Source organism: Malaclemys terrapin, chromosome 4 (assembly GCF_027887155.1).
Source record: "Malaclemys terrapin pileata isolate rMalTer1 chromosome 4, rMalTer1.hap1, whole genome shotgun sequence".
Classification (NCBI taxonomy): Eukaryota; Metazoa; Chordata; order Testudines; family Emydidae; genus Malaclemys; species Malaclemys terrapin.
In genome coordinates, this window is record NC_071508.1 from 108326056 (window position 1) to 109322698 (window position 996643).

General features: G+C 41.0%; 5 protein-coding genes and 2 long non-coding RNA genes across 17 annotated transcripts in view; 4 read left to right on the forward strand and 3 right to left on the reverse strand.

Annotated features, from left to right (window-relative positions):
* Positions 1–17203, forward strand: part of PAX9 (paired box 9) — a 25505-nt gene extending 8302 nt beyond the window's left edge. Inside the window, exon 4 of the mRNA XM_054024783.1 lies at positions 13189–17203. Within this exon, the coding sequence (XP_053880758.1) occupies positions 13189–13443 (255 nt within the window). The 3' untranslated portion in view covers positions 13444–17203. The remainder of the gene's footprint in view (positions 1–13188) is intronic.
* Positions 17204–18962: 1759 nt separating this feature from the next.
* On the reverse strand, positions 18963–388699 carry SLC25A21 (solute carrier family 25 member 21). 4 transcript variants are annotated; one of them, XM_054025833.1, is made up of 11 exons: positions 388612–388699; positions 278936–278991; positions 162049–162097; positions 101954–102037; positions 50832–50898; positions 39894–39953; positions 36666–36773; positions 32787–32951; positions 23599–23780; positions 22704–22756; positions 18963–19741 (listed from the first exon to the last, which is right to left on the reverse strand). In XM_054025833.1, the coding sequence occupies exons 3-11, from the start codon at positions 162075–162077 to the stop codon at positions 19680–19682; spliced, it is 810 nt and encodes a 269-aa protein (XP_053881808.1). In that variant the 5' UTR covers positions 162078–162097; positions 278936–278991; positions 388612–388699; the 3' UTR covers positions 18963–19679. The 4 variants fall into 4 exon arrangements, with proteins under 4 accessions (XP_053881808.1, XP_053881809.1, XP_053881806.1 ...); XM_054025834.1 differs by lacking the exon at positions 101954–102037; XM_054025831.1 differs by lacking the exon at positions 278936–278991 and having other exon boundaries at positions 388612–388694.
* On the forward strand, positions 388619–679505 carry MIPOL1 (mirror-image polydactyly 1). Of its 5 annotated transcripts, XM_054025828.1 has the most exons (16): positions 388619–388708; positions 419990–420187; positions 431373–431423; positions 435017–435145; positions 436496–436575; positions 459100–459328; positions 462275–462407; positions 464978–465083; positions 484474–484603; positions 491680–491713; positions 491974–492144; positions 539563–539670; positions 594514–594608; positions 640149–640379; positions 663573–663788; positions 672919–672986. In XM_054025828.1, exons 5-15 carry the CDS (start codon positions 436557–436559, stop codon positions 663688–663690), a joined length of 1374 nt encoding a protein of 457 aa, XP_053881803.1. In that variant the 5' UTR covers positions 388619–388708; positions 419990–420187; positions 431373–431423; positions 435017–435145; positions 436496–436556; the 3' UTR covers positions 663691–663788; positions 672919–672986. The 5 variants fall into 5 exon arrangements, with proteins under 5 accessions (XP_053881803.1, XP_053881800.1, XP_053881804.1 ...); XM_054025826.1 differs by lacking the exon at positions 419990–420187 and having other exon boundaries at positions 388626–388708; XM_054025825.1 differs by lacking the exons at positions 419990–420187; positions 431373–431423 and having other exon boundaries at positions 388620–388708.
* Positions 595525–599331, forward strand: LOC128835926 (uncharacterized). Its single transcript, XR_008444712.1, has 2 exons — positions 595525–595610; positions 598905–599331. It is a non-coding gene; the product is annotated as an uncharacterized LOC128835926 (long non-coding RNA).
* LOC128835925 (uncharacterized) lies at positions 631333–653214 on the reverse strand. The gene is made up of 5 exons (XR_008444711.1): positions 652848–653214; positions 651993–652057; positions 646877–646991; positions 644945–645014; positions 631333–631547 (listed from the first exon to the last, which is right to left on the reverse strand). It is a non-coding gene; the product is annotated as an uncharacterized LOC128835925 (long non-coding RNA).
* A 30053-nt stretch (positions 679506–709558) lies between the features above and the next one.
* On the reverse strand, positions 709559–715065 carry FOXA1 (forkhead box A1). Its single transcript, XM_054028273.1, has 2 exons — positions 714661–715065; positions 709559–712112 (listed from the first exon to the last, which is right to left on the reverse strand). The coding sequence occupies exons 1-2, from the start codon at positions 714733–714735 to the stop codon at positions 710850–710852; spliced, it is 1338 nt and encodes a 445-aa protein (XP_053884248.1). The 5' UTR covers positions 714736–715065; the 3' UTR covers positions 709559–710849.
* Positions 715066–733042: 17977 nt separating this feature from the next.
* Positions 733043–885401, forward strand: TTC6 (tetratricopeptide repeat domain 6). 4 transcript variants are annotated; one of them, XM_054028288.1, is made up of 33 exons: positions 733043–733107; positions 734202–735385; positions 753089–753169; positions 769047–769268; positions 771065–771207; positions 776642–776851; positions 790614–790773; positions 793755–793859; positions 800906–801010; positions 802604–802666; positions 809492–809919; positions 812414–812906; positions 815508–815637; positions 821031–821206; positions 822637–822773; positions 832052–832221; positions 833507–833627; positions 839634–839784; positions 840425–840507; positions 840686–840769; positions 842381–842457; positions 843923–844083; positions 849338–849472; positions 852185–852334; positions 857106–857246; positions 857938–858051; positions 860200–860319; positions 866416–866489; positions 875588–875798; positions 880630–880782; positions 881001–881171; positions 882380–882605; positions 884501–885401. In XM_054028288.1, the coding sequence occupies exons 2-33, from the start codon at positions 734222–734224 to the stop codon at positions 884635–884637; spliced, it is 6096 nt and encodes a 2031-aa protein (XP_053884263.1). In that variant the 5' UTR covers positions 733043–733107; positions 734202–734221; the 3' UTR covers positions 884638–885401. The 4 variants fall into 4 exon arrangements, with proteins under 4 accessions (XP_053884263.1, XP_053884262.1, XP_053884264.1 ...); XM_054028287.1 differs by lacking the exon at positions 733043–733107 and adding an exon at positions 733460–733549; XM_054028289.1 differs by lacking the exons at positions 733043–733107; positions 840686–840769 and adding an exon at positions 733460–733549.
* Positions 885402–996643: the final 111242 nt, after the last annotated feature.

A 996643-nucleotide genomic window follows, 5' to 3' on the forward strand; every position in this document is an offset into this window, starting at 1 on the left:
CTTGTCAGTTTGTTCATTTGGGTTGAAATTCATCCTAGCACGGTGCGTCTGTGGTAAACATTCTGAGGCAGTTAAATCAGTCAGCAAGACCGTGAGGTGTCTCCACACCTGTTGCAAAGGGGGAACTGCCTGAGTAGACTGGCATAAGCAGGAGGAGAGACCCTTGGGTCTGCACTTATGTGGATCTAGGGTCAAAGTATCTAGAATCAATGGAGTAAGACGTTTCAGCCAGTATTCATACTGCACAGAGCCTACAGTGAAATACGTGCGCTGCCTGTGGGCTACTCGATGAATGCCATTCCAAGGGGTTCCCTGAACAAATCTTGTTTATTGAAACTCTATCCAGAGGGGGATGAATGTGGAATTTCACCCATAGAACAGAAGTGATTGGTCTAAAATAATAGATTCAACCCTGTGCTCCAGTTTTATGCCAACAGAACTAAAGTCAATAGCGCTTCACTGGCCTAAGATTAGAGTAAAACAGTGGGGAATCAGGCTCTGTGCCTCTAATGAGAGTTCTAATTGCAGAACAAGGGTGCGGAGAATGTGCCACACTGCACTTTGAACAAGGGTTTAGTGGGAGATGAGAATACAGCTATTACTGATCATCATTATTTATAATTTGTTACGCAACAACAATGTGTAAGACACAGGCTGTGGTTCCTCCTTTCACCACTTGCACTGTGGGGAATGCTGCACACAGATGCCTCAGGCTGATTCGGCGACCCTTTCTCATTTGGAGTGCTTCTTCACTCACAAGTATCCCAAAGGAAAGTCACTCCACGTGAGAAAGGGTGGCAGAATTGAGCCGTAAATAAGGTTTTTTTATACAGTTCTGCTATATTTACTTGTTCCATCCTTGTATAAGCAACACAGTCATTTTAATGGGCCAGATCATGCAGGCAACACTCTCCTTGACTCCTGTATCAGTCTTTTGCACAGGCAGTGTCCCTTTGCAACATGTAGATGGTGCAGAGACTCCTTTGCATACTGCCCTTCACTCCACACTTGCCGCACATCAATGGGAATTTTGCCTGAGTAAGGACTAAAGAATCAGGCCAAAAATCTCCAGATTTTTTGTCTTTCCAATATGCTGTCACATGCACTTGACACAAAATCTACCTTTCACATGTACAACATTTTAAGCTCCCCACATTAATAATTTTCTTGTGTCTTTGGAGCCCAAAACTTTGTCCTATATTTGAACTTCAACAGCTTGAAAACTTTGGCTGGCACATTCTGATTTTGCATCAAAAGTTCCGTAGGAAATCACAGAAATGTCTTGTAATGCTCCTATTGATTTTTAATTAACAGATACCCCCAGTCTTAAATTGTATGCAAGCACTTGAATTATATTTTCCCAATGCATCGTTTTACACACTTTTGTAGCCAAAGCAGCTTTGCAGACAGCGCAGTCTGAGTAAAGAGGAACCTGAAGCGGAAATTAGATTTTTCTGGGAACATGACAGTTTTGGTTCACAAATGCTTCACATCTCCAAACTCAGCAACACAATCACATATATGCCTGAAAACATACTTTATTAAATGTTGGGGATACTTGTGAGAGTAATTAGTCTATGGACATTGATATGAAAAAGTGAATATACCATGCATTTAAAGAAAAGTGATTTCAGAGTTAAGCCGCTTGTATACACAGTTTTAGGGAAACTAATTGAAATCCTTGTGGAGCTAAAATAAATAGAATTCCATTTGTACATTGCATTTGAAATGAAGATGTTTTATAAGCATGAACAGTTTGTAAACTGCAATGTTCAAAGGACTAAGTCTTGAATAGACTAATTTTACGGAAGCACAAATTGAGTAGTACGGAAGTTTGTATTTGCATTTCTATAATTAATGCAAGGATTTGGATTATGTGTACATATAAGTAGTGGAATGTTAGGCAAATATTATCACAATACTTTTCTCAGAATTTATTGTCGTGGATATTGCAGGAAGAAGACATGCACATTTGACTAGAATGACTGCTGCTTTCTTAACAGGCCAACATTAAGAACTAGTGTCTAAGTACAGGTATCCTGCAAGTTAATTCTGTTCTAAGATCTGATTCAAAACCCACTGCAGTTAGCGAAAAGACTCCCACTAACTTAAATGGGCTTTGGATCAGCCCTGAATGAGGCCCCACTCTAGCAAATCAGAGACACTATTAATGGCTAGAGCTTACGCATACTAATATGTAAGAAGCCCTGCTCTCATCCTGAGAGCTTCACTCACCCACAACCAAACCTTTTATCAGCTATTGAGTGTTCACTTCCACAGCCAAACCTTTATCAGCTGTTGAACATTCACTTTTGGTATTTTCAGGCTTAACTGGTTCCTTCCTCCCAATTGCACTGACATTGGGAGGTCATGAACTCCAACCTCTTATATCACACTGGAGAGACTTTCATATCCAGGCCTCCATTTTAGGGCCATAGAGGGCAAATAACTGCACCAACAGTTTAGGCCATGTAAATATCTAAGATCCTACTCTTTGGTTACAGTGGACAATGTATTGTGGGTGCAGTGGGTACAGCACCACTAATTATTTTCATCCACAATTATTTGCACCCACAAAAAATGGTGACCCTAGTAAGAATGAGCTGACTATTTAGCCCTAAATGTTTTGGCCTATTATCTGACCCTCTTACAAGGATTACTTGCCACAAACTGCCACTACCAAATTAGTTAGCTGGCATCCTCCACTCCTAATCAGACCTTGAACAGTTGTATTCATAAGTGAAGGTCCAGGGATAAACAAGTCTCTGCTAATATCCTGGAAATGCACTTTCTCCAGGCATCAAGTGTCCTGGGCACTTAGAACATGTTGCCGTTGGCTTCCTTGCCAAGTAAAATTCCTAATTGCCCAGTTAGCTGAAGGGATTATGCTGCCTACTACACCTGAAAAGGGAGGAATTTAGACCAGAACAGTCTGGCCTGGGGAATGACCAGTCCTGCTGTACTCTGATTAATTGCTCTACACTGGTTCACACCATCAAGACATTGTCACCAAGGTGGATGATGATGAGGTCTAGGCATCCATGTCATTGCATTTTGTGGATGAGCGGCATGAGCTGATCCCACTACATACACCTGATTCCTTCCCAGGTGATCTGGATCGCACCCCATTCGAATCCTATTTGTGAGACCTGCCTCTTACTGGCCACCTGCTTCCACGCCCAAAACACAGTGCCCTGCCCAACAATCCACATGGCTTCAGGGCACTCCACCGGGATGAAACTAATAAAGAAAGTCAGAGAGGTGAGTGAATGGTTGGCACCCAGGTTGGCTCCTGAGTGCCAGCTACTTATTGCCTGGACATCACTGTCTGGGAACTCAGTCACGGTAGTCAAGATCATGGCACCTATTCTGAAGGAATGAGGAGCTTGAGTGTTGAGGGATCCTCATCAGGACCAGATCCTTAGAAACATGGGAATTTGTTAGAAACCCATCCCGTAAGCCTTCCTGTGTTTGGAGTGCAGGAGAATGGAGACAGGAATCTATACCTTGTGCTTTACAGCTGCAATTGGGTAGCCAATGGGGATTGCCTGTATTCCCAGTCACAGGCAATGGGCTCTGATGTCAACCTCATCAGTTTGCCAGCACCTGATAATTTCCCCTGCAAGCTTGGAACCTTGCTGGACAATGAGAATGCTGTCTTTGGGTGATGGGTCTCCACTGGGAGGGCAAATTACTAGCACTATTAGTAGCTCTCCCACCACTTCTATGAGCCAGCAAGTCTTGAGGGAGCCCCTACTCCCTTATTTTCTCCATCCTGCTGACCCCAGTGTGGTCTGACTATATTGTTAAATATGCTATGTTAGGTAGATATTTTCTATAGAACTTGTGAGAACAATACACTTTTATCTATCAATGTAGACAAGAAAAACATTAATTCCTTGCCATATATTATATAGATTTCATTGAGGTGCCAGTTGCAGTTCCATAGTTGAGGCTGGAGTTTTAAACTTAAAGCATATAGAATTCCTTTAGAAAATTTTATATAACTTTGCATCAAAGGGGGTCTGTAGGTTTACTAGATCCATCTTAAGTATTGGTAGAGCATTCACCATAGTTTCAAAGGAGAATGACCTCCACTTATATGATATCCTGTTCTGTAAATTGGATTTTGAACTGAAAATGCACATTGGAGCGAATGTACAATGCTCATATGTCACCTGCCTTTTAAGAATGCCACTGTCATGTCTTATGTTAGCATATGATTCAGGACAGAGAATTAGAATTCATAATGATCTTGACAAACTGGAGAAATGGTCTGAAATAAATAGGATGAAATTCAATAAGGACAAATGCAAGGAAAGGAATAATCAATTGCACAAATACAAATGACTGCCTAGGAAGGAGTACTGGAGAAAAGGATCTGAGGGTTATAGTGTATCACAAACTAAAGATGAGTCAACAATGTAATATTATTGCAAAAAAACAAATATCATTCTGGGATGTATTAACAGGAGTGTTGGAAGAAAGACATGAAAAGTAATTCTTTCATTCTACTCAGCACTGATAAGGCTTAAATTGTAGTATTGTGTCCAGTTCTGGGCACCACACTTCAGGAAACGTGGACAAATTGGAGAAAGTCCAGAGGAGAGCAACAGGTCCAAATGATTAAAGGTCTAAAAACATGACCTACAATGAAAAGTTGAACAAAAATGGGGTTTGATTAGTCCAGAAAAGAGATGACGGAGGGGCAACATGATAACAGTCTTCCAATATGGAAAAGGTTGTTATAAAGAGGAGGGTAATAAATTGTTCTCCTTAACCACAGAGGACAGGACAAGAAGTAATGGGCTTAGATTGCAGCAAGGGAGATTTAGGTTAGACATTAGGAAAAACTTCCTAACTGTAAGGGTAGTTAAGCAGTGAAACAAATTAGCTAGGGAGGTTGTGGAATCTCTGTCTCTGGAAGTTTTTCTGAACAGATTAGACACACTCTGCTCAGGTCTAAATAATACTTTGTCCTACCTCAGTGCACAGGACTGGACTTGATGAGCGATTGAGGTCCCTTCCAGTCATACATTTCTATGATTGATCTTAGCTGTGGTGGACTATAAGTGTGAACTCCACTCCACAATGAAATCCACATTTCTCTTCTAGAAAAAAACAAAAAACAAAACACCCTGACAGTATTAAATCCCCTTTCTCTCGCCTCCAAAAAAATAAGTTTTGTTTTGTTTATATGACCATTATTGGGTCCCATATGTGTTACCCAGTTCTCCTTTATTTCTCTTTTACTTCATTGTTGTTGTCATGGCCTCCTTGGGTCTGTTTTTAATGTGTTTGGCTTTTAAAGAAGGTGTTTTCACTTTTATTTCTGTTATATTTTGTTTTGGTGATTTTGTGCAGAGCCCCTGGAACCTTTGGGAGGGGGCTGTTGTTGGTGTGCAAATCAAATTTATTATTACTGTTTCCGAGAGCAGCTTTTTGCTCCCCTAAAGAGACTCAGACTTGGAATTTGATAACCAAACATAATTAAGATATGTCTTGATTAATATTACAACTGTAGTTACAAAATTCAATTAGTCTGATCCAACTTTATGTGTTATTTGGTGCAGCTGGAGCTATCTATGAAAAAAAGGAAACAACTTTAAGTTAATAAAAAAGTGCATTAAATATAGAGGGTAGAACCTGCTCATTATTAAGAGAGTGGACCACATTTTATAATGAAGTAGTGTGAATGTCTCTTGGAGTTTCATTACAAAACACTGCATATTGAATTCTAGTTACCGTGAACCTAAACTGACAGTAAAGTTTTGTGAAAAAATGACCTCACTTCAGAGATATCCACTGTGTGTGGACAGCTAGTTAAATAAATATTTGGACCCTGACCCTGCCAACATTTAAGCATGTGCATAATTTTATTCATGTGAATAATTCTGTTCAATTCAAATGTAGGATTGTTAACCCTGCTCCATGTCATTTATATATAAAGAGTAAGCCAACTAAATCCCAGCTCCTGAAGAGTTCTCTTCAGTTTTCACAGCCAGATAATTTGGAAATCAGTGCACTTACATTTCCCCGGAGCAATAAACCAAGTCTAAAGCTACCACACTTACACTGTTAGAATTTTTAAATAATATAATTTCAAATGTATTGCAGTCTAATATATTTACTATACTGAAATTGAGGTAATATATTTGAAGACAATGTTCTACCTCCTACTAGATAATCCACATTCTCTTCAGGTTGAAATTTTCTTTTGAACATTGAAGTTGTTTAATGAAAATTTCTTTCTCCAGTTTTTAAAATAAATCTTATCCGGCTCCCAGTGAAATTAATGACCTTTGACTTCAGTTGGAAACAGGAGCGTGTCTAGTAAAGGTAACTATTTCTAGTATGCTGGATACACTACATTATAAAATACACATAGATTTTTGAATCAAGCATAATAATGAAAACTCAGCAAATATGGGGTTGCAGAATCCACTCTAACTAGACTACTCATGTATATCTGGCTATACATATGTATTCATGTTTATCTGGCTGTACATATCCACTCATGCATATCTGGACACAACTTGTGGTCAAAATTATTTTTCAGAAACATTCTTTTATGAAGAGCTTTATCGTAAGAAGGCCAAGTACTGCAGTCCTTACTTAGAGCTCAGCTCTGTAAACTCTTACTCCTGCAAATAATTCTGACTCACATGAGTATCCCCATTAACATCAATGGAACGTTTGTGAACGTTTGTAGGATCATGTAGTTTCTCCCACTGATGCCAAAGGCCTTAGTAATGACTGCAGAATTTAGCCCTAATTCTATTAACTACAGTCACAACCAAAATATTATTTTATGTTATTTATTTTAAAAGGTTAGAAGAAATGTATGTGTATTAATTGCATCTTTAGGCAATCCACTTTCCTAAAAGAGATTTCCATTACATACCTGCTGATGATGTTTTACATGGAAAATTTGTTTACCCGACCCTTGGGATCCCTTATGTTTGCTTGATTTATAAATCATATTTACCATCCAATTAAAGGGAGTGATTTAGCATGTTTGCTTCCTTTATATTTACAGTTTGCTTCTAGTCATATTCCTGTAACTTCTCTGACTAGTTATATGTACATCATGAAGTACATTAAACATATTTGGGGCATTTAAGATGAGTTACTCTTACTCTCGGAAGACGAGATATGCAGCCGTGCTCTCTGCTGTAGTTTTCCTTTGCTGTGGAAAAATTTACTCATTCAGCAGCTACTTTGCAAATGTGTTTTCAGCACATTGGATGCACATTTCCAGTTTGCAGAAATTGCTCCAGCTTTTCATTTTGAAAAATGAGCAGTGAGAAAATGTCTTATTTGTGGAGTTACGGTAGCGTGCCTATAATTAAGGCTGCTGGCAACACTCCATTCTAAAGGCTAACTGCTGCTCTTAGTAACACTAGTGTGAAACCTTTGATAGTTTGTTTAGTTTGCTTTTGGGAGATGGCTCTGCACTGGAGGATAATGTTAATATGTGAAGTTTGCAGCTCCAAAGAGAGGCGTTACTTCCACATTGATATTACAGTTGAGAGATAGCAGCACTGTTTACCAGGGGTCCATTCCTATTGACCTGATACAGGCAAAACTCCAACTGATTCCAGCGAGGAAATTTGGTTTGAAGCAAGACTACTGGATCGAGCTCATTAGTGTTGAGGTAGTTGAGGAAGGCACCGTTTGCCCATGAAAAATGTTGTTTCTCAAGGAAGTTACAATTTGTTTTTCATAGATGTTTAAAACACCTTTTCAGAATGAAAGCTCCAAAAACACCTTAGCCTAATGGAATATCACAGCAAGCACCAGAACAATGGGTTGATGAGACAGAATAATGGAGGCAACTCTATCAAAATAATAACCACTTACATTGTCCATCCAGAATATTATGATTTACAGTAACAGACATGAATGTACTGCCATAACTTTGCATGGTATTTTGCATAAATTTTAAATAGACACAGTTCCTGCTCTAAAAAGCTTATGATCATAGAATTCAATGAGGAAGGTTTTGCAGGATCAGGGAATAAAGCAGGCACCCATAAAACATAGGTGTAACAGACAAACAAGGGGGTAAGACGAGAACGGATAAGGATTAAATCAAGTAAAAGTGATAGGAATCATTCACTGGTGGAACTCTGGATTTACTCTGGGGTAACTCAGAGCAAAATTTGGCTCAAGGCCAAGACTGGAAAAAATGAAACCCATCAAATGAAACCCATCAAATGGAGATGGTGGAGACTGTGAGGTAAAGAGGAGAGATTGTCCGAGGTGTTTGTTCTTTGTCTCCTCAGAAAACACAAGCTAGAGGCCAACCCCGCCTCACTGAAGTTAATGGAGTTTTGTCATTGACTTCAGTAGGAATAGGGTTGATTCTTAAGGGTATGTCTACACTGCAATTAGACACCTGCAGCTGGCCCAGGCCAGCCAAATTAGGCTTGCAGAGCTTGGGTTAAGTGAGGGGCTGTTTAATTGCAGGGTAGACATTTGACTCAGGCTGGAGCCCGAGCTCTGGGACTGCCCCATGTTGTTAATTAAACAGCCCCTTAGTCTGAACCCCATGAGCCCAAGTCAGTTGACATGGGCCAGCTGCGAGTTTTTAGTTGCAATGTAGACATACCCTAAGTGGCCAGATGGCCAATGTAAGCTACTTGTTCCAAAGATTATTGAGAGTCAAGTGTCAGTCATTGGCCCCAACGTAATCTCAAATATATATATAATCAAATAAAATGATTGGGCCAAATCCTCAGCTGGCAAAAATAAGTGCAGCTCCATTGACTTCAGTGGAGAAATTCTGAATTGCAACAGCTGAAGTGCTATGTGGCCAACTATTTTTAAATTATGGACCTGATTCTCCTTTCAGTTACACTGGTGTAAATCAGGTGTAACTCAGTGGAGCTGGACCTGTGTAAATTTGGTGGAAGCCAGAACAGAATCAGGCCTGAATCTTACAAGCACAGTTGAGAGAACTTGTTTTGCTAAATTTACAAACCACTAGAAAATCGCGGGTTCTATGTTTTGAACATAACTCAGAACTGCTGAGGTTCTAGTTTCATTTCACTCTTGCAAAACATGAGTTCTGGGCAGATGCAACATTGGAAAGCAAATGTTTTCCCCGGGTCTTCCTAGAAACAGAGCAGTAATTACCTTCCAACGAGCTTCTTTATTATTTGTATAGCACAGGTTTCCATTCAGTTAGAAATACATTTATTTGTTTTTAAAATTAAATTTCCCTTGAAAAACAACGGTTTAAATTAAGAGAAAAATATTTTTGAAACTTAAAAAAGTTTCATAAAACTCAGTCCTTAAACAAAGTTCTAAAGGTTTTGCAAACCCATAAACACCACAGGGTTCTCCCACTCCTAATTATATATATTTGGATTTTGGTGTTCATTTCCTCCTATTGAAATACACAGGTTGAATTATTCGTCCAATGCATACAGGGTCATGGAATATAATCCCTTCCATTTATTTGTAAGTGAATGTAGGGCTTGTAAGAAGTGCCGGATTGACAGATGGAGATTCAAGCTCTCTGTTAATCCATCCAATGCAGAATACAGGCAGCATCAATGAAAGCTTCCTCTCACTGCCCCACCCAGGGCCGGCTCCAGGCACCAGCTTAACAAGCAGGTGCTTGGGGCGGCCAAGGGACAGGGGCGGCACCTGCGGCAATTCGGGGGCGGCAGGTCCCTCACTCCCTCTAGGAGCGAAGGACCTGCCGCTGAACTGCCGCTGATCGCGGTTTTTTTTTTTTTTTTTTTTTGCTTGGAGCGGCAGAAATGCTGGAGCCGGCCCTGGCCCCACCTATGTGACTCAAACCTAATTTGGAGGGTAGACCTGTTTCCATGACAGTTTGGTCCTTGGTTTCTTTGCTGAAACTTCGGATTAGAGTGCCAATTAGTGCCTACTGTGATGATGGTTTTATAAGATAAAGACTGGTTAGTTAGGAACTAAAATGAGGCCAATTCATTTAATCAAAGAGTCATCAGATGATAACAGTTTTTCAGTCATTATCAACCCCTAGGAAAGATTGGAACTGGTGACCAACAGGTGAAAGGCTCCATATTGGACTACAAGTCACTACTGCAATTACATTTTAAATCCCAAAGCAATGTATTTGGGTAATATTAAAATATATCAAATAATCAATGGTGGGGTTTAAGAAAAGGGGTGGGGGCATGCAGGCTTAATTTGACATATACAAAATCAGGGTATATTTTTATTATTTATCTTTTATAAAAATGAATGAATCTGTAGTTAAATTTTGTTAATGAACCACCCAGGTAAAATATGCAGTGTAATTCAATAAAAGGCTGGAACCCTTCCAATAATTAAAATCCGTGGCTGTCTGTTTTATTCACTGGCATGGTATCATGCTAGGGAAGGCCAATGTAAAGGATATGTAAGAAAATGAAATGTGTGCATTTGGGCCTAAGCATTTATCAAAAAGACATGCAGTCACCTATCCTTGAATAATGCCTGACAAACTTATTTTAATGACATGTGGCATATTTTATTTGGTTCCAATTCTACTTACAATGCCAGATTTGCCTCACACAATACACAGTATTCAGTTCTGGAGTGCCAGTCCAGACAAAATTCTCACTGACTTCAATTACAATTTTGCCTAGGCAAAGCCTGTAGGACTAGACCCAACAGACAGTGGTTCTTGAAGACCAAAAGTTACACTGCTACCAAGCATAATTATTTTAATGGTGTGTGAGTGGTGTGAAAAGAATCATTGTAAATCAAACAGCGCATTAATATGGAAATGACAAAGTATCAGAGCACATCTTTGAATGACACCTTTGAATTCTAATCACCTCTCCCCCCGCCCCCAAGTAAGATAATGCTTCATACTGTAGAATCTTCAACATATTTTAAGAGGCACAAAGAGAAGCAGCCAGTGTTTGAGACATTCTCTGAGAACATTCTATAGAATGATATTCTGTACAGCAGATGATAAACATTCTATTGTCTTCCTTCCTTCCCAAAATTGGAGCCCAATTGTTCCCCCAGACCGGCACACTATTGGGAATCTGACTTGGCTTGTGCAGAAGGTGGGGGAGGAGAGTGAAGTGGGGGATTGGTGGGAGACACCCGTCACCCTCCAAAATCTGTGGGGAATCCTTGAAAAGGTAATATAGACTTTGGTGGTATAACTTCTGCACAGAGCCACTCATACTTTTAAAGGGGAGCGTTCCAGAGGAAGCCCCCTGGACTTCCATAGCAGTGCAGCTTCAGCTATACTGACTGGGGACTTGTGAGGGACTCACTGGGTTCCTGAGCCAGTACAGAGGCATAGGATATCCATGGTTTGTGGTTTCATGGGAGTTGAGGGATGGATGCCCTGGTTTTTCCATGTGGTGGGCAAGCCCCACATGCTCATCAGAAGCAAGTTTCAGAGGAAACTCCATGAGGGACAATTCTCAGAGCTCTTCTACCCCCTGGATCCCTGTCAGGCACAATTTCCTTCCCCCATTTTATAGTCACATTATGTATCTTTGTGTTTCAGAGCTTTATAATACGTATCTAAGGGCTCCCCTGCCTGTGTCACTCTGGCATGGTGAAGTGCTTTCTGTTACCTTTAGGAAAAGCCCAAGAACCTGGTAAAGAAGAGATTTTTATAACACCAGAGCAGGCATGGGAGCCCTCAGATACCAAAACATTAACTGGGGTTGAATTTCAGATCAAAATTTAGATTTGGAAAAAAATGGCAAATTCAGTTTCAGTTAAACATTTATAAATTTGAAAAAAAACCAATGTTATTTCCACAGCTGTATAATTTGTGTTAATATGCCTTTTAAATACACAAGGCTGGATTCCTCTCTCTCATGCTGGTTTTACTGCTGTAAAACTTTAATTTGACTTCAGTGGATTCACTCCTGAATTTGATTAATGTAAAAGGCAGGAAAATCAGTCCTAATGGAGTTACACTGGTGCAAAATATATATATGTGAGATCATAACCAGACCTTTACAATTTAGAAAGACCTAAAATGTGGATATAAATCTGAAATTTGGCCAGATGAAATCCAGAGAAGAGAAAAATAGGCAAAGTAGAAATTAACATTATGTGAAGTTTTATCCAAAACAAAAGTCTGCCCCCTTTCTTACATCTGTTACACAACTTGGCCCTAATTCTGCAAAGGAGCTTAACTTTAAGCCTGTGCTTAAATCTAATTGCAGTGAATTGAAAAACAACACATGCTTACGCGCTTTGCTGAATTAGGACTCTATATGCAGTGCCCTTATATTCGAATAGAAAACTTCCTTCCTGAAAAAAATAACACTGACACATAAAATAGTACTACATGAATCAAAACCTGAGCAAGATAAATGACTTTGCTTTGCATGTACTCTGATAAGGAGGGATCTGCAGTGTGTGAATTAAAACATTGACCATTTTTTCATTTAAAAAGCGTGGCATTCCCTTGTGAATTCCTCCTGTGACAGACTGAATGTCTCTCCCTTTTTATTTTAAATATAAATTCTTACCATCAGCCATAAGTGCTGGAACTAAGGGAGCCGTCACACCCCCGGGCTTGAGTGATTTCCATCATACACATGGTTTACAGTTTGGTTCAATGGCTTTCAGCACTCCCACTATAAAAGTTGTTCCAGCACCCCTGCCCTCAGCCTATATAAACACCTAGGAAAAATGGTAAGGCTATTGCAAGTGCCCTGTAATTGTTCTGCTCACAAAAGTCCCATTGAAGTTCATGGGAGTTATGAGTAAAGATCATTTGCAAGAGAAGATCCCAAAGATGAAGAAGCAGGCTTAAAAAGACACCATGAATAATAATACTATGCACATAGATATCACTTTTCAGCCATATATCTAAACATACTTTACAAAGGCGGGTAAGTATAATTATCCCCATGTTCCAGATGGGAAAACTGAGGCACAAAGGGTGAAATCTGAATTCAATGGGAATTTTGCTATTGACTTGAATAGGACCAGGAGTTCACCCAAAGCAAGCTGAAGTGAATTGTCTAAAGTCACACAGCAAGTCAGTGGTAGAATCAGGTAGGTATAGAACCAAAATCTCTTTATTCTCTCACTCCAGTATCCTGCCCACTGGCTATATAGACATGTGTACAAATTCATGATTATTAGGAGTTCATTCTTTCTGAAGCAGAAAAAAATGTATCTTTATATTTTAGAAACTTTTTTTCCCTCTTTCCCTTTCAGGCACCAAATGGTCTTCCAACTGTCAGTGGTTTTGTCTCAGCACCAACTATGGCGCCTTACCCTACACCAGCCCAGGTGTCACCTTACATGACATACAGTGCTGCCCCTTCTGGTTATGTGACAGGCCATGGTTGGCAGCATGCTGGAGGCACTCCGCTTTCCCCTCACAACTGTGATATTCCTGCGTCGCTGGCATTCAAGGGCATGCAGACAGCCCGAGAAGGTAGTCACTCCGTCACAGCCTCTGTTCTCTGATATGAAATTCATTCTAGAACAACTCAACCTTTTTCCTCCCCTCCCTGGCTCAGAGACTGATCTTTTGTGTTGGTGACATTTACAGATTTCTCCCCCTGACCTTTCTCCCACAAAATTTTTGGATTGAACTAGCCAAAACAACTTAAGAAACTGATCCATGGGTTGTTGCCCTTGCACTGTTTTAAGTAAAGAAGATCTTACATCCCTCAAAGGGCTCATGGGACTTTCATTGGTAAAACCACCCATATTTATTCTATGTCAACAAAAACTCTTTAAATGTGCAATTGTCATTGAGATTGTGTAAAAATCAATAAAGAAAAATCAATAGGGAAAGATATGTTATGCCTCTAATCAACAAAAGTGACCAAAGAGAAGCTATTTGCTGATGATCTGTCTCTAGAGAACAAATCCTTTATCGACGAGGTTAAGTGATCCACTGTTATTGTTAAGATATTGCTCTTTTTTGTTTGTTTATCAAGGCAATATGTGGCTCTCACATTCTTCCTGTATTTCATCCTGTTACAAAAACAGTAAGGTGTTTGTATTTTCTATCTATTTGTAAATATAAGCTTTGAACAGCATTCGTGTTTCCATTCCACAGTACATTTCTGCTTCTTTTTTGATGTTAAAAAGTGACTTTCTAGGTCGTTTCTGTTTCTTGCTTGGTGGTGGCAAGAGCCTTAGGTACCTGAGGTTGAGACAGTTCTTTTGATATGTTTTGTGCATACAGTGGAGGCTTCAACATCTTAAGAAAGACATTTTGTTTCTTCTGCAGAGGACTCAAAGGCAATTGACCAAATAACTCTCCCAAGTCATACCCATCTCCCAGAGTCATGACACAACCACACATGTGCCAAGTGTACAAAAGAGAAGCAGGTGGAAAATAGCTGAACAAAACCAAGAACTGTAGAGGAAAGTGATTTAGAAGCTTAAGTTTAATGTGAAATTTAAGTTAACAAAACCACTGTGAAACAAAACTGTACTGTCATTGTTGGCTTCCCCGTGTTCAGCAATTTCAGCCCCAAGATTATGTTGTAACTTTTTTAACAGAAAAAGCTGTCTTAAAATTTCTGCTTTAATGAATGTAAAAATGGCTCCCGGTAAAGTTTACATTGTTGTACATAAACACGTCTCACTCGTAGGTATGCTGGTGGTGGTCCGACAAATACAAATTTATTTAATGTTAAACTCCCTTTTGGCATTTCTGTATCTACTGGCAAGCATTCTGTCCCAATAATTTTGCTTTAAAATTTTCTACCTGACATTAACCCCCCAAAAGCTAATATTTTGGTCTTTTCAAACTTACCTGTTTTCCATGGGCAATAATAAAGTTCTGAATATTACTCCAATAAGTCTTCCACATGCTTCCAGACATGTGTGGAACACATGCATGAAAGAGAAAGATTTGAAAATTGGTGTGACATTTCATATCCTTAATAGAATATTAATATATTGTGTACTTTTAGAATTCTTGTGCAATAACTTAAAAGAACATCACTAGATATAGACTTTAAAAGACTGCATTAATTACATCATCTTGATTTCTTCTTATCTATATTAAACATTGTTTCAATGGCACAATAAAATCCAGTACCTACTATGGGAATTTCAAGCTTTATTTATAACTCAGATGGCCATAGGCAGATTTCCATGGCACTGTAAAGGAAATAATGAGTAAATAGTTACATATGCCTTATGATCAGCAATCCTACACAGAGGTACATACTCTGAGTAGTTCATTAACATCAATGGGATTGTTCACAGTGTTTAGGTCTTTGCAGGATCGGGGCCTAACAAGCAGCTTGAAACTTTGTGGAAAGCTTTCAGAAAAACATATTTCCACAGTAACCATTTGTAATTTCATAAACAGAACAAGGACTACAGATTAGGAAGAATCAGCAGGGCAGATGGACTCTAAGGGCTGTATTTAGCTTTGATCTTTGCATAAAAAGCCAGTTGAATCATTAGGACTTCTACACACAGAACACAGATATAACCTGGCCCTAAAGAAACAAAGATCCTGGAATTCAGCAAAACGTCCACTGAGTTAGGCCCCAATTCAGCAAAGGACTTCAGCAGTTTATCTTTAACAATGTGCTTAAATCCATCTCTATTCAGAAAAGCATTTGAATATGCACTTAATTTTAAGCACATGCTTAAGGTCCACTGAAGGCAATGTGATTTAAACATATTCGTAAGTGCTTTGTTGAATTGAGAGGGCTTGATTCTGCTCTCATTCGTACCATTTTTACATTGGTAAAACTCTAGTGACTTAAATGGAATTATTCCATATTTATGCCATTGCAGCTGAGGTCAGAATCTGGCTCAGAGATCCTTAATTCCATGTTAAAGATAATGGCATCTTAATTACAGGCAAACTCCCTATTAAAAAACTAAAAGGGAGAAGAAAAAAATAGGAGAAAATGATTAATAAAAGATTTTCTTGGCAACATGTCATATTTTCCAAGTTTTTTAACTTTTAAACTAATTCTTAGACAAGATACTATAAACATTGAATTAAGAAGCCCATCTGTAATCAGCAACATACTAACAAAAACAACGCCCAAGAAAGGAAGACAAAAAGAGGATAAGCCTTCCTGAACTACAGATTTTCCATCCCAAAGCATTAACAGATCTGTGATAAAAATGCCCTTGTTTCAAAAGGCTGATACTCTTCCTTTTCTGATCCATAGAGTCCAAGATGGTGTCCCAGTTGAAATAAGAATCTGCTTTCTCATGAGGCATGAGTGTGTCTTTAAATTATACTTAAAGGGTCAGATCCTCAGATCCTGGTCTAAGCTCTGTTGACTTCAGTTGAGGATATGGCCCAAAGTAATTATTCCTTGTGTGGAAATGCAACTTCATGACAAACTTTCCCCCCTGTATCTGCATTCTTTTGTTTAGGGCCAGATCTCGATACATTTACTCACAATGAATAATACCTTACTCTGTGAGTGGGAAGTCAGTAGGACTATATGTGGAGTAAGGTGCTACTCAAGGTGAGTAAAGATATCTGATGTTGATCCATATTGAGCTATTTATAATTGCTTCTTGGGGTGCGAGGGAGGTTAACATGTCTTTTAATGTAAAATTACCATGCAGAATTTTTCTTTGTCCAAGGACTTTTCTTACAGAATATACATATTGGTTAAACTGAAAGATGGTACATATTAGCTTAATGACATAACACCTTTAAATCACTTTTAAAAACTAAATCCCCATTTTTATTTTATTGATAAATGGGTCAAAGTCTGTTCTCAATTGCACAGATGCAAATCTGGAGTAATCCAGGTGGAGTTAATATGGATTTACACCAGCATAAATGAGAGCAGAATTTAGTCCTCTAATAGTCAACAATATTTCCCCACGCTATGCACATGAAGGGCCCAATCCTGCATTCTCAGAGTACCCAAATCTTTCAAAAATCAATGAGACTTAATACTTGTTTATACTATGTTTCCAGAGTGGTGGTGTAAAATGTCCTTAGTGCAAATGAGAAGCCTAGTGGAGCACCAGGAATAGTGAATAGTGTGGGCTTGAAGAGGTTAAAAAGACACATTTGAGAAAAAAAAAAGATTCCATGTTTTCTGCGAATGGTCCTCGTTTTATCAAAAGATCAAGCTGAACTATAAGTAAAACTAATAAATCATGTTGAAAAGGATGTACAACAGAAGGCTGTGTATGTATATACTAAATGTTAAAAGCCTTTTATTTTTATATTTTGAATGCTCTAAATTAATAAAAGAATAATTATAATGTATTTTGTTTTTCTTTTTTCAAAATGTTCCAAGCACTCACTCTTACATGCGTATGGGTTGATGATAAAATGATCAAATGAGGAATACTTGCCTAGGAATTGTAATAAAAGTACAAAAAGGAACATATCTTATTTTGTTGGCTTTAGCTACTGAAGTAACACAGCTTTGAGATATCAGTGTGGTCAAATCCAGACAAAAGAGACATTTTCTGTGTGCATGTCAGTACAAGAATGTTTGAAAATGCTGAGAATGCATTTCTATTCTAACTTTTTTCCTTTTATAAGTGCATTTTTTTAAAACATTGCAGACACCAGACTTCACACCTGAGTTGTCATTAAAAAAAATGATCTGGAAAGATATTCTTCTAGGATTGCTGAAGAGAAAGTTTTGTAATTATCTAGGAGGAAGAACATCTAATGTTAGCCAGTACAAATAATGTGTGTGGTGATAACATAAATATTTCCAGCCATTTAAAAATATATAGGCAATAGTCAGCAAAACAGGACTAGATAAAGGTAATTGTTTATTGTGAAAGAAATACAGCTCTTCGAGTATTTAAGAAGACAGCACTTGAACATCAATAGAAAGGTGGTACAGTACATGAAGTTAGACTTTGTCTTCAATAAACATGACAGAAATTTAGTATATCCTATTTCAAACGGCAATTTAAAACAGAAAAAAGTAGGAAAATGTATTTGAAATATGAGCTAAGTTATACTGAATATCTGGGAAAGCAAACATGTTTAACTTCATAACAATGTTCGGTATTTATTTTTCAGAAAGGCTTATGGTTATCTAATTAAGACTACATATGGGATATCAGTATAGAACACTGTTTCTTAACCCCAAGGGGGTCACGATAGGCAGTCAGGGTGGTCATGAGGTGTTGAAAAATGTATTACAATCTAAAGAAAAGAAAATCTTGCTACCCACTCCTCACCCACCTTTACCCTTCAAGGTCAAGTATTCTCTGTCAACTTCTCGACACACACACACACACACACACACACACACACACACACACTGAAATGAATTATATAGGCTTACTGATATATTTTTTATTCTCACATTTACAGCAAATAAAAGGGTGTTCATACATTTTTCTCTTGTATCTTTTTATTTGTTTTTTTAAATCTGGAAATAAAAACACTTAGGGTGAAATGTTGGCCCCATTGAAATCAATGGGAATTTTGCATGACTTCAGTGGGGCTAGGATCTCACCTCTGAACATTTTTGTGTAGTTTTCAAATGATTACTGTTGGGCAGGAGTCAATGGGACTACTCATGTGAATAACTACTCACAAAGTGGGTTCACAATCTGGCCTTATACGTCCAAAATGAATTAAATTGCCTGTTTGTTTATTGTCTGCTTCACTGACTTCTATGGTTGTTGTACACTTTTATGTGAGGACAGAATTTAGGTAAATTGAATTATGCTCATCATCTTTCTATGACATGTTTGAAATAAGGATAATATTCAATGTATAACTGAGACTATGCAAAAAGAACAGGAGTACTTGTGGCACCTTAGAGACTAACAAATTTATTAGAGCATAAGCTTTCGTGGACTACAGCCCACTTCTTCGGATGCATATAGAATGGAACATATATTGAGGAGATATATATACACACATACAGAGAGCATGAACAGGTGGGAGCTCTCTGTATGTGTGTATATATATCTCCTCAATATATGTTCCATTCTATATGCATTCGAAGAAGTGGGCTGTAGTCCACAAAAGCTTATGCTCTAATAAATTTGTTAGTCTCTAAGGTGCCACAAGTACTCCTGTTCTTTTTGCGGATACAGACTAACACGGCTGCTACTCTGAAACCTGAGACTATGCAGAATGTTTGGCAGTAGGTATTATTTGAGGTATGGGGGCAATCCAGCCATCCTTTTCCAAGCATCACTCCCATACTGTGTTAGAACGGTATGATCAGACCCAGGATTTACTTCAGATTTGCAAAGCATGGGCCAGGTCCTCAACCTGAAAGTCAATGGCGCCATGACAATTTATACCAGCGTAGGATTTGGCCTCCTCATGATTAATGAACTTTTCCTGCTGAGTTCACCTATCAAGAAACTTAACCTGACATTTTAACAACCACTAGTTAAAAAATTGATGCATTTACTAAATGACATAATTTACTGTCCATTACATTTAGTTTGTTCTTGAGAAATTAACTTGTTCCCATGTTACCATTTTTTCTTGATCACTAGGGGCCTGATTCAGCAAAGCAAAGGAGCACATCAGTGCTTAAAGCTAAGCCTGTGCCAAAATGCGCTGCTGGATCAGGGCCATAGGGCTCAATCCTGCAAACTGATGAGTGCCTTCAACTCTCATTCCTATCAAAGAGAACTGTAGCAAGAGTGCCTCTTATATTTTGCTTTACTCATGTCCTTTATATCATAACATGTTACATATCAGGTACATAATTTCAAATAGTACATTGTTTTAGAAGCAGTACTTCTGATCACCAGTTCTCCTGAAGCCATGCATAAGCATATTCATAAACCAAAAGCATCACTGCACCACCTAGAAAAGAGGACATTATCTTAAGTATCAAATTAGATCCCTTGGATATTTTGCAGGACATGTATTGTGTCATTTCTCCTGCACTGAAATTGTAAATTGAAATATAATGAAACTGTATTAGCAAAAACTCTCTGGATTCTACCCAATCACCAGTTAGAACATAAGAACGGCCGTACCGGGTCAGACCAAAGGTCCATCTAGCCCAGAATCCTGTCTACCGACAGTGGCCAATGCCAGAGGGAGTGGACCTAACAGGCAATGATCAAGTGATCTCTCTTCTGCCATCCATCTCCACCCTCTGACAAACAGTGTCTAGGGACACCATTCCTTACCCATCCTGGCTAATAGCCATTAATGGACTTAACCACCATGAATTTATCCAGTTCTCTTTTAAACACTGTTATAGTCCTAGCCTTCACACCCTCCTCAGGTAAGGAGTTCCAAAAGTTGACTGTGCGCTGCGTGAAGAAGAACTTCCTTGTATTTGTTTTAAACCTGCTGCCTAACTAAAAACAGTTCTTAAACTATATAAAATTTACCTAACACTGGAACACAAAGTCAATGTGAAAAGCTTGTAAATTAAATCAAGAGCACCCTTGCTTTTAAATGCAATTTTCTTACATATTTTTCATACTTTTTTCTAAAAATTTTCAGCAGATGTTTATTTTATTTTTTTAGCTATGGTACAGACAAAACTCTTGATCTGCAAAATATATAGAGAGAGAGGGAGAAAGATTTGGACATGAAAAGAATTGAATGAAATGACACAAATTCTTCACTAGAATTATGAAAATCCTTGCAAGTAAGATTTGAAAAGGCTGATCAAATGTTTTGTTTGAAAATTGGGTTGGATGGTTTTACAGGACCTGTAATTTGAAAATCATTATACCGGAATTGAATCTAGTCTTCCCACAGTTATATCTCGTGAATCCACAGGCAAAATGTGGGGTTAATGGATTGATACTGGTAGAATCAAAAGTGTGACTAAACCTCAGCACTAATGCAATGAGGGAACTCTGATCTGACAGAAACAAGTATGCCATTCGAAGACTGGGCTATAATTATTATACAAGTTAAATAAATAGACCCGACACAGTTTCTAACAAGGTTGATCTTCAGAAGGCATATATAGGCCTCTGCATAGCATATAAAGAGGCCTATACATTGGGGAAATTATGAAAGATAATTGAAAGGTTCTACCCAATACAAGTAAATGTAGCCCAACCTCGATTGTAATAACCGAGTAGGGCCCAAAGCTTTTCTTTTTTCCCTAATTTTGCCTGTTGGATCAGATAGCTTAATTAGAATGCAGCATCTCTGAAAAACCAAATAAAAACATCTTCTAATGAACTGAGCTGACCTTTCTGTTCCCATGGGATAGGATCAGACAATCAGGGACATAGAAATGCCATGTGACTTATTCCAGCAAACCATGCTCAGACTTGAAATACACTACAAATAGCAGCCTAATAAAGTTCACAGATAGTCAGATTGGGAGGGGAGGGGGGTAGAGATAGAATTGCAAAAGGCTTTCACAGACAGTTTGGCAAAGCCTTACTCATTCGCAGATACAGTTTGAACTCACACAGGGCTGATTTCAAGTACTTAGGTAGTGTGAGATTTTTTGTACAGCTCTCTTACTCAAACTATTTATGCTGTAGACAGATGGACTTACCTTTTCAGCCACAATTAAAATTGTTTTCTTATTTCATTCAGACAGCAAAATCTATATATTAGTCAATGGGACTACTCATGGGCTTAAAGTTAAGCACATGCTTAATTGCTTTGCTGGATCTGGGGCAGAGTGGCCAGCACCTTCTGGAATCAAGGCCTTCATTACAAACTTAGCTGTGCTGGCTGGGACAAGGAAAGCGGGGATCTTCCTCTTTCCTGCCCATTGTGGGTGTATTAGGAAGGAGAAGGCTATGTGCTCCCTGGATTGTGTCTGGATTCCCTGTGTCCCACCCTTCTCTGAAACTGCACAAAGGCCAGGCATTGTCTAGCTTTTGGCTGGAGAAAATCATTTACAGGAACACGCAAGCATTTACAGGAAAATTTCATACTTTTTTATAATGAAAAACACGAAACATAGGCAGAAGAGATCCTGTTAACAGACACAGTTACCTATTGGATTTTAAATCTGTGTAACCTTGCCTATTAAACCACCTACTCCAACTGGAAACACATATTTACATGAGAATAAGATTCTGGTCTATTTGCGGTACCTGCACTCTCAGCCATGCAGTGCCCGCTTGGAATGGCAAAACTCAAAAGGCCCCAGGTCTGTTCAAACTTACACTCCGTTTCCCATTGTTCCTTACAGGCATTGGAAGCAGAAAATAACTAGAGTACGGTGCACTTTGGCTCTGCCTCTACATGCCTCTGCTTCACCCCCCATACTAGGCTGGTGTAGAGCCCTTATGCCCATACTGGCCTCGCTAGGGAGGCTCCCTGCACAAAGGGTGTTCTCAGGGAGCCACTTATGCCAACTTTAAGGCACCTTTACACTACCAAAGAACATGAAGTAGCCTTACTGTAACAGAATCAGGCCCAAGGAGTGGGGGACTAACACTAACAGTTCCTATAAGCATATCCTTCAAAGGTCTTCAAAAGTGTGCCTGAAAAATATGCGGATACATCCATTCGCACATACAACCAAACCCCCTCTTGCCTCATGATTTGTTCACAGATCAGGCATCTGCATGCACCAGTAGGTAGTTGCGTGCACAGGATTCCAATTTAGACATGCAAATGTGCTTTTTTGAGGGCAAATTTAGCCCAACAAATCCAAATGTTTTTTTTTTATCAAACTAAATAAATAAATAATGTAAATATTAAGGGACAGATTTATGTACAGTATTTCATTTGTTTAATTGTTATCTGTTGGGTCTTAAATTTAAATGGAAACTGGAAATAGAAACCAAGAATAAAGAAGAGACAAAAATAATGGAGGCAAAATTACCTGGGCCAAGCCTCATGATCTTGGGAACCAACCCTTTGTACAAAGCCAAAAACCTGTAGCAGAAAGAAAAAAAGTTTCAAACAATATTATTTTTCTACAAACAGAATGGAATTTTATCTTATGTTTGCTAAGATGCTGACATAGCACTTTTAAGCAATTATTTGGAATGACACATGTCCAATAGCAGACAGTATCTGGATTTTAACATTTTACAGAGGCAGATCAGATGAAGAGAAAAAGTTAATCAATGTTCAGTACAAAAGCTTTGCCATGATCCCATCCAATCAGAAACATGACTTTAATCAGTGAGATGGTTTTTACTTTCAAGACAAGTCTGTTAACAACAGCTGCATTACATGGATAAAATGACTGCTATAATTGAATATCAAAGCCACAACTCATTGCTCACTTGAGAAATATTTAAAAAGTTGGAGAAAGTTATTGCCAAAAGGTTCTGTCCTCCATTCACTCATTTCAGCAATCATTCTCAATGTATAACTGTATGCAGAAATTGCAAGTAGAGTTTTTAACTGTGAAGTGTTCTGTTGTTCTACTGATATTTTGCATCTGCAAAGTGAAGAGTCAGTTTTATTGTTACCAAGCAAAAATGCTGTGCTTGAAATTTATTAGGTATTTATTTGTGGGACATAAATTTCAACAACATAACAATATTTTTGCAAATATTAAAAAAGAAAAATCCTACAGCTGAAATAGGAAGAGGTTTCTTTTTACATTTAAAATACATCTCTAAAACGTTACATTGCACTCTCTCGACACATAAATGCAAGGTGGTTTCATGTCCCTCATGAAATCTGACATATTACAACACAGTTTTGTGGACCCATATGAACTAAAACAGCGGCCTGGACATTTTATTAAAATAAGAATGTTTTACCCTTCTTCTTTATAGACTGTTGCCATAGTTTTAAAACAGGTTCTGTACTTGATCTCTCCAGGCTCTGGCTGTGGCCCTTGAATCCTACTTTTTGCAACATCAAAAGGGATATTAATAATTGAGGCTATTGTCCCTGAGACTAGCCCAATTCCAAATTTTCTCAAGAACTCCAAAGTTGGCTCCTAAAAAGAAAGAAAAAGAAAGAATGAATGAAAGAAAAAGGAAACGGAAGCACCTAAATAGGTTAAACACTACAAAGTAATATGCATTTAATCAGAAAACTTGCACAACACGACACACTCATGTTATTCTAGCGGAACACATTAGGATTTCCTAGGCTGGAACTTGTTTTCTTGACAATCCTATTGGCTATGTTTTTACACATGGTCTAAATTGCTGAAGTACACATTTCCTCACACAGGATTTATAAACACAGTTCATAAAGAAAGACTGGTATGGCATATGGGGATGATTTGTATAATTGGGCTTCACAATGTACTTAGTATTACTGTATCAAAACAGGAGAAATCCAAGCACACTATTAGCTAATTGGCCAGAATATTTTACAAATGACAGCAACTTCCACCATGAAGCCTACTAAAATGCTCATTTGTGTGTTGGACCCCCAAATGTTAAATTAAATAAAGGCTAATCTCAGTCTGCTGCCATTCCCCTCCAGGTTTTTTACATTTATTTTCACGTGTAGCTGATCCACTGTACTGAGAAGTGCTAGCTTCCTGTTATTAACAATCCAACTTGGTGCAACTGCAAAACAGCCTTCAACGTTCTGTGCATTATAAACAGTAGTAACTCACTAAACTAATTGGCTGAAGAATTTACAACTCATTGTTTTTAAACCCTACTATTCTTTCATGATAAAAGATAGAAACAGATTATAAAGCAGACCTTAAAACATTTTGTTCTTTCTCTGTTTGAAACTAGATGATCCAATTGTACTTTACTGGATTCCCTTAGAAAATCTTTCTACCTTGGCATTCTCTATGACATCAAAGTACTCAGTTTATTTGAGAGTCAAATTTTCTTTAACAAAGTCTAATCCCATTTCTGTGAACAGTGTTAGTCACAGTGAACTCTGTCATAATGAATTTTCCTAGGCTGTCTGTATAACTTTTTATGCCCCTGTTCTTCCATTCTACGCCAACAGAGCAAAAATCCTTTTATATCATACCATGCACTGCATTCATGCATCCTTCAAGTCTTGCAAGAAGGCATTCAACATACAGCAAATCAATAGTAAAACAATATAGGATCATGCCATGTGATACATTCAGCTTAATATTAAAAATGTAATAATAATAATAAAATAATAATAACAGCAAAGGTTTCTTTTAAAGGTGTTATTTGAGCCATACATATTCCTAATGAAAAGAATTCTAAAAAGGAGGTACATAGTGGCCTTACATTTGTTACTGAATGTAGGAACAGTCCATAGGTTTTCCTTCGCAGATTTGCAGCTAGGAAAATTAGTTACAACTTCATAATATTCATTGGACTTCCATGCAGGTGTGTTGTAAGTTTAAAGAGAGGCTTTTAAATCAACAGGGTGCTCATATTTAGTTACAGAAAAAAGTAACTCTATAATTTCACAATAGAGGGCATTTACTTGGATAATCCCTTTTAAACTAAGAGTAAAACAGCTTTTGTTATAATTAAACATTACACAAAGTTCTCACCAGAATGCTTAGCAGCAAATTATTGTCTAGACTATCTGTACAAATCCAAGCTGTGTGCGTGCAATTACAATTAAGGCTGGGGAACCCTGCAACATTTCAGGTTTTACAAAACTTTAAAACCAACTGTAGCTAGGAGGTGACAAGTGGCACATTGGTATTCAGGGCTGTAAAACAGTCTGAATCCCCTTTTGGGGAAGTAAGCTCTTTGGGGCAGGTAGTGTCATTCACTATATGTCTGCACTGAACCTAGCACAGTGAATTGCTATTCTAGGTGTTACTGTAATACAAATGTTAAGCAATAATTATTAAATACTAAATGTTGAACCTGGGGCCAACTGCATTTGTACTATGTCCTGGCAGGTCAGCTCTTTTCGAAATGTTGAGCGTTCTCATATGTACTGGGGTGCTTTGAATTTCAGGGTTATATGCTTTGGGATTAATAGTATCACAGATGCCATGATGCACCAGAGTGTTAAAACAATGCAAATCTAATTGAAATATGACACTTTTATTTCAAAATAAGAGAACTCCTATGTACATTTATGACAATATACATGATGAATAAATAATAAGACTAGATTAGTATTACAGCCTGGTGTTTTCAAAGGATCCTAAAGGAATAATACACCAAACCCAGTGATTTTCAATGGGATTTGGGCATCTAAGTCTCTTAGACTTCTTTGAAAATTCTAGTCAGAATATTCAAGAGTTAAGTAGGACACAAAAGGGTTAAGTGATTTGAAATAAGTCATAAGAAATAAATACATACACTAAATAAATTTGCCCCAGGTCACTGAGTGGGTCAGTGGAGAATCCAGGAATAGAATATAGAGGCCAGACCCCCCCATTCTCTGCTCTATACATAGGACTACACTGCCTCTCTCTATATATTTGTGACTTGGTGCTATGACTCTACTACAGACCAGGATGAGGCCATCAAATTAATTTTCACTTGTGACCTGATCAGGATTTGAATCAAAGTTTCTAGAGCTGCAATATCAGTACACTGACCCTGCACCATTTAATTGCTGTTGCCTGACTTTGAAGGGAACAGCTGTGGCAGCATGTCAAATTGAACCCACCATTTAAGGGAATTATTGGTATAAAAGAAGGATGTTTTCTGATTTTTTTAAATACAAATGGAGGAGACCAAATTCTGCATTGGCTTACACACAAACATTTCCATTGAGTTCCAAGGGATTGCAGAGGTGTGATCAGTGCAGAATGTGCTCAAACAACTCTTCAAAGTTTTAAACATGTACTATATGTTACAAAATTCAACCAAGAAATGAACCAATTAGGTTGGGAAACATTTGATCAACTCTGAAATAAAGGTTTTTCTTTAGTCTCTCAGGTCCCTACCGTGCCCACCCTATAACAGCCTAAATAATAGGGAGGTAGCGTAATCTAGTGGAAAGAGCATTGCACCTGGGCAAGTCTCTGCATCTTGGTTCCCTTCACACCCTTTGTCTGTCTTGTCTATTTACACTGTAATCTCTTTGGGGTACAAGCTATATCTTACTATGTGTTTAGTCAGAGCCTCTAGGAACTAGTGGAATATAATAAGTAAAAGCATCATGGAAGAGACCTGGTAGCACAAGGTCTCCTACAATGCTCACTACTGCACTTCTATTTGCAATGAATGCCATGGCTACATGTGTGCCACTTCAGAACCCTTCTTTGAAAGTCTCATTGCTAAAGTTGCTCATTTAAATACTCTACAATGACCACAAAAATGACTAATTGTATAAACAGATGCACAACAGCCTTGGGGGATGAATGTACTGCAGACATAAAGCTGTTGTCACAATCCTGAGAGTAACATTTCTACTTGCTCCTGTGGCGGACAGCTGCAGCTTGCTGGCAATCCACTCAGAGCGAGTTGTTTTTCAGACTTGGGAGTTTCCCACAGTGCAAACTCCCAGTGAAATACAAAACTCCTTTCTTTTTAATCCAGATTCGGTATGAATTCAATTTATTATTTGTAGAGCCCTGTGAGCCCTAGTCTTGAACCAAGGACCCATTGTGTTAGGTGCTGTACAAACACAGACCAAAAAAATTGTCCCTGCCCCAAAGTGCTTACAATCTAAGTATAAGATGAGACAAGAAATGGATACAGACAGACAGATGAGGTAGTACAAGGAAGCAATACTGGTCAGCATGGGTAGGCAGTGGTATCAATGCACCAGCAGCAGGACCATCATCAAGTTTTCGTAGGAAGTAATGAAAAGGAAAAATAGAAGAAGGGAGCGTAGAAAATATAAAAAGCAGGTGTGGGCAACCTCTTGCTCTCACAGCCATCAAAACCCTCTTGGTGCCCTGCTCCCTGGGCCCATCAAAACCAATCTCCGTGAGTCTCCTCCACTAGAAAAAATGTCCTGGTTTTTCCACCTCATCACCCTACATCCTATGTCCCTGTCTGTGCCCTCTGTCTCCAATGTCCCCCTTGTGCAGCTGGTCAGAAAACAGAGACAACATTTTTTAAAAGGGTCTGGTTTGCATCAAATTTTTATTTTGTAAAAATTTCTCTCTCCTGTACCCCCAGCTATGCTTTGTCCCCTCCTTCCCCCATCTGGATGTGGGCCTGATTCTTCTGCTTTGCCATGCTCCTTGCCTAAGTAACTCTGTGCTGAGACTTCGGAACTGGAGTAACTGAGGCAGAAGCACTCACTAGCCAGACTCTCTTCCCTTTCAATATAGCATCTCCTGGTGGGGGAGGACATGTTTGCAGACTTAAAGCAACCCAGGCTGCAGCTGTCACAGCTCACAGGACATACAGGCTGGGACGGTCCTGGACAAATGGGATGGTGGGTAACTATCTTGCTAATTCACATCTTGTGTTGAAATTTCAGGTTGAACTGTAACTTTGAGAAATACCATTCCTTGGCTTCCCAGTCTTCTCCAATGTGCCTCACAATCATCCTCTGCCTCCATTTTTTTACAGCACCTTGCACCAACAAGAATTTCCCCCCACATAGGGCTTCTCTGTTTCTTAAAATGTCCCGGGTAGTGTACAACTAAAAGAAAATTCTTCTGCTCTCATATTCTTGGATGACTTTTATTGTTTTTCAAATTTAGCACTCAGGTTTTGCTGCCTCTTCTTTCTTCTTTGCTGGCTGAAACTGAAGCTGAACCTGAGCAAGACAAAGCTGATACTTGTGGCATTTTGCAGAGCTTGTGGCTCTGTTGATTGATGACACACACCCACAAATGATCAATTTAGTCAATTGACTGGGAATATTCTTGGATTCCTTGCTGGCACTGAGCTTTCACATAGCAGCACCCACAAGTATTGCTTACTATCTTCTTCACTTGGCTAAGAGACTCCATCCCATCCTGGAGGACAAAGACGTGGCCTCAGTCATTCATCCCTTTGTCACCTCCAGCTGGACTACAGCAAAGCAATATATCTGGTCATCAAACCTTCAGCAGTTAGGAAACTCCAACTAATATAGAATGCTGCAGAGTGTCTCCTCAGCAACACAGGCTACTGTGAGTGCATCAGACCTGTCCTCTGCCCTCTAAACTGTCTTTCCATAGAATTTTGAATCAAGTTCAAGGTATCAGGCTAGGTCTACACTACCCGCCTGAATCGGCGGGTAGAAATCGATCTCTCGGGGATCAAATTATCGTGTCTCATCGGGACGCGACAATCGATCCACGAATCGACGCTCTTACTCCACCAGCGGAGGTGGGAGTAAGCGCTGTCGACGGGGAGCCGCGGAGGTCGATTTTGCTGCCGTCCTCACAGCGGGGTAAGTCGGCTCTGATACGTCAAATTCAGCTACACTATTCGCGTAGCTGAATTTGCATATCTTAAATCGACCTCCCACTGTAGTGAAGACCTGCCCTCAGTCCTTATCTTCAAAGTGCTCCATGGTCTGGGGAATTTAAAAGATCTGGGATGAAGATTGTGGTCAACAACTATGCTTCTCGGCCACAATGGAACTCTCAACAATAACGGTAAAGTTTGTCTGTGTAGAAGTAAGAACTTTCTCTGGGGGTGGTCCGAGACTGTGGAATGAACTCCCTCAAAACTAAGGATCATCACAAACTTCATCACTTTCTGCTTCAAGTGCAAGGCACATTTGTTTGACCTTGCCTTCTCTAATTTAAACACATTGCGACAGGTATATTTATATTACAAAGAACCCCCCACACACTATCAAAACAGGACACTCTCCTGAACACACTTCTCCCTCTGGAAAGCCAATGAGAGAAAAAATGCCATGTGACAGATGTGTAATCACATTGCTTAATGCACTATTGGAAGGTGCTCAGATACCACAGTGACGAGCACAGTATAAGAACCTATATACAATACAATAGAACAGAATAGATATGGGAGCCTTTTCTGTGACATAGCAACTGACTCATCAGCTCCACATCTGGGTGCAACAGCCCCTTTAACAGGTGACACAGCATACATCTGCAGCAGCTGGATAGATCAATTTGTGCCCAGAATTGAATTTTTTTGGTGGCCACTTTTTAGGATTTATTATTATTAGGAATGCAGTGTTAAGGTGGGTGACTGCCACTTAGAGGTAGTCGTGAGCAAATATTTTACTTGTTATTCTGAAATTAACATTTACCAACAAATCTAACTATGATAAAAATAGCAAAGGGAAATCTATTGGACGTCTATGAAATGCGTAGCATAAACAAAGGTGAAAGAAATTACAGACCAATTCAATTGCTAGTGCAGATGTATAGAAGCTACTACTCTGTGGTTTATACATTAGTGGTACATAGAACAAGTCTGGTTTATTCTGTTTTTAGTAAACAGAGCAGGAGGTTGATTGTAAATGGTGTGTTTAGCAAAATAGACTGAACATATGAAAAATTATTCACTTTGAAGACTTACAACCCACACATGTCATTTATATCATCCAGGCACTCAACACAAAAGGTTTATTGTTTTTGGCAAAATAAGCTGCAAACATCCTTAATTGGGATGCAAATTTAATGCATAGTTTAACACTGTTGACAGCTAAAAGGCTCATATGGACATTTCGATACATTTTTCCACTTACGTTACAGATGGTAAGCAGCAGATATATAGTAAAGAGCCAGAGCTATTTAAAAAGTGTACCATTTTTATTTCACAGTTTTTATATGATTGTCAGCATTACAAGACTTACTTTGAGTTTTTCTTCTCGGGAAGCATATGAAATGAAAAAATTGGTTTTTGTGATGAAATACTTGAGAATAATTGAAAAGCTGAAACAGTCTAATCTTTTCTGCTCCTACTGAGAAACAGCTTATTCTATCAAGCCCAAGTCAGATATTTGATAATTGTTGGCATCTATATTGCTTTCCCACTGATGAAAAAGGATTAGATTACAGATTACAAAGAATTATTGATTTTTTCTGTTCTCCAAATGCTGAGTGGAATTCTGTGTTCACGAATATGTGAGACATAATGCTTGCATTTTAGATGTACAGTTGGCAGTTGAGGACTGATCCAACTCCCATTAAAATCAGTGGAAAGATTCTCACTGATTTCAATGAGAATTGGATCAGACCTATTGTTGTCAGGCCCTGTGCAAACTTCTCTACACAATTGCAGTTAATGCAACCTAATCCTGTAACTGGCTACACCCTTGAAGAAATCTGTCTTCTGGTTGTGGTGTACTGTACACTGAGAACAAGTAGGTGGATTCTGGCCACCAAACTCACTCCCCTTAGATTTAAAATCATACATAAAATGTATGTCTCCAGATCTGAATAATCTATTGCATCATACAAAATCTATATAAACTCTGAACTCTCCTCTCCCTCATAATGCAATAACAGCTTCTTATGACATTTTTTTTTACTCTAAAAGATTAGCAAATGGTTGTTATGCCAAACCCTATCACTATCCCTTGATTAGCAGGCAGGAACTCTTCGTTATTTCCTAGAAGATATGCCTGACCCTCCATGTCCTTAAGAGTATCTGACTTTTCATATTTTGAAATTTACAATACTCTAAAAATATGTAAACTGGTGATAGGTATCATGAAAAATATACATGAAAACATTCACTAGTTACACAGAATTTTTTAATCTTCTTGGCAAGGAAAATACTTCTAAATTAATGTCAAGGTATGCATGTGCTTAGAGCTTTCGGAATACATTCTGAATGTGTATTGTTAGATTATGTTTAAACATACTAAAAGAAACCTGTGGAAACTTGCATGTTAGTTGCTCTTGAACAATTCAATTTACAGTAAGAATTTGCAAATAAGTAAATTGATCTTTTCCTCATTCGGCTACAAAAATACCAGGCTACTTAAAAGTGCAGAAAAACGGGTGCTGCTTTATATGGGAATCGAAACAGGTACCTTTTGATGTAAATTACAGTTTCTTATATGAATATCACCAGATATTACACCTGTGGTTGTTTAAATTGTCATCATAGTTTTAGTTTTGCATTAGTGAAAACACAGTTCATGAAGTACAACACTGAAGCTATTAATAAAGTATTAGTTGTTGCTCATACAATTCTTTAGGAAGTTGCTGGTACAATCATTCTTTACATTAGTGAATTTTCTCTTTGTTATATAATACAGAAGTCTGTAAGCCTATTTTAATAAAATTGTTTTATGTGCCGTTCCAGCTACAAAGGCTTTCTGTTTAATTTACTCATCATGGTGAAATTCACCCTCAATGTAGATAACACAAGGTCTATATACCACTTAAAGTCCCATTTAAATACTATTGCGAGACTGGCCTTCTATACACAGGTGAATTTATCTTGTTATCCTTGAGCACCGGCTGATCTGTGTCTGGAATAAGTAGGTCCAGTGTACAGCTAGCAGACACAATCTTTTGCAGCTTCTGCACCACAGAAAGCTGAGCCCCCTGAACTCTGTAAACACTGCTATATCCAAAATACTTAATTTGCTTAATGGACTTTCATTTCAAAATATCATCCTGGCAGATTAACAGCTTCATCCAAAGGATCCCAATTAAATCCAATACAGCATGTTACTGCTTACTTAGGTGACAATCTAGTTTAGTTTTCTCTTAATACTTCGTTTCACTCTGCTTTTCATACTGAAGGTAGATGTTCTACAGAATTTAATTTTTACCCTTCTGAGCCATTTTGGATGTTACTTCATGTAGCACTAATACTTATGGACTACAGATAAGCACTTAGGACAAGCTTTTCAAACTAAGATGTCTAATGTAAATATAAATGTAATTTAATCCCATTTCCTAGCATCTTTACACTGCCAGAATGGTACAAAATGGCCTTTGCGTAAATGAGAATTCAGGACATGCATATTTTACACAGAATTGCTTGTAGCTCACTTTGCTTAAAAAATGAGAATTGCAAATTCTTGTTTTGCTACAGAAAATCAAACTTTGTAGAACTTCCAAAAATAGACAACTAGAGCAAAATGTCTCTCTGAAAAGACCACAGCATTGCAAGGAATGGTAGAATGTCAATTACATTGCCCTGTTTATGACTATCTTTTTGTCTTTTATACAGTTCAAAGCACTTACCTCATTGACTGGAATAATGTTTTTGACGTTGAAGTAGAATCCAAAGTAAACCATATTAAAAACTCCATGGCGGCCCAATGTTGCAGTGAGGCCTTTGTTGAGTCCACGGAATCCTAAGCCCTCAGTTGTAATAATTCGCCGTGCTTGGACAAAGGTTGATGGTTGCTGTACATGTAAAACAAAAGAAAGAAGAAATCACCTTTACAAACAGTAAGTGTAGTAAATTATCCACAGAGCCTCATTTCAAACCAGACAACTATCAAGGTGTTACCTACTCTTGTTATTTTATCATGAGTCTCAAAATATTTGGTGGGTTTTCTTAAAGCCCCAGCCCCTGGAATCTTGAGGTTATGTGAGAATCACAATTTTTATTAAAAAAAAAAAAGGTTTCTAACCCTCATGGTTTCAGATAAAAGCTTGAAACCATGACCCAAATGTATCCTAAGGACTCAGAAACCAACAGGTGAAGAAAAATTCGTATGTTTTGAAATCTCATGATCCTTCTACCAATCTCATGAATTTTTGTTGTCCAACTCATAATTTTTGAATGCGTGGGGTTGGCAATACTGTTATCAGCAGAGACGCTGTGTTGCTAAGGTTGCAGTAGATGAAAAGCCACATACAAAGTGTATTTGAAAATGCCTCAGTATGGATTTAAGAGCCTAACTTTAGGCAAATAATTTTGAAAATCTTGGTCTATATTTATTATAAGTATATTGAAATTAGTGTTTGAGGTCTAGTCAAAATGGTTCTCCATTTTCCTGCTTACATGTCCTAATGGAAATCATGGTTTGCCTCTCTAATGAAATACTTTACTCTATTGGGAGCTGTTGGATTTTGAAAATCAGGCCACTTATTTAAATTCCCTAATCTAGATTTAGGAATCACATTTAAGATATCCTGTTCTGAAAATCTTGGCCACAAGGGATAGAAACCCTCTTACTTCAGGGCATAAGACAACCACTAACTAATGAACGCTAAGCAGAAATTTCCTCTATGGACAGGTTATTACCTAATTATCCATTACAAAGATCCTAGCACCTTCCTTTGAGGCATCTGGTATTGGCTGCTGTTTGAAAGGCCATCAGAATAGATGCACATTTGATGCCACATGGCAAGTCCCATGTTCCCAAATGTGTTGTATTAGATTTGGTACAGTGAATTACTTTCACAGGTCAACATTGACATTTTAGCTCTTTGCTTTAAGTTACAAGTATTAAAAAGGTCATTTAAAAAGCCTGTTTGCTGACTTGTCCTTGGTTTTCACTAAAACATAATGCCACCTTTGTATAACCAAATATTTAATTAGAAAGGCAAAACATTACTTCCACTAGTATGCTTAAACAGGAAAATGTAGAACAATTTTGACTAGAACGCTGTAAACACTGCTGATTTCAATACACTTATTTGTTTAATGGGCTTCCATTTGAAAATATCACTCTGGCAGATCAACATCATCAGCCAAATGATCCCAATTATATCCAACACAACAGGTTACTGCTTATTTAGGTTACAGCCAAGTTTTCTTTTCTTTTACTATTTAGGTTCATTTGTCCTTTGCATATTTAGAAACTAATATTGACCTGCTGATGCTCTGCTATCCATCTCTGTCCGTAGAAATAAAAAACAAACAAACCCTATTTTATCATCATGATTTACTTTTCTAGCTACACGCAAAGATATCAAAGCTCTTTACTGTAGATGAGCATCTATACACTGACTGCAGATATTCAAACTAGAATTTGATCAGGACACAAGGATTAATGTCTTTGCTCTTGGAAAAATTAAGATTGGATCTTTAAAGATAACCAGCAGTCATGAACTCAGTTTCAAGTCTCTGCTAAAGAAGGCAACTTCAACAATACAGTGCCCACTGGCATTAAGATGGATTATTGATTTACAAATGACTCAGAGGGGAAGGGATGCCAGCTGCTGAACACCTGATGCCAGTTTGGGCAGCAGATGATTTTTCTTGGCAAAACACAGGTCTGACCTTGGTTAGCTTTCGAAACCTGAAAAGATCCAATGTGGTATGGCTGCTAGCATTTGGCCATTGATAAATACCCACTGTAGTGTTTTTATTAGGGGAATTCCAGGATGTCAGAGTGCTGCTGTGTCAAATCTGGGGGTCTTCCTCTTTAAACCAATCAACCCTAGAAAGATGCTCAGATATCACAGAACAATCCAATGGTCAGCACAATATTGGTGTGCAGTCTCCCTTGTTCCTTGAAATAGGCTATATTTCTTATTTAAAGGTAACAGCCAACATAATATGTTTGCATTAAGGTGCATCGCATGGCATGAACTACACAATGGGATAAGTGCAGACACTGCTTAATCCTTTTAGAAAAACACTGCATTGTTACAGAGTGAGGATACATCATATAGAAGGTAGTAACAAGCACATGCTACTCATGAGGAAGTAGGTCTGGAATTTTGGTAAGTTAAGATTTTTTAAAAGCAAAATATAATGTCTTGTATTTCTGACATCTCCTTTAGCTTCGAATATTCTTTAGCGTATTTAAACAGGACTGAGACCGATCCTCAGCTGGTAGAAATCACCACAGCTCTATTGAAGTCCATAGAGTTCAGCCAATTTACACCAGTGAATTATCTGGCATTATATTTTTAGTTACATACAACGTTAGTCAAATTTACAAAGTACCTAAGTGACTCAGTCTCATTGACTTTTTTTTTTCAATAGGACAAATAAAAACGTGTTTGATTTTCAATGGGAATTAGGTCCCTAGGTGCTCAATTAGGTCTCACTTAGGTGCTTTTGAAAATTTTACATGAATGACTATGACATAACCATTATACTGCAATAAGGGTGTTGTTAGCGTTTTCATTAAGCATAAGTGTATTTTGATTCCCTTCTTTTAAATTCCAAGAGCTTTGATTTACAGAATGGAAGCTTTGATTTTCTAGAAAAATTGCAATGCGGAATATCACTGATTTTGTTGTTGTTGTTGAAGATCAGAGGAGAAAAGCGTAGAGGATATAGGTTTCATTTGGGGGGAATAATTAATTATAACTCACTGCAAAAAAAAGCAGCGAGGTGGATTAGAAACCCTGTGAGGGAGAATAAAGTCTCTGGAATTTATGTGCGGAGAGGATGTTGTGTTCCCATTTAGTGCTGCTGGAACTAGTTTGCTCACAATGTGGTATTAATACATTTATACTCAAAAGGAAAATTTTGTATTGAGGCAGGCCAATTGTATCTGCAGAGGTATAAAGAAGGTCTGATTATTTGTTCACGGAACGGACAGATTGTAATACTGGTTCACAATTTTTTCATATTACCCACCATGTCATAAGAGAGAAAGATCGTCTCATGGATCATCTTTCCAGTGCCCCAATCACTTTACTTTCCCTACAGTATTCTCTGTGGCCCTATTGACCATGAAGGAAGGAGGGTCCAGTGGTTAGTGTGTTAACCTAGGCTACAGGAGACATAGGTTCAAGTCCCTGCTCTATCACACTTTCTGTGTAACCTTAGGTAAGTCACTTAACCTCTTTCTATGCCCCAATTCCCCATCTGTAAAAAGGTGATAACAGTATTTTCATATCTCATATGGGTGTTGTAATAGCATCACAAAGAGAAGTAAAACATCTGGCTCCTAATGTGCAACTAAGTACTTTCCCTATATATATATATATATATATATATATATATATATATATATTGTCAGCAAAGTTTCCTATTCCACCTTTGTTAAAACAGCATTGCTTAGAGGGAATATCATTATTTCATCCAAACAGCCTCAGTGAAAGTTTTCTACAACGAGCATAGAGAATCTGATTAAATATTAAAATTAACTTTAAAGTATTTCTTATATTTAACAAAGTTTTGAAAAAAGAATGGAACAGTTACCATACCTCTGTGAAAGCATTCCGATTTGCCTGTAAGCTAACCTTTACTACTTCAAAAGGGTTAACCACAACCGCTTCTGTTAATCCAGATCCCAGACCAGCAACAGCAAACGTCTAGGGAAATTAAATCAATCAATACTTAAAAATCAAGTTTTCATGAGCACTGTGGTAAAATGTCCCATACATCACATGATGAAGCTGAATGATATGATGAAAATGGAGAGACCTACACTAGAGCAGCAGTATACCATTACTAAACAGCTTTAGCCCTTGATTAGATGTTGACAGTTCATGAAGAAGAAATTACAAAAACCAAAACCACATTCCAAAAATTCAAAATAAAACGTCAAAGTCCTATCAACAATGAATTCTCTCTAGCTGGAAGGAAAGCTGTGTTACTGATTTAAGATGCATACATGGAAAAATAATGTTCCCATGTTATATTTGGGTGGAGTTTGAATGCAATGAATAATAATTTTGGTTTTTTAAAATATAAATGTAGCTATGTAATACTTAAAAAAACTTCTGTGTATTCAGCATTAAATCAAATGCACTTAAAATATAGTAAAAGTAACGAATATTCTGGGCTAAACTGTGAAGCACTTACTTAAGCTAAATGCCCACTTAGAAGGAAAATTCTCCATGGGTAAATTTCAACCCTGAGAAGACTTAAGTGGGACTTAAGTGGTGCAGAGGGCTGGTGCTGGCCCCCTTCACTGGGGTGAATTCACCCCATCTGCTCAAAAATCGATGGCACAGTATGGCCCTGAGTAAGGCCTGTGCTTTGCACTCAGGTAGAATACGCCATATTTAGAAAGATAAAAAATGGTTTACTTTGTTCATAATAGAGAAACAACAGCTAAATATTCAGAGCAGTTAAGAAAATTCAAAATAATTAATCTTGGTCTGTTTGTTTCTTTGTTTTAGTCTCCAGTGCCAGCCACTTATAAGGAGCCTCCTGCTCCTCTACCACCTTAAACCCACAGCATAGTATATGGAGTATACTGGCTGAAATAGGAAAAGAACCATGGTGGGAGGAAAGCGATAGTCAGGAAAACATCCCATTCAGCTCACATGGGGCCAGACTGGCTGACTCTGAATGAGTATTCAAGAAGGGAGAGGGTGGCAGGAGCCTTTAACTCTTTGTTCACTTATACAGGGGCAGTCTCAATCCCAGCCATTCTGCACCCGGAACACTGGCAATGCTGCCGGTAGGACTATATTCCCCTCATGGGATGGGAGCATGGCCCCACTCCTTCATTATCAGTTGTCGGTCTGAAGCCAAGGGGAAGAGGGTGGAAACACTTGTTTCTCCCTTTCAAAGGAACATGCTTCCTTGACATGAGCTCTGCCAGAAGACCTGGAGGTATTCTGCCTATCTCAGCCTGGAGGTACATAGAAAACCTCTAAGGGATCCTTGTCCCTCACCCCCCACCATGGCTATGGCATTTAAGACACAAGAGAGCCCTAAGTGTAACTGAAAACGATAGCAATGTAATGAAAGCGGCATTATTCATTAAAAAAATTATTGGGATGTTTGTTGCCCAGTACAACTGCTATACGAATCAAAGCTGCTCTTTGTTAAGAACGTATGCTGTATGTTTACTAGTTTTCAGCATGCTGTTCTTGGGAAAGATTGGCAATACACCAAAAAACCTGAAACCTGCTCTTTCCACTTGCCAGGGATGCGAATGACAACTTCTCCATTGCACATTAAGAAAGAAGGAGTCTGCTGACAACATGAGGGGACTGTAAACAACCATAGCACCAATGGAGTACTTAAGAGGAGGAAGTTTCATGTGAAGAGTTTACCGTCCTGCATGAGAAGGGCAGCAGCATGTGGTGTCACACAGATAGTACCTGGGGTAATGATAAACTAAAGGTTTCCTCTCTATTTTTTACACCCTTTAGCAGGCACAGTATAGTCTAATACAGGCACGTATTCTTACAAGACAAGTGACCATATATTTTCTTTGTCTATCACAAACTTCCATCCCAGGAACCAAAACTGTAAAAAGAATTCTAATCCCAAACTCACCTGACCACAAAATCTATAATCCAGATGTTCAGGATTTTATTATTTATTACATGACCTTTTCCAAGTAATTCAAATTTTTTTAGTCTTGCTAAAACTCAGATACATGGATTATTATAAACAAAACACAGGTGTCTCTACAAAGTGTGAGGTGTTTTATGCATGCCAATATTTTAAAAAAAGGGAGTAGACAGGAGGCAAGAGATTAAAAGTCGAAACATTGAAATAAAATCTGGTTGATATTTTTCAGACAAAAACTTCTCTATTAAAAATAGCCTTTTTAAAAAAAAAAAAAAAACACATGAAAATTGTTGACATTCTTTGTTTTCCCCAGAAAACAGCATTGTGCCCTTTTTCACATTTGTTATTGAAAATATTATAGAAAATGATATAAAAATGGCGGTTGACATTTTTTGTTTACCAAAAAAAGTTACTGAAAAGGTTAGCAACATTTTCATTTAATGAAAAGCTGGGTTTTGATAAACAAAAAATGTCAATAACCATTTCAATAATATTTTCAATGGTGCCTCTTATAAATACATTTCCCAAAATATCTAAAAATAAACAATGTTTTGACCACTTCAAAATGAAAACTTTGAAACTTGAAAATGTTGAACTTTGAAATTTTTTTTACGAAATGAGTTTTTCCATTTTTTGACCAGCTGCAACTGAAATGTATTTACTATGGTAACTTATTGATGTTTCCAGGATATCACACATTATACTTTAGCCTTTGGACTCTTCCCATGTTTTCCAAAGCCACACCTTCATATCTGCCAGGACCGGCTCCAGGGTTTTTGCTGCCCCAAGCGGTGGTTAAAAAAAAAAAAAAAAAAAAAAAAAAAAGCCACAATCACAATTGCGATTGGCGGCACTCCAGCGGCAGCTCCACCGCACCGCTTTCTTCTTCGGCAGGAATTTGGCGGCAGGTGCTTCCTTCCGAGAGGGACCCGCCGCCGAATTGCCGCACATGCCGCCCCTTCCCCTTGGCCGCCCCAAGCACCTGCTTGGTGGGCTGGTGCCTGGAGCCGGCCCTGCTATCTGCTATCTGCAGCTCAGATACCTGGCATGTTTTTTCTGTTGTATTTCCCTCTGGCATCACACTAAGTATCTTGGTCCTTTTACTTTTGGGGAGGGGTAGAGGGACATCCAATATTTCCTTAAATGAACAAAAACCCTAATTATGTATTTCCACTTACCAATCCTGGTGATAGTGAAGCATGTCCTAGTAATTTCTTGTATTGTTCAAAGGTGAAAAACTATAAATTAAATACAGTTACATTTAAAACTTGGCAATGTTTAGAAGATTTTATTATAAGTTATTTATCTGATTTAGAAAAAAAGAGACAATGAAGGCCTGATTCTCCACTGTCTCATACCCTCTGTAGTCATGTATACCTGTGGAAAGGGAGTGCAAAACACTACCATTGCACACACTTTGCACAAGTGTAAATGACTACCTAAGCTACAAGGTAGTGGAGAATCAGGCCCCGCAAATGATTTTATTAGTAAATAAGGCATAATGTTAACACAAATGGAATTAAAGACAATAAGCTATTGTACACAAGAGAAGATTTCCAATACATAGTTCTTGCTTTCAATTTACTAACCTTTGCTCTAACAGCTCATTTTCAAATGTTTTTATGTAAGTTACAGAATAGCTAATGTAATCTTTTTTGTAATAAATTAACCACACTATTTCCATTTTTGTCTGATATTAGTACACTTCTCATCAGAGAGATGCAAACTGGTAGAACTGCAGAATGGAAGTTTGTGTATCTTTCTGTAGTCTTCCACCATGAACTGATATTTTTCTTCCAATTTCTACCCACCTTTAAAAATAAGTCTCACACAGAACTGTCTACTTTTGCTTAAGGGCCTGGTCCTCAGAAGTGCCCAGCATGTGCAACTCCTCTGAGGATCAGTTTCACAATCAGTGCCCTTTTGTACGGTAACTTGAGGGGAGAGATGGGAAATTTAGTTTTTCCTGCACCTCCATGTAACGAGCAATCCAGGACTGAGTGATAGCCATTGCCTCCTAAAACTTTCCTTGGATGTTTCAGCACATTCAGTGTTCTCAGATTCAAAGACAGAACAACTGGAGGGCCTTGTTCTTGGAAGAAGAATACCCAGGGTGAAACCCTGACCCCATGAAGTCATTGACAAAGTTCCCATTGACTTTAATGGAGACAGGATTTCAGCCACAGTTCCCAACTTCTTGGGTGTAAATTCAGAAAGTTCCAAATCATCTAAATTTCCCCATATTGTTACATTTGCAAATGTACTGCTGAAATAATGTTTCATAGAATCATAGAAGATTAGGGTTGGAAGAGACCTCAGGAGGTCAACTAGTCCAATTCCCTGCTCAAAGCAGGACCAACCCCAACTAAATCATCCCAGCCAGGGTTTTGTCAAGCCGGTCCTTAAAAATGTTTAAGGATGGAGATTCCATCACCTCCCTAGGTAATTCATTCCAGTGCTTCACCACCCTCCTAGTGAAATAGTTTTTCCTAATAGCCAACCTATACCTCCTCCACTGCAACTTGAGACCATTATTCCTTGTTCTATCATCTGCCACCACTGAGAACAGCCTAGCTCCATTCTCTTTGGAACCTCCCTTCAGGTAGTTGAAGGCTACTATCAAATCCCCCCTCACTCTTCTCTTCTGCAGATTAAATAAGCCCAGTTCCCTCAGCCTCTCCTCATAAATCATATGCCCCAATCCCCTAATCATTTTTGTTGCTGGGCTCTCTACAATTTGTCCACATCCTTTCTGTGTGTGTGGGAGGGGGGGGGGCGGGTGGGTAGGGGCGCAAAATTGGACGCAGTACTCCAGATGTGGCCTCACCAGTGCTGAATAGAAGGGAATAATCACTTCCCTCGATCTGCTGGCAATGCTCCTACTAATGCAGCCCAATATGCCGTTAGCCTTCTTGGCAACAGGGGTACACTGCTGATTCATATGCAGCTTCTTATCCACTGTAATCCCCAGGTCTTATTCTGCAGAACTGCTGCTTAGCCAGTCGGTCCCCAGCCTGTAGCAATGCATGGGATTCTTCCATCCTAAGTGCAGGACTCTGCACGTGTCCTTGTTGAACCTCATCAGATTTTTTTTAGCCCAATCCTCCAATTTCTCTAGGTCACTCTGGACCCTATCCCTACCCTCCAGCGTATCTACCTCTCCCCCCAGCTTAGTGTCATCTGCAAACTTGCTGAGGGTGCAATCCATCCCATCATCCAGATCATTAATGAAGATGTTGAACAAAACCGGTCACAGGACAGACCCCTGGAGCACTCTGCTTGATACTGGCTGCCAACTAGACATCGAGCCGTTGATGCCTGTTGAGCCTGACAATCCAGCCAGCTTTCTATCCACCGTATAGTCTATTCATCCAATCCATACTTTTTTACCTTGCTGGCAAGAATACTGTGGGATACCACATCAAAAGCGGTAGATGTGGTATATCTTCACTTTAGTCAGCCTTTTGATACTATCTCGCCTGACCTTTTTATAAACAAACTAGGGAAATACAACCTAGATGGGGCTACTATAAGGTGGGTGCATAACTGGTTGGAAAATCGTTCCCAGAGAGTAGTTATCAGTGGTTCACAGTCATGTTGGAAGGACATAACAAGTGAGGTCCCACAGGGATCGGTTCTGGGTCCAGTTCTGTTCAATATCTTCATCAATGATTTAGATAATGGCATAGAGAGTACACTTATAAAGTTTGCGGATGATACCAAGCTGGGAGGGATTGCAAGTGCTTTTTGAAGATAGGATTCAAATTCAAAATGATCTGGACAAACTGGAGAAATGGTTTGAAGTAAATAGGATGAAATTCAATAAGGAGAAATGCAAAGTACTCCACTTAGGAAGGAACAATCAGTTGCACACATACAAAATGGGAAATGACTGCCTAGGAAGGAGTACCATAGAAAGGGATCTGGGGGTCATAGTGGATCACAAGCTAAATATGAGTCAACAGTGTAACGCTGTTGCAAAAAAAACAAAAACAAAAAACAACCCCCCCCCCATCATTCTGGGATGTATTGTAAGCAAGACACGAGAAGTAATTCTTCTGCTCTACTCCGCGCTGATTAGGCCTCAACTGGAGTATTGTGACCAGTTCTGGGCACCACATTTCAGGAAAGATGTGGACAAATTGGAGAAAGTCAAGGGAAGAGCAACAAAAATGGTTAAAGGTATAGAAAACATGACCTATGAGGGAAGATTGAAAAAACTGGATTTGTTTAGTCTGGAGAAGAGAAGACTGAGAGGGGACATGATAACAGTTTTCAAGTACATAAAAGGTTGTTACAAGGAGGAGGGAGAAAAATTGTTCTTTTTAACCTCTGACTATAGGACAAGAAGCAATGGCCTTAAATTGCAGCAAGGGCGGTTTAGATTGGACATTAGGAAAACTTCCTAACTCTCAGAGTGGTTAAGCACTGGAATAAATTGCCTAGGAAGGTGGTGGAATCTCCATCATTGGGGATTTTTAAGAGCAGGGTGGACAAACACCTGTCAGGGATGGTCTAGATAATACATAGTCCTGCCTTGAGTGCAGGGGACTGGACTAGATGAACTCTCGAGGTCCTTTCCAGTTCTATGATTCTATGAAAAGCTTTGCTAAAGTCAAGATATATCATGTCCACCGCTTTCCCCATATCCACAGAGCCAGTTATCTCATCACAGAAGGCAATCAGGTTGGTCAGGCATGACTTGCCCTTGGTGAATCCATGTTGACTGTTCCTGATCACCTTCCTCTCCTCCAAGTGCTTCAAAATGGTTTCCTTGAGGACATCTCCATGATTTTTCCAGGGATTGAGGTGAGGTTGACCAGTCTGTAGTTCCCCAGATTCTCCTTCTTCCCTTTTTTAAAGATGGGCATTATATTTGCCTTTTTCCAATCGTCCGGGACCTCCCCCGATCGCCATGAGTTTTCAAAGATAATGGCTAATGGCTCTGCAAGCACATCAGCCAACTCCCTCAGCACCCTCTGATGCACTGGATCCAGCCCCATGGATTCGCTCATGTCCAGCTTTTCTAAATAGTCCTTAACCTGTTCTTTCACCACTGAGGGCTGCTTACCTCCTCCTCATACTGTGCTGCCCAGTGCAGCAGTCTGGGAGCTGACCTTGTCTGTGAAGACCGAGGCAAAAAACGCATTGAGTACTTCAGCTTTTTCCACATCATCTCTTACTAGGTTTTCTCCCTCATTCAGTAAGGGTCCCACACTTAACCTGACCTTCTTGTTGTTGCTAACATACCTGTAGAAACCCTTCTTGTTACCCTTCACATCCCTTGCTAGCTGCAACTCCAGTTGTGCTTTGGCCTTCCTGATTACACCTCTGCATGCCTGAGCAATATTTTTATACTCCTCCCTAGTCATCTGTCCAAGTTTCTACTTCTTGTAAGCTTCCTTTTTGTGTTTAAGCTCACCGAAGATTTCTCTGTTAAGCCCAGGTGGTTGACTGCCATATTTGCTATTCTTTCTGCACATTGGGATGGTTTGTTCCTGCGCTCTCAATAAGGCTACTTTAAAATACAGCCAGCTTTTCTGGACTCCTTTCCCCCTCATATTAGCCTCCCAGGGGAACCTGCTCATCAGTTCCCTGAAGGAGTCAAACTCTACTTTTCTGAAGTCCAGGGTCCGTATTCTGCTGCTTTCCTTTCTTCTTTTTGTCAGGATCCTGAACTCAACTATCTCATGATCACTGCTGTTGATGCCATCCAAAGTAACTACTTTAAGAACTGTAAAGTCCTGCCAGAATGATGAGCTAGGACAGGAGAGAACTTTCAGGGATAGAGAGGGCAGGAGGGGGGTCCAAGTTTCAGGCAGAACCTAAAAATATTACAAGCAGGAGCACCGCCAGTTTTTTTGCCGCCCTAGGTGGCGGAAGGTCCCGCCCCCGAAATGCCGCCCCCAAAGATCCGGCCGCCGTGGTCGCCGCCCCTCAAATGTTAGTGCCCTAGGCGACCGCCTAGGTCGCCTAATGGGTTGCGCCGGTCCTGATTACAAGTAATATTCCATGTAAGTTTCATGGTTTTATATTTTTGAGAGAGATGAGAATATGCAAGGCTTAGAAGGACTATAAAGCTCACCAGACTTGAGTCTCTCATAATTATCAGACAAGTGTCCAGTACTTCTCTGTCAAAGGATGGTGATTTTGACATGAGGCTTTCAGTACTGGGGGAAGAATAAAGCAATGAAAAATGGAGGTTCTCAGGGCTTTAACACAGATGTATTCTGGGAAATTCTGAACATTTAGCAGAAACATGGGGCAAAAGTTACCACCTACCCACCTCTAAAAAGTGAGTAACCAACAACCTCTCATCTTCTGGACCGCTGCCCAATGTTCCTGCTGCAGTGCTGAATGTACCCTAGCATTCCATTATTTTTATGAAGCTGATTCAAGCCAACGCGGTATCTCTTGGACAGCTATTCAATTGGATTACAACTACAAGGCCAAGATTCTGTATGGAATCTTCTCCCACCCCTTCACTTGCAGCCAAACTGTTCTGCCATGTCAAGGTAAGCAATGGGAAATGTGTCCAGAACTGATGTATGTTTCTTGAGAGACACAGGGAATGGAATTTTCCTGTTAAACACAAGGAGGTACTTCACCTGTAATATGCCCCAGCCAAGGGAGAGAACCTGATTCTCCAGGGACTTAGTTTATCACAGAGCTCTGCACATAAAACCGCTCTTACTCTACAACACATGGTGTCAAGTATCAGGGGGTAGCCGTGTTAGTCTGTATCTACAAAAACAACAAGGAGTCTGGTGGCACCTTAAAGACTAACAGATATATTTGGGCATAAGCTTTCGTGAGTAAAAACCTCACTTCTTCGGATGCATAGAGTGAAAGTTACAGATGCAGGCATTATATACTGACACATGGAGAGCAGGGAGTTACTTCACAAGTGGAGAACCAGTGTTGACAGGGCCAATTGAATCAGGGTGGATGCCTCCAGCTTCCATCCAAGACACATCACACGATCCATTGTCTACAGCCAAGCCCTAAGATGCAACCGAATTTGCTCCAACCCCTCAGACAGAGACAAACACCTACAAGATCTTTATCAAGCATTCGTAAAACTACAATACCCACCTGGGGAAGTGAGGAAACAGATTGACAGAGCAAGACGGGTACCCAGAAATCACCTACTGCAGGACAGGCCCAACAAGGACAATAACAGAACACCACTGGCCATCACATACAGCCCCCAGCTAAAACCTCTCCAGCGCATTATCCACGATCTACAACCTATCCTGGAAAATGATCCCTCACTCTCACAGACCTTGGGAGGCAGGCCAGTCCTCGCTTACAGACAACCCCCCAACCTGAAGCAAATACTCACCAGCAACTACACACCACACCACAGAAACACCAACCCAGGAACCTATCACTGTAGCAAACCTCGTTGCCTACTCTGTCCCCATATCTACTCTGGCAACAGCATCAGAGGACCCAACCACATCAGCCACACCATCAGGGGCTCATTCACCTGCACATCCACTAATGTCATATATGCCATCATGTGCCAGCAATGCCCCTCTGCCATGTACATTGGCCAAACCGGACAGTCCCTCCGCAAAAGAATAAATGGACACAAATCGGACATCAGGAATGGTAACATACATAAGCCAGTAAGTGAACACTTCAATCTCCCTGGTCATTCTATTACAGATTTAAAAGTCACTATCATTGAACAAAAAAACTTCAGAAACAGACTTCAAAGAGAAACAGCAGAACTAAAATTCATTTGCAAATTCAACACCATTAATCTGGGCTTGAATAGGGACTGGGAGTGGCTGGCTCACTACAGAAGCAGCTTTTCCTCTCCTGGAATTGACACCTCCTCATCTATTATTGGGAGTGGACTACATCCACCCTGATTGAATTGGCCCTGTCAACACTGGTTCTCCACTTGTGAAGTAACTCCCTGCTCTCCATGTGTCAGTATATAATGCCTGCATCTGTAACTTTCACTCTATGCATCCGAAGAAGTGAGGTTTTTACTCACGAAAGCTTATGCCCAAATATATCTGTTAGTCTTTAAGGTGCCACCAGACTCCTTGTTGTTTTTCTACAACACATGTCACTGGAGCATGAGCAGTAAATACCACACTTGCATTTCAACTTGTTCCTGGTGAGGTGTGGACTTCTATGACTCAGGGTCCTGTGCTGCAGCAAATTTGGTAGTGTTTTCTGAACCAGATCTGTTTTCCAGTTTCTAGAAAAGTTACTAGAACCACATCAGGTACAACAAAGGACCGGACATGAATGGGCTAATGTAACAATGCTAAACTTAAAGCTAGAAGAAAATGCATATTACATATCTATGATGCAAACGTAACCCACACATCTCCTGGGCATGGTGTTCTGTCCCTTCTAGTGGCACCGAGACCACTTAGAGATTAATGAGTCTGTTCTACAGCCTTAGCTAATAGCCAGTTGGCTTTTAGCTCATGTAGTAGATGCTCATGCACTAAGCTCCAGAGACCCAGGTTCAATCCCGCCCGACGATGACCGGGATCTGTCGGTGTTGCACACTGTTGAATCTGTGAAATCTTAGAGCTTGATACTCCAGCCATAGGATACAAATAGCTTCCTCTGTATTCAGCAGGAATGACTCGTATACCCCAGCAGGAGAATTCAGCTCCAAGAATGTAATTGCTTTCCAGACACTGTATTGACTTAACAGCAATCTACAGCACATAGTTAGTGCAAATATGTTTAAGATCAATGCAATAGGTCTGTCAATAATCAAACAAGATAAAAGTGTTAGGCATAAACCTATAACTATCTTTATTGCTAAGTTAAATAACCGTGAAATACACCTCTCTTATACAGTATGCCATAATTTCCAGAGTCAATTTTACCTGTATGGTAAAAGAAAATCTCCGGAAAAATGTTAAGTACAGCAGGGTCCATTATGATACTGAATTAAATTCATTTCTTATTGTTGTAAAGTTGCTTTATTCTCTCTCCAATGTCTTTCTGTAGAGTGCTACCCTTCCCACCTTTCATAGAATTTCTGCTATTCCTTAATGTTTTCCATAGTCTCCCAGATCTGTGAAATGGCCATAAAAAGAGAAGAAATATACTACCTAGAAATGTTGGTCTTAAATTTTTTTACCTTAAAGTACTGATAGCGTCCTAAAGTCCTAAATAAAAGAACTGCTTAATAGTAACTCTGTTTCACATTATGTGAATAGGGTTTTTTTTTTAAAGAAAAATAATCAATGCCAGTAAAAACTTAATATAAAATTTAGTTGGACATAACAAAATGACTGTGTCTCAATAATTTTGTCAAAAGGCTCTACCTAGATAGACAGGCTTCTATGTCCCCAATCATTGAAGGGGATGAGCATCCGAAGTGCCTTTAATAACATAGAGTGAAGTCATTTCTTTTACTATACAATTATATTAAGTTAATAGCTATCCTTACAAAATCCAAAGAAACATATATTTAAAATATATGCATTCATATATCTAATAACCAGTACTGCCCATCTGGCAAAGATACACTTAAATCCACGTTACACAGAAAAAAGCCAAAGTACTTACCATATGTCTCAATAACTTTAAGGTAAAAATATGCTTGAAACAAGATGTTTGGGAACAGATGCACAATATACATTTGCCCAAAAAGTTCATCTGTTAACCATTGTACTGGCACCACTGATTTCTGTTCTCCAAGCCCAAGCTAACTCAGGGTTATAAAGTTTTCAACCTTCAGAAATACCAGCTTTCTTTTTAGAAAGGAAAAAAAGAGAGATGGAGAGAAAGAGACAAAAAGACAGACAAACAGACAAAGGATCAAATCTCTTCAAAGGTAAACCCAGGTCTCTGACACCTAGCTTTAAAGTAAACTATTGCATCAGAACACCTTGGTTTTAATGGCTTTATTTTTACATGCAAATAGATGTATCCAGCTAATACATTATTCCATGCGGACAATGCTACATTTCTTCTCAGCAGGAACTCTGCCTTGTTTGTTTATCTTGGTGATCTTTATTCAGTGCAGTAGTTTCATAATTCAAGTCACCCTTCCTGTACAATTGGAGCTGTGAAAAATATGCACCACCAAACCAGAAACCAGACTGCCAGAAACTAGAAAATGCCCTTCCCCCTGTTGAGGCTCCCTCACGGATGGTGAAAGGGAAAAGCTGGAGTTTCCCTAGTTACTGCTCAAGCCTCAAAGTCTTTTGCATGGATGTTGGGTCCAGATCACCAACAGTTTCACAACACAGCATACCTAAATGGGATGGATGTAACCTGAGGCCTGTTAGAGTGAGAGAGGGCTACTGAGGAAGGGAAGGAGAGAAATGAATCTAAAAAACCAGTGATCTTCCTTGGTGTTTCATGTTCATATCCAAGAAAAGCTAAAGGAATTTTGAATCTACTTAGATTCTTTTTAGCCCATTGTCCGTGGGTTTCACAGAGCTCTAAGCAGGATGCTATAACTTGTGCTGTCTTGTAACAGCTTGCAAGAAGTTGCAATATCCAGGATCTCTGGAGCACATTGCACTCCTATCCTGACCCCTCCTGCCACTGAAATGCCCCCTCGGTGGAATACTGCTGCTGCATGAAGACAGCTTTAGATCCTTTTTATGCCCACAGGAGCTGTGCAAAGGAACTTAAGGGAAGCCAAGGATCTCAGCTTTGCCAATTCTCACAATTTTACTGGGATTCTTGTAATATTTGGTGTTTTTCTTAAAGCCTCAGCACCAAGAATCATGTTATTATGTGAGCATCTCAGCCTTCATTTAGCAAAAACAAAAAGGTGCAAGTTTTAGCTCTCATGATTATCAAAAGTATGTAGAAAATATGAATCCTAACAGCTCAAAAACCAGAGAGCAGAGAGATCCTCACATTTATTATTCTTTAACTTCTAATGATTTTTAAGACAATCTCATCATTTGGGCCCGGCCTGACTCATGACTTTTGAATGATTGGGATTGGCAGTACTGGAATCTAGCCCAAAGCCTAAACTACCCTTTTACTAATTATATACCTGTGCTCAGAAGCAACCATCAGACTGACTTTCTCACCTTTTATCAAGTTGATGTGAAGAAAAAAAAGCACATGATGCAAGTCATTAGGAAGGTTTCAAAATTTCAACCTTAGACTCTGTACTGCAGCTCCAAATTAAATACAGCCATAGTTTTTCTTTGTTATATTCAATAATTTTAAGAGACAGTGATTGTCTCATTTCTATCCACAAAGATGATAACAGAAGGACACTACCAGGAGATCTTCTTTAGGATTATGTGATGGGGCTACATTCTATCATTTTACACACACGTAATACCTGCATAAGTGAATGGGAACATTGTGTAATGATTGATGGCAGGCTAAGACCCAGATTGATCTGGAGTCTTTGGGGAAAATAAAACAAAAAAGAGAGAAAATCCAATGATCAACATTATGCACAGGAGGTCCTCCAACACATACACGTTCAACTGAAGAACCAAAAAATATTAATGCAGAAAATTCCACAATTATGTGGTGAAAGGTTTTAAGTCATCCTAATAAAAGTAAAGTTGTAAGAATCAATGTAGAGAATGAGGGAAGCATATCAGAACAAATAAAGTTATCATTTAATAGTGAAGGCAATTTGATAGGCCAGTATTCATTTATTTCTACTGTACCAGAGCTAAAGGGCATAACAACTGTTTGCAGGAAGAGGGCACTTGAACTGCACTGACATAATGCTTAATAAATGTTTATTTTGAAGCGTTTCCTTTATGTTTGCATTCATACACACACATATTCCTAGGATTAATTCATTTGCATATTGCTGAGGATTCATAATGAAGTAAAACATCTATAAAAAGCAAAACATATTAGGATAAAATATTACTTTGATGTCATAATTTGTCATGGATCTTGCTTAACTATATACTTAGTAATTAAGAGCTTGATGCTTCAGTCCTTAATCAGGCAAAATTTCCATTCTGTCATCAGTAAGAGGTTTTTTTAAGTAAAGACTAGAGGATCATGTCTTAATTCTAACATCAATCAGCACATTTCTTTGGTGAAGGACAAATAGGACATTTTACTGTTACCGATGTTAGTTACTGTAACACTTATTTTTAAAAGGAGGAAATATAGTGCTTTACCTTCACTGCCCTTTTGGGTGTTTCGGCCATGATAGGAGGGAGTATGCCTTTGTAGAAACCAAACAATCTATTGGAGAAACAAAAAAAGGATTTTTTGTACATATGTATGAAAGAGCATTAGCCAACAGGGAATTCTATTTTCATTTCAGAATAAAGCAACTAATTATTCCCAATTATTCAGAAGAACCCTCACTGTGAATAGTGAAGCTCTGTTTTTTTGCTTATTATGTAACTAACATGCTACCATTTCCACTATACAACCAGAAGCAACGCAGCAATTAGTAAACAAAAATGCAATCCACACAGCCTGTACAGGTTAGAAACTCGTTTAAAAGAAAAGAAGAAATTTCTTGATAATGAAGAACAATCACTTTAATCATTCTTTCTGAACTTCTTAGCTATCCCTTCTTTCCACAGTAATGATGAAACTAGAAAAGTTAGGACCAAAAATGTGGATATGAGGGGCAAAAAGCATATTCAGAAAGTTGCTCACAGAAAACTGCAGGCACCTGTTCAGAGGCTGGATTAAGGCCGCTTTTAAAATTTGGTCTAAATGTTCATTGAAATGTATGAAGGACATTTTATTTGACAACTTAATTTTAAACATAAAATTTGTATCTACTTCAAAAAAGCATAACCAAGTTACCTAGTCATGATATAGAATTGACTGAATGCAAGTTTTTCATCTTGAAAATTTGTTTGGGTGATATAATGTAACTCTCTTAATGTGGATCTTTGTCCCCATCTAGTGGCTGGTCCCCATAAGAGGTTAATGAATTGTACAGCTAGGTTTGGGACTTAGTCCCAGTTTAAGTGATAAAGGTTTCTGCTTTTTGCCCCCAATTTAGCAAGGCACTTATACACATTCATAATTTAAAGCATGTTATTAGTCCCATTGCTTTCCATGGTACTACTCACATGCTTAAAATTAAGCACATGCTTAAGTACCTTGCTGAATTTTGTCCTTCATGCTGAAGATACAGGTTCAAAGCTCACTGTAAGCCCACGTGGGCTCAGTTACAACTACATATACCTATATAAATACTGTTGTTCTTACTGGTTTTAATGCATGAGTTTTCAGTTTATACTAAAATATTTAAAGTATGTTTATAATTAAAATTAATTCACCAGCACAGACTTTATGGGTTTCCAGTGCAGTGTGAAGACACAGCACTAAAGGAGAGAACGTTCTCCACAGATCCATTCCCAGATCTGCCTCCACCATAGAGAAGGGAGGAGTGCCATCTCTGCCATAAGCCCTCTTTGTTAAGAACTGTGTAATCAGGTAGCCATTTGCAATGGACAACAACAACTTTATTGGTCTTAAAAACTTATGAACAATGTTACATATTCTTACATGCCAGTAGATGGTGCTCCTTCTATGAACTAGTTTCATATAATCACATATATACAGTTATACTGTTTTATAGATAAATCCCATCACACTCTCCTGCTCTTTGTAGGCCTAGGGATAATCATGTGGGGAATTTGAGTGAGGAGGACGTTGAAGTAGAGTTGAAGGGAAATGCATTTGTCCTCTTAGCAATGATCAAAAATTCCACAGGAAAACAAAACTTTTCCCAGCTGAGTTCCATCCACTCTGAGGACACTCCATTGGTGCTGCAGTGCCCGGGATCCAGTGGAAGCTGCAGGGCACCCACATCAGGTCCTGGCCCTATGATTCCTACAGCTCTCAAGGGACACACAACCAGATTCCAAGCCTTGCCCCTTGTTTCTTCCGTAAGGGTAAATCTCACTGTGACAGGATAAAATGCCAGAGGAAAGCATTAAGACCTACCTGCCTCTCACATGACTCACAAGGGGATATAAGGAAAAAGGTACATCTTCCATCAGGAGGGAAAAACCTCTGGGGACTGGAGTCTGCACTGGTCATGGGAATTGCTTTGTTTTTGGGTTACTTATGAATCTTCTTGTTTTTGAACAATAAATTGTTCTCTTAGGCAAGGGCCTGAAATGAACTCAGGAGCAGCATTGGTTTTTTCCTAGCCTGGTGCAATAGCCCATCAGTTTACACTCTCCACCTTGATAAAAAAAAAAATCTGGAAGAAATTCTGCAAGAGGAACCCTGATGGGAAGGGATTAGTTACCTTCCACCCTACTTCCCTCTTCTGGGAGGGCATGGTCTGGCACAAGGTTAGGAAAACAATGTTCTGCTATGAAACAAGCAATTTTAAGTAGAGCCCAGCTGTGTTGAGCTCTGTACTAACAGAGAAAGAGACATTCCTGTCCCATAATGTTTACCATTTAAAGACACATGAATAGATTAAGGGTTGGGGATGGCTATAAGGTATCCAAGTAAATGAACATGGTAAGGACTGGCACAATTTTTTTACTTATATATTGTGGGGTAGAAACATAATGAGAGTGAATGGCAGGAGTGGTGGAGTTAGTGAGTTTAAGGAAATAAGAGGAGGAGGAACTGGAAGAGAGAGAATCACATCTCATCCCTTGCTGTGCTATCGTCAGCTGGGAGGGTTTTGCATAATGTAGAATCTGTCTTAGAAACGCATGTGCCTGAGAAGAGGGTAAAGAAACAGGCTGCATTTTCAACGTAATGCTTTACAAGCAATACACTTAAAAGATATAGTTATGAAAAACCTTTGTAGAGGCAACTATCTATCTAGTCATAAACATTCAAGGCACTAGTGTGATGATCATGGAAATATGGGTGTTTCTAAGGCCAGCAAAACCCTATATATACATTTGGATGCTAGGATTTTCTTTTTTATCCCTCTTTTCCCTTTGGTTGATCAAGAACACTGTATCAGATCACTTACACATGATGTGTGACATTCTTCAAAGTCACCTATTGAATGGTGACATGAACCATTATCATTATAGTATCATTTAGGCCTTGTCTACACTACATAGTTTTGTCGGCAAAAGGCAGCTTTTGCTAACAAAACAGTGGAGGTGTACACACTACAAAGCTACTTTTACAAACTCTGCTGTTTCGCTGACAAAATAAAACCACCTCGACAAGAGGCATAGAGCTTTTTGCAGCAAAGTTAAAGCGACAAAGTGTCAGTATAGATGCTGCCATTAGTTATGTCGACATAGCTAGCCTCCTCTAGTATCCCACAATGCCTGCTGTGACCGCTCTGCTCACTGTTTTGAATTCGGCTGTGCTCCTCCCCTTTCAGAGCTCCGGGAAGTTCTGACAGCCGAGCATGAGGATCAGCTCTAGCAGCAAGGAGCAAATCATTAACATGGAATCCTCCTGCTCTCCCCTGTAATAGGAACACAGCGGCAGGCAGGGAGGGAGGCAGGGGCTGATGTGGTGGGGCTGTCCCCCTCCCCATACCTCAGGATTGGTTGCTTAGGTTGCTGTCTGAACAACACACTCTCCCCCAACACATACAGTCAGGGCCAGCTTTAGGCCGATTCAGCCGATTCGGCTGAATTGGGGCCCACGCTAAGAGGGCCCCGTGCCGCAGCTCTCCACCCCGCCCCCAGCTCACTTCCCCCTCCTCCCCTCCCCTGAACGCTCCTCCTCCTGCTCCTCCCCCTCCCCTGCTTCCCGCGAACCTCTGATTTGCAGGAAGTCTGAAAAGAAGCAGGGGCGGGCAGGCAGCACCAGGTAAGCTGGGGTGGCGGGGGGCCGCGAGAAGGACTCCGGCCCGGCTTGGCTCCAGCCCGGCCCCCACGGTGCGGCTTGGATTGGGTCTGGCCCGGCCCCGTGGCGCAGCTCTAGGCCGGACCCAAGCCCAGCGACCCCGGAGCGTGGCTCGATTCCTGGGGACGGGGCTTGCCGCAAGCCCCGCCCCCAGGAATTGGGCCCTGCTCTTGCTAAAGCCAGCCCTGCATACAGTTCCCCAACACACACTTTGTCTCTCTCACATACACACTCCCCCACCACACAATCTCACGCACACTTCCCCCGACACTTCTGTCTCTGTCTGTCCCCACCACACATACACGCTCCCTGTCACACACTCTCCCCCCCCCCCCGCCATTTCAGTTGAAAAGCAGCTGGCAATCTAGTAGGATGCCCATGGAATGATTGATTGAGAAACCTGCATCATGTGACACTGTACTTGTCCCATGAGGCATTGCAAATCCTTCCCAAAGCATTTTGCAGCCAGTTGGACAGGGGGATGGCTACCCACAGTGCACTGCTCTCTGTGTCAATGCAAGAGCTGCTAGTGTGGATGCACACTGTCGACACAAGGAGCATACCTCAACAACAGCGGTTTAATTAAAGTGGCATAACTTTGATTGACAAAACTCTGTAGTGTAGACAAGGCCTTAGATGCAGGCCTTCATCAGAAAACTGGTATTCAGAAAAATTACAGAGCAGGAGCAACAATCATTGCAACATGTAGTAGAAGAGAGAGAAAGTGACATCAGATCTCAAATTTGGGAAAATTGGAAAGAATTAACAAGTAAATCTCTAACAGAAACACGACTACAGTGTTTTATTTTGTTTCAGCATTAAGGATCTAAATGAACATCACCATTCAATTGTATTCTGGGCAACAGCCCAAACTCATCTTTGGAATAGTTGATTTTGAAACATTACAGTCAATCATATCTTCTCAATTTGTTCTTCTTTCAGGCTTTAGGCATCCTTCTGGTTTCCATTTCTTGTTTGGAAGTCTTGAGTCATCTATCCTGGCAACATGACCAACCCAAATCAGTTATTTTCTCCAAATTATATTGAAATAGGGATCTTGCTTCATTTGTTGTTTTCTTCCCCTCTTTCACATAATTTTCCTTTTAAGGATCTAATAAAAAGCTGATTGAAGGCATGCATACAATATCCTCTTTCTTCTGTTGCTGTCAAATCCAAGTCTTTTACCCAGATAGTTCTATAATTGAAACAACGACACAAAATACCTTTAGGGTCCTATTCTGCCTTCACTTACACTGCACCAATCTCAGAATTTAAATGAAAGAGATGGATTTCATGGGTCTGTCATTTAAGGACGGCGGCATCTGCAATGTGAATTCACAAAATCTCAGGCATCTTGAGGAGATAGTCATTTAGGTGGGAAGCAGATGGATGTCCTTCAACAAAGGAGGGAATCATTTCCAAATGTGGTGAAAGTTGCCTGAGTCTTTGCTAGGAAACAAAGTGTGTTCTTATCTTGAGTTAGTTAAAACATTGTAAATTTACAACTAACACAAGGTAGAATACTATTGATGATAAGGCAGTTGTACTTTTAACATGTGTTAGATTGAGGTAAGCTCTAGAGGTTCTCCTCTGCCCCACAATCTCTACCTCAACTTGCAAACATGTATGAAAAATACATGTTATATGTTACCACATTAGCATCCTAAAACAGCAAGTTACATAAATTATCCTATTGAAACCATTTTAATAGAGGCATGTCAGTTAAAAAGCTTTCATTGACACATGGAGCCCAGAGTTCGTTCTCTTAGTTCTACCTCATAATTCCACAATCAAGACAGCCACAATTTTAGATACCTGTAAACAACATGACAAGTCATATTTTTCTTTCTTATGTACTTTCAGTTACATTGCATTTATTTGCCTTTAAGACATCATTTAGTTTACTATATCAGTACTCTCAACCTTTCCAGACTACTATAACCCTTGCAGGAGTCTGATTTGTCTTGCGTACTACCAAGTTTCACCTCATTTAAAAACTACCTGCTTACGAAATCAGACACAAAATTACAAAAGTGTCACTGCACACTATTCCTGAAAAATGGCTGACTTTCTCATTTTTACCATATAATGATAAAATAAATCAATTAGAATATTAATATTGTACATGTGATGCTGCACCCCATATTATTCATAAAATATTATTAGAATATGAATATGGCATAGCTAAGATATGTTTTATGCAAGATGGGTCATGTGAGGTATCATTGGAAAGGTTATGATTTGCTGAATGTGGTTATCCAATTTGTATGCATGTATCTGTTCTGTATCTGAAGTTAGGAATATTGACTATGTAACAATTACAATGGTATGTGTACTTGGGGAACCCCCACCAGACAATAGGCAATCAGCCTAAATGGGCCATTAGGAAAGGCAATGGAATGGGTCTTTGAAGATGCTCCCATATTCCTCTGCAACCTGCCTAAAACAACATTTAGGGTGAGAAATTGCTATTTGTAACTTGTTTCTTTAGTGAATTAAGTTTAAGTTGTGTATTTTGTTATATTTGCTCAGTAATCTGCTTTGTTCTGTTTGCTATCCCTTATACTCACTTAAAATTTATCTTTTGTAGTTAAGAAACTTGTTTTTGTTTATTCCAAAACCCAGTTTGTGCAATTCATATTTGGGGGCGGGGGGAGGGAAAGCTGTGCATATCTCCCTCCACATTGAGGGAGGGGGTGATTTTTATGAACTTGCACAGTACAGATCTCTCTATGTAGCTGAATCCTCCCACACAGAGCTGATTTCAGTCTGTGTCTGCAGCTGGGTGTGGCTTTACCCGTGTGTGTGCCAGAGAAGGCTTGAGGGCAAGAAGAGGTGGAGGAAGCCCAAGCTGGTGGAACGGCATGGTCAGTGGGACCCCAGCATATCAGGTGGCATCCTGGATGGGGGCGGGGGTCCAACACATCACAGTACTTACACTTCAGTGTACAGTACATAGAGCAGTATAAACAAGTCATTGTCTGTATGAAATTTTAATTTGTACTGACTTCACTAGTGCTTTTTACGTAGCCTGTTGTAAAACTAGGCAAATATCTTGATGAGCTGATGTACCCCCTGGAAGATCTCTGCAAAACCCCAGGGGTACATGTACCCCTGGTTGAGAACCACTGTACTATACAAACTTTTATGCAGCCAAATCAGTATCAGTTTCAGGACAGAAGATTTAAAAAAAAAATTCACAACATATTTATAAGGAATTATAATATGTGTTAACACAATCCTAATCTTAATATTGTGAACACAGTGCTATAAAGAAACTTACAAAAAAGAACACAATTTATTTGTGTGACATTTTTTTCATTCCAGAAATACAGTTCAGAGGTCTGTATAATATAGGAGGTGCCTGAAAGCCCATTTCCCGGACAGCTGGCCTAATATTTGTAGTAGTATTGATGTTGTGTTATATGTCCACCACAACACAAATGTTCATGATATAAGAAGCAGGTCAATCAGTGAAAGAAACCAAAGAGAAAGAAATAGGGACAATTACAGTATGAAATAAGGAATCAAAGAAGGAGAGAATATCAATGAAATGTATTCTTAAAGCACTTCAGAAAAATACAGAACATCGGAGGAAGTGGCTCAGAAACCATTGGATTGGCCAGCAAACAGATTAATAATCAACATCAATCTATTTAATTCATTCAGAATGAGAGTCATCAGTATATTTACTGCATGTAGGTCAGATTATGAAGTTGTTGAGAGCCATCATTCATGTGATTTTTTTTATTCTTGAAGAGAAATAAGTCCTTTCTCCCTGAATTTTAATCACCTCTCAATATCGAGCTCAAAACCATTGTTAATTTTTGGCTTTCTATACTGTACACTGAATTTAAAAGAGCTAGAGAACTCACTCATAAATAAACCCCCAATGAGATGGAAAGATGAGAAACCTGTCCATTCCTCTCTTTTATCTAGTACAGCAGAAAGTGAGAATGGAAAAAGGAGATCTATATTAAAATCTGGGCAATGTTCATATTAAAGTAAATTCTTCTCACACCATATATTACTTTCATATGTTTTCCCTGTTTTGCCATACTTGAGTGCTTATAAAAAAAATCCAGTGGGGAAAAAGTCTCATGATCTCTAGTCTGTACCTCACAACACACCCAAGACATTCACTAGTGCTCAAAATGAAGATCCTATTTTGGCTTTTTGTTTCTAGGTTACTTATATTTTTTTGCTTAAAACTTAACTAAACAATACAGTAGCATACATTGTTAAAGTAGAAGCTTCCATGTATTTTAAATGTATTCTATATTCAAAAATATTTGTAAATACTTGCTTTAAAAAGAGTTAAGTTTGAAAGTGTGATAAATTTAAATAAATGACTATCACAAGGCAGATGATTTTTCTAATAAATAGGTCAGTCTGTCATGGATCTGAAAGCCATGACTTTCCATGACTGCTGAGACTTGGCAAGGCTAGAGGCCAGATCTTCAGCTCGCATAAATCAGCATCATTCCATTTCTTTCAATAGAGCTACACTAATTTACACTAGCTAAGGATCTGGCCATAGGGCCTGGTGCAGCTCCCACTGAAATCAATGGTAATCTTTCTATTTAGGGTTACCATACGTCCGTATTTTCCCGGACATGTCCGGCGTTTTAGTTCTTAAATTGCCATCCGGGAGGAATTTTTAAATATCTAAAAATGTCCAGGAAAATACGGACATATGGTAACCCTAAGTCCAAAGTCCCGAGGCTGGCGACGCTTCCTGTGGCAGCCTCCAGCGCCTGCCTGCCGGCAGGAGCCTGCAGTGTGGGCGGCCCCTAGGCACAGAGGTGGAGGGGGTCTCTGCGTCCTGCCCAATCAGAGCTGTGGGCGCCGGCAGTGGACTGAGAGACCCCCCCCACCCCCGACCCAAACCTAGGAGCCAGAGGAAGCTGCCGGATGCTTCCCGGGAGTCGCCCCAGGTAAGCACCGCCGGGACTCCCCACCTCGCCCCCCAACAGGTCCCTCTGGCTCTTAGGGTCGGGTCGGATCAGGTCGGGAGGGGGGGGGGAGGAGGCAGAGGGCTCTCTGCACACTGCTGGTGCCTGCAAACCTCGCTCCGTGGCTCCAGCAGCTCCCATTGGCGCTGTTCCTGGCCCATGGGAGCCACAGAGCTCACGCTTGTGGCAGATGCAGCACGTGGAGACCCCTCGGCTGCCCCTGATCCTAGGAGCCAGAGGGACCTGCGACAGGAGGGGTGAGTAGACGAACGGGGCGGGGTGAAGAGGCGAGCGGTGAGCAGCGGGGGTTGAGTAGGTGAGGGGGGGTGTGAAAAGGCCAGTGGCGGGCAGCAGGGGTTGAAGATGTGAGCCAACGGTGGGCGGGGCTGTGGAGGCAAGAAGTGGCGAGCCAGCAGCTGGTGGGGGTTCTCGGGGCGGGTAGGGGAGTTTCTGGCAGGGGAGTTAGGAGGTGAGTGGCAGGTAGGAGGAGGCAAGAGGTGGGTGGGGGAATGAGGCATGCAGCAAGCCAGCGGCGGGCCAGGGGGTGAGGAGCGATGCGGTGGCGGGGCCGAGTGGGGAGGGGGCGGGATCTGGGGCAGAGTGGGGGCGGAGCATGGGGTAGCAGGGGTGGACTGTGGGCAGGGCCGACACTCCCCATGGAGTGTCCTCTTTTTTGAATGTTCAAATATGGTAACCCTATTCTATTCATTTCACTAGGAGTTACATTGAGTTTTTACAAATCTCTTGTCTGGATAAAAGCACTGACTAGGCTGTAGAATGGGCTGAAATGCCTCACTTCTTTTAATGTACAGAGTTTTGTTCCCACAATAGACATTTGTCCAACTGCCCTTCTGTTTTCAGTAGGAACAAGTTATAGACATGCCAAAACAATTTTGCCTAAAGCTTCTAAAACAGAAAAATGCTTCTTTATTGTTCAGTTTGTCAAAACTGGCAGAATGTTTCATTTGTTCACTATGATTTTTAGCTGTTCAAACACTAGACGAGAATTTAAATTAATTTCTTTCACCCTTTTGCTAACAGTACTGCCTTTTGAATAACAGGTACAACAGGAAACAGTCACTGTTATAAAGCTGCACCACACCTAGATCTATTTAAGCCAAAGAATGTACAAACATACTTTCATTATTACTTTTTGTTGCCAAAGGAAATGTAGGTGCTAATAGTTACATTTATAGCTGTGTATCTATGTCTCTGACAGCAAAATAATTCAACACTGAGGGTAGCTGCAGATTTGTTTTCCAGAATGTTTAAAGATTAGGGGGAAAAGTTCTACAGTTATCTAAAAAAGATTTTCGTTTGTCACTTTCCATGAAAAATGATAGCAAATAAATTTACATTTTTGAAGTGAGGTTCTTACCCACGAAAGCTTATGCTCCCAATACTTCTGTTAGTCTTAAAGGTGCCACAGGACCCTCTGTTTCTTTTTACATTTTGAAGTGTCAGACTGTCTTCATTGCAGTCTGACACTTCACTGCCGTCTGAAATTTATCATTATTTATGCATTTTAAGAAGCTGACAACATTTTGTCTCTCCTAATCTCTAATGCCATCTTCTATAAAAGATAGTTCTTATTTGCACAAATTTCCCTATTTGCATTAGCAGCACCACCTGTTCTAACCAATAGTGAGATAATAAAAATACAACATTAAGCTGTTTTAAATCATTAGAAAAGTGTGGATCAGGAAGGAAAACTGTGATTGCAAGTTAATTCTAATCTTCATTGGAATAACTCACATTCTTCAGTATCCACATGTGTAGTCGCTAGGGAGTTCTCTGGCTACATGTGTTCTTTCCCATCTGCCTGATAAATCAAAGATCTAAAAGGCACTCGGAGTCATAATACGGATCTGTGACACTCCCAGGAGGATACTGGTTCCATAATGCAGTGAATAATTTACCATGAGATATAAAGCTGGATTTTCAGACATCAGCCTCCATTTTTGTGGGCACAGCTTTGCACCTGCAATTATTTGTGCCTGTAATTTAAGTTATTTAGATGTCTTCAATTTGCAGGTGCAATCATTGACGTAGATGTCTAAATAATCTCAACTGCAGGCAAACAGAACTGCAGGTGCTAAATTGTGCCTGCAGTTATTTTCACTTTCAGACACACAGACCTGCCTGGGCTCAGAATTAAAATTGGACCTTAAGTATTTGCATCTATAACAAAAATTATCTTGCTTCGGTATTTTTCATGTTAGGTCAAGAAAATTACTTATTTCCTTCACTTTTAAATTGCAAAAGAAAGAAGTGCCTTTTGGTCTGAACAAACTGAATATGTATTATGATAATTAATTTGTGCCATCTTTTCAAAGTTTGTACTTTTGGGTACTGTTTTCTCTTAATTTTTGTACAGCATCTCTAGCAGTAAATTATGAAAGATTCAAGATTTTGTAGTAGTATTGCCCTCAACATCTGCATTCCATAGAGGGCAACATGGTCATATATGCTTAGGGATTACAGTATTGTAGGTTGTGTAGTAGTATGTAGCCAATAGAGGGCAATATGATCACGCACACACATGTACACACACATTTGAATTTCCAACTACCAGAGGGCTGCGGTACATAGGGATATTGTGGGAGCAAAGCCTGTTACTATACAGATGGGTAAGGAAACCCACAGTAATGGAAAATGTATATCTAAAATGTGAGATGGATATTTGTGGCATCTGCTATGCCAATGAAATGTCAATGAAATCAGATTCTAATATGAGGCTTTGATCACCATATTAAAAATATAAATATGTCTTAGATAGTGCAGTTCTTCATAAGGAGAATGATGAATGTATTTTCAGATCAGAAAAATTACTAGGGGGAGTGTTGTGTACCCTGAGGAAAGAACATGACTTTGAATGAACAAAAAGTTCTTACAATGTCGTCTCAGATCTAGGGCTAGAATCGCACTATGTAATAATGGCATGATATATAGAAGCGCTGATACAAGAATGAACTTAAATTCCTGGCCCTACTCACCTGACTTGGTTCAGAGTTAAAAATTTAACAATTATGTCACATGAAAGGGCTCATTATGCACTGAGTTTCATGGATGCACACATTACAGAAAGGTCAAAAAATGGAGCACACATTTGCTAATAATTTTGCTTAATTCTAGTTAAACCTAAGGTGCAAACAGAGTAGATGGACAGTTATTAGAATTACACTTATTTTAACTTTTTAATTATGATACATTGCTAGTCAAGCAGCCTCATTTTCAGGCAATAGCCAAAAATGCTTCTGAGGGACTTCTAGAACATTCCACAGTTTTGAATTCTTTCCACTTCCAATCCCTCCCACAATTTGGTTATACTTCCCTTTTGTTTCCTTCTCACACAGTTTGTAAGGTAAAGACACCCACTATTTCCCATGACATGGTTTTCCCTTGGGCTTTTTGATAATCTCTTGAGCTGAATTTCTCAAAGAGGAAGAAAACAGCCAGAGCAGATTTAGATGACACAGCAGTAATAAAAGCCTTGTTCCCTCTTTACATTAGTGTCTGCCAGCTGGTGGGGTGGGAGAGGAAAAACTGGGCTAGAGGTGCCTCTGAAAAATAGATGTTGTATGGTGTTTCTTATGTATTCTATGACTAAGCCCATCCTTGGCCTGCAATTAATTCAGTGTTTACTAGGGTTACCATTCGTCCTGATTTACCCGGACATGTCCTCCTTTTGTGTGCTAAAAATAGCGTCCGGGGGGAATTTGTAAAGCACTCACAATGTCCGGGATTTCCCCCTCCCCCGGCAGAGCGAGCGGCTGGGAGGGCTGCAGGAAAGTCCCGGGCTGGACTCCGGAGCAGCTTCCTCCTCCCACCCCCCCCTCCCTGCATTCTGAGCTGGCCGGCAGCTCCTCCTCCTGCAGCCCGCTCCGGCAGCCCTGTGCAGGGCCAGGGACCGGGTTTTGTGTTGTGCTGGGGAGCTCAGCCATGTGTCCGGCTGGCACAGAGCCCAACACCCTGTTCTGAGCAGCAGGGTAAGGGGGGGCAGGAGAAGGGACAGGGAGGTTCTGGAGGGGGCAGTCAAGAAACGGGTGGGGGCTTTTGGAGGGGAGTGGAGAAAGTTTTGGGCAGTCAGGGTACAGGTAGGGGGTAGGGTCCTGGGGGGCAGTTGGGGGGGGGTCTTAGGAGGGGGCAGTTAGGGGACAAGGAACAGGGAGTCTTAGGTAGGGGGTGGGGTTCTGGAGGGCAGTTAGGAGCAGGGGTCCCAGGAGGGGGCAGTCAGGGGACAAGGAGCGGGGGGTAGGGGGCTGGGAGTTCTGGGGGGGAGCTGTCAGGGGGCAGGAGTGGGGAGAGGGATCGGAGCAGTCAGGGGACAGGGAGCAGAGGGGTTTAGATGGGTTGGGAGTTCTGGGGGGGCTGTCAGGGGGCAGGAGTGTGGAGAGGGATCGGAGCAGTCAGGGGACAGGGAGCAGAGGGGTTTAGATGGGTTGGGAGTTCTGGGGGGGGCTGTCAGGGGGCAGGAGTGCGGAGAGGGATCGGAGCAGTCAGGGGACAGGGAGCAGAGGGGTTTAGATGGGTTGGGAGTTCTGGGGGGGCTGTCAGGGGGCAGGAGTGTGGAGAGGGATCGGAGCAGTCAGGGGACAGGGAGCAGAGGGGTTTAGATGGGTTGGGAGTTCTCGGGGGGGGCTGTCAGGGGGCAGGAGTGCGGAGAGGGATCGGAGCAGTCAGGGGACAGGGAGCAGAGGGGTTTAGATGGGTTGGGAGTTCTGAGGGGGGCTGTCAGGGGGTGGGGAGTGGTTGGATGGGGCGTGGGAGTCCCAGGGGTCTGTCTGGGGGTGGGGGTGTGGATAAGGGTTGGGGCAGTCAGGGGACAAGAGGCAAGGAGGCTTAGATAGGGAGTGGAGTCCCGGGGGGCAGTTAGGGGCAGGGGTCCCAGGAGGGGGCAGTCAGGGGACAAGGAACGGGGGGAGGGTTGGGGGTTCTGGGGGGGCGGGAAGTGGGAGGGGCAGGGGCGGGGCTAGGGCGGGGCTCCTCCCGTCCTCTTTTTTGCTTGTTGAAATATGGTAACCCTAGTGTTTACCAAAGAATACCAACTAAAGTTCTCTGTCAAGCTGTTAGAAGAGGAACTTAACCATATCATATTTGCAATGCAAAATAGACTACTAACCTATATTTGTTACTCTAGATATTACTCTGCATTACAGGTCTGCAAATGTCTTCTGCAGCCAGATTTACCAGCTGAGATGCAAGTTTGTGAAAGGAAAAATCTGTAGAAGTTTGGTGGCCCTAATTAAAAGATCTACTGATATTTTTGATGTAAGCCTCCCCTGCCCCATTGCCCCTTCAATTGTAAAGTACAGAGCTTCCCTTTGCATGTTTTTTTCAGAAAGTAATGCAGTTTGTATCTCAGTGGTGACACATCATACCATGTGATGTGGCAGTCCTTAATGAATTCTTTATTTAAAAAAACAAAACAAAACCCTGCAATGTTTTCTTTGAGTTGCAAACCTGCCTTGGCAGGTCTAACTTGAACATCCCTTTTGAAATATTTTCTTTTCTTCCTGAATATACTTTTTTGATCAGGTGTCCTTTCCAACTCAACCTCTTTTGTGGAAAAGAAATGTTGCCACCTCAGCATGCAATAAAACAACTTAAATTAATCTTAAATGAGCATTCAGTACTTTACTCAACAAACAACAACTGAAAATGTTTCACATAGCAAACCATGTAAACTCATGACAATCTCTTCTGACATGTACATCATGCATTTTTATTCACGTCTTTCCTTTATATTTTAATATCTAAATTGATAACACACTTTAAAAAGCAAGAATATTTCAAATTCAAGTCTATTTGAGTCATATCTATTTTTTTCTGTGTGTGTGAAGGGACAATTTATCTGTTCCTTAGTATCAGTTATCCTGACATTTCACAAACATCTGACTAAACTTACTTAGTAATCAACTCTGTGCATTTATAGCAAAGCTAGGTTAGCAACAGATTATAATCTAAACAGCATATGAAATGGTCTCATAGACTGCAAGTGTAACTGCTGTTAGTAACCACAATGATGTTTCCTTGTTTGGCATCATCACAGACCATTACAAAGCCAATATGAATAGTATTTCACTAGGCATGACTAAATGATTACCTGTTATTTTACAATGTTGATTTAGAGACAAGCAAAAAGTTTCTCCACCAACAGTAAAACTAGAGACTCTGCAAGAACACTTTTGCATCATTTCACCAAAGTACCAAGCAGTTATAGCTGCAATTTCCTTGCAAGCCCAGGCCTTTCAAAACTAGAGGAGTGAAAAACAAACACAGGCTCTTCACAGCCTTGTATGGCAAGAGTGTGTCCATAGTTCAAAATGCCATGTTTTCTACCATATTTAAAACTGATCTTGAAGGACAAGGTTACAAGCAACTTGAGGGCTGCACACTAGGGGTTCCCACTGGACTTTCCCAAGGAAACATGTGAAATGTTCTTAGTGAAACACACCATGAAAGACTCATTTATGTGATGTGTTTTGTTATGAGCTTAAAACAGCTCCTATCTGTTGAAAGGTCGGCAAATGTTTGTGAGCCTTCAGAACACCTGTGTAGTTTCAGAAGAATCTGGATCACTTATGATTTTTTATTGAAACCAGGTGAAACTCAACAGTTCTGATAGAGTTTCACACTGTGTTTTGGGTTCAGGAAACTCAGAGGATGGTGTGAACTCACACGGACTGAAACTGAACTAAATACTCACATCGACTCTCTGAGCTATAATTGCAAAATTTACCACAGTTCTGATCTTTAGTCCCTGAGTAACACGTTAAGTAGCTCATCCACTTGTCTAGCTGATGACTGGCATGACAGGAAGTATAGTTTTTGGGCAGCAATACTTCTTACTTCTTCATATGTGAAAAATCAATAACTGAGTTTCACACGCGTACGGCATGATTCACCACCCACTAACATCAATGAGAGCCTTTCTCTTTACTTCAGTGGGCTTCAGATGACCCTTTAGAGAGAAATTCAAACTTTTAGCGGAACCTTGAAATGAGTTTTAGGGAAAGTTTAAAACCCCCTTCCCTTTCCTGGCCACATGCTCTCTTTAGCAGCCTAGGTTCCACTAGGTTGTCCAAGTTCCTTCCAGTTGTTTGTATATCTGATCATTTCTTCTTATTTTTGTTCAGCTTCTCGAGAAAGCTTGTGACCCCCAACTCTAGGTAAATAAAATGACCAGAAATAGAAACAGGGCTTTTCTGATGTCCATAGTTACCCAGATACAGAACATAAAGCACAGTAGGCTAGTGCAATCAAGCACTAAGCAAAGTGTACCACATACATCAGTGAAGAGTGAAGTGTAATCATGGTTTAGACTGGAGTATAAAATAGAAATACACTTTGTTTGTTGAGTTGTGAGTTAAAGCGAAATTCTGATCATGAATATGTAAAACTTAGACATGATAACGTAAAAAGCCGTATGCAACCAATGGAGAGCAGACTGGGAAATGTGATTCTTTCCATGGTCAGTGGGGTTACTTCTGCAGTTGGAGCTCTGAGAGACCACAAAGTATAAAGCAGTGTTCCACACTATAATGAATATATGTGCTTCATACAATAGACACACTTATTCTACACACACAGAGAGAATGTAGCAGCTTGTGGAACCCTAGCACTTCAACTGAAGTCCTCTACTGTTTGAACCGAAGGAGAACTCCATTACCCGATAGGAATAGCAGTTCCTTTGCTGTCTCCGTGGGCAAACCACTAGAAGGCAACACCACACACTTGCACACAAAGCCAGCAAATGATTCTATTCTGAAACCCATATTGAGAGGAAATTGGGGAAAAAATACAACCCTCACTGTAAGTTACATCTCTATTTCCATCGGATTCCTCACCTTTTCAAAATTATTTAAGACTCTAGGTACACAGCCTTCATACAAAACTTATATTCCAATGGTATTACACTACAGCAAACCAAGCACATAAAATCTGCTCTGAGATGATTAATAATTATTTGAACTCAAGAATTTTCCGCATCCCTTTGTCTCTCCATATTTGTTTGTGATGATATAGTAAAAAACAAAAACAAAAGAACCCCCCAAAACACCAAACCAATCAACAAACATGCTTTGGATCTCAGTTTTAACCTTTTTATGGACATCTGGTGCTTGCTGCTTAAAGTTTCCTGATTACCAGGGTCACTGTAAATTCTGTAATAGCATATCTGGACCAAATTCTGTAGCAGACTTTAGTGAATTTTGTATCACTGGAAACATCTTCAGCTGTGTGCAGTTCCATGTGTACAGAGTCCCCAGGTAGATTTTACAATATTCTTGGGCTTTTTACATTTCAGTGGCCATGTAATCACCCACAGATAATGGACAACCTTTTTAGTACATTGTCATCTTTATAGAATGGCAGCATAGAAAAACCCCCAAATTAGGCCTAAATTGGAAAATTAAATAGCTAAGATTGCATTTTTGTCACTGTTGTCAAGGAAATAAAGGATTCCACAAGCCTTATGTTTTTAAAAATACCCATGGCATTTGGGGATTTTTGCATATGGGTGGATTGATGTGATGGTAACAGTTGTCCATTTTCACTGACAATCTTGAGAGCTGCCAAATCAATCCTTCAGATGCATGAGAAACTAAGAGTAACAATAACTCACCAACATACTGCATCAACACTGGACCAGACTAATGATCTTTAATTCTTCTCTGAGTGGTGACATTTCCCCATCATCTAAGGAACAAATAACTTCAAAAATGTGGGGTGTTACTTTGCATTTGCAAAAGTTGGTTCTGCATTGGCAACTAATGTATTAACATCCCTTCAGTAGTTTCAATGCACAAGCTGAGTTTTAGTTATTTGCATTAAAATGGTAGCATAAAGTGCAAGCAATGCTTGTGACACATCTCCAAATCCCACAGGCACTGAGGGTCTACCGATAAAGTAATCATGGATTCTGATGTATCTGTGCCATGTGATTAAGATGAAATCATTGAAGTTCACCAATTTACATTAGGCTGGATTTGGTCCAAATCTCTGTTGCGTCTCTGGCTTTTTGGCCGCCCCAAGCAAAAAAAACCCCAAAAAAACCTGCGGCACGGTGGAGGGGGACCGGCTGGGGGGAGGGGGAGTGGGAGGGAGTGGGCGGGAGAGAGAGAGAAGGGGGTGGCCAGGGCTACAGCAGGGGCGCTGCTACGTGGCCCCTCCCGCTGCGCTGCCTCCTGCCGCCTGCTGTGAGGGCTCCCCTCCGGTCGTCAGGGAGGGAAGGAAGAGGACTGCCCTGCAGGGCGCTCTGGTTCTCCGTGCTGCCGTCCCCTACAGGGCGGCCGGAGCGGAACAACAACAACAAAAAAATGGCCGTGCTGCGCTAGGATTGGGCAGAATGCCGCCTCCAACAATCTGCCGCCCCAAGCACCAGCTTGCTCAGCTGATGCCTGGAGCTGGCCCTGGCTCAAGGTCATTCCTAGACCTAGGTTTCTTTTTCAGGTGTATGACACACCACTGACTGAGCCATTTAGATGAACCAGCCCAGCATGTTTGGTTATTTGTTGAGTCACTAGCAATCCCTGTTTTATGCACAGGGATGGGCAAACTGACTCAGCTAAAGTCAAAACTCCCCCTTCGCCTTGCTGCTCTTTTTCCTTCTCTTCTCCGTCTGCCCCTCTCACCACATGTGCTCCCAGTACACCACCACTTATTTTTAATTTATAAACCTGCAGGATCCAGCAGCTTTGGCAGCCTCTCTCAATTCAAATATCACACATGTGGGGATTTCCTTACCAGGGTTAATCCACAGTGAGCTGCATGTCAGATGTGCTTCCAACATGACAGCTCCAACACAAAGATTGTCACATCTAGTGAGCTCCAAATCTTCACTGATTTTCATTGTCTAGGTGCAGTAAGTGAGCAATGGGCATAAAGAGTGGTAAAATGCCTTCACTCTTCATAATCCAAGACAGTGGCTATCAAACATTTTCATAATCTGAATTATACCTAGAGAGAAAGATTATAACATAGACCACCTTCTCTCCATTTCATGGTGACATGAACCACTTCCCTTCCGACTTGTGAACAAATAACTTCCCTGTGGTGACAACAGTACTGTAAATGCTTACATGGACACACCATTAGGAATAAATTTTTAGCGCAGCTGCTGGAAATGAATAGAAGAGCCAGCCTATGTGACTGCCGGCTCACTGAAGATCACCAACAAGATCTCTGTGGACTATGATCCAGGGTCAAAGTTTGGAACCAATCATCTAAGATGTTACTACTCATAAAGGTAAATAAAATGGTTTGTTTACAATATACAAACTTCAAGCTGACAACATCCATTATTATTTCTACTGTTCGGTTCTTTGATATATTTTCTACCCATCTGCCAGATGCAGTTTTTTCGTTTTGCATTATATTTTACGCTATACTTAGCTGGACATAAATCAGTATGTAGCCTGCTATGTCTTCCTTCTTCAGTTGATTTTCTGATGTGTTCACTTCTTGCTGTATGTTATATCCATCCAGCTGTGCCATAACAATAGCATTTTTACTCTCTCATCTAGCAGTAATTTTGAATGAAAAAGCCTCTTCTAGAGATTTTTTGTAAAGTACAACACACATACCTCCTCCTGAATGTGGTAACTGATATGTCAACATTCCACAGTGATAAATAGGTGAGGATGTGGGCTTTCAAGGATAATCTCTTGCCAGCTAATACTTCATTATCTGACAGACTATCTGATCCCAAGTCTGACACTGCTATGTTTTTGAAGACTCCCTAAGTATAGGGAAATCTTCAATTCCCTATACTTGATTATTGCCTAATATTTCCATTAATTTGTAAATCACAGAAGTTAAAAAGCAAGAGTCTTACAAAAACTGTTGAAGGCAACCCACCATTCAGTCATATGCTTCTCATTGCCATTTTTGGATGAGAGCCAAACAATGGATTTTTCAATGTTACCTGTGAATTCAAAGTACAGCATGCTCCATTGTTATCAGAACAAAGATCACTGACTTTGAATGGTTCAAGATACGTAAACACAGCTGGCACCAGTGACTCAATTGGTAATGCAACATACTGCTATACAAGAAACCCTGGTTCAGGTATAACCTCAGGACTCTTGCCACTCCAGCTATTGGAGTTTGGGAGTCTTACAAAGATAATGTTCCTAGTCCACTGGGAATATATGAGAAATCTTTCCTTGCTGGGACTGCAACAGGAAATCTTTGGATTGTAAAGAAGAATCTCTATTGATATTAATATCCTCCTGGTCTCCAGCCACTTAAGTACTAACCACTCACAAACTGGTGCAGTTCATACCTCTTTTAGCACTTCCTAGTAACAATTATTTTTATACAGTAAAACACAGATTCCTCCCAGTGGGAGGAACATCATACAGTACATCATGGTAATATCATGATATTGCCACCCAAGGTCACACATGGCAATATCAACAAAGTGAACTAAGAGAAAACTAAATTAAAAAATCAATATGAGCTGAGCTAATTTTTCATGTTTTCACATTCGTAATCAATTCTAAAGCAGATTTAAAACATGACAAAGGTTGAAATACAACAAATTAGACTTTCGCTAGCTGACAATAGGGAAACTGGCAGGTATAAACTGCCTATGAAAATTTGCAGCATGAGAAGAGGCTGCTTATGGGGGAAATACAACATTGTGGTGTAGAGGAAAGTTAAAAGTAATCCTGAGAAAAATGAGGTATGGGTGAGAAGCCTAGGGACTTGTATTCAGCTGGCTATTATCTGCAGTCATCGTACATAGGGAAGTGGTCTGGATATGCTGGGGTAAGAGACCAAGCAATTAAAAGACTAATACATATGAGTACCTCAGGAAGTGGAATTGCTATAGGAAAGGTGTCCTCAGTACAGTCTCTTATCTCAAAATGGGCTTGAATGAAGTACAAAGTAAATGGGACTTCTTATTTTCAGTAAAGAGAAAAAATACAAACTCAGTGGGCACTTCTGACATCTCCATTAGCCCTTTTAAATGTTACCAAACATGCATCTAAGTTGTTCCCATTTTAGTACCTTCGTCTGTCAGTTTTGTGCTTCTCCTTTGTGCGATTGATAAGAAACTAGCACAGGCCCCAATCTCACAAAGACTTAATCTCACCATGCTTAATTTTAAACATTTGAGTAATTCCAGTGAGTGCAGTGGGATTAATCTCTTGCTTAAAGTTAAGCACATGTGTAACTGTTTGCATGACCAGGGCCATTGACTATGTACAACTGAACTAGAAACACACTGTTTTAGTGAGGTGGACAGAGACTCTTTTTACAAATACCAGTGACCCACTAGTGAGTGCTTACTTTTAGCTAAAACATTTTTGCTACTAGGGCTTGATCCTGGAAGATACTGAGTGCCCTCAACATCAATTGAAATTATTACCTGCCAGGAGGTGAACACCACCCTCAGGATTGGGCCTCTTGCAAATAAACCTCCTGATCAGTTTGATGATTGATGTTTTGAGAAATAATGCTTAAAACAGGAATCAGCAGTGGCTAATTTTCTCTGGTGGTCAGTCTTATAAAACTTAGTGGATACCACAGTAACTGCACTAGTCATGTGACTGAAGATACAGTTATTTATTAAAGAAGAGGTTCAAAAGTTCAGTATAAATCTAGATGTCCAAGGATATTCTACAGCTAAGTAAATATAAAATTAATAGATAAAATACTTTTGAGCAAAGATGCTGCTCAAAACAAGGAAAATGCATACATAATCAATTATCAGGAATGTTCTAAATCCCCATGTTCCTCTTTTTCCATTAATCAATGTTTTTTCCCCCTGAGAATACCCAAAACAGTAAAGGTCAAATTCTGCTCTCCAATGCTTGTTTGTTGCAACTTTTTCCTCTTCCTTTTTCCAATAATGTGGCATCATCTCAAGCAAAACAAAAATATAAATATCAGCAAGTTACTAGACAAGAGAGACAAAACTGTTCTGAAAAAAACCTTTACAATTAGATTAGATTGATGAGAATCACCTCTGGCTTAAATTTTATCCTAATTTTTCTGTATAAGTCAAGTCATACATGACAAAACAGGAAACAGAAATTAACTAGGAAAACATTGTTTTCCTATTCAGAGTCTAAAGGATGCCATTGAATTTGAGCCTATTTTTCATAAGAAATAAAGATATGATGATTCCATTTTTAGAACACTCAAGTAAATATTACACTAGAAATTTTGCTGAATACCACATGTGATTCTTGGTAATGAGTTGGCAGTCAAGTACTCATTTAGATTTGAGCTATATAGGGGGAAAGAAGGTGATACACTGCCACAGCTGCACTGCCTAAAGAAACCTGGACAGAGGAACCCCTTGTTACTTCTATAGTTACTGCTGCTCCCCACAGTGCAACTCTACTTTCATGAAAAAAGAACAGGAGTCCTTGTGGCACCTTAGAGATTAACTAATTTATTTGAGCATAAGCTTTCGTGGGCAAAGTGGGTTTTAGCCCATGAAAGCTTATGCTCAAATAAACATTTTAGTCTCTAAGGTGCCACAAGGACTCCTCGTTCTTTTTGCTGATACAGACTAACACGGCTACCCCTCTGGAACTTGTCTACTTTCATGGTGATGTCACGCAGAATCTCCTCTCTCAAGGCTGCAAATGCTGCCAGTATTACAGTGGTCCCAGCTCCTTGAAACCCAGTCAGGATTGCACCCTTTGCTGGTGGGCTTGGTGGGACAAATTGCTCCCTACACCCTCACCCCCAACCAGTGCACTTGTGTTGGAGCAACCACAACATGCCCAAAGACTCTGCTGTTCAAAGGCTTTATGACTCAGCATGTAAATGCTATGATTCAGCGTATAAAGACTTTAAGTCCTTTATTCTTTAAGACACATATCTTCAGCACACAATGGATTCAGCACCTGTGTGTTTAGGGTCCAGAAGGGTGTACATTAATGGGAGAAACAGGCAGAAGGTTTCTGGGGACAGGAAAACCTTGGCAGAAGTAGCTGGATGCCTTCTGACAGTTGTTAAAGTGCTTGCTACCACATGGGCTGAATTGCAGAGTACAGCATAGAATGTCTAATTGGGCATTCTGTGACTGCTGAAGAACGTATTAGAGGGACAAGGTGGCTGAGGTAGTATCTTTTATTGGACCAACTTCTGTTGGTAAAACAAAAAGATATTACTTCACCCACCTTGTCTCTCTAATGTTCTGGGACCGACACGGCTACAACTACACTGCGTATAAAGAAGGTATTGTAATCTATATCTATTCAGTGCGGTGCTCTGTCCCCTTTTGGCTGTGGCTGGTTAACATAGAGAGGTTGATGACTCTGCTGCAACCTTTGTTAATAGACCTGGTTCTTTTAGGTCAGGTAGTAGAGGTTCATGCTTTAAGCTACAGAAATCCTAGATTCAATCCCTGGTACTGACAATACACCTAGAGTTGTGGCATTACAATATTCATATTCATCCTTTTCGGAGCAGGACTTTGCAGCTGTGGAAGCCAGCAGGTCTGTGGCAGATCCCTGGGCCATGAATAGTAGAGACTCAGTTTACTTTGAGAGGATCTATTGTTAGAGGGGATTTATCTTTACATCTGAGGGACTTTGTCTTACCACTGACAAATGCAAAATTTCACTATCATTGGAATGGGAACAACTATTCATTAAGCTGCATGTGCTGCAGAACACTTCAAATATTCTATTCCATTCGGGGTCTTATACCACACCCAGGGTTGTGGGAGTAGAAAAGTGAAATTCCCTGCAGGGGGGATTTATTAGAAGGTAAGAAATCTGACAAAGAACTGATGAAATCTGAATGACACTATATTAGCGAGTGGAGGGAAAGTTCCTGTTTTGGAGAACTCTGAATTTAATAGAAAACACTGCACGTTCCCATTAAAGTAACAATCTTCATGAGATTTTTTCCTCTGAATTATTATTAATTATTATTATTTTGAAATGTCAGCTATTGTTTGGAAAGAACAGCTTGATTTGGGTTAATTCTAACTTCTGTTTGGATGAAAGGGATTATAATGATAGCTTGGAAGAATAGTGGTTGACAGTCTGTGAAAGTAGTGGTGTATAAATTCTACATGAAAGTATTTTCTGATTGGCTGACCTGTGCTGTCTGCAGGGCTGGGGTTTTGGGTGGCTTTATGCCACCTTTGCAGCTCCCCAATCCAGGGGCTATTTTGGTTCAGAGTGAAATTTAGAGCAGTTTTAGGCCTGCTGTAGATTGCAACATGCTGCCTGAGGCCTCAAGGGACTGTTTCTGCAACTGGGGATCATCAGAGTACAGTAGCTCTCCTTTTCCCCCACAACACTACTCCCATTCTAGACCACTCAAGCCTTTCCCCTACATAGGGGGATTCTCAGGAGGACAGCTAGGACAGCTTTGAGGCCTCTTTGCCCTTCCATAGACAAGGCAGGATTTTGTCCCAAATGTTTAAGGATGCTTTCTGTGTTCCACTGAACAGAAAATTGCTGCTTCTTTTCTTTTCTTTTCTTTTCTTTTCTTTTCTTTTCTGCTGAAATGATTATCAGGTACACATTACAAAGTTGGTAGCAAACCTTGTAGGCAACGAGAACTCAGTTCAGCTGGTATTCAGCTGATGGTGAAGCCAGTGTCATTTAAGTATATATATTACTGCAACAAAAATATATCTGTCTAAGTGTTTTATAATTAACTTTTTCCTCTGAGAGATTTCCTATTCACGGGTGTTTATAAAGTCATCTCAGATGAATCACAGAAGCAGAAGCTCTGGTCATGCATCAGTTAAAACTGGAAATGAAGCCAGGCAAGGTTAATTGGAATTTTGCTAAGCATGCTCATTTCCCATCATTGTTGAAAATATTTTAAATAGCAAACACAATGGAAATCTTACTAATGAGTAGGCAGGCTGAGGGCCTTTAATGAGAAATAGGAATTGAAGGGTTTTAAAAGAAATGATCATGTAAAATAGCAAATAGAAAATTATGATTAGTTCAAATGTTTCAATTAGTTTCGATATGGTTTTATTTGGACTCAGACTTCATGTATTTTACATCTGTTGTGATTTCGAGTGTACAATCCAGACCAGCTAGGGGTTGTGTCACCACTTGCCCTTAGAATGCTTTGGTGCTGTAGCTCCCAGCCTGGGCTGCTCATAGCTAATCCACAAGTATGCAGGTCACCTCTTGAGTGTCTGCATGCTAGACAGCCCTGGTTCAGCAGCTCTGACCCCAGCAGCTTGTGTACAGCCCTACCGTTCCATTCTGGCTTCCACTAGCCTTGGTTACAACCATCAAGCTGACCCCAACACACTCCCAGTCCTGAATTTCCCCAAAACCATGTGCCCTGAAGTGTCCACTCCTCTCCTGGATAGCTCAAAGAAATAATAAGTTGCTTTGCTCCTTTGAAGAGACAAAATCATATCACAGTTTACTAACTTAACTGAAGTAAATACCCTTCCCTTCAAACACAGCCCTGAGTCGGTTTATAGTAAAAATAAAACAAATTATTAACAATGGGACATAGGTTAAGGGATGCCAAGTAAAAAGATTACAGTTAGAAAGGGTTACAAGCAAATAAAAGTGAAGACACAAATCTAAAAGTCTAAAACTTAATCTAGCAAGGTACAGGCTTTATTCAAGATCTCACCAATCTTCCTTCTTCCCAGCCACGGCTGACTTTCCCCTCAATCAGGACCTTCACAGAAGCACAAGATGCTGGCTTCCCTTGTCTTCCTAACCAAAAAATCTTTGCCTAAGCAGGTTCCTCATCTATATTCAGTTCCCAGAGACTTCAACTCCCTTTGCCCCTTGGTTGAGGGACCTATCTTTCTCAGATTGCAAGAGTTATGTTTCCTTGTGTCTTTCTAGTGATGGATGCCAAAGATGGCTCCTGTCTTTGCTTACATCTTCCAAAGTTCAGTGACCTTGTTTCAAGAGGTAGGATGTCCTCATACTGTTTTTCCTTTCCTGTGGGCTTCCAATCCCCCTGTATGTAAGTAGGGCTTATTTTGTTTTGATTCCACCATGCTTAATTTACATAGGAGACAGGTAAATAGCTCTGACATCTCTCCTGTCTGGGAGAGACCTGTTTCTCTCTTTGTTTGAATACAGACTGTAAAGTCTAATATCAATAAGTATCCATAATTCATTATATAGTGGTAATACATACATTTTACAATATTAATCACCAGTGTGTCATAGGAGTTCATAAAACATCTCACTTGATAAACTTTTATAGTACAGTAATATTATATACAATTAGTTGTTTCAATTGCTTGTCACTTGAGATTCAGACCCCCACCTTTATAGCCCTGATAAAGTTTCTCTTCCCTGTTTGTTTCCTCTCCCACTTGTTAGCTTGATAACTTTGTTTACCTAATATGTAAATGGACTTTCATTGTCTTTGCCTGATGACTGGGCTGGTCAGAGAAGTAAATACACATTGATTTGTCAGACCAGTGGTTCCCAAACTTTTACAGCCTGTGAACCCCTTTCGCTAAAATGTCAAGTCTCGCAAACCCCCTCCTAAAAATGAATATTTCCAGGGATTTTCAACTTTACCAGAGAATAAATTATAAAAGCAGTGATCTTGGAAATATAAAATTTGTTTTTATGACATGCTTATTACACACTATTTATTATTATTTATCATTACAGTATTTTTATTACATTATGAAAACGGCAACACTCTTCCAAGATCTCACTTTCGTAGCTTGTATCACTTTGAATAAGCCTGTTATAAGACAAGGCTCATATGTTTCATCAAGGAGTATCAGATGTGAAACAGCATGAAGATATTTAAGAAGCCAACTCAAAGAGTTCCTCCTACACAAGCATTCAGGTCTTGAGCAGACCAGGCAAACAACGCACATTACAACAAAGCTTAAACTTGTTCTTCATATTAATTTTAAAAACAATACTAGCTGCCTATTTAATTTTAAAAAGCAAAAAATATCCACCTCCCTTTCCATTTCTTATAAGGAGTCTTGAAGTTTAAATCTCCTCAGTGTGATAGATATACTTGCTTTGATCTGCTTAGCTCTTGGAAGTCCAGGGGCTCCGGGCTGCTGGCCCCGTGCCGGGGTCCCTAGGGACAGCTCTGTCCGCCATTAGGGAGTTTTTTCCCGAGAACCCCCTGTAACATTTCGTGAACCCCAGTTTGGGAACCACTGGTCTAGACCCACCTGTTTACCAACTCACAATGACATGCCTGGCTTAAACATATTTTAGTCATCATTCCAGCATATATCCATAACTCTTAGTACACACTGCATACATCCATCTCACAAGAATATTAATGATCAGTGAGTTATGAGCTTTCCAGTGACATATTACATGACACCTTTTAGATACAGATAATAGCCACACTGAGTTGGGGGGTATACTGAATTGGTCAGGCAAGCCGAAACTCATTACCTGACACCAGTGAGACCCTTGTCCCATGGCACTGGGATGCTCTTAAGATCACACCTCCCCGCTTACAAAGCTTCAGGAGGGTTAGTCACTGGCTAACAGGCAGCAGGTCAGAGCCCTCTTTCCTGCACAAGGCATTTGCCACCATATTTTCTTTTTCCTTTACATAGAGGAAACCCGTTTTGTTACCTTTGTCTGTTCAGTTTCAAAAACAAACTATCAGAGGATATCCATAATTTCATCTACAGAGTTGCTATAAACATTTCACAGTGACATTAATGACCAGCGTGTTATTAGATCTCAAACAATATATTACATGTCATCTTTCAAATAAATATCATGATACCAGTGTGTGAGGTGCAGTGAGTAAATCAGGTCTGACAAGAGTTGCTGACACAGAATAGTGAACTACTCAACTACAATGGCCCTGTGACACACCATCATCTGCAGAACTGCACATTAAACAGACATCAGCTTAGCATAATATATGTATAGTATTTATGGGAGAGAATTCTATATGTCTAAATACTGCTTTCCATTATGTCATCGTAAATTCAGAGTAATTCCACCAAAGTCAAGACATCTGCCATTTAAAGTCTTCTTAAACAAAGATTTAGATAATAGGCCATGAAAAACTGTGAAAAAGTAATTCAGATGATTTTAGCAAATAACATGTAATTTTGCACATCATTAGTGGATGCAGAAAAGGAGTACAGTCTATAAAGAGTGATGAGGTAGCCCATGATATTATAGACCACAATGACCATCTGGGAGGATAGAAAGCAAATTCACATTGCAGCGATGCAGTGTTTTAAAAGGTAATAGAGTTTCATTTTGAGCCAAATGAATTATCCAGGATGGGAAGAATCAAAGTAGGTTCTAGACAGAAGATAAGCAGCAAAAGTTTGTACAATTCAAAGCTGTTAGATTTTCTTATTGGAAAAATTAATTGAAAAGCATTACCATAGCCTAAACAGTTGAATATAAAACATTATTAGCTTTTTCACATCTCGAGTATATACTGTATTGACTGTTTTCCTTTGCTGAAAAAGACCTAATAATACTGTTTACATGATTCACAGAGAATCCTGAATCACATCTTTGCTCCAGCATACATCTCTGTTCACTTTTCCTCCTATTCTCGCTTCTTACGTTCCTTTGAAGTCCACTTCCTGAAAATCTTATTTCTATCCTTCTCCAACTATTGGTTTCATGCCATTCCTCATGCCTGGAACTCTCTGACTGTCCTTAAGTGCCAATCATTAGCTCTCTCCTCAGTCATATATGCCTCCACAAAACTTCTTCCATGAGGTCTTAGCATTAACTCATCAAACTGTCCAAATTTTATGTGCATTTCCCCTACACACGCTCTATTGTCTAGATTTGATTTATATGTTAGCTGCTTAGAGAAGGGTCTGTGTTTTGCTCTAGGTCAGCTCAGTCTAGCACAGAGCACACAACTGGCATTTAATAAATAACTAGAAAAGAATAAATCCTTAAATACTACTACTATCAGTTTTGCCAAAAGCAGTGGGCCAGTATGACAATTACCAGTTCAATTTATGAGGACAAATTACTTGTCAATTAAAATATAAAGTTGTAAATTTAGCCTGTATATATTGTTGGCTGTATTATATTAAAATGATATACAGCATCCCAGATGTGGGATATATATTATATCACTTGAAGCAGGAGCTGTTATGGCAAACATAGCAACTACTAAGCTAAACAGTTGTACAAAACTTTTATGGATGTGGCCAGAGTGAACATTGAATCAGTCACTGTGCAGCTTAAATTTATTGTTCACAAAAGCCTAGTCAGAAAAAAAGTCTAATACTTTCATAGTTTGTACTTTAAAATAGATCCTAATATTTACACACACACACACACACACACACACAGACTTTTTATCTTGCTTATGTCATAAGGTAGAAGGAGGAGTTAATCATCTGTGTATGTCTGGAAGGATTTTAATGAATAATAAATGTTTTTGGTAAAACCATACTCTTTGCATGCCAAGATGAGCAAACAGCACCCCATGAAAAGCAATGCAGGTTTGTTGGGAAAATATTTGTAGCTAAAAACATACAGATGGATGGATCCTAAGGACCTTTCTTAGTATTACCCTGTCTTTTATTCAGGCAAACACCCATTGACTTCAATATATCAATATGCCCAAGCAAGCAATGAGTAAAAACAGATTAAGAACCTCAGATCTTGGTTCAGGAATAATTGGGATTGAGAAAAAGATTATGATGAGGAATACTATAGCCCATTTTTAATACCTAAATTACCCCTTTCAGTTCTTTCATGCATGAACAATCAAGTTCTGTGATCACCTCCGTGCAAGCCTCCCTCTTTTAATCAAAACAGTTGTGAAAAACATGAAAACAGGAGTTAAAATAAAACAATAGGTGCATTACGAGCAGAATTTTGTAAAGATTATTAATAAGTATAAAATATGTGCATAGTGAGAAAGGGGAAAATATATTTTAATTACATACTAGGGTTCTGTTCCTCAAAAGAGAGGAGAATAAGGGCTTGATCCATAGGCCATTAAAGTCAGTGGAGGACTTTCCATTGACTTCAGCGGCCTTTGTATCAGGTCCTAAACCACAAACTTTTTCAGTACTGCTAAATTTATTGCACTTCTTTATTTTCTTAAAGCATAGCAGCATTCATTCATCACATTGGAGTAACAAAGCCGTAACCCGATATATGACAAATATTACAAGCTTAATGGCTGATGTCCATTACTGATGGGACCTGCTTGCTATTTAGAAAAGTTTGGCATTGAAGGATTACTGAGCAAACACAGCACCTGAAAAAACTTGCAAGCAGGAGTCTGTCATCAGGTGTGTGATCGAGGGCATTACCTGAGAACGCTGGCTCTTATCTTAAGTTGGAAACTTCTGCAATTGCCAACAATTCTCAACAAAGAGCTCCTGTCATGGAAGGTTGATACACCGAATCAGTCTGATGGTGGTTTACCTTCCCAAAGCTTCATTCCTCTTTATGGATCACCTGAGACCAAGCAGCACACCAATCTTTAATAGCTTAAATAGCAAGACAACCTAACAAAATGATGACAATCATGAGAAAACTGATCTCATGTGGTAGAAAGACAAAATACCAAACATTCCCTCATGATAACTATGAAAGATATACTACTGAAATTGCATTTTCCCCAATCATTTAGCATAGTATTGAGGATAAATCTAACATACCACATCTTAGAATTTCCCAAAGAGTGTTGCATTTTACCAATATTAAAACACTTATTTTTCCATGACGAGGTCTTCAGCTTCCCTCACTTAGAATTACGTTTTCATCACTATCCCTCATGAAAAGGAAGTCACCTTTTCAATAATTTCCCTACTGTAACACTAAAAGAACTGATTAATTTCTATGGTATTTCTGAAAAAGCCAGAGAAACATGGCATTTTTATAAATATGTACTATTATTTTCATTGCCTTCTTATGCAGCAGCACATACACATTATTGTAACTGCTATATAACAGCATTTCATTATTTATAGTTTATTAACCTAAGTTCTGAGTAGAACTGGTGGAGAAATGATTTTTGTTCCTGTGAAAATTTTTCACAATAATGGAAATTTTACATTTTTGGCAATGTTTTTCTTTGAACACTTTTTAAAATGACAATTTTTTATTTTATAGGTTTTCAGGGTGATTTTTTTTTATGAAAACCCAAACATTTTGGATGAAAATTTATTTTTGGGTGAAAATATCCATTTAATCAAAAAGCCATTTTTGGCTGAAAAAAGTTCTGATGATAGTTTTTGAACCAGTTTTAGCTGTGATCCAATAAAAGTGCAAAGTATGAGTAAATATATGGAATACATACTTTTAACATTTTTAGATATAGATATAATGTAGAACTCTGCTAGAAACAAAAATCCCTATCCATTAGTTGATACTTTTATTTTATCTATAATATTGTTTGATCATTTTCAGTAAAACGTTTATAAAAAGGGGGCGAGGGGTATAAATACAGGTTGCACCTTGCAAACTTTTGCTACCAGGCTAATAGAGCTGGTCACAATTTTTCAAACAATTTTTTCTTCTTGTTGTGAAAAACAATCTTTTAACACACATATTTTATGAAAAACTGTTGACATTATAACAATGTTTTTCACAAAAGATTTTTTGAATTGATATTTTTATGGAACACATCATCAAAATTTATTGCCCACAAAAAACCTGGATTTTGATCAATGAAAAAGTTTAGTTTGTTGAAGAATGGCTTTTGGATCATGAAAATGTTGGATGACTATTTTAATACTGTTTTATAATATTTTCCATTAAAAATTATTTAAAACTGTTGAAAAATAAATAATTATGGAGGGTTCTTTTTTTGAACCCTTGAAAATGGAGCAATGTCAACATTTTTTGTGAAGTATTTTTTGACCAGCTATACTTACTTCCTGACTAGTCCCCTTACCTGTTCACGGTGTTAAGCGCTACCCTCGACAATAAGTAGTTGCAGGATCAGGCCCTATGATTGGATCAAGAGGCATCAGTAACATGAAGGTATTTGTCTGTGCCAGGACGTGCAACTGCTACAGGAAAACAGTGATTAAGTATTTTGGTTTTGGCTACTGAATTCCTACTATGCAGAAGAGGCAGGTTATTATTGAAAAGTCCATTTGTCATACAAAATATTCTAAACAAAAAAACCTGAATGTCACTCAGCCAAAGAACAACACATAGGCAGGTTCAGGCAAAAACGAAGTATGCCAGATGCATAAAGGTGGAAGACAGGCTTTAAAGAACACCTATTTTTGCCCACTTGGGAACAGATCCCATGCACATAGCCAGAGTCTGGGACTTTTAGTAACAGTTTCTGCCTCATATGATACATAAGAACTTTAGAAAAAAATATGTTCTGGTTTACTGTGAAAGAGAATGTTCAAAACAAGATTAGCGTGACAGAAGTTGACAACATTGTTTAATTTTGTGTTTCTGAGTATGTGTTCCTGTGAGAAGATGCAGTGTGTTTCACATAAATGTGTTGCGGAAACTGTTAGAGTATTTATCATATAAATAATAACAATAACAAAAGGAAAAAAATCAGAAATACAGAATAAAATAAAATAGTGACTACAGCAAAAAATTAAAATATTTCTAATGATCATTTTTGAGTGTTGAGGTATTTTAGCCATTTCAAACAGGCTAATGCCTTATTTTTCACAATTTGACTCCAATTATTTTTAGAATGCACAATCTCAGTGTGCTTTGGAGAATGATTTAGTTGTACATGGAAGAAAAGTGCTTCTATAAGTAGGAAAAAAAACCCACCAACAAACCCTCCATGAAATGTGAACTCCCCATTTTATGCCCTTTTGTTTAGAGTAAATTCCATTGAAAACCCATGTGATTGTCATGGATTTATTACTAATTGCACCCACATTGTATTAATGTCACTGTCTTCTGATTTAGATTAATAGTCCTCCTTCAATGGTCAAGCATGAATATTTTTGGGGCATCTAGTTCACTAAGATTCCTACAGAACCTGAGGGATGAGATATATAAATTCTTCAAATGCTGCCCAACTTGTGTAAAGAAAATTACAAACAGCATTTTGGAAATCTGGTCAGAGATGAAAGATTCGCACACTTTTAATAGTCATTGCTGCAGTGAGTGCTCTATCTCTCAAAGGAAAAAAAAATCTGCATGAGAATATTTGATGGACAAAAACTCTTTCCTTTAAAACAATATCTTAGAAGTGTCTAATATATGGATTAAACTCTAAACATTAATAAAACAACTAGCCTATTTATTAGAACAAAACATGATGATACATATGTTTTCATTGTATATTTCATAATCCAAAGGCAACAGTTCATTAATAAAGTATTTTATGCCTTCTGAAAATTGAAAAATGAAGTGTGCCAAGAATGTGTATTGAAAGGTGCTGGTCTAATTTTCAGTATTATGAAATTCTTTACAATGTACTACTTAAAACGGGGAACAAAGTTTTTTATAAAATGTAAATCTCAAGAACATCTGTTAATGTGAAAGTGTGATCAATTAATACCATACTACATTTTGCATAAGATCGTTCATATACATTTAATCCCAAAATGCATTTTAGAGTTAAATAATCAATTACTATACTGAATTAAATAAGCGTTGAAAAGACAAATTAAAAGTTATTATAGGTAAGGGGAAAGCTGTGTAAAGAAACTGAGATGGTGGATACACAGAGACTGACTAGAGGGAACTGCAGTAGATCTGTTACAAACAAATATACTTTAAGTCTGAAAACGAAAGAAATATGCTAAAATTATATCTCCTGATTAATTTGATCAAAATATATACAAAATTGATCAGCAATAATTTCCCCCACCAAATAAAAATATTTGTATTCCGCACCCTTTTACAAGTACATTTATGAAGTTTTAATTGAATTTCACAAAACATTGCCAAACATCCCTTCATAATTTAAAAGGAAGGCTCTTCACCTAAAAGCAATGATTGTTGCTCATAGTTACTTATATGCTTCCTGTAAGCTAAATAAAAGTGCTTTACTTTATGTTCAAAGTACATTCTACACTGTCTGCCAGGTATTTCCTGTGCACATCCCACCTAAATTCTCCTGGCCCTAGTAACTAACGTCTGTGAAGAAAATCCTGGCATAATTATAGTTCTAAGCTTCACAAGCAGCCATTTTAAACAGAAAATTGGCTTAGTTGTGTTGACAATCACATTTAAACTGATTCTTTCCAGATGAAAAGATACTTTTTCAAACAATGTAATAAAAATGCAAAGTCAGCTGTTTTAAAAGACATAAAAGTGATTTACAGTACATGTTCTGTGTGTACTGATTTTTCTTCCTCTGACACAATGGAAGATTTTTTTTAAAGGAAAAGTTAATAATTAAGAGTTAGCAAAACCCAAAATAACAGAGGAATAAATAACATTGCTTCTTTTTAAAAAATAACAATAACACAGATTTGAAATAAATACTGCTTTCCATTATGTATTTTCTATTGCAATTATGTTTGGAAAATATTAAACATTAGGTTCTAATTTTACACTGGTGTAATTACACTTAGATAATTAACAATATGGATAATGGCCTCATCATTAGGTTTCAGAGTTACCACCCCAGTGAGAGGAAAAAGGCAGTATACAGTTTTTAGAACTATTGGTTCAGCAATCTACAAACTACTCAGAAGCAACATTGCATTGGTTCAAATTTGAGAGGATTTCTTCATAACCATTAGGGCTAGATCCAGTTTCCTTTATTTTTAAATGTAAATGTACAACCCATGGAAACTGTTTGCAGCACCAGAGATGCACAGATGTATGCATTTTCAAAACAATAGAAGACATTTAATCATTTTGTTTTCAGGGCTCAACTGAGATATTGTGCCACAGCCTGAAGTAGAGAATAGTTTGGAGGTGACCTGCCCCATGTGGGAACTCCCGTCAGGAGTATTATGCTAATTGAAGAACAGAGGGAGTGTTGTCACTGTACCACACTTGGAAAGCATGCACTTCCCTCTGTGGAGCCAGGGGTAGGGGGTGATAGAAACTCAGGGACATTGGCCTAATCTATCTGGGAAGTTTAGGACTGGCAGGGTCAAGAATCACCAGACTCAATCAAGCCTTAGGGACTATCTCCAGATTTACACCACTGTAAAATGAAAGCATTTAAGAACATGTCTGATAATGGTCAAAAATCTTTTCCAGTGTTCATGGAATGTGTGCTTTCTCTTGTTCTTAATTTGCATGGATCTGTCACGTGCAGCAGTGCAAACAGCAGCTCTTTAGAACACACTAAGACTATTTTATTAAATAAGAAAGGCAACTTTTAGTCTAAAATTTTATACCATTTTGGCAAATAAAACCTCTAGTATGTATTAAAAGTAAAGCAAATTCACTGTATTCTGTAAATATGCCAGGTTAAAAACAAAAAACCCACATAGTATAGAGAAAAAAATCAAAATTATGTACATCTATTAGAATACACAGTACCCTCTATTATCCATAATGAACTGAAGCATACAATACATGAGCCACCTGCAGAGGTCAGGAAGGGATTCCCTCCCACCCCCATGCATTCTGTTTTGTTTTTGAAATCTCCTTCTTCTGACGCATCAGTGATGTCTACAGTTGGAGCTGGAACATTGGATGGGGCGAGATGGGGGTTCTGAGGTGGCACCAAGCATGCTCTCTCTCAGCTTCTTGGCTGGCTGGTTCTTGCTCACATGCTCCAGGTCTAACTGATCTCCAAATGTGAGGTCAAGAAGGAATTTTCCTCCAGGTCAGATTGGAAGTGATCTGGTTTTTTTTTTCCACCTTCCTCTGCAGCATGTGGGTGCGGTTCACTTGCCAGGATTACTTGGGTCTATCTCACTTAATCAGTTTCCCGCCACTGTGGTGAAAGAGAGAGGGTGGGGGGGGGTCTGGCATTGGTGCACCATGGTCCCCACCTATTCGCTGCCTGGGGCACATAATAATCTTGCCCCTGTGGGTTGTAATACGTTGGTATAATTTCAGTTGTAGGGGTTACTGTGCAGGTGCTGGCTGGCGTTGATATAGAAGAGGTCAGACTAGATGATCTGGTGGTCTTAAATGCTATGACTCTATGTAGGGTGACCATATTTCCCAAAGAGAAAACAGGACACCCCAGCCACTTGCCTGAGGGCCCCCCCATTCTGTTGCCTGGTTGCTGGAACCCTGTTTCTCCCCTCCGATAGGAGGCTGTTGTCTGGTTGCTGCAACTCTATGGGGCCCCCACAGGAGGCTGTTGCCCAGTCACTGGAACCCTGCGGAGCCCCCACATGCTGAAACACTTCTTCTCCCCCAACCCTCCTCCCCCTGTGGGGGGCTGGCATCTCTGCTCGACCCCTCCGCACTACAACCCACTTTTTTGACAAAAATTGGCAGTCCTGTTTGCTTTTGCCAACTGATCATGTCAGGAAGAACAAACTTGACAAATGTCTCCTTTTGGAAAAAAAGGTGTCAGGACAACCAGGACAGAGCCTATAATAGGGCCTGTCCCGCCCAAAATGGGATGTATGGTCACTCTAACTCTATGATGACACAAACCGATACTGCAAACCTTTATGCATGTGAGTAACCTCACACATGTGAGTAGACTCACTGAATGCATCCATATGTTATCCACTTTCACCCAGGACCATAGATGTTAGGATCTTTAGCTTGTATTCTACAGCCAGGCTTCCAGAATACAGAGCTTAATTAGTGCTGTACGTTTTGTTTGCAAACCAAGCTTAAACTCATTGATGATAACACATACACATAAAGTGTTAACTATATTGTTTCGCTGAAAAAAGAAAATTCATACTTCAAAAAAAAATAGCACAGGTAGGCCTATAAACAGATAAAATGATGTTGTAAATCATTTCTATGCCTGGTTCAAAGGAGGTTTTGAAAGCAGAATTATAGAATGAACCCATTTAAATAAGATGGCAAATACTGTGTAGCTGAGACAGATTAATTAACACTGTGTGGATAAAAATATAAATGTCTTCATATAGCAAAATTATAAGCAAGGAGTGTAAATTAAGTGCTGCTGATGTTTTACTAAATACAATAGATGGGTAAACTACCTTGTAAGCTATTTAAGGCAAGCACCACCTTTTTATTGTGTGTGTACACAACGGGGCTGATCTCTAATTAGGGCTTCTAGGAGTTATCCCAAGGCAATACTAATAAATGTAGGTCTGATATATGTTCTACTGATGCACTTGTGGAGGACTTGCATAGAACTAGTCAGAACATCAGCAATATTTAACAGATTTTAAAAGATATGATATGAAACTAAAAAAATATGAGCCAGATCGCTGATGTAAACAGGTATATCTCCAGTGACTTAATTGTTGTTACACTGATTTACACTGAACTCACATGTCTCCAGTGAGTTGTCATTACACAGGCTTACACTAACCTGGCATATCTCCAGAGACTTTGTTGTTGTGAAACTGATTTACACTAACTTGGCATATCTCCAGTGAATGCAATGTAGTTACCCCAATTTACACCAGCTGAGCATCTGGCCTGTATGGTCCTAATAAATATACATAGATCTATATAATTTCACTGCATTCTGTTCCAGTGGAAAAACAAATGAGCATATTGAAAGGAGCACTGATGTATTTTGTCCTGTTTTTTCACAGTTGCAATCTGGTCACCCTACTCCTGTAGTAAAGTGTTCTGAGGTCTACAGATGAAAAGAACTATAGAAGAGGTAGGTATCATTATTATTGTTTCACTGCTAAGCATTTTAGCAGAGAAAACCAACTACTCTGGGTTTGTTAGCTGAGCTTCTCTTGATTATAAATTCTTTTTTCTTTCCTTTCCTTTTTTCAATAACAGACCAACAGTACCTTGCATGAATATTTTATAGATGAATGGATTATAAAGTCAGAAGGGATCACTGTGATCATTCAGTTTGACCTCCTGTATAACTAAAACACACACACACACACACACACACGATGGAACATACTTTTTTATTTTCAAACAACAGAAAAATAAGTCAAGATTTTTTGAGGTTTGTAATATCTGTGTGTAGAAATAAGAGACAAAATTTCTACCTAAAATGTGAGTATGAATTTTCATAAGAAAGCATGATGTATTTCACCTATATAACTAGCTTGGCAGAATGTATAATTTCAACAGACTATATCAATGTTTATTTTTAAGACTTTTCTATTTTTATCAATTTTGCTTTTCACAGTTGCGGGAAATTATGGGAAGGTCAGACAATTATTTAATGACAGAAAATGCTGAAGTTCAAAAAATTAAAGTTTTATGACTGTTAAAACACAAATTTTCAATCTCATAAACAAAATAGAAAAAATAATACACCTCTATCTCGATATAACGCTACCCGATATAACACAAATTCAGATATAGTGCGGTAAAGCAGTGTTCCGGGGGGGGGGGAGGAGGTGGAGCAAAACAAGTTCAATATAACGCGGTTTCACCTATAACACGGTAAGATTTTATGGCTCCCGAGGACAGCGTTATATCAAGGTAGAGGTGTATCATTAAATCAAAGTCTAATAAGTTGTCAAGCAGCATTTTTCTTACTTTGCTTTTCTGTAAATTTCTATTATTGTTGATGGAAATATATTTTCATGTGTGTGTACAGTGAAATTGACATTTACTGACTACCAAAAAAATCAAATCTTTCTAAGCCTACACATAATCTAAGAATTTGTTCCTCATGCTAGCTATATTTGCTCTAATTTTTTCAAGCAAAATATAAATAGCAGTCTCAAAATACATAATGAAAATTTTAAAAATCACAGAATCTTTCGACCTCCTTCCCCCAAAAGTTAAACCTAATTTTAATACCCTCATAGACTCTATGCAATGCTATAGAGTGGTTCTAATCTAAGAGTTTGACATTCATTGAAGCAGAAAATGTAAATGACATGGGGAACACACAATTCTAAAAGAGAGATAAACAACCAGCCAAAATGGAAAACAAGAATATCATCTGTACACCATATTGCACAGGAGTCTATTTAAAGCAGGGATGCAGATATAGTGAGTGCAAGGACATGGGGGAGTGTACTGAGAAAAATTACATCACCTTGCAAACATATGCAGAAACATTGTGAGCTATTTTTAAAAGGGCAACAATTATTATTAATCTTCCATCAGGAAAGCTGCAATTCCTTCCATAAAATGACACCAAAAAGTTAAAATCCATGCTATGGCATCTATTTTCCTTTCATTGTGAGAGCACGATACAGACCCCAATCCTGAGATGGGATCCACATGGGTGGATGCCTTCATTCCATGTGGCGCCCTACTGAAATCCAATTGTAATATGGGGGTCTTAATGTTGAAAGGAGAACTGGAGAAACAAATAGAGATCTTCATTTCCTAGTGGTTAGTTTAAACACAGCTGAACATTTTCATTATGCATAAAATAACTCTCTATGTCCCTACCTAGATTTTGCAAGCATAAATTTCCTGTCAATAAATTCATGCTCACTGAAAATATGCAAACACTCATCTAATCCTGTGCACTACCTCTTTAAAGACATGCAAAGCAAGCACAAGGTTTTGAAAATTTAGCCCTAAGAGTCAAAGTTAAAACCACAAAAGCACAAGGTTAATAGTTAAAGCTGACATTCTGCCCTTTACACTTCCTGTTATATTTACTTACCTCACAGGGGTGTTCTGAGGTTTAATTAGTTGTTTGCAAAACACCTGGAGATTTTCAGGTGATAATATTTTACACATGAATATAGTTGCCATTTCCAATATTTCAAATCACACTCCTTTCGATAAAGTCTGTCATTTCTGCAGTAGACACAACTGAATAGCAGAAGGATACATGTGCAGGCTATACAGTGGGCAGCGCACACACAGGAAGGTTAACAAATGTGCAAGGGCAAAGAGAGGGAAAATTAGCTATATGGAGAGGATCCAAGGCCAGGTTACAGGCCTCCTCAGCGCCACACCTCCCAGTTCTGGGTCTGTCCCTCTCACACCAGCTGGGGTTAAACAAGTAGCACAAGTTGCTAGGTGTGAAGTGTACCCGCAGGGAGTGGGGAAGGATGGATCTTGGTCTGGTCTTTGGATTTCAGAGAAACTCCTGACCCTGTTCAGTGGAAGTAAATCTCCACTCTGCAACAGCCATTGAGGGAAGAGGATTTGGGTAGGGTTACCATATTTCCACAAACAAAAAAGAGGACACAGGGGAGGGAGGGGGAAAGCCCCGCCCTGCCCCATCCACTCCCTCCCACTTCCCACCCCCTGACTGCTCCCCTCAGAACCCCAACCCCCCCTACTTCTTGTCCCCTGACTGCCCCCTGCTGAGAACCCCCCACCCTAACTCCCCCCCCCCCCCCAGGACCCTACCTGTCCCCTGACTGTCCCGACCCTTATCCACTCGCATGGGTGGCAGGGTTGTAGAAATTTTGGTGGTGCCCAGAACCCACCCCCACCTGCCTAAGGCTCTGGGAGGGGGGTTGGGTGGGGGGAGGAGGTCTGGGGTGCAGGTCCTGGGCTGGGGATTAGGGTGCAGGAGGGGTGCAGGGTGCAGGTTCTGGGATAGAGTTTGGGTGCTGGGTGCAGGCTCTGGGCTGGGGCAGGGGGTGGGTGTGCAGGAGGGGTGAGGGGTGCAGGCTCTGGGATGGAGTTTGGGGGTGAGAGGCGGTGCAAAGGGAGGGGGTGCAGGCTTTGGGAGGGAGTTTGAGGGCAGGAGGGGGTGGGTGGGAAGGGGGAGGGGGTTTGGGAAGGAGTTTGGGGATAGGAGGGGATGCAGGGGTGAGGGCTGTGGGTCTGGGGATGAGGGGTTCATGATGCAGGAGGGGGCTCAGGGATGGAGCAGAGGATTAGGGTGTGGGGGGATGAGGGCTGGGGCTGAGGGGTTTGGGGCGTTGGAGAGGCTCAGGGCTAGGGTGGAAGGGCAGGGTAAGGGCAGCCTGTCTTCCCATTAGTGGATGGGGGCACTAGGACCCGGGGGCAGCAGACAGCAGTTGCTGCTGGCTCTGGCAATACACGCCGACAAGGGAGAGGCAGACAGGGAGGAGGGACCCACAGGGGGGGACGTGCGGAGGGGGTGTGGCAGGTGGAGGCTGGGGACCCATCCAACACTCCCCCACTCCCTGACTGCCCCTCCCCCGGACACCTCTTACCATTCTGGCTCCACGTGTTTGCAAAACACGCTGCCCGGTGGGTCGGTTTGTGTGTTACACAGGGCTGCAGACAGAGGGAGGGGGGAGCAGGGGAGGGCTCTGGCTGCTGGAGGCCAATGGGAGTGGGTCAATCGGCCTAGCCGCCCAATCAGCAGCCGCACTCTGCATGGAAGGGAGGGAGGGAGGTGAGGGAGAAAACCCTCCCGGACATTTTAACCTTGTTACCAATTCCTCCCGGACGGCTATTTAGAGACGCAAAAGCCAGACATGTCTGGGGAAATACGGACAGATGGTAACCCTAGATTTGGGGCATGGTTTTGCCATGTCACCTCCTCCTGACTAGCAACTCCATTTAGGGCTTCATGCATTGGGCAGCCAAGTGCATCTGGTGTGACTCTCACTCATTTGGCAGCTGTGTCATGATTTCCCACAGCCCAGCTGAGATGTCACACATCTAGCTGGGCTGCAGGAATGGGCAGCAATTACTGCTGGCAGCTGCCAGCTGGCTGGCAATCACTCTGTCTTTCCCCTCTCTCTGCTCCCCTACTGGATCACAGTGAGGAAGAAGATGAGAGGAACAGCCACAGCCAGTGGGGAGGGCCACAATCCATCTCCTATCACCACCCCTATCTTCCAGACACACAACCCCACAGCCAGCCCTCAGTTTAAACCCAGCTCCTCAAACAACCCCAACCCTCCATTTTATACCCACACTCAGCTTACTCCACACACAGCCCGCCCAACCCCCATCTTACCCTGCAGACGGCCTAACCAGTTCCCACACACAGCTTTCAGTTTCTCCTCAGACAGACACCCCCAACTTCCCACCCAGCTATCTTACAGCTTCTACCATGCATCTAGTCCAAGAACCCAGACTCTCTCCAGCAGTTCCAGCCTTTCTCCACCACCCACCCACCTACCCAGAACCTCCAGACACCCTCCAGCATTTACCCACCCACTTACCTACCCCAGCCAGAACTGCCAAGATTTGTGCACCTCTATGTCCTACCTCTGCCACTGCCTGGGGCTGTTTATGGTCATATGCAAATTGCCATATACAGCAGGCTGGCTCGATGGACTCAAGAACAAGGCAGAAATTATTCTAAGACTACCAGATTCTGCAGACATGAAGGCAATTCTGAGCAGAACAGCCTTGAGCATCTTCTGAGCCATATATGCTTAGTTTACTAACACAGTCAGCACTATGCAGACCCAAAATGGTGTAAGTAGCTCTAGAAGATCAAGCTGGATTGTTTTCTGCCTGAAGGTATCATAAAAAAAATTGCCAGATAAATTCTGGCTCCAGAGTTTTTATTGCTATTGATGTCCATGGAGCATGTATAATGCAGAAAATACACACCTTGATTTTCAGATAAACAGGCTTGGCAGTGGCACACTTACAAAGTGACCCAAAAAAACAAATGACAGGTATCAGAGTAGCAGCCGTGTTAGTCTGTATCCGCAAAAAGAACAGGAGTACTTGTGGCACCTTAGAGACTAACAAATTTATTAGAGCATAAGCTTTCGTGGACTACAGCCCACTTCTTCGGATGCATATAGAATGGAACATATATTGAGGAGATATATATACACACATACAGAGAGCTCTCTGTATATATATATGTTCCATTCTATATGCATCCGAAGAAGTGGGCTGTAGTCCACGAAAGCTTATGCTCTAATAAATTTGTTAGTCTCTAAGGTGCCACAAGTACTCCTGTTCTTTTTGCAAGAAAACAAAGAGTTTAGAAGGGGATTGTTTTGGCTTGCAGACTGTGAAAATTTGGTCTGGAAGTCATTGCTGGTAAATAAATATGTAATACCAAAATATCCTTGTTCTCTAACACCACTTTAAAGGATGTAGTTTTTGGCTTAACTTAAAAGTAATGTAAAGAGTTTAGCATCTAATTTAAGCACCCAAAAGCAAGGAAAATTAGTACTTATGTCTTCATTTTTTATGGCAGTGCACTGTTTCAAATCATTTTGTTTTATTGAGATCTCTATGGAAGTCTATAAGAAAGCATAAGACAAGATGGTGTTTCCACTGAGATCAGAGTACATCACTGTGCAATAAAATGTTATGAAAAAATAGTTCCTGCAAAAGCTCAGTAACTACTTTCTTTTAAAATTTATTTAATTTAAATTTTTTAGTTTGTTTATTTTAACATCTTACAATATAGGAAAATTATCAGGGTTATATAATAGGAATGTAATATCATCATTAAAGGCAATTATAATGAGTCAGCACAGTTCGTAATTCATCTCAGCTGTAGTCCTCGATATATAATTTTTTCCCCTGGAAGTTGTTAATCCTGAAAATAAAATCAGAATTGTGTTTCTAGTCTACACTTGAAGCGCTTTACCAATACAGGTACACTTGTATACTAAACTGGCAAAGCACTCCTAGTATGGACACAGCTTATACCAGCCAGCATAACTGTCGTCTACATGGCAGGCTTTTGCCAGTACAGCTATGTCAGTTAGAGATCACACCTCTTCGCAACCCTGGCCTACATAACTATGCCAGCAAAAGTTTGTAGTGTAGACCAGGCCAGTTGCATTCATGTTCCTCTGTGTATAATGTAAGCAAAATTTGTCTCACTCAACACACTGTATATAAATACACTTCTAAAATGAGCTACCAAATATACAAATATGCAATAAGTCAACTTTGCAAGAAGCTATCATCTTTTACAAGAGTAACACATCTAAGTTATCATTCGTTTTGGTAAAAAGACAACTGAACCCTAAGCAAACCTTATTTCTATTCACTCTCCCCCAAGTTATTTTTTAAAAAAAACAACTCTAATCTTAGCCCTAGTGTAATTCTACTGAAGTCAGTGGAGCGGGACCAGCAATAAATATGGCTCAAAGCTTAATGAAACTAAAAACAGATTCAGAAAGTATTCCTTAACCAAATAGATTAAACATCTAATGTCACCACCAGGTAATACAGTCTTAAATAGACTAAGAGAAACAATTTCATTTGGTACTCTCCAAAGACCATCCAGATTCAAGAAAGACTAAACTGCATGTCAAATTTTAATTTTTTACATTCAATGTTTTACTAAATTGGGAACCCATAAAATTCTACTTTGCTCTCTTCAGACAAATCAACCAACCAAAGTAACAGATTCCTCAACTGAGAGCTGGCCAATTATAGCCAAGAACAATATTTACTGATGAAGTTACAAGCCCATGAAAATCCAGGTTTATAATAATGTTGTTGCTCACAGACCTTAAACAATAGCATCTATAATTGTAATGCTTTTAACTCAAAATTAGGACAGCGCAGATGAGTATAATTTCCAATGTTTAATATAAAACATAATCCCACGTGTGTTTAAAATAAATGTAACATATATATTCTAATAGATTGTTAGTTTATTCTTACATTTCATATTCAAATCGAAGTCACTATCAATGACATAGATGGATGCACTGGTGAGGAAGACAGTGACAAAAAAAAGTTCATATAATTTGATCTAACCTCCTATCTGGAGTCTGAAAAGAATGAATTTTTTTTTTCTGCTCAGCAGTTTCAGTTAATCCTCTGTCCAAACATTTGCCCCAATAAACATCAGATTATTTTTATGTTGGCTATAAACCTGTCAGTTCTCAATAAACAGATATACTCATGGTCATTTTACTTCTGCTGTCAAAGAACTGTCAATATACACACTAACTCTGAAACTAACCCGAACTGAGAAATCCAAATGTACAACCATTAATTAGAGTAGCTGAATAGAAAATTGTTCACGGCATGATAGGATTCAAGAAGCTGTGGCAATAGGCAGCAATTGGAAGATTCCAGCAGAAGTTAGCAAAAGCCCTGAAGTTAATACTCCAGCTTCTCTTTAATAGAAAGCTATGTGACCTTTAATGCTCTGTCAGACGGAGCCCTACTTTAGTAAATCTCAATTAAATTTTATGTTTTGTGGCTCCCGTTTTCTTGTAAGACAAGAAAAAAAGTTCAAGGGATGGATCCTACTTTGAAGATTTTAATTCCCTGTGGGGACAATTTATTTCTACCTAGAAGGCCTCTCATAGATTTTTTTATTTCCACTTTTGTAGTTGTCAGACTATTTTGTGGATGGAAAGAGTCTTGAAGGCCTTTGAAAGTGACAGTGTTCTGCAAATGACTACATTTGAAATGCTTTTTCTGCTACTCTGACTCTTCCTTCTATTTGAGAAGAAGGGTGGAATGATGAAAAGTGAATAGTTAAAGAGACCATGGAGAATGTTTATGATGAGGTAGTGTTCTGTGCAACCATGACATTTCTATTATGATACAGCAGTAGCATAGTAGGGGTAACGTTTCATTAAACAGGCATGGCAGTAAATAAAGATGTAAACACATATTCAGAACGTTGAGCAGCATTTTAGGGACTGACCCTGAAAACACAAATTCTTGGCACAGGGTAGATCGTAACCTTTGAATCTGTCCTGAGTAAGAGATGGTATGCAGCTGCACATTGCGTCAGGAGCAGATCACACAGTTACTCCCTTCCCAGGGCAAAGTTCTTTTATCTCTTTTACATGGTACAGCTTACTTGCCCCTATGGGCACAGGCAGCTACTCTGGCCAGCAATTGGTGAGGTGGTTGGTGGTGTTAAGGATGTGGGGAATGCTGGGTTAGGAGCCCCTGCTCTCCTTCCTATCTCTAGTGTCACAATCTGAGCACAGCCAAGCGAGCAGGGCAGTACGAGGAGCTTACTCTCACTTAATCCTCTGCACAGGCAAGTAAGGGCTGTGCCACTCTAGCTCACAGTGATAATTACTTGTGCAGTCCCATTGGCTTAAATAAGTACTGAGGATGCAAGCATTGTGGCCAGAAGAAAACATTTGTAGAAGAGTAACAGCCGTGTTAGTCTGTATCCGCAAAAAGAAGAACAGGAGTACTTGTGGCACCTTAGAGACTAACAAATTTATTAGAGCATAAGCTTGAAGTGGGCTGTAGTCCACGAAAGCTTATGCTCTAATAAATTTGTTAGTCTCTAAGGTGCCACAAGTACTCCTGTTCTTCTTTTTGTAGAAGCAGGCCCTTAGTAACGACATTTTGTTTACCCTGTTATTCCCTGTTCCACATTTGGTTTATCCACTATGTTTACCTACCTTATGTGTGGTTACATTGTCAAAGAGTATTGGAAAGAAATGCCTTCCTTAATACGAGCAAAACTGAAAAGCAGTAATAAGCACTGGTAAGGACAGTGGCTGGAATACAGAAGTGAAAAAGACAGGTAGAATGACTCACAGGCTTTGGCTACTAAAGCTTGTCACATTTACTTTTTAAAAAGTCATTGAAAATAAGGGGGATTGGTAAAAGGCATGCAGACTGAGCAGCTGAAGAAACTGTACAACTGGCAATGTCAGATCAGTGCTAGATGCAATAAAAGAGGTTCTATAAATACAATGAGAAGAACTGGCTAGCCAAGAAATGGGATTTTTTTTGAATGGGTAGCTCGCATTGCATAAATCAAGCTAATGATTGCACAACACCCACTGTTTGAAGTTCCAATTAATTCTTATTTCGGAAAAAAAATCTCATGTGTCTTAATTACAAAACTTTGGACTTTATACACTTTAGGAGACAATAGAAAAATATAGTACATGCCTTTAAAGGTCAGCCAGTTACAAACATTCATTTGCATGAGTTTTTAATTATTTATTAGTTAATGGAAGTAAAAACATTACCCAATTAAAAAAAATCTGGTAGTATTTACTATTATTTTGGAAACAAAACATAATGAAATTTAGCATATGAAACAATTAAAATGACATTTAAACAAAAAATAAAACCAGGCCACAACATACCTTTTAACTTTATGGTATTTTAATTTTTTAGACTTACAAAGAAATGTGCAATGAGCTAAGCATAGTTTCACCTGCATTCCAAAACCATTTTTTTGGGGTGTTCTCTGCCATTTCTAAAAATACACACTCAGTGCCAAATTCTCAGTTGAACAGCACAAGCAGAGAATTCTAGCCCTTAGTCTTTTGCTGTTTGATCCTACCAATCCACAAACCAAATCTGTACTGAAACCAAGGAAAACCCTTAAAGACTGTACAAACTGGTTATTTATATTTTATTTATGTACACAGCTTCTTTTTTATGAGATGGGCCAGATGGGAAGTACTGTCAACATAGTATTTATTAGCCAGAAAAAAAATCAGCTGCGTACTATGGCATCTGGTCAAGATTTTGTGACCACATATTTCAACATATATTTCAATTATATATGGCAGGATACCATTTTCTCTAAAATCTCAGCTCAGTGATTATTCAGTCAGAATAGCCTTATACGGCAAGAATATAAGGCCAGGAGATCAGATGGTTTAACGATTAGAACAAAACAACTGGGGAGTTCAGATCAGTGTATCTAAACTTGGCTGAGCCACTGTCTTATCATGGGTGAAATTTGCTCCTGTTCAGACAGCCAGTATAAGGCCCATGCACCGTTTAAGTCCCACTTAAGTCTTCAGAATAGGTCCCACGTGAGATTTAAGTGGTGCTTTAGCTTTTCGTTGGCCCACTTCACAGAAGTGAATTTCTCCCTGGATGAACTCAAATATTTTACTCTGGAATGAATCTTTCTCTGTCTCCTCTTTATGATTTCTGTCCCTCATGCTGAGCGAGCATTCTCATAATTCCTCTTTGGGTAGTTGCCTCCAGACTTGGGACTGACAGAGCAGCTCCTATTTCATACATTTTTTTTCTGGGTTATTTGTTGATATCTGTTTATTTTAAGCCAAAATCAAACTGTCTTTTCTCCACCTTCTTCTTTCAGTCTCTTCCCCCTTTAAGCTGGTACTCATGGATAGAGGACTGTCACCATGTGACCTCCTGCCTCCCTCCATGCCCCTGGAAAAACGGAGTAATTACTTTACAGTTTAGCCAGTTCATTAATTACTATAAAGAGCCTCTGTCACAGGGCAGTACATTTATTTTTTGTACATGCTGCTGCTTCAGTTACTTTCGTACAGTTCGTACTCTATAAATTTGCTCCCTCCATATCCTCTTCCATACGTCAGTGCCATAGAACAACTCATAGTATTCATTGTCATCCCTCAGAAATAGCTTCTTCTTTGGGGCACTTAAACTGTTACTTTTATGATCTATCTACATTAGGGGTTTTTTGCACTAGTATATGTCCAGTGCAAAAATCCCTAATGGAGACAGGCTAGTAGACTAATAGTTGAACAGAGCTGTGTGAATAAATGATTTTTTTTGGTTTGTTGGGAACCCTCCCATTCCCCTCTCCCCCAAATCATTTTAGGTTGGCTCAACAGGAAAACATTTCAAAATTTCCAACAAACTGAAAAGTCAAGAACATTTTTGTTTGAGATCAAATTAAATGTTTTGTTTGACCCTATGAGTCTGAGCTTTAACTTAAAAAAAAAAAAACCCTGAAAGAAATTAAGAAACACAAAAATCATTGTTTTGATTTTTCTCGTAATTTTATTTTATAATTTTTAGATTTTTTTTGATGAAACAATTCAGTTAAATCGACATGAATTCATGAAATGTTTCAGGCAACCTGAGTCTGAATTTTTCACAAAAAAAAGTGTCAGCTGAAAAAATTCACCCAGTTCTACTGTTGAAGATTCAGGATGAAATCTTAATTCAACTGAAGTCAATGGTAAAACCCCTTGTTTGTCTAATCATGTAAGATGGGACAAAGGCACCGAGGGGCAGACTTTATGTCTTTGAGTCTTCAATGCCATTTTAAGGCCTGTCTACATTAGAGATATTTGTACTTCAGCTAAAACACGACCATAAGTCGAAACAGTTTAAGTTTTCCAAGGTAGCAACTCTTTGTGAGGAACAGCGCTGAACAATACCAGTTGTTCTATGACACAGCAGAGGAATTACAAAATAACATCTCCAACCTTACCGGGGAATACTAGAAGGGAAACACAAAATGTTCTTTTTCAAGCAAACAATAGGTTGACAAGAACACATGCATGCTTGATGTTGGATGAAAGAAGCCCACACTATAGAAAGTGTTCCATCCCTGTAAAACAATAAATCGCACAATCTTGCCTGGGTCATTTTCAGCTTTTATTAGCTTCTTTAAGGTCAAAAGAAGAATCAGGTGAAATTCATAAAGAAATTTCACTTTTCTGCCTCTGAAAATCACCTTTTGTTTCTGCCAAAATATTAGAGATGAATGTAATCAGTGTTTCACTGATGGCAAGAATTTCTCTCATAGTTTTAGCTGGAACCCACTAGAAACTCCATGCAATGCACTGGTAGATTATAATCTTAATTTAGAACCTTTCCCTGTACAGTACTCATCCTCTACTTCTGCCGACAGGTTTGAACATTAACACTTGAAAACATCAGAAATATTCTGCTCTGACTCCAGATTGAGGTCAACACACTTTCAAAATTAGAAAAATTCTCCACATTTCCTTCCTGTTAACACCACAGAACTCAGATCCCTAATCAGTTCTCTTGAGATAATACCACTATCAAGGTTTTCCCTTATTGTTTGTTATCAGTTAACCCCATCAAAGGACATGCAACAAAGAAGAAAACGCTTGGTAGCAAAAGGCTATGGCAGCCGTATTAGGGATGTAAGTGTTACGGTCAGTTATCTGTGATGTTGCTGATGGGAGAAAGACTAGGAGCAGATCCATTTTGCAGGTTATTGTCCTTCTATTTCATATCAAGACCTAGAGATTTTCGTAAATTTGTTTTTGAAGAGAAGCTGCATCACAGGTATGGTATATAATCTGACTGAGGTAATTTACCACACATTTCCTTGCAAATGGCAATAATATCAGCATTAACTGAGTCGTGTTAATGGGATAAGTAGTCTTTGTGTCTTTGAGAAATGATTGAAAAGTACAATATTTATGTGACGAAAACTCTTCAACAACAAACATGTCTGAGTCTTACTGCTGAAGAGAAACTCCACAAAGATATACATAAAAAACCTCATTCTAAAGAATATTAAACAGGGTTGTTTACTTGAAATTTATGGTAGGGGAAAAGTCTACCTTTTTAATGTAACTTAATTGAAATGAAAATTATTTGTTCCTTTTCCTAATAAAAATAGAACAGGGTGAAGGATTTGTACCTCCAGTAGTATATTCAAGTTCATGTTGTCTCTATTACTTTACACCCCTGGACTGGACAAAACTACCCGATGATAGAAGAGTTAAAAAAAAGGCTCAAATATTGGCTAAATAGGAAATATTCTATTCACTTAATCCCTGAACCTCCAGAGACTCACACACATGCTTAACTGTGTTTTGTCCCACACAACTGTGAGTTACCCCACTAAAATCAAGAAAGACCTCCATTGACTTCCATAGGCTTTGGATCAGACCCAAAAGACATCAAGCCTCCAGTCCTGCATTCATATCACACCCAAATGCCCATTGAATTCAAAATACTGAATTACTGGTGATTTATACCTGATTTATACTTTTTTAAAACAACTAGATGAAGGAATTATACATTATTCATTTTTCTTTCAGAAGGGATAAAGAATAACACTCACACAAATCAGAAAAAACAGAAATCCTGTTATTTTTTGCAAACTCTTGTATGTTTTTTAAAATGTCATATGCCTTATAGGTGTGATGCACAGTAGTTCTTCAACAGGAATCAAAAAGTAACTTAAAACAACATAATCACTGCAGAGGGATTTGCAGTCTTCTATCTCACAAACTTAATGGAAACATTTGTAAAGATTTCTTTACTTAGTAATTGAAAACAACTAGTTCTGCTACTCTGTACTTATATAAAAGCACAATTCTATTTCATCCATAGTAAAGTCAAGTATTGAAAATCCATACATTGTAAAATCAGATTTCTATTGTATTTTCACAGTTCTTGGGGGTAAGCCGGCAAGCTGTATAAAACTGGGATTTGGCTAATTTGAGTCCCCTCTATTATAGGCGAGCATCAATCATGCAGAAGTCCTGTGGCTAATGTATTTAACTTTAAACTTGTGAGTAATCCCACTGAACTCACTGGCATCAGTGAGACTGCTCATGTATTTAAAGTTAAGTACATGCTTAAGTGATCTGTTGGATCAGGGGGGAGGAGCCCTAGAGAAGATCTTAGATGCTCCACAGAATCGAGAAGCTGCTCCTGTGGAGCATTAGTTAGGGCAACTGCTGGCTATCCACCTTGGCTAACTTGAAATGCCAGTTAATCAGAGTTCAGAAATTGGTGCTGCACTGGATTGGTGTTATTATATATTAAATAGAGAGGATTTTAATGGCATAGATTCTAGGCCAAATCAATCACACCTGTATTACACTATTGAATTCAATGAGTCCATACTGGTGTAACAAAGAGCATTAAGAATCCTGCATCTAAATGATGTGTAAAACATTTCAGATTGTGTTTATGATGTCAAATAAAATGTTTGCCAAATTCTGAACACAGGAAAAAGGGTTAATTTGAAAGCAGTGTTCTAATGTCTGGAAAGCTGGGTGATTAGAAACAGTCACATAAAATTGACAAATATAACATATGTATTCTTACCCTTCAGTCCGGAAAATAGTCCTAAAACTGTCCCCCAAGCTCTTGTAACTGGTTGGATCAGTTTTCCCTCTTTGAATCTGGAACCTAAAAAATACAATTTATAACAGCATGTGAAGTTAAGGATTTTAAAAGCCACTTTCGGCTTTCCAATTTCTATATAAAAGGGATTTTAAGGTTTATTGATATATCTTATTCATTATTATAGACTGTTCCTGATATTTATTCTTATTAACACTACTTTCATAGGAGTTATTAAACAAAGGAGAAATACAGCTTTAAAAGTAACTTTTTCGTAGTTCATAGTACTCAGATAGCCAGCACTTTTACAATTTACTCCTCTTTCTTGTTGTGTAAAAAATAAACTGCTAATCATGGGCTTGATCCAAAGTCCATGGAAATTCATAGGAGTCTTTCAATGGTCTTTGAATCAGACCCTGTTTTCAGAAATCTGAAGTAGCATATTGTAATGTGTTTTACCACTGTGAAATGAACCTACCATACAATTTCTTATTTTTAGTGTCTGATCTAACTCCAATTAAAATCATCAGGAGATTCTATTGGAAGTTAGATCAGGCTCCTAATAGTCACTTTTGGACATTTATCACAGAGGTGAACAATATAAAATGCAGCTATCAATATTTTAATGAAGTCACCTTTCTTCTGCTCATATTTTGACACATAATGCAGAGGTTTTCAGCAGCGGGCTGACAATACTTGCAGCACATCAGCCTTAAGAATAACAACAAGATTAGGATTTAAGACTGCAAACATATATGCCAGTATTTACAAGTTCTCGATAAAGGTGGTCAGCATAACTCACTGTGTTAATCTACTGAGTGCTCCAAATGGGGTTACACCCACTTCTCAAAGCTGCCAATAGAGAAAAGGAAAAAGACGCTAGACTATATATTTCCCATCCCGCCCACCCTTTGTTTTAAAAGTGTGTATGCGGGATGGGGGTTGGGGGGGGGGCTCATAATGACATCTTTTTCCAGTTTGAGCCTTGGATATAATGTGCTTTTGTTCACAGTTTGATTACACTTAGAAGTCTTTGGCTACATCCTACACAATAAGGGGACTTTGTAGAGAAAGTTATCATCTAAAACCAAAATGTGCACTCTTTCATAATATCTCATTTTTAAAACTGTAGAGCTGCAAAGATGCTCACTTGAGTAGCCTAGCCGAGTTCCACATCAAGGAAACTTCCACCAGAGTTGGACGAACATAATTTCATGTTAGATTTTTTCAATTACTATCCAGTATAAAACAACACATACACAAATGTTAGTAATCTCAGTTCAGAATAGCATTGTTTGTGGCAATCTACAGACTGCCATTATAACTCATGTAACATCAACCCTGTGCATTAAATAACGCCTGCTTCAAAGAATCATCCAGACATTAATTATTAGAATCAAATACTGCTGAAAGTCCTAAGCAAAAGACAAAACAAGCACGTTTACCTTTTTACTTATGTTCTTCACACATAGTATACATTAGTGTTTTAGATAGGTACCGGACCTTCAGTGCTCCAACATACTTAAGAAGAAGCCAACATAATGGCTTCTTATTCTGATTAGACGCCATCAGATTCAAATAATAGTACAATTTTAGTTAAATGATATTAAATAGCAATTTTCTCTTCCATCTTAACTGGATTCAGCAGGATCAAAAAAGGTTTTTACATTTCAGGAAAAGGCATTCTTAGTTTTGCCTATCAGTGTTTCCTAAGCTGTTTGCAGTAACAAATCTAAGCATTTTCTTCACTCTGGGAGACAAATTTCCAGTGATGTAATATAATTCTTTGGGCAATTATGAAGGCAAACCCACACCTCTTTTGAATGCATTTAGAAGGAAACATTGGATCGCTCCATAGTCCTAAGAAAAGCAGTTCAGGCACATGTGGGATCTCCATCTGAGGTAACCTCTTTTATTAGTGAGAGAACTTGCTGCCAAGTTGGCAAAGTAGAGACTGCTGTTCTAGAGGTTTACACTCATATGAGAGTTGATGCATAACATTTTGTCTGAAAAGAACCCTTGGGAAGGTTAATAGCTGAAAATGCCTCAATGGCATCGCACAAAGTCCAACAGTAATAACAGCAACGGAATGTTGTAAGTTGTTACATTATACTAGCCAAGAAATCAAGACTGAAAAAAAATCTTAGCACACACAGACATGTAGGATTTATACTAATATTAGTATGTTTAAGCCTTGATCATTTATACCTCAAAGTTTAAATTCAAAAGTGATGGGCTCCATTTGTTGTAAAAAGAAACCTTTTAAAAATCACTAATAATTGAAAGAAATTGTAGACTAGTATTTACATAAAAAGACAGTCCTATACCATAAAACTTTTTTCAAAAGTTTTAAGACTTTTGTCCTAAGCAGAAATTTAGAATAAAGGTGATTGTTTCTAAAATACTCCGGGAAAAACTTAGGCCCCTATCCTGTAAATACTTATGCATGTGCTACCTGTACACATACAAATTATTCAACAAGACTACTCATGTGCATAAATTTAAGCACATGCGTATGTATTTGCTGGATTGGGGCCTTAATCCTGGGCTACCCCAATAGAGATAATATGTAGTAAAATTATTTTACTTTAGCTTTATCCTATAGCCTGCTGTACTGTATATTTCTTAATACTTAATATTTCTGCTCGTAAAATGCAGAGACAGAATGAGCACTTTAATAAAATAGTTAATTTATTTGTATCGGTTTATGGGGTAAAAGGATAACTTCTTACTAAAAATGTTAAATACTATTTTTTACATTTATTTCAATTTATTTTTTAAAGGGAGAGAAGATCTTAGTATTAAGCAAGTCCATTTGTAACACTGACACAAACAACATATTCCTTCCTTTAGGGTTTTTGGATCCATTCCTTCCCTAGTAAATCTTTTTAATAGCTTTAACAGCAATCCTAAAATACATGCCAATTATGTGCTCTAATCTAGATCTGTGAACTGGGTTATTTGATTTGGAATCGCTTGCCTCAATAAAAAAAGGTTTAACTTTTTAATGGACTAGCTAACTGATCACCCATACTTGTTATAAGGAGCTAGAGGAAGAACTGACAAGATGTTTATTTGTTTTGCTGGGGGGAGGAGCAGCAGTCACAGCAGCACCCTGTAGCAGTACTAGTAATAATAAAGAAGGGTGAAAGCATTCACTTCAAAAACAACCTGGTCTGTTTTAAATTATTGACTAGGGGATTGAGTACAACCTGGAGATACACAATGGTTTTTTTCTGCTTCAAATCTATTTCTCTCTGAAAATGGTATTAACCAAATGCTCATATTCAAGTGAATTTCTTGCATTTTTGAAAGCAGGAGGACTGTATCTTATACATTAGTGGCCTTGTGAGAATTACAGAAGCTAACCCGCCTGACTAAATAGAAAGCATCACGCATTTCTGGTCTGGTTAAGATTCTGAAGTCTAAGAAGCAAAACCTGCAACTAAACATTTTTCAGAGACAGAGTGAAAGGACACTAACAAGATAAGGCCACAGTCCTGTTCTAGGGCTCCACATGGGCACCTGGATCTGCCCATGCAGAGCCCTTCGAAGCACCGGGGCTTAAGAGTGCATTAACAACGTTGCCACACAACAAGAAGCAATAGACAGTGGATACTGCAACAAGGTGCAAGTTTATTGAACGTATCACTAGAAAAAGGTTCAAACAATTGACATTTTCCTCAACTGTAACCTCTTCTCCACCAGCTTTGCTGATTCTCCAGTCTGTTCAAAATGCTGCAGCAATAATCACCTCCCTTTCCCTCCCAAGTTTACCACAAGACTCCCTGATGTTTGTAAGAGGAGGCAGTAGCCACTGTCCTCAATCCACCCCAGAAGATTACAAAAACGGAGAGATTCCCAAGCTAGCGGAGGACAAGAGCCTGAAAACGGAGAGGAAAGGATGGGTCCAAGAAGGGTTATAGTTTCAGGTGGAAGCCATGTAAAAATGGCCATTTTAAATGCTTTTCTTTTTGAGATTTTTGGTGTTTATTCAAAACCTAAACTCCAAGCTGTAAACTTCTGTGATCCAAAATCAAAGAAGCTACAATTAAATGACTCACATTTGTGCAGCTGTACAACTGCCATTTGTAGGACAAATAATCCCAGGTCCTTCTCACCTTGACATCATGAAAGGGGTAATCTATATGGACAGAAACTGCCCTGGTATGACTCCTCTAATGTGTAAGGCACAAATAAACTCCTCTTCAACATGAAGGATGCTCATTTTCTTTTGCCATCTCTGTCAGCCATTTCCCATTAATAATCATTATATAATTCAATGAAGCAGTTTCTGTGCAATACCCTCTTACATAGGGTGATCATATGTCCCTAAAAATCACACATTTGTTTCCACGGTCTGTCCTACTGTCCTTGCTGGTTTTACAAAATCCAGTGTTTTCTCCCAGTTTTTGTTCCCATGATGCTTCCCAGTGACTCCTCCCTCTGCAAAAGTCCGCAAGCAGTCTTATCTTGCATGCAGTGAAATCCACAGGATGGTGGGGAATAGGGTGACCAGATTACATGAACAAAATATCGGGACACATGGGGGGGCAGGTCCGGAGCGCCGCCGAAGCAAAACAAAAAAAAAGAAAAGCCCAGAGCCAGAATATCGGGACAAATGGCATCCTGACCATACACCCATCGGGACGCAGGACAAACGACTGAATATCGGGATAGTCTCGATTTTATGGGATGTCTGGTCACCCTAGTGGGGAAAGAGAGGCTGAGGTGTTACTTGGCTGAGGAGAAGAGATAGCTTGTATTCTCTCCCTCCTATAAGTTGTCAATTCTACTATCTCTCACCAAGATAGTCTTCTGGGTGCCTGACAGCATAGGTACCTTAGGGTTTTTTTTTTTTTTGCTTGCAAAGTCTGTTCACCCAGCTCTTACTAACCCTCCCCCATTTGATGCCAAGTGCCATGTAAGGCTTTCTGTGGTCACCCACTCTGGCCCTGAAAGGGTTACAGCCAGCCCTGGGAGACGACTGGGGCTGCGAGCCAAATGGGGAAGGCAGCCCCAGAGGACTGGGGCTGCTAGGCTGATGGGGAAGGCAGCCACAGCTGGGGCCATGCCCCAATCAGGCCACAGCTGGCCCTATAAAAGGCTGTGGGCCAGGAGCTCAGGCAGTCTCTCTCTAGCTGTGGAGAGAGATGGGCCTGGCTGCTTGGGACCTCAGCAGGGTACCTAGAGTGGAGCAGGGCTGGGGAAAGGTCAGAGGAGCTGGGGAGCTCCAGGCTAGAAATCCCCCAGGCCGCAGGCCTTGGTAAAGGCCGGGAAGGATACTGGGGTTGTGGAGGTGCAGCCCAGGGTAGGCAAAGGCAGCAGGTCCAATCCCCCCTTGCCGATGAGTGGTATAGACTGCAGTCTGTCCCAGTGAGCAGGGGCTAGATGGTGACTGGCAGTAGCCACTGAGCCAAGGTGGGGGTAGAGGGTTGGGGTTTCCCCTGGGTGTGGAGACCCAGAGAGGGGGGGAGGCAACACCCAAGGTAAAGGGGCACTGGGGTCCGGGAGGGACATGGGGGCCTGAGGCAAGCGGGATACTGGCTGGCAGAGGGTGCTCCAAGGCTGGAAAAGTAATTCCCCGGATGACCAGCAGGAGGTGCCGTGCCGGTGAGTCGCCACATTGCTACACTTTCTCATAGCCTCATGGACTTTAAGGAGAGAAAGAACCATCATGATCATCTAATATGACTTCCTTGCACATTTCAAGTGACAAAACCTCACCCACCCACTCTTGTAATAGACCTGTAACCTCCAGCTGAGTTAGTGAAGTCTCAAAACACGATTTAAAGACTTCAGGTTATAGAGAATCCATCATTTACACTAGTTGAAACCTGCAAGTGACTCATGTCCCATGCTGCATAGGAAGGTGAACCCTCCCTCCCCCAGGATCTCTGCCAATTTGATCCGGGGGAAAATTCCTTCTGGATGCCAAATATGGCAATCAGTTAGACCCTGAGCATGTGGGCAAGACCCACCATCCAGACATCTAGGAAAGAATTATCTGTAGAAACTCAGCACCCTCTCCATCTAGTGCCACATCGCCGGCTGTTGGAGATATTTGTCACAAGCTTTTCAATCCATATTAAAATTGCTATAATTTCCTTATAATCAAAAAGGGGTAAAACAGTACTTGATATCTGTATTTAAATATACTGTCAGCAACCAACCCTAGTCCGCACAGCACAGACTCATGGGGTCAATCCTGACTCCATTAAACTCAATAGAAGTTTTGCCCATTGTCTTCAATGAGACCAGAATTTCACCCATGAATTCCAGAGATTCTTGGTGCTCAGTATCATGCTGCCAAAACACCAGTTCTGCTGCTGAGTAGATCAGAGGGAAAGAAAAATGTGTGCTTTCTCTCTCTCAAGAAAAAATAGCATTTGGACCATATTCATGATCTTTGTTAATAAGTGAGTCTTCTGTCTCCCCTTTAACTTACACACCCTTATTACGTCTAACTGAGATGACAATTGCACCATGCAATTTTAAGATGTAAATCAAATCCTTGATATTTCCTTCCCTGATTGCAAGGTAGTGAAAGCACTTATATGCATAATGTAAATATATAACTTTGGGTACTCAGTCAATTTAGATGATATTACTGCTGGATGAAAAATTATTTGGCATAGTAACAAAAGCAAATTAAATCTTCTGGGCAATGTAAATTCTAAAAAAGCTTTTAAACTTGTATAGCTTTCTGAAATGTAAGATCAACAACTAGAACTTATACTTTAATTAATTTCCTGTGATTCCAGACATACCTAATTGCAGTTGCTCCTATAAGCATAACTAGATTTGGATAATCTGAGGCTATATTTTTAGCAGTTTACATGCTTATATTCAACTATAACTGGATCACAATTTAAATAGCTATCAAATTTGTTAACTTAAACATTTACTCTGGTGCCATTTGTTAGTGCTGTATATGAATGCAGATTTGCACAGCTACTATACATGCTGCATATGGCATTACTAGTGCTTAAATTTCATGTGAAACCTGATATTATAAAATGGACCTTGATAAGGTAATTTATTCTGCTATTTGGCACAAGTTCTTCAGGTTGTTTATATTACTTATGGGATAATAACTAAATTGAGAGTATAATTCTGCCGTTTATTTTAACAGTAAATCCTTCAATTCACACAAGCTGTTGAACAAATGAACATTACATTTCAGAACAAAAACCTAATTATTTTAAGCCATAGATATAAATTATGCCAATATATGCGGTTATATTTTAAGTATTATAGTACTGCAATGATGATATTTTAAGTACAAGGCTATAAAGAAACATAGCAGAACAGTAACATTATAGAAACAGGCAAAGGGCAGAATTTTTTTTAAAACCATATTGCATTTTAGACCTAGATTTACTTTTGACTCTCTACAGAGCTGTCTCAGTTTTCTCTACTGTAAATTACTTGCTTCACAAATGATAAATTATTAGTACAGATAGACAAATACTGCAAAAAAGTGTATTCCAACATTCATTTGAATAAAAACTTCATTTACTTTGATTGGATTCATAATCCCTCTTATTTACTTTCTGTGACATTTGGAGGAGCAAATATTTGTTTGTGGAAAGGCAAATTTTTTGTTATGTACACAAATATGTATTTGTAGGAGTATTCACAATGGACATACTTGCATAGCTATCTTGAAAGCTCTATGCGGGTTTGGGAATCACCTAATTTGGAAGATGAATTCTATGCAGATTAGGTGACCAATCACAGAGTGTGAATAGCAAATTACAAATACAGTAGTGAATACACATAGTAGAGTTCACAACCAATCCACAGACGGAAGTATTTCTTGTCAATGAATAATTTCAAAAATGAACAAATTCTTAAAAAGCAAAGTGGGTTCAGAGATAAATTAACTCCCATTTCAGTCCAATAATCTGTAGTTCCCTGTGAATAGTTCACCCAGTTCCAGTCATGAGAGTGAGATTACAGAACATTTTTTTTATGCTAAACAAGTTGATCCCACTTCATTGTAACCTTTTTGTATTATTACACTTCTTGGAGTTTTTGTCTCACATCAGTTGCTCAGCAGTTTGAGTAGTATTGCATGGTAACTATCACCAACTGGTGTGCATATGTTTTTTATCTGGGCAGAGAGAAGTATGCGAAGATATGTACTAGGGGAAAGGCCAGTGAGATGAAGGAAAAGTAGCAGTCATATTCTTGGGTAAAAGATATTGTAAAAGTTAGGTGAGTTACAAACAACTTAAAAGAGAGAACTGCCCCATATGGTGTTCAGGGTAGATGGGAGGATAGAAGAGGTTAGGCTGGGGAGTAGCAGCACACTTAATGCTTTTGTTTTTCCCTTTGCTTTGAACAGCCAGCTAGGACTGGTAGTAACTACATGACCTGGCAAAAAGATTTATAAATCTAAGTCACAACACCCAGCCCCAGTTCAGATCTTCTCATGTTCAATAAAAAATGGACAGTGATAGGTGGCATGGATCTGGCAGAATTCTGGATGGTAAAAAAGGGGCAGGAGGATTGCCTCAGACCTATCAGGAGTGGAAGGATTCTTCCTGGAAAACAGGAAGGGTGATCTAATTAAAGCCCAGGACTGGGACTCAAGAGGTTCTATTCCCGCCTCTGCCATGGACTTCCTGTGTAGCCTTGGGCAATCCAATCAATGTGTCTTGATTTCCCTATTTGCAAAGCACACATAATGCTTTCTTTCCACACAGGAGTGTATTGTGGCCTGATAAATACTCTGAGAGACCCATATGGAAGGTACTAGAGACATGTAAAGTATAAATGCAAACAATACAAGTAAACAATTGCCATTATTACATTCTCTTGCTGGGACCTGAGTGAAACGCACAGTGGCCGGTCCCAATGCAGAAAACAAGTTAAGAGGCTGAAGAAGAAGAAAAAGAAGAAGACGCAGTTCCTGTAAAGTGGCAAAAATTTAACAATATATCAGGATAAAACCAAGCACAATTAGGTCTCCTCCGAAGTAACAAAAAAAGATTTAGAACTTGTATTCTGTTACTAGAGCATTCTGCAGAGGCTTGATATACCATCAGGAGGTTTCACTGAACTACTGTGTATTGTAAGTTTTGCATATACATGCTTGAATATGTGCCTGCATATTTGAGGAAAAGAACATCTTAAGACATCTGAATCTGCCCTGGAATGTGTGTGGAGTTAGTCAAACCACAAACTTTGTCTCAGATTTCAAAACAAGGGCACAGAGATTCCTCTTTTATTTTCAGACTGTAAGAGAATTGTGAAATCAATGCCCAACAGTCACTTTGCATGGTGTTCGTCAATAAAGGAGGCAGCTTCTTGTATTGTTGTATATTGCACAGGAATTTTTAGCTTTATGGCTGAGTGGGAGTGCTCCATCAGTAAACTACTCATCACTAGGACAGATGTACTAACTCAAAGGCAACATAATAACCAGCCCAAACATTCTCCCATCCTACATCTAAATTCATGGATAAGAAGACCACCTCCAACCCACGATTCAGTTTCCCCCAAACCCATGTCCCATTCCAGTCCCAATCCATTGCTGCTCCCTCCCCACACATTTACATGATAGCCTACTTGGTTGGACTCCACTGCACTTAGTGCTCTCTGGCTATTTACACCCTACCTCTGATGGAAATAGAGTAGGAGTAGGGCAGGGGAGAGAAATGGATTGCCCGGTGAATGAGAAAACAAGAGGGGGAGAGCTTTCTACAACTGAATAAGCAGCATTTTTTAAAATACAAACTAGCCCTCCAAACATTTTGTAATTTGCCCTTTACTAGTGAAGATGCTTCAAATAATGAAGGAGGAAGACAAAGCAAGTAAAACAATTAGAAAGTGATTTTTCTTTGCATTGTCCGCAATATGTCAACGCAAGAAAAAAAATGTAGGTGAAGCCAGACAGCACTCATACCTGACAAGGGAGAAAAATATACTTGTGCTTAATACACTGGAAGAAACATTCAAGGACACCTCATTCTTCGGTAAAGACTGTCCCCATAGTGCTACTAAGATTGAGTGCAGTTTAAGTTATTAGAGCTTCCAAGGTCTGGCTCTAACTTGTGCATACAATTAAAAAAAAAAAAATTTGTCTGAGAGAAATTTATCCCTGTGCAGAGAAGCAGAAAAGGCCTCTGCACCATCAAACTCCTTTTCTGAAGTTTTAAGTGGTTCAGCGGTGCTTTGAGTTGGCTCTCTGCAGAGGGGTGAATTTCACCCTTTGTAATTAGGTGCAATAATCTTATTCAGGAAGGTTCCTCATCCCTTTTATATTCCCCATTCCTTTTAAAAACACCTTTTTTTTATTCTTTGTGTTCCAGCTGAGAAGTCTACTAGTCAGTGAAAAATCCAGGTGGGAGAAGGAAACCAGCACTAACATTTCTTGTCCAAATTATGATAAATCAGATCAATTACTTTGCTCTTGTTCCTTCCCAGTTGAAGGGCCGTGAGGAGACACCTGTTACAAACAAATCTTCTGACAACCTGAGATAGGTGAGGAGCAGAATCCATTATGAAGTTCTCTTGGGCAACCTCATGGTAATTTCAGTTATTTTATTTACTGCTCCTATACTATATGGATAAGGGCTCTAAAAATACCTCAGATACAAAGATAAATTTACAAATCCAAGTCTTCTCCTAGATGTTACCCTAGCATAACCCTGATTCATTAAAATACAAAACAACAATATGAGATCACCGGGAGACAAAAAAGTGCAGTACCTTTTATTAGGAGTGAAGCTCTGAGGAATTATTAAGTCTTTTTTCTCCACACACTAAAGTGACTTCTCCTTTATGTTGCACAATGCAAGTCAAAACGTATGGTAACTAAAAAGGTAGAACCAAGAACTTTGTTCAAAAATAATTACAAGGCACTTAGAATATTTGGCAAAAACAGAGATGCATGAATTAAACCTGCCCAGGAGCAGGCCTAACTTGCCCATGGAACAGTTCCATGGAAATGTGCTACAATAATTATGCTGATGGTTAACAACAACAACAAAAAAAATAATTATAGCAGTCTCACCGGTTCATGACACTCAAATATTTTATCATCTTCCTGAGAAAGAAATACAGCACAACCCTGATTCAAACCATACATGTTTTTAATAATCTAATTCAGGAACTGTGTTTTTCAAAACTAAATAATTCAAAGTTACCACTATTTTATTCCACATCAAAAATGGGTAGGAAAAATATCAAGCAAGCTGCTAGCTATGCTGTTGTGCAAGTACATTTTTAATTTTGAGGAATGAAATGAGAACATTGCTCAGTACTCAGTCAGTGCTGGTTATACAGTAGAAAAGATACCATATTACAATCTTGAACCTGCATGCAAAGCAAAGAATCTACTGATTTTGATGAAGAATAGAACTATTGCTTATTTCCAAGGTCAGTTTTACACTTACAAAGAAAAGCTAACCTCTTATACTAATTTCCTTCTTTGCAAAGAAAAACATTTAGAGTAATGAACAGAGGTGGTATCAGCACCATCAAAACGAAGTATCAGAGGGGTAGCCATGTTAGTCTGGATCTGTAAAAAGCAACAGAGAGTCCTGTGGCACCTTTAAGACTAACAGATGTATTGGAGCATAAGCTTTCGTGGGTGAATACCCACTTCGTCAGAACTTGCAGATTTATAGATCCTAGCTGCAAATGTATTGTCTTATATGACAGAGATAAATCATGCATACAAATCGTACATCAAAATTGTGAAATGGACTACAAATGCAATAAAATATAAGGTGTTTAAAAGTTTAACAAATGGAGTTCCTCACCTGGGGAACCAATTGGTCTAGGGCTGGCCCTGAGTGCAGAACACAGCTCTGCCTGCCTCCTGAGGTGGGAGAGGTCAGCATGAATACATAACGTGCTTGGGATTCTATATTGGCGTCCTGTAAGGATCGGGGTGCAATTAAAGATGTTGGGGATGATCTTTAATGCCCTGAATGGTCTGAGATGTGGATACTTGAGAGACTGCAGACAGAGGTTAGGGATCTATTTCAGGAGTAGGTGAGGTTCTGTGGCCTGGAATGCGAAGGAAGTCAGATTGTATGATCACAATGGTCCCTTCTGACCTTGAAGTTTATGAGTCATGGCAGGTAAGATCAAGTGGGAAACATGTATTGTAAGAACCCTAGCCGTATTGGACCCAGGACATGAGAGAGATAAGGTGGCTGAGGTAATATATTTTATTGGACCAACTTCTGTTGGCCAAAGAGATAAGCTTTCAAGCTGCACAGTGCTCTTCTTCAGGTCTTTACTAACCTAAAGATTATGTTGAGAATTTTGGGTTGCCTCAATCAATCAATCAATCAATCAATCAATCAATCAATCAAATCAAAGCTATCCTCAGTTATTTTGAAAAGCTTGCTACCAACAAAGGCTGGTCTACTTGTAGGTTTCTAAAATAAAGCATGCCTTTGATGAACCACTAGAATGCTGAGAAGTTATTCTAGAGTTCATACTGCTAATTATTTGCTAGTACATTCAAGCAGGAGATTCACTATGAAATGATCTCTAATATTAGATCAGTCAAAATATTAAATTTGTAAATCCTAATTAAGTTTTATATCCAGCAAGGAAAGGTTTCAGATTTATTTTAATTCTTACAAAAAGGGCTATGTATTTCTGAATCTTTTTCTTTATAAGGTTTCAGTTTCCCTTTTGGTAATCACACAGCACCTTTCCATCTGACCCGGATGACAGGAAAATGGCTGCTACTTTATGGTTTTCTGGCAAGAGATTTTTTAAACTGCTATTGAATGAGAAATTAAGATCCCTTTTCAGTTTTCATTAACATTCTGAGTTCTTTTGTGAGATCAACCCCTCTATTCCCTGGTGCATTACTATATTTTTTCATATTGTAACAAATTGGCAAAGAAAAAGTTGTACACCACAACACAGCACACATTAAATTCACTCCCTACTGCCAATGTGGTATAGTCACCTGAAGATTTTTTTCCCCTGCAAAAGAAAGGAAATAAGTCAAGACATTTTAAAATATGAAAACAATATAAAATATGAATTGCATTTTAAGTGGAAAATTGCCAAGAGCAAGCTGCAGTAAGTAAAGTACTGTAAGTAATGTTAATTTGATTATTCATCCCGCTTTCAACAGCTGTACTGAAAAATATATTTCAAAAGGGGGACAGTTTCGTTAAAGCAGCAGAGGGGATTTAGCCACATATTGAAATGAGTAGCTAAATCCCATGCACAGCTTCACATATGTGTGTGTCTATTACCTGTGTGTCTATTGTTATCAAGAGACAAACCATTTTAAGTGGCATACAGTATTTTACATAACTTACATGTTGCCTAGAGTAATCATTTTTATATGAAGATATTCACTCACTCCACAGAAAAATTACCTTTGTTTTTTATTATTAGCTGTAGATAGCTGAACCACCAAAGACACAATTAAAATAACATTATAACTCTGAAATGAATCCCCTAAAGCTAGGAAATTTAGCATTAAAGCCTGAAATTCTATTCTCACCCACCCAGCTGTGCACCAATATTATAGCTTATATGGTATTCATTATCAGTTTGTGCTTAGCAGCCCCTGCAATTCTTACCATACAGTAGGGCATAACAAGGCAAGTTAAGGGTAAAGTTTCAGGTGAAACTCTATGACTTTCTTTGCTTTGGTGAATTACTTTGGTCAAATTACTAACAATATCCAAACAGTTTTAAAGGTTCTCTTATATATAATTCTACTCTACCTTAAAAAAAACTCTAAAGGCATTTTATTAGAGCTGAAACAATAGCTTGCCTGTCTGATATAGAATGGATAGATGTGTAGCCACATTTTAAGGGAATTTTTGATGCAACAGATTAAATTTTCTCCTACAAAGCCACTAAACAAACCTCTGGCATCATACATGATAATATCACATTAATCCATAGCATGAAGGTATTACAATGTTAATGTAGATGTGTACTAATAAATACAGTGGGGAAGAGATACTGTGCCAGAGCAGTGGCCAGCTACTTTTAGACTTCAGTAGCCCTGCTTGTATTGAGCTTTTTCAAAATTTCCCTGCTTCTTCCTCCCCCCTCCCCCCCCCAAAAAAACACAGCTCCAGATAATCCAGTCCAGGTTGCACACTAATGGCCAGAAAATTGCAGTTTTAGTACCAAAAACTGTTTGAATCATAGTTGCTAAAAAGGCGTCAGGATATTATTTTTTCCACACACAGAACTTAAAAAACCTCACCTAAATGGAATTTTTTGTTATTTGTAAATATATTTTGAAAACTACCAAAGTTCAGCCTTTAATATTTTTTACAGCCAAGTTATAAACTCCTGAAAACAGGACTTAATATCGTAATGGAAACACTAATAGACCCCTGACAACAGCAGAGCTAGCCTGCACCTCTATAACACAACACACTTTCCCAGCTGAAAAAACTAGCCAGTTACCCAGGATAGTGCTGAAAAAGGAGCCCTGTTATTTTAGGAGAGACAGTTACTTGAGAATTGGCACAAAATGGTGAAAATTAAAAAAGAAGGTTTTTTTCCCCCCAAGTCAACCTAACTACTCCATAAAGTAATGCACAAATCATTCATTATAATGAGTCATAACAATGATTTGTGATCTTCCAAGTTTTCATTTTATGCCCCTCTGTTTTTCCTTAAAGACAGGAGGAAAGACAAAGACTGGAAAGTTTGGGTCATATGGATCACGGCACCACTGCTATGTCTGGAATTTTCTTATAAATATCCTATTGCTCTGAGGTTCATAGGCCTGACTGAAACAGCAGGGACAATCTCATTTGTATTTTTATAGTTGTAGAGGGATTTGCAAGAGTTAACGCAATTTTCCATAATATTTCTTACTGACTCCAGGAATAAAAGGAGAGTTCCCTTTGTAATCAGTATCTGAAACATTGTGAAACCTAAAGAAAAAAAGGACTTCTTTTAGGTTTAACAAGATTTTTCAAAGTGCTGATAATTTTAAAGGTACAAAGCAAGATAATTTTTGCAAAAGGGAGAGGATTACAGCCAAATGTTTGTGGAAAGCAGCCACTGCAGTATTCCAAGGGACATACTTTGCAACAGGTTTTACTGCCTCTTTGCAACTTTATGTCTTTTTTAAGATTTTTTTTTAAACACTGTTAAGTGACTGTTTCTAACCTCATGAAAATCGTCACATCAAAGAAACATCTTAAGGCTCCATTCACAATGGTTTTATACCTCTTTCACCCTCAAAAAACAAAATGTGTTATTTTAGCCATCAGCTGGAGTTAAGCACAATCTCCCCTTTTTTCAGATTCACAGAAGTCTTTTAAAACCACTTTGTTCGTGTTCTTCAGTCCTCTCCTGTGGGTAGCCCACTCTTGTCAATTGTTTAGTCCCGTCCACGAAGAATATATATATGCAAAGCTCATTCAGATGTTGGCATGTAACATTTGTGATGAACTAATGGTTTCTCCTGCTTTGGCTCTTCATCACATTCAGTACTTGTACCATCAACCCAGTGGACCAAACCCTGTGGGGTCAAGTGGGTCAAACTACGGCAAACTGAAGCTTGACAGATAAAGCTTCAGTGATAGTAACTGATTATCTTAAAAAGACACATACTTATTTTAAAAGAGATATTTGAAAACTAAATATTTCTACTTCTTCCTACATGATTAGTAGGTATCACGCTATCGTAAGCTTGATTTTGCCTTCCTTGGGCCATAAACTCCCCATTGGTGCATGATGCAAGTGGGGACAAAATATGGCTCAGAAGTGTACAAGGAAGAGAGTGGTGATTTGTTGGCATGTTACCCCCACAAACACACACACTCTTATATGCAGGGCAGTGTCTAATAAGCACAGCCTAGCCCTCAGGCAGCTGCAGCACCATGGATATATGTCTAACATTGCTGCTGCAGCTACTTCAAGAAGAACTTCTCTCCTGCATCCTTCACTTAATGCCATTAAGGTGGACAAAGGGGATGCACCATGTAGATTCTCCCTTCCCCCACACACTTCAAAAGCTGCTCCAGCAGAATGATGAGAGGAGGTTGGGGCAAGTTGCAGCTGTACTGAGCTGCTGCCATTTGCCTCTCTCCCTGCCTGCCTAGCCTCAGTCCGGAGTTTGAAGAGCTGGTACTGGGGAGGAGCCTGAAACTCCATTCCTCTGATCCTATACCACCAACCAGATGAAACTTGGTTCTTCTCCTACCTCCCCACTAGGGATTCCATGCCAGCCTTTCTAAATCCCCACCAAACACCCAACACCGGTTATGGGAGACAGTTAATCATCAGCCTCAAACTTAAGGGGACACATTCCCTAAATGACCACTCAGCCCCACCAGCAAAGAAGATCCCATTCCCACTTGACCAATAACCAGAGGTCACAGATGTAGTAGGAAGAGAGCCTGAGACATAAGCCCTTGTATCAGAGACCAGGTATGCAGGGCCGGTGCAAGGAAGTTTCGTGCCCTAGGCGAAACTTCCACCTTGCGCCACGCCCCGCACCCAGCTAACCCCGCCTTCCATGGTAGCTAACCACGCCCCCCCACCAGAGGAGCCCCCCCCTCGGCAGCTAACCCCGCCTGCCACCTCCCCCCACCCATGGAGCCCCCCCCCGCAGCAGCTACCCCCACCCCCAGCTAACCCCCCCCCCCAGGGAACCTCCCTCCATGGCAGCTAACCCTGCCCAGGGACACCTCCCCCCTACCCCCCACGGAAGCTGAGCCCGCCCCAGCTCACCTCCGCTCTGCCTCCTCCACTGAGCACGCTGGCACCGCTCTAATTCTCCTCCCCTCCCAGGCTTGTGGTGCCGATTGGAGGAGAATTAGAGCGGGGGCTGTGTGCTTAGCGGAGGAGGCAGAGTGGAGGTGATCTGGGGTGGGGAGCGATTCCCTGGTGCGCCCCCTCCGTTACTGCGGGCAGCCCTCCCCGCGCCCCCGTTCACCTCCACTCCATCTTCTCGCCTGAACGGGCTTTTAGGCACCCTCAACCACTAGGCGCCCTAGGAGACTGCCTAGCTCGCCTAGTGGTTGCACCGGCCCTGCTGGTATGAGGCAGGGTGCTCACCTGTCACCACTGCTGTCAGCAGAGACCACAGACACAGGAGCGGCGCCAGAGTTTTTGCTGCCCTAGACGACAGCACTCCTCCTCAGAGCATTCGGCGGAGGGGGTCCTTCCACTCCACGTCTTCGGGGCACTTCGGCGGCGGGTCCCAGAGCGAGTGAAGGACCCGCCGCCGAAGCGCCCCGAAGACGCGGAGCAGAAGGACCCCCACTGCCGAATTGCCACCGAGGACGGCAAAATGCCGCCCCCCAAATCCTGCCACCCTAGGCGACTGCCTATGGTCGCCTAGTGGAAGCGCCAGCCCTGCACTGACACACATCTACCACATGTCGGGAGCAGCTTTCAGCAAGGAGAGTCACCAAAAGAAGCCTCCGTGAGGTGTTGGAGAGTGGGAAATATGGTGGATTTAGGGAGCATGAGGAAGAGTATGGCAATAATTCATTTTAGAGGTTGGAGGGAAAAGAGCAGTTTCCCCAAGGAACATGATATGTGTCGCTATGAAGGAAAACTTTGTAGAAGACTCTTTTCAAAATGTAAGCAGTATGTCACTGCCCCATCTTCTGGTCCACCACTAATCCTGAACACATAAGGGGGAAAATGCAGTACTGTAATTTTGAAAGTAAATTTTCCTCTTCACCATGTTGTTGCATGGAAGGGGATGATATGGCTCTATATGACATTTGGATTAATATACTTTGTATTGGCGTATTATATTGCTTTTAACAGTCATAGGCCTCCTACGTTATTACTGCCCAGATTACAATACTCAAAACCATCAGCTTTCATAAAAGATAAAAGTTACATGTAAATTCTATTATACATGTGTACTCAAACTTCATATGCACTATTTTTAGTGTGATTCCATATACTGAGCAATAAAGAATACATTATGGCATGCAACCGTAGTTTCCAGAAGCTACCTAGATCTACTGTACATCCTTGATCTTTACATGACATCAGCTGGCAGCTTTAGTATATCTTAAATTATTTCTTGGGGCAAAGTCACATCTTTTGCTTATCAGCCTCTTTAACACTCTCCCATATCCCACTTTTCCCTTCCTAACACCCCAACACAAAAGGCTTTTTTAAAGGATCTAGTAAAGTAATTTTTTTAAAAGGATACTGTCAAATGAGAATGTTTGCAATGAGTTCTCAGCAGGATTTGCAAAGGAAACACTGTGGCCCACATTACACTCTCACATGAGGAGGAAAACACCAAGGTTCCTAATGCGTTTTCTTCACACCGCCATCTCTGGTGAGAGAGGCTTGGGAGGCTGCAGATTTGGGAGGCGTGTCCCAGCTCAAACTACAGATCTCTGAGTCCTCAGGATTGGGAACCCTCCTCCAGGTGGGGACAGCCTGCAGAGTTGGCTCCTGCTGCTTCACTGGTCCTCCCCTGTCAGCATAGTTCCTTCAGAATATGCCCCCGCTGTTGTTCAGTATTAACAGATACAGAAGGCTAGGACATTGAAATTGGATTATAAAGCAGAAGATGCTGCCCTCCAGACCAGCACCTTTGCAGTTCCACCCTTTCTCACTTTGCCCCCACCCCTTAAGAGGTATTCCTGTGTGGCGTTCCAGTGGAAGGGCTTTTCTGCAGGAAAGAGGGATGGTGTGGTACAGGCAGTGCTTACTGCCTTCCAAAAGGATAGGCCTTCAGCATGGATCAATATGAGTTCTGGCCATGTATAAAGGCCAACCAAATCTGGCATCCTGCCTCTGTCTATGGACAATTTCAGTAGAAGGTGAAAAAACCCAGAGTGCACCTAGCCAATTGAACAACACTGTGTATAAGGGAAGAAACCCTAAACCTCTACTTTATGGTTAGTTTCCTAACACAGAAGGTTTGATTGCTCTTGTTTTCACATAAGCAACTATATAAGTCTTGTTAGTCTTAAAATTATTCATCCCTTTAAAAAAAGATCACCCACAGTATTGCTTTCAATAATCTCTAGCAGCATTTAACTGCACTAATGCTATAGGTTTTTTGCTATGAGTGAAGAAGTACACCCTGAAAACTGCACAGAACAGGCAGAACCTAAAAGTCGTTAACGTCATCAGTTCCCCACATTCTGATCTCACCATTTCAAACCTTTTTCATGCTGGATATCAGAAAGCTGTGCAAAACACAGTATAATCTATAAACCACAAATTGCTTCAAATATAAAAGACAGGGAACCCTGACAGGTTCAGAGATGCTGTTAATTTGGGTACTTTTATTTATTTTTTTCCTTTCCTTTCTCCCCATAATCACAATAAGCTCAGTTTTAAGGCGTATCAGAAAAGAAATGGTTTTTAGGGGTTTGGATAGAAAAAGGGTGGTGGCTGGGTGAACATGCTACCACTTTAATATTACAATTCAAATCTCCACCCTCTGAATTGGGCTCACCGTTCTCTTACTCATTAATGTTACTCATCTAAGCATAAATCAATAGATTGACATGTGCCACAGAGCTTAGATACCAATTTAACACCTCTGCATAAATTTAGAGAGGAGAATAATAAAATCACTTAGAATTTATTATTTCTAGAATGAGCAGACACAAGTCTTTGAGGATTAATTTCATGCTGTGGGTTAAATTTCACTCTCATGATAGGCCAACTGTTGCCTGGGGCTCTACAGATAATGAACCTGCCAAGGGATTAGCAAGGAAACACTTGTGTTGTTATAAAGCGCATACACTTCCCTTTCTAACCAAGTTCATCCTACATGGCATTAACAAATTACTCTCTCTCTCTGTCCATGTTTCAGTATAATGTGAGCCTGTGAATGACCCTGAACCAATAGCACATAAGATAAGATCTTCTCAATGCATAAATAGCTATTAAATTTGTTTGAAAGACCCAGACCTCCTGTAGTGAAAACATGAGACATTTTATCTTTTAGGAACTTTATAAGAGCCACAGAAATATTTTACATGTAGACAGTATGTCAGCTGGCACAATCTAAAACACCTTAAAAATAAATGTATGCAAATGAATTAGCTATAACATTGGAACTATAGAGATTTTTTGGAAGAATTAACCTACTCTAAACAGTCTAAGTTAATCTAACCAAAGAAGTTAAGGACTTGGCATCACTGTTTAAACAACTGATATGCTGAACAGATCAGACACCGTAATTTCTAATATATATCATATATATCCTACAGCAGTTTGCATGAGCAGAGTGATCAGAAACTATTTTATACTTTGAGAGTAATTGGAACATTAGCATTGAAAATACACACCTTTTCCAAATTCAAACCTTCTTTCTTTTTAGCAAAAGTCTTTAAAAGCTTCACCTATTTTTTTTAAAAAGCTTGTGTAAAGCCATTTCCGATTTTCCAGCCACTCTGTGCTGCTCTGTGTCAGTATGCACTGATAGTGAAGGTGCATTATATTATTAGACTAGACTTAACCTGATATTCTGGGCTAGATTGTGAGTGGCACCTACACAACCACAAAGGGGCAGAGGGACAAGAAAGAAGCTGCACAAAGCAGCTGTACAAAGCCTGCTCACAACAGCCATCTCTGTGCCGCCTGCATTCTGAGGACAGCAGGGACTCAGAGCCAAAAGAGGGTGGAGCCATGGCCCTGCAGCTCCTCCTACTCCAGACTAGGGTGACCTAGACTTTTCAAAAGGCAAAAGCAAGACATATGTAGGAGCCACACCCCCTCCATGGTCCTGCCCTCACCCAGCTTCTTCCCCTGAGGCCCTGCCCCTGTCCCCCTTCCCCTGAGGTCCCACCCCTTGCTCCTTCTCTTCCTGCCGAGGTCCCACCCCCTGGCCAGGAGCTGCTCTCAGGCACCCCTGTCCCCTGTTCAAGGCAGGTGGAGGGTCCGGGGCTCCCCACAGCAGCCCAAGCTCCCTGGGCAGTTCTTACCACTGCCTGTCTCTGGCTTCTGGCCTGACCAGGGGCAGGGCCTTGTGGTGATTGGGAGCTAAGGCCCACCTTAGCCCCTCCTCCAACCAGGAAGAGGCTGGTCCCTGAGTCTTGTGCCGGCACAGAGCATGCAGCAGGGAATCTGGAACAAATGCTATCTCTAAGTAATTCAGCCTGGGACTGGGACTTGAACTCTGCATTTCGGGATTGTCCCGCCCAGGGCCGGCTCCAGGGTTTTGGCCGCCCCAAGCAGCAAAAAAAAAAAAAAAAAAAAAAAAAAAAAAAAAAAAAAGCCGCGATCGTGATCTGCGGCAGCAATTCAGCAGGAGGTCCTTCACTCCGAGCAGGAGTGAGGGACTGTCTGCCAAATTGCCGCCGAACAGCTGGACGTGCCGTCCCTCTCTGAAGTGGCCGCCCCAAGCACCTGCTTGGTAAGCTGGTGCCTGGAGCCGGCCCTGGTCCCGCCCAATTCAGGATGGGTGACCACCCTACTCCAGACCTGCATAGCAGGGACAACAGTGGGAGGAAACAATTCACCCTATTGGATGGAACAGATTGGTGTTTCCCACTTGCAAGGAGAAGCCTTGTCTGAGGGACACTATTTGCAACTTTTGACCTGGAATCGTGTGGCTCTGCACTATCCTCTTACTCAGGACTGTATCTTAAAAGCCACATTCTGACCCTATGTGTTAAAATGAAATGGGGTATATCCTTCTCTGTATGGGAAGAAAAAGTGTCACAGAGTTTTCTCCCTCAGTGCCCTTCTGCAGCAGCTGGGACAATATACTCGCCTAATGCCCTCTTTAACACCTGGAGGGGATGCTGGCTAAAATACTCACCAGTGGTCCCTGGCCCCAAGGGTTGTAGTTTAGCAGCCTGGAGATGTGGCCAGGCCCCTGCCCCTGTATCTATATACTTCAGTGACCAGTTCTTGCTAGCTGGGGGCAGGGCCGGCGCTTCCACTAGGCGACCTTAGGCTGTCGCCTAGAGCGGCAGGATGTGGGGGGCGGCATTTCACCGCCCTCAGCGGAATTTCGGCGGCGATTCCTCTGGGCGGGAAGAAAAGCGGCAGTGGAAATGCTGCCAAGAACCAGGGCCGCTCAGAGGGGCTTCTTCCGCTCCGGGTCTTTGGCGGAAATTCGGGGGCGGGTCTTTCACTTGCTCCGGGACCTGTCGCTGAAGTGCCCTGAAGACCCGGAGCGGAAGGACCCCCGCTGCTGAGAATGCTGCTTCAGAGGAAGAGCTGCCGCCGATTACTGAGGAGGAACGCTGCTGCCTAGAGCGGCAAAAACCCTGGTGTCGCTCCTGGCTGGGGGCACACACTGCTACTCTGGGAGAATAGAATGTGTCCCCCACTTTCAGCCACCCTGAGTAATCCAGCCCTGTACCATATGACTCAGGCCCACCACATGGCTGGTGTCCTCCACTCTCCTCATGTGGCCAAAGAGAGGACAGGCCAGATTTTGCCCAATATGTAGGGTGACCAGATGTCCCGATTTTATAGGGACAGTCCCGATTTTTGGATCTTTTTCTTATATAGGCTCCTATTACCCCCCACCCTCTGTCCCGATTTTTCACATGTGCTGTCTGGTCACCCTACCAATATGCCACATGAAATCATTATGCATACATAAGTAGGACCAGATCCTTGCCCTTCTCAAGTCTTTTTGCATAGCTCTAGCAGATTTCCAGAGATTAGGAGAATCCTTGGTTGGAAGAGTGAAGCCTATGGCAGTCTGTCATGCTGCCAGCTCACCACCAATACAGGAGGTACTCCAGGGTGGGGTGGTAGGGCCAAGCAGCTCTCAGGATTAAGAAGTCCAAAAGTGCAATAAGGTCACTTATAGCTCCCGCATTCGTGTGCTGTGAGCACTGCTCTGGGCTGCCTAGGGCTCCAGTCTACCGTTCTCAGACATAGTTTTAAAAATACATATACAGGTGCAGTTTTAAGCAAACACAATTTAACAACTACAGAGATTGCAATATCTAATGTTTATATCTGAGGCTTTGCAGATCATACATTTTATGAGTCTTTTTATTATTCATAAGTCAAAATCTGATGTTTGATGTACATTTCACTCCCATTGAAATTAATATAGTTATACTTGAAATTAATGCTATCCATGCTTTTTCTAATCCACTGATACTTGCTTCATGCTGGTGACAAATTCTGCCTTTGGGTACCTGCATAGCTCCTATTCAGGTAAATAATTCATTGCTAAATAATTAATGACAGCCAAGTATGTACATCTGAGAACTGAGACTAAGATTTTCAAAAGTGACCCCAGTAATTCTGGGTGTCTCAGTTTTTGGATGCCTAAGTTAAGACCCTTTAAAGGGGACTGATTTTCAGAGGGTGGGTGCTGAACACTTTCTGAAAATCAGGCAGGCCCTTCAAAATGTCTAAAGTTGGGTACCCCAGAATTGAAGCACCCCAAGTCTCTAGTCACTTTTGAAAACCTTGACCAGAATTTGGCCTTAACTGTGGTTAGAAGGCAATATATATTAGTGGTTAACAAAGCATAGTTACGAGTTACTTCAAGCAAAAATGCATTATTTGCATGTTAGCATTATTAAATACGATTATTATTATGGATATGCAAAAGCATTTCACTTTTCACAGCTTTAAAGTCATAAAATGTACCACCCTCTTAATTATTAACTATTACCATGTCCCGAAGCAATTATGTTTCATTTAAGCCAATCAAGGTGATTATTTTGGACACAGCTTAAATATATTAAAGTGAACTGACATTTATTCTCCACTGCACTTGCCTGCCTCACCCCAAGTTCTGTCAACATGACAACTTTATATTTTAAGGCACTTTTTTTCTAGAATAGGTTCATCGGAAAATGCTATTTTTCAAGGATCTACCTATTTAATATTATAAGACTGCATAATCTACATAATCAAACAGACAGTAACGCAAAACAGCTCTAACTCTTTCTGTTCAGTATTTTAATGCAATACAAGACACTGACAAACCACAAATAAATATGGAATCAGTTGACATGACCCCGACGACGAAAAGAATGTAAAAGAACACTAACAAGATACATGGTCTCCAGCAGGCTGGAACAAATGAGATTTCCTTTTTTCCTTTTATAGAACGAACATGGTTGACATTAAGTTTTCCCAAAGTCTAACCAAAGTATCACCATCATCTCTATCTTCACTTCTTCCTGTATTAATTAAAAACTACAATTGCAAACATGCAGTTTTCTTCTGTTCTTGAGGGGTGAAATTCACCTTTTTGCAAAGGACCTCCCAATGTCCTATGCACCATCTAAGCCCTGAGTTACAGGTTTAAGTGTTTCATAAGGTGTCATGCAGGCCCTGTGCACTAAGATGCCTTCTATGCTAATGCATTAGCAGATGTGCACTCCATGCTGCTCCCCCAATACATTTATTCTATTCTTCAAATTTACTTTTTTGAGTGACATCTTTCAGGTGACTAAAATGTACATTACACTACAGTCAAAACTCTGTCTCCAGACACTTGCAGTGCATTTACACTGAACTCAGTGGACGCTGTGTATATATACTACCTTGACTGTGAATTCTTTGGGGGCAGGGACTCTCTTTTTGTTTTTGACAGGCCAGTCCTCGCTTACAGACAACCCCCCAACCTGAAGCAATACTCACCAGCAACTACACACCACACAACAAAAATACTAATCCAGGAACCAATCCCTGCAACAAACCCCGCTGCCAACTCTGTCTGCATGTCTATTCAAGGGACATCGTCATAGTACCTAACCATATCAACCACACCATCAGGGGCTCGTTCACCTGCACATCTACCGATGTGATATATGCCATCATGTGCCAGCATCGCCCCTCTGCCATGTACATTGGCCAAACCAGACAGTCTCTTCGCAAAAGAATAAATGGACACAAATCAGACATTAAGAATTGTAACATTCAAAAACCAGTAGGAGAACATTTCAAGCTCCCTGGACACTCAATAACAGATTTAAAAGTGTCAATTCTTCAACAAAAAAACTTCAAAAACAGACTTCAATGAGAAACTGCAGAACTGGAATTAAATTGCAAACTGGACACCATCAAATTAGTCCTGAATAAAGACTGGGAGTGGATGGGTCACTACAAAAAATAATTTTCTCTCTGCTGAAACTCACACCTTCTTGTCAACTGTTGGAAATGGGCGATGTCCACGTTGATTGCATTGGCCTCGTTAGCATTACAAAACTAATTTTCCCCTCTCTTGATATTCACCCCTTCTTGTCAACTGTTAAGAATAGGCCACTTCCAGCTTAATTGAATTGGCCTCATTAGCACTGACCCCCCCACTTGGTAAGGCAACTCCCATCTTTTCATGTGCTGTAATATTTATACTGCTTACTGTATTTTTCACTCCATGCATCTGATGAAGTGGGTTTTAGCCCACAAAAGCTTATGCCCAAATAAATTTGTTAGTCTCTAAGATGCCACAAGGACTCCTCGTTCTTTTTGTTCTGTGTTTGTACAGAGCCTAGCACATTGGGGACCTGGTGCATGAATGGAGTTCCTAGACGTTATGATAATATATGTTTATGATCACATACACTTATAAAATCTCAACTGCCCTGTTCTCTCAATCTCATCTTTCTCTAGAATATAAAAATAAATGTAACCGTCTTCATTATTATCCTCTGACTGCACTGATATTAGCCTATTATGCATTGATACTATTTTTGTTAATACATTTGCATTGCTAATAAAAACCTTAATAAGAACTTAATATAGAAACAGATATAAATCATTAATGACAATGGTAATTTCAGTGAACCATTATGCTACATTTATATTACCCGTGGGACTATTTTATGATGGAGCTTAATCCAACACAGACCAATTGTGGTTCTTCTATTCTATTTACTTCTAGGCAGAGCTGATAGCACTGCCTAGTTAAGGTTTTCTAATACTTTCTATTATAAGACCCTGTTTTCAGTTTCTGATACCTTTGACACACTAACTCTTCGGGCTGAAATTTTCCCTGTGGGGTATCTGCCTCAGGCTGATATATATATATACACACATTCTTTCCCCCACATTAAAATATTCATATAACTGTTTTGATGAGAAGCTCCAGTGTCTCCATGCTCTGGAGCAGAGACTTGAAAGTTGGCAGGAGAATGGCTTTTGTATCACGTACATACCTTTTGCTATTCCCATGAAAATGCATTCAAATGTGGCCAAGTTATAAGCCTCTGAAAAATCTCAGTTTGCACATGCTCAGTGGAGACTTCTTTGGCAGCTAGTCTCCAAAGATTCCAAATGCATTGGGCAGGCGCCAGCCTAGAGCTGCAGGGCCGAACAGGACTCTCCCTACAATTGCTCCTTCCAATAGCCACGGGCACAGGAACTGGGAGCAGGGATACCGTCTTTCCTGTACTCTCAATGCTCTTCCTACTTGCACCCAGACAGAAAGGAGGAAAAAGAGGGAGCAGCCTGACTGAGATGCAGAGGTGTGAGGGAAGAGTGGGTTTACAGGAACCAGAGAGTGGGGAAAGCATAGGAGGAGGGGGACAGGACCTGGTGGGTTGGATTGGAGCAGAGGGAGAGGGAGCTCTAAGGAATATAGGTGCAAAAGGGAAGGGGGCCAGAATCCAGGGTGAGTGGAGTGGATAGGAGCAGAGGTGGAGGTTGGCAGGAGCTGGAGTGGTGGATAGGAATAGAGAAGGAAGGGGGCAGGAGCTGGGGGTGGATTGGAGAAGAATGGGTGGGAAGCAGGAACTGGGATGGGAAGAGGATGCATATGAGGACAGGGGAACAGAGACAGGAGTTGGGGTGAGGCCGACAGAGAGAGGCTGGGAACACAAAGGTATATAACCACTGTGCAACCATAACTCGCCGCTTTGCACATACACACTATGATACAGCCTTTAATTATGTGATCACACACTATTAGAGGTGGCCGGAGAATGACAATTGCATTTTGAGACAACTTTCAAGGTTTCAAATTTTGTTTTTGTTCTGCATTAGAATGAAAACAAACCCTTTCAAATGTTTTCAGGATACAGAATTGTGTCCAAAAGGTCAATTTTTCAATCTTTCTTGCTCTCACTCTTTTTTTGGAAGTGACCAGCAAGTCCATACTAGACCTCAGAAACCTTCCCTGGAGAAACTTTGTCAAAATTGCTACATATCTGTGAAATGATTTGGTTTTGATGAAACAGCATTTTTGGATGAAAAAAAAGTTGCAAATATTCCACCAGTTCTACATATTATTTTTTCTATGGGATCCCTGCCTCACTCTGTGCACAGGGTGGACAGTGCTCTGCAAATGAATCCGGGTTGTGTCATGATCGAGGTTGTATGAAGCCCATGTAAAGAGCAGAAGACAGGTTTGATGTGCTCACAAGAGCGTGTGTTGTTGAGACTCATTGCTGACTTTTGTTCTAGTTGGCATTTCCTGAGGGATGATGGCTATATGTTCAGGTATACTGCACTGCTGTAGTCCAGCTAGGAGGTGACAACTGTGTGTACTACTGAGTCCAGGTCATTATTAGAATATCAAATCCTATTCCAATGTCAAAAGAATAAAAGTGTTTTTCATGTTGAACCATTCTACTTTCTCAGCACTGGTTAAAAGCGTTGCCCTTAGCTCAAACAGTAGTAAAGTGAAGAAAATCAAAATTAATGTTTTTTCCTACCAGGAAATGGAATAAGAGAATCAGGAAAAATTTCCACTTGCTTAACCATCACTCACTACCAGCTATGTTTTTTTTTTGAGAGAAGTCATACTCAGGTGAGTTGTATGAGGTAAAAGAACGGCCTTCCTAGGAAGAAATCTGTGATGGGTTGTGCCAATTTGTTGCAATCTGATCAATTTGGAAAGCCACTTTTGACATTTATAGACCATGAGCTTTCTATTAGTGTATGCCATGTACAGAAAATGTTTTTCAATGGACAATCAGGTGGTTAAGAATCTTATTAATCTCCAGATTAATGGCCACTATAACCCACTGATACATTAAAGCTAAAGCAATATTTACAATATCGCATAAACACTGAAAACAGTAACTGGACAGAAGCAAAATAGACTCAAGACCATGTTAATTAAAAGTTTATCAAAATAAATTACTTAGTTATCCGTGTCAGGTAAAAATAATTTCCCCAGCAACCTGTTTTTTGTCACGTTTTCAAATGTAGAGCCATCCTAGCAAAGAGCTAGGCATCACTTGACAAGCTGAATTAATGCCTCTGTCAGCATTAAGCCCATGCTACACAGTGACATCTCTCCAGTAGGTAAACTGCCTCTGAGACTAATGTGTCTTCACTTATTACTTTACTCCTCCTCGCCTAGGTGCTGACATGTCAAAGGGATATAAATGATCTTGTCTTCAAAATAATTTAAAACTTGCTGCAGTGTAAAATGAAAAACAGAGTGTGCAAGGTCTTGTCAAAATGAAAATCAACAGTGAGTACTAGGAGGCAGAGCCAACTCTCTGTAATTTGATCCTTCCACACACCATAATCTCCATTTTATTTTGCCTAATGAGGCAGGAGTTGAAACAGTTGATTTGATCAAATTCAGATGGCAACCCTAGAGGAGTGAGCCCCCTGCTGTACTCTTGTCCCGACACCCTTTGTTACCTCCAAGTGAGCTGAGACCAGGCTGTGAACCATGTAACTAGGAGGTTTTCAGGTTAATGAAAAGCTGCAACACCATTTAAAAACCTGGATGGAAGGTTATGCCTTCCTAATCCAAAGAAACTTTCATGCACCTCAGTAATAAAGTTTAATGAATGCTGGTCATTCCGAATCATGGAACTAGAGGCTGAACAAAGGCTAATAGTTTCCTTATAAAATCTCTATCTTGTAACCAGCATTACATTAAAAAGGTATTAATTCATTATCTGATGCCAAAATCAAATATTGATTAAAAAAGGAAGTCTTTGAAAAGGGTAGTTGATGTTTCTTATGAACTGATGTTTTTATTAGGTGATGGCATGTTTTGTGTATCATTTCATTAGTTATCTCCTAAGGACCTGCTTTCAACACCAAATCAGAACCTACATGCTACAGTCATGTAATATAGTCAATGTAGGTCCACTTGCAGCTTTCAGGCATTACAAGTGTTCAGAAATGTAAATAAAAAAAACTTATTTGCAGCTATATTAGAACAGAAAGCAGTAAAAGTTAGCAAAATAAACTTGAGGACAGCTTCTCAGCTATCGTAAACGTTATACTTTTGACACTAATATTTAATAATGAGCAGAATATAAATACTGTATAGATCATCTTCCAGTGTACTTTACAAATTAAGAGACTTTTACACAAAGGATGAAGACTTTGAATTTGTCGGTTCTCATCCTGCCTCTGTCACTCAAGACAGGATCCCACAAGACGCTGAGAACCCTCAACGCTGTTCCTCATCTCAGTCATCTCCAAAATGGGTAGAAAATACATAATCTCACAGTGTTTTTGTTTAATTAATATATTTAAAGTGCTCTGAGATTCTTGGATGTTTATACAGTGCTTTGAACATGTAAGGAGCTAAGTGCCATGAACATTATCCTGTATAAAACATGAAACCATATATTAATGTGCTGGTGCCTATGTGCCAGGAAAAAATTTAAAGGTTTATCCTGGACTTGTGTGTGCACAGAGTTATTTTCTACATTGAAAATATATTAGTTTGATTAACTTGAGGAAAAGTGGTGCAGGCTTTTATAGTCTCAACTTTTCCTTTTTGGGGGGTGAATGTTAACGTTTTGGAGGGTTCCCATTTCTATGGGCTGTATTTCCAAAAAAAATCTCTCTTGTGTCTTCCCCCAAAAGATGCTAGTGACCCTACTTCCCATAAATTCAAATGATCAGTTCTGAAGTCATTCATCAGCATTTCAGAAGCCAGTCTTGAAAAATGAGATATATGTGCTCAATGTAAATGAGAATTTGGTGATTTATGATGTAGGTCATTCTGAAAGCCCATGAGCTCTTCTCCAGTGACTTGCCAGAAATCATAACTCTTACTACAGGGCCATGATCTGTTTATTATACAGTTTATGGGTGGCGTGCAATGTCTAATTCATTTTTAATGTGTTACATTTTTTTCTGGTCTATTTTTTGAAAACAAAGATTTATATCGCTTCAGAGCTTGACAAGAATAGTAGACTGATGGTTAAGCTAATATGTTTCTAAAACAGTCCGATTAAACTATCAGCCTGTTTGCACTCAATGTTCTAACTAGAAGGGCAGTATTGTTTTATTTGTAACTACAACATTCAGCGGTTCTATAAATCATGTGGTATGTGTTCCTGAATGCCACTCCTTTCAGCCTGGGGCCTCGGAGGAGACCGGTAGGGAGGAAAGTACTCCCTGGGGTTCTGGTCCATCTGCAGAGGGAAAGGGGTGCCCACCACTGTAGACACTGGGAGGCCTGCCCGCATCCCTTGTACAAGAGGAGAGCACATGGGCAGGTTGGAGCTGATGAGCAACTGTGGAACTGAGGACAGAGTGGTGTGCTTTCCCCATCCCTTCAGCTCCTGATTAGCTGGCCAAAGGGAGGCAGGCGATCACAATTGGTCAGGTGTGCGCCTGCACCGTTCAGCTCAGAAAGCCTTCCCTTTGTGCCACCTTTGGTGGTGCCTGAGCAGCTCCAATGTACCCTCCCTGTGAGTTAGTAGCCCCGAGAGTGGCAGAACTGGGTCTCCTGGCATGCTGTAGGCCTTGAGAGATCAACCTTCTGGTGGGGCATTGACCCCTCACATTAGAACTGACCATGGACTAAGGGCTTTTCATCATCCTCGCAGCGCCAGGGATGCCTGGGTGGGTATTCAGGGCATTAGAATCATGAAAACTTTTGTCCAGTGGTATTAGTAGGGCAGAGGGAAATCTCCTAGCCTAAGACAGATTGAGGTACCCAGTCTCTCTACAGTCATTCCCTCTGCAGACCACCCTGGATACCTCGGAAGGGCCCAGACAGACACTTTGGCCTTGAACAGAGAGAAGGAGGAAAAGAAGGAGATGGGAGATACAGTGAGGGACTCCAACCATGCAATGAACCAAGACCTATTTGAAAGTCAGCAGAAGTCTAGCCAGTCCCACCAGGTGAGCACAGATGATCCTGCTGATGAAGGGGAAGGGAGCTTGGATAAGTGTGAGCATATGTTTCTCCTTACAATGTTTTATTTGCTTATACTTCCCCTCTCTTTCCCCTTAGAATCATAGAATCATAGAATATCAGAGTTGGAAGGGGCCTCAAGAGGTCATCTAGTCCAACCCCCTGCTCAAAGCAGGACCAATTCCCAGCTAAATCATCCCAGCCAGGGCTTTGTCAAGCCGGGCCTTAAAAACCTCCAAGGAAGGAGACTCCACCACCTCCCTAAGTAACGCATTCCAATGTTTCACCACCCTCCTAGTGAAATAGTTTTTCCTGATATCCAACCTGGACCTCCCCCACTGCAACTTGAGACCATTGCTCCTTGTTCTGTCATCTGCCACCACTGAGAACAGCCGAGCTCCATCCTCTTTGGAACCCCCCTTCAGGTAGTTGAAGGCTGCTATCAAATCCCCCCTCATTCTTCTCTTCTGGAGACTAAACAATCCCAGTTCCCTCAGCCTCTCCTCATAAGTCATGTGCTCCAGACCCCTAATCATTTTTGTTGCCCTCCGCTGGACTCTTTCCAATTTTTCCACATCCTTCTTGTAGTGTGGGGCCCAAAACTGGACACAGTATTCCAGATGAGGCCTCACCAATGTCGAATAAAGGGGAACGATCACGTTCCTCGATCTGCTGGCAATGCCCCTACTTATACAGCCCAAAATGCCGTTAGCCTTCTTGGCAACAAGAGCACACTGTTGACTCATATCCAGCTTCTCGTCCACTGTGACCCCTAGGTCCTTTTCTGCAGAACTGCTACCTAGCCATTCGGTCCCTAGTCTGTAGCAGTGCATGGGATTCTTCCGTCCTAAGTGCAGGACTCTGCACTTGTCCTTGTTGAACCTCATCAGGTTTTTTTCGGCCCAATCCTCTAATTTGTCTTGGTCCCTCTGTATCCGATCCCTACCCTCTAGTGTATCTACCACGCCTCCTAGTTTAGTGTCATCTGCAAACTTGCTGAGAGTGCAGTCCACACCATCCTCCAGATCATTAATAAAGATATTAAACAAAACTGGCCCCAGGACCGACCCTTGGGGCACTCCGCTTGAAACCGGCTGCCAACTAGACATGGAGCCATTGATCACTACCCGTTGAGCCCGACGATCTAGCCAGCTTTCTATCCACCTTACAGTCCATTCATCCAGCCCATACTTCTTTAACTTGGCGGCAAGAATACTGTGGGAGACCGTATCAAAAGCTTTGCTAAAGTCAAGGAATAACACATCCACTGCTTTCCCCTCATCCACAGAGCCAGTTATCTCATCATAGAAGGCAATTAGGTTAGTCAGGCATGACTTCCCCTTCGTGAATCCATGCTGACTGTTCCTGATCACTTTCCTCTCCTCTAAATGTTTCATAATTGATTCCTTGAGGACCTGCTCCATGATTTTTCCAGGGACTGAGGTGAGGCTGACTGGCCTGTAGTTCCCCGGATCCTCCTTCTTCCCTTTTTTAAAGATGGGCACTATATTAGCCTTTTTCCAGTCATCTGGGACCTTGCCTCAACCATTTAAAGATGGTGCTCCAAGATAAATGTATTGACTTTTCATTGCTTTTCTCAGATATTGTGTGAAATAAAAAGTTAGAAAGTAAATTCAAAATAAATTCATGAGCATTATTATGGCAGTCTGATTATATGATCCATATTGATTCTGTGTCCTGTGCTCAGGCAGAAGTGGAACAAACAGAGGTAGAGTTGGCAGCTGCTTTTCATACCCTTGCTGGGCTAGGTGGGCAGGGGAGCACGTGGAGCATCTGTTTATGTGGATAGGAATGTCTTTCTTATCTCCCTGAGACATCTCAATGAAAGTTTGTGGAGATACTCTGCAATCCTCTCCCAAAGGTTTCCAGGAATGGCGTCCATTCTGACTGTAAATCTAATGGTGCATGTGACTCTCTTTATCAACAGCCTTTGGCATGGTGGTCTTGAGGGCTGACCCCTCCACACCCACAGAACATCTGACCCTGATGAGGAGAAGGAAGAGGACAAGGAAGGACATGTTCGGTGAGATCCTACAAGCCAGTGCTCCATTGCATTGTGAACAAAGAGCTTGGAGAGCCAATATGACTGAGAGCATGGAAGAAAAACAGGAAGGAAGGACAGAAGGCCTGGGAATCCCAGCAGGACAAGGAGTGGCAAATGTCTACACTGCATTGTAAACTGGGGTTCATACTCATGTTTGATGTCAACCCCTATCATCCACATACAAATCTGTCTGACTTGGGTCAGCAGCACTCAGAACCTAAGTCCTAGGACCCACCTGGGGGCAGTGGGTCTGAATCCGAGTCCCACTGAGACTCAGATCCAAGCCCTATCATTTTGCAATGTGGACACTGCTCAACCCACAGACCTGAGTCAGAAGGTCTGTCTAGTGCAGTAGGGACATGTTGGCATCGTTGTGAGACCCAGATCCAGCAGCTATAAATCCGGGTTACATTGGAGTGTGGACACTCAAGCACCGGCTTGGAAATACTGCGTGCACAAGTGCAGGTCTCACAGAACAGCGTAGACATACCCAGTGGGTTTTCTCAGGCAGCAAACTCAAATGCTGAAGATCCTGGATGACCTACTGATCCAAACATCCTGGACTCAGCCCTTGCACTCACTGTAGAACTCCATGGTTGCTGCTCCTTACCTCCCCTGTCCCCAAATATCACGTGGGATCATAGATCACACACTTACCCCTACTGCTCCATGCTGGGAGACAGCCAACAAAAACCACAGCTTTACATATGCTGACCTGTGAAAACCACACATTAGTGTATGAGTAGCCACAACAAATGACAGAAAACTACCGTTTTGTTTACACAAATGGACATAAATGCTTACTTCCTTTGTAACAGGAATTTTAAAAGTTTCACCCTGTTAAGTTATGGTAGAAGTTTTGTACGTGTTTGTTGGCACTGTGATTTTGCTCTGAATTTTTGTACTCAATCAACTTCTATTTTGGGGAAGCAAAATATCTTGATTCGTTCACAATAAATGCTACAGAATGCACAGCGGCCATCAAGAAAATTAACAGAACTTATAAATGCCCACGAACACCACAGAATGCATGGCGTCAGAAAAACACCCAGCCATATTTATAAATGTACAGCAAGCACCACACAATTCACAGGACAATGTCCCAGGTCCAGCAGTATTTATAATTTGCAGCAGGCACAACGGAATAGATACCAGCAGCAAAACAAAATACATAATGTAAATTACACAAGACAGACATTATCTCAAGACAGAACACTAATGTGGCTGACTGGGAAAATAAACCTTTAATGTCTCAGAAACATAACTCCATATTGACTTATGTAATAGCCCTGTTATCTGACTGTTCAGAGTCAGCAGACAGCTACTCCACGTCACTCCTCCTCACTGATGGCAGCTTTTCCCTCTTTGCCTCACATGTATTATGAAGTAGACACCTTGCAGCTGTAGCTGTTGGGATGTGGTAGTTGAATCTTTCACTGCTTGGGAAATAACATCCCTGCATGCAGCTTTATGGACAGACCTGTGTTCTCAAAGACGCGATCATCATGCATTTTCCCTGACCAACCCACATTGATATCCCTGTGATCAACAAGTCCTTCCATAACCATGGAAAACTATCCCTTTCTGTTGATGTCAAAGGCACCAACTTTTCAAAGTGCCGGGGGGGGGGGGGGGAAGGGTGTGCTTGACTCCCGGCTCTGCTCTAGGCCCTGCCCCCACTCCACCCATTCCCCTAAGGCTCTACCCCGCCCCTTCCCACCCCTGCTCCAGTCCTGCCTCGCCTCTTCCCACCCAGTTCCGACCCCTCCCCTGAGCGCTCCACATCCTCGTTCCTCTTCCCTCCCTCCCAGCCTCCTGCACGCCACGAAACAGCTGTTCACTGCAGGCAGGAGGCATGGGGAGGGAAGGGGAGGCGCTGATCGGCGGGGCCCACCGGTGGCCAGGAGCTGCTGACCCAAGGAGCTGCCAGTGGGTGCTAAGCACCCACCATGTTTTTCCTGTGGGTGCTCCAGCCCAGGAGCACCCACGGAGTCATGCCTATGGTTGATGTACTCAGCAGCAAGGTGGGCTGGTGCCAAAACAGGGATATGCATGCTATCTATTGCCCCACTGCAGTTTGGGAACCCACTGTTGAAAATCCATCACTATTTCTTGCACATTGTCAAAAATCACAGTACTGTGTAGCAGGAGAGGATTAGCAGCCCTACATACTTGTATGACAACAGCCTCCCCCATGGATTTCCCAAAATGATTTCCACTGACTGGTAGCAATCTCCCATTGCCAGCTTCCAAAGCATGATCGCCACACACTAGTCTCAAGTGTCAGTGCAGCTCTCACATTGGAGGGCTGGAGCAAGCTTGGCACAGAGATCCAGGAATATGACCTTTCACAGTCAAAATTTCTGTAGCCCCTGCTCGTTGTCCCACACCTGCATTATGATGCATTCCCTCCAGTCACTGCTCATTTTTCAAGAGGCGCTCCACTGTCTGAAGCTACTCCATGAACGCCCCCAGCACCCTTAGAATATTTTTCCCTCTATGTCCATCAACAAACTCTCGTAGTAGAGATCTTCATTTTCCTCATGGTGATCCCAGCTGTTGTGGAACTTCCTGAAGATGTGCAATTATAGGAGAATCATGTGTCTTGTATTTGCAATGTTCGTGAGAATAGTGCTGAGCTCTGTGGGCTCCACGCTTTTATCAGAGATGTCAGAGACCAAAAAGCATCTTATGGGTTTGTGGGATTTTCAAAAAAAGGTGTGAAAATTATGGGATGTGGAATGTATAATGGGATGCATGCAGGGAAATTGACCCCTAGCTTCCAGAAATCGCTAAGCAAATCATTATGATCCCACAAAACACTGTGAAAATGTCTCAAAAGCATTGCACTGGACAGTAGGGCATGGCACAATGGGATACCTATTCACGGTTCAATGCACTCTACATTGATGCAAGCACTTCCGGTGAATCCGTGCAGCACTGACGCGCTCAGACAGATATGCCTGCACCTGAGCAATATGGTGGCTGCAAGACAACATAATGTGTGTCGACTGAAGTTTGTCGTGCAGATATGGCCTTAGACTTATCTCTGGAGGTCTCTTGTTCAATTCTGGTGAAGCCAAAATAGCCCTTATGACAGATATTGCAACCATTATATTAAATTTATGAATGGTTTACGTATGATTGTGTTCTACTGCATGGGAGAGGGTCACCACAATTCCTCCAGGAACTAAAATCACTGGGAGTGATTAAGGTGAGTCACTAAGATTAAACAACTCCAGAGAAGTTCCACCCATGGGGTGGTTTGCATATACTGGTTCAAGCTGGGCTTTCCAGAGACTAGAAAACAATGAAAGGGCTTTTGGTATAAAAGGATGAGCTTGCACTGACTTGTGGCCTTCATTTTGATCAACAAATGTATGACTCTGTCCAATGGGAGGCCCCAACTCTTGCTGAAAGGTTGGAAGGGACATTGGCCTGTCTGACTCTCCATGTGGAAAACTGGTGATTTTTGTATGTTTAGTATGGGGCTTAAAATCTGTTTTTTTAATATGTTGACTCAGTAATGATTTTGCCTTATAAATAAATGTGCTTGCCTGGAAGAGCTGTTTGGTCACTGGTAAAAACTCTGTCATTGTCCTTTGAAAGAAAGCAATGTACAGGGCCTGCCTTCAGGCAGACTGGTTTGCTGGGGTTATCACAGTGGATGGCAGGGGGCTGTGCCCTTAAAACCCCAGTCAGGAGGAAGAGATATGTGGGTCTCTGCTCAAGAGAGGTGAAAACTAGAAGCTTGAAACCTGGACCCTGGAGGGGGAATACAGGTGCAGTTACCCTGAACCTGTGACAGCACCCATCACATAAGAATGAAGACCAGGTTTAAGGGAGCAAGAGCAAACATGCTGCTTTGTTTTTCACTAGCTGAGTCTTGGCTTACTGGCAGCCCAGAGCAGAGGATGTTAAAATAGAAAACCAGTGATATAACTATCAGGATTTAGATTTATAATCACTCAAAAGATAATAACAATGTTAACTGCTTGGATTTAAGCAAGCTGGGAGAATTAAAAGAAGGAGTTAAAAGGATGCTCTTGGGTCAACTTTTATAACGGGGCATTAGCTATCATATACATTGTGTTCCATTCCAGTTCAGTTTCTGAGTATTTAATAGCAATCTTACATTTACATAGCACCTGTAATGTGTGCATGGGATTTTGGGGGGTCAGTAGGAGAAACCTTGGGCAGCAGGAGGATGCCAGAATCATCCCATCGAAATTTCTTCTTTGTGAGAACACTCCTGTCAACTGTGTGAATGCAGGGATATGTTCAGGCTTCTACTTAGGGTTGAAAAAGCCAAATACTGCTTTCAGGGACTCTGGGAAGACTGGGTTTGCCTTTCAGTCAAGAAACTAGCAGGGTCCAGTGGGTGTCTGAACACAGAACTTCTGTAGACTGGTGTGGGTGAAAATTATTCCTCCCTCAACTTGGCTAGGGAGAAAGGGAAGCTGTGTTTAGGACTGACTTATCTAACAGGTCTGGTTGCCCTGATAACAGATTTAGACTGGTCTCATCTCAAAAGGAAAGGATCTTAGAACATTAGCCAGCTCATGTAGGAGTCTTGCCTATAACTTGGTTGGTCTCTGTTTAAACTACTTATTCCTTTGGCTTGAGTTAAGTTTTGCTAGCTGTACAAGGAAGGGTGACTCAGAACATTGATATTTTTATCTGAGTCACTAGCAGCATAGTACATGCAAACCGCAGGAAAGAACATTTACCGAAATCTCTTGTGAGCTGCGTCTATTCTGCACTGCTGATCTTGGACCTTCTAAGTATCTTTTATCCCAAAGACTCCAAAAATACTTTGCAAAATAGCTATTTAACAGTGCACAGCAGCGTTACATAAAAGTTTAAGACAGGAAGAGAAGACAAATGACTTGGCCAGACTTTATATTAAGGCTACATCCATTAATAATTTATAAAGGGTTAACAAATAATTCACAGTTATTACAGACCACAGTAGTATGTGTTATAGAGGGTTAAAGATACATCACTCAAAGGCGGTATAACCGATTATAAGCCATTATTATAGTTGATTATAAACCATGATAAAAAAACTGATTGATCTGCCAGATTCTATAACAATTTAACCTTAATTCAAAGTGTGACCAATAGCTAATACAGCTGAAATTCCAGGCGGAATATAGGAACACAGAATAGAATGTTACCCAAATTAATATGTGACCAGAGCAATGAATATAACACTCCTATTTCTGTGAAAAGTGCCATGGGATCTTTGTCTTCTTACTGACCACATGTGGCCACAACATGGGTTTTTATGTTTCATCTGAAAGATGTTGCCATATTGCCATCAGCACAACATCCTCTTTACTCCTCCCTGCCAGCCCTCCATCAGTGATTGAACCAATGCCCCAGCATAGTGCTGAAGGGGTGGGGAGGCACTTTTCACAAGTATAGAGGTACTAATGCCAGGATTCTGGTCAAATATTCTAGATCAGGGTACAAAAGATGAACACCATTCCTCCTGACACCTAGGACCCACCACAAAACACCCATCACTGGTTCATGTAACAGCAATGGGGCAGTCTCCCTCTGCTTATTTTGGGAGGAGTTTCCTTTTGTAACTTCTTTAGTAAGGAAATTTAAGTACATATTTTCCATATCAGAAATTAAATTCCAAAGGAAGAATCAAAGTAGGCAAAAGACAGGAGAAAGCAAGTAATATTATTCCTATTTTATAGATGAACTAAGAGGATAAGTTATTTGTCCAAGGTCACCTAGCAAATCTATAACAGAGGTGGAAAGTGAACCTAGGTTTCTTCAGTCCCACACCAGTGCCTTAAGTATGAGACCATTTATCCTCCCTTTATTTTTACTAGCTATCAAACAGCAAACATATGATTGGTAGTCAAGCAGCACATGACTGCTTGTAGGCCAATTTATTTCAGTGACCATCGGGAAGAAGGACAAATAGAGCAAACTGTGGTCAGATTCTGTTTAACAAAAGGACGGAAACCAACACAGCTGGAGGCAATTCTTAACAAATTGATCAGAATTCCTTTACCTTAACTACAGCTTAACTAATACATTGACTTTCATAATTTTCTGCAGTCAGCCTAAATGTATTTAAGAAATTAACGAAACATTTAATCTTGAAGTGTTCACTAAAAGTTGAGCATGTAACTTTGGAGAACATGTTACATACTTTCCCCCATTTGGCATAGAGACAAACTAAGTGTTTTATAATCAAACCTTGTTAACTGAACACATGGACCAACAGGTAAAACATGTTCATTACTCATTTCTATGCAATAGGGTTAAGGTTTTCTAATTTTCGCTACCCGCTTTTCATAATGCTTTTTTTTTTTTTAAAGTAGGTGATGTGGAAGCTTTTTTTGAGATATTACTAATAAACCCACAAAGCATTTGGAAGAACTGTATATATTTTGATGTTTGCTTTCCTGCCAATGCTTTCTTTATAAATACTGTTTGTCCAATAATAGATTTTTCCCCTGGATGGATCTATTTCTTTTAAAAGGCTTTTTCAAATCCCAAATAAACAAGACATTCTGGAACCCTCCCAAACATTGTAAGTATTTGGAAGATTTAATGAAAACAGTATCAAACATTTTTAATGAAACTGATGTGCCTTTCTTTCACCCTTTACCCGATTACTTTTGCAGTAATAGACTGGCAAAATCTGAAAGTAATAGAAATGTGCTATTCACTATATAAATGAATATACTAAATTCTTTTTTTCTAGAAGCCCCTGGTGCAAATCCTCCTAAGGGACAAAATATAACAAGAAAAAGATGGAGTCTGAATTCAAAGCAAACATAAAAGCCTTACTTACAAAAAAAAATCAATTACACAGCCCAATTTGTTTTTACCAGCAGGCAAAGGAAAACCTAGTTAGCATGTTGCAGTATCCAAACACCTTCCCCGGATCTACATGTTTCATCAAACATTACATGATGGCTATTCTTAAGAAACAAACGAACAATTAGACACACCTGTTTAAAGTGCCTGTGCTCTGTTCACACTTCATGTGGTATCTTAAAGTGACAGCATATTAAAATGTCAATGCAATTCTTTTGCATTACTTTATTATTTTTAACAGAAAGTGCAATTAAATTCACCACTACTAAATACCTCTACTCAACTCATTCAGCATACAAGTATTATAAGGTGTCAATAGAGAAAGAAAATATATTGAAAATAAATATACATAAAAGCAAAACATACTATAAATTAATATATTTAATTTACCCTGTGTATAATTCAGTGTCTAAATCCAAAAATACATAATCTTATATCACATTCATTTAAGAAGAGAATATGGTCTGTCAAGATACTAACAATTATAATGCAACAACTTCCTGTGTACCTATAAAGTTTCCAAGGAAATGAAATATAATTACAGTGAAAATATGTATTCTAAATTAGGCCTCTAAGGTACGCCCACACAGCAAAGAAACACATGCAGCACCAAGTCTCAGAGCCCTGGTCAATTGACTCAGACTCCTGGAACTCAAGGTGTGGAGCTAAAAATAGGAGACACATTCCCACTTAGGCAGAAGCCCGGGCTCTGAGACCCTCCCACCCCACAGATTTTAGAGCCTCAGTTCCAGCCTGAGCCCAAACATCTACATTGCTATTTTTAGACCCATAGCCCAAGCCCCATGAGCCTGAGTCAATTGACCTGGGCTCTGAGAGTTGGTGCCATCAGAGGCAGATTAGGGGTTTGTGTGGCCCTGGGCCATAGCAAGTGGGGGCCCCTCCTCACCCCTTCTGCCTGCAGTCCCCTCCTGCCCTCTTCCAGCGCTCCTGCTGGGGAGCGGGGTTGGGGCGCCGGTGCTTCCCCAGCTCCCCAGCAGGAGTGACGGGTGGGTGGGCATAGTGGGGCAAGCCCTTGCACACCGACCCCGCTCACTGGCAGGCGCACCAGGTGGGCAGAGTGGGTCGGGGCGCACCCATTTTTCTGGGACCCCAGGGTACAGGCTCTGTTGGCCCAGTGGCTAATCTGCCACTGGGTGCCATGAGTTTTTCTTTTCCGTATACACATACCCTAAATAGACAGCAGGACATGATGTATACAATTTGTATATGTTTGAACTGTACCTTGATATCCACCACCAAACTTGGAGCAGAGGTTTTTGTGTGTGGAAGGTAGCTGGGTTGGGGCAAGATCCAAGTAACGGCCTGCATTAATTCTGCAGTGAAGACATACCCATAAGCATTATCAGTGGAGCTTTCCTGTAGAGCAGCGTTTCCCAAACTTTTTTGGACACGGAACACTTTTTAGCCTATTACGGAACACTTATAATATTATTTTATAGTCTTTTTTCATTTTCAAATAAAAAATTGTGTTATTTATGCTCAAATATATTTTATTTTATAAAACAAAGTAAAAATACAAATTTAAAATAACTTGAACTAACAATTTCTAACTGGAAAGCGCGTATAAAGTAGTACAAAAATCAAGTGCAAGAGTCAAAATTAAAAACAGTGTTCTACTTAAAAAAACCCTGTATTTATATATACACAAACACCAAACAAATTAGATTTTTACTAGGAAAATCTATTTTTATAAACAGAAATACAAATTTGGATTTAATGGGATTGGTGTTTCTGCGTTTTTCTATCACAAATTTGCTTACTATTAGGAATAATGCTGGAAAGTTGAATCCTCATGTCAGGTGCAGCATAAAGTCTATTCCTATATTTGGTTTTTGTTGCAGTATAATATGAAAATCCTGTCTCACACAAATAAGTTGTAGCAAAAGGAAGGAGCACTCGAACTGCACGTTTAGCCACATTGGGGTACTCTTCTATTAGGCTGCTCCAAAAATTATTCAGCGGAAGATCCTTAAACCTTTGTTTCAAATCAGAGTCAGAAATTAAGTCAATTAGGCTTTCATAATCGTGTGCAGTAAAGTCGACTGGTTTGGCTGTAATTACAAACGGATTTCGAACCCAAGCATTATCATCAGTAGTTGTAGGAAAATATTCTAATAAAGAGGCCTGCAAGTCACGTAAGTGCTGTAAAATGGTGCTGGAAACTTCTTCATGGACTGTAGAATTTATTTCAGTCAGAAATTCATGTACTGTAGGGAAGCAGTCGAAGTTATTCTGTTCTACAGAAGATGCCCAGAATTCCAGTTTCTTTTTTAACAACGAAATTTTATCCATTGTAGTAAAAATGGTCACATTCTTTCCTTGCAGCGACAGATTAATTTCATTTAATTTTGCAAAAATATCTGCAAGATACGCAAGTCTCATTAGCCACGAGGAATTTGTCAGACAGTCATTAAATTTTCGTCCTGAATTATCTGAAGTGAAGAATACCAGTAGTTCACTACGAAGCTCAAAAAACCTCACAAGCACTTTTCCTCTGGATAGCCACCTCACTTCCGTATGTAAAAGAAGCGTTTTGTGCTGACTACACATTTCCTCGCACAAAATTTTAAATAACCTGGATTGAAGTGGTCAAGATTTGACAAAATTGATAATTTGTACTGCTTCATCGAGCACAATTTTCAGATATGCTGGTATTTTTTTTAACTGCAAGTGCTTGTCTGTGTAGAACACAATGGCTCTTAGTGCTTTCTGGTGCCACACTTATGATTCGCGTTACAGCTCCCTTCATCTTCCCGATCATTGCCCGAGCACCGTCAGTACATACATCAATACAATTTCCCCAACTAATTCCATGCTTTCTGTTAAAATTGTTGATGCAGTTGAAAATTTCTTCTCTAGTCATGTTGCTTTGCAGAGATTCACATAAGAGCAGGTCCTCTTCAATAATCTTATTAAATCTGTATCAGAGAAATACTAGTAGCACAGCAAGTCCTGAAACGTCAGTGGACTCATCTAGCCGCAATGAATGCTCATGGCAAATTTTCAGTTGGCAAACGAGCTCTTTTTCTATGTCATCAGCAAGATCTTTAATATGGCGTGCAACAGTATTATTTGACAACTGTACAGCATCAATTTTTTTACCAGACTGCTCACTCAACATGCACGTTACAATCTCTTTCGTGCAAGGCTTGATAAGTGTTTCTCCAATAGTGTGAGCTCCTCCGGCAAGCGCTATATGGTAACTTACTCGATAAGATGCCTCTGTGGCACTTTCGTTGTCTGTTTTAGCAATTTTAATCATCAAAAGTTTACAATTTCCAAGTGAGTCACGCTTCCTCTTGAAAAAACTTCTTTCTTTGTCTTTGTATTCAGCATGGTTGGTTTCCAAATGCCTACGAAGTTTAGCAGGAGCCAATGAACTGTTTGCTGGTATTTTGTTGCACACGACGCACTGCGTATCAGGAACATCTTTATTTCCAACACACGTAAAACCGAAAGACAAATAACTTTCATCATACTTTCGTTTCGGTCTTTTAACACATGCTTCTTCTTGTTTTTTGATATACTTCGGTGGAAATTCTTTCACCTTGGATAACTCACTAGTACTAACAGATTTTTCGGCAACAAAAGACTGATTGTTCATCCTCACTTTGAAGTGTCACAATACTTTGCTTGTTTATTTCGGCCACAGTTGGAGTACCAGAAGAACTTGCTTTTAATTTCAAAGTTCCATTTTTTAGCCACAAATCTATGGTGATTAGGTTTAGTAACGATATTTAGAAATACTGATTTTTGTCAAATTTTGTTTGTGACAAATATTTATATTGTTTCGAGCAAAGCTAGTTTAGTTGTGCTTATCGCACACATGGTAAAGACCCACAGGTTTGAACGTGTTGAGTGAATATGTTATATTCATCATGGCATAAAGAGAATGGTGTGTGCATACCACTGCAGTTTGCGCAGCCTCGAATGGAAGGGGTACGACATCACTAACTGAAACGTGCCCGAAAGGGGTAGACGTCAATATGCTTGCGTGCCACGTTCTCTTTACGCCATGATATTGAATACGAGATCTATCAATAACCGGAAAAAGAGTTTTATGTTAATTATAGTCATTCAAAAAGAGCTGTAAACTACGCTTCAAATATGCCAAATTTAAAATTAAAAAAAATTTAAAGACCCTTTTTTTTTAAATTACGATTCTTTCACGGAACACCTATTCACATCGTGCGGAACACCAGTGTTCCACGGAACACAGTTTGGGAAACACTGCTGTAGAGAACTCTGAGACCGTGAAACTTTGTAGCAAAGCAAAATGAAAGCTCTAGATTGCAATGTGCAAATTGCAGTTCTTTTGAAGTTTTTCTAAGAAAAAAACAGCTTCATTTTAAGAGGAAGGTTCCACTGAATATAAATGGCTACATTTATTAAAAATGAATTTCTCCACATGAGGTGATATTTACCTGTGTGTAGAGGGCTAGCATAAGGCATATGCACTATTAAAATCCCACTTAATCCCATTTGGAATGGGGTTTAAAGGAGCTTTCAGTGTTGCTGCATACTGTTATGCTGGCTTCCTGAACAGGCACAAATTTAGCCCACAGTCTTTTAAGAAAGTTACCTGTTTCAATCTACTGGAACTTTTATATGGACAATATGGGTTTTAAGAAGATTCCTCAAGTAAAGTTGATCTCTCAGTACTGTATGGGAGGCTATCTGGTCTGCAAGGCCAGCCCTCAGTGTATTGCTGCCCAGGGTGGAAAACATTTCCAGCACCCCTACCCTACCCAGCCAGGCATGCTGGTCTGGACATGTGAGTTTGAGATTGAGAGAGCTCCACTCCTGGCTCTGCCGCTGTGGGCAAATCACGTTACCATTCTGCATCACTTTTCCCCATTTGTTAAATGGGGCTAACATTTACTGCTCTCAGGAGTGGTGTAAAGATTGTTTGCACGACCCTCTGAATATGTGAAGTGCTTAATAGATAGTAAGTCTCATTCTTTCTGCTTATTTGTAGTGTCGGTGTAGCTATGGTGAACCCAAGATGTGAGGTAATATCTTTTATTGGACCCCAGGGGGTTGGTGAAAGAGACAAGCTTTCAAGCTCCACAAAGCTTTCTTTCACTAACAGAAATGCCCACTAGAAGATATTACCTTGGCCACCTGGTCTCTCTCAATATTTCTGTAATTTGATGTACACTTGCCAAATGGTAGCGCTATTGTTTTGAGCCCCATGAACATTATTATGGAAGTTTCAATAGTTCGTGTCCTAATTTCAACAAACGTTTCACTGTTGTATACTACTATCCCTGTTTACTTGAAGCATGGCTCATCAAAACTCTGTTAACCAAAGCTTGTTTACGTCTTTCTGGTTTGTATTGTACCCTGGATAAGAAAGCTGGCCTGTTTTTCAGATAAGGCAGCTTTCAAGAGGCTGTGCTCCAAGAAATGCTGAATTGAAGGCATCTGACATCTCCTGGGACTATTGGCTAAATGGGGTTGCACTTTACCAGTTTTATGATTTGACAGTCCAGATGATTCTGCATTGTAGCCAAGCCATACTTTTAAGCTGCTGTGGCAATTCTGCATTCTTGGGCTGGTCACGGGCCCAGCTTGAACCTAGTCACAAAGGGTTGTTCTGGCTGCCAGGACTAGTCAGAGTATAGAGATGTTCCTGCCGTGGACTTTTCCCCACAGCAATCCCCTACCCCATGTCAAATCCTGTGAGGGGAAGGTGATGTAGAGCTATTAAACCATCTCTGTATCACTCTGGGATTCCCCTCAGCTGGGGAAATTCTCCTGGGGCTAAATCGCCTTCATTTATGGGCCCTTTGTGCTTTCAGCATGGCGTAAAAGAGGGGTAATAGAACAAAGAATTGGGCCCTCTATCTTTAACACATTTCCTAGCATTCCCAATGTATACATTTCTTCAAAGCTTGCAAAGCATATAGATAACATTCTGCATGTAGTATCATTAATATATTCTAATTAATCTCTAAACAGTGGTGAATGTCTCAACAAAAGAGTGTCCAGTCTTTCACTAATGGTTACTAGTATCTGGCAACAGCAGCTGGTTCATTCAACAAATGACTTAGATCTCTTGCAAAATACTGGTTTCTTTTTTGAGCCATGCTCTGCCTGGCAAGGTGAACTTAGCCTGTTTACCACACTGAACTCTAACAACTATTAGCTTTTACTTCGGTTGCTCTGGTGAGATTATCTCCTTTCCTTGTGTATGCTGTCGTTATACTTCTAAGGTTATCCAGGTGGCAACACTGCTATCATCATTCTCACTACAATCACTTGTATGAAGATTATTCACCCATATTTTTCCCTTCCTATTACTAAGAACTTGTTTTTTATGTTTAGGCCCGTACTTATCTTGTGTGTCCATTTGCACTTTCTGGGCATGAACGGTAGATTGCCTGGATATGGCCTATTTTCCTCATAAGTGACTACATGTTTCACAGCTAAATCAACGGTCCCTTGCCGTGTGTGATAACTATGCATGATATGAATAGGAAGTAACATGGGTGCAATTCTGTTTATTTTATTAGCAGGTAACTGAAGAGAGTCTTCTTCTCTTTTGTTTTCCAGTTCAGCAAAGTATTTAAGCACATGCTTTAAGGTTTACAACATTTAACTTTAAGCATGTGCTTAAGTGCTTTGTTGAACAGGGATGTATTTACTCATGAGCTTAAATGTTTTGCTAAATCCGGGTCTGTCTCTAGCGACATTACAGTACTGTATATACCTAGAATTTATGAGTTATGTGCCACACACTGTTCTGCATGCTACAGGATGCCATTATGAGTAGAACTAAGACACTCCAAGCTGCTCCAGTTTTTAGGTATGTCAGCAAATTGTTTAGACACTAAAGCAGCGTTGCAATAAAAAATGAGGAAAGGGGGCAAAAAGGAAATACACTATGACATCTTGGTGTTCCTTTATGAGTCAATGCACCTTCCCATGACCAAGCTAAGAAAGCCTTCCAGCACAACTGACATTCTGGAATTATTTGCTACTCATCTTTAAGGAATGGGGGTGGAACTCAAACAATGTCCTTAGAGAAAGAACACTTTTGTCCAAGTGAATTACTTCAGTGTTTTCAAGATGCGATTTAATAAGAGCAGGTATAATGCTGTGAAATATTGGCAATCAGGCAGGATACAGAAATTGGCAGTTATGTAAACTAGAGTCCTTATTTAATCAAATCAGAGGTGGAGTGAGCTATATGCCATACAAGCATTTGTGTGCACTGATTCACTTACCGGGGAACTGCAAAGGGAAAGGAAAAATAGGTTCACCCTTTTTTGCTTCTTTATGATTTATAAGAAAGAGTTGAAAAGTGTATTTTCAACCTTTTTTAATTTAGTAATCTCAGGAATGTCTAGTCTGGTCTTTCTTGGTTCTACTAGTAGCCTCACTGGGATTCTCAGAGATGCATCTTGTCATCTTTTTCAGTTGTTAACCGAAGGAAGGGAAGTGTTGAATCTTAACTATAGCGATCTTTCCCCCGCAAGTATGCCTCAGGCTTTTGAGTAACATAGGCATTGATAAAAAACAAACAAAAGTGAAGAGTTCTAAACAATCTGGATGTAACCTAATTTTTAACTCAATTAATCAGTTTTCACTTAGTGAGTAGCTGCGATGATAATCTTGCCAGTTCTCTACAGGACCATATTGCTTTCAAGGCTGAAAAGACCAGGATTTCTAATGTAAGAAACATTGAAAATATGAAATTTCATTTTCAGATAAATCATTTCTACTTTCTACATTCAACATAAATAAGCAAGAAAGAATAACAATCCCCTTTTTGCCTTTGCAGATTAGATCCAGGTTGATAATTGGCCAGATTGCCAGTGTCAAATGATGGTTTCTTGAGCGCACACATGCTTGTTTAAGAGTGGTTGGCACTCTGCCCTCCTTAAACACTCTCCGCCAGCCAAGGATGTTGTATGTGCCTGCTAGCCTATACCAGCCAGGAAAGACACATGGCCAAAGCACAGGTTGTAAAATGAAGATTTGCCAGCACAAGAATGTTAACCCATGCAGAAAAGTCCTGGTCTTCATGCTCTGCAAATGAACAGCACAGCCTGAATCGCAGTATTTTTCTTTAAAAAGCAATAAAATAAGAAATGTTGTTTTACCCAGGAAGTACTTGAATCAGCTCCTGGGAGAAAGCAGCCTGGATTAAGCCACTACATAGAATAAGACTTGTGCAGATGCTAGATCGTTATTACAAGAGGTAGCCATTTAAAAGAAGTCTCACTCTTCTCAGTGACAAATATTGGGTCAGATCGTGGCCCCGCATATGTGGTTGTGCAAGGATATAGTGTGGAGTAGGACACTGTCCTCCCCTAACACTTCCACTGCAGGGTGCAGCAGAAAGTCAGCAGGGGATGTTCATCTATTTCACCCCCAGCCCAGGTGCACAGGGAGTGGGCAGAGAAGGGTGAAGAATGACTGAGCCTTGGCTAGTGTAAGTAATTTGATATAGATATGGACCAGCTGTTCATTATGAAGGGAGGAATTGTATCTCACAGAGGCATAATTCCCTGCTCTTGGGGTAGAGCAGCTACACATTGCCCCTTGCTCAGCACAAGTTGTTATAAGCACAATCTAGCTAGCCCACTGTGCTTTTAACCAGAGAGCCATCCGCTTACTACAACATATTACAGAGGTTAAAAACTTGCAGATATTTCTTTAGAAATATTTTGCAACCTCTTGAGAAATAAATAAAAAAATAGAACTCTATCTTGCCAAGATTATTTTGGATATGGTATTTTTACTTCCATGAAGACTCTTGTTTCTCAAAAACCCCTCTAGACCTAGAATATACACTGATACATCTGCTAGTAAAAACACACAAAGCATGGTTCCTTAAGTAAGATATTATCTCTATTTATTTATAGAATTATTTGGCACCCATTGGCCAAATGTCGTTATTTTTAGGGATATACAGTATTTAAACACAAAATTAATGGCCAACTACTTCGAAAGAATTATTGGCCTCACTACGGTTATATTGTGTTTCCAACAGCTTTCTTCTTTTGGATCAGTAGCTTCCAAAAGGCAGCTCACCAAATAGTTAAAAACAATACTATTGTTTAGCGGTAGATAATTGCCCTTCTGATTATTGTGCATGAAGTTGTTAAGTAGTGGTATTCTATCCTTAAATTATCTCAGTAGTATTGCCACCAAACACCAATAAAAATAAATAGAGTTTTTTAAAAATAAAGTGGTTCCTTGCTTGCTTTATTTCAGGCATGTTCCATCCATGGTTAGAAGTCAGGCATGACAGTGGTCTAACCCAAAATTTTTGTCCTTGAGTTAGAAATCAGGCATGACCATGGTCTACCCTGAATGTGATCTTAATGTTTTATACCACTGACAAATCATTAACATCTGTTAATAACCCACCCATCTGCTCTGTTAAATTGTTTTTTAAAAAATCATATGTATGGCATGGATGTCTCCAACCCATGGCCCATCTAACCTTTCCCAGCTGCTAAATCCTCATTTTAAGTATTCCTTTAAAAAAATAGGATACATTTTAAAAACCACTCCCTGTTCCGTTGTCTCCAGCCTGCTATTCTATCTTCATCAACATCTGTTCATTTCCACTCCCCAATTCCCATTTTAAATACTTATTTTAAATATATATTTTTCTTGTTAATATAATCCCATGTCCTTTCCCAAACCCTACCCCTGTGCTTTCTAACTTCCTCTCATTCAAAACTATCCCCTATGGTTTCCTTTTAAATACTAATATTTTAAATAGAAGATTTACATGCAGAGAAGTTTTTTGGAAAGCCTGTTTATCTGATCAGCTCGCCTTCATATGGACTTGGGTGAAAGAAAATGGGCTCATGCTAATAGTTTACACATATCTGGAGGATGTCAACACAAAGGTGGGAGAAGAGTGATGTAGCATAGTAAAAGGGGAATAACTAGCAGTAATGGGATGAAATTATGTTATGGAAAGTTCAGCCCAAATATTAAGAAAAAGCTTTCTGGCAGAAATGTATTAGACTGTATAATAGCCTCCTGAGGGACATGGTGGGAGCTCTGTCATTTGGCACATTAAAAATTTGACTGGACAAAACACTAGTAGTTGTACAGTTGACTGTGCTAGCAGGTGGATGGACATGCCAATCTAATAAGCATCTCCCAGCTCTAGAATCTATGGGTCAAATTCAGAAATGATATATAAGGTGGTCTACATTGGATTCCATTACATTCAGGCTCCCTCAGACCTAATGACACCCACTCTGCCTAAAGGGGGCCTAAATTGGTTAATTTACACAACAGGGAGTTTGACAATGGTGTAAATTAAAGAAATTGACACTACTTCACCTTCTTCCAGTTCCTTGGTGTGTAAGTTACACCAGTTTGGACCCCGGCCTACACAGGGATAGAGTGGGCGTCATCAGGTCTGAAGGAGTCTAAATGAGTCAAATGGGATATCATTTATACAACCCTTCACGTCACTTTTGAATTTGACTCTATGAATCCACCTAGCTGCTCAATCTCATCCCCTCTGATCAGACTCCCATTCCTCTCTTTTCCTCCATGATCACATTCTCTGTCATTGGACAAACCCTTGTATCAAATCTGCATTGTTGTGTGACTCAATACCATAATATAATATAATAATTAATGGAGATATCCCATCTCCTAGAGCTGGAAGGGACCTTGAAAGGTCATTGAGTTCAGCCCCCTGCCTTCACTAGCAGGACCAAGTACTGATTTTGCCCCAGATCCCCAATTGGCCCTCTCAAGGATTGAACTCACAACCCTGGGTTTAGCAGGCCAATGCTCAAACCACTGACTTATCCCTCCCCCGAAAGAATTACCAGCAAGAATTCATCTCTGTAAAGGTCATTAATGACACTGTCATCCTATGTTAATTTGTTTAGAGCGAGAACTACTTATCTGGATCAAAGTGCTATACACAAATCAAATAAACAATCACAAATAAATAAAACGCTGCTAACCAAATCTATTTTTAAAAAAAACCTGAAAGGTAAATGGCTCAGGGGATTTGTAATGGGATATAGAGCTTGATCATAGCTAGTTCACTGGTTAAAACCTATCTCAGGTAGATAGTGATCAAAAACTGATATACCATCTGCCAGCTATTGTGTGTTCCACTTTAAATTAGTTTGGTAGTCTCAATATATTTCCTAGTGAAATGATGGTACTCTAGAACCCCCACTATAACTGGCATACCTGTTACAGTTGTAGTAGAGAGACCAAGGACTAAACAGACTATAGAAACTGAACACCCTTCTGAACCCTAGAGGTGGTTTCCCATAAGAACGGCCATTTTGGGTCAGACCAATGGTCCATCTAGCCCACTATTCTGTGTTCTGACAGTGGCCGGTGCCAGATGCTTCAGAGGAAATGAACAGAACAGGGCAATTTTCGAGTGATCCATCCCCTGTAGTTCAGTCCCAGCTTCTGGCAGTTGGTGGTTTAGGGACACTCAGAGCAACTTCCCCTTCTGAATCAAGGAAGATACTTTGTACCAGTGCAAGCATGGGGTTGCCATGGGTTTATCAACCCAGGGATTTCCTGAGATCTGTCTGAACCTTGAGACACTACAGAAAGGAGTGTCCAAGTATCCGTATGGCTCCACACTTCATCCTTTCCCTTTCTTCCTTGGTAGCATCACTCCCAGATGATCCCTGCCTGCAGCTGCACCGAAACCTTCTTCAGAGATCGAACTGTATGGAGGTGGAGATATTCCTGTTACTTGTGGTCAGATTTCTAACTGGAAATGCAGCCATTCTCCACAGGAGCTTGTTTTGGAGAGCACCTGCTCTCTGGGTCCTTCTCTTTCCTGCATCTGCCCTCTCAGAGCCATATGAAGGGATTTTGTCATGTCTGGAACTCAGGATAGGGCTCTTCACTACCACCACAATGTTGGGCCATTTTTGTCACAGTCATATATGGGAGAGGATGCTATGTATGCTACATAATGAAAGGAAATATTTTCATGAAATTAAATTAAAAAAAGAAAACCAGAATTTTTTGGATGTATACCAGGAGTACACAATGTGCAGTCCATGGTCATCCTCTCCTTGTAACTGCAACATGAGGACAGAGCTAATCAACTGCAGGTTTTTCCACTGCTAGTGAATGCAAACATCAAGCAATTTCCCCTTCTGTATCAAGGAAGATACCCACCAACACAAGCAAAAGTGCCTGTGTGCTTTTTTATACATATATATATATGCAGATTATAGAAGGGAAACCCTCAGGCTCCTGTCAAATTACTAATGCTGCCATTGTAATTGCCAAGAAATTTTTATACAAAGGGGGTACCCGATCTTTGCAAGTATTGGAATGATAAACATACAAAGAGCATTGTGCTATTGCATTAGAATGAAAGCAAAACATGCTTTAAAGAGAAGTGACATGCTACTTTAGCTGTATTGTCCATTCAGGGTGAAATGCGAGATAAAAAGTGCATAAACCTGTGGAGTAAATTCAATGTTTAAAATTTTCCAGGTGTCCATAATCTAAAGTCTCGCTAATGGTAAGCCAGGTAAGGAATTTTAAAAAACACTGATTTGTCTTGAAAAAGTGTCCTTTTAGCATGCTTTCAATCTGTTCCCGGATCATCTTCAGTGAAGAGTACTTCAGATATGGGCCAAGTGTGCAAAAACCTGGCACTTGTGGTATTTTAAATAAAAGAAAAAGGGTGGCAGAGATAGACTGAAACAAATGCCCCAAATCCAAATATGGCCAGGTTTGATTCAGAGCACTAGATCTGGACCACTCCCTGTGGTTTTGGATTCAACCAGAGTCCAAAACTGCTGGGGGACTTCTCCACATCCAGGTCTGTGCTGGGGAGGAAATAAGTAAGAATAATTATCGCTGATGTCTTGCCCTTAGTTCCAGTGCCTGCTCAGGAATCCCTTTCTTCTTGCCACTGTGAAAGCCTTTTAATCTGCTTCCCTTCCTCCCAAAAAGTTCAGTTCACCACCTGCTAATGCTTCTCTCTCCATTTCTCCCAAGGGGGTCCCTTCACTTGCTTCCTACCCTCAGGGCTTGTCTTCATTACCCGCCTGGATCGGCGTGTAGAAATCGATCTCTCAGGGATCGAATTATTGCATCTCGTCGGGACGTGACAATCGATCCCCGAATCGACGCGCGTACTCCACCAGCGCAGGTAGGAGTAAGCGCCGTCGACGGGGGAGCCACGGAGGTCGATTTGCCGCCATCCTCACAGTGGGGTAAGTCGGCTCGGATACGTCGAATTCAGTTACGCTATTCACGTAGCTGAATTTGTGTATCTTAAATCAATTCCCCCCCCCCCACCAGTGTAGACCTAGCCTCAGTGGCTTCCCTTCCTGTCAGTGCAAGGGGACTGGCCACCTGTATATTTCTAATATGCAGATATCTATTGAGGATTCTGGAGTTTTCATTTATTTTATGGTATTCCCCTGACAGCCCTAGAAATCTGGCAAGGACCCTTTAAAGGGGAAATGGAGATTATTGTTCTATTTTGAGCATGTCAGATGTGTGCAAGGGATATTTGGCAGATCTTTGCTGCAAGTCATAGGTAAATCAGGAAACTAAAACCAAAGGTGTTTTTTGTTTGGCCATTGTAATGGCAAAATACAACAATTGAGGATTTGCCAAACCCAAAGCAGAGTCTTATGAGCCCATTATCTCTAAAAGGAAGTGATTATTTTGCTAGATTTATTTCAATTGTTCAGAAAAGCACCTATTATTGATAAAACCACACACTGAACAATAAAACTCCAAAACAAAACACTACATTTGAGCATTGTCCACATAAGGACCCCCACCAATAAAATAAAAGTCTCCCCCAGCCATCCCAACTCACTCATCCCAACCTGTCAGGGAAGGCTTGGGAAAACAGGTCCAATAACATGCACTGATGGGCATAAAATCTAGGCTATTTCAGAGCAGGGGGAAGTAAATTCTAGAATCAAGATCCTGTGACAGGGTGCTATTAGCAGCACCCTAATGACTGACATTGCTGAAGGCAATTATACACTTTCTGTTGGGGGATTGTGAGCACCTGGGTGACAATCACTGGGTTAACATGGTCATTGGGGGAATATAAGGGGATGAAACAGGCAGCACAAGAGGAACTCAGAGTGTGAGCCTGGGCTGGGGAACCCAGTGTGCGTTTGTAACTGTGAAACCATCTCAACTGGCCAGGGAGTGAGGTTCTCCAGATAGCGGGGGAGGTGCCCTGTGACAGGGCTCTTCACCAAAAATACCCTGGTTTAAAAAAGGCAACTGTAAAGCTCCTCTGTTTGATGACCACAAATGCCCCAGTATCACATGAACAGACGTGAAACCAGTATTTGTATAAACTATATACATGGTATGTCTTCGCATACAAACAGGAATCACTTTGCCCAGCACTGCAAAATGCAGCATCTGTTTAACAGTGCACATCAATACTGTTCTTCAGTTCAGGCCAGGATTTAAATTGGAATAGCAAATCTAGTTGGAATTATTAGTCCATGTGCCCTTATTAATTCCTAACAGATTGTTTTCCTTCTTACAAAGCGCAATCACTGAGCTCTGGAGCACATCCACATCAAAATTATTGTTAACTTGAGATAAGTTCTTATTACATAAAACCTGGCATGAAGAATCTGTAAGGAAACATTCAAACTATTTAAATGCTGAATCCTGAATGCCAAAACCAGAAGATCAACTACAGCATGCATGAGGATCCCGTGAGTGAGTATATCCAAGTTCACTGATAAATCAAGTAAGATACAAGTGAAAAGCCTTAAGGTCTGGCAGAAATAAGTTGATTAAGAACCTAATCAAAGCTGGTTGGTCAAATAACCTGAACTAAACCCAGGTCAACATGAACCAAGTAAATTATGATCATGTACTGATAGTAATATTGGGTAAGGAGAATTCACTCAGGTATGTTAGAAAGAAATGAAATCAGATGACTATTGTTATCAATCTTTTACTCTAAGCCAAGGCTTTTCAGAACAGGCTCCACTACTGCTCACTTGAATGAAAAAGACCAGAAATCAAAGAGGAATTAATGATATAAAAGGAAGGAGCTCTTGCAAAACAACAGATGGAATGAGATCGGAAACACATGTAGTAAGCTGAACTCTTCTAATATGAGCAAAAATGACAGAAATTGGATCAAGAGGCAGGGGGAGGAAATCACCATTAGATAAGTTTCTGACTAGGGCTAGTAGGAAAGTTCATATCTGGACTTGGATCCTCTCTTAACTTTTCCAACGATCGGGGGTTTTGAATCCAAGGTGTTGGTTTAGCTTGTTACAAAGATATCAGTCAGCCATGAAATCTAAATCACAAAATGGATCAAAACTTTCCCAAAATTTGTGGGCTGGAGTTTCAGTCTCAGGTTTTTGATGTGGGCCTTTGTCTACTCTTGAGTATGTAAGAGACAGAATGGCATTTTCTCATTTACACTGAGATGACTGTAACACGGCACCCTCTCTCACTGTCCTCTGATGCCACAGAAACCCCTCAGTGGCAACTTTGTGTGAATTTATTTATATTCCCATCACCAACACCAGTTGCCTTGTGCAGCAAAGTATTTACAGTGATTCTTGTCCTTTAGCGCTTACCCACAGGGCCAGGGAAGAACAGAGGTCTCTCTTCCTCAAGATCTCAGAGCATACTGGGCTCAGCCAGCCCTGGTCCTCTCTCCTTACTTCTTCCCTGTGTCTTCTTTTCTACTCCGCAGTTGATGGCTAATTGGTTCCTCAGTTCTCCCAGACTGATCAGCTAATTAGCTGCACCTCCCCAATGAGCCTTCTCCAGGGGAGCTGTTTGGTGCCTAAGAGAGGTGCTGGCTCACCTGTTAGCTTCCAGCCCTCTGTCACACACTTCCCCAGTTGTCGAACGCTGAGGTTCCTTTTCCCTCATGCCCTCCCTTCTTTAGAGGAGGCACCAGGTGTCTGTTTCCCGCACTTCCCTCCAGGGGGGTCATCTCGTCTACACCCACAGAAGTCATATTTCATAGAGAAGGAACACCTCCATAATTCAGTTTCAGTCCCCTGGTCTTCATACCAGGGGCAATTCGAAGGTCTAATCTCCTCCCATTCACCCTTTTCATTTTGGGTCAGGGTGAATCCCTTCATCTTCTTTTTCTATGGTCTCTTGTTCTCCTAGTCCTACCAACATATCTCATAGTTCCTCCTCTCAAGGCTATAGTAGCAAACATTCTGTGGACAGCCCATCCTCCTCTATAGTTTTGGGCTTCCTTCCCCCCCCTGCTCCCAATGCCTACTTGGCCAGTTCTTCCCTTTTTCCATTTTCTCCTCAGGAACATTCATTTCCCTCTTTCACCCCCTGGCTTGTATCTTGTTGTCTAGGGTTCTTCTGTTCCCCTACTTCGAGCCATTTCTTCATCTTCCTCAGTGGCTCAGTTCCCTTCTGCCATGGACACTAGATGCCTACTTTGTTCCTAAACAGGAAGGAGTTCCAGTTCATCCCTAATACCAACAGATGGGGCAACTTATCCACAACTCCAAGCTGTTTCTATCTCAACTTAACCTGGACCTCTAGGGATATCTTGGCTATTGGGTAGAGTCTTCTCTCCCCATGGATGCACTCCAGACTCAGCCTTTCCCTGATAGGATTCAGTGTGACTTTACCACATCTTTCCTAGCCAATGAACACCTGGCCACTCTCAAGATGGTTGCCTTTTGTTTTAATAAATATGTTGGAGAAGGAAGTTCCCGCCTGAAATTATTCTGAATCTCAGGAAACGCTTATGATAATGGTTTGGATTTTTTGTGACAATATTTTGCAATACGTTTGCTGTATTTAATAATTTTCTATTATTGTACAATAATAATATGATTATTTATCCGTAGCAGGTTTTGGAGAAGGGACAAGATATAAAAATATGTTCTTGTAAACTATAAACAAGCAATGTGCTCAGTGGAGTTATTTCCTGCTAAATGTACATTTGAAAATAATTTTGTTTCATTCTGCATTAGGACACCAAAGAAGATCTCAAATCTGAGGAATTCATCTAAGTTACTATACATAGTGTGACAAAGTTCCTCCTCTATCTTGGTGGGTCCTGCGCTTATTGGCGGATTTTCTTGCCTCAGAGATTCACCATGTGGGTTGGGGAACAGCCCAGAGACCTTCCCCTCTGGGAGAACCCACAGTCCAGGTCAATTGGGAGGTTTGGGGGAAACCCGGGCCCACCCTCTACTCCGGGTTCCAGCCCAGGGCCCTGTGGACTGCAGCTGTCTATAGTGCCTCCTGTAATAGCTGCATGACAGCTACAACTCCCTGGGCTACTTCCCCATGGCGTCCTCCAAACACCTTCCTTATTCTCACCACAGGACCTTCCTCCTGGTGTCTAATAACGCTTGTGCTCCTCAGCCCTCCAGCAGCACACCCTCTCACTCTCAGCTCCTTGCGCCTCTTGCTCCCAGCTCCTCACACTCGCACCACAAACTGAAGTGAGCTCCTTTTTAAAACCCAGGTGCCCTGATTAGCCTGCCTTAATTGATTCTAGCAGCTTCTTCTTAATTGGCTCCAGGTGTCCTAATTAGCCTGCCTACCTTAACTGGTTTTAGCAGGTTCCTGATTACTCTAGTGCAGCCCTTGCTCTGGTCACTCAGGGAACAGAAAACTACTCATCCAGTGACCAGTATATTTGCCCTCTATCAGACTCCTGTACCCCACTGGTCTGGGTCTGTCACAATAGAAAGAAACAGAAAGTTCTCTCTCTCTCTTTGTTATTTTAGCCCAGTGCATTCCACTTCCTCTTCCAAAGGAAATGATATACCCAGTTGGAAGACTATTGCTGTACTTTCCAACAAAAGAAGGCCTAAACAGCCCATGGTGCATTTGTTAATCTCACAGCAAATCTTTTGTTACCTTTTTTTTTCTTAATTGGATTATCCTTATGGAAGATAAAGCAGTCAGTAGAATAAATAAAGTATTGGATCCCTATAGTCTCTCTGATGGCTACAACAAACTTTCATTAACGTTGATAAAAGTTACTTGTATCCTGTGAGTGGGTGGGGAGTGAGCATTCCAGTTCCTAAGAACTTCTAGATAGTGATCCTGTCAAAATACAGAAGGTCAGGTTTTTTTTTAACTAAAAAACCTTGATGATCTCACTTTAATGGAAGACTGGTGAACTGACGGGTATCCTAATCTGAATGAATAATCACTTTTGCTTCTCCTTCTGCTTAGCCTTGATTGAAGGGAGGTATACTTTTCACTCATCAGAGTTACCAACAGGTGGCACAGAAATGATTTTGTAATGCTCATTATTTTTGAGCTAAATATAGTAAAGTGTTTTTCCAACTAGAAAGCTGTAGTTTGTGCCAGATTGGTATATGTGTTAGTTCAAACAAATGTACCAATATCATAACTTCACAATGTTTTATTGTTGGGAAAATGAACACTTGTGCAACAACTGACAGAAACTGTTTGAGGGATAATTAAGCTAGTTATGGGAATTTTGGGGAGACAAAAGGAAACCTGCTAATGGAAAATTGTTTGGGGGGATGAGGATTTGGGCCAAATATATAAAGTTAGGCCAAGCTGTAACTGGAGGTCCAAACTTACCAGTGTTTGAGTAGCTTTATGTCCAGTGTTAGAGTTTTGGCTCATCTTCACAAACAGGTTTGAAAGGGTAAAATACCTGCACAAAAGTTTCACTTTCCCCACTCCAGATCTTCTAATAGAATCCTGTCAGCATAAAGCTGACGTGTAAAAAGTGGTGAATTAGGCCCAATAACGTCCAACTACGGGGCACCGCCATGAAATTTCATCATTCTCAGACATACCATCTTAAAGAAATGGTACATCCAAAAACAACATTGCAACATTAGAAGACACAGAGTTTGTGACTAGAGCTGGGTAAACAATGCAAAATAAATAAATAAAAATTAAAAATTATGTTAATATTTGCTTGGATTTATAAGTGAATTCAATTCACATTCCCTATGCTTGCTCTCTTTTTGTTCACACCCTCAAATATTTGTGCAGTTGAGTTTTACTGGCATCAGTGTTCCTGGAAAGCAAATTTCAAAGTTGCAAGTGAAAGTATTCACAGAAATTGTGAACTTTTGATTAGGGTGCAAGTATTTGCTTTGGATATGGTTGTGTATCATCCTATCAGGGAATGGAAACCATACCTTGTTCCTTATCAGAGCAATCATAACTGTATGACCCAAGATGTTTGCCCAGAGATTAGCAGATTGGCCTAACAGTTGGTTAAAGCCTAATATGCAGAGTGTGGATGAAATTATGGACTCCAGAATTCTGGAGCAATTTCTACAAGGCCTTCCTGAGAACGCAAGTGTCTGGGTTGGTTAGGAGGCTTCAATTCAAAACCCTGGAGGCGAATGTCAAACTCACAGAGGAGTTTGAGGAAGCAGATTTTCCCTGACAGGTACATTGTCCATTTAATAAACCTGAACTAGAAAAGAAGTTCAGGTTTATTAACCTGGGGTGAAGCCTCACCTTTCAACTGGCAATGCTAGCACTTTACTATGGTCAGTTTCACAAATAGTTGGCACTAGTAATGTCTACATTTGTTACGTTATGAATTCAGATGTCAAGCTCCAATAGCCAGAAATCCAATACCACAGATTTTTTTTCTTCTAAATGAACAATACGATAGAACAGAAATTTTAAGACAATTTTTTTTTAAAATTGGTCACCACGTGTACTCACAAAAACACAAATTTGTATGGCTAATGCAGGAAAATGGGGGCAAAGTATAGTTGGTGTGAAATAACCCAATTTTCATGTGCTAATTTGGGGAACATCCTTTTGTACTAACTTTTGAAAGCATAACCCATTGCAGCAGATCTCAAAAATATTTCTAAGGCAATATGGCACTTTAGTTTCAAATAAAAACATTACTTGAGATGATGAATACAGTAAGCAAATTTAAATGTTCAACTTTTATTTAATAGGATCTCCTTTTGCTATTATTTGAAGACAGTATTTCATAAAAAGTATTTAACACCTTCAGATGACCTCTAACCAGAAATGCATCATGCTATTCAAATACTGTCTATTAAGTGCTGTAAAAAACAGTAAGTAAACATAAATGCCATTAAAGGGAAAAGTTATCTTACTTGGACAAGTTCTAGCATTAAATTTTCTGACAGCTCCCAATTTGGACATTTTCCAGTGTCAATAAAACTTGTTCAAGCAGAACCTTACCTGGTTTTCACTACATCAAGAGGGTGCATGAGGCAAATTTCTACAAGACCTGTAAGATGATAAAGAAGAGAGGCCCAATCAACATTTGTAAAAACAGCAGTCTTTTTTGCACTGACCTCAATGGTTTTCTAAGGCCTGGTCTACACTAGGAGGTTATGTCGAATTTAGCAGCGTTAACTTGAATTAATCCTGCACCCGTCCACACAACGAAGCTATTTATTTCGACATAGAGGTCTCTTTAAATCGATTTCTGTACTCCTCCCCGACGAGGGGAGTAGCGCTAAATTCGACATGGCCATGTCGAATTAGGGTAGGTGTGGATGTAATTCAATGCTAATAGCTCCGGGAGCTATCCCACAGTGCACCACTCTGTTGATGCTCTAGACAGCAGTCTGAGCTCGGATGCTCTGACCAGCCACACAGGAAAAGCCCTGGGAAAATCTGAATTCCTTTTCCTGTCTGGCCAGTTTGAATCTCATTTCCTGTTTGGACATCGTGGCGAGCTCAGCAGCACTGGCAAGGTTGCAGAGCTCTCCAGCAGAGGTGACCATGCAATCGCAGAATAGAAAGAGGGCCCCAGCATGGACTGCTCGGGAAGTCTTGGATCTGATCGCTGTGTGGGGTGATAAGTCCATGCTTTCAGAGCTGCGATCGAAAAAACGGAATGCGAAGATCTACGAGAAGATCTCCAAAGCCATGACGGAGAAAGGATACAGCCGGGATGCAACGCAGTGCCGCGTGAAAATTAAGGAGCTGAGACAAGGGTACCAGAAGACCAAAGAGTCAAACGGATGCTCCGGATCCCAGCCCCAGACATGCCGTTTCTACGAGGCACTGCATTCCATTCTAGGTGTGGCCGCCACCACTACCCCACCACTGTCCGTGGACTCTGACAATGGGGTATTGTCGATAGCCGCTTCCTCGGAGATGTTCACGGACGGGGAAGATGAGGAAGGAGATGAGGAGGACGAGGCAGTCGACAGCGCTTTCAACACTGATTTCCCCGACAGCCAGGATCTCTTCATCACCCTCATGGAGATCCCCTACCAACCCTCCCAAGGCGGTAACCCAGACCGTGAATCAGAGGAAACATCAGTAGGTAAGTGTTTTAAACATTTATTTTGAACAGAATAGGAATGGTATCTTAACAATGGGTTTTTCATGATTAGTTTGCCCTAGGCGCTTTAGTTTCTAGTCCTTGCCAGTGCAGCTCCTGAAAAATTCTGTCAATATATCCGGGGATAGAGCAGAAAACCTCCTGGGACATCTCCACAAAGGTCTCCTGGAGGTATTGTGAAAGCCTTTGCATCAGGTTCCCGGGAAGAGCGGCCTTATTGCGTCCTCCATGGTAGGAAACTTTTCCGCGCCAGGCTAGCAGCAAGTACTCCGGGATCATTGCCTCGCAAAGCATGGCGGCATACGGCCCTGGTGCTTGCTGGCATTCACGCAGCATGCGGTCTTTCTCTGTCTCCGAAATCCTCATCAGAGTGATATACTCATGGTGACCTGCTTTGAATTAGGGGAATGTTAGTATTGGGACTGATTGCCTGTTCCTTTACATAACTGTAACCGCCGGTTTACAGCCACGTGATGGAGGCGGGACAGGGGCAGCATACAGGGATCTTTCCCGGGGACAGCCGTGAGGGGGGTGGGACAGGGGCAGAATTCATGCTGGCCGGATTGCCGGCAGCAGGAACTGGCCAACGCTAGGAGCATTGCTTGGAACGTGAAAGGAGGGCACTGCTATAAATTAAGCTTTAAGCAGCCAAAAGTCTACGGCTTACCATGTCCGCCTGCTAGCCGAATTCCGTTGTCCGGCCCTGCTTGTGTGATCTGTACAGCAAGACCCCAGGCACTCAATGGGAAGGCCAGAAGAGCGCGCGAACTGATTGCCCGCCGGCGCTTTCACGGATGGAGGGCGGGAGTGACGGTTGAATGATGACAGTTACCCAAAACCACCCTCGATACATTTTTTGCCCCAGCAGGCATTGGGGGCTCGACCCAGAATTCCAAAGGGCAGCGGGGACTGCAGGAACTGTGGGATAGCTGCTCACAGTGCACCGCTTCCAATGTCGATGCTTGCCCCGTTAGTGTGGACTCACAAAGTCGAATTACTGTCCTTAGTGTGGATACACACATTCGACTTTGTAATATCGGTTCCACAAATTCGCTTTAAGTAAAATCGAACTACTCTCGTAGTGTAGACATACCCTAAGTGTGAACGTTAAAATAGAAAGCTCAGTACAATGAAGGAAACTGAGCTAAAAGCTGAGGGCAAAGTACAAAAACATATTACATAGTAAAGGTGCTCTTCTGAAATATATTCCACACAGATTAAAAAAAAATATTTATGGAAAAGTAAGCTCTTTCCTCTCAAACAACTAAATAGATTAACTTTCAATGACCACTCAATAACAAGAAGACATACATAAATATAGGGGCTGAGTATTACTATTAGTATTAAAAACTCAATGTACTGAACCATTATTCCCAAGAACTATACTTATTCTTTGGTAACAGTTTTGATTATTTTTTAAATCGACTATTACCGGTTTCATCATTTGTAAAAGTGAGGGTTTTTTTTCTGTACCATTTTGGCCAATATAATGCAACACTTAGATCAGAGGGCAGACAAAAGATGTTGTTAGCAGTCACCGTAGACACATTATGAGGTGGTAAGTTTTGGTGATGAGCTATTCATGATAACAGTGGGAAAGTGGGGGTTACAAACTATATGCTCCATTTAATTCCTGTTGCTCACCATTCTATAACTGGGACACCTGAAAAAACCCACTGGCATCATGGACAAATAGAATTCAATGAATTCTCATTTTTCTTGGAAGGAAAATTAATTTCCTCTAAAGGAAAATATAAAGCTTAAGTAGAGAAGAAGATAGTCCCAGAGCATCACAGGCACGTGTAGTCATTCCCAGTGCAGATGCAATTACTGACCCTTGAAGTAAGAGCACTTCTCTTATCTACAAGTTGTTATACACTCTACTCTTCTAGCACACATCAGAGCTCCTTGACATCTTCTTGCCATTTTCTACATTCACCTGCTTCATGTCCATCCATATGCCTCCCATTCCAAACACCAACATACACCTCTACCCCAATATAACACTGTCTTCGGGAGCCAAAAAATCTTACCACATTATAGGTGAAACTGCGTTATATCGAACTTGCATTGATCTGCCGGAGTGCACAGTTGTCGTGTCCCAACCCCCCCCCCCCCCCCCCCGTAGCACTGCTTTACCACGTTATATCTGAATTCATGTTATATTGGGTCGCATTATATAGGGGTAGAGGTGTACCAGAAACAACTGTACTGATCAGTCCACAACAAAAGTGCATTGCTGGGATTTGAAACAGATTTGTGTAGAAGGTTGATACCAAGCCACTACGTTCTCTTTAAAAGCTCTTTTAAAATATGAAAAAATTGAAGGGTAAAAGTGTGTGCTCACATGCATGATATGAGGTGATTACATGTTTTTGGGAACTATGGTGTCCTGTCTTATTGAGTCTCTTTTTGATGGCTTCCACAGTTTCCCCGTGTTTGGCCAAAAATAACTAGTTTATATGTTTTAAAGTTTTAAAAAAATCAAATAAAGAAAGGATTTTCAGGACTATTCATTTTTAACATGATTTGAATTTCTCTGCTTCATCTATTTGCTATTTTAGTGACAAGCAACTTGCAATCAACCTGTAATGCTGTATGCAACGTATAGCAGGAAGCTGAATGTAAAACCACCAGTGTAAAGCTGTAGCTGAAAAGTCAAGCATACAAGCGTCAGAAAATTCAAATGTTAAGCTTTCTACAGGAGCCTTTATTCTGTTACACTATTCATGCAGTTCAGACTGTGCATACATTTAACAAATAGCCTGTGAATATATTCTTCTTTACCAAGGAAATCCAAAATTAAAAATACTGAGTTGAAATGGGAGTTTTGCTGTTGACTTAAATGGAGCCATGATTCCAATCACCATGTCTTTGCTAATTAGGGTTACCATACATCCGGATTTTCCCGGACATGTCTGGCTTTTTGGGCTCCAAATCCCCGTCCGGGGGGAAATCCCAAAAAGCCGGACATGTCCGGGAAAATTGGGACATGTGGGGCTGGCGGTGCTGGGCTGGGGGCCGGCAGTGCCGGGGGGCGCCGAGGGCCAGCGGTGCCGGGGACCGGGGGGCGCCGAGGGCCGGGGGCTGGCGGTGCCGAGCGCCGGGGGGCCGGCGGTGCCGGGGACCGGGGGGCGCCGAGGGCCGGGGGCTGGCGGTGCCGAGCGCCGGGGGGCCGGCGGTGCCAAGCGCCGGGGGGTCGGTGGTTCCGGGGGCCGCCGAGCGCCGGCAGCTGGTGGGTGCTGAGCGGGCTGGGAGTGCTCGGCCGGGGGCCGGGGCGGGGGGTGTTGAGTGGGCCAGGGGTGCTCGGCTGGGCTGGGGACCAGCAGTGCTGGGCGGGCCGGGGGTGCTCGGCCAGGGACCCGGGGGCCGGGCCAGGGGGTGCTGAGCGGGCCGGGGGTGCTCGGCCGGGGGCCCGGGGGTGCTCAGCCGGGCCGGGGACCGGCAGTGCTGGGCGGGCCGGGGGTGCTCGGCCGGGGGCAGGGCCCGGGGCCCGAGCCGACCCCAGGGCCCGAGCCAACCCAGGCTGGAAACGCCGGGGGGCCAGCCTGGGCCGCGTCTCCTCCCCCCACACCCCCCTTACCTGCTTCAGGCTTCCCGCGAATCAAATGTTCGCGGGAAGCAGGGGAGGGGGCGGAGTTGGGGCGGGGACTTTGGGGAAGGGGCGGAGTTGGGCGGGGGCGTGGGCAGGGCTGGGCCGGGGCCCCGTGGAGTGTCCTCCTTTTGGAGGCTCAAAATATGGTAACCCTATGCTAATACTTTGCTAACATTAATCTAAAGACTTTTTGAATTTATCACCTTAAAATTGCATTAAAATTTGATTTTGGATTTAATTTTTCCTTTGTTGTGTTGTTGTTTAAAAACTAGAAAGGGAAAAAAGCCTGGTTAAGTTGTTCACACAGGGTGTCTTTCACTGATGCATCATTAACTCCTTAACAACCTTAATTTTTTAGGCCCTGCTTCATTCAGGAAAGCATTTAAGCATGTGGTTAAATCCCACAGAATTTAAGTATCTACTTAAGTGCTTTCCTGAATAAGACCTGGACACCGTAAGGTCTAAGGCACAGATACTGCTACCACTGACTTCAGTGGCATAGGACCTGGTCCCAATTAAGGTGTCCTTATACAGTTATTGGCCTCTGAAACCTAAAGCAATTCATTGTGTGCCAGACATTTTCAACCACTTTTACTTTCTCCAAAACACAAAGAGAAATTGTTCTAATATCTATGAGTGAAAATTTAATTTTTCAGCATTCACAACTCAAAGTATTAAACCAATTTAATGTAGCATTGGGCCCTGGCGGTGCAGCAGACGCAGCGTGGCTGGACCTGTCAGTGGGGCTATTTACAGGTGCAAAGATCTGCTTGCATGATGTCTATTGTAGAATCAGGGTCTTGAGTTCTTTTTTCCCCAAACTCTGAACTAAGCTTGGCTTATAATAATGTTTCTAGCTTCAACTACTTCTGAGCTATTAAAATACAAACTTTCAAGTAGAACAAATCAGAAAAGTGTATTTTCTTCACACTTAAGTAAATAAAATTGGATTCAAACTCCAAACATTTTTTTCAAACTTCCCATAAAATCTAGGCATAGCAGTTCCTACATACAATATGATATGTAACTGAGCAAAACATTTAAACTATTAAACAATTAGCATGGAGGAAATTCTTTCCATTTCAATTATTTTGTCAGCTGCTACACCACAATATCCTAATTTCCTTGTGGTTAATATAGAAGTACAAAGAAAATGCATATCGGTACAGTATTATGGTATGGTATGACTTGTCCATGAAATTAAGGGTGATTTTTTAAAAGTGACTTTTTGTTTATCACACACCTGACCAACAATTCCTCTCTGTCCATTTCAGCTAAAAAAAATGTATTTTCTGTTGGTATATGTGTCTCAAAATATGAGAGATTTTCTATTTATATAATAATACTGCTAATAATTTAGGCTCCAATCCTGCAAAGACTTGACTATATACTTAATTATAAGCACATGTGTAGTTCCTTTGAGTTAGTTGCAGGACTGGAGCCATAATTCTGAAGTAAAGAAAGCTAAGAGGTTCAACCAAATCACAGACACACCTGTACACCCTCATATGATTAGAACTTCCATCTTCATATTTGTTTCACATTCGCATCCAAAGGCCCCTTCAGGATCAGATCTCCACTATGCTGGTGCTGTACAAATTAAGAGCTTAATCCTGCCCATATTTATGCAGGTATTCAAAGTTATTATGAACATAAATGGTTGCAGCATCAGGGCCTAATTAAAGAAAAGTTGAGACAACTGGTGTAATAAAAAACAGAGAAGGGACACAAGAAATTAAGACAAGGGGAAGAGTAATAGGAACATGTGGTTAAAAGACTAATTTAATTACACTGCACTGATTCTAAACTAGATTTTGTGGACTCGTTTTATTTACTTTAGATTTCTTTTAAAAAAACCTGCACACACTTTATTTTATACTGTTACTTCGAATAGTGATTACTCCGTATTTCGAGATACAAAAGTATTTATTGTATTTCCATGAAATATCATTTGTTCAAAATCTTGGTCAAAGTATTACACAAAACATCTCAGAGCAGCTGTTTTATATACTGCTGTGGAGGTATTTTAAGTCTGTATACCTACACCAGTTTTTGGACATGCTGACAAAATAACAAGGTTTCCTCCCTTCTCAACTATAGCTCTATGGAAAGTTTATGGAACATACAAAACTTGCTAGATAGCTATTTTTATCTCAGCCATCAATATATCTGAATGTCTACATGAAATTAATATTCAGTTATTGTTTTTTCCTACTTTCTTCTCCCCTCTCCATCCCCTCCCCCACCATATAAGAATTTATTTTTCCAGGCTGAATTAAAGGGAGGAAACACAAGTAGTACATGCCCAGATCATTAATATATACTGGCAGGAACATGAAGTAAGAGTAGCAGCAGTTCAACGTTGTTTTTAATCATATTTTTCTGGAAAGCAAGAATCGCAATGTTATTCCTAAATCAGCTAGGTTGCTTATTCCCCCCACTCCCCACTTATTATAATTTTCATTGCTCATGCATGGCTTGTATTGCACTAAACTAAGAACCAAATTACATGTCAGATGGGGGAACCCAGAACCCAGGTTTTCTGTCCTTATTCTGTTCCACCACCTGTACAGAAAGTGCTCCACAGCTGCCAACAGGTCCTTTACAAGTAGAGCTGCAGAAGAGTGTCTAGCATTGGCGGGAAGGGTATGGCCTGTGACTTTTCTTTCCCTCCTACCCTTCCCCAATTTTTGATCTTCCATCTTGCACTGGCAGGAATGCTTGGTGGTAGGGGGCCAAGCATTTGTTCACCCTACACTGTTTTTACACATTCATGTCCATTTTGGGAGAAAACTGTACTGTGCCAGAATTTGGCTCTACTTTCTTGGTCCTCACAGGACAATTTTTAATTCAGGCATTTTTCCAGCAATTGAATCACATGAATTCCAAGTTCTTTGGCAAGAAATATGTTTTGATAACTTCAAGATTCTATTAGTTATCTGCGTTTCTCAAAGGATAAAAATCTTTCCTTTGTTCTCATCATTTTATTATGCACTAAGTTTTAAACAGCGCATAGGTAGTCCATTTCACCAGACAGCAGTCTGCAAAATAGCTAAGGATTGTTGCATAGTGTTCTAAAAAGCACTAAAAAGAGAGCAAACTGCAAGACTCCAATGGAACAGCTACAAACACAAGCTACATTTTTCCATTTACCATAGTAGTCATGCAAATCATTACAACATCTCACTTGATAGCCTGCCCAGAAATTGTGGTGGCCCTACTAAATTACAAGCAATCTGAGATGTGCATAGGAATAAAATATATTGCACTTTGTCACAAAACTCATGCACATTAGCTGGAGAAAGTCTGACAGTGCTATGAATAAATAAAGTTGCTAAATATCCAATCCCATGCTGCAATGTAATCTAGCTATTCATATTAGATAGCTGCTGTTTACCAATTCTGATTCTATGATAAGATGGTATTTTAATACTGCTAGGGACACAGATATTCCAAAAGCATGCTCTGATTGGCCCGTGGGAACAGTTTAGTGATGTCAGATGCATCAATTAACAGTGGTGCACAAATGGAATCTCATCAGCAAATAAAGGGGAATCCACACAGCCACTGTGTTAAAAACATCCTACTGATTATTTTAAAGGTTAGAAGCGACTCTCTTCCAAAGTTCCTGGTGCGCCTTGGCATCATCCTGAGAAACTGGCTGAGGGGACCCTGTGATAGCCTTGTCTGGCGACGATGAGGACGATGCCGGTGCCCCCGGAACCTCCACGTCCATTGGTGGTCCAGCAGCTTGCTCCCCTGGTCCTCTTGGACCTGCAGGGTCTTACCCCCCGAAGTCTCCAGCACTGGATGGGGACGGGATACCGAGGCCGCTGGCCTCTCCAAGGTTCCCAACACCGATCGGGCAGCCTGGGAGGGTTGGGTAAACCCCCAAGGGTTCCACTGGTACCATGGCACTGGCCACTATGTTTGGGGCCATTGGACAGGTTTCAGTGCTGATAATGTAGTCAGCACCATTGGTACCAGCGGAGCAATCAGTTCCGGACGACCAGGATCATGCCGAGCAGTGGCTTTTGTCCAACCGGTATCGGTCGCTGCATCCCAAAGCTGACTTGTCCGAGCGAGACTGTCTTGGTCGGGCTCTCAGGGATCGATGGCATTCGGCAGATCTGCATCGGATACCCAGCGATCCACGCCTCACGCTACTCGACCGGTACCGGGACTTTGAATGGGACCGGGAGCTACTACAAGCAAGTTGCCGGGAGGATCATCCTGAGTAGGGAGACCTTCCTTTTGGAGATGGGTGATAGCCTGGCAATCGGCAATCTCTGGTGCCCGATCGGTCCCGGGATCAGTCCCGGGCCCTTGAAGATGGTCGGGGCTGGTCCTGGAGTTCTTGCTGGATGGCATGTGCCTCGGAGGGTCTGCGCCAATCTATCGATGAGGTACACCTTGAGTCCCTCGATTGGTGCCCCCGGTGCGGGGACTGTAGAGGGCGCCGCTGAGCCTGCCTGTCCCGTCCTGAGGCGTGACAGCTGCAGGCGAGTGAATGCTGGTGGGACATCCCTCTCAATGGAGAACTGTACCACTGAGGCAGGGACAAATGCATAGGTCCCAACGTGGGTTTTCCCCGAGACTGGGGTACTGCAAGAGCCAGTGAGAGCAGCACCAGAAGCATCAGGATCTCCTGAGCTGCTTGAAAGGTTTCAGGCGTCGACTGCACCTGAAGCTGGCCGGGGCCTGCACTGCTATCTGGAGTTGCAGGCAAGGCATGGGATGGGCTGCACTGCTTGACTTGAGCTGGGGCCCAACTTCCCGAGGGGGATGTTGAGCTGCCCGACATGGTCTTGGCTCACCCCCTGCCCTCTCCTTTCCTTGGTGGGAGGTAGGAGATCTTCCCCTCACAGTCTTTTTCGGCTTCTTGACTGGAGCCGTGGAGGGAGCTGGCTTGTGGACGGCACCGGGGAAGCACTGCGCATGGAGGCCACAGTGCTCGGTGCAGAGTCGGACCGCTGCTCCGGTGCCGGAGTGAGTGCCGACTCCATTAGGAGCACTCTTAGATGGATATCACACTCTGTCTTCATCCTAGGTTTGAAGGTCTTGCAGATATGGCACTTGTCACTTATGTGCCCTTCACCTAAGCACCTTAGGCAGCTGGCAAGGGGATTGCTGACAGGCATAGGCTGTTTGCAGTGATCACAGGGCTTATAGCCTGGGGACCAGGGCATGCCCTGACCCCTGGCTGGGTCCCATTCGGGACCAACAAAGAGTTCAAGAACGACTACTAAGGGTACGTACGAAAACTACTAACTATGTATAATTATTTTACAGGATTTCAAAGTTTGCAAGAACAGAGAAGGAATCAATGCTAGCCGAAGCAGCAGACGTTCCAGCACCATCACTGGCGGCAAGAAGGAACTGAGAGTGGGGAGAGCTGGTGGGCACCACTCCAGAGGGCGCCAGAGCTGGTCCCCTACTGATACTGTTGAGGGAAAAACTTCCGGCACTGGTGCATATGGCGAGCACACACACCTAATATGGAAGGGACATGAGCAACGCATCTTGAAGAAAAGATGTGGTTCCACTCCAGTTCCAACACAGCACATGCCTTTTCCCTACTAAAAACTGTTTTCATTCTGGAAGGATACATACCTTTCCCAAATTGGCTGTTAAGATGTTTTGTAATTTATATTTAAAATTAGCAAGCTACAGACGCCAACGGCAGTATGTCACTCCATGGTGTGCATTATTTAGTGACTGTTGTACATCTTGGATGATTTAATTCCCTTGGCCTTTATCCTTCTGCTTTGCAGTACACCTGAAGCTAGCACCCATATAATGCACAACCTGGAGTAGTTTACTGCTGTATTAAAGGGGCTGTGAACATTGTGATTATCTGACTGTCTCAGTCTTTTGGATGATATCATATTTACGTAGGATACCAATTCCCAATACCGCTAAGTTACAACCTCATCAGTGTAGAACTACAACAACAAAATGCTCCTATACCCATTATATTCATTGAGTAGGGAAAAAAACAAAAACAAATAAGTGGGGAATATAGATAACAGAAGTAGCTGGATTGTACACATTTCAAAAATGTAATTCTTTATGCTTTTGGGCCTTCTCTTGGGACAAACTCTGGCTCTGAACTCTGCATACACTCTAAAAGCTGTGGAGGGAAGTGTGGGGTACAATTGATGCACATTAATATTTGTTCCTCAAAAAACTGTAGTTGAACCCCCCCCTCCAGGCTTTCTGTGCATTGTACTCTGTAGGGGACGCTCTAGTGCAGATCTGAGAGTTCAGGGAGCATCATCCATGTGTTTTAGTGCAGACACCCCGTTTAGTGCAGAAGTCATTACACCTCCTCCTCATTGTGTGTTACTCATTTTCCTGGAATAACATAGTCACCAAGGAAACACAACAGAATGGAGATTGCTCATAGAAAATGTGGCAATAAACACGCCAGGCACTGTATAGCTGGAACACTACGTATTTATCTTGGCCTTCGTAGAGATACAGTTACAATATAAGAAATGATAATAAATATTTTACTGTGTACCTTACATTTCCTTCTATGAAATATGTCTGGCTCAAAAATCAATCAATCAATCAATCCTAAGGAAGTGTGAATTGTATTGATCTTTCTTTCCTAAAAAATGCAACAAACAAACAAACAAAAACAACTGTTATATATTTCCTTCTTAAAATCAGCTTACTTGTTGGCTAATGCAAGTTATCTGACAAGACAAATACTTCCAGCAGCCTCTAACTGACTGTAAAAAGCATTGTTTGGAGAATAATCAACGTCTGAAACACTAGGGTCCCAGCAGTCAATCTTCCATTATGAGTTCTATCCAGACTACATTTTTTTCATGGCTGCTGGCCCACTGCATCTGTGCAGACACATAAAGCTTTAACCTGTTCCCTCTCAGAAGCAGCCATAAAATGCCATTTTCAGCTTTATAGATATGGCTGTCAAAGCCCACTCCATCCATATATTGTGTCTTTCCCAGATGTAATATGTGTTAATTAGGCTCAAAAGAAAAGTGTACAGGGATGCTCTGAGCACGTTGGAAAAGATTTACATGACATTCACCTTCATTTTAAAAAATGACATTTACTTTAACTCTTGCCCATTATTCTGGTTAGCGGTGTGGTTTGGGATTAGCTAATGGGACCCTGGAGCTTCTGGCAAACATTTAATTAATCTTTTAGGTAATAAGCCAAATCAATCCTTTCCTTAGAAAAATGTGTAAAAGTGGAAAGTTCTTTTAAAAAATGCTCCGTAATGGCAGTTAGCATTCAAGTAGAATGTTATCCTCAGAGGCCTTGAATACACTGAAATAATGCATCATGCTAGAAAACATGTCAGCTAAGAAGATATTGAACACAATTTGCCCTTAGCATGGACAAGAATGTGTAAGTCCCCGCAGGTCTAAAACCCAGTCCTAGAGAGCTGCCAGGCAGCAAACATCTCCATGCTGCCATCCAGCAGCAGCTGTAACCAGCTTGTGCTCCACTACTCATGACCCACTGTGGACACGGTCCCTGGGAAGTCCCACTCAGGAGGTCTGACAGGCAGCAGGCTCATGGCTCCTGCTCCTAAACCCAAGGGGCCTTCCAGGAAGTATCCAGGTAACTGTGTGGATTTCTTGCTGCCATCACCATTCCTTCTCCTGAACAACTGGCTTCGACCTCAGTTTGATTTGGCTTTGTCTCCTGACCCAGACCCTGAAACCTGACTCAAACGCTGACCCTTGAAATCAATCCTGGCCTGGAACCTGACTGCAAACTCCTTCACAGTGTGGCCACATATCTGGACCGAGTCTTCCTCCCAGAATTTTTTAATGAGGACCACCAAAAATTGAGGGCGTTTATAAACCAATGCTGCCTACTGTTTCTACTCCACCTCCAGTCCTACCCCACTGACCAAGCAAAAAGTAGGACTCATTATTAGCCTCCCGGTGGCAGATGCATTGGATTGGGCCTCACTATTACTCAAACGAGTGAGCTAGATGCAATTCCTTTAGGCATTTTCTGCCATATTTGATGATCCCCACTGTATCCGTTCGGCAGAGGCAGCCCTGTGCCAACTCCAGCAGGGGCAAGCACCAGCTTCCTCCTACGCAGCCCACTTTGGCGACTAGTCTCTGACACCAAGTGGAAATAAACGGCACAGCTCCACCAGTTCCATTGGGGACTACACAAGAAGATTAAGGACGAGTTAGCTCATGTGGAGGCCCTGATGCCTTCATCAACCTTGTCATACACATCGACAATAGGGCTCAGGGAGCAACATGAGGAAAGGAAGTGGTCTGTGTTACTTGGTACCTGCCTCCAAACCAGACCGAGACCATGCAGCTGGATAGTGCCAACCGCCATGTGACCTCTGAGGAAAAAGAGCGCTGCTGCTGCCATGGGCTGTTTCCACTGGGAAGGATCTGGCCATGGTCTTGCCAACTGCCCACCCAGAGCTCAAGCAAGATGCACTTCAGGAAACTACCACATCCAGGACTAGTAGAAGGGGTTGGCCAGAATGAGCCCTGAGATAATGACCCCCTACGCTTCACTGAGACATACCCAATTCACGGTGCGCTCTCCCCATACCTCAAAGTCCAGGTCTGTGTCTGGATTCCAGGGGAACCTTACCAAATCCCACCACAGTGGGCACTGGTGCATTCCAGGGCAGTGAACAACTTTATAGATGCTGATATGGCCCATGCCCTGGGTATTCAGGTTCAACCAAACAATCTCCCTGACCTAGTGAAAACAACAGATGGCTCACTCCTGTCATTGAGGCCAGTGACATAGAAGACAAGGCCAAGGAAAACTACAAGTGGTATGCCTGTGGTTCTCAAACTTTTGTACTGGTGACCCCTTTCACATAGCAAGCCTCTGAGTGCGACCCCCCCTTATAAATTAAAAACACTTTTTTATAGATCTACCATCATTATATATGCTGGAGGCAAAATGGGGTTTGGGGTGGAGGCTGACAGCTCACAACCCCCCATGTAATAATCTTGCAACCCCCTGAGGGGTCCCAACCCCCAGTTTGAGAACCCCTGTGGTATGCTGACTGCCAGTGCCTAGAAGACCCAGCATTCATTGATGGGCAAAAAGTGTGGGTCTTAGCCCAAGACTTCTGCACCAACAAGCTGTGTTGTAAATGGGACTACCATACCATGGGCCATATTCCGTCAGCCAGGTAATCAACCCAGAGACCATGAAGCTTCAGTTACCCAGTTCTCTCAAAATACACCTAGTGTTTCACATATTCTTGTTAAAATCCTCCGTTGACAATCCCTTCATCACCAGGGTCAGTCACTGCCCCCTATGATATGGATCCAAGAACACAATGAGTACAAGGTCCTTGGACTCAAAAAATCAGACAGCTCCCTCTGGTACCTTATAGGCTGGAAGGGTATGGCCAAGAAGAGTGATCCAGGGAGCCCATCTCCCTAGTCCATGCCCCTGATCTCATGGTAGCCTTCCATGCATCCCATCCAGACAAATCCAGGCTGGTGGGAGGCATGGGTTATGTAAGACCCAGCTGGTCTACAACCTGAGCCTGTTGAGCTGTCAGGCAGCAGACATCTCCATGTTGCTACCCAGTGGCAGCTGTAAGCAGCTTGTGCTTCACCATTTGTGACCCGCTGTGGACACAGACCATGGGAAGTCCTGCCTTAGGGGGTTAGACAGACAGCAGCCTCATGGCCCCTGATTGGCTCCCCACCCTATATAATCCCGAAGGGCATTCCAGGAAGTGTCCTGGCTACAGTGCGGATTTCCTGTAGCTGCTACAATCATTCCTGCTCTTGAACTCATTACTTCAACCTTGGCTTGATTTGGACCTTGCCTCCTGACCCAGACCCTGAAACCTGACTTGGACTCTAACCCTTGGTTTCGACCCTAGCCTGGAATACAAACTCCTTCACTACTACTAGTCTCAGTTTGACCCTGCTCTGACCAAGGATTCAAACTGTTCTTGTTAGGATTTTGATAGGATTGTTATGTTTAAAAATATTAGCTAAAAAGACCTTTGGTTAACCACAGCTAGCTAACACAGGTGCTAATACCATTATGGTACATTTTACCAATGTAGACATGACTATAGAAAGTAAAGTAGAGTGAGTAGTTTCTGCATGAAAAGTGATGATGGCCTGGCCTCCTATCTACATCAAGCCCAAGGATCAGTAGGAAATACTGGCCTCAAACCTTCAGCACCTGGGCCATTCACACTGAGCGCCAGTCTCTTTGCACAATGTACTAGGTCCTCTCACTCCAATGGCAGGACAGCCAACTTTGTGGCTGTGTTGCTATTGGCTCGCTGGTCCTTGACTGTACAGTACACTCCCTCTTTAGTCCCCAAAAGGGGGGTTAAAACATAGACTGTAAATCAATTATAAGGGGGTCACAAACTTCTGGGGAATTTTACAGCAGACATTCCAAATGAGTGGACTCATGGAAATGACTGAAAACTGGAAAGGACAGTTACCTGTTCTGTAACTGGCATTCTTTGAGATGTGTTGCTCCTGTCTATTCCACAGTAGGTGTGCATGCTTGCCACGTGCACTGGTGCTGGAAGTTTTTCCCTTAGCAGTACCCGTACTCGGGGAGCACCGCGGCGACACCTGGAGTAGCGCTTCTATATCGTGCTACAAGGGGAGCCACGGGCTCCCCCCCACACTAAGTTACTTCTTGCCAGACAACTTCAACAGAGGGGAAGGAGGGCGGGGTGTGGAATAGACAGGAGCAACACATCTCGAAGAACGCCAGTTACGGAACAGGTAACTGTCCTTTCTTCTTCGAGTGATTGCTCCTGTGTAGTCCACAGTAGGTGATTCCAAGCAATATCTGTTGGAGGTGGGTAGGAGTTCACAATAGTTCGGGACAAAGTACCGCCCTGCGAACCTGGTGTCATCCCTAGACTGGGAGAAAATCGCATAATGCGAAGTAAATGTGTGAACTGAGGCCCACGTGGCTGCCCTACAGATGTCCTGGATGGGGACATGGGCGACATAGGCAGCTGATGAGGCCCGAGCCCTCGTAGAGTGTGCCCTGATGATTGGTGGCAGGGGAATCCCTGCCAGATCATAGCACATGCGTAAGCACGAGGTGATCCAGCGGGAGAGCCGCTGGGTGGAGATAGGCTGCCCCTTTGCCCATTCGGCCGAGGCAATAAAGAGTTGAGAGGATTTCCAGAATGGCTTAGTCCGATCCAGATAAAAAGCCAACGCCCTACGCACATCGAGCGTGTGGAGGCGGCGTTCCTCATTAGAGGAGTGGGGCTTAGGACAGAGCATGGGGAGAAAGACGCTCTGCTCCATATGGAAGGTGGAGACCACCTTCGGGAGGAACGCTGGGTGTGGGCGGAGCTGGACTTTATCCCTGTGGAAAACCGTATAGGGGGGTTCTGAGGTTAAGGCCCTGAGTTCCGAGACACATTTGTCAGCAGGCTGAATGGTTACCCACATCCTTGCAGCAGTTTTGTAGTTCAAAGGTTTCTAGCGGAGGGGTCTCAAAGCACCAACCCTAAAAAGGATACACGTCATCCCATCACTGTTAATACACTCAGGGATCTGGTGTCGATCTTGGAACCCATATGTCATTGAGGGCAGAAGGTGGCCTAGTTCAGGGCAGCATTTCTGGTACTTTTTTTTGAGCTTTTAGGATTAGTGAGCTAGTACCTGGGTCCTGTAGGAACCCTTCTGGAAGGACTTTGTAACTGAGGGACATACAGTGGGAGGGGCGATTATTAACCTTATTAACCTTGAGGAGGTCAAAGATGGCTCAGGGAGGCTGGGATGAATCCATTATTCTACAGGAGGGTGGCGAGCCCAGGATCTACTAGATGGCGGCTGTGAGGGCACAGACCTATATAGTCCCCCACCTTGGGGGAATAGGTCAGCATCTCCTGCTGACCTGGTCTGCAGCTGCAGCAGAAAGTCACTCGCTGGTTCTTAAAGGGGCACACACCTTTTCCTACAAGCAAAGCAGAGGGAAGCATAAGAGCCATTATTATTAACAGCTGGTAAATTGGTCAATTCTGTTGCAAATAAAGCATGAGTAAAAATTCCTGTTCCATGTTTGACAGTTGAAGTACTGCAGTGAAATGCAGAAATATAGAACATAACATGGATCTTCCAAAACACCTAAGGCATGATTACGAGGCACCACACACTAAGCTGGCATTGCACCTTGCACACGTCCATGGAAATCTCACACTTACAAGTGGATCTTCAGAAAGGGAGAATTTGGCTTATGATACATATAAAATTAGCTGGATGGTGTTATAGGAGTAACCCAGTATTTATACTGCTATGTTTGAGTTATTAAAAATATGACTAAGGTCTTTACGATGCATGTACATCAGACCTGGTTTGAAAGCAATAGGAAAATAAATCAAAGAATCTCTTAAATGACGTAAGCTTAGTGCTGCATTTTACCCTGGAATTCTGTATCGTATTACGTTTCATCATTTTAATTCCCTTGTTGCCCATCTGCCAGATTTGGTTTATTTTTGTTGAGCCTGCTTAAAAACTGAGGGGAATGTTCCTATTGGACTACTATGATGTCCTCCTACACTAGATCTACTGTAGGTAATTAGCATTATTTTAGCTATTTCACAGTAAAGGTAATATATGTAGATTTAATGCACCTGTGACAGGTGCAAGCATGCTATTCATAATAATTTGGCATTGATGCAACAATATACTGCTATCACTTATCCATGTGGCTTCCGGAAGCAGTGGCATGTCCCTGCTCCGGCTCCTACATGTAGGGGCAGCCAGGGGGCTCCGCATGCTGCCCCCACCCCAAGCGCTGTCCCTGCAGCTCCCAATGGCCAGGAACCGCGGTCAACGGGAGCTGCAGGGGCGGTGCCTGCGGACAGGGCAGCAAGCAGAGCAGGAGGGGGGACATGCCGCTGCTTCTGGGAGCTGCTTGAGGTAAGTGCTGCCTGGAGCCTGCCCCCCTGCTCCCCTCCCATGCCCAGGGCCGTCCTTAGGATTTATGGTGCCCTAGGCGGGATTATTAAACTGGTTCCCCTATGCCTGACTTGCTCTTAGCAACAAAAACATAAGCTTACAGTATTGGAAAACTTGCCACATGCATGTTATTAAACCCAGTTTAACTTAAGCACACTGTAATGCTGATGGACTAGCACTAAAGAAGTAGTGCTATAGAAAAAATTCTGGTTTGACAGAATGATGCAAATAATATAATTTTTTAAATTTGTCAACATTTTATTGGAAATTTACATGAAGAGGAATTGAAACAAGGATTTGTTTTTAATTAAAAGCAATCTTTCTGGCTTTTTTGGCTGCAAAATCAGTAATAATGTCATTGTATGACAAAGACAAAGTGATGTCTTGTTCAATTGCAAGAACAGCAAGACCAGTCAAGCGTTCCTGACTCATTGTAGAGCGGAGATAGTTTTTAATGAGCTTTGGTTTTGAGAAACTCCATTCTCCTGATGCTACTGTTACAGGAATTGTCAGTAGAATACGAGTGGCAATGTACACATTAAGATACATGTCAACAAGTTTGGTGGTATGAATAAACTGTACAATGTCCATCACCGATTTTGCATGTGGCAACATTGGTGACAGTGTACTCAAATCTTCGTTCAGTTCAAGTCCATTTAAATCAAAACTATCACCATGCTTCAGGAGGCTCTCTAGGTTCTTGCACTGTGACCTTGAGCTAGTGTGAAGACACCTCACAAGGCGCTCCGCCCTGACTGAGACACAGTAGAGTTGGAAACCCATGTCATTTTTACAAAGCCACTTTTTAGTTTTAAATGTATAGTGGGCATCAGTCTTAATGTTAGTTACAACTCTATATCAACCTTCTACTGTAAATAGATCAATGGCATTATGAAGTTTAATAAGCTGGGTTTCCAAGCAGTGGGAAAATATAACCCTAGTTTTACTCCTAGGTAAAGCACAAAGTGACCAAAATGAAGTCAGCACAGAATCATCTCATCTAGATTAAGGTAGCACAGAAATGTTACAGAAGTCCTATTGTGCCTCATTTTTGTTTGGAAAGACATTAGCAATAGCAGCACATTTTGGGCACTGCCAGAATTACATGATAAATGCCTCTAAAGTTCCATCAGAAACTGACATTTTCACAGCTTTAGCATGATCTGCTGCATAGATTCTTCACAAGGAAGTGTCCCTGGCCTTTTAAACTCATATTATCCATGTATTTACTTTATGAAAGTTGGACAAAACATTGTGAAAACGTAAGACATTGGCTGCCCAACCTCTGGCAAAAGCAAAAGCTATACTGACTCACTGGAAAAAAAAGCAAGAGAATCTTAGTACAACATATGGTCACTCTATACCAGGGGTCGGCAACCTTTCAGAAGTGGTGTGCCAAGTTCACTGTAATTTAAGGTTTCCCATGCCAGTAATACATTTTAATGTTTGTAGAAGGTCTCTCTCTATGTCTATATTATATAAATAAACTATTGTTGTATTTAAAGTAAATAAGGTTTTTAAAATATTTAAGAAGCTTCATTTAAAATAAAATTAAAATGCAGATCTTATCAATTTAGTGTGATCCTTGCCTGGGATCCTTGTCTGGGGTTCCAGCCACCAGCCCTGCTCAGCCCACTGCCAGTCTGGGGTCCAGCCACTGGCCCTGCTCAGCCCACTGATGGTCTGGGACTCCATTCACTCAGCCGGCAGTGGGCTGAGCAGGCCGGTGGCGGGCTGAGCAGGACCGGCGGGGGGCTGAGTGGCTCAGTCCATTGCTAGTCTGGGGTGCTGGCAGCACTCAGCCTGCTGCTGCTCTGGGGTTCCGGCTGCTGGCCCCTTGCCAGTCGGGGTCCCAGCTGCTGGCCCCGCTCAGCCCCCTACCGGCCCCGCTCAGCCCGTCGCCGGCTGAGTTAATGGAACCCCAGGCCGGCAGTGGGTTGAGTGGCTCAGCCGGGGTCTCAGCTGCCGGCCTGCTCAGCCCGCTGACAGCCTGGGGTTCCTTGGGGGTCCCCAGGCCAGCAGCGGGCGCTGGGTGGGGCCGGCAGCTCGGACCCCGCCTGGCAATGGGGCAGCAGCCGGAACCCCAGAGCAGAGGTGGGCTGAGCCACTAACCCCACCCCTGCATGCCATCAAAAATCAGCTCACATGCCACCTTTGGCACGTGTGCCGTAGATTGCCGACCCCTGCTCTATACACTAGTAAGGGGATGAGATATTACAGTTGTGGAGGGCTCTATTTAGCAGTAACAGGCTATAGGAAAGTCAGTCAACATTTTTTGTTTCTCTGATGAAAACTGGCCCACTCCCTGCCAAACTTGTCACAAATAATTGTCAACAACTTAATTTTCTGTTTTTGGCTAAGATATTGATTTTTTAAAAAAAAAATATTGAAATTGAATTCAGGATTGTTAGCAAGCATTTTTGGCAAATCTAAATGGCAACACAGTACTGCTTTCATGCTAGGCTCACCCCCCAGCCTGCTGGTCCAACAGCTGCAGTAGAGAAGGAAATAGGTGGAAAACTGCAGGACCCCAAAATCCACCTCTTGGGGTGCATAGTAGCAACAGCAGCAGAAAACCCTCAGGTACGATCACACGCCAATGGGCACCATTGGCAGCCCAATAGACCATGGTGAAGTTAGCCCAGCATCTGATCTCAGGGACGGGGCACCCATGGAGCCGCAGCAGCTCATCCTGCCCTGTGCAGCTCCCCCCGGATGAGATGGATCACTGCCAACCCAGGGGAGAGACGCGCTCCCCAGCTAGGGTGACCAGATGTCCTGATTTTACAGGGCCAATCCCGATATTTGGGGCTTTGTCTTATATAGGCACAGATTACTCCCACCTAGGGTGACCAAACAGCAAGTGTGAAAAATCAGGACAGTGGAGGGGGGGGTAATAGGAGCCTATATAGAAAAAGATCCAAAAATTGGGACTGTCCCTATAAAAGTGGGACATCTGCTCACCCTACCCCAACCCCCGTCCTGATTTTTCGCACATGCTATCTGGTCACTCGATCCCCAGCCCAGCCGTGTGTGACCATTCCAATCCTGGCTGGCTGCTGAGGAAGTGAGTTACTTTCACTTTCATTCCTTCCCCCACCCCCAGCACCTCACCCAACCCAGCCCTGCTGGAGGGGAGAGGGGAATGCTCCTTCAGGGGGGGGAGAAGAATGGACGTTATGGGGGACAACAAAGGATACTGGTGCCAGAGCCGCTGAGCCTGCCTCACCTCACGCTGGGGGAAAGTCACACTCACAGGTGAGTTCCTTCCCCCACCCGTACCCGTACCCTTCCCAGAGACCCCAGCAGCCAATCCCCTTCCTCAGACTGTGCTGCATTCGGCTCTCTCTAGGACCCAGCAGCCCGGCTCTTACATGCTCCACTGCTTCCCGTCTGTCCGGGCTCCGGGCAGAGCGGTGCCCCCAGGTAGCGTGGTGCCCTAGGCGGCTGCCTGTTCTGCTATGGCTAAGGACGGCCCTGCCCATGCCCCAACCCCTGCCCCACCCCGATCCCCCTCCCGCCCTCCAAACCCATCCATCTCAGCCCGGAGCAACCTCCTGCACACCCAACCCCTCATCCCCAGCCCCACCCCAGAGCCCGCACCCCATCCCCCTGCCCCAGCCTGGAGCCCTCTCCTACACCCTCAACTCCTCATTTCTGGCCCCACCCCATAGCCCACACCCCAGCCAGAGCCCTCACCCCTTCCCACACCCCAACTTCATGGCCCACCATACAATTTGCATACCCAGATGTGGCCCTCGGGCCAAAAAGTTTGCCCACCCCGGTCTATGGTGTAGTCAAAAGAAGGCAATAGCCATGGCCATATTTGAAATTCCTGCCTCTTCACACCTTTTCTGAAACCTACCCCTTGATCTTACGGATCCAGACATTAAGTACATGTACAGGACAGAATACTATGAAGAAAGTGCACAAGTAGGTAATTATACAAAAGATTATGGAGAAAACAACATCTCAAAAACTAACAATAGGTCAGAACCTCAGCTAGTGTAAATTGGTGTAGCTCCACTAAGGTCAATTGAGCCACACTAACTAACAGCAGATGAGATGATCTGGCCCTAAGAATCTTTATGTTCAGTTGTACTTGACTATGTCTCAAGAGTGCCTTAACTTTCTACTGACTATTGTTGATATGACATTATATGCTCTTCCATAAGACTTTACTTAACATGTTATTTAAAATTTGTTTGGTCTTATAGTCAATGCCAAATCTGAGATATAAAATGAAAAAATTGGCAATTGTAAAATATCTCAGAACATGCATCACACTCAGCTGACACTTGAACACTGTTTATGTGCAAAAATCACAAGTTTCCTAATGTGATTAACAATAGCGGTAAAAAGGCATTTATATGTCAAACCATTTTTTCCTCCATAATTAGACAGTATTTACATACATTTTAGAGACTGCCAGTGTTGGCCTTAAAGATTTGACTTACAAAATAAATATATGCATTTTAACATATTTAAGTACCTGAGTCTCTGCACACAAGTGAACTGCAATTTATCATGTAACATTCTCCATACATTTTTCAGCAAACATTACATACTGCTCTGTTACTCACAGATGACATATTCTTTCTATCATGTGTGACTAAGAAGGAAGTTTTTTAAAACATGATTGAAGGGATCAGTGAGGTCAACACTGGGTTACACTGTATTTGTGCCATGACAGCTTTCGCTGTTTCAATGCATACTGAACCAATATCCTTGCAATGAAAATGTGCAAGCTATATTTTCTTTACCATTATAGTAAAATGCTTCTCAATAAACGTGTTTTCACAAGAAGTTTGCGCACTCATGTGTCCCAGAGCTGTTGTAATCTTCATTGCTCAGGCTGATCTAAGAGTAGGGACATTATTCTAATTCTTGACATGTTTAAAGTTCTCTAATGAATAAAGCTAACAGTTTATGGCTGCTTGGACTGTCACTCGATTGCCCCAAGGTCTTTAAGGTCTTTAAAACAGGCCTCCTAGTTTGTGTTTAACTACCTTGTCCACAGAGGTCTGAAGAGTAGAGCAGATCAAAGATGTGCTGGGAACATAAAGAGCAGCTGTCCTTCATTTACCGTTAATTAACTACATCTGACCCGATCCTTTATGACCTCCTTGTCACACATTCAACAGCTATAAGCCTTATGACCTGTCCCTAAGTACTGTACCATTGCACAAGTTTCAAGGAAATATAAATCTAAAAATATTAAATGTGGGACAGGAAAGAAATCTTTGGTCTCACACCACGGGGTTGCTGTTTGAGGAAATACAAGGCTTGACTCTGGATTTATATGCAACTATCACAGGCTGCTCAGTTGTTTGGGAAGTCAAAATAGTCTTTCAAAACTGGATGATTCTGGAATTTAGAGTCTACATTTTATCTAGCTATTTTATTTATCGGTCATTGTATGTTACCTATCACTGAAGGATGAGAGTAAAAATGACAACAGGGATGCCTAAAGCAGATTTAAGACAAGGGCCATATCTGGAAATACTGTCCGGGATTCTGTGCTGGAGCCTCAGCACAAAGTCCTGGGGAAATAGGACCAAAGGTGGCTTTAAGCCACCTTTATGCTCTTCAGATTCTTGATGGCTGTGGTGACCAGTTCAGCCGCAGTGTAAACTAGAGCCTCTAGAAGCTTCTCTACTTTAGGATACCCTTCCATACTGGGCTACTTATGCCCACCACAGCTGAAAATCCCCCTCCAACCCTAACATGCCCCCTCCTGTACCCAACATATTCCTTTTGCTGGGGCTTGTGAGGGGGTCTACATAGGGTTGCCTGTGGCTATCATACACATTCCTGGTGTTGGGGAAATTCTCTCCTGGTACTATAAGGAGTTTTTATGGTCCCTGTACTACTCTTCAGTGGCAAATAGGTGCCAAGCAGAAAGGTGAATCCTTCCTAACGTCTCCTTTTCAGTTACCAACAGGAGGGACTGCTTCAGGAAATGGGGATTCACTGTAATGATGCAGACGGACTGAAATAGTTATAGATTTCATAACAAGCTGCATGGACAGAGATGGGAGTTACATAATTCATAAAATTGATACAATTACATAGATGAGAGTAATATGTTTCTATTTACCATTCCTGAAATTATTCTAGCAAATTATTGACAGGGTGATTAGGAAGGCAAATACCTCCTCTACAGGCAATAAAGGCTAGGGGGCATAACCTCAGCTGGTGTAAAAGGGCATAGTTCTACTGAAGACAATAGAGTTACATCCCTTTACGCTAGCTGAAGATCTGGCCCTAAGAATCTTTATGTTCAGGTCTACTTGACTTTGTTTCAAGATTGCCCTCACTGGTTCTATGGTTAAAATCAAAATGATCTTAAAGATCAAAGAAGTAAGTCCACCACAACACTGGCTTGGTCTGACATCTTACTACTATGAAATGGAGTACTTGTGGCACCTTAGAGACTAACAAATTTATTAGAGCATAAGCTTTCGTGGACTACAGCCCACTTCTTCGGATGCTGTAGTCCACGAAAGCTTATGCTCTAATAAATTTGTTAGTCTCTAAGGTGCCACAAGTACTCCTGTTCTTCTTTTTGCGGATACAGACTAACACGGCTGTTACTCTGAAACTTGTTACTATGAAATGGAATTCACAAATCCAAATAAGGCCAGTGCTGGATTGGGGAGAGCCATGCTGACAGCTGTGGGGATCCTGGTTCCCGCCACATGCCCTGGGCGGACGGGTTGGGGGGCAGGGTCACTAGATGGGGGGAAACATTTGGGGGCCTGAGGGCAGGGACACGGCTGCTCAGGCCCCCTGCCCAGGGCAGGAGGAAGGTCCTCCGCGGCTCCACACAACTGCCCACCTGGCTCTTATCGTGGCTGGGCTGTGGCTCTATGCTGCCCCCCCAGCTGGAGCTGGATTGGGAAGAGCTGTGCTGGCAGCTATGGGAAGCCTGGGTCGCTCCACCTGCCCTGGCCGGGGGAGGGGAGGGACACTGGGAAGGAGCTGCTCGAACCCCATGCTCAGGGCAGGTTCCTGACCCAGCTCTGGCTGGGGAGGGGGGCAGCTTGGAGCTGCAGCCTGGCCATGGTAAGAGCTGGGGGGAGCTGCAGAGGACCCTCCATCTGCCCTGGGCGGGGGGCCTGAGCAGCCCTCGGGCAGCTCCACAGATCTCCCCCTTCTCTCCGACCAGGCCAGCATGGAGCTGTGGCAGACCCTCCACCTGCCCGCGGTGCGAGTGGGGGCCTGAGAGCAGTCCCTGGCCGTGTCCCCGCCCCCTAGGCTCCCAGCCCATCTGAGGGCAGGTGGAGGGTCTGCGACTCCATGTGGGCGCCCTATAGCTGCCCATGCGGCTCTCCCCAGCGGGGGGAGGGGGGGAGAGGTGAGGGGATGCCTCAGAGCCTCAGTCCAGCCCCCAGTGGAGAGCCCTGCAAATCCACAGATAATTTCTGAGGATAGCGGATCGCATGCAGACACACATTTGTGTTTCTGTGCAGGGCTCTAATGATAGCCAAAGAGGAAGTTCTATTCCATCCAGACCAGCAGTTTGCTTTTGGAAAATGTAGTGATGATAATAATTTGTTAGTGTGGATGGCCGTGTTGTGGTATAACCCTTCCCTATCCCCACCTACCCAGAAAAGTTTCCAAACCCTGAGCCTGTTCAATGGAAGATTATCTAAAATTGTCTGGGGACAGTTCCTGCAGCCCTCATGAAGGCATAAATCCCACAGATGCCAATGGAAACTTTGCCTACACAAGGTCTGAGGGATCAGGCACTTTGTGAAAGATTCATATCTCTGCTCTTCCACTCACTTTTTTTGTATAGGTGCCCAAACATTCAGTAGTCTGCCTGGTATCCTTCCTGATGGTGTCTGTGCAGATAATGCCCTATAAATCCAACCAGCACTGCAGCATCAATAAATGGGTTTTGTGCATCATCAGTAGCTAATAAGTGGTTTAGTGCACTGCCTCCCTCCAACATCCTTGTACTGTCATTCTAGGGCTCTCATCAGTTCAGGAAGCTGTTGAGTGAGACATTTTGAGAGTACATATTCTGCTACATGATTTAACATAGTTACTGATAATTAGCCACATAGGGCCTGATCTAAAGCCTGTTGAGGTCAATGGAAAGTCTCCTTGAATTCACCGTGTTTTGGTTTAGGCCCCTATTCCCAAAGCATTAACTGAAAAAGATAAAATTAACTAAAAGTTACATTAATGAAAGGAGAGACTTTGAAAGCTGATACTGCAGCTTAAACTGTCCCTAGATGTCTTTCTGTATAAATCAGTTCTTATGTAATCTTTTTGTCAAACACGAGTCCAGTGCCTTGCCCACAACTGTCAATCTTTCAGTCCTTTCCTAACAAAGTTCCAATCAATTACAGCTCTGAACAAGTTAATACACTTTCAAAGGTAGTCATGCAAATGTGTATATACTGGTAAGTATCATTGCTAAACATAAACATGATCCTTTTTATAATGGTTTATTTTAATTCATTGACATTTTACTATATCATAAAAACTACTCAAGAGATTCTTGGAAAAAATTAATTGGTAACCTATTAAAGGACCATTATAATTTAATGGGAATAACTTACCCTTTTGCTTAAAAAAATATTTGGCAAGCTCTCTTGATTCAGACTTTATGGTGACTATCTTGTTTTGTTAGTTAAAGAATTCTAAATAGGGTTGCCAACTTTGGTTGGATGAATTCCTGGAGGTTTCATCACATGACATTATCTTTATAATTAAAGATTAATCTTCAATTCCTGGAGACTCCAGAACAATCCTGGAGAGTTGGCAACCCTAATTCTAAAGAAAGCAAAACTAAAAAGCAACCAATATGTACTGATTTTTGTTTTTCACACTTAGGGCCAAATTTAGCTCATTGGCCTCAATAGAAGGTGTCTACACGTCTCAGTGGGTATAATTTGCCCTCAAGAAAAGATTAACTGTGTATAAGGCCATAGATGAATTCAGCGATTCTACTTGTATTAGCTCTCAGCACGTCTGGATAAACAATTTTAGCTAAAGGTATTGACTTAATGACAAAGTGAAAAAAAAATTCCTTGTACTGTATTGTATGTGAGCATTAGAACTTAAAATATTTCCTACAATATTTAAAACTGTGCTAATGGTTCAGTCTTTAAATCAGGAAAAGATGGAGGAAGCTGCAAGCCAATATCTTTTCTTAATGCCAATATTCCATTTTTTGTGAAAATACAGAAAAAAAATTTGAACAATTGCTTCAAAATGTAGGTTACAAACATTAAACTGGGTTTAAGAACATAGTTTCTAACAGTAACAATATTTAGCTAGACAGTATTCCAAAAGTAAACATGCCCACTACTTGTCATTGAGTATTGAGTATGTACAGTAACTAGCAAAGGGTTGTGGCTAATAGCCGACTTCCGTCTTTTAAAGAATGCCCACTAATCAATGTGAATGGTAAACCTCCTTCTATACTAAGAGCCAGGAAGCATTACTAATACACAAACTTTATTCTTCAGAAATCAATCCTCCTTTCTAAAAAGATACAAAATAGTTGGCTCAAACTGTATTGTTGAAAGCTATAATTATCCATTGGTTATTTCAAGCTGAATATATACTTCCCACTTCAGTTAAAGAGGTTTTTGTCTAAGAAAAGGAATAAACTGTACTACCAGTCACAGTTAAGAGGGAAACTGTGTGTAGGTATATATACACCCAAGAAACATAAAAATATAGTGGTGTTACAAAACAGCATTCCATACTTTTACCTTTCTTTGCATTTTATCAAACATTACTAATAGGTCAACAGCAACCATAAATATATTTATTCTTTCAACCACATTTTGAACCATCAACATAATGTTAGAATAAAAAATCTGGAATAGAGAACATGCTCATGCAACTGTAAGTGGTGGGTCCTTTGTCCGGCAGGCCAGAAGAAAAAGAGTTGTTACCATTATAAGGTAGTTGGTGGCAGAGTGGGAAGAAGGCGAGGGTTTATCTGGAGAAAGCAGGAAGGAACATGAAGTGGCTGGGCCAGGTGGAGGGGCATTGCCCTTCCAGATGACCATAGGAGGGAGGTAATTATATTTCCACCTTATGCGCCCCTAGGTACAGCATTTTCAGCACCCCCACCAGCACCTACAGCTGACTTTTGAGTTGCACACAGTTTTAGAGAGATAAGATGCCCCTGGCATGTGCCTGCTGTGCCTAATTGAAAATCCAGCCCTGAACACAGGGTGGTTGCAGCCAACGTGCCAGCAGATATTGCAGACAGGCCTGGCCCAGGTTGGCCAAGATCCTAGCTGAAATTTGGGAAGCTGAGGAACAGCCCAATATGGCTGTGTCCAAGATTCATGTGGAAATTGGGGAAACTGTGACACACCCCAGTATTGCTGCAGCTAAGACCTCAGCCGAACTTGGTGAAACTGAGGCATGGATTCCACATTACATGTCAAGCAACCAGGAGGCTGAGGCATATAACAGTATTCCTGCCAGCAAGTTAAAGAAGTATGGATTGGATGAATGGACTATAAAGTGGATAGAAAGCTGGCTAGATTGTCGGGCTCAACGGGTAGTGATCAATGGCTCGATGTCTAGTTGGCAGCCGGTATCAAGCAGAGTGCCCCAGGAGTCGGTCCTGGGGCCGGTTTTGTTCAACATCTTTATTAATGATCTGGATGATGGGATTAATTGCACCCTCAGCAAGTTTGCAGATGATACTAAACTGGGGGGAGAGGCAGAAACGCTGAAGGGTAGGGATAGGGTCCAGAGTGACCTAGACAAATTGGAGGATTGGGCCAAAAGAAATCTGATGAGGTTCAATAAGGACAAGTGCAGAGTCCTGCACTTAGGAAGGAAGAATCCCATGTACCGCTACAGGCTGGGGACCAACCGGCTAAGCAGCAGTTCTGCAGAAAAGGACCTGGGGATTACAGTGGACAAGAAGTTGGATATGAGTCAGCAGTGTGCCCTTGTTGCCAAGAAGGCCAAAGGCATATTGGGTTGTATTAGTAGGAGCATTGTCAGCAGATCAAGGGAAGTGATTATTCCCCTCTATTCAGTACTGGTGAGGCCATACCTGGAGTATTGCATCCAGTTTTGGTCCCCCCACTACAGAAGAGATGTGGACAAATTGGAGAGAGTCCAGCAGATGGCAATGAAAATGATTAGGGGGCCGGGGCACATGACTTACGAGGAGTGGCTGAGGGAACTGGGGTTATTTAGTCTGGAGAAGAGAAGAGTGAGGGGGGATTTGATAGCAGCCTTCAACTACGTGAAGGGGGTTCCAAAGAGGATGGAGCTAGGCTGTTCTCAGTTGTGGCAGATGACAGAACAAGAAGCAATGATCTCAAGTTGCATTGGGGGAGGTCTAGGTTGGATATTAGGACATACTATTTCACTAGGTGGGTGGTGAAGCACTGGAATGGGTTACCTAGGGAGGTGGTGGAATCACTATCCTTAGAAGTTTTTAAGGTCTGGCTTGACAAAGCCTTGGCTGGGATGATTTAGTTGGCGTTGGTCCTGCTTTGAGCAGGGGATTGGACTAGGTGACCTCTGAGGTCTCTTCCCACCCTAATATTCTATGATTGTTTACAGAGGATTGCCATGGATATTGCGGGACACCTCAGTCAAGGGACCATGACTCACCGCACACACTCAGGCCGGGCAGAGACAGAAAGCTGTCCCTGGGGAAGGAACATAGGATTAACCCAAAAGAGGGGAGATGGTTTCCTCATATTCACACAGCCCGGGGTAGAGATAAAACTCCAGAAAAGCAGGGTATAGTGAGGGTGAGGGAGCATGAATCCCTTCCTCACCTGACACTGGGTAATTAAAGCCCGGGTGTTACAGCTTACTTAAGACCAGCTTTGCATGTAGTGGACCATTTGGATGCACTTTTGTTCGTCGCAAAGGTTGATTACACAGATACAAGACGATTGACTTCATTGCATGTTGGCTGGTAGGTTAGCAATACTGCAGGCAAATGAAATATAGAACACCCCCCGCCCACTAGGATCGCTTGTCTGGAGATAAGTTAGAAGGCAGGTATCTCTCTATTCACTGTTAAGAAGCTGGCAGGATCATGGGAGTTGGAGAGGAGGGCTGAGGCATGAATGATTACTTTGCATGAAAGAAAAGTTTGGCCATCTTCAATATCGCACCGCAGGTGGCGCCCTTGGGGTGCATGTTTTACACTTGGCAGTGGGCTGCCTCCTCAGTCACAGCCAGACCCAATTTATTGAAGAAAAATTAAGAAATGGAGGTTTTTACAATTCCTTAGTCCGGGCAACAGAGTTTCCTTGAAGGGAGGCTGGGGTGCCACAGTGAGAGCTGAAAGTTGAGTGGTGCTCACTGGATCTGGGCAAGGATGGGAGCATAACCTAAGGAAGCTCATTCCCAGGGGCAAGGGAAGTGATTCAGGCAGGGGTCCACAGTGGTAACATCCAGTTCTTCAAGTCACTCAGAATCTAGAGTGCGTGGATTTTGAGAGCTGGTGCAGGGAACCCACAAGGAGCCTATTTGGGTAGTGAGGCCTCGGGAAGCCTTTAGTGTCCAATTTCATCTGATTGCAAAGCAACTATCACCTTGGTCATTCAGGTGTATATTGGGAGTAGGGGGGAATTTATTCCATTTTGCTATCAGAGTTAATAAAGTGTTTGAGGAGAAAGTATTTAGAATGTAGGTGTTGGAATTTGGGGATCTGTAGAAGAGATCCGACTCTCACAGTGTCAAAAATCCAACTGGGGGATGGCAATGCTGCAAGAGTGGGCTTGTCTACACTGGCAATTTAGAGCACTGCAACTTTCTGGCTCAGGGGTGTGAAAAAACAACCCCCCCCGCCTCCGAGCGCAGCAAGCTTCAGCACTGTAAAGCGCCAGTGTAGACAGTGCACCAGCACTGGTAGCTGCGCTCCCAGTTACTAGCAATGAATTATTATTAAGAGGAGTGGATCACTTGAATATAAAACAAGCCATGGTACCAGGAGTGAAGGAAGTGATAAAAAGAACTAGAAGAAGTTAAAAAAAATTGAGGTAAAATTTACTCAGAAGAGAAAAAACAAATCTGAATGAAATAAGATGGATCATTGAAGAGTTCCCACATTTCTAAAAATGTCGAGAAATGCTGCAGAAAATTGGAAAGGTTTAAACAAGAATTTGATTTATTTTTGAGGGCATCGGGATCTACTCATAAGGAAGATGGACAAAAGGTTGCCATCTTTTTTTGAATATTGCAAATACTGAAGCAATTTCATTATATAATTCATTTGATCTTAATGCTAGAGAATGAGCTGACTATGAGTTTTGTCTTAAAAACAAAACAACACCACCACCACTGTTTACCAAAAAGAAACGAAACATCAGAAAAATTCCAGTTTCACTCAAGAAATCAAATGAAGGCATAGGCTCAGGAATTACAGATGTGGGGGGTGCTGCGGAACCCCCAGATTTTGTGCGGGGTCCTGGCTGTTGACCCCACGCCCCGGGCCCCGGTGGTGCTGGCCCCGTGCCCAGAGCTCTGCTCCCCACCCAGCATCTGGGGTCCTGTCTGCCACCAGCCCCGCACCTGAGGCTCCTCTCCCAGCCCCACGCCCGGGGTCCCGGCTGCGGGACCCATGGCCAGGGCTCTGCTCCCAGCCCCGCACACGGGGGCCCAAGCTGCAGGACCCATGCCCGGGGCTCTGCTCCTGGCCCCAGCTGTGGTCCCAGCCTCAGCCTCCTTACCCCCATCTGCATCCCCCCACCCTCCCGGAGCCACGGCCCGGTGCTGGCCCCAGCTCTGGGGAGAGGGGGCATGGACAAGGATAAGGGGGGTGCAAAGCAAAAAGTTTGGGGACCACTGGCTTTCAGCACCTCCCCTGTAGTGTTCCAGCACCACTGAATGAAGGAAGAGACTTTTGAATCATTTTTAACAGATCTCAAGATAAGAAGTCAGACATGTAACTTCCAGAATCTATCAATAGGAAGTAAGGCTACAATTTAGTCATGGGTATTTTTAGCAGAAGTCATGGACAGGTCACAGGCAATGGGCTATGAATTTTTGCTTATTGCCTGTGACCTGTCCATGACTTCTGCTAAAAATACCCATGACTAAATCTTGAGGGGTGGGAGCACTGCTGGGAGGAGGCCACTGCTCGGGGCCAGCAGCACCAGCTGCCAGGGGCCGCCGAGCAGCTGCTGCTCCAGCCTTCCCAGGACTGCTGCCGGGGGCTGCCGACCAACAGCTGCTCCAGCCACCCCCTGGGCCACTGCTTCAGGGATCTGGGGGGCCGCTGCTTGAGGATGGGGATCGGGGGGCTGCTGCTGGGGTGGGGGGGGAGCCAAGGCCATTGGCACCAGTTGCTGGGAGCCACTCTGGGACCACTGCTGGGGGCCAACGAGCAGTGGCTGCTCCAACCACCCCCAGGATGGCTGCTCAGGCTGTCCCTGGGGTGAGCCACACTGGCGGCTGCTGGAGTGGCCCAAGGGCCAGCTGCCAGGGGCCATCCAAGCAGCAGCCGGTGCGGCTGGCTGCAGAGCTGCTTTAGCAGCGACCAGTGTGGCTATCTCCTGGGCCACCTAAGCAGCTGGCCCCAGAGCCAGCCACTTGGGTGGCCCTGCGGTCAGCCACACTGGCTGGTGCAATAGTCACGGAGGTCGCGGAAAGTCACGGAATCTGTGACTTCCATGACCTCTGTGCCAGACACGGAGCCCTAATAATAAGAGATCAAATTGTGATAAATATAAAAGATATCAGTGTACAAAAAAAAAAGACTGTTTGAAGAGCTAGATCTAAATCTGGAAAAAGCAGAGAGAATTTGCCAAAGGACTGAACTTAATCAACAATGATTGCACATTTTAGAAAGAAAACAAATGGATGTGAATATAGACTTAATAAGAAAATATAAAACAAGTCTGTGGAGGAAAACAGAAGGAAAGTAATAAAGTTAAAATGTATGAGCAGCTGAAAAGATGTTCTAGACGTGGAAGGAGGCACCAACCTAGACAATATCCAGCATATGGGCATACCTGTCATATCTGTAAGAAACAATCATTTTGCAAAAGTTTGTAAACAGAGACGTCTGAAAAAACCGTAGACATATACATTTAGTTCAAAATTCAAACATATCAGAGAAGATATTGAATAAGGAATACAGAGATTACCTTAAAGTTGGAGAAAATTTGTTTCTGGGTATTTTGAAACAGAGTCACATTGTGTACCACAAGGAAGATTGGCGTTAGAAAATAAATGTTCCTTTAGCAGATGATATATGTAATACATACAGGTTCACAAGCTAATGTAATTTCAGAAGAAACTGTAAAATGTTTAAAAGTTAAACCTAAAGCAAGAGAACAAATACATGTTAATTTACAATCTTATAGTGGTGAAAAAATTCCTGTTATGGGTATTTGTAAATTATAGGTCCTAGTTAAAGATAATTTAGAAAACATAAGATTTGTAGTAGTTAAGGGACAAAGTATTTCTTATTTGAGGTTTACCTGTGTTTAGCACTAAATTTAATGGGTAGAATTCAGAGTATTCAGAATTCTGAACATCCATTTACAGAATTATTCACTGGAATTGGTAAATTGGATACAAGGTATAAAATAGACTTAAATGAAACAAAGAAAGCAGTTATATATGTAGCTAGTAAAAATACCCTTGGCTTTAAGAAAGAGGATATAAAAGGGTTTGGAAAGGTTAGTTAATTTAGATATAATTAAAAGAGTGGAAGAGCCAACTGAGAGGGTGAATTCATTAGTAATAGTAGAAAAGAAAGCTGGATCCTTAGGTTTATGTTTAGATCCAATATATTTAAATAAGTATGTTAAAAGGGAACATTTTAAAATACTTCCGAGGGAAGAAATATTTGGACAAATGTCAGGAGCAAAATATATTTCTTCTTTAGATGCTTCAAATGGATTTTGGCATATACCACTGGAGCAAGAAAGTCAATTGCTATGTACATTTAACATACCTTTTGGATATTGCCCTTTTAAAATATTACCTTTTGCATTATGTTCAGCTTCAGAGGTATTTCACAGAGCAATACAAAATTTGTTTTGAAAATACAGTTGGCATACAATAGCACATAGATGATGCAATAATATGGGGAAGAACTTTAGAAGAACATGATATAAGATTAACTAAAGCATTAACTAGATCAAAAGAAACAGGACAAAATTTAACAAAAATATGTGTACATTTAGAGTGCAAGAATTAATGTTTCTAGGAAAAAAACTGACCAGTGAGGGATTACAGATTGATCCACAATGAATATAAGCCACTGATAATATTGTTTATCCAAAAGATAAGGAGTCATTACCGAAATTACAAATCAGCAACTGATTTAGGATTGTGAAGTCACCAGAAAGTTATTTTCAGAATATGCTCAGCCCCAGTTTGATTGAGGAAAGCAATCATAAAGGAGGATAGTAAATGCAGGACATGTCATGTAGGTAATAGGAATTTATTGTACATTCTCTAAGTTTGCCTAAAAGTAAATCAGTTCTGGGATAGGTTTAACAGAATTAATATGTTCTTGGTTTGGCACATCCCAAAGGGCTCAGGAATTTTCATATTAGTACAACTCAATACAGTAACAATACACAAGAAAAAAAAACCTTAAGAAAAACATCTTGTCCAAGGCCAAGATTAACATTACAGAAAGTTTATAGAGTTTAGTGCATTGGAAACCCCAAAGATAGACTTATTTATCTTCTTTTGTATGAGCATAAACTGTTCTTATAACTGAAAAATTCCAATGAATAGACTATTAAAAATTCAATAACATAGAATATTGCCAAAAATAAAGAAAACTAAGCAAGTCTTGAAAAGATTTTTTTTTACATTTTTGTAACTGATAAATGTAAAGTATTGATACATCACAGTATGTGGTATGGCTAAGAAACAGTGTTTATCAAACAAGTGAAGAACAAGACTTGCTCTCAAGATTATGCAAAAATTGGATGGATGTTAACTCTCAGGGCTGAATCATAATGGCCCTTTTGGGTCACACACATAACTGCTAAGTTTTGTGCAGCTTCATGTGTGAGATTTTGTGCAAATTATATGCAGATAAGGCACATTAAATAATTGGCATATTTGCAAATAATTTGTGAATCACCATAAACATAAATTTAAAGTCAATACACCCTGCTCCAAGAGGTGGGTGAGAAAGGGCATAGAGCTGTACAAAAATTGACAGCTGTGGCAGATTAGTGGATGTCTGAGGACTGGGTCGGCTCTGGGTGGGAGCTGTTTCGGGCAGCAGTGAGAAAAAAGCCTGGGAAGCTAAGGGTTGTCAGGGGAGTTGGGTGAGTGGCAAGGGAAAATGAGGATAGGTAAAAGCAGCTGTATTTGTGGGGAGGTTTGGGTGGACTATAAGGTAGCTGGGGGTTGTTGGAGGCACTTCGTGTGTGAGGGTGTCCAGGGAGGTAGCTAAAGAAAGCAGGGTTTCTGAGACATCTAGAGGGTAGCTATGTGGCTGGGGTGGGGGTGTGGGGCAGCTGGGTTTGCAGCAGCGTTTGAATCATGCCAGAACACTCCAGAAAGGTGTTCCAGAACTTTTTCTGGGAACTGGATCAGCATTCCAGTATTTCTGAACAGGCTACCCACTCCGGAAGGAAAGATGGCGACTCAGCAGGTCACCAAGCCACAATTTCTCCTTCGGTAGCGTAGTCAGAAGAGGCAAGGGCACCATCTCCCCACACTGCCTTCATTTCAGTCCCAACCTGAATTAAAAACACCAAGTACTTTGGGTCAGATTCTGATCTCAGTTATACTGCTGTAAATCCAGAGTAACTCTCCTGACGCCAATGGAATTACTTTGGATTTATACCAGTACAACACAGATCAAAATCTGACCCTTTAACTCTTAAATTCACAGTAGATATTGGGTGTGTTTGTCCATATTTCTGTGTGCATGCTATGCTTTTGGGAAGCACTGAGTTCTGTTCCACTCACTTAACTAAAACAACAAATTAAATTAACAGCCTCATTTAAAGAGATATCTTACTAAAAATTAGTGAACATAAAAATATATGTTTATATTCAATATACTGATTTATTGAGATGACATGAAATCACATAACATGTGGTTCTGTTAATGCATTTTTAGAATTTGTGAAAATTAAAGAAGGGTGAAAACCTGAACTATTTTTCTGAGCTCCCTATCCTCAGATCACCTCCTCCACCACCAAAAACAACAACTTTGGGAGTTTGGCTACAAAATGGGATCTAGTTCTGAATAATCCTCATGGCATAGTATGTCAAATCATGGTCCAGTCAAGTTCTGCAAACCCCAAGCCATTCACAGTTTTGTCCCATCTGTATTTTGAATGGAACAAACTATTTAGAAATAAACATAGTACAAACCAAGAGAGATGAAATAATGTTTTCAAACCCTTCCACTCATCCATTGAAACATAAGGTGGCCCTTGGATTTGAACCACCCCTGGTTTTGGATCTGCTTTGCAAAACAAAAACGGCTGATGAGGTTTTGAAAAAACTAAGCTAAAACCAAAACCACGTCTGGTTTACCCTCTCTAGTGAAAACAGATTTCTGTTACAATCTAAAGATATAAAACGTTGGTAAGCTTTTGCAGTACAAATGCAATAGCTGATTTCCAGATGGATACTGCAAGATTTGATACTTAGCACAAACAGCCTCTTTCTGCTCTTTAACAGTGAACATTACATAAGAGAGAGATTTGGGGGAACATTCTTTCCACAGTCCAATTGCCATAACACCAGACTACAATGGTATTGTCTTCTTTCCATTTGACCTTTGATATTAAAGACTGGATTTTGTGGGGGGGGAGGAAGAGGGAAAGAGTTCCTGCAAAAACATAAAGTGACAACAAATCAGATATAATTGCCCCAAAATGTATTTGCACACAAGAAGAAAATCCATCTTTTATAAAGAGCCAACACTAGTGTGTTAAAAATGTGATGTCTTGCAGCAAACATTTTACTCTATCAAAAAGGAGAAAGGCTCAAGCTACAACAGTTTGGATTGTGACCCAGAGTTTGAATGGCCTGAAGTTTGGAGATGTTCAGACATGGGGTTTTGGTTTCACCACCATCATTAATTACTATCATGCCCTATGATGGAAAGATTTATTAGGATCAATTAGGGTTAATACAGCATTGTTTATAGGTATGGGTATTTTAGGGGAGATTTTGGGTCAGATTTTGTATGCAACTCCCACTGATTTCACAGCTTGTATAGGACCCGAAGGTTATTATAGAGTGATTACTTTTGCAGAACAAAGGACCTGAACTTAGAATCATAGAAATGTAAAGCTGAAAAGGATCTCAAGATGCCATCTAATCAATTCCCCCCATACTGAGGCAGGATTAAGTATACCTAGGCCATCCCTGACAGATGTTTGTCTAACCTGTTCTTAAAAACCTTCAATGACAGGAATTCTACAACCTCCTTTGCATTGCTTGCACACCTAAAACTCCCATTGAAGCCAGTAGGAGTTTCATTGTTGCAGAGTGCAGGATCAGATCCCAAATTACTGACCTATGAAAGAAAAAAAAAATCTGACTGCAACTGTGAATGAAGACAAAAGAGTGTAAACATTTAGAATGCAGAAGCCCAGTCCAGCAAATAGATCTGCATGCACAGTTCCTTATTCTCATCCAATGTCCCACTGATGTAAATGACACTCACTGTGGGCATAAGATACATACATATGATCCACTTGCAGGATTAGGCTCAAATTAATAGTGTGGGGGCAGGAGAAGGTATTATAGGCCAATTCTCTGCTGGTGTAAATGGGCACAGCTGCATTGCTTTCAGAGGTATTTCCACTCATTTATACCAGCAGAGAATTTGGCCCTATGTTACAAGGTTACAAAAACACAGTTTACAACTACTGCGCCATTGTAGATTGAATACAAAATGGTAAAATATTTTCCTGATGATGACTTGCACACACAATGCCATCAAATAGGCAACAGTCTTCTCATTGCATGTGTTTTTTACTTAAGTCTGTGTTGTGGCAACAGGTGATGACAGCACTACTATTTTGTGTTATTTTAGCAGTCACTGGTCTTCCTAGTATTTTTCACCACTCCCATTTGCTGGCAGTATATCACGGCCGAGTTTCAACAGAAATCTACTATGAGCTATGTGTTAACTGGGAAATGTCAACATGCAAAGCCATGTCTAGAATTAACCTGGCTTTAACATTAGTAGGCTCCCACACCCTCTCTCATTTCTGAAACTTCCACCAGCGTCACAGCAGCATGAGGGGGAGGAGTGTGACATTGTTTTATATAACACAAACGTAGAGCAGTAATCCTTCATTAATCATTAACATTACAGCAGAAACGGGGATTAACAATGCCGACCTTGCCAAGGAGCAAACTTCTTCAAGGAATAGCAATATCACCATCCAAGGAAATAACATGCCACTGAAAAAAGTGAGGGGATTTAACACTCTGCATTGTAGTGATGGATGTGCTAGCTTCTTCTGACTCTCATTGAAGGGCCACCAAATGTTCCTGCTGTGCCATGATGAAAGCAATGTCACCTTCCTCATCTAAGAGGTTCTTCCCTTGCGTTTTATATAAAGAAATCAACTTCCAGACCAAAATGAGGCCATATAGTGAGGGTCCTCCAGGCACCTCCACTTAATTTTGTGATACAGGTTACCAGCCACCACGGGAATGATCAATAATGCCTTACAAGGCCACATCCCCTATAGCCAGGCCATGTAATTTGATCGGCACCTCAGAAGTATTTTGCAGATCCAAATTCAAAATGTCATTTCCCATTTCTAAAAAGTGGCTACCCTGAGATACATCCCCATCTCACAGCTAATGATACTTCAGCACAGAACCTTGCTTCATTTCACATCTTTGGGCCAGATTGTGCCTGCTTCTTACATGAATGTGCAGAGAGTAAAAGGCAAGGTGTGGGGCACTCATAAGCATCCTCCCTTCTCTCCATATGGCCAGCATAAAAGCCAGTTACAATTACAGACATGGGTGTGCAGAGATTATTCCCTCCTTACTCCCCCAAAGTAGGAACCAGGGGGAGCCATGGCCCTACTCCTCTGTCTACATGGGCCTATGGAGCAGGACCATCACAATGGCCGCAAAAAGCAGCAGCAGGTGTATTCTCCATGCACATGGGAATTCAGCATTGCACCATTAAATGCAAGATTGTGCCTAAATGGAATCATTGAGCCCTCTATTTATTTTCTTACTACTTTGCATGACCTTCATGTTAACTTACTGCTATATTTTTCACAGAGCCAGATATACTGCCCATTTAAAAGTTTGCAGAGCTTCTAAAGCATTCTCTGTGTAACTTGAGAATAAAAGAAAATAGGGAAACGGAGCAAGAGGACTAGAATGAGAACTTGAGGGGACTGAGAGCTGATCAAAAATCAGCAAGTATCACTTGATGTGCATTCAGAGGTTATAAAATATCCAGAACTTTGGCTGAGGGAAGCATTATCAGTTGTAGGGTTTTAGGCACAGACCACTTGAGAATGTGAGACCTGTAAAGGGAACCAAAGAAATGCTTTTAAAAAACAGGTGCTATGTTTTGTCCTGATTTGGACTAATGGACTCAGAAACTAGAGATGGGCCAAACATGTGTATGCTAATGAGGCCAGTATTAACATCGTCTACATTTGAGAGTTTATTAAACCTGCACAAAACCTGGTGTATTCCAATGTAAAAGAAATATGAATATGAGGATAATAATTATTTATAGTTTCCAATCAGTTTTAGATCTATGGATACCATAGGGTCACTTCTCTATGAATATAAGTTAAAAATAATGTAAGACTTGAACAGGCCCATGATAGTCCTACTTTACAAATCCAAAAGCATGATGAATTAATTACAATTCAGTCCCTAAACAATATCAAATGCATATTTGTGCAACCAACCTACCAGGGATCTGGATTTAACAAATTTCACATACCTATTACAGACGTTTATAGCTGATCTAACATTTCTTGTAAAGTTCTCTTTTATAGTTAGTAATGACCAACAGCTTATGAGTTTACCAAGTCATCATATAATGGTTTGACATTAAAAAACTTGTATAAGCAGCTTCAAACTCTGACTCCCAGGCTTCTGAATGAATTATTTTCATTCAACTGCTGGTTGCTATTTGATTGCATTCTTTAAAATTGGACATAAATTAGTCTTTCAGATTTTCACATTTAGATTTGGATAAACAGAAATTACCAGGGATTAATCCCCCTAAATCAGTAATTTTACTATAGATCGATGGCTAATCAATACTGAAGTCAAAGTGCCATATGTCAGAAACCATGGGCCCTGATTGAGTAAGGTCCTTCAAGAACACGCGTAATTGTAAGCAAGAGAATCGTTATATTGAAGGCAATGGGAATACTCATATGCTTAAACTTATACATGTGCCTACGTACAGGCACAAAGCCCAATCAGGTCTTTAAGGAGCACCTTCTAATATTCCTTATTTTGTATGTGATCTTGATTCTACAAATTATCAATCTGCTATCTAGCGTATTTATTAGAATTGACCAAATCAAGTGAAAAGAGGCATCATTTTGGGGTACATTAAAACACTGTATGTATAGACTTTCTGGCATTTTGAACACCAATTCTATTCTCAAAACTGATTTTCTAGAAATCAATTAAGGAGCTTGTGCCTGGTCCACCATATGAAGCACAGGTCTTCAACGCATTTTAGGCCAAACCCGGTCATAAAGTTAGGGTTGGCAATTTTCCAGTGTAGACAGATTTTTGGTTCCCTGTTCCACTGAAACATCTATTCCTTCTTCCTCTCTTACCTGCATGCTTCGTATCACATGTTCAATGTGCTCATAGCCTCCTTTCTGTGCCTTCATCAGCTATATGGTCTCCCAGCTACTTATTTTGCAATAAGCTACAGGTCCTTACGATAACCTATGGGAAATATCCAGTCATCAGACTGCAATGAATGTAGTGGCATCAGGAGGCAGGCTACCACTGATCACAGAATCTGAGACTCCATCATGGGACCAGGAGGTAGACTCAGAGGACCCAACCATTGTTTGTGCCTCAGGAAAAGGATCCAGATGGACCAGCACTTCTGGAAGTGGCAGAGGACCTCATAAGAGAAGTGGTCTAAACATTGCAGAAAGAGCATTGTATTTATCACTCCTGCACCACTGACAGTGTAGCCAAACAATGGAAAGGCACACAAGTCATTGGTGGTGACAGAAGAGGTACCAGAACTGCCAGGCATGGGGCAGTTCATAGAAGCACTGAAACACCTATTGTGGAGGTACTGACACAGTATCTATGGGCAGTGCCACACATCAAAGTAACATTAAGGCCCATCTACCCTGTAAGTACAATTGTATTATTGTAACTAGATTGTGGCATATTCATCTGACCAATTATGACAAACACAATTGATGCGGACACCGTGGCGAAATAAGGATAGACACACGCATGGAATTAAGCAGCAGGCCACAACTTTTATTAAACTTTAGCATAGGGGAGGGGCACTATCCACCCATCATCCATACTATTCTATACCAGACATTTAATGGGTCCCAGTGCAGGGATTACGGGGTTCCTTACCACATAACCCATAACTAGTCCAAGGATTGCGGGGCTTCTTACCAGATAACCTGTAACTCGGCGTACGCTCTCCTCAGCCTACCTCTCAGGACTCCGCTGTCTCTGAGACCTAGCATCCTCCCCCTCACAAGGGGGAAGAGGGTACAGAAGTGTATTAACTATGCTGGATCATTTTTAGAGCCACGTCCCTAAACGGTTACAAATGCATGTAAAATTTATGGTGTAGACAGGGCTTTAGTTCTAGATCGGGAAATTATCTAATGAAGATTAGCTCAACCTTAAATTTAATTCTGGGGATTACCATGGCTGAATACCATATTTTAAAGTGATATTATGCAGAAAACTATTTTAGGTCATAAGTAACATTGTAAAGTTCATGGAAACTGCATTCTGTTTATATAAGCCAAATCTTATATTCTTATAATTCTTATATTCATTTTAAAAGAGCAGATACACAAACTGTGAAAACAAACTGACCTATCACATAGCTTTACTGATTTAATGAAAAACAGTTAACATTCTGCAAGGGATATTGTACAGATCTTTTTCAGATCTGCCTTTTAAGGGTAAAACACATAATTCTATTTATTTATTTATTTAACTCTCCTTCTTTGACATAAGATTTTATTTTCAACAACAGTTAAGGTAACCAGATAGCAAGTGTGAAAAATCGGGACAGGGATGCAGGGGGCGGGGCAGGCGGGGGCTAATAGGTGCCTATATAAGAAAAAGCCCCAAATATCAGGACTGTCCCTATAAAATCGGGACGTCTGGTCACCCTAACAACAGTACGGTAACTAAGCCTGGTGAAACTGGCAGGATTTTGGGGCCCATCCATGTAAAGGTAAATCAAAGACAGAGATATAGGTGAGTTCCTTAAGTACACAGCTGAGGAATAATCTTGTTAAGGAGATTATATCAAGGAACTAATAATGCTGAGGCAAACTTTCCCATCCTCATAACTTACTACATCTCTATAAAAAAGGGTAAGGATTGGTTTATAGAAGAGATGCATGTGTGAATTCACATGTATCTCTAGAATGGAGTTAGGGATTGTGTATATAGAACTAGAAATAAATAGAACTCAAACAATTATGTAGAAAAGCAGCGAGGATAAGTTTTATTTTAAATGATGCAATATGATGCATAGCTATCACCACCCTGATCACTTTGCCTCTATATATCTCCCTTTTGCCCTCCTTCATCTTTCTTCAGAGAGACAAAGTCGTGAGATAATATCTTTCATCTGTTGGTGAAAGAGACAAACTTTCAAGCTTACACAGAGCTCTTCTTCAGGACTTAGTCCCTCTCACCAACAGAGATTGGTCCAATAAAAGCTATTACCTCACCCACCTCTTCTCGCTAATATCCTAAGTCCAACACAGCTACAACAACACTGCAAATGTCCATCTTTTTTGTCTTTTTAGACTGCAGTTTTTGGGGTGTAATGACCATATCTTTCTTTGTCTTTGAATCATAGAATATCAGGGTTGGAAGGAACCTCAGGAGGTCATCTAGTCCAACCCCCTGCTCAAAGCAGGACCAATTCCCAACTAAATCATCCCAGCCAGGGCTTTGTCAAGCTGGGCCTTAAAAACCTCCAAGGAAGGAGATTCCACCACCTCCCTAGGTAATGAATTCCAGTGCTTCACCACCCTCCTAGTGAAATAGTGTTTCCTAATATCCAACCTAGACCTCCCCCACTGCAACTTGAGACCATTGTTCCTTGTTCTGTCATCTGCCACCACTGACAACAGCCGAGCTCCATCCTCTTTGGAACCCCCCTTCAGGCAGTTGAAAGCAGCTATCAAATCCCCCCTCATTCTTCTCTTCTGGAGACTAAACAATCCCAGTTCCCTCAGCCTCTCCTCATAAGTCATGTGCTCCAGACCCCTAATCATTTTTGTTGCCCTCCTCTGGACTCTTTCCAATTTTTCCACATCCTTCTTGTAGTGTGGGGCCCAAAACTGGACACAGTACTCCAGATGAGGACTCACCAATGTCGAATAAAGGGGAACGATCACGTTCCTCGATCTGCTGGCAATGCCCCTACTTATACAGCCCAAAATGCCATTAGCCTTCTTGGCAACAAAAGCACACTGTTGAGCTTCTCATTCACTGTAACCCCTAGGTCCTTTTCTGCAGAACTGCTACCTAGCCATTCGGTCCCTAATCTGTAGCAGTGCATAGGATTCTTCCGTCCTATGTGCAGGACTCTGCACTTGTCCTTGTTGAACCTCATCAGGTTCTTTTTGGCCCAATCCACTAATTTGTCTAGGTCCCTCTGTATCCGATCCCTACCCTCCAGTATATCTACCACACCTCCCAGTTTAGTGTCATCTGCAAACTTGCTGAGAGTGCAGTCCACACCATCCTCCAGATCATTAATAAAGATATTAAACAAAACCAGCCCCAGGACCGACCCTTGGAGCACTCCACTTGAAACCGGCTGCCAACTAGACATGGAGCCATTGATCACTACCCATTGAGTCTGACGATCTAGCCAGCTTTCTATCCACCTTACAGTCCATTCATCCAGCCCATACTTCTTTAACTTGGCGGCAAGAATACTGTGGGAGACTGTATCAAAAGCTTTGCTAAAGTCAAGGAATAACACATCCACTGCTTTCCCCTCATCCACAGACCCAGTTATCTCATCATAGAAGGCAATTAGGTTAGTCAGGCACGACTTCCCCTTGGTGAATCCATGCTGACTGTTCCTGATCACTTTCCTCTCCTCTAAGTGTTTCATAATTGATTCCTTGAGGACTGCTCCATGATTTTTCCAGGGACTGAGGTGAGGCTGACTGGCCTGTAGTTCCCCGGATCCTCCTTCTTCCCTTTTTTAAAGATGGGCACTACATTAGCCTTTTTCCAGTCATCTGGGACCTCCCCCGATCGCCATGAGTTTTCAAAGATGATGGCAAATGGCTCCACAATCACATCCGCCAACTCCTTTAGCACCCTCGGATGCAGCGCATCTGGCCCCATGGATTTGTGCTCATCCAGTTTTTCTAAATAGTCCCGAACCACTTCTTTCTCCACGGAGGGCTGGTCACCTCCTCCCCATACGGTGCTGCCCAGTCCAGCAGTCTGGGAGCTGACCTTGTTTGGGAATACAGAGGCAAAAAAAAGCATTGAGTACATTAGCTTTTTCCACATCCTCTGTCACTAGGTTGCCTCCCTCATTCAGTAAGGGACCTACACTTTCCTTGACTTTCTTCTTGTTGCTAACATACCTGAAGAAACACTCTTATTACTCTTAACATCTCTTGCTAGCTGCAACTCCAAGTGCTTTGGAAAGTACTTAGCACATTTTGGATACTACCCAAAACTAACTAAATAACAATATTTAATTTTTAAGTTAATTTGTTTCAACCATGTTTATGTGCTGGCTGGCATCAGGGTATGAACTGGGGATCTCCAGAATTAAAAGCATGAGTCACCACAGCTTGAGCTAAACGTGTAGGCAGTGTTGCCATTAGCTGTAGCAGACTGTAGCTTGCAACTAATATATTAATCTGTTATAAGTAGGGCCCTACTAAATTGACAGCTGTGAAAAACACATCACGGACCGTGAAATCTGGTCTCCCCTGTGAAATCTGGCCATTGAAGGGGGCCACAGTATTGCCACCCTTACTTCTGTGCTGCCTTCATTGCTGGGCAGCCAGATAGTGGTGACTGGTGGCCAGGCACCCAGCCCAGAAGGCAGCACCGCCGCCAGCAGCAGCGCAAAAGTAAGGGTGGCATGGTATGGTATTGCCACCCTTACTTCTCTGCTGCTACTGGCGGTGGCACTGCCTTCAGAGCAGCATTCCTGGCCAGCAGTTGCCACACTCCAGCCACCCAGCTCTGAAAGCAGCGCAGAAGCAAGGGTGGCAATTCTGCGATGCCCCCTACAATAATCATGTGACTCCCGGCCTGACCCTCTTTTGGGTCGGGACCCCCATAGTTACAACACTGTGAAATTTAAGATTTAAATATCTCAAACCATGAAATTCAAGATTTTTTTAATGCTATGACTGTGAAATTTACGAAAATGAACTGTGAATTCGGTAAGGCCCTAGTTATAAGAGCAGAATATAAGTGCCTAATACCTGATAGTTTAAGGTTTAAAGCTGAAATGCAAGAAAACTACAGGTTTAGACCTATAAAATACTTATTTTAACCAAATTAGTTCAAATCTCAGCCCAGCCCTACTTTTGGGACAATTGCCACCTTGGTCAATATTGGGCACTGAACGGGGACCTCTATAGCTAAAAGTGCAAATGGCTACCTCTTAAGCCAAAAAGCCAACCTCTCTAGCTAGAAGTTGTAAACTGGGCACAGAGGCGAACTCGCAGCAAACACTGACCAGTGGGTTACAATTAGTCTTTTCGGATTCACCTTCTGCAAACATTCAAACAATAGTTTTACTGGCATAAAGGTTTGTAGAATGCAACTTCTAAAAGTTGCATGTGTGAGTATTCACAGAAACTGTTTTTTAGATTCACATGCATTAAATCTCTGCAACAGAAATTCTCTCTCATCTAGTCAAAAAACAGAAACAATTCTATGTATCTTTCTTACATAGCCAGCCAAAACTAAACACAAATTGAATAGCTCTTGCAGGTTGCAGAAACAGTCTTTATTTTGTATCTGATAACCAAGATTTTTCTGCTGTTTCTGGACATTACACATCCTATGGCTGTCTCCACACAAACAATGTTTCATTACCTTTTCAAGTGGATGGTACTTGAGTCCAAACATACATATCATAACAAACTTACATATCATTTATGGAAAATATATTTCCATCCAAGAAGTCTTATATTTTATTAGTGACAATAAAAATATAATGTAGTTAGAATAAAGTAGAGATTACCTAAAAGATAATATACTACTTAAAAGTTAAATAATGAACCAAAAGTTCATCTTTCTAGAAAGCTACCGTCAAATCTTTAAGCCTCTAGAATCCTCTCAGTAAGTGAAATTACAACTATTTTAATGTCATCTTCAGTTATTACAGATACACTATAAATACTTCTATTGTAGAGTCTCCAGAACTTCCTTCTTGACTGCTCACTTCAACTTTTTCTCTTTAGAACTCAGTCAGGTAAAAAAGTGGTATAGGATATATGGTTGAAAACAATTTTAATATACCTCCTTCTAGACCTATCCTGACCCACACCTTCCTCTTCTGCCATTTTTTTTTTAATGAATGGACCTCAGCATAGGCACAACCCCCCATGGCAATGTGTGGTGAGAATAAAGATCACCAGGCTTTGTGTCTGTCAATATGCTAGATATAGGACCAGATTCTTAAGCAAAATTTGCCTAAGCTGCGCAAAATGGACAAAACTGCCCACAAATCGCCAGCAGGGTTCCCCTGCACCCATTGGTAGAGGTGGTTGCACCATCTGTTCCCTCTTCCCTTGGTGTATGGGGAGGGAAATGTTGTGTGAGGGCATACTGGGGTGAAGAGAGGCAGAGCAGAATGGAGCTCTTCCGAACCCAATCTTCAGCCCAAGCCCAAACATCTATACAGCAATATTTAGCCCCACAGCCTGAGCCCTGCGAGCCCAAGTCCACTGACCCTGGCCACCACAGCCATGCATCAGGTATTTTATTGAGGCGTAGATGTACTCTCTGAATACAAAGAACAGAACAGGTATACAAAAGTATTCATACAGATTTAGAACTGATCAGCAGCTGCATATTATTATACGTGATTCCTTATAATAAATGAGTCACATGCAAATGAAAAGCTGCTTAGCAGAAAAAATCAAACAGGACAGATTCTTTATCAACATAGTAAGTCAGGGCTAAATTATCTCATTAAAGACATGGACAAGAAAACAGCAGCATAGTTTCTGGGCCTCAACTTTATTATATCCTCAAGGAGGCAGAGCCTGCAACGATACAGTTCTCAAGATGGCAGTGAACTGGCCTGCAAAATTTAGGCAGGTCCAAGTTGGTAAGAGACAGCCTCACAGATCCTTGGCCTTCTGCATGACTGGAGCCTCACTCTACAACTGTCTTGGCCCACACTTCAACCTTCTGATAACATTTTGGTATCTGGTCCCCACTCTGGGCACATGCCGCCACAGGGGAAGTTACTGCTGTTCGGGGCAGCCGTAACTAAAGATGATAAAAGCATCAAAAGTTGATCTGAAGTTCAAGGGGAACATTTATATTGAGTAAGTGTTTCCCTGACTCTTCCCCTCCCAATGTTTCTTCCAGCCACAAGAGGATGAGTTCCAGAATAGCTGCTGCCAACAAGAGATGGCTACATGATGGGGAGGATGATGCTGCATAACAGCCATTAGCCCTCCTACCTCCGCTGTTTTCTACAGGCTATCTGGGATTTGGATCCACTTTCCACCACACACAGGGAGAGGGAGTATATCCCCCTTGGCAAGCAAAAGGAAAGGATTGCATATTTATATGGATGACAATAAAATCCAGAGTTATAGTTAACGATAACACCGTTTTTAGAAGGGATATTAAACCTCGTGCTTCAGGGATCCAGCCAGTCTCTAATTATTAGAGATCAGGATGAGATCCAGTGTGGGGGGAAGATTATCCCACATCTACCCACTGTGGGATTCTTATACCTTCCTCTGAAGCAGCTGGTATTGGCCACTGCCAGAGACTGGATACTGGATTAGATGGAATTTGAGCCTGACTCAGTATAGCAATTACTACTTTCCGATTCTTTATGCTTTTTGAGCCTCTAATGTTCATGTTTTCAATCTTTTCTGTACAATCATGAGGACAAGAAACGTACATTTTAAAAAAAAAAATGAAAGGTGAGATTCTCATGTAGTCCAATGACAACAGCACCTGGGATTTTAAGAAAAATACCCCAAACTGGCAGATTTAGCTGGAAAGCTGGGGAGTAGAAGCCAGGGAGGAGAGTGTTTTCCTGCCATTGTAGTATCTAGGTTCTTCTACCTCTGCACTGGAACTGGGTGTATTGCAAAGAAAACCAGATTATTACAGGGTAGAGAGGGAGAGATAAAGGAAGATACATGGAAGCATTGTAAACATCCTTAAAAAGGCATAAAGGAGGAAAATAAGGAAAACATCTTTTCATTTGGAAACAGCTTTATGCTATTCAATACAATTAAGAGAATACGTAGGAAATAATCTGAGTTGAGAAAAGGGGGAGTTCTCGGGGAAAGTAGACTGCAGAAACTATAATTAACAGTTCATTTAATTTGTTTAAGCCTTAGGGTATGAGTTCTCACCCTTTGGTGCATTGTATGAGCACAAAGTGACAACATGTTTCTCTAGTTGACCCTGAGAATTAGTTCTGTCAGGAATCATAAAAGGCCTCTTGAAGATCAGAGTCCTATCCTCCTGAACCGTAATCCATGAGGAGGTAATATTGCATTAGTGAGTTGTAGGACAGCTTGGAAATTTGAGACTTGTAGTTGACAGGACACATCTGTATGTGTTCCTACAGACATTTTTTATTGTATGCACAGATCTATAGGTATATCTATAGATACACGTAGATGTGTGTTGTGGAACCATTAATTCACACCCGGTTAAATTGTGATTTTTGTTTGGTTTCCTATTGTGGAAGCCAATGGAGAATACTGAACTGCTCTGCTCTGCTAAACACTAATGTCTGTGACTCTGCATCTGGTTAGTCAATCACAGTACAACTCAGGCAAATAAGACGCCTATTCTGGAAAGCATCCCTTTTCTGATTAAAAATTGGTCTGGGGAATGTGTGACAGTTTTCTGAACTGTTCAAATAAGAATTTATCTGCAGGAACAGACTAGTACTGTGATGAAGAATAATCAGCATCATTCATCCAGAAGAGGGTTAAAATAAGTAGCTAAATACCCAATAAAAATGTTATTTTTTTAACCAAACAACTCCTTTGCCCCCCTAAAGTAAAGTGCATTTTGTAATCCTTACAACTATCACCAGCTTCAACACTTCTGCACAGGTTCTTTTTTCTGCTTCTCCTCATCACCTTCCTCACCCAGGACCAGCAGAGGGAAGAGAGAAATGGTGATATTCCCGTTCAGCTCTCCCAACAATTCTTACTCTGCTCACAGCTGGATGTTTCTGCATGAGATAATTAAGAATGCTGACTTGACATTACCATTATTAGGTTTCAGAGTCAATGTCCAATTGAGCAGAATCTCTCTCAGGACCAGTGCTGAACCCCATGTAAATAGATGCAATTTCTGTGGAGGAACTAAGAGGCTTTGAAGGAAAATCCATCCCCAGAACCGGTGGATAAGCATGGACCACTTGGACAGTCTCTCTTCTGCCTCTACGACTGCTTCAGCAGCAGCCGACTCCTTGGAATCCATTATAAAATTTAGGTCTGAGGATTCATGCAGCAGTGGATCTATAAGCCAGTCATGTGCCCTACTTCTATCATGCCAAACTCCTCCATGTGGTGTCCCTCTCAGAAGCCTATTCTCCCCAACCCCATGCCCAGCACAGCAGAAGCATCATACCTCACAGATATCCCTCATTTTGAGGAGTGCTATTCATTTTATTCCCAGTTACCTATGTCTTCACACATTTGGTGCCCCATACTTTTATTGTAGAAAATTATTTCCCTCAGAAAGAATCATTTAACTGAGGTTATAGAAAGAATTACTTACACTAAGGGAAGGAATCCCACAGCATATTAAATGTCATGCATGAATAATTTTTTGTCTTCCTCATTTTGGGTCTTTGTCAAACATTGTGTCCCATATCTGTGCCTTGCCACATTGAGAGGTATGGGAACATGCCTGTTCTGTGTTAGGTCTTCAATTCCAATAAATATTTAGGCCGTCTACTTTTGTTTTGATCTGGCTATAGGCCCAGCACTGTATTGGTTCACATCCAGAACAGTAATTTGGCAACCTAAAGGGCTAGATACATAAGCCAAGATTTTCAAAAGTAACTAGTGATTTTTAGATGCCCCAATTTTTGATTGTTCAATCTGAGACTCCTTCAAAGACCTGAATTGATGAGCACCTGCCCTCAATCAGGCCTTTGTTAGTGTCTCAAGCTTAGCACTCCAAAATTGAGGTACTCAACATTACCAGTCACTTTTGAAAATCTTGGCCTTAATTTTTTTTAAATGAAAGCTTAAATACGACAGAAACTTTTGAGGCCAAAGTAGAAGTGTTAGCATGGCGTGCCACTGTTTGAACTAGTGCAATATGGCACCTACCCGGGAACCTACTAATATCACCCCCACCTGTATACATCTCCTGCATACTCAACCAGACTGATTCCCTCTTACCCCAAATCCTCGCCTCTGCCTTCAATTCCCTCTTGTGCCAAATACTTTCCAGACTAAGAATGGACACCACAGCTACTTATGAAAGAATGGTGGATTGTTAATAAAGTATCCCCCAGAAGTTATAAAATGATTACATTTTTATACACCTCTACCCCGATACAACGCTGTCCTCAGGAGCCAAAACATCTTACCGTGTTATAGGTGAAACCGCGTTATATCGAACTTACTTTGATCCGCCGGAGTGCGCACCCCCTCCCCCCGCCCCGGAGAACTGCTTTACCCTGTTATATCTGAATTTGTGTTATATCGGGTCGCGTTATATCGGAGTAGAGGTGTATATAAATAGGGTCATGTGCTGCAGATAAGGTTGCAATGCTATTTTCATTATAATCCCCTTCCAACTTCTTTTTAGATGTTGATTATTAGAGTTGGTTGGAAAATGGAAAGAAAGGTTCCTCAACAGCTTTTCCATTTTTTGGACAAAATATCATGCCAATGAAAATTTCCCCATCAGCTGTACAGCTGGCTGGAAAACAGAATATATCATCATGAACATGTGCGTATATGCCCGCCACTGTATTTCATTGTAATGGAAATTTCCCAACCAGCTCTTCTCAGAACTTTCTAATGCATCTGGATTCTTTGGTCTTATTTCCGAGATGATTTTTTTTTTACATCAATCGAAATCCCGTGTCTTGGCCTATTTATACCAGGCTACTGCTGCTATCTCTGAGTTCCCTAGACAAGGGGGATTTTCTCCCATATGTAATTGGAGCAACAGTAAGCATATGGGCAAAGAGCAGCTTTCAAAGACCCTCCCAATTACTGTCTTAGCTTCCTTGCATCAGCAGGAGCTTCCTGCTGTGAGGGCGTGCTTTGGCATATTTCTCCACCTCTACTGGACTTCTGCTCACCATTTCTCCTTCTCCCTCAGAGCAATCACAAAGCTGTAATATTGTACAGACAGATATGCAATTACATTAGAGGTTGGATTTTTAAAAATACCCTTAAGCAAATGTACTGAGAATTAAAATGAAGTGGTCGACTCTCCTAAGTGTGTCAGACCAGGGGGTTATTGTGTTCTTTCACTTCCTTCCCAGTTACTGTTAGGTATTTCAGCTCAATAAAATTGCCTGAAATGTCAGGGCCAGGTCACAGGCAGCCAGACCTAGTGGTCAGAGTTGCAGTCCACAGTCAGGAGTCAGCCAGGTCAAGAACCAGGAGGTCAGAGGCAGGAGACAAACCAGAGATCAGAACTACAAGTCAGAACTCAATGCCAGGAAGTCAAGCCAGGGGAGTGAGAACTACAAGGTACACAGTCCAGACTAGGGTGGATCCCAGTTGTTCAGACAGCTTCCTGTTCCCATTGCTGGCTTAAGTAGGGCCAGTGGGCCAATTGGCTGCTCTGGGACTCTGCCAATGGAGCACTGGGGGTGGAGCCTCAAACTGGGGCTGGGCTTCATAGGTCAGCAGTTGTCAGCAGGCAGCCAAGTGAAGGGTTGTTGCGTGGCTGCTCCTGTGGACCTAGGTTTGAGGCACTTCAGCAGACCTCCCAGAATCTAAATAATGTGTACACTACAAAATCCTTCTACACAAGAGCGACAGACATTGCAAAACATGTGTGAGGATGGTTTCTACCATGATGCCTGCAGAATTCATCCAGGTGCTTTTGGCTAGACAGATGGTGAGCCACATTGTGCATACAGCTAGTCCATGCAAAAACATGGGGCCTGGGTAGCGGTCTCTGCCTCAGACTCTCCTTGCTGGTGGCTCATCGCTCCCCACCCTCCCTTCCTCCCCACCCCAACCTGTTTATTGTTTTTCCATCCCCCTACTGCATCTTGCCATTTTTTGTAGATTGCAAGCTCTTTACTCCAAGATCTGATTCTTTGCATATATGCATCATCTAACACAATGGGTCACTGATCCCTGACTGGCGTCTCTAGATATTAATGTAATTATTATTTATGATAATAGAAAGACAAGGTGTGTGACGTACTATCTTTTATTGGACCAGCTTCTGTTGGTGAGAGAGACAAGCTTTTGAACTCACCCACCTTGTTTCTCTAATATCTTTGGACCCACACGGCTACAACAACTGCATACAATAATACTACTCCATTTCAGCTTTTACACTCTATCTGGTACCCTATTTGTTATTTTTTTCTTTTTAGTTTAAGGCATAATTTTTCCTCATTTGCAGTCATTTTTTCTCATTTATTAGATAAGACACTGTGTAGTTCCCCCAAAACACATTTGTTTAAAATATGCATATTCTAGTTGATTCGTCAAGATTCCTAATCCTGAGCATATGAGCATAGTGCCACTTATTAGATTATCCCAGGCCTTTACATTACCACAGACTGTATTTATACTGGCCCCCTGCCAACGCTGACTATGGTTAAGCAATGTTCAACTTTAGAAGGCCCCCTTCTCTCCCACCCCCTTGACTAATATGACAACCATTCTGAAGAGCAGCTTTCTCACCTGGTATGTTAAACTGTGGAAATTCACTGTGAACATTGATGCTGTTCTCTCTATATTTAGAACTGAAAACTAAACTATTTTTTCAGGTGCAATAAGATCCACATGAAAGCCCCCTAATGTGTAGAGACTCTGTAATAGTATTTTTAATGGAACAGGTCCATTAAAGTTATCTAGGAGTGTTAAAAATAAAAGCCTGGAAAACAGGCTTTGTTAATTGAACCCAGTGTTTACCATTGGATAAAAACTCACACACTCGCTATTCTGCCAAATACCATGTGGTACATTTCTCTTTCTGAATATTATTTCAGTTGTTTGTAATGTCATTGTTTCACTGCTGGCAGTTTCATGATTTAATTCAATGTTTTCCTTTTGCACACCGACTTTGACAAAAATGTGACAAACTGATGTTTTTACAAGTATCTGTAATTCGGCCCTTAGGAAGTATCTTTGCAAACATTATCATGTATGCAAAGATACTTCCTAAGGGCCGAATTACAGAATGCCCTCAGAATTACAGAATGCCCTCAGATGCATGCATGTGGCTGCCATTTAAGTAAAGGGCAAATATTTGGCCCTAATTGCCTGTGGGCTGCAATGTCGTTTCTCATTATTTCTGCAAATGTTAGAAAGAGCAAGGAGCTAGTGCAAAGGCACAAGTCCTTTGTATGGGCAGAACCTCAGCTGTTTTTCCCCAACAGAAATATATGCATCACAAGCTTCATGAGTACAATTTGGGAGTAGCCGCCTATGTAGGGAATGGTAGGGCTTTGTAATTTCTGTGCTAAAAAAAAAAATAAAAAAAAATGTAGATTTCCCAGTTGGTTTTCATTCATCTTTACAAGAACTATACATTGCGTACATATGTTTGTCCCATCCACTACATTTTTAGGATGTTTGGAAGTTCAACACAACAGAATCATGCTGATTTAAATAAGTTAAAGTATTTTAAACACTATGAATTGAGCTATTTAATTTGGAGTCATCAAATGTTCATTATCATCAGCTTATTCTAAAGAGACATTCCAGGATTCCTTCTGCTACTGGTATTACATTTTTATCTGCTACAGCCTCAGTGGTATCAGTTTCTAAGTGCTTTCCATCGTCTCAATTCACAAGCCATGAATCACATGAGATAAAGACTAGATAGTCACATCAATGGGAACCAATACTAGTGGGGCACTAAACACCAGAAGTAAATCCGCATCTGCCTTTACCAAGCTGAATCACAAACAGTCCCCACCCACTATGATCCTTCTTCAAATAATTTCTTCATTTACCTGAGGTGCACTTCCTGAAAGTAACAAATAGTTTTGACTTGAGTTATTATCTCATTAGGACTTGTGAAGGAACTAAATGGATTGGAATGCTTTTCAATGAGACCCTTCCTTCATCTACCATAAACTATTACCTACGCTTGTCCTGATGTTTGCCTTCTCATACTGTTTTCATGGCTTTTAAACAGATAGGCTTTTTAAGCCATTACCAGTACTCTGTATTAGCTTTCCAAGTGGAATTTGGAAATATATTTGCTATATATTTGTTAATGATGTTAAATAAGAAGCTAGGACTAGCTTTTCAAAAGAGTTCAGAACCCAGCAATTCCCAAGTAAGCACCTAAAAAAGTATCCATATTTTCCTTCGTGGGTGCTGAATTCTTGAAAATCTGTCCTAATTATAGGTGCTGAGCATATTTAGAACTCTGGTCCCTAGAGTCTAGATGCATATACATAGTGGGCAAACAGTATGTTTCAGGTGAAAACCTAAGTGATCAGTTTAGTAACATTATCATTCAATATACTGTAAACAATAATCAAAACATAAACATGTATTTTAAACGTAAGATATGTGAATTTGTAGTTCCACAGGACACATCCCATTAATTTCATGCTTAATTCTGATGCGTCCTACATTTTAAAATGAATTTCTGTATAAACAGGAAAAAAATCTATTTTTCTCATCATATTAATATGCCTTAGGTAGATCTTTTTCTTTCACTCAGTAAGGGTAGATAAATACCATCTGAGGAAGAAAATAAGGCAATAACATTTAAAAATAGCTTTTTCTATTTTATGGCACTCATTATGGGCTTCACTAACAATGTCTCTGAGTTGCATGATGGAGTGGTACCAGCCATCCGTTACTTGGTAGAATTTTTTAATGAGCTGTAACTAATTCTGATACACAAGTAGCTTACAAATTTACATAGAAATCTCAAAGACGCTACACATTTATAGCCAAATTTTTGCTTGCAAGTTCATTTCTGACCACAAGAGAAAAAGTGTATGTAGAAGTGGCATTTGGGATGAAATTCACTGTAGCTACTGTAGTTAATATGCCATTTGCATACACTGATTGAGTCTTTTTTTTTTTTTTTTGCAGGTGCAACTTTAGAGGCTGTTTTTCAGCATGTGGTCATGCCTCTTAAACTTCCTGAAAACTAAAAAGTGTATTGCATTAGACATTAACATACTGTACCACAAAAGAGAAATGTGAACAGAGAACACCTTACAGGCACTTTTCTCTTTCCCCCCCCTCAAATTAGAATTGGCTCCCCCAACTTTTCTCCCTTTGCTACGCTTCCGCTCTCTCCTTCTCCCTCCTCCCATCTCTATATCTGACTTTGACCACTCTGTATCTTGTCTGACCACTGACTAATATGCCTGAAGGACAGAATAAAAACTTTGATGTAAAAATATCAATCTGGGGGAGAAGCTAATGCATAGAACACTCATCTGGGACACTTTACTATAGCAGCTCTTCTATGAAGTAGCAAATAACCTAAAAATGGGTTCCGTCCCTACAGCTATTGCAGTTGGGGCCCAATCTTCCATTACCAACACCAGTCAAAGCCGGATTGGACCCTTATTACAAAACAGCTTCCAGCATTATATGATAGGAAAGTGAAAGAGAAGCAATGGCGTCTTTTGAAGGCTCAAATTACTATTGAGAGAACAGGTAAACTGAAACGGAGATTTAAACATTTTTCCATAATAGAATATTTCCCCACGTTTGCACCCACAACATAGTAATTTGTGCATTCAGAAAACTTTCATTTTTATGTACAAGTGGCACTTGTGGGAGTGCGGGAAAAAGAGCAGATAGTTGCCTGCTTTGCATGCACAAGTACCTTTTATTTGAAGAAAAAAAAATACCCAACATCCGGGTGGAAATGATTGCAAGCGCAATCTTGAAGGCAGGGTTGAGCCCTTTTCAAAAATTTGTCTCAATGTGGTTAATTCATCTGACCAAAATTCATATAACCTGAAAGTGAAAAATCAACTCTGGGAACTACAGAAAAAGAATTTCTGCAGCCAGTGCATAAAGAGACCTTAGATTCAAAAGCTGCAAGGTGAACTCCTGTTGAGGCAGCACTGCTGTGAGTGCTGTACATTGACAACATTTGTATTTTATTTATTTATTTATTTTTCATGGCTTACAGAAAGCCTACGGCTGTTTCATTGTGTACCCAATGAAATGCTGTGGTTGTTTTTGGACTGTCAGTTTATATTTTCGTTCTCTGGCTTCTGGGCTTATTTTGCACCTGGACACTTGAATCATTTTTTTTCACCTGTAGATGAAGTGTGCTTTTATATCACAGTTGAGCTGTTTGGGGACATTCCTTACCTAGTCATCCCTGGATTGATGGGTCTGAACAACAGTTATTCCCTTTGGTTTCTAGCTAATGGTGGCACACATATTACAATGCCAAACAGATTCATGCACAGTAGACCCAATTATAAAATAATCAACATATGGTACTAAGTTTAATGACCAATGAAGTGACTCCAAAAAGATACATAGCAGGAGTACCATTAATGTAACTCTTCTGGCTGGCCCTAGGGATGTGATCAGAGTAAGGGTGCACATGGCATTCAATTGCTCATGGAACCCTATTGATGGCCAAAGTCCCAGGGCTTAGAGTCAAGATAATAATTTCAAGTTTTTGAAAATATAAAAAATGGGTAAAACTGGCACTGGTAAATATTATAGTAATATTGTTACACTAAAATAGGTAGGTATAGGAAAATATTAAATGACACATTAACAATGCCAAGGGTGACAGGTTTGTATTGTCTGAATTGTCACACTAGTAATATTACTCGCTCTTAACAGGCTGAAATGGGTCTGAGTACAAGCCACATCAGCTGCTGATCCTTTATGGAGTGGGGCCTGGAAGGTGTGGCATAAGAAGACCATCTCAAATGTGACAGAATCTATGCCATCCTGATTCTCAGTGTTATCTCTGCAATTTACACATAGATCTAATCTTTTAAGTAAAAATATGTGGAAAATCTATCTTTCCCCCCATGAAAAGTGAAACACTTCCCAGTTGCTATCACGTCACTGGATTTGTTTCCAGCATTCCCAGCATTCCTCCAGCCACCACTGGTAGTAACAGTACTGAAGTAAATTTTACACTAGTAAATGCTTTTGAATATGAGCTTTGTGCCTTTTCTTTTTGTGGCAAGTATAACTATAATGTGGTTGAATATGACCTGTTAAAGAGCAAATAGGTGCCTAAGACAATATTTTCAGATGGCTATGTTCAAATTTATATATTAAAATAGAAAATATATTTTCTGCCCCACCTTACTGTACCTCTTTCATATGTTTCACTCCACTGCTTTGTACTGGGCTTGTCCACTAAAATGTGATTACCTATTTCACAAAAAGGGATGCCATGGCACACCTCCTCTTGTTTTTTTCATTTGGCAGGATGAGGTGCAGAGTGATGAGGAGAAGAAAGATGGTCCAGTGGCTAGGACTCCAGTCAAGGACTGGTGAGTCCCTGCTTTACCACAGACTTCCTGGCATGACTGCATAACCCGTCACTTAGCCTCCCTGTGCCTCAGTAAATGGGGATAATAGTAATTCCCTACCAATGTGGGGTGCTGGGAGGATAAATACCTTAAAGACTCTAGGGTTCTCAGAAGCTACAGTAATGGGGGCCATATATGTCCCTCAGATGAATAGGTTTGGCATAACAGCTGCTACTGTCCCACCCAACCCGAGTATTGTGTTACTCTTAATAGTTCATGTGACACAAATAATACTCATCCTATTTCCTTCAACTTTTTCTTCAGAACAGAATTTTCTTCTGTAAATATTAACATTTATCCAGCTATGAAGAAATAATTATAAGAAATAATTAGATCTATTTAAAAATAAAATTGTATAGAAATCTATGGATGTTGATTCAACAGCATGAAAGTGCAACCTAATCTAGAAATACAAGTGCAGAAAATAAAGAAAATAATAGATAACTCCACAGAATCAGAACACAATCCAACGATGACTTAAGTACATGCCAAACTTCACGTCTGTGAAGCTAATGGGACTTCTCACATGAGTTGAGTATGTGTGTAAGTATTTACAGGATGAGGATCTAGGACCTTATTCAGCACCCATTTAAGTTGATGAAATAATTCCATTGACTCCAATGGACATAGGATACATAGTTTGTAATGTGGAACCAGGGCCGGTGCAAGGAAGTTTCGCGCCCTAGGTGAAACTTGCACCTTGCGCCCCCGCACCCCAGCCCTGCGGCAGCTCCCCGCCCCCACAACCCACCCTGAGGCATCCCCCCCTCCGCGGCAGCTGCCCCCTCCTGCCCTGAGGTGCCCCCCCATGGCAGCTCCCCCCTCTAGCTCACCTCTGCTCTGCCTCCTCCCCGAGCACGCCGCCCCCACTCTAATTCTCCTCACCTCCCAGGCTTGCGGTGCCAAACAGCTAATTGGTGCCGCAAGTCTGGGAAGTGGGAGAAGTGGAGCAGCGACAGCGTGCTCGGGGAGAGGGCGTAGCAGAGGTGAGCTGGGGTGGGGAGCCCTGCGGCAGCTCCCACCCCCCCGCCCTGAAGCACCCCTGCGGCAGCTCCCCCGCCCCCGGGAGCCGTGTGGCAGCTCCTCACCCCAGCTCACCTCTGCTCCGCCTCCTCCCAGAGCACGCTGCCCCTGCTCTAATTCTCCTCCGCTCCCAGGCTTGCGACGCCAAACAGCTGATTGGTGCTGCAAGTCTGGGAGGCGGGAGAAGTGGAGCGGCGACCGCGTGGTTGGGGAGGGGGCGTAGGAACACTATAAAAATAAAATGGGGGGAATCGCTTTTTGGCACCCCCAAATCTTGGTGCCCTAGGCAACCACCTAGTTTGCCTTAATGGTAGCACCAGCCCTGTGTGGAACATAGATTAAAAAGCCTCTATCTGGAACAGGGATACTCTATTTTGTCATTTCTGCTGCAAGGCATAAGCACAGTTGATCTGATTCTCTCTCAAAGTGGTATAAATCAGAAGTAATTCTAAAATGAATGGAGTTACATTGGTGAAAAACCAGTAAGATAAGCAACAGGTCTAAAGTATACACACAAGAGGCCATGTTGTACAAGCAGCTTTTAGAGAACTCCCTACTGACTTCAGTAATTGCACAATATAGCTCACTGAATTTTGCTTCACAAAAAAATTACTGGCAAAGTAACGTGATAGTTTTTCTCAATTATTATACCCAATAGTTAGTTACCATCAGTATTTGCTAAGAATTAATGGCTTCTAAAATTTCATTTAATAAAATTAAACTGGCTTTAGGTTAAGGTGGCCAAAAATGTGTCTGAAACCACTAACTTTTGTTTTTGTTTTCTTATAACTTGAAAAAGCAGAGCTATTTTTTCCAAATGCGTACTAAAAAATTCGCTGCCAAATAAAGACCTCACAGCCTAGCTTGCTTATTTTTTAAATATCTGAGTTGAATTATAAACATCTCAAAATAGAGGTTTATAGTGGAAATGACAAATTTAACTATAAAGGTAATTTCACTATACTGAAGCCTAAATCAATCTCAGAAGAATTTAATGTATTGTAAATATATTTTGTTCACATTCTCCTAGCAGCCCTTATACCGTTAACAGTGCAATAATTTTTTCTTTAAAAAATATAGGGAAATTATAGACATCATGGTTACACAATAGCTTACATTTTAATGAATCAAAAACAAAGTAATCACTTTGTGATTTGGGTTAAATTCAATATTGAGGCCTTTGTATTTTGTTTAGCTCTTCTACAAATAAATGAAAAATTAGAGAGAAGTGTCTAAGGTAGGCAGAATTTTATCGCAACATTATGTGGTGCAGACAAAGGCTGCAGTAATTTGACACATGCCTAAAATAAATTGAAAAAAATAAGGCAAGTACTTAGGCATTATATTCTATAATGCAGTGTATTTGATCTTTCCTATATTCTGAGACTAAACAGAAGACTCTGCTAAAGATTAAGAAGGATTTTTTTTTTAAATGAAATGCTCTTTCACATTACATGCCGTAATGGGACCACAAGTAACAGAATTATATAGTACGTAATAAATGTATATAGAAATTGATGTCTCAAAAATGAACCACAACCATTTTACTAGAAGTGTTGAAATGTGCAACAGCATTTAATATCTCTAGAAATCCTAGCTCAAAGTACAAAGTGACCCTTTGTAATGCTCTATCATAAATTTTAAATGTGTAACGCTTTCGTAGTCCTCAATCATTAAACATAATGGGCCAAATTCTGCCCTACCTTGCACCCTAACAGGGGATTACACAGAGTGTAAATCATAGCACAATTTAGTCCAGCAAGTGCTACTATAAGTCATACTGATGAAAATTTTCTTTTTTTTTTAAGAATGATGTTTTCTGAGTCATGTATGCTCGTGATTACAATTGTTTTTTGCTAAAATGTTTAAAATAGATTTTTTATAAGGTACATTTTGAAGGTGTTCTGTAAGAAAGTGTGTAATGTGTATATCAGATCTTTAGTTTATTTAACTTTCACTTGTCATTAAATTGTATCTTTTATTACTACTGTAAAAATGTTCATTTTTGCTTATTATATTTTATAACTTTTGGAAAGTAGATAGCCATTTTTTTAATTCTATTACTTTGTTTATTATACAGAGACATTTGTTTCCAGAATGTAATAATACCATAATAAAAATATGTCTGTTATACTAGGAGAATAGTTTTGTCCTTTCCTGTAATAGGAATCTGAGGTTTGTCAGTATTTACAAACAATATTCCAAGTGGTTTCAGCATTGCATTATAAATTAAAATAGCCTCTGCAAACCTATATCATTCTAAAACTCACTCTAAAATCTCACTGTGATTACAAACACAAATGTTTAGTTCTTGGGATTTTTTAAATACTTTACATGGCTCAGAGGAATATTTTAAAAATATTGTAACTATTAAATTATAATTTTATATATTCATATAATCACACAATATGAGAAGCATCTAGTTTTTTTTTAAGTGTATGTTTTACCTTGTACATGGTAATGGTTGTAAGACTGATCCTGTAAACATTTAGCCATGAAACTTTACTCATGTGACTAGTGTCAATGAATGCATGTTTGAAGAATCAGCCCTTAGAATATACAATATATCACACTCAGCACATTTCTATATACCGTTTTTCCTCTACCCTACCTCTAGGATTTGTCCAAATAAAAATGCCTTGGGAAGTATGCAGATGAAAATGGGTAGCGAAGGGGAACTCGATTTTATACAATTTTCAAATAAATACAAAAAGAAACATTTAGTTTTATTTTGCACAAATTAAATATTAGCCATGTGGCAGAGTACAATGGAAATGCTGCAAATTAGTAATTTATTTTCATTCTTTTTAAAAACAGTTTAAATAACAAGTCATCTAATTCATAGTATAACTGTTTATTAAAAGGGTTAATGATACTGTACGTAATATTATTTTATTGAAAAGGTAGCTTTAAAAAGTCACTTTTCTTCTTAGGTATCACTTCTAAGATTCAGGGTTTATTTTGCATATTTTACCTTCAGCTGTTAAAAACAGATTAATTTTTAGTAACTTTCAGTATTTATGTTTTCCATAGTTATTTATCAGTCTACAATTAAGATACAATGTAAGGGGTCTTCTGATTAAAAACAAACAATAGCTTTGCTTAATAATAAATAAGTCCTTTATTTGCATTAAGCAAACTAACTTATGAGAAATATTTTCTCACAATACCAAAATTATAAACAATTCACACAGAGTACGTATTAATTTTCATTTGCCAAGAATATATTCTCAGAAGTTGTTTAAATTAATGTTTTTCTTTTGCTTCAATCACCTATAGAGAATAATAAAAAAAGGTAAAAGAGTTGTACTGTCACCTAGTGGATAAAGGTAGTAGAAGAGTCCACCTAGAATATTACCACAGCTACTTCCACTGTTTAAGAAAAATAAAACACACACACTTACATATTAATTTCCTAGTGGAAACAATTTAACATCAAGAATCAAACAAAGCTTGACTGGCTGCACTGGAGTTACAACAACAGAGAATTTGGCCTCTAATGTATATTTTATTGATCCTTTGTTGACTATGAAATCTTTAGTAATATTAATGCAATATTTCCATTTTTCAAGGGCCTGTGGTTGTAGGGAGGAAGCTAAGTAATCATGGAATTGAGAGAATGACACTAGAGATATTAATAAGGTAAGGAGATGCAGTCCTACTTTTTTTCATCTTCTACACGGACCTACAAAACCCTGTTATGCATCTACACTAACAAACTAAAGCAATCAAACTCAAATCACTTATTATCTAATTTAGAACTGCATCCATATCTCCATAGACAAAAGGCTGGATTAGTCCATTGCTTCCGTCAGTTTCTAAATTTTGAATTTTCAGCCAAAGAAGTTGGTTACATGGTGTGGACCTGCTGCTGTAGTCATAGATGGACAAACTCCCATCCTATCGAAACTTTGCAAATTTTGCTTACATTAGGACATCAGGTTTGGGACCAAGGATGCAATTCACCTAAGGATGCTGGTGCCATAAAAACCTTCCAGTGCAACAGAACCACAGTGAAAAGCTGCAGAACAGTATGCAAGGGGACTCCACTCCACATAGCTCAATGTGGTGGGAGGGAGGCAGGTGATATTAGAAGCAATCCAGGGGTGGGGGCATGGCTGTTGATTCCATGCTTAGTGAAACTAATTAAAAAAAAAGAAGGCAAAGTATTTTCACAGAAAGTTTAATAAAATGTGTCATTGTCTAATAATTGCACACAATGGTCTGTCACAGAAGCAGAGGAAGGGCTCTGGAGCTGCTTTCCCCAGATGATCATTTCTTATGAAGTTCTTGCTGCATCACACAGTGAAAACCCACATTCATTTTGTAACAGTTATATAATTCTGTGGGAACTCACATTGGACCATGTTACCACAAGCCATTATTGTCATAAGAAACAATGGCATGTGCACAAGAACATTCTCAGAGACGCCTCCTCGGTGTTGTATTACTTGCCATTAAAACATTTCAGCCAGTTTGCCTTAAGTGAAGCAAACAAACTTTTTTTTAATGCTTTTGTCTGAGTATTTATTCAATCAACTCGGATCATGTTTGGAATCAATGACAACACCACACTTTTGGGAAGCCTCAAACTTGAAGTCTACAGCTTTCTAGTGACAAAAACGGAAAAATACCAACTGCAACAATAATAATAAAAAAATAGGTTTCTCTTCATACACACTATCTCTGCTTTAAACATAAAAAAAGAACCTTAAAACCGAGCTGGAATGGAAATTCAAATGAGACCCGAAATACAAATTTTGGACTCAGATTCCAATTTAGACATATCCTATAATTTAGGGATTTTTGGAACAGTGTTTTGGTACAGGCTCATCTCCAAAGACAAAAGTGAGTTTTCAACGTAGATATAAATACATTTATTATAAGAGCATTTTTCATAATGTATGGGGAAATGTTCACAAATTTAGTTATGACATAACATAATCATATTAGTCCCATCAGAATTCTTTTTCGTAGTGGATATGCATTTCTTATTCCCTGGGCATCTCCTACATGGTAGGACACATGGTTAGTTTAATGAAATTGTTTCCATAGAAAATCCAAAATACACAACTTGGAATAGAGCTGAACAGACTACCAGTAGCAAACACATTAGTCATTGAATTTAGAGCTTTTTCTTGTTAATTAATTAATTGTCCATGAACACAGAGCGATTCCTATTAATTTGTTCATTGTTCAGAATTACTTAACAAATGCTAATAAATGTTTTATGCATGCATATTTCAGCCTATGGATACCACAACTGGTTCATGCATGTATTTGTATTTGCAATTGGAAATGTGTGCTGTTTTGCTTGAAGTATAAGTCACGTGGTATATTTCTTTGCATTTACTTGGTTGAGTATTTCTCCTATATCAGGTGGCTAGCAAAAGAGCTTGTGGTTACAAATTCATAATCCACTTTAGCCAAGTAGTCAGCAGTATGTCCTTACAATTTGTTCTTTCAATGAATATTCCTACAAGTAAACGTTTGCTAAAATATTCACGGAAAGCAAACATCAAAGAGGCATGATCAGCCAAACCAAATTTGTTGAAAAGTTTGAAAAAGTGCTCACACATTCTCTTTTGCAGCATTCACCCAGCTCACATCTGGATTCTACAGAATATATATTTTAAGCTATATTAAAATACAGAGAGGTAGTTTGCATGGGTAAATAATTCATATATCTAAAAAATATTGTGTATTATTTTGCAACTAAATACAATCTGTCATTGGTGGGGACATTTTAGATCTTTACAGAATTGGGACACTTTAGATCTTTACAGTCAAGATGAACAAAATTCCCTCTTCAGTTTCTGCTTCTTGCCCACAAAAAGAGAAGGAGAGCCAACAGTTGCTCTCAACTAATAGTTCCTCCAACCCCCCAAAAAGGAGAAAAAATGTAAATGCAAACAATGTCTTATTTTCTATGTTTACAATATTTTGCAGCATACACAAGATAATTCAATAGAGCTGGATATCCTTTTAAGGGTTGAGTAAGTAGGCCTGGAAACAAATGGATGAAAGGAAAATAAATTTTGATCTGCTAGTGAAATTGAGTATGTTGGACTACTAAGGTTAATGAGTCCTGGACTGATCCATGAAGTAAATGCTCGTAGAACAAATGAAAGTTACATTACCTGCCGCAGATGTGACTTATTCAGCAGACTTTTCTGAAATTAATAGAAAATAGAGAAAAGAGATTTTGTGTAACTTTAATTCTTATGGATCTGGCTAGTTGCCTCAGATGCACATTGTCAGGAACTGGGAGTTGGAGATGTTATTTTTTCTGAGATATGTGAACAGTAGTTCATTCAGGCCCAAATCCTGCACCCCTGAAGCACATATGCTAAGACTCAAAATGGCATAAAAGCTGCAGGTTTGCTGCGCAGAAGGGCCAAATCAGTGGGGAAGATGAGGTATTAGACCCATTTCCAAGGTTCACTGTATAGAGCAGACAAACGTGCCCAATGTGTTTCTGCACTGCACATATCCATCTGACTGTGTCCGCTGTTCCTCTCAGTAAGTTGGAATGGTTGTGACTGGGTTGTGGAGGCACCTAGGAGTGGATTCCTTAACTTTCAATCCCTGCACAGTTTCTCTGAGTAAAATTTTTTTTACTCAGACTTTGCTCAGGGATCAGGGTTTTAGATCCCTTGTTTCTTTCCTCTCATACCTGATTAAAAAGCCTAGGGTTGAGAAATTGGGCTGAAAATCTCATAAGAAAAGACTTCCCTGTGAGATTTCCTGTCAGTGCTGATTTCAATAAGGCTGAAGAGATTACAGGAGCAATTTTCTCATGGTATTTCCACCTACTGTCCCAGCCAAACCAAGAAGTGCAGAGGCATGTGGAGAAGAAAGTTAAAGAAAAGGGACATTTAGTAATCTTTAGAAAAGAAACAAAAACAAATGCGCCCTTCACCCCAAAAACAATCATCACCACCAAACACCCAACCAGTTTCAGTTTAGAATGCGTTTTGGATGAAGAATTAGGCTTCTTATTTTATTCAAACTGACTCACTCATCTTTAAGGTGGAGCTGACCCTGAGGTATTCTATCTTACCTCCAAAGTGATGGCAGAGGACAAGCAGGATCATATGGTAGAGACTGGTGGATAATCCACCCTAAAATTTTATATAACGTTATAGTTATTTAAAAAGAAACTTATCCTGACAAAAGCACCGGATGAGGACAAAAAGTAACCAGAGGATTGATTTATGGACATAAACAGTGCATAGAGCCCCATACTGGGACTCAAGAAACCTAAGTTCAGTTCCCAGATCAACCAGAGACTTCCTGTGTGATCTTGGGCATGTCACTTAATCTATCCCTTATTGCAATTTCTTGCCTAAATAATAGGGATGAAGTTAATTAATGATTATGAGGCACTCAGATACTATATGAGTAGACATATCTAGGGATGGTAGGGAATGAGTGCAGCAGTGTTTGATAAGGCTCAGAATAAAAATCAGAACTTCTTTAAGTGGGGGTATTCAGAAATTGCAGAATCTTTAAGATCTTCCATCTCTAGTACAATAAATAAATAAATAAAATTAACTAACAACTTGTTAACAAGCTGATAATTATATAAACTTCTAACACAGAGACCAGGAAAGTTGTAAATGCAAAATTACTTTTTGCAACTGTGTTAAGTCTGGACTTAGCCTATAATAATTTTAACAACGAACTAAGTGTAATTTATTCAAATGTGCTTGCTTTTTTATAAGTTCTGTCCCTGACACAAATGTGATAAAAGACTGGTGTTAAAAGCTTTTAAAACAGAATCAGGATCTAATAAACTGCTGATGCCTGCAAGGCTTTCTTCTACTTCCTAAAAAACACTTGCATTAGCCTGTGTAACAGAACTATCATCATTTTAGAAGATGACATTTTCAAACCCTGCACAACTGCAAGTAAGATACAAAATTAGCTGCATATATACACATCAGCCATTTAATTAGTGACAAACATCTTAAGATGCAAAACATTTTAACAATTGTTCAAAATGTATTTAAACACAAATAAGCAGTTGCAATCTCATTTTTCTGTATTTCTGGCCATATTTTTATTAGTGTTAATGAAAGGAACGAAAAACAACACAGGGATGAAATTTAAAGGAGTATCATCAATACTGGGATTCATTAGAAATCATCAAAGGTGTTCTGGGAAAACAATGGTGGGAATCAATTAGTAGCAGGCCAGGGTTTAGCTCTAACCAACAGACAGCTTATCTAGAGATACATTTACCCTTCATATCAGTGCAACAGGTCAGTGGAAGGGGGCTACACTTCAGCAATCTGATTACATACCTAATATGCAGCCATAGAATCTTTGTTCAGGCACCGGCTCTGTTATGATAGATGTTCTTAGCATATTGTTGGCACAGGCTGACTTGCCCAGTCAAGCCTTTAATATTTCATGTATGTCTCTTCATGTTTCATTATATAACAGCTTCTTTTACTCATCTCACCTCTGATGACACAGTCATTAAGGAACCTATTTCCTCAGTAATAGAAACCTTTAAGATTCTCTTGAGTCAAAGGTCAAACAGTCAATTTATTCTTTAAAAAAGAAGAAAAAAGAGTGCTCAGCTGCAAGTTACTGAAAGTTAGCCACTACTTTACTCCAAGAAGTCTTATATTTTTTCTTGTCCTTTGAAACAACCCGTAAGTGATAATGAAATGCTTAAAGCAATAAGAAAGGGAATCAGATTTCATCTACCTGGACAGTCTGGCAGCATACTGTGTAACAACAAACAAGTGTTCTTAAGTCACAGCATTGCACTGGAAATGAGGCAGAACTTGTGTATTTTAACAGCTTTTCACAACTAGTAACCACTAGCAAATTTATTTTACTTTCTCGGGGAAGACCAGTGAATGTCCCTAATTTAAACTAAAGGGCCTTTCAGCCTTGAAGACAAAAAGCACTTCTGCTTAGCACCTGAGTAATAACATGGAATATGTACAGGTGAGTCAAGAAGACTGGAATCAAAGATAGTTTGTCTTTGGCTAGTCTGAAAAGTCTGACTCATTTCCAGCCCTGTGATCATTTATTATCCAGAAAAGAAAGGCTGGCTTTTTGCTCTGCAAACACAGTGGTGGTCTTCAGCTCGTGATGAATAGATTTACCATGTCCGGTCTGAAATGCATGACATAGAGTTTTCCAAAAGTGTCTAACACACACACGCACGCAAACCCCGATGATGTTTTTAACGTATGTTTTAAGTTCTGCAGTATAGAAAGAAGTGGATAACTACCTACATGTATTTTTTCCTCAAATTATTACATACAATATACATTTTTGTAGGGTGACCAAATTGCAAGTGTGATAAATCGGGACCAGGGTAGGGGGTAATAGGTGCCTATATAAGAAAAAGCCCTGAATATTGGGCCTGTCCTTATAAAATGGGGCCATCTGGGCACCCTACATTTTTGTGGGATATTATTTAAAATAACATTACTTAGAATAGTGTCATATTTTTCACAAATAATTTTGTAGGTAATCACTGGACAAATATAACATTTTCCCCTTCAGCCAGGAACTACTTTTAAATTAGTTAGAGCATCTATTGAAATATTATTCTTTTGTAAAAGAAGAAAACAGAACTTCTAACAAGCAAAATGCTAATATAAGAAGTATTTTCAGATAGCATAAAAACTTGTGCTGATTTATTTTAAAATAAAATAATAATAATAAAAAAATCGTACTTTTTAGCACCAGAATCCGATCTCATATATCCAGTGCATTTCACAGTTCATCTTTTAAAATCATTTCTTTCACATGTATCCACACAGATAGTAGCTGACTTCACAACATATACTTTAACTGATATTGTAATTTATTATCGCCACAGGTATGTGTGTGGCACTTTGAAGACAAATTAAACAAGACGAGGTCAGTCTCTGGCCTGAAGATTTTACAATCCAGGATATAATGCATCATGTGTTTGTGACCAGAATCTTGTTGCCTGATCTAAAGTCCACTGAAGTCTATAGAAGTCTTTTCATTGACCATAATGGGCTCTGGATAAGTCAGTCAAGCAATAACTGTATTATAGCTAAGATGCCCATCTTATCAAAATGAAAGAAAAACAAAACAAAAAAACCAAAACCAGATACCTGTCACTCCTTACCCAGTGAGGAGCCTGTTCTCGACATTCACACCCTCTCCTGACCTGTGTTGGGGCTGCCACTGCCTGGGCACCACACCTGCCAGCCCCCAGTGGTGGTGCTGCTGCTGTTCTCTGTCCAGAAGAACTCCTGCTGGTGCTCTCCCAAGGGCTAGGGTTGGGAAGAACGCTTCCCAGAGCCCACATCAGCACCACCTGTTGGGATGGGTAAGGAGAGCCACCGAGCAGAAATGGGACATAAGTGTCCCATTTTCAGACTTCAAATTTCCAGAACTGACCACTGGAAAACTGGACATCTGGCTCCTTTTTAAACACCACAGGACCAAACTGCATGCATCCAGTTAGGGCTCCCAAACACCTCAATGGATATGAATAAGTTGGTGGCATGTGTATCTAAGCTGAGTGAATGCCCTTTTGAAAATGTGGCCCATTTTCTCCTTTTAAAATGTAGCAGGTGCTTTGTGGTTCTCTATAACAACTTCCATACATCATGGAAATAAATCTGGTGTTGGTCCTAAGTGTCAGTTCTAGTATTTTAAAATTAAACAGTGTACAAACTTTGCACAATATTTTGATATACATTTGTGCATTAACGCTAAAGTAAGAGGTAGTAGTGACTCCCTTGTCAAGAATCAGCAACACTAGTAGTTTTCTCTATAATAATTTTATAAATAGTTGCAAGGACAGCAGATAGTTATTCCTGAACTTGCCAGGATGTGCCAAACATAGTTTTGCAAGAGCACCAACTGCTAATTAAAATCAGAGTTTTCCCCACAGGCAGACTATCACAGAACTAAGAGAAACTTAACTGCCCTGGCAACAGTTTACAGTTGTCAGCATGATAGCTTAACTGTTCTTTGCAGTTAGAATAATTTTCATCAGTGCATTGGAAGACAACAGTACCTTTTAATTTCAAAGACCTTTGTAGTTTTTGTTTGTTATGGCTTAAATCACACATAACCCAAGATGGACACAGGGCACTAGAAAAAAAATTTCAATACGATATAACCAAAAATGTAACTAATGCAAATACACTCTCGTTTTAATAATTCTCTGAATTGAAAAGTTAGGATCTAGAAAAATAAAACTGATCCCTATGTTGCCAAGTGGTCTCTGACAAATTGGGGTGGGAGAAGAGAGAGAGAGAAAAATCAGAACTCTGTGTAACTATATTAATAAAGAGGTAGGAAATACTACAGAATAAAACAGAAAGTGGTTTTGTCTACAGTAGTTCCTTTCATATCAAACTGTCTCAAATAGAACAGGAGTACTTGTGGCACCTTAGAGACTAACAAATTTATTTGAGCATAAGCTTTCGTGGGCTACAGCCCACTTCTTCGGATGCAGAGAATGGAACATATATTGAGGAGATATATATACACATACAGAGAGCATGAAAAGGTGGGAGTTGTCTTACCAACTCTGAGAGGCCAATTAAGTAAGAGAAATTTTTTTTTGAAGTGATAAGTAATTAAGCTTAATTACTTAATTTATTTGAGCGTAAGCCACAAAAGCTTATGCTCAAATAAATTTGTTAGTCTCTAAGGTGCCACAAGTACTCTTGTTCTTTTTGCGGATACAGACTAACACGGCTGCTACTCTGAAACCTCTCTCAAATAGTAATCTCTTAATAGAAAGACATTTTTTGAGCAAATTCATTTTCTAATTGATCATGTGTTGGTTCTTCTCGGTCCCACGAATGCCACAGATGTCAATCCATACAAAAAAAGCGAAAAAATAGCTAATTTATTAAAGGGAAAAAAACCTTGAGTAATGCCAAAATGGATCAACACTAGGGAGTTCCACACAGCACTACTCAAAATATTTAACAAAGTAATTTACTAGACCTTGATACACTAAATATTATATAATGTTAGCAAAAAGAAGCATCCATTGAATGTTCGGCAACGTAAAGATGCACTGTTTCACATCTATGCAGCATACTGAATAATTCTGATGTCAATACTTTTATTTTAATCCCCATACCATTTTTCTATTAATATTTCATAAAGTTAATACTTATTGATTCTGCTTCCAAGTACAAACTGAATTTGGCTCTTAGCTCAGAAACAAACTACCGAGAACATTTATATTTTCTATTTTAAAATTTCAGGTAACATTTATCAGTAAATATGAACCAAATAGTTACTTTCTAAAGGAAGGTATAAGTACAAATGTGGTATACTGTCCTACCAATGACCTGAGTTTTGCTCTAAAAATCCTACCTTTATAAAGGCAAAAATGCAGTATCCGTATATTCTGCACATAGCTTTTACCCCCTTTCCCAATATACTTTTACAGATAAACCATTCCAAAGTTTTGTCAGGGATTTAAGTTGAGTATTACCCTCATTATCTCTCCAACCCTTACTCCATCCCCTAATTCACACAACTTAATAGTTTCCCTCCCAAATTCTCCCTTTTTATTTCTCCATCTCCACTATTCTCTCCAATCTCTCCAGCTCTCCACTGCACAAAGAGGAGGATGTATCTTGGATCCAGGGCCGGCTCCAGGCACCAGCTTGGCAAGCAGGTGATTGGGGCGACCACTTCGGGGAGGGGCGGCAAGTCCAGCTATTCGGCGGCAATTCGGCCTGCTTGGAGCAAAGGACCTCCTGCCGAATTGCCGCCGCAGATCGCGATCACGGATTTTTTTTTTTTTTGGCTGCTTGGGGCGGCCAAAACCCTGAAGCCGGCCCTGCTTGGATCTTCGAGGGAGTGATTTTTTTTACTGTCCCTACAAATCTGTTATCTGCATCCCTATTCAGCAGCCATTCTCTCACCTCCTAAGGCTGTTGTAGTAAGACAGGAGCAGAAACCAGACAATGTCAGAGAGCAGAGAACGAGGCTAGAGAATATCAGAGGATTTCTTTCTAAGCTCCTGTCTTTAGATATATGTTGGGAGGTTAGGAGGAAGAATGATTTCCTAGTTAAGAAATAAAGAAGACACTACTTGAAGGAGAAAACTGAAAAACTTTTAGCCATGGAGAACCAGTTTCTGCTTGTGGAAAATCAGATAAGCAGCTTTGAAAACTAGGATCACAAGCTCCCGCATGAACTGAACGAAAACCATCAGAACCTGATGGACATCTGGATGGCAATCAGTAGGTTCAAAGGAAATCCAAGTATACAACTTTCAGAATTAAATTAAGACTTAGGTAGGAGGATATAGATTAGATAGAAGATCATGTGGAAGAATCTAATTGCCAAAGGGTGAGACCATACTGGAAACCCATTAATGGTATGTTAACACTAAGTAAGCGAAGAGCTGAAGTGGGCACATACAGACAGCTGGCCATTATAAACCACATCTGCAATAAATCTAAGAATAGTAAGGAAAGAAGTCTTACATGCTGAAGCTTCTGGAACCTACTCCAGACAGAGATGGTCAACAAACACCAGCAGACAAAGGAAATTCCCTTCCTGTGGGAATAAAGCATGGTGGAGAGGACACAATCTGAGCTCCTCAGTATTTTCTAAAGGCTCTTCATAAAACAAGCTTTTAATCTGAATAAGGTCTGGAATGAAGAATGGGACCCTTATACAGGAAGTCTCTTTTTTCTAAGTGCTGAGTGCTCTGTACAAAAAAGAGGCCCACATACCAATAACTTCTTGCACATTCTGGGGTTATTAGCATCTCTGTGGTTTTATGAGGACTTCCCAGGTCAGGGGAAGCAGAAGGAATGTAAATAATATCTCCTTGGTCCAGTGAACCAAGAAGATATCTTGGACCTATGCTTTAGGATTTTCAGCATACCTTACAGTATCTGGGTAGGAGTTAGATGCAAAGTGGACACTCGATGCTCTTTGTGTATTGGTACTTATCCATTAGAATACCTCCTTGTGTGGCCAGACAATCTCCTTGAGTATATCTGGGCTCCTCTGAGCTAATCTATTTAAATAGCCTACTACATGAAAAGTTGTTATGGATTCCAGATTTTGCTGGACCACCTGAACAAAGGGGAGGATTCTTTAAGAAGTGACTAGCTCTTGGTCCTTTCCATCCACTCCTCTGACAGGTCAAGTATGCTGAGACTGCTGAGTTGTCTGACCTGATGACAATATGTTGGTGGCCAAGAGAGGATTCAGAAAGAAAGGCCAGGCATATTGCCTTATAGCTGCAAAATCTTGATGTTCAGCGTTCTCTTACTGGAAAAATAATTCCATTGGTTTACCTTGATTGAGGAATGAACTCTCTAGCCCAAGGGACTGGCATATGTTGTGATATAAATGCAAGCCCATCCCAGAAGTCTCAGAGAAGTCAGAATCGGTTGCAGCTGACCTTAAGGGGCTGGTATTAGGATCTTGCGGGTCTTGATAGATTTTCAGATTTTTCAGTGTACCTAGAGTCTTCCAGAGAAGGAGGTAGTAGTGAGAGCAGTGAAAGATCATTACCCAGATTGGAGTAAGGAATGTGTTTTTCTTTTCAGAGACTTTTTTTTTTTTTTTAAGGGGTAATGTCAGAGTTCTGACCTGGTATCCAGGATCTCTGAACAACTTAAGCCAAAGAAAAATGGATAAAAGCACTTAAAATGTCTTCATATTTCCATTTCCCTCCTTAAATTAGCTTTTTTGTCTAGATTTAAGTTTTCGATGTCATTTGTCCCTTGTTGCCATCAAATATGTCCCTTTTTTTTTTTTTTTTTTTTTTTTTTTTTTTTTTTACTATTATCACCATCAAGTAACATATTAAAAAATACCACAGGCTAAATTCTGGCCCCTGATGCAAGCATAGGGTTTATATTGACTTCATAGTATCCCTGCCCATACACCCAAGGACAGAGTTTAGTCCTAAAATTACCAAGACTTGTTCTTGTACACAAAGGGATCAGCTTATTCCATGAAATGTTAAATGGAAATAATGACATTTCATCCTATTCATTCAAGTGGGCATATGAAAGACACAAAACTATTTTCATTACTATGCATTGTCACCCTCTTCCCAATTCTCCCATTTGACATAACGAAGTGATATACATTCTCAGCATTTTCCTTAAGTAAATTTCAAAAGAAAAAGTCCTCCCTGGAGAAAGCATATCCATTTATACTAAGTGCTAATAACTGTAATTTTTGCTTTCAGTATAAATGTATATCACTTCAAACAAACAAATCAAGTTCTGTGACAACTGACATAAAGGTCAATCTTAGCATGCATTTTATAAATATTACTTGTTCTGAACTATACATCTAACATTGTAGACTTGGGTAAATACTTTTGTTTTTAAAGGAAAAAAACATTATGGAAAATAATACAAATAAAATACTCTAAGGCAACTACCGGTGATCAGAGGGGAGGCGGGGGAGAGAAAGAAAGAAAATGATTCCAGAAAAAGTAGAAGAAATGCAGACTGTACAAAGTCCCAGTTTGATCATACATTTTGGAATTGGTCAGTAAGCTAGACCACCATATATAAACAAAACATTCCATTCAATATTATGTCAACCTTTAACAAAAAGGTTGTCATTGTAAATTAATGTTCTATGCACCTGTAAAATCTGATGTGCATTCTTTCAAGTTTTATTTCAACACTATGTCTGTCTGAATTATCCCTCACAATAAACTTATAAATTAATGTTAGAAGTTTTCCAAATGTCAAAAATAAATTAGTATCACACTGAGCCTAAGAGTTAAAAGAGACACCATGTGCATTCATGTGTTTTCCCTACTGTAATACTGACACATTTATATCATTTCCATGCCAGGTCTGGCAGAGATGGGTTGTACGTGCAGTTTATTTTGTTAGAACACAGTCACAAAAATAGAATATTATTTGCATAAAGTTTGTTGAAAATGTGCTGGCACAAAAAAAACCTAAAATAATTTAAAAAACCCACTAGCAATGGTAAATCTAATAAAAGCTGTTGTGGAAAGTGTAGACTTTATTGTAGGCTCAAATGAGGTAAAGTACACATTGTGCTCTACATTGTGGCTCTAACCAGTAAAAAAGTTGGTTATGTGGTTTTAACAAAAAATACAGGCCAGTTAATGTCAAAGCAGTTCTGGGCCTATATCAAAAGTTAAGATGGTAAATATTTATAAATTTTTAATCTACACATATATTCTGTATATTTGATAATAACGGGGGGGATATTCAGTCTAGCAGACAAAGTTATAACAAAAATCAATGGCTGGAAGTTGAATCTAGACAAATTCAGATTAGAAATAAGATGATCACAATGGTCCCTTCTGGCCTTATCATCTATGAATTTATATTTATTTTATTATTTGGATCTTATGGTTTCGGGAATTTTTTAAATGAAAGCTTTACAGCTCAATTTGTTAAAGTATAAATTTCACTCTGTGAATCTAGTATCATTTTTGTTTTAAGAAAGTAGCATTGTTAGAATATTAATTACTAGAATAGTAACTAGATGACACTTTCTAAAACTGCCAATCATTATCATCACGATTTAGGGCGAGTCGTGACCTTTAATGTTTATTGTCCAAAGGTTACTAGTGGCATGCAGATATATAAGAATAATAATTTAATCTGTTGTAGCTATAACATATGTATATAAGTAGGAACACGTTACTACACGGGAGAGTGCTCTCCCGTCGGCATAATTACTCACATCAGCGAGGGGCAGAAGCTATGTCAGCAGGAGAACGTCTCCTACCAATTTAGCGCTGGTGTGGACAGCGCTTAGGTCCATATAACTTGCATTGTTTAGGGGCGTGGCTTTTTCACACCCTTGAATAACATAATTTATATCGATTTATGCGGTAGTGTAGACAAGCCCTTAGGCCCTTGCTGAGGCCTATGCTATGATTTTATTACATAAAACACAAGCAGTGCATCTTGAGATGTTCCTCAGATTACTTGAAATATATGCTGTACTTCCTCACTTCCTCACCATATATACAACGTAAAAAAATTTAGAAAGCAAGCCTGTTAAATCTATTAACAGTATTTGAATTTCCTATAATCTGGATAGATTTTCTATTTGTGTTACATGATCCTTCTCTTGCATTACTAATTAAATAATCTACTAGGGCAATCTATAGCAGTCATAAATTTATAGCAACTGAATGGCTATTCTTTCTTCAGTCCTCATTTTGTACTCTACACAATCCTCATTATGGAGAAAGCAGAGTCCTAGACAAATGAATGGTGATCTATATCTGAACTCTACTAATCTTTTTACATTGACAGAATCAGTAAAATACCTTAAGGCTCAGATCCTAACACCCTTACTCAGTTTTTACTCAGGCAAACTTCAAATCCCATTGACTTCAGTAAGAGTTTTCCTGAGGAACAACTTAGTAAGGGCTTTAGGATCTGGCCTAATGTGAAGAAAGGTCACTTACTCAGTGACAAGGAAATGGACAATAAATAGATAAAATGCAGGTATATTAAAAACAGAAAGCAATGCCTCTGAAAGCAAACTTTATGACTTATCCGGTTTAGGAATTCTTTGCTGGATTTTGAAATTGTTTCACTTGGACTATGTGTTAGGTTTCTCTCTACAGCTGTGAGAATCCTGCCAGGTTCACTTCACAAAATGAACTTCTGCAGCTTGAGTCACAAGGACTGGAAGGGAACCAACTCTTCTTTGTTCACTTAGAGATTCCAGCTCATGGTCACCTCTTGATTTCTTAGCAACTGTGTGTTACAAGGTTCACTCCCATAATTCCTAGTGTGTGAATGCAAGGCAACCCACAGGCATTTCCCAGATGCATATATAAGGATTATAATTTATAGGTCTTCACAGCTCCTTGAGCTCCTTAAGGAGCTGATTGGAAGCAGGAGGAACAGGAGTGATCTCTTGCTCCCACTGTACCGTTGAGAGGGTTTAAAGGCCACACACATTCAGTTTCATCAGCAGAATCTGATGAATTTGTAGGCAGAGTGACCAATACTAGTCAATCCCAACCCAACCGATTCACAGATCCTGAAGGGAAGGGGGCGGATGACCAGCTGGTGCTCCCTGAAAACCTCGCTGAGGGAGCTATCCAACCACAAGAGAGCAGGTAGAGCACGAGGACTCCCTTCGATTCCACTGCTAGAAAAAATTCTCTTAAAACAGCTAAGATTAGAAAGGAGATTGAGAGGCTTCTTGGGTGAATAAAGGGGCTGACCAGGGCAATGGAGTTACAGGTTTTCCAGCAATGGAAACAGCCTCAAGCTTTTTGTGAATTTTCACAAGCACAGACAGAAGTTCTTAAAACACTCAATTCTCATACCCAAAGGTAAATGCAAGCGAATTGAAGGTTTTACACAAAGCGTTTGTTCATCTTCCTCTCCCTCCTTCCTTTCCTCATTTGCTCTATTTTAGAACACTAAAGAAATGCCAAATAGACATATGTACTGAACGGGGACTCAGCCAGTTAGTAATGACTTTTAGTTGGTTATGTTACTAACTCTGTTGCCTGTGGCTGCTTCATATCACAGTTTACTAGAACCAGTAAATACAGTATCAAACAAGTAATTTCTTTCATCCATCCCTCATGCCTCTCACATCAAATTAAAGTGAAAATAATAGGTTACATTTGCAAATAATCTGTGCACCAATACTATGGCTAGGCTATGACTTACACTTGCAAATCTCAGTATCAGATCACTCACATGCAATGTTGGCTTCTAGCATTTCTACTAAAATGTTTGCAAAATTAAACAGACAATAATTGGGACCCCCATCTTCCAATTAATGGGCTTGGGTTGAGTGGAAGATGAGGATGGCCCCTTTCTGTGTGAACAAAATGTGTGAACAAAATGCTGCTGTATATACACTAGTTTGGGTTCATGCACAATCTTAACACTGCAGCAACCAAGGTGGGTGGAAAGACTTCTGAGATTTTGGATTCCAACAAGATAAGTTAACAAACAGTGGAACTGGAGGAAGTACAGAATCCCTTCTCTTCTTCGGTCAGGAGAAGAAAGGAAAGAAAGGGTCCTTATACTGAACTTTTTCTAATCTCACAATAAAGGTGCAATTGAAATGATGGGTATGATTTTAAATGAACTGGTTTTCCTGTCCCTAGTGAAAATTTTCCACTTCAAAATAGCTCGTTCAACCAGATGACCTCCAGACTGAATTATTGTAATGTGCTCTGTGTGAGACTGCCTTTGAAAACCACCTGTAGACTGGAATTTTTGCAAAATATGGAAATACAAGTGGATGAAGGCCTTTGTCCATGAAACTCACTGGTGCCTGCACTCCATGAACTGCATTAGCTGCCTTTTATTAGAAGGGCAAGCTCTGAGGCACTGAAGTCTTACATTATTTAAGATCAGTCCACCTGAGGGGCTGCCTGCCCCATCACAGCCACAGATATACTAACTCTCCTGAGAGACAACTGAAGAGAATGAGGGGCACATCCTTTTCTGTTGAAGGCCCACAGTCCTGGAAATCTCTATTGCTAAGATTCACCTTCTGCCTCATCAGGGCAAAGGGTTTTTGTTTCCATTGCAATTTTGTATATATAGTTGTAGTGGCTTTGTATGCTCCAATTCCAGGAGTTATGTGATACTTGTTAGCCTGTGTGTGTGTAGTATTTAATATTAAATTAATTTATGTTACAGTGTCCACAGGTCCAACGGGCATCAAACACAGTGATAACAGTAAAACATAAATATTAATTTATTAAGTCCACCCCTCCCCCAATATAAAAGGTGGGAATGCTGTTGAATCTTGGTTTTCATGTCGAAAATTCCCCACATGGTGTAATCTGTCTGAAAGAGTAGACACAGTTAGGAAAGAAAACATCTCAAAATAGAGTCAGTAGTTATACTGCTAGATAAAAATCTGCAAGCGGATACTGTACTAGAAGTTGCTTTCCTAACACGATAGGAATGTTGGTATTAAATCAGCTTATTTTGACACAGATCTTGGAAGCATATGTGTTGCAGCATTTTTAATATTTTTCACTGGAGACTGGATGCTGCCCTCACCATATGTGGGTGGAGGGAAGAATACTAATGTGGATATGTGATAGGGAGCATTTAGGAGGTGTAGGGGAATGCAGCAGAAGTGTTGCATGCTTCCTCTTCCATGTAAATTCTGTGCAATTAGGGCTTGGGGTGTTTAAGCATGGTGAGTCATCTATATCCAGTCACTAACACTTTGTTTTCTTTCTAAGGGCTAAATTTCAGTAATTGCAGAGGGCTGGTGGGTAGGGGATGAGAGGGACAAGGAACCTTTCCCCAAGTATTGCAAATCCATTCAGAAAACCTAGGTAGAAGGCTGCTACTAGTGTTTCTTTAGCACTTATGGAGGGTGGTGTATGTGTCCTGTAGCAAGGATAGAAGGAGAGCAAGGATAGAAGTTGATAGAGTACACGTAAGAACTTAAAAAGAAACAGTCAAATGAAAGAGTCCCATTCAACTACATCACATAATGGCAGACAAGTAAAAAATGATGAATTTTATGAGTGCTTGTACACAAATGCCAGAAGTCTAAATACTGACTGGGTACATGTCACCTCGTGATGGGATGCTGAGATAAAATTTCTAGACACCATTAATGACTGCTTCTTGGAGCAGCTCATCCTGGAACTCACCAGGGGAGAAGCAATTCTTCATTTAGTCCTAAGTGGAGCACAGGATCTGATCCAAGAGGTGAATGTAGCTGAATCATTCAGTAATAGCAACCATAATGTAATTAAATTTAACATCCCCGTGAGAGGGAAAATACCAAAGAAGCCCACCACAGTAGCATTTAACTACACAAAAATGAGGAAGTAAGTTAAATGGATATTAAAAGGTGCTGTCACAAGAATGACATGCCTGTAAGCTGCATGGAAACTTTTAAAAAACATCGTAACAGAGTCTCAAATTAAATGTATACTCCAAATTTAAAAACATAGTAAGAGGACCAAAAAAGTGCCACTCTGGCTAAACAACAGAAATGGTTAGAGGCACAATGGCATCCTTTAAAAATTGGAAGTCAAATCCTAGTGAGGAAACTAGAAAGGAGCATAAACTCTGGCAAGTCAACTTTAAAAGTATATTTAGGCAAACCAAAAAGGAATTTGAAAACCAACTAGCAAAAGACACAAAAACTAACAGCAAAAAAAAAAAAAAATTGTAAGTGCATCAGAAGAAGCCTGTCAAACAATCAGTGTGGCCACTGGATGATCGAGGTGCTAAAGGAGTACTATAGGAAGACAAAGCCATTGCAGAGAAGCTAAATGAATACTTTGTATTGGTCTTCACTGCAGAGGATGTGAAGGAGATTCCCAGAGCTGAGCCATTCTTTTTAGGTGACAAATACGAAGAAGTGTCCCAGATTGAGGAGTCAATAGTGGAGGTTTTGGAACAACTTTATAAATTAAACAGTAATAAGTAACCAGGACCAGATGGTATTCATTCAAGTGTTCTGAAAGAACTCAAATATGAAACTGCAGAATTACTAACAGTGGTATATAACCTGTTGCTTAAATCAGTCTCTGTACTAGATGACTGGAGGATAGCTGATGTGACACCAATTTTTTTTAAAAAGGATCCAGAGGTGATCCCGTAATTACAGGCAAGCAAGCCTAACTTCAGTACCAGACAAATTGGTTGAAACTACAGTAAAGAACAAAATTATCAATCACAAAGATAAACATGATTTGTTGGGGGAAGGGTCAACATAGCTTTTGTAACGGGAAATTGTGCCTCACTAACCTATAAGAATTGTTTGAGAGGGTCAATAAATATGTGGACAAGGGTGATCCAGTGGATATAGTGTACTTGGACTTTCAGAAAGCCTTTGACAAGGTCCTTCACCAAAGGCTCTTAAGCAAAGTAAGCAGTCATGGGATAAGAGGGAAGGTCCTCTCAGGGATAAGTAACTGATTAAAAGATAGGAAAAAAAGGGTAGCATTAAATGGTCAGTTTTCAGAATGGAGAGATATGGAATATGGGATATGGAACACTTTCATATGAGGAGAGATTAAAAAGACTGGGACTGTTCAATTTGGAAAAGAGACAACTAAGTGGGGAATATGATAGAGGTCTATAAAATTATGAATGTTGTGGAGAAAGTGAATAGGGAAATGTTATTTACCTCTTCACATAACACAAGAACCAGGAGTTACCCAATTAAATAAATAGGCAGCAGGTTTAAAACAAACACAAGGAAGTACTTCTTCACATAACTCACAGACAACCTTTGGAACTCATTGTCAGGGGATGTGGTGAAGGCCAAAAGTATAACTGGATTCAAAACAGAATTAAATAAGTTCATGGAGGATAGGTCCATCAATGGCTATTAGCTAAAATGGTCAGGGATGCAACCCCATACTCAGGGTGTCCTAAGCCTCTAATTGCCAGAAGCTGGGACTGGATGACGGGATGGATCACTTGATAATTGCCCCGTTCTATTACATAAGAACATAAGAATGGCCAGACTCTGTCGGACCAAAGGTCCATCTAACCCAGAGGTTCCCAAAGTGGGCGATACCGCCCCCTGGGGGGCGCTGGAACGATCCAGGGGGGCAGTAGTCGCCTTGGGTGCAATTGGGGGGCGTTGAATAAAAATAAGGGGGCGGTGGAAGCATAAAGAGAATATAAGAAAATTTTGAAAAAACGTTCGCACATGTTTCATCTGTTGTGTAACATAGAGTTAAAGTTATAGTGATTACTTTATTTTCCAAATGAATTCACAAATTATAACCGATCAGGTGTCAAGTCCGCCAACAGCTCTTAACAAGCAAGTGTTGGCAGGCAAGTGTATCGCGCATTGTCAGGAAGTCCAGCATGCATCGGCAGGAATATGTGCGTGTAATGACTTGTTTACAATACAATACAATACTATAAATAGGCGACATGTATGAAATCTAATTTAGATTGTTTCTGACTTGCGTAAAAAGCAGTTAATAATAGTGCAATAAGTATTTAAAAATTTTTATTCATATTCGATACCTTCGATCTTTACGGATTACGGATCACATACAAAGCAAATTGTATTATTGTTGTTTCAATAAAACAGCAATTTACACGTGAGTATTTTTATACATTTTCTTACATATCTACCGTACATTTCTGTGTCTCTAGTGCTTACTAATAAAATCATAGCAGGCTTGTGTCGGTACAGTACTATTTGAAGTGTACAGTCAATATATTTGTCATATTTTATTACAATATTAACAAAAATGGGGGAATGAAATCGTAAAAAAACTGTTAACTATTAACATTTATTTATATCTATCAAATCATCTGTGTTAAGTGGTAAATAAGGCGTGTGTTAATAAGGAACAATTATTTAAATAAGGGCAAACTAAGTTAAAACTATTAACTGATTTTTAATTGCATATTGATTATTTTTTAAATTAATTATTTCTTGATAAATTTAGTTTGATATTTGACAATTCAATATCAAATACATATATCTAATGCTGAGCAAAGAACAAAACCCAGTTTATTAGTTTCATTAGTATTTTAGTTTGGTTGTCTTTTGTCGTCTTATGCAAAAAACACTGTATACCTGATGTCGTGGGCGATATTCTAATAACACATCTTTCTTTACTATATTGTAGGACGTAGGTAGAAATATAGATACATAAAAGAACGCAAATTTGTCACTGCATCTTTCTGTTTGTTCGCTTAAAGAAGGTAGATTTCCAGGGGGGGCGCTGAGTAATTTTTTTTCTGAAAAGGGGGTGGTAGGCCAAATAAGTTTGGGAACCTCTGATCTAACCAGTACCTTGTCTTCTGACAGTGGCCAATGTGAGGTCCTTCCAAGGGAATGAACAGAACAGTGATCACCAAGTGATCCATCCCCTGTTGCCCATTCCCAGCTACTGGCAAACAGAGACTAGGGCAGAGGTGGGCAAAGTATGGCCCACGGGTGTGATCCAGCCCATCAGGGCTTTGGATCCAGCCCACGGGACTGCCACCCCCGTGGCGCCGCGGGCCCCACACCGCTGCTGGAAGTGGCCGGCACCACATCTCTGCGGCCCCCGGGGGAGGGGAGGCAAAGGGCTCCGTGAGGTGCCCTCGCCTCCAGGCACCACCCCCCGCAGCTCCCATTGGCCGGGAACCCGCAGCCAATGGGAGCTTTGAGGGAGGTACCCACAGGGGAGGGCAGAGCATGGAGCCCCCTATCCCTCCTCCCCGTGGAGCCGCAGGGACATGGTGCCAGCCGCTTCCGGGAACGGCATGGTGCGGTGCCAGGACAGGCAGGGAGCCTGTCTTAGCCCTGCTGCGCACCACTGCCACCCCGGAGCCACTCCAGGTAAGCAGCACCGGGGCCGGAGCCCGCACCCCGAACTCTTCCTGCACCCTGAATCCCAACCCCCTGCCACACTCTTCCCATACCCCAACCCCTGCCTGAGCACCCTGCTGCACCCCAACTCCCTGTCCTGAGCCCCAGCCGCACTCTGCACCCCCTCCTACACCCTGCCCCCCTGCCCTGTACCCCTTCATACACCCTGCACCCCTCTTACACCCAACCCCTTGCCCTGAACCCCTTCTTGCACACCGCACTCCCTCCCGCACCCCAACCCCCTGCCCCAGACCTACATTCATGGCCCTGCATGCAATTTCCCCACCCAGATGTGACCCTCAGGCCAAAAAGTTTGCTCACCCCTGGGCTAGGGACACCTGCCCATCCTGGCTAGTTCATTTCCTCTGAAGCATCTGGCATTGGCTATTGTCCGAAGACAGGATACTGGGCTAGATGGACCATTGGTCTGACCCAGTACGACTATTCTTATGTTCTTAACACAGAGAGGAAAAATGGAAAAAATGTAATGTATCCTTTATAATCAGTTTAATTTAATTAGGAACTATAAACTCTATTATGCGCTAATCATAAATCTGACCTTAATATGTTTGAATTTCTTTTAAGTTTAACCATAACGTTGAATTTCCAGGGGCTGTATCACTTATTTTGGGGATAATTGCAATAACTCTCTTTTTACCCTGAAGTTACTAAAATATAGTCAACGGTAACTCCAGTTTAACACAGGCTTGGTCTACACTTAAAAAGTTTACCCAGTAGAGCTAAACTCCTATAGCTATACCAGCAAATACCCCCTCTCCCCTAGTGTAGACCGCTTATACTGGTAAAAACAGTGCTTTTGCCAGTATAATTTATACTTGTTCGATCAGTGAAATAAGCTATACTAGCAAAAGCACTTTTATGCCATTATAGCTGCACCTACACAAAGGTTTTTCCTGGTATTGAAATTCTGAAAAACTATCATACCACCTGATAGTACTATACCAGCAAAAAAGTTTCTAGTGTATACATGGCCACAATTTTTATCTTGGAGTATTATTAATTTTGGGGCAATCAGTGAGGTTCTTAAAAGAAAATTTTGTATTAGCTTCACATATTTGAGGAGTTACTGACAAAAATCCCATGGAAAGGTATATTTTAGAATTAGTTTTATTTTAGTGATATCTTTCCAATAGTTTCCTGTGACATGTATAAACTAAAGATCCAGAGTATGCATTGCAGTCGTCCGTACTAAAATGTCAACATTTATCATATAGTTATTACCTTCATTTTTAATCTATAACTAAAATAGGAATCTCAGGTAACTGTTGTCAAATGCTGCCATTTTAATGGGAGATCATTACCACTTATTACTACAGAAGTCCTTAAGAATACATCCTATTTTGAGAAGTATTTCTGAAATATATACATAAAATGTTATGGCTGATAAAAAACAAACAAAACAAACAAAAAACCACGGAAATGTTTTTTATATACAGAAATTTTGGCAAATTCAAAAGCATTTTAAAGTGTTGTTTGCTCATTTCATAAAAAATTGATTTTTAAATTTTTTAAAATTTTCTACTGAATATTTTAAACACTTTATGGTTTCAAAATTGTTTTTTATTTTGAAGATAAAAAATTCTGAAAACAAAATGTTTTAATTTTAAAAGCGACTCACCAGCAGACCAAAAAAATTGGCAACATAAAAAACAAAAAATCCAAAGCAGAAACAATAACTGGAAAAACATTTTTCAGGAAAATCAATAGACAAAATATTCTCATTTAACTTTTCCATCAGAACTTTGTGAAGAATACAAAATTTTGAAAATAATAATAATTATAATGCTTCCTTTTAAATGAGACATAAACTAACACAATCCCTTATTTAGGCAGAGAATTAACATTCATGAGAGATAACAGAACCTCCAAACTTAGTTGGAATTTTAATATTTTTTAAAAAGTAAGTGCATACTTTAGAACATTATCTAATATTAAAAAGCAAGGAATAACACCTTCTACAATAGGTTTAAAGTAGACATGAGCCCAGATTCAGACACTGACTGAATATTGGTGAAACTCAGATCTGGACCCATACTTTACTGTGGTATCCTTTACCATTTTAATGAGCTAAATTAAAATTCTGAATCCAAACACACGAAAACTTTAGAAAAGTTCAAATAGAGATCCGACCTTAGACCAGCTTCTGGTTAAAAGTAATTGCTGCTTTTCAATTGTAAGTGGCTTATTTGGAATACTATTAGGACAAGCAATAAATTATTAATTTAACGTTCCTATCATAAACCACAATGAAAATCACACATTGTCTATTTTGGTATAATAAAACCTGAAGCCACTTCTTTTGTTTTTAATTCAGAATATTAATCAAGCAAAGGGTAATCAATATTTTGAAACCAAACTGGGTAAAGAAGAACTCACAGCATACCATAAGGAAAACCTCCCTAGCACAGGAAGTCCTTTCACTTTTCAGAATGTCATCCATCATGCTGGGGAAACTGCAGGAAAGTAACCTACTACTTCTTAATAGGCTTCTGCACAGAGAGTTGCTTTGAAGCCACAGCTGCCCATAGTAAATTTCACTGACCCTTAGAGCCTTTCTCCAAGTTCTCCAACTGTTTTGTCTCCCAAGCTACAACTCAGTGTTAGGTCCAAGTCAGAGCACCTGACAAAACTAAGGCGCCCCCCAACAATATGAGAATTTAAAGCTTTCAGTGATGTTGTCTTTTCAATATAGCACCAACAGAGAGACCTGATGCCATTACATCTACCAATAGAGTGAATTCACTCTCTGAGAGACAGAGCTCAATAAGAAACTTTAAAGTAAAGGATGGTATTTCATTGGACACATTTTCAATTAGAAAATGTAAAATGCATACAATAATACAGGAATCAGTAATTTGTGGCAATACCAGGTGTTCTTTCCCTTCCCATCCATCATAAAAGTTAACATAGAATTGAAATCAAGGGCTTGCACCAAACAGAAGAAATAAAGTGAAGTGTAATAACACTTTAAGAACTTCAGATGCAAGGCATCATAAAAGTGCTTTAAAAACATCAATTAATTAAGCCTCACAATACTAATTCATTAATTCCTTCTTCCTGGTCAAGCAGCATTCCTGTACTTTTCATTCTTTCTGACTCTTTTGCCCTCACTTCTGGCTACCTACTCACTCCCTTTGACTCGCTCCTTATGTCCCCTCCCCTATCTTGACTGTGTGAAAAAGATTGACAAGATCGAATGTGACACCCCCACTACATCCTACTTCTCCCTGTCAAAGATGCCGATGTTTCTTGTCTCCTTTCCTCTTCCAAGCCTCCACCTGTCCCAGTGACCTGATCCTCGTCCCACCTCCTGATCTCTCTTGACGCCATTCATACGTGCTTCCTCCTTCCCCTTCTTAATATAAACATGCTATGGTCTCACCCATCTTTCAAATGTTACAGGCCAGAGTTAAAGCTGCTTGGGTGACATAACGGTGCAGTTGCTCATTTTATCACGTTTGAATTTCTTTCAAATAGAACCTTAACTCTGAATATCCTGGGTTTGTAATGTTTGTTTTCAGGATAATTACCATACCCCTGTAATGCTTTTAACTCAAGATATAGATCATTACTCTTCACCTTAACTCCATCTTAATCTACTTTTTGTTTTGAGTATTTAAAGGGATCTGACTAAACCTGACAAATGTCCTATATATCACAACACACCACACAGTTCCCTCCTAGTGTAAACAAGCTATTACATGCTTGCTATTTTCTATCAATGAATATATACTAATTTGTTAATTGTGAGTGAATGTGAGGTTCTAAAGGCTGAATTCTTAATGAAATGTAAGAATTGGTAATTTTTATGAATATATGCACTTGTTTCCGATGTGCTTTGCTGTCCAGAATTTTGCAAGTTTTTCCCACTTGCAGCCTCAACACTTGAATAATATTTTAGTTTTACTGTGATTGCCTCTAAATTATTCATTTTCATTTGGACTAATCACAGAATAAAGTATTATTTAGTGTGAGGATGGAGAATTTAGACCATTATAATTGTTTGGCAGGCTTATGCTAATGTTGAAATATTGACAACTCAATTAATGCTAATGGTTAAGGGGTTTGTACTGAATATTTCTATTTTTAATTGCATATATCACCAAGTGTATAAGATCAGCACACTTGGGGCAAGATCATCATTTGCCCCCCCCCCCCCCCCACACACACACACAGCAGAGTAAGGAGATGTCAAGTGTCATCCTACTACCCTATGTGGGCTACCCACATTTTGGGTCACACCTTGTGAAGAGTAGGCACTACAGAGGCAGCACTCACCCTCCCTCCCAAGTAGGCAGGGAATGGGTTCCACCCCATTACACCCTGGCCAACATACTGGGACTGGTGGAGAGAAGGAAGCAAAGTGCTACCAATATAGACCAGTAGCAGTTCATTTCTTCCTTGAACAAGGGCAAAGATGTGGAAACAAACTGTGACTCAGAATCATAGTTCATTGCCTTTGTCTGTTCCTGAGGCAGTGCAACTTTCTGCTGCCCTTTATGCAGTGCACACTGTAAAGATAAAATCTAGTTCTAAATAAATAAAACATGTGAAATGTTCTTCCTCCATCTTTTCTTCTGGAAGAGGGTTGAATGAACTGAAGAAATTAAAAGCACAGAACAACAATAACAAAGAACTGGAAGAATTTACAAGGGTAGATTTATGCCCCATAAAGTTCCTTTATTCCAGTGTATAAAAAGTACACATTTTGTTAACTGCCCTGAAAACCTGGCAATGCAAAACTACCCATTAAACTTTGAAAAGATGATTTTACAAGATTTTTTAAAGGAAAGCCTAATTTTCAGCTTTAAAAGAATTTGTATAAAAGGCAAGTGGAAAAACAAAGCAGATACACAATGTCTTGGGAAAGCAGTGGGTTGACCCAAAACACAGCAGTAATATCTTCAATATGCACTAAAGTTAAGGAAAATTCTGATAAAAATAAGCATCACTGGTAACTGCCCCAGACAAATTATACAAGTTATTCTAGGCTGAATCATCCTGTCAATATCCCTGTGCAGGAAACCTATGCAAATACTAGACAAAATGACTTGGTACATGCTGGAGATGAAGAGTAAAGATGAGGTAAAGTAGCAGCAGTATTACCTCTGGGAATCTGCAGAATCTCCTCTGTGTGTACTTTGGGTGGAAGGTGCCATGAATTTCAAGGGATCACAGGCAGGGTGGAAGTGCTCTCAGAAGCAACATCTGCCTCTGAATTGCCTGCAGTTTACCACATAAGATAATGCTGATCCACTTCATGTGTCTAGGCCCACACACTCTTCCAGCTCTAGTCCTTATGTTGGACAAGGTTTTGCAGCAAGGGGTCCAATCTATTTAAACTAAAGAGCAAACAATTTGGGACAGGAACAATGCCTTCCAGTGTGTTTGTACAAAGGGGGTCTATGATCCTGATTGGAGCCTCTGGACACTAACATGAAACAAGTAATAATAATAACAACAACCTATGATAATTACAAAGGAACCTGACCTGTACTACACAGCCACAGGACTGCTCTGCTGCCAGCCCCCTAGAGGTGGCACTGGCAATACCTCCTCTCTCAGCACATTTTGAAGGTCATGCCTTTCTGTAGGCACAGTAACCACATCATCTTTCTTCAGGCTGAAAAACAAAGAAATTTCAGAACATGCTGAAAATTAGTCCTTTGGAAAGGATACTTTTGTTCCTGATATACCACAATGATCTACTCTTGAGGAACTTGGAAGCTATTATTTTCTTATTAAATGGGAAGGACCTCAGATGCAAGAACTATGAAGGAAATCTGAGAACAGGTTATAAATAAATTTTAAAATGACCCTTAAATCTATTAATTTGACTTATATGGAGCTGGTTCAGATAGCAGCAAACTAACTCATGTATTTAGCATCTCCATTTGGAGAATTCGTCTTAAGCCCTTATTGGGTAGGCAAATCAGAAATTTCCTTTTAGACACCCTGTGTTGATTTTTCAACAATTTTACGACAAAGATAAAATGGCATCTTTGTTTGATACCAGTGTTTGTTTTTCACCTCTGTTTAGTAATCAATTATATACAATACGAATGATCAGTCTCGATTATACGTATATCTATAATTACCACAATATGAAAGACCTTAAACCAACCAACCTAAAAGCTGCCAACTCATGGAGAATGAAAAAGCACCAAAATCATTTGCAATTGTGGGTAGAAAACAAACAAGCTTTCTATTTATTAATCTCTATCAAAAGACTAAACTTGGTTTCAATTATGATGTCAAGTTAATGTCAACCCACAGAAAAAACATAGAAGTTCAAGGCCAATGTGTTATCCATTTTGCCAGTGACAAATGAATGCAGCGTTATAAATACTTTCATGTAAAAGTTGGTTTAATCCAGTGCTTCAAAGAATAAAAATTAAATACAATAATTCTTAAATTACTATTAAAGTTATAGAATGTTATAAACAGTAACAAGCTAGCCTACTTACGTCAGAAAATGTATCTGAAGATATAAATTGTGGACAAAATCTTTATTCACAAAAGAGAATTTCTACACTTTATTTAAAAAGAATCCAGGAACGTACAAAGATAAGTTTGATTTCTTTATGCCCCATTAACAGCAGGACGAGGTGGACACTCCAGGGAGAGGCACACTTAAGTTTGGTGAAAAGAAGGCAGAAGAAAATGGGTCCCTTTAAAATTACATCAGAATTTTCAGTCTGTGATTCTTCCTTTTCCTATGCTGGCTACTAAATGACTAAGTACAACATGGTGCCAATTAGAAACATGATAAAATGGGCTGTACTCTACTCGCAGTTACAGCCTTGGAAACCTAATGGGCTGAATGCTCAGAAGCTCTACCTTAAGCTCTCAGGATTGCTAATGGGCATGATATTCCTAACTTTTACACTGTGCTGACAACATATTGCCTGCAAAACTGTTCCTGTTTCTGTCTTACCCATCTCACACAGAAATCCTACTGCAGTTTCCTTGCACTAGAATCCTATCTTCTCCTTACAAAAGTATTCTATGTAATTTCCCGTACAGAAATTCAATTTCTCACAATAAAACAATAACAGGACCCCATAAATAGGCCCTATTTACAACAAGCTTCTACTAAGAGGTATTTCAGAGAGCATTATGAATATTTTCATGTCAGAGTCAGTAAAAATCCTGTGCTGCATAGTGGATAAAAATTAAATTAGCGTTACAGAAAATATGACAAACACAACAACAGAGGCTACATATTTAAGGAAGCTTATAAATTTCACATACATTTTAGTACTGAGATCTGAAGGTAAAAGTTTAATTAACTATACATAACTTTACTTAGAAGTAATTTAGTCATGCTAACAAAAAGAAAGTTTCCTTTCTCTTTTTTAAGGAGGGAAAGTAAATAGGAAAGATGACTGTGTATTTCAGTTCACTATGTACAGAGGATGAACCATAACAATGGTGGAAGCCCAAGCAAGGTACAACCTGTCCTGTTTCATTACTAACACACATCGACGCCAAAGAGAAAATTATTGAATCTGATGATAATTATATGGCATTTGTTACAAAGTCCCAGGAGGGAGAGACTTAGAAGAAAACAAAATTCAAGGCACCCAGTAGAAGTGAGGGTCACAGAAGGAAACAGGCTAAACAAGAAAGTCACAAAGAAAACATCTGCATGTAGTGCTACTCTTGAGGGAAGAGAGGGAGGGACATGCTCACACACACCATAGCCAAGCAGCCTGAAACTTAAACCAACACCACTGGTATGGGATTTTTCTTTCTAGATCAAAAGGACAGCAGCAATGCCATCTGCTGTTTGCTTAGAAAAATTGTTAGAGCAGATGTTCCAATGTGAGGGTCTCCATCCTTCTACAAAGAAGCCACTTGACAAATAACCATGAAATAACATGGGAGAAACATCTGCACCCTGTACAGCAGACCACCAGTAGAGCAGCAAAGGAGAGCCAGGAGAGACAGGACTGGAACAATTCAAGCACGTCTAAGACTAGCTCAGGAACAGGCTCCCCATTGAGTGGCATAACCTCCAAATGTATACATATGTATTACCACTCACTGGTTGTCTTTTCCTTTCCTTACTCACCAGGAGGAAGCCAGATTTCTCACCCATCGACCTATGGTAGACAGGAAGGCACTTAGAGTGCAGTTTAGAAAACTGAACGCCACAAAGAATGTGTTAAAGGAGCTGCATGACAAGGCCTGAGAGAGACTTATTCGTTGCTCTCTCTTTCTACCTGGGTTCATTGCCTCTGGCACAGTAAAAACATGTTATTGTGTCATTATATATGTGGAACTGATTTGCTCACCGCATTTTAAAAACTGCTTTCATTTAATAATTTGTGAAATCTTAAGTAGATAAAAGAAAGTAGAAGGGTGTCTCCTCATTGCATGCAAACATGAGTCACATCATTCCTCCACAGATGAGTAATATATCAGCAGCAGGCTGGCTCATATAGTACCTTCTATATCCTTATATAATTCTTTGGCGTTCAATAATTGCATGCACCTAGATATTATGGTGATTCACACCATATAAACATCACAGATGGATGGATGCCTTTGCGATGCTACAGAAAGAGGACAAGAAGGTCACTCTGTCTCTTATTGTTCTGGGGAGTCTTAAGGAAAGTGTGTGCACCACTATCACAAAAAATAATGAATAATGAGGAGACTGGCCTCATATTATATACCACAACAAAAGGTGTGCTGGACATTCTTGAGACTAGATAGATCGATTGTCTATTTGCTTGATTAAAAAACATGCAATAACATTCTGAAGAGCATGTGAAGGAACAGCAAATAATTTCTACTAAAGAAGACACACACAAAGTGATGAAATGTAGTAAAAAGGATTTTGAGATGTCATTGAATTGGTATTTAGTGGAACACATGAAAAAGTGCGTTTGTTAGCATTTTTTTCAAACCACATAAAAAGATGAGTAGTAAATCCCAGTGGAGACATCAGAGGGGATTGACTACTTGTCTTGAACTTATCACCTCATAACATTTTAAAATAGTAAACATATTTCACAATAATCTAACTAGCAATACATCTCTTCCTCATACTTGCTATAAGACATATTCGGTCTGGCTTGTGTGGCAACACAAGGCAATAGGGAACATAAGACTCTCCATTATTTCCTTGTGCTGGTTAATGACATGGGAGGGGGAAGCAAGCTTTGCAGAGCTGCTATGTCCCTCTCTGCTACCTTGGCTTCATCTTTTAATGCACCTGACAATGTGGCTATGCCAGGTGTAGATCTGGCATAGTTTATTCTCTTCCTGGAGCACCAGAGAGACCAGGAAGGAGATTGAGACCATATGAGCCACAATATCCCTACAGGGCTGCTGCAGAGACAGCACAACAACATGCTACTCTTTACTCTGGATATATATGCCAAATAAATCTATCAGAATCAGCTCTTCTTCAACCCTGGCAAGACAAAGAAATCTTGTTGGTAGGGGGTCATTATTAGGGACTCGTTTATGTCCCCAGTTGAGGGAGTTTCATGAACATAACCATTCGTGAACCACATTAAGAATCTTAGCATAATTTCAACAGTGCCCTTGAAAGGTGGTACAATATAAATAAATTAAAATTATATTATTGTTAGCAATAGGTACAAGAAAGAGCCCCAGAAGTGAACAACCTCAAATTTGGGGACTCTTTGGATCTGGGTTTGAACTTTGCAGGCAGAGTCCATCTCCAAGTATTATTATTATGATAGGGACTCTCTTTGTGGATGACAGGCAACTGAATTTTTTACAGGTGAAATTAGTTTTGGAATGAGAACAATTACCCTACCCATATTTTAAACAAAGTATCAGCTTGTCCCAATGCCATATACACATCATAGAACTTTTTACAGCATCATTTGAAACAATATAGTCAAAACCTAACCTGGGCTAACAAGTCTATTAATACAGTTTCATTTGGGGCCTGATCCAAAGCCCCATGATGGCAATCACAGTCTTTGGATCAGTGCTTTACCGAGGAAAGAATTCCTAATTTTGAAATTGATCTAAAACAGAAAGGGAGAAAAACCCCAAACACAAGCCACACTGGAAGTGGGAAAATACAGATATTACAGTTTCAAGATAAACAGTTGCATACTACTAGGATACAACCTGTAGATGTGAAATGATAATATATCCTAACTTTCTCCTTAGGGATTTTGACTGTTTGCAGTAGTTTGTGCATAGTGCACACATATATGCATAAATACCAGCTATAGCACAAGTGTTAATAAAAATGTAATATGTTATAATAATATAACAATAGAATATGACACACAATTTACAGAAAGTGCAAAGCTGATTCACTGAAATCCAGGGATGAATTTGACCTCTTATGTTTCAGAGGAGTATCACTCATGAATCTCTCAAGGAGCAGATATGGATTATATATGAGCTAGTTCTTCATGTAACAATAGAGGGCAGAACACGATATATACACACGACCATGCAAACAGAAGGAAATACAATCAATTTAAAAGAATACGCTGATGTATGATATCGTACTCTTTCCATTCTACCATGTCCATCTTTTTTCTCTGCATCATTCCCCTCTCTACCCATCCCCACTCTCTTCTGCATTAGCTGTTCTTCCTTCCTTATTACCTGTCCTGATGATTCTTTCTTTCTTTCTTGTAGTATCAAGGGAGATCAAAATCAGCTTCACATTGGACCATGGTAACTACTGTAATTACTGAGAAGCGATCACTTTTCCTTAATCTCTCTCTTTTTGTCTGTCACACACACACCCCTACCCCATCCCTCCACCCCACACTTGCACAGCCATAACTGGAAGCCTGGTCCTCAGAGCTCCCAAAACAGGGCTCTACTATTCCCTGAGCTAAAATAATTGAATATTGTGATCTTTCTAAGATACAGCCATCTCATACAAAGTGACTAGCTCACACACATTTAGGGCCAGCTTTTCAAGAGTTCAGAACCAGATACTTAAATACTCAGCACCCAAAACTGGGACCAGATTCTCAACAGGACTCAGCACAGATCAACATCCATTGTGACACCAACATGCTGAGCTCTTTTGAAAAACCTGGTAATTTATTTTAATGCCTAAATGGGAACTCTTAAAAATCTGGTTCATGGTGCCCAATACTACTAATGTAATTTTTCCAATACATAGTTAAAGAGGGGAGAAAACAAGACTTTAAAATGAAAGCTGGATACAACTTTAATTGCCTCTAAATAATATGAATTGTATATTCAGTATTTTATTATGTAATTATGGGGGAAAGAGAGCAAACCTCGGCAAATGCATACAATAATTTTGCTAGTTTACTGAATGTATAGAGTTTTTAAATACTTTTCATACTCCTACACTTTGGACAGGTTTTCAGACATTTAAAAAAATAAGTACTCACACATTATCTCCTTATGAAATAATGTTTAGCTGCAATTGTTGAACTATTACCATAAACCAAACAACTAGATACATTACATATGTATATTACATTTATATTACCATCAATGGATAAGTATTCAGGCCACAAAAGGCAAGTGAAGGACAGAGCAAGTTCCAACGCCCACACTTTGAGCTCCATAAAACGCGTCTTCCCACCTAATTGATCTAGCCACAACACTTCCACTCACCTATTAACCTTGCAATCTGTCCAGTAACAAGGATGCCAGTTTCAAAAGGAATAAGTGACCAAAAAAAAAAAAAAAAAGCACCTTTTGTGCCAGAAGATACTCTTGCTTACATAGAATGCCAAAATGACAAACTCCATTTCAAGGAATCACATCTGTAGACAATTATTGCTATCACACTATCAATGATGGCCTTTTGTCCTGTAGGGTATTTGAAATGTACCTTTGAGAATGAGATTCTGGGAATGGAGATGAATAGATATGTGTAGTTTGTTAATAATAGGCAGACAAAAATCACAGATTTCAACAAATCCACTTAGTCTTTAAGAGTCTCATTAAGTATTAAGCAACAAACTGATGATGTTTCTCAATGTATAGAAAGACGGCAAGCTATAATAAATGAAATTTAGTATCATTTTGGTATTATGCAGTGCTGCACTCAGACTTTCATATTATGAAATGGCACTCTGCTTTTACTCATTCAACAGATTTCTACAGCTTTTCCCTTTTTCTATTTATTACCTTGATCCTGAGCTCTCATTTTTTTTCTCAAAACAGCTACCAACAGATTGCAGAAAGACCATTTTCTGTTTCTCTGGCTTTTAGCACAATATGTCATTCTAATGCTTACTGTTCATGCTGCTCACATGGCATTTCTTAGTCACATGGGAATATACTGGAAGATTATGGAAAAAAATAATATACAAGATACTGATACTATGCTATATATTACTGTTGATGAGGAAATGGGGTACTCCAGGTGATATTTTGAGTTAGTAGTTCTAATACTTGGGTTACAGTCTGACTCCAATCCTAATATTATCCAATTTGGAATCAGTCTGAACAAACAAACCCTCCTCAAAATACCTTTCTATATGTGGACCCTCCTTTCCCCTCTTCCTCCAGTTATCTGAAGCTGTATTCTGGCAGGAAGGGGACAGACAGAGTAGCGGCTGCTGGCAGCACCATGGGCACGTGAAACATGTTACCATGTGAATTCACACACATTCTGATGGAAAAACATTGCCAATATTTGCAGTATTTGGCAAACTACATTTGATTTGCTTCTCCCTACTATCTACAAGAAATGCTGGTACATATCCTTGATCTTCCCTGGAGTCATTAATCTGAAGGGCCTCAGCTGGGGATTTCAAACTGTGAACCAGATGTCATTGATCCTTTTAAAGGGAATGAAAACTAGCCAGGATGAATACTGGTGCCATTGTTTGTTCAGCTTCCTTATTTTTGCTATTGTGCAACCATGTTCTCGTCATCACTATAACAACTGTGTTAAAGTTGGAAGCACTGTCTGGTGAATGTATACAGGTAAAGCGACTCTCTTAGATTTGGTCTAAAAATTTTGATCAAAAAACTTTTTCAATTAAAAATGGTCATTTTGGGGAAACCAATTTTTTTCTAGAATTACTTTAATTTTGATTTATTTATTTTTAAATTTTCCATTTTTTGCAACAGGAAGAAAACCAGAAACCAAACGTTTTCAGTTTTCAAAACAACCGAAAACTGAAAAAAATATTTCTCTTTAAGAACAGAAAATTATACAAAAAAAAAAATAAAAAAAGAAAAGAAAATGACAAATCTTTATTTCAAAAAATTACAAAGAAAATACTTAACATTCTCCAACTAGTTTTAATCTCTACTACCAACCATTCACATAAAAGGAAAATATTAGTTGTATGGGGACTGCAGTATGCCATTACACTAGTATAATATATTTAGAATGAAGAATTATCCATATTTACACTTGCACACAGATGCCAAAAGATAATTTAAGTTGTTGATTTCACGTAGGATCTCTGACCACAGTTACTGTTTCCAAGCAATAATTTACCAAAACATTCATGATATACCAGACACTAAAACACAATTCCTTAATTTCAGTTCAGTTTAAACTGGCCAAAGATTGTTCATTTTTTTTTGCTTATCCTTGGGAGCCACAAAAGGGGGTAGAAAGAACTGGACCATACCCAGAACCTTAAGTTCAGGAAAATTTATGTTTGAAGAATGGCATGAGTCTAAGGCCTATAAGCAAATCAGAGTTGATGAAGCAAAATAAAAAGCCAATGCAATTAAGAGCACATGATGAATGCGTCTAGCCATTTAAGAAGTCCCATCTGGTTCCATAACCCCTCTCCTCTCCAAGTCTTGTAACTAAAGAATAGCATATATCCTTAACACTAATTTTGATTACAGAGTTTACACAGGAAGCATCAACTTTCTTGTAACACTTGAAAATATGCTTCCACAACCACCTGATTAACGATACTATAGTAGAATGAAAACTAACAGCTGGATCTGACATCCTACTATTGTGGCTGAACTGAAAATAGAGAATGGAATAGAATAGAATAGAATAGAATAGAATACTAGACTGTACACTAATTAATAGGATTGTAAATTCAATAATCAGACATCTGAGTTTATGTGGCCAAATAAATGTTTTAATTTAAAAGTTTAAGCTGTTCAAAAATCAGCAGAGACACAAAAAAGGATACCCATTAGATCAGGATCTGACTAAAGAATGGTCTGCTACAGATAATGAAGTTATTATAAAATCATTACAAACCCTACATTGTTATGTACTCCACCGTATTCATACACTTACCCTATCACTATTATTTAAGTGAGGTAAATGTCTAATTTTGTAAGAAATTAAATTTCAAGGTATAAATTGTTCTCAAGACCTGTATTAAAATTTCAGTTCAACAGAGTTTATCATTGTGCTGAACCTGAAAATATCAGTTCCCAACAACTTCTAACCTATATGAAATAACCACGAGTAAGGCACTTCTTCTAGTCCCAGTGTAAGCTCTGTCAGGGATCACTTTGTTCTTGGAGCATGCTCAAAATGAACCTTAATACAGAATGCATGTGAGACAAATTCTACCTATGACCAGCTTCCCTGGACTCAACACCAGGTAGCTGTTATATAACATTAAGAATGAATTCACCAAGAGGTTGTCATACAGACTTATCTGGACAGAACCTTTACATACTGATTTGCTACAATTGCTCTCTCGAAGCAACGCAAGAATTATCCAGAGTATTCACACATGAGAACAGCTAGCTCAGGAGTTGAGTGAGAGATTTTATCACTGGGGAGTATGCTAATGTTTAGCCAATCAGACACCATCTTCTTCCATCTCTCTTCTGAAACAAAGATTGTCTTGGGCAATACCTTAGATGCTGGAGTTTTGTAAGAGCTGTAATTGGCCCTTTCTCGTTTGCTCAAAGCCATATTTCTGAAAGCTTTTAGCAATAGCTGCTGGGCCCCCTATAACAGATTGATAAGATCAGATTGTCCAGTGTAGATATGTATCCCTTTCACCTGAAGGGAAGGATGATATGGCATTTGTGAATACATGTGGAGAAGTTATGAGTCCACAAAGGAAATACTCTGCATTGAAAATGTTTCTTGTAGCAAAAGCTAAAGTATCTCTAGATGACTCTCCTCTATTGTATCTCCAGTAGATCTCCAGGAGTTTTATTTTCATATTCTGAAGTTTTGGGAAGATAAAGCTGCAATAATGCATTTCAGTATTTTCACCTGGAATATTGATGATTTTAGGGACTTGCTCAGAGACCTGAGATATGAAATGGGATGCATGCGATTATTCTACGAAGAACTCTTTCCAAAATATCTCTCTCGCCACAGAACCGGTTCTGTCATTCCAATGTGCAAGAGATAGATTACTGCGCCTTTCATCTTTTGATGCTACAAAGTTCTCACCAATAGTGGTGGTTTACTTTAATTTACTTTGGTGAAAAGATAAATTTGTCCTTGGAACAATGAGTGAATTCTATTGAATATCCTTTCCTGATTATCTCAAGCACCCGTTTTCTCAGGTCATTCAATCCTAGGTGAGGGCCCACCCTGAAGCACCCATTATAAGACTGGGGAGTTATGGGAAGAGAATCAGACTTGGGAAACCCTAGATCCAGACTTGGGAAACCTAAGAATCAAGATAAGCATTTGGAGTTGAATGGGTTTCCAGAGAAGACTCCTAGATTTGGCCTTCCAATTCTCAGGAAAGACAGCAATAGCTTCTTCCTGATGTGCAGTCTCTATATTGGAATCTGAAGGAGCAGCAGCTTCAAAGGAAACACCTGCTGAGACAAGGTATTTTGAAGATTCTCTCACTGGGGAGTCTTATTCCATGGTCAAAAGCCTAAGGCTATGGCTACACTGCAGTAGAAGACCTGCAGTATGGCTCTGGCTTGTCCAGATCTGTTGACTTGGGCTCACAGAGTTCAGGTTGCGGGGCTAAAAATTGCAGCATAGATGTTCGGGCTCTGAAACCCCACAAGGACAAAGGAAGATTAGTGGGTTACAGTCTGGCACGTAAAATTGCTTGAGGTCTTTCCTTTCCTCCTGATTCAGGAGGTTGCAGTGAATCATTTGGGTGGAACTGAATTACATGTATGTTACATGCTGTTTCACACACAAGATTATTAATCATACAGGACCACATAAGAGACTATAGTCCAGAAAGACTACACTGTGAACAAGAGATGTACTTTTCTCACAATGAAAGTCCAACACAGAGACTACTTAGAGATTTAAGAAATGAGTCCTGAAATAAGCCCACAAAGTGGGCTGTAGTCCATGAAAGCTTATGCTCTAATAAATTTGTTAGTCTCTAAGGTGCCACAAGTACTCCTGTTCTTTTTGCGGATACAGACTAACACGGCTGCTACTCTGAAGTCCTGAAATGTTTGAGCACGTTTTCAGTTCCTAATGCTATAGGCAATGCTGTAGGGAAATAAAGGTTTAAGATTTCTTTATAAGCTTTACGATATTGGATGGTATTTAAATTCCATTTAGCTTAAACTCTGTTTGTTCTCAACACATCACATAGCAAAAAAACTCTGTGATTCTACTGAAGTCTCATTAAATTCTTCATTATATCATGTATGTGAACTCCACTGAATAAACAATCAAAAATGGCATGGTATAATGCATTTTAGATGTTAGACGAAGGAAACACATTAGTCAAACCCGTAGTATGTAAGGATAAACATGCATATATGTAATTATGGTGCAATAAAAATAACATATACAACAGTAGCCAATAAAAAGTAATTTGTCAACAGTTATCACAGAAACAATGTACCTGAGATATAGTTTTGCCTATGCTTAAGATAGGAAATAACTGAAACACTTGTTGGTAGACAAGAATCTTTAAATAATCATATTACTTTATAATAAATAAGAATTAAATAGAAAAACAAATAGTTCTAGTTGTAGAATACAATTTTCAAGAGCACCTATGTGATTTAAGAGCATAAATCCCATTTTCAAAATGGTTTAGGCACTTGGGAGCCTAAGTCCCATTGACTGTCAATTTTATTCCATATTGTTATTGAGCAGTGCTCATCAAATCAAAAATTCAATGAATTTAAACTGTTTTGGTTTGCAAATCATTAACAAACTATTTTCTAATTATGGGTTCTTGGGAATTGTTCCCTTTAAATACATTATTTGCCATTCTCAATTCATAGTGTGTGGTTGGTCATGTGCAATATATTCTGCTCCCTGATTGGATGTCAAACTTTTCAATGGGAAGATAATGAATAACAACACTGAAAGAATAGCGAATAGTGCACCTGATTAACAAATGCTATACACTTTTGAGATCAGGGGCGCTGGAACAATTTTTATTGTGGGGGTGGTGAGAGCCATTGAACCAAACTGTAAATCCTGCATATAATGGAGAAACCACTTCAAGCCACAGTGTGCTGCAGCACCCCCTAGTTCTAGCACCTATGTTTGAGATTCATGAATATTTGTATCTGCCTGAATACAAGTGATCATCAGAATACTTGCAAATAACTATTATGACAACATAAATAGATTTCAATCTTTTGGAAGAGTTTATTCATGAATCTGTATAATTATTTCATGAGCTCCAAATGCATATTTCTATTGTACTGCGTTCCCAAAGACTTATTTTCAAACATACAGCAGAAGCAAACATGTTTGAATAATAACCTTATTTAGAAATCTGCTAAACCAGTAAAGCAATATTTACCTGCTGTCCATAACAAGCTGCCCTTTCCTGAAAGACAGGCCACAGATACTACATCTATTTGAAAGGTAAATGCTTCCTTTAGAAGAAACAACTCCCTTCAGGGGTTCTTGTAAAGTTCCTAAACAGTATCTTCATTGTTAAATGCTCAACAGCCAGATTAGGCCAAATCAAAGCCAGGAATGATTTAACTAAACAGGAAAGAGTGCTGGGAGAGTTGTGTATGTTTTTTGTTTTCTCCTTGGACAATACATATTAAAAGTAAATAATCTATTTCAATAAAATGAAATATTCTCTTACACAAGTCCTCTCTGATTGAGCCCCACTTAGAGTATCTTGTTTGAAAGACATATAGAAGTTATAACTAAGGTCCCACATTTCATCAGATAGTACACCGATATGTAAACTGGATAGCAATGACTGCCTTCTTTACAAACTAAGTTCTTACAAGAAGAGGACATGTGTCACCCAAAAGGAAAAAAAAACCTTATTCCTAGCACTCTATACATTAGCTGTCTTTCCACTGAGGCAAAATATAACAAATTGGAATTATCTAATATTATCCTTAAAGGAAAGCTCTTAGCATGTATTGGTACCTTAGGCTGAAAAGGACAAAGCAACTCCACAATTAGAGGCCTCACTCCTCTAGCATGGGGACATTCAGCTGGTCTTCTAGAAACTCAGAGTTAAAATGAGCAGAGTGTTACAAATTCCAAGATCCTAGCAAAAGGAGAAATGGGCCTGTCTTTGCAATACTCTGTGTGAAATTAGAACAGAAGACAAGAATACTAGCATGCAACTAAATTTGAAAACATACATATCTAATTGTTGATTATTGGTTACTGAACAACAAATAGTAATGCAACATGAAACAATGCAAATGACTTGACAGCCTTAAAATTGGTCTAAAGTCTATTCTGAATGGCATAGTTACTGCAAACTTGGTTTGTCCAGGAAGCACCAACTTACCACAAAAAAAAAAAAAAAAAAAAAAAAAGTTTCAAAAAGGGGCATGCCCAAAAGAGACATGTTTGACAAATATATGAGTCAATCATATCAACCATAACAAAACCCAAATTCTTTAGTATATATGGTTAGTCTACTAAGTGATGGAAGGTCAGAATATACCTCTATCCACAGTTAGTAAAATTTTAATTTTGCTGCAAGAAATTAACTGAATTAGCTAGATTCCTATCAGCTCAGCAAACCCCATCCAACATCTCCAATTTGTTTTTAAATTGCAGCTGTTGCTTATCTTTAGGAAGGGGAAGATGTGCTACATTCTAACCTGACACTGGATGTTATAGAACTCTGAGCCAATTATGTACACACCACCACTTTGAATAATAGTCATATTAGAAAGTGACACAGACTGTTTTATCCTTCTTTTGGATCATTTTCAAATTTAATTTAAAAGTGTGGATCATGAAAGGAACAACAAAAACAAAAATTCAAGTATATTTCAATAAAGGATGTGTTTCAGGAAATCTATGGTTTTGAAGAAGCCCCTCTATAGTTTCAAAGCATCATCTTTATTGTTAGTAATAACTGCCTCTAAGGTGATCACAGACTCTGGAGATAATCAGAGTTTCCTATCCAGAGCCCATGCCCTACACTTTGCAAGTTCAGCTCACCTGATGATTCTCCTTTTCCCAATCATGCAATCCCATGTACCTGAACATCTTCCTTGTGCCTGTGCATCTGCAACTTCAATCCTCCTCACTTTTCAGATACCATTATATCGCCTATCTGCAGCCAGGTCTTAATTTCAAACATTGTCCCTAAATTTTTAAGTTTAAAATCAAGATATACATCTTGTTCCATATACATTGCATCATCTTTCGCTACTTAAACCCTCTTCCTCCCAAGCTATTTCATCCACTTTCAGTTAACTGTCAGCCTTGCTGTCATCTCTCTTATTTAGGCTGAAAATGACAGTACTCAGGATGAACTTCTCATCATTTGTATGTAAAGTGCTCTGCATCCCTACAGTGCTGTGGGACCCAAGGCAACCCGCATGAAGAAAGTCAGGAACAGAAGCAATAGCAGAGGAGCACACCCCCCACTCCCTCAATATTTCTACAAAGAGAGGCCTTATTATAACCAAATGGCCACAGTGAGGCTCAGAGGTCACACTGCAGCTTCTTCAATGATGGCCACCTCCCAGCCAGGTATCTCTGCCCACTGACCTTAGAGAGCTGATGCCCAAAAGCTTAAGTTTAATATACCACATAGAACCATAGGGTTAGAAGGGACCACAAGGGTCATTAGTTTAGTCCCAGGGCAAGATGCAGGATTTGTTGTGTCTAAATCATCCAAGACAAATGGCTATCCAGCCTCTATTTGAAAACCTCCAGTGAAGAAGCTTCCACAACCTCCTGAGGCAGTCTGTTCCATTGTCCTACTGTTCTTACAGAAAATTTTTCCTGAGATTTAATCTAAATCTGCTTTCCCTAGTTTGAATCCATTGCTTCTTGTCCTGTCCCCTGTGGCAAAAGAGAACAACTTTTCTCCATCTTTTTAATGGCAGCCTTTCAAATATCTGAAGACCTCTATCATATCCCCCCATTAATCTCCTCTTTTCCAGACTAAACATACTCAGTTCCTTCAGCCTTTGCTCATATGGCTTGCATTCCATCTTTCTGATCATCTTTGTCGCTCACCTCTGGATCCAAAATTGGACACAGTACTCCATCTGAGGCCTAATCAGTACCAAGTAGAGCAATACTATCACCTCCTGTGACTTGCGTGCTATGCCTCTGTTAATGCAACCTACAACTGCATTAGCTTTTTTTGCAACAGAATTGCATTCTGACTCATTTGAGGTTGTGATCTACCACAACTCCCAGATCCTTTTCAGCAGTGCTTCTGCCAAGCCAGTTTTTCCCTATTCTATATTTGTGCATTTGATTTTTACTGCCTAAGTCTAGCATTTATCTTTGTTGAATTTCATTTTTTTTGCCTATAGCCCAGTTATCCAATTTATCAAGATCCCGCCTAATTTTAGCTCTTTCCTCCAAAGTATTAGCAACACAAGGGAAGCCCAATCAGTCAGAGAGGCTCAAGTCTGAGCTAGAGGCTCAAGAGCAAATTTTTAACAGAGCATAAACCTGCTACTGATACCACTGAATTTTTAGAAGGGGAGGATTCTTTCTGTGTGTTCATTTGAGATGTGATGGGAAACTGGAATTTTCATTCTGTGGAAAATTTGGTATTTTGGAAAAAATTGAATTTCAAATCATAACAAAAAACAAAGTTTCAAAGGTTCTGCAAAACTAAAATTCTAAAAAAATTTCAATTTGGGACCATTGAATCATTTTATTTTGATAACATTGAATAATTTTGTCTTGACAGGCAAAAACATTTCATTTTGACTTTATCATTTCAATTCATTTTGTTTCAACTTTAAAATTATATTAAAATGTTAAATACAATATACTCTAGTGGGGTTGGTAGCACCACCTGCTATTATGGTTACCCATGATAAGACCTTGTTTGAGTTGCTTATAACTTTGCCAAACTTCAACCATTTGGGCTGAAATTTTCCATTCTGGGTATCTGCCTCAGGTTGTATACTTTTGGAAAATTTCAGCCAAAACAGTTGAACCATTTCTGAGAATGTGGTTATGGAAAAATAAATTGTTTTTCAATGTAAACCCCCTCTCCCACACGCGTCTCCCTCACACCTGTGATTTAGAACATTGACTTGAACAGGGCCGGCTCCAGCTTTTTTGCCGCCCCAAGCGGCAAAGAAAAAAAAAAAAGATAAAGCCGCGATCCACGGCACTTCAGCGGCAGCTCTACCGCGCTGCTTCATTCTTCAGCGGCAATTGAGCGGCCGGTCCTTCCCTCTGAGAGGGACTTGCCACCGAATTGCCGCCAAAGACCCAGACGTGCCTTTCCCTTGGTCGCCCCAAACACCTGCTTCCTGCGCTGGTGCCTGCAGCCGGCCCTGGACTTGAAATAGGAAAGAAAGTGTCATTTGTGTCAGGAACATGCCTTGTGCTGTCTCTGTGAAAATTCACCTGAATTTTTCCAAGCTACAAGTCTTTAAAAAATTGCATTTACACACACTCAGTAGAGACTTACTAGAAATTAATAGCTAAAATTTCTGAAGGTTAGGTCCTCACAGTTCCTAGCACTGACCAGTCTGTGCATATGCCATCTCCACTGAGCAAATGAGCATGTGCCATCTCTTCACAACATCTACATTTGACTGGACTGCATATGGCCCATCCCCATAGAGAGAGGACTGCCTGGGCAAAGTAATTAAAGACCATGCATAAGCACCCAGGGGCCCAATTAAGGTGGCCCAGGCAGTCTCAATTCTGTCATTTCTGAATTTTTGAGTGCTTGACTTTGGGAGCTTAATAATGTTCTCTTGATGTATTTTTGCATATCATATTAAATATAATAATATATTACTGTCATGATAATATAAACATTGAAACAAAGTTAATCGAAATAAGACAAAATGAAACACTTTTATCTTATCAAAATGACACACTATTAGCTTATCAAAACAAAACAATTCATTTTCAGTATTTCCCAGCAAAAAAAATCATAATTCCCATGACATGTTTCAATTCCAACATAATCACATTTTTTTTTAATGGAAAACTGTTCCATCAAAAAAATTTTGATCAGCTCTAGTTGTTTATTTGGAAACATATGAGCATGCATCCATGGAGCCAGGGCCGGCTCCAGCATTTCTGCGCCCCAAACGCAAAAAAAAAAAAAAAAGCCGCGATCGGCGGCGGCAGTTCAGCGGCAGGTCCTTTGCTCCTAGAGGGAGTGAGAGACCTGCCGCCCCCGAACTGCCGCAGGTGCCGCCCCTCTCCCTTGGCCGCCCCAAGCACCTGCTTGTTAAGCTGGTGCCTGGAGCCGGCCCTGCATGGAGCACAAGTGACAATGAGAAGTAGTACGTACTGATGAAAAGTGGTCAGGGTGAAGCTGGGGATGGAGGGGAACCAACTTCAAACCAGTTTACTGGCCTCATAAACTGGTCAGAGTCAGTAAATGCTTAGACTTATAGAGAGGTGAAACTTCTCTCTCTACTCCTGCAGCTGGTCTGTATGACAGTTCATTAAAACAGTAGGCAAAGTTCAGGTATGAATGTTATGTGTGGAGAAATACTACTGATCTGTGTCCAGCCTGCTTGACCTGATCTAAAGTCTACTCTATCTGACCCGTGACCATTGTTTTAATGCCAGTCTGACAGAAATGCTGGCACACAATTTATTGATGCTTACCTTTGTTGACTTGGAGGTTTGTGGGCATTACAATTCTCCTCACCATCATTTCAGTAAGGTAGATCTGACACAAAATGTGGGTATGAGAATCTGGTCTGGCACAAAACGTTAGACAAGGAGAAAGAGAATCATCTTTGTAGCACCAGCATGATGCCAGGCTGTGTATGTGCAGTATTAAAAAAAACAAAACATATTTTGTATATAGTCCTTTGCCTCCCCCAGTTTGCACAGCCGATGAATATGGACTGGATCTACTTAAGTGTGTGACCTCAGATAACGGGGACATTGTGATGGGTAGGGACATGTTTATGTGTGTATCCTAATATGTACATGCCAGTCTTCATTTCTGGGAATTCCAGAACAAAAATCCAGAAAATGGACCACTTCTGTAAACATAAAATGTAATCCCATTCATGTATACCATTGTGGATGCATTCTTATTCATTTATTTTTAAAAATTTGGCTGCAAAGGTTAGACATTTCAGCCCTATAAACACATGTTGCAGACTATGTGCCTATATGTGAGCACTTGGCCAGGTGGATTTTTCTAAATAAGATATTGTTCTATTCTCACAATTCACATAAAAGAGCTCATACCATTGTGGACATTTAAAAGGCTATCCAGGAAAATATCTAACTATGCAAAAATGTCTGCTTAACGTATTGATTCATTTTGGGCCATCTTGGGAAACACAGGGCCTAAAAATATCTTACCCGTAGGCTTTATGTTCACATTTCACATGTACTGAGAGTGAATGACTGTACTAGAGGCCCTTGGTACCTGCTGCTGCAGTTTCTTTACTCAGTATTTTTCTTGGATTGGATTTGCAGCCAACTGGTTGTAATTGACCCTCTATTGGGAAAAGTTAGGATATGAACATATGCCTTTCCTTTAAAAAAAAAAAAAAAAAGAAAGAAAGAAAGAGAGAAATACCATCAGTATTTATTTTAAGTTGCCTCCATTTCCAACTTTTCTGGCAGAAAGTCAAGCTTCTGTCATAATGCAGAACTCCATCTAAAAGCAGCTCCTGGAAAAAAAGACTATACATATACTTCAAACCTAAGTGAAATACAAAATATAATGGAGCAGTGGAGTAATTTCTGTCCTTTAGGGTAGACCGTACACCTGAGTATTACCATAAGATTGCTGCCTATGAAATGCCAGGCTGGCATTTCTCTTTAGGGCACTCATTAGTCAATTTGTCATACATCATGCAAACACAAATTACTAAATTATAACTGCGGATGTGCAAACCTCCAATGATTCTTTACCTCAGGCCAAGTATTTCCAGGCTAAACAAACTCGACACCAGGCTTAAACAGCAACAGCGACAATCCCACAATGATCTCAATAGGAGTTAGCTGCTGTACTATGTGAAAATATGCAAATTCTACCTAGTTTTCCATGTATGCCAAAATGAAATTTTTATTTTTGTTAAACTTTTACACAGAAAAAAGATAAAACCCAATCAATATTATTCTCTGTTTACATTAATTAATCTCTTTACCCTAGCCTGTACAGTAAGCTTTAATACATGCAACTGAAAATGGCTATTGTCTTGTCTCAGTTGGTGAGGTCACATCAACACTTATTTCATTCTGATTTTAAGCAGGTAAAGTGAGCCTTCCCCTGAGTTCTGCAATTTCATGCTCAACGGACTGAGTGCCCTCTGCACCTCCCAAAACCTGAATACAAACTGGCAGGGGTCATTCTATTAGACAGCTTCAGGTTTCCCTTGAAGTTGGTGTCAGAAAGTTAAATGCTTCTGAAGTGTATTTTAAAATTATTTTCTTAATACAAAAATAATTATTTTAGCACCTTTACTGTGAGGCTATCAGAATGTTTCAGAGTGTTGATTCATGCTGGAGCATTGATCCAATACTCAGAGGGCAGACTATCACCTTCTGAATCACCAACAGCATTTCTTGCAGCACCCACGTGTCCCTTGAAAGTAATTAATTACAGTATTAACCCAGAATGATCCTGCTTAGTGTAGCACATTGCTGCTACATGAAAGAGAATATCTGTCATAACTTACTGGTAACATTGTACAGAACTAGGGTAGTCTAACAATGTGGTAGTAAATAAAAGACAGCCATTTTTACTCATTTCAGGGTCTATCCAGCTGGAAATATTTTCTATTTTCAAGGCTGCAAATGGCTGCTCAGCAACTAATTTATCCAGGGGAAAGTTCAGCCCATTGCAGCAGGCCGATAAAAGGAAAAGAACCCTATTTCCACAGCAGGTAGTTATGGAGCAGAGCCCATGTACTGTAAATGAGCTTCCTACCTCCTACACAACTGCAACTCCCTGTGCTGCAGTCATCTGTCTGTTTCTGTCTTTCCATTCTCCACTACTCAAGCTATGCAACCTGCAGGAGTTATGACAGAACTAGGACTAATATAACCCTGTAGGTGACCCCCATCATGGGGGGTGAGGGCAGAGGGAAACAGACAACATCTGGTCAATTTTGTTTTAATGCATCAGTCAGTCATGGAAGTACTTGCTCCCCTAATTGTTGTTGGGAGGCTAGGGATGGCCTCAGCATTGACAAAATTCCCGTGAGGCGGATTGCCATATATGGTGTCTGTGACTCCACCCCTGTAAGAACAGGCATAGAAAGACATGCAATACCAATTTAGGTATTACGCATCTGCTACTGATGGAGAAACAACTTCCTGAAGGAGGAGTCTTCTCCACAATCTCAGTCCTTCATGGAGACTGTTTTAATCTAGAAAGAGTGTCCTACATGGACATTTTAACCTTAAATATACTATAAAAACACCAACTATATAAACTCGTCCCAAATGGCTCTTCTGATCACTCTTTACAGTGTAGGTAGCTTGGGGCAAACAGAAGAATGTTAGATTATACAGAATGAGAAAATGTCTCTTTTTTTAAGAGCAGAAACTTAAACCCCTTGCCTGTAACAAATTATGGCCTTAAATCCATGGAAGAGGTTATAAGAGCTATGTTATCGAAGCTGGAATCATCAAGAAATATCAGAAGACACAGTGTTTAAGTATAAGTCTAATTACTGCAATCATTTCTTTTTTTGCTTCCTTTGCATAGATCCACTTAATCCCATCTCTTAGTGTGGGCAAAAGCTGACAGTTGCATGACAAGGAATGTTTCCCTTTATAAAGCCTACTTCCTCTCTATGTAGTTTTAGCCTAATTGAAATGTTTCCTATTAAGCTCAATCAAGGCAGCAACTATCTAATTACTCACTTATGCTTTTCCAGCCAAAAATTGCCCAAACAAGCATATTAGATTGGCTGGATACATATTTATTATTGTTTTTACATGTGTCTGTCTGGCTTTAAGCAACAATCAAACTTCTTTTATAGTTCTCTTTTTGTGCTGTCCCTAATTCATTTTGCTGTTATTTTCTACCCCCGCAAAAAAGTGCAGATCACCATATAAATAGAATGAGGCTGTGTCTAGAAAGTGTATAGTAGCTAGGGGATCCTTTTAAAAATATGCTATTACTACAAAAGATAACAAAATATAGCAAATAAATTACAAACACAGCCCAGATCTAGAAAACACTTACTCATACGAGTAAGGATTTGCAAGATTGGACCCATATGGGAACCCACATAGGAAACCTTTAGATCTTTGTAAATTTATTAATTTTTTTTATTTAAATATTACAGAAAAGATTGGGCTCAACTCAGAGTAATTTTACAGGATCTTTTAAAAAAAAATACATAGCCCGCATGTCCTGATTTGTTCTTTAAACAAATCCCTCAAATCAAGATGCTCAACACCACAGGTGGTCTGTATTGTGTGTTTATATAAATTAGTCGCATCTCTCATTAAAAGAGAATTTTAGAGTAACTGAACCTATCAGCCATGATTAATTTCATATTGATAGGCGCTACAATAAAGTACAGAGATTACTGTATATATGAAACACTGGTAAACTGTATTCCTCAGAAGACAGAAAATGTCTCACTTGTTAATGCTTTGTTTAGAAAGGGTAATATCTTTATTTTGTTTCAAAGTGTTTAGTTGCTTTTATATTAACTATAGTGACAATTATCCTTGTATTAAAATGTATTTTCATTGACCTTAATATACAATATGTAATCCTTGAAATTAAGATGTATTGATGTAGCCTAAATTTTCAAAAGTGACTAAGGATTTTGGATGCCTTTATTTTCAGGTTCCCAACCTGAGTTGCTTTAAAGTATTTGGATTTTCAGAATCAGTGAAAACCTGTGCTCTGAAACCGAGGCTGCTTTAAGATATCTCAAGGTGTGCACCCAGAAACTGAGGTACCCACCGACCACTTCGGGAAAATTTAGGCCATAATATTTATTCCCCCAGTGTGCAAACATCTTTGCTACTATCAAAGCTAATTATCAACATGACTTCGGAGACTGATTGTAATGCTGTCTGGTTGGGCCACTTGGGAGATAGCCTACCTACAAAATACAGTATTATATCACCTCTCTGATCTTCACATCAATCATTTCTGTAAGTAGTATCTATACACCTACTATGTAAATGAGATGGATGCAGGGAGACAAGGATAAATCCTGTTGTGTGTGACACTGCTATATCAGATGGGCAAAGAGCGCATAAAGAGCTTCTTTTCCTCCCTTAAGGCCTGATCAAAAGTGCATTGAAGACAACTGAAAAACCCCCATCGACTTCAATGGCTTTGGATTGACCCATAAGCAATTGGGCAGGATCTCTCCATAGCATTTGAGAGCACCAGGAAAAAGGGAAGGCTAATACGCCAGCCCACTTTCCATTTCTACAAGGTGGTATGGTCTGTATTATAGAGCCCCTCTCTCCCCCACAGAAATTGTTAGCTATTGTTGTCTTCCCCAGCCAGCTCAGAGAAAGCTTGCCCTGGCCTGTAGAATTTCTCTAACAGAGATCTGACTGGAGAGCATCTTTTCTCCTTCTCACTGCACTGGCCAGGTTTAGATTAAGCCCATTGTGAAAATAAAATTTTCCAGTATTTTTTTAAAGGCACATTATGCGTTTTAGCAACAAAGACTGTTTAAAAGCTATTGGGGATTTTGATTAATTGTTTTAAACAGGAGGAGTAAAAGGAGTAAGATAAATGAACATTCAAGGAAACAAAACTAGAAAAAGTCCCCCAAATGAAGCATATGTGTCAGGCTGCAATAACTAACTTTTTCAACTTGCCAGGCCATGCTTTTAGAATTATGATCACATTATCCCCCGTGTAGGAAAGCATGCTCACTTACATGTACAGCGGCTTTAAAGCACACACATACACAAGCAGTCTGGGAAAGCTTAATAGTAATGCTCTTCACTGGCACACAGCAGACCTAGCTTTAATTCCTGGTCCCAGGACAGTTGGGACAACAGAGATACGAACTGCCATTCATCATACAATTGATCTTGATTAACATAAAGACTGTAGTCCTTCTAATTAAAATGCTGTGAACATTCTTCTGTTTCTTACTTTTAAAGTGAGAATAGTCAGTTTTAGGTAAAAGCTTATTTTACAAATAGTAAGTAATGTCAGAGCTATGTTGACATAATTAGGATGCACTTGGATGCCTAAACAGTATTTCATAATTCATTAAATGTTCTATTTTCCTCCATACCTAACTAACTACAGTGCTTTTTTATATAATCAACAAAAATACAGCTGTCTGGGGTTTTTGCAGGATATATGGATGTAGCACAGGCTCACACCCCATATATATATGGAGGTGGTATCCAGGTGAAAAATTGAAGAGGAATTTGATACTCATGACTGCATCACCTGCCCACTAATCCATCTCCCCAGGAGATATTCTATCATTCCAACCCCCCTGAGCAATTACAAACACCTGCCATTAATAAATATTAATCTAACAGATATATTTCCTCCTCCCTCCCCCACCTCCATGTAGTTTATCCACAAAAATCACCCATGCCAGAATTCCTTACTCCACAATATTTATTTATTTATTTATATTTATTTTTTTTAATTTATAATAATAATAATTAATGGAGATATCCCATCTCCTAGAACTGGAAGGGACCTTGAAAGGTCATTGAGTCCAGCCCCCTGCCTTCACTAGCAGGACCAAGTACTGATTTTGCCCCAGATCCCCAAGTGGCCCCCTCAAGGATTGAACTCACAACCCTGGGTTTAGCAGGCCAATGCTCAAACCACTGAGCTATCCTTCCCCCAAAATTTCAAAATGAGCAAAACTGAGTTCAGTAATAATCACTCATTGATGTATTATCCAATCAAGATTTTTAAATTTAATTCTGGACATATGCCTCAGTGCTGACTATTTAAATACTTTACACACTTTATTCTGAATGGACAATTAGCGACCATTTAAAATGGGGCAGTGTGGTTTTTAACCTTTATATAACGTAAAAATGACCATGGAGATCTTGTTCAAACGTTCACATGACGTGAATCATTCACTTTTTTTGCTGGATGGGAAATAGTTTTCCTGCCCCATAAAAATTTTTCAGATTTTGAAAATTTTCCCCATCCAGACTTAATCCAAGAAGTCAAAATCATAACATTTTTTGTGAATTGGTAACCCAAAAAAAATTTCTGGTCAAATCAATCAAATCAATGTTTGGTTTTGCTAATTTCAAAAATGTTTCATATTGATTTCAACATTTTAACTTTTAAAAAAAAATGTTTTAATATAAATTAATTAAAAGTGCAAAACAAAAAAAAACATTTGAAACCAAAGGATGAAAATTTTTAGAAAATTTAGAAATGTATTTAGAAAATTTATTTAGAAAATATTAAAACTAGACATTTTGATAATTTTGAAACTTTCTTTTAAAATTTTTTTTGAATTGGGAGATTTGTCAAAACCAACCTTTTCCCATGAACCATTTCAGTTTTAACAAATCAGCATTTTCAGTTCCTGACCAGGCCTTGTTCCTGCCAGGAAATTGTTATTCTGAGAAGTTCTTAACCTCAAAAAGCATTCAGAGATTCAGAGTTCCTATTATGAAAAAAAAAAATGAATTTCATATCACCACACAAGAAGCACAGGAGAGTGCTCTAACCATTAAAGGCCTTTCATTTAAACACAGAACATACAGGGACTTCGACTAAAGATCAGAATTAGAGTCACAAAAGGATAGGAATAGCTATTGTGAAACATATGAAGTGTACAGTCCATTTGGTTCCTTAGCAAAACCTTAAAATAAACATGTTCATGTGCCTTGGCCATAATGGGCCTGTCTTGAACAAAGAAAACAAGGTTCCCGTTACAGACAATGAGAGTTTGGCGGGCAGAGAAACAGAATCAGGCCCACTATCTATAACCCAAACTTCAGAGAGAATATTATTTGGACAATATGAATAATAATACATTTCAACACTTAGCATAAAAATAGTTTGGGATAATCTTGCTCATGTTGAATACTATCCTACACCATGAGTACATCCATTGAAGTCAATAGGACTTTTTGTGGAGTAAGGAACTGCTCAGCCTGACCATAGGTATCCGAATCTAGCCATAATATCTTACTTTATCGGTAACAAATAAGTGCATCATTTTATGATGGAGTTTGCTACATATTAAAGCGCCAATCCTGCAATGTCTGAGTAATTCAACCATAAGAGTGGTCCCACTGAATTCAAGTGGTTGAACCATCAGAAGCAGTATGATTTAGTGGACAGAGCACTGGACTTGGCATTAGAAGATCTAGGTTCTATTCCTGGCTGTGTGTGTGTGTGTGTATTACTTCACTTCAGTTTTCCCTCCCACCTTTAGTTTATCTTGTTTATTTAGCTTGTAAACTCTTCAGGGCAGGGATTGTCTCTTGCTATGTGTCGGTGTAGCACCCATCACAATGCATCTTGGTTTGGGCCTCTGGTTGTTACTACAATACAAATAAAAAATAATAATCAGAGCCTAAAATAGGTCACAAAAAAACCCAACTACATCTAGCTTGAGCAATGCAAGATATCTATCTGTTTTGTTTGCTCCTCTATTTTCTTTTGTCTTCTTAAGAATCTGTATTTTCCAGGGCAGTGAAACAGATACTGTATCTGGAAACTCATAAATACTTACAACTTTTTAGATTATAAAATTTAATGTGTGAAAACCATTAATAAGGCTATTATTTATTCAAGGATAAAGATTACTTTGAATTATGAAATAAATGTCAGTCCTGTCCCAAATTTATAAATACTTGGAAAATTGTCTGGTTTAAGCTTGCTAAAAGTTTAGAAGAAAATACAATCAAAAACACAACATTATATCCCTGTGTTCTATGATGATATTGTCATTGTTAAGGCATTACTAAAATAGCTGAATCGGAATCCTGTTTTTATGGCACACATTAATACTTAGAGATTTTAATGAATTTAATTAGGGCCAATAGCTACAGTAATACACAAAGTAGTATTAATTAATCCTTAAAAATCCTCTGTACTGCAAAACATGTGCAAAAGAAATAAAACTACAATCTTTATTAGAAGTAGCTATTGATCATTCATTTTTCTTGAGACACCATTAAAAGCAAAGTGGAAATGAAAATAGCGTAAAGGAAAAGGTCTAGAAAAATTTAAATCCTTAAAATCTTTAAGTCATTATGAAGTCAAGAAGCCAGGTGGGGATTGAGAGCATTAAGAAAGAACAGTGAAAAATCCCAACTGTTCATACAAAATAAAAGAATGAATACAACATATGTAAAACGTATATATTTTTGCATCCAGGGAGCACTGTTGCAATTATTGCTCTTCTGTCTGATTAGTAAACTGCTCACTAGTAAGAACAGTAAAGGGCTGGAAAGCATGATTTGTGCAATTTATCACACTGACTTTCAAGAAAAACATGATGTCAGAATCTTGATTGTAGGTGGTCTTTGAAGGCAATATGCCGATTTCATATAACACAGATTCAATTTAAAATGTATGTAGAAACAGATAATACATATGCAAAGCACAAACCACAACACATTACTGATGTACATAGATATGTAACTAGCACAAATTCCTCAAAATTAAAGGTTAAATTGCTCCCAGAGGAAGCGTTGTCTAGCCAGTCCCACAGTCATATAATCACATGAGAGACCCAAAGGCAATTCAAAGCCATCAGGAGACCAGCCTGTGGGATCCACCAAGAAGCTAGATGTTACTGCTTTAAAAAAAAATTCTAATCTGTATTGCTATAGGTGCCAAAAGTTAAGCTGAAAGATGAGGTGGCATATCATCATAGATAGAGCTGGCAGACACCTATGAAGGTCTAGCTCCTTTGTCAATAAGGGATTATTTCCTATTGTCCTAATCTTTCTTCTTTCATTACACATGGGACATTATTGCACTTTGTTGATCTTACTAGGTGAAAGATTTTCCTAATTCTCAGCCCATGTATTCTCTTCCTTAATTTCATCTCATCTCTTTACTTATAACTATCTTAAAAATTCTTCTCCCTCCTTGGTGTTCAGATCTTAAAAAGCCTGCTTGCCTTATGCACATGCGTAGCTTAATCATAGGGCTGATTGCAATGGGGCTGTTCGTATAAGGAGAGCAGGATTTGGGCCATGGTAGGTATTTTTCAGGCACTTTTAACAGTTCGGGTAGTTTAAGCCTATACTAAGATTGTTTCTCTATTAGTGTGGAGTGAATGGGAACATTTTCTGTGCAACTGCAAGGTTTGCTAGACACTATTTGGGGGAAGGAAAAATATTTGGTGGTAACAGTGGTATATGCTGAATGACCATACACAGTATGAGCTTACCTAACCCGGTGTCTATTCCTGAGGTAAATATGTACAATAGTTATAGAGCAAGAGGTCAAGTACAGAAGGACTCCATTCCAGTTCTGACAAGCTGGTCCCAAAGATATGCAAACACACTGCAAAGAAAACTCCACAAAACACGTATTGAAGTTCCAAAAGTTCTTTAGTGGCTTTGCATTCAACTTGGCATAGGAGCTTCACTCTTCTTTGCCAGATTGTTTTTCCACCAGTGCTTATAAAAACATTGCTCCCAGAGACATTTTTTCCTCCACTGCTGTCCTATTCACTTACTTGGCCATATATTCAATGCACCACTCTTTCCATGTCACGTGGGCCTCTTAAAACACCTACTCCTCTCATAAGGATTCATTACTGGGGTTCATTATAAAGTCATATTTTCTTATGTATTAGCCTAAATGTGAATATTTATCCATTAATACAGTAAATGCCAAGGTATATTAAAATGTGATAACTGAAACTGTAAACACACAGATGAAGTAACTGATGAGGTAATTATGTATTCGTATATAATTTCAACTGTGTCTAGAAAAAAATTTCAACTGACAAATATGATTTAAAAGGGACTTTCACAGAGGCAGTAAGGATGAGAGCCCTCAATCCCCATGAACTTTAATGACAGTTGAAGATCCTCAACCTCTCGGATCTTTCTAGCTATTTAGGTAGCTGAAATGAGCTCATCACTGTGGTAACTGTGTACTAACAAACTTATATAAAGATACAAGCAATATCTGTGAGAAGTAGGTAGTATACATTATCCTGACTGGATGGAAAGGCAGAGTATGAGATGTTATGTGGCTTTCCCACAGAAGAAATTAGTGTCTGAGCTAGGTTTAAAACTTAGGATCATTAGCTCCTAGTCCTGCATTCACACCACCACAATAGGCTCTTGTTAACTTATCAGTTTGGGTTTTTTTTTTTTTTTACATCTCATGGAAGTGTAATTCTTCATTCATATTTCTGACAGTTCATCCAAAAATGACTAGAGAAATTATCATCCATTATGTTTGTTCAGCCCCAAAAGTTCTGATCAGCATAAAAAATATTGTCAGTACCACCTCCTTTTCCAAAAATTGTGACATGATACTTAGCAGCTTAATAAGCACACACAGCACGTATATCAAAATTACCTTAAAATAATTAAGATTCAGCTCTCTTTTCATCTTTATCTCCCTGGGCCCTGGTCCTGCAAAGACACATACATGTGCTTAACATTAAACACATGAGTAGGCCCATTGATATCAGTGTGCCTACTCACACACATAAGTTTCTGCAAGATCAGCTGCTTGGTGCCTACACACTGAACAACCTTAAACCAGTATTTGATTTCACATATAATATGTATTCTAACTGCCAGATTAAATGTGGGGGGGAGGGGGTGGGAGGAGGGGTGAGAATTAAAGCAAACCTATGAACCATTCTTTTTATGCTTTGGTTTTAAAAAAAAGAAGAGATACATATAAAGTCAACATTTCATTAATAAGAATAATATATACATGCATACAAATGTGCACACGTGTATATTTATTTTTAAATTTATTTTTACTTCTTGTGATTTATAAAATATAAAAATATATCCATCCACTATTATGGTAGTATGTAACATTAGTTAAAACAACAACAATACAACAAAAGCAAAACCAGCATCTCCACACCTCCCCCACAAAAATGCCCCCAAAACTCCATTAGCGAAACTCCACTCTCAACACAACAGGTGGGATTTTTTCCACTAAATGTTCATATATATCTCTGTATACCACTAAACCTCTATAGATCAACACACACACACAAAATACATACTTGCACTTACAGCTGCTTTAGGATGCTTTGAGCACACTTCATTAAGAGATGAGATGTGTACCAAAGCACACTGCAAATCAGCTCATCATTGAAGCTCAGCAACATTAATCTATAACAATATAACTCATAACAACTCAGTGCATCAATACACAATAGAAATATTATTAAACACATCTGTACTGTATTAGGATTTTTTTAGTTGTTTGTTTTTCCAGATACAGAAAAGTTGTTGTATTACAATATAATTAAGACAATCTTCCAAGTTGCCTGGGTGCTGCAACACGGAGCATTGCAGCACCTAATTTTTAGGCACCTTGCCACCCAGTGGAATCCATAGCCCTGAGTTGGGAGCCTAAGCTCCCTATACAATGCATGAGAAGAGTTAGGTGTCTAAGAAGGGGACCCAGAAGAGTCAGTATGCTGAGCAGTGAGCCCTCTAAGATAACCAGTAGGAAGTGCTGAGGAGAGGGATTTAGGTCATAGGAAGGTGCTTATCTCTGCTTGAGATTCTTAGTTATGAGTACTCACCTGGAATTATGCACCATAAGGCATTTCTTGCAATGAAACACCTGAGGAGATGGTGGTGCCCCTTAAATCTTTTTAAATATGCATGGACAAGGGGGACTGAAACCTGGGTTTCCCACCTGCTAGCTGAATGCTCTAACCACCGGGTTATACGGTTATATTCATACAGTTTCTTACATTAAATAGACAATGGACCAAAATGGCACAGCTTCAACAACAAAGAGAGACTTACCCACAATATCCCATGATCCAGTGGTTAGGGCACTCTCCTGAGACATGAGAGACCCAAGTGCAAATCCCGTGTCCACATCAGGCAGAGGGGGGAATTGAACCTATGTCTCGCACATCCTGGGTGAGTGCTCTAACCACTAGACTAAAAGTTACAAGCAGGGGGCACTGCTGTCACTGCCATCTATTTTGTGGGGGGTTTGGTGTGCTCTCAGAAGGCCTATTGGATCAGGCCCTGCAGGTGAAAAAAAAAAAGAGGAGCAATGCCTAGTGTGAGGATCCCACAGGGGTGCTTGGGTGCCTAAATGAGGTGACTGTGTGCACGTCCACCACCAGAAACTTAGATGCCTAGGGGACTTTATAGTGGAAATGTAGGTACCTACAGAGTTAACCGGCAGCTGAGTGGTAGTTTTGAGGCTCTCAGTGGTACATAAGTTTTGGAGTTAGGCACCGAAGTCCTTTTATGGCTCTAGCCTTCAAATGTTGAACAGCTACTGAACTGTGCTGAGAGGTTATAAATGTTGGGCAACAGTCTAGTGCAACAGTTAAGAAAGACACGTCCCACAAACCTATAAGCTGAAGAGTTTGACTTCTCCATATACTAAATAAAGGACATCAAAACTTCAAAATACTTGTGCACCTTTTGTTTCTTTATTTTCTCAAAATTATCACATCTACCAGTCCTTATCCCTTAACATTTCCTTAATGAGACAAGGAACATATCTGAGAGCTCTGACTCAAAGTCCTGTGTCGCTGTGTGAACCAACAGAAGAGATTTTATTTAAAAATTTGGAATAAACTCTTAATATAATCAAAACTAAAACCATTAAGAGTCACATTATTTTTTTAAAAGGGCCTAAATTGTTTATAGGGAATACACATGTTGAGGTATGAAAAGGAAATTATGTGAGTTTTTTACCCCCTGGTTCCCAGTTTTGCATGTATAATTTAGATGTCAAAAAATTGGCCATATATATTTTGCACACTGAATTGTATGAAGAAAAAAAGTTTTCAAATACATTATATTATATTTATGTGCAAAAATAATTACATGAGTCAATATTTAAATATTCTAGGTTACAACAGATTGATGAACACCACAGTTTCAAGAAAAAAATATTTCTCTCTCTTGTTCGTATGTTCTAGCCACCAGTCCTCACAACATTGAATTAGCTTGCTGTAATGAAATAGACTCGTTTGAACAAGCTGCTTTGAACTCCTGCTGCCCCAATTCCTTCACCGACTTCCATTCTAATACTGGGGATAGCCACAAGCTGGGAATTGAAGGAATACAGTATTTTTCAGCCACATCCATTCCTGCCCTATATACCAGGAGCTGCAAGTGTGGTTGCAATGGGAACTGCCTTCTACAAATAATTTAAATAATTAAGCTGTATGAATATAAGGGTCAAATTATCATTATAGCTCAATAGATAATACAGTAATGGGGCCATACAACTTCATAGATTATATAGAGCAAAAGGTAGTTTAATACAGATATTGTAACGGGATTCCCCCATCCTCACTAGCTGGGTTGTGCATAGGTTTGGCATATTTTGGGGGTGACACCACCTGTTGCCAGCTCTAGGGAAGATAGGTTTCAGAGTAGCAGCCGTGTTAGTCTGTATCCGCAAAAAGAACAGGAGTACTTGTGGCACCTTAGAGACTAACAAATTTATTTCAGCATAAGCTTTCGTGGGCTACAGCTCACTTCTTCAGATGCATAGAGTGAAACAGTGCATCTGAAGAAGTGGGCTGTAGCCCACGAAAGCTTATGCTCTAATAAATTTGTTAGTCTCTAAGGTGCCACAAGTACTCCTGTTCTTTTTCTAGGGAAGATAGACACTTTTGTGTGAAGGCTCTGGCTGCATTAAAGTTTGTTGAAGTTTTTTATTTTCAACAATGTGGCCTTACACCATTCATTTGGATAGCCTGATGCTAAAATATTATTAGTTAAAAGAAACAGGGACAGTATTTACTTTTGTTGCCTTATAACTAAAAATGGCTGAACTACTTGTTATACAGACTCAAAACAAATATTCTGAGGTGAGAACTGTAACTCCAGATTTTAGCCTGCTGTGCTGTGATATATGGCAGAGTTGTAAATCTTTGCCTATGTTTGGTTGCTGTCCAAGTGGAAATTGATCTCATGCCTTGTCTTTTTTGGGGGGAGGGGACGGAGGGAGGAAATAATCCCAATGTCCTGGCCAACATTTCCTCTCTCAATAAAAAAGGATCTAAATATGTCCAAAGCTGTGTGAGAGCCTATTGCTGAGCTCAAGCTGGGTGCCACATTTGCCTACCCACTGCACTACCAATAGCCAGCATGTTGCTTTGTGAAAGACTTTGGGATCCCTGAGATTTGAAAACTAGTATATAAAACCAAATATTGTGTATATAAATCTATAAAATGGCTTTTTTGAACATTTGCAGTTTTGTTTTCACAGGGCCCCTGACATACAAGTTGTAAAAATAAAAGTTAAAGGTATGTTCACATTCCCAGTTCCTTACAGAAATGGATTGCTAAAGCTGTTTCCAATAGTTTGTCAGTGTTAGTTGTAATGGATAAAATAAATGGTGATTATTACAAAACAATGAGCCACATTTCAAGTAATCCACCCAATCCGTGGTAAGGATTTTAGGCCTCCTGTTTTTTATTTGTGTGCAAACAGCTGTATTTCATTTTTCAGCTTCTTTGTTTTCCAAAGCTTTTTCTTTTTTTAAACTTCTCGTCAGATAAAATACAGTTGGTATCATGGCCAACACACAAGTAAAATTAGGAGAAAAAAGTCCTTTAGTTGAGGTTTTGTTAAAAAAAAAATCTAGCAAAAATAACAATAGTTGAAAAAAACTGATTTTGAAAATTGTTGCGAAACACTGGTTACTGCAATATTGCTCCAGTCAATATTGAATAATACATTACTACTGCTACCTAGATAGTCTGTGATATAACATGACAAATACATACAGACTTGGTACCTTGTGGGAGGGGGGGGAAGTCCCCAGCTTCCTAATTTTGACTGTACTTCATTACTTCTGTGGGGAAAAGTTCGGATTTTTTTTTTTTTTTTAAATACAGCAGAGTTGGGAAAGAATGAACACTGGAAGAACTCCAATTACTTTACATGTGCTTCTTAAAAACTAAAAATAATGACATATATTATATTTCTTTAAAGGTTTATTTCCCCTTTTGAGATTTACCTTAGAGTTTATTACCCTATAAAGATCTGGATAGCATTTAATCTGTAGGACAATGAGTAAGGACTGGCTGGAAAACAACATTTCTGTTTCATGAAAAATTCTGAGATTTGGAATTTGTTTTCATTCCAATGCAGAACAAAACAGACTCTTTTTGAAATCTTTTGCAAAAGTAAGACAGAGACACCTCAGAACAGCCCAGTCAATCTCTCCTTTGGAGGTGTTCCTTTGTCCAGCTATACCAAAAGCACAGGAGACATTTGAGATAGATTTAATCAGGCTGCAACTTTATTATTAGATGTCAGGGACTACTCGGCAGATGAAAGTGTATAGTGCAGGTAACACCCTGTTTATTCCATAATTACCTGGGGGGGCTTCTGCCAGATCCCCCTCTTTTTCCATCCAGGTCCTTCTCCTCCCCTCCCCCCCACCAATCCATGGCTGGGAACTTACTATCCATCCCCCCGACCCCTCCACCCCATAGGAGGGTTAAGATGGGGGGGTTGTCTCCTTGCTGGAACAATCATAGGAGTCCCTTTTAACAAACCCCTCCTTTCAAATCCATTTCCAATCCATTTATCCAGTCACTGTATACCTTTCCTATGGAGTACCTTCACTGGACATCTGCCACATACTTACATAATGAGTTGCAACATATAGCCTACTGCATACAGAGCCCTTCCTGAGCCTGCTGTGAGGAAGGTGAAAAAAAACTCAACTGCACCCAGGCCAATCTGGTGATAAAGGTAAAATTCCTTCCTAGCCCCCTAAAAAGGGGCAGGTAGCGTAATGCTCACAGCAGGTCTTGACCGAACCTGGTATTTGATCACCTAAAGGGGAGGGAGGGTGGGTGCTGCCTCAGCCTGCTCCATGTAAAAGGGGGCTTCATGCACAGGGCTGCCCCCTTTAAACCCTTCCGCCCATCCAGTTCCCAGGGTATGAGTTAGTGTTGCCAGGCTGGCCCCTAGTCTCCTTTTGCAGCGGTTTTCGTCCACTCAGGTCCCCAGCCAAAAAGCACTGTTTCCTTTATTCGGCCAGCCAGCCAAATTCTCCCCCTCTTAAAAGTGTGGTGCAGTCATTTTGCATAAAATAATTAAATATTCAGTGGTCAGAGAGAGAACTATAGTCCTAATCACTGGCTATTCTGGGGTGGGTTTTTCTCTCACCAGAAATTCCACGATGGTCCCAAGAATCCTTCCTGACAAAAGTTTAGTCAAAACAAATATCTTTTCACAAAAAGTTTTGGTTTTGAATAATCGGCATTTTTGACAAAAAAAAGTTTCATAAAAATTCCCAACCAGCTCTTCTAGAGAAGAGAGTCTAGATCTAGTTTGAGCTCCAAATTAAAATGAGTTTGGTGTTCTCAATTCAGTCCTCAGGGGACAAAATTTTATTTCAGAAAATTACATGGGCATGATCCTGTCAGTGCTCAGCAAACAGGAAACTCATTTGCAGGTGCTCTGCATGTGGAGTGCTTTCTGTAGCAAGCCTATACTTTAGTATTAACGGCAATTCTATTCTGGAAAGGTGCAAGAAATGGATGCTTGGAAGATTTAGATACTTCATATTCGAAGGGGGATCTGGCCAGTCAGATAACTGGGAGAGCAGTGTGGGAGGTTCATACTGCAACATCGGTACACAGATATATCTGTCTTCTGCACTTCTTTTTAAAGGACTTCACTTCCCATTACTGAAGAATATTTTCTGAAGACAAGAAATATTTTAAAAAGTAGATATTTAAACACTATGGGCCAAATTCAGTCTTCAAATGCATGCATACATTGCTCCCACTGACTTTAATAGGAGACCTGCCCTCACATCCATAGCAGAACTAGAACACAGATTTTAAACACAAAATTCATCATTTTCATTAGAGAAAATTCAGTAAAAATAAAAAAAAAAAAGTAATTTTTTTCAAATCTCACATCTCGGATATGGCCCAAGCTGACCTCAAATTCCATTGGACATTTTGCTACAGAAATGCAAAATATAATTGTTCAAAATTGTTTATGTACTATGTAAAATTGATTTTTTTTCTTTAATACTGAAATTTGGTCCATCTGTTGAGAAAACAAAATATTCTGAATATATACAAAGAAAGGAACTGCTTTATTCCACTGGCTATATCCTGTGGTAGATGCATTTTCATCAGTATGTTTGTCTTGCAGACAAAATGAATATCAGATGGTGGTTTTGAAAAAGGGCAGACCTAAGATGAGGTGATTAGTTTCAAAAGCAGATTTTTATTCTTGATAAATTATTACCAAATACAATCATCTGTTGATTGAGGATATAAAACAGATTGGTCATACTATAACCTACAGGTTAAACGAAAAACGGAAATAATAAGTTTACTTAACATGGTCTTGCATTAAGTTCCCAGCAGTGAAACTTTAAGGCAAATAATTAGATTTTCAATTTAAAGATATACATTTGTTAAACCAGACATTTTTTGAGGTTATCTATTTCTCTATTGGCCACTATAACCGCCTTTATATTGAGAAGCTATTTCCACTTAGAAATCATGATTAATATGCCTTGTGTGATATAATTATCAAGTAGAATTGCCTTTGCTGTTTTAGTCAATTATAGTCTGTTCTCTGTTACATGTGCTGATTATTTGTGAAGACTGTTGATGAATCCACTAGCCCTACAAAGAAATTGTAGTAAAGTACAACAGACTAAAAGACAGCCATTACTATAGGAGTAGGAACAACAGAAGAAAAGAAGAACTTTGATTTATTAAAAGCAGCTATTAACAATGCACATCTAGTATCCCTTACTGAAGTGATGGCATAATGAATACAGCCTATTAATTATGAAATTATTTGTACTAGTGACATTTGACTTCCTTTTTCTTTGAGACAACTAAAGCTCTTCTGTGCTTACCTTGGAGTTAGAAGTTAGAAGAAAGAAATGGTAAGATCTCTTGGCCTTTACCTGAGAAAAACTTACCCGGACTTAAATAGGAATTTTGCTCAGGTTAGGAGCCAGAAAGACTTACAATTGTTTGCTATGATCAATGCTATTTACTTTTTTATAGTAAGCATATTTTGTCATTTTCATTATATTCTAAGATATAGAATTATTCACATAAAATCTCTGGCACACATATTCTCGTTACAATTACAGATTCTTCTTTGGAGATCACATTCTGTATATAAACATTCAGAGTTCAGTAACAGATTTCTTAAAATGTTATTTTGCAGACTTTAGGCAGATACAAGGGAAAATCATTATGAAAGTTCAAATTACAATAAAGCACAATGGCAAGTTTTTGGAACCAAAGCTAATAAAAGATTAGAAGTTTAATATCCATCCATTCTATTAATAGAAAACAGAGCCTACAGACTGTAAATATTTTATTGTAAATCAAAATTTCTCAGGTCTTTGTTTTTCTTGTCTTATTTCTTCTCATAGTTTAGAAATGGTAGCCTGATCTATAAGAAACTGTTTACTCCTGTTTCAGATAATTGTTGAGATTTTCCATTACGAGAAAACACCACACCTTTCTGACCTCAAGTTGTTATCACCAGGATCTCTCTTCTCTCAAAATTCTGAAGAGCACACATTAAAGGCTATTAGACAGTGCAAGGGCACTTCTGTATTCTAGAGTAGCTAGGCATCTTTAATTTGGGAGATCCCAAAGTACTTTCAATACATCCACTTGTATTTTCACTTTTCTTATGTCCAGGTTGAGGTTTAAAATCCTTGGTCAATAATCCTGTGCTTCAGATCACTCCCACAAATATGGATAAAATGTTAGGCTTATTCCAGACTCTCCAGCCATCACTTCACAGATTTCCATTAACTTGTAGGGTGTCAGGTCCACTGAAATAGTCACACTCTCTCTCTCTCTCAAACCAAAAATACCAACAAACAACCTGTAACTCTTCTAACACTTTGGTAGCTATTTAAGTTGGAACTATGTGAAATAAAAACAATCTTTGGAAAAAGAATAATTTTTACTGATATTATTCAAATGTCCATGATATTATTAGCTTGTCCCATTTTATTCAATCATTCTACTTTTTACAATAGAGATATGTAACATGAATTGCAGAATTTTTTCAGATCGGAGGTAATATGGACACTTATAAACTTTATCAAGGTTTTTGCCTAGTGGAATATAGGTATCTTGGTTTATTCCAAATGCTATTACTTGGGATTTGATATAATTGACTCTAAAGCCTGAGATTTTTCTGAATGCCCTCATTTGTTTCATAAGACATGAGGCTCTGAGGTAAGGCAATCTGCAATCATCATTAGAACATCATGCACATGTAGTTCATTTTTTTTCTTCCAAACCATCTGTATTGATTCCCAAGGTAATGCTATTTTTTCTGATCTTTTTGTGCAGGAGGATGGAAGCATTCCTGCCAAATGTTTAACTGAAGGGCAATTGAATCGAGCAACATGGGGGATCCATTTACCTGAAGGTTTCTTATCTGGGTACACCATGATGGCCTTTCTGGGTTCCAGCGAGGACTAGATTTTTTCTTTCTTGGTTTAAGATTGAGACAGAAACACTGAGGCTACGTCTACACTTCGGAGGGGGGTGTGTGTGATCAATTTCAGATACGCAAATTCAGCTACGGGAATAGTGTAGCTGAATTCGACGTATATGATCCGACTTACCCTGTTGTGAGGACGGCGGCAAATCAACCGCCGCGGCTCCCCTGTCGACGGTGCTTAATCCTACCTGAGCTGGTGGAGTACGCGATATATCGATCCCTGAGAGATCGATTTCTACCCGCCGATCCGGGCAGGTAGTGAAGACCAAAGTTCAAAGGAGGTGTCCTGGTTTGGTGAAAGCAGAACAGGACTTTAAAAAACAAACAGACCCTGGGAGAGGTGCTAAGGACCATCTTGTGGCTATGGACGACCAAATATGAAGGACTACAGGACAGCAAAGAGAGAGCATGCATAAACGTGGCTGCTATCTAGAAACTATCTTCACAGTAATGAATTGCAAAGCTACCAAGCAGAGAATGTTGAAGAGAGGTTCACAAAACCTGAGGAGGACTGGGTTCAGCCTCCTAGAGGCATTAGGGAACTCACTGGACAGTGGAGAAAAGTGCCTTCAGGAAATGGGACAGCAGAGGAAGATCTCACTGTTCTTTCATCTCCAGGGCACTTAGCACAGAGGGAGCCAGGGGAATGGATTTAGCCCCAAAACCCCAGGTATTTCCTGTAAAGTGTTTCTGTCAATTATCTGGAAAACTGTCCTGAATCATATGGGGAAAAAAATCACATGCTATCAACAGAAACAGAAAGAGCAGAAAAGAAGAGGGAGCTCTTGACAGCATGAAACTTCTTCATTGTAATTGGTTATCATCCTGCCTGTCAGAGGGGGTGAGCTGTTACAGAGTGAGCCACAGAGTAAAAATAATGCAGCCTGAAGTCCAGCAGCAGAGTGGGGGCTATCCAGTTTATTTCACCAAATGCAGAATGTATAACTACCTGCTTTGTGGACAGTTGGTGTATGTGTGCATTTAGTGCAAGTAACTCATGGTCATCAGAGATTGAGTGGGGGCTCTTGAAACCAGAGTGGCTGAACTGGAGGAACTGAGTGAGAGAGAGGTACATAGACAAGACTTTCCGGGACACAGCAGAGCAGGCCCTCCCCAAGCCGGATAGCCTTTATGCTGTTGAGAAGACAAAAGTCTTGAGGAAGAAGAACATCAAGCTGGAGTTCAGGGAAATGATCCCATAGTTGGGACCCTCCTTTCTGATGATATCATGGTATCCTCTCACAAAGAGAATATTCTTCCAGGGAAGGAGATCCCAGTTATTAGGAAGAGACAGATAATAGTAATGAGGGTCTTGATTATTATAAATATAGATAGTTGGATATGTGATGACCAGGAGAACCACATAGTGAATTCCCTGCCAGGTGTGAAGGTTGAAGACCTCTCAAGACATCTAGATAGACCTATGTGCAATGCTGGGAAAGAGCCAGTGGTCATGGTACATGCAAGTACCATTGACATAGGGAAAGTGAGGAGATGGGTTCTGGATGCCAAATTTAGGCTCCTACTAAAGAGATTAAAGTCCAGAACATCCATGGTAACATTCTCTGAAATGCTTCCAGTTCCACGCACAGGGCCAGTTAGACAAGCAGAACTATAGGATCTCAATATGTGGATCAGATGATGGTGCTCAGTGGATTTAAGTTTATTAAGAACTGGGGAATCTTTTGGAAAAGCCTATACAGTAAGCATGGGCTCCACCTATAACAAAACAGAACCAGACTGCTGGCTTGTAAAATTAAAAAGGTCATAGAGGAGTTTTTTAAAATAAAGGGATGGGGGAAAGCCAACAGATGCACAGGAACACACACGTTAGACAGAGACATTCCTTAGGGGAGGATTTATTAAAAGTGATATTCTATATTCTAATAAAGAGGAGAGGATAGAAGTTGATAAAATACAGGTAGGTACTGAAGAGAAACAGTCAAATGAAAAAAGAGTCCCATTCAATTACATCACATGGAGGCAGACAACTAAATATTGACAAACTTTATAAGTGCTTGTATACAAATGCAAGACATCTAAATACTAAAATGGGTGAACTTGAATGTCTGGTATTTAATAGGGATATTGATATAGGAGGCATCACAGAAATTTGGTGCAATTATGATAATCAATTGGACATGATAATACCAGCATACAAAATATACAGGAATGACAGAGTAGGTCTCGCTGGTGGGGGAGTGCCATTATATGCAAAAGAAAGCATAGTCAAATATAGTAAAAATCTTAAATGAATTAAACAGTACCATAGAAACTCTATGAATAGAAATTCCATGCTTGAATAAATAAGACTACGGTGCTCAGAATATATTCCTACTGCTAAACCAGGATGGTGATTGTGAAATGCTCTGGGAGATTAAAGAGGCTACAAGAACAGAAAACCCAATAATAATGGTGGATTACAACTATCTCCATATTGATTGGGAATGTGTCCCCTCAGGATGGGGGTGCAGAGATAAAATTACTAGACAATTAATGACAGCTTCTTGGAGCAGCTAGTCCTGGAACTCACAGAGGAGAGGCAATTCTTCATTTAGTGCTAAGTGGCACACAGGATCTGGTCGAAGAGGTAACTATAGCTGAACCACTTGGTAATAGCAACCATAATGTAATTAAATTTAATCCTTGAAGACGGGAAAATACCAAAGAAAACCATCATAGCGGAATTTAACTTCAAAAAGGGGAACTACACAAAAATAATGAAGCTAATTGAAAGGAAATTAAAAGGAACAGTCACAAGAGTGAAATGCCTGCAAGCTGCATGGAAACTCTTTAAAAACACCATAATAGAGGCTCAAACGATATATAACCCCCCCAATTAAAAAAGTGGTAAAAGGACCCCCCTCCCACCCCCGCAAAAATGCCACCATGGCTAAACAGAGTAAAAGCAGTGGTTAGTGACAAAAGACATCTTTAAAAAATTTGAAGTAAAACCTACTGAGGAAAATAGAAAGAACATAAACTCCGGCAAGTCAAATGTAAGAGTATAATTAGGCAGGCCAAAAGGGAATTTGAAGAGCTATTAGCAAAGACACAAAAACTAAGAGCAAACAAATTTTTAAGTGCATCAGAAGCAGGAAGCCCAAACCATACCATCCGGAGGGCGACTGATTAATTAAATGTTGTAATGCCCTACTGAGGTATGTAAGCATTAACCCCTGCTCATCAAAATGTAACTATAGCCCCTGTAATACATCTGAGAGACCTACTTTTATCAGATATGAAAATGTCAGTTATGGACATCAAAATTACCAACTTATCTACATCAGAACTTTTCAACCAGTGGGGCTGGCCTGGAAAAGAGTCATATACATTTCCTGATTGTGTCATCATGTGCATAATTGCCAGGCCATTGCACCCAAACATATCTGTGGTGTGAAAGAGTACAGCATGTTGCAGTTTGTGGATAAAGCACCATTGCCATTCCCCCAAAAGGAGAGATAAGCCAGATAAGTTGGGGGCAAGAAAATAAGACAGAGGGTGAATTTTGCCATTGACTTCAATGGGGCCAGGGTTTCACCCAGAGGGGTTAGTTTTCATCATCCCTTTGGCCTTACAGGTGTACTTAGTTTTCTAAATCTATTATGTGTATTATAGAACATTTATACTAGGTAAGGAAAGCATGAAACCAAGCAAGCTGCTCAAGCGCCTGTTAATAACATCGTAAGGAGCATGCCAGGAAACTTACAGAATTATTTTTAAAAGGATGCTAACTGCCCTCAAAAAGCAGAAAAGTACTTTTCAAAAGGTTAACTCTGTTTCAGAAAGTCTTAAAGTCTGCTGTATGCAGTGTTGTTGCAGCCGTGTCTGTGCCAGGATATTAGAGAGACAAGGTGGGTGAGGTAATATCTTTTATTGCAGCAGTTCTCAACCAGGGGTCCGAGGCCTCCTGGGGGGCTGCAAGCAGGTTTCAAGGGGTCCACCAAGCAGCGCTGGAATTAGACTCACTAGGACCCAGAGCAGAAAGCCGAAGCCCCACCAGCCAGGGCTGAAGCCAAAGCCTGAGCAATTTAGCTTTGTGGTGCCCCCTGTGGCGTGGGAACCCGGGCAATTGCCCTGCTTGCTCCCCCATGATGCCTGCCCTGGCTTTTATATGCAGAAAAGCAGTTGTGCCAGAGGTGGACCATGGAATTTTTATAGCATGTGTGTGTGGGGGGTAAAGAGTTCAGAAAAAAAAAAAAAAGGTTGAGAACTCCTGTTTTATTGGACCAACTTCTGTTGGTGAGAGGGACAAGCTTTTGAGCTATACCTGAGCTCTTCCTCAGGTCCAGGAAACATACTCAAAGTTTGCTGTCTGTAAGAATTGTTGAAGTAAGGAAACCTTACAATAGTTGAGGAGCTAATCTTACCATCCATTACTGAAGCTGCTGAAATTATGTCACACACACATTCACAAAAGAAAAAAAAAATTGATATAGTGAAAATGTTCCCAATTTTCAAGATCACTGTCATATGACAGATGAAATAGTTCATGCTGTTCAAGGTCAAGTAAAGAAATGTCCACTGCAGTGTCCACTGCACCATGATGAATCTCCTGATGTTGCTATACAAGCAGAACTTATTGCTTTGTTTTTTGTTAAGAAATTACAGTATTTTTATCATGTAGACCAATCCCTTCAAATTTTCCTAGAAGCAAGGATTTAAATTTTGATTTTTTTTAAAAGGAAACTAAAAGTCACTGGGAATGGCATTAGTTTATCTGTACTAATAGTGCAGAAGATCGGGGCGGAGGGAAAGAAAGGCCTTATCACTCGAATTGAAACTGTCCATCCTCAAATATAGTGGGATCATTACATTATGCACAAAAAGCACTTGCAGCAAAGTAATTGCCTCTTCAATTAAGCACAGCATAATCAGATGTTTTTCAGATTTGCCACATAATCAGATGCTGTAAACCGGGTACATTTTATCAAATCAAGTCAGCTCCATATACTTTGTGAGAAAATAGGGTCTAAGAACCAGTTACACCTTTTCCGTATTAATGGCTTTCATGAGGAAGTTTTGAGCTGGCCACTTGAACTCAGAAATGAGTTATTCCTCTAAGAATATAAAAATGGCCATACTGGGTCACACCAACGGTCCATCCAGCCCAATAGCCTCTCTTCTGACAGTGGCTGGTGCCAGATGCTTCAGAAGGAATGAACAGAACAGGGCAATTTATCGAGCGATCCATTCACTGTCCAGTCCCAGCTTCTAGCAGTCAGAGGTTTAGTGACACCCAGAGCATCTGGATCAATACCCATTGATTCTTCATAAAATTATCTAATTCTTTTTTTAACCCAGTTATACCTTTTGGCCTTCACAACATCTCCAAGCAACAAATTCCACAGGTTGACTATGTGTTGTGTGAAGTAGTACTTCCTTATATTTGTTTTAAACATGCTGCCTTTGTACTTTTTCCAATTCTAATATATCTTTTTTGAGATGGGGTGACAAGAACTGCACACAGTATTCAAGGCATGGGCGTACCATGGATTTATATAGTGGCATTATGAGATTTTTTCTTATTTTCTCTCCCTTTCCTAATGGTCCTAACATTGTTAGTTTTTTTGACTGCTCCTGAACATTGAGCTGGTGTTTTCAGAGAACTATCCACAATGACTCCAAGATCTCTTTCTTGAGTAACAACAGCTAATTTAGAACTCATCATTTTGTATGTATAGTTAGGATTATGTTTTTCAATGTGCAATACTTTGCATTTATCTGCCATTTTGTTTCCCAGTCACCCAGTTTTGTAACATCCCTTTATAGCTCTTCACAGTCTGCTTTGGACTTAGTACTTTTGCAATTTCATATCTGAGTTCCTTCAGAACTCTTGGGTGAATACCATCTGACCCTGGTGAGTTATTACTGTTTCATTTATCAGTTTGTTCCAAAACCTCTTCTATTGACATTTCAGTCCAGGATTGTTTTTCAGATTTGTCATCTAAAAGGAAGGGCTCATGTGTGGGAATCTCCCTGACAGTGAAGACTGATGCAAATAATTCATTTAGCTTCTCTACAACAGCTTTGTCTTCCTTGAGTGCTCCTTTAACCCCTCAATTGTCCAGGGATTAAAAAAATTAAATAAATGTTTGTTCTTAGTTTTTGTGTTTTTTTGCTAATAGCTCTTCAAACTCCCTTTTGGCCTGCTTAATTATACTTTTACCAGCCCCATTGGTTGAAAAGTCCTGATGTAGATAAGTTGGTAATTTTGATGTCCATAACTGGCATTTTCATATCTGATAAAAGTAGGTCAGATGTATTACAGGGGCTATAGTTACATTTCGATGACCTGGGACAGTACTTAGGTATCTCAGTAGGGCATTACAAAATTTAATTAATTAATGCTTGGAAAGAACTTTGAAGCTGAGAAGTGTTATGTAAATGCTACAGTATTGATATTTAGTGCTTCACAGCTGCAAAGATAAGCTGCCAAGAGAGTGAGCACAAGTTAAAATGCTCCTCTTCCTGAAGAGGTGCTGACTTCACCCAGTATGCTGGAACACAAATAAGGAAGTAAACAGAGTACAGCCTTGCTGGGTGTGCTCCATAAGGAACACGTGTAATCCACATTTACCAAATGGAAAAGTGAAAATCAGAAAGCAGGGAAATGCTATTTTCAAGTATTATAAACAATGGAGTGTAAAACCAAATTAAAAAACTATTCGAAGAGATGGACTTGGCAGTTTCCCTTTACTATGTCTGCCTTCCTAGTAGATGCATTTAGAATTATAACAGAAAGCAGATTAAAACAACAGAAGCACTATTATAATAATAATCACCACCTTATCAGAAGTCATCTTGACTCTGCAGACTGAAACACTAGCTTCAGAAACAAAGTACAATGACAACATTTATTTTGCTTCCAAACCCGAGACCTAGAATTCTTTTTTACTTCCTAGAATGTCCATTTTTTTTTCCATATTAGAACTAGGATGTTTACTGAACTTCCATGTTACATGTGCAACAGTGGGGTGTGTAGCTAACTGGAAGAAACCCTGGGGAATGTTCTGCTTTTCAGTGGCAGTGTTTGTCCTGTGGTGGCCCCCTGCAAAACTCAATTCCGGAGCCCCTACTAGAGTGGCTACCCATCACAATGGGCGGGGTATGCATCACTGCCTCACCATGCTGGGCAGGAGTTGCATTTCACTTGTAACTGAGGCCCCATGTCAGGGGGCCCCCACAACCCTCACTGCGTTGGGGCCCCCTGTCAATGCTTGGGTTGCAGGTCCCTAATGCTGCCATTAGGTTTGGTGAGAGGGGATAGAATACATTACACTAAGGGTGCCCAACCTATGGCCTGCAGGCTGTACATGGCCCACCAGACTATTTCATAATGCCCATGGCCTGCTTCAGCACAATAATACTAATGGATGATTCATTAGCATTTTGTTGCCATGTTTATATCATTTTATTTTACACTAGTGTGTAAACAGATAATACTATACATAGATTGTTTCTATCTAAATACATATGAAACAAGCTGAACTTAAAATATAAATAAATACAGGTGACTTTAAATCTTATTAAATCTTATTAAAATATGTAGAATCTGTTTGGCCCACCCAAGAGTCTACTTAGGTTTATGTGGCCCTCCTGGGTAATAAGGTTATGCATCACTGCATTACACTATAAGTACAACAACAACGATCTAGAGATTCTGGTTACCATTACATATAATCTTGGAATCCATAACAGTCAGGAATCATGTTAATAAAACCCAAAGTAAAAACAATAACAGAATGTTTTACTTCTTTGTATTCTCCTACCAACAACACTTAATTCAAATAAAGATAGTTCAATAGGAATGCCACAGTGCAGTGGTCATTTTGATTTTGTGGTAGATTATCAAAAGGCAAGAGAGGCCATGTTTGGATCCAGATCTTGTTTAGGTTAAGGTTTGGTTTAGAGGCTGAATAAGGGTCAATGTTCAGGGTCATATTTGACAGCACCAAATTCTTGTGAAATTTCAGTTAAAGATGGTGGAAAATTCATGATATCTGTTGATCTTTTATGATGATCTTGTAAGATTTTTGGCTGCATCCAAACTGAAATTAGAATATTGACCCATTATGGTTGTGGGTTGAAAACTCCAAGAATAGGTTCAAATCTGAGCAGCTAAATTTGAACATTCCTATGAGCCAAGGACCTCTTAATGTCAAGTGGTAGAGGGAATAAAGGGTGCATGAGGGTTACAAAAACCCTTCGGGTCTGGTACGTACATTCTGGTTCACCAAAAAGTATCATATGAGGTCTCTAATAAAAGCCTGTGTCACACTGGTCACTGATACCACTGCAAAAAACATGTATAGATATTGTGTAAAAACTTATGCATAGACACTGACAAAAATATGTTCATAGGGTCTGTATCTAGGGTCTGGTCATCAGCAAAGATGAAAAGCAGGTTTTCCTTCAGACAAGAAATGTTTATCTGTCTTTTTACATGTTAATTAAGTATTGTAGGGTTCACAATGAGCCTCCACTCACAAGTGTGAGCCAAATGCTAATGAAGGATTGTGAAATCTTCAAACAGGAAATTAACAGGAAGAGGTAAATAGTAGCAGTTATCCTGTTTAGGGATAATATAATAAATAAAATGAATTTTGGAACTGTATTTGGGTTACAAATGACCCACTATGTACACCTTCATTCTGTGAGCACAAGCTGTCAGCAGGCTTGATCTTATAAGAAGGGGTCTCAAACAAGTTAACTGAAAATGCTGAGGAAAGACCTTTGGGTAAGTTTTCTTGTAGGAGATAACTAACAAGGTATTCTCCTAAATTTAGTCTCTAGAAAGTGTCTTATGATTTTGTTTAATGTGTAACCTCTCTTTCCAATATTCTTTCTCGCTATTACTTGAATCTCTTTTCTTTGGTAATGAACTTATTCTTCTTTTCACTATAAATATATCTAAGTGCTGTGCGTTCAACAGAGCTGTGTTCTTAGGTATAACTAATAAGCTGCAGTACACTGTTGCCTTGAGAACAGCGGGCTGGGTAATTCTATGAGTGTTCAGTGGATATGGGGCTGGGCACTACAGGGAATGCTTGAAGGACTCTGGGGTTGGTGTGTGCCTATCACTAAACTGTACAGAGACAATGGGACCTGCAGAGGCCTGGAAGCTAGTTGCCAGAGGCTGGTGGTTTAACGGAGCTGATCCACAGCAGGCACAGACAAGACAGACAGCTTCATACTAAGGGCAGGTGATGATGAGATGATGCCTCACACTCTGGATACCCTTGGGAAGTGTCACAACCCCAATATTTAAAGTGGTTTAGATTCAAGGTACCAGTTTTGGCCCATCCGTTCAGTAAACATATTCACAATAGTGACCCGTCAACATCTGCAAACTGATTTTCTTTTCTTTTTCTTAGTTTCAGAGGGGGAGGGAAAAGGTGGATGTGGAAATGGGTTTGGGGTTTCAATCTACCTGCACTGAAACTTCTACTTCTCATGAAAATAGCATTGACATACAACTCAGCAGTAGCTCCCAAGCATGTTGAATGACTGACAGTTCAAGCATACAATTTTATAGCAGGCAGCAAACAAGACTGGGAATTCAGGGTTAAAAACTCAAGTAAAATTTTGTATTCTACAGTAATGAAAGTTGACCAAGAGAGTAAATCAAATGGATCTCCTAACAAAAGTGAAAACAGCTGTTTGGCTGAATTTGTTTCTGATTTAGGTTAGGTAATTATTGCCCTAGTGTGGTTCAAGGTTGTTCTGTATTAGTGAAATATGATATCATATGAAAATCATCCAACTTCTTTATTTACTGTAGCATCAGAAATTCCACTGCATAAAAAAATTCCAGAAACGCAATCTTCTAAAAACGTACCTCTAAACTTTTTAAAATGTCAATTTCTTTAGTATTCCAACACATAATTACTCTAACTTATTATAACAATGTAATTGTTATGTATCTATACTGAGGAAATGATATTTTGATTCTAAAGTGCTAAGTCATTCAAATTTTGTTTTTAAGCAATATATATAAACAATAACATTTTAAAGAAATGTAGCCAATGATACACTATCTGGGCTTAGTCACCTAGTCATTGAATAGCTATTTTCAACCTTAATTTTGAAGAAAAACAACACTATCATTCTTACAATATGTCATTTATACACTAGAAAGTTTCTTTTACAGGCTTTGTGTGCCAACAGTAATAAAAAATAAAGAGGTGCTAAACTTAAATGTTCAGAGTTAGAGAACCATTCTTTAAAGAAAATATGTTAAATGTTAGAGCAATTTAAAGTAAATTAAGTCATTCAAATAATTCCAAACTCCATCTTTGTTTCAGGAGTTACTACAGTATGATTAGCACCTTTATTACCTACAATCAATATTCTGGCTGTGCTGGTAATTAAATTACTATTTTACTTTATTTTATTGACTCACCTGTTGGACACCATACAGTGCACAAGTATATGAAAATGTTTAAATGGCTGAAGCATCATTTTTAAATGACTGAATAGTAAAGAGACATCATGTGTGTTCTAAGTGCACTGTACTACCATTTCAATTCTGGAAAGTCAACAAAAAAAATTGGTTCCCATTCTCATATTGGCTGCAATTTCTGAGTCAGTAACAATTACTGTACGTTGCTAGACTGAATCTTTAATTTAAAGCCCAAGAAAATAACACCAAGAAATATTTTAATAACTATAATATAATCCCAGTAAAGTGCTACAAATTGAAGTGCTTATCTTTCTGAGGCTTCAGTTTAAGACCAACCAAAAGTTTCAAATAAAATTATTTGGGTGATTTCAGGTCAGCTCTTGGCAAACAGTGAATTGACATCACTAAATTAATATACAGAAATCTGACTTGGAGGCTGAAATGTTCAGAGGACTGATTATAAATGCACATATTAGGAGTATGCTTACCATGACCCGCAGATAACGCTGTTTTATTTCCAGTATTGCAATATTTTCTTAACTTTGATAAATGCTAATAATCCTGCTCAAACCAAACAAAATAGAAGAAAAGTACAATTTTCATATGCAAATGTTGCAGTCTAATAATTATTAATTAGTGTGTACCTGCAAACAACAAAGGAAAAATCTTTCATACATTGTACACATTCAGTTGCAGTAAATTGTTCCATGCAAACATCCCAATGAACAACAGAATCTGAAAAGGATTAGACACAAATTCAAGCTAAAACAGCATTAAAGTGAGCCATTATCTTGCTTTTTAAAATATACAGGGCTACATTGTACTCTTTTTTTTTAAAAAAATATCCAAGCACAAGGAGGAGAATGGTAATCAATCAATCTGAAACCCTTTCTGCATGATTCTCATTGTCGGAGAGATTCCCAGATCCAGGCTGTTTAAATATATGTAGGATGAGGGCCAAAGAGGTGCCCGGAGTATAAACTGTAATGGGCAGGAGCCCCCAGCCAAAGAAACACCCTGAATGGATATAGACAAACCCACTGGAAACAGGTTACGTTCCTCAGTTCAAAGCAGGGTTGGGCCTCATTCTTGATGCAGCTGAGGCAAAGGGGAAGGGAAAGATGAAAATATGACTGTAAGCCACCTTTCCTATCTCCTGATCCTGAAAATTACACCAATATCACTTAGGCAACCTAAGAGACATCTCTACCAGCAGAGAATAAGCCAGAGCACAGTGAGCTCCAACATGCCCCCACACAGGAATTAAAGGCAGATGACATACAGCTGGCTCTTTCAGCTTCATGCTGCTTGAGAGATTCCCTTGCATCAGGAGAATCCTCAGCTATCCCTCAGGAGCAGCTTTCCAGCTGCTTCACACACTGAATATAATCTAGACTCAGCCATTTTTATAGTTTGGCTTTATTAGTCACTTAATGAACAACAAAACAAACTTCAGCCTAAAGTTTCTCCCCAAGCTTTACTGTCCTAGGGTCTTTGCGGCAGGGACTATTCTATCCCACCACCTGGTCCCTGCTGCCAAAAGAAACACTCCATGCACCTCAAATCAAGATGCCTCAACAGATATACTATAGGACTACTGCAAATATTGAGGCAATCATATTTACGGAAAGGCAAAACTGGCCATATATCAACTGTGGCCCTTGTGCCAATGGGCTACATCCTGCCTCTTTTCAATCTGCTTTGCATGACTGGCATCACAAAGCAGCCAAAGCTGGTCTAAGTTGCCAGATGAGGATTCTTTTACATAGGAGAATATTTCAGTTATGAAGAGCTGACTCAGCCAACCTGATGCCATCCCTCTCACAGCCTAGAGTAATGGGGCATGGCTGGAGCACTGCTGTGGTCTGGCAATTCTCAGCTTTTTAAATGGCCCTTTGGGACCACTGCAGCTGAGTGTAATTTAGAGCAGCCTTCAAGATACTCTACATTGTGCTGAGGGCCAAACTGACCTCAGAGTCAGGAGGAAGGGCACATAAAAGGTGGATTATAGACATCTTTGCCCCTCTATACTCCAAGGCCCTGTATCTAGGGCAGCTTCTTGGACAAGGATTGGGTCCAACAATAATATTCTGCTGTGCATGAAAATATCTAAAATCAGGTTTGTGCACAAATGTTGTAGAACCTATATAATGAACAGCTAGCAGAGAAAACAGCTAGCAGAGTCTGCAGTAAACATGCTCCTTTATGCAATATTTTACATAGAAACTCATCTCTATTGCTTTTAAAAACACTACTTCTGCATTACACAACAATTAATAAATATATTTCACTTTTGCTTAGAAATTGATTGGCAATATACATAAACTGAATCAAGAAGGTTTTGGCTTATGCTACCACTAACAAAAATAAAGTGGCCAGGTTAGCTCTTTAAAATACATCTTTCCTCAAGGAAACTAACGTAGTGCCAAAATAATTCAGAGGAAGTCATGCCACTGTTATATCCCTAGATATTTCTGATTCCTTTATAAGATTAGGACATAAAAATTTGAAGTGAATAGAAACAGATGTAATAAAAAGCAAGAATAATTGCTTTAACTGTTAATATAATGTACAGTTAATATTTTTGTTGTTATATTTATGTGGTGCCTTTCAACTTGAAGGATCACGTGGGGATTGTTTGTTTGTTGGGTTTTGTTTTTACACATACCAATATACAAAATTATACACACAATTTGCCAATGTCAACCTCAGTTTCTAAAGGTGCAGCCAACGCAGACATTGAAATGTCCCAAAGTCTACTACAGAACAATATCTGGATGAAGAGCAGTTGGCTCAGACTCAACTCTGGCAAAAGCATGCTAGTCAAGAGAGGGAAATGCTTTAGAGTGGTATGAATCCTCAAGGTCTTGGGAGGTCTCATCACCAACCCTGGATGAGCAGACAGTGCAGACTGGCAAATATGCCTTCTTCCACCTTCAATTACCTAGGTGACTTAGCTCTTTTGTCTCACATGAGAAGCTGACCACAATGATCCACACGTTCACACTCTCCAGACTGGTCACTGTAATTCACCATGTCTGGGGCAGAAGTAAGGCAGAGAGAGGCTCCGGCTTGGGTAGATTTCAGCAGCCCACCTCCTCAAGGGTCGTCTTAGCACCTACAGAGACAGATCACCCTGATGCACCCTGCAACCTCCACTGGATCCTGGACCACTTTAATTGCCAATTGGAAGTAGCCTCAATCCTACTTTCCAACACCATCAGGACCCAGAAAGACTTCAGGCCAGGACATGCTAAGACAGATTTGTTCCTCTGGCACAATATAGTTACCAGAACAGGATGAAGCACAAGACTGAAGACAAAGGGTTCTTGGTTGAAGGAGCTCAGGTACGGAATGAGTTAGCAAAGGGGACGAGACTTACCCAAAACTGACCACTTTTACACACAGTGCAAGAACCTCTTTTTAAAAAAAATAAAAATGTTTTCTGTATTTTTTTTTTGAAAGATGATAAATATGCACCAAGCAGAGCTTCCTGGAATCTGGGAAGGGTGAAAACAGAAAACTCCATCAAGTCCACTATCTACCTCACTATGCAAATCTAATTTACTTTTGCAGTGATCAGATAATATAGAGGTGGGCTCAGAGAAGAACCTATGATAGGCCTCAGTGTTCCATCTTACCTGAAGGATGGTACTACTAGTAGCACAGTGCCTCTAACACCATAGTAAGCATTGGCTGATTCAGTACAGCCTCAGGGGAAGCTTGCTACTTACTAAATCACCAGAATCACTTTATGAACCAGATGGTATTTACCTGCAGGTCTCCAATCTCACTAGCATAATCCTGTATCGCATATGAGAGCAGACAGAATAACAGCAGCACATGATACTAGCTGTAGGCCATCCCACTGAACTAACACAGTATTGCACATATGGGATGCCAACAGGAGTTGTTCCCATGTGTATGATGATAGAACGAGAGCTATGGTACTTTTATTTAAGTCTGACATATTATTTAAATTTTTCAATCATGGAAACACAAATTTTATAAACATAAAACAATCAATAAAATTTAGGGCTGTCGATTAATTGCAGTTAACTCACGCGATTAACTCAAAAAAATTAACTGCGACTAATACAGTAATAGCGATTAATCGCACTGTTAAACAATAGAATACCAATTGAAATGTATTAAATATTTTTGGATGTTTTTCTACATTTTCAAATATATTTATTTCTATTACAACACGGAATACAACGTGTACATTGCTCACTTTACATTATTTTTTATTACAAATATTTGCACTCTAAAAATGATAAAAGAAATAGTATTTTTCAATTCACCTCATACAAGTACTGTAGTGCAATTTCTTTATTGTGAAAGTGTAACTTACAAATGTAGATTTTTGTTGTTGTTACATAACTGCACTCAAAAACAAAACAAAGTAAAACTTTAGAGCCTACAAGACCACTCAGTCCTAGTTCTTGTTCAGCTAATCGCTAAGACAATCAAGTTTGTTTACATTTATGGGAGATAATGCTGACGTCTTCTTATTTACTATGTCACCAGAAAGTGAGAACACGCGTTTTCATGGCACTTTTGTGGCCAGTGTTGCAAGGTATATACATGCCAGATAGGCTAAACATTCATATGCCCCTTCATGCTTCGGCCACCAATCCAGAGGACATGCTGATGATGCTTGTTAAAAAAATAATGCATTAATTAAATTTGTGACTGAACTTCTTGGGGGAGAATTGTATGTCTTCTGTTCTGTTTTACCTGCATTCTGCCATATATTTCATGTTATAGCTGTCTCAGATGACCACCCAGCTTATGTTCGTTTTAAGAACACTTTCACAGTAGATTTGACAAAATGCAAAAAGGTACCAATGTGAGATTTCCAAAAGATAGATACAATACTCAACCCAAGGTTTAAGAATCTGAAGTGCCTTCCAAAGTCTGAGAGGGACGAGGTGTGGAGAATGCTTTCAGATGTCCTAAAAGAGCAAAATGCTGATGCGGAAACTACAGAACCCAAACCACCAAAAAAGTAAAAATCAACCTTCTGCTAGTGGCATCTTACTCAGATGTTGAAAATGAACATGCGTCAATCTGCTCTGTTTTGGATCATTATCAAGCAGAACCTGTCATCGGCATGGATTCATGTCTTCTAAAATGGTGGTTGAAGCGCGAAGGGAGATATGAATCTATAGCGCATCTGGCACATAAATATCTTGCGATGCCAGCTACAACAGTGCCATGCAAACGCCTGTTCTCACTTTCAGGTGACATTGTAAACCAGACATGGGCAGCATTATCTCCTGCAAATTGTAGCCAAACTTATTTGTCTGAGCGATTGGCTGAAGTAGGACTGAGTGGACTTGTAGGTTCTAAAGTTTTACATTATTTTATTTTTGAATGCAGTTATTTTTTGTACATAAAATCTACATTTGTAAGTTCAACTTTCATTACAAAAGATTGCACTACAGTACTTGTATTGGGTGAATTGAAATACACTATTTGTTTTTTAAGTGCAAATATTTGTAATAAAAATAAATATAAATTGAGCAATATACACTTTGTATTCGTGGTGTAATTGAAATCAATATATTTGAAAATGTAGAAAACATCTAAAAATATTTAAATAAATGGTATTCTATTATTGTTTAACAGTGCGATTAATCACAATTAATTTTTTTAATCACTGACAGCCCTAATAAAATTGTCAATGAAGCAGGATTGTATATAAAACCCAGCTAACAATGGGTTCATTATGTCTGTGTTTACAGCTTAAGACATTTTATTTTAGAACAATGGCATTTTTTCTGACAAACACATATTTAGAAGAATGTGTATGGATATCTGTACTCTAAAGGGTTACAGAAAAAACTAATATAATAATAATAATAATAAATTGCAACAGCCAGTATTCACAGAAGTCACCTGAACAGCTCTTCACACTCAGTTTACAACCTTGCAGTCACCCATTTCAAAATATATTGAATTACAGTCAATTTTTCCTTCTCCAGGTTTTTCCTGTTATCTACAAAGATTCTGTTATTACAATACACTAATTGGTCTCCAGTTAACTCTTTGCTTCCAAAGCACTTATAACTATATTCTGGGCAAGATCCTCAGCTGATGTAAATTGATTTCTGTGGAGTAACATTAATTTACTTCAAATCTGGCCATCCTCTGTTTTCATATTTCAAATGAAATGAGGCCACGGGTCAGCAGCTTGATATACAGTTTGAAAGTACAGTAATGCTTTGGGCAAAATTAAGTGTGCTGACTGACTGAACAGATATGAACCCTAATCCTGCAATCACTTATGCTTGTGAGTAACTTTACACAAATAGTCCCATTGAATTCAATGGGGCTACTTGTGCGCAAGGTTAGACAGGTATGAAAGTGAGTGTAATACAGGGGTCATGGTCCTGGACCACATTCTCATCTGTTTGGGTCTTTTACTTCTCCATCTCTGCCCCTCCCACCACTGATTTCCCCTCTGCTTATCCCCTTGCAACTCCATTTTGTTTCTGAAGTGTTCACTTGAGAGCAACTGTATAGGTCAATAAGCTATCACCTCTACTAAGACACAGTTTAAGCCACAAAGCTCTAAGGAAAAGGGTCACTTCATCCACCAGTTAGCCCATATTTTCTCTCTGAACCACTCTCAATGTATCCATGCTATGAGGAATGATACCCTCTGCTATTTGTGCCAAGTATTATGTACATGTAAAAAACTATACAACTATAACTATATGTGTGTGTGTGTGTGTGTGTGTATGTGTGTATATATACACACACACAAATATATAGTTATAAAAAATGAGTTATTTTTATTTTTGAACTTTGATAGATATAACAGAATACAACTCCATGATATCTAGCAATCTGTAAAGGAAACAATTTGCTTCCTTTAAACCAAACTTAGATGAGCATTTTAAAGGATGTAAATGGTAACAAGGTTTCTTATCCCTGGATAAGATCCACAGGGCAGACTCACCAGGAGTAAAAACAACGAGTTCTTTAGGAAGTGTCCAACTATTGCTGAATATCTGGGGCTTGATTCTCCTTTTATCTTCTTTTACTTTCACCAACATAACTCCATTGACTTTAGTAAGAGGAGAACAGGCCCATTAACTCCAAGTGTAATGGGAAAGCTTGGGCCCAGCCTGGTCATGATTTGTTCAAACTCCAGAAAACCCTGGTCTGAGGAGAGCCAATGATCTCTGTAATACAATGATGCACTAAAACTTTGAAACACACAGTACATGAATTAGAGATGGACCTCGGTTAATAAATTCAGATCCACTACAGTAAATACAAAGTTCAGGGTTGTCTACATGAAAGGGTTTAGTTTTGGCTCAGTTCTATTGAAGTGTGTATATTCATTAAAAGACTCAGACCCACCCACCCTATTGAAAACATACATTTTAGTTGGCAACTGAACATACTAAGGGCCACATTCTATTTAGATTCTGCAACTGTTACTTAGGTTGAATACCAATTACATAAGCAGTGCCACTGAAGTTAATGTGGACTTGACTGTCCACCCCTTACTCCCATAGGCCAACAATTATTTGTACAAGTAATCCTAGTGACTCAAGTGAGTAATTGGTCTCTAGTGGGAGTAAAACGGCTCACAATCTGGCCCTAATTAAGCAAGTTCTACCTGTGACAGTTTGTCCCCCATTCCAGAGTGCCAACTAATGTACTGGGGTTCCACTGAGTCCATCCATTCCACCAGCCTGGGCTCCCTAACCCTGTCTTGCTGCACACACACACACACACACACACACACACACACACACACACACACACACACACACACACAGGTAGGGACACACCCAGCTGCACAATAACACTGATACGGAAATCGGTGATGCATGGGAAGGCTTTCAGCTAGGGAATTACCCAGCACTCAGATGCACACACCCTCTCAAGTGTAAACCCAAAATTATATTGTCTTGCGCTGCACAGAAATCTATACAGTGTAAGCGCATGAAATCCAACCCCTCCCTCAATGTGGAGGAAGATATGCACAGCTTTTTACCCTCACAGGTTATGAATTACACAAACTGGTTTTAGAATAAACAAAAAATAAGTGTAGTTAATTAACTACAAAAGGTAAATTTTAAGTCATTATAAGGGCTAGGAAACAGATCAAAACAGATTACTGAGCAAATAAAGCAAAACACGCAATCTAAGCCTAATACCCTAAATTGACTGGTAAATAGTAGAATATTCTCACCCTAAATGTTATTTTGTGCAGGTTGCAGAGTTTCTTGAAGGTAAACTGCACTGCTTGCAGCTTAAATCTCCATGTATTCCTTTCACAGGCTAGACCTTTCTCTCTGCTCTGCCCCTGTCCCACAGCTTAGATTCTTTGACTCTTGTTTTCAGCAATCTTCCTTCTTGGGTGGGGAGGCAGTGAAGAAGAACCAAGATTAACTCACTTCCCAGCCTTAAATAGGATTTGCATATGGCAGGAATCCTTTCTTTCACAGTTTGACCCCCAACCCTTCTTAATGGAAAAATACCAGCAGTCCAAGATAGTGTCCAATACCAGATGACATGATCACATGACCCTGCAACATCAAAGCTGCATCCCAGCAAACTTTTCAGGAAGGAGGGAAATTAGTATCTTCAAAATCCTATTGTTCTCCCTAATGACCCATTCCAGACTGATTGCATAGTGTCTGGTGGGCATTCCCCAGGTGAAAACACAGTTGTAATTGTTACATAATCAATGTTCCTAACTTCAGGTACAGAAATGATAAATGCATACAAATAGGACAATCACATTCAGTAAATCATAACCTTTCCAATGATGTCTCATATAACCCATCTTGCATAAAACACATCTTAGTTATGCCATATTCATATCATAATATTTCTATAAAGAATATGGGGCGTAATGTCACACTACCCAACATAAAAGATTAAAGAATGTGTCCTTAAATTTGCAACAGTTCTTTTTTTCAGCATTTCTTTCTTTACTTAGAAGAAGATTGAGGCTTGTGCCGATTTTTTTAATTAACACCCCTACCATAATACCAATACCTTAAAAAAAACAGTTTTGATTCACATACATGATGGCAAATATAACTGCTGCTTCCTAACAGCTATGAAACAAACTGAAGGTTTCACAATGAAACATACACCATTATTACAGTAATAGCTTCTCTATTAGATTGTTCTTTTTTCTCTTGGTATTCTATTCAGTGTTTTATATTTTTTCTTATAAAATAATTAGAATATATTCTACAATAGAATGCACCTGAATACAATCAAATGTATTCTGAAGAGTTGTGAATTATTGCAGGATCCAGTACTTTTGAAAAGCAATTTTAACTTTGCATTCTTACTTTTTATGTTAAAATTAAGGAGAGGTTGAGGTCCAGTTGAAAGTGTTTACTATAGAAAACTTGGTCAAGCTGGTGTTTGACCTTTGACAAGAGGCTGCCCTCAGTCCGGCTATTCCCAACAAACCAGGCCCAAGACAATAAGCTGCTTTATAGCTATTAGCTAGGCCAGTGTGTTTCTCCAGGAAGACCTCAAGCTGAAAAGCCAACATGCCTGACAACCACAGCCAAGGTACCAAGGGTCCAAGCACTAGACATTGGAAAACAAATGGAAAAAGCACACATGGCTACATCTGGAATCCTAATGGGCCACCAATGGTTCCCAGCTAAAGGAAGAATTACCAGTGTTATTTTATCATCCCTTGTGCTAACTTAGCTGTTTATGTACAGCAATAAATGATTTTTTAAAAACATATTTGGGTCATTATGTCATATACCACCAGCAAGTAGGGTTGTTTTATTGTGCTTGGAGTCAAAATACATTGCTATACCCAGATGTGAGGGAAGTTCAAAACCTCTAGTCCTGCTGTATTCATTCCTGTTGGACAAATGGATTAAGTTTTTAAAAAGGAAACTGAGAATTTATATGGCCTGTAATCCCATCTCACCAGTAAAATTCGCACCAACATTTTTCTAGATATGTTTGCCTTGCCAATGATAACACTAAATATTAACATAGTAAGCAAAACAACATTTCAACCAACAGGAAATGCCAGATATAGTTGTCAAGACAGCTCTCAATTCTCTTCTGCCAGGGCCACACTATACAACACTCAAGAAGCAACTTCTGGCTGAATTTTTTTTTTTAAATACCGTAGCATACGCTTTGTAACTGAGCATGACTTAAAATTCAGGGGGAAAAAATTCTTATTGTGACAAATATTTTTACATGTCTATCCTATTAACATGCCAAATCATTAAAGGGGAACTCCTCAGAAGTGGCTAGGGTGACCAGATGTCCCGATTTTATAGGGACAGTCCTGATATTTTGGGCTTTTTTTTTTTTTTTTTTTTATATGGGCTCCTATAACTCCCCACTCCTGTCCCTATTTTTCACACTTGCTATCTGGTCATATTAGAAGTGGCCCTAAATTTAGATCTTGTAAAAACAAGCTCTTCCAAAACCAAAGAGCAACATACTATACTTTCTTTCAAAATGCACTGGAAAAAGCAGTTTACATAAATGTACCTCCTGCAGGGTTTCTAACCCAAGCATTCCAGCATTGAGAACCGGAAAGTGAAACAGATTATAAAGAACAGTGAAACCAGATTCATTGGTACTCCCTGCTGAAGTTGAGAGAAATGTCAAAAAATGACCAAGCAGTATAAACAGCGAAAAACTAAATTCGATTTTAATTTTTTAAAGTTGTAATTAGTTAACAGATTACCACCAAGGATGTTTGTTTAAAGGAGGATCTTTGAACTTGACATATCCACACAATTTGATCCAACTTCCATCAGTAAATATATTCTGCCATTACCTTCCACTTCACTCTCCTTCATTAATAGAGATTTGAGCTGTTTAAAGGTAAATACAATTTAGGATGCAAGAGTGGGGTCCCACTCCAGCAAAAGTAAATGAAAAGATTCACATTGATTTCAGTGGAAGTTTGATCAGGTCCTAAGCTAAGTAAATAAAATAATAATAATTATTAGACAGTCCCCTGTCTGTTTTTATTTTATTTTATTTATTTTTTTATTTGTTCCACTGTGTTTCCTTTTCTCCATTTGTTGTCCACTACTTATTCTGTTTCTCTTTCTTGTCCTTTCTCAATTTCCCCCTGGTTTTCCAGTAAAACAAGTTATGTCTTGCAAGTGATTCATAAACAGGAAAAAAAAAGGACATGTAGTTGCAAACTAGCCTATATGTAGGAAAAGGGCTAGTCTTGCTTTTTCAGCACATGATCTGCAAAATGACCTTGAAATCAGAGTTAGAGAATAACATTTTGCATGTCCCTCAGACACAGAATAATTATCATACCCTTCATAAAACAACAGGACAGGGGACAAAGGCAACTCCAGATGAATGAGCTGGTCAATAGCCTATAGTAAAGTTAAATTAAATTCACTTTAGCTGTCGGTTTTAAAGTAGGACAGGAAGCCTTCACTAAGTAACTTTTCATTCCTGTAGCCCACATCAACAAGAGAAGGTGTGGTTAAAAAAAATTCACAGCAACTTCAATGCTAAAGTAACTGCTTTTCAAAACAGTTCTTCCTCCCTGTTTTCCCTTTCAAAATATACTCTGAGTAACCCTTATTTGCCATGGAAAAACAGACATGTGAATTTGATACTCTGTACTTGTTGATGTGTTTTTAAAGCTGACTAGCAAAGTGCAGAATGTGAAGTTTCCTTGCTTCTGGAGCCACATGACAGATTAAAAACACAATTAAGTGAATAGCTAAATGTCTCTCCTAATTTCCAAGAACAGCAGAAGTATTAGGTTATACTGAAAGAAAAAGAAGAAAACCAACCCAACAAATTACCCCTTGATATTATCAAAAACTGCTTCAAAAATACCTATTATTTCTTGTGTTTGGGAACAAAATAAACTTATATATTCAAATGCAACAGTGCTATGAACTGCCAATTTTCAATATAATGGAACAGTATAAATAATTAACTTTGGGAGGTATATATATTTAAGTAGAAAACAGCTAAGCAGGCTACATTAAGAGTTGGAATACCTTTTTCTCACCACTTCCCCAGATGTTTTCTTATTTAACGAAAGGAGCAGAGCAAAGATTAGAGAACAGTTGCAAAGAAACACAAAACACCTTGACAAATACAGCAAAAAAAATAATAAGGCTTCACTTTGTTTATGAAAATTATCTTCTATACATGAAAAAAGAAGAACAGGAGTACTTGTGGCACCTTAGAGACTAACAAATTTATTAGAGCATAAGCTTTCGTGGACTACAGCCCACTTCTTCGGATGCATATAGAATGGAACATATAATGAGGAGATATATATACACACATACAGAGAGCATAAACAGGTGGGAGTTGTCTTACTAACTCTGAGAGGCCAATTAATTAAGAGAAAAAAAAAAAAAAAAAAAAACTTTTGAAGTGATAATCAAGCTAGCCGAGTACAGACAGTGTGATAAGAAGTGTGAGAGTACTTACAAGGGGAGATAGTCAACGTTTGTAATGGCTCAGCCATTCCCAGTCCTTATTCAAACCGGAGTTAATTGTGTCTAGTTTGCATATCAATTCTAGCTCTGCAGTCTCTCTTTGGAGTCTGTTTTTGAAGTTTTTCTGTTGTAATATAGCAGAAAAACTTCAAAAATAGACTCCAAAGAGAGACTGCAGAGCTAGAATTGATATGCAAACTAGACACAATTAACTCCGGTTTGAATAAGGACTGGGAATGGCTGAGCCATTACAAACGTTGACTATCTCCCCTTGTAAGTACTCTCACACTTCTTATCACACTGTCTGTACTCGGCTAGCTTGATTATCACTTCAAAAGTTTTTTTTTTTTTTTTCTCTTAATTAATTGGCCTCTCAGAGTTAGTAAGACAACTCCCACCTGTTTATGCTCTCTGTATGTGTGTATATATATCTCCTCATTATATGTTCCATTCTATATGCATCCGAAGAAGTGGGCTGTAGTCCACGAAAGCTTATGCTCTAATAAATTTGTTAGTCTCTAAGGTGCCACAAGTACTCCTGTTCTTCTTTTTGCGGATACAGACTAACACGGCTGTTACTCTGAAACTTCTATACATGTTAATTACACCCCGGGTTTGTCAGTATTAAGAAAATCCTGACCTTGGGTGGGGGGAGGGAAGGGAAAAACCTATAATGAAATGCAACTCACTACGGAGAAAAGGTACAGTCACTTTATTGAAGCAAGCAGGAGTGCAGAAAAAAATGTCCTGTACAATCTAAATAAATGGAAATATTTTGTAATTTTATGTTACAATTATTCCTCAGTATATAAAAGTTATTTCCCTCCTCTCATCTCCCATTCTCCTCCCACCCCCAAACCCATCTCAAAACAGGAAAAATTAAATGCTGCTGATAAACAGGTTGAAACATTCTCTTGTGACAATGCTCATTGAAGCTAAGGTTTATGAACTAACCTCACAAGTGATTTTAACCAGTATGTCTGGTCAGTGAAATCTTGAGGGTAGAAGTGACCTTCCCATACTGACTCTCCCAGATATCAAAAAGACTGGTTTAAATAATAGGGAAGACTTGGAGCAAGATTTTTTCACTAACAAGAATTTCACCATTGGTTGGTAACTTTCGAGAAAACCTAGATTCACAAATGATGATAGTCTCTCTCTGAAGAGGCCCATGTGTCCTTTACAAGCTTTCTGTGCCGCAACAGTATAAACTAACTAACTGACAATGAACAAATGGACAACAAACATCTAAAACTAGAAAAAAACCATGAACAAACAGAAGCACTTTTCTTAGCAAGCTAAGAGCACTGAGGAACAGGGGTTCCAACTCTGGCCATGCGGTGGTAAGAGGGAACTGGAGCAGCGTCGACTCGCACAGCCTCTTAAAGCCTCAGATGAGCCATGTGGCCAACACAGATGCGGGTCAACTGACGCTATTATGAACAGTTCCAGCTCCAGCGCATAATGAGCATGTGCACCAATGTTTGGAATCCACATAGGGACCATCATTCAAAGAAGAACTACTGTTTCTCACTACACGGTATCAGCTCAAGAAATGGAGAACTCCAGTTTCCAATTCTATTAGTCTGTCATTTTTCACAATAACTACATTTCACTGTGGAAAAATGTCCTTTCCTACTAATTGTGAACATTTGGCACTAAAATGCTGCTAAAATTGCTCAATTTTGTTTACTTCTCCTTATGTCCCAGGATTGCTAACGAAGTTAAAAAGAATGTACACAATTGGACAAGACTTATTTAAAAGTGTGATGCAGCACAGCAGGAGGTGATCATGCCTTTTCAAAATTCTCTATGAGGTTCTGAGCTGGTTATTTTCCTGAGAAAATAATTATTTAGAATTCAAGTACATTCCCTACTAGATGAACAACTTTAATTTAGGTTTAAAGTAGGTCTATGGTATATACATTTTAAAAGCATATTATATACACCTCTACCACCTATATAACACGAATTCGGATATAATGTGGTAAAGCAGTGCTCTGGGGGGGGGGGGGGGGGGTCGGGGCTGCGCACTCCGGCGGATCAAAACAAGTTCGATATAACGCGGTTTCACCAATAACGCGGTAAGATTTTTTGGCTCCTGAGGACAGCGTTATATCAGGATAGAGGTGTATTTGCAAAGTGTCATTTAATTTTGCCATACTGATATCACATTAATTTTTACTGTCAAATAAGATACTGGAGCCAAAAATACTGTAATTGTAAAGCAAAGCTTGTTGCAGCCTATTCCTTGGCCAGCTCTTCATACAGCAGATGTCGGGCTTCCTTCCCAAAGCACTGCACATATTTGCTGGTGCTCTTATGTTTTCATATTAGAAGTCCTGTATTTAGCAGGTTTCCTCAGTAGCAATAAGCAAACAATTCATAAAGTCAGTTTTCAAATGTAGCGGTAAACATCCATTTTTGCTTCATCCAGCCATTTGTTTCATGCTCCCCTTAAGACCAGCCTTTTGCCATAACAGGGCTAGGCAAGACAATTATTTCTGGATGGTTTGTATCTTATGTTGAAAAACTTGCTCAAAAGCCAGTGGGATCCTAAGTAGGATCTTGATTCAGCAAGGCACTTAAGCACATACCTAACTTCAATATTAAATATAGGCATGCGTTTAAGCACTTTGCTGAACTGAGGCTTAAGTGCACCATCCATAAATAAATTTGTCTTACTGGAAATGAATTAAATTTTAGTCATCCAGATATTTACTAATTACTTTTTTCTAAAAATCACAGTCTTTGGATAATATTTAACAACAACAAATAATTGTTGATTTTTGAAATATCAAGAGTGAATCCAGAAATCAGTCTACAACAGTATAGGAGTGTGCACTGCGAGTTACGGTGTTGTCTGACTTAGAGTTTAAAACAGGCTATAACTAGAAGGTGAGATTTTCAAAAGTGCTCTGTGTTCGCCTAATGCTGCTCCCATTGACATTAAAGGCAATGCAGGTGGGGGTGGGGAGACAGAGTGTTTGCGTGTGCACGTACACATATGGTGTTGTGGAGTGATATCGAGGTTTTATTGGAATTTGTTTGAGATGATATGCATAACTCGCTAATGGCTTCACAACTCATGTTTAATGCACCCCCCCTTTCAGACCAATAAAACAGCTATACCTCATTATCGTGTATTCTCTGAGTGGCATTTTCAAGTGGGCTCAATGTTGGCTTAACTCTTCTCCCACTCAAGTCAATCCCGTCTCCTGTAAACTCTGGCTCCTTTAGTACCATAAGTGCCACATAAGAGGGAGAAATTTCTCTAAGTGACCTAAAATAGATTGTTTTATACCTATAAATGTCATAATTTTAAAGTCTAATATCTTAAGAACTCCCAGAGCTAGAAGCAAGTGTTGTGCATCATGATGTGATGGAGAGACTGCCGAGACTCATCAAGCTTTCGGATCGCTACCCCTTCCTGCTTCTCCACGTGGGCACCAATGATACTGTCAAAAATGACCTTGAGTGGATCACTGCAGACTACATGGCTCTGGGAAGAAGGATAAAAGAGTTTGAGGCGCAAGTGGTATTCTCGTCCATCCTTCCTGTGCAAGGAAAAGGCCTGGGTAGAGACCGTCAAAATGTGGAAGTCAACGAGTGGCTACACAGGTGGTGTCGGAGAGAAGGCTTTGGATTCTTCGACCATGGGATGGTGTTCCAAGAAGGAGGACTGCTAGGCAAAGACGGGCTGCACCTAACGAAGAGAGGGAAGAGCATCTTCGCAGGCAGGCTGGCTAACCTAGTGAGGAGGGCTTTAAACTAGGTTCACCGGCGGAAGGAGACCAAAGCCCTGAGGTAAGTGGGGAAATGGGATACCGGGAGGAAGCACGAGCAGGAAAGGGCAAGAAGGGAGGACTCCTGTCTCATACTGAGAAAGCAGGACAATCAGCGAGTTATCTTAAGTGCCTATACACAAATGCAAGAAGCCTGGGAAACAAGCAGGGAGAACTGGAAGTCCTGGCGCAGTCCAGGAACTGTCATGGATGGATATAAACTGTTCAGGAAGGACAGGCAGGGCAGAAAGGTGGGAGAGTTGCATTATATGTAAGAGAGGAGTATGACTGCTCAGAGCTCTGGTATGAAATGGCAGAAAAACCTGAGAGTCTCTGGATTAAGTTTAGAAGTGTGAGCAACAAGGCTGATGTCGTGGTGGGAGTCTGATTTAGACCACCACACCAGGGGCATGAGGTGGACGAGGCTTTCTTCGGGCAACTAGCAGAAGTTACTGGATCACAGGCCCTGGTTCTCATGGGAGACTTTAATCACCCTGATATCTGCTGGGAGAGCAATACAGCAGTGCACAGACAATCCAGGAAGTTTTTGGAAAGTGTAGGGGACAATTTCCTGGTGCAAGTGCTGGAGGAACCAACTAGGGGCAGAGCTCTTCTAGACCTACTGCTCACAAACCGGGAAGAATTAGTAGGGGAAACAAAAGTGGATGGGAACCTGGGCAGCAGTGACCATGAGATGGTCGAGTTCAGGATCCTGACACAAGGAAGAAAGGAGAGCAGCAGAATACGGACCCTGGACTTCAGAAAAGCAGACTTTGACTCCCTCAGGGAACTGATGGGCAGGATCCCCTGGGAGAATAACATGAGGGGGAAAGGAGTCCAGGAAAGCTGGTTGTATTTTAAAGAATCCTTATTGAGGTTGCAGGAAAAAAACATCCCGATGTGTAGAAAGAATAGTAAATATGGCAGGCGACCAGCTTAGCTTAACGGTGAAATCCTTGCTGATCTTAAACGCAATAAAAAAAAAGCTTACAAGAAGTGCAAGATTGGACAAATGACCAGGGAGGAGTATAAAAATATTGCTCAGATAAGCAGGAGTGAAATCAGGAACGCCAAATCACACTTGGAGTTGCTGCTAGCAAGAGATATTAAGAGTAACAAGAAGGGTTTCTTCAGGTATGTTAGCAACAAGAAGAAAGTCAAGGAAAGTGTAGGCCCCTTACTGAATGAGGGAGGCAACCTAGTGACAGAGGAGTGGAAAAAGCTAATGTACTCAATGCTTTTTTTTGCCTCTGTCTTCACTAAAAAGGTCAGCTCCCAGACTGCTGCACTGGGCAGCACAGCATGGGGAGGAGGTGACCAGCCCTCTGTGGAGAAAGAAGTGGTTCGGGACTATTTAGAAAAACTGGACGAGCACAAGTCCATGGGGCCGGATGCGCTGCATCCAAGGGTGCTAAAGGAGTTGGTGGATGTGATTGCAGAGCCATTGGCCATTATCTTTGAAAACTCATGGCGATCGGGGGAGGTCCCAGATGACTGGAAAAAGGCTAATGTAGTGCCCATCTTTAAAAAAGGGAAGGAGGATCCAAGGAACTACAGGCCAGTCAGACTCACCTCAGTCCCTGGAAAAATCATGGAGCAGATCCTCAAGGAATCAATTCTGAAGCACTTAGAGGAGAGGAAAGTGATCAGGAACAGTCAACATGAATTCACCAAGGGCAAGTCATGCCAGACTAACCTAATTGTCTTCTATGAGGAGATAACTGGGTCTGTGGATGAGGGGAAAGCAGTGGATGTGTTATTCCTTGACTTTAGCAAAGCTTTTGATACAGTCTCCCACAGTATTCTTGCCAGCAAGTTAAAGAAGTATGAGCTGGATGAATGGACTATAAGGTGGATAGAAAGCTGGCTAAATCGTCGGGCTCAACGGGTTGTGATCAATGGCTCCATGTCTAGTTGGCAGCCGGTTTCAAGCGGAGCATCCCAAGGGTCGGTCCTGGGGCCGGTTTTGTTCAATATCTTTATTAATGATCTGGAGGATGGCGTGGACTGCACTCTCAGCAAGTTTGCAGATGACACTAAACTGGGAGGAGTGGTAGGTACGCTGGAGGGTAGGGATAGGATACAGAGGGACCTAGACAAATAAGAGGATTGGGCAAAAAAACCCTGATGAGGTTCAACAAGAACAAGTGCAGAGTCCTGCACTTAGGAGAGAAGAATCCCATGCGCTGCTACAGACTAGGGACCGAGTGGCTAGGCAGCAGTTCTGCAGAAAAGGACCTAGGGGTTATGGTGGACAAGAAGCTGGATATGAGTCAATAGCGTGCCCTTGTTGCCAAGAGGCTAATGGCATTTTGGGCTGTATAAGTAGGAGCATTGCCAGCAGATTGAGGGACGTGATCATTCCCCTCTATTCGGCACTGGCGAGGCCTCATCTGGAGTACGTTGTCTAGTTTGGGGTCCCACACTACAAGAAGGATGTGGAAAAATTGGAAAAAGAGTCCAGCGGAGGGCAACAAAAATGATTAGGGAGCTGGAGCACATGACTTATGTGGAGAGGCTGAGGGAACTGGGATTGTTTAGGCGCAGAAGAGAAGAATGAGGGGGGATTTGATAGCTGCTTTCAACTACCTGAAAGGGGGTTTCAAAGAGGATGGATTTAGACTGTTCTCAGTGATACCTGATGACAGAACAAGGAATAATGGTCTCAAGTTGCAGTGGGGGAGGTTTAGGTTGGATATTAGGAAAAACTTTTTCACTAGGAGGGTGATGAAGCACTGGAATGGGTTACCTAGGGAGGTGGTGGAATCTCCTTCCTTAGAGATTTTTAAGGTCAGGCTTGACAAAGCCCTGGCTGGGATGATTTAGTTGGCAATGGTCCTGCTTTGAGCAGGGGGTTGGACTAGATGACTTCCTGAGGTCCCTTCCAACCCTGATATTCTATGATCTCATTGGAAAGCTGAAAATCTCTTTCCAAAATGTATAACATTCCCATTCCTAGAACTAGTAGATTGCAAGGTATCACTAGTGTAGAGTTGATTATTGCCCATTGTGGGGCCCAACTTAGGCCAGTATAATTTTTGAGGCGCGGGTAATTCTTTGCTGGGAGGCGAGAAGGAATTTTTTTTCTGACAGGTTGATTTTTTTAAAAATAGCAGATGTTTGAAGCTGCTCCAAGGTTTGGAATGTTAGAATAAATCCCAGTGGAAATGGATTAGTGGGCAGAGAGCAGGTGAGGCGGTCAAAGGTGGATGTAAATACAATTTATCAGAGGACTCTACAATTTGTCACATTGGTATCACCACCCCATATGTGGCATATATACTAGTTCTTTCCAGCAAAGAGCTAACAGTTTTTGTGGCCAGTGTGCTCAAGGATGAATTACACAGTAAATCAGTGATGTGGTACCAGAATTTTAAACAAGGAAAATTCCTTCTTAGCTTATGATAAGTCTGTGTCCTAAAGTGCATATCCTTGCAGAGAGGGAGGATAAGAGACAGTGGAATTTACTAATTTGTTTTCCCATTTAAACAAAAAAACAATCTTTCCCAACCATGGAAGTTGGCAAACAAACTTAGGTGAAGTGTACTTTTTTGGAAACTATTTATACTGCCTGAAAAGTATACTGATAGTATGCAGTACCAAAGTCCTCAGGGATGAGGACCCTTGTTGGCAGCCTTTAGGGGTATTCTCCTGTGATGGGGTGTAAAATAATAATAATAATGGAGATATCCCATCTCCTAGAACTGGAAGGGACCTTGAAAGGTCATCAAGTCCAGCCCCCTGCCTTCCTTAGCAGGACCAAGTACAGATCCCCAAGTGGCCCCCTCAAGGATTGAACTCACAACCCTGGGTTTAGCAGGCCAATGCTCAAACCACTGAGCTATTCCCCCCCCCCCCAACACAGACCAATGAACCCAACACAGACCAATGAAGGGTAAACAGGAGCCTGAGAGCCCAATTAGCTCACCTTGTTTTACCTGGAGGCTGTCAGGCTCAATTTAGGAACACACCTAGATGGGAACAAGCTGGGTAGTTATCATAAGGAAGGCATTTAGAGCAATATTAGGAGGATACCCAGGGTGGGAAGGCCACCCAAGGTTCTCTCTTGAGAAGGCCTGAAGAAGAGGCAGGGTGGAAGTCCTCTCCTGGGTGAAGACACCGAAGAAGGACTCAGATATTGGTGAGGAGGGAAGATAGGAATAAGCTATAGGAACCAGGATTAGTTTCTGTGGTGGGGCCCTAGAAAGTGGGATGGGACCCAAGGAAAATGGCCCTGCTGGTCAGTGTCCTGACAATAGGACAGAGGATAAAGAGGAATCAGAAGAGAGACTGAAATCCCAAAGCTACAGGGGTAGAAATGAGTTGGTGTTATCATTTTGATGTCAGCCGGTGAAGATACCGGAACTGAAGACCTAATGTGGGGCAGAAGTCTTTATGGTTTGCTACTTGTGTTTTAAATATTGGTGAAGGGCATTATGTAGGACAATAATACCCCGAAAGGGGCAGGACTCTAGAGGGACCTGGCCAAAGGGCTATGTACCCCACTACATGAGATAGACAGCAATGCCAGAAGATGGTGCTCTGGGATGGTGAGTGGCAACAATGCCATGGGGGGTGTTCTGGGATGGTGAAGTCCATTTCAGTCAGTGGCGGCTCCAGGCACCAGCGCTCTAAGCCTGCCTGGGGCAGCAAGCTACAGGGGGCGGCGCCCTGCCGGTCCCTGCAAGGGCAGCATGCCTGCGGGAGGTCCGCCAGTCCCGCGGATTCAGCGGCAATTCGGTGGCGGGTACGCCGAAGCCGCGGGACTGACAGACCTCCTGCAGGCAGGCCACCGAAGGCAGCCTGCCTGCCATGCTTGGGGTGGCAAAAGTCTTGATAAGAACTGTCTGTACTGGGCTATCTTGATAATCACTTCAAAAGTTTTTTTCCCTCTTACTTAATTGGCCTCTCAGAGTTGGTAAGACAACTCCCACCTGTTCATGCTCTCTGTATGTGTGTATATATATCTCCTCAATACATGTTCCACTCTATATGCATCCGAAGAAGTGGGTTGTAGCCCACGAAAGCTTATGCTCTAATAAATTTGTTAGTCTCTAAGGTGCCACAAGTACTCCTGTTCTTTTTGGGGGGCAGATATACAAGTATGGAATGAACTCTGACAGGAACTAAGAACCACCAGACAATATCATCTCCTATTCCAAATGCAAGATGCCACGTCTTTAACCCTGCCTTCTCTAATGTAAACACACAGAACAGTATATGTATAACTTTTATGATACCCACCAAAACAGAACACCATACTACTCAGATAATTTTCCTTTTGTGAAGAATATGAACTGAATTTGGCGGTGAAATTTTAACAAGGAAATCCCGGGAACCTTTAAAGGCCCCCGTCCAGCATGTCACCGGTTGTAAGCTATTTTACAAATCAGTATAAAGATCCTGACTCTGCAGTAACATGATTATAACAAGGTTTATTCCACCTACACATACAATACAATATGTTTTTGTAAGACATCATCATGACAGAACTGTTTTGTTAATGTAGATGGTCCCAGTAGGTTTCTTTATATTGGCCAGGACAACCATGTTAGCACCTTAATTTCAAGAATGTCCAAGCATGGTTTAACCTTAAGTATAGAAAGGGTCTAAAGAGAGAACGCCTCTTTCTGTATGCCATAATGCTACAGTTGAGATCAGAAGACCCACTCAAACTGCAGCTCAATTGGTATAAGCAGGAAGGAGCTACTGGCAGGGTGTTCTTGGAGAGAGCCTTATGGGCCTTTGAAACTCACTCCCTGTTTTGGTCTGAAATAGCTCAAATGTGATGATCTTCATGGCACATTGCAAAGCTCATCTTTATTTTCCTAGGGGAATTGTAAGGGTGGGGTATTGCTGGAGAGGAAGAGGAAAATGAGTTTTTAAATTGCCTGGCTTATTGGCAGCTGTTTGTTTTAAATTGCACTGCTACACTTAGGGTATTATTTGTGATGTATTTTTAAGTGATGTTAAGGGTGCCTAGTCCATGTATATGGGAGCCCTATTTTTAGCATTTGCATAAATCTAAATATATAAAATAAAGGGCATGAACACTTTAAAGAATAGAAATTGCACATTGAGGAAAATAAACTGTACTTTCACTTGGCAGTTTATTTTCATCATAATGTGCAATTTCCATTCTTTAAAGTCCACCTATCTCCAAATAAAATAACCTTGTCTTTACTCTTTTCAGTAGTCCCTTCCCACTTATATACACACTCACCTCTTTGCTAGGCACTGTTTCACTCTCCCCAAAACAAGTTACTACAGTAGTCTTTGATAATTGCAGGCCATAAGTGCATCTTGTCATCACTTTTTTTTTTAATGGAAGCTTCCCACTGATAAATGAGAGTTCTATTTGTGAAATTATGGCACGACATTGCCCAGTGTTACATTACTATATCTGGCAAACAAAAATACACCATGAGAGTATGAGTGAGGAAGGAAAATATTAAATGAGGAGAAGAAAAGAAAGCTAGGAATTAAGAAGCGACATTTTAAACATGCAGCAATAATTAATCTTTTCACTGCTAATAGTGACAGAAAAGTGGAAGAAAAAGAACAAGAGCAGAGATAGAGTAAATTCATTAAGAACATGCAGTAACTATCATTTGATGAGGCTTACATTTTTGGTAATGAAAAACACATCATAGAATGTAAACATACATCATACTTCTAGCAGAAAGTCCTCTGCATTTCAGAAATCATGATTCAGTTTTCCTTTGGGGGAAGCTCTCCAGTGGCAGCATTTCAGGTTCTTGAAATGCCCTTCCCTAACGCAGACTTTGGAAATATCATCATAAACAAAAGGGTTATGTTAGACTGGCAAATGCTTCCATGGGAAAACGGTCAGCTGTAACTCGGCCCTGTCGCAGAAAAGGCTGATGCATTGCCTTGTTTTATACCATTATATCAGTGAGTTACGTGGTGAACTCTGAAAAGAAACTTAGAATATTCTGACAACAAGAAACACACACCCTGTGACTGACACAAGTTTAAAAAGCATAAGACATTTTTGCTAATTTTAATGTCTGCATAAACATTAAGGCTAGGTCTACACTAACCGCCTGACTCGGCGGGTAGAAATCGACCTCTCGGGGATCGATTTATCGCGTCCCGATCCCCGAATCGACGCTCTTACTCCACCAGCGAAGGTGGGAGTAAGCGCCGTCGACGGGAAGCCGCAGAGGTCAATTTTGCCGCCGTCCCTATAGCAGGGTAAGTCGGCTGCGATACGTCGAATTCAGCTACGCTATTCGCGTAGCTAAATTTGCGTATCCTAAATCGACCCCAAGCCCCCCGTAGTGAAGACCTGCCCTAAGAAAGTTACTGTCTATATCACATACATAAAAAGGAAATTTGACTATATAATCATGATCAAAGTTATTAGGAAAAGGAGAAAGATATGTTGTTCCTCTAGGATACCATAACTAATTAAAGAACAGTAGCAACAGTATTCAGACTAAGCTTTTTTTGCATTCATTTTGTAGAAATTAATGATGCTCCAAGAACAGAGTACATTTCATTATTTTCATATTGCAGTTAAAAATGATCTGTTTTTCTGTAGATTTATACTCTGACGCACCTTGTAAAATTGCATGTCAGAATGGAAATCATACCTTCATTTGTGAAGATAAAGTATGAGAAAAGAAGTTCCACATGCACTGTATTACTATTATTTAGATTAAAAAAAAAAGTGTGTCTTGGGCTTTTTTTTTTTTTTTTTTAAACAGGAATAAATTATGGAAGCAACTAATTCACATTGGGAAAGACAAAGAATGCTAATAACTTTTATTCATTACAATACTATAAAATTGATTCTATCACATTTCCAGGTTTAAAAAATTAAGAGATGAAGGAGGTGTCTCAAGAATGTTTACAAATGATCTGGTTTACACTAAAATTTTCAAAAAATTATTTCCATTTTTTTTTTTTTTAACAATTGTGTCTTAGAGACAAAATTTTATTTCTCAGATGAACCCAAACACACTGGCCCAAAATTCATTACCAGTGGATGGCTCAGACATGGCCTATGTGATACAAATTGGGGGTCTCTAGCAAATCCTAGCCAACCGATGTCCATGTCATGTATTTATTAAGGCCACAATCAGAGATCAGAGCCCCATGGTGCTAGACACTGTACACACAAAATGAAAAGATGGCCCCAAACAGCTTATCATATAACTAAAATACATGACTGCATGAACTGGTAGGCCATGAAGGCACTTTCATTAAAGAAGCACAGGACTGAATGGATATAGAGATTTGGGAAGGGATGACTAATTGGGTTCAGGTCATATTTTTATTTAGAGAGCCTATTTATTTGTTTATTTGAGAATATCGAACTTCAAAAAAATATAGAATCAAAATAATGGGGTAAAACATGAACAATGCTGGGTAGGGCAATGAAGTCAGCAGACACATCACAAGAGTCATCCTGAGGGGAGAGACAAACGGAGATTTCAAATATATATTATAGTTTTCTGTATCTTTCATGAGATAGTCATGGCAGCAGTGAGAGAGAAGTAGGGTGACTGTACGTCCCGATTTTATAGGGACAGTTCCGATTTTTAGGTCTTTTTCTTATACAGGCTCCTATTACCCCTCCACCCCCGTCCCGATTTTTCGCACTTGCTGTCTGGTCACCCTAGAGAGAAGAGAAAAAGGCAGATTTAAAAGGAAAGTAAGATGAGCATCAGGAGCAGAAAAGCAGACCAAGATTTTAGTTTTTTCATTTAATGATCCAAGCATTACACTGTCAATTATGTGACCAGGCATGATGCAACATCCATCCCAAAGATATATATCAAAACACCATTGGTAATGGCAAATACAATGCACAGCTGCACTGGCTCCCAGGGAACTAAATAGTCTCAGATCCTGGAGCCTAGTGTTACAATGTGTTTGCCACATGTCATTCTGCTGGGGGGGGGGCTCTGTTATGACAGATTTTTATTTATTGAAATATTTTATTAACTTTTGTAGGCCTCAATTCTTTATTTTCCTACATAAGAAGTAGGAATTATAAGATAAAGAGTATAGGAAAGTTGAAATTGTACGAGTTACTGTACATGGAACCAAATTTTCAAACTGTGGATTCTGTGCATTGCAAACATGTACATGCATCTATGTGTGAATGCAAATTTGATTTTTGCACTTATGGCAATTAAGTGTGCAAATGCACCAACTGTGCATGCAAAAATTGCCCATGCAAAATTAGAGGCCCAGTTACAGGTCAGCAGATTAAAAGGCAGAAGAATTTTGTCTTATAATTAAAGACATATGACCCTCTGGACTAAACCTAATAAAAGAGTCCCTTTCTGCAACCTCAGGGTCTAAAACAATAACTTCTAAACTAAGCCAAGCAGACTAATAGAGCAGCTGAACTTCACCCAACTCTCAAAAGAGCAACCACCAAAACCCGGAGAGCAAGATGCAGAGATTCCTGGCATGTAGGTGTAGGGCCGTCTAAAGTTTTTGTATCTGTCTAGCTAGTGCTAATACTGCCCACCAGTGCACTAGCACTACTGCCAGCAACAGAGACTGAGAAAGTGTCCTCTTTCCTCAAATCCTCATCCTGTGCTATAAAAAAAAACAAAAACCCAAGAGTGTTTTATAATATTCCTCCTCCCACACAATAAAGGGGCATGTGGAAGTTTGAGAGACAGTGAGGCTTTTTTCTCTCTGCTTCCACCTTCCAGACATGCCAGCATCCAAAATGAGTGAGAAATGACTGGAAAATGGCTGTTCTACAAGATGATACATTCTACATCTAGCTACTAACTAGACAGAATATACTTGAATGTAAGACTTGAAAGTTTCCCTTTAACCCCTTATTGCTAGTTGAATGAACATGCTCCCAAATATCTGTTTGCTATCTGGAAACACTTGCCTCACAAAACAGGTATAATTCTTGCCATTTGGCAAATTTATTCTTCAGTTGGCCCCTTCTTTATGGAATCACATAAACAGTGCTAAGTGCCAATGCCGTGACTGCCTTTGTTATACTTGCTCTGGGGAGACAGAATATCAGGTTTTGGACTATCACTTCATAAGCATTTAATTCACGTAACACCTTTTCAGGATGCATTTTAGAACCTCTCACATATAGATCATCATCAGTTTATATATTCATTAAGGACTTATATTTGTTGAAAGTAAAGTATAACACTAGAAAAGATTATAAAGGCTGTAAAAAAAATCTCTATTTTAAAAGCCTTTAGAAAACCAATGTTTTAGAATAATTATTTACAGGTTTAAAATGAATTTTCTGGAGCAATGCAAAGTCACATTATTTTGAGGTAATATAAAAAAATTAGGTTTAATTTTTACATTCTGAAAACATACAAAATATTTAAGCTGTTTAAAATTAATCTCAAAAGATCTAATCAGATAGGCTTTTGAAGGATTCAGACACTGTGTGTCCTTCAGCATTGTGTTTGCAAAGAGATACAGTTGGTTGTTTAGCCACACAGATATCAGTCTATAACTTAAACAAACATTGATAAAGTTTTTTACATAAAGATGCTATCAATAAAACAAACAGGGTATTTTGTATTACTTCAAAGCTTATTTATAATGTGTTTAGGAAAATTCAATGGAAACAGGAAAATAATGTCTTGATTTTCTAAACTTTTCAACATCTGCTTTTACTTACTTGAAGCATTGTAAAGTTCTCTGCATTTTGAATGGATAACTTTTTTCTTTTGTCTACTCCTGTATTTGAATATCTTCAAATTACTTTACTCAGAAGATCATGTGTATGCAACCACAGGAAAATCTCTGATGCTTTTTAGCAATGGTGAGCACTAGTTAGCATAAATGTTTTAAGCAAGCACACTAGAAACATAATAAAAGTTATTTTCCTCAGAAGGCTAAAGTTACTAAATCCTTATATATTCCGCATGCACATATGTAACATTAGCACAGATATTTTTAAGCTAAATATTGGACTGTTTACACATATTCCCTTTCCCAAGTATGTATAACCCACATCAATTTCTATTAGAGGAAGCATCCTTTTCTACAAATGGACTTCTTTTTAGTGTTTGCCATTACCCAAGACAAGATAAAGTTCCAAAGCCATGAATTTCTTTCTTTAAGGTTTTTCCCTTCCACAGTAATTTCCAGGTTGCTGCATGATTAGTCTACCCATAATCAACCTCTATTTTTGATTACAAATACTAGAAATTTAAATTCTATGTAATCTTAGGAAATTAACACAAATAGAAAGCAACAAATTCATGTGCGTATCACTATTCAAACAGGTAACTCTGACCAGTTTGAATATTTAACTATAAACATATTACAGTATACATCAGAGAACAAAATCTATTTAAGTTAAAAGGTTAAATGTGTGTGTCCAAAGAGACTTTAAACCAGAATAACAGAGTGAGAAATCAGGTCCAATGTCTTTAATTACAAGATAACATACTATTTGATAAATACATTGTAACATCATATGCTCTTTCCCTCTACAAGCTTAGATGCTGGCATACAAGAGTATCAGTATCCACTGTTGCTGTGTATGCCTGACGGCCCAAGACAGTGAAGGAGGCAAAGTTTCCTGTGGAGCTCTTGAATATGCAAAATCATATTTTATACTCAATCTCTTAAATAAATGTACAAATGAACAGCTTGATGTATCTGAATACATAGCTCCCTTCCTTTAACTTTTTATTTCCATATTGTAAATATTTAGTTTTAACTGTAACATTCCTCTTAATATTCTTCATAGGTATATGTGGAATAGACTATGAAGTGTATTGTTTTATATGGTTTTCAGTAAGGCGTATAGATATAATTGGAATAGGTGACTTATGTGTTGAAAGGAGAAATGAGGTAGAACCAAACTTCTGGACTGGACCCCCTCAGCCTGAATGTGTGTGAGAAAGCAGATTTTTCATCCAAATTCAGATTCATATCCAAAGTTCTCCCTTCAGTCCATCACTTTTAATTGTAGCTGAACGAACATACTGGGCTCATGACCCCTAAAATTTTGAAAAGGTGTGGACCTCTTCTGACTCATGGCTAGCTAAAAGTGAAAGGGTTTTTTGTTTGTTTCTTTTAAATGACTTCGTATAACTCAATCCATAGAACGATAGGTTTGTTGATATCTGTAACTTGGCAGATTGAATTAAGAAGACTGGGAATATCTAACATGAATTTTCACACATTTAGATGTTTGAGAGAATGTTTAATATTCTTGGCATGTAGTTTTCAATGATTAGGTTACTTGCAAACTAAAAGTTTAAGCTGAGTGTCAGGGAATTTCCTATTTTTTGTTAATGTATTATTGTTATGGAGCTGGGCCAGCAGTTAAGGTTGTATTGGAAGTTGCACTGTAATGGGAAGTTCTGGTGCTCTTACAGTGGATCACAGGTATGTTAGAGAAAATGAAACATGGAGTCTCTTGTGATCTGAGACCCAGATCCTCAACGGTATTTAGGCTCCTAACTTCCATTGATTTCACTGGAGATTAGGAGCCTAAGTACCTTTGAGGATCTGGGCCCGAGTGCTTTATTTTTTGAGGGCAGTAACACTTCCACAGGAGTTAGACAGTGTCCGTTCTTTGAAGAGAAAAACAACAGAATGTGCTGGAATTCAGCATCTAATCTCAGCTGCTGCAGAAAGCATGTGACAGAGGCCTGTTTTGTAGAGTGAGCGTGTGTGGGGGCTCCTCTGATCCTCCACTGATTATCTAATCCCCTATAATACATTTCCTCTCTCCTTGTCCCTCAAATGACTGACGGACTCTAAGCCTCCCCGGGGAAGTGGATTGTATTGCAGGATTGGACCTGGATGGAATGGAGTTCTGCAGTAGTTTGGGGTTGTGGGGGCATAAACCAGGAAGTTCTAACATCACTGGAGAGGCTACAGTTAGGACAGCCCAGGTCTGGTATACATCAAAGGCTCCCCTAGTGCCATGCACAGGCTCAGAATTGTCCAGCTGGAGTCTCCACAAAGATCTCTGGATCCCCCATCTCAGCCATCCCACCATCCACTGAGCCCTGTTTTCTCTCATTCCAGATCCCCACTTCTCCTTCAGAACCAGCCTACAACTCCTGCTTTATGAGGATTAGGGCTGAAGGAATGGGGGTTCAGAGGTGAGAATGCTGAGGGAAGCTGAGGCAGGAACTGGGAGTCTACAGAACATATGGGGGACAAAAGGAAAATAACAGATGTAGAAAAAAGGGGAGAAGAGGGGCGTGAAAAGGTAGGGCAGATGAAGTATGAGAAGTGGAGTACCAATTATCTCTGCTCTGATGAACCAATGGTGGTTCATAAAAGAACAGAGAACAGATGTACCCATGAAAAGGTCATCTGACGGACAATCTGTGTGAAACATTTTCTCTGACTCATCAATCCTCAGATCCTCACACATGAGCCTTGAAAGGTTTATCAGAGTGGAAATATACTATCAGCCAGTTCTTGCACTCTAAGCCCCACTTCCTCAGATCTTCCTTACAACTCACCATATTACAGGCCCTCCATGCACTCCGGCTGCCACAGAGAAAGGCAATGGCAAAGCTGGGAATAGAATCCAGAATTCCTGACTTCCAGTCCTGCACTTTGACCACTAGATGGGTCTCCCATGCTAAATAAACAAATTCAACTTTTTAAACTTAATTCTGCTTGTTTCCTTTCTTTTTAGTTCACTTTCCTACATGTCCAATCGAACAGAAGCCCAGAGAAGCCAAATTAGCTCAGTTTACAACTTCCATTTATACAATGTACCAACATCATCAACAATGTCATCAGACATGTCCACAGCCCTTGGAGTAGAGTTTGTTACTTAACTGTTTGTGGCTGAGTGGAAAAGCAGTTAACATATTTGTTTTCTTACTCTCGCATAAAAATAGCGTCTATTTTAAAAAAATAATTTCTCAGGTAATGTGGCAATACCTATATCTCTGACTCATCCCCCAGGAGTGCAGGGTTTAAAAGGGGCAGCCCTGGGCCTGAAGCCTCCCTTTTTCACGGAGCAGTCTGAAGCAGGACCCATCCTCCCTCCCCTTTAATTGGTAAAATACCAGGTTTGGTCTAGACCTGCTGTGGGCATTACGCTAGCCGCCCATTTTTTAGGGGGGCTGGGAAGGAATTTTTCCCTTACAACCATATTGGCCTTGGTACAGTTGGGATTTTACTGCCTTCCCCACAGCAGGTTCAGCAAGGGCTCTATTCATGCATGGCATGACGGGCGGTAGGCTATATGTCGCAACTCATTATTTAAGTGTAGGGTGGATGTCCAGTGCAGGTATTCCATAGGAAAGGTATACAGTGACTGGATAAATGGCTTGGAAAAGGACTTAAAAAGAGGTATTTGTTAAAGGAATGAACAGGGAGTGGTTGGGGACTCCTATGATTGGTATGGCAGGGAGCCAACCCCCCATTCTTATAGCCCATCTTAACCCTCCTTTGAGGGGGTGTGGATGATAAATTCCCGGCAATAGATTTGCTGGAGGGTCCTGGATGGAAAAAGAGGGGGGCTGATAGAAGCCCGCTGGATAATTACAGAATAAAAATGGGGGTTACCAACACTGTACACTTTTATCTGCCGAGTAGTCCAAGACATCTAATAATGAAGTTGTGGACTGATTAAACCGATGTCAAAAGTCTCCTGTCCTTTTTTCGGTATAGCCGGACAATACATTATTGGTTTATCCTAATTCTATTACCTCATTATTCATGTACTTGGGGGAAGTCATGCAGAAATGCCAAAGCACATGGCTTGCAGCCCATTATATGCCCCCAAATCTTCAGTATTTTCTACTGAAGAAAAAAGAACAAGGACTACTTGTGGCACCTTAGAGACTAACAAATCTATTTGAGCATAAGCTTTTGTGGGCTAAAACCCACTTTATTAGATGCATGCAGTGGAAGATACAGTAGGAAAATATATATACACTGAAAACATGAAAAAATGGGTGTTGCCATACCAACTGTGACGAGAGTAATTAATTAAGGTGAGCTATTATCAGCAGAAGAAAAAAACCTTATGTAGTGATAATCAGGATGGCCAATTTCCAATCGTTGACAAGAAGGTGTGAGTTACAGTAGGGGGAAAAATTAGCATGGGAAAACAGTTAGTACAATTAGAATAAATTTTTTTCCAGCTGAGTTGCAGACTTTGGGCATGGGGAGGGGCATATCTGTCCACTGCTGTCACCAGATTGCAACACTGCTTAAAGTTGGTCAGATTCAGGGCATTAGCTATTTGATAGCACCCCTTCCCTTTGGAATACAACATGCTCACTGAACAGCAAGTACTTTTGGTTCTGGGTTCTTACAGTTTATTTTATTATATAACACTGAAAACTTTAACCTAGGAGGATGTATGGAATAAATAACCCATAGTTTATTGAGTTTATTGGGAATGACCAGGGAGATTGAAGCGTTCACTTACTGGCTTATGTATGTTACCATTCCTGATGTCCTGATGAAGAAGTGAGGTTTTTACCCACGAAAGCTTATGCCCAAATAAATCTGTTAGTCTTTAAGGTGCCACCAGACTCCTTGTTGTTTTTGAACCCATAGTTTACTTTCCCTTGCAAAAGTTAGACAGTATGAATTCACACAAAGGTCTTTGTCAAAGTTAAAATCAAGAACAAAAGATCTTTAACACCGGAACATATGGGTAAACATACTCCGGCCAAATCCATTCTTCCCCATCCACCGCTACTTCTGGGCAAGAATCACAGTGAGTTCACTCCTACATTAACTGAATCAAACTATTAGAGTTGGTTAGTGTCATTTTCTACACCTTTTAATATTATTTATAAACATTCATGTGAACAGAATTATGTTTGGTGAACATGGCTGTTCTTCATGTAAATACCAATATCCCCACACAAACAGTATTTGCCATTTGTTTGTCACCATTGTCCTTTAAGACATCTCAGTCATCGAGTTAGGAGCAGAAACATCCAATTAGAAGCAAAAACAATACCACATGCCTGAGGTGACCAGTCACACAGTAGGAATACTGAAGAGTCAAAGTAATCATCTTAAGCAATCCAAAAGCTGAAAATTATTCACAAATTGTTTAAATAATTATGAAGAGAAAATACATTTATTAAGGGGAAAAAAATCAATCTGTTTGTAAACATTTCATTGACAAAAGTGTTGCATTTGTCAGATAATTTATTTGCAATAAATAATTTGATCAGCATTACTCACAAACAGACATCATATGAAATCAGATAGCTAACATGCAAGCAACAAAGGCTATAATCCTGAAAACTCTTAACACATACTTAACTTTGTTCCACTGACTTCAGTAAAGTTACTCAAATGAATAAAGTTAGGCATTGTAATCATTTGCAAGATTGGGACCAAAATAATATTTTTTCTTTGTGATGGGTCCAAACAGAAATTTCAGGTTCAAGCAAACCTTTCTGAATTACAGGGAATAAAGACCCAAATATTGTGTTTGTGCAATTGGCTGAGTGAAACCACAAATCTGAACAATCCTGAATGTTTTCAAAATCGTGATCCATTTTTGTATTTGAATGTAGTTGTTTCTACAGTTGCATGTGTCTTATGAAAAGCAACTTGTAACACAATATATTAGGCCCTTGTCTAAAAAGTATCATAAAAACACAACATTCAACTATTGGCAAAATAATTTGATCCACATATATGTTCAATATTCAAAAACATTAATTAATACAAAAACCAAACCAGAATGTAGATCATATCAGTTTTATAACACAAGTTCTTAAAAATAGCAATTGATTGTTATAAAGCATCGATAAATGTAACTCCACAAAGAGCATTCAATATGCTGAATTTTCCAATTATTTTTCATATTAAAGCTTGAGATTTTACTTTGTGCAACAGAGGAGCCATGGATTGGTCCACTGTTATTCTCAAGAGCATATTTTATTTATTTTTTTGAAACATCCATTTATCATTTTAATGCAAAAACAGATAATTATGCCCCTCAGCCTGAGATTCTTGATGCAGAAAACTTCTATTTCTTTTATATGCTTTTCTCTGTGTGTCATAACAAAAAATGCTTATGGGACTATAAAGGCTGTTAACCAGAAAACATTTAAAAATCCATATAATTTTGTTTTAACCATTTTACCAATAATGTTGTAGCTAATTATCTTAACTACTGTATTCCAAATATATTACAAGAGAGGCTACTAAGTCAGCACTAAAGAAACTGCTAATGTGCCTCAGACATCCAAATTAAGATTTGCTGAATGCTCATTTTATATCAACCTGCTGTGCAAATATTACTATACCTGCTGATTTTATGAGGCTGTTTTGGTTTTGTTTTGTTTGTTTTTTTAAAAGGAAGCTTAGGTACAAGGAAGTTAATGCTATAATTTTAAGATATTTAGCAAGAGGCTTAACATTTCAAAGGCAACTAATTAAGCTGGCATCTAATTAAGGTCATATTACGATTTATAATTTTAAAACTTTTGAGTTTACAGTTCATCTATTTTTTCTGCTACATGCTTTTCTTTCCCTCAAAATTAGAAATACCAGTACTTGACTAAAACTCTGCTAAGTCTCTTGAAACCTATGGTTCAAAAATCTTTATTATCAGGAGATAAATGTTGAAGCAGATCAGAGTTCTAATGAGTTAATGTAAAACAAAAAACAAAACACACCTCATGCAAAAGCAATCCGCATCAAAGCTAGCAGGCTATAACCTGACAGTCATCCATCAAACCAAAAGTCTCCTTAATAAATGCCAATTATAGGGCAAATATGCACAAACGTGGATAGCATAAGCCATGGGATCATTTCCTTCCGAGAAAATTAGTGACCAGCAAAACACCCATGCAGTGTAAACTACCAGACTGCCCTACAGCAAGGCTCACTTCTGATCTGAATACTAACTACTATTATCATTTCACTCCTTTTTATTTTACTTTATTTTGTGCTGTTGTAAGAGTTCAGAACCACGCAGAATTTTGTTTGGGGTTATACAAATTCTTTCACAATTTGTATAGAAGTCTAACATAACTTTTTAAAAGCCATGACATGCCTATAATGTATACAGAGTCTCTGACTTCCGCCGTAAGCGAGCCTTTTTCCTAACTTAATCATACTCAAATTTCACCCCTTTTAAAGATCCTGATTCAAAAATGTTCACTCATTCTCCACAGTCCACAAATTTATACCATCTCTTCCTGTGGTATAGTATGTGCATAAATTAAAAAAGAATGGTATTGAATAAAGCCTAAAAACTTGACATTGGTAGGTTTTTCTAAATTTAGATTTAGTTTACTAGGGAAAGTACTCAATTATATGTTCTTATAAAATTATCTGTTTATGTATGTAAAGGATGTTTTGAATTTGAGCTGAAAAAGTTATGTTTCCCAAATCTAAAACAAAGGGTAATATTGATACATAGAACAATATGTAGAAAATAAACACACTGAGCAGTATTAAATGGTTCTTCATTATTAACTATGCCAGACAACTGATTATTTTCAGGCCCTTTTGCAAACATCTCCTGCAAATCACACTTGACCATACCATGCTTTAGTTTTCCCAACAGCAGATTTGTTGACTTTATTGTAACTGATAAACAGTATACTGAAAAGTAGCAAGTTGTCTCACAGGTCCACATCGTGGCATTATAGTTAAGCTCCAAAAACAAAGAAACGTCATGTTAATAAGAAAAAAAAAAAAACCAGCTTTCCAAGTAGTAATATTGTATACCTGTGTAATGACAGAGAGAATAAATTTCTTAGATGAAAATGCTCATGTTTGCTATATTTATACAAAATGGATTAGAAAATAATGCATCAGTTCCCGGTTGATGTCTTACCTAATTGACCTCTAAAGTGACATCTTCCATTGCACAGGCTGGCCCGTGCTATATTCATTTATTTCCTTCTTGCCTGAAATTATGATGAATGGTCTGAGCTCCATTCAATTATTGAAAATGTGCAAAGAAACAGAAACAATGAAACTGGCAAAGTTCTCTGCATTCTTAGGAACAATTTAGGCTAATTAGCATCAACTTCTCTCCCATTCATCATACCCCTTTAGAAATATAAACAAACTGTCAGCTCTAACCTAACAAACAGATCACTGAGCTACTTAACACAAATTATTCTTACATGAAAAGCTCCTTCTCAGGCAATATTCTCCTCTAGGGCATCTGGGAAGCTGAGCTATTAAAATTGAAGACATATGTTTTAGTCAAACTTAACTCCCAGATTGTAGTGATCACTGTTGTGACAGTTTTCAGTCAGCATACTGGCTGCTGGCAATGTACTACATATTTAAATTAAATGATGCAACAATAGATCTAAATGATGCATGCTCATTTACTGTAGTATTGAAACTAGGTAATTAACATTCTGCATCTATAAATGCAAGTATTGATTTTTTCAGTATAGCTCAAATCTTGGATTTTTTGGGTTATAAATTTCATGTTCTGTTTTCTGCTTAATATAAAGATAGTTTTAGCACTCATTTCATAGGCAACGGGCCTAAGACACTAGCCTGTCAATTTGGATCAAGCAGAAACAGAGGCTATGCTCTGAAGGGGCCAGACAAGGGAGCAGTTTTGGCTCTCCTGCATTCTAGCTAGACTTCTCCATATGTGCTAGCTTTTCAGGAGGAAGAGCAAAAGAGGAATCTTAACACTCAGAATTCTTCCTAACTGTTAAAAAAATCCCAGTGGTACCTCCAATCTTAAAAGGATAATGAAAATATTTTTTGTAATTTATTCAAGTGCATGAGTAATTAAATGTGGATTCCTCATCATTCTGACTACAAGCCTTTATATTCAGTCCTTTAACTAAGAAATTCTTCATTATTTCAGTAAAGAAAATGGTTCCAAATCCTGCAGAAAGAAGAATGAAACGACCTTTTTTCTACCTCAGAATGCTAGGATTGTGTGTAAAGGCAGTGTAATAGTTCTTTTCAAATCCAGTAACAGTTTATGCAGAGAGAGGCTTTACTGGGAACAGCATTAACTGTTGCATGCATGAGAGCAAGCATAGAAAGGGGGAACTTCCAATATCACCTTAAATATGTAGTCGCTACAGGCGCTATTTTCAACAGGGTTGTTTTTGTTTGTTTCTTTTTCCTACTGGAAGTCTTTTCTTCTGCTGTATCCTTCTTCCTTGGGGTGGTTATATATGCAACCGGAAAACTGAGAATTATTAGGAGAGACTCTTCCATCACTTCTCCTTTGAACTTTCTGCTTTGCTACTTCATGGGACTAACTCTGTTTTGTTCTGAATTGCTCCAGTGAATTGCTGGACGGTCTGCTTTGGTGGGAGTGTCTTGGAGAAGGGTTTTGATAGAGGTACAGGAAAGCTGGTAGTTAAAGGGGAAGAAAAGGATACATACACTCCCTCTGCCACCATACTCCCCCTTCCATAATGAAAACCTGGGACACATTACTGTAAACAGGATGGAAGAAAATAGTTACTTTTCCAAAGCCCTCCCACTCACTCTCCCCCTTCCTGGGAGTGGCAAAAATGGTAGAACCGGCCCTGCCCTGCCCTGCCCTCCTCCTCCCCTCCCCCCCCCCGGTCAGGGTGTGGGACTCCATATGTTCCTGGGGATTCTGTTACTCCAGGGAGGATTAAGGATAACTGATTACCTGACCAGAGGATTGAGTCAATACCCACCAAAAGGCAGGCTGCTACAGTGTTACAGTGGCCAGTGAGAGACATTGGAGTTGGGACAAGTAGAGACCTACTAGCCTAATAATTAGGTGCTGCTGCCAGTGAACACTGCCCATCACACACAGAATCAGCATTTTAGGCAGTGCGCCCTGTCCAAAGGGTTAATTTCCCTTCAAAAGGATAGAATTATTGTGGGTGCCTACTGGAATCTCAGAACATGCAAAAGGTCAACTGCTGAGGGTATCACCCTTTCCTGAAAATTAGGCACCAATCTACCTTGTGTGTCAAAAGGATGTTGGATTTGCAAGGCCAGAGCCTTTGTAACACGTTTTTGGGATGTTTTTGTCTAGTGTCTTATGTGGACTGAATAGAGAATTAAGTTTAAGTTAGCTGGTTAATCCTGGAATATGTTAAGATACTCTGGATTCAATCAAAGAAAAGATGGGTTAAAGTGGGAAAGGCCAGTGATAGCCCAGAGATGCTGTGGCTGCCCCTTCATTCATGCCAGGACAGATTTATGACATCAAAACAACTCCTAAAGGCAGTTTTAAATAAGACATGGCCACTGAGCCACAAGTTCTAATGTTTGTTCCTCATTGGCTCCCTTCCATTTGCAAAATATGTTTATCTTAAAATTCAGTTCTGTTCTTTCACTGGTCTCTGGATTGTGCACTATCAGCATTGTTTAAAGTTTTCCTACCCTTTTTTTTTTCTTTTTAAATGACTGTGGTTCTTCTCTGTATTTTTTTTTTTTAAACCTCTGCAGATGCCCAGCACAGAATAGGGTAGGTTGCACCTATGCACCTGAGGTGATTAGACAGATACCTGATATGAATCCAGGTTGGCTGCCTCAGCTACACGCAGCAAGATGATGCTTATGACTTCGTTCCGTATGTATAACTGCACTGCTACTAGGTTTCTTATACACAAATACTCACATAACTAACCTGTCCAGGGATCTGAATCTGAGACAATTATACCAGCACAATCCTATGAAACAGTTCATACTAAGAATTCTAGAAGGTTGCACGCTTTGTTGATTCTGTAGGCCAAGTACATTGCACACCAGGAGCTCATTGTATTCCTTCATTCCACCTCCTTCCCTACAGCACTCGGCATACCACCCTCTCATCCCCCTCTATTTCCAGGACTCCCTACAACTCCAGCATTCCCTCAATCATGCCAGGGATTCTGTGTGCCCCCCATCCTTCCCATCATTCTCATTTCTTCTCTGTCTGGGAGAGAAGTCTTTCAGGGTGTCAACATCTTAAAACTGTATTGGAAGGATGGGCACAGCTGAGATGTGGATATTTTTATCCTGAAGGTGTTAATGACTCCAATAAGTTGTTCTTTGATCTATACAAAATTACACAGGCAGATGGAATTGCTGGCTCTGGTAACCAGATGTCAGGGGCTACGTGTCCTCCAAATCCCTCTTTTCATTTTTGTCCATCAATCAGTAGGGTTCTGCCCACTGGTGCCTAGAACATTCCTTTAAATTTGGTAGTTGATCTTATATGGCATGCAAGTTATTGCATTACAGAAGAACGGACAGAGAAATCCCATTGAGTTGAGTGTTAGATATTGCTTTGCTCTGCCAGCCAGTTGATGAAACAAGATTAAATCGAAACTCTTCCAAATTAACTGAATATTTGCTCAAAAAATGTTTTCTTTAATGAAATATGTTAGTAGTCTTTTATGATGCCTTGAATGAAAAGGTATTATTTGTAAAAATCAAAAGACTGCAAGTCTGTATATAACATACTATACTGCTGGGGTTCTCAAACTGTTGTATGCGAACCCCTGGGGGTACATAAGACATCTCCAGGGGGCTACATGGGAGAAATTATGTAATGGTGGATTTATTAAAAATTTTATTTATTGCATTTTCATAATAGGCTCAGTGGTAGTTTGTTATATAAAATATGGTAGTTAATTTACTTTTGGACCAATGAACATACAGATTCTGACGTACAGCACCCTCACGTACAATCACTATACAGCTCAGGTTCAGTTACCCAGCAATTGTCCAGTCTAACTGAGCTCAGAACTTAGGGGTCTTTTTTTGGTTGTACACTTCGCACTATATCTTTACCTAACAGTGAAATATGGACAGATGGCTAAAGACAGGTAGTGTTAAGAACACACAAAGTATCAGTGATGAGAAGCGAAGTGATTAAATTTGTCTCGTCAGTGCCAGCGCACTTGCTGAAATCGCTGATGAAACAAAGACTATTGATTCAACATGCGGCTCTCAGCCTCTGAAGCGAAATGTTGACACCAGGGACAAAACAGGATCTATATCAAAGAGACATAAAAATGAAGAAAAGTACAACAAAAATTCTATGCAGACACTTGGGAAAAAAAACATGAACACCACAAGGACAAACCACCAGAATTTTTCAAGCAGATGTAGGTGCAGATAACGGTGAGCAAGAAAGTTTTGTGTTCTATTGCTGACAATATTAAGGCCCTTGAAGCATCATACTTAGTGAGTTACAGAGTTGGAAAGTCAGGAAAACTTCCCACCATAGCAGAGGAACTAATACTACCTGTGGCTGCAGACATAGTAAGCACTATGCTTGGAGACAAGGCCCAAAAATTAATTTAGTCATTATCAAACACCACAGTGTCACATCAAATTGATGACTTGGCCAATGATGTCCTAACTCAGTTAGTGGACCATGTCACTAGCAGCCAGTACTTTTCTCTGCAGCTGGACGAATCCATGGACGTGGCTGGCTTAGCTCACCTTCTGGTGTACATTCAGTACATTTACGAAGGTACAATACAGGAAGACATTTTTTGTTTTGCCAGTTACTGCCTACCAGAACAACAGCTGAGGTCATCTGGTCATGTTGTATTGGCCTCTGCACCAATGGAGTAAAGCCGATGACTGGTAGGAATAGTGGAGTAGTGACACATATCAGAGCAGTCACTCCCAACGCGATGTGGGTGCACTGCAGTATACATAGAGAAGCACTTGCTGCCAAAAGCATGCCCACCAACTTGAAGGTGTTGGACAATGCTGTGAAGATGGTAAGCTTTATTAAAGCTCAATCCTTGAATTCCAGAATCTTTTCCACTCTATGTAATGAGATGGGAATGCCCCACACAGAGGTTCAATGGCTGTCACCTAGGACTGGAAGTGACTAGAATTTTTTGTGATCTTTTTTGTATGGCAACCAACTAGCAATACGTTCAGCTTGCCTGGGTGGCAAGATAGTCCCCATGGGCATTCCAGTCTATCTGTGACAACTTTTATAGTGCTTCAGGAGGTCACATTTGTTACCAGGTTGGTGAAATCTAATTATAGAACACACAATCAGTTTGAGGTATCTGCCCTGCCTTTTGACAATCTGCCCTGAGGTTTGCACTCACAATTGTGAACCACTCCAGACACTAACAACTGGCATAGTTGGGAGGATTCACATGCCACAGGTCAACTGGATTTATAGATTATAACCCCAGCACTGTTAAAAGTTTAAATTATATATTGAGAGTTTTTAAAGGTTAAAGATTAGCCACAATAAGTGGACCACTCCAGACAGCATGACAGAAGCAGAAGTTTCTGAAAAACCATTGGAGTTACTCCAGTCTCACAGTAAGGATACTACCCTGCAGTAGTGAATTAGTGGGCATGTCCTAGAAAGGGAAAGTCATACAACAGAAGATAAAAAGCCAAAGGGATAATTTTCCAAGATGGAGATGGATTATGTATTTTTAGTAGGATGGACTATTGTAGTCAAAGCATCATTTCAATTTATTTTCACTGGAAGTAAGGAAGATTCTCCTTCCTGCTTAATATTTAGAATAATTATTAGATTGTAAAAAAAATTAAAAAAAATCAATTTGTAGTTTTAAAATCAACTTATTCTTTGACCAGGATTATTTTTGCAACAGACCAGAAGCATTTGATAATGAAACATTTGCACTGCAATAGCTTTTGACTTCTCATTACTCTAATCCTAACATGTCTAGTTTGACCATCATTTGGTACCATTTAATAATTTGATTTGGAGTAGCAGTACCATTCATTAGTAGGAAGCTAAGCAAAAAACACTCCAAGTTGGAAAGCCTGGCTAAATGTAAGTAACAACTTCCTAACAGTTAAATCTATAGTCTGTGAAATAGGCTCACAAGGAAGTGGTGAAAGCCTCACTACTTGGGACATTTAAAAAACACACTTTAGAAAATGTACTAAAAGGAACAATCCTGCATGGGCAGGGATATGGACTAATAGGTCATTTCCATCTCTATCTTCTATGACTGAATAGTACTATTAAAAAGTTCACTACCACTCTTTTTAATAAGGGTTTTTTTTAACATTAGTCACAGTCACAGACCAAGACATCAAACCATCAGCTAAAGTTGAATAGAGAAGCATACAAAGTACTTTGTTTCAAATCACTTGGGCATTGAAAGAACAAAACATACGGACTAGAGAAGTTCTTCTTGGAGCATAAGGAAGGCAAATGGACCATTGGGCTACCTATGCCACAAGAAGAAAATATCAAATGGATTATAAATTGCATTAGAAAAAAAAGCACTAGAGTTTTCCAGTGCTGACGCAAGACAAAGAATAGGTCAATAGTAGTCTTCACGTACCAGGAGGGGAGCAGAGCTACCAGAAACTTTCCTAGAGTTATCTAGCTTTCACAAGGGCAGCAATACACTACAGTCTGCATGTAGTCTCTTCTACCTCCTGCTCCCTTCTGGTGGAGGGATCTCCTGTGTAATATCTCTCTTCCACTTATTGGGACAAATAGTTAAACAAAATAATTTAAAATTATTTGTATCATCATCATCATCCAAGAGGCTGTAATTACAAAGCTCAATATACAGACTATCCAGCCAGTTAAAGACACTTACTATTGCTGTGTAAAGGGTAATTGTTGTGTGACATATTAATCTTCATGATTATGAAAATATGAATAAAGCTTTTGGACAACCTTTTCCTATTTTCTGTATCTTTTAACAAAGAGAATATGAAGCTTTGTCTCTGGATTATGGAAAAATACTTTACATGACACAGTTTATAGAAGCCAGCTTTACTATTGTAAGACCTAAGGAGCTTTTAGAGCATTCAAGGCCTTCTACTGGAGGTAGGCTTGAGCTGGAAAATTCACGTCTAGTTTGCGGTTCAGTCTTTTATTATCCTCAATGCTAGCATACTCAGATTTGGAGTTCCTGGCCACGGCCATACAAGCACATATAGCTCTAGTAGAGCTCTCTTTGGCTGAACACTCCCCAAACTATTGTATTGGGGTCCCGCTCACTGGGCCCCAAGTGCTATTTAAGCCTTTTGTGTCAGAACAGGGTCCTAGTGGCTGGGGTCTCTAGGCAAACTTTTGAGGTGCAGATCTTCTATATATCACCCCTCCAGAGCGCTGGAACCCCATGGTCCAACTACCCTATCCCTTCAACCAGTTTTAACCCCAGACTTCCCCATAGCGTAAACACACCCTCTCCCAGAACTGTAAACACTCTTGGTTTGCACTATCTTCAGGACCACATCACAGAGAGCCAACAAAACAGACGTTTACAAGATTCTAAATCATCATTACTCTTTACTTAGTTAACAAGAGATACACCTGTACGTATTTTCCTGTCTTAGGTTCCTCACCAATCTGGAGGATCTCTGGGCTTGGGCAGATCCCCCTGGTGTGTCCTGGATCCTTCCCCTGCAGCTTCAGCTTCTCCTCGCAACAATGGAGCCTTTTCTAGGTCTGCTAGTTTTCTCTGATCTTGGCTAGTCATGCAGTTAAACTGAACCCCTTGCTACAAGAGTATGCCTGCCTCTTCCTTGTTCCTGTTCAAAGCTTCTTGTCCCTCCAAAAGCCTTCCCCATTGTTCCTTTGGAGTCCTTTTTAAACCCCTGATTTCCCACCTCTGTCCTGGGACTGTTCCACTCTCCAATTCTCCCTCTCTGAAGACAAGTTGGAGGAACTCCAACTCCAGCTCCAGCTAACTGCCTTAGCATATTCATTGTTTGGTCACAGCACAGTCATTAAGGTTAACGACTCTCCATTGTCCCTGGTCTGGGACATATGTGCTACTGCCCCTCTGAGCAAATGGTGGAATCTGTGACACAATAATTTCACAATGACTTCATAACATCAATGAGAATTTGTAAGTTGTACATAGTCAAATTTCACAAGTGGTCACAACTCCATCTTTACCCCGTACAGTTTCAAATTTTTATAATTTATACAATAAAAACCATAAGTAGTATTTCTATTATGAAGTTTTCTTAAACGCATGGAAAAAATACAACTCTAACCTAATTGCACCATCAAATAGTCTGTTCCAATACATTTATTGTATGTCCTTGCCAATGGAAACAAACATATATTATAAATTACACTCTAGTAGACACAATGTACTATGCTGGATCTATTTCCTCCCTCTCCCTCCCCCCCCCCGTCTGACTTCAAATAATCTATTTTACAGCGCTAAAGATAAAATTCTTGTTGTAAAATCACATTGACTAGAATTTTATTTAGAACCATCAAAATAAAGTAAGTATTCCATTTTTCACATAATATGGAAAAGAAAAACTAGTAGTGTTCTATAATTATATATACACCTTTCACTAAAGAAAATAAAAAATGCACACAAAACAAGTTTCTCAAGAAGATATACTTGCAAATGTTAATGGCTCAGACTATCAATAACTATAATAACCCAGTCAAATGCTAGTATATATTATTAAGATCATATTCAGGGAAAACAGCAGAGAAGCAAAAGGCAGAGAAGGAAAGAATAAAAATTATGTTTTTAAAAGCTGTGAATCATATTCTGCCCCTACAATAGGCCTGCCCGAGTGTAACTGAGAGCAGAGGGGCAAATCCTTTTTACTTTACTTCATAAAGCAGCCCCCTGAAGTAAACTGGACTACTTGCATAAGAAATAGAGTGGGATTTGTCCCAAAATTTGTCTCATAGTGTCTTTAGGACTCAATCTGTAACCCTTTAGTCAGTTGAGTAAGGGGTTGCAGGATAAGAGTCCTTTGTTTATAAGTGCACTCCAAAGATAGGTGGAGGATTGTAAAGTTATTTTTGAAGAATTTAAACAAAAACCAATTGTGACAGGTCTTTAAGAATGTAATAATTGATTTAATTTATTATGCTTCTTTATTGTGTGTATCATGATTATTTCTTGAATCACGTCTGATTTAATGTTAGACCATGTTTTCTAAATCTCTTCAATAACTATGTTTTTCCCAAGTAAAAATCCCATATTGTTACATAAGAGCCTTTTTGTGGGAACATCAGGTTACTTCTTCAGACTTGTTTAATCATCCTCTAGAGAGCAACAGCACATTTCCTGTCTACTCCTATTACTTGATGCTGTGTCCTAAGAAAGCACTGCAATGAGGCAAAAAGCAACTTCTGAACTACAAAAAACATTTAAAAATGCAAAGAAAAAATGGAAGCAACAGAAACGTGAAGGAACAACTCACACTGAAAACTAGAAACTTAGCCTTGAGCATTACAAGTTTATTCTATATGCATTTAGCAATAAAAAATAACGTATCTTAATGTTTTCCTGTTTAATATACAGAATGATAAAAATCTCACATATGTAAGGAATTTACATATAGGTAATTTTTAGTTAGTCTTAAAAGCTGTTAGTATCACCAAAGTTTTACAAGACTGTTTAAAATTAGTCATATTTTCAGCTGGAGATACAGCAAGTAAAACCACACACACACACACACACACACACACACACACACACACAGAATTGCATGTTTAAATGTGCACCTAACTGACCATGTGCATGCAGGAATCTTTACATGTGCAAAGGAGTGGTATCACACAAATACACGTGTAGGAATTTTCATAGTCCTGTTGCACTATCAATCCACAAAAACTCAACGGAAAGAGATGTCTCACTACAAAACTATAGGTTTCCCATTCCTCCATATGAATCTAGAAATGCTAATTAGAGTATTAAAGGGATTGCTCTCCTGTTTACATCCCCATATTTGATATAATTTAAAAAAAATGTATAATCTTATGTGAAGAAGTTTATCCAGGATTTAAGGCACATCATACAGCAGAGATACAGTTAAGCTTGGAAGGATTAGATTTTTTACTGGTAAGTGTTGATTTCACAGTACACATGAACCTAGGAAAAAATATTTCCATCTATGATAATCAAAATTTATAGATAATCAAAGTAAGAAAAATGCTACTTGAGAACTTATTAGAATTTGATTTAAGGATATTTATTTTGTCTTTTAACGATTATAAAGTTTTCATTTTTTGAATTACTGAATGTCTGCTGTCATTCAATAATTAGTCTGCCCCCTCCGCCAATTTCCCACAACTGTGAAAATTTAAATTGATAAAATTTAAAAATGAAAATCAATATTATCCATCAAAATTATAAAAAAATAAAAACTGAATTTTGCCCAGTTTTCAGTTAGTTGATAGCCCCCTCTCATACAGAAAGTTTAGATTTGAACTTCCTGAAAGTTTGAGGATGTTTGGATCTATGGGGTTTAGATTTTGCCCATCACTAACAAATGACATTATATGCAGACACACAAAAAAGATATTTTAAATCCTTCACTCATATAAATATTTAAAACAGTAACCAGCTACTGCTATTTTGCAATTATCATACTAAAACATCATGGATCTGAATCTGATGTCACTTATACAGGAATAATCTTTAGTAACACCAAGGAAATTACACTGAAACAAGTGTAACTGAGATCAGCAAGTATCAGAGGGGTAGCCATGTTAGTCTGAATCTGTAAAAAGCAACACCTTTAAGACTAACAGAAGTGGTGGGAGCATAAGCTTTCGTGGGTAAGAACCTCACTTCTTCAGATGTGAGTAACCATTACCCGCATCTGAAGAAGTGAGGTTCTTACCCACGAAAGCTTATGCTCTCAATACTTCTGTTAGTCTTAAAGGTGCCACAGGACCCTCTGTTGCTTTTTGAAATCAGCAACAGACTCAATGTGTATCTCGTATGAGCTCTTCCTAGCGTTCAAACACGTTAGTATGTCCTCAAGCAAAGAAGCAGCAATTTCTGGAGTGCAAGGCAGTTTGCTATCACAATTAAATTTCCAGAATTTTTATTTAAGACTGCCAAAAAGTGTCACAATAATAGTTGAGAAACAGAAGTCATGAAAGGCAGCCACTTTGGCTATGGCAGCATTAGAACTGCAGCAAAACAAAATGTTTTCCTAGTAGGGAGAAGAAAAAAACTGTTAGGAAAATAAATGCAAAGTTTCAAAGGAGATATGTGTGAATGGTGGACAGCAAAAACAAACATGTCTGCACAAAAAGGAGGAAACTTTTTTATTTTTAATTTTAAATATTAAAGTTCTGGGGAAAGAGCATAGTATATTTGATGCAACTGTACAGAAGTATGCTTTGCTCCCTCAAGATTAAATTTACATTTATCTCTTGGCAATTCTTCTTAGCTGCTGAAGGACATGGACCAAGATCTGTGCAAATTTATACATATTCTTTCCTAGGGAACTTTAAAGGCAACATGAAATAGATCTTTATCTAGGTTTTCCCTCCATCTTTTCTTTGGCCTGGCTGAGTCCAGAGCTTCTCACTACCATAACAACAAAATACAAACTAGACACAAGTTTCTTCAAAGTTTAAAAGTAATGTTCAAAATTGTTCTATCCCTCAAATTAGTGACCTGATCCAGAACTAAATATCCATGCCTTCCAGGCTGCACAGGCCTCAGAAGACAACAGATGCAAGCTTTATAGCTAACAGAAGCTCTAGGGGAAAGCCAAAAAACTGCTAAAGTATTCCTGCTCCTCGGTTAGGAGCTGCACAGTTCTCAAAAGCAGGGGGCAGAGATGGAAAATGACAGCTTATGCAAATACCTCCCATGCTATGAAAGTCATGATTCCCAGGGCAGGCCATTTCCTCACTTGGGTTACACAGCCTGAGCAAGCATAATACCTCTGAAAAGCCATGACTGGGGAGACATGTTCTGGGTCAGCTTCTGGACAGAGATTGCTTTATTTGTCTTTTAAAAAAACAAAACAAAATACCCATCACTTGGGATAAGTGCAGGGAAGATGGGTTCAAGCCATGGCATGTTCACAATTCCATCCCAGGTGACAGATGTTCCTTGAACCAGGGAAAATACCACTCATGCACTGAAGAGCTGATCTAACCTCCACTAAAATGAATGGAAGGCTTCCCATTTGCTTTAATGAATGCTGGATCAGGCCTGAACATGTCAGGATCTCAATGAACATTATTCCCAAGTTTACAATTCCCATATTATTAACTATTTGCTTAGTGCCTAATGCTTGCCAGGTATGTAGAAGAGGACACAGCCCCAGCTCTGAGGGTCTTACAATTCAAGCCCCCAATCCTGCAATTAGATTTGTGCAGTCAGACTCTTGCATCCATAAGCAGCGTCATTCACTTCAGTGGGACTCATCTGGACATAAGCGTATGCCTATGTAATTGCAGGTTTCTGCAGGGACTGCAGGATCAGGGCCTACATTAGATCCAGACCATACCCTGCAAGACACAAGGTTAAATCTTGATCACCTTCCTCTCAAGACTCCCACTGAAGCTAATCAGAATTGTGCAAGTGAGGCCAGCAAGATTGTGTGTCCAGAATCTCAAAAATACAAGACAGATGGATTGAGATTGGTATAGTAAGAGAAAGGCTTTTCAGCAGAGGTGATTGGCCTGGGAAAAGTGTGACCATAAAATGTCTTCTCTGGCATTCTGTGGGTGCTAGAGGTGAGGGGCTTACCTTTTAAAATAGAACAATGGCCTGCATGGCTGGCAAGCACAGGAAGTTCTTGGAGTTTCTGTTGACCACCAGTCAACATGGTGGAGCCTTTCAGTTGAATCAAGCCATAACTTCTCTGCACTGACTTACATGTTGTGATTATTTGGGAATCTGTCTGTACAATGTATGAATTCTGTGTGAGATTATTAATTCTGTGTATTTTTACCAAGCTTCAAACTCCATTCTGAATGCACAGCCTTTTGCTTTCTTTATGGTCTGTTTTCCTCCATGTTGGGTTGAGATCCAAAGGCTGGCGGCAAAAGAACAACAAAAGAGTCATTGACTTAAAATGCTTTGACTATTGAAATGTAACTGCTCTAGACAACAGACTGGCTCCCAACCAGGGGAACAGGTTTAGCAGGGGAGAGGTCGCCTCGGCAACAAAGTCACCTGGCAGGGGTCATACAGGTAGGTGGCAAGGATATCACCTGACAGAAGTGGCTAAAAGATTTTCAAAGGACAGAAACTGTTCTGCTCCAGGGCCATTTTTGCCAATCCATGAAGGAGAAACCACCCAGCATGTAGCATCTCATGAAGCAGGGGGGCCTGCCTTCATGCCTGGACCCAGATGGTCTTACAAGGAAAGGGTGAGCTAGTGAGGTACAATGCTGTTAGATGTTTATTGTTTTGTATCACCTGTACTCTTGAACTTTATATGATTAAGTAAAACAGCATTAAGATGTTGGACTCTGCAAAGTGCCTTTCTCCCTCTCTGTTAAATACTTCACATCTGCTGCATGTGTCTGGAGAAAGTTAAATTGTAGCCACAAGCTTCATACCTTGGGGTAGAGTTCTGGGACAGGGTGCATTTAAGCAAAGGGGGTGTCTTTGGGTTCACCATCGATCCTAGGATCTTAAGGTACATGGGCTGCAGGACTCTGTTTCCATGACAGGGTCGCAGACAGAGTCAGTGCGTAAGAAATATGCCAGAGAAGCCAAGGAAAGAAAGAGAGCCTGCAGCCTGCTGATGCTCCACAAACTTAACACACCCAGGAATCCAGGGAACACAGGAACATAGAAGCTTGGATTCCTTTCAGAGCAGTCCAGTTAGTGGCTAGAAAGGAGTGCCTGTCCAGATCTGTGACACATGTATCCAAAGCAGTAGGTTCTAGATAGCTAGTGTACACCAGAAAAATATCCATCACCATCCAGTAAAACATCTAACATTCTGGAGAGGAGAAAACCATTTTTTCTCCTACCTCTCCTGACCTCCCACCAAACACACAAGTCTCTAGAAATATTTTAAGAAATCTTGACTATTAACCAGGAGAAATCTAATAGTCACTCTAGGTAAACTTTCCACATATTCATTTTAAGTGCCTGGACATGCTAATAGAAGCTATCACTATAGTCATGAAAGTGTCTTCTAAAAACCCTCCTACTTCCAGGATGCCTACCTGAAATGAATTTCATAGTTGTAAAAGTTAAAACAAAATAAAATTTGTGTGCATGTTTTTAAATTTTAATGGAACCCCATCACAATGTAGATATGCCAATGCCACCCTGGCTAAACAACAAAGTAAAAGAAGCAATGAGAAACAAAAAGGCATCCTTTAAAAAGTGGAAGTTAAATCCTAGTGAGGAAAATAGAAAGGAGAATAAACTCTGGCAAATGAAATGTAAAAATATAATTAGGAAGGCCAAAAAAGAATGCAAAGAACAGCTAGCCAAAGACTCAAAAAGTAATAGCAAAAAAATTTTTAAGTACATCCGAAGCAGGAAGCCTGCTACAACCAGTGGGGCCTCTGGACAATCAAGATGCTAAAGGAGCACTCTAGGACGATAAAGCCATTGTGGAGAAACTAAATGAATTATTTGCATTCTTTGACTTCTTTATGGCTGAGGATGTGAGGGATATTCCCAAACCTGAGCCATTCTTTTTAGGTGACAAATCTGAGGAACTGTCGCAAATTGAGGTATCATTAGAGGTGGTTTCGGAACAAATTGAAAAGCTAAACAGTAATAAGTCACTAGGACCAGATGGTATTCATCTCTACACACACAAGTTCTTTTTTCAATTTATCTTATCCCACTTTAATTTGCTTTGGAAGTGACATAAATATTCCAGAATAGTTATACAGTATGAAGTTCTAGTGGACACATCTCTATTTCAGACTCACTATGTTGCTTCTGGCAGTCCTCTCACTATTATCCTACAGTACATTGCTTCACTTCTGGATTGGCCTGCATGCCCTCTACTGATCCAGGGTTATCCTAAGCAAATGTCACCTCCCCCATTTAACTGCTGGCATACAGACAAATGTGTACATTTGCAATTCCAGTTTGTGGCAAGGACCCAAACCCGGAGTAGCATACAAATTATAGCAGCCATGCCCTGTGCTTCTGAGTAATCCCATCAGGAGGTCCTTAACTTCCTTCTCTGAGGAAAGGAGTCTGTCCAGTCCCATCTGAACAACAGTCACCAGAATGTCAAGATCTACAAGTGGATTGCAGAGCTAGTGAAGAAGGGATATTTCCAGGAAATGGCACAGTGCTATGTCAAAGCAAAGGAGCTTTGGCAGAGCTACAAGGGCCAAGGATAGAACCTCTGGTAATGGTCCCAGCTACCTGCTGAACTGGATTTTTGCAGAAGAGGCCAGCACCAAACTCCAGCCTTAACTGTGAGCAGTCATGACTTGCAATCACTACCAAATGATCTGCAAATTATCTCAACACCCATATCTTCTAAGTAGCAGTTGGGTCATCAATTCTGATGCATGCATAGCATCCATTAGTCACTACCTGTGATTCAAGATTCTTCTGCTTCACTGGTTCTCATTTTCTTCAAGAATTGACACCATGGTCAACTGAAGTGGCTCCAATTTCACTATTCTCCAGGCTCACACCACTGTCAAAGAATTAGTAGAAAATGCCCATTGGAAGCAAAGTGGGGGAGGTAATATATTTTATTGGAACAGCTTCTGTTGGTGAGAGAGACAAGCTTTTGAACTTACACAGACTTCTTCAGTCTGGGAAATGTACTCAGAGTGGCACAGCGAAAGGCAAGGTGGAACAGATGGTTTAGCATCTGAAATTAAAACATTTTGCAAGAGACTATTCAAGGTGAAATGGGCAGTTAGTATCTCTGCAGTCAAAGGTTGGGGGTGGGGAGAGAGGGGAGGAGAAGAAAAAAAAAGCCAGGGGAATGGAGATATAGTGGGTTATAGTTTGTTGTAATAAGCCATAAATCCAGTGTGACTATTCAGTCCATGATTTTTAGTGTCTAGGCAAATTATGAATTTAAGCTCCCAGGCTCGTCTTTAGAAGATGTTGTGTAGGTTTCCTTTGTGGATGAGTCGAGGTCACCTCACCACTCTCCTCTAGCCCTTTCCTTTTCACTTAACCCTCCATGTCTTCTCTTCCTCCAGTATCAGACCTGGAGGTATATTGCCCAACCTAGATAGAATTGTCATGTTCTAAGCAGTGATACTCAGATCTCAGTGGTTCAGGTGCCAAATTAGTGATCAGCATTACCCAAAAGAACCACAGTAGTGTGAATTCATTGTTTCATTTATTATATATATATTATTATTCTCATAGCAAAATGACTGGCCAAGTATTATTATTTTATCACCTATAATTGGTTAATAACATAGTAAAAGCATCCTGATTGGTTAATAATGAAATCACACAGTGTTTTAATATCACGTGCTGCAAAGAGCCGCAGGAGACTCACTGAGTCACTTGTGGCTCTCGCGACTCTCAGTCTGAGTATCACTATTTTGCTTTTCTAGGGTAGGTTCTAGAACAAAGTAAAAGACACCAAAGTGCTTCTAAACTGGAGTTTCAATTGTCTTATCTGAATATTGCTGGGAGAGAGTTTAGAGTTCTTTATTTTGTACCCTGATTTTCCTCTGACTTTTCTTATTATTTAAGGAGGATGCAATTACTAATACCCCATCTCCCATGGAAGGGCTTTAATTCTCTCCCTCCTCCCCCTTCCAAAAGCCCAGAACTATTGTTAATTTACTTTTGTTTCAGCAGTATTTTCATATTTATGTTAAAACATATTTTAAACAAAGTCTTTTTGCAGATGTGTATCTTCCAAATCCAGGCAGGCAAGTGTTAAAGGCAGTGCAAAAAAATCGAAGGTTGTACAACTATGTGATGCAATAATTATGCTTAGCATGCCCTGACACCTCAACGTATCCCCCCTCAGACATCTAATTGTTTGCTTTTCCTCCTACATACAATAATGAAATGAACTATAATCAAAGTGTGATGACAAATGTTCCCAGGGTTTGCATTCTTCTGAATATATTGGCATTTGTAAACTGGAGGAAAAAAAAAAAAAAAGATGTAATCAACCACCCTCATACAAAAGTAGGATCTGGGGGAATATTCTGGCAAAATCTTCAAACCACATTAAGCACTAATTTGAAACTATGTTTGAAAGGAAGAAAGCACTGCATCTAATACCAGTTTATTTGTCTAACAACAACTAAAAACTGAACTTGCTAGACATATTTTGAAAGATGGAAACAATTAAAATACATTAGTGAACCAAACAAGCACAGTATCTTAAAACGGAAAGAACTTTAAACAACCAAGGTTACGCATACCACATTATGTGCGCTAATCCCACACCTTTCCTTGATCTGCTAAAAACTCAGTAGTTTACTATTATACGAAAATGTTGCATCTTTGTTTACAACACAAAACCATTCAAACAAGAATGTCACTCTGTGTCACTCAAAAGCCTAAAATATCTGTAGAGTCAGGCTATGTCTACACTACCGTGGTAAGTCGACCTACGCTATGCAACTCCAGCTACATGAATAATGTCGCTGGAGTCGACATACCTTAGGTCGAGTTACCATGTGGTCTACACCACGGAGGGTCAACAGGAGAGCTCTTCTCATCGGGGGTAGAGTTCAGGGGTCGACTGGAGAGCGATCTGCAGTTGATTTGGTGGGTCTTTACTAGACCCTCTAAATCGACCACCCGTGGATTGATCTCAGAGCGTCGATCCTGGCTGTAGTATAGACCTGCCCTCAGTGTGAAGTGACAGAAGCAGCTAGAAGCATGGTTGAGAGCTCTTTTTGTTCAGACTATCCCAGGATCAACCATCACTGGCTTTTGTGGTCTATTACTATCCATTTTTTAAGTGTTAAGTGACTTTACAAATTACACCCCGGCAGCATACTGCTAAAGTAAGGCATATATCTATGCCATGCTATCAGAGGTAACTCAACCAATCACCACCCTTACTCTACAGGTAATTTGCATGAACCAGTTTAATTGGTTGTATGAGAGAGAGAGAGAACACCGGTGGTGGATACTTGGCCCAACTGCCACATCCATGCACCTCACTGCCACCTACACAAATCAACAGAACCAGCACAACGCCCCCAACACTGTGCACACAATCCGAAACTCACACAGACCTTCATCACAGAACACACCCCACACTAATCAACAACTCTCCCAGCACAACACACACATTTGTCTTTCTCACTCACTCATATTGTCTGTGAGAACCAGAAGAAATGTTGGAGTCCAAAGGCTCTGTGGCAGTTTGAATCATAGAAATGCAGGGCTGGAAGGCAGCTTGAGAGGTCATCAAATCCACCCCCTTTTGCAGAGGCAGGACCAAGTAAACCTACACAATACTACACCATACCGGACAATATTTGTCTAACCTATTCTACGGGGGGGGGGGGGAGGGGAGGGGAGGAGAGGAGAGGAGAACAAAAACAAAAAAACCCTCCAGTGATGGGGATTCCACAGCCTTCCATGAAAGCCTGTTCCAGTACTTAACTATCCTGGTAGTTAGAGAATTTTTCCTAATATGTAACCTAAATCTCCCTTACTGCAGATTAAGCCCTTTACTTCTTGTTCTGCCCTCAGTGAACATGGAGAACAATTGAGTGTCATCCTCTTTATAACAGCCCTTAACATATTTGAAGACTTATCAGGTCCTCCTCAGTCTTCTGTTCTCAATACTAAACATGCCGAGATTTTATCTTGCTTTCCTCATAGGTCAGGTTTTCTAAACCACTTATCATTTTTGTTGTTCTCCTCTGAACTCTCTCTAGTTTATTCACATCTTTCCTAAAGCATGATAATGCCCAGAATTGGACACAGAACTCAAGGTGAGGCCTTACCAGTGCTGAGTAGAGTGGTACAGTTGCCTCCCTTATTTTATATATGAAACTCCTATTAACATACCCCAGAATGTTATTAGCCTTTTGTGCAACTACGTCAAGTTGACTCATTCAATTTGTGATTCACTATAAACCACAGATCCTTTTCAGAAGAACTACTGCCTAGTTAGTTATTCCCCACTTTGCAGTTGTGCATTTGATATTTTTCCCCTTCCTAAGTGTAATACTATGCACTTGTCTTTATTGACTTTCATCTTATTGGTTTCATACACTTCTCTAATTTGTCAAGGTTGTTTTGAATTCTAATCCTGTCCTCCAAAGTGCTTGCAACCCCACCTCGCTTGGTGTCATCCACAAATTTTATAAGCACACTGTCCACTTCATTATCGAAGTCACTAATGAAAATATTGAATAGTACCAGACCTAGGACTGACCCTTGCTGGACCCCACTAGATACATCTTTCCAGTTTGACAGACATTCATTGATAAATACTCTTTGGGTATGGACTTTCAACCAAATGTGTACTCACCTTATAGTAATTTCATCTAGACCACATTTCTCTAGTTTGCTTATGAGAATGTCATATGGAACTATATCAAAAGCCTTACTGAAATCAAGGTACATCACATCTGCAGCTTCTCCCCTATCCAGTAACGCTGTCAAAGAAGGAAATTAGGTTGGTTTGGCATAATTTGTTCTTGAAAGATACATGTTGGCTATTCCTTATAACCCTATTATATTCTAGGTGCTTACAAATGGATTGTTTAATAATTTGTTCCAGTTATGACAGTTGATCAGAGATGGTGAGAGTAACATCTATGTGGGGTAATAATTAGGTGGTTGTGCCTCCAACAAAGGGACAGCTCTGTTCACAAACTCTGGGAAACATATACTTTTATGTTCTCAGCCATTTTGACTTTATAAATTACAGCCATGTGGTGTACAGCTACAGTTAGTCCTGTATCTATGCAATTCCAAGAGTCCTAGGAAGACCATTGTGATATTAGAGGTAACTCAACCAATCACAACCCTTACTCTACCATTAATTTGCATGCAGTAATTTCATTGGTTGGATGAGGGAGACTGAACAGATTGTGCATTACTTACCCCAACTGCCATAGCCGTGCAACCGCGTATATACTAAAGGTGGACTTCTCACCCAGGGAACAGTACACCAATTCAGCTGAAGAGTAGCAATTGTTCTTGGCAGTCTGAGATGAAAACATTAACATACTGGTCCAAACACTGGGGCATGGCCATCCTGCATATATCATCAACCCAACCGCTAAATATTGTATCAAGCCTACTACCAAACCAAAACAGGCAACGTGTGCTGTAGGGACCAGCTGATCTCACACAGATTCTTTAATTCTTTTCTTCCTTGGAACATCCTGACCAGGAAAGGAGGCTCAGAATACATAACGAGTTGTGAGTCTAGACAAGCAGTGCTGCTAAAGGTTCCCATGATTCATGGCTTCAGAGTGTGTGTCCTTTCTTATAGTACTCCTCCTCCTAGTTACTGCAGTGCTACAGAGAAATCTGGCAATGCGTACTGAATGAACAAAAAGCTCAAGCAAAAGCCAGCAGAGAGCACAGTTAAGCACTGCTTAAGTCCGAGGCACAGGAAAGGTAGGAAGGAGAGAAAGCTAGCTAATTTTTACCTCATAATAACAGCTTCTCAAGAGTAAAATTATTGACTATTGTGTAGATATCGCAGCCCTGAAAATCTATAGATTAGGCCAAATTCAGAAATTTAAGTCAATGGAGCTGCAACTGCTGACATTAGGTCAGACTATGACCCAATATCCCTAAGGATCGAGGTGTTCATGTTGTGAAAATAATGATGAAGTATTTCCCAAACTTGTGAAAGTTGAGAATCCATTTAGAAGAACAAAACTAGTCATGCCTGAAATCCCAGCATATATTGTTAAAGGCCTAACCATCTTATTTTAGACATCTTCCCACCTCCCCTCTAGCAAGTCCTTTAAGACAACCCGCCCCCCACGTGCTCCCTCCCTCCGCCCCAACACACTTTAGGAAATGCTGGTGTAGATCTTCATAATATGATACTTCCTCTCCTTTCTTACATGCTTTGATGAGCAGCAAAATAGTTAATATTTAAAGTATTATCATTGACATACAAGTCAGCACTTATTGAAATGAACGGGCAGTTCACAACCCAGAGCAAGTTTCCAGTTCTCTGCAAACTCAGGCAGACATCACTGCACGGGCTATAATCACTTCAGATTTTGAAAGTTTTCTTTGCATCCATAACAACTATAGACTGACTTATTTTTCTTTAAGAAGAAAGAAAAGTTGAGGTTTGTCCATACCTCCCTAGTCAGTCCTTTGGCCCCTACACTTTAGGAACCCCCTGTTCTGATTCATTAGATTTGGAGGGGAACATTTTCCAGCTGTTTCAACAACAAGGCAATGCAAATATTTCTAAAGGCCATGTTTAAAAATGTATGAATTATACCCATAAGCAGCTGTTGCAACTATAATAACCTGAAAAAAATAGTATTTCTGGGTTTAAAATTAATATATTCTTTGCAACCAACACATATGATTTTTTTTAAAAAGCAGAACTAATGTTGCCATGATAGTAAGATAACTTCAATTTAAGAAAATAAATAGCAAAGAAAACTGTCAGTTATTTCAGTTGTACTAGAAAGTTCTAGTAATTGTTAAAATCTTAAAATGCTGATAACATCAGATTACTTACTTCCACCTGCATAGACTAGACTATCATAAGGATATCATCTAATCTGAAAGAAAAGCAAACAGTCTCATCGGAATATATTTCACATTATTTATGTTTTGAAAATAGTGCTACATCTTGTTTCCTAATTGGCTGAAGCCAGTTGTCAGGAAATTCCTGTTTCAGCAGAAGAGAATGGAAAAAAGTAAAAACAGAGCTTGAATAGGTTACAAACAATCAGGACTAAAAAATCTGAATGATGTCACCCCTTAAATACCAACTAAATTTATTAAGGTACATTAACTGCAGACAGACCTGCCCTTGTAAATACAGTTACAGCCATTAAAGAAACGAATAGTATATACAGAACATAAATGTTTCATACTCAAGCCTTTCCAACTCTTCTCACGTATTTCTGGATCTTCAAATGTCTAAGTATCAAAGACTTCACTTGTAAGATAAAATAGGTCAGTTTTGGCAGTATTACAAACCCTGCCTGTGTATATTAAGGGTTACGCTCTTGCAACTACCATTTATGTCAATGGCAGATTCAAGAGGAATAGATAGTTCTAAAAATGCACGCACCACTACTGATATACAATACATTAATCTTGCATACTGTATGCATATCATACTATTTGTAAAATATTTGATGTTGTTATGTTACACATGGTCTAACATGACTTTCAAAGTCATGCACTTGTTATTGAAGTCTTTTAATGGATACCTTTCAAAGTCACTAGACTATATCCTTTCAATAATAATTATAAATAAACCCACAAAGTTAAAAGAGTAATACCTACAATGAAAGAATCCAGCTGAGAATAAATTTTCTTATGGGTTAAAAACAATCATTAAATATATCCCAGAACAACTTGAAATGAAGATGTCATTACCACTACCATATGAGAGAATTCAAACAGCGTTGCCTATTAGCTGCATTAATTATTGGTCATATGTAGCAACAATTTAACAGCTCATCAAATCTGACGTAGAGAAAAAGCCCTACTTTCAAAAACTGCAAAACTAAACAAATATAGTACTTCTACCATATGATTTGTTAGCCTTTAATTTCAGAGGCAGTCATAATCAATAGCATTAAAAAGCCAATTGAGGCTCCACATAAGCAGACCCCTAGATCAGACCCCCCTCTTGTCAAAGGGACTCCAGATGGGTACAGGGGTCAGCAGGTGCAGAGCACGTTTAAAGACTGTGGTCTGATATATTTCAATATGGGAGGTCAACATTTCAAATGACAATTACTATTAACGTGGTTCTATAAAGTTTCACTTAAGACAAAGAGTTGTATGAATAACTGATTTTTTCAGTTTGCTGGCAGTTTCAAATATTAAAAAAGAAGCAAAAATCACTTTTTGTTTGTAGGCTGTTCTGAAATTATTATTATTATTTTTTTTAATTTTCAGCAAACCAAAAAGTTAAAAATTTTAATTTCAGGTCAAACAAAATGTTTTGTCCAACCCAAAATGAAATGTTATTTTGAGCCTTTTTAAGGTTAATTTTTTAAATAATATGAAAGGAAACTTCAAACCAAGTCATTTAGAATTGAAAAATCAAAAACCATTTCAAAACAGTCAAAATGTAATGGTTCAATTTTTTCCAATATTATTATTTTACCACCCCCCCCCCGCCCTGAAATAAACAATTTGGTGAAACTGCCACAAAGTCACTAAACTTTTTGGCATCCCCAAATCTGTATTTTTTGCCCCAAAAAAGTTTTGGACAAAATTTTCCCCCAGCTCTATTTAAGACAGGCTGTATTTTCAGCTTGGGTCTCCCATAGTTGGCTCAGAATTTAATATAGTAGATATTCAAGTTGTTTTTTTGCACTGATCACCCACATTAATCATAAGGGGAAACTTATTTTTAAAAAAAGACAACTAAAACTATTATAGACACTTTAGGTTACTAGGCCATGAACATGTTGAAACCCAGAGCTTTCCTGTGTGTTTAGAACTACCAAAAGGAAAATTTATATGGAATAAAATTAATACTAAGTCTTCTTGAAATATTTTAAATTATTATACATCAGATCTCAAAAGATTTTTATAAAGGAAAGAAAGTTAACCTTTCTTGACAAATCCTTACAGAAACCATTTCAATTAATGAATTATTCTCCTTCCACACCCGGGCCGCAGAGTGGTGTTAACTTTTAAAGAACTATTTTCACACTTTTAATAATTTAATAATCTTACATTTATTGCCAGAAAATTAAATGATATTCAATATATTTTATAGTATAGACTACCTATAGCAACCACCTCCAAGTGTTGAAGCTTCTGTTTGCACACATGAATTCAGCAACAGCAGTTGCCAAAGACAGTCCCAAGAGGTAAAATAGACCTTTAGCCAACTGGTATGTTAATTGCCTTTACGTCTCAGGAAAACACAAAGATAGTGAACAGACAACACTGCCATCTCTATTTTAAATGCTGAAGTACAAGTATCATAGCATAAAAATAATAGTGAATATTTTAAATTGGAATGTTCTGGCAACACAAAGCACCTTCAGAATGCTAACTTTTCTTGTATGCATCATTTAAAATGGCAGGTAAAAATAGTTTAATCGAATTTTTTTTTTAAAGTGTTTGAATTGAATGCTCTTGACAAATGCCAGATTAACAGACCAGAAGACTGGGGTTAACAGAGTAGGTTCAATACAGGCAACTCAAATCTCCTCACACTCCCAACTGCCCTGGAGAAAATGGGGTCAGTAAGGAAGAAGAGGAGTGTTCAGTCTCGGTGTGCTTTCCTTCCTTGGCTTCTCTGTTGATATTGCAGATTAGTGCTGACTGTGATGGTGGCTTTTGTGATACAGATGCTTATGCATTGCGAAGCAAGATGAAACCACCAACACATTCCACAATGTCAGCAACTAGATGGCAAATGATTGCTAAATATTTTCAGTTTCCCACCCCATTGCATAAATTAATGAGCCAATCTATACTTCGCGGCTGTCTGTGTTAAGCTTCACTGAGGTTCAGAATCTGGGGAAGTACTCCTACCACTCAGACCTTTATATGGAGTTACCCAGCTGAAAGGGGACAGTTGAACTTTGACATTTTCTTTTCCTCTAATTTATGCTGGTCCAAACCCAAAGCATTAGCTTCTGACATTATGTCACGTGGCCATGGTAAAGGGTCATTTTCCTCTAATTCTGAACAAGAAACTTCTTTAGAAAAAAACCCAGTATTACTCTAAACCTGAAATTTCTCCCTCACACATATATACATACTGTTGTTCTTGCTTTCTGTCTGCTTCACTTTATAGGTTTTGCCTTGAACTTTTCCCCATCCACTCCAGTCTCTCTTCCTGCTACACATTTAAAGAAACAGTACACATTCTCACATAAGATTTCTAAGACAATGTCCTCAAGGCTAATTATTTCACCACAGAAATATAAATTAGATATGTAATAAATTAGGGTTACCATATTTTGTGCCTCCAAATGGAGGACACTCCAGGGGCCCCGGCCCCGCCCCCAGCCCCGCCCACGCCCCCCCGCCCCAACTCCGCCCCCTCCCTAAAGTCTCCGCCCCCTCCCCTGCTTCCCGCGAACATTTAATTTGCGGGAAGCCTGAAGCAGGTAAGGGGGGGGATGGGGGGAGGAGGTGCGGGCCCAGGCTGCCCCCCCCCCCCCCGGCGGCTCCAGCCGGGTCGGCTCGGGCCCTGGGGTGCCAGCCCCGACCGACCACCCCTGGCCCGCCCAGCACTGCCGGCTGGCCCCCGGCGGCCCGGCGCACCCCCCGGCCCCGCGACCCCGGACCGGCCCCCCGGCTCAGCGCACCCCGCGGCTCGGCGCACCCCCCCGGCCCCCCGGCTCAGCGCACCCCCGCGGCTCCACGACCCCGGACCGGCCCCCCGGACCGGCGCACCCCCGCGGCTCGGCACACCCCCCGGCCCCGCAGCCCCGGACCAGCTCCCGGACCGGCCCCCCCGGCTCGGCGCACCCCGCGACCCCGGCCCGGCCCCCTGGCGCGGCTCCGCGGCCCGGCGCACCCCCGCGGCCCCGCAGCCCCCCCAGCGGCCCGGCCCGGCGCACCCCTCAGCAGCCCGGCCCCGCGGGCCCGGACCGGCTCCCGGCACCGCGCCCCCTGCTCCCCGCCCGGCCCCGCGCCCAGCCCGGCCCTGCGACCCCGGCCCGGCCCCGCACAGGCCCCGGCCAAAGAGGCCCCGGCCGAGCCCTCCCTCCCTCCCGATTTTCCCGGACATGCCCGGCTTTTGGGGATTTCCCCCCGGACGGGGATTTGAGCCCCCAAAAGCCGGACATGTCCGGGAAAATCCGGACGTATGGTAACCCTAAATAAATAGAACGATTTTAAAATGGAAAGTAAATTACTGCAAATTTATGGTATGTGGGAAAGCTGACTTCAAGAAATTTACTTCGGGGAGAAATTCATGGAATTTTTATTATTTATTGTCGAGCATTTGCCGACAAAATTTGCCTTATCTGCATATATACATGGAGATGCCATTAAACAGGCAAAGTGGTAACGTTATACAAATAACTTGAAAGAAGAATCCTAGTAAACAATGTCAGAGGTCATGGATAATTTATTAAACACTGAACTAGCCATTTCCAATATAATTTTTTTTCCCCTTAGCTCATGTTTCATGGCATTTTATATATTGATGTGCTGATAAAAGATAGAAAATGAATGGAAAATGTTAACACTGTATTCACAATTACAAAGCAAAGTTTTAGGGAGAAAGCTATATATTTGAGTTTTAAAGAACTGTAATCCATAAACAGTTTTTTTCCTTTTAATGTGTTCCTTTCTAAAACTAGGCATTTTAAAGGCAATAAACATGGCATGTGTGGCAGGGTATCAGAATAACATGATGATATTTTTAACATGCTGTCCTATGGGCTCCAGCTGTGTTTTGAGGGCTCAAGGTCAGAGTCTTGGGAGCAAAACTGTTGGCACTTCCTTTAATGATCTGGAGAATCATCTTGCTATGTTAGAGACTGTTATGACAGTGCTCTATAAAAGAGATGTCTATATATGCAATTAGTTAATAGATAATGTGACTGTACATGGTGCCCAAGAATATGCAACTTTGTTCCTGGATTTGTAGGTCCAGTAAAGCCATTTGTTGTTGTGCTAGGGTTGCCAACTTCCTAACTGCAGAAAACCAAATACCCTTGCCCCACCCCTGCCCCGAAACCTCACCCCTGTTCACTCCATCCCCCCTCCCTCTGTCACTAGCTCTCCTCCACCCTCGCTCATTTTCACCAGGCTGGGGCAGGTGGTTGGGATGCCAGAGGGGTGAGGGCTCTGGCTGGGGATGTGGATGCTGGGGTGGGGCCAGGGATGAGGGTTTTGGGGTGCAGAGGGGGCTCTGGGCTGGGGGGTTCAGAGTGTGGGAGGGGACAGGGTGGGCTGTGGGAGGGGGTGAGGGCTCCATCTGGGGGTGCTGGCTCTGGGGTGGGACCAGGGATGAAGGGTTTGGGGTTCAAGAGAGGGCTCCGGGCTGGGGCTGAGCGGTTCGGAGTGTGGGAGGGAGCTCCGGGCTGGAGCAGGGGGTTGGGGTGTGGAAGGGAGTACAGGCACTGGACTGGAAGGGCTTCAGGGTGGGGCCAGAAATGAGGGATTCAGGGTGTGGGAGGGGGCTCTGGGCTGAGACAGGGAGTGTGGGAGCAGGTTCGGGGTGCAGGCGTCAGGCAGCGCTGACCTCAGGCAGCTCCCAGGAACCAGTGACATGTCCCTCCAGCTTCTAGGTGGACGGGAAGCTCCACGTGCTGCCCCTGCCCGCAGGTGCTGACCCCGCAGCTCCCATTGACATGATTCCTGGCCAATGGGAGCTACTGAGCCAGCGATTGGGGTGGCACCTGCAGACTGGGGCAGTGCGCAGAGCCCCACGGTCATCTCTCTGCCTAGGAGCTGGACATGCCAGTCGCTTCCTGGGAGCCACATGGAGCCGGGCAGGGAGCCTGACAGCCCTGCTGTGCTGCCAACCGGACTTTTAACAGCCCCGTCAGCAGCGCAGAGCCCCTTTTGACCAGGTGTTCCAGTCGAAAAATCTGACACCTGGCAACCCTGAAAAAGCTTCATGGGTGCAGCTCTTTACATGGGACTCTGAACAGGGACATGTAAACCAGCTTATTGACTGATGACAAATTGCCCTGTGGATATTTTCCCTATTTATTTACCTACAGGTTTAGTTTCTGTATCCACCTCCTCTGGAAGGACCCCAGAGAAAGAACGGAGTAAGCCAAGCCATTTGTACTGGGAACATTGCTATCTAGAAACTGGGTGGGTGTGGTAACACCTTTTATTGGACCAGCTTCTGTTGGTGAGAGACAAGCTTTCAAGCTACACACAGCTCTTCTTCAGGTCTGGGAAATGTACTCATAGTGTCACAGCTAAACACGAGGTCCTACAGATAGACTATTATGATAACTACTTATGCTAAACTAAGGAATCATTCAAGGTGAAGTGACCCAATAACATCGCTGTTGTCATAGGACAAAAAGGAGGTTTAGTGGGTTATAGATTGTTGTAATAAGCTATAAAACCAGTGTCCTTATTAAGACCATGATTTTTAGTGTCTAGCAAGGTTATGAATTTAAGCTCCCAGTCTTGTCTTTTGAAGGTAAGGTTTTGTGCAGGTTTCCTTTGAGGATAAGGACTGAGAGGTCAGACAAAGTGATCGCTCTGTGAAGTGTTCACCAAGAGGTGATAAAAAGTGTTTTTGTCTTATCATTTTCCCATGTGAGTTCAATCAAAAGCATAGTGTGTTTCACCCACATAATTGTAATTGGGGCATTTAGTGCACTGAAGGAGCTATACCACAGTTTTCATTTTAAAAAGTTATTTTGTGAAAACACACACACACACACACACACACACACACACACACACACACACTTTGTAATCTGAGAGTATAGATAGGGACATGAACTACTTATAAAAATGTTTATTCCCTTGTCCCCATTCTCTTCTCTCTGAAATGTCACCTCACCATGTGACATTAAAACCAATAATGACATACAATCACCAGATTTGGAGAGCTCCTCCAATTTTTATTAGGGCTGTCAAGCAATTAAAAAATTTGCAATTAAATTACAAGACTAATCACGATTAATTTTTTAATCACACTGTTAAACAATACTAGAATAACACTTATTTAAATATTTTGGATGTTTTCTACATTTTCCAACACAACACAGAATACAATGTAATTGAAATCAAAGTATACAGTACTCACTTTCCGTTTATTTCGGATTACAAATATTTGTATTGTAAAAACCAAAAGAAATAGTATTTTTCAATTTACCTAATACAAGTACTGTAGTGCAATCACTTTATCATGAAAGTTGAACTTACAAATATAGAATTATTTACAAAAAAAACTGCAGTCAAAAATAAAACAATGTAAAACTTTTGAGCCTACAAGGCCACTCAGTCCTACATCTTGTTTTGACAATCAACAAGACAAACAAGTTTGTTTACATTTGCAGGAGATAATGCTGCTCACTTGTTCACAATGCCACCTGAAAATGAGAACAAGCATTCGCATGGCACTGTTGTAGCCGGCGTTGCAAGAGATTTACATGCCAGATGCTCTAAAGATTCATATGTCCCTTGATGCTTCAACCACAATTCCAGAGGACATGTGTCCATGCTGATGACGGGTTCTGCTTGATAATCCAAAGCAGTGCGGACTGATACATGTTCATTTTCATCCTCTGAGTCAGATGCCACCAGCAGAAGGCTGATTTTCTTTTTTGGTGGTTTGGGTTCTGTAGTTTCCGGATCAGAGAGTTGCTCTTTTAAGATTTTTGAAAGTATGCTCCACACCTCATCCCTCTCCAATTTTGGAAGGCACTTCAGATTCTTAAATGTTGGGTCGAGCGCTGTAGTGATCTTTAGAAATCTCACATTGGTACCTTCTTTGCATTTTGTCAAATCTGCAGCAAAAGTATTCTTAAAAAGAGCATGTGCTGAGTCATCATCTGAGACTACTATAACATGAAATATATGGCAGAATGCAGTAAAACAGAGCCGGAGACATTGAACTCCTTGGGGGAGAATTGTTTCACAAATTTAATTAACGCATTATTTTTTTTAAATGAACGTTATCAGCATGGAAGCATGTCCTGTGGAATGGTGGCCGAAGCATGAAGGGGCATATGAATGTTTAGCGTATCTGGCATGTAAATATCTTGCAATGCTGGCTAGAAAAGTCCCATGCGAATGCCTGTTCTCACTTTCTGGTGACGTTGTAAATAAGAAGTGGGCAGCGTTATCTCCCATAAATGTAAACAAACTTGTTTGTCTTGTCGATTGGATGAACAAGAAATAGGACTGAGTGGCCTTGTAGGCTCAAAAGTTTTACATTGTTTTGTTTTGAGTGCAGTTACATAACAAATAAAATCTACATTTGTAAGTTGCACTTTCACGATAAAGAGATTGCACTACAGTACCTGTATGAGGTGAATTGAAAAATATCTCTTTTGTTTATCATTTTTAGAGTGCAAATATTTGTAATCAAAAATAATAATATAAAGTGAGCAGTATACACTTTGTATTCTGTGTTGTAATTGAAATCAATATATTTGAAAATGTAGAAAACATCCAAAAATATTTAATAAATTTCAGTTGGTATTCTATTGTTTAACAGTGCAATTAATCGCGGTTAACTCACGCGATTAACTCAAAAACATTAATTACGATTAAAAAAATTGTGATCACAGTTTTAATTGACAGCCCCAATTTTTGTGTGTTTTAATCACTGAGTAAGCCTAAGAGAATCTTCAGTCTAATGAACCACCATCAGCACAACCAACACCACCCTTTCTTTTGTCCTCAACTACAAAGCTGATTTGTATTTTTCTCATTCTTTTTCTGTCCCTGGCATTTGAGCCTGGTCAGAGAGCGCGCCACCACTGCTTCCCAGCCAGACCCTCAGGCAGAAGCGGCTCCATCCTGGTCCCCACTTGGCTGTCAGGGAAAGTGGCCAAACATACAGTGGGGAAGGAGAGGAATAGAGCACCCCCACACACAACAGGTAACGTGGGGTGGGGAGAGGACGGGGGCCTTGGGCTGGACACAGGATGGGGAGGTCACTGGGCAGAGGAGACATGTGGTGTGGTCATGTGTCCTCCCTTTTAGATTGTGCCCCACCCAGCATGGGGAGGCATGAGTTGTCTGTGGGATGGACAGAACCACACACTAGCTTCTCCCTCCCCCAATTTCTTTATCTGCAGTTTCCTGCATGATTCCAACTCCTGATAACCAGATGTAGCAATAGATTTCTGCTACCAAAGCAGAGGGAGAAGAGAGATTCTCACAAAACAAACAAAGTCAAGTGAGCAATGTAATACATTGTCTACAGTACAGTACAGTACAACCTGGGGCTAGCAGCTGAGGTTGGTTATTCATGTCATTCACCACTTGGTACTTCCCATGGCACCATTCCTCTGAGATAGCTTTTAGGCTCATTTTGTGAGGGGAAGGAAACCATAGAAGATAGTGATGGTGTGTGTGTGTAGGAGGATCTGGGTAAGTTTCTGGCTCACAGGCATGGGCCCCATGCATTCAGCAGGGATGCCTACCACACAGTGATTTGGGGGAGATGTGTAGCCTGGGTGCTATAAGTAATCCATGGCTATGCACCTGGGCCTGTGCTTAGGAGAGAAATGAGAATTCAGGTTCGAAATCCCGAGCTCAGTGTCTATTCTCCGTTTTAAGCCACTCTTGAAACTTTCAAAACTTGGGAATCTAAACATAGGCACTTAAATCCATTTATATAAAAGCTGTCTATTTTCATAAATGTCAGGCACCTACAACTCCTATGGACTTCAGTAAAGGTTGTGGGTGAAAATCAAACTTCATACTTAAATATCTAAATATGGCTTTAGGGGCCTAACTTTAAACCCCAAATCTGAAAGTTTTGACTTACTTAGTCAGAACATCTTATATTACAAGTTTAAATACCAAAATATTTACAAAAGCAATTAGCAAATACATAAATAGTAAATAAATAAATAAATAAAATTATACAAATAGTTCCAACCAAACTATAAAATCCAATAAAATAAACAAAAATGATTTGTTATTCTGTCTGAATTTAGTTTCCTAATCGAATAGTCTGTAGGCAAGATATAGACAAAGCAAGCCCACAACCACTAGCCATCTGTGCTGAAGAAAATTTTTGCAAAATGGAGAATTACACTACACATTTATATAAACTTCTTCTATAAATGTTCCTCAGTAGAAACTTACAGAACTTCAAAGAGTAGTTATCAAGAACTGTATTGTGCAATTCAATAAGCTATATTTATGTTTGTGCTCACATTATTCTTATGAAGCAACAGAGGGTCCTGTGGCACCTTTAAGACTAACAGAAGTATTGGGAGCATAAGCTTTCATGGGTAAGTGAGGTTCTTACCCATGAAAGCTTTATGCTCCCAATACTTCTGTTAGTCTTAAAGGTGCCACAGGACCCTCTGTTGCTTTTTACAGATTCAGACTAACACGGCTACTCCTCTGATGCTTGATTATTCTTATGGTAACTTTTGCAAGTCTATTATATCCAGTATTAGACTGGGTTCTTCCGGGTGTAACCCTTCTGCCAGATGTTGTCACCAACAAAAAGGGCCAGGTTCAATTTCCTAGGAGTTCCTCCTGAAAACTTAAACACCAGTTTGAACCCCCACCCAGAAACCTGGCAAACGATATAGAATACCATAGGCACCCTTGATAAGCGATACTTCCCCACTTGCAGAACCAGGTGTTTAAAACAAAGAATTTTACTTGAGGGGAAGAAAAGGAGGAACAGAGACAATAGAATGAACTTGGGAAAGCCAACAATTAATAAATTAACATTATCTATTAGGTAAAACTCCTCCCTCCTGCATCTTATCATTAGTAGTCCCAAACTCAGTGCACTGGCCTTCTCTTGCAGTTGTGAGTGGCTAATGTGTTCTAGGCACTTCCTGCCACCCCAGCTCCCCACTCAGTCTGTTGTCCAGGGTTCTTGCAGTCCATCGCCTGCCCTTGAGGTGTGCTGCCTGGGCTGCTCGAGGAGCCCCAGCACTTGACCCAGCTGAAGTGATTTCAGCTTTGATTCCTGGATAGGGAGGCCCAAACTCGAGTTCAGCTTGTAGGCTACTGCTCTTCATAGCTTCAGCCCAAGTCACGCAGGACCACTTCTGTGTTGTGTGCTATCTCACAGCCAGCTCAGCCCACTGACTTAGTTACTCCAAAGCTACCGCAGCTCAGCCTGCTGCCGTAATGCCATCCACTACCTTGAAGCTGCTGCTATGCTGACTCTTTCTATAAAGAGTCCTTACAGCATCCTCACCAGCAGCAGATCACTCCCAGAAGATAGCGGGAAGCCGTTTCCCCTCTGTCCACTGGTATCGCTACCCAACTATGCCAAACTGTTGTTTTGGTCAGGGTGAACCCTCACCCCAGGTACATTTGGTGTAGTTCTCTTGTCAGTTCATTTCTCAACAGGGGCAATAGCATTTGATTGCTCCCAAACTCAAAACTGCCCCAAATGGTCATACAACTTAAATGCAAATGGCACATTCAGTCAATTCCCCTTGCTCATCAACAAATGTTGGCATGGAGCTCCCTCCTCTATGGAGCCTCTGTCCATCTGGAGTTCTCAAACAGCTCTGGGCTGCACTTTTCACTATTCAACAACAGGTGCCAAGAGTGACTTCCCTAGTATCCAGGACTTCAGGGCTTACATGGATATTAAAAATAAATAAATAGTGTTCAACTTTCTGGAGACTTACTGTAACACCATCCCAGTGAAATGATTTTGCTGTTTCATAACAGGCTGCACAGCTCTTATAGTTGAGAAGTGTGCGACACTGTGGTTCAAGAGCTTACCACCCCCTCTTTAAAATAACTTACTTTCAAAAGATAGTAACTTTTATAAGTTGGAAAGTAATCTAGTCCAACTCTAAAGTAAATTGCCAAATGCAATTCCATCAGAATTGCAAAGCCACAAAGGAAGCAGAGCTTGGGCAGCCAGTCAAAGCTCTGTATATGGAAATTAAGCATTACAAGAACTTAAGAAGTCCCTAATTTGCGGAAATAATGCAGAGAATCTAAAGGACATCTCTTTTGTTCAGTTTCACTGTACACACAGACCTCTTAGTAAATCTTTTCTTTCCAATAAAAAAAATACCCTGGGAGTCCTGGAAGAGCTCTTCCAGAGCTTAAGTTTACATTCTTCAAAGTGAATTTCATATAATCATTGATGCGTCTGTCCCTTAATCTGGAAGAAAGTGATTCTTAGTGCAAACACAGTAGTAGTTTATACATTACAGATGCAGAAAGGTGCTTTAGCAGAGCAGCAAATTCCTGTGAAAAAGGAATATGAAGAGTGAATGAAATACTATCAGTTCTCAGACTCACTGGACTGTCTTATGCAATCAGAGGGGATGGGAAAGAATTTCAAGTTACACTGAGGTCGCCTTAATTCAAAGAGTGGAATTAAGTATAGAATTTTTTCTTTTAACTGCATTGCTTTTGAAATATAGTTTCATACCATGAATAGTAGTCAATTGTAAACGCTTTTGTTCCTCCATTGCAACAGTAGACAGAGAAATTTAGCTGTTCAGGCTAAAGGAACAAACATCTGTATTTACTAGCACATACTCCCCTCCAGAATTTAGAATAGAATCCAGGAATAATTGAATCTCAACATGTCTCTGCTGTCCAGCAAATAGCTGTGAAATCCACTGACAAAGTATGGGTCTCTTTCCCCTCAATTGGTTGGCCACACAGTGGATAACAGCCTATTACTGCTGCTAAGTTTCTCCATTATCTCGGTAGGTATAGGGTTGTACTGTAAATCTAAAGGTTCCAATCATGATAATGAGCCAGGTGGGGGGAGGCGAGAGAGGAGGAGGAGGGAGAAATCCATACAGTTCTTCATTATGGAATTTCTTTTTTCCAGTCTCTTTTATAAATTTCAAGATTTTAGAAAAAGCAGAGAGGGAGACTGAGGGAGCCCCAGATGAGAATATCCCATAGCTGAGCGGTTAGAGCACCCACCTGAGAGGTATGGGATACCCTTGTTCAAATCCTTTCTCCCCATCTGGCAGAGGCGGGGAATTGAACCTTGATCCCATCCCATCCCAGGAGAGTACTCTGAACAATGAGATAAAAGTTAAGGCAGGCACTACTAATACATCCTGAAAGGGACCTGATCTGCTAGGCGGCCTCTGACCATGCCTACTGGATTGGGCCCCCTGGGTGAGATATACATTCCCCCGCCTATCTTCCCCGGGTTTGTGGAGTGAATTTAGGCACCTACCGGGTAAGGCAATGTCTGAGCAGGGATTTTGTGGATCACAGTGGAGCCTAACACTGGGAATTAGGCACCTAAGTATGAGTTTTAGGCACTTAAGTACAGAAACTCCTTGCTTAACATGGTAGTTATTCCTGAAAAATCTAACTTTAAGAGAAACGATGTTAAGCAAATCCAATTTCCCCATAAAGAATTAATGTAAATAGAGGGGGTTAGGTTCCAGGGAAATTTTTTTCACCAGACAAAAAACTATATATTATATAGATATATACACAGTATACTTTTTAAACAAACAATTTAATACTGTTCACAGCTATGATGATTGTGAAGCTTGGTTAAGGTGGTGAAGTTAGAGGGTGGGATATTTCCCAGGGAATGCCTTACTACTAAATGATGAACTAGCACTTGGCTGAGCCCTCAAGGGTTAACACATTGTTGTTAATGTAGCCTCTCACACAAGGCAGCACAAACACAAGGGCTGGGAGACAGCATAGCAGACAGACACACACCGTGTGTGTGTGTGTGTGTGTGTGTGTGTGTGAGAGAGAGAGAGAAATGCACACTGCCCCTTTAAGTAAGCTGACCCACTCTTAAATGCATTTTCTTTTTAAGTGGATCAGGAAGTTGAGACAGCAGCTGCTGCCCCAAGCGTTCTCTGTCTCTCTCCGTCCATGTCCCTCCCTGCTCTATATGGAGAAGGGGTAAGTGGGGTGAAGGAGTAGGGGGGAGGGGGACACCCTGGCATTAGCCCCTTGTGGTGCGGTGGCTGCCTCACCCCCATGCTAGAGGGGGCTGCAGCAGGCCAGTGGGCCTGCGCAGATGATCAGTCAATAGAAAGAGGGCTTATTGGGAGCCAATCAGGGCCAGGCTCCGCCCTATAGGAAGGCTGCTCAGGGAGAGAGCAGTCAGTCTGTCCCAGACCTTCATGGGGGAAGGTCTGTCTCCAGAGCAGGAGACCAGCACCTTGGACAGAGCAGTGCTGGGCAGGTTCAGGGGGAGCTCAGTAGGGCTCCGGCCCAAAACCTGCCAGACTGCGGGCCCTGAGAGAAAGGGCCTAGTGGGTGTGAGCGGCCAGAGGGGAAGTGGCCCAGGGACAGTTGGACAAGGGGAGAGAAGGAGGGCAGGGTGGCTGCCACTAGAGGGTCCCTGGGTTGGGACCCAGAATAGTGGGTGGGCCTGGGTCCCCCCCTTCCCCTTTGTACTGCATCTGGCCATGCAGTAGGGTGGTTGAGACAAACTGCAACTGACCCTTGAGACAAGGGACTAGATTTTGGAGGTTGTGGTTGGCCACTGAGGCCAATGCAAGGACTGCTGAACAATGCTCCCCAGAAGGGGGTGAGGATGGACTAGGGGACACTGCCAGAGGGCAGTGTCCTGAAGAGGACGCTGCTGAGCAGGGAGCAACGCGGATCCAGACCACAACTGTGGAGGAGAGGATGGACGGGACACCACCAGCAGAGGGCGCTCCCCATGGACTGAGCTAATTCCTGGAACAACCAGTGGGAGGCACCATGGTAGTGAGTCCCAATCCTGTCACACACACCCTTCCCTCCCTGCACAACAAGCACGAGTTTCTGGGAGCAGCTCCAAGGCAGAGGGCAAGAGCAGCACATGGCAGTTGGGGGAGGGACAGCTGAACTGCCAATTGATAGCCTGCTGGGTGGCTGCAGCACAGGGAACTTAAAGGAGCGGAGAGCTGATGGGGGGGCTGCCGGTTCACCCTGGTTACAAGCCCCCACCAGCTAGCTGCAAAGGGCTATTCTTTCTGCAAGCAGTGGACAAAGCAGGCAGCTGCCAAACGATGCTAGAAGGGAGCATTGCACAACTTTAAATGAGCATGTTTCCTAATTGATCAGCAATGTAACAACGAAACATTAACTGGGACGACTTTAAGTGAGGAGTTACTGTACCTTTGCGGGACTGGGCCTCAGATATCATGGCAATAAGTTCTAATTAGGGTTGCCAATCTTGGTTGGATGTATTCTGGGAGATTATCACATGACAATCTTTAATTAAAGATTACTCTTTAATTCCTGGAGACTCCAGGCCAATGCTGGAGGGCTAGCAATCCTAAACTTTATAGAAAAATACATGAGAAAGTTAATAATCTTTGTTCAGTGAAGGGTTTGAACAGTGTGCAGTAAAGAGGACACCGGGCTAAATATTGAATGACCAGGATAAAAACTATTGACTAGCTAGCCATTTAGTGGGCATGATCGATCCTGTGCACCAAATGAGGCAAGTGTGCTGCGGAAGAAGTAGTCTGTGAAAATGTAATAAAGAATGTACCATAATACATACACACAAGAAGCCAGATTTAAAGTTAAGGCCTCTTCAATTCTGGCATTTCCTAACTTTTGAATGCTTGACTTTGCAACCGTAAGATCATTTTAGTGCAATGTTCCAAGTTGGGGGTTGTTGTTTTCCCCTCTCCCCGCAAGTAATAAACAGTTTTCACAAGCCCTGAAAAGTGTTGAGCAGAAAAAAGCCAGTACTATCCATTAAAATTAACCACTTTTGATAAACAGCAAAACAATGAGCAGCCCAATTTAAAGTCATAGCAATTTATCAATATTGTGCTGTACTGTAACTGTCAGATATTTCTGAATGTAAATCTATCTGGATGTTAATATTTAGATTCTACTGATTCCTCAAGATTGGGTGTCAATATAATCTAATTTCTCTGTATTGAAGGTTGTTCCTCTTAGTAAGAATCCTGATAAATGACTTGATAAAATATTTTTATTGTGTGTGTTTTGAAAGTGTGGCTGATACTTAAAGTTATGAATGCTTCTCTGAAGACTTTGGAAGTTAAATTCTGTTTCAGCAGAATTTTGTCTAACTTCTTTTTCCTTTTATTTCTGATGAATTTCCATGGAAAAAAAAATAAAACTAATTTTTGTTTAGTTTGTGTGCTCCTATTGCTTATTCCTCACCTGAAGTTATATTTGTAATATGTTAGTTGCTAGATGTCAGCAAAGATTATGGAACAAATTCAGAGGAGACTCTAAACTGGTGTTATTTATACCTTTTTCCAAATCAAGACATGCATCTTAAACTTCCTTACACTTACTAATATAAGAATCAAATTTAGACAATCTGTATTTGGCCCTATGCTTTTTATGGGAAAATCAGGAACAGATGAACTCTTAGGACACTTCTCAGAGTAGCAGCCGTGTTAGTCTGTATCCGCAAAAAGAACAGGAGTACTTGTGGCACCTTAGAGACTAATAAATGTATTAGAGCATAAGCTTTCGTGGACTACAGCCCACTTCTTCGGATGCATACAGAATGGAACATATATTGGGAGGGAGGGATAGCTCAGTGGTTTGAGCATTGGCCTGCTAAACTCAGGGTTGGGAGTTCAATCCTTGAGGGGGCCACTTGGGAATCTGGGGCAAAATCAGTACTTGGTCCTGCTAGTGAAAGCAGGGGGCTGGACTTGATGACCTTTCAAGGTCCCTTCCAGTTCTAGGAGATGGGATATACACACATACAGAGAGCATGAACAGGTGGGAGTTGTCTTACCAACTCTGAGAGGCCAATTAAGTAAGAGAAAAAAAAACTTTTGAAGTGATAATCAAGCTAGCCCAGTACAGACAGGTTGATAAGAAGTGTGAGAATACTTACAAGGAGAGATAGATTCAACGTTTGTAATGGCTCAGCCATTCCCAGTCCTTATTCAATCCTTTGTTGATTGTGTCTAGTTTGCATATCAATCCAGCTCAGCAGTCTCTCGTTGGAGTCTGTTTTTGAAGTTTTTCTGTTGTAATATAGCCACCTCCTACAAGACAGGCCCAACAAAGAAAACAACAGAACACCACTAGCTGTCACCTTCAGCCCCCAACTAAAACCTCTCCAGCGCATCATCAGAGATCTACAACCTATCCTGAAAGATGATCCTTTACTCTCACAGATCTTGGGAGACAGACCTGTCCTTGCTTACAGACAACCCCCCAACCTAAAGCAAATACTCACCAGCAACCACACATCACTGAACAAAACCACTAACCCAGGAACCTATCCTTGTAACAAACCCCGATGCCAACTCTGTCCACATATCTATTCAAGTGACATCATCATAGGACCTAATCACATCAGCCATACCATCAGGGGCTCGTTCACCTGCACATCTACCAATGTGATATATGCCATCATGTGCCAGCAATGCCCCTCTGCCATGTACATTGGCCAAACCGGACAGTCTCTACGCAAAAGAATTAATGGACACAAATCTGACATCAGGAATCAAAATACTCAAAAACCAGTGGGAGAACACTTTAACCTGTCTGGTCATTCAGTGACAGACCTGCGGGTGGCTATATTACAACAGAAAAACTTCAAAAACAGACTCCAACGAGAGACTGCTGAGCTGGATTGATATGCAAACTAGACACAATCAACAAAGGATTGAATAAGGACTGGGAATGGCTGAGCCATTACAAACGTTGAATCTATCTCTCCTTGTAAGTATTCTCACACTTCTTATCAACCTGTCTGTACTGGGCTAGCTTGATTATCACTTCAAAAGTTTTTTTTTCTCTTACTTAATTGGCCTCTCAGAGTTGGTAAGACAACTCCCACCTGTTCATGCTCTCTGTATGTGTGTATATATATCTCCTCAATATATGTTCCATTCTGTATGCATCCAAAGAAGTTGGCTGCAGTCCACGAAAGCTTATGCTCTAATAAATGTATTAGTCTCTAAGGTGCCACAAGTACTCCTGTTCTTCTTAGGACACTACAGATCCTGATTTCCATGCAAAGCTATTAATAAGAAATTAGGGTAAATATTAGTAAATTATTTGTAAACAGAATGTTTGCCAATATTTTTCAGCAGGTATCAGCATCTAAGTCCCAACTCTTGATTCCCACAGGAATAGGGTGACCAGATGTCCCGATTTTATAGGGATTTTTGGGTCTTTGACTCCTATTACTCACCCACCCCCATCCCAATTTTTTTATATTTGCTGTCTGGTCACCCTACACAGGAAAAGCCTGAGCAAAATCTCTTTGCCCACAGAAACAACAGTAGGTAGACACTACATTCACACACACCCTCCAAACAAATCCATGTTCTAGAGGAACCTACTGGCCATATTTGATGCACCTATATTTCACACACCTGTAGTGAGCCACAGAAACATGATGTACAGAGGGTGCAAATTCCCTCTGGTTTGGGTTTCTGGTGCAACAGACATACAGCTTTTATGCTGTTTTAGACCCAAATATGCCTTTAAGTGAAAGAGGGGGTTTAGCCCCAAGAATTGTAACATCACTAATGTTTTCAGGTAATCTTTTCTTTTAGCTTAGAGGAAAAAAAACCCGAATGGTTTTATTATTCCAGTAAAATATTAATTTGTTTTAGAGTTAGTAGTGACAAGGATAGCTATACAGTAACTTTAGTTACAATGCAAATGGCTGCATGCCATTTATTAAATAACTTCTCTTTATCTAACACAACACATTAAAGGCAAAGTGTTGCCTAATGCAAGTAGTAAGTCACTTTAATCTTTTGAAGATTACTGTTTTATCAATTAATACATGTCCATATATTTTCAATGGGCCAATTTTGATAATTACTCTTTGTTGAAATACTGGAGATTTTATTATGGGCCACTGAACTGCCTCCCATGTAGAACAATCATACTTACCTACTATTATCTTGATTGTAACCAGGTAGACAACATTGTTCAAAGAAAGCAAATGATAAAATATTTGCTCTCATTAAGATTTACAAAGCAGTCTTCAAGTGACATTACATTATAAATCCTGTTGCAGGCTTTTACCAGCTTTTTAGGGAAGGTATAAATGACATGGTAAATTTGCATTTAAATTCATGGAACTTTAAAAATCTGTTTCAGATTTAGCCCTCCAGCCAGAAACAATATTTTCATTTGTAAACAAGCTGTTTCATAATCAGATCTTTTGTAGCATATAGACTCCTGGAAAAAAACCCTCTGTTTTAAAGAAATATAGTAGTATCTTTCCAATATAAATTATTGATTACTTTGTGCATCCCAAATCACTAACGTATAAGGAAAGATTTTAAGTAAAATTTAATCTGCTGTCCAAATACAACATTACTTTAAACATGAGGTCATCTAAACATCTGTCTCCAATATATCCCAAGGGATTTAAATCAAAAGTCTGCTAAACATGTACAATCATTTTCAAAATAAATAACAGAACAAATTTAGTCTTGATTATGATTATCATGCATTTTAAGAGGAAACATTTATTCTAATAAGAAAAGTCTGAACCAATTTAAATGTATTGACATTACGGTAAAATAGTTTCATACCCCTAAAGAAGACATTTTTTTCCATTTACTCTGATCTTTCGTAATATTGAATGTGTAATATTTGGAGGGAAAAAAAGCCTTGTGCCTGTTTCCTCACAAATACCATTCTTCTCCTCCCCTTTATAGATATGTAGTGAACAGCTGCTCAGAGACTAGAGAAATATTAAAATTGTCTATCACAAATACTGTGTGCTGGCCCAGCTACTTGCTTACAAGCTCCCTCTGAATTTTCCTTCCCTTTGGGCAACTACTACACGAAAGAAAAAATTCTTTGTCAACACTACAGAGATCTCAAATTTAGTTATCCATCTCCATTTTCTTCCTCTGGGAAAGAAGTGAAGATGCAGGGGGTGGAGTGGGTATTACCTTAACCATTCACAAAGAAACAAAATACTGTAAAGGTTGTCTCAACGAAGGACCATCTCATATCCCCATTTACATCCCAACTTTGATATATGATCATTTTAAGAACAGATAGGAGTTAAATCAGTTACTGTTTTTTCCTCACTCACTTGCAGCCCTGCTTTCACCCATGAGCAAGGATGCAGGGAAGGAAGTGATCGCCTCTGCAACATACTCCCCAATCCCACAAAGTCCCCCTGCATGGTTCAGGCTTTACAAACCAAGCAATGAGAGGGGGTAATTGGGACAATGAAAAGTAGCTGAGTTCCTCGGAGTCTTCTAAAACCCTTTCCTCTCTGCACAAAATACATACATTACGAGGCTACGTTAACTTGTACTAGTTCCCTCTCCCCTCTTTAGTTTGCCTCTTTGGTAGGGGACTGTATCAAAAAAGCAGATGTAATCAGGGTAGGTAGCATAGCTCTGAGAGGAGCTTCAGGTACCCGGAGCATGCTACCAGATATTTAAGAGACTAAATTATCCCAACACTAACGCAGATATCTACCCAGTTTAAGTATTGTGTATTTCACATTCTCATTGCCACGTTTAATAAATTAGTAATTGGCACTATTTTGTGTATTTTTAAATATACACTTTTTTTCATTTTTGTGCCAGTATTTGTCAGATTTCACAGTGAAGTAGCATCTTGTGCACCAGACACTTGGGAACAGGGGCCGCTCCAGGCACCAGCGCACCAAGCACGTGCCTGGGGCGCTAGCCTGCCAGTCCCAATGAGGGCGGCAGTCAGGCTGCCTTCGGCGGCATGCCTGCGGGAGGTCCGCCAGTCCCGTGGTTTTGGCGGCAATTCAGTGGCAGGTATGCCGAAGGTACGGGACCAGCGGACATCCCGCAGGCATGCCTCCGAAAGCCGCCTGACTGCCTTGCTTGGCGCAGCAAAATACATAGAGCCACCCCTGCTTGGGAATAGTTTCAATAAGCAATAGGATGGTTATTTCACAAGGGCTTTATTGGCCTCCATGAGGCCGTTATTTCCTTTATAGTGTATCTGTATTTCCACTAGCTCCAAGACAGCATTCTAAGTTTTGACGGTAGATTACATCTTCATAGCGCCTGTTAATTAAGGCCATAAAATATTACCAACCCAACCAGTCAAAAATGATGACTGTCACACACACACAGTGGGGGTGTGTGGTTTTTTTGTATCAGACTGACTTAATTATGAGATTTTTAATAAATAGATAAGACAAACAGAACCCCAACATTTATTTTTGGTTTTTGAGACTTTAGTGTGTACACTTTCAAGCTTTTGTCCACAGCCATGAGGACTAAAAATTTAGTTTTTTTTTTTTTTTTTTTTTTTTTTTTTTTAAGATAAGATTCTTACATAGTCACATGACTCTAGCAGCTGAGGAAAACACCAGATACCATGAAACTCATGATAAAAATCACCAAAGTCAGGAACACTGCCACTGTGGAGGAAGGGATAGCTCAGTGGTTTGAGCATTGGCCTGCTAAACCCAGGGGTTGAGAGTTCAATCCTTGAGGGGACCATTTAGGAATCTGGGGCAAAAATCTGTCTGGGGATTGGTCCTGCTTTGAGCAGGGGGTTGGACTAGATGACCTCCTGAGGTCCTTCCAACCCTGATATTCTATGATTCTATACTGTGGTAGTAGAACCAGAACAGGTGTAATAAGCATTCTCTCATGCAAGATCAGTCAACCAAGGATGGTACGTGATGTCAACTGAAAGACGAAAGTCAAGCTACTCCTCAGTTTTATGAGTATCTTACAAATACATATACATTTTGCAAATGTAAGTAACATTACATGCATTTTAACAAATAAAAGAAGATTTGCATTAAAAGTTGTGTTTATAAGAGAACAGGGAAGTTTCCCAGTTCTGTGATAATATTTACAGAATTAGCATTTGAGTACAAGTTAAATATGAAGACTTTTTAAAAAAAAAAGTATGAGCATTAGGAAAGCATCACATTTTGTTTTTGTCTGGGTGGTCCTGGAGGAAATCAGTCATCAACACATTTCAGTGTAACACAAACAACATAATGCCCAGGAAACCATGAAAAGCATGTCCTAACTGGGAAATGATCTATCAACCAAAGGATGAAAAGTGACCTGTAAATTAAATTTCCTACCAAAATTAAAATTGAGAATCTAGAGAATAAAAATAGCAGCAACGATGTAGTCTAATGGATTGAACACAAGTCTAAGAGCCAAGAACATCTGAATTCTAATCCTACAAAACAATTTTCAGGCACCCCCAGACAACATTTGTCCACCAGGACTACACCACTATACACAGGTTGTCCCTAGGGCTTTGTAATGTCAACGATCTTTGGGGGCATCACCTTTCTTAACAGTCTTCAACTGCAGGAAAAAGAAGGCCCCATGCTTGCATTGCAATCTTTGTATAGCTGCCAGCATTAAAAAGTCCAAGGGACAATCCACTAAATAAACTGGGATGTGCAGGCCACTAGACATTCAGTTATTGGAGAGTCTGGTGTTTACAGTGGTGAAATTTAGCATTTACAGCATGCTAGATGCTTAGAGGAACTGGCTCAGCTATAGGTGCAATCAAAAGCAGACTAAGACCATGTCTACACTACTGGAAGTATAGCAGCATAGCCGTATAGTGCAAACACAGCCTACATCGACAGAAGGGGTTTTTCCCATCACTTTAGGAATTTTACCTCCCTGAGCAATGGTAGCTACATTGACTGAAGCATTCCTTCCATTGACCTAGCTACATTTATACTAGGAGTTATCTCAGCCCAACTACAGCACTCGGGAGTGTGAGAGTGCTGGAGCTACGTTGACCTAAGTTTTAAGTGTTGATCAGGCTTTAGTGGCACTATTGCTCACAAACTGGTCCATGCGTCCCTTCCCCTCACCCCCCTTTGTTTTTTAAAGCAGATTCAGAAAATTGAGGCATAAAGCATCAGGAACTCAGCGGCCTCTAGGCTCAGTCGCCTAGCAACCCAATGAGTTCAGCTTAAGGTTGTCAGGCATCCAATTTTCTACTGGAATGCCTGGTTGATAAGGGACCCTGGCGGCTCCGGTCAGCACCGCTGACGGCAGTGCAGCGGGGCTAAGGCAAGCTCCCTGCCTGTCCTTGCTCCGCGCGTCTCCTGGAAGTAGCCAGCATGTCCGGCTCCTAGGCGCAGAGGCGGCTATGGGAGCGCCGTGCGTTGCCCCCACCCCGAGCGCTGGCTCCGCAGCTCCAATTGACCAGGAACCACGGCCAATGGGAGCAGCCCCCTGGCCACTCTGCCTAGGAGGGCGACATGCCAGCCGCTTCCAGAAGCCACCTGAGGTAGTTGCTGCCCGGACGGAGCCCACACCCCAACCCCCTACCCCAGCCCTGAGCCCCCTCCTGCACTCCAAACCCCTCATCCCTGGCCCCACCCCAAGCCTGTGGAGCCCTCACCCCCTCCTGCACCCCAACCCTGCCCTAGCTAGGTGAAAGTGAGTGAGGGTTGGGGACAGTGAGTGATGGGGGGAGGTGAGATGGAGTGAAAGGGGGCAGGGCTTTGGGGAAGGGGCGGGGCCTCAGGGAAGGGGCAAGGGTGTTCGGTTTCGTGTGATTAGAAAGTTGGCAACCCTAGTTCAGGTAGGCCCAACAAACCTGCACTAAGTGACCTGTGCTCTTGACTGGCCAGACGAGTCAAGTGACCACCATTTAAGTGGGGGTGCTCAATGGGTTCCAGGCCTGCAGCTGCACCTGATTGCTTCCTGTCCAGCCCTTGCTCCCCCCACCCTTGCCTGCTCTGCTCTAGCCCTCGTCCCTGCCAGCCTCAGAACTCCTGATTCTGACTTCTGGCTTGTCTTCTGACCCTACCTTTTGGTCTTGTTCTGACTCCTGACCAACTATTGGCTTGTCTCCTGACCATGCCTCTGGTTTTGGCCTCTGATTCTGCTCTGACCACTGAGTCAGCTTCCTGCTCTGACCACTAGGCTATGCTGCCTATCCATCGGTGGGTGACCTAGAACAGTGGTTCTCAAAAAGGGGTATGTGTACTCCTGGGAGGTAGCAGAGGTCTTCAAGGGGGTGGAGCAACTCATCTAGATATTTGCCTAGTTTTACAACAGGCTACATAAGCACTAGCAAAGTCAGTACAAACTAAAATTTCATACAAAATGACTTGTTTATACTGCTCTATATATTATACACTGAAATGTAAGTACAATATTTATATTCCAATTGATTTTATAATTATGTGGTAAAAATGACAAAGCAATTTTTTTGTAATAGTGTGCTGTGACACTTATATTTTTATGTCTGATTTTGTAAGCAAGTAGTTTTTAAGTGAGATTAAACTTGGGGTGGTATGCAAGACAAATCAGACTCCTGAAAGGGGTACAGTAGTCTGGAAAGATTGAGGGCCACTGACAGAGAGAGATTAAGTGATTTTTGCAAGGTCACATGAAGTCTGTGGCAGAACTGGGTATAGAATCCAAGGATGAAATCCTACTCTGTTGAAGTCAATGCAAAACAGCCATTGATATCAATGGAACCAGGATTTCACCCCAGAGATCCTGATTTATAACATTGTATATTAATCACAAAACCATCCTCCCCCTTCTGGCCACTTATATATTACTATGTTATGAGATCTTTACTGTAGATTTGCTGTAAAACAGAAAATTTTATGTCATTTATCTTCACAGTATTAACTTTTGGGGGGAAAGAAACTGCTGTTTCTTAGACTGTAGAATTCCTAATATAACAGAATGTTTAACTTTATTAAATTAATGTATGCATATATACACAGAAGATTTATGTAGTATGTTTGTTTTCAGACCCTATTGATTATGTATATGCATTTTTCCTGCCTCTATCTTTACATTGTTTGAAAAATTATTTTTCATCTAGATTGACATGTTGAAATTGTCTCACCTGCAAAGGCTAAATATACATCTTAAAGTCTTACACTGCCATCTTGTGGATAACACAGAAAATGAGTGGCAAAAGTAAAAGCAGTTTTTTGTTTTAATATACATCTTAACCCTTTAATTTCAAGATTCCTTTTGCCATATACCCAAGCTTATTGTCAGTTTTTTTTTTTAAAAGAACAATTATCTTCAATATAATTAGAGTCCTTAATTAGGAAGAAACCCCAACCCATTTGAGAGAATCATACTACCTCTCTGATGTTTTAACATGTAGGTCGGACTACAGGTATAAAATTTTAGGGACAAATGCTCCTGCAGATCCTGGCCAAGGAGAGGCCCAAGAAATATTGGCATCATTAGCACCGTGGGCACAGTGCTCTGGGCAGCGGGGCTGCCAGCTCCTGGGGTAGCGCAGCTGCAGAGCCTGGCCTGACCTGGTGCTCTGTACTGCACAGTGCGTGGCTGGCTCCAGGCAGTGTGGTAAGGGGGCAGGGGAGTGGGCAGGGGCCGTGGGTATGGATAGGGGTGGGGGCGGTCAGAGGGCAGGGAACAGGGGGGCTAAATGGAGGTGGGGTTTCCGGGGGTAGTCAGGGAGAAGGGGTGGTTGCATGGGACAGGAGTCTCGGGGAGGGTGCAAGTTAGGAAGGAGAGGACGGGTTGGATGGGGCGGTGGGGGGCAGTCAGGGGCAGGGGGTTCTGGGGATGGTCAGGGAGCAGACAGGGTGGATGGAGCAGGGGTCCCAGGGGCGCTGTCAGGAATGAGGAGGGATTGGATGGGGCAGCAGGGGGCAGTCAGGGGTGGGGGGGGGGGGAGTTGGATGGGGTGATGGGGGGCAGTTAGGGAGAAGAGATGGTTGTATGGGCAGGGGGTCCCGGGGAGCAGTCAGGAAGGAAGAGGGGGGTTGGATGGGGCGGTGGGGTGGCAGTTAGGGGCACGGGGTCCAATAATAGCTCATCTTAATTAGTTAGCCTCTTACAGTTGGTAAGGCTACTTCCACTTTTTCATGTTCTCTGTATGTATATTATCTTCTTACTGTGTTCCATTTTATGCATCTGATGAAGTGGGCTGTAGCCCACGAAAGCTTATGCTCAAATAAATTTGTTAGTCTCTAAAGTGCCACAAGTACTCCTGTTCTTTTTGTGGATACAAACTACACGGCTGCTACTCTGAAACCTCTCAAAAGACAGAGGCTGGAATTTCCAAGGGAGCCCAATAGAGTGAGGCTCCTAAATTCAATTGAATTTCAGTTAGATTGGGTACCTAACTCCTGTAGCCTCTTTCAAAAAATCTGAGCCAAAAAGTTCAGCCAACCAATAACCATATTATTCTATGAAAAAACAAAGGCAAAAAGGTCACAACTATTTCAGTTTAAAATGAAAGTTTTTAAATGAAGGATGTTTTATTACATATGAAATTTCAATTTCCAGTATTCTTTTCAAAGACTAGAAGACATGAGTGCTAATTCTAGTACAATACTATTTATTAAACAGGGTAAATAGAAGAAAAAGAAAACCATGAATCACAGCAGAAGGGTGATATTCTATGATCCAATCAGCACATTGGATTTGAAATGCTCCCTTGTATTTATTATTGACAAACAGTAAGTCAACATTTCAGAATTTCAACTTCAAAATATGGTTATAATTCTATTATTGGCACATGTATATGTCCTAAACAAGTGGATATATAAACTCAAAAAGGTAGAAGTTAGGTAGTCACCTCTAATGATTACTTGTGAGTTTACAGTTAGCATCAAGGGTCTGCAGATGGAAAGGTGTCAAGTTACAGTGTTTTAGGAATATTAAGCTGGCAGCACACTATTTGACTCAGGCCAGGATGTGATTATGTAAGATGATGTTTATACTTAGTCCATTAGGAATTGGTTTGGAAGACTGACAATCAGCAAGATACTGTGGCAAGTCTGTCTGGGAGTCAGTCAACTCATGGATGGTGATCAACAGAATCCTGCAACTTTTCCTCTACCTTGAGTCAGGTCTGCACTTACATTGTGGGCGGGGCTACCTCTTGGTCTAGATTCATTTCAGTGACAGAATAAGCAAAGGGATTTTGTGATCCTTTTGAATTGGAGAGCCAATACAGCTGGGCCACTTTATCTTCTATTGGACTTTTCAAATAATGGTTTCCAGCCAGCCATCCTTAGATGTATTATGGATGTGCTGATAGCAGATCCATAGCTGAAGCTGAACTAGGATTTTATTTTTAATGAAATCTTTGTAATCTATTTTTGTTCTGTTTAACACTAAAGAAAACTCATGTTTTCCTGTTAATTCCAGATATAATATTTCGTGCCTTGACTCACTGTTTAGCTATTACAGAACTGAAAAAAAGCACACTTCAATTCACTGTACTGAAAAAAATACACTTACTTATGTAATGGTCCAACTTCAGTCAGTCATCCAATCCAATCTCCTGCTCATAATTATAACCTGCCCCCACAGGCAATGAACCCAAACTACACATTTTTTAATCCTCTCATTAACCTCCTTTCACCAATTAGCCAGACTGTTCCCCCTTCCTCTTTGCTGACCATCCTCCTAACCTCCACAAGCATCCCAGTCCCTCTCTGCTACCAAACTCTTATTCCACTAACAAACATCTACACCCGATCTTTCTCCTAGATGTAAACTCTGTCCACTGCTTATCTGCTCCAGTAACAAATGCCCAGTACTGATTTCCACCTCATCCCCCAGTTGTAAAACCTGCACACAATCCCTCACCTTCTAAATACAGTTCCTAGTCTCTATCCTGTTTTTCACTCCACCACCATATACAAGAGTCATACTTTCAATTTCATACACACTTCCCCCCAGGTATAAACCCGCACCCTCATGTGCTTTTCTAACCAACTGCTCCAGTGCCTAATTGTCAAACCGTCCTGTTTTCCTTCTCATTCCTTGGCTCCTTCCCTTGATATGGCTTCTTGGACAACATAATCCACTCACATGGTATGATAGAGCAAAGCTGGCCCTTTAAGAGGGGATAAATTTCCAGCTCTGCCCTATTCCAAGTTTTACCCAGACCACAAACATTGTGAGGAACAGTTGTTCCCAGGGTACTTGCGAACTGAAGGCTTGATAGCAAGGCACTCTAGGAAGAGAAATGGCATAAAAGCATCCTTCTTTTCCTTATAGATAGATAGGGAGAAGGAATTGCTGTGATACTTTTTCTCTAGTAAGAGAGAAATGTTCAGAAGAAGCAGGAGTTCCTGTGGGCAGCAACCAGAAGAGCTAAAGTGATCTGAACTGGGTAAAAAACCCTGGAGATGAGGGAAGCACTTGGTGGCTCTGAGGAAGCTCAGGGAAAGGTTTCTTGAACAAGTGGTTAAAGGAACTTTTGCTGTCTGTTGGAACTTGATGTGAGGAGCTCGAAGTAGGAGACAGACTGGACACAAGGTGAAGGAAATAATCTTTGGAAAAGTGTGGGCTTGTGGCCTAGAGTGGGTCTGCTGATAATATTTCGTTAGACTGACCTAAATCTTGGTAAAGCACCCCCATTCTTTCATGTATTTATACCTACTCCTGTATTTTTTACTTCATACATCTGATGAAGTGGGTTTTATCCCATGAAAGCTTATGCCCAAATAAATTTGTTAGTCTCTAAGGTTCCACAAGGACTCCCTGTTTTTATTTACTCCCCAACTTGTCACTTGCCAAATTGCATATTTAGTTTAAATCATGTTGTTTTCTTTTCACAATGTTCTGCCCAATTAGATTACATTTTTCAGGTTTGAGGTGTCCACAAAGGAGTCAGGGTTGCCTTCAAGGGGTGGCATGGGGGGGGAATAGACAGACGTAGAACAGCTGGAAAAATTATCTAAGGCCTTAGCTGAGCAGGGGGCCTCAGTCCTCAGCCAGTCATTTAGGGTTAGATATTTACTCGTGTTTATGGTGGTAAAGTGCATATCATAGCTCTAGGCATGACATAGATTTATTATTTTTCTGCCAAACTATTAATTTTGTCTAAGAATCACTGCATGTATTTATTTTTGCAAATCAAGGATGGTAAATGAGTGTTATCTCCTTGTAGCAAAGATTAAAAGCAAAAGTAAACAAAAAAGTGACAGTCAAGAAGAGAAAAACCCATTAGATTTGGATAATGATCTGAGATGGAAAATCTGCTATTCCAGACTAACTAATGTTTGTTGTGTTTACGTGGCTTTGTTTTTTACTCTGTTTGCTTTATTTACCGGTATTTATATTTGTCAGGTTTATACTGTATATTGTGGGATTTGAAATTAAACACATTTATACTCTTTACTGTATCAAGGCCTAATAGACCAGTGGTTTTCCAACTGGGGGCCGTGGAATGTAAGGCACTGATAGGGTTACCATATTGCAATAATGGAAAAAGAGGACACTCCAAGGGGCCCCGGCCCCACCCCAACTCTGCCCCTTCCCCAAAGTCCCCACCCTCTCCTCTGAGCACCCCACATTCCCCCTCCTCCCCTCCCCTGAATGCTCCGCCCCCCCACTCCTTGCGAATCAAATGTTCGCGGGAAGCCTGAAACAGGCAGGCAGCAGGTAATCTGGGGCGGCGGCGGCAGGGCGGGGGGCGCAAGAAGGCGCGGCCCAGTCCGCCTCCCCCGGGCCAAGCGGCTCCCTCCGGCGGCCGGCCCCGGCCAAGAGGCTCTGGCTCCGGCCCGGGCCCTGGGACACCGGCCCCGGTTCCATCCGAGCGGCTCCGGCCCTGGCCCAGCACCTGCCCTAGCGACTCCAGCTCGGCTCGGGCCCCGGGGCACTGGCCCCGGCCGAGCGCCCCCGGCCCCGGTCCCAGTCCCAGCAGCTCCGGCCCAGCTCGGCTCGGGCCCAGTTCTGGCCGAGCGGCGCCGGCCAGTGGCCGAACACCCCCGGCCCCAGCGGCTCCGGCCCAGACCTAAGCCCCATGACCCCAGCCAGAGGTCTGGCCAGAGCGCGGCCCGATTCCTGGGGGGAATCGGGCCCCACTCTTGCTAAAGCCGGCCCTGATCGGGGGAGTTGTTAGTTTTGCTGCAGCCACTCCATTCGCACTCGGGGTCCCCTGAGCGTCTTTTGCCCAAGTGTGAGTGGCTGCAGCAAAACTAAAAACCTCCCTGATCTGCGGGGGCACAGAGGCGGCGGGCGGCATCCGAGCGCGCAGCCGCCTCCTCCTCGGGCTCCGGCTGCTGCTGCACTGGGGAAGTTGCTTCAGTCCCGGCGCGTGGTGGAGAGCGGCGGGAGCCGGGAAAGTTGGAGCCCGGGGAGGAGGCGGTCCCCTTACCATGCCTCCCTATTTTCCCAGACATGTCTGGCTTTTTGGAAATTCCTCCTGTACGGGGATTTGAGGACCAAAAAGCTAGATATGTCCGGGAAAATCCGGATGTATGGTAACCCTAGGCACTGAGTTGCGATGGCTCTGGTCGGCACTGCTGACTGGGCTGTTAAAAGTCTGGTGCTGCCTGGCTAAGGTAGGCTAATCCCTATCTGTTCTGACACCGTGCTGTGCCCCAGAAGCGGCCAGCAGCAGGTCCGGCTCCTAGGCGGACCAGTGGGGGGAGAAGGGGAGGCAGAGGCTCCGCGTGCTGCCCCCACCCCAAGCACCAGCTCTGCGCTCCCATTGGCCGGGAACCAACCAATGGGAGCTGTGTGTGTGCGCCTGTGGACAAGAGCCAGGTGGAACCGCTTGCGCACCTCCACCTAGGAGCCGAACCTGCTACTGGCTGCTTCTGGGGCACAGCGCAGTCCATGGTGCCAGGACAGGCAGGAAGCCTGCCTTAGCAACCCTGCTGTATGACCAGGAGTGGGCTGAGGTAAGCCCGTGCCCCAACCCTGCACCCCAATCCCATGCCCTGAGCCCCCTTCTGCACCCCAAATTCCTCATCCCTGGCTGCACCCTAGAGCCTATACCCCCAGCCCAGAGACCTGACCCCCTCCAACACCTCAACCCCCTGCCCCAGCCCTGAGCCCCCCCAAACCCAGAGCCCCTTTCTGCACCCCAAATCCCTCATCCCCAGCTCTGTTGGGTCACAGGCATCAACAATTTTCTTCAATTGGGTTGCCAAAAAAAAAAAGTTTGAAAACCATTGTAATAGACTATAGTACCTCAATGACAGACTGAGTGTTAAGTATTTTAAGCCGAAAGAGATACTATCTACTAGTTTAAGTCTAATAAAAAAATATTTTACACCACCTAGTTAAAATGCTTACACAATTTAAATAAACTAAAAAAGTAATATTTTCTTTAAACATGAGCGCACTCTGCACTACTTGCAACCCAAACACTGAAATGTTCTACTACATGACAATCAGAAACTAGAAATACTGTCATTGTCCAAGCTGAATTAAATGCAAAAACTGAATATCATAAATTTGTGATATTTAAAGTTTACCGTTTTAATAATCTAATCAATTAGTGACAGGTACATTTTTTTAAAATAATGTCATTGATTATTACAAGTTGATTTTGTTAGTTTAATGCTATATTTATCTTAGAAAAGTGTAAGATGTTAGGTACTTTCATTTCTTCCTGGAGATGCAACAGTGTATCTGATTGTAAAGATTACTGCTAAAGTACAAAGAGCAATACAGTGTGCTTCCATTGTAAATAGTTACAGTTTCAATGCAGTGCAATTTTTACTATTAATATTGCAGAATTGTAAACCCTGAACGACATACCTTCAAGTACTATTAACAATGGGACATAATATTCTACATCAGTAATAACAATCCAGCATCTATTTTAACTTAATGATATCAAATGTGCTACATAAAATGTGTCACAAAAATGCTAGGTAAGTTTCCGAAGTTTAACACTGCTTTCTATATGGTATAAACACTCCAATAAGGATTTATAGAGGATCATAGTATGGAAATATGAAAAATATATTAAATTAAGTCCATGCTTCTGCAAGGAAAAGATAAAGCAGTCACAGTGGACCAGTAGCACCATTATTGTTAAACAGTAAACCGATCTAAATCATCGCAGCCTTTAAAAAATAATCACGCTACGCTATATACAAACTTAGTCCAAAGCACAGCAGAGTCCTCAAAACCTCTGAGTGCCAGAAATTGGGACAGGAGGACAGGGGATGGATCACTCCCCATATTGCTCTGTTCTGTTCATTCCCTCCGAAGCATCGGCATCAGCCAATGTTGGAAGGCAATGGACCATTGGCCTGAACCAGTATGGCCATTCCTATGTTTTAAATATTTCACCATTATTCCATAATGGCCTAAAATACTGTTGTAACACTATTGTAAACTGTAGCTTTTGGGGCCTCAGAGAGAATACTGTAATTCCTCGCTTAATGTTGTAGTTATGTTCCTGAAAAATGCTACTTTAAACGAAACAATGTTAAGCGAATCCAGTTTCCCCATAAGAATTAATGTAAATGGGGAGGGGAGGTTCCAGGGAAATTGTTTTTGCCAGACAAAAGACTTTAAAACTTGTACTGTGTGTGTGTGTGTGTCTGTGTATAGAAACAAACAATTTAATACTGTACACAGCAATTATGATTGTGAAGCTTGGTTGAGGTGGTGGAATCAGAGGGTGGGATATTTCCCAGAGAATGCCTTGCTGCTAAATGATGAACTGTTAATGTGGCCTCACACTCTACAAGGCAGCACTAATGGAGGGAGGTGACAATAGATGCATGGCAGTGGCTGCGAACAGTCCCTGTGGAAACTGAATGTGATGATGAACCCATTCTATCCCACTGGAGTGCACCATTCCCTCCACTTCCCTACGTGCCTGGGGGATGCATGTGTGTGAGAAAGAGACATGCACAGCCCCTTTAAGTATGCTGACACTACTCTAAGTACATTGACTTTTTAAATAGATTAGCAAGTTGAAAGAGCAGCTGCTGCCAGCAAGCTTACTCTGAGCCCTGTAGTGTCTCCCCCTGCTCTGGGGAGATGGGGTACAGGAGGAGGAGCAGGGGGAGGGGGACACCCTGACATCAGCACCCCTCTCCTGCCCCCCCCCCCCCCGCAGAGCAAGCAGGCGGCTCCCAGGAGCAGCTCCAAGGCAGAGGGCAGGAGCAACACTGGGGGGGGGGAGGGGACAGCTGAACTGCCCAGCAATTGATAGCCTGCAGGGCAGTTGCTGCACAGGGAACTTAGGGGCACTGATGGGGGGGGGCTGCCTGTCCACCCTAGTTCCAAGCCCCCACCAGCTGGCTCCAACTGGCTGCTCTTCCTGCAAGCAGTGGACAAAGTAGGCAGCTGCCTAACTGGGAGGATATTAAGTGAGGAGTTACTGTATTTTATCAGCAACCTATAGTCCACTGCTATATATTGCAACAAACACTGACAGGAGAACTACACATGCTAATTTCTACACCCATTCAGTTTATTTGTAAAATCAAAGGAGGGGAAACCCACTCGGTTCTTCTGGGTTAAGAGAGCTGAATCAAAACGCCAAGGAGGCTGGTTTGAAGTTCCCAGACAGGGGAACTGTTGAAGCAGGGAACCAAAGAGCAGGCTGTCACCTCATCTCCTTTAGTCAGTGCAATTGGCTGCACGCACACACAGGGGGAGGAGCAGCCAACAGCCAGGGACTGGGACGAGACTGGGCACTTGATCAAGGCTTTTTGGACTCCATGCCCGGGACACGTTTGGAGGGAGGGGGTGCAGAGTGGATTTTCACGTGCCCAGGCTTAGCTTCGCAGCGCATTCACCATGGGAGGTTGTGCCCACGGCTAGCCAAAGTCAGGAAATGTTGGTGAACTGAATCACACTCTCCAATACATAATAATCAGGGAGCAGGCAGCGCAGAGTGCCTGGGAGGAAAATGTCCGACTTACCCGCTGAGCCGCCGGCCGTGATCTGGTGAGAAGCCTCCTGCAAAAAGCCGCCCGGCTTCCTGGACATCTTCAGCTGCGCTGGGAAAGCAGCAGAGCGGTCAGTCCCGAAGTACCCGGCAGAGGCGGCCTGGGGGCAGAACTAGCGCTAGCCCCAGTGAGGGGAAAGAGCCCGAGACGGGGGAGGGGGGGTGGAGACCAGCCCCTGGCAGAGAGTGGCAACTGGCAGGGGGAAGCGCGAGCGTCCTTCCACCCTGGGACTGTGGCTAGACGGGAGGAGGAAGAGGCAGAGGGCGTGAGAGCGAAGAAAGAACCCAGCTGCACGTGCAGAGACCTGCCTATTGCGTGCGTGCGTTCCCCCCCTCCCCCCGCAACCTTCATACCCAGTGGGCGGGGGGTTGGGGCAGCTACGGGCCAGATCCTGGGCCTAGAGCCGCTGCACTGCCCCAGAGGGTAGGTCCCCTTTGCTTTGCAGTCTGTAATTCAGGCCCTGCGGGTAGACTGAGAGGAAGCAAGTTTGGAGAGTGGAAAGGGGGAAGCCCTGTCACAAGGGGCAGGGAAGCAGGAGGTACAGTAACTCCTACTGAATGTGGTCCTGGTTAACTTGTTACATCACTGATCAATTAGAGAACATGCGGGTTTAAAGTTGTGCAATGCTCCCTTAACGTTGTTTGGCAGCTGCCTGCTTTGTCCACTGCTTGCAGGAAGAGCAGTCCATTGGAGCTAGCTGGTGGGGGCTTGGAACCAGGGTGGGCCGGTAGCCCTCTTATCAGCTCCCCTAAGTTCACTGTGGGGCAGCTGCCCAGCAGGCTATCAATTGTGGGGTAGTTCAGGTGTCCCTCCCCCTCCCGCCCCACTGCCCTTTGCTGCTTTTGCCCTCTGCCTTGGCGCTGCTCCTGGGAGCCTTCTGCTTGCTGTGCAGGGGGTGAAGGGGAAGAGGGCAGGGCCGGCTTTAGGCCAATTCCACCAATTCCCCCAAATCGGGCCCGGCGCCTAAGAGGGCCCCAGGGCCAGGGCCGCACGGAGTGGGGAGCAAGTGGCAGAGAATCCCTTCCCTGGCTAGAGGCGCCTTTTTAATTTTTACTTACCCGGTGGCGCTCCGGGTCTTTGGCAGCACTTTGGCAGTGGGTCCTTCACTCGCTCCGGGTCTTTGGCGGCACTTTGGCGGCGGGTCCTTCAGTGCCACCGAAGACCTGGAGCAAGTTAAGGACCCGCTGCCAAAGATTAGAAGCGCGACCCGGTGAATACAAGCCCCACGTGTTTTTTTTACATATTTATTTTTTAGTCATCCCTGTCGGGACCCCGTCGAAACTGTTCGAATCGGGCCCCGCACTTCCTAAAGCCGGCCCTGGAAGAGGGGTGGTGACGTCAGGGTGTACCGCTCCTTCTGCCATCCTATATCTCATCTCCCCAGAGCGGGCAGACGGACACTATAGGGCTCAGGACAAAGGGAGCTTACAGGCAGCAGCTGTTGTCTCAACTTGCTGATCTACTTAAAAAGTCAATGTGCACCTCTACACCGATATACCCGATATAATGCGACCCAATATAACACGAATTCAGATATAATGCGGTAAAGCAGCCCTTGGGGGGGCGGGGGGGGGCTGTGCGCTCCAGCGGATCAAAGCAAGTTCGATATAACGCAGTTTCACCTATAACGCGGTAAGATTTTTTGGCTTCCGAGGACAGCGTTATATCGGGGTAGAGGCGTATTTAGAGTGCGGTCAGCATACTTAAAGGGGTAATGTGCATCTCTCTCTCTCTTTCAGACGCGCGCACACACACACACACACGGTGTGTGTCTGTCATACACACAAACACCCTTGGCACTTTGGAAAGTGGAGGGAATGGTGCGCTCCAGTGGGATAGAATGGGTTCATCATCACTGTTGTTTCCGCTGGGAATGTGTGCAGACACTGCCATGCATCTATTGTGTCTCCTTCCTTCATTAGTGCTGCCTTGTAGAGTGTGAGGCTACATTAACAACAAGTTAATCCTTGAGGGCTCAGCCGAGTGCTAGTTCATCATTTAGCAGCAAGGCATTCCCTGGAAAATATCACACCCTCTTCCATCCTCTGACTCCATATATAAATGTCTTTTATCTGGTGAAATTTTTTTTCCTGGAACTTAAACACCCCTCCCTCACTTTACATTAATTCTTATGGGGAAATTGGATTCGCTTAACATTGTTTCGCTTAAAGTAGCATTTTTCAGGAACGTAACTACAACGTTAAGCAAGGAGTTACTGTATAGGCAGCAGCCCCAGGGATGGTGATAGGACAGAGCATCCTAGTATCCAGTGGAGGAGAAAACAGAAAGGGCCTCCAGGTTGCTCATCACTCAAACCCCATCAACTGAGCCAGCTACCTGCTCTTCTTACCCATCCCACCCCATTGTGCCAACTCCCTTGCTATCCCCAGCACCCTCCTCAGATCTCTAATCCCCAAATAACTCCCTGCTCCCTGGCTGCCCCCAACAATCTGCCCACCCCCCGACACCCACATCTGTCTGTCTCACCCCCTTTCTCTTCCAGTTGACCCCCATGCTTCTTATAACCCTCCTACAGTTCCCTTATCTTGCCCACATCCCATAGCTGCCCTCTCCTGGGCTAGACATGGACCCCTCAGGCTTTCATACCCACAGAGCCACACAAGCCAACCAACACCTAATTTCCTCCTGATGACCCTTGACCCAATTTCTTATGCACCTTTGACTCTTCAGAAGGGAGAGGCAGTGGCTTTTGTTTTCTGGGAACGTCTGTCTAACCTCCCGTCTCCCAACTTCAGCTAGGTGATACCAAACCTCTTCCTCTAGTCTCTACCCGCTCAGGAGTCAGGCCTGGCAGGGCTCCTATATACTGTAGTTGTTTCAGATACACAAGTTGCACCTTCAGGTAGTTTTAAATGAAACTCAGTTATTTCAGCATACAAGCATCTGCAAGGTCCAAACTGCATATATCCAGTCACTCTCTTCCAAAAAACAGAACAAAAGAAACAAAAAACAAATGTATGATTATCCTTACAGACACTGAGAATTTTCTTTTGCCACATGGAAATTGAGCTGTCTGTCCACCATGATAGGCCTCAGCCCTCTAATTTTTTTAAGGATCAGGAAGTACATATTCATAGACTTGATGCCTTTCTTTTTCAGGAGGGATTGAATTTCCTGAAATTTCTTACTGATTCTGTTGATCTCAAAGGCATTCTTGAACATAACTCAGATGGTGAATTTGGTGGAATTTCTTTTAATTGAATTCTGTAACCTCCCTTGGTAAAGCTGAGGGACCATTTATCCAAGGTGACTAGGAACCATCTGGGATAACAAGCTTCCTATTTCCCTTCCATGAGGGATACCCTCCAAACTGGATACTAACTGGCTATTTATTCTTTACCCTTTAAAAAGCCAGAGGTTTTTGTTTCTTGGAATTAGGGATTTAGGAGACCCTTTTGGATTATCTGAAAGGGTTGATGAACACTCTGAACATGAGTGTCCTGAATACAGAGGTCTAGGTTGGCTGATGGCTTCTGGTGAAAGGACTAGATGACAGACATGAGGGAATGAAGGATGGCTTTTGTCTCCTTCACTTTGAAGCTCTTAACTTCTCCCTCAAAAGGTGCTCACCATCATACAACAGGAACCCTAGCTTCTGCTGAACCTCTTGACAACAGAAAATATTTGTAGCTGTGTGTGTCTGCATGTTCTTGCATCCCAGTCACCAAAGACCATCTGAACCTTAGTGCCAAGTCATCTCCAAGCCAAAACAGATCATATTTTTAAATTCTGCCTGCTTTCTTTTTGGGTAGAATTCAGTGAATTTGTGAGCTGTTTTCCGTATTCTGAACTGGTATTTACCCTTGTATAACTCAATAGATTGGTGTCAAAGTGGGTGGTACTAATACAGTGTTTCATTTACCTCCTGGTGTCTCTGATATGTTCATTCAGGTCTTTTGACTTTAAGGCCTTACAAACCAATTTCTTGTCATAATTATGTGACACACTAATAAAAGGGCAAGGGAGCTTTCAGGTGCTTGCCCAGAGATCTGCCAGGCCACAGTGACTTATAGGGTGAAATTCTGTGTGAAGTCAATGCCATTGATTTCAGTAAGGCCAGTCTTTCATCCAAAGCATTTAGGTCCAGTCACTGCAGCCTCCTTTGATACACTGAGCCAAAAGATTCACCAAACACTGGTCCTTTTAGCCTGCAGTGAATGTCACCACACATGGAGGAGTTTTTGAAGTCACTGTGATGTTTCTTCTCTTCCTTTTTAGCAGGATTTTGGAAGACATGTCTTATGTATAATTCCTTAGCCAAGTTTTAGGGAAAACTAAATTATTTTAAAGAGAAAACGTTCACATAAGAGGACTAAGGCACCAAAACTTCATTGAGTAAGTGGGCTGTAGTCCACGAAAGCTTATGCTCTAATAAATTTGTTAGTCTCTAAGGTGCCACAAGTACTCCTGTTCTTCTTTTTGTGAATAAGAAGTGTGTAACAATAAGCAATGTAGTCACCCAATAGAAAATAAAGAACTGATGATTGGAGATATTTAGGAGTTGCCATGGGCTGTGGTAGCATGTGACACTCTTGCAGGAGGTAATGACATTAGACTACTTTAAAATGTGAGAGTTAGGATCAGTCTGCTGCTAAGAATATGGGCCCAAGTCTGGGGTTAAATGAAATATGGTGGCTTTGGAGAAAATAAATAACTTTTCTTCTCCCTTCTTATCTGGAATGATTCTTTGGGTGTACAATCTGATAAATATATTTAAAGTGAAAAGTGTAATATTTTTAATAATGATAACTATTTCTCTACCTCATAGGGGTGTTGTGAGGATGAATACTTTAAAGACTGTGAGGTGCCCAGAAACTGTGGCAATAAGGCAATATAAGTACCTAAACCAGATAGTAAGATTACAGTACAACTTAATTTTGTATCAAGTATCAGAGGAGTAGCCGTGTTAGTCTGAATCTGTAAAAAGCAACAGAGGGTCCCTGTGGCACCTTTAAGACTAACAGAAGTATTGGGAGCATAAGCTTTCATGGGTAAGAACCTCACTTCTTCAGATGCAAGGCTGAAGTCATGACTTGCATCTGAAGAAGTGAGGTTCTTACCCACGAAAGCTTATGATCCCAATACTTCTGTTAGTCTTAAAGGTGCCATAGGACCCTCTGTTGCTTTAATTTTGTATGGTATTTTTCCTACTAACAGCACCCCAAAATGTTTTACAGAGTTAATACCTTTACTGAGTTAAATAATTAGTAACTGAGGAAGTTACTAGAAAGGGAAAATATATTTTGAGCTAGGATTAAAGTGTCACAATAATGGCAAAATGCAATAGAGATAAAGGAAAGTTGTTTCATGAGGCAGGAGTTGCAGAGAAGGTTCTTACACTACTCATGGAGAGATTGTTTGGAAGGACTGTGAAGAGGCTAGTCTTAGATTTACAGAGGGAATAGAAAGGGAAATCGAGTTAGACTATTAAACCTTTAGAAACCAAAATTCATCTAATTTTACCATTCCAGCCCATTTATGTGGCAGAAAAAGCAGGTCCTCTACTAGCAAAAAAGCAATAATTTTTAGACAAGTGGCATGTTGAAGAAGATACTTTAGTTGGCTGTAGGTAGTTATTGTGCATGAACTTTTGAGATAAAGCACATTTTCCCCCCAGAAGCAGGTCTTTCTGAGAATTTGTCAAATCTCTCCCAAATGTGTTCTGCTACTTGGAAAAGGAATAGCCAGTGTGTTATTACTCAGAAGCCAAGACCTGAAAATATTTTGTTGTTAGAAAGATATTTTCACCAAGCTACAGTACAATTCTGATAAGTTCATTTGCTGAGCCTCTCTTCTTGTGATAAAGTATGACCAGCAAGTTCTGCTGACTAAGTAGATATTCCAGTGCTGTAAGAAAATGTAGCTGTTAATTGCTTACAGCAAAGATTCTGCAAAACCTGTGATTGTCACTATACAGTATATGAACACTGAGAGCATTAATTATATGTAAAAAAATTAATGCAGCATTAAAGCTTGAGATTTTAATTGTAAAAAGTCAGGAAATTCAAAATTATTGTTCCCACAGCAAACATAGTTCGTCCCCCTTGCACATATCAGGAAACAAATAGTAACGTGAATTCTTTAATATATGCATGTTATAAAGACTGAGTAATCATTGTGATGGGAATCTAGAGTAACTCCCCTAAGATAATAAACTTTGTATGTAGTGACCATCAAGTAATTAAAATCTCAACATTAATGTTTCATTAACATTTGCATTAGTTCCCTTGGTTTTTCTCAGAACATTGCTTGATAAATACTGCAGGATCATCAAGCCCCCCCAGTGTTCTAGGTTGTCAAAAAACTACTTGAGCATCACTGCTTATCCAGACATGGAGAATCTACTGTACAAGATCCCCTTTGATACAAAGAACAGAAATAGAATTAGGATGAACCAGCTGTAGCAGTTCAGCCTAATACAGTGGTTCCCAAACTTTAACAACCTATGAACCCCTTTCGCTAAAATGTCATCTTGCAAACCCCCTCCTAAAAATGAATATTTCCAGGGATTTTCTCCTTTACCTGAGTATAAATTATAAAAGCAGTGATCTTGGAAATATAAAATTTGTTTTTATGACATGCTTATTACACACTTTATTATTAATTATTAATCATTACAGTATTTTTATTACATTATGAAAACAGCAACACTCTAAGATCTCACTTTCGTAGCTTGTATCACTTTGAATAAGCCTGTTATAAGACAAGGCTCCTATGTTTCATCAAGGAGTATCAAATAGCAGAGCAGCAAAAAAAAAAAAAAAAAAGTTCCATGAAGGTATTTAAGAAGCCAACTCAAAGAGTTCCTCCTACACAAGCATTCAAGTGGTGAGCAGTCCAGGCAAACAACGCACATTACAACAAGCTTAGCTGCCTATTTAATTTTAAAAACAGCAAAATATATCCACCTCCCTTTCCATTTCTTATAAGGAGTCCTTGAAGTTTAAATCTCCTCAGTGTGATAGATATGCTTGCTTTGATCTGCTAAGTTCTTGGAAGTCCAGTGGCTCCGGGCTGCTGGCCCAGGGTTCCTAGGGACAGCTCTGTCCGTCATTAGGGAATTTTTTCCCCAAGAACCTCCTGTAACGTTTCGCAAACCCCCCAGGGGTTCACGAACCCCAGTTTGGGAACCACTGGCCTAACAGTATCAGCTGGGGGAGGGTCTACAGTTGATCAGATCTTTCTTCAGCAATAAATACCATTGCAGCAAAACAGGAATTTGTGTATGTCTACAGAATAAAGTTAAACTTCAAAATAAAATAGCCAAGGTGTGTAGGTGTCTAATTAACATTGAGATGTGTCTGTTGTGGATACATATCCCCATAATATTCTCTTATATAAAACATTAACTACTATTTTAGGAAACCTTAAAGAGGATCTACAATATTAAAATAAAAACAAATCCATTATCACTTTAGTACTAGGTGTCATATATCCCAAACAAACATGGTTAAACACCCCTGCAGGTTACTTTAACTTATAACATACACCTTTTCTCATTTGGCATCTATCTGCTGACACTCTCAAAATACTAATGGCTGCATCCCCACTGGACAGATTTCCCAAAGCACTACAAGGTTTAATCCTGTGTTCCCCTGAGCCTTTTCTTCTCCTCCCCTTCCCAAACACTGCATCACCTGTGTTTACCTAGAGCACAGCATTCTCCTCTTTAAAAGAACTAGTTAAGTAATATTATTATAAAAATATAGTTTATTTGATGATTTCCACCTTGTAAGGTATCATGGGTGACCATATTTCTCAAAGTTAAAACAGGACACCCAAGCCGCTGGTGTCACCCATTAGCCCAAGCCCATTGTGCACAGGTGGTGTCTCCTCTTGCTCCCCGCCCACACCTTGTTGGGGGGGGGGGCACACCCCACTTTTCTGGCAGAATGGGCATTTGTCCCATTTGCTCTTGCCAATGGATCATCAAACAGGACAAATGCCCACTTTTGCCAAAAAAAAGTCAAGACGTCCGGGACAGGGTTTAAAAAGGGGACTGTCCCAGCCAAAACACAATGTATGATCACCTTAGGTGTCAAATTATTAGTGAATAATCCCCCCTCTATACACACACATACACACTTTTCAACCAACTTTACTCTTGAAACCAGCCACCTGTCAGGGCCTCCATTCCTGTTCAGAAACAAGGACATTTCCTCCCAGGCCATCAGCAAGAAACACACATCAGATTCCTCAGGTCCCATAACTTTCTTAACAAAACAAACAAACAACAAACACCAAGCAAACAAACACAGGAACTTTGTCCGTCCCCCCCACCCCAAAAAAAACCCCAGTGTGCTCCAGCCCTTTCCCATTAGCCATCTCTCAGAAATACCTAGCCTTTGCATCCCTTCCCCAAAAATCCCCTGCAGGCCCGCCACCACAACACTCTCCAAAGCAACAAGCCCCCAGCAATCACCCACAGCTCCCAGTAAAAACATCCACTGAAGACCCTAGCCCCTATTTCCTTGTCAGCTTCAGTGAACAGATGATCAAATCCTACCCTCCTACATTAGCTCCGCCTTCCATCCCCAGCTGTGCTCCTGCTCCTCTTTCCCTGCTGGGGCTCGCTTTGCGCGCTCCTGAGAGCTGGGTGCCTTCCTCCCCTCCCCATTGGTGTCTGAAGGGCGTGCCTGCTGTCCTCCTCTGCCTGCACTTGGGCTTTGTTAGTGGGCTGTGGCTGACGAGCGTGGAGGTGGCAGAGTGGGGCTGTGGGCGTGCATATGATTCCCCAAAAAGGAACTACCATCTCCCTGCTGATGAAGCCTCTTCACATGGAGCTTTTTTTTTTTTTTTTTTTGCTGCTCTGCTATCTAGGGGATAGCAAATGAGATATCTATCTATCACCCAATGCTTCCCCTTGACAACTAATCAGCTTTCTCTTTCTCATTCACTGTTTCACTTTATTTCTGTTCTGAGTTATTAGCTTGCCATTTTTGGTCCATATTTCTAGCTTCTCTGGGTCTTTGTGCCATTCTCTGTTCTCACTGCTATTTGGTATCCGTCTCAGTTCAGTTCCATCTGAAAATTTCACTCTTGTGGTATTTACTCCTTTTTCTCAATCATTAATGAGCATATTAAATCAGATCAAAATTACCATTAATATGATAGTGTATGGAAGGGGTCGGCAACCTTTCAGAAGTGGTGTGCTGAGTCTTCATTTATTCACTCTAATTTAAGGTTTCATGTGCCAGTAATACATTTTAACATTTAGAAGGTCTCTTTCTATAAGTCTATAATATATAACTAAACTATTGTTGTATGTAAAGTAAATAAGGTTTTTAAAATGTTTAAGAAGCTTCATTTAAAATTAAATTAAAATGCAGAGTCCCCTGGCCTGGTGGCCAGGACCCAGGCAGTGTGAGTGCCACTGAAAATCAGCTCGCGTACCGCCTTTGGCACGCATGCCATAGGTTGCCTACCCCTGGTGTAGGCGATGGTGTAGCACACTGTTATTGCCCTGAAGGAGAGTGTGTGATGTTGTTTCTATAAGGGTCCAAAAGTCAGCTCTGTTCTTGTGAAGCTCTCAACTGCTCACTCCTCTAATTTGGTGAATAATTAAAGGAGAAGCTCAGCTTTCCGTTAAATATATTACCTTTTCTTTCCCCTCCCCATGTGCAGATAGCCTTGAAAATATAAACTGGTTACCAGAGTTGAAAGGAAGGAAGGAAGCTACAGCTGGGCTCAACTTCTGCTGCAGGAGGCTGAAGGCTTAAAGATTCGTCTCACCTGTGTGACCCACAATTTTATGTAAAATGAGTCAATTGCTTTTGAGGTATATCCCCAAGAGTCCTCTGGCTAACCCTTCCCCAAATCATTAGGCCATCCTTGCGCATAGTAGTGTAGGCAGGAATCAGTTACATTTGTGGAAGGAGGCCAGTGGTAAAATATATTTTGCAGGAGCACCCAAAAATATAAAAGCATAGCCTGTAACGTGTTAGCCCAAACCTCTCAAATCTGTGCTGCGGATTCCTTTCACTTGTGTGGATTAGTGAATAGTTTAAAATTGATTTTAAAAACTTGCTCCCAGACTAAAGCTTATTTTAGTAGATTTCATCTTACAGCAATATTTCAGCAACTAAATACTGTTGAAATGAGGGTTTCTGGTTTTGCCTTTTCCCTTCTCTCTTAAAGTAAACTGTTTGTGAAATGTCGTGTAAACATCCCCAGTGGAGATTGAGAAGTTCTGTTTATTCACAGAACAGATACAGCATGGAAAGCATCAGTGTAATCTCCTTCATACTTCTCCATCAGTATGCCTCAATGCTAGCGTGGGGTCTACCAACTCTTAAGCATGAGAGGGCAGTAGCCATGCTGTCGGCTGATATAGTATTCCTTAGCATGTACAATATATCCACTTTTTGTAGTCAAACCACTTTATAAATACTGATTTGTACAAACTACCACCAAGGGTGCCTATTGCTACCAAATTTGATTGTGGTTATTTGTTGTGGACTCCTATGCACTAGGAACTCAACAGGAAAATGGGTGTTTGTAATGGAAATATTAGTAATATCTTCAGTGGACTGGCTTAGATATGTTATAGAAATTATATGGATATAGCTAGATAGCTTAAAATTAGAATGGCAAAAAGAATATTATGAACTTGAAGATGGCAGGAGGTGATGTTTGATTATCCGCACTGATATTAATGAGCTAAACAATATTGGTTGAAGTTTTAGTATGTGCTGATTTGTGCAATTCCATAGAACAGAGACAAGTTAATAATTGCTTGAGAGGTTTTTACTATAGCTTTTCTGTCTCCCTTGTAGTAGGTGCTATACAAACACTTAAGAAGACATATGGCCACATACACTGAATACCAATGGATATTATTACAGAGCTGTTTGTGGCTTTCTTTATACTTAAAATGGGAAATAACACTGACATTGAAGTAAATTTAATTATGGTGGATGGTAAATGTAATTGCACCAACTATTTACAACATGATTGAAGGTGTTTTACTCAAAATTTAAAAAAAATACCTTTGAATTTAGAATAAATGTATTTTTAGTATATAAGGATAACTTTTAAGAAATGTTATTAGCAACTGAAAACCAGGTATTTGGGATGAAAATGCTTTCATAACCTTAATTATAGTATTGATTGCCACCTGGCAAGACTAATATGTAGGATTTAATTTTAGTCAGCACACAGCAATCTTAGGTCAGCCTTACATTTCCAAAAGGTGTGTGTAGCAATAAACAGTATGAGAAAATGTCAACTGCATATACAAATAACTTGCATAATATTGTGTGTCACTGAAGTTGGCTGAATCTCACTGAACAGATTGCCAGACTTATTTTTATTTTAGAGGAAATGAATCTTAGCTGAAATTATGTAGGTAATACTGTCATTTGTCTGACAGAGGCTACTGTTTATAATTAAGGCTATGTTTTAGTCACAGGTAGTTTTAGTAAAAGTCATGGACAGGCAGTAAACAAATATTCACGGCCCGTGACATGTCCATGACTTGTACTATATACCCCTAACTAAAACTTGGGCCAGGGGACTGCAGGTGCTAGGGGGTGACCTGGATCCCCCCTTGGTGCTGGGGCGGGGAGGGGAGGATTGGTGGGACTGGCAGGCTCCCTACCCAACTCTGTGCGGCTGCCCAGAAGCGGCTGGCATGTCCCTGCAGCTCCTAGGAAGAGGGAGGGCTAGGGGGCTCCGCATGCTGCCCCAACCATGAGCACTGGCTCCACAGCTCCCTTGGCCGGAAACTACAGCCAATGGGAACTGTGGGGGCAGTGCCTGCAGGCAGGGGCAGTGCAGAGCCCCCTGGCCTCTCCGCCTAGGAGCTGCAGGGACATGCTGGCCGCTTCCGGGCAGCCCCCGCCTCCCGAGGTAAGCGCAGCCCTCTGCACCAGCTCTAAGTCCCCTCCCGCACCCAAACACTGCTGCTGCTGTGGGGTGGGGGTGGGGGGCGGATGATGGCCCAAGACTGCCCCAGCAGCGGCCGGTGTGGGTGGCCCAGGGGCTGCCTGAGCTGCTCGGGCAGCCCTGGATCCAGCCGCACCAGCCACTGCAGAAGTCACAAAAAGGCACGGAATTTGTGACTTCTGTGACCTCCATGACAGACACGCAGCCTTATTTATAATGCCTGTAGCAAATTATTATACTACCATGAATGAAAACAAGTTATTCTGCATGCAAACAAATAGTGACTTTATTCCTGGGATACTTTTGAAAGAAAGCAGAAATGATTGTTTGAAATCTTCTAGAGCTGTCAAGTGATTTTTAAAATTGCAATTAATTGTGAGATTTAAAAAATAGTCACAATTAATTGCCGTTTTAATCGCACTGTTAATAATAGAATACCAATTTAAATTTATGATAAATGTTTTTGATATTTTTCTACATTTTAAAATATATTGATTTCAATTACAACACAGAATACAAAGTGTACAGTGCTCACTTTATATTATTTTTATTACAGATATTTGCACTGTAAATCTAGAAGTCGAAGTATGACGGGGCATACAAATGTTTAGCATATCTGGCACATAAATACCTTGCAACGCCGGCTACAAGAGTGCCATGCTAATACCTATTCTCACTTTCAGGTGACATTGTAAATAAGAAGTGGGCAGAATTATCTCCCGTAAACGTAAACAAACTTGTTTCTCTTAGCAATTGGCTGAACAAGAAATTGGACTGAGTGGTCTTGTAGGCTCTAATGTTTTACATTGTTTTGTTTTTGAGTGCAGTTATGTTGAAAAAAATTTTACATTTGTATATTGCACTTTCATAATAAAGAGATTGCACTACAGTACTTGTATGAGGTGAAGTGAAAAATATTATTTCTTTTTTCTTTTTTAGAGTGCTAATATTTGTAATCTAAAATAATAATATAAAGTGAGCAGTATACACTTTGTATTCTGTGTTGTAATTGAAACCAATATATTTGAAAATGTAGAAAAAATCCAAAAATATTTATCATAAAAGTACAGGGTTTTTTTGGTGTCTGATCTGAGTTTGTTTACAAATGTAAGAGAGCGTAATAGAAAGTTTCTTCTATGGTCCAGAATTGTGTACTTAAAGTACATTAGCTGAGTTTTTAATAGTATTTAGAAAATATGGAGGTTTTCTGGTGATTTCTACTTGCTCTGTATTTTAACTTTATGAGGAAAAGATGCATTTAGCACTGAAAATCTTATTGATCAAATTTCTGCATGGAATTGATTACTTAAATATTTTACAGATACCGATTTAGCAAGTGGTACCAAACTTAGACTGGCTTGGGAGAAGCAGAATAAGGCTCTTTCAAGCATGCTAATGGATATGTGTGAATTTCAATTTTTAAAATCTGTCACTGAATTTGTACAATTAAAAAAATTATCATGTTCCATTCCAATTTTCAATGCATAAATCTTTTCAGGACTGGGGTCTTAATTTGTGTTTTCGTAGTTACATCAGTTTATTTTCTTTAGGAGAATTGAGTTCCACTTCAATTTTCTTGCAGTACTACATTCAGCGGTACATACTAAGTGCAGGATTCAGATTTGAACCCCTTCTTTGTATTCCACTCCATCAGCTAGTGAGTAGATTGCTCCATTCGTGGATGTACTAAAAATACTTCTGATATAAGAATAAAATATCTTGGCACATACTTTGTTTTTTTGACAATTTTCCCCTGTGCATTATAGATTAGCTTAATTTTAAGAGCTTGTTTGATTGGCAGAAATACAAGTTTATATACAGAGAAGTGGCTGTTTCCAGCAGAGTTGGAATGGATTAAAATAACATTGTGGAAGTCTTGCATTCATGTGTTGTTTCACTGGTGCAAGCACACCACTCAGTGGCCTTTCAGTTCATTGCAGCAGGATGCGTATCTAAACATTTCAGAAGTAGGAATTGCTTACCAGCCTCCCTCCATATGTTACGTGCAGAAAGTGTTACTTGCTCAAGTAACTTGATTTGGTTTGGAATACATGTTATTATTTTAATTAATTTTATTCTGATTGTGTGGTTGAGCAGTTTGCAACATAAGAATTTAATTAGAAGCATGGGTGATAATATCCTGCTGTACGAAAGTGCATGTGTTGGAAGTCTTATTCCTGAAGATTTAGTTACAACATAGGTCTTTGTCTTGTATCAAATTAGTACTAACGCACTTATCCTACACCTCATCCTGTATGTTTTTTTTCTTGCCACATTTTTAATACAAAAAACTATGTTACAAATGTTTTAGACACTATTTTTAAAGGGATGTGGTGTATCTCTTGACCTGTAAAGCTAGCGTGCATACTGTGAATGACATAGAATTTGGAAGAAGATAAAAATAATAATATGAAATATTTGCTCATATCTCTTACCGGTAGGTACATTACAATAAAATCATAATGTTGTGATGTTAAAATCCAGGATCTTGTCAGGGCAAGAAACAAGTGCTATAGCCCATAGGAAAGAGGTGAACCAGCTCTCCTATTTGAAATGACTTCCCATGGATTGTCACTTGGGATTCAATATGAGGCCATCAGCACGAAAAGCACAGGCCTCTACCATTTGAGCAAAAGGAGTAACTCTGTAACAGTACAGTATCTGGTAGCAATAGTAGGTTCTACTCTAGTCACTAGAGTGAGATTGACATGATTAGTCTGCATGTTACATATTGTACATTTATTTCCAGACCAGATGGTTTACAAGGTACTGAATATTAAATCTTTTTCTTACCCAGAACTGGATATCATATTTTTGGGTGGAAAGAAGTAATTTTGTAGTATGTCATTTTCTAAAAAATACATTTATTTTCCTAAATGGTGGTATTTTACCTGAAAACTATTTAGAAGCTTACAATATAAACATGTATGCAATGTGGAATGGTTTATTTTATACATTTTTTAAAAAAAGAAAAGAAGAGAGAAAATAGTTCTGTCTGAGGTGGATTAGAGAGTAGAGCGCAAGCAAGGTGCACATGGTGATGCCAATTATTGCCTTCATATCAGCACAATACACAGCTACGGTTGTCCTGGAGTCTCCAGGAATTAAAGATTAATCTTTAATTGAAGATTGTCATGTGATGAAAACTCCGGGAATACATCCAAGCAAAACTGGCAACAGTGTAAATAGCATATGCATGTATTATATTATGGTGGAGCAGTAGCTAGACTATAGGCAACATTACATCAGAGTTTTCAGTTCAATAGGAGTCTTTACCTTTATATGATGTGTACTTTCATATAGATTATATTAATTATTTGTGTGTGTAGATAATGTATGTAACTAAATAAAATTTACTAATGCTGATATGAATGGTGGGCTTCAAAGTAAGTGGCACTAGTTTCCCATAAATACAATTCTCCTTCTCCAAGGTTCTTGATCTGTAGTTGGATTTTTTAGAGTTCAATTCTTCAAGGTACAGAACTGCAACTCACATTCAGGTCAATAGAAATTTTGAGGTTGTTCAAGGCCTTGCAGTATTGGGTGTTCAGCAGTGGTGGACCTACAGAGAAATTGGTTGACTGGTTTTAGATGCAGTCCCAGTGAGTGAAAGTAGCAATATTTCTCATCCTGATTATTTTGTTTATATGTATTTATCTCCTCTGTTTTGTTTTTATTTTTCAGCATTGTGTGTATTGCATTTATATCACAATTTTTCCTGGCTTGTTATACATAAATGCCATTCTCTGTTGCAACTAAATATTGGGACATGGTTTCCCTTGACAGAGAAATCTCTGATACAAACATCATATGAGCTGCCTGCTTTGTGGCAATTTGTATTGTAATTAAGATATTGTGACTGAAGAAAAGAACATAAAATATCAGCAATAATTTCAACATATATTCAATACAATTTGCCTAATTTCAAACCCACTCAAGTATCACAAGTTTGAAGCTGAGAACAGAACTTGAACTTTCTGAGGCTTGCATTCTGTTCGGCATTTTGCCAATTCCTGTCTTTTTGCTATCAGTAGCTGCCCTGGGCTAAGATGCATGGATTTCTACATCTGCCAGGGCACTAACTTTCATCCCATCACATACTTAAAAAGGGGAAGAGACACATCTCCATGACCTTTGGGTAGGATGATAGTTGAAATGCAACCCTTTCCCCTGCCCTTTGTCAGGAAGAGATGGTGGAGATCCATAACCGCTTTCTATCATTCAAGGGAGCAGGGAGTGAAGTTCTCACAACCCTTGAGATCCATGTCCATCTGCACTCACCCACCCCAAAAGGCTCCAGGTGCCATACCCACTTTCTTACAAATGTTGTTTGATGGGTTGGGTGTGGTTAGCATTCTATGTTCCCCTCTAGCACTTTCTATAGGAGGCAAATTGCTTTACACCCCATTTTCTGTCTTCAAGTAGCCTGGCAAAACGTCTGCTACACCCCACCATCAAAGGGAGACTGTTCTGGTGAGCAGGGAGGGGAGGAAGACTGGTCATTCAACACCTCATCTAGCAGCAACAAAACCAGGGAAAATAATGTAGACCATGTTCCACAGTGTTATGTAAAGCTCCAAGAGACAGAGGCAATTCATAGTGTATGAGAAGCTTAGGGAGTTTGGGCATAGGGTTGTGATATATTCTCTCTTCTTTTCTCCAGCATGACTGAGGGTGCAGGGCAGTTCTTCCCTGCCTGATGATGGGAACTATGGGAATGGTTTGAAAGCTTTGGATTTCCAAAAACACAGACTTACTTTGTGAAAAACAGAACTCTTGGAAAAATAGTTGGAAATTTTTACAAGGTTCACTTGTTCCTATTTTTGTACTTTGAAATAAAAAAGAAAATTAAACCCTACAACAGTACAATACTTTGGTGAAGGAACAATATTAATGCCACAAATGAAAGAAAACTTACAGTAAATATGTACTTAAATGAAGATGTGCCTTTTTAAAATAACAGTCTTATGGCCTGACCCAAAGTCCATTGAAGTCAGCAGAAAAACTCACATTGACTTCAGTGGGTTTTGAAATAGGCCCTTTGTGAATTATGCAGTGTAAACCCAGGATTTCTTCCTTTTGTGGGAATAATTCAGACACTCTATGTTATTTAGACATTGTTTGGTAACTAAAGAAGGTCTGTGTACTTAAGTGTGCTATTTTTTGTGTGTGCACACTCTTTCACACCCTAGGGGCATATTAATATGTAAATATGTACATTTCAGAAAACACTAATAAACTTCAGAGGGGTAGCCGTGTTAGTCTGAATCTGTAAAAAGCAACAGAGGGTCCTGTGGCACCTTTAAGACTAACAGAAGTATTGGGAGCATAAGCTTATAAAACCTGGCCTGGAAATGTCCATTACTTGCATCTGAAGAAGTGAGGTTCTTACCCACGAAAGCTTATGCTCCCAATACTTCTGTTAGTCTTAAAGGTGCCACAGGACCCTCTGTTGCTTTTTACTAATAAACTTGTGTAACTTGTCATTGTGTAATGGTAAAAATGATGGTACACTATGAAGTATACTTTAAATCCTGGTAAAATAATCCTATCAGGTGATCTATAAACAGTTATTTTCTCAGGTTAAATTGCTTTTGTTCTAACAAATATTATCTTTGTAATAAAGTAATATCCTATTGGATACATTGCTTTATAGTATCAAAGTAAAACATTCAAATATTTAGCTATTTGATTTTAATCTGTTTTCAAACATGTTAATTCACAGTTGTTTTTTGTTGCTTGTTAGGTCAAGATTTCATGAACTTGTTGACATTCTAAATTAAGATTAGTTAAAAAATAAAATATAAAGTTGAAGTTAAACATTTCAGTTTGCATGATCATCTTTAAAGAAAAGCAAACATACAAAATTTTATAAATCTGCATTCTTGGCTCTGTCTCTAAAACTGTTTGTTTTTATTAGACCACAGGAACTTTAAAGTTAAGCTTTTATGTTTGCACCTGACTACATATAGTGAAAAAGGATATAGTTCCACACCTATATCCTTGTCAAGTTGAATCCTTCCTAATTTCACTGTGTTCCTTAAAGGAATAGTACATAAAATAACAACCTTACGATTATTGCTTCTCACATTTTAAAAATACATTTTAGAACAAACTACAGTAATTTTGAAATGCCAACATCAGTGTTGAGATATTTGTTTGTCTTTAACTTAATCCTCCCCCCCCAAAAAAAACAAAACAAACTGCAAGTTTCGTAACCTGTGATCTGATACTGCTCGTCTACCTCCCACCCCAATTCTCTGATTTACTGTCTGCTACCAAACAGCAGATTACTAATGTGTTGAGCATAAGCAAGGGGGAGAAAACAAGTGTAGCACACTTTTTACCTGTATATGAGGAAAAATATTAAATTGGGATCATATTTACTGTTCTAAAAGGTAAATGCATGTTATAGAAGCATTTACATTTCTGTAAATTTCAAGAAATGAAGTCCATATGTGTCTAGAATAATGCTACTGTGCTAATAATAGTTATCTGCGGTATGTATTTTTCTAGGGCACATTAAACTTTACATGTGAATCAGGAATGAATACTTTATACAGGTTCTCATGTCTTGATTTGGGTACAGGTTAGTCTAATGGTGATAGTTTAGGAGCTTCTTGAAATACATTTTGAGAGTACATTTATTAGAAACAATAAAGGAGATCATACACTAATGAAGATTGTCATTTAACTATTTTCTTTTCGTCAGTAGTTTTTCTGAGGGCCGTGCCCTCATTACCACGTTTGACATGCTGAACTGTTAAAACATCTTTCAGCAAATATAGCTTTTTTGAGAGTTTCTTTAGTATCTTTAAACACTAGATGGAGCTATGTGCCAACAGTGGATCTTTAAAGTAACAGGTGAGAATACTGGCTATCCACCCTCCCAAAACCCCCATATATATAATTGAGAGTGATTTCGTGCCTATGATTTTTGTATTACATGTTCAAAAAATGAATGAAGTATTAAAACTTTGTTTGAAATGTATTGTACAAGTCAAGGACACTGATCCTGCACTGAGACACTAAGGCTCTGGTATCCATTTAGCCTTTGAGTTTTTCACTAAAAATGCAGAATGCAACCACAGAAAATAGGTCAGCAAAAAACTGCGCACTTTGTTGTGCCTGATGCATATTCATACCCTCAACTTAAAAAATAAGTAGTGTGAATGGGCTCAAATCAATTTGGTTTGTTACCAAATGAAGCTAAATCCATATTGGCCATTCTTAAATCGATTTAAGAGTGTCCACACAAGGGGAAAAAGAACAGGAGTAAGTACTCCTATTCTTTTTGCTGATACAGACTAACACAGCTGCTACTCTGAAACCACACAAGGGGAGTTACACTAATTTAACAAAAAACATTTTGAAACCAATTTAGTTTAAATGGTGCCATTTCTGTGTGTTGACACTAGCGATGAGAATGAAACAGCATCTAAAGAGCAGGATGATGTGATTACAGTAATGCTACAGTTCTGTTATATTTTTACTGCGGGGGGAACCGAGGTTTTCTTGAAATTACTGTCTGAAACAATGTAAATATATAGTATTGATTGAAAAAAAAATCTGTCAGCCTAAAGATCAGTGTTTAAAACTATTAAATTCGGACTGTTTTGGTGTTGTTTGAAAAGAAATTAAATACAGTGCATCTCTTATTTGATGCTCTTGGTCATTCATATTTGTCTCAGAAAATCTGGAAATTGATTGAGTCCCAACTGTCCTTCATCTGAATAATATTATAGTACAATAACACTTTTGTGCAATATCTGATATCTCAAAAATAAGGGATTAATTTATGCCCAAATGTTACAGATTTGGGTTACTACTCTGCAGTAATACTGAATTGCAAGCTGAAGTAGTGTCAGAAAGTGAGTCTGCACACTGCTATTTATGCAAGTAAAACAAATACATTCAAGGCATGATGTTACACATGAGACAGTGAAAGGTAATGTTTTGGCATTTGTCAAAAAGAAATTTAACAGAACAAGTTAGTTTCCTCAGAACACCATCTTTGGTTTTTGTTCTTTGATGATTGAAGCACACTTGCTTTTACTCACATATGGTTTAGCAGACTAACTTTATGGGATTTTTTCATAGCACAATTCAATGCTATTGCACAGCAGCATTAGCCAGTCAGTAGGCAAGTGGAAGTGAAAAATTACATTTAACATTTTTCTAGGAGTGACAATACAGAGAAGTTTTTTCTAGAAAGCATTCTGAAAAGCTTTTCAGAACTTAGAAAAATGGTTTTAGATTTTTTTGTTGCATATGCATCTTTGCTTAGAGAGAAGCTTATCTTAGAATGAAAATGAAGTATAAGGGTTTTCTTCCATTATTTCTGGCTTACCTTTGTTATAACATTACTACCTCTGATTAAATGGTTTTTGTATTTTGTGAAAATAACAAAAAACTCATACCCAGTAATTTGTCACCTAAGTGAGATTTCCTGGTGAAATAGAGTTTGAAGGTTTAACTGGGGCCTTAATTATATTTTTCTAGTTTCCATTGAAGTTACTGGGAGCAAAGTTAGATTGAAAATTCCACCCTACATGCTTATATTCTTAGATAGGAGTTCTCAAACTTTTTATAGCATGGACTTAGATCTTAATTGAGAAAGTGTCTTGTGGATACCTCCCCACCTGTTTGCATAACCGTGTAGTAAACTGTAGCAATTGCTTACACGGAAAAATATTAGGAAAGTATTTAAGCTTCTTTTAAAATGATTTGGCTGGTGCCCACCAACAGGTGTTTTGTGGAGCAAAATCTGGGAATGGGAGGAGAGAAACACTGTATAGGACCTTTCCAAATGGATATTTCGTCAGTGTCTGGAACTGATGATTGTCTTTTTTTAAGAAAAATGTTTTTAAAAAAGAAAAATTAAAGTAACCAGAGCTATGAAGAAACTGGCCTCCACCCACAGTGTCTTGAGTAGTGGCTGTGTGGATCAGCAGATGGAACTGTTCACCGACCCATTACCTAACCAAAGCTATAATGTGGTGACTAGAGGCACTGTGATAGCAGGATGTGCCATCCTTCCCGACAAGGTCTAAAACAGAGGTCTTAGTATCTGGCCAGGTTCCTTTCTACCTACACTTTCAACTGAATTAAATAAACTTCACTTCCTGTTTTAAACTGAGGTGTATTGCTGCTGTTGAAAAGTTGCTCTATTTCACCACAGAGGTAATTACATCTTAGTGGTAGAATTTTATGTATTTTTTTTTTATATTTGAGCATTTGGGATTCTTTGAGACAAAAGGTATTAAAGAAATGTATGGCAATTAATTATTAAACTGTTAGTTCTAATTATTTTGCCTCTTTTGATTGTTTTTATTGTGACATACATTTAATTATTTTCATGCAGGTGCAAATACTTTTGCAATGTAAGTATGCAGCTCTTCCCCTCAGACATATAGGTATAGATGTATATTGCTAAATATTGAGTGCCATATATCTTAGGGCAAGATTGAGGTTTAAAAATCCCTAATGTAGCATTCATTCTAACAGATTCACTTACCTGATTTAGAACCAAACAGGATTCAAAATGACTGTTTTTCTACTCGGACTGTTTTTCTACTCGCACATACTGCTCTTTTTCCACAATAATATGGTATGAAATTTAAGTCAGATGTTAATCTACTAACTGTATGCAGAGGGCTGCCCAATAACTAGAGGAAAGAACAATCTGAACCTTATTATGACATCTTCAAGGCTGTAATATATTATTTGACTTTATTGTCCTGAAAGTTGCAAGTGAATTTAATGTTCTTGAAATTTGGATTCACTAACTGCAATGGTTTGGCGTAAGCAAATTGCAGAGATGCTGGGCAAGCTTTCCCTCTTAGCTCTGCTAATGTGTTTGAGTTCTGACCTATATTGTTGGTGTTACTGCAGTGATAATCAGTTGTGCCAATTTTCTACATGTGGAAGTTCTGTGATGTAGAGACCCTGGATCAGGCCACAAAACTCATTTTTCATTTGTCTTTAACATTGATCTTGTGTGAAAAGATCACCTAAAATATCATCACCACCTAATTCCTCACACAATGTATGTACGTACAATCTAATGGGGAAAGGGAGTTCTTACTTAAGGAATTGCCAGCATTTGTAGGCCAGGTATTTTCTGTGCCAAAACTACCTGTGGCTAGGCTACAGTTTTTGTAACGTACTGGTATAAGGCACTGCCCAGAGGCAACTCTAATTAATTATTTATTTTAGATTTATATGCAGATCCTAAAAATGAGCATCAATATATATGCTCTAATCACCCCGGACAAAGGTTAAACTTAAGTCCAAATTTAGTTTAGCCAGGCCAGAGAAATGCAGGTTGATTTCTTATCTCGTTTATGTTATTACACAATTCCACTCCATGACTTTCGTTAATGAATCTTTCTTAATTTGAAAAGAAAATTGCAGAACCTCTGTATCCCTATCTTTTATGCATAGTCTAATAGTAATACTAAGAACGAGTGGTACCAGATGCATTCCCGCATCAGTTAACAGTGTATTTCATTGTTTATAATGCTGTCTCAAGCAATAATCGGATATTTCAAAATATGGAATCACCTATATCAGTAGGGTTTGGGTGGGCAAATAAATGATTAAAATAGCTTGTATCTTGTAATTTTTAGAGGTAATTAGAAAATGAGTGTACAGTTTTGGTTCATATGTTTTTGTGGATTGGGTGTGAATTAATCACAAATATACAGTTCTGGTTTGAATGATTAATTATTCAAATTAGCTCAATTCCTGTTTCATTGTTTTATTTAAACAGCAACAGTTTGAGCGGGTCTTTTCTCTTAATAGTCTGAAGTCAGATGTCATTGGAAAAAGCTTTAGTATGTTCAGGGTAATGGAAAAACTGCTTTCAGTACATCCTAGCAAAGATCCTGTTTAAAACGGATGACAGCCCGTCACATTCAGTAACACATCAGTCATCAGCTTTATTCTAATTCTTTAAGCTGAACATTTCATTCAAGCTTGTAGCTTGTCTTGTCAAGCAACCAAGAGCTTCATAGTTTTACCATCGAACATAGAGTTGCACCAGCAGTTCACAAATAAATGCTAAGCTGCAAAAATATTGTTTATTTTTTTTAACCTTTTCTTTAGTTAACTACAGTGTTCTTTCATACTTTTTCTGTCTCTCCTTTCTGGGTTTACCACTAAGGAATTCAATGGGCTTCTTCCTAACCATGCCTCACTCTGACCCAGGGCTACTTCAAACTCAAGGTCACTCATTCTTGGGAGTGCTGTTTTTATTCAACAGTCTAGACCACTATGGTTATGACAATCCTCCTGCAACCAGGGAGGCAAGGTGAGCAGCCTCCTTTGATACTAATGCAGTTACCAATCCACCATTGGTGCACAGGTGGCATTTACACAGCCAGTTTCCTTCCTTACTCCCTTCCCTTATCCATTTTAATGCCCTACAGCAGCAGTTCTCAAACGGTGAGTTGGGACCCCAAAGTGGGTCACAACCCCATTTTAATGGGGTTGCCAGGGCTGGCTTAGACTTGCTGGGGTTTGGGGCTGAATCCCAAGCCCCACCACCTGGGGCCGAAGCCTGAGGGATTCAGCCCTCCGGTCACAGGCCCCTTGGCTGGGGCTGAAGCCCTGAGGCTTTGGCTTTGACACTTTCCCTGCCCTGGGCAGTGGGACTCAGGCTTTGGCTTCCCCACCTGGGGTAGTGGGAATCAGGCAGACTCAGGCTTTGGCCCTCCTGGGATCGTGTAGTAATTTTTGTTGTCAGAAGGGGGTCGCAATGCAATGAAGTTTGAGAACCCCTGCCCTACAGAATGCTGCCTGAGCAATACTTGTCCAGTTTCATGAAACACAACCTTGCAGCTGAGCCAGATCTGTTCTTCATTTTTATTTACTCAAGATTTTTTTGTGTTTTTGTCCTTGCTGTTTGAGGACTTTCTATGACATCAGCACTGTATTTTTGTGTGATAGAAGGGTGTGCCTGAATGGGGTTAAAGATCAAGCTCCTTGCCTTCACTTTTAAGGCTCTACTCAGCTCTGCTTTAGCCTACCTTCCCTCTTTCAATTTTTTCTCCTAACTTCTCCTTTTTGTTGTCTCCTCCTGCTATGGGCTATGCACTTTCTTTTATGCTAACTTTTATGCCTCAAACTTCCCTTTACGACATACTCACTAAGGACTGGATCCTTCAGAGTGCTGAGAAATCATGTCAGGATTCTGAACACCCCCAGCTTCAGCTGAAGTTAGTGGGAGTAGAATGTATTTGGCATCTTGACTCAATCGCCAACTGACCCCCCCCCCCTTTCCTCTTTCATATCGTTCTTTGAACAATACTTCTTTGGTGAAGCCTTCCAATGGTGGATTTTCCACACTGATCGTGCCAATGCCATCCATGTACCTCAAGTGTTAACCACTGTTAATACCTGAGCTAAACTGTAAGCTTCTTGGACAAGTACCATGCCTCCTGTGATGAGTGCTGTGTACTTGTAGAGTCCTATATATAATTATGTAATCATAACATGTATACACAGTCATGTAATACAAGTTTGAAAAGGGCCATGACATTTTTGCAAAAACTAGGGGGGTGGGGGGGTGGATTAACAAGATTGGCAATTTTTTACCCCCCAAAAAATGGAAAAAAGACATTTTTTACATCATTAAAGGTTCTTTTTACTAGCTTCTGATGAAAATATTTTATTTAGAAATATGTAGAGAAAATGGGGAAGGAATATAAACCCTCATGCTTCAGGACATAAGTCAGCCTCTAATTGAGAGGGAAGAAACTTTTGTTGGCAGCTTATTCCATAGTGATCTATTTTGGTATTTCATGTATCTGTACCTTCTTCAGAAGCATCTGATACTGGCTGTTGTCAGAGGCAGTATACTAGACAGAGGAGGCAGTATGCTCTAGTGGATAGAGCACTGGACTGGGATTCAGCAGATCTAGGTTCTGTTCCTGTCTCTGGCTCTGCCACTTGCTTGCTGGGTGATATTGGGAAAGTTATTGCCTGACTTTCCTGATCTGTAAAATGTGGATGCATGATACTCACCTACCCTTGTAAAGCTCTTTGAGATCTACTGATAAGAGCTAAGTATTGTTATTATACGGAGCACTGGCTAATCTCATGTTCCTAATTGGGGAAACTTCTAAAAGCGAGGAAATCAATCAAAGCCAGATTCTCTCTTTAATTCAGTTTGCTGTAGGTAGATGTTGAAGTACACACAGTATTCAGATCATTGACATGCAGCACTACAAAGTCTTCTTTACTCTGATTTTTCCTTTACAATGAAGTCCTTTTATTTCTTGATACTGTATATTTTGGTTTGCTAGATTGGAAATGTATTCTTTTAACAGGCTTATTCCTTGAACAGGTATTCTGGAAGAGTACATTGTACATGGCTAAAAATCAACTGTGGGGTTGAAGCCCTAGATAAAGTAAAGCCTATGTATATAAAAAAAGATTGTTAAAATGTCAAGATAATGAAAAGTCAGAAAATAAATTATAGCTGTTATTAATTTTGAATTGTATTCAAATATAGAAATGTGTAGCATAGACAAAAGCTGATTACAGAGAGATAAAATTCAATTTTACTCTAGGATAATTGTTTTATGTATTTTACATTTATTTATAAGATTAGATAAAGTCTTGGAATTCTCAATATAAATCACAGTATGGTCCCAATGAATGCCAAGGTCAGTAGATAGAAGCACTTTCATTTGCAAAATACATTTCTTTTGTTGGAAATATAAAGTGAATAAAATGAGATTGAAATACATTGCCCTTGTTATTATATACACTCCACATTCATTATAATGTTACAGAGTCAGGTATTTTCAGTGTTATAAGGGAGTGGAGATGTATTAATGCCCCTAGTGTCATCCCACATATTATTTGTAGCCAAAAAATAAAGTATCTTTATTAAAAAGAGATTAATGTAAATTTTGCTGCAGCACTAAGGCTGTGGGGGGACACTTGGCCAGGACCACCTAGAGAAAATCAGATAAGCTACTTGTACAGGGTCAGTCAGGATCAGAAACTGCTGTTGACTGGACCAAATCTAGTATGGGCAGGTGCAGCCTCTGATTTTAAGAGAGACTGCTGCTGTAAATATATCACAACCTTTCTTACAGAGAGGGTAGCATTGCTAATTACAAGTTTGAGTTTTGGGAGAATATCACCTCTCTCACTGTACACCAGATTTGAAGTTGCAATACAACTACTCCTCTTTGGAAATAGTTCAAGTGAACCAAATTCTGCCAAAAAAATAAAACTATAAGCAGTTGATACCAGAAGACAATAGCATCAGGTAGGCTTCCTGAAAACTAAATCAGATCACCTGTAATTTATATATTCCCTTCAATAATAGTTATATACTCATTAATATTTTTAAAGTGTTCCTGTATACTGTTACCGTACCCCTTTAATAAATCCCTTTTATATATACCATTGCCACATTCTCAGCCTTCTTTACAAGTTGCCAAATTAACATTACCTGGAGGCAGACGGCTCTGTGAAGTTGTCTATCAGCATAGTTCAATGAACATTATTTTACGAGGAGTGTGATTTCAGGTAACACATGTGGCACGTAAGCACAAGTTCCTGGGAAATGATCCTTTGTCTTTATTTTGTCAAAAATTGGAGAGAGACATGTTGGTTCACATGCTACTTGTAATCCAGCCGCCTACATATTTACATATTTTGCTGTGGCATTTTGGTAAATTACTTTTAACAAAAATGAAGTGATGTAGTTCTTTCTTGATAAATATAGAACAACTGTTGAGAATTACAAAAGTTTGTGCCATCTTTTTGGTAGAAGCAATGATATGAGGGGATTCACAGGAACTCACAAAGAACCTTTATTAATAGATCTTACCTGTAAGACTGGTAAAAGAGAATCTGATAGAGAGAGCCTTGAAACAGAAACCAGTGCAAACTGATGGCTAAGATTGAAAAGAATTTGCAGCTCTGCTCTACTTTTGCAGCAGGAAGCTGTGGTGACTAAAGATCCGCTCTGCATGTACCATTTTGGTCAAAGAGGGCAGTTAAGTTTGAGGTAGATTCCAGAGTCGCCTCTCTCACCCTCCACACAGTCCTTGGGTTGGCACTGTGCACAATAGTGTGACAGTCATGGACTGAAATAGCTTACATTTGTGGGGTAGACAGCAAAAATTGCTTTGCAACCAACCCAGCCTGTAAAAATATAAAGCATTTGCTACTTCTGTGACTGCAGCAGTTGCTGCAAATGTAACTTGTTTCTTCAATCCCTGTCTGGTACCTCTAGGAATGAATTAAGGATATTCAATCATAATTCTGCTAGTACTGCCCTTCCACAGCCCCTCTCACATTGCATAGCCAGGAAGAGGAGAGGAGATGGAACAAAGCCTGCACTGCCCTAAGTGGGTGTGTCCCATAACCACTGCAGCCCACTTTACTTTCCACTGTGCAGGCCCAGCCTGGACTCTTATGACACTGGAAGGATATTTATGATACTGAAGTCCTGTCTTCTCCCCCTCCATACCAGATAGCAGAGACCCTTTCACCTGTCACATGGTGAGCTGGGGTAGTGCCTCAGTAAGTCAGTGGAACCCACTTAACATTTGGCAGTAGGATCCACACATAGTAATGGGGTGGGATGTTCCAGCAATCATGGACAGCTTATCATATACTTTCTCTTCCTCTGCTATACCCCATATCACAGCTATCTCCATATTAATAAAATTCAACCTCAGGGAAAGGATGAGTTTGCATTAAGTAAGTTGGGAAAGGCCACCTACCTGCTTGATTTCTGAGTCTAGTTTACTGTATATTAAGGCTATCAAGCGATTAAAAAAATTAATTGTGATTAATTGCAGAATTAAAAAAATTAATCATGATTAATCACACTGTTAATAAGAGAATACCATTTATTTAACTATTTTTTGATGTTTTCTACATTTTCAAATATATTGATTTCAGTTATAGCACAGAATACAAAGTGTACAGTGCTCGCTTCATATTTATTTTTGATTACAAGTATTTGCCCTGTAAAAGAAAACAAAAGAAAAAGTATTTTTCAATTCACCTAATACAAGTACTGTAGTGCAATCTCTTTATCATGAAAGTCAAACTTACAAATATAGACTTATGTACAAAAAAACTGCATTCAAAAATCAAACAGTGTAAAACTTTAGCGCCTACAAGTCCACTCAGTCCTACTTCTTGTTCAGACAATCGCTCAGACAAACAAGTTTGTTTACATTTGCAGGAGATTATGCTGCCTCATTCTTGTTTACAATGTCACCTGAAAGTGAGAACAGGCGTTCTCATGGCACTGTTGTAGCCGGTGTTGCAAGATATTTACATGCCAGGTGTGCTAAAGATTCATATGTCCCTTCATTCTTCAACCACCATTCCAGGGGCCATGCGTCCATTTCTGATGACGGGTTCTGCTCGATAACAATCCAAAGCAGTGCGGACCGACACATGTTCATTTTCATTATCTGTGTCAGATGCCACCAGCAGAAGGTTGATTTTCTTTTTTGGTGGTTCAGGTTCTGTAGTTTCCGCATCGGAGTGTTGCTCTTTTAAGACTTTCTGAAAGCATGCTCCACACCTTGTCTCTCTCAGATTTTGGAAGGCACTTCAGATTCTTAAACCTCAGATCGAGTGCTGTAGCTATCTTTAGAAATCTCACATTTGTACCTTCTTTGCATTTTGACAAATCTGCAGTGAAATATCTGCAGATATTTTAATTTATTTAATTTAATTTTAATTTAATTAAATAAAGTGTTCTTAAAATTAACATGTGCTGAGTCATCATCCAAGACTATGTAACATGAAATATATGACAGTATGCGGGTAAAATAGATCTGGAGACATACAATTTGTAATAAAAAATAATAATATAAAGTGAGAACTGGACACTTTGTATTCTGTGTTGTAATTGAAATCAATATATTTGAAAATGTAGGTTGAGTCTGCAACCCCAGCTGGAGCCCTCACACACCCCTGCACCCCAGCCCCCTGCCCTAGGCCAGAGCCCCCTCCCTCACTCTGAACCCCTCATTCCTGGCACCACCCCAGAATCCGCACCCCCAGCCCAGAGCCCATACCCCCTCCCACACTCCAACTCCCTGCCTCAGCCCAGAGACCCCTCTCATACTCCAAACCCCTCGGCTCCACCCCCCAGCCTGGAGCCCCCTCCCACACCCTGCACTCCTCATTTCTGGTCCCACCCCAGAGCCCACACCCCCAGCCAGAGCCTGCTTCCCCTCCCACACCTCAACCTCCTGCCCCAGCACAGTGAAAATGAGCGAGTGAGGGTGGGGCGAGTGAGGGACAGATAAAGTGAGCTGGGGTGGGGCCTTGGAGAAGGGGTGGGGCTTCAGAGGAGGGGCAGGGGTGTTTGATTTTGTGTGAGTAGAAAGTTGGCAACCCTAACTATATTGCCACTAACTGTAAACACATACAGTCCTGTTCTATGTCTAGAATGGATTGAGTGCATGTAACAGAAAAGCTGGAAGCCCTTTTGCATCCCTTACAATCAGCACAACAATATTTCTCATGTGCCTGAGAGACGGTTTTCCAAACAAGAATGCACTTCCTTTTTTATCATAAACTGTTGGATGTGCAGTGGACAAATCCAGAATGGTTGATCCTCTCCATTTCTGTGGCATACTACACTTATAGAGGCCAGCCACACCAGAGTTAAAACAATCATTCAAAATCTATAGAGGGAATGAGGAGCAGGCAAATAAAAAAAGACACTACTACGGGACTGGACTGGCTTTGTGAGGAGAATTAACTTGGACTTCATATTTGAACTAAATACTTGATGAGAAAAAAAATCCAGAGACTTAAGTGTCAAATTCTTCCCCCACTTACACGCTACTTCTGACTCATTGAAGCCAATAGGAGTGCACTGGTGTAAATGAAAGCATATGTTTGTCTGCATATCTGTAAAGCTTCAGTAGCAATTACTGGGCTCCTCTCTTCAATTTAAGATGCTTGATAAGTACTGTAAACACATCCAGCAAGTAAATGCTTCCCCCACCCATTACAAAAATAGCCCAACATTTTAAAATTGGCAAGAAAAAACAAAGCTATGAAAAGCATAATGCATTTCAGGGTCCATGTGTTATATTCCATTAACAATACTTCACAGGTGTTGAAAACACTCTACATTAGCCTTGTGCCTTATATCACACCTAAGGTAAAGGGTATAACACATGCCCTATCATGTGCTGTTGCTTATTTAGCTATGATAAGCAGACTAGTGTTTTTTTGTAAATGTAACACAGATGTTTCTCACAGACTATACATACCACTAAAGAGTGCTAACAGGGAAAAGGGGAAAATTACTTAGATAAGAACACGGGGGAGGGGCAGTCTGGGACCATCCCAGGAGAATAAGATATTTTAAAGCAAGCTAGAGCCTAATGAAAAAGGCAGATAAGTGCTGGATCTCTTCAGGAATTAAATATGATGAAAACAGTGTTCAGAATTTAAATGGATGATGAAAATGAAAAGGACCCAACCCTGCAAATGCATATTGCCATGAGTTGTCCCACAGCAGCTACAGCAAAAGTTGAGGTGAAACTTAAGGTTTACATCTACTAGCTGGAAGCCAATACAAAAGAAGAACCTCCCATGAATTGTGCTTCAGTGGCTAATAGGCTGGTGGTGTCAGGGAGCTGACACCCAGTTAAGTACAAAGCAAAGTACTCATGCTGGAGGCAGAGAGTAGCAAGGTGATTCTCAGTCCTGGCTATCCTGAGAACTATCACACCTCCTCCTTCCCCACTGGTCAGGGCCCAGAGACAACACCTTGATAGAAATCCCAACATCCAGCTGGGAAAGGCAGGCAGGGGGCTGGGCTTATCACCAGGGAGTTTCTGCTGGACCTCTCTGTGAGGCCACTGACCTCTTTGGGTGTGTCTACACGTCAGTTAAAAAACGGCAGCTGGCCCATGCCACCTGACTCGGGCTAAGGGCTGTTAAACTGTGGTGCAGGCATTTGGGCTTGAGCAGGAGGCCAGGTTCTAGACACTGCAAGGTGGGAGGGTCCCAGAGTTTGGGCTGCAGCAAACATCTACACCACAATTAAACAGCCTCTTAGCTTGAGCCCAAGTCAGCTGGCACAGGCCAGCCATGGATGTCTAATTGCAGTGTAAATATACCCCTCTCTTTCCTGGATAGTAGGTTTTTGAAAAGTTTTTCAAGACCTTCATTGCACTTTTTATAATAATATTATATTCATACAGACACCAGCCTAGCACAATCCTACTCACCCACTTGCAAGCAATACTTTTTTGATAGTCAAAGTAAATGTTAGGGGCTTTCTACCAGTATAGGGTAGGTGAATAAATATTTGGCTGGGCTGGTAAATTTTCATGCCAATATTATTTACATATATATTAACTTAAAGGAATATCAAATAAACAGTATATGAGATACACATATTGAAGGGGTATCTCTCTTTCAGACTGTGTACAGAAGAAATTTTTTTAAAAAGACTCCACAACATTCTGCAATTTCACACACCCTGCCTTTAGTAGGGTTAAACCTGGAAGTATATCAGATGTCTTTTTACAAGGCTGAATTTCTTGCTGAAAAGAGAATGATAAAGAAAACCTGAATCTGGAAATCACCATCGTTGCCACCAAGACTTCAGACTCACAAGGTAATTATTGTATTTTAAAACACAAAGAAGCAAAAAGTCCATGCAGTAGGTGAATGCAGTTGACTACAAAGCCAACATATTGGAACATAATGAAGTTCTACTTTCTACCCTGTCAGCCCAATACTTTGTCTATATACTTTACTACTACATAAAAATGCACTAAAAAAACATTAAGATACAAAGTCAAGCAAGGAAGTGCCAGAATTAAAGTTCCCTCTGCAACATTAATCTGACATCCTTGTCAGCATATGCATTATGATAGAGTCTTTAATTAAATGAACATATATATTTTTTTCCACAGGAACCCTGCCTCAGTGCTCTGGGAATGAACCAGAATTGTCTCATGAATGACTACTCATTCACTGAATAAGGCAGGGGTCCTTAATTCTGGCATTTTGTAGCTTTGGAGTGCTTGACTTGACAAACTTCACATTTGTTTAACATTGAGAAAAACAACAATGTGATTTCCTAAAAAAATTGAAAAAATAAATTCCATCGTGTTAAATCATATTGATCTCCAGTTGATCAACAGGGTTCTGATCTTCATTTCTACAGCATAGACCTCAACTATGCAGTTAGATTAACCAGTAGCAGTAGTAGGCTGTTATTCTCTATAATGTGAACTAGAACAGGATGAGACATACACTTTAGCAGTGGATTTCACCAGTATTTGCTGATAACAGACAAATGGAGAGATGAAGGACTCCTGGATTCAGGCTTTACAGGGGAGTGTTCTCTAGCATTTATAGACCATTCTGTCCCTTGGCTCCGTAACCCCTTAGCCTTCTGCTCATATCCAAGCCCCATCCCTTGGTTCTTGCCTCCCCTACAGCTAGAGTGCCCCACCAAACCTCCTTTGCTCCAATCCACCAACTCGTGTCCCTTCTCTGCTGCTCCCACACCCTCAGCTTCTACAATCCCCTATTCTCTGCCCATTTCTCACCACTCTGCATTCCAGTGTGTCTTCTTCTTTGTCCCCACTGCCAGGGCACCAGGAAGGGGAGCAGAGAGCAAAGAAAAGACAATCTACCTCATTTCCGGTACCTGGCAGATGAGAGGAGCAATTGCAGGGAAAGCCATGCTCATCCTCTGCAGTCCTAAAATGGAGCATGCTCAGTGCAGAAGGAATCTTCAGATAATTTAGCTGCGAAACTCAAACAAGCTCTACTGAGCATGTGTGAACTGAGATATTTTTCAAAGGCTTACAACTTGACTAAATTTAGGAAGACTTTCACAGGGACAGCAAGAGGTGCGTCCTGAAAACTAGAGTGATCTCTGTGCCAAATTTCATCCCCTGCTGAAAAACATGAATGTGCTAGAACTTCTCAATGAAATAGGTGTAATCATTTTTTTAAATGTGCAAAACAATGGATTTTTCCCTAATCTTGTACTTGGAAAACGATACACCTTTTCAGCTGAAGGTTTTTTAAAAAAACATCTACTGGAGGCAGACAACCAGAATGGACAGGTTTCAGAGTAACAGCCGTGGGCTGTAGTCCACGAAAGCTTATGCTCTAATAAATTTGTTAGTCTCTAAGGTGCCACAAGTACTCCTGTTCTTCTTTAACCAGAATGGAAAATTTCAGCCTAAATTGTTAGTTTGTCAGAGTTATAAGCAACTAAATAGAGTCTTATAATGTGAACCAGTGGCCAACTGTAACTATCGGTGACATTACCAACACCACCTATCACAGAACTATTTATTCATCTCATGATTTCTGTATTTTCTTTTTATCCTCAATTAAATTATATCATTTAAATCTTATTTGCAATACATAATGTGAATAAATGGAACATTCTAGTTACATGATCCTTCCATCATTTATAAAGTTATACAACCTAGGTCATGAAGAAGCTGAACAGACCTGCTTTGTTAAAACATTCCTTTATTGTAACTTGAATAAAGATCAATTGCAAGCCTTTATATGGTGCATATGACACACACATGACAAGCATATTTCCTGGGCCAGAAATGTGAATAGAAAATCATGATTCACACATAATGAATAAAAAACCCCTTAAAGTATTCTTCTGAGGTCATTTACCTGAGGGTGGAGTACAGATAAGTTTTAGGTTACACCAGGGATTGGCAACCTTTGGCATGCGGCCCGTCAGGGAAACCTGCTGGCGGGCCAGGACAGTTTGTTTACCTGCAGCGTCTGCAGGTTCGGCCAATCGCAGCTCCCACTGGCCCTGGTTCGCCGCTCCAGACCAGTGGCGGCTGCGGGAAGTGGTGCGAGCCGAGGGATGTGCTGGCTGTCGCATCCCACGGTCCTCATTGGCCTGGAGTGGCGAATCGTGGCCAGTGGGAGAGGCATGACCAGGTGGCTCTGTGTGCTGCCCTGTCTGCAGGCTTCACCCCCACAGCTCCCATTGGTCGTGGTTTCTGGCCAATGGGAGCTGCAGAGCTGGTGCCTGGGGTGGGGATAGCGTGCAGAGCCCCCTGGCTGCCCCCATGCATAGAAGCCGGAGGGGGAACATGCTGCTGCTTACAGGAGCCACGCAGAGTCAAAGCAGGCAGGGAGCCTGCCTTAACCCCGCTGTGCTGCTGACCAGACTTTTGACGGCTCAGTCAGCGGTGCTGACCAAAGCTGCCAGGGTCCCTTTTCAACTGGGCGTACCAGTTGAAAACTGGACACCTGATACCCTAAATATAGTGCAGAAATTAGAGATGGTTCAAGAACTGCGTGTTTGTTTTATGTTTTTAATAATTTGGCTATCAGAAAAATGGAAGATTATTTGTAAAGAGTAGATTATGGCTGAAGAAAATTTGGATACTGTCAGTTTAGCCAGTAGATTTGCAGCTCCTCGACTTCATTTCTAAATTTGTCATCTCCCCCCTCCCCACATCTCCTCCAAACTTTCTTGTGTCTCTCAAAACTACTGAAAATGTCTGTGTTGTTTTGATTGTGAAATATAGGTTGTGTTTAAAATTATGGCCCACATGTATGTAGACGTTTGTTTTGATACCAGCACTGAGACACTCCTTTGCATGCTTGTGTGGGACATGATACTATGCTATGATGCCATCCTATTGCTTTAGTTTCATTCTTTCAGTACATTGGGGGATGGGAGGGGGGAATAAAATAGTATTGATTTGCTTTGTTGGTAGGGGAAATTGTAATTTAGAGAATTAGGAAATTTTAGATTCTCTTGTGATCTATTGTATTGTATTGGATTTTGTGAAGAGAAGATAATATATCTATATTATCAGATGTCTCCTAAACCATTTCTAAAGTTTGTTTTGGAGTTTCACTTTAATCATATCAACATTTTTTACCTGCTTTCATTTCAGTCCTTTCCTACGATACAGTAAATGGGAAATATCTCTGGAGTTTTACTTTAATCAAATAGTTTCAGAAAGTTTGGTCAGTATTTCAGTTCTATCTGTATCAGAGATCAAATTGGGCTGCCCTGCAAACCAGTATTCTTGGGGTCTGGTCTCATTACTCAGAAACTAAGCTGACAGATCTCTGTGAGAAGCCGATATTTATTGGGAACTCTGTTGATGGGCCTGCTAAAACAGTGCTGGAAACAGTTACAGATTGATGCCCTTGTTTCATGATAAAAGAAATATCACGCACAGGTGGAAGAGTGTCTGCCATGCCATGTTCCATCCTCCCATCATTTCCTATGATTCTTTTCCTCTACTGTCTTACAACAGAAAACAGAAAACAAATATGTGTTATTGTTGTATGTCAGGAATATGGCTTTATATTGTATCGTTGTGCTTGTTAATTGTTACCAACTGGAATTGTTATGGTACACCTATTATTATATGAAGGGAAACCAAAACATTTAATGTTTAAAAATGGTCTTTTAAACCTTCAAGGTTGCAGAGACAATTGTCCGGTTGTGGGGACAGTGGAAACTGATGCACTGAGGCCTGTCTTACTGCATGGCTGAAACAATAGCTTTGAGAATTTCCAGCTGCCCATCTTAATCTCAAGTGGTGTTTTGCATTGAAGCCTAATGATGGCCATTTAGATGCTAAAATGGACTATTTCATGCTTGATCAAAGCAGGTTATGACTTCAGCAGTGGTTTTCCACATTGCTCTGGCATGGATGATTTGGGGGTTTATCCAAGCTTGGATGCCAGAAAGCTCTTTGGGCTAATACTTGGCCAGATTGGAAATGTGGAGAGTGGAGATGATGAGGCCTAGCAGGAAAAATATACTTGAGGGGGAAAGTATAGGGAGAGAGAAGATGGAATTTAAAGTAGGGGGAAAGAGAGTGAAAGGAAAGAGCATAGACACCTCTTTCAAAACCTCAGGACAGTGCTTGCTTGTTTTTTTGTCGGGGCGGGACGCGAAGGTGAGGACACGAAGGGTGTGTGGAGCATGAGCGTGTACAGATGTTTTCGTGGCGCGGTCTGGAACCGGACCGGTAACTCGTGCAGCCAGCTCGCGATAAAAGGGTGGCATGGCCTGGCAGGTCTACCGGGCAGGGGCCCGATGAAAAGGTCTGGAGGGCCTGGGGTGGAGGGTGGGCGGGGCGTACCCTCTCGCAGGACCCGGTCAAGGAAGACCCAAGCAGTGGGCGGTAAAGCAGCCCTCACCTCCTGAAATACGTGCTGGGGAGTACAAGGTCTGGAGAGCCCCATGCGCTGAGCGAGCATCAGGGGATCCAGCCAGTCTCCCTGGTCATAGTCCAGGAGGTCTCCGACTCTGGTTTGGAGGGAGGAGGAGTGAGGAGCAAAGAGAAGACAAAGTGAGAAAAAGAAATGAAATAGGAAACAAAAGAAAATTCAGGAGAAGGAGGGCAGAACATATGGTCAGAAGAGGATTAATAAATTAAGGTGCAAATGGAGTTTGTTATGGGGGTTAGAGGGCAGGAAGGAGACAGAGCGTGTTTATTGTGTATAGGGTCTTTTTAAAAAATGCTTTTCCCCCCACCTAAAAAAACCTACCAGGGACATGAGGGGCACTGATTTTAATATATCAATAAAATAGTAAAACAGTTCTACTGTGTGTAAATGAAAACTTGAGTCTGGTGTTTTTTATTATATGTTTGATACGTATGTAAAGTAATTATTATAATTATTTCTAGTAATCTTTTTCTTTTAAACAGTAGGGAGTTTTCATACCAGCTGTCTTCATAGATTGATCTGAACTTGCTCTGGGTGCTTATAGACTTTTGATTTTCTGGTAAGTTTTGTTGGTTCTATGGAAATATAAGCCTTTTGTGGAGGAGTGTGTCACTTCATCAAAACTTGGCTTCCACGTGAATACAAAAAAACAAAACAAAACAGGCTGTTTGTTCCCTGGGGAAACTATTCTATAAACTAACTTTTGTTTTTATATGCTGTACCCTCCTAGATTAAGTGATTTAGTTTAGCTTGGCCTGGGGCAAAACGTTTCAGGATATTTTAGAAGATCCTGGTATCTAATTAACTCTATGAAAATAGTCCTAAATTTCAAACTTTACTTCCTTATCAATAGAGCATACAATCTTCCCTCTGCTGTATGGCTCCCTCCCTGCACCCTCTAATATGTCAATGGTAACTGTCACTTACATCCAGTGTACAGGACAAATATTGGCTTGGAACTATTCCAAATGTATAGTGGCCTGATGAGGCAGGTTTTTTTTTTTTTTAAGTCTGTGTAAACTCTTTTTTTACTGTGCTATATCTAGACATATCTACAAGATCTTTCCAACATGGCAAGTAGTAAAACTGTGGCTGGTGAAAGCACACTGAACCTTTGCTTTTATGGGTGGATGATGTGAAAAAGGAGGAGTTCTAGGTAAGGGAGCATGTAAGGAGGGAGTGCTATCCACCTTAGCATCAGATACTGCCACCTTTTCACAGGCCCACGGAAAGATCTCTAAGAGGAATTGATCAGTCTCTGCAATTTGGGAGAAGGCAGAGCTGGGGGGAGGATGGTCATTCAAGCTCTGTGGCAGCCCCCACCCCCAGCCTACAGAACTTTTGCTGGTCAGATAGTGCTAACTCTGTCAGCATTAACTTACACCCAGTCCCCTGGGGGTGATTCAGGGGGCAGCAGTAGCAGCTATCAGGAGGAGTCTCTACTCCAAGGCTGTTCAGAAACTATGCTGCCAAGGAGCAAGAGTGGGGCTTGAAGGCACTACAGGTGGGAAAGGGCTTGAGGGCTGCATTGCTCAGCATTGCTCTGTCTGTTTACACTGCAATTAGACACCCATGGCTGGCCCGTGCCAGCTGACTCAGGCTGTGGGGCTGTTTAATTGCAGTGTACACATTCCGGCTGGGGCTACAGCCCAAGCTCTGGGACCCTCCCACCTTGCAGGGTCCTAGAGCCCAGGCTCTAACCTGAGCCCAGATGTCTACACTGCAGTTAAACAGCCCTGCAGCCCAAGCCTTGCAAGCCCCAGTCAGCTGGCAGTAGGTGAGCTGCGGGTGTCTAATTGTACTGTAGACATACACACAGTGTCTACATTTTAAGTGTCCTGCTGCCTAGTGGAATTCACAAACCTGAGTTAGGCATCTAGGCTCTCGAAACAATTCCTAGGGGAGAGTTAGATGCCTAAGAACGGGATTCACAAAAACCAGCGTGCTGACTCAGGAGCCACCTAAGCTAGCCAGGAGAAAATGCTGAGGGGAGGGGTGCAGCCTAGCCCTTGCCTCTGAAAGGGACTTAGGTGCCCAAGTTTGGGCCAGAAGGAAGTGTCCATCTCCACGTAAAGGTTCACCGCTGTGAATCCCTCCTGGAGTTCGGTGCCTAATCCAGGTCAGTTCTTTTCCAAGAAAAAATGAGAAGGTGGAGGTTGTCCCCTCCTTATTACCTTAAAACCAGTGGATGAAGCACTCACCCAGGATGTAGGAGACCTGGGTTCAAATCCCACCTCTGCCTGATGCGGAGGAGGGATTTGAACTTGGTCTTCTTCTCAGAAGAGTGCCCTAATCCCTGTGCTGTGGGATATGGTGGGGTGGGTTTCTCTGTCTCTTGTGTTGAAGCTGTTCCATTGTGTAGAAATATTTAAATATTCCTTGGGCCAAAGAGAGAGAGTGACTCTATTGCCCAGTGGTTAGAGCACTGGGAGGTGGAAGACTAATTTCAGATCCCTGTTCCACATTAAGCAGATGGGGAATTTGAATCCAGCTCTTGGACATCCTGGGTGAGTGCTCTAACCAGTAGGCTAAAAGTCATAAGGGCACCACTAACACCTCTTCTTCTTCCGTGGGTTTGGGCATGCTGTAAGCATACCTACTGAACTGGGCCCCAAAGGCAAGATAAGTGGAGAATTCCTGATTTGTGAATCCTACTGGGGCTTAAGCATGAGTTAAGTGCTGAGCTATTGGGCAGTGTCAGGACTTAGTGGCTATGTGCATGCCCAGATGCCAACATTTAAGACCTCAGGACCCTCTAATGGTGGAAATTTAGGCACCTTGGGTTAGGCAGCAGCTGAGTAGGAATTTTCTCAATGCCAGTTGTGGCTAACTGTTGGACTTAGGCATCTAAGTTCCCCTTGTGAAACTCACCCTATGCCTCAATGTGGATGGTACTAGCATTGGTTGAATCCCCAGAAATCTGCTGAGTTTAGGGACAGAATTCCAGCCCCTTCCAACTCAAAATCTGCATTCCTTTTATCCCTTCTTCACCAAGTGAAAAATGCACTGGAAACTATATGAGTGCCAGCTCAGTTTCCTGTCACTTAAACAGGAGTTGTTTGCTTGAAAGACAATAAAGCCACAGAGGCTAAATATGGAACGCACAAATTAAGTAAACTTTGTATTTTGCCCTTTTAATTCAAATATATTCTTCCATCTAGTGTTGCCATATGATCCATATTTTCATGGCCAATTTGTAGTTCTAAAAAAATGTTGACCTATATCCATTTTTTTCTTTTAAGTACAAACTGCTTAGAATTTCACACCTCTGAAGAATGTTGACATCTATTGCTTTTATACTATTGCATGTTTTAACCAGATCTATTGAGCTGTATATGGTATTTTTCCTAGCACATACAGCATTTCTATCAAAGATGTAATCCCAAGAGAATGTTTGTGTAGAAACAGCAGAATTTTACCTAGTGCAGGGGTAGGGAATCCTTTTTCTATCAGGGGCCACTGACCTACATCAAAAATCAGTCGCGGGCTAGACAGCCCCGTGGGGGTGGGGAGGCTCGGGGCTTCCCCTAGACTCCAGGTGGGGCCAGAAATGAGGGGTTCAGGGTGTGGGAGGGGGCTCTGGGCTGGGGCAGGGGGTTGGGATGTGGGGAGGGGACTCTGGGCTGGGGCCAAGGGATTTGGAGTGTGGGACAGGCTCAGGGCTGGTGTAGGGGGTTGGGGTGCAGGAGGATGTTCGGGGTGCAGGTTCCGGGAGGGAGTTAGGGGGCAGGAGGGGGTTTTGACCTGGGTCAGGGGGTTTGGGGTGCGGGCTCCGGCCGGGCGGCACTTACCTCAGGCAGCTCCAGGTCGGCGGTGCAGCGGGGCTAAGGGAGGCTCCCTGCCCGCCCTGGCTCTTGGCTGCTCTCAGAAGTGACCACCATGTCCGTCCCCTAGGCAGAGTTGTCAGGGGGTTCTGCACAATGCGCGCTGCCCACGGCCGCAGCTCCCATTGGCCACAGTCATTGGGAGCTGCGGAGCTGGGGGTGAGGGCAGTGCGCAGAGAATCCCTGATCGCCCCTCCACCTAGGGGCCGCAGGGACATGCCGGTTGCTTCCAGGAGCTGTGCAGAACCACCCGGACTTTTAATGATCTGGCAACTCCAGCTTCTTCCGCAGTGGGGCGAGCCGGTGCTCACGGCTCCAGCCCTGCGGGGGGGCGCCAAGGCTTGGGGATTCCAGCCCATGGCGCAGAGACTTGCCATGGGCCAGATGAAATGAAGCAGGAGGCTGGATCCAGCCCGTGTGCTGTAGATTCTCCACCCCTGACCTAGTGTAATAAACAATCTCTGGTCAGGTATATAGAGGGAATATTTGTCAGCTAGCTAAGTTCACAGCCTTTTGGCTCCAAACACACTCTACTTGTTCAGATAATGGAGCAATTCTACTAGTTCATTTTAGAAAAAGGATAAAGACTTGATTTCAGTCAAAGCCTTTTAAGATGACTTGAGAATCACTAGATTGAGTCCAAGGTCCTCTTTCTTGCTTCATGGGCTGGCATGGGAAGGCAGCTCATTTAGACTTGGGGTGGAGGGATGGAGCACTTATGTTGCTGCCTGGAGACAACTGGTAACCACAGTAGGATAAGTTTTGGTGAGCTTTGAGTGAAATCCTATTCAGCCTTACTCTATCAGGGAAGGTAATATGACATGAGGCCACTCTCTGTATGTAATTTCAGACTTTTCATTACACGAGGAATGTTTTGTGACTTGTGAAAGGAGTTGGAGCCCACTATCAAGGAGAGAGGAGGAAAGGAGCACTCCGTAAAGAATCTTGTCCTTTCCCAAAATAGCTGATTGAGATAGTTATTCAAGAGAGCACAGTTATAGACTGTCTGCCTTTGTCATTTGGGAAGGGGACATTGGGTTTCCCTGTGGTAGAGATGATAGAGATGAAAGTTGCTAGTGAATGCCCATTTGCACTTTTCCTACAACTCTCTCCATGCTTCCGTGCCACCTCTTGCACATGTAATACACTTCCTGAGTTAATCCATCAGTTAATCCATCCACTCTCTCCTTCAAACCACTCCTCAAGACCATAGGTGCTGCCACACCTCCTGGCTTGAAGTGATTTCTATCATAGACAGGGTTTGCAGTTTGGTTCAATGGCTCTCAGCACCCCCATTATACAAATTGTTCTAGCACCCCTGTTCAAGACCCACATCTGGTTTGACAGCTAAAAAAAAATCAGACAAATAACAACAGACTGAGCAGCACTTGCAGGACAGCCAATATATATATAAAAAACAACACAAAATAAACAAACAAAAACACAATTCAGGACCATACATATGTGCACATAAGATCACATGGTGACTTGGGTCACCTATAGCTTGTTTCAAGTTAGGTGGTAAGCTCTTCAAGATAAGGACTATGTTTTATTGTGGGTTTGTACGGTGCCTGGCACAGTGGGGCCCTGATCCTGATGGGGTGTTTGGATGTTACTGCCATATGAACAGTAATAAGAAGAATGGACTTAATACTCTTCAAAGAGAGAAGCAGAATCTGGTACAGAAAATGTTCAAAGAAAATTATTTGTGATATATGTTGTTTTTTTTTAATCTTAAGTAATAGCACAAATCTGTGGTATCCAAAGTGTGGTTGATGGAGCACTTGCTGTGAGTGTGTGGAGAGCTGGCTGGTCACAAGGTGCTGCCTCCAGCTCCTCCTTTATTAACGTAGCTAAATCACAGTCAAGGTAGTTATAGATAAATTAAAAGCTTTCTGAATATTTTCCATGTAAATGATTGCTGTGGTTGCCCTGGGGTGCTATTCAGTTCTAAATGGCAGAGGAGGTGTCCATGAGACACACTCTCTTAAGACTTTGTTTACATCTAAGGTTTAAGAACCCCTGGCATGCATCTTTCAGAAGTAGTCAGTTTGGTTTAGGTAAATGGGTTTTGTCAGATTGCTTGGTCAGCCCACACACATCCTAAATGAATTTGACTGTATTCCTTCTAGTAAAGGAGAGTAGAACAACTGTGCAGAAATCAGTAGATCACACACCTCTCCCATTTCCCTTCACACACCAACCTTCACTCAAAACAGTGCTTTGCAGGGTATTGGTGGTTCACCAAAGTGCATTCTAAGAGCTCAGTGCCCAATATGTAATTATATAAGTATGTAATGGTACATGAAGAGACCAGCCCTAACCTTATACTGATACTGCCAAAAACATATATCTCTACTAAGTGAACTAAAAGAGTACTCTGCTAATTCAGACAGGAGGGAAAACAGATAAGGAACCAGCTCAATCATTTAACAAGTCTGCAAAGCACCTAGCATGTTGTGGGCACCGAACCAATAAAAATCCATACTACAGTGAAGGACAGCGATACACATACAGTGTATGCAGGATGTAGAAAATCCTCATTAGCTGGAAAATTAATTTGTTCACACATTGTAGAAAGTGACTGAAGTCTAAAAATAAATCATCCTCAGAAGTTATTTACTCTGAAAGTTTAAACGTTTTAAAATATTCCTTCTAACATATAACTTCTTCTGATAATGAGTGAATTAAATGATCTTGGTGATTAATAAATCCAATAATTAAGGCCCTGTTCTTGCAATGGAATCCATCTAAACAAACATTTATACCTAGGACTAAAGATTGCAGGGGTCCCTTTGCAGGATTGGGCCCTAACTGAATGAGGTAAGCGATGCTTCTATTTCATATTGCATAATGAAAATAAAGTAACTTTTTGTACTGGCTATAACACAGGACAGTTTGTCCCAAATTTTCAATCTGATGTCTGACAAAGCTGTACAGAACCTCTAGTGCAGTGGTCTCCAATTTTTTTTGATCGCGCACCCCTATCAGTAAAAAAAAATTGAGCACACACCCCCTGCCGCGCTGGATCTACCATTTTTGCCAAAGCCAAAAAAAAAAAGCCGCTCGGACTCCCGCCCGAACTGCCGAAGCAAAAAAATCAAAACAAAGCAAAGCCGCTCCTCCTGCCGCGCACCCCCACTTTGGAGACCACTGCTCTAGTGCATGTATGTGCATAAGTCAAAGTTGCCCGTGCATGTCGCTAAGGATTTGTTAGTTGAGAGCATGTGTGTACTTTGGCGTGACCCTGTTAGAAAATTTAGTCCATTTTTGCATGAGAACAGAAGTACACCAGGTAAATGTTAATGTTGTTTAGTTAAATTTGGGTGTCTGATATGAATATGGTTTTATATGTATTAAAAAGATTAAAATCATTGTACTTAAGCTGTAATAATACACTGTGTGCATGTATTCGGTATTTAAACTTACATAACCAAAGATCCATCAATAGTTATTTTCCTTTAGGGAAACTTTAGAAATCCTTTTTGCAACTCTAAAACTTATATACATGAGTTAAGACTATATTGTCTGTTGTTTAAGGTGAGTGTAAGGACAGACATTATTATTTTATAATAAATTCTTAATCCTTTGTTCTGGAAAGTGTTGAAGTTTTCATTAGAGTTAAAATATGTTGCATGTTTACAGAAAGGTCCACATATTAAGATTTCAGGCTATCCGTTTTAATTATTTGAATCATTCGAACATCTAATTTTTGCTTAAGAATACGCAAATGTACCATTAAATCTGTTTTTTAAGATTTTTTTCCAGTTTAATATCTGAATCCAAATTCATAAAGAGTTGGAAAAATGAGATGTCTGAGCTATAGGATTCACAGGGATTTCATATGAAGCCTATTTAATCAGGATAACACTGTTATTAATATTCATAAAGTCAGCTGGAACACAAATGACAGACTATGGGGCCTAAAAATTTTTACTTGGTGAATTTATTAAAAGCAGCTTAAAAAATTAATGGAATTTAAGTAAAGTTGGCAAAAATGAAAATCTTATGTTAGCAGAAAAGAATCTTTATTAGAACTTTCTTTAAGATGATCTTGCATTGATATCTTTGACAGATTTCATCGGTACTTAAAGAAGAAAGATGCATGAATGGTCATTTAAAAGGATTTAAACACATTGGCACATTAATTTTTACATGAATAATAAGTAGTTTCCAAAAGCAATTAACTTACAGTGTACAAGATTTGAATAGAAAAATAAGACTGTGACATGAAAGGGCAAAGCAAATGTGCTGTACATTTTAAACTTGGAAATGTGACTTCTTAAAATAATTTGATTTATTTCATCTCGACAATGAATGTGTTGTCTGCAGATATTTGTCCATGGCCTCTGCTTGTTTTTAAGTGTCTAAAGATCAATAACGTAAACTTATTTTGCTCGCAGGAAATCTTATTAGCAAGGAACTATTCAATGTCTTAAAAAGCAATAACAATGTTTATGAATGTACTGTTTGTAAGTTCAGTGTTTGTGGAAATGATCATGTACAGGACATTTGCAAATACTGCTTACATATTCTTTGTACACTTTACTAGAAAGCAATATGTAAAGACAAGTTAGGGCTGGACCTAATTTAAAAACTGGGAAGTTATTAGTAAATTTATATTCAGGCACATAAGTAACTTTTCACTTAAATTTGCAAAGCCTTATTTTTGCACAGTTATTGGATGTGGCATGCTATGTCAATTCATAGTTTTCCTTGCTTAATGTCCTGGTTAGTTGCTGATGTGTACAGGACGGAAGCTGTAATAGGATGTTAAGATTATATCAAAACAGGATATGTATAATTGGTACCATCTTCAACTGAAGGATTGTGAATAAGGAAAGAGCATTTTAAATCAAACTTGAATTGTGTCATTGAAATATGTTGTTTTGTGGCCTTAATTTCCTCTTACCATTTTTAGAATTTTATTTAACCTTTTCTCCAGTGGTATACGGTCACCTTCTTCTCGCCTTAGACTCATCTATATGGGATCGATGCTCTTTGAGTCCTTCTTCTTCATTCCAGTCTGTCTTGCAGCAGTTCCTTGGAAACTCTGCAGTTAATCAAATCCTTTTGTGTGACATCCATCCATCTAGTTTTGTGTCTTCCAACCCTTCTCTTACCCTTCACTTCTAAGTTTAACACCCTGTTGCCTATATATTCTTCTATTTTCATTTATTTTGGTTATCACCTTCATTAGGTTAACCAGAAGACTGTTTCCTTAATAAAAGCACTCAGTAATTCCTGTGGTAATCAATCAGTTACAAAACTTTTATTTCATTTTAAAAGGGAATTTAAGTAGAATACTGCAGTCTAATTCTTTAGTGATTCATTCACAAAGAAACTTTTATGACCATGCCCTACTTTTTGTTGATTTGTATGAGTTATTCAATGCTGTCAGAATGGTAGCATTCTAATTAGTTTTGTTACTCAGTGTTACTTAAATACCTCATGGAAACATATGTTGTCTTGCTTGCAAATATTGCGTATAAGCTACGTTTTATTGTGGATTTTTTTAAGAATAAGCCTGGACACTTACTTAGCAAAACTGAATAGTGAGATATTTTGAAAAGTAATATTTTGTTGATAACAGAGGGGAAAAAAACAAATTAAAAAACCCAACTGCCTGAAAAAATTGTATTAGTTGACTTTTACCAGTAAGTCACTCAGCATAGTTTGATCACCATAGTTGACTTTCTCTCTGTGTAAAACAAAACAGTTTCTATTAATTAATTATGGGTGTTTGTGTAACATATGAGAGAAGCTACAACCTCTAAAAGTTATGCCATTCTCCAAGTTATGGCATTGATTATTCAGTAGATTTATTATTCACTATTATCTCCAGGAGAGGGCAGCCTTTTCCTACAACAGGTACATAAAAGAACATGCCCTGCTTAGACTGTCAATGTTTCTTGTAATTACTCCCAGTATATTTGTTGCTTGCTTATGAATTAACTTGCATTTATGGAACTAAATCATTCCAATCATTTAATTACACCTGAGGAGCTGAACTATAATTGCTTGCTTCCAGCTAGGATCTGATATGGCTTGAGCAGTATTAATTTGATGTTTACTTTTCTGAGTGCTAAAAGCATTAAAATGATTGTGCAATGGGATTACATTTTACTAATTGCTGGCATTCATTAGCTGGGTAAATCGCGAGGAAGAATGACTGTATATTGTACAGGGATAAAATTATGGTTTTAAATAGTATATTACTAGGCGCATTAAGGCTCTAAGACATGTTTTAAAATACTCTGGAGGTTATTAAAGACTGTATTTTCTTCATGTCTTGCTATATGAATATCTTATTAAAAGACTGCAATTATTATGAATCTTTTTGTGCAATATGTAGGGAAATGGCTTCATTGACTGAAACATATTTCTTTGATATTAATAACCTTCTATATTTTCAGCTAATCCAAAAGTAAATGAGGAACTTAGAAAAAGGTTGCCAACTCCAAATCAACACAGTTATACAGAATCAAAAAAGAAGAAGCTTACAGCTTCATTTGAGGACTTTTGTAAGGCACTCACTGTTCTAGGTATGCAGTAAAGTTATCTTTTCTTTCACTCTTAAAAAGCAAGTACATCAAATAAACACTTGCGCTGCTTTCATCATGTACACTTACACTTAGGACAAATATGAGCTAGAGATACTACTAATTCCTGAATGTTTACTGTAAATGTTAGTCTCAATAAAGCTTATCAGTGGTCTTCAGAATTAATTTTTTATAATCTCAACTTAAAAATGACAGGCCCTTCAGTTTTTGATGTAGCATAGAAGGAAAACTCCCCCCCACCCCCTGCTTCTTCACTGGTAAGGGGGGAAGGAGGGAAGAGAAACCTTTATCTCGGTATCATTTACTGGATTTTATACATTCACTTTTAAGATTTTTCACACTACATCAGATTTATTTGCAGAGATGGTAATTCCCTGTGCATTTTCATTAGCCCATACATTACCTCTTCACACTGTATTTTTAGACAAATGCAGAATACAATATCCTGTTTATTTTTGGGTGTTTCACCAACACCTGTGCTTGAAGGGTAAAAAATTGCTGTTGCTATAGATAATTTAAAAAGAGTAAATATTAAAGTTTATGGTAAACTTAGATGTTAAACAAAAAGCAAAGCTCACAAATAAAGTGTATGGAGAAATGTTTAGACAAAGTATCATAAGATAATATGCTGTATGTAAAAATGAAATTAAATCCATCATATTAAATAGTTAATGAAAATCTAAAGAAATAAAAGGTCTTTTCAGTACAGTAAGATTACCATAAACTGTATTTAAATATTGTTGTGACTAGTTGAAAAGTTTAGTTTTATATTACAGTATATATATAAAGTGGAGTTTTTTTATTATAGAGGTTTGAATTGCCTTCCTAAATACAAGCTTAAAGTACAAGTTGAAAATGTGCATGGTTATTTTGTGTGTTTCTCATGAAATTCACAAAGACAAGCATATTATAAACAGCTCAAGGACTCAATTCCGCAAGTACTTACTACCACGAGTAGCACTTGCCACAGTGGTGAACAATGCCTTTGCCTTCAATGGAACTACTTGCTGTAGTAAATGCCGCACTTGGTAGCATGTGTTTGCAAGATCAAGACTTGAAGAAGGAGGCAAACTAATAAATACTTCAACAAAGGCATTAAACGCAGCAGAAAGCTGAATAAACCATTATATGAACTAAATGTGTGAAGAAAAAAATCTTTTACTGAGAAACGTAGCTTAGCATTAACTGTTAAAATACACAGAGTTTATTGTTCTACTATAAATATTTTTAAAATCATTTGTCTTGTAAATTCTCTGTCAAATAAAGGGTAGGTATAGGTGTGTTCTAGTATATTGTTTCAAGTTTATTTATCTAGAGTTGGCTTTATTTTAGCTCTGCAATCTTGGAGCAAAAACCAGAGTGAGTGCCAGATCAAACAAGTTCAGAAGTACAAATGGAGGACTGGTCAAAAGGTAAGGACTTTTAAGGTGTTAATGCGTAACCCCAGGTGATGTACCAGTGCTAGGTACTGACTGGAATGTATTTGTTCTTGCCGATATATTGAAGTGACTTTTTTTTCCCAATCATTTTGCTCTGCCTCTTGGAAACAATTGGGGTGAAAGAAAAGCAGCTGCAAGATTACATCTTTTAAAATCGAATTTTAAAACTTCCATGAAAGAAAAAATGTGTAAATCTTCAACCAGTGTAGTTTTTTGTAGTTTACTGTAGCTTTTCTGCATTTTGCAATGTTAAGGGACTTCAGTTAAACTCTCAGTTGTGATATTCAGCATTATTATGACTTATGTGTATTACTGTAGTGCTAAGGAATCCTAGTCATGGACTGGGATCTCATTGTGCTAGGCACTGTGCAAACACAGAACAAAAAGATAGTCCTCGCCCCCAAAGTGCCATTACTTTCTAACTTAGTTTTTTCACGAATGTAATAAAAAAAAATTTATCTTAAAATTAAGAGTCATGGTATTTTTTCTGTTATTCAGACCCTCGTGGTGCGAATCAAAATCTTGTTATTAATATTAAATAATTTCTTAATATTACTTTAGTTCAAATCTCATGACTGTAGCATTTGATCCAGCAATGTGCGGTGTCTCCCCTGTTGACTTCAATGGGGGTTTGAGAGCACTTGGCACCTTGTTAGGGGTTGGGGCTCTTAGAATATGTCTACACTACAGCTGTGAGGTGTGAGTCCCAGCACAGATAGCCAGACTTGCAATAGTTCAGCTTAAATTAGCATGCTAAAAATAGCAGGGTGGATGTTGCTATGCTGGCAGGGGCTTGGGCTCACCGACCAAGCTTGGACCCAAGGGGTCGGGCGGTCTTGGACTCCAGGGGCTAGCACAAGCCACTGCCATTGCCGCAACGTCCACACTGCTATTTCTAGCATGTTAGTTCTAGCTGAGGTAGTGCAAGTCTTCCAGCTGCAACGGTGACATCCTGATTGGGATGGGGAAGAGTCATCTTATATTGGAAAGAACCAAAGGAGTTCTCAGGTATGTCTTTTCAGTGGTGATAGAGAGTTCTGTGGGAGAGGGGTATCTCATGGGGGAACTGCATGAGAATTAAGTGTCTAAGGTGGTATCACATGAATGGGCTAGATCCTTTGTAGGAATAGAATGCCTAAGGGGTCTAATGGAGAGATGGTAAGTCATGAAGTGTCCCATATATCTTGAAGAAAGGAAAGGATGTGGGAGGTAGAGCCCAAGTGTTTCATGGAAGAAAGGTGCTCACAGGGAAATGACCATTACTATGGGCATAGAGATAGGGTTGGGAAGAGTGGGGCAGAGAAGAATCAGGCCACTAATGGCCTCAACCACAAAGACCTCTGCTATGGTAGCCCCTAGTGGCACCTCATGTATCTGTGACCCAAACTTTCACCTCCCCACTGTTTCTCCAAAGAGAATAAATTTCAAATATGCCATAAAACCAGTCTTGCATTTGCAAGGCAAGGCAGAGAAAGCATTCGTTTTCTTTTGGGGGAGGGGACTTGCTTCTTACTGGTTTGGAGATTCATAATTTTCTAGAAGTGATACTGTATGTAAAAACAATCTACAGGCATATTTTAATCCCCATAATGTAGAATGCCTGCTGAGGTAGATGAAAAATATTTCTGAATCAAATACTTACGAAATAATCTCAGTGCAGTAGCTAAGTGGAAAACTGGAGAACTGGTCTTTCACTATACTATGTTTTCAATTTTATGTAGCTAATTCAAATGTAGTACCTTTAGACCTTTAGGGGTCAGCATACCCTAAGAAAGGTTCAAAAGGTTAACTGTTCCAAAGGAGCTAACAATGAGTACCTTAAATTCACTGTGCATTAAACATTTCCTGTCAAATTTCAAGAAATGGTATTAATTTCATAGCTTACAGAATCTTTAAAAAACCTGCTGGCTATTTAATGAGTTCCATTAATTTGAAATCACTTCTGATGAAAGGATTTCAAAGTTTTATATTGCTTAGGAAAGGACATTATTTCATGCAAATGTTTATGTATTTGTTGGTTCAATAAAAGATATTATCTAACTTTATGAAATATTGAAGATGAAAGCATGCATAGCATAACATAGAATTAAGTTGTAATTAGTAATTTACAAATCGTATGATTCTTATTCACTTGTATCCATAGGAAAGTTAAGAAAGAGGTACTTGCTATTAACAGTGTTAATAGTTTTGATGTTGTGATTTACTGAGATTGTTGGGCATACAGGGGTCTTTGTCATCACTTTGGTTTAAATTGAAAAACAATATTAATTCAAACAAATAACTCACTGAAACTGTTTTCCAGTACTAAGAGCCTAGATACTTTACTGGTGTAATTGGCCTGGTTGCCATCTTGGTAACAGGTAAAGGCCTTTTATGTAACCAAGGTGAACATCTGATTTTTTTGGATGACCCACTACATCCAAAATGACTTCAAGTGTTCTCCCTGAATAATTAAAGTAAAAACTTGCCATTGTTTGTGTCCCTCAATCCTCCATGCTGTCCGCTTAGCTGTTTTTCCTTCCTGCATTGGATACTATACTGCCTCCAATATTCCCCTCCACATAGGTTGCTTCTAGAAATAGCTCCTAATGACAATTTCTGATTCAGAACCTGTTTTACAGCATAAGCAAATACCATTAGGCATGGCTGAGGTTAAATTCATGTGGTCAGAAGAAACTCAACCAAACAAAGAGATTGGAAAGATAAGTTATTACCTCTGGAGAAATAGCAGTTTTAATTACATGGTACATTGGGTAATTTGTTTATGAATTCCAGAAAATAAAACATTTGAGAGAGCAGTTTAAGAAGCACACCGTATTTTAAATTTGTTTTGGAATTCAGTCAGTCTTTGAAACCTCCATACTGTTTGGATTATAAATGTCTTCATGAATTGAAGACATGCTTTTGCCTCTGTTCGTAGGTATTAGAAAGGGTTAAAAACTAGTCTGTGTGTAAGGATTACCATTTTGGTCTTGGGTCTAATTTAAATTTACTGTTTATGTCCACAGGACCTCGTTTTTAATAGAGGGATAGTGGTTTCTCACATATTTCTCTCAAGTATTCTTAGATGGAATGGTTTAGGATCATTGGCAGCTGGCCAGTGAAAACTGTTTCATTTCCAGATGAAATGCTCAGATTCCAAGCCCGAAAGCATGGGACTAAGGTCTATTCTAAAAAGAAATTTAATCTGATGAATGTATGTATAAAGTCTGCACGAAAATTAAAAGAAGTTGGAAATTGGGATGTAAAACTTTTATCTGGTGATGGCCTAAATGTGTGGCAAAGCACCAAAATATGGAGAACACACAAATATAAATAAATAAAAGCAGATGAGGAGGCTTGGAACAGCATTGGCTCTTTTTAGGTATATAGGTTTCTATGAACTAAACTTCAAGATTCAATATTTTTATACCAACTCACAGGAAATAGCAGGATTTGGAAAAATGGCAGGTAAATTTACTTGGAGGTAAATTTGTGTTTGAATTGAGTGATGTCCAATATGAAGAGCTATATTTGAAAGGTGTACTTGAAGGGTTGAGGGGATGTTTCATTGCTAACTACAAATATGTTTGCATTTGTTATACTTTTTGCATTTGTGATCTTTTTGTCTATGTTGTGTTTTTGTGTGTGAATTTATTTGATTTAAGGAAAGGAGGGTGATAATCCTTCTTGGATACATAAGGTAAATTTTGATCTCTTAACCAAAAATGACGAGAGATATTCTGTCACTGAGTCCAAACTGGAGAAAATGATCATGACGATCTGATTGCTGTGCATCTAGAATTACTAACTTTGTAAAAGTAGGTAACTTAATTTGTCCTTTTTTTGTTGCTTTTAAAAGTGGCAAAATGGTTTGTTCACTTAATGGGCCAAATATTTACAAAGCCTATGGTTTTTGCTTTTGTTTTTTAGTTTGGATTTTTTTTTTTTTTTAGATTACATTTTATTATTGGAAGAACTGAATTTCAAATAGGCACAAATAGTCACCAGACCAACAACTTCTTTTGCCCCATATGATTACATAGTAAAAAAAAAATTAGTATGAGAGTCAAGTTACCAGCATTGTGTTATTCAAACAACCCTGGAGTTTAAATTCTTTAGGGGATGGAATTGTCTTTTAGTAAGTGTGTGTACAGTATTCAGCATAATGAGGGCCTGATCCCTGATTTGGATGTGTAGGTGCTACTATAAAGTAAATAATAACTCACTCATTTATTTTATTTGTGAGAGTGCCCAAAAAGTATCCAAAGTTTTCACTGCTGTTTTCTATATTTTCTATATTCAGATTCTGACTATTTGTATTTAAAACTTTATTTTAAAACAAATTATGATCCCAGCTGGAATCTTGCATGCCCAGTTTCTTTCTGGAGAAGGAGTTATGAGCACAAAGTTTATAAGTCCTGAAAATAGGAGTTTTTAATCAACACCTTCAACCATAGTTATATAAATATCGCAGAATAAGATCAGTAATACAGTTCCCTCTCATTTTACATGTTAGGGGTAGATTGCATAGTGAGCTAACGAACTAGTGTTTCAAATTCTAGCGTGGTGACAATTAAAATGAATACACTGGTTTCATCTTAGTTCCTAGACGACATTTGTCTGCTTCATAAAAAGCACTCTAATTTGTACCAAGTTTAGCATGCATGTCGCTGACTGTTGAGAGGCCCACAGTTTAATCAGGTTGTGATGATGTAGGTTGGATTTGAGTTGCATTGGCATAGCAGCGTGTGGAAATTGCCATAGAATTTACTGTGTGCTATGCTGATTCTAACTTACTATCATGTTCAAGAATTTCCCCCTTCATCCCCAGGAAAAACAGAAGCGGGGTGGGGGGAAGTAATAGACATGTGGGCCAGATTACCATAGTTAGATATATACAGTTCCTCAGATATATTTGCGTGTGCCTGGTTTATGCATTTAAATACTTAGTGTTCATGTACAGCTGCCTTGTGTGTGCACATATGTAATGTCTGTGTATTTGCTTCAGGTATTTGTACATGCATGTGAGTTATACACATGTTGGTTAGGTACCTGCAAATTTTGGTACCTAGCTTTGAAAATCTGGTTCTTTTTCCTTATGTCAGCAAAATTATGATATATATTTCAGTATATTTATAAATATGTTGTTCCATTTTATAGCATACTGAAAATGTATTAAGAAATGAAACCTCTTTAGAAATATATATCATATATTTATTGCATTTACTTCGCTTGCAAATTACTTCCATTAGTTATCAACAATCCCAGATAAATTCATTGTAATTGATATGTACAGCTACACACATTTGGAACGTAGACGTAAAATGGGATAAAAAGTTAGCCAAGACACATTTGTTGTTGATAAATAAAAAATAAATTAATAAAAAAATAAATAAAATAAATTAAATTAAATGTTTTTATTAAAAGCAAACAAACAAAACCTTCCATTTCCATGAAAGATATAGACCATGTTAGTAAGGATCTCTATCCGATTGTGGTGATTTTGTAGCATAAAGATTTTACTATGATTTATTTCTTTCTAAATGAAATGAAATGTAACATGAAGTCCTGATATAACACTGAAAAGAAATACTAAGCCACTGGGGGAAGTCTGTGCTATTCTCCTTATGTCCCTGAAACTCCCATTGCATTAGTTACGTATATAGTTAGCTGTAAATTGTCCAACAGACTGAATGTGGGTCTGAGAGCCAGGAACTGCTGAATCCAATCCCACATCTGCTATTGATTTGCAGAGTCACCTTGATCTTCTCTTAACTTCTCTGTGTCTGTTCCCCTCTCTCTGTAAAATGAGGATAGCACAAAGCTCTAAGTTGGCCATGCAATTAAAGGGATTGTTATGTGGCTGGAGTTTCTGCTGTTTGGGATGGTGAGCTTCTGCTCCACTGCCACTTAGCACTTTAGCCTTCTAATTTCCTCAATGAAGCTCTGGGGGTAAGACACGGCTTCTCATCTTCAGCCAATGCCCTAATTGGCTCAAGAGTTGACTGGGTACAGACTTGAGGTGATGCTTCTTCTTTCTCCGAAAGACACAGTGCTGCTGCACCTGTTGTGAGGAGGTGGTGACTGATGCCTCTCACTCCAAGAGTACAGTGGATGTGTGGGGGCAGAGTGGAACCACATTCAACATGCTTGGCTCAGTTCTTCTCCCTTCAAATGCTGCAGCAGGAAAAAACGCAGCCTCCTTCTGTCTCCTCCTCTCCTTCTGCCTTCAGGGAAGGGAAACCCACTCCAGTGCTTACATCAAGATAAAGGGACCCCCAAAGAGCGAGCACAGGGGGAGCAGGATAAGCAGCTTGATGTCGGAAGCAGAAGAGGCACAAGGGTCAAGAGAAAACATCACAGGTGGAGGGGGTAGAAACAGTGGGGCAACAGTGGACATAAGGAAGGAGACAAAAAAATTTCAGGTTGAGGAATGTGGAACAGGACACCACAAAAGAACCCTGGGAAGAGAGAAAGGATCTGAAGTTTGAGAGATCTAAAAATGAAAGTGAATTTAATTTTGTGGGGGAGTTGTTTTGTTCTCTTTGATTGTTAGACTTCTAGCCACACTAAATGACTGTCTGTCTGACTGAACTCACATATTATCTGATCTGCCCTCCAAAAACAACCTTCCCTCCCCCTTCAGCCACTCAGTCCCCACCCCGTAAACTTTAAATCACTAAATTGGAAACTGTTTGCATGTGTGTTGGATGGAGCATGGGGGCTGTAAGAGTCTCCCTAACTGTTCCCCACCAAATACAAAGTTAAAGCTCTGCAACATTTACCTAACTCAGAGCAATGTTGTGAAGATTGTTGTTAATGATTATACAATTAATTGAAAACTCAGTGCTTTATAAGTACCACACATTTATTATTTGGTTAAAGGGTGGGGTGAATGCACCTCTTAAAATATTTCACTTTGTATCATTTTGGTCTTTAAAATTGGGGGTACCGCTAACTTTAAAAAGACTTTAAATGTGCATTCACGGTAGTGGCAGTTATTACCACAGCCATCTTTTATACTATGCCTCAGAATCAGCTTTAGAAGAACTATCACAGGTACAAGAAGAATTGCTTGTTTCCTTCTTTAGAAACCTTCACTGCTAGTATTTTATTATCAACTAGTATGAGGCTTAAATCCAGAACAGGCCTGCATTAGCACAGGTAAGATGAGCAAAGACATAACAAAAAATTTCATTAAAAAACAGCCCTTGTTCTCTGGGGAGTGCATAGGAGACTAGCGTCAGAGACTTCACCTGCATCTTTAATAGGCCATTTGCTCTGAATGATTTTTATTGGCATTTTATTGCCAAAAGTGACCTTTCCTTTCTTTTTTATTAATGGTGGACACCTAAAATTAAAAGAAATCTTTAAAGGAAAAGTAATTTAAAGAGTAGTTTGTTTTTGTTTTGTTCAGAATTTTGAATACAATAGAACTTTAATTATCCAAATGTGATGGGAAATGTTGAATATATTGGTTAATACAGAGAATTTTCAGTGTACTTAATGACCCTGCTGTAGATAAAAGGGAATTGTGAATAATCAAGATTTAGCTAATTGAGTTGGTCATATATAAATTGTAATTGTCTGGTATCACAAAAACAGCAGGAAAATGAGATGGGAAGGTTTAATTTATCCCATTTATGTTTTCAGTTGTTCTAGAAAACATAAATACTAGTGTGCATGAATAAAACTCTGCCAGTCACTGTGTTTGGAAATTATGTAATAACTCGGTATAGTCTGTAATGATATCCTGAAACCCTGTATTTAAACTAACCTGAATTACAATGAGAGATAAACAGAATATTTACCCATCCCTTATGAGCTGCTGCTGATATGTAAATTTATTCTTCTACTTTGCACAAATATACTTTTGAGCTACTGCTTAAACACTTCAAGGTCCTTAGCCAAACAGTTTTAATGATGCCTCCAATATTATGAAAGTGTGACATTTGATGAATGCCTTGTATAGTTGTGATATCGGGGAAAGTGTAAACAAAAAACGCACATAAAGTCATCGTGCAACACCTAGATAATTTATAATTTTACTGTTTATATCCATCTTGACATTTTTTATCTGCCAAAGGCAGGTTTCATTTGGAATCTTAATCTGAGATTTATTTGGTGGATCTGGAAGTCATAGCTAGAGTTCCCACAGGAAATGGTCCATCTACCAACAGATTAAATGGCAGTCCTGCAGTTGTTAAGGGAGCTCTGCATTTAACACACATGCATACTCATTCAGTCAGCACTGTGGAGAAAAATTAAAGTAGTAACCCAGGTTTAGGAACAATGTAGCTAAAAAGTCCCATATTTGCTGAATGACAAAGGGTTATATAGCAGCATTTCATTTTATTATTCGTGCTTGAATTTCTTGTTTGCTTTGTTGAGTCTGCTGACGAATACTAATAAATGCCTGCAACAATCCAGACGAGAGATGCCTGGCAACAAAGCTATGCGGTGGACCTCCCTGATCTTCTCCAGTTCACAACCTGACCTTTTGAAAAATTGGCTGGGCTAAGCTGCAGAATTTGGGTGTAATGGTTATTGTTAACTCCAGCTTTAGGATTTATTAATTTGTGTGATCAAGACTTACCTATACTTCAAAGTTTCAAAAGACCAAACACAATCATCCATCCATTAGAACTAACATTGTGTTTCAGTGAATCCCACTTAGTGTCTGACTAGAGATTCTGCTATTTTGATGTGTTCAGAATCTAAAAATGCTTTTAGAGTAAGAAAGAAACCAATCCAACAAAAATCGTGTTTCTTCTCAGATGTTAGTATTTTTTTTAAAAAATGTTAATTGCAAAATGAGAATGGAATGCCAAAGGAAGTATGTCATATTTACCCATTAATAATTGCACCGTGATTACCTGCAGTGAATACCAAATAATGATAGTGTAATTTTGATACATCTTTAAAATAAATGCTCAGTCTTGTAAATATTTAAGTCTTCACATTTATTTTAGCATTTTGGATGCAAAGAAAGATAGTAAAAGGCTAATAATGAGAGAGAGAGAGAGAGAGAGAGAGAGAGAGAATATAATAGCTAAAATAACCAGCGTCCTTAGAGAACTGTAAAAATTGCCATTCTGCCAGAATAACTCCAACTCTTAAGCTCTCTCAATTTCTTTCTTTCTAAAGGATGTTGCCTGGCTTCCAAACAAGTACAGGTGAAATAAAGAAGCATTCAAAGTAACACAGATGTCCTTCTTTAAATTGCTTACAGAGAAGGAATTCGGTGTTCTCTTTAGATTCCATCAAGATTTAAAGAAATGAACCATTAAACTTTGAGTTTTGTCTATATTCTAGCAGCCAAAGGACATCTGACTTTTTCAAAAGTAAATTTTAAAGTTTTTTTAATCATGTGAAATAAGTGACATTTCGGAATAAAACTTATACAAGTTTTGCTCTGTGAACTATTAGCAAAAAACTTTCTTGCTTAATTTCCAATAACAAGGATTTCTGTCCATTTCATCACCATTTTGGACTCTTTGAAAATGCAAACCAAAACCAGAAAAGCCCCAGCTCTTAAACTGCAGTGCTGTACTAATGCAACTGTCTGTCAAAGCAGTTTTCAGAGTTGAAAAGTTATACGTTTGAGAATTACAATTTCATTTTAATTAAGAGGACAATTATTTTTACACAAACCGTTAAAAATTATAAAAAAGTTTGTAAATGTGTCTCTAGGGTTTTTTGTGTGAGATCATATTGTGATCTGGCATGTTAATGAAAGTTATGACCATCCTGAGTTTTGGAAGAATACCACTATAATTATTTGAATTTCCTCTTTATTCCTTGATAGGGAAACATTATTCCACATTCACTGTTTAAAAAAAATCATTATTCTTTGACTCCATTTTGTTGTTTCTCTTAGGGTCCTAATGAAGCCAATGAAAAAGAAAAGAGAAACTTAAGAAAAGAGTTTCTATATGGCACCAGATTTAGAAGGGGGCAAGGAGAAGGGCCAGTAATGAGGTAGTGGATAGAGCACTGGAGTGGAATTCAAAACACCTGGGTTCTATGCCCATTTTTGCCATGGGTATGTGGATGACAGTGGGCAAGTCTCACTTCATGTCTTTGTGACCCAGTTAACACATCTGGAAATGGGGATGAGACTGACCTTCTTCGATGCAAGGGCTTTGATTTCTACTGATGAAAAGTGCTAAGAGCTAGGTGGCATTATTATTAATGGGTCCCTGTCACAGAGTGACTCGCCCTTTCAGGGGAGTCAGGGCCAGCCTCACTTGTGATCTGCCCAGCTGATCTTGATGGGCTAAGGATCAAATGACCCTGTTCAATTAGGGACCCAGCTGGGAAGGAGTCAGAGGAATGAGGAATCTACAAAGAGTGAGATAGAGCTCAGTTAGTGAGGGGAGCTGGCTCCTCTGACAGACCCTGGAGAAGGGCAACTCCTAAGCAAGTGGCTTGGAGGAGGAATGAGTAGCAACAAGAGGGAGATTATGGTCAACTCTGAAGCGAGATGGACTAAGAGAGATAAAGAGGAAAAATCTTGTATCTGGGTTGAAGGTTTTGCCTAAGTTGTATTTTTGGAGAATAAAACTATGCTTGAATAAAGACCCTAGGTGTGGCACTGAGTCCTCCATGGGCAGAGATGACAGGCCATCAACCTACAGCTTCTTAAACGTGTGTGTTTTTCAAAAGAAAACAAACACCACACTAACTCTGCCTTGCATTGTGTTTGGAGGAATTCCTTAAGAGACCCTCGCCTGTCCCAGTTAATTGCCAGAGATTTTAGGGTCTTCAGCCTAATGGGGCTCTCTTCTCTGTGTCTTGCAACTGTTGTGAATCAGGTGACTGTCTTCAGGCCTTGTGGCCTGTTCAGTCTTTACCAGGCTGACAATTAGGGACAGATGAGGGAATAGGGATATACTGCACCTGTGCTGCACTTTCCCTGATGTAATTCTCAAGGGCCTGGCTGTCATTTGTGGAAGTCAGGCTACGTGAAGTTACAGAAAGGGGAAGGGATTCAATTAAGTGTTACATTGAGTGTGATCTGAGCCCCCGGATGTCCCTAAACTTCTGTGGCTGCAGATTCCAGCCTCCCCATGGAGCTGCTCTGAACTCTGCACAGGTGATGCTATTAGGCCTCATATGGAGTCCTTGTAAAAAGCATATTAAGATCCATTCAGATAGTCCTGACACAAGGAAAATACTTAATAGGGCCTAATTAAAAGATTGAGTGTCAATGAAGGACAGTTGCAAGATAATAGCCTGATGCTCCTAGACTAATGCCAAGTTTAGACACTCAATACTATGACTATTAGGTCAATAAAACGATCAACTTAGGTCAGTCTATGTTAAAAACCCCAGGCTGAGGTAACCTGAGGCTTTTATTTTGAAAATGGGAGCTGTTGATCCTGTAGCAATATTCTGTATTAAATGCTTGAGCCAGCTGTTACAATTTTGCCAAACAGAAGTTGGAATTACTTCCATTATCTACTTGCACTGAATTTCCCAAGTCCTTCTCCATCTTCTCACTAATTTATTTGGGCTAAATCTTGAAGACTTCTGGTTTGCAGACACGTAAAGGACAACATCATTGAGAAAGAAGCATGTCAACTGAGTAGGGGAGGTCAAAAAGTAGTAGAAGCTCGTTGCCAAGGTACTTTGCAACCTCATACATGCTGCATTTGTGATGACCCTAATGGGAATGAGGGAGGAGAAAGCAGGCATATGTAGATCCTTGAATACAGCCCAAACAATCCCGCCTCTCCCCACCTACACCAAGCAACATGAGTAGATTCTTTCCCTCAGTGTCATTTTGCTTCACTGCATGTTTATTCAAGTAAAACTCTTCTATATGGGCTTTACCCTCCTTTTCAGGATATAGGACCTCTAGTCGGGAAGGGGGTGAGCAGTTTAGCAACCTGGTTCTTCTTCGACATGTGTTGTTCACGTCCATTCCACATTAGGTGTGCGCGCCCTGCGTGCATGGACGTCAGAAACTTTTTCTCTTAGCGGCTCCCGTTGGATCGGCAGGGGAGCCCGCCAGAGCAGCGCCTCCACACTGGTGCATATATATACCCCTGCCGACCCGACCCCCCTTCAGTTCCTTCTTACCGTCTGTGGCGATGTTGGGACAACTCTTCTCTCGCTTGCAAGTGATCCCTTAGCACAGTTGTAACAGAAATTAGTAGTTAGCACTTCTTAATAGTGGATAGTTAAGTTTCTTTTGTTTTAGGTGTCTGGAAGTTGTTTCCAGCACCAGCCCTGTGCTGCAGGGCATGCTGCAGGCCCAAGGGTTTACGGCTTGTGCCACTTGCCACAAGCCTATGTCGATCAGTGATCCCCACGACTCTTATCTCCATTGTTTGGGGGAAGCGCACCACACTGGGTGCTGTAAAATCTGTAAGGCCTTTAAGCCAAAAACTAAGAAAGAGAGAGACTTTTGCCTCAAGCAGTTGCTCATGGAGGCCGCGCTACAACCTGTGGCCTCGGACCAGCCGGTTTCGGTGCCGGTGTCCTTGGTGCAGAGTGCCCCGGCATCAATCCATGATCTGGTACCAGTGGGGCACCGAAACAACAGGACAAGCCCAGGCAGCGCTCGACCTCTCCAGTACGGTCGAAGGGGCAGCCGAAAGGTAACAGAGGGCGCTCCCAACATAAGAAGGCGGCGCCTCCCAAGGAACAGAGCACTCAAAAGGGCAGTGCGGCCCCAGGACATGCACTGGTGGCTCCGGCGCCGCAGAGCCATCGAGCCCCGGGCTAAGTGGGTCGAGCGCAGAAGAAGGTTTGGAGGACATCCTAGAACAGCCCTCCACCAGACACCTTTGAGGTGGCAAAAGACCACCCGCCCTGGCAAGGAGCAGCCTCCGGCGCCATCGCCAAGGGTGCCGTCCAGAGGCAAGCTGGCAACGGTGCGCCGCTCGAGGTCACCTCCCCGGCACCGCTCATGGCACCGGTCCCGGTGGACTCCCAGCCTCTGTGGACTCCCAGCTACCTTTGACTCAGCGCGACTCGGTGGCACCGGAACCAAGCCAGCGCATGGCACCAGCTTCCCCGGTGCACCGCTCCCCGGCACCACCACTAAGCCGGCACCAAGGGGACATAAGGCTGCAATCCCCAGCCCCGGGTAGAAGGCAGCGATCCCGGTTCCAAGAGCATCGGTACCGATCCCGGTCAGGGAGAAGCCGCTCTCCAGCCCCCTGACAGCACCGTGCCACGGCACCGCCTTGGCCTTCGAGATCGGCCTCCTCGGAATCCGAGGTCAACTCAGGCTACTCCAGCTACGCCCACAGAGCACCAGCTAGCAGGGAGCCCCAGACCGCGTGGCATCCCCAATGGGGACCGCCAGGACAATGGCCCTTTAGAACACCCTAGCCCTATCATCAGAAGCAAGGGACCTCCTCCAGACCTTCGAGGTCTGGCTATTTGGTGCACCAGTCCCAGTCCCCATGCAGACACCCCTCCGTGCCCAAGGAGACTAGGGTATCTAGGCCGCCAGACGCTTCTCCCGAACACCGGCGAGCGGAAGTGGCACCAAGCCCGGGGCCGTCCTGGGGACAATTTACCCGACATATGATGAAGGGCAGGAAGAACAAACGGAAGAGGCTCAGCAGGCCGTCACCGCCTCATCATCCCCAGACGAGGCTGTGGCGGGCATGGCGGGCATGGCAGTGTCAGGGCCTCCCCTGATCGACCACAGGGCAGTTCAGGAGCTGCTCCACAGGGTCGCACAAAATTTGGACCTACAGGCGGAGGAAATGGTGGAGCAGGAGGATCCTATGGTGGACATACTAAGCCCTGAACGTCCCTCCAGAATTGTGCTCCCACTCATAAAGACCATCCAGTCTAACTACAAGACGGTCTGGCAAACCCCAGCCTCCAGCGCACCAGAGGCAAACGGGGTGGAGAGGAAGTACTTCGCCCCTTCGAGGGATACAACTTCCTTTTTATCATCCTGGTCATCTCAGCCGTGAACGAACGGGAGCGTCATGGCCAGTAAGCCCCGGCCCCCAAGGCCAAGGAGGCTAAACGTTTGGACCTCTTAGTCAGGAAGGTCTATTCCTGTGTGGGCCTCCAATTACGGATTGTGAACCAACAGGCGATCCTAAACAGGCACAATTTTAATTCCTGGGCAGCAGTTTCCAAATTTAAAGACTCATTGCCCCAGGGCTCTCAGCCTGAGTTCACGGCCCTCATAGAAGAGGGAAAAGCAGTTGCCAAGACCTCTTTACAAGCCTCTCTGGACTCAGCAGACGCAGCAGCCAGAACAGTTGCCTCAGGTGTGGTGATGAGGCATTCGGCGTGGCTTCAGGCTTCGGGCCTTCCGCCGGAGGTCCAGAACACCATCCAGGACCTCCCCTTCGAAGGGTCTGGCCTCTTTTCCGACCAGACGGATGCCAGGCTGCATAGCCTTAAAGACTCTCGGGCAACCCTCAAGTCGTTAGGCATGCACACCCCGGCAACTCAGAGGAAGCCATTCAGGCCCCAATTGTCGCAACAACGGCAGTACCAGCCCCACCCTAGGAGGGGCAGAGACAACAGGCGCAGGTGGAATAACACACCTAGTCAAGGCCAGGGCCAAGGCAAGCCCCAGCCTGGCAGCAAGCAGGGGTTTTGAAGGTGCGCTTGAGGACAGCGTACCAACCCAGCTCCCGGATCCTTCCCCATGTTTCTCGGACCACTTGTCCCACTTCTACCAGGCGTGGTCCCGTATAATGTCGGACCGTTGGGTCTTATGCAAGTTACAAATGGGTTACATGCTGCAGTTCTCCTCCTTCCCACCCTCCTTTCCCCTCCCTCTTCAGGGACCCTTCTCACAAGCAACTCCTTATGCAGGAGATACAGTTGTTCCTAGAGGCGGGGGCAGTGGAGGAAGTCCCTTGGGAATTAAGGGGAAAGGGGTTTTACTCCCTCTACTTTCTCATCCCAAAGGCAAAGGGGGGCCTTTGGCCCATTTTAGACCTTCGCAGGCTCAACAAGTTCTTAGTCAAGGTCCGCTTCTGTATGGTCTCCCTAGGCACTATTATCCCATTCCTGGATCCGGGGGATTGGTATGCTACCCTCGATATGAAAGATGCCTACTTTCACATCGCTATTCACCCCGCTCACCGGCGGTTCCTATGATTCACCATAAACCAGCACCATTACCAGTTCACAGTCCTCCCATTCGGCATGGCGGCAGCCCCCCACATCTTCACAAAGTGCATGTCAGTAGTGGCAGCCTTCCTGTGAAAGAGGAGAATACAGGTATACCCATCCCATACCTAGACGATTGGCTTCTCTCGTGGGTCGGTCCAAAGAGGAGGTCTGCTCCCATGTGATGGTGGCCCTAGATGCATTCTGCAAGCTGAGTCTTCTCGTCAACGTGCCCAAGTCTTCTCTGATACCAACCCAAAGGCTGAAGTTCATCGGGGCAGTGCTGGACTCGGTGCAGGCCCAAGCAAGCTTTCCGGAATCCAGGTTCCTGGTCATCCAGCGGGTCATAGACTCGATGCTAAGATTCCTCACTACCATGGCCAGATGCTGCCTCCAGCTCCTAGGGCACATGGCAGTGTGCACCCACGTAGTCAAATACGCTCGACTGCGGCTCAGGACTTTACAAGCGTGGCTTGCCCGATCGTATCGCTTGGGAAGAGACCTTGTCGTGACGCTTCCGGCCCAGGTGTTGGACTCCCTGCGCTGGTGGCTCAATCAGCCAGTAGTATGCGAGGGTATCCCCTTCGCCGCACTGCAGCCTGCTCTGACGCTGGTGACAGATGTGTCAGGCCTTGGCTGGGGAGCTCACTTAGGGGACCTAAGGACGCAGGGCTTGTGGTCTGAGGCCGAGATGTCGCTCCACGTCAATGTGAAGGAGCTCAGGGTGGTTCGTCTAGCCTGCCAAACCTTTCACGCTACTCTGGAAGGTCACAGCGTGACAGTTCTGACAGACAACACTACTGCCATGTTTTATATAAACAAGCAGGGCAGAGCTTGCTCCTCTCCCCTCTGCTGAGAGGCCCTTCTTCTGTGGGACTTTTCACCACAGAATCATAGAATGTCAGGGTTGGAAGGGATCTCAGGAGGTCATCTAGTCAAACCCGCTGCTCAAAACAGGACCAATCCCCAGACAGATTTTTGCCCCAGATCCCTAAATGGCCCCCTCAAGGACTGAACTCACAACCCTGGGTTTAGCAGGCCAATGCACAAACCACTGAGCTACCCCTCCCCCCATTAACCTCTTATGTGCTGGGCTGTCAGAGCTAGTCACTGAAAATTCGTGTATAGCCCGCTCCATCCATCTCATAGCGTCATATCTCCCGGGAGAACAGAACAAACTAGCGGACAGCCTCAGCAGGTCATAACAACAGTGCAAAGTGCTCCACTTAGGAAGGAAAAATCAGTTTCACACATACAGAATGGGAAGAGACTGTCTAGGAAGGAGTACGGCAGAAAGGGATCTAGGGGTTATAGTGGACCACAAACTAAATATGAGTCAACAGTGTGATGCTGTTGCAAAAAAAGCAAACGTGATTCTGGGATGTATTAACAGGTGTGTTGTGAGCAAGACACGAGAAGTCATTCTTCCGCTCTACTCTGCTCTGGTTAGGCCTCAGCTGGAGTATTGTGTCCAGTTCTGGGCACCGCATTTCAAGAAAGGTGTAGAAATTGGAGAGGGTCCAGAGAAGAGCAACAAGAATGATTAAAGGTCTTGAGAACATGACCTATGAAGGAAGGCTGAAAGAATTGGGTTTGTTTAGTTTGGAAAAGAGAAGACTGAGAGGGGACATGATAGCAGTTTTCAGGTATCTAAAAGGGTGTCATAAGGAGGAGGGAGAAAACTTGTTCCCCTTAGCCTCTAAGGATAGAACAAGAAGCAATGGGCTTAAACTGCAGCAAGGGAGGTCTAGGTTGGACATTAGGAAAGAGTTCCTAACTGTCAGGGTGGTTAAACACTGGAATAAATTGCCTAGGGAGGTTGTGGAATCTCCATCTCTGGAGATATTTAAGAGTAGGTTAGATAAATGTCTATCAGGGATGGTCTAGACAGTATTTGGTCCTGCCATGCAGGCAGGGGACTGGACTCGATGACCTCTCGAGGTCCCTTCCAGTCCTAGAATCTATGAATCTATGAATACCGCATGCACAAGTGGGGGTTTCCCCAAATGGACCTCTTTGCCACCAAGGACAACAGCCAATGTCCACGGTTTTGCTCGTTCCAGAACCACAGTCCGGGCTCAGTCGCAGACGCTTTCGTGATCCCTTGGAGCAGGAGTCTGAAGTACGCCTTCCCTCCGCTCCCACTCATCCACAGAGTCCTCCTCAGAGTTCACAGGAACCAGGCGATTATAATTTTGATGGCCTCAGCCTGGCCCCGGCAGGACTAGTTTACAATCCTGCTAGAGCTGTCAGTGGCCACTCCGATTGCCCTGCCCCTACACCGGGACCTCATCACACAGGACAGAGGGTGCCTGCTCCACCCGGGTCTGCAGTCTCTGCACCTCATGGCGGGGAAGCTCTCTGGCTAAACGCTATGGAGAGCCAGTGCTCTCTTCCGGTACTACAAATTCTCCTTAGCAGGGCGGCCTACCTAGCTGAGTGGAAAAGATTTTCCTGCTGGTGTGAGCCTAAGCAGATACAGCCACTCCAGGCCACTATTCTAGTTGTCCTAGAATACCTCCTGCAGCTCTGGCAGCAGGGTCTCGCTCCTTCCTCAATCAGGGTGCATCTAGCTGCCATTTCAGCATTCTGCCCCGGGGGAATCTGGATGCTCTGTGTTCTCTAACCACATGGTGGTGCAGTTCCTCAAGGGACTGGAGAGAGTGTTCCCCTACTCATGCCCACTGCAACCTTAATCTGGTCCTTTCCAAGCTTATGGGGCCCCCGTTCGAGCTCCTGGCCTCTTGCTCTCTCCTGCACCTCTCCTGGAAAGTGGCATTCCTGGTGACCATTACATCGACTAGGGGGGTGTCCGAGTTACGAGCCCTAACCTCGGAGCCTCCTTATACAGTTTTCTATAGGGACAAAGTGCAACTCAGGCCACACCCAAAATTCCTCCCTAAGGTAGTCTCACAATTCCATATGGGCCAGGACATTTGTTTACCAGTGATCTTTCCTAAACCACACACGGACCTGAGTCACCGTAGCCTGCACACTCTGGATGTCCGAAGGGCCCTGGCATTCTATTTGGGGAAATCCGGACATTTACAAATTCCCCCCCGGACGCTATTTTTAACTCAAAAAAGCCGGACATGTCTGGCAGAATCCAGACGAATGGTAACCCTAAGTAGTCCGCTTCCCCACCCCAACATCTCTGACATTTCAGTGATGATAGAAATAGTAATGACTGCTGTAACTTAGACTGTGGCAGTGCTCAAAAACTGCTAGGTGTTTTCCATGTACAGAGGAAGTCATGGTCCTTTCCTCAAAGAGTGTTCAGTTTAAAAAGACAAAGACAGAGGAGGACTAGGGGGAAGGATGCATTTATATGGTAGGCTCATATTTTATTGGTTACGTGTTTACTACTTGTTTCAGTTTCCATCACTCCCAAGTTAAACATGCTAAATTTCCCTCCATCTTATTCTCAGCACAAACCAATTCACCTTTCTCCACCCCACACACCTGCCAGCTTCAATTCTACTGTCTTTGTATCCCTTCTTAACATTTGCCTCCCCTTCCCTCAACATGAATGGGCAATTCATTCAAGATAAATTGATGATCAGCTGTTTAGTTTCACTTTTGCAGTGAAATATTAATATGGAGTTTATATAGAAAAAAGGTTGGTTGGCCCATGCAAGAAGAGTCAAAATCCATGTTGTGGTACCACTTCAATGAAAATATATTCCAGAATGTCTGAAAAGATGCTGCGAGTCCCATCCGTGGCACTTTTCAGGCAGCCTGATTATCCATATACTTTCAGTGTCTATTGTGTCTGTGCACTAGTGCTGATTAATGCACACTTTAGGGTTCATAGGAGGCATGAAGCAACACACCCAAGGTGGGCAATGATCCATATTGTTGCATAATTTAGCAATAAGCCAAGTTATCATCTTGCATCAGCCCAGTTAGGGAGTTGAGGGTGGTTCTGTAGCTAGGACAAATGGTCATGTTTATTTGGTGAATAAAATATATCTGAATTTGATAAAAGTCACTATACACAGTAAACCTGACCGCATTTACAAAGTTTTCCTCAAAGCTCTCTGGTCCAGACATGCACAAATGAGGACAATGACACAGATGTCGTGCCTTGGCAAAGAAAGGATGCAGCTTTATTGAACAAGCAACAACTTCAACCTTAATGCCCCTGGGAAGATAGTCCTTCCAATTCTGAGGGGGGAGGCTGCCACCTTTCCTCTCTGTCTTATAAAACTAGCAAGGAAGGACCAGGTCAAAATAGCATCCCCCAAGCCAGATCAATTACAGGCCCTAAGACCAGCTAATTGAAACATCCTGCTGAAAAATGCCCTGCAAAATTGCTTGCTTTTGTAAAGCTCTTTGCTGCCGGCAGTGTGTGCTGAGATTGGCCCCTGTCCCATGCAAATTTGAAACCATCGCAATGATGACTGGCTTTGCTGGTGACTCAAAGGAGACATAGATTTCCAAGTCCTAACCACACCTAGATTGGGAATCAGAGAGCACCACCCTACTAGTGCCCTAAACAGTACAGTTCAGCTCACCCTCCTGCAAGAACTCAGTACATACGTTGGTGAGGTTTAAAAGGGGCAGATTTGAAAAATAGGAAAAGGAAAAGATTTCCTTATGCCCTGGAGCATGAGGGCTGAGATCTCTTGAAATTTTGATCTGTCCCAATGTAACTACAAAGGCTGATAGCTTGTTATATACTTGGATGATAAACTCTTTAGGGCAGGAACCATATTTTTGTCCTATGTTTGTACAGTTCCTAATCCTAGGGAGCCCTGGTCCATGACTGGGACTTCGAGGCCCAAAAGTAATACAAATAATAAATAGTAGGTGTGTGGTGGTTGGAGAGTTCCTCGCAGTCACTAACCCATCCCTGCTTGATGTGCTTCAAATAAATACTAGTTATAGAGACTGTTGCTATGATACAGAAAGAAAAAAAATTCCCAAGATTAAACCAAACTATTGAGAGCAAGTACCAATTTCAGTAATGCACCACCCATCCTACAATGTGCAGGAGGGTGGTTTGTATTACTTTGTATGCAACACAAAGGGTATCTAAAGTGGGAGAAGTGGAGGAGACAATGCATTTGCAGACAAGATTCTTCAATGTGTACTTTGGTAGATAGGGAAGCAATTAAAGGTAATTCAAGGAGAACTCGCTTTAGTGGTTACACAACCAAAAAGGATGCCCCCCTCCCCCCCCACCCCGCAACAAGGGTTTAAAGGCAATAAAAACTCCCATTACCTTAGTTCTCTAGCTAATAGTGACTGAATATACCCAGAATGTCCCACACCCTAGTGGGGGCAAGATCTGTACTCCGTGTCTCTGCTCTGCCTTGTTCATTACAGCGAGGTCTTCCTTTGCTGAGTACTGTAGCAAGGAGCAAGATGCTGAACCACTTTCCCCCAATAGCTCATAAATCCAGCAGCAGTTTCAATGAATGGCCAGTCAGAAACCAGGGGTGCATGCGACAATGAGCAGTAGTGCACACCTGATTCAGGAGTCCTGCCTGTCCTACTTAAGTTCCATAATAGCACTGCGATAGCCTGACCTGAGGGAGCAAGCTTCAGTCCCAGTGCTGAGGCAGAGTTTGCAGCAAGTGATTGTGTGTCATTGCTATTCCTCCCTCAGGAAAGAGAGATTCCCACAATTTCAACAGATTTTAGGGAATTACTTCATTTGAGTATTTTTGGATTAAAGTCTCTGCTTCTCTATTTTATATGCAGTACAGTACCCTGGGTTTGCTTAATGGGTATTTTAAGGCTATTCATAGAACAGTAACAGGGCATAGACTGTTTTTTCTTCTATCCGTTTTGAGGGAAAATAATCAGTCTGATCCAAGAATGTATAGAATAAAAGCTATCATAATGAACAACAATGACACAAAACAAAAAACACTCCTCAAGAAGTTTTAGAAATAAAACTCTTAGTAGTCTCTATTTAATCTACATAAAACAGATAGCTAAGAGTATACCTGCTTCTGAAGATTTGCAAATATTGTTAAACTCTCTGGGTGAATGACGCACCAACATGCACTGGCTGCATATTCCAGTAGACTTCCACAAATTGTGGTGGCAAAACGATCATAGTACATGCTAAAGTATCATATTACTGTGGAAGCTGGAGAGCTGAGTGGAGCCAGGTGCTTTGGGAGCTAAGAGGAAAATTAACGTAAGCTCTGAAGTCAAGAGGCCTTAGTGTAAACGAGAATCAGGTTCTTAATGTGCTATAATACAGGCTTACCCTGGCTATTGCAGGTCATCTGTAAGGGCCTGTCAAGGCTGCTTCCCCACTTTGAACTTTAGGGTACAAATGTGGGGGCCTGCATGAAAACGTCTAAGCTTAACTACCAGCTTAGATCTGGACCGCTGCCACCATCCCAAAGCTAATTCCCTTCCCTGGGTAACCTTGAGAGACCTCCACCAATTCCCTGGTGAATACAGAGCCAAACCCCTTGGATCTTAAAACAAGGAGAAATTAACCATCCCTCCTCCTTCCTCCCACCAACTCCTGGTGGATCAAGATCCAACCCCCTTGGATCTAAAAACAAGGAAAAATCAATCAGGTTCTTAAAAAGAAGGCTTTTAATTAAAGAAAAAGGTAAAAATCCTCTCTGTAAAATCAGGATGGGAAAATAACTTTACAGGGTAATCAAACTTAAAGAGCTCAGAGGACCCCCCTCTAGCCTTAGGTTCAAAGTACAGCAAACAGAGAGAAACACTCTAGCAAAAGGTACATTTACAAGTTGAGAAAACAAAGATAAACTAACACGCCTTGCCTGGCTGTTTACTTACAAGTTTGAAATATGAGAGACTTGTTCAGAAAGATTTGGAGAACCTGGATTGATGTCTGGTCCCTCTCAGTCCCCAGAGCAAACAACTTCCCAAACAAAGAGCACAAACAAAAGTCTTCCCCCCACCAAGATTTGAAAGTATCTTGTCCCCTTATTGGTCCTTTGGGTCAGATGCCAGCCAGGTTACCTGAGCTTCTTAACCCTTTACAGGGAAAAGGATTTTGGAGTCTCTGGCCAGGAGGGATTTTATAGCACTGTACACAGGACAGCTGTTACCCTTCCCTTTATAGTTATGACAGGGCCAATGATCTATCCTGTTAATAAGTAATTGAGGGGGAAGAGAAATCAGGAAATGGGGAGAAATGTTTGACTTGACTGTGAAATATCCAGTAGAAATCAGTAACTCCTGAATATGGACTGATCTCCTGAGTCAGTGCTTTGGATAACACTCCTCTTCTTTCATCAATAGGATGAGGGAGCAATGGGCCTAAATTGGTATGTTTCCTCCTTCTGTTACAAAGAAAAGTGTGAGTGGGTTTTAAAACTTCATAAATTATTTTAAGTGTATGCTTTCCTTCAATTTAAAAAGTAGTTCAAGGAGAACTTTTTGTTATTTTTTATCTTCAAATAGAAATCTGTAATCTGGAACAGCAAAGAGAAGACTTTTGTCCGAAATTTCAGCTTTATCCAAGTTCTTCAAGAAGCCTACAACCACAAAATGAATTGGTCATCCAAGGCAATGTTGAAGCAATGAACCTGTCAGATTTGCCAACAGCCACCTCACTCAGCATTCAGAGTGCTAGCACCCAGAATGTGTGTCTAGATCATGTTATTGCCCCTTGTACTGCTGAAGAATCAAGGTAAATACAAGCTTCTTTTATATATTTTTCCTGGATTGAGAATATTTCACTATTATGGGTAAAATTCCAAAAATATGGAGCATTTCTGTGTAATTTAGAATGAATATAAGGCTGCTCATGTGTTGGATTCATAAAAATGGTCACCATGTTCTCCCACCCGTAGGCCAAGTCTCCTTCTGGAATCCAGTGTGTCTCCCACTCCTTTCAGCCATTTCTCCTCAAGCACTAGTCCAAAGTTATTGTGGTGCTGATAAATATTTACATAGGGCTATAATAAACCCGTACAAAACACTATTGAAATTTAAGCAAGGCATGGTCACTGCCCCAAAAAAGGTAAAATTGGCATCAGACAAACATTGAAAATGAAGCTAACTGTAGAAAAGAAGGGGTAGCAAAATGAGGGGCAATGGTTAAAACAAAGTCTCTTTATGTCACAAATGAAGTTCTGACACTAATTACAATTGGTATCGGGCTGGGCAACAGGAGAAAGAGCACAGCAGTGTAGGCCTCTTAAGAAAACCAAGGCAAAAGAAATGGGTCTTGAAAACGGGGCTTGATGGAGGAGAGTGAGGCTGGGTGCACTGGAAGAGGGGCTTTCATTCATGAGTGAATTGAGTTGATGGGAATGAAGACAAGTGTAGGAAGAGGAGAAACCAAGGGAGCAATGAGGGGTGAGGAGTGGGCAGACCACCTGGCATGAATTAGGGGAACAAAGGCAGATGGGAGGTGAGATGTAGGCAAAGCCTTAAAAGTGAGGATGAGGAGGACACTTTGTGGAAAGCACACACAGAAGGAATCTAGGGGGCTATGGGAGAGGGAGGAATGGTCCATGGAGTGAGAGAGAGATTATAACATGGCTACAAAATTGTGGATAGATTGAAGAGGGGAGGATCAGGAGGCTGGGGATGAGGTGGTTATATTATAGTTCAGGTCAGACAGAGGCATGGTATGTGAGCCAGGGTGTAGCAATGGGGACTGAAAAGAAAGGATGGTTTTAGAAGTGGTGAATGCTGGGATGTGAAAGGAGAGAGAAGTGAAAGAGTCAAATGCAACTCTTAGATGTGAAATGGGCAAGTGAGTAAATTGTCAGTAGCAAAGGTGAAAGGAGGGGCAAGTTGATATGTATTTACATCTTTCTGCCTTCCATGTAGATTCCCTCATATCTTTTTCCTGTGCTAATAACGCTTCCTGTGTTCGCCTTCATAATACCAACTTCTTACGTTGAAGAGTCCAGTTGAACTGATATCTGGTCCTACCACTTGCACAGCTTGCCTCTTGCTTCAGTGCAGGCTACCCTTGTTTGACATAATTGTGCTAACATGCCACTCAATATGGATGTCTCTGATGGAAAGTGGTGAACGGGCCCAAGAATCAACTGCGGTAGCCCTAGAATTCCATGCATGGTCCTCTCAACACATTCCAGGGGGCAGCTGATCTCTCCATGGCTCTATGGATCCAAGATTTGTTTCTTTGTGTGCTGGAGACAGGACCCATAGTTTCATCCTTGATCTATTCATGTTTATGCACAATAAAAATTTCTGGGGTCTATATATGTTAATCACTGGTTATCTTAATGCAGAAATTCTGTAAGGCCTTTAGTAGACTTATCCATATTATTTTCCATTCTTTATCTTGACCTGTTTTGAGTCCTGTGATAATCTGTATTGCATTTTCATTATGATTAGAATGTAAAATATACCTTCATGTAATCATGTGTGTATGTACTTATGAGAAACTCTGATTTATTTACTAGGGGTTAAATTTTCAAATGCACCCTCATGACTTTGGAGCCTGAATCCCATTTTCAAAAGTGACTTAGGCAATCAGGAGCCATTGACTTAGGAAGTCTCATTGAAAGTCAGTGGGACTGTAGTGCCAAAGTCAATGGGACTGTAGTGCCGAAGTCAATGGGACTGTAGTGTCTAAGTAAATTTTTGAAAATGGGATTTCGGCTCCAAAGACACTTAGGCACATTTGAAAATATTTTGCTAGGTCTTCAGCGGTCTGGGAAAGATCACCCTTGGTTTTCTCCTCTTTATTTTTGGGACATGTATTGTATTTGAAGATAGCTCACACAAGAAAAGTTGCAGAGTTGGTATGTCAAAGGTAATGGGTTATATTGTATAAAACTTAAGTTTTCTGTGCCTGTTACTTATAATCCAAGAATTTCCTCCTTAATCCATGAACATGTCTACATTGGTTCTGCATTAGAGCTACTAAAATCTGAGTTATCTGTAAATAACAGGTGACAGAGTAAAAGGAATTTTTAAAATCTTACTTTGAGTTGGGTCCTAGAAAGGTAGACTACAAGACAATATTTTGTAGACATTGGTATACTGTTAATGTAGCCTGAATTTTGGTCTGATTGGTATAGCAAGAGTGCCCAATTCAGTTTTTAACCAGGAAAGGATTTCACCCCTTGTTATCAGCTCCCTACAGTAGCTGGTACCAGACCTTAGTAGCAAAATAGCTACTATAAAGGTTCAAAAGTAAATTTCACCACATTGTATTCCAAAAATTACCCTTTCCAACTCCACCTTATCACTCTTCTTTCCACCACTAAATAAATGCTCTTGGAATTGGTTGGTATAAAGTGGGGACATTCTGTGGTCTGATATAATATTTAGAATAGCATAAAATCATTTTCTAGAATTCCAAAAAGATGTTTTCCTTTGTCTCATATCTTTTGAATAATTACATTTATTTTGGTTGAGTGGCCCATTCTCTTGAAATATATATATTTAGCCTGAGCATAAATTTGATCCCCCAATATTTTCCTTACTTTATCACTGTCCAGCTCTATGGCTAATTTATAAATCCTAAATCTGTGATAGTTAACTATCAGATTTTGTAAACTTCAGATGCAGCTAGTGGATGTCTTGCTGAATGAGAGAATCTCTGTTCTATTGATTGATGAATTTTTTAATCTTTTTTAAAAAATCATAGTATTACAGAAAAACAAGGTAGAATGCTCTCTGACTTTATGACTTCTTGGAAGGAGACTGGAGACCTAGATAAAGAGACGAATATCGCATTCCTTTTGAAAGAATTGGATGCTGTACGGGCAAAGAATAAAAAGGTACAATAGAGATATTCAGATTACAGTACTTGCTGTTTTATTGTTGTCCATTAAACCTTCATTTTAACCTTAGCTAATATAGTTTTACTAATTATTTTATTTTATTGCATTAATAATCAATAGATCTCTTGTCATTTCTACTCTTAATATTTGCTTAGTGAATGTTTCCAAGGAAGTGAATAATCTTTTATTCTTTAACCTTTTTAATCAGTGACATCAACTCAGATATCATAGATATAGATGCAAAATAAGCATATCATTGTAGGACCATTCATTAACATTTTTCTAGGTTTCAGACAGACTTGTGGAGACTGGGGAAATTTAGAAACAGAAGGGCTAATCTGAAACCTATTGAAATTAAAGGGAAGACTCCCATGGTCTTCTATGAGCTTTGGATCAGGACCCACACTGGGCTAGTTTCATATCAGTCATTCACGTTAATGACTGGGAGATCCAGTACACATCACAGAATTTTTCAAACAAGTGATTAAGTAAGCACAGTACAAAAGCAAGAAGAATGTGTCTCAAAATGTGCTTTGTCCATTTATTTTTACAATACCTATTTAGCTTTAATAATTTGATATTTCATAGCAAACTAATAGTAAAGGTATCATACAATATTTTGCAGAAGTAATGATATTTAGTAACGTGAAATCTCACAACAGTGCACTCCTATTAAAACTTTTCTGAGAAGAGGGAAGAGACCAATGTTTTAAAAGCAGAATGCAAATAATTAGACATAGCAAATTGTTTCAGGCCCCAATCCCACTCATTTTGGTTGTGCTTTTGAAAACAAGTACAGAAATGTTTTCAGATTTGACAGCTTAGTACATTCCACTGCATTTATTTTCCCTTTTTATTAGCATTTCCCTATTGTAATTTAATTAATTACTTTCTGCATTGCAGCTGATTGACTGAACTTGATTTATTTAGCAGCAATGCCTCTTCAGGTCTGTTACTGTACCTGGCCTTTAACAGCAACTCTGTTTGTTTAATGCAGACAACATTTTTCCATCTCATGCTTTAATTATCTACTCTCTCACATTCCCCCTCCTGTTTGCTTAATTCCACCTTTAATTAGACTAATATCAAAATAACAATTGCAATCTCTACATATATTTTTCCAAATTTCTCTCATCTTAGATAGAAAACATTTGAGATCTTCCCCCTATCCCCACATGTACTAAATTTAGAGGGAAACCCTAGAGATTGTACAAATTCTTAAGCATTGATCATTTTAATATAACTTCTGCATCCCTCTCTTTGTGTACTGTAATCTCCATTGGATTTTTCTTTCTGGAATTTGGAAGAGTTTGAGACTCAGAGTTCTTGGTTCCAAAATTATTCTGTCTACCAAATGAGCCCCAGTCCATGTTTTATTAGTGTTACTTTAATTCCCTCAGCCTCCATCACCACCTTGTCTTGGGTTTTGTTTTGTTTTGTTTTTTTCATGTGTTCTAGACTAGACTTCAGCCTTCTAATATAATGTCAATGGTAGAGATTTTGAATGATGGTGCTTCCATGTTTTTATGAAAAGTTTGAAACCTACTTTCCAGAATGGCTTTCATTTAATCTGTTCTATTTAGGGTGGCCAGACAGCAAATGTGAAAAATCGGGACTGGGGTGGGGGGATAATAGAAGCCTATATAAGAAAAAGACCCAAAAATCAGGACTGTCCCTATAAAATCAGGACATCTGGTCACTCTAGTTCTATTAAACAATGTAGCCACATGGCTTTTCCCCCATTCTCAGACAGCTCAAGCATTTCATGATGCTATTATCAACTGTTTGGCATGAACAGTGGCTAGAAGCTTATAAATAAGAGCAATAATTTGTAAACTGGAGCTCTTGTTGTATGCATAAAGTCCATCTGAGAGGCAGGTCATAATGTCACTTGGTTGTTTTAATGTAAGATTTGGGGTAATTTCTGTCATTGGTTACACGCTGCAAAGGTTTCCATTGTCAGTGGGAGTCACATGTGCATAACCAAATGGCAGAGTCTGACGTTTCTACGGGTACATTTTTTACAGTTAAATGACAGCCACACTTAACTGTTTCTCAAGTAGATTCAATTAATTCCCAAATACAAGAAGTACAATACAGTATGGGGAGAAAGAGTCAAAATTCTGGCTTGAAAAGAATGCATTGCACCTACAAACTTACCAAAACCTTTCCGTTTATCTGAACTGAAGTAACACCATTGCTATGAAAGGGCTGTGAGCTGAAAGAATATTCCAGGGAATAAGATGTATCCTTCATCCCACGCTGCTTCTGATTTCTTTATGCAACACTGTTACAGCTAGTAGTTTCTGAGATGGAGTATCCCAAATAAAAACAGTGCTGTCTGTCGTACAGAGTAGATGAAAACAAGGGGGTTGAAAACAGATGGTATTTTCTGCTTTAGTGTTTTAAATAAATAGAAGTACGTTAAACACCTGTGTTGCTTAATATTTGTTTTCTTTGCGAGGAGAGGAATCATTTTATAAGAGGGAAATTTATATTTTGCTGAAGATTAATGGACAGGGTATATTTGTCAGATCAGAATTTTATTGTCCATTTTTTCAATTCAGCTTCAGGATAAGCTGTCTGAAAAAGACAAGGAGCTGAAGACAATAAAGCTGGACTTAGAACTGCAAGAGAGAGCTACAGAAGCTAAGATTGCAGAAAAGACTGCAGGTACAGTAGACAAGCATTTAACAGATGGCCCTATGGATCATACAGTACCCACGGTTGCTATATGACGTGGCTTAGTGACTGTTAGCTATGTTTGCTAAAGGAGGGAAGGTTTGATTTTTTTTTATTTATTTATTTTTTTTTTTTGTGTGTGTGGCTGTTTAGAGTTGCTTAGAAAATAGGTGGCTTTAACATCCTGGTACTGGTATTAGTGAGAGCTTTACCTGTATTCATACTGATTTGGGCATTAAATGCATTGTTAACACCATGTCAATCCAATCACAAAAAGGTTGTTTGTTTTGTTGGAAGGTCCTGAACAAACAAGAAGAAATAATGATTACCAGTGCCTCTACCTTTCAACCAGCAGTTCAAATACCACTTATTGTTTTAGCTTGTTCAGAGCAATACTACCCCACCCGCCCCCCCCCCTTTGTATGGAGATAGTCACACATTCACCTCAACTGGAGACCTGCACTTTACTTGAAAAATCTGTTCTTCTGGTAGTTAATTAATTTTCATCTCATGACATTGATGATGGTATGTCCCCAGAGGATGAGGTTTATAAAAGATTTCCAAAGTGAAAGGATTTTAAAGTTTACAGTTGAAAGTGACTACTTGAAAAGAAATTTTAAGAACAATACAGATGTGCATATAAAAAAAAAGTTACTTTGTTAAGTTGCAAAAAGTTATATTTTAAGTAGAATATTTTTACATTTGACAAGTGATTTCTTATTATGTAGGCTGCTATGTGTTATATAGAGCCAGTACACTGTGAGTCTATAATATTATAGAGAGACGATGTTTAGTACCTTAAAGAAAGATGACAATGTTCTTTTGAGATCTTTCTCTGTGTGATTTAAACAGTTAATTGCACCAGAATTTTATAAAATGCTTCACACAATTTATTCTCGGCCATATTTTATTAGGTTTAAGTTAGGTGCAAGGTGTAAAATTATGTGTCTAATGACCTGTCCCCAAGATATTGGTACTGAAAGGGAGATTAATCATCACCAGAAAACTAGTGGAAAAGAATATAAGTAACTCTTCAGCTGAAAAATCAGATGGCTGGCTATCTGTTTACTGTCAAGCTCCTAAGAATACAATATTCTTTGTGTGTGTATCACAGATGGAAGAGGAGGTTTATGGGGGTGAGGAGCTAGATAGTGTGAAAGAAAATAAGAGAAATTCTGGATATTATTAAACTCTGCTAGTTTCTTTTTTTGAATGAACTCTCTTGTGTATAGTCAGAAGAAACATAAATCTTCTGTATGTGTCATGATAACATGATAACATCTTTTGTTTGCATTAAATTCCAAGTTATCTGTTTGTTTTCTGGATGTTTGCATAGGGTCTTACCTATGTGTATATAATACAGAAATATTCTATTTAAAGTAAACCTTCATTGCTCATTAAAGCCTATAGGGAAAAAGCCTCTGTAGATATAAAATACATAGTCAAAATCCTAATCAGTTTCCTGTAAGGATAGGAAGAAACAGCTGTTGGCAATCAGTTCCCACCTTAAGTTTTTAATTTTCTGTTTACTTTAGTAAATGTATTAATGATATCCTCTCCAGAAGGGTATGACATGATATGATAACTAGATATGGACATAGCAGTAAACCATGCAAACCCGAATGTGAATCAAAGCTTTGACGTTTTAAGGACATTAGGGCAACTTTTTAATAAATTTCCCCCCCTCTCATCTTTTCTTTGTTTCTGCATCTCCTGGTTCTGTAAGAGGAGAAGTCTCTAATTGCTGGGAGACTGGGTGTTCTTTTATTTCTAGCCTGACTGGAAGGAGAAAGCCTCCAATATCTCTCGAGTGTTTGCATCCTGCTTGGTTTCAGATAACTTCTAAATTTGGAGTGCTTATCCAAGTTATCTGAACCAAACTGAACTTGTGGAGGTTTGCCGATCTGTCTAATAAAAACTTCAGGGGCAGACCTACTTTATCATTAAAGAGCATAGTAATGAATATTTAGTGTATTTAGACAAATGATATTTTTCATTTTGTTAAGTTCATTGAGAAAAGGGGAACACATGGTGTTATGATTTCATGTAACTAGTTAATGTTTAATTGCTACTGTATATAACACATGGAGAGTGAAGCTTATAAATATGGGTGTTTGCATTCTTCCTATTGCTTAGTACTGACTTTGTGATAAGAAAATTACTCCAGAAAAGTACATTGTAAAAAGCATCACATAAAGACATAATAAAAACATTTACCATCTTCTTTGGGAGGGATTACAATTCACTTTTTAAAAATGAACCTTCCCATTTATATAAGGCCTTGCTGATTTAAAACCTGTGTCAGAAAGGCAGAAAAAGATACCTTATACCTAAGTTCCTCCTGTGCTGCTGACATATTGAGCAGTCCAGTTTCTGCATTGATTATGGTTACTTGCTAGTTGTGGTACTTCTTCCCAGGTGATGGCAATGTATTCAGTATTCTCTGTCACTTCTTATGCCAGTTCTTCCTTTGCCTTCCTTGCTTTCTCTTTCCTCTTTCAGGTATGCAATTCAGTGTTTGCTTAGCACATTTCCCATCTGCCATATGGTGTTCACGTCCCAACCACCTGAGCCTTCTTTCTTTTCTAACATGTCCTGCTCTGTCATCAGCCTGGTCCTTTAAAATCCTGGAACGGTTACTAAGTGCAATCTGGAATCAGATCTACGTTTCTTTGTCCTTGAACTTTTCTCTTGCTAGAACACTGTCTGTCTGTCGTCATGATCTTTGAGTTTAAGTTGTAATGTGGACACTAAAATATAATAATCTGAGCCAACATCTGCTTCTCTGCTGACTCTGACATCCCTCAAAGAATATAGCCCATTTTTGATACACACATGTGGTCTGTCTGGTGGATAGTTGCATTGTCTCGTGATCTCCGTGTGACCTTGTGAATCCTCTTCTCCTCCTATCTTTAGGGTGTTTGTGCCACTGAGAATCGAGAGTTATTTGTCATTATCAGTTTGGATGCCTTCCGCTGCTCTGCCTGTGACTACTTCCTAGCCAGTGGAGTTGTTACCAATTTGTGCATTGAAGTCGCCTATCATCAACTTGATTTTGTGGATAGGCACATCATCCAGTTCTTGCTGCACCTGCTCATGGAATGTATCTATTTCACTGTGGCCTGCTGTGTTTATTGGTGCATATACTTGTACAGGTGTAATGTCTTGTTTGCAGCATGGCTGTCGTTGTTCTGTCATTCACTGCCTCCCAAGTCAGCAGAGTGTTTGCTGTGATTTTATCCTGCATAATTCCTACACCTGAGTATAAGATTGTAGTACTATCAAACACCATCTGCCACTTCCTGCCCATGTCATTTCACTGATGTTAAGTATGTTCATATGGTATTTTCTCGTTTCTTATGTAACTTGTGCTAGTTTTTCTGTATTATACAAAGTTCATAATTCCACATGCCTGTTCTTGTTATAAATTTGGTCATCAGGATTCGATGTCTTGATTCTAGCTACCTTTTGGCTTTCATTGAGATCTGTCATATTTGGGTTTTAAGCTCCATTTGCATCTACCATCCTTGGTTTTTGGTTTAAAACAGGGGTGGGCAAACTACAGCCCGTGGGCCACATCCAGCTCACTAGCAGATTTAATCTGGCCCTTGAGCTCCCACTGGGGAGCGGGGTCTGGCGCTTGCCCGGCTCCTGCACTCCAGCCAGGAAGCAGGATCAGGGGCCGCTCTGTGCACATGTGCCGTGGCTCTGTGCAGCTCCCGGAAGTTGCGGCATGTCCCCCATCCGGCTCCTATGCGTAGGGGCAGCCAGGGGGTGCCGCATGCTGTCCCTGCCCCAAGCGTCACCCCCGGAGCTCCCATGGGCTGGGAACTGTGGCCAATGGGAGCTGTAGGGGCAGCGCCTGCAGACAGGGCAGCACGCAGAGCCGCCTGGCCGCACCTTTGCGTAGGAGACATGCTGCTGCTTCTGGGAGCTGCTTGAGGTAAGTGTCACCCAGAGCCTGCACCCCTGAGCCCCTCTGGTGGCCCAACCCCCTGCTCCAGCCTTGATCCCGCTCCCACCCTCCGAACCCCTCAGTCCCAGCACGGAGCACCCTCCTGCACCCCAGACCCCTCATCCACAGCCCCACCCCAGAGCCCACACCTCCAGCTGGAGCCCTAACCCCCCCCACACACCCTAACTCCCTGCCCCAGCCTGGAGCTCCCTCCTGCACCCTGAACTCCTCATGTCTGGCCCCACCCCAGAGCCTGCACCCCCAGACAGAGCCCTCACCCCCTCCTCTACCCCAACGCCAATTTCGTGAGCATTCATGGCCCGCCATACATTTTGCATACCCAGATGTGGCCCTTGGACCAAAAAGTTTGCCCACCCCTGGTTTAAGAAAACTGTTTCTGTTACTGTAATGCTTTACCTGAGTGGGTTGTAAACCCAACTGCAGAAGCCTCCTTTTTTATCTACACTTGGGACTGGGACTGTTGCTAAAAAGAGAGCTCATTTTTAAATGGAAATTGCCATAGAGTTCACCAGCAAATAACCCAAAGCTTGTCACTTTATACTTTTCATTTCTAGAGCTTCTAAAGAGGAAAAGCAGAAATATCTGAGGGGTTGATGGGAGAATAACAAAAGATGAAGTAAAAAAGAGTGAGGAAAGAAACACAAGGTGTGTGTTTGTAGTGTGTTTGTAGTCATAGATATAAAAAATAACGTACTGTCAAATATAGTCTTTATCATTCCTTTTTACAGCCCAGACAGTGAGTTTCAACCTCTGTCTTGGGTTCCCGTCTCTGCCCTAAGTAACTGGGACTGGGAATAGGGGAGAATTTTGTTGTTGTTGCAGTTCTTTGGCCACTAGAGGTTGTTATTCCTGCTGCTGCTGCTTGCCATAGACTCTCTCTCTCCCCTTATTCTTTACTACTTCCCCTGCCTGATTCTCTCTCATCTAAGCCATCATCTGTGGAGGTATTGTTAACTTAATTATTCCTCTGGAGGAGGGAATAAGTGAAGAGGCATCAGGTGAAGGCAGAGGAAGAGAGAGCCATATAGGGATTGAGAGTAGCATGATGGAGAGGGAAACAGGGAACTCTGTGGGAGAGAAGATTGTGGGAGAGGAAGGAGGAAACCTCACAGGAGGGGCAGTGAAGAGGAAGGAGAAACCTCTCAAAGCGGACAGAGGAAGGGATGGACACCAAAGGTGGAAAAGAAGAAAGGAAAGTTGCCCCCCCCAGGGGTGGGAAAAGGTGGGACCACACCAAAAAAGGTAAAGGGAGAGTGGAAAGTAAGGGTGGAGACACTACAAAGAAGAGATGGGGAAACAGAAGGTGAATATCCCTTCAAAGGTGTGAGAGGAGGGAATGGATCTATGGCTACATCTACACTACGGGGGGGGGGGTGTCGATTTAAGATACGCAAATTCAGCTACGTGAATAGCGTAGCTGAATTAGACGTATCGCAGCCGACTTACCCCGCTGTAGGGACGGCGGCAAAATCGACCTCAACGGCTTCCTGTCGACGGCGCTTACTCCCACCTCCGCTGGTGGAGTAAGAGCATCGATTCGGGGATCGATTGTCGCATCCCGACGGGATGCAATAAATCGATCCCCGAGAGGTCGATTTCTACCCGCCGATTCAGGTGGGTAGTGTAGATCTAGCCTAAGTCTGAACGAGGATGATAGCCCACTAGACCTTCCCCAAGAAGAAACAAATAGATATATAGGGAGCAACCAGTGTCTGCTAACAGGAAGGAGCAGTTGTGTGTAAGGGAGAGTTGCAGGGTCTAGTTGAAGCCCCCATTGGTTTGTAAAAACTTCCTAAAGCACCAGACCTTTGGGGGTTGCTCCTTCATTGGTTTTGTGCTCTAGGTATATTTGCTATATAGAAAGTAGAGTCTTGCAGGCTCTTTATTTTAGTAGGGCTATGTCACTGCCACAAAGTGTTACTTAGTGACACAATGTCACGCTGCAATAGAAGGGGGTGAAACGTGTAGAATGAGACTGATGACCAAGAATGGCACCAGTGATGTCTGTTCTCAAGTCTCTCTAGAAGGTCTGAGCTTCAGGCTCATTGCATCTCAGGTTGCTCAATACAATCTCATGGCCAATACAGTCTCAAGCACAAAAATACTTTTTCTCTCACAGTAGATTAGCCTCCCCACTTGGATATGGGAGATGAGATGTGGATTAATGACCCTGAAGAGGAGAAAATTCCTTCAGGGTGAGGAGAGGTGGAAAAGTCACATCTCTGAATGCATACTTTCCAAAAGGGGCAATCCAACCATGCTGATTAAGCAAGTGGTCAGCATACTGATTCTAAAAAATGACTCTGGCTATTTTGACCAGCTGTAAGAAGGCTTCCAGGTTATCTGCTGTATCCAGTGCATCTTGGACAAGGAGTGGTCTGTTCCTACATTCTTTTAGATCATGTAAATAATTTTCCCTCCCTCTCAAAGAAATAGGCCAACACATTTCTTGGGTGCCACTTTGGCGTTCCTGTTATCTAGGTTAGCAAAGGAGGAAGATGTAGTCTGGGAACTTCTTACTTGGTAACCTAGTTTCTCCAAGTCCTGACTATGCAACCTGAAACATTGCAACCTGTATTTGTTGTGTTGATAGGGTTGGAACTGTTTTTCTGAAATGTGAATTAATGAAATATCATGGTAGGTCAACAAAGCAGGGTTACTCAGCTTTACTAAGGGAGTGACATCACAATCATTTTGCTTGTAGAAGGACTTGTATGTCACCTCAAACAATGGCTATAAGGAAGGACATGGAGAAATACGATAAACAGTTAGGAAATTACCACTAGCCTTTCTTTTGTGTTTTAATATGTCATCAAAACCTTGTAATATAACTACAGCTTTGATGCACAATTTTAGATTTTGTGAAGATAAACTTCTTTTGAAAATGTTTGTTTATTGGGGTTTTTTTAAGAGTTACTGATGAAGGAATTAACTACTGGTGGATGTGTGAGACATGGCTGGCTGTGTTTTTACTTTGTTCTGGTTTTAGCTGTTTACGTGGACATGTTGCCTCACTTGGTTAACATTAGCAGGCAGCATTCCCAACCTGCTCTACGAACTTGTAAAGTCTAAAGTCACCCCCTTCATGGAGCTCAGCTTTATTAACAAACAAAACAAGAAGATACAATTAAAGAGCTGATGAAATGTTGGTTGCTGCGAGGGTTCCTCCCTCATCACCTTAGAAGACCCTCTATCTCTGAGAGCCACTCCCCCTCTCTTATATCTACATAGGGTAACTAGACACATGCCTCAGTGAATCAGCCAAACCCACTTATCTCTTTCCCAGCTGTATTAACACTGGCTAATGTGGTGAAGTGCTTCAGATAAACACTGCCAGCCCGTTACAGTTAATGATTAAAATCTTGGCCTAATTTAAGTCAATGGCAAAACTCCTAGAACATTCCTAACCAAAAGAAGGCTGAGGGGAGATATGATTGCTCTCTATAAATATATCAGAGGAATAAATACCAGTGAGGGAGAGGAATTATTTAAGCTCAGTACCAATGTGGACACAAGAACAAATGGATATAAACTGGCCATCAGGAAGTTTAGACTTGAAATTAGACAAAGGTTTCTAACCATTAGAGGAGTGAAGTTCTGGAACAGCCTTCCAAGATGAGCAGTGGGGGCAAAAGACATATCTGGCTTCAAGACTAAGCTTGATAAGTTTATGGAGGGGATGGTATGATGGGATAGCCTAATTTTAGCAATTAATTGATCTTTGACTATTAGCAGTAAATATGCCCAATGGCCTGTGATGGGATGTTAGATGGGGTGGGATCTGAGTTACTGCAGAGAATTCTTTCCTGGGTGTCTGGCTGGTGAGTCTTGCCCACATGCTCAGGGTTTAGCTGATCACCATATTTGGGCAATCAGAAGGAATTTTCCTCCAGGGCAGATTGGCAGAGGCCCTGGGGGTTTTTCACCTTCCTCTGCAGCGTGAGGCACTGGTCACTTGCTGGAGGATTCTCTGCACCTTGAAGTCTTTAAACCATGATTTGAGGATTTCAGTAGCTCAGACATAGGTTAGGGGTTTGTTACAGGAGGGGTGGGTGAGATTCTGTGGCCCGCGTTGTGCAGGAGATCAGACGATCATAATGGTCTCTTCTGACCTTAAAGTATCTGATTCTATAATTCTATTGATTTCAATGGGTTCAGGATTTCACCCACTATATTTCATTTAGCTATGTTGCCACTGGAAAAAATTGCTCTATATACCTTTTAAATGACAATTGCACTAGAATTGCTATTAATTGACAAAATTTGCAGTAATGTAATTCTCTTTTTTGGTTAGTTTTTATTGTGTGGAAAATCTTTTCCCTTCCCCTCCCCCCACCATGCACAATCCAAACTAAGGGCAGGTCTACACTACCACTTAAGTCAATTTAATTACGTCGCCCAGAGTGTGAAAAAGATATCCCCTGAGAAGTTACAGCAATGTAAGCACTATCCGCACCAGCCCTATGTCAGTGGGAGATGCTCTTCTGCCGATATAGCTTCCGCATCTCATGGAGGTGGAATAATTATGCCAAAGGGAGAGCGCACTCCTGTCGGCATAGAGCATCCTCACCAGACGCCCTACAGCAGCTGCACCGATGTAGCGCTTCTAGTGTAGACCTGCCCTCAGTTATCATCATGAATTCAGAAATTGTGAAACAGCAGCAGAAAATAATTTGTACCAATCTTAAGGGAGAGAAAGTTGGTGATGAGAGGAGAGGAAAAGGAGCGTAGTAAAGAGATCCATATCCAGTGTACTGGCTGGGACAGAAAACTAATGTTAGGCTGGGATTTTCAAAGAAGCCTTTGAAAGTCCCAACCTTGGTCATTACTTGGACAGTGCTTATGAGTTTAAACAAATGCATTCAGATTCTGATACAAAAATAAAATAGCTTGGCAAGTATTTCATGCTTACATCAAGTTTTTGACAGTAGTAGTGTTCTTAAAATATGAGACTCATACTGTGAAGGTAAAATTTTTCACAGCTCTAGAGCACTGTAAGTTGTGAGACAAGTGCTTTGAGATCCCTGAATTTGAAGCGGGATATTATTTTGTTATTAAAAATCCAGTAGATAATTAAGGAACATTTGTTTTTGTGTTTATATATAAATGTATTGGAAAAAGATTGGTCGGTGAATTTTGCTATATGAATGTTTAAAATATTATAGAAAAGTCACCCAGTTATATTGCTATGTTTTTTGCAAATTGTGAACTCTTTTGGAGGTTCTTCCTATCTTTCTCTGTTTTTAAAAATAAAAAAGGAAAAGTCCCACCTTTTTCTCAATCTATTATCTGCTGTTTGTGTTCCATATCACTTACAGTTATACCTGTTTTGCAGCTTTATATGTTTGTCTGTCTCTCTCTCTCAGGAAAAAAAAAAGTAGCAATGGAACTACAGTACAGTAAAACTTTTTATCTTTTAGTCTGTTCAAGTACTTAATATTATGTATTAACATTTGTGCAGTTCTTTGGAATACTCAGATGTGGTGTAGAGGATGAACATAATGAAGTGGAGAGCATTATTTAAAATGTCCTAAATTTACTTGAAAAAATTATAATTACTGAATAAATGTGCAACAGTTCAAACAGCAAAATTGAAGAAAACAATCATCCAATAGGATGCTAGGCTGGAGTTAAAGTTTAATTTAACATTACTTATTTCCTCTTACTTAAGTGGTCTTTTCACTAATTAAGTGCCAGTGGGGGTTATTTCTAGCACTGAGAAAAGTATTTTCCATTTCTTTAAAAGCTTGCTGTAGAGTCCCCTTTTTAGATGTTAGTTATTTTTCTTTCTTGCATGTCATCCATTAAAGATTAGCTGAGGAAGGTTGGAGCATGGAGAGATTATGAATGACAGTACAACTCCTGTGGAATAATAATCAGTTTTTGGTATTTAATGCTGTTTGACTTTTGCAGACACATTTCTTATTAACCTTTGGTACAAAGAGAAATCCAGGTTCCTGATAACTCATGGAGAAGATGAATTCAAGATCCTCTTCCAATTAAACTGAAATAAGGCCAATATTGGGCTTTAGCCAAAAGAACTCACTAGTTCCCAACCCTTGTGTTTATAAACCTAAATACGTATGACATTCTACGTTTTTAAAAAGTATGTAATGCATATACTTTCACTAATTATTCAGCTCTCTGTGTATAATTATTCACTGTGTATACAGTATACATAATTATTTATTGGTTTTCTTGTCATTAATGTTGCATTATGCAAACCCACTTTCTAAATGTTTTATCAAAATGTGTCTTTATAAATAGTAAAATCTTTAAAAAGACAATAGTGTGGGAGTTATGAGGATGGGAAAGTACACTGAACTGTTGAAAGAACAGACAATGTAGATTTTTCTTTGCAACTCTGATGAAGAACCGTTGGCAACATCATGAATGTTTCACTTTAAAGTTTACTTTGAAATGATCAGAAATGTCAATAGTACAAAAACAATATAGAGGTCACAACTATCTAAAGTATAAAATTTGATTGGATGGAACAAGTTCAGTATTTTAGTTATTAAGCCATGTACAGTTTTGCTTTTATGTAAAAATAAATCCAGCATTTATTTCCGATAAGGCCCTGTTAGTGAGTTTTTGCTCCATGATGCCAAGTAAACCGTAAATATAAGAGCTGTTTTTCCTTTATACACAAAAGAAAGGACTTCAAATCATCTTCTTTTTAAGGAATAGCATGGACTAAACCCGCTAAAGCTGTATAGTATAACACACAAACATGACCATAATGTGCTTTACATTTGTATACGTACCCATGTTACTTACCAATCCTTTTTCCATTAAAATAATTAAATAAAGCTATTCAGGAATCAACAGTTATTCACAGAAAAAGGCTGAACAAGATTGCTGTGCAGTTTCTGAAAAGTCAGCTGTGTGGAATTCAGTATGTTGAAAGCAGAGGGGTTAAAGTTGTACAAGGATTAGCTTTCACAAGAGCCAGGTTAGGCAAGTCCTGTGGAGAGTCGGTATCTAAACCCACAAAAATTCTTTTTTCTTTTTTCACTGAATTGGATCTGAGTACACAGTGAAACCACAGTACAGAGCCACATTTGATAACTGCCAACTAAACCGTTTTAGCCATTTAGTTAAATCAGTGTGTTTACAGCATTGGAAATTTAGGAGCAGATGAATACAACAAACTAAATACATATAGCAAACACAAAGCAATAAAAGTGTCAGTGCATCTATCTGTGTTTGTACAGATTGCTTTATCTACAGAGTCACATTTATATGTAAATAGTGTGTAGTCGGTAACTCCTAGTATAGACCAGTCAAAAATGCTTTGCAATTTTTGTTCATCAGCAAAGTGCTTCTAATTTTTAGTTACATGACAAAATTTAAAATAAATGAATGGTCATTTTCAAAATCGCATTGAAGAACCTGGTCAGGTGTCCGTTTCATAACAGAACATTACACATCAATTAGAAAAAAAAGTAGTAGTAGTAAGACATGGGAGTTTTGCCATTGAGTTCAGTGAGAGCAGAACAAGGCCTTTAGGTTTAGAACGTTTCCAGGGATTATCAGCATTTTGCAATGTGTGTGTGGAGGCAGATTAATAGTACATTTTAATGACATTCACAGTAATGTAATTACTCTGTTTCAGCTTATTTGACTATTATAAGTTCAATTTCTAAAATAAGAACTGGGTGTTAATGACTAGACCCAAACTTGAAAAAAGTCTGTCAGTTTATTTTGATTTCTAAAATAAATGAATAAAGAAAAGATTTTTTTAATGGAAATTGAGTTTTGGCAAGCGTTTTTAAACAAATATCAATAGTATTGGCCTATCTAGAAATGGCATAGACAGGCTCCAAAGTCTTCTCTGCCCAGAAGGACAGGGCACCTCAATGCTGAAGGAGGCTGCAAAGGTGAAAAGGAAGGTGGTTCTTAGTGAACCTCTTCCCTGTTTTTCTCCTTTCTTTCCCCACGCCTGCCCTCCTTCCAAAAACAAGCGCAAACAAAAAAAACCCAAACCATTTACACTTATTCCACGGGATAAATTTCAGCTGACAGATCCTTCATAGAAACAACTAAGCAGAATAAACAAGAGACCCATTACAGAATTCTTACATTCTAAGTATGACTTTACCAAGTGTGGTGTTTCTTGTATTTTACTTTCACTTTAATATATGTTCGGTGGGGAGGGGGAAATAGAAAATACGTCATTTACTTTGTTTTCCCACAAACTAAATCTTAACTCTCTATAGAGCTATATGAAGTATTAGTCATTTCATATAGTAAAAAAGATTTAGAAATATTTTATTTTCAGTTCTGAAAAATTTTAACTAAGGAAATTCCAAGCATTTCTTCATAAAAATGAACCCTGTTACCCCCAGCATTGACCACAACATTAAAAATACATACTATGCATAACCATTACAAGTACTGTGATAATTCCAAAACCAACTCTAAAGAAAAGCCCAGGTCATGCAGAGTTCAACAACCACTAATCTTGAATACTAAATCCAAAACCAAAAGAGCCCTCATATCATCCACCAATATATTATTAACAGCAAGTTACTTTTGCCATTCTTATTCCGTGAAAATGCCCAATAAACAATCACAACTAGAGTTAGTAACAAAATACTAACAAACAAATAAAACCTTGCAGTACTTCTTAGAGCTTTTGGCTTTTGTTCTGAGAGAGACATACACACACACACATATATATATGCATAAGGCAGAATTTTATTACTTAGTTTATAAAACACCTTATAAAGTTATAAAATATTGGTATATTTCGTGACAGGGAATTATTCTGAAAGTCAATCCTTACTGTGCTGTAATATTTATTATATCTTCTGAGATAGTACTGTGGATAGTGATCTCATCTTTTTGTTATAAGGTCTTGCCTTTATTCTGGCTTTTTCATTTTTTGATAGGAATAATGTTAAGTGATTTCTGCTGAGGTAGATGTTTTAAATCCTAACAATTTCTTCTTTCTTGCCTTTCCTATTCAGCTTTTCTGTTTACACAGATGACCTCTAGGAAATCAGCAAACAGTCTTCTTTCCTGGGAAACGTACTCCCTCCCTTCCCCCAAAGTTCTGTTGTTTGGAGAATCATGAACTAATGTTTAAACTAGAATGATTTCCAACATGCTCTCTTGCTACTACTGTATTTTAAAGGTAGTTTAAAAAGTGTGGAAGGCAGGTTTGCCAACAGAATCAGGTTTAACTAAGAAAATATGTACACTACTTTGACTCAGTAAACTCATACTTGGTATGGTTCATCTTCTTCATATTTACTTTCACCCATATTAGAAAACAATTAGCTTACTAAACAAATTTGAGTATTTGGGGAAAAAATCTACTTTGAGTCTTTCTCATTTGACTAAGAATTACAGGATATTTGATAAGCTTGTTTAAAAATGGGCATATCCAAATATTATTGTAAACACCCAATGATTTGTTTTACCTGCAATATAAGTATTTTACTTAGTTGGCTTACATAGTAGCTAATAATATTTGTTAATGTAATTTAACTGCTGTGAACCTTTACTGAACAAATATTGAAATTTATACAAGTCAAAGAAAAAGATTCTCTAATGACTTTTGTAAAAGCTTCTGTTTAATAGTTAAGGAGAAAAGTTTATATGACATACCAGAAGCAATTAACAGCAGATTTTACATTTAATAAAAAGAAAGAAGCATATGTATTTGCTTTATTCATTCCATCATAATTTGCATTAGAGCTGTGGGTGTTTAATGAGCAAATTCCAACTAAAATGCTATATTGATTTTCTAAGTGAACTTTGTAATAGCTATCTACCTCACCAAAGCTGTCTGTTTACAGTTGTTTTCTTTACTAAAAACTAAAAATGTTTTAGAATCGATGGGCTTAGCATAATGATCATTTTGAAATAAAGAGCTCCAGTATAATAGGGTTTTGGGTTACGAAGATGAAGATGTTATTAAATTATTCCAGAGCAGATAAAATTTAGCTATTCAATGTAATATATAAATATATTTCAAGTACACTTTTGGTAAGCATTGGATAACAGTCTGGGGTGTTTTTTTCATTAGGTGAATTTTATCTAACATTGTAGGAATAACCTCTATTAACTCTTGCATGTCCTGAGATATACCTGCTATTGCTAAAAAATAAGTCTTTGTTTTAACTTAATGCCTGAATATACATATTCAAAGTTCATGTGTCATATTTCAAGGGGAGGGGAAATTGTATACAAAATGTTATTCTTGTTGGTCAGCTCTCGAGATAAACAGGGGAGGGTTGGTTGGTACTTCGATGGCAGGTTTCCAAGGAAAACCCAGGAGGGTGGAATTGGTGATTAAGTAGCTGGTTTTCATTTCTTAGAGTCAGGCACTGAATTAGTGTGCTAGCATGGAACTATGAGCTATTGTGCTGCTGGAGGTGCCATCTTTTGTCGTGGACATAAGAACCTGATTATGTTTATTCACAATCCCATGACACTTTTCATAAGCATAGATAGGGCTGTCGATCCTGATGTTCCAACCTGGATAACTGCATTCTTTTTATCAAAATATCTCCCAGGGTGTTTTATTTGGACTCTCATGCTTCAGATCCTGTCCTAAATATAGCATAAAAATGTTGCGCTGTTAAACAGATGTTCTGTTTCACTCCAGAGGTGGCTGCGTTTCAGTGGGTGATGATTTCTTTATAAAGTTTGTAAAGCATTTTGAGATCCTTCCGGTTGAAAGATGCTATATAGAAAAGTAAAGTTGTGGTATTTTTCTGTAACAGAATGCTAAATTATATAATAATACTCTCTTTTTCCTGTTCACTCTTTTGGTCCTTATTTATAGAGCTGTTTTTGATAAAGGAAGGTGATAAGTATAACCACTTAGATATGTGTCAGCGCTCACTAATGACATAATGCTTCCCAGAATTCTCCAGTGCACACGGGTAGCATGGCCACTGCAACAGCATATGAGGGTTCAGTGTGCCTTGCCCCTGGAGTGGGTGTGGCCATGGCTCCTCTTGGCCATCCTTGGGGTGACTAGTGTCATTCAGTCCTAGTCCCCATAGGATCACAAGGACTGAGATTAGCTCAACCCCTCCATTGGAGTTGGGGGGAGTGAAAGCATACCTTGTCCCCTGCTCCATGAGCTTGATACTGGGTGGGAGATAATCATATTGTTTTGCAGTTGGGTGTTTCTTTTCGTTATTAACTTTGAAGAATTAGTCTTATGCTCCAGTCCTACAGCTCTCCTGAACTCAGTAGGGCTCTATGCAGCTGCAGGCGTCTGCCTTTGCCAAGTAGCTTGTAGGAATGGGACTGTACTTCTATACATGACATATCAATAACTCTTTAAAATGTTGATTATTGCTGTGAGAATAAATTTCTCAGCCCGTTTAGCTACTGTAATAATTGCACACTGTATGAAATGAAAAGTTTTTTTTTTTAAATATTGATATAATTTTAGAACTTTTTACATGTATGAAATGGTCAGATACTAAAATACTAAAAATGATCAGATACTGTCAGAAATTAATGTACCTGTTGAACATGAAAATATGTATGTAGAATCAGTAGATGATCTGGCCAGCAGAGGAATCTGGCAGATGGCAGATAAGGCTTCTACAACCAGCCAAGTGAGTTCAGCAAGAACTCTGCTGATTTCAAGGATTTTACCTTGTAACACATTTTTTTCCGGTTTCTGAGGGTGCCTGCTGCTAAGAGTCCATCTCTGTTTTAGCTTGGATAGGCTAGCCAGCCTTATACATGCTTTTTCTTTGACTTTCCAAATAACTTTTATTTTAATAAGAAAAAGTTAAAACGTTGTATTACTTTAAAAAAGTGACAGATTTGGAGCTGCTCTGTAATAATTTATTAATACTGTATGTTGACATGGTTATTGGGATGTTTACTGTATGAATATATTGGTTTAGTTTAATAGGGATCTGAAAGGAAAAAAATGGTTCAAGATAAGCCACATTTGAGGATTGTTAAGACACACAAACATTTGAGGATTGTTAAGAGACAATACCAGGACAGGAAAAGGCCCAGAAATACTGGAGATGAAAAGAAGTATGACAGTTTAAAAGGGTCTCTCTCTCAGAGGGAGGAGGGACGGGGGAAAGTTCTTTGGAGGAACCTGACTAAAACACATGGACCCTGCTGACGGGTCTGAAGAAGTTAGGCCTGCCAAGGTTACCATCATGGGATGGTAAGCCTTTAGGTAAGATAGGCATGCGGATTCTGTTTGTTGTTTTAAAATCTTTTTTATCTAAATGCTTTGTTCCTCCTGTTAAAATAACCAGTACTTTGATTTAAGAAGTCTATCTGGTCACTATATACCACTGGTCGGAGACCCCCAAAGGGAAGAACAGCAGATGTTGAAGCCAATCAGACTGCTGAGTTAGCACAGTTGATACACAGGATACTGTGGGCCAGGGCCTGGGCTAAAAGTGGGAGAATTGTGGAATTCCACTCCAGGATAAACAGACACATTATGGTACAGACAGATAATACTTACCATGTCAAACTAACCAACCTGTATATCCCAGATCTATCTGGGACATAGCAGTTTTGTTGCAGTTTACCCAGGTACTGCTGAGATACAGAGGCTGTTATGTAGGCCTCTTCAGTTGGCACCATGATGCCATCACAAATTTCAGAAATCTTATGTCCCTTTGGGAACCTGATAGGTGTAAGGACACAGTGCTTATCTGCGCCTGACAGCTGTCCAGATGTCAGAATCATTCTCTGCATGTGCTACTAATTCTTTTATCTCCAAATCACGTGTGTAGTTCTGGAGCTGCATGCTCTGCCCATCCACCTAACTTTATCCCTTGCACAGTAGCAAGGATATCGTTTCACAAAGAGGCAGGTAGCTTCTGGTATTGTGTCCCTCCCAAACTCTACATCCATCTGCAGCAGAAAAATTCTTTTCCTCTTGCCACCAAACAATATTCAGGTTGAAGATATCTAAATGAGTATTTGATGGATGTGCCAAATCTGGGCAGAGTATTCTTGGACAATCAGGTGTGGTTTTTCTTATGACACAAAAATTATTTTCCTGCGAGAAACACAATTTGGCATATCTTCTGTGACCTCTCTAATGTGACTGAGTAGAGGGCTCCTCTTCAACAGTGAACATGAGGGTAGACCATACCCCTAGAAGCAATTTGTGCAGCTGTCCCCATTCTCCTTCATCCAGCCTGTTAGATTGGCCCTCTCGCCCTACCCTCAGAAGCACAAAAATCACATCTATCTTCCTCCTTTCATCCACTTTCCAGTAATGCTTCTGGTTCTGCTACAGGGGTGACAGAAGTATTTCATACCCAGAATTCCTTTCTTTATGATCTGTCAGGATTCATTCTTCCACACCTTCCCCCAGTGAACTACATCTCTCAGCTGCCAAAGCTGCTCGTGGAAGGGGTCAAGGAATCTGCAAGCTAAAGGATATTCACTGTATAGACTACATTTTCATCCAAATGTTTTGATATTCTTGTGGTTAACCCTTCAAATGACTTCATTTATTGAACAGTCCTAATGTCACAGTAGGCAGAACTATAGAAAGCGTGATATTTATGATACTCTATCTAAGGTGACCAGGGTAGGAGTTTCCCCTAAGTCAAGTCTCTGTGTTTTGGGCATTCTAGATATTCCCTGTTCGAGTAATACTAGGAAATGAATTGCTGCAGCACTTATAATGACCAAAAGAGTCATTTTATGAAAATGGATATCAGCTTCTTCCCCTTGCATTCTTTGATTGGCTAACTGACCAAACCAACACCACCCTCTTGGAAAAACTGATATTAATCTATGGAAACATAAGATCCAACTATGAAGATGTTTGGTCTTTCATGAGAGTATTACAATTGAATCCAGGTAGATTAGGCATCTGATGCTTCTCCCCTTTTTTAGTTTTGCGGTGGGAGGTTGTTAAGGAATCATTTATCTTGTAACATTCAGGAGTATTTATCTATGAATATTTCATGCTGTGATATTGTTAAATCCATAGTCTTGCTGTTTTATTTGTCATTGTATTTAAATATATCTGTATGGATAAATTAAAACTTCTGAAAAATAACTAAAAAAATGACATTTCATCATGGGGTATTTTCTCAACAAAATTTAGTCATGAGCAACAGTTTGTTCTGGTACTTTTGACTACAGTGACATTTTATTGCTAGTTTGTCTTTTGAATATTTTCTGTAAATATTTTTAAATGTATTTATTTGGTATCAATGATATAAGTACAGTAGTAAGCAAAAAGTGTATTATAAAATAGAATTACAATTTTATATAGTGCCATTCCCGTGAAGTATGGTAAAGAGCTTTATACTAAATTGGATAGAGCCACTTTAATACAGACATCATAATAATGTACAAAGGTGAAGCAGGAAAAAGGAAACTAAGATAGAAAAAGCAGCAGAGTTGGCTGTAGGTTAAAGTGAACAAGATCTAGACTTGGAGAAAGGAAATGACTCATCCATGATTCAGAGAATGGGAGGGAATTCCAGATAGAGGGGGAAATACAAATGCAGTGGCCTTTGACTCAGCAGAATCTTGAGAATACTGGAAAACATGCCAGCATTTGGAGGCGTCAGAATTGGGTGCAGGGGAACTATGTGAATGAAAGATTAGTTCATTAGAGTGAAAGGGGCCCACAGAGAACTTTGAAACCCAGGGGAAACAATTTTGATTTGAATTTGGAGATTCAATTCCAGTGCCAATGGTAGAGATATAGTCCTTCTTCTTGGAATAAAAGTAGTCTCACTGCAGCATCCTGAGTGCCCTGAAGTTGAGAATAGGGATTTAGGATGACTGCAAAGAGAGATCTGCAATATTAGAGAGGGGGGATGATGAAAGTGTGTGAATAAAGATTTTAGCAGAAGCAGGGTTGAGGTAGGGATTCTGACCGTGTACCAGAGATGGTGTTAGCCATGTTGGCAAGAGAGATGTAGGAAGAAAAAGTAAGCCCAGTGTGAAGAATGACTTGAAGGTTTCTGTCCTTGGGAGCAAACTAACAGTAAATCTTAGTTTATTGGCACCTAATGCTCAAAGGTCCCTGAATGCTTTAACAGATAATAGAATGATATATTAACAATAAAGTAAAGGCTTGACAGGGAGAGAGGGGTGCTGACCATGTTATCTTTGTAATACCAGGGAGGCACCATGCAAGAGCTAAATTGTGCACCACTTTGGGGCTGGTTAAAGTGTGGTGTTAAAAGCAACTTCAGGAGATCCTTTCTCTTAATCTGATGTCTTGCTGTAAGAGAAGGAGTCTTGTTATGGTATCTTCACATTAGCAAATGTTATGTATAGGAAGTACAGTCAAGACCTGATCCAAAGGACACTGAAGTGAGTGGAAAAACCATTGATTTCAATAGACATTAGATAGGGCCCCATGTGAGGATACAACTAAAGCTGTGCTAAACACGCTGGTCATTTTTGCAGCACTCGTGGAAGAAGTTTATACTGCTCAACGAGAACGTGATGAAGCTGTCATGGCTAGACTTAAGTTAGCCAATGAAGAGCGAGATGAAGCACTTCTTCGAGCCAAGCATTTGGAGCAGTCTCTTAAAGAGTATGTATGTTTTTTCTGCTATGTGTAAAAAGATGGCTGTTATTGGAAGCCAAGGGAAACCTGATAGAACTCAAAAGTGAACATGTGGTAAATCTTAACATAAATTTCAGTGTGATAGAATGTAAGAGGACAGCAATAGTCTCGATATTCCAGCTGTATGTGTAGGTTTAAAAAAAAAAAACATGATCAAACGAGGTCATGTTTTTCTCCCCGGATGGAGAACGAGGTGAATGATTCTGGTTGCAGAAAGAAAGAAAGAAAAAGATCCACTATTGATTTATTCAGAGATAAATCAGGGAAGTGTGACATTTCATACAGGGGTTTCTTCACATGGAGTACAAGGTTGTCGGTCAGAAGTTGCACTCTATAGGAAATCAATTAAATCTTTGAGCCCACTAGACATTTCTTTTAGCAAAATATCTACTAATTACAGTGGAAGTGTGGAAAAAAATTATGTGCATTACCCTCCTACTCCTCTTTTATGCAAAAGTCATTCTTAATTTAGGAAGAACTATTTCAATTTCTCATTTCTCTTTCTCTTTTCCTTTATTTTTTTTATCCTTTTTGTTTTCTTTTCTCTTTCTCTCTTCCTCTACTGTTTCCTCTCCTCAAACTATTAACTATGGTTTGTAACCTGTCCTTTAAATCAGCTTCTGTACCCAATGATTGGAAGATAGCTAATATAACGCCAATATTTAAAAAGGGCTCTGGAGGTGATCCCGGCAATTACAGATTGGTAAGTCTAACGTCAGTACCGGGCAAATTAGTTGAAACAATAGTAAAGAATAACATTGTCAGACACATAAAAGAACATAAATTGTTGGGCAGAAGTCAACATGGTTTCTGTAAAGAGAAATCATGTCTTACTAATCTATTAGAGTTCTTTGAAGGAGTCAACAAACATGTGGACAAGGAGGATCCAGTGGACATAGTGTACTTAGATTTCCAGAAAGCCTTTGACAAGATCCCTCACCAAAGGCTCTTACGTAAATTAAGTTGTCATGGGATAAGAGGGGAGATCCTTTCATGGATTGAGAACTGGTTAAAAGACAGGGAACAAAGGGTAGGAATAAATGGTAAATTTTCAGAATGGAGAGGAGTAACTAGTGATGTTCCCCAAGGGTCAGTCCTAGGAACAATCCTATTCAACTTATTCATAAATGATCTTGAGAAAGGGGTAAACAGTGATGTGGCAAAGTTTGCAGATGATACTAAACTGCTCAAGGTAGTTAAGACCAAAGCAGACTGTGAAGAACTTCAAAAAGATCTCACAAAACTAAGTGATTGGGCAACAAAATGGCAAATGAAATTTAATGTGGATAAATGGAAAGTAATGCACATTGGAAAAAATAACCCCAACTATACATGCAATATGATGGGGGCTAATTTAGCTACAACAAATCAGGAAAGAGATCTTGGAGTCATCGTGGATAGTTCTCTGAAGACGTCCACGCAGTGTGCAGCGGCAGTCAAAAAAGAAAACAGGATGTTAGGAATCATTCAAAAAGGGATAGAGATTAAAGAGGCTTGGACTTTTCAGCTTGGAAAAGAGGAGACTAAGGGGGGATATGATAGAGGTATATAAAATCATGAGTGGTGTGGAGAAAGTGAATAAGGAAAAGTTATTTACTTGTTCCCATAATATAAGAACTAGGGGCCACCAAATGAAATTGATGGCCAGCAGGTTTAAAACAAATAAAAGGAAGTTCTTCTTCACACAGTGAACAGTCAACCTGTGGAACGCCTTGCCTGAGGAGGTTGTGAAGGCTAGGACTATAACAGGGTTTAAAAGAGAACTATATAAATTCATGAAGGTTAAGTCCATTAATGGCTATTAGCTAGGATGGGTAAGAAATGGTGTCCCTAGCCTCTGTCTGTCAGAGGGTGGAGATGAATGGCAGGAGAGAGAGCACTTGATCATTACCTGTTAGGTTCACTCCCACTGGGACACCTGGCATTGGTCACTGTCGGTAGACAGGATACTGGGCTGGATGGACCTTTGGTCTGACCCAGTATGGCCATTCTTATGTTATGTTCATATAGATTCCTCTCCCACTACTGCTGACCCCCAGGCTAGACTCCAAAAGCCAGGGTTTTTTTAAGGGTTTGTTAGGGTCCTATATCGCCACTCCCCCTGGGGCCTCTGCCTTTCTGAGAAGACAACCTAGCATCAGAGTATGAGCGCTAGGGTTGGCTGGAAAACAAGACTTCTATTTCATGAAAATGTTCATGGTTTTGAACTTGATTTTGGTCGACATAAGAATGAATCAGAACATGAGAGAGGCTGTGATACATTCTTGTCCAATGAATATTTAAATATTTGTATAAGATGGAACAGCTCCAACAGGACAAATTGAGAGACTGGATCTAAGGCCTAGCAATTAGGGCACTCACTTGAGATGTGGGAAAGACTGCCAGAGGCAGAACAGGGACTTGAACCTGAGTCTCCTGCATCCCAGGAGAGTGCTGTGGGGGGGGGGGGGGGGGAAGAGAGAGACCAGAAACTGCATTCTGGACCTGAGGACCCATCCCAACAAAAATTTTATTGAAACTGATACATTTAGACAAATCCACTTATTCCAATGAAAAAACATTCTGTCAAAAAATGCCAGCTCTAGTGAGCAAACCAGGCTAGTGTTTCCAACCACAGAGTGTGCCAGACTAGCTAAAGTGGAATGATAGAATAGGTAATGCTGGTGAGGGAATGACGTTATATGTGAAGGAAAGTAAACATAGTAAAAATCTTAAATGAATCAAACTATTCCATAGAATCTCAATTCCATGCTGGATTAATATGAGTATAGCAGTAGAAAGATACTACCGACCACCTGACCAGGATGGTGACAGCGTTTGGGAAATGCTTAGGGAGATCAAAGAGGCTACAAAAACAGAAAACTCAATAATAATGGGGGATTTCAACTATCCATATATTGACTATCCGTACATGTCACCTTAGGACAGGATGTAGAGATAAAATTTCCAGACACCATTAATGACTGCTTCTTGGAGCAGCTAGATTTGGAACCCACAGGGGAGAAACAATTCTTGAGTTAGTCCTAAGAGGCACACAAGATCTGGTCCAAAAGGTGAATGTAGCTGAATCGCTTAGTAATAGCAAATATAATGTAATTAAACTAAACCTCCCTGTAGGGTGGAAAATACCAAAGAAACCCACCACAGTAGCATTTAACTTCAAAAAGAGGAACTACACAAAAATGAGGAGGAAATTAAAGGAACAGTCATGAATGAAATCCCTGCAAGCTGTATGGAAACTTCTTAAAAACACCATAATAGAGGTTCAAACTAAAGGCACAACACCATGCTCTGGATGTCCCTGAACCTCGACTGCCAGAAGCTGGGACACGATGGTAGGGGATGGATCTCTCAATAAATTGCCCTGTTCTTTCATTCCCCTGAAGCATCTGGCACTGGCCACTGGCAGAAGATGGGAGAGTGGGATCAGTGGACCATTGGTCTGATGCAGTGTGGCCATTCTTACATTGTTATGAATGCAGAGGTCTAGTGTGGGTGGAGAAAGATGCAGGACCCAGACGCCCCCCAATACACACTCACTCTTCCTCTCTCTCTCTCTGCAAATGTGCTGCTGCATCTGAAGATGAAACAATAGTTAGCTTCTTATAAGCCATTCCCCTTCCCTCTTTGCTTCTTTTGTGGACTCTAATGGAGCACGCTGCAAGAGCAGCTTGTGTACAGTTCCAAGTGTCAGGCTCAGGCAGCAGCTTTACTCCTTTCATGGCTCTTGTTCAGCCCTGGGTTTCACTAACAGACAACTCTCACAACAGCAGCATAAAGGCTTCTGGTGCATAGGGTGACCAGATGTCCTGATTTTATAGGAACAGTCCCAATTTTGGGGTCTTTTTTTTATATAGGCTTCTATTACCGCACACACCCTGTCCCGATTTTTCACACTTGCTGTCTGATCATCCTACTGGTGCGAGGGGCTATGGGGAAGGGGAACAGAGTACTAGAAAGGAGGAGGGTATGGGGGCATAAGAGAAGAAGAGCCAGCAAAGCACATATAAAAGAGCAATAAGTTAAAAAGGGAAATAAAGAAAAAGTATACAGAAAAGAGAGATGAGAAGTTGGGGTGGGGGGGAAGCACCTGGGAAAGGAGAAGTGAGAGAAAATAGCCAGAGAGAAAGGAAAGATCACATCTGCTGAACTGGCAGTAGAGAGATGTTCTAACAGAAAAAGGTTGGGAACCACTGCTCCAGGGAGCTAGAGAGAGCCCTAAGCATGTCTGTTTGTATGAAGCCACTAAAGGGCTCCATGTATCAGGCAGGTAAAGAATATCAAGATGATATATCTGACTCTATTTCCCCAGTCTGAGCCCTAGGATTGGTCCTTCTTTGCAGAATGAGAATTGTGTATTGTTCCAAAAGTTCACAATTCTGGAAATTGTGCTGCAACTTGAGTTCATCCCCATAATATGTTGTATCACTGAGAACAGACAGTATTTCACAGTAGCAAGTATAGTATCTGTAAGTGTTGTACCATATAAAGTAAATACAATAGATTTTGCATTGTACTTAGTTGCTACTTTTTAAATATTTGACTTTAGTAGGAAACCTCATTAACTGTTTCTTTTCTCTGGGGCAAAATGGATATCTGCCTCTCTTTGGGTATTTTTATTAGCTGAAGCAATAGGCATTTTTTCTTACTCTAATCCCCTAGAGTAAATGTGGTTTCTGTATCAGAGATAACTGGTAGGAAAGACTTAATTAGAAAAACTATTCTCATGAAGCTTCCCTTACAAATTTTTTTCTTGGTGGAGCTGCTGATTTTTACACAGTAAACAACCTGCATTTTTCCAGACAGAAATGCCCCCATTATTGTTCTACATTTGTATTCAACCTCTTGGTACTGAGAGTTGGCAATTTGCATTCATGCTTTGTTGTTTATACTTGATGATTGTATTAGAGAATAAAGCTGAGAAATGCCACTTGCGAATGGGTTAAAATAAAACTAGATCCCTTTACAATAGTCTGGCTGCCTTTAATGTGTGCTCTGTTAGTCAATTGAGTTTTACAAGTTTCTTAAGTATCACTGCCCATAACTCTGGCCCAAAATCAGATCTAGGAGATAGCCTTATCCACAAAGGGTAATAATACTCATTTTTTCCTTCTAGTTGGCTGGGTTCTATTGTTGACCCACCCGGTTAGCGGGTGTTGGAAACGCTTAGGGAAATGCCAGTTGAACCCTGCTGACTCACAATAGCAGGTGTAGATCATTTGCCTACTCTTGCAATGATGATGGCCCCATTAGTCAGAGGAATCTAGGGACTTGGATTGATCTGTTTTAAAGGAGGAACTCTAGGGATAACCAAGCTAGGAGTGAGAGTTCAGGCTGGAGTTTACATTTTGTGTGTAAACTTGTTAATAAGGTCAAATCTCATCAAAGAGGTAAGGTTCAAACCTACTCACCACATATTTACTGTTTTGGGGTATGCTGGGAATACCATCTGCTCAGAACCTCCCAAATAAATGTGTTCCACTATACAGCAGCAATAGAGCATTCCTTTCTGAATTGCTTCCCTTGATTACAAGAATTCAGGTGGCTTTGTCTGACTATGAACTTGTACAAATTGATCAAAAAGCACAGAGGAAATTCACTAATCACCATACTAGGTAACTGCACTAGTATTAAATGTCAAAGGTCAGATGGCAAGAATGGGTTGATTTCCTAGCCTCGTGTGCATAAGAGGCTATACCATATTTAGGGTCACGAAGACTAGTGCATTCAAAGGCACAGGGTTAGTACACTGCTGTGTGGCAGAGGGATGTTTGAAGGGTGATCTCTGACAACAGCATCACAGTACAAATTACACCTAGTTCTTTGGCAGACACTGGAAGTTTGATGATTACAGTATCTGTTTTTGAAATTAGAACAGGAGTACTTGTGGCACCTTAGAGACTAACAAATTTATTAGAGCATAAGCTTTCGTGCACTACAGCCCACTTCTTCGGGCTGTAGTCCACGAAAGCTTATGCTCTAATAAATTTGTTAGTCTCTAAGGTGCCACAAGTACTCCTGTTCTTTTTGTGGATACAGACTAACACGGCTGCTACTCTGAAACCTGTTTTTGAAATGTTACATTACAGCCTCTGCCAGAACTGCTTTTTCTTAAGCTACTTAGTATGTGCTGGATCCACCACTTGTTTAAGTACCTATGAACTGGGTGAGGCTGCACTTCTTTAATGTTTAAGCTTATTTTTTAACAAGGTGTTAATCTCTGTATTTTGGACCCCCAAATGTTCTGTAAATAATCAGATGTTTAGATTTTAATTAAAATTAACTTTTTAATTATTATAGAAAAAAGTGTAATTTCTCGTTTAATCACCTCTGTATGCAGAAATTTGTGCTATTACTCATTGCTGTTGCAGAGCACAATTGTAGTTGTTCGGCAAAACTGTAAAACTTTATTGCCTCTTTACATATAAGTAAATGTGGCAGCGAAACAAGGAAAGAAAGAGTTCAATATTTTTGTTCCAGAATTAAGGAAGGGCACCACCGGAAGCTTAAATTAACTCCTATATTTTATGATGGGATAAAACAAAATTTCTAAGTGAGGTTTAACTATAATGTTTGTCCTCCTAGGTGGAGGGGAAGAACTACATTTTGTTAAAAGAACCCTTTCTTCCCCGACCCCCCCCCCCCCAACCTACTGTCCCATTTCATTTTGGGGTGCAATAAAGACAACAAGAATATAATTTCAGGTTAAAGTTGTAAGTCCAGAAATAAATAAAATAAGAGCACCAGTGCTTTCTATCACTAGGGAACTTTCTTCATCTAAGCACATATGAACAATTGATCCTTGTAGTCATATATAGCAGTAAACATTAATAACTTAACAGTCTGAAGTCAGTGCTGAAGATATGGAGCATTATTGAAAGATGGAGTCGAGCAGGTGGCACTTTAATATGTTCAGTGTCATGGTTGACTCTAAAGACTAGTAGAATGAAATTACTTGAGGTTCTAAAGATTTAAAAAGCGAACTCATTTTGCTGCACTAAGGAAATGCTACTGATCAGGCTTTCTGTGTCCCTTTTTTCTAGGCTAGAAAATATTAACCCTGAAGAAAATGACATGGTAAGCCATTCTCTGAGGAGATTTCTTGATGTCAGTCTTATATCTTAGAGGCTTAAGTTCAATTGAGTGGGTTTCAAGAACTAAGATGTGGGAAAAAAGAAGAATTGACACACTAATAATGTACATCTTTGCTGCAATATGAAAATTCAATAACTTCACTCAGTCAATTTACAATTCACATGTGCCTATTAATTAAAACCCTATATTAAATAAAATATATTAAAACTTCATGTCTGACTAACGTATAATGCTGTTGGTAGACATTACAGGAATTACTGAACAGAATAAACAATGCAGACACAGGGATAGCTATACAGAAGAATGGAGCTATAATTGTGGATCGAATACACAGGACCAAGGAGCGTAGAAAGAAAATAACAGCTGAGGAAATGAATGCAGTGATTGAAGAACGGGATGCTGCTTTGTCTCAAGTAAGTCCCTACTAGTCTATAAAAAAATTCAATGCCACATTCTCTCTCTCCCTTATCTTTGGGGAAACAAAATCTTCCATGCATGTTTCCTGTTCACAGTTCGCTTTTTAAAAAGTCCTTCCACATAGAGAACTCCTGAACGCTATGCAATTATTGTAGTACCGTAGAAATGCTATTTAAAATGGCCTTAACAACGTTTGCAAGCCACGTGCTCAAAGAGAAAAGATTATTTTTTTGCATCTAATACTCCTGGTTACAAAAGATGCTTCTCTGTGTTTTCTTTTTTTAAGTATAGCTTCCAAAGTACTAACCTTTATAGAACTGCTAAGAGCTCAGTTGTGCAGCTCATTGTCTGGCTATGCCGAAAGAAGGACAGAAGACATCTGACGTGGATTTAATCAGGCTGCAACTTTATTATTAGATATCTGGAACTACCCAGCAGATAAAAGTGTACAGTGCAGGTAACCCCATGTTTATTCTGTAATTACCTGGGGGGCTTTACCAGCTCCCCCTCTTTATCCATCCAGGTCCCTCCAGCAAATCCATTGCTAGGAACTTACCATCCATCCCCCTCATGGAGGGTTAAGGTGAGCTATAAGAATGGGGGTTGGCTCCCTGCTGTACCAATCATAGGAGTCCCCAACCACTCCTTGTTCATTCCTTTAATGGATGCATGCATGCATGAACAGAGCCCTGGCTGAACCTGCTGTGGGGAAGGTTTAAAAGGAGAAAAAAAAAACCCCAACTGCACTCATACCAATATAGTGGTAAGGGGAAAATTCCTTCCCAGCCCCCCTAAAAAAGGGGCGGCTAGCGTTATGCTCACAGCGGGTATAGACCAAACCTGGTATTTTACCACCTAAAGGGGAGGGAGGATGGGTCCTGCTTCAGACTGCTCTGTGTAAAAGGGAGGCTTCAGGCCCAGAGCTGCCTCTCTTAAATTCTGCATTCCTAGGGAATGAATCAGTGACCATGCTGACCTTTTTGCAACAGTTTTCATTCCCTCCCCAAGCCATAAAGTACTGTTCTGTTCACTCGGCCATCCAGCCAAATTACTCCCCCCCCCCCCACTTAAAGGTGCAGGGCAGTTATTGTGATGGTGTAAATGGACACACAAGGTGCAGGGCAACAGTGCACTTGGCCCTCAATATTTGTAAAGGGGTAACCATTATAAATGGCAGAGAAATCCTGTCTCACATAACTACTCTTTAAGACAAGCAAATTCTTCCCTAGGGTTCTGCATTCAAGATCTGAAAACCAGGTCCTTGATATACTGTTCTGGTTTTCAGTGTCTTTACCATTTTACTATAATCAACAGATGTTTGATGTCCCTTCCTGCTCCTGATACCTCTGAACACGTGGCCCCTTCCATCTCCCTAGCTTCACCAAAAAACACAGTGCCCCTTCCCTGAAGCAGGCAGAGAGCCCTCCTGCTCCTCAGTTGCTTCCATGGGCTATGAGTCGTACCTCACCATAGAATCGCTTTGGGTTCTGTGCCCAATCTTGGCTGCTCCTACACTTAGCACCTGATATGACCTGTTTCCACATTCCTGGGTTCTGTCCTTTGGGATCAGGTCATGGGGATAGTCAGATCACGTTGGGAGTGCAGCTGGGGGAAAATAAGGGGATTTTAGATGGGGGTATGTACAGCCATTAAGCACTCACCCCATGCAAGAGCTGTGATCTGGCTCTGCCTCTCAGAGGGCCAGAAACCCAACATCCTCCATGAACCTTAATTATCTAAATTATACAGTCTCCAAGTAGCATCCATCTGGGGATTAACTAGTTTTTAAAGTCGTTTTATGGTCTTTGTTGTTGAATTTACATTGCACCAAGAAGCTACCAGGTAGGAGAGTGTCCTCTCCAAATCCTGAAACTTCCTCCTCTTCTGCGGTCACTTCTGTTCTTACGTTCTACCCTATTTTACCCTGGCCAGCCACCTCTACTTGGCATGCAACCATGTAATGTTCATGTAGTTATGGAATTGCAACAGGCATTAATGTTGGGTTCCTTTATTTTTTGTTTTTCTGCATTTTCTCCCCACCGCATTCCAAACACAGAAGACAAACATTACAAAATAAGTAATTTTTTTTAAGATGAAATAATATCTCTGGGAATCTGGAAAGTTGTATTTCATGAAATGCCATGAATGAGCTGGGTGACTAAGAAACTGTTCAGAGATTTTTTTTTTTCCACTACACTTCCTTCCTCTGTTGGTTCATTCTTTGCTCAGGACAGATATATTAAAAAGAGAGAATTTCTGAGGACATGTGTTGGCACAGTTGCTTTGCAGCATCAGATGGTGTGAATTTTTTTATTTTTTATTTTCAAAGGGAGTAGGATCTGCATCTTAATGTACATATTGAATAAACAATAGGCATTTAGAGAGAAATTCTGTTCTCACTGTGCAGGGGGTGCAAAGAGAGGGCTCCTGCAGCAGGGAAAGGGGTGGAGTCAGAGGACCTACTTCTATTAGAGTCTTTGGTTCTGGTTCCTGTTGCAGGAGCTTATTGGAGCCACACAGGGCCTTTGTTAGGGCCCTGTTCCTTCATAGAGATGTCCAGAATCTATGTACCATTCAAACACAAGGTCTTGTGTTGGCCCTCTGCACAGGTGTGAGCATCCTTCACAGATTAGTGGGGCTGGGGCTTTCTACAGTAAATGGATAATAATTGATAGAGTACAACTGAAAGACTAGCCAAGGAACCGGTGTGACAAGAGTTTCAGGTAGCATTATAAAAAGTTATTTGAGCAAAGCATAAATAGTTTGCCAAATCACCTGTACTTCAGGACATAGTACTTTTATTGACTTCTCAACTATTTTTAATTTGTTGATTAAATTATACAAATTTACCTGAACATATCTTTAGTCATTTCTTTCTCCTCAGTTCATCTTTGGCTACTTCCTGTCTCCTCCATTCATTTGCCATTCCAGAATGTATTTGATTATATATATATTTTTTTTTTTAAAAAAAAGCTTATTAGCAGCATGGTTACTAGTGAAACACCCAACAGTCCTGTGAACATTTTATGCTGGGTTTTTTTTATTATTATTGGCTTTCCTTACGTAGGACATTGAAAGTTGGGCAACCAGTAAGAGAACAGATTTTGGCAAAGGAGGAGAATGTTTGGTATTTTTAGTTTTGGTTTTTTGGGGAGGGTGTTTTTTTTTGTTTGTTTGTTTGTTTTTTGGTCAGTGTCCTTTCAAATAGGAATTGTAATCTTGGTCAGTAAAACCTATAAACTCTTGAATATCACCATTTGAGTGAGATGGTGTGCGCATGCACACAGAAAGAGAGAGATTTTTTTTTTAAAAAACAGCTTGTTTAAATAATCTCAAAGAATCATGTATAATACATTGCTTTCCCAAATAATTAAACCAAGCATTAATAAAAGGTCAGTTATTCCACATAATAATGGCTTAGGTGCCAAGAGCATCACAGCCAATTTACACTTCTGTCAGCATAATACACAGGTAGTTTTAAGTAGATAGTGCTGGTCATAAAAAAACATTGTGATCTGAATTATATTGTGCTACCAACATTTGATGCCAGGCAGTACTGCTCCACTTGATATTCATTTAAAAAATCCTACTACTATGAATTGTAAATAATTATTATGAATAGAACTCTATGAAATTTACGGATGGAAAACCTAACTTATATTTTTACACGTAAGAAGCTCTTATCTTACACATTCTAGAATATTAGTTATAAGTCTTGGAATTGTGGCCACCATTTCAAACCACATTTCTTAATTGATAATGGCTTGGGTACTTTTGCAATATACAGATTACTGGTCTTTTGTTAAGATTGTAACAACAATTATTACAATTTATTAGCAAGAAGAATAGGAGAGGGAATCTTGCATTAGACCACAAGGGGACTGAAGGTAACTCAGGGGATATCTATAGTTATACTATAATTAACCCAAATTATTGTCATTTAGATCTGGCCTTGCCCCTGGTGTTGGTAGCATCTGCAAGATGAGATCTCTCCATTTTCAGTGGACATAAAATCACGTTCACACACAGGCACATCATAAAAATTGAGCCAAAACAGGGGTTACAATCCGTCACACCCATAGGGATACATCTGTAGTCTGTGGCTGTCTTCTGGAGCACAGCATTTAAGAGTTCAAAATTTGTGAGGCTCTGTGAAAACTACATCCTCCTATACAATTTGTTAGTATCTGGTGAAGGAGCAACAGTGCCACTTAAGTTACCAGCATAACTGATTTCACTTCCTCCCTGCTTTCAGGGTTTTACAGGGGCTATGTTTAATTAAGCTAATCCATTAACCTTCTGAATGAGTCCCTTCACAGCCTGACACTTGACTGTTAACTACAATTTACCTGAACAGCATCCAGACCTTCTGGTATTATTTATAGGTTTTCAGATTTTTCTGATTCAGAAACTGTAACACAGAAGGCCATGCAACTTTAACTTATCAGTTATTTTTCAGTTGAACGATATTTAATATTCTTAAATAATGGATGCACTGTAATAAATTGGGTGCCCTCTATGAGCATATAAATACAGGCTGTCTTGAAGTAGTCTTTCAGGTGTGTGGTGTGGTGTTCTTTTTTTGCAGTACATTGTGGTGGCTCTATTGTATTAGATTACTGTATTTAATTAGACTTCTATTGTACACATGCTTAACAATAATTAACTAGTTATATTTGTGACTTTGAATTGTACTTGAATTTTTCACTGCTGCACAAACTAGAAATGCTCACTAATTTTTAGGAAATGTGGTTGTGATTCAAAGAGTTTTTTAAAAAAAAAATCTAGATTTCCCCCTGTTTGTTTTGAGATTTTAAATGTGATCACCATGTCTTAACAGAAAGATGGACACTATTATCACCATATCGAGCGGCACACGTGTCCGCAATCTTAGATCATTCATAGATTGCTGAGCAAATACGCAAACTAAATTTTGTACGTGTGAAAACAAATAAAATGATATAAACTCAAATATTTTATACTACTTTTAGTATGTATTTTCAAGTGAATAAAAAACAAACAACTAAAGTATGGCTAAACATTGACATCCATCCCTTCCCACCCCCATCACACACATCAATGTCAACCCCATTTAAAAAAAACAAACAAACACAACCATTCCGTTGTATCTGCCAAGATATATTTGTTAGTGAACAGATACTGTGTTATGGTGTAGAACTTGCCTGTTTTATGGCTGCTCTTCAATTTCTTCATTCTCATGGCAGTCAGCATCTATCTGTTTTCTTTTCAGTTTCTTGGTTTATATTCAGTTTAACCTTAACCCATTCATGGAAATATCCTGTCCATTCAAATGTTTGTAATGTAGTTCTTGGTTTTTCTTCGCAAGTCTTGCTTGTTTATTGAGTAATCAAATATATTTGTGATTAACATTTAATACAAATACAACACACTGTAGTCACAATTTGGTAATCTTCATTAAATACTTTAAAGGAAATAGTTACCAGCAGGAGGCAATATGGTGTAATGCCTCAAAGTAGCAACTGGCTATAAGCCATTTTACACCTTCTGGACAGGAATGTTAATATGATTAAAGGTTTGGCAGCTGAAACTGGGGCACTCAGTAAGGCATTGCAAAAAAAAATTTCTTCCCTTTTGAGGAAAGAAAATAAATGATTTTCATCGGTATAGCTTGAAGGTGCTTTTAAAGGAAGTAAACCAAGAGCATGGATCATACTACAAAAGGATCATGTATTTATTGTGTTTTCAGCCCTAACTTCCATTGAGTAGATATTTTGTAATCAAGGTACAGCCATTGGCTATGCAAAGTATAATATTAAAGGTGTAGAATTTGTTGTAGAAGAAAAGCAATAGTTTCATGGCCAGTATAGCATTGTCTGTTTTTAATACTCTGGATTGAAGCAGTAACGTAATTGGCAAGCAACCCTGGTTTTACTGTTCTGAATAGTTTGATCACATCCTGCTGTGCAGGAACATGCTTATGACTGTTCATGTACAAAACTGGCACACTCCCAGTTGCTCATCTGAAACAAGTTAAAGTGCCTTTCTCCATTTCAAGGCACTGTTTGGCATCAGACAGTGTTTAATGGTAACTGAGAACAAAGATTAGAAGCAGTACGCTTCCCTGCCCACCATTATCAATGTCAGCTAATAACTAATAAATGTCAATAGTCTCAGTGGGCCAACTTCTTATTAACCTTTCTGAGGCTGTTATCAAACAGTTCTTCTGGTTTTACACCAAATAAGGTCTAGAGCTCAGTGTTTTTTCTGTGGTTCCTAGATCATTCAAGATTTCTCACCACACATCGGTGAACATTTCTCATTTAAGAAATACACCTGTGAGCTGCAATAACTTTAAAAACCACAAAAAAGTGGTTATTTGAAAAATAGGTTGGGGCTGCAATCTAAACTAGGGAATCTGTGTCCTCATGTTGAGGGGGCAATAGTGCATGACCACACTGTTAGAACAGAGGAAACTCCTTTTTGCAATGAAATTACCTTTTTACACTAAACCTTTCTAATTAGCATCTCTGTTTTACACTGTGGTGCTTATTCTAGCCTTTGCCAACACTTGCTGAATTCACTTTGCTGGTGTTGACACTAGCACACCAGAAGGAGCATCTGACAATGAACTAACTACTGTGCTAGGACACTGCTCCTTCTACCCCTCTTTTGCTGCCTCTAATACTAAGGGTGGGAGGAGAGCACCCGATTCTTAGAATGATTCACACTGTGAAGCAGACAGCTGTGGGGGTGGTGGTGATTTTCAAACTCACTGGCTTGTGTGGAGTGTGATTGCAGCTTGATTAACCCTAGGACTATCTTGGTTCATTTCCCCTCTTGTGCCAGCAACAGCAAGATCCCTACACCCACGCATTTCCTGTGCTTTTTCTCTAGCTGGTAGCAGACAAGTGGATGGGAGGAGGAAACTACCAGCAGGAAGAGTGAGCAAAGGGAGTTAATGCAGTAAGCACAAGAGAGTCAATATAGGCTCAAAGACTCTGCCTGCAAGATGCCCATGTTGCGCAGTTCATGTTGGAGTGAGCTCTGCTTTCAGTTAGAGAGGGATAAGAGCTGGGGGAAGATGGAATACAAAATGAAAGTGCTAATTTAAAAGGTGGCATTTAACTCAAAAAAATAACACTCTGGGAGGGTAAAACAGGGAAGTGGCTACTAGACTGGAGTCATCTTTCTCACAGGTGTCTGTAGGGATACATCCCTGCCCCCTCACTCTGAAGTCCAAGCCAATGATGCTGGGCAACAGGCATCCTTTTAATAAATTCACCAAAAAACAACGTCCGGTCACACAAACAATTATTTTTATTGGCTCAGTTTTCCATTTGGTTCTGTTCCACAGAGTTAATGGGGGCAAATACTTTGATTACACTGCAATTCTAATGATTTTTAAGAGTTTTTCCTTACAAAGATTAATCAAAACCTTCATTTTTGGGAAAGGTGAATAGATCAACTGATTTATTGTCAGGGAGCCAGCTGCAGCAGGGGCAATCTAGTAGGGACACACTGTACACAGCTGATCCTAACGGCCTGCCTATTTGATTGTACTTTCTGATTGGTGGAGGGGTGGAGCTAACTACTATTTAACCCAGCAACAGCCAGAACTGGCTGGCTGCTCAACACGTTCCTAGCCTGCAGATGCTCTTTATCCAGCCTGCTGCTGCCTCCTGCTCTTGTGCCTGCTGTAGCCCCTATCCTTCTCCATTCTTGGGCTTTGTTTCCTGACCAAGTGTCTGGCTTGCCCATTGCCTCTGGCATTTGGCTTCTGATCACTGGTTCTAACTCTCAGCTCTGCTCTCGACTATGTCCCCAGGTGTCCCAAGGCCCTGATTCTTGACTCCAGCTTGGCTCTGCTCTAGCCTCCAGGACTGGTGACTCCCTCCTCCCCCCCATGGATCTCACCATTAGGCCTGACTGCCAACATCTGGTCATGTACTTGACAGTTTGATTAGTGCAAGAGAGAGAGTCTTCAAACTTTCTTCGGCTGTGGGTTTGACACCTGTTAAGGCCTCACTTTTTATGACAGATGTAATGAACACCTTGCAGAGGCTACAGTCCCAGATCTCAGCCCTGTAGGCATAGATCTTGCTATCTGGGACCCAGATCCCTCAGGACCTGAAGATCTGCTGCCAACCCAGTTTGATAGTGACCACGGGAAATGCAGATTTGTGAATCGATGCCAACTCCTGTTCATGCTTCATCCCCGTCATTTCCCACTGACCAGGCCTGAGTGGAGCTCATTATCATCCCATTAACCGGGGAGGCCCTGGCCTGGTCATCCCACCTCCTGGAGACTTCCAGTCCCTTGCTGAGGCAACTGGAGGAATTCAGTTGAGCCATAGCAATTGTTTTGGATGACCTGAACCATTTCTATTCTGCCGAAAGCATGCTTCAGAATGTATGCCAGGGAAATAGACCAGTCACCAGGTTCACTGGGGAATTCCAGTGCTTACTGGCCAACAGAGCTACCATTTTCAGCATGGCTTGAATGTTGAGCCAGGATGGGTAAAGCCACCATCTGACTTAGATCCCCTGGTCAAGCTGTTCATGAGCATCGGTGGTCGCCTGGCTGAACAGTGACTACAAAAGGAGTCCAGTTTTTGATTCCCCACAAGCCAACCAAATTCAACCCTACCTTACTGCTGCAGAAAAGAGCCAGCAATAAGCCTCAGACTAGGTCCAGGGGTGCCCCGGTAAGACTCCTATCCCCGTCAGGAAAGCCCCTTTTGTACTTCCTGGCGATGGCTGGCCAGCAAGCCTCCAGCTTCCTCTTTGGTTACGATAACTTGCCAGGTCTGAGATTGGGCTGAGAATGTTGGTGGATTCAAGGTCCTCAGACAACTTCAGGGACCTAGATTTTGCTTGGACCCATAACATCCCCACTCGATGTAGCAGCATCCCCGGTTTGGTAGAATCCATTTATGTGTCTCCTCTCTCCTCTGGCCCAGTTACTAATCAGACAACACTGCTGACTGTGATCACCCTCCAAGGCCACTGGGAGGTTCAGAAATGTCAACTAATCTGCCCCCTCATTCCTCTATTATCCTCAATATTCCTTGGCTGGTTGCCCATGACCCACACATCCAGTGGAACTGAGTCACAATACCCTTTACCTTGAGATTCTGCTGCCAGTCATATCTTCCAAGGTTAGGTGTTAGTCCTGAATCCTCTTGCAATGCAATTGATGAAGGGGGGACTTTAAAAGTAGATGCCACCATCTCTGTCACCCCTTTGTTCCCTTCAGATATTTAGAGAAATATCAAGACTGCTGATGTCTTTGACAAAAGGAGGGCAGAAGTTTTGCCACCACTTTACAGTTATGATTGCCCCATTGACCTGCAGCCCACTGGACCATTACACAGCCTATGGCGTGGTTTGTGTGAAGAAAGGTGATGGGTGGAAGACAGTGTTCCACACTTGACAGGGACATTGTGAGTACTTAGTTATGCCATTTGAGCTATGTAATGCTCCAGTTATGTTTCAGCATTTTGTGAACAACATTTTCTGGGACATGATGGACCAATTTGTTATCTATTTAGATAATCCTTGTGTTTGCTGAAAACCAGAAGCTACATGAGCACACTGTGACGTGCTTCGGTCACAGAGACCCCTTAGTACTGTCACCTGATGTGCTGAAATTACCTCTGAGCCTATTTTCCCTGATGGCTCGGGACTCCAGAACCCTGCCCTATTGAGCCAGACATGTTAGCCTGCTGCAATACAGACCCAGGTCTGAGCCATGTCCCCAAAGCTGCAGGCTTTAACAGCTAGCCTGCTGAGTGGCTTTCAATCTCCAGCACCCAGACATCCATTTCCCAATGGGATCCAAACCCCAAATAAATCTGTTTTACTCTGTATAAAGCTTATACAGGGTAAACTCATGAATTATCCACCCTCTAGAACACTGATAAAGAGATATGCACCATTATTTGCTCCCCTGGGTATTAATCACTTACTCAGGGTTAGTTAATAAACAAAAGTGATTTTATTAAGTATAAAAAGTAGGATTTAAGTGGTTTCAAGTAATAACAGACAGAACAAAGTAAGTTACCGAGCAAAATAAAACAAACCACGCAAGTCTAAGCCTACTACATTAAGAAACTGAATACAGGTAAATCTCGCCCTCAGAGATGTTCCATTAAGCTTCTTTCACAGACTAGACTCCTTACAGTTCCAGATCAGACGGTAACCAGGGGAATTCTCATGACTGGCAGCCCCCTTTGTTCTGTTCCACCCCCTTTTAGAACTGTGGTACAAGGCGGAATCTTTTGTCTCTCTGGGTTCCCACCCCTCCTTCTAAATAGAAAAGCATCAGGTTTAAGATGGATTCCAGTACCAGGTAACATGGTCACGTGTCCTGTGAGACCCCAAGCCTCCATTCTTTCTGACCTGACTCCCACAAACACAGGAAGGCTTACAAGAAAACAGAGCCATTTACAACCAATTGTTCTAGTTAGTGGGAGCTATCAAGATTCTAAGCCACCATTAATGGCCCACACTTCGCATAATTACACTAGGACGTCAGAGTAATACTTCATATTTCTAGCTTTAGATACAAGAATGATACATTCATACAAATAAGATGAACACACTCAGTAGATTGTAAGCTTTGTAATGATACCTTACAAGAGACCTTTTTCATGAAGCATATTCGTTACATTATATTCACACTCATTAGCATATTTCCATAAACATATGGAGTGCAACGTCATACATATGTTCTCTTTGTCCTTGACAGGCTTCACCAGTCTCGCCTCTATGCTTAACTGAAAAAATGTGAATTTGACAATGATACTATTGAGTTCCTCAGTTACATCAGTTCTCCCAAAGAGCCTGGCAAATGACCTATGGAAAGTGTCTGCCATCACTAGTTGGAGTGCCCCAAAAGATATTAAGGGAGTTCAGCATTTTCTTGGATTTGCCAGTTTTTATCCACGCTTCATTAAATGATTCTCCCAGCTAGTGGCACTAATAACTGTACTCCTCCAATAACAGGTTTGTTTTGTCTGGTCAGAGGAGGAAATCAGCCTTCAGTCAGCCAAAGAAAGCTTTCATTTCAATTCCTGTTCTCATGCATCTAGGCCCTGCTAAATCTTTTACTGTGGAAGCAGATGCTTTGAACTTTGCAATGGAGGCTGTACTTCTGAAAAATGTAGGCCCCCATAACCAACTCCATCCTTGTATGTATTATACCTGTAAAGTAACACCTGCTGTGGAAAAACTGTGATGTCTGGGACAAGGAGCTGCTGGCAATCAAAACTGCAATTGAAGAACAGAGACATTTTTAGGAGGAAACTCAGTTCCCAGTCCAGGTCCTTACTTATCACAAGAACTTAAAGAATCTTTGAACAGCCCATCATTTTAAACAACAGCAGATCCATTGGTCACTTTTCTTTACCAAATTTGATTTCCTCATTACCGACGGCTTTTCTGTTTCATGACCCAGGGTAGACACCCTTTCCTGCAAGGATGAATGGACCAAAACAAACACAGCTCCCCAAGATACTGTGCTATGCCCAGCTAATTTTATTTGTGGAGCCATAGCCTGGGATTTGGTGTTCCTTATTCTGATACAACTCCCAAAAGACCTGCAAGTGGCCAAAATCTGTCAGGCACTTGATTCCTCCAACACGCTGGCCAGCTCAGCTTTTTATTTGCACAATGGTCTTCTGTATCATGGGAAGTGTCTTTATATGCTAAAAGGTCAGCCCAGATTTGAAGTGTTGAGAATGTGCCACGATATGCTGATGGCCAGCCATTTTGGCTTCCATAAGGCTCCAGACTTGGTGGTACACAAAATTCACTGGTGGCCAGGGGCAAGTACTGACATGAAAAAAATACAATGACCTGTGCTGTCGTAACAAGTGCCTGCATGCTAAACCGTTCAGTTAACTCCAGGCTCATCCCATTCCACCTGAGCCCTGGATTTTACTATAGGACTATCTTGTACCCAAGTTTGTGTCATCATCCTAGCAGTTGATCGTTTCACTAAGATGGCGCTTTTTATTTCTTTTCGCTCTCTCCCCACCACTCAGGAAACAGGTTGCCTTTTCCTAAACTGTTTTTTGGTTCCACAGATTTCCAGCCAGAATAGTGTCTGATCAGGGCCCATTATTCACTTCCCAGTTGTGGTGTGAGCTCTGTAAACTCTAGGAATTGAACTCTTTACCACCTCATCCTGTTACCTGCAGACCAACAGGCAAACAGAACACGTACATCAAATCCTCAAGCAATGCCTTCAGTGCTTCCTTAATGACTGCCAAGAGGATTGGGTCATTCTCTCCTGCCATATGCCAAATTTGCTTAAAATAATTACGTCCATATCTGCATCCAACACAGTCCATTTTATGCCAGTTATGGTTTTCACCCTCATTTCCATCTAGTTACACTCGCAAGTTACTGCTGTGACAGATCTCATTACCCACCTTCAAGTTCACCAGGAATGTATGGAGCATCTGGAGTCTGCCAAGGAAACATAAGTGTCATTCCAACCAGAACCACCCACTTACACTGACACTCAGTGCGGAGGATAAGGTCTGGCTGTCCTCTAACCATGTCAAATCCTACCACCCATCTGTCAAATTAGACTGCCAATATCTGGATCCATTTGAGATTGCTACTGGGTTGACTTATTCAGTAGTCCCACTACAGCTGCCTGAATTCCTGAATGTCCGTCCAGTTTTTTTGTGTCCCTCCTGAAGCCCAACACAGAAAATCACTTCACTGACTGCTCTGCTCCATCAATTTCCTTCAAGGTCAGGAAGTCCGAGAAATCCTGAATTCTAAGTGAATCAGAAGTCGACTTTACTACCTGATGCACTGGGAATGTTATGGCTTGGAATAACGATCTTGGGAACCAGAAGGGAATGCCTGAGCTTGTACTTGCCTTTCACCAAAAAAACTGGACCTTATGGCCCTTAAAAGTTGTCTTTGCAGGGAGAGGGGTGGTACTCTATGGGGAGCCCTGTACAGCAGGGCAATCTCTTAGCGACCTACTGGACAGCTGATTCTGACAGGGGCTGCGTGTTTGTTTCTGACCGTCAGAGGGGTGAACTATTGGAACGGCCTTCCGAGGGAAATGGTGGGGGCGGCGGACCTGTCTGGTTTTAAGATTAAGTTAGATAAGTTTATGGAGGGAATGGTTTAATGGTAAAACATAGTAGCCAAAGAAAACCAAGCAATGGTACGTAAATAGTATAATGGCTAACAGGGGTCAGGCTAGAGACTCTTGCCTACATGCTCGGGGTCTTACTGATCGCCATATTTGGGGTCGGGAAGGAATTTTCCTCCAGGGTAGATTGGCTGAGCCTCTGGAGGTTTTTCGCCTTCCTCCGCAGCATGGGGCAGGGATCACTAGCAGGAGGGTCTCTGCCAATTGAAGTCACTAAAACACAGGATTGGGGACTTCAACAGCAGAGTCCAGGGAAGGGGTAGGGACGGTTTTGTGGCCTGCAGCATGCAGGGGGTCAGACCAGATGATCATAATGGTCCCTTCTGACCTTAAAGTCTATGAGTCTATGAGTCTATGAGTTTGCACTTCTTGATTGGTGGCGGGGTGGTGCCAACAACTATTTAACCCAGCAACAGCTGGAGCTTGCTGGCTGCTCAACACATTCCCTGCTCGCAGCTTCATTTGGTCCTGCTTCTTGTGCCTGATCCTGCCCCACTTGCTCTCGTGCCTGCTTCAGTTCCTATCATTCTCCATCCTTGACATCCCTGGCTCTGCTTCCCAAACAAGTCTCCAGCTCTCCCAGTGACCCTGGCATTTTGGCTTCTGATCACTGGTTCTGACCCTCAGCTCTGCTCTCAACTACGTAGCCCTGATTCTTGACTTCAGCTCAGCTCCACTCTAACCTCCTGGCCTAGCTGCCCCCAAGGCTCCAACCTTTAGGCCAAACCACCCATTTCCTGGTCATGTCTTTGATGCTTATATTCTGTGCTACTTCCCTTAGGGAATGAAATAGGTAAAATGAGCCTCTTTGATGCAGAGTTTACAGAAGCTCCAAACTGGCTAGGTTCCTCAGAAGTGGCAATAGCCTCCGTGGCTGTGAAGCACAGAATACCCACTTCCCTCATGGTATTTGAGGTACTGGGAATGGCATCGGGGAGTTGTCCTGTCCCCCAGCCTCTTACCAAAGGTCAGGTTCTTTCCTACCTGACTGTATGTCAGTCTGTTCTTCAATAAATAGCGGGTTTTTTATTCAGGTACCAAAAAAACAGAAACAAAATCAGAAATGGTCTCTGATAGATAAGCCAAATCATATGTGATTCTGGTACTTGTCAGCGTGGTTTTCTGCTGTATGAGTATTTCATGGAGTGACGTGCAATTAAACCTTTATGTTAGCTCACTCCTTGCTTTTTCCTGAATTTTGAGTGACATTGTATTAGCTCACACTGAGAAAATGTGTAAAGTGGAGGTGTGGGGGGGGATTGTTGTTGTTTTTAATGTGAACTATAGTCCTCTGAAGTCTTGTAATAAGTGAACTCGCCAAACTTAATCCTCTCTAGATGGTGGGTTGGGTATGCTTACTTGTAATACAAGGTAAAAAACAAGGGTGATGTCATGCTAGGAGTCTACTACAGGCCACCTAACCAGGTGGAAGAGGTGGATGAGGCTTTTTTTAAACAACTAACAAAATCATCCAAAGCCCAAGATTTGGTGGTCATGGGGGACTTCAACTATCCGGCTATATGTTGGGAAAATAACACAGCGGGGCACAGACTATCCAACAAATTCTTGGACTGCATTGCAGACAACTTTTTATTTCAGAAGGTTGAAAAAGCTACTAGGGGGGAAGCTGTTCTAGACTTGATTTTAACAAATAGGGAGGAACTCGTTGAGAATTTGAAAGTAGAAGGCAGCTTGTGTGAAAGTGATCATGAAATCATAGAGTTTGCAATTCTAAGGAAGGGTAGAAGGGAGAACAGCAAAATAGAGACAATGGATTTCAGGAAGGCAGATTTTGGTAAGCTCAGAGAGCTGATAGGTAAGGTCCCATGGGAATCAAGACTGAGGGGAAAAACAACTGAGGAGAGTTGGCAGTTTTTCAAAGGGACACTATTAAGGGCCCAAAAGCAAGCTATTCCGCTGGTTAGGAAAGATAGAAAATGTGGCAAAAGACCACCTTCGCTTAACCACGAGATCTTGCATGATCTAAAAAATAAAAAGGAGTCATATAAAAAATGGAAACTAGGACAGATTACAAAGGGTGAATATAGGCAAACAACACAGGAATGCAGGGGCAAGATTAGAAAGGCAAAGGCACAAAATGAGCTCAAACTAGCTACAGGAATAAAGGGAAACAAGAAGACTTTTTATCAATACATTAGAAGCAAGAGGAAGACCAAAGACAGGGTAGGCCCACTGCTTAGTGATGAGGGAGAAACAGTAACAGGAAACTTGAAAATGGCAGAGATGCTTAATGACTTCTTTGTTTCGGTCTTCACCAAGAAGTCTGAAGGAATGCCTAACATAATGAATGCCAATGGGAAGGGGGTAGGTTTAGCAGATAAAATAAAAAAAGAACAAGTTAAAAATCACTTAGAAAAGTAAGATGCCTGCAAGTCACCAGGGCCTGATGAAATGCATCCTAGAATACTCAAGGAGGTATCTGAGCCTCTAGCTATTATCTTTGGAAAATCATGGGAGACGGGAGAGATTCCAGAAGACTGGAAAAGGGCAAATATAGTGCCCATCTATAAAAAGGGAAATAAAAATAACCCAGGAAACTACAGACCAGTTAGTTTAACTTCTGTGCCAGGGAAGATAATGGAGCAAGTAATTAAAGAAATCATCTGCAAACACTTGGAAGGTGGTAAGGTGATAGGGAACAGCCAGCATAGATTTGTAAAGAACAAATCATGTCAAACCAATCTGATAACTTTCTTTGATAGGATAACGAGTCTCGTGGATAAGGAAGAAGCTGTGGATGTGGTATACCTAGACTTTAGTAAGGCATTTGATACGGTCTCGCATGATATTCTTATCGATAAACTAGGCAAATACAATTTAGATGGGGTTACTATAAGGTGGGTACATAACTGGCTGGATAACCATACTCAGAGAGTTGTTATTAATGGTTCCCAATCCTGCTGGAAAGGCATAACGAGTGGGGTTCCGCAGGGGTCTGTTTTGGGACCGTCTCTGTTCAATATCTTCATTAACGACTTAGATATTGGCATAGAAAGTACGCTTATTAAGTTTGTGGATGATACCAAACTGGGAGGGATTGCAACTGCTTTGGAGGACAGGGTCATAATTCAAAATGATCTGGACAAATTGGAGAAATGGTCTGAGTTAAACAGGATGAAGTTTAACAAAGACAAATGCAAAGTGCTCCACTTAGGAAGAAAAAATCAGTTTCACACATACAGAATGGGAAGAGACTGTCTAGGAAGGAGTACGGCAAAAAGGGATCTAGGGGTTATAGTGGACCACAAGCTAAATATGAGTCAACAGTGTGATGCTGTTGCAAAAAAAGCAAACGTGATTCTGGGATGTATTAACAGGTGTGTTGTGAGCAAGACACGAGAAGTCATTCTTCCGCTCTACTCTGCTCTGGTTAGGCCTCAGCTGGAGTATTGTGTCCAGTTCTGGGCACCGCATTTCAAGAAAGGTGTAGAAATTGGAGAGGGTCCAGAGAAGAGCAACAAGAATGATTAAAGGTCTTGAGAACATGACCTATGAAGGAAGGCTGAAAGAATTGGGTTTGTTTAGTTTGGAAAAGAGAAGACTGAGAGGGGGCATGATAGCAGTTTTCAGGTATCTAAAAGGGTGTCATAAGGAGGAGGGAGAAAACTTATTCACCTTAGCCTCTAAGGATAGAACAAGAAGCAATGGGCTTAAACTGCAGCAAGGGAGGTCTAGGTTGGACATTAGGAAAAAGTTCCTAACTGTCAGGGTGGTTAAACACTGGAATAAATTGCCTAGGGAGGTTGTGGAATCTCCATCTCTGGAGATATTTAAGAGTAGGTTAGATAAATGTCTATCAGGGATGGTCTAGACAGTATTTGGTCCTGCCATGCGGGCAGGGGACTGGACTCGATGACCTCTCAAGGTCCCTTCCAGTCCTAGAATCTATGAATCCCCCCACCCCCAGACAAAGTAATATTCACTTCAGTTTTCATTTTAGTAATGGGTTCAATCATTGCATATAGTTCTATAGTCTGAGTTTATATGTTGTTGTTGCATAAAGGGAGGAAAGCTGAGACTGTCCAGAGGGAATAAAAGATCCTTAATACTTCCAAAAGGAAGTATTTTTTCACACAATGCACAGTCAGGCTGTGGAACTCTTTGCCAGAGAACGTTGTGAAGGCCAAGACCATAACAGGGTTCAAAAAAGAACTAGATAAGTTCATGGAGGATAGGTCCATCAATGGCTATTAGCCAGGGTGGTGTCCCTAGCCTCTGTTTGTCAGAAGCTGGGAATGGGCGACAGGGGATGGATCACTTCATGATTACTGTTCTGTTCATTCCCTCTAGGGCACCTGGCATTGGCCACTGTTGGAAGACAGGATACTGGGCTAGGTGGACCTTTGGTCTGACCCAGTATGGCTGTTCTTATACCCTAATAGGGCAGTTTGAGAAGATTTAGAGATCTATGTTTAGAATCTCAACTAGTTTCCTCATTTCAACATGGCAGAAGCTGTGATTTCTGTACTGGCAAATTTTTTGTGCCTCTGCATGAAACCCTGGCCATGTTGAACTCAGTAGCCAAACTCCCATTGATTTCATTGGAGCTAGGATTTCACCCTAGGAGAGTGAATCTGTCACACTCTCTCTGAAGTGATCCTCTTAGTTTGACTACAGGTATGGCATTGATTGATGCCATTGGGAACCGTGTTCCTCTGCTGGAAGGACAGGTCAGCTCTAGGACATGGAGGGAGTGAAAATAGAGGATTCGGAAGGATTTTCTAATCTTCCTTCAAGAAGTTCTTATAATAGATGCCTGTATCTAGCCTGAATGCTAAATATGAGTAAATATGTAAATGTGAATGCATAACTTCCTTGAAAAGAGGGATTAAAATTTGTCTTTTTGAACTTCTGAAGCAAAATTTTAATTAATATTGCATTTTCTCCATTTAATGTCACAAACTTTTGGCTGAATTCTGCCCTGAGACACATCACTATTTGTATTGTTAAATCACCTGTTGTGCTTACGCAAACAATGTGTTGTGTAGAATTTAGATACATATCTACATAGTATTTGAGGGCATGATTAAGCCTTGTATCTTTAATTATAAGCTTTAATAAATTTTCAACTGGAACATTCATCTTCTATTCAGTACATAAGAACACCTTCCCTTTTTGAAAATGACAGTAGGTAGTGCCCATAAATTTGCATACAAGCTTGTTTGATTAATTGCTGTTTGACTCATCTATCATAGTGCTAAGCTCTAGGATCACACAGCTCAGACTCCCAAACCACTTTCTAGAATTAATTTAAATATTTAATGTCAAAACCTTAGGATGAAACAGGAAAAAATGGTTTATCACTGGTGGCCTGTTTCATTAACAACCTGTAGAGGAAATTCCCACTGTGTTATAAGTAATGGAGAGTATACAGTACTTAGTTCGAGAGTAGAATTGTACTCACTGTGCTTGAAATAAGTCGTATAGCTGCCTGAAATTATATGCTTAGATATTTTTTAAGTAATGTTTCTACAGTACTTTGAAGATGTAAAGTGCTGTACACTTCCTAAGTGTTAGGCCAAAATCTGATTTGCTTACTGAGCAAGTAAAAATCACATTGACTTTAATGAAAACTTTCCTTGAGTGAGGATTTGGCTCAGTGGGTATTACCTTTAAAAATATACATTATCCAAACTGTTGGGGAGGTTTTCCTATTAAATTGTAGTATGCACAGGAAACATGCTTATGAAATTTTAGGGTTAGATTGCTTAGAAATACATTGTCATACATTTGAATGGTCTCTTTGTTTAAAAAAAGAAATTATAAAAAAGATTGGCTTGACTTTATTTTTATGATATGCTCCCTTCCTAATAACATAAGTGGAATCCTGTATAAGCATTTATATGAAAAAATTGGTACCTAGATTGTGTCTTTCTGTCTTTCTATTACCCCATAAGATTTCTGAATGTAAAAAAAAAATTGCATCTTTATACTCAGCCTCCATAAATCCTGATGAGTCTATTTAAAGAGTAATTGATTATACATTTCTCAATTTAGTATCGCATATGAGCACACTTTTAGAAGTATAAAGCATCTTTATTTATTATTATAGCAATGAAAACTCAATCCATTTAGTTTATGAAGACAGAAAATTAGCTAATTATATCAAGAGTTCTACCAGTCCTATCTAAATGAAATTAGGAAAGAGAAGGTGGGAGATCATTTTTATTTCCTTTTGTTGTAATGGCTTTTTTCCTATTCTCTCCTCTTTGTTTTAAGCTATCACTGTTTATTCTAAGAATGAATCCTAAAAAATTCTGTGTTTGCCACTTTTATTTTGAAATCTGTGACTTGTATAAGAGGCTGCTTTTGTGGTCAAAATTATCTTTCTGGTTGAGATTTAGGGCTATATCCTCAGCAGGTGTAAATCAGAGTCATTATATTGATTTCAGTGACTCATAGTTTTTCTGAACTAATAGCAAAGTGAGCAATGGATGGAGGCACCTTCAGATAATAGTGGCCAAATATATCTTTGTTCATGCTGCTACATGCTGTTACATCTATCTGCTATCTTTGACATGGATCATGGGTGTGTGAGGGGGGAGGCATGGAGTTGATTTGTCTACAGATCAAGGCAGAAATGGGTAGAGCTATTTTCTGGTAGCGATGTTGTTTCTTTTGAGAGCTCCCAAAGTGTAGTGATGTCCCAGTGTTGCTGCAGGGTTCTCCTTAGCCATATTTGCTCTTCAACATGCCTGTGAGCCTATAAAGATTGTGAGCACAGAAGAATTAAAAGACTTTAGTATGTTGGTGGCAACTAAGTTTATATCTCCAACTCATTTATAGTAGAACCTCAGAGTTACGAACACCTCGGGAATGGAGGTTGTTCATAATTCTGAAATGTTCGTTACTCTAAACGAAACATTATGGTGGTTCTTTCAAAGGTTTACATCTGAACATTGATTTAATACAGTTTTGAAACTTTCCTATGCCAAAGAAAAATGCTGCTCTTTTTTTTTAGTAATTTATGTTTAACATAGTACTGTACTGTATGGTCTTTACTGCTGCTTGATTGTGTACTTCTGGTTCCAAATCCCATGTGTGGTTAACTGGTCAATTCGTAACTTTAAGGTTCTACTACATGGAGTGTGGCCAGGAGCTTTTTATCCTTGTCTGGGTGAGGTTAGCTATGGATGAGATTGAGTTGATTGAGGCTCTGGTAAGAATGGGGAGATGATGATGACTTGGTGGAAACAATAGAGTGTATATAGCAGAGGTTATATAGGTCTCTTTATTAGGTGACTTTGCAACTTGGGCACGTTCTTAAATTCCTACCTGTTTTTAAGTGGCCTGATAGTAACAGTGACCAAGACATCTGCATTTGGTAAGGAGGTTGTGACCGCTTCTCTATTCTTTGACTGAAAGCTCTGAATGACTTGAGACTTGCCTACTTGTGGGGATCCCACTCTTTCCTGTGATAGTACTGCAGTTGCAAGTAATGGAAAGGTTCAAGCTGAAGTCTCTCTGGCTTATAAGGAAGAGAGTTGTTCACAGGCTGTTCTCCATGAGGACTTGAGAATTGAATTTCCTCTCCCTTGGTCCAAAATGATCTGAATTGATCTGGACATGGCAGTGAATGAGGATAAACACAAGTATGGATTTCAAGTGGCAGGCAGCAAGTTTATTAAACTTAACCCAGGGGAGGAGTGCTACCTGCCCTTACCTATATTCTCACATACCATTTTAAGTAGTTCTAGTGTGTGGGTTACAGGTCTACTAACATATAACCCACAACCCAGGATAGACTCTTCTCAGCCTACCCCTAGGACTCAACTTGCTCTTCTATCATCTCCATCTCACTCTGCGAGGGGGACAGAGGGTAACTAAAAGGGGGATCTCGGCCCAGGAAGGCCACAAGCTCTCCCTCTATACCATAAGAACAAGGCCCATCAGCAAAATCCCAGGTGTTTTACTTCTGGCTACTGTTCCTCTTAACCATAGTGGAAACTGACTGTAAATTGTGATGAACTAACATCCTCACCAAGTTCTACAACTAACTACTAAATCCTATTCAACTTAACTGTGCCTCCAGGATGCTGTGAGGAAAGCAACAACCTCCTCAGGCCTCTGCCAATTTTGCCCTTATGGAAAGAAAAAAAGATTTCTTCCTGTCCCCAAAACAGTCAATCAGTCACACCAACAGTATCTACAAAACACAACTCTGAAGTTACCGGGTGGGGTGGCTGAAAAACAGCAAAAAGGGGCTTCATGTGGCCTGAGCTAGAGTTTGAAATTAATGAAAGGGGAGGCTGAGGGACCAATCCACTCCCTTCCTTCAGCTGGCCAATGAGTGGCTAGAGATTCTGCTCGAGGAGGGGGCCACCCCCACATCTCCCTCAGCATATGTTCTCCCTCTCCGTTCAACTGGGGTATTCCAATCACCACTAGCCCCAACAAGTTTCCCACTTGAGGAGGTGGATTGGTGGAATTGGTTGAGATGAATACCCAATCCTATCTGCAAATACTGGCCCACCTTCCCCATTCCTTTTTGGCTAGGTTTAATTTAAAAGAAAGCTTGCACATCTTTATTAGAAGCAATTGCCATCCTGCCCTGTATTGTGCATTTTTTACCTAAAATATCAATACAGTATCAGTTCTCTTTACAGCAATTATAGAAACCCCTACACAATGAACACTTGATTTTATGTCCTATTTCTGGGACATCAATAAGTTGGAGAAACATTGGAAACTACAAGAAAATGATTTACTGGTTAAATGGACATCTAAGGTTAATGGTGACTTATGAAAAAAAAGGCAAGCTACCTAAACTATTTGAAGGATATAAACAGTAAGGAGGAAGAGGAAGTGTTTAAGGTGGTAAAAAAGGGAGGGGAATATAATTGTGATGGAATAAAACTGAGCAAAAGTAAAGTTAAATTGAATATCATGAGTAATTCCAGACTGGGAAGAATATTAGGCCATTGACTAATCTCCCTTGAGAACCCATGGAAGCCCCATTATTTTAGTCATTTAAAATTAAATAGGTCTCTGCAATAAAGACTCAATTTTAGGGAACAATTCTACACTGGCAAAAGGACAAACCTGCATGAACTAATATTTATTTTCCTCTAACTTCTGTGAATTTATCAATGTTGTCCTGGGAAGTCTTGAGTCATGTGTAATCATCTTTTCTTTTCTTTTTTTAATTCTTGAGGGGATACTGTCTCTGCCAGGTATCCACTGGAAAAACTGAAAGGACGAAGCATGTAATTGTGAGATATTACTGTCTAAGAGATTTTGGACATGGTGCTGTGATGGGTTGAATATCAGAACCCCTCCTTGGGAGCTGCTACCTGATGTGCCAAGACTACTTTTTTCCCTGCTTTCCCTGCCAGCTCTACCCCTCTCTTGCTGAACCAGACACGCGCGTTTGCTCCAACACAGACCCAGGGTCTGAATTACTTGCCCCAAAGCTGCAGACTTAACTGAAAGCAGCTTGCAGAAGTATTCTTGTCTTTAACACTCAGATACCCAACTCCCAATGGAGTCTAAAACCCAAATAAATCCGTTTTACTCATAAATTGTTCACTCTCTGTAACACTGATATAGAGAGATGCACAGCTGTTTGCCTCCTTCCCCCCCCCCCCCCCCGCAGGTATTAATACATACTCTGGGTTAATTAATAAGTAAAAAGTGATTTTATTAAATACAGAAAGTAGGATTTAAGTGGTTCCAAGTAGTGACTGACAGAACAAAGTGAATTACCAAGTAAAATAAAATAAAACACGCAAATCTCAACCTAATATAGTAATACAACTGAATACAGGTAAAATCTCACCCTTAGAGATGTTTCAATAAATTGTTGTTTTTTTTTCTTTCTCAGAATGGACATCTTCCTAGTCTGGGCACAATCCTTTCCCTTGGTACAACTCTTGTTCCAGCTCAGGTGGTAGCTAGGGGATTCCTCATGATGGCTGCTCCTTTGTTCGGTTCCACCCACTTTTATATATCTTTTGCATAAGGTGGGAATCCTTTGTCCCTCTGGGTTCCCACCTCTCCTCACTGGAAAAGCACCAGGTTATAGATGGATTCCAGTTCTGGTGACATGATCACATGTCACTGTAAGACCCCAAACCTTTATTTCTCCCAGCCTGACTCACAGGAAATTCGTGCCTGCAAACAGAGCCCTCCACAGTCAATTGTCCTGGTTGATGGGAGCCATCAAGATGCTAAACCACCATTAATTGCCCACACTTTGCATAATTACAATAGGCCCTCAGAGTTATATTTCATATTTCTAGGTTTAAATACAAGAGTGGTACACTTATACAAATAGGATTATCACACTCAGTAGGTTATAAGCTTTGTAATGATACCTTACAAGAGACCTTTTGCATGAAGCATATTCCAGTTACATTAGCATATTTTCATAAAATCATATGGAGTGCAACGTCACAGTGCTCTATGCAGTTTTTATTGCCATTCTTTTCTGTAGTGTGTTTTGGCACATTTAGCATGGTGTACACTGTTGGTACAGTAAAAACAATCTTTTTTTTTTAAGTTTTTTGTATTCAAATTTATATTTTGGTCACACTAGTAAAAAGAAATTGCCAAATTTTAATGGACAAAGGTATTTGAAAGATTCTTAACAAAAGGTAAATTTGAAAAGTAACATCCTCATGACATTAATATTTAGAAAGCAATAAAGGATATTTTAAACTTTAAGCAAAAATAACTGAACAGCCATCTGTTAAATCTTGTAAGTTTAGGCTCCTTATTGATTTGACATGTAACTACAATAATTGCTTTTCACAGTCATAACAATGATCATAAATATTTAATGTCTGCCGTAGCTAAACTAAAATACTGTAGCATAGACCTAATACTGTAGTACTGGATAAATATCAGTAATATTTACTTCTAATTTTCTATGCCATTGATAATATAGAGTGTCTCTTTGGAAGAAAAATTCAACCATAATACATTTTTTGCCCCAGAATTAACAAATTACATACAATAAATTAGTAAACATAATAAATATATTAACCAAAAGTTTTACTGGAATTAGTGTTTGACTCGTGATTCTTCTTACAGTCATTCACAAAGTTTCTATTTTCTCAGGTAATTTTGATTTTGATTTCCACCCTCTTCTGCAAAGCAGTTGAGCCTTAGGCCTTGTCTACACTACGAGAGTAGTTCGATTTTACTTAAATCGAATTTTTGGAATCGATATTGCAAAGTCGAACGTGTGTGTCCACACTAAGGACAGTAATTCGACTTTGTGAGTCCACACTAACGGGGAAAGCGTCGACATTGGAAGTGGTGCACTGTGGTCAGCTATCCCACAGTTCCCGGAGTCCCCACTGCCCATTGGAATTCTGGGTGGAGCCGCAAATGCCTTCTGGGTAAAAAAAATGTGTCCAGGGTGCTTTTGGGTAACTGTCGTCATCCGTCCATCACTCCCGCCCTCCCTCCCTGAAAGCGCCGGCGGGAAATCAGTTCGCGCACTTTTCTAGTCAGTGACAGCGCGGACGCCACAGCACTGCGAGCATGGAGCCTGCTGCAACCATCACTGCAGTTGTGGCCGCTCTCAACGCCTCGCAACTTATCATACACCTTTCCCTGAGGCAGATGCAGAAAAGTCAGGCGAGGAGGCTACGTCAACGCGGTGATGTCCTGAAGTCTGAGAGTAGCACAGACCTCTCAGAAAGCAGGGGACCCAGCGCCGAGAACATCACGGTGGCAATGGGTCATGTTGATGCCGTGGAAAGGAGATTCTGGGCACGGGAAACAAGCACTGAGTGGTGGGACCGCATAGTGCTGCAGGTCTGGGATGAATCCCAGTGGCTGCGAAACTTTCGCATGCGGAAGGGAACTTTCCTGGAACTTTGTGAGTTGCTGTCCCCTGCCCTGAAGCGCAATGACACCCGGATGCGAGCAGCCCTGACTGTCCAGAAGCGAGTGGCCATAGCCCTGTGGAAGCTTGCAACGCCAGACAGCTACCGGTCAGTCGCGAACCAGTTTGGGGTGGGCAAATCTACCGTGGGGGTTGTTGTGATGCAAGTAGCCAAGGCAATCGTTGATGTACTGCTGCCAAAGGTAGTGACCCTGGGAAACGTGGAGGCGATCATAGATGGCTTCGCAGCGATGGGATTCCCAAACTGCGGTGGGGCCATAGATGGAACTCACATCCCTATCCTGGCACCGGAACACCAGGCCAGCCAGTACATTAACAGAAAGGGCTACTTTTCCATGGTGCTGCAAGCACTGGTGGACCACAGGGGACGTTTTACCAACATCTACGTGGGATGGCCGGGCAAGGTTCATGACGCTCGTGTTTTCAGGAACTCTGGTCTGTTTAGACGGCTGCAGCAAGGTATTTACTTCCCGGACCACAAAATAACTCTTGGGGATGTGGAGATGCCTATAGTCATCCTCGGGGACCCAGCCTACCCGCTAATGCCCTGGCTCATGAAGCCCTATACTGGCGCCCTGGACACTGAAAAAGAACTCTTCAACTACCGGCTGAGCAAGTGCAGAATGGTGGTGGAGTGTGCTTTTGGACGTCTCAAGGGGAGATGGAGAAGCTTACTGACTCGCTGTGATCTCAGCGAAACCAATATCCCCATTGTTATTGCAGCTTGCTGTGTGCTCCACAATCTCTGTGAGAGCAAAGGGGAGACCTTTATGGCGGGGTGGGAGGTTGAGGAAAATAGCCTGGCTGCTGATTACTCACAGCCAGACAGCCGGGCGATTAGAAGAGACCAGCAGGAAGCGCTGTGCATCCGGAAGGCTTTGAAAGCAAAGTTCCTGAGTGAGCAGGGTAACCTGTGACTTTAAAGTTTGTGTATTGAGAAGCTAAACCTGCCCCCGTTTCTTTACCCAGTTAATGTTGACTATCCTATCCAGTTACATACCCCCTTCACCCCACTTCCAACACACGTTTCAAAATAAAAATAGTTCTACTTTGTTAAAGCACACCGTTTTCTTTAATACTGTATTCGCGGGAATTTTTTAAAACTGGGACGCAGACTGTGGTGCGGAGCGGGTGTACTGTAGTGGCGCGAATGCAGCTTCTAAACTCAAGGATTGACAGGCTCCGCTGCGGTGGGATGGTTGTTTCAACGGAGCCTGTCACCCCTCCTGATAGGGACTGTGTGTATGGGGGGGTCTATGTGACTTTGTGGCAGGGGGAGGACGGTTACAGATCCCCTGCTGTGTGGCTCTGTGATCCTGCCTAAGGACCGCCGCTTAAGATCTGTAACTGCCCTCCCCTGCCACAAAGTCACAGAGCAACCCACCCCCCACCACATAACATGAAAACAACCTCCCAGACTAACCAGGGTAACTAGTCACTGCATCACTGCACTATGTATGTGCCCTGCTGCTGTGCCTGCCCCCGACTATATACCCTGCCAAAGGTGACTGTCCTGTCGAATTACCAACCCCCTATCCCCCCCTCCTCCAAAAGAACATGATGGAAACAGTAGTTAACAGAAACGTATTTTTTATTATCAACCAAACATGGAACTGGGAAAGTGAAACTTGGACGGGGGCTTGTGTCAGGCGGGAAGGAAAGAACTTGTCAAATTTTGGGGAATGAGAGCCTTCTGCTGCTCGAGCTCTCTGCAGGGGTGGAGTGAGAGTTAGCAGGGACTCTGCCGCCTCTCCTTCTGTGCACTTTGGGTGAGGGGAGTATGGGACTTGGTGGCGGGGGAGGGCGGTTAGAGATGGACTGCAGCGGGGCTCTGTCCTCCTGCCTCCGTTCCTGCAGAACATCCACAAGGCGCCGGAGCGTGTCCGTTTGCTCCCTCATTAGTCCAAGCAGGGTTTGAGTCGCCTGCTGGTCTTCCTGACGCCACCTCTCCTCCCGATCCATGTTGGCTTGGTGCATTCGGGTCAAGTTCTCCCGCCACTGGGTCTGCTGTGCTGCCTGGGCTCTGGAGCAGGCTATAAGCTCCGAGAACATGTCCTCCCGTGTCCTCTTCTTCTTATGCCTAATCCGCGCTAGCCTCTGGGAGTGTGATGACAGGCTAGGTTGTGAGACAGTCGCAGATGGGGCTGTGGGAATGGGAAAAAGGGAGTGAATTCCTCAGAAAGATAAATGTAGTTGTGAACAAAGAACATAGTCTTTCTCTGTTAACAAGACCATGCACAGCACCTATCACATGCGCACTCAGCACAAGGTCGAATTCTCGGCCTTCGCATTCAGTGCCTGGGGTCTTCTACAGCACATTTGAGAAGCCTCTCAGGAGAACGGAATTTCTGTTGCAGGCAGACATGGTAAGCCGTAGACTTGTGGCAGCTTAAAACTTTAATATTAGCAATGGCCTCATTTCACATTGAAATCAATGTCGGTCCCTGCTGCCAGCAATTCGGCAAGCAGGAAGTCTGCTCCTGTCCCACACCCTCGCGGCTGTCCCCGGGAACGATCCCTTTCGGCTGCCCCTCTCCCGCCTCCACCGCGTGGCTGCAAACCAGCGGTTACAGTTCTGTAAAGGAACGGCAAAGCAGTCCCAACACTAACATTCCCCTACCTCATTCAAAGCAGGTCATCATGAGCGACATCACCCTCATGAGGATCTCTGACAGCGAGAAAGAGCGAATGCTCCGGGAAAGCCTGCAAAGACCAGGGCCGTATGCCGCCATGCTGTGCAGAGCAATGATTCCAGAGTACTTGCTTGTCTCGTGGCGTGGCAACGTGTCCTACTACGGAGGACCCAATAAGGCCGCTCTCCCCAAGAACCTAATGCAGCGGATTTCCAATTACCTCCAGGAGAGCTTCCTCGAGATGTCACAGGAGGATTTCTGCTCCATCCCCGGACATATAGACCGCATTTTACTGTAGCTGCTGTAGCAGTGACTAACCAGTAGAGCGGCTTGGGCAGGACAATCATGCAAAACCGGACATTGCTAGATTTTTTTTCAATAGTTGCACTGCCCATGACTGAACCGTTAAGCTAATCAAACTAATCATGAGAAACCCATTTTTTAAATTGTTAATATTCCTGTTCTGTTACAAATAAATGTTTAGATTTTTACAACACTTACTGGCTGATCCTTCCCCAGATTCTGTGTCCGGGGTAACGGCTGGGGAGGGTTGGTAGGGGATCTCTGTAAGGGTGATGAAGAGATCCTGGCTGTCGGGGAAATCAGCGTTGTGAGCGCTGTCGACTGCCTCGTCCTCCTCATCTCCTTCCTCATCTTCCCCGTCCGCTAACATGTCCGAGGATCCAGCCGTGGACACTATCCCATCCTCAGAGTCCACGGTCACTGGTGGGGTAGTGGTGGCGGCCGCACCGAGGATGGAATGCAGTGCCTCGTAGAAACGGGATGTCTGGGGATGGGATCCGGAGCGTCCGTTTGCCTCTTTGGTCTTCTGGTAGCCTTGTCTCAGCTCCTTGATTTTCACGCGGCACTGCGTTACATCCCGGCTGTATCCTCTCTCTGCCATGTCTTTAGAGATCTTCTCGTAGATCTTTGCATTCCGTCTTTTGGATCGCAGCTCGGAAAGCACGGACTCATCGCCCCACACAGCGATGAGATCCAAGACTTCCCGATCAGTCCATGCTGGGGCCCTCTTTCTATTCTGAGATTGCACGGCCATCACTGCTGGAGAGCTCTGCATCGTTGCCAGTGCTGCTGAGCTCGCCACGATGTCCAGACAGGAAATGAGATTCAAACTGGCCAGACAGGAAAAGGAATTCAAATTCAAATTTTCCCGGGGCTTTTCCTGTGTGGCAGTTCAGAGCATCCGAGCTCGTACTGCTGTCCAGAGCGTCAACAGAGTGGTGCACTGTGGGATAGCTCCCGGAGCTATTAGCGTCGATTTCCATCCACACCTAGCCTAATTCGACATGGCCATGTCGAATTTAGCGCTACTCCCCTCGTCGGGGAGGAGTACAGAAGTCGAATTAAAGAGACCTCTATGTCGAACTAAATACCTTCGCGGTGTGGACGGGTGCAGGGTTAATTCGATGTAACGGCGCTAACTTCGACATAAACGCCTAGTGTAGACCAGGCCTTAGGCATTCATGTCTAATTATTACTAAAGTTCACACAGAACTAGAAAGTAAGGGTAAAAGAATTACGTTGAATGAATGAGATCAGTTGTTTTATTCACGTTACAGTCTCACTGGAAAGGTTCTAAGTTGTTACTGGTCAAGTGTTCTTTCCAAGTAATCTTCAGAAGGTGGTGAGCTGATTTTGTATCCTAAAAGGGGATTACAGTGCACAGTGCAAACTGGTGTTGGGTAGAAGAGGAAGGCTTCCACTCTGCCTGTCCTGAAGCAATTTGGATATCTCTGGCCTCCTGCTATCAAGCCTGGTTTGGGGAGCTCTGGTCAGGAAGTGAAAATCTTCATCCCTTTGTAGGTTGCTTCCTTTACCTTCTGTACTCCTCTGAGCCCAACTATTCTTTCTCATTTTAAAAGCACTGGTTATAAACCCACTTCTGAAAGTCCCAATGACAACTAGAACATGTTAGGACTTTGCATGGGGATAGGAACCTTAATTTAAACCAGTCAGCAAAACCAGCCTAATAAATCTCTTGATGAAACTAATGGCATCTAGCAGCCTCTTCTTAGAAGAAAATCCAGATCTTTATTCTTCACTTGTAACCAATACTCGGGCCATTCTGCTTTCCATGCTGGGGCCAAATTCTTACTTAGACAGCTGCTGTGTGTCTCATTACACTTTCTCTTTTATGTGCTGCATACTGTCCTCCATGGTATACAGACGCTTCTGAACCGTTGTGAGACATTTATTCATTTTGTTTGTTTTGGCAGATGGATCCACCCCATTGCTTTCAAGAGATGTCATAACATTCTGTAAGCTTTCTGTTTTGCTTAAAATTTCCTCAGATCTCCCTCTCCTTAGGGTGTCTTTCCCTGTAAATGTGAATGATGGAATTGCCTGGAGACTTCGAATTGGGTGTGGGTGATGGGGTTACACATATAGCAGGCTACACTTCAGAGAAATTCTCTCTGCTGCTTTTTAGTGTAGACCTGGCTTGACATGAATAACTGGACGTGGGTGAGGCATCATTTTTTGGGATTAGGGAGGTAAACGAATCAGCAGGCTGGAAACAGAATATCTGTACTAGCTAAGATAAAGGGGAACACCCAGGGAACTATTTACAATGGACAAGATAGCAATGGATAAGTCAGAAATGTAAAGATAAGGCAAAGAGTAAATTGTACATGGCCAGTGTGTGGACAGAGCATGCTGTACAGGGATTGGTTCCTATAGATTAACCAAGCCAATCCCAATGATGCAAGTATAGTTATATGCAATGTAATGCATAAATGTATATGGAGGAAGAAGTTTGCTGTGTAACCTTGGATGTGTTGTATGTCCTATGCTCACCCCCTACGCTCAGTGGCACTGGAACATTTTTAATAGTGGGGACCAGGAGCAGGGCTGTGTCTCTGGGAGAGGGAACCTGGACAGAGGTACAGGGGCCAAGGCTGGGGCCACAGCTGGAGGCGGGCATGGGGTCAGCAGCGGGACCCCACGTAAAACCTGAGTGTACTGCTGCACCTGTACTTCCCATGCCTATGCTTGAGTCTGACCAACTCAGCATAGCTTTGCTGTCTCCAAATAAGTGAACCTGAGTGATGAGGCTGAAGTTGAACTGAGTTCTTGGGGAAACAAGCGAAGAGGTCTTGAGGGAACCACAGTGTTTAGTTTTAGGCCTTTTTGCCTCTCAGTTAGTGGTCTGAAAGCTTTTAGGTGGCTTTTCTGAAATAACAGCAGATTTCCATTCAGAGCTGATGCTCTCAGAAGCTCCCCATCAGCTTGGGTAGCTAGTTCCATCCCCCCAGATATAATGTTAATGAAACAAGATTTTAAAAAATATATATATACACACACACACACACACACACACACACTATATATATATATATATATACACACACACGTGTATAATAAATCTCATTTTGATAGCATACACTATAGTTGAAGCTGAGAAAGCTACACATTCTAAACCTATCTTTTCTGTTTTATATAATTTTTTTAAATTTTTTCCTCATTTGATGTAACATCACAGGATTAGTCTCTCCATATGTCATTCATTTTGAAAAGTTTGAGCAAAATTGGCTTTTGCTTGAACTGGAAAAAAATATTTTTGGCTGCATTTGATCACATTTGACAAAAATATCTGAAATTTACATTTTCAATTCTGTCCTTGTTCAGCTCTCAGTAAGGAAGAATTTCAGTAATGTTTGGAGAAAAAATGATAATTTTAAAGTTTGAAGGTTTATAGTTGTGTGTTTATGCATGCAGAGCACCTTTTCTTCTGTATAATGTAAGTTCTTGGCCTTTATGTAGCATTATGTAGCATGTGTGTGTCGGGGGATAGGGGCTGTTTTCAGTGAGAACAATGAAAGCAACATGTCCTATATCTCCATACCTCATTCCAAGGAGAAAAAGAGAAACTACTCTTTGATTGTTGAAAAAGTACCTGTTGCCACGGTTAGAGCTGTTGAAACTTTCCCTTCTAATATACACCTCTACCCCAATATAACATGACTCGATATATCGTGAATTCGGATATAACGTGGTAAAGCAGTGCTCTGGGGGGGCAGGGCAGCGCACTGCGGTGGATCAAAACAAGTTTGATATAATGCGGTTTCACCTATAACGTGGTAAGATTTTTTTGGCTCCCGAGGACAGCATTATATTGAGGTAGAGGTGTACCTAGTTAGTTATCTTCCTTTAGATTCCCATAGCCTGTCTAGGTTAAAGTCGCTTTTGATAGGGTTTAAAGATGTTTGGGGAACACACCTTTTCAGCGAGAAACTCAAGACCAGGCACTTAAGCAATTGACAGCTCAATTGAGAGTACAGTACTTATCATCATGGCAAACAGCTAGTTTGTGTACCATGAGGAAGCACCTGTAATCCCATGATTATAATAACCGAACAAGGAAATTAATAAACTATGGCTATTGCACAGTGATCCCTGATACTTGTTTCCTGAACTAATGTGATGGTATTTAAAAAAGGACAAGAAGCATTCTTGGCAGTTATTGCACAAAAGGACAACTTAACATTTAGGCAATAGTCTTGTTTGCATATGGATTTCAGGAAAATCCATTGAAGCTTATTTGAAAACCAGCTCATTAGAATGACAGATTGTTTTCAGAATTTTGTTTTCTTGTCCGTCAACTTACATTAGTTGCATTCAATGAAACAAGGTTACAGTTGTACAAAAACATACCTATATCAACAGCTGAATACTCTGCATTAGCCTGAGAATCAGATTCCTCATGACTAGAAATAGGTGGAAAAAAGGATGGATTATGCTGGCTGTTTGCTTCTACAGCACTGAAATGTCTGTAGAGAAAAGGCTAGTCTAGAAATGTGTTCTCTAGCCAACCATTTTAAACTGTGGTTATCCTTTTCCAGCAGCTTCCCCAGTTTACAAGGCTGGAACTCAGGTGTACCAGACTGTGTCCACTGCCTCCATTCAGTTATATATATACCTGTGAACAATGCTGGTGTGGCTTGCTTAACTTTTTTTTTTCGGGGGGGAGGGGAGAAGAGGTAGAGCAGAGCAATTAGCAGCTGTCTGCAAGGGGAGGTGCTGTGCCAAATGGTTGACAAGCTGCCTTCTGGCTGTTAGCCATCTGATTGCAGTGGAACCAGCTTCTCTGCTGAACAGGCAGCACAACATGTGGCCACCAGAAGCAATAGCTAAATATCATGTAGTCTAATGGGCTAGCATAGTAGTGAAAGCAAGGGTCTAATTTTAGCTCTAACATGGGCTCCTTTTGATTTAGCCGCTTGAACTTTCTCTTTTAACTTCCCATCCCATAAAACGGGCAAGTATTGCTGGCCCTATCTGCTAACCTCAGAAAGCTGTTGTAACGACTTATTAGTTTATGATAGTCAGCTGCTATAACATTGCTGCGTACTGTTATTATAATGAGAGAGACTTATGAGGGAAGACATAATACAGAGAACATCTGTGGGGATAGGAAGAACAGATTAGAGAGACCAAAGGGGAACAGACGTTGTAATGTGGACGGGCGGGGGGTGCAAAGTGGGGTGGACAACGCAGGACAGGGTGAGGACGAGAGGAAAGAAGATGCTGCTTTTCAAAGGAAGAGACACAAAAAGAGACACAAAATTGTGAAGAAAAAATGGGGCATCTGTGATTCACATATGGAAGGAGAGAAAAAGGAGATAAAATAGGAGGGAAAGAGCAAGTAAAAATGTACACAATTTGTAGGGTGGTGAATTTAGATGAATTTATGCTCCTTTCTGTTCTCTGTCAGAAATCTCTGTGAATTTCAGGGAATAGGATGGAATGATTACTTCGATCAGGTCTGTTATATTAATATTGCTGGCTATTCTGGTGTGTGTAGTTAAATAATTGGAGGAAAAAGACAATCTAAAATGTACTAGTTTGTATGTACACACATCCAGTTGTTTGTACTGCAATAGCCCTTCAACCCATAGATTATTTGAAGAATTGTCCCTTGAAACTTTTAAAAACATTAGTAGATGTGAACAGAACTCGGAATAAACAGTTGGGCTCCACTTTTTCCTGCAGCTAGCAGGAGGAGAGGAGACTGCTAGCAACCTGAAGATCCTCACCTCTCTCTTATAGAAAAATAATAATTTATGTTTAGGGGGACTCAAAACATGCTCCCTGAAGTCCTAAGGCTGGTCTTTTGGATAGTGCTTTGATCATGATGAACCAAAGTGAGTTAAGTTTTCAGGAGGTTAGGAAGTAGTTTTGTAGGTCCATTCCAAAATATTATGGCTACCTAAAATAAATTAATGGCAATATCCTATTTTCTAGAACTGGAAAGGACTTTGAAAGCTCATTGAGTCCAGCCCCCTGCCTTCACTAGCAGGACTAAGTACTGATTTTGCCCCAGATTCCCTAGGTGGCCCCCTCAAGGATTGAACTCACAAGCCTGGATTTAGCAGGCCAATGCTCAAACCACTGAGCTATCCCTCACCCTCTAGCTGACATCTCAACACAAGGAGTGACATTTGCAGCAGCCATAACTGAATTTCAAAATAGTTTACCAACAACTAAATAGGGGGTCACTGATACGTAGCAAATAGAATTTTCATTAAGGGTATGTCTACACTGAAGCTGGGAGTGTGCTTCTTGGCTTGGGTGGACAGAAATGCGCTAGCTCTGCCCAGCTAGTGTGATAAAAATAGCAGTATAGCCAGAGGTAGCATGATCAAGCTAGCTGTTGAATACATACCCAGGGCATCTGTGTGGGTTTGTATCAGGCGACTAGCCTGATCTGCTGCCTGTGCTATCCTTGGCTATTTTTAGCAAGCTCCCAGCTGCAGTGTAGATGATGTACCCTAAGTACCTGATTCTGATACCCAGTCTCAATGTGCATTGTATTTTACTCTGCAAGTAGCCCCTTGCAATGAAACTAATGGAGTAAGGGTAGCAGAACTGGGCTTTGAGTAGTCAGTGGATTTTTAGAGCATCAATACTGATACACATGCCAGTGTCCAGAAACACATGATTTACACTAAGAATTAATTGGTATAATTAGGCATATTTTTATCATTATATTCTTTAAACATTTTTAAAAATGCTGTTTAATATTCCAAACTAATTACATTGGAATTGTTTCTTTGTTCACGCTGAAATTCTCTTTTTGAAGTTGCTACTATGCATTGAATGTAATAAAGAATCCCGTAGCAAATATATTGTACTTCTAGACCTCTATCCTGTGATAATGATTTTTGCTAACAGAGATCCACAAATTGTTTGGTAAAATAAATGTTTGTGTTTCATTATCAGTGACAGTGATAAATAAAAAGCTTTGATTTTTAAATTATTGCACCTTTTTTCTCCCACGATGAACTCTTAATTAAAATGTGCAATTAGCTGAACTATTTGGGATCATTGGTAATGTTTTTTGTTTTGATATATACAATGCACAGAAGTATGAACTATTTAAAGTTGATTGTACTATATTGGTTTCCCGTGCATGAGCTTACTAACCTATTACCATGAGTACTACTTATCAGCTTACATGTTTAGTTTATACATTATTTATTAGAATTATAGGTCTGAAATTAGAAAATTGAATGAATAATGTGACCTCCATGTAAAACAGAAGTCTCTTATTTATATATGAGATGCATTTAAAAACCCTAAAGATGGGTGAACATATTTTTGCTTAATTTCAAACCCAGTACAGTATTGTGTGTAAAAGTTTCACTCAGATTCTGGAATTATTACGTTTTGCATTCTGCCTAGAAAGGACTATGAAGAAAGTAGCAGAGGGAGGGCAAAGAAAAAACTCCACTGGGGGATAAAAGGTAAGAGAGGAATATAATCCAGAGAAAAGATATGCAATATACGTGCCAAGTACAAGGCCCCCACTTATTCCAGCATTAGTTGAAGGGAGTTTGTCTTTTTCCAGTACACAGTATAGAATTCTCTTTTGCTAGAAAAAACTTATTGCTTTTTGTCTTTTAATTGAATGTTCTTAGGTAAACTGCAAGGGTCACACACTCAAATGAGTTTTGCAACCCCTAAAAGCAGTTTGAGAGGTTGCAAAACCTAGAACTTCACTGAGTTTACCCATTCCTTATACCGACCATTTCTATATACTGTGTGAAGAGAGAACACTGGGTTACATCTTGTAATCAAGCCCAAAATGCCAGGGAATTGAGAAGAATTACATTAATAGTTATATATCATGTATGCAGATGTGAGATCCATGTGAGAAATGGAAAAGTCCTGTGACAAATTGCACATGCATATGAAAAGTGTTATACCGATGATCTCATTACCTGCCCACTAAGACCCCAGTCCCACAAAGATTTATGCATGTGCTTAACTTTCTAGGAGTGGGAGTGCTCACATTGTCTGAGATTAAGCACATGCATAAATCTTTGAAGGACTGAGGCCTAATCCATCTTCTGGGATTCACCATTCCAGACCACTGAGTTGCTTCAAACAACAGCAATTAATTTGCAACGAAAATGTTGTCTTTCCACCAAATGTGGAATTTCCCTCCAAATTACCTAGGTCCCCAATTAATAAGATTCAAATGTGGGCCAGTGGCAGTTTTTCTAGACCTAAAAATGACATCACTTGAAAGTCAGATACTTCATGGCCTTGTGGGGCTAGAAATAGAAGCAGTACCCTATTGAGAATGAGATATTCCCTATTTTCCCTTGCGACCCAGCACGCCAGTTTTCTGATCTATTACTTGCAACAAAATATGAGAGCACTCTTTTCTCTTCCAGTGGATACTGATGCAATAATTTTATGTCTTGTGATACAATGTATACTTTTATATGCATGTTATCAGTGCAAGAAAACAGACAAAAGTAATACATCTGCTGTGAAGGTGGGTGGTGTATGACCTGAGAACATCTAACAAAAGGCCTGTAGACTTGTCTACAATGGATCAGATGCTCAAGTGGACCAAGCTCTAAACCATCGTTCTGCTTCCAGGATCTTGGGGCCACTGGGGGCCAAAACAGCTTCTAGATAATTTAGAGCAGCATAAGAGCTGTGGGTTTGACTCCATACTCTCCTAGCTGTTATACTCTGCCACAGCCTTGACATGCCCCCTGAGCCAGAAGCTCTATGCCTTTATGCCAGGTTTGAATTTCCCTCCCACTAGTCTTAGTGGGAGACTGTGATCTATGCTTATATTGTTAATTGAATAAAAAGCTACATCTAATTCTATCTAGCATATACAGTGGGGGGGTTGGTTTGGTTTGGGTTTTTTGTCCAGAGCATGGCTACAAATATTGTGGGTCGAATTATGCTCTGTCTGTATCCCTGTAGAAATCCATATTAAATCTGTTGGGCTTAATAATCAATAGTTTTGCTGTCAAAGTAGGAGGATGTATGTGGTGAGGTCCCCCCAAGTCGGTTCTGGGTTTGGTACTATTCAATATTTTCATTAATGACTTGGATAATGAAAATTTGTCGGTGACATCAAGCTGGGAGGGGTTGCTAGCTCTTTGGAGGACAGGGTGAGAATTCAAAATGATCTTGATAAATTGGAGAATTGGTCTTAAATCAACACTGTGAAACTCAATAAAGCAAGTGCAAAGTACTACACTTAGGAAGGAAAAAACAAATGCACAAACACAACATGGGGAATAACTGGTTATGAAATAGTCCTGCAGAAAAGGATCTGGGGGTTAAGTGGATAACAAATTGAATATAAGCCAACAATATGATGCAGTTGCAAAAAAGGCTAATAACTTTCCAGGGTGTATTAACAGTAGTGTTGTATGTAAGACAGGGGAGGTAACTGTCCTGCTCTATTCAGCACTGGTGAGTTCTCCAAACTGGAGAATTGTGTCCAGTTTCCCACACCTCCCACTGGCCAGGAACCGCGAACCGCAACCACTGGGAGCTGCGGCGGGCTGTGCCTGCAAATGGTCAACGTAAACAAAATGTCTTGTGGCCTGCCAGCAGATTACCCTGATGAGCTGCATGTCGAAGGTTGCTGACCCCCGGTCTAGGTTGACTTGATCCTGCCTCAGTGCAGGGGGCTGGACTTGATGACCCCTGAAGACCCTTTCCAGTCTTTCAGGAATAGAATCACAGAAATGTAAGGCCAGGATATGATGGTCTCTAATTGTGTGGCCTTTTTAGACCTACAAAAGGCTATTTTAGGTAATTTCTAGAGATACTACATTTTTAAATTATTTTTTCTCTCCTTTTCATTGAAAATCAATGGGACTTAGACTCCTAAATGCCAAATTCACTTTTGAAAGTGAAACTTAACACTACTAGGTCACTTGGACCTTGCAACAATAAATGGAGCAACACCAAAAATTGGGGTCTGACACCAGTTTTGACTCTGTTACAGGCCTACTTAATGAAAGTTTTCACTCATGGCAATAAAAATCTTCTGAAATAGCCTGTGCTTGCAAGACTTCCATTCTGATTTCCAGAACTTAACAGGTTTGGTTAAGCAATCCAAGCTGTAGACTGCTTATTCAAATCAAACCACCATATCTCTTTAGGTTCAGCCATTACCAGTCTTTGCCCTTTGCAAGGACAAAGATAGTTTTGATCATTTCTCGGCCATGATTGTGGTCCTACATCATAGGTTTGACTCTCTCCCCACATTGCCAAATGTTGAGGGCTCGTTATGATATGGTAGAAATGTACATTGAGAGCTTACTGAAGAGGAAATTGATCTTGCCATGGTTCTTCCAAGCTTCATCCTGAAAGGGAAAAAAAGCTGTATAACTACATAAAAGTTACAGCTAAATTACACTCGAGGCCAAATGAAATTGCACAGGTGTGGCTGGTGGCTATTTGATTGTACCTGTCTAGATTTTTTTTTTTAAATGAAGAGGGACAGAAGTAGTTAATCATCTGAAACTTCCATTCATCTTGTTTTATGGTTCCTTAAAGTATTCCAAAGAAAATAAACGAACTCTTGATTTGCTGCTGTTTGTCATGTTCATAAATGCACAGTTTGTGATGTACATTGTGTATTATCTGGTTCCTTTAATCCTCCAGGCTCCAGTTGGCTCACAGTAGCAATGCAGACACAGAGTGTTTCATTTATTTTTTAATGTTTCTGTTGATGGCTTCTGAGTGAGCAAGACCCCAATGCACAATTGCAAAAAAATGTTTCTAGCTTGAAATGTTTCTCTTACTAATCGAATATAATTTTTTTTTTAAGAGGCAGATGTTTCTGAGGCCTAAGCGCTATAAAAGCACTTCTCTTTCTTGAAATTCCGGTAGTTTTAAGCTGCTAGGCATTGTATAAATAATCATTTAAACACATTTGTTGAGTGTTTGCCAGGACTTTGAAGAAAACCTTTTCTTTCAGACAGTAGAAAATTTTAATTCAAAATTATAGTTTAATGGAAAAATCCTTCTATTGATTATTGTATAGAAACTCATTTATTTTTTAACAAAAATAATTCTTCTACATGAAAAAAGATATTATCTATTTATATAAATATAAGTGCTTCCAAACATCTGCAGTTCAATGTACATAATTCACATTGACACCAAAGGTTGGTTTGTGTTTTGACTGGAAGAGTTTGGTATTATTTTTGTCTGCAAAGGAAAGAGTTGTGTAGCATCCAAGTGGCAAGATGTTTGCCTCTCAAGCAATCATGATGAATTTGGGACAAGGAGCAGACTGTTCAAAAAAGAAAAAAAACTGTCAAAAACAATGGAATGCTTGCATTCCATTAGGACTCTTTGAGTTGGGTGCTATTTTCATGTGAAGATCTTTAAAAAGAAAATAAAGAAACGGATAATAGAATAATAAAACAAGAGTAAAATCAGCTAAACTGTTTGTCTGCTTCATATTATTGTATTCACTCATGTCTATAGATGACTGAGAAAAAAAATAGCCATAATTAAAAATAAAAAATTCTAGTGCTCCATGTACAGATTGTATGTGAGTTGCTTATGCCACTGATGAAGTGATTGCTATTGTAAATGTACCTCAAAATTTATTTTTCATTACATTTCTTTTCACTCAGCAAAACAGTAATATTCTCTTGACTATGTATAAGGGGATAAATGCATTTCTGTCAAAATGTTGTACATACAACTGTTAAAATGAACACCTAAGTTGACCATAACTGAAAGACATTAGAGAGGGAAATATTTCTCTCCCCTTACACGTATTTACTTTGTATATTGGCTGCAACCTGGTTCTTGTCAATTTCACTATTTCACTTGTATTTCAGCAAGGTATTTAAGAACAGGCCTAACATAAAGCACTGGCGTAATCCCGTTGAGTTTCATGGAACTACTTGCATGCTTAAAGTTGGGTGCATGCTTAAATACCTTGCTGAACTGGACCGTAGTGATTTTGACCTAGATGCTGCATCAGAATGTATCCTGTACCTATATGGAGCTTCAGTGAGGTCAGTGCAAGATTGGGAATTTAGAGTCTCACTTGTTGGGGAAAAAAAAGATCCACAGGGCTCTTTTTTTTAAGCAATTGTTTTATATGTCAGGACATACAACTAAGTGTATTCTATCAAACTGGATTTTTTTAAGTTATCAAATTTAAATAAATTCATGTAGATAATTATCCCTGTAGGTGCAATAGTATAATTCAGTAAAATGGCTTGGGTTAGTGACTCACTTTTTATCTTTAAGGTTAATAAATACTGTTTTTATCAAATACATCAAGAGAACCACTATTCAAATATAGGGTCTACATCCAGATGGGACTGCTAATGCAGAACTAGTCCCAGAATTATCAACAGTGCAGGTTCAGACAAGGACTGCAGGATCTGCTCCATGAATATGATATATTTTCATAGAAGAGCTAAATAAAATTGTTTTGTTTTTAGATTAGATTCATAATGCAATTGGTATTTCTGCTGAATTCTAGATCTCAATAAAGAACTCTGGGCCAAGTTCTACCCTGGTTTACACCTGGTGCAATTTATTCAAACAAATGACATTGTAAACAGGTGTCAAATTTTAACCTCAAACCTGTGGTGAAAAGTAGAAATCTACTCATAATTTGTGTAGCATGTGAAAGGTACAATGCATTTTCTTCTTTTGGAGCATCTTGCCATAACTGTTCTTTTCATTTTAATAAAAGCCCCACTCCGTACAAAGGTGTTGTGCAGCAATATAAAAAACATAAACAAAAGTTAGCAGGCTCAAATGGCCCTAAACATTATATTTCCCCTCACACTACAAATACAGTTTTCTTGCCACAACCCCCTCCTACTCTGCTCAGCCTGCCATTTGTTGGGTTGCTGCCCTAGTCAATAAAACCTGGGGTCGTCTCTGGGTTGCGCTTAGCTAATCTTAGTTGTCATTCAACCCCTGCATTCAGATAAGAAATTAGTAATTTGGTCAACTGCTGCATCTGGTTTGATGAAATAGAGACACAGGTCCTCATCCAGCAAAGCACTTGGACACATGCTTATTTTTAAGCATATGACTAATCCCATTAAAGTCAATGGGACTACTCATACTTCAATGTTTTGCTGAATCAAAGCTATAGAGCTGTGTGTACATTGCACAGGAGGGTGACAGTATGGCTCTTAATCCTGTCTAAGCATTGCCTTGTTTCCTCCACACTTAAAACAACTACTGACTTTAGCTGTTTCTCCAATTACTTTCACATTTCTCTTCTTCCCTTTGTCTGTAACCTTGTTGGTCTTGTCTTCACTAGAAAATAAAGTTATGTTATAACCAACTTTGAAGACTCCTACATTAATGTGATAGAAGAAACTTAGTAGTCAGTGTAGACAAAAGAAAGTGGTATGTAACAACATGTTAGCTAGTTGTAGATAAACCCTGGGAAAGAGAATGCTGGGGGCTTACCTCTGATCAGCTGATACAATGTGTTAAGCATGACTTGTCTGTACTGACTATAAAGTCTGTACTGACTATCATGTTAATACAACCTCATTTTCCAGTGAAGACAAACATGATGAGATGGTTCCTTTGAATGCCTCTCCTCTAACTCACCTCTGAACCTACTCCAATCTATTTCTACCCCCTTCATGCCACTGGAACTGTCATTACCGTGGCTCTAATAATTTCTTCCTAGTATCTAGGACTCTACTCCATGCTTATCCTCCTTAACATTCTGATGCTGTCAGGCTCTTCTTCCTGAGCATTTGACACTGTCCTTACCTGGTTTTCTTCCTATCCCTGACTGTTCCCTCAATGGCCACCTTGAGCAGTTCCTCCTCTGTCCTGTTCCCGACCTCTGTAGGGGTCTTCCAGGCTCTGTTCTTAGCTGTCTCATGTTTTCCCTCTGTTTTTTGTCACTGTGTTCTCATTGGTTTGTGTGGCTCCAATTACTTCCTCTGTGATGATTCTCAAATCTACCTTTCCTCATTAGACCTATCTCACTCTGCTGAATCTCACATCAGATGCTGTCAGGTGCACAGAAAGAGCAATTGATCTGTGATGGGCCTTTAGTACCTGCATAAGTGCTGGAACAAGAGGTGCTGTGGGTGCTACTGCACCGCACCCTCTTTCTTGAAGTGGTTTTTATTATAGACAGGGTTTACAGTTTGATTCAATGGCTCTTAGTCCCCCACTATACAAATTGTTCCAGCGCCCCAGGCACCTGCATGGGTTTCAAGTAAGCGGAGGAAGAATAAGTTTTTTAAAACATACTTCTGTCTATTCCATTCTCCCCACTTTGAATCTGTCCCCTTGGGAGGTGGGGTCTCAACGTCTTTTCTTCTGTCTTTGTGCATCTCAGCTCCCCACATTTCCTCCCCTGCCCATCTGAGCTGTCTCACTCTCAGGCACATACCAGTTTTTTTCTCACACTTGCTCACATTTACTGTTCTCTCTCACACACAGTTGACTTCCTTACTCTTCCTTTACCCCTGTGATGCTGCATACTACCACAAGGAAGATCCTCAAACCCTCCAGGTGTGGGATGGGATACAGCCTCCAGAGGATGGAGACACATGCACACCCCCACCTAACCCCCTCACTCCAGATTTCATCCCCCTCCTGAGTGAGGGATTAATCTAGAATGACTGCCCTTCCCCAAGCTCCGAGTCTGGGGGTGGGCACAAAGCAAGAGTATTTTCACCTTCCTCAGGCCTGATAGAGGGAAAGACCTAGGAGTTTCTTTTCCCTTCAAGGCATAGTGGTGAAAAGCTCTTTGGAGGATCCTTTTGACTGCCCTGCTCTCAGGCCTAGCAGGAGGGAAGAAGACTGGCTGAGCTGGGTGGGAGTGCTTCAGCCCTTTGGTTAGCAAATGCTAATTATGTTGCCCATCATATCTGTCCCTTTCTCACTACCTCTCTGAAATTCATGGGTGTAAAACTAAAGCCCTCTATACATACATAATTCAGTAGGAGGAATATAAAAATCAAGTCCAAAGTGATTACATTTTGAATGATTTGTGTGGTGATCACCATTAAAGTGTCACCATATGCCAACACTTACCATGCAGTGGTTCTCTAGACACTGCAGTTGTTTCCTATTTTAATTATAGAAGAAAACTAGTACAACGGTGAGTGGCAAGTATTGGGAAATGTTGATGTTTTACTGGCAACTGCTGTACAAAAAGGAAAGACTTATTGCTAAGGGAGCAGAGCTGGGGGGTGGGTTTAAAGAGGAGCACTGTTTGGGTTAGAGGCTGTTGGTGACATGGGCAAAGCCGACTTAAGCTTGGTAATTTTAGAGCTAATGTGTACATCCAGATGTTATAATAATTCGTTCTTTAGGAAAATTTCTCCTGTTTTCTACCTAATCCTTTCACCCTTTTTTGACATTACACACCGGAGCTCTGCATAGGCGATGCATATCTTGACTACACAGCTTTTCTTGATGGTAAAATCCATTGACATGAGTGAGCTGATCTGCAAGGGGTTACTTGTGTGAATCTCCATGAAACAACACATTCCTTCACCAAGGCTCTAATGACCCCTTCTTAGCTATGTCTCCAGGACTCTACTCCATGCTTATCCCCCCCTTGACCTGCAATGACACTGCGCATATGTGCCATGATTGTGTCCAAAGTATGTAAGATATTCAATCTAGGAAAGAAACAGATTGCTAAATGATTATTGCCTTTTACATAATATAATGCTTAATTCAGGATTTCCTCTACATGAGCAGTTTTCTTTCAAATAAGAATCTGTAGATAGTCCAAAATCTACTTAAGTTGATATATCATTTTAAAATAGTTTCACTCATCTCTGATATTGCTAGGATATAGCTTGAATGTTTCACAAATAAATATCTTCACACATTTGATATAGCAGGGTTTAGAAATTCGCATTTATAATACTAAAAATAAAAGACTTCCTCCTTTAGGCCTTAAAAGCAAACATCTGATGCTTCCTTGTCAGTATTAAACTGGGCCATGTCTTCTCTCCGCCCTACTCCAAAAAGATTTTTATACTTGTTTTTAGAAGGAAGTCCAGTTTCATCCTTGCAGCTGTTGGCATCTTTCAGCAAAGTGGGGAACCAATAAAAACACATATTCTTTTAAAGAACATCTATTTTTATTGGACCCTGCTAACAACCAACAGCACAGAGGTCAAAAAATGTTGGCTGAAATGAGTAGAAGGCCCATATTGTCTAAAACTGTTCTTAATACTCCTTCCGAACAGCAAAAATATTGTCTGCACAGAAATTCCAGATACTCTTGCCCTTGTGAGAAAGGCGTGTACTTTTAGTACAGTATTGTTAATGCTAAAAATATTCTAACTGTACATTTTTGTGAAGTTATTGTATATATCATAAAAATACCATTAACATATAAATAAAAAATTGTCGCCATAACAACAGTTCTTCATAGATAAGGCATAGCTAGGTGCTATTTCCTAGACTGGTGAAAATAAATTTGATTTGCGATGTACCTGCGACAGGTTTGGTTAATGAATTATTTTAAATGAATTAGGGGACTTCTTGTGCCTTCTACTTGGGTGACACTATCATAGATTTAATTAATTATACACTTTTTCTCCTGTGATAAGTAAATTAAGTCACTAAGTTGGTTTGGTTTTTATTTTATTTTTTTTGTGATGCCCCTAAAATGGATTCTAGCAACACTAGTCCTGATTTTCTATTGTCAATGTTTTTAGTGAAAATGAGATAATTTTATTCACTTAAGATGGGAAAGTGCACATCTAGCATATTTAAATCAACTTAGACACTGTTGAGGGTGACATACCTTTACTTCTACCAGCTGCTTTGATGTGTGGGCATGCATGCTCTGTGCTGCTTCTCTTTGACTTGCCTTCTTGCCCTGTGAGTAGCTAGGATAGTGCAAGAATCTTGCTGTTTCTGTTTGTCAATATCCTGTCTTCACAAGAGTGGAACAAATAGAGTAGAATAATATTATGAAGTGCACACAGAGGCCTGCAGTTGTGCAAAATATCGGGCATGTGAGGTTTGTTATTGAATTATCCAATAACTAGTTTTAATATTATCTATGTACCAGTGTTATTTTTGGAGCCAGGAGGGCAGTGTGAATAAAAATGCATGATATTTTTCAGGTGGATTAAATTTTTGACCCATTTCCTTATGTTACCCCAGTCTGTTTTAAGAGTCATTGGTACAATTAGTATAATGTTAAGAGATTTCAATACAAAAGATTTTTTTTTTTAAAGGAAGGCATTTTTGAAAGGTTGAAATGGCAATTTTGCTGATGTTAAGTTGAAACTGAAAACTCATGATTTGTGATAATGAGTTAACTAACTGATTTGAAAACTCTGGTTTTATGAGTCTGCATGCCAGAGAAACTGTACCCACATATACATGGATTTAATTAGAACTGATTCAGAGTTGTTGGCGTTATTTTCATACCACCTTACTTCTCTCAAATTTGTTATGAAAAGGCATTTTAGGGGCATGATTTATGATTGCTGTTTTCTGTAAAAATGAGCATTAAAATTATATTCAGTACTTGAACCATTGCTTTATACAAATAAACACAGACATACACAAATCAAATGTATTAATATATCATCTTAGCCTTAGGCTTTAACAAGGAAAAAAAATCCACAACCACCATCCATCATGGTGCACTTTAACAGATTTTTTTGGTCTTTTCTCTATTTCTCCTTTGTTATTCACTATAAAAATGAAATAGCTGCGATACAGTTAGCACACTTGCACACAGTCACCAGTTTGAGAGAATATACTAGTTCCAGAAATATTCCCTCTTTTTAAAAAGGAGAAATTCACTAGAGCTGGTAACTTTTCTGAGCTCAGGTTTCATATGCAAATACATAAAATAGAGACCCAGATACTTCATTTGGGTGCTCAGATCAGCCCTTATTTGCCCATTTTGAGCAACAGCCATTATTTGGATACCCATGCAAGCCTTGGGATTTGGTGTCCAGTTTAGGTGCCAGTGTTTGGTAATGGGGCCCAGAATCCATTATTTGTGGTTAAGAGTTTAAAGCAGGAAATAAAACACTGTTATCTAAACTTGTGTTGGAAAATGCATTTTTGGATATAGCTTTAAAATTTTATTTGGGACTGTAGATAGACTCACTAGCCTGTAGTCTTCTGGTTCAGAACCATTTACCCTTTTTAAACATTGGGGCTAACGTGAGCCATCCTTCCTTGTTCGCTAGTCCTGCATCATGACAGATTATAAATTTGATAGGAAATTTGATTCCTTACATAGCTTATGACCCTGGATTATTTTGGAAGCTATCTGTCCATAGTAATATTATTTGAGTTTATATTTTTAGTTTTGAGATCACAGTGCTAGTGGCCATTACATTTTTGATCTTCTCCCTTCCCTCTATGCCTACTCTGAGTATTCAGCAGAACATGTTCCTCATCTTTGAATATTCAGATACTGTGCCGTCAAACTCCTCCATGCTTTGGTTTTCAATGGTGCTATCCTAACTACTTCCTTCTGCTTCCCAGTAATATGGTGTACGCTAAAAATATTTTGTTTTTGCTAATGTTTTCAGCTAATATGTTCTCTTCTCTCATTTTTGCTTTAGCAATTCCTCTTACATGTCCATAGTAAGACCTTGAATCTTCATCTCTAGTTCCCCTTTCCCTGTTTTTATAAGAGTTTTTTCTGCTAATTGTTAATTATTATGGTAAGCCAGGCTAGTTGGGTTTTGGCCCTCATTGCTATCTTGAAAACTAGTTAAATCTGCTTTGGGTGCCAATTTGAATATCCTAAATACCTGGGCCTTAAAAATACTTATTCAAGTTAACTCCTTTAAGTGTTTGTATGTACACACTCAGAATAGGAAAAATTACAATTTTCTATCCCGTTTTTGATTATTTTAAAAAGTTTATTATTAAAAAACAAACATTTTTTTTTAAAAATAGTTGTCGTCCAAGATCTGATATTCATTTGGTAATGAATGCAGTCTCTGAGTTTTATTAATATGTACTGTATAAATCTATACATATATTTCCTTATTAAAAAGTGAGGGTTTTTGTAAAGGTACATACTTACTTTTCTCATTTTCAATTATATTTAAATATATAATGGGGCAAATTCTGCTCTGTTACACTGGGGCAGCTGAAACCAGAATTTGGCTCAGTGTCGTATTAATTTGTAAAATATATTTAAATATTATTTGGCAGAGTTTCTTGATATACTATACTTGATATGAGTTTTTCCTTCAAACAATTGGATCTGAACAAGACAATGAATAAAAGATTGATTTACGTGTTTGTGTAGTGTATAGATCTAATGATTTCATCTCTTTGATTACAACTTGCTTTTGTTGGAAGCTTTTTCCGCTGCAAAAATGGTGATGGTGTTATTTACATTAATTCATTTGGCTTCTTGGGGAAAAAATATGCCCCATCTCCTTTACTTAATGGAATTCTTTCCTCGTTGCAGTGCAAACGGCTGGTGCAGGAGCTTCATCATCTGAAAGAGCAGAACCAGACTTCAGCAAACAACACGAGACATCTGACTGCTGAAAACAATCAAGAACGTGCTCTGAAGGTAAATCTCCGTTCCTTCTTGCAGGCAAATTAAGGTTGTAAGCCCATGGTGCCAGCTTTCCGTGCTGCATATATCAATTGTGTACATTTCGGCAGAAGTGAGCTGTGGTGTTTGCCAACAACCCCTTCTTTAAACACAGATACAGCACCCTTCTGTTATGGTATTATTTTATTTTGTGTGTTGTGTGAAAACAACAAGAAAGAAATAATATATTCTCCAAATCGATGGGCTGTGTTGTGGTAAATAGCACTAGATTTGGTTTTGGTTCTGTCCTTGCAATATTACATTTTTATAATGTGTAGAAAACTGATGCTGTTTGTCTCAATTGCACAAAAATAACGTTTTAAAGCATGGCTGTTTGGTCTGCTCTCAGCAGCATGTGCTATATTAATAACATTATTGACCTATACTACTAGTGACCACATAGTTGAGACTACTATTTGCAAAACGGTAGCTTATTTCAGTTGGAATTGGGTGGAAGAATAATAAGCCTTGTCAATAAGTATAAAAATTAAGAGAGTAGGAGGAGGGGGACAGAGCAAAGACAATGAAGAGATTTGATAGGGTTTTTCTATTTTGTTTTGAGAAAGTGGCATTGTGATGTTGTTGAAAGTGCTAGCTGCCTAACTGCAGGCACCATTACTTGCCAGCATAAGAGAAATTGCCCGGTGAAGGTGCAAAAACTTGTGTGTTCAACCAATAAAATGTTCAGAAATCTATTTCCTGTTTATGTGCGAAGGAATGAAAATAAATCTTCAGTAGAAGCCAGTATTCCTCTATCTCTTTAATCTTGTCACTTTAAAATTGTGTTTTATTTAGGCAGGAGGAAATGAACATATCTCATTTATAGTCAAATGTTGCCCAGCCTCTTTTGTTACTCTTGAGAGAATTGTCATTCTTTTTTGGTAGATTTGGTCAGCACAAGACAATTCATGACAACTCCTCTTAGTCAGATGGGTTTCTCTCTTTTACCCTGGGTCACTTTCAGGATACAGTGACATGTGCAACCTTCGTGCTGCAGCAAAGAAATTAAAAGTTGGCCTTTCTGTTGACAATAAAGCTGATCCACGGTTGGTTACTATGGGCACTTGAGTGTGAAGAAATTTGAGACAAGTTCTCAAGTAGATCATGGTGACTATCAGCTGACTTATATACCTCTTGTTTAGTTATTCCTTCACTAATTACAAAAAGAAGGTACAGCACTTTATCACTGTGGATGTAGAGGGATGAATTTTCAGAGCAGAATCCACTTAGTTTCTAAAATTATGGACCTAATTTTGCATACATATATATTTGTACATGCAGATCTGAACATTTGCATGTAAGAATGAGAATAGAGGTTGCATACGCAAATCCAACTTTTTGCTTGAGCAGAAACGTGGCCATATAAAACCGCATGCACATAAATTTAGTAGCCGAAAATTGCTGTGCAATTTTTGAGGCCATTTTATGAAACAGCTTTTTATTGAATAAACTAGAAAAGACTCTCTGCCACATAAATATCAAGTGTTGCATGAGTTTAAGGTTGCCAGTGAAATGTTTGCTGAATATTGCAAAATGAAGTCTATGCTATCAAAAGTAGTACAGCCTTCTTCAAGATAACTGATGGACATCAGAGAGAGAAACTGTAGAACCTGGAATCATTTATGATCACAGTAATGCAGGTGTCTTGAATCTGGAGTCACCAAAAGCTAGGGTTTGGCAAATATTCTGTTGATTGCAAATAGTAAATGTTTAAAAGATTTTAAGTAATTTCCCATAATTGTTCTAAGTTAGTTATTTAATGTCATTGAATAGTTGCTCACATGGGTGCTGGAATTAGGAGTGCTGGAGGTGCTGCCTCATCTCCTGTTTTGAAGTGAATTCCATTATGTGCATAGTTTACAGTTTTGTTCAATGGCTCTTAGAACCCTCACTATAAAAATTGTTCCAGCACCCCTGGTTGTTGGAGAGATTCTTTCCATCAGAAAACAATAGTGTTTTATTGAAATTACAATTTTTCTTTTTAATATTATCTGAAATAATGCTTACTGTATAATTTTATTTTCAGAGCCATAAGTATGACCTAATAGTTCCAATTGAAACTAGATTTTATTTTTAATCCTGCTATTGCTGTCCCTGTATCTAGTCCTCAAAGAATCTAAATTCTGCCTGGCCTTTCTTGGGCATATTTCATTTTGCAAAGTTAGAGGTTAATTGGTCAAGTTGTTTTGGAGATATGAAATGTGGAAGGCTTTTCGCTTTGGAAAAGCTGCATTTAGGGTTTTTTAATACTATACCTCCGGGAATCTAGTGAGTTCCAGATTTGTTGTATTTTGTTGTCCCCAGAGAGAACTAGTCCCTTTTGAATACTTCTTGAAAGATTGGGTGGTTAATTTGAGTGCTTGTAATCTTTTATACGTAACTAAGCTTTCATTTAGAACACAAAGCTAATCAGCCCTTTTTGTTGTAAAAATAGCCTAGAAAATGTAAACCAGTCACTAGACGTAAAAGTTTATATCCGTGATTTTGCTTAAAAATCACACATTATTCTCCTGCAGCTGCCCTCCTCTTGCCATTGCAATCTGGATCACCTGCCCCTATGACTATTAGCACAAGAGCTCACTGTGACAGAATTTTCACACACACTCTACTGGGAGAGAGAGCATGACTGAAAATATGCACATACACACACTTCTCCCCCCCCTTCTCATTCCCAACCACCAGGTGTCACCTCTGGTATGATTCTAACAGTGACCATAAACCTTCACCACACAGTAGTAGTTACAAATCTAGGAGCCCACTCACATCAGCCACAGAACATCCTCTAGGTCACCTGACGGTTTTCATAGAAACATGCCATATCTTTTATCCATACAATGTACAGCGCAAAAGCAACATCTTCCCAACTCCTACTGTCCCACTCTGATCCAAGGAAACAAATTTACTTAATTCACCCTGTCACGCGGTCTGGAGAGGTTCATGACTGAGAGTGCCAACCTCAGGGCAGATTGTCAAAAAGCAGAGCTGACACCCCAAACTGGTATCTTGTGTGATTAAATTTCACCAACCTAATAACAAATGTGAACTCCTGAAGCGCTATAACAGTCTTACCATGGAGTCACCGATAGTCCATTTGGGCACTCTACTCTATCTAGCCACCCTGGCAAGTTGGACTTGGTGATAGTTGATTATCATATGCCAAAGATCACGAAAGATTCAGGTTGCTTCCAGTCCCAAGAGACCAGTCACTAACCCCAGATCAATTTTGTACCTCAGATCTCACACCAAAGACAACACTTGTAGCCAATCCTACAGTAAACGAATTAAATGTTTATTAACTAAGAAGAAGAAATAAGAGAGTTATTTACAGGTTAAACTAGGCAACATATATACACAAATGAGTTACAGTCTATGGTTCCAAATGGTGACAGAGTTGTAGTAATCTGCCAGCACTGAATGTCTTTTAAGGCTAACCCAGGTTGACCCCGGTGATCTCTGCTTCTGTTTCCTAGCTCCAGTACTATAAGAGGCCAAACAGTAAAAAAAGAGAGAATTTTCTTGTCCCTGTTTTATCTCCTTCTTCCGGAATTCAAGCTGATGGGACAGCCTTTCTTGCACGTAACAGCTTCATGGGTGTGAGAGGGCTGTTAACCAAGTTTTTGTATCATGATGTACCACAATGGCCTATTTCGTTTTGATAGTCCTTCCTGATGGGTGATGGACCATTCCTCCTGAATGGGTTCACAGGTTCAGAGCAAACATTTTTACAGTTATAAAGCAAAACTTACATATCCCCTTATAGCATAGGATACAGACATGACAAGTGAAATCAATGCATGCAGCGACTTACAGGCATTCCATAGCGTCTAAACACATTCCTATAAGTCTGATACCTATCTTGAACAATACTATCATACAGGTGAGCTGGTCTGGTTTCCAGCTATGAATTTGTCAATGCTCAGCTGACATCTACAACCTTGGGAAGAGCTGGCATCTGGTCTGCCAGCATCACACGCACCCCATATATAAACCACCATGTATATACTTAATCCATCCTCCAAATATGGCTGTAAGACCTCACACTGCAGAAACAAAGTTGATGTCCACCTTTACTCTGTCCACTCTGCACCAATTGTTAAAAACAAAAAATGTGAAATTTTTCGTATTTTTCTAACTCCCATAAATTAAACTCTTCTTGTCCAATTCACCTCAAATTTGTCAAAATAATCTCTTATGGTGAGAGTCAAAAAAAATGAGAAGCTTCATGCCTTTTGGATTTTTCTTTAAAAAAAATAAAGGAGGGATCAAAATCAGGGTGACAATAGAAAGATATTTGCACCCTTAAGTATAGAAAGGATGGAGAGAGCAGGAATATAGGATTAGAGTTAAGGTTACTTATTGAACTTTTGTAATGAATTTTTCTATCTTCCAATTGACTCTTTGTAGTCCACATGCATAGTCAGATTGGGTTGAAAATTGCTATGACAATTCAGGGCCTGAGGTAGAGTTTGTGATACAAAGTTGAGGTCATTTGCTCACAGGGTTTCTGAGATACAACTCCTCAAATAATTATCTGTTTTTAAAATATCAGTTTCCTTACACTTTGTTGTTCAAAGAAAGGGAAAAATCCATGAGCAATGTCCCCACTAAACATACAACACTGGATTGTTGAGATTTAGTGGCTGATACCTAAAACAAGCTGCCAAACTTCATAAATAATCATTCAACTTTATTTCCAGAGTAGTGTACAGGACTGCTGCAATCCTTGCATGGAGCACCAGCAGTGTGCAGGGACTGACTGAAGGGGAGGAGGATAAGGGGAAAGAGATAAGGAAAGAGCTTCTTAGCCTAGGGGAAGGTGCTTTGATTTGGGATGCCAGGGTATGGGAAGCAGGAAGCAGTGTTGTGTGGCAGCAACCATAACTCTACCTTTGAGTAAGCGAATACTTGTTTTGTAATTGAGCAACACTTTCCTTCATAAAATGAAAGGAGAAAAGCTGAAAAATAACATTAAGGCCCTGATTCTGCAGACGCTCTCACACAATTGACTCTTCAAATGAATGATCCCACCGACTCATTTATGGAAGTAAAGTTACTCGAGTGCATAAATGTCTATATGATTGGAGCATATGACTTTCCTTACAAATGAATGGTAATTAATGGTAATAGTTTATATAAAGGTGCTAAGTTAGTCTCAGAGAAGGGCTACGAGGCCTCTGGTGTGTTATTGCTAAAGTAAAGAAGTGGGGGATTAAGAAAGTGAATGTACAGTATAAAGGATTAATGGGGTTTTTTCTTCTTATGGATGAGCTAAAGAACCTTTCACACTATCTCTGCAAATTGCAAAGCGGGGAAGACAGACAGGGAATTGCAGAGTGCTTTAATGCTTCCCAGAAACACTCCCATGCCTTACAATTCTCTCTGGCTTAAAAAAAAAGTAATATGAAATGTCGTGTAATGACTAACTTCATAAATGAGACAGAAGTACATAATTTAAAATGAATGTATTCTCCTTCACTAATAGCTGCTGAATACGCTTTGTAATGTGGGTCTCTTGTGAAATGGTTGTTTCTGTAAGATGTTGGGGGCACAGGCCACCTTCAGTAAGGTGCTAATTACCCTCATGTGCTGGAGTGGGTTTTGAGGACTTTCAGCACTTCCTAGGATCATAGCAAAGGAATTGAATTGGGCAGAAGGCTGCTGTAAGTTGTGCTAGGGGTGAACCATGTCCTAACCAGCACCCAGATCAGGGCACTAAGGTGAAGTAAAGCCACCCTTGTGAGCCCTTAGGTCTTGTGTCATACTTGAGGATCATGCCTCATGTATGAAATGTGATGCTATTACATGTATACAGCTTTCCTCTAGTTCAGTGGTTCCCAAACTTTAACAACCCGCGAACCTCTTTAACTAAAATGTCTAGTCTCACGAACCCACTCATAAAAATGAATATTTCCAGGGATTTTCTCCTTTACCTGAGTATAAATCATAAAAGCAGTGATCTTGGAAATATAAAATGTGTTTTTATGACATGCTTATTACACACTATTTATTATTAATTATTATTTATCATTACAGTATTTTTATTAATTATGAAAATGGCAACACTCTTCCAAGATCTCATTTTCATAGCTTGTATCATTTTTATTAAGTCTGTTATAAGACAAGGCTCCTGTGTTTCCTCCTACACAAGCATTCAGGTCTTGAGCAGTCCAGGCAAACAATGCACGTTACAACAAAGCTTAAACTTGTTCTTCATAATGATTTTAAAAACAATACTAGCTGCCTATTTAATTTTAAAAACAGCAAAAATATCTACCTTCCTTTCCATTTCTTATAAGGAGGCTTGAAGTTTAAATCTCCTCAGTGTGATAGAGATGCTTGCTTTGATTTGCTTAGCTCTTGGAAGTCCAGGGGCTCCGGACTGCTGGCCCCGTGCTGCCCAGGGCCCCTAGGGACAGCTCTGTCTGCCATTAGGGAATTTTTTCCCGAGAACCCCCAGGGATTCACGAACCCCAGTTTGGGAACCACTGCTCTAATTCCATATCAGTCATTTGCATTAGCTTACCGTACAGTTCATCTTATCTTCACTCTTTTGATAAGATAGTTGGTTTAAACCAGTCTCTCTCATGCAGATCAGTTTATGGGGTTTAGGATTTATGTGACTAATTAGTGTAATGGGCCAAATGCTCCTCATGGTGACAGTTATCCAATCCCACTGATGCCAAATTTGTGCTCTGAATTTTGTTTTACATTTTCTCCCCCCCCCACACACACACACACATACTAGAGGATTACACTCATTTGAATTAAAATGTTGGTCCCAAATCCTTCTCATAGTGACACCCAGAGTTGTGCTGATGTCACTGTGAGGAGAATTTGGATCAGTGTTTTCATTTTAAAGTAATATAATCCTCCTGTATCTGAAACCATTTTAAAAAAAATTTCTTACAATATTCTAGATTGAATTATATCTAAATCTTTTAGGAATAATTGCTTCCTAAGAGCACAAATGTATATAGACCCTTAGTACATTTTCATAAAATAAGATCAGCAAAGTGCTTTACGGGACTAATATGTCAGGGTCTATATATAAGATTATTCATTTGTGCTTGGCCTTCGTAATTAACACTTGGTCTCTACTGATTCTGGTAAATGTATTCCCACATTACACTGAAATACTTGACTCAATTAAACTGTGCAGTGTTCAGGAATCACAGTTTTCTTCATCAGTATTAGAATACCACCTTGAGTTATTTTGTTGTTGTTGATTTTGTAGTTGGTAGGTGTGGAGGATATGTTCAAAAAAAGAAAAGGAAATGTTTCTGCCATACCTCAGTCACCATCAGCATAACATTACTGTATTTTTATGTGAATATCCTCTTTGTTCTGCTAAAGAAAAAATAGAGAAGTCATCTCGTGAAATTGTAAACTTCATGTGAAAACTCATTGAACATATTTAACTGGATTTGAATATGAAGTTTGGAGAGGTGATTTTTTTTCAAAGGCCTATGATTTATGTTGCAAATTTTAATTAGGTGGCACATTTTTTGTAAAGCTGCTATTAATCTGCTTTAAACACCAAAGAGACACACTAATTTACTTTTAAGCTAAACCCTTAAAATGGGGAAAGGGAGACTGTTTCACAATGATACAGAAATCAGGTGACCTTTAATGACTTAATGAGTTTATTCCAGCCAAGTATGATGTCAGTACACTTTCTAAAGGTTATACATCTCCTTCAAAGCTGTTAGAATGCTAATATTTGGCTGTGATTGTTTTATTGTATTTTATTGCCTGGCCATCTCTCTAGTTGTAATTTTATGTAGAATTCATCCTATACACTTTCATGATTTTATTAAGAATTTAATACATTCAGGCCAGATCCTCAACTCCTGGTCCTGCTGCATAAGGGGGCCCGAAAGCTGCCCTAAAGGTTCAGTCAAGGATTCCCCTGAAGTAGGTAAATCCTACACTGCCTGGCTCTACGCCTCCTTCTTCCTTCTCTCTGCATGTGGTATGTGGCAGTGACAGGAGGCCCACTCCAGGTGGGGCAATTTAGAGTACCCCTTAGGCTTCCCTAAGTTGTTTCAGAGTCCATTTTGGCCCCCCGCATCCCAAGATTTTTGGAGTGGGAAGGTGTGCCAATCACATGAGCATCATAGCTGAGTATTCAGCCAGTCATGTGAAGCACATAACCCTTGACTTTATAATGAATCTGAAGCATCAGCTGTAACATAGACTTTAATATGCTAATCCCTGTTGGAATTATTGTAACGTTAGGTAATATACAATGTGGAATATGCTGCTTGTTTCTGAAGAGAGAGATTGTATTGCCTGCTTCTACCTTTTTAAAAAAATGACTACAGTTACCACTGTGGGCACACATGGCCAGCAAAGCTTCACTTTTAAAGTGTCCGAAACTGGGTTGTTACTGCAAAGCAGCTGAACTGATATCAGTAAAGTGTGTGTGTGTGTGTGTGTGTGTGTGAGAGAGAGAGAGAGTGTGTGTGTGTGTGTGTGTGTGTGTGTGTGTGAGTGACTCTGATCCCTGTAGCTCAGGTGAAAGTTCCCTGAGCTGGGAAAAAGAAAAGGTGAGATTTGAACTTCTGGTCTCGTAACTGCTGTTCAAATTCCCATTGACTATAGCCAATAACCCTAATCTAGAAAATAGTTATGGAAGAGCTGCTGAACACTCCCTTATCCACTTTTTAAAAATAAGTTAGCAGTAGGGTGACCAGATGAGGGGAAGAAAATATCAGGACACATGGGGGGGGGAGGGGGGTGCCCGCCGGCTGAGCAAAAAAAAGAAAAAAGAAAAAGCTGAGTCCTGCCGGCTGAGGGGGAGGGGGAAAAAAAAACCACAGTGCTGCCGGTGGATATCATGACGTCTGGTCACCCTAGTTAGCAGAGAGCTTATGTAAGGCTGCTGCAGGCCCACATCACAGGTCTGTTCCATGACAAACTCCGTATTAAATCCAGGGTTTCCAATCATCTGCTGACAGGTAAATAGTTGTGTAACCCTCTGAGAAGTTGAGTGTCAAGCCTTGCTCAAGTAGCTGTTCTACGAAAGGACTGACAATTACTCCTTCACCTCAAATAGTAAGGGTGAAAGCTAGGGATCTGATCCATTTTTTTTTTTTTTGAGATGGGGTGACCACATCTGCATGCTGTATTCAAGATGTGGGCATACCATGGATTTATATAGAGGCAATGTGATATTTTCAGTCTTATTATCTATTCCTTTTTTAATGATTCCCAACGTTCTGTTCGTTTTGGAGGTTGAGATGTATGCTTCATACTGCCATGGAAAGGGGAGGGAAATAGGCAGATCTGCTGGTGCAATGTAGGAATGTACATCCTGCTGGTGCAACTGCACCTGGCTGTATCCAATTTCTAGAAGTCTGAGAGGTGACAGAGTGTTTTGGGAAGTGAGTGAGTACATAGACTTTTTCATGGAAGTTTCCTCTGTGAACAGTGAGGTTGTCATTGCCCATCATGGAGGATTGCTCTTGCTGTACTTATGCTGAGGAACTTTTCAATGGGGATGGAATGTTATAGACACAGAATTCACTGAGACATGCTACAACCTCTCATGCTCTTCAACAGGATTGACATAGCAGCAGCTTCAGTTTCTCCCTCTGATTCCCAGACAGGTGCAGCTTCTCTTCTCCCTGACTCAGGGGAGCTGTCCAGTGAGGTACACCAAAACTATGGAAGGTTTTCACTTCCATCTCAAACAGTTACCCAAAAGCAGTATGTACTGCAGTTTAAGACTTTGCCATTTGAGTACAAGTGCAACAGTGCTCTCAACAGTGTTAAGGTAAAATAACTTCAAAATGCATGTAATGTGTGACAGTCAGATGTGCTGATCTGTTGATATCATTAATGTAAAAGCATATGAGATCAGTGTTAAGGTTTTGCATTATAGTGTAAGTTTGTTGAAGCAGGGATGCATATTGCTTTTGGGTATCTGCTGCAGATGGAAGTTAAAGCCTCAAAGAGCATGGGAGTGTGTTATTGACGACGCTGAAGGAATACGAAGGTGGAAAGGAATACACTTGCCTTTTCCCTTAACTTTTTATTTCCATGTTTTAAGGTTTAGGGTGGATGGGGTGTGTCCTGCCAGAACCTTAACTGTGACTAAATATAATGTTTGTTTGCTAGTAGACTAAGTTGTATTGACATGTGCTCTGTGTCTGTGTGGGATGTCACTACATCTAGGCCCAATACTGCAACCCTCACTCAACTTGAATAGTGCTTACATGATTAGTCTTACTGAGTTAAATGGCATTAAGTACTAGTCAACATGACTAAGGGTTGCAGAGTTGAACTCTGTGTAAGCAGCTGTGTTATGCACTAGTGGAACTTTAAAACTGTGCAATCTACAATTACTGACGTAACAAATTGGATTCATGTTTAAGTCCAATGTGAATTGAGTGTGTTTTCTTCTTACTGTCCTATAAGTCCCATTAAAGATATGTCATAGACTTTTGGCAACCAGCCCATGCATCATCATACACAGTGGGGCAGAAAAGACCACAGATAACCACACAACTTCAGGGAATTCTCTGTCTATGTGGATCACTGAGTGGAGAAAGTTTGAGCATCAGTTATAGCTTCTTCTGCCAGCAATGTAAAGTTTTAAACACATCAGATACCATTCACCTGCTCTCCAGTTTCCTTGGCCCGGCTCTCTGGTCAGATCTACTCCTGAGATGCTCAGCCAGTGTCTTCTGTCCCAATCCATTGTCATATACATATGTCTGGAACAACATTTGTTTATGTCTGTTCCATATATAATGATGTTATCTATGCGCTAACTAATTTAGCATACACATTTGACCATCTCACTTCATTGTGCCCAGTAATCCATCATCAGTGGGATATACCCTGGACAGTCCAATCCTCCAAGCAGTTTTCAATTAGCTGCAGTGCAATACAAATCAAAACCTACTACAAAAATGTTTCTTCCCTTCCCCCAAACGTAGAATTGCATTTAAAAATTATGCTGATCTGAGGTACAGGTCATGCAATTTTCAGTCTTCAGCCAGGGGTAGGTGAGAGTCTAATATTTCTTGAAGTTTCAGGACTAGAAATAGGTTCTTTATACCCGGGGTTTCTCCCCCAGTCACACCTTTTTCAGTAGTGTAGACATGTTTCCAGCACTAGTAGATTATAAGATATTATACCTTAAAACGGTCTCATTATTAAGCACAGAATAGTTACTGTTCTATGTGATTTTTAGAGGAGTCTAAAATGTATCAGTTAACTTGTTCCTGGCCTTCAGAAGGCTGTACAGTTGGACTCATACTAACTAAGACAGACTTGCTTTATGTGGGAAGGAGTACAAGAAATTTTCCCAATATCAAATTTTAGAGCTTTATCTGGATATAATATTCAAAAGTACCTAAGTGTCTTCACACTCCTAGACCATTTAGGTGTTTTGAAAACTTTTCCCTCTATCTTTGTTCTTTGGGGGTTTTTTGTTTTTATTCCTAGGCATGGTGTGAACCTTCATGACAAAAGCCAATTTGATGAGTCTGGAGCCAGTATTTGATAACATCTGATCATTTTGAAAGGCTGAGGACTTAACTTTAAAAGCAGTGGTAAATCGGTGATTGCAGCAATGAAACAATTGTAATGTCACTCTGGTCCCAGACGATGCTGTGGCTGTCAGATATTTTTTATTTGGTGCATCATTGACTGCTTGAGGTACTTCTCACCACACACACACACACACACACACACACACACTAAATAAAGTGGGGATTTAAATGTCCTGGCGTAGGGGTCCTGATTTGATATGGGTTTGAGACAGCATGGAAGAGAGAAGACTGAAGGGCATGAATCAACCACCCTCCCATGTCTTAGTCAAGATGATAGAATCTTGTTGGATTAGTGAGAGCAAAGTGGTGTGCAGCTGCTTGCAGTTCTTCACTCTGAATACACTGCTCTACAGCCAAAATGCTTCTGAAATAAATGCAGTCAAACTTTACTAATTCTGGGTCACTGAGAACGAAAATGATGCTTAAAATTGTTGATGGGCTCTAGTTTTCAAGATATGCTATTGGGTCAGTATATACGACCCTTGACTTGGGAATGGCCGAGGATACGTGAGTTATAAAGGGAAGGGATCTCAATTTAAACCAGAAATGACTAAAATACATCTTTGACTGGATCTATGAATAAATCTATGACTGGGTTTGGACAGTACTTGCTTTTTAGGCAAAACAATGAATGATGCAATCTGAAGCTGGTATTGCATCATACATTATATGAATTGCATCGTGTTATTCCTAGAAGTCATGGATGATGCGATCATAACGAAGCTTACATCACTCTGCTGAACAAATTGCCCTATATCAGCTCTAGAAATCATACAGTGTCATGCTCTCTTATTTGTCAGTGTTTGATTTTGCAAAGGGACACATTTCTGTTTAGCCAAAGTGAGCAGAGATGCCTCGTACTTGTGTGAACAGTGCAGATAACTTCCGCTATGTTTGTGGTGCAGTGACTTTTGCATCACAAAAGCGCAGGATAACCACTATGGTTAAGAAAGTGTATCACCTTTATTTTGGCTGCAAAATTGGAGATCAGGACAAGAGGTGGGCCCCACACATATGCTACAACACTTGTGCAACAAAGCTTCGCCAGTGGTTGAACAGGAAAAGGAAATCTATGCCTTTTGCAGTGCCAATGATTTGGAGAGAGCCAACAGATCATACCAGCAATTGCTACTTCTGCATGGTGCCTCCAGTTGGGAAAGGTGTGTCAAAGAAGAAAATGTGGACTGTGCATTATCCAAACATTCCATCAGCTATACGCCCAGTACCCCACGGAGAAGGACTGCCAGTTCCTGATGCACCAGAATCATTCTCACTTGAGTCAGAAGAGGAAGAGGATGAAACTTCTGGTCCTGAACCATCAATGTCACAGGACCCACATTTTCTCCCATCCTCCTCCTCTGAACCACACCTCATAACACAAGGTGAACTGAATGACCTGTCAGGGATTTGGAACTACCCAAGAGTAATGCAGAGCTGTTGGGCTCCAGACTACAGCAGTGGAATCTCCTGGCAGGTGATGTTAGGGTTTCCATGTTCCGTGACCGTCAAAAGGATCTTGTCCCATTCTTCTTCATGGAAGGTGATCTTGTAGCCTGCAACAACATCGATGGTGTAATGGCAGCCCTCAACATCGTTCACGATCCAGATGAGTGGAGACTGTTCATTGATTCATCGAAGACGAGTCTTAAAGCTGTTTTACTGCATAATGGCAATGTTTTGCCATCAATTCCAGTTGGTCATGCAGTCCATATGAAGGAAACCTATGACAACATGAAACAACTTTTGAGGTGCATAAACTATGACCAACATCAGTGGCAGCTTTGTGGCGATTTGAAGGTTGTTGCTCTCTTGCTTGGTCTGCAGACTGGATACACAAAGTACTGCTGTTTTCTCTGTGAATAGGATAGTCGTGCAAGAGATTCCCACTACGTCAAGTAAGATTGGCCACTCCGACAGTCATGGGAGCCTGGGAGGAAAAGTGTTCAGCATCCACCACTTGTTGAATCAAGGAAGATTTTGTTACCACCCTTACACATCAACCTCGGTCTGATGAAGAACTTTGTCAAGGCCATTGACAAAACACAAGCAGCTTTCAAGTACCTCCGTGGAAAATTTCCAAGTTTAAGTGAAGCTAAGATAAAGGAAGGTGTCTTTGTTGGTCCTCAGATTCATGAACTTCTTCGAGATGATGCATTTGACCATGCACTGCGTGGCAAGGAAAAGGCGGCATGGAAAGCCTTCCAGTTAGTGGCAATAAATTTTCTCGGAAACAACAAGGCAGACAACTACAGGTTGTTGGTGGAAAACCTCCTCAAGGCATACAAAAGCCTTGGTTGCAACATGTCACTGAAGATACATTTTTTGCACTCTCATCTAGTTTTTTTTCCACCGAACTGCGGAGCAGTGAGCAACGAGCATGGCGAGCGATTTCACCAGGACATTGCAACAATGGAGAAACACTATCAGGGCAAATGGAGCCCATCAATGCTTGTAGACTATTGCTGGACAATGACAAGAGATGCTCCATTTAATGAATACAAGAGACAAGCAAGAAGCGCCGAGTAGACACTGAATAGGACTAAACTATTTACATAATAGTTTTTTGCCTTTTTGTTTCATAATAACTTTTATTTATATAACCCTTTTGCTGATTTTTAAAGTGTTACATAAACAGGACAGGTGAATTATTATCATGTAAAGCAACCATAAACATGTGAAAAGACCTAGGTTTACAATTTATGATTAAAACTCTACTATCTACACAATATACATAGACATAAAATGTAAAAACTTAACTATCTTAGAAACAGTAGCCAATCAGTTGTTTTAATTGTCATATTTGAATTCAGCACATCAAAATACATAATAAATAGCACATTTTATCTCTGAAGCAGATGACTTCTCAAAAATTGTAGACCAGTGATATTATAGGTACTGTGAAGCTTTTGAATATTGTTGAACTCTGGACTCTTTTTGCATTGATTCTTTTTTATTTCTGCTCTTTCATGATCTGATCCTGAAGTAATTTCCTTATACTGGAATTTGGATAACTGTAATCACTTTGGGGATTTTCCCCGTTTATATGAGCTATGATTGCCAGGTGGGAGCAGGTGGCTGTGGCCATCTGGCTTTGAGTCAGACCTTGTACTAAAACTTTATAGAGCATTTTTCCTTACTGTTCCTTTTTTTTTCTGTTGCTGTAATGTGTTGGCTTTACTTCTTTTTTTTTTAATTGAATAGCTCCATCACAAACAAACAAACAAAAATGTTTAGCTCAGTCTTTATTTTCCCTTTCTCTGAGGCTTCTCCTGGAGGCAAGGTACCAGACCTATCTGAATGGCTATGGCAAATAATATGTTGCTATTAAGTATTACTTTATCTGATTCATAAAACTTTATTTTGTATGTAAGTCTTGTTTCCATCCACCCCTGACAGTGCAGTGGATCCCAATTTCCGTGTTCATGCACTCTTCTCATGGCCTACTTTACATCATCAGCTTGTAGGATGCACAGAGAAAACAACTTTTATTTGAGCAGTAACTGTAAACAACATCTGGAGCCTGAGTGCATGATGACACATTGGTTATTTGTCCTACAATAAAATGTATAAAAGGTAGTAGTAACCTAAGACCTCACCCAAAAGGAGCGTTAAATAGCAAAGGTCTTGCTCTGACCCACCCATGACCTCCTTATCTGAAAAGGCTCTCAGAGTTAATAGAATCCACTTTAGGTCTGAGGTAGACACTGAGGAGACATGGGGGTGGGGTATCAATCTAAATATTTCTGAGTCTTACACGTTTGCTAAAATGGCTTCTGGGGCCCCTGTATCTGAAAATCTGCCCAGTTTGTCTCAGTCTTATGCACCATTGGATAGGCTTTTTATTGTGGTTTAAGAACCAATAATGAGTGAGTTTGAGTAGAAGAGGGGGAGGTGGCAGCAATGACACTAAAGCAGGGAGCCCTAATGCAGTCTCAAGGCTGCTGATCAGTCTTGCCTCAGAAGCCACAAGATACTATATATCTGCTCCTACCCATCTTTCTTTCTCCCCTAATCTGAAGATCTTGTCTGTTCTGCTGTTGAGAGTGGGGAAGCTCCTTTTGGTTTGCGTACATAGATCAAGTCAGAAGGGCTACATCAGAACTTGCAGTTTGGTTCCCGGTTGTCACTTATTTGCAGAAATAGCTTCTGGAGACCCTAGTTATCTCATCTGTTTAATTCCCAGTCTGTTTGTTTGTCCCATGTATTGTGCAACATTGGATAAAATGGGACTTGTGCTCCCAAATCACCAAGGCACTTCTGAAAATCCCACCCATTTGATCATAACTAAGGGTTAAATCCCACCTTTAGCTCTGTGGGTGTGTGGGAGGGGTGCAGTTCTACTCTGTAAGTGTTTGAGGGTGCTACATGGGGAACATGCACACCCTGAAGGCTATGGAGTCCTGTTTTATAGGTTCTTCCTTCACAGAAGCACACAGGATGTGTGGGACTGGGTGAGGGGTGGAGTGGGGCTGGTTGATTGGCCTCTGAGTTGATCCTTTGGTTTTTCTCCCATGAAGGGGGCCTCCATGAAGTGGAATATTCCTGTCCCCTCTCCCAATGCCCTTCTCCTTCATCTCCACCAAGATTCTAGGTCTGGGTGCTAGACTCTAGCTTTGCTCCTAACCATGAGCTTTAGAATAATATACATTTAAGAATGCAAGTAATTGAGCTGGGTGAAATTTTTCAAACAAATAGTTTATTTGCCAAAAAATGCAGTTTTGAGTCAACCAAAACTATTCATGAATTCAACATGAGTTTGCCAAATAATTTCAGCCAAAAAAAAAAATTGGGTGCGGCTCAATTCACAATGGGCCTTAGGCACTGTTCAAGGAAGCTATGATGGTTAGTATTGCCCTATAGTCCTGTGGTTAGCACACTTACCTGGGATGTGGGACACCTGTGTACAACTCCCCATGCTGCTTGATTTGGAGCAGGACTTAAACTTGGGTCTCTTGCATTTTAGATGAGCTGAACCACTTTGTATATTTAAGTGTTCATCAGAGAAAGGACTGGATCCCGGGTGAGTCCCATAACCACCAAGCTGTTAAGTTTTCACTCTCTCACTCCGACCTCTCTGGATCTCTCACATCCCAGGTGACTGTTCTAACCCTGGGGCTATGGGTTATAATGGGGGAGGCTCGACCACCTCCACCAGTTTTGTGAAGAGCATCTTTGTGAATCTATTGGAAAAAAATTTCTTTGGCTGAAACTATTTGTTTTGTTTGACCTAAAATGAATTATTTTCTGACTTTTTGTGTCACTGAGAAAAATGAAAAAAATTGTTTTGGGTCAATCCAAGACAAAATTTGTTTTTGATATTTTTGGTTTGGCCAGCAAACTGAAAAATTGATTTGCACAATGCCAGTGAGTAACTTTATGAATGCAGTAGTCCTATTGACTTAGGCTTGATCCTGTAAACATTCAAGTGAGTGATTGTGCATGTGAGTTTACTGGCACAATTCAAAGGCATGAATACGGCCCTACCAAATTCACGGCCATGAAAAGCACATCATGGACCATGAAATCTGGTCTCCCCCATGAAATCTGTTCTTTTGTGTGCTTTTACCCTATACTGTACAGATTTCACATGGGAGACCAGCATTTCTCAAATTGGGGGTCCTGACCCAAAAGGAAGTTGCAGTGGGGTCACAAGGTTATTTTGTGGGGGGTGTCCTAGTATTGCCACCCTTACTTCTGTGCTGCCTTCAGAGCTGGGCAGCCAGAGAGTGGCAGCTGTTGGCAGGTGCTCACTCTGAAGGCAACACCCCGCCAACAGCAGCTCAGAACGAAGGGTGGCAATACCATACCATGCCATCTTTACTTCTGCGCTGCTGCTGTGGCGGCTCTGCCTTCAGAGCTGGGCTACCGGCCAGCAGCCCATGCTCTCCAGCTGCCCAGCTCTGAAGGCAGCGCCATCACCAGCAGTAGTTAGAAGTAAATGTAGCAGTACCGCAACCCCCGCCCCATACAATAACCTTGTGACCCCCCACCTCCCACAGCTCCTTTTTGGTTCAGGAACCCTACAATTACAACACTATGAAAATTCAGATTTAAAAATCTGAAATCATGAAATTTACGATTTTTAAAATCCTATGATCATGAAATCGACCAAAATTGACTGTGAATTTGGTAGGACCCTAGGCATAAGCTTTAGCAGGATTGGGACCTTATTTTTTTTCTACTTGCTTTGGAGTATTAAAGTTACTTACACACTTAATTGTTCGTAGACGTGGGCCCAGAGTTTGTAAGGTCTTCAGGGAAGTGCCATGCACACTTATACTGGCATAGAAAAATAAACCATTTAATATTCAGTGACATCATTAGAAGCTATGTGTAGATCTGTGTAGTAAAGTACATATGTATGTTGTACAGTACTATTAGTTGTTGCTAGAATAAGTTGTGGTTCTATACAATTTTCAGAAAGGCTCAGGAGAAGTAGGCATTTTATTGAGGAAAATGCTTGATTCCAAAGAAAATTACTGATCCAAGTCAGTATCCATTTCTCAAATATAAATATTGTATCACTTCAAACCTTCCCATCCCAAATGTAATTAGGAACCACTCTAAGTACCAACAGCACTCTTTGTTCAGTTAGATCTTTTACTCCCTAGTTCTGTACAAAAATAAAGTATGACTACTTAAAATCAGTTTCGGTCTAAAAACAATCATGTTTTCATTTCAAGGTGTACAGTTGAGTGGCAGCTTGAATACTATAATAGGTGTCAACCTACTGCAGTTTTAAACAGTTAAGATATCAAACTCTATCCTGGGAGGTACAGTGCTCTATGATACATAGTATAGAATATGGATTTACATTAAAAACATTATGAAAAACAATTTTTGCAGTATGTTTAATAGAATTTATAAAAGTACTTATTAACCTATTAAAAAAAATCAAAATACCAAATAAAATTGGTCAACTTCAATTGCTTGTCTATTCTTATCTCTCACCTTTGAGCTATACTTGTCTTAGATGTTGAAGGTGTGGGGGGAAGTGTCTGAAATCTTGAGAGTGTGATTGTTAGGAATTCCAAGTAGAAGCAGTTATACATCCAACAATAATTCTCTATACTAGATAAAATAAAATCTGTTTATCTAGCCTACTAGAGCTGTGTGCCAACTTTCAACCAGATGCAGTTTTAAGCTGCGTAGATACTAAATCCTGAAATATTCACTCTAGAAACAAAAAAGCTGACATCAAATATAGCATTGCTACTACACATAGAAATGGTGCATATACTATGTATTCACACACAACAGAGAGATGATTGTTTTTGTGTGTTGCTTAATTTTTTTCTTATGTTGGAGTATTAAAACAGATATTAAATTTTATCATTAATGCAGTGCATGGTCTCTCTTCAAATCCCCTTAATTACAGATTGACTCCAAGGATTAGGCAGCATGGATTTTAATTTTAACTGAAACAAAAAGAAAAGCTGCTTAAAAATTATTCTTGCAGAGTGACTTGTCGGACCACAAAACAACGTTAACATCTTTTGACATGTAGTGTTGTCAAATTTAAAATATTAGGACAAAGCTGAATGCACCTTTAAACTCAAATTGTGTCATGTCTACTTTCCAACATAAAATGCTTTATTAGTTTTAACCTTACAAAGGAATGTCTGCCTCTCATAGTTTTGTTTTTTCTGTTTTTCTTCAGGAAAAAAAAAAAGAGACTTGCAGTCTTGCTGGGATTTGTTTATGTTTGTAAGAAAATGACATCAGACTTAGTTTCCTCTCTTTAGTGACTTGAAAAAATTGCCCAGCAGAGTTGACATTCTAGCAGCAGCATAATTCACATTACTAAATTGTTTCCATTCTAAGCTCCTATCTTTTGGGCTTAAGAACTCAACAGTAAAAACTTCATTCCAGACTGAAACTTAGAATAGCACGTCCAAGTCCAGAAACAACATTTTCACAAACTGGGGCCTAATTCAGTAAATTTCACTCATGGGATTACTTATGTGAATAAGTATTACTCACATGAATAAGACTTGTAGGACCGGGGTCTTAGTTTTAAAAATCAGTTTGATATTTTTTCTTGTTTATTAAAAGATAAAATGAGCCAAGCCTCTAAGATGCTTTACTACCATTTATTAAAAACAGTTTTGTTTTCCGTAACAAAAATTTATTAAAATTTATTAGAATATCTTTCTTTATTCAGCACCACAGTACTGTGCTTTAAAGACACACAGAAAATGACAAGTCTGCCAAAAAGTAATTTGCAGATATATCCAGTAATTAATCAGATGTGCTGAGTATCTCCAACTGCTATAAAAGTTAGTGGCAGTTGTGAGTGCTCAGCACTGCAAATGAGCAGGGCATGAGGTTTTTTTGCTTAGGAAATTGGTTCCTTTTGTGCACAGGTAATAACTTTGAGCACAAAGGCTTGGAAGGACTTAGTTTTCATCCAGGACGGCTGCATGGTGCATGAAAGATAATCATTCATTATTTAATGGTAGCCAGTGACTTGGTAAACTAAACCGACTCCAGTCTATCGGATTAAAAATACACTTTTTAAATGTTTTCAGACATACAGGTAAGTAATGGACCATAATTGCTGCTTCTCTCCCCTAAGTAAATATCACACAGTTTAAAACCACTATTAAACAATCATTTGTAAATTCTCTTGTACTTAATCCAAATTTTTTAAATTAGAGTTTTTTTCTCTTTAGTGTCAAGTATGCATATGAGAGATGTGACGCAAAATTCACATTGCATCTTGTAGTTCTGTGGTGTGAATTAAAAAAACAAAGAAGCCTGAAAAAAACTTGTTGTTGTTGTTGTTGTTTTATTAACTACCATGAAAGGGAGGTTGTGAAGGCATAAATCCTTCTTATGTTTATGAAAAATTAAGTTTAACACCAACCAGTAAAATAAGCTAACATATATGTATAAATTTAACATGTTCTCCCTAACTTTTGCTCCATTATGTGCAGCGGTTTCAAAGTAGTGTGTGATATTACGGTCCATATGTGTTATGCTCGGTGCAGGGGGCGGAGTTAAGGACAATTAATGCTAAATGATTAAATCATTTGCTCTTTATGTAGTAGGTCACAGTTTTAATATTACATATGTTTTGTCTGTTAACACCCTGTATGTGTGAGGTGATGCAAGACATGGATGCTTCCCTGCAAGATGATGGAATTTTGATATTTGTTTTACTCTCATTTACATTCTGTTGCCTCTTGTTCCTGACAGAATGCAGCTTTGAAAATACTACCCCTTCTGGCTTCTAATACTACATTAGAAAATAATTCATAGGTTTTGTGAATCCAGGTTTCCACGAAGAATCAATATCAGTCTAACATGGCCTAAAAATGACTAACTGTGACAACTGATTTGTCTTGTATAATTTAAATTTCAGGAGTTACCTAGTGATGCTTGTTTAAGGCTTGATGTGTGACATGCTGAGCACCTTTGAATTCCCAGTTAGGTTAACTGAATGGGAGGGTGCTAAGGATCACTCAGCCAGATCTTTTGAAAGCAATATGTTCCCTTCACCATACTGAGAAATTCAAAAAACCCAACCCCAAACTGCTTGTGTTCTAACATAAATAAATGTATGCATGAGCACTGTCTAGCTCATGAAGTACTGCACATGTTTGTTTAACTTAGAACACAGAACACACAGTAAGTCTGGTGTCTGGTTTTTAAAACCGTTCAGGGTGTGTAAGCATCTATTTCCAAAAGAAAATTGTTCTGGAGTCCTGATGTGGAGACTGACAAGAAAAACCATCCTTTAAGATAAGTAATATTCTACCTGGTTTTGATAGGCATTGTTTTTTTAACAACACTAATTTTTGAAGTATGTCAACTGCTTATGCAAGGAGGAGGAGAGGAAGTTTCATTCAACTTTGAGTATAACATTTAAGGATTTCTTGGTTTATCTGCCATATCTTTTCATATTTAAGTTATGAACCAATTATAGACTTTGGGAGGCGTGTTGATGGTTTTGGTCCAGGGTTAACCACATTTGTTTGGTTTACCTGTTTTTGAAGGTGAAATATTAAGTCTCTTTATAGCTATTACATTTTTAAATGATTTTTTAAACACCTTGGCTGCCTAAGTGGAGACTAATTACATAATTGGTGGTGAATTGTTCTACTTTTACTTACGATATTTTTTGCTATCTAGTGCCAATACTTCTTTGTGGCTGTTAAACAGGATGTGCAGATTCCTGGGATAGCTGACTTACAACAAGTTAGTACTTTTACAGTGTTGCATCTGTTCTTGCACAATGACCAAAAAGCCATGGATTTTTTTTTTTTTTTTATCTTCTTATCCTTTGGATTAAGTCTATCTGTTAGGCATTGCAAAATTCCCTCTCATATTTTCTAGCTGAAACTGAAGCAAGCAGTCTAAACTAGATTTTGTGGAAAAAAATATTCAATTTGCAACACAGTGCTTGCAGTTAAACTAGCAAACTTATCTTGAAAATAAAATAGAAATAAAATGACTCTTTATTTTTATATGGATAATTTTTATTTGGCTACATTTGAAAAGAAATGAAAAAATGATCTATTTGCTTGAGATTTGCCAAACAATGCTTTAAGCTTCAAGTTATTTTGAGGTGGTGAAAGGTGAAACATTTGACATTTTCTTTTTGGGCATTGCTTTAAAAAAGGAGAGGGCGGGAAAGAGGCGTTGCCACACCAGAGTTGAGGGTGTTTGTGGTTGTCCCTGACAGCGGCTCCAGTTTTAAAACACCTGTGTTTACTTTCCAGCTTTTCTCAATCTGCCTGAAAGTGGCCTAAGAATGACACAGACAGACCTGCATGATGGCTGTGTTGCCTTTGCAATACCAAAAAAAAAAAAAAAAGAGAGAGAGAGACATCAGACCTCTTTATGCAGCTAATCATTAACCCCAAATTGAAAACACTAGGATTTTTTTCTTACATTTAGTTGGATACCAGATCATATCTATCTATGTAGCTAATTTTAGTCTTACCAATATTTTATTCTTTTTAGTAACATTTTATGTTTCTATTTGAAATTTTATTGCATAGAGAAAGTTGGGGACAAACCATCAAACCATGGTTTTGTTTTTTTGTTTTGTTTTTTAGTACCTTACAGAATTGTGTGGTAAGAATTAACTGTATCTTTGTCAATTTTATTTTTTAGAAGTGAAATAAGAAAATATCTAAACTTGGCTTTTTGTTGAATGTTGAACATCATATCATCATCGTATTTTTAAAAGGTTTATTGTACACATTATCCTCCAGTAAAAAAATTAATCTAGAACTCTTTTTAGAATGGAGAGTTTTATTTTAAAGAAACATTTTTTTAAAAAATTAGTAATACGTCTGCCTCTATTTTATCATGTAGATGATATTTTTTCTAGCCTTCTGTTGTCAGTCAGAGAATTAAGCTCAGTGCCATCTGGATTGATTTATCTCTTTAAAATTAACTACAGTAGCCTGCACACTCTTTTTAAAAATGGAAATTCAACAAGTATTTTTAATGGTGTTGCTGGAGCTCTGAAATATTTTGTTTTGGCTTACTCTTTAGAAATTTTTGTCTACTGCTGCTTCCAGTTGCCATTTATTGTTCCCTTTAAATGTTGCTGGTGTGTTTTGATACTATTGTTTTTTAAAAATTGCTTTCTTTAATATTTTCTAATTAATTAGACCTCTATTTTGCCTTTCTACAATGCCTGGTATTCTTGACTATAGAATTTGTCTCATAATTGTAGCAATAGAACTTAAGAACTATTCAATCTAGATCAACTTCTGTGCTTTTGAAGGAGAGTGAAAGAAAAAGTTACTCTGTTGGCCTTAGCACTATGCTCTATATGCTCTTACTTTTTGTTCTCCTTAGAATTTTGTGTTTGCTTGACAGTTTCAGAGTCAGTGTAGGGGAAAGAACAACACGAAACCCTTGATCAAAACCTATAGGCCAGAACACAGTTATTGTAATATTGTTGGTCTGACTTCTTAATGGGATAACAGTAGAGGAATCTGCTGAACAGCTTAGATATCTATTCACAAATGCAAAGGAGTACGTGGAATAAACATGAATAACTGGAAGTCTTGGTACACAAGCTAGATTATGACTTAATTGGTATCTCAGATGACTCGGTGAGATAAATCTCATGACTGGCATATTGGTATAAAAGGTTATAGCTTGTTCAGAAAGGACAGGCAGGATAAGAAGGGAGGAGGTGTTGCATTGTACATCAAAAATATATACCATTGTTTGGAGGTCCTGAAGGTGATAACAGGCAGACCAGGTGAAAGTCTCGGGGTGAAATAAAAAGGGGAAAATAACATGTCAAGGTAGGGGTTTACCATAGATCTCCAAATCAGTAGGATGAAGTGAGTGAAGCGTTTCTAGAACAAACAGAAATATCCAAAACACAAGACCTAGTGGTAATGGGGAACTTTAACTACCCAGACATCTCTTGGAAAAGTAATATAACAAAACACAAAATGTCCAATAAGTTCTTAGAATGTGTTAAGGACAACATATTTCAGAAGGGGGAGGAAATAAACAGGTGGGCAGCCATTTTAGAATTGATTCTGACTAACTGCAAGGAATTGGTTGAAAATCTGAAGGTAGAAGGCAATTTAGGTAAAAGTGATCTTGAAATGATAGATTTTTGTGATTCTAAGGAAAGAAAGGAGTGAGAACATTAGGACAATGCACTTTTTAAAAAAATCAGCATTTAACAAACTCAAGCAACTGGTAGGTAGCATCCCATGGGAAGAAAATCTAAGGGAAATAGTTGTTCAGGAGAGCTGGCAGTTTCTCAGAGACAATATTAAAGGCACAAATGCAAATTATCCCAATGAGAAGGAAAGAGAAGAAGGAGAAGAAATCATCATCATCGCCAATGTGACTTCATCAGGAGCTCTTGAAATTAAATGTCCTGAAAATTAAAAAGGAATCCTTCTGAAAATGGAAACATGGAAAAATTGTTAAAGGATGAATACAAAAGAAGAGCACAAGCACAAAGGGACAAAATCAAAAAGGCACAAAATGAGTTACACCTAGCAAGGGACATAAAAAGCAATAAGAAGAGGCTCTATAAATACATTAAGAGCAAGAGAGACAAGGTGGGTGAAGTAATATCTTTCATTGGACCAACTTCAATTGGTCAAAGAGTCAAGCTTTCAAGCTTACATAGGTCTGGGAAAGGAACTCAGAATGTCACAGCTAAATACAAGGTGGCACAGATGGTTTAGCATAAGCAGTTAACAGAAAAGAGAACATTTTAGGGGAAGTGGGCAGATAACATCTCTACAGTCATAAGACAGGGTTAGTGTGTTACAGATTGTTGTAATTGCCATAAATCCAGTGTCTTTATTGATTCCCTGATTTTTAGAGTTTAGCAAAGTTATGAATTTAAGCTCCCTTGCTTGTCTTCTGAAAACATTGTGCAGGTTTCCTTTCAGGATGAGGACTGAAAGGTCATATATGGAATTATCATTTTGTGAGAAGTGTCACCCACATGTGATATGGTGTTTTTTTGTCTTTTATCATTTTCCTATTTAAGTTCATTTGAAAGCGTAGTGATGTCTGGTTTCACCCACATAGTTGTTATTGGGGCATTTAGTACACTCGATAAGGTACACCACATGTAGTAATAGGCATATGTAAGACCCATAAATCTTGAAAGGTGTGTTATGGTGGGTATTGATTATCATAGCAGTGAAGATATGTCTATAGATTTGCATCCATTGTCTTGGCAGGGTCTGGTGCCACTTTGAGTTGGTGTGTCCTGGTCTGTAGGGAGCTTACCTCTGATGATGAGCTTGATGAGGTTTGGAGTTGTTTGAAGGCCCCAAGAGGGTGTACAGGCAGAGGTAGATTAAGCTTTTGTGGGGCCCCTCACCACCCCTTCCGCCTGCATTTCCCCCCCCCACACACACACACATGCTCTTGCTGGGGAAATGGGGTTGAGGTGCAGGGGCTTGCCCCGCTGCCCATTGGGAGCACCAGGTGTATGGAGCAGGGCAAGTCCCTGTGCCCCAACCCTGGTCCCTGGCAGGAGCATTGGGTGGGCAGAGTGGATCAGGACACGTGGGTACCCATTTTTCTGGGGGCCCCCAATTGGCCGTGGCCCCTCGGCATGGGCCCCATTGGCCCAGTGGCTAATCTGCCGCAGGGTACAGGAAAGATTTACTTCAGGATGTCGGCCCCAACAAGTATGGTTTGTAATTGCTTAATGATACCCTGTATGGGCTCCAGTGTAGGGTGCTCGGTGACAACTACGGGGGTATTGTCAGACGTTTTTATGTTTTCTGTATTGAAGCAGGTTCTCTTGGGATATTTGGGTGGCCCATTCCATGATGCAATCTACTTCTCTAGTGGAGGGTCCTTTGTTTGGTGAAGGTGGTTTTAAGTGTGTTAAGATGTGTATTCCAGACTTTCTCCTCAGAGGACATTCTTTGGTATTTGAGTGCCTGGCTACAGATAATTCATTTCTTAGTTTGTGTGGGGTGGTTACTGGATCTGTGAAAGTAAATGTGGTGATCAATGAGTTTCTTGTATATATTTGTCTGTAGGGTTCCATTGTTGAAGAGCATTTTGTGGTGTATATAAAGTTGATGCTGTGTTGGAGTGTTCTAGAGAGAGAGTTTGATGGATGGATGGTGGTGGTTGAAGTTCTGGAAATCTGTGATAGATTTTAGATTGTCTGTCCAAAGGATGAAAATATCAGTGTATCTGAGAGATTTCATTGCTTTTGTGATGCATTTGTCCAGAAATTCTTCCTTGAGGTGACCTATGAAGAGGTTGGCATACTGGGGAGCCATTCTAGTCCCCAGAACTGTTCACATGGTTTAGACAAAGTGTTTGTTGTTGAATGTAAAATTGTTACGGGTGTGGATGAAACGGATGAGTTTGGCAATGTGTTTGGGGTGGATATCTGAGTGTTGTCCGTTGTCTTATAGACATGTGATGCAGACAGTGAGTCTGTCATTGTGAGGGATGTTGGGGTACAGGGAGGTGACATCTATGATGGCAAAGATGATATTCTGAGGGAGGTTGTTAATGCTGCAGAGTTTCTGAAGGAAGTTGTTTGTTAAGGATTTCACCATCATTTTTTCCCCCCTTAAGCAATCAATGTAATGATCAAGTGGGTGGTTTCGTCCAATGTGGGGTGTCAAGTCAAATGATTCTTTTTTTCTTTTGACTGACCATGGGAGTGTGGTAGTTGTGGTGGCGTCATCTTTGCTGTGAAAGAATTCTTTGAGGTGGGGTCAGCAAAAGAACAAGAGAGAGACAAAGGAAAGTCCCCTACTTATTGGGGAAGGAGAGCTAAATAATAGATGATACCAAGAAGGCTGAGCTGTTTAATGCCTGGTTTGCTTCAGTCTTCACTAAAAAGGTAAATTGTGACCAGATGCTTAACACAATTTAATATTAACAATAGGGAGGAAGGAACACAAGCCAGATTAGGGAAAAAGACAAGTTAAAGAATATTTAGAGAAATTAGATGAATTCAAGTTGAGATGGCCTGATGAAATTCAACCTACCGTACTTAAAGAACTAGTTGAAGCAATACTGGAACCATATCTTCAAGAATACATGGAGGACAGGTGAGGTCCCAGAGAACTGGAGAAAGGCAAACATAGAACCTGTCTTTAAAAAGGGGAACAAAAAGGACCTGAGTATTTATAGACCAATGAGCCCAAGTTTGATAACTGGAAAGATTTTGAAGCAACATATTAAACCTTTTGTAAGCACTTGAGGATATAGGGTTATAAGCAATAGCCAACCTGGATTTGTCAAGAACAAATCATGCCAAACCAACCTAATCTCCTTCTTTGTAGGGCTGTCAAGCGATTAAAAAAATTAATCGTGCTGTTAAACAAAAATCGAATACCATTTATTTTAAATATTTTTGGATGTTTACTACCTTTTCAAATATATTAATTTCAATTACAACACAGAATACAAAGCGTACAGTGCTCACTTTATATTTATTTTTATTACAAATATTTGTACTGTAAAAAAACCAGAAACAATTATTTTTCAATTCACATCTTACAAGTACTGTAGTGCAATCCCTTTATCATGAAAGTTGCACTTACAAATGTAGAATTATGTACACAAAAACTGCATTAAAAAATAAAACAGTGTAAAACTTTAGAGCCTACAAGTCCACTCAGTGCTGCTACTTGGTCAGCCAATCATTCAGACAAACAAGGTTGGTTACAATTTTCAGGAGAGAATGCTGTCTCCTTTTTGTTTACAGTGTCACTTGAAAGTGAGAACAGGCGTTTGCATGGCATTGTTGTAGCTGGCATCGCAAGATATTTATGTGCCAGATGCACTAAAGATTCATATCTCCCTTCATGCTGCAACTGCCATTCCAGAAGACATAAGTCCATGCTGATGACAGGTTCTGCTTGATAACGATCCAAAGCAGAGCAGATGCACAGTTCGCATTGCACTGTTGTAACTGGCGTTGCAAGATATTTACATGCCAGATGTGCTAAAGATTCATATGTCCCTTCATGCTTCAACCACCATTCCAGAGGACATGCTTCCATGCCGATGATGGGTTCTGCTTGATAACAATCCAAAAGCAGTACGGACTGACGCATGTTCATTTTCATCATATGAGTCAGATGCCAGCAGCAGAAGGTTGATTTTCTTTTTTGGTGTTTTGGGTTCTGTAGTTTCCACATTAGAGTGTTGCTCCTGTAAGACTTCTGAAAGCATGCTTCACACCTCGTCCCTCTCAGATTTTGGACGGCACTTCAGATTCTTAAACCTTGGGTCGAGTGTTGTAGCTATTTTTAGAAATCTCACATCGGTACCTTCTTTGCGTTTTGTCAAATCTGCTGTGAAAGTGTTCTTAAAACGAACATGTGCTGGGTCATCATCTGAGACTGCTATATCATGAAATATATGCAGAACTCAGGTAAAACAGAGCAGGAGACATACAGTTCTCCCCCCTAAGGGGTACAGTCACAAATTTAATTGACGCATTATTTTTTTAATGAGCATCATCAGCATGGAAGCATGTCCTCTGGAATGGTGGCTGAAGAATGAAGGGGCATACAAATGTTTAGCATATCTGGCATGTAAATACCTTGCAACACCAGCTACAAAAGTGCCATGAGAACACCTGTTCTCATTTTCAGGTGACATTGTAAATAAGAAGCAGGCAGCAGTATCTCCCATTAATGTAAACAAACTTGTTTGTCTTAGTGATTGGCAGAATAAGAAGTAGAACTGAGTGGACTTGTAAAACTTTAAAGCCTACACTGTTTTGATTTTGAGTGCAATTATATAGCCCCAAAAAATCTGTATTTGTCAGTTACACTTTCACGATAAAGAGATTGTACTTCAGTACTTGTATGAGGTGAATTGAAAAATACTATTTCTTTTATAATTTTTACAGTATATATATTTTTAATCACAAATAATATAAAGTGAGCACTGTGAACTTTGTATTCTGTGTTGTAATTGAAATCAATATTGAAAATGTAGAAAAACATCCAAAAATATTTAATAAATTTCAATTGGTATTCTATTGTTATAAGTGTGATTAATCGCATGAGTTAACTGCAATTAATTGGCAGCCCTGCTTCTTTGACATGGTTACTGGCTTAGTGAGTCAGGGGGAAGCTGTAGACGTGATGTATCTTGATTTTAGTAAGGCTTTTGACACAATCCCACATAACATTCTCATAAGCAAACTAAGAAGATGTGGTCTATATGAGATTACTGTAAGATATCTGTACACAACTGGTTGAAAAAACATACTCAAAGAATACTATTCAGTATTTTTATTAATGACTTGGACAATGAAGTGGAGGGTATGCTTATAAAATTTGTGGATGACACCAAGCTGGGAGGGGTTGCAAGCACTTTGGAGGACAGGGTTAAAATTCAAAATGACCTTGATAAATTGGAGAATTGGTCTGAAAGCTGCAAGATGAAATTCAGTAAAGACAAATGCAAAGTACTATGTTTAGGAAAGAAAAATGAAATGTATAAATAGAAAATGGGGAGTAACTAGTTAGGCAGTAGTTCTTCTGAAAAGGGTCTGAGGATTATAGTGGATCATACATTGAATCTGAGTCAATATTTTGATACAGTTGAGAAAAAGGCTAATATCATTCTGGAGTAGATTAACAGGAGTCTTATATGTAAGACATAGGAGGTAATTGTCCTGCTGTATTCTGCACTGGTGAGGCCTTAGCTGGAGTATTGTGTTCAGTTTTGGGTGCCACACTTCAAGAAAGATGTGGTCAAACTGGAGAGAGTCCAGAGGAGATACAAAAATGATAACATATTTTTAAAAACCTGACATATGAGGAAAGGTTTTAAAAAAAACTGGGAATGTTTAGTCTTGAGTAAAGAAGACTGAGGGGGGAAACTGGATAAGTCTTTTAATATGTTAAGGGCTGTTTTAAAGAGGACAGTCGTCAATTGTTTTCCATTTCCACTGGCAGTAGGACAAGAAGAAATGGGCTTAATCTGCAGCAAGAGAAATTTAGGTTCGATATTAGGAAACATTTTCTAACTACTAGAAAAATTAAATACTGAATTGGTTACCATGTGAGAGCCTTCCTTTGGCTTCTCTTTAGCCCCAGTGTCTTTGTAAATGCATGATAATTTTAAGAGAGAAGCAGTCAGTCTTTTAAGAAAAAGCACAGCTTTGCTGACTCTACATTAGACTTCCTGAAGTCTTAGATGACTGTCTGTTGTGCAACTCTTTGCATGAGATGCAGCCAGCAGTATCACTGTTGAAGGAATTCTTCTATTGAAGAAAAGACAATTAAAGTCTGACATCCAGAAGTTCTGTGCTCTCTGCAGCATTGTTCACGTCATCAGACAATGTATCCTGTCTTCACTTACATGTATCCTGCTCAAAGTAATCCTCTGAACTTGCGTCCAGCTCTGACCTCTACAGTTGTTTTGTCTATGAGCTAGAATGAATTTGGAGCCGCAGTTGGACAAATAGATAAAATATCTCTGGATAAAATGTTCTCATGGTGGATCCAAGATTTCAATCCATTAAAAGTAGAGACAGTCAGGAATCAGAATTTCTATTCCATGGAGAAACCTGACATTGGTGGGGGGAGGATTCTGAATCAGAACAAAAAGCTGAAATTTCCCATTAAGTGAACATTTTGATTTATTTTATTTGGGACCATCAAGAAGTTTCATTTCAATAAGGTAAAAATGTGGCATTTCAATAAGGTATAGATGTCATTTTCATGAAGTCCAAATGAAATATTTTACCTTATTTCAATTTACCTTGTTTTGACTTTTAAATATATGTGTATAAATTATATTTAATATTAAATATGTATAAATGTACTGTAAAATTTAAATTAATATTTAATAGAATATAAAGTTGAAACAAAATTAATCAAAATGATAAAGTTGAAATGAAATATTTTAACCTCATTGAAACAAAATGTTTTGACATTGAAATTAAAATGATTGAAATTAATGAAACAAGGAAGTCAAAAAATTTTTCTCAAAATCAACACATTCCGACAAAATGTTTCAGTTTCAACAAAACTGCATTTTCTGTTTAAAATTTGTTTGATTGGTTCTGGGACTTCTATTAAGTCTTCAAAGGACTTTTATTGCAATAGATGCAAGTCTGACCAATTGTAGGCAAAATGGCTTGGAGAAAATCATTCTGCTTGGAAACAAGGTTCCAGATACATGTTCTGGAGATATGAGCTAAAAAAGATGGTGCTTCATGGAAATTGTATCAGACAGGCCAATGTTAGTCTAGACAGAGAATATATCTGAAATAGCATAACTTAACCAACAAGAGGTGGTTTTTTCACATGAACTTTCAGTGACTAGCTCTGACAGCCCAGCACATAAGCTCAGTGGTTTGAGCATTGGCTTGCTAAACCCAGGGTTGTGAGTTCAATCCTTGAGGGGGCCTTTTAGGGATCTGGGGCAAAAATCTGTCTGGGGATTGGTCCTGCTTTGAGCAGGGGATTGGATTAGATGACCTCCTGAGGTCTCTGATATTCTATGATTCCATGTATCTCTAATTCTGAATAAGATTCATTGAGACCCTGTTAAGATCTCAGGTGCTGATCTATGTTCTTTTCCTATTAAAGAGTCTGGAAGAGATTCTAGTATAGAGGTAAGGAGAGATCCAAACGCTCTCTCAGTAAAGTCCCAGACTTTTTCCCAACAGGGTTTTTATGAAGATAATTTAATCTGCTCCCTGAGGCATCAGGCATCAGCTTTGGGGATGAATAGGGACACTGCTCAACTATATATTGGTAATCAATACCCTCTGTGAAACAGTTGTTTAGAAGCCCTAGTTCAATTTAAGCCTCCTGTGAACCAACTGGTTCCAGTCTGGAGGCTGAATCTGGTATATGTTCTTTGCATTCCTCATTTGGAGAGCCTCTAAAATGTTTAACCCTTAAGGTCCTGTTTTGAGTTGAATTTGTTTGTGCTCACTGGGTTTTTGAGATGGCAGCCTGCAATGCAGCATGCAAGCAACCATTCAAGGCAGGAAGGGGTTAATGGACTACAGAAGGTCCAGTCAGCTCAAATTGCGATACCTGGAATAGAAGGTAGGCTTCCAGGGAGTGGCTTAAAGAGAAGAACCCTGTGCAGTAGGAGAGGAGCTGATGTGGATTTCTCACTACGGGAGAAAAGGCTGGCTAAGGTCATGGACTGGTAGAAGACTGGTGCCTAGAAGATCTCCCAGAGGAATAGGAAGAGTTTTTATGTTGCTTCATACTTGTGGATTTTGAGTATCCCAGCAGGGTTAGAACTGTAAGTGACCTAGCTGGAGGACTAAGTTTCTGCAACCCAGAAGACATTGGAGGTGGTGCAGAGCAGAGACCAGGTGAGCTGAGGCACCACACAACATGGGAAGGGAGCAATCTGGTAAGGACCTGCTATAACACACCCCTTTTCCACAAACATAGGTCTTTTGTTTTTGTTTTGTTAAGAAACTATCTAAATTTTCCATGCGGACAAAGTTGTTCTGCATACTGTTCCATCCTTAGTGCACAAGGACCCTCTTGATTTTCATCAGAATCAGTAGGTTATCCTTCCTTCATTATGTCTTTCTTCCTATGAGACTAGGACACATCTCCACTCCTTAGATGAGAGAAGGGAAATGCAATTCTCTTTAAAGAGAACATGACTTCCATGTTTTTGTGTTTATTTTTTTTGAATGAAGTAACTGAAAATAAGCATAAAGCATGTACTATACAATGGCTTTATGATGTGTATATACTGCCATTCAGGGAGATCCTTGCCCCACAGGGATTACAGCCCCTTTCCCTAGGAGTCGCTGCCTTTGTTGATTCTTCCTTTATTTTTTCCTGTATGTCTTGACATTCAGGATCTTGTAGTGGGCCTGCAAATTTAAATCTGCCAAGAGGAGTATATCCACGGTGAAAAGCTTTGATCGTTTTTGTATGCTACATTGAAATTGGTGATGTTCGCATAGAGAGAGGTTGCAGATTCCTATGAAATTCAAGTCTGCTTTTCACTTGTTTTTATGGAGTAAGCACTGATTGAAAATTGGCCTTTTTTTGAGGCTGACGACCAGAGACTCCTCCGAATATTCTGCTCTTTGACTTCTGTAGACAAAGGTTCATTCAATGACACTTTTGATCTTGAAAAATCTAAAGAACCAATTGTGATTTTTTTTAGAAGAGAACAAATCCTTGCTGTTAATTTACAATTTTTGACAATGTTTACCTTTTGTTTTAGAAGAATAATCTGTTTTCATTACTTGAGTCTATTCAGTAACTTGTTCTCTACACTTCCTTTAACTTTCTAGAAATGTTGGGCCAGATCATAGAATCATAGGGTTAGAAGGGACTGTAAAAGTCATCTAGTCTTGCCCCCTGCCATGATGCAGGATTTAAGATAAATTCATACTGACATTTATTAATCACTAAACATTATTTGCCCATTTTCTATATTGCAGCTTTCATATTTACTACTGTTTAAATTGAGAAGTCACCACCTAGTGAATCGAACACTGAAGATGGAATTCTACCTACTTCTCTCCCTTGAATAACCACTGACAGTTGATTTGACTTGCTAAGCCTGCCCCTCTCCAATTCCCAGTGACTCCACCATTTTCCTTCCTCTCTAGGCTTCTAGACTATTCCAAAACTTTTAGGCCTAAAAGATGTAACAAGAACCTTAATATTTTTATCATGCCCCTTTTAACCAGTAAGAATTGTTACTTATCATTCACAGGTTACTATAGCAGTTTAATGCCCAAGGCTTTCAAAAATAATTGCTAGTTTGGGTGTCTAGGTTGAGACACCTGATTTTCAGATTCTGGGTGCTCAGGAAAATCTGAAAATCAGGTCCATCTAAGATGTTTCAACCTGGACACTCAAAATCACTAGCCATTTTTGAAAATCTTCACCTGTATGTTTTGTATCAAAAAACTTTCAAATCTATTTTATGTTCATGTAAATAGCTCAGAGTGAAAAAGAGCACTAAAAACATTAAAAATCTGATAAAGCTGAATAGGTTAATTTATCATTTAAAGCTCTTTGCACATCCCATTTTCTTTTCTCACTAACTTTCTTCTGTTCCTCTCTTTCTTTTTGGCCCGGCTTTGAAAGGAAAGTGGTGCTGTTTACTCCCCCCTCTCTCTCTTTGCCCTAAACCTTCACATCATCTGTTTGGCACCTCTCAGGTCTCCTTTATGGTCCTCCTTGAAGTGTTCCCTCCCACTTTCCTTCTTTGTAGGTTTCCTCCTTTGTTCTTCCTTTCCTCAGGTTCTCATGCTCTCTCTCCCCCTCCCCGCATTTTCCTCATCCACAGCCTACCCAAATATTGGGCCAGCCTCAACAGCCCTGAAGATCTTTCTTCCATGCTGGGAGTAGCAGCTAAGACATTGGTATTTTTTGTTCTTCTTAGCTGAGCTGTGAAGCACAAAGATCACTTTAAGTCCACACTGAGCAACTGGAAAGTGGCCGGCAGTGGGCAGGATGAGAAAAACCTTCTGGTATCCACTGGACACACTGTTGTGCTATATTCACAGTGCAGAAACTGCAGGGGACTTGAGCAGCATAAGACAGGATGGCCAAATGTTCTTGGTTTCAGTAATTATAATACCTAGCTCTTATAGTATTTTTCATCCATAGATCTCAAAGTGTATTAGAATTGGTCATACAGTTCCTCATTCTCAGGAAAACAGGTTATCTGGTCAGATTATGACTACTGTGCATGTGTATGTGTGAGTAAAAACTATGTTGAAAGAATGTTGTTATGGTTGCAAAGTCAAGCACTCATAGATTAGGAAACGCCACAATTAAGGTTGCCTGTTCAACCTTAGGCCCCCTTGTGTCAGGCTCTGGGTTCTAGAGGATCAGGACTGGTGGTTGGAGAGGTGGTCGAAGCCAGCCAGAGTTGCGACTGGGCCAAGGGCAGTGCTGAAATTGGGATCCAGGGTCAGGCTGCGGATCAGAACTGCGGTCAGAGTCCATGGACAAGCCAAATCAGGATTGTAGTCAAGAGTCAGGAAGCAAGTCAAAGATTGAAGCTGGGTTGGTCCAAAGACCTGGGGTTCAGAAGGTGGGGGCGTGGCTGGAACAGGTCAGGATCAGGGTTAGGGTAAGGTATGAACAAAGCTGAAATGAGCTGGAACAAGGCTCAGGCAAGGCAGGGGGCAGGAAGAGGAACTGGATCCAGAGCAGATTGGAAACCTAGGAGTCTGTAACATTGGAAGGTAGCAGGAGAATTCCTGGCCATGTAGTGCTGTTGCACAGACTAACTTTCAGCTCTGGCAGAGTCAGTGTAATACCTGTGCCTGGGGGTGTCATCTGACCTAGGGTCTGCTCAGGGATAGGCTGCTGCAGCATGCCTAAGGGCTGAGTCACCGCAGGCTGTGCTGGAGGGATGAGTCATGCCAACCGAGTGAGCAATCCAAGTCTAGTTGCTGGTTTGCCTCATACCATGTCCCTGTACATTATTATAGTTTTTAATTACATGATTACATACTCTTTTTCCACAGAACACATGATTCATTCAGTGCACAGGATGAACGGTGCTCACTTAGTGAGCAGCTATTCAATATTTTGTTTTATCCTTGTTCAGTGTGTGATCCCAGGCCTTATTTTACTGTCCACTATTCAAATCATGCTCTGAAGACAGAATTATTAATTTCCTCATGTCTATCCTGTTCATCACTATAGTATCTGGGTCCTTCATAAATATTCATGAATTTATTTTCCCAACACCCCTGTGAGATCAGGGTGCACTAAAATCTCCATTTTACAAATGGGGAACTAAAGAAAAGTGAGATTAGGGTCAAAAGTAGCCACTAATTTTAAGTGCCCAATTTGAGACATGTTAGATCTGATTTTTCAGAATGCTTAGCATTATATAGCACTTTGTATGTTCAAAGCACAGCTCCTACTGACTTCAGTTGCAGCTGTGAGTTTTCAGCACTTCTGAAAATCAGACTTCAGGGTCTTATATCAGGCATCCAGAAACTGAGTGCCCACCTGTGAAAAGTTTGGTTTAAGTGACATCACATAGAAAGTCTGTTAAGCCTGTGCACAGAATAAGGCAAGGATCTTGTGGAAAAAATAGTATGCAATCATATAATTAAAGACTCTGCCATAATGTAAACGGACAAGGGGACTGAATTAAGATTGCAGAGACCACCTTAATTGTGGCATTTCTTAACATTTCAGTGCTTGATATTGCAGACTTAACAATGCTTTTTTAAGCATTATTTTGTAATATATGTCTGTGTGTATATGCACACATGTATATATTCATCTACATACATATGTAGTGTGTTAACCTATTTCTATAGTTTATACTAATCATGATTTTCCTAGTTGTAGTTGAAGTATATTTCAAATCAGGCCTCAGAAATAGTGCTTCAGTCATCCTGTATTGAACTGTAGAATGGAGCCTAAGTCTTAATCTGTTTCCTTAGTGTTTGGAGAGAACCACTTCTCTCCCCCCCCCCCCCACTCCCCCCAGATAGTCTCAATAATGTGATATGGTTATAACACTGATAAAGAGATTATCCTGGTTGATAAAGAATAGTATTTCACTTTGAATGAGCCCAGGAGTTTCAAGTGAGTTGTGTTTAATGGGTTTATATCTGAAGACTGATGACTTGTTAAACAATCAAGGAATGTCTGATTTCTGTTCTTCATTGTTTAAAATGAAACAAAGACAATATGGTAAGATGTGCTCTCTGGAAATCCAGTAGTATGTTTATTTTTACCTTAATCAGTTGCCAAATCTTTCCACTTTTATAAGACACATGTTTAGCGGACTAGCCTAACCTTGAAACAGGTTTATATAGCGTTATGCTCTCTCTTTTTCTTGTAATTATAAATGTTAGGTACAAAAAGCATTAATACTTTTTCTTAACAAAATGGTCTTCCTAACCATAATTAACATCTAAACTGTGAGGCTAAAAATATGTAGTGATGTGGGCTTTTTCAAATCTATATACTGTACAAGAATTAATGAGACAATTTTGTGGCTCTAGCAAAAGATGTTGATTTTTTTTTGTTCTGCAAAACAATTTGTCTCTTAAGGTTTGTGTGTAGGATGAAAGAGTTGGTGTGAGATCAGCTAAAACTGAAGTTTAGATGAAATCATTTGAGGAGCTTTTGAAAACCTCATTGTAAAATGAAAAATCCTGTGTTTTTGGTAGTCACCTTGACCGACTGCTGAAGCAACAACTATAAGATCATTGTATCATAAAGTAATTAATGTATATTTTCTGTAGTTTGCCCTTAGTGGTAAAGTTTGTTGTAGATGCTAACTGCCAGTTTGCAGCAACAACTCTCTCAACCTAAATCTTAAATGGTGGTGGTGATGGTTTTTAGCAAACATTGTCTCTGTTGATATCCAAAGACACTTTGAGGGAAGATTGCACAGCTTGTCCAAAAATTAAGATACCTTAAAATATTAAAGTTGCTGAGAGACAGTAAAAGCAGTGGGAGCTGCTGGGAGCTCAGTCAGATGAGTGGTTACCTGGAGGTGAAAGATAACTACCTATTATCAGTTTCTTGAGGTGCACATTTTTCCAGTAGAAATGTAAATTCTTTATTCTGTAAGTGGATGTGTTCAGTGAAATCACTCATTTTCCTGGAGTCTTGATGCTATAAAGATGGGGGTGGAAAGGGTTGTGGAAGATTCTTAATCAGATACTTACTTTACAAATTCCCCCCTGTTTAAAGAGTACCACAGTGAAGCAGATTAAAAAGAAAGCTAATGAGTTGTTACAAGAGGGCATTTTAGAGACTGGAGCCATAAGAGATATTAGTATTAAAATAATATTGCTGTGGCTGGAAAAGTATGGTTTCCTTTTAATATGAAATATTAATGAAGCCTTGTAGAAAATTTCTACTAATGTAAAGACCCTTATTATGTCTAATTTTGGGAATGTATGCAGTGTAACTGTAGCCATGTTGGTCCCAGGATATTAGAGAGACAAGGTGGATGAGATAATATCTTTGATTGGACCAACTTTTGTGGTGTGAGAGAGACAAGCCTTCGAGCAACCACAGTCTGTGAGAAGAGCTCTGTGTGACTCGAAAGCTTATATCTCTCACCAATAGAAGTTGGCCCAACAAAAATATTCCCTCACCTACCTTGTTTCTCTAATTTTGTGAAGACCATTGTGAACTAGCTAGGAAGGGCCCAATTCTGCTCCCACTAAAGTCATTGGGAAGACTTGCACTGACCTGAGTGGGAGTAGAATCAGGCCCTAAGCTGTTAACCCCAGCAAAAGAGCAAATATACTTGGCGAACTTATTTTGACAATCACAGTTCGACTTTAATTACTTATGTCAACATTTCATGAAGTAGAATTAAATCTGTAGTATATTTTGTAAAATTGTACTATAGCCTCTATCTACTAATAAACCTTTGCTTACAGGGGAAAATGACCACTATTTTGTGTGCACTCCGAAAAGTGTGAATAAATAGCAAGGTTCTAATGTAGTCAAAGAATCCATCTAAAAGGCAGAATCTTTTTGAATAGAATTGACAGAATTTCAGTAGCTTATGTATAATTTCAGGGGGAAACAATTTAGGGGTCTGATCTTACAAAACCCTTACTTTTTTAAGAACCTTTGTAGTAATTAACTTCAATGTACTTTTTGCTTACTTTATTAAGTACAATACTTGAATTATGTTTAGTTTGCATGTTTTGTAAAATATTCTGAATGCAGTTATAGTGCATAGTAAATGTAACTTCTACCAATGTCACTGTAGCAGTGTAAAACCGCATAGCCTTAATTGGAAGCATAGAAATTGACATTTTAAAACTTTTATATATGAACTGAGTCAATCATATTGTGCATGAAAGGAAAAAAAATGTGGTGTTGAAGGATCCATAGTTCACTATTTTTGTTCTTTTTTTTTTAATTTATTTTCTTTAAGGCTTCTTTGCTGCAGTGCCTCTAGCAACAGTAGTTATGGATGTTAATACAATAGCAGAATTCACCCAAGGCTGTTGATAATTTAGTCATGCGAATCAGCTTCATCTAAACAGTGTCACTAGGATCTAGTTCCTCCCTCAGAGGGGTGTGACCTCTTGATAGATGTATGTAAATCTAGAAGCTTATTTATTACCACCACACTGTTTTAACCTTTAGAACCAGGAATTGAACCACACTTTTCTTAGGTACAGTAAACATTCGGAGCTACAGTATGTCATTCTCTTTAGGGTCTTGAAAGAATCAAATGAAGGAAGATTCAAATCAGTGAAGGATTTGCTTGTCACATTTTGCAAATCAACTTCTATCATATATTGATTAAAAAAAGTGTCCAAAACATCAAATTTACTTCAGCTTTTAACATAATGCTGAATGCAGATACTTTGAATCTTAATTTTGATTGATTACATAGCAGGATAAATTCATATTAAAATCTCTCCTTTGTCCTCTTTATCCCTTGCTCACCTTTTCATTCTTTGCATGTCAATTATTAACATTGTGACGTTACCTGTTGCTGCAGTAACTTTGTTTCAATGCAGCTGTTGCCTGGTAAAATTTGTTGAGAGCTTGGTTGATTGGAACATTTACCAACATTTTATGAGAGATCAAAAAGGATTTGTTATAGTCACAAGCATCAGTTTAACGTTTTATTAGGGAACTGTTCTTATTGTTTATGACATACTATAGACTTGGATAAATAGGATACCCCCATAGTGTGTTCAGTGCTGACGTGAACGTGTTTCATTAGCAAGGTAAAGATTAAGAAATATAAAAATGCATTGGAGCCTTATTCAGTGGGATTGCATGACTGTAGCAGAAGACAGAATGTGGTCCTGTTGAGTATGAGTTCAGAGCATATCGTAGAAATGTTGGTCTGGAAGGGACCAGGAGAGGTCATCTAATCCAGTCCCCCATGCTGAGGAACGACCAAGACCATCCCTGACAGGTGTTTGTCCAACCTGTTCTTTAAAACCTCTATTGATGGGGATTCCGCAATCTCCCTTGGAAATCTCTTCCAGAGCTTAACTATCCTTATAGTCAGAAAGTTTCTCATAATATCTAACTTAAATCTCCCTTGCTGCAGAGTAAGCCAGTTACTACTTGTCCTACCTTCAGTTGAGTTCAATTGATCACCACCCTCTTTATAACCGTCCTTAACACATTTGAAGACTATCAGGTCCCCTCCCCCCCTTCCCACTCCTTTCTCAAGACCAAACACGCCCAGGTTTTTTTTTTTTTTTAACATATCCTCACAGATCAGGTTTTCTAAACTTTTTATCATTTTTATTGCTCTCCTCTGGACTCTCTCCAGTTTGTCAACATCTTTCTTAAAGTGTGGTACCTAAAACTGGACACATTTCAGCATCTGAGGCCTCAGCAGTGCATATTGGAGCGGCACAGTGACTTTCAGCATCTTACGAATGGCACAACTGTTAACACACCCCAGAATGACTTTAGCCTTTTTCTCAACTGCATCACATTATTGGCCCATATTCAATTTGTGATCCACTCTAATCCCCAGATCCTCTTCAGTATTGCCTAATCAGTTATTCCCCATGTAGTGGTGCATTTGATTTTTCCTTGCTAAGTATAGTAGTGTGCACTTGTTTTTACTGAATTTCATCTGGTTGATTTCAGACCAATTCTCCAATTTGTCAAGGTAGTTTTGAATTCTAACCCTGTCCTCCAGAGTGCTTGCAACCCCTCCTAGTGTGGTGTCATCCACAGATTTTATAAGCATACTCTCAATTCCATTATCCAAGTCACTAATGAAAATATTGAATAGTACCAGATCCAGGACTGACTGCTGCATGACTCCACTAGATATTCCCTCTTGGTTTGACGGCGAACCATTGATAACTACTCTGAGTACACTCTTTCAATCAGTTGTGCACCCACTTTATCTTAATTTCATCCAGTTCTTTAGTTTGCTTTTCATGTAATTCTTAAGGCTAAGAAGGTTTGTCTTAATTGTGCCAAGTTAGGGTGTGCGTTCCTAGACTATTCGTGCTCACGGTGGGACTGTTGCAAGCTATGAGGCCTCTAAGTCCAGGTGCCTTCAAGTGTCCCAGTAGTATGCTAAAGGCCAAACAGTACACACTATAAGGTAGCTTGTTACTGTTAGATTATGTTCCAGTAATTTTTTCTATAGAGGTAAAGTGTTGGTTATAATACATTCATGCAGTTGGTTTGGTCATCCCAGCTTCTGAGAACTTTAGAATGTTAGGCAGGTAAGGCCTCCTCAACCCCAAAGGGTATTCATCTACAGCCAGAGGTCATGAGTTTTGTCCCTGCTGGGGTGTGTCAACTCCTAATGCTAATAGTGAATTCCTCGTCTTTCCGCTCCCACTTACTACTGCTGTTGCTGCTGCATCAGTCAATAAAAAAATCCATTAAAACTGATAAAACTCGAAAAATATCCTGACAGCTGCAGATCTAACCTAATTTAACTAAAAGTATTTCAGTTTTAGGTGTAATCCTTCCCTGAGCTCTCCCTAGGGAAGAGTAGTACCAGGCTGTCCACTACTCCACCAGATATCCCCTTCCAGTATAATCTAGATCTTAGTCATTTCTTAGCAGAGTGGAGAAAGGCCACAACTTGCACTCTTTCCCTCTCCTTGTCCCCCTCAAATCATTCATGGATATAAAAGAGAATGTAGGGAGCCAAACCATGCCTTCTGAGGGGGAAAGCTGTGTGATGGACCAGAAACTGCAGGGATGGGTACTGTAGGGGAGAGGCATCTATTCAGAGGGAGGAGAAAAGAGAATGAAAAGTGGTGGTTTAAAACTGCTTATTCACCCTTCCACCCCACCCTCAGGAACTCTAGGTAGCAGTTTGTGAGCATTGTGCCATTTTCAGATGTAATTTCCTACTCTAAAATCTAACTTGGAAGATATTTAATATTCCTAATTTAATTTCTACAATAGAAATGGCTATGGAGAAACAAACTGCATCTTAAAGGTCAGCAGGAATCATGGGGAATAGGTACAAGAGGAGGAGTCCAAATAGTCTAGGCAGTTTGGGGAGTGCAAAGAAAGAAAAGTAAGAATCCACTAGAGAAGAGATCTGTGTAAGTGCCAAAATAGTAAAGACAGAGTGCACTTTTTCCTGACTTTTTTCTGTTCTATTTCTGCCACAAATCATGTTTTGTACTGGAAGGGTTTTGTTTTGGTTTTTTAACTTCAATTACATTTAAAATCTAATAGCAATGTCCCATCAATATGTATTAGTATTATTAAGCTATTGACACAATTCTTGGATGGTTGAAAAACACCTTGCTGTGGCATATTGTGGTGTTTGTCTGCTCTCAACACTGTACAATTGTTCCTAATGGAAATTAAAGTAGCTGAAGAGAGGGCATTAATTTGATTTAGGCATTCTTCTAAAAACAGAAAACTGACATTTATACTCATGCTTGGTCGGGTGTTTCTTTTACAGTATGAACTGAAATCATATTAATGGATGTAAAGGTGTATGTGCAGAGATCTGTTTCCATGACTCTTGATTCCATTAAAAGCACTTCTTTCTTTTGGAGTAGGAAAGACTTTGTTTTTACTTTAGGATTCTATACCATGCAGTTTACAATGCTTCTTGCTTTATATGTAGTTAATATAGAATTAATATATTTGCAGTTTTACAAATACATTTAGATGAAACACTTTTGGTTGGCTGATTTCTTTATAGGTTTCTTAAAGTTTCTGTAGTTCCTATAAATTGCACCAGTGATGAGGGCAGAACTGATTGTCAAGCTTCTCTACTTAAAGCTGAGTGAACAAGCTGCTTATGATGACCCAACAGAAACATAAGGGAGGTCTATGAAAGGGCAAGTATTCAACCAGCCTTAATCCTTGTTTTCAGTAAGGCAGTGTCTTTAAGTACAGACTAATTAGTGAATAGACATGGTTGTAGACTGTTGTAGATATGTCTTTTGTTGGCCTGAGATGAACTGCCTGGTTCTAAAAACTCTTATTTTCCATTGCTTTTCTTTTTTTAATGCACTTTAATAGGCCATGGAGATGAGAAAATGTAAAACAAAGCAGGAACAAAATGAAATAAAACCCATATGATGTAGTATGATCCATTCAGATATTTTCTATTATGCAGGTGGCCACCACCAGTGTAGATCTGAATGGTGTTATGCATTTTGATCCTTTTGACCTACTTGAATAGTAGAGAAAATATAATGTCCCTTCACAATAGGATACTGTAATACTTTGAATTTATGTAGCAGCTGGTAGCCAAGAATCTTAAAATAGTATATTAAAGTGGGCAAGCATTATTATCCCATTTTACAGCTGAAGAAACTGAGCACAAAGTAAATTATTTGCCTCAGGAGATTTTATTGGTTCTCCTGGGAACCAAACCACTGCCCTAACCACTAGACAATACCATTTTCATTATATGTTGTATAATGACGTTTCCTAACCGCTAGAATTAGTGTTTATATTTTTATATATATATATTTTAATCAAGTGATGTGCAGTGAAGTTAGGAAAAAGGCATATGGCAAGGATGTCCATTTAAATGCAAATAAAAACCAGTCGCAGAACCAGCTGAGAGAGAGGGGACAGACCTTAAAGACAGGCAGACATTTGAAATAGGGCAAGCTAGTTAGAAGAATTTAAAGTGTCTGTTTCTGCTGGGTATTCCTCAGTTAGTGTTTGCATGACACTTGCCCCTTAAATGAAATAATGCAGATGGCAGCCATAGCAAGTTACTATTCTCATTTTCTAAGAATAACCATAGATTCCAGTAATATATATTAACAGTGCCTTGGTTATTGAAATTCATAGATATAAGCTTTTTACTGCCTTTATCACCTGTATTATTGATTGGAGATAATTACTGCAAAGCAGCTGGCTGTTGGTTTTAGGGAGCATCAATTGTTCTCCTGTCCCAGCTGTTGGCTAATAAGCACAGTCAACACATCTGTTTCAACAGCTGGTAATTAACAAAAGCCTAATTGCTGCAACTCTTTTAACAACCAATCTATGAAAGAGTGGGGATGTGGAGGAATATTATTTACTTTGTGCTCTGCACTTTCTGTGGCCAGTTTCTTTTTTCTTTTTCTACTTTGAACACCACTGCCTTTGTCTGACGCATTGAATGGCAGGAGAACACAATATGGTAATCCAGAGCTTAAGTTTTTCAGATCTTTGGTGTTTCTTATTGCAACATTTCTTTGCTAAGTTGCAAGATAAAATGGATCAAAAGCATTTTGTAGAGTTCCATACAACGGCTGAAATCCACAGCAGTGTGCCTAGGCAATTGGGCTGCCAACTCCAAAAGAGGATGGTGGGTGTCACCTTTTCTATATGTTTTATATCATTGGACCCCTTCCTCCCCCCCACACCCCCAAGAATGTTGTCATTCTAAAGGGCTGGTCATCTGAAGAATTTTACTGTTGCAGTCCAGGTCTTTCATAAATTGGGTTGTGCAAATGGAACCAGGATCTTTTCATTGCTCCAAAAAAATCTGTGTGTTGGTCACTTTAAAAATGAAAATTTTTTACCACTATGGAATAGATAGCACCTCAGCTTTCATAGTATAGATTTGGAAATAATTCTACAGTCTTTACATTTATAGCATCTGTCAGTAAACATAAAATCAGAGAAAGAAAGAGAGCACGCACACATACCTATCCTATATATTTATCCCTTCATACAATACAGCATTTGTATATTTACTTGATACATCTGTCTAAATAGATGTTGTTTGAATACACACTTAAGTTAATGGCAAAACTCCCATTGACTTATATAGGGCAGGATTCCTCTCTAAGAACCTAATTTTCTTAAAGTTGAGGCTATTTGCATGCTATTTGCATGCTTCACACATGCAAAGAAGGTTCTCAAATATTAATGCATCTTGTGCCTCAAGTATTAAGAAAGTCAGATCCATACTACAGATTCTATAGCCTGAGTTAGACAATAAAATATTTTCCATGAACCAGTATTTAAAGTTAACCCTCATACGTTATATTTAAAACATTCAGCTAATGCTCAAAAACACTGTTAAAATGTCAGTGAAGATCACTTGATTAAACTTGTTTCCCTAACTTTTCAGTTGGCAAATATTTTTATACACTCAGTTATTTAATTGTCTGTTAGTTATGTTGAAAGGTATAGAGGAAATTCTACCCAAGTGCTTGCCATTGACAGAATACAGATTGCATAATTTTAAAAAATTTAGTTGGCGAGACCAGTTTAGTTGCAGGTGTTCAGGTGATGAAGGGTACAGTAGGTGCAGTGAGAAAGTATAAGAGATCCTTTGAACAAACAAAAACAAAACTGTTGGCTAAAATTCTAACTGTAGAAGGACACTGTGTTATATAGGGAAATGTTTACTGTGTGCGTTTAACAAGACATGACTTTTGCACACTATAATTTTGTCTGTGGTGACTGAAATGGGCTCAATAGCATTTCACAAGTATAATGCAAAAATTATGCCTTCTGCACTGGATTATAGATATGGAAATGTGTCAGAGCATTTGATAGTTCATTAATAAAAGGATTTATTTTTCCAAATGTGTTTTGCTTGGCTTTGCAAAACTGTAATTTTAAATAAAATATATTACCATTTTGTTGTAGTTCTTTTCACCTTCCAAATTTCAAATGCTTATAAGTGTTATCAAATACGCAGGGATTCCTTCTTTCATTGCTGAAGTGTAGCCATGCATTGAAATGTGACAGGTTTAACAGTGCACGGCAACTACACACCACAGCTTAGGATAGCAATTGAAAAAGAAGATTGTTTCCAATTGAAACTACATGGAAATTTAGTAAGGAAGAATGCAGTTACCTCAACTGAAATTTAATTAAGGACATATCCACCATTCTCACAAAAAGTGCCAGAAATCTTTAGCATCAGAACCTTGTTTTTATCTCTGAGCTATAAGACTGCACTTCCTGCTGTATAGTGCTCCAGAACCCCATATGGAGGTGTTTGTCCTATATGGATTCAGGAGGAAGCATGTCACCTATTGAATCCTAAGTAGCATCTTCTGCAACAGCTAAATGTTTTTTTGGAGGACTCCCATAATGTTTTAAAAGGTATATTTTAATCAGAATCCCTGGCTGGACTTGTATTTGGGTGAGGGGGGAAAAGCATAGTTCAGAATAAAGATTTTGGTGATATTTATATTCAGAACAGGTTATGATAAATCATAAAGGACAGATCCATAACCCCACTCTGATTGGTCCTTTTGTATCACTGGAATGGTGCAAGGAACCCTAAAGCTACCATGAATTGTCTGAGGATTCCTCCTGCATACAAGACATTCCAGGGGTCTGCATACATTGTGTCTCAGCAGTCTTCACCAGTGTCATTATGAGATGGATCAAGTTAATGCAGCCCTTAGGCTGCTCTAAACTGAGCCAGGGAGCAGGTCAACCCCCAGGCAGTCACAGGTTTGGGAAAGCGGAAAGATAGGGTTACCATATTTAGTGCCTCCGAAAGGAGGACACTCCACGGGGCCCCGGCCCCGCCCCCAGCTCCGCCCCAACTCCGCCCCCTCCCCAAAGTCTCCGCCCCCTCCCCTGCTTCCCACGAACATTTGAGTCGCGGGAAGCCTGAACCAGATAAGGGGGGGCTGTGGGGGAGGAGGCGCAGCCCAGGCTGGCCCTCCCCGGCGTTTCCAGCCTGGGTCGGCTCGGGCCCTGGGGTGCCGGCCCTGGGCCAGGCCGAGCGGCCCCAGCCCGCCCAGCACTGCCGGTCCCCGGGCCGGCCCCCGGGCCGAGCCCCCCCGGCACCGCACCGCCGGTCCCCAGCCCGGCTCCCGGCACCGCCGGCCGAGCCCCCGTCCCGGCCAGCCCGGCCCCCGAGTCCGGCCCTCGAGCCCCCGGCACCGCACCACCGGCCCGGCCCGGCCCGGCCCCGCCAGCCCGGCCCCCGAGCCCCCGGCCCGGCACCACATGTCCCGATTTTCCCGGACATGTCCGTCTTTTTGAGATTTCCCCCCGGACGGGGATTTGGAGCCCAAAAAGCCGGACATGTCCGGGAAAATCCGGACGTATGGTAACCCTAGGAAAGATGGCTTAAATCTGCTTTTCCCTTCCCTTTCCAAATATGCCAAGCAAAATGTTTGGCTAGGTGGTCTGATTGGAGCCTCAGATATCAAAGGAGAACACACGTACAAAATGGGCTCCTATACAAGTCCATTGCAAAAGAAGCTCCTATAGAGATAAGTGTCTTGATACTTGCAGCAGTCTCACCTCTGTTGTTTATTTGAGATATAAACATTGATTCTTTACTAATCCTAATTTTCCTAATCACAGATGTATTGATTCTGTGTTGATAATTTCTTTGCTCTTTTCTTAAGAGTGACATATTTGTCTAAAGTCTTAGTATTAAACTCAGCATTTTGATTCTGCATTATGTATAGAAGATGATATCTAATTAGATTTTTTTTTTGTGTGCCTGTGCATACTAATAGCTCAATTTCCCTTTCACGGACACAGGGCATGTATATACAAATAGACATTAACCCAAACTCCCCCTCCTTGCCTACCCAAATCCTGCAAAAAAATTACTCACATGAGCAGTGCCACTGAAGTCAACAGGCCTACTCATGTTTGTGATTCTTTGCAGGGTTGTGATCTTTGTGAACTGTACATGATGTAACTGAATTTTTTGGTATGGTCTCATTTAATAGTTTCAAATAGTCAATATAAACAACAACAAAACTCTGACACTGGTACTTCTGCTGAGAACAACAGAGTGGTCTATATGATTTTGGCCATATGAATGAAAAAGTACTACTTTGGGATATACTAATTATTTGTTTGCTCAATGGAATTAGCAAAAACTGTTTTACCATTTAGCATAAATTGTAAGCATTCAACAGTAAATTAGTTAACTGCTTTTCGTTGAGTACAGTATTTTGCTTAATTACCTGAATTGACTTTTTTTACTTGAATGAGGAATGAAGAATTTAAATGTGTGTTTTTTCCTTTCAAAGGGAAATGTAGTGATTGTGAAAAATATTGGACTAACAGCTCTGAAAACTGATACTTTCTCTACAATACAAATATAACTAGAGTTGGCAGAATTTGATTTTTATTTTTTTATTTTGAAAGATAATATCAGTTTATTTTTAAGCATTTTTTTAGATTATCAATTTAAATGTTCACAGCTGTGGGAAATTATGAGGGGGTCAGACCCTAAGTATTTAATGACACTGAGATTTTAAAAGTGAAAGCTTTATAACCATTAAAACACAAATTATCAACATCACATCAAAATACACAAATTAAACCTGCTTAAATCAAACTCTAACAAGTTCTTAAACAGCATTTTTCTTACTTTGCATAACTGTAAATTTTGATTATTGATGGAAATATTTTTCATCTGTTTGTGCATGTACGGTGAAATCCAAGCCTAAATATAACCTATAACAGCAGCAGTGTTAGCTTCTGTAGGTCCCCCCCATCAATGTACTTCAACCCTGATCTGGACGCTAGAGGGATTGTTCACTTATTTTATATGGCCATTTGGTCCTTGGTCACTCTAAGATTTCCAAGAGAGATGTGTGGTGGTGTATTTTGGAACAGGGAATGATGAACAAACTTAGGCCCAGATTTATAAAAGTATTTAGGCATTGCTTTGCTCAGCACTGCGACGTCTAACTGATTTAAGAGCCCAAGTCTCATTTTCAAAAGCTCAGAGGAGCCTAAGTCCCATTGACTTTCAGTGCTTAATTTACTTCTGAAAATGAGACTTAGGCTCCCAAGTCAGTTAGACCTTGAATAGCTGTGGGGAGCTACACTTAACTACCTTTTAAAGTCTTGGCCTTTGTGCTTGTGACATGTGCTAACTTGATATCACAGGTTACTGAAGCCCTTTCTTTGGACACCAGGTATCAACATTGACTTTCCTGCACCACTTTGTCACCTGCGATATCAAGCTAGCACCTGTCACAAGCACAAAGGTCCAGACTTTAAAAGGTGTTTAAGTGGTGCTTCACTCAGCACTGCAAGGCCTAACTGACTTAGGAGCCCAAGTCTTGTTTTCAAAAGTGGCTCGTGCACTGAGGAGCCTAATAGAGACACAGGCTTCTAAATCAGTTAGACCTTACAGTTCTGAATAACTGTTTGCTGATATATGCAAATGGAGTCTGTGGTATTCTCACCTTTTCACAGTTTGTGTTATGATTGGTGATACAAGAAACTACTTGCTAGGCCTCCATATACAGGATTCTTGTTGTTTTAAAAAATTGCCTGCAGCCAGATTTCATAATAACTGATTCCAGGTAGAAATAGTTTTATCATCTCTGCATATAACATTACCTGCCTGCAGAAACCAATCTGACATTTGGTTTTGAATGCACTACTTGATGCTGTGACACTTGAAGCACTTTTGTTGACACCAAGATGGTCTTCTGCCTGAAATAAACTAGTTTGCAGATGTAATAATCCATATGTGCTGAATAGATTACGTGTGACTTTTGGGCTTTAGAGATTATGTGCTTAAATCCACAGAAACTAAGGGTGAAATCCTGGCTTTACTGAAGTCCGTAGGAGTCTTCCATTGACTTCGGTAGGGCCAAGATTTCACCCTATACCACTTCACTGTGTGATTAAAATGGTCCTTTAGTTTTTCAGAAATACCATATGCAATAAAATATTTCTGGGTGGTACATTCCATGTATTAATCATGCATATTTGCCTTGGATTGCACTTGAGATAACTAACTCATTTTACCTCTGTATTTGCAATATTTCAGGTATTTCCTAAAGTATAGGATATTAAAAAATGTTACTGCAGATACTGAGGAAACGTTATCAATGTATCTAAGATAAAATAGGCAGGTTCTTAAGGTAACTGTTCAGAATAATGTGAACTTTTCATATATCAATTTGCCTCCATAATGTGATAACATACTAGAATTCGCATGTAGTATTTTTATGGGCATATAGTTAGCTCCTACATGTAAAATATTTGCTATAATATTTTATGCCGTACTTCCCAGTGTGAGGTGACTATATAAGGGAAGACTATGGGGCTAAAGGCATAAACAACATGTTGCAAAACATCTTTCTTTGCATGGCTTAACTAGCATCAGACTCAATTTGCTTTTATTACAATGAAACAAATCATGTGTACACTACCTGCTCAAAATTGCTGTTCAGCCCTTTCCTTTTATTTGGTAGAGCAATAAAAGCCATATTCTTCCTTGACTATACTATCTGGAAAATGTTTGTTCTGGCCTATTTCCATAACTCTGAATCAGGACCGAACTTTTCAGAAATGAATGATCATGTGATGTAGCAGTAACATTCATGTGGGCAGGGCCGGTGCAACGAAGTTTCGCGCCCTAGGCGAAACTTCCACCTTGTGCCCCTCCCCCCCCAGCCCTGCGGCAGCTCCCCCCCACGACCCTGAGGCACCTCAACGGCAGCTCCCCACCACCCTGGCCTGGGAGGCCATGCTGCAGCTCCCCACCCCAGCTCACCTCTGCTCCGCCTCCTCCCCAAGCACGCCGCCCCCGCTCTAATTCTCCTCCCCTCCCAGCTGATTGGCGCTGCAAGCCTGGGAGGCGGGAGAAGTGGAGCGGCGACTGCGCGCTCGGGAAGGGGGTGTAGGAACGCTGTAAAAAAAAATTGGGGGCACCTCTTTATGGCGCCCCCAAATCTTTGCGCCCTAGGCAACCGCCTAGTTTGCCTAAATGGTAGCACTGGCCCTGCCTGTGGGACAGACGGGGAATTCTAATGCAGGATTTGTTGTCTGCAACCTTAAGACTAATGCAAAACACAGACCCCTACCAGTGTTGTCATTTACATGTCTGCTGCAAATATCCCTGAACAGTCCTAAATAACAGAGTAAGGATTGGGTTGGGGAGCATGGTCTTAGATTGCAGAGTAAAACAGTGTAATTTGCTGTTCCTGCTGATTACAATTTCTAGATACAAACTAATAGGTCATTGAGATCTAGCCCGTTTGTGCCCCTGAGAAATGTCAGACAGTCAATGAATCTGAATCATCCCCTAAATCCTGCCATGCCTCCTCCAGCAAGTGGGGGCACAGGTGGCATAAGCCAGCGACACCAACTTTGTTCCACCCAGGCCAGGGGGACTCATCAGCTGCCCCTTTAGGATAGCTTTCTGGCTGCTTTGATCTACCTCAGCAATGCAAAGCAACCAAAGGCAGCGCTGAGGATTTAACCCTAGATATACAACCACTTGAGGGCTGATTACATCTCTTTCCTTGTACTCTTCAGAAATTGTGCCTGTGTGGGCAATATAAAGTCACAGTTGTCCTCACCACTTGGGAACTCTATTATACGTTCTGCAATTAGTTCTGCAAAATGGCCCCGGTTCGGCCAGGTGCTTAAGCATGTGCGTAACTTTCAGTGGGTAAGTAATCCCGTTAAACTCAATGGGACTACTCAAGGGCTTAAAGTTAGGCACATACTTAAGTACTTTGCTGGAGCCTTATTCCCCATGAGAAGCTTTCCTTGATGTCAAGAGGAGTTCATCATGTGATACATGCGTGTAACATGCCATAGATATCCCATAGTGCAGATAAGGGGTCAGAATTTTATTCAGCATGTTGATCATTTTAAAAATAATTAGAAAGCATCCCCAGATAATCAACAGCGTGCCATCGCTGGTAAATAGTATCAATGGCCAATGAGGGTCTGGCTGGAGAATCTTGCCTACATGCTCGGGGTTCCATTGATCGCCATATTTGGGGTCGGGAAGGAATTTTCCTCCAGGGTAGATTGGCAGAGGCCCTGGAGGTTTTTCGCCTTCCTCCGCAGCATGAGGTGGGGGTCGCTAGCTGGAGGATTCTCTGCGACTTGAAGTCTTTAAATCACAGAATTTGGGGACTTCAACAACAGAGTCAAGGGAAAGGGGTTGGGTCAGCTTTTGTGGTCTGCATCATGCGGGAGGTCAGACTAGATGATCATAATGGTCCCTTCTGACCTTAAAGTCTATGAGTCTGAGATAATGCAGTATGCAGGGTCCTTTATTTTGTGACTATCACGTCGATCATTAGGATATACATAGATGAATCTTGGTACCACTTTCAAAATTTAGGAGGAAAGATCAGAACTCTGTAAAATTTGCTGCCTAGGTCAAATTAACATTGATTTTCCATGCCCACTTCTCTCCTCAGTTTAATCAAAATTCTGTTGCTGGAGCACAGTAACAACCTTCCATCGTGTTCAAACATTTCAGCTATTTAAGTCCTAAATGTTTATGGACACCAGATCTCTGCTGGGCACAGGAGAGTTGTGTCAGGGAGCCAGTTACAATATCCTGATTCTCAGGCCAGCTCTAACTCCATTTCTGCTTAGATCTGTTGTGAGAGAGGTCTAAATTCCACCACTAGCTTTGGGCCCTTAATGGACCTTCTGCTAGTGGAGTATAAATGCAGTGGACCCCTTCCCACATCTTAGATGGGGACAGTGGGTGTAGGGTATGGAGCCAGCACACCTAGGCCAGAAGGGAGTATCTGTAATGCAGGGCAATTCTCTGCTGGCTAAGTGCTGCCAGTTTTCATTTAACTCCAGGATTGAGGGAGTAGAAAGAAAGCTTAGATTTATATGTCCTCATCACCCCACAGCTGTACCAAGTGTAAACCATTGAGCCTATCCACTACTGAAACAATCTTCAGGGCTTTCTCTTCCTCTATTTAATCTCCAAATCAGTCGGAACAAGGACTTGAACCCAGGTCTCCTACATCCTAGGTGAGTTCTATAACCACAGAGCTATGATTACTTATACAAGTGGAATAGCTCCACCAGGCGCAATTGAGGAGAAAGACCACCCTAGACTAGCTGGAGCAAGAACTTGAACCTGTCTTCCACATCCCAGATAAGTACCCTCACTGCGTGGTGCTTGCTCTTGCTCTCTCTCTCACCCCACTCCCAGCTAAATCCCCCTGCCCTGTCATGATCACATACCCAAGCTGAAATGTTTTGTTATCCACCCCCACCAATCACATGCTGAGAAGATTGGCAACATGCCTATTACTTTTCTGTTTTTGTTATTTTTGACTATATTGAGTCTAGTGAGCTGGATTCTCCTCTCACTTATGCTGGTGTAAATCAGGTGAAACTCCAATGAAATCAGTGGAGTTAGACCGGTACAAAGTTGGCATAAATAAGAGTCTCAGGCCCCAATGTCTTCTGAACTTTGTCCTGAAAAGTGTGAATTGAATGCTAGGTGTACTTTTTTGTATACTTCCCTAAAGAGACTAGCCGTTAATCTCTCTCTGCGTAGGTGTGTCTGCTGCAAACATTTCCTTCCAGTCTACCATTTCAATCACACTTCACAGTACGCTGAAAATTGGCAAGGATGTTAATTATTGGCCTCTAGAACAAACCACCTACTTTGATTCAAGCATGTTTTTTCCAATTTTTAAGTATGTTGTTTCACCGACAATACGGTATAATTATAGAAAATAGCTTGGTTTGGCTAACATTCTTGTGTTCTGTGAATTCTGTTTGCAAAGCTGTAAGCAGCACCAGGCTCAGGACTTAAACAGCTCACCTGGAGAGTAGTTTAACCTCTTAGTGCCACGAGTTAGGGCTTGCCAGCTCCAAGTGCTAATGCAAAGTGCATTGCCGTTCAGCATCAGGAGCTCTAAATCAGTGTTACTGAGAGGTTAAGCATTAACACCCTTTTCTTTCAAGGCTAAAAGAAACTGTGCATGTTGTAAAATAGTCTGTGCTTGTTATTCCCTTAACAGCTTATTATAACTTGTTTATATTATAATAGCACCTAGAGGTCCAACTGATATCAGGGCCTCTCTTTGCTGGGCACTGTACATATAAATAGTAAGACAGTCCCTGCCCTGAAGAGCTACAGTCTAAATACACAAAAGAAAGGTGGATGAAAGGAAGTATTATCTCCATTTTTACAGATGGGAAATTGAGACACAGAGGGATTGAGTTGCTCAAGGACATACAGTGAGTCTGGCAGACCTAGATCTACTGAGTCCCAATCCAATGCCTGAAACATATTCTTCGACTCCATGTATGCACAGCTCATCTATCGTGTCTAGAATTCACTGAGACCTTTTTTTTGCAGCCTCAGGGAGTTGGTGGGTGCAAGGCCAGGGACGCTGACAGAATTCACACATGGTAATACACTAAGGAGTTGCACACACCCTTTTTGGTTTTATGTCCTATGACTTCTGGTAATTGGTTGATCCGCAGTAGCTGTATAATGTTCAAAATAAGAAAAAATATATTGAATGGTAGGGAAGCCTACCTAGTGCTCAGACTTACATATATGATAGAAATACAATGCAAGCCCAGTCATAATTTGTAGTTAAATCAGCTAATCATCCTGTGAGATATTAAATAAATGATATAAAACCTGAGTACTCTGGGGAGTCCTAAATCACTATTAGTACTAGATTTTAAGTGATTAAGCTATGGGGCTATATGAAACATATGTGCACTTATTTCTCCAGACCTCTTCTCAGACAATCACAGGAACTGGTCAATACCCTTACTTAGCACTCTAAAAACAGTATTTTTAGTTCAAGATTTAGCATTCTGAATACCATGTAAATATATTTGTTGACAAACAGCTGGATAAAATTGAAGAAATTAATATGAGAACTAGGAATATAGAAAAGCAGTAGGGAAATTTGTTTAGAACATTACCGACTGAAAGATGTCAATACTTACAATTACAATAGTATACCAACTAACTAAGAATGTTTTAGTAATGAATAAATGGGTAATATTACAGAGGACTACCATTTTGTGTATAATCAAACCTACAATAGAGCTGAAATTAACATTCATAAAGGATTGCTGTATTTTTTCATTGTGCTTAAAACAGCAAGTCTTCTCTTAAATAATTATCACCTATCTATTTGCAGGCAAAGTTGCTAGCTATACAACAAGAGAGAGAGACTGCTGTTCAACAGAATAAAAAACTAGAAGAAGAAATTCAGACACTACGTGTTTATTACAGGTAAAATCATTTATATTATTGTATATGTGATGACTCATAGGGGAAATTTTCTGCATGGCTTTATAAATGTAAGTGAGGAAATGGCCTTACTGCTTAGGTATTTGTTAGGAACATATATAACTGCCTTGGGTTATACATGTTCCATGGGCCTTAAATTCCAAACAGTGTGAAGCTAGCAGATTTCTTTTCTAGATTTCCCACCTTTCTGATCTCCAAGCCCTATTCCAAAATGCAAGGTGTCATCTCCTGCGATTGTTTGTTTTTTAACAATGACTCAGTGCCATGAAGTATCTTTTAATAAAGATGGTCGCATGGCTAATATGGTTTTGTTTCAATAGTTCTGCTCTTTATTGCTTTGGGGGTTTTTTCTGTATAGTAATTCTCATTCAGTGTTCTTGATGAAATTCAAAAAGTTGTGATGCAGCAATGCATTCACCAAAAAACAGACAGACCCATAGGTGCTGGAACTAGGGATGCTGGGGGTGCTGCTGCACCGCATGCCTTGAAGTGGTTTCCGTCGTGGTTCAGTGGCTCTCGGCACCTCCACTATACAATTTGTTCCAGCACCCCTGGATGGAGACTATTGCTTTCTTGATTATCTGCACTTAACTAGCTTTAGCTGCATTAATTTAGGAAACACAAAATCTGTTAAATTCTAGAACTGTTTTCTTTTCTAGACTCCTATGTAATGCAGAATTTTTATTGCCTTTATATTCTATATTAGTTAATGGAGGGGACAGCCATTCTCTCATTAATTTCGGAGGCCTGTGAAAAACTTCTCCATGGATCACTGGATTTGTTTAGTCTCTAAGGGAACTGCTGTGTGGTCCAGTGAAGAAGTTAGGTTGTTTTATGGGGGAGCAGTTGTATTACTATTTCTCTTCATTCTGACCTCCTAGTTTATCAGCCTACAATACTGGCAACAGATTAGTTGCAGAAGTCTTGACATCAGTACAAGAAGAAAATCTGAAAGTTGAATGTATAGCTATTACAAGGGACATGGTATGTAGAAATAATGCAGTGATACATGAATGCTGTGTTCATTTAAAACAGAAGGGGACTAGTTTGTTACCAATTTAAAAAAAAACAAAAAAACTTGCAACTACACAGTATTTTTCTTGTCTTCTGTATCTCCACACAATGTTTCAGTTGAGATGGAGATTCCATTTGCAGGTTTCTAGTAGCCGTTAATGCTTCCCATGTTCCTTATGTTTATTAAAAACTTGGGAAGATTTTCAAAAGCAACTTGTATTCCTAAATCTCATTGGCACTTTTGAAAACCTTGCCTTTGGTTATTAGTCAATAGAAACTCCACGGAATCTGTTAGTATTTCTTTTAACTAATTTGTTTAGCAATTCCTTGATACACTATAGTAAACTAGAAATAATGCATTACAAAACAACATTAGTCACTTAGAAAGGACTTGGAAAATAGTAAATAATTTGATTTACTTTTTTATCCTGACACTTCAAAAATTCAAGCTCAGAATTTCAGTTGGTCTCTAAGCATGAAGACTCAGAGTACACTTTTATTCTAACATTAAAAAGTTCCACTGCAGCAGACATTAAAGCAGACAATAGACTATAGTCTGTTGATGCAAATACTTAACTTCCAGTCACATGAATATTACTTACTGCCAGCATATCTGAATATACCACATAGTTAACTAAGTTCTGACCTTTAATTTCACTTAACACTTTAGTGCTAATTTGATTACGGTATTTGATAATCTATGATTATTGTATGGTATTTATTTATTTATATTTATATTTATATATATATATAAAGAATGAAATTATAAACTGAATTAAAATAATGTCCTCTGACCTTAGTTTTCAGTACCAACTAGTAACTAGGTTATAGAGTCCTTTATAAGGTTAGAAATAGAGAACTTTTGACCAGTAAATGCCATTTCTCCCTTGATGTCTTAAGTGGTTGCTTTTTTCTAGCACATTTAGAATTCAGTCCTGTGTGTATACATACGTCATCAAGAAAAGCTACAATGCAGCTTTTAATATTACCTCCATAACTTTTGTAGAAGTCAATATAATAATAAAGAATAAAAAGGGATTAAGTTTACTCTCAAAAGTTAAATTGAACATTTCTGCGGTTTCACCTCTGTTTATCATTGGGGAATAAATCAGCTTATAATAGCGGTGGATAGCCACTTGTACTAGTTTGGGCCTGAACAAATTCACTGAGGAAGAGAATATAAAACTTAAAGGGGTCAGTGTCGTGTTCAGTACATGAGGTTTTTTTGGTCACAAACTAGTAACACTACATTCCAAGACTCAGCCAGTATAATAATGACATCCTCTTCTGTAATACAGAGTACGCCTAAGTCTCTTTGCTGATTTGTAGTGCTTCCTTATATTTCCTATTGTTGAGAAAAGAGGCAAACTGAAATAATCAAACACTAACCAAATCCTATTGTTTGCTGCCATCAGAACAAGATTTATTGTGTTAAGTAATAACAGTGATACTAGTAGTTCAGTGCTCTTTAAACCTTTTTTAGAGGGTGTGTCTAGTTTTCCCAGTGCACAGTGTGCTACCTTTAGTAGTAATCTCACATATGAAGTTTTCTGTTGACACGTTGGACACAAGTTCATTAGAGGGTGAAGAGAGGGTATGATATCTTCCCTTTTTGCTTCCTATATTTTAGTGGTAAAATGAGAGAGGTCTATATAAAAGAATGTACAAACTTGACACAACATGAAATTTCATTATTTTCACTAGCAAAAATAGTACAAGTGAAAAACCCCTACTCTGTCCCACTTCCCTTCATCATCCTCATCTCCTTTTCCCAACACCAAGGTTGGGTAGGGCCAAAGTTATGAGCGGATTCTGTCTGCATCTATTCTGAGCCACCATTTGAGCAAGTTGTGGGGGTTCCCTGGATGGTTTTATATTCTGTTATACCACTGTCTCCTTTGATGTCCACGGTCTCTCTCACCATGCTCTTTGGGAGAATTCTCTGCTAAGAAACTAAAAATTCTGAACACGGTATTTTAAAATTCTGCATATTTTACCTGTCAAAATAACACCATATAATCATGCCAGTTTCAATTATTTTGGTAGTTTATTTCAAAATACCTGTCCTCAAATATCTCTAACAGTACAGACAACAAAAAAAGATTCAGGAAATGTTTTTTGACAAATAGATTCCTTACTAGGCATATTAATACAGAACTTTTGAGTAATAATTCATTTAAATTACATCACAGAACTGTATTTCCCACACCCCTCAGAAGCAGTGCAAAGACTTGTGGGAGTCAGGGATAACAGAGGAGCTGAGGGAGACTGGAGTAATTATTGGGAAGGAGCCTGGACGTGAACCTGGAGGGTTGTTGGGTGTGAATGGGAAAAGTATGGAACAGGTGTTTTTTGGGGGGGTATTGTTAGGGAATTGAGGAGCCTCCCCCATGCAGATCCTGGCTGACCCCTAGCCTCTCCCATTCAGTCAAGCACATCTGCCCCTGTTCCTGTGTGTCCCTGCGCCACCACTCCCCATTCAGCCAGGGATATCTGCACATGTCCCCCTGTGTTCCTGAACCCCTTCTCAGTCACCCCCATTCCCCCTGTCCCCATGTGGCCCTGCACCCCAACTCCCATTCAGCCCCTGGCTCAATGTTGTCGTCCCACTAATTCCTATATCCCCATCCCAGTCTATACCCTCACTACCCTTTCTGAACCCCAGTATGTGCAACCCCCTACCACCAGCCCTGTGTGTCCTGGTCTGTCCATCCCCCCCCCCCATATCCCATGCCTCCTCACCTAGCCCTGCAGGCAGGACACTGTGAGGAATGCAGCTTCTGCCCCCTACCTCTCTGCAGCTAACTGCTCTGGCCTGTGAGCCAGCTTCCCTCTCTCCCACCAGGGGCTGATGTGGTGCCAGAAGAAAGGTGTAATTTCAGTTTCCCTTTGCCTACCTGTCAGAATAAATTATTCTGTGTCGGGGGGGGGGGGGAATCTGTGGGGGCATTAATTCTGTGCTTGTGCAATGGTGCAGAATTCCCCCAGGAGTATCTCTTCCATAGACATCAATTTTAGGCAATAGGTATGGGGTCATTCTAGCAACATGGCCAAACCATTGCAGTTGGCGGCTTTTGATGATTGTAGTCACACACTACACTTTGTCTTTTACAGATGTTGTCACTTCTTAGTTTATCTAGCCTTGTCATGCCTAGAATACGGCACGGCACTTCATTTCAAATGTTTGCAGCTTTTGCTCCAGATGCTTTGTAGGCACCCATGTTTCACAACCATAAATTAATGTACTATATAATCTGGTTTTAGGTGTCATGGACACTGATTTGAAGTTCCAAACATTTTTATTCAAGCACACAAATGTTCTGCTGCAATAACTTTCAACTTGATGATATCTTCGTCACACTGGCTGCCATGTGTTATGATGGAACCCAAATAAGCAGAAGCTGTCTACTTGTTCGACATCTACAGCATAAATGACTAACTTAGCCTGTTTCTTTTTTTTTATTTCTGTTATTCTTATCTTTTGTTCATCCAGTTTTAATCCCGATTGTTTGGCTGTTGTATACAGATTGTCCAATGCTTTTTGGTTGTATTCCTCTGTAGACATTATCATGATGATATTTTCTGTGAAGTCAAGATGATAATTTGCCCCAATATCATGCAGCCTCCATCAATGTTACTTAGGGAGTTGGACAAGATGTTTCTAAATATAAAGTGAAACGTATTGAACTGAGTATGCATCCCTATTTGACTCTGGTTTTCATTTCAAACCATTTAGTCAGCTCACTACTGATTCTCACTGCACGCCAAGCTATGCAATACACTACAGATTCTGCTGTATTTGAATCAGCCTGCTGCTAAAACCTTACCACTTGAGTACTTTCCACAGAACCTCTGTTAGTGGAGTTGACTGCTTACTTGCCAGATGGGAAAAGTACACGAAAAACATTTTAAAAATATTCTTTATGGATATTCCCCTCTTGTCCCTGAAAAATCCTTCTTTGCCTTTTTAGAAGCCTTCATCTTATTTCTGCCTGCGTCAGAAAAGACTTGTTAGTGTGATAATAATTAGAAACATATTAGCCTTATGACTGTTATTTTATATAGCGTTCCCAGATTGTGTCATGCTTTACAAACTGGGCAAGTGTGCCAGACAAAGAACAAGATCTATGCCCAAGGAGCTTACAAATACAAACTCAAGACAAAATAGGTTACATTCAGTGCAATGTAAACAGTACAGTAAATGGTCTGAAGGTGCTCACAGAGTGGGGGCTGAATCTAGAAAGTTTTGTGGAATAACAAATTGTATCTCTCTGTTGCCATTAAACACTGAGAGAAAGTGACCAGATTCTGAAGATATGCAAATATATAATATGCAAACACTGAAAGAAGTATCAGTATGAGTTTGGGATGGCCACCATATGTGTGAGTGATATTCTAGGATTCGATTTTTGGGTCATCCCAAATGAGTACCAGAGTGGAAATAAAATCTTTATAGGGCACTATCATGTATTCTGGGTGTGCAATATATTTAAGAAATGTTTGAGGTTTTTAAAATATATTTATTGGGTTGAATTTTTTCTCTCCTACTGTAAAACCAGGCTAATTAACATAAATCCAGCATAGGCCTCTGAGGAAGAAAAAGTATAACAAATAAGTTTTGGGGGGGAGAGTACATAAAAAGCTTTTCTATACATAATTAAACTGAAAGTAATACATTTTATCTTATGACCTACTAGGGCTACAACTAGCAAGTGCTTTGAGTTCCACTGAAAAGCTGGAGATCTCCTCTCTCCAGTGGTGTATATATGGTTGCTATTTCTTTTCTTTTGAAGGGCGATGAGAGATTGTATAATGAGTCCAGGACTAAAATATTCATTCTGGAAATTGGGCTTTTCTTAAGGGAAGGAGTGTAGAAAGAATCCCACCTGTGGGGAGAAAATAGGAAACGCGTTTGTGGCAGGTTGGTTTAATTTTAATGTCAACTGTCTAAAGCTGTTCGAAGTTTGAAATGTTACACATCTCCCATGTGAGGGATGGATTAGCAAACAGAGTGCAGATGAGGCTGTCCAAGATATGTGGCAACTCCAAGCATTCAAACATCATGAGTCAGGCCTCAAAAAAATCACAATGTTGGCTCAAAATAATGAGATTTTAAAAAATATAATAAATTTTGGGGTTCTTTCTGGCCAAGCGAACAAGGGCACTCAGCTAAGTGGATTTCTCTGACTGTCTGCTTCTTTATTTGCCTGCAATGTAATTGAACCCTGAATCTGATCAATTTGAAAATTTCAGGAAATGTTCTAGGTATTTATGGGCAGAACCCTACTGATTTCGGTGAGAATTGGAAAAACTGAAAGGTGTGTGGGGGACACACAGAGCCCCTGGCATCTGGTTAACAGACCCTCCAGCTTTAATGAGGTCTGTAACTATCTAGGGGTCAATGAAGCGGTTGATGATGGCCATTAATGCCTTCAACATAACACACATACCCCATCTCAGCTCTGCCCGTCTTCTGAATACAGTTTAAAAATGTTGACACCCTGGAAGACTTCTCTCCCAAACAGAAAAGGAATGGGATGCACACAGAGCACCTGGCATGGGGAGAAAGAAGGCATAATGATATGGGGATGGGGGATACAGGTGGTGGAGGAGGAGGAGGCATGTAGAGCCCCTGGCATGGTGGAGAAATGAGGGGCACACAGAACCCCTGTCATGAGGGCAAAAGGTGGAGATGAGGGTCACAGGAAGCCCCTGGAATGAGTGGGTGATTGCAAGGAGTCCCTGAAATAGCAGGGGTTGGAGGATTGGCACACAGGGAGCTTGGAGAGGAATGGAGGAATGCAAGGGGGTCCTGGGACGGTTACTGCACTTACCCTACAGAAGCAACAAAGTGTGCAACCCTCTAGTTATTTGTGTTCTGGTATCAGAGCTTTTAGAATGTACTTGGTTCATGTTTTCAAACTTTCTTCTGCAACCATGAAGGAAACTTACTCGTTTTTTAAAAGGAAGTTGAGATTTTCACATACTCATTTGACTCCAGGAACTGGGGATTTAAAAAAAACAAATACCATGAGACTCATGAAAATAATGAACACTGGGAGCAGTATAAGGCTTGGTCTACACTACCCCCCCTAATTCGAACTAAGGTACGCAACTTCAGCTACGTGAATAACGTAGCTGAAGTCGAAGTACCTTAGTTCGAACTTACCTTGGTCCACACGCGGCAGGCAGGCTCCCCCGTCGACTCCGCGGTACTCCTCTCGCCGAGCTGGAGTACCGCAGTCGACGGCAAGCACTTCCGGGTTCGACTTATCGCGTCCAGACTAGACGCGATAAGTCGAACCCAGAACTTCGATTTCCAGCCGTCGAACTAGCTGGTAAGTGTAGCCAAGGCCTAAATGTATGGCTCAATGATCTATAACATGAACACCATATATGGTGTATGTGTGTGTATATACACCTCTACCTCGATATAACTCTGTCCTCGGGAGCCAAAAAATCTTACCGTGTTATAGATGAAACCGCGTCATATCGAATTTGCTTTGATCCACTGGAGTGCACAGCCACACCCCCCCCGGAGCACTGCTTTACCACGTTATATCCAAATCCTTGTTATATCGGGTCGCGTTATATCGGGGTAGAGGCGTATTTATACAAACACATTTGATGTGGACAAAGCAGCAAAATGAGGACAGACACATGCATGGAATTAAGTGGAAGGCCTCAACTTTTATTAAACATTAATATGGGGCGGGTGCTACCTGTCCATCACCCATACTGTCCTATACCAGGCATTTAATTGAAACCAGTGCAGGGGTTACAGGACTCCTTACCACATAACCCATAACTTGGGATAGACTCTCCTCAGCCTACTCTCCAGGACTCATCTCTCTCTCTGAGTCCTAGCACCCTCTCCCATGCAAGAGGGATAGAGGGTGCATCAGGGTGGGCACCTGGGCCCACAAAGGCCACAAGGTCTCACCCACGGTCCATCACCAAAATCCCAGATCTTTTCTCTCTAGGATCTGCTCATTTTATTCCCTTAACTTCACTGGAAACTGGCCACAGGGGGTGCCAGTGACTAGCCTGGCCACTCCCACACCCAACCACCCTGCATGGTATCTATGGTAACACCTGCCCAATATATACCCTTACATTCCATAGCCGTATGTGAGCACCTCCATCTGATAAATGTACGCCATCATCCCTGAGAACTTCCGGCTGATTGTAAACAGATGTCCCTATGCTGTCTGACTGAACTCCGGGTCTCCAGGAATAGCTTGGTGACCTCCCTGTTTACTTTCTTTCTAGCCTTGTCCATGTGGGCTCCCAGCCCTTGCCTGTCAGTGAGTGCAAAAGTGGTATGAGCTGATCCCACTGCATGTCTCCTCTGGATGTGACTAGCTTCAGCCAGTTGTTGGGACATCACCCGTGAATCCCTGCTGGCCAGTGGGTCAAGTTCCCGGAATCTGTCATCCTGAAATTGAGAGAGCATCAGCAACACCATTATCCACTCTAGGGGCGTGCACTGAGTGCAAAAGGATATTAAAAAACTGCAGGCAGCATAATATGAAGGCACTTAAAGAGCAGCAGTGCCCCTGCCAAGAGACTCCCTCACACACTGTAGCCAGGAAAGCACCTCTTGGCACTCAGAGCCTTAGGGCAGGGAGCAAGGGCTGCCAAAGCAGAGAGCCGTGCACGAGCAGGCTCCCAGTTAGAGAGCCACAGCATTGTGGGGCTGGGAAGTGTAGTGACTGTATGTATACATATCTAATGGTGAGTGAGTATATGTGTATATGCTTACTTATAGATATATAGGGCCTGATTCTTCTCTAATTTACATTCTCTAACTGATGAAGTAGTTTCATCACAGTCATGTTATGATGATATAAAATTGATGTAGAAGGAGGTCAGGGGTGTGTTTGTATGTGTACATTCGCCTACTAAGTGGGGGAGGAGCTGAAGCACTTTTGAAAATCAAAAGTCTGGTTTTGCCAGTGGAGAAGATTGCTCCTGCACCTCTAAGATGTCTGGAAGCCAGAGGACATAGTCCTAGAAGGAAATCTGCCTATGATTGTGATTTCACCCCCCCTCCCCTCCTTCACTGTTTCCCCCCCATCCCCAGCAAATTCACAGAAGATAGGGAGTCCTGAATGGGCTATGCTAGCAGACAGGGGCCTAGGAAGGGAGAAATTTAGAGTATGTTCAGAAAAAAAAAACATGACAGCAAATCTCAGCGCCCAGGTCTGCAGACTAGGGCTCACACTCCAGCAGTAAAAAATAGCTGTGTAAACATTCCAGCTCAGGCTGGAGCTTGGGCTAGGAAGTCCAGGGAGCAGGCTGGGCTTCAGAGCCTGAGCCAGAACATCTACATGGCTATTTTTTAGATCCAGAGCGCAAGCCCGAATCTGCAGACATGGTCTCTGAGATTCACTGCTGTAGTTTGTTTTGGTTTTGTGTTTTTTTGCAGTGTTGACATACCCTTGCTGGCAGAAACCCCTGTGCTTTCACTGGCAAGGGAGGAGGACAGAGGCAGCCAGTCCATGTGGTATGAAAGAGAGGAGTTACTTCACTTCTCCTGGGTGGCTTTATAACCTAACTGGCACTGACCTCGGGTAGAGTACTGCCCCTTTCCCTAGCAGTGATATTTCCTTATGCACCCTCCCTGACTCTCCAATAGCAATGCATCTCCTGCTCCCGCCCAGATCAGTTTTCTATTTAGTTTAGTGGGGACGTATTTCTCTCCCAACTTTCCCAGATCCCCAATGTGTTGGGCCACAAATGCTATCTGCCCTCCCTTCCACCCTTCTAAATACCTCAATGTTTGAGGCCCTGGCAGTGCTTCCTTTTTTCTTCCCTGTGTATATCATGTGACCAGGCTGCTGCTGTTTTGAAACTATTATTTGTTTCTCTGCCAGAAGCCACTGTTGCAGGCCATGCTCCCATGCAAAGAACATGGAGATCAACTCCTAGAAGGAATGAGAGTTTCAGAAAGGAAATAAAATGAAATTTTTTTGAAAGACCAAAGTTGATAATATATTTCAATTTGAATTTCAGTTTTCTAAAAACTGAGAGTGAGCAAAAATTGATTCCATCATGCTTTAAAAGGAAAGAGAAATGAGAAAAAATATATATCAGGAATCAAATTCAATCATACAAGCCAGAAGAAAGTTGGCTCAGAATGAAGTTAGGCAAGTTCTTTGTCTCTCTGTTTATTTTTCTTATATTGTAGCTCAGAAGCAAAATCGCAGTTTCTGATGCATAACCTGGAAATGTGAATCTAAAATAAAATTTGCATAACAGTTACGAGTTAGTGTTCCCAGCTGAGTTATTCTAATTCTTTCACAACTGTATCCTTTAGGCTGAGGATTAATGCAAATCATAGAAACTTGAATGACATGATGAAGGATGTGTTAGAATAATCAGTTTTGCACTATGTAGAAGGGTTACATTACTGTCCATCCTCTCAAATTGTTCCACTGTTGGAATTTATCAAGTTAATTTTTCTTTCATTTGCATAATTTTTAATTGCATGACCTATATCAGTTTTGTACAAGCAGTTTTTAATTTTATTTTTATTTAAAAGTCTATATAAATCAAAATAGCATTTCACATTTTACTACAGAATTGTTGTCGGGGCTTTCTATTTAACTTCCACAAGAATGTGAGTAAGTCTAAAAATGCCAGATTTCAAGTTTTGGACTTAGGAGCTGAAGCACTGGCTGATCTTGGGGGGGCTTTTTACAGCTGAAACTACAGGATGTAAGTTCTGTAAGAACTGCTGAACAGTTGCCAAGTCCATTTTTCTCCCCACCAGCCTAAACTGGGCCACCAGACAACCCAGGATTTCTCTTGTTGGTCCTGCTTCCCTATCCTATGTTAGTCCCTAATGTCTGAGAATCAAGAAATGAAAATTAAGACAGTCCTTGGCCCTAGTCCCCAATTCTTTGGCCTTCTAGGGAATGGAAAGATAAAATGCCCATCAGCCCTACTTTCTCACTGCTCTGGTAGTGTGGGGCAAGGGAGGAGTGAAAAATCTGCTGCTGGACTTACCCCTGACTTTTCTGGGCCTAGAGAATGAGAGATCCTGCTGCTGATGAGCTCCACCTCCACACAGTTCTATGCTATAGAAAGTGCCCAACGTGACCCCCATAGTTAAGGTTGCAGGACATGTCCTATGATAAGATCCTGTTTTCAGTTGGTTATAACTTTGCCAAACTCAGGCTGTTGGAGCTGAAATTTTCCATGCTGTCTGTCTGCCTCAGACAGACATTTATTTAAAGTTTCAGCTAAAACAGTTCAGCCATTTCTGAGAAAGAGGTTAAGGAAACATATGCTATTTTTTTCAAAGTTAAAAAAATTCTTACAATCATTTCACTGAGAAGCGTTAGCACCTCCATGCTTTGGAGCAGAGACTTCAAATTTGGTGGGGTGGTCAGAAATGTACCATTTGCTGTCCCTGTAAAAAATTGCCCAACTTATAAGCCTCTGAAAAACTGCAGTTTGTACATACTCAATAAAAGTTTGATAGAGGCTGTCAGTATTATTCAATTAAGTTTTCATCGGCACTGAGTATGCTCCATCCCCAGAGAGTGACTGAGCATGACCTCAGGGCTGCAAGGGTTGCATTGCTCCTCCTGTCTTCTAGGGCTGTTGTGGCACCAGAACCAAATAGGAAGACTCTCTCTCTCTCTTGTGCTCTCACTGTTCTCTTACTGGTTTGTAGGCATCAATGAGGAGAGAGAAGTGCAAAGGAATGAGGAGGAGGAATAGTTGCAGGCTGGGAGTAATAGGTACAAGGGGGACAGGGACAGGCGGATCAGAGGAAAGGGACTGAATAGGGCTGGTCAGAATATTTTTGAGAACTTTTTCCAGTCTAAAAATTTTGTTTTGTCAAAACCGAAATGTTTCATAGAAAGATATCAGTTTCTAGGGCCTGGTCTACACTAGGCGTTTATGTCGAAGTTAGCGCCGTTACATCGAATTAACCCTGCACCCGTCCACACCGCGAAGGTATTTAGTTCGACATAGAGGTCTCTTTAATTCGACTTCTGTACTCCTCCCCGACGAGGGGAGTAGCGCTAAATTCGACATGGCCATGTCGAATTAGGCTAGGTGTGGATGGAAATCGACGCTAATAGCTCCGGGAGCTATCCCACAGTGCACCACTCTGTTGACGCTCTGGACAGCAGTACGAGCTCGGATGCTCTGAACTGCCACACAGGAAAAGCCCCGGGAAAATTTGAATTTGAATTCCTTTTCCTGTCTGGCCAGTTTGAATCTCATTTCCTGTCTGGACATCGTGGCGAGCTCAGCAGCACTGGCAACGATGCAGAGCTCTCCAGCAGTGATGGCCGTGCAATCTCAGAATAGAAAGAGGGCCCCAGCATGGACTGATCGGGAAGTCTTGGATCTCATCGCTGTGTGGGGCGATGAGTCCGTGCTTTCCGAGCTGCGATCCAAAAGACGGAATGCAAAGATCTACGAGAAGATCTCTAAAGACATGGCAGAGAGAGGATACAGCCGGGATGTAACGCAGTGCCGCGTGAAAATCAAGGAGCTGAGACAAGGCTACCAGAAGACCAAAGAGGCAAACGGACGCTCCGGATCCCATCCCCAGACATCCCGTTGCTACGAGGCACTGCATTCCATCCTCGGTGCGGCCACCACCACTACCCCACCAGTGACCGTGGACTCTGAGGATGGGATAGTGTCCACGGCTGGATCCTCGGACATGTTAGCGGACGGGGAAGATGAGGAAGGAGATGAGGAGGACGAGGCAGTCGACAGCGCTCACAACGCTGATTTCCCCGACAGCCAGGATCTCTTCATCACCCTTACAGAGATCCCCTACCAACCCTCCCCAGCCGTTACCCCGGACACAGAATCTGGGGAAGGATCAGCCAGTAAGTGTTGTAAAAATCTAAACATTTATTTGTAACAGAACAGGAATATTAACAATTTAAAAAATGGGTTTCTCATGATTAGTTTGATTAGCTTAACGGTTCAGTCATGGGCAGTGCAACTATTGAAAAAAAATCTAGCAATGTCCGGTTTTGCATGATTGTCCTGCCCAAGCCGCTCTACTGGTTAGTCACTGCTACAGCAGCTACAGTAAAATGCGGTCTATATGTCCGGGGATGGAGCAGAAATCCTCCTGTGACATCTCGAGGAAGCTCTCCTGGAGGTAATTGGAAATCCGCTGCATTAGGTTCTTGGGGAGAGCGGCCTTATTGGGTCCTCCGTAGTAGGACACGTTGCCACGCCACGAGACTATCAAGTACTCTGGAATCATTGCTCTGCACAGCATGGCGGCATACGGCCCTGGTCTTTGCAGGCTTTCCCGGAGCATTCTCTCTTTCTCGCTGTCAGAGATCCTCATGAGGGTGATGTCGCTCATGATGACCTGCTTTGAATGAGGTAGGGGAATGTTAGTGTTGGGACTGCTTTGCCGTTCCTTTACAGAACTGTAACCGCTGGTTTGCAGCCACGCGGTGGAGGCGGGAGAGGGGCAGCCGAAAGGGATCGTTCCCGGGGACAGCCGCGAGGGTGTGGGACAGGAGCAGACTTCCTGCTTGCCGAATTGCTGGCAGCAGGGACCGACATTGATTTCAATGTGAAATGAGGCCATTGCTAATATTAAAGTTTTAAGCTGCCACAAGTCTACGGCTTACCATGTCTGCCTGCAACAGAAATTCCGTTCTCCTGAGAGGCTTCTCAAATGTGCTGTAGAAGACCCCAGGCACTGAATGCGAAGGCCGAGAATTCGACCTTGTGCTGAGTGCGCATGTGATAGGTGCTGTGCATGGTCTTGTTAACAGAGAAAGACTATGTTCTTTGTTCACAACTACATTTATCTTTCTGAGGAATTCACTCCCTTTTTCCCATTCCCACAGCCCCATCTGCGACTGTCTCACAACCTAGCCTGTCATCACACTCCCAGAGGCTAGCGCGGATTAGGCATAAGAAGAAGAGGACACGGGAGGACATGTTCTCGGAGCTTATAGCCTGCTCCAGAGCCCAGGCAGCACAGCAGACCCAGTGGCGGGAGAACTTGACCCGAATGCACCAAGCCAACATGGATCGGGAGGAGAGGTGGCGTCAGGAAGACCAGCAGGCGACTCAAACCCTGCTTGGACTAATGAGGGAGCAAACGGACACGCTCCGGCGCCTTGTGGATGTTCTGCAGGAACGGAGGCAGGAGGACAGAGCCCCGCTGCAGTCCATCTCTAACCGCCCTCCCCCGCCACCAAGTCCCATACTCCCCTCACCCAAAGTGCACAGAAGGAGAGGCGGCAGAGTCCCTGCTAACTCTCACTCCACCCCTGCAGAGAGCTCGAGCAGCAGAAGGCTCTCATTCCCCAAAATTTGACAAGTTCTTTCCTTCCCGCCTGACACAAGCCCCCGTCCAAGTTTCACTTTCCCAGTTCCATGTTTGGTTGATAATAAAAAATACGTTTCTGTTAACTACTGTTTCCATCATGTTCTTTTGGAGGAGGGGGGGATAGGGGGTTGGTAATTCGACAGGACAGTCACCTTTGGCAGGGTATATAGTCGGGGGCAGGCACAGCAGCAGGGCACATACATAGTGCAGTGATGCAGTGACTAGTTACCCTGGTTAGTCTGGGAGGTTGTTTTCATGTTATGTGGTGGGGGGTGGGTTGCTCTGTGACTTTGTGGCAGGGGAGGGCAGTTACAGATCTTAAGCGGCGGTCCTTAGGCAGGATCACAGAGCCACACAGCAGGGGATCTGTAACCGTCCTCCCCCTGCCACAAAGTCACATAGACCCCCCCATACACACAGTCCCTATCAGGAGGGGTGACAGGCTCCGTTGAAACAACCATCCCACCGCAGCGGAGCCTGTCAATCCTTGAGTTTAGAAGCTGCATTCGCGCCACTACAGTACACCCGCTCCGCACCACAGTCTGCGTCCCAGTTTTAAAAAATTCCCGCGAATACAGTATTAAAGAAAACGGTGTGCTTTAACAAAGTAGAACTATTTTTATTTTGAAACGTGTGTTGGAAGTGGGGTGAAGGGGGTATGTAACTGGATAGGATAGTCAACATTAACTGGGCAAAGAAACGGGGGCAGGTTTAGCTTCTCAATACACAAACTTTAAAGTCACAGGTTACCCTGCTCACTCAGGAACTTTGCTTTCAAAGCCTTCCGGATGCACAGCGCTTCCCGCTGGTCTCTTCTAATCGCCCGGCTGTCTGGCTGTGAGTAATCAGCAGCCAGGCTATTTTCCTCAACCTCCCACCCCGCCATAAAGGTCTCCCCCTTGCTCTCACAGAGATTGTGGGGCACACAGCAAGCTGCAATAACAATGGGGATATTGGTTTCGCTGAGATCACAGCGAGTCAGTAAGCTTCTCCATCTCTCCTTGAGACGTCCAAAAGCACACTCCACCACCATTCTGCACTTGCTCAGCCGGTAGTTGAAGAGTTCTTTTTCAGTGTCCAGGGCGCCAGTATAGGGCTTCATGAGCCAGGGCATTAGCGGGTAGGCTGGGTCCCCGAGGATGACTATAGGCATCTCCACATCCCCAAGAGTTATTTTGTGGTCCGGGAAGTAAATACCTTGCTGCAGCCGTCTAAACAGACCAGAGTTCCTGAAAACACGAGCGTCATGAACCTTGCCCGGCCATCCCACGTAGATGTTGGTAAAACGTCCCCTGTGGTCCACCAGTGCTTGCAGCACCATGGAAAAGTAGCCCTTTCTGTTAATGTACTGGCTGGCCTGGTGTTCCGGTGCCAGGATAGGGATGTGAGTTCCATCTATGGCCCCACCGCAGTTTGGGAATCCCATCGCTGCGAAGCCATCTATGATCGCCTCCACGTTTCCCAGGGTCACTACCTTTGGCAGCAGTACATCAACGATTGCCTTGGCTACTTGCATCACAACAACCCCCACGGTAGATTTGCCCACCCCAAACTGGTTCGCGACTGACCGGTAGCTGTCTGGCGTTGCAAGCTTCCACAGGGCTATGGCCACTCGCTTCTGGACAGTCAGGGCTGCTCGCATCCGGGTGTCATTGCGCTTCAGGGCAGGGGACAGCAACTCACAAAGTTCCAGGAAAGTTCCCTTCCGCATGCGAAAGTTTCGCAGCCACTGGGATTCATCCCAGACCTGCAGCACTATGCGGTCCCACCACTCAGTGCTTGTTTCCCGTGCCCAGAATCGCCGTTCCACGGCATCAACATGACCCATTGCCACCGTGATGTTCTCGGCGCTGGGTCCCCTGCTTTCTGAGAGGTCTGTGCTACTCTCAGACTTCAGGCCATCACCGCGTTGACGTAGCCTCCTCGCCTGACTTATCTGCATCTGCCTCAGGGAAAGGTGTATGATAAGTTGCGAGGCGTTGAGAGCGGCCACAACTGCAGTGATGGTTGCAGCAGGCTCCATGCTCGCAGTGCTGTGGCGTCTGCGCTGTCACTGACTAGAAAAGTGCGCAAACTGATTTCCCGCCGGCGCTTTCAGGGAGGGAGGGCGGGAGTGATGGACGGATGACGACAGTTACCCAAAAGCACCCTGGACACATTTTTTTTACCCAGAAGGCATTTGCGGCTCCACCCAGAATTCCAATGGGCAGCGGGGACTCCGGGAACTGTGGGATAGCTGACCACAGTGCACCACTTCCAATGTCGACGCTTTCCCCGTTAGTGTGGACTCACAAAGTCGAATTACTGTCCTTAGTGTGGACACACACGTTCGACTTTGCAATATCGATTCCAAAAATTCGATTTAAGTAAAATCGAACTACTCTCGTAGTGTAGACAAGGCCTAAGACAACGTCAACAGGAAGGTTTCTAAGGTCTAGGATCACTCTGGTCAAAACAAGAGCCCTATGCTTAGGCACTGGCCTGGATTGTGGGAAACCTAGGTTCAAATCCCGGTGTAAATCAGAGCCTTTCTTTGTTTCACAAAAACTTTTACAAGGTCTCATTTGTGCTCTGCATTGGATTGAAAACAAATTTCAGAACCTTGAAATTTTTTGCAAAATGGAATTGTTGTTTTCAAGTAAAACCTAAAGTTGAGGGACACAGGAACAAAAGCTGGGGAGGGAGAATAGGCTCAATGGAGGGGATGAGGCTCATATTTCTCTGTAGTCAGCATATAGCTATGATCTCGCTGGCAAAATGTGTGTCTCTTAGCCCTCTAACAGCCAGTCCCCATAGAGGATAACAGCTTGTACTACTACCAGTTTGAAGTTCTGTAGAAAAAAATAGTATGTGATCATATAATTAAAGATCATCTGTAATGAACTGGGGCTATATAGTACAAGTTATGAATTCTGATTGATATAGGAAAGTTGTATTATGAAAAAACTGCTGTATTATGAGTGGATTATTATGATGGATGTGGATCCACCATTGCTGACAGGGCTTGTAGCAGATACACGCCTGACAGGAACAAGATACACGCCTGACAGGAACAAGATACACGCCTGACAGGAACAGTAGGAAATACTTAAGGTTTGCAACAATATTTAGACCTCATAAAGCTAAAAAGCAGCACTAGGCTTGGAAATCCAGTTTTAAGTTAACCCCTCTTTCTCCCCCTTCCCCCCCCCCCGAAGGGCGGGGGGGGGAAGGTAAGAGTAGTGGAAATTTACCAGGACTAGAACAAGAGAGACCAGTTGACCGGGGGGTGGGTGTTAAATAAAGAAACATGGAGGAATGCGGGGAGCTACAGAGGAATAGCAAAATGGGGCAAGAGGGAGCAAGGTCACAGAAACTGGGTAAGGAGTCCAGAAAGAAGAGGGCACTAGCATAGGGCACAAGGACCTACTTGCTTTCAAGTATCAGGGGGTAGCCGTGTTAGTCTGTATCTACAAAAACAACAAGGAGTCTGGTGGCACCTTAAAGACTAACAGCTTTCTTGCTTTCTTGAGCCAAGATAGCCTCAAGGATTCTGGGCACCCCAAGAGACTCAGTCCCAAGCCCAAAGAATGTCTGGAGTGTTGAGAAAATTGAGGCAAGGACATGGGTTTAGTGTTTGGTATGCTCTGTGCTCTCCTTTGTTTTGCATGATTAAGTAAGATAAAGGAGCATAAAGGTGTTAGACTGAGCAAATTATGTCCGATGACTGCTTTACACCTACTGTGTGCCCTGAGAGACTTGAACAATGAATTAGAAGCTTCACACCTTTGGGATGGAGTTCTGGGATGGGGTGTATTTAAATAACTGAGGTATCTCTGGAATCAGTACTGGTCCTGGGGGACTAGAGCAGGTGGGTTGAGGACCCCCATTTCTGAGAAATAGTAGCAGACTGAGTCAGTGCCCAGAAAATGTGCCAGAGAGCCCACGGGAGAAACCAGTGCTGCAGCCTGCTGAGGCGCCAGAAACGTAACACATATGGGAGGATCCAGGGCACTGAGGCTTGCATTCTCTTTACAGCAGTCCTAGTGGGTGCCGGGAGGGAGTGCTCACTGGGATCTGTAACGCTATCCTAACGGATATACATAAAGGGACTAGATTATTTTGGCATTTCTGAAATTTTGAGTGCTTCACTTTGTAACTTTAACTCTTCTTTATTGTGGTTTTCTTTGATATAATAAAAGATCTACACATGCCTGCAGAAAGGAGGGTAGTAAAAAGAGTTCCATCCTCTTGGGATATAAGAATATGCAGCATTGTTGATAAGTTTGTAGGATCAATGACGTTGTTGTTATGCAGTATAAATAGCTTCCTTAAGGCAGCTCTTAACACTCACCACATCTCATGGAGGAGATGGCAGGCTGCTGCGTTTCCCTAGGTGGTGATGAAAGAGTTTCTGGCTAGGGAATAAGCAGCTGGGTGGTGATGGTTACAAGGAGATGGTGGGGTTACAGCAACAGAGCATGTGTGGATGCTGGGTGAGGTTAGAGGAAAGATTGCACTGTTGATAGGTGGTGGTAGAGCGCCTCACACCTAAGGTTCTGCCTGTTTGTGCCCGGCTGTTAATATGATGGCTCTTCCTCAGATGTCATGAGATCAAAGCTGCACCTCTCATCTCTGTTTTCAAACAGAAACTGAAGGCAGGGACTGCAAAACCAGAAAACCAATGTAAAAATAAACAGGTAAAGCAAAGTTATGAAACATTAGGGGGTTATTATATTAAGCTTACATATTTCAAAAGTTACATTGTGATCAGAAACTGTAACACTCCATAATCATATCATGCAGTCCCAACATATGGAGGTTAACATTACTGTTAACTGTACACACTATATAAAGCATATATAAACTCATGTTAGTATACGTTACCTTGCAGTGAGGCTACTCATGGCAGTAAGTGCAATTCCAAGAAATAAATACAAGACTGGGCCCTAATGTAGGATTTAGTGTTTTAGTTTTTGTTTTCTTAAATGCACCAGCAATAACTTAACAATAATTTAAGGGTGCTACAATAAAAAAACTTTTTACCAAAAATGTTATTAAAAAATTCTGTTAATAGTATTGTTGTAGCCATGTTGGTCCCAGGGAATTAGAGAGACAAAGTGGGTGAGGTACTGTATTTTATTGGACCAACTTCTGTTGGTGAAATGACAAGCTTTCAAGCTTACACAGAGTTAGGGTTGCCAGGTGTCCGGTTTTCGACCAGAACACCTGTCGAAAAGGGACCCCGGCGGCTCCGGTCAGCATGGCTGACAGAGCCATTACAAGTCCAGTTGGTGGCTCAGCAGGGCAGGCAGGCAGCCTGTCTGGTTTCGTGCAGCTCCCGGAAGCAGCTGGCATGTTTGGCTCCTAGGAAGGGGGTGATCAGGGAGGCTCCACGCGCTACCCCCCAAGAGCCAGCTCCGCAGCTCCCATTGGCTGGGAATGCGGCCAATCGGAACTGTGGGGGTGGAGTCTGCGGATGGGGACAGCGTGCAGAGCCTCCCTGGCCGCCCCTGTGTCTAGGAGCTGAACATGCTGGCTGCTTCCGGGAGCTGCCTGAGATGAGCCCCACTCGGAACCCACTCCCTGCCCCCTAGCCCTGAGCCCCCTCCTGCACCCTGAACTCCTAATTTCTGACCCCACTCTGGAGCCCATACCCCCTTCCACACGGCAATCCCAGGCCCCAGCTCAGTGAAAATGAGCGAGGGTGGGGGAGAGCAAGCGACCGAGGGAAGGGGGATGGAGTGAGCAGGGGCGGGGAAAGGGCAGGGCCTCAAAGGGGTGGGGCAAGGGTGTTCTGTTTTATGCAAATAGAAAGTTGGCAACCCTACACAGAGCTCTTCTTCACGTGACCTCTTCCTGAAAAGAGCTCTGTGAAAGCTTGAATGCTTGTCTCTTTCACCAACAGAAGTTGGTCCAATAAAAGATATTACCTCCCTCACCTTGTCTATCAAAATTTTCTTGCCACTTATAACTGAAATTTCAAAATATCCAAAACATTCTGACCGGCTCTAACTAACAGATTTTATTGTATTAAATTAGCTAAGGAGGAGACATTTTTCGGGTGGTACCAGGGCTGCCCAGAGTGGGGGGGAAAGTGGGGCAATTTGTCCCAGGCCCCAGGCCCCACAGAGGCCCCCACGAAAGTTTTTTGGGGCTCCTGGAGCGGGGTCCTTCACTCACTCCTGGGGCCCCAGAAAACTCTCGTGGGGCCTGGGCCCCCGGAGCTTCTTCTGCTCCGGGTCTTCTGCAGCGGGGGGTCCTTCTGCTCTGGGACACGCCGCCGAAGTGCCCTGAGGCCGTCCTTCCGCCCCGGGACCCGCCGCCGAAGCGCCAGGTCTTCGGCGGCAATTCGGTGGCAGGGGCCACCCGCCACCAAAGACCCCAGGCCCCCTGAATCCTCTGGGCGGCCCTGGGTGGTACAACTGTGTTACAACTAATGTTCCTCTAGAATAGGATTCTTTTAAAATATAATTCTGTCACCAATGTGAAATGAAAAGCTGAGGCAGCCGTGTTGGTTGTTGGCATATAGATGGTGAGTCCTGAGGGCAGTAGCAAGTCAGAGTGCGGGGATTTACATACTGCATAGTCATTGAAAACAATGTGCTATTCATAGCCAGGCAGAGAGCAGAGAAGATACCTTGACTCATCTGTGTGGTTGTTTCAAAAACCACACAGTGATAACCTCAGTGGAACAACTCACTATATAATAGCTGTAGGGCTTGTAGTAAATATTAATAGAATCAGCCCCTTAATTAGTACAGGTGGCTTCTTCATGTGAATTGTTGCAAAACAACTCTTTAACCAGTCCTGTTACTTTTAAGAGTTAAGTACTGCTGAAGAGATTTATTAAAATTTTAATCCAAAAGCAGTTGGAGGTACTATTTCCACACCTGAATGGCTTTCTTTTTTGCCTTAAATTTTCTCCTGCTATTGTATTTCCTTAGCCTAGTTTTGTGATGTAGTTACTCCAAGGGCATTTCTATAAAGTCCGTTTCTGATGCTTCAGTTAAGCTAAAATTCATAGTTTAAGTGGCATGAGCAAACAGTCTCAAAAACAATTAATTTTATGGAGTTTTGCATATTTTTTCTGCAAACTGTACAATGACATGAAGGTTGATCTTTCTAAAGATTAAAACTGATAGACTTGAAAAACAAGGGAATCAAAATTTTTGTCAATTTCTTCCAGTGACAAAAGTAGAAGTGTAGTGTAAAGGAGACATACTAGATTTTTTTTTTTAATATTGGCACTGAAACACACTGTAACAGGAGAAGTAAAAGAAGAAAGATGCTTTGCAGGGTAGTATTTGCACTTTTCGCAAAATTCAGGCTCTGTGTACTACGGTACATGTTTAACTTACTTACATTTTATAGCTTCATGGTCCAAATTATGGATTATTACACTGAAATAAGATTATCTCAGCCCATCATAGTACTTGGATTCTGTGCACCAATTGATACGTTATTGCATGATTTTGTGCCCAGTTACGCAATTCCCCACACATAGATTGTGGGGACTCTGGTGGTATATAGTTGTGTGCAATTTTTCAATAATCATATCCTGACTGTATTTTAATTGTATTAGCCATTCAGAATACAGTGATTTGCATAATTAATGTATGGTTATTTCTCAGTAGTACTGTGACTATGCAAATCTGTCCAACTGTCCAACTCAGCTCTGACTGGCTCCTGTATTTAGATTTTTCAAGATTATTTTGCCTGCAACAAAGATGCTTCCTCGGCTTCTCACTCCTTTAAACTGATGTGGAAAAATGTCAAAATTTAAAAATCATAACTAAAAAACTATAGTGGGTTTAAAAAAAGGTTGACTCTCTTTCCTACTTCCCACCCTCCTGCCCTTTCTCTCCTCTCCCCTACAGATCAGTCTCAATGGCTTTAAAAGTGTTTTAGTGTGGTTGGTTGTAGTTATGAAATAATAATAATAATAATAATAAAAACCCTAGTTCAAACAATTATACTGATAAATAATACTGTTCTTATTTTTCATTCTGATTTTGTGGGAGTTCTTTTCAGTACTATAAAGACTTCCTATCTTGACTAGTTTTCCATAAAGTACAGACATGCTGCCTCCAAATATTCTTCTTGTGCTTATAGTTTCAGGGCACAGGAGGGAAGGATTCTTTTTCTGCTCTACCAAAGTGAAGAGGAGGTATTTGTTTACATGCATTATGCAGTGGGACACGATGTGATATGTCTTGAGTTATTCTCTTCCTGTGAAGGAGCCTAACCCACTGCAATGTGATACAACACAACTCATATAGAACAATGGAAGTGTAAGGAAATGCTGAGTTTTTTGTTTCTTTCATTATTTTAAAAAATCGCAGGTACCACCTATGCAGGATACCATGTGATGTGTCTTGGTTTATTCTCAATCTGTAAAGTCCCATTGATTTCAATGGGAATTTTGGGCAATGCAAGGAATGTAAGCTTGGGTCCTCACTTTGTTAAAAATACACGATTTTTACCTGATGCCTCACTAAAGCAATTATAGAAACATTGAGCAAGAGAGGGCACTCACAATTTCCTGAAGGTGTTTCTTAAGTTTCCAACTTCTTGATGGAATAATGAGTTGCCTCATGACATTCATGTAGCAAAAACTTAATCAAATGAAAGCTGTAGTCCACTTCGTGGTTACCTTTGCTGCAGACTCAGTTTTAAAGAATTGTTTCAATTCAATGCAGATCTTAATTGTTGTATAATGCAATTTTAATTGCTTACTGAATATTCTGTATTCTAGAGATGTTACATTTTATACCTTGTATTCTGCTTACTCACCTACTTTTAAATTCTCTGAAAAATGTCAGGTCTATAAAATCTGCAAGGCAGGAACCCACCTTTTATCTTCCAGTCAACACAAAGGCAAAAGGCAGTCTCCATCTGTAATATGCTGTCTTTTATCAGACTGAACTGTTCAAGGAAAAATGTCAGATTTTTTTGCTTTTTAGTAAATCTAACTAGAAGAATGATTTTTTTTTGCCAGTTTTGCTGTTGTAGATTTCTTTCAGGTGGTCATCTAAGAGCTGTCTTGGGTCATTAGTTGACCTGACAAAGGAATTGTTTGCAATTGGATGTTGATGTGGTTTCATGGTTCTATTTCTCCCTTCATACCAACTTTCTGTTATACGTCTAAGGGAATTCTCTTCCTTTTTTTTCTCTGTGATTTTCCATTATTGACCTTGTTCTTAATCAGCTTTTCCATTATAGACTTTTCTTTGGTTTCTGAGGGCTTCTCTACATGGTGCATTAGCCTACACTAGAGGAGTGTACGTTCTAGTGCCCACTAGTGTGTTGCACACTGACTGGCCCGTGTGAACCCTGTTGGAGCTTTAGCTTTGGCATGCAATTAAAAAGAAGAAAATCTTCCACTTCTACTTTCTTGGTTTGTAAACACAATGCCTCCTTGCTCACAGTCTATGACAGTTATAAGATGATATCACTCATCACATGAATTCTTGGTTATTTGTTCCAAGTGGAAAAATCACTGAAATCAAATAAGTGCGACTTTGCACCTTTTGCCACACCTTTCTGTGAGAAAGATAGTTCTTGAACAGTAAAATAGCACAAAAAAATGGCTGAAAATTATGGTGATATTTCTGTCAAAACTGAAAAGATTTCTTTTTTGTGGTAGCCCCAAAATATTTCACAAGTCTTGGATTTCTCCCACTTCTGCTTTGATGCCACCTAAAAGAACACACACCACACCAACAGGTTTACATAGCATCATCTCTCATTAAAACTCGCAAATATATCAGCCTCAAATTTTTTGTAGCTTTAAACAGATGACTAAACTCAGTGTACAATGTTTTCTTTTTCTTTCCACAATTCTTGAGCCTACATTCCAGGTGGGATTGTATGTCTGCACCAAAACCAAGAAGGGAATTATGCTTACCACCACCCCCACAGCCTACTATGTTTAAGGTTTAATTTTTCATGTGGGGGTTATTTTTTTGTGCCTAGGAATTTAAATACCGTTGTGTAATGTCTGGCTTCTTGGCTGTTTCCAGACTTGCAACAGGGGTCAACTTATGTCCACACCTCTCAGTGGTGGCCAATAGTGTTTGCCATACATTACACACAGCAAAATCTTTGATACCAGATTTTTTCTTTATACTTTGAGTTAGGAAATAACTGTGACAGTTGTGTAAAATTTGTTGGCAAATGTTGACTTCTTAGTGGCAATCATACAACTACAGCAAACTCTCTCCCTTTTTAATCTGTTCCTTATATTTGAATTCCATGTTGTTGGGTTTGGGCCAGTATGCTCAAATAAGATTCAATTAACATTAGACTAAACTACAAATACAGTAGCTTATTTGGGATTGTTGTTTGTTTGTTTTTTCTGTGTTTTTTCATGGAAAACCAAGAGAAAACATACTGTGGAGTATTTATTCCTAATATTTTGTTCATACTGTTTTGCTTTTGTGTTAGTATTTCAGTGGCTTGCATCAGAAAAGCTATTTTTATTTCATTAGCCTATTCTTTTAAGGTAGAATAGTAAGAAAGAAAAGTGTGGTTTAGGGGCTGACCAGTGTGAAGTCACAATAGGATACCTACTGTTACAAGATAGGAGACAACAATAGTATCTCTTAAGTTTATCTATGTGTAATCACTAGTATTATTAAAACTAATGATGTGGTAGATAATAAAAGTAATCTTAGCAGATCTCCAGGTTTTATAAGCAGGGGTTCACTGACCCCAGTTTTTCAGTGAACAGTGTGTCAGAGTTGTCATGTCCATAGGTTTCCTGTGACTTTAGGAATCAGTCTTGAAGTCATAGACAACTACAATTTGGAATGCTTTTATTCTGCCCACAGCTTTTTAGACAGATAGCTGCTAGCACTCCAAAATGATTAATATATGTTCCAAACAAGACTTGATTTGGGTACTCAACCTGTCATTAGTCAATAAAAGTTCATGAGGTGGAAAATCATAACTTTGGAAGCCAATGAGGATGTAGCATGCTCTGAACAGTCTCTTTAGATTTGATAGCACAGAATTCAATGTATTTTAAGGCTTTTTTTTTAAAGATCTGACCATAAAACAGATCTACAAGCAGATCTGACCATAAAACCAAAATTTTCAAACTTGGATACATAAAGTTAGGCACCTAACTCTATTAGGGACGAAGGCCTAGTCTACATGTAAAATTTAGGTCAAAAATTCATACCCTGAGAGATGTAGGTAAGCTGACCAAAGCCCCAGTGTAGATTTCACTAGACTGACAGAAGAATTTGTCAGTCAACCTACCTACCACCTCTCAAGGGGTTGGATGTATTACAGTGATGGGGAAACCCTTTCAATCGATGTAGCAAGTGTCTGCACTACAGTACTACAGCAGTGTAACTGCAGCTGTGCCACTCTAGCACTTGTAGTGTAGAAATATTCTTAGTAAGTAGCCTGTGGCCTGATTTTCAAAGGTTCTGACTTAAGTGGGAACTGCAAGTACACCTCTGAAAAGCCGGCTGCTCATTTAGGTACCAAACATTAGGCTCCTAGGTTTGAACATTTTGATCTCATCTTACTTTTGTTAAAAAAGCCTCATGAATTAGTCGAGTGTAAACACCCAAAACTCATACTGCGTGCTTAACCCCTTCGTGCTGGCATGTCATACGAGTAGTCCAGAACTTCTAGCAATCATTATCATCATATTATTTTATAGTGCCCACAAATGTGCTAGATGTACAGATCTGCAGTGCACAGAGATTTAACTACATAACTCATTTACATCTTCAGGAGTCACACAGCTATTAACCATAGAGCCCAGTACACACACGGAAGTCAACTGAACTTCTGTTATTGACTTCAGCAGAAGCAGAATTGGAGCCATAATGTCTAGATTATGCAAATAATGTTGAACACCAAATCTACCTGGTGCTATGCCGTGTCTGAAGGACAGTTTGATTTTATTCACCCTTCTCTTGCCTACCTGAGAGTTATATAAGAAATCAGTTGGGGGCTTATTTGAATGCAAACAATCTGTAACCTTCTCATCTCAAAGTGATTGTAGTAGCAGTAAACATCTGTTTAATGTGATATTAAAGACCCCAAGGTTTCTGTTTTGTCTTCAGTAACAGTGCTACAGAAATTTGTTCTCACCATGTTAAAACAGCAGAAGTTTGCAGTGCAGCCTTGTTGCAGAAGGCTCAGTATTCCCCAGAATTTTTACAGTGTCTGGATGTGTTTATTCTCCCAATCCCTTCAAAATTTTTTAAGCCAGTTCTGGCCCGCTGCTAATGAATATAAAAATAAAAGGAACAACCTTAAAATAACAAAGTTTTGACATACACCAACAGAAGCAAAAAAAGTCAGAGTGATCCCATTATCTCAATGCGATCCCATTAGCTGGATTGTTCAGTCTGCCTTCTTTCATCTAAGGGATAGTTCTCACATTCCATTTGTCAGTACTTGATGAGGCAGGCTGCTGAAATTCTTCTCCACACCATAGTTACTTTGAGAATTACATACTCTGCTTCTCTTTTCCTTTATCTCCTTGTTAAGGTTTTTCAGTATCGTGCCCCAAATTTAACAGTCAACCACTTTTACTTATTGTAGAAGTAGGCAACATATTACTCTTATTTTTGCAAATTTACATTTTTGAGACTCTAGATTCTTTCAGCCAGAATGATTGTTTAACAGATCTGACTGATATTTTTCATCTGCTGCGTAGTATCTGTGCATTGTGTACACCACGTCTTTTGTATACCATATAAACAATCCTGTCATCTGCTCTGCTGTGACAGATGACTCCTGAATCAGGTTACTTTCATCCTGGAAAACATATAGCTCTAGGCACATTGGTTGTTCACTCTCTGCTCTTTGGATTCTGTCTGTGAACTGTTTTCTTTTCCAAAGTTTTAGATGGTGCTAAAGACTCAACTTTGTATTTTTCCTGTAGTGGGCTGCCTGGGTCACAGACCACAAGGCTATGAGAAAGCACAGGGCACAAGCAACATGCCTCCTATTAGTGCCAGTATACAACCATCCTTTCCTTCCCCTATGAATGCATATCATCACCTTAGACTATATCCAAAGTCTATTGAAGTCTGAAGGGGTCTTTCCACTGACTTCAGTGAACTTTTCTGCACTACAACTATTTGACAATATGTAAGGCTCATAGGACTCAGGGACAATTTGAGATAGCAGCCACCTAACTAAGGTCACAATTGAAGCAGGAGGGGAAAAGTCAAGATGCTTATCACGATGTTGTCATTTTAAGATGTGATATATCATGAATAATTAAGGCTAGGGAAAACTAAAAGGATTCCCAGCTTTCCATTGGTGTATAGCGCATTAATTTCTCTGGTGGCTCCCAAGATAGCATACTTTAAATTAATCATCAGTTCATCAGACCAGGCAAAATATAGGCCATTTACTAGGCATACCTTGGCATAGTCAGAGACAAATTCTTTGAAATAACATTTCATTTCTAGAGAGTTTGTATATAGTGGTATATGTAACTTTAAAAGCACCAAGAGAATCTTTGCTTAGGCTATGCACTGTAAGCAAAGCTCATTGAGGCTGCGCTTCTACTGAAACGCCATTCCTAAACTTACCACTTACTGAGAGGATGTCACATGACACTCAACTAGTGCCCCAGGATCTGAGGTCTCCAGAAGAACCAAGCAGGTCATCAGGGATGGCATAAACCCAGAGGTGTGGGTTTCCTACATGCTTCTGAGTGATTGGCAGTTCTCAACTAGAGACACATTAGGCCTTTGTTCAGAGTTGCTGAGCACCCTCATCTCCCAGTGACTTAAATTGAGCTGTAGGTGCTCAGCACCTCTGAAAATCACAGCCGGGAAATCTCAGGTTGGGCATCCAGAATCAGAGGCAACCTTTGAAAATGTTGTTCTTTATCTCTTTGCATCTCGGTTTTCCTATCTGTAAAATGGGAATAATGACACATACATCATTGGAAAGTACTGTGAGGGCTATATAAATTTAAGTATTCATTATTAGACTCTCTGCTACAATTTAGGTGGGGTAAAAAAGTATTCTGTGGCAGCTGTTGCTTTGCATCCAGTTTTCCAAGACTAGAGAACGCTAATCTGCATTTTTCAGGCAAATGATGCGTTGTGAATGACTAGTTATTATATGCAATACTTAATGACCAACAGTTCCATCTGGTTTCTCTAGATTACTCTCAAGATACAAGTTACAATAAAGGGGAGTGAGGTGTCAGCTCACCATCATGCATATGGGTGGGGCCTGTAGCATCCATCAATTGGAGTGAGAATTTATTCCCAGATATATTTAACATGTCTTCTACATATGGACAAGGGTTGTTTGGAACAGCCTCATTTGAAAGACGATGTTGTTCTGAGACAGAGAAAGAACATCTGCACTCCGAATAGGCGAGCCCTATTATTGTATAAGTGCGGGTTTGGAAAATGTTCATGGTCAGTCCATGAACATATGTAGTACTTGGTTTATGTAAATAGAGCTGAGTTCTTTTTCTTTGCCAAGTAATGTGGCAGTGCATTACTGGGGGAATACTGGTTGAGAGAAGGAGGGGTTGAACCTGCCAGAGTTGATGGAGGTGGATTTGAAAACCAGTTTAGCATGGGATCACTAAACAAGAACAGAGAAACTTGTAAAATGAGTAGGTTACTGCAGAGTTATGCTTGCTGAGGCAAAACAGGCAAATTGTTCTTGGGTTTAAAGATCTTGAACTTATAGATTTAAGTAAAGATGTACAGTTTGAAAACAAAAAGCTATCAGTGTCATGGTCTCCTGTTTGGGTATTATTGTGGAGGAGTTTATAAAAATGTAGAATTCTTAAAAAATATTTATTCCACTAATGCCTTAGTAATTGACTTTATTCCAATACTATTGAGATTTATTTATGGACATTTATTTGTGGATTGAATGCACAATCAGTATAATCAAGTACTTATAGAACCAAATATAATTACAGCTGATGAAATAATATTATGCAGTTTAACAAAATTATGTCAACTGTCTATTCACTGTATAAGTAAACCTTGCTTAAACGTGAATTTATTTAGCTTTCTCCTCTAGGGGCATTGTATGCATTTCTGAGTCATATTTTATCTTCATGGCACCCTTTCCTCTGTAATAGCTTTTAGTACAAGTTATTACAATTCTTTTTGCATAAGATAGGTCATATGAAGTTCAGCTGTAGGTGGGGCAGCCATAGTGGGTTGGGGGACAGTCTTAATAGATCCATTTCATTAATTAAGTCATGCATTTTTTTATTAACAAAACCTGTATGTCAGGTTTAGCCAGCTGGGAGCTGTTCTCATGGTTATCTTTGTCAGAAGGAATATTGTGAAAATAAGGAATTGCTGTACATGTTTTAACTCCTGACTGAACAGAGGAATTACATCAGTTCACCCACTATCCATGAAACAATAACTTAGGGGCATATTATCAACTTGATTCATGGGCTCTGAACTGTGCACCTCCCATTAATGTAAGAGGCCTGCACATAGAGTACAAAATGTGCCCTCGAGGAAATGTGTCATAGCCATCTCTTGGCTATTAGGGGGCAAATGAGGTTAATGTCAAACTCCAAGCATCTAGACTTTTAATAATTCTTCTTATTCTTGAAAGAACTTTTTCATATTGTCCCTCTTTTTTGATTTTTTAAAATGCTTTTAGAAGCATCAAAATTGTTCCTTTTAGTCCGGTATCCTCGTTCTAAGTATGGTCATCATGAAAGATTAAGAGGAAGGAGTAGAATTTTCCATAATGCATCTAATTGTATTATACACAGAGCCCAGCAAAAAGAGCCCCTAATCCTGACTATGGCTTTTAGCCACCATGGGAATACAAATAAATAATAATATAATGCTGGGAAACTTTTTCTTTGATTTCAGAAGGAGATCCACTAATGATCTACACAGTGGTTACAGTAGCTTGAAACAGGATGGGGCGCTCTCATCCCAGTAGGCAAGGAGATAGGAGAGATGTTGGAGATTGCAAGCCAAGGGGAGGAAGAGAGCTTTTAGCAAAGATGGGGAGTTGTGCTCAACCCCTCTCCCCATTGCCTGTCCCATTCCTCCTGCTTCCCCTTATTTTAACCCCTGGACCTACAAGACTGAACGGATTGTAATTTTATCCACGCGTGTCTGACTTCAGATGCTATGTGCCTCAGGAATATTTTGCAACAGTGAGTTCCACAGGCTAAAGCTGGTTCCTCAGTTTTTTGATAGAGATGCAGAGGACGCATGTTCTCCCCTTTAAAAAGGGAGAACTCTAACTCTGTCTAACCAAATGAGCCTGATAAGAAGCCCATCTTCCTATTTCCATTTTAGCTATAATGGTAAAACAAGTGGCCTGTGATATGGTTTCAATTCTACTTTTTGAGCAGTTTTATAATTCCAATAAGAAAAAAGCAAAATCCTGATTCAAAATATATTCTAGGTCATGTTCATACTTAGCTTATTCCCTTGTCTTCTCCCAAAAGAACTGCAGTGCACACTGCATTGGCTAGTTTTCAGATGGATCCTATATTCAGCTTCCTTGTCATGGTCTCAGAAATAATTAGCCATTTGGTTTAATGCAATGAACACACTTCCTTGTATTTATATTTTTACCTACAAGTTACGGAGAAGCAACTTGCAGTTTTTCATCAGAATTCTTGCCTCATTAAGTATATATAATATGTCTTCCTCTTAACTCAGACTCACTTACAGTACATGACAGCATAGGTTTTTCCCCACATTATTTAAATCACTCAGCAGTCAGACTCAGCAGGAAAAAAGGGGAGAGAAAAGAAATGAGAGAAACTGACTTATAAGCTCCAGGATACAAGATCTGTTTTCGGCCCCCTTCCAACTCTTACTTCCTGGAGTCTTCTGCTGCTGCTTCTCTGATTTTCTCTAGAAATGGCAGGTTGAGTCCATATCCTATAAGCTACATGTGAATCACTTGGGCCCCGATCCTACAGTGAATTTATTTACTCAAGTCTTCGCGTTGTTAGTAATAAATTGTATTACAGTGGCTCCTAAAGGCCCCAGCCACAGTCAGGGCTCCCATATGTTAGGTGCTGTACATATACACAGTAAGAGACAGTCCTTGACTCAGAGAGCTTATAATCTAAATAAACCAGACAGACCAAGTGTAGGAGAAAGGAAGTCTTATTCCCCATTTGAAGAAGGGAAACTCAGCCACAAAGAGGCTGTAGCTTGCCCAAGGTCACATAGAAGGCATGTGGCAGAACCAGGAATTAAACCCAGATCTCTGAATCCTAGTCCAATGCCTCAACCACAAGATCATTCTCCCACTCCAAGTCTTTGAATAATGCCTTAGTGTTCAGGGGGATGGCCCAGACAAGTCTGCCAATTGTCTCAGTAATAGTTGGTATGTTGGTGAATAGACTTACAACAAATTAGATTTCCCAGGCATTCCCCCTCCCTTTCATCATTTTGAGCTGGCATTTCAACTGTCTTTTGTTTCCAAGATCTATATGTCCACTTAACAAAGTGGCTTCTATGAGCAAGGGTTTGGCAGGAGCAGGCCCTAAGTAAAATATAAGGATTAAAGTGCAGTTGATCTTCATTGCATGCCTTTGAGCAGGTGATTTTTCTAAGGGCTTGTCTACACTACCACTTAAGTTCATGTAATTTATGTTGTGCAGGGGTGGGAAAAAACCACCCCCTGAGCGACGTAAGTTTATGTCGACTTAAAGTGGTGTCTACACCGTGCTGTGTTAGTGGGAGACGCTCTCCCACCAACATAGCTTCTGCCTCTCATTGAGGTGGAGTAATTACGTTGATGGGAGAGTGCTCTCCCATCAACATAGTGCGTCTTCATCAGACGCGCTACATCAGTGCACCTGCATCAGTGCACCTGCACCGCTGTAGCATGGTAGTGAAGACAAGCCCTCAGACGCAGTCCACCCAACCTGGTTAGCATCAGAACTTGCTCCATTCCTGGGACTTGACTTTACTGATAGAGCTGGGTGAAAAATGGCAGGAGGAAATTGTGAAAAATACCAAAATTTCAAAGTTATTTTTATTTTGCGGGATTCAAAACAGACCCTTATTGTTGGGGTGTTTTTTACTGAAAACATCAAAATTGTTATCAAAGGGTTTTCTGTAAATGAAGAATTCCTATAATATCTTCAATAGCACTTTTGATGAAATGTCATGCACATTTTTTTAAAAACTGACAATTTTTTGTGAAAAATTTAATTGTCAAATAGAGCATTTTTAAATTTTAATACTTAATTTCAAAAAGTTTTGACCACTTGTATTTATTAATAAATGAATAATAAGATAGCATAGTTCAGTGCAAGTCTTCCACCCAAGCTTGGTTACCACTGGAGTCAGTGTTTCTGGGCTGCTCAACCCACCCACTAGGTCCTCTCTGCTCAAACTCAGTATCTATTTGGGCAGCCCAGCTTTAACGTACGTTTCTATCTTTTTTATTCTCTCCATCTGGAGAGACTCCTGCCTTCCCCCTTTCAGGCTTGATGTTGATGGAAGGCATGGCTAGTTTCCAATCCAATCCATTAATTCCTTTCTGCTCTGGTTCAGGGTCACATTTAGCCACCCCTCTGCTATGCCCAAACCATGAGATCCATAATTTCACCATTGACAAATATTTTCTTAAACTTGATTTATAACAATAATAATGTGTCAGGTATCAGAGGGGTAGCCGTGTTAGTCTGAATCTGTAAAAAGCAACAGAGGGTCCTGTGGCACCTTTGAGACTAACAGAAGTATTGGGAGCATAAGCTTTTGTGGGTAAGAACCTCACTTCTTCAGATGCAAGAAGAAGTGAGGTTCTTACCCACGAAAGCTTATGCTCCCAATACTTCTGTTAGTCTCAAAGGTGCCACAGGACCCAATAATAATGTATTAAGTGCAAAGCATTTAATGACAATGATTTCCTTTCTTCAACTGGTCATTCATTCCCATATAATGCCCTGCACTTTGTTATTGTTTGATTTATATTTTTTATTATTTTATTAATATTGTTTTCTTCTAAGATGATGATTATTGATTTGGAAACTCCTGGGTGGCTGATTTACCTGTGTATATTGGAATAATTCCAAAATATAATGAATCAATAGTTTTATCTGTTGGACAGCTAGCTCCTAGAGCAGTGAGGAGGTCCTTTACAAATATAAATATAAGGGCTTATACTTCTTCAGTGTTAGTGTTTTAAATTTCAGAGGCTGAAGCACTTTCAATATTATGTTCCCCAGTTATTTTCCAAGAAAAAAAACTAGTTTGTTGATGAATCAATGTCTTCAAAACACATAGGTTTACCTGATGATCTGATCCACTAATGGGCAAATACACCTCTACCCCGATATAACGCTGTCCTCAGGAGCCAAAAAATCTCACCGCGTTATAGGTGAAACTGCCTTATATTGAACTTGCTTTGATCCGCCAGAGCGTGCAGGCCCCCCTCCCAGGACGGCTGCTTTACCGCGTTATATCCGAATTCGTGTTATATTGGGTCGCGTTATATCGGGGTAGAGGTGTATCTAAGTCCTAGATCCTGCAACATATATCATTGGTGTCCCTGTGCCAACCCCTTTGAAATCAATTGGGTACTGGGTAAGGTGTACCAGTCAGCCCACATACTATATTTTGATGTATCAAGGCTTAAATGCTTGAAAATTCCATATGTGCTGCTTGTATAGAAAAAAACATGACAAATGGAAGACCTCCTAATAAGATTCAGTGGCTAAGGATGTTTCCAGTTCAGGGGGGGACATATCCATTGTCTGTATGGGATGGTCATGGGAAATAAAAATATGCAGGAACTAAGGCAACTGTTTAAAACTGGATTTTTTTTTGTCCCCTGTATTGGATAAGGGATGAAAATCCAGGCCCGTTCTGATTCTAGAGGGTCGTGGAGATTCTATAACAAGAGAAACCTTGTCAGAGAACCTCAAGCATGCACTTGTATAACAGGTTTTGAACAAGTCTGGTGCAGTATTCACTACTGAAGTATAAAGGGCTGGGCTGCTTGCTGTGTATTTGGAGCTGGCATTTTGCCAAGGAAGTAAACTTTTTGATTTTTCATTGTTGTTTTGTGACAACAAAGCTATTTTCATTATTTCACCACACAGAGTGAAACTCAGTATTCTCTCTCCAAAGCACTGATTTAAATGAATTAATGTAAGTGCGTTTGCATCAGGACTGTAGGGTGACGGAACAAATTATTTATGCAGAGAGAAGCAAGATAAAGTTTCTTTTAAGAGTTCTTTAACATATCAGTTTGATAACAGTCAAAACACCTTTACTGCCATTAAATATTTACCAAGACTTGGCTTTTGGAAGAGGGGCAGTTCAGTGCAGTGTTTTTGGCTCCATGCGATGCTATTGATTAGCTATCAGAAGGACATAGTTAATAAGTAACTTGAGGTATTACAGAACACTCCACATTCTTGTCAATTCTTTTCTCTGAAGATGACCTAAAATAAAGTCAGTTACAACTGGCATTCACCCTGCCACAGATTGCACAAGCGCACCTACGGTATGAACAAAAGGTTCAGGAGAATCAGTTGATCAGTGCTTAAGCAATCCTTTCTAGTGGTTGTTGTCATCGCTGTTGGACTTTAGAACTGAACATGTTTACATTTAATTAGAGAGGACACACGGTTTACATTGCACAGTAGCTACCAATATCGAATCAGAATTGATTTCCGCTGTCTCTCCCAAATGACTATTTCCTTCAAACTAATTAAAAAAGGCACATAACAATGACTCATATAAATTTTAAAGCAAGGTAAACAGTATTCCCTGGAGACAAAAATAAAAGTAAATAGCACAGGATGGTCATTAAATTGAACTTGTTTTTAGGCTATTCTGCCTGTGTTATAATACGTTCCAGTGTTATCAGCCTGCTGATATATCATAAGTATCACTTTTAACTGAGTGAACACTTTACTGGGTACTTCAGTTTTCAGAGGCAGTATTCTTATTCCTTTCATCTTTATTATTCTTGCAGTTTATCAAATAGAGCAAAGTGATATGCTACTATAGACAGACAACTCTTTTCCAGGGAGGGCTTTTCCTATTTAAAAAATGAATCTTTAAAACTATTCATGAAGCTAGGGTCAGGGCCAGCTCCAGCTTTTTTGCCACCCCAAGCGGCAGGAAAAAAAAAAAGAGAGAAAAAAGAAAAACCCGATTGAGCTGTCGCCAAAGTGCCGCCGAAGAGGAAGAGAGGGAGTGAAGGACCCCCCGCCCCTTTCTATTGGCCGCCCTAGGCACCTGCTTCCTTCGCTGGTGCCTGGAGCCGGCCCTGGCTAGGGTTGGTTTTGTTTGTGTCCTTTATTTTTTTTATATGCAACACCTAACAAAAAGCAAATCTTATTTTCCATGTATATATTTTCAGTTTGGTATTCTTAGGTATGTGTGCTGATGTAAAGTCAAGCAACCATAACAGTACAGATTATTAAAGCCTTCGACCACATATGTCATGGTGCTGGCCCTAACCCGCAGGGGAATCAAGGTCCAAACGTGCAATTTCCTGAGCACTCTCAACATCCAGTGAAGTCAGTAAGAATTGAGGGGGGCTTTGCACCCCCAAGAACACATTCAACACCTCATAGGATGCAGCTCTGGGGCTTGATCCTCACATGAGCTAGAAACAGTTTGCAGAATCAGACTCATAATAAGGATAAATAAAGGAAGATATCTACTACTTTTTATTTTCTACCAAGTTTAATTTGCATAAAAATAGCTGCAATATTTTAATATATAACCAGGGTTTTTCAAAAAATTGTTCTCAGTTTTTAGCAAAACTATGCGCTGCTTTTGAAACTAGTGTAGTTAGAAACACACACTAAGTATAAAAAATTAACCTTTTTAAACTCTTGGGGTAGATCCTCAGACCCATTTGTGCTGCTGTAAACCCTTGACAAAGGCAACTTCTCAGTTGACATAAAGCCAGTGTAGCTGGCTTTACTCCACCCATCCACATAGACTTCCCTATGTAGGGGGCAGTGCCTCACTATGTTGGCCTCTAACAGTTCTAGTTAATGTAGTAGCCTCCACAAGCCAACAGAAGTTAACTTGCACTTAGAGGTCCATTTGACCCCAGTCAGCCTAAGCTCTGGTCTGATGCAGGTGTTAACTTAGCCCTTTATGTGTAAAATAATCAGCTTTCTCTGATAGATTTTATACATGAAAACATCTTAAACATATTTTTTCTTTAAATATTGAGGTCATTCTTAACGACTTGCCAGTTCTACCTTTGATTAATAGAAAAGGTTACCTCAGTATTTGATGCATTACCTAAACAATTAGATTATTGCAAATACTAAGTTAAAGTTATTTAGTTACCAAAAGCAATTGATAAGTATTTAAGGTTGACTAGACTACATGAATTGACAATAAATAGTAGATAAAAGATAGGTAAAATCTTTTCTATAACTTTTAATGGTGGGATAAAACAAAGACGGCACAATTCAAAATGCAGCCATTCTGCAAATTTAAGATCAATTTTACCTAGTCAGAAGGGATATTTCAAAGATGCAGCAGCAGCAGCGGAGTCACATGGCTATGATGTAGCCTTGGTGGCACATAGCATGAACTTCCATCTTGAACAGTCTCTTGCAAGTCTTTTTCCTGTGGCAAAAGTCAGTACGGAAGGAATTAGGCTTCTTAAATCCCTCAAAATTGCATCTTCCAACCTCATTCATGGTCGGCCTCATGCTCTTTGTTCCTTCAGCCTCAACTCTATAAACTTTCTATAGAAGTGTGCCTTCCTCTATAGGTTGGGCATGACTCCACCACTGCAATTGTCTTGTTCTTAGTTGGTGCAAGACTGCAACATGCTAGGATTGTCTGAGTTTTAAGGATGCAGAGATTTGTGAATGCCTATACCAAACCCTGTATGCAGCTACCCTACTGTTGTTGTACCTATGTTGGTCCCAGGATATTAGAGAAACAAGGTGGGTGAGGTAATATCTTTTATTGGACCCATTTTTGTTGGTGAAGAGCTCTGTGTAAGCTCAAAAGCTTGTTACTTATCACCAACAGAAGCTGGTCCAATAAACAACATTAACTCACCCACTTTGTCTCTGTACAAAACCCTGTATACTTTGTTTCTTATGAACATTATGAACAGCCAGTTCTATATCAAAGCTCAATAGAAACATTCAGATTACTCACAGAAATATGTAGGTGTATAATGTAATAAGTAACAATGGACACTCACAACAATTGCAGTTGCACTAATTTGAAAACAAAATCCACAAATGTGGAAGCAAAGAAACATTAGAACATATGAATGAGTGTGCATTGCAAATAACAGGAACATGTATTTGGATATCTTTAAAAAATATATCACTAATCTGAACACACACACACACACACACAGAGGAAAATTCAGAATTAAGGCAGCAAATCCAGAATATCCTGTTCTGTTCTATATAAGTGCTTATACTGCACTCATCACCATAGTATCTGAGCATCTCCAAGTAGTGCATTAAGCAACGTGACCAACATCTGTCACGTGTTTGTTCTCTTGTCCTGTTCCCAGAGTTAGTGTGTTCAGTCAAGCATTTTGTTTTGGATTTTTTTATATAATATATTGCAACAGATGAATGTGTATATATTACTGGAAAAGGCAAGGTCAAAGCACTTAGAACAGTGCCTAGCACTTAGAACAGTAGGTGGTGAGGTTTGTGATAATCCTCTGTTCATGTGGGGTTCATTCCATAGTATGCAATTTAGCCCCTTTGAGAAAGCTTTGTCTCCTTCACAGGCAAGCTTTGCCTCTATTGTAGAAAGTTCCCTTGTGACAGAGGAGTGAAGTTGTTGACCACAGTCTTCATCCCAGAACCTTAACCAATCTTTTAAATACCCTGGACCCAGGCCACTGAGCGCCTGGACGATAAGGACCAAAACCTTCGATATCCTACAGGAAGCCACTGTAGGGGGAGCAAAGGACAGGTTTGATGAGCTTGCGGTAAGTTGCTGAGGAGATGTGCTGTAGCATTCTGTACTGGCTGGAATTTCCTAAGTGCTGAAGGAGTCATGTACAGATATATTGCATTGCGGTAGTCAGGCATGAATAAAGGTAGTTTTCCAGGATTGGATGGAGTCTCCTAGCCAAGTGGAGGTGGTAGAAAGCATCACTAGCAATTACTTCTGTGTGAAAACTTAGTGTCAGTGAGGAATCCAGGAGCACGCCCAAACTGTGGACAGAACTTACCAGTTGTGGCTGTGTACCTTCAACCGAAGAAGACTGAACCATGGTTTGTAAACTCTTCAGATGCTTTCCTTTGCCTATCAGCATCACCTCCATCTTCATCAGATTCAATTTCAGTCAGCTGTTCTTTATCCATGAGCTGATCTTTTCCAAGCACAGAGTGATCTTGGTGGTAATCGTGTGGTTGTATGTGGTGAAAGATAGATAGAGCTGTATCTTATCTCCATATTGCTGGCACCTGAGTCTCTCATTTCACTATTTCACCTAGTGGCTGCATATGGATGTTGATTAGGGCCGGAGAGAGAATTCTTAGTGGAGCTCCACGAGTAAGGGGTCTAGTAGTGGAGGTGCATTTTTCTCATCATGACTCATTGGTTATGGCCCTCTAAGAAGGAATCAAATAATTTTTAGTGCATTACTGTGGACCCCTGCCACCTCTCTGTTGACAGGGTTGAATGCTGCAGAGAGGTCCAGAAGGATGAGACGGGTTATCTGCCATCTGTCCATTGATAGCAGATCATCCACCAGTACCACTAACGCAGTTTTGATTCCATGTCCTGGCCTGAATTCAGATTATGCCAGGTCTAGGATATTCGCTTCAATTAGCTAAGCTTGAAAATGGCCATTGACTAGCTTCTTTTGTGAGCTTGCTCAGGAACAGAAGGTTTGGCCCACTGAAGAGCAGTTGACTAGAACCAGTGTATCCAAGGTGTTCTTTTCAGTGTTGGTCAGACTGTTAATGTGACCTTAACTCATGTAATTGTGGAGGAAACCGTACAATAGCGGACTCCAAGATACTCACCTGTGGCAGAGGAGTCCATTCTAGTGGTTGTTTAATGGCTGCTGGACTTTCAATTAAACATGCTTACATTTAATAATCCAAATTTGACCATTTTTGCACCCTCTTTTGCAGCAAAAATAGCTCACATGCATGTGCCTTGTAGGCCTCGTAGGCCTGAAGAAATATGTCACAAAGAAGTTATCAGAGAGACTTACTCCCTTTGGCATACTATTCCATCAGCTCCTCAGATCCTACCTTACCTAATCACTTGTTATCTCAAGTGATTCAGGACTCTCTTCACAAAGTTCAAAATGCAAAAAATGTTATCAAGACTAAAGAACATACTGAGATCTCAGGTCTCATGAATGTAGCCAAATAGAGCAACCAATAAGACAAAGGTAATGCATTGATGTAGCATAGATATAGGGCTAGATAGTTGGCCATAAAACAGCAGTGCAAAAGTGCCCTAAATCTCCCCTGTATGGGCAGGTGAGGATTCCCCAAAATGTCGTTTTTATTTTATTTTATTTTATTTTATAACAGTAAACAACTGTATGCCAAGGCCAGCAGTGCTGTTCTTGTCAATGGCACAATAGGAGAGTGGATTCGCAACACTGTTGGAGTCTGGCAAGGCTGCCTTCTTTCACCCACACTGTTCAACATTTACTTGGAGCGCATCATGACTGATGCCCTAGAAGTCAGCATTGGGGGACAAACAATCTCAAATCTTCCGTTCGCTGATGACATTGATGGCCTGGCAGGCGGCAAAGATGAACCTGCCAACCTTGTGAAACGATTGGATGAAATCTCCACAAAATATGGCATGAAAATCAAGAAATCAGAGAAAACCAAGCTGATGACAAACAAATGTGATGGGATCAGCTCACATATCACTGTCAGTGGACATGAGCTGGAGACAGTGAAACAGTTCAAGTATTTGGGGGCAATCCTCACTGATGAAGGATCCAAGGCAGAAATTCGGGCAAAAACTGCACAAACAGCAGCAGCAGTGACAAAGCTAAAGCCAATTTGGGAGGAATAAGAACATCTCTCTGGAATCCAGACTGAAACTGTTGCACGCATTGGTCATCTCCATTTTTCTGTATGCGTGCGAGAAATGGACCCTTATGGCAGAACTTGAATGGAAAATACAGGTAGTAGAGATGAGATACTTCCGTAAAATCCTGGGCATCTCCTACTTCGACGACATCACTAATGAAAAGGTCCGCAACCTCATCACCCAATGCTCTGGGTCATCTGAAAACCTCCTGATGACTGTGAAGAAGTGCAAGCTGAAGTGGTACAGCCATGTAACAAGATCATCTGGCCTATCCAAGATCATCCTCCAAAGGACAGTACAGGGGAAGAGAAGAAGAGGTAGACAGACGAAGAGATGGATTGACACATAAAAGAGTGGATGGGAATGGACTTTGCGGAGACTCAAGTGGTGGAGACAATTGGTTGATTGCTCATCAGTGATGGTGCCCCAATGACCAATGCGGTTATGGGAGTGATGATGATAATTATGATAACATCTAGGGGGCCCAGACATAGATCAGAACCCCTTTATGCAAGGCACTCTATAAACAAATAGGGAGTGTGACAGAGGTATGCTTGGTGAGATGGGAAGGGGCATGACCAGAGCTCTGCTGTACTCCAGTGGTCCCCGCCAATGTAAGAGCCTCTTGGAGACTGTTTTAGCTGGTGTAAATTAGAATAGTCATGATGATGCTGTAACACTGAGGGCTGAATGACCTTCAGTTGTGTAGGTGGTTGGGGGAGTACATAGGTGGCATACAACTGCTTTTGACACATAACTCTCCCTACCTGGACACAGTTCAGACAGGTCTATTATTTGAAGCCATCACATCCAAGATCAGCCAGGAAATGGATAGGTGTATGTACTACAGCAACCCAAGAGGCAGAAACCTTTGAACCTTCCTCACCCTCAAATAATTTGGGTGTTGAAGTGGATCGGTCTTCAAACTTGGCCTCCCATATATCATAGGTCCATACCATCAAAATGGTTTACTTGGGATTCATTTTCCTCTAAAATTATAAAGAAATAAATATTTCTATCAATAAATACATAATTGTTGGAAGAGGATGAGCACGTGCCATTGTGTCAGCGGACCAGGTCGCAGGTGATCAAGCCTAGTGGTCAGAGAGGAAGTCAGGCCTCGTAGTTGGAGTCCGAAAGTCAGAGCCATGGGTTGAGACAGGGTCAGAACCAGGAACCAGGGCTGAGGGTCAGAGCTGAAATCAGAGGCTGAATGCCAGAGCTAAGACAGAGTCGCAGTCAAGAGTCAGAGCTGAGGTTTGGGACCGGATTACAGGAATCAAGGAAGGCAAGAGCAGGGCTGGTTCTCAGGCAGGAGCAAAGCTGGGCAAGGAAAGGAATAAGACTAGGTGCAGGGCAGGATCTGGGCTGGAGCCGGGGAGAAGCAAAGCAGGAGCAGGGCTTACAGAGACATGAGCACAGGGAGTCCGTGGGTGTGTGCAGTGAGCAGCCAGCAAGCTACTGCTGCTTCTGGGCTTAAGAACTGACATGCTAGCTTCCTCAGCTAATCAGGCAGCGTGGTACATCAGGCAGCCTAGGTGGCTTGCTAGGGCGTCAGGAGTACTGAGCAGGCACAGCTGTAGGGCCTTACTCCTGACACGTTGTCCTAAGGAGAAGAGGTTTTAACAAAATAGACCGAAATTTTGTGATCATGTTTGTCTGAAAAAAATGGGGGTAATGAAAATAACTTACATTTATACACAATAGGGCCTTCATCTAGAAGGATCTTAGACTAGCTTACAGTACATAGCGCGTCAGAATCACTTTATCCATGATTGAAACGCAATCACCTCTGCAGTGAAACGTGTAACAGTGAACATTAGACACAGTATTGCTCAGGGCCAATATTTTCAAAATGGGTGTCTAAAATTAGGCTCCCAAGTCTATATTCAAGTACGTAAATAAATAGCTTGATTTTCACAAGTGCTGAAAAACCCATTCCCTCCCATTTAAGGTGATGCGGAAGGTTGAATGTTCAGCACTTTTTGAAATCAGGTCACTTGTTTAGGTACTTAAATACTGACTTCAGGTATGTCTACAGTGCAGTTAAAAACCCGTGTCTGGCCCATGCCAGCTAAGGGGCAGTTTAATTGCAGTGTGGACATCGAAGCTTGTGCTGGAGCCTGGGCTCTAGGACCCTGGAAGGTGGGAGGGTCCTAGAGCTTGGGCTGCAACTCAAGCCAAAACGTCTACATCACAGCCCCTTAATGTGAGTCCTGCGAGCCTGAGTCACCTGGCACAGGCTAGCCGCAGGTGTCTAATTGCAGTGTAGACATACCCTGAGGGGCTTAACTTTAGGCTCCCATTTTTGAAAATCTTGGCCGAGGAGTATAAAAATGAGCAATAGCATCCTCAATTTGCAGCTTTTAGCACTACTTCCAAATGTTGTTGTTTACTTTTTCTAGTAGTTCTCAGTAGTTGCCCACTAGAATAAAACATCAGACAATATATTTGATATGCAGCTACTAATATGATTTTATTTTTTTAATGCCTCTCCTCTGTGGATTTGTCATGTCCCTTCATGAATTATGGATATATTCAAAATGTCGTGATTTAATTGAATAGGTGCTTCACACCATTTTCAAACAACCTCAGGTGCTAGGTGTAATGACATACCTATGTTCTAACCTTTAACTTTTAGATTTCTATTAATTCATCCATATTTTACTTATGCATGTATATTATATTTTAATTTGTATGTGATTTCCCTATATAGCTTGACGGGGGGATGTTTTCTGTATAAATGTTTTAACAAAAGGAAAGGAAAATAAATATGCCACTGCATACCAATACCCTGGATGCAAAGTTTGGGTCGCATGTTTTATTCATTCTGCGTTTCAGATAGGAGACTAGGACAATACACTTTAAAGAACGGTTGATATTTTCATAGTTATCATTCAGACCTGACTTCAAGTCATATTCATCAATATGGTAACAGCTTTCATCAGTTTCTAGTATACAGACAGTAGTTCTGAAGTACTCTAAACTATGATCTAAACTGCCTACTCATTATAACGTTTTTATTTCTCCCACCTTCGTTGTAAATGTGCTCCCTGAATTTCTTCTACTTTTGGTCCCATTTCACACACAGGTAAATGATAAAATAATGGAAAATAGAAATGGAGCAGACCTACTGTCTAGTCCATCACCTGGTCAGTGTGGGGATGTTCCCTATTCAGCATTTGAAATGGGAGTACATCAAAGCATACTACGGAACTTTTAATACATGGTTGCAGGGTTCACGTGGCCAGTTAGTTCTCAGCAAGCTAGTGCACTGTAGATTCACGCCCTGGCTTGCTGCACAGTAAATCGCTACGTAGACAAGCCCTTAGTTATTAATCACTCTACACATATGTTGTTCTTTTAATCTTTTCTCATAAATCAGTCCCTTCAACCCCATTAGGTAAGTCTTTCGGCAATTAGAAACCCGCAGCTGACTCGTGTCAGCCAACTCAGGCTCGCTGGGCTCAGGCTGCAGATCTGTTTCATTGCTGTGTAGTTTTCTGGACTCTGGCTAGTGCCTGGGCTCTAGGACCCTGTGAGGTAGGAGGGTCCCAGAGCTTGGGCTCCCGAGCCCAGAAGTCTATACAGCAATGAAACAGCCCTGCAAGCCCAAGTCAGCTGGCTCGGGCCAGCTGCAGGTTTTTCTTTGCTGTGTACATATAGTCACTTTTGTTGCTGTTTTTTAACTCTGTCCATAGCTTCCTGGCACTGAGGAGCTGAATACTGTATTCCAGATCTTGCAGTGAAGGAGTATTACCTCCATGCTCCATGACTTGATGTCTCCATGAATACAGCCCCAAAAGTCATATAAAATACAATGGGTGAATGCATAGCCACAGCTGATAGAGGCTTTTCTATGTGAAATAGTTGCTAAAGGTGGTTTACTTATTATATAAATGAATTCAAAATGGTGGCTGTGCGTGGCTTGGCAAGAAATTGTGATTACCATGATGCAAAGAGCAATGGATATGGAAGTGGCACAGTGATAGCCATTTGATAGTGATAAGTAACATATTTCTACCTAATATAGAGAAACTTATTTAAGAACAGTTTATCCTTATTTATACCAGAATCAGGAAGGATTTGAGATTTTCATAGATTCATAGATTCTAGGACTGGAAGGGACCTCAAGAGGTCATCGAGTCCAGTCCCCTGCCCGCATGGCAGGACCAAATACTGTCTAGACCATCCCTGATAGACATTTATCTAACCTACTCTTAATTATCTCCAGAGATGGAGATTCCACAACCTCCCTAGGCAATTTATTCCAGTGTTTAACCACCCTGACAGTTAGGAACTTTTTCCTAATGTCCAACCTAAACCTCCCTTGCTGCAGTTTAAGCCCATTGCTTCTTGTTCTATCCTTAGAGGCTAAGAAGCAATGGGCTTAAACTGCAGCAAGGGAGTTTCTGACACTGAAAAGTTGACTGAGGTTGTTTGGAGTTGGGCTAGCCTGTGCAAACTATATTTCAGAAAAGCACGTTAATTTCATGAATTTATTTTAGTCAGTTGTATTTTTACTCCCTTTGGACCATATTCTGATATCCTTACCCATGCTGAGTAATTACTTCACAAGTGATCCCATTGAAGACAATGGGGCAACTCATGCTGTCCAAAATGAGTTAAGGGCATCAGAATCTATCCCTCTGTTTCATTCTACTCACTTATTTCAATATTTAATGAGAAAACAGCTGAATCTTCCATTGCACACTCAATAATTCATGGTGATTAATTCAATTTCTTGTAAATCACACATCCAACTTTATCATACAACCCATAGAAAAATTATGCTTAAACGTGGCACAGATTTTATTTTTAGAGAGTTAATTTTGGGATGTATTCTATTTTTTTTTAATCTGAGTTTTTCACCCTTGTTTTCTTTTGGAATTTTTAAATATCTTCTGTACGTTTGAAAAGAAGCTTTTAAAAATTATATGTTGTTTTTAGTTTCTAGGTTCCTTCAAGAGATTTTCCAGCTCAGTGTTACATCTCTGCATTTCCAGTCTTCTTAGTTTGCTATATAATAAAGATCTTGCTCCAGAATTAGTTTATATTGATATATGTGTAATATTTTTAAATACATTAATATCATTTAAGTGTGGTATTCTTGCAGTTCAAACTCAGAGCTTATACGGCGAGTCAATAAAATGCATATTTTTGTTTTCCCAGTTTACACAAATCTCTGTCCCAAGAAGTGAGTCTTAAGGATCAGTTTAACTGTACTCTTAGTACATATGAAGATGCACTGAAAAGCAGCGAGGATATTGTAACCATCACACATCGCCAAAATGAGCAGCTAGCTACCCAACTGCAGCAAGCCCAAACAGAGCGAACAAACATGGAATTAAAGCTTCAGCAAGCTTTAGAAGCGTCACAAGAAGCCAACGAAAAAGTTCAAACGTAAGTCAGTTGTCTTTACATTTGGAAGAATGTCATTTGACAGCCGAATGAGACATTATTCCCCCTGATGTTTACAGTGTGGTTGTCACAAAAGTGGCTGTTTAAAAGTGGCTTCATCTTACTCACAGATTGGCTTCTTGTTGTATAGTCAAGAGTCACTTCTGCTGCTTTAATGACAAAACACTACTACTGCCTTAGTGCTGTATAACCAACCCGCCTCTGGGAGAAAGACCTCACTGAACATTAAGGGGTGGGGGTTGTTGTTTGGCTTGTTGGAAAATGTGTGTGCCCCTTTAAGGGCTAGAGAGCCAGGGAGTTACTTTCTGCGGCAGCTGTGGGCCAAGTCAGCATGAGGGCACTGACCCAACCACCCCCATGTGACCAGAAGAGAGGGGGGACGATATTATTAGGGTTACCATATTTCCACAATCAAAAAAGAGGACACTGGGAGGGGGAAACCCCGCCCTAGCCCCGCCCCCATCCACTCCCTCCCACTTCCCACCCCCTGACTGCCCCCCTCAGAATCCCAACCTCCCTGCTTCTTGTCCCCTGACTGCCCCCTGCTGAGAACCCCCCACCCTAACTGCCCCCCCTAGGACCCTACCTGCCCCAACTCTTATCCACTCGCATGGGTGGCAGGGTTGTAGAAATTTTGGTGGTGCCCAAAACCCCCCCACACACCTGCCTAAGGCTCTGGGAGTGGGGTTGGGTGGGGGGAGGAGGTCTGGGGTGCAGGTCCTGGGCTGGGGATTAGGGTGCAGGAGGGGTGCAGGTTCTGGGATAGAGTTTGGGTGCTGGGTGCAGGCTCCAGGCTGGGGCAGAGAGTGGGTGTGCAGAAGAGGGTGAGGGGTGCAGGCTCTGGGCTGGAGTGGGGTGGGAGGCGGTGCAAAGGGAGGGGGTGCAGGCTTTGGGAGGGAGTTTGAGGGCAGGAGGGGGTGTGTGGGAAGGGGGGAGGGGGTTTGGGAGGGAGTTTGGGGATAGGAGGGGATGCAGGGGTGAGGGCTGTGGGTCTGAGGATGAGGGATTCATGATGCAAGAGGGAGCTCAGGAATGGAGCAGAGGATTAGGGTGTGGGGGGATGAAGGCTGGGGATGAGGGGTTTGTGGCGTTGGAGAGGCTCAGGGCTAGGGTGGAAGGGCAGGGTAAGGGCAGCCTGTCTTCTCATTAGTGGATGGGGGCACTAGGACCTGGGGGCAGCAGACAGCAGTTGCTGCTGGCTCTGGCAGTACAAGCAGACAAGGGAGAGGCAGGCAGGGAGAGGGGACCCACGGGGGGGGATGCGCAGAGGGGGTTGAGGGGTGGAGGCCGGAGACCCATCCAACACTCCCCCTGCCCCCCACCCCCGGACTCCCCTTACCATTCTGGCTCCATGTGTTTGCAAAACACACTGCCTAGTGGGTCGGTTTGTGTGTTACACAGGGCTGCAGACAGAGGGAGGGGGGAGCATGGGAAGGGCTCTGGCTGCTGGAGGCCAATGGGAGTGGGTCAGTCGGCCCAGCCACCCAATCAGCAGCCGCACTCTGCATGGAAGGGAGGGAGGGAGGGAAGCGAGGGAGAAAACCCCCACGGACATTTTAACCTTGTTACCAATTCCTCCTGGACAGCTATTTAGAGACGCAAAAGCCGGACATGTCCGGGGAAATATGAACGGATGGTAACCCTAGACTATATAAGTCCATGCCAGTTCAGAAAAAGCCCTCTTTTATCTGGACCAGACAGAGCAGCACCCACCCTCCCACCCATGGAAGTGGTGAAATACTGGGTTTTGTTGAGATTCTCTATAGCACTGTGCTAGTTCTCCTTTCTTGGGGGGCTGGGAATTAATTTTTCCCTCACCGCCAGATTGGGGTTTTTTGCCTTCCTTGGCTTTCAGATCGCAGAGTGAATGTACAGAGTTATCCAGGGCAACATCACTTCTAAATTTAGCAGATGTATATAAAACTCAATAAGAGACAATGAACATGGAAACTCACAAAGCCAATTTTACATAGTCACTTTCAAAATATTACAGTGTTTTAAAAGAAACTGGGATGTTGAGCTGAATGGGATTTGCCTGCTCCAGTTGGCCCAGATCCAGCAGCCATTGATCAGGCCCATAGTTTTTTATGCTCTCTAGATTCTAAGCAACTTGTCCTTGAGTTTTGTAAAACTACTCTTCAGTTTGGGACAGATCATTTTGGATAAGTGACTGAGCCACATTAAATCCTCTCATGCCAGAACTCTGACATCCATGGCTACAAGTGTTAAAGGTTTCTAGATACTGATTATTTCAACAGCATTATAAGGAAATAGTAGGATTCATGATGTGCTTTCCCTTAATGTCATATGGACACTGCTTTTATACATATCCAAGAGTCTTTAAAGTATTTTCTGTTAGGCTGGAATGGTTTTCAGTGTTCTTGGAACACATGCTGCAGTACTATATTTGCCTTTATAGCTACATGAGACAACGTGGGTGAGGTAATATCTTTTATGGGACCAACTTCTGTTGGTGAGAGAGACAAGCTTTTGAGCTTCCACAGAGCTCTTCACCAACAGAAGTTGGTCCCATAAAAGATATTACCTCATCCTCCTTGTCTCTCTAATATCCTGGGACCAACATGGCTACAACAACACTGCCTACAAGAATTTATAGTTACATGTGAGAATATTTGCAATGTACATATAAATCAGTTTTTGTCTGGTTCATATCTGATACGTTTCAGGCCAGGTGTTTGAGTCTGATCCAAATCCCACTGAAATGAATGGGAAGACTCTTGTTGACTTCAGTGGGCATTGGATTGGACCCTATGTTCAGGTAAATGACAGTGCTCCGTAACGTAAGACTTCTTGTTAGAAGGCTCCTAAACTCTGAACCCTGGAGTTCAGCTGTGTTGAAGTCCATTATAAGTTTCCTTTTAACATAAGAACATAAGAAAGGCCGTACCGGGTCAGACCAAAGGTCCATCTAGCCCAGTATCCTGTCTACCGACAGTGGCCAATGCCAGGTGCCCCAGAGGGAGTGAACCTAACAGGCAATGATCAAGTGATCTCTCTCCTGTCATCCATCTCCATCATCTGACAGACAGAGGCTAGGGACACCATTCCTTACCCATTCTGTCTAATAGCCATTAATGGACTTAACCACCATGAATTTATCCAGTTCTCTTTTAAACTCTGTTATAGTCCTAGCCTTCACAACCTTCTCAGGTAAGGAGTTCCACAAGTTGACTGTGCGCTGCGTGAAGAAGAACTTCCTTTTATTTGTTTTAAACCTGCTGCCTATTAATTTCATTTGATGACCCCTAGTTCTTGTATTATGGGAATAAGTAAATAACTTTTCCTTATCCACTTTCTCCACATCACTCATGATTTTATATACCTCTATCATATCCCCCCTTAGTCTCCTCTTTTCCAAGCTGAAGAGTCCTAGCCTCTTTAATCTCTCCTCATATGGGACCCGTTCCAAACCCTTAATCATTTTAGTTGCCCTTTTCTGAACCTTTTCTAGTGCCAGTATATAACAATGTACTAGTTAGTACAGATACAATTCTTTGCTCCATGTAGCAGGTTTTTAGAGAGGAAACACAGCATAATCGATCAAACAATTTTATATAGTGAAAGTTGAATATGAAATATATCTTAGTGACAGTCAGTGTACAACACTCTAGATCAGTGTTTCCCAAACTTGGGTCGCCGCTTGTATAGGGAAAGCCCCTGGCGGCCCGGGCCGGTTTGTTTACCTGCCATGTCCGCAGGTTTGGCTGATTGTGGCTCCCACTGGCTGTGGTTCGCAGCTCCCACTGGCTGTGGTTTGCTGCTCCAGGCCAATGGGAGTTGCTGGACGCGTTGGCCAGTACGTCCCTCGGCCCGCGCCACTTCCAGCAGCTCCCATTGGCCTGGAGCAGTGAACCGCGGCCAGTGGGAGCCGCAATCAGCCGAACCTGCGGATGCGTCAGGTAAACAAACCGGCCCAGCCCGCCCGGGGCTTTCCCTACACAAGCGGGGTCCTAAGTTTGGGAAACGCTGATCTAGATGAAAACCTGGCTCCACTGAAATCAATGGCAAGCCTCCCTTTGGCTTCAATGGAGCCAGGATTTCACCCCTGAGATCTTACAGTCATAATGACAGTTATCTGGATAATTACGAGCAATAGTTGAATATTGGTTAATAACTAGATGATAAAACAAAGATATGACTTCGTAGTCTGCTTTGAAGTAATTTACATAGAAGTATTATAGCCACTGCAAGTCAAACTCAACTTGTGAATTTAAGTTAGACTATTTGTATATACTCCTAATATTTGCTTTAGTATATGTTTCACAAGTTGCAAGATTATATACTACCCAGCCTGTTGCCATAAATGCTCCTCTAACAGACTCTTTCAACCTTGTGAGAAATAAATCACACAGACAGAAATAATACAGTTTACTGTTAAGAGAAATGTATGCATGTTAATTCTAAATTTCTGACTTTATAGTCTCCAATGTGAAGACTCCAAATTTAATCTTGCTCTCATTGAAATCAAAGGGGATTAAACTGTTGTTCTCTGAAGGTATTGTTATTTCTCAGTGAAGTACACTCACCCACGTCTTCTGAAGAAAGATGTGATCTATTTTGTTCCGTCTTGTTACTTTCTTGATCAATATTAATGTCCTGAGGTCAAAACATAGGTCTAGTGTTATATATTGTATATACAGACAAAATCCTAAGAGTTGTCTTTTTATTTATTATACCTGTAAGTTCTTTGCCCATAATTCTCATTGCTGGATCAGGGCAAACATACAGCCCATACCCCTTCATTTCTTGGCCCTACTTGCACCTCTATGACACCTGGGGGCTCCAAAATGAAATTAACTCCCTACACATTTTTAGGTGGTGGTGCCTGAATCAGGGCAACATTTCCCCCTGTTTGTTCCACATCTGCCAACAAGTTTCCTAGTGTGTGTAATATACTCACATAGCAACCAGAAATTAGTCCATAATTCATTTCAGGCACCCAATATGTTTTTCCCCCTGTTGGGTTAATATATATATATATATATAACATGCATAATTAAAATAAACTTACGAAAAATAAATATGGTGCATATGCAGGAGTTGCTTTTTAATATCATTTTTGACAAATTAATATAAACTATCTATATTATTTGTTCAGTGCCAACACTGTGCTCAGTGCTGCATAGAACTTGGAGCATTCATGGTCCATGTCTTGACATCTATTAAATCTACCTTTGCACTAGTATAATTTTAAAGCTGTCATGTTATTGTTTTTCATTTTAGTTAAAAAAAAACACTTGCTATTTGTAAATTAGGAATTTATAGGCCAATATTTGTCCCAGATAATATTTTTCAGTCATGTTTTAATCCCCTGAAAACAGAGTGGTTATTATAGAAGTGCAGACACAACTTAAACTATAGAGGTGCAATGCACTGCCATAATGAGAAGAATTCATTCAATTTAACATGCATAACTACTTGGGAAAATTTCTGTCAGGTTAGTTTCATTATTGCTAAAATCAGTCCTCTAGCAAAATTAAACAGTTGGTTGAAGTCTTTTGATGACAATAGCATGCCCTTTTTATCAAGAAACTGTGGAAATGCTCAGTGCATCTTCCCAGCACCCAGTCATCCACCCCCATCCTATAATTCAACCTGCAAACAGATTAAGCAGCTGAGTTTGTGGAAAGTGTGTTTACTCTGAGCTAAGAACCCTTGTGTGACACTACAGAGATTCCACTGACACCTCTGGGAGAACTACACAGACAGTTCCTGCTCATCAGCAGGGAAACCAGGCTGAGAATTCACAATTTCTTTGTAACCTCAACTGCTTCATTCAAATCGGTGTTTGGCAATTAGGCAGGAACTAGTTTGTTAGCTTTACTTTTTTTTTTTAAGATGTAGGATGTTCTACATTTCAAAAAGGACTGACAGTTTAAAACCAGCTGGAAGGCTTTTTGCTATATTAGTCTTTATTTTTTATCATTATCCTATAGAAATTTTTATTTAAAATATGAAACTAAACTTCATAGCCCAATTGAGAATTCAAAGTATAGGCTTACCTTTTCTCCTCCATAACATCTTAAAAAACTGCCAACAAAAAACATGTAATTCTGATTTGTGAGTGAAGTATTTTCTGGTGATGTGCTAAGTTATTTTATATTTTTCCGTGTTATTTAATAATGTACATTAGTAATGGACTTACAGTTAAAAAGGGAAATAATCATGAGATTGATTAAGGAAGAATGAAATTCAGAGGGTCACGTCATTAATAGAAGTCAAAATCAAGTCTGGCAAGCAAATCTTTCTTTCTTAATGTCCTTTACTGCCATAGATCTTTAGATGACCCGTTCTTTGACATTACTGAATAATGTATAAAGAAATTAAGATTTTAAAATAAATCTTAATTCTTACAATATGTGTTATGTCAGCAGTTTAGAAAACACATAGCTTTCATTTCTCCATCGAAGGTGGCACTATTGGGTTTAATTCATTTGTGTATATATTAAGTTACTTACCTGTAATTGTTGTTCTTTAAATGTAGTATCCCACATAAATTAATGCTCTGTCCTTTGGCATAGGGACACAAAGCATCTAAAAAGTTCCTGGATTCCACCCCATGTGAAGCAGCAGCTGTGAGCCAGAAGGGGGATACAGTGGAATTTGCTTATAGCAAACTTGGATATAGCAAAAGTACAGTTTTATACTTAGGTAGAATGAAATTCTCACTTTTTTCCCCCAATGCATTGCAATATATAAATAGCAATATATATACACACACATATATATAATATGAAATAGAGTAAATATTAACTTAATAGATAAGATCTATTATGTAGAGAGCTGGGCAGAATTTTTTGATCAAAATTGTTTTTGGTCAAAAAACAGATTTGGCAACACCAAAACATTTTGCGAATTTGTATCAATTTCTCCAAATTGTTTCCATTGGGGGGAAAAAACCTTTTTTTAAAATTCTGTTTAATTTTGACATTTTCAAAACAAAAAGGTTTTATTTTTTAATTCAAATGTCTTTTCATTTCAAAACATCCTTTAATTAAAAATGTTAAATTTTCTAAATAAAGCATTTTATTTCTGGGTAGAACTAAAGGTTTCATTTGATCCAAAACAAAGCAAAAAATTCAGCTTTTGATTTTGCCAACTATTTAAAAAAAATTGTTTTTGGTTCAACCCCAAATGAATTTTTACCAATTTTTTGGAATAGCCAGCAAACCAACAAATTTGTTATTTGCCCTGCTCTGCTTAGGGACTTAAATAATATTTAAAACTGTCTGCAACAATATATGTAATTACCAGACTGTAAAAATAAATATAATTTTCTATAAATAATTTTTTTATTTCATTTTGATCAACAAAGCATTTGGGGCAGTGGCATAAATCCACCTGAAGTGGTGGCACATAGGCAGAAGGCCCGTACAAATTTGCTCTGCTGGTGGGCCCAGCTGTTGCAGCCCCAAAAGGAAAGTGGGGTTGACTTGGAGGAGGTGGGGCCAAGCCAGCTGGAAGATGCTATGAATTAATTAGTGCCCCTGCCAACCAGGATCATATGAAGCCAAGGGTGGATTTTAAAGTGGTCCTCCCTGGTGGAACTGCTGGGGATTGGCAGTGGCAGTCGAGTTCACTAAAAGCGGGAAGAGGGCATAATATAGTGCCAAATCAATGTTAATAATTTATCAGTAAAGACTGATGTGGTTATGATGTATTTTCCCTAAGAAGATCTCCATTTCTATAACATTAGTCTTGAGGATAATGTGAATTTAAGTGTATGAGATTTTAGTTATGGGGTTTTATTGGTAAAAGAGTAATTTAATGACATTGTATAGATCAGTAAGGTCTGACTCTGTGTGCGTGTGTGTGTGTACATGCATGTGAGTGTGCGTGCACACAAAATATTTCTACACATACAACTGAAATGACATACATACAACTAGAATGGACATTCACATTGGCTGTTAAAATATAAATCTAAGAAAATAAACACAAACTGTGATAAATGCTTGTACATACATTTTGCCAAGTTAGTTTTCTTAATGGACTAAGAAAATATAAAAGTGATAACACTCTTATTTGTTTTATCTGTAATTGTTTATTGAAGCTCAGTTCTTTTCTAAAAAAAACCCAAATCTGTTTCTGCTTTTAAATTGGAAAAAAATGCAAGACAAAATTAAAGTACATCATATATAATTAGGTAATTTCAGCAAATTACAATACCCTACACAAGATGTATTTAATCTTACCAGTGATTTGCCTAATTTTTTGGTGATTTTTCTTTTAGTGTAAAATAGAATGAAAATTCCTGCATGTTCCTTGCCAGCATAACCCTTCCTGTTAATGGAACATATCCATTTTGCACAGTCCTGCATTTTCCCATTGCATTTCTGGTGTGCAAGCTCTTTATGCTTTCAGGTATTTTACTATAAAACTTTGTTTTGTTTCTTTGCTTTGCATGACAAATATATCCATTAATTAGACACACAAAAATGAATATTTCTCTTTTCATTTTATACTGGCATTTGACACGTGAAAAGAATGTGAAAATGAAAAGAAATGAGTACTGAACATTTAATAAACAGTAGACTCCTCTGCCTCTGAAAGTAAAACTAATCTTCCTTCTGAGTATAGGAGTTGTGTGCATTTCACATCAACGTCCAAGACGTTCTCTAGTGCCCACTGGAGGGTCTAATCTTTCTCAGAATGATCTGAGCAGTGCAGTTCAAGAACAAGAATGAATCTTTGAATAATCACACCACAATGTGAGGTGACCCCCAGACAGGGGACTGACCAGATACACATATGGGTTTTGGGAAGACACTCTGATGCTCTTTTTTAACACAGCTGTGAGAAGAATGTGGCTAAGACCCAGTAGTCTTTCTGGAGTATAGCTGGCAAAGGAAACCATGAGGAGAAGAGAATTTAACACATGAGTGTAAGAGAGTCCGCTTCATTGATGCGATCTGAGGGGAATGCCTAATGACTGGAAGAATCAAACTTGGCAATGAAAACACAAAGCTCTTTTCATCAATTCAAACGCAGACTCTAAAGCTGCAGATGGTTACCTCCAGCCTTGCCTATTCAGTGTGGGGTTTTATAAAATGGCACTTTGGTGAATACTAACAGATCAAAACAAAGATTTAATAACATAAAGATGTGGTGTTCATTTTTAAATGAGGATACAGGTCAGTGTCTCAGAAAAGGATAAAATGGGTATCTTTTATTTGTAGGTCTAAAGTCTTTTGAGATTTTTAACTGCAAGCATGATATCTTTAATGTACAGATTATATTCTGTAGACTACAACTTCAGTTAAACAGGAAACAGATAAAAACTAGACTTCACGATTATTATGCTGATTGAATCTTTTTCTTACGTGTAAATGCTATTCACTAGTTATCTCCTTATAAAAATCATACCTAAATATATTTAGTTGAAGTATATGTGGTGGCATGTACGTTTTCAGTCATTCTTCACAGATAAGGATGGGTCTAGTTAATTAAAAATTACAAGCAGAAGCACTGCACAAAAGAAACAAGTTGTACATTCATGGAGAATAAAAGCTATTTGTTTTGGAGAAATCACCCAGTATTAGAGAACTCAGCTGACTTTATTTTAAATATCACCAATAATTTTCTCTGTTTTGCGGCTTTCACAACATTTAGTTTGTTCTTGTTAGTTTAGTAATATGTTTCATGATTACATGTTCAAATTCTTTTATTAAATTTAGACTGGATTTTTCCCTTTAATTATAAAACAGAATTTGGGGGATGATAGGACCAAATTATCTAATGGAGTAAATGGGTGCAGCTTCATTCATTTTAATGGAATTTCACACATTTATGTCAGCAAAGAATTTGGCCCATAATGTCAAAAGTGGGTTTGATATTAAAGAAGAATGCTATAATTCTGTGTCAGTGAAAGTTTGTACTGGTGCTAAATAATTGATAGTTTTTTAAACATTATTGTGAGAGTAATTGTAATGAGTTCTGGTGTTCTGGAACATAAAGTAAGCTCTTCTATTTTATGGAAGAATATAAATATAGGGCCAGCTGATGTAAATAGGCGTAGCTTTATTAAGTTGAGCTATGCTGATTTACCCAACTGAGGATCTGACCCATAGTTTATAGTTAAACAGATAGTCTATACTCAAAAAACTAGCTAAAATAGATGACTGAGTAAAGGTTGAATCTGGAGAGTTCTACGAACTTTCCACTGTTTTCAAAGATAATAGAGTTGATGTCCGGTGTCAATAGTGTCTGGCTCTGTGGAAGGTCTATGATTGATAAGATTGGTGTAATACTGACAGTGATCAAAATTAACAACTTTATGGAGTTTCATAATTGGATCAAAAGTTATTAGGTAGGATCTGCTAGGGAGAAAATGCTAGGTGAGGACTGTGTCCTGAAAGAATGCAGTTGTTAAAAGCAGATTATGTATATTGTATGATCAGTGTAGCTAGCACCTCCACCAATAGGTGGTGATGTAACTTAGAGGCAAGTTGTTTTGTTTTGATATTATGATGTATCTTTTCGGGAAAGGGGAGGTTTGAGGAAGTTTTCAGTCCCACCTGTGTGTGATGGAGTTGTTACTTGCAGTGTCCCAATAGAAAAATCTATTGTTTTCTACAAGTGAGTATTACAATATACATGGGCCCCATGAAGTGTATAATCTCCCGTTGCTGGCTTTTATAGAGTTTGGGAAGGCAACACCAGTCAGTAGTAAGATTTCCAAATGCACAAAAGTACAGTGCATCCCAAAGGAACTCTACAAAGTGTGGCACAACTAATGCAAGCTTTCTTAGGCCTGCATGGCATGGATATGTACATGAGGAAGTCTGAAATAGAAAACAAAAGTAAGGTTTGAACAGAGGGAGTGTAAAGTCACTAGATTTTGTGACAGTGGGTATGGAAACTCTGTCTGCTTTAGTGTTTAAGACTTGTGAAGAATGAAGAGTAATTGAAATATATAAAGAAGTTCATGTGTCATCTAACTGAAAGCAATTTACAGTACTAACAGAATTTATTTAGATGTTTAAAACTAATTGCACACATCACAGTTGTTTTAAACCCTAAACTAATCCCCATTATTACTCCACTCAGCAAAATTCCATTTACACTGATAGCAGAATGCAGGAACTAACATGCATGGTGAAATTACAACTTATAAAGAAAATCAGTGAACCAACTATCTAGGTATGTCTAATTGTAGTGGTAGAAAAACCAAACAAGTTGGTGAGGGTATGCCTAGATCTAAAGGAACTTAATAAAGCTATAAAGTGAAAGCAATTTCCTCTCTATTGAAGCTATTGGAGAAATAAGTAATAGACTGGACTGGAGCTGAATATTAATTGGTGTTAGATGCATGCAGTCACTCATCACAAATTTGCCTGGATAGTTAGAGAATGTTCTGGGTATAATACATTTCCAACATCTCTTGGTATATATTTTTTTTCTCTCAGTATATCTAGTGTACTATTCATGTTCCACAAAAAGTAGAGGCCATTCTTGCAAAATTCTCATTAAAATTGACTAGCCCAGGCATAAAATCTAATCACCCATCCTTTCCCATGTTGACTGAGGATAATTTAAAAATATTTTACTTGCCTATAAAAATAAATTGCTTACCCCAGGTGAGTGTTCAGGTAGAATTTTGTAGTCTGTGTTAGGAGTAGTTGATGGTATCACTGATGCTGTTGATTTTGTGGCCCAAGAAAGGAATACAATATTAGAAATTGTGGCACGGAAATAGGGCTTTAGATTTAATAAATAAAGGCAAATGCTGCAAAGCTAGCAAAAATTTCCATCTGTATTAACTAGAAACGTCACTAAGCAGGGTGACACTAAAGTAGTGTCTATCACTAAACTTCTATTAACTTTAAAATAAATAGGAACGACAGATTGGAATGATTATGTACTTTCCCAGATTCGTGCTACCAAGTTCCACAGCAACTCTGCCACTTAAAGAATTATTAAGGAAGTACTGTGAATAACTATGGAAATTGAAACACACTAAAATAGTGAAGAAATCGTAAATAAAAGCCCTTATTTTGCAATATTTATATCAAAACAAATGGACTGGCAGGTGCTGCCGAACAAAGTGGATAATGCTGATTGTTGCTCCATTTCCCTTTGCTTCCATACCAATGATTCAAAGAGGAGCAAAAAACCTCCCAGTCATAGAAAAAAGATAACTTGTTATAATATTTTGGTCCAAGAGATTTCAACAATACATTTATGGAAATGAATTCCTGGTACAAACTGAGCATAATACCTTAGAGGCTTTTGTTTAGAAACGTTGAATAAAGTACAGTATATATGGTTGAGCTTGCAAAGGTATCAGTTTAACCTAAACCATGTGCTAAGTGACATCTTGGCTGCAACATGTGCACTATTTATGGCACAATTACCAGAACTCAAATTTATTACCACAGCCGTTTACCTTTACCATGGACCACGACACAGCAGTACAAGTTAACGCACCTTCAAGTCTCTACTGGTAGATGCAAGAAACTTGTGTGGCTGCAAAACATGTTCTGAACAGGATGATACTTGAGGCATGACTAGAGGCAAAGAGAAATGGCTCATCCCTTCTTCGCCGATTTGTCTGTAATGCAGTAGCTGCTGTTAGTGATGTAATTTTCAGGAGAAAAATGAGTGATCTCATGCAGACTGGGGAAAGAACCTTATTGAAGAACATATGGTTATGGAATTATGTAAAAGAAGCACCAGAGAAAACATTTACTGCCCTGGTATGAACAAACTAATGGTTATTACAGTTTGAAAATCATACTCATCAAATGTTAAGTATCAGAGGGGTAGCCGTGTTAGTCTGGATCTGTAAAAAGCAACAGAGAGTCCTGTGGCACCTTTAAGACTAACAGATGTATTGGAGCATAAGTTTTCGTGGGTGAATGCATCCGACGAAGTGGGCATTCACCCATGAAAGCTTATGCTCCAATACATCTGTTAGTCTTAAAGGTGCCACAGGACTCTCTGTTGCTTTCATCAAATGTTGTTATCAGAAAAACCTAAAGAACCATTGTATCCTCAGTATATACGAGAAAAACTTGGTAAAGCTGATACATTTTGCCTTTGAAGGCAAGACCTGTTTTATAGACTCATAGAAATGTAGGGCTGGAAGGGACTGTGTCACGGAGTATGCACACCCTGTCCTATTTCAGGGTGAGGTGGGGTTGTGATATCACCGCAACTACCATCTTATCAGACAATCCTTAGGCTGAAGGCAGCATGGCTCAGTGGTCAGGGCCAAAATGGCTGACCTCGGGCTAAAGGCCAGGCAGCCTAATATTTGGAGTCTATGCAGCTGCCCTTGGGCTCAGGGCTGCGCAGCCTAGTGGCCAGAGTCAGTACAGCTGCCCTTGGGCTCAGGGCTATGCGGCAGAATCAGTGAAGTGGGCTGCCACCAAGGGGTGGGTGGCAGCTGGGGTAGGAGGACCTGGACCCTCTCTCTTAACCGGGTCCCAGTCCAGGGCCCTATCGGCAGTGAGTGTGGTCACCACCCAGTCAGTGGAGATCCTACCACAACACACCAACTTTCCTCGGATGGGAGTTACCACTCACCCCACCTCCCTGGGCCACTTCCTGCCATGAGTCCTGGAGTTGGGGTCCATTCATCACTGGGGTCTTCGAGCTCCCCGGTGCTGGTAGCTTGTTGGGACTCCTGTCGGCTGGCAATAGGCAATCAGTCTTCTGTCTGGGCCTCAGGGTTTCTGGTTCCTGCAGTCAGGGGCTGAAGTGGCTCCTGGGCTGGAGCCTCCACCAAGCATCCTTCCTCCCCTGCGGTCAGCCCAGAATGAGCGGGGCGGCTCCCTTTTATACTGAGGCTCATAACATAGGGTTAACCCTATCTTGCCTAGTGTGGCATATGCAAACCCCGTCACAGACTGCAAAAGATCATCTAGTCCGGCCCCCTGCACTAAGGCAGGACCAAGTAAACTTAGACCATCCCTAACCAGGTGTTTGTACAACCTGTTTTTAAAACCCCTAATGACAGGGCTTCCACAGCCTCTCTTGGAAGCTTATTCCAGTGCTTAACTACCCTTATAGTGGGACAGTTTTTCCTAATATCCAACCTAAATCTCCCTTGCTGCAGATTAAGCCAATTACTTCTTGTCCTACTATCAGTGGACATGGAGAAAAATTGATCACCGTTCCCTTTATAACAACCCTTAACATATTTGATGACTATTATTAGGGCCCCCCACAGTCTTCTTTTCTCAAGACTAAACGTGACCCGATTTTTAAATTTTCCTCACAGGTAGAGTTGGTAGGATTAGATTTGTATTGGTAATTGACTATTTCACCAGACACAAACTGATGAAATTTTTTCCCTTCAATAATAATAATAATAATTTACCAATAGTCAAAGTAAGAAAAATGCTGCTTGAGAACATATTAGCATTTGATTTAAGAATATATACTTTGTATATTTTGAAATGCAATGTTGACTTGAATACAGCTAACGTATCTAAATAGTCTTTAATCTGTTCTTTTCCTCTTTTGGTTTCTTTTCCTTTCCCCTTGTTAATATTAATTGTGTTAAGTATCTGGTCACAATTGCTCTTTTTAGTGAAGACTAAAGCAAAAAATACCTCAGCTTTCTTAATGTCATCCCATTATTAGCTCTCCTTCCCCACTAAGTAGAGAACCTACACTGTCCTTCATCTTTCTCTTGCTCCTAATGTGTTTATAGAACTTATTGCCTTTTATGTCCCTTGCTAGATATAACTCATTTTGTGCCTAAGCCTTTTGGATTTTGTCTCTACATGCTTGTGCTAGTCTTTCATACTCATCCATAGCAATTTGTCTATGTTTCCACTTTTTTGTAGGATTCCTTTTTGATTTTCAGGTTTAGAGAGCTCCTAATGGAATCATTTTTGGCCTCTTATTCTTCTTCCTGCCTTTCCTTTGCATTGGGATAGTTTTCAGTTGTGCCTTTAATATTGTCTCTTTGGCAAACTGCCTGCTCTCCTGAATTCCTTTTTCGCTTAGATTTTCTTCCCATATATCACTCATATTCAGGCTACTTTGAGCTGAGTAAAACAGTAATTAGTCACCTGAAAATCTATCTTTGCAAAGCATGAAATTCTTGATCAAATGTGTTCAGATAATGGTCTGCTACGTACTAATACAAAATGCATAGCATTTGTAGAGTAGTGGGCTTCTGTGCATGTTACACCCAGTTCAAAATATCCAACGTCAAAAGGATTAGCAAAAAAAAATGGTCAAAAAATATACTCAAGAAACGAGAATAATCAGAATCATCTGTCTAATTATGAATGGGTAGATATCTGAAAATAAGACTTCCAGTGGCAATTAGCTTATTTAAAATAAGCAAGAGAGACTGTACTAAAAGAAAGAAGTTGATAGTTCATAAATAGATGCTGAAAAATTAATATAGCAGGATGATAAAGCTACTGCCGTCCAGTAAAAGCCGGTGTTCAGAAGAGATACCTCCAGGAGGTAAATTGAAACCTTCTCAGTTGGTCAAAGAAAATACTCCCAGATCCTGTACAGTACAACTACACAGTGGACATGAGTTCAGAAATAATTTGGAAAACATATTGAAGGTTCCTGTGGACTCTGAAACATACATATACAGAGGAATTCACGGAGGTGGATTCTACAGCTGATGTAAAAGACACAATTCAGGATCTTTCTCCAACACCTGAAATGTCTTAGTGGTCCAGGAATAATGCCTTAGTATTCCAAGAATAAAGCAATACTTCTGATGGCAGACTATCTATGTTACTATTCAATAAGTAGTATGTCTCAGCCCTGGCCTATCTTCAGTGTTAATACAATTTGATACATACTGATTAAAATTAACTAGGTAGAGTCTGCTACATCACCTTGATATCTAAGTCAATAAATCAATACAAAATATTTAAATATGATCTAAGGTAAAATGAGAACTGATGCATGTGCTGAATGCCTCCCCCACCATCTACTAGCCAGTTTGTGGAGACCCTTCAGCACAGAAATAAATTTTATCTAATCTATTTCCCATCTCTGAATCCCTCCTGACACTTCCTGCTTCTTTGAGGATATCCCATAATACATCTGTCTTTGAAATCAAATACCAAAAGTCTCATTGCAAGCCTAGTCTCTGGGGTGTCAGAGAGTGATACATTCTGGGATATCTTTCTCTTGAGATCCCCGATGCCATGGGTTGAAGTGAAATTTCTGGCATCTGATGGCTTGTGTTGAATGGCAACCTTATGTTCAGTGATCTACATAAAAATGAAGTCAAGAGACTCTGTCCTCAAGATATTTACAGAGATATTCCTGCATTCCTTGCACAGCCCAAACTTACGTAGCCTTCATGGAATTTTGTGTGCATATGGGATGCAGAATCAAGCTCAAAATGTAAGGGTTGGTCTACATTGAAAAGTTACATGTGTCATAGCTACATGTCTTGGGGGTGTGAAAAATCCACACCCTTAAGAGACGTAGTTAAGCCGACCTAACCCCTAGTGTAGACATTGCTAGGTCAATGAAAGAATTCTTCCGTTGACCTAGCAACTACCTTTAGGGGTGGTAAATTACCCGCAGTGATGGGTGAGCGCCTCCCATCACTGTAGTAAGTGTCTACTACACTGACTGCTACAGCTGTACAATTTTAAGTATAGACATAGCCTAAGTCAGGTATTTATCTATTTACTTGTACATTTATTTTACTTGTCTGCTATAAAATATGGCCTGCAACACAGATCCTCACAATAATTGTTTTTAAACATGAATAACTAGGATCTAAAAACACATATTTATCATCCTTTGAATATTTATCACTTTAATGTTCAAGAAAATGCAGGCAGTGCTACAATTTATTTTTCCTGTACGGTAAAATGTATGAAAATCAAATGTTTTCAGAGTCAACATAATCACAGCATCCCATTTTTTGACTTGTGTGTTCATTTACAGTTTGCTTATAGCTGCTTCACAGAGATGGAAGTTTGTACATTACAATGTGGTTCTATTGATTTATCAGTAACAAAATATACTAAGTATACTCAGTAAACTGGAAAAGCTAGCTCTAAGGCTAGTATTGTATAACATCAGCTTGTTGTGGAATACTTCAGAACAAAATCAGAATGTTGGCATAGTCAAGATAAATGGTGTAAACCAGACCAGCAAAGACTAATATTTAGTAAGACCAATAACACAAACAAATTAGATCTTGGAGTTGTACACTTTGTCCAGTACCAAGAAGCATATTTACATAGCATTTTAAAGCATATAGTCAACTGTTCTATGACAAACTATTAAATTACCTTTTTGAAAACACGCTAAATACCCCTTGAAGACAAGTAAGAAAACTTTTTTGTGGAACTTGCTTTTTTTCCCAGGTGAAAAAGTAAGTGTCTCAGTAAATAACCATTAGCTTTAATAATTTCTATTCAAATAAAATATACCCATGGCATATTTATATTGCTGTTACTAAATGATATTTAATTGTCTTGCCAAAGCCATTTATAAAAAAAGGTAAAAAATAATTTATTTGTGACTTGGCTGTTGGAATATAAATAAGGGTATTTTTTAATAATATTGAAATTGTTTCTGAAAATATGCAAAAACTTGAATGTTGTAGCCAGATAAAACTGTAATTGCAAAAACTCAGCAAAAATTCAGACTTTTTGGAGGCTTATGAATTACTTACAAAGTTTTACTGAATGGCTGGGCTAGTCATTCTTGTTTTTTACAATGCCAATGGAAATAACTATTGCCCCAATCCAGCAAAGCACTTCAGCCCAGGCTTAACTTTAAACAGACTTGAAATTAATTGGACTACTCACTTGCTTAAAGTTAACCAGGGGTGTAAGTGCTTTGTGAAGGTGGAACCTACCCAATTCTATGAAGAAAAGGTAGTTTTTCATATTTCTAACCCAATATTAAATGACTAAACTAACAGCCAGCTTTTTCCACAAGACTTTGAGCAGGTTCTAATATTCTAAACAAGGAATTTATGTGGAGAGGCAGCATGTATGCAGCATAATTTGAGGGAGAGTTCCATGCATGTGCAGGTGGCACATTTTGCTGAGTAATGTTAATCCGCAAACAGTGCCTTTGCGATCTTTTTTTCTATTGTGTGCAAGTGATCACCTCTGTATTCTTGTCTGTGTTTGTACAGCACCCAGCACTATGGGGCCCCAGTTGTCATTAATTCTCCATTAATAATGCCCATCCAAAATATTTTTAAAACATTACAAGAAATAGATAACGTAGGTAGAGAAATGGCTCATCCACAGCATTTTCCTTACATTATTGAGAGATTAGTAATAAATAGTCTGCGGTTGTTTTTTCAAGAAATGGTTTGCAGGATTTGACCAACTGTGAATACCTCCAAATCCAGAGGTACTGAAAGGTCTATGGGCAAGATGTATTGCTCGGTATATGCCATTGGATTCTGCCAGAAGGTTGGGCAGTTTGGGCTACTCATCTGTCGTCTGTCATGAAGGAGTTATCACAAGTGAGAGCTTAACTAACTATGTTTCTGTACCTCCAAACCGTTTCCCACTGTCATTTGATCTCTCTATGGCACCATCTCTGCCATTTCAGCTTGGGCAACATCACCTCAGTTATGCCAGGAGGGAAAATCAACTAAAATACATCACGCCTATATTAAAAAAAAGGTTTTTTCTAAAAGTATATTCAAGGGAAATTGATGGTTGTTTGGGGTGGGAGGACAGGAAGAATTTGCTCCATAGACTCCCCATTGCTCTCAGTCATAATGGTACGGCTACCTACAAGAAGGGAGAAGAAAAATAAGAGCTGTCTAGAGCCCAAGAGTCTGCCTCAGTGTTTGTAAAATATGCACAGAATCAAGAAAGAACATGATCTTGTCTTCATTGTTTACAGTGTCAAGAGGGTGTTTAGTGTTTTAAGCAGTGACTGCCAAAACTACGTCTTGGTGGGATGCGCTTGAGAAACACAAACCTGGGCAGTGTAACAGTATTTGCAATTTTGCAAACCTCATTGTAAACAAGATTTGACTAGGGCACACATAAAAGAGGTGGAGCTAACATGGAATAGACAGACAAGAAGGTCAGATCTGGTCTTACAAGGAGGACTTGTCTGAAGCATACAGAGAGGCATTAGAATGATGGCATTAACATTTAAAGTTTAAAGATACTCACAGCTTCCCTAGAGACTTTTAAAAATACACCATTTGGCTTACTGTGTAACTAACACAAAATACTATAGAACTGATTTATATGCTTAACGTTTTTACAGTTGTCAGATAATCAGTTTTTGAGGTCATTTTTGAGTATTTCTAAAGAGGGCAAAAATCTCCAACAGAATATATTATTGTATTAATTCCAATTCCTGCAGCACATACCCTCTGATTCATATCATTAAGAGAATTCTCAAAACTTGGAAGCATTCTAGATCCCCAAGGATGAACGTGGTCCAATGGATGGGCCATGGGACTGGGAGCCAAGAGAGAGGGGGTCTATTCCCAGCTTTCTTCAGTCCTGGTCCTGCAAACGCTTATGCATGTGCTTAACTTTGCACGCATGAGCAATCCTACTCATTGAGACTACTTGTGAATAAAGTTAAACACTTGCATTAAGTGTTTGCAGGATTGGGGCCATACTGGTTTATTGTTTGAGCTTGAGCAAGTCACTTACCGGTAACGTCTCTGCTCAACCATTTTCCCATCTGAGAAATAGAGCTAATGTTACTCACTTGCTTTTGTGAAGCACTTTTTTTGGTAAGTTTTATGGTAAAACGCACTCTAAGTGCTAAGTAGTGGTAATAGTTAAGGATACGTTTATGTCACGGAGGTCATGGAAGTCACAGAAGCTATGACTTCCAGAGACCTCCGTGACATCCTCTGCTTCAGCCCAAGGGACTGCGGGACTCTGGAGCTGGCAATCAGTGGAACCCTGGTAGGGTTTCAGTGACAGGCGACAGCAGCAACCAGCGACAGCAGCAACCCCTGCAAAGTTCCAGCTACAGGTGACAGACTCCTGAGGGGGTCCCTCCTCAGGGTTCCAGTGACAGGCGACAGCTGGAGCAAGGATGAGGGGGCACCTTGGGCAAGCAGCTGGGGGTGTCCTGTTTTTTCTTTGGGAAATATGACCACCCTGCAGCTCCCAGCCCACCCTTCAGCTTCCAGCTGCTGAGGCGGAGGGGGATCCCCAGAGCTCCCACGGTGGGGAAGCCATGGAGCAGCAAAAGTCACAGACAGGTCATAGCTTCTGCGAATTTTTGTTTATTGCTTGTGATCTGTCCGTGACTTTTATAAAAATAACCATGACAAAATCTTAGCCTTGGTATTTTATTATTAGAAGCCCTCCCCACTACTAGTGGGGGGCTAACATGCATCCCTGGAGGGACAGGTGTTTTGGAATAGGAATTGCTGTCCCGTACAGAATAATTTCCTGGCCCAACAAAACTTTAAGTATCTGCTAGTGTGGGTCACTGCAGGACGTTTGCCTATTCCTCATAAGAAGCCCTAGAGCTAGCCCTGCATTGAATGGGCAGAATTCTCAGCTCGCTATAATTGTACTCACATTCTTTTCCAACCCTGGGGTTTGGGAGACAGTGGGCCATTAAAATCAGTCACTGTCCCTCAGTCTAGCAGGCACTGATCCAAGACTGAATATAGCAACTACCAGACTTAGGAACAGAGAAAATTTCAAACCCTGATCTTGTTGCTTTGATCATCTTATTCTTTTTCAGTGGTTTAAAAACAAAACAAAAAATGAGACCCTCGTATTCTTGATCTTATTACTTTACAATATGTGTATGGCTTTCTCAGCTTCATACTGGTTCAGTTTATTGGTTAGCAGGCAAGCTTTCTCACTATCAGTCTCAATCTCTGTGATCACAAACCTCATCTCTTATGGAAAGAAAAACATCCACATACTGTTCCATGATTGTTCCATGATCACATACTCCAACCTAGAGTTTATGAATACTCTACATGGTGACAATAGGCACAGCAGGCTGTGGTAATCAGTTTTGATTTTAAAAAGAAAGAGAAATGGATTTGCGGCATTGCCCAGCAGGCTAAGCAAGGGCTTACCTTTGGTGCCATTGCAGATAAGTACTATCTGTTCTGTAACCTGTAGAAATACTAGAGGATCCAAAGAATAGTTCTTTAAAACAGCCATTCAAACAAAAAAACCCTCATCTGGGACCTTGCAACCACCCCAGGGTCCTAGCTTAGATTTGAAAGATCCCACAGAGCTACTGGTATCCCACACTGTTCTTCCATATTGCCAGTAACTTGCCTTTTGTCTGTGTGGGTATCCTATGACACCTGTCAGCTGGCCTGCTTTAGCAGCAGTAAATACAACTCCTAAGAAGAATGTTGGTTGTCTTGCTAAATTGATTGTATATAACAGGACACTGCAGAAAATAAGTGACCCGATCAGAAGTATTATTGAAACAACTCCTCAGCTGATGTAAATCGTCATAGTTCTGTTGGAGTCAATATGCTGATTATGCCAGCTGAGAATCTGCCCTTAAACGCCGTGCGGCACATGAATATCACAGCTAGATACACATGCAGCTTTTCTCTGGAAGGAATGCTCTTGAGAGAAGGGTGGGGAGCTGTTAGGAGAGAGACTGAGTCTTTCAGGAGTTCATGACTTTTTAATAACATCAAACAGCACTACCAAAATGAAAGGCTAGTATTCTTCTGTGGTTGATAGGAAGTAGTGATTTCTCCTCCCTTCAAACCAATAAATACTTTGGCACAAAGGCTTTCTATGGTAAAGCTATCTGACCTGAAAGGCAAAACTGCTAGTTTTTCTTATGCATGTGACAGAGAGAATTGTTCCAGTAAATATTTGGTATGTAAATCAAATAAACTCCCAGTTAATGTAAGCAAAAAAGCTGTGAAAATGTGGTCATTCCAAGACACATGTTCTGATGCCAGGATTTTTTATATGAACTCTACAGGAAGAGAATAAACTATGGAACAAAATGACCTGAAGCAATAATTGTCAGTGACAAACTGTCATGGAGAAATCAGTATAAAATAAGTCATACATAAAGAAAGAATTTATAAAGTGGTTTCTAATATACATGTGGGATCAGTGGGCCACTAATGAAGCTACCATACAAGTTATTGGGCTCCATAAAGGGATAACTCGATGAAATTCTGTGGCCAGGAGGATCTAATGGTCTCTTCTGGCCTTTAAATATGTGAATCTGTCATCTATTCTAATTATTATTATTTGTTTAGTGTCAACAGCTTGCACAGAATGGTACAGTACAGCAAATAAAGACAGTCCTTGCTCCAAAGAGCATGCATTTGAAAAGATAAACACATGGGAGCCTGGTTGTACTGAAACCCAGTTGTAAATGCACTTCTTCGTAAGTACTCTAAAATAGGGGAACAGCTGTACCCTTAGCAAGAATGACTTAAGTCCCAAATACGGACACAGGGCCTAATTCTCCATTGGGAGTAAAACACTATCAAAACAGAATGGTAGTGTTTTACACTCACTTTTCCTTGATGTAAGTGATGGTAGAAGGTACATGGCAATGCTGATGTCAGGCTCATAATCTTTGAGACAGAAGGTATAGGGGGAAACTATTTGGCAAGATTAGCTATTGTGGGCCACAGAACAATATTTAATATTTTAGCCAAGGCCCATGTAAACCAGATTTATTTTGAAAGGAGCCCAACTGGCTGTATTTACCTCTAAGTTTAATCCAGTACAAAATTATTCTTTCTGGTAGAGAAACTGCTGAAGGAGTTTTATTAGAAATGCTTGTTTTTAGGTCAGTGTGTAACTGTGAGACAATAACTTCCACTGCCAAATTTAAGCCTGGGAGCTCATTGGAACATACTTACTGGAGTGACATAACAAACAGTGTTGGCCAATCAGTAGTTGGTGGCAGTTCCTGGAGTAGGTTAATTCATCATGGTGGTGTAATGTGATTTAGAGCTAACAGGCTCTGCTCAATCAGTCTCTTAGATTCTTATGTTTTAAGGCCAAAAGGGACCATTTTATTCATCCTGTCTGACCTCCAACATAACACGGGCCCTAGAATTCACCCAGTAATTCCTGCATCCAGTTCATAATTTCTGACTGAGCCCAGAGTGTTTTGTTAAGAAAGACATCCAGACATGATGTAGAAGAATATTTGTTAAGTGTGAGGAAAGCTGCATGATGCCTCTAATCCATATCAAGACTTCATCCAATAAATAATCTATTACAGGATTGTAGAAGACCTGCCACTTGATCTGTTAAACACCGACATCTCCCGCTCTTTCTGTCTACTGCCTCTTACTCGTCATGGAATGTGTCAGAACTGTTGGGTTTGGGAGAGGCATTAATGTCAGCAAAATACATTCCACAAGAAACCATCAAGAACCCAAGTAAGGCCATCTTCATGGCCTGAGCCTAATCTAATCTGTTGGACAGATAACCAAAGGTTAGAGTGTAGTTTTATAAGCCTTTATATAGTATTTCAAAATCCACAAGGGTTTTGTTTTTATTGCTTTTATCATCCATCTGCAGGTAGAAGCTATTGTTTTGCCCTAGTCTATGTATTGCTGTGCAGATAGCACATAAGGCTAATTGAAGGATGCTATTCTCTAGTAGAGGTAAATTTTAGGTAGACCTGAGCTGTAATCTCCCCAGTGATCCCCTTGGAGCAGTGCAGATCTACACAAGCCCTTACTCAAGGTTTGTGGCTAAATGTCACTGTCCACCATAAAATGGGCAGCGCAGGCCAGAGAAGGGGCACAGGGGGGAATGCGCTGATTCAGCACTTCTCTCAGCCTTCATCAGTAGATCTTATAGTAAGTCCAAACCCCAGTTTAAAGCTGTATTTCCTTATCTGATCTCCTGTAGGAGGGGTGAACTGACAGAGCAGTGACTAGAGCCCTATAGCTAATATTAAAGTTTCTGTCATTGAGAATTTTTAAATCTATTTTAATAAGGAAACTTCTATATAATTCAGAATTATTCATAATAAGAGTAGACATCAGCCTCTGGAAATCTGGAGCCCACCTCCAATGTATGGCAACCCAAAAGGAAACATCAATGAAGGAAAATCCATAAATCTACTAAAAATCAAATCAGTCAAGCACTTAGAACTGTCTAACCACATCCAGAATTCAAACCAGAACAGCATACATAAGGGACAAGAGAGCACAAACCTAAAGTAACTGCATAAGCAAGCAAGCAGACTATGTCTTGGAAAAGAAATCCCTGACTGCTTAGGCAGTCTGCTTCTGTAGATGGGACCTTCTTCTCAAAGCTTATGAACATTTCATGAAGAATTTATTCCACCTGGTAACATCACAGTAGCAGACCCCACCAGTAAAGCTATTTGCTACTACATTCAGCCACAGATATCCTTGCTTTTGGCCTAGAATTAACTCCAACTTCATATAAAAAAAGACCACGATTAGTCTAGCACAACTCAAGAGTCTTAAAGGCAATACATCTCTTGCTAAAGTAAGAAATACTCATGTATCAGCTTTGCAGATGTCTTTGCCTTTAAACTGTAGGACTTTTCTTATTGTGCAGGGTTATTAGGTAGGCACTATAGAAATAAGATAAAGAATATTTCTCACTCCTTTTTCTGCTCTTCGAATATGGCAAATTTTATCCATCCTTTAAGCATGGAATTTATTGCCCTTGGAATGTGCAGCTCAATATGACTAAAGGTGGAGCAGTACATATCCATATGAGGACATAATTTGGCCCAATGTTTTTGTTTCTTTTAACATAGGTCTTTGAATATATAGATACAATATAGCAAAAAGAAATTGCACACCAGTAAAGTGATATTTGTAAGGGGAATTAATCTCTTAGAGCTAGATTTTCAAGGCATTTAGGCATCTAAAGGTGCAGAGAGGTGCCTCGTGGAATTTCTAAAAATACCTAAGCAGGTTAGGTGCCTGTCCTATTGAAATCAATGCGAGTTAAGTGCCTAACAAGATTAGGCACTTTTGAGAACTCCACTATGAGCCTATCTGTTATCTTCAGGGCCCTAAATATCTTTAAACATCTGGACCTTGGTCACTAGGTTGATTTTTTTCCACCAGGCAGTCATGCATGTTCAATCTTCACTAAAAGGTCAGAAAAATCTCTTTTTCCTGAGTGTCCTCTTTGGGTAGCTTCAAAAGGTGAAGCAAATTGGGTCATTATCCAGGCTTATTCTTTGGAATAAGCGTTGCCTTATACATTTCAGTTATCCTCAGAAGAGCACCTCCTCCACAAGGTATTTCTTCACAGTATAAGACTCACAGCAGTGAAAAGATTAATTCATCCTGTTTTGCAAGATCATAGACAAACGTAATAAATATGTTTGCAACTTAACTAAAATATATCAAAACAAATATACAAAATGAATAAAAATGAATACATATGTACTAGGGCTGTCAAGCGATTAAATAATTAATCGCTATTAATCGTGTTGTTAAACAATAATGGAATACCATGTATTTAATTATTTTTGGATGTTGTCTACATTTTCAAATATATTGGTTTCAATTACAACACAGAATACAAAGTCTACAGTGCTCACTTTATATTTATTTTCATAACAAATATTTGCACTGTAAAAAACAAAATAAATAGTATTTTTCAATTCACCTTATACAAGTACTGTAGTGCAATCTCTTTATCATGAAAGTTGAGCTTACAAATGTAGAATTATGTACAAAAAATAACTGCATTGAAAAATAAACAATGTAAAACTTTAGAGCCTACAAGTCCACTCAGTCCTACTTCAGCCAATCGCTCAGACAAACAAACTTGGTTACAATTTGGAGAAGATAAAGCTGCCCGTTTCTTGTTTATAATGTCACCTGAAAATGAGAACAGGCGTTTTCATGGCATTGTTGTAGCAGGCGTCGCAAGATATTTATGTGCCAGATGTGCTAAAGATTCATATGTCCCTTCATCTTCAACCACCATTCCATAGGACATGCGTCCATGCTGATGATGGGTTCTGCTCGATAACGGCCAAAGCAGAGCAGACCGATGCATGTTAATTTTCATCATCTGAGTCAGAGGCCACCAGCAGAAGGTCGATTTTCTTTTTTGGTGGCTCGGGTTCTGTGGTTTCTGCATTTGAGTGTTGCTCTTTTAAGACTTCTGAAAGCATGCTCCACACCTTGTCCCTCTCAGATTTTGGAAGGCAGTTCTGATTCTTAAACCTTGGGTCAAGTGCTGTAGCTATTTTTAGAAATCTCACATTGGTATCTTCTTTGCGTTTTGTCAAATCTGCTGTGAAAGTGTTCTTAAAACAAACGTGCTGGGTTATCATCCAAGATTGCTATAACATGCAGCATGGGGCAGGGGTCGCTTGCTGGAGGATTCTCAGTGATTTGAAGTCTTTAAATCATGATTTAGGGACTTCAACAGCTGAGTCAAGGGAGAGAATTCTTCCGGGAGTGGGTGGGTCAGCTTTTGTGGCCCGCATCATGCGGGAGGTCAGACTAGATGATCATAATGGTCCCTTCTGACCTTAGAGTCTATGAGTCTATGAGTCTATATGGCAGAATGCAGGTAAAACAGAGCCAAAGACATACAGTTCATCCCCAAGGAGTTCAGTCACAAATGTTTATTTAATGCATTATTAAAAATTAATGCACAAAATTAATGCATTATTTTTGAGCATCATCAGCATGGAAGCATGTCCTCTGGAATGGTGACTGAAGCATGAAGGGGCATATGAATATTTAGCATATCTGTCACATAAATACCTTGCAATGCTGGCTACAGAAGTGCCATGCAAATGCCTGTTCTCACTTTCAGGTGACATTGTAAATAAGAAGCAGGCAACCGCATCTCCTGTAAATGTAAACAAACTTGTTTGTCTTAGTGATTGGCTGAACAAGAAGTAGGACTGAGTGGACTTGTAGGTGCTAAAGTTTTACATTTTTTTTTGAGAGAGAGAGAGAGAGAGAGAGAGATAGAGAGAGAGAGAGAGAGAGTAGTTATATAACAAAAAAAATCTACATTTGTAAGTTATACTTTCATGATAAAGAGATTGCACTACAGTACTTGTATGAGGTGAATTGAAAAATACCATTTCTTTTATCATTTTTTCATTTTTACTGTGCAAATATTTGTAATAAAATAATAATATAAAGTGAGCACTGTACACTTTGTAGTCTGTGTTTTAATAGAAATCAATATATTTTAAATGTAGAAAAACATCCAAAAATATTTAATATATTTCAACTGGTATTCTATTGTTTAACAGTGCTATTAATCGCGATTAATTTTTTTTTAGTTAATCGCGTGAGTTAACTGCAATTAATTGACAGCCCTAATATGTACAAAATGATGGGGTCTAAATTATCTGTTACTAGTCAAGAAGAGATCTGGGAGTCATCATGGATAGTTCTCTGAAAACATCGGCTCAATGTGCAGCAGCAGTCAAAAAAGCTAACACTGTTAGGAACCATTAGGAAAGTGATAGACAATAAGACGGAAAATATCATAGTGTCACTATATAAATCCGTGGTATGCCCCCACCTTGAATACTGCATACGGTTCTTGTCACCCCGTCTCAAAAAATATATATTAAATTGGAAAAAGTACAGAGATGGACAACAAAAATGATTAGGGGTCTGGAACAGCTTCCATATGCGAAGAGAGCAAAAAGACTGGGACTGTTCATCTTAGAAAAGAGGTGACTAAGGGGGGGATAGTATAGAGGTATATAATGAATGTTAAGGAGAAAGTAAATAAGGAAGTGTAATTTGCCCCCTCACATAACACAAGAACTAGTGTTCACCCAATGAAATTAATAGACCGCAGGTTTAAAACAAACATAAGGAAGTACTTCATCACACAACACCCAGTCACCACTGAAACTCATTGCCAGGGGATGTTGTGAAGGCCAAAACTTGATAAATGGGTTCAAAAAATAATTAAGTAAGTTCAGGGAGGATAGGTCCATCGATGGCTATTAGCCAAGATGGTCAAGGACACAACCCCATGCTCTGGCTGTCCCTACATTTCTAACTGCCAGAAGCTGGGACTAGATGACAGGGGATGGATCCCTCAATAAATTGCCCTGTTCTGTTAATTCCTTCTGAAGCATCTGGCACCGGCCACTGTTAGACAACAGGATACTGGGCTAGATAGACCATTGGCATGACCCAGTATGGCCATTCTTATGTTCTTAATATTATTTCCTATAGGTTATTGGCCTCCATCCTTTTTATAAAAAATTACCTAAATTAAGAGATCTGGTGTACCAACTAGTTTCCTACACCTCCCATTCAGCTATGCATGCACAATGGAATTTAGGCTACTATCTCTGTCATAAGAATGGCATTTGGAGCAACAAGCTCCACCGTGGATTAGACGGCACAACCAGGAAATCTGCAGCAGCCCAATTTTGTCACCGTTACTCACTCTGGGTAATACCTTACTACACAGGTAGTCTCATTAACTTTAGTTGACTATTCACAGAGAAAGGTGCTACTCTGTAAGTAAGGGTGGCAGAATTGGGCTCTGTGATGGACAACAGGGACATAGAATTATAGTTCCCAAAAGAGAGTCCTGAAGCTTGTACCAGGGCTTGTTAACCACTGATTTAGGCCATAGCACTATTTTATGGGATTAAGAGGGCTTTTAGGGGTACAAGTAGGCATTTTGCTGGCTCTCTGCACAAAGGTGTATTTCACCCTCTTTGTGATTTAATTCATAATTAGCTGTTATTTTTTATTTCACAGAATTGTTTAGATCCATGTTAGAGATGTGGTTTCTTAATCTCCTACTATTAATAATCGTTTTTTCTAATAATCAATACATAAATGCAAATCCATACAGGACTGAAATAAAAAGCACCTAAGCTCTGCAGAGTTTGTACTTGGTGCTGGATACCTCATTTTGATGATTGCAGTCATCATTCATCTGAAGAGCAGAAGCTATGATTGTTAAGCCTCATTATTTTCAATGAGGCCTGACAGTTGCAAGGTTAAACAGAAGACAGCAACTTTCATCCTACTGGTATTTCTTTTCAAATATGGGCAATTCTTCACTAACTTGTCTACTTTGGTGTCCATTGCCATTGGTTGATCACAAAATTGTGACAATATCTATGTATTTAAGCACGCTTGCAGGAGATAGTTTAAACATTGATCTCTATTCCATATTTACCTTATGATCTTAAAGGTACTTAAATAACTGAAACCATTGTAGTTTTCGCCCCAGGTGTGCAGCTGCACAGCATTGCTTTTAATACAACAGTGATTTAAATAATCACGCTATCAGGTGTTTCTGTTTTCCAAAAAATAATGAACCCTCAAATCTCAGACTTTCAGTGTGTCAGATTAGTTTCTTGAGAGAGATTTTCATAGGTGCTTAAAGTGGCTGAGAAGGTTGTTACGATGCTATTGAACATAATAAATAAGATATCTGTGACATCCAAAGGTCCTAGCAGCTGGTGAAAGTAAAGGGAGATGAATGATGATATCTAAATCAGGCCTGGCCTCCTTCCCTTTTCATATTCCTATAACACTGAGCTTTGTGGGCCTGAACAGGTCTAGAGCCAGCAGCAGCCCTAGCCATTTTGCCAGCCAGAACAGAAAATGTTTTAGGACCATGCTCCCTGACAGCAGCTGAAAGTGGGAGAAAACACAACCAGCCAGTCAGGATCAGAGTGGGGGAAAAAACAGCACAGCACTTCAGCACCCCTGGAAGTTGGCACCCAGGACAACCATCCTGCTTGCCCAGAACTGGCCCTGCCTATAGCCCCCATTCATGAAGATTAAAAATGTCATCTTAATCCTTAACCTAAAAAAGCCATCAAAGGAAAGCTGCTCTTCTTGGATATCTCCCAGATCTTTTGCAGAGACATTAGGCGATTCCTGGTTGGTGAAGGATAGGGAACTGATGTCTATTCAATGAAAGAGGGCATATCTCCTGCAGATGGAAAGCAGAAAAGATACAGTGGGTCTGATCCTCAGCTGATGTGAATTGGTATCACTCCATTGACTTCAATTGTTCAAATTAGAGCTTGTTGAAAAATGGAATTCCCGTCCCATGGGAAAAGATTTTGAAATTGTTTCTCATCCTGAATTCGGACGAAGAGTAGAAATCTTGGAATTTTTTTGTGAAACAAAATATTTCATTTGGACTTTATTAAAAGATTTCATTTCAGTAAGGTCAAATCGTTTTGTTTCAACTGTATCATTTTGACTTTTATAATTTTATTATTTTTACTGTTATAAAAGTTGAAAGATTTCATTAATAACATATTTGTTATCAAAATGATGAAGTCTGAATGGACTGTTTCATCCCTATGAAATGTTTCAATAATTTCCCATCAAAAATTTCAACAAAATAGATGCACTGCCATGAAATGTTTTGATTTTGTCAAATCAGCATTTTCCAAAAGAAAAACATTACATCATAAAATGTTCACAGCTATATTCCAAATTATTTTAAGTATTGTCCCTGAAATAGGAAATGATAAAATATATGAACTTCTAAGTAACAGGGAAGAAAAATATGGCCCATCATGTAGCTATGAGGTAAAATCCTTAGATCTTCTAACCTAAAAGCCACTCACTTAGCCAGCCTGGAAAAGTATTTCTGGTTAGGGTAAACTACATAAGAACTGACTTATGAGAGTTGTGTTGATCATGGTGGATAAGTTGTTTCCTGCCTGACCCTCACCCCCAAAAGTTTGATGCATGTGTTATGGCAAATAATGGAAATTATAGAAAATAAAAGACAAAAGAAAAAATGACAAAGATATATAGACAAGGGGGAAGAGGAAGAGGAGAAATAGTTAACCTATAATGATACTACCTATGCTAATACTTAAAATGTGAAACTACACAGACATAAAAACTGCATCTCCAGTACCTTCACTGTGGAAAATGCAACTAGTACCATCTAAATTTTCCATGTGTCATTTCCTGGTGCCTGTTGATAATCTTCCCCTCAATTGCTTTTGGGTAGTGAATTCCTAATCTAGTTTCAGGATTTAAGCCATCTGAATAGCACAATAAAAGGTGTAGTTTCATGGTGCTCAGAGGTTCCTGGAAAATGTGAGTGTTTCAGTACCTAATTGTACACATTAGTGAGTATCAGATGTTATAACTTCTGGCAGTAAATCCAAGAAGCACGAACTAATTCTTTTGCACTGAAGTCACTAATGCATCCATTAGGTCAAATGCATTTTTCAGCTTTAAAGGGGTTGCATTACTTTTATATTGAATTTATGTTCCAGTGCTGTGCAGTATATATGTGTATATATGTATTTATGTTACCAATGCAGTATACAACACATATACACACAAAATCTTCTCGGACCAGAAAAGATGGTGAACTTTCAGTGTTGTGTGCAGCTAATTGGACTCACAAGTCACAACTCTTGTTAACTGGCATAGGCATTGAAAATATTCCCTTCCCCTCAAAGTCCAGCTTTATGCTCTGTGTTTATTTGTGGGAGATTCTTCATTGGAGGATTACATAAAAAAATAGATAAACCGAGGAAATAGCTAAATACACTTTCATTGGAGTGCTTAAGAAAAATGCATGTGACTGAGAACTCCTGGACAAATTTAGAATTTGGGTTTAGTTATGTGCCAGGAAGAGTCTGATCTTGTGAGGCACTGAGCACCCTCCCTCCCACTGCATTGGAGTCTATGGGAATTGAGGACTCTGAGCATTTTGCAGGATTTAACCCTAAATTATTGTATGCTCTTGTTTGTATCATCAATTCAAAACATATGAACCAGTGTAGACATAACATCTTATACACTCTCAACTCAGAAACTTGACTTATCATGTATTTTGAAAAGAGATTTTGATATGAACACATATGGGATTTTTAGAGGTAAACATGCAGTATGTGCAAAGCACATTGCACTATTGAGCTAAGGCTTGGTCTACCCTTAAAAATTAGATCGACCTAGCTACGGTGCTCAGGGCTGTGAAAAATTTGGCACCCCCAGCACCTTAGTTAGGTCAACCTAACCCCCACTGTAGGTGCAGCTGAGGATTCTTCTGTTGACCAGAGAGGTGCATTAACTACAGTGACAGAAAAAACCCTTTTGTCAATGTAGGAAGCACCTGTGCTACATCAGCATAGCTGGGGTGCTGCAGACTTGCCACTGTACCACTTGTATTGTACACATAGCTTTAGTACCAAGTGCTAAAAGAAAATAAGACAATTAGTATTGTGTTTAGTGAAGTCAACAGCCACAGAGTAGGGTTGTTGTTTTTCCTCCAGGAATTGAATGTGCTGCCCATGTATCGCGGCATATCTGCAGCAAGATTTATTCATAGTCCTGTGTCATGGGGGTCTCAGATACTGTATGTACTACACAGAGGGAAGATGAGTTGATATACACCTCTGACTGTGACTGGGTTGGGTTGTAGGTTAAAAGTTTCTCTCAAGTTGTCTGCATTCTGCCCTAGCGTCTGTCTTTTACAGTAATGCTTTGTTTCTTAGCATGACCACCACCAGGACAGCTTGGTTCAGTGCAAACACTGTCTCTTTCAGCCAGAACATTCCTAATGTTAGCTTCCTTTTTATTTTCTTCCCTCCCTTCCCCCCATTGCTCCCATCTCAGGTTGGAAAGGCTGGTGGACGTCCTGAGGAAGAAGGTTGGAGCAGGGACCATTAGGACTGTGATCTGATTGAAAGCTCCAGCCTAGGGAAGTATTCACATCTGGTGACCAGGCTGCTTCATTCAGCACTGTGTAAACACTAAAGCCTTAACTTAGCAAACAGTTGTTAGAAGTGGGACACTCCAATGACATTCCAGACTGAGATAAAATCAAATCATAAATGTTTAACCACTTTGCTGCTGAGTTGTGTTATTTGTCAAACTGTATCTCTGCAAACATGTATTTGCTTTAAGCAGCTGTATTGTGGTATGGTCAGTGAGTATTGTGGAAATCATTTGTGTGCTGTTTTAACAATAGTCTCTTCACGCAGTTAACATTGTCGGACTATAGTGTGCTGCAAGGCACAGCCCGGCCATGTTACATACGGCCTGCTTCAGGGGCCAGTCCTGCAAAGTGTAAAGCTACAATGCTATTTATCAATCCGCAAACAATTGAATATTTTAATGTTGAATGTATTTCTTACTGATAATAGAGGTTCAGATTCAATGTCCTATCTATGTTAATATCGTGGAGATGTTTTCCTCATAATGCACACTCATAATCCCTCCGTATTGTAATTGTTAATCAGAATTATGTACATGCATCATGGAGAAGGTAGACACATGGCTTTAAAAAGACTTTCTATAGCTAGCACAGAATCCTACTCCAGATTCATTTCAGCTCCTTATAAACATATATGGACAGTTAGATTTCACTAAAAGAGTAGATTCGTTAATTTGTAAAAATGTAGTTACATTGATCAGTATTGAAGCTGTAGAGACGATTATTCTGATTGTTATATGTCGCTCTTCTTCCTGCTCCTATGAAAGAAAATCTCTGCGAGGTTAATACTCCACCTGGCTGGGGCAAAGGAACTGTGTAAGGCACAGCCTCAGCTCTTCTATATCAATCTTCTTGCCTCCTCCTTTGAAATGGAAGCACTGAACATTCTGCTCAGCCCCCCTCGTCTGGCTTTTGTGTGTTTCTGCTGTCTTCTCTCTTTAGTGATTGTTTTTATAGATGCAATGAAAGAAGAGAATAGAAGAATGAAGGAAAGAAGTCTGCAATATGCCATTTAATGTGGAGAATCAGACTCAGGGTCTGTCTCTCTGGTCAGACACTGCAGTACTCTGCATTCTTTGTCTGCAGACCTAGGCTCCTTTTGGTTTCAGTCCCTCAACTAGGCCACTTGCAGGGGAAGGTAGGTTTACCTGCAGTGCATAGTACTTGTTATGCCCCAGGAGGCTCTGTGAGTGATTCCTAACCACCCACTCTGCCCCAAGTCAGACTGTGATTATTGCTTCTGAACCTCCATAGTCATTAAACCACAGATGACCCTTTCATGCTTCCAGACCTGGGAGCTGGTAAAACCCTAGAGGCAGTGGCGGCTCCAGGCACCAACGCAGCAAGTGCGTGCCTGGAGCGGCAAACCGCAGGGGGGGCGCCCTGCTGGTCCCTGCGAGGGCAGCAGTCAGGCAGCCTTCAGTGGCACTCCTGCGGGAGATCTGTCGGTCCCACGGATTCGGTGGCAATCGGCAGTGAGGTACGCAGAAGCTGCGGGACTGGCGGACCTCCCTCAGAAATGCCGCCGAATCTGCGGGACCGGGGACCTCCCGCAGGCACGCCACCAAAGGCTGCCTGACTGCTGTGCTTGGGGCGGCAAAAAAGCTAGAGCTGCCCCTGCCTAGAGGAACCTATGACTCCTGCACCAGGCTCTAGTTCCTCTTGTGCTCAAAGTGAGCCTGTAATTACTGTCTTGAGGATGCTGCTCTCACTAGATTGGAAGCAACTACTGCCCTAATACCCTTACTGTACCCCCAGTGGTGTACTGAGTGGCGTGCCACATGCTGTGGACACCCTTGTCCCAATTCTTCTTGAGGGAAATGGCCAAATAAGGAAGGAAGACGTTGTTGTCCATGCTTGAGTGACCTAGCTGTCACTTTCACATTTATCTAGGTGTTTCTAGAATTTTCCCCTTGATTCACTCTTAGGGGTAGGACTTCTGATTTTCAGTTTTAACTGGTACAGCGCTCTTAGTACAAAAAATGAAACTGGTGTTTATCCATTGAACACCGGAAATGGTTACTTGTATCTAAGGACTTGCCGACATGGAGCAATAATGTGGACTGTGGGGTGTGATTTCTAAAGTGCACTAATAATGTATTGCACATTAATTGGTCCATGTAGATGCAGCTGGCATGCACAAAAGGTTCCCTAGTGCGCTATGACATAGTGCTGTTTGAAACAGTACTGTGTTAAAGTTCACTAGGGAACATTATAAAGAAATTACTCATTACAGTGCATATAGTATATACAGTAGTATATACAGTAGTATATACTGTAAAAGAGCTCCTAGTCCTTTACATGCAGATTTTACATAATCATACTTCCATCCTCCCTTTTTATCCAGGAAAGTAGGATAGATCATACAAGATCAGATCAGCAGTCATTGAGTCAAATATACTCTTTCTGGTTGTGGCCAATAGCTGATTCTTCAGAGCAAGATGGTGACCGTCCATAATACAGTTGTGCCGTGTTGTATGTGAGGGAAAATTCCTTCCTGACTCTGTTTTACCATTTACACCATGAAGCATGAGCTCAGATTACCTTTTAGCATGGATTTTTAGCACCTTTGTAGTGCAACTACAAAAGACTTTTATTCATTGTTAAATTATCCATCACTTTTTTAAAATTCAGCTACGAATATTTGTCTTCTTTGGGAAAATGCTTGGGAAGGCTCATCTAAATGTGAAGAACCTCTTGAGTTCTAATCCTGCCCTGCTACTGGCTTGGTGTGTGGCCTTGGGCAAGTCACTTAGGGACAGATTTTTTAAAGGTATCTAGGCTCCTAAAGATGCAGATAGGCACATAGTGGGATTTTCAAAAGTGCCTAGGTAAACTCCCACTGAAATAATTGATTTATGCTCCTGCTCCCATTGAAATGAACAGTTAAACCCCCAGTGACTTCAGTGGTGTGGGATCAGGCCTTTAATCTCTGTAGTGTAGGTGAATTCCTGGACCCATTAAAATCAAGGAGAGTTTTGCCATTACCTTTAATGGGGGGCAGGATTTCACCCTTTTAAGTTTCCCCATCTGTAAAATGGGGATAATAGTATTTTGCTTTTGCTTTTCCTCACAGAGGTGTTGTGAGGATTGATTAATTAATCTCTGTACAGCACTTTGAAGGTGTAAAATACTATATAACTGCAAAATCGTCATTTTTTTTAAGTCTCCTTATTTATGGGGAAAGGATGAGGCTGTGTCAGATTGCATCCCGGTAGAGGTAGTTTCTTTGCCACCAGTTCAGAGTAAGGGCTTGTCTTCCATAGGCAAAGACTATGACAACGGTAATTACTGGTGTAAGCAGTGTCACCATTACTTTGATGTAGCATGGAGATATATGTGCATTTCATATCCCTCATGAGATTTTGTGCATTTCTCTATGTGATCATGCAGCGAGTGACAGCACTGGGAGCCATTCATGATGCATGCCATGATAAAATATGTAAATAGTGTCACGTTGTCACCGGATAAGAATGTTATTAATGCTTTTCAGTACTGTAATTATATTCATAGTAAGCCTTCCCTAAGCCCTCACTAATTAACAATATTGTGACAAGTCAACTTTAACAGAACAGAACTGTGGCCCTTTAGTCATTTAGTACTGTTTTTCATTCAGCCCACAGCCAAAATCTCATAGTGTAGTTTTGTACATTGGTGTCAGGAAAGCTACTGATAGTTGAAAAGTTCATAGCCCACTCAGTCTTGTTAGTGGAACCCTATAGATGAAATCAGTTACAACCCTCTTTAAATATATTCAGATGATAGGTAGACTCATTAGTTAATTATTAATGTATGAGAATTTTAAGACTGCTTTTACAAATAAGCTATCATATTGAAATAATTTAACAATGTCAGTGTGTTGTCACAGAGACATTCCTTTTTTTTCAAATTATAGGATATTTTTTAAGATTTTCATTCATTTTAGTTTCCAAATTAAAATGGTTTTATAAAAAATCTTATTAGGTGACCTTGAATTGTAATTGCTTTAATTCACACACACAAATGAAGTTGCTATCTAAATGTCATTTTCTACATGCCTTTGTTTTCTTTGTTTAAAATAATGCCATATGAAAGCTGCTTTTTGTGGGTGCTGTACCCCATGTATCAGAATAAACAATTTACTGTGAGGCAGAGAAAACTGTTGCAACAAATGAATGGCAGTTTCTCTCATACTATACTTGACAGAGTTGCAGCATTACATGAAGTACATCTGGCTTTTATCATTTTACCAGTTAACATAAGATCTGTGCAAAATATTCCTTTTTCTTCCACTGCACTGGCAAATCCAAAAAACAAAGTGTTTGTCTTGTTTTAGCTTGATCGTAAGTCAGCTGCTGGGCTTTAGTGGTCTAAACATTTCATTCTTCAGTTTTGTTGGGAGCGCACGTGTTCTATGAGGCTTTTAAACAAATACTTGGAATGGTTGAAAGATTTGCATTGCCAGTGCCTAGCTAAATATGTAGTCTTTAGAAAAGATGTGGTTTATTTTGGCACTGTTTAAAAAACTCAAATATTTTAAACATTTGTTAAGTTCAAGCTTGCACATTTGAACTAGCCCTATACATTCCAAAGTTGCATCTCATGTTACCTGTCTCTTTGTTTTTTGTATTTTTTATTATTCATTAAAATAGTCTTTGTAAAGGTTTTTTTAAAAAGTAACATAAAATATTGTCATTAAACTAATGAGAGTCAAAATTAACTGCAATGGCAGACATGCAATTTCAAAAATGTCTTTTGGAATCTGAAGGTTCATGTCAGTGGCCCAGATTTCTTCCTCATAGAATGAATAAAATATATTAGGGGCGTGATCCCACAGACCCTTCCTCTTAGGAGTAATGCTTACAGTGGGTTAGTAAGCATTACCCATACTACTTTACAGGATCAGGCTATAAGCAGACAGTTTGGCTGTGTAGTCTATTGATAAAGTAGAATAACTTCAGAAAAAAGAAATCCTTCTTTTCTGTTTCCAACATGTGATAGGGAATTTTTTATAATTTAAAGTAAAAAAATTAAACTTGCTTTGAATTTTCTGGTTAGTTTGAACCTGAACTTCATAGTGAAACTCAAGAGGTGAAAACTACTGCAAACTGAAACTACCATCTTTCATGTGGCTCTAGTTAGAGGTAAAACTTAATTTTTGCTCTTAAATATTAAGTAGAAAGACTCTTCTGTTTGGCTAGTTGGTTGGCTTGTGTTGGGTTTTTTCCTCTGTATGATTGAACATGGAAGTATACCTTTGTTTTGTTTAAACCCTACCAGGACCCCAATTCAACAAAGCACTGAAGTTAAGCATGTGTTTCAGTGCTCTTCTGGATCAGAACCCAAATGCAAATGGTCAGATTGAAGTCTGGGGAAACAAGTACAGCTCCCATTGTCTTCAAGTAGAATTTAGCATGCTTACTTCAGGGTTAAATTTGACCCAGAGATTCTAACTGCCATAGGCCCTGACTCCATGGGTGTTTCAGGGCTGGAGCACCCATGGAAAATAAATAGTGGGTGCTCAGCAACCACCAGCAGCCCCGTGGATCAGCTCCTCCCTCTCCCCACAGCACCTCCCACCCGCCAGCAGGCCCCGATCAGCTCCTTCCTCTCCCTCCCAGCACCTCCCGCCCACCAGTGATCAGCTGTTCAGCGGTGTGCAGGAGGCACTGGGGGAGAGGGAGGAGCGGGGCAGGAAGAGGCAAGGAGAGGAGACAGAACGGGGTGGCAAGAGGTGGGGTGAAGGGTTGGGTAAAGGGAAGGAGTGGGGACATGGCCTGGGGCAGAGTGGGGGTCGAGCCCCCCTCGGGAACTTAGGAAGTCGGCACCTCTGCTAACTGCATTACATTCAGAAAAGTTCATATGCATTCAAATTGGTTTTGTACATAATACAGGTGTTTTTATTGTCATGAGATAAAATAGCCATATGTCTAATGGAACAGGCCACTCCCAAGTTCCAAGAGGTTGTGCTAAGGAGAACATGTGATATACAGTGTCCAAAGAGAGGAGGTCCATTTATTAATTACATGAACTTTCTACAACTGATAATTATCCAAACTATAAGTAAGTTTGCACACTATATTCCCAAATAAAATTGAAGAAATAACTCTTGTTATCCCAAGGAGTTCAGAAGGGTAGAAACTCTAATATGGTGCATTTGTCACAGACAGATATGAGCTGACCAAATTTCTGAAGCAAACCTTTTCAAAGAGACTTCCATATATTAAAATGCATGATTAAATAAATAAATAAATAAATAACCATTGCCTGGGAACTGCTCTAACTTGCAGATTGGAGACGTAGAGTTTTGTTTTTCAGTATTTGACTTTCACAGATGTAGCTTTATTGTTTCACAAATTCTTTATGTGGCCCAATGGGTGTGTTCTCTGTCTGCTATTTATAAAATCAATCTCTGTAATATGAGGCCACATACTGATGTCTAAGCAGGATTTCAGCTATCAACGGGTTAGAATCCCCTTCCTTTCAGAAAATAAAACAACTGATTTCTCATTGTAGCCATTAAGTTTACTTGGTGAATTCACTTTATACTTTATTAACCAACAAAGCAGCAGTGTATCAGAGTATACTTCTATCAGAATATACTGGACCAAAAAGAGAGTAACTAATGCTGGGACAACTGCATCAGCTCAGATTTCGCATTACGACTATGCTTGATATCTTAACATGTCCAATGGTATCATGATTTTTGTTTCATCCACTTCACACATTGGAGCAAATTTTACTTTCACCCTCAGATTCTAACATAATAAAGCTGATGAAGAACAGGAATATTATCAATGAAGATCACTAAAGACTAGCAGTTGCACTGTGCTATTGAAGAAGATCAAGAACTGACAGAGATTGAAGCAAGATCAGCTACCGCATTGCTGCATCAGTTTGTAGTAATATGAAATGCAGAGGGTGGAGGATTTTATGCTATGACTCCAGTGTGTTTGAAAATAAAGGAGTGAAAGACGAATATGTTTGTGCCTGGTATTGATAGAAAACATGTTGGTACTTAATAAACTGGAAACATTACTTGTTCATCCTTGTAATAATATTTCTCCTCTAGTAGTGCCAACATCAGTGAGTGGTTATCTGGCACATAAAGTATTGGCCATGTAAATTAGGCTTGTGGAGGTCAGATTACCACTTCCTCTGACTTTTATAAATCCTCCTATTTTGTTTATTTGGGGTAATTTTTCTTCCTGTTTTCAATTCACTTTTCAGTTTGCTCATCAGAGCAGTGTATAACCACTAGAGGCCTTCTTGGTAAGGAGCCTCTGAAGCCAAAGCAGTTGATCAATCAAAATTAGTTTTAGCAGGAAACCAATGTTGTGATAATGAGTCTTTCAGAGTCTGTACTCTCTGCTATGTCTGATATACCCCCAGTCCTATAGTTTATAATCCTGGCTCAATCACCAGTTCATCCATTTTGCTTTAGATGGTCTTGTCCTCGAAACAGGATATTCCAGAGGTTTGGCAAAACTTGGGGAAGATTACTTTGACCATCGGGTTTCCCCACTTGGCAGTTATAAGAATCATGATTAACACAATAGTTTGTTGAGGAAAAACTTAAGCAGTTCTTTCACCAAAGTCATTTTTTGGATCATTTAAAACAGATTGAAACTGGCATGTTCATTCTTTCAGTTAATTGACTGAGCACTATCTTTTTTTGTAGTCTTGTGTTCTGCAAAAGCATCTGCTTATGTAAGTTCATTAATTCTGTTGTAATGATATCTATAGAACAAAGATTGAAATGTAAAGTTAAAGAACATGAGAACAGTTTTATTGCCAACCGACAACTTTCTGTGCAAAGATGATCATAAAGTGCAGCAGTTGAAAATGTGGACATCAAAAAACTCACTAAAAGTGACATTTCATAACTCATGAAGTTTTATGGTGCAAAGTCTAGAGCCAATATCCCAACTACATGCACGTCGGAAAAAACAAACCACAGTGTCATGTTGGGGTGCTGTATAATTGGTGCCTCAAGCAGGCACAGTAAGTCCTGGAGTTTCAGGGAGTGTGGAAGTTATGCCATTAGTGAAAAGGGTGCATCATCTGTGCTCCATGTCAGGCCATATCTGCCCCTGTGGGCACTAGCCTCGCCAGTAGTCCAAACAGTCAGGGGAGAACAAGAACCATGTTGTGTTCTTTGGATCCAGTCCTACAAGTAATCAACAAGTGGAACACCCAGTCAGTTCAGTTCAATGGGAGGAGACTGTTAGGAATTCCGCAGTTTCAAATTTGAATCTCCAGAAACTGGACTGTTTCCCATGGACAAGCAAAGGGCTAATCTGTGTAGCAAAACTATCCCATTAACACTGAGAGGAAATGCACTTGATACAGTAAGTACAAGTCATAAGTTAAACTTCATCTGGAGAACAACCCCACAGCTAACCACACAACTTGTGCATGAGTACGCAAACTTTGTCTATTTAAAACTTAAAAATGGGATGAAAAGCAGTTTTTTGGAGACATAAATAAAAGTGGCCAGCTTTTCAGAACTGCCGGGCACACTGGCAAACCCCACTGAAGTCAAAGAGAGTTGCAGGTACTCTTTTACTTAGATATTTATGTGGCTGTAGGAGTTTATTTTCAGGTGCACCCGGGTTGAAAATGTTGGTTATCTGTATTCATTGTCTTGATTTACTTCTTATTTGATGAAGCTGGCAAACCCAGTTCCATATTTATAATAGAGTAGTACCTTGCTAATTCACATTTTGCTGGTTCAGACACTTCATAATTGGTATAAAAAGCTGTCAATCTCTCCACAGCTTCTCAAAGATTGACTAGCTGGGGGTTGCAGTGAGTCACTATATTATTAAGGCTTCCATCCTATAAAACACTCACTAGTATGTTGTGATGTATTATCATAAATAATTAACATTGAATTGTAATTTTAAAACTATCTGGTTCTTATATAGCATTTTCTTCAGTAAATCTGAAAGTGCTTTACAAAGGGTGGTAAGTATTATTATCCCCAAATTGGCAAAATAAATCCTAAAAGTGCATTTGGTGATCTATTTGTTTGCTTACTTATTGTGTTTATTCAGGTAGGGCCTTAACTGAAACCCATTGAAGTCAATGGGAGTCAGTCCTCTGGCCAAAAATTAGGTGATTAGAGCCAGATTTTACTATCTTGATGTTGAGTAACACCATACTCCATGAATAGCCCCACTGAGACTGGGCATGAGGAAAGGTCATAGATTCTGGCCATTACTAGTTTGCAAACTTCAGTCATTCACAATTACTTCACTCCATCATTAGTGTTAGTTAATAAAGAAATATTGTATTATTAAAGCTCTCTATAGATCTTACTTTTGTCATTGTTGATTATCTATTATATTCTATACTGTGTTTATTTGCTAAGCAATTAATACATCCTCTCCTTATATTTCTCAAGCCATACAATTGGATTAACATATATACATCAAAACTTGGTAAGTTTCACGCACTCAGGGCAAGAAAAATGATCTTGGTTTCATTTGATTTCATTATAGACTTATAATGAACTACTAGGCCAGACTATGACTCAGCCTAACAAGTCTGTGCACAGTATCCTGCCAGAATTTGACCTTTGATTATACTCCAGGTTTTTGCACCTTCTTACTAGTGTGAATAATACATATATTGTTCCACATTATCAAACATTTATTAACCGCCAGAGACAGTCATCGTAAAGTTCTCTGGAAAAAGTCCAGAAAGCTTAACAATTACACTGTTCTTTGATCACACACCTTGGAAATCTGTATCAAATTTTTTCAAAAATCTATGTGTGTTGCTTTCTCTTCATTTTGCTTGTCTACTGATGACAGTTTTATCTTCTAAAAACTTCAACAAGTTACTAACGCCAGCCTTCCCTCATGTAAATCTATGTTGGCTTTGTCTAATCAAATTATGCCTTTTGTCGATATGTTTTCAAGAATCTCACAAAATAGTTTCCAATATTCCGATGCATTCACATATCTAACTGCCTCTTTTTGAAAAATGGTATAATGTTTGTAACTATCCAGTCATTGAGAAACTGAAAAGTAGTGCTAACATTATCAGTGAAGGTATTTCTTATTTAAGAGTTCACTCATTTGTATCCTCGTATCTTTTAAAAATGTATGTTATCATGTGGACCTGCTATTTTGTCCCCTATTATCTATGTCTAATATTTTCATGGGTATTTACATTTTTATGCTCATATTATCTAAATCATCTTCTGCTAGAAGAAAACATAAACCTTGGTTTTGGTGCCTCTTCTGTTATATAGATGTATTTATTATGATTGATTATTAATTATTATAATATGTGTGTGTGTGCACTTAAAAAAGTTTCTTTGCTTTCAGAGCTATTCCTCATTTTAAGTTTAAGGAACCTTTCTCTATCTGGTAGGATTTTTCAAAATGAAAAGAACATTTGAAGTGCATCCATTTTCTTTACATTTAAGTGTTTTTCTAATTCACTCACCACTGGGAAATCCAGACACCAAATAAAATTTCATCTAGGTTTTCAATAATCACAGCATCCTTGCAGCTATATCAGGGGGTTGCAGATGGAAAGGGAGTTTCTAAAATAGCTACGCCCAGCCCACAAGGAACTCAAAAGATTAGGATGAGGACCTTAATGTGGACCTAGAATTAAATGGAGAGGCAGTGGAGAGCAAACTGTACTGGTATAATGTCTTCTTGTTGGTCTGAAAGGTAGGGCTGCTGTATTGCACAAATTGGGGCTTCTGTATGACCTTCACAGTTGTCATCAGATATAGTGAGTTGCAGTTTTCTGACTGGAAGGTGCAGTAAGTCTAGATAACAATGGCTAGTTCCTTATCAGAGAGGAATGGATACAATGAATGCAAAATGTTGATGTTACAAAACTGGACAGGACTGAGGCCAGCTATCAAGCCCTTCTGTTCCTCTCCATTCCCCCAGCTACTGACTCCACCTCCTGCTCCAATATACATCCACCTATGACAGTCTTAACCAACAGATGGTTCTATGGCTCTCTCTAGGGCCACCAAATGTTTTTGAAGACCTCCTCTTCCCCTCCAGCATTGTTCTGCTTCCAGCAACTTGCTTAGAATTAGCAGGGAGCAGATTGCTCTATTTCCTAGCTGAAATGAAGCCCTTGTGCAGAGTGGGACATGAAGAGATGTGTTTCACTGCCACACTCACTATCACCATGTGCCAGCAGAACCCTCTCACTGCCCTGTAAACCCAGTTGGGGAAACATAGAGAAAAGGGAGAGAGAATGGATGGCAGGAGGAGAGATAAAGAGGAGGGAAAACAAAAATGATGGAAGAAAGAAGAAGGGGTGGTTGCTTCCTTAACCATGAGATGCTGTTACAGGAAGAAGAACAGGAGTACTTGTGGCACCTTAGAGACTAACAAATTTATTAGAGCATAAGCTTTCGTGGGCTACAGCCCACTTCTTCAGATGCATAACGAAGAAGTGGGCTGTAGCCCACGAAAGCTTATGCTCTAATAAATTTGTTAGTCTCTAAGGTGCCACAAGTACTCCTGTTCTTTTTGCGGATACAGACTAACACGGCTGCTACTCTGAAACCTGTTACAGGAAGGTGGACTGTAGGAGAGAGATGGGGTCCACCTGACCAAGAAGTGGAGGAGTATCTTCACACACTAACTCAGCAACTTAATGAGAAGGGCTTTAAATTAGGCTTAAAGGAGGCAGGTGACAAAAGCCCAGAGGTAGGTATAAAAAAGGTGACTTTAACAGAGGACTAGATAATGGGGGGGGGCTGAAAAATTACAAGCCAACCGTGTACACCATAGAGGTTTTCAAACTTACAGTGATAGGGCAGCACATCTTTGAGTGGAGTGGGCTGATGACCTATAGAGGATGGCCTTGGAAATATGCCCTTCCCCAAAATGTGACCACCTTCTGGAGTTCCTACTAGATTGGCACCTGGGATTGACTCAAAATTCATGGTGGCATCAACAGGATGCTGCGTTAACATCCACATGGATGACTGCCTCCCTGTGGCTCTGTATGGCTCTCAATGTAGGCTGCTCTGACTGCATCTGCCCAGGGACTACATGCAAATATGCACGATAATAAGGACTCTACAAAAACTACCCAACCATCCTCCCTCCCCCAGTACATTTCTGGATTGCATAAAACCTCTCAGCCACACTCTGGACATTGATTTAATCACCCAGGGATTACATTTAACCTTCCATCCCTCCACCCCCACCTCGGGACAGTTTTTTTCTTTACAGATGCCTTATAATGTTGTAGCCTGATTTGTATGTCTATGCATACTAACAGGGAAGCCAATAAAAGTCTTACTTTAAACATATAGGCACATCTCTGTAAGAATGTGTGAGTTTCTAGTCAAAATGTAATTGTGAATGCTTCTTTCACTTGTTTGCGTTTCCCGATTTCCATTTTGAATTCCATGGGATGGTGGTGGCAGGGGTGATAAGGTGCTGGCTTGCAATCTGCCATTAGCAGCTACACTCGACTGCCTGTGATTTGCAATAAATTTTGCATTGGGTAATAAACCAAAAATTGCTCCCATCCCTATATCAATAACAACAAACATGGTACCAGAAACTCAGGGATGACTACTTCCTTTTGTGTTACTGCTGCTGGTTCCACAGGGGGCAGATCCTCCAGATTAAATGAGCCTAAAAGACTGAGGGGGAACCTGATTAATATCTTAAAATATGTTAAGGGCTGTTATAAAGAGAACAATGACCATTTGTTCTCCATGTCCCCTGAAGGTAGGACAAGAAATAATTGGCTTAATCTGCAGCAAAGGAGAATTAAATTAGATATTAGGAAAATCTTTCCAAGTATAAGGATAGTTAGGCACTTTAATAGGCTTCCAAGGGAGGTTGTGAAATACCAATCATTGAAAGTTTTTAAGAACCGATTAGACAAACACCTGTGAGGGATAGACTCATAGACTTTAAGGTCAGAAGGGACCATTATGATAATCTAGTCTGACCTCCTGCATAATGCAGGCCACAGAATCTCACCCACCCACTCCTGTAACAAACCCCTAACCTATGCCTGTTATTGAAGTCCTCAAATCGTGGTTTAAAGACCTCAAGGTGCAGAGAATCCTCCAGCAAGTGACCCGTGCCCCATGCTGCAGAGGAAGGTGAAAAACCTCCAGGGCCTCTGCCAATCTACCCTGGAGGAAAATTCCTTCCCTACCCCAAATATGGTGATCAGTTAAACCCTGAGCATGTGAGCAAGACTCACCAGACAGCACCCAGGAAAGAATTATCTTAGGCTAGGTCTACACTACCCGCCTGAATCGGCAGGTAGAAATCGACCTCTCGGGGATCGATTTATCGCGTCCCATTGGGACGCGACAATCGATCCCCGAATCGGCGCTTTTACTCCACCAGCGGAGGTGGGAGTAAGCGCCACTGACAGAAAGCCGCAGAAGTCGATTTTGCCGCCGTCCTCACAGCGGGGTAAGTCGGCTGCGATACGTCGAATTCAGCTACGCTATTCACATAGCTGAATTTGCGTATCTTAAATCGACTCCCCCCTGTAGTGTAGATGTACCCTTAGTCTAGGTATAGTTGGTCCTGCCTCAGTGCAGGGGACTTAGACATGGCTGGATTTCCAATTAGGCCCACTAGGCATGTGCTTAGAGGTGCCTAAAAGTTCAAAGCTTGGCACTCCTGGGTCCCAAGAGGGGGTGGTGCTGGCTGAGGGGAGACGGTGCCACGCAGCCCTGCCGAAGCGCTCCTGCCAGCAGGGAAGGCGAAGCAGCCCCCTGTGGCAGGGGAAGAGGGTCCTGAAGGAGCACAGCCTGGGCAGGCCCTGCTCCTGCTCCAGCCTGGCTGATGGCGCTGCTTCTGAGGGGCCAGAGCGATCCCCAACTGGCTCCGGCTGTGCTGCCAGTTCATCTCAGCGGACACAGTCACCTCCAGCAGGGCTGGTGAGTGCGGCCGGGGGGCAGGGTGTGGGGGAGTGGCTCTCTGGAGAAGTTTGTGGGGTTGTGGTGGGCAGTGAGGGGGTGGGGAGGCGCTGGACAGTAGGGAGTTTGTGGGGGGTGCTGGGCAGTGGGGGTTGGGGAGGTCTGTTTGTGTTGGGTTGCTGAAGATGTTGTGCCTGGGGGCGTGTAAATCCAGCCCTGGGCTTAGACCTCCATTTCTATGATCCTATGACAGAAGAGAGGGTGAGAGAAAATGTAGAGGTACCCAGGGAACAAGAGAAGAGCGAATCAGAGCACCAAAACAGGAGGTATGCTTGTGCATTTCTGTAGGGGAAGGGTAGGGGTCCACAGATGGAAGGTGAAATGCATTTTGGGAAGAAGCCAGTGATAAATGTGGTGCTGTATGTTTGTAGAAATGTGAGGGTTCCAAGCCAGACTTGACATAAATATGTGTGTTAGTTAAAGGTCTGTTCCCCAGGTGTGGCGATATCAACATCATTCTCAAGCTGTTCTGAGCAGTGGGGGAGAAAATAGAATTCAAAGAAATTCTGGGAAAAGGAACAGATTAATAGATTTTAAGGCCAAAGGGACCATTATAATCATCTAAGCTGATCTCCTGCATAACACAGGCCAGACCTGGAATCATTATGAAACTGTTACAATTTTTCAACATCCTTTTTGAATTGTGAACACCATGGGCACTTCTAGTTTTCCCCAGGGGTACTCCACCTCCACCCCGACACTCTGACCCCACTCCACCCCTTCTCCCAAGGCCCCACCGTTCCACCTCCTTCCCTAGGCCCCCCAACTGCCCGTTGCTTGCTGCTTTCTGCTCTCCCCCAAGTCCCTCCCCTAGCCACCAAACAGCTGCCGTCTATCAGTTGTTTGGTGATGTTACCAAACAGCTGTATGGCGGCATCCCCCATTAGCTCATCAGGGGCACCACCGAATAGCTGTGACTGGTGGGTGCTGAGCACCCATTGGAGCTCCCACGGTGCTATACTGTACAGTGCAGACGATAACTGGACAGAGTATTCTAGTAATGGCCTCGTCAATGCTGTATACAGAGATAATGCCAACTCCCTTCTATTTGATTTTTTCCAGGCTTCTATATCCAAGGATTGCATTAGCTCTCTTAGCCATAGCATCGCACTTGAAGCTCATGTTTGGCTTGTTATCCACCATGACCTCCAACTCCTTTTCAGTGCCACTGCATTCCAGGATACAGTCCCCCACCCATAAACGTGACATACAATCTTTGTTCCCAGACGTCTACACTTGCATTTGTCTGTCTAAACCACACATTCACATGAGCCCACCTTGCTAAGTGATCCAGATTGCTTTGTATAATTGGTGGAGTAAAACTAAATTGGGAGCCTTGAAGGGGAAGTAGAGATTTTTGGCAATGGGTGAAGGGAAGGTGAAAAAGATAAGGAGGACTTTTCAGAAGAGAAGCAAGAGGTACAGTTACCAGCCAATGAACAGAATAGGAAGGAAGGTGGGACAGAAAAAAGCACAAAGGAATGAGAGAGGGAATATAAAAAGATGGGGGAGAGGGTGCAAAAGAGCCAAACAAGACAGGCTACAATGAAAAAAAGAGAAAACAGATGAAGGGGTGAGCATGTAAAGGGAGACACCAATCAGACCAGAAAGCTGGGAATGGGAAAAGATAAACAGAACCAGGAGAAAGGAGAAACAAGGAAAGATGTGAAAACATTAGATAAAAAACAAGGAAAATAAAATGGTAATGGAGATAACTAATGAAAGAGTAGGATGGAAGGTGGATTGGCAAAATAGGAGCAAAACAACCCACAACCTAATGACCTTTGTTTTATTTATTTATGTTATGTATTTATTAATTATTACGGATGATTTTTTTATTTCTATAGCACTACTGCTGTGCCATGGAGCTTCACAAACATGTAAGGATTGCAAAGATCCTACAGTTTAAATAGCCAAAGTCAGAGAGATGGACAGAAAGGATGCAACATAAAAGCTAAGTGATTGAGCAGTTAATCTTGTTAGCTTGGTTTTGTATTATGGTGATTTTAATTATACTGTAATCTGAGCTAAAGCGAAGGATTATTGGGTGACGTATTGTAAAATCAGTGGGTGGGCACTTGCTAGTGGAAGGCAAGCTGGAAGAAGTGATTTTCGGGAGAGATCTGAAGGAGGACAGTGATGTTTGCATGGCATTCTCAGGAGAGGGGGAGGCTCTTCTTGGCATAGAGAACAGGGTTAAAAAAGTGTGAAGATGTAAGCTTCTGAGAGGCGGGCAGAGTTGGCAGATCATAATGCATCATGGGGGTGTAGTAAGTGAGGAGAGCCAAGATGCAGGCAAGAGCAGCACTGCACAGAGCACTAAGGGTGAGGTCAAGAAGCATGAAATTGAGGTTGAACCCAGTAGGGAAGCCAGTGGAGGGACTCATAAAGGTAGGGGAGGGACATGACCTGAGTGGCTGCGAAGGAATGTAATGGCAGTGTGTTGAATGGGCTGGAATGGGGAGAGATCAGAGGCAGAGGGTATATTTACACTGCAGTGTAAGCCTGGGCTCATACTCAGGCTCAAGCCCAAAGCCACATCTATCTATATGTAACCCACACACCTTCCGGGTGGGGTGTTCTGTCCCCTCTAGTGGCACCGAGACCACTTAAAGAGAGAGAGTTAAATGAGTCTGCTTTACAGCCTTAGCTAACAGCCAGTTGGCTTTTAGCTCATGTTGTAGACCTTCTAAAAAAATCTGGCATGTCTCACACCCCCAGAAAGGGCATCTCATACCCCCAGGGGGTGCGTGCACCCCAGGTTAAGAATCACTGCTGTAGAAGCTCATGCACTAAGCTCCAGAAGTCCCTGGTTCGATCCTGCCTGCTGACAACCGGGGTCTGTTGGTGTTACATATACATCCGCATGCGCCCAACCGGGAATCCACTAGACGTCTTTTATGTATATCCACATCCACAGCAGCAAGCCGTCTCACAAGGGCTAGCGAGGGGGGGAAGGCAGAGGGGACAGAGCTGAGCAAGCAGGGGGGGTGGGGTCTTGAGGAGAAGGGGTGGCAAGGGGGTGGGAGGAAGGGGCATTGCATCGCATGCTGCTCCCAGGTGCTTGCAAGCGACAGCAGCAGCAGTGTGTATTGCATCACAGCAGGGCGGAGGTGTGGGTCACTGGGGCCCCGCCTACTACAATCTTCGCAGCTGGGGGTGGACCCTGCTGCCCAGGAGCCGGTGGGCCAAGAGCTCAGCCAGTGCTACCAGGCCATTCCCTGGCGGGGACGCTGGCGCTCCCCGAGGGGCCCGAACTGCTGGACAGGAAGCAGCACAGCAAGTGGGTGCTGGACAGCTCTGACTCTGGCCTGCCACCCAGCCACTGGCTGCTGACCACCAGCCCCACGCATGGTGTGCTCCCCCAGCTGCCCGAGCCAGATGTCGTGGGCCAGGCACCATCAGTGAGTAGAGCCCTGCACAGTTGTATCTGCATCTGATCCATATCTGCAAAAATGGTCCATAGATATCCACAGATTTGCAGGGCTCTACCCTTAGGGCTGGGGGATTTGAGACTGAATCCGGTGGAGGCAAGGGCCCATACTCCATTGTTTTGCTGTGTGAATGCAGTTCAGGCCCAGACTTGGGTCCTGCGAGTCCATCAATGCTATTGCAACAATCCCATGGGCCAGTGTCCTTTGTCCCTTCTATCCCAAGGCTGGCCAGTCGACTTTCAGGAAATGGAAGCCAACCCCCTTGTTCAAGAACAGCTGTGAGGCATTTAACTCTTCCATTTTGTTCTGACTGCTGAGCTGCAAGCAGAGTGAACCTACTCCTGCATTTGTAATGTCCACCGATATGAAGAAGTCCTTTACCAAGCATGCTGCTAGCTGATCCCGGGAGCACAGCCAGATTTTAGTTAATCTCTGGTGCAAGGCAAGCAAACAGTTCAACTTTAGCAGCAGTTCCAGGAAGATAATGTGGACCAGCTAATAGCAAAGAAGCAGGCAGCACTGGGAATTCACCAGACCAGTGAACAATGCAAAGAGAGGATTTTTGTGGCTCAAGACTGACTACCAGAAAGCCAGGGATGAGAACCACATTTCTGGGCATTCGCCATCATCCTGTCCCTTTTACGAGGAGTTTGCTTGGGTACCGTGCCAAGCACTGAGCCACCAGCACTTCACGACAGCCTCACTTGAGGTGGTCTTTCAACTTCTGTTGATTCTTCCACCTCAGCAGCACAAGCCCATTCCAGCAGCTCCCTGGGACTCAGAACTGTCACAGACCGATCCAAGTGGAAGCATTTCCATGATGAACTTATGGTGGCCAACAAGGAGAAGAATTTAAGGGAAGTGGAAAGGCACAGAGAGGCTGCAAAGTGAGGACAGAGTTTCAGCATGCAGGGAGAGGCTTGCATTGCAGTTTCTGGAGCAGGAATGTTGGCTGAGGGAAGGAGATAGAGGCCTGCAGAAAGACCTGTTTGAGAGGCTGCTTTCACTTATGACCTCCAGAGCACAGGCTCCTGCTGCACCCACACCAAGTCCTGAGTCCCTGGTACCATGTGTTGCAGACCAAGAACACTCTAGTCAGTCCATGTGAGTGACTAGCAAAGTTATGAATTTAAGCTCCCAGGCTCGTCTTTTCAACAACGCTTTCATAAGAGCCTGAATAGAGACACTGGATTTATGGCTTATTAAAACAATCTATAACCCACTAAACCCCACCTCCCGGTTGCCCTCCCCTCCCCCTTCCCTGGTCTTTCCTTTCCTCCCTATGACAGGAGGGGTGTTAACAGGCACTTCACCTTGAATGGTCCCTTGAAATATGTGTTATCTACCTATGCTAAACAATCTGTTCCATCTTGTAGTTAGCTGTGACACTGTGAGGCCAGGTCTGCACTACAGACCTATATCGGTATAACTACATCACTCAGGATGTGACAAATCCACACCCCTGAGTGATGTAGTTGTACCAACCTAACTGCCTGTGTAGACAGTGCTAGGTCGATGGGAGAGCTTCTCCTGCTGCCATAGCTACCGCCTCTCGAGAGATGGATTAACTATGCCAACAGAAGAAACTCTCCCGTCGCCGTACTAGCATCTTCACTAAAGTGCTATACGTGAAGACGAGCCCTGAGTAAGTTTCCCAGACCTGAAGAAGAGCTCTGTGTAAGCTCAAAAGCTTGTCTCTCTCACCTACAGCAGTTGGTCCAATAAAAGAGATTGCCTCACCCACTTTTTCTGTTCTCAAACTTATTGATATGTCAGACTGTAATGTCTCCAAGGTTTCAGGATCCATAAAATAAGATGTCCCATATGAGGTCTTGTTATGGTCCTATGGACCCCATAGGTATTTTGTGACAATAATAATAACCTATTTTGTAATGTTTTTCACCCCAGATGTTGACTTTTGATGGGGGGGGGGGGAGAGGAAATATTTTTCACAAACATGTCAAATGTTTGACATATGTATATGTACAACGAACTGGACTTATTATGGGGGGTGCTTGAGTGCAGATGTCTGTGAGTGTTTGCCTATGTCACATGTGCATGTATATTTTATTTCTTACAGGGCAAGTCCAATCACATCATCACAGACCACCCTGAATATAGTGGAGCCAGTGTAATTCTAATGCATAGGCAGAAGTACGTGGGGCTTGAATCTGTAATGATTTACTTGCTGTCACTTCTGCTGACTTCTTTGGAACTTGAGAACACACAGCACCTTATAGGACAGGTTGTCAGCATCTTGCAGGATCAGGACCAGAAGTCCATTGACTTCAGTAGGACTTATTTACACCAAAAAGGGTCCCAGGATCAGGCCTATTCCTGCCAGGAGCTGAGTTTATTCAACCTGCTTTGACTGCACTTGGATCTGAGGGTGCTCAAAATTGGCAGGATCAACCCTTAATGAGGAGGAAGACGAATCTGATTCCTTCCACTGCTGAATGCTTCATTCATATTAATATGTATAGGGTTTTTTGTTGTTTTTTAACTAAAAATGATGTATTTTAAATCCTCTTCCCGGAGAAAAAAAAGAAAAAGAAAAGGACACTCCCCTTGGAATGTAACCTTAATTTGAACCAAGATCAGTGAAAGAAAAGCACTTCTGAGTGCATTGTTCACTTGCTCCACCCATACAGTCCCTTATCTAACCTGAGTCTCTATTACCAATAGCTTTATAACTTTTGCAGTAGTAAACTTTGCATGCTTTTACATGCTTTAAAATGGACTTCTAGAAAAGAACATGACTATATCATATTTGGAAATAATCTATTAACCCTGCTTTTATTAAACTATTCCTTAGATTGTGAACTCCTTGGAGCAGGGGAGTGTTTGTCTTAAATGTTTGGAAAGTGCTTAGTACATAGTGGGCACTATTGCAAGTAAATAATAAAGAACAATAATAATTCCTGACCTGTGGTAAAGGTGATATTTTAAAAGTATAGTTTTGCCAACAAGTACTCAAAAATCATGAGTCAGAGCCCCCAAATCAGGAGATATTTAATAAATCAAGTTTTTAGCCTGACTTCTGATTTTTTTTCATCTTTAGGGGAAGCAGCCAACCCCCATTTTGTGTGCAGTTATCGCAGCGTCAAAATGTAACCTTACATACACACCCAAAAAGCAGGCTTCTCTGTTCACTATTCACAGGGAATTCCGCTGAATTACTGCTATCCTCTGGAGTGTGGGGAGCTGCTGTTCTATTGCTGTGGTCTCTCTTTCCCTTCCTGGAAAGGATAGGCAGCAGCCCCATTCACATTCTGTCTCCGTGTCCTTCCCCTCCCCACTCCTGTGCCCACCTACTCCCTACATTCACTTGCCTCCTGTATTTCCTTCCTTTTTTCCTTCCAGTGTGCTACCCATTTTAGTCTCTGTCTGCCATGGCACATTGCCCTGTGTACCTCCTCAGTCTCCCTCCTGCTCCCTATATTTAGCCCTCTCTGTTTGCTTCTGGCTCTCCACTTTCCCCTAACTCCTCCCCGTTTATTGTTCAGTTTCCTAACACATTCCCCCTCCCTACTGTCCTGGTAAACTCATTCCTGGCACCTCCATCTTATCCTGTCCTTTCCATGGCCCTCACAGACAAGGGCCACCATATTCTGTGAGAGCAGCCTGGGAGGCGGTGGCCATCTTTTCTGGGGGCAGTGTCAACTTCACCTGCAAAGTGGTGGCCACCTCACTGAGGGAAACCGGAGGAGTTGGTCCTATTGCGAGTAATGGGAGATTGCAGTCATTTTAGATAAGGACAACATTGAAGGCAGAAATCAGAAATCAATCAGAATGCTTAAAATAAAAGCAAAATCTTGTGAAATGTTGCCAAATATGGGTAGCAATGCTAAAATGCTGTGATAGTTGTAAAATGTATCAGTTGTTTTTTTTTACTTGTAACTGGCTGCTTTTGTTTTATAAACAATGATGTCAAACACTTGTGTCTTTGAATGAAAAAAAAAACAGTAATACAAATTTTCAAGGGAATACTGCTGCCTACAACATAGCTGTTACACTGTTTATATTGGTAAGGGCTTCTTGTTAATCACAAGGAAATTGGAAGGAGGAAGAAGGAAAAAAGTCTAAATAAGAAATATCTAAAAGACACTGTCATGCATGAAACATTTGGGGCTTTCAACTGAATCAGAAGCAAGGTCAGGTTTCACAACCAGTCCCTCCCCAGACTTGATTGGCAGTTTTCAGGGACACTCAAAAGGAGAGTTCAGTTGGTTTCATGCTTGTTACAAACGATTAGCTTAAATTTGGCCTAAAAGTTAGGTTTTGTAAAAATATTTTTTGACAAAATTGAAGATCAACAGACATATTTTTCATGATAAAAAGCCTATACTGATGACAGGGTTTTTTAAAAAAACAAACAAAAAAAACCCAACAGAATACTTTCTTGTAGAGCTTACAACTCAGACACTAGGGCACTAAGGACCTGAAAGTGAAACTGACTGCAAAGGAACGTGAAACTGACTTCAATGATTTTCAGGAAATGCGAAAAGTGACCACAGAGAAGTGTAAGGGGTACTAAACATTCCTTCCGTTTTAATCAAATAGGATGTTATTAACAGAGATGAAGAATTGTGTGTGTTTACTATATACTCTTTTATTTATTTGTTTGTTTCATTTTTACAGGAGCCCTTGAGTAAATAAATAACTCAGTGTGCAGTTCTGTGGCCCTTACACACCCAGTGGGGAACTCTTCCCTCCCTTTGCTAGACCTGAGCAGGCTGCTGTCTCCAGGAACAGGAGAGATGAGTCAGACCTGCCTCAGCATCCAGAGACTGAGTGGCGAGGACAGAGGGGGGGACTACAGCCCCCATGTTTTCTATGGAAACACTTGCCCTAAGGAAATGGAGGAGGAAAAGTGGCTGGGAAGTTGAGTGCCATTGAAGGAGACTTCATCACAATAAGTTTCAATGTGTGACAAGCTTAGAGGAGCCTCCTCCCCTCCCCCATTGTTTTGCGTCCTTGGCTCTATCTATAGGGCACTAGTCTCCAAAACCTTCGGACCAGTTCCCACCCTCATTTTTCCAGGGCAGATTATCCCTGCTGCTGTAGATTGCAGTCCCCATACATTGGAGTGGGGGGAATTCCTATAGTGCTAAAGGCACAGGCTGTCTAATGTTCCTTCTGTATTTCAGAGCAACATGCCCACAGGCAGCACTTTACTCATGTGCAGTGTTAATAAATAACTAGGGACCAAATCCTCCAGTCCTTACTCCTGTCAATGTGCTCGTTTCACCCTCCCGGTCAGTCTGATTGAGAGATAACTCTCTCAGCAGCAGTTTCAGTGAGCCCCCTCTGCGGCCTATGCTTCTCTGAGCATCAAAAGGAGATGAAGCCTGATTAACCATTTTGAAACCGATCGGATGAGGAGCAGTCCTTACAAAACAACTTTTTATACGCTTTAATTAAAAACGTGTTCCGGCAGCCCGAGCTGAAAGGGGTTTAGAGAGGACGGGGGGAGTGGACAGGGCTGAGCTGGTTGCTATAACTACGCCAAATCTTTTCACTCCTTGTCTTCCCCAGCACACTCCATCTCGCCCTCTCCAGCCATTAATTCACATGTGTATCTGTCTATTAACCCCTCAATCTGTCCATCCAGCCATCTACTCTTGAGTCCACACCTGCTGCTGCTAAGCTAACTTATCTCTCTTTTTCTCTTTCTGGCCTTTTCTAAAAGACCCATCCTGTGAGATGTTGAGCAGCTCCAGCCCCTATTGAGATCAGTAGGATTTGGTGACACTCAGCACCACCCAGGAGCCAGGCCCATACTAAATGCTGTCCTCCCACACCCTTCGCTTTCCAGGCTTCAAATTCATATTTTGACAGGGATGTAATATTGAATATTTATTTTAGACCTTATGAAAAATTACGCTTGAAATGTGATTTCATTTCTCATAGAATAATTTTGAAGCCCCAGTGTTCAATAATCTTAAAAATAATGTTACAATTAAAATGAGGGTAGCATTTTTAAAAAAAACACTTTTTTCATTATTGGTCTTTAATTTTCCAAGTTTCTTGTTAAGCTGATATTGTCTCAGGTGTGTTATATGTATGCATAGTCCACATCGTCAATAAAACACAGGATCTTGTAGATAAGTATATGTATATTAATGTAGATCTGTATATTCCTGGGCATATATATTTACACACTTTTATAGGATTTCAGGTGCAATTCAATGCTGAATATATTGGGAAAATATATTTTTTAAAAAGCTAATTACATTGTCTATATTTCCATTTTTATTTATTGTTAAAGATATTTGCATGAAAACAGGATCGTTGTATTTTATGAGTAGTTAATCTAATCCTGCTGCTTATTGCATATTGCATAGGGCCAGACTCCACAGTTTATGACATAATAATTTCCACAGCAACTAAAGGTAAGAAATATTTAGTCTGAAATAGGTACAATCTATTTGGTTAAAAAGTGTTTTGTTGTATGTTATTTACCTGATTAAGTAGAATGTCTCTCTTCCTTTTCAAAATTAAAATCGATTGCAAAGCAACTTAGCTCATATCTAATAACTACTTTCCACAAAGATTATTTTCCTTATCGTTCTGTCCCATAGCTTTTGTTCTAGATAAGCATTTCCACAAAAAGGAATACAAATTTATCCTTTAGAAAAGTATATTAATACATATTTAAGTGTGCCAGGCTATCCAGGACAGAAGAGACATTGTAAAAACTGCCTCCATACATATTTACACTCAATAGACCAAATTGTAAATGCTCTGGTTTATCAGATAAATATGTATTTGCCAAGGAGTTCCGGACTCTTGAGCAAATAATCCCCATTTTACGGCCTCTCATGAAAGAGATAGTCTTCTGTTTTTCTTTTTTTTTTTAAATCCTGTATGTTATGTGCAAAACTGGATTTTTATGATTTTCATATCAAGATGAAATTTCAGTAATCTATTCAATACATAACAGAAGTGTTTAAGATAGTACAAGAGTCCAAGCAGTTGTTACAAATTATTGATATGTGACTTTGACAGCAATATGTATAGGGCTCCATCCTGCAACGTGTTGATCAACTCCTAGAGGTATTTAGCAGTATTGTTTATTTATTTCATGTTATTTATATTACAGTAGTACTTGTATTTGGGCCATTGTGCTACATGCTGTACAAACATATAGTAAAGAGACAGTCCCTGTCTTAAAGAGTTTACAGTCTCCAATAGGACTTGAAGGTACACAGCACCTAATAAAGCCCATTCTACTTCCACTGAAATCTCTTGCAAAACTCCCTTTGACCTCAGTGGTAGCCTGTGATACCCATAGTTCTTTATCCTCAGAGCCTGCCTTATGCATGAGCAATGTAACTGAACACTTAGGGTTCTGTCCAGACTTTGCAGTTCCTGGGCTGCTCTGGTTCCACCTTGGCAATGGGACAAGATAGGAAGGGAACCCACCACCCTTTCCGATTGCCCTAGCTTCCTAAAAACAGCAAAAGGAAAAATAAACCTCTGATTTACTCTGCTGGCAGGTGGAGAGTGGAAATTAGTTGTATCACAATCCCTCTCCTGCTCATTCTCAGTACCCTAAGGCACCTCTTTGGCTACTTTAGCCCTATAGAGGCAAGACCAGTATATTCTTCCCAGTAATTGGTTTTCTCCCCATACTGTTCTAAGGGGTAGGGGAAGGTATTTTAAAACTTTTGAACCAGGAGGTAGAGGCAGTAAGATAGTGTGTTTTCATTCATGGAGATTTTGCTCTCTGTGTATATTATCCATCGATTCCCTATCTATCTAGGTCCAGACATGGTGCCCATCACAGTGGTATCTGAGCCCCTCCCAAAAGTATGCAGTGTAAATACATATATGATTTGTTTCCCTATTTTTCTCTCCTCCACCCCTCCATTTAGCAGGAACTGAACTTTAGTTACTTTTTAAATGCCAGAAGAACCAATGTCCATCTTTAACATTACCCTGGCAACAAAAGACACCAAAACAAAGAAATTCCATGTTAAGAGGGGAAAATTTGAGGGATATAATGGTGAAGGGGGTAAATCTAGTCTATAAGTACAGTACTGGCAAGTATTTCCCATTAGGTTCCTCAAAAGGAAATTATACCTTACTGTGTATTGCTGGTTTTGTTCATTTTTCTTAATGGATGGAACTGAAAAGATAATGTGACCCTTCATTTAGAATCATTTGGCTTTAATCATGTTGTCACAAACAATCTTAATGGTCATTTAAATAAAGGTTGATTGGGCAGGTTGTTTTTGAAAAAAGGAAAATACGTAAAATGCCTTCATACATACTGCATTTGATGGTTATATCTTTAGATGAAAATATTTTGGACACTAATATGCAGGCAAACTACCAAATGTGATTTATCAATGTCAATTTCCATATTTAAAAATCAACAGTATGTGAAGCCTAAAGAGTAAGGGCATCATCCCAAAAACCCTTATTCACATGGGTAGTCCCACTAAAATGCAGGACTACGCATATGTATTTGCAGGATTGGGCCCTTAACAATATCCCATTGATTGGTAGCAGTTATTTTACAAGCCTCTGGAGTGGGAAGGGAACTTCCTGTTTTAAACATTGTGGTTTAATAAAATTTGGTGTGTATTGGTGCTTGAAAAACTCAGCTATCAGTAAAAAATAGAAAGAATATTTTAAAAATAAATCACTTTTTATTGAATGAATTGAAAATAGCAAGTTTCTAGCACAGCTTCACTCATTCTTTGCTGATTTGTGATTTTTTTAAAAATTGTGATTATGTTTAATGTAATAGATTTCCCTCTTTCTATAAAGCTATCTTATTTATTTTCACTTATCACTGCATAGTGTTCTCGGTAACTTGTAGTAACATGGAAAAAACAGTTTAAAAAAACCCAGGGCCATTGGTGTTGTAATTTTACTTTCAGATATCCAGGAAGTGAGAATGGGATCACCTCCTGCTTTTTATTAGTACAAACTGTTGCATGAAAACAGAATCTGTGTTGCTTAGGAGTTAACTAGTACCTGTTTCTTATTCCTCACCTGAAAATCATAATCCTTGGTTTGTGCTGTGGCATAAGACAAATTATTTCTCATAGACAAAGGGCTCCCTTGTAGCAATTAAGATCTATTGTGTAAATGCCTATTTAGAAAATGTGTAGTGGAATATTGACATTCAGGGTAACTAGCCTTGTAAAAAGGCAGTTCTTGCACATGAAGTATGTGGTCATTTCATATATTTTGGAGGAGTCATTATACGTAATGAGGCAAATCATATGCACAGTAAAATCTGTATTTTACCAGATGAAATATATTCTTGCTGGCCTATATATACTTACCTCAGTCTTATGAATGTGAGGTCTGCTCCCATGGAGGACAAGGGGAGTTTTGCCACTGCCCTCAATGGGAGAAAGATTGAGCTCTTATTTATCTCATTTTTTGTTTGTTTGTTTTGTTTTTTAAATATCTAAGCAAACTAAAATGCTTTGCAAACTGTGGGAAAGATACTGAACTCCCTGAATACCCTGCACTCCCTCTGAAATCAATGCAGGTGTGGTTCCACACTCACACTTGGGCCAAAAAACAACAACAACCCTCCAGGGCATACCTGAGAACACAGAGTGGGAATCCACATAAAATAATCCTGTTAAGGTCAGCCCTATTTCATGAAAGGAAAGATGACAGGGTCAGCTTTATTGCACATGGGGAAATCCCCACAGGTTTGGAAGAAGCTATCTCTCCCCTGACCCTGACCTCTCCCCCACCCAGCCAAGTAACCTAAACTAGTCCTTGCTTAGGCAAAACTCCCACAGAAGTGAATTGGAGTGGGAGGGGTTTTTATGGTGGGGGTGGGGTGGTTGTTTTGTTTTTCTAGAAGGATGCAAAATCTGGCCCTAGTTTAGAGTAGGAACTGAAGGCTGATTCTATCATATTCAACTGGAACAGCAGGGGGGTTTAAGAAGATCTTGGTGACCTAAAGTGGAATTTGGCCAGGGACCCCTGCTCTTGTGAAATGTGTCATGGGGTCATTAATGGACTGCAAGTGGTCAGGACCTTGGTTTTTATGTCTTATCTAAAGGACAAATTAGCCTAAAGAGACAGTCTCCTGTTTAACTAATACATGTTTTATAACCTTCCATGAAAGATTTAAAATATAAAAGATAACTCCCCTCATGAAAATGAATAATTTTTTAAAAGTCTGACTAATACATGGAAGCCAGAAGATTCTAAACTGTACCTTAGCAGTTGACCTTCCCTCCAGTATCAGTTAGATTTCCCCTACACACACACTCGCATTTTCCCTCTAGCACCACCATGAAGGTAACTCCCCTTAACACTAGAGAGAATTGCCCCACAATTATACAATTATTTAAGTGTTAACTTCCAAGGCACTAGAATTTTAGCAATGATCTTTCCCTTTTCCCCACCTCCAAACTCTCCAACCCCCACATCCCCATTCCCTCCCCCCTTGTTTTTAAAATTTATAATAAAGGTGTCCCCTAAAGATTGTGAGGCCTGGCTTGTTAGGATCCTGTCCTCCAAGGTACTCATCACCCTCAAATCCAATGGCAGTTAATGGGCTTGACTTCCATGGGAACTGGATTACTTCCCAGGGGTGCTCGGCTCCTTGCTGAAAGTACTCAGTACCTTCTGAGGTCTGGTCCTCCCTCCCTTCCTCCCTCCATTTATGGCTTGACATTGCAATGGGAATGAGTGATGGTTCTTCACATGAACCTTGCTCTGAAGACAGCCAGAAGGGTGTAGAATAAAGGGACTCCTGTGAAGTGAAACAAGTCCTAGAGCTAAGGAGAGGGTCTTGTATATTGTACCATCCATATTTAAGGGGGAATGGAGTGGAAAGATGCAGAACTCCCCATGGATTCCACTCCAGTCAGTTCTGCTTAGAAATCAATGACACCATATAGCCCTGAGGGTGAGTCTTGAACTCTGAACCCTTCTTTATCCTACCACTATCCTCTATGTGCTGGTCTCCCTGACTTATTCCTCAAATATTTTAATTACATAATTACCTTATACAAAGTCATAATCTTATTTAAACATATTTATGTATGGGGGGGGGGTTGGCAGTGTGAATAGTTGTGTGTGTGTGTATATACCACCAAACCCCTCACAAATATAAATATATATATACACACACACACTATTTATTTAGACATTCATCTCTATATTGCTTGGCTTTGAAAGGAAACCTGCTTGAATAACATCCGATAGAAAACAGCCACGCTGTAAACAAAGAAGCAGGGAACTCTTTTAATCCCTCATTTTAATCTAGTCGTTAGTCTTGCCCATGACCAAGTGGAGCGGTAGCTGAATTTGATCAGAACAAGGGTTGGCTGTTCCTGTTTTCCCTGGAAGTGTTAACGTTTGATTGAGTTTGTTTACAGTCATTTGCCTCAAACTGTGCCGCATTTAACGGTCTATAATGTTTGATGTCAGGCTCTGTGCTTAAGCACATTCCCACCGCCCTGATCTCTCCTGGGCACACTCCTGAGTTTTGCTCTGCTCAGTGGAGCAGCAATTTTTACAGAGTCCAGTTTATTGGTTCTAACGCTCTTCTGTAAAGTTGGGGTGGTAAGATTGGGTGTCTACGGGCCATCCAGTGCAGTGAGCTGTAGGTATTCATATTGCACTTAAATCAGGAGCGGTTAGCAATGGCAGGTTCAGCCGAATAGGATCCTTTCTCCCTCCTCCAGCCACAAGCCATCCCGGAGTGCAGCATCCAGTGCCTGAAATGCGGTCCGTTTACATAGGAATTGCTGTAAGGTTTAGATGAGGCGGGTCCCAGATCCGGACTGCACCTCCCAACGCTACCTACCTATCTCTACGAGAGAAATGTCAGGAACCCCAACCTGTTTAGCGTCGGCTCCGCCAGCAAAGGCAGGAATGCGCAGTCAGACCACCAGCGCGCCCTGATCCGCACAATACCCCACTTAATACACTTCTGTAATTTAAACTGCCGGGGACACCCACTTCCAAGCCGATTTTCGATATAGGTGTTTTCTGCTCCCCCCCTCTTTGCCTTTGAAATGTCTCCACATTCCCCCTCCCTTTCTTCTCACCCCCTCTCTCTAATTCTAGATGAGTATTACTTTGCTCTTTTCGTTGGCCAAGCACAATTGTGTTATTGGAGATAATGAATTCAATCCCCATCAAAGAGTATTAGGAGCGCCTTGGCCCTGTAGTGGCTTTTTCAAACTCGGAATGAAAGGCCGGGAGAAAATTCTCTGGGTAGCCTCCCTGATAGCGGCTTTTGAAGTGAAGGGGGTCGAGCATTGTTGTTCAAATTTTTGTCCATAAGGCTGAAGAAAGATCGGCGGCTTTTGATGAGAAGATGAGAACCGCCTCGTAAGTTGAGCAACAAGTTAGATGGCAGTGTCTTACTGCTGCCTACTGCCTGTGGATAACATATGTCCCGCATTAATAGAGGCTCAAAGGGAACAATTGGGCAGGGGGGATACTAGCCTGGCTTACACCGGCTAAAGGCTTTTTCTCTGGACCGTTGTGCCACTATGGCTATTGGAGGGGAGAGTTGATGAGGTTCTGCCTTGCATGTTGTTTTTGAATCAAGCATTCTACTTGACCAGGTGTTTTGGTATGGAAGGGCAGAATGTTTCTTACACATGAGGACTAGATTGTATTGTTTCAAGGCAGGACTCGAGTGCACATTATATAACTCACCTTGGCGGCTGTAACGCATAGATTTGCCCCTAGCTGTCGGGTGGTTGGTTATCAGTTTGGGACCAGCACTTTTTTTGTTGGGGGCTTGGCTTGTGCGATGTGTGTTTGATGTCTAGGGTGAGCCTGCGTTTCTTGGGTGGCATTTGATTTTAGAGAGATATGAAACTGAATGTAGAGCCAGCTAGTGTATTGCGTCCCTTATTCGTTTTATATGCCATGGTTACACAACTACAGGCTGTAAAGCATCTCCTTAGCTAAAGCAGCCAGACAAGGGACAAAGGGAAAATATCTTAGTCACATCAGATAATCTCATCATTAGAAAACTTTTTGCATACATTTGAGTTAAGTTCATAGAGTCTCTTATTCCAAGCCCCACGCTCCTCCAGCCATGGAAAGATCCCCCGCCCCCACGAGTTTCTTATGCTAACGGAGTCCATTATTACTATGGAGAGTAACTATGGAGAAATCCAAGTTTTCATAAAGAGGAACCCCACCTCCTAGTCACCAATATGCTTACATTTTTCGCCAGTCATAACCAGAAGGGAATGTATGTCCGCTGTCAATGCATGGCTGGCTCTGAGAATAGAGAGGATAAAGGGAAAGATGTATGTCAGCCACTGCACAGTTCGTTTCAGATTTAGATGATTAACCGGCGAGTATTTGAAAGTCTAACACACAAAGGCAATGTTTACAATGGCTATAGTGCTGCAGTGCCTGGGCCAGATCCTGCTTCTATTGAAGCCGAAAGGGAGTTTGGCAGTTGACTTCAATGGGGGCAGGATCTGCCCCAGGGGGAGTCGGGCTCCCAACTGCACTTTTGTATCAGTGTTGTCGTGGCAGTCGGGCGTTGCTGCTCGCATGAATTCGCAGATTCACAAGCACAGAATATGTGCGAGCCACCGCTCTGATTCCACTACAGTGCGGGCTTTATAAAGCCTCCTGAATCAGCATAAACGGAGACAGACCTCCGGGGTCACGAGGCACCCAAGTAAACACTCACTGCAGGGACATTTTAAATGTTCATTTATAACGCCTCGAAGAGAAAAGGGAGCCTAGATGCCCCTGCTTTCAGCATTGGAGGGTGATTTCATTTCAAATAACGACTAATTCTGCTTTATTTTATCGGTGTGAAGTAGCTGATCCAGGACAGAATCCGCAAGCAGAAATTAGTTCAATTAAAGTCACCTGGAAGCGTTCTCAGGAGGTCTCTGGGAATTATTGGCGCCTAGTTTACAAGCCAGATATTTCAGCTCTTTCGCCGCAAATGATTCTCAGCGTCAGCAACTCTATCAAATATAGAGCTAATGGGATTAAAAATGGGGGAAGGGAGGAATCGCCTTTAATCAGTTTTCAACCTGATGATAAATCACATTACTTCCATGTAAAGGCTCGACTTCTAGGGCAGTTTTGCCTGAATTGGGCATGGTTTGTTTCTAGCCATTCGATCTAGTTGCCTGTGTACTTGGAATATAATCGTAGTGCGCTGTAGTTGCGGCGCGTTCTATTCGGATTATAGTTGCTGTAGCGCAAGAGAGCTGCAATGCATCATTGCAAGGCAGCTGTTTTCCAGAAATTGATGTTCTTGCCTGTCTAGCTTGCTAGCGATCCCCCACACCGCATCAAGCTTTCAGGGCTCCAGCGGAGAGTACATAGTACAAGGCTGAGATTTGGGACGAGTAACTATTTAAAATGTATCCCGCCCGCTGTGTGTGTGTGTGTGTGTGTGTGTGTGTGTGTAGGGGGGAAACACTTTTTAAAAAACAATTCTCCATCTGTTTTGGAGCAATGCGAAGATTTGAGAATGATGAGACATTTTACATATGTTCATTTGACAAATTAAAAAATAATTGTACAATGGTCAACAATTGCACCGAGCTTTCTCTTCAATTGTTCAATTTTGCAAAGCCCATTTGACAAGTGAAAATGACCCCGTCGTGCCATAACAAGAAAATTGTGTTTACATTATTTAAATTTCATTTTATAGTTTGGGGGAGAGCAGTGTGAGGGGATTGAAGGTCCCCCTCCCTTTTTTTTAACCTCAAACCCAGCTGGATTTTGTCAGGAGACTGCATGTGTTTTAAACCCCAAAGACTGAAAACAAAGGTGAGGGCTGGTAGTGTAAGCTGTCCAAAGTTCAAAGATGTGAAATCTCAGTGAGTTTCTATTTGAGGCGAAGAGGAGAAACACAAACAGCATGGAATGTCTTGGGCCAGAAAGTTGCACTATATTGAGAATGAAATGTGAGGTTATTTGGACTAATCTGTCTTTAACTGTTACTCTGTCACAAAGGGTAGAATAATTAGTGGGAAATAACCAGCCAGAACAAAGGCAGTGTTTTTCCTTATCACCCTTCCTTTTTAACTCGTTTTTCAATCTTTTGCCTCCTGAAAATTGACCTTTAGACCTTGGAAATTATAGACAATTGTTCATTCTATAGTTATTAGTTATTACGCTGAATTTGCTGGGAAATTTAGACTCCTGTGCTTTGATTAAGGAGAAATGACCTGACTTACAGCATCACCTGTAAATTTAGTCACCAAGTTAACTGATTTTTTAAGTTATTGATCAGCATCAAACATTCTATACCCCATAACTCCCAGTTTATTGGGAGTTTTTGCCTTAGGAATGGAAAATCTAGCCTTAACTGCACACACCAATCAGTATCTATAAGCTATTGTCATGTAATGCTACTTTGTTTATTTGTATATGTTTCCGTTGCATGTGTTTTTCCAGTGGAAACAAATTCATATTAAATATATATGTTACTACATGCAATGCATGCATATAAATCCTATATCCTCAGAGAACATTCCGCTCTCGATAAATAAGAGGGTAATTTTGGCTCAACATTAAGTCAAAATTAACAACCGAACGTGCACTAACAAGTGTGTTTTAACAAGTGTCTTTCCTCTCTTGTGTGTTTTTAAAGAAACTGTTTCCAAATTGAATATTTAAAAAAAAAATCTAGAACCACTATTGTTTCATAGCAAAAAAGGAACAGTTTTTATGTACACTACTACTGCAATCAAGTGTTTTTACATATAATATTGCTGCAAAATCAACACCCATTCAATTGATTATTTTAAGGCTAGTTAGAGTTACAGCAGGGATAGTTCACTTAGTTCAGGATGCATTCGTTTGTTGACTGATCATTGACCAATAAAAAAACCCAACCCTTCCCCCAGTCATTTTAAAACCAGGCATGGGCATATGTTAAAGTGAGATGTGTTTTCTAGGATTTGACCATATTTATACTTTATTGATACAGAAAATTCTATTTCTCTCATGATTTCATATAGCGGTTTTTAACTAATTTCTTTCAATAGATATCCACCCCACAATGCTTTTGCTGTTACACATACCAATATTGACCGTATAGATCAAACAAAACCGAAGGGATATTTTTATATTCCTTTCTTAATATCGATGTGTCTTTCTTCCTGCCCATTCATTGATTCTCACGATTTCATTCCCCTTCAAAGAAAAATAAAGATTTTCCCATTTTAAAAAGTGATGCAAATTTAGGGCCTGATCCTGACCTTGCTGCAGTTACTAGTACAGCTCCAGTCGTCTTCCGTGGGAGCAGGATTGGGCCCAAATTGCTTTAGGGGGGGAAATCGTATTTCCTTTTAGACCTATGAAAATCTGGGCGTGTGTGTTTCTTCTTATTGCTTCTAAAACTTGCCAAAGGTACGATTTATCTGGTGTTTCAAAATGATGAAATGAAAAAATTACTGGCACTACTTAGGATGTGCCACAAGACACGAATCCGAGCCCGTATTCTCGGCAAACTCAAAAATTCCCATTCAAGGAAAGCATGATCGATTTCCAGATTTGGATCTTTCAAACCATCTAAAATCCACTTAAACCGTTTAAGAGGTTCCCATAACACTGAATTACTCCCTATTTGCATTTAATTAGGTTAAATGAACCTGATGGTTGCCAATAGTTTTAGCTTTCTAGCATGTGGTTGATTAAAGATAACTGCATTTTTAAAAGGCAGAAATTCCCAGATAAACTGGAATAATGTCCGAAAGTCACAGCGCGACTAATCCTGAATTCACCCATTTCCTTGGTGTCCTGTAAGGCAACAGGACTAACACACCAGGCGTTGAAATATAGTAAAATCATGCTCTATAGAATTAATGTGATCCTGGCAAAACAATAGAACTGGCTGAAAATAAAAGCATGAAAGTGGTGCACTGCACTCCTTCCCATGCAGCCCTGTCTCGAGTTTATTTCTCTGCTATTACTGAAGGCTTCTAAAGAGCAGAAGAAGGAGGAACCACAGAACTTGATAGCTGAGCATGGAGCAGAAAATACACGACTTTCCTTCCTTTTGGTGACTCTGTCTTGAACTAAACACAAAAGCTGTATTCGCTAAAATTTAAAAATATGTACATTTTACATGTTAGCAATGAATAATTTCCCCTCTACTCCATTTATATGGTTTCCCCATCGTAGTCACTGTTGTTCCAGTCTAGAAAACGGAGATTCTAACGTTTATAATATTTAATGCATATCCTGGAAATATATATTATTTATAGTATAGACTGAATTATAGCTAGATGCCTAGACAGCCAGATAGATAATTTTGAACTAGAATGGTCTGGTTAATCATTTTACTATACACACCCATAGTATTTCTACCAGGCCAATTACATCCTGGCTGTATTCCACAGCTAAGGTCTGAATCCTGATATTTAACCGCTGTGGGTCAATTTAGGTTTTCTGTGCAAAGTCCCAAAGCACTACATCCATGTTTTCATTTTGAAGTAGAGTATTATCGTATAGCACTGGTCTATGGAGGACTAGTTACATTCTACTTAAAATAGACTAGACTGTGTAGTAATGACTGGGGTAAAACTCCCTTTGGCAGAGTGAGTTAGGACGGCAGACTACGGCTCATCTGGCCTGATTTGCAGTGTTACTGAGCAGCCTGCAGCTCCAGGCGGCATAGACAGTGTTATGTGTAGGGGCTGCGAAGTAATGTCATCTAGATACACCGCTAAACATCTCATGTTGCCTACCAGGTGTCGGTTCGCATTTCAGTGTTCTAGAATACATGATACATCATTTGGAAAACTCATTTTGTAAATCTATATTTGATCAAATAGAAGTATGTAGCAAAAGGTGGAATTTATTTCACTGTGTGTGTCTATGTCCTTACACCCCCCGTCAGAGTACGGGCTTCATTCAGTGAAGGATCAAACTATTTTTTAAAAGCCCAGAGCTGCTTGCCTTTTATAGATTTTCCTTTCTTTCCTGGCTGGACCGCAGGGTTTGAAGAATTGGTTTTACTATGGGATTTCTGAGGTGTCCCCCCCCCCAATTTAGTTTGTCTTCAATTTCCCCGACCAGTCAGGGGGCAATTGTGTGATAATTAAGAGAATTACACAGTTCTTTTATCTCGTGTTCTTGTATGAAGTAGGCTGATCAAAGTAAAATCTGTTCAAGTTCATACCCCTCGCGATGATGCAGTTCACAAACAAGTGCTGCTTGCTGGGGATCAGCGTTTGCCAGAGCTGTTGTTGTTGTTATTGATGTCAATCTGAGCAAGATCTACAAAGAAGTAGGTGGACTGGAAACTGAGCCTAGTATCTAAGGAGATTAATGATTTTTGTGATTTAGAGCAGCATGTTGGTGTGAAGTTGCATTTAAGAGATTTTCTTCAAGTTTAACAATGACCAACAGCTTAATTCCTGGAAACTGCATCTTTAGAAGAATAGGTACAAAATGTGTTTATACAAAACCACACAGCTGTGTTGCATTCTATACTGCAAACAGTTCTGCTGCATTTCAATACAGAGAGGAATGCACGCTGGCATACATAACAATATTAGTTATGACCAATTAATATTTAGGAACAGCGTTAAGAAGGACAACAAGCACAGTTTGTTAAATTAGTTATCCACAGCTGGACTCGGAATCATCTGCATATTTTGCAATAAATACAGATTAAATATACAGTAAGGGGCATCTAATGGCATTTAAAATAAAAGCATCCTCTGTTGTGGATTTTTACCGTTTGGATATTATGTAAAATGTTAGTTTTACTTTCCTAGTAAACAGTACACACACCGATATATACTTTCAGTTTCTTTCCCGCCCTAAAATGACAAAAGATTCACAGCACTGGTTAAGATAATTTCGAAACTCTGTAATCTTAAAACTCTAAAGAAAAAGGATATTATACTTTCATCTAATTGCACTTTTTTCATAGCGAGTGAATTTTAAATTTGACGTGGCTGTTTATGCATGAATATATTTACTATATAGAGAGAGCTTGTGTGGTACATCTATCTATCTACCTATCTAATAAAGCAGATATCGCTTTCCTTATTAACGCTAGCATCCCCATTATGGTTCACAATGTTAGAGTTATTCAACATTTAATAAGTCTTTCGTTTATAATTATTATGCCTTCATAGCCACCTTCTATTTTTATATTTTATGTAAGTCTATTCTATCTTCGCACATATGCGATTGAAAGAAAAGCAGAAATCATTCATTGTTAACATTTGATTTATTTAAAGTCCTTAACTGCAAATGATCAAAAACATACTTCACGGCTTAAATTCTCAGTTATCATTTTAAATCAAAATATTTTTCAATTACAATCACATTTATAAAATTAACATTTTAAAAAAAATTCATGTGTAATTTTTTACTGTTGTTTAAAGCAATTTCAGCTGTAAAGAAAGAAAATATAAACCATGCAATAAATTAAGAACATTGAGAAAGCGAACAGGAATAATAAGAAGACCCGTCTGTCTATGCTAACACCGTGTAAAACTGTGGAAAGTGCATTAACACTGGATGAAACAAGCTAACAATGGCAATAATTAAACGGCCATAAAAAATTCTGGATGTGTCATTCTGAAACAGATATAAGGAGAAAGAGCTCTCTCGCCTCTTTCTTTGCGTTGGGCTAATATTCAATATTTTCTGGAAAAAATAACGTTGTTATACATATATAGGCCTAGTCTGTATACAATGAAGAGACTCAAATTAAATAATCATATCATCCACATGTTGAAGAGAGTTCCCGATGAATGAGAATCTTCAGTAACAGCTTGGGAGAAAAAAAATCCAACTGACTGTGACCTCTGTAACTTTATATGAAATCCCAAGACAGGTAACGCTTGGAAATATCTGGCCCAAATTCTGCGCTCCAAAGCGCCCATTGACATCAATGAGAGTGCAGGATCCGGCCCAGGGCATCTGTGCTGATGCCTGTTCTGCTACCCGAAGAGTATTTTGCAAGTATCAAAAGGATAATCTGAGAAAGTAAATAGTTTTCTTGTTGCTTAGAGATTAGTGTTTTGCTACTTCACAGCAGTATTGTCCTTCAACCTTTTTAATTAAAAAAAGAACCTTATATGTCTACTTGCTTGCTTCTTCATCTCCGTATTGTTAAAAGTATTGCCACATACCTGTAAACTTGCATGAGATTATAGAGCACAGAAGGGAGGAGTGGGTGGGGATGGAAAGCACAAACAAATAGTTTACAAGCTCAACAACCTTTTCTTTCTCTCTCTCTCTTTAACGTTAATAACACCCTGCAAAGGCTATAGCGATCTTTGGAGGGGCAGAGGCGAGGGGCGGGGAATATGTACAATAGGGGGTTCGCTCAACTTCGCAGGGGGCCTGTTTTATAATAACATACACAACGCGTTTGAATACAATAATAAAGTAACAGTCCTTTTGCACGGAGCGTGCGGAGACCTGACAGTTTTGTTACAGGGCTAGAGAGAGGGAGAATCAGGCTCGCCATGCGGGAGGTGACGGAGCAGAGCTAAGACGTGTTTAGCACAGGTCTGGAATACACACCTTGATAGTAGGAAGGCTCCAGTGCCGAGGGCTCAATACTACTCCTACCGGCCATGGAGGCGCTGCTCAGGGGCAGCCCGCCTGGGATGCCCGCCCCGTAAGAAGAATATTGCAGAGCCTGCTCGTAGGCTTTAAAGTCCAGCTTGTGCTGCTGTTCCGAGGAGGACATGAGGTTGTTGATAGAAAAGGGGTGGTTGAAGGAATAATGGGGATCGCCTTTCAGGTGGAGCTGGGACTCATGGGCTAGGGAGTGCGGCGGGTGAGGGACAGGCGCCAAGGCTGGGACTGAGCTAATGGTAGAGGAGGGCGCGGAAGCCGAGGTCTTAAGCTCAGTACTTGCTCCATTGTGGTCCATAGACGGGGGGCTGGTGGAAGGGTTGGGATTGGAAACGGAGGTAGCGGTTTCCAGCTGGGCGGGTTTATTGTGACCTCTGTGTAAAGGGGAATTAGAACTGGAATTGGAGGCGCCGGAGTGGTCTTTCCTGCCCTCCTGACTGCCCTTGCCGTTCGCCTGCTTTTCGCATTTGAAGCGCTTCTGCCGGCGAAGGTAGCAGCCGTTTTCAAACATGTTGCCTGAATCGGGGTGCAGGGTCCAGTAGGATCCTTTGCCGGGTTTGTCGGGCGAGCGGGCCACTTTGACGAAGCAGTCGTTGAAGGAGAGGGAATGCCGGATGGAATTCTGCCACCGCTGCTGGTTCTGCCGGTAGTAGGGGAACAGATCCATGATCCACTGGTAGATTTCGCTCAGCGTCAGCATCTTGCTGGGAGCCTGCTGGATAGCCATTGTAATCAGAGATATGTAGGAATAGGGGGGTTTGGCATGGGGGTAGCTTCGCTTAAAGGTCTTGGTGTCTCTGGTCCTGGTGAGGTTGGACTGAGCGTACGCCATGGGACTCATGCATGGGTTCATGCTGGCATAAGGGCTCAGGCCGTTCATTGAAGCTTGCTGAGCCGACATGGCATTCATACTGGTCGGGCTAAGCGCTGTCCCCATGGCCGTCACCCCGGCAGTCATGCTGTTCATGGCGCTTGTGGAGCCAGCAGACATGCCTGCCATGGCGCCTGGGCTCAGTCCTGCCCCAAGCCCTGTGTTAGCGTAGGACATGTTAAAGGAACTGGATGTCATGTTGCCACTGGTAGTCATAGTGTTCATGGTCATGTAGGTGTTCATGGTGTTCATGGATCCCAGTCCGGAGTTCATGTTGCTGACGGGAACAGAGGAATAGGCCTACAGCAGGGACACAAGATTAAGAGAGGCGGTTAGCAGAAGAGAAGGCAGGACACTTTATGAAAGCGACCCCCTAAGAGTTCATTACACAAGGGGCCGGGGGCAATGTCTCCCTGCCTGCCTTACACAAAGCAAGAACGCCGCCGCACCCCAGGAAAGTTACCGCGGCGATTCTGGAGGCGATCTGACTGTCCGGGGCAAGACAAGACACTCAGGCTTCATTGAAACAGATTTGCTTCTATACCTCCAGCCTATTTACATATAAAAAGTGGTAATATATAAAAACGAGTATTAGCTGACGTGTCTTACAAACGGCCAGCCAACGTGAATACCTTTTGCCTTTAATATTGTGTCATTTCATTACTGTAATACTGAAACTGCTATTTTTAGTTCCAGCTGTTTCGTGCACAAGGTAGTGGGGTGAGAAGGCTAAATATTTTTACTCAGTGTTATTTGGAAAAAGCGCTTGTATTTGTATCCCCAACGGCTGATGCGGTATACAGTTATATTACAAAGTTAGGCTAAACTACAATCTCACCTTTTTATACCAAAACAAGTCGAACACACACCATACTTACAAAATAATGGCAAAACAATTGGCTACAACAGGCCAGATTTTACTCTTAGAATGTTCCCATATTGTTAATGTTTTGATTAGTTAATAAAACTAATACAACTAATAAAACTGAACAAACTTGTGCATTGTCCAATTAAATTTTAGACAAGGCTGAATTAAATTGCCTAGGTTTTTGCTACAAAAGAATCATCACATATATATATGGCTGCCATGTATTTGAATTTTTTGTTAAACAAGCTAATAATATACCATTACAAGAAATTCAGCAGTTCGTGCTCAGACCGTATTATTTTATTTATACATTTCTGAAAGACAACGCGTGTACAGTTATTTGTTTTCTATCTAATGTGTCACATTATTTAACATTAAAAACACTTCCCAAAGTATAAATACTCTGAATCCTATATTGTGTTTCCTTATGATTTTTATAATCTTCTAATGTGCAATATAATTACGACTCTTAACACATTTCAGAACTGCTAAAATCTATCGCCAGAATTAGTAAAGGTATATAAACCGGTGCTAAATCTAATTTAATAGAAATGGGGTCAAGGCCTTTTTCGTTCATTTACAATTAAGAGTGAACAAATGCAACTCTGTTAAGTAAAAGCTATGTTTAATTATTTTGTTGATGGACTGTAGTATTTCCAGCTACTTATTATAATCAACCATGCCTTTTTCTCTTACAAGCCTGATTTTAATTTATATTGAGATAATTATTTCCCAGAACAGTTTAAAACAGGAATGCGTTTCCCTTATAAAAAATCTGTACAGTGAGTTTATTATAGTAACAAATAAGGATAAGCTATTGTCACTAACATAGTAAAAGGGAGGCTTCCAGAACTTTATGGTAGTGAATATTGAATACAGAAAAGCAAAGTATTTAATATGACTCTTATTTTCCCCTTCAGCATTAAAAATCAGTGTATGGGAACACATATACACTCATATGTGTGTGCAAATATTTAGTATATTCCGCATTTTAGCCCTATACATTTACAATTCTACTGTGAAGTGTCTCCTTTTTATATACTAATCTGTGCATGACTTTAGATATTCTCTGTTACTTGTCTAATGCTAAGTGTGTTGTTTTTCACAAACATTCCAGTGTGAAAGCTACACGGCCACATCCACAAATGTGCAAACAGCAATCGCTGTTGTGTTTTAATCCATATTCCAAGGGGAGGTAATTCACTCCGTAATGGTGTTTTATTTGCCCTCTATCATTGTTCATTTGTTTATGTTTGATCCTTTCTTTCTGTTCCTTCTGAGCATATTGTAAAAATAAGAACAACATGGAAATGCAAAGGGAGAGACAGGTTCCCCGGTGCCAGCCTGATCCGACTCTCAGCAACGCCACCCTCCGGTCTCAGGCAGAAGCGCACCCACATTTCAAAAATCTTGCAAAGTACAAACGACTGATTATTTTGCCCAGTAAACCACCAGAATTAACAGGTGAGGCCGTTGAAAACTGTGGGTAAAGAAGGCCTTAAAATTCAAGCTAGTCCACGGCGACGGAAGGCGCTAGTGTTTTTTCAAGGGTTTTTGCAACTCGTGGCCCTCACACTGCACCATCTGGAGAGCCCAGGGCTGAGGGCGCTCAGAGCTCGGGCACAGTCCTATGCGCCGAGCCAAGAGTTTACGGGGCGCTTTTGTGTGTGCAAAAGTACAAATGACGCCCCTTAAACGAGCTCGCTAACTCCCCCCTGCACTCCCACTCACTCCAAGCACAAGCAGCAGCCCCATTATCACGGAAACGCCATTGGGCTATTGGAAAGCGTGGCGATTTCTTTATTGCTTGGCCGGCTTCAGTGTTGGAAAAGGCACGTTTGCACTGGCAGGATCTAGAGTGCAAACCGCTTCCCCATATTGTTACACCCCCCCCCCAGTCCTCCAGCCCTCCCTCCTCCTCCCCTCGCCCGCTACAGCGGCTCAGGGGCAGCAAACAAGGAGCTCTTATGATTCACTCACCTCCTGATTGTCGGTGTAGTAGCTGCTCCAGTCGCTAGTTTCATGCCCTTCCATTTTCACAGCACCTAACATCATGGAGCCAACCTGCCCGGTGTAACCATCCAGCCTTTTTGCAAGAGACAGGCAGCAGGAAAGGGAGCGTGACACAGCCCCAGCCTAGCAAGAAGCCAACTCAGGGGGTTTGGGGGGGGGAGGAAGGGGGTTGAGATCTGGCCTATAATAAGCCAAACAGGAGGCAGGGAGCGGTGTGGGTCGAGACACTTGAGAAAGTGAGGAAGTGCCGGCTGGGATGTGAGTGGAGTTGAGCTGATGTGGATCTTACGTCGCAGAAGTGCCCACCTCCTCCTCCTCCTCTCCCCATTTGTCCGCCGCACAAAGACGTTCGCACCTACAAAGCCGGAGATGCACCTGCAAACAAGGCAGTTCCACTCGCTTGCAACTCCCCCGGGGCGTCACTTTATTTGCAAAGCAGTGTAATTGGTTTAAGCTACGGGGAAAGAAGGAGAGACAAAGGTGGGAGGAGGGATGGGGGGAGGGAGTGGAGAGTAGGAAAGGAAAATACCCTCCTTTCAAATGGCCAGTAGAAATGCTAGCAGAGATCGTTGGAAATTACACGAAGTAGATAAGGAAGGGCAGCCCCCGCTGTTTGAATAGAATACAAAAGGCCACCCAGCCTCCAAACCCGGAGATTACCGGGCTGTGTTTACTAAAGTACAGTAGATGCTCCTTTAACTTGGCGACCGGCATATATTTCAAAGTACTGACTGAGCACTGCAGCCAGCACACACCAAGAAATGAGAACTAGTCTTATGACCACATCACACAATACTTTCTACCCCCACCCCCTCGCCTTCCGACTCACCAAGGCAAATAACTTTGGTGCTTCCAATTTCAATCAAAGTTCTAGAACATATGTTTCCAAAATTCTATTGACATGTTCATGGGCTAAAGCCAGTCCAGTCCTTCATACAAGGTTTCTATGTAGCTGTATATTTTATTATTCTCTTTTACTGTGTCACACGTTTAGAAACCATGCCATGTGAGTCACAGCGGTGAGGCATGACGCTAAGCCACCCAATAAATACGAACACCGGCTTGAATGCGGATCCACTGACATTAACCTATATTTGACAAACATCAGGTGAGTCACTGAAACCATTTTATATCTTTGTTATAGAAAGCATTCAGACCAGAAGCTTGCTTGGAAATAGTCACCCAGTAACAGTGATAATAATGAGTAGCGGATTAGTAACTTAAATTGTGCATTATTCTGACTTCTCATAAGAAATGCGGGTGCCTGCCTGATAATGGGCTTACTTGGCTAAAAGGTGAAAAAGCACGTGAGCGATCCATCCAGCCCTTGTAGGGGGGTGAACTGGGTGAACTAAGATATCAATTTCTAGCTTTTGTGATTCTCTGATCTGATGTTAACATCACAGACTCTTCTTGGGTTTCTTAGCAACATCCTTTATGTTTGTCCCGATGACAGAACTTGTATTACTTCGTAATAAAAAGCCTTCGGGGAAAGGCAGGGGGTCGGGAATAAACCACCTTACAATTTCCTGGGCGTTTGAAAATCGATTATATGCGAAACATAGCAAACAGATTAAAAATACACAAGTGATCTGGATTTCTTTACCATTTGTTTATCAGATGGGACATGTACAACGGCTTTTGGTTGCCTCCACATTTAACTGTCCTTGTATTTTTTACTAATACTGTGCTAAATTCTCGTGCATCACACCTTAAACAACTTTCTTATTGAAGTACCTAAAATAAATTAACATTCTAATATATAGCCTCATATATAATATCTCTGCTTTGAAGAAATAGGCTTTAACTTGTGTAGTAAACGCGTTGTTATCCCTTTCTTTGTTCTTTTTCTTTCCCTTTTTTCTTTAAATCTGGCAACAGAATTAAATTAAATCCTTGAAACAAACAAAACTCTGAAATCATCAGGAGAGAACAAGGGATGAAAATGTGCCGTTAAAGAAATAAAAAGATAAAGGCATTGGATTACAACCCGCTTTTTAAAATGGCCCCACTGTAAATAAAAGATTTAGGTTGAAACAAAATCCACTTGGAACGTACTAAGAGACAATATCATTAAACAATGCAGTATCTCTCTCTCTCTCTCTCTCTCTCTCTCTCTCTCTCTCTCTCTCTCTCAATCATATGAGTACTAATCAATCTATGAATTAGTACTTTTTGAGTCATTTGTTTATTTCAATATTTTTTGTTCTGTTTGGATAACATACAAGTACACACAAATGCACTATGCAACTGGCGGGGTTTTCCGGAGCAAAAGGTCCTCTCTTTTTCAGGTGACTACACTACAAACTATTCTTCGTTTGTGTGAGATAAGCAAGATAGTATCCTATTTTCCGCAGCAATGTAATTCTAGTGAACAACTGCCTAAATATATTAGCTCCCAAAAGAGATCAGCTAAAACCCACGAAAAGAAGATGACTGTCGACGCCACATGTTTGCTAGATACACTTGCAAAAATATATAGAAAAGTCAGAAGGCAAAGTGTAGCAGAAATATTAGCTGGCTCAAAAGTCAACCTGTTTAAAATTACATTCTCCGTCCATCTAAAAAACATAAGCAATGATATTAGCACACATAACTGATTCAAGAATCAGCCCTCTTGTAAATAGTAGGTTTCCTCTACTGAAAGGCAACTGTAAGACAATTTTGTTTCACTGAAATTATAGGTGTACAGGAGACTTATTTGATTGAACAAAGTCACAGCGCCTCCTGTTGTCCAGCTGCTACGTCAAACTCACATACCTGTTTTAAACACAGCTACTGGGTATAATAGCACATGAATAAGTGCAGTTTATAATCTTCTTACAACAGTTTTCACTTCTACAAATCAAGCTGCCTGAGGCAAAGAATCGGCCGCTACTGGAAATTCCCGCAATGCCCACTCCCCTTTACTGCACTGCAGCCTGCTGTTTGAGAGACTGGCTTCCAATACACTTTTTTGAGTGTAGCGGTGGATCTAACCTTGAGGATCAGGGCGTTATCTTTTGCGGGTATTTAAAAAGAGTACTTTTCAATTGATCGCTCTAGCCAGCTAGCTGTTGAAACTTTATGTAATAACATGCCTGATGATCTGGACGTCAACTGCATACTTTTAAGTCACTTTAGGCAGGAAAGAAAGGAGACTTCTTAAGCTGTGAGTGGGTGACTCCAGATAAAACCTCTTGGGATGTGTCTAGTTGCCGAAGTGTGTTTGCTAGGCTATAACAGTGTATCCCTGGTTCAAATGATAGGGTTCCTTCCCTCTTATCGAACTAGTGCGGATTATGCCTGTTTATAACGAATCACTGAAATCATTTTGTTCAAAGATAATTTGTTTTGCAGTGTAATAATACAGAACAGGGAGGGACTCTGCTTTGAATTGTCTAACGGGGGTCAGAGTCTCATTCCTTTCAGTGATTTCTCCGCATCAGAAATCGGAGGATGTTGCAGATGGGGTGCGTCTGGGGTGGGGGGGGAGGGAGAGAATAACAGGATTAAAATTAGAAAAGACGTTAATGGAAGCTGTTCTTATAAGCGAGTCACAATTTATCCTACGTATTTTACAGAAAACACAAAATTGTTGAAGCCAGTTTTGTGCACTATTTCTGAGTAAGGGTATTCCAGGCAGGCCTCAGGTAGGGAAAAATGACAATGAACAAGGTGAAATGGCGTATTTTTGGACTATTTGTCATCTCACTTACTGAAGAATATAGTTGGGGGAAATTAGTGTTTTACATTCATGCTAACTTGCCAAATATAAAAGTTATTTATATATTCCAACCTCTCCACAGTTTCATTTCTTCACAAACCCTGTTAACCCAGAAACAAAACTTTAAATTATCAGGAGTTATTTTTTTAAAAAAAGAGGAAAAAGATGTAATTGTTTTTCCTAGAACAAAATAACTTTGCCGCTTAATTTAGGAGAGAGTTTGCATTTGAAATGGACAGGACCTGCAGGTAATTCTTCAGATTTAATTTGAAGTGGCTTCTTGGTTTTAGCCAAATGAGATCGTCTGATCGACATTAAACAAATGTTCTGTTAAGGGACATATCGCTAACATGTGCAGCTGTTTCAATCATCTGTCGCTTTCCATGCAGCTAAGGATATTTTTCTTCTACGTTAATGTATAGACTTCGTTTCATTTTCCCGCATATAAATTTAATTGCAGATCTGCACCATAGAATTGGTCATTATCAGAAAGGATTTCCATATTATTAGAGTATTATGGGGATGGGTTAAAGTTGTTTGGTCTAAACTTGGTGATGGCATCTATCTATCTATCTATCTATCTATCTATCTATCTGGAAAAAGCAGCTTACTTCTTTTCTACAGAAGAGAAGAAGCAGAAATAAGAAAATCCTATTACTTCCATTTCATACAAAACGTACACGAATGGCAATAAAACGAAAATCCTGAAGTTGCCAGATCGCAGGGTGTAGCAAGTGTTTCTTTTAAATACTGGGCAGAGACAACACAAACTGTGAAAGCCTGAATCCTCCTTTCTCACTCCCAGAACGTACTTCGATTGATTTAAAGAGCATCTGAATTCCACGAAGAATCCGGTAAATACCAAGACAAAATGCAATTTTATGCAAGGACCTAGACCGAATAAAACCACTTCGGCAGTGAAATGTCAACAGTGATGAAAAGGTTCACCATAACAATTTTTGGACAAATATAGCGTCGTGCATTTTAACACCTCCCAGGCCAGCGCAGCATATGAAATCTCTTTGTTTTAAAAGTATGCCTGAGACTCACACGATACCCATTTTTGAATCTGTCTTTGATTTAAGGGTTGAACTCTGAGTCGCTCAGCAGGAGGAGTTCACGAACAGGTGAATTGCGATAAGGTTGCATTTACTTTCCTCTCTTTTGGGATCAGTTTACCTGCCTAGACAGGTAAGAACACTTTATTGGGTCAACAGTTTCTTTTAGTCTTTTCCACGTGAACTTTTCTTGCCTCGGATTTTGTCAGTTAAGTAGTTTTTCCTTAACTAATGATCTGCCTTGAAATAATGGAGTGTCTCTTCCCCTAGCTTCTGCTTGTTTTGTTTATTCTGCTAAACTGTAAAAAGAATTTTCTTCTTCTTAAAGTGAACATACAGGGAAGTAGATTTTAAATGTCTGATGAATCACTTGTACAAGTGACATTTAACTACACTACATGGTTCCGTGATCCCACTCACACGGACAACACCCTTTTTCGTTCTGAATTGAATCCTTTATCTCCTCTGGTGTCTACAGGTAAAAGCCCATTTCAAACACAATAATGCATTTGAAAAATGAATCTCGATTAAGCTATTCAAATGAATCGATTTTTCTACCTTTAATTTCAATCTCATGCAAATAAAGGGGTATGATTGGAAGATACAGGATTAAAGCAGAACTGTTGTCAACCGCCAGGGATTAGTGATATTTCCATATTACAATAAATCCAAATAGAATGGGCGCTTATAAATATAGACGGTGACAACATATACAGTCTAGAGTCACTCCTTTAAAGAGGAACTATATACAAGTATCAAGGGGACAAATTATAGGATAAATTCTGCAAAATTATCAATTTTTGGAATTCACGTGTTATATTAATATAATAATGGGTAATTAACTATTACCCTGTTCAGGATTCTGGAGAATTGCCAGGAAGTCTGATTAATTAAATCAACACAAATGTCACCAGGGAATTCGCGTGTTTCGCCTCCATCCTCCTCTCCTACCCCCATTTTTGTCGCGCCAGTTGGGTGACTGACTCGCAGATCAGATTGTCCGATAATAGAGTAGTCTCCAACATTTAACCTGTTTTCTTGTATCCCCCCCCTCTCTCTGACACCCCAAACTAGATAGTATGTTTTCCTGATAGAGGAAGCAAAGAATTTGTAGCGCAGGTGCACAAGAATTCTTCCCACCAAGCAGTAGTAGGGGTTCCCGAGTTCTTTATTTTGAATGAAGCAGATAACTTTGCAAGTTGAAGGTTCACCGGTAAGTTATTCGCCTACACAGGGCTCGATCCTGCTGACATTGCAGTCGGGGAGAACAGGATCCGGTCCATCAGATTCATGGAGTATGGGGGTGGGGGGAGATATAAAAGAAGACGTTGGTTTAGAAAACAGTCACTTCTGGTCCCGATCCTGATCGGTGCGGAGCAGCTTCTGAAAGATGTTGAGCATCCGCAACAATACCGCTAAGGATCCGGCCCTAACAACTCCGGATTCTTTAATTACTTGATTGTGATAATTTAGTCACGTAACAAAGTTCTTTTTTTCACAGTCATAGGAGATATCGCTTTGCACATTGTTGTAGCGATGCTGTACTGCCAGGATTTTTTTTTTATCCTATGATTTGTATTGATGTGTTAGCATCCATTCTTTTTCTAGATTTAATTCCGGTGTAATTTAGATATCAGAATACATTTGGTTACATCGTCAACATTCCTGCTCTAAAACCGATCAGAGAATATCTGTGTACTAAACCAGCAACAAAGGGGAACAAATCTTTAAAATTAAAACTACAAATAAATAGTGCCTGTCCAATCATTACAATTGGACACAAAGACCATAGGATAATAAGGAATTGTATGTCTTATTTGTTTCAAGCAACATACTTTTTGTTAAATAGTTTACCATCCAATCAAGCTATGTAATACATACCTTAAGTTAATTTTTGTGAATGCTGCTAGATATATACATGTTATTTGGATAGTTCAAATTGCCAGGATGCCCACATTTATATGTGGTCTGGGGTGGATCCTTTTAAGTATGAAAACAGACCTGTTAAAATACATTGACTTTTTTTTTCACCAGTGTCAAAAATAAGCATTTATTTTGAATGTTGGGTGTAATGTTTATATTATAATTTATGGAACTGTAAAAATAAATGTTTATCTTGTATATTGGGTGCCCTGTACCCATTCTCACAAATCCAATTTTCAAAACACATTGTTTATTTTGAAAGTTAATAGAGTCATAATTGTTTGCAATGTTGCTGTAGCTATGGTGGTCACAAGATATTAGAGACAAGAGGGTGAGGTAGTATCTTTTATTGGACCAGCTGTTGGTGAAAGAGACAAGCTTTCAAGCTTACACAGACCTCTTCTTCAAATCTGAAGAGCTCTGTGTGAGCTGGAAAGCTTGTCTCTTTCACCAACAGAAGCTGGTCAATAAAAGGTATTACCTTACCCACCTTGTCTCTGGAGTTATAATAACATACTAGCAGTAGCTAAGGAGTGAATTTGGGTTAAACATGCACAAATCTCTATGGTTTCCTATTGTGGAATCCAACTCAAACAACAAACATGATCTTTTATGGTTCAGGTGGGGCTTTCAACTGAGAAGTAAGGAAGCAAAACAATCACTGTTATTGAACTGGACCTTTAGCCCTAACAAAGGACCTATTAAATAGGCAATATATGTGGTTTTCCAGGCAAAATGTTGAATCCTAGAATTGCAGCAGGTTTACCTATCCTAGAGAAAGGTTGGCTCAACTTTAAAGGCCATAATAAATCAAATAATTCCGTACCACTATAGGCACAAACTGCAGAACTGACTGTGGCTGGCAGTGCTTATGCAAATGCTACTAACTCTAGGTGAAATGGCTCTTCTTGAGGGAAGGGTGGGTTTGTTAGCTCACATTTTGAGTGATGGGGATTGTGGAAGGTTCTTCCCTCTCACTCCACCCGATAATTCTCCCACCCCACAGGACTGTGTTTGGACCTTTCTTCCTGGGCTGATGGGGCCTATTCTTTAAGTCAGCTAGGAAGACAGATTTAATTCAGCTGTGTGCCTCTAGCTCTCCATCAGTATTAGAGGGATGTGTGGTATTAGAGACCAATGGCTGTCATAAATGGTTGTCCTGGAGTGATTTCAGTTTTGAATTCACAGTAATAGAAGAGTTGAATATAACAAAACACAGGGCTGGTTTATTTAAAGTTCCTCCCTGTCTAATGATACCAGAAATGCTACTCATGCATTTCACAGTTCATAAAACACAAGACTTTCTGCTACAAAAAATTCAGGGCCCGATCACAAATGAGATAAAGATTAATCTCCTTGAGCTGAGTTAGCAATGCTCATGCACTGTAGATTGTGGGGCAGTATGATCACATATGCAGGAGCAGGTGTGACATTTCATCTATCAGAGGAACACCCTCCACCACCACTAGCCTCTGCAGTGGAACTTCTGTAGCCCCCCTTTGAGCATGCTCAGTGGAGTCCATGGAGTAAAGGACTTTACTGAGGGGAAGTGAATGTCAGTGATATTTCCTTAGAATAGGAGTCCCAATGAGATTCCATGGCATAGTATGCAGAGGCTGGTTTTGCTTAGGGTTCTATCCAGCTCATTATTGCCCCAGTCACTGCAGGGATCACCCAAGTTTTGTGAACCTCCTGAGCGCCACAGCCCTGCTAGCTGTTCCCTATTCTGAAGGTTAGTTCTCCCCTGTAGCTGGCTGTGTGAAGCAGATTTTGGCTTTACACAGCTTCCCCAAACCAAGGGATGGAGCTTCTTACGGTACTCAGGATCTAGGAAATCACATCAGAAAAGGCACTTACCACATTAAGTGCCTTCCCTAACCTCCTCATGTGGCATCAGTTCTTCCTTGGCTAACAGGCAGTCAGTGAAGAGTCAAGCAGCACAAGACCTTCCCCCAAGCTGACAGCTCCAAAGGGAGCTAGCTCTCTTTAAAGAGAGATTCTGGAATCTATCAAGCTTCAGATTTCTTCCTCTTTAAATGATGAGTGAGAGAAAGCTCCCAAAACAGTGATGGAGGGAACCCAAATTTCTCAGATAGAACCCTTCCCAACAGCAGAGATTAGGTACTATCTCCCCCACACTAGTTGTAGGATTGTGGACAGAATCCTTTCTTATTATCATCTTAGGGTCGGGGCAAGAGCCCCTTTCCCCATCACCTTTTGCAGGATCACTATCAGGGAGTCGCTCTCATACCAAACCTCAGCCTCTGCAGGCTCACAAACAGAATCCCTACAATTCCTTTTAGCAACTTTGGCCCTGGACTCTTCAACCTTTCTGTAGTGCTGGAGCCACAGCAGATTTAATCCCCTCTATGCATAGGGTTGACCTTTTAATTGCATAGTCTGCACGTATGGGGCTTGTATGCCCCAAAAGACTGAGCTTTTCAGCTATGAAGTCAATGAGAATTACACACACATATATATTCAAGGTCAAAATGTGACCCTTTAGGGAGAGATGAAATGGACTGGGACTGAAGGCTGGAGAATTTGCCAGGATAACGCCAAGAAAGTGGAGAGCAGCCAGTAATAAGGCCAACCTTTAAAAACTAAATTAAAAGTTCAGGGCTATATCCAGCAAAGATTTCTGCAGGGGCTTAACTTTAAACTCCTGCATAGTCTCATTGAATCAGTGCACGATTAGAGCCTTAATAGATAAATAGGATAGCATATTACCTAAGTGAAAATGCTTTATTTTTACTTATTGCTTTTGACTTCTATCAAAACAGAAGAAGCTCTGCCCTTCTCACTGTAAAGATTACGACTAACTTGTAAAAGTAAATCAGATATTGTCTCTTAGGGTGCGTAATAATATGACACTTACTTAGATTATGAATGGCACAGTTAAAATCTGCCAAATATAAACGTTTGGTTTGTGTTCACTAAAAGTGGTCATAATGTCTCATTAAAAATATTGCTTGAAAATTAAAGGTCATCATCAAATTTCCAACTTTTTAATCAACTCTGCTGCTGTCAAGGACGTGCTAATGTTTAAATAATATGTTTAAATTGGCAAACAAATATAGTAAAGCCTAAACACTTAGGAGGAAGAGATATTTATTTACAAAACTATTTCTATTGATATAATGTTGGCAAGCACAGATATTGTGGAACCACAGATGAGCTTATCAAAGAAGAGTGTGAATATTTGTTGTGAGTCAGAGATACGATATAATGATTAGAAGAATTACAGTTTTCTAAGTACCATAACTCTCAGAAGGTGATGGACTGAGCTACTTAAGATACTGAAACTGTAGATACTTACTACTTTGTATCACTATAGGTAATCCCAATAGGGGTTGATCAAATACCCATACACTGACACTGGAAAAGCTACCAATGCCTTATACTTCAATGGAGCTGGATCAGGCTTTTGTAGTTAATGGGACAACTCATAATAGTAAGTACTACTCTCAAGAGGTAGCATTTACAGGATTGGGCCCTCAATCAGGTAATTTGAATACCACTATGTATTTTTGCCTGTAATATAAAGTGCATTATTTTACAGTCTACCTTCTTGTAATTTATCAATGATTAAAAACTGCAATGTCGTAGCAGCTATACACAAGCAATGACAATAACATTGTTTTCCAAGGATAGTTTGGGGCTTGCTACAATAATGATTATAGGCCAAATATTGATTATGAACTTGCAGTTCCCATTAAGGTAACACACAGAAGACATAATTTAGTTCTAAATCAGGCAATTTACAAGTTTATGAGTGAGCACTTTTGCTTGAATTCATGGAATACATATAATGCTATGTAGAATGGTCATAATAAAACCCCATTTCAGGTGATAATTTTGATGATGATTATGAGGCAGAGCAGGTCTCATTGCAGGGCAGATTCCCAACTCAGCCACTTTTTCCAGTACCACAGATACGCCCTTGCACAGCACAAGTGGCTTCACTAAAACACTGCAGATGAGGTAGTCCTAAATTATAGCAACTAGGAATGGATCAGTTTCCTAAGGTTAAACTGGATAGTGGTTTGTTTTGGAATTTATTTAGCTAATTACCACACATATGGATTATGGAATTTCAAGAATTAATATTCACTGTATTTATTTAATAATAAAAAGTTGTCTTTGGGATGCTTATGCTTATTTTATTTGTATATATGAGAAAACTGAAATATTAAAATAGAGTTATTGGTTTATTTAAACAGCAAATATAGGATTACAATCTGAGTAATTTTATAAAGTTTTCCTATTTATTTGGGATAGAGGATGTAGAAGAGAAGCACTGTACTAGAAGTTAGGGGACATGGATTCAATTATTGAGTCTGACAATGACTCTCTTTGTGGCCTTAGGAAAGTCATGTAATCACTTTGTAGCTCAGTTTTCCAATCTTTACAATGGGGATAATGTTACTTAGCCTTCTTTGAGATTCTTAGTGAAAAATAATATACAAGTGATAAAGAATATTATTAATTATTATTGTAGTTGGATAGACAGGTGGTTCTGTGCAAACCTACTGCTTTTTGCTACAAAGCAGACAATTTCTTTTCTTTTAAAATTATTACTTTTTAGCTTTCCTAGGAATGTTTCTTTAAAGAGCTTGTGTTAATTAGAAACAAAGGAAACTGATTTGCATTTTCTCTCCAGCCAACTGAACACTTTTTAAAAATCACTTTTCTTTTTAAAAGAACAAAGCCTTCCTTGTAATAGTAGTAGCCTGCTAACCCAGAAGGTACAATTTATATGAAATTAGAAAGTTTAGTGATATTTTTCTCAGTATAATTTAGAAAAATAATAGTGTGTATCCAGGGACTAAACTATACAAGGTTTTCCAGATCTAGATCCAGCTAAGTGTATCGAGAGTCATCTACTGATTAAATCCTTGGACTAAGCAGGCTATTGAGACGAGGGATAAACTGTTCAACTAAATGGCTTACACTAAAAAACCCAACAACCTCCTCTAGGCTTCAGATATGACTCGGATGGCTAAGAGAGGTTCATAAGCCACACACTAGCACTTGGGAAGAAGGGATATCCCCCTCCCAGTGTATAGAGGACTCTCCATGCACAAAACTGCAATCTAGGGGTGAGGTGGAGGGGTGTCAGCTGCCTCCATGCAGGGCCGGCGCAACCCATTAGGCGACCTAGGCGGTTGCCTAGGGCACTACAATTTGGGGGGCAGTGACCGCGGCGGTATTTTGGCGGCGGGACCTTCCGCCGCCTCTGTGGGGGTGGCATTTCCGGGCAGGACCTTCCGCTGCCTACGGCGGCAGAAAAGCTGGTGGCGCTCCTGCCTCCATGACACTGTACCCTCTGTCCCGGACCCCACAAAGGCCTTTCATGGGGTGGCAGATGTGTGAGTAGAGTGGAGGTAGAAGGGGGAGGTCTGTCAGGATGTACATCATCCCCCAAGCCCTGCAGGGAAGTCTGGGGAAAGAAGGGGGTTCCAGAAGCTGTATTTTCTGGCAGCCAGGGCCTAAGAGACAGAGCCTCCTGTGCAGACGGCTCTGGGCTTCTGAGAGTTATAAGGGTCTTGAGGGAAAACAGTTAGGAGATAAAAACCATTCCCCTTATATGAGGTAGAGGTGTACATTCAGGTATAACTTTTATAGTATACCTAATGAGAAAAGGCCAGGTCCTGTAATCCTCATGCAGGCAAAACTCACTGACTACAGTGGAAGTTCTGCTTGGATTATATGTTTAGGCCTAAATTGGTGCTTTGATATTTTTTGGAATGAAAATTCTAACAGTGGCTATTGTATACTCTGTCTTGTGTCAACTCACTAGGGCTAGGAAATACAGATCAGTTTCTTACCAGAATATATGTATGTCATACTTTTCCTACAAAAAACTACTCACAATTTTTGATGTGATTGTCCTTAGGATGAGTACCATGGAGACAATTCACTGCAATATCTTCAGCAGCTATATTAATTCAAGGCATGGAGAAAGCTATTTGCAGCATTATTTTACTTCTCCCTGTTTCAGTGAGACTCATCCATGTTATTGTTTTATATGTTTTTATTTCAACAGACCTGTACTTTTGATAGCCTTTTGTCTTTATTCCCCTTAAAATGAATCAATGGATCAGTTCAGTCACCAGTTGCAGCCGTGGACATAAGATAAATGTCCTGCTCAATACTATTACTAACTTTTCTGATTTTTTTCCATTACACCTCTGACTTTTGCCGGGCTCTTAATCCAGGCATTTGTTCTGCATTTTCTCTTAGCTGTTCCTAGAATCTGTTACATCAAGGGTCTCAGCACTATCTGTATCTACTGCTCAGTGCATTTGGTTAATTTTCATATCTCTGCTCCTTAGGTAAATTCCTTCTCTTCAGCTGAAAGTCAGATGCTGCAGAATCTTATTTGTCTCATTGTGTCTAAATTTCTAAAGATGCTCCTGACAGCTCTGAATCCTCTACCAGTCATTTCAATTTTTTTTTTATTCCAGGGCTCATTCTTATTCACTGTTTCATGTCCATGAACATATGTTTTCTCTGGTAGAGTTCTTTCAGTGATCATCTTGTTGGGCTTGCACTGAGGGATAATCTCAGACTGGCAAACAGCAAAGGTATCATGGACACTATTAAGCAGACGAAGAAAGGCAAGGAGCTATCAGAAATGAAAGTGAGAGGAAACTAGGGTAACCAAATGTCCCAATTTTATAGGGACAGTCCTGATTTTGGGGGCTTTTTCTTATATAGGCACCTATTACCCTCCACCCCTGTCCTGGTTTTTCACACTTGCCCTCTGGTCACCCTAGAGGAAACACCTGGAACTGATGAAATCACAGTTGACAGCTGAGAGCCGACTGTTCATATTTTTCCTAAACTGCTCACAGTAGGTCAGCTTCTATCCTTGTCATTCCACATGCAGAACTCCCACTGTTATCAATTAGTTGTAACACTACTTGTTCTTTTACATCTTGGCATACATTTTCCTATTCCCTGCAAATTTATCTCTCTTAACATTTTATTTTAATCGTAGTTTTTTCCTCACTTTTATCTATGTCATATATAAGTGATCCTTCCCAGAACAATCTCCTTTGGATGCTTTCAACCAGGCTCAGTGAGCCTATATACAGTTCTTAAATTTAGACTGAGATCTAGTTTTAGACATTGGATTGAATTTATGTAGACAGAACCTTTTGATACTATTAAATCACTGGTATAAAAAACAGAGCTTAGAAGAGTGTTCACACAGGGTTGTCCCCTGTCCCTTCTGCTTTTTACCTTGGTAATGGCACTATCTGCCTAGAGGCTACGGACAACCCTAATATAGCTGAAACAGAAGATAGAAAATAACAGCCCAATATGTGCATAATATCATGCTGATGACATCCCAACAGCCCTCTTTCTTCTGGAGTTAGTCCATGAAATGCAGACACTGTAGTGTCTGGAATTCAAGTAAATCACTAGGTGATAAATTGGCAGCGCTGCCTTTTGGACTAGCCTCTGAGGACAGCTCTACTCACAAAGGAAACTAAATGATAGTTGCTATTTAATTTGACATTAGCCCCACAAATGTTTTGCAATGCTTGTTTTCATCTTTCCGTCCTCGGTGCCATGGGTGCTGACCCCAGCTAGCTTGCATGGCATTGAGGCCAGGTGGAATAAGGGGAAAACATATGCAAAGTAAATCTTGGGCCTTTCTTGCAGCCCAAATGAATACTTTTGAAGGGGATCCCAGTTTTGCTTGAATCAGTCCCGAGAACAGAACAGATACAGGATGGGCAGCATAGAATGCTAATTTTCCTGCAGTGCTCCACCATTGTATCACAACCATGACCTGGAAGAAGCAATCTCTAAGGTTTTTTCCTCCTTCCTGAAGCTTCCTGATGCAAATACCTCTTTCCATTCAGTGCCATCTTCCTAAACTTCCTGATGCAAATACCTCCTCATGTTCAGTGCCCTCTCTTCCATCCCCCACAGTGACTCCTGCAGAGAAGAACTATCAAAGATAAAGTGAGATGCTGATTTATTATTTACCATTAGGTTAGTTTGGGACTGAGCTGCTTCCTAGAATCCCAACTATATGGTTCAGCTAATGATTCTTACCTCAACGAAGAAAGCAATCTCTATCAACTTTTGCTTGCAGAATAGTAGCATGATGGCTTGAATGATTAACTCGGTTACTGCAACATAAAACAAATAGCTATTTATTAATGAGTGTATTGAGGAGAAGGGGAAACAAATTATATAGAAAAATAATGGGCTGCAGAGGGCACCCTACATTGATAGACTACTCCATGCTGAAGTCATGTTCCTCAGAGCAAGCAAAAATTCTTAAAGCTTTAATCACTTACCTTGATAATAGAAGGAACCCTTCCAGTAATCCTGGGTGTAATGTGACAGACTCATGTTCTCTGTGCTTTCACCCATCCTTTGTTGCCTGAAAAAAGTAAAATTCTGTCTTCTTGCTTAGTCTAACCTGAACTATTTGGAAGAAATACATTTGTTACTCCCTTGACCTGCAGGAACACAAATAGGTAGAAAAGGCTTCTCAAGGCTATACAGTCAGAAGCAGAATAATCTGAAAAGATACTTACCATATAAAACCATCATAATAACTCCCACCTGTTCAAGCTCTCTGTACGTGTGTATATATATCTCCTCAATATATGTTCCACTCTATATGCATCCAAAGAAGTGGGCAGTAGCCCACGAAAGCTTATGCTCTAATAAATTTGTTAGTCTCTAAGGTGCTACAAGTACTCCTGTTCTTTTTGCGGATACAGACTAACACGGCTGCTACTCTGAAACCCATCATAATATTGGTTCTGTGCTTTTCACTGCCTTTCCACCACTTGGGTCACTAGTTTGAATTAGTAGCCCCATCTAATTTGTATTTGCCTAGTTTATCGATAAGAATATCATGCGAGACCGTATCAAATGCCTTACTAAAGTCTAGGTATACCACATCAACCGCGAGACCGTATCAAATGCCTTACTAAAGTCTAGGTATACCACATCAACCGCTTCACCCTTATCCACAAGGCTCGTTATCCTATCAAAGAAAGCTATGAGATTGGTTTGACAGAAGGAAGGCTGAAAGAACTGGGTTTGTTTAGTTTGGAAAAGAGAAGACTGAGAGGGGACATGATAGCAGTTTTCAGGTATCTAAAAGGGTGTCATAAGGAGGAGGGAGAGAACTTGTTCACCTTAGCCTCTAAGGATAGAACCAGAAACAATGGGTTTAAACTGCAGCAAGGGAGGTCTAGGTTGGACATTAGGAAAAAGTTCCTAACTGTCAGGGTGGTTAAACACTGGAACAAATTGCCTAGGGAGGTTGTGGAATCTCCGTCTCTGGAGATATTTAAGAGTAGGTTAGATAAATGTCTATCAGGGATGGTCTAGACAGTATTTGGTCCTGCCATGCGGGCAGGGGACTGGACTCGATGACCTCTCGAGGTCCCTTCCAGTCCTATAATCTATGAATCTATGAATCTGGTGCAAGTAACTTATCACAAAAGTTCATTATTATCAGACAGCTGTTTGGGGACCATGACGGGTGAAATAAAAGCATCCATTTATAACGACAATCCACAGACATGACTAGATTATGCAAACAGGTATGCAAATTTGCTGCAGCCACAAGGCTCCTGGCAAGTTGCAACTGTGGCTCTATGTCACAAAAGTGGGACACTTGCCTGCTTATATGTTGATGCTGCATAGCACCAGGAGGCCAGGGATAACTGGACGGTGGATCCCCCCTCCCGGGGTATTATCTGGTATGTTTAATATAAGGAGATTATTTTAAAGGGAGAAATTAATAAAGGACTATAGAAAAGCAGGTGCAGGGTATACAAGCCAGTGAATTAGCTGAACTTCAGAAATGTGATGCTTGGAGCAACACAGTAAGGTAGAAGTCAGGTAATTAGAATCTTGTTAGAGTGCAATGGAATTGCTGCCTCTCAAGGGAGTGGAGAGTACTAAACCCTTCACCTAAATTCAGATTATGGTAAATTATGTGGGGTTTTGCTTTGTATATTTTTCTAATGCATTTGTGATGGCCACCATCTTGGCCAACACTAGAGACTGAACTGATCTGGAAGTGCAAATCTCTAGAGCTTGGGCTAAAGAGCTCTGTAGCTGGGGCCTTAGCAAACTCAAATCCTCTGTTGATCCAGCACAGGGGGGACCTGTAACACACACTGGCCTTCACCCCTGGGTTACCCAGCAACCTGGTTTGTTTTGTACATAAATATTAATAAGGGTAAGTGCTGTGGTACATAGCAAAACCACTAGGTTGAGAGCCTTCCAAATAGTTTGCACATTAAGTGAAAATAGAAGGAATAAGCATAAACACTGGAAGGACAGGGATTCTGCTTTGTATCTGTCACTTGGGTTTGAGTGTCTCTGAATTAAGTGGTTTCATCACCACGCACCTGATGCCTGTCTCCCGGATGTTGTGAACCAGAAATGTTCCATCTATGATTCTTCTAGCTTGAAAGATACAACACTTGCTGAGGCAGTTTCTTTGGCACTTCTTGTTGGATTATTTCCCCTCCCACCTTAAAGCTAAATGCAGTGAATGATGACAAACCCTCTTAGAGAGGAGAGAATCATTTTCCATCTCAGGAGTAAACATCTTCCTGAAAATAACAAGGCATTTTCTGGGCTTAGATGGACTATCAAAAGAAACAATGGAAGGGCATAAATGTTCAGATTCATTAATCTATCTCTGTTCTTTCTCTGGGTTCTGTCTTTTGGGTTCTCTTGTGAGAATTATTGCTCTTCTTTCATTTTGAACGATATATAAACCTTGGTGGCGAAGACCATTTACATCAATGATGGGCCAGCCTCAGAGATACCCAGGTTCAGTTTGGATAAGCATCTAAAAGGTTTTGCTATCGCACTGGGCGTGATTATTTTAAGGAAGGGACCCCCATCCTCCCGAATCAGAAATCTCCAAAAGGATTAGTGTTAACATGGAACTCTCAGATCTTAGCTATATCAGGTATAGTGGGTCCCTCTTGGATAGGAAACTAGGTTATTATCCACAACCACAGGCACTAGGAAAGCTCCATTCACAACTGTTTTCTCTACTTTTGACTCCCGTTAGCACTGCAAAGTGGATACAGTTCTGGGAGCAGGACTGGATTCTGTTCTGTCCCACGGGTCCCCAGCCACCTTTTTAGTTAAATTCCAGTGATCGAAACTTTATTGCTGCTGATGAATGAGCCAGAAAGAGCCAAGTTTGACCTTCAGCTCCAGGCTGAGTTTGCAGGGCTGGCAGTTAGAAAGAGGTATTTGGACTTTATCTGGAAGTCTCTGAGACGTAATAAATATGAAACCCCATGAATGCCATTTTGACAGTCAGTCTCATGGAGCCAGTGCACAGCATCATCCACCGCGCAACAGAGTTTTCTTTATACAGCGAAGAAAAGAGGCTGAAGGAAAATCCAGGATCAGGTTGAAGGTTGCTTGCTCTCGTGGCTGGGAGACATCCGACCCCTCAGCCAGCGGGTAACCTCAGGGCACAGTTCCCAAGCTGGATCGCAGCTACAAGGTTTCCCATTGCGTCCCCACGCGGGGCTAGGGAGGAGACACACCTCACACAGCCCGGTGTCCAGATGGCTCCGCCCGGAAGCCAAGTGTCCCCCTTCGTCCGGTGACCCCGAGATTAGCAGAGCAGGGGCTACATTGGCGCCTGGCCTAAGCGGGTACAGCTGCACCGACTGCTGGAGGAGCTGGACCCACTCCGCAGTGAGTCCGGCACCGGTGCCCCGCGCTACTCGCTGAAGCTTGGATCTCATCAGCGCGAGCTGCCTCGCCTTTTGCATCCCCGCTGAGACCAGCACACTACCGCCGGGGAAATGCAGCCGGGGCCGGGGGAGGTTAATCCGGCCAGGGCTGGAGCATCCTCCCCTCCGCCCTCCATTGCCCCCGTGTGGCGCGCGGCGCTGGACCCTCCCCGGCTGCAGGGGGCGCTCTCGAGAAGCAGGCGCCCCGCGGACCCCTCTCTTCTCCCGCCGGGTCGCACGCACCGAGCCGAGCGGATCTGTTGCTAGGTTCCCGAGCGCGTCCCCCCGCCCCCAGCTCAGTGTCTGGGCAGAGCCGCCGCCCCGCGGGAAGGGCTGTGGCTGCGGCTCTCCCTGCCCTGCAGCCCGGGGACGCAGGCTGTGCCCAGCTGTCTCCCCGGGGGCAGGTGAGAGAGCTCGGTCTAGGGTCTCACCGACCCTTCCGCGCCACGGGCTGTCGTTCAGCCTGGGGGCGCGTTATTTTGGGGGGAGAGCGGGGTATGGTGGTATCTTTTGGGGGTGTCTTGGCGCGGGCCAGGGGTACATTTGGGGGCTGGGTGCGTGCTTAGGAGGGGTCCCATTTGGGGGACTTGGGTGGTATATTTCATGTTGGAGAGGTCAGGTTGTATCTGTTTTTGGGGGTAGCTGGTTTCCTTTGGGGCTGTATCTTTTCTTTTTTTTTTAGGGAAGTTTCTTTAGGGGGATCTTTTTCTTTGATTAGAGAGAGTAGTGTATTTTTGGAGGGGATCATTTATTATTGCAGGTGAAGGCTCCACCCGTTTTTTTTTTTTTTTTTTGCATTTAGCACTCTCATTTTTAGGCCTTCTCTACACTAGATTTCCAGCAGTTGCTAGCAGTGGTAGAAATGGCTGGAGTTGGTGTAGATAAAGTGCTAGTGGCTGGTCAGACATGCTTAACTGTACATACTGTCAGCAGTCCTGTTGAAATGAATGGAACTACTCACAGTGCCTAAAGTTAAGCATGTGCACAAGTCTTTGCAGGATTGGGGTCTATGTTTGTATATAACATATATAAACACATTTCTGTTTTGCTTTACAGGCCACATACAGTAAGAGGAAATGGCTAGAAAACACGAGCACTTTGGACTAAGTTATCTAGAAGAACTAAATATGATTAAGGAGCGTGAGATTATATGCAAGGAATCTCGGCAGGATTTTCTTAAATTCAAACAAGCAGTAGCTACTGCTCATACAAATGTGAGCACTCAGCCCTTCCTGGAAGATTTAACATCAGATCAGTCACATCAGTTAGAGCAGTATCATCTTCAGAGGTCAGAGAGTCCACATAAGCCTATCACTAATATAAATAAAAATGTTCCTAATGAATTCATTGGCACTTCTGAAATTTACAGAAAAGTAAGGATCTCTCCTGAAGTAAGAGACCTGAAAAAACAAACTCATGATCTCAGCATGATGACACAAAGAAATAAATCTTCTGTAAAAGAGGACAGTGCTGACAAAAATCAGAAAAGTTACTCTGAAAAAATAAATATGGAAAATAGTAGTTGTAGTCATGAAAGTACAAGTGTAAAGATGCCAGTAATAGCATCTTTAGCAGGTACCACTAAAAAAATCACTATGTTAAAACAACCAGCACCACCTCGGAAGCCTAAATATCGCAAACTTATTCTTCGTCCAAGACTAGTAACTTATAACACCCCAATTCTGTTACAGAAAGTCAAAGATACTAGAAAAGTGCAGAGTAGAGCCCATTCTCTAAAGATAAACATTCAGACTGTAAAAACAAATAGAACCAAAGAAGCTAGCAATGACAGTAAAGAAAGTGATGAATCTAGTTCTACAGATTCTGATTCAAGTGAAAAGGCTTCTAAACAGAAAAAAGTTATTAGGAAAAAAGATAAGAAAGTATGCAGAGAACTTTCAAAAGCAAGTCAACAAGATTCAGTTGTTGAGCCGGGAAGAGTACTGAGTAAAAGAAGCAGTGTCTCCTGCAGCCATCCAAGTGTGAGGTCTGCTTCAGAGCAGTTGGAAGAGGCTAGAGACATAACTAGACCAGACACTTCAAAAATATACGAGGAGAACTTCCAGCAGAGCAAACCAGAAGAGCTCACTTCCACACCAAAGTTGCCTGTGAGAGTGGTTGCAAGGTCTATTGATGAAATAATTGCTTCTCTGCGGTCTACTTTTCAGTCTCCCTCAGACCAGATGATCAAAGAACTCCTGGAGAGTGTTCTTGGCCGGAACTACAGCATAAAAATGGAAGTAGGTGAACCAGAACAAGAGCAATATTTTCTGTTGAGTAAATATTACTTTTAGAAAAGTTGTATATTTGTTTTTCAGATCCTACAATGTGTTCTAACACAGAGGCCAGACAAAACAAATGGATAAAAAACACGGATGTGTCATAGAACTTCCTTCATTGTTTCTTACTGTCAATTTGCAGTGTCCTTTAAAAGTAAAATCAAGCCAATATTAAAACTAGTTAAAATATAACTTCATTTAAGAGCCTCTTTTTGGACACTGGTCATATTACATTGCTTATAATCTAGATGGTTTTTCTGTTTCCCTTTTAAAGGGATATGCTTGATATTGACAAATTAACAGAAATGTTAAATGTATTTATAAGCTAACAATATTAAGGGTGTCAGTTTTGAGTTATTGCTTAGTATTGTGAAATCACAGTAAAATTGTTAATATGTAACTGTTAGATTTATTAATGTGGCGTTAGAGATTCCTCTCATCTAATGTAGTAGTGTTTACAGTAAATGACTACAATAAGGCATCAAGCATTTAAAAAAATGCTTCAGAAGACTGTTAATTGTATACAGAGCCTTTTACTTGGCAATTACTGATTCAGTTCCTAAACAGGACAGTAGATATTACTGTCAGATGGCTCGTAGGCCTGTGTGAACTAAGTTGATGAAAGATCTTATTCCATTTCCAAGTGATCAGGTGATCACACAGAATCATTGAAATTCAGGCTGGAAGGAACCTCCAGAGGTCATCTAGTCCAGCTCCCTCATCAAAACCACTATTGCAATTGCCACCCAGCTATGTTGGCAATATCATCAGAGAACCCCAGGACTAAATGGGCAGGGAGACTGAACTACTCTTTTATGCAGAGGTGGTTGCTTTAGAACAAGGTGAGGCAAATTAGTGGAGTTGTGTGACTGCATGCATTTTATGGCTAGGCAGAGAACATCATTCCCTATGGAATGCAGTTATGATCATTACATTCACTTGAGATAACCAACATCATGTAGTTTGATTAAATGCAAAAGTTAGAAGGACAGCAGCAATAACTGTGTACATTAACTGAACTTCAATTTTAAACAGTAATATATGTGAGCACATCCCATTGTGATTTCCCGTTCAATTTGCATTACAAATTATTATTAGTTTTACACTACAGTACTTTTTGTCACCTATTTATAAGAACTACACGTCGTAGGCCCAATTTTCAAAAGGGCACAATAACCTATAGTTCCCATCTAGGCACCTAAATAAGTGGCCAGGTTTTTAAAAAAGCTCAGTCCCCAGTTTGAGGTGGGGAGGAGAGATTCTCCATTGTTTTCAGTGGGAGTTGCTGGGTGGAGAGCGCTTTTTAAAATCTGTACAGTGATCTTGAATTCCTTTCACTTAAACTTTTCATTGACAGGTGCAGGTTTAAAAAAAAAGCTAAAATGGAGGAGAGTCTTTGCAGGTCTGGTTGTTCTTTAGCATTTTCATCATCTAGAAGATCTGAGCCTTAACAAGGGTGAATGCTGCTCTATCAATTGTTGATTAAGTTATGTAAAGTTAAAGGCAGTTGCTGCATGTATTTTCTCAACTGAAGTGACTTTTTAAATAGGATGAAGAATTTAGCAATTATTTTTAATCTGTTATGCATAGCTTATCTAATATATATTGCTGAGTTTCAGTCCTTGCCTTTACAAACAAGGTATGAAATTTGTTCTTTTAGTTGAAATGGAAATATCTAAGAAATACATTTATTGAAATGAAAACAAGCTGTTGTAATTAAATGATATTTTATTTATTTTACATATTTCCCCCTTCTTATCTCATTCTTGATTGGCATTGGCTACTTAATGTTGATAGTTTATTATAATGTTACAAGGTTGACCACGATTTACCCAGCAGCCTTAAAAAGATTGTTGTTATCCAGGGAAAGATATGCCAGCCCAGCAGTGGGACATGACCTGTCAACCATGTTTTCTTTGGATTCCTCAAGAGGAACTACAGTAGTTATGAATAATAGTTCCCACCATGTTTTGTTGAGAAGTAGAATTTAAATCATAATTTTAATCTGATTGCCAGTGCTTGCTAACTCTTAATATACTGAGTTACCAAGTTACCATGAGAGGGAGTTTATATTCATTGCAGAAATGTATTTCTTTTGTTCAGCATTTAACAGCCTGCAGCTGATCATCTTTATTTTTTACAGTACAATAATTCTTTGGCAGTCCAAATAACCTTCTGGAGTATATGGATGGAAGAAAACCTATTTTGTTAGTAAAATAAAAATCTTGGTAAAATAACCACAAAAAATTGTGTATGCAAATATTGTTATTGAACAAGAACTGTGTAATGAACAGTATCAAGCCAATACCAAATATACTTTTATCTTTTAAAATTATGTGTGTGTTTCTGTCTGTCTCTGGGTACTGTGAGTCCATGTCAGAGAGATGGTCTATTGAGATCTTCTCCATTATTCTTAACAGTTTGGCTAATCACTTACTGTGCTTCAGAAGTAGGTTGATAAGGGTTAGTCACTGTTGACCAACTCTGTTTTCCTTTGACATTTACATCCATTCATGATATTTATGTTATTTTAATGTTTGCTATTTACATTCTTTATGTTCTAGTTGAAGTTTAAATTATAGTTCAGACATAACTGGCTTATACTTCTTGGATAGATCTATGTATGGTGCACCATTAATTAAGAAGGAATACTTGTGGAATGTATAAATACAAAGATAGCTATACCTGCAAGCTTAAGCGGCAATGCTGAAATTGACAGCATGCATTTTCCACCAATTAACCACCTTTCATATATTGCTTGCTGGTAAAGTGAGAACAGTTTCATACAGACAGAGACTATATGCAGATATTTTAAACTTTCTCTTTTTCACTGTTTCCTTGAGGCCCAATTCGACTCCCGTTGAAGATAATGGGAGTCTTTTCATTGATATGAATTGGATTTGGATCAGGCCTTTAAGCAGGAAGGTCAGACTCTTCGCATCTTCTTTATTTTCTGGTTAGAGTAGACTTGTGGACTCGGCTCCTACTTGGCTCCTCACTGTTCTTCTGTAAAAGAAACATAATGTTTTCTTCATTACAAGTGCGATTACCAGGGCTATTTGTTGTCGTGGAACTGATGTCCGTCCTTTTCTTCATTCTTCTACTGCTTCTGTGTTTTAGTTTAAATGCTAAAGGAATGGTAACATTATTTTGGAATGCAAATATGAGCATCCATTTCAGACTGTGTCCAAATGTCTATAACATCTCTAAAATTCAGTCTTTTCACTGTTGTTTAGGCTCTTATTCTTGCCCGTCTTGACAATTGCAACCGCCTTCTCTCTGGTCTTCCTGACACTCACCCTCGCTCCCCTGAGGTATATTCAAAATACTCCTGCTAAGGTCATCCTGACCCATATGTCTGAACACATCACCCTGCTCTTTGAGTCCTTCCACTGGCTTCCACTTCAGAAGCTGTCTGTTCCAGACTTGTTAAGGCCCTTCTCAATTTAGACCCATCCTTCTTATCTGTACTTGTACTTTATTGTGTCAACGCCCCATGTCCTATTCTCTACTAATAATGCTGTTCTTTATACTACATTGCCCAATTATTCACTTGCTTCACAAGCAACATCACACAATCTTCCATGCAACCCTTATGCATGGTAAACTGTCCCTGAAATAGTCTGGTAAGCCACTACAATTTCCTCCAAATTTCTCTTCAATACACACTTCTGTAATGATACTATGGGAAATTGCCTAGTGATGGTGGCCTAGAGGTAGGGACCTCTGATGTTTAACTTATTTGCTTAAATCTTAAAGAAACCAACAAACCCTAATCAGCTCAAAATAATCTAGTTGTGCCAAGAGATGTTCTATATAAACACATGTTCTTATTACTGTTTCCCGCATCCTTAGTATGCGGGTCCTGTGTGCTGTTGCTGGTCTGTGATATATACTCTTGGGGGAATTTGCGCAGAATTCATGTCCCCTGCAGATTTCTTTGCTTCCCCGTAGAAAAATGACTTTCTGACAGGGAAGCAAAGGGAAGCTGCAAGAGCAGTCACACACCACTCCCTAGCTGTGCAGGTACATCGTTTCAGGCACCTGGAGCAGCCAGTGGAGAGGTATATCAACACAGGGCTGGGGACATCCCAGCCAGTGGCTCCTACCCTGAGCCAGGATCAGGTGTTAATCCCGGCTGGGCTGGAGGCAGGAGAGGACGGGATTTCTTCTTCCCCTACAAGGAGTGGCTGGGGCCCCCAGCCTTGCACCCAGATCACAGCCCACTGAGTCCCCTGCACTCAACCCCCTACTCTGAGCCCCTACATCCAGACCCCCACCCCACTGACCCCCAAATAGCTACACCCAGACTGCCCACCCCAAGTCTCGCTCCCCCAACATCCAGACTTCCCTGCTGAGACCCCCACACCTAGACCCCTCCACTGAGCCCCAACCACTTTCACCTGGAAACTTCTGCAGAGTTCCATTGCCCCTGTACCTGGAAACACCCCCCCCCCCCAATGAGTCTCTGTACATCACGATTCCCCCCATGACTCCTTCTCCAGCTCCTTCTGATTGTTACAGTCACTTATTACATCTTGTCTTAGACTGCAAGCTTTTCAGGGCAAGGACCAACTTTTACCTCAGTGTTTAGCACAACATGACTGGGGCACTCAAGTGCTGCAGTAATATACATACAATACAATATAATACAATAAATAATTAATAATCATAATAACTTAAAATGTAATCTCCTGAGGAGTGGGACCTTTGTCATAATTGGTACCCATAAATCATCATGTTTACCTATGATGCTGTATAAATAATAATTTTAGCGTTGACAGGAATGCTTTAAAATCTTGGCATGTTCTCAGATTCAGACCTTTGACTTCTTTGGGCTTGTCTACACTGGCAAGATTTTTGATGCAACTAATGTCACCAAGGAAAAATCAACAAAAGCAAAGTCGCCAAAGCGTGTCTACATTTGCTCCCTCTATCAACAGATCGTGTCCACATTATGCTTTGTTGACAGTGAGAGCACTGGACTGTGAGTATGTATCCCACAGTGCCTGGCGACAACATCCGTCGTTAGGTGTTGTGGGAATGCGGAAATGGAGCGCAGCGCATCTTGGGATGTGCAAAATGTACCGTTGTGCACCGGTTTGTGTCCCACCCCTCCAAAGGTCTCTGGCTTCCTTTCACGCCATTTTTCCAACTGTCATTCTTTTGTAATGCGCGCTAGCATCTGCAGTGAGAGAGGATGGATCCCGCACTTCTCTCTCTTATGCACTGTTAGGTGTCATGAGGACATTGCTCATGGCAGCACAGTTACTCTCAGAGTTACTCGCAAATTTAGCAGAGGATGAATCTCAGGCACCCGAGTGTGAAATGGACAGAAGCAACTTATCAGTGCTTTGTGCATTCACAGAGCAGCTGCATATGGTAGGCTGTTGCTTTTGGGCTAGGGAAACAAGCTCTGATTGGTAGGATTGTATTGTCATTCAGGTATGGGATGATGACTAGTGGGTACAGGACTTTAGGATGCGTAAAGCAGCCTTCATGGAGCTATGTACTGAGCTGGCCCCTGACCAGTTGCGCAGGGACACCAGAATGAGAACTGCCCTTCCAGTAGAGAAGCGTATTGCAATCGCTGTGTGGAAGCTGGCGAATCCAGACTGCTACCAGTCAGTTGAAAATCAATTTGGAGTAGGAAAGTTCTCTGTTGGGGCTGTATTGCTCCAAGCCCTGGTCTACACTATGAGTTTAGGTCAAATTTAGCAGCGTTAGATCGATTTAACTCTGCACCCATCCACACGATGAAGCCATTTTTGTCGACTTAAAGGGGTCTTAAAATCGATTTCTGTATTCCTCCCGAACGAGGGGATTAGCGCTGAAATCGACATCGCCGGGTCAAATTTGGGGGTAATGTGGATGCAATTCGACAGTATTGGCCTCCGGGAGCTATCCCAGAGTGCTCCATTGTGACCGCTCTGGACAGCACTGTCAACTCAGATGCACTGGCCAGATAGACAGGAAAAGCCCTGCAAACTTTTGAATTTTATTTCCTGTTTGGCCAGCATGGCAAGTTGATCAGCACAGGTGACCATGCAGAGCTCATCAGCACAGGTGACCATGGAGTCCCAGAATCGCAAAAGAGCTCCAGCATGGATCGAATGGGAGGTACTGGATCTGATCGCTGTATGGGGAGACGAATCTGTGCTATCAGAACTCTGTTCCAAAAGATGAAATGCCAAAATATTTGAAAAAATCTCCAAGGGCATGAAGGACAGAGGCTATAACAGGGACCCGCAGCAATGCCGCGCGACTTAAGGAGCTCAGGCAAGCCTACCGAAAAACCAGAGGCAAACGGCTGCTCTGGATCAGACCCCCCAGACATGCTGCTTCTATCATGAGCTGCATGCAATTCTAGGGGGTGCTCCTACAACTACCCCACCCCTGTACGTGGACTCCTGCAAGGGAGTCTCACGCAACAGGGATGAGGATTTTGGAGAAGGGGAAGATAGCGCACAGCAGGCAAGTGGAGAAACCGTTATCCCAACAACCAGGAACTGTTTATCACCCTGGAGACATTACCCTCCCAACCTGGGCTCCCGGACCTTGAAGGCGGAGAAGGCCCCTCTGGTGAGTATACCTTTGTAAACATAATACATGGTTTAAAAGCAAGCGTGTTTAATGATTAATTTGTCCTGAAGACTGGGATATATTCGCGGCCAGTAAAGCTACTGGAATGCAGCCAAGCAACAGCCGTTCTTTATCTCTCTGTGTTATCCTCAGGAGAGTGATATCATTCATGGTCACCTGGTTGAAATAGGGGAATTTTATTAAGGGTTCATTCAGAGGTGGCTGTTCCTGCTGGGCTGTGTGCCTGTGGCTGAAAAGAAATCATCCCCGCTGTTAGCCACGCGGTGGGGAGAGGGGTGAAACGATCATCCCAGAGAATTAGGTGTGTGTGGGGGGGTTTAGTTGAGGTTGTGCTGCACATTAACCCAAAAACCTTAGCCCCTCCTTTTAAATGGCCAACCCAACTCTCCCTTTTTTTCCTCCTGCAGCTGCAAATGTTTCAATGTTACCACTGTCATCTCCATCCCGGAGGCTAGCGCAGATAAGAAGGCGAAAAAAAGGCACTCGTGATGAAATGTTCTCTGAGCTCATGCAGTCCTCCCGCACTGAAAGAGCCCAGCAGAATGCATGGAGGCAAACAATGTCAGAGTCCAGGAAAGCACAAAATGAACGCGAAGACTGGAGGGACATGCGAGATGAGAGGTGTCGGGAGCAAGGGGAGAGATGCTGGGAGCAAGAGGAGCAGTGGCGGCAGCGTGATGAGAGGAAGCAGGAGGCAATGCTGAGGCTACTGGAGGATCAAAATGATATGCTCCGGCGTATGGTTGAGGTGCAGGAAAGGCAGCAGGAGCACAGACCGCTGCTGCAGCCCCTATGTAACCAACCGCCCTCCTCCCCAAGTTCCATAGCCTCCTCATCCAGACGCCCAAGAACGCGGGGAGGGGGGCTCCGGGCACCCAACCATTCCACCCCAGAGGACTGCCCAAGCAACAGCAGGCTGGCATTCAATAAGTTTTGAAGTGAAGTGTGACCTTGTCCTTCCCTCCTCCACCACCCCATCCTGTGCTTCACTCCTCCTCCACCCTCCCAGGCTACCTTGGCAGTTATCCCTCTATTTCTGAGACTAATTACACTGGTCTACAATTTTTGAGAAGTCATCTGCTTCAGAGATAAAATGTGCTATTTATTATGTATTTTGATGTGGTGAATTCAAATATGACAATTAAAACAACGGATTGGCTACTGTTTCTAAGATATTTAAGTTTTTACATTTTATGTCTATGTATATTGTGTAGATAGTAGAGTTTTAATCATAAATTGTAAACCTAGGTCTTTTCATATGTTTATGGTTGCTATACATGATAATATTTCACCTGTCCCGTTTATGTAACACTTTAAAAATCAGCAAAAGGGATATATAAATAAAATTTATGTACATAGTTTAGTCCTATTCATTGTCTACTCGGCGCTTCTTGACTTGTCTCTTGTATTCATTAAATGGAGCATCTCTTGTCACTGTCCAGCAATAGTCTACAAGCATTGATGGGCTCCATTTGCCCTGATAGCGTTTCTCCATTGTTACAATGTCCTGGTGAAATCGCTCGCCGTGCTAGTCGCTCACTGCTCCGCAGTTCGGTGGAAAAAAATCTAGATGAGAGTGCAAAAAATGTATCTTTAGTGACGTGTTGCAACCAAGGCTTTTGTATGCCTTGAGGAGATTTTCCACCAACAACCTGTAGTTGTCTGCCTTGTTGTTTCCGAGAAAATTTATTGCCACTAACTGGAAGGCTTTCCATGCCGTCTTTTCCTTGCCACGCAGTGCATGGTCATATGCATCATCACGAATCTGAGGACCAACAAAGACACCTTCCTTTATCTTAGCTTCACTTAATCTTGGAAATTTTCCACGGAGGTACTTGAAAGCTGCTTGTGTTTTGTCAATGGCCTTGACAAAGTTCTTCATCAGCCCCAGCTTGATGTGTAAGGGTGGTAACAAAATCTTCCTTGATTCAACAAGTGGTGGATGCTGAACACTTTTCCTCCCAGGCTCCAATGAGTGTCGGAGTGGCCAATCTTTCTTGATGTAGTGGGAATCTCTTGCACGACTATCCCATTCGCAGAGAAAACAGCAGTACTTTGTGTATCCAGTCTGCAGACCAAGCAAGAGAGCAACAACCTTCAAATCGCCACAAAGCTGCCACTGATGTTGGTCATAGTTTATGCACCTCAAAAGTTGTTTCATGTTGTCATAGGTTTCCTTCATATGGACTGCATGACCAACTGGAATGATGGCAAAACATTGCCGTTATGCAGTAAAACAGCTTTAAGACTTGTCTTCGATGAATCAATGAACAGTCTCCACTCATCTGGATTGTGAACGATGTTGAGGGCTGCCATCACACCATCGATGTTGTTGCAGGCAACAAGATCACCTTCCATGAAGAAGAATGGGACAAGATCCTTTTGACGGTCACGGAACATGGAAACCCTAACATCACCTGCCAGGAGATTCCACTGCTGTAGTCTGCAGCCCAACAGCTCTGCCTTACTCTTGGGTAGTTCCAAATCCCTGACAGGTCATTCAGTTCACCTTGTGTTATGAGGTGTGGTTCAGAGGAGGAGGATGGGAGAAAATGTGGGTCCTGTGACATTGATGATTCAGGACCAGAAGTTTCATCCTCTTCCTCTTCTGACTCAAGTGAGAATGATTCTGGTGCATCAGGAACTGGCAGTCCTTCTCCATGGGGTACTGGGCATATAGCTGATGGAATGTTTGGATAATGCACAGTCCACTTTTTCTTCTTTGACACACCTTTCCCAACTGGAGGCACCATGCAGAAGTAACAATTGCTGGTATGATCTGTTGGCTCTCTCCAAATCATTGGCACTGCAAAAGGCATAGATTTCCTTTTCCTGTTCAACCACTGGTGAAGCTTTGTTGCACAAGTGTTGCAGCATATGTGTGGGGCCCACCTCTTGTCCTGATCTCCAGTTTTGCAGCCAAAATAAAGGTGATAGGCTGTCTTAACCATAGTGGTTATACTGCGCTTTTGTGATGCAAAAGTCACTTCATCACAAACATAGCAGAAGTTTATCTGCACTGTTCACACAAGTACGAGGCATCTCTGCTCACTTTGGCTAAACAGAAATGTGTCCCTTTGCAAAATCAAACACTGACAAATAAGAGAGCACGACACTGTTTGATTTCTAGAGCTGATCTAGGGCAATTTGTTTAGCAGAGTGATGTAAGCTTCGTTATGATCGCATCATCCATGACTTCTAGGAATAACGTGATGCAATTCATATCATGTATGACGCAATACCTGCTTCAGATTGCATCATTCATTGTTTTGCCTAAAAAGCAAGTACTGTCCAAACCCAGTCATAGATTTATTCATAGATCCAGTCAAAGATGTATTTTAGTCATTTCTGGTTTAAAGTGAGATCCCTTCCCTTTATAACTCACTTATCCTCCGCCATTCCCAAGTCAGGGGTCGTATATACTGACCCAATAGCATATCTTGAAAACTAGAGCCAATCAACAATTTTAAGCATCATTTTCGTTCTCAGTGACCCAGAATTAGTAAAGTTTGACTACATTTATTTCAGAAGCATTTTGGCTGTAGAGCAGTGTTAATAAAGAATGCATGAATTTGAAACAACAATGACTTTATTGCTTCTGCAAGCAGTGATCGAAGGGAGGAGGGGAGTGTAGTTGGCTTACAGGGAAGTAGAGTGAACCAAGGGCCCGGGTTTTCATCACGGAGAAACAAACAGAACTTTCACACCGTAGCCTATCCAGTCATTAAACTGGTTTTCAAAGCTTCTCTGATGCACAGTGCACCCTGGTGTCAGGCTGCGCGTAATCAGCAGCCAGGCGATTTGTCTCAACCACCCATGCCGCCATAAACGTCTCCCCCTTACTCTCACAGATATTGTGGAGCACACAGCAAGCAGTAATAACGATGGTAATATTGGTTTCACTGAGGTCTAACCGAGTCAGTAAACTGCGCCAGCGCGCTTTTAAACGTCCAAAAGCACATTCTACCACCATTCTGCACTTGCTCAGCCTATAGCTGAACAGCCGTTCAGACAGACCAGAGTTCCTGAAGATGCGAGTGTCATGTACCTTTGCTGGCCATCCCACATTGATGTTGGTGAAACATCCCTTGTGATACACAAGTGTTTGCAGTACCATTGAAAAGTACCCCTTTCGGTTTATGTACTGGCTGTCTTGGTGCTCCAGTCCCAAGATAGGGATATGCGTTCCGTCTATTGCCCCACCACAGTTAGGGAATCCCATTGCAGCAAAGCCATCCACTATGACCTGCACATTTCCTGGAGTCACTACCCTTGATAGCAGCAGCTCAGTGATTGCGTTGGCTACTTGGATCACAGCAGCCCACCACAGTAGATTTGCCCACTTCAAATTGATTCCCGACTAACCGGTAGCTGTCTGGCTTTGCAAACTTTCATAGGGCTATCGCCACTTGGTTGTGAACTGTGAGGGCTGCTCTCATCTTGGTATTCTTGCACTTCAGGGCAGAGGAAAGCAAGTCACAAAGTTCCATGAAAGTGCCCTTATGCATGTGAAAGTTTTGCAGCCATTGGGAATCATCCCAGACCTGCAACACTATGGGATCCCATCAGTCTGTGCTTGTTTCCCGGGCCCAGAATCGGCATTCCATGGCATGAACCTGCCCCATTACCATCATGATGTCCAAATTGGCAGGGCCCGTGCTTTGAGAGAAGTCTCTGTCCATGTCCTCATCACTCTCTTCACCACGCTGCTGTCGCCTCCTCGCCTGCTTTTGCAGGTTCTGGTGCTGCATATACTTCAGGATAATGCGCGAGGTGTTTACAGTGCTCATAACTGCTGCGGTGATTTGAGCGGGCTCCATGCTTGCCGTGGTATGGCGTCTGCAGGAGAGCAGAGTGGCAGCGGAAGCGTGACGATGGTTTGCAGCCCTATTGTACCATCTGCTGCCAGCAGAACCCAGGACACAACAGCGGCAGCTGAGCTGAGTGGCCTGCACGCTTGTTGTGGTATGGTGTCTGCGCAGAAAAAAGGCGTGAAATGATTGTCTGCCGTTGCGCTCACGGAGGGAGGGGCGACTGACGACATGTACCCAAAACCACCCGTGACAATGTTTTTGCCCCATCAGGCAGTGGGAACTCAACCCAGAATTCCAATGGGTGGCGGAGACTGCAGGAACTGTGGGATAGCTACCCAGAGTGCAACGCTCCGCTAGCCTCGGGACTGTTGACGCTAGCCTTGGTACTGTGGACGCATTCCACTGACTTAATGCGCTTAGTGGGCACACACACAATCGACTGTATAAAATCGCTTCCTAAAAAAATCAATTTCTATAAATTCGACCTAATTTCATAAGTGTAGACATACCCCAGGTGTGCAGGGCAATAAATTGCATCATCCTGCATAGGACCGTGACTCTGGGAAATGTGCATGAAATAGTGGATGGCTTTGCAGAGATGGGTTTCCCTAACTGTGGCGGGGCGATTGATGGCACATACATTCCAATTTTAGTGCCAGACCACCTTGCCTCTGAATACATCAATAGGAAGGGATACTTCTCGTGGTGTTGCAGGTGCTTGTGGATTACCGGGGGCTTTTCATGGACATCAATGCAGGTTGGTCTGGAAAGGTGCATGACGTACGCATCGTCAGGAAGAGTGTCCTTGACAGAAAGCTGCAGACGGGGACTTTCTTTCCAGACCACAAGTTCACAGTGGGGGATGTGGAAATGCCCATAGTAATCCTGGGAGACCCATCTTACCCCTAACAGCCCTGGCTCATGAAACCTTACATAGAGCACCTGGACAGCAGGAAGGAGCGTTTTAACAACAGGCTGAGCAGGTGCCGCATGGTAGTCGAATGTGCCTTTGGCCGTTTGAAAGCTCGCTTGAGGTGTTTAAATGGCAGGCTAGACCTTACCGAGGATAATATTCCCATGGTCATAGCTGCGTGCTGCACTTTGCATAATCTGTGTGAATCTAAGGGTGAAATATTTGCTCAGATGTGGAGCACTGAGGCAGAGCACTTGGCTGCATAGTTTGAACAGCCAGATGCTAGGGCTGTCAGAGGACCCTGGGGGCTGCTATTAACATCAGAGAGGCTTTGAGGAACTTTGACAATGAGGGGCAGTAACACACGTTTGATTTGGAGTTGCTTCCCTGTTGCATCCACGTACAATTTTGGGGCCCAAGATCCATGCAACACAGTGCTTTAGGAACCTGTTCCCGAGAGTGAATTGATTGCTATATGCTTTTGTAGAACACAGAATAAAAACACTGTACCATTAAATACCTTAGCCTTTATTTATTGTTAAAAAGGGTAAAACCTCACAACGGTGTGTAGCTCCAGCTATCATTGTGCAAGCTGTGAGAGTGGGTGGAGTGATGGGGAAACTCAGGAGTGCAGTGAAGTGCAAAAGAATGTGTGGGTATAGAGGGGGGTGTGGTTGGCAAAGAATTGTACATCTGCTGCAGTGGCTCTCGAACTCACAGCTGCTGATTGAGCAGATCCAACAGAGACTTGAGCATCTCTGTATGATCCTCCATAACTTTTATCATCCGTTCTGTCGCTTGCCTAGCAAAAGCAGCATTCTCTTTTCTGTCCTGCCTTTTGGCTTCCCAGCACTCTTTCCATTCCCTAGTCTGTCTCTCATCGCGCTGTATAACCTCGCGGAACATGTCTTCTTTGCTACACCTAGGCTTTTTTCTTATGTGCCGCAGCCGGTCCACGGGGGTGCATGGCATGTTCTTCAAGGTCTGCGCTGAACAGAAAAGGGATTGTTACATTCCGGTCAACAATTGAAACATTTTGGTAAAAAGGGTATTTTGCTAGTAGAAATCACTTTCTCTCTGAGACTCTAGGCAGGCAGACAGCTCCGCGAGCACTCCAGTCATGGTGAGTTTCGGGAGTGGGGGAAGGCTGTTGTGCATATGGACAAAAAGGTCACAGCTTGCAGGGCACCTTTGCAGGGATCTCATTCTAAAATTATCCCACACTTTTTCACAGGCAGCCAACCTGCTGGCTGACATCTTGCTGCTGAGGGTGACCAAAGAAACCAGGACTCAGCTGCTGAATGCTTGCGGCTTTCACCCCGGTCTATATGCAGCTCAACTATGTGCTGCTTTGGTCCCAGCTCCAGTGCTTGCTAAATGGCATGGTACAGTTTCCTACAATGGGGGAACTAACAAGGCTGCAATCCCTTGGAATCTGCAGCCGAGGATTAACAAGTACCTTTTGGAAACTTTCCAGAGCCTCTCTCTGGAGGATTCCCTGCAGGTCTCGATATCCATCAACACCCTGCTTGGCCATTCAGATTAGCTACACAGGGTAATGTCCAGATCACAGAAAACACTACCTGCCTCCCACTTTTCGATTCCCTACACAAGCTACAGCAACTTACGCGGAATCTCATCTGCTTCCTGCTCCCCATTGAGCACTTCTGGAGTGGAGAAAAGTTCCTGGCTACCTGCTCCACTGGGTGACCCCGCTGGGAGCACCATATCCTCTTCTAGCTCGTCGTCTTCATCCACAATTTAAACCTCCGGGTTACTCCCCCTTTCAGCTGCACGCGAAGTATCCACGGGGCAATCGGCGATGGAGGTGGGGTCACCACCGATGATAGCATTCAGCTTCTTATAGAAGCAGCAGATCTTAGGTGCACCACTGGAGCGATGGTTTGCTTACTGCGCCTTATGGTATGCCTGACTCAGCTCCTTTATCTTCGCTCTGCATTGCTGCGTGTCCTGATTATATCCCTTTTTGCACAAGCCCCAATAAATTTGCCCATATGTGTCCCGATTCCTACAGGTCACTCGCAGCTGCGACTGAACAGATTCCTCTCCCCATGTACTGATGAGATCCAACAACTCAGCAGTGGTCCAAGTGGGAGCACGTTTGGTGTGATAGCCAGCCATGCTCACCTGGGAAGCTATTATTGGAAGTCAGCAAACAGGAAATGAGATTTAAAATTCCCAGGGCTGGCAAGGGGGAGGGGCAGGTTGGCTGCAGGGCAGTGGAGTTCAAACCGCTGACCAGAGTGGCAGCATAGGAATTGTGGGATACTTTCTGGAGGCCAATAAAATTGAAAAAAAAACCTGTGGTGTCTACACTGGCTGTTTGTCGACAGTAAAGGGAGGGGAAAAGACAAAAGTCTCTCGCAGGAGTGGAAGTTTTTTGTCACCAAATCTAGGCATGTTTGCAGTATGTACGCTATCGCTGTTTTGTCATCAAAAGCCAGTTTTTGGCCACAAAACTTGCAAGTGCAGACAAGCCCTTAGTATCATTTGTCACCTACTTTGTTCTATCAACTGGTGATGGAGACTATCATCAAAGTTAAAGTGAAAACTGCATTTTCGGGGAATGTATATCTGTCAATAGCGAAGTCAAAAATACCTGGTGAAAATACTTGAATGTGAGGTAAGTTCTAGTATAATTAATAATGTAGTGATGTCTTTTCCTTAACATCAATACTTACAGTACATCTGTTCAGCAACACAGACTATTGTAAGTACGTCAGATTTGTCCTAAACCAGTTTCTCATAAAATAACATACCAAATTCAAGGATTTGGTCCTTATCTTCAAGGCACTCAGTGGTCTGGGTCCAGGATACCTCAGTGAGCATCTAAAGAGCACTGTGATTGACAACATTGCTTCTTGGGTACAATGGAACTTTCCATCACAAGATTAAAGTTCCTCTGTGCGGAAAATAGAGCTTTCTCTAGAGCCAGTTGAACATTGTAGAACAAACCTCACCATCTTCCATTCCAAATGCAAAGTGCACTTTGTCCTTGCCTTCTGTAATATAAACATATAGTACATATAATCTATTTAAAAAAACAGCGCTGCACCATATCCACAATTCTTCCTATTGGGAGAAGATGAGAGCTGCTCTCTAGAAGGCACTCAGAAAACATGTATTATATTATTGGGACTCAAGATATTGTTTGGTTAGATATAATTTTTACTTTGACAAAGCAACAAAAGTAATATATACAGTGGAAATATGCAAGTATAAATTCTATTGTTGTTTAGAGGATGAGTTGATCAATGTGGTTGAATGAGAAGGTGCATAACTACTATTTTGTTTTTCTGAATTAGGTTGAGAGAGCTCTTTGGGGAAATGACTGTGTCTTGGTAAATTTTTGTATACTACTAAGCATACTGATGGTGGCCAGTAATTGATAGTCCATTATTGACTATGCTTGAAATATGTGCAGATGTTGCAAAAGGAGGAAGGTTGTGTGTTCCAGCTTGGGAAGATGATGTTGAATGTGTTCTACCTGTTCTTATATCTCAGGAGCTATTATCTCATTCCACTGCTTTAAGATACACTTTTTGATCATTAGTGGGACGAATAGCAACCTCTTTATATTCTTTTATTGGAAACCTGAAGCTTTAAGCATACCTACTACTCAAAATGTAAGTGTTAGTGGGATCTTCATGTTTTATGTTCCATGTTATTTGGGCCAGTTCTTCTGCGTGTGTAAATCAGCGGAGCTATCCTGATTTAGTACAGCTGAAGTGCTGGTCTTTAGGTTTTCAGGGCATGCCGATTTAGTGCATATAAATAGAATATAGATTAAATATAAATATAGATTCTTCCTTAAACTTATTTTAACATTTTCTATCTTATTGAAGAACAAATGTGATCTCTTGGGTAAAATAAAACTGCTATGTAAATTATAAAATTTTCATATATAGTGAGATACATTTATTAAAGGGTGATAACATGAGCATGAAATAAAAATAGAACTGGGAGATTAAACAGAGGAATTTATTTTAGTTACAATAAGTTATCTGCACAGTTCAGTTTCTTGCCTTTGAAGCAGGGAAAAACTATCTAATGCCTTGAAAAGCATAGTTTTGTTTGTTGTGGCAAGTCATTGGTGAATTATAAAGGTTGTTGTAGTAAACATACATCAGGGTCCCTTTCAGAACATTGTATAGTTTTTCAGATTAAATTTGAATAGGAGCAGACAGCTTTTTTACTCAATGTCATTGATAAGTCACAATTTTGAAAATACATGGTCTCTGATGCTTATTTTTAATGTACTCAATGAAATGTTACTCGCTGGATTACAATTAAATTGAATATTACATGCAAAAAACTGTTTGCGTGTATATTTTAAAATCTTCACTATGCTAGATTGAAAATGTACCCAATAAGAGAAAACTGCATTGTCTTGAAAAATTGTACATTTAACTTGAAAATAAGTGGTATCAATCCCAGTAGGAGTTTTGTTGCTGATGGGTTCTTTTATCTTTTCTTCCATTTTTGTTCTCTAACATGTTTTGTTGAAGGCTTTAATGAGCTCTTGCATTTACTTGTGGTTATGAATTGTTTAGATTATAAATGTTTCTAATTTTGTTGTGATTTTTAAAGCATTTTTAAGAAATGTTCTGAAATAAAAATATAGCTTTAGCTATAAAACTCACACTAGCTAGTGCTGTCTTTAGGACTTGACCCCCAAAGCCCCTATATGTCACAAAGAGTAAATGCACACTTGGTGAGTTATCTGCACATACTCGGCAGATGCATAGGAAGCAACCATGTGGGGGAGTAAAGAAATGCACATCTTACTTAACATGGTGAATTGGTGCTTCTAGTTTGGTGCACCAGAAACAAAATGGCATATGTTGAGCACGTACATGGTATGACTCCACACCCCAACTTCACAAGAGGATGAGTAGTTCCACAAGGAGCTGAGCACCCTTTTAAACCCTGTAGTAACTCTTTTGCTGGCTCTGCCTGCAGAATTCTGCATGTGAGGTGGTTTGTCAAGAAATTACTCAACATCCTGCTCTTGAGGGCCCCGATCCTGCAATGCTTTTGCATGTGCTTCACTTTACTACCATAAGTAAGTCCATTGAGGGACTACTCATGGTAGTAAAATTAAGCATGTGCAAAAGTGTTTGTAGGATAGGGGCCTAAGATCATTTGTCCATAAATGTACTTATTAGTTTCAAATTAATTAATCAGCATTTGCAGTGAAAAACAAAACTCATGCTTATGAAAATATATCACTTTGGTGTTTTGTTCTGTAGGATAAAAATATACCGTAAGTCATAAAATCATACTTAATTTTCTTTCTTGTTTGCAAAACAGACATCAGCTGAATCTCAGGAAAAGAAGACTGAATCTCAAGCTAATGAAGAAATAGTGACAGGTTTTCAGCAACCGAGCCTGGTAAAGTTCAGTGTTATCTAGGAATGTTAAAACATAAGTTATTGTGCTTGTGTTTGCTTGCTGTCTTGCTCAGATAGGCAGTTCATGTTTCAAACTGATAAAAGTGAAAGGAAACGAAACAGTGTTTTAAAACATTTATAATACTGCATAAAAGTCAAATATGCTGTTCTTTTTCTTACTTTCTTTTTCTCTGTCTCCCCCTGGATCTGATTCTCCTACTACTGGACATATGCAAAATCCCACTGAAATCAATAGCAAGTATTTTTGAGGGCCAGGACATTACACTACTCTGTTTGTACAGTGCCTAGCACAAGGGGGCCCTGTTCTTGGTTGGTTCCTAAGCACTACAAATAATAAACATGATTAATCAATTATTCAAGTTAACTGCTTGTATTGAGTGGGCCCTTGAGTAAATAAAAGTTCTTATATATATTTGTGTGTATATTTTATTTTTCTGTAACATACATTCTAGCTATATATGGTTACACATTTAAGCTTAGACAAGTTCTTAGTGTTGCTCACAGTTGTAAACTGAGCAGCTGAGAGTATATAATGTATTGAGTAGTATGTCTTTGTTGTATATCTCTTTTCAAGTTTTCAGGTCACACGTAGGAACCATAGACCAGACCATGCCATCAATTTTTGAGCAAAAATCCCCATTAGTATTAATATTTAGTGCAATTCATTGTAGTTCCTTTTGGTTACTATTTCACCTTTCTTCGTAAGTCCATTTATCCATAGAGGAATTAAATGCTTTTAGTCTTAACTTATCAAATATTGCAGATGCTGTATAAAATAAATATAGGCAATGAAGGAAAGATTGCACAGCAGGAAACATGATGTTGAGAAATTTGTCCTGTAGGATACAAATATCTGTAGCCCAGTGTCTCCTGCAGTTCTGGATGCCTGGGCGGCTTATGTCTCTCTGCAGTTCATGGAGGCTGATCAGTGTTGTGGCGCTGCCTGGTCTGGCCAAACTCACTGTGCTTCTGCTTGCCACCAGATTCTCTGCTTCTGCAGCAGAAAACAGTAGCAGTTTCGTTTGCTTCCATCCTTACTCCTTCTATTTTAACTTTTCTGCTGGGTTTTCTGGGCAGTGGGGAGCAGCCTTCTCCTTTCACTGTATTCCTCCTCCTCCCTGGGTTGGTTAACTTCTCCGGTTTAACCCTCTCTGAGTTTCCGCTACAGTGTCTTCCTTGCTGGCTACTCGGCCCCTTACAGGCCTGGCAGAGCAGCCAAGAAAGCACCAGGTCAAATCCAAGTGGTCATCTATATATGAGGCAGCCTTCTCAGGCTTGGAAGATAGTGAGTTGTGTTCACCCTGCATCCAGCCTCTGTTAAATCCCGTGACTACGAGTCAGACAGATGGGTGAGGGTCACCCAGTCACCGAAGCAGCCATGACTCCAATTGGGGAAAAATGGATGAGGAACCCCAATGCAGAGCTGGGAGAGGCTCCAAAAGCGAGGAGGACCCGCACCACTCGACTCAGGGGTAAATACCAGGGGACTACTGCAGAACAAAAAAGGGCCACAAGTCCCGTCCCCCCCCAGTCTTAAAGTGGGTCAGAGCACCATGGGGAAAGAAGCAGGGCTTCTAATCAGCCCCCTCCCTCCCAAATTCAGGAGGGCTCTGACAATGAGTTTCTCCCTCCCTGTTCTGAGAGGAAATGGGACCCGGTAGGCAGATTCTGAGACAGACCTCTTGAGAGGATTCCAGGCTCTAAGGAAGACAAGCCACAAAAGTCCTCACCAAATTAAGAAACACAGTAAAAGAACTAAAAAAGTGGAAGTCAAATCCTAGTGAGGCAAATAGAAAGGAGCATAAACACTGCCAGATTAAGTGCAAGAATGTAATAAGAAAAGCCAAAGAGGAGTTTGAAGAACGGCTAGCCAAAAACTCCAAAGGTAATAACAAAATGTTTAAGTATATCAGAAGCAGGAAGCCTGCTAAACAACCAGTGGAACCGCTTGATGATCAAGATACAAAAAGAGCGCTTAAAGACGATAAAGTCATTCCGGAGAAACTAAATGGATTCTTTGCTTTAGTCTTCATGGCTGAGGATGTTAGGGAGATTCCCAAACCTGAGCTGGCTTTTGTAGGTGACCAATCTGAGGAACTGTCACAGATTGAAGTGTCACTAGAGGGGGTTTTGGAATTAATTGATAAATTTAACATTAACAAGTCAGCGGGACCAGATGGCATTCACCCAAGAGTTCTGAAAGAACTCAAATGTGAAGTTGTGGAACTATTAACTAAGGTTTGTAACCTGTCCTTTAAATTGGCTTCTGTACCCAATGACTGGAAGTTAGCTAATGTAACGCCAATATTTAAAAAGGGCTCTAGAGGTGATCCCGGCAATTACAGACTGGTAAGTCTAACATCGATACTGGGCAAATCAGTCGAAACAATAGTTAAGAATAAAATTGTCAGACACACAGAAAAACATGAACTGTTGAGCAATAGTCAACATGGTTTCTGTAAAGGGAAATTGTGTCTTACTAATCTATTAGAATTCTTTGAAGGAGTCAACAAACATGTGGACAAGGGGGATCCAGTGGACATAGTGTACTTAGATTTCCAGAAAGCCTTTGACAAGGTCCCTCACCAAAGGCTCTTACGTAAATTAAGTTGTCAAGGGTTAAAAGGGAAGGTCCTTTCATGGATTGAGAGCTGGTTAAAAGACCGGGAACAAAGGGTAGGAATTAATGGTAAATTCTCAGAATGGAGAGGGGTAACTAGTTGCGTTCCCCAAGGGTCAGTCCTCGGACCAATCCTATTCAACTTATTTATAAATGATCTGGAGAAAGGGGTAAACAGTGAGGTGGCAAAGTTTGCAGATGATACTAAACTGCTCAAGATCATTAAGACCAAAGCAGACTGTGATGAACTTCAAAAAGATCTCACAAAACTAAGTGATTGGGCAACAAAATGGCAAATGAAATTTAATGTGGATAAATGTAAAGTAATGCACATTGGAAAAAATAACCCCAACTATACATACAATATGATGGGGGCTAATTTAGCTACAACAAGTCAGGAAAAAGATCTTGGAGTCATCGTGGATAGTTCTCTGAAGATGTCCGCGCAGTGTGCAGAGGCGGTCAAAAAAGCAAACAGGATGTTAGGGATCAGTAAAAAGGGGATAGAGAATAAGACTGAGAATATATTATTGCCCTTATATAAATCGATGGTACGCCCACATCTCGAATACTGCGTACAGATGTGGTCTCCTCATCTCAAAAAAGATATACTGGCACTAGAAAAGGTTCAGAAAAGGGCAACTAAAATGATTAAGGGTTTGGAACGGGTCCCATATCAGGAGAGATTAACGAGGCTAGGACTCTTCAGCTTGGAAGAGAGGAGACTAAGGGGGGATATGATAGAGATATATAAAATCATGAGTGATGTGGAGAAAGTGGATAAGGAAAAGTTATTTACTTATTCCCATAATACAAGAACTAGGGGGTCACCAAATGAAATTAATAGGCAGCAGGTTTAAAACAAATACAAGGAAGTTCTTCTTCACGCAGCGCACAGTCAACTTGTGGAACTCCTTGCCTGAGGAGGTTGTGAAGGCTAGGACTATAACAGCGTTAAAAGAGAACTGGATAAATTCATGGTGGTTAAGTCCATTAATGGCTATTAGCCAGGATGGGTAAGGAATGGTGTCCCTAGCCTCTGTTTGTCAGTGGATGGAGATGGATGGCAGGAGAGAGATCACTTGATCATTGCCTGTTGGTCCACTCCCTGTGGGGCACCTGGCATTGGCCACTGTCGGTAGACAGGATACTGGGCTAGATGGACCTTTGGTCTGACTCGGAACGGCCGTTCTTATGTAAATCTGCAGCAGAGCTTCTGAGCTCCCAAAGGACACAAAAAGGTTTAAAAAAAAATCTAAAAAGGGAAAGAAAAAGTTCAAAAAATCCAGGTGATATAGGTTCCCTGACTCCTCTTACTCCTCTGTGCCAAAGTTCCTCCTCTATCTTGGTGGGTCCTGCGCTTATTGGCAGATTTTCTTGCCTCAGAGATTCACCATGTGGGTTGGGGAACAGCCCAGAGACCTTCCCCTCTGGAAGAACCCACAGTCCAGGTCAATTGGGAAGTTTGGGGGGAACCCGGGCCCACCCTCTACTCCGGGTTCCAGCCCAGGGCCCTGTGGACTGCAGCTGTCTATAGTGCCTCCTATAACAGCTGCATGACAGCTACAACTCCCTGGGCTACTTCCCCATGGCCTCCTCCAAACACCTTCCTTATTCTCACCACAGGACCTTCCTCCTGGTGTCTGATAACGCTTCTGCTTCTCAGTCCTCCAGCAGCACACCCTCTCACTCTCAGCTCCTTGCACCTCTTGCTCCCAGCTCCTCACACTCGCACCATCACTGAAGTGAGCTCCTTTTTAAAACCCAGGTGCCCTTATTAGCCTGCCTTAATTGATTCTAGCAGCTTCTTCTTAATTGGCTCCAGGTGTCCTAATTAGCCAGCCTGCCTTAACTGGTTCTAGCAGGTTCCTGATTAGTCTAGTGCAGCCCCTACTCCGGTCACTCAGGGAACAGAAAACAACTCATACAGTGACTAGTATATTTGCCCTCTACCATACTCCTATACCCCACTGGTCTGGGTCTGTCACACCTCCTTCTCTGAGGAAGGTGAGCTGTCTGCCTCTGAAACCTGAGCAGGTTCCTGTGAGTAAGCCCCAGAGTAAATTTCTCCCCTCAAAAACTTCTCCTGAGATGGCAATACCCCTTCACTCTGCCTTCAATAAAGTGTTTAGGAATGAATGGAACGAGCCTGATAAAGGCAACCACATTAACAAGAGTGTCCTCAGGCTATATAATATTCAAGAACCAAAGGAATCTATTGCAGACACCCTGAAGGTGGATGCCACTGAAGCATCCTTTGCCAGGGATATGGTATTCCCTCAGGGAGTTCTACCTGATGGATCCCACAGATAAGAAGATGGAGACCACTTTCAAAAGGACTTTGAAGCCTCCTCTGAGTGTCCATGGCAACTACCTGCTTTGCAGGAGCATCTTGTTCCTGGCTGAACGATCTCAAAGCTTTAAGGGCAGAGATCACCCTGACTTTGGCTCCACTTTAAATAAAGTCTCCCTAGCAACAGTATTTGCAGCTGACGCATCAATGGATGCCATGAGGTGCTCAGCATGATCCGTGGCTTTCAGCTCACTAGCTGGGCACACCCATGGCTTTGTCCCTTGAAGGTGGACGCTCACTTTAAACAGATCCTATGCTTGGACAGGTTTACAGACTCCCTCCATTTTGGAGAAAAGCTGGAAAAGGTGGTGGCTGACGACACAACAATATCCAAACAGTCTCTCCCTTCCCCACTAACGGCCCTCAGGAGAGACTATAGACCAGCCTTCAGCGGGAGGCACTTCCTTCTCTCCTTGTCCCTTTGCTGGTATCTCTGTGAGGACAATAGATTCCCCAATGGAAAATAGTGGAATCGAGGTCTTGGAGGGAAATCCACAGGGACCTCAGCCCTCCAGAAAAATCCACTTTATGACAAAAAATCACATAGGCCTCCACCCAGAGCAGACGCTATGGGGCAGGTTTTCCCATTTCATAGAGGAATTTTTCATTGACCACAGAAAAGTGGGCCAGGGAAATAGTGAACCAGGGATGGTCCCCGAGTTACAGGCTCCACCCCATGCATTCTTCATCCAGCTACAACAATGCCATATAATACAATCTGATCCAGAATTAAATATCTCATCTTCTGGATATCGGACTAATAGAGAGTGTTCCCTCAGAAGAAAAGTTCTCTGGGTTCTACTCCTTCATTGTACAGAAATACATGGGGGGTATCAGAACTTGCCTCAAAAGGCTCTATTAGTGGATGAAAAAAAATGTAAGTTTTGGATGTTGATACTGGCATCTATAGTGCTACCCCCCCCCACCATACCTATGCTAAGGGGAGACTTCTTGACTTCAGTAGATCTAACGGTTCATATCTCCATATTCCAATCACACCATGCCACTACAGCCATCTGAGATTCACCTATGTCAGGAGACATCAGTACTGTCCTTGGCCTCCAGGATTTTGATAAAGATATTAGTGGTGATAATAGCTAGACTCAGGTTGCAAGGAACTCACCTGTACCCCTTTCTGGATGACATCTGATCAGAGCTCCATCACAGTCAGCAGTGCACAGGCCCCCACGTTGGATGTTGAATCGCCTCCAGGTGCATGGCTTCATCATCAGTGCCAAGGAAAGTTCTCTGGTTCCACCCAGGAATTTTTTTTCTTGCTCCAGATTCGCAGGAGGCCCGCCATAGAACTATATCTCCAAGTGGTAGGACTGTTATGCGTGGGGATTGCTCCATGGGCAGTCACACATCAAAAGCCTTCATACTAAAGGTCTGGGACCACTCTACAGAACCCATGAAAGATCAAGTATGGGTCCCAACATAGATGTTCAACTCTTACAGTGGTGGTCAGACCATGACAAGGTCTGTAAAGGCATGCTGATCTACCTTCCAGATCCTTTAGTCTTCACAACCAACGCTAGTGTGGAGAGCTGGGGAGCTTACTTGGAGATCTTTGGCCTCTGAAGGGAAGAGGAAAAGTCTCACAGGATAAATTTCCTAGAGCTGAGAGAGGTCAAGCTAGCACTGAAAAGGTTCTAGCCACCCTAAAAGGGAACTACATTCTGGCTCAATCAGACAATACAACTACTGTCACGTATTTAAACAGTCAAAAGGGAACAAAGAATCTGACACTACACGCAGAAGCAATAGAAATAATGAGGTGGGCAGAATAGTTTCTCCTTTTCCTCAGAGCTATCCATATTGTAGGGGTCCTGAACCAAAAAGCAGACTGGCTCAGCAGGCATAGGGTCAACAACTCTGAGTGGTGCCTGAATCAATTTTTCTATCTCATTGTTCAGGTGTTTGGCCTCCCTTCAACTGACCTGTTCAGAAAAAGAGGCCAAAATATTTCACACACAAGGCAGATGCCGGAGCCATGGGAACAGTGCCTTATATCACAGTTGGCCACAGGGCCTATTTTATGTGTTTTACCCTTTCCTCTGGTGCGGAAGGTGGTCTAGAAAATAAAATGAGCATAGGAGATGGTAATACTGATAATTCCTCATTAGCTGAGGAGACTTTGATTCTCAGACCTGATAGAGCTGACATGAAAGCTCCCACTCCAGGTTGAATGGAAACCGGACATTTTCTTGCAAGGTCCTCTCCTTCATCTGGATCTGAAACAGCTCACCTAATAGCCTAACTATTGAAAGGGAAGTACTAAAAGGTCTTGGTCTGTCCTCCACCGTTACTAAGATATTGCTTTAATCTAGGAGGGTATCAACACTAAAAGTGTACTCTTCTATCTGGTCCAGAGACATCCATCAACTGGTACCAAGAGCACAATGCAAATCCCAGAAATTCAGGAATTCCAAGTGTTTTGGACGTTCTACAAGAAGCTGTAGACAGATTAGCCCAGTACCAGTGCATATCAGCTGTCTGCTCTTAGTAGCATACTATTTGCAGGATCCTTGGGCTCCCTGGCAAGACAATCCACAGGTAGCCAGATTCCTTTGAGCACTGGCAGTCATAGAATCATAGACTATCAGGGTTGGAAGGGACCTCAGGAGGTCATCTTGTTCAACCCCCTGCTCAAAGCACGACTAATCCCCAGACAAATTTTTGCCCCAGATCTCTAAATGGCCTCCTCAAAGATTGAACTCACAACCCTGGGTTTAGCAGGCCAATGCTCAAACCACTGAGCTATTCCTCCCCGATTAGGTAGGCCACTCTTCCCAAAATGGGACCTTCTACTAGTTTTGAGGGCCTAGCCAAGGTATCCCTTCCAGTGTTAGCTACTAGGAAGCAAGTCTTAATGGATTTTTTAAAAAGGCTGTCACATTCACGAGGCATGTGTAAGACCTGGCAGCCTTATCTATACAGGAGCCTTACTGCTTGTTCCATGAGGACAAATTGGTGCTCAGAATACCAGAATCCTTTCTTCTTAAGGTAAATTTCTCCTTACACACTTCCAAAGTGGTTGCGCTTCCTTTATTATGTCCAAAACCACAAGATACAACTGAAAAGGCATAGCATACCTTAAATATCAGATGAGTGTTGAAAAATCCATCTCAGGCATGCAGAATCCATGAGGGGATCAGGTTCCCTATTTGTGCTCTTTCATGTGAAATTCCAAGCCCTCCATTGCTATGTGTATTCAACTATGTATTGTGGAATCCTTCAAATCAGAGTTCCTGTCTTGCAAGGTATCAAGGCACGCTACACGAGATCATTAGGAGCATCATGGGCAGAACAAACACGTGTGTGCACTTCAGAAATTTGCAAAGCAGCCACTTTGTCTACAGCTAACAACTTTATTATTCACATAAAGGTGGACCTTCTGTCTTCTACAGAAGGTCTTCTTTGGCAGGAAGACGCTGCAGGAAGTAGCCCATAAATAATACAAACTTTTGCATGACCTCATAAAAAAGGGGATACTTCTTTCCTACCAAACTTTTGTCTCATAACCCTTCCTATATTTGTTCACTGTTCACTACTTACCAGTCATCGAGAATTGTGGGAGACGCTGGGCTTCAGAATGGAAAATTTCTTACTGATAATTTCCTTTCTGCTAGTAGCATCTCCCACAGTTCTATCCACCCTGGATGGCTCATGAACAAAGGATCAGATATTAGGTGGAACCATTACCATATGACAGTCTTCCTTGTTGTAATGTACATAGTTATTTACTTATCTCTGGAATATTTGTTAATAATGGTGTTATGCAAGTTTTACAGCATGGGAATAACTCATCTGGCAGCATGTGGGAGCAGAGTGGGTGTGGTCAGACCATGTGGTGCCAAAACACTGATCTGCCTCTGTGAGCTGCAGAGAGACTATTTTAGCCCAAATATTCAGAATTGTGGGAGATGCTCCTAGCAGAAAGGAAGTTAGTTAGAAATTTTCCAGTCTCAGCACAAAATACATCTCAAGCTAAAAAACTACTAACAGATTTTCAGCAACTGAAACAGGTGAAGTATAACACTACTATGGAGGGGCAGTAGAATTTCCATAGTTTAGGTTATAGACAGCTACTATAAAAAAAAACCTTATTTAGGTCCCCTTTGTAATTTTGGTTTAAAAAATGTGTTTGGCCTTACAATTGTTGTGTATTCTGAGGGCCCTATTCTGAAAAAATAATATTTGCCAGTACAGGCCCTAGATTTGTAAAACTTTTTGGTAGGGGTCAGGGGGTGAAGGGGAGTAAGGGACAGAGTCCCTATATTTGGGAGTCTGGGGGAGGGTGAAGCCTCCCAGGTAGGAATAAAATTGGAAAATAACTTCTGGACCTGCATCCATGCTCCAGAAGGAAAGTTGGCAGCTCAGTAACCTGAGCAAAACCCAGGAGGAACCTTTGGCCTGGCTTCCCACTCCATTAGGAGAGGTCATAGAATCGTAGGTCTGGAAGGGACTTGAGAGGTCTTCTAGTCCAGTCCCCTGCATTCAAGGCAGGAGTTAGTATTATCTAGACCATCCCTGACAGGTTTTTGTCTAACTTGCTCTTAAAAATCTCCAGTGACAATCTCCGTAGGCAATTTATTCCAGTGCTTAACCACCCTGACAGTTAGAAAGTTTTTCCTAATGTCCAACCTAAACTGCTCTTGCTGCAATTTAAGACCATTGTTTCTTGTCTTAATCTCAGATGTTAAAGAGAACAATTTTTTTCTCTCCTCCTTGTAACAACCTTGTATGTACTTGAAAACTGGTATCATGTCCCCCCTCAGTCTTCTCTTTTCCAGACTAAACAATTTTTTCAATTTTCCCTCAGAGGTCATTTTCTCTAGACCTTTAATCATTTGTGTTGCTCTTCTCTGGATTTTCTCTAATTTGTCCACATCTTTCCTGAAAAGTGACATCCAGAACTGGATACAATAGTCCAGCTGAGGCCTAATCAGTGCAGAATAAAGTGGAAGAATTACCTCGTGTCTTGCATTCACCACTGCTGCTAATACAGCCCAGAATAATGTTTGCTTTTTTTGCAACAGTGTTACACTTTTGACTCAAATTTAGCTTGTGGTCCACTATGACCCCTAGATCCCTCTCCAGAGTACTCCTTCCTAGGCAGTCATTTCCCATTTTGTATGTGTACAACTGATTGTTCCTTCCTAAGTGGAAGGATGGTGGCTTGGTAACCTGGGAAGACCCCTGGGGAGCCCCCAGACCTGGCTTCCCGCTCTGGAAGGAGAGATGGCAGCTCAGTCACCTGGGCAATCTCCAGGACAACCCAGGGGAATCCCCAGGATTTGGCTCCCTACTCAGCAATTACAGGCCAGTAAGCCTGATTTCAATACTGGACAAGCTGGTTGAAACTATAGTAAAGAACAGAATTGTGAGACACATAGATGAACATAATTTGTTGGGGAAGAGTAAACCTGTTTTTTGTAATGGGAAATCATGACTCACTAATCTACTAGAATTCTTTGAGGGGGTCAACAAGCACATGGACAAGGGGGATCCAGGGAATATAGTGTACTTAGATTTTCAGAAAGCCTTTGACAAGGTCCCTAACCAAAGGCTTTTAAGCAAAATAAGCTGTCATGGGATAAGAGGGAAGGTCCTGTCATGGATCGATAACTGGTAAAAGATAGGAAGCAAAGGGTAGGAATAAATGGTCAGTTTTTAGAATGGAGAGAGGTAAATAGTGGTGCCCCTAGGGGTCTGTACTGGGACCACTGTACTATTCAACTTATTTGTAAATGATCTGGAAGAAGCTGTAGACAGCTGTATCAAATTGGCAGATGACACAAAACTACTCAAGATAGTTAAGTTCAAAGAAGACTGTGAAGAGCTACAAATGAAGGGTCACATAACCCAACGATACATATAAAATGATGGGGTGTAATTTAGCTGTTACCACTCAAGAAAGAGATCTTGGAGTCATTGTGGATAGTTCTCTGAAAAATCTACTCAATGTGCAGCGGCAGTCAAAAAAAGTGAACAGAACGTTGGAATCATTAAGAAAGGGATAGATAATAAGACAGAAAATATCATATTGCCTCTATATAAATCCATGGTAAGCCTACATCTTGAATACTGTGCCCCATCTCAAAATAGATATTTTGGATTTGGAAAAGGTTCAGGAATGATTAGGGATATGAAATGGCTTCCGTATGAGGAGAGATTAATAATATTGGGACTTTTCAGCTTGGAAAAGAGATGATTAGGGGTGGATATGATAGAGTTTTATAAAAGCATGATTGGTATGGAGAAAGTAAATAAGGAAGTTTTATTTACTCCTTCTCATAACACAAGAACTAAGGGTCACCCAATGAAATTAATAGACAGCAGGTTTAAAACAAACAAAAGGAGGTATTTCTTCACACAATGCACAGTCAACCTGTGGAACTCTTTGCTTGAGGATGGTGTGAAGGCCAAGACTATAACAGGGTTCAAAAGAGAACTAGATAAATTCATGGAGTATAGGTCCATCAATGGCTATTAGCCAGAATGGGCAGGGATGATGTCCTTAGACTCTGTTTGCCAGAAACTGGGAATGGGCGACAGTGGATGGATCATTTGATTACCTATTCTATTCATTCCCTCTGGGGCACCTAGCATTGGCCACTGTCAGAAGACAGGATACTGGGCTAGATGGACCTTCGGTCTGACCAGCTCTTATGTTCTTATGAGTGAGGGCAGCTCATTAAATGAGCCACCATCTCTACTTCTGGAGCAGTGAGCTGAGTCAGAAGTACCAGACTATTTTCTGGTTCCCCCAAAAAAGTGCTGGAACGCTGTTACACAGTGTTCTGGCACAACTTGAGCTCTGGTATGGGCCTTTTCCCTCTAAGGAGTGTCAGCTCCAATCCACCCCCAGGATATTGGTGGGGCCTTGGCCCAAAGGCCCATTTAACTGGTACCCATTTTTGCTTGCGCTTGTGAAGGCCTTATATTCAATTTGATGACATTTCTCTGTCTATCTGTGACACAATAACTTTTGAATTCCAAACCTGATCATTTCCCAAATTTCAGGGCATGTTCTAGGCATCTGTGGTCAGAATCCCTGGTGATTCTGGGTGCAATCCGAACACTGAAGAAAAAAAGAAAAATGCGGGTCACTTGGAGTTGCTATCGTCTGTTTAATACTTTGCAGCATAACAATACCTCTGATCATTCTCCCAATAGAGTTCAACATGTTGACACCCTGAATGACAAAAGAGAAACAATTACTCTCTCTGGTTGGAGCTGTTTAGCAGGTACTCAGCCAGTAGGGGCAGCCAGAGAGAGAAATCTTTCTTCCTTGCTTTGTAATGTCCTGCCCCCTCAAAGCCTGTACCAGGTGTGGGGAGAGAGCACCTCCTGGCATCCACTCTTCCCAATCTAGGGGAATGAAAGGTACTTTGGGGGCAGAGGGACAAGAGAGACACAAAGCCCTCAGCACAGTGCAGATAAGAGGGGACCTTGGTGTGAGGGAAGGGGGAAATGGCGGGAGAGGGACTGTACCCTTGGCATGGTGCAGAGAATGGGGGGCCCTGCTATAGGGCGAGGGAGAGGAACAGAGCCCTTGGCAAAGTAAAAAGTACAGAAAAGGGCAACAAAATGATTAAGGGTATGGAAGAGCTGCTTTATGAGGGGAGATTAAAAAGACTGGCACTGTTACGCTTAGAAAAGAGACTACTAAGGGGAGATATGATAGAGGTCTCTAAAATCATGAATGGTGTGGAGAAAGTGAACAGGGAAGTGTTATTTATTCCTTCCCATACCACAAAAAACCAGGGGTCACCCAATGAAATTAATAGGCAGCAGGTTTACAACTAGTATAAGGAAGTATTTTTTCCACACAACACAGTCAACCCGTGGAACTCATTGCCAGGGGATGTTGTGAAGGCCAAAAGTATAACTGGGTTCAAAAAAGAATTAGATAAGTTCCTGGAGGATAGGTCCATCAATGACTTTTAGCCAAGATGTTCAGGGATGCAACCCCATGCTCTGAGTGTTCCTAAATCTCCAACTGCCAGAAGCTGGGACTGGACGATGGGATGTGTAATAGGTCCTTGCCGGGGCTCGACCCTTCCGGCGGGAGGGGAGCCACACCGACTCACTGCAGTTGGGGTAGATAGACAGTTATCTCAACAGCTCCGGCCCTCCTGGTGCAGGGACGGAGCAAAACCGACAGCTAGCTAGGGAGCCCTGACCCTAGATCAGGGCGGGGTCCACACAGGCCCAGGCCCGTAGGTGTGGGGGCTGGGCGGGCAAACAGTTAAAGAACCCAAGCCCTGGATCGGGGCGGGACAAACATAGTTCAAGCTCAGGCCCTTGTTTGCAGGGGGCTGAGCGAGCAAGCAGTTCGGGAGCCCAGGCCCTGGATCAGGGCGGGGCAAACACAGTTCAAGCTCAGGCCCTTGTTTGCAGGGGGCTGAGCGAGCAAGCAGTTCGGGAGCCCAGGCCCTGGATCAGGGCGGGGCAAACACAGCTAAGCTCAGGCCCTTGTTCGCAGGGGCTGAGTGGATAAACAGTTCAGGTAAGGCACGCCTAGGCTCCTGTAGCCGAGCGTTGGGTGAGGGGGATGCCTGCCACCCGTGAGCTAGGGTGGCAGGGGGGAACGCAGGCCCACCCACTCCACTGCGTTCCAGCCCGGGGCCCTGGAAGCGGTTACTGCCGCTGCTGGTCAGTGGGGTATCCAGACCGCAACACACTGACATTGGCTCACACTCGGTTGCAGCCGGACCGGGGTTGGCTACCCCTGGGCTACTTCCACGATCCCCCTCAGAGCCTACCTCGTTCACCGCGCCGGGCTCGGGCCAGTCCAACTTCATGGACTACTCTCGGCCAGGGCTCGGTGGCAGGTCCGGTAGCTCTGCCGGGAAGTCAGGCCAACGGTCCTCGGGCGGCTCCTCTGGGTAGCAGCAGGGGTGGAGGGGTTCGGGTGCAGTCTCACCCTCAGGGTTGGTGGGGTGGGGCTCCCAGGGATTCTCCCAGTGACGGGCGCGGACGGGCTCCAGCAGCTCCTCCTCGTAGCGGGCCCGGGATAGCTCAGGCCAGTTAGGGCCCATGCCTCGGAGGTCTCCTGGGCGGGAGCTCCCGGCCGCACGTCTGCTCCCTGTGGTGGCTGGCCGCCGACTGAGCTCTGGCGGCCGGCCTTTAAACTTCCTGTCCCGCCCCTTGACTTCCGGGGGGCGGGGACAGGCGGCGGTGGCTCCACCCACTCTGGTGCCTGCACATGGGCTCCCTCTTCTGGGCAGGAGGGGAGCCACACTGACTCACTACAGATGGATCTCTCGATAAATTGCTCTGTTCTCTTCATTCCCTGTGAAGCATCTGGTCACTCTTGGAAGACAGGATACTGGGCTAGATGGACAATTTGTTGGACTCAGTATGGCCATTCTTATATCTTCTCTGAATGATTATTATCTATTTCAGTCAGGAGTGGTAACGGTTGTTTATGATTCTCTTTCACAAGCCAGGAAGGGCATGGGTCAGATTCCCAAGTTTTGGGTTGAGACTCCTTTAGGGTGTCCAGAACTTCTTGATGAGGGAATGTTCTGAACTCTGGGAATGCAGGTGGGCTGTTGGATAGTGGGTATAGGCAGCATGGATCCAGGCTGTTTGAGAAGGCTTCCTGAATTTGTCTAATCTTTTCAGAGAAGCAAGATGATAGCTCTTTGTGATGCTTGATGCCCAGCTCTAATGCAGGTTGTGGCATTCAGGATTGATAAAACACTTTACCACCCTCGATAGCTCCTTGGGGTGGGATTTGGCAGCCTCAGTGCAGGCTGAAAGAAAAGTTCTTTTGACTTGTTATACAGCCTCAGCTTTGAGGAATTATTGCGTTTCATCTTGTCAGAATCAGTCTCTCTCCCCCACCATTAGCACTTGAGTTTCTGCTCTTCTCTCTTCAGCTGGTGCAGGGTCTCAGAAAACCAAGGAGATCTGTGAGTGATGGGAAGAAAGGTGCCATTTGCAGGCAGACATGTCAGTTGTTGAGGCTAGTGTAGAATGGTAATGATTCACCAGGTCCTCAGCTCCTGATCTTATAGCTGGAGTGCTGTCATCCTTTAGCAGGCTTTGTAATTTGTTGGAATCCATGGCTGAATCAGGATAATTGGTCTTTCTGGTTGCCTGGGCACTGGAAGATCTCTGACCAGTACTTTAATGAGGTGATGGTCTGTCCAAGACAGTGACTGGGTTCTTATGTCTTCTATCTTGACATCTAGGCCAAAGATCAGGTCCCAGGGGTAACTGGCTGTGAGGATTGAACCAAAGATCATCTGTGAAAGTCCTAGGGATGTAAGTGAGGAGATGAGTTTTTGGATCCTTAGTAAGGTTTTTGAGTCTTTTTCTTCCCCTCCTCCATTTAGATATTGTTCCTCTTCTCTGTTTTACTAGCTACCTCTTTCCTTTCATTCTTCAGTTTCTTGACTCTACTACCTCTCTACACTCTCCACTGTTTCATGGGCAAGCATCTAAGTGAAGTTTAGTAGAATCCTCATTGTCTGTAGTACCATTAATCAATGCTTTAGTAAGGCCTTTTGCAACTTTTCTTCTGCCGTCAGCATATAGTGAGGGGCAATGTGGGAAAAGAACACAAGAACATGCATTCTTAAAATAATTGTTCTGAAGGCTCTAGCTCTCTAAAAGAAGACTCCTGAGAAGTCGTGAACTTTTAGCCTAAACCTGCCAATTTCCTTGTGTACATAAAAAAAATCATCATATCATAGGTATGTTCATAGCTAAAATACCTTGAACTGTTCTGAAAATTAATTTTAGGATTTTAATGATCTTTTGATGATTTTGTGTTTACATTCTATATTTCAGAAAAGTCATATTAGAAGTATTAACATGTCATGTCTACAAAAAATACAATTTTAATTGTTTTTCCTCTCTTAGACCAAAGAATCACTTAGTGGAACAACTCCTTTTCAGGCACCAGGAACTTCACATCCACTTTCAGAGGATATGCCTAGTTCTGTAGAAACCGAGGAATATAAATTAAAGTTCTCTTCTTCAGACATTTCACCCTTATATGAACCAGTTTTTCCAGTGCCTAAAATTTCAGAGGATGAAGAGAGAAAACAAGAATCACAGACAACTGTAACATTGCCTTTAGAGGTAACATTTGTATATCTGCTTAATTATAGTCTTAGAGGTGGATTGTGTTGTGCCCCTCTGGTTATGTCTATACTGCAGCTGGGAGCTTGCTTCCCACGTGGGTAGACTGGCATGTGCTCATTCTGCTTGAGCTATTGTGCTGAAAATAGCAGGATAGCCAGCATAGCTGAGGCAGCTGGGACAAACTACTGAGTACAAACCTGCCTGGATCTCTTAGATACATATTGTGAGAAAGTTCCTCCTCTATCCTGGTGGGTCCTGCACTTATTGGCGGATTTTCTTGCCTCAGAGATTCACCATGTGGGTTGGGGAACAGCCCAGAGACCTTCCCCACAGTCCAGGTCAATTGGGAGGTTTGGGGGGAATCCAGGCCCGCTCTCTACTCCAGGTTCCAGCCCAGGGCCCTGTGGACTGCAGCTGTCTATAGTGCCTCCTGTAACAGCTGCATGACAGCTACAACTCCCTGGGCTACTTCCCCATGGCCTCCTCCAAACACCTTTCTTATTCTCACCACAGGACCTTCCTCCTGGTGTCTGATAACGCTTATGCTCCTCAGTCCTCCAGCAGCACACTCTCTCCCTCTCAGATCCTTGCACCTCTTGCTTCCAACTCCTCACACTCACACCACAAACTGAAGTGAGCTCTTTTTAAAACCCAGGTGCCCTGATTAGCCTGCCTTAATGGATTCTAGCAGCTTCTTCTTAATTGGCTCCAGGTGTCCTAATTAGCCTGCCTGCCTTAATTGATTCTAGCAGGTTTCTGATTACTCTAGTGCAGCCCCTGCTCTGGTCACTCAGGGAACAGAAAACTACTCATCCAGTGACCAGTATATTTGCCCTCTACCAGACTCCTGTACCCCACTGGTCTGGGTCTGTCACAGTATTCTATGTAATCCCCAGATATTCCGCTGTTTGTAGTGCGCTACCTCAAGCAGAGCTAGCATGTTTGTCTACCCATGTCCGGAAGCACACTTCCAATCTCAGAGTATGTCTGTGCTACAAACCTATATTAGGTTGACTGTGTAATTACTGTGGTGGTGCATGTCCACACTACCCTCCTTGGGTTGGTGGTGCATGTCTTCCCAGGAGCGCTTCCACTGACCTAAGAGGGGCAGTGTGCAGAGCTGAGAGCCTGACAGGAGCCTGGCTCCCCCACAGGCTCCTGGGCTCCTGGCAGGCTCCCTCCCCTCCACCCGACTCTCTGTTCCTGGCAGGGAGCTGGGGAAACCACCCGAGGTTTCTTGTCCCTTCATTTCTCGCCAGGAGCGGGAGGGAAGCTGCCTGGGGTTTCTCTCCTCCCCGTTCTCCACCGTGAAATTGACAAGATAGCTGATGTACGGAATGCAGTGTCTACACAGACACTGTGTCGCCCTAAGTAGACCGACATAAGTCTTACGCCTTTCGTGAAGGTGGAGTCAGTGTAGTAGGGCACTTACATTGGTGGGAGGAAGGCTGTAGTGAAGACACTGACATAAGGCAGCTTATGTTGACCTAACTGTGTCGTGTAGACCAGCCCTCTGTGTAGATATACCCTCATAAAGTAAAGCCTGGGGAGGAGCATGGCAAATCTGTGCCTCCCAGATTCTGGATTTCCCCTGGAGTTGATGTAACAAATGGAGTAAGTTACAGCAGTCACTATAGCTACACTAATGTATAGCAACCTTAACTGTCTGCTATGGTTTGCTCTGAAGTGTACAATTGCCAGAATTCAGAGTACTTCAACATGGATAAAAAAAATCCATATAATATTTAGTTTCTTATAACATTGTTTTACCCTTCAGTTTTATTGCTTTTTAGGCTGTATCCTCAGACATACTACAGGTGAAAGGAGAAGCAATCATAAAGGCTAAACCATTTGAAGTTCAGCAAAAGCTATCAGAAGAATATCTCCAGCAACAGCAATCACTGTCTTCGCTGTCCACATGGACTCCAGAGATCAAGTACCTTTTAGAACATTTCATTGTTATGAAGTGAATGTTATGGAAAATATTTTTGCAGTTATTTTAAACACTGTTGGAAAAAATGAGTATGGTACATGTTTAAAGTAGGCATAGGGCCATTTTCTAAACCCTGGATCTGAACACCCAGAACTTTGGGGAAGATCAGATCCAAACTTTGTAGCTCAGAATCATCTGTAGTTTGAATTTGCTGTTCAACTCCTTAAAATACACCTCTACCCCGATATAACACGAATTCGGATATAACGTGGTAAAGCAGCGCTTCGGGGGGGTGGGGCTACGCGCTCTGGCGGATCAAAGCAAGTTTGATATAACGCGGTTTCACCTATAAAGCGATAAGATTTTTTGGCTCCCGAGGACAGCGTTATATCGGGGTAGAGGTGTAGTTTTCAGTTACAACTTTTTAAACACAGGGCCAAACTCAGCCCTGGCATTGACTCAGCAGGAGTTGGAGGCACTTATGCTGGAGTAGAACTTGGTTCATACAATCCCAAGCATAATCTAATTAAAATACTAAAAAACAAACAATGGAAAATACCACAAATGTAATGTAAACAATTCCAGATTTAAGCTATCTTCTTTACTTATGTACTTAGAATTCATTGACTTGTATTTGTATTACAGTCAGTACTTATTATTTCAGATTCAGCAGTAGAGGCAGGTAAAATTTTTTGGATGAAATATTTTAAGCTAAAAAATGTAGATTCAGGTTGACTGAAACTTTCTTTAATTCATGTCAAGTTTGCCATATTAAACACAAATTCAGAAAAAGTCTAAATGTTTTGTTTCAATATTTTTGAAATGAAACACATCTTCATATTTTGATTGGAAATTATTTTTAATTTCAGATTTTACTTGCATTTTAATTATTTTAAAAAGGCAGAAAAAAATCCACCACCCTCAAGCAAAATGAAATGATTTATTTTGGGTCAAATGAAACAATTCTATCAACCCAAAACTAAATTTTGTAGACTTTTTTAATTCACCAAAATTTTTTTTGTTTTGGGTTGACTCAAAACAAAAAAAATTGTTTGTTTTTTTTTGGTTCAGCCACCGAACCAAAAAAATCAGATGTTCGCACAGCTCTATTCAGCAGTTTTTAGTTGAAGAGCTGTAATTTGAAGTCAGCTCCTATTTATCCTGTTGTTGTCATAGGTGGCATATGTCGTTCTGTAGCAAGTGTGCAGGTATAGAAAGAAGTACAGTTTGTACACTAATTTGTCTGATCCTATTCACTTAATGACAAGTGAAATTCTCTGGTTTTACAGTCTTCCCTGTCAATTAGATCTTTATGGCCAGATTGGTTTTGGTGTACCTTAAGTTGCGCCTCCTCTTCACTCTTTATTGAGGTGAAAAAAAAAGGCTTTAATTATTAGCTTTTGTTGGGCTTAGGGCCCTGAAAGGTTTGCTGGACACAGAAGAGAGCCTTTTTATGGCAGGCCTAAAGTTTGTAAATGGATATTACTTTCAATTAAGTAGCTGAGACTAGACTCATGGGAAAAGAATGCCTAAGTTTATGAAACAGTGAAATTGGCATTTAAGTGACCTTCTGCATGCCATTGCTTATCTACATGGCTTAAAGATCATTTGGTTAGCAAGATTATATATTAAAACAAATAGTGACTGCAGACAATGAGTATTTTACCTTCAATAAATAGTTATTGTCAGATTATCAATGATGCAGAAACTGCATGATTTTCTAAAAAAACTTTATTTAGTGCATTAGATGAAGGTAATGTAGGCCACACACATAGTATCGTTTTTTCATGTCCTCTTTTTCAAAGAATGATAAATAGTCTTCTTAAGGGAGACTGTGTGCTGTAAAAACACACCTTTACCTGCAACATGCCCCAAATATTTTAGTTTTTATTGCTTATACTTCCAGCTTGTCCATCTAGGGAAATGATAAACTTCTGTAGTAGAAGAGTAAGAACATGACCCAATTAAATTTATACTCAGACTGTTTTTATCCATTTTAAATAAGTAAACGAGAATTTCTGATCAATGTTCTGGGACAAATTTTCAGTTATTTCACTTTTCTTTATTTACAGACATTACTGAAACTATTATATTTTAAAGAAAATTTAAGAAACTCTTTGCCCTTAGAAGTCTTATCTCTCTGTTATTTTTTTAATTTGCAGGTGAATTGTACTGTGGGGAAAATGTAGTTTTAGTGCATGGATTTAAACAAGCCAGGGTATTGCATAAATTTATGGAGTATATACAATATTTCCCCCTTTTAGAAATACCGTGTGAAATCTTTCTTCTCTTCTCTAAAATAAACCACGGTGTAAGCTTCTCATTAAAATATTGGTCTGCAATTTCACTCTCCTGAATCTAAGCTGACTCTGCTTTCAATCCTACTATACTGCAAAACTTATGAAATCTTGTCCTGAAAATGTCCCCTCCACTGCTTGGGTTTCCAGGGGGTATCCTTTAATCCAAACTAGCCCATTCATCTCATGTGTGCCATGCCTGTGAATCCCCTTCTTTCATGGATACTCCTTTCTTTTTTATCCTTTTAAATTTTATCCCAAAGGCTTGATCCTGTACTCTTTATGCAGGAAAAGGTCCTACTGAGTTCAGTGAGCTTTTGCTTGGGTTGTAGGATCTGGTGAAATTTTGCATTGTTGCATTTTGCATTGTTGAGGGAACTAAGGCCTTGTCTACACCACAAAAGTTGCACTTGTTTAACTAAAATCAGTTTTTAAATTATTTTAGTTAAACTGGTCCAAACGCTTTTGTGGGTGTTGGCTGAAAACTATTTATATTTGTTTAACTTGTGCCTGTACATTTACCGACACATGCTAAATCAGTATGAACCAGATTTAAAATGAAAAAGAGTGTCCACACAAGGTTTTGCATTAATTTAACTAAATCATTTTAAAAAACACTTCTTTAGTTAAACCTAACCTTTTTGCATAGAATAGACATAAATAGTTTGGTTTCCCACCAGAAGTGATTTCTCTTTCATATAACAATTCATTAGAACATATTGAAGTATATTCCCAAATAAAAATTAAACTGTAGTTTAAGGTTTTTCAGATATTGACAAACTAAGTGGGTGTTGCAGTTTTCTTTAAAATCCATTGATGTCATTGCTGGACTGTATGATAACAATTTTCTGGTTCTTGAGTTGTATTATTTTCTTCTGAGTGGTGTTATATGTTATGCATATCACCTTGCCTTCATTTTCTATGGCTTCTTTATCTTTTCTCTTTGCTTTAATTCTTTTTGTAATATTTTTATAACATAAATATAAAATATTATTTTAGAACATGACAAATATGGCTCTGGGTTATACTAACCTCTGTATTTTTCTGATTTCATTGTTGTCATTAGTGCTGCTTTTCCCCTTCATAAAATAAAAAACATTATATTCTAGTTTGTGGAGTTAGGCACAGCCCTGAGCAAGAGGGTGATGTGTAAGCTTCATGACGCCAGGGGTAGCCCTGTGAGGCATCAAGAAAGTTACTCAGTGTAACTTTAACTTTGAATTTCCAGCATTTTCATACAGATGTTTCCCTTAAGTAATTGATAATCTGGAATTAAGTTTCTAAATACTTAATAATTGTGTTTGCCTGTTAATTTCCTTAGATCCTAAAACGAAAACAAAAAAACAATATATGTAAGAACAATTCCGTGAAAGAACCTTTGGTAGAATTTGTAACCTGCACAGGGATGGATTCTGCTTCTTTCTAAAAATCCACCCTCTCTAAAATCCACCCTTTCTCTCACTCACTCTCTGACCAAATGCCTCTTCCCTATTAACCCCCTCATGGGTCTCTGCTACCCATTTTCTTTCTTCATGGTGACGGCTTCGTTGCATCTGGAGGATGATGGGGTGCATGTAACGTGGATACGTGGGAGTCTCTGCATCATCACTTGGACCCTCTTTACTTCCCAGACCATCCTCATTCTCCCCAGGAGGTTTCTTGCCTGTCAGCCCCCCTGCATCATAGCTGTCTGCATCCTGAACATTTATTAACTCTGTGGAACCCATAAAATGGATGGAAATGTCTTTTAGGTCCAGATACATTGCCAGTTAAGTTAGTAGAAAGAGACTCATTGACTTCAAGGGGTTTTGGATCAGGATCTTAAATGGTGGAAGTAAATAATTTTAACTTTCCAAAGTTAATCAATGGCATCAGGTCTTACAAAGCCAACAGATGAAAATCAAGTATCAGAGGGGTAGCCGTGTTAGTCTGGATCTGTAAAAAGCAACAGAGAGTTCTGTGGCACCTTTAAGACTAACAGATGTATTGGAGCATAAGGTTTCGTGGGTGAATACCCACTTCGTCATTCACCCACGAAAGCTTATGCTCCAATACATCTGTTAGTCTTAAAGGTGCCACAGGAGACTCTGTTGCTTTTAACAGATGAAAATAAATGTGTAGTTCATGTGCCAGACTGTTTTGGATTTATGAACTGAAAGAAGTTAGGAAAATGTTCAAGTGAAGATAGCACCTCATTAACATAATTAACTGCAAAACGTTATAAACATTATTTTCAAGGAACTCTGTCAAAAGAGTTAGGGTTCATCTACACTGCAGCTAGGAGCGTGCTTCCCAGGTAGACAGCTACACACTCGCTCTGCTCAAGGTAGTAGTGTGACTGAGGGTAGAATGGGTAGCAGCTCGGGCTAACTGCCTGAGGACAAACCCACCTGACTCCTTGGTTACATACTTGGGTGGCTAGCCCAAGTTGCTGCTCATACTACTCGCAGCTACACTGCTATTTTTAGCACTCTAGCTCCAGCAGAACTAGCATGTGTTTGTCTACCCACCCTGGGTACACACACCCAGGGCCGGCTCCAGCATTTCTGCCGCCCCAAGCAAAAAAAAAAAAAAAAAAAAAAAAAAGCCGTGATCGTGATCGGCGGCGGCAATTGGAAAAAAAAAAAGCCGCGATCGGCAGCGGCAGGTCCTTCGCTCCCAGAGGGAGTGAGAGACCTGCCGCCCCCGAATTGCCGCACGTGCCGCCCCTCTCCCTTGGCTGCCCCAAGCACCTGTTTGTTAAGCTGGTGCCTGGAGCCGGCCCTGCACACACCCATAGTCTTACTCATGAGTTTGTGTAAAGTTTCAGCATATTTACATATGTGTACAATTTAGGGGTCTGATCCTAAGTACTTACACAAGTGAAACTCTCAATGAAGCTCATGAAAGTTGTGCTTGAATCAGGAGAGTAAGACTTTGTCCTATGTAATTAATTTCTATTTTAAAGCTATTGTCAAGGATTTTAGCATCTTCTTTTCTGTTAATTGTACAATAATTTCTACTAATTATAGGTATTAAAACTTTAAATACAGTCTGTGTGATTCTAATGCAGTAGTAGAGTAATCCGTGTATGTGAAATCTAGATGTCAGAAGACAGTGAAAATGCTAAAATAGTTGATTTTTATTTTTTTGTCCCCCAGAGGTCAACATTATCCAGTTATTCATCACCTGTGTACTGCTTCTCCTAGTTATGCATTGCCTGCTGATCTACAGCTGGCTTCAAGAGTATATCATACTTTCGACAGAAAAGGGCATTATCTTTTATTTACAGCAGAGGATCTGGACCACCAGGAGGAAGCATCACTCTGCTCAGAAAATATTACTTTTCAAGAACAAATAGAAAGAAATAGGTAGGACTCTATAATCTGTTTTCAGTTTTATCTTTGTAATTATAATTTAGTTTAAATGAATATTAGTTAAAGAATAACTTTTCTGAAGGCTCCATTATTTTAATATTGTATTATTAAAGAAATGTTCTGGAAACAAAATGTCTTAATAGATTCTGTATTAGGCTGGCACTATAGACATATTTTAATATTCTTGTTTATATTAATCTTTAAACCACAGACACCTAGAATTCATATTGCTCAGAACATTGAAGATATTGTTTTGCATTTGACTTATTAAAACAAATAAATTTTTAGTTTGTTTTTCAGTGACTATTTCGCAGATTTGGCCTCAGTCTTGTAAATGCTTATGCTCGTGCTTAAATTTACAAACTTGAGCAGTCAATAGGACTACTTAAGGGAGTCAAGTTAAGCATGCCTATACTAATTTGGACTTTAAAGCTCAGTCCCACAAACCCTTACTCACAGAAGACCTTACTCACACAAGTCCTGATTCTGGAAACACTAACATTTCTGTCTACCTTTAAGCATCTGAGTAGTTCCATTGATTTCAATGGAAAATTCTTGTACATGAAGTTAAGCACAGATTGTGAGTCAACAGGATTACTTACATGAATAAGGGCTACTCATGGGAGAATGTGTTGCAGGATTTTAACCTTTAATTAGTGAGTAATTTATTTAAAATGAAGTGACTGCTATGTAAAATATTTTAAAAAAATCTAAGTTAACAATGATAGTACAACATACCAAATAACAGGATGATCTGTCACCAGGTAATTTGTTTCACAAGGAACAGTGATGAAATGTTAACAGTACTCTGCTTTGTTGTCCGCCTACTCATGTTTTATCGTGTTGTCACAACACTAATTTATGTCTTTCCAGTGTCATTCAGATTAGCTCCTAAATCTCTTTCTGATTTTCATACAGGTTTTTGCAGTTCCTTTCTCTTAACTGAAAAAAAGTTAAATATAAATGAGAATTATCTTTCACCTTCATTGTGTAGTGATTATTTTAGTTACATTTTTGCTGTATTTATTTTTGACTTACTGTGTTCTGTTGATGCTCAGGAGATTTAGGATTGGACATCTAATACTTTCAGATATTCCTTCACAAGATTCAGACTGGTTGTTTCCTTCTTATGGGCTGTTTATATCCCCAGATCCAGTCAGACTTACAAAAATATAAGATCATTTCTGATAAGTTTGCAAATGACTGAAACATTTGTTAGAATGGTAAATAATGACGACAGGTCAGTTCTACACAGCAATCTGGATTGCTTTCTAAGCTGGGCTCACTTGAACAACATGCATCTTTATTCCTAGCAGTATAATCTTATATGTGCCTGTATTTTTAAAAAATATAGGTCATGCTTGCAGGATGGGGGACTATATTTTGGAAAGCAATAACTCTGAAAGGGATTTAATAGTCATGGTAGATAATCAACTGGACATGAACTCCACAGGAATACACTGGCAAAGACAGCAAACATTATCCTTGGATGTATATTGCATAGATGTAGGGAGGTGATATTACCACTTGGTATGGAATTAGAGAGACTATTACTGCAATACTGCAGTCCGTTCTGGTGTCCACACTTTTTAAAAAGGATGTTGACAGACTGGCTCAGAAAAGAGCTATAAGAATGATTCCAGGTCTGGAAAACCTCTTGCCTTATAGTGAGAAATTAACAAAGCTCAGTCTATTCTGTTTATCCAAGAGAAAGTTAAGAAGTGGCATGATCATGGTCTATAAGCACCTGCATGGGGAGAAGGTTTCTAAAGAGAGCCTTTAATTTAGCAAACAAAGGAATGTGAGATTCTCTGTCCCTTGAAGTGTTTAAATCAAGCCTGAATATCTCTGAAATATAGGCTAGAGCTCAACCAGAAATTATAGACTTGATGCAAGAATCATTTGGTGACATTTTATGGCCTGTATTATGCCAGAGGTCAGACTCGATGATTAAAATGATCTCTTATAACCTTAAAATCTGTGAGTCTATGAAAACTGTTGAGCTATCAAGATGACAGGAAGTTTTCTTGAGTATTTTTGTCAGGCTACTATGTTAGGCCCTTTCTTTCATTTTGATCTATGCAGACTTCTTTTCCTTCCAGCAGACTAATACTGCTCCTTTCAATTTGGGTATTCACCAGGGGTGAAGTTGTCTTAGAACCCCAGTAAGTAAAATTAGCAAAACAGAGATTTTATGTTTGTTTTCCCAGATGTGGATCTGCCCCAATTAATGTGTTTATCCCATTCCAAATCTAATTGATCATTTCCATAAAGTAGATAAAAAATTCCTAACAGTGTGAAATATCTGACCATTCAACAGTTTTTGAATGGTGACAGCTAGGATTTATCAGGCTATCAAATACCTGGAAATATGCCACCTGGTGAAACTTTGTGAAGTAAATGGTGAAGGAGGAAAAACCTTCTGTAAAGTAAGCTCTTTAACACATGACAGGTGAAACTTCCCAAGCCCCTAAAGTTTTTTTGACCCCTAAGAGTCATGGCTAGGAAGACAAGTCATGCTCCTTACTGTTGGCTGCATAACACTCATAAACTAAACTCTGTCCTTGGAACCATTCAGTCAATTCCTTTCAGACCATAATCAGAAGGCCTTCTCCAATTAATGGCTTAATTGATGCATGGAGCCAGAGACTGATTAAGGGTTTGTGGGGCTTTGGGCCAGAGCAAGTGAGGGCCCAGCCCCACCCCTTCTGCCTGAAGTCCCCCCTCCCCTGCCTGGCGCTCCTGCCGGGGAAATGGGGTTGAGGCACGGGGGCAGCACTACCTGCCCAGCGCTCCTGCCAGGGAGTGGGGTCAGGATGCGGGGGCTTGCCCTGTCCCACCCGCCTGGCACTCCTGCTGGGGAGCAGTGTTGGGGTGTGAGGCCTTCCTTTGCTTCCCAGCAGGAGTGCTGGGTGGAGCAGGGCAAGCCTCCACACCCTGACACCACTCCCCGGCAGGAGCACCGGGCAGGCGGAGCGGGGCGCAAGGCTGCCCATTTTCCTGGGGTCCCCCAGTTGTCTGGTGCCCCTGGGCATGGGCCCCATTGGCCCAGTGGCTAATTCATCACTGCATGGAGCATTGGCCTTGTCACCAGTGCTGCTGGTACCTTGTGTACTGAAGAGCTCATTTCTCCTAGATCTTCCATCATTGCATCATAATCAGTACCCAAAGTGGAGCAGAGTGGTGACCAGGGAGATGATGTTTGCTACTTGTACTCTAATGGACTGATGTTCTAATCTGTTGCCAAATATGGTTCTGCTGCAAAGAAGCAGGAGGATAGCAACTCTGCGACAGAGGGTCTGACTTTCCCCCAGTTTTTTAAAAAGTTGGCTATGTTGGCTCACCCAGTTAGCACTGGGCCAGGAATCTACAAGGGTTGTAGCCAAGTGATAACTGAGCCATGCAATAGGATTGCTGTGACTTTGCAAAGTATGTTGGACCAGCTGGTGAAGCATTTATGGCTGCCATCTTGTATTGTCTCCAAGGATCTTCCCTGAGGATGCTGCCAGCTATGGGTCCTACCTTTTGCATGAAAGGATAGTGGTTGAAATGGCCGTGGCCAAAGGAAAGGCCAGCTAAGTATGTGGTACTACACCTCAGAACTCTAAACTTGAGTTATAGGATTCATTTGGAGTAAGGGGTTTACTACTCCATAGCTGCAGCCCTTCCTGTTGTGGTCTGTCTTGCCTTCCTGATGAAAAGGCAGATTAAGGTCCCTCAGAACAAGCACCAGGAGCCTAAAAAGCTAGTTCATGAAGGTGCAGACCTGGCCTGACACCAGGCATTGGCACTCCTTGATGGGGGTGATACAGTACAGAAAATTATTGATTCAGTTTGATGCTAGCAGGTGCACTTAGCTGCAAACTTCTGCATTCCACTGGGAGGTTCAAAAAAATCTCAAAAACCTATTCTAGTTCATAGAGAACTTCTTTGGTAACAGGTGGAGACCTCTGTACAGAAGGCAAAGGAGTTGAAAATGCTTTACTTAGAAAGGCTTTCACATCAGTATCTGGTTTCAGAAGACTCATTATCCCAGTATATGTGGCATGCAGCTTAAAAAGCAGAAGCCAGAGTTTCTTAAGCCATTAGCTATAATTCCTCTTCCTCCCCCTCATTTTCTTTGTAGCGACTTCTGGAAAGATCCCGACAGTTTAAGATTTGTGAGTCAGAGAATGTTAAGTAAAAATATTTATCAATATATGATGCTTTTGTATCTTGGATGCAAGAATCTAGAACAACTTTTGATGATTGTAATATTTTCAATAGTTGGCTAGTTTTCTAGATTTCATCCGACTCAATTTGTGTTATGGCCTCAGTTTTTCACTTTTTTATTTACTAGGCATAGAAGTGACCATTATATTCTTTGTTTATGTTTAATCTATATGTCATTGATGTTGATGGAACTGCTTGCATGCTCAAATATTTAAGCATGTGCCCGACCTTGCTGAATTGAGAAAGTATAGAAAACTGAATCCTCTGGAGCACTGCCATCTTGTGGCACCACCTACTGCTTTGAAGTTGCCTGGTTTTAAATCTTTTTAAATCTACATGTCACGTGAACCTACAATTTCTTAGGTACAATTTGTCCTACACTAGATAAGGCTTCTGTCAGAATATAATTGCACACACTAAACTACTGAGACATGACTAGCTCCTGCATTTGACAAATTCTACAAACACAAAGAATCAAATTAGAGTAAACATATTTTTCTGTGCAATGGATAATCAAATTCAAATTATACTGATGTCTGCACTTACAAGAACAATAGTTTAGTTCTCTTCATGTGTTGGTGCTAGTTTTAAGTACTTAGATTGACATTTGTTTGCTTGTAATAAAGACCAAGGAAATCTGCAGTGGTCTATTAAAGAATTTTATAGTGGGACTGATCAAGAAAACTATAGCTTCAAGTTTGCCTAAGATAGTAATGCTTATTTCATTCTTCTGTTTATCTTATGCACCAATATGTTCAATTTAAATATTAAAAGAGGTATTTTGTCACCCCATTTCCAGCAAAAATATCCTACAAGAATTGTAAAAAATGTCATAGATATTGTATTTTATAAAACTCCTTTCAGTAAGAATTTCTGTACTTCTCTGGGAGTGCAGATTTTACTTTTTTGCAAGCAGACAGAAACACAATACTGTTACATCAGTATTATTACTTCCTAGCACTTTCCTCAGTTTGTTTTTGTCTCCAGAAGGTCAAGTCTGTCAGGCATTTCAGGTTATATCAACTTTTTATTGTTTGACATAGACTCCTTAATCTGAAAACTACTTTGATCAAAAGTGCAGTTTTTGTTGCACATTTCAATTACTTTTTAATTCAGGTGTTAAAAGTGTGTTTTACTTAAGGGTGTTTTATATCTTTTATCATTTTAATTTATATTCATTTTATACAAACTCTGAACAGGCATCAGAACCTGCAAAATCTTAGAAATAAAGAGGAAACTTGAACAGATGAAAGGCCAGACACTTGCCAAAAAGCTAGTCGTCCCCCCCCATCAAGTTAAGTAACAGATCTTTAGTTAAGACTTCTATTTCAAGAAAGAGAAATCTCAGATATATTTCAGAGACTGTTCAAGATCACATTACTTTCAGGTCCAAGGCCTTTCTCTCTGAGTCCCTAAGTAAGGATTGCAGCTTCTTTTGCCCCAAAGTTACTTTTTTAGGACTCCTTTCAAAAATTAATCACTCCAAATTAGAAGGCACTTTGTTTTAAACTGATACTTAGGTATGCTAAAGCCCCTTTACACTGCTCTGGTAGTGTAAAGAGGTCTTAAAATGGGAGTAAATTATATATAGTGTAAATGAGAATCAGGCCAACTATATTGTATGTTAGATTACAAAGAAATATGAGATGAAATAATAGAAACTTAATTGTATGAATTCAAAGAGAAACGTTATTGTAGATGTGTTGGCCCCATGATATTAGAGCAGTGGTTCCCAAACTGGGGTTTGTGTAGGGTTACCATACATCTGGTTTTTCCCGGACATGTCCGGCTTTTTGGCAATCAAACCCCCGTCCGGGGGGAATTGCCAAAAAGCCGAACATGTCCGGGAAAAATACCGGCCAGGCACTTCCTCTCCCGCGGCTGCTCTGCTCCTTCCCGGACTCAGACTTCAGCTCTGTTTAAGAGCCAAGCTGCCTGAGCCAGCGCTACTGGCTTCGGGCAGCCCCCGTGCCTCCGGACCCTGCGCCACGGGAGCAGAGCAGCTGGAGCCGGGGAGGAGAAGTGCCCAGCTGGCGGCTGGGGTCCTGAGTCAAGGGGGCTGCACGAAGCCGGTAGCGCTGGCTTGGGCAGCTTGGCTCTTAAACAGAGCCGAAGTCTGAGTCCGGGGAGGAGCAGAACAGCTGGAGCCGGGGAGGAGAAGTGCCCGGCCAGGGGCGCAGGGTCCGGAGGCATAGGGGCTGCCCAAAGCCCGAGTGCTACCGGCTTCATGGTTTGCTGGGCAGCCTCCAGACCCTGTGCCCCCGGCTGGGCGCTTCCCCTCCCGGGCTTCAGCTGCACTGGGGAAGTGCCGGCTGGGGGCGCAGGGTCTGGAGGCTGCCCGGCAAACCGTAAAGCCGGTAGCGCTTGGGCAGCCCTTTTCGCGTGGCTGGGAGGGAGGAGGGGGAGTTAGGGCGGGGACTTTGGGGAAGGGGCGGGGAAAGGACGGAATTGGGGCAGGGCCGGGGTGGGAAAGGGGCAGGGCCAGGGGTGGGAAAGGGGTGGGGCTAGGGCCTGTGGAGTGTCCTCTTTTTTTATTTTTTAAATATGGTAACCCTAGGTTTGTGAACCCCTGGGGGTTCACGAAATGTTACAGTGGGTTCTTGGGAAAAAATTCCATAATGGCGGACAGAGCTGGCCCTAGGGACCCTGGGCAGCACGGGGCCAGCAGCCCCTGGACTTCCAAGAGCTAAGCAGATCAAAGCAAGCATATCTATCACACTGAGGAGATTTAAACTTCAAGACTCCTTATAAGACATGGAAAGGGAGGTGGATATTTTTTGCTGTTTTTAAAATTAAATAGGCAGCTTGTATTGTTTTTTTTAAATTATTATGAAGAACAAGTTTAAGCTTTGTTGTAATGTGCATTGTTTGCCTGGACTGCTCAAGACCTGAATGCTTGTGTAGGAGGAACTCTTTGAGTTGGCTTCTTAAATACCTTCATGCTGTTTCACATCTGATACTCCTTGATGAAACACAGGAGCCTTGTCTTATAACAGGCTTATTCAAAGTGATACAAGCTACAAAAGTGAGATATTGAAAGAGTGTTGCCATTTTCATAATGTAATAAAAATACTGTAATAATAATTAATAATAAATATCAGAGGGGTAGCCGTGTTAGTCTGGATCTGTAAAAAGTGGGTGAATGCCCACTTCGTCAGATGCATGTCTGACAAAGTGGGCATTCACCCACGAAAGCTTATGCTCCAATACATCTGTTAGTCTGAAAGATGCCACAGGACCCTTTGTTGCTTTAATAATAAATAGTGTGTAATATGCATGTCATAAAAACAAATTTTATATTTCCCAGATCACTGCTTTTATAATTTATACTCAGATAAAGGAGAAAATCCCCGGAAATATTCATTTTGAGGAGGGGGTTTGCGAGACTTGACATTTTAGTGAAAGGGGTTCACAGGTTGTTGAAGTTTGGGAACCACTGTATTAGAGCGACAAGGTGGGTGAGGTAATATCTTTTATTGGACCAACTTCTGTTGGTCAGAGACAAGCTTTCAAGCTGCACACGGCTCTTCTTCAGGTCTGGGAAAGGTACTCAGAGTGGCACAGCTAAATATAAGATGGAACAGATTTTTTAGCATAAATAGTTAACACAAGTATTACCTCATTCACTATGTCTCTACAAAGAGAAATGTCATTGTTAGTTTAGTCCAGTGGTTTTCGATCTGTGGTCTGTGGACCCCTCTGGGTTCGCAGACTATGTCTAAGGGGTCCATGAAAGGTTGTTGTTACCATAGAACAATGGTTTTCAACCTGTGGCCTGCAGACCCTGGGGGTTTGCAGACTATGTCTAAGATTTCCAAAGGGTTCCACACCTCCATTTGAATCTTTTTAGGGGTCCGCAAATGAAATAAGGTTGAAAACCACTGGTTTAATCTTTTCAAAAAACAAAACTGTATAAAGCCAGCAGATGTCACTCTGAGCATGTACTAATGAGGTTAGAATGATCAAGAGTCAAACAATATATATATTTTTGTGAATACTTAGATATTTAGCAATAAATTCTCTCTTCTGTATATATATACTATGTTTCATCATTTCCATTTAGTTATATATTTTTTGTAATTATATTATTTTCATAAAGACCAATTATAACCAAAAGGTTGAGGATTCAGTGTGTTATGAAATCATGACAAAAATATAAATTAAAACAAATATGAATATAATCCTTACTTTCTATTAAGTTAATATATTTCAAAATATGATGCAGAAATTCTCCATCAGTATAAATTCTCTATCATTTATCAAGCCGAATGCCTTTTAAAAATAGCTACTTAGCTGATAAATATTAATCAAACCTGGAAGAATGAAAATAGTAGTGTTTTTTGGGCAACCCCATCATCCCCACTCCAAATCTGTTTTTGGCGAGGTACCAGGCACAAAGTGAATAGAGGTAGAGAATGGCAAAAATGGTTATTCAACCTGACAGTTGTATATACATTATGTAAGAAGTGGTTAGTAAGTTTTAATCTGAAACATTATAGAAGGTGCAAAATGTTTCAAGACACATGGCTTTTTACTTCTTATCTTAAATACTTGAGAATGTCACTTTCTAAAGTGAGATATTCCATTTGTGTGGCATTTGCAGTAGGTGATTTTATAAAAAATAAAAAAACCCTCCCAAAATCAGAATCCAAATGACCGGATAATCACTTGGGGTATAATCCAAAACCCATTGAGATCAACGGAAACCCTTCTGTTGACTTTACTGCACTTTGAACTTAAATATGTAATGTAATGTAATGTAATGTAAAGTATGTGAGTAACTCCATTGACTTCAGTGGGACTACTCTTTATGTTTAAAGTTATGCATGTACCAGTTAGGCCTCAATGCTGCAAACACATGCTTAAATTTAATTCTGTAAAATAAATGGGGCTACTCAGATGCTTAAAGTTAATCATATTTATAAGTGTTTGCAGGTTCAGAGCTGTAGGTCCAACATGCATATGAAACACTAGTGTGGCCCTCTTGTGTCTTCACATAATGCACATCATGGGTTTGATCTTACAAGCTTTCCTGAAATCATTTCTTGGAGTGTTTGCACATGTCCATTCCACTGTGGGTTTGGGCATGCACAGTTGTCGGAACTTTTTCCCTCAATGGTACCCACTATGGAGGCACAAATGCCCCCTGTCACCATTTACCACTGCATGCTGGTATAAGAGCACGGAGCTGTCCCCAACCCCCTCAGTTCCTTCTTACTGCCAGTGATGGTTGTTGGACTTGTTGTCATAAGCTTCCCTCACTCCTTTGTATATATACTCTCTTTTATTGTTAGGAAGTAGTTAGTTAGTTAAGTTTGTTAGTTTTAGTGATAGATTTTAGTCATAGGTGTTTTTGGACTAGTTTTTGTCTTTCAGTACTGGGATCAGTACCGAAATGATGCCGTATTTACCAGGTTTTAAATCCTGCCATACTTGCGCTAAACCTGTGCTGGTCAATGATCCACACGCCGCGTGTTTGAAATGTTTGGGAGAATCCCACATAAGTGACAAAAGTCACATTTGTAAGGGATTTAAGCTCTGCTCAAGAAGAGTTAGAGTGGTGAGGCTCATATGTTGCTCTTGGAGGCAGCACTTTGCCCCCCATCGGACTTGTCTCATGCAGAGAGAACCCCAAGTACATCAGCCTCGGTATGGAGCACACAGGAGGTGTCTTCAGCTCCTCAGTCCCATTCGCTGGTACTGAAGAAAAGGCTTACACCCTCCTCAGGCTTGGTACCTCACTTGGGGATGTTGGTGCCAAAGCCTAGTAGAAGTAGAGACTTTAAGACACAGTCAGGTTAGAGTCTCTCACTGGAGCACTCTTCAGCTAAGAAGAAGGAATTGCCACCTCCAGAGCTGTGCCAGGTCCATTGAGGACATCCCCGAAAGATCTCTGCAGCAGAGCCATCAGTCATTGCCGCTCCCAACCATCCCAGAGGCATAAGCAGTTACAAGGGACTTACTTAGCATTTTGGTACTGGTGTCCCCGGAGGTGCAAGAAGGTTTACAATCAGTACCAATGCCTGCGTCACCTTCCTCTCCATGTCAGGAACTCACAGTACTGTTACCTCCCAAGCTTCCACAAAGACTGGTGCAGTCAAAGGGCAAGCCTCCAATGATATCCTCAGTACCACATCCATCATCTCCAAGCTTGGGCTACCTAACCACAGTCCCAACTGGTTGTGCACCCCCAGTGTCAGACGTTTCAGATTCTTCTTCTTCATACTCAGAGGTGCATTCCTCTGTGTCCCATCCAAGACAGAGGGCATACCCTCCATCAGACCTTGGGTCATGCAACAGTCACAGCACTGGTCTTCTCCTCCTATGGAGCAATGGCCCGGTCAAGGTGCGGTTCTAGGCCCATATCAGCAGTCGTTCTGGACACCGGGGGGTGTCCCTGATCCTGCAAAGACCTCCCTCTTAAAGTCTGTGTGGAGGTCCCTTTTATTCCTCTGCTACCAGTCCTCACTTTAGTCACAGATGCATCAGCTCTGGGTTGCAGGGCTCATGTGAGTCTCTGGGTCAAGGTCTCTGGATGCTTCAGGATCTGATTGCTCATATAAGTATCATGGAGTTAAAAGTGGTGCGACTAGCCTGCTCAGCTTTCTTCTGACATATAGAAGGAAAAAACTTGTTAATTTTAACAAACAATTCTGCGATTATGATTTACATAAACAGACAGGGAGGAGCGCAGTCATGCCAGGAAATTCTGGGACTTTTGCATAACCAATTCAGTTAATCTCCTGGCTGCTTACCTTCCAGGGAAGCAGAATACATTAATAGATTGATTGAACAGGACTTCTCTGATCATCATGAGTGGTCTTTATGCCCTGATATCACCAGATCCATCTTCCAGCTCTGGGGGAGTACTCACATGGACCTGTTCGCAACAAAGTCCAACAGAAAATGCCATTGGTTTTGTTTCCAGGGAGGTCTCAGACCAGGCTTGTTGCCTGGTGTTTTCGGTTACCCTGGAAGGATCCCCTCCTCTATGCCTTCCTTCTGATTCTGTTGCTGTCCAGAATTCGTTCAAAGTCAACCAAGACCATGCTCATCTCATCCTTATAGCACCAGCGTGACTTCGACAATACTGGTTCTTGACCCTACTGACCTTGTCAGTCAAGCCTCTGTCTCTCCCACTGGATCTAGATGTGATTTTGCAGCTGCCTGCTCCATCCCAGCCTACAAGCCCTCCATCTGACAGCATGGATGGCTTCATTGCTAATGCATTGTTAACACAGCTTTGGAGGATCCTGTTCTAAGGATGTCCCTGAAGTGTTTCTGAATAGCAGAAAACCCACAACTAGGGGCATGTACCTTAGTAAATGGAAGTGCTACTCCATTTCATCCTATCAGAAAGGCATATCCCCAGAACAGGCACCCCTGAACCTCGTACTGGACTGTCTTCTATACCTAAAACATCAGAGTTTGGAGATTAGCTCTGTAAGAGTACATCTGGCAGCTATCTCAGCCTTCCACATCTTGGTGGATAATAAATCTCTTTTCTCTAACCCATTGTTACCAGATTCCTAAACAGTTTGATCAGATTGTTTGGCAACCGCCTGCTTTGACCACTGGTTGCAGGAAGATCAGCCCATTGCAGCTAGCTGGTGGGGGCTTGGAACCAGGATGGACTGGCAGCCCCCCTATCGGCTTCCCGCTCCCCTAAGTTCCCTGTGTGGCAGCTGCCTAGCAGGCTATCAATTGCTGGCAGTTCAGCTGTCCCTTCCTGCACTGCCGTGTGCTGCTCCTGCCCTCTGCCTTGGAGCTGCTCCTGGGAGCCTCCTGCTTGCTGTGCAAGGGGGGAAAGATGGGGGGTAATGTCAGGGTGTTCCCCTACCCCCTGCTACTGCACCCCACTTACCCCATTTCCAAAGAGCAGGGGAGACACACAACAGGGCTCAGGACAGTGGGAGCTTGCTGGCAGGAGCTGCTGTCTCAACTTGCTGATCTGTTTAAAAAGGCAGTGTATTTAGAGTGGGGTCAGCATACTTAAAGGGGCAATGAGTATCTCTCTCTCTGTCACACAATGTGTGTCTCTGTCTGCCATGCTGTCTCCCCTCCCTCCATTTGTGCTGCCTTGTAGAGTGTGAAGCTACATTAACAACAATGTGTTAACCCTTGAGGTCTCAGCCAATTCCTAGTTCATCATTTAGCAGTAAGGCATTTCCTGGGAAATATCCCACCCTCTGACTTCACCACCTCAACCAAGCTTCACAATCATCATCGCTGATTAAATTGTTTGTTTAAAACTTATACTGGGTGTGTGTGTGTGTGTGTATATATATATACACACACACACACACACACACACACACACACCCAGTATAAGTTTATATATATATATATATATAGTATAGTCTTTTGTCATGTGAAAAAAATTTCCCTGGAACCTAACCCTCCCCCCCACATTTACATTAATACTTATAGGGAAATTGGATTCGCTTAACATAGTTTCACTTAAAGTCGCATTTTTCAGAAACATAACTACAACGTTAAGCAAGGAGTTACTGTAGTCTTTAATTTTCATGCTAACCAGGCAGTCTTTTTTTTGCCTACATTCTTCCTGATATCCCATGTGCATAAAGATGAGGAAAGACTTCATTTATTCGATGTGAGAAGGGCTTTAGCTTTTTATCTGGAGAGTACTTTAGTTCTTTAGAATCTCCACGCAGCTGTTTATTATGGTTATGGACAGGGTTAAGTTTTCACTTAGAGAATCTCATCCTGGATCTCTTTGTGCATTTGTTTATGCTACCAGTTGCTAGAATATTGATGCATTTAACTAAAGCACAGGCAACTCCAGTGGCTTTCTTGGCACAAGTACTGATCATAGCTATTTGTAAATCAGAAACTTGGTAATCAGTTTACACTTTCGCTTCTATTATGCCATTTCCCATCAGTCCGGAGACAATACCAATTTTGGACAGGTTGTCCTTCAATCACTATTCAGGTAGACTCCGAGCTCACCTCCATGTTTGTCTGCTTGTGAGTCACCTATAGTGGAATGGACATGTGCAAGCACTCAAAGAAGAAAAAACTGTTACCTACCTTTCTGTAACTGTTGTTCTTTGAGTTGTTTTGCACATGTCCATTCCATGACCTGCCCTCCTTCCCCTCTCTATTAGAATCACCTGGTATGAAGGAACTGTGGGGGGTTAGGGGCAGCTCCATTCTCTTATACCAGCACGCAGTAGTGTATGCAACAGAGGGAGTTCAAGATGCTCCAACGGATACCACTGAGGAAAAAAGTTCTCCGACAACTGTGCATACAGTGCGCACACACCTACAGTGGAATTGACATGTGCAACACATCTTGAAGAACACCAGTTACCCAAAGGCAGGTAACCATTTTATTCTTGACTTCTCCCCTTCTAAGGAAATGACTTGAGTAATTTTATTTTATTTTATTTATTCCTTCACCTTTGGTTTAATCATAAGGAAAATTAATTTAAAATTTGAATTAACTAACATTACATTATTTTTCTTAATATTTCAAGTAACTGACATTTGAGTAGTTCATTCATGTTTTATTCCACTTTAGAATTTGTTGTTATGGAGTTCCTGTTTCAGAACTATACCAGGATAATCAGAAAGATGGAATTAATGTTTTGCCTCCTCATACATCAAAAAGTCTAACAGAATGGCAAAAAGTAGCTGCCTATTATGTTGAAAAGCCACGACTGGAACTGTTAGGAGAGAAAGTAAGAACTAATTTTGATAAAAATGTACACTGTTTGTGCAGTTTTACAAATAATTACACAGGGTCTGAAAACAAATTCCTAAATTATTTTGTTAGTGTGTGTCATTCAGGAATTAAATGACACACACTAATGCCACATTTTATATGTCATTTATATGTTGTAATATGCAGTCTTTTATATGCTGTAATAAATCACCCTCATCCCCAGTTCTTTATGTGAAATATTATTACATGGGAACATAGGAATTTCCCTACTTGATCAGATGTGGTCCTAGCATTCTGTTGCAGTCAGTGGCTAGTACCAGATGCTTCATAGGAAGGGGCAAGAATCCTTGGAATAGCTGATTTTGGGATAACCTTTCCCCAAAGAGGCTTCCTCTTAACCCCCAATAATTAGAGGTTGGTTTGTGCTCTGAAGTGTGAGGACTTGTATCCCATCGAACACTTAATTTAAAAAATATAATATCCTAGTATAACTCTGGATATTATTGTTCTCCATACATTTTTCTAAACCTTTTTTGAATCCTCCTAAGTTGTTGGCCTCAATTATATCATGAGGCAATGAATGCCACATGCTATTTGTGCATTTTGCTAAAAAGTATTCCTTATATCTGTTTTAAATTTGCCAACTTTTTATTTAAAGGGAAACTCCACTGGTTTTGGTTGCACTGAACAATAAATATTTAAGATGATAAGAAATATTTGTGGCCATAGATAAACCAAAATGTTTGCTTTAAAGTAGGGCGGTCAAGCGATTAAAAATATCAATCTCGATTAATCACGCGATTAAAAATATTAATCTCAATTAATTGCACTGTTAAACAATAATAGAATACCATTTGTTTAAATATTTTCGGATGTTTTCTACATTTACAAATATATTGATTTCAGTTACAACACAGAATACAAGGTGTACAGTGCTCACTTTATATTTATTTGTGATTACAGATATTTGCACTGTAAAAAAACAAAAGAAATAGTATATTTCAATTAACCTAATACAAGTACTTTAGTGCAATATCTTTATCATGAAAGTTGAACTTACAAATGTAGAATTATGTAGTCAAAAATAAAACAACGTAAAACTTTAGAGCCTACACGTCCACCCAGTCCTACTTCAGCCAATGGCTGAAGTTTGGTTACACTTGCAGGAGATAATGCCGACCGCTTCTTGTTTACAATGTCACCTGAAAGTGAGAACAGGGATTCGCATGGCACTGTTGTAACCGGCGTTGCAAGATACTTACGTGCCAGATGCATTAAAAATTCATATGTCCCTTCATGCTTCAACCACCATTCCAGAGGATGTGTCCATGCTGATGATGGGTTCTGCTCGATAACGATCTAAAGCAGAGCAGACCAATGCATGTTCATTTTCATCATCTAAGTCAGATGCCACCAGCAGAAGGTTGATTTTCATGTTTGGTGGTTCTGGTTCTGTAGTTTTCGCATCGGAGTGTTGCTCTTTTAAGAATTCTGAAAGCATGCTCCAGATCTCGTACCTCTCAGATTTTGGAAGGCACTTCAGATTCTTAAACCTTGAGTGGAGTGCTGTAGCTATTTTTAGAAATCTCACATTGATTCCTTCTTTGTGTTTTGTCAAATCTGCAGTAAAAGTATTCTTAAAATGAACATATGCTGGGTCATCATCCGAGACTGCTATAACATGAAATATATGGCCGAATGTGGGTAAAACAGAACAGGAGACATACAATTCTCCCCCAAGGACTTCAGTCACAAATTTAATTAACGCACTATTTTTTTAACGAGCCTCATCAGCATGGAAGCATGTCCCCAGAATGGTGGTTGAAGCGTGAAGGGGCATACGAATATTTAGCATATCTGTCACGTAAATACCTTGCAACGCCGGCTTCAAAAGTGCCATGCAAACGCCTGTTCTGACTTTCAGGTAATGTAAATAAAAAGCAGGCAGCAGTATCTCCCGTAAATGTAAACAAACTTGTTTGTCTTAGTAATTGGCTGAACAAGAAGTAGGGCTAAGTGGATGTATAGTGTCTAAAGTTTTACATTGTTTTGGTTTTGAGTGCAGTTATGTAACAAAAAAAATCTACATTTGTAAGTTACACTTTCGTGGTAGAGATTGCACTACAGTACTTGTATGAGGTGAATTGAAAAATACTGTTTCTTTTGTTTATCATTTTTACAGTGCAAATATTAGTAATAAAAAATAATATAAAGTGAGCACAGTACACTTCGTATTCTGTGTTGTAATAGAAATCAATATATTTGAAAATGTAGAAAAACATCCAAAATATTTAATACATTTCAATTGGTATTCTATTGTTTAACAGTGCAATTAATTGCGATTAATTTTTTTAATCACAGTTAATCTTTTTGAGTTAATTGTGTGAGTTAACTACGATTAATTGACAGCCCTACTCTAAAGTTTTATAAAGCTAAGTTTTTAAGTACATTGATCATGTCTGAGCCAAATGCTGGGGAACCTGCCATCTTCTGAAAATGATATCATTTGTAATATTGGCAGTGTGTGAGCCACAAGAATCTGTTAGTTGGTTTTTTATCTACTTTATTATATTGATTTAGCAATAAGAAGGAAAACTTTTAATATTTACAATTGAAAATATTTGTTTTGAGTATTAGGGTTTCTTTTAATTGTTAAATGATTAGTAAAACAGGTTAGAAACTTGTAGTTCCTTCATGTTTCTAGTGCCAAAAATGGCCTCACTTTTCTGCATGATAGCCAACGCCAGCATTAGGTTGAGAAATGCCAATTAACAATGAATTAAAAATTTAGAGAGATACACTGAATAGTTTATTTTGTCGTAGAAGTGTGTCTCATCTCTTGAAATTTCATTATTCTGGTTGCAGCTTTCCTCAAAAGCATATTCAGTGGACTTTGGCATTTTGTCACCAAACAGTTATATTCAGATCATAATAATATAAAGACATTTAATGTTTGGCTTGGTTTTAGTAGCTAACCGCAGTTTGTTGGTTTTGAAGGTTTCTGTTCATCCGGGAACTCTAAAAATGTTTTGGGCTCCAGCTCCACCAAAATTTTCTGCTCCACTATCTTTCATGAAGGAAACCTTATTTCCTACGTATGAGGTAAATATTTTAAAAGTTTTCTGTGTATTGCTACCTTTTGAAGATACATACCACTATTACTGTAGTTATTTATACAATTATTTTTATTAGAGTTTCTGTATTAATATCTATAGATTATAATATGTATGATCTGTTGTATATATTGCATAATTTGCTGTGGTTTTAAGTTCAGTTTCTGGAATAATAGAATTTCCAGTAGTAATTATGCTACATGTTATAGTGGCCACATTTGATATCGTATAGTGTTTATTTTAATTACATAGTAATAAATACTACTTTTCCCCCTTAATGCTTTTATATTCTAGCACGTTGTTTTTAAATGTGTGTTCTTTCTTTTAGAAAAACTTATAAAGCTACTTTACATGAAGTCTCTTGTATGGTATCCTATCACTGGTTCCTATTAAAATGTGATAACCCCTCCTCCCAACCTCCCAGCATTTTAGACAGAGAAAACAATTTTAGAAAATGTCAGTGTGTTTTTAAACTTTGTAATGTTGTGCAATAAAATCTTCGTAATGCAAACATGTTTGGCAGCTGACATGCCATCCAAGCTAATGGACATATCTAGTGCCTGGTGCTGGCATTCAAAGTCCTTACTCTGTGCTGGGGCCAGTGGCTATAGAGAAGCCAGCAATCCATATAAAATACTCCAGTGCAAGAGATGCAGTAAAAAGAGACATTCTTTCTTATGCATAGGGGAGTCTACAGCAGGAACAGACCTGGCATAGTTAGCTCCAATGCCACTCTCTCTCAGTCTCATCATGAGGGGGTACAGCCAGAGTGAGCTGTGCTCTGGCTATCAGTAACTGTTACCATTGCCTGCTGGCATAAATTACCGAGTCCATGGAGGAGCTGTTTAGAGAATCAGGGAGCACTAGTCAATTCGGCGGTAGCCTAACTCGCTGTCACACCAAATAGATTTTGACCATAACAGACAGATTCATAGATTCATAGATTATAGGACTGGAAGGGACCTCGAGAGGTCATCGAGTCCAGTCCCCTGCCCGCATGGCAGGACCAAATACTGTCTAGACCATCCCTGATAGACATTTATCTAACCTACTCTTAAATATCTCCAGAGACGGAGATTCCACAACCTCCCTAGGCAATTTGTTCCAGTGTTTAACCACCCTGACAGTTAGGAACTTTTTCCTAATGTCCAACCTAGACCTCCCTTGCTGCAGTTTAAACCCATTGTTTCTGGTTCTATCCTTAGAGGCTAAGGTGAACAAGTTCTCTCCCTCCTCCTTATGACACCCTTTTAGATACCTGAAAACTGCTATCATGTCCCCTCTCAGTCTTCTCTTTTCCAAACTAAACAAACCCAATTCTTTCAGCCTTCCTTCATAGGTCATGTTCTCAAGACCTTTAATCATTCTTGTTGCTCTTCTCTGGACCCTTTCCAATTTCTCCACATCTTTTTTAAAATGCGGCGCCCAGAACTGGACACAATACTCCAGCTGAGGCCTAACCAGAGCAGAGTAGAGCGGAAGAATGACTTCTCGTGTCTTGCTCACAACATACCTGTTAATACATCCCAGAATCATGTTTGCTTTTTTTGCAACAGCATCACACTGTTGACTCATATTTAGCTTGTGGTCCACTATAACCCCTAGATCCCTTTCTGCCGTACTCCTTCCCAGACAGTCTTTTCCCATTCTGTATGTGTGAAATTGATTTTTCCTTCCTAAGTGGAGCACTTTGCATTTGTCTTTGTTAAACTTCATCCTGTTTAACTCAGACCATTTCTCCAATTTGTCCAGATCATTTTGAATTATGACCCTGTCCTCCAAAGTAGTTGCAATCCCTCTCAGTTTGGTATCATCCGCAAACTTAATAAGCGTACTTTCTATGCCAATATCTAAGTCGTTGATGAAGATATTGAACAGAGCCGGTCCCAAAACAGACCCCTGCGGTACCCCACTCGTTACACCTTTCCAGCAGGATTGGGAACCATTAATAACAACTCTCTGAGTACGGTTATCCAGCCAGTTATGCACCCACCTTATAGTAGCCCCATCTAAATTGTATTTGCCTAGTTTATCGATAAGAATATCATGCGAGACCGTATCAAATGCCTTACTAAAGTCTAGTTATACCACATCCACCGCTTCACCCTTATCCACAAGGCTCGTTATCCTATCAAAGAAAGCTATCAGATTGGTTTGACATGATTTGTTCTTCACAAATCCATGCTGGCTGTTCCCTATCACCTTACCACCTTCCAAGTGTTTGCAGATGATTTCCTTAATTACTTGCTCCATTATCTTCCCTGGCACAGAAGTTAAACTAACTGGTCTGTAGTTTCCTGGGTTGTTTTTATTTCCCTTTTTATAGATGGGCACTATATTTGCCCTTTTCCAGTCTTCTGGAATCTCTCCCGTCTCCCATGACTTTCCAAAGATAATAGCTAGAGGCTCAGATACCTCCTCTATTAGCTCCTTGAGTATTCTAGGATGCATTTCATCAGGCCCGGGTGACTTGCAGGCATCTAACTTTTCTAAGTGATTTTTAACTTGTTCTTTTTTTATTTTATCTGCTAAACCTACCCCCTTCCCATTAGTATTCACTATGTTAGGCATTCCTTCAGACTTCTCGGTGAAGACCGAAACAAAGAAGTCATTAAGCATCTCTGCCATTTCCAAGTTTCCTGTTACTGTTTCTCCCTCTTCACTAAGCAGTGGGCCTACCCTGTCTTTGGTCTTCCTCTTGCTTCTAATGTATTGATAAAAAGTCTTCTTGTTTCCTTTTATTCCTGTAGCTAGTTTGAGCTCATTTTGTGCCTTTGCCTTTCTAATCTTGCCCCTGCATTCCTGTGTTGTTTGCCTATATTCATCCTTTGTAATCTGTCCTAGTTTCCATTTTTTATATGACTCCTTTTTATTTTTTAGATCATGCAAGATCTCGTGGTTAAGCCAAGGTGGTCTTTTGCCACATTTTCTATCTTTCCTAACCAGCGGAATAGCTTGCTTTTGGGCCCTTAATAGTGTCCCTTTGAAAAACTGCCAACTCTCCTCAGTTGTTTTTCCCCTCAGTCTTGATTCCCATGGGACCTTACCTATCAGCTCTCTGAGCTTCCCAAAATCTGCCTTCCTGAAATCCATTGTCTCTATTTTGCTGTTCTCCCTTCTACCCTTCCTTAGAATTGCAAACTCTATGATTTCATGATCACTTTCACCCAGGCTGCATTCTACTTTCACATTCTCAACGAGTTCCTCTCTATTTGTTAAAATCAAGTCTAGAACAGCTTCCCCCCTAGTAGCTTTTTCAACCTTCTGAAATAAAAAGTTGTCTCCAATGCAGTCCAAGAATTTGTTGGATAGCCTGTGCCCCGCTGTGTTATTTTCCCAACATATATCCGGATAGTTGAAGTCCCCCATCACCACCAAATCTTGGGCTTTGGATGATTTTGTTAGTTGCTTGAAAAAAGCCTCATCCACCTCTTCCACCTGGTTAGGTGGCCTGTAGTAGACTCCTAGCATGACATCTCCCTTGTTTTTTGCCCCTTTTAGCCTAACCCAGAGACTCTCAACACTTCCGTCTCCTATGTCCATCTCTACCTCAGTCCAAGTGTGTACATTTTTAATATATAAGGCAACACCTCCTCCCTTTTTCCCCTGTCTATCCTTCCTGAGCAAGCTGTACCCATCCACACCAACATTCCAATCATGTGTATTATCCCACCAAGTTTCAGTGATGCCAACAATGTCATAGTTGTATTTATTCATTAGCACTTCCAGTTCTTCCTGCTTATTCCCCATACTTCTCGCATTTGTATATAGGCATCTAAGATACTGGTTTGATCTTTCCTCCCAGTTTTGTCCTGACTCTCCTTTCTCTCTGCCAATATAGCCCACACTCCCTCTTGTTTCCGACCCTCTCCCCAGTCTCCATGTTCCCCACTTACCTGTGGGCTTTGCTCACCTGTCCCCGTCGAACCTAGTTTAAAGCCCTCCTCACTAGGTTAGCCAGTCTGTGCCCGAATAGGGTCTTTCCTCTCCTCGAAAGGTGAACGCCATCTCTGCCTAGCAGTCCTTCCTCGAATAGCATCCCGTGGTCTAGGAAGCCAAAGCCCTCCTGGCGACACCATCTTCGCAGCCAGACATTCACCTCCATGATGCATCTGTCTCTGCCCGGGCCCCTACCTTTGACAGGAAGAATTGAAGAGAATACCACCTGTGCTCCAAACTCCTTCACCCGTACTCCCAGAGCCCTGTAGTCACTCTTGATCCGCTCAGTGTCACACCGCGCAGTATCATTTGTGCCCACATGGATGAGTAGCATGGGGTAGTAGTCAGAGGGCTGGATAATCCTCGACAATGCCTCCGTAACGTCTCAGATACGGGCCCCCGGCAGGCAGCATACCTCCCGAGATGAAATGTCAGGGCGACAGATGGGCGCCTCCGTCCCCCTCAGCAGAGAGTCTCCGACCACCACTACCCTACGTTTCCTATTCGCAGTGGTGGCAGCAGACTTTCCAGCCTTAGGGGTACGAGGCTTCTCCTCCTTTACTGTAGGGAGTGATTCCTTCTTTCCTGTATCAAGAAGAGCATAACGGTTACCTATAACCATGGCCGGAGGGTTCGGAGCAAGGGTGGAGCACTGCCTGCTGCCAGAAGTAACCAGCTGCCAGTGTCCACCCTGAGCCATCTCCTCCTCCACCAGTGGTGTATCAGCAGTCCTGTGTACTGGGACAGCTACCTCAGCTGTCTCCACATGGACACTGTCGAGGAATTGCTCGTGGATTCGGATGCTCCTCAACCTAGCCACCTCCTTCTGTAGCTCTCCCACCTGCTGCCTGAGAGATTCCACCAGCAGGCACCTCTCACATTGGATGGTCCCCGCAGCCTGGATATCAGTAAGTGGAAATTGCAAGTTACAGTCTTTGCAAAACCACACCAGGATCTGGGTAGAGGCATCCATGCTCAGGCGCTCTGTCTGGCTACAGGCACAGGTGGAGGAGACAGTAGCAGTGCTGGCACAGGTGTTGCGGGTCTTCCTAACCATCATAAACCTCCCTCTGTCAAACTCCCGTCTGCAGCCCCCTGTCAGCAGAGGCTTCTAGCTTTCAAACCTTCCTTTGAAGCTCACAGCTTCCAACTGCCAGCCACAGCACACGGTCCCCAAAAGGGTGCTGTATTGCTCCTCCTTCACCTGGAGAACTCCCTTGCGAAACTCCCTGTTAGCAGCCCCTGTTAGCAGCTCCCTGTTAGCAGCCCCTGTTCGCAGATGTGTCTGCGCATCTTAAATGTGAATTGAATAGTTATTCTATAAGAACTTTAGTAGGGCTGTCGATTAATCACAGTTAACTCATGTAATTAACTAAAAAAAGTAATCGTGATTAATCACAATTTCAATTGCACTGTTAAACAACAGAATACCAATTGAAATTTATTAAATATTTTGGAATGTTTTTCTATATTTTCAAATATATTGATTTCAATTACAACATAGAATACAAAGGGTACAGTGCTCACTTTATATTATTTATTACAAATAGTTGCACTGTAAAAATGATAAACAAAAGAAATAATATTTTTCAATTCACTTCATATAAGTACTGTAGTGCAATCTCTTTATCATGAAAGTGCAACTTACAAATGTAGATTTTTTTTGTTACATAACTGCACTCAAAACCAAAACAATGTAAAACTTTAGAGCCTACATGTCCACTCAGTCCTTCTTTTTGTTCAGCCAATCACTCAGACAAACAAGTTTGTTTACATTTTCAGGTGATAATGCTGCCCACTTATTATTTACAATATCACCTGAAAGTGAGAAGAGGCATTCACATGGAACTTTTGAAGCCGGTATTGCAAGGTATTTAAATGCCAGATATGCTAAACATTCGTATGCTCCTTCATGCTTCAGTCACCATTCCACAGGACATGCTTCCATGCTGATGATGCTCGCTAAGAAAAAAAGTGTTATTATGTGACTGAACTCTTTAGGGGATGTCTCCTGCTCTGATGTTGCATGTCTCCTGCTCTGTTTTATCCACGTTCTGCCATTTATTTCATGTTATAGCAGTCTCGGATGATGGTCATTTTAAGAACACTTTCACTGCAGATTTGACAAAACACAAAGAAGGTACCTATGTGAGATTTCTAAAGATAGCTACAGCACTCAACCCAAAGTTTAAGAATCTGAAGTGTCTTCCAAAATCTGAGAGGGAGGAGGTGTGGAACATGCTTTCAGAAGAGTTAAAAGCGCAACACTCTGATGTGGAAACTACAGAACACACACCACCAAAAAAGAAAATCAACCTTCTGCAGGTGGCAACTGACTCAGATAATGAAAATGAACATTCATTGGTCCACACCACTTTGGATCATTGTCAAGCAGAACCCTTCATTGGCATGGGCACATGGCCTCTGGAATGGTGGTTGAAGCATGAAGGGACATATGAATCTTTAATGCATCTGGCACATAAATATCTTGTGATGCTGGCTACAACAGTGCCATACGAACACCTGTTCTTTCAGGTGACATTGTAAACAAGAAGCGGGCAGCATTACCGCCTGCAAATGTAAACAAACTTGTTTGTCTGAGTGATTGGCTGAAGAAGAAGTAGGACTGAGTGGACTTGAAGGCTCTAAAGTTTTACATTGTTTTATTTTTGAGTGAAGTTATTTTTTTGTACATAATTCTACATTTGTAATTTCAACTTTCACAATAAAGATATTGCACTAAAGTACTTGCATTAGGTGAATTGAAAAAAACTATTTATTTTGGTTTTTTACAGTGCAAATTTTTGTAATAAAAATAATATAAAGTGAGCACTGTACACATTGTATTCTGTGTTGTAACTGAAATACATATGTTTTAAAATGTAGAAAATATCCAAAAATATTTAAATAAATTGTATTCTATTATTGTTCAACAGTGTAATTAATCACAATTTATTTTCTTAATTGCTTGACAGCCCTAAACTTTAGATTAGCTATAGTATGTTCTTTAGTAATTGGCATATTGCTATATTTACTGTAGCTGACTAAAATTTTAATAGTAATGTAAAATTAATATTAAATATGTTAATATTACAGAGCAATGTTATTGAGGGTGTTGTAACTGAAGACTTTTCTGCTGACCTTCAAGATGAAGAAGACTCAGAGTCTGAGGATGATCTTGACATCTACAGTTATATGGTGGTATGTATGTATCTCAATAAAATAGCTTTCAATTTAAATTATTCCCAATTGCTTCCTTTTCAAAAGTTAAGGGCTTACCAAAAACATTTTTAATCTTTGGATAAATTTGTTATACTCAAAGATACTTTGTGTCAGTTAACTGTTTCCCTGTCTTTCCCTCTTCTGGTCCCAGCCAGGAACTGCCCTGCTCAACCCCTGCAGCTCCTTTTATCTGAGGCTGCTGTGCTCTGATTGGCTTCTTCCGCAGCCTTTAGAGGCAGGCCTGGAGGACAAACCTTCACTGCTCCTTTCTTGGGGCAAGATGTGGTAGGACTGAGAGGCCTCCAGCAGGGAGCCTCAAAGGACCTGGTTCACCCTTTCACACTATTATAAAAGTATTATATGATACTGTAGGACTCTCTGTAATGCAATTAACAGTTGTTTTGGAAAGAAGTTTAACTGAAAGGAGTTTAACTTCCAAGGTTTGTCTTCACTAGAAAAGTAGGTTGTGTTAGAACACAATTTTGAGTCATGTTAACTAACATGCTGTTAAGCATGGCTTTGCAGTCAAGGATCTCTGTGTTTAACATTGTGTCAGCTGATTGTGGGTAAACTACTGGAACTATATATTTAACCACGACAAGCTGACACAATGTTAAACATGCCTTGTCCCTGTCTTTACTGTCTACTGCAAAGCAGCATTTAACATCAGGTTAACTAATACAACTCCTCAAAGGCATGTTCTAACTTAATTTAATTTTCAAGTAAAGAATAGCCCTTTAATGACATCACTGCACATTCTGGCCTTACCAGGAGCCCAGCAGTCATACATACTGCTTCTGGGACAATTGCATTAGCTCATTGGAACACACCTACTGAAAAGGAGTATATATCTCAGCTTCATCCAACTCATGCTCACGTGCAAAACTGTGATGGCAATCTCAGCAGAATTAAGGCAGAATAACTTTCCAAAAGAATGGACTATGTGATAGTCAAATGTGCTAATCTGTAAATATAAAACATATGAGGTCACTATTAAGTTTTTGCATTAGATTATGAATTGGATGGAGTTGCTTTTTTATACCTGTTGGAGATGAAGTGAATACCCTATAGAATATTGGTGTGTGTCATTGACCACATTGTAGGTAATGTGAAGGTAGGAATGAATGTTAGAGACTTTACCTTTAGCTTCTTATTTACATGCTTTCAAGATTTAAGAGAAGTGAGTGTGTCCTCATGCAACCTAAGCTGTCAAACTAACTAAATTTTTGTTTTTGGTAATATTTTATGATATGTATTTAATAACATAACTAGAGCTATATTAAGCTTCATATCTAACAGAAAAACCAAGATTTGATAATAAGAAATATGTGTAACACAGCCACTTAACGTTTTCCTGCTTTTGTTTTAATTTTAACTTTGTAATCCTAGCATTGTGTTAACATAGTTTTTGCATGAATTCAGAGCATAAAACCAGCTCTAAAACAGAAAATTTGTCAGGAAGAACTATCATTCTTATTGAAAATTGTGTAATTAAGAACAAAGTAAATTAAGACTCCACTTTTACTAGCCATGGACTATGATAGACCTATTTTCATTTTGTTTTATTTGTAGGCAAAAAGCACACTAAGAAGATGCCATTCCTGCCCAGATTTTTATGCCACTGAAAAACTAAAGGTACTGTAATTTAGTCACTTTTATTTATTTTTTCCTCTAGATTTTATAGACCAACTTTTATCCTTTTGGTGCTTGATTGTTTCAATCTGCAGTAAATTTTAAGAAAGAATACTTCCAGCATAATAATACTATATAAGAAATATTTAAAGTTAACTGCTTTTCCAATATCAGAGGGATAGCCGTGCTAGTCTGAATCTGTAAAAAGCGACAAAGAGTCCTATGGCACCTTATAGACTAACAGATGTACTGGAGCATAAGTAATACGTCTTTTAGTCTATAAGGTGCCATAGGACTCTGTTGCTTTTCTAATGTTTTCCTTTCTGCTTAATTAAAAAAAATGAGATTAAATCAAAGTTCTCTTTCAAGTGGATTGCTTGGAATCTTTTAATATCAAAACAGAAAGCTGGAGGTCTGTATTGAGAGTCTCCTGTTGACTTCAGAGGGAATTGGTTAGGGCCTTTATTCATGTGAGTAGTCTTTACCTACTTAATCACATATAAATTGGACAAGATCTAAGATCACTGCTGCACTACTGCTGGACCTGGGAATTTATTTCATTTTAGAAACACAATATGTTGCTGTTTCTGAAACATTTTTTAGGGTTTCTGGTTTGCAAGAAATTTTGAAAAATTTGGTTTTGTTATTCAGAATTAAACCAAATATTGAAATGCTAAAATTCCTTGGGTATTATGAACCATGGTTCTCAAACCCAGGACTGCAGGGTTAATGATAGCAGCCACGTTTCAACCTTCCACCTAGCAGTCTGCTGACAATCGCTTACCTGGAACCATAAAGCTCATCCCCAGTGTGAGGTTTGGAACCTGAGGTTGATTGGCGGAGTCCCAGAGCTGCTGATTGGCCTGCTCCACCTTTCTCTGGACTTTCTGCCTTGTGCTTCCTGCAACTGCTCCACCTGCTTGATTTCCTGGCATCCTGACCTGGCTTGACTCCAGGCATCTGACTTGGCAATTTTTGTGGTTCCTGGCTTCCGTTTTTTCTTTAGCCTCTGACCTTCGGGTATCCTGACTCGGCCTGACTCTAGTTCCTGACTCATGATTCTGATGTCCAGTTTGTCTTCTGTCTCTGACGCCAAGGTATCCTGACCCAGCGTGACTCTGGTTCCCAACTTGTGGTTCTGATCTCCAGTTGGGCCTTTAGAGAAGAGAACTTCCCCATACCCTAGTCCCTTACTGAGACACACCCTGAGCCCTATCCAGGGACTTTTCATTCTCAGGTACCTATCCAGCTGCACATCCTGGGGGACTCACAACAGATGCCCCTCAAACAGGCCCACATCAGTTCGGGAGCAGTGGACAATTCAATGGATGCAGGTACAGCTTGGGTCCTACAGATTCCTGCTGCGCAAGGCCATGCCTGACATGAGTGAAACTCTTAATGAAATTGTCTTCAAGTCCAGTTGTCAAAGATACTCTCCCACTGGAGGCCATTATTGAGGGACACAGAGAAATAATGCAATTCAATGTGATCCATTCCCTCCATTTTTCCAGATCCTTGGCATCTCCTGGCTGAACTTCATTCACTGGCCATAGCACAAGGTCATTTTCCTGTCAGAATTTGGTGGACAGCATGGCCAGGGACCAGTGAATGTTGTATCCAAACCCAAGTAGGCTCAAGTAGGTGTAGTTGCCTGCATTGAAACACTTGCTGGGGGAATGATGGAACTTCTCTCCCAAGCGCCACAAATATGTCTTCGAGAATAACAATGCAGAAATCCTCCCTCCACATTGGGATAATTACTGAGCCCTAAATAAGATAACAATATGTAACCATTACCCACTACCCCGATCCCTGAGTTCTTGGACTATGTGGAGGCTGCCCGCATATTCACTAAACTGGATCTCCAGAGAGTTTACAGTCTCATCTGTATCTGAGAAGGGGATATATGGAATACTGCCTTTCAGACCTGCTATAGCCATTTTGAATATTTAGGTATGCCATTTGGACTGACTAGTGCCCCAGCAGTGTTCCAGCACTTCATTTACAATGTGCTACAAGACCTACTGGACCAGTTTGTGATAGTATATTTAGATAATATATTGATATTAGATGATCTGGACCAACACACCACTCATGTAGTCTCTCTAGGACTGTACAGACAACAACACAGACTCTATGCTAAACTTGACAAGTGCACATTCGATCAGACTTCTTCCGAGTTCCTGGATTTCATCCTGTCTCCAGAAGGAATCAAGATGGATACGCGCAAGGTCCAGTCTGTCTGTGACTGGTTAGCTCCCTGATGTGTGCATGACCTCTAATATTTTTCAGGCTTTGTGAACTTTTACTAGAGATTCATTTTGAATTTTTCAAAACAAGCCAAGCCCCTCACTGTCCTACTCTGGAAAAATGCTTGGTTCCATTGTTTGCTAGAGGCCCAGCATGGATTTGAACAGTTGAAGCTTGCCATCACCACTGCTCCTGTATTGGCCCTCCCAGACATGATATAAGCTTTGATTGTGGAAGCCATTTCTAGTATGGCAATCAGGGCAGTCCTCTCCCAAAGGCATGCACCTGAAAAAATACCGCACCCCATCTCCTACTGCTTGGGGAAGCTTACTCCTGCAGAGTGAAACTATAAAATCTTGGACAAGGAGCTCCTGGCAATTAAGACTGCCTTTGAAGAGTGAGGACAATACTTGGAAGGGCCTGTCTTCGGATCCAAGCGTTTACTGATCATAAGAACCTGAAGTACCTGTGCCAAGGTCCTAAACCAACAACAGCTCTGGTGGACCCTATTTTTCTCCTTGTTCAACTTTATTTTGACCTACCAGCCCGGAACTAGAAATGGCAAGGGCAATGCCTTGTCATGAGGATGTGGCTATGACTCAGGAGGGGCCCAGTCCAGAACCAGCCAATGTTCTCAAGTCCCATAATTTCCTCAATACGAGTTGCTGCCAGAACCTGCTTGCACTCATCCACTTTGCCTGTCTCTGGAATTTCACCACATCAGATAGCCATTATCAACTGAAAATGACATGACATCCAGGCGGGGATCACATTTAAAAGTGACTGCATCTGTGTTCCCCCAGGACCTGAAAGAGTGGTGGTTCTTCAACTGTGCCATGCCTCCACCCTGGCAGGACACTTTAGGGCGATATAAAACCTGACAATTAATGTCCTGTTTCTTCTGGTGGCCCTGAATGTGCCCCCCAATAGAGACCTTTATAGCTTCCTGCCAGGTGTGCGTCGACACCAAGATTCCATGCCAGAAACTGTGTGGTCTCCTCTAACCTCTGGATACCTCATCTTGGCCCTGGAAGGAAATTTCCTTAGTCTTTGTGGTGCAACTACTAGAATCCAGTGGTTTCACAACCATTCTGACAGTGATAGATTGCTTTGCTAAGAGGGCTCACTTCATTCTTTGCCTGGGTTTACCCTCTGTGGGGGAAACCACCTGACTCTGCATAAACTATGTAGTCTGCCTTCATAGTCTCTAGTATCACATCACTTCTGACTGGGGACCACAGTTTACCGCCTTCTTCTGGCATGAAGCCCTTAATTAAACAGGAGTCCATATGCACCTGTTCTTTGCCTACCATCCTCAGTCTAAGAGCCAAACAGAAAGAATCAACCAGATCCTCGAACAATACTTATGATGCCACATCAACCATTACCAGGATAACTGGTCTTCATTGTTTCCCTGTGCTGAGTACTTGTACAGTAATGCAGACCATGCATTCACAGGCCACAGCTCCTTCTTTATCAATTGTGGGTAGCACCCTTGATGTCACCATAGCTACCCATATCTTCTGCCAACTCTGCATTGGACCTAGTACAACACATCTATCACATACAAGATGAAGTGATGGGACACCTTAAAAAGGTGAAGGAGGACTACAAAAAACATGTGGACAAGTGTAGACAACAGGGGCCTGCATGATCTGTAGGACAAAAGGTATGGCTTTTTACAGAACACATCTGCATGGACAGATCCTCTCGGAAACTAGGCCACCGATTCCTTGGCTCATACTGGGTATGGCGACAAATCAACACAGTCACCTGTGAGCTCCAGCTCCCTTGATCCCTTAGAGTCCGCCCTATATTCCATGTATTGCTTCTAAAACCATACACTCCATAGAACCTAATCATTGCTCCCACCAGTGAAAGTACAGGTCTGGAGGAATACATTGTTCATTAAGATCTCAACTCTAAGATCTAAGTAGACCAGTGAATTGAAGTTAATAATGTAAAATCTTATGGCAAAACAGACTTTTATTGTTGCAAATTATACTTGATTTATAATTATTCAGTTGAAACACCAGCATGAAACAGCTGGTCTGTATCCCTGGATGTAATCAGCTTGTGTTTTTTCTGTTTACACAAAGTATAGCAGTATACAGTTCCCCTTACACTTTGACTCTGATTCCCTGTAGCACAAATTGCAATCCCTGCAACCTCAAGGTGGGGAGACTTTGTCTGGACTGGTGGGGAAGAAAGGGTAGTAGCTCCTTTAGGGGTACCCCCCTCCAGATTTGGGTTGGGGGGAAGAAGACATCACCTCAGATGGTGGGCAGGCCAGTGGGGCTAAGATAAACCATTGTCTTCTGCACATCTAGTGTAGGATATATAAACCTTGTCCCTCCAGTCTGAGCCCCCTCTCATGCCTAGTTAGCAGCTCCCCACCCTCCCATCCCTGGGATTAGCAGAGGACTGGATTTTTGGTCTGCTGCGAGCATTGTGCTCTTCACCTTTTTGAGGACAGGAAAGGGATTTTTCTCTCACTGCCAGAGTTGCTAGAATGGGGTGGCTTTTTTCACCTTCCCCTAGCAACTCAGAGACCTAACAGGGTAGGCCAGGAGGTATGGGTCAAGTTGCAACAGCTTAGCAGGTATAAGGTGTCCAGTGCAGGTACTCATCTCAAAGAGCATCCAGTTTCCTGATAAATCAGAATTGGAAGTGGATTTAGGGGAAGGATATCACAGTTTAGCGCAACTGCACCTGTATTCACCCTCTGTGGTCCCTCGCTGACACCCACTCTAATCTCCCGGCTCCTCAGCCATCACCTCTCTTCTGCCTGACTGGGGTTTTTCCAGGCTGTACAGTTCCCTGCCTATACTGTGATATCCCCAGCAAGCCAGATTGCCTTACCAGACTAGGGTCTGTGCTTTGTTTTCTTTCCAGAGGTTATGAAATGCTGTAATTGCCAGCAGTTACAAATTACCACACAGCTCTTTCTAAGCAAGCACATTTAATCTTAAAGTGAAAGCATTACAGAGAAAACATATTCAAACAACAAAATAATCTATGTGCATGCTAATAAGCTTACCAGAGATCATGCCTCACTGCAACAAGGGCTCTGATAGGAGCGAGTCCTTCAAAGGGGTTTTTCTGTGGTTACAAGTTCATACCAGCCTTGGCTCAGAATGAGAACAACCATGAATAGTTGAGTCTTTTCTTGATACAGCATGGATCTTTGATCTTGGCCTCATGTAACAGGTGACCAGAAGACAAAGGCCCTCTCCTCACGGGGTAGCTTCAAAAGGCTGGGTATTTGCATAATCGGAGGTGGGGAATTTGCATTCATATCGCATAGATACTTCCCAGAAAATCCACTTCATATGTCCCAATAGACCAGTGCTTCTCAAAGCCGCTGCTTGTTCAGGGAAAGCCCCTGGCGGTCTGGGCCGGTTTGTTTACCTGCTGTGTCCACAGGTTCGGCTGATCGCGGCTCCCACTGGCCACTCCAGGCCAATGGGGGCTGCAGGAAGCGGCTTGGGCCAAGGGATGTGCTGGCCGCCCTTCCTGCAGCCCCCATTGGCTTGGAGCGGCAAACCACGGCCTGTGGGAGCCGCGATCGGCTGAACCTGCAGACGCGACAGGTAAACAAACTGGCCTGGACCACCAGGGGCTTTCCCTGAACAAGCGGCGGCCCGACTTTGAGAAGCACTACAATAGACTATTTTTGTCTGCCACACTGTTCAATATAGTCCTTTGATCATCCAGACCCACAATAATACATGAACTTTGCATTAATACAATGTACTCCAAGGTTACATACACTTGATTCAATAAGGTTTTTCAAGGATAGTGCAGGAAATTGCCATATCTTTTACAAACACATTCCCTAAAGTAGCTGGGGAATGGGCTTGGGACTCCTAATGTCTGGTACAGGGAGGAGACAACCCACTTTCCCTAGCCCATTAATCCTCATACAAGGGACAGTGATAGGGGTCACAGCAGTGGGCTGAGACTAGCTGTGGAGGGGTACGGTGGCTGATGGCAGCACTCCATTAGGTAGAAATAATGAAGGTAGGAATCATGGCCTACATTGTACAAATTATCACCAGGTAGTTCCCAGATAAGTAATAAATTTTTGGTCTAATTAAACCACATTCCTCTCATCTTGCCTCTCTTTCCATGTGTCTAGGATAAACAGTGTATCACTAGTGCTGATTCCATGCCTGTCTCAATACACGTTTCTATGAATGGTGGCTCCACTGGTGTAAATTTTTTGGTTTGAATAAAATTAAACTTGAATAAAAGCTATGAGTGCTCCATCTTCATCTCTGGTTCCTTGTAATACTTCGCTGTTAAGATTAACATCTTCTGTCAGCTTCAAATAATGATGTGTTACTGCATAGGCTTATGTATTTTCAAAAACATGTTGACAAATGTTTTTGTTTTTTTTAGGTTAAATACTATTTTAAAAATGTTTTGAATAGTATAACTTCTATGAAATTATGTATCTTTTTATTATTTTTAAATTAAATATTAAAATCCAATCTACTAAAATTCTGTAAATGTAATACATAAATTTTGTTTCAAATGAACATCAAATAAATTCAGCTTTCTTTTTTCTAACAGATAAGTTTTATTAAAAGATCAGTCTCTGCACCAGATATGTCTGCTTTCAAAGACAGAACAGTGTTAAAGATTTCTGCTAATTTCAAAACCAGCATGAAAGAGTTGAAGGTTATGAAGGAAAAGATATCTGAGCCAGAGGTTGAGACAGAGATTGAGAAAAGCTCCCCTGCTAAGCACCTATTGACTAAAAGCTGTGATGAGCCTTTACCAACACTGGTAGACATACCAATGGAAAGAAACCCTATTTTTACCGGACAAGAGGATAGTGATGATGACATGGTTCTTGCTGAGAGAGCTCGAAAAGCTGGGATTAAGTACATTATTTTCCCCCCAAAAAAGAAAACAAAGAAATCAAAGAAAATGATAGACCGTGGAAAATTAAAAGCTATGGCTGAGGGATTAAAACAACCCTCGAAGATTCTTAAAAGGTTTTCTTTAAATTAATGCATACTGCATTTGTAAACCATTTATTTAAATTTGTGGTCATATTTTTGATATTTGTGTTTCATCTTTTTGAATGTGAAGTGTTACTCTGAAACATAGGAATTATGTTCAGTTCATTAAAAAGGGAATCCTATACTTTAATTAACTTATTTATAGAACAACAATAGCCAGTGAATACTGAAGTTTAAAAAGTAATGTGGCCAAAAGCTTAGTCTAGTTGTCATAACACCACTATTTAAATTGAGATTTCTTTCCTCTGAAAGAACAGAAAGAAATCCTGAGGTTACAGGAGATTGAAATCCTAGGCTGGATTACCCTCTTGTGTTCTGTGAGGTTGCACAGTTTACATCCAAGGGAAGGGGTTCTCTTTTTACTCTTCAGACTTCATGTATCACTCTAAATATATTCATTATCATTGCTTATTTTTATTCATTTTATTATATAGGATATAGAAGAGATGTGACTTTAGGACGTAATCAAGCATTTAAAAGGCCATAGATGCAGTAAAAGAATGTTAATACTCTTACTTAACAGTTTTGTATTAGTATATGAAATGGGCAACAAATTAATTTTTCGCAAAAAGAAGAACAGGAGTACTTGTGGCACCTTAGAGACTAACAAATTTATTAGAGCATAAGCTTTCGTGGACTACAGCCCACTTCTTCGGATGCATAATGGCCATGTACATTGGCCAAACCGGACAGTCTCTATGCAAAAGAATTAATGGACACAAATCTGACATCAGGAATCAAAATACTCAAAAACCAGTGGGAGAACACTTTAACCTGTCTGGTCATTCAGTGACAGACCTGCGGGTGGCTATATTACAACAGAAAAACTTCAAAAACAGACTCCAAAGAGAGACTGCAGAGCTAGAATTGATATGCAAACTAGACACAATCAACTCCGGTTTGAATAAGGACTGGGAATGGCTGAGCCATTACAAACATTGACTCTATCTCCCCTTGTAAGTACTCTCACACTTCTTATCACACTGTCTGTACTCGGCTAGCTTGATTATCACTTCAAAAGTTTTTTTTCTCTTAATTAATTGGCCTCTCAGAGTTGGTAAGACAACTCCCACCTGTTTATGCTCTCTGTATGTGTGTATATATATCTCCTCATTATATGTTCCATTCTATATGCATCCGAAGAAGTGGGCTGTAGTCCACGAAAGCTTATGCTCTAATACATTTGTTAGTCTCTAAGGTGCCACAAGTACTCCTGTTCTTCTTTTTGCGGATACAGACTAACACGGCTGTTACTCTGAAATTAATTTTTAAGTCTGATGCATATATCTTCACTTTTGGATTAAGTTGTGTGGGTTTGGGAGATACTGAAAAAATATACACTATCTGCTTGTGCACTGATTGATGAAAAATGTGCACACACTGTATATAAACTGGTGCTCAATACTGGCCTTTCAGTTCAGTTTCTTCTTCCAGCTAATTGTTTTTCTTTCATGGGCTGTTATGAGTTTGTGTTTCTTTTTTCCTCATATTTAGCTCTTAGATTTTTCTCAACTAGCAAAATTGAGTACAGTGTGATTTACTGTGATGGTATGTTGAAGTGGCGGTTTGTTTTCAAGATAACCTTATAAACAGAGATGCTCTGTGCTTTTTGTTGAGACTGAAGTTTTCATAGCACTTTTGCTGAGAGTCAGGGCTTTCTACCTCTGTACGGTGTGCTGCGTGTCCTTCACCCTAGAGGTGGCTACATTTCAGTGGTTTTGTATATAATTAGATATTGTTTTAATTGGGATTTTTAGGATGAAAGTCTGGATAAATGTAAAATATTATCTCAACATTCCATTTTAGCACTCTGTATTTTGGTGACGCAGAGTATATTACAGCTACAGATAAAGACTTCTATATTTCTTTGGCATTGAGTGGCTTGAAATAGGTCTTAAATCTGACACAATCAGCAGATTTTGATGTTGAACATTGTCAAGACTCTCAGCTTGGAGGCTATGTACTGACTTTACAAAGAAATGATCACTCTGGGCTTGGTTTTGGCACCGTCCTTGGCGATTATTAGCATGTTCCATGCATTACAATTTGGATGATGCACCTAGATGCACATTCACTGGCCTCCTCAGAATCCCATTAGTGTGTCTCATCCATCTATTTAATCTAATCTTATAGATTATTATGCAGCTCTTGAATTTGGTCCTTTTCTCAGGTCTAGCTTTGTCCTTACATACCTCTGTTGAGAACTTTCTGAGGAGGTGTGTGTGCTTGGAACTGAGCAGCAGGTACTGATTTATTTTGGTGTGTGAGCATCATTTATAATACCTGTGCTCACTTGTGACTAATTTGTAATTATATTGTAATAAATGGCTCTTAGACCAAAAATATTAGTTATTAATTAAGCTAGTAAAGTGGTTAATTGAATATTTATTGATCGCCAAATTCTCCGTATCATCAATATAGCTAAGAACCTGTTGTTAACGTAATCATTTTTTCCCTCCTGATTCAGCTCTGTATCCCTTGGAAGACTGCATATACAGAATAAATTCAGTATCAGAGTATCTCTGGCAGTCCAACGTTATCGAAGTCCCAGTCTCCCTTGTTTGTTAGATTTTGAGAAATTTGCAAAAAGGAAAGGTGGAATTCCAAAAGACCTTGATGATCGTGAGTGGGTCAGAGGAATCTGGAATAGCTGGTTCGATGAGGCTTTCCCTCCTAGTAGGGCTTCTACTGAGGAAAAAGATGCTAAAGTACTAACAGACACTAAGAAGGTGGACTCTGCAGAACAAGGAAAACCTGATCTAGAAATAGATCTAATGGACTCAGCGAATCCTGTTTTGGTAGAAGATCTTGCTGATATTGAAGATTTGGAAACAGAAATCAATAGACTAACACTGTTGATTGAAAACGAAGGAAATTCCTTAGCATTTCACTATTGTAGACGTGGAGCAATAAACAGGAAATTAGGCAAGTTAAAGTCAGCCATGGATGATTTGGAAAAAGTAAGTTTAATACAAAGTTTGTTTACTACCAAGAACTAGGTGGTTTTTGTTACCTTGTTGGGCATCTGAGTTCTCCCAGGGCTGGTAGAAAGCTGATAGCCAGCTCTATTCCACCTTCTTTTTCCTCTCTCCCAGAATGGGATGGTCCCAGTTACATATTCGGAGAATGGAGATGCAGGGCTAAAATACGCTGTGCTCTAGCACCATAATGTTTCTTTGGAGTCCGTAATAGCTGTCTCAAGCTAGAGAAGTTCTGAATTGGTCCCTGGCTGGGAAGAGAAAGTGTAGAAAGTTGGCAGTAAATTATTTTTGTTTCCAGCAGCTCCAAGCACTACTTTGGGCACAGCTGATGATCAAGCCTTTATTTTCTATAAAGTGTAGTATAGTTATTATGCATTATTAAAATAAATGTTCTTACAATAATTAATATTTATAAATTAACATTGGTATTTGGTATGTTTGTTTTTGAAGACTGTTAAGTCTATAAATAATTTAGAGGGTACCCACTTCATAGAGAAACTCTTCACCTCCATCCAAGAAACTACACAATCTAAACTAAGCATAACAAAAAGAGGATTAAAATAAATTATAAACAGCAAAAATAAAAAGATAAAATCTAAAGTACATTACTTGAAGGTAGAAGGTGTATTTAATGCAAAAATCTTCACTTACAGCCAATAGCATAGTTCTTCATAGAATCATAGAATATCAGGGTTGGAAGGGACCTCAAGAGGTCATCTAGTCCAACCCCCTGCTCAAAACAGGACCAATTCCCAACTAAATCATCCCAGCCAGGGCTTTGTCAAGCCGGGCCTTAAAAAAAATTATTTATTTATACTTATCTTTTACTATATGTTTGTACAGCATCTAACATGTAGGGGCCCCAACCTGCTTGGTGTCCAAGCACTACTGGAATATAAATGTTAAATCATGATTATGATGATGATGATTCATCCCAGCCCCCTCAGTATAAATAAATTGTTTACACATGTTTTTTAATCATCTGTGCTGTCCTGCTCTCTCAAGATCTACAATGTGAGAAAGGTTTACCCTTCAGTCTGTCTTTGTTGGGGGATCTTATTCTTCATTAATTCAAATTTATCCAAGCAGTGCTCCTTCAATTTACTTATCTATTTTAGGTATTTCTAAGGTGCCTATCACCACGGCATTTCTTGATGAAATAGTCTTCAGATCAGTAATACACCTCTACCCCAATATAACGCTGTCCTCGGGAGCCAAAAAATCTTACTGCGTTATAGGTGAAACCGCGTTATATCCAACTTGCTTTGATTCACCGGAGTGCGCAGCCCCGCCCCGCCAGAGCGCTGCTTTACCACGTTATATCCAAATTCATGTTATATCGGGTCGCATTATATCGGGGTAGAGGTGTAGTGTTTATTTTAGATAGGTACAGTAATTATAAATTCCATATCCACATTGCTCATCTTTCACATCACCTGTTCTCATTATGCATAGATCCAAAGCATGTGGGTAAAAATCTCTTCACCTGGTTTTGATACTTCCACCAAAAATGTGCCTGTTCTGGACCCAATTTACTTATTGTCTCCAGATTCCAGTAAACATTTATAAAACATTTTAACTTTAAATTTGACTGTTACTGTTTTATAATTAAGAAACTCTATCTTTTCCCACAGACTTTCCATGTAAAGTGATACATAAGTGCAAAGTATGTATTTGTTTGTTTGATTTTGATTTATACAATAATATAGGTATCTGTTATAAGCTCTTACTCTTTACAGTACATTACAATACACAATATCACCTATAATCTCTTAGATATCTTCTAGACTGTCTAAAATTACCTGCACAGGATATTCAGTTTATCCTTTTAATTCCCCATCTTTATCATCCTCCAAAGCCTTAGAAAACAGGTGAGCCTTGCCGTGTGTCTGGCAGGTTTACAAATCCAGACTCTAGCAGACCAGTGGCAGATTTGTATACTCATATAAATTTTCCCTATGCTTATGTTAGCTTAATATTATGAGCACCATGAATAAAATGCATAAGAATAATTAAATGCATAAGAGATCTAATTAATGTAGTAAGATCACAGTCAAATGCTTTCTTTTAAGGAATCAATAATGTTTTTCATAGCAATAATACAGTTCACATATGGCCAACACTGACATTTTCTTATAAACTGGGAAATGCCAATTATTTATCACCTTCAGACAGGTCAGCAATGTGGAATTTTGTGTTTATCCCCTAGAATTCAAGTATGTTTTACTAGTTAAAAAGTGATAAACTATGATGATTTCTCCAGCTAATATATATTTCAGACTGAATATTTCTGAAATTCAGGATAATCCTGCATACATTTAAACACGTACTTAGTTTGAAACACGAGTGACTTCAGTAGGGTTACTCGTGCTTAAAGTTAAATATGCACATAAGTGTTTGCAATATTGGGACTTCACATTTTACTTGCATAAGATCTGTATTTCAAATGTATAGAACTGTATACTCTGCAGAGCAGAGTCTTTGACATCCTCTGTATTCAGGGAGCTCCTAGCTCATTTAAGAAACTCCTATCACTATCTAAATAATAAATTACTATTTATTTTGCATTTTCTTTTGTAGGCCATAAGCTTAGAACCACTTCTACTTAATGCTTATTGGCACAGGCATTTGATTTACCTCTTTCAAGAAAAAAATCAAGCTGCCTTGGATGACCTGAATTTTATAATTAAATGGAACAAAAATAATGCGGGTAAGTCTCTATTGAAATATGACTGATTTTTTTAAAACAGTTTTTTCTCACAAATGCTGTTTCTTCAGTGTATAAGGCCCCAGTATTGCAAAGCCTTATGGACATGCCTAACTTTATGCACCGCGTAGTCCCATTTACTTCAATAGGATTGCTTGTAGTTTGTAAAGTTTTGCATGAGTATAAGTCTTTGAAAGATTGGAGCCTAAATAAGTATTTCTAAAACAATAACTAAATGTTTTATTTCAATACATACACAATTGTCATAACATTATATCCATTAATATTTCAGGGAAAGCTGGTAACAACCCTGCCTAAGGATTTCTATTATAAAGTGTTCTTTCAACCTGTTTTTTTTGTTTGTGGAAGGAAAGGAAAGGAAAGGAAATGAAAGGAAAGGAGCTGCAGTGGATGTTACTCAAAGTGCTTGAGAGCTCCCAAAGCAGCTGCAGCAGCATGGGGTGAGGTTGGAGGTGTGTGTGTTCTGCTCCCAGCCTTCCCTCTAGACCCAGGCACTACATGCAGCAGGAAATTCCTCAACTCCTTTGGTGGGGAACAAAGAAACACAGGCTTCCCCAACTAGCCATCTGAATCCAGCAGGTGGCCCCAACCACCTATCCACTGTCCTCCCAGGGCACAATATGGGGTAGGAGATTTCCCGCTTCTGGGGTGGGAAGTGGAAGAGAGATAAGGCAGACTTCACCTAGTGATTATCTGGATCAGCAAATGGTCCCAGAGGTTCATTCCCTGTTGTGGGGGCTCCACATGGGGCAGGAGCTCCCCAACTCCCACAAAGGGTGGGGGAGAGAGAGAGAGGGAGGTGGACCAGGCTCCCCAAAACCATCTCCTGGCTCCAGTAGCTGGCCCCAGTGGCTTGTTCCCTCCCACCAACTGCGATTGCAGCCTTCTTCTGCCACTAACTAATGTTATTCTTATAATGCAAATGGTAGAAGTCTGTGCTGTGGTACAGAAGGTACAGGGTTCAAATATGCTCAGAGTAAGTCAGAAGCATAGAATCGTAGAACTGGAAGGGACCTCCAGAGGTCATCTAGTACAGTCCCCTCACTCATGGCAGGACTAAATATTATCTAGACCACCTGATAGGTGTTTGTCTAACCTGCTCTTAAAAAACTCCAATGATGGAGATTCCACAACCTCCCTAGGCAATTTATTCCTGTGCTTAACCACCCTGACAGAAAATTTTTCCTAATGTCCAACCTAAACCTCCCTTGCTGCAATTTAAGCCCATTGCTTCTTGTCCTATCCTCAGAGGTTTAGAAGAACAATTTTTCTCCCTCCTCCTTGTAACAACCTTTTATGTACTTGAAAACTGTTATCATGTCCCCTCTCAGTCTTATCTTTTCCAGATTAAACACACCCAATTTTTTCAGTCTTCCCTCATAGGTCATGTTTTATAGACCTTTAATCATTTGAGTTGCTCTTCTCTGGACTTTTTCCAATTTGTCCACATCTTTCCTGAAATGTGGCACCCAGAACTGGGCACAATACTCCAGTTGAGCCCTAATCAGCACGGAGTAGAGCAGAAGAATTACTTCTCGTGTCTTGTTTACAACACTCCTGCTAACACATCCCAGAAAGATGTTTGCTTTTTTGCAGCAGTGTTACAGTGTTGATTCACATTTATCTTGTGGTCCACTATGACCCCTCACAGATCCCTTTCTGCAGTACTCCTTCCTAGGCAGTCATTTCCCATTTTGTATGTGTGCAACTGATTGTTGCTTCCTAAGTGGAGTACTTTGCATTTCTCCTTATTGAATTTCATCCTATTTACTTCAGACCATTTCTCCAGTTTGTCCAGCTGATTTTGAATTATAATCCTATCCTCCAAAGCACTTGCAACCCCTCCCATCTTGGTATTTCTGCAAACTTTATAAATGTACTCTCTATGCCATTATCTAAATCATTGATGAAGATATTGAACAGAACGGGACTCAGAACTGATCCCTGCAGGACCCCACTCATTATGCTTCCAGCATGACTGTGAGCCACTGATAACTACTCTCTGGGAATGGTTTTCCAACCAGTTATGCACGCACCTTATAGTAGCTCCATCTAGGTTGCATTTCCCTAGTTTGTTTATGAAAAGGTCATGCGAGGCAGTATCAAAAGCTTCATTAAATTCAAGGTATATCGCTTCCCCTCTATCCACGAGGCTTGTTACCCTGTCAAAGAACGCTATCAGATTCGTTTGACATGATTTGTTCTTGACAAATCCAAGCTGACTGTTATTTATCACCTTATTATCTTCTAGATGTTTGCAAATTGATTGCTTTATTATTTGCTCCATTATCTTTCTGGGTACAGAAGTTAAACTGCTCTGTAATTCCCTGGATTGTCCTTATTTCCCTTTTTATAGATTGGAAAAGGGCAAATATAGTGCCAGTCTTATGGAAGACAGGAGATTCCAGGACTTTTCAAAGATAATTGCTAATGGCTCTGATATTTCCTCAGTCAGCTCCTTGAGTATTCTAGGATGCATTTCATCAGGCCCTGGTGACTTGAAGACATCTAACATGTCTAAGTAATTTTTAACTTGTTCTTTCCCTATTTTAGCCTCTGATCCTACCTCATTTTCACTATCATTCACTGTGTTAGAGGTTCACCAACCTTCTTGGTTAAAACTGAAATGAAGAAGTCATTAAGCATCTCTGCCATTTCCACATTTTCTGTTGTTTTTCCCCCCTCATTGAGTAACAGGCCTACCCTGTCCTTGGTCTTCCTCTTGCTTCTAATATATTTGTAGAGTGTTTTCTTGTTACCCTTTATGTCTCCAGCTAGTTTGATTTCATTTTGTGTCTTGGCCTTTCTAATTTTGTCCCTACATACTTGTGTTATTTGTTTATATTCATTCTTTGTAATTTGACCCAGATTCCACTTTTTATAGGACTCTTTTTTGAGTTTCAGATCATTGAAGATCTTCTGGTGAAGTCAGGGTGGTCTCTTGCCATACATCCTATCTTTCCTATGCAGTGGGATAGTTTGCTCTTGTGCCCTTAATAATATCTCTTTGCAAAACTGCCAACTGTCTTCAATTGTTTTTCCCCTTAGACTTGCCTCCCATGGGATCTTATCTACCAATTTCTTTGGGTTTGCTAAAGTCTGCCTTCTTGAAATCCATTGTCTTTATTTTGCTGTTCTCCCTCCTACCATTCCTTAAAATCATGAACTTTACCATTTCATGATCACTTTCACCCAAGCTGCCTTCCACTTTCAAAATCTGAACCAGTTCCTCCCTACTTGTCAAAATCAAATCTAGAACAGCCTCTTCCCTATTGGCTTTCTCCATCTTCTGAAATAAAAAATTGTCTCCAATACATTCCAAGAAGTTGTTGGATAATTTGTGCCCTGCTGTGTTATTTTCCCAACAGATGCAGGGCTGGCTCCAGGCACCAGCCTACCAAGCATGTGCTTGCGGCGGCACCTGGAGCGGGGCGGCGCTCAACAAGTCTGTCTCCTATTTCCATCTCAACCTCAGTCCAAGTGTACATTTTTAATATACAAGGCAACACTTCCTCCCTTTTCCCCCTGCCTGTCCTAGCATTTCGAGTTCTTCCTTCTTATTCCCCATACTTCTCACATTAGTATACAGACATCTAAGATACTGATTTCATTAACCCTCCGAGTTCTGTCTTGTCTCTCCTTTATCCCTGCTATAACAGCCCATGCTCCCTCCCCACATTCCGACCCTTCTCTCAGGTTTCTATGTTTTTTACTTACCTGTGGGGTTTGGTCACCTGCCCCCTTCGAACCTAGTTTAAAGCCCTCCTCACGAGGTTAGCCAGTCTGTATCCAAATATGCTCTTCGCCTTCCTATATAGATGGACCCCGTCTCAGCTTAGCAGTTCTTCTTTCTGGGATAGCATCCCATGGTCAAGGAACCAGAAGCCCTCCTGGCAAGATCATCCTCTCAGCCAGGCATTCACCTCCTGGGCCCCTACCTTTGACTGGAAGGATCAAAGAGAACACCACCTGTGCTCCCAACTTCTTGCTCCCAGAGCCCTGTAATCACTCATGATCTGCTAAGGGTCATACCTCGCAGTATCATTAGTGCCCACATGGATGAGTAGCATGGGGTAGAAGTAAGAGGGACGGATGATCCTCGACAATCTCAGTAACATCTCGAATACAGGCCCCTGAGAGGCAGCATACCTTCCAGGATGCCTCGTCAGAGCGACCGAAGAGATTCACCAACCTGCCCTACGTTTCTCCTGGGTGTGGTGGCTGCGATCCTCCCAGCCTTGTGGGTACATGGCTTCTCCTCCTCTATCTTTGGGGTGATTCCTCCGCCCTGACCTACAGCGGCGATGGCTGAACCCTCTGGGGAGTTTACCTCATGGTCACAGCTGCCTCCTGGAGAAGAAGTTAGAAAATTGCGGTAATCAGACTTTTGGTGTCCAGTCAGTACTTCTGATGGAGACTGTACAGGTCCCCTTAAAACTGGACTTTCTGATTGAAAACCAGACACCTGGCAACCATAGGTGAGATTGTTGTAATTTTTTATCTTCCATTAAAAACAAACAGAAACCTAAGGGATTGCATACAATAAAACCTTCATGAAAAGAATGTTACTTAGGGTGCACCTGAAAGTTACAAAATAACAAATTTACGGTTGTTCATGCACCCTTAATTTTGTCCCCTTGTATGTTACAGTTAAAATGTAATTTTGGTTATTAACTCCCTTTTTTAACTGCTCTAAACAGACAAATTCATTTTAGGTTGCAGTTTTCCATGCTTGAACTTTGCCTGAAGCAAATTGTTTTTGCAAAGTTCCAGAAAATCTGTTCAATGTTTTGAGGTGTGTGTGTGTGTGTGTGTAAACACTCTGCCATAAGTTTTAATCAGGAATTTTACACAAACATAACTAACTTGTGACTGAGATTATTTTGCTCAAACTTGCTTTGTTTTGAGTAATACATTCTAAGGAGAGTTAAGGAAACATGCTGTGTTTGAAATAAATTGGTGTAGTAATTTTGAAGTTGCTGGAAGTTTTTTGTGCATGCACAGGTTTTTTTATTTGATGTTTTTGCTCAATCTACAGATTAGAATGTTGTCAAGAAACATTCAAAATATGCCAGTTAGGTTATTTTACTCAGGTTAAAATGGCTTTGAATATTTGGATCACTTTGAAGTGCTTTACGTTAATCTGAGTTTGCAAAGACTGAGAAATCTTACACAAGCGATCTGTCAGGAGGTCTACGGAGTTAGAGGACTGAGCACAGAGCTGAAGTTCTAGTACTTTTGCAGTGTATCACCCGGAGTGAAAAAGAATTGGTCATACTTTACTTTCATGCTTGTATTATTTTTCTGCAGAAGGAAGGTGAATAGTCAATATTTTGTGCTGCTAAATGTTGTATTTTATATTTTATTGGTTCTAGATGCATATCTGTCAAAGGCTGAAATTTACAGAAATCAAGGCAATAATGCATTGGCAATCATAAATTGCACTTTAGCAGTGAAATGCAACCCTACAGATGATGACATTTATTTCAGGAGAGCTGAGTTGTTGGAAGAGGAAGAGGATTTATTATTGGCAATGGATGATTATGCCAAAGTAGGTTTTCCTTTTTATAGTGTAACATTATTATAGTAACATCACTGAATTACAGTAACTCCTCACTTAACATTGTAGTTATGTTCCTGAAAAATGCGACTTTAAGCGAAACGATGTTAAGCGAATCTAATTTCCACATAAGAATTAATGTAAATGGGTTGTGTGTGTGTTTGGGGGCGGGAGGGGATTAGGTTCCAGGGAAATTTTTTTGACCAGACAAAAGACTATATTATATACACACACAGTATAAGTTTTAAACAAACAGTTTAATACTGGTACACAGTGATGATGATTGTGAAGCTTGGTTGAGGTGGTGAAGTCAGAGGGTGGGATATTTCCCAGGGAATGCCTTACTGCTAAATGATGAACTAGCAATTGGCTGAGCCCTCAAGGGTTAACCCATTGTTGTTAATGTAGCCTCACACTCTACAGGCAGCACGAATGGAGGGAGGGGAGACAGCATGGCAGACCAAGACAGAGACACACACTGTGTGAGAGAGAGATGCACATTGCCCCTTTAAGTACACTGACCCCACTCTAAGTACACTGCCTTTTTAAGTAGATCAGGAAATTGAGACAGCAGCTGCTGCCTCCGTCCTGAGCCCTGTCATGTCCCTCTCCCCCGCCCCCCGCTCTATGGAGATGGGCTCAGTGGGGTGCAGGAGCAGGGGGGAGGGGGAACCCTGACATTAGCCCCCTTCTACTCCCCCTCCCTCCGTAGCAATCAGGAGGCTTCCAGAGGGCAGGAGCAGCACATGGCAGTGGGGGGAGGGACAGCTGAACTGCCCGGCAATTGATAGCTTGCTAGGCTGCTGCCACACAGGGAACTTAGGGGAGCGGGGAGCTGATGGGGGGCTGCCGGTCCACTCTGGTTACAAGCCCCACCAGCTAGCTCCAACAGGCTGTTCTTCCTGAAAGCATTGGACAAAGCAGGCAGCTGCCAAACGACATTATAAGGCAGCATTGCGCAACATTAAACGAGCATGTTCTCTAATTGATCAGCAATGTAACAACGAAACAATGTTAACTGGGACGACTTTAAGTGAGGAGTTAGTGTACAAATATTTGGATTTATCTGGCACATAGCTTTCAGAAACTTATATCCTTTTAATCAAACAAATCATTCCGTGTGATGGACTTAGTACATATTTTCTGTAATTTATCCTGGACAGTGATTCATAGCTAAATTAAGAGTCAGTTTATAAGCTTACCTAGTTGGTTATGTGTTCCAGTTTTACAGCTGAAGGGAAAAGAATGGCAAAGGAAATTAAAGGACAAGGAAAATGTTTAAAAGAATGGAAGATAGTTTATACTTTTTAAAAAAATAGTATATATTCTTTGGTACCTTTTCATTTCAGATTTTTAATTTATAGGAAAATAAGTATAACTATTATGCAAATATTATGTGCTTCTTAAATTTTTCTGTGTAGTGTTTTCAGTATAATCCAAAAAGAACAGATGCACTTATGAAACATGGAATACATTTCTTTGAGAAATCAATTTGGACTATAGCTCTTCAAGATTTTACAGCTGTGATTAAGGAAGATCCCAGCAATGTTCAAGCAAGGTAAAATATATAGTCTGCAATTATTATTCGATTATTAAAATAGGGTTAAAATTAATATAGTAACATCTCATCTGCAAACACAAATTAAACTACCATCTCTATGCAGGTGACTCACAGATCTCTGTCTCTACTCCAGACCTGTCTCTGTCTATCCAAACTAAAATCTCAGCCTGTCTCACTGACATCTCCTCGTGGATGTCTAGCCATCAGTTTATACGCAATATGGCTAAAACAGAGCTCTTAATCCCCCCAAGGGTTGCCAACCCTCCAGGATTGTCCTGGAGTCTCCAGGAATTAAAGATTAATCTTTAATTAAAGATTGTCATGTTATGAAATCTCTAGGAATTTGTCCAAGCAGAGTTGGCAACTTTACTCCCAAGCCTTCTCCATTACCTTCTTTCTTGACCACGGTGGAGAACACCACAATTCTACCTATTGCTCAGGCCAGTAATCTGGGTGTCATCGTTGATTCTAGCCTCTCTCTAGGTCCTCACATCCAGGCTAAGTCTAATTCTTGCAGATACTTCTGCAAGTGCTTGTATATTGATGATTATACTGTAGGTGTGTGCATGTCCCAGGCACAGGTGCTGGAGATTTTTCCATTAGTGGTACATATGGGGGCAGCCCCCCTCACAGCTGAGCTCCTCATTCTTAGAAGTGAGGGTATAAAGTGCGGAGCCAACCCGCCGCTCCTTCAGTTTCTTCTTACCATCCATGGTTGGTGGTCAGAGCATTTGTGTTCCCTGTTAAAAACTTTTAGTCTACTCTGTCATACCTAATGGTACTCCTTTTTGTCACTTGATGCTTTTAAATTTTTTTATTTCATTTAAAAAATGTTTAGTTCTTAATAGTTTTTTTCCAATCAGCAGGGCCTCCAGTCCCTGCTTGGGACCAGGGGAGCCTATGTCAAGATCCCTGGGTTTTTAACCTTGCTCAGGCTGCAGAAACCTATATATGTCAGAGACCCTCATTTGCATTGTCTCAAGTGCTTAGGCAAGGATCATGTTAGAGATAAGTGCTTTATTTGTTGTGGTTTCAAGCAGGGCTTTGGAGCTATGCTCCGGCTCCGCTCCAGCTCCAGGCAAAAACCTGGAGCTCTACTGCTCCAAAGCTGTTCCGCACTCCAGCTCCAGGCTCTGCTCCAAAGCCCTGATTTCAAGGCTAAGACAGAGAAGCTGAGGAAGGAACATCTCCATTACATCCTCATGAAGACTGCTCTTAGACTGGTGTTGGAACTTCCTCGGTTGCCCAAAGGTAGTTCTTTGATGACTCCTTCCCAAAGTGCTCCTGCAGCTATGCCCACAGACAGGAGCTGCAGGACAGTTCTGTCTCCATAACTGTTTTCTTTGAAGTCCAAGACTCAGAGCAGATCTGGCCTCAAAAACACAACAAGAAGATTGTTCTACTAGTGGTAGAGTCTGCCCTTTGGCTCGCTGCTTCCTGGTCCTGGCTCATATAGAAAGACCTGAGCCATCAATGCCCGTGCCTTCCCAGGGACTACTGAGATTAGCTACCTCTCCAGCTGCAATGGAGGAATCATTTCTGCTCATTGCGGGACAATAACCCATGTCTGTACTCACTACACCAGAGGCTTAGGCCATAGCAGGGACTTGTTATGTCCATTGTTACCACGGTCACTATTGCTTCAGGACAAAATCCATCATTCAGCACTGGCACAGCTGCCAAGAGGTGGTATTAAAGGTAGTCCTGCCTATCAATGAGGACATTATGCAGCTAGCTAAAACTCTCTGGCAAACCCCTTCCTCCTTTTCCCCCATGGCTAAATTAATGGAATGTAAATACCAGGTTCTGACCCAGTGGTTTGAACAGTTTTATTTACATCCCACACTTGGCTCTTTGGTAGTGGCTGTGGTGAATGAGAAGAACTGGCAGGACCAGGCCAAAGCTACCCCCAAATACAAAAATGCCAGAAAGCTCAACCTTTTTGGTAGTAAAATTTATTTTAGGACACGTTCACACCTCGATATTGTCAATCACTATGCTCTGTTGTGGAGGTCTGACTTCTCTAACTGGGAGGCAATATCTCAGTTTGTGAGCAAGCTGCTGGAAGATTCCAGAGAACAATTTCAATCACTCGTTGTTGAGAGCCACTTTGTCTCTCAATCAGCTCTTCAGGCTTCTTTGGACGTGGCGGATTCCACAGCCAGGGCTATAGCAGTGACTATGTACTGTTCTTCCTGGTTGGAGTCCTTGGGGATTCCCGTGCAGGTGCCACAGACAATTGAGGACTCCTCTTGAAGGAATGTGCATTGTTCTCACCTAATATAGATGAGGTGTTGCACACACTAAAGAACTCTCAGACCCATCCTAGACCTTTGAAAGCACAACAAATACATCGGGATGATAAGATTCTATATGGCATCCTTGGCTATGATTATCCCCTCCGTAGATCTGGGAGACTGGTATGCTGCCCTTGACTTACAGGATCCCTGCTTCCATGTGGAGATTCATCCTGACCACAGGAAGTTTGAGTTTGTCGTAGGAGATGATCATTACCAGTTCACGGTCTTACCCTTCAGCCTGTCGTCAGTATCGAGGGTCTTTACGAAATGCATGGCTGTAGTTACAGACTGTCTTCATGGAAGAGACATCACTGTTATCCTTACCTGGACAACTTGTTGATTTGGGACCGCTTCAGATGCCAGGTGCATGTTGTGGTCCATCAAACTCTGTGTCTGTTCAACATCCTGGACCTGAAATTAAACAAAGAAAAGTTGATATTTGTCTTTTCAAAGGTAGAATTCATTGGGCAGTCCTGGATTTGACTTCTGTCAAGGTGTTTCTGTCTCTTTCCAGATTTCGGACTCTATGGGACCTCTGAGCATCCCACAAGGACCATCCTGTGAGGAATTGCTTCAGGCTCTTAGGTCACATGGCTTCATGTATATGTGTGACCCCCCTCAGAGCACTGCAGGCATGGCTCAAGTTAGTTTATTGTCCTCAGATTCACTATCTAGATAAGCTGGTATGCGTTCCTGACAAGGTGTTGTCACCTCAGTGAATGAGCCAAGGGAGTCCCCTTCTCTCCTCCTTTCCCTTCCAAGACTTTGATAACAGATGCTTCAGCCATGGGGCTTGGTGCAAATCTGGGCATTTATCAGGCTCAAGGTTTATGAGTTGCCCACGAGGCCAGGTTACATAAGCATACTTGAGTTGTACACAAATTTGCCTGCATATCAGCAGTTCCTGCCTCACATTCAGGGCAAAACTGTCCAAGTGCTCACTGACAACGCCACAGTAGTGTATTATGTGAACAAGCCAGGGGGTGCCAGCTCAAACAGTCTTTGTCAGGAAGCAGTAAAATTGTGCAACGTGCATTTGGAGCTCAGACACTCTCAGGGCATCTTGCTTACTGGGGGTTCAGAATGGTCTAGTGGATCATCAGAGCAGCTCTTTCAGTTTAGACCACAAATCGTCTCTCAACACAAACATTCTAGCTTGGTTGTTCCACACAAGGTTTTTTCTGTTGGTGGATTTGTTTGTGACTTGGCAGAACAGGAAGTGCCCCTGGTTCTATTACCAAGCAGGTGACAGCCCCGGATCAATATCAGATGCTTCTCTGTTTCCATGGGACAGGAGGCTGCTGTATGCATACCCACCTCTGATTCCTTGCAGTACTGCTGATTCGCAGCATAATTCTCAAGCTCAAGAAAGATAATGACAGAATGAGCCTTAAAACTCTAGCCTGGCCAAGACAGATTTGCTGTTCAGAGCTCCACAAACTGCCCACTCAGGAGCCCATGCTGCTACTGATAACCAGCCTCATAACACAGAACCATTGTCGGGTGCTGCACCCAAGTCCTGAAGTGCTGCATGTCAATAGCTGAATGCAGAAGAGGCACATTGCTCAGTGGCAGTCCAGAATATTCTTAACAGCACAAAATCTTCCACAGGAGTTACTTAATGCGTCTCCCCACTCAGACTAATATTCAAACAATACTGGACTGTCTCTTGCAACTTAAGAAGTCAGGTCTAACTTCATTAGCTCCATTAGGATGTGTTTTGCAGCCATTTCAGCATTCCACCCTTGCACAGATGGTAAGACTTTATATTCATCATATCATGAGCAGAGTCCTGTAAGGTCTACATAGACTTTTTCCATCTAGCAGGGACCCAACTCCTTCCAGTGTAGTATGCTTTGATGGATTCTATTTTCAAGCCTTTAATATCATGTTCACTTCTACAACCATTATTGAAGGTAGCTTTCTTAGTGTCTGTGAGAGTGGGAGGACTAAGTACATTGGTCACTGATCCACCATACACAGTTTTCTACAAGGACAAACTTCAGCTTAGACTGCACCCTAAATTTCTCTCAAAAGTGGTATCTGATTTCCATCTGAATCAATCTATTCACCCGCCAGTTTTCTTCCCAAAGCCACATACACGCAAGTTCAAGTGAAGACTACACTCCCTGGATGTTTGTCGAACTCGTTTTTTTTTTTTTTACCTCAGTGGGACAAAGCCCTTATGAGTTTCTTCCCAGCTCTTTGTTTCTTAGGCAGAATGTATGAAAGGGTAGTGAACCACAATTCAGGGACTCTCAAAATGGATCACCAGCTGCATTTTAGTATGTTATGTTATCAAAGCGGTCACGCCTACAGACAGGCTCACAGCACATTTGACCAGACAACATTTGGCCTTGGCAGTGTTTGTGGCACATGTTCCAATTAAGGACGTCTGCAGGGTAGCGATGTGGTTTTCCGTTCATACATTTACCAGACATTAGTCACTGTCCACTGCATCAAAGGAAGATTCAAATGTAGGGAAAGCAATCCTACATTCCCTTCTGTGACGAGACTCCGAGTCCCGCCACTTGGAATAACATCTTGGGTGTCAATTACAGTGTAATGGACATACGCAAGCACTTGAAGAAAAAATGGTTTCTCATCTTCTTGTACCTGTTCTTAAAGATGTGTTGCATATCTCCATTACATGACCTACCTTCCTTTCCCAATGCATCGAAGTCTGCTAGGGCTGTCTGTTAATCGCAGTTAACTCTTGTGAATAACTCAAAAAAATTAATCACGATGAATCACAGTTTTAATTGCACTGTTAAACAGTAGAATACCAATTGAAATTTATTAAATATTTTGGATGTTTTTCTACATTTTCATGTATTGTATTGTATTTGGTGTTGTAATTGAAATCAAAGTGTATATTTTTGATTATAATTTTTACAGTGCATATATTTGTAAACAAAAGAAATAGTATTTTTCAATCACCTAATACAAGTACTGTAGTGCAATATCTTTATCATGAAAGTTGAACTTACAATGTAGAATTATGTAAAAAAAACCTGCATTCAAAATAAAACAATGTAAAATTTTAGAGCCTACAAGTCCACTCAGTCCTACTTCTTGTTCAGCTATTCGCTCAGAGAAACAAGTTTGTTTACATTTGCAGGAGATAATGCTGCCCGCTTCTTGTTTACAATGTGACCTGAAAGTGAGAACAGGGGTTTGCATGGCACTGTTGTAGCCGGCGTTGCAAGATATTTACATGCCAGATGCACTAAAGATTCATATGTCGCTTCATGCTTCAACCACCATTCCAGGGGACATGCGTCCATGCTGATGACGAGTTCTGTTCAATAATGATCCAAAGCAGTGCAGACTGACGCATGTTCATTTTCATTATCTGAGTCAGATGCCACCAGCAGAAGGTGATTTTCTTTTTTGGTGCTGTGGGTTCAGTAGTTTCCGCAGCAGAGTGTTCTTTTAAAACTTCTGAAAGCATGCTCCACACTTCATCCCTCTCAGATGTTGGAAGGCACTTCAGATTCTTAAAGCTTGGGTCGAGTGCTGTAACTATCTTTAGAAATTTCACATTGGTACCTTCTCTGTGTTTTGTGAAAACTGCAGTGAAAGTGTTCTTAAAATGAACAACATGTGCTGGGTCATCATCCGAGACTGCTATAACATGAAATATATGGCAGCATGTAGGTAAAACAGATCAGGGGACATATAATTCTCGCCCAAGGAGTTCAGTCACAAATTTAATTAATGCATTATTTTTTTAACAAGCGTCATAGTCATAGAAACATGTCCTCTTTTTTTTTTTACAGTGCAAATATTCATAATCAAAAATAAATATAAAGTGAGCACTGTAAACGTATTCTGTGTTGTAATTGAAATCAATATATTTTAAAATGTAGAAAACATCCAAAAATATTTAAATAAATGGTATTTTATTATTCTTTAACAGTGCAATTAATCGCGATAAATTTTTTTAATCGCTTGACAGCCCTAGCATCTACCATCAGCTTCCAGTGTGAAGGATCTGAAGAAGGGGCAGGGTGAGGCAGCTCTGCCCTTTATATCCTCGCTTTGGAGCACGAGGAGCTCAGCTGTTCATGGGGTTGACTCTATGGGTATTGATAGGGAAAATTCTCTGGCACTGGTGCATGGGACACAAACACACCTACAGTGTAATGGACATATGCAACACATCTCAAACACCAGTTAAGAAAATGTGAGTAACAGTTTTTTCTTTCTGAATAACTTCTCTAAGATGTGGACTTTTCTGTCCATCCACACAGCTAAAACTTGTCCCGGCTCCCATTGTCTTGTCTCAGTTACTGCAACAACCTTTTTTCTGGCCATGACAAATAAAGTCTTCCCCGCTGATATCCATTTAGAATACTGCTGCAAAATCCTTTCCCAAGCGCATCACTTTATTTATGTCCCCCCTCTTTGAATCTCTTCTCTACCTCCCTCTTCTTTGTTTCAAACAGAAGCTTCTTGTTTTCACTGTCAAGACCTTTACTTGACCTATCTCCACCCTACCTGTCATCACTCATTCAGTATCTAAATGTCTACTCCCACCTCTGATCGACCCATGAAGTTAGCCTCTATTGGCCACTTGTTAAATTTGCAAATAAGCACATTTGTGCTTTCGCCCATGCTGCCTCTCATGCCTGAGACAAGCTCGCTGTAAACATCCACAAAAAAACTCATGATCCTCCTTCAACACCCTCCTTAACTCTCTCCTTTGCCATGAGTCCTATGAAAACATAGACAATGGTTTGACTGCTGGTGTGCTGAGACCAGAGACTACCATGCTGACCATATTGTCTTATTGTTTCCTTGTACTCCATCATCTATCTGTATCCATCTGTTGTCTTTTATCTTAGACTTAGATTGTAAACTCAGTGGGGCAGGGACTGTTTTTTTTGTTTCATGTTTGTACAGTGCTTTCCACAGCGGGGTCCTGGTCCATGACCGTGGCTCCTGGGTCTTACAGTAATACAAATAATAATATAGGATTGACAAATATGCATTAAATAATAAAAATAATTTAGTTTCCAAAGAGATTTGTCATAGAAGTTGAAAAGTAAGTCTTCTAGGCTAAGATGTTCCTTAGGGAGTGTGCCCAATGATTTGAAGGACTTTGGATCCCGATTCAGTAAAGCACATAAGCATCTGCTTAAATCCAGTCAAAGAGGTTACTACAGAGTCAGCTGGATTTAACCAAATGCTAAAGTGCTGAATAGGGATGGATTTAAACACCTGGTTAAAGTTAAGGATGTACTTTCAGCTTAGTTGGGTACCTAATTCCCTTAAGTTACCTTGACAATTCTAGCATTAGTGCTTTTGCTGAATTAAGGTCTTAGTTCTTTAGTATTTCTTTTTATGAAGCATCAAAACCTGAATTAAGTTTTTTCTTTGTTTCTAAGTTGTAGTGGTGATTTGAGGTTTGAGTTGTGTGGATTAAGGAATAAGCCATATGTTTTTGCCAATATAGAGTTTGCGCTCTCTTTTAGGTACCAATCACACTCTGGAACGGACTCTCCAAAGTGGATATACGCTGGCAAGAAATGTCTAGCAGAGAATTCTCCATCTGCAGAGGGGAGTTCTCCAGTGGTGGAAGGGGCCTAGCTGCCTCCTGCACCAGCCACTCATCATCCCCCAGCATAGGGGACATGGTAGAGCAGAGGTCCCCTACACCCAATACTCCTCTGGCATGTGGTCACTGAGAGACCTTATGCCACTGATGTAAGTTACAGTTGCTCTTCAGCAACTCTAACTTACACTGGAGTAAGACTGTGCAGGATCAAGAGCTAAAAGATCCTTGAAATCCTCCCCCTGCCCCCAGGGCCGACGAGAGGGGGAGGAAACTGGTACAAATTACCGGGGCCTGGGGGTCCAGAAGGAAGTCCAAGGCCCAGCTTCCCTCCCCCTCGTTGGCCCTGTTTAGCCAGTCCGCCCTTGCTGGGGGGCCCGAAAAAAATTTTTTTACGGGGGCCTGAACCTGCTCTCGGTGGCCCTGCCCGCCCCTGAAGTTCAGAGGCAGATGAGAGTTTTAGCCCTATAGCTAGTCCCATTGACTTCAGTGGGACAACTCACTGTATGTACGTAAAGTTAAACACATGGTTAAATCTTTAAAGGAACACAGTCTTAATTTGTGTGTCTTTTTAATAGGTCAGGGTTAATACATATTTTAAGTGACCTTTTTGAATAGAAGTAAATTATTTTTATTATGTTTTATGGAATGCAGCATAAGTCCCACTGGATGACATAGCAATGGAAAACTTCCCCAAAAGAATCTTAACTGCAGGACTTTCCAGTCAGCTCTGTTTCATCTGAGCCTGCAGTTTACTTAAGTATGTTGCTAGTTAATTGAAGTTAAGGTAGTAATATTGTGAAATTAAGAGGCATCGATGGGTACCAATTCTGTAAACTGGATTACCTGAAGGAAATATTGAATGACAATAAATGTTTATAGGCAGTTTTAGTGGTAGTAAGCAGAGCTCCATTTCTTTTCTTTTAAAGAAGTGTGAACTGAGTAAGTCTGTATGGGTCTGGTCCTGCAAATTGCTCTGCACAAGTGTTCAGCTGCACTCACACAGAGCCCCATGTGAAGCTCCATGCAGGTGCAAAGGTCCGTTATGCAGAGCCCCATCGACTTCAGTGGGGCTTTGTGCTGGTGCAGTAGTCTGCCCATATGAATCCATAGGCAGGATTTGAACCTTTCAGAGTTGTTTTGTCACTACTGATTTAAACAAGAAAGAAAATGCTTCTGACAAAAGAAAGAAAACTCTTACTACCACTAAAAGTACCATTAACACTTATTCTATCCTTTGACTTTTTCTTCAGATAATTACTTTGAGACTATGCAGCAAAGAAACAAATTAAGTACTATTAATGCTAAGATGATCCAAATATTCATATTGTAGATAGCTTCATATGGCTTCATTCTGTAAGTATAATTTTTGTATGGAAAATTGTAAATAAAAAAAAATATTTTCTCTGTACTAGGATATATCGAGGAAGAACATATGCTAAACGACAGCAGTATAAAAATGCAACCGAAGACTTTTCTGCTGCAGTTCATCTAGACCCTTCTAATTGGTTAGCATTCTATTGCAGAGGTTGCATACTGCGAAAGATTGATCCAAAAAAAGCTCTGCAGGACTTCAGTGTTTCTGGTATTATTTCCTAGTGTCAATACTGAAAGGGAGAAGTTCTGTACTGGTACCAGTGCTGTTCAATATATTCATAAATGAGCTGGAAAAGTGGGTGAACAGTGAAGTGGCAAAATTTGCAGACGATACAAAATTAGTCAAAATAGTTAAGTCCAAAGCTAACAGCAAAGAGTTACAAAGGTATCTCACAAAACTGGGTGATTGGGCAAGAAAATGGCAGATGAAATTCACTGTTGATAAGTGCAAAGTAACGCATATGGGAAAAATAATCCCAACTAAACATACAAAATGATGGGGTCTAAATTTAGCCATTATCACTCAGGAAAGATCTTGGAACTATCATGGATAGTTCTCTGAAAATATCTGCTCAGTGTGAAGTGGCAGTCAAAAAAAGCTAACAGAATGTTAGGAACCATTAGGAAAGGGATAGATAGTAAGACAGAAAATATCATACTGCCACTCTGTAAATCCATGGTATGCCCACACCTTGAATACTGTGTGCAGTTCTGGTTTCCCCATCTCAAAAAAGATACGTTAGAATTGGAAAAAGTACTGAGAAGGGCAACAAAAATGATTAGGGGTATGGAACTGCTTCAGGGATGACTCAAAGGGTGACATTACAGAGATTTATAAAATCTTGAATGGTATGGAGAAAGAGAATAGGGAAGTATTTTCTCCTTCACATAACACAAGAACTAGGGGGTCACAATGAAATTAATAGCAGCAGATTTAAAACAAACATAAAGAAGTACATCTTCATACAATGCACAGTCAACCTGTGGAACTTGTTGCCAGGGGTTGTTGTGAAGGCCAAAAGCATAACTGGGTTCAAAAAAGAATTAGAAAAGTTCCTGGAGGATAGGTCAGTCAATGGCTGTAAACGAAGATGATCAGGGACGCTGTATTCACTCTGCACTTTGTCCCTTTTAATTTGTATTAATTTAGTGTTAGTATTGGATATTGGCTGTTAGCCATTTTCAGTTATTTCCCACTGTTTCCATATTCCCCCTTTGTTTTATTTTAATCATTTGAGAGTAGAAGTAATAAAGAATTATAATTATATACTTGTATGTACTTGCTCCATTTTATACATACCATTTTCCATGGTACATAAACTGGTTTCTTTGCATGGTGGTCCCACCAGTTAGTTTATATTTCACTTATGATATTAAATATAACACTAAGAAAACTAGAATAAAAGTAATATGCAGATAAGCTATATAATAAACAACTAAAATTTAAATGTGAATATTGAAAAGTTACAATTAAAATATATTTTTTCCCCCAGTGCTCCTCAATGACTCTTTTGAAAATCTCAGTTCTTTCATTCACCGTGGGATCTTATATTCAGAACAATGTCAATGGTCACTAGCAATCTGTGACTTTGAAAATGCACTGGCTCTGGACAGGTGATTGGACTTTTAATATAGAGTATACCACTTTGAATTAGCTAAGGGGGAAAACTTATGTTCATATCCATCAATCTATGTCTGTTTGTCTAAGTACTGCTATGACCCTTATCAATGTAGACTTAAACATTTATGAATTTATCCTTTATGAAACAGGAAAGCATTATTATTCCTATGTTAGAGATAGGGAACTGAGCAACAGAGAGATTAAGAGTGGGATTTTCAAAAGTGTCTAAGTGACTTAAGGGCACCTTTTGAAAATTCCACCCTCATTGACTTGCCAGAGATCACAGAGAATGTTGTGCCACAGCTAAAAATGAAATAGGGTCTCCTGCATCCCGGTGCAGTGCCTTAAGCAATATTATTCTTCCTCTTATTTGTTGGAAAACTATACATATTTTCTGCATCCCACCATCTCCCACAATTCTGGACATCTGAGCTTCTCACCTCTGTCTGCAGCTTCACAGAGACAGATCAGTGTTTTGGCTCCACATCCCTCTGCTCCTGCTTGCTGCCAGAGTCTCTGGCTCCATGCCAACAGACAATGGCAGTTTCTGTTGCTCCTGCTCTTACCTTGCAATTTGAGCTGCTTCTACCCAGATTTTGGGCAGGGATGACAGCAGTCTCCCACTCCAACATTCCTCCCCCCCCCCTGGGTCAGAGACATTCCTCCCCCTCCTTGGAGAGACAGCAATCTCCCACTCCAACATTCCTCCCCCTCCTGGCCTCCGCTTCATTGTCTCACTGCTGGCTCCTCTGTCCCCTGCAGGTGTGGCGAGCAAGAAAGCACAGGGTTAAAGCCAAACAGTGCTCTGTTTGTAAGGCAGGGTGAGTGGTGCCCACTTTGCACCCAGCCTTCTGTCCCTATCTCTGTTAGGATTCAGGGCTACGAGTCAGACAGGCAGGTAGGGTCCCCAACTCATCAAGGCAGCCATGACTCCATTGCAGGAAAATGGACCAGGAACCCCAGTGCAGAGCAGGGAGAAGCTCTAAAAGCAAGGAGGACCCAGACCACTTAACAAAGGGGGTAAGTCCCAAGGGATCCCTGCACAACAAAGAGGGGACTCTGTGGGTCCACAGATCCCCCAAGTTGTAAAGTGGGTCCCAAGCACCCTGAGCAAAGAAACAGGCCTTCTAATCAGCCCCACTCCCTCCCAAGATGACCCAGAAGGCTCTGACTGAGGAGTTTCCCCCTCCCAGGGGGTTGGACACAGTAGGGAGGATTCTGAGACGGACCTCTTGAAGGGGCTCCAGGCACTAAGGAAGGCAAACGGCAAAAGGCCTCATCAGAGCTGCAGCAGGGCTTCTATAATCCCAAAGTGCACAAAAAAGGTTAAAAAAAATTAAAAAGGAACAAAAAGGGAAAGAAAAAGCACAGAAAGTTAGGAAGTATGAGTCCTCTGGCTCCTCTTCCTCCTCATCCTCCACCAAGGAAGGTAAGCTGTCTGACTCTAAATTGAAACAGGATGGGGGGAAAATGCAGGAAAGATTTTTTTCCACTTCCAAGACATCTCAAACTATGTGCAATCAGATTGTTTCCAGGCTTCAAATGCAACCTGAGCAGGCTCCTGTGGGTAAACCTGAGTAAGTTTCTCCCCTCAAAATCTTCCCCTGAGGCAGCAATACTCCTCCTTCAGGGAAGTGATTAGTGATGGGTGGAACAAGCCTGATAAGACATTAACAAGAGTCACCTCAGGCTATATAACATTCAAGAACCAAAGGGCTCTGTTGCTGACTTACCAAAGGTAGACGCCACTGTAGCATCCTTCACCAGAGATATGGTTATTCCCTCAGAAGAGGAGATCTACTCTAAGGACTCCATGATTAGAAAGATGGAGGCTACTCTCAGAAAGGATTTTGAAGTCTCTTCCACCACTCTCCAAGCATCCCTGGCAGCTATATACTCTGGGTTCTACTACATCTTTTTAATTGTGCAGAAATGCACAGGATGGGGGCAGAGGTAGGGGACTAGTATCAAAGCTATTGCTGACCTCAAAAGGCTTAACAAGTGGATGAAGAAAATGAAGTTTGAGATGAAGACACTGGCCTCTGTGGTGTCAACCCTGTCTCAGTGGGACTTCTTGACTTCAGTAGATCTAACGGATGCATATCTCCATCAGATCGTGTCTCCTCATACTTCTGAGGTTTGCTTATGGTAAGAAATGTACTGAACACTTCCATTCAGCCTGTCCTTGGCTCCCCCGGTTATTTTATGAAAGATGTTTGTAGGGATAGTAGCCAGACTCAGGTGATAGACCCACCTGTACCCTTTCCTGGATGACATTCTGATCAGAGCTCCATCGCAATTAGCAACACACTGTGTCACATCTTGGATGTTGAATCTCCTCCTGGAGCATGGCTTAATCATCAGTGCCAAGAAAAGCTCCCTGGTTCCATTCACCAGAATAACCCATCTGGGGATGGAAATAGACACCTTGGTAGCAAGGATCTACTCATCATTAGAAAGATTTCAGAAAATCTAAGATTTTATCATCTTGCTCCAGAGTTGCAGGGGACCTACCATAGCATTATGACTCCAATTGCTAGGTCTCTGGGTGTCATGCATAGGGATCACTCAGGTCAGGCAATGCAGCAAGGCAGGGTCAGGTGAGGCAGAAAGGCAGAGTCCAAGGAGCAACTAGCAGACAATGGCTTGTTGCTCAGAGAAGGCTAGAAAGGAAGCAGGAAGTTTATATATGGTCACCAACCAATCCGGGTCAAGATGATGTGGCCAGTCAGGAAGCAGAATCCTGATAGCTGGTCCACCCAAGTCTGCGAATTCCCTGATAATTGGATGAGTTGGCATGGCGCAACAGCCAAGACCGCTTCCCCAGTGGATCTAGGTTCAGGACCAGGGTTTGAGACCACATCCTGACACCACATAGTAGGCATCCTGTTCAACAGGATAAGATGGACCTCAGCGGGTGCTATGAAAAAAAGTGAGCTGGGTATAAACATGTATTAATTATAGTTGATTACGCCATCCACTATCCCAAAGAAATCCCACTGCACAGCCCTAATGCAAAGACTAATGCAGCGGAGCTGCTAATTGTCTTTGCCAAAGAAGGGATACCTAAGAAGATCCTCATTGATCAAGGCACCAATTTTACATCTCAGCTTCAGAAGAAGGTGTGTGGTCTACTAAAAATAAAGATTATGGACCTCTGATTACAATCCGCAAGTGCTGGTTAAATGATTTAGCTAGATCCTGAAAAAGATGTTAAAGAAGTTTATTGCTCAGGACCCCCATCACTAGGATCAGCTGATTTCTCCCCTGTTATTTGCTGTTTGAGAAGTTCCACAATCATCTACTGGGTTCTTCCCATTTGAACTCTTATATGGGAGACAACCTCTGGGAATTCTTGACCTAGTCCATGAGATATGGGGAGGAGCAGGCTGCTAAGATGGAGAATGTTATATAGTACATACTGGAAGTTCTGGGAGAGGCTTGAAATCCAATGGACCTTTGCAAAAGAAAACCTCCTCAGTGCTCAATGGACCCAGGAGCAAGCCTATAACAAAGGAATGCATATTTAATCTGGTTGATTGGGTACTTCTACTCCCGAATGCAGAGTCCAACTTACTTACTAAATGGGAAGGGCCATATGAAGTAGTCCACCAAGTTGGGCCAGTTGTTTACTAAATCAGGCAACCTTACAAGAGGATACCATATTCTGAAGACATGGAAGGAGTGGGAGAGCTTATTTATCACTCCTTATCCCCCCGAGCCTGAGCTGGGGCCCCAAGTGGTCCACCTCACTGATCCCAGACAATATACAGATGGGGGAACACCTCTGCCTGGAACAGAGGGTACAAGTAAGAAGCCTAGTAAAAGTTTTCTTGACAGTGTTTACCTCCCAGCTGGGGCGGATTCATTTCATGCACCATATCCTGGGCAACTTCTCTGGGAGAACCCATGACCACTCTCCCCAAAAATACATGAGGCCATTTGGCAAAAGGTCCATGCAATGTTGGAACCAGGGATCACTGAAGAATCCCTCAGCAGCTGTACCAAAGCTTGAATGCTGGACAGCATTATCTGGTTTTGTATAGATTTTAGAAAGGTCAATGCTGTCTCCAAATTTGATGCCTACTCCATGCCCTGAGTTGATGAAATAATAGACCAACTGGGTGAGGCCTGATATATCACCTTGTTAGACCTAATCAAGGGATGGTGGCAGATCCCACTTCACCAGAATCATGGGACAAAAATGCCTTCGCCATGCTGTACGGCTTCAGTGATTTTAGGACTATGCTTTTGGCCGCTATGGTGCCCAATAATGTTTCAATTGCTCATGGATCAACTTCTTCAACCACCTGGCTCATATGTAGTAGCCTATTTAGATGATGTGGACATCCACAGCTGAGACTGGGAGGAGCATCTAACTCAAGTCGCCTCTGTACTGTGGTTCCTATGGGAGGTTAGGCTAACTGCAAACCCAGCCAAGTCTAAGATTGGAAAAGAAGAGACAACCTACCTGGGATATACTTTGGGGAAGGGCCAAATCCAGCCTCTTAGACAAAGTCCAGGCTTCAAAGCATGCCCTATCCCAACCATGAAGAAACAAGTCCAAAGATTTTTGGCACTGTAAGGTTACTACCGCTGATTTGTACCAAGTTTTCGATCATAGCAGACCAGGTCACAGACCTAATTAGGACAGTAGCCCCAAGAAGGTTCACTGGTCTGAGGCCTGTGAAAAAGCCTTTCAGAAGTTGAAAAACCACCTCTTCAAAGAGCCTGTGTTGCTCAGTGTTGACTTCTTCAGAAGAATTCATTTTGCAAATCGATGCCTCAGAAGTGAGACTAAGCAAAATGTTGTCCCAGGAAACAAATGGAGAGGAACACCCTGTACTCTATCTGAACTGCAAGCACAGAGTGAGAAGAGATCACCAAAATGCTGATTTTTGTCACCCTAGAGTTGGGGGCACCGGAGACAGTCCGTTGGCTCTGGTTCTCCAGATACCATCTGGAGTGGGAGGGTATGCAATGAGGTATACAAACTCCATACTGGACAACAAGGGGCTAAGGAGCTGCTCTGGGCCTAGACAGTTCAGTCCTATCACACTTGCAAGGCATGCATAGGTTGGAGGAGGAGCTAAAAAGGGGAACAGAGCAGCTCACATGTTGGCGGACCAGGGAAGACAGTAGACCTTCAGCCTTTTTCAGCTCCTGAGGAAAGGGCTGACTGAAGGCAGGAGCTTCCCAGATGACCACTTGCCTGAAGGCCACTCCCTGAGGGAAAGAAGGACCAGATTCTGACGCATCCTGAGAGGGAATCATTCCCCTCTATTTCTTATTAATTCCCCTTGCTTTTTGTTCATGGACTACCTGGGAAAGAGAGAGACTTTAAAGTGATCTGACTGGAGGGCCAAGTCACAGGAAGAAGCAGGCCACCAAGAGGCGAAGCAGCCATCGGCAGGAGACGCCCAGTGGGGAGTGAGCTGCTATGCCATGCCCAGCCACAAGGTGGTGCCAGTGGTGAGTCAACCCCTTCACAATACCCCAGGGGGGCAGTGGCACTTCATGGTCTATAGCATCAAAGGCAGCTGATAGAATAACATCAGAATGGAGACGTGGTGGCAAAAAAATCAACAACCAAAGAAACTAATGAACCCTCTGTACTAAATTCAGCCTTGAAACCAGACAGACAGGGATCTAGGAGGAAATCAGAGGAATGCTGATGAAACTGGACTTGCATATCTCAGCCTTCTAATAAACATCCACCAAAAAAGGTGCAGTCCATGTTTTGGAGAAGTCACTAATCATGCATATATACAGCTACCAGTGTTCAAGGGAATTAAAAAGGGAATTAGTAAAGCATTTGATGTGTGTTATGCAAGCAAATAGGTGTAACTCAAAGCCTTCCTTTTGACTGCTTACAGATGTGTTTTTATAATACTAAAGTAATTAGATGAAACATGTTGTATTGGACATTGATGTATACAACAAAGTATTTTATATTGTATGACCAAATGAAAAATAAGATAATCTTTATTCTTTTTTAGTGGTATTGCCTTGGCTTACATAAATATTGGCTTGATATTACTGTTACATCTGGATCATTACTATGAAGCTATTCGACAGTTCTCTAAAGCCATTGAAGTTGATCCCACAAACGTTAGAGTTTATATTTGTAGAGCTCAAGCATATCATCAGGTATTTTATTCTTTTTGGTCTTTTATATCATTATAATACTACATTTACTTTTTATAGTTGCTATGAAAAACATTTTAATAGATTCTTATGCCCTGGTCCTTCAAAGACTTACATGCTTAACTTTTTGGACAATAAGTACCCATATTGATTTCAATGGGATTATGTGCAATGCATAAAAAGCACATATGTAAATCTTTGCAGGGTTGGGATCAAAGGCAATAACAGATAATCCTATCTGTAGTAACTAGTTGTAAAGCCTTCCTCCATGAGCTGAATATTTAGAGCTCTATGGGCTTTTTAGGGCCTTACCTTGCCATCAATCAATCCTCAAACAGTGGAATGGATAAAATAATAGTAGTAAGAGGTAAGATTGATAGATAAGCTTTTGTAAATTATAAAAATAGTTTAGAAAGTTTGCATGTTTGTATCTTTTGTCAGGATTAAGGATCTCTGTGGTGTTTTAGGCATTTGTTTTAGTGTCGCCATTAGATGTAGGGAGAATAGAAAATCCTGAAATTGGATGTTGGTAGATAAGTAAAGCAGAAGCTCATTAGCAAATATTTTGTTTTACACTCAGTGGGGTAGAAAAAGTGATTAAAGAGTATGTACGAGTACCTGAATTGTTTTTTGTAAATAACAGGTGCACAATTTACAGCATGCATTAAGAGATATAAATCGAGCCATTCATCTTTATCCCACTGAATCCTATTTATGCATAATAAGGTAGGAAAATTATCATTTAGAACTTAACAAGTATTCCACTTTACAACTGTTGTTTGAAACACAGTAAAAACATCAACTATAGTAACACATCTACTAAACAAGCCTAGTTAATGATAATAATCAGATGGTAATAAAATTTAAAAGCACTTTTCATCCTTTACAAATTATATCCATGTAGTAGTACCTCACTGGTGTTACCTCTGGTATGGAGAGAAGGATCCAGCATGATATACAGGATGCAGCATGACAAAGTACATGCAAGGTATGGGGAAGAGGGAGTGTGAATATGAACAGTGACAACAGGGCACACCTATACTCTTCTAAATTAATAATTTAAATGTCCATTCAGAGTGGATAAATATTTCAGTGTCCTATCCGAAGAAACGACACAGTAAAATAAGGGTGAAGTGCTGAGTCCAGCCTTTCCCCTAGGCTTGAGCCTATGAGTTCAGAGAGAGTAAATATTTCAAACCTCATATTTAGCTGTTCTCTCCAGCTTAGCCCAAAAGCTCCATTTATGTTTAGCTTCACTCATTTTCTCTGTAAATCTGTTTCTGTCTTCACAGAAAATAATTTTACTAAAGGTCTTCCCTCTCCTAGTCTTTTATATATACTTGGAGAATCTCAAGATTCTACCACCATTTGCTCTTTTTTCCTTTTCTGGTCTTTATTTGGTCTCAGAAGCCAAATCTGAGCTTCCCAGACTGTTCATGAATGTCCTTAGTATTTTCTGCAGAGTTGGTGGTTTTTATACAAGCTTCTTATGGCTTGTCTAGAACCAGTGCACCATTTGGCATATCTAAATCCTGCCTGTCACTACAGGCATGTGCAGTTTGAGAAACTCTCTTTTGGCTGGTGTGGATTTCCAAAACTCTGTGAAAACTGACGTATTGACTAATGAATCCATATGGTTCCTAATGCATACATAAAATACATTTTTAATCATGAACTAATTCCTTTACTCCACTCCTCCCAAATTAGTGAAAGGTAAGTCAAACAGATAAGCCAGTTTTCATCTGAGGGGAACCAAATAAACTGTAGGAAATGTTAAAAAAGTGAGGACATCTCATTGTCATCTCATCTCAGTGCAGAAGGCCCACTCACTGCTCTATGCATCAATTAAAACTCACAGTAAGGACTTAAAGTGAGGCTGTACTCTAAATAGTAAATATATGAAATTGTAGTCTTAATCAATATTCCTTGTGTGCATTTCAAGTCCTCTCTGCTTACTTTAGGAACAATAATAATTTTTACTGCTTTTTACTCTTATCAGTACTATAGAGCTGCAACAAACTTAAGAGGGAATGGCGAAAAGTTAGTCCTTCTTGTTCATCAACAAAATAATTGTTTACTAAGTTTGTCAATCCAACCTCTGTTACCCCAATAGCAAGAGTGGGGTTGTGCCGGTATCTCTGAAGGCCTGATTTGGCTTGAAAGTATATTTACTACTAATGGTGATGCATGGGAAAGAAAGAAACCTAGCTTGGCCTTCAGAATCAGATTGAATTTACCTACAACCACTCTATGGCAAAACAACATTGATTTTAGAAATAGCGTTATTAATATTTGCATAGTTCTAGAGGTAGTGTGTGTGCTCTATTTGCTGTGGAGCCCACAGAAAATGTGTTTTTTGTGAGCCTTGCAATTGAATAGCTATACATTTTTAAAATTTCTTGGTGATAGTGTTTTAAAAAAGTATGTGTAGAAGGAACAAGAGGAAAAACCTGGATGGTATTCCTTTGGAGATGTGATTCTTACTAGAAACTTTAGACTTTTACTTACTCCTGCATTATTTGTACTTTTAAAATACTGCTTAAATAAGAAATCTCAGCCTGAAAAAATGGTTTCATAATGAGCAAATTTTTTGTTACAGGGGACAGTATTTAATTGAGATGAAGGAATATAAACTTGCAAGCTTCTGTATTCTTCAAGTAGCAGAAATGGGCGACGGTAAAGTCAGTTTAATTGTCTAGGTTCTTATTAACCATGGTATCTGAGCCCCAATGTAAGGAGTAATTTAACTACTGTAATTTATTATAAGGAACTGTGACACTTCCTTATGTTGCTTGCAGTTTTTTCACTTACCTTTCTTTACTTGTGCTGTTTATGTTTATATTTTGACTTATAAATAAGGCTATGTTTTAGTAACATTTTAGTAAAAGTCATGGACAGTAAACAAAAATTCATGGCCCGTGACCTGTCCATGACATGTACTATAGACCTCTGACTAGATCTTGGGGTGGGGGCAGCCCGAGGGTGCTAGGGTTGCTCGGGGGTGGCCCGAGACCCCTGCTGCTGCTGGGCAGCAGTGCACAGCCCAGGAAACCCGCAGGTGCTGAGGGGGAGGATTGGTGGGGCTGGCAGGCTCCCTACCTGGCTCTGTGCCTCCCCAGAAGCAGTGACATCCCCCTCCCTCAGTTCCTAGATGGAGGCATGCCCAGGCAGCTCTGCGTGTTGCCTCTGCCCTGAGCACCGACTCCGCAGCTCCCATTAGCTGGGAACCATGGCCAATGGGAGCTCTAGGGGTGGTGCCTGCAAGCGGAGGCAGCGTGCCGAGACCCCTAGCTATGCCTTTGCCTAGGTGCCGAGAGATGTCGCTGCTTCCGGGGAGCCCCCTGAGATAAGCACCACCCAGAGCCCTCACCTCCTCCTGCACCCTAGCCCCCAGCTCTAAGCCCCCTCCTACACCCAAACTCCTGCTTCTGCTGGGGGAGGGGGTGCAGTGGCCTGAGACTGCCCCAGCAGCGGCCAGTGCGGCTGGCCCAGGGGCTGCCGGGGCTGCTCATGCGGCCCCGGGGCCAGCCACACCAGCCGCTGCAGAAGTCACGGGCCTCCATGACAAATTTGCAGCCTTACTTATTGGTAATAGAACGTTATGTGGAATTTATGGTTATACTTTGTATTTACTTAGGACGTTGCTTACTAAGATATCAAATGGCTTTACAAACATTAAACTTCATAACACACCTGTAAGGTAAAATACTACAATGGCTATAATAACCCTTGTGAGTTGTAATAGTGGTCTCAGAATGGTAGAACAAGTGCCCCATGCCCTCAGTGGGGGATGATTCTGTTGTTCCGTTGACCCCTCAGCAATGCCTGTGTAATTGTTTGGAATTGTCTTTTTCCTTTCTTTCTTTGAAGAGGGGAAGTTTGCAGATGCCCATGATTTGACTCTAACTTTGCTGCTTATAGTTGAAGTTTTCTACTCCAGGCTTTGATGTGAAAGGATTAAAACTCAATTCTTAAAAAATTGTTTGTGTTTTGGTATAGCAGTTAAAGCAAACAACTTTGGAGTCTCATGGATTTTTGAACAATGTAAAGTTTGTTTATCCTATGAAACTACCTTATATTTAGAACATGTAGTGTGAAATAGTATAATATTGTGACCATTGTTTGTTTTTCTTATTTTCAGTATCCTTTAAAACCTCTCCTGTTCAGCAAGCGCTCGTTCAGTCATTTTGTCAAAATCACAGTAACGCTATAGAGTGCTTACTTGAGGTTATTGCAAATCAGCCTGCGCCTTCCATGTTTGTTCTGCTAGGAAAAATACAAATGAAAGCCAAGAAAACCAAGGTTAGAAAATTCTTTCTAAACTATTTACAGTAAAATGCCAAGCAATACAGTGTCTTGGTTTCTATAGCCTTGATGCTTTACAGAGTATCTCATTCTATCAAATATTCCCGGACCCTGAACGTCAATGTTTACATTACAAAAGGGAATAGTAACACTCTTTTAAGCTTAATGCTCCTGCACTAATGTTTCAGTAAGTATTACGCAATGTTGTTTAAAACCATGTAAAGTTTAGTTAAAAGAAACAATTATGTAGGCTGGAGTTCAGTTAAATTTCATAATGTTGCTTTTTTCAAAACATAAAAAGAAAACAGTGTGCAGATACTGTAATATCTAATTGAGCTAGAGGCAATACAAAAGTTTGGTTGCTTCATATTTGTAGAACAAATGTACAAGAATTTTCAGAGTGATTATTGTATAACTAGTCCCTCAGCCTTGTGAATACAGTACTTGCTTCCCATTGTGTGTTACCAGTAGAAATATCATACTGTTGCTCCTTTGACCCAAGCAGTTAGACAATAATCAAGGCCTTGCAGGGTTATTTTCATTAGGAGGAGAAATAGATGATACAAGTCAGGCATTTCTTTTGATGCAATCCTGTTTATTTACAAAGAATGTACAGCAAGCCCTGTTTCCTCAAACACACTAGAAACAAACTGTACCTGGCAGTTTCCTTGTTCAGAAATCCCCAAGTCTGCCTCTCTAGCAAGTTCTGTGTCCAAGAAGCTCCATCCCTCTGCTTTGTCTCAGGATCATGCTCATAACTGCTTCTCTGGCTTTCTCCTGTATTTCACACACATGCACATAGGTTGCAGAAACAAAACACTTACATCCTGTGTTTCCACCAGGCAAAACCCCTTGAACCATATCATCATAAAGCCTAGTGCCTTAGGCAGTAGCCTCCATTATTACATCTATTTCACCACAGAAAAGGGGCTTAATTTTTTCCTTATACTGCACCTGAGAGAAAGGTGATTAGCTCATCCATTGGCTTTAACCATGGCTGTGATAGTTTTTGGATCAACGGTCCCTTGATGGCAGCCATTAGTAACTTTCAGCATAAGGGTACTCTAGTCATTAGGAATAGATCCTGAAAACATGCTGTCATGGTTGCCGGTCTATCTGTACCACTATCCCCTTTCTGGTCTCTGAGTGCACCACCTTAGATGTCAAGCCTTGTGCCTTTACCTCTTCCAGAGTGGAATTCTGCAATTCTCCCACTCTTAGAATGGTCCCTTTATCGACCATGCTTGCTGATCAGGTCTGACTGAGTTCTGGCACCTTCGGGTGTATGTGACTAGTGGTATACAGTGACCAAACAGTCTTCTTAAAACCAAAGTATTGTTTATTTTAACAGTAGGAATAAAGCATTTATAGAGAGAGATTTTAAAACAACAAACCGTCTATATGCATGTCTGTCCTATCACTGGGATACCAAAGAATTTGCTTTGAGGAGAAAGTGCGGGATATACACCTTAATGCACTTACAACTGCCTTCACTAAACAAGGACACTCCACCAGAGAAAAGCAACAGAGAGTCTTGTGGCACCTTTAAGACTAACAGATGTATTGGAGCATAAGCTTTTGTGGGTGAATGACGAAGTGGGTATTCACCCACGAAAGCTTATGCTCCAATACATCTGTTAGTCTTAAAGGTGCCACAAGATTCTCTGTTGCTTTTTACAGATCCAGACTAACACAGCTACCCCTCTGATACTTTCCACCAGAGAAGTAGATTGCATCATGGACCAGGCCACACAAATATCCCAAGAGAACTTACTTCAGTTCAGAAATAAAATCCCCTCTGACTGCACACCCCAGTTGTCACCTCACACTGGAACCCATACCGGGTATCAAACAACTACAACCCATACTTGATGGGAACCCATTCCAAAAGAAATATTTTCTGAACCCCTTTTGGCCTTCAAACACCCCCCAACATCTCCAAGATCATCATTAGAAGCAAGCTTCCCTCAGACCAGGACACATCAATTCAAGGTGGCACCAGACACTGCCACAGCAACAGCTGCAAAACCTGCAGACATATCTCACTGCTATGATGATGAACCCCCCCCCCCCCAACATGCCTATTACAGCATGTGGTATACCTCATTCAGTGCATTAAATGCTCCAATAGTAGCTATGTGGGGGTGTCGCCAGGCTATCACTACACTCTTCAGTGAACTCACACAGGAAAATGATAGAAGACAAACACACTATCACCTCTGGGTGAACACTTTTCACAGAGTGATCACTCTATATTTGACCTATCAGCCCTCATCCTCAAAGAAAACCTAAACAACAATTTCAAAAGATGAGCAAGGAAACTTAAATTCATAGTTTTGCTAGTCACTAAAAATTATGGACTGAGTAGAGACACTGGATTTATGGTTTATTACAACAATCTATAAACCCACTAACAACTGCCCTCAGCTGCATTTTCTCCCCCTCCTTTCCTTACTATGACAGGAGGGGTGTTAACAGGCTACTTCACCTTGAATGGTCCATGAAATATGGGTTAATTACTTATGTTAAATAATCTAGTCAAGCCTTGTATTTAGCAGTGACACTTTGAGTTAGGCTATGGCTGCACTACAGAGCTTACAGTGGCCGCTGTAGCGCTGTTAGTGCAGACACTCTAAGCTCACAGGAGAGAGGTCTCCCATCAACTTAATCACTCCAGCCCCACGAGTGGCAGTAGTTATGTTGGCGAGAGAAGCTCGCCCGCCAAGATAGCGCTGTCCACACTGGCACTTAGGTCAGTGTAACTTACGTTGCTCAGGGGGTGGCTTATTGACATCCCTGAGCAACATAACTTATACCAATGTAAACTGTAGTGTGTACATAGCCTTAGTTTCCCAGACCTGAATAGAGCTCTGTATAAGCTTGAAAGCTTGTCTCTCTCACCAACAGAAGTTGCTCCAGTAAAAGATATTACCTCACCCACCTTGTCTTACCTAAAGGCTTACCATCCCCTGATGGTCTGGTTCCTCAGTCTGGTTCCTCCAAACAACTCCTTTCACTCTCTTGAGAAAGTCTTCCTTTTAAAACTGCTATAGCCCTTTTTGTTCTTCTGAGTACCTAGGCTCTGGCCTTGCCTTCTGGACCAAACCAGTCTGTATGCTCAGCAGGAGATAGAGCCAGTCTTCCAAACCAGTGGCTCTGTCATTATCCCTTAGTAACTCTCGTGTTTTCTGAGCGTTGGCTTATCTCGTACCATTCTTTAACTTCCTGTTTGTTTCTCCTTGTAGTCCCCCATTAAATTAAACCAATATTTTCAGACAGTAAACATTCCAATAACTAAGTCAACATATAGTATTCATAAATTATTACGGAATAGCTCCACATCCATCACACATGTATGTGTGTAGCTTTATTGAGTGAGATTACTCACTTGGGTGAAATTACCTCTGTTTATTTGTGGGATTAGCCTTTAACCATTGTATTATAACTGAGATGTTTCATGGGTATAAATTAAATATTATACATAGTTTATCACTGTTCGCACAGAAAACCCAAAAGCAAATATTTAAAATGTGACTTGAAAAGAAAGGGACACCTTGGGGTTTTTGCATCTGCCAGATATGTAAAGAAGGCCTAAAAGGTTTGGCTTTTTAAAGTTGTTGGCTTGTTTTGCTTGTTTGCTTTAGAAATTCAGGTGATGTCTCACTGGAAGATTCTCTGCTGACTGGAGCATTAGTCAAGTTATGACATCAAAGATTAATAGATTCCAAGGTCAGAAGGGACCTGTAGCGAAACGATGACTCACTGGCGCAGCGCCTCCTGTTGGTCTTCTTGGGAATTAGCTCGTCCAGCACTCGGCACGCCCTCTGCTGGCCGATGTCTCACTTGCCTCAGGGTCCCCCATGTCCCTCCTGGACCACGGTGCCCCTTACCTTGGAGTTCTGCCCCAGCAATACCCCACCACATTCTGGATCTCCCCTCCCAGGGGAGCCCCCAACCCTCTCACCCACCTTGCCTCAGTGGCTACTGCCAGTCACCATCTAGCCCCCGCTCCCCAGCTCCTCTTGCCTTTCCCCAGCCCTGCTCTGATCCCTGTACCCTGAACTCCCAGGCAGCCAGGTCCTTCTCTCTCCAAGGCTGGAGAGAGACTCCTCCAGCTTCTGGCCCACAGTCCTCTTATCAGGGCCAGCTGGGTCCTAGTTGAGCTGGCCACAGCTGTGGCTGCTTCCCCAATCAGCCGGCCTTGGCTGCTTTTAACCCCTGTTCTGCAGGAGTGGGGCAGTCGGTCCACTACAAGACCATTGTGATCATCTACTCTGACCTCTGAACAACATCGGCCATAGAGTTCCCTCAAAGTAATGTCTGTTGAACTAGTATGTATATTAAAAAAATCCAATCTTGATTTTAAAAATTGCCAGTGATGGAGAACCAGCCATGACCTTTGGTAAATTGTTCCAATGGTTAATTATCCTCACTGTTAAAATATTATTTCTTATTTCTGGTCTGAATTTCCAAATCTTTTTCAGAGTTGCTGCTTCCCAAGATAGAGTCCTCCAAAAGAGTCAAGAGACTGAAAGTTGCTAAGCAACTGCAACAGGAAGAGATTATTAGACTGCTTAAAGTTCTACTTTTTGTTTTTGTTAACACTTATTTAAACCAATGACTAATGAACATTTTGAAAAAATGTTCTACTTAATCATGCCCACACCTTCAATTAGAGCAATTCAGAACTTCCAGCAAAACCAAGGAAGAGCAGCCTTCACATTTCTTAAATGTATAAGGCCAAAAAAACAAAAGTACCTTCCAGGCCTTCTTTACATATAATAAAAAAGTGAAAAGGGCACAAACCCAATTAAAAAAATTCGGTGTATGTCGCTTTTAAAACTCAGCCTTTTTTTTTTTTCCTAACAGCGTTTTACAAATATTAGAACAGGGGTCGGCAACGTTTGGCACGCGACTCGCCAGGATAAACACCCTGGTGGGCCGGGCCAGTTTATTTATCTGCTGACACGGCAGGTCCGGCCGATTGCGGCCCCCACTGGCCGCGGTTCGCCATCCCGGGCCAATGGGGGCGGTGGGAAGCCGTGGCCAGCACATTCCTCGCCCGCGCCGCTTCCCGCCGCCCCCATTGGCCCGGGATAGCGAACCACGGCCAGTTGGGGCCACGATTGGCCGAACCTGCCGTGTCAGCAGATAAATAAACTGGCCCGGCCCACCAGGGCGCTTACCCTGGCGAGTCGCGTGCCAAACGTTGCCGACCCCTGTATTAGAATAATATCCTTTGTTATTACAGGATGCTGTGGAAAGTTTTCAACAAGCATTAAAGATGCTGACTTCTTCAGCAAAAATCTTGCCTAATACATTTGAGGCTGCAGAAATTTATTATTTCTTGGGCCTGTGCTATATGGAGCAAGTCAGTTTATTACAGGTATGTATTTATTATTTAGAACATATTAGCGTTGTGGCTTTAAGAGCTGAAAACAAGATTGACTAAAAATTTAAAATATTTTAAAGGTTACTTTCCACTACTTTTTACATATTTTTACTCTTTAATTTTTATCAGACCTTCTTGCAAATGTGTGAACAATTTTTTCCATACCAATATTATAATATTTAATTAGTTATGCATACCTTTTGCTGTGTTTCTAATGGCGGTGAAATCAACGTGAATATCTTATCTGTACATTAATGTTCTCACTATTGTTGTTATAAGCAGAGTACACCATGCTGTGGATAGCATCTTAGTTCTCTGATTGCTGTACTTTTACAGAGGGTAAAAAAATCCCTCAGCCAACCAATCCTAAACTAGTTCAGTTTTTGGCATTTATTTTACACACGATATAAATCTTTTTTAAACTAGGTATTTTTTGTTATGCAATTTAATACATTTTTCTAGGTGCATTTTAATATTAAAGGACTTTTTTTCTTTCTATGTTTTTAACTACAGTTACAGGCTTGCTCATTAACAGTCTGATCCGAAGTCTATTGCATTCAATGGGACTCCTTGAGTGGGCTTTGGATCAGGCCTTATATGAGTAGGATCCATTTTATATATTAATAATGCCAACTTCAAAAAGCTTATAAACCCTAGCCTTCCCCTCATTTTGAAGCGTTACAAAATTGACATTAGAAAATCTTTTTAAGAGTGCCTTTTTGATTAGTGTTGCATCTCTTTTCACCATTCTTTCCTATATTCTATTTTTAGAGCCTAGTCCTGCAAACATTTATGCACATTTATAATGTCTTTGACCTCAGTAGGATTAGTTATCATTATGTATTTGTATTTCAGTAGCACCTAGCTGTCCCAAGTAAGATCGGAGTACATTGCTAGTCACTGTTCCAAAACACAATAAGAGACAGTCACTAGTTTGAAAAGCTTATACTCTTATGTAAACATGAGAGACGAGCGTGGGTGAAAGGGAAAATTATTATCATGCTCATTTTACATGTGGGGAACTGAAGAACTGAAAAATTAAACCCTTGATTCAGGAAAGCACTTAAGCACTTTTTAAGTTCATTCCTATTCAGCAAAACACTTCAGCATATGCATAAGTCCCATTGACATCAGTGGGACCTAAGCAAGTGCTTAAGTGTTTTGCTGAGTAGAGATGGGCCTATGCATGTTTACAGTAAAGTTCATGCCTACCTGCTTTGCTACATCCAGGCCTAAATTTACTTGCCAAGGTCACATAGAAGACTATGGAAGAGCCAGAAATGTATGCAGAGCTCCTGAGTCCCAGTTTAGTACCCTATCCACTAGGCCAGAGGTCGGCAACCTTTGAGAAGTGGTGTGCCAAGTCTTCATTAATTTAAGGTTTCGCGAGCCAGTAATACATCTTACATTTACAGGGGCGGGCAGACGGAACCCCAGAAGGGCAGCAGGCTGAGCCACTCAGTCCACTGCTGATCTGGGGTTCTGTCCGCTAGCCCCTGCCAGGTGGGGTCCCGGCCGCCGGCCCCACTCAGCCCGCTGCCGGCCCGGGGTTCTGTCCATCCAGGCTGGCAGCGGGCTGAGCGGGGCCAGCGGCCGGGACCCTGGCTGGTAGCAGAGTGCCACTAAAAATCAGCTCACGTGCTGCCTTTGGCATGCGTGTCGCCGGTTGCTGACCCCTGCATTAGGCCAACCTTCCTCTCGTATGGGTAAAGCTAAACAAATGTATAAGTGTTTACAGGACTGGATCTTAGACTGATATCCTTAGGTAGGAATCCTATTTTTGAATAGTGCCTAGCATGTTTCAGGCATTATTTCAACAATAACAATATAAACATTAATAATTTCTTTAGTCACAGAAGACCAGTGAATGTTATCTACCGTATATTCAAAGTGTCACTATTATATATGACTAAAATTTGAAATGTCACCTGGAATAGGTACTTCCCTCATACTAACTGTTCTGTGTAGGATAGAGAAGGGAGTAATATTTGAGCTGAATGGTACTTCTGTTTTGTGGTTTACCTCCAAAATGGATCTGTTAGCTCAGGTTATCTCTAAATCTTCAGATCATAGCCACTTTAAATTCCCCATCTGGCTTGATGTTTAGTTGTGAGGACAAGAGCTTATATCTGTATTACAATGTTGAGAGACTCACCAAACATAGTAGTATCACATCATTATTTTTATAACCCCGTTAGCCTCCTTTTCCAAGACAGTTATAAATGATAGTCAAGAGTGGCTGAAATACCTGATGTGGCATACACTGACCACTAGGAATAGATTACTTTCCCTTTAGAATATGTGGCTGCCACCACATTAGCATATCCCAGAAAATTCTGTTTTTATACTCCAGTATGAAAAAAAATAATAATTTGCAGAAGGACCTTAAAGAAATCACGTTTTAGGTGTTCTCTAATGTAGCAAATAATTTTAGTATGTTAATTATTTATGGTCAAAAGGTCAAATTCTGCCCTTGGTTATACCAATGTAGTCCCACTGAAGAAAATGGAGTAAGAAGTAATAAATGAGGGCAGAACTTCACTTATTGTGTTTGTCTCATATGTTGTATTAAAATTTAAAAAAGTAGGAGTAAAATAGTGAAAACACAAGAAAAAATATTACTGGGTTTTAAAAGTTGATATTCTGTCTATGATTCCAATTGTGCAAGTAGATTACATTAATTCAAACCATTATGTCATCTTTTAGGCCTATGAAGCTTTTACTCTTGCTGTCAAGGTATACTCAAATTATTCTGATGCTTTTTATCAGCGAGGACTGTGCAGAATGCAACTCAACCAAGCTAAGTGCATCCAAGATTTCAATCGAGCGCTTGCCATTAATCCAAAACATTTTCAGGTAATACTGAATTTACAATTCTGATGGTTTTGTTTTGGGTAGGTTTTGAGAGCAGTTTTAAAGAATTCTGAAGTCAAAGCCAGTTAGGCAGGGAGAATTGCAGGGTCTCAATGCTCAATGAAATGTTGGTGTAGGGAGGAGGGATTTAGATTATTAGAAACTGGGGAACCTTTTGGGAAAGGGGAGCCTATGCAGGAAGGATGGGCTCCACCTAAACTGAAATGGAACCAGATTGCTGGCACATAAAATTAAAAAGGTCTTAGTGCGGTTTTTAAACCCACTTCTTCAGATGCATGGAGTGAAAATTACAGATGCCGGCATTATTATACATGAAGAGAAGGGAGTTATCTTACAAGTGGAGAACCAGTGTTGAAGGGCCAATTCAATCAGGATGGATGTAGTCCACTCCCAATAATTGATGAGAAGGTGTCAATACCAAGAGAGGGAAAGTTGCTTTTGTAGTGAGTCAGCCACTCCCAGTCCCTATTCAAGTCCAAATTAATGGTGTTAAATTTGCAAATAAATTTTATTTCTTGCAGTTTCTCTTTGAAGTCTGTTTTTGAAGGTTTTTTGTTGAAGTATGGCTACTTTAAAAATCTATTATAGAATGTCCAGGGAGATTGAAGTGTTCTCCTACTAGCTTTTGTATGTTACCATTCCTGATGTCTGATTTGTGTCCATTTATTCTTTTATGTAGAGACTGTCTGGTTTGGCCAATATACATGGCAGAGAAGCATTGCTTGCACATGATGGTATATATCACATTAGTAGATGTGCAGGTGAATGAGTCCCTGATGGTGTGGCTCATGTGGTTGGGTCCTCCTCAAATTTAACGCCATTAATTTGGGCATGAATAGGGAGTGGGAGTGGCTGGCTCACTACAAAAGCAACTTTCCCTCTCTTGGTATTGACACCTCATCAATTATTGGGAGGGGACTCCATCCACTCTGATTGAATTGGTCCTGTCAACACTGGTTCTCCACTTGTAAAGTAACTCCCTTCTCTTCATGTATAATAATGCCAGCATCTGTAATTTTCACTCCATGCATCTGAAGAAGTGGGTTTTTAACCCACAAAAGCTTATGCCCAAATAAATCTGTTCGTCTTTAAGGTGCCACCAGACTCTTTGTTGTTTTTGTGGAAACAGACTAACACAGCTACCCCGTAATTCTTGATTTAGTCCTCAGTGGAACACAGAATCTGTTCCAAGAGATGAATATAGCTGAACTGCTTGGTAATAGTGACCATAACATAATAAAATTTAACATCCCCGGGGGGAGAACATCAAAGCAGTCCACCACGGTAGCATTTAATTTCAGAAAGGGGAACTACACAAAAATGAGGAAGTTAGTTAAACAGAAATTAAAAGGGACAGTGCCAAAAGTGACATCCATACAAGCTGCATTAAAACTTTAAGACACCATAATAAAGGTTCAATTTAAATGTATAGCCCAAATTAAAACACATAGTAAGAGGACCAAAAAAGTGTCACCGTGGATAAACAACAAAGTAAAAGAAGCAGAGGCAAAAAGGCAACCTTTAGAAAGTGGAAGTTAAATCCTATTGAGCAAAATAGAAAGGAGTATAAACTCTGGCAAATGAAGTGTAAAAATATAATTAGGAAGGCCAAAAAAGAATTTGAAGACTGGCTCTTTTCAGCTTGGAAAAGAGATGACTAAGGGGGATATGATAGAGGTCTATAAAATCATGACTGCTGTGCAGAAAGTAAGTAAGGAAGTGTTATTTACTCCTTCTCATAACACAAGAACTAGGGGTCACCAAATGAAATGACTAGGCAGCAGGTTTAAAACAAACAAAATGAAGTATTTCTTCACACAACACACAATCAACTTGTGGAACTCTTTGCCAGAGGATGTTGTGAAGCCCAAGACTATAACAGGGTTCAAAAAAGAACAAGATAAATTCATGGAGGATCGATCCATCAATGGCTATTAGCCAAGATGGGAAGGGATACAAATCCATGGTCTGAAGTGTCCCTAGCCTCTGTTTGCCAGAAGCTGGGAATGGGTGACAGGGAATGGGTCACTTGATGATTACCTGTTCTGTTCATTCCCTCTGAAGCACCTGGCATTGGCCACTGTCGGAAGACAGGCTACTGGGCTAGATGGACCATTGATCTCAGCCAGTATGGCCATTCTTATATTCTTATGAAGTTCTTCATATACTGATATATGTGAAAGACACAATGTTGATCTCTTATGTATTTTCCTGAGAGTTATGTCCTCCATGTGTTAATCTCTTATTTATTTTTCTGCTGTGCTTCTGATGGAGAAATAATTAAGATTTGAGGATTTTGCTTACTTCTCTGTCTATACACCAGTAGCATAATTTCCATAAGAATACGTAGTGCTCTCAGTATGTTTTAGTTAACTATTTGAAGCAAAGTAGCAGAGGGAGTTCACACATTATTTTTTGTTGTGTTGCACAAAACAGTTATTGTTTTGTTGCAGTAGGGTGATGGATATTAAAAAATCTGGAGTACATTTTCCATCAGGTTATAACTGTGATGCTCCCAATGGAGGTGCAAGAACATGAGTACCAACCTCAGGGCAAACCGTGAAAGAACCAGGACACAAACCCCAAATTGGTCATTAATTCTAAACTTAGATTTCACCAACCAGCTGCACCAAGTGCAAACTCCTCAGGCATATTAACAGCCTTAAACGAAGTCACAGACAGACTCCTTGGGTCCTCTGGTCTCTCTTGTCACTCAGCTGAGCATATCTCTGTTATATATGGCCCTTAAGACCAAGAATCACAGCAATATTGAGGTTATGCCTAGTCCCAAAGAACCAGTCATTTACCCCAGATCATTTGTGCCTTAGATCTCACACAAAGGACAAAGCTTGTAACCAATCCTATAATAAACTATATGTAGATTTATTAAATAGGGAAAAGGTAACTAGAGTGTTATTTACAAGATTAAAGCAAGCAAATATAGACTGTGACAAAGTTCCTCCTCTATCTTGGTGGGCCCTGCACTTATTGGCAGATTTTCTTGCCTCAAAGATTCACCATGTGGGTTGGGGAATAGCCCAGAGACCTTCCCCTCTGGAAGAACCCACAGTCCAGGTCAATTGGGAGGTTTGGGGGGGAACCTGGGCCCACCCTCTACTCCAGGTTCCAGCCCAGGGCCCTGTGGACTGCAGCTGTCTATAGTGCCTCCTGTAACAGCTGCATGACAGCTTCAACTCCCTGGGCTACTTCCCCATGGCCTCCTCCAAACACCTTCCTTATTCTCACCACAGGACCTTCCTCCTGGTGTCTGATGATGCTTGTGCTCCTCAGTCCTCCAGCAGCACACCCTCTCACTCTCAGCTCCTTGCACCTCTTGCTCCCAGCTCCTCACACTCACACCACAAACTGAAGTGAGCTCCTTTTAAAACCCAGGTGCCCTGATTAGCTTGCCTTAATTGATTCTAGCAGCTTCTTCTTAATTGGCTCCAGGTGTCCTAATTAGCCTGCCTGCCTTAACTGGTTCTAGCAGGTTCCTGATTACTCTAGTACAGCCCCTGCCCTGGTCACTCAGAGAACAGAAAACTACTCATCCAGTGACCAGTATATTTGCCCTCTACCAGACTCCTGTATGCCACTGGTCTGTGTCTGTCACAAGACACACAAATGAATTACAGTCGTAGGTTTTAAAAGGTAATAGAGGCTCTTCTAATCAGCATGCTCTTTTTGTCTTTTAGGGTTAATCCATGCTAACGGTTGATGATCTCTATGCCTAGAAACCTCAGTGTCCCTCAGAGTCCCAGCAACATAGAGATCCTTAGTTCCTTTTGCTTGTGGTTTTGATTCCTGTCCTGCCATATGCTCTCAACTGCAAAACTCAGCTGGTGGGAGGAGTTCACTTGCATGACTCATCTTCACAGGGAGGAGAACAGAACAACAATAAATCTTTAGTCCTTTTGTTGACGATTCCTCAATCCCGATATAGGGAGTGTCCAGTTGTAAGAGCCAATCGTAGCTTGTCTGGTATCGATAGGGCTCCTCTTTTGGGAGGGGCATAATGATTTCTATAGAAGAGCAGCTCTTCACATTAATGTCATCTCCTGTATGGTGATTCATAGAGTCACAGAGGCTCCCACTACACCCATTCACATACTACATTACAATATGGAATACAGATATTACAAGGAAGATCAGTGCATGCAGCAACTCATAAGCATTGGACAGAGTCCAAACACTAAGCACTTTCTTATAATTCTAATATGTATCATATTAATATTAACCCACAAGTGAGCCAGAGAGATTCCAGCTATTTATCTGTCAGTGTTCATTTGAGGCATGGGGGCCTTGGCATGAGCTGGTGCTTGGTCTGCCTGAGCCACAATAACAATTTCTAAATGGTCATTTTTGTTCTTAAACAGCTTAGTAGTTTCCCTTTAAGGGATGAGTTGGACATCATTAGTATTGTTTTGTTAAAGTCTGTTTTATTTGTGTCCTTCCTTTTGTTTTTGTTTTTTTCTTTTTGAATTCCAAAGATCATTTTTCTGCATTTGATTTTTGTTATGTCTAACGGAATATAAGTTATTTCTTGTTTCAATATTCATGTTGTTTTCCATTATTATAACCAAGGTACCCAGTGTTCATTTAATTTGCTTGGTTTTATGACCACTATACTTAGAAGTTTTAAGTTCTTTATGAAAAAAAGTTATTTCTTACCTTTACTCAGTGGTTGTCCAAGGTATTATCAAAGTTTTTTTAGTACTTGTACTGCAGCATGTTTCTGTCTTCATCTATAAAGGCATATTTAAGTCGTGCTGCTTACTATGGTAGCAAGGGACGATACTCCAAGGCCATTCTGAATTGTAACGAGGCTATCAAAATTCATCCTGACAGCGTGAGAGCCTATCTCTACAGAGGAACTTTGAAATATCATAATAAGGTAGAGACGTATTTTATCTTTTGGATGAAGTACATGAAATATTTTTGTTATTCACCTGTAGAAAGAGCTAAAAGCCGGGGGACCAATGCTACCTAGGCTTGTGGGGAATTCCACCAATATAGCACACTTCCAGTTTCCCCAGCTCCTTGGAAGCCACTTTGTGGGGGACTCTGTGGTTCTGGAAAGGGTGCAGTGGATTGGGTTGGCTAAGCTAGCTAGATTTATCTCAATTTTACCTCTTCTGGACCCATGGAAGAAGCTCCCATAAGTGAATTTGGCCACAGGAGCAACTGCAACTCCATAATAAACTACCATCCATGTTAGGAGATGATACAAAGTGATCATGAAAGGGTCAAAGAGAGGGTAAAGAATAATATAGCTAGATAACATTAATGATTGACTAAGTAATACAACCATGGCAATGACAAAAACATAAAGTAATAAGGCTCAGTTGTGCAGTCCTGGTCCAGTCAAAATCCCATAGAAATCAGTAGAAATCCTACCTAAGGGAAGACTGCAATAATTGGCCCATATTGACAAACTGATATGAGAGAATGCCTTCCAGTACTGATGAAGAGACAAGAAATGTAAAACTGTATGGTCAAATTTTACACTATTGTGTTCTTTAGGACAGAACATATGATGCTGTGAATTATACAGTGTTTTTATATCCAATGTTTTTTACGTGCAGACATACAAAAATGCCATTGAAGACTTAACCAAAACTATTGACTTGGACAAAATCTGCATTTTGGCATATTACAACAGAGCAATCTGTTATCACCAAATAAAGGACTATAGAAAGGTATTATATCCTTTTATTCAAGAGCACTTGATTATGCAGTTATTCAGAAATGCTAATAAACTGTTTCTGAACATTAGTAGCAAGCTTTCCTTTTTACATCAACAATCCTTTACAACTGCATTGCTGTCAGTTGAAGATCTAAGTACCTGTTTTGTGGGTATAATCAGGTACTTGGATGTATACATGACAATAAATTTACTCATATACTTGCTTATACTTTATCTCACTAACATTTGCAGTGCTTATTTCAGGATGTAGTGTTGTTCAGATTTATGCATTTCTGCTGTGATATGTGTATCACAAATACACGCCCACTCACTCACTCACCCACCCACCAAAATCTTGCAGGGGAGTTCAGAAAGGGGAAAGAAAGAAGGGGAGCATAGAAGCAGAACAGGGCAAGATTAAGGCAGTAATGGGTACTGTAAAAATTTGAGCCCATCTCTATCTTGTGGGGTTGATCTAGTCCTGGTCCCCTGTGGCCCTGTCTTTATCCGCTGCTCAAAGGAGCAGGATTGGGACAGAAGCTCCACAAAACCCACTTTGTTTGGGGAAAAAGACAGATGGCATCTCCACAGAGGTGGGGTTGGGAATTCATCACCATAGAGGTGGGACTTGGTTGTCAACAGCCCCACAGAGACTTTTGCTTGATTACTTCCTCCCTGCAGATCTTTTCGCTCCAGAGGGAACTGTGTTACCCCTATATAGCTTCTAAAGGTGACAAAACATTATTACCCTGAGCTCCCTGCTATACTTATTTGCCTCTTAAGGCTTCCCCAATACCTGTTCCAACCTAAAAGTCTTCAGTCTAGCCTTCTCCCCCCAATTCTCTTTGCTACCCAGAGACACCTCATTCCCCATCCCTCACCTCCAAGGGACTACAGAATTTTTCTTGTTGAATCACCATTCCAGTCCTTGAAGCCCATCCCAATAGGCATCAGGAAGTGGCAGAAATAATGGTTAGAGTGGAGCTGACCCATCAACTCACGTGGACTCACAGGAGTTAGGGATGGAAAAGACCTTTTAGATGAATCCAATGTTTGCTTAGTCTAGTTTTAAATATCACTAGTAGTAGGACTTCCCCTGGGAGACTATTGTACAGCCTAAGGCTAGGTCCACACTACCCGCCTGATTTGGCGGGTAGAGATCGATCTGGGATCGATTTATCGCTTCTCATCTGGACGCGATAAATCGATCCCAGAAGCGCTCCCCTGTCGACTGCAGAACTCCTGCTCGCCAAGAGGAGGAAGTGCTGTCAACGGGGGAGCTTGCCTGCACCACGTGGACCCACAGTAAGTAAACTTAGTTCAATCTAGGAAACGTCGACTTCAGCTACGCTATTTCGTAGCTGAAGTTGCGTTTCCTAGATCGATCCCCCGCCCCAGTGTGGACCAAGCCTAATACTATCAGGAAGCCTTTCATGATATGAAGACCTAAACTGTCCTAATTTTCCCACACTAGTTATCACTTGACTTAAGGCATCTACTTTATTTTCTGATTTAGGGTTGGTGAGATACTGTCCAACTTTGATAAGTTTGTGAATTAATACCTGCATTTCCATTCCACTTATTCATGCCATTGTGCTCTCGACTGAGATTTAGTTAATAAAACTAGACTAATAAGACTTTCCAGTAGTCTTAAATTAGGTTTTAAGACATTTAATTTACAGAAGTTTCTTAACTTTATATTTAAAATGCTTGATGCATCTAAAATGAAGTTAAAAAAATAAAATAAAATTTAAACACGAATATGGGAAAGACCAAATTAGATACAGAAAGAATAGCAGTTTTATTTCTAAACATAAAACTTTTGTAGCCTCAATGCAGACTTAGTCTCTTTGCTATTGTGTTCTGCAGACAGGAGTATATCTAAGTACAGAGTGAAGTACAGAGAGGAATAGGCAACACTGTGAGAAGAAAATAACTGCTGTATTGTGTTCCTCTTTATTATTTAGTCCCTAGTCCTGCAAACATTTAAGTACAGTATGTGCTTAACTTTTAGCATCTGAGTAGTCGCACTGAAATCAGAAGGACTACTCAGGTACTTAAAATAAGACATAAGTGTTTGCAGGATTGGAACTTTAGATTGTAAACTTAAGTATCAATGTATGCTTCTCAGTAAAATTAAATATTTTTAAATTTTTTTTAGGCTTTGAAAGACTATGGAATTCTTCTTCTTCTTGAATCGAGTCAGGAAATTGTCTTGACAGTATTAATTAACCGTGCACTACTCTATGTGGAACTGGAAGACTACTTTAATGCATTAGAGGTATAAGATTCTCTTTGTACATACAAAATTTCACATTTCATGTTTATTTTATGACACATATAGCTGACATGAAGAATAATGTGCAAAGTTAGCAGTATTTCTAAGGGCAGGTCTACACTACAAAATTCGGTCGGCTTAATTACATTGCTCAGGGCTGTGAAAAATTTCACGCCCTGCACAATGTAATTAAGCCGACCTAAATCCTGGTGTAGACACTTCTAGGTTGACAGAAGAATTCTTTCATCAACCTAGCTGCCATCTCTTGAAGAATTGGATTCACTGCAGTGATGGAAGAACCTATTCTGTCACTGTAGTAAGTGTCTGTTCCACTGTAGCATTTCTAGTGTAGATAAATCCTAAAGTACTAAAGGCCTACTTCTTATTTACACTGTGGCCTCTTTACAACAATCTGGCAGTATAGAGAGTTTGTGCAACCCACACACCTTCTGGGTGTGGTGTCTGTCCCATCTTGTGGCACCGAGACCACTTAGAGATTAATGAGTCTGCGACAGCATTAGCTAAGAGCTATGTGTCTTTTAGCTCATCTAGTAGAGACTCATGCATTTAGCTCCAGAGGTCGTAGATTCAATCCTGCCCGCCGACGACTGGGGTCTGTCAGTGTTACATTAGCATGGGCATAAATGACAGTTACACTCTTTTTGTAGCACCTTTACACTGCCAGAGTTGTGTGAAATGGCCGCAGTGTAAACAACAACCAGGACCAAAATATGCAAGTTGTATATTAAGTTAAAAAGTGAATGCCTACCTCCACTGCCTTGCACATTGAATAATCATTTTCTGTTTATGCAAGGTGAGTGTAAGCTGATGCCACAGGTGTAAGTGAATGGAGGATTCTGATTTGGTTTTGTTTTACATTCTCTTTGCACAAGGTGAAATGACCACTCAAGGTTAAAGTTACAGGAGACTCGGGCCCTGACTTTTTTTCTGCAGGTTCTCAGAAAAAGGATTGCAATCTTGTCATTGATCCATAATCCAGACTCCCCTCTTATTCATTGGGAGTTCTGCCTGCAAAACAATAGCAGGACTGAGGCTTAAACATATTAAATAGTCTCATAGATACCATTTTTCATTCTTAAAGTATAATTTCCCAAAAGCTGTCATTTGTTATGACTTAGAAGGAATACTTTTCTCAGTATTGTTTGTGTTTTTATTTTGGATGGGTAACTTTAGGCTTTGAATTTTTTGTTCATGTGACAGCAATGATTTCAGCATGGGCACGCTGCAAAATTGTGTAGTTTATTTGTTTCAAAGATAGATATTCTACATAGATGCAAGAATGAAGACGGGTACCTTTGTGATGACCCAGGAATGTCCCACTAGAAATGCATGGAAAAAGCCCTTCACACTTGGTAGACCTTGCATAGAAATAGCTGAAACAGAACAATTACTGTATAGATCTCTGTCTTATGTTACAAAATGTAATTCATCAGAGAGGCTCAATGGAGAGGCTCAGATGGTACATATTTTGATGTGAAGGGGCTCCTGAAAGGAGGATAGGGACTCATAGTAATGGGGTAGAACCAACATGATCAGGAAAAAGTGTTAACTCCTGAATGAATTTTAAAGAAGACTGATTTACAAAATGAGAGTTGAATGTTAGAGACTCAAAATCTAATGTATCCCATGTAGCTAAATATTTTCACAAGATTATGTTCTTCCTACATGTAATTTAGAGACTCTGGTGTACAAATCAGTTTTGTTAGTGTGCTGCTGGGATGAGTTTTCAGAGCACCCACATGTGCTATGGCTGTTGTGTCAGGAGGTAATCTTTTAGGGCTCAATTCTGGAAGATATTTTCTGCCATGATCTAGCAAGAGAGACGAGGTGGATGAGGTAATACTTTTTGTTGGAGCAACTTCTGTTGGTGAAAGTGAAAGTAGGGTTACCATATTTCAGCAAGAAAAAAAGAGGACGGGAGGAGCCCCGCCCTAGCCCCGCCCCTGCCCCTCCTACTTCCCGCCCCCCCAGAACCCCCAACCCTCCCCCCGTTCCTTGTCCCCTGACTGCCCCCTCCTGGGACCCCTGCCCCTAACTTCCCCCCAGGACTCCACTCCCTATCTAAGCCTCCCTGCCTCTTGTCCCCTGACTGCCACAACCCTTATCCACACCCCCACCCCCAGACAGACCCCTGGGACTCCCACGCCCCATCCAACCACTCCCCACCCCCTGACAGCCCCCCCCCCCAGAACTCCCAACCCATCTAAACCCCTCTGCTCCCTGTCCCCTGACTGCTCCGATCCATCTCCCCACCCCTGCCACCTGACAGCCCCCCCCAGAACTCCCAAACACTCCCCCCCTGCTCCTTGTCCCCTGACTGCCCCCTCCTGGGACCCCTGCTCCTAACTGCCCTCCAGAACCCCACCCCCTACCTAAGACTCCCTGTTCCTTGTCCCCTAACTGCCCCCTCCTAAGACCCCCCCCAACTGCCCCCCAGGACCCTACCCCCTACCTGTACCCTGACTGCCCAAAACTTTCTCCACTCCCCCCAAAAAGCCCCCCCCCCCGTTTCTTGACTGCCACCTCCAGAACCTTCCTGCCCCCTGACCTCCTTACCCTGCTGCTCAGAACAGAGTGTTGGGCTCTGTGCAGCCGAGCCGGACACTGGCTGAGCTCCCCAGCACAACAAAACCCGGTCCCTGGCCCTGCACAACAAAACCCGGTCTGGCCCTGCACAGTGCTGCCGGACTGGGCTGCAAGGGAGCTGCCGGCTCAGAATGCAGGGCGGATCCGGCTCCTCTACAGCTGCTCCTGAGTCCAGCCCGGGACTTCCCTGCAGCCCTCCCAGCCGCTCGCTCTGCTCTGCGGGGGGGAAATCCCGGACATTGTGAGTGCTTTACAAATTCCCCCCGGACGCTATTTTTAGCACAAAAAGGAGGACATGTCCGGGTAAATCCGGACGAATGGTAACCCTAGTGAAAGAGAGAAGCTTTTGAGCTACACAGATCTTTTCTTCAGGTCTGGGGAAGGTACTCAGAGTGTCATAACTACACACACTGTGGAACAGATTGTTTATCATAAGTAGTTAACACATATTGTAAGAGACCAATCAAGGTGAAGTGGCCTGTTAAAACCTCTGCAGTCATAGGACAAAAATGGGGGAGGAGAAGTTAATAGGTTACAGATTATTGTAATAAGCCATAAATCCAGTGTCTTTATTAAGACCATGATTTTTAGTGTCTAGCAAAGTTATGAATTTAGGCTCTCAGGCCTATCTTTTGAAGGTATTGTGCAGGTTTCTTTTGAGGATGACGACTGCTAGATCAGATATGGTGTAATGGTTTTTGAAAAGTGTTTGTCCACAGATGATATGGTCTTTTTATCATTTTTCTATGTGAGTTCATTCAACGGCGTAGTGATTGGTTTCACCCAAATAGTTGTTGTTATTGTGACATTTAGTGAACTAGATGAGGTACATCACAGGTTGTATAGGCATGTGTAGGCCCAGGCATCTTGAAAGGTGTGTTGTGGGGAGTGTTGATCATAGTAACAGTGAAGATATGTCTGCAGGTTTTGCATGTGTTGTGGCAGGGTTTGATGCCGCTTTGTGTTGATGTGTCTTGGTCTGTGGGGAGCTTGCTTCTTTTGATGGATTTGGCAAGGTAAGGGAGTGGTTTGAAGGCCAGAAGACGGGAGTTCAGGAAAGATTTCTTTTAGGATGTGGTCCCCATAGAGTATGGATTGTAATTGCTTAATGATACCTTGTATGGGTTCCAGTGTGGGCTGGTAGGTGACAACTAGGGGTGTGTGGCTGGAGGCATGTTGTCTTGGGGTATTTGGGTGGCCCGTTCCATGATGCAATCTACTTCTCTGGTGGAGTGTCCTTGTTTGGTGAAGGCAGTTTTAAATGTGTTAAGGTGTGAATCCCAGACTCTCTTCTTGGAGCACAATCTGTGGTATGTGAGTGCCTGGCTGTAGATAACAGGTCTCTTGGGGTGTTTGGAGTGGTTACTGGATCTGTGAAGGTAAGTGTCATGATCCAGCAATCAGTTAGCATGTGCGCAAAATTAGTAATGTGAGCAGTGCCATTGACTTCATTAGAACTATTTGCGTGCTTACAGTAAACATGTTTAAGTGCTTTGGTAGGTTGGGACAGAATGTCCAGCCCTGTATGGAGTGGGCCTTTATTTTACAATATTTTAGTTACACAAGTAAAATAAAATTGTCACTACAAAAGAGAGGTTTGTACTAACATAGTACAGTAACTCCTCACTTAAAGTCGTCCTGGTTAACGTTGTTTCGTTGTTACATTGCTGATCAATTAGGGAACATGCTCGTTTAAAGTTGTGCAATGCTCCCTTCTAATGTCGTTTGGCAGCCGCCTGCTTTGTCCACTGCTTGCAGGAAGAGCAGCCCATTGCAACTAGCTGGTGGGAGCTTGGAACCAGGGTGGACCGGCAGCTCCCCATCAGCTCCCCGCTCCCCTAAATTTCCTGTGCAGCAGCTGCCCAACAGGCCAGCAAAATTGCAGCTGTCTCCCCCCACTGCCATGTGCTGCTCCTGCCCTCTGCCTGCTTCCTGTGCAGGAGGGAGAGAGGGAAGAGGGTGGCTAATGTCAGGGTGTCCCCCTGCTCCTGCACCCCGCTTACCCCATTCTCCATATAGCAGGGGGGACACACGACAGGGCTCAGGACAGAGGGAGGTTGCTGGCAGCAGCAGCTGCGGTCTCAGCAAGCCGATCTAATTAATAAGGCAATGTACTTAAAGGGGAAATGTGCATCTCTCTCTCTCTCATACACAATTTGTGTCTCTCTCTCTGTCTGCGATGCTCTCTCCCCTCCCTCCATTCCTGCTGCCTTGTAGACTGTGAGAGTTAACCCTTGAGGTCTCAGCCAATTGCTAGTTCATCATTTAGCAGTAAGGTATTCCCTGGAAAATATCCCACCCTCTGATTCCTCCACCTCAACCAAGCTTCACAATCGTCATCACTGTGTACCAGTATTAATTGTTTGTTTAAAACTTATACTGTGTGTGTGTATATATATATAATATAGTCTTTTGTCTGGTGAAAAATAAATTCCCTGGAACCTAACTCCCTCATTTACATTAATTCTTATGGGGAAATTGGATTCACTTAACATAATTTCGCTTAAAGTCGCATTTTTCAAGAACATAACTACAATGTTAAGTGAGGAGTTACTGTAGGACATTTCTGTACATATGTGTACATCTCATTACAATATCAGGCCAATGTTATAGTCTCTTGAACACTAAATCTCTATAGAGAGTGAGATATTTATTTTTTCCATTTGAAGAGCTAGAAAATATCCTCTAAACTATTTTTCCATTGAGTGCATCAGTACAAGTGCTGTTGCAAAGCCAAACAGTTCCTATCTCTATATGTTGATGAGAGGTGCTGTAGACTGTATAAAGCCTACTTTCCCTTGCAAGGACTTAAACTACTTCCTTATTATAAAGTTAAAAGATGTTTTCCCCATATCAAAAACATCCAAACTTTGTTTTCCTTTTAAATCTCTTATATCAAAACCACACAGACAAGGTATTCCAAATTTTGGTTAAAAGAAGAGTTAGAAATCTCTAAACTAGTGATTTATAATGGAAATATTGACACATCTTTAGCTGGAAGATTATGAACAGGATACTCTAACCAAAGAATCACTCAGTTTAATCCTATAATTTATTTTTAAACTACTTCAGTTTACTTGTTTATAAAAACATTAGCAGAAGGGAATGAAAAAAGGTTATGTTTTTATTACCGGATTTTTTAATGAGATTGTGTATCAGAAAATAACATACCCTTTAATATGTATATTTAATTGCAATTATATAGGTGTTTCTATAAAAAATACTGGAAATAATATTGCATCCAGCTCTGTAGGAAATACCCAGATATCAAATATATTGTCTGACTAGAAAGGCTATGTTCCCCCAAGACCCTGAGCATTAATTATGGAATGGAAAACAGTTAGTCATTAACTCTCCAGTTCTACTGAAAACATACTGTGTTCTTGTTTAGGTTTCATCCCCTTGTTGATAAAAATTTGATTTGCTAAGGCCACATTATTGAAGCAAAACAAAACAATACAAACATATATAATTGAGTATCTTTTTTTTCAGGACTTTAAAGAGGCTTCATTGCGTAATCCAAGAAATAGTGAGATTTATCAAGCTATTGGAATCTGCTACCACAGGTATGATATGTGGTTCGGTATGGCATAGGGTAGGAGAAGAGAAATAGAGAGGGAGCTGGATAATGTTCCAATGTATCTTTTAATAACAGTCTGAGTGAGGACTGGATAAGAGAAAAGGAAGAAGGGAAGAAAAAAGAGAGATGAGTAGGTGTCAAGGCCAGCAGCTCTACCGCTGCCGCTTCATTCTTTGGCAGCAATTCGGTGGCAGGTCCTTCCCGTTGGCCGCCCCAAGCACCTGCTTGCTGGGCTGGTGCCTGGAGCCGGCCCTGGTAGGTGTTTGTCAGATTTGCCGTTGATGTTCCAGTCTCACATGGGATCATCCATTATCTACCAATAAGATGTTTATAGCAGCAGAGAAAAAAAAAGGCATGACAGAAAAAGTAAAGCTAAGAAGAGAACCAAGAGGGATGAAATAGAATGAAAGGTGGTGAGGAGGTAGAACAGAGCCAGTAATGCTTGTAATTACACTGCTCTACAGCCAAAATGCTCCTGAAATAAATGTAGTCAAACTTTACTAATTCTGGGTCACTGAGAACGAAAATGATGCTTAAAATTGTTGATTGGCTCTAGTTTTCAAGATATGCTATTGGGTCAGTATATACGACCCTTGACTTGGGAATGGCAGAGGATAAGTGAGTTATAAAGGGAAGGGATCTCAATTTAAACCAGAAATGACTAAAATACATCTTTGACTGGATCTATGAATAAATCTATGACTGGGTTTGGACAGTACTTGCTTTTTAGGCAAAACAATGAATGATGCAATCTGAAGCTGGTATTGCATCATACCTGATATGAATTGCATCATGTTATTCCTAGAAGTCATGGATGAAGCTTACATCACTCTGCTGAACAAATTGCCCTATATCAGCTCTAGAAATCATACAGTGTCGTGCTCTCTTATTTGTCAGTGTTTGATTTTGCAAAGGGACACATTTCTGTTTAGCCAAAGTCAGCAGAGATGCCTCGTACTTGTGTGAACAGTGCAGATAACTTCTGCTGTGTTTGTGATGAAGTGACTTTTGCATCACAAAAGAGCAGGATAACCACTATGGTTAAGAAAGCCTTTATTTTGGCTGCAAAATTGGAGATCAGGACGAGAGGTGGGCCCCACACATATGCTGCAACACTTGTGCAACAAATCTTTGCCAGTGGCTGAACAGGAAAAGGAAATCTATGCCTTTTGCAGTGCCAATGATTTGGAGAGAGCCAACAGATCATACCAGCAATTGTTACTTCTGCATGGTGCCTCCAGTTGGGAAAGGTGTGTCAAAGAAGAAAAAGTGGACTGTGCATTATCCAAACATTCCATCAGCTATACACCCAGTACCCCACGGAGAAAGACTGCTGGTTACTGATGCACCAGAATCATTCTCACTTGAGTCAGACGAGGAAGAGGAAGAGGATGAAACTTCTGGTCCTGAACCATCAATGTCACAGGACCCACATTTTCTCCCATCCTCCTCCTCTGAACCACACCTCATAACACAAGGTGAACTGAATGACCTTGTCAGGGATTTGGAACTACCCAAGAGTAAGGCAGAGCTGTTGGGCTCCAGACTACAGCAGTGGAATCTCCTGGCAGGTGATGTTAGGGTTTCCATGTTCCGTGACCGTCAAAAGGATCTTGTCCCATTCTTCTTCATGGAAGGTGATCTTGTAGCCTGCAACAACATTGATGGTGTAATGGCAGCCCTCAACATCGTTCACGATCCAGATGAGTGGAGACTATTCATTGATTCATCGAAGATGAGTCTTAAAGCTGTTTTACTGCATAATGGCAATGTTTTGCCATCAATTCCAGTTGGTCATGCAGTCCATATGAAGGAAACCTATGACAACATGAAACAACTTTTGAGGTGCATAAACTATGACCAACATCAGTGGCAGCTTTGTGGTGATTTGAAGGTTGTTGCTCTCTTGCTTGGTCTGCAGACTGGTTACACAAAGTACTGCTGTTTTCTCTGCGAATGGGATAGTCGTGCAAGAGATTCCCACTACATCAAGAAAGATTGGTCACTCCGACAGTCATTGGAGCCTGGGAGGAAAAGTGTTCAGCATCCACCACTTGTTGAATCAAGGAAGATTTTGTTTCCATCCTTACACATCAAGCTGGATCTGATGAAGAACTTGGTCAAGGCCATTGACAAAACACAAGCAGCTTTCAAGTACCTCTGTGGAAAATTTCCAAGGTTAAGTGAAGCTAAGATAAAGGAAGGTGTCTTTGTCGGTCTTCAGATTCATGAACTTCTTCGAGATGATGCATTTGACCATGCACTGCGTGGCAAGGAAAAGACGGCATGGAAAGCCTTCCAGTTAGTGACAATAAATTTTCTCAGAAACAACAAGGCAGACAACTACAGGTTGTTGGTGGAAAACCTCCTCAAGGCATACAAAAGCCTTGGTTGCAACGTGTCACGAAAGATACATTTTTTGCACTCTCATCTAGATTTTTTTCCACCGAACTGCGGAGCAGTGAGCGACGAGCACAGCGAGTGATTTCACCAGGACTTTGCAACAATGGAAAAATGCTATCAGGGCAAATGGAGCCCATCAGTGCTTGCAGACTGTTGCTGGACAGTGACAAGAGATGCTCCATTTAATGAATATAAGAGACAAGCCAAGAGGCGCCGAGTAGACACTGAATAGGACTAAACTATGTACATAATAGGTTTTTGCCTTTTGTTTCATAATAAATTTTATTTATATACCCCTTTTGCTGATTTTTAAAGTGTTACATAAACAGGACAGGCGAAATATTATCATGTAAAGCAACCATTAACACATGAAAAGACCTAGGTTTACAATTTATGATTAAAACTCTACTATCTACACAATATACATAGACATAAAATGTAAAAACGTAAATATCTTAGAAACAGTAGCCAATCAGTTGTTTTAATTGTCATATTTGAATTCAGCACATCAAAATACATAATAAATAGCACATTTTATCTCTGAAGCAGATGACTTCTCAAAAATTGTAGACCAGTGTTATGGCACCATGTTAGTGTCTCCATAATTTCAGTAGTGATACAATTTCCATTTTAAGCCTATGCCTTTTCCTTTTTACAAAACCACCTCTGACTTTTTAACTTGAAATTTTTCATTTTTAGTCTCAGCTAGCAGAGATATATTCTGAAAGCTTGAAGTAAACCTATTAATCATTTAAAAAGTATATAATTTAGAGGCCTTAGAGTGTACACTTAAGTTATTCTATTTTATCACAGTGATAATCCGTAAGAATGGTAAGTCTCTACTTTTTAATGTGGAAAGGAAGGTAGGTTATAGTGTGATGCTGGTTGATGAACTGTGTATTAATTTACTCTTATCTATTGTATTCTAGGGTCTTCTCTAGCACCTATCACTGTATTATATAAGTGCTGCTTAGGCAGTCTTTGGGTGGGCATATTTAAGATCTGTCATCCTGAGTCTTGCCTGGCTATGGCTGATTTGTGCTGCTCTGGTGATATAACTGGATCCCTGATTCTCCTTTGTCAGGGGAGTCCTGCGAGGGCATAGACCTGACACAGTGGCACTGTGTTTGTGGGTATGACTGGGGTGTTCCTATGACGAGGGTATCCCTATGACTAAGAGATCCTCAACTTCTAAAAGAGCTTCTCAGGGCCCATTATCAGCTGTTCTAAATTACGTCTTGGTGCTGATCCTATAACTCCAGAATCAGGGAATCCCCCTCCCTTGAGCTTACATGAGTGCAAAAAGGGCCATCTCAGAGATTGGCACTATGGTTTTAATACAGTTTTTTACTTTTAAAAAATTACTTAGATTTATAACAAAATCCTTGTCCTGAATCCTTATAGTTGCATTTTAGCCATATCTGTTAGAACTGTTTTTGTGTAGTAAAGAATTCAGTCTGTGCTTCAGGTAGAACATGGACATCTAATATATCTTTCAGCGTCTCCTTGGTAAAATGACTACACACTTTGGCACAATCTTGACCTCCATACATAAAAAAGCTTTTGACATAAATTAGAGTTCCATGCACAGATTGTTTGCAGACTTGATCCCTTTAAAATACATTGATTTATGTCACCATCTGAATACACATTTTTGTCATTTGCAGATAGGGTAAATATGTTTTGTATTCATCTTTCACTGTTAAAGGGCTAGCTGCACCTCTGTCTCTTTTCTGGTCTCTATCAGTGCACCTCCTCAGATGTCAGGCCTCTTGCCTTTACCTGTCTTGGGGTGGAATTCAGCAGTTCTCCCACTCTTAGCCCAGACCCTGGGCTACAGTATCCTGTTTGTTTACAGTGCTTACCCAGAAGGTCCAACACAGTTCAGGACTTATGCAGTTCTTCCCTTCTGAAATCTGTGACCAAACAACCTTATTGTTTTTTTGTGCAGTGAAAACAAAGCTTTTAAAGATTTAAAAAAAAACAAAAACAATAAACACTCTACACACATGTCTATCTCATCTAACGACTTACCATCCCTATTGGTAACCTAGGCAGGCCTATCTTTTTCAGTGGGATCTTTTGAATAGGTCTGGTTCCCCCCCCCCCTTCTTCTTCCCTGAATAACTAGTGCCTCTTTCTTGAGAGAGTGACTCTTTTTATTCCTGCTATTGTTCTTTTGTTCTTTGTTTGCGGGCCTTTTCCTGCCGTGATCAAAACCAGCTTTGTAGGTTTGCTGAAGACAGAGGTAGAATCATCAAAGCACAAATAGTTTTGTCATTGCCCCTTAACAACTCGTGTATGTTTGCCAAGAGGTGGCATCTTGAGCCATTCTTTTCTTTCCTGCATATTTTTCCAGACTCCCGTTGCATTAAAACAATATAGTTGTACAGAAAATCCATGTTCAGGAGGGATGAATTCAAAATGGAACAGGTGCAGAGACGAGCTACTGGAATGATCAGGGAAATGGAAGACCTATCTTACGAGTGGAGATTGGAAGAGCTTTCTTGTTTAATTTAGCAAAAAGAAGTCTGAGAGGGGATATGATTTATCTCTATAAATGCAACAGCAGGGGTGTGGGTGGGGAGAGGAAGGAATACCAGGGTGGGAGAATACCAGGAGCTATTTAAGACAAAAGACAATGTTGCCACAAGACAAATGGGTATAAATTGGCCATGAACGAATTCAGGCTAGAAATTAGAAGATTTATAACAATCAGTGTTCTATTCTATGCATCTGAAAAAGTGGGCTGTAGCCCACGAAAGCTTATGCTCAAATAAATTTGTTAGTCTCTAAGGTGCCACAAGTACTCCTGTTCTTTTTGCAGATACAGACTAACACGGTTGCTACTTTGAAACCCATCAGTAGAGTGAGATTCTTAAACAACCTCCCATTAAGAGTTGTGGGGGGAAACAACTTAATTAGTGTGAAGAGAGAGCAATTTTATGACAGGGTTGCTTGTGATAGTAGGGGGCAGTGCCCAGTAGCCCTGCGGCTCACTTCCAGTTTATATATTATATTCACAAAAGCTCATGCTTCAGGTTTTCAGCCAGCCACCTGTGGGGTCAGGAAGGGACTCTCCCTCTTATTCCCCAATCCAATGTATTCTTTTCTCTTTTCTCACCTTTCTTTGAAGCATCAGAGATGGCCACCACTGGAGATGGGATGCTGGACTGGGTGGGTCAGGGCTCTGAGGTGGCACCAAGCATTCTCATTCTCTCAGGTGCTTGGGTAGCTAGTTCTTGCTCACATGCTCCAGTCTAATTGATCACCATATGTGGAGTTGGGAAGGAATGTTCCTCCAGGTCAGGTCAGTGACCTAGGTGGGTTTTCATCTTCTTCTGCCCCATTTAGGTGTGGCTCACTTGCCATATTATGTGGGTATATCTCACGTAATCACTTCCATGCCATGGCTGGGGCCTTGGGCATTGGTGCACCTCAATCCCTCCTGTTCTCTGCCTTTGGCACATAATAGTCTAGTCTCCTGTAGTCTTAATACTTTAGGCTAATTTTGGTTGCTGGATTTAGTGTGCGGGTGGTGTCGGTGGCCTGTGTTATACAGGAGGTCAGACTGGATGATCTGGTGGTCCCTTCTGGCCTTAGACTCTATGACTACAAAACACCCAGTAACCGGGCCAACATACAGTATTTATAAATTATCACACAGAAGCTCCAAACCCATAACATCATCTATACTAATAAGAAACACATAAGACATCAAGTGTTGGTTTTGAGCAACAGCTCCAAAAGGTTGCTTTAAAGTTACTAATATTAATATATTTGTATTGCTTCAAGGGGTGTCTACACTTTGCTTTTTTGGCCCCAAATTTTCCATGGTTGCTTATACTGTTTCAGCTCTGGATTAGCACCAAGGGGAAGCCTAATGTAGCCAGGGCTCCAGGTGGCTACCAATGTTTTAAGTATTGTGTTGTCTAATCCTGCCCAGCGCAGGTCTGTGCAACACAGGGCTTTGAAATGTTAGCTGACGCCAGAGCTTTGTCTATACCATTGCTGCCACTATTGATGGCACCAGTGGAGCTGAAACTCTAGTGCCAACACTGCAGAATGAATTTTAAGGAAATATTCCATAGAGTGGACAAGAGTTAAGGGTGAGGACAGTATAATCATTGAAACATCTTTTGTAATCATAAAATGAAAAGTTTTCCTGCAATTATTTCCCCTTTACATTTTTTGTTCTTGGAACTTTGGGAATCATGACTTTGAACTAGGCAGTAGTGGTTTCTGGTCATTTTCTTGTGGTTGCTAGGAGACAACATCCCTTAGGCAGCATATGTGACTCATAGACAACTTGTGCCTCTTGATAATACTGGGGGGGGCACAATCTAAAGGGGAGGGCACGTGACTCCCCATGTGTTTCTTCTGCCCAGTGACCCCCCCTGCCCTGTGCCCAGCCTGGGGCCGCCGCACTCTACCTGCTCTGCCAGAGTTTCCTGCAGGGGGCAGGGAAGGGAGGAGCGCCGTCCTTCTCCCACTGCGCCTCTCCCCCCCTCCACACACCATGGCACATTCAGCCGTTCTCTCTGGCAGCCAGGCCTGGAGAGCAGGATGGAGCCACTTCTCACACAGCTGAAGCTGGCTACTCTGGGTTGCTGACTCTGTGCTGCGTGGTAGCTTCCTGAGCAAGAGCCTGGCTGGGGCAGCAGCCTGCCCCACCATCTCTGCTCCCTGCCCAGGCCAGCTGCCGGGGACGGGCTGAGCGAGCTGGTGCCTCCCCACCCCCCAGCATGTTTCTGACTTGCTTGTCCCCTGTCCCCAGCAGCTGGGCCCAGGCGGGGAGCAGAGAGGGCAGGGCCACCGCCCCAGCCAGTGGCCTTTCTCAGGCAGCCGCCACATGGCGCAGAGCAGTGATCTGGAGTGGCCGGCATGAGAAGTGGCTGGCCCCACCCCTTCCACTCTCCGCCCAGGCCTGGTTGCCAGGGACAGAGGCCGAGTGTATTGGGGGATAGGTGCAGCTGGAGAAGGGAGCCCCTCTGCCTCCCCCTTGGCAGGCCAAGCAGAAATCTGGGGTGGCACTTGACCCCCCCCATCTCCCACCCCCCCCGTATGTTGCCTATGGTGTGACTGGTGCCGGATTTCGCAAAGCAATAGGCTTGTTATACACGTGATTATAAAGTTACTTTGACAAATCATAGAAAATGAAAAATCTCCAAGCGTCTATACATGTGGCTCTGTGCACCGAGTAAAGGTCCTCCTCTATAAGCACAATAAATCAAATGTTTCAATCATATACATTACCGGTCTTAAACAAATAGGAAAGTATGCTTGAAGAGTTTTATTCTTGAATGCTGAAGATCAAATTCTGCGCTTTTGGATATATATGTTCATAACAAGCATTTTGATGGATCTCTGCCCAGGACAGTTGCACAAAAGTGTGTGGCACAGCCAAGAACTGAACCCAGTTCTCGAGTTCCAGTGCCCTAAATGCAATACTATCCTTCCTCTCTTTTTATTATTTGAGAGCTTTGTGCACACCCAGAGCTGGGCAGTCATATAAGAAGACACAGCACTTACCCCAAAGAGTTTACAGTATAGTTTAGAAATAGATCAAATAGTTCAGACATTTTTAATGCACTGGGAAATTGTATTTGTTGAGGTGGTGCAGATGTTATAGCTGAAAGTCTTTGCATAAAGTGTATTTGAAGGAGAAAAGGTAATCTGAGGAACACAATAAGTGGGAGTCTTAATGGGCATTGGATCAGGACTAAAAAGAGGGAGTCAGTTCCAAATTTTACAGGCTGACATGAAGAAGAAGGGGCAGAGATGAGATTGAGGCCTAGTCTTCACTTACCGGCTGGTCCGGCGGCACGCCATCGATGTTCTGGGATCGATTTATCGCGTCTGGTTAAGACGCGATAAATCGATCCTGGATCGATCCCGGAAGTGCTCACAGTCGGCGCCGGTACTCCAACTCGCCGAGAGGAGTACGCGGCGTCGACGGGGGGAGACTTCCGGCCGCGTCTGGACCGCGGTAAGTCCGGACTAAGGTACTTCGAATTCAGCTACGTTATTAACGTAGCTGAATTTGCGTACCTTAGTCCGAAGTCCGGACTAAGTGGGGACCAGCCCTGAGAGAAAGATGAAAGGAATTGGTGAGAGTGAGTCTTGGAGGAGTGAAGGGAGTAAGAGGAAACAGAAAGAAGAAGGTTTATGGTAGAAGTAAAATACGCTTGGTTGAAACAGCTGAGTCTGAACAGACTGGCACAAAGTGTGTTTGGTATTGAAATTGGGCTGTGAGAATGGTTCAACTGGAAATCTGAACCTGAACAAACCAAGCCACATTGGAATCTGCTGAGTGTAATCCTGGCTCCACTGAAGTCAACAGAAGTTTTGCCATTGACTTTATTGGGGACAGGATTTCACCCTAAATCTTGACAAGTTCACAGACTAACAGCATTGGCCTCTGTAATGATCAAGAAAAGGACTGTGCATGGAGAATTAATCATAGTCATATTTTTTTAACCATTGTCCCTGAAAACCAGGATTAATGTACTTTCTCAGGACAGGTTGCAGAAGTGTGCACTGCCAGTGCTTTCTGTTTAGTGGATGAAATGAGAACCTAAGTTTCTAGAGCTGTAAATCTGGCACCTTTCATTAGCAATTAAAATCACTGATTTAAGAAATGAATAAAACACTGACCGTCAAGTGTATATTTATTTTTAGACTTGAGCAGTATGAAGAAGCTGTGAATTCATTTACCCAAGTGCTTAAACTAGATCCCTTTTCTCTGGATGCCTATGTTGCAAGAGGAAATTCATACATGGAATATGGTCATGAAGTTGGCAACACCCAAGCACAGAAAGACTTCCTGAAAGCATTGCATCTTAACCCAAAGTGTGTGAAAGCCAGAATTTGCTTAGGATACAATTTACAGGTAATACACCAAAGATCATAGTCTGTAATATCCTGTGACAAAGAGAGGAACATTATTTTTCATATATAAAATTTAGTCCGTACTGCATACATAGTAATACTGCAAACTAGTTAAACACTGTTCAGCCAGATAAAATAACTTGTATACTTAATGGAACCCTTTGTTACTCTCTATTTCCCCCCTACTCACTTTAACTATTCTTTTCAACTAAAGGGATAGGCTGCAATTAATCCCTTTGAAATTTGTCTGTGATGCATCTTACTTGATTGAGCAACAGAGGGTCCTGTGGCACCTTTAAGACTAATAGAAGTATTGGGAGCATAAGCTTTAGTGGGTAAGAACCTCACTTCTTCAGATGCAAGTAATGGAAATTTCCAGAGGCAGGTATAAATCAGTATGGAGATAACGAGGTTAGTTCAACCAGGGAGGGTGAGGTGCTCTGCTAGCAGTTGAGGTGTGAATACCAAGGGGGGAGAAACTGCTTCTGTAGTTGGATAGCCATTCACAGTCTTTGTTTAATCCTGATCTGATGGTGTCAAATTTGCAAATGAACTGGAGCTCAGCAGTTTCTCTTTGGAGTCTTTGAAGTTTTTTTGCTGTAAGATGGCTACCTTTACATCTGCTATTGTGTGGCTAGGGAGGTTGAAGTGTTCTCCTACAGGTTTTTGTATATTGCCATTCCTGATATCTGACTTGTGTCCATTTATCCTCTTGCGTAGTGACTGTCCAGTTTGGCCAAAGTACATAGCAGAGGGGCATTGCTGGCACATGATGGCATATATAACATTGGTGGACATGCAGGTGAATGAGCCGGTGATATTGTAGCTGATCTGTTTAGGTCCTGTGATGGTGTTGCTGGTGTAGATATGTGGGCAGAGTTGGCATCGAGGTTTGTTGCATGGGTTTGTTGCAAGGGTCGAAATGACAGTCTGGACCTATACATAGAATGTTTCCGCCGACGTGCACAGACAGAAATTGTGGAAAAACAACATCGCTTGCCTCATAACCTAAGTCGTGCAGAACGCAATGCCATCCACAGCCTCAGAAACCACCCTGACATTATCATCAAAAAGGCTGATCAGAGGTGTAGCGAGCGCCCTCCGTATCCTCCGACCGGAGGGGGCCCCGCAACGAAGGGGGCCCCTAAAAGTGGCAAAATAAATACTGCATTCCAGTTTCTGCATTGTAAGGGGCCCCACCCGGACATATGTTTGGAGGGGGCCACCGTTCGGAGGGGGCCACATTCTTTGTTGCTACGGCCCTGAGGCTGATAAAGGAGGTGCTGTTGTCATCATGAACAGGTCTGACTACCAGAAGGAGGCTGCCAGACAACTGTCCAATACCAAATTCTACAGACCACTTTCCTCAGATCCCACTGAGGAATACCTAAGAAACTGCACCATCTACTCAGGACACTCCCTACACTAACACAGGAACAAATCAACATACCCTTAAAGCCCTGACCGGGGTTATTCTATCTACTACCCAAGATCCACAAACCTGGAAATCCGGGATGTCCCATCATCTCGGGCATTGGCACTCTCACTGAAGGACTGTCTGGGTATGTGGACTCCCTACTCTGACTCTACGCCACCAGCACTCCCAGCTATTTCCGTGACACCACTGATTTCCTGAGAAAACTACAATGCATTGGTGACCTCCCAGAAAACACCATCCTAGCCACTATGGATGTAGAGGCTCTCTACACAAACATCGCACAAACAGATGGAATACAAGCTGTCAGGAACAGTATCCCCGATGATGACACAGCACAACTTGTTGCTGAGCTCTGTGACTTTATCCTGACGCACAATTATTTCAAATTTGGTGACAATATATACCTCCAGACCAGTGGCACCACTATGGGCACCTGCATGGCCCCACAATATGCCAACATTTTTATGGCTGACCTGGAACAACGCTTCCTCAGCTCTCATCCACTCACGCCCCTTCTCTACCTACGCTACATTGATGACATCTTCATCATCTGGACCCATGGGAAGGAGACCCTGGAAGAATTCCACCATGATTTCAACAGTTTCCACCCCAACATCAACCTCAGCCTGGACCAATCTACACGGGACGTCCACTTCCTAGACACCACAGTACTAATAAGCGATGGCCACGTTAACACCACCCTATATCGAAAACCCACCAACCGCTTCGCCTACCTTCATGCCTCCAGCTTCCACCCCGGTCACACCCACATGATCCATCGTCTACAGCCAAGCGCTGAGGTACAACCGCATCTGCTCCAACCCCTCAGACAGAGACCAACACCTACAAGATCTTCACCAAGCATTCTCAAAACTATGATACCCACACAAGGAAATAAAGAAACAAATCAACAGAGCCAGACGTATACCCAGAAACCTCCTGCTACAAGACAGGCCCAAAAAAGAAACCAACAGAACTCCACTGGCCATCACCTACAGTCCTCAGCTTAAACCTCTCCAATGCATCATCAGTGATCTACAACCCATCCTGGACAATGATCCCTCACTTTCACAGACCTTGGGAGGCAGGCCAGTCCTTGCCCACAAACAACCCGCCAACTTTAAGCATATTCTCACCAGCAACCACACACCGCACCATAACAACTCTAACTCAGGAACCAACCCATGCAACAAACCTCGATGCCAACTCTGCCCACATATCTACACCAGCAACACCATCACAGGACCTAACCAGATCAGCTACAACATCACCGGCTCATTCACCTGCATGTCCACCAATGTTATATATGCCATCATGTGCCAGAAATTCCCCTCTGCTATGTGCATTGGCCAAACTGGACAGTCACTATGCAAAAGGATAAATGGACACAAGTCAGATATCAGGAATGGCAATATACAAAAACCTGTAGGAGAACACTTCAACCTCCCTGGCCACACAATAGCAGATGTAAAGGTAGCCATCTTACAGCAAAAAAACTTCAGGACCAGACTCCAAAGAGAAACTGCTGAGCTCCAGTTCATTTGCAAATTTGACACCATCAGATCAGGATTAAACAAAGACTGTGAATGGCTATCCAACTACAGAAGCAGTTTCTCCTCCCTTGGTGTTCACACCTCAACTGCTAGCAGAGCACCTCACCCACCCTGATTGAACTAACCTCGTTATCTCCATACTGATTTATACCTGCCTCTGGAAATTTCCATTACTTGCATCTGAAGAAGTGAGGTTCTTACCCACGAAAGCTTATGCTCCCAATACTTCTGTTAGTCTTAAAGGTGCCACAGGACCCTCTGTTGCTTTTTACAGATTCAGACTAACATGGCTACCCCTCTGATACTTACTTGATTGGTGGATTTACTGTTGAGTACCAAGAGATTTGATCTCCTTAATCAGCCCAGAGAAAAATAGAGTCATATGGTACTCATGCCCAGAAACCTTGTATGGTATTGTAATCAATAACACTAGACACCAAGCCGCTACATACGAAGTGACTTAGATATTTTTGGTGAATCTATGTAAAAGGAAAATCTTGTATGTTAAGCAAAGTCATGTATGAATTGACATATTGTGTGTTTTTCTCCTCTCTAATTCCCATTGTTACTGTGCTTTGTTGTTATACCCATTTGTCTGAAAAAACTCTCTTTCCAACAAAGTTGTGAGTTAATTTTGTGCCTGTGTAAATAAGGGACTAATTTTATCAGCCTGCATCAGGCTTACTTGGGTAGGCCATGTGCAAATTTCCTCACACAGCTCTGCCAATATGTTTTAATTCTAATTAATTAATGTTTCACTGTGCTTTATAAAGTACTATCTAAGTGCTGAGTGTTATCAACAGTCTTAAAAAGCAGCCTTCCTGACAATGTTTTCAGTCATACAAGGAAGTCTCTTTCAACAACAGAGTGCTGGTTTTGCTGAATGGATCTGAATTGTGTGACTGTTTCTTGGGGAATCAGATAAGATTACCAAACTTATTTGTACTCGGTCAAAATTCAAATCCAGGTCTTCCAAGGTAGAATGTTAGTGAACCCGTGAATCAGTCATCAGAACTTGAAGAAGTGGGGTCTAGCCATTTACTTCTCTCAGATCTTTCTGTTCCCCCTCACTCAACAGCTTATCCTGCCCCATTCATATTTCCATCCCCCTTTTAGTCTCGCATCTCTTACTCCTCCATAACCAGTGGGGCTGGGCCTACTTCCAGCCTGGGTATAAAATATCAGATCACTTGTCCATGGGCAGCTAAGACCTCAAATTTGGCTACATGACAATAAAACATAGCTCTCCCAATTTTAAGGTTATAGGCTCATATTCACAAGTAAATGAAAGTGAGATATTGTTGCTGTCTAACAGAATTTCTGTGCTTTCTTCATATACTGTTTTGAACAATTATGCTGGTGTTTCTCATTTTTATTCTCTCATATTTAGTGAGTGGCTCTCACTAGGTCTAACTTATTTAGTTTTGGATAGTGTGTAACCCAAGGATTATTATTATTATTATTATTTTAATATCTCCAGGGAGAGAGGGTCACATCAAGACATTCTGATGTTATTGTGGGAAGGCAGGTGCATAGAAATGAGTCTTCACTTCATTATATTATCATACAGGGCCAGACATTTAAAACTTGAGGATAGAAGCCCAGGTACAACAGCAATTGCATGTGCAGTTCCTGCAAAGGTAGCATGTAAATGCAGTGGGTGTGTGGATATCTAACTAGCTATTTGCATTCATCTTTTCCCAGTTTGTGCACAAAATTAAATAATTGAATATGGCAACATAGGGGCATGTGCAATTTTCCCACATGCCTATACTTTTTGAAAATATGGCCATTGGTATGTGGTATGTTTAATAATATTCATATGTTAAAACTCTTTTTAGGCCTTTGGAAAGTTTCAGAAAGCTTGGAATCAATTTACAGTTGCCATTGACATTGATCCAAAATGCCATATTGCCTATGACGGACGAGCTGTGATCTGTCTTCAGATGGGTGATACTTTTGCTGCATTTCAAGATACAAATGCAGCACTAAAGGTAAATATTGGTTTTCAGTTGATTTATAAATATGAACCTGCTATTGTTAGGCCACTAAATAATGCACATAAATTTGAAGAACTGTGTATGAATAATTGTAGATTTAAATTAGGAGGTGCTTTCTATTTTTATACGTTTCCTTTAAAGAAAGAGTCTTGTTATTAATGTAGAAATGTGGACTTTGTTCAAATAAGAGTGCATATATTATTACATTTCAGCTCACTACCACTGCTCAGCTGCTTACAAACCGGGGTGTCATTAACCAGTTTATGGGTTACTTAAACTGTGCTATGAAAGATTATCAGCAAGCAATTTCCATCAACCCTGGCTATGCTTTAGCCTATTTCAATGCAGCAAATATCTACTTTCATCACAGGCAATTTTCACAGGTAGGTTTTATGTTCTATTTTCATACCATTCTTAGAACACTTTTCCTTGACTCAGGAATAATGTCATTGATACAAATTAGTGTATAAATGTAAGATTTTACTTGAATCTTTTAACATTTAATTTAATAATTTAGCTGCATTCTGATAGGGTATGAATTAATATATAGTAATAAGTAATACATAATACTACTATGTTCTATTACTGTTCGTTTTATCTGATGATCTCAAAGTGCTTTACAAATATTTATGAATAAAGACTCACAAATTTTATAGATGGGGCCAAAAATCTTCAAAAATTCCTAAGTAATTTAGAAACCTAAATCTCACTGTCTTTCAATGAGACTTAGGCTAATGAATCAGCCAGGTGCTTCTGAAATTTTTGCCCTGGAGACTAAGGCAAAGAGAAGTCAAGTAATTGTCCTAGTTTACACAGTAATTCAGTGACAGAGTGAGGAGTAGAACCCAAATCTCCTGTCTCACAGGCCTATGCTTTAACTACTAAGCCAGGTTTTCTCCCTGTTGTAGTACCCTCAGAGTCCTGAATCACTCCCTTCTGCAGAAATACCCTGGGGAGGGCCTGAGGTAATCAAACACCAAAGTTCCCCTTGCATTTTCTAGTAAGCTCTTTGGAGGCAAGGACCATTTCATATTTTCTGTACAGCCTCTAACAGAGTGGGAATAGGGTTGCCACCCGTCCGGTTTTCACCTGGACAGTTTGGGTGTCTGGGTGCCATTTAACAAACCCCGATGTCTGTTTTTTAAAAAATCTGGGGTGGAAAAGGTATAGCAGGGGTGAGTACTTGGGGGAAGAGGTGGAGAAGTGGGTGGGGCCTTGAAGGAAGAGGTAGAGCAGGGCCAGGGCCTTGAGGGAAGAGGTGGAGCAGGGGCGTGGCCTTGGAGGAAGAGGCGGAGGAGGGGGAGGGGGTTTGGGGAGTCCAGTTACCAGCTATTCGAAAGGTAGCAACCCTAAGTGGGAACCCAATCCTGATTGAAACCTCTGGGTGTTACCATAGTACTACTAATAAATAATAGTAAATCATTCGGTTGCGAAAGAGTTCTTCTTCTCAAAGATCCTTGCAAAAACCTTGTCATTCTTGTATAAATCCTGTGGATTTCTGCTACCCTGATTATTAATACAATATAAAAATATATACAGCATTTCAGAAGTTTGCATGGTACATAATATCTTCATTTTATATATTTCACAGGCCAATTCCTACTATTCCAAGGCATTACAGCTTGACCCACAAAATGAATCTGCAGTCCTGAATCGAGCTATTACAAATACATTATTACAAAATATCGAAGAAGCAAAAGAAGATTTTGAGAAGGCAATTTGTCTCTGCCCTTTCTCTGCAGCAGTGTACTTTAACAGGGCAAACCTCTATAGAACATTAAAGCAATATGAGCTAGCTGAGAAGGATATTTCAACAGGTACTTTTTGTTCAGTACCTGGCATAGTTTCAGTTATAATAATAAGAACAAATTATTTTGCCTCTATTTCACAGTTCAGAAAGTATTAGCAACTATTTCCGTTTATGTATATAATATATTTATTTAAGTTCTTAACTTCTTTAGGAGTGGCTATGAGATTGAAAAGGGAGTTGTAATGAAAATGTCAGCTAAAAATTATTATTGTTTTTCTAATGAAAATTAACTAGTAGAATTGGGCAATATTTTTTTTTTTTTTGGACAAATAATTTTATTTGCCAAAAAATGCAGTTTGGGGTCAACAGAAACTATTTGTGAATTTGAGCTGAATTTGACTAATGGTTTTAGCTGGAAAACAAACTTTTCTGAAAAAGTCTAAATGTCTCCTTTCACTGTTTTCAAAATTAAACATTTTGACTTTTTGTTTTTAAACAAAGCTATGTTTTGAATTTAGCTAGATTTAATTAAAAATCCCCCAAAAGGATTATGACCCAAAGAGCCTAAATGTGTGAGTAATTTTTTTTTTTTTTTTTTGATGGGGGAGATAGTTGTTTTGGTTAAAAAAAAAACCCAAAACAACTATTATGGGTTCACCCAAAATGATTTTTTGAGAGGGGGAGGAGGGTTCAGTTCAGCCATGAAACCAAAAAATTTCATTATCTGTTTATTTCCAATTACTGATTAGAAGAAAATGTGTCATATGTAATATGTACCATAGCAGCTGAACTCTGAGCCAGATTTTCAAAGAAAGTTGTAGCAGAAAGATGTGCACTCACGCTACCCTCACAAATCCTGAGGGCATCTGAGTTCATTACCTACTCAGTCACTACTGCTTTAGCCAATTACAGATAAAGATTTTTTTTTAAATTAATTTTATAATGTATACATAGAGCTAAGTTTCACAAATCCCACACCCAAATTTGTGTGTGAAAATCAGCTAAGTGCATCCCTGTTTGCCACCCATCTTCAACCACCCCAGATTCAATTCCTGTCTTTCGATCTCAGCTACCAAAGCCATGGTCAGGTTGTTTGACCGTTCCTAAAATGAAGTTATTTCATTGGATTTTGATAGCAAAGTCCTTGAATCACAGCCCTATGCAAACTCGAGAACCATTGTTATGCTACTGTCTGCACTTTGAACCAAATAATAGTTGATTGCAAGTGCAATAATTTTTCCACCAACAATAAATATGATCAGGTCTTACTGAGAAGTTAGCCGGTACACATTTACAATATAAGTTTGTCTAAATTATATGAAAACATGACTTGGGTAAAGATGTATAAAATTCCTTATTTTCACTGATTTTTTCCATTAAAAGTAGATTTTCATGATGTCAGAACAGAATAACTATGAAATCTTGTCTAGGGAATGATTACTGTAAAATAGGGAGTTTGATGGGAACTAGACTCTTTAAATAACAGATTAAATACTTGCCAACAGTTAGTTATTTAAATACCTTTGAACAATAGGAAATCTGACTCTGAGACAATGTGCATTGCTGGCACCAAGGAATAGATTGATAATGGTTTCCTACTGCTTGATTTTTGTTTTGGTGTTGAACCTGATTTGAGAGGGAGAATGTGGCTTCTGATGCTTCAGCAGTTGCTAGAGTCAGATTTATAAACATGTCATGATGATATCTAACATCAAGATGAGAAAAAGGAGAGTCAAAGGGAGACAGTAAGAGTGTAAATATCTTAACAAAATTACTTAGCTCCTGCTATAAAAATAATATGAATTGGACATATGTATTTCCTATTTAGAGCATGTGGGTTTTGAAATATACTTTGTCTCAACTTTCAGATGGGCTTTTAGCATGTGCTGTTTTTTATAATAATAATCATAACAATCTTTTGAAATTTAAAAATGCCTTAACATTTATTTTTCATTTTTACAGCATTGTCAATTCAACCTAATGACGCTTTGATGTATAAACTAAGAGCTGATGTTCGTGGTAAAATGGGATTCAGTGAAGAAGCCATTGCTGATTACAAGCAAGCAATCAGCATTCAAGAAATGATCGATGCAATGTGAAAAGATTCCAGTTCCTGCAAAACATGATAACAAGTTAGATCTATTTACAGAGATTTGCCTTATTTAAATGAGAGATATTTGTTTAATTATATCTCAAATACTATTTAGAAGAATGTATTATGTTAGCACTAGGCTTGGCACAAAAGGTTAGTTTTTATACTTGAAAAAATTGTTAATACTGTGATAAACCATCTTCATTTTTAGACGAACTTCTGCACATGTTATCTTCCTGAATAATTTAATTGCTTGATTCAGTGCAAAAATGGAACAGAACTATTTAAGAACAGAATGCTAGCATTAAAGAAGTAATTTCACAAAGAGAACAATAGATTGTCTTTATTGATTGGCACCAAATGGCAGTGGGAGAACGAAACACAGGCAAAGGAATAAATATCATCGTGGAAGGCCTCATCTTTATTTATTTGGGTCCAATGTGACGTTAAATGGCAAAATAACCAATATTTAAGTTTGACCCCCTTTCATCCAACCCTTAGGATTCAGCCCACCTCTGATTCCTCTCTCCCTCTCCCAGTGATAGGGAATGAGTGTACACACAAGGTGTACCTGAGTCTTTGCTGACTTCAAATCTTCCTTTCTATTTTAGGTTAATATGGTCCACCTGCCATCTCCTGGACCTCTTACACATTTGCCCCTGAGAGCTGGCCCCTTTGAGGTTCTTACCTACACTGGACACCAGCTATAAAATGCAACACAATTAACAAACTGCACTAGTTAAATTTACAATGTGTAAATTATTGTTCTTTCTCTATACTAACCTAAAACAGGATGCTGCTGGTGATCTAGTCAGACCCATTTCAGTCTTGTATATAGTTTGAATTGTATTTCCCTCAGTTAGAGGATGGGGGAGCAAAGCAGCAACAGCAATAGGATGCCTGCCGCATGCCAGTGAGGACGGTGGTGTATGAGTGCTAATCAGCTATCCCTTTCTCATACAGTCCAGCAAATGGGCGGCAGGAGGAAGCAGAGAAATCTGTCCTTTCCAGCCCTCCCCAATCTCTACACAAGCAGTGTCCATGTGCATTATGGGCAGGGAGGGTGTGGGGCAAAGTTCCAGAGCAGCCAAGCCAGCCCCTCCCTTCCTCCTCTTCCTAGGACCTGGAGTTTGTCTGTCCCCTGCCAATTGGCTCAAACATTCCCCCATCTGAATGGAGGATGGGGGCCGTTGGTATAAATGTGTCCTAATTATTCCAAATTTAAATCTGAAACACAGATAATTTGTCCACTTATCCACACTCCCATGTTGGAAAAGGTTGATGTCATAGAAAAGCAGATTGAGGAAAAGGATTTAAGTACATAAAATAAAATATTGACATGAACACTCAGCATGTATTTTGTACTTTTCTTCAAAGTGAATTAAATAATAGATCACAATCTTTGGGTTTGAGCCTTAAGAATGAGATTTAGAAGTTAATTCAGCAGAATTTTGCTTTGATCATGTTCATTCAGATTTGAAATTTAGGGTATAATTCTACATGAACAGAAATAAAAAATGTCAACCCCCCAACCTCATACATTGAGGTTGCCAAGTTAGGTCTATATCTAATTGTAATGTACAGCTATGTTCCATACAGCTAGGTGCTCGGATATTACTGTGAGGTGGGTGGGATAACACTTAACACTCGTTCAGAACAGAAAACTTGCTACAATTTCTCAAGATAGGGGGAAATTTTCAATGACACAAATCGCAGTTAGGCACCTGACTCTCATTGAAAGTCTATGGGAGTTAGACACCTACCTGCCGTTTGTGTCTTTGAAAACTTCCCCCTTAGCCTTAAAGTGATATCAATTTTCCTCCTGAAATATGCATTCAGAAAGGAGTCTTCACTGTGAAGCTGATAATAAAATGCTAGTTCATGATTATAATTACATAGACTTCTCTCTGTAAAATAAATCACTCAATGGCAAGGAAATAATTTACATTCACATTCATAATAAGAAAAAAGATAATTGACATAACTTGAATTGATTATTTAATGGGTCTCACGGTTCCATTTTCACTTCCTGACAACTCCCAGTAGATGGTTCATTGCTGAGACCAGAGTAAAGATGTCAAAATTACTTTCCCTGAAGCATTCCCTTTTTTTAATATTTCATACAATGCTATTCATCCACTTATTTCTGCATAAAGATTTTTTATTTGTTTTTTTCCAAGCAATCTGTGTTTAGCTAATATGGCACAATGATGCAAACTGGTATTATAGCTCTCTTCTCTAACTTTTTGTAGTTGTGACAGTTGGTTGCACTGCTCAAATTTTCACTTCATGATATTCTGATTTTGAAAAATATTTTTGTAAAATAAATTCTCATTGGGGTGGAGAAGTGCAAATGACCACAGCTAAGGCTACAGTCCACCAAAGTACTTAAGCATATGCTTAAGTCCATCTCTATTCAGCAAAGTAGGACTTGTCTACACTGACAAGTTTCTGCACAGTAAAGCAGCTTTCTGTGGTGTAACTCCCAAGCTGTACAAACTGCCAAGCCACTTAGTGCACAGAAACTCCTCAGTTGCAGCGTTGCAAAAAACCCACCTCGAAGAGAGTCGTAAGGCTTGCAGCACAGATGCTCTTGTGCTGCATTGCCAGTGTAAACACATCAATTGCTTTCAGCACTGTAATTGGCCTCCGGAAGTGTCCCATAATCCCTCAAGTGGCCACTCTGCTCATTGTTTTGAACTTCACTGGCTGCCCTCAAGGCATGCGCCTCTCAACCTTTCAAAGCTCCATTTCTGACATCCGTTGTATGCTGTGCTGATCTGCTCTGGGACACAAAACAAAACATTATTGTGGAATGCTCATGCTGTTGAACACAGAGGCAGGCGTGTGTGTGTGTGTGTGTGTGTGTGTGTGTGTGTGTGTGTGTGTGTGAGCGAGAGAGATTGCTGTGCAGAGAGCTGGGGAGGGAGGCAGGGACTGATGTTGGGGTTTCCCCCTCCCCCTGCCTCAGGACTGGTTGCTTCCTGCCGCTGTCTAAACTTACAAGACAGCATGCTGACACACTCTCTGTCCCCCAAAACACACTGTCGCTCCCACCCCCATACACTCACTCCCTGTCACACATTCTCCCCCTCCTACCTCAGTTGAAAAGCAGCTGGCAATGCAGTAGGATGCCCATGGAACAATGGGATTGGCAAACCTGCACCATGTGACGCTGTCATTGCAAACCCTTCCCAAAGCACCCTGCAGCCAGTTGCACAGTGGGGTTGCTACCACAATGCACTACTCTCTTTGCCGTTGCAAGAGCTGCTAATGTGTAGCACAGTGTGCACATGCAACAGCGGTTTAATTTCAGCGCTTTAATAAAAGTGGTATAACTTATTGCGCAAAAACATTGCAGTGTAGGCATACCCATATTCGAGTGTCATCAAATACCACTGTTGTCCCCCCACTCCTGCTGAGGAACAACTCTTGCAAAGTCTGATATAATGAGAGTGACTGGGTAGATCATAACTGAGGTCTATAAAATGTAGAGTTAGGAATTCCTGAGAAATATATTGCATTCCATTTCTTTTAATATTCATGACTGATATTACACTATTATATTTTTAAAACAATATTTATAAATAATAACTAATGTTAGACTGCTGGAAACATTCTCTGTTTAGGCATCTTAACCCTCTAAATTTAGAAGGAGCAAAATTTTGGAGGCAACCCTTATCTATTAGGTAATACATATTTCAGCTAAATATATTTTAATCCACTTTTTATAGTAATGGCTTCCATGCTTGACTTATTTAAAATCCACAAGAACAAATGGGTATAAACTGGATATGAACAAATTCAGGCTGGAAACTAGAAGGTTTCTAACCATCAAAGGAGTGAGATTCTGGAACAACCTCCCAGTAGGAGTTGTGGGGGAAAATAATTAATTTTGAGAGAGAGATGGACAGTTTTTTGAGTGTGATAGTATGACGGGGTGCTTCTGATGGTGCGGGGCAGGCTTTGGCATCCCTAAGGTCCTTTTCGCTTTATGTATCATGTTCCTAAAAGTTCATGCTTCAGGACTTCAGACAGTCACCTGTAGGGATCAGGAAGGGATTCCACCCCCATCCCCCAGTGTATTCTGGGTTGTTGGTTTTTTTGGTCTGCTTCTTCTGAAGTGTCAGATAGCCATGACTGGAATGGCATACCGGACTGGGTGGGCCAGTGCTCTGAGATGGCACCGAGCATTCACTCCCTTAAGTGCTTGGCTGGCTGGTTCTTGATCACATGCTTAGGGTCAAACAAATCACCATATGTGAGGTCAAGAAGGAATTTCCCCTCGGGTCAGATTGAGGTGAGTATTGGTGTTTATTGCCTTCCTCTGCAGCATGTAGGTGCAGGACACTTGCTGGTATTATCAGGGTATATCTCACTTAATCAATTCACTGCCTTGCAAAGGCCTCCGGCATTGGAGCACCTCCATCTGTCCCATTCTCTGCCTGTGGCACATAATAGTTTAGTCTTCTGTGGGCTGCTGTAATATTTTGGTCTAATTTTGGTTTGCTTTAGTGTGTGGTAGGGTTACCATATTTCAGCAAGCAAAAAAGAGGACGGGAGGAGCCCCGCCCTAGCCCCGCCCCTGCCCCTCCCACTTCCCGCCCCCCCAGAACCTCCAACCCTCCCCCCGTTCCTTGTCCCCTGACTGCCCCCTCCTGGGACCCCTGCCCCTAACTGCCCCCCAGGACTCCACTCCCTATCTAAGCCTCCCTGCCTCTTGTCCCCTGACTGCCCCAACCCTTATCCACACCCCCACCCCCAGACAGACCCCTGGGACTCCCACGCCCCATCCAACCACTCCCCACCCCCTGACATCCCCCCCCCAGAACTCCCAACCCATCTAAACCCCTCTGCTCCCTGTCCCCTGACTGCTCCGATCCCTCTCCCCACTCCTGCCCCCTGACAGCTCCCCCCCAGAACTCTCAGCCCCCCACCCCGCTCCTTATCCCCTGACTGCCCCCTCCTGGGACCCCTCCAACTGTCCCCCAGGACCCTACCCCCTACCTGTACCCTGACTGCCCAAAACTTTCTCCACTCCCCTCAAAAAGCCCCCCCCCCATTTCTTGACTGCCACCTCCAGAACCTTCCTGCCCCCTGGCCCCCTTACCCTGCTGCTCAGAACAGGGTGTTGGGCTCTGTGGGAGCCGGACACGTGGCTGAGCTCCCCAGCACAACAAAACCCGGTCCCTGGCCCTGCACAACAAAACCCGGTCCCTGGCCCGGACCGGGCTGCAGGGGAGAGCTGCCCTTGTATCAGCACAAAGTGCTCTCGCTCCCGTTTTGCTACGCTGCATGGCAGAAACCGCTCCCAGTTGCAAAAGGGGAGGGCTGCACTTTGTGCTGATACACTTGCTCAGAATGCAGGGCGGATCCGGCTCCTCTACAGCTGCTCGGGAGTCCAGCCCGGGACTTTCCTGCAGCCCTCCCAGCCACTCGCTCTGCTCTGCCGGGGGAGGGGGGAAATCCCGGACATTGTGAGTGCTTTACAAATTCCCCCCGGACACTATTTTTAGTACAAAAAGGAGGACATGTCCGGGTAAATCCGGACGAATGGTAACCCTAGTGTGTGGATGCTGAGTGGTGCTGGAGGTCTGCGATATATAGGAGGTCAGACGTGATGATCTGGTGGTTCTTCTGGCCTTAAGCTTTATGATGGCGACAAAACAAATGGTGAAACTGTTGCTTATTCCAATGCAAGGAAAAAAGGATTTTTATGTACGAGTTAAATTTAGAAATTAAACGTAGAACCTATAAAATATTAGCTAGACTTTTGTTCCAGTAATCTTCAGCAGATACAGTTCATATGAAGGACATCTGTTGTTTTTAATGGGTGAAATCCAAGCTCCATTGAAGTAAATGGTAAAACTCCCATGGACTTCAGTGGGGCGAAGATTTCTCCCGCTATGTTTCAGCTGTACCAATATGGTGTCTCTTTGTTTTGTACTGTGGAACTTCACAATACAGAGGCACTAGAATATTAGAAGCATAATACTTGATGTCAGCAGCACATCACCATGTATAGATAGTTTAAATTGGTTTCCACTACACTAGAGCTTTAAATGGTGGACATTTATTTGATGGAGAAGCTTTTTCTTAAATCTAAGAGACTATATGCCAGAGAGGTAAAAGTGGCTGTCAGTCTAGTTTATTAGAAAAGGGGAAGCTCAAAGAGCAATTCCTGCCTCCAGCTCTGCAATAATAAATGAGAGATTTATAGTATTTCTACAATAGCCTGTAGAATTCTTAGGTTTCTGACAGATGACAAAGTCAAACAGTTTCTCTAGAGTTTGTAACCTCAATAAAGATAACTCCTGAGTCTGACATTACAAAAGACAAACTCTTTGTGCCTATTAGGAAATAAATTAACTGCCCAGCAAATTTGCTAAAACATCATAGTAACATAGCTTTCTATTGCCAGTTCTACTCTTCAGAAGTTTCACTTTCGGACTCAGTGACAATGGCTCTTTTATTACTGGTTGTTGGCTCAGCCCAGGATGGGCATACTCAGTTCTGGTCACTTGGGGGGAAGGTGTTGTCCCATTTTCTTGTTTGTTTTCCCTCTCCACAGTCTCCCTACTCCTACTTTACTTCCCTTTGAATATTGAGTGATGGGTTTGTGATAATAGAGACCAAATTTGTGAAGGTAATGTCCTCCGTCCTCCACACCCCCTCCCCACTACGAATTTACAAAAAGTGTGAGTATACTTGTGCCCCTATTGGTATGTACGATTATAATGATTGAATATGCAAATAAGGTTATTTTGCACCTAATTAGCCATATATACACACATTCTCAATGTAACAGTGGTAATGGGGTGTACAAATATTTTTGCATGTTTGATGTTACTGTAACAGCAGTTTTTTGGCTGGTGGGATGTTAAATCATATGTGATACCATGGCCTTGTCCCTTCTTATTCTTTTCCTCCTTCCACACTCCTAAGAAAGGCTCAATTATGGGTCATGAGATTGCGACAGTCTCCTTGAGGAAATTGCAACATCAGAGTTAAATCAAAATGAACAGAAATCAAACCTTTCCCTTGGATGCTTTCTTTGTACTATCCACAGTAGATTTTTTTAAAAAAATTTAGTCTTGCCATCACCTTGGAATGAATATAGACATGGACATTTTATAAGCTCTTTGATTTACATTTAAAAACTCTTAAATCAAACACTATCATTTATGATTAACTGGACAAATCTCCCTTTGCTTAATATTGGCAGGTTCCAGCTATTTTAAATAATGCTGGCTATGTGCCCTGTTTTTCAGTTTGTTCTATCCTTTATGGTAGTTATTGTAGATTTTACAAAACCCGAATACTGAAATATTTTCACTTCTATAATTGGCTGAGTAATGATTCATTTCAATACATTTAATCTATCACACAGTACTAGGAGGATGGGCTAGCCTTCCTATTTCTATTTTCTATATTTGGCATCACTGCCATATCACTGACAATTAAGGAAGTATATCAACTGCCTTTAAAATTAAACAGGAAATAGTTGATGATCTTATTTGCATAATAGAGCAGCGGTTCTCAAATTGTGGGTTGCCATCCCAAAGTGGGTCATGAATTTTTGTTTTAATGGGGTTGCCTGGGCAGGACTGGCATTAGACTTGCTGGGGCCCAGGGCAGAAAGCCGAAGCCTGAGCAACTTAGCTGCATGGGGCTCTTGTGGTGTGGAGCTCTGGGCAATTGCCTTCTTGCCACCCCCTAATGCTGGCCCTGTTGCTAAGTGTTTTTTATTTAAAATATTAACTATTCTGGGGTCATGTAGTAATTTTTGTTGTTAGGAGGGGGTTACAGTGCAATGAAGTTTGCTTCAAATGAGCCAGTGAGCTTTGATTTATGTAGCTCAAGGTTTTAATGCTCTGTTACAGCAGTTCTCAAAGTGGCAAGTTTCTGGTAGCTCTCAGGTTCTTTTTCTTCAGCTCTTATTTAGATTTTCTTTATGATCCAAAGAAAAATTTTTTTAGAACATTTTAAAAAATAGTGGAAAGGTTTATATGACAAAACTAATTTCAAATCCTTTGAATAAATCAAAAGAGACAAAGTCTGTAATACCTCTAATAGCTATTGCTGCCACTTATAAATTAAGGTTATATTTGGTAGGCTATGGCTATGCAGTAGCATTTGTGCCCTCTTGGTGGAAGGGACTATGAATGATTCATGCCATTCTGAACTTTGCCTAACCTGGTATGATTTGGATTCCACACAGCACCACTGTGATTATTACAAGTATCATTTTATATCAGTATTTGTAGCTAACTTTTTTCACAACTGTTTTTTTACATTGGGTATTTTACATGTTTTCCCTAGTTGGGCCACTGGGTATGTTTTGACAAGGAAAATAGATTATATTTAAAAACATCTGAGCTAACACATTTTAACTACCAAGTTTTTAAACACTATTGTAGATAGAGTTGTCCACAGTATTTAAAAATATGGTAGTTAAACTATATTAGCTAACATTTTAAAATATGACCTATTTTCCTAGTCTAGACAGGTCTTACAGATTGCTCTGTCCTCCCTTTGTGGTGTTCAGAAGCAAAAATGTTGCATTTACTCTATGGAATACGGCAAGTCTGACCATTCCTTGTTGTTCAAGCACTTGGCCCTGTGTGGATTGTATAGAATCCCATAATGATGTGATCAGATTGTACCTGACCCTTGTATAGCTGTATCATGGGGGTGGATAGATGCAAGGCACCTTCTGACCCATTGTGATTGCTTCCTCATGCAAGGACCAGGAAAAATCCCAGCTTTTGCATTCAAAGGAAAGGTACGATGAGGGTGCTGACCCTGAATCTCTCCAGCACACAGGACGTATTGCAGCTTCTGAAACACAGTCCATCACAGAGATCTCTCTGGGACAGTGCAGCTCTGCACTGCCCTCTACTCTGGGCTGTGGCTAAATACCACAGTCTAGCCTTATATGTAGTTTGACATGGGAAAAATAAATTTTCTGCATACAGCAAGACCTGGTAGAGATGTGGGGGGAGGGGAGTTGAATAATTGGAGACAAATCCTGAAATTCCTACTCGGATCTTACTTGGGCAGACTAAAACCAATGTGCATGTTGCCTGGGTAACAGCTGAGTAAGGATTTCATGGCTCCAACACAGAAAAGCCCAGTCAGTAGCTTCTGCGGACAGAGTCTAAGGATGAGGAGTAAGCTCTCTGTCTAGTTTGGGAGGCAAGTCCCACATCAGATCTGGGCTGGAGGGGGAAAACCCTGAAAGGATCCAGAATCTCCTCTCTGATACTGAAGTGTGTCCTAGCTCCCTGGGGAAAGAAGCAGGGCTCCTAAACGCCTCCCCTTCTGTCCATTGTGAACCAGGGGAGTCTCATGGTACTCAGAGGTAAGGCTTACAAATCCCACAGACTCCACAAAAGGCAAAAACAAGTGTGTCCTTCACCCAGCAATGATTAGTATTGTTACTGAATAAGTGGGGGTGAAAATGAGGGGTTAAACTCCTTCTCCTTTGTCTTTCTCCCTAAGGGGTGTTACTGGGGCTTTTCTCCTACACACAGCCTCTCTCACAGAGCTCTGTGACAGAACATTGAGCAACAGCAGCTGAGCCAGCACTCTGGTCATTGCAGTTCTAGTTACAGCAGAGGCTGAGGCGATCTCATTAAGAAGAGCTGTGCCTGACAGATGAGCTGAGGAGAAATAAGAAGCTAATTAGGCCATTAGGCAGATGGTACAAAAGACACAGGAAGAACGTGGGAAGCAGATAGCTAGAGAGAGAGAGATAGCTTATCAGTCGCTTGCTCGCTCTTCCCTGCTTGCCTCAGGAGCTGAGGGTTCCTCAGAACTGTAGGATTGAGGCTATATAGAGTACAAGGGTGGTGGAAATTAATATTGTAAATAAACTGGACTGGGTGTTTTACCAGGAAAAAGGTCTCTGAGCTGTTTGTGGACTTGAGCGGGCGGGCCTGCTACACGTGCTCACTGCCCCATCCCCATCCTGACCTGAGCAGGTATAGGCATGCAGAGAGGCCTGCACCTCCTGTGTGATTGCAGCCCTGCCTTAGGCTGCAGCCTGATTGGGTTTGTGCAATTAGACAGTTGGCAACCCTAAACACCCTTGCCCCTCCCCTTGCCCTGCCCCTTCTCTGAAGCCCCGTTCCCCGCTCACTCCAGCCCCCCTCCCTTGGTCGCTCGTTCTCCCCCACCCTCACTCACTTTCACTGGACAGGGGCAGGGAGTTGGGGTGCAGGCTCTAGGCTGAGGGGTGGGGCCGAGGGTTTGGACTGTGGGAGGGGGATCTGGGCGGAGCCTGGTGCAGAGGTTGGGTTGCAGGAAGGGGTAGAGGAAGGGGGTGCAGGCTCTGGGAGGGAGTTTGAGTGTGGGAGGGGCTCCGGGCTGAGTCTGGGGAAGGGGATTGGGGTGCGGGAGGGGGTGAAGGATGTGGGCTCCAGGAGGGAGTTTGGGTGCAGGAGGTGACTGGAGCAGGGGGCTGGGGTGCAGGAGGGGGTTCAGGGTGCAGGGTCCGGCCAGGCAATGCTTACCTCGGGTGGCTCTCAGAAGCGGCGGCATGTCCAGCAGCGGCTCCGAGGCTCAGGGGCAGCCAGGCAGCTCTGTGTGCTGCCCCAGCCCACATGCACCACACCTGCAGCTCCCATTGGCCGAGGTTCCTGGTTCCTGGCCAATGGGAGCTGCGGAGTTGGCGCTCAGGGCAGGAGCAGCACGCAGAGACCCATCCTGCACCTAAGGGCCGCAGGGACATGCGGGCTGCTTCCAGGAGCAGTGTGGAGCCAGGGCAGGTAGGAAGCCTTCCTTAGCCCTGCTGCACCACTGGACTTTTAGTGGCCTAAAATCTCCCGGTTTGGCTTCAGTAGCCTCTGGGATATCAAGCCCAGTTCCGGGAGAATCCCAGTCAAACCGGGAGGTTTAGCAACCCTAACTTGGATGCTACCCAGACTGGTGGAGCCTGCAGGCAGCCTTTCAGCCTCCCGGGGACATCTAGCAAGCTACTTCCACTATTGAGGTATGGGTATCAGTACCCTTCCTCTGTTGTGTGGGCTTCATGCCAGGATGAATAGTGTACTACCTCCCCTCTGTAAACAGCCAGGGGAAGAAGTACCACACATGCATCACACATCACCACCACCACTAACAAAAACCCAAACCACAACCCTACAGGACTTTTCCAGGACAGTGATTCCATCTAGTCTGGTATCCAGTCTGTGACCATGACCACTACCAGCTGCCTGAGTAGAAGGTGCAAGAAACCACATAGTGGGTAATAATGGTGCTCACAGAGGAAGTCTCCTCCTACTTCCTTTTAGGGATTGGCTGATGATTGAGGCATGAGTGTTTAATCCCTGCCAAAGCTAGGAAGTAACCAGAGGTCAAAGCTTCTCTGTGGCAATATAAATAATGTTCTGGTTAGAGAAGAATCTACTCCCTTTCAAGACAGTTCCATAGAGGATACAGAAAAGAGGAAAAAGAAGAGTTGTGATTCTCCTCCTAGTCCTTCACTGGCCCAGAAAGCACTTTGGACTTGCTAGACAGCCAAGGACCCCACACCAGAAGACACCAGAGCTTCTGACACAGGGACTCTTTCAGTCAGACTGGGAACACCTACAGTTAACAGTCTGGGCATCAGAAGAGAAGTGTATTTCAGCACATGGATTCTCCATTAACCTCTCATACAGTTTGGTATCCAGATAGAACTCAACAAGCATAATTATTTAACTGATCTGGTCCAATTTACATTTTGGGTATGTGTAGTGGGGAAGCTCTTTGAGGCAGAGACTGCCTCTTTGTGCAGTGCACACCACAATGGGGCCCTGACTTCTAGATGCTCTTATACAATGATACAAATATTATAATAATCCCAAAGTTCTTGAGATCTTAGTTACTTTAGGGTTTTTCCAGGAGGTTTGGTTGGAATCCTATGCCTTAGAAACATAGATACCAGTCATAGCAGCATGTTGTAGATGGACACATTGGATTCTTCATTTGAGTAGCAGGTTCTAAGTTCAATCACAATGACAAATCAGACAAGCCTGTGACTGGCCTTTCTAGTCGCTGTTACCTCTGAAAGGCAAGTTTTGAAATGAGTTCCCATAACCTTACAAAAACCACATTGTCTTTGAGGAAAAAAATATTCTTATAGCTTCAGAAACCTTTCTGTTCAAGGAAAGTTCCTCTTTCTACAGTTCCTGGGAAATAGTTCTCCCATCCTTTTGTTCTAACTTTTGGAAAGTTGTGGCATAAATGGGCATTCCTAGAGCTCTACAGATGTATCTCAAGCATATGGAGTATATACACCAATTGGATCCCCTTCATCTCATTCTATCCACAATGCCAAGTCCTTCGGGCCGTAGGCAAGATGTATAAATCCTGCACCAGTTGGCATGCTAGGCATCTGGGAAACTATTCACAGAAGTCTCTAGAAAAACAGGGGGAAAGTGTATGAGGATCATCTAAGGAAAATCTGCAAGTAAGCTTCCATTCCTCTGCAAAGACATCCTTTGGTAGGAAGGTGCTACTGCACTGGTTCCCACATAACCCCTTAGTTTATAAAGGTCTTGCTTTATCTGGGGGAACTTCAGTTCCTGCCTATTACCCTACTATAATACAGGTCTGTCTCATCTTACGCGGGGGTTCCGTTCTGCGGTTAGCGTGTAAAGCGAAAACCGCGTATAGCCAAAACCCCATTGAGTTCAGTGGCGGGCGAAATTGCCTGCACAACAGGTATAGTATTAAAATTGTTGTTTTTCTCTTTTGTTGTTGTTGTTTTTTTTTGTTTTTGCCGACTGCGTAAAGTTGAAATTGTGCATGTTAAATGCGCGTAAGATGCGACAGACTTGTAATTAAATTCTGTTTGTCCTTTCCCTCCCTACTTGGATTCACTGCTCGCTACTTCCCATGAATAAGACTAAGATTTTGTCATGGTTATTTTTAGTAAAAGTCATGGACAGGTCATGGGCAATAACCAAAAATTCATGGAAGCCCATGATCTATTCCTGACTTTTATTAAAAATAACTATGACAAAATGGGGAAGGAGGAGGGTCCAGCACCCACAACTACTGCGGCTCCAGGGTTTTCCCCACCAATGGTGGCTGAGAGCATTGGGTTCCTCTGACCCACAGCAGCAGCTTGGAGCTGTGGGGTCTGCCCTTGGCATCTCAGAGCTGCGGGGTCCTTCCTGTGCCCCGTGGGACTGGGAGCTGAGGGGTCCCCCCAATCCCCACAGTGGCAGCTTAGGGTTCTGGGGTCCCACCAACACCCATGCTGGCGGCTTAGGGCTGTGGGGTCCCCTTGATGCCCGTACCAGCTGGGGACTGCAGGGTCCCACTGCTGCCCGCGGCTTGGAGCTGCAGGGATCCCTGCCAACCTCAACGGCAGCTTGGAGCTGTGGGGGGTCCCCATGCTGCCCGCAGCAGTGGCTTGGACTACGGGGTCCTCCTGTGGCAGTTGCTTAGAGCTGCCGGGGGCCCCTACCACCTGTGGCGGCTGGGAGCTGCGGGGGGGACCCCGCTGGTTGACAGTTCCAGCCCCGTCACCCTGGGTCTGAAGCAAAAATGTCATGTAGATCTCTGGAAGTCACAGATTCCTAAAAATCTCAGCCATACCCATGAGTAATGAATAAGGAGAGAAGCTGTGCAACAGAACAAGAAATTTCTCACCTGATAATTTTCGTTCTGCTAGCAGTTTCTCTCTAAATTGTAGTCCAGTAAGTGACCAGACTATAAATTAAAGATTTTCTCTAAAGAGAGACAGACATATGTTGTCTCAAGGTTAATTTAATACATTATATCAAGTCTAATACATTATATCAATGCTAATGATTGGTTGCTGAAGTTTTTCTACAGCTGTGGAAGAACTCTTCTGCTGGCCTGAGCTGAAGGGCAGAGCCTAGTCCTGGAGCCTCCAGCAACAATGTTGGACTGCCTCTGAATTCCACGGGGTGGGCATTAGCACATGAGTACTGAATTTGGAGAGCAGCTGCTAACAGAAAGAAAATGATCAGGTAAGAAATTTCTCATTTATGATTTCACTGAGAATTTTGATTTGAATGTGTTAGGACTTCAAGATTTGGTCCATTGCATCTGCATGAAAGGATTTCTGCAGACTAGACTAAACCATTCAAAATCAATTGCATGAGTGTCTCTGCAAGTTCAGGATGTTTACTGAATTAGAAAAAATTGGAACCTTCTGTAATTCTCCTGTAAATGAATCATTCATTTTCTGTTATCCCAACACTTAGATGCAAAACTTAAATCTGAGGTAAAGATGTGGGGATATTTTCTGTCTCTGTTGATAAATTATAGGTCCAGAGATTTGCTTATTGGAAGTATCAAAGTGATTTTGCTTTTCAGATAACCATAAGTATAAGAGAAGATGGTAATCATCACCAAATGATTGTAATGGTCCCTTCTGGCTTTAAAATATGAGTCTCATTGTGATTTTATTTTCCTGCTTCTTCATTCCTTTTTATTTTCTCCAAGTCACTAGAAAGCCAGATTTACTAAGAAGCTTTGCCTGCGTTCAGATAGATAGGGAAACTGCCACTGTAAACATTCTGCCTCACTTAACTTAAGAAAAGAGAAGATACATAACTAGTGGCACATCCTTCTGGCTCAATATCATATTTATTCATTGAGGATTGCCCTTACCTTTTTTCCAAGATATTTTACTAGTCGTTTTGTGGTTATAATGCTGTTATTTTACTTCATTTTGTAGTTGATCATTCAGCAGAAATACTGTATCTCAAAAACCATTTTCCTGTGTAATATGCTTTATCAAGGAAATGATATGAGAGAGGTATTGCAGGCTATTGCTTTAAAAAAATGATCCCTGTGATTGTAAGTAATACCAGGGGAAAAATAAGAGTTTTCAGCTTTATATTGACAAAGAAAGACAGAAATGTCAGCATTCTTCGGTTTTACATGCATGCCACAGTCATCGTGATGTACAGGCCTTATAAAAATCAAAGTTTCAAGTAGAATAATTCCATGCTCACTTATGCATAAGTGTTCAAGAAAGTATATCAAATTGGATAGAGGAGATTGGAGGAATTACTGAAAAGGATCTTTGTCACCTAAATATAGGTCTATGTATTTAAAGGACTGAAGCCTCTCTTCATCACCACCACCACACACACTCTTCACTTTAAAACACTGACAGATATATCAGCAGAAAGCCAGTTGCTCTGAATTAATGAGTGATTGAAAATTAAGTTAGGAGGTATTGGGAAGAAACAATGACACCAGCAGAGTAGAGAGGAGGCAAATAAACTTGCACTTGTTTCTTAAATGTTGGCCAGACAATACAAAATGTCATTACAATCCTGGATCAATACCTGCCTCTGAATTTAGGTGATAAAAAGATCTCATTGATATGATTCAGGAAGAAGACTAGAATGTTTTATGATAAGCTACTCTAATTGGATAGAAATATCAGTTTTCAGCTCTACAATCGATCATAGTAAACTAGGAGACTAAAATTAAGGCTCTGGGGTGAGGCTAAAATGTACCAAGGGCTTCCTGGCTCTTTGAGCTCTGGTCATGTAAAAAATTCTTTAATTTATTATATTGATTTATAAAGTGCCTATTGCTGAAGCAACCAGACCTAAATCCTCCATGGTGTTGAAATCAATGGAAGTTAGGAGCCTAAATATCTTTGAAGATCTGGGCCCTGGGTGCTTATTTACAAAATTATAAACATAATGACAATGGCTAGCATTAAGGAATTACTGCTGCATTGTACAGAAATGTAAGCAAATTCCATGGTCATTCTGGATATTAATATTTCCCCTAACTAATGGGCAGTGCCTTAGTCTGCATGGATGTGGGACATACCTTTGTCATGTGGATTTGAGCACTCATATTTTATAGCTACTTTACAACATAATAAGAGAAATATCATCAGTGGCTACCTGGGCACATGGGAAATCCCCATGAAAGTATTTGGATATCTGTATCTCCTAGACTATTTTAAAAATAATTGAATTCTTTGGTTCAGCTTGTGGATGCCTGACATTTTGGCTGTGAACAAGTGCACTAGGATGTTTGAAAGCATGTCATGACAACCTAAGGTTAAGGTGCAGTATTTATTATTTTGTACAACACTGTAAACCAAAGAAAGAATATTGACCGATATAAACTGCCAAGGATGCATTAACAGTAATGGTTGTAGTACGAGTCACACCTTGATTATAGTTAAGTAGACTACCCAGACCTCTGTTAGTTGATATCAGCTAACAGATCAGGATGAGCTTGTGGTTAAAGCGTAGAATTTGGAGACAGATATGGGTTCTCTGTCCAAGATTTACTGTGTGACCTTGATCCAGTCACTTAATCTCTTTCTGCCTCAGTTTTACTGTCTGTAATATAGGGATAATAATACTTCACCAACTCTCCAGGGGCATTGTAAGTCTTAATATTTTTAAAGCATTTTAAGAACTTTGGCTGGAAAGTGCCACAGAAGTGCTTTTAATTAGAGCTGATAAAAAATGGAATTTCCATTGACCGGGAAATTTCAGAATTTTGAAATTTGTTTTCATCTCAAATTAGAATAAGATGGTGGAATATCTAAACTTCAAGCAGAACAAAAGAGTTGAAACAGAAATTTGATTCTGAAGTGTCAAGGCATTTTGTTTCAACATTTTTGATTGAAATGAAGCATTTAGACCTTCCTTAATTATTTAGATTTTCCTGGTAGAAAAAGCCACCAAATCTGATCTTTTCCCAAAGAAAATTTCAGCTTCAACAAAATCCCATTTTCTGATGGGAAAATATTTCATTTGAAATTTTTCCAAGAAGCCCTACTTTATCAGTTAGGCTAGAGTCACATTTTGTGAACATAATTTTAATAACTCCATAAACTGATTTTCCCAACTCCAACACCTAATTTATTCTGTAGTTCTATTTAAACAAACGAACAAACAAACAAACAGCAAAAAGAACTTTGTCTTCATTGGGGAAAAAATCCAGCTTCAGAGGGAATATCACTTATATTCAGTGACAAATAGCAGCCAGACTCTCTCTGAGTAAAACAAACAGGACTCGCAATTTCTGCTTTTTCTTTCTTCACAATACACAAATGGCAAACATTGGCTGTTTTTCCCGTCAGTGACAATTGCTAATGCTATCCCCTTCTTTGTGAAATAAAGTGGATAACATTTCATTCAGAAATCCTTTCAAATATCCCTCTTGGTGAAAATGGTTCAGGTTCGTGGCAGTTTAGCTTGAACAGAGGGATAAGTTGACATAGCTGAGAGAAATATAGCTGTCAAAGGGAAATGGAAGTTAAAGAAACAAGCCAAAAACTGCCAACATCAACAAATAAGACAGAACAAAAGCAAAACAAAATGTCACCGCTCTCTCCATGGGGCCATTTGTTGCTCTTAGGTGATTTGGATTTTTTTCTAATGAAAAACATAGCTATAAGATAGGAAACATGAGGAATAAAAAACAGGTTCCATCCCACCCACACATCTGTAATAGGAAACCTAACAACTAACAAAAATAACAACGTAAATTGGTAGCTGGCACATAGAGGTGTCAGCTCTGCAAGATTGCCAAACCGATCAAAGTGAAAAACACATTAAAATACACTAAAAACACACTGACTTGGCATGAAACAAACTCGTGTGGGGTAAAGCTGCCCCGGGGAAAACACCCTTATTTTAAAAAGTGCATCTGGCAGTGGAAGAGTTTTACAAGATCACCTGAGCAACACAGTCAGTGTTTAATCAATGCTAGAGCTACAGCTAATCTAGTGCTGGATTTGAACTTTTTGGTTATTTCAGCCTGTGACCAGGTGCCTGGGACAGACCACACTGAGAATGCCACACTCAGGGCAGATTGCAAGAAATAGGGCAGGCAGTCCCACAAAACTGGTGGTTTATTTTATAATTAGATTCACCAATGCAGTAACAAAAGAGCTTCTGCAATACCACACCGGTTAACCAGAAGCCAAACACAGTCCCCTTTAGGCATTCCAGCCCTGGGCCTCCATCCAGACAACCCAATCTAATAGAAGGAGAGGTTATTGAAAACCCATTTCCTCATATGTGAGGTTCTTTCTAATCCCAAAGAATCAGATACTTATGCCCGGGTCAATATGAATCTCAGATCTTATCCAAATATCATGCTGTCAAACAATCCATAGCTCAGTGGTTTGAGCATTGGCCTGCTAAACCCAGGGTTGTGAGTTATAAATGGTTAATAGATCATATACATACAAATAATTGCAAAGTACTTATATCAGGGTTTGTAGCAGTGACGGAAGAGAATGCTGGCTTGTAAAGTTTCTCTGGTAACTTCCAGAAGATTGGAAGATCTTCAGGCCATAGTTCAAGAGGCTACTTTTTGTTGTAAATCCACAGTCCAGAGAATTAGAGCAGGAAAGAGGCAAAATGAAGGTGTCTCAGATGTCTCTTGTATCCTCTGCCATGTGGCTGGAAATGTACTATCCCAAACAAAGGCCATACTCCAGGTGCATGGAAAATTACTGTCCAAGATGGAGTCCAGAGTCACATGTCCTTACCTGGTTTGCTGAATCACAAGGGATGGACATTGGCTCCTTGCTGTCTGAGGCATCCTTAGGAAGAGCTGTCTGGACGGGATGAGTTTCTTCAATGGCCCATTGTGAGAATGGAGTTTCCTTGATGGGTCGTCCACACATAGCTACCTAGCCCTAATGTAAATTCTATCTGGGGGTGTCACCCAGGAACAAACATGTTTAAGATACAAGTACATAGCAAATATTCATAACTTCAGATACAAAGATGACACATGCATATAAACAAGATCATCATATTTAGCAAATCATAACTTTTCCATTGATACCTTACATGACACATACTTTGTATGAGATTTGTTGCAATTATATAACAGTGGTAATATCAAAATGTTCATCTTTAATCATACAGCATCACAAAGCCTACCTTGTTTGGGCCTAAAAATATACAGCAGGCTATAATGTACTACTGGCTTTGTGTGTATGAGTGAAGGAAGGACGTTGCCCTCTAGTGGCTGTCTCACAAGAAGCAAAGGGACTTATTACAGTTAGTCTTCCTATAGGTCAAGTGGTAAAGGTTTGTGTTTTCAGAGTGGACAGGTCAACGGTCTAGTCCCTGCTCTTCAACAGTGCCGAATTAATGCATAAGGTAACTAAGCTACAGTTTAGGGCCTCACAATATGAGGGGCCTCTAAAAAAGAAAAAACTGATGCCATTTCATATTTTATCAAAATCAATTGATAAATAAAGGAGATATGGGAAAAAGAAGATTTTTTCTAAATATAGACATTTTGTTCAAATATAACAAAAATACACACATCTGGCAACACAAATACCCTTAACCTACCCTTACCCTTTTCTAATTGTTCATTATTGACAGGTGGGAGACCAAGGCTGAGAAAAAAAACATAATTGCATAAGGCTATCAGTCTCCTAAAGCAGCATTTTGTTGGCCAGCTGCTACTGGTAAAATTCTGACTGTGCCTTCATAATTTATTTAAATAAATAATCCCACTGCAAATAAAATCAAGAAAAATGTGAGGTCGGAGACGGCAGTGTCGTGAAGCAATCCTGTTAAGTTCATACCCGTATGGGAGTCGTCCTAGGAGTGACATCATGTATAGTGTCCTCCTTGGCTTGTAATAGACGGAAGGCTGCCATCTTTTGTTTACGGTCCAGCACGCTCAGTCGTATAGTGCCTTCACTCCTGTTTTTCTTTGTTTTCTTAAGTGTTAGTGTTAGTTTCTTCTTTTGATCTGTACATATGTACCACTGTGTATTTTAGTGCGCACGCTGCTTTCTGCTTCATGCGCTATCCATGCTTCACATGATTGAGTTTGCAGGTGATCGTCTTATGGCCTTGGATCGAGTGGATCTTGAGGAGAATAAATTTGTGTTGGCTTCCCTCCGACAGTTTCGGGAACCTTCACAGTAAATATCAGAGAGTGCTGACGACAGGATAAATGGTTTTGAGAGAAGTGAAGGAAGATATACATATCTATTAAAATTTTCTGAATACTTGGTGAGCAAGTTATTTCAAACTATGTGCATATATGATTTATAGGCTATTAAATATTCATTATATTTTCTTGAATATAGGCTAGTTTTTCTCACTTTCTCAATGCCTGTCTAGAGATTACTAGTCTATTTTCTGGTAAATTCTTTCATGCATATGGCTTGTTGCCACTCTGTGTGACCGAGGTGTTCACTTGAGATTAATTAGTGGTCATGGGGGAGACAGAGGACAGAGAAGCGAACACGAAGAAAGATGTGTGCCTAGAAAAAAGACTGTGATTTTTTGCTTGGCGGGTTTGGAGCGCTTAAGATAATATTTTATTATAGGTAGTATGCTATATAAAAATTCATACATAGACTTATAAATCACATATCATATGCATAATACATTGTATTTTTTAGTGTGGCAAAAGAAAAACCCCAGCCATTCATTTTTTGTAGCAAAAATTAAATCAGAATAAACATTTGTAAATATATTTTATATGTAGTCTGGATAAACTTTGTATTTCCCTAATAAAATTAATCAAATGTTTTTTCATTTATTCATATGAAAAGTAGGATAATTTTCCTTATTCATGGTGTAAAAAAAAAAGATATATCCTCAGGCATATTACAAGACATGTATTTTAGTTACATTATTATTCTATTTTTACTTCACCTTTGTATATATGCAAATATAAAGCTTTCGTGTTTATATATTCAGTGTCCTTTCTAAGAAAATAATAAATTCATTTATTTTCTAGTATGGGGCCTCTTACACTTGATATAGTTTAGGGCCTCAGAATGTCATAATCCAGCCCTGCTCTTCAGGTGTGTGCATGTGATTTGTCTGCCTCTGTCTGCTGCACATAGACTTTTTTGTGAGGCTCCCTGGTAAATCTACCTGAAAGTATAACAGGGAATATTATCTCAAGAACTTTTCCTTGGCATGAAAGCTCATACTTTTCCAAAGATTGCAAGATGACAGTATTTAGCAAAATGAAATATCACAAATAAGGCCCAGTAGTATTTAATAGGAAGGCTGTCAGTGTCTGGTGCCTTTTATGGGGCTGATCCCACATTCCTTTAATTGAAATGCACTTAATTTTAATGAGAAATGTGGGTGTACATGGTGTGCAGGATTGGGACTTGCATGTTTTCTACTAAATATTCTGTGGATGCTTCCAAATACTAGTTATATACTTGGTAATTCAGCATACCCAGCTCTTGTGCACTATCCCCTTGGGAGTGCTTGCAATATTTTGTTTCATGTGTCATGCACATCAAAAGAGCTAGAGATATTTTACACACATGCTTGAAAACTGTAGTAAATCACCTATGCCTGTCTCATGCTACTGCTAACTTGGAACATGACACATTCTAGGTGTCTTGCCCAGTCAGGAAACATTATGTGATATCACAATATATCCACTGCCTTGCATGCCACGTACTAGTATACAACCTCGTGAGCCTTTTTCCGTAAGCAGTTTCCACTGTGGCGTGTTTGTTTGCTCCAGGGTGGAGTTCTAAAACAGCAAAAAGGAAACTTTATTCATTTTGCTTATTCCAAATGAATAAAGTTCCAAAAGATAATGATAAATCCACTCTCATATACAGTATGTTTTGTTTTTTTACTGTTTTCATGCTTACATTTCAGTCTATAGAAAGTCTCTCCAGGGAGTATGAAGAAAATAAGTAAGCTTTGAAAATGTGCATTGAAGAATACAGTGTGAGTAAAGGACAGAGTATTAAACTTAACTCTATGAAAGTTACATACTGTGACATCCATACAAAGAGTGAACTATAGCAGAACCACCGGTAGTGGCAATGTGGAAGCACTACTAGTACAACCTTATGAGCTGTATAATAAGAGGTGCTGGAGTCATAAATATCAGTTGTTGGTACTGTAACTATTTTTAGCAGAATGTTACAATATGTCTCCAAATCGATTGACTATATGGTTCTCTCTCTGTGTCTGATATACAGTATAACATTATTTGATATTTAAAAACAAAACCAAAAACAGAAATGAAGGCACCATTGGTCTGACATAACTACTCATTTCTTGCTATGATTTCCTCTGCCTAGCTTGGATTTATTGGTCTTTCCAAAGAGAGGGATTCAGAAAGGGAAGGAAAACAGTACAGAATCTTCTAACCATCTCCAGCAGTTATATTTTCCAGGCTGTTCTTTTTGATTCATTGCCCCAGCGACTGTTTTATTTGCACAGAAAAAGAAATTGCGTACTGTACCCGAAGGAAACATAAACAGGAAAAAAAAAAAAAAAAAAGCAAGTAAAAAGAAGAGAAAGGCAGCTCCTTGTCTGTGAGGCAGCCATGCTCCCTGTCTGAATTGTCCATCCTCCCTTTCTTGCCACCCCCCTCCCCAAAAGAGATAATTAAAAGGGGATGAATGTTACTGATTGATAGTAATGCTATGCCAGCTGCAGCTGGTTCTCCTTTATTTTACTTTACAGAAACAAATCTGGCTTAGTAGTTTCTCTTTTAAGTAAAAATAAAAATCCTAGAATGGAAGCAGAGTTTGAGACCCTCCATGAGAATTGCTGTCAGTCCCTATAAACAAAGGGAAAGCAGGTATTATACATACCAGAGGCAGCAGGAGAAGTTCAGGGACCTAGTGTCCCTGCTGAACAGCACTTTTAGCTGTGCTGCATGTCTCATTTTTTTGTAAACAGTCGCACACACAAACCACCCATTAAGATCCTGATCCAAAAGCTATTGAAATCAATGGAAAGACCCTTAATGACTTCAATGATCTTTGGATCAGAGCCACAAACTGCAGATTAACAACAAATATCCACCCACTTTTGAAAGTGAAATGGACAGATTGAACTGTCAGTTGAAATGAGAACGTTATCTATCCTCTGCCCATGCTGACATGATTGATTGTGGCCCGGTGTTTGCTGAGTGTTTTAATCTCTGACACAGTCATCCATGGTTAGTGGGTGTGCATGTGTTTCAGTCATCAGCTCAGGAACTCTGGAAGGAACACTAAGGTCACAGCTGAATGCAAGTGAATGTTAAAAGCCTGATTCTTCATAATGTTACACCACTTTTATCCTAGTCTAATGCCATTGATTTCAACAGAGTTATATTGATGTGGTAACACAGTGGAGAGTCAATCCCTCTAACTCTTAATTAATCCCCAAACATGGCAGATGGTGCCATGACCCCATTTCATTTTGCACCAGTCAAAGTAAACAGTCAAGCAGAGCCAACATGGGTTTAGGAGAAGGTGTACAAGCTGTGCTTTGTTCAAAGAGTTTGGTTCTGGCAGCAGCTGTGTGCACTGCATTCCTCCAGCAGCTCCCAAGCTTCAGGCCCAATGCCTCCAGGAGTTGTCTCTGGTATGGAGCCCCGCCTCCACTCTCACCTTCACCAGGGGCTCTGGCTTAAAGGAAATGGTCAATTGAAAAAAAATCACACTTCTATCTGAAAATTCAATACCAAACTGTAGTAACAAATAACAGCTCAGATGACAAGTGAAAGAGATTAGAGCTAACAGATGAAGTTCTTCCGTTCTCTATGTGGTACAAAGTGGCTTTAAAATGGCTGGATATGGCTAGTGGAGTATTTTCCCTGTCTGATATATTGAGAACTGTGCTGGAACTGCAAGCTACCACTTTAAGTGTGTGTGTGGGGGGATTGGGGGGGACAGTTTCTGGTCATGCTTGTGGGCTAAGGGTCTGTGTCAGAAAGCAAATGGTAAGAGTCATTCTGACTCTTGGAAAGAACTGGCTTAAAGCATGGTGGGGTGAGTTGTGCCTCACTGCCTTAGGGAACTGCCTGTTCTCGCGCTCTCTCTCTCTCTCTCTCTCTCTCTGCTTTTGGTTCTTGTGTGTAATCCTTCTGAATTGTAAGAAATAAAATAATGTTTTGTTGCAACCTTTCAGCAAGAGTAGTATATGTTTTTATCTAACTTCCCTATGTGTATGTCATGAACATAACACCTTGTCTAGGTGACCTCTCCACCTGCAGAAAACTGGTGGTGCAGGCGGTGGGTATGCTGCCTCCAGCTAGCTGCCCTCGCACCACCAATGCTGGCATAAGGGTAAGAAAGGGTGTTGTTGAGGACATGATTCTGCTATGCCCAGTCCTCCCCTAACTTTCACCAGAGCCGGTGGCTACAGAAGAGAGAGCCACTTCATTCAGTTTCCCATCTCCACTCACTGGTCCTCCATCAGGAACCCTTCATACCCTTGATAAAGTATTGATACATATTAGATGATCCAGTATATTTTTGAACTGCTTAGATTTCAAGTTGATGGTGTTCCTTTTTTAAAAAAAAATCACATATGTCGAAAAGTAGATGTTTAGGTTAAGTGCAGCTCTTCTGGCTGAAGTTTTCTGAGATTTAGTTGGGGGCGGGGGGGGGGGAAAGAATAACCCTGAGAGCCCCTCTAGGCCAACTGGGAGACGATCCATCACATTGTAGCTCAAATCAGGCCTGACACTAGGGTGACCAGACATCCTGATATTATTGGAACCATCCAGTTATTAGGGGCTGTATCTTATATAGGCAACTATTGCCCTCCCCCTGAAAAAGAAAGTGTCCTTATTTTCCATACTCACTATCTGGTCACCCTACCTGACACACTCATTGCCCCAAATACATAATTGCCATAATATGTAATTCAAAGGTGTCATGTAAGGTATCGTATTTAAACTGGTGACATGCTGGTCTCAAAAAATCAGTGTGATGTATGTATGAGTTAAGAGTTATATAGATGTGTGCTGGAAATATATTCTTCATATGTGCTTGGGAAGCAGAGCTTGAATCCAGGCTGCCCAAGACAAAGGAATGTGTATTTACCTGTCTTGACTGGCTTGATTATTGACAGAGGACAATGAAAGTACATTGACATATAAGGTAAATAAAGCCATCAAGCTAAATGAGTTGGGGAGAAGGCAGTTTAACAATCATGTGAGGGGACAGAATCTGCACCCCTGGAAGCCTTCCTGGCTTTTGAAACAGAGACAATGGACTTTGACTAATATAAGGGTTATCCATCACTGATGGGACGTAGGGTACAGCACCCTCTGAGCCTGTGAAAGTTAGATCCCCTAGTCTGGATGGCTAGAGATGCTGATAACTTGATGTAAATTAGAAAACTGCTTATGTAAAGATTGTAACTTGCTAAGATTACTTTGTAGTCACTGGAAACTGTGTTTTGTTTTGTTTTTGTTTGTAACAATACCTGTCTCTTTTTCTCTTGCTTAGTATCAGTTAAATCTCTGTTCTTTGTTAATAAACTTATTCTTGTTTATGACAAAACCATCTCAATGCTGTTTTAAAGTGAAGTGTGAGTCTTCAGCTAACCTCTCAAGCTGAAGTGTTTTCTGTCTTTTTGGAGGCAGCAAACTTAATTTCTGTGAGTGTCCTGCGAGAGGGACAGAACACTGCAGGGAGACATCTCTAGGGAACTCAGGAATTGGGGCGCAGTGATTAAACCTTGCCTTGCAGGTGACAGACTGGCAAAGTCTTGAGGAGTTTGCTGCCAAGGCAGACAGACCAGTATATCGGGAAACTGATACACAGCTTAGCCGCAGCAGAGCTCTCACTCTTGCCAGGTAATACAGTGGCTCACAGGTCTAGGTGTCCTGAGCATTGCATCATTAGGGAGTTTAAAGATGAACAGAAACAATAAATTGAAATTCATCTGAGCCCAATTTTATGTACTGAACTCCCCCAATAATGGGGCTGTTCAGCATAGAATACATTGTAACTTCTGACATTCCTTATTTACTAAAGGTATGCCAGAATGTGTCATTCTGTGACATCACTAATACCCTCTGTTGGCAAGGACTACTGCTACCAGTGATGTTACAGAATTGTGACATCAGTCTGGACTATGAGGAAGAAGAAGGAAGAAGACAGCACAAAGTTAGAAGGGACACAGAATAAGCTAATACTTATGCTTACTAAAACTTGAGGCTATTTACACATTGATGGAGATGATAAGCTAGCATTAGAAACAGATAGGAAAGGATACTACTCAATCATTATGCAGGCCTTGGTTGTCCATAAAGGGAGGTTTTTGAACACCATTGTGTTGGGTTCAAGACACCAGGGTGTTCTAGAGATCTGGCAATTATCTATTTGGACAAGGAAGGGACTTTATTCCCTCTCAATAATATCGATCTCAATGGGGCATCTGTGCCCACTGCTGTTTTAGGGAACCCAGCCTATCCTCTAATGCCTTAGCTTATGAAGCCCTACCTTGATGTGAGGACACCTGGCAGATGAAACTTTAATTAACCACTGAGCAGTTGCAGGATCATTGTGGAATGTGCATTAGGTGGACTGAAGGAAAGATGGCAGTTCCTACAAACCCATTTGGATGCCAGTGTGCCCAATGCTGTTCATATTATTGGGGCATGCTGTGCACTGCACAACATATGGGAGGATCAGAGGAACAAATGTAATGACTGGAACTGTGTAGTGATCTACAAGGAGAGCTGTAGTAAATTTGTCCTGCTTAGGAACCTCATGGATCACCTGAAGTTCCTCCTCTATGAAAAATTCTTCTGCATCATCATGCAGGACTGGAGTAAACTTCAGGGAACATAAACAGGTTGCTGAACTAGGATGCAGAATCTTGCTTACATGAGATATGCCTTTGGAACTTCTTTTCTGCTCTTTACAATTCCACCTATGATAATCAGAGAGTGGCCCAGCAATACCAAGAGACTTTGAAAGTGCTCTGGACTTAATACAGCCACAGGTCATGCAATGGGACTTAAAATCTAAGCTTCCTCAGCTAATGCTTTAATGCCACTTGTCAGTTTGAGGAAAAGCACACTTCAGCATATAGAGAGATATGCACATATGTGCATGTGTCATTCATCCCTGTGTCTGCAAGCATTGCTTGGCTTGTACTAGTGTTCTCTGCTTTGAATGCATGCAGCAGTGCGTGGCTGAATAAATCAGTAGTTGCATGTTTGCCCCTGGTTGGAATCCATCGTGGTTCAGATGTGTCTGGGGAAAGGCTGTAGGAAGAAAGGGGGAGCAGAGATATGGCATTTCTTTCATCCTCAACTAACTTGGCCCTGTGGCTAGGTCACCATTTAGTCCATCCCTTCTGGGGTTATGAAGTCCAACAGGACAACTGTCCAAATGCAAGATAGTGTTCAGCCTCTGTGACACTATACCAATGGCTGGCAGGAGAAATCAAGCCTGCTCACTACATGATTTCCAGTCCAGGGATCCTACAACCAGCAATCCAGGTTTGCTCATTCCCAGTCCCTGTTGCCTTGGGCTCCTACGTGTTCAGCCTCTCTACCTTTTCTTGCCTGCTTCTGGGTATACCTCAGGCTCTACTCCCTGTGGCTGCTTCACTCCCCACCCCTTATTAGATTCAGGGCAGGTTCCGAGGACTTACTCTCCCCCTAGACTTTCTCCTTGTTCCTGGAGGCCTCCTTCCTCCCAGGAAGCTACTGCAGACTCGTTCCCCTTCAGCCCCCTTCTACTTTCAGCCTCTGGGCTTTACAGTGCTGGGCTTCACTCTCAATTAACTCAGTGTCTGGCCAAAGGGGGGGCTTGGATTCACTCAATGGAGCCACACCAGGTGTATAAGTATAACCAGTTTTATTGCCAAAGTATAATAAGCTTCCCAGCCTTCACGCGTTACTAAATATGTGCTTTTCAGCAACCAAGCAAGCAAGCAAAAATCAATGCTTACGCCCTTTCTGCTACGGATAGTCCCGGATCCTCCAGCCTTGTCCTTGAGGGGTCGTAGCAGGTGTTGCTCCAGTGTGGGGAATTCCTGGGCACCCACAAGGCATGGTCAGCAGGTGAGACTGTTCGTCTAAAGCAATTCTCATAGCCGTTTTTATCATCATCTCTTTCTAAGGGGGCATATTCATCCACAAGCAGGAAACACTATTGCTTTCTATTCCCACACTTAACACTCTGAGGCCCTCCTTATCTCTTTACATGTTTATCCAGTCGGAGTGGCTACAAGCCAGCCCGGCTGGTCAAAGCCAGTTCACCACTAGCTCCACCTGGACCATTTTGTAACAACAGGCCAAGGTAACTTGCAGTCACCCCCAACACCCTGGCCCTCCTTCTCTGAGGTGATGCCAGGTGACCTAATTGGCCTCTGAGGCCCTGGTTTACCCAATCAGGGCTGGTGTGGGATGCACACCCTATCATAGGCTGTTAGAGCTAACATTTGAGTAAGAGCCCATACTAACTCTGAGGTGAAGACATACACTTAGAGGCACAACATGGAATTTCCCCCTCTCTCTTTCTATTTGGTTTTTACACCATGTCCATCACCATGGTATCTGATTTGCCATAGTAGTGGCTTTTTGCAGAACAATATATTGTTATTGATATTTCTATTTTGAAATGATTGGAAGGTGCTGGATTATTATGAAGATGGGAGCCATATAAGTTCCTAAACCGATGGATAAAAGTGGCTCTCCCAGGTACATCTGCAGCTCTTTCTGTCAGTCATTGACAATAAGGCTCACTTGTAGATGAGCCCACTCAACCTTGCGTGAGGCTTCACAGTTCACTAGATATTGCTGCTAATTCTTCATCTGTTTTCTGGAAAATGATAACAGATGGATAACTGGGTTAGAATAAACAGGGAGGTCAATAACACTTCACCGCCAATAGTGTTAATATCCTAATCATCTCCTGGCAATCTATTAGGTCAGTTATTGACATGACTGCTTTGCCAACTGGGAATGGGCTGTGCAGGCACATGTGGATGGTGAAACTTTACCAGCTTCTGTTCTGCAGACTAAATTGCCAAGATTCCCCAAATAGTTTATTTCCTCAAACAAAATGTAGTGAGTAAAAAAGTAAACCACTGAGCTGAAGATTTGAACATTTTGCAGGCCCTCTCTGGAAGGAAAGAGAAAGGAAAGTTCAAAATATGGTGACAAATTTTGTTTTAAGGTAAAATTTTCAAAAGCACCTACATGACTTAGAAGCCCAAATCCCATTTTCAAAGGTTCTTAGGCATGTAGGTGTGTTTGAAAATCCCACAAGGGCCTATCTGCAGCTTGAGACTCTTAAATATCTTTGAAAATCAGGCCATTAGACTCATAAGATCCTGGCAAGTTTCAGAGTAACAGCCGTGTTAGTCTGTATCCGCAAAAAGAAGAACAGGAGTACTTGTGGCACCTTAGAGACTAACAAATTTATTAGAGCATAAGCTTTCGTGGACTACAGCCCAGTGGGCTGTAGTCCACGAAAGCTTATGCTCTAATAAATTTGTTAGTCTCTAAGGTGCCACAAGTACTCCCATAAGATCCTGGCTCACTGAACGTCAATGAGACTACATCTGGTTGGGAATTTTCTGACAGAATGTTTTTCCACTGTAAAATGCCAATTTATCATATGTGAAACATTTAGCGGAAGTGTCCATTTGGAGAAACTTTCATGTTGAAAAAAAATGACCTGAAATGTTTTGACAATGTTGACATTTTCAGAACAGAACATTATAATTTTTCATTTTGAATTTTTTTGTTTAGAAATCTTTTTATATTATTAAAAAACCTAAATATTAAATATGTTAAAATTAGAATGAAATATTTTGATTTGATCAAAAAGAAATATTTCAGCTGAGTCACTTTATTTATTTATTTATTTATTTATTACATTTTCGCTTCACAGGAATTTTTTGTTTTCATTCTCTTTTCATTTTGTTTTCATTTTCTGGAAGAGAAAATATTTTCAAACCCATGGAATTACCCATGTAACAGAAAATCTGTTTCCTTTCCAGACTTATGCATTTTTAAAATTTTTACCTTTAAACTTTTAATTCTTTGGCTACCTTATTGACAAGTCATTTGTATTGTTGTTGTCTTGGCCAGTGCTATGTCCTCCTCTACTATATATTCTGAATACTGTACATTCCTTTTCTTTTTAAAAGTTAATGATGTATTTATAGTGTGCTACAAACTATACTTATGTGCATAAAATTATTATTGATTCTATTATTTCCATTCCCAATATAGATTCTTTTTATGGATTGGGACACACTGTGGTGTATAGAAGAGCCATTAGAACAGAGGAGTCTGTATCAGGAAGAAATCAAGGTTACTATGTGACCTTGGGCAATACACTGTTCCCCCCTGTACCTCAGTTTCCCAATCTGTAAAATGGAATAATAGTTTCCATTGAAAGCTCTTTGCATCTGTATGGATGTCTTTCATCTTAGCAAAGTGGTAGCATTATTATTTATAGATTGCCTCCAATGACAGTTATAAGGGGACACAGGGTGATGAAAATGCAAAAAGATGAAATGAATTTGTCTCTGATTAGGCTCAGGGAAAAAAGGTAAAGAACATGCTACACAAAAATCTTATTTACATAATAGTACCAAACAGCAAAGTGTCCTGATATTTTTGTTATATTATCCAGGAGAAACAGACATACTGCCTAGAATAAACAAAACAATGAAGAATCATGCCTCACAGGAAGTAATATCTATGGGGAATCATAGAATCATAGAATATCAGGGTTGGAAGGGACCTCAGGAGGTCATCTAGTCCAACCCCCTGCTCAAAGCGGGACCAATTCCCAACTAAATCATCCCAGCCAGGGCTTTGTCAAGCCTGACCTTAAAAACCTCTAAGGAAGGAGATTCCACCACCTCCCTAGGTAACCCATTCCAGTGCTTCACCACCCTCCTAGTGAAAAGTTTTTCCTAACATCCAACCTAAACCTCCCCCACTGCAACTTGAGACCATTACTCCTTGTTCTGTCATCAGGTACCACTGAGAACAATCTAGATCTATCCTCTCTGGAACCCCCTTTCAGGTAGCTGAAAGCAGCTATCAAATCCCCCCTCATTCTTCTCTTCTGCAGACTAAACAGCTTCCCTCAGCTTCTCCTCATAAGTCATGTGCTCCAGCCCCCTAATCATTTTTGTTGCACTCCGCTGGACTCTTTCCAATTTTTCCACATCCTTCTTGTAGTGTGGGGCCCAAAACTGGACACTGTACTCCAGATGAGGCCTCACCAATGTCGAATAGAGGGGAATGATCACGTCCCTCGATCTGATGGCAATACCCCTACTTATACAGCCCAAAATGCCGTTAGCCTTCTTGCAACAAGGGCACACTGTTGATTCATATCCAGCTTCTCGTCCACTGTAACCCCTAGGTCCTTTTCTGCAGAACTGCTTCCTAGCCATTCGGTCCCTAGTCTGTAACAGTGAATGGGATTCTTCTGACCTAAGTGCAGGACTCTGCACTTATCCTTGTTGAACCTCATCAGGTTTCTTTTGGCCCAATCCTCTAATTTGTTTAAGTCCCTCTGTATCCTATCCCTACCCTCCAGCGTATCTACCACTCCTCCCAGTTTAGCATCATCTGCAAACTTGCTGAGAGTGCAGTCCACGCCATCCTCCAGATCATTAATGAAGATATTGAACAAAACCGGCCCCAGGATCGACCCTTGGGGCACTCCGCTTGAAACCAGCTGCCAACTAGACATGGAGCTGTTGATCACTCACTACCCATTGAGCCGGACGATCTAGCCAGCATTCTATCCACCTTTTAGTCCATTCATCCAGGCCATACTTCTTTAACTTGCTGGCAAGAATACTGTGGGAGACTGTATCAAAAGCTTTGCTAAAGTCAAGGAATAACACATCCACTGCTTTCCCCTCATCCACAGACCCAGTTATTTCCTCATAGAAGGCAATTAGGTTAGTCAGGCATGACTTGCCCTTGGTGAATCCATTCTGACTGTTCCTGATCACTTGCCTCTCCTCTAAGTGCTTCAGAATTGATTCCTTGAGGACCTGCTCCATGATTTTTCCAGGGACTGAGATGAGGCTGACTGGCCTGCAGTTCCCCGGATCAAAACAAACTACCAGAGTTGTGATAAGCATATCTGACGTCTCACTATGATGAAAATATTTATTTTACTTTGTTAAACATTATGAATAAAGAAGTCTTAGGATCTAGCACATTTATTTTTGATGCTAACTGAATTTTACTTCCATTATTTCAATCACAGACAGAAACCAAATTTGATGAAGTTCACTGGCCATCCACATAACAACAGTTTTTTTTAGCTATTTGTAATTCTGTTGTTTCTTGAATACAAGTTTATTTAATCTGCTAATGAATATTTTATTAGAATTAGTGAAAGTCGAAGGGCATTGTGACCATAAATGCAGATTGCAAAGTAGCTTGATGGTGTTGCATGCTGTACATATTTGTGTCAGGCTGAGGTCAGTGTTTGCATCCTGTATTCCTTGTGCCAGAAGCTAGCACAATGTTTATTGTGGAGATAATGCATTTGGCTTCTGGCAATAAAGAAGGTAAGAATTGATGATTTATACATAAACCACCGATGGTTGGTATTAAGGATTGTTAGATGTATGTGCTAGCTGAAAAAAGGAATCACTTATCTAGACTAACTTAATGGTAGATACAAAAGGTGTTTTCAGTTGGCAGCTAAATCGGAGAGATAAATTCTAAATATAGTCTCTAACCTATTTTTTATAGAAAAAATATTGAGAAACTGGATATCAAACATATTAATGGTAATTTCCCTTGTGATTTGTTACATCTCTTTTTTGTTTTTCATTATAGGAAGTATCTTAAATAAAGGATCAGTTTACCATATGCCTTTAGGTAATTGCAGAACACATTAATGTTAACTGATTCAAAGATTCTGGTTACAAATATCTAAGAAAACAGAAATATTGAATGTCATTGGCAAGTAAAACAGGAAACAGTTTTGCATTTTAGCCTGATTTCTTCATGGCAATGCAATTAATTCTTTAATTATTTATTTGAAGGTCATTCCCTTTGTTTGACAATTTACAGAGTTCTTAAATCTATCTTCCTTAATAGACATCCCCTGTCCCCTGTATAGCTATAGTAAATAGTGTACACAATATAAAATATGTTATTCTCCACTTTCAGTAGGAAGGTGGTTCACTGGGCAGTTACCAAAGAGAAGGTTCTGACAGTGCCTGGTTTGCAGAGATCCAGAGTGCTACTATAACAAGGATTTTCCACATCAGTTTAAAATGTGTTTGACATGTCTGGGGAATAAGATTGATCATGAAGATTCACATGCAGGGCCGGCTCTGGGTTTTTTGCCACCCCAAGCAAAAAAAAAAAAAAAAAAAAAACAACTTCCAGGAGCGCAACTGCAGAAGCAAAAAAGGTGCCTGGAATGCTGCCCCTGAAATTGTGCCGCCCCAAGCACGTGCTTGGTTTACTGGTGCCTAGAGCCGGCCCTGTGGACATGCACCATGTTTGTGGTGATGCTTATAGTTCTTCAAGTGGCTCTGCGTAGTCCCACTTATTGGTTTTGAGCCACCTGGTGGTGCCCAATGGTTGACCCTTCTCCAAGCAATGTCTGTTAGAATACACATGTTGTACCCCTCTTACCCCTCCTCTCAGTGTCATCAAATGTTCTCAGCCCAAGGCTATTTAAGGGGGCAGTGCACCTCATACTGCTTCAGTTCCTTCCAGCCCCTGCAGCAGTTGGAAATGAACTGGTCTGGTCCATTTGGATCTTGGATTTTTCTCCACTGAGCCTGTCTCAATAGTCTGTAGTTTATAGCTGTTAATTTAATTTACTGTTCAATATAAGGTAGTGTTAAGTATAGATAGTTTAATGTAGCTTGTGGAGTTGGTTCCGTGTGATGGCGGAACTACGGAAAAAGAAGTCGTGTTTTAAGTGATGCTTTTCATGCCCAGATGTCTTCCTGGTATTAGATAACCATGTGAGGTACCTTAAATGCCTGGGTGAAGGCCATTCTCCATGTGGGTGTTCCATTTGCCAGACTTTCACACCCAGCACTCGCAGGGAGAGGCAGAACAAACTGCAGATGCTTCTGCTTAAGGAAACCCTTGCTGCTGAACTGTCTGGTTCCAGAAAGTCATTGGGTCTGAAGTCCAATAGGCTTGTTTCAGCTCTAGTAGCTTCCTTCAGCAAAGTTAAGTTGTGTAAAGATTCCCAGTCACTGGGACCATCATCTATTTTGGCTCTGGATCCTTCTTTCAAAGCTGTCAAGTCTCTGAAGGTCCCAGTGGTGGAAAAAGGATGACTGCCACATCGTCAGCTCCAAGTATATTATTTTCCAAGAAGGCCAGGGAAAAGAGAGCCACTGTTAGTAGTAACAGATCCTGTGCGTCAGATTTACTAAAGCTGTCTGATTCTGACATGACCTCTGTGGTTCCCTCTCTGAAGCCCAGGACAGTTCTGGTTTCAACTTTGAAGAGCAGAGGTGCAGTACTGAGTAATTCGCCTGATCTAATACTCTCCAGGTCTCTTGGATGCCAAGAAAATCTGATTCACCAGTTTCAGCTTCCGTTTCCTCTGTTTTGGAACATTTAATGTATTTGAAATCTGACAGCTTATCTAATGCTTCTTTAAGAGTTCATTTGGCAACTATTTCCACTTACCATGCTTGCTTTGATGGTAGATCACTGTTTGTGCATGATACAATTAAAAGGTTTATGAAGCAGTTGTCCAATTTGTATCCCTTTTGTGGGATCTGATCCCACCTGGGACCTCAATTTGGTCTTGTCCATCATTATGAAACCACCATTTGAACTCTTGGCAGAGTGTTCCTTATTTTATTTGTCTATAAAGATGGAATTTATTATTCTTATATAACATCAGCCAGAAGTGTGAGAAAATTATATGCTCTGATGGTGGATCTGCCATTACTGTATTTCATAACAACAAAGTGATTCTTAGACCTGACCACAGATTTCTACCAAAGATAGTATCTGAATTTCACATCAATCAAACTATTAATTTACCATTTTCCCTAAGTCACATGCTAATAAAGGGGAATTATTGGTGTTACATACTTTGGATACTAGAAGGATTCTGGCACAATATTTAAAAAGAATTAAGATTTTTAAAGGGATTTTATTGGTCTCTTATGCTAAGAAACATCTGGTTAATAGTGTGTCTATTCAGACTAACCTTTATTTTTTTTATGGTGATGGAGACATTAATTTGAATGAAAAATATGTAGCTCTATCCCCTGGATGTCTATGAAAATCTCCATCAAGTTTGCTTTAGACTCGTAGGTACTGTGAATGTCTTTTTCTAGGGTCAGAGTTAAGGATGTTTGGGTGCTGCTCAATGAGAATTATTTCCTCTTTAATCATCTGTGTCTATGAACCGAATATTAAGGTTTGTGTCAGAATTGTTTCTGTAACTTAGCTTATGATCTTCATACTTTTTAATGTTTGCACTTTTTAAATAACATGTTTAATGGGAAATCTTTCTTAAATAGCATATAGCAAACTGAACTATAATTTTAAAAGGTTATTGGTGTGAGGTGTTGGCTCAATTTCCTATTCTTTAAAACATCTGAAAAATATGTTAGTGTTTTAAATGTTATTGTGATGCTGTATAGAAAGAAATAAAGCCATATGTACACTAAGGTGTAAAGGTGTAACTGTTGATGTATCATCTCTGTTGCACAATTCTGATAAATTTTATACAAAGTATTACTTGTAAGGTGTCAATGAAAATGTTATAAGCTGCGAAGTATTATTATAGTGTTTAAATCCATTTGTTATTATTGTATCTGAAGTTATGAATATTTGCTATATGTTTGTATTTCAAATGTGTTGTGTTCCTGGGTTACACCCACAAGACAGATTTACATTAAGGCCAGCCAGCCATGGTTGATGGGCCATTAAGGAGAATAAACTCTTTCAGTGAGCCCCTCCTGAGGATACCTTAGAGAGCATATGGACCATGGAGGCCCAGTGGCTCAGCAAGGCACATAGAACATGTGATTCCTGACTCCATGTTTGAGACAGTATCTTTCCATGCACATGGCCCAGGGAAATATAGCAGCATTGACAGGGGTTATAGAGGAGCTATTACAGGGTCCCTGGGCTGGGGCCCAGAGTAGAGGTTGGGCCCGGGTCCCCACAACTCACCACTGGGGAATAGGCTGGACTGTTGGACAGAGATATTCCCTCCCGTCAAAGGAGGAAATACAGATGATGACATGGCTGGAGGGCTGTGTTGCAAAGAGGATGCTGCAGTTCTTGAAGGAGAGAGAGGAGCCATAAGTGGGAGTAGATACAGAGTGCCAGTGTGCAGACTGCAGATGTGGGCCTCGGCCTCAAGCTAATCCCCTGCACGACCAGGAGGAGGCGCCAGTCCAGCAGTGAGGGCTGCACCCCGTGACAACGTGGTGGAGAATGCAAGCATTCAGTTGCCTCTGAGGTAAGGGGATGGTGCAAAGGACTGATGCCTGAACGAAGAATTGTATAGGACAATTGACCCTGAGGAAAGGGAACTGAGAGAGACAGTACTGCATGGTCACTGCTGACACAAGGGAGGAGTGTGGTTCGATGCAGGAGAGACTCCCTGGAGGTGAGGGAGGAAGAGAAAAGATGTAGAGAGTCACTTTGGGCAGAGGCACTCTTTGCAGAGGGCAGCAAAACCTTCCCAGGCTGGGCTCTTCATTTGCTACCCCCAACAAAGGGGATAGACAAGTAGCAAGGGGGGATCCAGGCCCTGCTGAAGCAGATGCTGGAAAATCAGCAAAGACTGTGGGAGGCGAAACAGGAGCTGTAGGAGTACGTGCTGGAGATTATGGCACAGCAGTGGTACTTATTGAGGTGTTGGAAGGAGAAAAATAGGAAAGGCCATAAGGGCTGGAAACAGGGAGGAAAGCCCAAGGCCTGGAGCCCAGCCAAAATTATGTTATGTCTCTAGCCAGAGGGGATGCCTACAAAGGCAATGCCCCTATGTGAGTTGTAACGAAGAAGCTCCCCAGGAAGGGAAAAAGCCAGGGTGCCCAAAAGAGGTCCTCCTGCTAAGAGATTGGGGGGCAGGCTCTGTATTTTATGTGGGGAGTTGGGGCACAGAGAAAGGAAGTGCCCGCATAGGAAGAAGAGGAATGGCTCAGAGAGGGGTAAAGTTCCCAGGAAGGGGGAACTGGAAGCACATACTGGCAGTACAGAGAAAGTGGGTATAACCACAGAAAGGGCAGAGGCTCCATCCACCCACTTGGCTGGGAGTCAGAAAGAATGGAGAGACAAAAAGATTGAAACAGAGTGGGCCCAGAAAGATGTAGGGGTGAACCCAGTGGCCCAGCAGGCTACTGTGGGGACCTAGACCCTGGGGGAAAAGGTACTGGGGGACCCAGAGGGGCAGGTGAAAGAGCTGTGGGAGAAATTGGCAGCTGCTGAGGAGGCCCTGCAAATAGTGGAGGGGAACTTAGAGTTCCAGAGAAACCAGGTTTGACATGCCAAAGAGGAGAAAGAAATTGTATGTTTCCTGCTGAAAGGTGTAGAGCAGGAGAGGGATGACCTACAAGCCCAGCTGTGGCAGATACAGGGCCAGAGGCATCCTTACCCCGATACTGCCTTCAGAACTCTTGGGTGAATACCATCTGGTCCTGGTGACTTATTACTGTTTAATTTATCAATTTGTTCCAAAACCTCCTCTAATCCACGACAGTTCCTCAGATTTGTCACCTAAAAAGAATGGCTCAGGTTTGGGAATCTCCCTCACATCCTCAGCCATGAAGACCAATGCAAATAATTCATTTAGTTTCTCTGCAATGGCCTTATCTTCCTTGAGTGCTCCTTTAGTATCTCAATAGTCCAGTGGCCCCACTGGTTGTTTAGCAGGATTCCTGCTTCGGATGTACTTAAAAAATATTTTGCAGTTACTTTTTGAGTTAATATCATTGACATCTACTTGAGAATGTCTTCACAAATAGAACTGTCATGTTAGTTCTGTGGCTATTTGTCCATCCTGCTTTTTACTAGTTCATTCATAAAAATGTTCTTCAACAGCAAATGCTTTACAAATTCCAGAAGCAGAAAATTCCTGCCAGAAGTGCTTCTACGGATGTTTAGGGTTTTTTTTTTTTTAATTTTTTGCCCAATAGATTCCTTAAGCAATTGTGAATATTTGCAGATAATCAAAAAACAACCCCCCCCCCCCAATCTTTTGAAGCTTATTTTATCCAGGCTTGGAACAGAAACAGCACCATGTAACTTAAGTGATCCAACTGCAAAATAACAAATATCATAGTGATGGTCACTCACGTGTTTTCTCACAATTACCTAAATCAAGTGCCTGTGTTTCTGTCTCGTTCTCTAAAATGGCATAAAGTACGTTCAAAGAAAAATCATTTCAGTAAAGGCATGTATAGGACTATTTAACATTCAATTGTCTGTTGTAAAAAAAAATCTGTGTGTTTTCAAAATTGCAGTACACGAGTTTATGTCTTCCTTTTATGATTCACACAGTTATGTCACTGCTTCTTCTGTGAATGGCTTTTGGGAATAGATATTTTGGAAAAGATATTTCCCCAATAAAAACCTAAATTATCTTTTGATAACACATGAAAATTAACTCAGCTTCTGATCTCTGAAGGTTTCTCTGTCTGAGGGGGGTGATTTTAGTGCAATAACAGATGTACCACTTAATAGAACTGCTGGATAGTTACCCTAAGGTACAAATATATCAAGAAGACTCAGGCAAAAGGGCAGAAATGTAGACCTTTATAAATATCAAGGCTAAAGAATTGGCTGAAGCATAATTACATGCAATCTGTGTGTGCTCTTCCTTCCATGGTATTTCCAGGTATTTCACCATTATGGTGCTTATGTTATCAGACACAGCCAAAAAAATGTAAAAAAAAGTCTTTCTGAAACTAATCTCTTTTCATTACGCTTGTTGCATTATCTGGCAACTTTCTAAATATTAGTGAGGATTTGGGGAAATTAACGAGCACTCTAATTAGATGGAAATTGGAGTCCCTATCACTTAATTACTGCTGCCATAAACAGTCTTTGGGATATTACTAATTCGAAGGAGTCTCAAATGGCTTCTCATATGAACATTTCATTGAGATAGTTACTGTCTGGGTAGAGAACAAAAAGAGCATTAGGAAAGTACAACCGTAAACACAATTAAATGAAAACATTATTTATGTACCGTATGATATAAAAAATGATAATTTCAAAGCTTAGTGCAATGTATTCTTAAATTGTCCAATTTCTCAGATGCTGCAACTAAATCAAGTGCGATTGATATTCTTTGAAATCTACTTTTCCTTCATCTTCCTTGAATTTTCATCACATTGACAGTGTTGTCATGCATGTTTTGCTGCTGGAATATATCCATGTACTTGATCACTCATTAGGGGAATATTAAATGTAGCAAAATTGATCACAGCAGTTCTTCTTGTACAAGGCTTTCACATATTACAGCTAGAACTATTTTTCAAGCCCCCACAAATTTAAGAGGAATTTATCTCTGCCTCTTTCACAGTCTCTCATATATAGAGTAAGAAACTTGCAATTTCTGAGTAGCAGTGAGCACTGTAGGACGAACCTGGAGAACTGCCCTCCCCAGAAAAATGAGAAAACAAAGATGAACAAATGTATCTTTTAAACCATTCACAGCTGTTAATTTAACAGAATGGGCTTCTAGATGTAGAATCCATGATGGACCAGAGAGTGTGAAAACGAGTATAGCCTGATGGTTAGGGCACTCATCTGGGAGATGAGACCTTGCTCCAATGAAGAGTTAAGTATATTATACAAAGTGGAAGAGCTTCAACAGGAGAGGTTGAGCGAAACCTACCCCAGAATGCCCAATAACGCAGTGGCTAGGGTACTCAGGTGGGAGACCTGAGTTTGAGTCCCTACTCTGAATCAGACAAGCGAGATTTGAAACTGGGTGTCCCACATCCTAGCTGTAAATGTCAAGCAGAGATAGGCACCTTCCTCCAGTCTGGAGTTAGGGGCCTAAGTCCCACCTCTTTTCAGGGATTAGGCCACATGCCTCTCTTCAGCATTTCCAGCTGGCTAAATTAGGCATCTTCCAGTTCTGTGTGCGGCTTCTGTGACACCTGTTCCCAGGAGCCTAACTCTCCCCATGCATTGATTGGGAGCCTGGGGGCTGACCAGGGCGCCCAAGGTTAAATGTTGCAACACTGACTCTAAGTCATCTTTTTGGATGTAGCCCTGAGGCTCTAAACCACCAGAAGCAGCAGAACTTTATTGAACAGCCTGGAAGCTGCAGCAGAACAGCGAGCGGCCACAAGGAGAAACATTCTCAAAAGTGCCCGTATGTACTACACATAAACACATTCCTCTAGGGGGTTCCAAAGCAGCAGCACGAAGACATCACTGCACTTCCCGTCAGGCATAGCAGAAGCACTGAGGGGCACTTTCAAAAGTACTCTTAGTAAGTTCATGTAGAAAGTTACAGTGCTCCACTCAAAATTTTAACTAAGAGCAGCTATTCTTGGGTGGGGACAAAACTAGGCAATACAAGTTCACTCAATCCCAATCAAAACCACCCCTGGTTTTGGACATCTCTATTTGAAACAGAATGGCCCAGATCAGAACCAGTTATCCAGACATCTCCCTTGTCCCCAGAATTTCGGGCCTGGCATAAATGGGACTCTGGTTTGGGTTTTGTACACTGAAACCCCAAACTGAGAGCCAATTGCCTTGAGTTCTGGCTATCTCCTTTTACAGCTCTGCATTATGAAACCCAGATTCAATCCCCTGCTTTGCCACAGGCTGCCTGTCTGACTGTGGGCAAGTCAGTTGGGTCCAGATTTTCAAAAGGCATTTAGGCACTTAGGAGTCTGAATCCCATTGACAGTTAATGGGATTTTGGCACCTAAGTGCCTAACTCTCATTTGAAAATGAGAGTTAGGCTTCTAAATGAATTAGGTGTTGCAATGCTGAGCATAACAATGCCTAAATACCTTTAAACTCTGGCCCTTACTGTATCTTATCCTCTCTGTAAAGTGGAGACAAAGCACTTCCAGTGTAAATCCATTAAAGATTGTGAGGTGTTCAGATACTGTACTTTTGGGGTCATGTAAGTACCAAAGATAGAGCTAAAATTTCACTTAAATTGTAAACTCTCAGGATACGGATCGTCTTTTTGTTATATGTTTGTACAATGCTTAATACAATGGGGCCCAGGCCTCTAGGGGCAACTATAATACAATGAATAATAATCATCACTGGCTGCAATACAAGATATAAGGTTAAAATGTTTATATTCTTAACATGTATATTAGAAGTAGGACAGCCCGACTATTACTATTTGGTTTCTATATGTAATTTCTCACTAGGGGTCCTCATAGGATCATGGTTGTTGGATATTTTCATGATCATGTTTTGGGGGTGGTTATATTTGCCCTACGCTGGATGGTTATGAGCTATAAACTGACACTAGGGATGTATATTTGTCAGCAATCGAGTTGGAAGATTTTGAAAGACAGATGGAAGGGCCCAGCTTTATATTAACATTTATTACACTTCAGGTTTAAATCCTTTCTGGCTTTGCACAGACCCTGCTACTGTGTAAGATACTGAACTCAGATAGATAATTATCACTTGACAGAAGTTAAAAACGCATTCAGTAACTAACAGCACAAAATAAGTCGTTGAGAAGTTGGTGAATATACTTTAGATTACATGTAGAATAGCTGAATGATATTAGTCTCAAATTAAACGTATTAGTTCTTCAGGAAAATGTTTTACATTACACAATAATGACATTACTATTTTGCTTATATCGTAAATTAATACTTGTTCATTTTCTGGCTTTCTTGATTACACAACTGTTTAACTTTAGTGGCCAAAGTTAACTCATTTTCTAACTGAAAATGATTGCCAAAATTGCTAGCCTATTTCTGACTTCCTCAATTTATGCTTCTTCTGAGACCATATCTTTGAGCTAATCTGCTATGTAATATAGATCCACAGATTTCAAAGCCAGAAGGGATCATCTAGTCTGACCTCCTGTATCACACAGGCCATAGAATTTCCTCCAGTTACCCCTGTACTGAGCCCAATACCTTGTGTCTGTCAGGGGTCAGACCAGCTAAGACAGTGGTCCCCAAACTTTTCATTTTGCACACACCGCCCTTATTCTGGTCTGCGTACCCCCCCCCCCCCGCTGCAGCTGGGAGTAGGTCTCTGGCTCTTGGGTGGGGGGGACAGACACGGGTAAGGGGGGGCAGGGCCGGCAGCCAGAGCCGGGAGTGGAGCCATAGGCGGGGACGGTAGCCAGGGCCACAGCTAGGTGCGGAGCTGGGGGTGGGGGCGGGGACACGACTGAGGATGGGGCTGGAGCGGATCTGGGGGCAGAGTTGGGCTGGGTGGCACTGCCTCCCCGCCTGCCATGGAGGCTGGCCTGGGCCTGCCTGCTCCCCCCACCCAATGTTCCTCCATGCCTCCCTACGGAGGCATACCCCACAGTTTGGGGACCACTGAGCTAGGACCAGCTACTGGCCTGCTTCCCTGCTAACTTCGCTGCTAGGCAGTTAATAGGCCCAACTGCACTGCCCTGGAACTGCCTGATTAATCACAGTGCCTGATTAGCTGCAGGGCCAGCAGCCTGATTTATAAGCCCAGCAGCGACAGCAGAGCTCTGGCTGCTCAATGCACTTCTTGCCTGTAGCTGTGCTTGGTCCTGTCCCTGCCTCTGCTGTCTCTAGCCTTGCTCTGGTTCCAGCCTGTTACCTGCCCCAGTCTCCAGCTCTGTGCTGGCTTCAGACTCCTAGCCCTGATCCTCAGCTACACCAATGACTGTGAAGCCAGTTAACCCTTTGGCTTCTGACCCTGGCTTCTGACTCCCAGTCTGATTCTTGGTAACACCTCCTGACTGCTACTCTGGCTTATCCTTCACCTTAGGCTTTGGCTTTGACTCCTGCCTCTTACCCTTGGCTCCACTTCAGGACCTGCCCCTTTTGAGTTCAGGTCTAACTGGCTGGCCAGACTCTTGCTGCAACCATTAGGCAAGACAGCCCATAACGTGCTCATTGACAGTGTTCCACTAAAGTATATCTTCCAGAAAGGTATCCGTTCTTAATTTGAAGACATCAAAAAATGGAGACTTCACCATTTCTCTTGTAGTTTGTTGCGATGGTTACAATGTTGTAAACAGTCAATAAATGGAAGTTATAATTTGTGCCTTTTGTAGGCAACTCTAAATGGACATCTGGGAAACATATCAAGAAAGAGCAGTGGAGTCCACATTCTTTGGTACGGCCAAGATGTATTTGGTACATGACTAATGTTAGGTGACTGATAAAAAGGTGTCTCTGTGCCACATTTGCAACTCTTGTTCCTGAGTCCAGCTAAAGACCAGTCTGGTCTCTGGTATAAATTCAAACAGCCTAAAGACAGTCCAAGCTGTGGTGTATTGAAAATTGTGTTAAAATTACAAGCCAGCACTTTAAATTCTCAGGGACTTTCCTGGTCCTGCTTCCAGACTAGGGCATTCTGTAACAAAGCCTGTGATCTGGGTCTTTCTACCGTCCGTCTACAAAGAACCAGCCTAGAGCAAGTTAGGGTGAGTTGTGTATCTCTGCATTAAGAAGCTGCCTACTTTTTCTTTCTCTGTTTTTGGTTCTTGTATGTTAAGGTTCTGGATTTTAAGAAATAAGGTAGTGTTCTGTTGCAACATCCACAAAGAATATTTTTTGTTTTCATCCAGCTTCTCTGTTTACGTGTCATGAATATAACACATACCAGCCATACTCTCTATGCAGAGGCTAGGAAGAGAGTTGGTGCAGAGCTGCTAGACTGGCTCTTGCTGCCTGGAGTCAAGACAGCTTTGCATTTGCTTTAGACATCCAGAGTAGGGACCAGAATTTGCCTCCTTGGGACACTCAATTACAACCCATTGGTGGTTGTCAGCACAGTATCAGCCATAACATAATTAGGAGTAGTGCAATAGAATTGCCCTCAATAAAGTTCTTAATTATTTACACTGTCTGACAAAGTCCCTGGGTTGCCTTGAAAATTGTTTCCAGGAAATATCACTAGTATAACATACAAATATTTTTTTAACGAAACAGATGTTTTACATAGTAGGGAAGCAAAACAACTGGCCTTCAATAAATGTAATTCTATCAAAGTTGATTTTGTTGGATAAATGTAAAAATACAATTTGTTGGAGAAGTCAAAATAAGTAGCTATTTTAAAAATGCAGTAAATAGTGACATCTCAGTACTTATAAAATGCAAGGATTTTCTGTTCTTTTCTACTGAGGTTTTTTACTGTGGCTGATACTAAGGTATCTGATCACCTTCCAATGATTAATTAAACAATGTGACTAGCATCTGTCACATGTGGTTCCTTCTCCATCCTCTCAAGGGGGAAAATTGCATTTGGCTTTTTACCCCATGTAGTGTGTGCTTTAATTTGAAAAGGCAAGAGACAAAGTTGTATTAGGTCACTTGGATTGAAACTCTTGACTTGAGATATAAATCTCCAGCGGAAGCTGGGCCCTGTTGAGAGTTTGCTGAAATTGAAAAAACCAGTAAAGCACCTGAGTCACTATGCACTTTTAAATCTAATGCAATAGATCTGTCTAAAAAGTCACTTGGATGTATTGGGCACAACAGTGATAGCTTCTGAGGGGCTTCTTAATAGATTAGCAGTACAATATTTTAGATTAAAAAGGCAGTATGTAATAGTTTTGAATATAGGTGTTGGTAAAAGATTTTAAAATCACACGTTAACCAATAATAATTATACTTTGTTCTTGTCTAGCAGGACCTCAAAACATTTTATGAACATTAACGAATCCAGCTACAAACCAAGTCTGTGAGGTAAATAACTATTTCATTTCCAATATGTAACCAGAACTAGTAATAGTGAGAATGGACTATTAAATTGATTGGTAACTTCTTAAAAACAAACCATATGCTATGTATTGGCAGTGATTTATACTGGTCTTCTCAAAATCTTACTAGACAATTTAATTCAAATTGGCTTGGATATGAGTCTGGTCAGTTGCATTGCACAGTAGCTGAGAAAAGGAAACAAAGAGTAATGATCAATGGCAATACCTTCAAGTGGAGCAATGTGTACAGAGGATGCCATAGGGAACAGTATTAGGCCCAGTTTCACTGAACAAATCTGTAAATTATCTGGAAGTAGGAAACAGCTCATTAATCCTATGAAGATGACAGATGTGGCTAGATCCTGGAAATCAGTGCACAGGCTGAGTAAACAAGAAGTGCATTCAGGAAATTAAAAACAAAAAGGTACAGAGCAGAGGTGTTCCATGTTCAAGCATAAAAAGACAGAGAGCTAAGGCAGTGCACATTCAGGTTTTATTCCCTTCTTCACGTGTACTGTCCTCTCTCATCAAGCCCTTCCTGAAAGTACAGATCTCTAAGCTCTTAAACATTATCCTATACACAAGGAAACTATCATGTCTCTTATGGGGAAGCTATTGTAGCAAGAGGGACAGAATCCTTGGTTCCAACATGCAATAGCCAGTGCTCATCTGGTTTACAGCTGCTGTTACAGGACTCAGAGAAGGGAGTAGTGGATCCATCCCATTGCTTCCCACCTTCCTGGGGTTTGGGTTTGGCAATTCAAATTGTACATGGACTCATTTACCATACTGCTGCCATTCTCCCAACATACACACCCTTTCCCCTGAAGTATAGAAAGAATACTGTAGTTCACAGGAAATGGTGTAGGCCTATGTACTCTCTGTTACCTGAATCCTAGTGTAGCAGGAATGAGGTATTTCTACTATATCTGGGCTTTGTGTAGTTGTACAGGGCCACTAATGTAAGTATCAAGTATCAGGGGGTAGCCGTGTTAGTCTGTATCCACAAAAACAACAAAGAGTCTGGTGGCACCTTAAAGACTAACAGATTTATTTGGGCATAAACTTTCGTGGGTAAAAAACCTCACTTCTTCAGATGCAATGTAATGTAAGTATATGTATAGGATGGCCTACTAAATGTTAATGTAACCCCAGCCCTGAGATGTGGCTGCACCCTTCTCTCTTTTCTCCTCGGGGTCATGGATCCTGGGTTCGCCTATAAGGGTGCCTTGTGCCTCCAAGCAATGAGACCCCTCCTAGTGCAGAGAACACAGAGGGCTTGTTCCTTGGGAAAATATTTAACACACAATCTATTACAGAGGTGTGTAAGTGAGAGCACAAAAATAAAATAGCTATCACAATTCCTAGAGTAAGACAACTGTAACCAGGGCTTTATTAGGTATGGGGAACTCGGGATAGGGAACAATGGAAGAAGGGATCAGAATAATAAAAGTCAAAAATGACAATACCTAAACTCAACCCTTTCCAAATGTACAGCCAGTACAAACCACGCTGTGCTCCCTCCCAGCACCAGCCTAGGCAAATAGTGAGATTAAGCTAAGTCTTTGACAGGTGGTGCAGCGCTGAAGTCAATGGCTGGATTAAAACAAAATAGCAAAATAAATAAAAAGCAGTGTTCTTACAAAGTATCCATGCCAAGGATGGCAAGATTGTCCTTGTGGGTATCTTGTCTGGATTCCAATGTGCAGTTAAACTGGCTCTTCATAGCCTGACCATGAAGAGCCTACCAGGCTTTAGCCTACCAGGTTTCTGGTCTCTGCTGTGATGACACTTTTCAATGGCCCAGAAATCCCAAAGGGACTCAAAGTCTTCCCTTTGGTAGGAATGTGGCAGGTATAAGGTCCTTCCGGGGTGTGATGCTTCTCTCCCTGCTACACTCCAAACGCAGCCAAAACTGAAAATGAAACCAAACCATTTGTCTCTGAGTTCTGCTTATGATTTGTTCTGGTAGTGTAGTGCCAATCTGGGAAACGGAGTCCTAAGCCTCTGTAGCTATTGCTGCTGTAGTCCAAGGGTGAGTCCCCTAGAGGCTCAATGTGGTATTTCAGGTGCACCGTCTCCAAAGGGGTTAATAAATTTGGCTAGAAATACAAGAATAAATAGTAATTTCCTTTAAGGGTTAATTATATTCACAGATAATACTAAACTGGGAGGTGTTGAAAACATCAGGAATGATAGAGCAATTCTACAAAAATAGAAAAAATAAATTGAGGTACTGCCGGGAAACAATACATTGAGGTACTTCCTGGAAAATGCAATTAGAGAAAAATATCATGAATCACAATGGGACAGCAATACCTAGGCAGTAATGCTGGATGAGTCTCTCCTCCCCACTAACCCCCCCCCCAAAAAAAACCAACAAACAAACCAGAGCTGATAGTGATTGACAAATTAATGATGAGCTTGGAATGCAGTATAGTACCGAATATAAGAAGAAAATCCGATGGAAAGTTTGAGTTGCCGATACCAAAATATCCCATCATTGACTAAGAAGGGAAATGCCATCTGTAGAGCTGGGCACATTGATTCCAGAAAGATGTAGATGTTACATTCCCAGACCAGGGACAGTTTTAAAACTGGAGATTTATTAAATTTAGTAGATTAAAAAAAATACAGCTTTCACAAGCCCCATTGCTGCTCAGTCCTTTCAGGGCACACAGAACTCTGCTGCTGCAACCAGTCCAGAACTGCCCTTTTGACCCCCTCAGCAGACCTTCATTCCTTAAAGGGACAGGGCACAAGTAAATCTTACCCTGATATTCCCTTATGAGTGCTACACTCCCCCTTTGTAAATGTAATGTCAGCCTGACATTTCTATTAACAAAATATAACATATAGTGTATTTATTTGACTTATTAGCAGTAGTCCGCGAGTTTCACAAGCTTATAACTCATTTTTATCTGAGTCTTTAGGTTTCTCCTCTTTCACAAGTTCTGGTATTGATGGTGAAAACATCTGCATCTCTTCCCAGTTTATTTCACATTAAGCAGAAAGTTTCTGCGGCAATTATAGTTCTGCTACCACCCAAAAATGTAGCCAGTTCTGAGTAGCTTAACTTCCAAAATATATTCCTATCTTATGAAATAACAGTTCCAATATGATCAATGATATAACTACATAATTCAAAGTCAATGGGCATATGGCAAGATATTAAGAAAAGCATCTACTAATTTAACATAATAGCAAGCTACCCAGAACTATAAAACACTTTATTTTGAACAATATCCATAAATCAATATCACATCATTTACAAATATTACATCAGTCTTGGATAGAAATCAGGATAAGGTGCAAGAGTAGATATTGGGCATGTGACAAACATAAGGCCAACCTCATAGTGTATTCACCAGTCCAATCGTTGGATTTAGACACTGATAAGCAGATGTTTCTAATTGTTCTTCTAGCAGTGTCTGTGGGGCTATTCTCTCTGTAGTTGGATGATCTTGCATGTCAGTGGATTGCTCTGGTGATCCGTCCTTTTGTGCACTACTGATTTCAGGTTCCATGGTCTCATTTTGGCATTCATGTCTTTCAGTGGACAGTGTGAACATCACATCAGTCTGATCAGCAGTCTCCAAGTTTAAAGGATCAATGACATCCTCATTTCCCAGATGTGGATAAAATGTCTCTGCCTCTCAATTCCGAGTCTCTGTGACATGGACAGTATCTGGTACCATCACGTAATGAAGGTCATCTTCACTCTCACTGTCAGAATCACTGGAGTCTGAATTTCTGTCCTCATTTTGGTCTCTTATTGAGCTAGTTTGCCTTGTTATCTGGATCTTCTACTGAGGTGGTTTACAGGGTAGTGTTATCTCCAAAAGTAAGAAGCCATGGGGAAGTAACAGGTCGTGCCAAAGCACACTAACACATCCTTTTTCATTTTCTGCTTTTACTTTATAGACGGGATTATCCCTTTCCTTTCAAGTATTGCATGAATTTTATCTTCCCAATAGTATCTTAATTTGTCTGGTCCTCATCTTTCTGAAAGATTCCTGCCATCCATTAAGAGGGCAGCACCATGCACTTTCTGGTTATAGTGATTCTTTCCAAAAGCAGCAGATTTTTTAGAACGTTTTGATTCCAGCTCATATATTCTTTCAACTGATGTTCCCATTCCTCAACGTAAATCATTATGGTCCCCAGATGCAGATTCAAAGTTTATAGGTAGGGCCCTACCAAATTCATGGTCCATTGTGGTCACTTTCACGGTCATAGGATTTTAAAAATAATACAGTTCATGATTTCAACTGTTTAAATCTGAAATGTCACGGTGTTGTAATTGTAGGGGTCCTGACCTTACTAGTCAGCAGCTGCCACTCTCCAACTGCCCAGCTCTGAAGGCAGCAGCGCAGACGTAAGGGTGGTATGGCATGGCTGCGCTGCTGCTGGCGGGGTGCCGCCTTCAGAGCTTGGCACCTGTCCAACAGCTGCCGCTCTCCTGCTACCGAGCTCTGAAGGCAGCACAGAAGTAATGGTGGCAATACTGCGAACCCCCCTAAAATAACCTTGTGATCTCCTGCAACTCCCTATGGGATCAGGATCTCCAATTTGAGAAATGCTGGTCTCCCCTGTGAAATCTGTAGAGTATAGGGTAAAAGCGCACAAAACACCAGATTTCACAGTCCGTGATGCATTTTTCATGGCAGTGAATTTGGTAGGGCCCTATTTATAGGTAGACCACATGCTATGTCAATGGGCAAATGTGATGATCTTCCACATAATAAATAGGAGTCTGTGAACCCTACAGCCTCCTTTCATGTACAATTATAGGCACAGATTACCTTATTAGGAGAGTTCTTCCAGTTTGACTTTTGTTCTTCTAGGAAGGTTCTCAACATAACCAGCAGAGTCCAGTTCAGCCTTCTACTGGCCCATTGTCCTGTGGGTGATATGGGGTTATGCAAGATGTTACAGTTTTATAGTGGAGCTGTAACCTTCTAAATAAATTATTTCAGACTCTGCCCCTTTGTCATGATGAATCATGTTAGGGAAACCAAATTTTAAAACAAAGTAATTTGAGCTTTCTAAGGCGTCTCTGGGAGATTATCTTCCATCCACTAACTCCAGCCTATGCCAGTGTCCTATAGGGCTTGAATTTTTATTTTGTTGAGGAAATGCCATGCCATCCATCTCTTTCCAACTAAATTAGCTACTCTAGATTGCTGCTTGGGTGTCAGATGGCAAATATAGGCCACTCCTGGTAAATCAGAGACAGTGTCAGCTTTGTCTTTACTCTTGTGATATTCCTGCACAACATCCAGTTCTTTACTGCCACATATGAAACAGGAGTCACAAGTACCACCTGTGCCAGATTGCCTGCAGCTAGAACATCTTCTCTCTGGGGTTGCTTGCTTGCATGTCTGCTAATACATTACCAGTGCTTTTGTTATGCACCTGGCCAGTTTGCTTTAATACGTTAATTTTAGTGTTCATACTTTTGAGTTCATCAGCACTAGCCTTTAGTTCTCTTATCTCATTCATCAATGAGTCACTTTTCAGACACAAAGTGGGTGTGGTAATATTTCTTATTGGACCAGCTTCTATTGGTGAGAGAGACAAGGTTTCCAGTTTACACAAAGCTCTTCTTTAGGTCTGGGAAACTTACTCAGAGTGTCACAGCTAGTAAGTTTCCCAGACTTGAAGAAGAGCTCTGTGGAGCAAAAAAGCTGGTCTCTCTCACCAACAGAAGTTGGTTGAATAAAAAATATTACCTCCCCCACCTTGCCTCTCTAATATCCTAGGACTGATATGGCTACAACACTGCATACAACATGGAAGATACATCACTTTGAGGCTTCTTTTCCCTTGAGAGAAGGTGCTGCTTCCCTCTCTGACCTGTGCTCTGTGTAGGGCAATTGCACAGCACTACAAACTACTGCCTTAGCATGTGCTCCATTCCTAAGCTTCTGCTATTGCTCTATCTCATCACTTATAGAAGTGTGCAGGTTCTCAAACAAGGTTTCATCTGCAACCTGATTAGCTTTTAAATAAGGTTGCATCACATTCTGAATATTGTCATTCTGCAGTGCTGGCAGGACATAATGGAGGAACACACTTTGTACAAGGCTAGGGTCATATCTTAGGTTAGAGTCAGCACTGTGTGAGGCAAACTTACTGTCTCAAATCAAGTGCTCAAAGTAGGAAATCCTGAGGTGTGTCTTCTGGCTTTTGTGCTGCTCTTGAGAGCTGCAGGTAAAAGTTCAGATGTACCTTTTTCCAGATAATCGGACCTAAAATGCACTAAAATAGGACCTAAAAATGCAGACTCAGATTATTTTTTCCTTCCAAGTAGCTCCTGGGGTCAGCCCTGAACAAACTGCCCTAATGACAGTTTCCATTATCTCTGCCTTGGTATGGCCCCTTTCATATTAGGTTTAACCTGTCCTTTTGGTGGGAGTTCCCAATCTCTCAGGTTACTTTAAAGCCTTTCTTTAAAATTGGTTCTGTTTTGGGGGCAGGGCAATGGGATAGATTTTCCTCAGTGGTTTGACTTTTAATTTCTTCCACGCTTTCCTGAAACTTCAAGCAATTTGAATTTTTCAGCATACTATCTTTGAATCTTCTTCAGTTGTTTTGGTTTGCTCCTCTTTTGCCGTAGCAATGAAGTATAAAAATCTTATCTTTTAATGCCAGTAATCAGAACCGGCACTAGGCATAAGCAGACTAAGCAATTGCTTAGGGCCCCGAGCAGGTCAAGCGGCCCCCTATTAATTATTAGTATGTGTGTTGTGTGTGTGTGTGTGGGGGGGGGGGGCAAAATATTCCTGCTTATGGCCCCCCATGGGCTAGCACCAGCACTGCCAGCAATGTAGACAATCCCTGATCCTCCAACTCTTCCTGCTCATATAAGTGGGGGAGGGATAGCTCAGTGGTTTGAGCATTGGCCTACTAAACCCAGGGTTATGAGGTCAATTGTTGAGGGGGCCACTTAGGGATCTGGGGCAGAAATCAGTACTTGGTCCTGCTAGTGAAGGCAGGGGGCTGGACTCAATGACCTTTCAAGGTCCCTTCCGGTTCTAGGAGATAGGATATCTCCATTAATTTAATTTAATTTAATTTAATTTATATATCTGATTGAAGCAAAACAGCTTTTTGCTGCAGTTTCACTGTGACTAGTCCCAGAAATGCCCAGAGAGTCACAGACTTCTCTAAAATGCTTGTCCATTAGCTGGTATAAAAGTCCTACTGCCTCCATATGCAGGTTCTCTAACTTTCTCTCTGCCATAGTGCTTCAAATAATTAAATCTTCCCTGGCAGCTTCCTGGAACAGTTTACGGCAGATTCCATGTAGTTTTGTCTCTCAAAGAGGGCAGATTATTGCCATGTAGATGCTCATGCCCATGCTCGCCAAATGTTACATTTCTAGGCAAGGGATAGTTTTAAAAATGGAGTCTTATTAAACTAAGAATTAAAAACAAACAACACAGCTTGCACATTCCCCATTGTTGCTCAGTCCTTTCAGGGACCACACAACTCTGCTGCTGAGGAGACCTGAATCCTTAAAGAGCCAGGGCACAGGTAAATCTAACACTGACATTCCGTTATAAGCACTACACAGATAAAGTAGAGAGAATCCAGTGAACAGCAGTATATAAAATGACTAATGATCTGCAGGGATTGATTTATGAGAAAAAATTTAGTCTGAATGACTCTTGGTTATGAGATCACTAAGGAAGATGTGATAACCGTCTACTAGGATTTGAGAGACAAGGTAGGTGAGTCGGCTACAACTACACTGCATACTAGGGTTTGAAGCAGGTAAACACAAGAAGGGAAATAAATTGTTTCAAACAGTGCAGGTGCATATAACCACTGAAAATGAGCAGAAGAAAATGTAGCCAGGTTATCAGAAAAAAATCCTAACAGTGTAGGGGCTTTCAGACTACGAAACCATCTCCCTATGGAAGTCATGGGTTGAAGTTGCATCACCTTGAGTCATTTAAAAGTAAACTGTGCAAAGTACTTTGAAACCATGCTGTAAGAAACCATTATGCACTAGTAGGGTATGACTTACATAACCTAATACGGTAGATCTTTACTATTTCTAATTTTTGTTATTTAAAATTATTAGTAATACTAGGGTCATAATTTTTAACTTGGTTGTACATCCCCAAATAGTGGGGCTTATTATTAAGAGTGGGAAAATCTTTAGCTGGCTTGCTATTAATTATGATATAATTCATGGACTAAATCCTTGCTCAGTCAAATGGTTGGTAACTTTATTCAGCACACAAATAATGTAATAAAGGTCTTCATGTTAAATGTCAACGATTATTTTCAATTTAACTCAGAAAATAAAACATTGGCCTCGTTAAAAAAATCCAAGGTCAAGAAGGAAGGAGGAGGCTGGTCAAGAAGTCTTAGAGTATTGGAGAGTAGGAATTGTAGCTTGCTTTAAGGATTATGGTCATCAGAGGGGAGATGTAGGTCATTAGCTAGTATCAGCCTTCCCTGGGGTGGAAAGAATGGTTGAATAGATATGGCATTTGGCTAGAACTCACAAGATGTGGGTTTAGTTCCTGGCACAAGCACAGACTCTCTGTGCAAGATTTCTTTAGCAAATCACTTAATCTATGCTGTACCTCAGTTCCCCATGTGTAGAATGGGGATTAGTATTTCTCTATCTCACAGGACTGTGGTGAGGATAAAATTCATTAGTGAGTCTGAAACAGGTATTACGGTGGTGATAAGGGACATATAAGTAGATGGATGTATGGTCCTACTGCAGTACAGTCTGGTAGCACATACTGCTTCATCTGCAGCTTGTCCCTTCTTAGATGTTGGTGAGAGAGGACCTGTAATTGTTATAGTTTTCAAAGGATGTAAAAGTTGTACTTTAAAAGCCAAAGGCTGATGGCAATTCACATGTCTCTTTCTATCCCCTGAGCTTTGTTCTGGACTTGTAAATAAAACTCTTTTTTTGTTCTTTTCAACTGTCTACATCGATTTTTATCAACTATAAACATTGTTCACAAAAGTAAACACTCACACTAAGTGCTGTGTTGGAGTTCAACCCATGTGTGTTCAACCCACTCTCCTTCACTTTTCTTATCTTTTTATCTCTGGTGCAGTCATCAATTTGGCCTCAGGAAAAGTCTTATTTTAAACCGAGATCACAATGTACTAACCTAATGATGAACATGAGTTTTCATTCCAATGGCTTATAAGGCTGAAATGTTAAAAGTTTGTTTTCACCAACTCAGAATCATGATGTTTCAGGTTTTCTTTATGCTCTTGATTAGGATCCTTGGGGATGAATTCTGGCTTGAAATGAACAGTGCTCACCCCATGACATTTGCTGAGCAGATGCTCACAAGTTTTACGTGATGAGTTTGTTTGAGATCACTGGTGTGCCTAACAAGGTTTACCAGATGGAATTAGACATAAACATAATAATAAGGCTAATGTTTACTTATTCCATGTGTAATATTTTATAAACATTCTAGTAAACTGCCAGATATTCCACAATTCCTAATAGCTACATACTCTGGCCCCTTCTCTCCTTCTAGAGAACATTGTTTTCCTTGGGTTTACAATATTAGCAGTTAGTTACTTCCCATAAAGTAATATGGGAAACAAGCATAAAATACCGCGTTACAACAGCAGAGCTTATTCTTTGAAATAGCAGAATTTATGACCTTGTAGGTCACCAAATGGTGCAAGTTCTGAGTTCTGGGAACATAAAAATCCATCACTGTGTCATAGGAGACTATCTAGAAAATGTGACAGAAGGACAAATCCCCCTAAGCACCTGTCTGCATATTTAGGTGCATAAATACCCCCCTCAGCTGTGCTGTAATATTTTTGAGCTGCTCTATTGGCACTAAGTCACCCTTAAGCTGTCCTACTAAGACTCAGGAAAACCATCTTAGGCTAAGGAATACTCCAATGTTACAGAGCCAGCCTTGTGACTCATATATCACTCCACCTCCTTGTAAAATGAGGAGTCCGGTGGCGCCTTAAAGACTAACAGATTTATTTGGGCATTAGCTTTCATGGGTAAAAAACCCACTTCTTCAGATGCATGGAGTGAAAATTACAGATGCAGGCATTATATACTGACACATGAAGAGAAGGGAGTTACTTCACAAGTGGAGAACCAGTGTTGACAGGGCCAATTCGATCAGGGTGGATGTAGTCCACTCCCAATAATGGATGAGGAGGTGTCAATTCCAGGAGAGGCAAAACTGCTTTTGTAATGAGCCAGCCACTCCTAGTCCCTATTCAAGCCCAAATTAATGGTGTTAAATTTGCAAATTAATTTTAGTTCTGCAGTTTCTCTTTGAAGTCTGTTTCTGAAGTTTTTTTGTTGAAGTATGGCTACTTTTAAATCTGTTACAGAATGTCCAGGAAGATTGAAGTGTTCTCCTACTGACTTTTGTATGTTACCGTTCCTGATGTTCAATTTGTGTCCATTTATTCTTTTACGTAGAGACTGTCCGGTTTGGCCAATGTACATGGCAGAGGGGCATTGCTGGCACATGATGGAATATATCACATTAGTAGATGTGCAGGTGAATGAGTCCCTGACGGTGTGGCTGATGTGGTTGGGTCCCCTGATGGTGTCACTAGAGTAGATATGGGGACAGAGAAGGCAACGAGGCTTTGTTACAGGGCTTGGTTACTGTTTCTGTGCTGTAGTGTGTAGTTGCTGGTGAGTATTTGCTTCAGGTTGGGGGGCTGTCTGTAAGCGAGGACTGGCCTGCCTCCCAAGGTCTGTGAGAGTGAGGGATGGTTTCTGGTATAGGGTGGTGTTTATGTGACCATAACTTATTTGCACTGTAATGTCCAGGAAGTGTGTCAGTATATAATGTCTACATCTGTAATTTTCACTCCATGCATCTGAAGAAGTGGGTTTTTAAGGTGCCACTGGACTCCTTGTTGTTTGTGTGGATACAGACTAACATGTCAATCCCCTGATACTTGCCTCCTTGCAGGGCCGGCTCTAGGCACCAGCCCTCCAAGCATGTGCTTGGGGCGGCACTTTCCAAGGGGCAGCACTTTGGCTCCTTTTTAAAATTTTTTTTTTGCTTGGGGCGCAAAAAGCCGGGAGCTGGCCCTGAGCAGAAGTGAGCTGCGGTGGTGGGGGGCGAGGGGAGGGCCGCAGGAAGTAACCCGGGGGGGCAGAGGAACCGTTGCCCCCTGCTCACCTCTGCTCCACTGCCGCCTGCTCACCTCCGCTCCACTGCCGCCTGCTCCCTCGAGTGCGACGCCGCTCCGCTTCTCCTCCCTCCCTCCCAGGCTTGCCGCGCAAATCAGCTGTTTTGCGGCAAGCCTGGGAGGGAGGGGGGAGAAGCGGAGCAGCGGCGGCGTGCTCAGGGGAGCAGGCAGAGCAGAGGTGAGCTGCAGCGGTGGGGGGTGCGGGGAGGGCCGCAGGAAGTAACCCAAGGGGGCAGAGGAACCACTCCCCCCCCAGCTCACCTCCACTCCACCTCCGCCTCCTCCCCCGAGCGTGCCGCCGCTCTGCTTCTCCCCCCTCCCTCCCAGGCAAGCCTGGGAGGGAGGGATAGGAGGGGAAATGCAGCGCGCCCGGGGGAGGAGGCGGGGCTGGGGATTTGGGGAAGGGGTTGGAATGGGGTGGGGAAGGGGCAGAGTTGGGGCGGGGCTGGAGGGGCGTGGGAAATTTTTTTTGCTTGGGGCGGCAAAAAACTTGGAGCCAGCCCTGCCTCCTTGTGGCCAGCTATGGGTCATGGCTGGGGAAAATGGGTCTGGATAGAGTTTCCCTGTGCCCTGGCTGCCCGAACTTAAGTGGCCTATGCAATGCCCATTAAGGAATTCAGTGAATACTTTGACCCTGTAGGGGGTTGGGGTCCCCTGAGTCCACACCAGACCCCAATTCAAGTTGATTATAATAATCCTTCCTTGTTCATGGCACACGAGGGGTCTCCAAACAAAAGAAATGTCCTTTTCTCTTTCTTTCCCTTGAGAGAGTGGGGAATCAGAGTAAAAGAAAAGAAAGGCAAAGGTGGTATGCTTCTGAGGTAGTTTTTTGGGACTGCCCCTTTGGGGCTTGGCTTATCAGATGGCATAGTGGCTTTAATTAGGGTCTAATTTGCTTCCTGAAGCTGTACTCCATGGGTTATTGGGGTCTCTGGGTTCCTCAGCATGGGTAATTCCCTGAGGCTCCATTGGTCAGAAATCTCCAGTGTGGTTCTCGGGATTTCCAGCTCCAGCTCCTGCAGGCAAGGGCTGTGATGGCTTCTCAGCTGGAGACTCCACCAATGGTCCTCTCTCTCTAGTGGTCAGTCAGACTGAGCCGGGCTGCTCCCTTTTATACTGGCATAGCACTTGGAGCATGCCCAGTACGGTCTGAGGGGTGAGACTTCCTCCACCCACAGTGTGGTGTTAACCACTTCCAGCCCAGTGCAGGGTATGCACACTCCATCACAAATGTCAAAACACTGTAAGCATCTGGTATCAAGAACAAGCCACAATCCTTAATCAATACAACATAAGCAGCAAATCTGAGAGACAACAAAATGGCTCACTACTAGAGGCTGTACAAGGCTGGGCAGTAAGTATGTGCTGAAATGTTGTGGTTCCTCTCCTCATCTAGGAGGACGTTCATTGTTTCTACCAGAGGAACAATCTGCAGATCCCATGGCAAGACCAACTACTTTGTCTGAGAGTCTATAAGTCTCAAGACTCTTGGAGAAGGTGAGGGGAGTTGGACCCACATGAGATTCCCCCATATTTGGAAAGGAATGTCAAATTTGACAAAATTACTCCATGACACAATGTTTATCGCAATGACAAGTCAGGAAAAGGGAAGCCATCTGCTATGGATGAGACAAGTATAAAGCCAAGGTACCAAAACTCCGGGCTGGTCTGGAAATGGTGACAGAAGATCATGATACTGACTCAGAGGAAACCAAACATATTATCTTACAACTAAAGGAGAAGTTGTGGCCTGCCAGAACTGCAGCACTCTGAAAGAAGAACTGTAAGAGAAAGGGAGCTTTAGGCATGCCAGCAGCATTATCTGGACTATGCTCGTGAGAGATGAACACAAGAACAGTTATGCTATGAAGAAGAAATTGAAGAAACTGAAAGATGCTGCTACAAAGCAGAATAGAGATTTCAAGCAGTTGCAGGCTGAACAGAAAGTGTTTGAAAAAGTAGTCAAGAAGGTACAGGAACAAATTGACAAATTTACCAAACAGAATAATAAAAAGATGTTAAAACATGCAGAGACTCAGCGTGCCAGTGCAGCTGCGCGGGTAAACACAGACAGAAAACAAATAACACAGTTGTTGGAGCAACTCTGGATGTGCATTAACAGTAAAACAAAGAAAAGGCAGAACCAGGAAGACAAATATATCCAGCCTTCGATTCCATGTCATTAAGGGAATACAGGGAAAAAGTGGGTCAGATCCCCAGCTAGTGAACATGAGTTTTGCTCTATAAACTTCAACACTGTTACTTTTTTAACCAATTATTGCCTTATTTGCTGTGGAAATAGAAACCATGCCCACAAGTATAGGCTCCCATACAAAAGCACAATATTTGGAGGAGGTATTTTGCATCCCAAATGGCATGCACATGTTCATGTAGATTGCTCACACAGCAGCACTGGTTTCTTCTGCATTGTTGATATGCTCCCAAAACAGACTTTTCAAATCAGAATGGAATCAAGTGAACGGGTTCCTACCGATTATTTGTGTGTAATTCCTTGAGGATGACGGAAAAGAAAAAAAATCACTTTGATTTCTGATATGTGGGTTCAGTCAGATGCTCTCTGAAGATCCGGGCCTAGATCCTCAGCTGTGTCAGAGTTCTGCTCAGCACAGCTGAGGAAGTGAAGGTGGGGGAGCCATGGTGCTGCTAGGGGCTTTTTTGACCTTTGCCATAATTTGGAGCTGCCTCAGATCTGCTCCTCAGATACATCTATACTGCACTCTTCTTTTTGGCAGCTTGTAGTGCACATACACAGGTAGATGCCCTAGCACGGGTATAAATAGCAATGTAGATGGTGAGGCACTGTTCGGAGAGTAAAGACACCCCTTAAACCTGTCAATATGTACACAAGTACATACCCTACACAGCTCTCTACTCACCCAAGCAGTGTAGTAGCCCACTGCCTCCCAGGTCTGGAGTCTTTCCCTGCAGCAGGGAAAGACTTGGTAGTCAGGAGACAATACAGAAAGGGTTCGACGGCTCCCCTCCAGCAGCAGCTTTTCCCCACTGCCAGAGCCATTCATTGATATGTAGCCACACTCCAGTGTGGACGCAGCTTGCTTTTCACTGCGGTGTGTTGCTACACAAATCCTATAAGCTGCTAGCACTGGTGTGCAGTGTAGTAGCCTAAATTACACTTCACAGCACACCCACCAATGGGTCATTTCACAGCTATGAGTACTCAGAGTAAGTGTGTGCGTTGTGCCTCCAACATGCCTCGTATATCCAGCTGTAAGAATTTCCATTACAAAGAGTCAGGAGTCAAGTATCTGAGTCCCTATGGATATAAAGTGCATGGTAGAAAGATCAATTTTTATACCTCTATTCCAGATTCCTCCTTCACTGTCTAGTCAGCCTTCCAAAACTGCCTTTGATCTAATTGGATTCATGTTGCTAACACCAAAGATGTGCCCTCATTACTAATATATTAGGAATGAAAAGGGTAGATGTTTGCTTCACCGAAATTTTGCAGCAGAACTGAACATGTGTGAGGCATTTATGAAACACTGTTATTGCACGAATTGGCAAAATTCCTTTTATACATATCCTCTGTGATGTACAACTTGCTCGTACCCTCATTGAAAAGTCTTTCAAAAACTAATTTTGCTGGCAAAAATGGTGCTTCACTTATACCGAAATAAGAAATACCTAAGCTTGTGAATATGTCAATAAGCCAAAGGCCAAAACTTTTGTTGCATGTTTCATCTTTTGGAAACCACCTCCTGACACTAGGGTTACCATATTTCAGCGAGCAAAAAAGAGGACGGGAGAAGCCCCGCCCTAGCCCCGCCCCTGCCCCTCCCACTTCCCGCCCCCCCTGACCTCCCAACCCTCCCCCCGTTCCTTGTCCCCTGACTACCCCCTCCTGGGACCCCTGCCCCTAACTGCCCCCCAGGACTATCTAAGCCTCCCTGCCTCTTGTCCCCTGACTGCCCCAACCTTTATCCACACCCCCACTCCCAGACAGACCCCTGGGACTCCCACGCCCCATCCAACCACTCCCCACCCCCTGACAGCCCCCCCAGAACTCCCAACCCATCTAAACCCCTCTGCTCCCTGTCCCGACTGCTCCGATCCCTCTCCCCACTCCTGCCCCCTGACAGCTCCCCCCCAGAACTCCCAACCCATCTAAACCCCTCTGCTCCCTGTCCCCTGACTGCTCCGATCCCTCTCCGCACTCCTGCCCCCTGACAGCCCCCCCCAGAACTCCCAACCCATCTAAACCCCTCTGCTCCCTGTCCCCTGACTGCTCCGATCCCTCTCCCCACTCCTGCCCCCTGACAGCTCCCCCCCAGAACTCCCAGCCCCCTACCCCCCCGCTCCTTGTCCCCTGACTGCCCCCTCCTGGGACCCCTGCTCCTAACTTCCCTCCAGAACCCCACCCCCTACCTAAGACTCCCTGTTCCTTGTCCCCTAACTGCCCCCTCCTAAGACCCCCCCCCAACTGCCCACCAGGACCCTACCTGTACCCTGACTGCCCAAAACTTTCTCCACTCCCCCCAAAAAGCCCCCCCCCGTTTCTTGACTGCCCCCTCCAGAACCTCCCTGCCCCTTCTCCTGCCCCCCTTACCCTGCTGCTCAGAACAGGGTGTTGGGCTCTGTGCGAGCCGGACACGTGGCTAAGCTCCCCAGCACAACAAAACCCGGTCCCTGGCCCTGCACAACAAAACCCGGTCCCTGGCCCGGACCGGGTTGCAGGGGAGAGCTGCCCTTGTATCAGCACAAAGTGCTCTCGCTCCCGTTTTGCTACGCTGCATGGCAGTAACCGCTCCCAGTTGCAAAAGGGGAGGGCTGCACTTTGTGCTGAGACACTTGCTCAGAATGCAGGGTGAAGCTCCTCTCCAGCTGCTCGGAGTCCAGCCCGGGACTTTCCTGCAGCCCTCCCAGCCGCTCCGGGGGAGGGGGGAAATCCCGGACATTGTGAGTGCTTTACAAATTCCCCCCGGACGCTATTTTTAGCACAAAAAGGAGGACATGTCCGGGTAAATCCGGACGAATGGTAACCCTACCTGACACTAAACTAAATCTGAATCTTTCCTGCACTGTCAGACATTGCTTATGTCACGAATAGGGCTCTGCCACCCTTGTCTACCCTTGGCCCTTCTCTGCAAGTCCTCTATCTTGTTAAATCCCATAAGTTTCCACACACTAAGTATTGTTCTATGGAGGAATTCTTTGGTTCAGCCCCTTTTGTGTGTTCCTTCAGTTGCCAAATGGCATGTCTGCCATGGGAGGCACTCTGGCTTCATTCTTAGCGCACGTTCCAGATATTTCCTGCTTCTGTTCTGGATACTGTTAGAGATAAGGGGTTGTTGAGTTCTCAGATGAATCTCCTCAGTTGTTATAAATTCATTCCATTTGATAGCTAGTATTTCTCCAAGTAATTTTTTTACACAACAGAATAATATTCAACTGTATCATTACATGAATTTGTTTCTTCTCTCCAATTACTTTTATTGAGCATTGGTGCTAACATTTCTGTCTCTGGCCTTCATTAGGATGCAGTCATATGAAGAAGACTGATTAGCTAGACTTCACTTGTATCTGCAAGAAGGTAAAGTAGCAAGAGAACAATGCCAGTAGTATGAAATGGGTTTTTTTTTTTTTTTCAAATAAACACTAGTGTGAGAGTCTGGAGTGAATTTGGAACACTGTGGACCAGATTCTTTGTGCTGCTCCAGCAACATAAAGGAGCCATAAACTGGGCAAAAAAATCTCCCGGGGAGTGCATATAAACCTTACCGCAGCATGATCCCCTCTCTCCCAGCACACACTGCTTCCAATGTCCTTGCAGATGCATAGACAGTCTGTCACCACTCCTGGAGGGAATTCTTTTCCTGGCAGGACTTCTACAACTTAGACTGAAGTTTTCTCACTGTATGTATGTCTTTGTGTGACAGCCTGTACCCCTATGTTCACCATTTTTTCAAGTCTATGATAATTTTTGTACAAAGTATGCCTTGTAAGGCATCATCTGAAAATTCATAATTCACTAATTATTATTGTCCTGGTAAAATATGTGTGGCAATATTGTATGTAAAGTTATAAGATTCTACTGTATGATGTTTCTAAGACATATTCCAGATTTGGGGAAGCATCCCAAACCAGTTCCTCAGAGACAAAGACAAACTGATGCATCAGCCCTGTGTCAACAAAATCAAATAAACTATCACCTTGGTAAGTGGCCGTTCTCTGGCAGGAAGAGGGGTGTGAGTGAGAAATCTACATCTTGACAACAGAACAGTAGGGGGTTCCCATGTAAACAGACTGGTTGTTGCCTGAATCCCAACTGGAGATGATTCTCAACAAGGAGGAAAAGATATAAAAATGAGGAACAAAGGCCCCAAATCACTTCTCTTCCCTCATCTTTACTCACAGCATCAACAACGTTTGAAAGACAAAGGAAGCATCAGTGAACTGGTGGAGTGGTCCTGACTCAAGAAATCCAGCCAGACTGGATATGGTTCACTTAGCTTGTTAAGTTAGATATTAGTTTGTGTTATACCTTTTATTTCTTCATAACCAGTTCTGACTTTTATGCCTCATTATTTGTAATCACTTAAAACCTATCTTTCTGTAGTTAAAATGCATGTTTTATTGTTTTATCTACATCAGTATGTTTGGATTGAAGTGATTGGGAACCTCCAATTGAGATAATAGGGTTTTTGCATATCATTTTCTATTAATGAAATGACAGGCTTTCTATGAGCTTGTATTGTCCAGAAGGAGAGAGCTGTCTGGTACAAGATGCACATTTCTGGGGACAAGTCTAGGACTGGGAATTTGCTGGTGTGTTTCTGCAATATAATCAGAAGTGGCTGGCTAGAAGCACTCATATACTCAGTTGGGAGTAATTTACATGCTGGAGGCTGTGTGTGAGCAGGCCAGGAGTAGCTCCTTTCACAGCAAAGCAGTGTAAAAGGCACCCAGATTGGAGTATTGAGGGGACACAGCTGTTCAACAATCCGGATTGTACCCTGGGGAATGTCACAGTTTGTGAGGAGAATAATCTTCATTATAACAAAGGTCTGTTTTATATGTGCCTGGGTATATCACCATACCTGACTATGGCCCTTATGCAGGGTCTCTGGGGCAGATTATTTCTGCTCCCCACAGGAATAATTTGTGACGGGTTGGATCACAGAAACCCCCTTGACGCTGCCAACCGATGTGCCAAGACTACTTCTGCCCCTGCTTTCCTGCCCTGGCAGCTTGGGACTTCAGTGCCCTGCCTGGTTTGAGCCAGACCTGCTAGCCTGCTGCTAACCTGCTGCAAACCCAGACCCACGTCTGAACCACGTCCCCTAACAGCTGTAGGCTTAAACTGAAAGCAGCTTAAGAAGTGTTCCTGTCCTTAACACTGAGAACCCCAAACCCCGAATAAATCCGTTTTACCCTGTATGAAGCTTATACAGGGTAAACTCATAAATTGTTCGCCCTCTATAACACTGATAGAGAGATATGCACAGCTGTTTGCCCCCCAGGAATTAATACATACTCTGGGTTAATTAATAAATTAAAAGGGATTTTATTAAATACAAAAAGTAGGATTTAAGTGGTTCCAAGTAATAGCAGACAGAACAAAGTGAATTACCAAGCAAAATGAAATAAAACATACAAGCCTATGTCTAATCCAGTAAGAAAACTAGATACAGATAAAAGAAGAACAGGAGTACTTGTGGCACCTTAGAGACTAACAAATTTATTAGAGCATAAGCTTTCGTGGACTACAGCCCACTTCTTCGGATGCATATAGAATGGAACATATAATGAGGAGATATATATACACACATACAGAGAGCATAAACAGGTGGGAGTTGTCTTACTAACTCTGAGAGGCCAATTAATAGATACAGATAAAATCTCACCCTCAGAGATGTTTCAATAAGCTTCTATCACAGTTGCCTTCCTAGTCTGGGCACAATCCTTTCCCCGTACAGCCCTTGTTCCAGCTCAGGTGGTAGTTAGGGGATATCTCATGATTGCAGCCCTCTTTGATCCAACCATTTATATATCTTTTGCATAAGGCAGGAATCCTTTGTCCCTCTCTGGGTTCCCATGGCTCCTTCTCAATGGAAAAGCACCAGGTTAAAGATGGATTCCAGTTCAGGTGACATGATCACATGTCACTGTAAAACTTCATTACCCACATGCCAGCACACACGTATACAGGAAAACTTACAAGTAAAACAGAACCATCTACAGTCAATTGTCCTGGTTAATGGGAGCCATCAAGATTCCAAATGACCATTAATGGCCCACACGTTGCATAATCACAATAGGCCCTCAGAGTTATATTTCATACAGGGCCGGCTCTGGCTTTTTTGCCGCCCAAGGCAAAAAAGCCTCCCGCCGCTGCCCCCCGCCCCCCGGAACGTGGCAGGGGAGGGCGCCGAGCCCAGCCACGGGCCACTTTCCCCGACTGGCAGCCGGAGCCCCGGGAGGAGGGCGGAGAGCCTGGCTGGGGCTCTGCTCTCCCCGGCGTCCAGAGTGCTGGGAGGAGGGCAGAGAGCCCGGCCGGGGCTCCGCTCTCCCCAGCGGCCAGAGTGCCGGGGGGAGGGTGGAGTGCCCACCGCGGTTCTGCTCTCCCCGGCGGCCAGAGCGCCGGGAGGAGGGCGGAGTGCCCGCCGTGGCTCTGCTCTCCCCGGCGGCCAGAGTGCCGGGAGGAGGGCGGAGAGCCCGCCGCGGCTCTGCTCTCCCCGGCGGCCAGAGCGCCACGCCGCCCCCCTCCAGGTGCCGCCCCAAGCACAAGCTTGGTGGGCTGGTGCCTGGAGCTGGCCCTGATTTCATATTTCTAGTTTCAGATACAATAATGATACATTCATACAAATAGGATGACCACACTCAGTAAATTATAAGCTTTGTAATGATACCTTACAAGAGACCTTCTGCATGAAGCATACCTCAGTTACATTATATTCACACTCATTAGCATATTTTTATAAAATTATATAGAGTGCAATGTCACATAATCATATCAGGAATACTCTGCCCAGGAGGGGGGAGTAGTGGCATCAGTGGCTGTGAATGAGGCCCTTACTGGCCAGTGAATAGGTATGTCTTAATGCTGCACATTTTGTGAAGTCCCAGACATGTATAATTTTGTAAATGTCAACATGATTGACTAGGATGATGGTAATTTGCAAAGTGGGCTAATAAATTTCATCTAGGCAAACTGAGTGTGGGTGTCCATCTCAGGGTTTGTGGGTCTCTTCCTCTCATTTTCTTTCTAAACCAAACTAGATGTAACTTGTTCATTTCAGCAAATTTCATCTCTCTTTCTTTCTTCCTCCACCTCTTGGAAGTAGATCCTGCTAATTAACCTATTCTTCAATATTATATATTATGTATGTGCGGTTTAGATTCCCATTCCAAGTGTGCCCTTATTAGTGTTGTATTGAAAGTAACTATCTTCTGCCTGGTTTGTGACATGATGCCCAATATGGCATTGACTTTCTTTGTTTCACTACCTCATTGCAAGCTCATATTCTAATTTGTTCATTATCACCCACAGATCTTTTCAACATTATTATTATATTATTGCTGTGATATAATATTTCTATCAGCAAACACAGTAGTGTATGGGGACTCTACTTTGCATTTATACACATGAATGAAATTAGTTTCACAACACACCTGTAAAATATCTAAATTTTAGTCTCCCACTTCTATACTGAGAAAACTGAGGTGCTACCATATTAAGGGTTCATTTCAAATTTGCGTGTTTAATGTTAGGCACCTAAATACAGGGCTTGATTTTCAGAGATATTGACTTCAGTAGGAGCTGTGGATGCTCAACATCTCTGAAAATCAGGCTACTCATCAAACTAAGTGCTAAGCCAAATTCAAAAATATTGGCCTAAGTGATTTGCCCAAGGTTACTCAGGAAGTCTATGGCTGAACTGAGAAGAGAACCTAGCTCTCCTAATGCCCAGTCTTGTGCCTTAATTACAAGACAATGCTTCCTCTTTTCCCACATTATTGCTATCAGAGGCCACGTCAACACTACCCACCGGATTGGCAGGTAGTAATCGATCTATCGGGGATCGATTTATCGTGTCTTGGCTAGATGCGATAAATCGATCCCCAAATCGATGCCCATACTCCACCTTGGCAGGAGGAGTAAGTGGAGTCGACAGGGGAGCCGCGGCGGTCGACTTGCTGCCGTGAGGACAGCCAGGTAAGTTGAACTAAGATACTTCGACTTCAGCTACACAAATAGCGTAGCTGAAGTTGCGTATCTTAGATCGCTCCCCCCACCCCAAGTGTAGACCAGCCCTAAGTATCTGCTTCCACTGAATATCAGATTGCTTTCAAAACATGGATCAACTTACCTTTTCGTAGGTGGATTTTCATTGTCACTTTAGTATTTCTTCTAATCTTTCTCAGTTCCCTTGTACTATTTCTTTATCAGCGTTTGTAATCCATTCCAATTTAGTTTCATCTGTGGATTAAATTAATGTGTTGTTTATCACATTTTCCACATCATTAATAAATTCAGTTGCTAAGTTCAGGTCAGCCCACTGCTCTATCCAAGTAGGTACATCAGACCAATGCTTCAGATGGAAGCATCTTTGGAATGACTAAATAGATAACTCAAAGTTCTTGCAACAAGGAGTACTTGTGACACTTTAGAGACTAATAAATTTATTTGGGCATAAGCTTTTGTGGGCTAAAACCCATTTAGCTTATGCCCAAATAAATTTGTTAGTCTCTAAGGTGCCACAAGTACTCCTTGTTGTTTTTGCTGATACAGACTAACACGGCTACCACTCTGAAACCTGCCAAATTTCTTGGTAGGATTGCACGTTTGGGACATCCTTCCAGGCAAAAGACTCCCATTGATTTCAATAGGTTTAGATCAGACCCTTAGAAATATGGATTTTTAAAGTATTTTTAAAGTTGGAAGAGCTATTCCAAACTTAGTAACAATTTTAGTTGTTTGGTTTATTGGTCTTTAAAAGGTATGGGACCTCATTTGGGGGAGATTTTCAAAGACAAATTAAAAGTAGCATCTCCCACTGACATTCCCTTAATTTTTTCCACTTCAAATATCCACTTCTCCTTTAGGAGGCTTTTTTCTTTGAGGTATCATGCATTTCCTTCAACCAGGGACAATGGTTTTACCGTGTTTTCTCTCTTTATATATTTTAGCTCTTTAAACTAAAAGAAAAAGAAAAGAAAAATATCAAGGGTCTGATTTTCAGAGGTTCTGAGCACACCAACTCCTTCCTTTTGTATGGCAGTATACCTGAAAATTAGGCCCTAAATGACTGCTCCACTCAGCGTCAGCTTTTTGTAAGATTATTGTGACACTGAATCTGAAGTGGAAATGAGAGGTAATATTAATAATGGAGAGCTGTGGAACTAGCACTTCTATGTCAATTAACATGTAACCTGCTAAAAGAACAGGACACACTTTGTGAACCAATCACCTTAAAAATAGACTTCATGGGTGCTCAGCCCAAAGTGTAAAGTGGCACAAAACGCCTTCTAGTCATCACCCTTTTTAGATAATTTCTTTCCTCTCAGAAATAATTAGTATTCGTCTCCCTGAGTTGTGCAAAAAAATTGTGCTACTTACCAGCTACAGGTTTCAATCTTTAGCCAAAGCCTTTGCTGACCAATCTCTAAGAGGAGCATCTTAGTTACAATACCTTCCATTTATATAGCACCTTTCATCTGGATGGAAACCAAAACACTGTACAAAACACACAAAGGAATCATTTTTTGTCCACCACTGAAATGCAGCTACCTCTGATGAGGAACTTGGCAGCTGTGTAACAGCACCCAATAAAACTATTAACAGCTTAGGTCAAGGAGTAAACAAGAGTACCCTATCCAATTGGATATACAGAGAGCATTTAGGCAGGCGGAATGCAGGATTGAAACTTGGCCACAGAGGTTTTGTGGGGCCCTGGACCAGAGCAAATGGGGGCCCCTCCCCACCCCTTCCACCTGCAGTCCCCTCCCCATGCCCCCTGCTGCTCCTGAGGGGCATGGTCAGGGTACAGGGGCTTTCCCTGCTCCCCAGCACGAGTGTTGGGCAGGCAGAGCAGGGCAAGCCCCCGTGCCCCGATTCCACTCCCTGGCAGGAATGCCAGGAGGATGGGGGAAGCCCCTGCATCCTGACCATGCTCCCCAGCAAAAGTGCTGGGTGGGCAGAGCGAGGCAAGCCCCCACTCCCCAACTTTGCTCCCTGGCAGGAGAACTGGGCAGGCGGAGATGGTCAGGCACCCATTTTTCTGGGGCCCCCCAATTGGCCAGGGCCCCGTGGCATGGGCCTGTTGGTCCAGTGGCTAATCTGCCACTGCTTAGCCAAAAAAACTGGTGGTAAAACAACTCTGTTCTTCCAAACAGTGCAATGGAAGCTTTTTTTGACCACAAGTGGTCAGGACCTCTCTGGATCAGTTTGCCATCCCTCTGAAAGAACACAGTGCCGCCTTTTTACACTGTCCTGGAGCATTGGTTCAGTACTTAGCGAGAAGACTGCCAGCACACCACATATACCCTGGATTTTCCAAATACTTTGTTTAGCTTGCTATAGTGGAAGAAGTCACGGTACAAAATGGTGCATAACCTGGAAATAAACTAATAAACTCTTGGGGGGATTACGCTGGTATGATAATTTGATAGTAATGTGGACACAGAAGAAAAGTGAAAAACCTCTTTCTTGCCTCTCTTTTTAACATTTTCATTCCAAGAGTAAGAGAATGTGTTATGGAAGGTGGTAGTGAGATGATATACTTTCCTGTGTTAAATTTGAAATGGAGACTGAAGAAATTGTCCCCAGGAGGCTACATATATTTGGGTAAATTTACTAGGTTTTGTGTTTTCTGTACTGATATTTTAGAATTGTTTAATTTTCTTTCACTGTTCTTACTGCAAAGCCTTACAAAACTGAACCAATGATGCCAGAGCTGAAACAGAGACCTGCTGCAAGTGGGTGCAACTCTGCTGGTATCAGTGAAGTCAAGCTATCTTACACTAGATCTGAATTTGGTCCCATGAGTTCACTATGGACTATGGATTGTGAATTCTGTATTTCCATTGACTTCAGTGGAAATGCTCATGTGAATAGCTGCTGACCAGTGGCAGTAAGGGATTCAGATGGCTGTTTGTAATCTGATCAATGGTGACATATTATGACATGTTGGTTTTATTTGATTATATCAGTGGGTGCTTTAGTTTGTTTTGTTTACAAAGATGTTAGTCATTTTGGATTTTTGTTTTAATGATTAAACTAGTTCTTGTTCGGATTAAAATAGATGTAGTTTTGTCTGTGCCACAAAGTTTTCTGAAGTGCTGCAGAATCTTTTGATACATTATGGGTCTCTAAAGCACCAGTCCTCCCTACCAACATCCACACTTTCATCCAAAGTGTAGCATCGTTATTTTGGTGCTTCACTACAGAACCTGCTGTGTATAAAGAGCAGCAACATGGTACATGAGTGAAGCGTTTGTGGCAGTAGCACACCTCCTTGGCTCTAAAAATGGAGGGATTTTTAATGTTACACTGGGGAGATGAATCAAAAACTCTAACCAGCAATGTTGGTTTTAGTAATTGCAAAAGGACTTCACGTTTTATAACACTACTATTTAGCCAAATCAAAGCAAAACACAAAAATCTGACAAAGCTTTATGCTACTTGTAAGGTATAATTGGATCATATTTCAGGAGGCACAGCCAATTGTTACTGACCAAAATAACAAATACGTGCAATAATGTCATTTCATTTTCCTCCTTGAGAGGAATGTTTTACCTGTATCTGTCAGTTTAAATCATCTGCACCAGTTTGTTACCAGACCAAGAGCCAGTTTAAATAGAACAGCAGGTAACCGTCTCTGTACATCAGGGCAATGTGCAAGATCTTTTAGTTTTCCGTTTCAGCGTATTGTGCTGTTGGTAATGTTGGGCTTTTCATTGTATTGTTTGTGTGAAGGGTTTTTTGTTGTTGTTTTGGTCTTACGAAGAGGATTTACTTAGGCATTTGCCCTCAGTTTTAGAGCTGTTTGAAATATTTGCAGCTGGAATCTCATGTGGGTTCATGTTTGCTACAAGCTTTGAAAAATGAATCATGTTTGTTGAAAGATTAATAAAAAGGACTCGGAACTTTTGAGTGAACCTGGACAAATACGAGCAAAAGTAGGGGTTAGCAGGTAGGGGTGAGCTGTGATCTATAAGAGCATGGGCTGAGCAGCCCACATAGATGTTTACTAGCTCTGGGCCCAATCCAATTCTTACTGATGTTAATGAGTGCCTTTTTATGGGCTTAATCGGGAGTTAGATTAAGTCTTATATCAGGGGAGTGAATTTCCCCTTTGTTAAGGTTTCCTGGTTGGCTGGGTTCAGTTCAGGGAGTGGGGTCTAACCACTGTCAAAACCCTGAGGTGCAATCCAAAGCAGATAGGTGGGAGCAGAAGACAAGAGTGAGATTGTTGTCAAGCCTGAGCCTGGCAGGAGACAAGGATATACATCTCATCTTCTGATATTTACTGTTTTTTTGGGACTTGCAAGTCAGCTACTTAGGCTTTATTTATAAATAAAAAGCAAATCAATTGAGAATGGATAGTTGTCAATTCATCATTCTGTCTGTCCCAGACAGAGCCCAAAGAGACCAGAGTCTGTGGCTGGCACATGATGAATCATGATTATCTAAAATTCTATTAAGAAATTAGTTCTGTGCGGTGATTTGTCTGACTCCATTTTTTGACTGTCCATGTTATGTATTTTGTATCGTCTGTATCCCAATGAATCAAGTTATTAAAAATCACTTTTGGCTCTTGCCACCTCTCATCACCTGGTTATTTGTGTGGCAGACAGGGCCAGCTTTAGGCACCAGCAAAACAAGCTGGTGCTTGGGGCGGCACATTTTTAGGGGTGGCATGGCTGGCACCAGAATGCCGCCCCTAAAAATGTGCCCTGGCCGCCCTAGCTCACCTCCGCTGCTGCTGCCATGGCGCGCGAAACAGCTGATTCGCGCACCGCTACTCGCCCTCCCTCCCAGGCTCTCAAACCTGGGAGGGAGGGGGAGATCCCGAGCGGCCATTTCGCGCGCCGCTGCTCCCCCTCCGTCCCAGGCTTGAGAGCCTGGGAGGGAGGGGGAGCAGCGGCGCCCGCGCCGCGGCCACTCGGAGTTTCCCCCTCCATCCCTACCTCCCAGGCTCTCAAACCTGGGAGGGGGGGGAGACTCCGAGTGGCCGCGGCGCGGGCGCCGCTTCTTCCCCTCCCTCCCTCCCTCCTAGGCATGAGAGCCTGGGGGGAGGAGGCAGGGCTGGGGATTTGGGGAAGGGGCGGAGTTGAGGCGGGGCCAGGGGTGGGGTAATTAAAGAACCGGGGCGGCGGCCAAAATTATTTTTGCTTTGGGCGGCAAAAATCCTAGAGACGGCCCTGGTGGCAGAGGTGCCTCTTTGTTAGTAGTGGGGTCTGAACTCCCTCCCACCCCTCACCTTGGAGTGGAGAGCCCTCCAAATGCCTTTGTGAAGGCAGGAATTCCCCCACTCAGCAAACACTCAGCTTTATCAACAAGTAACCTTGATCAGCCACACACAGTGCCAGTATCTCTCACAGTCTCAATCCTAGGCAAAGATGCCTTCACTTCCCTGCTGTGTCTGGGCTGCTTTCTGTGGGACCTTTCTTCAGCAGCTTTCAGCTGTCCCCTTCTCTGCTGCCACCTTCTCCCAGCACAAAACAAGACTTCAGCCAGCCAGCACCATGTCACACTCAGCTCCTGTGTCAGCCTCAGCCCTTCAGTCGTGGGGCATCTCCTCCCATTCAGCCTCTGGCTGATTCTTACATGCAGTGTGATACAAGCTTTGTGGGACCACACACTCAGTCTGCCCACTGGGTTTGTCCTCCAGCCTAGAGATGATTCTCAATCAGCTGTGTCACTGCAGCCACTGCTACAGCCACCTGATGCTCGTACAGCCACATGCTCTTCCTTCTGCTCCCCAAAATAACATGCCACAGGAAGTTGGGGCAGGGCTTCCTGCCCCCTCTCTGACAGCTCCTGTTTACTGGTCCTCCCTGCAGAGATGTGTTTGTGGAAGATTATAATTTAGAGACGCTGCCTCATAAGGGACAGTATTATGAATATAGGAATTTAGAGATGTGCCCTGGAAGCTGGGGTTGAGGACACAGTGTAGCTGTGTCCAGCAGTTCACCACAGATGCTCTCTAGTTTGTTTTATTAAAGTTTTATTCCTATCTCATTCACTGGTTTGTTATTTAATGAACCCCAAGTTCATTACACTCCTCCTACCTCCATCATTGGCACTGTTCTGTTGAGTGGGACTTCACACCTCCATAGTGGGACTTTACACATCCACAACTGCATTGTGTGGTGGCATGGTACCCCCAGTATGCTCAGGCAGTCTACATGTTGCAATTGCACTATATTAGCTCTTAGTTTTTTATTTATTTTCTGTGGGATAGAAAAGAAACGTAGAGCATGGAATTCTTTTGTTTTTTTGCATACAGCACTCACAAGTCAGAGAAGGATGATACTCTGAAATCAGAAGACCATAATAAAAAGAGAGTGTTTGATTTACTTCAGCAGAGAATGTGGATTTCAATATTGCAAGAATACAAAGGACATTGTTCAGAAATTAGCGTTTCTAAAAAGACATGAGAGAAAATCTCAGCTACATGGCATTGCACTAGCAGGTTGTTTTAAGTTTAAGAAGTTCCTGACAGGATTGATGATATATAAGAATTTTTGGTATGGAGTAATAACAAAGAGGTTGCTGTAGGTGGTATCAGATACTCTCTGGTGAAAGAAGACATCAAAAAAATAAGAGAATGAGAGAAAACAATCATAGATTTCCTTTTATTTTAGGATAGACTAGATTCTTAAAACTTACAAGAAGGGGAATTGGATGGCTCTAACAATTAACTAAAGGATAGGTAGCCTTCTGCCAGTAGATCACTATTTTAAAGCCCCAATTCAGCAGAAAATTTAAGCACCTGAGTAATTCCACCCCCATTCAACAAAGCACAAAGCACTAAGCATCTAATAGGTCATCATGTGCTTAAAGCTAAGCATATGATAAAATGCTTTCCTGAACGTGCCTTGGTCTGTATTTAAGCCCCAAATACTAATCAGATCTGTATTTCTGAAGCACCACGCCCATGCGGAAATGCACTGGCTTTGATAGGGTGCTCAGCTGCACCAGAGGATTGAGCCCTAATTCTTTTAGAACACATGAATGATACAGATATTGGACTGAATCCTGCTCCCATCAAACTCAATGTGAGTTTTGCCATTGATTTTAGTGGGAGTAGGATCAGCCCCCCAAATCAGGAAGCCAGCTTATAAGTGTGATTCAATTATACTGTCTATAACACTGAGGTACTTTTACAATTATATGACAAAGCATAATAAAACAAACTTAATATGGAATACCTGAAATATAGACCAGTGTGCTGGATAGTGGCTTTCCAAGTTACATTGTGGTGTTTTAGGAAGTATCACAAGCACTCAGAAAATATTACTCACTGAATCCATGATTAAGTAAAACATTTATTGAGTAAGGTATTCTGATGCTTAAAATATGAGGAAAGTGGTGGACGTGATATACCTTGACTTTAGCAAAGCTTTTGATACTGTCTCCCACAGTATTCTTGCCAGCAAGTTAAAGAAGTATGGATTGGATGAATGGACTATAAGGTGGAGAGAAATCTGGCTAGACCATCAGGCTCAACGGGTAGTGATCAATGGCTCGATGTCTAGTTGGCAGCCGGTATCAAGTGGAGTGCTCCAGGGGTTGGTCCTGGGGCCAGTTTTGTTCAATATCTTCATTAATGATCTGGATGATAGGATGGATTGCACTGTCAGCAAGTTTGCAGATGACACTAAGCTTGGGGAGGTGGTAGATACGCTGGAGGGTAGGGATAGGTTCCAGAGTGACCTAGACAAATTAGAGGATTGGGCCAAAAGAAATCTAATGAGGTTCAACAAGGACAGAAGAATCCCATGCACTGCTACAGGCTGGGGACCAACTGGCTAAGCGGCAGTTCTGCAGAGAAGGACCTGGGGATTACAGTGGATGAGAAGCTGGTATGAGTCAACAGTGAGCCCTTGTTGCCAAGAAGGATAACGGCATATTAGGCTGTATTAGTAAGAACATTGCTGGCAGATCGAGAGAAGTATTATTCCCCTCTATTCGGTACCAGTGAGGCCACATCTGGAGTATTGCATCCAGTTTTGGGCCCACCACTACAGAAAGGATGTGGACAAATTGGAGAGAGTCCAGCAGAGGGCAATGAAAATGATTAGGGGGTTGGGGCACATGACTTATGAGGAGAGGCTCAGGGAACTGGGCTTATTTAGTCTGCAGAAGAGAAGAATGAGGGGGGGATTTGAAAGCAGCCTTCAACTACCTGAAAGGGGATTCCAAAGAGGATGGAGCTAGGCTGTTCTCAATGGTGGCAGATAACAGAACAAGGAGCAATGGTCTCAAGTTGCAGTGGGGGGAGGTCTAGGTTGGCTATTAGGAAAAAAACTATTTCACTAGGAGGATGGTGAAGCACTGGAATGGGTTACCTAAGGAGTTGGTGGAATCTCCATCCTTAGAGGTTTTTAAGGCCTGGCTTGACAAAGCCCTGGCTGGGATGATTTAGTTGGGGTTGGTCCTGTTTGAGCAGGGAGTTGGACTAGATGACCTCCTGAGGTCTCTTCCAATCCTAATCTTCTATGATTCTATGACACTGTGACAAAACTCCCATCACTTATGTCATTGTTGTATTCAAAATGGAGTGAGCAGTAGGTAGACAGATGTTGGTATAAAAGGATTAAGAGCATTTAAGACTGGGCATGCACACACACAAATCCTCTACATGAATTCAGAAAAAAAAAAAGATTTCTTATACATAATTGTTGAATTGAGGAGAGATTAGTAAACTGGGACTTTTCAGCTTGGAAAAGAGAGGACTAAGCGGGGATATGATAGATCATGACTGGTGTGGAGAAATAAAGTTATTTACTCCTTCTCATAACACAATAACCAGGGGGTCACCAAATTAGATTAATAGGCTGCAGGTTTAAAATAAGCAAAAGGAAGTATTTCTTCACACAATGCACAGTCAACTTGTGAAACTCTTTGACAGAGGATCTTGTGAAGGCCAAGACTATAATAGGGTTCAAAAAAGAGCTAGATAGGTTCATGGAGGATAGGTCGATCAATGGCTATTAGCCAGGATGGGCAGGGATGGTGTCCCTAACCTCTGTTTGCCAGAAAGTGGGAATGGACAACAGTGGATGGATCACTTGATGATTACCTGTTCTATTCATTCCTTCTGAATCACCTAGCATTGGCCACTGTCAGAAGTCAGGATACTGGGTTAGATGGGCCTTTCTATGACCCCAGTATGGCAGTTCTTATGTGTCAAGTTAGTTTCATTCTCTCTTCAAAATCATAAAAGGAGAATTATAAGAATTATAAAATCTGAGGCATAACATTGATAAAGGCATCTGGGATTGAAATACTGATTATTGTGTTATGACTCTTCATAGATGGTTTTGCTATGAATCGAGAATAAATCAACCTTAATTCAACTTTAATGTATAATTAAAAGTTCTCGTATGCTGCTGTCTGCTACCTGGAATTTAGTGTGTGCCCACAGACTCCCATTGATTAGCAGCCCAAAACAAATGGCATCACCTGAAATCTTTGGGGCAACTAATGCTTTGAATCAGAAATTTCAATCTTTAATTGTGATTTTCACTTTTGCAGTGGTTCTTTTGCTTGCTTTAAAAAAGGAATAGTGAAAGTGCTTGGTTCACAGTCAATTTGAAAAATAAATGAAAAAGAAATGTATAAGAGAGCTCTCACCCAGGATAATCTTCTTAGACTAATTTTATACATGGCCCCTGAAATGCCTTAATCCTACAAAAAGACACAGTGCAGTCTTCATTACGTACCAGTTTAATCTTGTTTTTGAGATACTGGTCTATGACCATTTGTTAGTGCTTTACTGTCGTATGCCATAGGCACATGAACTTTTCTTAAAATTTCAGACTATAAATGACATCAGTCAGGATACTTCACTGGTTTAAAGTCTGAAAATTAGCCTTCCACTTGATGAAAATGATACTGTTGGCTTATTGGTATTGCAGCAGCATTCAAATGGCCAAATCAGCATCAGGGATCTATTTTGCTAAGCGCCATGTAATGAGAATCTTTTCATTGGCTATTCTGGGTTTTGGATCAGGCCCCAGAGGAATTGTAAGAGACTGTCCTTAACCCAAATGCTGCCCTAGAAACCACCATCCTTTGATTTTTATTAGCCTATTGATTAACATCATTCTGAATGAGGGCTGAAAGGAAATATTATTTAAGAAGTATATGACCATATAATCTAACATACTCCTTTCATATTCCAAACTCTGGTCAGTTCACGTACCGGAGCCATATCTGATTTTGTGCAATGAAAGGTACAATATATGATGTTCTGTGCATTATGCTGATTGATATAATTATGCTATTTTGTTATGATATGGAGCTATGACCTTCCTTAAAGAATGTGATTTTTACATTTGCCTGGTATACATCAAAATAATTAACTAATCATGCTAAGACTCAAGACGGATAATAAACTGTTCTTCACCCCATGCAGGAAACCAATAGACAAAAGTAACTGCTGTTACGAGGAAAATTATAATTGTAATTAAAAAGAACTCCTTTGTGTTTGGTGGGTTCAAAATGAGTGACCGCAATTCTAGAGACAGATTGCAGGACTTGATAAGTGCTGGTGACAATGCATTGTAATGCAGATCACCTTCAGGATTTTGCAGCTTCTCTGTAGTATAAGTCTCTGCTGACACACTGCTACAATATGATTGTGATTTTTAAAAAATAGGTGACGTTCATAAGAAAAATACCTGGGAAAAGCCAAACGGAAAAATACAGCAGAAGAATGTAGAAAATCTAGACAAGAGAATTCTGTGTCATCGAGCAGTGCATTTTCATTTGAGATGAACAAGATTATAAAGATCCATTGGCATGTTTGTCAACCAACAATATATTAAATGAATTCTCTCACTCCCTCTTCTGATTTCATATAAAGGCTTCCAACTCTTGGGATAATCTAACACGGAGATGCACACACACACCTCCCACTTTTTAATACATTTCATTAGATGAAGTGTTACATGGCATAATTTTGTCTGTCTAGGGGCCATCATTTAATTAAAACCAATATAGTCCATCACCTCTGCCCTGGCAGGAAGTATGGCATGACTCAGAGGATCACTTGTCACATGGACATTGTTTATATCCCTGCAGTTTAATTTACAGAATGAAGGTGAAATGTTGAAAAACCTGCTGGGTAGGATTTCAGAACACAGGAGTGAAATAAGAAGGCTTGTTAAAAAGTCATCCATAGAGGTATTTTTAATGATTGGGACCATTCCTAGAAGAAGGGCACATTATATGGTGAAGGAATGACTGGATAGATTGTAGAACTGTCATTTAGGAAAAACATACATACACACTTCTAGGTTGCTTTGAATCTAGCACAGTTATGTAGGGAATCCAAAATCTGGACCAATTGATAGCTGGGTTTGGTAGTACAATGAACTGAGTTGGCAGTCTCCATCCACTTCCTAGTGAGCAATTGTCTCTATACAAAATACTGTTGTCTCAATCAGCCCTCCCTCATAAGTCTCTGTAGAAAAGCCTAGGAGTAATCAGCGTTGGCATTATACTGAGTTTGCACTCTTAAAAGTGGTTTCTGCCAAACAGAGTTAAGGCTCAAATGCCAGCCAGTTTAATGGGTCCTGCATTGCAGCTTCCTCCGCTGTATCTGTTTTACAAAGGACTTCAGTCTTTGGTGATGGCAACCTGACACATTTCATTTCATTTTAAGATCAAGCATTCTGCAACTACAATGACATTTATGGGGTTAGATTATATCCCAGGCCAAGATGGGAAGGAAATAAAAATTGAATAATGTACAGGAAGGTTGCAGTTTGGATTGTCTCTTTAGTACCTTCAACATCTTCAGGACTGAATGAGAGTTCAGTTGCAAACTCCTATTTAGGCAGTGGGTAAAAAGAAAATATTGGAGTGATTGTTTAGCCTATGAAAAAAACTAATGTTTTCATGGTTTAAACATAGTTGCTAGAAAACGGGCTAGTGCAAAGGCGGAGGTCTGAGGACATGTACCCCTGCATTTGTGCATTCGAATCCATTAACTGCATAACCAGTTAATTACGCATGAAAATAGCCATTTGCATCTGTAACAAATCATTTGCACTCACAGCTGATGGACTTATGCACATTTTTGTTCATGAATCTCAGCCTTCACTCTTTAAAAATCTGACCCTTTGTGTGTAAGGAAGAACCCCCATTGATAATACTTTACATTCCTATACTAGTTTAGCTTCTGTAGATCTCAAATTGCCTTACAACACTGAGCAAACATTATTATCCCTATTCTAGAAATGGGTTAACTGACACACAGAGGGGCTAAGGCCTAAATTTTCAAAAAAGTCTATTGATTTTTGTTATCTCTGGTTTTGGATGGCTTATTTATGACAGATAGAACCTGGTTTTCAGGGGTGCTGAACATCTGCAGCTCCAGTTGAAGTCAATTTGAGCTCCAGTGGGGTTACTCACATACTTAAAATTAAGCATATACTTAACTGCTTTGCTGGACTGGGGACAGAGTGCTCAAAACCTTGCAAAATTGACTCCTTTATGTAGCAAATTTTCAATAATAGGCACCTGAATTTTACCTCCAAATGTATTTGCTTGGGCACAGCATATAGGTGTTTATATTCCTGTCTTCTCTTTTGCACAAGCAATTACTTGTTTGCAAGGCCACACAGAGGTTTTTTGGAGACCGGGGAAAAATTGGAAACTGAGGCCACCCACCCTTCCAAAAGATTACCACTGAGGAGAGGCTAGAGGGTGGGGTGAGCTGGACTGCGAGCCTGCATTCACCTCACAGCAGCAGATTGGCTCCTATCCTGTGGGGCTGGGTCCATCTCCCCCCTTTGGGTGTTGTGACCAGATTGCAGCACCACTCAGTTTGGGAGTCCCTCAAATGGGGTCCAGGGCAAACTGCCTCCACTCCCACCTGGGGGACTCTGTCTGTTTGAATCCATGTATGGACATTTTATGGATGCAATTTGCAATAGATGCATATACCTGAAAACTTGTCACTGTAAATCAATGTATTAAAATACACCATAATACACCATATAAAGATCTGGGAAAGTGCTGCCACTGCAAGAATGCTTCCTGTTTCGTGTCATAAAACTGGGATTTCCTCTCTTCAGGGGAGCAAGATAACATGGTGAGTCTCCTAACCCTTCCATCATTCTTATGTTATTTCTGTTATTGGGTTTCCATGAAATGTGGCAATTTTGAAAAAAAGATTTTCAACTGCAAGAATGAGAAAATGTGGTTCATTGAAAGAAATACTTTATGATGTCTTGATCTAATGTGGCTGTCTCAAAATGTAAGGCAGTGAGATATTTATGAAGGTGACCATTGAAATGTGTAATTCCCTGCAGTGAAGGATTTATGAAATTCTACAGGGGGTCAGGAAAGTCTGCATTACAATGTAGTGTTTCCCACAGAGAGGAATATTACAAAATCTAATATAAAATTGTAAAGTCACTCTAAGAGGTTAGCAACATCTAAAATAAAGTACACATATTTCGTCTGTATCAAGTATCAGGACTCTTGTCTTCATCCTGTGGGGACCACATGGAAAACCCAGTAGAAAGAGTAGCACATTTCCTATATGTTCGATATATGTAGCCACACCACTTTGGCTTGGGATCTCATAGGCTAAGCAGAGCTTAGCCTGATCATTACTTTTACTGGAGATCTTAAAAAAAACCCAATATACCCTGGTTTGGTTTTTTCCAGATTGTTTACTTTGACAACACCCTGTATACAGTCCATTTCTCCATAGCTATATAATCAGATGGTCAATTTCCTGTGATGTTTTGTGGGTATTTCCTTCAGCAACAAGAAAGGATTTTTTTTTAGTACGACAATGTAAGTGTAAAACTGGCAGGGGATTAGTAGGTTCAAGTTGACACTGTCCCCTTAATTTAGATCAATAATTAGTAATATGATCACTTTAGAAAAAAGATGCATGATGAATAGAATGAAGTTAATATCTTTTGCAAGTTCTACATTTAGTAGTAAGCTGGTTATCACATACTTAAAACATATCTGCTTTATATAAACTGTGTTTGGTAGTTCTTGGGATTCTGGTTTAGTATCAACATTGAAGTCATCTTTGAGCAACAGGAGCTAGCTTATTTTCAAATAGTTCTGTAGAGTTCACTGTCTACTTGAGACCAGTTTATAAATAACATAATTAAGACTAAAAAAACCAAAATGTTTCTGTGAGCACTATCAAGATATAGTGTACCTGCAATCAAAAATATAATTCTACACATATGAAAAGAGTTTATGATGGACTAGTGGTAGTTGCTTCATAAAAAAGGAGATAGAAAAGGCACAAGAAATATTTTCTACAAAAGCTGAATTTGACAAGGGGTTCCTAAATTATGAGTCAGTAAAGACTACTGTGTTCATCAGATTTAAAAAATACTCTGATTTTCTTTTGCCATTTTGCAGTGCATGCATGTGTACACAAACACATAGTACTGCAGGAGACAAATAAAGTTTAGTTTATTGGACTCCCCTAACCAAAAATCTATTTTTATGCTTTTTTGTTTGATGCCAGTTGCAACATGTGCAACAGCCTTGGGTCCTGAGAGTGTCTGAAGAGGAAATTTGGCTTTCACTACATCCTCATTCCCATTAGGAAAATGTTGGATGTTCTGCTTGGGAAACAGGTTGGATGAGTCTGGGGGCATTTATCAAGACCTTGATTCAGCAAAGCACTTAAGCATGTGCTTAACTTTGGAACTTCAATGGGACTTAAGCATATGCTTAAATGCTTTGCTGAACTGGGAACCCCTTTATTCAGTGGTTTGGTGAGGATGCTGTTTGGGATGGTGGGTTGTTGATAATAGCTAGAGTTGGATGAAATATTTTACACACAACTATTTTTGGCAACAAAAAAATGCAGATTCAACAACACCAAATTTTTTTGCAAATTTATGTCTGTTTCATCAAATTGTTTGTGTTGGAGGGAAAAATAATCAGAAAAAGTGAAAACATTTTGTTTTGTCATTTTTTAAATGAACGCTTTCAATTGTTTTAGTTCAAAATTACTTTTCATTTCAAAATTTCCTTCAATTTTATTTGATGATGAGTGGTTTACAGACTGCAGTCAGCCCCAGGGAGCGACTGCTAGATGATGAATGGCAGTAGCCACTGAGGCAAGGTGGGTTTAGAGGGTTGGGGGTTCCCCTGGGAGGGGGGACCCAGAGCAAGGGGGTACTGTGGTGGGCAGAACCCCTGGGAAAAGGGCACCGGGGTCTGGGAGGAACACAGGGCCAGCAGCAGGCGAGACACCAGCCCGCAGAGGGCATTCCGGGCTGGAAAGAGCTAATTCCCATGATGGACAGCAGGAGGCGCCGCGCCGGTGAGTCATTGCCCTGCCACAGTGGGATATAAGAATAGAATTAAACTATCATAACAATGATACACATGAACAACAGCTGGAGTTAGATTTTTTTCTTAGTGTGCAGCCCACTGACATTTCCAGTTTTAGAACAAATGGGCCTGACACAGCAAACTATTGAGTAGGAAGACTGCACACAAGATTTGCTTCAAAAAGGGCTACGGTGCTCACACTGAATCATTTTCAGACTTACAGACATCTCTTTGCTTTGAGCTCCTCTTACACAGTTGACATGTGCTGGGCAAGATGAAAGCAGTCAATGTCTGTGTGTGAAATTTCAGGAGAATATTGAAAATTTTTCACAGCCAATTTTGCAGCCCCAGAATTTTTCATGAGCAGATGTGATGTTTTTGATATTCATTTAAAATTTTTGATTTTTGAGCAAAACTACCCCTCCCCCCCACACACACTTTCACAGATCTTCACCAATACCGAATCGATTTTGTGACATCAAAAGAAAAATGTTATTTTATTGTTTGTTGTGAATATTTCCCATGCCAGTTATGCATATCTAATAACAATCTCCCCTGTACTTGCTCTGCCTTTTCCTGTCAGGAGCTTCAGGCATATCTTATATCAGTGCCTTGAGACTTGTCAGAGCTTTAAAGAAAACTTCAGTGCAATAGTTCTAGCTAAATATATGGTGTGAGTCTTTGTAAACTATTTCTGATACTGTGAATCTTTTAGAGAGAGAGAGATATTTTGGACCTTTTAGCACTATAGTAAGAAGACAGGGGGAGGGAAAAAGCCCACCCATACAGTTTTAAAAACATTTGAATCTTTTGTGAGTCAAGTTGTATGACCTTTAGGCCATTTTCAAAGAAAAAAGATCAGCTTTGCATGCAGGGTAACTAGTCAAAAGGATATGGATTATACACGAGTTCTTAACAACAACCTCAAAGTTCTACAAAATATTTTCATCTACTGCCAGTGCCTACAATTTCATGACAAAACTCTATCAATGGCACGACTGGTGTGATTAATGTGAAGTACATGTGTAAGTGTTTGCAGGATCAGGACATAAAAACATTTGCTGATTTGACAAGGAAAAGTAACTAAGGAGCATGGCAGGGCAGACATCTTTTCAGCCACAAACCTCCTAAGATGTCCAGGAAGGGGCCTCCTCTCTTGCACAGATTGGCAGTTCCAGAGGCAGTTCCCCTTGCACACTTTACGAAGAGTGTATGTCCTGCTCACACTTATGAGGTTGACAGCAGAAAGAGTCCCCGTTGCATATCTCCAAAGTAGGGGAGCCTTGGTGCTGCAGACTTTGTAAGCTCTGCAGGGGAAGAACTCAGCATCTGAGCAGCTTGGGTGAAATTCATTCCTGGTGCTCAGGGCCAGTACAAGTTCTCCACACGATTATGCCCTGCCACCATGAGGCTGGGGAATGCAGAGGCATCAGTCAGTTAACATCTGCATAGAGGACAGTTTCTGCTCTGGCCTATGCATGGTATTCTTACCACTCTGTATGCATCCGAAGAAGTGGGCTGTAGTCCATGAAAGCTTATGCTCTAATAAATTTGTTAGTCTCGAAGGTGCCACAAGTACTCCTGTTCTTTTTGCGGATACAGACTAACACAGCTGCTACTCTGAAACCTTAGTTTAGTGACTATTGAAAGGGTAGGCTATCTCTTTAAAGATAGGCCTCAGACCCCGCAGTCTTTCTAGTCTGCTGGCCCAGGACTAAGCATTCTGGGAGGGTTTTAGTTCCCAGAATGACTGATGGGAGCTGTAATCTGAGAGTAAAGCCTGATGATGGGAAGGCTAAGCGTTATATAAATATGCTATCTGTCCTCAGAGGAAGCAGAGACATGAAGCTGGAGTGGAGTTCTGGTGAGCAGGAGACCAAAGACTGAGCAGCAGAGGGCCTGTGGAAGGACTATGGAGGGCATGGTCTTTGCTATTGTGGCACTTGGATGTGGTGGGGCATACCCCAGACTTCAAGAGGGGTTTACCCTTGTAACCAGCAGCTGGATGTCACACAGGCCCTAGAGAGAGTCGGAAGCTCAGAAAGGGTGAAGTTCAGTATTATTTGAAGCCTTTTGTTTTGTTTGGTCTTGTTTACATTAGATGGGGGGAGCGGTTGTACCTTAGCACCTGAGAGGAAAATGAAGGTAAAGCAAGAAGGATAAACTGAAGTAGTGGCTGTACTTGATAAGAAGGAAGTAACCTGCCTACCTGCAGATGGGCTGGGATGTTCTGGGGGGTGGGCCATTGATCCAGTGGCCCCAATATTCTGAATGATCAGTGAGTAGGAGCAGTAGATGCTATTCCATCCCCTACCATGAAATTTCAGCTATGGAGGAGCTGTACAGCAGCCTCACAACCTGGTCCTAGGTTGAGAGGGGTGCTGCACCTGCTTGGAGTCCTAATACTTGTGGGTGAAGAAAGAATCACCTTGTATGGGGTGCACCATAGCAGAGCAACTGCCTTGCTCCTCTTGCTCACCTCAAGAGGCACACAGGTGGGGCGTTCCTATTTTACAGAACATAGGTCCATGGCAATGGGGCTGCCCTGCTGAACACCTGCTAAGGTTAGGGACACTAGAGGTTCTCTCCTGCTGACTTTATGAAGCCTGCAGAGAAGAATAGAGCACTTGCATAAATGACCATAATTGGTCTCTTCCATCCCTTTTAATGCTTAGGGTTTATTTTTCATACAGTGCTCTTCCTCTAACTAGTTAGATTATAAGCTCTTTGGGGTAGGGACTGTCTTTTTGTTCTGTGTTTACACAGTACCTACCACAATGGAGTCCTGGTCCATGATGAAGGCTCCTAGGTATTGTAACAATGCACTTGTCATATTTTGTATAAGGATTATGTTATTGACTTGACTTTAGCAAAACTTTTGATACGGTCTCCCACAGTATTCTTGCCTGCAAGTTAAAGAAGTATGGGCTGGTTGAATGGACTATAAGGTGGATAGAAAGCTGGCTAGATCGTCGGTCTCAACGGGTAGTGATCAATGGCTCCATGTCTAGTTGGCAGCTGGTTTCAAGCGGAGTGCCCCAAGGGTCGGTCCTGGGGCCAGTTTTGTTCAATATCTTCATTAATGATCTGGAGGATGGCATGGACTGCATTCTCAGCAAGTTTGCAGATGACACTAAACTGGGAGGAGTGGTAGATACGCTGGAGGGTAGGGATAGGATACAGAGGGACCTAAACAAATTAGAGGATTGGGCCAAAAGAAACCTGATGAGGTTCAACAAGGACAAGGGCAGAGTCCTGCACTTAAGACGGAAGAATCCCATTCACTGTTACAGACTAGGGACCGAATGGCTAGGAAGCAGTTCTGCAGAAAAGGACCTAGGGGTTACAGTGGACGAGAAGCTGGATATGAGTCAACAGTGTGCCCTTGTTGCCAAGAAGGCTAACGGCATTTTGGGTTGTATAAGTAGGGGCATTGCCAGCAGATCGAGGGACGAGATCATTCCCCTCTATTTGACATTGGTGAGGCCTCATCTGGAGTACTGTGTCCAGTTTTGGGCCCCACACTACAAGAAGGATGTGGAAAATTTGGAAAGAGTCCAGCGGAGGGCAACAAAAATGATTAGGGGGCTGGAGCACATGACTTATGAGGAGAAGCTGAGGGAACTGGGATTGTTTAGTCTGCAGAAGAGAAGAATGAGGGGGGATTTGATAGCTGCTTTCAATTACCTGAAAGGGGGTTCCAAAGAGGATGGATCTAGACTGTTCTCAGTGGTACCAGATGACAGAACAAGGAGTAATGGTCTCAAGTTGCAGTGGGAGAGGTTTAGGTTGGATATTAGGAAAAACTTTTTCACTAGGAGGGTGGTGAAGCACTGGAATGGGTTACGTAGAGAGGTGGTGGAATCTACTTCCTTTGAAGTTTTTAAGGTAAGGCTTGACAAAGGCCTGGCTGGGATGATTTAGTTAGGAATTGGTCCTGCTTTGAACAGGGTGTTGGACTAGATGACCTCCTGAGGTTCCTTCCAACCCTGATATTCTATGATTCTATGATTCTATGTGTACCTATACAGTAAAATGTATAATGCACTTTCAGGTACTGTAGATATAACTTACTAGTGGTATCTTATCTGTAACTTTATAGGCTCTTTTGAATGTGAAGATATTAGAACTTTAGAACAGCTGTCCAGATTTTCGGAATAGACTTAAAAACCATTGGTTTAATTTAACTATTTAACTATTTATATATTAATATAAAATTTATTCAGAACCCTGGGGGCACTCCATCAAGGGTGCTTTAGAAACTCACAGTGAACAAAGTATTTAATTTGGCAGAGCATATTTATAAACACGAGAACAAAAATTAAGTAATCACCTTGATTTTTTTCTCACATAAACATCAATTAATATGTTAAGAGCTTTAATGTATCATTCATTATGTTAATGCAGAAGAGTCTCATTTCACAAGCTCAATCTCCCCACTCGTAAACCACTATTATATATTAATTTTGCAGAAAAAGTCAAAGTATGCAAAGAAGAGAAGTTTATAATACCTGGGAAAATACAACTGAAGCAATACACCACCTGGCAAATATTACTGAGATGAAGCTCACTTTCATTTAGGCAGAACAGTCATAATAGAAAGCTTCAAGGTGTCATGATATATTATCAGCCATCTGTTTAAAGAAAAGTTAATTGCTGTGGAACAAAAATTACAGTCCAGCAAATTAGCTGTTAGTAAAGCAACTGGTAAATCATTCATATGATGTTTCAGACTGAAGTGTAGCTGGAAATTATTATTGCAGACAGTCCACCTGGCACACAGAAAAGCAAAATTTTATTAAAGGCCAAAGAAAATGAACAATTAAATGCAGCACAAATTGCTTTACAATTAAGGGAAAAGGGGAAGACCATGACATTTTGCTAACAGCACAACATATTTACCTTTTTTCTTTTTAAACTTCATCTAAAGCTTAGTTAGGTAGAATAGAACTGTAAAATAACAAAGGAAATTTTACATGTTTACATCAAACAAATGTAAAAATCACAATGGCTTGACAAAAATGTGTGTGTGTGTATATATATGTGTGTATATGTTGGCTTATACTTGTAAAACATGTGGATAAATTATAGAACTGCTCCACACTTTCATACTTGAATAGTTTCCTTTAAAAGTCAGATTTAACTGCCAGTTGATTAACTGTCCGGCTATATTAGCAGAGTATTTGTGACTTACAGTGGCTAGTAAGGTTTGTCACAGATCCTAGGGAGCTCCCCTTCCTGGCCACTCACTAGGACTGCTGTGTGGAGAATCCAAGCCTTGGGTGCAGCGGCGGCTCCAGGCACCAGCGCTCCAAGCGCGTGCCTAGGGCAGCAAGCCGCGGGGGCTGCCCTGACGGTCCCTGCGAGGGCAGCAGTCAGGCTGCCTTTGGCGGCATGCCTGCGGGAGGTCCGCTGGTCCCACGGATTCAGCGGCAATTCAGCGGCAGGTACACCGAACGCGGGACCAGGGACCTCCCTCAGGGCAGCAAAAAAAGCTAGAGCCGCCCCTGTTTGGGTGCTCTTGATCGTCTGGAGTGTATTAAACTTATAGAGCTTGAACAGAGTCTAGGCACTGCCCCAATCTTGGGGTCCCTAGGCACACTCTTTGGGTGCAGGCCTATCTGGCACCCCCCTTCTGAGCGTTGGAACCCACTGTCCAACCGCCTACCCCCTCTGGGCAGAGCACTGACCCCCCTCATTCTCCAAAACTTAAACACGTCCCTGTTTCAGAACTGCCCAACAGGTATGAAGATTCTGGTTTACAGTTTAATTCCCCCAGGGGCACACTAGTTGTGAAGCAGTCAATACACACACACACACACTTCAGTATATCCACTTTATGCTCTTTATATTTAATAATATAAAGCACCACCGAGTACAGATCACACAAAACAAGAAAACATCCTAAACACAGAGTCCCTCACTAGCTCATCCTTCCCTTGGGTGATCATCTATGTTCCAACAGGAAGGGTCTTTCACCTCATTGCCTACCCTGCCCCTAGAGCAGCCTCTGTCACCTTACTCTGGTGCAAGATGGCACTTGTTCCCAGTTCCCCCTTCTGAGTCCCTTTATTGACTCCTTCTGGGGTCACCTGCTTATTTTGTTCTCCTCCTGGTAACTTTCCATTACTTCCAGCCCACCCCCACCCTTCAGACAAGAGGAATAAGTGTCTTCTCCAAGATAAAGCAAACACATTGTCCCAGGGTATTTTACTTTGAATAGAAAATGCTCATCACTCACCATTGTCTCTGGCCTTGCAGAGAGATGACACAGCTCTGCTTTCTCATGGGGGATCCAAATACATGTAGACTTCCCAGGACAATAAATTCATAATACAATTTCATTAAATCATCCACAAGTCAGAAATGACACAGACAGAGCCCCCAATTTGTCGCAAGATTAATAACAAGTACTTGTTTCCCGTATAAAGTGCATATCTCTGTAGATATGTCAAAAAGGCATCTCTGGTTTTTTAATGCATGCCATTCTGACTTCATTTTTTCAGAGCTTTCATTGCACAGAAAATAATCTCAGAGGAGACATTAGAAGTGGAATGTAGTGAAGAACTCAAATCAATCTTTTGTTCTTTTAATTTAACTGCTTAATCCTTCTGACCACAGTGCAAAGAATTTTTTACAGTACTGTGATTATTTTTTGTACAACAACGTATCAACAAAGACTGCCAGGGTAGCTTCCTTTACTGCTATTTCTTGAACTGAGTCTCTTCTATCTCTCTGCTATCAAGCTACTTCCAACATATGGCAAGGAGAAAAACCTCTTCTTGGCCTCTTAGGATACGTAGCAGTGATCCAATGCCCAGGCAAGGCTCAATATTGGCTCCAGTGCGGTTCAGGGTTTATATGCTTGCACTAATATGCTGACAAACGATTTTAAGGGCATCTGAAATAGGATGTCTCAAACTAACAAAAATTAAGATCTTTGTGTAAGCTCAAAAGCTTGTCTCTCACCAACAGAAGTTGGTTCAGTAAAAGATGTTACCTCACCCTTCTGGTCTCTCTAAAACGTAAATTCTCACAGAACTGAAATTCTTCTTTTTGTCTTGTCTGTGTACTATGAACATAAATTCTAAACAGGTGGAAAGGGAAGCATGAGAGAAACGTTCCTTCCTGCTCTTTAGTTTTCCTCAAAGTTAATTTCTGTCATATTGAAAAGCTAAATTTCTCTGATATAGATGACAATTTGTTACTGGGTGCATAGCACAGGGATCTACCTATTGAAAAGAGCATGTAGTGCAGTCATGGTGCATACAGAATAGAATTAGGAAGGGGCATATCTATCCCAGTGTTTTCTGCTGAATAAAACGTTTCCAAGTGTGAGTGCTGCTTCTACATTGACAGCTACAGACAAGTGCTCTGATGCCCAGAATTAGCTTTTCATCCAGTCACCGAAGTATTGGGCAGTGAGGTGGGCTTACCTGCCACTAGAAAGTTATTTTCTGCACATAAATGCATTTTCTCTGTTCCTGCAACTGCGCCATGTTGGATGGATTGCAAGAGGATGTTCCACAAGTAGCAGTTAAAGTTTCCTGTACGGAAATCTAGGATGTGAAAACCTGTATTCCTCCTTCAGGATTTCTAGAACTGCACTATAGGTTCAAAATTAAAGGATTTTGAGACATGTGAGTAACACAATTAAAATTTACCTCCAATCGTGTGGCATTTACCATTCAGAATGGCATATGACCAGCCCACAGAGCAGTCAGGCAACTGCCTAACTTTACAATTAATCTCTCAGTATATGCCTAGCGTGCCTAGCCATTTGAGAGCACCATCTTCAGCCAGGTGAAGAGCCAGTAGCCTGGTGTCAAAGTAAGTCAATGGGCACTCATCAAGGATATTCAACATAGTCTTTGCAGTTAATAAAAGCATTTGAATCACTGCATTTGTTAGTGTAGTCTAACTTTTTTTTAAAAAAGATTCCTTAGAGGAAAAATTCATGACAGAGCAAAGTTTTCCTTTCAGCCTGGATGAATTTGAAAAAGGAAGTTCCAGTAATAGAACTGCACAGAAAGGCTGTTACCTAGCACATATGCCAGCACCATTTTAGACCTCTTGAAGAATATGGAGACTCCTTTTTTATTACAGATTTTATGGAGTCATCTGTAATCTGTTGAGGACCATACATTTTCCAAACTTTAAAATTTAACCTTTTTGAGTCAAATGCCAGAAAGTCTACTCTGTGTACAACAATAGTTCATGAGGAACGAGGAAAGCTTGACGTGGTCTCCATTGCAATCAGTGGTCCTTCCCAGCAGGAATTCTCCCCACTCTCACTGCAGGATTTTGGGAACCAGCATAGCTGGCTGAATGTAAATGTTTCACTGATGACCCCGGCCATATTTTTTCAAAAGCTGCCTCTAAGTTTGAGTCCATAAGCAAAAATGTTGTATGTGAGAAGCCCTGTGTGCCAGTTGGGTAGCAGTGTGCACAGATGTCGTTTTCATGAAAAACTGTAGATTTAGAGGCACAGGTGAGGCCCTAAGAAATGTCATCTCTGTACAGTAAGTACAGCACTCTGCTACAGCATTCATATGTGAAAACAGTTCAGCCATTAAAAGTGTGGTATCTGTAAAAAAAAGCCATGCTAGAAAACAACCATTTAGGGACCCATTCCCATACAGTTGTTCCATGTAAATTGCATATAGCAAGCTGAAGCAGCCATCTAGCATACTACTGTTCATGCAATATAGTAGTTATTACTTCATATCTTGCAGTGAATGCACATGTAACAGGGTTAGGGTTATTGTAAAATGGGACCCTACCCCACCCTGTTATCTCAGTGGGACAAGAAGCAACCCACCTCTCACCCCCGGTGTTATTCAGAGGAACAGGCTGGGTGTGGTTCCCCACCTGTGGGAAGGGTGGACATGAGTCACTCCAGGGGACTTCCTGCCCCTGATCTACCTAGTGAGGTCATACCAGCAGGGCCTTGACTACTGGGTCCTCAGAACACTCTGGGATTGTGTTTAAGGCCACAATCCCATTACCTTTCATCTGGAGGGACATCACAGCTGCTCGTGAGACCCTGGGACTGAGCCTAAACACTGCAGACTGCGGTGAAGGAGCTTCCAAATTGTCTCATCCTCTCATCATGGTATCTCCTCTACAGTTGCTCCTCTTACCCACATCAGATCCATCTGTGAGATGGAGTGCTCTCCCAGGTTACTAAATAGATTCTCCATAATTAATGTCCTGTAACTGGGATAGTAGCTTTATCTTGAGCTAAACTGTTAAAAAGGGCACACACACAAAACACCATATTAAATAAAATAGATTTATCTCTTTCAGGAACAGCCTAAAAACAGGAGAAATCTTGTTAGCAGGCTTCAAAATATACTAAGCAATCCTCACACTACTTCCTATGCTCAGATGAAAAAACATACTAAACTATTTATTCTATATGTATGTCAATGGGTTATTTATTACTGGGTATGCTACCAGGTATTGGGAAGAGGATCTACAGATGGATGTTATATCCAGGTAATTATACAGCTTCCAAAGACTGTTAAATCCCAATTAGTATGGATAGTAATGATAGTGTTCATTCTCTACTATAATCTGGCTTCATGTCAGTTTTGTGCGTCTCAAACTCATACTTTCCTAGGATTAGTAAAATGGCATAGTTGAGTCTGTCACAGTATTGAAGACTATAATTGATGTCGGGGGATCATACAACTTAGGCTATGAAACAGCCAATGCTATATCTGCGCCATAACTGTGATTTTGAAGCTGAGTTGTACCTTTGCAATTCTAGTCATGTGAATGTGTGAAAACATAGGGAGTCTGAGACTGAAAGCACCCGTGTATTCACAGCGTACATATTATTGTAATAATCTTTGTACACAATATGCCTTGTAAGATATCATTTGAAAACTATTAACTCGCTGGATAATAACATCATGATGGAATGTATGTAGCAACATTATATGTGAAGTTATGAAATCCCTCTGTATGATGTTATTAGCACATGTTCAAAACCACACAGCCATGCAAAAGTTGTTAAACAGGTCTAACCTAATGAAAGGAATGTGTGTTTACTTCAATTTACATTTAAGTACTAAACAGGGTCCTTAAGACAGCAGGAGACAAAGCAAATTTGCATTTTAGTAAGCATAGGTGAGAAGAAGTAGCATGGAGCTTCCTTCACTATCAGCCTCCATGTCATTTTGTACTGTTTGAATAAATTTTACTTTGAAGGGTAACTCTCAGAAGAATCTACTTCAGAAGTGCACTAGACTATAAAAAAAAGGGGCAGAGAACCCTACATTCTCTCACTTTCTATCGCCTAAGAAGAGGAAGGCATCCCCAACTCTGGGTGAGATCCTGACCAAGGAAAGGATCAGTCACCATCTTGCTGGAAGACTGTTGGTCAGAAATGCCATCTTAACAAAGCCTTCAACCAAAATTTGCTAAATTAAGTTTCAGACTTTTAGATGTGTGTTTTCACTTTTATTTCCTAACCTTTTCTCTTATACTTGTGTAAGCAGGCTCTGAATGAATTCTCCTCTGACAGCTAGTTGGGGAGGGGGAGAGACTTCAGGAGCAAATGATATTTACATGAACACCTACTTTGCCAAGATATCCAGGTGATAGAGCTGTGTTGCTCAAAGTGATCAACTTTGGCTGGTGTTGGGTTACAAATCACTTTAATACTGAATGCAGAGGTAGTGAAATGTTATCAATGTTGTTGTCTTTACTGTAAGAGTAAAGGGGAGCAGAACTGTGTTTAACTGGTCCCAAATGAGGAGGGTCACCCTCAGCTGAAAGGACCTCGTTAAGCCAGGGGCTCGAATGCCAGAGCCATGTGAAAGTAAGAGGGGTGGGGACAGGTGTCCCAGCCAGGAGGTGGAGACTCTGCCTAAGGGTCCTCGGGTCTGGTTTTACCTGTTCCTCCCCACTGTTCAAAGATAGAGTTAAATAGGCTTCATCAGGAGCCTTTTTGTTATTTTAAAGTGCTTAAATGAGAGCTGAGATAACTTGTGGGGCAGCATTTCTGCCCAGCCTGCATGAGGTACAAAGCACTTCCCCACGTACTCTGGGGCAGGTGTCCTGCTCACCGTTTTATGTTTATGGATCCTGTTTGTGGTATTTTCCCTAATTAATGTCAGGTGACTTCCCTCCTTTCATTAAAATTTCTTTTTACACTCAGACTCTGTGCTTGTGAGTGGGGAAGTATTGCCTCTCAGAGGCACCCAGGGGTGGTGTATAATTTTCCCAGGTTACTGGGTGAGGGCTCGAACAAGTTCTATTGTTGAAAAGGAACCCCTAGATATTGAACCCAGCCCTGGTTGCTGCCAGCTCCACCTGGCAGAAAGGTTACACTTGAATTCACTTAAAATCCTATCTTTTTCTTTTTCTTTCTTTTCTTTTTTTTTTAACCTAAACCAATCCTGTACTGTGTTTAAACTGAACTGTTTGGTAACTCTGGTGAAAGTGGCAAACTGTTGAATATTGACTCTTTATAGGAGCAACAGACGTTAATATCTGAACTGGCAGGAGATGGCTGGGAAAACTGGGACTGGAAGTATGTTGGGGTCACCCTGCAAGTAGTAACTAAGGCTGATGGAAGCCAGAGTCTGACTGGCATGTTGCTGACAGGGTGCTGGGGTCAGAGCTGCTGAAACAGGGCTACAGATGTACACAGACACTAATGGTGTGACTTATATGCTATTTGGCTGTTTTGTGAGTGGCCCAGGTTGGGAACTACAACAGCAAAACATCGTGAGGCACCCAAGGTTGCAGGGCAGATGGTGACAGAACCTCTCACAGGTTGGATGACACCCCAGAATGTGACAGTCTTACATATAATTTTGTACCATGCTTTTGGTGTCTTGAAGGGAAGTTGCAGAACAGATGGATGCAGTCTGGATCCCCCACTATCATATATACAGACCCCCAGGAGGCATTGTGGAGGGAGGAAGCTTCTGAAATCTTCATGCATCCTATGAGATACCACAAGACAAAGGTCATCCACACCTGGTGTGGGAGCACCTGTCCACCCTTCAGCATTCTGACAATGAAACACTTTTGAAGCTGTGCTTCCAGCATTCCCCTCTTAGGGAGAGACCCCAGCATCAAGGTTGCTCTCTGCAAAAGGTATTACAGCTTGGGGCTGTGTGCCTTCTGGAGTGGAGTTACAGATGAGCAGAGAGAGACTTTCCCCAGCTCTGGTCTTGCCTCAGGCTCTCTCCTTACAGAGGAAAAGGCAGTAGTGTCAGGGAGGTGGCATATCCCTCCACTTTGACAGAGACTTGGGAAATCTGCAAACAGTCCCTTCTGTACATGGCTACTGGGGATACGTTCTGGGCCGAAGATGGACATGACTCTTTCAGGACCCCCCTGGTATGCAGTGAGAAGGTGCGGCATGCATTCCCCCTGAGACCAATCAGAGAGGGAATGTGCAAACCATGGCCCTGCCTCTTTTTCACCCGTCTGAGTGTCTAATGCTCAGGACAGCACATGGACTGTAATTGGCTGTTGCTTGTGCAAGGGGTGGGAGAAGGTTCTTTGAGCATTACCCTTTGCAGGAGCCAGCAACAACCTCTACTAAAGAATTCCATTAATGAAAGGAAAAGGGTCCACCTAATTAGAAATATAGGACAACTACTAATATAACCTTGGGGATTGTCTGTATAGGTGCTGCATTGATTACTGCAAACATCTAATAGAGGGTCCTGATTCTGAAACCCCACTCATGATTAGCATTTACTTGCTATCCACTGTGAGTAAGAATTGCAGTATTGGGCCCACACGTGACAACGTGTATGATGGCTGATCAAAATTGAAAGTGGCACCTTAATAGATTTGCCATAGTCAGTAATGGAGATATTACCTGTCATGCTTTGAAAGCAGCCTGTGCCTCTATGGTAGTCTGAAAAGCACTAGAACACGTCCATGTGGTTCTAAAATTAAGGTAGTGCAACTGCAAGAATCTTGTCCCCAAAGATTTGAATTTTTGTGACTAATCCCCCTCCAGCCGTATTTAGAAATTCTCACGAAATTACTTCCCTTTGCCTGTGAGGCTGGGGATGAATAGCAAACTGTGCTAAGCCTTTGCTGACAATTCAAGCTGCTCTGAGTCTGGGAATGAATAGAGCAATTCCCAGTCTGCTGACGCAAGGCGACAGAAGACAACTGAGAATGAGATTACTGTATCCTACCTAATCTCATTCTGATTAGAGAATGATACAGCATTCTCATTGCTGTACAGGAGTATGGAGTCTTAAAATTAAAAGCTTACAAGTTCCTAAATATTTTTTTAAAAATTCAATTCTGGGACCATTCAGGCAAGACCTTGGACTGGTGATAGGCCCCAGGACAACCCAAATTCTCTGGCTCATCAGATTTTGGCTATAAATAACTGTAGTATTTACAGTCTTCCAGAGGATGTGCTGGCCTTCATTTTGATATTCTGAGGGTCCCATATGACCCTTGGTCTGAGATCCCATCATAGATAAATCATGATGGGATCTCTTTCTAATTTTAGTTTGTTAAAAACAGGAGAGAAATCAGAAATTCAGATAGAACATTATTTAAGAAATGTTTTCTTAAATATCATACATTTAAAATGTAAGGTATTTATGAACAAAACATCTGTTTTCAGTGCACTCGGTTCTGATTGGTTCTTTATTATTTTGATAAAATAAAGTATTTAAAATATATCTACATTGAAGTTTTTTTCTCTCCCAATTACTTCTACACTGGAGAAATCCTATAAATTCACGTTAGATGATATTACATTTGAAAACGTGTGTTTACGCAAATACTGTCTGGTAAACATAATGGCCTGGCTTAAAATCTTGCCAATTGCCTGAGATATAAGACTCAATGCTGTGAGGTGCTGAAAACCTCATGGAGGGGTGGGGGAAGAGAGTAAGAAAAGTGCCAAGCATCCTCCACTCCCATTGAAAAACAAGATACTACTCCGTGTGATAAGGATGGCAGAAGTGAGTTATAAATGTGCCAAATTTTCAAAACTGGCTTACTTCTGTGTCCCTAAAAATATCAGGATGTTTTAAGGAAATGGCAGAAGTCTCCAGATATCAGAAAGGAGGTTTTTCCTCCAGAAATTCCAAATGGACCAGAATCGGGAAGCACTGGAAATTTCAGGAGCGCCAGTTTATATTTATATTTTGCAACTCAGTTTAAAGACTCAATATATTTGGCAAAGCAGCAGGATGCTTATCTGAAACAGAGGATAGCTCTGGGCCAGATTCTCTGAATCCTTTGGATATGAGTTAACTTTTGGGGGAGGAGGGGAGGACTTCCCAGCAGGGGTAGAGCTGGTGTAGCTTGCTCCTACATGCCCATTGCACCAGTGGTTGGAGAGAGATCTGAGGGCATGGAGGAAGTAATGAGGTGGGGGAATAGCTGGAATTCTTGGCACTTTGCCTATCCCCAGTTGGTGGACTGTCTTTTAGGGGCTTTTGCCAGCTGGCATGAATTAGAGCAGTTTATAGGCTTAGATTCTTTAATGAAAGATAATACAAAAGTACAAAGCATTATTATTATTTTATTATTATTCAGCTAGTTTTGTGAACAGCTTAATTTTTTCCCCCACTTCCACTTCTCCCCAAAATACCGAGTGCAGTTTGGTTGAAAGAGAGTTTTCCTCAAACTTCAAATGCATTTTAAATCTCTGAGTTAGCTCCTATGTTTTCCTAGTGGTACCATTTTTAGCCTGGGTCCATGGTTATGTTAAGGTAATTATCAAATTGTCTTTACTCATTTATGTGAACCATTAAAACAATGCCCTTTTCTGCCTCTGATACAATGGGCACTCATCAACGACTTTCCTATTAATTACATGCCTCAGTGGGCACTTCTTGATTGAAATATTCTCTCACTTTTTCCTTTGTTCTGTGCTAGCTAAATTACTACTCGGTTTTGAACAAGTTATGTGGAGAACAATAGAGTCTGTTCCTACAATATACCTTCTACATTTTTGTACCCTTGGAAATGCTACACTCCAGGGCCAACGATTAGCCTGGAAGGGGCAGGGATAATAGTAGGTGCTTCAGCTGCTCCTCAGATCCTGCCAGTGAGGGAGGGTTTCCATGGGGCAAGAGGTTAGGTTATGTTAGTTCTCATGCTGTCTGGATAGCAGAGAGGCCACCAAATGCATTATAGAATCATAGAATCATAGAATATTAGAGTTGGAAGGGACCTCAAGAGGTCATCTAGTCCAACCCCCTGCTCAAAGCAGGACCAATTCCCAGCTAAATCATCCCAGCCAGGGCTTTGTCAAGCCGGGCCTTAAAAACCTCCAAGGAAGGAGACTCCACCACCTCCCTAGGTAACGCATTCCAATGTTTCACCACCCTCCTAGTGAAATAGTTTTTCCTGATATCCAACCTGGACCTCCCCCACTGCAACTTGAGACCATTGCTCCTTGTTCTGTCGTCTGCCACCACTGAGAACAGCCGAGCTCCATCCTCTTTGGAACCGCCCTTCAGGTAGTTGAAGGCTGCTATCAAATCCCCCCTCATTCTTCTCTTCTGGAGACTAAACAATTATGTGCCTCCTTGATGTACTGTCCTGAGCCAAGTCTGCCATGTTACAGAGTAGGTTGCCTGTGAGGGACAAATGTCTGATGCCAACCAGCCATCATGTTTTAAGTCTTCCAGGAGATGGTTTTTGCTCTGGTGAAAGCAGGATGGAAAAGTTGCGGATGAGTCTCACAGGGAAGTGGGTAAGCATTTGGAGCAAATGACCATACCACCTTAGATAAAATTGAGTGACAGTTTGAGAGATCAGGACCTGTTTAGTTAGCAAATAGATCTCTAATTCAACTTGAATGTGTACCCCATTTGATGTGTTAAAGCTCTTGAAGATGCTTCGGGTGGATGGTGACCAACTTCCTTTCAATGCTGACAGTAAAGGGCCAGGTTTCAGTCCCAGAAGTCAGGACACTGATCGCTGAAGCACTATATATCCTCAGCTCTGTCTCTCTACTTATCATAGGGCAGTAGGGTAGATGGGAAGGATGTGAGCAGGAAGCAATGTGAGGAGGCCCCAGATAGTGTATAGTGCTCACTGAAGCGTATCTGCTAGACTTACTATTTTTATTCCAATAGCGGCTAATGATTCCAAACAAAGACTAGGGTTCATTGTACTAGGCACTGTACAAATGAACCACTCATATTCCCTGCTCCAGAGGGCTCATAGTTTAGGATTTATACCATGCACACTAGATGAATAAACAGAGAAATAAGGGGAGGAAAGGCAACCGCAGGGACAGCTGTGTTAGTATGTTAGTAGTCACTAACTAGTGATTCTCAACTTTATTTAGTCTATGACTCACAAGAAGGCTTATTCCACAAGCAGGCTGCACAGCCCCTTGATGTGCAGCTTCCCTTGCCTCTCACCTGAGCCCTGTGCTTGGTGGGGAGGGGAAGTGAGGAATGTTCAGATTAGGGTGGTGTCAGCAAGAGGAAGGAGAAGAGAAGCAGCTCTTCTTCCCCCCACCTCCCCACCTTGGTTCCCATTAGGTCTTAGATGTGAGAATTTTGCAACTTTGAACACATAGCTGCAACCCACACTCTTGGGTCACCTCTCACCAGTTGAGAATTGCTGAACTGGGCAGTGGCAGGGCTGTCCATATCCCTGGCTCATAGAACTGGCTTCTGGTGGCCACAATTGGATATGCATGGTCTGGTACAGGAGCTGGATCGTTGCCATTTCTAGCGGGCTAGAGAGAGCGCCTGTCTGCTAAAATGCTTCAGGAGATGCCTGTGGCTTGCTCGGGAGGGGAAAGGAGGCTGATGTTGTGACTGGAGTTAGGAGAACTCCTGTTCAAGAGTAAAATACTTTAATTCACTGACATGTAGCCCTACTCAGCATGTATTTTTATAAGTCAAAAGAGATAGCTCAGTTTCTATTAAGAAACATTTATGCCCCTTTCAAATTGTTGTAGTGTGTTATGTATTTTTTGAATGATATGTTATGTACTTTGCTGAGCTTCATACTTACTCTATTTTACCTGTTACAGTTTTTAAATCCTTCACAGCTAGTTAGTTAGTCGATAGTATAATTATTTTAGAAGCTTGGAGGCGGTTGGCCATGGCTTTTGTTTTTTGGTTTTTATCTTTTGGGAGAAGATGATTGGCCACTTAATTCTCATAAACTGACAACTTATCCTATGGGGCTATAGTAATATCTGCTTCATAGTAAGGGTGGGATTCAAGTCTTAGATGTCAGGTACAAAATTTTATATAAAAGAGTCAGCATTTACCAACAATAATGACACCATGGTATTTTAAATATTGCAGTTATTTCCTGCTTTGAGTACGAGGGAAAACTCTAGTATCCCAGATAACAACGTAGGCAAACAGTAATAACAACTTCTAATGGCAACCTGCGTACTTAACAGCAATTGATACTGGAAATCAATGAATTGTGAAGTTCAGTAAGTTACGGAATTACGGGTAAGCTGAAAAGTTCTTTAGGGTGGATAGTGATTTTGCGTGTGTGTGTGGTGCCTAGAAGAAAGTGGTCCCGCCTATAACTGGGCCCTTTAGACACTACTGCAATACAAATAATAAAGTTCAGACCCAAACTTTCCCAGAGGTATATGGGTCTGTGTTTTCAGAGTTTCTTCATTTAGTAATGCATTATGTATAGATCTATAAGACACACCCTAAGACAGAGTTGGGTAAACTACAGCCTGCAGGCCACATCCGGCCCGCGGGACTGTTCTGCCCGGCCCCTGAGCTCCTGGCCCAGGCTAGCCCCCGGCCCCTCCCCCGCTGTTTCCCCCTCCCCTGCAGCCTCCCCTCAGCTCACTGTGCCGCGGGTGCAATGCTCTGGGCAGCAGGGCTGCAAGCTCCTGGGGTAACGCAGCTGCAGAGCTGGGGTCTGACCCGGTGCTCTGTGCTGCGCTGTGCATGGCTGGCTCCAGTCTGGAAGGGGAGGGGGGGTTAGATGGGGTGGCGGGGGGCAGTCAGGGATGGGGATTCCGGGACTGCTCAGGGGACAGAGAGCAGGAGAAGAGGATGGGGCAGGTGTCCCGGGGGGAGCATCAGGGGGTGAGAAGCAGGGAGAGTCAGATAGAGGCCGGGGGCCAGGCCACGCCTGGCTGTTTTGGGAGGCAAAGTCTCCCCTAACTGGCCCTCCATACAATTTCTGAAACCTGATGCAGCCCTCAGGCCAAAAAGTTTGCCCACCCCTGACCTAAGACAAGGTTTCCCATAGTTTGTCACAGCACATTCCTGCCCCATCCTTATAAGCCCAACAAAAGTACTTTGGGTTCTTCTAATGTTGAAGAGGAAAAACCTAGAAGCCTCATCCACCAGCAGTGAAAAGAATTTTTGAATTGTCCTTCATTGTGGGGTTCTTTCTTTCTTTCTTAAAGGTGGAACGAAGCCAACCCAAATGTATAGTTCAAAATGAGATGCTCACAAATCCTTGAATAGTGAACTTCATTATGGAGATGGAAACCTGCCAGCACCAAGGAAGGTTGTTCTAGCTTATATTAGTTTGTCTGAATTATTGGAGTCACCTTCACAGTGGTTAGGATCTATGCTTTGGGCACTAAACAGGATCATGTTTCCTTCTTAGAAGATGTAGTCTGCTCTACATAGGTAGCAAATCATACAATTGGCTCAAAGAGGTGAGCATATGATACTGCCTTTTAATTAACAAATTTTCAACTAGCTAAATAAGTATGCCCTTGATGTTTTTCAGTAATAATGCCATTATCCTAACAGCTTTTTCTTAGAAAAAGACATCATGCATCCACAAGTATACTCACCACTGTAGGAGGAAAATAACATCAAGCAGACTGAAAGAAGAACAGGAGTACTTGTGGCACCTTAGAGACTAACAAATTTATTTCAGCATAAGCTTTCGTGGGCTACAGCCCACTTCTTCGGATGCATAGAGTGAAACAGTGCATCTGAAGAAATGAGCTGTAGCTCATGAAAGCTTATGCTGAAATAAATTTGTTAGTCTCTAAGGTGCCACAAGTACTCCTGGTCTTTTTGCAGATACAGACTAACACGGCTGCTACTTTGAAACCCATCAAGCAGACTGGTTTGCTTAACAAAGCCAATGATAAACTGTTACATATTTTCAGTTGTCAGAATTCAATCTTTCTCCTAGCTGAGGCATTATTCAGGGTATCTGTGACAAGGAAGCTGCAACAGACCAAAGCTGAGCTACAAGAGTCAGAAAACAATTGCCAGAATGCATATTCAACAATCTATGTGTTGGCAAATACTAACCTTTTAATTGCAACTGCTGTACTTGCCCAACAGTTATCGGGGTTTTCAGAATCCAAAACAGTGGTAACTTAACTGTTTCATTCCAGGCGGTGTCAGGAATAAATCAATAGGAATACAACAGTTTCCATCTGATAAATGATTAATACTAGTATGTGTGCTTTTATCTAAAACTACAATTTATTAGATTTAAGCACACACAGACATAAGAAATAGATAGTTACCCACAGTCTGAGATGGTTTTGAGTAATCACCAGCTGGACTTCCAGGGGCCCTCTTTCCGTCCAGCTGATGGAGAGTTTAGATGACAGCTCCTTTCCTGGAGAAAGTTCCCTCGGACTGCTCTGAGGTATTTACTTTCACCTAATCTTTTATAGCTAACTCTAACAAAACATATAACCTATAGTGACTCCTAACGGGTCAGCATAATAACTTCTACCTGATCACCAATTCTCCTAATTTCAACAAACTACTCATTTTCTCAAAGCATTTCTAATATTTCCAGCCATAACAACAATATATCAGGGGCACCTAAAACCAAGGTTGCTATTCACTCATTCTCTTCCATAACTTTCTGTCCCAGCCTCCCATTCTGATTAACAAACTGAAAATATGCAGCTGTCTGACCTTGTCTCACAAAGGCCTAAGATTATTCCTAGTTATGTGATGTTTGGTTTTCAGCTAGCAGTGGCTGAATATACAAAATAGCTGACTGCAGTACTGTCAAGTTCTGGAATACATGCAGAAATGTCAAATTCCGGGGCAACAACTACACAGAAGGTATTTGGTATTGCCAGTTTTCCCCCTATATCTATAAACTTCCTGTTCTGTAGTATCTGTTGGCAAATGCGGACATTAACGGGGATCACTCTGAATGCCCACCCACTTGCCTGACCATAGCTCCTCCCCTCCAAGTTGGAATCTTGTTCTAATAGACATAACACTCCCATTTTAAGCTAATGAAAAAGAAGGTGCAATAATAACCTTAAACAAAACCCCAGATAATTTCTTACTGATATTCCAGTACAGCCTAAAAGCCTCAAGCAAAATCAGTCTTGTTGTACTAGCTGATGTATGAATGCATATAAAGAGACAGTTCCTGCCCAGCCTATAGGAAAGAATGGAGGCCCCAAAACAATTCCCATAAGGCCCTGAATGTAGAAGGAAGTGCAGTTTAATGGTTTATTGAACTATTTTGAAACTAAACATTTTAGGTCAGTTTTTTTTTTTAAAGAAATATTCCTAACTGGGTCAAACCAACCTGAAATTAAATATCCAATTTCAATTTTCCTGACTGAAAATAAATAAATAAAAAATGTCCCCCTATCTGTGCATTGCCTTATGGAGTTGTTTTTTTGGGCCCTCATTCTCTCTGGCAGGTTTGGCTTCTTTGTAGGACTATATCTTCCCAAACTTCAATGTAAATTGTCCTCTGACTGAGTTCCATGGTGCACCACTGGAGTCACATGATGCTGCACATATTATATGCTAGATGTAGTCTGGCCAGGGAGCATGACCAAATAGGGGAGAACGGGGACATCAGGCTCCTGAACTACAACTCCCATGAGGCAATGTGCCATTATGGGGAAAATGCAATTTAACATTTAACTGACTCAAAACAAAGCACTTCCGGTCACTTCAATAAACTGAAATAAAACTTCTTGATTTTAGGAATGCTGAAATTTTTCATTTAGGTCCAAAATGAAATGGGGGGAGGGATAGCTCAGTGGTTTGAGCATTGGCCTGCTAAACCCAGGGTTGTGAGTTCAATCCTTGAGGGGGCCACTTGGGGATCTGGGGCAAAATCAGTACTTGGTCCTGCTAGTGAAGGCAGGGGGCTGGACTTGATGACCTTTCAAGGTCCCTTCCAGTTCTAGGAGATGGGATATCTCCATTAATTTATTTATTTATAAATGTTGAAATGAAACATTTTGACATCTCTGAATCAATTTTTTTCAGAGTTTCTGTCCAACCAGATTTTTGAAATTTCATTTTTTTGGTCTTAATTTTGGATGAAAACAAACAGCGAAATTTGCTGTGGAAATGCTAAATTTTGCTTGCTTCTAAAAAATCCCACCCTAAATGACTCTCTAAGGCCACAGAGGAAGCCTGTGGTAGAGCCAGAAATTGATCTCAGATCATGTAAGCTCCAGGCTAGTGACTTACCACAGGACCATCCTTTCTCCCTGGAGTTGTACATCTTCTGCAACACCTGGTAGAGGTTCTACTTTTAGCACTGAAGATCCTGGATTCAAACCTAGCTCTCCACCCAAGTGGGGTCATCATGCTCATTACCAACCACGTCATGCAAACGTTGGCATGCACCCTACTGAAATTCTGGGCAGCGTTGTACTAGCTGGTCATGTGAAGCAGTTCTTCATATGTGGCTTCCCCAAATAAAACGTGGATTTTTCCCCCCTATTAAGTATACGTATGTGGACCAAAAAAGAATTAAAATTTTGAGGCGCAGCAGAGCCTTGAGCTGCATGCCTGAAACTGGTAAGTATTACTAAATGATCTGGGCTGTGGCACGTTTTTGTAGGCCAAGTAATCAGCAGTACTGAGACAGAGTAGCTGGCTATTGCAGCTCAGAAAAAATAAGTCTACGTGAATCTCCTGTGACTGAATCTGGAAGTTTCTTAGCAGTTGCTTCCATTTTACAGGTAGCTTAGTTATTGTTGTTTTGGGGCATATGCTGACAGTCTTGTTTAAACACTTTCTAAAATGAATAGCTTATTTGGTAAAAATGCTAATTATGAGCAAAAAATTAACTTCATTGAATTTCTACAAACTTTTATCTACCGCTGCAGTTGAATTGAAATGCTTTCTAAGTGGCACTTAATAATATAAAATAGACTTTTCAGAAATCGGAGCCATTTCAGATAGTTTAAGAATTATTGAGCATACAGATGCTTTTTTCTATATTTATTAGCCTTTCTTTTTAGCCTTAAGAGCTACAGTATCACCTATTAATAATTATGACAGTTTTTCAATTGTGTCCTGGAATTTCTTAGCGGGTGTCCCTGCCCAACACCGTTTGTTCATTTGTTATGTGCTAGGATATAGAAATAGAATTACATGTTCAGTGAGTTAAGATGTATATTTTATTAGGTGGGTATTTCAGTTTTCTGTGGTCCTTGACAAAATAGAACAATATAGTTAGCAATTTGCCGCCCTTGAAAAATGCAAGACATGAAATTGAGATCTAAAATTGAGCCTTTGGCTCAATTACACAATACTGGGAAATAAAGCCTCATTATCTTTCACTTTGGGTGATCACCGAACCCTTTAAATCAACACCAGTTGGACAGAGCTAATTTTTCACATGCAAGCTAAAGTTTTCAGGGTGACTATATGGTACAAGGACAATGAATATGAATCTGCTCTCCCACCAGTGTAAATCAGGAGTAACTCCACTGAAGTCAACAGAGTTATGATAAGTAACCATGGTGTGAATGAGAGCAGCATGTGGCCTGTATCTTCCCTTCAGTGATATATTTATTACCTGATGCCCACCTAGACTGACAGCATGGAAGAGTTCCATCTCTCCATTGCAAAGTGTGCCATGCCTCTCCTGAGAGCTCCACATGCCTCCCAGACTTCCTCTCTGCAACAGAACATATGCCTACTACTACCGATTGCTTTGTGTTTGACCCAGACACTGCATCTGTCCACTTCCCTAATGAAAGGTCTGCAATGAGGAACCTCACAGAGGCCCAAGAGCCTCATGTACTGCCACCATCTTCTAAGGGCTGGTCTACATGAGAAAAGCTATACCAATATAACTATGTCAATTGGGGGAGAGGGGTGACTTTACTTTACTGATTATAGTTATACCACTAGAGGCTCCAATGTGGATGCAGTAATACTGGTATAAAATGTAGCCTATAGGTCAGCGTTTCTCAAACACCACTGCACCACAACCCCCTTCTGATAACAAAAATTGCTACATGACCCCAGGAGGGGGGACTAAAGCCTGAGCCCTGCCGCCCAGGCAGGGGGGTCAGGGACAAAGCCAGAGCCCCACCGCTCTTGGTGGTGGGGGCCAAAGCCGAATCCCAAGGGCTTCAGCTACAGGTGGGGGGCCTGTAATCTGAGGCCCCGCCCCCCAGGGCTGAAGCCTTTGGGTTTCGGCCCCGGGCAGTGGGGCTCGTGCTTCAGCCCTGGGCCCCATCAAAACTAATGCCAGCCCTTGGCAACTCCATTAAAATGGGGTCATGACCCACTTTGGGGTCCCAACCCACAGTTTGAGAACCGCTGTTATAGGTATTTGCTAGGTCAGGCATAGGTATAAATTAAGGCAATAATGCAATGAGCCTACAAGCCTCAAGGCCTATAAAACAATAGCTTAGCTCAACTAATTAAGGCATAAGACCCCAAAAGCCTTAAGCATAAGTAGCTAACCATGAGTAACCCTAGATCATAAGATATCACAAGATAAAATGCTGTAATGACTCAACTGCAGACAGGTAAACAACAAGAGGCTAGTTTATACCAGCTGGGGATATTTTATGTTGGGGACATCAGCAGATGTCCAACCACAAGAACGCCATGGTAACTAATAGATGTTTATTTTAATGAACTTGAGGTAAAGGGACTAATAACCTATGGGAGAAGGGCACCCCAACATTAGTAGGGTGAGGAACTGAAAATACAGAAAAGAAGCTGAAACCCCTACTGAGTATGCATTAGGCATGGTGGCATCAGTATAAGGCATTATAAAAGCTGTATCCTGGCCTGTGTGCCTGGGGAGGTGCCAAGATGATGACTACTGATGGTGGTGAGAGGGAAGATTGTTCTGCAAGGGATGGTCTAAGTATATAGATGCTCAGCTCATTCTATACTATCTCAACATACCTTGCTGGGTTGGAATGTCTGTATCTTTGCTAACTGTGCAAATACAACTATTACATTTACAGAAGGTTTTTCCTAAGTGTGAGTGTTGTCGTTTCTATGCATATAGGGTCTCCCACCTGAGCAGTAATTCTGATAATACTGGGCCTGATCTTGGGAGAAGAACCTACCAAATTTCAGAGTGCTAATTGGGGAAATTAAATCAGAGTAGGCAAAAAATATGCTTTATACCAGTATAACTTATTTCATTCACCAAACTGTAATAAGCTATACTGTATAAGTACTCTTATATCAGTATAGCTGCGTCTACACAGGAGTTTTCTGCTTCAACCATATCAGCTATTGTTAAAGTAGCAAAACTTTCTAGTGTAGACAAGCCCTAAGGAAGATTACCTAGTGTTGCAAAAGGGTATAGTCTATCTCAGAAGGGCACCACTCCTGTGGACCATCTTTCTCCCACCTGAGCTTTCCAGCAGCCCATCCCATGTCATCTTATCCTTGGAACCCATAAGCACTCAGCCTGAGGTAAAAACAATAGCTTTGACTCTGGAACCACTTATCAAAGAACAAAATTCCTCTTTATAAGACCTTGTAGTGGGGCAGTCACCACTGAAAGGGTTAAAAGCCAGCCTTTGGAGGGCTGGGGCTGACAGCCAATCAGGAGGAGGCGGGAGGCAGCCAATCAGAGCTGGCCAAGCCAGTATAAAAGAGGGCAGATCAGCTTTGGAGAGAAATGGACCTGGCTGCCTGAAAGAGCACCTTGGACTGTGCAGTGCTGGGGAAGGGCAGGAGGAGCTGGGGGGACTCCAGCCTGGCAAACCCCCAGGCAGAAGCCTTGCTGTCAGGGCCGGAAGAGGTACTAGGGCTGTGAGAAGACAGCTGGGGAGGAAGAGACAGCAGGTCCAACCCCCTGGCCGATGATGAGCGGCCACTTCAGACTCGTGGGTAAGAACCTCACTTCTTCAGATGCACTTCTTCTTGCATCTGAAGAAGTGAGGTTCTTACCCACGAAAGCTTATGCTCCCAATACTTCTGTTAGTCTTAAAGGTGCCACAGGACCCTCTGTTGCTTTTTACAGATTCAGACTAACACAGCTACCCCTCTGACGCTTCAGACTGCGGTTTTCCCCTGAGGGAAGGGGCTAGATGAAGACTGGCAGTGCATCACTGAGGCAAGGTGGGCTTAGGGAATTGGAGTTCCTTGGAGAGGGGAGGACCATGAGTGTGGGGGCACTGCTGCAGGGCAGTACCCAAGAGAAGGGGCACCACAGACCAGTGAGGGACGTGGGGCCTGAAGTACAGTGGTGGAGATTGATTAGGATGCCAGAGGTAAGACAAGTAGCGACAGCAGGAGAGACACCAGTCAGCAGGAGGTGCTCTGAGGCTGGGATGAGCTAACTCTTGAGGTAATCAGCAGGAGATGCCACAACGGTGAGTGCCTGCTCTGTTACAGACTGACTATTGTACATTTGAATGTGAAAAATTTGATCTACCTACCTGTAGTGATCACCCATGAGTAAAATAAAATACCATGTCTTTAGTCCCCTCAAATTAGTAGAATTACCTATTCTTAAAATCAAAGGTAAACTGTTCAAAGGCTGAAAGTAGAACTATATAAACTACTTGCAGTGAAGAATTTTTCTGAAGAATTGAGCTCCTTTTACTGTTTGAAACGAATCCATAAATGGACTTGGATTTTTAAGAATTTGTTAAATATTGAAAATTATTTGAATGGTTTACATTCAGATATTTCAGGAGGTAATCTTTTCACAAAATATTCAGTATTGCTTCAAGTATTCACTCTTTAATTCATTGTTTACACTGTGTGACTGGTCAGCAAAGGCAAATGATATTTGTATTGGTTTTGTTCCTTGAGTAGATGACTCCTAAACACAAAGCTGTCAAGTTAGCCGCTGAACACTTACAAGTGAATATTCATGCAAATACATATTTGCATGTGTCTTCACGGTATTTTTTTCCTCCTGAAAACATTCTTGTGAACAAAACTTCAGTCCTATGAATGTCCTTGAAGTGAATAAAAATAGTCATGAATGCCATTAAAGAAAATTTATGCTCTGAATCTAAAGCAATGCTCATGACAATTTCAGCAATATTTCCCCAGATATATGGGAAAGTAAGTTTCAGGGTTATTAGAGTAACATGTACAGTGTACTGGATTTAATTCCTTTCAGGCTGAATTTAGATTTTTCTCACAGTATTTTTTGGATTGGGGAACCTTTTATATTTTTAATTTGTTCTTTAATGTGGAGAACAGAAGAATCTGGCAGACCATAACCAATATTAACATAATGTAAACACAGACAATGTGTCACATCTTGGCTCCTTACAAGCAAGAATAAGAAATATGATCTTCTCACCAGATCTGCAAGGCATGCTACTTCCTTGTCAGTGGGTTTGCTAATGGCAGCATTCCATTTCTCTGGCTGTGCCCTGACATCCCCCTTCCCTCTTTAAAAAAATCATTTGGCAGCTCTTTTTGCTTCCTGTAGCATGTTCTTTTGCACCTGCTATAGCCTCAAGTTCTTGGATTATGGGACAGTTATATCAGAAAGGACAAATTGGCAAGGACTTTTGGGTGGTTCAGGAATGAGTTCTAGTAGTTATCAGCCCAACTTTAAAAACCGAAGTACATATCAGAAGCATCTTTACTGGGACATGATGCAGAGCTTCTCTTTCTAAACTATTGCTCAGTCTCTGTCTCATGATCTGAGGTTAGGAATGCCATAGACCCCACTGCTAACTGGACAGCTCAATAGTTAAACAAAGAGGCAAAGCACAGGAACCGAAAACAAACTAGGGCCCCAAGATCTACTAGGTAAGGATGTTACAAGAGACTTGGGGGAATTCTGAAGCAGACAAAGGCTTCTGGATGGGCAATGGTTGTTCAGGGGTGGAGAAGAAATGTTGTGTTGACATGACATCCTCCAGCACTAGGCATTCCAGCCCCCTCGGTTATCAGACCAGCAAGCCTACTCTCCCCAAGCCCAAGTGACAAATCCCTGAATAGCCCTCCCTATTATTCTGGTTGTGATCTTCAGTATTCTTCTTCAAGTGACAGGCCCTATGTGTATTCCACAGTGGGTGTGCATGCACCTAAGAGCAGAAGATTGTTGCTAGCAGTGTTATTGTTCTGTACCTGTGCCCTTCTCTTCCTCGAGCTCTGAACTGAGGGCATGAGGGATGGTGCAGACTGACTTTTCTCCAGTTCCTTCCTATTGCCCATCGGCTGAGATGGAACCTCTTCAGTGACCGCATTGTTAACTAGCTTCTTCTGCATCTAACTGCAATTATCTGTTTTTTAAATAAGAGTTTTAGATAGGTTGGGGTGGTTTTTTTTGGAAGTTAAAGGTAGTTTTTAGTAGTTTGTGCTGTGTGTGTGGGGCGGGGTATCTTCCCCAGCCTGAATCTTCTCCTGCCTCATATGGGGTGACTAGTATACTTAAGATCCTTGGAATCAAGAACTGCCTGTGGGCCTTCCTGGTCAGCAACAACCACCTCAAGTGCCTTTCCTGCCTTAGAGAAGTTCTAATCACCTCAAAGTGCAGCATTTGCTGATCCTTCCCAAGCCAAACCCACCAGGCCCATGAGTATAGGTATCAGATTCCTAACTAATCATGCTCTGAGGCCCTAGTCTGATCCTGGCCCATTGGGGGTCATCAAGAAGTGCATTGGGCAGAGTCATCAAGAAGTGCCTGTCTGAGCACAGTGATCTCTGGCTCCAGGGCTTATAGGAGTAGAGCTAAGGACTCACCCTCCTCCTGTCCCTGATCGGAGAAGAAACACCAGAAAAATCCCCCTCCAGTTCCTCATCCAAGAAGACCTCTTCCCTTACACCCTCCGAGTCAGGTGATACTCTTCACCCCTGTATGGGACTGCCAGGAGCTCACAAGGAGCATGGTACTGTTTGCCTGACTCTGAAACTGCTGCTATCCACCAGAGCAGGCCCATCCCCAGTACTCGCAAGAGAAAAGTAAAAGTGGACATTTCCTAAACAGATGGTACCAATGCACTATGAAAAGAGTTGTTGCTGGTACCAAAGATTGCAACAAGATTAATTCTGCTGGTGCTGCAAAAAGAAAGGAGCCCATTCCATCCCCTGGCATCTGGGGATAGATGTTCACATCCTCTTGGCCTGGAATCCCCAATCCTGTCGGAACTGATTCTGACCAGGGAGATCCCCGCATCATCAGTCCAGGGCATGCAGGAAAGGTAGAGTCACTCTCCAGTTCCATCGACCAGTGAGGGCATAATATGGCCCCCAGTACTGATGGCAGCACCTATGGCATTTGAAGCCTCCTTCTCTGACAAGTTGGGTGTTAGTGGGAGAACATTACAATTCCCATTGAGACAAGAGGATAGTCTGGATGGAGACTCCAGAGTGTCTTGGGCACTGTCCCCATGTCATAAGAGAGATTATGCATTTTGGGACCAATGGTATCCTACTCTGTGTGGACTGTCCCAGTTTCCTTTTGACCCCTCACACTGGCCTTACTGGGGCCCATGTAATCCATACATGTGCCATCCCAAAGCTATACATTCCCACTGGGAAACTTGATAATCTCCCCTCGCAGAGATGATTCTGAACCTCCTCTAGAGCTGATGGAGGAAGAGGAGGAACTGAATCCAATGGAACCACCAGCTCTGACAGGGTTGTCATTTTCATCCCCACATGAGGTGGTATCACCAGCCTCACCTTTACCACCTGATGACTATAGGCAATGTCAAGACCTACTGAGGAGGCTCGCAGACATGCTCCAGATCCCTCTGGAGGAAGTGCTGGACACCCCTCAAACTACTGGACATTCTCTAGAGCACTAGTCCTAGCAAAGTTGGCCTTCCCAGTAAGAAAGCCATCTTAGAACTGACCAAGACAGTTTTGGCAAACTCCAGTCACTTGTGGACCTCCCCCCCACACCAAACACACACAAGAAGAATGGAGAAGAAATGCTTCATGCCAGCTAAAGGGGCAGATTTTTTTTATCATTACTTGCTTTAAATTTGTTAGTAGTTCAAGTTGTCTCTGAAAGAGGCAGACAACATCAACCTAAATCCACCCCTTCTGATAAGGATGCTAAATGCCTAGACCTCTTATTGAGAAAATGTTTTACTTTGACCAGCTTACAGTTCTGCATAGCAAACAATCAAGCTTTAATGTCAAAATATGATTTTATTAATTATACTAAGCTTGTGGAATTGACTGACAAACTTCCACAGGAGGATAGGCTGCAGTTCAAAGCATTTGTTGAGGATGGTAAATTGCTAGCCAGATCATCCCTCCAGGTCTCAGTCGATGCAATGGATACAACCTCCCAATCAATGGCAACTTCTATGGTCATGCACAGGGTATTGTGGCTCCAATTCTCTGGATTTCCCAAAGAAGTCCAGTGCATAATGGAGGATCTGCCCTTTGAGGGAAACAATTTCTTTAGTGAAAAGACAGATGAATTGTTACATTCCTTCAAAGACTCAAGGGCAAGCCTCTGTGCACTTGGCAACTACACTCCAGTACTACAGATCTCAGCCCTACAGACAGCCAACCAGGAAGTGGCAGATTGTTCAGTATAACAAGCACAATGTGTCCCTCCCCATCCTCATTCCAACCCCAGCCTCCCACCAGAAAATACTTTTGATGGCACCTTCGAGAGCTGCAAATTAATCCCTCTACCACATCTTTCTGTTCAGTAATCCTTTACACAATGTGATGGCTGCATAGCTCACATATCCCAAGCCTGGCATCTTAGACAAGTGGGTTCTGGAAATTATCACTACAGTTACACCATAGTTCTCCCCCCCACCGCCGTCCCTCTTCAGGGACCCATCTTACAAGAGCATGTACTGACAAAATGTAGATTCCCTGCTCCATCTGAAGAATGGAGACCCATTCTAGATCTCAGGCAGTTGAACATCTTCATGCAATGCTTAAAAGTTCAGGATGATCACCCTGGCATCCATAATTCTCTCATTGAACAAAGGTGATTGGTTCACAGCTCTTGATTTGAAGGACACTTATTTCCAGATAGACATCCATCCTGCACACATGAGCTTCCTGAGATTCACCAGTACACAGTGCTCCCCTTTGGCCTCGTGACAGCACTAAGGGTATTCACAAAGGTGCTATTAGTAGTGGAAGCCCACTTCCACTACCAGGCCTCATCAGTTTCCCCTATTTTTCACTGGTTACTGATGAGGAGATCTCATCAGGAGGTATAGATAGCTAAGTTGTCCCTGCTCAATCTCCTCTGCTCACTGAGGCTTTGAGAAGTCTATTTTAGGGCATGTCTACACAATCAAATATTTTGAATCCAGATATTGAATCCAGGGATATTAGTTGGCCAATTAGCTATAGTTCACAGCTAATTAATTGGAATCCCACTGGAGCCTGAAGAATTTATTCATATGTATGCTGCTGATGTGAACTGAGATTGTACTAAGTACTCCTGTTTTTTAGAGGAATACTTAGCACAATCTACCCTTTGCACAGGCAGCGTACACAAGATCAAATACTTTGGGTTCTGGGGGGCTCCAAGTGTGTTGTTTGACTGTGAACTATAGATAACTGGCCATTA

What these genes read in the sequence shown, in the direction of transcription:
- SLC25A21 (XM_054025831.1), bottom strand. Translation starts at nt 388,678, where the DNA reads ATGTCCAGGAAGCCGGGCGGCTTTTTGCAGGAGGCTTCTCACCAGATC. An exon ending in ACTATTTTCCGGACTGAAGG is followed by an intron (nt 50,899 to 101,953) that starts GTAAGAATACAT and finishes TTTCTCCAATAG; the next exon opens with ATTGTTTGGTTTCTACAAAG. An exon ending in ACATTATTCCAGTCAATGAG is followed by an intron (nt 23,781 to 32,786) that starts GTAAGTGCTTTG and finishes CTTTCTTTTTAG; the next exon opens with GAGCCAACTTTGGAGTTCTT.
- MIPOL1 (XM_054025828.1), top strand. An exon ending in GGGATGCTGCTTTGTCTCAA is followed by an intron (nt 492,145 to 539,562) that starts GTAAGTCCCTAC and finishes TCCTCGTTGCAG; the next exon opens with TGCAAACGGCTGGTGCAGGA. An exon ending in ACACTACGTGTTTATTACAG is followed by an intron (nt 594,609 to 640,148) that starts GTAAAATCATTT and finishes TTGTTTTCCCAG; the next exon opens with TTTACACAAATCTCTGTCCC.
- FOXA1 (XM_054028273.1), bottom strand. Translation starts at nt 714,735, where the DNA reads ATGATGTTAGGTGCTGTGAAAATGGAAGGGCATGAAACTAGCGACTGG. An exon ending in ACTACACCGACAATCAGGAG is followed by an intron (nt 712,113 to 714,660) that starts GTGAGTGAATCA and finishes TCCCTGCTGTAG; the next exon opens with GCCTATTCCTCTGTTCCCGT.
- TTC6 (XM_054028288.1), top strand. Translation starts at nt 734,222, where the DNA reads ATGGCTAGAAAACACGAGCACTTTGGACTAAGTTATCTAGAAGAACTA. An exon ending in TGAAAGCCAAGAAAACCAAG is followed by an intron (nt 844,084 to 849,337) that starts GTTAGAAAATTC and finishes TTGTTATTACAG; the next exon opens with GATGCTGTGGAAAGTTTTCA. An exon ending in TTAATCCAAAACATTTTCAG is followed by an intron (nt 852,335 to 857,105) that starts GTAATACTGAAT and finishes TCATCTATAAAG; the next exon opens with GCATATTTAAGTCGTGCTGC.